General features: G+C 41.1%; 4 protein-coding genes and 2 long non-coding RNA genes across 17 annotated transcripts; 4 read left to right on the top strand and 2 right to left on the bottom strand.

Annotated features, from left to right (window-relative positions):
* The first annotated feature begins 17125 nt into the window (after positions 1-17125).
* LOC140741057 (protein TANC2-like) lies at positions 17126-729298 on the top strand. Of its 7 annotated transcripts, XM_073070734.1 has the most exons (30): positions 17126-17476; positions 98367-98418; positions 120075-120242; positions 172269-172374; positions 308735-308806; positions 338236-338418; positions 405256-405366; positions 444454-444602; positions 461553-461739; positions 483926-484189; positions 535116-535241; positions 541313-541348; positions 545736-546017; positions 576984-577117; positions 590400-590631; positions 596882-597048; positions 600752-601359; positions 646657-646765; positions 647349-647471; positions 658353-658589; positions 658985-659170; positions 662546-662639; positions 676843-676976; positions 679967-680090; positions 681359-681534; positions 692526-692658; positions 705667-705758; positions 714205-714351; positions 718820-718920; positions 722498-729298. In XM_073070734.1, exons 4-30 carry the CDS (start codon positions 172308-172310, stop codon positions 724473-724475), a joined length of 6252 nt encoding a protein of 2083 aa, XP_072926835.1. In that variant the 5' UTR covers positions 17126-17476; positions 98367-98418; positions 120075-120242; positions 172269-172307; the 3' UTR covers positions 724476-729298. The 7 variants fall into 7 exon arrangements, with proteins under 7 accessions (XP_072926835.1, XP_072926834.1, XP_072926836.1 ...); XM_073070733.1 differs by lacking the exon at positions 98367-98418; XM_073070735.1 differs by lacking the exons at positions 98367-98418; positions 541313-541348.
* Positions 729299-751481: 22183 nt separating this feature from the next.
* Positions 751482-783764, bottom strand: LOC140741059 (tripartite motif-containing protein 6-like). Its single transcript, XM_073070744.1, has 7 exons — positions 783742-783764; positions 766300-766899; positions 763120-763215; positions 761955-762188; positions 760439-760461; positions 760296-760352; positions 751482-751614 (listed from the first exon to the last, which is right to left on the bottom strand). Exons 2-7 carry the CDS (start codon positions 766804-766806, stop codon positions 751593-751595), a joined length of 939 nt encoding a protein of 312 aa, XP_072926845.1. The 5' UTR covers positions 766807-766899; positions 783742-783764; the 3' UTR covers positions 751482-751592.
* Positions 781160-795127, top strand: LOC140741061 (uncharacterized). The gene is made up of 4 exons (XR_012101999.1): positions 781160-781270; positions 781899-782009; positions 787826-787971; positions 792701-795127. It is a non-coding gene; the product is annotated as an uncharacterized lncRNA (long non-coding RNA).
* Positions 795128-795295: 168 nt separating this feature from the next.
* Positions 795296-804074, top strand: LOC140741060 (uncharacterized). Its single transcript, XR_012101998.1, has 3 exons — positions 795296-795730; positions 798823-798944; positions 803734-804074. It is a non-coding gene; the product is annotated as an uncharacterized lncRNA (long non-coding RNA).
* A 59-nt stretch (positions 804075-804133) lies between these two features.
* LOC140741058 (vasoactive intestinal polypeptide receptor-like) lies at positions 804134-919008 on the bottom strand. Of its 3 annotated transcripts, none has more exons than XM_073070741.1 (14): positions 918953-919008; positions 918626-918709; positions 873736-873838; positions 869897-870004; positions 864769-864872; positions 855633-855730; positions 835554-835683; positions 825515-825665; positions 823299-823359; positions 821874-821940; positions 817035-817126; positions 813936-814065; positions 812523-812564; positions 804134-806156 (listed from the first exon to the last, which is right to left on the bottom strand). In XM_073070741.1, exons 2-14 carry the CDS (start codon positions 918674-918676, stop codon positions 805956-805958), a joined length of 1338 nt encoding a protein of 445 aa, XP_072926842.1. In that variant the 5' UTR covers positions 918677-918709; positions 918953-919008; the 3' UTR covers positions 804134-805955. The 3 variants fall into 3 exon arrangements, with proteins under 3 accessions (XP_072926842.1, XP_072926841.1, XP_072926844.1); XM_073070740.1 differs by lacking the exon at positions 918953-919008 and adding an exon at positions 918896-918938; XM_073070743.1 differs by lacking the exons at positions 918626-918709; positions 918953-919008 and adding an exon at positions 891340-891390.
* A 118416-nt stretch (positions 919009-1037424) lies between these two features.
* LOC140741062 (uncharacterized) lies at positions 1037425-1074001 on the top strand. 4 transcript variants are annotated; one of them, XM_073070745.1, is made up of 6 exons: positions 1037425-1037615; positions 1043342-1044290; positions 1044877-1045065; positions 1046765-1046891; positions 1048503-1048688; positions 1070044-1074001. In XM_073070745.1, the coding sequence occupies exons 1-6, from the start codon at positions 1037534-1037536 to the stop codon at positions 1070092-1070094; spliced, it is 1584 nt and encodes a 527-aa protein (XP_072926846.1). In that variant the 5' UTR covers positions 1037425-1037533; the 3' UTR covers positions 1070095-1074001. The 4 variants fall into 4 exon arrangements, with proteins under 4 accessions (XP_072926846.1, XP_072926848.1, XP_072926847.1 ...); XM_073070747.1 differs by lacking the exon at positions 1048503-1048688; XM_073070746.1 differs by lacking the exons at positions 1048503-1048688; positions 1070044-1074001 and adding an exon at positions 1047044-1047703.
* The last annotated feature ends 79432 nt before the right edge of the window (positions 1074002-1153433 follow it).

A 1153433-nucleotide genomic window follows, 5' to 3' on the forward strand; every position in this document is an offset into this window, starting at 1 on the left:
AGTTGCTCCTAGTGTCATGGTCCCGTCTGGCTGTCCCCCATCTCGCTCCTATCTCCTTGATTAATGCTTAATTCCAGTTGTTAGATTCCCAATTGCTGCTAGTTCACTTAATTACAGCACACCTGGTTTCCATCAGAGACTGCAGGATAAGAACCCTGGCATCACAACCACGGGTCGCCAGTTCGTTGGTCTATTCCCGTGTGATAACTTCATTTCCCGACCACTTAGAACTGTTAGTTCTAGCTACTGCTCCAGTTTCAAGTTATTCCATAAAAACCCCATCTCCGTGTCAAGATTCTATATCAGAGCTCCGTGTCAAGATTCCTCCTTGTTATCTGTTCATGTTCATGACTGTGCAAGCACCTCTCAACTCTGTCTCCGTGTCTGTGTCCAGCACTTGGGTTCGACCCCAGTTGTGAACATGTAACACCTAGCTTTCAGTTACCTTGTTGCCTTGTTGTGTTAAGTATCTGTTCTCTCTTGTTTTGTGGCCCCTTGTGGCTTGTTATTTTGCAGTTTATTATTAAAGTTAGCCATTTCAGCCCTGGGGGAAAGCCTCTGACTATCCACATGATCAACGCCTCTCATCATCTTATACACCTCTACCAGGTCACCTCTCATCCTCCATCGCTCCAAGGAGAAAAGGCTGAGTTCCCTCAACCTATTCTCAAAAGGCATGCTCCCCAATCCAGGCAACATCCTTGTAAATCTCCTCTGCACCCTTTCTATAGTTTCCACATCCTTCCTGTAGTGAGGTGACCAGAAATAAGCACATTACTCCAAGTGGGGTCTGACCAGGGTCCTTTACAGTTGTAACATTATCTCTTGGCTCTTGAAAATCCCACGATTGATGAAGGCCAATGCACCGTATGCCTTCTTAACCACACAGTCAACCTGCGCAGCAGCTTTGAGTGTCCTATGGGCTTGGACCCCAAGATCCCTCTGATCGTCCACACTGCCAAGAGTCTTACCATTAATACTATATTCTGCCATCATATTAGACCTACCAAAATCAACCACATCCTCAAAAATTTCAATTAGGCTCGTAAGGCATGACCTGCCTTTGACAAAGCCATGCTGACTACTCCTAATCATATTATGCCTCTCCAAATGTTCATAAATCCTGCCTCTCAGGATCTTTTCTATCAACTTACCAAGCACTGAAGTAAGACTCACTGGTCTATAATTTCCTGGACTACAGTATCTCTACTCTCTTTCTTGAATAAAGGAACAACATCTGCAATCCTCCAATCCTCCAGAACTTCTCCCGTCCCCATTGATGATGCAAAGATCATTGCCAGAGGCTCAGCAATCTCCTCCCTCGCCTGCCACAGTAGCCTGGGGTACATCTCATCCAGTCCCAGAAACTTATCCAACTTGATGCTTTCCAAAAGCTCCAGCACATCCTCTTGCTTAATGTCAAAATGCTCAAGCTTTTCAGTCTGCTTTAAGACATCCCTACAATCGCCAAGGTGCTTTTCAATAGTGAATATTGAAGCAAAATATTAAGTGCCTTCGCTATCTCCTCCGGTTCCATTCACACTTTTCCACTGTCACACGTGATTGGTTCTATTCTCTCACGTCTTACCCTCTTGCTCTTCACATACTTGTAGAATGCCTTGGGGTTTTCCTTACTCCTGTCTGCCAAGGCCTTCTCATGGCCCCTTCTGGCTCTACTAATTTCATTCTTAAGCTCCTTCCTGCTATCCAATATGCTCTCCCACAGAGACCTGACACCTGACCAGGTTATAATCTGCTAGCCTTATAATTTTCTAGATATCTATCATTGCCTAGTTTTTTTTAACCTTTTGTAAGCTTTTCTTTTCTTCTTGGCTAGACTTTTGACAGGCTTTGTACACCAGTGGTTCCTGTACCCTACCATCCTTACCCTGTCTCATTGGAACGTACCTGTGCAGAACACCACACAAATATCCCCTGAACATTTGTCATAATTCTGCCGTACATTTCCGTAAGAACATCTGTTTCCAATTTTTGCTTCCAAGTTCCTGTCTGATAGCTTCATATTTCCCCTTACTCCAATTAAACACTTTCCTAACTTGTCTGTTCCTATCCCTCTCCAATGCTATGGTAAAGAAGATAGAATCGTGATCACTATCACCAAAATGCTCTCCCACTGAGAGATCTGACACCTGACCAGGTTCATTAGGGTAATCAATATTAGGGAAATTAAAATCTCCCATCACAACAACCCTGTTAATATTGCATCTTTTCAGAATGTCTCCCTATATGCTTCTCGATTTCCCTGTTACTATTGGGTGGTCTATAAAAAATACCCAGTAGAGTTATTGACCCCTTCCTGTTCCTAACTTCCACCCACCGAGACTCAGTAGACAATCCCTCCATGACTTCTCCTTTTCTGCAGCTGTGACACTATCTCTGATCAGCAGTGCCGTGCCCCCACCTCTTTTGCCTCCCTCCCTGTCCTTTCTGAAACATCTAAAGCCTGGCACTCTAAGTAGCCATTCCTGCCTCTGAGCCATCCAAGTCTCTGTAATGGCCATGACATCATAGCTCCAAGTACTGATCCATGCTCTAAGCTCATCCGCTTTGTTCATGATATTCCTTGCATTAAAATACACATGTCAAACCAACAGTCTGGGCGCATCCCTTCTCTATCACCTGCCTATCCTCCTCTCGCACTGTCTCCAAGCTTTCTCTATTTGTGAGCCAACCGCCCATTCCTCCGTCACTTCAGTTTGGTTCCCACCCCCAGCGATTCCAGTTTAAAATCTCCCCAATAGCGTTAGCAAACCTGCCTGCCAGGATATTGGTCCCCCTTGGATTTAATTGTCCCAAAAGAGGTCCCAATAATCCAGAAATCTGAATCTCTCCCCCCTGTTCCAATCCCTCAGCCAGGCATTTATCCTCCACCTCACTCTATTCCTATACTCACTGTTGCGTGGACAGGCAATAATTCTGAGATTACTAACTTTGTGGTCCTGCTTCTCAACTACCTTCCTATCTCCCTGTAGTCTGTTTTCAGGACCTCCTCCCTTTTCCTGCCTATTTCATTGGTACCAATATGTACCACAACCTCTGGCTGTTCACCTTCCCACTTCAGGTATCGTGGACGCGATCAGAAACATCCTGGACCCTGGCACCTGGGAAGTAAAATACCATCCGTGTTTCTTTCCTGCATCCACAGAATCGCCTGTCTGACCCCCTAACTATAGAGTGCCCTATCACTGCTGCCTTCCTCTTCCTTTCCCTACCCTTCTGAGTCACAGGGCTAGACTCTGTACCAGAGGCACAGCCACTTTTCCTTCACCCAGTTAGGTCACCCCACCCCCAACTGTACTCAAACAGAAGTACTGTACTTATTGTCAAGGGGGACAGCCACAGGGGTACTCTCTAGTATCTGACTAGACTCTTCCTGCCGGTCTAACTCGCTGTTGGTTATCGCTCTCTGCCAGATCATCTCCATTGCTCTGCGTTTGGGTCAAGCCTTTTCTACATTTCCTGGCAATAGCCACCTTTCTTAAATTCCATTGCACATGCAATGGTAATTTTGAATATGCTCTGAAGGTGCTCTCGCAATATTGAAGAAATATTTGGATGAGCAGTTGAAACACTATGGCACAAGTGGCTCCAGGCCAAATTCTAGAGGATGGAATCAATAAGGGCAGTTAATTGATGGCTGGCATAGACAGTAGGCAAAGTCTAGGATTCTATGAAATAATCTTCATGGTGCAGATGTCAGAGGGAAAGAGATATTAGCAAACTGCAAACCACCACTGTCATCCATCCAAGATCTGAATTTTTGAAAGTATTTCCCATAATACTTGATCTAATCAACTGTTAAATCTTTCAATATATACATTTATCCAATTCTCTTGAACTTGCTGAAATGAACTGCCTCACTACCTGTGGTGAACTACATATACCTGTCTAGACACGGCCCCTGCTGACTGCTCCTGTGGCTCCTCCCACAGACCCCGGTATAAAGGCGATTGAGGCCTGAGCCCAGCCTCTCTGTCTCCAGGATGTAGTATGGTGGTCAACCACTGCTTGTTCCTTCTTCCAGTCAATAAAAGCCGATATCTCGCCTTTACGTCTCAGAGAGAGTTATTGATGGTGCATCACTACCATTTGGTACTTCATTCCATAAATTTGCTATTTAATTCTGGTATTCTCATAGAGGGATCAGAAGTGGAGAGAGTGAGCAGTTTCAAGTTCCTGCGTGTGAAGATCTCTGAGGATCTAACCTGGTCCCAACATATCGATGTAGTTAAGAAGGCAAGACAGCGGCTATACTTCATTAGGAGTTTGAAGAGAACTGGCATGTCAACATAAACACTCAACAATTTCTATAGTTGTATGGTGGAGAGCATTCTGACAGGCTACATCACTGTCTGGTATGGTATGGAGAGGGGGTGCTACTGCACAGGACCGAAAGAAGCTGCAGAGGGTTGTAAATCTAGTCAGCTCCATCTTGGGCACTAGCCTACAAAGTACCCAGGACATCTTTAGGGAGTGGTGTCTCAAAAAGGCAGCGTCCATTATTAAGGACCTCCAGCCCCCCAGAGCATGCCCTTTTCTCACTGTTACCATCAGGTAGGAGGTACAGAAGCCTGAAGGCACACACTCAGCGATTCAGGAACAGCTTCTTCCCCCCTGCCATCCAATTCCCAAATGGACATTGAACCCGTGAACACTACCTCAGTTTTTTTAATATACAGTATTTCTGTTTTTGTACTTTTAAAAATCTATTCAATATACGTATACTGTAATTGATTTACTTGTTTATTTATTATTACTTTTATTTTATTTTTTATTGTTAGTTGTTTTCTCTGCTAGATTATTTATTGCATTGAACCGCTGCTGCTAAGTTAACAAATTTCATGTCACATGCCGGTGATAATAAACCTGATTCTGATTCTTAAATCAGAACTCCATTTTCATCTTCTATTTCCAAAACTGATAAATTCTCCAGTAGAGTATGTGATTGTATTGAATATATTTGTATTGATATTGTTGGCTGATTTTGTAAGCTGAGATAGATTTTGGAACCATAAGAAAAATATGAGGTAAAGGGTTCAGGCAAGAAAGTGGATATGAGACCATAGATTGGATCAGCCTATATTGCACCGACTGGCATAAAAGACACAAAGCACTGTGTTGCATTCTCTTGCTCTTAATTCTTCTTTTCTTATTTTTGGATAAGATTAGTTTTTCTATCTAAACAGTCAAAGTTTTAGCAGCTTATCTTAACAACCTATGCTTCACAGTAAGCATTGGTCAGGCTATTGCCAAGAACATCCATGATCTCATTTGCAAAAGCACACAGTTCTAAATCATTCGGGTTCATATTTTCATGTTATATTATTTTATACTGCAGAAACGAGACCATTCAGCCCATCAAGTTAATGCCAGATCACACCCAACGTCCCCTTCCCATGTATCTCCCGGCAGCTGCATCTTGGACTTTCTCATCAGCAGACCTCAATCAGTGGGGACTGGTAACAATGTTTCTCCCTCACTGACGATCAACACTGATACACCTCATAGCTGAGTGCTTAGGCCCCTGCTCTACTCTCTATGTACACATGGCTGTATTGCGAAGCCCAGCTCCAATGCCATGTACAAATTTGCCAACAACGCCACCGTTGTTTGATGAATCACAAGTGGTGACAAGTCAGTTTACCAGAGTGAAACTCTCACTCATCATCAGGGCAAAATTGCAGTCAGTGGGTTGAGTTGCAGTATAAAAGGGGGATATGGGGGCAAAATTGAAAAGGGTGACAGATACGGGACTGAAGGTGTTACATTTGAATGCATGCAGTATACAGAATAAAGTATGAACAAGAGAAAATCTGCAGATCCTGGATTTCCCAGCAACACACAGAAAAAGCTGGAGGAACTCAGCAAGTCGGGTAGCATCTATGCAAAAAAGTCATCAGTTGACATTTCGGGCCAAGACCCTTCATCAGGACTGGAGAAAAAGATGAGGTCAGAGTAAGAAGGTAGGGGGAGGAGAGGGTCATCCCGTATTTTGTACATGTTAACGAATAAATTCTTGTAGCGCAGTTAGAGATTTGCAGGTATGATGTTCATCACTGAGTCGTGGCTGAATGAAGATTATAGTTGGGAGCTTAACATCCAAGGATACACCATGTATCGAAAGGGCAGGCAAATGGACAAAGGGGATGGCGTGGCGTGATCGTAAAAAAATGAAATCAAATCCTTAGAAAGAGGTGATGTAGGATCAGAAGGTGTAGGATCCTTGTGGATAGAGTTGAGAAACTTCAGGGGTAGATAGACTCTGATGGGAGTTATGCACAGGCCTCCGAACAGTAGTCAGGACAATGGGAGATAGAAAAGGCATGTCAAAAGAGCAATGTTATGGTAGTCATAGGGGATTTCAATATGCAAGTAGATTTGGAAAATCAGGTTGGTGCTGGATCACAAGAGAGAGATTTGTAGAATGCCTATGAGATGGATTTTTAGAGTAGCTTGTGGTTGAGCCCACTCGGGGATCAGCTATTCTGGATTGCATGTTGTGTATTGAACCAGATTTGATTGGGGGGGCTTAAGGTAAAGGAACCCTGAGGAGCCAGTGATCATAATATGATAGAATTCACCCTGCAATTTGAAAGGAAGAAGCTAAAGTCAGATGTATCAATACTACAGTCAAGGGAATTACAGAGGCATGAGAAAGGAGCTGGCCAAAGTTGATTGGAAGGGGACACAAGCAGGGATGATGGCAGAGCAGCAATGGCTGGAGTTTCTAGAAGCAATTTGGAAGAGTCAGGATAGATACATCCCAAAGAAGAAGAAGTATTCTAAAGGTAGGATGACACAACTGTGGCTGACAAGGGAAGTCAAAGCCAACATAAAAACAAAAGAAAGGGCATATAATAGACCAAAATTAGTGGGAAGTTATAGGATTGGGAAACTTGTAAAAGTCAACAGAAGGGAACTTAAAATCCATAAGGATGGAAAAGATGAGATATGAAGGTCAACTAGCCAACAACATCAAAGAGGATACCAAAACTGTTTTCAGATATATAAAGAGTAAAAGAAAGGTGAGAGTAGATATTGAACAAGGAAATGGCAGACAGACTGAATAAGTATTTTGCATCAGTATTCACTGTGGAAGACACTACTAATATTGCAAAAGTTTGAGAGTGTCAGGAGGCAGAAGTGAGTGCAGTTGCGACTACTAGGGAGAAAGTGCTTGGGAAAGTGAAAGGTCCGAAGGTGGACTACACCCCAGAATTCTGAAAGAGGTAGCTGAAGAGATTGTAGAGGCATTAGTAATGATCTTTCAAGAATAACAGGATTCTGGAACGGTTCCAGAGGAATAGAAAATCGCAAATGTCACTTCAATCTTCAAGAAAGGAGTGAGGGAGAAGAAAGGAAATTAGAAGCCAGTCAGTGGTTGGGAAGATGTTGTTCGATTGTAAAGGATGTAGTTTTGGGATACTTGGAGGCACATGATAAAATAGGCCATCGTCAGCATGGTTTCCCCAAGGGAAAATCTTGCCTGACAAATCTGTTGAAATTCTTTGAAGAAATAACAAGCAGGATAGACAAAGGAGAATCAGTGGATGTTGTGTACTTGGATTTTCAGAAGAGCTTTGACAAAGGTGCCACAGATGAGGCTGCTTAACAATGTAAGAACCCATGGTATTATAGGAAAGATACTAGGATGGATAGAGCTTGCCTGATTAGCGGGAGGCAAAGAGTGAGAATAACGGAAGCTTTCTCTGATTGGCTGCCAGTGATTAGTGGTGTTCCGCAGGGGTCAGTGTTGGGACCACTTCTTTGTACGTTGTCTTTCAACAATTTGGATGATGGAATTGATAGCTTTTTGGCCATGTTTGAGAACAATACAAAGATAGGTAGAGGGATAGGTAGCAATGAGGAAGCAGAAAGACTGCAGAGGACTTGGACAGATTTGGAGAATAGGTAAAGAAGTGGCAGATGGAAGACAGTGTCAGGAAGTGTATGGTCATGCACTTTGATAGAAAAAAATACAAGCATAGACTATTTGCCAAATGGAGAGAAAATTCAAATATCTGGAATGCAAAGGGACTTGGGAGTCCTCATGCAGGATTCCCTCAAGGTTAACTTGCAGGTTGAATTGATGGTGAAGAAGGCAAATGCAATGTTAGCATTTATTTCAAGAGGACTAGAATATAAAAGCAAGGATGTAATGTTGAGGCTTTATAAGGCACTGATAAGGCCTCACGGAGTATTGTGAGCAGTTTTGGGTCCCTTAGCTAAGAAATGTGTTGACATTGGAGAGGTTCAGAGCAGGTTCATGGGAATGATTCTGGGAATGAAAGAGTTTCTATATGAGGACTGATTGATGGCTTAGGGCCTGTACTCACTAGAATTGAGAAGAATGAGGGGGGATCCCATTGAAACCTATCAAATGTTGAAAGGCCTCGACAGAGTGGATATGGAGAGGATGCTTCCTGTGGTGGTGGAATCTAAGATCGGAGGACACAGCCTCAAACACAGGGACATCCACTTAGAATGGAGATGAGGAGGAATGTCTTTAGCCAGATAGTGGTCAGTCTGTGGAATTCATTGCCACAGGTGGCTGTGGAGGCCAGGTTATTAGGTGTATTTAAGGCAAAGATTGATAGGTTCTTGATTAGACAGGAAAAAGGCATGAGAATGGGGTTGAGAAGGAAAATGGATCAGCCATGATGGAATTGTGGAGCAGACTCGATGGGCTGAATGGCCTAATTCCACTTCTATGTCTTCTGATCAGTAAAATTAAAGAGCTGATTGTTGATTTCAGTAAGGGGAGAGATGGTGACTATGAACCAGAATACATTGGGGATTGGTGGTGGAGAGAGTCAGCAGCTTCAAATTCCTGCACATTAACAGATTGGATGATTTGTCCTGGGTTCTGCACATAGGTGCAATCACAAGAAAACTGCGCCAGTGTCTTTGCTTTCTTAGGAAGTTGAGTAGGTTAAGCACCCAAAGTCAAGATTGAACTGGTCTGCTGGAGCCCTGCTACAGCAGGACAAATTGTGCTGCTACATTTGAAAGAAGCACCTCCAGTAGTGCCGTACTCCCTCACTACTCCACTAAGTGTCAACCTGGAAGTTTCTGCAAAGCCCCCAAAATTTATAGTTCGTCATCTACTCCCTGATCATTGCAAAATACTAAAATAAAACTGCAATATTATTGTCCTGCACTGCATAAGATAACAGTAATGGTTGTAGAAGCATTATCAAGGCAAAGGATAATAAAGGTTACAGTCAGCATTGTGAGCTCCTCTCTTCAGTTACTGGGAGGTATGCTTAACCTGTTGGGTAAGAAATGGCCAGATAAATATTGATCAGACAGTTAATTTTATACTGTCTGCTGTCATTTAGGAGGGAGTAACTTAAGTGAAAATTCCAGGGTAGATCTCAGCGATAGCACAGTTATGGGAGAATTTCCAATGAATTGCTACAACAGATTTCTATTTTCCAATCAGCAGTGATAGCAAATGGTCAACAGTCACAAGAGACTTAGAAAATTTTATTGTATCCCTTTCGTATTGTCAGATTTTGCTCAGCATTTTGGCACAGTGTTTCATGCCAACCACAGGAACAGATACCGAAATTCATGCTATTAGAAGATCTGTGTTCTCATACACCCTTCAAAAGAGTCCATAGTCTAAAAAAGGGAAGAGTACAGTGAGAAAGAGAATAAGTGGTGGCAAAAGAGTGGAAGGGCAGCAATATTGAACAACTATCTATTGTGCTCTTGTGAAATGGTTAACATAACTCTGTTAGAAGCTTTGTTATCTCATTTATATAGAAAGGGATAGTTAAATATAGGAGTTTTGTGCTCTTATACCTGCTTCTTTTTATGTGAGACTTCCATAATTCTGACTTACATTTCCTCACTGTGCACATCTGACAGGGTGGTGCAGCCTTAGCCAACTCTAAGCTGAATGCAGCTAATTGCAGGCTGTCAGGTGCATAATGTTGTTGGTGACTAAATGACCACTTCTTTAAAAGTACTGCTGATAATAAAAACAGAAAACATTAGGAGCAGTCTGCAGCCAGACACCTTGAGTGGAGACAGAAACAGAGCTGGCATTTCAGATCTATCATTGCTTTATCTTTATCCAATCCTGATAAACGGTTATCAACATGAAATTTTAAACTTAATTTCACATATGCGGTCTAACCACCTGAGCAGTTTCTGTTCTCTGTTGCTCCTACAATTTGTTGGCTAACTGCTGACCTGCTTCTTGTTGAAACTTTTGATTTTCACAATTTTTCTTTTTTAACAAAGTCAAAGAAATGTTATTAATTTATTAAGAGAAAATCTGCAGATGCTGGAAGTCCAAGCAGCACAGACAAAATGCTGGAGGAACTCAGCAGGCCAGGCAGCAGCTACGGAAAAGAGTAAACCGTTGATGTTTCATCAGGACTGGAGAAAAAAGATGGGAAGTCAGAGTAAGAAGGTGGGGGGGGGGGGAGGAAGAAACACAAGATAGTAGGTGATAGGTGAAACTGGGAGGGGGAGGGGGGAAAGTAAAGAGCTGGGAAGTTGATTGGTGAAAGAGATAAATGGCTAGAGAGGACAGAAGGCCATGGAAGAAAGGGAAGGGGGAGGAGCACCAGAGGGAGGTGATGGGCGAGTAAGGAGATAAGGTGAGAGAGTGAAATAGGAATGGGGGATAGTGAGGGAGAGGGGTTGGGGAGGCATTACCAGAAGTTCGAGAGATTATTGATCATGCCATCAGGTTGGAGGCTACCCAGGCAGAATATAAGGTGTTGGTCCTCCAACCTGAGTGTGGCCTCATCATGGCAGGAGAGGAGGCCATGGACTGATGTGTTGGAATGGGAATGGGAAGTAGAGTTAAAATGGGGAGATACCTGCAGATTTTGTCTTGTTTGTGAGACCCAATATAGATTGGGAGACTGCTTCGCCAAGCACCCATGCTCCCTCCAACAGAAAAAGCAGGATATCCCAGTGGCCACCCATTGTGACAGGGGCTCACATATAGCAGACCAATGCAGATTTAAAGGCAAAACTTGTAGAAGATGTTGGACAAAAGTAAATGGGCTGAACAGGGAATCAAAAAAGATGAAAAGTCAAGTTGCAGTTTCAAAATTAGCACTAATCTGAATGCTGTTGATGAAAATTCTGATAATGGTGAGAGTGACACAGTACTGGGTAGCCCTAAGATTCACATTGTGAAAATTAACAATAGACAAGCAATGTGGCTTACACCAGAAGTGAACAGCAGATTAATCAAAATGGAACTGGACACCGGAGGTGGAATTAATTCACAAGATGAGTTTGAACAGTATTTCAAAGATACTGAACTGAAGCCTGCAGATATCCAACTAAGAACTTATACTGGAGAAAAGATATCTCCTGTGGGAATGACATTTGTAATAGTGAAATATAACAACCAACAAGCCACATTGGGCTTGTATGTGGTAAACACAAGAGGGCCAACATTATGGGTTTGTGAGTGGCTAAGACAACTACAACTTGATTGGAGATTCATCCACCCTTTGCATGCCAAATTCCTTCCAATAGAATCAAATGAAAATGAATTATGAAAGATACTGGATGATGCTGCAGCAGTGTTCAAGGGTGACATTGGAAAGCTCAAACATAACAAGTTAAATGAAAATGCCACACCCAAGTTTTGGAAAGCCTGTCCGGTTCCTTATACCATCTGTGTTAAGTACCAGAGAGCTAGAGCACATGGAGGCTGAAGGACATTTTTTCCAAGGTTGATTGGAGCTCATTGGCAATACCAGTGGACCCAGAAGCCAAGAAGAATGGGTCTGTCAGGATCTGTGGTGACTTTAAGATCACCATCAACCCAGTACTGAAAGTAGACCAATACCCTCTGCCCAGGATAGAAGATATTTTTTGCAAACCTTTCTGGAGGAAAACACTTCAGCAAAGTGGGCTTAGCTGAAGCCGACTTGCAGAAGAAAATGGAAGAAAAATCCAAAGTGTTTCTCACCACAAACACTCACAAAGTGCTTTATTGCTACAATAGGCTTATTTGTGGAATAACATCTGCACTTGCACTTTGGCAGAAAGCTATGGACAAGGTGCTGCAAGGCTGCCCAGGCACTCAGTGTTATCTGGATGACATCATTGATACTAGTAAGGATGACAATGAACATCTCCAAAATCTCAAAGCAGTGTTAAAAAGATTAGAAGATTATGGGCTCGGAGCACAATGCAACAAGTGTGAATTATTTAAACCAAGCATCACTTATTATGGTCACACCATTGGCACACAAGGATTACACAAGTGTGCTGAGAAAATTCAAGCAGTGGTGGATGCCCCAAGACCAAAGGATGTGTCACAGTTGTGGTCCTTTTTAGGATTTATCAATCACTATAACAGGTTCCGGCCAAACCTGGCTACTGTGCTTCACCCCTTGAACTCATTACGACAGATCAGGAGGAAATGGGAATGGACTAAAGGCTGATTTATGCTTCTGTGTAGTAGCCTACGCTGCAGCCTTCGTAAGTGGCCTGTGCCGTTGTGAGCATTTATACCAGTGCGTTGGTGTGTCTGCGTCGCTCTGCAATTCACCGCCAAAACGCTAGTTGGCGGTGGGGTTTCTAATGGCGACTGAGCGCATCATGTTGGAGTTGGTGCTAATAAATGTTGAACAAGGGTTACTTTTATTGAAATCACTGCAACGTAGAAAAGAGAGAAGATGTCGGAGGAGATGGTGTGTACGACCATTGAATGGATTGAGGCAGAAGGAGGGTGAATTTTCTGTGCTTGTCCAGCCACTGAGAGACATGGACGAAGAAATGCATTTCAAATATTTTCGGATGTTGGCAAGTAGATTTGACAATTTGGTTCATCGTCTCCAACCATTTATTTTGCATCAGTGTACGCACAGTATGCCTATAGACAGGAGGAAATGCGATGCTACCAAGCAGCCTAATCACAGTTGTTATGGTCTGCATCGTCGCAACGCGCAGTTACATTTTTGGAGAGGTGCGCATCAGGCTATGGTGTAGGGTAGGGCGTTCATTTTACGCAGAAGTATAAATCAGCCTTAAGAGGTGCGAGGTGGCTTTCCAAAAGAAGGAAATGGTGACATCAGGCACTGTACTCACACATTATGGTCCATATCATCCAGTGAAGCTTCCTGCACACTGTTTGGGATGCCTACACATCCAGAAGAAAGGTGTCCAGGGCTGTCAGAAACACTTGCTGCAGTCCCAGAGTCAACTCCTACAGTCAGCATGGAGGAGGCCCCAGAACCTGAAATTGTTTCACAGCCACAAGCCCCTCATGCCATGCAAGATGACCTCCACTTGTCAGGAAATAAATTATCCCACAAGAGTAAGAAACCTTCCCCAGTGATTAAATCTTTAGGCCTGAATGGGACAATTCAAAATTTACTATGGAGAGACTGAGAGAGATCCATGTTTTTGCTTTAAATTAGTTTAATGTTTTGAAGTTACAAGATATCACAAGATTGTTATTTTATGTGAATATGTATTTTGCCCCTTTTTCCTAAATTTTTTGGACTTTGCTTTTTGACAGTTCTAGAACGTTAAAATATTAGATAAACACCGGTTGAGATGCAATGACCAACAAAGATTGAAATGTTGAGGTATCTTGCACATGTGAGCTAATGCTGCTGTCTTCATGGGCTAACAGCTCCAGCACTGAAGGCTTAATTACACTTATGTGGCTCTGATAGTCCGACATGTTGCTTGCAGATCTGACACCTGCCTCTAAAACACACTGAGCTTTTCTATTAAATGTTATTGCATTACAGAAGAACACATGTATCTACAATTAGATAACATATTTGCTTTTGGTTACTAGTGTAGTCTTTTCAGAATCAGAATCAGGTTTATTGTCACTGGCATGTGTTGTTGTGAAATTTTGTTAAACTTAGCAGCAGCAGCAGTTCAATGCAATACATAATCTAGAAGAAGAAATTCAAAATAAAATAATAAATAAATCAATCAATTACAGTATACATATATTGAATAGATTAAAAATCATGCAAAAACAGAAATAATATATACATGTATTTAAAAAGTGAGGTAGTGTCTAAGGGTTCAATGTCCATTTTTATTGTTGGTACAAAGAATTCTTTGCCAATAATATGGACAGATTCCTTGTAGTATAATGCATGCACCCAACCAAGAAGTAATTGAAATACTTTACTTAAACCAATCACCCAAAGGCAAAATATTTCAGATTCTGGAAATCTAAAATAAAGGTCATGAATCAGAAATGTTAATTTCTTTTGGTCTATCCTCAGATAGTGCCTAGACATTTGACTATTTCTGTTTTAACTCCAATAAATGCTAACTACATACATCTCACATAAAATGCTGGAGAAACTCAGCAAATTGGGCAGCACCTATGGAAGGGAATAAAGAGTTGATGCTTTGGGCTGAGACCCTTCATCAGGACAGGAAAGAAAGAGGAGGGGGGATGAAATAAGGAGCTGAGAGGGGATAGGTAGAAAAAGTAAAGGGCTGAAGAAGAAGGCATATTCTGTCTGGGTGGCCACCAATCTGATGGTATGAACATTAACTTCCAGCCATTCCTTCCCCTTCTCTCTTTTGCCATCCCCTATTCTGGCAACACTCTTACCCCTTCTCTTCTCACCTGCTTATCACCTCCCCCTGGTTCCCCTCCTCTTTCCATTTCTTCCATGGTCAACTGTCCTCTTCTGTAGGCTCCCTTCTTCTTCAGTCTTTTATCTCTTCCACCTATCCCCTCCCAGCCTCTTACCTCATCTCCACTTTCCTCTTCACCTGGTCTCAACTATCACCAGCCAGCTTGTAGTCCTTCCTCTGCACTCACCTTCTTACTCTGGCTTCTGTCCCCTTCCTTTCTAGTCCTGATGAAGGGTCTCGGCCTGAAATGTTGACCGTTTATTCTCCTCCATAAATGTTGCCTGACCTGCTGAGCTCCTCCAGCACTTTGTGTGTGCTCAAGAATCCCAGCATTGTATAATCTGTGTTAATTATCTTCATGCATCTTTTTTCTGTTACTTTTATTGTTCCATCATCTCTGGAGGTAGATCTGTTTTTATGCATAAATCTCATTCTAGGTAAGCATCTATTCTCCAGGTCAAATGCATTTGGAAAATGTATTGGCAATGAATAGTGTAGGTGTCCTGCAGCAGATGTTTCACAACCCAGCACTTCTTCGAGTGAAGCAGGCATTCACTTGATCTGTTCCATTTCTGTTATTGCGTGGTCTCCCCTGCTTTGGATAAAGTAAACAAAAATTGGTTAACTGCTCTGAGGACAATTTCCATTTAGTTCTTTAGGGTCATTATTAACTTCCAGTTGTTTGTCTCTCCAATTCTCTACGCCATTCTATTGCTGTCAATGACCTCTTATACTTTCCAAAGAAATCTAATGAAAATTAGAGGAACAAGCATCTCATCTTCCAACTTGACATTCAGAATTCAACAATGAATTCAATAATATCAGATACTCTTCCCAATTTGTATCAGAACTTGTCACTTCTGATCACAGATCATCAAACTGAAATGTTAATCCCTGGAAATAAAAATCCAAAGAATTGTGGATATTGGAAATCTGGTGAAAAGAATAGGAAATGTTAGAAATCGCTCAGCAGGTCAGGCAGCATCTATGGAAAGAAAAATTGAGTTAATGTTTCAGGTTGAAGACTCAAACATCAGAACTAGGAAAGCGAGAAAATGGTAGATACAAGGGATTTTACAAATGCTGATAATCTTGAGCAACACACAAGATACTGGAGGAACTTAGCAAGTCAGGTAGCATCTATGAATGGGAAATAAACAGATGATGTTTACCCGACCTGTTGAGTATTTCCTGCACTTTATGCTTTAATTTCAGGTTTCCAATGTCTGCAAATTTTTGCATTTTGATTATTATTTTAACACAGTTTGTTTGAAAGTGTGTTTTATTAACGATTCTTGAGATGTCTGCTGTAGGTAGTCCGAGTTTCAAAGGCAAACATTATGGTAGGAATCATTACTATCCAGTAGACCATGATTTTCTGTCTGATCCAAGGTCCTGATATTCAAACACCCTTTTCCCTGGAGAGATACTGCCAATATTATTTCTGCAACACCTTTTAAATCCACTGGCAAAATAATTAGATCAACATTAGAGTCATCTCCTTAACCAATACCCAAGCATTGATGCCTGAATTAAACACTGTCAGCTTAATTAAGAAAAATACATTGTTTACATACCTAGCACCAGACTCCTGAAACACAACTCTAAGTAAATGAAAACAGAAAAAAAGCAATTGTAGGTGCCAGGAATCTGAAATAAAATAGAAAATATTGGAAACACCAAATCAGTCAGGCAGCAAGTATGGAAAGAGAGAGGTCAATGAGATAGGTCTGTGTTTCCAGTCTCAGACCTTAAGCAATAAACTCTTTTCACAAATGGTGCTTGACCTGCAGAGTGTTTCCTGTAGTTTTTTGTTTATAACTCAACGCCGAGGGGAAGATGCATTCAGGATGGCAGTGAAAACCTTAATTCCATGCATGTAGAGCATACAAAAGTCTACTGTCAATGGCTGAAAGAGATCATTACCTAACGAACACCTACCAGCTTGCCCACTCAAGTACTCCATACTTCACCTGTGATACACTCGGACCTTCACTTATTTGCCTCAGGACTGGTGACCTCAGAATTGGATTGGAACTAAGTCATCCTCCATCCCTAAAGGCCACTCAAGAAGAAGATTAAAGATCACTTCACGTGCAGAATATCTGTACTATTTGAATATAGTTCAATGGATCGTTCCTATCTATGGCAGAAGAGATGCTCGAGCTGCGATCGTTAGTCACCCTCCCCCACCAAACACAACTTCAATACAACCATCAAATGCTCCGCCTTCAATGCTTCCATTGGCCAAATGTTATAAATATTCCATTTAATTAACACTTTTTTCTTTTGTTCGGTAAATTAATTTGCAATCTCTACTGTCAATTACCGAACTTTCGCAGTTGGATTGGTCAAAGTGCTTGTTGTTGCCTCATGCCAATTGGAGTGCCGGTTGGCGAGCGAGGGTAGTGTGATTGGTTGCGGTTGGCTAGGGGCGGGGATGTGGTGGCGGATCCGGTCCAGCCCCTCCTGTTGGCTCCGGGAGCCTGAGGTAGGAGCGCACGGTTACAGCGTTGCGAGTTTGCCTGGTGTTGGTTAGGTGTCTGTTGCCTCTGGGGTTGAACGGAGTTGAAGGCTGAGGTTTGACGGCAAAAAGCTGACAAGGACAATTATACCACACAATAGCTTTTGTCTTTTTTTTTGATGGTCTTATTTTGTCAAGGAGGGAAAGAATTATTTTTGTTGGGAAAGAAAAGTCGGCACAGCATTCTGAAGCGAGGTTTGGATAGTGAACGCTGCCGGGGATGGCAGGGTCGAGAGCCGGGATTGGCGGCCTGCTCCTTTGCCGCCAGTGAAGGAGGCTTCCTCCTCCGTCGCCGATACACGGCTCCGGCGCAGTCCGCCTGAGGTAAGAGAGAAGATAAAGAACATAACCCGTAGTAGCGGCTGAAGGCAACAGCAGGGTACACCCGTATTTATAATTCCATTCCTCTCTCTCAAGTGTGTTTTGGATATAAACGATGGATCTGAATGGTATATAAATAGAACAAAGTCATTGCTATGCATTGGGAAAGAGAATGCATCCTTGATATTGACATTTAACAACCTCTATGTAGCGTTGTGTCCATTTGTAATACTTCATATCTCATTTTGCAATATTGTACGCTGGCATTACAGGTATTTCATATCATTTGTAGCCAGAACTAAGAATTAGGGATAGCTTGTTTTGGTTTTGCCTTGTGCTATCTTGCGAAAAAAAACAAAAGAAGGATATACGTGTGTTACTATATCAGATGAATCATTAGGGGATGTTCAACTAAATCGGTGTGTGGAAATTTTAGCTCTACTAAGATTGTAATTCAGGGAAGGGCGTGAGATTGTTCTGTATTCTTCAGGGAAGCGGATTTCGTGAAAGAGCTAGTGGTGTGATGCGGTATTTATAGATTCAAAACGTGTTCCTTAGGTTTCGTATTAAAATCGTTTACAGTATTGCTTTTATTCGACAAGGATCGTTTACATTAAGACCTTACTAATGGAAAGATAAGCTTGGCAAAAATTTGGCTTTCTTGTGTGGCTGGGATAATTGAAATGATGTCAGTTGACGTGGTTTTCAAACAGTGTTTCCCGTCTTATGCTGATGGAAAATAGCCTGATTAAAATTATTCATAACTGTCATGGAAATCTTTTCTTTTGAATTCTAAAATTCAAATGATGTATAATAAGAATTGCTGCCAAATACTGAGAGACTGGAAAGACAGCAGATTAACCTTTGGCTAAAATAACTTCAAGCTAATGTGCATAATTTAATTGTTTTAACGTCCTGACTGGGTATGTATTAATGTAGAATTAGTTGACAAGGAAATGGAAATGTAAAGGTGCTTGTGTGCAGCATTATGTGATCAATGATTTGTTGAGAATCCAGAAAAGCAATATTGACTGACTTACAATAAACAGTTGATATCTGGTACTAGTTGACCAGTGTAATATTGACATTACAAGGTTGGAAATGCATTGGTTAATATCATCAATCAAAACTAACAAAGTATTTTGTGCTACTTTCATTCCAAACCTTGAAACATATTCAGTACATGAACCTGATCAAAAACCTGAAGTAGTTAAGGAATAATGATCTTTGTAGGTGAGGAAAATGATACTTAAGAACATAAATAATAGGAGCAGGAGTGGGCCACCTGGCCTGTTGAGCTTGCTCCGCCATTCAATAAGATCACGGCTGATCTGACCATGGACTCATCTCCATTTACCTGCCTTTTCTCCATAATTCCCCTACTATGTAAAAACCTATCCAACCATGTCGTAAATATATTTATGGAGGTGGTCTCCACTGCTTCATTGGGCAGAGAATTCCATAGATTCACCACTCTCTGGGGAAAAGCCGTAGCTCATCATCTCCGTCCTAAATTTCCTCCCCTGGATCTTGAGGCTACGTCCCCTAGTTCTAGTCTCGTCTACCAGTGGAAGTAATTTTCCCGCCTCTATCTTATCTATCCCTTTTGTAATTTGATACATTTCTATAAGATCTCCTCTCATCCTTCTGAATTCCAGCGAGTACAGTCACAGGCGACTCAGTCTCTCCTCATAGTCTAACCCCCTCATCTCTGGAATCAACCTGGTGAACCTCCTCTGCACCGCCTCCAAAGCTAGTATATCATTCCTCAAGTAAGGAGGCCAGAACTGCACGCAGTACTCCAGATGAGGCCTCACCTGTACCCTGCAGAGTTGCAGCATAACCTCCCTACTCTTAAATTCAATCCCTCTAGCAATGAAGGCCAACATTCCATTTGCCTTCTTGATAGCCTGCTGCACCTCCAAACCAATCTTCTGCGATTCATGCACAAGCACTCCCAAGTCTTTCTGCACAGCAGCGTGCTGCAATCTTTTACCTTTTAAATAATAATCTCATCTTCCATGTTTCCCTCCAAAGTGGATGACCTCACATTTACCAACATCACACTCCATCTGCCAGACCCTTGCCCACTCACTTAACCTATCTATATCTCTCTGCAGACTCTCTGTATTCTCAGCACAAATTGTGTTTTCACTCAATTTAGTATCATCAGCAAACTTAGATACACTACACTTGGTCCCCTCTTCCAGATGATTAATGTATATCATGAAGAGTTGTGGGCCCAGCACTGACCCCACAGCACACTGTTCACCACTGATTGCCAACCAGAGAAACACCTATGTATCCCAGCTCTCTGCTTTCTATTGGTTAACCAATCCTCTATCCATGCTAATACATCACCCCCAACTCTATGTATCCTTATCTGGTGCATAAGTCTTTTATGTGCAAGAGCGTGAAAGTCTGCCCGTGAGGCAGCGGGAGAGTTTAAAAAGTGAGCAGATTGAGAAGGGGCGGTCATTTCTTTAGCAGTTTGAACAGGGCACGACTGCGCAAGCGCGTGGAAGTCAGCCCATGAGGCAGCGGGAGAGTTTAAAAAGCGAACAGATTAATGGAGTGGGTGACAGAGTGGTGGGAGATAGAGTAGGAAGGCTTTGGCTTGAGAGGCTTTGGCGAGCAGAGGACGAGGACGAGCTTGCTCCCATTCGGGTAAGGCCGGGTAAGCTCCATTAATTAATCTAATTAGCTTAGAAGTAGGTAATGGAGGCAGCAGTTAGGGCAGTCGAGTGCTCCGTTTGCAGTATGTGGGAAGTCAGGGCGAGCACAATTGCCCCTGATGACTACACCTGTAAAAGGTACATCCAGCTGCAGCTCCTGACAAATCGAGTTAGGGAACTGGAGCTGGATGAACTTCGGATCATTCGGGAGGCAGAGGCAGAAATAAACAGAAGTTACAGGGAGATAGTCACCCCTAAGAGTCAGGAGACAGGTAGCTGGGTGACTGTCAGGAGAGGGAAAGGAAGTAGACAGAATGATCAGAGCACCCCTGTGGCCGTTCCCATCAATAATAAGTATACTGTTTTGGATACTGTTGGTGGGGACAACTTACCAAGGACAAGTTGCAGTGGTTGCGTCTCTGGCACCGAGACTGGACCCTCAGCTCAGAAGGGAAGGAGGGAAAAGAGGAGAGCAGTAGTGATGGGGGATTCGATAGCTATGGGGACAGATAAGAGGTTCTGTGGGAGAGATCGAGAATCCCGGATGGTCTGTTGCCTCCCTGGTGCCAGGGTCCACGATATCTCAGATCGAGTTCTCAGTATTCTCAAGAGGGAGGGTGAGCAGCCAGATGTCGTGGTCCATGTAGGGACCGATGACATGGATAAGAAGAAGGAGGAGGTCCTGCAAAGACAATTTGGTGAGTTGGGTGCAAAGTTGAAGGACAGGACCTCCAGGGTTGCAATCTCAGGATTGCTACCCATGCCATGTGCTGGTGAGGCTAGAAATAGGAAGATAATGCAGCTAAATACGTGGCTAAGGAGTTGGTGCAGGAAGGAGGGCTTCATGGTCCTGGACAATTGGGCCTTGTTCCAGGGAAGGTGGGACCTGTTCCAACGGGACAGGTTGCACCTGAACTGGAGGGGGGACTAACATCCTTGCGGGAAGGTTTGCTAGTGTTGCTCCGGGGGTTTAAACTAGATTTGCAGGGGGAGGGGAACCAGAATGTTAGAGCAGATAGTGAGGTGGAGGAAGATAAAGGTCATGTGAGAACTGCAAGTATAGTGCATGGAGTAAAGCCAGATCTAACATATAGAGAGGCTTTGAGGAAAGAGAAACAGAATAAAGAGTGTAAAGGTAGTAAGGTAGAAGAGCTAAAGTGCGTGTACATCAATGCAAGAAGCATCAGGAACAAAGGTGATGAACTGAGAGCTTGGATACATACATGGAATTATGATGTAGTGGCCATTACAGAGACTTGGCTGGCACCAGGGCAGGAATGGATTCTCAATATTCCTGGATTTCAGTGCTTTAAAAGGGATGGGGGGAGGGGAGGAGGGGTGGCATTACTGGTCAGGGATACTATTAGAGCTACAGAAAGGGTGGGTAATGTAGCAGGATCCTCTTTTGAGTCAGTATGGGTTGAAATCAGGAACAGGAAGGGAGCACTGGGAGCAGAGGCTCTATTGGGCGTATTCTATAGGCCCCCTGGTAGCAGCAGAGATACCGAGGAGCGGATTGGGAGGCAGAGTTTGGAAAGGTGCAAAAATAACAGGGTGGTTATCATGGGTGACTTTAACTTCCCTAATATTGATTGGCACCTGATTAGTTCCAAGGGTTTAGATGGGGCAGAGTTTGTTGAGTGTGTCCAGGATGGATTCCTGTCACAGTATGTTGACAGGCTGACTAGGGGGAATGCCATACTAGATCTAGTATTAGGTAATGAACCAGGTCAGGTCATAGATCTCTCAGTAGGTGAGCATCTGGGGGACAGTGACTACCGCTCCCTGGCCTTTAACATTATCATGAAAAAGGATAGAATCAGAGAGGACAGGAAAATTTTTAATTGGGGAAGGGGAAATTATGAGGCTATAAGGCTAGAACTTGCGGGTGTGAATTGGGATGATGTTTTTGCAGGGAAATGTACTGTGAGCATGTGGTCGATGTTTAGGGATCTCTTGCAGGATGTTGGGGATAAATTTGTCCCGGTGCGGAAGATAAAGAATGGTAGGGTGAAGGAACCATGGGTGACAAGTGAGGTGGAGAATCTAGTCAGATGCCTCTTCCCCAGGGCACCACTGCTCAGTACAAGAGGACATGGCTTTAAGGTAAGGAGTGGAAAGTTCAAGGGGGATATTAGAGGAAGGTTTTTTTACTCAGAGTGGTTGGTGTGTGGAATGCACTGCCTGAGTCAGCGGTGGAGGCAGATACACTAGTGAAGTTTAAGAGACTACTAGATAGGTATATGGAGGAATTTAAGGTGGGGGGTTATATGGGAGGCAGGGTTTAAGGGTCAGCACAATATTGTGGGCCGAAGGACCTGTACTGTGCTGTATTGTTCTATGTGGCACTTTATCGACCGTCTTCTGGAAATCCAAGTAAATGACGTTCATCTGTTCCCCTCTATCCACTGTGCTCATTATATCCTCAAAGAATTCCAGTAAGTTTGTAAACAGGACTGCCTTGGCTGAATCCATGCTGCGTCTCCATGATGGATTCATTTCTCTCCAGATGTCTCACTATTTCTTTAATGATAGCTTTAAGCATTTCCCCAACTACAGATATAAAACTAACTGGCCTACAGCTACATGCCTTTTGCCTACATCCTGCTTTGAACAGTGGCATGACATTCCCCTTCTTCCAATCTGCCAGGACCTACCCAGAGTCCAGATAATTTTGGCAAGTTTCACAACCTTTTGATTCACCGCCATACACGGTCGGTTGGCCGATAAAAACATAGAATAGTACAGCACATTACAGGCCCTTCGGCCCACAAGGTTGTGCCGACCCTCAAACCCTGCCTCCCATATAACCCCCCACCTTAAATTCCTCCATATACCTGTCTAGTAGTCTCTTAAACTTCGCTAGTGTATCTGCCTCCACCGCTGACTCAGTGCATTCCACGCACCAACCACTCTCTGAGTGGAAAAACCTTCCTCTAATATCCCCCTTGAACTTCCCTTCCCTTACCTTAAAGCCATGTCCTCTTGTACTGAGCAGTGGTGCCCTGGGGAAGAGGTGCTGGCTGTCCACTCTATCTATTCCTCTTATAACTTGTCTGCCTCTATCATGTCTCCTCTCATCCTCCTCCTCTCCAGTGAGTAAAGCCCTAGCTCCCTTAATCTCTGATCATAATGCACACTCTCTAAACCAGGCAGCATCCTGGTAAATTTCCTCTACCCTTTCCAATGCTTCCACATCCTTCCTATAGTGAGGTGACCAGAACTGGACACAGTACTCCAGGTGTGGCCTAACCAGAGTTTTACAAAGCTGCATCATTATCCCGTGACTATTAAACTCTGTCCCTCGACTTATGAAAGCTAACACTCCATAAGCTTTCTTAACTACCCTATCTACCTGTGAGGCAACTTTCAGGGATATGTGGACATGTACCCCCAGATCCCTCTACTCCTCCACACTCCCAAGTATCCTGCCAGATAGGAGAGTAGGTTGGAAGAATGTCTCCTAGGTCACTTGCTTTTCGATAGTCCTGGAGGTCAATGGTTTGGATCTCATTTTTGTAGAATGCCTGCTATGTTCAGGAAATGGAAAGGAAATTGCTTGTTCCTATTAGAAAACCAAGAAAGCTCTCAAATAAATAACATAGATGGAAGGGTTATACTCTTTGGGATTTAGATGAAAATGTTGGTAAGACATCTTGTTTATGTAGGTACAGAGTGATTGTAAACTGCATTATTAAGCATGACAGTACAAAAATGAATTTGAAAATATTGTCACTCAGCTTGCTCAATTGATCAGCTGTTTTAAAACAAAATTAATCAACTGAAAATGATGGGAAACTTGTGTTAGGCACTATTACCACCATATCTTGTGTAATTTTGTGAGAAATTCCTGGCTTTGGATGAGCAAGATGCTGGAAAGTTGAGACCTTAGATTAGGCAACTGAACAAGGGGACCTAAAAGCATGAATATTTCAGGATAGTCATTCTCAAAAATATTTTTGAGGTAAATTTTCACCTTTTTCTAAAAGAGAAATTACCATCTCCAAATCTTTAATGACCCATTGAGGGCTGGTGGGGGGGGGGGGGGGGGTGGAAGTGAAAATTTTAGTGATGGACTTCTGTTTCTGATTCATTTCTAGCAAGGCTGTCAATTATTGACCATGTCAGAAGAATGCAGCTATTCTGAACTACTTTATCGAACTGCCGTCTCCTTCTGGGGAAAGAAGCTTCATGATTGTAGACCCAGTGAAAATGGAGAGACTGACAGAATATAGTTCTAATGGTGTCTGTTTTGAAAAGAAACTTGGAGGTGTTGATGGTATTGCTATGTACCTGCTGTTCTTGTCCTTGTAATAGTCTGGAGAGTAACTGTGTATTTTGTAGATGGACCACACTGCTGCCACCTCTGAAGGAGGAGAGAATGAATGATCTCCATAACCGCCATCAACACAGTTACAGCACACGACTGTGCTTCGGACTCTGCTCTAACTCGTTTTATACCTATGATTGTGTAGTTAAGTACAGCTACAATGCCTTATTTAAGTTTGCTGATGGTACCACTGTTGTCAGCTAAATCAAAGGTGGTGACGAATCAACATATATGAGGAAGATTGAAAATCTGGTTGAATGGTGCCGCAACAACAGAAAGAAGCAGCTGGAGGTCTATAAGTCAGTCATTGTTAGGGGATCAGAAGTGGACAGGGTCAGTAACTAGATTCCTTGGTATTACCATATCAGTATCTGTCCTGGGGTCAGCATGCCATCACAAAGAAAATACGGCAGTGCCTCTCCTCTACTTTGTGCAGATTTGGCATGCCATATATGACATTGACAAACTTTTATAGATGTGTGGTGAAGAGTGTACTATTTGCATCATGGCCTGCTATGGAAACACCAATGCCTTTGAGCAGAAAATCCTTCAAAAAAGTAGTGGATGTGGCCCAGTCCATCACAGGCAAAGGCCTCTCCACCATTGAGCACATCTACAATGGACCCCTCCTTCAAGAAAGTAGCATGCAGCATCAAGGGCTCCCATTATTTAGGCCATACTCTCTTCTCACTGCTATCATCAGGCAGGAGGTCTCTCGCCATCAGGTTCAGGAACAGTTTTTACCCAACAAACTTCAGGCTCCTGAGGCAGCGTGTATAATTTCATTCACCTCAATAATGAGCTAACTCCATAACCTGTAGACTCAATTTCAAGGATTCTACAACTCGTGTTCTCACTATTATTTAGTTATTTGTGCAGTTTGTCTTTTGTGCATTGGTTGTTGGTCTTTGTTTATGTATATAAATTCTATTTCTTTATTCTTCTGTAAATACCTGCAATAAAATGAATCTCAAGGTAGGATATGGTGACGTACTGTAACTAATTTGAAAATACATTTACTTTGACTTTGATTAACTCTTGGGGTCCCAATCAAGTTGGCAACTTTATTGTAGATAGAGTTGAGCTTGAGAGTTGCTGGTGGTGCATTCATGGAGAATATTTTTGCACAGCTGACCTGTGCCTTGTAAATGGTGGAAAGGCTTTGGAGTGTCACAGATGAGGCAGTCTTTGCAAAGTACCCATCCCCTAACCTTTAATATAAAAGCAAAACAAAATCTGGAAATCCCTAACAAGCCGGGCAGTACCTATGGAACGAGGAACAGTTTACATTTCAGATTGAAGGCACTTTGCTGAAGCAACTCTGTTGTCTTCTCAGAGCTGGAAGTCGTGCTCTACTCAGGGATGTCAGTATGTTCATCCTCGGTAGTTTCTTTTGACCAATGTTGGCCAAATCTTGATTTCGCAACCACACTTCTTTCATGAACAAATATCTTACTCCAATTTGTCTGATGTGGTTTCCAACTGAATTTTCAGCTTTAGTTGAGATCTATCCAGAATTTATAGATATGTGCATACCACCCATCATTTCTTGAAGCTCTGTTCTCATCTTGTTATAGGATTCAAGCTAGATACTCCCATGTGTGTGCTCTTGATCTTTGCAAAAACAATGACTCATCGTGTTGCCATTTCTCTGACCTAGTCTGGGAGCTACGGTGTGCTGCTCTGGTAGCCACAATATTTATGTGACTGATGCAGTTTTGGTTAGTGGTGATCTCAAGGATATTGGTGGAAGGCTTGGTAATATTTAATGCTATTGTATGTTAAGAGTAGATGGTTTAACTCTGATTTGTTAAAAATGTTCATTGCTTGCCATTTTTGCTGCATGCTTATCATCAGTCCATGCCTGAATGTTGGCTTGGTGTTGTGTTTGTGGACTTGGACTACACTATTTTCTAAGGATTTGTGAAGGCACTGACCTTTGTACAATCATCAGCAAATAACCCAGCTCACCTTGTGATAGAAGGGAAGTCATTGATACAGCAGGGCACAGCTGGTACCAGGATACTGCTTGAAGGAACTTCTGTAATGATGACCTGGGCTGGGATGATTCATCATTGGTAGCCACAACCATCTTCCCAGTGCTATAGTTTGTACATTTGGTATGTTATGTTATTAAATAAGATAATGCGAATGCAATTATGGATAGTGATATGATAAATTGTAGGGAATAAGCAAAGCTTTTTTATGGGCATCACTTTTCCTCTGGGTTTTCCTACCATAGCTGGGAAGGCCTCCTTTCATTACTCTCCTTCAAAACATCATGGCAGGTCTCCTCTTTGAGCCATTGCAATCTTTGCAGTGAAAGTATTCCCAAAAAGTTTTTAGTTAGCAAATTCTGTAGTGATGTTTCAAAGCTTCCTTTAATTAATACTCATTGCGTCCAGGACACATTGGTGGAGAGTAAGAAAATTTTAAATGGTGGATAGGGTAACAACCAGGTTGCCTTGTTAAGGTTAGTGTTGAGCTACTTAAATTTTGTATCTGCATCACTCCAGATAAATTCATTTATTCCTCATTGATTCTGAATTGAATCATGCAGAAAGTGGAAGGGGTTTTAAGCTAAGGAAATGAGCTACTAGTCACAATACTGAACGATTCTCGTAAGTTGCAGCATTTTCATGGCAGCTTTATGGTGATTGTTGTCATTGAATATTGATGGGAGTTAAATTCTCACTTCTGTTTAGGAAGTAATATTTGGGTCAAATGTGGATGGAAATTTAATTGACCACTGCCGTTATCTATGAATGTGACATCTAAGGAGTCTGTTAACTACATAGTTGGATCTTGGATTGAAAATTGAGGATAGTTTCACAATTGGGTGGCACCACAAAATTATGATGAGGGTTGTCAAGGATTGGGAAATGTAGAAGAAAATTTAAGTGGTATCGTGGGCTAGAGACACCTTGATATGCCAGTGTGCAAGTTATTTACAGTGGAAGAGGAAGCTGGGGGGGGGGGGGGTGGTTGTGAAATTAGGAGTAAAAAAAATTAGGAAACTTTGAATTTGCATGCTGGTATTTAGGATATTGTATATGATTCTGGTTGTTAGAAGAAAAGGAAAGGTGAAACTAGGCTGAACTGAAAGAAGCTGTGACACTTGTTAATCTATGAAAGCTCATGGTGAAGAAACTATTACAATTGTCTCCATAGACTGGTGAGATGAACAATCTTGATGCATGCAAAGCAAAAGATTAGTTAAAATATGAAAGTATGACTGAAACATTTAATTCAAGCTAGATGTTATAAGGAATTATTTGCTCAGAAAGGAGAATTGTAAAGGAACACGTGAACAGAACAGGAAAGCAGGATTAAGCTAGGACACTTGCAGAAAAAGTGGATGCACGGGTTCTTTGGGTTCTTTGCCATAACATCAATATAAATAAAAATGACCAAGTTTCAATCAAGTGGGCAAGGACATTGAAGTGACAATAGTTGCCCTGATAGCCTCCAAAGTATCCACGATCACTGTGCAAATGTCAGATAACTCTTCCAGAGAGTGAATATGTGGAAAGTGTCTGGCCCGGATGCAGTCCCTGGCTGTGATTCCATTGATCAGCTGGCGGAAATAGTTCCAAACGTATTTAACCTCTTCCCTACTCCATTCTGAAGTTCCCACCTGATGACTATTGCTTAGTGGCTCTGACATCCACCATCATGAGGTGTTTTCAGAGGTTAGTCATGGCACATATCAACTTAAGCAACTTTGACCCACTGCAATTTATTTACCTGTTGTCAAAATGGGTCCATGGCAGGTGCCATTTTCCTTGCCCTGCACTCTTCTCTGAAGTATCTGAATAACAAAGACATCTATGACAGACTCCTATTTGTTGACGACAGTGCCACTTTATATACTGTAATTCCAAGAAAGCTAATCTCTAAACTCCAAGACCTAGGATTTAGCAGCTCCCATTGTAGCTGAATCCTGGATTTCCTGACCAACAGACCACAGTAAGGATAGGGAGCAGCACCTCCAGCTCCATTATCCTCGATACTGATGCTCCACAAAGCTGTGAACTCAGCCCCTATTCTACTCCCATGCACTCACAACTGTGCAGCCAGATTCCACTCTAACTTCATTTACAAGTTTGCAGATGACATCACTGTAGTAAGGTGGGTTTCGGATGATGATTAGATGGAGTACAGGAAGGAGATGAGAGCTTAGTAGCATGGTGTATTGATAACAATCTTTCCCTGCATTGACTTGAGGAACAATGAGGAGCACACAACCCTATGTGTACGAATGGTGCTTTTCCTTTTGTACTGCCTCAGAATACTTGTATTTTGAAATGATTTGTCTGGATAGCATGCACAATAGTTTTCCCACTGTGTCTTGGTACATGTGACAATAATAAGCCAATTACATATTTGCATATAGTAAGTCCATAAAACAAATAGATCCAGATTTAGAAGAGAGATTACACTCATTGTTTTGTTTTAATTATTTACAGTTGTGGAGGAATATATTAGTGTAGATGGATACCACTGTGGAAATCTGTATTGAGAGAAGAAAACTTTATAAGGTGAGAGACAGATAGTAGCTTGCTTTGTCTTGAGATATTTTTGAAATTCTAACTGGAAAGAAGAAAAATTAAAAATTGAACTTGGGAGTTAATTCATTGACTCAAGATTGATACATTAATAAAATTATCCACTTTCATTAAATATACTAGGGGGTTAGAAAGAAATAGACATTTTATTGTCGCAAACATGAGGAAATTTGCAGATGCTGGAAATTCAAGCAACACACACAAAATGCTGGTGGAACGCAGCATCTATAGGAAGAAGTACAGTCAACGTTTTAGGCTGAGACGTCGATTGTACTTCCTATAGATGCTGCCTGGCCTGCTGCGTTCCACCAGCATTTTGTGTGCGTTGCACTGTTTTTATTGTTGTACTATTTATTGGAGCATATGTTGTTCTCAAATCTTTGTACCTTTTATTCCTGTTTCTACAGTGAAAGTAGGTAGGTTGTAAATGTAGAAGCCGTAATTGACAGGGTAAATAATTGTATGTTGAAGTAAGATAGAAGAATTATAATATAAACTAACTATGGAGATGGCCACAAACTAGTTCTTGAGGTGAGACATAATAAATCTTATTGTTTGATCCATGGCAAAAACCAGCATTGACAAATAAGAAACTAAATGAAATCTTCCTATCCCACACTCTAAAAATGAATAAAATATACATCTCTGGGAGAATCTGATTGTTTCCTGAGTGCATAAATGCCCTATAGCTTTTTGGGTTTTTATCAATGCATGAAGTAAATCTACAGATTTTACAGCCTTTATCTGAGATGTGAAAAGGGAATAATGTCTTTTTATTCTCATGCATTTCATATAGACCAAGATGTTCTTTGTAATTCAAGTCTATTTATTTGGTTAATGCTGGCATTATTAGGGCAAAAATTGTGCTGATGTTGGAAGCCTTCTTGGACTGAAGAAATAGCTGATTTAAAAAAAAAATTTGCTCATAATAATAGTACCTAATTTAAAAGTTTCATTTTCATCTTTGGTGTTTAGACCTTTTTAAAAATTGCACATTTTAAAACTGTAGGATACTGTACTATTTTGATCCTGCTCTCCTTTTGTCTGTAGTTCCATTTATTAGACTAGAAATGTTTTTCTGTTTACAGTGTGGGGGGGGCGCGCAGGGGTAGAAGAGAAAATTCTTCGGTTGTCCCGATACTTAGATTGTGTCTAGTATCTGGACAGTAAAAACACTTGTGAAAGACTATTGTTCATTGACTACAGCTCCGCCTTTAGTCATCTAATTCCAAGCAAACTCATCACCGAACTGTGATGGAATGCTGCCCTCTGCAACTGGATCCTTGACGACTTGACCAAAAGTAAAGACAGACAACAACATCTCCAGCGCAATTATTTTAAACACTGGAGTTTGACAAGTTTGCATTCTCAGTCCCCTACTCTACTCCATGTTCACTTGATACTGCAAGGTCAGATTCTGCTCCAACTCTTTACAAGTTTACAGATGATACCATCGTAGTGGCCGAATCTCAAAAAATGAGAATCTCTGTACAGGAAGGAGATGGAGAGCTTAGTAACAAGGTGTCACAACAACCTTTCCCTCAATGTAAGCAAAACAACAGAACTGGTTTTTGACTTCAGAAAGGGGGACAGTGCACATGCTCTTGTTTATGGCAACAGTGCTGAGTTTGAGGGTTGAGAGTTGCAAGTTCCTAGGTGTGAACATCACCAATAGCATGCCTTAGTCCAACCACATTGATGCTGAGGTCAAAGAGATCACCGGTACCTCTACTTCCTCGGGAGACTAGAGAAATCTGACGTGTCCCCATCAAACCATGCCAATTTCTATTGATGCATCATGGAAAACAATCAATCTGGATGCATAATGGCTTGGTATGGCAACTGCTCTGCACTTGTCCTCAAGAAACTGCAGAGTTGTAGACACAGCTCAGCACATCGCAAGAAAAAGCCTCCCTCCATGGACTCTGTCAATTCCTGCTGTGTTGGTTAAGCAGCCAGCATAATCAAAGACAACACCCACCCCAGACATTCTCTCTTCTCCCCTCTCCCATTGGGCGGAAGATATAAAAGCTTGAAAACACATACTGCCAGGCTCAAGGCCAGCTTCTACCCCACTGTTATAAAACTATCGAATGGTTTCCTAGTTTGCTAAGATGGACTCTTGGCATCCAAATCTACATTTTTTTTCTGTGGCAGGTACTTTTTGGTCTGCATTCTTTCATAGTTTAACCTTGTTCTACATCAATGCACTGTGTAAGGTTTTGATCTTTGCAAACGATATGCAAGACAGACATTTTACTGTTTCTTGATTCAAGTGACAATATTACAATTTCAGTTTTTAACTAACATCAGTGTAATATATGGCATGTTCATATGCAATGGCAAATAGTTTATTGCAATGTATTTATTTAGTGCATTTTAAATGGAAAACAAGTGTAAGGAAGTACACATTGCCCTTACATTAGTGCTATCAGGATTTCATAAGCTGGAAATGTATGTTTAATAATATTAGTAGTAATGCCAATCATGTTTAAAATGAAATAAAGGGCAACACTTTTTTTCTTTTTGATATTCCAAACTTCATGAGCTGTGCTTATGTAGGCCCTCCATTGATCAGGGTTGACCATGGTGGTTGTGTCCTCGCTGTCTATGCAAGCCAAGGCTGTACGATAAGGAGAGCAAGCTGTCTCCCTTGCAGCAGGCTCCCCTTCTCCACGCAGCTGATGAATCTAAAGGAACAGCAGAGATCTACACAGTTTGGCACCAGCACCCTTACAGGAGTTACCAGTCAGGTTTGACCTCAGTATAGGACTGCTTTAAGGACTTCAGCTCTGGATTTCTCTTTGGGGTTTACTCCTGAAGCCATCTCTGTGAATGGGTATAGCTGCAAGGCAGCGCAGGTTTGAGATTAGTTTTCCTTCTAGATGAGCTGTCAAGCATGGTTGATCAGCCCTATCTGTCTGAAGTGACTGGTTTTAAGGTGCTAGTAACATGCCTTTGCCCCTTCTCCTGTCAGTAGAAATAGTTCTGCTAGACTTAGTAACTATGCCACCCATGAAGGCCAGGAGCTAGACTTGGTTGTCAGAGGCTATCCGAGATGCATGCCATTAGGAGCATTTAATAGATAGTGGGAGCTTGTTGCTGCTCCCGGCTATGACAACCTAAAGAAACTAGCTGTGCTTACAGTGGCATATTATTATAATAATAATGGTAAACATTTTTGTTCTGTGAAAACTGCAGATTTTGTCTAAAGTTTGAGCGAGGATAATTTGCTTTTTCCCAAAATTATTAGCTTTTGTGTGGGTGGTTGTACTTTGCTCAGGGAAGAGTAGTGTTTTTAAAGGGGGCAAAATGGTCAGTGATACGTTTATCAATTAGTTTTCATGTTCTGCTGTCCTCTGAAATGCGTAGCATTGCTTTCCATTTAGGCAACTTGTTAGCTCCCGCTGGAGTACCTATCTTTGAAGATAAAGCTGCATTGTTGTTAAGCTAAGTGACTCTAAACTCTTAAAATGGAGCTTGGTGGCTTTTTCCTCCTAGTGATTCTCACACTTTGATTATCTTGTAGTGCAGGTGGAAGATGATGCCTGGCCCTTGCATACTAATCTACCTGCATGGTCTGCTGATTTAGTATACTAAGGCAAAACTTGTTTAACTTTTTAGAATTAATGCTTGTGTAATTTATTTTTTAAGTCAAAAATAAATTAGCAGTTGCCAGCTATTAGAATGCTGCATGCAATTTGTATGATTGACTGATGAATTGGTAAAATGTTTGTGAACAGCATTCAGTTGTTTAATTTCCATAATGGTGCTCTGATTTACTATTCCCTGCCAATATTCATGTGTATTATGATTTTCTGAAATAGTTATACATTCTTGCAAGAAATGTACATGTGAGCTTATTATTCATTATTGCTCTAGACTGTGTACAGTGTCTATATTTAATCTGTACTCTTTGGAGTTTATACAATCCTGTTTGGTGAATTGTGCTTTCTGTGATTGTCTGCATAATAACATTCAAAGTATCATATGGATCGTTTGTCAGATAGTTCTGTACCTGGTGCAAATGGTCCTGCCAAGATCAAAATAAATTGCATAACTAAGGCATCAGATTTAATCATGTAAAACATCGTTATTTATTATGAATCTCATCCATTTTGTATGAAAGTTTAGCTTGTTTGCTGTGTTTAGAATCTCGTGCATGCTGATTGCCATTATGTAAGTGAATTATAATCCTAATATTAGCTGTTTGAAGGCTGGTATATTGCTCCAGCAGTAGTTGTGAAATGAAACAGTATGAAAGTCACTTCCAACTAATAACACGAAACTGTATTTTGCCCAGCAGTGTAAATAATTGATCAAAATGATAGTCATCTGCACAGAATCCAAATCCTTTAAGTGCCTTAAGTTTTGTTAGTGTTGTTATTACTTAAGATCATAATAGTAATTTAACTGCATGATATGTTAAGTTTTTGAAAATACCATTCTATCTGCTTAAATGTGCCATTCCATATCTGCAATTTGGCAAATCCGATCACCTGGCTATACTTCTCCCAGCATACAAGTAGAGACTGGGGACGGCAGCACTGCTGGGGAGGACCGCAAAGGTACGGTCAAGGGATGGGGAGGAGCGTTTACAGTGGACTGGATCATATTCAGGAATTCATCTTTGGTTCTGAATGAATATACCATATTTGTCACTGACTTCAAGACCTGTGTGTCTTTGAGAACATACCAGACTACCCAAACCAGAAGCTGTGCATGAGCCAGGAGATTCGCAATCTGCTGAAGGTTAGATTGTTCAAGACTGGTGATCTTAAACTCTACAAGAAGTCCAGGTATGACCTACAGAAGGCTATCGTAAGAGTAAAAATTGCAATTCCGAGTGAAGTTAGACTAAATTGGATGCACTTCAGCTATGAATCAGAATCAGGTTTATTATCAGCAGCATGTGTCGTGAAATTTCATTAACTTAGCGGCAGCAGTACAATCTAGTACATAATACAAAATAAAATAATGGTAAACATTTTGTGAGGCACTGATCTTTGAGATACCTTGGATACTACGGAGGCTGGTACCCAAGATGGAGCTGACTAATTTTACAACTCCCTGCAGCATTCAGTCCTGTGCAGTAACACAAAACAATAATGCAACCAGTCAGAATGCTCTCCACGGTACATCTATAGAAGCTTTTGAGTGTATTTGTTGACATGCCAAATCTCTTCAAACTCCGAATGAAGTATAGCCGCTGTCTTGCCTCCTTTATAACTACATCTAGATGTTGGGACCAGATTAGATCCTCAGAGATCCTGACACCCAGGAACTTGAAACTGCTCACTCTCTCCACTTCTGATCCCTCTGAGGATTGGTATGCGTTCCTTTGTCTTACCCTTCCTGAAGTCCACAATCAGCTCTTTTGTCTTAATGATGTTGAGTGCAAGGTTGTTGCTGCGACACCACTCCACTAGTTGGTATATCTCACTCCTGTAAGCCCTCTCGTCAACACCTGAGATTCTACCAACAATGGTTGTATCATCAGCAAATTTATAGATGGTATTTGAGCTATGTTGCACTCACCTCAATAATAAGCAAGTGCTTTGAGAGGCTGGTTAAAGACTACATCTGCAGCATGCTACCACCCATACTGAATCCCCTACAATTCGCCTACCAATGGAACTGGGTCAACCAATGACACGATAGCTACAGCACTACACACTGTCCTCACTCACCTGGAGAAGAGGGTGCATACGTTAGAATGCTGTTCCTGGACTATAATTCAGCATTCAACACCATAATTCCCTGCAGACTTGACGGGAAGCTCAGACGCCTCAGCCTGCACCCCACCTTGTGCAGCTGGATCCTAGACTTCCTATTGGATCATCTCTACCCTTCTGACCCTCAACACAGGGATGCCCCCTCGGGTTGTATTTTGAGTCCCCTTCTCTACTCTCTTTACACCCATGAATGTGCTGCCACACACAGCTTCAACCTACTGATCAAATTCGCAGATGACACGACTTTGAGCTGCCTTATTTCTAGCAGTGATGAGACGGCCTACAGAAGAGAGGTTGACACCCTAATACAGTGGTACCAGGATGACAACCTCTCCCTCAATGTCCAAAAATCAAAAGAGCTGATCATGAATTACGAGACAGGCTCACCCTGATCAGCATCAATGAGTCTGCAGTTGTAAGGGTGAGTAGTTTCAAGTTCCTCGGTATACAGTCGGCCCTCCTGATCTGCGGGGGATTGGTTCCGGGCCCCCCCCCCGTGGACACCAAAAAATGCGGATGCTCAAGTCGGTGGACTTTTGGACCCGGCAGAGCTCCGGAGCTTATTTAACCTGGCTCAGTGCGGTGGTCTTTAGGACCTGCCAGAGCTTGGGACCCGCTGCCCGCAGTGTTTCTGTTCCAGAAGACGATCACGATTGAAAATAGTGGAAATAATAAAGAAATTGGAAAAAGGTGAAACGCCATCGGGTCATTAGAAAAGCATTAGGCTACAGTCAGTCAACAATCGGAACAATTTCAAAGAATAAAGTGTGAATAATGGAGCATGTGAAGGCCCTGTCCAGATGAAAGCTACAATTATCACTAAGCAACGCAGTGGTTTAATTATTGAAATCTATACGTTTCTTTAGTGTTTTATATGCATAGAAAGGTAAAATATATACTATATACTAAGACAAGTGTTTGACAAACTGACGCTAAATAATACCGGATGTACTTGGATAACTAACACGAGGAAATCTGCAGATGCTGGAAATTCAAACAACACAGACAAAATGCTGGTGGAACACAGCAGGCCAGGCAGCATCTATAGGGAGAAGCACTGTCGACGTTTCGGGCCGAGACCCTTCGTCAGGACTAACCGAAAGGAAAGATAGTAAGAGATTTGAAAATAGTGGGGGGAGGGGGAAGTGCGAAATGATAGGAGAAGACCGGAGGGGGTGGGATGAAGCTAAGAGCTGGAAAGGTGATTGGCGAAAGTGATACAGAGCTGGAGAAGGGAAAGGATCATGGGATGGGAGGCCTCGGGAGAAAGGGGGGGGGGGGTGAAGCACCAGAGGGAGATGGAGAACAGGCAAACAACTAAATATGTCAGGTATGGGGTAAGAAGGGGAGGAGGGGCATTAACGGAAGTTAGAGAAGTCAATGTTCATGCCATCAGGTTGGAGGCTACCCAGCTGGTATATAAGGTGTTGTTCCTCCAACCTGAGTTTGGATTCATTTTGACAATAGAGGAGGCCATGGATAGACATATCAGAATGGGAATGGGGGCCATGGATAGACACTACTTTCAAATCTCTTACTATCTTTCCTTTCGGTTAGTCCTGACGAAGGGTCTCGGCCCAAAACGTCGACAGTGCTTCTCCCTATAGATGCTGCCTGGCCTGCTGTGTTCCACCAGCATTTTGTGTGTGTTGTACTTAGAGAACTTCCATTTTTTTTTAGATTCCTGACCGTGGTAACCTATGCACATCCTCCCGTATACTTTAAATCATCTCTAGATTACTTATAAAACCTAATACAATGTAAATGCTATGTAAATAGTTGTTATACTGTATTGTTTAGGGAATAATGACAAGAAAAAAGTCTGTACATGCTCAAACAACAAGTGCTGGAGAGAGAACTTCCAGGTTTTCCCGATCCGCGGTTGGTTGAATCCGCGCATGCAGAACCTGCGGATAAGGAGGACCGACTGTACACATCACTGATAATCTCACCTGCCCTGTACACACTGGCTTTGTGGCAAAAAAAGCACAACAGCATCTCTTCCACCTCAGGAGACTCAAGGAGTTCGGTATGGGTCCCCAAATCCCTCTAGACCTTTTCCAGGGGCAGAATTGAGAGAGTACTGAGTGGCTGTGTCACAGTCTGGTATAGGAGCTGTACCATCCTTGATCTCTGGGCACTGCAGAGAGTGGTACAGGCAACCCAGCGCATCTGTTGATGTGAACTTCCCTCCATTGAGGACATTTATAGCAGCAGGTGCATAAGGAAGGCCTAGAAGATCATCGGAGACACCAGTCACCTCAACCATAAACTTGTTTCAGCTGCTTCTGTCTGGCAAACAGTATTGCAGCATTAAAACCATGACCAAGAGGCTACGGAACAGCTTCTTTCTACAGGCCATTAGACTTTTAAATTCACGTGCCTGTACATTGTGACTGAGTCATAACACAAAGGTTTTTATTCCCTCACATTTTGGGATGGATGTAAAATTTAAATAAATTCTTTTCTATTTGGATGTTCCAGGGTTGAGTGAAGAGCTAATGAGGTGGCATCTGCTGTGGGCCTGTTGCTCTGTAGGCAAATTGTAGTGGATCTAAGTCACCTCTTGGGCAAGAACTGGGATGTTTCATCTCAAAACACTTCACTGTGGATGTAAGTGCACCTGGGTGATAGTCATTGAGGCGAGTTACCATGCTCTTCTTGGGCACCAGTATAATTGAAGCCTGCTTAAAGCAGGTGGGTACCACACACGCCCAAAGCTAGAAGTTAAAGATCTCAGTGAATACACCAGCCAGTTGATCAGCACATGTCCTTAGTACATGGCCAGGTACCCTGTCACGGCCAGATGCTTTGTGGGTTCACCCTCCTTGGGAGATATGGGAGTTTGTGATGGTTCCTCCATGTTCTCCATGTTTTGATGGTCAAAGTGAGCATAGAAGGCATTGAGCTTATCTGGAAGCGAAGTCCTGCTGTCTCCCATGTTGCTTGATTTAACTTTACAAGAGGTTTTCAAGCCCTGCCACAACTGTCGGACATCCTTTGTTGATTCAAGTTTGGTCCAGAATTTCCACTTTGCCCATGAGAACGCTTTCCGGAGATGATGCCTGAACCTCTTGCAACTTTCTTGGTTAAATGCCTCTGATCTGGCTCTCAGCAGATTTTGGATCTCATGGTTGATCAAAGCTTCTGATTGGGGAAGATTCTGAATGGTTTAGTAGGGATACAATTGTCTGCATCTGTTTTAATAAACTCTGTTACAACCATGGTGTATTCATTCAGATCTCTAGATGACTGCTTGAACTGACTTGAAGCAATCCTGTAGCCGCTCCTCTGCCTCCTGTAACCACCTGTTTGTTGTCCTAATCTCTGGAGCTTTGCTCTTTAGCCTCTGCCTGTATGCAGGTAGGAGGACAGCCAAGTGATCCGATTTACCAAAATCCGGTCTGGACATGGAACTGTAGGCATTCCTTATCTTAATATAACAGTGGTCTAGCATGTTGGGACCTCTGGTGATACAGGTTATATGCTGATGGTAATTTGGCAGGGATTTCTTCAAACAAGCCTGATTGAAGTCTTCGACTATGATTTGAAATTTGTCAGGATGGATTATTTCTTTGGAGACGACATCATGCGTTTTATTATAGTCAGCCACTGGAAATATGTAAACTACGGTCAGGATTATGGAGAACTCCCTAGCTAAATAGAATGGATTGCATGTGATTGTTAGGTGTTCAGGGTTGGGGGAAAATGAGTTCGACAAAATCGCCACGTTGGAACACCACCAAGAATTTATCATGAAACACATACCACCTCCTTTTGCCTTTCCCAACTTAGCAATTCAGTCCATTCTGTAAATCAGGAAGCTTTTGGGTTTGTTCACTGTATTTTGCTGACATTGAGTGAGAGGTTGTTGTTATGACACCACTCAGCTGAATTTTCAATCTCCCTCCTATGTGTTGATTCATCATTACCTTTGGTTCAGCCAACAATAGTAGTGTCATCATTGAACTTGAATATGGCAATGGAGTTGTCAGAGAAAGACATGTTTCAATCAAACATATGATGAAACGACCCCCAGTTCTTCTCAATACAGAAGTCTTGACCTCAGGTCCTCAATCTTATTCTCTGGCGGCTGCATATTTGCCAACAAGATGCTGGGTTAGAGGCCTCGACCCTCTGCCTGGCTTGGAGTCACCCTCTTCCTGCCTCACTTTTGGCCATGGCAATGAGCTTTCAACCTTTTAAAGGTGCAGTCTGGTTTGCCAAGTCCTTCAGTCAATCATGAGATCTGAAAATCATTTAGTTGATTTAAACAGCTGCCCTGATCAACCAATGGCCCAATTACCCAGAATCCACTGCATTGTTTATGGATGATAGGAAAATGGAATGCTATGCAGGAGGGAAGGGTTAGAGTGATAGTAGAACAGGTTAAAAAGTTGGAACAGCATCATGGGTCAAAGTGCTTGGAGTATGCTCTGCTCTACTGTTCTGTGCTTACGATATAGACGTACTCTCCCCAACAGCTTTAGCAAACCTGTCTGCAAGGATATTGCACCTCCCCCCGCCTTAAGTTTTGGTGCAACCTATCCTTTTTGTACAGGTTATACTTTCCACAGGATAGATTCCAATGATCCACAAATCTGAAACTCTGCCTTGGCAGTGGCACAAGCAGCAGTCCAGAGATTACTACCCTGGAGGTCTTGCTTTTCACCTTTCTACCCAACTCCCTATTTTCTCCTTACAATTTTCTACCTGCGTTGTGGATGCCAAATATGTACCATGACTTCTGTGTGCTCACTCTCCCCCTTTAGTATGCTGTGGAACTGAACTGAGACATCCCTGACTTTGGCACTTGGGAGGTGATGTACAATCTGGTCTCTTTCACTTCCACAGAAACTCCTGTCTGCTTCCCTAACTATTGAATCCCTTATCACCACTGCACTCTGCCTCTTCACCCCCACCACTCCTCTTCCCTTTTGAGCCACAGAGTTAGATGCAGTACTACAGATCTGGTCGCTGCGACTTTCCCTAGTAGGTCATTCCCCCACCCCCCCAAAAAAAAAACAGTATCCAAAGAAGTATACCTGTTATTGAGTGGAACAGCCACATGGATGATCTTCATTGTCTGTCTATTTCCTTTCTCCTGACAGTCATCCTGCAACTTCCCATGCCTCCTGCAACTTGGGTCTGACTACTTCCCTGTAGTTTCTATCTATCACCCTATCCAGTATGTGCCAAATGTCATCCAGCAGCAGCCCCGGTTCCCTAATGTGGTTTATAAGGAGCTGCAACTGGATACACTTCATGAAGATTGGAATTGTGCCAGAGCCCCCACAACAACCATAAAACACATCACTGACCCTGGACCCATTTTCACTACACTACTAGGCCAAATGGGTGCCACAGTAATGTAGCAGTGAGCGCAAAGCTGTTACAGCTTGGGACATTGGAGTTTGGAGTTAATTTCTGGCACCGTCTCTATGGAGTTTGTATGTCTTCCCTGTGACCACGTGGGTTTCCTCTAAGTGCTTTGGTTTCTTCCCACAATCCAAAGATGTGGTTAGTAGGTTAATTGGTTATTGTAAATTGTCCTGTGTTTAGGCTCGGGTCAAATTGGCTAGTTGCTGGGTGGTGTGGCTCATTGGGTTGGAAGAGCCTGTTCTGCATTGTATCTCTAAATGAATAAATAAATAAAGTGCTTAATTGCCCAACAATCTCAAGAGCACAGAATGTCCCTTACTGGCTGCGTTTGCTTTTTCAAAACTCATGCTCATAATTTTTAATTTATTTATTGAGATACAGCACAGAATAGGCTTTTCTGGCTATTGGTCACAATGCCCAGCAATCCCCTGATTTAACCTTAGCCTAATGACAGGACAATTTACAATGACCAATTAACCTACTAACTGGTACGTCTTTGGACTGTGGCGGGGAGGGGGCTGTTGGTTGAGGAACTGGAGCATCCGGAGGAAACCCCCACGGCCATGGAGAGGACATACAAACTCCTTACAGGCAACGGTGGGATCCACCAACTAATAGCTGTGCCAATCACATTTGCCACAAATATCTGCGATACTGAATGTTAGTTGTTGCACCTTAGTTAACAATTCAGACTATGTATCTGTAATCTTACTTTTTTGTGTTTCTTAATAAACCAGTAGATTAGGAAAAGAACAATTGATGTTTGTGTCAAGTTGACAGCATTTATCTCAATGTCATTGTATGCTTGAGTGTGAGGAAATGAGCTGAGCAGTTGTAGCATTTTTTAAAAAAATCTTTATTTTATCAGTGATATTTAGTTTTTCAAAAAGAAATGAAAAATGTGGAGGGGAGGGGGTAAGAGAAAACAACTAAAATACCTGGAAGGTCTGACAGCATCTGTGAAAAGAAAAAGTTATGGATTGCTGAAAACACTGACTGGAATGTGTTCAGGGAGGTGGCTACCTATGAACATCATATTAACATTGATGAATATGTGAGACCTGTGACTGGCTCTGTAGGGGAGTGCTTTGAGGGCATTACCATTATAAAACACACCTATGTGAGGGCATATCAGAAGCCATTGCTGACAGTAGAGGTTTGGGTACAGCTAGCTGAGAGATCAGGAAGCTGCCATCAGATCAGAATAAGACAGCTCTCAACTCAGCAAGAGCTGCGATTTCCTACGCCATCAAGAAGGTGAAATGGAATTATTCACAGAATTTGCAGCCATTTCTGCAACACCGGAGACTGAAGGCGTCTGTGGCATGGTATTCTGACCATAACGGACTATAAGTACACCCTGCAAGTCAATAACTGATGGGCTGAATGTCTTTTGTGCTCAGTTTGATGCACAGAATGATGTGCTGGGGAAGGCACTTTGTCTGACTGCAGCTGAGATGAGGAAGACCCTAGGTAGGGGTCAATCCATGAAAAGCTGCAGGGCCTGATAACATACCTGGCTGAGTACTGAGGGGACTGTGCAGCCCAGTTAACAGAGGTTCGAATAGACATCTTTAACATCTCTGGAACAAACCACTGTCGCCTTGGGTTTCAAGGCAGCCACCATCATCTCAGTGCCCAAGAGGGCAATAGTAATCTGCCTCAATGACTGCTGTCCAGTGACACTGACCTCAATAATAATGAAGTGCTTTGAGCGGCTGGTTCTGGATCATATTAAGTCCCATCTTCCTGCTACATTGGACGCTGTCCAGTTCACTTATCACTCAAATTGGTTCAGTGACGTTGCCTCAGCCTCTGTACTTCACTCCGTCCTGTCCCAGCTGGAAAATGGTGCCTCGTGCCAGGATGCTATTTATTGACTTCAATTCAGCATTTTATACAATTGTCCCTCAGAAGCTGGAGGGTAAACTGCCCTTGGGTCTCAACACTTCCCTCTAACTGGACCATGGACCTTTTGACAGAAAGGCCACAGTCAGCCCATGTTAGCAGAAGCATCTCCAGCTCCATCACGCTGAACGCTGACACTCTCTCGGGCTGTGTGCTCAGCCTGCCGCTGTTCACACTGCTGACACATGACTTCACTGCTCGATGCAGTTCAACAGCGTACAGAGAGGAGGTAGAGTGGCTTGTAGAATGGTGCGAGCACAACAACTTGAGTCTCAACGTGGACAATGCCAAAGAATTGATTGTGGACTTTAGGAAGGTGCAGGCTGACCACTCCCTACTGTAAGTACACGGGAGAGCACATAATGGACGTTCTCACCCGGTCCCTCAACGCCACCTCTTCGGTTAAGAAAGCACAGCAGCATCTCCACTTCTTGAGGAGATTGAGGCGAGTGAGTCTCCCCTCTCCACTCTTCTGTCCAGCTCTGTCACTGTCCGATGTGGGAATTGTAAGGCAGCTGACTGCAAGTCCCTACGACGGATTGCGAGGACTACTTAGAGGATTATCAGGGTAGCTCTTGCACCCATCAGAGAAATTTATCAGGAGTGCTGCATACTCAAGGCATTGGCTTAGCATTATCAATGATCCCTGCCATCTGTCCAACAATCTCTTTGACTGCCCCCACCAACAGACAGGAGGTAGGCCAAGTACTGTTGGGATGAGAAATGGTTTCTTTTCCCTGGCTGTAAGACTACTGAACTCGCTGCCATGACTGGAGTGTCAACACGTATGAAGTGTCAGTAGTGTTATACTGTTTACTTTTTAAATTTGTGTTGTAAATGCCCTGTATTTGTTAATCTGTAGTAATGTTTCTGTTGTGGGTGAATTGTATATACTTGGTTCAGAAGAACGTTGTTTCATTTGGTGGCATACGTGTGTACGGTTGAATGACAATAAACTGAACTTGAACTTGCAGAATAACCAGGTGACGGTCTGGTAAGTGGCCTTCGTCTTAATGTTTATTGCAAGGTCCATCCTATCTTGTGCTGAAATAAACATGTCAACAATGACTTGGATTTTAGTGTTGAATACGTATATTAATTTCCTAATTATGTAGTAGCGAGCATGCTTGCAGTGAGCTACATTTGATAATGAAAATATTTGAGGGAATTTGTTAAGATACAAACAATAAATTGGAACACAGGACAAGGAACTAGAGTTGAGATAAACAGTTGACATTTCAGGTAGATTTTTTTCATCAGAATCTTTGAGGAAAGACAATTTACTTAAAAAGTTAAATCCCTCCACTAATGTTTTATTGGTTGAATATTCATAATATTTTAAGATTTTCATCATTTCAATATTTTGTTTTGGTATAATTTGGAGGAAATTGGTGTTTACTACTTTTTACTGTCACACATGATATGGTACTTTAATCACTGTCCAGGTTGGTGAAGCAAATTTAAGTGCAAATGTCTTCCTTTCCTGAGGGAGATCAACACCCCATTTATGGAGAATTAGTTTCTTTTTGTTGTATAACAGACTTTAAGTTATCTCTCTATTTGAGAAAGCAAACACAGATTGCTCAACCTAGCAGTCAGTCTGTAGGAATGGCCATGAATTGCTTATTGCTTGCTACTTTAGTTCTCCATCCCACCCACTCCCACATTGGCCCCCTGCATGATTATAGTGAAGTTCTTTGCAAGGTTGAAGAACACCTCATCTCCCACCTGGGTACAATGCAAACAATACTATTGCTTGTTTTAGAAATAACAATTTTGATTGTAAGTTAAATAACAGTGATACTGGCTCAGTTTCTATGTACATTGGTACAAGCTGACCTGCAGGGCATGTCCCACAGCCCAGTAGGATTGTCTGAATTATCACTGTCTATCTATCCCCATTAACCCGTTTGACTGGATGACCCCTGAAACTCATTCCCTTTGTAATCCTGGCCTTGCACTGACAGTCTTTTTATCTTTGCATTCCTACAGCCACCCCTGTAAAATTGAAACTTACCATTTTAAAAAATAGTTTATTTCTCACTCAGTCTAACTCATAAAATACGATTCAGCAAAGTTCTCCAGAGTCTGGGGCTATTTATTTTAACACAGCTTTTAAAGTTATTTCAGATTTAATTTCTCTGAATGAAACTGTTTCTCTTAAACAGTCCCTCAGGGGAAGGATAACTTGTTTCCACCCTGGTTTTGTGAGTTTGAGGTGGCCTCTTTAAGTTCTTTTGAATACTCCTTCAGAGGTTCTCAAGAGTTGGTGGTGATGTTATGCTTCAAGGAAGCATTGAGCAAATCCTTCAGTTTTTTTCTCCTCTGTTTGCCTGGTAATTTGTCTATGACAGCTTAAAGATTTGACATTGTATCTACAACTTTGACAATCTTTAAACGTGTGGTGGAGAGTATATTGAATGGATGCATCATGGACTGGTATGGAAACACCAATGCTCTTGAATGGAAATTTCTACAAAAATTGCGGTTATGGACCAGTCTGTGGTTAAAGCCCTCCCCATAATTAGCACATGTACAAAAGGAGCACTGTTGCAAGAAAGCAGCATCCATCATCAGGGGCCCACCCACCCCCCACCACACAGGCTATGCTCTCTTCTTGCTGCTGCCATCAGGAAGAAGGTATAGGAGCCTCAGGACCCGTACCGCCAGGTTCAGGACCAGTTATTACCCCTCAATCATCAGGCTCTTGAACCAGAGGAGATAACTACACTGAACTTCACTTTCCCTGTCACTGAACTGTTCCCTCAACCTATGGACTCACTTTCAAGGACTCTTCATCTCATGTTCTGGATATTTATTGCTTATTTATGATTTTCTCACTTTTGTATTTGCACAGTTTGTCTTGTGCACGCTAGTTGTTGTCTGTTCTGGTGGGTGTGGTCTTTCATTGATTCTATTGTGTTTCTTGGATTTACTGTGTATGCCTACAAAAAAACAAATTTCAAGGTTGTATATGGTGACATGTATGTACTTTGATAATAAATTTTCTTTGAACTTTACAGAAGGTAGCTCCTCTACTATAATTACAAACCAAGAGAAAGTACAAATGCAAGGTATTCTTGGATTGAAACCACCTTCATTAAAGGGAAAGGATATATCTGTGCAGGTGACCCCTGCTTTACCAATGTTCGCTTTACGCACTTCGCTTTTACAAAAGACCTACATTAGTAACCTGTTTTCACATTACAAAGAGGATTTTCGCTTTTACAAAAATTTTTCCCATATAAATTAATGGTTCTTTGCTTTACCCCATTTCAGCTTAAGAAAAGTTTCATAGGAACGCTCTACCTTTGTAAAGGGGGGGGGCACCTGTATAAGTAATAATGGTAGGTCAAGTAAAAAATTAAGATGGATGAGAGTGTAGGGTGCTTAGCTGCTTATTGATAACCAATGCATGTGTAGGTTCTACAGTGCTAGAAATGTTATCTCTGTGATGGAGTTTGAGGGACAGAGGCAACCAACAGCAGCTGGAAGACTGGCTTCTGCAACAACCCAATTTGTGCTAGCCTTTCTGCCAACAAGCTGAAGAGCCTATGGACTCACTTTCAAGGAGCTGCCATTGGATAGGAAGTACAGAAGCCTCAGGTCTCACACCACCATGTTCAGGAACTGTTATTACCCCTCAACCATCAGGCTCCTGAACCAGTGTGGATAACTTTACTCACCTCAGCTCTGAACTGATTCCACACTCACTTTCAAGGACTCTACAACTCGTTCTCAGTATTGTTTAATTATTTTTTATTTGCACAGTTTATCATCTTTTGCACATTGGTTGTTTATAATAGGGGAAGAGGTAAAAGGCCAGAGTGGGGAATAATTCTCAACTTCTGCCATCTCCAAAGGAATCCTACCACCAAACACATCTCTACCTCCCAACACATCTCTACCTCCCTCCCACTTTCTACTTTCTGTAGGGATCGCTTCCTCCTTGATTTCCTTGTCCATTCATCCCTCCTGGCACTTAACCCTGCAAGCGGCCAAAGTGCTCTACCTGCCCATTTGCTTCTTCACGTGCCTCCATTCAGGGCCCCAAACAATCCTTCCAGCTGAGGCAGCACTTCACCTGCAAATCTGTTGGGGTCGTCTATTGTTTCAGGTGCTCCTGATGCAGCCTTCTTTACATTGGTGAGCCCCAACATAAATTGGGGAACTGCTTTGTCGAGCACCTCCACTATATCTGTCAAAGGCAGAATTTCCTGGTAGCTAACTATTTTAATTCTTATTCCCATTCCTGCTCTGACATGTCAGCCCATGGTCTCCCCTTGTGCCAAGCAACACCTTATGAGTATTGATTTCTCTTTCTGGTACATTTCCCCCTCCCTGTTCCCTGTTCTTCTATTTCCAACTCGGGTCCCCAACCTCTTATCACCTGTCTATCACACCCCCCAGTACCCTTCCTCCTTCCCTTTCTCCCATTGTCCACTGTCCTCTCCTATCAGATTCCTTCTTCTCCAGCCCTTAGCCCTTTACATTTCCCACCCACCTGGCTTCACCGAGCTAGTCCCCCTCTTCCCCTCCCCCAAACTTTTTTTATTCTGGTGTTCCTCCCTCTCAATGCTTTTTGAGATAGTGATTTAGATGCATATCATATTTTTTACTGAGTTAAGTATTGTATGTAATTAGTTTTGCTACAACAAGTGTATGGGACATTGGAAAAAAAAAGTTGTATTTCCCCATGGGGATGAATAAAGTATCTATCTATCTATCTTCTAGTCCTTATGAAGGATCTTGGCCCTAAATGTCGACTGTTTATTCATTTCCATAGAAGCTGCCTGATTTGCTGAGCATTTTGTGTGTGTTGCTCTGGATTTCCAGCATCTGTAGAATCTCTTGTGTTTATCTACAATATGTGACAACTCTTAAGAAAATGCAATAAGCAGCACCATGTATTCATTGACCTTGTTAAAACTTTTGGCTGTATCAGTGGTAGGGACTATAGAGCGGCCTTCTCAAATTTTGCTGCCCACAGAATAAGTCTCCATCTTGTATTTGTTTACAAGCTGTGATACTAACCATTTGAGTCTATAATGGAACCAATGACTGAATGCTGGTGTCAAGCAAGGCTGGGTCATTGCACAAAGTTTTCTTAAGTTCAAGTTTAATTGTCATGCATCCATACGTGAATACCCATGAATACAGCCAAACAAAACAGTGTTGCTCCTTGTCCAAGGTACAAAACGCAGTACCAACATTCCTACACAGTATAAGGCATATATATGATAGCTGTAAACGTACAGTCACACAAAAAATTATAGCCCAAGTCCCTAAGTGACATGTCCTGGAGATTGATGGTGTTATTGGCAAAAACAAGCCCGTAGCAGTCTGATAATTACACAGCTGCAGACAAATGCAATGCAACTTGTCTTCTACTGAGCGAACAGTGGAGGATAGCACCGACAGGAGGACCCAGCCTCCAATCCATCATGGAGCTGCGCCTCTGCTCTCTCCCACACTGCTTCTGGTGTCTCTTTGCTGGGCGGCTGCAACAGGCAACGCTCGTGAGAGCCTAGTCCATGCTACAAGCGAGGCCACATTACCAATGTCCAACAGAGTCTTGCGGTCCAAGACAAGACAAGAAATTGTCCGAGGCAATCACTCGCTGTTAGACTGCACACTGCTTTTGTCCACTGACTCTACCTCCCTGTAGCAGGCAGCAACACGGTCCGCATCAAGTCCAATAAAGGACCTCGCTAGTGGAGTAGTGAGTGTCTTGAGATCGTATAATTGTGTCCTTGTACGTTTTTTATATGTTTGGTTGGACCTAGAGTGGTCCTAGTGACCACATGTTCTGCCATCTTACTAGATCTACTGAAATTTAAGGCTGTAATTCCCAAACCATGTCCGTTGTTCTGGATTGAGTGCTGTCTTCTATGGCACATTTATTGCAAGTTTTTACTAAAGCTTGCTTACCATATGTTTTGTTTTTAAAATACTAGTTCTTTTGAAGTATCTTTGTGTTCACTTCTGTTTGTTTCTTGAAGCACCTTTGAATTCTTTTTCTAATTTGAGGCTACTTAAAAACTGGTATCATAGATGGGTGAAGCACAGAAGCAGGCCTTCAGATGCTTCTAATTTTCTTTTCAGGATCAAATTCCATACAGTGAAAGCCAGGACTATTGCTTCTCAAGCCTCGGAATTATCCATCTTGAAACCTAATAAGATATCCTTTTATTTTCCCTTCCTACTTTCTACTTTGCTTTCTACTGTCCTACTTTGTAAAATATTGAGCAGATCCTTTGTTGCTGTTTTGAGGTTCTTGATGCTCTTTGGGATAAAGCTTGATTGCTTGGATGCATTGGACTTTCTGCATACACGAAAACCCTGTGGTGCCTTCGACAGCCTGGCTACAGTGCTAGAAAACTGTCTTCCAATATTAGCCATGCCTCTTGCCATACAATTTGGTGCAGCTTTATTGCTGACTGATACAACAATGTAGAGAATTATCAATCTTTAAAAGATATCTTCCAAAAAATATAACAGATTCAGCTTGCTCGATTACATGTGCACCAGCTACAGTTTAACACAATGTCTCTTTAACCTCACCACATCAACCACCACCAAGTTTTAAGGTTACAACTCCAATTATGTACTTGTGTTTTTTGGGCATACCATCCTAAAGGCAACTGATCCACACAAACCACCACAACTTCCCAAGTAACAAACTACACTTGGGGGCTACATCAAGCTGTGCTGAGCAGACTCCCTTACTTATTCATTGAGTCAACAAGGCCAGCAGATGACCACTCCATCCATGCCTGCTCCACCACAACAGTTTCTGTTCACTTCTGACTTGTGAGTAGTTCAGGTTACAGACTATTCTCAGGAATGGAGGAACTCTGTCATAACCTGGGAACTACTTGTAATCATAGCATTTTTGTAAATGCAGTTTTGTTTTTGTCAGACCTGCCCAGATGGCTAATGCCTTTAATGTTCTTTCCTCCATGCAAAACTGCTGTAATTCTCTTCATCTGATCAACCAATGAATTTTTTGAGGTTCTTTTAGGTTTTCCTTTGTATTGGAAGGATGTCAAATTTAGAAAATTATCAACCTATTCTGGTTTTGACAGTGGAGTCCCAAGGTTGCTATTAACCTGAAATCCATTTATCCTGTTGCCTTTCAAAGATGACTGCTTTAATGTTAATAACTACTTTTACAATTGAAAGTAAGTATGAATAATCACATTTTCTAAATGGAACTTTTTGCTATGGTTTGCGGTGATCTTAACTTCAAGGTATTCGTGTAAATTACAAATATTTAGCTAGGGTTTGCAAGCTATTCTGTGAAGATTTTATTCCATTGGTATTAGTACAGTTGTTGACAAGATTGGTAAGAATTCTTGCAGCTAAATATTTTCTGGATAGAAAGTTGCAGCGATTGTAGATGAATAGTCATTTGTTACACATTCTATGTTGGAGTTTACAAACATATTTAATGTACATATTTGGAATAGCTGGGTGAAGGACCTCCATGTCCAACAGTTAATAGTGGCTTGGTGTATTGCCACTAGCCCAACTGTCTGAGTCCTGAAATATCTGCTGGACTGGATTTATGGCAGGTAATGAGTGAACCAGTACTGGGTGTAGGCCCTTTATCCTTGCCAGCCTGCATTTGGCATTCACATTTGTACATGATGGCATTGATTTAAGTGACCACTGAGCAGACTTTGTCGGGATCAAAGACTGTTCAGTGGTTCACTTGTACTAATACCATCATGGCATTTTTGGTGTGGCACACTTAACATGCTAAATAAGATGGCTTCAGATCACGTCCTGTAGCTGAAACCAGGATGTATACGTGATCCTTTGAGTCACTGGTGCAGAACATCCATTATGACAATCTTGTGGCTCAGTTTATTCCTGACTACCATTACTGTTGTGCCAGGGGCTCAACTCTGGTTCAGTTATAGGAGCTTGCTGGGAATACTAGCTGAATGAAAATGCAGTGCAGGACTACTTGCATGCTGGATAATTTTTTTTAAAAAAGCATACAGTTGTCAAAATTAAGCAATTTCACAACCAGCGGATCAGATTAAAGCTCTGATTGTGATAGGTGGTTGACGACTAAACAGCTAATGGGAAAAACATTATCATCTTCAATGATGGTGGTGTCAAATAAATAAATGATCCATCTTTGCTTTTGAAGTGCACATCATCACTGATACTAGGCTCCAGCCAATTGGATTCACTCTGTCACATCAAGGAGGAACTGAGAGGGCCACATATAGCAAAGGCTACAGGTTCAAACAGCATACGAGCTGTAGTACTGAAGCTTTATGGTTTGCAATTCTAGCTAAGCTCTTATGGAATAGTTACAGCACAGTCATTCATCTAGTATTGTGGAAAATAGCTTGAGTATGTCCACTTCAAAAAAAAACTGGACAGATCCAGTCAGCTGATTAACATCCAATCTGCCTACAGTCAGACATCAGCAAAATAACTTCATAACTTCCCAGTAAGTAAAGTAGCCCATACCAGCATGCAGCAGGGCCTAGATAACATACAGGTTTGAGCTGATAAGTGACAAATAACGTTCACATAATAGCAATGTCAGTCAAAGATCATTTCTAACAAGTGAGAATTAACCCACTTGCTCTTTGACATTCAATTGTATTATTATTGCTGAGTCCCCCCACCATCAATATCCTGGAGGTTACCATTGACCAGCAAGCTGCTCAGCTCCATCAACCACATAAACATCATTGGTTCTGAGTCCTGGAACTTCCTGCCGAACAGCATTGTGGAAATACAGTCGGCCCTCCTTATCTGCGGTTCCGCATGCGCGGATTCAACCAACTGCGGATCGGGAAAACCTGGAAGTTCTTTCTCCAGCACTTGTTGTTTGAGCGTGTACAGGTTTTTTTTCTTGTCATTATTCCCCAAACGATACAGTATAACAACTATTTACATAGCATTTACATTGTATTAGGTATTATAAGTAATCTAGAGATGATTTAAAGTATATGAGAGGATGTGCATAGGTTACCGTGGATCGGGAATAAAAAAAACCCCTAAGTTCTCTCAGTTGGAACAGGTACATCCAGTATTATTTAGCGTCAGTTAGTCAAATGTTTGTCTTAGTATATATTTTACCTTTCTATGCATATAAAACACTTAAGAAACATATGTATTTCAATAATTAAACCACTGCGTTGCTTAGTGATAATTTTAGCTTTCATCAGGGCAGGGCCTTCACATGCTCCATTATTCTCACCTTATCCTTTAAAATTGTTCCGATCGTTGACCGACTGTAGCCTAATGCTTTTCCAATGAAAGATGGCGTTTCACCTCTTTCCGATCGCTTATTATTTCCACTTTATTTTCAATCGTGATTGTTTTTCCGGAACAGAAACACTGCAGGTGGCGAGTCCCGAGCTCCGCCGGGTCCTAAAGTCCACCGCACTGAGACAGGTTAAATAAGGGACTTGCGTATCCGCGGGGTATCCCAGAACCAATTCCCCGCGGATAAGGAGGGCTGACTGTACCTTTAACTAAATGCTGCTGCTCCATTTTGTATGGTCATATTTCTCAAGTCAAATTAGATGTAACATTTTCATGGAGACTTTGGGAATCTACTTTAATTTCTATCCCCATCCACCTTTGTAATCTTATGCTTTGACTGAGCTCAGAATAGTATAATTTTTGGCAGCGCGCCCATGAGCAGTCTGTTGGAGCTGATTGAATGTAATTAGGACATCAATGCTATGAATGTTATTATGGGGAGAGAAGACTGATTTATGTCTAGTCCATGGATTTTGAGAATTTTGCAGAACATAAAACATAGGAACAGGCTGATAATCAAGTAGCCAACTCAACTAATTCCCTCAGCTTTGGCAATGTCCATATCCTTCCGTTTTCCTCGTATCCATGATCTAAACATCTCTCTAAAGTCTCTAATGTATCTGTCTCTACCACCACCCCAGACAGTGCATTCCATACACCCACCACTTCGTGCTTTTTTAAAAAAAAAAAAGTCCCTCACATCTCCTTTGAAATTACTCCCATCATGTTAAATGCTGCATGCCCTTTGGTATTAGACATTTCAACCCTGGGAAAAATATACTGTCTGTTTACTCTTATCTATGCCTCTCATATCAGTTTTCTCCTCAGCATCTGCTGCTCCAGATAAACAACCTAATTTTGTCCGTACTCTTGGTATAGCATATCCCCTCTAATTCAGACAACAGCACCAACACCCTTCCTATAATGGGGCGACTAGAAATGTATGTAGTACTCCAGATGCAGCCTAACTAGAGTTTTATAAAGCTGCAACATAACTTCCTGACTTTTGAACTCAAAGCCTCGATTAATAGAGGGAAGGATGCCATTGCCATCTTAACCACCCTATCAACCTGTGTAGCCACTTTCAGGGAGCTTTGAACTTGAACTTCACAATCCCTCTGCTCATAAAAACTTAAGAGTCTTGCTCTTAACATGTACTGTCTCTTTACATTTGACTTGCCAAGATACAACACTTCACATTTATATGGGTTGAACTCCATCTGCCATTTCTCTGCCCATATCTGCAACTGATCTATGTATTCTGCTGTATTCTTTGCCAGTCTTCTAAGCTCTCTACACCACCAGCAATCTTTGTATCATTGCTAACCCACCCGTTCACATGCATTTTCATCCAGGTCATTTATATACATCACAAACAGCAGAGGCCCCAGTGTCCTTGTGGAACACCACTAAACACATACCTCCAGCTAGAATAAATTCCTTGAACTACTATGCCCTGTCTTCTAAGGGCAAGCCACTTCTGAATCCAAACAGCCAATTCACCATGGATCCCATGCATCCTCATCTTCTGGATGAACCTCCCATGAGGGTACTTGTCAGGCGCCTTACTAAAATCCATGTAAACAATGTCCACAGCTCTACCTTCATCAGTCACCCTTGTCACCTTATCAAAAAACTTAATCAATTAGTAAGACATGACTTGCCCTGATTAGGCTATGGTTTTCCAAATGCTCAAATCCTATCCTGAAGAGTTCTCTCCAGTAATTTCCCTACCCCTGATGTGAGACTCACTGGTCTATAATTAACAGGATTATCTTGGTTCCCTTCTTGAACAATGAAACATTAGCTATTTGCCAGTCCTCCAGAACCTCACATGTGGCGAGAGAGGACACGAAGATATTGGTCAAAGCTCCAGAAATATCTTCTCTTGCTTCTCTCAATAACCTAGGCTATATCTCATCAGGCCCTGGGGACTTATCTGCCTTAATGCTCTTTAAGAGACCCAATGCTACCTCCTCTACTTCAAAATGCCCCAACATATTAATACTCTTAGCACTGCTCTCCCTATCCTTCCTGTCCTTGGTAAATACTGATGTAAAGTGTTCACTAAATACCTCACCTGTATCCTTTTCATCCAAGCAAATGTTTCCCCCCTTTATCCCCCTCTCCCTCGTTATCCTCTTGCTCTTTAATCCTACTTGCCAAGGAATTTTCATGGCCCCTCCTGGCTTTCTTAATTCCCTTTTTGAGTTATTTTCTGCCTTCTTTACAGTCCTTAAGTGTTTTTGTTTGATTCTAACTTCCTCAACTTTACAATTTTTTTCCTTGACGAAATGTATAGCCTCTCTCAACATCCAAGGTTCTCTTACCTTGCCATCCTAGTCCTTCCTTCTGACTGGAACATACCTGTCGTGTACTCTATTGAGATACATTAGTGTGCCTCACCAGTGCTTTGAGGCATCTGTTGTAGATAGTCCTCAGGACTGAGATCACAGTTGTCTGGTAGACACAGAACAATATCGTCTGGCCCACAGTGTTGTACTGATCTTTTAACCTACTCTGAGATCAATCTCATCCTTTCCTCCACATAGGCACATGGATGATAGAAAATAGAAGGCTGTTTATGAGTCTCTTAAATGTCCCCAATGTATCTGCCTCTACCACAACCCCAGCAGTGCCTTCCGTGCACCCATCCCTCAGGGTGTTTTTTTTTTAAAGATCATCTACCTCTGACATCACCCCTATACTTTCCTCCAATCACCATAAAATTATGCCCCTTTGTATTAGCCATTTCTGCTCTGGGGGAAAAAGGTCTCTGGCTGTCCACTTTATGCCTCTTATCATATACACCTATATTATGTCACTTCTCGTCCTCCACCTCCTCTCCAAAGAGAAAAGCTTTAACTTGCTCAATTTATCCTCAAGATATGCTTTCTATAAATCAGGCAGCATCCTGGTAAAGCATCTGCACCCTCTCTAAAGCTTCCATATACTTTATATAATAAGGCAACCAGAGCTGAACATAATACTCCCATATGTGGTCTAACCAGAGTTCTATAAAGCTGCAAGATTGCCACAGGACTCCTAAACTCAATACCCTGATTAATGAAGATCATATGTCTTAACTACTATATCAACGTATGTGGCAACTTTGGGGTCCATGTCCACAGAATCCTCAAAGTCCTCTATTGCTCCACACTGTTAAGAATACTGCCATTAACCCTATATCTTGCCTTCAAGTTTGACCTTCCAAAGTGTATCACATTATACTTTTCTGGATTGAATTTCATCTGCTGTTTCTTAGTGCAGCTCTGCACTCTATTAAAGGTTTATTTTATTGTCAAAGTATGCATGTACAATTCATCTTCTCCAGATAGCCGTGAAATACAGAAAATGGAAGTTGTTGAAAGAAAAGGCATCAACCCCCCCCCCCCACTGCACAAAAAGAAACAAAAATCGTCAAACCCCCAAGCTCCCAACCCAATTTCCTGTTGTAATCTACAATAACCTATTGTGCTCTCCACAACACCACCAACCTTCGTGTCATCTGCAAACCTACTAATGCATGCTTCCACTTCCTCATCTTAATCATTTATAAAAATTGTAAAGTGCAGGGGTCCCAGAACAGATTCCTGTGGAACACCAACCTCCAGGCAGAGAATATTCATCTGCCACCACCTTCTGCCTTCTGTAGGCAAACTAATTCTGTATCAAAACAGTCAAATTTCCCTGGATCCCATGTCTGACTTTCTGAATGAGCCCACCATTGTGAACTTTGTCAAATGCCTTCCATATACACCACATTCACTGCTCTACTTTCATCAATTTGTTTTGTCACTTTCTCAAATAATTCAATCAGGCTTGTAAGGCATGAGCTGTCCTTGGCAAAGCCATGCTGACTATCCCTAATCAGACTATGCTTTTCCAAATGCATGCAAACCCTGTCTCTAAGAATCCTCTACAAAAGTTTGCCTGCCTCTGATGTAAGGTTTACTACTCTGCAATTTCTAGGATTATCCCTGTTGGCTTTCTTGAACAAAGGAATAGCATTTGCCATCCTCTAATCTTCTGGTCCTACTCCCATGGCCAGTGGGGATCATTGCCAAATGTGCAGCAATCTCTTCCCTTGCTTCCAGTAGTAACCTGAGTTAGTATAATCCTGTCTATCCCTGAGGATTTATTTATCCTAATGTTTTTCAAAATTCTGGCACATCCTCTTTTCTGAACATTGACGTTCCAGTGTATCAGCCTGTTTTATGCTGTCCTCGCATTTGTCATGAGAGCATTGGTTAAGATCACAACTGGCTCGCCATCATGGAGCAAATACAAGATGGAGTCTTATTTATGTAGGTGGTTAAATTTGAGAACATTTCTCCAGACAGTTGAAGGCTCTTGTAAGATCAAAAGTGGCCATTTGTAGTGATAGTGATTGATACTCTTGAGTCTCTGGAGTGGGACTTGATTTTTCAAACTTAGACTCTGCCAGGAATGCAAGCAACTGAGAGCCAGCTGACAAAAACAGATTTCATTAGAGCTCAAATATTGCAGTTGTTACATTCCTCTGCAGCAATTGAATAATATTTATATTGGGTGCCTAAAGGGGGGGGGGGGGGTGAGCAGCCAGGAGTCTTGGTATATATTGGCACCAATGATATATGTGTAGGAAAGGTGAGGAAGCCCTGAAGAGAGATTTTAGGGAGAAAGTTGAAGAGCAGGACCTTCAGGGACCTTCTGGATTGCTGCCTGTGCCATGTGTCAGTGAGGGTAAGAATAGGATGATTTGGTTACTGAATGATTGGCCGAGGAACTGGAGTGGGATTTCAGATATGTTTCATTGGAATCTGTCTGCGGAAGGTAGGACCTGTACAAAAGGATGGGTTATATCTGAACCTGAGTGGGACCAATATCCTTGTGAGCAGCTTTGCTAGAGCTGTTTGGGAGGGTTGAAACTAATTTGTCAGGAGGCTGGGAGCCAGCATGATAGGGCTAAGGATGGGGAAGTTGGTTTACAAACGTAGGGAATGCATAGTGAGACTGCTTGCAAGGTGAGGCTGATGATAGGGCAAAATTACAGTGAATGGGATGAGTTGCAGTGTAAAAAGGGAGAAGATCAAAAAGGGTGATGAATGCATGCAGTATATGGAGTAAGGTAAATAAACTTTCAGCACAGTTACATATTGGCATGTATGATTTCTAGGCATCAATTAATCATGGCTGAAAGATTATAGCTGGGAGCTTAATGTTCAAGGATATACGTTGTATTGAAAGGACAGGCAAATAGGCAGAGGGGGTGGGATGGCTCTGTTGATATTAATAAAAATAAATAAAATCTTTAAAAAGAGGTGACATAGAATCGGAAAGTGTAGAATTGTTATGGGCAGAGCTTAAAAAAACTGCAAGGGTAAAAAGACCCTGATAGCAGTTCTATAAAGACCTTCAAACATTAGTAGAAATGTAGTCTACAAATTACAACGGTAGATAGAAAATCCATGTAAAAGGACCAAAAGATATAGGAGCAAAATTAGGCCATTTGGTCTATCGAATCTGCTCTGCCATTTCATCATTGCTGCTCCAATCTCCTACCTGCTCTCTGTGTCCATCCATGCCCTGACTAATCAAGAATCTATCAACCTCCGGCTTAAATATATCCAATGACTTGGCTGCCACAGCTGCCTGTGGTAAAAATTTCCAGGTTCCCCACTCTCTGGCTGAAGAAGTTCCTCCTCATCTCTGATTTAAAAGGATGCCCCTCTATTCTGAGGGTGTGTGTCCTTTGGTCTTGAACTCCACCACCACAGTAAACACCATTTCCACATCCACTCTATTGAAACCTTTCAACATTCAATAGGTTTCAATGAGGTCATCCCTCATTCTTCTGAATTCTAGTGAATACAGGCCCAGAACCATCAAACACTCCTCTTATGACAGGCCTTTCAATCCTGGAATTGTTTTTGTAAACCTCCTTTAAGCCCTCTCCAGTGTCAGCACATCCTTTCTTGGATAAGGGCCCAAAACTGCTCTCAATACTCAATACTGGTGAGGCCTTACCAGTGCTCTTATAAAGCCTCAACATTACATCCTTGCTTTTATATTCTAGTCCTCTCGAAATGGAATGTTAATATAGCATTTGCCTTGCTCACCACAGACTCAACCTGCAAGTTAACCTGTAGGGAATTCTACATAAGGACTCCCAGGTCTCTTTGCACCTCAGATATTTGAATTTTTTCTTCATTTAGATAATTTTTTGCCCTTTTTATTTTTTCTACCAAAGTGCTTGACCATACACTTTCTATATTCCATCTGCCACTTCTTTGCCTATCATCCCAATTTGTCTAAATCTTTCTGTAGCCTCTCTACTTCCTCAAAGCTACCTGCCCCTCCACTTATGGCCACACTTGGCCACAAAGCCATCAATTCTGTCGTCCAAATCATTGACATATGTAAAAAGAAGAGGTCCCAGTACACTCCTCACTGACAGCCACCCAGAAAAGGTTGCCTTTTTTCCCATCCTTTGCCTCCTGCCAATCAGCCAATGCTTTATTTATGCTAGTATCTTTCCTGTAATATCATGGGCTCTTAACTTATAGGCAGCCTCGTGTGTGGCGCCTTGTCAAAAGCCTTCTGAAAATCCAAGTACGCAACATCAACCGATTCTCCTTTGTCTATCCTGCTTGTTATTTCTTCAAAGAATTCCAACAGATTTGTCAGGCAAGAATTACCCTTAAGGAAATCATGCTGACTACAGCCTATTTTATCATAGGCCTCCAAAACCACATCCTTATTGATCGACTCCCAACAGCTTCCCAACCACTGAGGTCAGACTAACTGCCCTTTAGTTTCCTTTTTTCTGCCTCTCTCCCTTGAAGACTGGAGTGATATTTGCAGTTTTCCATTCCTCCAGAACCATTCCAGAATCAATTGATTCTTGAAAGATCAATACTAATGCTTTCACATTCTCTTCAGCCACCTCTTTCAGAACCCTGTTGTGTATACCATCTGGTCCAGGTGACTTGTCTACCTTCAGACCTTTCAGTTTCCAAGAAGCTTCTCCCTAGTAATTGTAACTTCACACACTTCTGCTCCCTGATGCTTTCAAACTTCTGACATACTGCTAGTGCCTTCCACAGTTAATACTGATGCAAAATACTTACTCAGTTCGTCTGCCATTTCCTTGTCCCCCATTACCTCTCCAGGATCATTTTCCAGTGGTCCGCTATCTACTCTTGCCTCTCTTATACACTTTATGTCTCTGAGGAAACTTTTAGTATCCTCTTGAATATTATTGGCTGGCTTACCTTTGTATTCCATCTCTTCCTCCTTTGGCTTTTTTAGTTGCATTCCATTTGTTTTTAAAAGCTTCCCAATCCTTTAACTCCCCACTAATTAGTGCTCTATTACATGCTCTCTCCTTGGCTTTAATGTTGGCTTTGTCTTGTTAGCTTTGGTTGTGTCATCCTTCCTTCAGAATACTTCCTCTTTGGAATGTATATAACCTGTACCTTCTGAATTGCTCCTAGAAATTCCAGCCATTGCTGCTCTGTCATCGTCCCTGCCAGTGTTCTTTTCCAGTCAATTTTGGCCAGCTCCCCTCTCATGCCTCTGTAAATTCCTTTACTCCACTGTAATACTGATATATCTGACTTTAGCTTCCCCTTCTTAAATTTCAGGGTGAATTCTATCACATGATGATCACTTTTTCCTCAGGGTTCCTTTACCTTAAGCTCACTAAGCAATTCTGGTTTGTTACACAACATCCAAACCAGAATAACTGATCCCCTACTGAACTTAACCATGAGCTTCTCAAAAAAAAAGCCTTCTAGAAATTCCCAAACCTGATTTTCCCAATCTACCTGCATATTGAAATCCCCCACGACTATTGTAACATTGCCCTTTTGGCATGCATTTTCTATCTCCCAATGTAATCTGTAGACCACATATTTGCTACTGTTTAGTGGTCTGTATATAACTCCCATCATTGTCTTTTTACCTTTGCATTTCCTTAGCTCTACCCACAACAATTCAACAGCTTCCAATCCTATGTTGTCCTGATGAAGGGTCTCAGCCCGAAACGTCGACAGTGCTTCTCCTTATAGATGCTGCCTGGCCTGCTGTGTTCCACCAGCATTTTGTGTGTGTTGTTTGAATTTCCAGCACCTGCAGATGTCCTCGTGTTTGTTGCCTCTTTCTAATGATTTGATTTCATTTTTCTTTACCAACAGAGCCACGCCACTCTCTCTGCCTATCTACCTGTCTTTTCAATACAATGTTTTTCTTTGGACATTTATAATCTTCTTTCAGCCACGATTCAGTGATGCCCACAATGTCATACATGCCAATCTGTAACTGTGGTAAAGATCATCCACCTTATTCCATGTACTGTGCACATTCAAGTATAACTAGTCTTCAGTCCTGTACTCACCCTTTTTGATTTTGTCTGCCTTTTACATTGCAACTCATCCTGTTGATTGCAGTTTTGCCCTATCATCACCATCTCCTTGCTAGCAAACTCACTACTCGCTGCCTCTATTTGTAAACCAACTACCTTGTCCTTACTGGTATCACTCTGGTTCCCACTCCCCTGCCAAATTAGTTTTGCCCAAAAAAGACAATGTTACGATAGTCATGGGGGATTTCAATATGCTTGCAGATTGGAAAGATTGGAAAAATCAGGTTGGTGTTGGATCCCAAGAGGGAGAATTTATAGCATGCCTACGGGATGACATTTTAAAGAGCAGTTGGAATTGCTGTTTCACTGGATAATTGAGTCGCAGTCAAGAATGAAAGTGAACTTGAACAAAATTGCAATGTTTAAACAGAAAGCAGCCTGGATGAACAAATTGTGTTACCATTGTGGCGGGAGCTCACAGACACCAAACAATTGCAAGTTTAAAGGCGAAACTTGCAGAAAATACAACAAAGTAGGTCACATACAAAGAATATGTTGGGTAGACAAAAATAAATGGACTGCTTGGGGAAGAGAAGCTTAAAAAGTCAAGTTGCAGTTTCAAAAAGAGCACTAATCTGCATGCTGTGGATGAGAAATATGATAATGATGAAAATGATATCAGACTTTGTTGCCTTGATATTTGCAGTGTGAAAATTAACAATAAACCACCAATATGGCTTATGCCAGAAGTGGCAAATTATTTAGAATGGAATTGGACACTGACTGGTTCAGCTGTTTCAGTCATTTCACAAAATGAATTTAAATGGCATTTCAAAGATACCAAATTGAAGCCTGCAGATATTCGACTAAGAATTTATACTGCAGAAAAGATGACTCCTATGGGAATGACATTGGTGACAGTGAAATACAACAACCATCAAGCCAAATTGAGCTTGTGGTAAAAACAAAAGGGCCAGCATTGTGGGGCCATGATTGGCTGAGACAACTACAATTTGGTTGAGATCATCCACGATTTGCATGTCACATCCCCTGTAATGAAGCCATTTAAAAGCAAATTAAGAAACGTACTGGATGATGCCACAGCTGTCTCCATGCTGAACACCTAGAACCAACACCCAACAGAGGGCAAACAGGTGTTAGTGCCAACATCAGTTTCTCTGGTTGGAAAGCATATTGGATCAAAGAAAGATCATGCTGCTCAGAGGAAGTGTAAAAGTGACAAAATAGTGGTCTGATTACAACAGTTTTCATAGACAACATATCTGAGAAAGCGTCTGAAATATTAATCCGATAGTTGTGAAAAGTGACTTAGTTTTAAGCTGGAAGAGAGTTCAAGGAGCTTCAAGAAAGTTGCAAGCATTCAGCTTTTCTGAGTATAAAGAACCGGAATCTACTCTGCGTGCATTAAGGTTTTTGCATGAACTTCAAGTGGGAGACAAAAGGATGCTTGCAAAAGTAGATGCAAAGACCAAAGCCCAGCTAGGTGAATGGAAGGCCAAAAAAAAAAGTGACAATGGAGATGCGAAAACAGAGGATTCGTCAGATGATTTCAGCTGAATTTGCTTGCTCCCTTCACTCCTCTCTCCTGGATGCTGGAGCCTTTTGTTGCTCCATTGTTGGTCAATTTAAAAGGTGTCCCAGATAGACTGAAAAAGAAATGGATGTTCGTTGGGACATGAGCCGATTTCACTTGCTCTCTGCGATGGTCATCTCCATGGCGCTGAGGCTATGAAGACTGCCCTGGCTGTTGTGCTCCATGCCTGTTAATATGATGAACTGATAAGTGACGCTTTGGGCCTACTCCAGGCTGTTCTGGGGTTCAGATCTGAGGACTCGATTTTGGTTTGGAATCATGGGAGCAAGCAAATCTCTTTACATTCTTGGATAATAAATGAATCTTCAATATTGTGGATGAGGAAACCAGAGAGATCAGACTGTAAAGGGAGCAATAGAAGGATTAATAAGACCATAAGACATAGGGGTTGAATTAGGCCATTTTGCCCATTGAGTCTGCTGTGCCATTCAATCATGGCTGATACTTTTTTCCCCCCTGTCCTCAGCCCCACTCCCTAACCTTTGATGCTGTGTCCAATCAAGAACCTATCAAGCTCTGCCTTAAATACATCCAACGACCTGGCCTCCGTAGCTCTGCTTTAAATGGATGCCCCTCTATCTGAAAGCTGGTCCTCTTGCTCCAGTCAGCACATCTTAGATGAGGAACCCAAAACTGTTCACAATACTCAAGGGTGAGGCCTCGCCAGTGCCTTATAAAGCCTCAGCATCATAGAAACATAGAAAACCTACAGCACAATACAGACCCTTCAGCTCACAATGCTGTGCCAAACATGTACTTAATTTAGATATTACCTAGGGTTGACCATAGCTCTCTATTTTTCTAAGCTTCATGTACCTATCCAAAAGTCTCAAAAGATCCTATCATATCTGCCTCCACCACCATTGCCGGCAGCCCATTCCATGCACTCACTACTCTCTGTGTATTTAAAAAGAACACTAACTTACCCTGACATCCCCTCTGTACCTACTTCCAAGCACCTTAAAGCCGTGCCCTTTTGTGTTAGCCATTTCAGCCCTGGGGAAAAGCCTCTGACTATCCACACGATCAATGCCTCTCATCATCTTATACACCTCTATTAGGTCACCTCTCATCCTCTGTCGCTCCAAGGAGAAAAGGCCGAGTTCACTCAACCTATTCTCATAAGGCATGCTCCCCAATCCAGGCAACATACTTGTAAATCTCCTCTGCACCCTTTCTATGGTTTCCACATCCTTCCTGTAGTGAGGTGACCAGAACTGAGTACAGTACTCCAAGTGGGGTCTGACCAGGGTCCTACACAGATGTAACATTACCTCTTAGCTCCTAAACTCAGTCCCACGATTGATGAAAGCCAATGCAAGGTATGCTTTCTTAACCACAGAGTCAACCTGTGCAGCAGCTTTGAGTGTCCTTTGGACTCAGACCCCAAGATCCCTCTGATCCTCCACACTGCCAAGAGTCTTACCATTAATACTATATTCTGCCATCATATTTGACCTACCAAAATGAACGACCTCACACTTATCTGGGTTGAACTCCATCTGCCACTTCTCAGCCCAGTTTTGCATCCTATCAATGTCCCGCTGTAACCTCTGACAGCCCTCCATACTATCCAGTATTGTGCCTCTCCAAACGTTCATAAATCCTGCCCCTCAGGATCTTTTCCATCAAGTTACCAACCACTGAAGTAAGACTCACTGGTCTATACTTTATCATATTCCTGCTGTTGTATTCTAGACCTCTTGAAATTAAATGCTAACATTGCATTTGCCTTTCTCACCACTGACTCTACCTGCAAGTTAACCTTTAGAGAATTAAGAGAATACTCCAGTGAACTAAATGCACCTTCCCAAGGTCAAGATGCACAAACTAGAAGATAGGTGGCTACCGCTATCAGAACCTCTTCCTGCAATCCCAGAGTCAACTCCTACAACTACCACTGAGGAGGCCCCAGAACCTATGATTGTTTCACAGCCACAAGTCTCACCTGTCAAACAGAGTGATCCCACTTGTCAGGAAAGATGTTATCCCACAAGAGTAAGAAATTCTCCACAGTGATGTAAGTCTTTAGGCCTCAATTGGACAATTTAAAATTTTTTATGCTGTGGATGTATGTATATATTTGTATTATATAATATTCTGTGTATATAGTTGAGATGCATTCCCTATTGAATTAGAGTTTATAGCCAAGCGGAGATGAGTGTTGTGTATTTAATATTTCAGTAATATTTGAGTAATTGTGTGTGTATGTGTATAGATATGAGATTAAGCATTCTTTTTCGTGTAAATAATTCATTACGAGTTACATGTATAAATGAGTGAGTTGCATATGTCATCACGTTACCACATGATATGCATGCTTCAAGCTTAAAGTAAACATGAAGTTAAACCCGAATTTCAGACTTCTGTGTCTTTCTTTGAATTGGTTTAATTTTTGAAGCTACAAAACATAACAAATGTATCATAGATTTTGTTTGACGTGCTGAATATTTTGATTTCTGATTTTTCAGATTCCCATCTTCATTTCATTGATTTTGAAATCTGAATTATGAAATAGTTAACATGGATATACACACTGTGACAATGTATTGCGATTTATTTTAATGCTGGTTTGTATCCCTTTGATAAACTAACTGTCATTATCTTCAAAACTATTTGGTCTGTATTAAATTCTCCAACTTTAGTTAGCTTGCTCTATTTTTTTGTATCAGATTTAGTCATTTCTGCCTGTCATAATTTTGGATCAGGATTTTCTTATAGTCTGTACAGTCTGGCTTGCTTGCCATGTCCCACAACCCAGTCATTTACAATATATTAAGAAACAAAGCATAATGTGTTTGTAACTGTTCCCAATAACAAAAAATGCTGGAAGAGCTCAGCAGGTCAGGCAGCATCTATGTATAGAAAGGAGTAGATATTTTTGGCTGATACCCTTTATCAGGACATCAGTGATTGTTTATTGTTCAAATATACTTCATTTAGTCCCACAGTATGAAAACTGCAGAAAATAATGGAAGAGCTTTCAAATGGTACCTGTGGAGAGAGAAACATTACTGTTTCAGGTTGATGTGGTTTCATCAGAAAGCATAATAGCATAACTCTCGAAACACATTCATTCTTTCTCCTGTCTCTGAAATTGCAATGCATTCAATTCACTTAAATCTGTTTGACGTTGGTGCATGGTCCATTGAATCCTGGTCATGCAGGACGTTGTCAAGTTATTGTGAGCTTGCATTTTATCATACTTTTTCTTAATATCTCAAGTGGCATTTGCTTATGTATGGAGCATATAGGTGATTCCTGCATTTTCCATTTGGGTAATGGAAATATACACTACGGAGTTCAGAAATTCAGAAATTACTGTTCAGAGATTTAAGATACAAATAAAATATGCTGTCACAGAGAGGGAATAGGCTCTTTTTCAACTTGTTTCTTGATGCACGCACAGTTGATGTGCCGTTCAAAGTAAATTTATTATTCTAGTGCATATGTCACCATATGCAACCCTGTGATTCATTTTCTTGCGGGCTTTCACAGTAAATACAAAGAAACACAATAGAATCAATGAAAGACTGTACCCAGCAGGACAGACAAACAACAAATTTGCAAAAGACGACAAACTGCATTTTTTAAAGGAAAAAATAATAAACAATGAGTTATGGAATGTCAGACCTCTACAAAGCTGACAGCAATGCAGATAGGTGAAGGGATAGATGGGTTAAGTGAATGGCATACAGAATATAATGTGGAAGGAAAATGTGAAGTTGTTCATTTCATTGGAAAAAGAGGAAAGAAACATTTTTAATAATTTGCATGTTTGAAAGGTGTTGGTGTTTAGGGAGACTTTGCTAAGTTGAACATGCATACCCTTCACTGCATGTTTCAATATATATGTGATAAAGCTAATATTCACAACAATTCAAAAAGCAATTGTAGTATTGGTATTTATTGCAAGGGGGCTTTACAACAGTATAAACATCTTGCTCTAATCATGGGACCATATTGTCACTGAATCTGAATTATTGTCTACATGTCAAGTCTCCCTACCTAAGGAAGAATACATTTGTGATTAAGGAAGTCCTTAAGTGGTGGTCAGATTGTTTCCTTGGATGGCAGATCTGTTGATTTTTCAGTGGTCTCTTTGGAATATACAGCATTTTTACAGGGCTTGAAATGGTGCACACAAGGGTGATGCTTCATTTCCCTGGAGTGCCTGGAGATGGGTCATAGTCTCAAAATAAGTGCTCTTCAGGACTAAGATAAGAAGGAAGTTATTTTTTTCTTAAGTAATTAATCTTTAAAAGCCTCTATCAAAAGTGCTCTGGAGCCCCAAGTGCTGATTATACAGTAGTTGAGACTAATTAATAGATTTGTAGATATTAAAGGAGCCAAAGGATATGGGTATTAGTGTTGGAAAATGGCGCTGAGATTGAAGAGTAAGCATAGTCTTATCAAGGCTTCTTTACAGTACTTGCATATCTTATATAGAGGTGTCATCTGGACTATATTTTGAGCTGGAACTTGGATATTAGATATTTTCAGTGATCTCTAAAATTGATCTAAGCTTTTAAAGTACTGTAACAAGTATAATTGGCTAATGAAATGTAACTGAACCTTTGTAGGATGCACCACAAAACAATTGCACAGCTCCTTGACAGGTCCAGTTAAGTCAACATTAAGTCAGCATTTTGATAGGACATTTCTACCAATGGAAAGAAGTTGGCTCCATCCAGAAATGCCCAAGACTTTGTGATATTCCATATTTAGTCACTTCCATTATCTGGGCTCCTTTGGAAGACATCCTGTATTGTCCCGGTACCGAAGAAACCACAACCAAAGGAGTTGAATGACTTCAGACCTGTTGCCTTGACGTCGCACGTGATGAAGACCATGGAGCGGCTGATAATACAGAATCTGAGGCCACAAACCAGGCACGCCCAGGATCCTCTTCAGTTTGCATATAAGGAGAAGGTCGGAGTGGAGGATGCTATCACGTATTTGCTGCACAAATCACTCTCTCACCTAGAGGGGGTCAGTTGTGCTGTGAGGATTACATTCCTTGACTTCTCTAGTGCCTTTAACACCATCCAGCCCAAGATCTTAAGGCACAAACTAACGGAGATGGGAGTAGACTCTCACATGGTGGATTGGATAGTGGACTACTTGACAGATAGACCTCAGTATGTGCGGTTGGGAGACTGTAGGTCTGACACGGTGGTCAGCAGCACAGGGGCGCCGCAGGGAACCGTACTCTCTCCGGTCCTGTTCACCCTGTACACATCAGACTTCCAATATAACTCAGAGTCCTGCCATGTGCAGAAGTTCGCTGATGACACGGCCATAGTGGGGTGTGTCAGGAATGGACAGGAGGAGGAGTATAGGAAACTGATACAGGACTTTGTGATATGGTGCAACTCAAACTACCTGCGTCTCAATATCACCAAGACCAAGGAGATGGTGGTGGACTTTAGGAGATCTAGGCCCCATATGGAGCCAGTGATCATTAATGGAGAACGTGTGGAGCAGGTTAAGACCTACAAGTATCTGGGAGTACAGTTAGACGAGAAGCTTGACTGGACTGCCAACACAGATGCCTTGTGCAGGAAGGCACAGAGTCGAATGTACTTCCTAAGAAGGTTGGCGTCATTCAATGTCTGCAGTGAGATGCTGAAGATGTTCTATAGGTCAGTTGTGGAGAGCGCCCTCTTCTTTGTGGTGGCGTGTTGGGGAGGAAGCATTAAGAAGAGGGACGCCTCACGTCTTAATAAGCTGGTAAGGAAGGCGGGCTCTGTCGTGGACAAAGGACTGGAGAGTTTAACATCGGTAGCTGAGCGAAGGGCGCTGAGTAGGCTACGGTCAATTATGGATAACTCTGAACATCCTCTACATAGCACCATCCAGAGACAGAGAAGCAGTTTCAGTGACAGGTTACTATCGATGCAATGCTCCTCAGACAGGATGAAGAGGTCAATACTCCCCAATGCCATTAGGCTTTACAATTCTACCTCCAGGACTTAAGAACTTTTTAAAAGCTATTATTAATGCTTTTTGAGACGGTGATTTAGATGCATATCATATTTTTTTACTGAGTTAAGTATTGTATGTAATTAGTTTTGCTACAGCAAGTGTATGGGACATTGGAAAAAAAAAAAGTTGAATTTCCCCATGGGGATGAATAAAGTATCTATCTATCTATCTATCTATCTTTTAACTGGTGTACTCATAAAATCTGTTGATAAATTCAGACCTGTCTCCAATGAGCTTGCAGAATCTGTTCCAAAGCTCTAAGCATTCCTCTAATTCAGGGCTTCCCAACCTTCTTATGCTCTGAGGGGTCTGTGGACCTCAGGTTGGGAACTACTGCTCTAATTGCACTGGTTACTTTAATCTGATTTGATATAAGATCTATAATTGTTCAAATCTTAATTTTTTTTAAAATCTACTCAGTGTGTAAGGTTGCAATAAAGAAAAACTGTTGACCTCCCCATGCAGCACAACAATGCAAAACTAGCATCTGTAGGATGGAAAACTTAACGTAGTTCCGATTACTTTGATAGTACTACTTAATATCATTAAATACATAAATGCAATCTTGTTCAAAGTAAATTTATTTTAAAGTGTGTGTATAATATAATACTGAGTAACAATGCTTTTAAATGAAATACAGAACAAACTAGAACTCTGCCAATACTATAAGAACTATGTATCAGTTCCTAGTAGTTATTGACAGAGGAATTCATTCAGTGTTTACTGTTGTGTTCTTTTGATTGACTGTAAGTGAACAAAATCAGTGCAGTTACCTAGTGCAGATAGTGGACTGCTGCTCCTGCCGGATTCTCTGAGCCACGCTCACTGCCATGCAGAGATACCTCCGGGCCCTGTCTCTCTCTGCCACCACTGCGGGCCTCGCTCTCCACCATGGACCTCTCCTACACTTCATTCTCCGCTGGATTCATGCCTCCAACCGCCGTTTCTTTTCCTTCCTCGCGTCCAAGAAGGATCACAAGCTCGCCTGCCTGCAGCCCACGACAGTGACAGCCTTCAGCCCGGACCCCGACCCCTTGGACTTTGACTTCTCAGGCCTTCAGCAGGCCGAAGACCCATCTGCCTCTGACTCTAACCCCGACTGCAACCATGGCCGCCCGGACATGGGCACCAGCCCCCGGCAGGCCATGGACTCACTCGCTTCTGACTCTGGCACCCTGCGGACCACAGGCTCCGACACCCCCAGCTCTAGATCCAGCTTGGACCAAGATCCTGACCCTCTCCAGACTGAGACCGTTCTTACTGCCGCTGGGTCCTACTGCTCGTCTTATTCCTCCACTACCCTCTATCCTCCCAACCTTCCCTCCACCCCTCATCCCCTCTCCATTCCTCTGATCCCTCATCCTCCCCTCAGCCCGCTCTCCCTGAACATCCCAACCCCCCTCTCCCTCCTGAGACCTCCCACTCTTTACCCTCCTCTGACCCCAGCCCCACCCCTTGCCATGTCTTCACCATCCCCTCTGACTTTCCCCTCTCTGAGACAGAGCGTTCTGTGCTTAGCAAGGGCCTCACTTTTGTCCCCCTCAGACCACACCTCAGTAGTTCTGTGCCCGCCATGACACTGAACTCTTCTTCCGTCGCCTACGTCTCCGAGCCTACTACTTTAACAAGGATACCCCTCCCCCTATTGATGACCCCTTCTCCTGTGTTCAACTCTCCTCCTCCTCCTGGACAGCCCCCCCCCCCCCCCCCCCCCCCCGGGGCCTTCTACCTACACTTGATCTTTTCATCTCCAACTGTCACCGAGACATCAACCATCTCAACTTCACCACTCCTCTCTCCTGTTCCAACCTTACTCCTTCTGAATGCACTGCCCTCCACTCTCTCCGAACTAATCCTAACCTCACCATCAAACCTGCAGATAAAGGTGGTGCAGTACTAGTCTGGCAGATGGACCTCTACCTGACTAGGCCAAACGGCAGCTCTCTGACACCTCCTCTTACCCCTGGAACAGGACCCCACCAAAAAACATCAAACCATTGTTTCCCGTACCATCACCACCTTTAACAACTCCAGAGACCTTCCATCCTCAGCCAAAAAACTCATAATTCCCACACTGCTCGGTTTTACCTCCTCCCCAAGATCCACAAGCCTGACTGTCCCGGTAGACCCATAGTTTTGGCCTGCTCCTGCCCCACTGAACTTGTATCTGCCTACCTGGACTCCATTTTGTCATCCATAGTTCAGTCCCTCTCCACCTACATCCAGGATACATCCCATGCCCTCCACCTCTTCAATAACTTCCGGTTCCCCAGTCCTGACTGCTTCATTTTCACCATGGATGTCCGATCCTTATACACTTCAATTCCCCATCAAGAAGGCCTCAAAGCCCTCCGCTACTTTCTGGACAATAGACCTCACCAGTTCCCTAACACCACCACACTCCTCAGGTTGGTGGAACTGGTACTCACACTTAATAACTTCTCTTTCGGCTCTTCCCACTTTCTTCAGACCAAGGGTGTAGCTATGGGCACTCGCATGGGCCCCAGCTATGCCTGCCTCTTCATTGGTTATGTGGAACAGTCTATGCTCCAAATCTATACGGGTATCCGTCCCCCTCTTTTCCTTCGCTACATCGACGACTACATTGGTGCTGCTTCCTGCACCCATGCTGAGTTCGTCAATTTCATCGACTTTGCCTCTAAATTTCACCCAGCCCTCAAATTCACTTGGTCCATCTCGGACACTTCTCTCCCCTTTCTCGATCTCTCAGTCTCCATCTCTGGAGACAGACTGCCCTCTGACATCTTTTATAAATCCACTGACTCTCATAACTACCTCGACTATACCTCTTCCCATCCTGCCAAATGCAAAAATGCTATTCCCTATTCCCAGTTCCTTCGTCTCTGCCGCATTTGCTCCCAGGATGAGGCTTTCTGTTCCAGGACATCTCAAATGTCCTTTTTCTTTAAGGATCGTGGTTTCCCTTCTGTCGTCATCAATGATGCCCTCACCTGCATCTCCTCCATTTCCTGCACTTTGGCCATCACCCCATCCTCCCGTCACCACAACAGGGACCAAGTTCCCCTTGTTCTCACTTACCACCCCACCAGCCTCTGGATCCAACACATTATCCTCCGCAACTTCCGCCACCTTCAACAGGACCCCACCACTAAGCACATCTTTCCCTCTCTACCTCTCTCCGCTTTCCGCAGGGATCGTTCCCTCCGCGACTCCCTGGTCCACATGTCCCTCCCCACAGATCTCCCACCTGGCACTTATCCCTGTAAGTGTAAGTGCTGCACCTGTCCCTACACCTCCTCTCTTACCAACATTCAGGGCCCCAAACAGTCCTTCCAGGCGAGGCAACACTTCACTTATGAGTCTGTTGGTGTCATCTATTGCATCCGGTGCTCCTGGTGCGGCCTCCTCTACATCAACGAGACCTGACGCAGATTGGGGGACCGCTTCATCGAGCACCTCCGCTCTGTCCGCCACAACAGACAGGATCTTCCGGTTGCCACCCATTTCAACTCTTGTTTCACATTCCCATTCGGACATGTTCATACATGGCCTCCTCTACTGCCATGATGAGGCCAAACTCAGGTTGGAGGAGCAACACCTCATATACTGTCTGGGTAGTCTCCAGCCCCTTGGCATGAACATTGAATTCTCCAACTTCCGGTAATTCCCTCCCCCTCCCTTTCCTCCATCCCAGTTTCACTCTGCCTCCTCCAGCTGCTCATCACCTCTCTCATGATTCTGCCTCCTACTACCCATAGTACTTTCCCCTTACATTCCTTCTTCACCTCTCCTGCCTATCCCCTCCCCCACCCCTTGATCTTTCCTCTGATTAGTTTTTCACTTGGCACTCCCACCTTCTTTAAAGGGCCCCTGCCCCCTCCTTCAGTCCTGACGAAGGGTCAGGACTGAAACTGTTCGTTTTCACGGATGCTGCCCGACCCGCTGAGTTCCTCCAGCTTGTTGTACGTGTTGATTTGACCCCAGCATCAATTACCTTCCTGAATAAAGTCAAAATAAAAAAAACAATATTATCAAAAGTCACTGCTTTTTGAATTGGCCCAAATGGATAACAACACAAGCAAACGCGACTGATTCAGTTTAAAAACTGTTTGCTCCGTAGTGTACTCAGCCACGGAAGTGCATGCAACTGACACTAGTTAGAAGCTGCTTGGCAACAGTCTCCTGCTCCAGTTAAGCAGTGTAGTGTCCCAAACAAACAAAGGAAAACCTGCAAACACGAGGGAATCTGCAGATGCTGGAAATTCAAACAACACACACAAAATGCTGGTGGACGAAGGGTCTCGGCCCAAAACGTCGACAGTGCTTCTTCCTATAGATGCTGCCTGGCCTGCTGTGTTCCATCAGCATTTTGTGTGTGTTAAAGGAAAACCTGGCTATTTTCTCGATTAGTTTGTGTCCTAAATAAGTTGGCTGCTGCAATTAACCAGAGCAATGCATTACCACTGTATTGCCATATACTACCTTGAAATACATTTTCTTGCAAGCATTTGAGGAAAAAAATGCATTAGCAGAATTTCATGAAAATCTAAACATAAAGACTGACAAATATCCAATGTGCAAAATAAGCTGTGCAAAATAAGCTATGCAAATAAAAATAATGCTGAGAACATGAGTTGTGAAGAGTCCTTGAACGTGAATCTGTAGGTTGGAGGATCATTTCAGAGCAATGGTGAATGAAGCTATCCACGCCAGTTCATCAGAGTGCAGCTAGCGGCTTTTCAGTGTAATGGTCGCATTTTGCCCTCAACACCAGAACACACAGGCAATCTCTCCAAATTTTGGGTAGTTCGTGTTGGTGCGTGGCCTAGTGGATAAGGCATCGGTCTAGTGATCTGAAGGTCACTGGTTCGAGCCTCAGCTGAGGCAGCGTGTTGTGTCCTTGAGCAAGGCACTTAACAACACATTGCTCTGCGACAACACCAGTGCCAAGCTTCTTGGGTCCTAGTGCCCTTCCCAAGGACAACATTGGTGGCGTGGAGAGGGGAAGGCTTGCAGCTTGGGCAACTGCCGGTCTCTCATACAACCCTGACCAGGCCTGCGCCCTGGAAACCTTCCAAGGCGCAAATCCATGGTCTCACGAGACTAACGGATGCCTATCTATCTTGGGTAGTTCATTGAGGGAGGCTAAGGATTCACATCACATTCCCAAAAATTCAGCTGCTTGGCATAAATATTTAGTAGTTGGGCATCATGGCAGATTCCTGGCACACCAATGCTGTCAGTCTTTATATAATGTTAGGTGCTGATCCCATTAGGTCTCTCGTTCTTGGGTAAACTATTCCATATCAGTTCTAAGCAAGTTAGCAATGTCAAACTGGAACTGGAGGAATCTACAGCATGGTTCAGATGCATTCATCAAGGAGCAGATAGGGAGACAGATTCTGGAATGGTGCAATAATAACAGGGTTGTTGTGATGGGAGATTTTAATTTCCCCAATATTGATTGGCATCTCCCTAGAGCAAGCATTTAGATGGTGTAGAGTTTGTTAGGTGTGTTCAGGAAAGTTTCCTGACACCATATGTAGATAAGCCTATGAGAGGAGAGGCTGTACTTGATCTGGTATTAGGAAATGAAACTGGTCAGGTGTCAGGCCTCTCAGTGGGAGAGCATTTTCGAGATAGCGATCAAAATTCTATCTCCTTTACCATACCATTGGAGGGGGATAGGAACAGGCAAGTTAGGAAAGCGTATAACTGGGGGATAAAGTAAGGGGATATATGAAGCTTACAGGCAGGAACTTGGAAGCATGATTGGGGAACAGATGTTCTCAGGGAAACACATGGCAGAAATGTGGCAAATGTTCAGGGGATATTTGCGTAGTGTTCTGCATCGGTACGTTCCAATGAGACAGGGAAAGGATGGTAGGGTACAGGAACCATGGTGTACAAAGGCTGTTGAAAATCTAGTCAAGAAGAAAAGAAAAGCTTACAAAAAGTTCAAAAAACTCGGTTATGATAGAGATCCAGAAGATTCTAAGGCCAGCAGGAAGGAGCTTAAGAACGAAATTAGGAGAGCCAGAAGGGGCCATGAGAAGGCCTTGGCGAGCAGGTTTAAGGAAAACCCCAAGGCATTCTACAAGTCTGTGAAGAGCAAGAGGATAAGGCGTGAGCGAATAGGACCAATCAAATGTGACAGATGATGGAGAAGATCCTGGGAGTCAGGATTTATGAACATTTGGAGAGGCATAATATGATTAGGAATAGTCAGCATGGCTTTGTCAAAGGCAGGTCGTGCCTTACGAGCCTGATTGAATTTTTTTGAGGATGTGACTAAATACATTGATGAAGGGAGAGGATTTCAGCAATAGTGTCTTTGGAGACTTTTGGATAGGTACATGGAGCTTAGAAAAATAGAGGGCTATGGGCAACCCTAGGTAATTTCTAAAGTAAGTACATCTTTGGCTGAAAGGCCTGTATTGTGCTGTATGTTTTATATGTTCTATGTTCAAATGGTTTCACTACCCAATCTAATTTCACTTTCAAATGCTGATGTGAATCCAGAACATAAGTAGCCCTTAGACTGTTAACATGTGACAAAATGAGAATTTTTTTCACTCTCACCATTTTTCCTGTTTTCATTATTTTTTCTATTTTTGACAACAGAAATTAAATCTGCACTTTGTTGCATTCTATTCTGTTGTACTTAAAATTAGAGTCCACAAATAAGATAAATCCAGTCAGAAATTTAGGAGGCACTTTTATCATTTTCCATTTTTCTCACCCTGGTAATGTGATGTGGGTGTATCAAATAAAATCTAGAAAAAGGAAATGTCAAAAAACACTACATTGATATGTTGACTGGGTAAGGTGAGAGGATCAATTTGGAGGTTGAGGTGGAGCATGAACGCTGTTGTATAGTAAGTGATCAGGGCAGTGATTAAGACTACAGGAATCTATGCTAGATGACCTGATCAAAAGTCACAGGGTTAATAGGCAGAAGTTTAGAATGGGTATGTGGAGTCATTGGCATAAGAAATGGACAGCTAATCCCCTGAATCTTGCCTGTCACACTTAGTAAGTGTCAAATAGAACTTTTCTTTGGTTATGGCATAAACATTAGATGTACATGTTGTATGATATTATTGGAAAACATATTAAAAGATGGAGGAAAATGGATTAGAGGGAAATTCTGACCCAACTTTAAATTTAAGGTTCAGGTGATGAAAGAGGATACCGTAGTGAGGAAGTCAACAAGAAGTGTTATTGTTTGGGTCAAAGCCAATAAAGAAGAAATGGTATACAGGTTTCCCCTGCTATCCGAAGGTAGAGCATTCCTATGAAACGGTTTGTAACCCAGAATGTCGTAAAGTGAAGAAGCAATTACCATTTATTTATATGTGAAAAAATTGTGAGCATTTGCAGACCCAAAAAATAACTTACCAAATCATGCCAAATAACACATAATACCTAAAATAACAGTAACATATAGTAAAAGCAGGAATGATCTGATAAATATACAGTCTATATAAAGTAGGAATACTTTACTGCAATCATTGCAGCACTGTCCACCATAGTGAAAATCTCATGCAAGCACTCTCGGCAGAAGCGCTGTCTTCGGTAACCTTTAAGCTATGAAGCTGCCAAATCATACCAAATAACACATAAAAATACACAGCCTATATAAAGTAGAAATTATGTATGTACAGTGTAGTTTCACTTACCGGAATCGGGAAGACAGCGAACACACTGATGATGGTGTGTTAGGCGGAGTTGTTGGAGGTTGAGATGTTGGGAGACTGGGGTGTCATTTCATCATCTGTTTCCATCAGGGCAGGCAGGTCACCTTCTTCTATGTCTGCCTGCCTTGATGTTGAAGGTTGAGGTTCGTCGTCTGCTGTGGCTGATGTGGAAAGCTTGAAAAACGACAGTATGCTTGACTGATTAGCCTCGTTCATTTTTCTATCATACAGTTCTTTGTAAGCACTCAAACCATCCTGCAAATATGCCCTAAACCTATGTACCCTTTCAAAATTAAGGTCATACTTTTCTGCGATCATTGCAGCGTTGTCAATTGCAGTGAAAATCTCATGCAATTGCTTCACGTTCAATTCCTGGATGACTTCACTTTCGGGCCGTTCGCTACTGCGTTCGGTTTCGATTGTTATCCTTTCCTCTTGCAACTGCATCAGCTCTTCATCTGTCAGTTCTTAGCCATGGGATGCCAAAACCTCTTCAACATCATCTTTGTCAACTTCCACAAACCAGACTCACTATGTCCTTACTTCGTTCACCACGATCGAAACGCTTAATTATGTCTAGTTCTACACTAAGTGTAACACCCTTGAGCTGTTTTAGGCTTTTCTGATACTGTACCTTAAAACTCATTTTGTTAATGGATGTACAAAATAAATTGACATAAAGCACAGATGCTCACAGGCACGTGTTTAAGCGATGCCGGCTAGAATACAGTGCTGGGGGAGGCTCTGCCTTTTTTCGTAACAGTGAAAACACTTTCTGTTAGTGAAAACAGGTAACTAATGTAGGTCTTTCGTAATAGCGAGGTGTTGTAAAGTGAACGTTCGAAAAACGGGGGACACCTGTACTGGTGGAAGTTCAATTGATAATCAGACTACCCACATATAACTAATATAACTCAAACATGTGTCAGTAGTTCAGTTGCAGGATAATTAAAACAAGAAGGTACAATGATTATATTGGGGGAAAATGGCTTGAATCACTTTGGTATAAGTTGCCCTCAATCTGGCATTTAGGAAGGTGCATTGTATTTTCTTAGATATTAAAAAATGTTAATACATTTTAAGGAGATCAAAATAATTAAAGGTAGGAGTTGGATATTTACATTATTGCTACTCCACCCCTGATACTTTCTGCCAGTCAACAGTAGTGTGCAATGAGCAGGAAGAATGGTTGACATGCCATCTGGATTTTTTTCTGCTAAGGCTGTCAAAGTTAGCCTCCCAGATAACAAACTTTGTCCTTTGAATATTGGAACAATTAAAACTAGGGTTGCTGCAGAGATCAGGACCAGCTTTCTTTAATTAACTAGTAATTTCCTTTGAACTGCTGCAGTCTCTCTGGGAAAGATATTTTTGTATTAAGGTGTTCTAGGATTTAGACTTGGTGAAGAAGAAATGGATTTATGTTTTCAAATTACAAATGTATTTGACTTTGAAGGGAACTTAGTTGTGGCATTTCCATGTGCTGCCTGTGCATATCCTTTCAGGTTTTAGAGATGCTGTTGAAGTCTCCATGATTGGGTACAGTATATTTTGTAAATGGCTCACATAGTGTGCAAATGGTGGAAGGGTTGAATTTTTAAGATGGATGGTGGCATACCACAAGAACTACAGTGATCCAGATGGTGTTAAACCAGTTCCTGTAGTTACATTTATCCAGGAGTGTGAAATCTCAAACCTGTGGGGAGTTGGGTTGAGAGTCACTCATGGCAGAATACCTAGCCATTAACTCACTCTTGTAGCAACAGTAGGTATAGTTAGTTCATTTTTAATTTCAGTTTAGAGGTGATCTCTAGGATATTGTTAGGGGAATGAGGCGGGAGCGGGAAGGAGACATAATAATGGCATTTAATATCAAAAGTAGTTTATGCTGCCCTCCACAGCCCATCCCCGAATGCTGTCTTGGTCTTAAATCATGGGCAGCTTCCATTGCTGAAGAGTTACAACCAGGGTTGAATATAATATAGTTATCATATTCATCCTCTTCTATCAATCAGAATCAGAATCAGACTTTAATCGCCAAGTACCTGTGCACATACAAGGAATTTACTTCCGGCAGATGTTGTCTCTCTGCTCATAACAATAATAATGATAAATATAAATGAAAATATAGATTATACATACAGGTAGTGCAATCCAAGTAATAGTTAGCCGACAGTTAACCGGCAGTTAACTGTTCAGCAAAGTGACCGCAGTAGGGAAAAAACTTCTCCAGTGCCTATTAGTCTTAGTCTGGAGGGATCTGAAGCGCCTACCAGACGGAAGCAGATCAGACAGTCCGTGCACAGGATGGGAGGAGTCCTTTATGATGTTCCCCGCCCTCTTCTTCAACCTGGAAGAGTACAGGTCCATAATAGAGAGCAGGGAGGCTCCAATGATGCGCTCGGCAGTCCTCACTGTGCGCTGTAGTCTGGTTCTATCCTGCTTGGTGGCGGCTCCAAACCACACAAACCACACAAATTCCAGCATCTGCAGCCCATTGCCATCTCTACCTATCGCCTCCCAGCCTCTGTTGCTATTTCATTCTCCTCTCTTCCATCACTTTATCATTTGCTACCACAGTTCCCTCTAAGCTGTACAGGTGCGTCGCCATGCAGTAACTGAAATGCTCCTGTGCACATAACTTTTGTTGTTGTGCAGCTGGAATTGGATGCACTTAGAAAAAGTTTACGAAACATGAAAGGCTTTCTTTGTTGTACTGTATTTCATTGTACCCTTCAATTAATAAAATCAAAAGTATGTGATTTTTCAATTTTCATTCTAAATATTTGTGGTATGCATATTACAAAAACATTTAAAGTGCTGTGCAGTTTTCATGCAGTTTTCAGTTGTTGCAGCTGTAATAAAAATTAGAGGGAATGTTGCTTGCTAGCTCTTTCTCCAGCTCTTCCTCAGACCAGATGAAGTGTCCTCACCTGAAATGTTGACTGCATTTTACTCCACAGATGATACATACCTGCTAAGTTCCTCCAGAATCTTATTTGTTGCTCCACATTCTAGTATCTGTATTCTCTTGTGTCTCTGTTAGTATACATTCTCACTTCTAACCTTATGATGGAGTGAAAAATATTGAAACAGTTGAAAAAATCTGAGTTTTGGAACTGGTCCACCATGTCTATGCCAGCCAGTTGCACCCATCTATAAAAGTCCCACCTTCCAGTATTTTGCCTGCAGTCTCCAATGTCTAGATGCTTAAAGTGCTCATCTAAATAGCTCTAACTGCTGTTAACGACTCTACTTTCACCACTCCCTGGCAGTGCATTCAGTTTTAAATTTCTCAAGTATCATTGTGGGATTGAAAAAGGAACTTTGATCAATGACTCAGAACTCTGACTGATATTGCATTGTTTTACCCAGTGCTCTATGCATGTCTTTTTTTCTTGTGCTTACATATCTGCCTAATACAGCTAAATTACAGATTAAAAATAATCTGCTTTCTGGTGGGTCTGAAGTTGTGAAGGATGTTGTAAGGATGGCATATTTTTATTTCCTGAAGAATATCTCACATTTTCCTTGAGACCTGGAAAGAGGTCATTTGGCCCATCCAGTCTTCCTTTCTTCGCATTTGCCCAATTTTCCTCTTTCATATGCCCAAAATTCCATTTTGATTTTCCTACTACCTATCTACATTTGGGATAATTTGCAGTGGACACTTGATGTACCAACCAAGTTTGGGATGTAGGAGAAATTGGAAGCTATGAAAAGGAATTCCACATGGTCAAAGGGTAAACATGCAAACTCCATACACAGGTCGGAGTGTGAATGAGGTACAAATTAAAGTGGAGATTGGGATCAAATCTGGGGCATAGAACAACAGCTGGAGTAACTTCTGTGGAAGCAAAGGAGTGGCTGACATTTTGGGTTGTGACCCTCCATTGGTCATCATCTGAAATATTGATTATACCTTTGCCTGCACAGATGCTGGTCCATCAGCCGACTTCCTCTAGCTGTTAGTCATGGTGAAAGTTCACGAGATGTTTTTATTTTATATGGCAATCTTTTTGTTTTAAGATGAGAGTTGAGTTACTGATACATATTTTAAATTATTCTGGACATAATTTAAAATTTCTGACTAATTTGGAGTGACAAGGTTTGGATTATTAACTCCAATTATATCACCTGTACCCACCACTTAGCTTCACATATGCTTTTTTCATATGTAGCAATGTGATCAGTGCATCCCACTTAAATTTAGTATATCACTCCTTATGTGGCTTTGTTTAAACTGGGTGCAGGGAGGGGAATGAGCCAGCCTTAAACTGGGTGACTGATTTGCAGAATGTATATGTTAAGACCCTAAGAGTGAGCTGCTCATCACTGCTTTTGTGCCTCACTCCCACTTCAGCCTTTGTACAGTGCCTTCTACACTCATTCAATAAAACCAAACTGAAGCCTGAGGCATGGCATCACATCTTCCAAAATGGCATATGGCAGCATTCTGGACACAAAATTGGTTTCAACAATTTTGGTTAATTTCAATATTCCAGCAGCTTTATTCATTTCCAACAACCATGACAAATTCTTTTGATAATTTTTGAATAGCTGTTTTCACTTGGCTTTTGATGCTTTGTACCTTTGGCCACTTCTGTCCTTTATTTTTTACAAGCCTTTCACCCCATCGCAAATTGATATTCGTTCCATTGTGTTAAGCTTGAGAGCCTTTAAATAACCAAAGATAGCATGGTGAATAGAATGTGGATGGTCATGTAGTGTGTATTACATTTATCTTATTGAATGAAAACGCTGGTTTAGTACTAAATTACCTGCTACTCGTGATTTCATGGATGACAGCTTTCCTCCCCATTGTTGTCCCTCAACTGCATCTGATGAATATCCAACCTTCCATGCTGAATACCACTGGAAGCAGCAGGGAGGGACAGTAAGAGAATAGAATGTCTCTAATTCAAGATTCAAGAGATTTAAGATTCAAGATTGTGTAATGTAATTTCAGTACACAGTGTAAAGGAGAATAAATTCTTGTTCCTCTGTATCTGATGTAGCACAAAAGCGCAATAAGATAAAGAACACAATATCTCAGAAAGACAGTGTCCATTTTTAAGGACCTCCAGCACCCAGGGCACGCCCTTTTCTCACTGTTACCATCAGGTAGGAGGTACAGAAGCCTGAAGGCACACACTCAGTGATTCAGAAACAGCTTCTTCCCCTCTGCCATCCGATTCTTAAATGGACATTGAACCCTTGGACTACCTCACTTTTTTTTTAACATACAGTATTTCTGTTTTTGCATGTTTTTTAAAAAATCTATGCAATATATGTAATTGATTTACTTGTTTATTTATCATTTTTTTCATTTTATTTATTATTATTTTTTTCTTTGCTAGATTATGTATTGCATTGAACTGCTGCTGCTAAGTTAACAAATTTCACGTCACATGCAGTGATAATAAACCTGATTCTGATTCTGAATAATAATAAAATAACACTTTAGATATAAATACATAAGATAGCTTATTTACATAGATTGCATGTACATAAAGTGATCTTGATGGTCACTTAATACATAATACACAAGGTACCTAATGGACCTTGAAGTCTAAAAGGTATAGGAGTATTGTAGCACCACCAATGCCTCTGAATCCTGAAAGATAAACATTCTCAGCTGACCTGCAACAAAACCTACTGAATTTCTTCCTTGGCATTCCATTTATTGCATATGTACTGGCAGTTTTTGTATCAGAAAGATTGATAAATAAATAGCTTTCTTAGAGACTACATCCTGCCTATCAATCTGTTCATAGTTGTTACCTTGCACCTTTTAGAAGCTCAAGTCCCTACTTATTACCGTAGATTCCGGATTTTAAGCCGCTACTTTTTTCCCATGCTTTGAACAGCATTGAACACTGCGGCTTTTACTACGGTGCGGCTAATGCATGGTTTTTTTTCATGCCGCCAAAAACATTTTGCCTGGTAACAGTAGACAAATAAAATTGATGAGTAGTTCACAGAGGTCCAATGAAATTGTACGATAAATCAAGCGCACTTTCACAATTAAATTATTGTAAATCAGTCATTTGTACTCACCCTCATCAACATGGAAAACACTCGAAGAAAAGCATATGATGCAGCTTTTAAGTTAAAGGCAATCAATCTGGCGGTTGAAGAAGGAAATCGAGCTGCTGCACGTAATCTTGGCATAATACGTATGTATTTTAAAAGTAGCCGTGTTACAGGCACGGTTCGAAAAAAAGCATTTGCAATATGTATTTGTTTATGTTACCATACGGATTTAATTAAAAGTTAAAAAATCCTCACGTGTGTTAGGGTTAATTTGGGACTGCCCCTTCAGGTCAGGAGTGGCTCGCGTGATATTAGGAGACAGCAGTACAAGGGAGGGAGGGAGCGAAACTGAGGATTCCGCTGCACCGAAACTGCTAGCGATTCAGTAAACAAAAAAACAGTAAAACTCGTGAGTGAATGGCATCGGGCCAATAAGGACACAAGTGTCCGATGTTACCAAATAGGTATAACAAAGTTTAGCCTTACCAAATATGTGTAGCGAGGGTTTGGTTTGGGGGAAAAAGGGGTATAAATAAGAGCAGAATGTAAGGGGAAGGCAGAACGTGTTCTGCAATAAAGCCACGCTTCACTATAATCCGGTGTTGGTTGTCTCTCTTCCAAAACGAACACAGGGCAGAATTTGAAGCCCAACACGTGTAATATCTTTCTGTGTAAATATCTCATATTACAACGTGGGACACCTGCGGCCAAAAATCCGGTGCGGCTTGTACAAGTACAAAATTGATTTTCTTTCTAAAATTAGAGCCAGCGGCTTTTAATCAGGTGCGCTCTGTAGTGCGAAATCTACGGTACATTACAAGTGTAAGGGTTTTTTTCTTTATGTTACTGCGTGTGTTAATCAAAATGGCTTCTTTGTTTTGTTAAAAGTAAGAATGCTTCTTTGTTATAACTGGAGAGAGAGTGCTTTCTCTTGCAGCTTGTTTGGGTTAAAAGTACTGATAACGAGAATTGTTTTCATTTGTTAACCAATTGGGATAGATGTTATTCTCTCTTCTGGGTCTGTAAGCTATTGTTGGCGGGCTTTTGGGGAGTCGGCGCGAGGGGGTGAGAGAGGGGACGCGATGCTGTAAGCTGGGCGACGGAACGGACCCCGAGCAGGGGTCTGAGGCCATAGTTTTCGGCGAGGAGAGGAGACGAAGACAGATGTGCCGGGGGTGCTTGGTTGATCACTTCGGGTGGTCCTGAGCTACGAGTCGAGGAGGTCTGAGGGGATCAAATGGTGGCCAGAAGACTTCGTTAATTGAGCTCCAACGGTTGTGCACGAAGTGGTTTGGACTTTGATAAGTTTGGCACCTTTTACTTTTGCTTTTATATTGTATCTCTATTCGTAGTTCCAGTAAGATCTATAAAGTGTAATCATTTAATGGCATGGAGTGTACTGTCTGTTATTTGGCGGTGTGGGGACATCACACAGCACCCACACAAGCTGATTACCCAGTTTGGCGGGGCCAAAGGCTGCTCCCCCTAGACGGAAGCGAGCTGAGCCAGCCTGAGGCTTACCAGGGGGTTACACAAGAATTTGAGGGAGGAAAAAGGAATAGGTAAAATGAATGCCAGCTTAACATTGCATTGCATGGATAAGTTTGCTTGAATCGTGGCTCGTAGATCGTCTGGGCCTACGTATTAATTACTCCAGATATTAGACTTTCACCATTCCTTCTTACAGCTAGCCAAAAATGCACATTTCTTCAGTTTCCCTTCTATTTCTCCTCTAGGAGCTCACTTTGTCCTAGAAGAAGAGGTACTTCTAGTTCTCTTGCTCCTATTTCAACTAGTCTTCTCTCTCAGGCCTTCATGTTCACTAATCCTGTTATTGCATCTTTTTCCTTGGGTACTGTTCTTCTCCACTTCAAATTTGTCACTTGACATCTCAGACCTTGCAAAGTACTTCCTCACCTTTTCCTCAAGGTATTGAGCATGTGTTATTGCACTCCAAATCGGTATCCATATTATCAGGAATGCTTGGCTTCAATAGAAATTTCTTACACTGACTGAGGTCTGATCAAAGTCACTAATAACATTCTTTGTGATTGTGATAAGCCATTCAGTACCTCCTTGTCGCCTTGACCTTTCTGCAGCCTTTGACATTGATGATCATTACTGATGTTTTGGTCCTCTTTTAACTTATTTTGTGCTCGCTAGAGATTCATTAGCAATAACCTTTGTTCTCTTTACAGACTTTTATCTCCAGTAATATCCAAGTTGCTATTTTTGGAGTCTTTCCTACTTCTTACATGCAGCTGCTCACCAATGTTTCAATAGACATTGTTTCAATTTCAACAGAGCCGCTAACTGCATCCGTTTTTGTCTAACTGCCTCCTCTAATACTGCTGGACTGACTTTCTGCATTGAGAAAGCATAAATCTCCTCAAAAATAATATAAAATCCTGTGTACAATTGATGTTACAAGAATTTGAGGGAAGAAAAATGAACAGGTAAAATTACTGCCAGCTTAACACTGCATTGCATGGATAAGTTTGCCTGAATTGTGGCTCGTAAATCGCCTACATATTACTCCAGATATTAGACTTTCACCATTCCTTCTTACACATCACAGAATCAGCTCCTCTTTGTCTGCACTCTAGCTCCTAGTGAAGATCAGTGGCACACAAGTTTTAAACTATGGTTTGAAAACTCTTCAAATCTTGCAATCTGAAGAGCACACTTTCGCAAAATGTACATTTTGCAAAGTGAGCAGCTCTGTTAGAGAGTATTTTATGAAAAGATGTTGGCATTTTCTTTTTTGATAAATTGTTTGCGAACAATTTATCAAAAAATGAAAGTGTTACTGTATGAGGAATGTCTGGCAGCCCTTGGGCTGTATTCCCTGGAGTTCAGGGGAATGAGGGGGGATCTCATAGAAACATTCTGAATGTTAAAAGGCCTGAACAGATTAGATATGGCACAGTTATTTCCCACGGTAGGGGAGTCTAGGACAAGGGGGCACGTCTTCAGGATTGAATAATGCCATTTAGAACAGAGATACGGAGAAATTACTTTAGTCAGAGGGTGGTAAATCTGTGGAATTTGTTGCCATGAGCGGCTGTAGAGGCCAAGTCATTGGGTGCATTTGAGGCAGAGGTAGATAGGTTCTTGATTAGCCAGGGCATCAAAGTGTATGGGGTGAAAGCAGGGGAATGGGTATGACTGGAAGAATTGGATCAGCCCATGATTGAGTGGCGGAGCAGACTCAATGGCCGAATGGCCTACTTCTCCTATATCTTATGGTCTAAACTTGATGGCAAAGATGTCTACGGGTTGATTTTGGTCCACATATTCATGCCATCCTGAAGCATGACCATTTCCACTTCCATAAAATTGCCTAACACTTTTCTTTCCGCATCAGATGCTAAAGCTTCCCTTAATGACTTTATCATCTCAATAATGCTGAGAAACATCCTAGGATGTGCTGGGACACATCATCAGTGATGTAACCTGCGTCATGACAAATCTCTGCTTTTTAAATTTCCATTAGATTTGTTTATCTTGATTCTTTTTAAAGGCAAATTTATTAATGCACAATTTTCTCACATGGCAAGCTTGGGAGAGCTATTTCTGTACTGAAACCCTGTAGTGTTGTGTATATTAACAACTCTTTGATTTGTGCTTCTGATTAAATCAAGCTCACCTATATTTAACATGATGGGATTGATTTTCTTCAAGGATCATTATAATAAAAGAGAATCCTAAGATGTTTACGCTAATTCGGTTAAATCAAAAAATATGATCAATGTAGTCATTCCAGCGATGGGAATCTTTGATGGAGCTCAATGTTCAGTCATTGATTATAAGAAACACCATACAATTACACAGAATTGGAAAGTTAATTAATATAAAACTAATTAACATTAGAAAATTAAAGTCTGATTATTAAAGAAACCCAGAAAATCACTTGGAAATAGTGGGGAGCCACATATGATAGAGAAGGTGAAATGAATTAGTATTAATATAAAGATAGTTGTGGAGAAATTGATGTGATTGAAGATAAATCCATAAGACCAGATTATGACTTGCACCCAAAAGGTTTAAAATGAGTGATAGAAATATTGCACTAGTTGTTACTGTCTAAATTTCTGTATACAGTATTCTAGATAGATCCCACAGGTTATAAGGTAGAAAATGTATTCAATAAAGCCTTGGAGAGTAGAGTTATTTTATTACTAAGATAGCAACTTGTGTTACTTTGGCAGTGACTAATTCTATCTTTAAATTATTGAACAAAGTTAACATTGTGCATTACAGCTCCTGAAAATTAATAGAATGTTAGAAGATATTTTACTCCAGAATGATTACAGGGAAAACTTACTAGAAGGGTCAATTCACCTGACATTCTTGAATTTGGATTTCCCTACTGTGGTGGTTAAAAAAGAGATTTTTGATGTGCCGTAGTATTAATCACCTGGCTGACTTCTGTGTAAGTGGAATGCTAATACTGCAGCAACTACTGTTGGAAATGCATCCAACAGAATTTCAGGTGTAAGTATGTATAAAGGGTAATTGAAAAATGTTAAACGTTTGTAAACTTGATGGCCTTGATTGGTAAAGTAGATATGATTCTTTTTTCCCCACAACATTACACCATTTAGTTCTTTGTTAGACTTAGCAACACCAAACATTTATACCCCTAAGTACTTCAGGGCTCACATCAATTTGGTTGAAAATCTAGTGGTTTTAGAATTACAAATTACTGTTGTTTAGAAATAGATAGTCAGTGGAGATGTTTCAAAAGTGGAAAATGGGCAAAGTGTTGAAAAAGTCAACAAAATAAACTTGATAAATTGCTTTGTCAATGCATCATTTGTAGGGTACTTGGAGTACCGTAGATTCCGTACTACAGAGCGCACCTGATTAAAAGCCGCAGGCTCTAATTTTAGAAAGAAAATCAATTTTGTACTTGTACAAGCCGCACAGGATTTTAGGCCGCACCGGATTTTAGGCCGCAGGTGTCCCACGTTGTAATATGAGATATTTACACAGAAAGATATTACACGTGAGGATTTTTTAACTTTTAATTAAATCCGTATGGTAACATAAACAAATACATATTGCAAATGCTTTTTTCCGAACCGTGCCTGTAACACGGCTACTTTTAAATATACATACGTATCGGTAACACACAAATTACGTTGCGTATACTTTTTTACTGAACAGTGCATGAACAACATTCCAATATCTCCTAACGACTGGTAAAAAAAAATATATACTGCAGCCTACCAGGAAAAGTTATTGATCGCCTTTAACTTAAAAGCAGCGTTCTCGCGCGGGTCTAATGCGCTTCCCCCCACCTTTCCGTTTATCGCAAACCGGTATGTCATATCAAAAACCATGCATTAGCCGCACCGTAGTAAAAGCCGCAGTGTTCAAAGCTGTTCAAAGCGTGGGAAAAAAGTAGCGGCTTATAATCCGGCATCTACGGTAATTTCAGCTCCTATCTGCATTTGCACCATGCAAGGGTCTGCTTTTTCTCACTGTTCTTTGAATATTATAAATAAAGCAGTTCTGTTTGCAATTCTCACTTACCCAACTCTAAATATATTGCTGATCACAATGAATTAGAATAAGCTGTCTCTAAAAATCCTTTTATTTACAATTTGGCGTCATGTAGCTGAGGTTAATGCCAGTTTTCCAGAAATTAATGTATGAGTGTTAACTTTGTAGTTGCTTTTAACTTAATTGTGAAATCTGTCAAATGGTTATGTATGAAGTGTTTATAGAAACTTGTGTTTTTCGATAAATGTTTTAAATTATTGCATGCCTTTTGCAATAATTTTCAGGACAACCAATCAATATCTTGATCATAAAGACAATGTTTTGTTCTGGTCTCCTGATGTTTAGTAAGTATTAGCACAAGTTTTGAGAGATGATTATAAACACTTTTCTGCAAATCTTTGCTGTTTATACCCAAAAGAAAACAGGTTTTTTCTCCACCGTAAGCTTGCATTTAGTATATTTGAGATCAAGTGGAAGTGCACCATGACCTTGGATGAAATCTGACTACCGTAGATTCCAGACTACAGAGCGCACCTGATTAAAAGCCGCTGGCTCTAATTTTAGAAAGAAAATCAATTTTGTACTTGTACAGGCCGCACCGGATTTTCGGCCGCAGGTGTCCCACGTTGTAATATGAGATATTTACACAGAAAGATATTACACGTGAGGATTTTTTAACTTTTAATTAAATCCATATGGTAACATAAACAAATACATATTGCAAATGCTTTTTTTCGAACCGTGCCTGTAACGCGGCTACTTTTAAATATACGTTGCGTATACTTTTTTACTGAACAACATTCCAATATCTCCTAACGACTGGTAAAAAATATATATACTGCAGCCTACCAGGAAAAGTTATTGATCGCCTTTAACTTAAAAGCAGCGTTTTGGCTCCGCCGCTCCGCCGCTCGCCCCCACCTTCCCGTTTATCGCAAACCGGTATCCCACAAGACGCGGCGAAACTGGGTGTGACGTCATAGCATCCCGCGATGTAGTACAGAAAACAAATATAGTTAAAACACTTCTAACTTTAACTAGAAAATGAATTACTAAGTGAAAATATTATAAACTAAATAACTGCCATAAAGGCAGCACAATGCTTTTCTTCGAGTGTTTTCCATGTTGATGAGGGTGAGTACAAATGACTGATTTACAATAATTTAATTGTGAAAGTGCGCTTGATTTATCGTACAATTTCATTGGACCTCTGTGAACTACTCATCAATTTTATTGGTCTACTGTTACGAGGCAAAATGTTTTTGGCGGCATGAAAAAAAAACCATGCATTAGCCGCACCGTAGTAAAGGCCGCAGTGTTCAAAGCTGTTCAAAATGTGGGAAAAAAGTAGCGGCTTATAATCCGACATCTACGGTAAGTGCTTGTCTCAAAAATTTGCGCAATATGCTTTTACTTATCATTATAACCCACCTATTGGCTAACAACTGTAAGTTATCTTGGCACAGTAATAGTACATTTATATTGTCTGATGTGTTTGTGTGAATATTGGATAAGGAAGAAAGTTTGTAATCTCCCTGTGGTTAATTACCGTAGATTCCGGATTTTAAGCCGCTACTTTTTTCCCACATTTTGAACAGCTTTGAACTTTGCGGCCAATAATCCAGAGCGGCTAATACATTATTTTTTTCATGCCGCCTCGTAAACATTTTGCCTCGTAACAGTAGACCAATAAAATTGATGAGTAGTTCACAGAGGTCCAATGAAATTGTACGATAAATCAAGCGCACTTTCACAATTAAATTATTGTAAATCAGTCATTTGTACTCACCCTCATCAACATGGAAAACACTCGAAGCATTGTGCTACCTACCCTACTTAGTTTAAACTATATTTGTTTTCTGTACTACATCGCGGGATGCTATGACGTCACACCCGGTTTCGCGGCGTCTTGTGGGAAAATGCCGTTTGCGATGAAACGGAAAGGAGGGGGGAGCGGATTACGCGAGCGGCTTTGGATCCGAGCGAAATCTGCTTTTAAATGCCGTTTGCGATGAAACGGAAAGGAGGGGGGGAGCGGATTACGCGAGCGGCTTTGGATCCGAGCGAAATCTGCTTTTAAATGCCGTTTGCGATGAAACGGAAAGGAGGGGGGGAGCGGATTACGCGAGCGGCTTTGGATCTGAGCGAACTCTGCTTTTAAGTTAAAGGTATCAATAACTTTTCCTGGTAGGCTGCAGTATATATATTTTTTACCAGTCGTTAGGAGATATTGGAATGTTGTTCAGTAAAAAAGTATACGCAACGTATATTTAAAAGTAGCCGCGTACGGGCACGGTTCGAAAAAAAGCATTTGCAATATGTATTTGTTTTTGTTACCATATGGATTTAATTAAAAGTTAAAAAAATCCTCACGTGTAATATCTTTCTGTGTAAATATCTCATATTACAACGTGGGACACCTGCGGCCGAAAATCCGGTGCGGCCTAAAATCCGGTGCGGCCTTTACATTTAAAAAAATGATTTTATTTCTAAAATTAGTGCCAGCGGCTTAAAATCAGGTGCGCTCTGTAGTCCGGAATCTACGGTATTTGCTAACGATTCACACAAGAATACCTAGCTGGGTGAAATAATACAAGAGGGCCAGTCATGTAAATTCGTGCCTAAAAAGGGATGACTAGGTTACATTTCTTGTAAATGTGAAGCAGCTAAATGAAAAATTAAATGAAAAATTAATGCAATTAAAATGCTGTGAAGCTTGGAGTCTGATTGTAGTTATCAAATTGACTTTATTTCTTACATCCTTCACATACATGAGGAGTAAAAACCTTTACGTTACATCTCCGTCTAAATGTGCAATGCACAATCATAGTAATCTGTAATAATTTATAATAAATAGAACAGTCAATGTAACATAGAAATGCACTCAGATCAGCGTGAGTACATCAGTCTGATGGCCTGGTGGAAGAAGCTGTCCCGGAGCCTGTTGGTCCTGGCTTTTATGCTGCGGTACCGCTTCCCGGATGGTAGCAGTTGGAATAGATTGTGGTTGGGGTGACTTGGGTCCCCAGTGATCCTATGGGCCCTTTTTGCTTGTTTTGTAAATGTCCTGAATCATGGAAGTTCACACCTACAGGTGCGCTGGACTGCCCGCACCACTCTCTGCAGAGTCCTGTGATTAAGTGAGGTACAGTTCCCATACCAGGCAGTGATGCAGTCAGTCAGGATGCTCTCAATTGTGCCCCTGTAGAAAGTTCTTAGGATTTGGGGGCCATACCGAACTTCCTCAACTGTCTGAGGTGAAAGAGGTGCTGTTGTGCCTTTTTCACCACACAGCCGGTGTGTACAGACCACGTGAGGTCCTTGGTGATGTGGATGCCGAGGAACCTGAAGCTGTTTACCCTCTCAACCCCAGATCCATTGATGTCAATAGGGGTTAGCCTGTCTCCATTCCTCCTGTAATCCACAACCAGCTCCTTTGTTTTTTTGCAACATTGAAGGAGAGGTTGTTTTCTTGACACCACTGTGTCAGAGAGATGACTTCTTCTCTGTAGGCCAAATTGTTATTGTTTGAGATAAGGCCAATCAATGTGGTGTAATCGGCAAATTTAATTAGCAGATTGGAGCTGTGGGTGGTGACACAGTCATGGGTATACAGGGAATAAAGGAGGGGACTCAGTACACAGCCCTGAGGGGCTCCTGTGTTGAGAGTCAGAGGGTTGGAGGTGAGGGAGCCCACTCTTACAACCTGCTGGTGATCTGACAGGAAGTCCAGGATCCAGCTGCACAGGATGAAGGCCGAGGCCTCTGAGCTTCTTGTCAAGCTTGGACAGATTTATGGTGTTGAATGCTGAACCGTAGTCCAAGAACAGCATTCTCACATAAGCATCCTTCTCCTCCAGATGTGTACGGACGGTATATAGAGCAGTGTCGGTAGGCGAATTGTAGGGGTCCAGTTTGGGTGGTAGCAAGCTGTAGATGCAGTCCTTGACCAGCCTCTCAAAGCATTTGCTTATTATTGAGGTGAGTGTGACAGGACGCCAGTCATTCAGGCATGTTACCTTGGTCTATTTTGGTACAGGGACAGTGGTGGATAATTTGAAGCAGGAGGGCACTCTACCCTGGAGAGATTAAAAATGTCAATAAACACACCTGCCAGTTGTGCTGCACACATCCTGCGTTAGTAATGGAAAAAAGCCATACATAAAGACAAGGTTCTGGAGATGCTGGAAATCTTGAGCAACACACAAAATGCTGTAGGAACTCAGCAAGTCTGGCAGCATCTATAGAGGGGAATACACGGTTGATGTTTTGGGCACATACTCTTCATCAGGACTGGAAAGGAAGGGGGGAAGAAGCCAGAATGTGGAGGAGGGGGGAGGTAAAGGAGTATAAGCTGTCAGGTGATAGGTGAGATCAAATGAGGGGGAACGTGGGTTGGTAGGAGAGGAGGATGAAGTAAGAAGCTGGGAGGTGATAGGTAGAAGAAATAAAGGGCTGAAGAAGGAAGAATCTGATAGGAGGGGACAGTGGACCATGGAATAAAAGGAAGGGGGGGGGATCCAGAGGGAGCTGATGAGAAGAGAAGGGGTGCAAGGAAAACCTGAGTGGTGGGGGAGAGGGGAGAGAGAAACACCAGGTGATTGGTGAAACTTGGAGGGGGAGGGATGAAGCAAAGAGCTAGGAAGTTGATTGGTGAAAGAGACAGAAGGCCATGGAAGAAAGAAAAAAAGGGTGGGGTGGGGAGGAGCACCATAGTGGCCTCCCATTTTAATTCCACTTCCCATTCCCATTCTGATATGTCCATCCACGGCCTCCTCCACTGTTGTGATAAGGCCCCACTTAGGTTGGAGGAAACAACACCTTATATTCTGTTTGGGTAGCCTCCAACCTGATGGCATGAACATCAATTTCTCAAACTTCCAGTAATGCTTACCCCTCCCCCTTCATCATTTTCCATCCCCTTTTCCCTCTCTCATGTTATCTCCTTGCCTGCCCATCACCTTCCCTTGGTGCTCCTCTCCCTTTTTTCTTTCTTCCCATGGCCTTTTATCTCTTTCACCAATCAACTTCCTAGCTCTCTGCTTCATCCTTCCCCCTCTCAAGTTTCACCTATCACCCGGTGTTTCTGTCTCCCCTCGCCCCACCTTTCAATCTACTCCTCAGCTTTTTTCTCCAGTCCTGCCGAAGGGTTTCGGCCTGAAATGTCAACTGTACTTTTTTCCATAGACACTGCCTGGCCTGCTGAGTTCCTCCAGCATTTTGTGTGTGTTGCTTGATATTCCGATCCTTCCTGGATGTGAGGAAGGATAAAAGTCAGCAGTTGAAGGTATGGATCTGGCAAAGGATGAAGTTTTGGAGAAGTCCATGGCAGATGGTGAAGAGTGAAGCCTGGAGCTGTGGTAGTGAAAGAGGCTTGCAGGTACCTCTGCATGATGGTGAGGGAAGCACATAGAATCCAGTGGGAGATGCAGTCAATCGAGCGCAGATACCTGGGATCTTCAAGCGGGAGGCATTGAAATATAGCTGGAAGTCATGAGGTACCGGATGGTGGCAAAAACAAGTTCCCAGGAAGGACACATGGCTGTGTTAAGCGAGTTTGGGTGAGCACATGGTTGAAGACTCGGAGAGCAGCCATACGAGGATGTTTTCAATCTAAAAGCAGTATGCAGAATAAGTAACCTCATGTTTTTGCTTGTAACATTCCTTGCAGCTGATTATTGAAACTTTGTGGGCTTTTTTGCTCTGCAGTTTCTGTGAAGTTCTAAATTTTGTTATGCCAGAGATTAAATGTAAATTTGAAAATTTATAAATGTAAGGTTTAAATCAAAAGCAAATTGGTGGAAATACAGGGTTACAAATGACCTGACTTAAGAGAGTATGACTTTATGTAAATTCTCCCATATATTTTAAAATCGATTTAGAGCGATTTAGGATATGAGTAGCTTAGAAAGTGGATGGCAGGAAAGGATAGTTCTCAGAAATAGAACCTTTGCATAACCTGGGGACTGCCTGTACCCAGTAGGCCACTGTTTGTAGAGAGTGAAATTGTTAACTGGTTGTTAAAAATCTGTCTGGCCTGAGTTTTTCCAAAATGTATTTATTTGGGATTTAACATTTAATGTATTTTTTTAAAAAATTTTGCTATTTTAGTATAGCCAAGTCAAAATGAACAGGAACTGTAAATCAGGATTTCAGTTGGGTGAAGAGACCAAGACTACTTGAATCTTATTAGTATAGATTTCACATTTATTATTGTTCATGTTCTTGCCCAGTTAAGGTGAAAGTCTAGAATTGTCAAATGAGAATGTTTATTTCTCTGGGTCTTCTGGCTCTTGTAAAGATTAAATATTTATATAATGCTATTGTGTTGAAGTGGGCTGTTAAGTATGTGTTGCTGTTCTGGAGGCCTGCTGAAACTTCTCACATTAAATATAACCACAATAAGTCACCATATTTTTTAGCAACTTTATTATCCAAGTGCATTTGAAACTGAGGTATTGAAATTAAAACATACAAAGGTTCAAAGGTTCACTTATCAAACTATATAACTCTGAAATTCTTCTTTTCGAGGTAGCCATGAAACCAAGAAAGAAAAGAAAGGCAACATGATCAACAACCTACAAATCCCACCTCTCCGCAAAAAAACCAAATAAAAATGGAACAGGTACATCAATGCCCAAATCCCCTCCCCGCACACAAAAAAAGTGAGAAAGATCAGGCGAAAAACACAGAATATAAAAAACTATTAAGACTGAAAAACATTTTATAGTCTAAGTCCATATCCAAAATGCAGAAAACCTGGGTAACATTCTCTGGGCACAGCGGCAGGCTCTCCCCTATTTTGGTAGCAGTGTGACAGGCAGCTGGCGCTCACTCTCCACACTCGCCTCGATGTTTCAATCTCCCTTGTCGCTTTAATCGATTGGAAACTTTAATTGGTGAAATGGAGTCGAACATCAGCTCGTGCCTTGTCCCATAGTCTTCTCCCCATGAGGTTCACTCACGCTGCCTCTGCCTTCTGGAATCCTCTCAGAGACTGCAGAGTGCAGGAACACATAAGCACTCAAATCACAGGCTCCAAAAGCTCCAGAATCACATCCAAGATGAAAAACAAACATAAAAGACATAAAAGAAGTGAAATATATGGTTTCATGATCTATCCAGAAGAAGTTGACTGAAGGAGCATTGTACGCAGGCACCATTTTGACCGGAAGTTGATATAGCCCTATATCAATTATAATTCTGCTTATCGTTTTCCTTTCTTCTGTTACTGATCTTGATTTAGAATGATGGGATGTCTAGGAGGGTTTGGGGAATAAATGGGGTGGTGGACTTTCAGATATGAGACTGACTAGATTGGGGAGGGGCATGGTTGTTAGAGAAGCAATTGTGGAGAGCTTGTTTTTGTGGGGGGGAAGGAGGGAGAATAACGCAGTAGAGAGAGAAAAGATTGGAATAGTAGGGAAAAGGGGAAGACTAGCCTTAGACTAGCCCTGGCTTGTATGGGATGAAAAGAGATAGTAATAAACACTAGCATTTATGGAGAGGATCCTGATGGAAGGAGAGGAGAAGTGACCATCATTTATGGGTGATTGTAAAGTGAAAAGATTGGACTGGATATGGCACTATGGAATGACTATTGGGAAGATGCCAATACCAATTTGGTGTTGCTGAAAGGGAACCTGGGCTTCATTGTCTTTGGTCTACTATTGATTGGTGCCTTCCGGACAGTTTACTGTGCATTACAGGTTTCCCCCCGCTATCCAAATGTAGAGCGTTCCTATGAAACCGTTTGTAAGCCGAGATGTCATAAAGCAAAGAAGCAATTACCGTTAATTTATATGGGAAAAATTTGTGAGCATTCCCAGACCCAAAAATAACCTACCAAATCATACCAAATAACACATAGAACCTAAAATAACACTAACATATAGTAAAAGCAGGAATGATATAAATATACAGCCTATACAAAGTAGAAATATTGTATGTACGGTGTAGTTTCACTTATCAAAATTGGGAACACAGCGAGCCAAAATCCATTTGGAGAAGAAAAAAGTTGGCACGTACACACGTGCACATACACACCTGCGCATGTTCACACATACATACGTACATGCGTATGCACGTACACACGTGCATACAACGCTTCACGGTCATGGTAGTCTTTCTCAGGGTAAACACATGTATAAAGCAGGCGTCTTTTTTTCGTAAAAGCGAAAATCCTCTTTGGTTAACGCAAGCAAGTACTAATGTAGGTCTTTTGTAATGGTGATCTGTCGTAAAGTGAACGTTCGAAAAATGGGGGCTACATGTACTCCAAAAAGAGGAATTCACTGGAAATGACACCAACCCATTGGTAGCAAGTTTACAAGGATGTCTCATGCTCGGTCAAATTTTTTTGACCCATGACTGTGGGGAAACTGCATTATTCAAATAAGTTCCCATTGTATACAGTGTATCTTTTTCATAATGGATATTTCTATATCCTATCTATATGTAAATGAAGACTGTAGCCATTGTTAATTGTAGAGTTACTGAGTGAACACTTGATTTTTTTTCCTTGCTTGTGTAACAGGATTTTGGCATGGCTGCCAAGTGAGGTTTAATTGGGAAAGTATTGGCAGTTTCATTTTAAGTTTGCTGAAGCTTTCATTTTGGCAATCTTAGCTTTGGGTAAATGTAAACCTTCGGAGTTTAGACTTTGTTTAAGAATAGTTGTTGAGAGAATGGCTTGCGGGTAAATGACGGGTGACATTTTTAAATGGTTTCCTCACAGATGCAGTATGTTTTGTACTAAATCAATATTGTTTATGGTGTTTTGACATTGTAAATTTTAATAGAAGCAGTGGTTGTTCTGAACTTGCCAGGTCTAGGGTATTTTGGTGCATTTATCCTATTCCCTTTGAGGGCACTGAATCTTTGGAATTCTCTGCCCTGAGAGTGATGGAGGCCAGATCATTAGATATATTTAAGATACAAAGAGATAAATATATGAAAGATCAAGGAATTAAGATTGTAGAGAATTTGCATAGTAGAGGAGTTGAGGCCATCACAGATCAGCCATGATCATATTGAATGTGTGGGTAGGTTTAAGTGGCCTACTCCTATTTTCTTGTGTTCTTTGGTTTGCAATCAAATGCCATATTACGCTTCACAAGTTTTGAGATGGTGAACATGGGAGCTTCCAAAGTCATCTCTCTAAATTACTCTGCATTTGGTAATTTAAAAAAACAGTTTGATTTTTATGCATTCACTTGTACGTTCAAGATATTGTATGCTGGGCATCGCCAAAACATACCTTTGAATATTAAAAAGATCAATACAAGTTCTGCCTTTTATTGATTATTTTTACTTCATATTTATATTTTAAGTAGGGAACTTAGGTTTTTAACATTTCAACATCTCACAATTACATTGAGATTTGTAGGCAGCTTTCCCTTTTTGGGATTTTTCAGGCGTAGCCTCCAAAGCAACCAGATGTAGCCTCATCACATTTATTTATAATATTTCCTTTGAATAAACTGTTGTATCGAGACATTGCTAGCAGCAGAGTTTTCATGCAATTATTTTGAAGCATAATTTTTTTAAAAGTTTAACTCGACTTTCAGAAATGCAGAAATATGTTTTTGATGGATGCATCTTAAAATAAGCTGTTAGACAGTAATTATACATTGGGTATCAAAGCTTTAAAGAGATTAAAGATTTAAAGATTAACTTTATTTGTCACATGTACATCAGAACATATCGTGAAATGCATCATTTGCGTCAATGGCCAACATAGTTCGAGGTTGTGCTGGGAGCAGCCCACAAGTGTCACCAAGCTTCTGGTGCCAACATAGCATGCTCACAACATGGTAACCCTGACCCTAACCCGAATGTCTTTGGAATGTGGGAGGAAACTGGAGCACCCAGAGGAAAATCACATGGCCACAGGGAGAATGCACAAACTCTTTGCAGACAGTGGGACAGTTGAACCTGGTTCACTGGCACTGCAATAGTGTTATGCTGTTGTGTCACCCAGCTGGCAAAGTTGATAGAAATATGATTGGTTGAATCAGGTTTTTTTGTTATAAATAACATTTATGTTCATCTATGTTCATCAGCAAATTTGGGACATCTCAGTTGCCAATTTTGAAATAGAGCATAGTCTTGTGGGTGTCAATTATTGTCTGTAGCCTTTCAAATGGCTATTACAAGCGTTTGCCAGACAGCAGAAGAAAATGTATGTGAAATTAGGAGGCATTTTGCTGGGTGTGTAATACCCAAAATTTGGTCTGAGGTATCTAAGAATTGTCTGGGATGACCAGTAAAATGAGCTTGTTTTCCTACTGCCATTCTCAGTGGTTTTATGCCTTCAGCGAATTATAATCCTGAGATTCTTATCTCAGTTTGAACACTTTTGCATATATCTTTTGCATGCTAAAAAGCTGCTTTGGTTTTCATTATACCAAATGCATGAAGTACCTATATCTATTTATTTCTAAAGGTATGTAAGAGGAGGAATATGCAAATAACTGAGAAACTTTACATTTGATATTGGACACCAGAGCTGAAGTTGTTCAGGCTGCCTCCACCCACACATAGATCATAAGACATAGGAGCAGAATTGGCCTACTTGGCCCAAGGGGTCTGCTCCACCGTTCGATCATGGCTGATTTATTTTTCCTCTCAACCTCAATCTCCTATCTTCTCCCTGTAACCCTTGACATCCTTACTTATCAAGAACCAATCAGTCTCCGGTTTAGATATACCCAGTGGCTTGGCCTCCACAGCCGCCTGTGGCACTGTGTTCCACAGATTCACCACCTCCTGGCTAAAGAAATTCCTCTTCACCTCTGTTCTAAAGGAACAGCCTTCTATCCTGAGGTTGTGCCCCCGGTCCAAGATTCTCCCTCTATTAGAAACATCCTCTCCACATACACTCTTCTATCTACACCTTTTTTTTAAAGAGTCCAACCTTTGCCAAGGTTCACCCAGCCACACATGCAAACACCAAGAATGCAAAAGGTTAGTATTTTTCAAGACAGTATGTTTTCTTTCTATATTTCAGGTCGCGATGTGAAGAGTAGGAAGTTCACCAGTAAGATGGGAGGGGAGGCTCCTCGCACACTGGCAAATTCCAGGCTAAAGGAGAGGTTTGTCATTCTCCTAGGCATAGGGAAGACTTCAATTCAAACAAGAGCCAAGCTGAGGAGGCTAAAAATCACTGTGGGGAGCACATTTTGTGCCCACTCTTCATCAGTGCAGTCCATTTTCAAATATGTGATGAATAATACATGTTAATCTATCACCCACATCATACACATAGTTTTTATTCACTGATATTATGATTCACATTGCAGGATATACTGAAAGAACAATTTTTTCACTCCTACCCTCCCACAACTCTCATTCAACCACAGCACAGAGGAAGATGAGCAGGAGTAAGTAAAGGAACATGAGAATAGAGGCAGAGAAAGAGGCAGCTGCATTGTGTGGCTAGCATTGTTGTGTATCAGATAGTGTCACCAAGATGGCAGAAGAAAATGGGTGGAGGCTGCAGGTGGTACGTAGACAGTTGGCTCCAGGTAGATAAAGATGTAGAGGATATTGGAGGGGGCATCAGCTTACCTCAAATATCTTAAATATAGCTGGGATAGAGAAACATGTATGAGAAGTCTGGATTTTGTTGCACAAGGATTTGAGTACATGTTTAAAGATGTCTTGCTACAATTAAAAAGGTCCCTCATGAAACAGCACCAAGGAATGATATATTTGCAATAAGAATTGAATCCTGAAGGTTTGCTGTGAGGGGAGGAGACACTTCTGTTTTGTGCTGCAAGTAAATTAGGCTTGTGTCCCCTTTCATTTGATAGGTTCAACACAAGATCATAGTCTCAAGAAAAAGGGATTGGCCATTCAGGACAGGTGAGAAGAAATTATTTCACCCAGAAGTAGGTGCCTTTTGTTCCCCAATATTATTTCTGTTGTCTCTGTCTATAAGGGACCCACATTGATTTTGGCTAGCCACTGTCTATTTGCATGTTAAAGGAAGATAGCAGCCTGTTTTCTTTCATTATTGATTATTTGCATATTTTGCTTTTCCTCATCATTTCCTGGCAACATTTCAAGCCTTTTTTTTCAACTGGTACTACATTTAATGTTTCCTTATAGCAAAGACTGGGTGACTTTTCCTTTTAAAGCCACAAGTATATTTATCACTTATAAGCGGTGTACTAATTATTTATATATTAGCAATTACTTATTCACTGTTTTAATTTGCAATGCGGTTTCTCAGTCTATCATAGCCAATGCACATCTCTTGTTGTCTTAGTTTCCTGTGTTTAGAATTCTAGCACCTGATTTAAAATTCCAACATATTATTCTAATCCCCAAGTACTTAACAACTATATATTAATTATTCCTTTCTCATTGCACAATACTAGAAGTAAAATAGCCTGCATCCCCTTGATCTGAGCATGCTGATGTAGAAAGGTCAGTCAACATTTTGCTTAAAGATTCATGTAGTACTCACAATATTACACTTATAACATGCACCTAATTTGTAGCATGTCCTACATTACTGTCATTTGGTGGGAAATGTCTGTAGACTCTGTGTCTTCTTCCATTGCTGTTTCTTACTCTACCTGAACTGATTCTACAACTTGATTTTCCGAATTAAAATTTTTCTCTCTCCAATGTCTTTAACACTTTTTTAATCAGGGCCACCACTCTCTTCTTTCCATTTTGCCTATCTCTTATATAATTTAAGCTTCCTGGAATACTTAATTCCCAGCCTCAGTCACTTTACAGTTTCACTTTGGCTTTTAGATCATAAGTACTTGTGTTATCCATCCATTCATCACTCCCTCCCTCACTTACTTGCAGATGATGCTCGAATTGAACTCCGAACTCTGATGCCCAATTAGCTGTAATAGCATTGCCGCTATGCCGCCGTGATGGCCAATTCTTGTGAAAGCTATGTGCTCCTGGATAGGGGCTATTCAAGAATTTGTCTGTCTTCTCCAGATTAAAGAGGTTTTGCTGGGTTTGGATAGTTTTCTGTCAAGAACATAGCAATGAATGTATGAATTAGGAACAGGAGTAGGCACTGGGCCAGCTTGGTCATTTAATAAGTTCATGATTTATTTGATTGTAACTTAACTGTTCTGACTTGCCGGAGGATACTTCTAAACTCATGTTTATCAAATATTATTTCGGGGATCTGAAGGATAAGTTTTTCTACAGAGGATAATGGATATATGAGAAGCTAATGATAGTGCCAAGATTAAGCTTTATTTGTCATATATATAAGTATTAAAAAAACACATTGAGGCAGGTATGTAGATAGGAGAAGTTTTGAAGGATGTGGACCAAATGCTGTCAAATAAGATTAGTTTAGATAGGTCAGCGTGGATGACTTGGGCTGGAGGACCTGTTTTTGTGCTGAATAATCTACCCTACTTCTGCTCAACTTCGAGGAAGAGTATTCTATAGACTGAGTCAAAATGATGGTAGACAGAAACAACTCTTTCTGATACAAACAGAAAGAGAGTGCACATCTATCAAATTTGCCTATTATTATATTGTCCTGCAGATTGTAGTGTGCCCAGATGAAAGATGAAGTTTTCTGCAGGTGATGTGCCATGCCTCATTGTAACAGTACAAGGAGCTACAGACAAAGGTCAGAGTGGTATGGTAAATTAAAGTGACAGGCTACCGGAACTTCATGATCACTCTTTAAATTTATATTCAATTTGCCAAACTGTAAACAGTAGCATCGTTAGTTTTCCTAATTGTTTGCTGCCTGCATCCTAGCCTGTAAGAAACTGTACACGAGGCCATCCAGATCCCTTTGCATTTTGGAGTTCTGCAATCTGTCACCATTCAGATAAAAAGCTGTTTCACTTTTCTCGCACCAATGAAAAATTTCACAATTTCCACTGATAAATGACAATGGTCAATTGTGCAGCAGAGCAGAACCAATCTGCAAAAGAAATATGAAGAATGCAGGACATGTTAGCCATATCTGGACTTGGCCTCCACAGCCACTCTTAGCAACAAATTCCACAGATTTACCACCATCTGACTAAAGTAATTTCTCCGCATCTCAGCTCTTAATGGATGTCCTTCAGTCCTGAAGTTGTGCGCTCTTGTCCTAGACTCCCCTACCATGGGAAATAACCTTGTCGTATCTAATCTGTTCAGGCCTTTTAACATTCGGAATGTTTCTATGAGATCCCCCCTCATTCTCCTGAACTCCAGAGAATACAGCCCAATAGCTGCCAGACATTCTTCATATGGTAACCCTTTCATTCTTGGAGTCATTCTCATGAATCTTCTCTGAAGCCTATCCAAAGTCAGTATATCCTTTCTAAAATAAGGAGACCAAAACTGCACACAATACTCCAGTGTGAATTTGAACCACGAGGCAGGCTATGTGCTGTGTATTTGCATTTCATAGTCTAGAGCAGTGGTTCCCAACGTGGGGCGTACGCCATTAGGGGGGTAATTTGATTTTTAAGGGGGGCAATTCGAGAATGAGTTATTAACAGTGAATTTTTTCTGGTAAGTCTGTGTGAGTATGAGTGTGTGTGCGAGTTAATACATATGTGTATATACAGTATGCATACATAAAAATACTTGTGTGTATGTACATGCGTAATTATATATACTGTATATATAGTGTATCACCATCATTACAACCATCAAATGGCTTTCATAATTAAATTAATGAATTGACTGATGTAGGAAGGAACGAATGAACAAGTCCAAATGCGTAAGAAACTCGTACGAGGTCGCGCCAATGCTGCTTTTTGCAGTAGCTTTCGGTTCTTGGTGGTGTGAAGGTGTGTACATTGCGTCATCTCTTTTAAATGGTGTATCTGTCGTTGTATGCTGTAGAAACGAATCGGCATTGTTTTATTTATTTATTATTATTATTTTAATATCACTTATTGTTCTTTTTTTTTACAATTTCTTAGTAATTTCTTCCTCAGAACTTTAACAGTCCTTTGGTTCTTTTATTTTTCTCTTTCATGAATGCCATGTTCTTTGGAAGCTTGTTTAAACCAAGTTAATGGTCTTTTAGGCTTCCTCCAGGTGAATAGGAGTTCACTTTTTGAATAATAAGAATTATATATCACCACAGGGGGCATCAGGATTTTAGAGTTGATTAGGTGGGGCATGGCCAAAAAAAGGTTAGGAACCACTGGTCTAGAGCCATCTTCTACTTGATCACTCAAATGAAACCTATTTATTGAAGCAATGTTAACGGGATGCTTGAGGACCACGAGCAATGAGTGCTGATGGACGAGACAGATACAAACCTCTCCTGAGATCTTGTGGGTCAAACCTTGTGGTCTGAATAGGTCTTGACATGCATGACATGTATTCTGTACTGCAGAACTGCCTGATGCCCAGAGGCATTCATTCCCAATGTGGAAAATGACATTGTTTCCTCTCTTTCTACATCCCACCCTCTGTCAGATCAGCAATGCTTCTCTCAATGTTGCTGCCTCAATCAATACAGTGGCTTCAGAATACAGCGTCTGAAGCCTTTCATCAAGAGCAAGACCTGGTTTTCCAGCTCCGACAGCTCTTCAAGTGAAAGGGAACAGCCTACTAACAGACCAGCTGCAGACACTAGAGGAACATTGGATGTATTGATTTCAAAAGCTGCTATTGAAATTGCCCTTTACATTTAATCAAATAATTATCAATGATCTAATTGAATAATTCACAAGATCATTGTGTGTTGGTCAGCCAGAAAGAACCAATTAAGATGATGAAGGGACCAGAAAGAGTATTCTGCATCAAGACAAGAATGTTCTGTTTTCTAAAAAGGAAAACCTTGGTTTATTGCAAGCATGATACAAAATAGTAACATTGCCACTGATTGGGAAATGATATGTTTATGGGGACCAACAGGATGTTTTCTTTAACATTGCCATTTAACCTTGCATTGCAAATTTCAGTGGGAACTTTAAGAACATAAGAAATAGGAGCAGGAGTAGGCCATCTGGCCCATCGAGCTTGCTCTGCCATTCAATTAAATCATGGCTGATCTGGCGATGGACCTATCTACCTTTCCCCTATAACCTTTAATTCCCCTACTATGCAAAAATCTATCCAACCTTGTCTTAAATAAATGCACTGAGGTGGCCTCCACTGCTTCATTGGGCAGAGAATTCCACAGTTTCACCACTCTCTGGGAATAGCAGTTCCTCCTCACCTCCATCCTAAATCTACTCCCCTGAATCTAGAGGCTATGTCCCCTAGTTTTAGTCTCACCTACCAGTGGAAACAACTTTACTGCCTCTTATCTTTTCTATCCCTTTCATAATGTTATATGTTTCTATAAGAAAGAGGGAAGGTTCCCCAAATGTTATTTTTCTAGCCCTTTCTACCTTGTTACCTATAATAAATTCCAGAGGAGGTTGATAATAACTATTTATAGCAAATAATAAGTGACGAGTAGACCTTTCAAAAGCTGGTTAATAATTTAAATTGACTACCAGAGGGATTAGGAGCATTGGTTGGTTTTGCCTTATATGTCCAGGTATCCCAAGAAGTGTTCAATTGAAAAAAAATCTTGGCTTCAGACTTTATTTTGACTACAGTAATTCCATGTTCCTCTTCAGAATTGGGTCACATGATTTTAATTTGATACCTGCATCTGAAAGGGTGGATAGAATCTACCTAATTTCATATCTACTTTTAAAAAAAAGCAGCTGGAGTCTAGATTTTTGTGCTCTAGCCTCTAGGACCTACATCTTAACGTGAGCATTCTTGCTATCTCTGGATAATTATGTAAGTTTGTTGCAATGAAATGTATTTGGTTTTCAATTACATTTTAGATCAATACAAATTATGTTGGAAAAGCTGTATTTTTAACTAATCCTTTAGTCACTGCAAACCTGATTAGTCATTACACTTGTTTGCTTCCGAGAAGTGCCATTCCCATCCTTGTTAGATTTGCATTTGTACATGAATTTATCTAATATTACAGGAAATGTCCCCAGTTTAGAGTATTGAATTTATTTTCATTTTGTATTACTTTTGTGAACTTTTTATTTGTTTAAATTTTTTAAGCCTTACAAACCCATGTAGCCTTTCCACATACTTGAAGTTGGGAAAAACTGCATTACATTACCCTGGTACTGTTCATGCTTGTAATGCTCAGGGTTTGGGATGAGGATGCTGGAAGTTGCCTATTGGCTAGAGTCATGCCAACCTACAATGGAGGCCAAGTGTACTGTCTGGAGCTGAGGAGTTCTTCAGGGCAGCATCCAATGCCAAATGAGGCAGGAGTTTTCACTGATTTCATGATGTTAATTTTTATTAGCAATTCACCGATGGTCTTGGGCATGAAGACCTAGAAATCAATTGTGGATGGGTTGACAAGCGGTGAAGAATATTTGTACTGCGCAAGTGCCGTGTAATGACTACCTCCATGATGTACTTAAACCATGATTTTTGGTTATATTACCATCAATGAATCCCCATCAATCAGTCCTGGAGGTTAACATTTCACAGATACTTGGCATGACTGACCAAAAAAATGATCAATTCTATATTGATATCATATTTGTTTTCTCCTCATGCTTACATTGTAAAATTTGTAAATAATTATAACTCATGAACAAACAGGGTTATCTTGCTTATGAATGCTTTCTAATTTTTTTAAAATTGAAGATAAAGTGATACACAGCCATTTAGGTCCAAATAACTGCCCAGGGCTGTATGTAGAAGTTCATTTATTGATGTTGAGCTTTTAATGCCGTTAAGGTAAAAACATTCAACAACTGTATAACAACATAATAATATGCCTTTGCGAGGTTATAATTATATTGTTCAGAGTTCCTATCTTGTCAGAGTAAATGTCACTACATCTATAAAGAGGTGAAACAATTAAGTTTAAATTATAGTGTTTACTCAAAAAGAGCTTTACTTGAGTAAGTTGAGTTGTATCTACATCGTGTGAGATACCTTATACCGATCAAAAGAAAATAAATGACTTTGGAGCTATGAGCTGTGTTAGTTTGTAGACCCTTTTGAACAGAAGAGTTCACAAAATTTTATTGTATAATTTATGGTTTTAGCACATTGCTTTCATATTGTTATATTGATAGAAGAGATCAATGTAGCCATAAAAACAGGGAAGTCTGATCTGAAGATTTATTATCTGGACATAACTAAACAATTTCATTTAAATCAAAAAAGCTATGAACTTTTACATAGTGGTGCAATTTTTTTTATTCCTACCATGAGCCTAAGAAAATGACTGGTTACATAGAATTTACAACAAGGAACCAACTTAAGGAATAAGAAAATAATAACATACATTACGAAAGGAATTCTCTTGTTAAGGTATGGTGGCCTAGAAATTCTAGTAGACTTATTTAAAACTACTGGATGATTGTAGTCTGGTTCTGATTATGGACTTGTTTTACTTATTCCTGAAACTAGCTACTGATAAGGTAGTTGGTGTCTTAGTGATTGAAAACGTTCTACTTGTGATTGGGCTGCAAGATGCGGGGAAATGGGGAGCTGGTGGCTACAGACAAAGGATTGTAGCCAGGGGTTGATAGGTGAGAAGGGTAGAATGGGATGAAGTTCAGTGCTTTGTGAGCAAAGATGCGGAGGTGTGGGTGAGACTGGGCTGTAGGCAATGTCTGAGTCATTGGAAGATGCTCTGCAAGCAAGATCAGGTCATATTTTAGTGCCTGCAAATAAGCTTGGAAGGTGGGATGTGGGATGGCATGTGCAGGTAAGTACTGTGGTGTGGTCGTGGAGATGAGGTCCTCTATCATGGCCCAGGCTTTGTGGTTGTAGAATTTGGATTGGGAATGGGAAGTTTTAGTGTCATGTTTGGGAGCAGTAGTGGAGACGTATCAAATGAAAGGCAATCGATGAACGTTTTGAATCTTCACACTCCCAAGTCCTCCTCTCATCTTCTGTCCCATACCATTTGTATTAGAACATAAAGCAGTAGAGCACAGGAACAGACCCCATCAGCCCACAATGTCTATACCAACCTTGATGCTAAATAGAGCTGCACATGGTCTCTGTCCCTCAATTCCATGTCTGTTCATGTGTCTCTGTACATGTCACTGAAGCAATGTTGTTATATCTATTTCAACACCTCCTCTGATGGAGGCTCCTATCATTCTGCATATATAAATTATAAAAAACATAAATTGGGAACAGATGTTCTCAGGAAAACGCACAGAAGAAATGTGGCAAATGTTCAGGGGATATTTGCGTGGGGTTCTGAGTAGGCACTTTCCAATGAGACATGGAAAGAATGGTAGGGTGCAGGAACTATTGGTGTACAAAGGCTGTTGGAAATCTAGTCAAGAAGAAAAGAAGAGCTTACAAAAGGTTCAAAAAACTAGATAATGATAGGAATCTAGAAGATTATAAGGCTAACAGGAAGGATCTTAAGAATGAAATTAGGAGAGCCAGAAGGAGCCATGAGAAGGACTTGGTGGACAAGATTAAGAAAACCCCCAAGGCATTCTACAAGTATCTAAAGAGCAAGAGGATGAGATGTGAGAGAATAGGACCAATCAAGTGTGACAGTGGAAAAGTGTATATGGAACCAGAGGAGGTAGCAGAGGTACTTTATGAATACTTTGATTCAGTATTCAGTACGGAAAAGGATCTTGGCAATTGTAGGGATGACCTGCAGCAGACTGAAAAGCTTGAGCATGTAGATATTGTTACGAACCCCGTAACTGGGTTACTCTCCGCACTGGAACTGGTGTTCCTCCCTTTTTCACAGACACGGTCCCTGCTGAAATAAATTTCTCACGCCCCTCTCGTATTCTATCTACCTGGGGCTTTCTCGGCGATTTACTGATCAACACAATACACCCTGTAGGGACTGCTGCTTTCCCTTTTCTGGTCTCCTTCCTTGGAGCAAAACACTTAGATGCAATATGACCCACCTTTCCACAATTAAAACAGGTCAAGCCAGGACCCCTCCTGCCATCTTGCCTTTCTTCCTCCTTATTTTTACCACTAGCTCCCGGCTGAATCTCTGCCTCAGCCGGCGGGCTTTCTCTACCATTCCTACGGTCTTTCTGGTAACTCTTATTCGAGGAAAACTTTGTCTTGTGGGTTAGGGCATATTCATCTGCGAACCTGGCAAATTCGGATATGGACTTATTCGGCTTCTCGTTCAAATACATCCGGATATCATCCGAAACACAACCTTTAAATTCCTCGATCAGAATTAACTCCCTTAAACACCGAAAATCTTCTTCCACCATTTCTGCTGCACACCAGCGATCCAAGAGCACACCCTTCTCATAGGCAAAGTCTGCATACGTCTGATTCCACACTTTCTTTAAATTTCTGAACTTTTGTCTATAGGCCTCAGGTACCAATTTGTAGGCCCGAAGAATGGCCTGTTTTACTTCCTCATAATTCTCATACTCCTCCTCATCCACCGGCAACGCCGCATATGCCCGTTGTGCCTTCCCTTTTAACACACTTTGTAACAACGCCACCCACTGATCTCTGGGCCACTTCTGATTCACTGCCACCTTTTCAAAATGCAAGAAATAACTATCAACATCCGTCTCCTCGAACGGAGATACTAACCTAAACTCCCTACTAACATTAAACCGCTCCTCTCGGTCTGACCCTTGAGCTCTTCACTCTTGCCTTAACTTCTCCATGTCCCGCTCATGTTGCCTCTGTTTCTCCTTCTCCTCATACTCCCTCTGTGTTTCAGCTCTTTCCTTCTCCTTTTCAGCTGCTTCCAGCTGTTTTAACTTAATTTCATGCTCCCTCTGTTTTTCAGCTCTTTCCTTCTCCCTTTTCACCTCTAACTCCTTTAGCTGGAGCTCATACTCCCTTTTCCTCTGTTCCGCGTCCAGCCTCAATTTCTCCAACTCTCACTGAGCCGTCCCACTAGCTGGTACCTTTTCAGGGATATTTTCCAATACCTCAGCCGAAAACACATTCTTCTCAATATAATACTGAGTTATGGCCCTCCTTTTTCATTGACAACCTCACCTCTGCGAGATTTAGTCCTTTCACAATATTTATCAGGTCCGACTTTGTGGCAGCCTCTAGCGCCTCCGGAGTCGGGTTTTTTTTATAAATTCGTCTACGTCCATCTTTGCTGGTTTCCCGTCTGGTTACCTGCGCAACCAGATCCAAGTTTGGACTTAAAAGCCTGATTTACTGGCCCTCCAATTTGGTATCAAAATCCCGGACGAGCCCCCAAGTTATTGCGAACCCCGTAACTGGGTTACTTACCAGCAAAGATAGAGACGTCCGTTGGAGTCTGATGATACTATTTTTAACAGTATTTATTAGTAAAAATATACAAAAATAATATCAATACAAATATACAGATAATATACGTCGTCAATACTAACCCTAAAAGTGCGAGTCTAATAATAATCAATAAGAAACAAGCTCTATCGTTGTCTAGGGGATAATGAATTGTCCGATGGAAATCTAAAGTTCATTTCAGTTCATACAGGCTGCAGCCGTTGTTTGTTTGTCGCTGTGTTGCAATTGTTGGAGAGAGAGAGAGAAATAGAAAAACTTGCTGGCTTTCCTTGTTACAATCTTGATCCGTATCTGTCCTTTAGCTAGACCGTTCCGTGGAGGACTCGTCACCCAGGCAAGGATGGACACACACACAAGCCCCCCACCGGTCTCGTACGTTTCTCCTGGTGTGTCTAAAGGGGTGTTCCCCAGACCCGTCTTTTATCCTCACTCACGGGGTCTCAGATGCCATTCAGGTTGGGATGATGCAATCCCTCAACCAGACCACACTGGTTGTCCCCTGAGGGGTTTCAATGAATAGTACAGTACTCAATACACAATTCCTTCTCCAAGAGACAATAGCAGTAATCAGTGGTTCCGCGTTTGTTAGGAGACATTCCAAACCTTGTGTATTCTGTGGTGTCTATAACAACTGCCTTTGCTGTTCCTGTGTCTCTCTCATTACTGACATGCTGTGTATCTCTCTCATTTCCTGGGTCTCAGACCCGAAATAATAGCGATTTTGCGATTCTCAAAAAGGAGGGGGCGACTTTGCACCCTTTGGCCCATCAGAGTTGCTCCACATTTGTAACAATATTAAGGAAGAGGATAAGCATCAAGTTGGATAAGTCACCAGGATTGGACGGGATGTACCCCAGGCTACTGTGGGAAGCGAGGGAGGAGATGGCTGAGCTTCTGGCAATGATCTTTGCATCATCAATGAGCACGGGAGAGATTTGGGAGGATTGGAGGGTTGCAGATGTTGTTCCCTTATTCAAGAAAAGGAGTAGGGATAGCCCAAAAAATTATAGGCCAGTGAGTCTTACTTCAGTGGTTGTAAGTTGATGGAGAAGATCCTGAGAGGCAGGATTTGTGAACATTTGGAGAGGTATAATATGATTAGGAATAGTCAGCATGGCTTTGTCAAAGGCAGGTTGTGCCTTATGAGCCTGATTGAATTTTTTGAGGATGTGACTAAACACATTAATGAAGGTAGAGCCGTAGATGTAGTGTATATGTATTTTAGCAAGGCATTTGATAAGGTACCCCATGCAAAGCTTATTGAGAAAGTAAGGAGGCATGGGATCCAAGGGGTCCTTGCTTTGTGGATCCAGAATTGGCTTGCTCACAGAAGGCAAAGAGTGGTTGTAGACGGGTTGTATTCTGCATGGAGGTCAGTGACCAGTGGTGTGCCTCAGGGATCTGTTCTGGGACCCCTACTCTTTGTGAATTTTATAAATGACCTGAATGAGGAAGTGGAGGGATGGGTGAGTAAATTTGCTGATGCCACAAAGGTTGGGGGTGTTGTGGATAGTGTGGAGGGCTGTCAGAGGTTACAACAGGACATTGATAGGATGCAAAATTGGGCTGAGAAGTGGCAGATGGAGTTCAACCCAGATAAGTGTGAGGTGATTCATTTTGCTAGGTCAAATATGATGGCAGAATATAGCATTAATGGTAAGACTCTTGGCAATGTGCAGGGTCAAAGCGATCTTGGGGTCTGAGTCCATCGGATACTCAAAGCTGCTACGCAGGCTGACTGTGGTTAAGAAGGCGTATGGTGCATTGGCCTTCATCAACCGTGGGATTGAGTTTAAGAGCAGAGAGGTAATGTTGCAGCTATATAGGACCCTGGTCAGACCCCACTTGGAGTACTGTGCTCAATTCTGGTCGCCTCTCTATAGGAAGGACATGGAAACCATAGGGTGCAGAGGAGATTTACAAGGATCTTGCCTGGATTGGGGAGCATGCCTTATGAGAATAGATTAAGTGAACTCAGCCTTTTCTCCTTGGAGTGACAGAGGATGAGAGACAGACAGATAGACATACTTTATTGATCCTGAGGGAAATTGGATTTCATTACAGTCGCACCAACCAAGAATAGTGTAGAAATAAAGCAATATAAACCCATAAATAATTAAATAATAATAAGTAAATAATGCCAAGTGGAAATTAGTCCAGGACCAGCCTGTTGGCTCAGGGTGTCTTACACTCCAAGGGAGAAGTTGTAAAGTTTGATGGCCACAGGCAGGAATGACTTCCTATGATGCTCAGTGTTGCATCTCGGTGGAATGAGTCTCTGGCTGAATGTACTCCTGTGCCTAACCAGTACATTATGGAGTGGATGGGAGACATTGTCCAAGACGGCATGCAACTTGGACAGCATCCTCTTTTCAGACACCACCGTCAGAGAGTCCAGTTCCACCCCCACAACATCACTGGCCTTACAAATGAGTTTGTTGATTCTGTTGGTGTCTGCTACCCTCAGCCTGCTGCCCCAGCACACAACAGCAAACATGTTGTGACCTATCAGAGGTGACCTGAGAGAGGTGTACAAGATAATGAGAGGCATTGATTGTGTGGATAGTCAGAGGCTTTTTCCCAGGGCTGAAATGACTAGCACGAGAGGGTATAGTTTTAAGGTGCTTGGAAGTAGGTACAGAGGAGATATCAGGGGAAAATTCTTTACACAGAGAGTGGTGAGTATGTGGAATGGGCTGCCGGCGGCAGTGGTAGAGGCGGAAACGATAGGGTCTTTTAAGAGACTCCTGGATGGTTCTAAGGTAGGGACATGTTTGGCATAGCTTTGTGGGCCAAAGGGCCTGTATTGTGCTGTAGATTTTCTATGTTTCTATATTAAAAAAGAGAAAAAACCCTCATAAATCATTTAAAACTTTTCTCCTCTCATCTTAAAAGCTATGTCCTCTAGTATTTAACATTTCCAGCCTCTTGGGTGGGGGGGGGGGGTGGGTTGCAGGGGGAAGACTCTGACAGTCTATGCTTATTGTAATTTTATATCGTTCTATCAGGTCACTCCCTCGGGTTCTGATGTTCCAGGGAAAAGCATGGTGGTTAGCACAGCTCTACTGGAGTTCAGTTGATCATATGTAAGAAATCTGTACATCCCCGTAGAAAGCGTGGGTTTTCTCTTGGTGCTTCAGTTTCCTCTCAGTCCAAAGACGTACCGGTTAGTAGATTAACTGGTCATTGTAAGTTGTCCCATGATTAGGCTATGATTAATTCGGGGGCTTTTGAGTGGTGCGGCTTGCAGGGCCAGAAGGGCCTATTCCGCGCTGTATCTCAATCAATAAATTAATTAATTTCATCTCCTTGTAGTTGGTACTCTGTAATCCAGGCAGCATCCTTGTGAAACTTATTTTATATTCTTTCCAAAGCCTTCATCCTTTCTCTAAAGTGACGATCAGAGCTGCACATAGTACTCTACAAGTGGCCCAACTAAAAGTTTTATGTAGCTGCAACATAACTTTCCAACTTCTGTACTCAACCCCCTGACCAGTGAAGACAAGCATGCATAAAGCCCTCTTTGCCATTCTATCTAATTGATTACCATCAACCTTCAGTCTTGTTATGGGGTCTTGACTCAAAGCATTGACTTGCACCTTCTGCCTCCATTGATACTGACTGACCACCTGAGTTCTTCTATTATTCTGGTTTTTTTTCTTGTTTTGCTAATCCACCATGCCGCAGGTGACACTGGAAATTGTTGCCACGAGCGGCTGTGGAGGCTAAGTCATTGGGTGTATTTAAGGCAGAGATAGATAGGTTTTTGATTAACCAGGGCATCAAAGGGTATGGGGTGAAAGCAGGGGAGTGGGGATGACTGGCTGAAGTGGATCAGCCCATGATTGAATGGCAGAGCAGACTTGATGGGCCAAATGGCCTACTTCTGCTCCTAAATCTCATGGTCTTTTGGTCTTATGGAAACAATTCAAAAATCACTACCTTTTGTTACCTTCTGTAATCTTCTCCACAATTTGTCATGGTCTCTTCTGGCAATCCCCCACCTTGCTATTTACCTCAGGAATTGGGCCTCAATGCCCTCATTTAGTTTCCAATCATTCCCAGGTTCCACTAACTACACATACCTGCTTTCCATCAGAAAATGCAGGATAAAGACCCGGTGATCACAACAAGGAGCTGCCAGTTTGTTGGTCGGCTCCGATGTGAGTAACCTCGTTTCATGGTTCTTAGGACTGTTAGTTCTAAGTCTGGCATCGCTCCTGGATTCTCTCCCAACCCAGGACTCCGGGTAAAGACTCTCCTGGATAACGATTCCACGCTCGCTATGTCAATAATGCCTCCTGACTCTGTCTCCGCGCCTGTGTTCTGCACTTGGGTTCATCCACTGCCACGCTCATGTAACACAATTTTTGAATTTGTCTATATAACTGCAGCCCCTTTTCTTCTAGAGTTCATAGTTTCTCATGGACTAACTTCTCCTTTCCCCATTCACATTTATCACTTGGTCCTCTGATTGCTGCCTTGATATCGAGAAGGAAAAACAAATGTTAGATTTTGGCAAAGGACTTTTGATTCTTCATTTCTATTCTTTGAGCAATAACTTAGTAGTATAATCAACGTACCCTAGTGTGCACTCTAAGTTGTTGTGACCCTAGTATTGAAAATTGGAAGCTGGCACATTTGGGCCAAGGAGATTTTTTGAAATACCAGCACCTTACTTTGCCAGATGCCTGTTCACCTAAAATGTTAAGTGCTATGGAGAGACATGTTATTGTGAAGAGATTGCCACCTTATTTTTCACCATAAAGATCCATGTTTCATAAATTTATTTATTAGCATTGTTGGAAAAATAATTTTTTCTTGAAAAGTTAGTATTTCTAATAGTTTACATAGACACACAGATGTTTAGGTCACCAATGGAATTTCTGAATGACCTGAATTCAATAGCACTCAGTGAGGAATATACAGTAGATGTCTTTGTCATGCATGTTATGACTCAAAGGATCCTATATCGCCATATGTGTGCAAAGAAGGAAAGGAAAGGGGCCAATGAAATGCATCATCATTTCTCTTTCATCTGGGAATAATCTGGGACACAATGGAGGAAAAAGCATTGCGTGTCATCCCTTAGATTGAGTCTTATCATTGAGTCATAAACACAAGAGGTTCTGCAGATGCTGGCAATCTTGAGCAACACACACAAAATTTTGTAGCAGCTCAGCAGGTTAGGCAGCATTTATGGAAATGAATAAACCGCTGGCGTTTCAGGCTGAGGCCCTTCTTTAGGACTGAAAAGGAAGGGGGAAGACGCCAGAATAAGAAGGTGTGGGGAGGGGAAGGAGTATAAACTAGAAAGTGATAGGTGAAGATAGGTGAGGGCAAAGTTAGGGCTGGGGGGGATAGACAGACGAAGTGAGAAGCTGGGAGTTGATAGGTAAAAAAGATAAAGGGCTGAAAAAGAAGGAAACTGATAGAGGAAAGTGGACCATGGGAAAAGGGGAGAGGCACCAGGGGAGCTGATAGGAAGGTGAGGAGAAGAGAAAGAGGTAAAAGGGGAGCTAGAATGGGGAATTGAAGTAGAGGGAAGAGGAGGGAAAAAATTTACCAGAAGTAGGGGAAAATCAATATTCATGCCTTCAGGTTGGAGGCTATCCAGAAGGAATGTGAGATGTTGCTCCTCCATATTCATATTTTCAGTCATAATTACTTACACTCTGTAGCCACTTTATTAGTTATCTCCTGTACCTAATAAAATGGCCACTGAGTGTACATGATCTCCCAGACTTCCCACATCCCACACAGAGTACCAAATCACTGCCCCTGGAGCCATTCTCACTGAACTACTGTGCCCTAACAGATGAAGAATGAACAAATAAGAATAGAAAGAATAACTTACAAGATACTTAACCTCACCCAAGCCTGATGAGCCAAAGCCACTCTAAAGACTGGCACACTCACAATAATGTCTGCTCTGCTTGTACTTGACCCTTCCTAATGAATCCTTCTTGCTGATTGGTCGCTCCTCAACTCGGAGAAACTGCTGTAAAGCTCTGCCTTTAACATCTTGGTCGCTGTCCTGATTAAAAGGTCCTGCTTTATGCGCCCCTGATTTGATTGTCCAATTCAATATGTATTTTTGTCTCTTTTTTTCAGTCAATGTTGATTTAAAGCTACCTAAGTATGTTTTTGCTAAGGTTCAGTGACAGCTATGGTTTGTCTGGTTGTATGTAAACAGCATGTGACAGTAGCCAGGTGACCCAGGGAAAACATAAGCAGTACTAATAGAGCAGAATTTATGGTTGAACTGCAGATATCTTTCTTTTTACCGTTTATTTGGAGTAGTTTTAGAAAATTTCCATTTTACAGTCAATCCATGGCAGATTTCAGCAATGGGTAAATTGCAATCAACATACATGAATGACCTAATCTCATGTTTTGGATTATGTCATCAAAGGACAGGAACTTGCTTACTTACTGCCCATTATACCACTGGTGTTTAGGGCAACAATGAAGGTCCTCCATATCTGTCTGTCCGTACTGTAGCACACAGATGTAGAAGGATTCTCCATTGCTGTTTCCATAATGATTTTGTTTGACCAATCAGTTGCTAGCCCTGAGCTGAACCACCAATCCTGGAGGAGTAGTGGACCACTCTTAATCTGGCCTCTACACTTTGAACTTTGAACATGGGTGACCCTACATAAAAAGCATAATGCCTTGACTCCAGCCAACATAGCTCTCTGGGTCACTGAGGTACGCAAGCCTCCAAACCCTATGACAAGGTTGTGGTTCTCTTGGAGGAAAGGTCAGAAAGTAAGTGAGAAATTGGACGAGCAAGGATGGAGCCATAGAGACTCCAGCAACAAGAAGTGAAGCTGTTCCATGATATTCTGTGGTTATGATTGGATAAGCGACAGTGGAACAAAGCATTAGCTTTGCCACTCACGGATAATGGAAAGGATAGGGCATTAATATAAGGCTTCCCAACTGCTAAATGACTTCACCTTTGTAATCACTCTACTAGTTAGGTTATTATTAGGTCTGTGCTTATTAGTGTTGTTGATACCCTTTTAAAGTTCTTGTCTTCCTTTGGCTGTTCACAATATCCTTTGATAAAAAGCTATTCTGTATATAACTTGACTGTACCTGGATGTTGTTCTGGCAAAAGAAAAGAAGTGAAAGGACTCTCAGGTGAAACTGTGAAAAAGAATGGTCTACCGTACTTTCTGTCATTTTCCTTTGGCATTTCATCATTTTTCTAGTATTTCATCTGTTGAAATCAAATCAGCAATTTTCTCTAAGTCAGACTTTAACTGTGGGAACATGCATGGGTCCAAGTTCCACGAGTTTCTTTGTGGAATATGTATATCAGCCCTTCAGTCCTGCTCAAATGTTGGACTATGGTCCAAATTGCTACTTAAATTGTTTTTAGTTTAACTTCCTTTATGCTTGTTTTTATGTTTGTATAATCAAGTTCAATGTAAACTTTTTATCAAAATGCTTACAGTGTACACTACCGTATGCTACCTTGAGATTAATTTTCTTGTAGACATTTACAAGAAGAAAGGAAATACAGTAGAATTTATGAAAAACTATACATAAGCAGACAAAGACTGGCAAATAGCTATTGTGCAAAAGAAGACAAACTGGAAATAAAGATAATACTGAGAACATGAGTTGTAAAGATTCCTTTAAAGTGAGTCTGTAGGTCATAGAATTCATTCAGTTATCATGTCATTTCAGGAACCTGATGTTTTTAGGGTGTAACTGTTCCTGAACCGGCTGATGTGGGACCTAAAGCTCCTGTACCTTCTGCCAAATGGTAGCAAAAGAAGAGGTCATGGTTTGGATGGTGGTCTTTGATGGTGGATGCTATTTTCTTGTAGCAGTGCTCCATGTAAATGCACTCAGTGGTGTAGAGCGCTTTGTTTGTGATGGACTGGGCTGCAACGCACACAAAATGCTGGAGGAACTTAGCAGGCCAGGCAGTATCTAAGAACCCAAAACATTGACTGTACTCTTTTCCTAGATGCTGCCTGACCTGCTGAGTTCCTCCAGCATTTTGTGTGTGTTGCTTGGATTTCCAGCATCTGCAGATTTTCTCTTGTTTGTGAATAGACTGGGCTGCATCCACTTTCTGTAGTCTTCTCTCTTCCTGGGCACTGGTTTTTCCATACCAATTAACCTGTTTGTAGATTTTCAGTAATCTATCATATAGGACGTTCTGTACTTCTGTAGTTTCTTTGTGAACCTGAGATGTCATGGCAACATAAATCAAGACTGTCCTTGTTGTTTTACAGACTGCTCAAATCAAGAGAAAACTCCCTTATCTGGTCAACTTCAAGTAGTTTGCAGTATAAAGGAAGGTCACAAGGTCTCTCACTCCTTTACTTCACTTCTGAAGTACATTCTGCACAATACTATCTCCAGATCTAATGCCTCAACTCTTAATATTGTCCAGAATTTAAAACTGCAGTTATTTTTGTTGTCATTTTCCACCTCATTCTCATTTCTGCATGTTCCATCACTGATTCTTGCCTTCCTTTTCTGGATTTCTGCTTCCATCTCTGATTAGATGTAAAATACCATTTCATGTCCATAAACCTCCGTGCTATCTTAATTATGCTTCATTCCACCCCCCCCCCCCTCCTGTAAGGATTCCTTTCCACTCTTCTAGGGTTTTGTCTCAGCTGCACCTGTTTTCATGATGAAACTTTCAAGATGTCTTCCTTTTACCCTAACACTGGCTTCTCCCCACAGCCCTCATCATAAATGTTAATTCATTTTCTCTTTTGACAGATGCTGCCTGGTGAGTGTTTCCAGCACTTTTTAAATTTTTTTTATGTTGGAATTGAATGGGTTGGGGACTGGGTAAAAAAACTCCTACATGACATTTGTACATGGAATGATGCAGTCTGGAATGCCTGTGAGTGGTGAGCAGCCTGTCATTGTTACTCTTCTGTCTGCACTTGGCTTCAGTGACAACTTGGTTTCTGAAGTAAATTTTGATTGGCATGGCCTTGTGAGCACATAGCCTTGCCATTAAAAATGCAAGAGATGTGCCCACAAATACCTTGGCAGCTGACTATATCATTTCCATAGGCTTACCAGCTGTCAAAACTGTCAAAATAATTTGCCTTTGATGTGCAGAAACATTGAATAATGTTCTAGCATTAGAAAATAAAACTAGTTAAACATTGACTATAAACTTAATCTTAATTTTAAATATTTAAATACAATTACTTCATACATTTAAATGAACTCAATGAGTTGAAGAAATGGGTAGAGTTACTGACCTTCTGCCACTTCTAGTACTAGGGTTCCCAACAGCTGGGATTTCTTGTATCTTAAAAAAAGCTCAAGTGTCTTGAATTATTTTATACAGGACTTCAATTTTGTTGTTTTGTCAACAGGGAGCAAGATTGAATATCTTCAGGCCAGTTGAAATATCATAAAGCATGTAACAAATTTTAAGCTGTATGCTATATGATGATCAGGAATGCTTACCCGGGCTTATGTTGCCAACTTGGGCCTAGAACATAAGAAATAGAAGCAAAGGAGGCCATTTTGGTCTTTGAGCACAGAAATGGGCCCTTTAGTCCAACACATCCATAAAGCAAGTGTTCCAGAATTTTGAACCAGTGTTGATAAATTGTTGACAAATCATTTCCAAATTGGGATGCAGTGTAATGGTGTTCTTATGTATGAGCCCGTTTTGTCGTTCACCATAGAAGAAGTCATGAGATTGGAAAGTGCTATGAAGAACCCTTGATCAGTAGCTGTAAACAGTGTACTCTGTAGCTGTGGTGTGGTAGTACTGGGAAAAAAAATGCATAAGCTGGTGGATGGCCAGTGGACTGCTTTTACTCAAACTGAGTTTAGTTTTGTTGGAGTAGAATTCATTTGGCAAGTTGAAGAGTATTCCACCACACTTAGTTGTGCTATGTAATGATTGGAAAGTCTGAGAAGTTGGCAAGCCACTTCTTGCAAGGCTCTGATCTGCTCTTGCAGCCATGGTATGTATGTGTTTGACCTGAGAAGGTTGACGGAATATTTGTGGTTGCGTGTCAAAGGAAGGTACTTAGACCTTCCATTGGAGCTGATCATTATCTGGCACTTGCCCTGTGCTTTTGAATGTGTTACAAATCTCAAGGCTGAAATGTTGACAAAATCATGTTGCGGTTTTGTGTGAATTGCCTCATTATCTGCAGTAGTTAATGGATGAGAACATTGTGTACTCAACAGCAAGCTTTCTCATTTCTGACTGAATAATAGTGAGAATGTAATTAATGAATAAATTGAAAATATTGCACAGTACTACAGTCATTTAACATTTAAAACTTGGGGATCTACATTTTGAACTTAGCTAAGAACTCCTGATTGTGTCATCTCTGAAGGGAGAGATTGTCCCTTAATTTCCCACCAGCTTCCCCTCATTTAAGTTACTCTGGGGTGTGCACAATAATAATACTGCTCTGTTAGTAATAGTTTCTTTGAATGAATGTGTCTGATATTTTGCACCAGTAACAACATGGCATGACAGAATCTGCCCTTCTGGAGGTGCCAAATTGCTCAGACACCCTTTCCTTTAACTGCAGCCCTCTTGAAGGATGCAGATGACAGAACTGATTTGAGCATGAGATTATGATCAGCTTCATTTGAAGTGCTTTGTGATATCTTGAAAGATTGCTACCATTTAAACTATTTGGTGTTTGCATAATTCTGTATTTGTCAGAGGCGGTGGATGGTAAATTTTGAAGGCCCAGGTATCAAGGTGTGGTGTGAACTCCATGAGGTGCTAGCTTATTCTCTCTGGAGTAGCAAAGGTGTTTTTTTCCCCATATTTTTGGATTCACCAAATGGTCAGTCTGAAGTATGCTAATTTAAACCAGTAGTTGTAAACCTAGCATTATACTTGGAGCATAATCATACTGACTACCTTCTTTCTCAGTTTTGTAAGTTTTCCATGCCAGAGGAAACCAGCAACTGGATTGCCTTAAAATATGATCCACTGAATAGACTCTGCAGAAAATTATGTATACATAGAACATAGAATAGTACAGCACTTCAACGTAGCATCTGCTGAATTAAACTAAAACTCTTCTGCCTGTAGATTTATTTCCCTTTATTCTCTGCATATTCTCGTGTCTATCTAACAGTCTCAAAATTACTATTATTGTATCTGCTTTCACCAATACCTGTTCTAGGCACCTGCCACTGTGTGTTTAAAAAATGCCCTGCACATCTACTTTAAACTTTCCCTTCTCACCTTAAATGCATGTCCTCTAGAACTTGACATTTCTACCCTGGGAGAAAGATTCTGACTGTTTACCCTTTCCATGCCTCTCATTTTTTATAAACTTCTATTGTCTTCCCTTGACCTCAGCCTCTGCCAGTCCTTCAGGTTGCTGCAGTCCTTTCATTTTTCTTTTGAGGATTAATTTTGCATATCCAGAGTGTTTATATAGTTTAGTGAGATGCTCTGTCTTCATTGCTGATAGATTAACTGTGACATTGTTGCATCTGATTATGAGAGTGGTAGTATTGGGATGATTGGTATCATTGTGTGGTCCAGTGGATGCATGGCAATGTCATTGTATACCCAATGAGAGTGAAGTGAGAGGAGTAACATGCCTGCATGACCTGAATCCATTCTTTCTCCTACCCATTAATGGATATGAAATGTCCCTTTTTTTTGTTTTTTCCTCAATACCCTGCACTCGCCTCACCTATTTATTTTTCAGAACTCCTCTGCTTGTAGTTCCATTGTTTCTTTCTACTCTTGTCAATATTGTTTTTATTATAGACTTTTCTTTCTCTTCCTTTCTCCTTGTCCCATTTCTGGTCTGGCTGAGCTTCCCCAATTCGCTTGCTTCTTCCTCTCCCTCACCAAACAATGGTTCCTTGAGCACCTGCATTTGAATCTCCAGGTGTGCTTCCCTTAGAGAGCGACAAGGAAGGTTCTATACCATGCATACATGTAGAAAGATGGTCTGATGTGAAACCTTCTGGTTAGAAGTCTTTGATCTGCATCAATATTTATTTTTAACTTTTTCATTGTGGTGGGAAAGATCTTGTAACAGCTAAAAGTTATTATGCGAGTGACTAGCTTTCCTGATGTAGTCAGCTGTCCAACCTGAGTACTGTAATTGAATCCTCAAAGCAGTTGGAGTTAATCAGTGGTCAGTGTTCTTGGCTTCAATGAGTAATTTAATATGAGTATTTTAAGAGAACAATTTAACACCTGTAGAATAAATTGTAGCTCCGGATTGTAATTGACACATAATTCCTTATCTTTCTCTCTGCAGGGTGAAACAAATGACAAAGACGTGGATTAATCCTTTGGGACCAAACTGTAATTTGATTGAAGACCACATAAGAGGCTTTCGTAGTAGCAGCAGATGCCACCTGCTGATCACTTGTAAAGATTGATGGCGTATTTCTGCTTGATTTTGATTCCTGATACACTTATCACAGTAAGAATAATTTTCAGTAACGTTTGCCATGGTTACATTAATATGTTTAGTTTTGGTAATTATCTTAACAAGCAAATAGTGTTCAGCAGTTTTTATTTTTATTTTTTATATCTTGAAGTTTATTTTCTAAGCATAAAGGAAAAAAATCTGCCAAAAATAAAGAACAAGTGGATATTTTTTTGCAGATTAATTATGTAAGCTCTATATACTTGCCTATTTTGGAGAAATATACTTGTACTGTATGTGTTGAGCCTCTCTTTGGCCCTCAAATGCTCCTCCTGGTCATTAGGTACCTCCTGTACTAAATAAAGTGGCCACTTTATTTTGATGGTCTTCTGCTGCTGTAGCCCATTCACTTCAAGGTTCGATGTGTTGTGCATTCAGAGATGCTCTTCTGCACACCACTGTTGTAACGTGTGGTCATCTTAGTTACTGTCACCTTCCTGTCAGCTTGAACGAGTCTGGCCATTCTCCTCTGACCTCTCACATTAACAAGGCGTTTTCACACAGAACTGGGTGATTTTTTTTTGTTTTTCACACCATTCTCTGTAAACTCTAGGGACTGTTGTGCAAGAAAATTCCAGGAGGTCAGCAGTTTTTGAGATACTCTAACCACCTGTCTGGCCCAGCAATCATTCTGGGGTCAAAATCACTTCAATCACATTTCTTCCCCATTCTGATGTTTGGTCTGAACAACAACTGAACCTCTTGACCGTGTCTGCAAACTGTTATTCACTGTGTTGCTGCCCATGATTGACTGTTAAGATATTTGTATTAACAAGCAAGTGTCTGGGTGTACCTAATAAAATGGCCATTGAAAGTAAATTTTTAAGTGGATATGCAATGAGTTTTGAAGACATTATTACACCAAACTGAGGACATCCTGTACTTTACTGACAATGTTTCACATCCAGACCTTCCAAGGACTTTGAACAGCAGCTGTGCTGTGCTTTTCAGTCCACTGCCTGCTTTCATTTCTACAGTTCCACAGGGTACTCTGCTGTTGATCTGAATTTACCAGGAAATTATTTTTTAAATTAAAATAAGACCATAAGACATAGGAGCAGAATTAGGCCATCTAGCCCATCGAGTCTGCTCCACAATTCAATCATGGCTGATCCTTTTTTCTATCTCCTCCTCAACCCCAGTTCCTGGTCTTCTCCCCATAACCTTTGATGCCGTGTCCAATCAAAAACCTATCAATCTCTGCCTTAAATACGCCCAATGACCTGGCCTCCACAGCTGAATGTGACAACAAATTCCACAAATTCACCACCCTTGGCTAAAAAACATGTCTCCGCATCCCTGTTTTGAAAGGGCACCCCTCTATCCTGAGGCTGTGCCCTCTTGTCCTAGATCCTCCCACCGTTGGACACATCCTTTCCACATCTACTCTGTCTAGGCTTTTCAACATTCGAAAGGTTTCAATGAGATCGCCCCTCATTCTTCTGAATTCCAGTGAGTACAACCCAGAGCCATTAAACGTTCCTCGTATGATAACCCTTTCATTCCTGGAATCATCCTTGTGAATCTCCTCTAGACGCTCTCCAATGCCAGCACATCTTTTCCAAGATGAGGGGCCCAAAACTGTTCACAGTACTCAAGGTGAGGTCTCACTAGTGCCTTATAAAGCCTCAGCATCACATCCCTGCTCTTGTATTCTAGACCTCTTGAAATGAATGCTAACATGGCATTTGCCTTCCTCACCACTGACTCAACCTGCAAGTTAACCTTCAGGGTGTTCTGCACAAGGACTCCCAAGTCCCTCTGCATCCCACATTCCTGGATTTTCTCCCCATTTCGAAAATAGTCCACACATTCATTTCTACTACCAAAGTGCATCACCAGGCATTTTCCAACATTGTATTTCATTTGTTACTTTCTTGCCCATTCTACTAAACTGTCTAAGTCCTTCTGCATCCTACCTGTTTCCTCAACGCTACCTGCCCCTCCACCTTCGTATCATCTGAAAACTTGGCAACAAAGCCATCTATCCCATCTTCTAAATCATTTATATACAACATAAAAAGAACTGGTCCCAACACCAACCCCAACCCCTACGGAACACCACAAGTCACTGGTGGCCTATCAGAAAAGGATCCTTTTATTCCCTCTCACTGCCTCCTACCAATCAGCCAATGCTCTAACCATGCTAGTAACTTCCCTGTAATAGCATGGGCTCTTAACTTGGTAAGCAGCTTGGTAACTTGTTAACTTGGTAACACTGTGTGGCCTGCTGTATTCCACCAGCATTTTGTCTGTGTGGTTTGAATTTCCAGCATCTGCAGATTTCCTCGTGTTTCCTCTCTCATACCACTGTAATTTCCTTTACTTCACTGAAATACTGCTACATCAGACTTTACTTTCTCCCTATCAAATTTCAAGTTCAACACAATCATATTGTGATCACTGGCTCCTAAGGGTTATTTTACCTTAAGCTCCCTAATTGCCTCCGGTTCATTACTTAACACCCAATCCCTAGTAGGCTCAACGACAAACTGCTCTAAAAAGCGATCTCTTAGGCATTCAACGAGCTCACTCTCTTGAGATCCATTACCAACCTGATTTTCCCAATCGACCTGCATGTTAAAATCTCCCATGACTACCATAACATTGCCCCTTTAACTTGCCTTTTCTATTTCCTGTTGTAACCTGTGGTCCACTTCCCAGCCACTGTTGGGAGGCCTGTATATAACTGCCATCAACGCCCTTTTACCCTTGCAGTTTCTTAACACAGCCCACAAGGATTCAACATCTTCTGATCCTATGTCACATCTTTCTACTGATTTGATGCCATTCTTTACCAGTAGAGCCACACCACCTCCTCTGCCTACCTTCCTATCCCTCTGATACAATGTGTAACCTTGGACATTCAGCTCCCAACTACAACCATCCTTCAGCCACGATTCAGTGATGGCCACACCATCATACCAGGCAATCTGTAATATTGCAACAAGATCATCCACCTTATTTCTTATACTCTGTGCATTTAGATACAACACCTTGAGTACTGTATTTGCTGTCTTTCTGACTCTGCATCCCTAATGATTTGATACTCAGCCTGTTGGCTACAACTAAGTCCCATCACCTGCCTGCCCTTCCTGACAATCTGACTGCACGCTATCTACTTTTTTACCATCCGTCCTTTCTTGAATCCCTTCTTGCCAGTTCCCACCACCCTGCCAAGTTAGTTTAAACCCTCCTCAACAGCTCTAACAAACCTACCTGCAAGAATATTTGTCCTCCTTGGGTTCAGGTGCAACCTGTCACTTTTGAACAGGTCATACCTCCCCCAGGAGAGATAGATCCCACTGATCCAAGAACCTGAAGCCCTGCCCCCTGCACCAGCTTCTCAGCCATGCATTTATCTGCCAAATCATCCTGTGTCTACCCACACTGGCGTATGGCACGGGTAGCAATTCAGAAATTACTACCCGGGAGGTCCTGCTTCTCAGCACAAAAATGCACAGTTATACCAAGCTAAAAATAAGTGTAAACAAGTAAAAGAAATATTAATTAATCTGTTATTTTTTCAATCAAATCCTAAAACTGCATGGTAGGTATGAGGGGAAAAAATAAATTGTATAGGTTGTAAACGGGGATCTATTTTCATCTACATATTTGAACATTATATTAAATTAGAACAGTGTTGGTGTGGAAGAATGATATCTAGACCATGCAGTTTTGTTCTGCACTGCCACTGAATAACAAAGTATTATTTTGAAAGGAGAATTCAAATGGATGCTAGAAATAGTCATCAGATCTGTGAAGAGATGACTTCAGTATTTCAGGCTTGTGACTTTTAAGAAGTGGGAAAATTTAAAAAGGCATATTTAAACTTTTAGAGAAGGGAGAGTGGTGACAGAGAGCAAAGGGCATATAGCATGGAGATCAAGAGAAGCGGATGATACAAATTCTTGTTTGAGATTCACCGTCGTATGTCACAGCAACAAACCCTTCAATCACCATGCTCATGCCAGCTGTCAAATACCCATCTATACCAATCCCATTTACTAGCTACTAGCATTTGGTGTGTAGCCTTCTATGCTTTGGTGATTCAAGTGCTCATCCACATAAATTTTGTGACAGCAGCTGCCTCTACTTCTCATTGAATTCTAGATTGTACCCAATCTTTGGGTAAAATCCTTTTTTCCAAGGTTCCCACCAGCCCTCTCATTCTTCAGCTTAAAGGTGTGGTTTTAGATTTTTCTATTATGGACAAATGTTTCCTACTATTTACCCTATGTCTATCATAATTTTATACACCCCTATCAGATCCCACAATATTCTAGCTGTGGTCTTACCGAAGTTGTATAAGGTATCATGACCTACATACATCTCTATTTTATGCTCCAGTTAATGAAGGCCTTTTCTACCTTAACTTTGTTGGTGTGGGGGGTGGGGAATGTCTAAGGATGTGCACACCAAGGTCCGTCTGCTCTCAATATTTCCTCGGGTGTTATTTTATATGATGTATGTTCTATCCTTGTTCTATCTCCAAAAATACACTGTTTTGCACTTACCAGGATTAAGTTACAACTGCTATTGCATTGTCCAGTTTACCAACTGATCATTGGAAAGCTGCTGAAGGCTTTTTAATGGCAGCTAATCTGACCAGGCAAGCTGTTGTTAACGCACCTGGGATATGAGTTTTGCTGTGCATCTGATGTGGAGATTTTTTGGCACTGGACAGAAAAGCATACAATTTTGAGCACTGACATTGAAATTGGGCTCTCAGATATTACGATTTTTTTCCTGCATGTTCAAGGCAGAATTAAAAATAACTGAATTCTGACAACAAAGATGTATATGGAGAGTAGTAATGAAGGTAAACTTTCATAATTAATGAAATTACAATTTATACTTCTGCTAGACAATGTATTAGAATGAGTTCTACTTTATTAGGATGGGCGAATGATTAGGTCGGTGAAGAGATGGTTTAATTGCCCATAGCAGGAACTGATGGAGTCCTAGTACTGCATTGTTTGGGTTGCAGTTTGTATTGTATTGGACTTCAATTTTTTTTCTATGGGCCCTTGTTCCACTCAGTTAACGAGGATATTCAAAACTCTGCCCATGTTTTAATTCAGAAACCTATTGTACATGTGTTTGCTAATCAATATTGGTTCTGGTTCAATTTTAAGCTTTCTTATAAATTTGCTTAACCTTGCTCTTTCCTATTTTCTATAAATCTCTTACAGTCTTAAAGTGCATAATCTCTTCAAAGCATCAAAGATTAAAAGAGGTCTTTGAGGATTTAATAACATCATTATGGCATAGAAGGAGGCCATTCGTCCATACTGGCTCCTAATAGAGAAATTAGAACAAGGTTTACTTGACGTGAAATTTGTTTTGCAGCAGCAGTATGGTGTAAAGACATAAAATTGCTATAAATTATAAGATAAGTAGTGTCTATCGACCGTTCAGAAATCTGATGACCGCAGGGAAGATGTTGCTGAATCATTGAGTGTGGGGCTTCAAGCTCCTGATGGTAGCAATGAGAAGAGGCATGTCTCCTGATGGTGAGGATCCTTAACGACGGATGCCAGTTTCTTGAGGCTCCACCTCTTTAAGATGTTTTCAATGGTAGGGAAGGTTGTGCTCATGATGGAGCCCCTTGCTGTCCAATGCATTGATGTCTCCATACTAGGCTCTCCACTATACATCTGTAGAAATTTAAGACTCTTTGGCAACATATCAAATCTCCTCAAATTCCTAACAAAGTGCAATTACTGGCATGCCTTCTTTGTGATTGTATTAAAGTGTTGGGCTCAGGATAGATCCTCTGAGATGTTGATGCTCAGAAACTTAAAGTCCTGGTGCAGTAAGATAATTTAGTTCAAAACTGCATAAAGATAAACTGGCATGCTGGTTGCCCTTGGCTTGCTGTTAAACTCACAACACCTCTGACTAACCTGTGACATCTGTGCAGCAAAGTGTACATTTTTGAGTTTGGATGAGTGAGGCTTTCATCAGAATCAAAATTATTGACATACGTTGTGAAATTTAACTTTGCAGCAGCAGTACAATGCAATACATGATAATATAGAGAAAAAAGCTGAATTATAGCAAGTATATATTTGTATATTAAACAGTTAAATTAAGATAAGTAGGGCAAAAACAGAAATTTAAAAAAAATGTAGTGAGGTAGTATTCATGGATTCAATTTCCATTTAGAAATTGGATGGCAGAGGGGAAGAAGCTGTCCCTGAATTGCTGAGTGTGTGGCTTCAGGTTTCTGTACCTCCTTCCTGATGGTAACAATGAGAAGAGGGCATGTCCTGGGTGGTGGGGGTCCTTAATGATGGAAGCTGCTTTTCTGAGACATTGCTCCTTGGAGATATCTTGGATACTGTGGAAGCTAGTATCTGTGTTGGGGTTGACTAATTTTACAATTCTCTGCAGCTTACTTCGATCCTGTGCAGAAGCCCCTCCCCCACCCCCATACCAGATGGTATGCTGGTATGCTAGAATGCTCTCCATGAGTTTTAGGTGACAAACAAAATCTCCTCTAACTCATGGTAAAATATAGCCGCTGTCTTGCGTTTTTTATAGCTGATCAATATGTTGGGAGCTGGTTAGATCCTCAGAGATATTGACATCCAGGAATTTGAAGTTGCTCATTCCCGCCACTTCTGATGGCTTGATAAGGACTGGTGTGTGTTCCCTCATCTTACTCTTTGAAGTCTGCATTGAGCTGTTTGGTCTTACTGACATTGAATGCAAGGTTGTTGTTGTGACACCACTCAACTAGCTGGTACATCTCACTCCTGTACGCCTTCTGGTCATCATCTGAGATACTGCCAACAATGGTTGTATCATCAGCAAAATTATAGATGGTATTTGAGCACACAGTCATGGGTATAGAGAGGGTAGAGCAGTGGGCTAAGCACACACCCCTGAGGTACCCCAGTGTTGATGGTCAGCGGGGTGGAGATATTATTCCCAGTCCGCACAGGTTGTGGTCTTTTGGTGAGAAAATTGAGGATTCATTTGCAGAGGAATGTAGCTTTTTGATTAGGACTGTAAAAAAAGTAAAACAAAGTCTCGGTGTTGAAAGAGGGATTTTTATTTAGTAGCCATTGGATAAAAAGGGTTACTGAGCATCTGCGAAGAGGAGAAAAGATCATTGAAATGACCGGGTCAAATGAAGAATTATCAGTCTGTAATGCCAAGTCTGTGTTTATCTCTGCATTTGCTGTTCTGTTTGCTAAATGTTCATACTGTTCTCCTTTCTTTTATTTCTAGCATCTGCAATACTTAATACTTTGTATTTTGCAGTTCTTGCATTTTTTAATATCCTCTCCTAGTGTTTTCATTCATTTCCTGCTGTTTACATCTTCAGAGATGTCAACTGAGGTTGACAAACCTTTGCTGTCTTCTCTTGGCCTGCATTTCCAATGTCTGTGTCATTCTATTGCTTTTGGCCTCCACCCTGTTAAAGATACTCCCTGTATTCTCTCCAGCTTATTACCCTACTCTGAAACTTAACAGTTATTTGATTTATAAAGTCACATACTATATATATTTTTAGAAATATAGGAATATAGAAAACACTGCGGTCACTTTGCTGAACAGTTAACTGCCGGTTAACTGTCGGCTAACTATTACTTGGATTGCACTACCTGTATGTATAATCTATATTTTCATTTATATTTATCATTATTATTGTTATGAGCAGAGGGACAACATCTGCCGGAAGTAAATTCCTTGTATGTGCATAGGTACTTGGCGATTAAAGTCTGATTCTGATTCTGATTCTGACAATACACATGAGCAGCACTTACAGTGTGACATAAAGCTTACATCACCGGCAATCAGCTGGAGCTCAAGAAAATTAGCTATGATCTGCGCAAAGCTATCAAGGTTGCGAAACAACAATACAGGGACAAGATTGAGTCAAGATTCACAACGAATAGCATATGTGACTTGTGGGAGAGTTGCATACCATCGCAGACTTTGATGCCAAACGTTGAGGTGCCGCCTACGTTGTGGCCTCTCTCCCAGATGAGCTCAATTGCTTTTATGCTTGGCTCGATGCTGCTAACTCTGAGCTTCCAAGGAAAACCACTGCTACAACCTGCAACCTGGTCATCTCTGAGGCTGAGGTACGCAGGTGTTTCCAACGAGTGGACAGTCACAAGGCTGTAGGACCAGACGGCATCCCAGGGCGAGTACTCAGGATGTGCGCAGCACAACTGGCAGATGTGTTTACTGATATTTTTAATCTCTCCCTCTCCCAGTGTAGAGTGCCTTCCTGCTTCAAATTATCCACCATTGTCCCTGTACCGAAAAAGACCAAGGTAACATGCCTGAATGACTGGCGTCCTGTCACACTCACCTCAATAATAAGCAAATGCTTTGAGAGGCTAGTCAAGGATTACATCTGCAGCTTGCTACCACCCAAACTGAACCCCCTACAATTCACCTACCGACACAACTGATCGACAGATGACGCAATAGCCACTGCTCTACATACCGTCCTTACACATTTGAAGAAGGAGGATACTTATGTGAGAATGCTGTTCTTGGACTACAGTTCAGCATTCAACACCATAGTTCCATCCAGGCTCGACAAGAAGCTCAAGACCTCAGCCTTCACCCTGCCTTGTGCAGCTGGATATGGGACTTCCTGTCAGATCACCAGCAGGTAGTAAGAGTGGGCTCTCTCACCTCCACTCCTCTGACTCTCATTACAAGAGCCCCTCAGGGCTGTGTACTGAGTCCCCTCCTTTACTCCCTGTATATAACCATATAACCATATAACAATCACAGCACGGAAACAGGCCATTCCGGCCCTCCTAGTCCGTGCCGAACTCTTAATCTCACCTAGTCCCACCTACCCGCACTCAGCCCATAACCCTCCACTCCTTTCCTATCCATATACCTATCCAATTTTACCTTAAATGACACAACTGAACTGGCCTCTACTACTTCTACAGGAAGCTCATTCCACACAGCTATCACTCTCTGAGTAAAGAAATACCCCCTCGTGTTTCCCTTAAACTTTTGCCCCCTAACTCTCAAATCATGTCCTCTCGTTTGAATCTCCCCTACTCTCAATGGAAACAGCCTATTCACGTCAACTCTATCTATCCCTCTCAACATTTTAAATACCTCGATCAAATCCCCCCTCAACCTTCTACCCTCCAATGAATAGAGACCTAACTTGTTCAACCTTTCTCTGTAACTTAAGTGCTGAAACCCAGGTAACATCCTAGTAAATCGTCTCTGCACTCTCTCTAATTTATTGATATCTTTCCTATAATTCGGTGACCAGAACTGTACACAATATTCCAAATTTGGCCTTACCAATGCCTTGTACAATTTTAACATTACATCCCAACTTCTGTACTCAATGCTCTGATTTATAAAGGCCAGCGTTACAAAAGCCTTCTTCACCACCCTATCTACATGAGACTCCACCTTCAGGGAACTATGCACTGTTATTCCTAGATCTCTCTGTTCCACTGCATTCCTCAATGCCCTACCATTTACCCATGACTGTGTTGCCACCCACAGCTCTAATATGCTAATTAAGTTTGCCAGAGACACTAATCTCAAAGAATAACAAGGTGGCCTGCAGGGAAGAAGTAATCTCTCTGACACAGTGGTGTCAAGAAAACAACCTCTCCCTCAATGTCGCAAAAACAAAGGACCTGGTTGTGGATTACAGGAGCAATGGAGACTGGCTAACCCCTATTGACATCAATGGACCTGGGGTTGAGAGGCTAAACAGCTTTAAGTTCCTCGGTATCCACATCAATAGTGCCTCTTTCACCTGAGACGGTTGAGGAAGTTTGGTATGGGCCCCCAAATCTCAAGAACTTTCTACAGGGGCACAATTGAGAGCATCCTGACTGGCTGTATCACTACCTGCTATGGGAACTGTACCTCCCTTAATTGCAGGACTCTGCAGAGAGTGGTGCGGACAGCCCAGTGTATCTGTAGTTGTGAACTTCCCATGATTCAGGACATTTACAAGGACAGGTGTGTAAAAAGGGCCTGTAGGATCATTGGGGACCCAAGTCACCCCAACCACAATCTGTTCCAGCTGCTGCCATCCGGGAAACAGTACCGCAGCATAAATGCCTGGGTTAACAGGCTCCGGGGACAGCTTCTTCCACCAGGCCATCAGACTGATGAACTCACACTGATTTGAGTGCACTTCTATGTTACATTGACGGTTCTATTTATTATAAATTACTATGATTGCACATTGCACATTACATGGAGATGTAACGTAAAGATTTTTACTCATGTATGTGAAGGATGTAAGAAATAAAGTCAATTCAATTCAATATCTTTTCACAATCAAATATGGGATCATGTACCTATAAAATACTTACCATTTTGTGTTTGATTGAAGATTGTATGTAAGTGGAAGTTCAGAGTAAATTTATTATCAAAGTACATATATGTCACCATATGCTACCCTGAGATTTATTTTCTTGTAGACATTCACAGTAAATACAAAGAAACATAATAAACATCAGTAAAAATTTGCACACAACAAAGATGGAGAAACAACCAGTGTGCAAAAGACAACAAACTGCAAATACAAAAAAAAGGATAAATAAATAAGCAAGCAATAAATATCAAGAACTTGAGTTGTGGAGTCCTTAAAATTGAGTCCATAGGTTGCAGAATCTGTTCAGTGTTGAGATGAGTGAACACTGAGGGAACTCCCTTTAGTTCGAGAGCAAGATTGAGAGGTAATAATTGTTCCTGGACTTGGCCTATGGGACTTGAGGCTCATGTACCACCTTCCTGATTGCAGTAGTGATAAGAGAGTATGGCTTGAATGGTGGGTGTCTTTGATGATGGATCTTGCTTTCCTGTGACAGCCCCTCTCATAAATGTGTTCAGTGGACGTCTGTATCCACTACTTTTGTAGGCTTTTCAGTTCAAGCGTATTGGTGTTTCCATACCAGGCCATGAAGCAATCAGTCAATATACTCTCCACTGCTCATCTATAGAAGTTTGTCAAAGCAGAACTAGCCAATTGTGATTGAAACGCAGAAACTGAGTTTCCAGAAATTACATCTTTTTGGAGTTGATATTAAATTTGACAACGTACGTAGACAGAAGGTGAGGTTACCATCACTGTTTCCATCAGGTAGGAGATATAGAAGCCTGAAGGCACACACTCAGTGATTCAGGAACAGCTTCTTCCCCTCTGCCATCCGATTCCTAAATGGACATTAAATCCATGAACACCACCTCAATACTTAAAATTTGTTTTTTTGCACTACTTAACTTAGCTGTTCAATATGCATATATATTTACTGTAATTCATTTTTTGTTTATTGTACTGCTGCTGCAAAGTTAACAAATTTCACGACATATGTCGGTGATATTAAACCTGATTCTGATATTCCTCAAGTTGGGCCTTGTTATAACAGTATTAGGGTGCTTTGCATTGCAGTCCAAAGTAAAATCTCAGAGTACATATATGTCATCACATACAACCCTGAGATTCTTTTTCTGTGGACGTACTTAGGAAATCTATAGAAAAATAGCTGTAAATGGGATCAGTGAATAACAGACTGTGTAAAGAGTCCTTAAAGAGAGATCATTGGTTGTGGGAACACCAGGAACAGAATGAGTGTCAAGAGCCTGATGGTTAAAGGGTAGTAACTGTTCTTGAACCTAGTGGTGCAAGTCTTGAGGCATTTATACCTTTTATCTGATGGCAGCAGCGAAAAAAAAGCATGGCACAGTCTGCATTTACTTTTTCTCCTGTAGAGGAGTCCATTGGAGTGTAAGCTATTCAAGTAGACAGCTATGGAACAGGGAGCAAATAAGTTACTTGAGGAGTATAAAAAGTGCAAAAAAAACTTAAGAAAAAAATCAGGAGGGCTAAAAGAAGACATGAGATAGCTTTGGCAGTCAAAGTGAAGGATAATCCAAAGAGCTTCTACAGATATATTAAGAGCAAAAGGATAGCAAGGGATAAAATTGGTCCTCTTGAGATCAGAGTGGTCGGTTATGTATGGAACCAAAAGAAAACCAAAAGATCTTAAATGGGTTTTTTGTGTCTGTATTTACTAAGGAAACTGGCATGGAGTCAATGGAAATAAGGCAAACAAGTAGTGAGATCATGGAACCTATACAGATTGAAGAGGAGGAGGTGCTTGCTATCTTGAGGCAAATCAGAGTAGATAAATCCCCAGGACCTGACAAGGTATTCCCTCGGACCTTGAAGGAGACTAGTTTTGAAATTGCAGGGGTCCTGGCAGATGTATTTAAAATGTTGGTATCTATGGGTGAGGTGCCGGAGGATTGGAGGATAGCTCATGTTGTTCCGTTATTTAAAAAAGGCTCTAAAATTAATCCGGGAAATTATATGCCAGTAAATTTGACGTCGGTAGTAGGTAAATTATTGGAAGGAATACTAAGAGATAGGATCTACAAGTATTTAGATAGACAGGGACTTATTAGGGAGAGTCAACACGGCTTTGTGCGTGATAGGTCATGTTTAACAGACAGACATACTTTATTGATCCCAAGGGAAATTAGGTTTCGTTGCAGCTGCACCAACCAAGAATAGTGAAGAAATATAGCAATATAAAACCATAAATAATTAAATAAAAATAAGTTAATCATGCCAAGTGGAAATAAGTCCAGGACCAGCCTATTGGCTCAGGGTGTCTGACACTCCGAGGGAAGAGTTGTAAAGTTTGATGGCCACAGGTAGGAATGACTTCCTATGACGCTCAGTGTTGCATCTCGGTGGAATGCGTCTCTGGCTGAATGTACTCCTGTGCCTAACCAGTACATTACGGAGTGGATGGGAGTCATTGTCCAAGATGGCATGCAACTTGGACAGCATCCTCTTTTCAGACACCACCGTCAGAGAGTCCAGTTCCACCCCCACAACATCACTGGCCTTACGAATGAGTTTGTTGATTCTGTTGGTGTCTGCTACCCTCAGCCTGCTGCCCCAGCACACAACAGCAAACATGATAGCACTGGCCACCACAGCCTCGTAGAACATCGTCAGCATCGTCCGGCAGATGTTAAAGGACCTCAGTCTCCTCAGAAAATAGAGACGGCTCTGACCCTTCTTGTAGACAGCCTCAGTGTTCTTTGACCAGTCCAGTTTATTGTCCATTCGTATCCCCAGGTATTTGTAATCCTCCACTAACAAAACTATTAGAGTTTTTCGAGGAGGTTACCAGGAAAGTGGATGAAGGGAAGGCAGTGGATGTTGTCTACGTGGACTTCAGTAAAGCCTTTGACAAAGTCCCGCATGGGAGGTTAGTTAGGAAGATTCAGTCGCTAGGTACATGGTGAGGTAGAAGATTGGATTAGACATTGGCTCAATGGGAAAAGTCAGAGAGTGTTAGTGGAGGATTGCTTCTCTGAGTGGAGGCCTGTGACTAGTGGTGTGCCACAGGGATCAGTCCTGGGTCCATTGTTATTTGTCATCTATATCAATGATCTGGATGATAATGTGGTAAATTGGATCAGCAAATTTGCTGATGATACAAAGATTGGAAGTGTAGTGGACAGTGAGGAAGGTTTTCAAAGCTTGTAGAGGGATTTGGACCAGCTGGAAAAATGGGCTGAAAAATAGCAGATGGAGTTTAATACAGATGAGTGTGAGGTATTGCACTTTGGAAGGAAAAACCAAGGTAGAGCATACAAGGTAAATGGTAGGGCACTGAGGAGTGCAGTAGAACAGAGGGATCTGGGAATTCAGATATAAAATTCCCTAAAAGTGGTGTCACAGGTAGATAGGGTAGTAAAGAGAGCTTTTGGTACATTGGCCTTTATAAATCAAAGTATTGAGTATAAGAGTTGGAATGCTACAGTGAGGTTGTATAAGGCATTGGTGAGGCCGAATTTGGAGTATTGTGTGCAGTTTTGGTCGCCAAATTACAAGAAGGATATTAATAAGGTTGAAAGAGTGCAGAAAAGGTGTACAAGGATGTTGCCGGGACTTGAGAAACTGAGTTACAGAGAAAGGTTGAATAGGTTAGGACTTTATTCCCTGGAGCATAGAAGAATGAGGGGAGATTTGATAGAGGTATATAAAATTATGATGGGTATAGATAGAGTGAATGCAAGCAGGCTTTTTCCACTGAGGTTAAGGGAGAAAAAAAACAGAGGACATGGGTGGAGGGGGAAAAGTTTAAAGGGAACATTAGGGGAGGCTTCTTCAGACAGAGAGTGGTGGGAGTGTGGAATGAGCTGCCAGATGAAGTGGTAAATGCGGGCTCACTTTTAACGTTTAAGAAAAACTTGGACAGGTTCATGGATGAGAGGTGTATGGAGGGATATGGTCCAGGTGCAGGTCAGTGGGACTAGGCATAAACATGGTTCGGCACAGCCAAGAAGGGCCAAAAGGACTTTTTCTGTGCTGTAATGTTCTAAGGTTCCATGGTTCTAAGTGAATCATTGTTTCACCTGAAGGATTGATTGGGGTCCTTGAATGGTAAGAAGGGAATAGATAAAGGGATAGGTGTTAGATCTCATTGGTTACATGCAAAAGTGCTATGAGAAAGGGAATAGTAGGTGGAGATGGAGGAACAAACCGGAGTTGTGAAGAGAACCAGACCCCTTAGAATGCTAGGAGGAAAGGGAAGCAAAGATGTGTCTGGTAATGTAACTCCATCGAACGCGACAGAAATTATAAATGATGTTCCATTGAATGTGGAGATTGGTTGGATGGATGGAAAGAGATGAAGAACTTTACTCATACTTTGTTGTGGGAAGCAGGGACTTGTCAGCTACAGTTGAATGGGTAGCCATGGTTCAGGAGAAAGAAATACAAATCAGAATCAAAGTATTGTTGTCAGCATATTTACAATGGAGATGGAGGAACAAATAAAATGTATGGAGTTTTTATTACAGTAAATCTTGTTAATCTCTAAATATTTCAGAAAATAACATCAGATGTTTTCATTCATCCTTCCCGTGACCTTTTTCTGGATTTTCTTTTCAAAACCTTTTATTATTGTAATGTTTTATTATCAATACTTAAGGTGCATTATCGTCCTCCAGATATTTTGCTACTTTTAACTTGCACATTTTAGGAGAAATCTTTTTAAATTGACGCCATATAATAAGTAGGGTAAGAACTGAATGAAATCTAAAGTGCTTTATAATGCAACATCTGTAGTCTCAAGTTTTGTAAACTAAATCTAGATTATATTCTTCTCTCAATCAAAGCCATTATCTATATTGTTTTCCGCCCAAAAATCAAGACATGCATCACTTCTTAACTGAAGCAGACATTGATGACGTTGAGGATGTAGCTGGTAGAATAGATAAGACAACTGTGCTGCTCCAAATTGCACTAATTATTACCCTCAGCTATTATGCTCTATAATGAGTCAACCTATAGCCAGGGAAATGATGATCCCCTCCTGTTAGACTGTTTGAGGTAACTTATATTTATTCTTTCATATTTCTAAAATTTGTATATTGTGTATCTGTGCACTTGTAATGCTACTGTGACACTGTAATTTTCTTTGGGATCAATAAAAGTATCTCTGGAAGGAGAAACGAGTGCATGCATATTTGAATCTTCAGGCTTTTGATAAGATCATTGGAGCATGGTCAATAAGTTAGAGCACATGGAATTGGAGGGCAAGATACTGACTTGAATTGAGAATTGGTTGTTGGACAAAAAGTGGAGAGTAAGAATAAATGGTTGTCAAGTTGGTTGGCTGTAACTAGTGAGATACTGCAGGTTTTGCTTTGGCTCCATCTTTTTATAATCTATATCAGCCATTTGGCTGAGGGAACCATGTATCATATTTTCAAGTTAGGTCATGATCCAATACAAAGTAGGATAGTGGGTAGAGAAGATGATATACAGGGAGAATCGAGACCAAATGGGTGGTTAGGCAAAACCCTGGAAAATGCAATGTGATTTGGGGAATAAAAGGGAAATTAACCACTTTGGTACACAACACTGAAAGGCAGAGTACTTGTTAATGGAGAGAGATTAGGTAGCATTGATGTTCAAAGGGGCCTCAGTGCCTCTTTTCACTGAAACTGACAATTCTTACATAGGTTTAGCAAGCTGGATGAAAGAAGGTTGCTTTTCCTGGCTGAGGTTTGCAGAACCAAGGGTTGTAGCCTCAGAATAAGGGACATTCTATTCAGGAACGATGAGAAGAAATCTTTTGAATTCTCTACCACAAAGTGTCAGTGGCGGCTCAGTAATTGATTTTATTCACATTTATTTGAAATTGGAGAAATTAAGGGATATAGTTGATAGTTCTGGAAAATGGCATTGAGGTACAAAACCTGTTATGGTTTTGGTGAATGACAGTACATGTTTAAAGGGCTGGATGGTTTACTCCTGTGTCTTATGTTATTAAATTAGAAATGAATGGACAATTTTTTATGGAATCTATTTTTCCAGAGGAAATATAGTTTTGAGCTATATGACATGTTTATTTAAATAGTTGTTTATCCACTGTAATATAAACTAATTTTCCAATCTATATTAGCTGATTGTCCTTTGAGTTTTAAAAACTCCCATTTTGGGCTTGAAATTTGACACTCAAACTGAATGTGAGACTCTATCATCATGTAATTATATTTCCAGGGGAATCCTTCACAATGAGATTAATGTTGTTGCTATGAAACTGTTGAATGCATTCCATGAATTTGTCCCCAAGGTGAGCTTTGCCAGTTTGATTTTCCCTTTGATACAAACTCCCATTATTTTAGGTTGGTAGCCTGCTTAGCACAGCAGTTACTGTAGTGGGACTCTTATGTTGTGAATTTCAGTGTTGCTGTGCCTTATTTTCATCTTCATCCAATTGAGAAAAACCTTTCTCCCTGTTGTCCTGTAATCTTTTATAGTTGGAGCTGCCCAGCACCCAACTTACATTCTGCCTATCTTTATGATACAGCAGAGCTCTAGAATAATTGCTTTTAGTAGAGACTTGTTACCATTTGTTCTTGTAACACAGTAAACTTGGATTTTGTTTTTCTCTATTACCTGATGAAGTTGCAGATTGAATTGATGGACAGCATTTCAGATGTAAAAGTGGATTTGTGACTTTCTGTGACAATCAGATGATTAAGATTAAAGGTCTTCTCAGTATAAAATTTAAAATCTAAACTCCAATGAAGGGTCATTGCCAAAAATGGAACAACTTTGAGGAGGAATTGATCTTGCTATTTGCTGAATTTTGTTTTTAATTGTTATCAGTAGATGGCACTGAAATCCAAGGATTAGAATTAATAACACTGATGGGAAAAATGACACTTACCCACGGGACAGTGGAAGCAGAAGAAAGGGGAAGTGGCTGAGGGAAGCAAATGTTTGCCATTGAAGTAACGTAGCCATAGATACTGCACTGCATGGTAAGCAAAGAACAAAGTGTAGTATATGTAATGTGCCAGTTAGATCATATATATCTAAAAACAAAATAGTTGTTAACTTGGCTGAAGTACATTCCAGGTGTAGAACCTCAGTCCCACCACTGTGTGGCACCCAGTATTATTAAATTTGACCTTGTTTACTTTTGAGATATCAATACCATTAATAATTTGATACCCCACTTGAAGTAGATTAAGAAATAGTATTTTCTATGAATAGAAGGTATAATTTTCAGAAATCCTGAAGTTTCTTAAGCCAAGTTAATTATCTGATTGAAATATCTTTGAGTAGAACATGATATTTTGATTTTGGGAGCAAATAATTGAATAGCTTCATCAATTATAACATTTTCTTGGAACTTACTCTATACATCAAGTTCCAGGTTCTATTCATTAAAGATTAAATGTAAAATATGCAGCAATAATGAAATAAATTTTCCATTACTTTCCTTTTATCAAAGATGTATACGGCAGCATGTTAGTGTAGTGGTTAGCACGATTCTTTACAGTACAGGCGACCTGGATTCAATTCCCATTGTTGCCAGTAAGGAGTTTGCATGTTATCTTTGTGACCGAGTGAGTTTCCTCCGGGTGCTTCAGTTTCCTCCGGGTGCTTCAGTTTCCTCCCACAGTCCAAAGATGTTGTAGGTTAATTGGTCATTGTAAATTGTCCTGTGATTAGGCTAGGAATAAATTGGGGGATTGCTGAGTGGTGTGGCTCGTAGGGCTGGAAGGGCCTATTCTGAGCTGTATCTCAATCAATAAATAAATAAAATATTATAGACATTGAAGTATTGAAGGAAGATGCTCTTGGGCTCCCCCAATGGGTTAGTGAGTATATGGATGGTTTATATGCTTATGCTATGTTGCTATTAACCAAATAAGTGAAGAATTAAACTACAGATTCCTGAATTGGGTGATGGTGGTGGTCAATTATTCAGATAACACCTTTTGCTTAGTCCACTGCATTATTCTCTCTACACCCATGACTGTGTGGCTAGGCCCAATTCAAACACCAGCGATAAATTTGCTAACAATTATTGTTGGCAGAATTTCAGATGATGACAAGGAGGCGTACAGGAGCAAGCTAGGTTAGGTAGTTGAGTGGTGTCGCAGCAACAACCTTGCACTCAATGTCGGCAAGACCAAGGAATTGATTGTCAAGTCACTTTTTATTGTCATTTCGACCATAACTGCTTGTACAGTACACAGTAAAAATGAGACAACGTGTACTGCGTATGTTAATCAAAATGGCTTCTTTGTTTGTTAAAACTAAAACTGTTTCTTTGTTATGCTAACTGGAGAGAGAGTGTTGTCTGGCAGAGCATTCTCGAAGCTTCTCGCAGTCTGTTTAGGTTTAGGATTGCTGATAATGGGGATTGTATTCATTTGTTAACCAATGGGGTTGGATGTCATTTTTTTATTGTGGGTCTGGGAGCTGGGGTTTCGTGTTTTTTTCGGGAGCGGGGAAGAAGACGCCGAAGAAGGTGGGTGTGTGCCACACTGCTCGGTCGACCACTTTCGGTGGTCCCAGGTGTAAGGTCGTGGAGGACGGCTGAAGCGAAGGGTGGTCCAACGGTTCGACGGTTGAGCTCCAACGATGTGCACTAGATTGACTGAACTCTGATAAGTTTTGGCGCCTTTTGCTTTGTTTTCTTTTCCTTCATATATACTGTATTGTTAGTAATCATTTAGTTCTAGTAAAATCTTTAAAGTATATTCTATAACTGTATCTGGTGTGAGCTTGATATGGTGTGTGCGACGCTGCATTAATTTGTTTTCCACAGCACCTGTGTATACGGGAGGTGGCTGGAATTTTCCCCCTAGACATATACCAGCCTGTCGCGTAAGCGTTACAAACGTTTTTCAGGACCATGGTGCTACATGAACGATACAAAAACTACACTGAATTATGTAAACCAACACAAAAACTACACTAGACTACAGAGCTACCCAGGACTGCGTGAAGTAACACAGAGCAGTGCAGGCATTACAATAAATAATAAACAAGACAATAGGCACAGCAGAGGTCAGTCGGTTGGTAGTCCGATGGCTTGGGGGAAAGTCTGTTACATAAATAATCAGCTGAATGGCGGCATCCAGGATTCCGTCTGTTTCTGTACTCCCGCCGAGTATTTCGTTGCCACAGATGTCAACCAATTTAATGTCCATTGGAGAGCAGAATGGACGGGAGAGCTGGCCGGCAAGGGCTTACTTTTTTCCTGGCACGGACTCCTGCCCACTCGCCTCACTTCGCTTCCTCGCACACCGCTTACGACATCCCCACCTCCGGCCACCGGCATCAGGCGACTCCGAGGACTGCAGGCCTGATTCCCACAGCAAGCCGGGGTCGCGCAATCTAACCAGCAGATTTTCATGAAGGTTTGTTTTTGGACGATCTCTGTATTGTAGCAGTGACTGGTGATGGTAGATAGTCGCTCTGTTATCCATTGCCCTAAACCCTAATTGTGCCTTAAAATTAAATTAAAAAACTAAATTAAAGTAGCATCAGATCCGAAAGGCCACTGCTGCCGTGTGCTGCGCCACCTACAGGAACTTGTGGACTTCAGGAAGGGGAAGTTGAGGGAACACGCACCAGTCCTCACTGTGGGATCAGAAGTGGAAAGGGTTTCAAGTTCCTGGGTGTCAAAATTACTGAAGATCTTTTCTGGGTTCAGCATATAAATGTAGTTACAAAGAAGGCATGACAGCAGCTATATTTCATTAGAAGTTTGAGGAGACTTGGTATATTATCATAGACTCTCGCAAATTTCTATGGATATACCATGGAGAGCATCCTAACTGGTTGCATCACTATTTTGGGTATAGAGGGTCCACTGCACAGGATCGGAAAAAGCTGTAGAAAGTTGTAAACTCAGCCAGCTCCATCTTGGGTACTAGCCTTTCCAGCATTGAGGATATCTTCAAAAGGTGATACCTCAAAAAGGTGGCATCCATCATTAAGATCCTCCATCATGCAGTTATTGCCCTTTTCTCATTGCTACCCTCAAGAAGGAGGTACAGGTGTCTGAAGACACATACTCAGTGTTTCAGGAACAGCTTCTTTCCTCTGCCATCAGATTTCTGAATGGACAATAACCCATGAATACTAACTCACTTTTTTTCTTCTTTTTTTCCTCTTGTCTTTTTGCACTAATTTAAATTATTGATACTTTTTTAAAATTATGATTTGAAGTATTTTTATTATGTATTACATTGTACTCTTGCCACAATACAACAAATTTAACAACGTATGCCAGTGATATTAAACGTGAATCTGATTCTGAAATTTCCACCTTTGGTCCTCCCTTTTTTGTCCATTTTCCCGGAACATCCCAAAACCCCTTCATCCATCTTCATCTCCTCCCCACTCCTGGTTGCATTTCAACCACTCCTTGCTCCCAATCTGGCTCCATCTATTGTTCACCTTTCTCCTAATGGTTCCCATTCTCACCTCCTATGTTCATCAGAATGTAGCATCAGTAGTCCTTTTATGTTTCTGTTTACCTTCCCTTATCAGCTGTCTCCCATCTTCACATCCCCCCCCCACTTTGCACAATCTGTTTCTCCCCTTTTTCCTTTCTTTCTTTGACTGTTTCCATCTGTCACTCACCTGCCATTGTCTTCCAACCTCTGTTCACCTCCCTTCCTGCCTGTCATCTTACAGTCTTTCTCAGTCCCCCAATCACCTTTTTTGCAATTCCTTTTCCACTCCCTATGCTGGCCTTCTGGCATCTCCACTCTCAGTGCTGATGCAAGGTTTTGACCCAAAACATTGACAGTTCTTTTCCTCCAACAGATGCTGCTTGAACCCTGAGTTCCTCTTGCAATTGTTTGTTGCATGTTTTCATCCCCGTGAGATGTAAATTGAAGCTTTCTGGTCCACTTGTTTAACAATTGCCTAAATTGCCCAGGAGAACAATCTACTGCTTTCTTCTGTTTTAGATATCATTTTGAAGAATTCCTTTGGTGATATTCACAAAGGAGTTTCCAGCTCACTGGAGACTGGTCATATTCTGAAATGCTCAGTCTGTGCTCAAACAAATGTACTTTTTGGACAGTGTAACAATGGAAAAAAAGGGAAAAAAATGTAATATTTTGCTCATTGATTATCCTGCTGTTAGTAAAAGCATATAGTTGGGGGGAATTGACTCTCCAGCAGTAGCTGACATACCAGGTGAGTTTAAAGAGAGTGCGGAAAACCGAACTGGGTGAACTTGAAGTGAGTGCAGGAACTGGGGTCCCAGTGGGATTTCTTAATAGCTGGATAGCAGATTAGTAGAATTTTACTAAATTAACAGTTTATCTGCAATAGTTAAGTGTCTTGACACAGTTAATAATCAAGTTAAGTGTAAGTGAAGAAAATGGTTACACTGTAATTGAAATTAGTTAACCCAAGGTTATTTTCAGAAATTATTGAAATGGTAATTTAGATCATCATTTTACCAAAGTATCAAAAATGTCACATATAAAACCACATACTAATCCCACATATACAACGTGGGTACTAGGAATTTGTAATTCCATTGTTACCTAAAGCCTTGACACCTACTAAAGTACAATTTATGTATTTCACTTTTCTGTTAACTATGATATATCATGATGAATCATTACCTTTCCAAGTAGTGTGATGATGTGATTGTGGTCCACTGCTTGATAGCTGCTCTATTGAAAGGAAGGCATAATGCCTCATGTTTTATTATAATGGTAACATGTGAGTTTGGTTAAAAAGTTTATGCAGAAAAGTATATGTTCAAAAATGCATATATTATCATAAGGACGTACAGGCCAGAAATGGGTCTATTGGACCACCAAGTGTGCACTGGTCATCAATTATTGACCTACATTAATCTGATTTAAAAAAAAAATATTTTTCTCATTTTCCTTGCCACCCGCAAACCCTGGATTCTACCACTGATTGAAAATAGGATCAATTTACAATGGCCACTTAACCTGTACACCTTTAGAATGTGGAAGGAACCAGGCCACCCTTAGAAAACCCCAGTGATCACAGGGATAATGTGCAAAATCCACTGGACAGCATCTCATAAAACCAATACACTGGAAGAGACCACAAGGCTCATTAAGTCTATCACATAATGTATGTAACCAATTTCTGTAGCTGAATTACAAGATCGTCCATTTTATTTCTTATGCTGCGTGCATTCAAACACAACACTTTCAGAGTCCGGTATCTGTTGCTTTCTGTTTTAAACTGCACCATGCCTCTATTGCCACTGGCTGTGATTATGCCTGTCCTTTCTATCAACTCTGTTGTACGCTATCTTTGATTTATTTCTGTTTACCCCTTCCTCAGCCCTATCACTCCAGTTCCCATTCCCCTGCTAAATTAGTTTAAACCCTCTCTAACAGCTCTATTCAACCTGCCTGCTAGGATATTGGACCCCTTTGGGTTCAGGTGTAACTCGTCCTTTTTGTACAGGTCATGCCTCCCCCAGTAGATGCCACACTGATCCAGGAACCTGAAGCCCTGCCCCCTCCACCAGTCTCTCAGCCACGCATTAATATGCCTGACCATGCTATTCATGCGCTCGTTAGCACGTGGCATAGGCAGCAATCCCAAGATTATTACCCTGGAGGTCCTGCTTTTAAGTGTTACGTTCCCCGTAACTGGGTGACTTACCAGCAAAGATAGAGAGGTCTGCTGAAGTCTGATGCTACTATTTTCAAACGTTTTTATTTATAAAGGGGCACAAACGTATGGTTAATACAAAACATTCAGATCATATACGTCGTCAATACTCAATTTAAAGCACAGGTATAGTAATAATCAATCAGAAATAAGCTCTATCATTGTCTAGGGGATAATACTGAGTCCAATGGAAATATAAAAGTCACTCATAAATCTGCAGGCTTTTCCGTTTGGGAACCGCTGGCATTTCATGTGTTGGAGAGAGGGATTGGTGAGAGAAAGGAACACTTGCCCGTTGTCTTTGCGAAGCAAATCCCTGTTGTTAGTTAAAAACAGTTTTTCCTTTGGTTTCAGCCACAGACTCCCGATCTGGAATCTAACACACGTGGCTTCCTTCAAAATGGCTTCCCGCTCCGACGGGAAGCGCTATCGTGTCTTCTTAGTGTGTCTCCTTGGTGCGTCTGAGGGGCCGCCTCGGCAGCCCACCTTTTATCGGGACTTGCAGGGTTGTAGCTGTCAATCAGGGTGGGGTGAGGCAATCTCTCCTCATCTCCCAGCCCACTTTGCCCTGAGGGTTTGCACGTAACCCAGTCCCCATTCCACAAAGGTGTCTCCAAGAGACAATAGCCATTTCCGTGGCTTTTGTCTGGCTGAGAGGCCAGACCACATTCCAAAATCTTGAGGCCTCTCCCTCACTCTCCTGAGTCCAATTCAGCACGTCGCTCTCTGTCTTGGGTCATTGACCCCCCCCCCCCCCCCCCCTTCACTAGGCTCTTGTGATTCTCACAAAGGAGGGGGCTGGGGTCATAACATAAAGCTTCCTACCCAACTTCCTGAATTCTCTCTTCAGGACCTCCTCCCTTTTTCTACCTACGTCATTGGTACCAACGTGTACCTATTCACCCTCTGTTCACCCTCTCCCTTCAGAATACTCTGCACCCAATCCGAGACATCCTGTATCCTGGCACCTGGGAGGCAACATACCATGTGGTGTGAAAAAAAGACAGATCATGCAAACAGTAAAAAACGAGTGAATAACACAGAATATTAAACGTCAAACTGCAGAGTCCTTGAAGCAGTTGAGGAATGTTCAGTTTAGTTCAGTTCAGTTCAATTTATTACTGTGTCATTTGTTGACTGCAGGCTGCAGAGTCAGTCTGCCCTGATCAAATAAAAATTAGCAATAAGAAAGAAACAACCAGAAATCAGAAACACATATAAAATGAACTGCGGCGTTTTCTAAAAATGAGTCCAGCCCACAAACCACGGTGATCAAACCTTGCCCAAGACCCAAGACTCCTGTATCTTCCTTCAGCAGCAGCAAACGAGAAGGAGAGGGAAACTAGTCAGACACAGGCAGACAGTGTTGAACACCCGCTCGCTCTGCCCTCCTGTCCTCATTGCTTCAGTCTTGATCGATGCTTCAGTCGATAAGTTGGTGAAGAATTGGAGCCGATCGTGGGTTTGCACTCCGCCATTAGGCTGCACACTCCGTTCTGAACCTCATTCTCAACCGCACCAAGTTCCCTCGGAGACAGAAAAAGTGCCAGATTGCTCAGTCAGCCCCAAAACACATTATCAAAATGTAAATTGCAGGCTCCTGTCACACACACATTAGTAGTAGAAGAATTTTTAAAAAGTAGGTGAAGTAGGTGTATTTGCACAAACTGTCTGCTGGACGTCACTGTTAGTCGCTAGTGCCATCTTGCCATCAATGGAAGCTAAATCAAAGGAATAAAATATTTGGAAAGTAACCAAAAGGCTACAGAAAAGAGATGGAACTGATGCAAAAACTGTGGAAAATGAGATTAAAAAGAAATTTCACTTATGCAAATTCTGACTGCAGTCAGCAACTTGTTTTGTAGATTGGCAATATTCAGTCATCCTCTGATAGGTAATGTGGTTCAATGGCTTGAAATCTTAGATGGCTCCTTTCACTTTATCTAGCTCAAATCTTTTCTTCAGAGACAGATTCTAATCTGTTTATTTTTTTTAAAAGTCAGCAATGAAATGCCCATATCCATGAATACTTGTGGTAAAGTAATCCAATTCTGAGGCATATTGGACATCAGGGATCATTGATACTTAGTAGATGTTGAGTTTTGTGCTGTTAATTTAAAGCTTTGAAATTCAACCACTCAATTCTTCAACTACCCAAAGCTGTGTGGGCATACTAAGGTATTGGTCAATTTTACCAAGTATGCTTGCATTGTAGAAACATAGAAAACCTACAGCACAATACAGGCCCTTTGGCCCACAAAACTGTGACGAACATGTCCTTACCTTAGAAATTACCTAGGGTTACCCATAGCCCTCTATTTTTTTGAGCTCCGTATACCTATCCAGGAGTCTCTTAAAAGACCCTATCGTATTTGCCTCCACCACTGTCACCAGCAGCCCATTCCACGCACTCACCACTCTGCGTAAAAAAAAAACTTACCCCTGCATCTCCTCTGTACCTGCTTCCAAGCACCTTAAAACTGTGTCCTCTCATGCTAGCCATTTCAGCCCTGGGAAAAAGCCTCTGATTATCCACACAATCGATGCCTCTCATCATCTTATACACCTCTATCAGGTCACCTCTCATCCTCTGTCATTCCAAGGAGAAAAGGCCGAGTTCACTCAACCTATTCTTGTAAGGCATACTCCCCAATCTAGGCAGCCTCCTTGTAAATCTCCTCTGCACCCTTTCTATAGTTTCCACATCCTTCCTGTAGTGAGGCGACCACAACTGAGCACAGTACTCTAAGTGGGGTCTGACCAGGGTCCTATACAGCTGCAACATTACCTCTCTGCTCCTAAACTCAATCCCATGATTGATGAAAGCCAATGCATCGTATGCCTTCTTAACCACAGAGTCAATATGCGCAGCAGCTTTGAGTGTCCTATGGACTCAGGTCCCAAGATCCCTCTGATCCTTCACACTGCCAAGAGTCTTACCATTAATACTATATTCTGTCATCGTATTTGACCTACCAAAATGAACCACCTCACACTTATCTGGGTTGAACTCCATCTGCCACTTCTCAGCCCAGTTTTGCAACCTATCGATGTCCTGCTGTAACCTCTGACAGCCCTCACAACACCCCCAATGTTTGTGTCATCAGCAAATTTACTAACCCATCCCTCCACTTCCTCTTCCAGGTCATTTATAAAAATCACAAGAGTAGGGGACCCAGAACAGATCCCTGAGGCACACCACTGGTTACCGACCTCCATGCAGAAAGTGAGAGGTTCTCTGAGAGATTTTCCTGTGATATGAGAAATAGTTCACATTTGCAGGGTTTGGAAGGTTGTGTTATATAGCAGAGGCAGGCTGATAGTAAGCCTTTGTCCTGTATGTGCTAAGTTTAGTTCCATCCTTTCATATGCTTCATTGAGCCAAATGCCTTTGGAGTTTTGCCAATGCACATGCGTATCTACAGACATTTCTCTATACTGTAATTGCTGTGATTGGGCTGACTTTGTTCTGGAGTGGAGATGAAAGCATTTGAACAGTTTCCCCAACATGAGCATGGAATTACTTTCAGCAGGCACTGCAGAGATATTGCCAATGCTGTCTCTACAAATTCCTCAAAGTATACTGGCAGGATAACAAAATCCACATCAGTGATTTCTTCGAAACCAACACCCCTAACATTGAAATCTAATTGCACTTCATTGGCTCCAGCCTAGTGACATGATGTCATGACAACTACCTTTCCCTCAATGTCAGAAAGCAAAAGAAGTGCTTTCAGGAAGGGGTGGGGGTGGTGCATATCAGAGGTGCTGAGATCGAGTGAGAGTTTGAAGATCCTAGGAGTGAACATCAATAGCCTGTCCTGATCTAACCATGTTGATGCCAAGGCCAAGGAAGCTCACCAGCACCTCTACTATCTCAGGAGCTAAAGAAATTTGGCATGACCCCTTTGATTCTCACCAACTTTTAATTGATGCATCACAGAAAGCATCCTGTCTGTACGCTTCATGGCTTGGTATGGTAACTGCTTTACCCATGACTGTAAGAAACTACAGAGTTGTGGACACAGCATCATGGAAACTCGCCTCCTCTTTATGGACTTTGTCTATACTTGCTGCCTCAGTAAACCATCCTGAATAACCAAAGATTCAAAGATCCCACCCACCTTGGATATTCTCCCATCCCCCTCCCATTGGACAGAAAATGCAAAAACTTGAAACCACATACCACCAGGTTCAAGGACAGCTTCTATCCTGCTGTTGTAAGACTGTTGAATGTTTCTCTAGTATGATAAGATGGACACTGCTTCGTTGTGACCTTGTACTTTACGTCTAACTGAACTGTACTCTCTCTGTACACTTTATTCTGCAGTATCTTGGTGTTTTACACTGTTACAATTAATTGATCTGTACGAACAGTATGCAAGACCTCAGTACATGTGAAATAATAAACCACTTTACTAAAATTTACCAATCTAATTTTCCATTGGCAAGCTGGGTAGCTTATACCCAGTTTGCCCAAAGCTAAGCTGTTGAAATGCAAACTGAACTGCACTCGTTTACCAGAGGAGATTGTCAAGTCTACAGAGGGGATAATTTGCCTGTAGGGGAAAATTGCTGTATTCCTAATAATTCCTTAGTATCCCTGGCCCATGACCACTTAAGTTAACAGATGGGGCATTCTGGATATCACTGAGAGCCTCAAGTGTGAGCATTGAGAGCATGCAGAAAGAATGCACCACCTAGCAATTGCCTGTTGCCTCACCCATAGCAAAATCTGCTGGTTGGTCATTGGTCTTATTAGTCGTCTCAGAAATGGAGTCTGAGCAAATTACCCTCAATCCTTGGGAACCACCAAAGGAAGATGGCTGAATTGACCATAATTGACTGTTAAGCAGCTGGATGTCACAATCCAGTTTACGCAGGCATACACAGTTTTAATTTGGGCAAGTATTTTGTACTTAAAGGCACTTGTTTGAAAAATGTTATTTTGTATTGCCATAAATTTTGGACTATTTCATTTTATCCTTTAGAACCAAATTATTTAAGATTTCCAGCACTATTTTTTTAGTCCTGTATCACATGCTTTTTTTAGTTGTTCTGAATGTATTATGATTAGTCCTTTGATCAAGAGGCACATTATAGATGCTAACAATCAGTTTTTGGTCAGTTAATTTAAATTATTTGAACCTAAGTACATTTGTTAGACCTTATGAAACAAAATTGCCTCTTTCAAAAATAATTATGTTCACCTCGATTTTTAGAAAACAGTCTTGCCTTTTTCTGTCAGACCCCATTGTATCTGAACTCTTTAGATCTGAATAAAGATTTAAAGATTAGCTTCAATTGTCAGATGTACAGTACATCAAACACAGTGAAATTTATGTTTGTGTTACTGACCAGCACAATCTGAATATGTGCTGAGGGCAGCCTGCAAGTGTTGCTATGCTTCTGGCGCCAACATTGTATGCCCACAACTTACTGACCCTTATTAAGCTGTATGTCTTTGGAATGTGGGAGGAAACCAGGGTGGCCAGAGGACCCATGTAGTTATAAGACCATAAGATAAAGGAGCAGAAGTAGGTCATTCAGCCTATTGAGTTTGCTCTGCCATTCAATCATGGGCTGATTCAATTCTTCCAGTCATCCCCACTCCCCTGCTTTCACCCCATACCCTTTAATGCCCTGGCTAATCAAGAACCTATCTATCTCTGCCTTAAATGGGGAGGATGTACATGCTCCTTACAGACAGCAGCAGGAATTGAACCTGATCACTGGCGTTGTAAAGCACTGTGTTGGCGTCATTCAATGTTTGTAGTGAGATGCTGAAGATGTTCTATAGGTCAGTTATGGAGAGCGCCCTCTTCTTTGTGGTGGCGTGTTGGGGAGGCAGCATTAAGAAGAGGGACACCTCACGTCTTAATAAGCTGGTAAGGAAGGCGGGCTCTGTCGTGGGCAAAGTACTGGAGAGTATAACATCGGTAGCAGAGCGAAGGGCGCTGAGTAGGCTACGGTCAGTTATGGAAAACCCTGAACATCCTCTACATAGCACCATCCAGAGACAGAGAAGCAGTTTCAGCGACAGATTGCTATCGATGCAATGCTCCTCAGACAGGATGAAGAGGTCAATACTCCCCAATGCCATTCGGCTTTACAATTCAACCGCCAGGAGTAAGATATGTTAAAGTGCCGGGGTTAGGACTCAATGTATTTAAGTAAACTACTTAAGAACTTTTTAAAAGCTATTATTAATGCTTTTTGAGAGGGTGATTTTAGATGCATATCATATTTTTACTGAGTTAAGTATTGTATGTAATTAGTTTTGCTACAATAAGTGTATGGGACATTGGAAAAAATGTTGAATTTCCCCATAGGGATGAATAAAGTATCTATCTATCATCTATCTAGCCACTATGCTGCCATGCTGTCCCATGTATTGGTTTTCTTACCTATCATAAAGAGTGGGTACGCCAAATGTCTTCCTTGGTCTGAGGCATTTGCAACATACACCAAAGAAAGTATATTTTTTCCCCCTCATTTTTCCATGTTGCATTCCATCTGCCGTGTCTTCCATTCACTAATCCTGTTGAGATCCGCTGAAGCTTCGCTGTGTTATCACTACAAATTTCACTACTTTGCATATCAGCAAATGTAGATATAATAAATTTGCTCCTGTCATCAAAAATATTAGTATTAATTATGAGCCTGGTTGGGTTTCCCACACTCCTTTGAAACTTTTGGGCCCTTGCCTCCCAATTTGTCTTTTGACTTGCTGGTTTCACTTGCTTTGATCTGTGATTCACTCTAATATAGTAAATCTCCACTAATCTGACTCACATGACTTTTGAAATGCTAGACTAAGATTTTTTAGACTATTGGATGTTGTTAAAAAATCAGTGCATTTTCAAATCACCTTTTAAAAAGTTACATATAGTAAATTCTCCAAAAAATGCAATAAATTTAAAGGATCTTGGGAAGTAAGGCTTCAGTGAGTTGCAAGGGAGCATGGGAAAGAAAAACAGTTAAGTTTTTAAAAAGAGCACAGGAACCAGGACCCCAGTATGACTTTGGAAATAAAAGGGGATAAAGCCTGTATAAAGAGATGATAACAAGGAGTGGAACAAGAGCTGGCAGGTGTTAAGTGGATCCAGGTGAGGGGGGCTTGATAGGCAGCTAAGGGAGGGGCGAGAGGAGAATGATGGATGACATGATAGTTCCAGGTTACAAAGGGCTGAAGAAGTTGGAATCTGATAGAAGAGGACAGTAGACTATGGAATGAAGGGAAGGAGGTTGAGAGGGGAAAGAGATGGGGTGATGAGGGCCAGTGGACTAAGGGGTTAAAAAAATGAAGGAACAGAGGAAGTGTTTACTGGAATTTAAAGAAACTGATGTACATGCCATCAGGTTGGAAACTACCAAGGTGAAACATGAGGTGCTGTCCTCTAATCTGTGTCTAGCTGTCTGTGCCCTCTTGATCCACTTTACACATGCCAGCTCTTGTTGTACCCCTTCCTGCCATTTGCCTTCCCCACCACCCAACAATTTTAACCTGTCAATCTCTTCTTTCTTTCCAGTCTTGACCTGAAACATCAACCGTTCAGTTTCCTCTATAGGTGTTCCCTAACCTTCTGAGTTATAGAGGCATTGAGTGCTACAGTGTGGTACAGGACCTTCAGTCCATTTAGTCCATGACAAACTGTTATTCCCCCCAGTCCCATCAATCTGCATCTGAACCACAGCCCTCCATACCCTTCCCACCTATGCATTTATCCAAACTTTTTTTAAATGTTGAAATTGACCCCACATTCACCACTTCCACTAGCAGCTTGTTCCACACTCTCACCGCTCTCTGAGTGAAAATGTTCCCCCTCAGGTTCCCCTTAAGTAGTTCACTTTTCATCCTTAACCCCATGACCTCACCCAACCTCAGTAGAAAAAGCCTGATTGCATTTATCCTGTCTATACCCCTCATAACTTTGTAGACCTTTATCAAATCTCCCTTCATCCTCCTATGTTCCAGAGAATAAAGTCCGAGCCTATTTAACCTTTCCCTGTAACTCAGGTCCTCAAGTCCGGGCAACATCCTTGTAAATTTTTCTGTACTCTTTCAATCTTATTTACATATTTCCTGTGGGTAGGTTCTTCCAGCTTTTTTTGTGTGCTGCTCCAGATTTCCAGCATCTGGAATCTCTTGACTCGCTATTATAAAATTAGTATTTGGGTTTGCATATTTGAGTCTTTTTCATAACAATGTCCTTTAGCAGCAGCTCAGTCTACAGCTTGCTGGCTTCTTCAGTAGTTGTGGATTCAAGCCTCAGACAGGTTATTCTTCAGTTTGCCTTTCATAATGCTGGAGATGATCTCTTCCTGAAAAGATTTCAAACTGAGGCCTTGATTTCTCTTTTTTGGGTGGTGAAAGATTGTATGGCAATCTTGAGGAAGAGCATGAGCTTCCTTCAGTAAATTGTTTCTTGTTCCAGATTCTGGCATTTCCAGTGTCCTCATTGATGCTAGCCCATTGCCTGAAACCACTATCCTTACCAACCTGCTGCAAGTATGGAGAGCTGGCCAATTAGGTCTTCTATAGTGAGGCACGTCCTTCATGGTGAAGTGGGTATTTACTTTGAGTAAGCTGCAAACAGCAGATAACTAGGTGCTGCACTCGCTGTGCCTTAAGGTACAGTTTGCTTCTGTCAAAGACTTTTGGAGCCCTTAAGTATCTCTGAAGTCAAATGCATTTAAATAGGTGTAAGTGAAAGGAGGGAAATTAATAAATATAGTTTTAACACACTTTATAATAAATGCCAGTAAACGATTTACCTACTTGAATGCATAGGTTTATGGTTTTTGTTCCATTTGACCCTTGACTAAAGCTGATGCATCTGTCCCCTCTGCTCAGTGTATATTGCTCTACAGCTGGCCTTAGTAGTGAGCTTGGTGATGGAACAGGATACTGGATACTCAGCCAACTGTTCTCCAGCTCATTTGAGTTCTTTCTTTTGACCACAAATGCACTGAAGTCCAAGATGGTCTGAGCTGCGGATACCTGGCAGTTCTCCATGGATTGCCTCATTCAGGCCAATACATTTTCCTTGGTCAATGTCACTAAGCTTCTGACCACTTCTGAACTGGAGTTTAATGGAGCCTCTTGTGTGCAAGTTAACCCCTCACCCCCCCAGTTTCCTGCATTAAAATGTGACTCTACTTTAACAGTACTATATTGGCTCTACAGCACTTTGGAATGTCCTGGTGAATGCTGTTTAATTCGAGCCATTCTCTTCTGTGGATGGGCATGCAGATGTGTAGTTATAAATGTTATTACCTAAAATTGCATTTGAGCTTGCTTTCTCCTGGGAGAAAGGATGCTGACATTTTATCTTTCCTGAAATTCTGATCTAAAGGCAAATGATGTTTGATATTAATGGAACCTCTCATTTGGCTTTCTTTGTGACATAAGTAAGCCCAATATGAAGTTGTATTTGTGTTAATATAATGCGGGTGGTATACTGTTAATTTGTTTATTAGGCTGGGATCTGGCGAGAAAATCTGTAATTCATGCTACTTGTACTAAGCCTGCATCATAAAGGACCGCTTGAAAGGCTTCTAGGTAAACCCAGCTGAGTGAGTCATATCTGAGTCATTCATTACTAAAGAATTTGTGAAGATCACTAAAAGCTAGATAAGTGAGTTATTATGGATTTTGTCATCATGGCATTATAGAGGACATTAAATAAAGTTCTTGATAAGGGTATAATATTAAAGGTGAGTGGACATGAAATTAGCGATAATGTCTTGATGGGTTAAATTATTTTTTGGAAATAAGAGAGGTTTGCAATAGATACTGAGTGGGATGTGGCAAATGATATTTATGAAGGGAGTTATTCAAGAGCTTTTTTTTCTTGAGTACTTGTTAATGACTTTCACATAATTATGATGTACATAGGGCAGCTATTCCCCCCACTATCTCCAAATCAAATGCATCTTCTCCTTGGTAGCTACTGTATAAAGATGAACTTTTGTTACATACTGCCTTGTCATATTCTTCAGCTGTTTCAAGTGCAAGTGGTAGAATAGTTTGAAATATAGTCATTTATTATTTAGTCAACATCAAGCTCAGATTAAGTGCATCAATAATTCCACAAACAGCAAATTATTGAAAGATCTAATGTTTCTATTCCCAAAAGTGAGGTTGAGCAAATGGATGATCTTAGATATAAATTTATCCAACAATGGCTAAAGTCCAAGTGCTTGAAAATGTTTCCATTCCTGATCAGGAGACGTTTGTAGAAAAATGGAAGTCGTAATTTCCTTCCTTTTTCCTATTTTAGAAATTTGAAGTTAGGCAAAATTAGACTGTACTTTGGAAGCACGAGGAAATGATAAAATATGGAATCATTACTTAGCTTTGGTAGTTTACCTGAGAGGACAGGTGAAACATAATGTTGAATGATGAAATGAATAAGATAAAGTAACAAGAAAAAGTTTGTGAACCCTTTGCAATTACCTGGTTTTCTGCATTAATTACTCATAAGATGTGGTCTGATCTACATCTAAGTCAAAATAATAGACAAACACAATTTGTCTAAACTAATAACATACAAACAATTGTACTACTTCTTGTCAATACTAAGTACACCGTTTAAGCAATCACAATCGAGGTTCAAAAGGATATTTGAGCCTCTGGGGTATTGACTTCTACAAAAGCTATTTGGAGTCAGGTGTTCCAATCAATGAAATGAGGTGTGGGTTGGAAAGGTGCCCTAGCCTATATATATAAAAAGACACACACAGTCTGGTTACCAACATAGAGCCTGCTCTTCTCAAGGTTGATGTGCACCATGCCTCGATCAAAGCAATTTTCAGAGGACCTTAGAAGAAGAATTGTAGAGATGCATGAAGCTTAAAAGGCTACAAAAACATTTCTAAAGACCTAAGTGTTCATCAGTCCACAGTAAGAGACTTTGTGTACAAATGGAGGAAACTCAGTACTGTTGCTACTCTCCCTAGCAGTGAGTGTCCTGCAAAGATCACACGAAGAGCACAATGTGCAATGCTGAAGGAGGTGAAAAAGAATCCAAGAGTAACAGCAAAAGAGCTGCAGAAATCTCTAGAACCTGCTAAAGTTTCTGTTCATGCGTCCACTATAAGAAAAACAGAACAAAAATGGTGTTCATTGAAGGACACCAGGGAGGAAACCACTGCTCTCCAAAAAAAAAGTATTGCTGCACGTCTCAGCACCTAAGTTACAGAGAAAGGTTGAACAAGTTAGGTCTTTATTCTTTGGAGCGTAGAAAGTTGATGGGGGACTTGATAGAGGTACTTAAAATTATGAGGGGGATAGATAGAGTTGACGTGGATAGCTTTTTCCATTGAGAGTAGGGGAGATTCAAACAAGAGGACATGAATTGAGAGTTAGGAGGCAAAAGTTTAGGGGTAACACGAGGGGGGAACTTCTTTACTCAAAGAGTGGTAGCTGTGTGGAACGAGCTTCCAGTAGAAGTGGTAGAGGCAGGTTCGATATTGTCATTTAAAAAAAAAATTGGATAGGTATATGGACAGGAAAGGAATGGAAGATTATGGGCTGAGTACAGGTCAGTGGGACTAGGTGAGAGTAAGCGTTCGGCACGGATTAGAAGGGCCAAGTTGGTCTGTTTCCGTGCTGTAATTGTTATATGGTTATAAGTTTGCAGAAGACCACCTGGATGTTCCACAACACTGCTGGGACAATGTTCTGTGGACAGAAGTTGATTTTTTTGGCAAAAATGCACACAGCTATGTTTGGAGGAAAAAGGGCACTGCACACCAACACCAAAACCTCATCCCAACTGTGAAGTATGGTGGAAGGAGCATCACGGTTTGGGACTGGTTTACTGCCTCAAGGCCTGGACAGCTTGCAATCGTTGAGGGAACAACGAATTCAACTTCTATCAAGACATTTTACAGGAGAATGTCAGGGTAGTGGTTCGTCCTTGAAGCTTAATAGAAGTAGAAGGAATAGTGTGTGGAGGAATGGTCTCAAGTTCTTTCTTGCCGTTGTGCAAGTCTGATCAGCAGCTACAGGAAACGTTTGGTGGAGGTTCTACCAGTTATTAAATACAAGGGTTTGAAAGATGCTTTCAAATATCTGGGGAGCATTCTCTCTGAGGATAGCAGCATTGAACAACGATGTCCAGAGCTGCATTAAACAGGCATCAGCTGCCTTTGGGAGACTTCGGCGTAGAGTCTTTCAGAACAGGAGCCTTCGTCCCTCCACAAAAGTCGCTGTATACCAAGCGGTCTGTGTCACTATCCTCCTTTATGCCTGTGAAGCTTGGGTAACCTGCAGCTGTCACATCAAGTCCTTGGAACGCTTCCACATAAGCTGTCTTAAGTGCATCCTGGGAATTGCTTGGTGTGAGTGGGTGTCTCACACTGAAATACTTGTAAAGACCAACTGCAGAAGTATTGAGGCCATGATCACCCAGTGTCAGTTGCAGTAGCTGGGGCACGTGATAAGGGTACCCCCATGTTGACTACCCTGCAGAGTGTTACACGGCCAGCTACATCATGGTCGACGCTCAGCTGGAGGGCCGAAGAAGCGCTGTAAGGATCAGATGAAGAATGCTTTAAGGAAGTGCAAGATCAGACCCGAGGACCTGGAGGATGTTGCTGCTGACCGTAACACTTGGCGACAGCTGTGTAGGGATGGGGTTCATATTCTGGAGGTGGAAAGAACAACCAGAAGACAGCAGAAGAGAGCCAGGAGAAATGCAGCCATGGTTGCCATCACTACCACCACTACCACCACTACCACATATACATGTCCCACCTGCAATAGAGCTTGTGGGTCCAGGATAGGACTGTACAGTCATCAAAGATCTCACCGTTAAAGGAGTGGATGTCGTCATCAGATTCCGATGGACAACCAAAGAAGAAATACAAGGGTTCACATACTTTTTCCAACCTGGACTGTGAATGATTAAACAATGTGTTCAATAAAGACATGAAAAGTACAATTGTTTGTGTATTATTAGTTTAGGCAGGTTGTGTTTGTCTATGTTGTGAGTTAGATGAAGGTCAGACCACATTTTGTGAGTAGTTAATGCAGAAAACCAGGTAATTGCAAAGGGTTCACAAACCTTTTCTTGCACCTGTATGTGCAATCAAAATTAGAAAAGGGAATATTTTAATCTAATGAAATTTAAAAGATAAAGACCACAGTTTGGATGGACTGAATCTATGCACTTTAAAAATACCTTGTGGGGAGCTGAAAGAGTCATTACTATATTCATTTAATAATTTGTTAGGAAGAAAATGCATAGTGATTGAAACTGGGATATCCCTAAAGTAATTGCTTATATTTAAAAAGGGAACTAGAATATGTTAAATAACAGACCAGACACCTTAAACAATGGTGGAAGGAAAACTAGCCAGGTCTCTACTAAAAGAAAAATTGGAAGAATATCTTGAAACTTGATATAAAAATGAAAGTTAGTCATAGATTTCAAAGAGGAAATCGTGCTGCACCTTTTTTTTGAGGAAGTAATGGAGTAAACAGGAGGTAGATGTAATGAATTCTGATTTTCAAAAGACCTTTGGTCGACTGGTGGTGCAGTGACATCAGCATCAGACTCCGGAACGGAGGTTCCCGGGTTCGAATCCAGTCGGACCATTCCCAAGTACGCTTTTCATCCATGCCGGGTTGAGTGTTGAGCTCGCAACTCAACCTCGTAAAATAAAGAAAAATACTGCAAAATGTCTGTGTGAGGAGTGGCACGCCACACAATCTTTCATTCCGTGCCACATTGTCTTTAGTTCCACACCTTGTAAGGTATAAAAGTGCCCGATGTTGGTCTCTCAGGCCTGAGTAGACGTCGTCATCATCATCATCATCATCATTTGATAGGTAACCCATATTGGATCAGGCTTAATGTTACTGGCATGGTCATGAAATTTATTGTTTTGCAGCAGCAGTACATTGCAATACATAAAAATACTATAAATTACAATAAGAAATGTATATATAAATAAAGTAAGTCAAGTAAGCAAGATTAAGAAAATGCAGGGTTGTGGAATAAGTTGTAGAATGGATTGTTCGTTAGCTTCAAGTTGAGAATGGGAATAAATGATAGTTATTCACAGTGGAGGAAGGTGAGTACTTATGTTCCAGAACAATCAGTATTGAAATCGTGATCATAGTTAAATCAACGTTTCTAAATTTGTTGATGAAACCAAAATGTGGGGGATGGGGTTATAGAGCAAGACTATAACCACTTACAGGGGAACACTTAATAATCCATAATAAAAGGCAAATAATTCCACACAGATAAATGCAAGATTGTGCATGGGTGATGGGGAATGAGAAGAGATGTGCTGTGTTCCTGGAAAATGGGCTGTATTGTGATTTTTTAGTAGCACAAATCTGCATCATCTGCGCATGCATTAATCAGAATCAGAATTGGGTTTAATATAACAGGCATATGTCGTGAAATTTGTTGACTTACTGGCAGCAGTACAATGCAATATATAATACTGTATAGAAAAAATAAATAAATCAATTATAGTAAAAATGTATATATGTATATTACATAGATTAATTAAAAATAGTGTAAAAACAAATAATATAAAAAAGTGAGGTAGTGTTCATGGGTCCAAAGTCCATTTAGGAACCGGATGGCAGAGGGAAAAAAACTGTTCCTGAATCACTGAGTGTGTGCCTTCAGGCTTCTGTACCTCCTTCCTGTCGGTAGCAATGAGAAAAGGGCATGTCCTGGGTGATGGGGGTCCTTAATAATGGATGTCACCTTTCTTAGACTACAGAGGCTGGTACCCAAGATGGAGCTGACTAATTTCACAAATTTCTGTAGCTTTCGATCCTGTGCAGTAGCCCCCCCCATACCAGACAGTGATACATCCTGTCAGAATGCTCTCCACGGTATATTTGCAGAAGTTTTTGAGTGTTTTAGGTGACGAACCAAATCTCTTCAAACTCCTGATTAAATATATTTGCTGTATTGCCGTCTTTATAGCTGCATTGATATGTTGGGACTAGGTTAGATGCTCAGAGATCTTGACACCCAGGAACTTGAAATTCCTCACGCTCTCCACTTCTGATCTCTCTATGAGGATTGGTTGTGTTCCCTCATCTTACCCTTCCTGAAGACCACAATCAATTCCTTGGCCTTACTAACGTTGACTGCAAGGTTGTTGCTGCAAAACGATTCAACTAGTTGGCATATCTCGCTCCTGTATGCCCTCTCATCTCCATCTGAGATTCTACCAACAATGGTTGTATCATCAGCAAATTTATAGATGGCATTTGAGCTATACCTAGCCACACAGTAAGAAATGGAAGTTGGGAATAAAAGATTTTGTGTTGATGTAATTACTTTAGTGTCTGCACACAGATCCTGTGAGAGCAAATTTTATTTCATATCTCAAATTTTTGGGTCATGATTTCTGAAACTTGTAAGGGGAAATTTCTGTAAATCAAGTGAGGATCACCTGTGCAAATGTACCAGTCAAAGTTGCACCATAGCTTAGCAAGACCTTTAAAAGACAAACTAACCGTTAAGATCTATTTCATGGGAGATAGAAATGAAAAATAGGGAAGTTGTGCAAAATCTACATTGAACCATACTCAGGCTGTTGTTTTATCCTCTATATTGTTTAAAGCCAATGGAGAAGATGCAGAGATTTAAAATGTGATACATAAATCTGGATTGAGTAATCTTGAAAATCACTAAGGGTTGATAGTATCTTCCATATTGTTTGGAAAGGAGGCTGAGTTTGGAAAGGTGACCTAATAGAGATTTTCAGATAAGGCATTTAGATAAGTGGATATGGAGCAAATATTTCCGTGTGAGGAAGAGTGCAGCTGGAAGCCACAATCTAGAAAATGGTCAATGGGGAAATCTGATAGTGAATTCAGAAGGAATGGTTTGGATAAAGAATGTGATGAGACTGTGCAAATTGATACCACAAGGAATGGTTGAGGCAAATATGATGGATGTTTTTAAAACAGAGCTTGACAGTCATATGACAGAAGTGGTAGAGGCTGGCCTGAATGAATCATTCCTGTGTGAGATTTATTTTTGTAGAGATGGTGGTTGAGATAGGATTGGATAAAAAAGGTATTGTTTCAGAGATTAAAAATTGTGAAACTAGCACATCTCTTTTAAACTAATTTGGTGAATTTGTTTATATTTTGAATTAATTTTAATCTTAGACTGAGGATTGATTAAGACTTACAGGTTATTGAGGTATCAAGATAACGTACTATTTGATTCAGGTAGAACTTGTATGCAGCAAGTCTATCCTTGTCTGAATTGACTATTTGTGTAAAGTTTATGTTGACTGTCTGAAGTCTCTATCTTGCATTACTCATACCACACAGTAGATTAATCCATTGCATTATTCACAGCTATCATATAAATGTAAATATTACATTACTTTCACTCAGTTAACAATAACGCTGGATGTTATTTAGATCCAGTACATTATTTGAAATTGAACACATATCTTAAATGCTCTGGTTCAAGGATTTCTAAATGTTGATTTTCAGATACAACTACTAAATTGATTGCAAAGAAAAGTTCCATGGTAGCTGTGAATCTTGGTGATATGATAATTAATTGTGTTATCAGCCAGTAACACAGTTAATTCATTTCTCTTCACTAATAGGAGATAACAGAATTGATGAGTTCAAGTTTATAATTTGGATAATAGCTATGTAATGCAGATTTATTGTCTTCTTGGAGCATTTAATTAAGATTTCTATTTTGTGTTACAACATTTGAATATGTGCAGAGTATGTGGTGCTGATTCATTGAAGGCAATGATCATTCAAGACTCTATTTCCAGCAGAAGACCCCGTAACTCAGACCTTTTAATATTAAACTTTTTAGAAGGGTAATTACAATACTGTGCAAAGATCTTAGGCACATATATATAGCTAGGGTGCCTAAGACTTTTGCACAGTACTGTATTTGTCAACGTGGAGCAGAGAGTGACTTTGTAAATCTGGCAGGAGCAAAGGAAGTTGGGAATGGTGAAGGTGGAGCACCACAAGAGGTTTGTGGGACAGGGGGCAGAGAAGGAGTACCAGGGGTGAGAGGTGGCAGGGGTGTAGACACACACAGCCCTGAGACACCAGGCAAAATCACTTGATTCCAAATACAAAATGCTGGTGGAACACAGCAGGCCAGGCAGCATCTATAGGGAGAAGCACTGTCGATGTTTCGGGCCGAGACCCTTTGTCAGGACTAACTGAAAAGAAAGATAGTAAGAGATTTGAAAGTAGGAGGGGGAGTGGGAAAATCTGAAATGATAGGAGAAGAGTGGAGGGGGTGGGGTGAAACTGAGAGCTGGAAAGGTGATTGGCAAAAGGGATACAGAGCTGGAGAAAGGAAAGGATCATGGGACGGGAGGCCTAAGGAGAAAGAAAGGGGGAGGGGAGCACCAGAGGGAGATGGAGAACGGGCAGAAAGAAGGGGGGAGAGATAGATGTGCTTGGAAGTGGGATCCCGTTGGAGGTAGCGGAAGTTACGGAGAATTCCAAGCACATCTTTCCCTCCCCCCCCACTTTCTGCTTTCCGCAGGGATCGCTCCCTACGTGACTCCCTTGTCCATTCGTCCCCCCCATCCCTTCCCACCGATCTCCCTCCTGGCACTTATCCTTGTAAGCGGAACAAGTGCTACACCTGCCCTTACACTTCCTCCCTCAACACCATTCAGGGCCCCAGACAGTCCTCCCAGGTGAGGCGACTGGTGTGGTATACTGCGTCCGGTGTTCCCGGTGTGGCCTTTTATATATTGGTGAGACCCGACACAGACTGGGAGACCGTTTCGCTGAACACCTACGCTCTGTCCGCCAGAGAAAGCAGGATCTCCCAGTGGCCGCACATTTTAATTCCACGTCCCATTCCCATTCTGATATGTCTATCCATGGCCTCCTCTACTGTCGAGATGAAACCACACTCAGGTTGGAGGAACAACACCTTATGTACCGGCTGGGTAGCCTCCAACCTGATGGCATGAACATTGACTTCTCTAACTTCTGTTAATGCCCCTCCTCCCCTTCTTACCCCATCCCTTATTTATTTAGTTGTTTTTTCCCCCCTCTTTTTTTTCTCTCTCTCTGCCCATCACTCTGATCACTCTGTCTGTTCTCCATCTCCCTCTGGTGCTCCCCTCCCTCTTTCTTTCTCCCTAGGCCTCCCGTCCCATGATCCTTTCCCATCTCCAGCTCTGAATCCCTTTTGCCAATCACCTTTCCAGCTCCCAGCTTCACCCCACCCCCTCCAGTCTTCTCCTATCATTTCGGATTTCCCCCTCCCCCTCCTACTTTCAAATCTCTTACTATCTTTCTTTTCAGTTAGTCCTGACGAAGGGTCTCGGCCCGAAACGTCGACAGTGCTTCTCCCTATAGATGCTGCCTGGCCTGCTGTGTTCCACCAGCATTTTGTGTGTGTTGCTTGAATTTCCAGCATCTGCAGATTTCCTTGTGATTCCAAATACCGTAATTGGTTTATTGATTATTACAGAATGTCTCTTTGGTGCTTCCTGCTCTTTCCCCTCTTCCTTCCCCTTTTCCCAACCATGATTCCCCTCTCCCTGCCCCCTTCCTACTCTCAGTCCACAAAACATACCCATATTAGAATCAGATTTTTTCATCACTCACATATGTCGTGAAATATGTTTTTGTGGCAGCAGTACAGTACAATACTTAAAATTACTGCAGTATTGTGCAAAAGTCTCAGGCACCCTAGCTATGTACAGTGGTGCGAGAAAGTTTGTGAGCCCTGTAGAATTTTCTCTATTCTGCGTAAATATGACCTAAAAAGTGATCATATGTTCACATAAGTCCCAAAACTAGATAGAGAACCCAATTAAATAAATAGCACAAAAACACTATATTTATCTGTTCATTTATTGTGAAAAATTATAAAATATTACAAGTGTTTGTTGAAAAAAATATGTGAACCTTTGCTTTTAGTAACTGGTGTGACTCCCTTGTACAGTAGTAACTTCAATCAAATGTTTCCAGTAACTGTCGATCACTCCTGCACGTTGGCTTGGAGGAATTTTAGGCCATTCCTCCTTACAAAACTGCTTCAACTCTGGGATGTTGGTGGGCTTCCTTGCATGAACTGCTTGCTTCAAGTCCTTCCACAACATTTCTATAGGATTAAGGTCAGGACTTTGACTGGGCCATTCCAAGACATGAATTTTCTTCGTTTTAAACCATTCTGTTGTTGATATACTCTTTCTGATCGTTGTCTTGTTGCATCATCCAACTTCTGTAAAGCTTCAGGTGACGGACTGCTACCCTAACATTCTCCTGTAAAATGTCTTGATACGATTTTGAATTCATAGTTCCCTCAGTGATTGCAAGTTGTCCAGGCCTTGAGGCAACAAAGCAGCCCCAAACCATGATGCTTCATCCACCATGCTTCACAGTTGAGATGAGGTTTTGGTATTAGTGTGCAGTGCCCTTTTCCCTCCAAACATAGTGTAACACCCTGGTTAAGATTATTCCTGCTATGCTGTAGGTATTTCATTTTAGTAGTTCTGTTTTTAGCGTGTTTGTGTTTGAGTTAAAGATAAAGAGCAATGTTGATCACCTTAGGAATGTTGTGTCAGCCAATCAGGATGGTGGAATTGGGAGAAGGTTCTAGAGAATGCTGTTTGGAGAGGGTTTTGTGAAGGACACTGGTGTGGGTTGAGGTCGTTTTGGTGGGAGTGGGAGAGGACAGGAGGGAAGATGGTTGAGGGTGCCGTCTCTGTTGCACAAGGTGCTTGGTGCAGATGAATGGCTTCAAGGAGGAAGGACCAATACTCCTGTGGGCAAGCCTGTTTGTTTGAGGTAGATTTCAGAACATGGTATGTGCTTTCACACAGACTGTGGGTCCACTCGAAAATGAGTTCCAACTTATGTGCACATTTGGACGGTTAACTGCAATGGGCCCTTTTTATATTTTTCCTTTTCTTTTTCTACTAACTGTTGGATAAAGCAGACATTTGTAAATATACTTTCTTTATAATTGTATGCAGTGTATGATCTGTTATTTCTTACTGATGGCTAATTGTATGGGGGCAGTAGTTACACAGTATTCACACGGATCGGAGTTTGGGCGGGTGAGACATCCCAACTTTCTGGGTTTGGTGAGACCCAAGCCACATCGACCTTAGACGTATGGAGTCTGGGAAAGGTGGTTTACTCACCGCTGAGTTCGGTGGCTGTTAGTGAAGGGCTAATGAGCTGCATCTCGAGCGATGCCCAGTAAAAAAAGGGTTTCAATAGCAGTGTACATTTCTGTCAGAAAGTTGAACTTTTGTCTCATTTGTCCCAGAAACATTGAAGAACATCGAGGTGGTCTTTTGCAAACTTGAGATGTGTAAGAATATTTTTTGTTTGGAGAGCAGCGGTTCCCCTCCATGGTGTCCTTCCATGGATACCATTCTTGTTCAGTGTTTTTCTTATAGTGGACACATGAACAGAAATCTTAGCAGGTTCTAGAGATTTCTGCAGGTCTTTTGCTGTTACTCTTGGATTCTTTTTCACCTCCTTCAGCATTGCACATTCGCGATCTTTGCAGGACGCCCAGTGCTAGGGAGAGTAGCAACAGTACTGAGTTTCCTCCATTTGTAGAGAATTTCTCTTACTGTGGACTGATGAACACTCAGGTCTTTAGAAATGCTTTTGTAGCCTTTTCCAGCTTTGTGTATCTCTGTAATTCTTCTAAGGTCCCCTGAAAGTTGTTTTGATCGAGGCATGGTGCACATCAACAGATCTTTATTGAGATAGCAGGTATTTGTAGTAAGCACAAGGTTGTGATTGTGGGAGATTTTAATTTTCCACAGATAGACTGGGAGGCCCATTCTGTAAATGGGCTGATGGTTTGGAGTTTGTAAAATGTGTGCAGGATAGTTTTTTTGTAGCAGTACATAGAGGTACCAACTAGAGAAGGGGCAGTGTTGGATCTCCTGTTAGGGAATCAGATAGGTCAGGTGACGGAGGTATGTGTTGGGGAGCACGTCGGGTCTAGTGATCACAATACTATTAGTTTCAATATAATTATGGAGAAGAATAGGACTGGACCCAGGGTTGAGATTTTTGATTGGAGAAAGGCTAACTTTGAGGAGATGTGAAAGGATTTAGAAGGAGTGGATTGGGACAATTTGTTTTATGGGAAGGATGTAATAGAGAAATGGAGGTCATTTAAAGGTGAAATTTTGAGGGTACAGAATCTTTATGTTCCTGTTAGGTTGAAAGAAAAGGTTAAAAGTTTGAGAGAGCCATGGTTTTCAAGGGATATTGGAAACTTGGTTCGGAAAAAGAGAGAGATCTACAATAAATATAGGCAGCATGGAGTAAATGAGGTGCTCAAGGAATATAAAGAATGTAAAAGAATCTTAAGAAAGAAATTAGGAAAGGTAAAAGAAGATATGAGGTTGCTTTAGCAAGTAAGGTGAAAATAAATCCAAAGGGTTTCTACAGTTATATTAATAGCAAAAGGATAGTGAGGGATAAAATTGATCCCTTAGAGAATCAGAGTGGACAGCTATGTGTGGAGCCAAAAGAGATGGGGGAGATTTTGAACAATTTATTTTCTTCAGTATTCACTAAGGAGAAGGATATTGAATTGTATAAGGAAAGGGAAACAAGTAGGGTAGTTATGGAAACTATGATGATTAAAGAAGAGGAAATACTAGAGCTTTTAAAGAATATAAAAGTGGATAAGTCTCCGGGTCCTGACAGGATATTCCCTAGGACCTTGAGAGAAGTTAGTGTAGAAATAGCAGCGGCTCCGACAGAAATATTTCAAATGTCATTAGAAACGGGGATGGTGCCGGAGGATTGGCGTATTGCTGATGTGGTTCCATTGTTTAAAAAGGGTTCTAAGAGTGAACCTAGCAATTACTGGCCTGTAAGCTTGACGTCAGTGGCGGGTAAATTAATGGAAAGTATTCATAGAGATGGTATATATAATTATCTGGATAGACAGGGTCTGATTAGGAGCAGTCAACATGGATTTGTGCGTGGAAGGTCATGTTTAACAAATCTTATTGAATTTTTTGAAGAGGTTACTAGGAAAGTTGATGAGAGTAAAGCAGTGGATGTTGTCTATATGGACTTCAGTAAGGCCTTTGACAAGGTTTCACCAGGAAAGTTAGTTAGGAAGGTTCAATCGTTAGGTATTAATATTGAAGTAGTAAAATGGATTCAAGAGTGGCTGGATGGGAGATGCCAGAGAGTAGTGGTGGATATCTGTTTGTCAGGTTGGAGGCCGGTGACTAGTGGTGTGCCTCAGGGATCTGTACTGGGTCCAATGTTGTTTGTCATATACATTAATGATCTGGATGATGGGGTGGTAAATTGGATTAGTAAGTATGCAGATGATACTAAGATAGGTGGCATTGTGGATAATGAAGTAGGTTTTCAAAGCTTGCAGAGTGATTTAGGCCAGTTAGAAGAGTGGGCTGAAAGATGGCAGATGGAGTTTAATGCTGATAAATGTGAGGTGCTACATTTTGGTAGGAATAATCAAAATAGGACATACATGGTAAATGATAGGGCATTGAGGAATGTAGTAGAACAGAGTGATCTAGGAATAATGGTGCATAGTTCCCTGAAGGTGGAATCTCATGTGGATAGGGTGGTGAAGAAAGCTTTTGGTATGCTGGCCTTTATAAATCAGAGCATTGAGTATAGGAGTTGGGATGTAATGTTAAAATTGTACAAGGCATTGGTGAGGCCAAATTTGGAGTATTGTGTACAGTTCTGGTCACCGAATTATAGGAAAGATGTCAACAAATTAGAGAGAGTACAGAGGAGATTTACTAGAATGTTACCTGGGTTTCGGCACCTGAGTTACAGAGAAAGGTTGAACAAGTTAGGTCTTTATTCTTTGGAGCGTAGAAGGTTGAGGCGGGGCTTGATAAAGGTATTTAAAATAATGAGGGAGATAGATAGAGTTGACGTGTATAGGCTTTTTCCATTGAGATTAGGGGAGATTCAAACAAGAGAACATGAGTTGAGAGTTAAGGGGCTAAAGTTTAGGGGTAACACGAGGGGGAACTTCTTTACTCAGAGAGTGGTAGCTGTGTGGAACGAGCTCCCAGTAGAAGTGGTAGAGGCAGGTTCGATTTTGTCATTTAAAAAAAAGTTAGATAGGTATATGGACAGGAAAGGAATGGCAGGTTATGGGCTGAGTGCAGGTAGGTGGGACTAGGTGAGAGCAAGCGTTCAGCACCCGCTAGAAGGGCTGAGATGGCCTGTTTCCGTGCTGTAATTGTTATATGGTTATATGGAGAAGAGCAGGCTTTGTTGGTAACCTGACTTTGTCTTTTTTATAGGGCAGGGCACCTCTCCAACCCACCTCTCCAATCTCATCTCATTGCTGGAACACCTGACTCCAGATAGCTTTTGTAGAAGGCATTACCTCAGAGGTTCACATACTTTTTCCAAAAAATACATGTAATATTGCATAATTTTTCTTAGTAAATAAATGAAGAAATATAATGATATTTTGTGTTATTTATTTAATTAACAGGGTTTTAAACTCTCTATACCGACTATCTTGCTGATGAAAGTGCAGTCTCTGGTGAATAAAATCGATGATCTCAGAGCTAGGGTGCTGAATCAGAGGGACATTAGGACCATGTATATGGTCCTTTTGGTGTGTAAATGGTGTGTAGGACCATTTACTACACACCGTCAGGATAGATCTATAGAGTCTCTCAAAAGCAGAGGTGGAGGAGCATGCCTCATGATCAACTCTTTTTGGTGCTGTCCCAATTCTGCTCACCAGACCTGGATTATTTTACAGTTAAGTGCCATCCTTTTTACCTACCATGGGAGTTCTCTGGGGTCATTTTGGTAGCAGTTTACATTCCACTTCAGGCCAATGTCAATCAGGCTTTAGATGATCTGAGTAATGGGATCAACATGCATGAAACAGCGCATTCTAACGCCTTCACCATTGTTTTGGGAGACTTTAACCTGGTCAGTCTGAAAAAAATCTCTAAGCAATTACCATCAAAAGATCACTTGCAATACCAGAGGAAACAACACACTGGACCATTGTTACACCATCATCAAGAATGCCTACTGTGCTATTTCACACCCTCACTCCGGGAAGTCTGATCACCTGGCTGTACTTCTACTCCCTGAGTATAGGCAGAGTCTGAAGACTGCAGCACCAGCAGTGAGGACCAAGAAGGTTTGGACAAGGGAATTTCAGGAGCCCCTACAGGACTGATTTGAATTGGAATTTGTAGCCCGTTTTCAAAAGTGATATGAAAGCTGAGACCATTCTGGTAGGCTAAAAATGTTCAAAATTCATCAATGTGGTTTCCAGTAATGATAAATTTCTGATCCCGATGTTTTTTGGATTGAGATCAAAATTATGAGTGGACATTGTTTGCAGTTAAGTGCTCATCCACTAATTCTTGTCTATTTTAAAAAGCAAGTTTGTTTATTGTTGTCATGGACATACGTGCATACAGTACATACATAGGATATAAATACCATGAAAAATAGCCTTTTACATCAATAGTGCAGTACATTACAAGACAAAAGTAAAACAAACTTAATTAAGAGCAACACAAACTGTGCATACTTCACACTTGCACAAAAACATCCAGCAAAATAAACAAACATACTAGTGCAAGATTGAAGGGGTGGGGGGAATATATATAGTCCAATGTAGTTTTATGATTTTTCAGGTTAGTTCAAGAACTTGATGCCAATAGAGAAGAAACTGCTGTTAACCCTTGAGATGTAGGTAATCAAGTTTCTATATCTTCTGCCTAATGGCAGTACTGAGAAGACAAGCGAAGTAGTTGCACATCTGTACCTCTATATAAAATGATGACAGATCTTGTTCTATGTTGCTTTCTTTGGTGTTTTCAAAGATTTTGTTAAAAATATTTAACTGATACTACACAGAGATCTTATCTTGCCTGTTGTTGCCATTGACTAGATAAGACGAGGTCATTAATTTATTCTTTACAATACTCTAAACATCATTTCAAGTAAGTCTGAGCTCCTCAACTATTTTTCCAGTTTACATTGGTCTATCACGTTCTCAACTAAACTGTGTCAGCACATGATTCAACATAACAGTCTATATTTTTTCACAAGATGTGAGCGTTGTTGCCAAGATCAATATTTGTTTCTCACTTTGCAATTTAACTTAGAATTATGTTTTTCAAGCTAATTCAAGAAGCAGTGAATCATGCTTTGAACCATTGTAGTTCATGTAGGGAAAGCTCTGGGCTGCTATTAAGTGTGTTCTGAATGAACAAATATTAACGAAGAAGTGGTGATTTATTTCTAGGTCAATTACCGGTAATGTATGAATTGGAGCAGAAGTTTTGAGGCAGTCAAGTGTCTGACCACCTCTGCTCTTATCCATAGTTGTAGAGATCTGGAATTTGAAAGGTTTGGTTAAAGAACGCTCAAGTTGTTGGTGTTGTATTTACATATATGAGAAATTATTGGTAGACTGTGGTGCTGCTTTGTGACAACATATAATAAAAAACAATTAGTACTCTGACTTAACGTTTTTTATGTTAAAAAAAGCCTTCTGCTTTCTCGATTGGAGATCAGTTGTTATCTCATATGTATAGGTTTAAAATGTTCACACAAAGATACAAGCCCAACTAGTTGAGATGGTCTGTGTTAGCTATCATCCCGTTAAATTTGCATACTGAATGTTGCTGCTAACTATGAAAATGGACAAGGGAGAGAGAGCCAGTGGATGTAGTGTACCTGGACTTCCAGAAAGCTTTTGATAAAGTCCCACATAGGAGATTAGTGGGCAAAATTAGGGCACATGGTGTTGGGGGCAGAGTACTGACATGGATTGAAAATTGGCTGGCTGACAGGAAACAAAGAGTAGCGATTAATGGGTCCCTTTCGGAATGGCAGGCTGTGACCAGTGGGGTACCACAAGGTTCGGTGCTGGGACCGCAGCTGTTTACAATATACATTAATGATTTAGATGAAGGGATTAAAAGTAACATTAGCAAATTTGCTGATGACACAAAGCTGGGTGGCAGTGTGAAATGTCAGGAAGATGTTATGAGAATGCAGGGTGACTTGGACAGGTTGGGTGAGTGGGCAAATGTATGGCAGATGCAGTTTAATGTGGATAAATGTGAGGTTATCCACTTTGGTGGCAAGAACAGGAAGGCAGATTACTATCTAAATGGAGTCATGTTAGGGAAAGGGGAAGTACAACGAGATCTAGGTGTTCTTGTACATCAGTCAATGAAAGCAAGCATGCAGGTACAGCAGGCAGTGCAGAAAGCTAATGGCATGCTGGCCTTTATAACAAGAGGAATTGCGTATAGGAGTAAAGAGGTCCTTCTGCAGCTGTACAGGGCCCTGGTGAGACCCCACCTGGAGTATTGTGTGCAGTTTTGGTCTCCAAATTTGAGGAAGGGCATTCTTGCTATTGAGGGAGTGCAGCGTAGGTTCACAAGGTTGATTCCCGGGATGGCGGGACAGTCATATGTTGAAAGATTGGAGCGACTGGGCTTGTATACACTGGAATTTAGAAGGATGAGAGGGGGTCTGATTGAGACATATAAGATTATTAAGGGATTGGACACGCTGGAGGCAGGAAGCATGTTCCCGCTGATGGGTGAGTCCAGAACTAGAGGCCACAGTTTAAGAATAAGCGGTAGGCCATTTAGAACTGAGATGCGGAAAAACTTTTTCACCCAGAGAGGTGGATATGTGGAATGCTCTGCCCTAGAAGGCAGTGGAGGCCAAGTCTCTGGATGCATTCAAGAGAGAGTTAGATAGAGCTCATAGATAGCGGGGTCAAGGGATATGGGGAGAAGGCAGGAACGGGGTACTGATTGTGTATGATCAGCCATGATCACAGTGAATGGTGGTGCTGGCTAGAAGGGCTGAATGGCCTACTCCTGCACCTATTGTCTATTGTCTATTAACTCCTTCTGTAGTCTGAAATAAAGGAGTCATTATGAAGCAGAATTTGGACCTTCCAACACTAATCCTGGTGCTGGGGCTTTTTGTGAAGCCCCAACTTCAAGTGCTGGCCTAGGATTAGCTCCCTTTGGCATTTTAAGGTGAGAGGGGAAAGATTTAAAGGGGCAAGTTTTTCCTATACAGAGTGTGAAGGGTATATAGAACGAGCTGCTGGAAAACGCGGTTGATGTGGATAAAATAACAATGGTTAAGAGACACTTAGGTAATGGATAGAAAAGATAGAGGGATGTAAGCCAAATGCAGACAAATGGAATTAACCCAGGTAGGCCACTTGGTTGTCATAGATGAGTTGGGCTTAAAATCCTATTTCCTTGATCTATGACTCTTGACTCTAGACACAGCCTAAATATTGGAGGTTGCATCTGCAGTGCATTGTCTTGTTATGGGTGTGTTTAGTTAAATGACTTGCCTAATGAATCATTAATCCTAGCTTTTTGTCCCAAACAGCTAAGTAACTAGATATGCTTCTTGACTAGGCTATGTCTTTTACATTCCTTCCCAAGCACTTGATTGGGCACAAAGTGTTTTAAGAATTTTGATTGGGGGGGGGGGGGGGGTTAATTAAAAATTTTTTGTGGGACTGTATGTTTTTCTGCTATCATGCCTATATGCGCTGTGTGCTGTTGGTAATGTGTTTTGCACCCTGGCCCCAGAGAAACACTGCTTCATTGGGGTGTATTTATGTATCGTTGAATGACAATTAAACATGAACTTGACAACATCCATATCCTTCCATATTACTTTGCTCTTGCCTGTTTTTACTGGCCCTGACATTTACCTTCCTCTCCAACCCTCCATGTTCTGACCCCACCCCCCTAGTTTAATCCCTCTTGAGTAGCACTAGTGAACCTCCCAGCCAGGATATTGGTTCCCCTCCAACTTAGGTGCAACCTGTCCTCTTGTACAAGTCATCCCTGCTCCAGAAGAGGTTCCAATGATCCAAGAATCTGAAACCCTGCTTCCTGCACCAGTTCCTTAGCCACTCATTCACCTGTACTATCATCCTATTCCTGTACTGACTAGCTCATGGCACTGGCAGTAATCCAGAGATTGCTACCTTGGAGATCCTTTTTTTAGTGTAATCTTTTTCTTGATTATGGCAAAGGATAGATGAATAGTGGTTGCGGTTTGTTGTGCGGTGTATGCTTATGACTAACTGAGGGGAAGGGTTGTGTTTCCCTGTAATAATACAATCATGGAGATATTTGGAAAATTGATGTCTGTCAGGAATGCAGTTCCAGAATTTAGTAACCATACTGGTGATGAAGCAAAACAAAAATTCTTCTACCTCGTTATACAAGGTTATTGACTGAAGTATTTCATTGTGTATATTTTCACGTATGAACTACAAAAAGATGGCATTTTTCTGAAAGGTTGCACTATTTCATCATTGAATTCATTGCATCAATGAGCATTAGTGCAATATTTTTCAGTGACTTACTGTAAGTAACTGGAGGTTCTGGCACATTGATGTAATGCTGTCATTTGTCCTGCTTTCCTCAAAAACAGAGAAACATAAAATAGTTTTTAATCTCAAAATTTGATATACGTATTTGATATGAATGGTTTAGTTTGTGCTTATCTCCGGGTGAGAACTTTGTAGATTTGAGTCTTGTTGATGAGAATTGAGGACAGAAATTTAGGAGTAATTCAATGAAATTCTGAAGGAGTGCTGGGCTGTCTGATGTACTATTTTTGAGATGGTATATTAAAACAGGCTCCTTTTGTGCTGTGAGTGAATATAAAACATGGCAGTGTTTGAAGAACAAGTTGGCAACAATTTTTTGTCCTGGTCAATATTTATTCTTGCGTTGACATAAACCCCTGGCTTCATCAAGATAACATGAAAATCTTGAGGTAATGAAAAGTGATGAATGCACATAGTTTAAAAAAAAATTCTGATTTAATTCTTTTAAAATGTTAGTTTTGGTCCTTTGTAATTTGTGGAAGAACCTCTTTGGCTTGTTTGATGGACTTTGCCATTGGGTATTGATTTCTGGTTGTGTTAGCATTGCCGTAGATGTTCCCATTGACAAACCTTTTTTTTATTTGATAGAATTTGGACTGAATATTGACAAGCCCTGTGGATGAAGATATGTTCCGTAACAGCCTAAAGATGCTCCTCAGTGGTGGGAAGTCCAACCGCAAAAGCAGATCAAGTGGTGGGTAATTTGGTTACCTGTAAAAGCATGTGGATCCATGCACAAATTTTCCTACACAAAATACATTACATGCTTTTAAATATTTGCGTTAATGAGTTGCTAATAGTTGTTATGAAGAACTATAATGCTATTAAAGCAGGGAGTACCAATATTTTTTATGCCATGGACCAATACCATGAAGCAAGAGGTCCATGGATCCCAAGTTGGGAACCCCTGCATTTAAGCTTTATGGTATATAGTTTTTTTTATTTTCAATCTTTTTAATGAAATGAAGAGAACATTATTTTCCACTCATAGGACTACACATGCATCCATATCACATTTCATCCAGCCTTTATGTGTTACGAAATTTCACTTAGCAGAAGGTTTTCCTGCATCTTTTGTAAACCGAGGAATGCCTGTAATGAGTTCTTTCTGCCTGAGGAATGCCTGTAATTGATAGTTGTTTAGGATATTAGCCAAATAAGCTTTGGTGTACTGTAGCCAAAATGTAGTAAATAAAAATGACTGCCTTGAGATGTCTGCTATGGGTAGACTTGGTCTCAAGTATTTTTGGCGCTTGTGATTGCTGCTGCCTGATAGGTCATGAGTTTTATGCCATATCTAAGTTGCTGATCTTCAAATAACCTTTTCCTCAATAGATGAAAGTATTTGCTGGCACATGAAACATGTTGGTGAATTTCATCATCATTACCTACCTTTACTGAGTGGTAGCTCCCAAGACATGGGAAATGATCCATATTTTCCAGGGTCTCGCTATGAATCTTTGTCAGAGGGCAGTGTAGTATTGTGGGACAGGTTGATAGATGATCTTGCTTTTGTAAATAAATGTTTTGGAGCTTAGCCCCAAGAGTGCACATACATAAGCATTATCAGCAATTGTAGTTCCCTTTTGAGTGAATGCTTGGTTGATATTGATGCTTTTCGTAGAGCTTTTTAGTCCTATTTAGTGAGTATTCGCAAACATTTTGGAAATTGAGGTTTTTTTGTGAGGGATGGATGGTGGAAAGCAGGAGATTTCTGTAATACAAATTTTAATCATTTAGACTATTAAATGGATATTCTTGTCTGTAAAATGGATGAGGGAACACTGTTTCAGTATATGGTTGTGCAGGAAGGTACCATGGATGTAGGCTTAGAAACTGAATTTCCACCTTTAAAGTCCAGCAGGAAGGTAAAGCAGTGATCTAGCAAAACTGTACATTTGTTTGTATAAGTATGTAGTTCTAGTCCTGAACAATGGAAGATTGAAACTCATTTATGATGTGTCCGTATCACACTAAACTTCCAATTGGTTCTGTATCTGGATCACAGAGTCTGGTTTCATTTATTCAGCTGAGCTCATGGGTCCCTGCTTTTGATGTTCCTTCTAAGTTCACAATGACCCTGTTTGCTCAATCCCTTCAAAGCAGCTGGAACCCAATTTCCTCAATTACTGTAAAGTTGTGAACACCTTGTCTCATGCTCTCTGTAAACTCACCTGTCTTACTGGAAAAAATCATTAAACTTACTGTGTAATATCTGAAAAAGTGAATTAAAAGTGTTTGCAGCTCATTCCACACTCTCACCACCTTCTGAGTGAAGAAATTCCCTTTGGTTTTCCCTTTAAACATTTCACCTTTCACTCTTAACCCATGACCTCTAGTTCTAGTCTCACCCAACCTCAGTGGAAAAAGCCTTCTTACATTTACCCTATCTATACATACCATTCAATCATGGGGTGATCCAATTCTTCCATTCATCCCCACTCCCCTGCCTTCTCTCCGTACCCTTTGATGACCTGGCTAATCAAGAACCTATCTATCTCTGCCTTAAATGCACCCAATGACTTGGCCACCACAGCCACTCATAGCAAGAAATTCCACAGATTTACCACCTCTGATGAAAGTAATTTCTCTGCATCACTGTTCTAAATGGACATCCTTCAATTCTGAAGTCGTGCCCTCATCTTGAATGCCAAGCAACTGAACCTTCTTGATCATATGTGGGACCTTGTCAAATGCCTTGCTGAAGTCCATGTAAACAATATCCACTGCTTTGCCATCATCAACTTTCCTGGTAACTTCCCCAAAAAATTCTATAAGATTGATCAGGCGTGATCTACTACGCACAAAGCCACGTTGACTACCCCTAATCAGTCCCTGCCTATCTAAGAACTTGTACTGTGTATTCGGGCCCTTAGAATACCTTCCAATAACTTACTCACTACTGATGTTAGGCTCACCGGCCTATATTTTCCTGGTTTATTCTAAGAGTCTTTCTTAAACAACACACAGCATTAGCTGTCCTCCAAACCTCCGGCACCTCACCTGTAGCTAAGGACTTTTAAATCTCTCTGCCAGAGCCCCTGCAATTTCTGTACTAGCCTCCCACAAGGTCTGAGGGAACACCTTGTTAGGCACTGGGGATTTATCTACCCTAATTTGCCTTAAAACAGCAAATGCTTCCTCCTCTGTAATCTGTATATGGTCCATGACTCACTGTTATGTTTTGCCTCACTTCTATAGACTCTGTGTCTGTCTTAGGAGTAAATACAGATGCAAACAAAAACGTAAGATCTCCCCCCCCCATCTCTTTCGGCTCCATGCATAGATAGCCACTTTGATCTTCAAGAGGACTATTGTCTTTTAGCCCTCTTATTCCCTTTAGTGTTCTCTTGCATTTCTTATACTCCTCAAGTACCTCATTTGGTCCTTCCTACCTGTACCCGCTATGTACTTCCTTCTTCTTAACCAAGAGCCTCAATATCTCAAACACTAAGGTTCCCTAAACTTGTTATCCTTGCCTTTTATTCTGATAGGAACATATAAACTCTGTATGCTAAAAATTTCACCTTTGAAGGCTTCCAATTGAATTGAATTGCATCCTTCATATACATCAGGAGTAAAAATCTTTACATTACATCTCCGTCTAAGTGTGCAATGTGCAATTTATTTGTATTAATGCATTTACCCATGTACAACTTTGCCAGAAAACAGCCTGTCCCAATTCACACTTGCTAGATCCTTTCTGATGCTATCAAAATTGGCCTTTCTCCGATTTGGAATCACAACCCAAGGACAAGACCTATCCTTCTCCATAATTACCTTGAAACTAATGGCATTATGATGCGGAGTGTTCGCGTACACACCCTCTGTTACTTGTCTTACTGTATCTTATTCCCTAATAGGACATCTATCTAATAGAGATCTAATATCACGCTCTTTCTAGTTGAGACTTCTATGTATTGATCAATAAAACTTTACTGAACACATTTGACAAATATCCCATCTAGTTAATATGTGGAAAGTTAAAATCACATACTATCACAACCTTATGTTTTATTGCAACAGTCTGCAATCTCTCAACAAATTTGCTCCTCTAAATCCCACGGACGATTGGGTGGTCTATCATATCTCATTATCATGGTCATCCGTTTCTTATCCCTCAATTCCAACCATATAGGCTCAGTAGACGAGTTCTACAGTCTATCCTTTCTGAGCACTGCTGTGATATTTTTTCTGACTAATATTACCACCTCTCTCCCGCTCTGTCACGCTCAAAACAGTGGAATCCTGGAACACTGAACTGCAATTCTGCCTCTCCTGCAACCAAGTTTCACTGATCTACAGTGTCATAAATCCATGTGTTTATCCATGCCCTATTCTCATTTGCCTTTATATTCTCCTTGCATTGAAATATACATAACTCAGCACATTAACCCCATCATGCTCAACCTTAGCAATATCTTTCCCCAAAACCAATCCACTTCAAGGGGACTGGAATTTAAAAACAAGGATGTAATGTTGAAACTTTTTAAAGCACTGCTGAGGCCTCATTTGGACTATTGTGAGCAGTTTTGGTCCCCTTAACTTTGAAAGGATGTGCTAAAACTGGAGAGGGTTCAAAGGAGGTTCACGAAAATGATTCCAGGATTGAACGGCTTGTCATATGAAGAGCGTTTGATGGTTCTGGGCTTGTATTCACTGGAATTCAGAAGAATGAGGGGTGAACTCATTGAAACCTATCAAATGGTGAAAGGTAGAGTGGATGTGGAGAAGATGTTTCCTATGGTGGGAGAGTCTTAAGACCAGCCTCAGAATAGAAGGGGGTCCTTTTAGAGCAGAGATGAGGAATCTCTTTAGCCAGAGGGTAGTGAATCTGTGGACTTTGTTGCCACAGGCAGGTGTGGAGGCCAGGTCTGTATGTATATAAAGACAGAGGTTGATAGATTCTTAATTGGTCAAGGGATACGTGGAAAAGGCATGAGATTGAAGCTGAGACAAAAATTGAATCAGCCATGATGAAATGGCAGAGCAGACTCGATGGAACCAATTACCTAATTCTGCTCCTCTATCTTATGGTCTTATGGCCCACAATGTGCTCCGGCACTCTGGTTCCCATTCCTTTGCAACCTGATTGAACTTTTTGAGGATGTGACTAAAACATATTGATGAAAGTAGAGCAGTAGATGTAGTGTATATGGATTTCAGCAAGGCATTTGCTAAGGTACCCCATGCAAGGCTTATTGAGAAAGTAAGGAGGCATGGGATTCAAGAGGACTTTGCTTTGTGGATCCAGAACTGGCTTGCTCACAGAAGACAAAGAGTGGTTGTAGACGGGTCATATTCTGCATGGATGTCGGTGAGCAGTGGTGTGCCTCAGGGTTCTGTTCTGGGACCCCTTCTCTTCTTGATTTTTATGAATGACCTGGGATGAGGAAGTAGAGGGATGGGTTAGTAAATTTGCTGATGACACAAAGGTTGGGGTGTTGTGAATAGTGTGGAGTCTGTCGGAGGTTACAGCGGGACATCGATAGGATGCAAAACTGGGCTGAGAAGTAGTAGATGGAGTTCAACCCAGATAAGTGTGAGGTAGTTGATTTTGGTTCGTCAAGTATGATAGCAGAAGATAGTATTAATGGTAAGACTCTTGGCACTGTGGAGGATCAGAGGGATCTTGGGGTCCGAGTCCATAGGACACTCAAAGCTGCTATGCAGGTTGACTCTGTGGTTAAGAAGGCATACGGTGCATTGGCCTTCATCAACCATGGGATTGAGTTTAGGAGCCGAGAGGTAATGTTGCAGCTATATAGGACCCTGGTCAGACCCCACTTGAAGTACTGTGCTCAATTCTGGTTACCTCACTATAGGAAGGACGTGGAAACCATAGAAAGGGTGCAGAGGAGATTTACAAGGATGGTGCCTGGATTAGGGAGCATGCCTTCTGAGAATGGGCTGAGTGAACTTGGCCTTTTCTCCTTGGAGCAACGGAGGATGACTGGTGACCTAATAGAGGTGTATAAGATGATGAAAGGCATTGATCGTGTGGATAATCAGAGGCTTTTTCCCAAGGCTGAAATGGCTAACACGAGAGGGCGCAGTTTTAAGGTGCTTGGAAGTAGGCAGAGTGGTGAGTGCGTGGAATGAGCTGCCAGCAACGGTGGTGGAGGTAGATACAATAGGGTCTTTTAAAAGACTTCTGGACTGGTACATGGAGCTTAGAAAAATAGAGGTATGGGTAACCCTAGGTAATTTCTAAAGTAAGTATATGTTCGGCACAGCATCATGGGCCTAAGGGCCTGTATTGTGCTGTATATTTTCTATGTTTCTATGTAGTTTAAACCCCCAACCCTCGCCCTGTGCAGCACAAGCAAATCTTCTGATAAGGATATTAGTCCCCCTCCATTTTGAGGTAATAACAGAGAGGAAGACATGTTTGGCACAGCTTTGTGGGCTGAAGGACCTGTATTGTGCTGTAGGTTTTCTCTGTTACTTCTATGTTTCTAATATCCTGTATCCTGGAAAATCTATCAGATTAGTGAAGCAAGTGTTGCAACCAGTGTTTTGACCCAGATATTAACGTTATATTCAGCAGTCAATTTCTGTAGGACATAATTCAGAACAACTTCAGTTTAAACTGAAATGGACGATGTAGACATCTGTATCCAGAGGTTTTGCCAAATGCTAATCTTATTGATTTTTCCAGTATTTTTTCACTTAACTTTGCCATTTAAAAATAGGTGGAAAGTTAAATATTTCAAAATGGTGTGGGAAATGGGGTTTAGATTCATGTGGTTGGTACCATTACTGATGGGAGAGGAGAAAAATGCTGTTCCATTGGGACAGTGTTGTCACAATCCGGACAACTGTGGCTTTAGACTTGGGCTGTAAATTAATTGGCATAGTGGTTGGGGGAGATGGTGAGGATTCGGAGCAGGAGCTGTCTGTGTGAAAAAAAGGCCACCTACCTCTCCAAAAATAATGTCTATAACATAAGCCTTTTAGCGTAGGTATAAAACTGTGGCCTCTGCACGATTTATCTGTTGTCTGCCCCCAACCAACACATACTCCACTCTCCCCTCCTACCCCTCCTCACAGCCCCCCACCCTGCTCTCAGGACTACACCCCTCCCTCACTTGAAATCACCACAGTGGGCTTCACAGCTGAACAGGTGAGAAGACAGCTGAAATGTCTCCATCCAAGCAAGGCTGCAGGCCAGGATGGTGTCAGCCCCAGGGTGCTCAAAGCCTGTGCCCCCCAGTTATGTGGAGTACTTCACCATGTCTTCAACCTGAGCCTGAGTCTCCAGAGGGTTCCTGTGTTGTGGAAGACGTCCTGCCTCGTTCCTGTGCTGAAGACGCCGCGCCCCAGTGGCTCCAATGACTACAGACTGGTGGCATTGACCTCTCACATCATGAAGACCCTGGAGAGACTTGTTCTAGAGCAGCTCCAGCCTATGGTTAGGCCACACTTAGACCCCTCCAGTTCGCCTATCCGCCCCGAATATGAGTTGAGGATGCCATCGTCTGCCTGCTGAACCGTGTCTACGCCCACCTGGACAAGCCGGCGAGCACTGTGAGGGTCATGTTTTTTGACTTCTCCAGTGCGTTCAACACCATCCGCCCTGCTCTGCTGGGTGAGAAGCTGACAGTGATGCAGGTGGATGCTTCCCTGGTGTCATGGATTATTGATTACCTGACTGGCAGACCACAATATGTGTGCTTGCAACACTGTGTGTCAGACAAGAGTGGTCAGCAGCACTGGGGCTCCACAGGGCACTGTCCTGTCTCCCTTTCTCTTCACCATCTACACTTCAGACTTCAACTACTGCACAGAGTCTTGCCATCTTCAGAAGTTTTCTGATGACTCTGCCATAGTTGGATGCATCAGCAAGGGAGATGAGGCTGAGTACAGGGCTACGGTGGGAAACTTTGTCACATGGTGCGAGCAGAATCATCTGCAGCTTAATGTGAAAAAGACTAAGGAGCTGGTGGTGGACCTGAGGAGGGCTAAGGCACCAGTGACCCCTGTTTCCATCCAAAGGGTCAGTGTGGACATAGTGGAGGATTACAAATACCTGCGGATACGAACTGACAATAAACTGGACTGGTCAAAGAACACTGAGGCTGTCTACAAGATGGGTCAGAGCTGTCTCTATTTCCTGAGGAGACTGAGGTCCTTTAACATCTGCCGGACAATGCTGAGGATGTTCTACGAGGCTGTGGTGGTCAGTGCTATCATGTTAGCTGTTGTGTGCTGGGGCAGCAGGCTGAGGGTAGCAGACACCAACAGAATCAACAAACTCATTCGGAAGGCCAGTGATGTTGTGGGAGTGGAACTGGACTCTCTGACGGTGGTGTCTGAAAAGAGGATGCTGTCCAAGTTGCATGCCATCTTGGACAATGACTCCCATCCACTCCATAATGTACTGGTTAGGCACAGGAGTACTTTCAGCCAGAGACTCATTCCACCGAGATGCAACACTGAGCGTCATAGGAAGTCATTCCTACCTGTGGCCATCAAACTCTACAACCCCTCCCTCGGATAGGCTGGTCCTGGACTTATTTCCACTTGGCATGATTAACTTAACTTATTATTTAATTATTTATGGTTTTATATTGCTATATTTCTTCACTATTCTTGGTTGGTGCAGCTGTAAAGAAACCCAATTTCCCTCGGGATCAATAAAGTATGTCTGTCTGTCAAAACAAAGTAAATAAGGGTGGCTACAGGTAATAGAAGTAAAGGGAATGGAGCAAAGCCAAATTGAACCTCACACCATGAGCGCCACCAGGTGTCCTAACCTTTTGTGACTTCCGTAACTGCATCATATTGCTCTTGCCAGAGTTAAATTTCATCTGTTAAGAACATAGAATAGTACAGCACATTACAGGCCCTTTGGCCCACAATGTTGTGCCGACCCTCAAACCCTGCCTCCCATATAACCCCCTACCTTAAATTCCTCCACCATACTGTCTAGTAGTCTCCTAAACTTCGCTAGTGTATCTGCCTCCACCATTGACTCAGACAGTGCATTCCATGCACCAACCACTGAGTGAAAAACCTTCCTCTAATATCCCCCTTGAACTTCCCTCCCCTTACCTTAACACCATGTCCTCTTGTACTGAGCAGTGGTGCCCTGGGGAAGAGGCGCTGACTGTCCACTCTGCCTATTCCTCTTGATATCTTGTACTCCTCTATCATATCTCCTCTCATCCTCCTTCTCTCTAAAGAGTAAAGCCCTAGCTCCATTAATCTCTGATCATAATCCATACTCTCTAAACCAAGCAGCATCCTGGTAAATCTCCTCTGTACCCTTTCCAATGCTTCCACATCCTTCCTATACTGAGGCGACCGGAACTGGACACAGTACTCCAAGTGTGGCCTAACTAGAGTTTTATAGAGCTGCATCATTACATCGAGTCTCTTAAACTCTATCCCTCGACTTATGAAAGCTAACACTCCATAAGTTTTCTTAACTACCCTATCTACCTGTAAGGCAACTTTCATGTTAATGCTCCATCCAACTTTTCATCTGATCTATATCCTGCTTAGACAACATTCCATGCTATCCACAGCGCCACCAACTTTTGTGTTTTCCATAAACTTATTAATCATATCTCTTACATTCACACCCAGATCCTTAATGTATATTACTAGCAACATCACTGTGTTCCATACCTATACCTGTGATACGCCATGGATCTCCAATGAGAAAAGCATTTTTGCATCACGACCCCATGGCTCCCATCTTCAAGTTAATGGAACAAATTAGTGAGTTAAGTTCTGAAAAACACAGTAGGTGAAGTTTAACTGGTAATACTACTTCAGTAACAATTGAAGAATCCTTGCCAAGTGTTGAAACTGAGCTGTTGTATTAGAATGCATGAAGCATTTATTGTAAAGTAGACAAGCAACTGGCACAAATAGAAGCAAATGAACTTGCTGAAACAGCTTATTACTGGGATGTGGTTGCATCATAATTAAAGTGGAGAATAAGTATTCTCGGATACTTGATTTTCAGAAAGAATACACAAAAGGGAATAATTGTTTGGTAGTGGGGGAAGTTGGTGATGATTAGCCCTGGCAAAGAATGGTGCAAGTAGTAGATCCTCTTTTGGAATACATGAGAACATCGTCGAGTCTGGAGTTCAGGGTCCTCTTATCGGCTAGTCCTGGGGTTGATACCAAAGATCGAAGCCTGAAGGTTGATCGGAAGGCCGGAAGTCAAAATCCAATGGCTGAAGTCCTGGGTCTCTGACTCTGAGAGTCCACTGGGGAAATCAGAGGCCCGTTGTCAGCAAGGAGGCTGGAGGCCTGTCCTGTGGTTAGAGGACTTTCTGTGAGAGTGGGTGAGTGGGAGTGAGGTAAGGGGCTTATTTTGGTGGTGTTATTTTGTTGCTCAATATGTTCTGTTCTTTTGTATTCTGTATTGTTCTGCTGAGCATTGCAGACATGCTATGTTGGTGCCAGAATGTGAGGCGACACTTGTAGGCTGCCCCCAGCACATCCTCAGGTTGTGCTGGTTGATAACGCAAACAGTGCATTTCACTGTATGTTTTGAGGTACATATGATAAATAAATGAATCTGAATACTATCTCCCTGCCCCACCTCCCTGTTCCCACAATTGTGACATAGTTGGAGAAAGAATGAATCAAAAAATAAAGGACTACAACAAAGGTTGACATGTAGTATTTCACTTTACATTTGACTTGACTACTGAACTGGTAAGAGTAGTATGAAGGATGAGTTTATAGAATGCACTTATGGTACTTTTAAGAAATTAAATGTAATTGAACTAAATAGAAAGCAGAGTAGTTTAGACCTTGTATAACAATACAGGTTAATTAGTAACCTTAAGGTGTCCTTAAGGGAGAAGTGATCACAATGTGATTGAATTTTGTAGTTTGAGATGGACAAGTAATTTGGGATCTGGATTTTTAAACTTAAATAAAATCAATTATGGCATAATGAGATCTTCAAAGGCTGAGGAAGGTTGTGAAATTGGATTATATGTTTTGCCAGGGGATAAATTCTGGCTGAGCTCTATTTACAATTCCTAAGATACATTGAAGAATAAAAAATCTGTGTGGATAAAGTAGTTAATTAATGGGGTTCAAAATGGTATCAGGTGAAAAGAAAATGTTTGCTTTGTGCCAAATATTTACGTGTAGACTTGTGGCAGCTGTAGGACTTAAGTGAAAGAAGCTGCCCTATTGATCAACTGTAATACTCTATATTGATTGAATTGCATTGGCTGAATTCAGTGCTTTTTGCCAAGTTTCCTCTGTCGTGGTGTGTATGGAATTACTGGGGTTAGGATTGTGTTTTCACTGCCTGCCAAGTTGTCACTGAGGTCTTGCTGTGTTTCACTTGATGTACCCAGGAGCTAGGGGCAATGAATTTCCACCTGTATACTTATACTCAAATAGCTGTGATGCATGGGTTGTCTGTACTACGTAAATAAAAATATGAAGATAAAAAAGTGGAGCAGGCCCCTTTCAGGGAGATTCATCCAACTGTTGTCAAGAAGAGAATTAAACCTGAGGACCAGGATATTTTCAGGAAGCAACGACTAACAACTAGAAAAAAAATGTGAACTTTGAGAATAAACCAGCATGGAATAAAAAAAAAGATATTGTAAGAATTTCTATAGTTGTGTTAAGAGAAAGAAAATAGCAAAAAAATAAATTTGGTTCCCAAAGAGACAATGATGGGGAAAATAATGAAAAATAATAAGCCATTAACCAAATATTTCAGAAACACAAGAGATTCTGCAGATGCTGGAAATCCAGAGTAAAACACACAAAGTACTAGAGGAACTGAGCAGGTCAGACAGCATCTATAGAGAGGAATAAATTATTGACAATTTGGGCCAAGACCCTTTAGGATTTCAAATACTCTATATCTACATTACAGAAATCACCATGAGTCTGTCAGAATTCAGAAAAGAATAAGGGTCTTCTGCCACTGAGGAATTTAAAGTAATTAATATTACTGGAGGGAAAGTTCTGGATAAATTAAGGATCAAACCCCCTGTATCTAATATTTAGAAGTCTTAAACGATGATGTCAAAGCACGAGAACAGTCTAGTGATACAAGGAAGGTAAAAATTAAATCACCCAGTGCATGTGTGGAAACCTCTGAAAGTAATGCTGAGCAAGAACTGTTGTTGGAAGAAAGGAAAAACATTTCTCCAATGTTGCTATATCTTTTAGTGGGAAGTATTTTTGAAGTCCATGAAGAGTGCAACTGTTTCACTGCTAATAATGTTGTAATTACTCCTGCTTTTTAATATTAGTTTATAATAGAAGAGCTCACCTCTATGCTGTAGTCTTATTCAGCCCACTATATGTAAGGAATAATCTTTAAAAAAATTGTTTGAATTGTTGAAAGCATACAATTTCACTCTTAAAATGGTGGTTTTATTATTCAAGAATTGTCCTGGGAATAAAATAATTTTCTGAGCATTGAATTTAAGTCCGTTTCTTGAATTGGCTGTTTTGGTGCCAATTTGTCCTTGACTTTTCCCTGAATTTTCCTTTCTACTGAAGTTCTGATGAGTATCATTTTCTGGGACAGTTTGTATAGTGAGAATTTCATAGCCATAAACACCAGCAGGTCTACCTAGGGGTCTGAATAAGAGCTTAAGAAAAGGCACATGAAGCCCTTTTGACCCTGGAAATAATATATTTGCCAGAATGTTGCCAAAGCAATGCTCTTGATTCATGAAGAGCAATTTTGCACATAGACCTTTTTATCTCATGCAGTCTAATAAACTGTTTTGATAAGCCACATGTTTATACGTCTCCCTTTTTGATCTGGTGAGAGTGGAAGACAAATTCACGTAGGTAGAATTTGCTTGTCCGAAATATCTTATTGGAACTAAGTCTCTGCAATACTTTATACACGTGGGAATCTAGCCTAATTTTAGTCACCTTGATCTGAATCGGCCGCCCCACTTTTCTTTGGCTTTGCTTCATTATCTCTTTCATGAATAGATTTTTTCCCAATATGAAGAGATGCATGTATGCCAAGTATCACACTTGAAAATGTATCACTTTTGAGTACAATGATATAAATAGAAATCCTTCTGAGCAATGACATAATTAGACTTTTTATATAATTTGTGTTATTTTAAGAACTTAAAGTTTTGAGTATTTGTAATGGTTTGCTCTTGTAACTTAAATAACAGGTTGTTTTATTTTGGTTACCCTATCTGCTGTTCAAGGGTGTCTGCTGTTTTCATTACGGGTTGCACGGCTGGATGGTCTTGTAGCTTAAGTCAGGTCACCAATGTGTTTCTAACTGTTTAGTATCTGAGCAATATCAGGAAACTTTTATGGAAGAATTTGTGAGTTAAGTATTAACTCATACTTAATATGAGTTAAGTGGTCATTATATTTACCTTTACTTGGAAAAGAACCAGGCTCATGTAGAGCTGCTTATATGAAAATAAGAAATTGACAATTGGTTTCTTCATGGCAAGGTTCCACAAAGAGCAATAGGAGGATGAGCAAATAATCATTTCAAATTATCTTGACCGAGTGGTAAATTTTGGCAAGAAATGCTTTCCTGTTCTTCTTTGGAATGGTGCTTTGGGATGTTCATTGCCCACTTGGGAAAACATCGTGCTTCTGCCAAATTGTTTTAACCTGCCAGATTGTGCTGATCGCTTATTCACCTAAAAAGAACTGTGTAAGGGGTCAGAATCGCGTATATTATCACTGACTTATTTAAGATGAAATTTGTTGTTTTGCATCAGCAGTATGGTGCAAAGACACAACAATTGCTATATTTGCCAAAATAAATAATACAAAAATAAAAGCAATAACAAGGTAGTGTTCATGAATTTATGGACTGCTCAGAAATCTAATGGCAGAGCATGATGGGTTAGCATGTTCCAGAGCTGGGGATCTAACCTCCTACTCTGTCCTTGGGCTTGCCATGAATGGTCAGCCAAATTGTTGTCGATCTGGAGACTCATCATATAAGCCAGATAAGGTAAGGACGGCAAATTTTCTTTCTTGAAGTGTCACACTGAACATGCCAATCTGGCTGGATCTTTGTCACAGTTAGCCACAGACTGACACCACTGTCTGGTATGGGGTGGGGTGCGATGGCAATTGCGCAGAATCAAAATACTGTAAGCTACAGAAAGTTGTAAACTCAGTCTGCTCCATCATGGGCATTAGCCTCTGGAGTATACAGAACATCATTTAGGAACAATGCTTCAAAAGGGCAGTATCCATCATTAAGGACCTCCGTCACGCAGGATATGCCCTGTTCTCATTGCTCCCATCGAGGAGGTGATACAGGAGTCTGAAGGCACACACTCAACATTTCAAGAATAGTTTCTTCCCCTCAGTCATTTGATTTCTCAGTGGACATTGAACCCGCTACTTCTTGTTTCTCAACTTGTTTAATTTAACATTTTTAATATATATAATTCTTACTGTAATTGATAGTTTTTATTATTATGTATTGCATTGTACTGCTGCCGTATAACAATTTCATGACATCTGCCAGTGATTTTAAACCTGATACTGATTATGTAACTGAAACTAGTGTGTTCTATTCCAGATTTGTTTAACTGTTTGAAATTAAGCTCTCCTGTAAAGAATATCTCATTATTCCTTTTTTTTCCACTCACTTCACCATAGCCTCTATTTTTCTAAGCTCCATGTACCTATCCAGGTATCTCTTAAAAGACCCTATTGTATCTGCCTCCACCACTGTTACCGGCAGCCCATTCCGTGCACTCATCACTCTCTGCATAAAAAGACTTTTTTTTATTTTTAAAATTTTTTAATTAGTTTTTCAAAACATTTTACAAAATTAAAAACCCCAAATCCCAATGAGGAGCATTAATACAGTGCAAGATTAAGCATACAACAACAATATGCTACAAAGGAAGAGAATTTAACAAAAAAGCACCTAAATTAAAGACAAGTGAGCTTAGTGTCCTCCCCAAGCCCCACAACACAAGAAAAAAACAACAACAACTCTAGACCAACCACCACACAGTATAAAGAATATAAGTCCGGACAGTCAAACTCCCAGACTGTGAATACACTTAGCAACAGAGGGTAATAATGCCTACTACCAGAAAAAAAAGGGAGCTGAAAGCAAGGGACCGAAAAGAAGAGAAAAAAACAAGAAAAAAAACCCTAGTCAAGAGGAAGGTTATGAAAGTACTCGATAAAAGGTCCCCAGACCTTATGGAACTTTAGATCCGAATTAAGAACTGAATAATGAATTTTTTCGAGGTCCAAGCAGGCCATAATGTCGTTAAGCCATTGCGCATGAGTGGGCGGGGCAACATCTCTCCATCTAAGGAGGATCAAGCGTCTCGCCAGGAGAGAGGCAAAGGATAGTATTCGGCATTTGGTCGGACCCAGACATAAATCTGTCTCGCCCCAAAAACCGAACAGAGCAATTAAGGGGTTAGGTTCTAGGTGCTGATTCAGAATACCCGATAATGTAGTGAAGACATCTTTCCAGAATTTCTCCAAGCTAGGACAGAACCAGTACATATGGATGAGAGAGGCCACGCCCCTCTTGCATTTATCACAGAGCGGACTAATGCCAGGGTAGAATCGAGATAGTTTAGATTTAGACATATGGGCTCTATGAACAATCTTAAACTGTAAAAGGCAATGGCGAGCACAAAGGGAGGTTGAGTTAACCGATTTGAGAACTGAGTCCCAGCTCTCCTCGGATAAGGAGATATTTAAGTCCTGCTCCCAGGCCATTTTAATTTTATCCACAGGGGCCCGTCGTAAGGTTGCTAGTTTATCTTGGATAATTGATATTAAACCTTTACCTAGTGGATTAATGGAAAGAAATAGGTCCATAGCATTTTTCGCAGGCATTTCAGGAAAGTTAGGAATTAAAGGAGCAGTAAAGTGTCGGATTTGGAGATATCTGAAAAAGTGAGTGTTAGGCAGGTTGAATGCATAAAAAGACTTAACCCTGACAACTCCTCTGTACCTCCTTCCAAGCACCTTAAAACTGTGCCCGCTCATGGTAACCATTCCAGCCCTGGGAAAAAGCCTCTGACTATCCACACGATCAATGCCTCTCATTATCTTTTACACCTCTATTAGGTCACCTCTCATCCTCTGCTGCTTCAAGGAGAAAAGGCTGAGTTCACTCAACCTATTCTCATAAGGCATGCTCCCCAATCCAGGCACCATCCTTGTAAATCTCCTCTGCACCCTTTCTTAACCACAGAAACAACCTTTGAGTGTCCTATGGACTCGGACCTCAAGATCTCTCTGATCTTCCACACTGCCAAGAGTCTTACCATTAATGCTATATTCTGCCACCATATTTGACCTACCAAAATGAACCACCTCACACTTATCTGGGTTGAACTCTATCTGCCACTTCTCAGCCCGTTCTGCATCCTATCGATGTCCTGCTGTAACCTCTGACAGCCCTTCACACTATCCACAACACCCCCAACCTTTGTGTCATCATCAGATTTACTAACCCATCCCTCCACTTCCTCATCCAGGTCATTCATAAAAATCACAAAGAGAAGATGTCCCAGAACAGATCCCTGAGGCACACCACTGGTCATTGACCTCCATGCAGAGTATGACCCGTCTACAATCATAGAACCACTCTTTGCCTTCTGTGGGGAAGCCAATTCTGGATCCGCAAAGCAAGGTCCCTTTGGATCCCATGCCTCCTTACTTTCTCAATAAGCCTTGCATGGGGTACCTTATCAAATGCCCTGCTGAAATCCATATACACTACATCTACTACTCTACCTTCATCAATGTGTTTAGTCACATCCTCAAAAAATTCAATTAGGCTCGTAAGGCACGACCTGCCGTTGACAAAGCCATGCTGACTATTCCTAATCATATTTTGTTCATAAATCCTGCCTCTCTGGATTTTTTCCATCAACTTACCAACCACTGAATTAAGACTCACTGGTCTATAATTTCCTGGGCTATCTCTGCTCCCTTTCTTGAATAAGGGAACAATATCCGCAACCCTCCAGAACTTCTCCCGTCCCCATTGATGATGCAAACATAATTGCCAGAGGCTCAGCAATCTCCTCCCTTGACTCCCACAGTAGCCTGGGGTACATCTCATCCGGTCCCGGAGACCTATCCAACGTGATGCTTTCCAAAAGCTTCAGAACATCCTCTTACTTAATTTCTACATGCTCAAGCTTTTTAATCTGCTGTAAGTCAGCCCTACAATCACCAGGATCCTTTACGGTAGTGAATACTGAAGCAAAGTATTCATTAAGTATCTCTGCTATCTCCTCTGGTTCCATGCACACTTTTCCACTGTCTCATTTGATTGGTCCTATTCTGTCACATCTTACCCTCTTGTTCTTCACATACTTGTAGAATGCCATGGGATTTTCCTTTATCCTGCTTGCCATGGCCTTCTCATGGCTCCTCTGACTCTCCTAATTTCGTTCTTAAGCTCCTTCCTGCTGGCCTTAGAATCTTCTGGATCTCTACCATAACCGAGTTTTTTGAACCTTTTGTAAGCTTTTCTTTTCTTCTTGACTAGATTTCCAACAGCCTTTGTACACCACAGTTCCTGTACCCTACCATACTTTCCGTCTCATTGGAATGTACCAATGCAGAACACTACGCAAATATCCCCTGAACATTTGCCACATTTCTGCCGTACGCTTCCCTGAGAACATCTGCTCCCAATTTATGCTTCCAAGTTCCTGCCTGTAAGCTTCATATATCCCCTTACTCCAATTATATGCTTTCCTAACTTGTCTGTTCCTATCCCTCTCCAATGCTGTGGTAAAGGAGATAGAATTGTAATCACCATCTCCAAAATGCTCTTCCACTGAGAGACCTGACACCTAACCAGATTCATTTCCCAATACCAGATCAAGTGCAGCCTCTCCTCTTGTAGACTTACCTACATATTGTGTCAAGAAACCTTCCTAAACACATCCAACAAACTCCACCCCATCTAAACCCCTTGCTGTAGGGAGATGTCAATCAATCTTGGGGAAATTAAAATCTCCCACCACGACAGTCATGTTCTTTTTGCATCATTCCAGAATCTGTCTCCCCATCAGCTCCTCAATGCCCCTGTTTCTATTGGGTGGTCTATAAAAAAACACCCAGTAGAGTAATTGACCCCTTCCTACTCCTAACCTCCACCCAAAGAGACTCCGTCGACAATCCCTCCATGACTTCCTCCTTTTCTGCAGCCGTGACACTATCTCTGATCAGCAGTGCCACACCCACACCTCTTTTGCCACCCTCCCTGTCCTTTCTGAAACATCTAAAGCCTGGCACTCTTAAGTAACCATTCCTGCCCTTGAGCCATCCAAGTCTCTGTAATGGCCACAACGTCATAGCTCCAAGTATTGATCCACGTTCTAAGCTCATCCGCTTTGTTCATGATGCTTCTTGCATTAAAATAGACACATCTCAAACTATTGGTGTGAGCGCATCCCTTCTCTACCACCTGCCTATCCTTCCTCTCAAACTGTCTCCAAGCTTTCTCTAGTGGCGAGCCAACAGCCCCTTTCTCTGTCTCTTCAGTTCGGTTCCCACCCCCAGCAATACTAGTTTAGACTCTCCCCAATAGCCTTAGCAAACCTCCCCGCCAGGATATTGGTCCCCTTGGGATTCAAGTGCAACCCATCCTTTTTGTACAGGTCACATCTGCCCCAAAAGAGGTCCCAATGATCCAGAAATGTGAATCCCTGCCCCCCTGCTCCAATCCCTCAGCCACACATTTATCCTCCACCTCATTCTATTCCTATACTCACTGTCATGTGGCACAGGCTGTAATCCTGAGATTACTACCCTTGTGGTCCTGCTTCTCAACTTCCTTCCTAACTCCCTGTAGTCTGTTTTCAAGACCACCTCCCTTTTCCTACCTATGTCATTGGTACCAATATGTACCACGACCTCTGGCTGTTCACCTTCCCACTTCAGGATATCGTGGATGTGATCAGAAACATCCCACACCCTGGCACCTGGGAGGCAAACTACCATCCGTGTTTCTTTCCTGCGTCCGCAGAATCACCTGTCTGACCCCCTAACTATAGAGTGCCCTATCACTACCTCCACCCTCTTCCTTTCCCTGCTCTTCTGAGCCACAGGGCTAGACCTTGAGTCAGAGGCGCAGCCACTGTTGCTTCCCCCAGGTAGGCCGTCCCCCACAATAGTACTCAAACAGGAATACTTCTTGTTAAGGGGACAGCCACAGGGGTACTCTCTAGCATCTGCCTCTTGCCCTTCCGTCTCCTGTTACCCACTTATCTGTCTCCTGTGGTCCCAGTGTGACTACCTGCCTATAGCTCCTCTCTATCACCTCCTCACTCTCCCTGACCAGACGAAGGTCATTGAGATGCATCTCCAGTTCCCTAACACAGTCCCTAAGGAGCTGCAGCTCGACACACCTGGCGCAGATGTGGCCGTCCGGGAGGCTGGGAGTCTCCAGGACTTCCCACATCTGACACTGAGCACAGACCACCGGCCTCACACACATTCTTCCTGTCTGTATTCTACACAGTTAACCTACCTCGCCTCGACCCGTTATTGCCTAAGCCCCATTGAGCCAAAACCCTCCTACTCTGTCTACCTCTACCCCATTGTCCGCTCCTCAGATGCCCACTCTATAAAGCTGTCTCTTTTTAAGCTCTTCATACTGGTATAACTTGCTGACATCCATGAGCTTGTGCAGTCATCTCTCGATCAAAGCACTGAAGAAAAACCTGTCTCCTTTTAAACTCTTTGCGCTGGTCTAACTCGCTGACGTCCATGCGGTTGCACAGTCGTCCCTAGATCAAATATATGTGGCATATATGTATTTTGACAATACATTTACTTTGAACTTAGAAACGTGTATCTTTACTGAATTGTTCAGCCAAACCTTCCTTGTTTTTGCATTCTGTGCCTCTATAATAATGTAAAGATGCATTTTCTTCTGTTCTCTGTTCCTGCTTTCTGTTTAAAGATATGTAATTTATTCTTATTTTTCTGACCAAAATATATTGCTTCACAATTCTCTGCCTTACATCTGCACAATTCACTCGTCACTCTGTCATTCTGTGTCTGCTACTATTTTACCACATGTCTAGATAACATATTACCTACCAAATTAAACTCTGTTATACCCCAACGTAATTTGTTAAACTGACACACCTGATGAACATTAACCTGCTTTTCACCTCTCCATTCAGTTTTGTGTCGATGCCTCATTGTATTTGTATTTATATTGTAATTTGCTACTCCTAATCTCTAGTTTTAATTTCACTGCAGTTAAAATACTATTTTGAAGAAAGATAATTTTAGCCCACATGCAGTAATTAATTTTATTAAGTATTATAGATATAGGCTCTGTGTCTTTTGATTAACATTCATTATGTGCTACCTGTTCACTTAGATCTGAATTCTCAAATATCATTTTACTTTTTTTTCCCAAATTAATTGCTCATTTTAAATGTGGGCTGTGATTCAATATCTCCTGGGGTCTACAGTTTACTGTGTAAACCATGACTTCTTTCATCTAATAAATTACAATCTTTGCCTTCACTAATTATTATTCAAAAATTGAATAAACCTTTTCACAATATATTTTCTCAAATTGATATATAATTTTGAAACTTTAAAATTGTCTTCCATTATTTTTGTCAATTTGAAGAAAAAAACAGTTATTAAACCAATCTTCAAAACTGTATCTCTTCATCCTCATGTTATTGAATTAAATCTTCATTGAACCTTTCATATAATGGGCTATTCAGCACTTGGGGAAAATGAATTTTCTGGCAGTCTTGTAATGATGTTCTTGTTGACTGTAGAAAGTGAAGAGTTCTTGATTACTTTGCAGCTGTAGCAGAAGACATTGCATTGTGCAGTAATAATATTATTCAAATGAAGTCTTGAGCTTGAAGCAGATGATGATGAGGCCAAGTATAATTGGCTTGTTAAAATCAACAAACTTGGGAACTGCTGTTCTGAATAGATTTGCACAAACATGTAATTGAGAATGCTTTGATTTGTTATTTACTATAATAATGGAGTGTAAGTTGGTAAATTAAAGAATCTCTTTTCCTAACCAGAGAATAATGCTAGCTAACAGTACACTTTTGCAATGAGGTTCAAACTTGATGCAATAGGAACTCATCTCAAACTCTTAATACTCTGGTGATAAACTTATGATTCACTGAATGTTGTTTAGCATTTTGTTTCACAATGACATAAGGAGTCGGGCTATATTTTACTAATCATAGTGTTTGGTATAACTGTAATGAGTAGAAAATTGTGTGAGCCAAATTCTCAATTTGCAGGCTGCATTATCAAGCTTTTAGTTTGGTTTGCTGTTTTTTAAAAGAAACATGAGTTCCTACTAACTAATATAATGGAGGTTCCATCCCTCTGCAAATTCTTTGCTTTTGTGCACTGATCCAGCTTCTTTTTTGAATGTGTCAGTTGAGTTTTTCAGCCCCTAACCATTTGTGGAAAAATATTCTTCTTCATGTCATTTATGTGTCACTTTCAAAGACTCTTTTACAATTCATATTCTCAGTATTATTATATTTATTTAGATGGTCTTCTTTTGCACATCGATTGCTTGTCAGCCGTTGCCTGTTATGTATAGTTTTTGTAAATTCTATTGTATTTCTTTTTTCTTGTATATGTTTGTGTAACCTACTGTACATTTGTATGTAAGTGAGAATAGATACATTCACTGTCCTTGGGTAGTTTATTCAATGGTGTAGCAGATTCAGTGGGCTGAATAGCCTACTTCTGCTCCTATGTCTAATGGTCATATATAGAACAGGTTTGCCTTGACCTCCCAAGTTCTATGCAGTGATTTTGCTTGAATATTTCAATTGTCAGTTTTGAAGCCTTCCTGATGTGTTTGAGTTCTGCTATAGACTTGAGTGGTTTCACTTTTTAAGAATTCTTGCTGCTTTTCCCCTCCCCTTTCAATGTGTAATATCTTTGAATTAATTGTTAAGACCTAGCTAATTGTAAATGTTTGTGAAAATATTACTGCATTGCAAGTAAGGATATTTTTCTATGGGTCTTTTGGCTAATATGTCAGTTCTGTATAAGGTGATATTTTACTGTAAATTTTGTGCATAAAGACTGCTAAAATTTTGTATACATCTCATGGAGGGATCAGAAGTGGAGAGAGTGAGCAGCTTCAAGTTCGTGGGTGTCAAGATCTCTGAGGATCTGACCTGGTCCCAACATATTGATTTAGTTATAAAGACGGTGGTTATACTTAGGAGTTTGAAGAGATTTGGCATGTCAACAAATACACTCAAAAACTTCTATAGTTGTATAGCATTCTGACAGGCTACCTCACTGTCTGGTATGGAGGGGCTACTACACAGGAATGAAAGAAGCTGCAGAAAGTTGTAAATTTAGTCAGCTCCATCTTGGGTACTAGTCTACAAAGTACCCAGGACACCTTTAGGGAGTGGTGTCTCAGAAAGGCAGCGTCCATTATTAAGGACCTCCAGCAACCAGGGCATGCTCTTTTCTCACTGTTATCATCAGGTAGGATGTACAGGAGCCTGAAGGCACACACTCAGCGATTCAGGAACAGCTTCTTCCCCTCTGCCATCCGATTCTTAAATGCACATTGAACCCTTGGACACCGCCTCATTTAAAAAAATATACAGTATTTCTGTTTTTGCATGTTTTTTAAACTTATTCAATATACGTATTTGATTTACTTATTTATTATTATTATTTTTTATTTTATTTATTTTTATTATTATTTTTTCTCTGCTAGATTATGTATTGTATTGAACTGCTGCTGCTAGGTTAACAAATTTCACGTCACATGCCGGTAATAATAAACCTGATTCTGATTCTTTTACATTTTTAAACATTCATTTTCCAATTTATTTAAATTCCTTGTAAGGCCAGTATTTGTTGCTCAAACATGATTACTGCTGAGAAGACAGCAGTGAGCTACTATTCCTGCAGAGGGCTGGGACAACCTTGCACTCAACGTCAGTAAGACCAAAGAACTGATTGTGGACTTCAGAAAGCGTAAGATGAGGGAACACACAACAGTCCTCATAGAGGGATCACAAGTGGAAGGAGTGAGCAGTTTCAAGTTCCTGGGTGTCAACATCTCTGAGGACCTATCCTGGGCCCAACATATCGATGCAGCTACAAAGAAGGCACAACAGCAGATATATTTTATTAGGAGTTTGAGGAGATTCAGTATGTCACCAAAGACACTTGCAAATTTCTACAGCTGTACTGTGGAGAGCATTCTAACTGGCTGCATCACCATCTGGTATAGGGAGGGTGGGTGGCACTGCACAGGATCAAAACAAGTTGCAGAAAGTTGTGAGCTCAGTCAGCTCCATCATGAGCACTAGCCTCCTCAGCGTCGAGGACATCATCAAGGAGCAGTGCCTCAAAAGAGTGGCATCCATCACCAAGGACCCCTTTCACCCAGGGTATGGCCTCTTCTCATTGTTACCCTCAGGACTGAGGTACAGGAGTCAGAAGGCACACAGTTTGCGATTCAGGGACAGCTTCTTCACCTCTGCCATCAGATTTCTGAATGGGCATTGAACCCATGAACATTACCTCACTACTTTTTTGCACCACTTATTGAACTTAACTATTTTATATATTTTTTCTCTGTAATTCACAGTTTTTATTATTATGTATTGCAATGTACTGCTGCTGCAGAAACAACAAATTTCACGACATACAGTATGCCAGTGATATGAAATCTGATTCTGAGTTCAGGGATTATCATGGTCAAGGACACTATTAGCTTACAAACCTGCATAAAGCATATCAGTGGTGTACTGTGTCCAAGTAAAGAAATACCCACTCATTCCTCTGGTAGCATCAGTGCAAGTTCTTTCAATAGGTGCATTGAGGATATTTGATTATTTATTACAATATTTGAAAATTATTTATAAATATAAACTTTATTCCTGCTTGCACTGTTATGTTCAGCACTGATATGAACAAGACTAAGTTGTTCTGTATTTTAGCAGATTGGTGGTGCTGATTATTTAAAAGCAAATTATGTTGCAATGCTTGAGTGTCATTGCTTTGGAGTTTTTGGCAAGAAAATCCCCATGGCTGGAACTAAAAATACTTCCTGATAACTCCAAAACATGTTATTAGTTTAAAGCTGTTTTGAGTGATATATATGACAACTATTTCAAAGGTTCAAAGGTACATTTAATGTCAGAAATGTATACAAAATATATCCTGAAATACTTTTTCTTTGCAAACATCCAGGAGAACAGAGGAGTGCTCCAAAGAATGAATGACAGATAAACGCTAGAACCCCAAAGCCCCTCCAGCTCCTCCCTCCCACGTGTAAGCAGCAGCAAAGGAACGATCATCCCTCCCCCCACTGGCAAAAAGCATCGACGCCCCCCACCGAGCACGCAAGCGTGCAGCAAAGCATCAATAAAGACTCAGACTTCTATTACCCCAAAGATTACTTGTTCACCTGGTAATTTGACATTCCACAGGTTCTCTCTCTCTCCCTAATAAGGAGAGCGGCATTCTGTGGCTTCTTTCTTTGTGCCCCGCTCCGGAGCTCCTGCTAAAAGACCCCAAACCAGGCTGTTCTCCTCAGAAATCTGATCCTGCCCAGCTCTCTTGAATCTTCTTTTGCATCCCACTGGACTAAAAGTTACAAGACTTACCAAAGTAAACCTGATTGGCTGATACATCATTTCTAAAGTTAACCAATCAGGAAAGTCAAGTTGTAATGATTAGCGAAACTTTGATTTGAGCGAATGCTGTGAAAATATTGTCCATACACACTTATTGGCCAGCAAGAAATAAAAGGTGGTACTCCACATAAAATTATAAAGAATGTATATTTGCCAATTTCAGCTTTATCAAACAGTTAATAGGAAAAAGAAAAAAGTAAAAAAAAAGTAAAAGGGCCCATTACAGTTAAACCAGTCTAAATATGCACATAAAGTCTCTTCCAAAAGCTGGGTATAACTGTTACTCATGGTGCTGAACCCACAGTCTTCATAACCCGCCACTGTCTAAACTTCCCTCGAAGTCCATTTTGAACAAACTGGCTCTCCTCAGCATTGGCCCTCCTCCAAGGAGCCAGTCATTTACACAAAGCACCTCTTGCAACGGGGACGCTCCTTCCCGCAGCATTCTGCAGCATCTTTCCTTCTGTCCTGCTCCGCAGCTCCTGCCCAAAGACCCTAAACCAGACCAGTGTTTTTCAGAAAACTCCTCCCCACAGCTCTCTAGAACCTTTTGTCATGTCCCACAATCCTGATTGACTGAATCACATTCCTAAGCTGGACAACGTGGTCCTTATCTTAGCTGAAGCCAAAACATACTTTCCAGCATGGCATACTGCTTTTACAGAAAACTGCTAATATAAGCTACCCCACAGCATAGCAGTAGCAAACATAACCTGGGAATTGAACTGCTAAGATAAAAATACCTCACAGCACAGCAGCAGAAATCTTAACTAGGGGATTACAAGTGTATATATATGTAAAGCAGAGGTTGATACATTCTTGATTAGTCAGGGTGTCAAAGGTTATGGAGAGAAGGCAGGAGAATGGGTTTCAGAAGGATAATAAATCAGCCATGATGGAATGGTGTAGCAGATTCAAGTGGCTGAATGGCCTAATTCTGCTCTTATATCTTATGGCCTTATATAGAATAGGTGTTATTTAAACATATTATAATACAAAATCTTTCTTACCAAATGCAGTAAGCATATACAACAGTTCATCTCTGTGTGACAGGAGAGCACACATCATAGTACAATAGTCTCTTTTATTATTTTGTACATTATTATTGCACATTGGTAAATTATTATTGTATATATTATTATTCCGTACTTTATTATTAGCTAAGTCTGCATACTAAGTGTGTTTTTGAATGTTGTTGCCATAACAAAAGAATTTCCCACTCAGGATAAATAATGTACTTATTATTATTATTATTATTATTATATGCATTGATTGACTTTTGAATTTGACGTGACTATTGAGATGAGTATTGCAGTATAGTTACAATTGAGCATACCCTGTCTTTACTGTTCTTCCATGAAGCTGTGGAGTATTTGGAATTTGCAAACAGAAGCAGCATTTGTAATTTTGAGTTGACCAATGATGACGGAAGTGTAGCCTCATGCAATGGACAGTTTTGCTGTTGCGTTTTTCAGTTCCTCTATAGAATAATGTCAATGAATGCCTTTAGACAAAGTTGGATGGAGAATACCTGAGTATTTGCACTTGAAGCAGCATTCTGTCTTCAAATAACTCAGTTTCTATATCTACCTGTGTGCCTTTTCTATTATCATGGAAAATATTCTTTTGCTACACATTTAAACTTTACAGAACTTAAAAATAAATGAATGACTTTTTTAAAAAAAAATTGGACATCTGTCTCTTTTGCATAAGAGTTTGATTTGGTTTCAAAGAACTTGGTAATTTTTGTATAAGTTCCAGTAGAGAAAAAAATACCCAGCTGTTTAGACATTTGGATACTTCATACTTCTGTCTATATTTTGCCTTTGTTGAGCAAATATCAAGAAATTCGCAAGAAAGCTAAAAGGATGCCAATTAAGTAGCTGTTTGATCACATAGCAATTCTCCCAGTATAAAAAGAGTGCAGATAATTTCTGATGAAGGGTTTTGGCCTGAAACATCGTCACTACCTCCTCCCATAGATGCTGTCTGGCCTGCTGAGTTCTGCCAGCATTTTGTGTTTTAAGATAATTTCTGGGTTGTTTTGCATCACTCTGGACATTTGTTTATTTATTTTTAATTTATTTACTGAGATACAGCATGGGACAGGCCCTTCCTGCTCTTTAAGCCACAGCACCCAGCAATCCCCCAATTTAACCCCAGCCTAATCACGGGACAATTTACAATGACCTATTAACCTACCAACCGGTACGGCTTTGGACTTTGGGAGGTAACTGGAGCACCCAGAGGAAACCCATGTCACGGGGAGAATGTACAAACTCCTTACAGACAACAGTGGAAACTGGATCTGAGTCGCTGGTACTGTAAAGCATTGTACTAACCACTATGCTACTGTGCCACCCGAGTTTTACTTAGTATTGTGAATCAGTCTTGTATGGCTAATGTGGTTCCTGAAAGGACGGCAATGAATTGTTGTGTTGGATATTCAGGGGCCTCACACTACATATTAATACACAGGTAGTCCCTTGGCTCGTTATATTTTTGAGGCACTGCTACCCTAATAGAGCAATCTTGTGGAATAATTACTATTTCGTTTCTCTTTGTGTGATACCGGACTAGGTCAGTACTCAAAATAGTGATTGAAAAATGGAGGGCTATGTAGGTGTGAAAGTTTAGAGCAAGTTAAAAAATCGGCACAACATTGTTGGCCAAAGGGCCTGGACTATGCTGTAGTGTTCTATGTTTAAGTAATCCAGTTGTGCAGTATTACAGTGAAAGCCATGGGACCACAAACCAAGAGGAGTCTGTCTTCAGCCTCCTCAAAGTCAGTTCTGTTCTCTGTACTGCTCCTGGACTGTGCTTCATTACTGACCAACAGGGTTGTCTACTTTCTCAGCTGCGTCTGGTAAAAGCTAACCAGGCAGAAAACTGAAATTTTCCCAAGGGCCTTCTTTAAGGGGAGGAACAAAAGGACAAGACAATGACCTATAAGAAGATACCAGGAGCTTAAAGTAGCCTGCAGATTCTCATGAACATCACATTTGTTTCCCACTCATCTGCAAGTCCATGCCTCAATAGCAGACCCTGGATCATCAGGCTCCTAACACAATGCTCTTTAGGATATCAATTTTCTGACCACTATCTTGGCTCCCGGGATCTGTGACTCGATTGTGGCCACTCCCGGGGCCTACTGTCTGCTCACTCAATCCTTAACTCATCCATTTCCGCAACAGATCCTGCAAACTCCCAATCAGCCTTGCCTCTGGATTGGAACACATAATTACAGTGCACCAAGGGAAGTGTATTGGGTCAGAAACAATGGTTGTTATACAGAATCAATACATTATGTATTGTTTTATATTAGTATAGAATGCCTTCTTGACAGCATTTCCTCTTGCTCTACTTCCAGTTGGAGTTCCATTCCATTCTACTAGCTTCTCTGTCCCTGCTGTGATAATGAGACTATCTACACCATTATCTTTAAGTTGTCTGATTTTCCCCCCTAAATTATAGGGGACTGGTCTCTGATACCCTTATCTTTTTCTTGTATTTCTGCTCGCAGTCCCCCTGCCCATCACACTAAAATGAATATCAGTTGTGTTTCACACCACTATCATTTAAGTTCAATGTTCTCCTAACACTGTTTCTACCAGCTACAAAAGGACTTTGCCATTAGGTGTTTATTCCCCTTTCCTAAACCCACAGCTTCCAAAAGCAACTGTTCTCTTCACTATTCTCTGATTTAGTCTATCATCTTCAATAACCATTCACCTTCTTAAGAAATCTTCCCATGCACAATATCGCATTCCTTCCCACCACCATACAGAGACCCAAACTGTCCTTCCATTTGAAGCACAAATCCACCTCCATTATTATCAGTTCATCCTAACACATTCGGCACTCACAGTGTGTTGTTTGGTATTTTGGAGAAACAAAATGCAGATTGGGTGAGCTTTGCAGAATGCCATCGTTCATTCTACAAGGGTGATTGTAAACTTACTTCCTTGTTACATCAATTTTTCCTCCCACTGCCTTTAACCTCACTATTTTCATTGCAGCAATGAAACATCTTCCATTCAACAGCACATTGCAGTCTTCAGAGCTTTATCCTGAAGTTAACAATTTCAAGTGCTCATTTTTGTTTCCCTTTTCACTGATGTGGTTTTTTACCTTTGTTTCAATTTGTTACTTTTTTCATGGGTAACTAGTACCTTGACCACTTTGATTTTTTTTTACCCTCTTTCTATCATGCCCTTTTCCCTCAGCACCCCAGCCCCTTCTCTGTTACCTTTTTTTTCATTTGCAGTTCTGATACGAGGACTTCATTCCAAATATTTCTCTCCCCACAGATGCTGCATGACCAAATAGATTGCTTCTGTTTCTGATTTTGGGATCCGTCAACTACCGTTGTTTTGTTCCAGTTTGTTTCTTGTGTTTGTAATTTAAGATGTCCTTCAAAATTCTTCCTGACTTCTGTAAATCAGCTATTATCTCTCCCATCTGCAACTCAGTCACAGATCTTTTAAGTTCATTCTGTAATTTAGCATTTACCTTGCCCATCTCCAAGTGAGAAAATTGTGTGGTGCCGCCATTTCAAGTGTGACTTGCTATTATTACCAGAGTTCCCACGCAGAGAAGGCATGGGGTAACCAAATTCTCTTCTTTGAAACTGGCAATTTCATTGGCAAGTTTGACAAGAGCAATTGAAGTACTAATCATACTGATTCAACAGAACTCTTGCCTTTTCAAGACTATTTCAAAAGTATGTCTCTCTAAACCACAATCATGTATATTGCACATTTTTTCATAATCCGCTTTGAAAGACTGGTGCAGCAACTTATTGTGGGTCAGAACTTTTGAGAGGTAACTGTAAAATAGAATTTGAGGTATCATTACCTTTCCATTAGTTCTTCCTGTGAATGAAATGGTAATTGCTGATATGGAAATGAAGACCATGATGGTGTCTTACTATAAGAACAAACTAATAACAAATGTCAAGGCAACAAGGAGTTTGCCTTTTGATTAGGAATGAATTTACTCTAATTCTACAACGTTCATCTGTAAATGATGCTGGAGTTGATTTACTTCCACTGCTGTTCTGTAGTGGCGATTGAGGCCAATGTGGTGTTCAGAACTGGGTGTGTTTCAGGAACTGCAAGATGAGGAGATGGACAAGTGGGTGGATAGTATGGGAGATGATGTGCTCCCTCTACTGCTCTAGCTGGGTTTCTGACTGTTCTTGATGAGATGATATACAGTCGGCCCTCCTTATCCGTGAGGGATTGGTTCCGGGACCCCTCGCGGATACCAAAAATCGCGGATGCTCAGGTCCCTTATTCAACCTGTCTTAATGTGGTGGTCCTTAGGACCCAGCGGAACCCCAGACCTTATTTAACCTGTCTCAGTGCGGTGGACATTAGGACCCAGCGGTGGGCTCTGAATCCGCAGTGTTTCTGTTCATGAAAATAATCACGATCACGATTGAAAATAAAGTGGAAATAATAAAGCGATCGGAAAGGGGTGAAACGCCATTGGTCATTGGAAAAGCATTAGGCTATGTCGGTCAACAATCGGAACAATTTTAAAGGTTGAAGTGAGAAAGGCCCTGCCCCGATGAAAGCTACAATTATTACTAAGCAACGCAGTGGTTTAATTATTGGGTTTTGAGGTTTTGGGTTTTTGATCCTCCACATCAACCTGGCATGGTGGAGAGTGCACTCGGGAGCGGTCTGTCACTGGATCAAACTCGGGAACTTCTGTTCCCGAGCCCGGCACTGAAACATACGTTCTTAAGCGTTTTATATGCATAGAAAGGTAAAATATATACTATATACTAAGACAAACGTTTGACGCTAAATAATACCGGATGTACCTGTTCGGACTTAATTAGTAAGAGAACTTCTAATTTTTTCCGATCCCGTTGCACGATAACCCACGCACATCCTCCAGTATACTTTAAATCATCTCTAGATTACTTATAATACCTAATACAATGTAAATGCAATGTAAAATAGTTGATACTACATTGTTTAGGGAATAATGACAAGAAAAAAAGTCTGTACATGCTCGAACAACAAGTGCTGGAGAGAGAACTTCCGGGTTTTCTCAATTCGCAGTTGGTTGAATTCGCAGATAAGGAGGGCAGACTGTAAGGTGCTTACTACCATTTCAGAGGTTCTTTCTCCATTTTAAGCAATCATGCACCAGGGATTTCCATAGATCATTGAGAACGTTGCATTGTTTTTCAGGGAGGCTTTGAGAACATCCATGAATTGTTTCCTCTGCTGTGATTTGGAGTGGCTCTTCTGGAAGTCTGGTGCTTGGAATGTAAATGCTGTTCCATGTTGACTTTGTTCTATTAACACTGTGTCACAGTGCCTTCTCTTATTAACTGCCAGCAGCCAGGCTGGATGGACTGGCTTTGGGCTCCTGTATTTATTTCAACATCAAATGTTAAACTTATGGTACAGTGGCTGTGGGCATAGGCAACACCATTACTTAGGAGGAAATGGGTGTTGACAGCAATTTCAATCTTCCCCATGTAACTGAGACTGTTGTGAGAATGGGCAGACTCAAGTCTGTGGTATCATGATGCAAATTGTGCCACTTGCCACAAACTCACTTGTGTCAAACTCAACAGCAAGTTCTCACAATACTGATTCAGTCAGAAAAAACACTTCTGAAGATAATGGTAGAGCTCTGAAGGTCAGACAACATCTCTAGGAAAAGAAATGAATTAGAGTTGGGGTAAGCCTTTTGAGCTAAAAGAAATGGGCTGTTTCATTCTCCTGAACATCCCTGTATTTGGTCTGACAGGCTATATACAGTATGACAAGCATCTTGGTGTTCATCCCCACCAACCTTCTGATACTTTCATTTTGTGTTCATCTTCTGAGTCTGTATTAACATGTAGACTTCCTCTGGCAAGTCAAAATGTTAAGTTTCCTTCAGGTCCTGTGTACCTGCAGTCCACTACTGCTTCCTGTCTTTCCTCATGCAATATATTCTTCAAACCTACCTTGTTGCGAGATTGCCGCCTCCTCTGTTTCCCTCCGATTCTTTTAGTTACTTTGACTGAGAGTGGGATGGGAACAATAGAATGTTTTGTTTTCTTGAGAGTCCTCAGTGATGAAAATGAAAATAGTAATATAGTTGTACAAACTGTACATGTAATGTCCTTAGAACTCTGGACTGTACAGATGAAGATTTTTATCAATAAGCGATGAGTAGGATGATGAGGGATTCAAAGATACATATGTAGCATGGAGGTTTGAGATTTTCTCTCTGATTCCTTGCATACGGGATTTGGATGCCTTCCTGACTGAAAGCACATGAGAAATACTCACCATTTCATTAGTGGTCCAGCCAGTGTTATGTAATGGTGCATAGCAATCTCACAACTTGTGTACTCAGCAACTATGTTTTTAATGCACACAGTCCTTCTGATATATGACAATAAACAATATGATCTGCAGTTTTTAGGACTATCTCACACTACTTTTGTGTCACCTGTTCTTGCAAAGTCCTGAGAACTATGTGCCTTGTCTACATTGCCTTTTTTGTTTCTGCCAAATATATCCCTTCATGCTTTATAAGTGTCATTTGATATTAATCCATTTTTAAATCTACCTATATCCTATTATCGCCCATCACCATTCTCTCCAGCATTTATCACACCTCCAAATTTTGTCTGTTATAAAAGACAATGAGACATAGGAGCATAATTAGGCTATTCAGCCCATGAGGTCTGGTCCACCATTCCACTTTGGCTGATTTCTTATCCCTCTTAATACCATTCTCCTGCCTTTTCCCCATAATCTTTGACGCCTTGATTAATCAAGAACGTATTAACCTCTGTTTTAAATATACTCAATGACTTGGCCTCCACAGCTATCTGTGGCAATCAATAACACAGACTAACTACGCTCTGCCTCAAGAAACGTTTCATCATCTCTGTTCTAAATCTACATCCCTCTCTACTGAGGCTGTGTTCTCTTGCCCTAGACTCCCCCGGTATAGCAAGCAGCTTCTCTAAGTCCACTCTATCTAGGCCTTTCAATATTAAATAGGTTTCATTGAGATCCTCCCCGCCCCCATTTTCCTAAACTCCTGCGAGTACAGGCCCAGGGACATGAACTGCACCTCATATATTAACCCATCCATATTTGGGATCATTCTTGTGAACCTATTCTGGAGCCTCTCCAATGCCAGCATATCCTTTCTTTGATAAGGTGCCCAAAACTGCTCACAATACAACAAATGCAGTCTGAGCAATGCCTTAGCAAACCTCAGCATCACATCCTGCTCTTATATTCTAATCCCTTTGAAATAAGACCTTAAGATATAGGAGCAGAATTGGGCAATTAGACCATTTGTCCCATCCTGTTCCACCATTCAATCATGGCTGATCCTTTTCTCCCCCTCCTCTACCCCAGTTTCCGGTCTCCTCCGTGTAATCTTTGATACCATGTCCAATCAAGAACCTTTCAGTCTCTGCCTTGAATACACCAAATGAAATGGCCTCCACAGCTGCACATGGTAACAACTTCCACAAATTCACCACCCTTTGGCTAAAAAAAATGTCTCCGCATCCCTGTTTTTAAAGGGCACCCTTCTATCCTGAGGCTGTGCCCTCTTGTCCTCGACTCTCACCATGGGAAGCATCCTTTCCACATCTACTCTGTCTTGGCCTTTCAACATTCGAAAGATTTCAATGAGATTCCCCCTCATCCTTCTAAATTCCAGTGAGTACAGACCCAGAGCCATCAAACGTTCCTCATATGATAACCCTTTCATTCCCTTGTGAACCTCCTCTGGATCCTCTCCAATGCCAGCATATCTTTTCAAAGATGAGGAGCCCAAAACTGTTCACAATACTCATGGTGAGGCCTCACCAGTACCGCAGCATCACATCCTTGCTCTTGTATCCTAGACCTCTGGAAATGAATGCTAACATGGCATTTGCCTTCCTCACCACCAACTTAACCTGCAATTTAACCTTATGGGTGTTCTTCATAAAGATGCCCAAGTCCGTTTGCAACTCAGATTTTTGGATTTTCTCCCCATTTAGAAAATAGTCTGCACAATTATTTCTACTACCGAAGTGCATGTATTTCATTTGCCATTTTCTTGCCCATTCCCCAAATCTGTCCAAGTCCTTTTGCAGCCAACCTGTTTCCCCAACACTACCTGCTCCTCCACCAATTTTCGTATCATTGCAAACTTGGCAGCAAAGCCATCTATTCTAACATCTAAATCATTTATATACAGCATAAGAAGAAGTGGTCCCAACACTGACCCCTGTGGAACACCAATGTCACTGGCAGTCAACCAGACAAGGATCCATTTATTTCCACTTGCTGCCTTCTTCCAATCAGCCAATCCTCTAACCTTGTTCGTAACTTTCCTGTAATACCGTGAGCACTTAACTTGGTAAGCAACCTTGTGTGGCACCTTGTCAGAGGTCTTCTGAAAGTCCAAATATACAACATCCACTGCATCCCCTTTATCTATCCTACTTGTAATCTCCTCAAGGAATTCTAGCAGGTTTGTCAGGCAAGATTTTCCATTAAGGAAGCCATGCTAACTTTGTTCTACCTTGTCCTGTGTCACCAAGTGCTCCATCACCTCACCTTAACAATTGACTCTAACATTTTTCCAACCACTGAGGTCAGGCTAACTGGTCTATAATTTCTTTTCTGCTGCCTTCCTCCTTTCTTAAAGAGTGGAGTGACATTTGTAATTTTCCAGTCCTCTGGCACCATGCCAGAATCCAATGATTTTTCTTGAAGGATCATTGCTAATGCCTCCACAATCTCTAACACTACCTCTTTCAGAACTCTAGGGTGACTTATGTACCCTTGGGTCTTTCAGCTTTTTGAGCACCTTCTCCCTTGTAATAGTAACTGCACTCACTTTTCTTCCTTCACACACTACAACATCAGGCATACTGCTACTGTCTTCCACAGTGAAGACTGATGCAAAATGCTCTCTTAGTTCTTCTGGCATATCCTTGTCCCTCATTATTATATCTCTGGCCTCATTTTCTAGCGGTCCTAATCCTCACCTCTCTTTTATTTTGTTTTACATACTTGAAAAAGCTTTTACTATCCAGTTTATGTTGTTTGCTTGCTTGCTTTCATATTTCATCTTTTCCCTTCTAATGATTCAGTTGCTCTCTATAGATTTTTAAAGCTTCCCAAACCTCCATCTTCCTGCTAATTTTGCTTGGTGTATGCCTTCTCTTTTGTTTTTACATTAGCTTTGACTTCCCTTATCAGCCATTGTTGTACTACTTTGCCATTTGAGCATGTCTTCGCTTTTGGAATACATCTGACCTGCACCTTCCTCATTTCCCCCCAGAAACTCATGCCATTGTTGCTCTGCTGTCATCCCTCTCCAATATACTTCGGTCAACTCCTCTCTCATACCGCTGTAATTTGCTTTACTTCACTGAAAATGCTAACATTACATTTGCCTTCTTTATCACTCACTCAACCTGCAAGTTAATCTTCAGGAAATCCTATATGAGGACTCCCAAGTCCCTTTACTTATTACTATTTACTTATTACAATTTGCTATTACTATACTATTACAATTTACTTATTATTATTTAATTATTTATAGTTTTTATATTGCTATATTTCTACACTATTCTTGGTTGGTGTGACTGTATCGAAACCCAGTTTCCCTTGGGATCAATAAAGTATGTCTGTCTGTCTTTGGACCTCTGATTTCTAAATTTTCTCCCCGTTTAGAAAATAGTCTAAGACTTTATTCCTGCTACCAAAGTACAAGACCATGCACTACATCATATCCCATCTGCCACTTCTTTGCCCATTCTCTTAATCTACTTAAGTCCTTCTGCAAGCACCCTGCCTCCTCTACACTACTTGCTCCAAAACCAATCTTCATATCATCTGCAAATTTTGTCACAAAGCTATCAATTCCATCATCCAAATCGTTGACATATAACATGAAAAGAGGCGGTCCCAACATAGATCCCTGCAGAACCAGCAGCCAACCAGAAAAGGCTCCCTTTTTGCCTCCTGCCAGTCAGCCAGTCTTCTATCTATGCTAGTATCTCATGTGCCACACCTTATCAAAGGCTTCTGAAAATGAAAGTAAACAATATCCACCCACTCTCTTTTGTCTATCCTGCTTTTGTCACATCCCTTTGAGAGAATACAGAGCTTTGTCAGATTAATACCAGAGAAAGGCAAATTTAGCTAAATGGAAAGATTGGGAAACCTGAGTTAATAGTCCTTAGAGCAAGAAGTTAAAGGTAAGACCTAACAAAGTAATTGAAACCATGAGGGGTTTTGATAAAATCAGGAAAAACTTGCTTATGGAAAGTGGATGAATACCCAGAGGCAACAAATTCAAATAATTGTCAAGAACTGCAAGAGAGATGTAGAGCTTTGTTTTTAGCATCTTCTTGAATTGTTGAAGCAATTATTTTAATGCACTATGTTCCTCTAATCGTTTTTTTTTTCTGGGCAATTTTTGAGCATATTTTACAATCCTAGATTGGTTTATTCATTAATAGGTACACTTGTTTAGTTCAAATTTGTTAATCTGAGATCTGTTTTTATCCTGATTTATTCTGCATATTCACCCATTCTCTGGTATCAAACAGGACTTTTTTTCCTGGCACCCCAGCCATGAAAATCAATTTGATCAAGTCAGTTTTCTCATTTCTTCCAAGTTGCTAATGCAAAACTGTATTTTGAACTCTAGTGTCAAGTTTTTAGAACCTCAGATTCTAGTTTAGCTCCAAAACTTCCATTTCCTCTCTGTTGTCAGGATCACTTGGTGTTAGAGCCTGGAGTACTTTCCCAGCTTTCTTGATGCACTGAGTCATGAAATATATATGATTTGACCTAATCATCTCAGATTTCTAAACAGTCAAGTATGTCCAAATTATAATTGGCAGGTCTAAATCCCCCAATAAATCATTTTATGTTTGATATTGTAGATAATTAACAAGATTTAGCATTATAGTGGCTTCTCTGAAGAGTGGAACAACTGCATCAGTGATTTATGACTGATACCTTAGAATATGATGTAAATTTTTGCTGAAGTTTGCACATCTGTTTTCTCTTTGCAGATATGAGTTGTAAATGTGTTTCAGATCAGGCATGAGTAAGTTCCAGCTCTCTTAGTATTTATTCATAATAGTTTCTTTTGCCTTATGCTGCATTGGCTAAAGTGAAAGAAATGTCCTGGAAATTTTAACCAAGTGTTTACCATTTGACATTTTTTGCAGAACAATTTAATGCTAAACTAATTTAATATTTTTCAAAATAAAGCATTGAAGGTAATTTATTTTGTTACTATTTTCAAAGTCAAGAAAATACACCAAGTAATTTCTGCAAAGTACATGATGTTTTCCTAACATGGATAGGCGGAGAGGATAAGGACATTTTGTATGGTATTCGGAAACAAACAACAAGAAGTACACAGGAGCTGCATCAACATCTAACATCATAAGGTAGTAGTTTGGATTTAGAACCTATATTTAAAACTTGAAGAAGATCCTGATTGAAGCCAAGCAAATAGCAATAGGTATAAGGATTTGATAAACTAGCTATTGAAATAAAGGAGGTACTGAATTGACTTGAGTATATTTTTTTTTACTGAATTTAAAGTCTGCGTATTCAGCTATTTCACATTTCTGAGTCATAACAGAATTTATTATTTTGGGTGCTCCAGCGGAAAATGGTTTGCCTTTAAATTTGGTTACAAGAAAAATGCCTGGCCTCCATAGCTTATAATGTAACTTACAATTCTCATTCTGCCACTGACTTTTAATGTCTATAATGTCCTTCAATTTTTTGCTCCTCAGATCTCTGTAATCTTCAGTTCTGGTTTATTTACATGTTTCTAATATACTGTCCTATTGTTGTTGACAGGGTGGCCATTACAATTAGCTTAGCTCAGTGTTAAGAAAGCTTCTGTGTCGCAAAAGATACTACATGGGAGGGTAGTGAGGACCTCATGAACAGAATTTTCCTTTTTCATGTTTGTACATGTTCTTACATGAAATGGCTGCTCACATCAGATGAATATTGTGACAAATCTGAGATGGAGTTATCCAGTATGGTGTTTAAAGTTGTGTATGAATTGTTGCTTCATTACTTCACAAGATCTCCAAAGTATAATGCTTTCTTGGGTTCTCTCTAAGTTGTAATAATACTCATTGCTTTCAATGATTGAATCTTAGTCTGCCTAGTTCTCTCAGCTAGATTTTAAGATGTGGAAACTTTGTGGCCAGTTTAATTCTGACATTATTCCCTAAACATTGGTCCACTACCAAGGCCCTTTTCAATTCCAAATATTTGCTTATCTGTGTCTCACTTCTATCTTTCTTGTTAAAAACCTGATGAATTCTTGTATTATGAGGACTGATTTTCCAATACATTCCTTGACAGTCATTCTAAATCCACATCAGTTGAAGTTTCTTTAACTTCATTTTCAAAATCTTTCTTTGCTTATTCACATTTAGCTGAAATCGCCACATTCATCATTTGACTCTCTGGTGGTTCTTTTCATGCTCCCTTAATCCCCGATGCTGGAGGGGAAACACATACACCATTGTCCCGCTTTCCCCAGTTACTCTGGTTTACAGCTAGCTTTCAGCAATCAATGAGCTTTCTGTTCAAAAAATATATAAATTTTAGTTATTTTTTGCTTGTTTCTGCCATCTTCAACAAATTGGATTGCAATAATTTTCCTGTGACTTAATTATAGAATAAGATTTGTGAGAGGATGTTCTAAAACCCTTATTCTCTTATCCTTGCTCTGTAAACTGGGTTTGCATTGGTTTCTGCAGTGCCAACAGTTGGCATAGTTTTCTTTGAATTAAAACATGCATGTTGAGGCCTTGTACTAGGAACTTGAACAGGTAATAATTAGGCTGTAAACTGTCTTGGGATGTCTAACTTCTCTGAAGGGTGCTCAGAAGCTTATGGTTCATTATAATAAGCATTGATGAGACTGCATGTCAAGTACGGTGTACAGTATTGGTATCTTTATTTAAGGAAAGTTATTAATGTTGGAGGCAGTTGAGAAAAGATTTACAGATTAGTACCTGAACTACACAGGTTGCGTTTTGAAGAAACTTGAGGCTTGCATCTGTTGGAGTTTGGAAAGTCAAGAATTGAAATATACTACATAAAGTCTTAAGGGGTCTTGAGGCAATGGATGTGGAAAGGTTGTTGCATTTTGTGAGAAATTCTAGAACTACACATCTTAAAAAGTTCAAAGTAAATTTATTGTCAAGGTACATATACAACCCTGAGAAGATATTTTCTTGTGGGCATACTCAATAAATGTATTGAATAATAACCATAACAGAATCAATGAAAGAACATTCAACTTGGGCATTCAACCAGTGTACAGAAGACAGCAAACTGTGCAAATACAAAAAGAAAGAAATAAGAATAATAAATAAAATAAGAATAAATATTTAGAACATGAGGTGAAGTGTCCTTGAAAGTGAGACTACTGGTTCTGGGAACATTTCAATGATGGGGCAAGTGAAGTTGAGTGAAGTTATCCCCTTTCGTTTAAGTGCTTGATGGTTGTGGAGTAATAACTGTTCCTGAACTTGGTGGTGGGAGTCCTGAGGCTCCTGTACCTTTTCCCTAAATGCAGAAGGTGAGAAGAGAGTATGGCCTGTGTGGTGAGTCTCTGATGGTTGATGCTGCTTTCCTGCGCTTCATGTAGTTGCGCTCAATCGTGGGGAAGGCTTTAAGAGATTGCCCTTTTCAGTCATATATAAGGTCACTCCAGAGTTGATCTTTGGCATGATCTTCCTCAAAGAATGATGGAAGTCGAGTTTTTAAATACCTTTGAGGCTGATGGATAAATATTTGATGAGGAAAGGGTGAAAAGGTTACCTTAGTTGCATATTTTGAGGGTAGCTTCTTGATATGCAAGAGAATGAGTGAATGGTTACAGTGGGAATATGGGAATGTGGAGCTGATGTTGCTGTCAGATAAGTTGCAATCTTACTAAATAACGGAGCAGGATTAGACCATAGCACCATAAGACAATGGAGCAGAATTAAGCCATTCAGCCCATCGACTCTGCTTCTACCATTCCATCATGACTGATTCTGGATCCCACTCAACCCCATGCACTTGCCTTCTCGCCATATCCTTTGATGTCCTGACCAATTAGGAAACTATCAACTTCTGCTTTAAATATGTCCATTGACTTGGCCTCCACTGCAGTCTGTGGCAGAACATTCCACAGATTCACTACTCTCTGGCTAAAAAAAATTCCTCCTTACCTATGTTCTAAAGGGTCACCCCTCAATTTTGAGGCTGTGCCCTCTAGTTCTGGAGGAACCCCCACCATAGGAAACATCCTCTCCACAGCCACCCTATCTAGACCTATCAACACTCGGTAGGCATCAATAACAACCCCCACATTCTTGTAAGTTCCAGTGAATACAGGGTCAAAGCTGCCAGACGCTCCTCATATGTTAACCCTTTCATTCCCGGTATCATCCTCATGAACCTCCTCTGGACTCTCTCCAATGACAACACATCCTTTCTGAGATATAGGGCCCAAAACTTGACAATACTCCAAGTGCAGGTGTACTTAATACAGTGGCTGCTGAGTGTAAGTTTCTTGTAATAAGTAATTTCTTTTTTAGAGACCTCGTTGATTATCTTTATTGGGTTGACAGCGGAAGGAAAATTTCACTGTAAACTAACTGCTGTTGAAACCAGGACATCTGAGGCAGTGAACCAATTTAGATCTCTGCTAATCATTCAATTTATAATACAATTAGTAACAAAATTCTCCTGTGACCAGTGGCAGCTCTTATCTTATTTCTGCATATATTTCTCTTGTAACAGTGATACATTTTAAAGTGAAATCACATTTTAATGGTCTGCTTGGAAATGATATACACTTTTGAGCTAAATTTCTTCATATGAAATCTTGAATGATGATTGACTGAAGGTTCCTTGCAAAATTTCAAGTCATTGTTCATCCATTGAAGTTCAGAAAAGTTGGAGTTGCATGTTTCTTTGTGTTCACACATTGGCTGTGTTTCTCTTCCAAGGCTAAATAAGATTTGTGAAGCACTGTTTAAAGCGACCCATCACTTATCTCGTTGGTTTCTGTTTTAAAGGCAAAAATTATTCTGAAGAGTAAAGAAAATGTAATAGAATAATAAAATTAATGTTATTGCTAGATTTTTATCAACAGTAACTAGTGGAATCTTGTTCTCATGTTACCAGTAATACCTTCCACCCTCACATAGAATATACAGAAAAGCAGAGAATCACTTCCATTCATGTGTTAATATTCTTCAGTTAAATTTAATTGCTTCTGTTATAGTTGTAAATATTCCTGAAAAATGAGATTAACCCAGAATTGCTTTAAAGTTCAAAGTCAATCCATCCAAAGTCTTGAATCATGATTAAGCCTTGAGAAAAGTGAGCATTAGAATAATCTATATCTTTGTTGCCTCTTGTAGAAGTGAGTAATAATTGGTACAGTAGGACTTTTTTGTGATGGGCAATAATTCATGAGGAAGAAAGTTAATAGCAATCTAACCAGTACACTTCAAATAGTATAATTGCTTTTAGGAACAAATCCTTTCTGATCAAATAAATACATGAAATATTTCCAGCATGTCCACTACCCTTCAGAAGCCTTTACAATTGATATTATTTTCTTAGATTAGTAGGACCCTCTGACCTATAGTATGGGAATGGAATTTGTGCTATTTGGAGATTACTATTGCACAGACATTTATAGGGTTGAGTCTTTATAAATTCGAGTTCAACAGTAAAGTCGACTTGAGAATTTTGGATCAGCCATGATTCTATTGAAGCAGGCTTGAGAGACTGAATTATCCACTCCACTTCTTATAGTGTTAAATGTCATTCAATAATGCCTCTCTCCTGCACTGAAAAGAAATCTTAAAGTGCAGTGTGAATAATTTCATCTCTACATCTGTACAGTACTATTCTTAAATATATTTTCAGGGCTTCCTTATACTATAATATTTACAGAGCTTTGTGATAGACTGGAGTGGCACAGTAGCATCACAGTTAGCATGACGCTATTATAGCTCAAAGCATCGGAGTTCAGTTCCAACACTGCCTGTAAGGAGTTTGTGTGTCCTCCCGTGAATGCGTAGGTTTCCTCCGGGTGCTCCAATTTCCTCCCACATTCCAAAGACATACCAGTTAGTAGGTTAGTTGGTCATGTAAATTGTCTTGTGATTAGTCTAGGGTTAGGGTCAACGTTCAACACCAACATACCCTCAGTACTAATCAACAAGGTCCAAAACTTGGGTCTCTGTGCCTCCCTCTGCAATTGGATCCTTGACTTCCTCACTGGAAGACCACAGTCTATGCAGATTGGAAGTAAGATCTCTTCCTTGCTGACAATCAGCGCTAATGCACCTCAGGGATGTGTGCTTTCTCTATACCCACGACTGTGTTGCTAGGCATAGCTCAAATGCCATTCAGAAATTTGTCAAAGACACAACTATTTTTGGCAGAATTTCAGATGGTGACAAGGAAGGGTACAGGAGTGAGATGGATCAGCTGGTCAAGTGGTGTTGCAGCAACGCCTTGCACTCAATGTCAGTAAGTCTGAGGAATTGATTATGGACCTCCAAAAGGGGAACTCAAGGAAACAAACAGCAGTCCTCATCGAAGAATCAGCAGTGGAAAGGTAAGCAGTTTCAAGTACCTGGGTGTCAGCATCCCTGAAGATCTATCCTGGGCACAACATACTGATGCAATTACAAAGAAGGCATGACAGTGGCTATATTTCATTCGGAGTTTGAGGGGACCCGTATATTACCAAAGACTCTTGCAAATTTCTGCAGGTATACAGTGGAGAGCATTTTAACTGGTTGCAGCACCATCTGGTCATAGAGTAATCGAAAACTATGGCACAGTAACAGGTCCTTCGTTCGGTTCATCTAGTCCATATTGCGCCATTTAATCTGCATGGTTCTATCGACCTTCATCTGGACCATAGCCCTTCATAACCCTCCCATCCACATACCTATCTAAATATCTCTTAAATGTCAAAATTGAAATTGCATCAACCACTTGCACTGGCAGCTTGTTCCACACTTTCACCATGAGTGAAGAAGTCTCCCCTACTGTTCCTCTTAAACATTTCGCCTTTCAACCTTATATACATCTTTTTGTAGGTGGGTGACCAAAACTGCACACAATACTCCAAATTAGGCCTCAACAACATCTAATACAACTTCAACATAGCATCCCATCTCCTGTACTCAATACTTTGTTTATGAAGGCCAATGTGCCAAAAGCTTTCTTTATGTTGATTCTACCTGTAAAGTCACTTTCAATTGTAACACTCGTTTTGCCTAGTGGCATGATCTCAGGGGTGATAACCCCCTGCCCGACCAAACTTTAGAACTCTCGTTTGGGTGGATGCTGCGTGATGTGTCCCCTGGGTCAAATCAGTACCCCGAAATAACAAACAGTACACAATATGCAGTTAAACAAGTAAGATTTTATAACTCTTACTTTGACTATGAGACTAGTAGAGAACAAAATATAAAATAAAAGGCGCCAAGAATCTTATTAAACAATTCGTGCACAATTCATTGGAGCTCACAGTTTCCCCTTCGCTGATCCTCCTCCGATCGTTGTCAACCTCTGAGCTCTCGCCCGGAGCCCGGAGGATTGGGCAGCACACCAACTCCTCAAGTCGCGTCTCCTCTCTTCATTCCCCTCGTGCCTTCTGGCCAAAGCTCGTGAGAACCAACAGCTTTCACATAGACAAGAAAGAATAACATCTCTCCCATTGGTTAAAGTCCCATTACACTAGTCATAACCCAAACATTGCAGCTACAGAGAAACCATTACATCAGCAGTTAACATTACAAAGAAGCCATTACAGTAGCCTTAGCAGTTAACAGTACAGAGAAGCCATTACACAATGAATTATGGACCTGTGTTCCTAGATCCCTTTGTTCTACAGCACTCTGAATGCCCTACCATTCGCTAAGACTACTCTATTTGGTCCTATCAAAGTGCAACACCTCGCACATGTCTGCAATAAATTCCATTTGCTATTTTTCAGCCCATTTTCCAGTCGGTCCAGATCCTCACTGTCCACTACACCCCCAATCTTGGTTTCATCCACAAATTTGCTTATCCAGTTAACCAGATTATCATCCAGGTCGTTGATATGGATGACAAACAACAATGCACCCAGCACTGATCCCTGTGGCTCTCCATTAGTCACAGGCCTCCAGTCAGAGTGGGAACCATCAACTTCCACTCTCTGGCTTCTCCCACAAAGTTAGTGTCTTAATACAATTAACTACCTCATCTTGCATGCTAAGCAACTGAAACTTCTTCACCTTCTTGGTATGGAGGAGCCACTGCATAGGTCCAGAAAAAGCTGCTTAAAGTTGTAAACTCAGCCAACTCCATCATGGGCACTAGCCTCCCCAGCATCAGGGACATTTTTAAAATGCGATGTTTCAAAAAGGCGGCATCCGTCATTAAGGACCCCCATCACCCAAGACATGCCCCCTTCTCATTGCTACCATCAAAGGAGGAGGTACAGGAGCCTAAAGACACACACTCAACATGTCAAGAACAGCTTCTTCCCCAATGCCATTAGATTTCTAAATGGGCAATGAACCTATGTGATCTACTTCACATTTTTTTTGCTTTTATTTGCTTTCATTTTGCACTACTTTTTAAACTTTATATATTTTTTAAATTGTAATTGATAGGATGCAGAAGTGGGCTGAGAAGTGGCAGATGGAGTTCAACCCAGAGAAGTGTGAGGTGGTACACTTTGGAAGGTTAAACTCCAAGGCAGAGTACAAAGTAAATGGCAGGATACTTGGTAGTGTGGAGGAGCAGAGGGATCTGGGGGTACACGTCCACAGATCCCTGAAAGTTGCCTCACAGGTAGACAGGGTAGTTAAGAAAGCTTATGGAGTGTTAGCTTTCATAAGTCAAGGGATAGAGTTTAAGAGACGTGATGTAGTGATGCAGCTCTATAAAACTCTGGTTAGGCCACACTTGGAGTACTGTGTCCAGTTCTGGTCGCCTCAGTATAGGAAGGATGTGGAAGCATTGGAAAGGGTACAGAGGAGATTTACCAGGATGCTGCCTGGTTTAGAGAGTGTGGATTATGATCAGAGATTAAGGGAGCTAGGGCTTTACTCTTTGGAGAGAAGGAGGATGAGAGGAGACATGATAGAGGTGTACAAGATATTAAGAGGAATAGACAGAGTGGACAGCCAGCGCCTCTTCCCCAGGGCACCACTGCTCAGTACAAGAGGATATGTCTTTAAGGTAAGGGGAGGGAGATATTAGAGGAAGGTTTTTCACTCAGAGTGGTTGGTGTGTGGAATGCACTGCCTGAGTCAGTGGTGGAGGCAGATACACTAGTGAAGTTTAAGAGACTACTAGACAGGTATATGGAGAAATTTAAGGTGGAGGGTTATATGGGAGGCAGGGTTTGAGGGTCGGCACAACCTTGTGGGCCGAAGGGCCTGTAATGTGCTGTACTGTTCTATGTTCTATAGTGTTTTTTATGCATTGCACTTTATTGCTGCTGCAAATAGCAAATTTCAGCACATACGTCAGTGTTATTAAACCTGAAGTCGGTGGGCTGCATGCCAGAAGGGCCTGCTTTGCACTGATCTCTAAATAAAAGAAACAAAAGTATGCTGTTGTAATTGAAAGATTGCAATGCCAGTGATATACTTGCCAACTGTGTTTAACATTTCTTTTCCCTTCCCAAGAAATTGTTGCTAAAAGATAACTAATGGACACAATGAACCAATCCTGCAAGGAGTCGAATTAAATTCTGACATTCTCGATATTGCTGTGCAGCTGCATTGCAAGGGAATCTAAATGCTTGTGGAAAGCCATTCACTGGAGAGCTCTAAGTTCAATCGCATTAACAAAAACAAAACCTGGCATGACCAGGACTGAGTAATATATTATCCATTACTCTCACCCATGCACTGAATCCCTTTTAACCTTTTAAGTTGTGTGGATGAAAGCTGGCATTTCTGGTTATATAAAGCAAATTTTTGGCAGATATTCCTGCTTGCACATGGGACAGGAAATGTGAAGCAGACAAACGAGATAATGGAGTACCTCTACTTTAAATATGTTGCAAAGTGCCTTAAGGTAAACACTGCAGCTCTACCTCAATTAACTTTTTAAGTAACAAATTGTGGATTTGAATTGTAGGAAGAGGCTGTTAAAGGCATGAGACATGATCACTCATTTGCTGCAACTTATAAAGTGTGAAAGATCAGTTTTTCACTTTGAAATTAGAATTGGAATCGGGTTTATTATTACTAACGTATCTAGTGAAATTTGTTTTGTGGCAGCAGTTCAGAGTAATACATAAATATTCTATAAATTATAATATATTCAGTGTGTGTGCGTGTGCACACACACGCACACAGTCTTAGGCACGTATATTTAGCTAGAGTGCCTAAGACTTTTGCACAGTACTGTATTTGTCAACATGGAGTGGAGAGCAAGTTTGTAAATCTGGTAGCAGCAAAGGATGTTGGGAAGGGTGAGAGTGGAGCACTGCAGAAGGGGTATGGGATCGGTGGCAGAGAAGGAGTGCCAGGGCAGGGAGTGGCATTGGTGCAGGCACACCCATCCCTGAGACACCAGGCAAAGTCAATTGATTCCAAAAGAATTGGTTTATTGATCATTACAGAATGTCTCTCTGGTGCTTCCTGCTCCCTCCCCTTTCCCTTCCCTTTATATTTATATACCGGTATATAGTGCAAAAAGAAAGCAAAATTAGTGAGGTAGTGATCATGAGACCATTCTCTTTGTCGGAACTTTTGGAGATCGTTCTGAAAGTATAAAGAAGCACTACGATGTAACAAATATATCTTCAGTTTTGTTGCCGTTATTGACCGACGATGTGTGGTATTCAGCAGTGGAACTGAAAAATATGTGAAGATGCAGCCATGTAGTAGAAATGTTAAGTCATTTAATTCCTGAGTAGGTAGATAATGTAGGTGTGGTAATGAAAATCACCATGTTAAAGAAAGGTACTGTGGCGACCCACTTCCTAGCACACTCGAACCGGCTCACAAATAGCCAGCGCGCCGGCATAAAGGCCAGTCCCAAAAGGGCGCCAAGTCTGCTTCACCAGCAAGGGGAAAAGCCCACGCGCGGGACAGGACTGTGAATACATGCCCCCTACAGCATCCCCGCCCGGGGAGGGCAGGATCAGGAAGGCTTTAAAGCGAGGCCGCGAAGTTCGAATGAAATCTCTTTTGTAACTGCAGTGCATCGACTACGTGTCATTATTTCAGCGCTGTGTCTAGCACACCGCTACAGTACAGTTTTAAATAAACAATGTAGAAAGTTCTGTGCAAGCTTTAGAGAATAATTTAATTGCAGTAAAATTCAAGTATAAAACACTAATCAAAATCTGTAGCACTATTCTAATAATTTCTATGACCAATAGTAGTTTGGAGTTAGCTAATTTGCTGTTGTCCCTTCTACAGTTCTTGGATCTGGAGCTTAAGATGAAAGGAACTGGTGGAAAGATACAGGAATCATCAATTGAAACTGGTGTTATTCTATTTGGCTCTTCTTCAGAAGTTTGGTAGCCCATTGCATAGAGAACTTATTAAAATCTATGAGATACTAAAGCAGAGCTGACCCACTGAAGATGAGGATTCCATTGTGATTGTATATGTGTATTAGTGTAATTTGGACGTATTGTGTTCAGTGCAGCATTTGTGCATTTTTACACTCACAATCTTGTGAAAACATTCCAACAAACAAAAAGTTGGAATTTATGGGCTATGTTCACACATATTGACTCCTTAATCATATTCTATCCCCTGACTGAAGATGTCACGTTTTCATAACAGTAGCTTCTATCTCAAATAAGGAATGTAATCTATCTCTGGTTCCTCTGATTTATTGTGGGGAAGGACATGGGAGCTAGTAAGATCAGAGGCAAAAACAGTGATAATCCTGAAGCACATTGACCATACCAACAGGGATGGTGTTGAAGGCACTTTAGCGCATGATTCTGTTTGATAGATTTGACGAGTATGCCCACAAGAAAATGAATCTTGTGTACTTTGATAGTAAAATTTACTTTGAACTTTGAACATGAATTCCCAGGGACTAAACCAGGATGTTGTTGGAAAGGAATAAGATTGCAAGAGCCGTAGTGAAGAATTTTGTATTTTCAAAGGCATGGTGTGCAAGGTACTGGAAGACTTGAGGGTGGCTAATGTAAGACCTTTATTTAAGAAAAGCTGCAAGGACAAGCCAGGGAATTACAGGCCAGTAAGACTTGCATCAGTGGTAGGAGCATCTCTGGAAGGGATTCTGAGGGGTAGGATTTATTTGCATTTGCATTTGCAAGGCAAAGACTGGTCAGGGACAATCAGTGTGGTTTTTCTTCTCATGAGATTCATGTTTCTCAAATATGATTGAATTGTTTTCTGAGGCAACCAAGAGGATTGACAAGAGTAAGGCAGTGGATCACATTTATATGAACTTTAGCAGAGCCTTTGACAGAGTCCTGCATCATTGACTGGTCTAGAAGATTTGAAAACATAGTGTAGGAGCCAAGCATATGTTTACTATCTGCATTGTATTCTGTGTTGCTCGTTTATTATGTGTATTATACTACCTAGTCAATTGAATTGGGGGGAGTGTGATAAAAGCGAAGGGAATAAGTTCCATCTTCATGCTATGTTCTGGGCACCTTGGAGCTAGGGACTGACAAATTTCATACCTTCTGCTGGCTGCCGCATTTTCACTTAATTATGCTTAAGTTTTATCATTTCAAGATTGTATGCTTTGCTAGTTGCTAATAAAGGATTAAATGAACTTCTTTGACTTCTGGAACATTATTACTGGAGTGATTGGAGGGCTCATCATACAAGTGTAACAATATGTGGGGGTAGCCAGCAGTGGCAATTGATTTGTTAGAATTGGCCGCTACACATGGGATCCAGATTAGGTTCAAATTTGGCTTGGAACTAGGTGGTAGAGGGTGGTTATAGAGGGTTGCTTTTCAGATTGAAGGCCTGTAGCCAGTGGTGTGCAGCAAGGATCTTTATTGATTTGGAAGAGAATGTCAGTGGTATGATTAGTGAGCTTTCAGAGCACGCCAATATTGGTGATAGAGTGGATAGTGAAGAATCGGCTGGGGAAGTGGGCAGAAAAATGACTGTTGGAACTTAACTTGAACAAATGTGAAGTGATGCATTTTTTGGGAAGCATCTTGGGAAGTTAAATTGGGGCAGGTCATTCACACTGAATGATAGGACTCTCAGGAGTATTATTGAACAGCGAAAACTTGTGATACAAATGCATAATTCCGTGAAAGTGGACACATGGTAGACAGACTGATGAAAAAAGACATATTCTGCATTCATTGGCTGAGGCATTGAATATAGGAGTTGGAATGCTATAAGTACAATTGTTGGAAAAACTGGACAGTGCATTTCGGGTTGTCATTTGTAGAAAGGATGTTAGAAGGCTAGAGAGGGTGCAGAAAAAGATTTATAAGAATGTTGCCTGCACTGGAGATCATGGTTTTTAATTTGAGACTCATTTGAGGGTGATCAATTAGATTGCATGGTACTGAAATAAATGAGCCAGATACTTGCATATGTCTATGCCGGATATATTATGATTTCCTAACGTGAAAAATTCCAGACTCCGTGGTCAGTTGGCGACCTACTGAACTGCCATCTGTCCAATATCTTCATCTCAGACAGCTTAATTCTTTTGTTCCCAAAGAAATGAAACCAAGTTATAAATGATTTATAGGTGCTGTCATCTGTCTAAATTGGAGTACTCTGTACGTTAACTTACTTCCACACAATGAAAAAACAACAGAGCATAGTTTTAAGGTGAGAGGTAGGAGATTTAAAGGGCCGAGTTCTTGTTTAGAAAGAGCGGTTGATATCTGGAACTCACCTGCAGAAGAGGTGGTAGAATCATATTGGAGGCACTTAAGTAGACAAGCCTTAGAAGGATGAAGTCCTAACTGGTGTGGGATTCGTGTAGATGGGTGAAATGATTGGTATGGACATAGTGTTCTGAAAATTCCATTTTTGTGCTGTACAGCTTGGTGGGACTACGAGTTGGTGCAAGGTTTCGAATCCAATATTAAATTGAAAATCCTATCGCAATTTCTTATGTAACTTCACTCTTGCAACTATTTCATGTGCACGGCTATTTATTCCTTAAATTGACGAGTAGCTTCTTTTACTATAGGCCTCTTGTGATATATTATCAAAGTATTAAATTGCTAATTTTCTTTTCAAAGAATCCTGTATGGTTGGAAGCTTGTGCAAACATGACTAACTTGTGCCATTTGCTTAGGAATTTCATTAAAAATTCATACCAGTGGTTTGCTGGAAATACTCATGAGGTTGATCAAGATCCTTGGTGAGAGAAGCAATGTTAGCATTTCAGATCAATGGCTATCATTGAAAATTGACATTGTACAACTGAATCCCTTTCCTTTCTGGAAGGCACTTTGTTTTATTGTTTTCACAAGATCTTGCAAAATTGGATGTCACTGTCTGTTTTAAATTAGAGTCAGTTTAAAGTACATTGGTACCTCACTTGGCAATACCCCACAGAGCACTGATTTGTTATAATGTCCTTGCCACTTTATATAAGGTATCTGCTTGGGCAGGATCATGCTGGGAACCTGGTAAGACTCCTTTCCTCTACTACTGCTTCTATAGCAATTAATTAACCATAGATCATTGTAGGGAGGCTCCCTGTGAGGGCTGATACAGGACAGAGTGAAGTGCAATCATTCAGCAGTAAAATGGGGGTGTACATATCTGCACATTGGCCAGCACAATGAGTGTGGGACCATGTGCAATGTGGTGACAGCAGGGATTCATGTGTGGTTGTCAGCACAGTGGCTCTACCCCATCTGCATATACAGTGCCTATAAAAAGTATTCAACCCCCCCCCCCCCCCCCCCCCCGGGAGTTTTCATGTTTTATTGCTTTACAACATTGAATCACAATGGATCTAATTTGGCATTTCTGACACTGAACAACAGAAAAATACTCTTGTATCAAAGTGAAAACAGATCTCTACAAAGTGATCTAAATTAATTATAAATATGAAACACAAAGTAATTGACTGCATAAGTATTCACCCCCCCCCCCTTTAATATGACACACCAAATCTTCACTGCACCCAATTGGTTTTAGAAGTCACATAATTAGTTAAATGGAGATCTGTTTTTGGAGGCCTGTGTGCAGTCAAGGTGTTTCAGCTGATTGTAGTAAAAATACACCTGTATCTGGAAGGTCCAACTGCTGGTGAGTCAGTATCCTGGCAAAAACTACACCATGAAGACAAAAGAAAACTTCAGACACCTCCACAAAATAGTTATTGAAAAGCACAAATCAGGAGATCAATACAAGAAAATTTCCAAGTCACTGAACATCCCTTGGAGCACAGTTAAGCCAATGATCAAGAAATGGAACTAATATGGCACAGCTGTAATTCTGTCTAGAGCAGGCCATCTTCAAAACAGCAACTGTGCAAGAAGGGGACCAGTGAGGGAGGCCACCAAGAGACTGATGACAAGCTTCAGTGACTGAGATGGGAGAGATCGCGCATACAACAACTGTTGCCTGGGTGCTTCACCAGTCACAGCTTTGTAGAAGAGTGGCAAAGAGAAGGCCACTGTTGAAAAAAAAAACTCACATGAAATCTCTGCTAGAGTTTGCCAGAAGTCATGTGGGAGACTCTGAAGTCAGCTGGAAGAAGGTTCTATGGTCTGATGAAACCAAAATTGAGCTTTTTGACCATCAGACTAAACGCTATGTTTGGCATAAGCCAAATATTGCACATCATCAAAAGCACACCATCCCTATCATGCTGTGGGGTTGCTTCACTGCAGCAGGTCCTGAAAGGCTTGTGGAAGTAGAGGGTAAAATGAATGCAGCCAAATACAGGGAAATCCTGGAGTTAAACCTGATGCAGTCTACAAGAGAACTGTGACTTGAGAGAAGATTTGTTTTCCAGCAAGACAATAACCCCAAACATAAAGTCAGAGCTACACAAGAATGGCTTAAAACAACAAAGTTAATGTTCTGGAGTGGCAAGTCAGAGTCCAGACCTCAATCAAATTGAGAACTTGTGGCTGGACTTGAAAAGGGCAGCTTACTCACGATTCTCATGCAATCTTACAGAGCTTGAGCAGTTTTGTAAAGAAGAATGAGGAAAAATCGCAGTGTCCAGATATGCAAAGCTGATAAAGACCTATCCACACAGTCTCAAGGCTGTAATTGCTGCCAAAGGTACATCTACTAAATACTGACTTGAAGGGGGTGAATACTTATGTAATCAATTATTTTGTATTTTATATTTGTAATTAATTTAGATCACTCTGTAAAGATCTGCTTTCACTTTGCCACGAAGGAATCTGTTGATCAGTGTCAAAAAAAGCAAAATTAAATCCACTGTAATTCACTGTTGTGAAAGAATAAAACATGAAAACTTCCAAGAGGGATGAATATTGGCACTGTGTGTGCCTGAATGACCATTTCTCGTACTAATTCCATTAGTGTTCTTTTTCTGGGAATTGTATTTGGTGAGGTACAGGTATAATGTTCATCATGGAAAAATAATTAACCTCTTTCTTCATTTTGCCACATGTATCTCTATAATTCAGTATCTACTCCCTTAAAAAACTTACTTAGTATATTTGCTCTCGGCTTAGTCTCTGCCAGTCTTGACTTTTGCACCATTTAACAATCCTTTGCAACAAAAAGGGAGGGTGCTGGAAATATTCAGCAGGCCAGGCTGCATTTCTCAGAAGGGCCAATGTGACTTGCTGATTATTTCTGTTTTTGTTTTAGATTTCCAAAATCTATCTGGGTTTTGATTATTACTATTTTTTTCTGTGCAAAAGTTGTTTTATTGTGCTTAGTCTTGTGGTAATTTTCCCTGCTCTTAATTATTTTTTTCTAATCTCTATTCTTACAACTTTGCTATAATATGTTAATGCTGTCACTGCCTCTTGCCTTCCTACCTTGCACTCTGGCATGACTTTCTCCTTGATTTTTCTACCATTTAGATAGAATTTAAATAGAATTTTTCTTGAATGAAAACCTCATAAATTGTAGAAGTAGTTATCATTTTGTATAACCATTCAATGAAAAATTGATTACTATGATACTTTTCATCATGACTGGTAATCTTGTTGGTTGTAATGCATTGTCTAAGTATCTACTGTTAAATGTTTTCAGCAGATCTTTGAATTTTATGTTAGACAATTTCAAAGCATCCAACAATATTTGATAGTGACGTGTAAACATGTTTATGTTTTTTTCCTGCTCAAATTGTCTTTATAGATGTTCAGTATTCTTTTGGGCAATATTTCAGATTGATCATTGTCTGACTTTTCATTTTTACCTTGAGTATTTTCCAGGACCTTATGTTCTCTTACCCTCATTTCCTTGTTTTCTTGTCAGCAGTCTCTTAATCTAGCTCCAATTTATAATCATACTATATTTCAGCAGCTTCCAAGAGCACAAGAGTTGTACTCTTTCAGTATAATTAACCAAATTACTGCCTCTTGATTTCCTACATTAATAAAACCTTGTTGTCTGTTGCTCGATCTGTTTCTTTGTATTTTTCAAGGGAGACCAATTAGTGTAATCTTTCTTCTTCTTCTTAACCCATCACCACTACTGGGGCATAGGCTGCCGACAGTAGCTCGCCAGAGTCCTCTTCCTTGGGTTGATAGAAGGTTGAACACAATCACTTTCCTTTGGTTGTCTTCACATTTTCTCCTTAAAAAATGGGCAAACTATAAGTATTGATTTTTGTTTGCTTTTCAGTGAAATAGAGCTTAAATTGAATGCAACAGTGTTTAGGTAACTATTGTCAACAAGAAAAATAAATCTGTATTTCAAACTACCAAATCATATTGATATCTCCTCTTGAGTAAAACCATACTTTTTGACTTCATCTATATTTTAGTCATGTCCAGCAGGAGAGCTGCCAGCTGCATTAACACTTTGCAACCATGCAGCTTCTTGTGTCTTGGAGGCCTGGCTGAGCTTAACGGATCATGAGGCTTCTTTCCCTGATGGCCTGCTGTGGATCAGTACTGGATCAGTACTTGGAGCTATGATGTTGTGGCCATTATAGAGAATTGGGTGACTCAGGGGTAGGAATGGCTACTTGGAATGACAGGAGTGCCAGGCTTTAGGTGTTTCAGAAAGGACAGGGAGGGAGGCAAAAGAGGTGGAGGCATGGCACTGTTGATCAGAGATAGTGTCGTGGCTGCAGAAAAGGAGGAAGTAATGGAGGGATTGTCGACTGAGTCTCTGGGTGGAAGTTAGGAACAGAAAGGGGTCAATAACACTACTGGGTGTACTTTATAGACCACCCAATAGTGACAGGGACATCGAGGAGCAGATAGGGAGACAGATTATGGAAAGGTGCAATAATAACAGGGCTGTCATGATGGGAGATTTTAATTTCCCCAATACTGATTGGCATCTCTCTGGAGCAAGGGCTTTAGATGGGGTGGAGTTTGTTAGGTGTGTTCAGGAAGGTTTCCTGACACAATATGTCGATAAGCCTACAAGAGGAGAGGCTGTACTTGATCTGGTATTGGGAAATGAACCTGGTCAGTTGTCAGATCTCAGTGGAAGAGCATTTTGGAGATAGTGATCACAATTCTATCTCCTTTACCATAGCATTGGAGAGGAATAGGAACAGACAAGTTAGGAAACGGTTTAATTGGAGAAAGGGGAAATATGAAGCTGTCCGGCAGGAACTTGGAAGCATAAATTGGGAGCAGATGTTCTCAGGGAAATGTACAGCAGAAATGTGGCAAATGTTCAGTTGATATTTGCGTGGGGTTCTGCATAGGTATGTTCCAATGAGACAGGGAAAGGATGGTAGGGTACAGGAACCATGGTGTACAAAGGCTGATGAAAATCTAGTCAAGAAGCAAAGAAAAGCCTACGAAAGGTTCAAAAAACTGGGTAATGATAGAGATCTATAAGATTATAAGGCCGGCAGGAAGGAGCTTAACAATGAAATTAGGAGAGCCAGAAGGAGCCATGAGAAGGCCTTGAGCAGGATTAAGGAAAACCCCGAGGTATTCTACAACTATGTGAAGAGCAAGAGAATAAGATGTGAGAGAATAGGACCAATCAAGTGTGACAGTGGAAAAATGTGTATGGAACCGGAGGAGATAGCAGAGGTTCTTAATGAATACTTTGCTTCAGTATTCGCTACGGAAAAGGATCTTGGCGATTGTAGGGATGACTTACAGTGGACTGAAAAGCTTGAGCATGTAGAGATTAAGAAAGAGAATGTGCTGGAGATTTTGGAAAGCATCAAGTTGGATAAGTCACCGCGACCGGACGAGATATACCCCAGGCTACTATGGGAGGGGAGAAAGGAGATTGCTGAGCCTCTGGCGACGAGCTTTACATCATCAATGGGGACGGGAGAGATTCCGGAGGATTGGAGGGTTGTGGATGTTGTTCCCTTATTCAAGAAAGTGAGTAGAGATAGCCCAGGAAATTATAGACCACTGAGTCTTACTTCAGTGGTTGGTAAGTTGATGGAGAAAGTCCTGAGTGGCAAGATTTATGAACATTTGGAGAGGCATAATATGATTAGGAATAGTCAGCATGGCTTTGTCAAAGGCAGGTTGATTGAATTTTTTGAGGATGTGACTAAACACATTGATGAAGGAAGAGCAGTAGATGTAGTGTACAGTCGGCACTCCTTATCCGCGGGGGATTGGTTCCAGGACCCCTCGCGGATACCAAAAAATGTGGATGCTCATGTCCCTTACATAAAATGGCGTAGTATTTGCATATAACCTACGCACAACCTCCCATATTCTTTAAATCATCTCTAGATTACTTATAATACCTAATACAATGTAACTAGTTGTTATACTGTATTGTTTAGGGAATAAAGACAAGAAAAAAGTCTGTACATGTTCAGTACAGATGCAACCATCATAGCTCTTCTGAGAACGCTGATGCTGCCTTGGCATCAGCCGATCCTGATTCTCCCGTGATCTTAAAGTTCTTGAGGCTGTAGCGCTTTACATAGTTAGCCAGCCATCCCTTACTAGCCTTAAACTCCTTCCTCTCGCTCACAATACAAGTAACGACCGAACGAGATGCGAGGCAAACAATGCTCAACTTCTGTGTTTTCCCGATCCGCAGCTGGTTGAATCCGCACATGCGGAACCCATGGATAAGGAGGGCCAACTGTATATGGATTCCAGCAAGGCATTTGATAAGGTACCCCATGCAAGGTTTATTGAGAAAGTAAGGAGGCATGGGATCCAAGGGGACCTTGCTTTGTGGATCCAGAATTGGCTTGCCCACAGAAGGCAAAGTGTGTTTGTAGACGGATCATATTCTGCATGGAGGTCGATGACCAGTAGTGTGACTCAGGGATCTGTTCTGGGACCCCTTCTCTTTGTGATTTTTATAACTGACCTGGATAAGGAAGTGGAGGGGTGGGTTAGTAAATTTGTTGATGACACAAAGGTTGGGAATGTTGTGGATAGTGTGGAGTCTGTCAGAGGTTACAGTGGGACATCGATAGGATGCAAAACTGGGCTGAGAAGTGGCAGATGGAATTCGACCCAGAGAGTGTTCATTTTAGTAGGTCAAATATGATGGCAGAATATAGTATTAATGGTAAGACTCTTGGCAGTGTGGAGGATCAGAGGGATCTTGGGGTCCGAGCCCAAAAGACACTTAAAGCTGCTGCGCAGGTTGACTCTGTGGTTAAGAAGGCTTATGGTGCATTGGCCTTCATCATTTGTGGGATTGATTTTAAGAGCCGAGAAGTAATGTTGCAGCTGTAAAGGACCCCACTTGGAGTACTGTGCTCAGTTCTGGCCACCTCACTACAGGAAAGATGTGGAAAGTATAGAAAGGGTGCAGAGGAGATTTATGAGTATGTTGCCTGGATTGGGGAGCTGTAAATCCAAGAAATTTAACAGGATTAATGAAAGACTTTACCCAACAGGACAGGCAAGCTGCAAATGTGCAAATTCAGATGAAAAAAAAAAGAAATAATAAGAATAAGTAAGCAATAAATATCGAGAACATGAGTTAAAAAGTCTTTGAAAGGAGTCCATAGGTTGTGGGAACAGTTCGGTGAAGGGATGAGTGAAGTTGAGTGAAGTTACCTCCAATGGTTCGGAAGCCTGATGGTTGAACATAATGACTGTTCCTGAACCTGGCGGTCGGGTCCTGAGGCTCCTGTACCACCTTCCTGATGGCAGCAGCAAGAAGAGAGCATGTCCTGGGTTGTGGGAGTCCTTGATGTTGGATGCTATTTTCCTGTGACAGTGTTCCACGTAGATGTGTTCAATAATGGGGAGGGCTTTACCCATGAAAGACTTCGGCTGTATCCTATTTTTTTGTAGGCTTTTCCATAAAAGGGCCATCACATAACCAGACAGTATACTGTCTACCACACATCTATGGAAGTTTGTTAAAGTTTTAGATGTCGTGCTGTATCTTCACAAACTCCTAAGGAAGTAGAGGTGCTGCCGTGCTTTCTTTGTTGTGGCACTTACGTGTTGGACCCAGGACAGATCCTGTGAGATGTTAACATCGAGAGTGAATGCTGTTAAATGTGCCACTGACTAACAATCAGCATTATCTGGTCTTTTGTTTCTGGTCAATGATCATTCATCAGATGATGTATTAATATTTTTCTCCCTCTTCAGATGCTATGTGACCTGTTGATTATTATATTTCTGTTACATGGTAAAAGTTTGATTTTAATTTAGTTTTAAAACAGTATATGTTTGAAGATGCAGCTAAGTTTATGCAGTAATAAACTAAATGAGAATTCTTCTGTGTCATGCAACATAATAAAATTTGCATTTAGATATTTGTTTTTCATTTTTCCTTGACTGATTAATTGATCATTTTCTATGTTGGAAATTACTTGAAGGAAACATGAGACCAGCATGTATTTTGGGTGGAAGTTACAGCATCCATCATCAAAGTCACCACTGTGAAGAGAATTACTAGAGTTTTGAGCAACAGAGTTACAAGGCTGTTTTGTCATTGATGGTGTGATGACCAGTGCAAGAGATTAAACCACTTGACCTTGAATTTACAGGTTTTAGTTTTATCTGTCCATGATAATATTTTGATAATAAATGTACTTTGCAATTTTGATATGGAGGGCTATGGTCCAGGTGCATGTCGATGTGACTAGGCAGATTAATTGTTCAGCATGGACTGAATAGGCCAAAGAGCCTGTTTCTGTGCAATAGTGTTCTATGACTCTGTGTTTAAATTTGCATAGGCACTGTGCTTGTTATGTAAGGGAGGTTATGTTAATTAGGGTAGGCTCAGGTAAGACCAACCAGGTGGCATTATATAAGGTGTTATGTAAGAGTTTAACAAAGCAAGATAAGAACTTATGGTATTAAGTACAACATGCTGGTATGGTTAGAAGTTTTGCTTAATAGAATTGAGATAGGAAAGTTATTTTCATGAATGGTAAACTGAAATATTATTGGAGCTTCAACTAACTGAGTTTAAGCAACTGAGTGATAACCCCCAGCTGCACCATTGACCACTTGTGCTCCAAAACACCATAATTTTGTCCAAATGAACAGAACAATTGTCAACAGCTAGCTTTTAATCATTATTAAAGTAATGTAAGGTACTATGGTACATTCAAGTGGATGTGGTATCATGTCTGCAGAAGACTAGCCTTGTTGCATAGGCTATTTGATAATTGACTACAGTTGGCTGTGTTAGGATGAAGAAAATAGGAAATGTTCAGGAAATGTGAACTGGAAGAGATTTGAAAGATGAAAGACCAAGATATGTTCGAATAAGAGAAATTAAACCCATAGAAGGACTTGAAAATATGAAAATTTTGGACTATGTCATAGGCTATTATGGCAAAGCATTTTCTATAGGAAATTTAGAATTAAAATCAAAGCATTTTCTTTTGGCCAATTGAAAATACTGCTACATTGTTGTTTAGCAGTGCATTTTCATAAACGGGACTGATTGATTTTATTTTTAATTAGGTAAGAATCCTCAATTTATTGTCAGAAGCAGTAAAGTAGAAATGGTTGCAATTTTTTTTATCTCACCTGACACTTGGGTGGTTGGAGTGAACTGAGATGTTATTGCATTCCCATTGGTATTGTGGAATTATCGTATGACAATTTCTGTGTCCTTTTAAGGAATGAGTGAATATAAAAAATTATACTTAGATTATAGGAAAACAAGTGAAGATATTATATTACTGGGATTGCTCTGAGGGTTAGCAAACTCCTTCTGTGTGATAATTAAACACAGGGGAATGGCTACTGTGTATAGAAGTTTCTTCTAAATTGCCTCTAGTTATACTGTTCCCTATAAATGGAAATGTTCTTTATCCCCACTCCAAGATTTTTTTTATTAGCACAACACTCAACTTTCTTTTCTCAAGAGAAGGAGATTTTACCCTTTTCTGAGGTGCATCCTAACCAACAGACCTCAGACAGTCAGGATGTCCAACCACTTCTTTCTCCCCATCGTCCTCAACAAGGGAGTCTTCCAAAGCTCTGTGCTGAGCCCTTTGCTGTTCACTCTGCTCATACATGACTACATGGCCAAATACCTGAGCAATCAGAATGTCAAAGTTTGCTGATGACACGACAGTGGTGGGGCTTGTTATGTTTTGAGACTCCAAAACGTAAAACTAATTGAAAGAAAAACGCAGAGCCAGGAGATGCATGCCTACTATGATTTTACTTAAGCGAGCCGTGCGCTTATGATGTGGTGTGAAGATGTATGCCATTCGCGTACTTTTAACTATAACCCGTAATTAAGTATTTAAGCAAATGAAGAATGCTTAATCAAACAATATACTTACAATATTACTCAAATATTACTGAAATATTAAATACACAGCACTCCTCCCTACTTATCTATAAACTCCAACTCAATATAGAATGCATCTCAATGCATACACAGTCTGAGCCTGAGGCCTCTGTCAGTCAGAGTTGACAATGGATATTGCATCCTAGCTGTCTAGAATACACAAACCACAACAGTACAATATGGAGAGCAAGGTGTTTCCCACCTAGCAAACTCCCCCTCTCCATCCATCTGATGAACCCAAAGGAACAGCAGAGACCGGTACAGTTTGGTACCAGCAGTGTCGCAGGAGTTGCCAGTCAGCATTGAACTCAATATAAGACTGCCTTTGGGTCTTTAGCTCCAGATTTTTCCCTCGGAGTTTACTGCTGAAGCCTTCCCCATGAGTGGGTATAGCCACAAGACAGCGGAGGTTTGAGATCAGAATTTTCCTTCTCCTGGGTGAACTACCAACCGTGGCTGATGAGTCCCATCTGCCTGAAGTGACTGGTTTTAAGGTGCCAGTAACCAACCTGCCCCTTTGTCCCTTCTCCTGTCAGTAGAAACGGTTCTGCTGGGCTTAATAGCTAAGCCAAACATGAAGGCCAGAAGCTGGACTTGGTTGTCAGAGGCTATTTGAGGTGCACACCATTGGGAGCATTTAATAGGTAGTGGGAGCTTATCCCCATTACCACCCCTGGCTTTGACAACCTTAAGTGTACACAGTATACTGTATAATATAACTGCTACACAGACATCCACATCATAGTAAATTTTAAATTGTCCCATTCAGGCTTAAAGATTTAATCACTGTGGAGGATTTCTTACTCTTGTGGGATAACATCTTTCCTGACAAGGAGTCACTCTGCTAGGCAATTGAGACTTGTGCCTGTGAAACAGTCTCAGGTTTTGGTTCCTCCTCTGTGGTAGTTGTAGGTGTTGACTCTGGAACTGCAGGAAGTAGTTCTGACAGCTTTGGACACCTTTCTTTTCTTCTATCTTCTCCAAGATGTGTTTGGCATCTTCTGGAAGTGTTGTCATCCCAAACAGTGCATGGCAAGCTGCTTGATCTCCTGATCTGTCCCAAGTGAACAAACAAAAAATCGAGCCAATGCTTTGATTTTGACCATGCCTAGATGACCATAGCTCCTCCAACACTAACTCTCAGCTTAGATGGTACAACTCTCAATCCCAACATAAGGCAACCTCCATCAAGAGCAAATTCATTGCGGTGCTGGTAAAAATGGGGGAACTGGGATTTCTGCTGCGCATACCAGCCGCTTTGTGTGGCCATGTAGATCTGAGACAGTGTGGGGTCTTTTCTGGTTTCCTTTTGGATCATCTCTGCCGTAATAGGGAGACTTTAGATTTGCATTAGGGAGAAAACGTCAAGAGGTGCCATCTGTAAATTTTTCAGGTACTTCCTTTTCCAAGGGTAAATGGGACTTGGCCTCCACAGCTGTCTGTGGCAATGAATTCCACAGATTCAGCATCCTCTGGTTAAAGAAATCTCTCCTCGTCTCTTCTAAATGGACCCCCCTCTATTCTGAAGCAGGACCCTCTGGTCCTAGACTCCCCCACTATAGGAACCAACCTCTCCATGTGCACTCTATTCAGGCCTTTAGTATATGGTAGATTGTAGATAACTTGCACTTGGCCATTAAAAATTCCACCTGCCAAACTCTAGTGTCTTGCATTCATTTTATTGAAATGCATTTGTCAAATATTTGTCCATCTAATGCATATACTTGTGCTCTCTGTTAACCTGTTGCAGCTTTTCTCCCCATCATCTGTCCCCTTAATTCATCAATATTTGCTATCATCTGCAAATTTGAAGATTGTTTTCTTAGTACTAAAGCATTAGTATACAACAACATTGGACCCAACATGGATCCTTGTGGAATCCCGAAGCCAGCAATTCATCCTGCTACTCGTCCCCTGGCTAATCTTATTCAGTGGTCTTTTATGAGCTGCCTTATCAAAGATCTTTGGAAATTGTTGATAAATTACATTTAGAGGGATTTTTGCTTAATGTGGTTATATTTATAAGAAACCTTATATCATAGTAGGTTGATTATAGGCTGTATTTGCCTTCAAAACACCGATACAAACAGAATAATTTGTGCTATAACCAATCCGGCCTCCGTAATGAAAATAGTGTACCGTAATCCATCAATTGCATTGTAACCAATTTGTGTTACGAAAACACTTTATAACAGATCTACCTGTACTTAATTATCATTGTTTGTACTCCATAGAGTTATGCAAATGATTCACTAGTATTTTGGCATGAAACGTTGTTCTACGATACATTAAATATATGTATTGTAGTTTTTATCTCTGCTATTTTTTTGCTAGATTTAAAAAATGCATCAAGAACATTCATTTGGACCAGGACCTTTGTCTTTTGATGAACTTATTTAACATAGAGGCAGTCCCTGGGTTGCATAAGGGTTCCTTTCCTGAGAACTATCTGTAAGCTGATTCCTTTGTACGTCAGAAATGTTGGATTGTATCCTGTTGTAACATTCTACATTTTATGTAATTCTCTTATTTCATTGAATAATCATAATAACACTACCTATAATTAAACTAATAGCATATATACTGTATCCAGTCATTAATGATTACCATAAAACATTTATTATTATTATTACTAATAATGCTTTAAAATGGGTGAATTTGTGTGAGGTTGGATTTGTTTTAGTCAAGTCATTCGTAACCCAGGAGCCCCTAGTATTGTCTTTTTTTCACTGTTCGCTTGTTACAGTTACCTGGAAAATACTAAAGCAAGTAAATGATTTAGTATTTCTGGCACAGAAGTAAAACGTTAACCACTATCTTAATGAATGGCAGAGCAGCTCAGGGCTAAATGGCTCTATTTCTTTTTACCCTGCCATTCTTTTGCTGAGTTACCAGCAGTGTTTTGTTTCTATTCCTTAATGGTCCCATTCTCATCCCAGTCCTATTTTTTTTATTAGATGTTCTTGTGGAATTGTCACCTATTTTGTTTTTACAAGCCATAAGCATGCTGACATATCTGCACCATTGATAAAGGGAAAACACTACTAATTTGTTAATGCTTTTAACAATTTCGGGACGCTTCAATGAGTGTTACACCCAGTGTATTTTGTTTGGAAGTCACTGATACAGTCGGCATTATGTACACAGCAAGATCCTGCAAGCAGTTAAATGCTGGTTTTGATTGAGGGATGAATTTTAATTGGGGAATTGGGAGAACTTGGTGCACTTTGGTGATGAGGTAGAGCAGGCAATGTTAAACTAAATTAACTGGTCATCCCTTTCTTGGTGATTGTAGAAGCTTACTGTGTGAAAGGTTACTGCCATTTTTGTCAACATTGCTGCAGTTACTGTACTTTAATTTATCTTATGTCAATCGTTTGCTATCATTGCTGCATTTAGTAGGCATATACTCGTGTAATATTAAAGTTTAAAGTTCTGGGTGTATTGTGTAAGCAGATACTGTCAATAAAGGTTTGGACACAAGGTATTTTAATGTAGAATAAACCATGGGTACTGTTTTCTCATGTACCTATTATATGTTAATGAGTTTATGTATGTTAAGAGCTTGAATTCAACTTAGTGCCTCAATTGCTCAAACCCCAAGCCATGCTTGAAGACAGAAGAGACTGCAGATGACACAAACTACACCAAAGACAGTATACTAGAAAAGCTCTTCAGGTCAAGCGGTATCTATGGAGGCAAAAGATATTTTTGATTTATTTGTCATTTAGAGATACAGCATGTTAACAGGCCCTTCCAGACCAATGAGCTCTCACTATGTAATTACAGCGATGTGACCAATTAGCCTACTAATCTGTACGTCTTTAGAGTACGGAAGGAAACTGGAGCACCCAGAGGAAACCCGTGTGGTCATGGTGAAATCGCACAAACCCCTTACAGATAGTGGCGGAATTCAACCTGGGCTGCTGGTGCTGTAATAGCATTACGCTAACTGCTACACACAAACTGATGGTTTTGGGTCAAGACCCTGCTTTTCTGCTGAGTTCTTCCTGAATTCTGATTTGGTCCATACCATATTTAGCTATTTCTACTTGAGTGCTCTCTTTAATGACTTGTCATCTACCATCCTTCTTGGTCACCAACTTGTCAAACAATATATTTTTCACCCATAGAAATTCTTTTACCCGTGACTTCTAATTTTTGCGACAGGCTTACATTTTCTTGCAGCACTGTATCTCTACATTGTCCCTGTTGGTATTGGTTTTTTAAAATTCCAAGTGCTTTGGAATTTTATAAAAATAAAATACTGCAAGCATTTAATCTGTTCAATATGTGCATTTCTTAAGGCAAGCTGAAGTGCTGTGCTGCAGAATGGAAGGTGTAGGTTTATGTCAGAACTTTACATAATGCTGAGTTAACAGTCCTAGCTGTGCAGTCCTGGAAAGCACCAAGCATAGGTCAGGTGTCTGCAGAGAAAGGAACACACACCTTCTGGTGACCATTTACAGGGTGGTTTATGTACAGATTCTGTATGCAGAAGAAATCACAAAGATTGATTAATTAAGGCAGAACATCCATGATTTTGATGGTTTAAAATCAGTAGTATTGTCCACTGATGTGGATCGATATAACTGTCCTATCTTTTAAGTAGAAATAATGTGAACTGAATTGAATTGGCAGATGAAGAATGGTCAGAAGTAGTTATGAAGTATTCATTTCTTTCTTTACCATATGCGGTTAATCAAAATATTAAAACATTTATGACGATGAGCAATTCCTCAGAGGTATTATGGTAACATCTTTTTCAAGATTGTTAGCTGTTTTGTTCGTGAAAGGGTTAAGATGTGTGAAGGAAATGAGATGTTTTGGCGTAAAGATATTAACTATCCCACTGCAGCTGCAAGGTTTTACGTAGACACCTGGTGGTGTTGAAAGTACTGTAGTCAATGCATAACGACTGCAGTAAATGGCTGGAGCTCCTGCTGCTTTGTTCCGTTTGTTCTGCTTTTACACCAGCTCGTTGCCGCCTTTGTCTTCTGCTGAAAATGCTGCAGTGGCTCCTTGAGTGGAATATGTATAACCTTCACTGTGAGCGAGGCATAAAGGTGAGTGGCAATCACATTCCTTCCAGGAAATAGTTGCAGATAAGAGATTGCAGAGGGTTGGATCTCTGAATAGCTTTGTTTTCAGTCATATTTTTCTAGGTATCTGATGTCAGTACATCATCAAGGCAAGCAAAACCGGGAGACTGGGAGGTAGGCAGGCTTTACTGAGCAGGGGATGAAATTGGGAAGACAAGAGAAAATGGATTAATATCTGCTTTAAAATTGATATGTCAGAAATGTGTGCAGTGTAAATGGTATTCACAGAAGGATAGCAAGTAAGAGAGAAAAACATGATAATGTGCTGTACAAAAATCACTAAGGAGAATTGCTGCAAATATTGATGTGTAGATTTAAAAACTTGGAGGCACAATGAAATGAGCTTTAAGGCTGAGAGAAACAGGAATAAAAGGGTACCAGGCTGATGTTACAGACCTGTGGATTAAATACCACCAGTGCAGTATATGCAAAACTTCCCCCATGATAAAATCTCCATTTGGCGCACGTGCCTTTATCAATGGCTTTCTGCCTAAATTAGACAATATGCTAATAAGACAGAATTGCAAATCTGTCTTGTATATGCTGGAAACAAAATGGTGGTTATTATTGCGGTATGCAGGCAGAGAGCTCAGTGTAATTAAGACTGTTTTGCCAAAAGGAAAATAATGAGGTTCAAGCCTATAAGATGTAGGACCACACTGGTATATAACTGTAGGTTCATTGCAGCTGCAGTGCAGACTGATTTTTGTTCTGAGGAAGGATTAAAGAGAATAGTTGTGTTATCTTAACCAAACCAGTCTTGATGATCCATTTTTAAAAAAATATGTTTGCAACTGGAGGGGAGGGTCTGAAATGAGGGAAATGTCCAAATTAGGTGCTGGAAAAGTATCTTGGTGGCAAGTTCTGTGTATAACTGTTGCTTCGTGATAGACAAACATTTATATGTATGTATTTTAAAGAGAAGCTAGCATTTCATGTTCGATATATAATTTTTCCCCCCGCAGACTCATTTAATTTTTTGCATGTTTGCATGACTTTCTTTGTCTTGTCATTCTGGTTAAATACAGTGTTTGAATAAAGGAGAGGCTACAGAGAAGTCAGTTGGCAAGAGACCATTTATCATTGAACTAAATGAAAGAGAAAACAGGAACACATTCCTGGAGAAGCCTAATTGTTGATTATGTACCATAGCTGTCAAGGTTCCAGATGTGCTGTACTCATGAATTGTTCCCTTGTAAGGGCTGCAATTAGGAATCACCGATAGGATTTCAAAACTGGAGCAAGACACACTATTTAAAATTCTGCAATCCAGTACATTTTCGATCTTATTTGAGCAATAACTAGATTTTGATCAACAAAATTAGTTCTTTATTGAACTTGATGTGTGAGGAATATTATTGTCAAGAATATTATCATGTAATTAAGTAGAAGGAATTGAACATTGCGTTTACCTGCGCTGTCCAGAATGTTCATGTATATTGTAAACCAGTTGCTGGAGTTGATGTAGTTTGAAATTTGAGTAATGAATGTTAAAGTAGAATTTATGGAATTTATGTAATTACTACACTGGAACAAAGAAGACTGAATTCCAGCACCATGTTTTGTCTATAATTTAAGTTTAGTCCATGATTAAATTATCAGACAAGTGTATTATGTATATAGTTTGTATGCATATATTCTCTGCATTGGATGCTATTTCATTCTCATTGGAGATAACGTGATTTAGCTAGGGAATTTTATTTTATTTCTCTGGTTAACCTGTAACTCATCTATCATCATTATTGTCCATACAATGTTTATTCTCCAATGTTAACAGCAATTAAATTTTAAAATTTGTTCCTACCTTTCAAAAAATCATCTTTTCATCATATTAACTCTTCCTGCTAACTGGCCTTCTATGCCAAGATATTCTGTACCTTTTATGTGCTTTCTCCTCAGATGTATTTCCATCCTGCAGTCATGATTTGAATACTTTTGACTGCTGCTGTGATAGCTAACTCATCCCTGCCCCACTCCACCCCTGCAACATGCCTCCATTTCTGTTTTTTCCATCATTATCTTCCTTCGTCATCCTCCTGAGCTATTGTTCCTTCAAATGATAAGTGACATTCTGCAGAGATTTAAATGTTTGAAAAAAATTACTCACTTCATGTTGGTTTATTACACAATAACTTTTTGAGAATTGAGAAAGGGTTGTGTAGTTTTCTGCAAGTAGGACGGACTGATTTGAAATTTTTTTGGCCCTTCAAGAAGCTGACAACTGTTTAAATGCCATTAAAATTATGCATATAAGACATTTTTTAAATGGTAATAACTGTAAGTAAAATGCATTATAAATTTCTAACCAGTGCTAATTTTGATAACCTCTCTAAGGTTGAAAATGGCTATGTCCAGTGGTTTGTACTGCTGCCTACATGCCATTTTGGAATTTTGCGTAATGAAGATCAGATGTACAGTACTGTGCAAAAGTCTTAGGTATATATAGAGCTAGGGTGCCAAAGACTTTTGACCAGTACTGTATTTGTCAGCATGGAATGGGAGAGCAAGTTTGTAAATCTGGTGGGAACGGAAACAAAGGATGTTGGAAATGGCGAGGATGTAGCACCACAGGAGAGGTGCAGGACAGGTGGCAGAGGAGTGCCAGGGTGGGGCGTGGTGCGGGTGCAGACATACCCAGCCCCAAGACTCCAGGCAAGGAAATTTGATTCCAAGCATTACAGAATGTCTCTCTGGTGCTTCCCGCTTCTTCCCCTCTCCCTTCCCCTTTTCCCAAGCATGATTCCCCTCTCTCTACCCCCTTCCAATCCTTAGTCCACAATAGACACCCACATCAGAATGAGGTTTATCATCACTCACATATGTCATGAAATTTGCTTTTTTTTATGGCAGCAGTACAGTGCAATACATAAAATTACTACAGTACTGTGCAAAAGTCTTAGACACCCTAGCCATATATATGTGCTGAAATGCTCATCAGGTCAAGTCGCATTTGTGGTAAGAGAAACAGTTAACATTTACGTGGAAACTGCTCTTCTCTTCGACGGGATTTCCATCTGTTCTCTGTACTTTGTTCACCCTCAGTGGCTTCTTGTTTTCATTCTTGTCTTTGAGGTGTTGATCAAAACCCACATGCACAGACAAATCAATTTTAGAAGCAATTGTCTCCATCTCCAACTTGTCCCCAGTGGATTCCAACTGAAATTCTGCCCTTCACAATTCAGATCCACCCAGGTATGTTCAAACTATCCAATGTCTCTCGAAGCATGTTCTCTTCACGCCCTCAGATCCACACACCATGTCATGCCTGGCCAGATGCTGCTCTTGATCTCGCACTGTTACAGCACTAATTCATTTTATCTCAAAGCTGTCATAGTCTACAATTCCACTTTACTGTTCAACACATTCAGTGCTGTTATAAATATTTTTTATCCTTAGTTTTAGGCATCAAAGATCATAACTCCCAATGGCACTTGTATTCCTTTTCTTTCCCCGTCCCATCTCCTGTCATATTTTCACTATCCTTTCTGATCTTGCCTTCTGATCCTAAATTACTAGGCTTCAGCTTTTTTCTGCTAAGTCCCATCTCACTGAATTCCTAGTCAACATGATATTGAACTCTTCCACCAACCCAGGTATTGGACCCTTTCATCTGTCTTCAATATTCCCAATCCACCTGCTTGCACTGCTTACCCTCTCTGGATCCATTCATTGAAAACTGCTGTTGTCTTGATTTTTCCACTCCACTCTTGTGCTCTAACTTACTCCTTCTGAACTTGTAGCAGTCCATTCAGTAGGAACAATCCCTTATATTGTCAATCAAACTGCTGACAGGTGTGGTACTGTTGTGGTCTGCTGAACTGACCTCTATCTTGCAGGCACCAGATATCTCCTTGTACCTCTCTTTTGGGTCACCATCGAGCATCACTTCATTGGCTCCTAAACAATCATGGATCTCATTTCCTCTATAACTTTCAGCCTGGTAGTGCCCCAGCTCTGCACAGCCTACTTTTATCTTCTGGCCAAAATCTACAAGAAGAAATGACTTTGCAAACCCTTTCAAATACCACACATATTTCTTCCTGTCTTGATTCTGTTCTGTCTCCTCTGGTCCATTTCTTTGCCATTTTGACTCTTTCCAATTCCCTGGACCCAAAGGGCTCATCTTTACCGTGGGCATACAATCAATCACTTTCACTTCTATCCCACATCAGGATAGTGTGAGGGTCTACACCTTTTCTTTGAATAAAAGGCCCAATCCAGTTCCCCTCCACCAACACATTCATTCATCGAGCTGAACTTGTTCTAATATTGAAGAATTTCTCCTTTAACTCCTTTGACCTGAAAGGTTAACTGTTTCTCTTCCCACAGATCAGGTCTGACCTGGAGTGTATTTCCACCATTTTGTGTTTTTATTTTGGATATTCCCTTTCTTGAAGTTGTCATAATTATGGCATCTTGGCAAACCCCTGACACTTTTTCTACTCAATGAGGTAATGGATTCATCTTAGAAATAATCTTTACCATGTCTTACCACTTCCAAAAAGGATTTTGTCTGCTTTAGACATATTTTATGAGCTATCAGATACCCTCTTCATACTATTTTTCAGGTTGTTGCCAAGATTGCAGGGGACAGCGTGCTATGAGATTGAGTTGAGTGTAGAGACAGACTGAAAATCTTAGATGTTCCTTCTAGTGGATGCTGACTGCTTCTCTGTTCTGAATAAGCTCTTCTTGTCTGTGAATTTAAGAGAAGTGATGGGAGGCATCTGGAAGATGTGTGTTTTGTGAATCCAGTCATTCAATGGCATTAGAAGAAATAGCTATCAACCTGTGTGTTTCACCTGGGCGTCAAGAGAAATGTCAGTTTTCCAAAATGAGATTTTGTTTGGCATTTGAAACTATAACAAATTGCATACTGTACTGAAATAACTTTCAGCTAACAAAAACTTTTGATTTATCTCTTCAATTCTTCACTGGAATGCAAATCCTCTAGGGCCAAGTTGAGTTTTAGTGGTTAGTGTGCATAAATGAATGTATGTTTTCTGTAAGCTTTGGCAAAGTTTTTGAATATGGACCTATATGGCTAAGGCTAATACTGTACTTCCACCTGATGTTAAGGAATTAGTGATACTAGACAGGATCATTAGCTGTTTTTCTTCTTGTACAAGGTTGCTGAGTTTCTCTTGCACCCTGTCTGACAACTAGTACAGATTGAAGATCAAACCAGGCTCATCTGTATCAATTTCGAGAGCTATCTTGGAGCTTGGTAATTTTCTATGTACTTCCATTGTGGTGCAATTTTGTGAACCTTTGAAATGCATATACTGTGTGTATTTAATTTTAAGTTCTATTGGCTCCATAATTAATATCTCAAATGTCACTTCAACACTCTAAGTAAGGTAAGTCATTAACCCATTTTACAGTATTTCATTGATGTATGTGGGTGTGTATGTGTATACAAACAGTGGCATGCAAAAGTTTGGGCACCCTTGGTCAAAATTTCTGTTACTGTGAATAGCTAAGCGAATAAAAGATGACCTGATTTCTAAAAGGCATAAAGTTAAAGATGACACATTTCTTTAATATTTTAAGCAAGATTACTTTTTTATTTCCATCATTTACAGTTTCAAAATAACAAAAAAGGAAAAGGGCCTGAAGCAAAAGTTTGGGCACCCTGCATGGTCAGTACTTAGTAACACCCCCTTTGGCAAGTATCTCTGCTTGTAAACGCTTTCTGTAGCCAGCTAAGAGTCTTTCAATTCTTGTTTGGGGGATTTTCGCCCATTCTTCCTTGCAAAAGGCTTCTAGTTCTGTGAGATTCTTGGGCCGTCTTGCACGTACTGCTCTTTTGAGGTCTATTCACAGATTTTTGATGATATTTAGGCCGGGGGACTGTGAAGGCCATGGCAAAACCTTCAGCTTGCGCCTCTTGAGGTAGTCCATTGTGGATTTTGAGGTGTGTTTAGGATCATTATCCTGTTGTAGAAGCCATCCTCTTTTCATCTTCAGTTTTTTTTTTACAGATGGTGTGATGTTTGCTTCCAGAATATGCTGGTATTTAATTGAATTCATTCTTCCCTCTACCAGTGAAATGGTCCCCGTGCCACTGGCTGCAACTCAAGCCCAAAGCATGATCGATCCACCCCCGTGCTAACAGTTGGAGAGGTGTTCTTTTCATGAAATTCTGCACTCTTTTTTTCTCCATACAGATCTTTGCTCATTGCGGCCAAAAAGTTCTATTTTAACCATCAGTCCACAGGACTTGTTTCCAAAACGCATCAGGCTCATTTAGATGTTCCTTTGCAGACTTCTTTGCGGAGTTTTGTGGTGAGGACGCAGGAAAGGTTTTCTTCTGATGACTCTTCCATGAAGGACATATTTGTGCAGGTGTCACTACACAGTAGAACAGTGCACCACCACTCCAGAGTCTGCTAAATCTTCCTGAAGGTCTTTTGCAGTCAGATGGGGGTTTTGATTTGCCTTTCTAGCAATCCTATGAGCAGTTCTCTCGGAAAGATTTCTTGGTCTTCCAGACCTCAACTTGACCTCCACCGTTCCTGTTAACTGCCATTTCTTAATTACATTACAAACTGAGGAAACGGCTACCTCAAAACGCTTTGCTATCTTCTTATAGCCTTCTCCTGCTTTGTGGACATCATTTATTTTAATTTTCAGAGCACTTGGCAGCTGCTTAGAAGAGCCACTGGCTGCTGATTGTTGGGACAAGGTTTGAGGAGTCAGGGTATTTATAAAGCTTTGAAATTTGCATCACCTGGCCTTTCGTAACGATGACTGTGAACAAGCCATAGCCCTAACAAGCTAATTAAGGTCTGAGACTTTGGTAAAAGTTATCTGAGAGCTCAAATCTCTTGGGGTGCCCAAACTTTTGCATGGTGCTCCTTTCCTTTTTTTCACTCTAAAATTATACAGAACAAAAATAACACACTAATCTTGCTTAAAATGTTGAAAAGAATGTTTCATCTTCAACTTTATGACTTTTGGAGATCAGTTCATCTTCTACTCACTTAACTATTCACAGTAACAGAAATTTTGACCGGGGTACCCAAGCTATTGCATGCCACTGTATGTCTGAGTACTTCAGTTTCACCATGTATCACAAGGTTATGTACTTTCACATCTGTATCCAAGAAATTGGTGGGAACTGTTTGTGATTTATTTATTTAGAGACACAGCGCGGAACAGGCCCTTCTGGCCCAACAAGCTGCACTACCCAACAACTTATCTATTTAACCCTAGCCTAATCACAGGACAATGACCAATTATTCTACTAACTGGTGCTTTTTGGGGTTGGTGCGTGGCCAAGTGGTTAAGGCGTTCGTCTAGTTATCTGAAGGTCGCTAGTTCGAGCCTTGGCTGAGTGTGTCCTTGAGCAAGGCGCTTAACCACACATTGCTCTGCGACGACACTGGTGCCAAGCTGTATGGGTCCTAATGCCCTTTCCTTGGACAACATCGATGGCGTGGAGAGTTGCAGCTTGGGCAACTGCCGGTCTTCCATAAAAATAAAAAAAAACCTTGCCCATGCTTGCGCCCTGGAAACTTTCCAAGGTGCAAATCCATGGTCTATTGAGACTAACGAAGTCTACTACTACTTTGGGATGTGGGCGGAAACCGGAGCACCCAGAGGAAACCCATGCACTCCAACTGATGTTCCTTCCACATCGATCCTGATTCTGACTTTCCTGCACATTTGATTAAATAATCATTGGCAACAACGCATAGAGCTCCATGCTCTAATGATTTTTTGTGATATAATGAATTGATTTCAAGAGTATATAAATTCCTGTCTTTCAACAATCCTTAGATTTTGATAACTTTTGTGTTGGAATTATGGATGTACCTCTGGGCTGGGTAAGGCAATGATTTTAAAGGAGAAATCCTGAGCTAATTTTTTTCTGCTCTATATTATGTTATTATTAAGTTTATTAAGTCAAAAGTACTCATTAAAGCCTGGAGTTCATGTAAAAATATTTAAAATGCCTCTTACCTGGTGTGTGCTCTTTAAAAGAGGAGCAAAGCATGTTTTAAATGGTATTTGGAGGGAATTTGTATCTGTTAGACTTTTTTTCCATTTAAATTATAATTAATCAATCCAAAACAATCCCAAATTACTTGCAAACCTGTGTTTGCCTGGTGTGGATCAAAATGATGACATTCACATTTATAACAATAGCAAAGACAACAAACTCAAACATAATGTCAACTTTGTGAGTGATGGATAAGTTTTACATTGCCTTCAGGCTCGAACTGTAACATCAGTTACATTGCTGTATCTGAAGAAATGGGTGACTGATGCGGTGGTCAGTTGGGGCAGCATATTTTGAATCTTATTTGGCATAGACAAATGAGATTCATGTACAATGTCATGTAATATATTTCCCAAAGCGCAGTAGGTAATCACTGATGTCTTTCCATGTCTTTAGCATGAAGCCTGCAGATAATGTGAATAAATTATAGGTCTTCCCTTGATAGTGGCCCTCCTACGGTACACAACATATTGAAGCAACCAAGTTTGCCTGTGGACTTGGCATGAGAAAGCATGAAACTTGGAACGTTTATGCTGGGAGCCATTTGCTTTTGTTGCTTTCTCTTGTCTAGCAGATTTGATCAGTGCACTTAATTGGGTATTGAAGATGCCATTCAGTTTGGCTTTTTGACAAACATTGATCACAGCCATTGTGGGAAGGCTGCCCAGTGCAGTAAACAGAGAACTGCTTCTTATATCTGCTATATTCAGTAATACGTTCATTTTGCTGTTCAGTAGATTAAGGTCTGGGGCATTTCTGTTATTTGTCGATGAGCTTGCTTTAATTCCTCCATATTGCAGTTCTCATTCATTCAACCTTGGTTGCCCTATCTCTCCAAACAATTCTACACACCCATTGCTCTGAACATTGAGCCCTGGAAAACAACATATTGCTACACAGTATTAAATATTCATGTGTTGTGGATTCTCTGATTGCATGTTTCTTTTTGGCCTCTGCTTCAGACTGTAGATACACAATGGATGATGGAAATAAATGTTGACTGAGTTTGCTGTTTCAAATATTAGGAAGAGTCCTTGAAAATGTTTGTGCATGTTATGATAATGAATTTATTTTATTACCAAATCTACCCCTTTGTCTTTATTTAAAATGGAACAGCTGGTTAAGAAGCTATTAAAAACATACTTGCACCTACACTGCATGTTTTATTTTCATATATTAAGCTCATCATTTGTTTGAAGGACTCCTGAAGAAGCATCTTGGCCCGAAACATCGACTGTTTCCTCTTTTCCATGGATGCTGCTTGGCCTGCTGACTTCCTCCAGCATTTTGTGTGTGTTGCCTTGTTTAAAGTAAACTACGAGCTAGAAATGGTGTTGGTTGAGTTAGTTATTAGCTTGTCTTTGTGACCGTGGTGCCCACTGCATTAATTGGGAATATTGTGTAGGTTTTCTGATAGATTCTGGATATGAGTGTTTAATACAGTACATTACGTATCATGAATTTGGTCTCATTTGATTACTGATGAAAATTATTTAAAAAAAGGAACCAAAGAAAATACATTGAGCAACCAAAGATGCTAGCAATACAGTTTTGACATTTAGTTCAGAGAAAAGTTAATTGAAACCTGCCACTTGAAATGAGATGAAGTGCATTGGGATATGAATTTGTTTTGATTTCAGTTATTCAACATGGGTCACTTCTTTTGGACAACCACAGATACCTTAGATTGTTGTAAGAATGGGAAGGTTTACAGAGTTGAGTGGAGCAAATGACCAGGAGGCACTTGAAATGGGGAATGTTAAAACTGGATAATTGTTTATTGTGGAGTTTGGTATATGGTTAAAAGTTTGTGCTTGTACAGTACTGCAAAAGTCTTGGGCACATATATATAGCTAGGGTGCATAAGACTTTTGCACAGTACTGTATCCGTCAATGTGGAGTGGAGAGCAAATTTGTAAATCTGGCAGGAGCAAAGGATGTTGGGAAGGGTGAGGGTGGAGCACTGTGGGAGGGGTGTGGGACAGGTGGCAGAGAAGGAGTGCCAGGGGCAAGGGGTGGTGCAGGTGCAGACACACCCAACCCTGAGACACCAGGCAAGGTCATTTGATTTCAAATAATTGGTTTATTGATCATTACAGAATGACTCTCTGGTGCTTCCCACTCCCTCCTCTCTCCCTTCCCCTTTTCCCAACCATGATTCCCCTCACCTTGTCCCCTTCCCACTCTCAGTCTACAATCGAGACTCGTATCAGAATCAGGTTTATCATCACTCACGTATGTCGTGAAATTTGTTTTGTTTTTGTAGCAGCAATACAGTGCAATACATAAAATTACTACAGTACTGTACAAAGGTCTTTGGCACCCTAGCTATATATATGTGCCTAAGACTTTTGTACAGAAATGTATATCTCTAAAATGGGACTTGAATATGGAATCTCCGCTTTAAAGTTGAGAGTGCTACTGCTAATCGGAGCTGACACAAGCATGATTTGTAGTTGTGCAAGTAATTGGCAATCTAGTTTAAAGTTGAATGCAGCATTCTCTTTGGGGGAGAATGATAATAATAGCATGGTTTTAATCTTTAAATCTCTGTAACATGGTTAAGTATAAATAGTTAGTACTATTGACCCTCAAATGTCTATTTTCTGCTCTAAAGTCAGTCAATTCAGATTGGCAACAGCATCTCCACAATCTCCCGCACAGGTGCACCATAAGGCTGTGTGGTTAAGCCCCTGCTCTACTCGCTTTTACTTCAGACTGTGTGGCTATGCACAGCTCCAATGCCATATTTAAGTTTGCTGATGACACCACTGTTGTTGGCCAAATCAAAGGTGGTGACGAATCAGCATGTAGGAGGGAGATTGAAAATCTGGCTAAGTGGTACCACAACAACATTCTGTCACTCAATGTCAGCAAGACTAAGAAGCTGATTATTGACTTGAGGAGGAAGAAACTGGAAGTCTATGACCCAGTCCTCATTGGGGGATCAGAGGCGAAGAGGATCAGCAACTTTAAATTCCTCAGTGTTAACACTTCAGAGGATCTGTCCTGGGCCTAGCATGTAAGTACAATGACGAAGAAAGCACGGCAGCACCTCTACTTTCTTAGGAGCTTGTGAAGATTTGGCATGTCATCTAAAACTTTGACAAACTTCTATAGATGTGTGGTGGACTGGAAAAGCCTACAAAATGTAGTGGATATGGCTCAGTCCATCACTGGTAAACCCCTTCCCACCATAGAGCACATCTACATGGAGTGCTGTCACAGGAAACCAGCATCTATCATCAAGGACCCCCACCATCCAGGCCATGGTCTGTGCTCACTGCAGTCATCAGAAAGAAGGTACAAAAGCCTCGGGACCCACACCACTAGGTTCAGGAACAGTTATTATTCTTCAACCACTAAACCAGAGGGGAGAACTTCACTCAACTTCACTTACCCCATCACTGAACTGTTCCCACAACCTATGGACTCACTTTTAAGGACTCTTTATCTCTTATTCTTGATATTTGTTGCCTATTTTAAAAAAAATTATTATTATTATTTCTCTTTTTGGATTTGCACAGTTTGTTCTTTTTTGCACATTGTTTGCTGACCATTCTGTTGGGTGCAGTCTTTCATTGATTCTATTGTGTTGTATTTACTGTGATTGCCCGCAGGAAAATTAATGTTAGGGTAGTATATGGTGACATGTATGTACTTTCATAATAAATTTACTTTTGAACTTTGAAGTTTAAAACATAAATCCTGTCATTTACAGTACATTCCTTTTGAAGGTTAAGTATTGAATGTTAGCACCATCTTTTCAGGCAATACATATCAGATCATAAATATTTTATTTAAAGAAATGTCTTCACTTTGTGTTCTTGACTGACATGAAATACTAGGTAGCCAATATGTGAGATTTTTCAGTAAAGACAGCCTCTGGGTAGATATTACAGTAAATGTTTTGTTGTTGACTTATAAACCACTGTTCTCTGTAAGCTGTATTAGTGCACAGCCACGTAGTAACTGAAATGCCTCCATGCACATAGCCTTTATTGCCTTGCAGCTGGAATTGGATGAGGCTAGATTAAGTTTAAAAACGTGAAGTTTTTTTTTGGTTATACTGTATTTCATGATACCCTTCAGTTAATAAATTGAATCAAAAGTATGTAATATTTTCAATTTTCCTAAATATTCATGGTATACATATAATTTTTAAAAAGCATTTAAAGTGCTGAGCAATTTTCAGGCCGTGTGAAAATTTCCTGCTCAGGGTAGTGGTTGGTCCACGCAGCTGTAAAATAAAATAGAGGGAATGTTGCTTATAACAGTAGTTTTTTGCTCAAATGATGAATTTGATTCAGCCTGGTTTCTTAATAATTACCATCAAATTGTAAAATCAACACTCTGTAGTAATAGATTTATTTCTCATCCTTCTGTGAGATGATATTCTCTTTAATGACATTACCTAAAATGTCAGCACACATGAAAAATTGACTAATGGAAACTTCCTTGGTGGTTGTTATGTAGAAAACTTGGAAGCTAAACTGAATCTATTCTGGACGATTGGCCTCATTTTCCACTCACACTAAGCCTCATTACTTAAATCAACTGATATTATTCTCAGTGTCTTGGAGATCCGTAAGTATTGAAGGCAGTCTGTGTTCCAGCCACTTTGGTTTAGTTAATCAAAGATAATTTTATGGCATTTGAAAACCAAAGCTGCAGATGCTGGAGAGGCTCAATAACCTATTTAGTTGCAGAGCTGGTGTGGGTTAGATGGGTAGAACAAATGAAGTACCTCTGATGTATAAGAGCAAATGGGTTAATGTCACAGTGAAAGTAGATTCTGTTGCTTTGTTTGAGTTATATATTCCTACTAATTGGACTGTGGAACATATCTATATCAATGAAGAGGTTTAAAAACATCTGAGTTGAAGTCACAAATGGATAAGGACAGGAATGGCTCATACTGATACAGGTAGAAAGAAAAAGTGAGTTACCTGAAGCTGAGAATTTGATATCCAGTACAGAAGGCTGCAATGTTCCCAGAAGGAATGTGGGGTGTTGTTTTGCATGCTGTTATTGGGCCTTGGAAAGCAGAGTAGTAGACCACAGACAGATGGATCAGAGTGAGAGTGGGAAAGAGAATTAAAATGGCAGGTAATTGGAAGCTCAGAGCCACTATTATGTGCTGAGCTTGAGTGGCAGGTTCTGATCAATAAACTTCAACCAATTCTGATTTTGCCCCATGAGGTTGTGCCTTTGTTGTTTAGCAAACATAATACAGTAATAAAATAATGTTGCATAATAATTTTGACCCTTTATTAATTATTCCCTCAAGTTCAAGTTCAAATGTCATTCAACCATACATGAATACAGCCAAACGAAACAGTGTTTCTTCGGGACCAAGGTGCAAAACACATTACCAACAGTTATACAGAGCACAAGGCAGCAGTAAAGTACAGTTATTAAAAAAAATCTGAAACTTGAAATGAAAAGGGAATAACCAGGAAGTGTTAAATCCTTGTACATCTTTGAAAGTGAAGGATAGGCAATTGGAGCTAATAATTCCTCTAAGAATAACAGCTTTATTGGACTAAATGTGGTTTCATTTGAAATACAAATGATAAAATCAGAAACATAAAATGGAGGAGGGAGCTATTTCACAGAACAGTACAGGAACAGCCCCTTTGGATCATGATGTTGTTCTGAACTAATTAAGCTAATGATGTCTAATTACACTAATTGCTTCTGCCTGCACATGGTCCATATCCCTTCATTTTCTGCATATTCATGTACAGATTTAAGAGCCTCTTAAATGCCTCTATCATATTTGCACCCACTAACACCCCTGACAGCACATTCCAGACACCTAATATACTGTGTCTAAAAAAAGAACTGATCTGAAATGCATGTCCTCTGACTTTGGTTATTTCAAACCTTGAAAAAAGGTATTGGCTGATGACTCTTCCTCTAAATAGTTTTGTAAACTTCGATCAGGTCTCTCCTTAGCCTCTGCTGCTCCAAAGGAAATAACACTTGTTTGTCACACCTCTCCTTATCATACCTGCAGCATCTGCACTTTCTAAACCTTGACACCCAAAATTTCCACATCCATCCTTTCATGGGGACACTGGAATTGAGTGCAATGCTGCAAATGCTGCCTAATCAGAGTTTTGTAAAACTGTAACACAAGTTCCTGACTCTTGGAACTCAGTGCCTTGTCTAGTAAAAGCATGCATGCCATCCATATGTCTTCTTTAACTTGGACAGACACCATCTGCCATTTTTCCACTCATATCTGCAACTGATCTGTATCCTGCTTGTAGTCTTTGTCTGTCTTCTATAATATTCTCAACATTACCTGTTCTTGTCTCTCAATGCTCTCAGTTGAAATCCATTTGGCTCAATTTCACCAATCCATTAAAATCTTTGTAATTTAATGCTTATATCTATGCATGTTTCAATATCATGTTTTGGTATCAATTTTGGCTATATGGCTGGTGATGCACACATTCCATAAATGAAATTCTAAATGTGAGCACCACATTAACCCTAGCCTAATATTCTTGAACCAGTTTTCCTATTTCATCAGACTTGTTTTACAAATTATTATTGAATTTTGGTCTTAAAGAACAAAAATCAAGCATTAAGAGGTCATAAAAATCTTTGAACTCATATTGTGCTCATTGGTTATGTTTTTACCAATCTTTGGAGAGAACCATTGGCATCAGTTATATAGAAGTTTACCAGGATAATGGCCAATTTGGTGTGAAGTTAAAATTCCTATCAAAACCTGATTCAAGCCCGAGGATGGGTTAGGTCATTTACCAAGCAAAAAAGTTACAAACTAAAGTTCAAAGTAAATTTATAAATTTATTATTAAAATATGTAGAGTGCCTATAAAAAGTATTTATTCCACACCCCCAGAAGTTTGCACGTTTTATTGTTTTACAACGCTGAATCACAATGGATTTAATTTGACTTTTTTGACACTGAACAACAGAAAAGACACTTCTGTGCCAAGTGAAAACACATTTCTTCAAATTGGTCTAAATTTATTACAATTATTAAACACAAAATAATTGCATAATTACTCACACCTTCAAGACAGTATTTAGTAGATGCACCTTTGGCAGCAATTACAGCCTTGAGTCTGTGTGGATGGGTCTTTATCAGCTTTGCACATCTGGTCTCTGCAATTTTTCACAATTCTTCGTTATAAAACTGCTCAAGCTCTGTAAGATTGCATGGGAATCGTGGGTGATGAGCCCTTTTCAAGTCCAACCAAAAAATCTCAATTTGATTGAGGTCTGGACTCTGACTTGGCCACTCCAGGACATTAACTTTGTTGTTTTTAAGCCAGTCTTGTGTAGCTTTGACTTTATGCTTGGGGTTGTCTTATAGAAAACATATCTTCTCCCAAGTTGCAGTTCCCTTGTAGACTGCATTAGGTTTTCCTCCAGGATTTCCCTGTATTTGGATGCATTCATTTTCCCCTCTACCTTCAGAAGCCTTTCAGGACTTGCTGCAATGAAGCATGATGCAGCCACCAGCATGGTAGGGATGGTGTGTTTTTGATGATGTGCGATGTTTGGCTTATGCCAAACATAGCGTTTAGTCTGATGGCCAAAAAGCTCAATTTTGGTTTCATCAGACCGTAGAACCTTCTTCCAGCTGACTTCAGAGTCTCCCATATGCCTTCTGGCAAATTCTAGAGGAGATTTCAAGCGAGTTTTTTTCAACAGTGGCTTTCTCTTTGCCACTCTCCTGTAAAGCTGTGACTGGTGAAGCACCCGGGTAACAGTTGTATGTGCAATCTCTCCCATCTCAACCACTGAAGCTTGTAACTCCTCTGGAGTTGTCATAGGTGTCTTAGTGGCCTCCCTCACTAGTCTCCTTCTTGCACAGTTGCTGTTTTTGAGGACAGCCTGCTCTAGACAGATTTGCAGCTATGCCATATTCTTTCCATTTCTTGATGATTGACTTAACTGTACTCCATGGGATATTCAGGTACTTGGCAATTTTCTTGTATTGATCTCCTGATTTGTGCTTTTCAATAACTTTTTTGCAGAGTTGCTTGGAGTGTTCTTTTACCTTCATGGTGTAGTTTTTGCCAGGATAGTGACTCACCAGCAGTTGGACCTTCCAGATACAGGTGTATTTTTACTACAGTCAATTGAAACACCGTGACTGCACATAGGCCTCCAAAAACAGATCTCCATTTAACTAATTATGTGACTTCCAAAGCCAATTGGATGCACCAGTGATGATATGGTGTGTCATTAAAGGGGGTAAATACTTGTGCAATCAATTATTTTGTTTTATACTTGTGATTAATTTAAATTTAATTAATTTATAGAGATCGGTTTTCACTTTGACATGACAGAGTTGTTTTGATCAGTGTCAAAATAAGCCAAATTAAATCCACTGTGATTCAATATTGTAAAACAATAAAGCATGAAAACTTCAGTGGGGGTGGGTGAATCCTTTTTATAGGCACTGTATATGTCACAATGTACTACCCTGAGATTCATTTTTCATGCAACCATTCACAGTAGAACTACCAGTTTTATCTTGTGTATGGTGAAAAGGATTGGGAGCATCAGGAGTGAGTCATACTACCAAATGATACTCAGCCTCTGACCTGTTTTTGAAGCTGCAGCATTTTTTGGTAAATTCAGTGATTTTCTTGTTAATAGTGATTGCCAAGTTGCAAATGTTAGGGAATTTTGCAGTGGTAATACCATTGAATATCATGCTTGAGCAGTTAGACTTTCTTTTAGAGGTGGCCATTGTTTGGCACGTGAAAATTTTGAATCATACAGTTCAAATTTTATGATGGTAAGGGAATTTGATGATTCTTTGCTAAAAATCAGTCAGTGTGCCACTTTGAGCACTCTCCTCCTGTTTTGAACTGTTCAGGATGCTATACTTTATATGGCACTTGGAAAAATGCCAGCATTGTTGTTTGTTAATTGTTACTTGGTTTGGATATATTTCAAGGAAAACCTGTCAAGGCTATGCATGTTCTCCTCCATGCCTAAGGCGATTTCCCAAGATCCTGAATGTTCAGCATGCCAAGTTTGTTTAACGTGTGTTGAGGGTGACTGCTACATATTGCAGAATCTTTAGTCTGGTCTACCTTTGCCCTACTTTTCAACTCAAATCTTTTTACAGTTTTCTTCAGCATTTCCCTAGGGTAGGAATGAAATTTAGCTGTTTCAATATATAAAAAAATAGGGCACCAATTACACAGCAAAATAAAGTGTTAGTCAAATCTAAAATATTACTTATCTGTTCAACTTTCTCCATTTGTTCTTGATTAGAACAAAAGCTAAGATCAATGTAAACCCATTGTTTGTGATATTTACATTTTAATTTTCATTTTGCAATACAAGCTCCTTTTGGAAAATAATTAAGATATTTGGAGTGGTCATAGTGGCAGATAGGAGTGGGGAGCTGAACCTTTGACTGAAGAAATTGAGTTAAGTGGCCTAAGTGTCGGGAGTGATTGAATCTTTAAAAAGACTTTGGTGAGGAGGCACAGTAAGAGCAGGTAAGATTTTGTTTTGTTTCTTAATCCTTATTTCTTGATTCAGTCCAGGTAGAATGGCAGTTTGGGCAGTGGAATGTTCCTCTGGTGGGAGGTAGGAAATCAGGGAACCTCACAGTCTTCATGATGACTCCATCGTAGGAAGTGCTCTCAGGTACAGCTCCTGATAGACTGGGTCAAGGAACTGGAGATGGAGTTGGATGTACTCAGGATCATCTAGGAAGCTGAAGGTTTCGTAGATGAGATTTTTACAGTTGAGGTCACATCCAATGTACAAGATTGGTGGCCACCAGGAAAAGTAAGAGCAGTAGGCAGGTGGTGCAAGGTTCCGGGTGGAAGTTCCACTCACTAACAGATACTCCACTTTAGATATTCTTTAATAACATGAATCTGTTTACTAAAATGAGCATTAGTGCGAACTGTTAAGACTGTTTTCCTTTGTTTCAATTGCTGGAATGAAAATAAATTTATACAATTAATGCAAGTAGTACAGTATGTAAAGTCACCTGAGTTATGCCCATATAGTTAGTTCCATACACATTTGGTGGTTTTCAATTGGAGCTGGACGGATATATGTCATTTGACATTTTGGTTTTGTTGTAAGTTGCAGTCCTTCACCCAGTATTTCTGTTTCATTGCTTAATTTTATGCGTAAATGAGCCTCGAAAGCAGCAAAGGTACCAATCTTGTAAAAGTTTTTTTACTTCCAAATTAACAAAAACTTATTATATTTAGTAAATTTCCCCCACTGAGTGAAAGGGGATAACATCATTTGCTCTACCTGTGAAATGTTCCCACAACCTATGGACTCATTTTCAAGGACTATTCATCTCATGTTCTTAATATTTATTGCTTATTTATTATTATTATTTCTTTCTTTTTGTATTTGCAGTTTGTTGTCTTCTGCACTCTGGTTGGATGCCCAAGTTTGGTAGTCTTTCATTGATTCTGTTATAGTTACTATTTGATAGATTTATTGAGTATGTCTGCAAGAAGATGAATCTCAGGGTTGTATATGGTGACATGTATGTACTTTGATAGTACATTTACTTTGAACTTTATTCTTAACGATTATACAGTGTTACACTAACTGCAGGAAATAAAAGGCATAGATTGATTATTAACTTCATGTATCAATATCTTGATCTGATTATTTCTTTTAGCTTACTTTATTCCATGTTTGTGTGTTTAAATTACCTTTGATCTTTTCTATTTGCTTTAGATGGTGGGGGAGGGATGTGGATAGGCTTATCCTCCATTTTTTGTAATGCAGAGGAGAAAGTAAGAAATTGTTTCAAGTAAATACATTTTGTGAACATTGACCTAACTGGTTTATTTCTAATAGTTCTAATTAATATTTGGTGATTTCAGTATCTGGGAGATCAAGGAAAAGTAAGGTAGAACATCTATCATTGCTGAAATATATCTCTAGAGTCTTAAGGCAGACATTTGGAGTTTTACAGTTCTATTACATGAGTGTGATACTTCCCTTGACACAAGGTGATTAGAAAGGAGAAATTTACTGGGGTACAGAGCTGAATTAGGATATGTCTAATACAGGTGTTCCCCCCCTTCTACAAAGGTAGAGCGTTCCTTTGAAACCTTTCTTAAGCCGAAATGGTGTAAAGCGAAGAACCATTAATTTATATGGGAAAAATTATCGTAAAAGTGAAAATCCTCTTTGTAATGCGAAAACAGGTTACTAATGTTGGTCTTTTGTAAAAACGAAGTGGCATAAAGAGAACATTCGTAAAGCGGGGGACACCTGTACAACATTGCAGAGCAGGGAAGAATATCTGGAGGTGTTCAAAACTTCATTAATGACTGTATTTTAATACTATTGTGGCAACATATTTAAGAGATTATAAAGTGTTGCAAATAATCCCATTGAAATACAGGAGTCATTTTAAATGAAGTTGTGATTATAGGCATGTTGGTAGAACAAATGACTCCAGAAGCAGCATGAAAATTATAGGGAGAATTCTGGTGTGTGTTAAATGATTTGTCATTTCTACTGGTTTTTCTTCACGTGCTTTTCTCTAGGACTGCCACTTGTACACCTTGTCATAGTTCTTCACTATTGCATTTAGTTTGTCATGGTTGCCTTCATCTGTATTACTACATGGGAGAAATTTCTGCATATTGAGAATCAACTTTGTTGTACATCTCCATTTTGTTCTTCAATATAATCCTGGCTTCTCTACTAGATTAATATTTCAGCAATTCTCTTATCGGTTGTGACTTTTCCCCTTTGGCCAAAAGCAGCAATGTTTCATACTCTACACCAACTACACTTCGTTGAAATATGGGAATAGGAGGAGGCCATTACAAATCTGCAAATAGTCTTCATTTATCTGCTTTTGTTCTATGCTAATCAAAACACTTTCTTTGAAGAATCTTTCAATCTCACTTTTCAAAATTTAACTTGACCCTGAATCCATAGCTTTCTAAAGTGTAAGTTTCATTATTCTCTGTGTCAGTGTTTTCTAATTGTAATTTTAGAATTGTGTCTATGACGTGGATTCTTTGAATTTTTTTCAGTATTATTCTGCTTGAGTACCTTTTTGGTTTTAAAAGCTTTGATTCAGATCAATACCTAATCTTTCCAAACTTGAAGGAGTGCAGATCAGATGATGAAACATTGTCACAGTTTAACCCATAAGACCATAAGATATAGGAGCAGAATTAGGCCATTCAGCCCATTGAGTTTACTCCACCATTCTATCATGGCTGATCCTGCATCCCACCCAACCCCATACACCTGCCTTCTTGCCATTTCCTTTGATGCCCTGACCAATCAGGATACACGGACTTGGCCTCCACTGCATTCCACAGATTCATTACTCTCTGGCTAAATGCCCTTTAAATAGTAGTAAATACTGTCTTCCAGTCAAGATGGCACTGAGCTGCAGTCTCCGTCGAGATTGTGGCTCAGATTTAGTTGTATTTTAATTCATAGGGATGGTTTTGAGGCCATGGCGATCAGGTTAGGGTTTAGGGACAGGAATGAGGGGGAATTAGAGGTTAGACAGGAGTTTAGGCCTCTGCTCTGCATTTGAAGGCCAGCGATGTGGATGTGGGAAGAGGGGCATCCATGGTCAGATGTTAGGCTAGCAGATGAGGGTGGGTGGCCATACTCCCCCCCCCCCCCCCCCCTTCCCTGCCCCCACCCAGGTCTGCGAGTCGTTGGCTGGTTCCAGGACTGAAGGAGTGTGTGGGCAGGATGTGAGGGCCTGTGACCCCTTAGGTATGTGAGTTGGTGAGACCAGCGTTCGAGCCCTAGTGTTTGGGGTCCAGTCACCAGTGTGTCCAGAGTGCAAGGCCTAGTGTTCAGGGCTCATCATTCATTGTTATTAGCGAGTCCTGGAGTTGATACTGATGGCCTGTCCTGTGTTTGAAGGACTGTCTATGTGCATGGGTGGGTGGGAGGGAGGGAGGAACAGGACTTATTTTACTGTCATTGTTTGGTTGCTTGTTTTATTCTGTTTTGTTGTGTTCTGTATTGTTCTGCTGAGTATAGTGGGCATGCTCTGTTGGCATGCTTGTGGGTGCCCCCAACATATCCTTAAGTTGTGTTGGTTGTTAATGCAAAGATGTATTTCAGTGTATATTTTGATGTACATGTGATAAATAAATGAATCTGAATAAAATAAAAATAAAATGAGTCTGAAATCTGGGAATTCTGTTAAATCTATTCCTCTAATTCAGGGGTTCCCAACCTGGGATGTATGGACTCCTTAGTTAATGGTAAGGCTCCATGGCTTGGGAACCCCTTGTCTAAATGAATGCAGTGGACTGAATATAGGATTTCAGAATAGGATCTGACAAGGCACCACTGTTAAATTCCAGTTCCATTAAGGCAAGACCTTACATTGAATTATCCTCTTTAACAAGTTAATGTACCTCTGATATTAAAATTGAGTTTATCTTGATATTTAAATCTCTTTGCCCTTATGGAGTTCTGATCATTTAATTATGGAAAACAATTTTAGTTTTCCTTTTCTACCAAGTGGATCAGCTTACGCTTCCTCACATTGTAGATTGTGGCATTTGGCATGGTTTCAATTTCTGTGTCAGATAATAGCTTTCTTTATTTTCTTGAAATGTTTTAATTGTAATTTAAAATTTTGATTTTATTGATTTTCCTACTCTTCTATTCAGTCAGGTCACATCTGATTTTTATACCTCTGCCACTTTCTTGTATTAACCCAAATCCCATAATTTCCTTTATCCAAAGAATCCACTGATTTTAGTCCTGAATATAGTCATTGGGCTATGTGGGTTAAGAATTGTAAACATTTACTCTACTCTAACAGAAGATATTTCTTCTTATTTCTTCTGAATGGCTGATCCTTTATTTTAAAACCATCGACCTACACCAGACAATTCAGCCAAGAGGAATATCGTTTCTGCATTTATCCTCTTGAGCCATGTAAGAATTTTATATGTTTCGATAAGCCCATTCCTTGAAGGAGGATGACATCTCTGATGTCCTGGAAAGAAAACCCTCAACCTGGGAACAGATGTGGTGGAGGCTAAGGAACAGAAGAAAGGAAATGGCATTTTTACTGGAGACAATGGGAAGAAATATAGTCAAGATAGCTGTGGGAATGGATAGGTTTATAAAAGATGTTGGTAGACAGTTTGTCTCCAGAGATGGAGACAGAGAAAGAGAGAGAGAGAGAGAGATCTAGAGGTGTCAGAGATGGACCAAGTGAAACTAAAGACAAGGTGGGAGTTGAAGGCAACATTGATGAAAAAAATAAAGCAATAATTTCCAATATCCATCACAAACTTCAATTCCCTTATGACCAAGGTATCATATCCAACCTATGTTGAGCTCAGACCTTATAGGGATGCTAACTCCAAGATTGTCTCTTCTCCTCACCTACCTGTCACCTCCCCCTGGTGCCCCTCCTTCCTTTCTCCCATGGTGCACTCTCCTCTCCTATTAGACGCCTCCTTCTCCAGCCCTTTCCTTTTCCACCTATTACCTCCCAGCTTCTTAGTTCATTGCCTTCCCCACCCACCTGGCTTTATCTATCACCTTCTAGCTAGTCCTCCTTCCCCTCCTCCCACCTCCTATTCTGGCATCCTCTAACTTCCTTTCCAGTTCTGAAGAAGGGTCTTGGCCCAAAATGTTGACTGTTTATTCATTTCCATCAATGCTATCGGACCTGCTGAGTTCCTTCAGCATTTTGAGTGTGTTGGCTCTGGTTGTAGAATCGCTTGTGTTTTTATTAGTTGAAGGCTTTCCTGTGAAGTTGAGAATATTTTACAAAGTTAAAGGTGTTCCAGAAATATAAATTGTAGTTTGTTCCAGTAGGTTGGTTGATTGGAGAAATCAGGAAAGTAATTAGAAAATCATTGCCTATATTGTCCATGCAGTGAAGCCACTTTTAAGTGATGACCACAGTTAGAGCAGTTGCAGTAGTTGGATCTGTTATCTTGCAATGGAATAATCATTGGATTACTTTCCTGAATATTTTGACATTTATCTTACTAATTTCACTGAAAATAAAGTCAGACAAAATTTAATATTAATTTAGTTAAACCATTGATATAGTGTATTTGGTAGTCTACATCGAATTGGTGCACAACAGTAACGTTCAAAGTAAACTTATTATCTTAAGTATGTATATGTCATCATATACTATCTTGAGATTAATTTACTTGCAGGCATTCATAGGAAAACAAAGAAATGCAATAGAATTTATGAAAAACTATGCATAAAGACTGACAAAAAAATCAATGTGCAAATGAAGACTAAGCTATTTTATCACCACTGCTGTTAATTAATAGGTGAGACTTTTGTTATTTAATGGATTGGACAAGGCTTGAAAGAAAGAAAGGACAATTTTTGTTTATTTTATTATTTTAGTCTCTCAATACTGTGGGGCAGTAAGACTTGGATTTAACATCACCACATCAATTGGGTTGAGTCTCTCCTCTGCCACGCCCTCTCCAGACTGAGAACATGTGATTTGGCATCGCAAAGTGCAGCGCTGCTGTGCTCTGCTCTTCATCTGTTTGCCTATTGTCTCTGCCAGAGAAGGCTCGTGGATTAAGATATGGATTTGGAAGTGATAGTATCAGGGAAAGGGATGGGATTCAAGGATCAAGGTATATGGGAGAAAGGAGGAGCTTGGGGCTATAATGGGATAAAGCAAGGAAGTGGAGTAAAGGCCAAGAGGTTACTTTAAGGAGTTGATCATGGTTACCGTGGCTCTCCACAATGCAGTGCAGCTAAGAAAACACCTTGCAGATAAAGAGCATGACAACACTGAACTTTGAGATATCCGTCCATGAGTCCTCAGTACAGAGACACAACAAAGCTTTCATAACCGGAAATTTTATTGCATACCTCAAATTTTTGGGTGGTGATTTGTGAAATACAGTGAGGGTGAATTTCTTTTACTCAAATGGTTGTAATGTGGGGGTTTTCTGTTATCAGAAATGAACACCATTTTTGAGCCAAATATTTGCACCCCAAAATGTCAGATGGGGGAATTTGTCATTGAATGAATGAGGAATATGAAGGTAAAGGATGCAAAATGCTAGTGGAACTCAGCAGGTCAGGCAGTATCTATGGAGATGAGTAAACAGTTGATGTTTTGGGCCAAGACTCTTCATCAGGACTGGAAAAGAAGGGTGAAGAGGCCAGGATAAGAAGGTGGAGGCAGGAGAAGGAGTAAAAGCTGGCAGGTGATAGGTGAGACCAGGTGAGGAGAAAATGGGTAGGGGAAGAGAATGAAGTAAGAATCTGGGAGGGTATTGGTGAATGAGGTGAAGGGGTGAAGAGGAAGAAATCTAATAGGAGAGGACAGTGGACCATGGAAGAAAGGGGAGGAGGTGGGGCATCAGAGGGAGAAGAGGAGTGAGAAGGTAACCAAAATAAGGAATGGAAAAGGAGAGAAGGAGTGAGCAGAGATTGATTATCGGAAGATAGAGAAATCGATGTTCATACCATCAAATTGGAGGTCTAGGGTATATGGATTATTACATTTGGAATATAAAGATGCAGTCCTTTAGGTATCCATTCTCTGCTACTGCCGATGTGACTACACGTGTGCCAATGTATTTAGGAGCCTTTAAGTTTCACATCATCCGGTTCAGGAACGGTTATTACCCTACAACCATCAGTGTCCTGAACCAGAGTGGATAACATCACTCACCTCAACTCTGAAATGAATCTACAACCTATGGACTTATTTTCAATGATTGCAACTTAAGTTCTCAGTATTATTTATTTTCTTTTTTATTATTTGCATGATTTGTCTTTTGCTCATTAGTTGTTTATCAGTCTTTCTTTCTGTATAGTTTTTCATAAATTCTATTGTATTTCTTTATTTTCTTGTAAATGCCGGTCAGACATTGAATCTTATGTATGGTGACATATAGTGTATGTCCTTTGATACTAAGTTTTCTTTGGTTTTGAATAAATGCCAGCCTTACTAGTAACATCTACATTCTGTGAAGGAATAAATATTCATCCTCCAGATAAATAAATTGGACAAATTACTGGCCTATGGGAAAGATGTGTTAATGCTGCAACAGAATGGTGTTAAGTTTCTATATTAAAGAATCAAACTGGTTGTACATTATAATTGAACTTCAGCTCATTTGATAGCAGAGAGGCACAAGAATACATTCTGACATCTTTATGCTAATTGTAGTTGGCTACTCAATGCTAAAATGTGAATTGTATCAGATTTATATCAATGCAATGCCTTAATTCATTGAGCATTAAACACTTATTGCCCCTTTGCAGTTCTTGCATGTGCCAAGGAACAGTGTGTCTTGTGTCCTTCCTCAATGTGGAGAGTGTAGTGAAGTGTAATATGTGACAATGTTAGTTAAGGTCCTGATTTCTTTTGAGAAGAAGTTGACACATTTTGTCACGAGCTGTTAGCATGAGTCATTTAATTATGTTCAGATGAATTGCATTTGAGTTTCTTTGTTCTCTGCAGAGGCATCAGATTGCAACAATAACTTAGAGATGTGTTTGAGATTTGTTTGTTTCATAATCAGCCAGGCCTACTGGAACACTGTGGCATTTAAAATATTTTATGGCAGCTTACAAGTGGCTGCAGATAACTGAAGATGAAGGAGTCAATGGCAAATGGGCAGTTTGGGTGCATTTGTCACAAACATGAGAAAATCTGCAGATGCTGGAGATCCAAAGCAACACACAAAAAATGTTGGATGTCAACTGTTAACTCTTTTCCAAAGATGCTGCCTGGCCTGCTGAGTTTCTCCAGCATTTTGTGCATGTTGCCTTGGGTGCATTTGTGCTAGGTCTGTGTGACTTAAGGAGAAACATTGATCAATGGAATTTGTTGTCTTTTGATACTCCGAAACTAGGCCATCAGACTTTTCTATTACTGAAAAAGGTAGAGCTAAATATCCACTAAATCTCAAGTTCGAATCAAAGTTCACTTGACATTTGATATATTTTTAAAATGTAAAAATAACTATGATGACAAACAAAAAATAGTTAATAAACCATGATTAGATACAGATTTATTTATCACCTGTACATTGAAGCTTGTTAATACACCTGAAGATATGCTGGGGCAGTTGACAAGTGTCACCACACATTCTAGACCCAACATAACATGCCCACAATGCTTGACAGAACAAAACAGAACACACCAATCAACAGAACACACCAATCAACAGAACAACAGCAGCAAAATAAACTCCTTTCCTCCTTCCCATCCACCCACACACATGGACATTCCTCCATCCCCATGATAGGCCTCCAGTCTCCAGTTTGCAGGCTTCAGCTATTGGGTTTTGACTTCCAATCAACTTTTGGGCTTCAATCTTCATAATCGACTCTCAGACTAGCCGATGTCAGGACCCCAAACTTCTAAACTCGAACTCTGGGTGTGCTGAACGACTGGCCCTTGTGAGTCCTTGTGCCTCCTGCTCACACAGACTTCTGATCCTAGAACGCACCAACCTGAGATACCCTGACATCCATGGGTCTCCTTTTTCACCCATCTACGTTGTTGACCTTCGAGATCAGAGTGGAGGCCTGACTCTTCCAGTTCCCTATCTCAAAACCCCAATCCAACTTCTAATTCCCCTGACATCACTGTCCCTAAACTTTAACCTGACTCGTAACTAATGACTCTTTTGGCACTTCTTCATGCACCCATGCTGAGCTTGTCAATTTCATCAACTTCAATTTAACGAAACCCAATTTCCCTCGGGATCAATAAAGTATGTCTGTCTGTCTGTCTTAATCTGTATCCAGGATGTGGCTTTCCTTTCCAGGACATCAAGAGATATCATCCTTCTTCAAAGAACAGGGTTTCCCTTCCTCCCCCATTGATGCTACCCTCACCTGCATCTCCTCTATTTCCCAGACATTTGAGCTCACCCCATCTTCCCACCACCTTAACAGGGATTAGAGTTTCTCTTGTCCTTGCCTACTACCCCATAAGTCTCCGCCCAACAGATCATTCTCTACAGCTTCCGCCATCTTCAACAGGATCCTACCACCAAACACAATTTTACTTCCCTCCACCCCCAGCTCTCCGCTTTCTGCAGGGATCGCTCCCTCTGTGATTCCTTTGTCTATTCATTCCACTAATCTCCCTCCTGGCACATATCCCTGCAAGCAACAGAAGTGCTGCACCTGCCCATTCACCTCCTCCCACACCTCTATTCAGGGCCCCAAATAGCCCTTCCAGGTGAGGCAACACTGCATCTGCAAATCTGCTGGGGTCGTCTTGTCCTGAGGTGGCCTGCTGTACATTGGTGAGATCCAGTGTAAATTGGGAGACTGCTTTGTGGAGCAGTTCTGTTTCGTCTGCAAAAGTGGAATTTCCCTGTGGTCAGCCATTTTACTTCCTATCTTCACTCCCGTTCCGACATGTCGGTCCATGGCCTCATCTTGACCACTATGTGACCACTCTATGATGGAGGAGCAACACCTTATATTCTATCTGAGTAGTCTCTGGCCTAATAGCAAGGACATCAATTTTTCCTTCCAGTCACAGTTCACATCCCCTTCCCTTTCTCAGGCTCAGTACAATGTCTCGACCGGAAACATTGTCTGTTTATTAATTTCCATAGATGTTGCCTGACCTGCTGAGTTCTTCTAGTATTTTGTGTGTATTGCCCTAACTACGCTTTCTGGCCTCAAAACCTTCCCACAAACTTAAACAAAAACTAAGTCTGAGCCATGATCTCAACAAAGACTGCAGCTCAGCTCCATCTTGATCTACAAGAAAAATCTTGGTTGCCATGGATGTGTTTGGGCCTCTAATAAATTTAAGTCCTGGAAGGCCTCCAGCAAGCCAGTGGGCACAGTTGGCTTTCTTTCCAAGGACATTTGAGCATGAGTAAAAGATTACAGAGACTGAGCACTATCAGGATTACTAGGTGTATCATAATTAATTAAACAGTCTTACGTTTACATTAAAAACAGATACATTTGAAGTGAGAGTTACTCCCCTTATTTCCAGTCAGTAATTGAGTGAGTATGGCATCAAGGGGACTTGGTGAAAGTGAAAAAAACCCCACAAAATGCTGGCAGAACTCAGCAGGCCAGACAGCATCTATGTGAGGAGGTAGTGACGACGTTTCGGGCCGAAACCCTTCATCAGGAGTGCACTTTACGTAAAGAAGGATAAATTTAACTCTTAGAGGTTGATCTGCCTCATCCTAGCATATTCCGACATAAGATAAACTGACAGCTGTCTAAGGCATTTCCTAAGGCACACTAAAGATACCCAAGGCATTTGGAAACCTTCCAAAATAGAAACATAAAAGGCTGGAAGAACTCAGCAGGTCAAGCAGCATCTGTGGAAAGAGAAAGGAAATTAACATTTCAAGTACCAAGACTCTGTCAGAAATGTGGCAACAATTTAAAAAAATCTTTAAAAAAAAAACTGTAAGGAACACAGAACTTGAACATGTTTTTAAAACTTATTCTTTGAAAAAAATGAAACCCTTCAAAATTAAAATATACAACCGTTAGATTTTAGGAAAATTTAAATGAATATTTTTAGAAGTAATTCCATCGTAGTGACTGACCTGTCAATGTTGAAGCCCATATTGTAATCTTTGGATCACTTTGAAGATGTGTTCTATAAATGTGGTTTGTGATATTGAATTCATTTTTATGTTAATAATTAACTTTTATTTCAGAAAGGTTGCCTGCCTTTGAATGTTGTCAATTCATGAAATTCTCAGAATAGTATTTTTTTCAGTATTGGATATTGGATCTGGATCCTCAACAATTGCTGTTTTAAAAAAAAAGTTTAAACTTTTAAACCTGGACACTGTTTTTCTTTCTGTTAAGACATATTTGCATGTGAAATTCTTGAAATAACATTAGCCTTATACTGTGATAGGTATATTCACTCATACACCCTTTCAACAAAGGATAGGTGATGACAGGCACACCTAAACAGTTAGCTATTTCTTAACAAACCCAGCAAGTTTTCCCCATAGTGAACATCAAATCCATGCAATATATGCATTATGCTTCTATGACATAATAAGTGGAAATGTTATACTTCTATGGAAGATGTTAGAAAGGCTAAGTTTTTAAACCAAGGTTTGAGCAATACTATGTAAGGCGTCATATGTTGGATAAGTACTTCAAGGGGAGGTTGTTAATAAGATTATCCCTGTGGAGATAGTGAATGATACTGCCTGCAAGTGCTGAGCAAGGACTTATGACCTGTATAATGCTTGGTTAATTTTATACGGCTTTTAAACGAATGATTCAGAACCACCCATATATAATGATGATATAATTTATTCAAATCGTTTTCCAAACCATAAAACACAATACTTCGATTGTTGAACTGGGAAGGAGGAAGGTCTCAGTCAGGAAACAAACTTTGAAAATCTGTTTGGTAAGTTTTCATCTTTTAGATATGATTCTGCTAAAATCTGACATTTTCATGCAAAATGTTGGTAGTTAAAATATAGCTACTTCTGCTGTATCACAGCCATAAATGGCACTGAATCTTGGACTGAAGTTGCAGGTGTATTTGAAGGATAAAGTAGACACTGTGCCTGGAAAATTTGAAGGTTAAAGTAGCCTGGATTATTTTCTTTATAAATTATTAATTTACTTTGTAAACAGAGAATGAAGGAAGGTTTGTGTGGGAGTTTTAACTTATTACACATCAATGTAATATGAAATTCAACAGATTTGTTTTATAATGCTATTTAATTATAGCAGACACATCGGACTATTGCAGTGAGTAATAAATTATTTGTATCACCTTTTGTGGATAATGACCATATATAGTTCTGGTTTGTATTTTAATTTTGTAACATTACAAATTCACTTGAAGATTAGTTATACCATTACTCATGACAGGAAAGTGACACTTTGTAAGTTAGTGATTTCTAAATAGCACAATTGTATGAAGTGTGATTGCTTGAGATACATTTTATACTGCATTTGAGAAGGAAGACAAACTAGTTTTGTTGCATGAAGAGAGTTCAGTTTTTCTTGCGCTTCATTAATGTGTATTGCTACACCCTTTTGTCGCTGAGGAATATTAAATTAGAAGCTGATCTTGGTGCTACACTCCTTCCAAGAGTTGTCATTGGGTAGTAATGAGACACAGACGCAGTCTTTTGTTTTCCCTAATACTTTGTCTATGAGAATCAAAACTTGTATTTCTTTTGCTCTCCTGGCTGCATATACCTGGAATCTTCCCAGTCTATTTAGCTCACTTTCATACTGTAGCACATAAATTTTGCAACCTTTGACAGATTTCTTGGTATAAATATGCTAATCTTTCCATGCAAATTTTATCCTGATTTTATGATTTTTATTTCCTGCCAACATCCAGTTTTGGAAGCTTGAACTCTGCACAATTCTGTGTGGTTGGTTTGCATTTGGATAGAGAATAAGGAACAAGGGTTCTTGGAAGATCTTGCATTGATAACACATCATAGTTTAACTAACTTTGAAGTAAACCACATGTATTAGATGTTACACACAAGACCTATGAACAATAAAATGAAGAACTGGTTTACCTTTTGGTTTACATTTTAAAAAGTGCTTGTTATCTTGTGCATCTCCATCAGACACCACCTAGTTGGGGAAGAACACAGACATGCATTTGTGTGTCTACAATGTTGAATAGAGAACACTTACTGTATAAGATTTTCAAATTCAGTGATGCAATCTGATACATTATATAGTTTAGAGTAGTTAGTGTTGCTTAGGGTGGCGTGGTGGAGATAAATCTCTACCAAAGGAGGTGTAAGATGACGTGTAGCACCTACTTAACCCCCTGCTGATCAGGGTCACGTAAAGCCATGGGAGCAAGTGGTGGATGGTTGTATGAGCAGCTGATGCATATCATAAGTCCTGGTTATGTGACCACTGACACCAAGCAGACAAACTTTGTAGAGTATTGATAATAGCTGGGGTCACCCATCTTGTAAAGACACTGCCCAGAAGAAGGCAATGGCAAAACACTCCTGTAGAAAAATATTTGTTAAGAACAAATTTAGGATGTGGAAGCTATGGAGAGAGTGCAGAGGAGATTTACCAGGATGTTGCCTGGTTTGGAGAACAAGTCATATGAAGCAAGGTTAGCAGAGCTGGGACTTTTCTCTTTGGAGCGTAGAAAAATGAGTGGGGACTTGATAGAGGTCTACAAGATTATGAGAGGCATAGATAGGGTGGATAGTCAGTACCTGTTTCCCAGGCACCAGTAGCAAACACCAGAGGGCATATGTACAAAATTAAGGGAGGGAAGTTTAGGGGAGACATCGGGGTAAGTTTTTTTACACAGAGGGTTGTGAGTGCCTGTAATGACTTGCCAGGGATGGTGGTGGAGGCTAAAACATTAGGGGTATTTAAGAGCCTCTTGGACAGGCACATGGATGAAAGAAAAATGGAGGGTTATGGGTTAGTGTGGGTTTAGTACTTTTTTTTAAAGGATTATATGGGTCAGCACAACATGGAGGGCTGAAGGGCCTGTACTGTGCAGTAGTGTTCTATGGTTCTAACAATCATGGTCATGGAGACTATGATCGCCCATGTCATACGGCACGATGCATAATGATGATGTTGTTACTTGTCGCCAGAATGTTCTACACACTCATCAAAGCTGCAATTTTAGAGTCATATTACTGCTGGGTATTGGTGTAAAGTGCATATATCAATAATGCTTTTTTTGAGATTGATTTTGTGAAAGTCTCCTGGCTATCCCCAATCAACACTGGTTCTTTTCTCTAGGGTTAAGAGGTTAGTTCCAGCAAGCATAGATATGTTCAGAAGGACTTGGTGTGCCTTTGTTTTGATAAAGCTGCTTTTTAGCTACTAATCTGACTTAAAGGCTTTTAGTAAAGTATGTTGAATGATTAGTGGAATGTTTTGCCTTTTTACTGCTCAAAATACGAATCACATCACTTTGTCTTTTCATCAGTAGTTTAATTTCCATTAGTCGTAGTACTATGTGATGTGAGTTCATTTGGCTTTCATCACTTGTCTGTTGCAGATTTGATTGCACTTCCTGAATTCAAATGAAATACTTTGACATTTTCAGTCATGGATGTCTTTCTCATCATACCAATTGTTCCAATTCTGTGAAATTCTTTCAACCTTGCATACATGTTCTTGTAATTTGTAATAGGCAATTTTTATTTTTTGTTAACTACAATTTTCTAATTCCAAAGCAAATTTTTTTGCTCTGCTTATCCATGACATTTTAAATTCTAGTAAGTATTCAAGGCTCCTGGACTTCACTTAAGAGTTTGCAGCAATATACGCATTATGTCCATTTTAGTCTTCTGATTAATCCTTCCTTGTGCTGGAGCTACAGTATTGTGCAAAGGAAGAAAGTTCAGATGAATAAAAAATTTATATTGTCATTGAGTAACTTATCTTGCAATTATTTCAGAACAGAACAGGCTGATCTATGGTTTGTTCTTATTATTTTCTATGATCAATTATTATTTGGTTTGTATCAATGGTAAGTAAAAGTTTTTGAAACAATAATGCATTAATGAACTACTGGTCTCAGTGGGGAAACAATCCCTGTAAGAGGGCTAACACCTTCCTTGGACAAGGAACACATGCAACAATCACTCCTACCACTCTCTGACACAAATGAGGGTCCATGTGCACACCTGCCCAGTGAAGGGAGAGGTCCTGACCCAGAGTGAAATGGATTTACCGTAGATTCCGGACTACAGAGCGCACCTGATTAAAAGCCGCTGGCTCTAATTTTAGAAATAAAATCAATTTTTTACTTGTACAGGCCGCACCGGATTTTAGGCCGCACCGGATTTTCGGCCGCAGGTGTCCCACGTTGTAATATGAGATATTTACACAGAAAGATATTACACGTGAGGATTTTTTAACTTTTAATTAAATCCATATGGTAACAAACAAATATATATTGCAAATGCTTTTTTTCGAACCGTGCCTGTAATACGGCTACTTTTAAATATACATACGTATCGGTAACACAAATTACGTTGCATATACTTTTTTACTGAACAGCACGAACAACATTCCAATATCTCCTAGCGACTGGTAAAAATATATATACTGCAGCCTACCAGGAAAAGTTATTGATCGCCTTTAACTTAAAAGCAGTGTTTTCGCTTGGGTCTGATGTGCTCGGGTCTAATGAGCTCGCGTAACGCGATCGGGTCTAATCGGGTCTAATGTGCTCGGGTCTGATGAGCTCGCGTAACGCGATCGGGTCTAATCGGGTCTAATGTGCTCGGGTCTGATGAGCTCGCGTAACGCGATCGGGTCTAATCGGGTCTAATGTGCTCGGGTCTGATGTGCTCGGGTCTGATGAGCTCGCGTAACGCGATCGGGTCTAATCGGGTCTAATGTGCTCGGGTCTGATGAGCTCGCGTAACGCGATCGGGTCTAATGTGCTCGGGTCTGATGTGCTCGGGTCTGATGAGCTCGCGTAACGCGATCGGGTCTAATGTGCTCGGGTCTGATGTGCTCGGGTCTGATGAGCTCGCGTAATGCCCCCACCTTCCCGTTTATCGCAAACCGGTATCCCACAAGACGCGGCGAAACCGGGTGTGACGTCATAGCATCCCGGGATGTAGTACAGAAAACAAATATAGTTAAAACACTTCTAACTTTAACTAACAAATGAATTACTAAGCGAAAATATTATAAACTAAGTAACTGCCATAAAGGCAGCACAATGCTTTTCTTCGAGTGTTTTCCATGTTGATGAGGGTGAGTACAAATGACTGATTTACAATAATTTAATTGTGAAAGTGCGCTTGATTTATCGTACAATTTCATTGGACCTCTGTGAACTACTCATCAATTTTATTGGTCTACTGTTACGAGGCAAAATGTTTACGAGGCGGCATGAAAAAAAACCATGTATTAGCCGCTCTGGATTAAAGGCCGCAGAGTTCAAAGCTGTTCAAAATGTGGGAAAAAAGTAGCGGCTTATAATCCGGAATCTACGGTATATACAGGGCAATTTAAATACCACATAACGGGACACCTTCCACAGACAGCCAGAACTCTGAACAACCTGCAATGTTCAATAGAAAGCAGTACATTTCACTTTCATTCACAATAACATTGCCCAGGAACATGGCATACAAAGTGCAGATCTAGGCATATAAGCACACTTGTTCACTGATAACATTGCCCAGGTACCTAGTGTGAACAGTACAGATCAATGAGTATAGGAGACCTGATTTCTGTTAAGATTGCCTAGGAACACAGACACACAGTGCAGATCAAGGCCTATAACACACCTAACCCTTGATATCAAGGAGCGGGAGGAACAGCAGCCAGATGTTCGGCACCAATGACATAGGAAGGAAAAGCAAAGAGGCCCTGAAAAAAGATTTTGGAGAGCTAGGTAGAAAGCTGAGAAGCAAGACCTCCAGGGTAGTAATTCCTGGATTGCTGTCTGTGCCATGCGCCAGTGAGGGTAGAAACAGGATGGTTTGGCAGATAAATGTGTAGCCGAGAAGCTGGTGCAGGGGGCAGGGCTTCAGGTTCTTGGATCATTGAGATCTCTTCTGGGGGTGGTATGACCTGTACAACAGTGATGGGTTGCACCTGAACTTGAGGGAGACCAATATTCTCGTGGTCAGCTTTGTTAGTGCTGTTGGGGAGGGTTTAAACTAATTTGGCAGAGGGGTGGGAACCAGAGGGGTGGGACTCAGGATAGGACGGATGATAAAAAAAAGTAAAGATAGCATGCAGTCAGACTGTCAGGAAGAGCAGGCAAGTGATGGAACATAGTTGCAGCCAACAGGGTGAGTATCAGTACATTAGGGATGCAAAGTCAAAAAGGGTAGCAAATACAACACTCAAGGTGTCGTATCTCAATGCACGGAGTATAAGAAATAAGGTGGATGATCTTGTTGCACTATTACAGATTGTCGGGTATGATGTTGTGGCCATCACTGAATCATAGCTGAAGGATGGTTGTAGTTGGGAGCTGAATGTCCAAGGTTACACGTTGTATCGGGGGGGGGGGGGGGGGGAGTCTGACAGTCTGACTGCAGGCTATCTTTACTTTTTTACCATCCATCCTGCTGGCGATGGCGGCGGTGTTGGAGGTGGATACAATAGGGTCTTTTAAGAGACTCCTGGACAGGTACATGGAGCTCAGAAAAATAGAGGGCTATGGGTAACTCTAGGTAATTTCTAAGGTAAGGACATGTTCGGCACAGCTTTCTGGGCCAAAGAACCTGTGTTGTGCTGTAGGTTTTCTATGTTTCTGTGATAGGAAGGTAGGCAGAGCGGGAGGCGTGGCTCTACTGGTAAAGAATGGTATCAAGTCAGTAGAAAGATGTGACATAGGATCAGAAGATGTTCAATCCTGGCTGGTTGAGTAAAAGGACCCTGATGGAGTTATATACAGGCCTCCCAACAGTGGCTGGGAGGTGGACCACAGATTACAACAGGAAATAGAAAAAAGCATGTCAAAAGGGCAATGTTATGATAGTCATGGGAAATTTTAAAATGCAGGTCGATTGGGGAAAATCAGGTTGGTAATAGATCTCAAGAGAGTGAGTTTGTTGAATGCCTAAGAGATGGCTTTATAGAGCAGTTTGTCGTTGAGCCTACTAGGGGATCAGCTATATTGGATTGGATTATATGTAATGAACTGGAGGCAATTAGGGAGCTTAAGGTAAAAGAACCCTTAGGAGCCAGTGATCACAATATGACTGAGTTCAACTTGAAATTTGATGGGGAGAAAGTAAAGTCTGCTGTAGCAGTATTTCAGTGGAGTAAGGGAAATTACATTGGTATGAGAGAGGAATTGGCCAAAGTAAATTGGAAGGAGCTGCTGGCAAGGATGATAGTAGAGCAGGAATGGCACGTGTTTCTGGGAAAAATGAGGAAGGTTCAGGACATGTGTACTCAAAAAACGAAGAAATACTCAAATGGCAAAATAGTACAACCGTGGCTGACAAGGCAAGTCAAAGCTAATGGAATAACAAAAGAGAGGGCATACAACAAAGCAAAAATTAGCGGATAAATAGAGGATTGAGAAGTTTTTAAAATCTCCAGAGAACAACTAAAAGAATCATTAGAAGGGAAAAGATGAAATGTGAAAGCAAGCTAGCAAATAATATCAAAGTGGATAGTAAAAGCTTGTTCAAATATATAAAAAATAAAAGAGAGATGAAAGTGGATATAGGACTGCTAGAAAATGAGGCATGAGAAATAATAACGGAGAACAAGGAGATGGCTGATGAACTAAATGAGTATTTTGCATTAGTCTTCACTGTGGGAGACACTAACAGTATGCCAGCTGTTGTAGTGTGTGACGCAAGAGAAGTGAGTGCAGTTACTATTACAAGGGAGAAGGTGCTCAAAAAGCTGAAAGACCTAAAAGTACGTAAGTCACCTGGACCAGATGAACTGCACCCTAGGCTTCTGAAAGAGGTAGTGTTGGAGATTGTGACAGCATTAGAAATGGTCTTTCAAAAATCATTGGACTCTGGCATGGTGCCAGAGGACTGGAAAATTGCAAATGTCACTCCACTCTTTAAGAAAGGAGGAAGGCAGCAGCAAGGAAACTATAGACCAGTTAGCCTGACTTCAGTGGTTGGGAAGATGTTGGATTCAATTGCTAAGGATGAGATGATGGAGTCTTTGGTGACACAGGATAAGATAGTACAAAGTCAGCATGGTTTCCTTCAGGGAAAATCATGCCTGACAAACCTGTTGGAATTCTTTGAGGAGATTACAAGTGGGATAGATAAAGGGGATGCAGTGGATGTTTATAGTTGGACTTTCGGAAGGCCTTTGACAAGGTGCCACACATGAGGCTGCTTAGCAAGTTAAGAGCCCATGGTATTACAGGGAAGTGACTAACATGGTTAGAGCATTGGCTGATTGGTTGGAGGCAGCGAATGGGAATAAAAGAATCCTTGTCTGGTTGCCTGCCAGTCACTAGTTGTGTTCCGCAGGGGTCAGTTTTGGGACCACTTCTTTTTATGCTTTATATAAATGATTTAGATGATGAAATAGATGGCTTTTTTGCCAAGTTTGCAGATGATACGAAGATTGGTGGAGGGGCAGGTAGTGTTCAGGAAACTGGTAGGATGCAGAAGGAATTAGACAGATTAGGAGAATGGGCAAGTGGCAAATGAAATATAATGTTGGAAAATACTTGTCATGCATTTTGGTGGTAGAAATAAATGTGCAGATTATTTTCTAAACGGGGAGAAAATCCAAATAACTGAAATGCAAAGGCACTTGGGAGTCCTTGTGCAGAACACCCTGAAGGTTAACTTGCTCGTTGAGTGGGAAAGCAAGTGCAGTGTTAGCATTCATTTCAAGAGGTCCAGAATCGAATAGCTGGGATGTGATGCTGAGGCTTTATAAGGCACTGGTGAGGCCTCACATTGAGTATTGTGTATAGTTTTGGGCTCCTCGTCTAAGAAAACGTGCTGGCATTGGAGAGGGTCCAAAGGAGATTCACAAGGATGATTCCAGAAATTAAAAAGGGTTATCATTCAAGGAACGTTTGATGGCTCTGGGTCTTTACTCGCTGGAATTCAGAAGGATGGGGGGGGGGGGGGGTGGAATCTCATTGAAACCTTGCAAATGTTGAAAGGCCTAGACAGAGTAGATGAGGAAAGGATGTTTTCCATGGTGGGAGAGTCTAGGACAAGAGAACACAGCCTCAGGATAGAGGGGTATCCATTCAAAACAGAGATGTGGAGAAATTTCTTTAGCCAGAGGGTGGTGAATTTGTGGAAGTTGTTGCCACGTGCAGGTGTGGAGGCTAGGTCATTGGGTGTATTTAAAGCAGAGCTTGATAGGTTCTTGATTGGACATGGCATCAAAGGTTACGGGGAGAAAGCTGGGAAATGAGGTTGAGGAGGAGGAGAAAAAGGATCAGCCATGATTGGCAGAGCGGACTTGATGGGCCAAATGGCCTAATTCTACTCCTACGTCTTATGGTCTAACATTGCCCTGGTATGCAGTTGAGAAGAAGGAATAATAGCCCTTTACCCCTTGCAAGCAGATCAAAACTGAGTAAATTTATCCCAGAATATCTGACATTTAGACAACATTCCATTTGTTTGCCACTTTTCACTTCAGAGCTCCACCCACTTCTTACCTGTTAATCTCCCAAGGCTTTAGTTGCTCTGTGATCAGATAGAGAGTTCAGAATTAGAGAGAGTGAGCAGCTTCAAGTTCCTGGGTGTCAAGATCTCTGAGGATCTAACCTGGTCCCAATACATTGATGTAGTCATAAAGAAGGCAATACACTGGCTATACTTTATTAGGAATTTGAAGCGATTTGGCATGTCAACAAATACACTTAAGAATTTTTATAGTTGTATCGTGGAGAGCGTTCTGACAGGCTGTATCACTTTCTGGTATGGAGGGGCTACTGCACAGGACCGAAAGAAGCTTCAGAAGGTTGTAAATCTAGTTAGCTCCATCTTGGGCACTAGCCTACAAAGTACCCAGGACATCTTCAGGGAGCGGTGTCTCAGAAAGGCAGCTTCCATTATTAAAGACCTCTAGCACCCAGGGCATGCCCTTTTCTCACTGTTACCATCAGGTAGGAGGTACGGAAGCCTAAAGGCACACACTCAGCGATTCAGGAACAGCTTCTTCCCCTCTACCATTCGATTCCTGAATGGACTTTGAGCTTTGGACACTACCTCACTTTTTAAAATATACAGCATTTCTGTTTTTGCACATTTGTTAATAATCTATTCAATATATGTAATTGATTTACTTGTTTGTTTATTGTTATATTTTGTTATTTTCTCTCTCTCTCTCTCCCTCCCTCTCTCCCTCCTCTCCCTCTCTCCCTCCTCTCCCTCTCTCCCTCCTCTCCCTCTCTCTCTCTCTCTCTCTCTCCCTCTCTCCCTCTCTCCCTCCCCTCTAAATCATGTATTGAACTGCTGTTACCAAGTTAACAAATTTCACCTCACATGCTCGTGATAATCAGCCTGATTCTGATTCTGCGAGAGGTTCCACATCTCAATCACTGGAATCTCTGCAAGTCACAAGGTTGATATGCGAAACCTCTTTCCAATAGTCCAGGTTCTCATTCTCATTACCACCCTCAAGTAGGAGGTACAGGAGCCTGACAATAGATGCTCAACATTTTAGGAACAGCTTTTTCCCCTCTGCCAGCAGACTTCTGAACAGTCATGAATCCATGAACACTACCTCATTATTTTACTCCATGCACTGCTTATTTTTTCATATTTCTTATTGTAATTTGCAACATATTTATGTATTGTACTATACAGCTGCCGCAAAACAACAGATTTCACAACAAATATCTTTTGATAATAAATCTAATTCTGATGGGATAGTAGTTTGTTGTTCCAAGGACTGCAACCATGCTCTCTTGGCCAAAGATAGGATTATTAACAAAGTATATTTTTTATATAAAGTTTAATACCTAATAATGCACCCAGTAAACACAGTTAAGTGTATTTAATGTAAATGAAATCAATATTCACATCTACTTCTTTCCAGCAGCAATTTCTTTGAGTTAAGTGGAATAGCTGAATGCCTACCAGACTTGACCATTAAGCTGGTAGTGATACTGTCACCAGTTTAAGCCTTGGTTTCTACAGAGAAACATAACCAAGTCTACTTGCAGTGATTTCTCCCCTTCCCCCTCCCCCACCTCCTGCTGTGTAATCTACTTAGAACCTTTGCCTCAAGATTGAAGTTATTATGTCTAGTCTGGTTTTTTGGGTAATACACACAAAATGCTGGAGGAACTCAGCAGGCCAGGCAACATCTATGGAAAAGAGTAAATGTGACATTTTGGTCTGAGACCCTTCGGCAGGACTGGTTTTCTGGGTTCTAAGCTGATAATAAATCCAACAAGGACACTGCAGACTCCCCTTAGATGGGCAGGATAAAGCATGTGGCTGGATATTTGTGTTTTTACATTTTATTTTAACACAGAGAGTGGTAGGTGCCTGCAATGTGTTGTCCGGGTAAGTAGTGAAAGAAGCAACATTAGAAGCATTTAAACATAAATGAATAGCCAGGGAATTGCCCTGGGGTATAGATCATGTACTGGAAGATGTGTGGTTTAAGTTGGTGTTGTGGTTGATACAGACATTGTGAATTGAACCTGTTCCTCTTCTATGTTCTACCAATTTGGCGATCTCTTGTGACAGAAGTTGGAACTGAGCATCTGTTTTGAGAGTCTGGAGTGAGGCATGCCCACAACATGGGCAGTCCAATTGCAAATCCAGTGGCACATTGTAACAAAACAAAATGGTGATACACTTTAAAACACCAAAGGCTGATTTTGTTGAAATGCTATGAGTATAAATTCTAAAGGCTTTTTCAAAGGATAAAAAACTGCAATTGCATCTTAACACTTGTATGTTTTAAGAATTCTAAGATCTCATGTTGATTTAAAAGCTCCTCAATTTCCCAAGGTATGCAAACCAAATCCTTGAGCTTGTTCTGTCCACCTTACAATGTCACATAAGGAGGTATTTGGTCTAAATCACCTTTTGTGCCTTCCTTCCCTGTACCCCTGCAGCATATTCTACCAACAGCATATTTTTATGAAATTGCAGAGAATGAAGCTATTCTGTTCAACGGGGGCTAAAGTAATATTTATGCATCACAATACCTTTGTGTCACCTCACCATTTCAACACATTCATCAATGCATCTCCATCTTATGTGCTTGACTGCTGTTTTGAATATACTTTTATCTCACATAAGTAGTTTTCATTTGATTAAAAGATAAATGTCAATGTCACTTTGCAGTTATAAAAAATTATATTGTTAATTATCAAAATTAGTAAACTGACAATTTGTGAAATGGAGCAGCTGGTCATAGGAAGTTGAAGTCATGTTTTTATTTTTTTATTAGGAATGTAAAGTAACTACCAGAGTGACATGTTGCATCTGGGAGATTAAATGCGAAGTGACAGTTAATGGCAGGACCCTTAACAATGTTGATCTAGGGGTGGAAGTCCATAGCTCACTGAAAATGACACCACAGGTTAATAGGGTGGTAAAGAAGGCATATGGTATACTTACATTTTTTAGTTGCAGTACAGAGTTTAAGCTTTACCAAGTTACTTTGTAGCTTTATAAAACTGTACTTAGGCTACAACTGGAGTATTACATGAAATTCTGGTTGCTCAATTTATAAAAAGGATGTGGAGAATGCAGAAGAGGTTTATAAAGCTGCTGCCTGGATTAGAGAGCTTGTGCTATAAGGACAGGTTGGCAAAACTTGGGTTATGAGGGGCATATATGGGCATCTGGTATTTTTTTCTTGGGTCAAGATGTATTACTTGAGAGTGTGCATTTAAAGTGAGAGGAGGTAAATTGAAAGGAGATATATGCAGCAATTTTTTTTTAACACAATTTACTGGATGCCTGAAATGCGGTGCCAAGCATGGTGATGGAGCCAAATATGATAAAACTATTTAAGCAGATGGGTCCATGAATACACAGGGAAAAGAGGGATATGGACATTGTATGATAGTGAGTTTATTTTGGAATTGTATAGATAGAGAGGTTAGTTTAGTTGGGCATTTAATAACTGGTTTAATTAGTTCAGCACAACATCGTGGGCTGAAGGGCCTGTTCCTGTGCTGTATTGTACTGTAAACATTTAATTATATTTAATTAATTTCCATTTATACATTAATTCTGCACAGTTAATATTGTGTATTTTGTCACTATTAGCTATACATAGCAATTAGGTGGCATCCACAGATTTTGATCAAACCTTGTATATAGTTGAAGCACCACATCTGACCTTCCACTGAACTAATTATTTTAAACATCTATTTTTCTTTCCTTTTCGTGTACTGAGTGATCACAACAAACTGTATTAACAGTAGGAGGAGGGTATGGGATGCTCCTTCTTTCTGAGGTGGTCTCTTAAGAGATTGAGCATAACTAGTTTCCACTCTAAAACTGCAATCATTGGAGTGACTTGAGATCAATTTAGACCTGAAATGGGTTGGGGAGTGGTGGGGGGAGGTGCTGCAGGAGTGCTTGACAGGGTGACCAGTTGCAGAAGTGGATGGTGGTACACTTCTTATATTTTTTATGCTGGAATTCAGTGTGCTCTGAACTAAGGAACTCCAAGTTCATTGTCAGCCTCATTGCACCTTTCTTTCCATATACTGTATTTCCATTTTTCTTTATGACATAGAAGGTCATTTTATGTCTGGCTCACTGAGCAATTCCATTCCACCACTAACTTTCTATTCTGCCCATTTTCACATAAACTCCCCCCAGATTATGCCTCAGACAAATTGCAGACACACTCAGGCAAATTGCAATTAATTTACCTAACAGCATGTCTTTGAGCTGTGAGAGGAAATGGGATTATCCGGACAAAACCACTTGGTCACAGGGGAAATGTGCAACCCCTGCATGGTGAATCAGAATCAGGTTTATTATTACTGACATATGTCATCAAATTTGTTGTTTTGCAGCAGTAGTAGAGTACAACACATCAACATTAGAATAAGTTACAATAAGAATATATGAAAATGCAAAAAGAGAGCAAAATAGTGAGGTAGTGTTCATGGATCGTTCAGAAATCTGATGGCAGAGGGGAAGAAGCTATTCCTAAAACGTTGACTGTGTGTCTTCAGGCTCCTGTTCCTCCTCCTTGATGGTAGTAATAAGAAGATGTTGTAGATGGTGATGGTCCTTCGTGATGGATGCTGCCTTCTTGAAACATCAGTTTTTGAAGATATCCTTGATGGTGGAGAGGCTTTTGCACATGATGGAGTTGGCTGAATTTACAACCCTCTGTAACTTCCTTCACTCCGTGTTTTCCTGAAGTACCAAGCACAAGCTATACATTTTTTAGGACTTAGAACATGAGACCTTGTGTTTTGGAAAGAATACTGCTGAGCCAAGGTTAATACTTCAAAAACAATTAGTGTCTTATGTAAGTGTATTAGTCTCTATTATATTGTGTGTGGGGTCATTTAGAGAAATACATCGCCATGTTGATTAAAACTGTAAACACTGCATCAAATTTTCAGCTAATACTGTTTCATCAATCATTTATCCAAAAGTAAGTTTATTAATGGAAGGAATATGATAATGGTCTTAGTAAATTTTGGATAGTTAGCACTGTGCATGTGATTGATATTTACTTCCACAGCCAGTGGTCCTCTTGTTCATGTTTTGCTAAGCTTGCTTTCTAAACACAGCAACTGTCACTGTAAGATCAAAACAGCTAGAAGTAAGCTTCCAACTAATATTGCTTTGTTTAGTTTCTGATCGTAAGCGGAATCCATCTTTGGTTTTTAAAATGTAATTAGAAAACAATAATCAGCTTGAGGTTTAAAGCACAGTTTTGCAAACAAGCTCTGCATATAGCAGATGTTCTCTCTGGAAAGTAAGATGTAGTTTACTGCACCTGGTTTATTGCTGCTCATGAGTGCAGCATAAACCAATAGGTAATTTAATTTTGTCTGTTTAATAACACAAAGCTGACTAACTTGCTTAGTTCAAGGAAGCTTGTAGTCCAGATGGGAACAAGTTATTTAGTGTATCAAAAACTGATCTTTTAATGTTGAGAATTTTTATGTACTCAAGGAAGTTAGCTTTACAGCATTACTGGTGGAAAGCTGAGATCTGTGTCTCCAAAAAAGATTTTAGACCTCTTGTGTAAACAGGGCATCTGAGAAAATATTATATACGTGTGAAGTCACTCAAATGGAAGAAAAAGGGTATAAATGTAGATAGCAGTTCAGGCTTATGGTGAAGGAAAGTCAAGAAACGTGATAGAAACATGGGTGAACTAGAATCCCTTCCTCTGGTTTCGATTTTTGCGTCAGACGATTTGTTCGAATGCATCATTGGTATGTCTTTTTAGTTTATAGGAATTGCACCTGTGTTTTCGAAATACTTAATCCTTCACAACAGTACTTTGAAAGAGTATTCAGCCTCCAACTATTTTCACATTTTACTGTCTTGTTTTCTAAATTCAGAATATATTGAAGATAAAGCAATATATTGAAGATTTTTTGAGCTAATCTACAAAACTTTGTGTATCATGTCAAACCAAAACCTGTCAACAATTCACTAAAAATTAAAAGCCAGAATTGTGAGGCTGAAAAGGTATTCATCCCCTTTATAATTACTATGCTAACTTTCCTTAGGTGCAATACTGTATATTGCCTTACCAAGTCACCCAATTTGTTGATGTAGAATATTGGAGGATCAAAGAACACACACAAAATGCTGGAAGAACCCAGCAGGCCAGGTAGCATCTATGGAAAAAGTACAGTTGATGTTTCGGGCTGAGACCCTTTGGCGGGACTGGAGGAAAAAAAGATGAGGAGCAGACTTAAAAGGTGGGGGAGGGGAGAGGGAAACACAAGGTGATGGGTGTAACTGGGAGGGGGAGGGATGAAGTATATAGCTGGGAAGTTGATATGGTGAAAGAGATGCAGGGCTGGAGAAGGGGAAGTCTGATGAGTGGGGATAGAAGGCCGTGGAAGATAGAAAAGCGGGGAGGAGCATCAGAAGGAGGTGATGGGCAGGCAAGGAGATAAGGTAAGAGAAGGAATAAGGGATGGGGACTGGTAAGGGGGGGGGGGGGCCATTACTGGAAGTTTGAGAAATCAATGTTCATGCCATCAGGTTGGAGGCTACCCGGACGAAATATAAGCGGTTGTTCCCCCACCCAGGCAAAATACAAGGTGTTGTTCCTCCACCCAGACAAAATATTGTTCGACCCATTTTAATTCCACTTCTCATTCCCATTGCGATATGTTAATCCATTGCCTCCTCTACTGATGTGATGAGGCCACATTCAGGTTGGAGGAAGAACACCTTATATTTCGTAATGTTTTTATCACCTACAAGGATTTTCCACAATATGAAGCCATCTTAAAATAGTGTTTTTCATGTTTCTCTTTGCCAAGTTATCTGGTTTAAACAGTTTTTTTAAGGATGCACTCATCTAATGTTGTTTAAAGTGCAGAGAAGGTGCAGATTTACCAGAAAGGTTCCAGAAATGAAAGATAACTGTTTTGAAAATAGTGTGGAGAAGATTGGATTATTTGAGTAGAGAGCCTTAAAACAGGTTTGGGGAAGTGCTTAAGACAGGGTAAATAGATTCATTATTTACAATTGTTGAAAGTCAGTGAGCACAGATTAGCAAATTGGCAGAATAATGGGATTTATTATTTTACGTGACAGCTTGTAATGAACTGTCTATAGAATCATTAAATGAGAGTGTAACAGCCTTATGTGGCTTTTCATATGAGCAGTTCAATTTCTGAATTTTTCCATAAGGCCATGCAATTATCTTCCATTTTATGTATTCAACTGTTTTTGGACTGGCACAATTGAATATGCTACCTCTGGCCTTTCTGGCATATTAGTCCAGATTCTAACTGCTTGGTGTGTAAAGTAAAGCCTTTTTTTCTGGAGTTCTTTTCAAATCATTTGCCAAATAGTTTTAATCTGAGCTTTCTTGTTCCAGACTCTATTGCTAATAGGAAAGGTTTCTCTTTCTTTATGTTGCGTGGACCTGAATGATTTAGACTATTTCTAATCTCTCAACTTCCTGTGCTTTAGGTGGAACAACTACAAACTCTCTGGTCTGTCTATATACACTTTAAGTTTGTAAAATCATACTTAAAATATACTGGGTGGTTTAGGGCACAGTAATCTTGTTGTGCTCAACCAGTCATTAGAGAAATACAGGATGGAAATAGACACTTCAGCCCACTGAATCTACTGACTATCAGCATCCATTTACATTAATCCTACATTCATCTCATTTCTTATTTTCCCTGCATTTTCATATCCTGTCTAGATTTTACCAACTAACCTACATGTTAAGTGTGATTTTAAGTGGCCAAATAACATACCAAACTGCATAATGTTTGTGATATGGGAACCCATGCAGTCCACGTGCGAACTCTAGAAATGCAATATTTTCAAATGATTTTGCCTGTCCTTGGTCTTCCTGTCAATGTGAAACTTTCCTAACTTGTAAAGTGTCAAAGACTATAGATAATGGGTATTCATCTGACTCCTACTGCCAAGGAATATTCTGGTAGAAGGAACTTTTGTGTCTGTGAGAGGAAGTGAGAGAAAGAGATGGAGAACAAATACTTAACCCAAGGCCCCTTGTGACTTTAAAAAAATTCCTGTCAGAAAGTTGTAGACAAAAATAGCACATAAAATCAAACAGTTCAGTATAGCAGTTTGAAATGAAAACAGAAAATTCTAGAAGAACTCAGCAGATCAGGTCGGATCAGCGTGAAGAGAAACAGAAGTAATTGGAAGATTTGGCAGTTGCTAATTTTGGTGTTACACCAAATGTTTTGTGACATACGGACTATCTATTCCCAAGCAGTATTGAGCTTTTTGCAATTAAGCATTTTAAAAACAGCAATACTCTACCACTCTTTGAATATCAAACGACTGCTTGGCTTTCACAAAGTTACACGATGTTACAGCAAAAGGCAAGCTGTTTAGTTTGTCATTAATTTTGGCTCCCTTTTAAATAAAACTTCAGCTAATCTCACTCCCATGACAAATTATTTCCTTACAGGTACTCCTCCAGCTTCCCTTTTTGAATGCTACAGTTGAATCTACCTCCACTACAATTTCTGGTAGTTTGGCCCTGATTCTAATCTTTTGTGATATAAAGATTTGTATTGATGCCACTTTTGTTCTTTTTGCAGTCGCCTGAATTCCATACTCTTGACTCAATCACCTGTGCGAGTAATCTATCAGGACCTTTGCAGCCACTTCTGTTGCAAAGAAAACAATGTCACCTCAAGATTATGAAGAGCAGGAGAGAAAAATCAGATGTGGTCCATTTGATGCCCATATCTGCTCCGTATTCAATAAGATCATAGTTCATATTTTAACATAGTGCCATTTCAATAACCCAACATCCCTCATTTCCATCAATATTCAGAAACCTAAAGATGCAGCCAGGTGCCTTGATACATATTGGTACCAATGACATAGGAAGGAAAAGCAAAGAGGTCCTGAAAAAAGAATTCAGAGAGCTAGGTAGAACGCTGAGAAGCAGGACCTCCCAGGTAGTAATTTCTGAATTGCTACCCGTGCCACATACAAGTGAGGGTAGAAACAGGATGATTTGGAAGATAAATACGTGGCTGAGAAGCTGGTGCGGGGGCAGGGCTTCAAGTTCTTGGATAATTGGATCTCTTCTGGGGAAGGTATGACCTGTTCAAAAGTGACAGTTTGCACCTGAAACTGAGGAGCACCAATATTCTCACGGGCAGGTTTGTTAGAGCTGCTGGAGAGGGTTTAAACTAATTTGGCAGGGGGGTGGGAACCAGAGTGATGTGACTCAGGATCGGACAAATGGTAAAAAAGTAAAGATAGCATGCAGTCAGACTGTCAGGAAGAGCAGGCAAGTGATGAGACATAGTTGCAGCCAACAGGGTGAGTACCAGTACATTAGGGATGCAAAGTCAAAAAGGGTAGCAAATACAGCACTCAAGGTGTTGTATCTCAATGCACGGAGTATAAGAAATAAGGTGGATGATCTTGTTGCACTATTACAGATTGCCAGGTATGATGTTGTGGGCATTGCTGAATCATAGCTGAAGGATGGTTGTAGTTGGGAACTGAATGTCCAAGGTTACATGTTATATCGGAGGGATATGAAGGTAGGCAGAGGGGGTGGTGTGATTCTACTGGTAAAGAATGGCATCAAATCAGAAGAAAGATGTGACATAGGATCAGAAGATGTTGAATCTTTGTGGGCTGAGTTAAGAAACTGCAAGGGTAAAAGGGCATTAATAGCAGTTATATACAGGCCTGCCGACCGTGGCTGGGAGGTGGACCACAAGCTACAACAGGAAATAGAAAAGGCAAGTCAAAAGGGCAATGTTATGGTGGTAATGGGAGATTTTTAAATGCAGGTCGATTGGGAAAATCAGGTTGGTAAAGGATCTCAAGCGAGTGAGCTTGTTGAATGCCCAAGAGATGGCTTTTTAGAGCAGTTTGTCGTTGAGCCTATTAGGGGATCAGCTATATTGGATTGGATTATATGTAAAGAACTGGAGGCGATTAGGGAGCTTAAGGTAAAAGAACCCTTAAGAACAAGTGATCACAATATGACTGTGTTGAACTTGAAATTTGATGGGGAGAAAGTAAAGTCTGGCGTAGCAGTATTTCAGTGGAGTAAGGGAAATTACAGTGGTATGAGAGAGGAGTTGGCTGAAATAAATTGGAAGGAGCTGCTGGCAGGGATGTTAGTAGAGCAGGAATGGCACGTGTTTCTGGGAAAAATGAGGAAAGTGCAGGACATGTGTATTCCAAAAATGAAGAAATACTCAAATGGCAAAATAGTACAATCGTGGCCACCAATAGAAGTCAAAGCTATTATAAAAGCAAAAGAAAGTGCATACAACAAAGCAAAAATTAGTGGGACGATAGAGGATTGGAAAGATTGTAAAAACCTACAGAGAGCAACTAAAAAAAATCATTGGAAGGGAAAAATGAATCCTTGTGGGCTGAGTTAAGAAACTGCAAGGGTAAAAGGACGTTAATAGTAGTTATATACAAGCCTCCCGACCGTGGCAGGGAGGTGGACCACAAGCCATGCTAGCAAATGTTATCAAAGTGGATAGTAAAAGTTTTTTCAAGTATGTAAAAAATAAAAGAGCAATGAGAGTGGATATAGGACCACTAGAAAATGAGGCATGAGAAATAATAACGGGGAACAAAGAGATGGCTGATGAACTAAATGAGTATTTTGTGTCAGTCTTCTCTGTGGAAGACACGAGCAGTATGCCTGATGTTGTAGTATGTGAAGGAAGAGAAGTGTGTGTGGTTACTACTGCAAGAGAGAAGGTGCTCAAAAAGCTGAAAGACCTAAAGGTATATAAGTTACTCAGACCCGAGGAGCGGCACCCTAGGGTTCTGAAAGAGGTAGCGTTAGAGATTGTGGAGGCATTAGAAATGATCTTTCAAAAATCATTGGACTCCAGCGTGGTGCCAGAGGACTAGAAAATTGCAAATGTTACTCCACTCTTTAAGAAAGGAGGAAAGCAGCAGAAAGGAAATTACAGACCAGTTAGCCTGACCTCAGTGGTTGGAAAGAAGTTGGAGTCAATTGTTAAGGATGAGGTGATGGAGTACTTGGTGACACAGGACAAGACAGTACTAAGTCAGCATGGTTTCCTTCAGGGAAAATCCTGCCTGAAGAACCTGTTGGAATTCTTTGAGGAGATTACAAGTAGGATAGATAAAGGGGATGCAGTGGATGTTTATATTTGGACTTTCGAAAGGCCTTTGACAAGGTGCCACACATGAGGCTGCTTAACAAGTTAAGACCCCATGGTATTACAGGAAAGTTACTAACGTGGTTAGAGCATTGGCTGATTGGTTGGAGGCAGCGAGTGGGAATAAAAGGATCCTTTTTTGGTTGGCTGCCAGTGACTACTGGTGTTCCACAGGGGTCGGTGTTGGGACCAGTTTTTTTTATGCTCTATATAAATGATTTAGATGATGGGATAGATGGCTTTGTTGCCAAGTTTGCAGATGATATGAAGATTGGTGGAGGGGCAGGTAGTGTTGAGAAAACAGGAAGGATGCCGAAGGGCTTAGACAGATTAGTAGAATGGGCAGGAAAGTGGCAAATTAAATACAATGTTGGAAAATGCATGGTGATGCACTTTGGAAGTAGAAATAAAGGTGCAGACTATTTTCTAAATGGAGAAAATCCGAAGATCTGAGATGCAAAGGGACTTGGAAGTCCTCGTGCAGAACACCCTGAAGGTTAACTTGCAGGCTGAGTTGGTGGTAAGGAAGACAAATGCCATGTTACGATTCATTTCAAGAGGTCTAGAATACAAGAGCAACAATGTGATGGTGAGGCTTTATAAGGCACTGGTGAGGCCTCACTTGAGTATTGTGAACAGTTCTGGGCCCTTCATCTTAGAAAAGATGTGCTGGCATTGGAGAGGTTCCAGAGGAGGTTCACAAGGAGGATTCCAGGAATGAAAGGGTTATCAGGAATGTTTGATAGCTCTGGGTCTGTACTCACTGGAATTCAGAAGGATGAGGGGGGAATCTCATTGAAATCTTTCGAATGTTCAAAGGCTTCGACAGAGTAGATGTGGAAGTGATGTTTCCCATAGTGGGGGAGTCTAGGGCACAGCTTCGTATAGAGGGATGTCCATTTAAAACAGAGATGCGGAGAAATTTCTTTAGCCAGAGGGTGATGAATTTGTTACCATGTGCAGCAGTGGAAGTCAGGTCATTGAGTGTATTTAAGGCAGAGATTGATAGGTTCTTGATTGAACATGGCATCAAAGGTTACAGGGAGAAGGCCAGAGAAATGAGGTTGAGGAGGAAAAAGGATCAGCCATGATTGAATGGCGGAGCCGACTTGATGGGCCAGATGGCCTAATTCTGCTGCTATGTCTTATGGTCTTATGGTATTTCCTGAATATACTCAGCTATGAAGCTTTGCAGCTCTCATTGGCTGAGAATTCCAACAAACTGGTTGATGAAATTTCTTCTCAACCCTATCCAGAATGGCTAACATGGGGAAAAAAATAAGAAAAGATATAAGGAATAGTTTGCACTTGACCTTGTAGCTAAAGGGTAAAAGGTTTAATAAACAAAGTGTGATATAGAAATATAATTTTCATGAAACATGCTGGCAGCATTCCCACTAATTTTTCTTTACAGCTACGTGGATGAACCAACATGGTTGAAACAGATGGAAGACACTGCAAAAGTTCTGTCCACTCTTAATGCTTCATCTGCATCCAAAAGTGAATTTGTTTAATAATGTAAACAATTAAAATTATAGAGGTGTTGATACTGGGTAATTATTTCTAACCTCAATTATATAGTGTGTTTGGACATAGAATATAGAACACTGCCACACAGGGACAGGCCCTTTGGTCTATCATGTTTGCTCACACCATGAAGTCAGTCTAAATAATCCTGTTTGCCTACATGTAGTTCATATTCTGTTATATCGTGTTTGTTCATGTGTCTGTCAAAATAATACTTAAATGTTCCTATTGTATCTGCTTCTATTAGCTCCCCGGCAGCACTTTGCTAATACATAACACACTGTAAAATCCTGCCTTGCGCATCTCTTTTAAACATTCCCCCCCCCACCTTAAATGTACACCCTCTAATATTTAACATTTCAACACTGCAAAAAAGACTGACCACCTACCTCATCTATGTTTCTCATAACGCTTTACAATTCTATCAGGTTGCTCCTCAGCTTTCACTCCGGAGAAAACAATCCAAGTTTTTCAACTTTTCATTGTAACTAATAAACTCCAACCCAGGGCAATGTTCTGGTGAACCTCTTCTACCTCCTTTCCAAAGCCTCCACATTTTTCCTTTAATGTTGTGACCAGAACTACAGACAATACTGTACACCAATCCTGATGCCATGTCTCAACCCAAAGAGGTCGACAGTTCCTTTTCTGTTCCCCCTTCCCCCACCAGATCCTGCTTGACTCACTGAGTTCCTCCAGTTATTTTTTCTCTCTCCACAGCACTCTAAATGTATTTACAGCAGCATTGTGACTTCCTAACCTTTCTACTGACCAATGAAGGCAAGCATGTTGTACACCTTCTTTACCATCCTGTCCACTTGGTTTGCCACTTTCAGGAGCTGTGGATTTCTACCCTATAATCACTTGATACTTCAGTGCTTTGAAGGTTCTTCTCAATAACTCTATACTGTCTTCCTGCATTTAACCTCCCAAAATGTATCACTTCACTCTTGTCTGGCCATTTCTCTGCCCATCTTTTCAACTGATTGATACCCTTTTGTATCCTTTCACAATCTTCTACCACACAATCTACAATTACACCCATTTTCATGCTGTCTGCAAACTTAGTAATCATATCAACTACACTTACATCCAAATCCTTAAATATATCTTACAAATAACACACGGCTGTGTGTTTGTGTGTGCATGTGTCTCCATATCCAGATGAAGGGTCTTGACTGTTCAATTCCTCCTCAGATCTGCCTGACCTGCTGAGTTCCTCCACCATTACCTTATGTCCTTTATGGCCAAGTCAGCTTTACATCCAGTTTGCTAACTCACTGATGATCGCGTGTAACTTAATCCTCTGGACAAGTCTTGTCAAATGCTTTACTCAAGTCCACAGAAACAGCACTTTCTGAAACAACACAATCATATTTGTAAGACAGGATTTTCTCTGCAGAAAACCACACTGAATGTCCCTGCTAAATCTATTCTTTTTCAGATATGAGTTGATCATATCTAGAAGAACCTTCTACAATAATTTCCCTACCATTGATGTGAGGATCAACAGCTATCATTTCCTAGATTATCCTGACTTGCCCTTCTTAAACAAGAGGAGAACTTTGGTTATTCTCTATCTCCTGGTACCTAGCCTGTGGCAAAAAAAGTTTACAAAGATTTTTGCCAAGGCCCCAGCAATTTCCTTGTCTGTTTCTCTTGATATCCAGAGCTAGATTCCTTCAGACCCTTGAGTCTTGTCCATTTCAAGATGCCCAATATCATTTTCTCCTTAATATTGACATGCCCTAGGATATCAACATACCCCTCCCTAATCTTGACATAATCCATATCCTTCTCTTTGGTGAATACCAATGCATAGTACTTATTGAGGATCTGTCCCATTTCTTCAGACTTCACACATAAATTCCAATGGATGGATGAGGATCATCCATTCCTATCCTCACCCTAGCTACCCTCTTGCTTCTAATATTTGTATAAAATGTCTTGGGATTTCCCTTATTCTTACTTTTTTTAAAGCCCTTAATTCTGAATGGAGTCATCGGGGACGCTGTCATTTTACGGCGTTTTCTTTAGCAGGCTTTCTTGTTTTTACGAGGCCAGGTTACTAGCTCAACACTCAACCCAGCACGGATGGAAAATGTGCAAGGGAGGGAGCCGGCTGGATTTGAACTCAGGAACCTTCGCTCCAAAGTCTGGTGCTGATGCCACTACGCCACCAGCCAAGATGTTATTCTTACTTGCCAAGGGTATTTCATGCCCCCTTTTAGTCCTCATTGTCTCATTTAATTTCACTCTTGCTTCTTTTATATTCCTGAAAGGTGTTGTCTGATTTCAGCTTCCTAACCTCACATAAGCTTCCTTTCCCATTTTGACTAAACTTACATTATCTCTTCTAATCCAAGGTTTAGAATATGTGTTAGGCATGTGTAAGATACCTAACAAAAATACATATTTGACAAGTTTCCAAATAAAGGTGTCCAGATCTTATGATTACATTAACGCAGCATTTCATTCCCAAATATTAACATGGGTTTCTGGATTGACTCCAGTTTTCAGAATTTGTCTAATTTTAGCACATGGCAAATGTGGCCCGATTTAAAGGATTCAAAAATAACAGAAGTAATTCATGTGTTATGATTTGTTTTTAAATAGTTTAATTTGATTTAATTTATGCGTCCATAGTTAATTATATGCAGAGTCCGTGATTCTGTCCTGACTCAATGACATCAATTTAGTATAATCTGTGCAGTAGCCACGGCTTAATTCTTAGTCAGGGTACATGAAAGAATCAGTGGTTTATATTTTAATCATGTGCATTGTTTTACAAAGTACTGAAGTATTATGAACATACAGTTTAATTTTCCCTACAGCAACTACAGAACCAATCTAAGGCTTAAAATAATGGAAAATTAGCTTTTATTGCAAATTGCAGGAATCTTTCTGATTTTTCTATTTCGATGCATACAAATGTAAGTTTAGATTGTCAAACTCCAAGGCAGAGTGCAAAGTAAATGGCAGGATACTTTGTAGTGTGGAGGAGCAGAGGGATCTGGGGGTACATGTCCACAGATCCCTGAAAGTTGCCTCACAGGTAGATAGGGTAGTTAAGAAAGCTTATGGTGTGTTAGCTTTCATAAGTCGAGGGATAGAGTTTAAGAGACACGATGTAATGATGCAGCTCTATAAAACTCTAGTTAGGCCACACTTGGAGTACTGTGTCCAGTTCTGGTCGCCTCAGTATAGGAAGGATGTGGAAGCATTAGAAAGGGTACAGAGGAGATTTACCAGGATGCTGCCTGGTTTAGAGAGTATGGATTATGATCAGAGGTTAAGGGAGCTAGGGCTTTACTCTTTGGAGAGAAGGAGGATGAGAGGAGACATGATAGAGGTGTACAAGATATTAAGAGGAATAGATAGAGTGGACAGCCAGCGCCTCTTCCCCAGGGCACCACTGCTCAGTACAAGAGGATATGTCTTTAAGGTAAGGGGAGGGAGATATTAGAGGAAGGTTTTTCACTCAGAGAGTGGTTGGAGCGTGGAATGCACTGCCTGAGTCAGTGGTGGAGGCAGATACACTAGTGAAGTTTAAGAGACTACTAGACAGGTATATGGAGGAATTTAAGGTGGGGGGGTGTATATGGGAGGCAGGGTTTGAGGGTTGGCACAACATTGTGGGCCGAAGGGCCTGTATTGTGCTGTACTATTCTATGTTCTATGTGGGTGATGGCAGCATCAATGGTGGAGGAAGGGAAACCCCGTTTAAAGAAGGAGGACATCTCTGATGTCCTGGAAAGGAAATCCTCATGCTGGGAACAAATGCAGTCAAGACAAAGGAATTGAGAAAAGGGGATAGCATTTTTACAGGAGACAGTGTAGGAAGAGGTATAGTCAAGATAGACATAGGAATTGGTAGGTTTATAAAAGATGTGATTTTTGCTTGCCCTTTTCAAATTTCAAGGTGGCAAAATTGATTTACAGTCTTTGTAAGAATTTATTAATTTTTAGTACTGGTAATTTGTGAAAATAGACCATTCACAGTCAGCTTCTTAATTATCATGGTAGGCATATTTGTAGCACTGTATCATAAATGGCATTAAATGGCAGGCAGTGACTAGTGGGGTACCGCAAGGCTCAGTGCTGGGACCCCAGTTGTTTACAATATATATTAATGATTTAGACGAGGGGATTAAATGCAGCATCTCCAAGTTTGCGGATGACACAAAGCTGGGCGGCGGTGTTAGCTGTGAGGAGGATGCTAAGAGGATGCAGGGTGACTTGGATAGGTTAGGTGAGTGGGCAAATTCATGGCAGATGCAATTTAATGTGGATAAATGTGAGGTTATCCACTTTGGTTGCAAGAACAGGAAAACAGATTATTATCTGAACGGTGGCCGATTAGGAAAAGGGGAGATGCAACGAGACCTGGGTGTCATTGTACATCAGTCATTGAAGGTGGGCATGCAGATACAGCAGGCGGTGAAAAAAGGCAAATGGTATGTTGGCATTCATAGCAAAAGGATTTGAGTACAGGAGCAGGGAGGTTCTACTGCAGTTGTACAAGGCCTTGGTGAGACCGCACTTAGAATATTGTGTGCAGTTTTGGTCCCCTAATCTGAGGAAAGACATTCTTGCCATAGAGGGAGTACAGAGAAGGTTCACCAGATTGATTCCTGGGATGGCAGGACTTTCATATGAAGAAAGACTGGATCGACTAGGCTTATACTCACTGAAATTTAGAAGATTGAGGGGGGATCTTATTGAAACGTATAAAATTCTAAAAGGATTGGACAGGCTAGATGCAGGAAGATTGTTTCCGATGTTGGGGAAGTCCAGAATGAGGGGTCACAGTTTAAGGTTAAAGGGGAAGCCTGTTAGGACCGAGATGAGGAAAAACTTCTTCACACAGAGAGTGGTGAATCTGTGGAATTCTCTGCCACAGGAAACAGTTGAGGCCGGTTCATTGGCTATATTTAAGAGGAAGTTAGATATGGCTCTTGTGGCTAAAGGGATCAGGGGGTATGGAGAGAAAGCAGGTACAGGGTTCTGAGTTGGATGATCAGCCATGATCATACTGAATGGCGGTGCAGGCTCGAAGGGCCGAATGGCCTACTCCTGCACCTATTTTCTATGTTTCTAAATAGATTTTAGATTCCATGTTACAAGATATGTTGACATTGCTTTCAAAGAACATCAGGAAAAACTTGCCTTTATTTTCTGTCCTGCATTTCTTTCTCTTAATTTCTCTTGTTTCAGCTCATTCTTTATGCTGAAATTCTGTTGTGTGTATGTGTGGAGAGTGGATGAATTAGGTGCATGATAGAACGGATTGGGGAATACTGATTAATGAAAGAAATCAATTTTTTTTGAACAGAGGATTTACTTAGTTGGGGTAATATTCAATTTCTGTTTTGATTCAAATACCCCTTAAAATAGGTGTGTGTATGATGACCACATGTATGTTCTGTTTCATCTTTGATATTGAACATCATTGGGCTTTATACATATCTACACTGCAAACAGATGATGAAAATAGCTTTCATGGCAAGATTACCTCTAGGTTTGCAGAAAACCTCTTTTGAATATTGTTTTAAATATTGCACTTTAAAGAAGCACATTATCTTCCCTGAAAGCAAGAAGTTGTCTGTAGTCAGCATGACAAATAGATGAATGATGTGGCTGTCAAGGTAAACAGATCTTTTTCTTCTTGATTTACTGCCATGAATGGTGTAAAAGATGTACATCGGGAAAGATGAACACATCTATACTGTATATTCTGGAGTATAAGCCGACCCCCCATTTTCAAGGTTAAAAAACTGACTTTTTCATGTTACCTTTGTATAAGCCGACCCCTTTAGTAGATGTTTTTGATTTAACCAGAAAAGATCACAAGATCTCACAGGCCGTTCTCAGCTTTGCCGGATCTGGAACCGGGAAATTTTGTGAACCAGTACCTGCTAAAAAAAAATCAGGCCTACACATTGTAGAGCATTATGAGCGAATTCTTAATAAATAAATCAGGGAGGGAAATTTTGGGATTAGGTCTCCAATGGTAAAGAATCCTCAGAATTGTAACCCCCGTGAAACCATTTAGCGCCCATCGTAATCTCGTTAAAACATAACACGGGGTGGCGGGATCAGTACGTCTACTCAGTATTGAGTTTGCGACTGCCATGTACAAAAGATTAAAATGAATACTATATGATGCTGGCTTCAAGCTGAAGATTGTTAATTTTGCTAAAGAAGCGAATAATTCTGCAGCTGCTAAGAAGTTTAGTGTAAACGAGAGAGAGTGGAGAAAGGCAGAGGACACGCTGAGGGAAATGCCAAAGACAAAACGTACACACTGTGGTAAAACATGCCAGTGGCCAGAACTGGGAGAAAAAGTTTTAGAGCGGGTGAATCACCAGCGATCGTCCGGATACATTGTTACCAGAGAAATGATTCGAGTTCAAGCATTGAAATGGGCCGAAAAACACCGTGAGGTCAGCGAAAATTTCAAAGCTACACGAAGTTGGTGCACCCGATTGATGAATAGATGTGATCTTGGGTTGAGACAAAAAACAAAGGTTCCTCAGATTGGCAGGAGGCAAAGAGTGGGAATGAAGGGAGCCTTTTCTGGTTGACTGCCAGTGACTACTGGTGTTCCACAGGGTTCTGTGTTGGAACCAATTCTTTTTATGTTATATAGCAATGATTTGGATGATGGAATTGATGGCTTTGTTGCAAAGTTTGCAGACGGTATGAAAATAGATGGGGGGGGGCAGGTAATTTTGAGGAAGTAGAGAGGATACAGAAGGACTTAGACAGATTAGGAGAATGGGCAAAGAAATGGCAGATGGAATACAGTGTCGGGAAGTGTATGGCCATAAATCTTGGTAGAAGAAATTAAAGTGTTGACTATTTTCTAAATGGAGGTACAATACAACAAAGTGAGGTGCAAAGAGACTTGGGATTCCCTAAAGGTTAATTTGCAGATTGAGCCTGTAGTGAAAAGGGCAAGTGCAATGTTAGCATTCATTTCAAGAGAACTAGAATATATGAAAGAGCAAGGATGTAATGTTGAGACTTTATAAAGCACTAGTGAGGCCTTACTTGGAGTACTATGAGCAGTTTTCAGCCCTTTATCTTAGAAAGGATGTGCTGAAATTGTAGAGGGTTCAAAGGAGGTTCATGAGAATGATTCCAGGATTGAATGGCTTGTCATATGAAGATTGATGGCTTTGGGCCTGTATTCAGTAGAATTCAGAAGAATGAGGGGTGACCTCATTGAAACATATCAAATGGTGAAGGGCCTCAATAGAGTAGATGTGGAGAGGATTTTTCCTATTGTGCAGAGTCTAAGACCAGAGGACACAGCCTCAGAATAGAGGAGTGTCCTTTTAGAATGGAGATGAGGAGGAGTTTCTTTAGTAGTGAATCTGTGGAATTCTTTACCATAGGCAGCTGTGTCTTTATGCATATTTTAGGTCAAGTTTTTATGTATATTTAAGGCAGAGGTTGATAGAATCTTGATTGGTCAGGGCATGAATGGGTATGGGGAGAAGGCAGGAGATTGGTGCTGAGAAGAAAATTGGATCAGGATCAGCCATGATGAAATGTGGAGCAAACTCGATAGGCCAAAAGGCCTAATTCTGCTCCTTAATCTTATGGTTTTATGGATCTGGAGGCTCTCCATTTTATTTAAATTGGTGGGGGGGGGGGGGGGGGGTCTCTGGCTCAAACTCGGAAACATCAACCAAGAATACAGGCAGTCCCCGAGTTATGAATGTCCAACTTACGGACAACTCGTACTTCTGAACGGAGGGAGGGGAATGCTGTCCACCATTTTAAATTGGATCACGACACTGTCCACCATTTTAAGTTGTTGCCGTTAACACTATGTTGAGTGTGTAACTTTGTATTTGACTTAAATATTTCTTAGCAAGATTCACCGTGACCCCTCCCCCCCCCTTTTCCAGTCAGCACTGCCCCCACTTGTCCCATTTAACCTTTCTCAGTGTGGGTGGAGTTTAGGACCCGGAGCAGCACAAGACCCACTGCCCACGGCTGCTGCTGTATTTTTTTTATTAAGTGCGATCGTGAACAATAGCCAGATCAGAAATGCTGATCAAGTCAACTAGTTCCTAAAGAGAACTCTGATAGGCCAGTCAGACGGTTCACTGATCAGCGATAGAGCATAAAACCCGCAGTTTTCTGTTCCATTGATGGAAAATGATCGCGATTGAAAATAAAGTGGAAATAATAAAGCGATTGGAAAGAGGTGAAACGCCATCAGTCATTGGAAAAGCTTTCGGGCAATGATCAGAACAACTTTAAAGGATACGGGTAAAGGTTAAAGTGAGAATAATGGAGCATGTGGAAGACCCTGCCCCAATGAAAGCTGCAATTATTACTAAGCAACGCAGTGGTTTAATTATTGAAAAACGTATGTTTCTTATGTGTTTTATATGCATAGAAAGGTAAAATATATACTATATACTAAGACAAACGTTTGACTAACTGATTCTAAATAATGCCGGATGTACCTGTTCCGATTTACGTACAAATCCGACTTAAAGACGGACTCAGGAACGGAACTCGTTCGTAACCCAGGGACTGCCTGTATTTCAATTTTCAGGGCACAAATCTGAGTAGCCTATCTCCACTTCTGCTGAATGGAACCATAAGTTAAATCATATCGGGCTAAAATTTCTTGGTAACTCCAAAATATGTATGTGAGCATTTTGTTTGTGCATTTAAAATTGTTTTCCTCACAATTTTCTGGACTATAACATTTATGCTTGTGAAAGACAAGTGGACTTTTATCTTGTGTGCAATGGAAATACCATGGCTTGAAGAGCAAAAAGCATTTAACAAGATGTGTTTATGAAAAGAACAAGACACAGAATTGTTGTGTAGGTTTCATCTGGTGGTATTGGCAGAGGCTGAGTGAAACTTGCATATCTAACTGTGTCTCAAGCAACATTGTATTGCACCTTTGAGGCTGCATATATTATCCTCTACTGCCATCTTATCTGTGGAATCTGTGTCTTCTGCTACCTTTTTATTGAACTATGCTGTGCAATGTCGTGAACCCAGAAAGCCACTGCTATTTTGATATTGTTATGCATTTTTAAAGTTATTTGTGGAAGGATCAAAGTATCCAAAGCACATTTTTGACATTCCAATGGACTGCTTGCAGAATGATATTTCTGATGAACAGATGACTTTTTTTAATATATCTTTTCTGAACTGCATTCTTTGAACTCCTTACAAGAATAATTACCTTGGAGTGCTTGTCCTCAACAACCTGCCTCTTGGAGCTTGCTTGGAGGACTGAATTTATCCGGAAGTATTGCCAATGTAACTTGCATACTCCTAGAGAAAGATCTGCTTGTTACCTACTGTATGTAAGCAGATTTGAATGTCCTTATAAACACAAATGCAATCAGTGATCCTCAGACTTGTAGAATGCTTGTCAGAAATGCACAATTAAATAATCACTGATTCTGGCTGGTAGTGTCAGTAAAATTTTCACTTCAGTGCTAGCAAACAAGAGCGTTGTTTCTGGTCCATTTATGTCCACTAATCCAAGTAAGTATTTCCAAAGCTGTCTACCTTTGCTCATCAGCAAAGTGATACGATGATATTACTGACAGTGCCATCAACTTGTCAGTGCCATCAAGATTACTTGTCGGTAATCTGCTTTCTGACGCATAATTTGTGTTTAGCCAGCGCCACTTCATGCCAGATAAGATGATCAACTACAGAATTCCCATCTGATGCTTCATTGTTCCTGTAATAGTTTCTCTTGTGAGTTTTAAAGAGTTTTTGAATGCTGTGTACCTAGAATTAAATTTAATATACCTAAACCACATCTTGCTTCTTGCTAGCGGTTTCTTCATTGTTAACTAAAACTTTTGAGTTAAATTCAAAAATTGGTGGGATTGCATAAAGTTTCTGATCTTCTAACCTTTAATGGGGCTTTTACCCTCTTATCTCCCCCTCCCCCACGCACACCTTAAAATTCATTCTCCGTCCCTTTGTCTGTTTCTCTGTCTGCATACTTCCACTGCTTTTCTGCACTCTGGTGTCTCCTATAAAGTTTTCACACTTTTTTTTGGATCTCAGTACTTTCTCTGATAGCACTTTGCTTATGCACTGCATTTCATCTCACTTCTGGTTCTGCTTGTACTCTCTAAGTCTCCTCACAACATTTTTCTATTCTGAATTGGCAATGACCAAACACTATTTGGTCATTTAATGGGGCTTTAATGGGGCTTTTACCCTCTTATCTCCCCCTCCCCCACGCACACCTTAAAATTCATTCTCCATCCCTTTGTCTGTTTCTCTGTCTGCATACTTCCACTGCTTTTCTGCACTCTGGTGTCTCCTATAAAGTTTTCACACTTTTTTTTGGATCTCAGTACTTTCTCTGATAGCACTTTGCTTATGCACTGCATTTCATCTTATTTCTGGTTCTACTTGTACTCTCTAAGTCTCTCTCCTCACAACATTTTTCTATTCTGAATTGGCAATGACCAAACACTATTTTGACTAAGTGCGTACTTTTAATAAATGAGAAGAAAAGCAGCTGGATACTTCCATTCAATTTTTTTTCCAATTTATAAGTGCATTAATAATTGTATCTATTGTGTGCTGCACAGCTTGTTGCACATGGCAATCTGGAAATATTTCTCTTGCACCCAGTCTTAATTTTCTGGTTCACTGGTCAAACTGACTAGTTCTGGAAGGACTCAAATTATATAATCAAGGTATAGAAAGGAAATTATTTAAAAAGTTTAAGAAGTTTTGGGGGTGTCTTTGAATGTGTGTGTGTGTGTGTGTGTGTGTGTGTGTGTGTGTGTGTGCGTGCGTGTGTTCCTCTTCCTCTTCCTGTTCCTGTTCGCAAGATTTAACCTTGTTTAAGAGGTCATGACATTCAAACCCTGCCACAGCTGTCAAGCATCCCTTGTTGATTCCAATCTCGTCCTGAACCTCCTCTTCACCCGAGAGATGGCTTTCTGGACATCATACCTGCACTTCCTGTAGCATTCTTGATCTCCAGACTTGAATGCCTCTGATCTGGCTCTCAGCATGTTCTGGATTTCATTGTTCATCTAGGGCTTCTGTTTTGGGTAAACCCTGAACGAATTTATGGGGACATACTCATCTACAGCTGTTTTAATAAAGTTTGTTACGACCCTGGTGTGGTCATTTAGATCCTCAGATGAGTGCTTGAACACGGCCCATTCTGCGGACTCAAGCCAATCCTGTAACAATTCCTTTGCCTCCTGCAACCACCTCTTAAGTTGTCTTGATCTCTTTAGCCTTGCTTCGTAGGTTCTGTATGCAGGTAGTCCGAATATAGCCAAGTGATCCAACTTGCCAAAATGCAGTCTCAGGAAGGAACGATAAGCATTCCTTATCATAGTGTAGCAGTGGTCTAGTGTGTTGGAACCTCTGGTGCAGCAGGTTATGTGCTGGTAATAATAGGGCAGGTTTTTCTTCCTTGTTAAAGTCACCGACTATAACTTGAAATGCATCAAGATGGGCTCTTTCTTGCCTGCAGACGACATTGTGTAGTTTTGCAAGTGCTTGCTTATAATCGGCTGCTGGTGGTATATAAATTGCGGTCAGGATCACGGATGAGAATTCCCGAGGCAAATAGAATGGTCTAAATTTCATCGATAGGTGTTCTAAGTCAGAGAAACAAGAGGTCAATATAACCCCCATGTCCAAACACCAAAGAGAATTAACTAAAAAACACATGCCACCACCTTTTTCCTTACTGGAGTTCATGGTTCAATCCATTTTGAAAATCGTAAAACTTTCTGGGCAGATAGCTGCACCTGGCATGTTTGCTGTTAGCCAAGTCTCAATACAACAAACAATTGAGATCTGCCTTGTCTGCCTCTTTTACAGCAGCCTTGTGCTGAGATCGTCAGTCTTATTTTCCAGGGACTGCACATTCGCCAACAAAATGCTAGGTAGAGGAGGCCTCATCTCTCTGGGTTTCAGCCTGGTTTGAATTCTGCCTCCCCTGCATTTCCGGCTGTGGCATTGACCCTAAAGGTGCCGGAACATCTGCTTCGCATTCAATCGTCGATTGTGAGATCTGAAGATCATTGATGTAATTTTATAATCCATTGTTAAGAGTAAGTTTACATGCTGCAGATTGCACTGAAAGTAATTCAAACAAAGTAATTTAAGAGGAAAACTGGAACAATTTCCTGCAGCCCACAGAGAGTCTCAGATGTGCACCGCCGCCATCATTAGATTGTTTACAATATTAATACTGCATTATCTGAATCAAGTTTTCGATTGCATAGTGTACCATTGTCAAGACCCCATTAATATATCATCATCGAGTTCTCCCCCAGCCAGAAGTTGTATGTTTTAATTAGCTCTGTTTGTAATTATGCTAATAAGATGAAAGGTGCTTCTGTTTTCTTGGCGCTAAATTTTCTGCAAACTTCTACAGATACACTATTGAAAGCATCCTGACTGGATGCATTATGGCCTCATACAGTAATTTCAACACACAGGGTCTCAAAGGGCTGAGGAGAGTAGCGGATGCAGCTCTTTCCATCATTCCATCACAGGCAGCATCTTACATCAAGGATACCTGCTGTCTGGGTCCTGCCCTGTTTCTCCCAGGCAGAAGGTTTGGAAGCCTGAAGTCCTGCATGAAGTTTGGGAACAGTTACTACAACAGTTTCTTGAACCGATCTTCACAACCCTATCTCAGCAATGGATCACTATAGACCACCTCTTGCACTACCATTGACTTTTCACTTTGTTGTATAATTTTATGTATGTTGATATTCTGTTGCCTATGTTGGTCTATGTGCCTGTGATGCTGTTGCAAGCGAGGTTTTCATTGTACACGTGCCTCACTGTACTTGTGCAAATGACAATAAACTTGATCTAATGAAGCAAGCTGGCCAATGAAAGTACAGGTGTCCCCTGTTTTTTGAACGTTCGCTTTATGACACCTTGCTGTTATGAAAGACCTACATTAGTTACCTGTTATTTGTTAACAGAAGGTGTTTTCACTGTTACGATAAAAGGCAGCGTGCGCCCTGAGCAGCCAAGTTCCTCCCCCGGAACTGCATTCTAGCAGCCATTGCTTAAACACATGCCTGTGAGCATCTGTGCTTTATGTCGATATATTTTGTGCATCCGTTAACAAGATTTCGGAAAAGCCTAAAAGAGCTCGTAAGGGTGTTACACTTAGTGTAAAACTAGACATAATAAAGCGTTTCGATCGTGGTGAAAGAAGTAAGGACATAGTGAGTTTGGCTAAGGAGGCTGGGTTTGTGGAAGTTGACGAAGATGATGTTGAAGAGGTTTTGGCATCCCATGGCTAAGAACTGACAGATGAAGAGCTGATGCAATTGCAAGAGGAAAGGATAACAATCGAAACCGAACGCAGTAGCAAACGGCCCGAAAGTGAAGTCATCCAGGAACTGAACGGGAAAGCAATTGCGTGAGATTTTCGCTGCAATTGACAACGCTGCAATGATTGCAGAAAGCTATGACTTTAATTTTGAAAGGGTACGTAGGTTTAGGGCATATTTGCAGGATGGTTTAAGTGTTTACAAAGAACTGTATGATAGAAAACTGCGCGAGGCTAAGCAGTCAAGCATACTGTCATTTTTCAAGCCTTCCACATCAGCCACAGCAGACAATGAACCTCAACCTTTGACATCAAGGCAGGCAGACATAGAAAGTGACCTGCCTGCCCTGATGGAAACAGACGACGATGAGATGACATCCCAGTCTCCTCTACCTCTCACCACCCCAACCTCCGACAACTCAGCCTAATACACCATCATCAGTGTGCTCATTGTCTTCCCGATTCCGGTAAGTGAAACTACACTGTACATAAATTATTTCTACTTTATATAGGCTGTGTATTTTTTATCTGTTATTTGGTATGATTTGGCAGCTTCATAGCTTAAAGGTTACTGGAGAGTGTGCTTCTGCCAAGAGTGCTTGCGCCGAGTGTTTCTGCTGAGAGCATTTGCGTGAGATTTTCGCTACGGTGGACAGTGCTGCAATGATTGCAGAAAAGTATTTCTACTTTATATAAGCTGTGTATTTATCATATCATTCCTGCTTTTACTATATGTTACTGTTATTTTAGGTTTTATGTGTTATTTGGCATGATTTGGTAGGTTATTTTTTGGGTCTGGGAACACTCACAAATTTTTCCCATATAAATAAATGGTAATTGCTTCTTCACTTTATGACATTCTGGCTTACGAACTGTTTCATAGGAACGCTCTACCTTCAGATAGCGGGGGAAACCTGTATGTAAAAAAAAAATGTTTCAAAGCACTGCAAACTGAAGGGAACTTAAATAGAAGAAGTATCTGAAGAATTGAAGATAAATTGTCAGTTTTCTTAGTAATTGTTAATTGCTACCTAATATACTAATAAAGAAGCACTTTTTTGTCTATTGGTATCTTGTAAATGCATTATCAATACACAATTTATCAATGATTATGACAATTGAACAATGATCTGATTGATTTTCTGTATTTGCCATTAGAGTGTTGTGGCAATAAAAATCAGGGTGATGATGTAATGCAGATTCAGATGAGGCTAACGTGCCAAAGCTGAGAAAAAGTTCTCCATCTATTCAGGATGAAAATTACAATAGAGGAGTGGAGAAAACAAACAGTTTCTATTTCAGAAATAATCCTATTACTGTTAGAGTACTGAAAGTTGCTTTTCCTTAAATCTGGTTTATGTTTTAAGCGTAATTGAAAATAAATCAAATTGAAATAGGAGAGAAGCTGTAGTTGTACCATTTTTAAAATGTAGTTAATGTTGCAAGTTTCATTTTTCTTCATTGAGAAGGATGCCTTCTCAGCCAAAATTTCATTTTGTGTTTTTTTTCTCATTTAACACATTCTATGACCCTGCATAAGCAATTTGAAAGCATAATTATTTCAAAATGGAATTTTCTAAATACAATTTCAAAACTGCCTTAATGGAATATTTAAAGATCATTTTCATTTTAATATGTTGATTATGATAGAATGAAAATGTGTGATAGCCATGAACAAAACAAAAAATACATTTTGCAAATTGAAAGGGTTCTGGAGGGAATGGTGTAGCCTTGGTAACCAACTACATTTTAATAAGATTCTTCATTCTGGGTACCATTTGAAGTTTTGGAAATGTGCTGTCAATCTAAAATAATGAATGATTTATAATTTGTCACTTGTGTGCTCTAGAAGGTATAGAATCTGAAGAGTATTCCAAAAATGCTAAACTCTAAATAAGGTCAGTTTTGAGAGATAGATTTTTTTCCCATTCCTGAGAAAACTTTGTTTCTGTTCAAAGTAATTTTTCAGTGACTTTTTCAACAATCACAGAAAAAAGCGTGCTATGTTATGAGGTTTCCCACAAAATTCTATAATCACTGATGAATATGCTTTTGAGAAAAATCATTTGCAAAATTGGATAATGAGTTCTTTTAATCATTTATATTCATCTTGGCCTCTAGTATCTCTCACAGTACATATATCTGATAAGCTTAGTAGATGTACTTATAGTTACATTTCTAAATTAAATTGATTTTCTATCTTAACCAAACTCCAAAAGAAGCAGTCCGGTGTGAGGTTTGATTCGAGCAATACAATCTGATGGTTTCTCCACTTCTGATTGATGGATCTGTGTGAGAACAAGAAATAAGCTTGGGTAGATGGTGAATCACATTACGTTAGTTGTGGCTCAGAGGTAGCAAAATTGTCTCGAAGTCAAAAGGCTTTGGGTTCAAACTTGAGCACTTATACCACACACACACATCTTCAGAGAGGTTTTAAACTGGGGCATCATCTGTACCTCAGGGGATCTAAAAAGAAAACTCCATGGCACCATTAAAAGAAAACCAGTACTGTTCCTCAGGTGTCCAGCTCCATTTAACCCACAACCAACACTTGAACAGTGTAACCTAGTTGAATTGATGGCTTTGTGGCTAATTTTGCGGATGATACCAAGATAGGTGGAGGGGCAGGTAGTGTTGAGGGGGCAGGAATTCTGTTAACCATTGGGATATTGGGTGAGGAGAAGGGAAGGGGTATGATGGGGGCTCGAATGGGGAATCAAAAAATAGAGGAGTGGGGAGAAATTACTGAAAGTTACAGAAATGGATGTTAATGTCATCAGGTTGGAAGCTACCCAGATGGAACATGAGGCGTTGCGCCTCCAACCTGAGAGTGGCTTCATCGTGGCAGCAGAAGAGACCACAGACTGACATGTTGGAATGGGAATTGGAAGTAGAATTAAAATGGGTGCTAACTCACGCCTGTTGTGGGGGACGGAGCAAAGGTGCTTGATGTACACTATACACTGTTCATACTCTGTACAACATACAAGCAATACAGAGGAGAGAAGGTGGTTACTGATGGCTTCACATTGGATGGCGGAGCACACTATCTGTTAAGATCAACTGTCACAACATTAAAAAAAAATTAAAGCTGTGATCATTTTGATTTTTGAAGACTTCACCTTGGAAACAGGTATAAGAAGTATATTTGAAATTTCTTTGGTTTCCATTTTGGTCTTGAAAGTTATCCCAACAATGTGAAAAATAAATTTTAATCACACTGTGCAAGAGAAATTAATAACTTATCTGAATATTTAAATTAATTCTGCTTTGCTCCTTCATTTGCATCAGGAGACTTGCAGCCTGCCCTCATGAATCACTAATTTTTCAGCTGGGAATTAAACACTTTTTAGTGGTGGTATTGAAATAAATTAACACTAACCCACTAGAAGCAAACACTTACAGGAGATGCAGGCTGTTTCTGCATACCAAATGGGTTCCATTTCCACAGATGGCCATCATTTGATTTTGTTCACAAGTAGAATAATACTTTCTATGGTAGCTATACGTCCATGGTAAACAGTCAATGTTTTGGGCCGAGACCTTTTATCAGGACTGGAGAAAAAAGATGGGAAGTCAGAGTAAGAAAGTGGGGGGAGAGGAGGAAAAAACACAAGGTGGTAGGTGATAGATGAAACTGGGAGGCGGAGGGATGAAATAAAGAGCTGGGAAGTCGATTGGTGGAAGAGATACAGGGCTGGAGAAGGGGGAATCTGATAGGAGAGGCCATGGAAGAAAGGGAAGTGGGTGGAGCACCAGAAGGAGGTGATGGGCAGGTAAGGAGATAAGTTGAGAGAGGGAAGTGGGAATGGTGTAAGAGCAATTACCAGAAATTGATGTTCATGCCATCAGGTTGGAGGCTACCCAGATGGAATATGAGGTGTTTCTCCTCCAACCTGAGTGTGGCCTCTTCGCGGCAGTAGTGGAGGCCATGGACTGACATGTCGGAATGGTAATAGGAAGTAGAATTAAAATGAGTGGCCACTTGGAGTTCCCCATCTTGTGGTCTTAAATCATGTTTCATGAATCTAGTTTAGTTTTTTTCAAAGGGGGTCCTAAAGGATTGATGAGGACAGGACAATGGGCATCGTTTATGTGAATTTTATCATGAACTTTTACAGGGGTCCTGCATGGTAGGCCAATCCACTAGGTTGAAACACATGGGATCCAGTGTTAGCACTAGCCAATTGGATATAAAATAGGCTTGGTTGTAGCAGGCAGAGAGAGAGTCGTGCTGGAGAATTGTTTTTCAGTTTGGAGTCCTGTGACCAGTAGTGTGCCGCAGGAATCCGTACAGGGTCATGTTGTTCGTCATTCATACTAATGACTTAGTTGAGAATGTAGGTGGAATGATTAGTGAATTTGCAGTTGACACAAAAAATCTGTTTTAAATTGCCAACACCTTGATTTGATGTCAATACACACAAACTGCTGGGAGAACTCAGCAGGTCATGAATCATTAATTGAGAGGAATAAAGAGTCGACATTTGGGCTGAGACTCTTCATCAGGACTGGTATCAATGTTGTTCTGTCATGAACATTTGTAACTCTCAGATTCTTGTACATAAATACTACAACTCCAAAAGAAAGTAGCACATTTATAATTCCACCTGTTGCCTTTGAAGTGTGTTATATTTTTCCTTTTCTGCCCATATTGCAGTCCTTGTCTAAGACCTTTGCCCTATCAGCAAAAAAACTTTGAGGTATAATTATTGTTCACATTTTTTAGTGTGGCAACTTTTTAGGTGAACTTTTTGCTTGTGTTATTTTGGAGGGAAAGTTTGAAAATTACCAGACTAGTTCTTATTCAGTTAGAGGATGAAACCTGAAGGGTGTACTATTCACAACTAAGCTTCAAGTAATCAAAACCACATTTTAAAGCCAAATGTTCACAGAATGTGGATGTTGTTGTCAATACCAGGATTTATTGTCCATCTCTAATTGCTTCTGAACTGAGGAGGCAATTAAAATGAATCACACAGACTTAGACATCCATAAGTTTGACTTTGGTAAGGATTACACATTTCCTTCACAAAAGCAGTGAAGACTGATTTTGAAGCACACATTTCTTACAGGGCTTGACATGATAGCAAGAGGTATTCCCTGGCTGGGGAACTACAGTAGGTGTTATGAAGTCAAAATATGGGGCTGGTCATTTGAGACTGGGATGAGAAGAAGTCTGTTTACACAGTGGGTAGTGAATCTTTGGGATTCTGTTTCTATGAGGCTGTGATGGATTGGTCACTGATATTATAGATGGAGATCAATGTATTTTTTGGATATTAAGTGAATTGAATCCCATTTGGAATAGTTCAGAAAAATGGCACCAATGTAAATGATCTGTTATTGAAGAGAAGATCAGGCATTGAGTATCCTTTTTGTTTTACTCTCTTATGTACTGATGAATTTTCACCATAATTATACGTTCTGTTATATAAAAAAAGGTCCAGAATTGTGAAATTTGTTGAATTCAAGTTCCCCATTTGCCATGATTGGGTTCATGTTCATTTCTCTGAAGCACAAATCAGAATTTAGGCTTCTGTTACTATGTTATCTTGTACTTATGTAATTTGATAAATAAATTGCAAAAATTGTTTCTAAAAGTGATAGTGATTTTTTTGAAGAGAGCATATAATCCCCACAAATATGATACTAATCTGAGTCATTCTGGGTTAATTGGGCCAAATGTATAGACACTGTAGGGAACTTTGATTCAATTAAGAAAGTGCTTGGTTAATAGGCGTCTACGGCAATATCTTGAAAGATGCATTGAAACTTTAGCCTGGAAGCACCAAAGATGACAAGGACTATTAACGGATGTAAGTCATCTATAAGACTGTAAGATATAGGAGCAGAAATAGGCTATTTGGCCCATCGAGTCTGCTCTGTCATTCAATCATGGCTGATCCAATTCTTCCACTCCCCTGACTTCTCCCCACACCCTTTGATGCCATCGCTAATCAAGAATCTGTCTATCTCTCTCTTAAACACACCCAATGACTTGGCCTCCACAGTTGCTCGTGGCAACAAATTCCACAGATTTACCACCCTCTGACTAAAGTAATTTCTCTGCATCTCTTTTTCTAAATGGACGTCCTTCAATCCTGAAGTCGTGCCCTCTTGTCCTTGACTCCCCTACCATGGGAAATAACTTTGCCATATCAAGCAGCACACACAAAATGCTGGTGGAATGCAGCAGGCCAGGCAGCATCTATAGGGAGAAGTGCTGTTGATGTTTCGGGCCGAGACCCTTCGTCCTGACAGCACTTCTCCCTATAGATGCTGCCTGGCCTGCTGCATTCCACCAGCATTTTGTGTGTGTTGCTTGAATTTCCTGCATCTGCAGATTTCCTCGTGTTTGCCATATTAAAATCTGTTCAGGCCTTTTAACATTCGGAATGTTTCTATGAGATCCTGCTCATTCTCCTAAACTCCAGGGAATACAGCCCAAGAGCTGCCAGATGTTCCTCATGTGGTTACCCTTTCATTCCTGAAATTATTTTTGTGAATCTTCTCTGAACTCTCTCCAATGTCAGTATATCCTTTCTAAAATAAGGAGCCCAAAACTGCACACAATACTCTACAAGTGTGGTTTCACGAGTGCCTTATAGAGCCTCAACATCACATCCCTGCTCTTATATTCTATACCTCTAGAAATGAACGCCAACATTGCATTCACCTTCTTCACCACCAACTCAACCTGGAGGTTAACCATTAGGGTATCCTGCACAAGGGCTCCCAAGTCCCTTTGCAGCTCTGCATTTTGAATTCTCTCCCCATCTGAATAATAGTCTGCCTGTTTATTTCTTCCACCAAAGTGCATGACCATACACTTTCCAATATTGTATTTTATTTGCCACTTCTTTGCCCATTCCCCTAAATTACTGAAGCCTCTTTGAAGGCTCTCTGTTTCCTCAACACTACCTGCTCCTCCATCTATCTTTGTATCATTGGCAAATTTAGCCAGAAATCCATTAATCCCATAGTCCAAATCATTGACATACGTTGTAAAAAGCAGCGGTCCCAACACCGACCCCTGTGGAACTCCACTGGTAACCGACAGCCAGCCAGGTAGAATCCCTTTATTCCCACTCTCTGTTTTCTGCCGATCAGCCAATGATCCACCCGTGCTAGTAACTTCTCTGTAATTCCGAGGGCTCTTATCTTGCTAAGCAGCCTCATGTGCGGCACCTTGTCAAAGGCCTTCTGAAAATCCAAGTACATCACATCTCCTTTGTCTACCCTGCTTGTAATTTCCTCAAAAAATTGCAGTAGGTTAGTCAGGCAGGATTTTCCTTTCAGGAAAACATGCTGGCTTTGGCCTATCTTATCTTGTGCCCCCAGGTACTCCGTAATCTAATCCCTAACAATCGATTCCAACAACTTCCCAACCACTGATGTTAGGATAACAGGTCTATAGTTTCCTTTCTGCTGCCTCCCACCCTTCTTAAATAGCGGAGTAACATTTGCAATTTTCCAATCATCCGAAAATCATAAGAAAATACAGTAATGGCTGAGAACAGCGATAGGAAGCAGATAAGAACAGACTGGGCATTAGAAGCACAATACATTAGAAAACTAAATCAGAATTAGGTTTAATATCATTGGCATTTGTCTAAATTGTCTCGTGCCTGTTGTTATGTGAATATGCCAAGAGCTTATGTATGGGGCCAACTGAGGCCTCAGATAACTTCCTGGCTACTAGCCTCACCAAAAATGGTCATAGTGACATCCATTGAGGTGTCAGTCACATATTGCTGACATTGTATCCAAAGTGTATAAACCACAATATTTTTTGACTCTTTGGCAGACACCTGCTTGATAACGCCTGTGTGTATGCTTGTACTATATTGGCATTGAATTAAGTATTTTACATATACTGCTCCAGTCTGATCACCTGTTAAAATGAATATTGAACATGTTAAGATGATTAATTGTACCCCAAGGTAGAACTGTGCTTTAAAGCAAGCAATGCAAAATGTGTGTATAATGACAATTTTAAAGAAAATTTGGTGTTTAATGGATTGAAGACTTCTTGAATACTGGTGACATGTTTTTTAGTGCACACCTTAATCTCAATAATGCATACCGATTCAGATAACTAATTCTAATTATGAAAACTGTTTAATTAACTGTATAAATAGTTGGCATTTGAATTAAGTATTTGGATCTTGGTTCTTATTGATACTTTTTAACTTGTTTGCAGTACACACCAAAGCTTTTTTCTGCACTGACATCCTGCTATCTTTTTTAGACAGTGGGAATGAAGAACAATCAGATCGGAGGCAGACAAACATAGATTCTCGTCAAAACCGGTTTGGACAAGGTAGGAAACTTGCATTAAAATAAAGTTACTTTGCAAAGAGCGGAGCCAGAAATGAAGTGCCAAATAGAGAAGATGATTTGAAATGACCATTGAGGAAGACTGTGAGAAGAGCTCAAACAACCTACTCGTGAATGCTTTCTTGAAATCTTTGACAGATGCGAGAGTCTTGTCTTGCAGAAGTGTTTGCCAATGTTCTTAAATATTACCTCTGTCCTATCTTATAGTAACATTTGAAAACTATTAACAATAATAGTTGTCACTATTATAGCATGGTAGCATAGTGGTTAGCATAAAGCTTTACAGTGCCAGTGACCTGTGCTCAATTCCTGCTACTGTCTGTAAGGAGTTTGTACATTCTCCCTGTTACCATATTTGTTTCCTCCAGGTGCTCCGGTTTCTTCCCACAGTTCAGAGATCTACCATTCGTAATTTAATTGGTAATTGTAAATCACCTTGTGATTAGGCTAGGCTTAAATCGGAGGTTGCTGACGGCTTGGCTCAAAGGGCCAGAAGGGCCTAATCTGTGCTTCATCTCAATAAATAAATATTTAGAATGAGTAAACAAAAAAAATCTTTTAAAAAAAGGCTAAAAGTCAATCTCAATATATCCACATTTTTAAATGTAAACTCAAACTCGTGTGTTAATTCTTTCCATATGTTTCTACATATAACTGAAATTTTACAAAAGAAAATCCAAACTGGCTTTTATGGCTGTCCTTTGGGCCAGGGCTAGTGCCTTATCTTAGTGCTTGGCTCTCTCAAATTGTTGAGTGTGGCCTAGTACTCAACTTAGGTTAGCGCTGCCCATTGAGGACAGTATCAGGTCAGGTCCTTGAGGGATGGGGGGAATGCACACCCCTTCCCCCCCCTTCATCAGACTGTTCCTCCTTTTCTCTTACAAACAAGCTGGATGAACTCAGCAGGTCGGGCAGCATCCGTTGAAATGAGCAGTCAACGTTTCGGGCCGAGACCCTTCGTCAGGACTGAAGAAGGAGGGGGCAGGGGCCCCATAAAGAAGGTGGGGGGAGGGTGGAAAACCAATCAGAGGAAAGATCAAGGGGTGGGGGAGGGGATAGGCAGGAGAGGTGAAGAAGGAGTGTTAGGGGAAAGCACTATGGGTAGTAGAAGAGGGCAGAATCATGAGAGAGGTGATAGGCAGCTGGAGGATGAGGCAGAGTGAAACTGGGATGGAGGAAAGGGAGGGGGAGGGAATTACCGGTTGCCACCCACTTCAACTCTGCTTCACATTCCCATTCGAATATATCCATACATGGCCTCCTCTACTGCAATGATGGTTGGAGGAGAAACACCTCATATCCCGTCTGGATAGTCTCTAGCCCCTTGGTATGAACATCAAATTCTCCAATTTCCAGTAATTCCCTCCCTCTCCCTTCCCCCATCCCACTTTCACTCTGTCTCCTCTTCTAGCTGCCTGTCACCTCTCTCATGATTCTGCCTCCTACTATCCATAGTGCTTTCCCCTTAGATTCCTCCTTCACCTCTCCGGCCTATCCCCTTCCTGCTTCCCCTCCCCCACCCCTTGATCTTTCCTCTGATTGGTTTTCCACCCTTCCCCCACCTTCCTTATGGGGCCCCTGCCCCCTCCTTCAGTCCTGACGAAGGTTCTCGGCCCGAAACGTTGACTGCTCCTTTCAATGGATGCTACGGACCTGCTGAGTTCATCCAGCTTGTTTGTACGTGTTGATTTGACCACAGTTTGTACGTGTTTCCTCCTTTTCTCTGCTTTTCTGCAGAATTGAATGCAAATAGTGTGAGTTTTGCTGCCACTGGGCCTGAGGGAAGTCAGGAATGCCTATTAGAGAGAGAGAGAGAGAGAGGAGATTTTTGAGGAGGTAGTGAGAGTGGAGTTAGTTAAGGAGGGAGTAAAAGAATGTGAGAAGTGTTGTGGGAAATAATATGAATGAAATGACAGATTTGGAGACAGGCTGACTTGAGAGGGAAGTGGAGGTGAATGAGCTCTGCCATCTTGTAACAATGTGAGCTGTTCACCTTGTTCTTCATTCCATTTTCTTTGTAATATTTAATCCAAAATCCAAAACAAAGAACTAATTCCATTGCATTAGTTTAACAGCAAATGTTACCAAGCTATTTGGAAAGGTGCTGTATAGTCAATCACTAACATCAAGGCCAGGAGTTGGAGAAATTCGGACATTTGAAGGTTTTTAAATATCAGTTCAGAACTCCAGGACCATACAGGGATTTGAACTTAGAGATTTTAAATAATATTGTTTGTGGTCATTAAGGCAAAGTTTTTTTTGGGTCATTTCAAATGTGGCTATTCTGTTATTGTTTAACTTGTGTAAATAAAATCATGACTCCTTTTACTTGTTAGTTAATCATATTCAACAGTCCTAGTAAAAATATTACATTTAAGAAATGAAATATTTTAAAATAACGAAAACATTAAAGTAATGCAAATATTATATTAAAAAAGTCATTTTATTCTAAGCAACCAAGTAGCTGAATTGCCTAGTTGATGCAGTTCTTGGTCTGAACAAATGTGGGATCTATGTACAGATTCATTGGTGTAAATGCTGAGTGATTTAAGCAAGCTGTTCGACTCAATGAAGAACTCAGTGGCAGCACTCAGTCTTCACATTGATAGAGCCTTTAAAAAGAGCATTGACTTGTTATACAACAAGGTCAGAGACTAAAACTGAATGTCACATTGTCCCTAAAGATATCTGCACATATCCTACTTTATCTCCTGAATGAAGTAATAAATGTTAGAGGGATTGAAATAGGACATTCGTCAGTGATTCTAAAAGATGTTATTGGGAGGTTAATTCAAGTGTTTGATCTTTCTAACTCATATTCTCCACTGTGCCACTCATTCCAAATTAATTTTCTGTCCCATGACATCCTTTCCCCATCCTTTTAGTAAAAGATTATTCATACATAATTGGCTTACTCTTCTCTGACCTTTGTTTCTTCCATCAAGCCTCATTGTTTGGGTGAGTTGGTTGCTGTGGTTCTGTGGTTTTGCAAATGTTGAATGCAATATCTATCCTATTTATTTTTCAATGAAATTATCATTGAGGCCTTCAGTTCAACTTCCCAGTTGCGCTCAAATACAAAGGTCATCTTACTGTTACAAATGTCACTCCACTCATTAAGAAGGGAGGGAGGCAAAAGAAAGGAAGTTTTGGGCCAGTTAGTCTGACTTCAATGGTTGGGAAGATGACAGAGTTCGTTATTAAGGATGAGATTTCGGGATACTTGGAGGCACATGATAAAATAGACCAAAGTCAGCGTGGTTTCCTTAAGGGGAAATCCTGCCCGATGAACCTGTTGGAATTCTTTGAGAAAATAACCAACAGGATAAACAAAAGAGAGACAGTGGTTGTTGTTTACTTGGATTTTCAGAAGGCCTTTGGCAAGGTGCTGCACATGCAGGTAATGGGAGTAATGTCATTCAGTGCCAAGGGAAAATAGCTGGATATTCTCTTTTTGAATATCATCATTACCTGGCACAAATATTGGGATATTGTGCAGGTCTTACTGCATTTGGATAGATGGATAAATACTTTATTGATCCCAAAGGAACTTATAGAGTGTCATAGTAGCATTGCAAGTACACAGATATACAAATATTAGAAGAGAAGTAAGAAAGTATTAAAAAAAAGTTACCTTAAAAATAAGATGTACAAGATTTCCTTAAGGTTGTTATAGCTGGAGATGGTAATGGGGAGAAGCTCCCACTGCCTGTTAATTGCTTCCAATGGCACGTGCCTCTGAGAACCACGTCCAGCTCCTCGCCTTCATGTGTGGTTTAGCTACTAAGCCCGCCAGAACCATTTCTGCTGACAGGAGAAAGGGCAAAGAGGGGCTACTGGCACCTTAAAATCAGTCGCTTTGGGTAGATAGGGCTCATCAGCTGTGGTTGGCAGCTCATCTAGGGGAAGGAAAACTCTGATCTCAAACTTTCGCAGCCTTGTGGCTATACTGACTTCTGGGGAAGGCTTCAGGAGTAAACCCCGAGGGAAAAAGCTAGAGCTGAAGTCCCTAAGGCAATCCTACATTGAGTTCAATGCTGACTGGCAACTCCTGCGATGCTGCTGGTACCAAACTGTATCGGTCTCTGCCATTCCTTTGGGTTCATCAGATGTGTGGAGAGGGAGTGCTTGCTACATGGGCAACAGCTTGCTCTCCATATCATACTGCCCAGGTTTGCACATCAGGACAGCTAGGATGTAATATCCATGGTCAACTCTAACCAGCAGAGGCCTTGCATCACGAGATTTACAAGACAAAGATTACAAGATTTCCAAGTTCACACTGTTAAGTTCGTACATTTGGATGTGGACTTGCAAATGGTGCTGAACATTATGTGATCGTCAGCAAACATCTTATGATTGAAGGAATTCATTGATGAAGCAGCTGAAAATGTTTGGGCCTCAGATATTTACCCTGAGGAACTCCTGCAGAGATGTGACTGGGGTGATTGACCTCCAACCAGCACAATAATCTTTATTTGTGCTAGGTATATAGTAATTGCTCTCAGTGGAACGTTTTCCCCCCCGGTTCCCATTGACTCCAGTTTATCTGGGACTCTTTGATGCCATAATCAAACATGCTGCCTTGACAACAGACACAAAAATGCTGGAGGAACTCAGCAGGTCAGGCAGCATCTATGGAAAAGAGTAAACAGTCGATGTTTCGGGCTGAGACACTTTGTCACGACTCTTTATCTGAGCCCACATAGCCAAGATAATAAAGAAGAACAAGGAGTTCTGAAATAGATAGTATGGCCTCCACAGAGCCCTGATTTAAATATATTCGAGGCTGTCTGGGTATACCTGGAGAGACAGGTTTGCTGTTGTGTGCTGGGGCAGCAGGCTGGGGGTAGCAGACACCAAGAGAATCAACAAACTCATTCGTAAGGCCAGTGATGTTGTGGGGGTGGAACTGGACTCTCTAACGGTGGTGTCTGAAAAGAGGATGCTGTCCAAGTTGCATGCCATCTTGGACAATGTCTCCCATCCACTCTGTAATGTACTGGTTAGGCACAGGAGTACATTCAGCCAGAGACTCATTCCACCGAGATGTAACACTGAGCGTCATAGGAAGTCATTCCTACCTGTGGCCATCAAACTTTACAACTCCTCTCTCGGATAGGCTGGTCCTGGACTTATTTCCGCTTAGGAACATAGAAAACATAGAAAATAGGTGCAGGAGTAGGCCATTCAGCCCTTCGAGCCTGCACCGCCATTCAGTATGATCATGGCTGATCATCCAACTCAGAACCCTGTACCTGCTTTCTCTCCATACCCCTGATCCCTTTAGCCACAAGGGCCATATCTAACTTCTTCTTAAATATCGCTAATGAACCGGCCTCAGCAGTTTCCTGTGGCAGAGAATTCCACAGATTCACCACTCTCTTGTGTGAAGAAGTTTTTCCTCATCTCGGTCCTAAAAGGCTTCCCCTTTATCCTTAAACTGTGACCCCTCGTTCTGGACTTCCCCAACATCAGAAACAATCTTCCTGCATCTAGCCTGTCCAATCCCTTTAGAATTTTATATGTTTCAATAAGATCCCCCCTCAATCTTCTAAATTCCAGTGAGCATAAGCCTAGTCGATCCAGTCTTTCTTCATATGAAAGTCCTGCCATCCCAGGAATCAACCTGGTGAACCTTCTCTGTACTCCCTCTATGGCAAGAATGTCTTTCCTCAGATTAGGGGACCAAAACTGCACACAATATTCTAAGTGCGGTCTCACCAAGGCCTTGTACAACTGCAGTAGAACCTCCCTGCTCCTGTACTCAAATCCTTTTGCTATGAATGCCAACATACCATTTGCCTTTTTCACCGCCTGCTGTACCTGCATGCCCACCTTCAATGACTGATGTACAATGACACCCAGGTCTCGTTGCATCTCCCCTTTTCCTAATCGGCCACCGTTCACCACCTGTTTTCCTGTTCTTGCAACCAAAGTGGATAACTTCACATTTATCCACATTAAATTGCATCTGCCATGAATTTGCCCACTCACCTAACCTATCCAAGTCACCCTGCATCCTCTTAGCATCCTCCTCACAGCTAACACCGCCGCCCAGCTTCGTGTCATCCGCAAACTTGGAGATGCTGCATTTAATTCCCTCGTCTAAATCATTAATATATATTGTAAACAACTGGGGTCCCAGCACTGAGCCTTGCGGTACCCCACTAGTCACTGCCTGCCACTCTGAAAAGGTCCCGTTTACTCCCACTCTTTGCTTCCTGTCTGCCAACCAATTCTCTATCCACATCAATACCATACCCCCAATACCGTGTGCTTTAAGTTTGCACACTAATCTCCTGTGTGGGACCTTGTCAAAAGCCTTTTGAAAATCTTAAATATACCACATCCACTGGCTCTCCCCATCCACTCTACTAGTTAGATCTTCAAAAAATTCTATAAGATTCGTCAGACATGATTTTCCTTTCACAGATCCATGCTGACTTTGTCCGATGATTTCACCACTTTCCAAATGTGCTGTTATCACATCTTTGATAACCGACTCTAGCATTTTCCCCACCACTGATGTCAGACTAACCGGTCTATAATTTCCCGGTTTCTCTCTCCCTTCTTTTTTAAAAAGTGGGGTTACATTAGCCACCCTCCAATCCTCAGGAACTAATCCAGAATCTAAGGAGTTTTGAAAAATTATCACTAATGCATCCACTATTTCTTGGGCTACTTCCTTAAGCACTCTGGGATGCAGACCATCTGGCCCTGGGGATTTATCTGCCTTTAATCCCTTCAATTTACCTAACACCACTTCCCTACTAACATGTATTTCCCTCAGTTCCTCCAACTCACTAGACCCTCGGTCCCTTACTATTTCCGGAAGATTATTTATGTCCTCCTTAGTGAAGACAGAACCAAAGTAGTTATTCAATTGGTCTGCCATGTCTTTGTTCCCTATGATCAATTCACCTGTTTCTGACTGTAAAGGACCTACATTTGTCTTGACCAATCTTTTTTCTTTTCACGTATCTATGAAAGCTTTTACAGTCAGTTTTTATGTTCTCTGCCAGCTTTCTCTCATAATCTTTTTTCCCTTTCCTAATTAAGCCCTTTGTCCTCCTCTGCTGGTCTCTGAATTTCTCCCAGTCCTCAGGTGTGCTGCTTTTTTTTGCTAATTTATATGTTTCTTCTTTGGAATTGATACTATCCCTAATTTCCCTTGTCAGCCACGGGTGATTTATTCCCTGATTTATTCTTTTGCCAAACTGGGATGAACAATTGTTGTAGTTCATCCATGTGATCTTTAAATGCTTGCCATTGCATATCCACCGTCAACCCTTTAAGTATCATTTGCCAGTCTATCTTAGCTAATTCATGTCTCATACCTTCAAAGTTACCCTTCTTTAAGTTCAGAACCTTTGTTTCTGAATTAACTATGTCACTCTCCATCTTAATGAAGAATTCCACCATATTATGGTCACTCTTTCCCAAGGGGCCTCGCACGACAAGATTGCTAACTAACCCTTCCTCAGTGCTCAATACCCAATCTAGAATGGCCTGCTCTCTAGTTGGTTCCTCGACATGTTGGTTCAGAAAACCATCCCGCATACATTCCAAGAAATCCTCTTCCTCAGCACCCTTACCAATTTGGTTCACCCAATCTATATGTAGATTGAAGTCACCCATTATAACTACTGTTCCTTTATTGCACGCATTTCTAATTTCCTGTTTAATGCCATCCCCAACCTCACTACTACTGTTAGGTGGCCTGTACACAACTCCCACCAGCGTTTTCTGCCCCTTAGTGTTATGCAGCTCTACCCATATCAATTCCACATCCTCCAGGCTGATGTCCTTCCTTTCTATTGCGTTACTCCTCTCTAACCAGTAATGCTACCCCACCTCCTTTTCTTTCCTGTCTGTCCCTCCTGAATATTGAATATCCCTGGATGTTGAGCTCCCATCCTTGGTCACCCTGGAGCCATGTCTCTGTGATCCCAACTATATCATATTCATTAATAACTTATCTGCACATTCAATTCATCCACCTTGTTACGAATGCTCCTCGCATTGACACACAAAGCCTTCAGGCTTGTTTTTACAACACTCTTAGCCCTTATACAATTATGTTGAAAAGTGGCTCTTTTTGCTTTTTGCCCTGAATTTGCCTACCTGCCACTTTTACTTTTCACCTTACTACTTTTTGCTTCTACCCTCATTTTACACCCCTCTGTCTCTCTGCACTTGTTCCCATCCCCCTGCCACATTAGTTTAAATCCTCCTGAACAGCAGTAGCAAACTCTTCCCCTAGGACATTGGTCCCAGTCCAGCCCAGGTGCAGACCGTCCTGTTTATACCAGTCCCACCTCCCCCAGAACTGGTTCCAATGCCCCAGAAATTTGAATCCCTCCCCCTTGCACCATTTTTCAAGCCACGTAGTCATCTGAAATATCCTCCTATTTCTACTCTGACTAGCACGTGGCACTGGTAGTAATCCAGAGATTATTACCTTTGTGGTCCTACCTTTTAGTTTATCTCCTAACTCCCTAAATTCACCTTGTAGGACCTCATCCGGTTTTTTACCTATATCGTTGGTACTTATGTGCACCACAACCACTGGCTGTTCACCCTCCCATTCCAGAATGTCCTGCAGCCGCTCAGAGACATCCTTGACCCTTGCACCAGGGAGGCAACATACCATCCTGGAGTCTTGTTTGCGGCCGCAGAAACGCCTATCTATTCCCCTTACAATCGAATCCCCTATCACTATAGCTCTCCCACTCCTTTTCCTTCCCTCCTGTGCCGCAGAGCCACCCATGGTGCAATGAACTCGGCTGCTGCTGCCTTCCCCTGATGAGACACCTCCCCCAACAGTATCCAAAACAGTATATCTGTTTAGGAGGGAGATGACCTCAGGGGACTCCTGCACTACCTGCCTACTGCTACGCTGTCTATTGGCCACCCCTTCCCTTTCGGCCTGTGTAGCCTTTACCTGCGGTGTGGCCAACTCACTGAACGTGCTATTCACGACTTTCTCAGCATTGCGGATGCTCCAGTATGAATCCAGTCGCAACTCCAGACGTTCAATGTGGTCTGCCAGAAGCTGCAGTTGGACACACTTCCTGCACACATAGTCGTCAGGGACACTGGAAGTATCCCTGATTTCCCACATGCTGCAGGATGAACAAACCACGGGGCCGATCTCAGCTGCCATGACCTACCCAATACTTGCCTCAACTTCTGAAACTTTCTCCTTTGAAAGGAACTTACCCGGCCTTACCTCACTTGGAGTGAAGCTTGTCCTCAGCCTCTTCTTGTCGAAGCCTCTCGAGTCAAAGCCTCAAATCTCCACTCCTTCACTGGCCCACTCACTTGGGATGATTAACTTAATTTATTATTATTTACTTATTTATGGTTTTATATTGTTATATTTCCTCACTATTCTTGGTTAGTGCCGCTGTAAAGAAACCCAGTTTCCCTCGGGATCAATAAAGTATGTCTGTCTGTCTGTAGTTGTTAAAATCTGCACAGAAAATGAAATTTTGCATTACCTTTCCAAGTAGCATATTTCACATTAGGTTTAAATAAATAACAAAAGGATTTTAATGCAAGATTAGAATGATCAATTTTTCCTTTCAACTCACTTACTGTGACACATATCAGAAACCAAGTGCAGTCAAACCCCTCATTACATGCAGAGTTTTGTTCCAAGAAATTGGTCCCTATTGCAATTTCCACAGCATGAAGCCATGTTATCTGCACCTACTGTACGTCAAAAAATGGGTGCTTAATATGCACTTATTCTATCATATTGCTTGAGAGTGAATTGTATTCTGTATCTTAATTTTTTTGGATAGTGATCTGTGGATTTGGAAAGGGGAATTTCCATTGCCTAAAAGCTGTAACTCAGGGGTTACTATATGCTGTTAGTTCTTGTGATATTTAAAACTAAATATTGTGAAACATCATTAGCAGTCATAGAAAATTAAAAAAAACTGATGGTGAAAAGTCATCAAAAAAGGTAGAAGTACTGGAGGCAGCCTTGTGGAGAAAGAAATAGACTTCATAGATTTCCAATGTTTTCTGTTTTGATAACAGTTATAATAAGGTTTTATATTCATGTATATTAAAGATACTGTAAAGCTTTGTGTCTGATTTCAGCTTGAGAGTTATTCACGCAGCTTGGTGAAAATCGAAATGTGAGCCTTTTATATGGTATTTTCACAATTGAATTCTCTGGCATTATGTATATTACTGCTTCCAAAGGGAGTCTGTGCCTCATTACTTTTCGGTTTTGCTGGTTATGTATAACACTTGAATCTGTATATTAATGTGAGTTAAACATTGCAACATTTATTTGCACTTAATAATAATCCCATTCCATCCTATGAATAGGGGGAAGGGGTAGCTATCATACTCATTCGTCAGTAGAAAGAGTAATGGTCCTATTTGCACTTTATCATTTGCAACATTGCCACGGGTATGGAATTTTATTGATCTCACTCTATCTATTTGGTGCCCCATGAATATTTTACTACCTTCATTTCTTGAATATTTGTTTTCTCATGCCTCTCACCGCTTCAATGTATAAACTACTACAGGCCCCCCCCCCCCCCCGCTATCCAAAGGTAGAGCGTTCCTATGAAACCTATCGTAAGCCAAAATGGCATAAAGCGAAGAAGCAATTACCATTAATTTACATGGAAAAATTTTTGAGTGTTCCCAGACCTGAAAAATAACATACTAAATCATACCAAATAGCACATAAAACCTAAAATAACACTAACATATAGTAAAAGCAGGAATGATATGATAAATACACAGCTTATATAAAGTAGAAATAATGTATGTACAGTGTAGTTTCCTACTTTCCAGCGTTTCCTACTTTGGCTGCCTTGATGTATTGCAAGTAAATGGGGATCTTTTCTAAATGCATGTAGAAGCATCCTAAAGAAACATTTTCCAGTTTCACTAGAATGCTGACTCAGAAAATGCTCCCCAATTGTAAATGGGTTGTTGAAGATGAGCACAGACTCAGTGGGCTGAAGGGCCTGTATTTGTGTAACTCTAATGCTTTTTATTTTAGTTTTACTTACCAGAATCGGGAAGATTGAGCCAAAACCGATTTGTACAAAAAAATTGGCATGTACATGCATGCGCACGCACCTGCCCGCGCAAGGCTTCATGGTCATGGTAGTCTTTCTTGGGGTAAACACAAGTTTAAAGCGGGCGTCTTTTTTCGTAAAAGCGAAAATCCTCTTTCGGTTAGTGAAAACAGGTACTAATGTAGGTCTTTCATTAAAGCGAACGTTCGGAAAGTGGGGGGGATACCTGTATTCTGCCATTTATTTGACTGCATGCCTGGTTTTGCTTGGGTTACTGAAACCTTTGACTTCACTCTCTCCAAGTTCAAAGTAAAGTTATTTTCCCTTTGGTTCAAGAGCCTGATTTGTTGAGGGGCATTAACTGGTCCTGAACCAGGTAGTAAGAGTCCTGAGGCTCCTGTATCTTCTTCCTGATGACAGCAGCAAGTAGAGAGCATGTCCTGGGTGGTGGAGGTTCCTAATGATGGATGCTGCTTTCCTGTGGTAGTGCTTTATTGTAGATGTGCTCATTGGAGTTTGTTGGTTTGCATGCCATAAGACAAAATCTAACAGCTTAAATGGCAGTGACGCTTTACTCCTTGACAAGCTCAATGCTTTTTAATGCACATTTTGAAAGTAAGAATACTGTACAGCTGTGTGTATCTGCACAGTATCCGGTGACCTGTGATCTTTGTCCTGGAGGCCAATGTCAGAGCATCATTCAAGAGGGTGAACCTTTGCAGTATGTCAGGCCTTGATGGTATACCTGGCTATGTACTGAAACCCTGTACCAACAAACTGGAAAGTGTGTCAACATCTTTACTTTCTTAGGAGATTAAGGAAGTTCAGATTGTCAACAAAACCTCTAACAAACCTTTTCACTTCAGTTAGGCTCTTAGCTCCCAGTGGAGCATAGGCCATTGATGACCTCCTGTCTCCATTGTCCTCTGAAGTTGATGGTATGGTTGGAGTTCATCAGTGCTTCTGCAGTCTATTGCATCCGATGTACAGGGAATTGGCCTATACAGCTTTATCAGAGCGCTGTTGACCTGTTTCCACCTCTGACGGTTGTACCTTGAGAGGCTAACAGACCTCTATAGAAGTTAAAAATGTCTGGTATCCATGGTCTGGTTTGGCAATTTAAATTTGCAGGAACGTAAGATGCTGCAAAGAGTAGTGGATTCTGCCCAATACATCATGAGCACATGCCTACCCACCATTGTTAGTATGTACAGGTAGTGTTACTCAAGAAGGCAAGCAACACCCATCATCAAAGATCCCCACCATCTGGGCAATGCCATCTTTTTGCATCTACTATGGGCCTGAAGTATCACACTACCAGGTTCAAGAACAGTTACTTCCCTTTCAACCATTTAGTTCTTGAACAGATTGGCAAAACCCTAATCAATGTAGTTTAGTAACTCAATGAATACTTTGATCACTTTGGACAATTTTTGTTCTAATTCTGTTATTTCTTATAAAAATTGTGTTTAATTTGTGTTTTTTAAAATATATATATTTTTATCAATCCTGTTTATATGATGCAATGTGCATATGACAATGAATTCGACCATTGACTTTAGCTGGACTGTTCAAGGGCACCTTCAACTTCTCAATGCTATGGTCTGAGGTTCCTACATTTTTCAAAAGGGCAGCAATCATACCAGTGCCCAAGAAGAGGAGGGTGAGCTGCCTCAACGATTATCGCTCAGTAGCACTCACATCTCCTGCGATGAAGGACACAGCCACACTGCAATTTGCTTACCACTGCTACAGGTCCACAATAGATACAAACTCACTGGCTCTCCACTCTACTTTGGAGCACCTAGATATTCGAAAAACATACGTCAGGCTGCTGTTTATCGATTACAGTCTGTCGTTCAACACTATCATCCTCCCAGTTCTGATCATCAGCCTTCAAAACCTGGACCCATGTACCACTTCCTGCAACTGAATTAATTGTGGACTTCAGGAAGGAGAAGTTGGGAGAACACATGCTAGGGCTAATTCTATCAGTGGAAAAAGTGAGCAGCTTCAAGTTCCTGCGTATTAACGTCTTAGAGGATTTATTATGGGCCAGACACATTGGTACAATCACAAAGAAGGCATACCTGTGGCTCTACTTCATTAGGAATTTGAGGACATTTGGTATGTTACCAAAGGCTCTTCCAAGTTTCTGTAGATGTATGGTGAAGAACATTATAACTAGATTTATCACAAGGCTCTAATGCCAAGGTCATGAAAAGGTGCACATGGCTTTAGGCTAAACCAGCATCATCACGGGTGCAACCCTCTCCACCATTGAGGGCATATTCAAGAGATAGTTGAAGAAGGTTGTGTTCATCACTAGGGACCTTCACTGTCTGAGACATACCCTCTTCTCATTATTACCATTGTGAAGGAGATGCAGAAGCCCAAAGGCCCCCATCCACAATGAAGAAAAAGTTACTTCCCCTCTGCCATCAGATTTCTGAAAGGTTCATGAATACTATCTTGTTATTCCAATTTTGCACTATTTAATGTTGTAATTTGTATTGGTTTTATGTCTTTGTACTGTACTGCTGTACAACAAACCTCATGTTATGTAAGTGTAACAGACTGTAGGGTTTCACTGCTAATGTAATGGCTTCTCTGTAATGTTCCACTGCTAAGGTAATGGATTCTCTGTAGCAGCAAGGTTTGTTTTATGACTGGAGATAATGGGGCATGTTAGCCAATGAGCGGGATGTTGTTTTTCTTGCGTGGCTGGGAGCCAGGAATTTGCGGTCTTTTGCCGGGGTGAGATGAGGAGAGAAGACGCAAATGGAGAGAGTTGGTAGACTGCTGGACAGAGTGGACTTGGAGTGAGGGTCCAAAGGTCAGCGACGATCAAAAGAGGTCGATGGTGGATGAACGGCCTTATCAGTGAGCTGCAACGTTGCTCATTAGACTTTCATGAGAATGAGCCCTTTTCTATTTTTTTTACTAACCATATATAGCTCAGTTGTTTAATCGCGTATTGTGGACTTGTTTGTTATTTCGTGGTACTGATTTGTAACAGGACACAATGCGCAGCATCTACCCAAGCAAGATTTCTTAAGGTGGCCGGGCTGGGGGCTATCATCTCCTATATTAAGCTGCTAGCCGAAGTGAAAGTTACATAAGTTAGGGGTGATAAATCCGATTCTGATTTTAAAATGGAGTTCTTGTGTCCTGGTTGTTATTAAAGATCTTAGTTTCCTATTGCTGTCAGATATTTTTCAGCCCCAGTCCCAGTTTAAATCCAAGTTCATATCAAGAATATGTCGGCATTAAGAAGCAGGTAGGGAAGAATGATGGTAGTTTCTTCTCTCATTTCCTTTACTCTAGGGAAGCTTATAGAAGAAATTATCATTTGGTAGGTGATCCTTGCTGTTCGTGCTTGGTCTACTTTCATGTTTTGCATGATTTCAATCAGTCCAGTTTTTTGATAGTGCACACGCTATGTTGCTTCACAATTTTATTTAATCCCTGGTGAAGTATGCACTAATCACTCAAATCTTTAATCTTTTAAAGTTTTAAAACATCTTGTTTGATCACAAGTTTCTAGTATATCCTGGTGTCTAAGTTATACTAAACTTGGTGCAAATCCTTCCAGCTTAATTTTTTTAATAAAGATTTAAATTTAGTTATGTACAGACTTCTAATCCAAGGTAAATTTCTCTTGACATACAACTGTGCCGAACTTTGTGTCAAATGGAGTAAGTAGGAAGTCATGGGGGCTGAGTCATTCCCATACTGCCTATTCCCATGTTGTTCCTGCAAATTGGCAAGGCTCTATTCAGCTGTTTCTTCATTCCTGAACTATTCATATTAACAGCTGAACAGAATAAATGCTTATTCTCAGCATTTTGTACTGCATGTGTTTGAGTTATAGTACACCATGCGTGGTAAATTAAGTCACTTGTCCTAGCATCATTTCAAGTTAATATTTATTTAATTGTATTTTTCACAGTGTGATGGAGTGACATAAAGGAATGGGTCAATCTAATCTGCTTTGATACATGTTGGAAAAGTAGCACATGATCGGTTATGTGTGAGATAGTTATTCTCTGTGCTTGAAGGATATCTGGTCGAAATGCTGTTCCACCTTCACTGGGCGTAGGCATTTCCAGAAAGTGACATTGTGTGGTGACAGAATAGAGAACAGGAACAGATCTGTGATGTCTATGAACTAAATCTCTTCTGCCTGCTGTGATCTATATCCCTCCATTATTTGCACATTCATGTGAATATCTAAAAACCTCTTAAATGCAAATATCATATTTGCTACCACCATTACCCCTGATAGCCAGTCCAGGAACCTCTAAAAACTCTCTTAAAAACAAAACTTTTCTCTGCACATCTCTTTTAAGTGGGAAAATGCTGACGTGATTCCTCAACATGTTTTGTTTTCCCAACTTGTTTTCTGATTTCTTGTAACCATGTTCCTGTCCCACATCTTCATTTCTGCACTACAGCTGTAAATGGTGAATCAAAATTCTGTATTGTTTATTGTATCACCATTGAACTAAACCACACCCACTGTTTGAAAACCTGGCCCTTGGTGATCCAAGAAATCTGAATTTAGTTTCATCTGTGACTAAAGGTATAAAGGCAAGGAATGAATTTTTAAGGACTATAAAGACTGTCTTTTGAATTTTCATTGAATTATTGATGATTGACTTGATATGACTGAGCTTAGGCAATGAGCATGACATCAGAGTGTATAATGTAAGCAAATCAAATCATTGGCACTGCCAGGAACCCAGTCTTCTACTAGGTTATTTCAACAGAAGTTGGTATATGGTGACATCTTTAACTGAACATGTTGATCTTTATGATACAGTGTGATCTAATTTGACCTTGTCTGTTTTCCTTTTGATTCCCCATAATAATCATCTGGGTTTCTCAAGTGGTTCTTGAGCTTGGAATTAGTAAATATAATTCTTACCTACAAGCATAGATGTTAAAAAAGGTAGTCATACTAACAGCTTGTACTTATTACTTGGTAAGATGTTTAACATCGGAAAATGATGTCATAGCTGAATTATAACTTTTTTCATATTTTACTGCAAAATACTGAGTGTTTGCTTCCTTAAACAAGAAGGTCAGGGATTGTACTATATTTACAGAAGTTAACCTTCATTTCTCAGAATCGAAACTTCACTATTCTTTACTTAACCCAACACAGAGAGAATCAGACCCATGCTGACTCTGAGTTGCTCAGTTACAGCGTGGTCTCTGAGGTTTCAAAGTACATACAATGTCAGAGAAATGTATACAATATTCATCCTGAAATGCTTTTTCTTCACAACCATCCACAAAAACAGAGGAGTGCCTCAAAGAATGAATGACAGTTAAATGTTAGAACCCCAAGTTCCTCCCCAGCAACCCTCCCTCCCGCGCGTAAGCAGCAGCAAGGCAACAATCCCCCTCTCCCCACCGGCAAAATACAGCATCGGCACCCAGCACTCAAGCATGAGCAAAGCAACAGTAAAGACACAGACTTGCAGTTACCCCAAAGACTACTTGTTCACCCAGTATTTGACATACCAGTGTCTCTGTCTCTCTCTCCCTCTCACCCTCTCTCACCCCCCCCCCCCCCCAATAAGGGAGAAAGAGGTGTCTCTGTGTCACAGTCAGAGGGGAGACATGACAAACAACTCGCTGGTTTACAATGTTAAAAGTCCATACATCGCTTTTTCCGAGCTCTGTGCCCAAAGATCTCAAAGACGGATAGCCTAGCAGAAAAGACAGTGGAACAGCAATGGCAGGTATTCTTGGGAATAATGCACAAGGTGCAAAATCAGTTCATCCCCCGGAGAAGGAAGGATTCAAAGGGGGGAAAGGGGCCTCAGTGGTTGACAAAGGAAGTCAGAGACTGCATAGCATTAAAAAAAAAGGAAAACTGACAGAGCTAAGGTGAGTGGGAGGACAGATGATTGGGAAGTTTTTAAGGAACAACAGAACTTAACTAAAAAGACAATACGGGGAGAAAAAATGAGGTACGAACGCAAGCTAGCCAGGAATATAAAGGAAGATAGCAAAAGCTTTTTTAGGTATGTGAAGAGAAAGAAGATAGTTAAGAACAATGTTGGGCCCTTGAAGAATGAATTGGGTGAAATTGTTATGGGAAACGGAGAAATGGCAGAAGAATTTAATGAGTACTTTAGATTTGTTTTCACTAAGGAAGACACAAGCAATTTCCCAGATGTATGGATGGGCCAAGGACATAGGGTAACAGAGGAAATGAAACAGATTGACATTCGAAAGGAAACGGTGATGAGAAGACTGATGGGACTGAAGGCTGACAAATCCCCAGGTCCAGATGGTCTGCACCCTAGGGTACTAAAGGAGGTGGCCCTGGAAATTGCGGATGCATTGGTAATCATTTTCCAATGTTCCTTAGATTCAGGATCAGTTCCTGAGGATTGGAGAACGGCTAATGTTATCCCACTTTTTAAGAAAGGAGGGAGGGAGAAAACAGAGAACTATCAACCTGTCAGCCTGACATCGGTGGTGGGAAAGATGCTAGAGTCCATTATTAAGGATGAAATAGTGGCATATCTAGATAGCAGTGATAGGATTGGGCCGAGCCAGCATGGATTCACCAAGGGTAAATCATGCTTGACTAATCTGTTGGAGTTTTTCGAGGATGTAACCAGGAAGTTAGACGGGGGAGATCCAGTGGATGTAGTGTACCTCGATTTTCAGAAGGCATTTGATAAGGTCCCACATAGAAGATTGGTGGGTAAAATCAAAGCTCAGGGCATCGGGGGGGAAGGCATTGACATGGATAGAAAACTGGTTGGCAGATAGAAAGCAAAGGGTAGCGGTGAATGGGTGCTTCTCGGAATGGCAGGTGGCGACTAGTGGGGTGCCACAGGGCTCGGTATTGGGACCACAGCTGTTTACCATTTACGTTAACGATTTGGGTGAAGGCATAGAAAATAACATCAGCAAATTTGCTGATGATACTGAGCTGGGTGGCAGTGTGACATGTGATGAGGATGTTAGGAGAATTCAGGGTGACTTGGATAGGCTGGGTGTGTGGGCAGATACTTGGCAGATGGCGTTTAATGTGAATAAGTGTGAGGTTATCCACTTTGGGAGTAAGAACAGGAAGGCAGATTATTATCTGAACGGTATAGAGTTGGGTAAGGGAGTAATACAAAGAGATCTCGGAGTCCTTGTTCATCAGTCACTGAAGGTGAATGAGCAAGTGCAGCAGGCAGTGAAGAAGGCTAATGGAATGTTGGCCTTTATTACAAAGGGAATTGAGTACAAGAGCAAGGAAATCCTCTTGCATTTGTACAGAGCCCTGGTGAGACCACACCTGGAGTATTGTGTACAGTTTTGGTCTCCAGGGTTAAGGAAGGACATCCTGGCTGTAGAGGAAGTGCAGCGTAGATTCACGAGGTTAATTCCTGGGATGTCTGGACTGTCTTAAGCAGAGAGGTTAGAGAGACTGGGCTTGTACACGCTGGAATTAAGGAGATTGAGAGGGGATCTGATTGCAACATATAAGATTATTAAGGGATTGGACAAGATAGAGGCAGGAAATGTGTTCCAGATGCTGGGAGAGTCCAGTACCAGAGGGCATGGTTTGAGAATAAGGGGTAGGTCATTTAGGACAGAGTTAAGGAAAAACTTCTTCTCCCAGAGAGTTGTGGGGGTCTGGAATGCACTGCCTCGGAAGGTAGTGGAGGCCAATTCTCTGGATGCTTTCAAGAAGGAGCTAGATAGGTATCTTATGGATAGGGGAATCAAGGTTTATGGGGACAAGGCAGGAACCGGGTATTGATAGGAATTGATCAGCCATGATCTCAAAATGGCGGTGCAGGCTCGAAGGGCCGAATGGTCTACTTCTGCACCTATTGTCTATTGTCTATTGACTCTGGGCACACAGCCAAAGATCTTCCATCTCCTACAACACACTGGTCTTCTGCTCGGACACTGACCTCCGATCCCTCCTGTCTCCAAAGTCACAAAAACTCGGTCCTTGGTGTGCCGAAAAACAGCCAGTTGTGAAACGCTGAGAACGGGTTCCATTCCTGCAAAGAACCATAGTCAGCGTGTAACTCCAGGTCAGGGTCTTCAAAAGAACCCTGAAAGGGAAAACTAGAAGTATTAAAGATAGAAATAGAGCTGTTTCCGAAGATGCAAGCAAAGGAGTTGCTGTTAGGTGCCATTAGTCCTCCTAAGCTCTGCCTTCACAATTGGCCTTTCTCCATATTAGCATCTCAACCCATGAACCAGACCTATCTTATTGCATATTTTCTTTGAAACTAATGGCATTATGATCACTAGATGCAAAGTCTCCACCTGCACAAACTTCTGTCACCTGCCATGTCTCATTCCCTAATGGAAGATCATCTGGTACCACTTTTCTTCCAGCTGGGATTTCTACAGTATGTACTGATTAGGGAAACTTTCCAGAACACATTTGACAAACTCTATCCCATCCAGCCATTTTTCAGTATGGGAGTCCTAATCTATGTATTGAAAGTTAAAATCACCTACTATCACAATATAATGTTTCTTGCAACAGTCTGCAGTCTCTACAACTTTGCTCCTCTCAATCCCGTTGACTATTGGGTGCTCTATAACATGACCCCATTAACGTGGTCATCCCTTTCTTATTCCTAAGTTCCACCCATATAGCATCAGTAGACGAGCTCTCCAGTATAAAAGGTTTTAGAGTTCTCTTTATTTCTTCTAGAAATAATTCTTGAACCATTTTTGCCCTCCTAAATTTTTTCTTCTCTCCTATATCCCTAATAATCCTCAAAGGACAAATTTTCTGTACTTGATATACTTCCCTGATCAAATCTAAAGTGTCCTTAGTTAACCAATCTTACCATCTTTGCCTCATCTCCTTACAGGGACAGGTTGACTCTGACCTCTTATTATCTCGCCTTTAATTGCCTCCCATTTATCCTCTATTGATTTTCCCCTCTGACAGCTGCTCCCAGTCTACATTGATCAGGTCCTGTTTTATACTACTGACATCTGCCTTACCCTAGTTCAGGGTCCATACTTGAGAACAAAGCTTGACTTTTTCCATTGCAACATTGAAACTTACCCATCTATTCCCAAGGTTCCTCCACAGACACTTCTATCACTTACCCATTCTCATTCCCTCAGATGAGATCAAAGGTTAATTTTATTATCAAATATGTATGCAGAATACAAAACAGAAATTTATGTCTTCTCCAGATAGCCATAGAATACAGAAAACTATAGAAGTAGTTTAAAGAAAGACATTAATCCCCCCCGCACAAAAAGAAAAAGAAACAAAAACTTGCAAACCCAAAGCACCCCCAACCCCTTCCTAGCACAAAACCTAACAGTTCACTCAAACCCCCAGCCTGCCAATCTGCAACAAAAAAGAATGGGCACGAACACACAAAAAACACAGAGCTGAAAGAGGCCAATATAAGCGACAGTTAGTTTGTACTATAGTCCAATCCTTAAATCTCAGAATTTCAATAACATCTCCAAGAGTATTGGGACCTAGCGGCCCCTTTGAGGGCAATGACTAGAACCAGCGGCCCTTAGAGGACAGTGACTCAAACTAACGGCTCCTCTGAGGAAAGCAGAACCGTCTCCCTAGTACAGAGGTTCCCGACCCTAGCATTATCTGTGGACCCCCAAGATGGGGACACTTGCCCTTGTAGGATTCTCTATATGCTACATCAAAATTCTCTCTTGGATGCACTTTCAAACTCTATCTCATCTAAGCTCCTTACATCAAGGCAATCCTTATCAATATTGGGAATATTAAAATGCCCCTCTACTAAAACGCTCCTGCCTTTACACCCTTACATCTGAATATCTATTCGTATAACTGCTGCTGACTAATGGAACGGTTATAGAATAGTCCTGATAACAAGGTGATACCCTGTTTCTCAGCTGTAGATTCTAGCCATATAGCCTCATTGGCTGTTTATTTCCGAATATCCTCCCCAAGTGCGATCATAATGTTCTCCCTGATTAGTCGTAGAACACAGCCTCCTTTTTTGCACTACCTGCAGCCTCCCCACCGGCATGCTTGAATCTTTAAGAAGGGAGGAAGGCAGCAGCGGTTTTTGTATATTTGGACTTTCAGAAAGCCTTTGACAAGGTGCCACAGATGAGGCTGCTTACCAAGTTAAGAGCCCATGGTATTACAGGGAAGTTACTAACATGGTTAGAGCACTGGTTGATTTGTAGGAGGCAGTGAGTGGGAATAAAAGGATCCTTTTCTGGTTGGCTGCCAGTGACTAGTGGTGTTCCTTCTGCAGAGGTCGGTGTTGGGACCAGTTCTTTTTATGCTGCATATAAATGATTTAGATGATGGGATAGATGGCTTTGTTGCCAAGTTTGCAGATGATACGAAGATTGGTGCAGGGGCAGGTAGTGTTGAAGAAATAGGTAGGATGCAGAAGGACTTAGACAGATTAGTAGAATGGGCAAGAGAGTGATAAATGAAATACATTGTTGAAAAATGCATGGCCATGCACTTTGGTAGTAGAAATGAATGTGCGGACTATTTTCTAAATGGGGAGAAAATCCAGGAATGTGAGATGCAAAAGGGACTTGGGAGTCCTTGTGCAGAACGCTCTGAAGGTGAAATTGCAGGTTGAGTCAGTGGTGAGGAAGGCAAACGCCATGTTAACATTCATTTCAAGAAGTCCAGAATCCAATAGCTGGGATGTGAGGCTGAGGCTTTATAAGGCACTGGCGATGCCTCACCTTGAGTATTGTGAACAGTTTTGGGCCCCTCATTTTAGAAAAGATGTGCTGGCCTTGGAGAGGGTCCGGAGGGGGTTCACAAGGAGGATTCCAGGAATGAAAGAGTTTTCATATGAGGAACATTTGATGGCTCTAGATCTGTACTCGCTGGAATTCAGAAGGATGGGGGGGGGATCTCATTGAAACCTTTTGAATGTTGAAAAGTCTAGACAGAGTAGATGTGGAAAGGATGTTTTCCATGGTGGGAGAGTCTGGGACAAGAGGGCACAGCCTCAGGATAGAGGGGCACCCTTTCAAAACAGAGATGCGGAGAAATTTCTTTCGCTGAAGGGTGGTGAATTTGTGGAATTTGTTGCCACGTGCAGCTCTGGAGGCCAAGTCATTGGGTGCATTTAAGGCAGAAATTGATAAGTTCTTGATTGGACATGGCATTAAAGGTTACAGGGGAAAGTCTGGGAACTGGGGTTGAGGAGGAAAAAGGATCAGCCATGATTGAATGGCTGATGCACTATCAATAACTCAAGGAGACTGGAAGTGAATGATAGGCTTTTATTAGCAGCAAAAACGGAGCACGACATCTCGGAAACTGAGGGAGGAGCAGTGCCCCAATCGCCTTTATACAGGGGTCTGTGGGAGGAGCCACAGGAGCAGTCAGCAGAGAGGCGTGTCCAGGCAGGGGTACATAGTTTACCATAATGGCAGAGCAGACTCAGTGTGCCAGATGGCCTAATTCTGCTGCTTGTCTTATGGCCGCCTATATCCCAGAACATATCACCTCTCCCACCACCCAGCTTTTCAATCATTGTTGTCGTGGTTACAAGAAGATCATAATCCCATGTGCTCCTTATATTAAAGTCAATGCAGTCAAGCTTGAGGCAATCCTTCTCATGCTCTCCCTGCTGTTTTTGCACTTTCCCCTGGATTTATCTGTTCTAGTTTTTACATACGAATTAGCACCCCCATTATAGCTGCATTATTCTGCGTCTCAACCTGTGGCCTTACTAGTTAAACCTTCCTGAGTTGCTCTAGCAAATCTCCCTCAAAGATTTTGACTCCCCTCAAGTCTGGATGCAATCCATCTTCCTTGTACTTTAAGGATCTCTTTTAAGGAAAACACAAAACTGCTGCTTGTGGACATGTTTTTAGGCACACTTTGAAACTTCATACTGTCATATCATATGTCCTAATTTATGTGTAAGAACTTTGGAAACATATTGCAGAATGTCTGCATTTGTTTTCAGGATAACACTGATGGTTACATGGGACGTACACAAATCAAGCATTATGTACACTTCCATTCCCTCTAAATGCAACTGATTTTTTTGTTTTTAAACTAGGTAATTATGGAATAGAGCATACCAATATTTATGTTGTAAATTTTCCCAAGATCAGGTAGGCAGAGAGAGATGGAAAACTAGTACTTCAAACCCATACCTGATTAAAATTCAAATGGTACTGAGCAGAGAAACTGACATTGAACTCTTAAGAGTACTGGGGATCGTGACTTCTCAAAAACCACCTACACTAATGGTGCTATTTAGTTTTACAGTGCATCAATTGGTTCCCAGTTTGAATGGTTTTAGCAGAAGTGTTGCCATACTAATAAAGCTGCCCTGAAGATTTCTTGATTCAAGATGATTTGATAAATAAGACTATAAGGTATAGGAGCGGAATTATGCCATTTGGCCCGTCAAGTCTTCTCTGCCATTTCATCATGGCTGATCCAATTTTCCTCTCAGCTCCAATCCCCTGCCTTCTCCCCGTATCCCTTTATGCCCGAATCAATCAAGAATCCATCAATTTCTGCATTAAATATACCCAATGACTTGACCTCCTCAGCTGTCTGTGGCAAAGAATTCCACAGATGCACCACTCTCTGGCTAAATAAATTCCTCCTCATCTCTGTTCTAAATGGACATCCCTCTATTCTGAGGCTGTGTCTCTGGTCTTGGACTCCCTCACCATAGGAAACATCCTCTCCACATCCACTCTATCAAGACCTTTCACCATTCCATAGGTTTCAATGAGGTCACCCCTCATTCTTCTGAATTCTACTGAATACAGGCCCAGAGCCATCAGATGGTCTTCATATGACAAGCCATTCAATCCCGGAATCATTTTCATGAACCTCCATTGAACCCTCTACAGTTTCAGCACATCCTTTCTAAGATATGGGGTCTAAACCTGCTCACAATACTCCAAGTGAGGCCTCACCAGTGCTTTATAAAGTCTCAACATTACATCCTTGCTTTTATATTCTAGTCCTCTTGATATAAATGCTAAAATTGTATTTGCCTTTCTCACCATAGACTCAACCTGTAAATTAATTTTGCATCTCAGAGGTTTGTATTTTCTCTCCAGTTAGAAAATAGTCGACCCTTTAATTTCTTCTACCAAAGTGCATGACTATACTTCCCGACACTGTATTCCATCTGCCATTTCCTTGCCCATTCTTCTAATCTGCCGAAGTCCTTTTGTAGCTGCTCTGCTTCCTCAAAACTACCTGTCCCTCCACCTGTCTTCATATTATCTGCAAACTTTGCAAGAAAGCCATCAATTCCGTCATCCAAAGCATTGGCATACAACTTAAAAAGAATCGGCCATCAAAGACCCCTGTGGAACACCACTAGTGACCGGCAGCCAGTCAGAAAAGGCTACCTTAATTCCTCCTCTTTGCCTCCTGTCAATCAGTCATTGCTTTATCCATTGCTAGAATCTTTCCTGTGATACCATGCGCTCTTAGCTTGTTAAGAAGCCTCATGTGTGGCACCTTGTCAAAGGCCTTCTGAAAATCTAAGAACACAACATCAACCAATTCTCCTTTGTGTATCCTGCTTGTTAATTCCTCAAAGAATTCCAACAGATTTGTCAGGCAAGGTTTACCCTTGAGGAAACCATGCTAACCACAGCCTATTTTATCACGTGCCTCCAAGTACTGTGAGACCTCATCCTTAATACTCAACTCCAACAGCTTCCCAACCACTGAGGTCAGACTAACCGGCCTATAGTTTCCTTTCTTCTGCCTCTCTCCCTTCTTGACAAGTGGAGTGACATTTGCAATTTTCCAATCTTCTGGAACCATTCCAGAATCTAGTGATTCTTGATAGATCATTTCTAATGTCTCCACGATCTCTTCAGCCACCTCTTTCAGCAACTCTGGAGTGTACACCATCTTGTCCAGGTGACTTATCTACCTTCAGACCCTTCAGTTTCCCAAGAACCTTCTCTCTTGTTAGGGTAACTTTACACACTTCGTGCCCCTTGACACTTGGAACTTTTATCATACTGCTAGTGTCTTCCACAGTGAAGACTGACACAAAATACTTACTCAGTTGATCCACCATTTCATTGTCCCCCATTGATACCTTTCCAGCATTGTTTTCCAGTGGTCCAGTATTCACTCTCGCCTCGCTTTTGCACTTAAGTATCTGAAGAAACTTTTGGTATCCTCTTTAATATTATTGGCTAGCTTACTTTCATATTTGATCTTTACTTTTTTAATTGTCTTCTTTTGGTTTTTAAAGTTTGCCAATCCTCTAATTTCCCAATGGTCTTTGCTGTATTATATGACCTCTCTTTGGCTTTTATGTTGGCTTTGACTTATCTTGTTAGCCACAGTCGTGTCATCTTTCCTTTAGAATACTTCTTCCTCTTTGGGATGCATGTATCTTGAGCCTTGTAAATTGCTTCCAGAAATTCCAGCCATTGCTGCTCTGCTATCATCCCTGCTAGTGTTCTTTTCCAATCATTTCTGGCCACCTTCTCTCTCATGCCTCAGTAATTCCCTGTACTTCACTGTAATACTGATACATCTAACTTTAGCTTCTTTTCAAATTTCAGAGTGAATTTGATCATTTTATGATCACTTCCTACTAAGGGTTCTTTTACCTTAAGCTCTCTAATCAATTCTGGTTCATTGCACAACATCCAATCCAGAATAGCTGATTCCCTAGTGGGCTCAACCATGAGCTGCTCTAAAAAGCCATCCCTTAGGCACTTTAGAAATTCCTCCTCTTGGAATCCAACACCAACTTGATTTTCCCAATCTACCTGCAGATTGAAGTCCCCCATGACTATTGTAACATTTCCCTTTTGGCATGCATTTTCTATCTCCCATAGTAACTCAAAGACCACATCCTTACTACTGTTTTGGGTTCTGTATACAACTCCCATCAGGGTCTTTTTACCTGTGCAGTTCCTCAGCTCAAGCCAAAACAAATCAACACCTTCTGACCCTATGTCACCTCTTTCTAATAATTTGATTTCATTTTTTTTATCAACAGAGCCGCTCCACCCCCTCTGCCTACTTGCCTGTCTTTTCGATACAATGTGTATCCTTGGACATTAAGCTCCTAATTGTAATCTTTCAGCCATGATTACGTGATGTCTGGAACATCATACCTGCCAGTCCGAGGTTTATACCTATACTTTGGTTGTCTGATCATCAACCATAACGGGGCAACACAAGCTCACATTCATGTTTAGCTATACCCTTTATTGTGAGCTGTACAGTTGATTGAGCCTTCTTTCCTTGTGACTTAGACATGAGATTGGAATGTGTCTGGTCAATAAATTTCCTTATGTCAGGCATATCTGCTTCCCTTAAGGTCATTGATTCTGATTGAACCCGCATAGAATGTGAGTTACACTAGCCCAGATTTTGCTGTCATTGGTGATGACCCTGCCAACAGCTGCAGAAGGAGGTTTTGCAAATTTTAGAGAAGAAACTTGTAATCCAGCAGGTAGCCTCAAAGGCCTGATGATGGCCTAAGTGCTGTATGTATTTTTTGTACCAATCTTCCAGTAATCGGCTTTTGTTTCCTTTTCTATGCCTGGAATTACAAACAGACCTATTTCACTTTTATGACTCTTTTGTCTCCTTTTGATAATGGGATCTATGTAAGGGTCATGACCTGCTTTAAACTTGGTTTAAAAAAAGGTTTACTCCTGGACTCGAAAGAGACAATGACTTTATTTAATTGCTTCAAAGCCTATATATTCAATGTTTACTTGGCAGTTATTTCGGCAGTCAAGCTATATTGAAAGGGCATCCTCAGATATTTTGAGGTATTTTCATTTCCATTTAAGCAGTTACCACATTTTCTCTCTCAAATGTTCTTGAATTTTCTGTTCCTCTACATACTTTTATGGCAACATCAAAAAATAAAGGTTCTGATTAGTGAATTCTGTTTATGTGCATATTGAGAGACTGTGCTTCAATTCATCACACACTGTACATTTGTAAATTAAGTGTCCTCTACTAAAATGTTCCCACTATACAACAACATTTCCTGTCAACAAAAATCTGTGAGACGACCCACTTCATATCTCTGAAGCCACTTGTCAGTAAAGGCAGACACTTTTGACAAAATGCACCACAGCTTCCTGTGCACCACATAGCCTTAAAGCCTTATAGGGACCAGAGCATGTGTTTGGAGATGATACCTTAAAAGGGCAATCATGATCCCTGTATACTTAAGGTTCAAGGACTTCCTACTGTTTCACTTAAAATCACGGGAGGGTTTTTTGCCAGTGACGTGATGTCATGCAAAATTCTTCAAATCCACTGGCAGGATAACCTAACATTAGAGTCGATTTGAAGGCCAACAGCCTCAGCACTGTGACCCTGATTACATTTAGCTGTCTTTGATGGCGTGCCCGACACCAATTCCTATTCCGAGCTCCATCATAACAAATTATTATGATTAGGAGAATGGAGGGAGTGATTTGAGGACATTTTCAAAGCCTCTCACTGATTCTTTGGGACTCTTGGCATGTGGGTCAAGTTCAAGCTTATTGTCATCTGACTTCATATATACAGTCAAGCGAAACAACTTTTCCTGTGAACCACAGTGCACCCACACAATATATATCACACAGAGCACATAAATCAAAATATTATACTATAAGTAAGTTAAAAATATATATAATTCAAATGCATGTAGTAAAGCACAGCACAGGTGAGCAGTAAACAGCTCACTGTCCCAGTGACAAGTCCTTCATGGTGACGGGATGTCTCAAGATGCAGAAGAAATATTTGGGAGGTCTTTTGGAACATGCAGATACCTAGTGAATGGGGCAGAAGGAGCTCACTCCTTCCTCAAATACACATTTAACCACTCAGAACAGGTGCACCACAGGGCTTTGTGCTTAGCCCCCTGCTCTAATTGCTTTACACCTATGACTGTGTGGCTAAGTGCAACTCCAATGACACATTCAAGTTTGCTGATGACGCCACTGCTGATGGCTAAATCAAACGTGACAAATCAGCATATAAGAGGGAGACTGAAAATCAGGCTGAGTGCTGCCACAACAACAACCTCTCACTCAACGTCAGGCAGACCAAGGAGCTGATTATTGACTTCAGAAGGAGGAAACTAGAGATCCATGAGCCAGTCCTCATCGGGGGATCAAAGGTGGAGAGGGACAGCAGCTTTAAATTCCTCAGTGTTACCATTTCAGAGGACCTGCCCTGAGCCCAGCACCTAAGTGCAATTACGAAGAAAGTACTGTAGTGCCTCTACTTCCCTAGAAGTATGCAAAGATTCAGGATGACATCTAAAACTTTGACAAACTTCTATAGATGTGTGGTGGAGAAAATATTGACTGGTTGCATCACAGCCTGGAATGGAAACACCTATACTCTTGAATGAAAAATCCTACAAAACATTGTGGATATAGCCCAGTCCATCATGGGTAAAGTCTTCCCACCAATGAGCACATCTACACAGAGTGTTGTCGCAGGAAAGCAGCATCCATCATCTATGACCCCTATCACCCAGGTCATGCTCTCTTCTCACTGCTACCATCAGGTAGGTGGTACAGGAAACCTCAGGGTTCACACCACCAGGTTCAGGAACAGTTATTACCCCTCAAACATCAGGCTCTTGAACCAAAAGGGATAACTTGACTCAACTTCACTTGCCCCATCACTGAACTGTTCCCACAACCTATGGACTCACTTTCAAGGGCTCATCATCTCATGTTCTCGATATTTATTGCTTATTTATTTATTATTATTATTTATTTTTCTTTCTTTTTGTACTTACACAGTTTGTTGTCTTATGCACACTGGCTGTCTGCCCTGTTGGTGTGGTCTTTCATTGATTCTATTATGGCAATTGGATTTATTGAGTATGCCCACAAGAAAATTAATCTCCTGGTTGTATATGGTGACATATATGTACTTTGATAATAGATTTACTTTGGACTTTGAGCTCCATCATGCAGCAGCTGCCGCAGAGTCCGCAAGTCATTGGTTTCAGTGGTCACCTCACAACCCTCAGAACTGAAGTTGGTACAAGCCATCCTTTGCCCCAAAAGACTGCTTAAGAGAATGATTAGTGTTAATGGAAGGTTTTTTCAAATAACATCTTTGAACACTTATGTAAAATTTCTATTAATTGACATTTAAAAATTTTAAGGCATTTATCTTTTTCTATCAGCCTTTTTCACTTTTATTAAAAATCAGATATCGAGATAATCAAATACTGCGAAATGCACTTAATCGAAAGTGGTGACATTTAAACTTTTTGTAGTCAGTCACCTTTCTGTTGCTCCACTGTATCAGTTTCAGAGATTAAGAAAGAATACTACAAATATTTTCTGGCTAAATTCTTCTTTTTTTTTAAATAAGGTGTGTCCAGTACAGAGAACGACTCTGCTTTTGAACCAGATTACGCTGTCCCATCCCTGCCAGTTTCGGAAGGAATGCAGCATATCCGGATAATGGAAGGAATGTCCCGCTCCCTCCCCTCTTCTCCACTGCTCACACACCAATCTATCAGTGTCCGTCTTCAACCTGTAAAGAAAATAACAGGTAACATGCTAATTTCCTCAGGAATGCAACATAATATGTAAATGCCATTTTGTGTTTCTGAAATTATACACACTGCGGAATTTAATGGTGGGCTAAATGCCTTCATGAGGAGTTTTATCATGTTTAGCATGGCAATTAAGTTTTAGAATTTGTGCATTTACTAATAGCCATATTTAATTTATTTGCCAGTATTTATTATTAATCCATCATTGCTCTTGGTACAGTGGTGATGGCTTCAGTTATTTTGGTGAAAGTACTTCCTGATTGCTGTTGTGTGGGGAGTTGAAAGAGTGCAATGTTGAAGGACTAGCAAATTATTGGTAAATTAGGTGTGCAGTTTAGAAGTGATCTTGCAGGTGGTGGTATCTCTAAGCACCCTCTGCACTTGTCCTTCTTTATGATAGAGGTTGTACTTTAGGAGGTTCTGTTGGAATAGCATGTGCAAAACTCTTCATTGCATTAGGTATGTACTGCAGCCACGGTGCACCATTGGCGGAAGTAATGATTGCATAGTCAGGGTTGGCAAACATATGGCACACTCTAAAATGTTGTTGCATGCAGTGCTGCTCCTCCACTCTTTAAACTCCACCCATAATTAAAAAAATACATAATGATTATCTTTACTGTCAATTGAAGCAGTTAGTGATTTTTTTTATAGCGAGAGAGCAGTGAGCTGTTTTCACAGGAAATGTCTCATGCCAGCTTGGCACCAGCTAAACAGTTGCAAAAGCATGTGACAAGTTAACCTCTCAAAAATAGTTTTGTTTTATTTTATTTATTTATTTAACTTAGCTGTAGAGTGCAGAATAGGGTCTTCCAGCCCTTAGAGCCATGCTGCCCTAGCAAACCCACAACCTCAATTAATCCTAGCCTAATCATGGGGCAATTTACAATGACCAATTAACCTACCAACTGGTATGTCTTTGGACTGTGGGAGGAAGCCAGAGCACTTGGAGGAATCCACTCAGTCACAGGGAGAATGTACAAACTCCTTACAGATGACACCAGAATTGAAGTTCGATGTTCCAAGCCGTAATAGTGTTGCACTAACTGCTACACTACCATGGCATTTCTGTGGCAACTGGTGGTACACCCAGCATGATTGGCAAAATAGCAGCTTTTGTCAATCTATTTGCAAAATTCTTTGAATATCCACTGATGGGCTTTCATTGTACAGTACGTGTGTGCGCAAAAGCTGCCCTTAAGGAACTTGAAGCAATGAAAATTGTAACCATGGTAATTAATTTCATTTCTGGGGATGTGCTTTAGAAAAAATAATTTCATAAATTACTCAGTGAGGTGAATTCCGTGAGCACAGGACTAATGTACAACAATTGGCTTGGTAGAGGTTCTGTCCTTAAATGATTCCTTGCGTGATGAAACGCATCTATTCTTTGCAAATGAAAATTTTGTTGTCAAGAATCATATGATATCGTGTGAAAACTGGTGCATGGAGTAGGGTTTCAGATATCTGGATCATTGGGATCTCAAAGGTATGACTTGCACAAAAGAGATGGGTTACATCTGAACCCGAGGGGGTCCAATATCTTTGTGGGCAGGTGTGCAAGAGATGTTTGGGAGGGTTTAAACTAATTTCTCAGGGTGATGTGATCCGGAACGTTAGAGCTGAGGATGGGGTAGTTGGTTTACAGAGGCAGCATGTTGTGAGACTGCTAGCAAGGAGAGGCTCTGTTTTGGGCACATCTGCACTCACCCCATCCCCCCGCCACCCAACCAGCGACAGGGTTCTTCTTGTCCTCACCTACCACCCCACGAGCCTCCATGTCCAGCACATAATTCTCTGTAACTTCCTCCATCTCCAACAGGATCCCATTGCCAAGCATATCTTTCCCTCACCTCCAGTTTCTGCTTTCTGCAGGAATTGCTACGTCACTCAGTTGTCCATTCATTCCTCTCCACTGACCTCTCCTGGTACTTACCCTTACAAGCAGAATAAGTGCCACACCTGCCCCTACACCTCCTCTGTCACTACCATTCAGGACCCTAAACTATCATGCCAGGTGAGGCGCCACTTCACCTGTGAGTTTGTTGGAGTCATATACTGTGTCTGGTGCTCCCAGTGTGGCCTCCTGTATATCAGTAAGACCTGACGTAGATTGGGAGACTGCTTTGCCAAGTATCTTCACTCCATCCACCAGAAAAAGCGGGATCTCCCAGTGGCCACCAATCTCAATTCTACTTCCTATTACCATTCCGACACATCAATTGATGGCTTCCTCTACTGCCGCGGTGAGGCCACACTCAGGTTGGAGAAGCAATGTCTTATATTCTATATGGGCAGCCTCCAGCCTGATGGCATGAACATCAATTTCTCAAACTTCTGGTAATTATCCCCCCTCTCCTTCAGCATTTCCCATTCCCGTCTCCCTCTCGCACTTTATCTCCTTACCTGCCCATCATCTCCCTCTGGTGCTCATCACCTTTTTGTTTTGTCCATGGTCTTCTACCCTCTCCTATCAGATTCCCCCTTCTCCAGCCTTTATCTCTTTTACCAATCAATGTCCCAGTTCTTTACTTCATGCCTCCCTCTTTCCCACTTTCATCTATATAGCCTACTACCTTGTTCTTCTTTCTCCCTTCCCCCCCCCCCCCCCGCACCTTCTAATTTTGACTTCTCATCTTTCATCCAGTCCTGATGAAGGGCCTTGGCCTGAAACATCAACTGTTTACACTTTTCCATTGATGCTGCCTGGCCTGCTGAGTTCCTCCAGCATTTACTGTGTGATCCTTGTGGGCAGGTTTGCTTGAGCTTTTCAGGAGGGTTTATACAAATTTGGTAGGGTAATAGGAACCAGAGCAATAGGGCTGAAGACGAGCAATTGGTTTACAACCAGAGGCAGCGTGCAATAAGTTGAGGCTGATGATAAGACAAAATTGCAGTTGATGGGGTGAGTTGCACTGTAAAAGGGGGACAAAGTCAAAAGGGTGATGAATACGGGACTGAAGGTGTTACATTTGAATGCACACAGTAGGCAGAATAAGATAGGTGAACTTGTAGCACAGTTACAGCTTGGCAGGTATGTATGATGTTGTAGGCATCACTGAACCATGGCTTAAAGAAGATTATAGTTGGGAGCTTAAGGTCCAAGCTATTGTATCAAAAGGACAGACAGGTAGGCAGAGGGGGTGATGTGGCTCTGTTAGTAAGAAATGAAATCAAATCATCGTGTTGAATCATTGTGAGTAAAGCTAAGGAATTGCAAGTATAAAAAGACCCTGATGGGAGTTTTATACAGGCCTCTAAACAGTAGCAAAGATGTGGGCTACAAATTACAGCTGGAGATAGAAAATGCATGTCAAAAGGACAATGTTACGGCAGTCATGGGGTATTTCAATATGTAGGTAAATTGGGAATATCAGATTGGTGCGGGATTCCAATAAGGGAATTTAGAGAATGCCCACAAGATGGCTTTTTAGAGCAGCTTTGGTTGAGCCCACCAGGGGATCAACTGTTCTGGACTGGGTGTTGTGCAAAGAACCACAATTGATCAGAGAGCTGAAGATAAAGGAACCCTTAAGGACAGTGATCATGATATGATAGAATTCACCTTGCAATTTAAGAGGGAGAAGCTAAAGTCAGATATATCACTATTACAGTAGAGTAAAAGGGAATTACAGAGGCATGAGAGAAGAACTGGCCAAAGTTGATTGGAAGGGGACTCTAGGAGGAATGATAGCAGAGTAGCAGTGGTTGGAATTTCTGTGAACCATTTGGAAGGTGCAGAATAGATACATCCCAAAGAAGAAGTGTTCTAAAGGCAGGATGATGCAACCATGGCTGACAAGAGAAGTCAAAACCAGCATATAAACCAAAGAGAGGACATAATAGAACAACATTTAGTGGGAAGTTAGAGGATTGGGAGGCTTTTAAAAAACAACAGATTCAGAATCAGGTTTATTATCACCGGCATGTGACGTGAAATTTGTTAACTTAGCAGCAGCAGTTCAATACAATACATAATATAGAAGAGAAAAAATAATAATAAATAAAATAAAAATAATAATAAATAAGTAAATCAATTACAGTATATGTATATTGAATAGATTAAAAAAGTGCAAAAACAGAAATACTGTAGATTTTAAAAAAGTGAGGTAGTGTCCAAGGGGTCAAAGTCCATTTAGGAATCGGATGGCAGAGGGGAAGAAGCTGTTCCTGAATCACTGAGTGTGTGTCTTAAGACTTCTGTATCTCCTACCTGATGGTAACAGTGAGAAAAGGGCATGCCCTGGGTGCTGGAGGTCCTTAATAATGGACGCTGCCTTTCTGAGACACTGCTCCCTGAAGATGTCCTGGGTACTTTGTAGGCTAGTGCCCAAGGTGGAGCTGACTAGATTTACAACTTTCTGCAGCTTCTTCTGGTTCTGTGCAGTAGCCTCTCCTCCCCCCCCGCCCCCATACCAGACAGTGATACAGCCTGTCAGAATGCTCTCCACAGTACATCTACAGAAGTTTTTGATACATAGAAAACCTACAGCACAATACAGGCCCTTCGGCCCACAAAGCTGTGCCGAACATGTCCCTACCTTAGAACTACCTAGGCTTTACCCATAGCTCGCTATTTTTCTCAGTTCCATGTAGCCATCCAGGAGTCTCTTAAAAGACCCTATCGTATCCGCCTCCACCACCGCCGCCGGCAGCCCATTCCATGCACTCACCACTCTCTGCGTAAAAAACTTACTCCTGACATCTCCTCTGTACCTACTTCCAAGCACCTTAAAACTGTGCCCTCTCGTGTTAGCCATTCCAGCCCTGGGAAAAAACCTCTGATTATCTACACGATCAATGCCTCTCATCATCTTGAACACCTCTATCAGGTCACCTCATCCTCCCGTCGCTGCAAGGAGAAAAGGCCAAATTCACTCAACCTAATCTCATAAGGCATGCTCCCCAGTCCAGGCAACATCCTTGTAAATCTCTTCTGCACCCTTTCTATGGTTTCCACATCCTTCCTGTAGTGAGGCAACCAGAATTGAGCACAGTACTCCAAGTGGGGTCTGACCAGGGTCCTATATAGCTGCAACATTACCTCTTGGCTCTTAAACTCAATCCCACGGTTGATGAAGGACAATGCACCGTATGCCTTCTTAGCCACAGAGTAAACCTACGTAGCAGCTTTGTGTCCTATGGACTCGGACCCCAAGATCCCTCTGATCCTCCACACTGCCAAGAGTCTAACCTTTAATGCTATATTCTGCCATCATATTTGACCTACCAAAATGAACCATCTCACACTTATCTGGGTTGAACTCCATCTGTCACTTCTCAGCCCAGTTTTGCATCCTATCAATGTCCCGTTGTAACCTCTAACAGCCCTCCACACTATCCACAACACCCCCAACCTTTGTGTCATCAGCAAACTTACTAACCCATCCCTCCACTTCTTCATCCAGGTCTTTTATAAAAATCACAGAGTAGGGGTCCCAAAACAGATCCCTGAGGCACACCACTGGTGACCGGCCTCCATGCAGAATACGACCCGCTTACAACCAGTCTTTGCCTTCTGTGGGCAAGCCAGTTCTGGATCCACAGAGCAATGTCCCCTTGGACTCCATGCCTCTTTGCTTTCTCAATAAGCCTTGCATGGGGTACCTTATCAAATGCCTTGCTAAAATCCATATACACTACATCTACGGCTCTACCTTCTTCAATGTTTTAGTCACATCCTCAAAAAATTCAATCAGGCTTGTAAGACATGACCTGCCTTTGACAAAGCCATGCTGATTATTCCTAATCATATTATGTCTCTCCAAATGTTCATAAATCCTGCCCCTCAGGATCTTCTCCATCAACTTACCAACCACTGAAGTAAGGCTCACTGGTCTATAATTTCCTGGGCTATCCCTACTCCCTTTCTTGAATAAGGGAACAACATCTGCAACCCTCCAATCCTCTGGAACCTCTCCCATCCCCATTGATTTCTTCAGCGGTTTGAACGGAGCACGACTGCGCAAGCGCATGGAGTTTGGCCAGTGAGAACAGTGGGAAGAGTTTAAAAAGAAGATAGGTTTACAGAGCGGGCGTCAGGAGTGGGAGACAGAGTAGGAAGGCTTTGGCTCTATGGGGCTTTGGCGATAAAGGATCGAGGCAAGGTGGGTTATCTGTTTAGAATACAGACAAAGTGTGAGGCCCGTTTTCTGTGTTCGGTGTCAGTTGTGGGAGGTCCTAGAGACTCTCGGCCATCTACAACAGGTGTGTCGATCTGTAGTTCTTTAGGGATCGTGTTAAGGAACTGGAGATGCAGCTAGATGACTTCTGTCTGGTCAGGGAGAGTGAGGAGGTGATAGAGAGGAGCCACAGGCAGGTAGTCACCCCGGGACCACAGGAGACAGAGAAGTGGGTAACAGTCAGGAGAGGGAAGGGCAAAAGTCAGATACTAGAGAGTACCCCTGTGGCCGTCTCCCTTAACAATAAGTATTCCTGCTTGAGTACTGTTGGGGAGGCGGCCTACCTGGGGGAGGCAACAGTGGTCGTGCCTCTGGCACACTGTCTGGCCCTGTGGCCCAGAAGGGTAGGGAAAGGAAGAGGATGGCAGCAGTGATAGGGGACTCCATAGTTAGGGGGTCAGATCGGCAATTCTGTGGATGCAGGAAAGAAACGTGGATGGTAGTTTGTCTCCCAGGTGCCAGGGTCCGGGATGTTTCTGATCGCGTCCACGAAATCTTGAAGTGGGAAGGAGAACAGCCAGAGGTCATGGTACATATTGGTGCCAACAACATAAGTAGGAAAAGGGAGGAAGTCCTGAAAGCAGATTACAGGGAGTTAGGAAGGAAGTTGAGAAGCAGGACCTCAAAGATAATAATCTCGGGATTACTTTCTGTGTCACGTGACAGTGAGTATAGGAATAGAATGAGGTGGAGGATAATTGTGTGGCTGAGGGATTGGAGCAGGGGGCAGGGATTCAGATTTCTGGATCATTGGGACCTCTTTTGGGGCAGGTGTGACCTGTACAAAAAGGACAGGTTGCACTTGAATCCCAGGGGACCAATATCCTGGCAGGGAGGTTTGCTAAGGCTACTGGGGAGAGTTTAAACTAGAATTGCTGTGGGGTGGGAACCAAACTGAAGTGACGGAGGAAAGGGAGGTTGGTTCACAAATAGAGAAAGCTTGGAGACAGTGCGAAAGGAAGGATAGGCAGGTGATAGAGAAGGGACGCGCTCAGACTGATGGTTTGAGATGTGTCTATTTTAATGCAAGGGGTATTATGAATAAAGCAGATGAGCTTAGAGCGTGGATCAGCGCTTGGAGCTATGATGTTGTGGCCATTACAGAGACTTGGATTGTGCAGGGGCAGGAATGGTTACTTCAAGTGCCAGGCTTTAGGTGTTTCAGAAAAGACAGGGAGGGAGGCAAAAGAGGTGGGGGTGTGGCACTGTTGATCAGAGATAGTGTCACGGCTGCAGAAAAGGAAGAAGTCATGGAGGGATTGTCTACTGAGTCTCTGTGGGAGGAAGTTAGGAATAGGAAGGGGTCAATAATCCTGCCGGGTGTTTTTTTTATAGACCACCCAATAGTAACAGGGACATTGAGGAACAGATAGGGAGACAGATTCTGGAAAGGAGTAATAATAACAGAATTGTTGTGGTGGGAGATTTTAATTTCCCAAATATTGATTGGCATCTCCTTAGAGTGAAGGGTTTAGATGGGGTGGAGTTTGTTAGGTGTGTTCAGGAAGGTTTCTTGACACAATATGTAGATCAGCCTACAAGAGGAGAGGCTGTACTTGATCTGGTGTTGGGAAATGAACCTGGTCAGGTATCAGATCTCTCAGTGGGAGAGCATTTTGGAGATCATGATCACAATTCTATCTCCTTTACCATAGGATTGGAGAGGGATAGGAACAGACAAGTTAGGGAAATGTTTAATTGGAGTAAGGGGAAATATGAGGCTATTAGGCAGGAACTTGGAAGCATTAATTGGGAACAGATGTTCTCAGGGAAACGTATGGAAGAAATGTGGCAAATGTTCAGAGGATATTTGCATGGAGTTCTACATTGGTACGTTCCGATGAGACAGGGAAAGGATGGTAGGGTACAGGAACTGTGGTGTACAAAGGCTGTTGAAAATCTAGTCAAGAAGAAAAGAAGAGCTTACGAAAGGTTCAAAAAAGCAAGATAATGATAGGAATCTAGAAGATTATAAGGCTAGCAGGAACGAGCTTAAGAATGAAATTAGGAGAGCCAGAAGGGGCCATGAGAAGCCCTTGGCAAGCAGGATTAAGGAAAACCCCAAGGCATTCTACAAATATGTGAAGAGCAAGAGGATAAGACGTGAGAGAATAGAACCAATCAAGTGTGACAGTGGGAAAGTGTGTATGGAACCGGAGGAGATAGCAGAGGTATTTAATGAATACTTCAGTATTCACTATGGAAAAGGATCTTGGCGATTGTAGGGATGACTTGCAGTGGACTGAATTTTGAGTGTACTTGTTAACCTGCCAAATCTCTTCAAACTCCTAATGAAGTATAGCCGCTATCTTTCCTTCTTTATAACTACATCAATATGTTGGGACCATGTTAGATCCTCAGAGATCTTGACACCCAGGAATTTGAATCTGCTCATTCTCTCCACTTCTGATCCCTCTATGAAGATTAGTATGTGTTCCTTCATCTTACCCTTGCTGAAGTCCACAATCAGTTCTTTCATCTTACTGATGTTGAGTGCCAGGTTGTTGCTGTGACACCACTCCACTAGTTGGCATATCTCGCTCCTGTGCACCACCTGAGATTCTACCAACAATGATTGTATCATCAGCAAATCTATAGATGGTATTTGAGCTATGCCGAGCCGCACAGTCATGTGTAGATAGAGAGTAGAGCAGTGGGCTAAGCACACACCCCTGAGGTGTGCCAGTGTTGATCATCAGCGAGGAGGAGATGTTATCACCAATCCACACAGATTGTCCTCTTTCGGTTAGGAAGTTGAGGATCCAATTGCATAGGGAGGTACAGAGGGCCAGGTTCTGCAACTTCTCAATCAGGAAGGCAACTAAAAGTGCCGTTAAGAGGGAAAAGATGGAATACAAAGGTAAGTTAGCCAATAATATTAAAGAGGATACCAAAAATCTCTTAAGATATTTAAAGAGTAAAAAAGAGGTGAGAGTAGATATTGGACCACTTGAGAATGATGCTGGAGAGGTAGAATTGAGGAACAAGGAAATAGCAGGCGAACTGAATAAGTATTTTGCATGTCTTCACTGTGGAAGACACTAGCAGTATGCTGGAAATTTGAGAGTTTCGGGGCAGAACTAAGTGAAGTTGCCATTGCTAGGAAGAAGGTACTTGGGAACTGAAAGGTCTGAAAGTAGATAGATCATCTGGACCAGATGGACTACATCTCAGGGTTGTGAAAGATATGGCTGAAGTGATTGTGGAGGCATTAATAATGATCTATCAAGAATCAATAGATTTTGGCATGCACTGTGAATTCTAGTTTGGCATGGCAACTAGAATTGCAGGGGGATGGGAACCAGAGTGCCAGATCAGTGCGTGGGGAGGTTGTGGACTGATGTGGGTAAGACCTCAGACAAACTTAGGAATCGAAAGCTCAAGCATGGTACGACTAGTGTCCTGAGCAGTGTATACTTCAATGCAGAAAGTATATTAGGAAAGGTGGATGAGCTCAGGGCCTGGATCAACACCTGGAATTATGATGTTGTAGCCATGAGTGAGAACTGATTACTGGAGGGGCAGGACTGGCAGCTCAGTATTCGAGGGTTCCATTGTTTTAGGTGTGACAGCGGAGGGATTGTTTTAGGTGTGACAGTGGGAGGGATTAAAGGAGGAGGGGGTTACTACATTGGCATTACTAGTCTAGGACAATGTCGCGGCAATGCTCCGTCATGACAGACTGGAGAACTCGACCAGTGAGGCGTTATGGGTGGAACTGAGAAATAAGAAATGTATGACCACAATTAATGGGGCTATATTACTGACCACCCAACAATCCTAGGGATTTAAAGGAATGAATTTGTAAAGAGATTGCAGACTATTGCAAGAAACTTATGGCCGTTATAGTAGGTGATTTTAACTTTTCAAATATTGGCTGGGAATCCCATACTGTAAAAGGACTAGATGGGATTTGTCAAAGTACGTAGAAGTCTCAACAAGAGAGCATACAATACTGGGTTTGCTATTCAGGAATGAGACAGGGCAGGTGACAGAAGTTTATGTAGGGGAACACTGCATTCAATGACCACACTGCCATTAGTTTCAAAGTAAATATGCAAATAGGTCTGGTCCACGGGTTGAGTTTCTAAATTGGAGAAAGAACAAGTTTCTGGCAAGTTTGGATTGGGACAAACTGTATTCTGGCAAAGGTGTACTTGGAAAGTGAGAGGCCATCAAAAATAAAATTTTGAGAGTACAAAGCCTATACGTGCCTGTCAAAATATAAAGTAAAGATAACAAGTGCATGAAACCTTGGTTTTCAGGAGATATTGAGTCACTGGTTAAGAGAAAAAAAGGTGCATAGCAGGTATAGGCAAATAGGAACAAATGAGGTGTTTATGGAGTACAAGAAATGCAAGAGACACTTTTTAAAAATCAGGAAGGCTAAAAGAAAGCATGAAGTTGTTCAAGCAGTCAAGGTGAAGGAGAATCTCAAGGGATTCTGCAGATATATTAAGAGCAAGAGTAAGGGACAAAATTTGTCCTCTGGAAGACCAAAATAGTAATCCATGTGTGGAATCAAACGAGATGGGAGAGATCTTAAATGAATTCTTTGCATCTGTATTTACTCAAGAGATGGACACAGAGTCTATAGAAATGAGGCAAAGCGATATCAACAAAGTGGTAAGTACCTGTTCGGCACAGCATTGTGGGCCAAAGGGCCTGTATTGTGCTGTAGGTTTTCTGTGTTCCATGTAACTTCATGGAGTGTGTACAGATCACAGAGCAGATGTTTGCTACCCTGAGGTAAATGAGGGTGGAAAATTCCTTGGGGCCTGACAAGATGTTCCCTCGGACCCTACAGAAATTCCCAGGGCCTAGCAGAAATATTTAAAACTTGCTTAGCAACAGGAGAAATACTGGGGATTGGAGGATAGCCAATGTTGTTCTGCTGTTTAAAAAAGTTTCTAAACATAAACAAGCAAATTGTAGGCTGGTGAATCTGACATCAGTTGTGGGAAAGTTATGGAAGGTATTCTAAGGGACCGGATATCTAAGTATTTGGATAGACATGGACTGATTAAGGGTAGTCAGCATGGTAGGTCATGTCTAACTAATCTTATTGAGTTTTTCAAGGAGGTTACCAGGAAAGTGGATGAAGGCAAGGCATTGGATGCTGTCTATATGGACTGTAGTAAGGCATTTGACAAGGTCCCGCATGGGAGGTTGGTCAAGCAGGTTCAGTTGCTTGGTGTTCAAGAGAGGTAGTAAATTGGATTAGACATTGGCTTTTTGGGAGAAGTCAGAGAGAGGTAGTAGAAGATTGCCTCTATGACTGGAGGCCTGTGACTAGTGGTGTGCTGCAGGGATCAGTGCTGGGTCCTTTGTTATTTGTCATCTATATCAACGATCTGGATGATAATGTGGTTAACTGGATCAGCAAATTTGTGGATGACCCCAAGATTGCAGGTGTAGTGGACTGTGAGGAAAGCTATCATGGCTTGCACAGGAATCTGCATTAGCTGGAAAAATGGGCTGAAAATGGCAAATTGAATTTAATACAGACAAGTGTGAGGTTTTGCACTTCGGTAGGACTAACCAGGGTAGGTCTTACGTAGTGAATGGTAGGGCACTAAGGAGTGTGGTAGGACAAAGAGGTCTAGGAGTACAGATACATAATTCATTGAAAGTGGTGTTACAGGTAGATAGGGTCGAAAGAAAGTGTTTGGCACATTGACCTTCATAAATCAATTTATTGAGTACAGAAAATAGGATGTTATGTTGAAGTTGTACAAGATGTTGGTGAAGCCTAATTTGGAATATTGTGTGCAGTTTTGGTCACCTATATTTAGGAAAGATGTAAACAAGGTTGAAGAGTACAAAGAAAATTTACAAGGATTTTGCCGGGTCTGGGGAACCTGAGTTATAAGAAAAGATTAAATAGGTTAGGAATATATTCTTCAGAACATAAAGGTTTAAGAGGATAATTGATAATGGCATACAAAGTTATGAGGGGTACAGATAGGGTAAATGCATGCAGGCTTTTTCCAGTGAGGTTGGGTGGGACTACTACTGGAAGTTATGGCTTATGGGGGAAAGGGAAGAAGTTTATGGGGAACATGAAGGAAATCTTCACTCAGAGGGTCATGAGAGTGTGGAATGAGCTGCTAACACAAGTGGTCCATGTGAGTTCATTTTCAACGTTTAAGAGAAGTTTGGAGAGGTGGATGGTTAGTAGGGATATGTAAGTCTATGATCCTGATCGATAGGAGTAGGCAGTTTAAATGGTTTCGGCATGGACTAGATGGGTTGAAGGGCCTGTTTCTGTGTTGTACTTCTCTATGACTGAAAAATTGTAAATGTCACTGCACTCTTCAAGAAAGAAGAGAGGCAGAAGAAAGAAAATTATAGGCCAGTTAGTCTAGTTTGGAAGGTGGAGTTGATCAGTAAGGATGTGTTTTTGGGGTACTAGGAGGCACATGATAAAGTAGGCCGTGGTCAGCATGATTTCCTCAAGGGAAAATCTTGCCTGAAAAATCTGTTGGAGTTCTTTGAAGATAATAACAAGCAGGATAGACAAAGGAGAATCGGTTGATGTTGTGCACTTGGATTTTCAGAAGGCTTTTGACAAGGTGCCACACATGAGGCTGCTTAACAAGCTACGAGCCCATGGTATCAGTGCCTCGGTGCAAGAGGTAAAGAATGAGAATAAAGGGAGACTTTTCTGGTAGGCTGCTGATAATTTTGTTGGGACCGATTCTTTATACTTTATATGTCAATGATTTGGATGATAGAATTAATGGCTTTATTGCAAAGTTTGCATACGATATAAAGATAGGTGGAGGGACAGGTAGTTTTGAGGAAATACGGAGTTTGCAGAAGGATTATGCAGATTAGGAGAAGGGGCAAAGAAGTGGAAGATGGAATATAGTGTTGGGAAGCGTATGTTCATGCACTTTGGTAGAAGGAATAAAAATGTTGTCTATTTTCTAAATGGAGTGATATTTAAAAACCTGAGGTACAAAGGGACTTGGGAGTCCTTGTGCAGGATTCCAAAAAGGTTAATTTACAGGTTGAGTCTGTGGTGAGGAAGACAAATGCAATTTTTAAATTGATTTTTAAATGTATTTCTACAACAATACAACAACAAAAAAACCAAGACCAAAATAAGAGATTAATACAGTGCAAGATAAACATACAATGATAATATGATTCAAAATAATGATAAAAAAGCACCCAAACTAAAGTCGTGTAAAGTTAGTACCTACCCCCCCCCCGCAAAGAAAGAAAACTCCAGACCAACCACAGCAAAATGTAGGAAATATAAATCAGAACATTCAGACCCCCAAAACTGTACATGAAAATAAGAACGAAAGATAATAATGCCTACTACCAAGGAAAAAAATGCAATGCAAAAAAAATAAATGCAATGTTAACATTCATTTTGAGAGGACTAGAATGTTAAAGCAAGAATGTAATGCTGAGGCTTTATAAGGCACGGGTGAGGCCTCACTTGGAGCATTGTGAGCAGTTTTGGGCCCCTTATCTTAGAAAGGATGTGCTGATATTTGAGAGGATTCAGAGGAGGTTCATGAGAATGATTCCAGGATTGAAAGGGTTGGGATATTAGGACAGATTGATGGCTCTGGGTCTGTACGCACTGGAATTCAGAAGAATTAGGGCGGGGGTAGGATGGATTTCATTGAAACTTATTGAATGATCGAATGTTGAAAGGCCTTGATAGAGTTGATGTGGAGAGGATGTTTCCTATATCGGGGGAGTTTTAAGACTGGACACAGCTTCAGAATTGAGGGGTGTCCATTTAGAACAGAGATGAGGAGGTATTTGCTGCCACAGGTGGCTATGGAGGCCAAGTCATTGGGTATATTTAAGGCAGAGATTGATAGATTTTTGAGGGCATGAAGAGATAGGGGGTGAAGGCAGGACACTGGGACTGCGAGGGGAAAATGGATCTGCCATGTTGAAATGGCGGAGCAGACTCGCTGGGCCAAATGGCTTAATTCTATGGGGATATGGGGAGAGGGCAGGAACAGGGTACTGATTGGTATGATCAGCCATGATCACAGTGAATGGCCTACTCCTGCACCTACTGTCTATTGCCTATTGTCTATTCTGCTCCCATGTCTTGTGGTTTAATGGTCTTATTCTTAGACTGATATCTTCCGCAGATTTCTTGTCACAGTTAAATGTCTTGAATACCAAGTTGCAGGAATTTGGCATACATTTAATCTTATGTTTGATAATATAAAAGCTTTTGAACTCAAACTGGAAGTATTTAACAGAGATACCAAAAATGGCACTTTGCAAATCCTAAAGAAACATATGACAGATATTTAAATCCCTGAATGGATAGTCATTCAGCACCTTCAGTGCAATTTTTGAGTAGCATTTGTCAAACTACTGAACAATTTTTTTAAGATTCACTAAGTCCATGTCATTTTCAGAAATAAAATCTATCAAGTATGCAGACTGAAATATTGCACAAACTGAATTTGGAAATGTTGCATTGAATTAACTTGGATAATTTTGAAACGCTATTGATTGATTTACAAAGCAGTTCAATTTGCCGACATGAACTGAACTAGAAAATATTAAAAGAGATCAGTTAGTGACTGGATCAAAGCATGAAGCTACTAACAATGAGTTTCTGAAACTCTAGATTACTATTCCTGAAACTTTTAACAGACTGAAAAACCTTTCACTGTTAACAGTATTTTCATCGACATATTTATATAAATCATTGTTTTCAGTGATAAACTTGATCAAGTCTAATTATAAGAGTAGACTTACTGATGGAACTACTGCTATGTGCATAGCTCTCAAAACAACCATTTACAAAGTGGATATAAAATATTTGTCATCGTTAATGTAGCAATAAAAGTCTCACTGAGATTAAAGTATGTTTATTTTTATTCCTTGATCTTTTGTGAATAAGCATTAAATCTTATATTTTCATGTTCACATTTCTTACATGTATGATGTACAATAACAATACTATTTAGAAATAATGTTATTTTTTATTTGTCTTTTTAAAATATCAAATTGAATAATTTATGAACAGGTTTTCTACAATATTCATTTATTTCAGTCTGTCTCAGTTACACTTTTATTAATAGTAAAACAATGAGTACACATACGCAAGTAATAGGACTCATCTTTTTCCCTTAAAAGTCCATAAATATTGTCAGTAATTCATTAATCAGTGATAAAATCTCTGCTCAAAATTACCATGGCACGGAGAGAATTTTTTAGATTATTGCTAGTTTAGGCACTAGTATGAAGAAGGTTTGTCACCCCTGGTATAGGTTGTTGATGATACACCAATCAGATAGGTTTCTTTGTCCTTGATGGTGTTGACTTTTGTGAATTGCTGGAGCTACATTCATCCATGCAAGTGGATAGAATACTCTTCACTTTTGTCTTGCAGATATTGTAAAGATCTTGGGCAGTTAGGAGTCATTGCTACAGGAAACCCAATTGCTTTTGTAGCAACAGTTTTCATGTGGCTAATGCAGATGAGATTTTAAGTAATGATGATCCCTTAGGATTCAGTGCTGATGCACCTAGAGTGGGTGTTGCCTTTGAAAGTTAACAGTAGTTTGCTGGACATTCTTATTGTAACTGATCATTGCTCAGCATTATCAACCTATTGCTGAATATGGTCTATTTCTTGTTTATGCAGGCATAGAGTGTGTTATTTGATAAGAAGTTGAGAGTAGAATTGAACATTGTGCAGTCATCTTACTTTTGACATTATCATGGAAGGACATTCACTGAAGCAGCTGAAGATGTTTGAGCTCAGAAAACTCATGTCCATGATGTTTGCTATGTGTATTTCATTTTCTTACTTCAAAAGCAGTTAACAATCCAAACAAGTTATGTTTTTTAAAAAAATACAGGTACTAATCATTATTTTGCAAGGTTTCACAGTGGAAATGTGTACTTATTTATTCAGAATGTGAATAGTTGTGATACCACAAATTTTGAATTGGGTCCATTTTGATCCACAGTCTTAATGAAACCTCCAACATGCTTCATTGTTCCATCATACAAATAGACTTGGATAAATTAGCATGTGTCTGTAATTTGTGTGTTTTGTAGCAGCTCTGATCTCAAGTCCAGGTTCAAAATTCAGATATGTTGCTCTTTTTTCAGGTTGTATTTTGGTTATAAGCTAGGCAGTTAAATAAGTCAGTACCTTTTCACAAAGACTGACATTGATGATGTGATTTGCCAGTCCTTCAGTGCATCAGAGCATTTGGAAGTCTGAGGAACCAAATGCATCAAGATATTTTGGTGTCTTGGGTGACAAAGGGATTTGATGGTACTGTAGCCAAAATTGCTGATGATGCAAAAGTAGGTGAGAGATCACTTTTTATGGAGGACATAAAGAGTTTGCAAAAGAATATAGGTAAGTTAAGTAAATGGGCAGAAAATTAGCAGAGAGAATATAATTTGTGAAAAACAGAGGGATATCCTCTTTAGAAGGAAGAATGAAAAAAAAACAACTCGTTTAAGTGAAGTGATGTGGCTACCCACTTCCTAGCGCACTTGAACCGGCTCACAAATAGCCAGCGAGCCAGCACAAAGGCCAGTCCCAAAAGGGCGCCAGGTCTGCTTCACCAAAAAAGGGAAAAGCCCGCACGGGATTGTGAGTATGTGCCTCCTACAGCATCCGCGCCCGGGGAGGGCGGAATCAGGGAGGCTTTAAAGCGAGGCTGTGAAGTTCGAATAAAATCTTCTTTAACTGCAGTTTACCGACTCCGTGTCGTTATTTTAGCGCTGCATGTAGCACACCGCTACAGTGAGACTTTAAAGGACTGTGAAATACTGAATGTTATGCAGATACAGGAAATGATTAGGAAAGCTAATGGAGCATTGACCTTTATGAAGTATAATAGTAGGCAAATTTTGATACAGTGATTCCCCTTTCCCTGCCCCCTCCCACTGTCAATCCACAATAGGGACCCATATCAGAATCAGATTTATCATCACTCACATATGTCATGAATTATTTTTGCAGTGGCAGCAAAGTGCAGTACTGTAAATAAAATTGCTACAGTGCTGTACAAGTCTTAGGCAGTGTAACTATATATATGTGCCTCAGACTTTTGAACAGTACTGTATTTCTTTATTATCAGATTCTAACCTTTCATTTATTGAGCTATTGTAAGTGCTTATTAGGTTCACTTTGCTAAGATTGAATAATCAATGCTTTTGCATGCTTTGGTTGTTGTTTAACTGTTAGAACTAACGAGTCTGAATTTTTCATATAAGGAAATGGTATTTCATTTTAAGTAAGGTTTATGAAGTGTATCTTTGATGCAAGTTGGGAGCAGTGATCTCAGATGTTTTGCCAACATCTTAATTAGCCATGCAGTCTGCTTTCTGAGATCGAAAAGCAAAAATCTACAGTAAATCTACAGTTACTGAAATCTGAAATAAAGTAACATGGTTGGAAATATTCAGTAGGTCAGGCTGCATGTGTGGAGAGAGAAATAGAGGTAAAGTTTCTCAGGTCAGTGACATTTATCTGTAAATGTTATTGACGTGATACTTCAATTTTTCCTTCTGCACAGATGCTGACTGATCCTGCTGAATATTTCTAGAACTTAGTATTTTTATTTGCCATTTGACCAGATCAGGTTGTTGAAATGCAAAGGAATATTAGAACTATGGTAATGTTCTACCAACTGCTTATGACTTGAGCATGAATAATTATATTACTGAATGTGCCTGCAATTTAAACCTATTGCATTTGGCTTTTGTTGTAGGTTATCCCAATTATGAAAATTGTGGCATGGGAGAGGACATTGACATTGGTTTGCTTTTTCTTCTGGTGACTTTGGAGAATATTGCCAAGATGGCATTGGTGATATTTTCAAGTGTTTTCACATGTCATTAGTAAGTGGGCCAGTATTCAGAGTTAATAGGAGGGCACAGGTTATTGCTGACCAGGAAACCACAAATTTTATGCCATGTCCAAGGTCCTAACCTTTAAACGTCCATTTCCTCAATTGAAGATGGCGATGACTTTTCATCATCAATGCCGGCCTTCTCATAGAAGTTGTTTCTGAGATATGAGAAGTGGTTCATGTTTTTCAGAATTTCAGTATGGACCTTTACTGTTGGAGCCCATGTGTTAAACTTCAAATTTGTGTGTTTGGCTGAGTTACACCCGTTGCTCTACATTAGAAGTCTGTTGGTAACCCGCAGATCTAAAAAGTATAAACGACAGGAGGATTTGAGTAATATTGGCAAATTTGGAAGACCGTAAGACTTAGGAGCAGAATTGAGCTGTTTGGCCCATCAAGTCTGCTCCACCATTACATCATGGCTGATTTATTATCCCACTCAACCACGTTCTCTTGCCTTCTCCCCATAACCTTTGACATCTCTACTAATCAAAAACCTATCAACCTTTGCTTTAAATATATCAAACAACTCAACTGCCTTAGCTGTCTGTGGCAATGAATACTACAGATTCACCACCTGCTGGCTAAACAAATTCCTGCTTATCTCTGTTCTAAAGTGAAGTCCCTCTATTCTGAGGCTGTGCCATCTAGTCCTAGCCTCCCCCACTATTGGAAACATCCTCTTCACATTGACTCTGTCTAGGCCTTTCAATATTTGATTGGTTTCAATAAGATCCCCCTAATCCATCAAGCCGTGTGCCAGATGAAATTCCATGCAGAGAAGTGCAAAGTATTTGATATGGGGATTAAAATCTAGAAATAAACTTTATTTGGAAAAAGTAGAACCCTAAGTCGAAGCAACGAACAATCTGCTGGAGAAACTTGTGTGTCAAGCAGCATCTGTGGGTAGAAAGGATGTGCTGACATTTTGGGTTGAAACCTTGCATTAGACAATTAAATTGAAGCCTGGCAGTGATGTACTGAGTAAATTAGATTAAGATATTGCGATAATTTCTGAAGACAAATAGAGGCAAAGCAGGAAATCCTAGAATTTGGTAGGTCTGTAATCTGATTACATTTTGAGTACAATCCTTTTAATTGCTGCAGTAAGGAAGGTTATTGCAATCATTAAAAGTGAACAGAAAGCAACAATTGGAATGATTGAAGGAGTGCAGGATTGAGTTATAATGAGCAATTGCGTATATTATGTTTCTCACAAAGCTGGAAACATGACCTGTCCTAAAGGGACAAGGTAATGGTGAGTATGACAAACTGGTTTACCCTGCCCATAGCAGCAGAAGCAGAGGTTGTGGAGTGGAGGAAATAGTACAAAGAAATAGTCGAGTACAAAGTTGGTATGTTGAAACATTAGTATAGTGAGTAGGTAGTAAATTTTGGAACAAGGTTCCAAAAGCAGTGCATATGGCATCAATTCCATTCAAAGTATCCAGAAGTACATGGTATATTTTGGATGAGCAGGTGAGTTTAGACTCTGCTTTAAAGCTGCCTAGTAGTGGAGATGTTTTTGCCTTGTTTCTGGGTTTACTGCATACTTTTTTTAAGATCATAACCAGCAAGCATTATTGCTGCTGAACCTGTTTGGTTGAATATATTGGGGTTTGTAACCCAGATATCTGATGTGTCTCACATTATAGGAGAAAAAAGTATTGAAATAAGATTATTCTGTTTTATGGAGAAAAGGGGGCTTTAATAGGGTTTCAGTAAATGTCCTATTCTGTCTGGGGTTTACAGTCTAACACAATGCATGCTAAATTAACAAAATCATTAAAAATAAAAGTTATTTCTGATTCACAATAACCAGAGGAAAAGTTGCTGTTCCTTGTATCTTGCCTCATGTTCTTTAACTTAATGAAGTGTTTTGTCCAAGGATAATTAGTCGCAAGTGTTACAAATTTATTGCAAATGGTTATTTAAGTGGTATGTTGAAAAACTAGTTGCTAATTCCGGCGCCATTCTGTAAGGAGTCTTTGTACGTCCTCCCCGTGGAATATGTGCATGTTCACTGGTTTCCTCCCACAGTCCAAAGACCTACGGGGTAGCTTAATTGGTCATTGTAAATTGTCCCATGATTAGGTTAGAGTTAATCAGGGTTGTTGGGGGTTGCTGTGGTGGCATGGCTCAAAGGGCCAGTAGGGCCTACTCCACACAATATTGTGAAATAAAACAAGAATACAAAAATACTGATACAGCATGCTGTCCCCACAGAAATTATTTCTGAAAATAAATCCAATGTCATTTGAGGAAACAATCCACAATTCACATCATAGAATAAGTTATTTATTGTGGACAGTGTTCAACAAGAACACTTGTCAATGGCAATGAAGAATGGGCCATAATTGCCAAACTTATCTCTACCCCTTTGAATTACTAATGCTTAAGCAAACACATTTTATAAACTGGATTCATTCAAAGAGCATCAGAAAGCTAATATCTAATTTTGCTGCAAATGAACTAATACTTCTTTTTCATGTATCAGTTGATTTCTATTCCAACACAAGACAGCATTTAGAAATCTGAGTTATGCATCTCTTGTATCAAGGAATTGTTGAATTCTTGACTATTAATAGGTCTTATAATGAAAAGTTCTCAGGACAGACTCTATTGAGCACTAATTGGCAATGGAAGATTTTGCATTTTTACTATTTGACAGTTTCATCACAATAAAACTGATAGTATTTGCAAAACTGGAGTCAAATCTCTAAAGGCTCCAAATATAACCACCCTGAACTGTATTATTGTGATATACTCCTAAGATATGTGGAAAATGATTGAATAAAATGTGGCATATGTACATAACGCTGGAAGAACTCAGCAGGTCAGGCAGCATCCGTGAGAAAAGAGTAGCCAACGTTTTGGGTCGAGACCCTTCATCAGGAATGGGGGGGAAGAGAGGGCCGAAGCCCAGTAATAGAGATAGGGGAGGGGGTAGGGCTTAGAGGTGCCAGGTGGAAAACCAATCAGAGGAAAGATAAAGGGGGGAGGGGATAAGCATGAAAGAACTGTAGAGATAAAGAAGCAGAAAGTTGAAAGAGGAGAGAGGCAGAGAAGGACCTGGGATAGGGGAAGGGGTGGGGGGGGGGGGTAATTACCGGAAATTGGAGAATTCAATGTTCATACAAAGTGGCATATTTGCTGCTTTGTGAAGTTTTATCCATTATTTGAATAAATACATGTGATGAAGTGAGAAAGATAGAATTTCAGTCTCCATGCAAGTCACTGCTACAGTGGTACAGATCCTCTACCTGTTACTGTGAGGCTCTCTGTGCAACATTTATAGTGCGATCTCCAGAGCCAATTTAGTTTAATGTTATTACTATTTGCTCTTAGTGTAAATCATTGAAACACTTTTAATTTGCTCTTGGAATGAGCATGGTGTTCATAGGTAACAGATAAAATAACCCAATTTTAACTTTATAAATAGCTAACCTTTTTAGATACATTAAGCAGTATGGTCTTGTCATTTACAATGGTGTTAAATTGACTCAGCTGCTCCCATAAGTCTGAAGCATGATCTGGTCATTGTGCCTTTTGCAGCTAAAAATCTAACTGAAAAGCAAAAAAAAAGATAACTATAATTGAACTAAGATGCTAGTGGATTCGAAGGAAGGATATTATTTTTGTGGTTTACTTTTGAGCTCCTTTGATACATAAGATCATGAGAAATAGAATTACGCTTCTCATGTCTTCTCTGACGTTCACTAAGATTGTGGATGATCTTTTACCTCAATGCCACCTTCCTGACTAACCCATTATCCCCTGGTTCCTTTAATATCTAAAAAATTCATTGATCTCAACCTTAAATATACTTGACAATTGAGTCCTCTGAAGTCTCTGCTGCAGAGAATTGTGAAAATTCACCAGTGTCTGGATACAGAAACTTTTTTGCATCTTTGTGCTGACTGGAAAACCCTTTATTTTGAGTCTCTGACCCCTGATTCTAGATACTGCAGCCAGGGGAAATGCCATTTCCACATCCACCCTGACAAATGTTTAATTCCTGCCTTTTTTTTTATTAAACCATGCAGGAGTTGCTCTTCTTATTTCTGTTGTCAGTATACACATGGGACCATGGTCTCTTAATCCTTTGGTTGGTTCATTAATTAAGTGCCGTCTCTACGATGTGGGTGATCATGGTCTTTTCGTGACCATGATAATTCTTGGCAAATATTTCTACAGGTGTGGTTTGCCATTGCCTTCTTCTGAGCAGTGCCTTTACAAGACAGGTGACACCAACTATTATCAATACTCTTCTGAGACTGTGTGTCTGGCATTGGTGGTTGCATAACCAGGACCTGTGATATGCATGGCTGCTCATGTGACCATCCACCACCACCTGCTACCATGGCTTCATGTGACTCTGGGGGCTAAACAGGTGCTACACCTTGCCCAAGGGTGACCTGTAGGTTAGCAGAGGGAAGGAGCATCTTACACCTCCTTTGGTAGAGACATATCTCCATCTGCCACCCACCCTTTGGTTATTTGTTTTTTTAAATTGTACTTGACTTGCTACAAGTTGGGAGTTATGTAGGATAATTGAACAAATATCAATAGTGTCCATAATTCTGCAAAACTGTAGTTCAATTCATAGGTAGTATGGATAGAACTTCTAATCAAATATTCTTTAACAAAGATAATTAATACTGAATAGCTCGTTAATGCATCAAAAGTCGGTCCAAATGTGCATACACACCCAATATACACCACTTTTCTCTTTCTAAAGAATAGTTAACCTCTTACAAAAATAACTGCATATGTTAAATTATTCTACTAATTAATCATTTATATTCAGCATAATGTTACACAGTCATTTACAATAATAAGCAATGCAGTCAATATTAACTTTCTCTGCTTCCCTCTCTGAGTGGTTTGCAACGCACACAACCTGTGGTTCTCCTCATCTCTTGCCACACCCAGGCACAGCAGCAAATCTGTATGGGCCATTCGGCACCCTTCTATCCTAATCCTGTTTAATTTCTTCTCATTCCCATCAAATCATCCCAGATCCCAGTACTCACCTTCACATTGGGGGTAATTTATAGCAAACAACTAATTTACCCAACTTTGGGATATGGGAGGAAACTGGCGTGCCTGGGGGAAACCTGCAAACACAACACAGCTGCAGCACTGTACCATCTTTAATTGAAATTTAGAAGTGTTTTTAATTACTTAGCAAAACAATTTTGAAATACATTTGACTAATTATGGAAGCAAAATCTATCACCGTTTAAAGCATATTTTGCTTTGTTGAGTAATTCAAAAGAAAACTGAAGCAGATTTAAATAATAAGGAAGTTAAGGGGATTGGGAGGGAATGGCGGAGCAGGCTTAAGGAGCTAATTGTCCTGCTCTGTTTTCTATATTCCTTTAAATTGCCAGAGATTATATTGACATAAAGGACCATGTGTGATTTGGGGAGTCAGTGTTACAAGAAATATTGAAAGGGTACAAGGAGAATATCTTAATGTCAGCTTGACTGATGGGTCCGTGCAAACTTTCTAGCTATCCATTCACAGTATTCCCATTTTATTCTTCAATTCACAACCCCCAGATTCTACCACTCACCTACACACTAGAAGTAATTTACACGGCCAATTACCCAACCTACCTGTCCTTTGGATGAGAGAGGAAACTAGAGTACTCAGAGGTAACCCACACATTCATAAGGGGAATGCATGAACTCCACACAAGCATTGACAAAAGTCACGATTGAACCTGGGTCGCTGGAGCTGGAAGGCAGTGGCTCTACGAACTGTATCACTGTTGATTGTGTTTCTGAATTATGTAGTGATTTTTTTCAGTGAAATGATGTTTGCCAAGGATTACTTTTAGGCAAACTATTATCATGTACAATACTGTGCAAAGGTCTGAGGCACTTTTATATAGCTAGGGTGCCTAAGACTTTTGCACAGTACTGTATTTGTCAACGTGGAGCAGAGAGCAAGTTTGGAAATCTGGCAGGACACGGTGTTGGGAACGGCAAGGGTGGGCACTGTGGGAGGAGTGTGGGGCAGGTGGCAGAGAAGGAGTGCCAGGGGCAGTGGGTGGCGCAGGTTAAGACATAACCAGCCCTGAGACACCAGGCCAGCTCATTTGATTCCAAACATTTGATTTATTGATCATTACAGAATGTCTCTCTGGTGCTTCCCACTCCCTCCCCTCTCCCTTCCCCTTTTCCCAACCATGATTCCCCTCTCCTTGCCCCCTTCCCAATCTCAGTCCACAGTAGAGACCCATATCATAATCAGGTTTATCATCACTCACATATGTGGCAGCAGTACAGTGCAATACATAACATTACTGCAGTACTGTGCAAAAGTCACAGGCGCCCTAGTTATGTACATATGTGCCTAAGATTTTTGCACAGTATTATCATGATGGTCCATGAAATGCAAGAGATTTTTCTGGATTTCAGCCAAGGTTTCTGAGGTAAGCAGATTGTGTACCAGTGCAATGAATTAGCATTTTTCATGGAAACAGGCCATTTGGCCCACCAGGTCCATGCTGGCCAGTGGGCACCTATTTCAGCTTTTGGCCCATAGCCGTCTATGCCTTGGTGATTCAAGTGCTCATGAGGACACTTCTTAAGTGATGTCAGTGACTCTGCTTCCACCACACTCTCGGTATTCCAGGCACTCACCATTCTCTGGCTAAAAGAGGTTCCCCCTCAGATCCTCTCTAAATTTCTTCCCAGTACTTTAAATCTGTGTCCTCTAGTTTTATTTGACTTTGATATATGGAGAAGTTTCCTTATGGTAGGCTCATCCACAAAGTGATGAGGAATTGTAACCATGGTAACTTGGCTGTGTGGATTTGGAATTTGCTTACCCACTGATGGCAGAGTGTGGTAATAGATGGAAGGTATTCGGCCTGGAGGTCAGTCATGAGTAGTGATCTGTAGGGATCTGTTCTAGAATCCCTGCTCTTTGCTATTAAATGACTGATTAGGAGGTGAAAGGGTGTGTTAGTTAGTTTGCAGAAGACACGAAGGTTCATGGTGTTGTGAATAGTGCAGAAGATTGTTGTAGGTTACAATGGGATGTGTGAAGCTGGGCTGGAAAGTGGTAGATGGAATTCAATCTGGAACAGTGTGAAGTGATACACTTTGGAAGATCAAACTTGAAGGCGGAGTGAAAGATTAATGGCAGGATTCTTAGCAATGTGGAGGAACAGAGGGATCTTGAGGTCCACATCTGTAGATCCCTCAAAGGTGCTATGTAAGTTGATAGGGTGGCTTAGAAGGCATATGGTATGTTGGCCTTCATTAGTTGGGGGATGCAGATCAAGAGCTATGAGGTTATGTTGTAGCTCTAAAACTCTGGTCAGACCATGCTTGGAGTATTGCGTTCAGTTCTGGTTGTCTCATTGTAGGAAGGGGCTTATGTGGAAGCTCCAGAGAGGGTGGAGTGTATCTTGGTTGAGCAAGCTAGGGCTTTACTGATGTTGTGGTATTCGCTAAGCTTGGCAATTAGCTTGCAGACGTTTCATCACCAGTCGCGATGACATCCTTAGTGTATAGCTGTTGGTGTTTCTCTCTGGGAGTGCTCATGTTTATACAGTCCCCCCCTCATTCACTTGCCTCTGTCCTGATTGGCTGCCCCCTTCAGTTGACCCTTGAAATCTATTGGCTGTCGTTTCTTTGTCTCTTAGGGGTTCGTAGATGGCATCTATTTCTATATGTTTATTTCCGGAGTTATCAGAAGAGACCGAAGGAGGATGAGAAGTGAGAATAGAGGTGTATAAGATTATAAGAGGTATAGATAAAGTGGGCAGCAACACTTTACCCCGGGCAGCAATGGCCAAGCCAGAGGACATCCATTTATGTTCAGTGGAGGGAAGTTTAGGGGGATGTCAAAGGTAGTTTTCTTTTTAACACAGAGAGTGGTGGGTGCACTGTCAGGGGTGGTGATAGAGGCTGACACACTAGGAAGATTTAAGAAACTCTTAGGCACATAAGTGTAAGAAAATTGGAGGGTTAAGGGCTCTGTAGGTGGGAAGAGGTAGATTGATAATTGAGTGGATGTATGTTGGTCGGCTCATCACCGTAGGCTGAAGGGCCTATACCGTTCTATGTTTTATAAAATTGGTGCAGAACATCTGTGCTGTTCTATTCAAAGCCTTAACTAATGATTTACAGTATCCTATATGCCACTTCTGGTCAAGATGGTGCCAATGAAAGACGACGATTCGACGGGCAACAACTTCCAGATAGCACAACTATCCAATTATTTCACTTTTTTTTTTACGCCTTCTGCTTGTTCTTTTTGTTTTAATTGTGTTACGGAAATTGTTGGAGCCAGTGATATACAGTTTGAATCTTGGTCAAAGGATCCAGCGCTATGCTGTGTCCGGAGAGCTGCCTGTGGGGATCAGAGACCGGGGGACTCAAAAGGTCTGACAATACAAGCTGACTTGTGGAAAAGACCAGAGGTGAGGTGTGGGATCATGAATGACTCAGTCTCAAAGTGGCGAGAAGGATTGAGATCGAGGTGAATGTTTTTGGTGCAAGACGGTCGATAGCCGGATCGGCACATTTGGCCGTAGGTTGGGATTCGGACACAGTTTGGCCCCGGTTGAGTGGCGTTAGGACTCAGGTTGGCGGTCACTCTTATGGAAGGACTGAGTTCATGCAGCTGCTCTCCTCGTATGCAATGAAAAGATGTTTCCACATTTTGAGATTTATGTGATTATTGGACTGTACTTTATAGTGGTTTCCTTCAGTTTTTTGGTGGTTTCTTGTGGTCGATTGGCGGGTGGGTGATCTATTAACTTTTTGTGTGTAAGAGGGGGTTTGGGGATTTGGTGCTACTGTCGCTGTTCTTTTCTGCGACTGAGGGGATTGTTAAGTGTAGAGGATCGTTGATTATTTTGGTGGCTGGATTGTAAGTCTTGCTTCTTTGCTTTTTCAAGTTGAGAGGGGATGATGTCTCTTCTTTCAAAAACACCAATGGTCTTTCTGTATTTAATGGTTATCTGGAGTAGACAAATATCTGAGTTATGTATACATATTGATTTTTTATTACTGTCTTGTTTTTATCTACCGCTTTATTTAATTGCCTGAGAGGAAGCTAAATAGAGTTTCATTGTACCTATGTATGATGACAATAAAGATAATTTAATTCAATTCAATACTTTGATAATGACGTGAACCTTTGAACGTTAATCATATTTATCTACCACCATTGTCACCTTCAACAATCTTTGGACTTGTAAACCAAAGTCTCTCTGTTCCTCACTATTCCCTATGATCTTACCATTCATGGTGTATATCCTAGCACCATGACAAGTCCTAGAAAAGTATCACCTCACATTTATCTGGATTGAATTCCATCTACTAGTGCACTGCATCAATGCATAGATTTCACCACGTCGCCCAAGACTGCCCTCCACATTATCATCATCTCCACCGATCTTTGTGTCATCTACAAACTTACTGATCATGCTCCCTACATCCACATCTAAATCATTTGCATATATTAAAAACAGCAATTGTCTCAGCACTGATCCCTGTGAAAAATCACAGACATCCAAAGCTGTCTACCATCACACTGTCTCTTATTTGCCAATTCAATTTTGAATCCAGTTTACCAATTTACCTTGAATCCCATGAGCCCTAATCTTTTGGTTAAATCTCCCACATGAGACCTTGTCAAATAAAGTTCATGTAAATCATGTCTACTGCACTGCCCATGTTAATATAGTTCGTTACCATTTCAAAAAAAATCAAATTGGTCATACATCATCTGCCCTTGATAAAGCCATGCTGATTATCAATGATCAGTCCTTGCCTTTACAAGTGATTCACCCTCCCGTTCCGCCTTTCATCTCTCCCCAAGTGGTTACCATGTTTTACTGCCCTTATCAAACTCCAAAATGGGTAGCTTTTGTGTTCACTCTCCAGTCTTTGTCTCTACTTTCACTGTCCTTCCTTTTTTATTTTGTCAGCATTCATCTATTATCCGCCTGGTTCTAGAACACTAGAATACTACAGCACAGTACAGGCCCTTCAGTCCTCGATGTTGTCCCGACCCATATATTCCTTTAAAAAAGTACTAAACCCACACTACCCCGTAACCCTGTATTTTTCTTTCATCCATGTGCCTGTCCAAGAAGCTCTTAAATACTCCTAATGTTTTAGCCTCCACCACCATCCCTGGCGAGTCATTCCAGGCACACACAACCCTCTGTGTAAAAAAAACTTACGCCTGATGTCTCCCTTAAACTTCCCTCCCTTAACTTTGTACATATGCCCTCTTGGTGTTTGATATTTGTGCCCTGGGAAACAGGTACTGGCTATCCACCCTATCTATGCCTCTCATAATCTTGTAGACCTCTATCAAGTCCCCTCTCATCCTTCTACGCTCCAAAGAGAAAAGTCCCAGCTCTGCTAACCTTGCTTCATATGACTTGTTCTCCAAACCAGGCAACATCCTGGTAAATCTCCTCTGCACCCTCTCCATAACTTCCACATCCTTCCCATAATGAGGTGGCCAGAACTGAACACAATACTCTAAGTACGGTCTCACCAGAGATCTGTAGAGTTGCAACATGACCTCTCTACTCTTGAACTCAGTCCCCCTATTAATAAAGCCTAGCATCCCATAGGCCTTCTTAACTATCCTATCAACCTGTGCAGCGACCTTGAGGGATGTATGGATTTGAACCCCAAGGTCCCTCTATTCATCCACACTCTTAAGTAACCAACCATTAACCCTGTACTCAGTCTTCTGGTTTGTCCTTCCAAAATGCATCACCTCACACTTACCCGGATTGAACTCCATCTGCTACTTTTCTGCCCAACTCTGCATCCTGTCTATATCCTTTTGTAACCTTCGACAACCTACAGCTCCATCCACAACTCCTCCAATCTTCATGTCATCCGCAAACTTACTCACCCATCCTTCCGCCTCTTCATCCAGGTCATTTATAAAGATCACAAAGAGCAGGGGTCTCAGGACAGATCCTTGCGGCAGTCCACTAGCCACCGACCTCCAGGCAGAATACTTTCCTTCCACTACTACCCTCTGCTTTCTTCCTGTAAGCCAATTTTTTATCCAAACAGCCAAGGTTCCACTGATCCCATGCCTCATGACTTTCTGGATGAGTCTCTCGTGGGGGACTTTGTCAAATGCCTTGCTAAAATCCATGTAGACCACGTCTACCGCCCTACCCTCATCAATTTCTTTTGTTACCTCTTCAAAAAACTCAATTAGGCTCATGAGGCACGGCCTTGCCTTCACAAAGCCATGTTAATAGTCCTTGAGTAGACTGTACTTCTCTAAATGCTTATAGATCCTATCCTTAAGAATCCTTTCCAATAGTTTGCAGACCACCGGCGTAAGACTCACCAGTCTGTAGTTCCCAGGATTCTCCCTATTACCTTTTTAAAACAAGGGAACTACATTTGCCATTCTCCAATCCTCTGGCACCTCCCCTGCAGCCAAAGAGGATTCAAAGATCATTGCTACTGCTCCAACGATCCCTTCTGTCACTTCCCACAGCAACCAGGGGTAAATCACATCCAGCCCTGGGGACTTATGTGTTTTATTTTGCCCCTCTCCTCCACTTCCTCTTCCCCCTCCTCCCACCTGATTGATTTGCCTGTTATCCTACACCCGTCCCTTTGATCCACGAATCATCCCTGGCCTACCTCCCTTCTTCTCTTTATACCGGCTGTCTCTCCTCTCCACTCTTAGTGTTGATGCAGGATTTTAACCTCCAGCAATTTGTTTCTTTCTGAACCTGCATGACCGACTTGTGAACTGCCTCATTTTCTGAATCCAACCATAGCTCTAACTACTCTGTATGGGCTGCTAGCTGTATGCAAGCTTAGCTTGCTCACCCTAGTTTTAACTTATCAGAGACATTTTGTTCCCCATATTACCTGCAGCCTAATCAGATTCTTTTCTCTCCTGTGCAGTTCTGACAAAGGGTCTCATCTGTTTCTCTTCCCACATATGTGGCCTGACCTGACATTTTCTGTTTTTACTTTAGGCATCTATTTTTTAAAAAAAATTTCTACAATAAGTGAATGTTCCTGTCATCAGGTGTAGCATTTAGAGATTCTGCATCACCCTCGCTTACGTGTTCTAAGGAGGTTTGTTGCCAATCAGTTATTAGATAACAAATGACTAAATCTCACAACTCTACAATAGTGTATTAAGCAATCTAATAACTCAATATAAAAAAGCTCTTGTACATTTCCAGAGCCACTCTGGATTATTTTTAATGAGTTTCCCTTTCAATTTTCCCACACAGCTGAGAATAGTGAAGGTATTGTTACCTGTTAGGCACCTGTACTTCAGCTAAAATGAAGATGGTTGGCAGGAGATTGTGTAGATATCAATTGTCTTGCTAATTGAACATTTAAATTAGAAATAACTGAAGACCTAAAATTGAAAAATGCAAATACAGTGGATTCCAGTTAATTGAGCCATTGTTTAATCAGGACAGCTGCTTATTTGGGACAATTTTTAAAAAACAAAAACTAATCAAGAAAATAGTTGGGATTCTCTTTGTTTATTTAGGACACTATGCCACTTAATTGGGGCTGTTGCTGAACAGTTTCTAACTAGTGTCTGATGTGTGCAGTCATGTGGTCGTTAGACACTATACTTTGCTCAGAGTGAACAGTTTTTAAATAGCATCATTGAAAAAGCAGTGATTTTGTCATTGATAGTTGACAAGAAATAAGCAGTAAGACAATTTAGAACTCTTTTCCTCACTGTGGTTTTAAGCATTCAGGCTTGGAGATGCCAGAAACAGCTGGGAGTAAAAATGAAACACTACTTCAACAAGTTAGAAATTACAAAGAATTTGAAGGTACTGACAATCATTTTGAATGTTACAATGAAAATGAAGAGTTGGAGGATCTAATCGTTTAAAGCATTGTATGAAGGCAGACCATTATCTGCGGTATGTGTTTGTGCTGATTTTGTTTATTTACAGTCAATCAGTCAGTACCATACTCTAGCTGAATTCCTCCATTGATAACTATTAGGAACTAATACAGTTTTATCGTATTATTGTAGTATTGATAGTATTCTAATTTTTTCTGTATTTCACTTAAATGCATAATTTGTTACTTAGTTAAACAATAGTTTGTCTTAGTTATACCTTTTTAACTACTTCCATGAAACGTTGGCTAATTGGGGCAGCCACTTAATTGGGCCAAAATGTACTGGTCCAGATGTATCCCAATTAACTGGAATGCACTGTATTCCATTTCAATTCAATGGAATTTCAAGGCAAGCAAGTACAGAGAATGTAACCACAATCCAATTCCTGGATGATATTATTGCAGCTGGTGCTAATTTGTTAAATGCGATACCCTTTTGGTTTATGTCTGACTCTTGGGAAGCAGAGAATATGTGCATCTTTGAATTGATTTTCAGTCCATTGCCACGTCAGTTTATGGTTATTGGTATAAATGGTCTTTTTAAAATCTGACTCTTGGCTTTCTGACAGTACTTGGACTTTGGTTGTTCATTATGTGATGCAGTGTCTGCAGGCCTGCCAGTTGGCAGAATAAGATGTGAAGATAGTGCAGTCTCTTTGAAAGCAAAGCAGCTGAAACAGTTGGAGTCTGTTGGTACCATATAGGGATTTGCACATCGTCATAACTCTAAAATCAGTCATGAATGCAGTGTGAAGGTCCTAACATAGAAAGAACAGATTAAAAGAAGGTTGTCACTCTCACCCTTAGAACATTATCAGTAGTCAAGATCATTCAAACAATAGAGAGCAAACAACAACCTTCATTTGGGACTTATGCTACCGTGGGAATTAATTGTGCTGCTAGAACTGAACCATACAACAGTTGCCAGCCTGTCATCCTTCGCAGAGCACTAACGCTGAAAGAAGCAAGGGTTTTCTTGCAGAGGTGAGCTTGATCAATTCATTAGTAGAAAAATGATAATATTAATGATCAAGTATAGAACATTGTTAGTTTATTTTGATATGAAATGACTTGTAGAAAACTGGCTGGATTGTGCTTTAACCTAAAATATTCAGCTCTCCACATTAATCTGTTCAAATATTATTTGCAGATAACCTTTTTGTCCTTTTGCTCGTGTGATAAAATGTCAAGAAATGTTAAGTTCATTGACATGCAACATTGCTGTGCTGCAGCTGTCAGTAAGAATATCCTATTAATGTCAGAATAATATTATTGTCGGAATGCCAGTAATGCTGGAAGATTAGAAGGGAATTTTGAAATACACCCAACTGTCAATTCTTGCATAGTGAACTGAGCTGTTATTCGTAAAATACGCTGAAGCTTTTGCAGTTGTTGCATGATTATGTATTTCAAATGAAAATTCTTTCAGCCATTTTAAATGCTTATAGTATGTTCTTACTGGAATTAATGCTGACCCTGTTAAGATTTTACCTGAGTGCTTATGCACAGGTCTGGTTTATTCCCAGCCTAAGAAAGGATATATTTATGAGAGAGGCAGTGCCTTCCGTGGAGAGATTAAGCAGATTGATGTGTAGTCTAGAATTTAGGAGACTGAGAGTGATCTCATTTAATATGATAAATGCAGAAATGATCTTTCCCCTGGCTGGGCCATCTGGAATCAGGGGTTACAGTCTCAAACTTAGGGCCAGACATTAAGAACTGAGGTGAGGGGGAGTAAAATCTTTACCTAGGTGAGAATGAACTTTCAGAATTTTCTGCCCAAATGAGCTAAGAAGTCTTTGAGGGATCTAAAGATTTGTTGATAGGAAGGACATTAACCTATTTGAGCTGAGTTCACGAAAGTGCTGCTGTGGTAGAAAATCAGCCATGAACTAATTGAATAGAAGAACAGGGAGGGCTGAATGATCTAATATAATTTCTGTTCCTTAGACTTTCTGGTAACATAATATTTATATTTTTACTAATTCAGAGGTATAGAATTTGGTGACAAATTCAAATCCCACAAAAGGAGCCCGGAAATTTAAATGTTAATTAAATAAATCTGAAATTAAAGGCCTTGAAAATTGTCCCTGTAACAACTGGGCTGTTGTTGAAGATCCTTCTAGATCATTTAATCTCATTATTGTTGTGGCACCAAAATCATTTGGAAGTCCAAATATGTCTGGACCCATTTTAACTCCATTTCACATTATGTAAGGTTAGAAATAAAAATTAGTCAAATGATTTGAATAATATGATTATTCATTTTATTTATCTAGCTGTTGTAATGCCATTCCCATGTGCAAATGTTAATTGTATTTAATATATGTTGGACTCTAATCACAGTATGTTGGACTGTAATTACTAGTAGCTTCTCTTTACTTGTAAACCTGCATTTTATTGTTAATAGCTACATTTCCACCCCTCCTAAAACATAAAATAATTTGAGACAGGCATTAATATATTTTTGCTAGTGGATAACCCCACAGTTCTCCCAAGTCAAATGGTGGGTGATGACACATTTCACTCAATTTTAACCTGCTCCTTCTGTGCCTGATTTTTGCCTCAGGGAGGTGATGATGTAATTTAGCCGCTCAGCTCAGCGTCATCCAGTCTCTTTATTTTAAGCCTGGGCTTGATGTCTTGCACATGATATTCCATCCGGCGTAGTTAGAATGAGAACATTCTTGGGCATCAGCAATTCAAGTTAATGCATTGATATATTTTTTGAAGGGTGTTTTGTATTTTGCATACTGAGAGGAGCAGAAATGTAAGTGTTCACCGAGTCTTTGCAGGGAATCTTTTGACATAACCTCTAGTTCCTTTTGTCTAACTGTAATTGATGGTGCAATTGCCTTGGGGACCCTAATAGATTTTTGAATAATTTCTTCTGTCCAATTGCCTCACTCTAAATTCTCATTTTCAATTAATATCAAAATCCTAATTTGTATTTTGTTAAACACAGATTTTTCAGTGCCTGAACATTTGAGGTCAGTGGCAGTACTTTAGAATGCTGAAGCTTAAGCTGGTTGTTATTTAACTTTTTGTTCTACAAGGATTAAATTTTGGCATGGCAAAGGGCCAGGTTGTGCTAGCCAATAGCCCTGAAGGTCAGATGCTAGAATAGCTGATGGTTTCCTCCACCACAGGACTAATCATTGAATCCAGCTGTGAAGAACTAGATGCACTTAGGGATGACCTTGTGGAAATAAATGTACTTAATTAATTTTACTTTAATAAGTCATATAAAATAAGATGTGCTTTGATGTGTTTTGAATTGCATTTAATGTCTATTTAATTTTTAAGATCAATTTTAGTAGTTTTAAATGTTTGAGTCATTTGAAAAAATTTATAAATCCTTTTCACAGGTGGCAAGCCTTCAATAGTTATCATTCACTGTTACACAAAGACTTATGATTTTTCTCAAATAATTAAAAAAATTATTTGAGAAATAAACCTTCTTCAAATAATAAATGTTTACAGATATTTAAGAAAATGAAGTTGTTCAGATTTGGCAGTACTAATTAAGGCAAGTCCATCAAAACTTACTGGCCAAAGCTGGCAGAGTTTCTTCTGGTGTCTTTATATGCAGAATAAAATGGTGGAAATTCTGAGGGTGGCAGCAGTGAAACCCACTCTTTCACAAGGTTGTGTTCTAAACTTTATTATGGAAGTGGCATTTATTCAATATTGAGAAATTAACAAATGAAGATGAAGGAGATTTCCAATGGATATATTAAGGTATATCCCTTAGAAATACAGGTATATTAAGAGCAAAAGGATAGCAAGGGATAAAATTGGTTCTATTGAAGATCAGCGAGGTCATCTGTGCATGGAGCTGAAAGAGATAGGGAAGATCTTTAATGGATTTTTTTAATCTGCATTTACTTGGGAGACAGACAAGGGTCTATAGAACAAAGACAAAGCAGCAGTGTGTTCATAGGCCATATATGGATTACAGAGGTGGAGGTGCTAGCTGTCTTGCAGCAAATTAGGGTGGTGAAAACTGCCCAGCGGATTATCGGCACCCAATTGCTCACCATTGAGAACATCTACCATAAACGCTGCCTGGGCAGGGCGAAAAGCATTATCAAGGATGCATCTCACCCTAACCATGGACTTTTTACTCCCCTCCCGTCCAGTAGGTGCTACAGGAGCCTCCACTCCCACACCAGCAGGCTCAGGAAGAGTTTCTTCCCTGAGGCTGTGACCCTGCTGAAACTCACATCACAGCGCTAAGCAGTACTGCACCCATATTGTACTGTCTCAGTACTTTTATATTTGTATGCTGTAGCACTTACTTTTTATTCACAGTTATTTTGTAAATAACACTATTCTTTGCATTTCTGGTTAGATGCTAATTGCATTTCATTGGCTTTGTATCTGTACTCGGCACAATGATAGATAATAAAGTTGAATCGAATCGAATCTAATCTAAATCTCCAAGCCTGACAAGGTGTCCCCTCAGACCTTGTGGTGTAGAAATTCCAGGTGCCCCTTCAGAGGTGTTTAAAACATCCTTAGCCATGGATGAGGTGACAGAGGATTGAAGTGATGGAGACTAATGTTGCCCCATTGTTTAAGAAAGGCTCTAAAAGTAAACTGGGAAATTACAGGCCAATGAGCTTCCCATCAGTAGTGGGTAAATGATTAGAAGGTATTCCAAGGGACAGGATATATGAGTATTTAAATAAACATGGATTGATTAGGGATTGTCAGCATGGCTTTGTGCTTGGTAGGTTGTGTCTAACCAACCTTATAGAGTTTTTCGAGGAAACTACCAGGAAAGTTGATGAAGGGACAGCGGTGGATGTTGTGTACATGGACTTTAGCAAGGCCTTTGACAAGGTCTCACATGGGAGGCTGGTCAAGAAGGTCCAGTCATTTGGCATACAAGATGAGGTAGTAAATTGGATTAGACATTGGCTTTGTGGGAGAAACCAGAGAGTGGTAGTAGATGGTTGCCTCTCTGATGGGAGAGGCAAAATCAGTAAATTTATGGATGACACCAAATTGGAGGTGTAGTGGACAGCAAGGAAGGCTATGAAAGCTTGCACAGTGATCTGGACCAGCTGGGAAAATGGACTGAAAAATAGTAGGTGGAATTTAATGCAGACAAGTGACAGGTATTGCACCTTGGGAGGACAGACCAGTGTAGGACTTGCATTTTGAACGGTGGACACTGAGAAGTGTGGTAGACCAAAGGGATCTGTGAATGCAGATCAGTAATGATGTCACAGGTAGATAGGGTCGTAAAGAGATATTTGGCACATTGGACTTCGGAAAACAAAGTATTGAGTATAGGAGTTGAGGTGTTATGTCGAAGTTGTATGAGGTGTTGGTGAGGCCTGATTTGGAGTATTTTGTGTAGTTTTGTTGACCTATCTAAGTGAAAGATATCAATAAGATTGAAAGAGTACAGAGAAAATTTACAAGGATTTTGTCTGAGTAATAGGGTAAGTTTGAATTAGTGAGGACTTTATTCCCTGGAGCATAGGAGAATGAAGGGACATTTAATAGGGGCACACAAAATTATGAGGGATTTAAATAGGGTAAAGGTAAGCAGGCTTTTTGCACTGAAGTTGGGTGAGACTAGAACTAGAGGTCATAGTTTAAGGGTGAAATATTTAAGAGGAACACCTTCACTCAGAAGGTGGTGAGAGTGTGGAACAAGCTGCCAGTGCAAGTGGTAGATGCAGGTTTCATTTCAGCATTTAAGTGAAATTTCCATAAGTATATGGATGGGGAGGGGTATTGAAGGCTATGGTTCAGGTGCAGGTTGATGGAACTAGGTAGAATAATAATTTGGCACAAACTAGATGGGCCGAATGGCTTGTTTCTTCGCTGTAGTTCTCCATTCCTATGTCTGTAAGTTATTCTTCTTAAGCAGTCTCATGAGGTTAACAATAATTTTCTTCTAGTTAATTCTGTAGATTCAAAGGTGACTAACGCAGGATCCTCAGATTTTGGTTTAGGTGCGGCAGGAGATGCTTAATTGAGTGTGTAAGGAGTGGTATTCTTTATTTTAAACTAAGCTCTAAATGTATTCTTGATTTTTATTTTGTTCCTATCTTCATCAGGTAATCTCTTAATATGACCAGACTCAGAATAGGGTTTCTGAAGTCTGATATTGGACCCACCTTTCAGAACTGGCTAAGTGTGATCAGAATTTTGAGACTTGGTGATGATGATCTAGGAGAGGTTGATGACAGAGATGCACTTATCCTGCTAATGGATTCAGAACATTTTGTGGAAATGGCATTGACAGTGTTTGTCTGGTTAATTTAGCTGGTGACTAAGTCTTTGAGGCCTACATGAGGCCAAGAATCATGGCTGATTGGTAGACCATGAGCTTCGTGTTCAGGCTCAGGATGATTTTCAAACATGCAAGGACAATGATAGCATACTAAAGGTGATGGTCTTTTTTCACATCAATGTGTGCCTTCATTGAGCGGTGGCATCCAAGATTTCGAACATGACTCCTGTCCCACAGATTATCTACAATTACTGATGGAAAATATTTAAATAGGAAATACTTGTTTTTAGAGGTATAATTAAGGATTATTGTTAAACATTTCCCAAGAATTTAAAAATAATTTTGCACATGAAAGCTTATTCCTCTTTAGAGGTTGCAGATTTTAAAAACACGCAAGTAACTAAAAATGAGGCTTATGATGAGTGTTGTTCTGTCACTGCTGACTGCAATATCCTGACCATTCCAGAGCCCCAGCTGACTTGTTGATGTTCTGTAAAAGGTTTGAATGGAAAGTGCAATTTTCATTGCTGTATATACTTCAGAGTTAGTCAAGAGTTTGCACTGAAGCCAAAACCTTTGTTTGACAATGTTGACACTTCAGGATGTCATAGTTTTGCAAAGATAGATTTATAGAATTCTAGAAATGAAGGAATTCAGTTTTATGAATGCAGTAGGAAAGTGATTGGTGTCCTTGGGGCAGTGAAGGACAAGAGTTTTGGGGGAGGCTTCCGAAATACAGAAAGTGTTTAGATTTATTAAACACAAAAGTTTTTTGAGTGGCTGTTAGGCTGCAAGCCGGAGACCACTGCCTCAGGATAATTACTAACAGAAAAGTAAAAATAAAAGTTACATTTAATGCTGTGAGTGATTAAGAATTGGAATGCTCTAGATCTGATTCTGTAAGTACAGTCGGCCCTCCGTATCCGTGGGGGATTGGTTCTGGGACCCCCCGTGGATACCAAAATTCGCGGATGCTCAAGTCCCTTATATAAAAGCCTAAGAGAGCTCGTAAGGGTGTTGCGAAAAGCGAAACTAGTGTTCAGCGTTTGTCTTACAGCGAGCTTTATCTTGATTTATTTTGTGCATCCGTTAGCAAAGTGTGTCATAAGGTATCAGAAAAGCCTAAGAGAGCTCGTAAGGGTGTTAACGCTTAGAGTAAAACTGGACATAATTAAGCATTTCTATCGTGGTGAACAAAATAAAGACATTGTGCGTGCATTGAACTTGTCTGCATCCACCATTCGTATTGTTTACACGCAGAGAGAAAGAATCTTGAAAGCTGCCGATGTTACTAGTGGTTCTGCTAGTACCCACCAATACAGAGGGCCAACTGTAGTTTTCAAAAGGAAATTGGTTTAATGCTTGAAAGAGTAAAAATTATATTAATGTGAAAGAAGAACAAGGGAGTGGAACTATTGTGGCTGCTTTTTGAAAGACTTGGATGGACCCAGTTAGCCAAATTGCTAATACCTAGACTGAATTATGCAACAATGATAGTCAGCAAAATTTTAAAGCAGGGGTTCCCAACCTGGAGTCCACAGACCCCTTGCTTAATGACATTCGTCCATGACATTAAAAAAGCTGGGAACTCCTGCTTTAAAGTACACCAGACAGGGAGTTTGAGATTGGGTCATTTATGCAGAGGGTTGGGGATTGATGGGGGTTGCTGGTCGTCATTAAGCTGCCAGCATTTCTCAGGAAAATCTAGGTCCATGAAACTTGAGTCAGGCTTTAAGGAGAAATTCATATCAACTACACCGTTGAAGGTTTAACGCCTTCAATACTGAATGCCCTCAAGTTTATCTTGGAGCAGAATTCAGTGTTTTTTTTGTTGTCAATTCATGCAAAATTCTCTAGCTGATCACAGTGATTAATGAGGTTGGCAGAATTTATAATTCAGTACTATTTTGGTTAAAAGTACCTGATGGCAAATTGCTCCTGTGAATGAAGAAGGAGTTGGCAGATGTGGGCTTACGAGTTTCATTTGGCTTGTCACCCACCCACATAACATGGAGGAGGGAGAAATGGTATGATTAGATTTTAAAAAAACAGACTGAATAAACTGTGTGACATGGAGGATTGTCTTTTTGAAGCTATGTTGATTAGAGTAATTGCATTTTGGTGAGCTTTCATCTAGTTCTGTATAATGTTTTTTGTGTACCACAGTCACAAGATTACATATTATGTGACATAGATTGGAAATTCTTCAGTGTTTTTATTGTGACAGGTTTACTTGCATTCAATTTCTGAATTATGTTTCAGTTGATATTAATAGGTTATTTCTAAAATATCATCCTAATAACTTAATTTCTCTTTGCTAAAAAAATCAGTGAATTAAATTTACTATTTTGAACAGGTAAATTTTATTTCAGTTGTTCTTCTGAATTATGAATGAAGCGGAAAAACAAATCATACCTGTAGAAGAGTTCTACAGATACCTTTAGCTAAATTGGTTCAGGAACATCTAAGAACTCTGTTTTTCACCGGATACAGTATAAATTTATTGTGGGATTGTGAATTCAAATTGCTTAATAGTAATTTATATTATTTTGTAGGATTTTGTTCTATGACATAATTTGATCTTTGGAATAGCAAATTAATTATATTTATATATTGCAGTAAGTTAGTATTTTCCAGTGTTGTTCAATGCTTGGGGAGTTTGCTGTTTTCAATGCCATCCTTGAATTTACAGGTATTTCAAATACATCAGAAAATCATTTGTTTATTTCTTGATATATTTGTTATTATATATTGGGTATGTTAGGGACCATCATTTTAGCTGGAATAATTGGCTCCCTATTCTAAAGCATCGTTGTGTGATAATTTTAAACTCTACAGAATAGGCAGGTTGCAATGTTCTGTGCTGTGATGTTGTTGTCAGGCAGCAGTAGTTGCAATTACCCTTTTTATCCTCAGATTAAAGCAGGAGGAGGTTCACACTTCTGTTTGCAATCAAGTGTTGGAATAAATCAAGTTTAAGGATCATTGCAAACAATAACACTGATTTCAGTGAAAGAAAGTACGCAACTGAGGAGGAGACTATTTGACCCATTACGTCTGTGCCAGTCAAACAACTATACGTTTTTCATTTCTAGATTTGCAATCCTGCAGGTTGTATCTCTTTAGTTGCGCATCTTTTAAGTGTGTTTAATAACTGACACTACTATACTTTCAAGCAGACTCCCAGACCTATCCCATCATCTGTGTGGAAAAACCTTAATTTGTTTCTTTCCCTCACACTCCCACTACTCCAAAAGTCCTCCCTTATTCCAAATAATCACATTAAGCCTTAACCTCCTAGTTTTTGACTTTTCAGCTAAGAAACAAAGATACTTTTTGTTTGCTGTATTGAGGTCCCTTGTATTTTTTGTACTTCAGTTAAGACTCTTTGTTCTCTGTTTCAAGGTAAACAAGTCCAGTCAATCCCATTTTCCCCCATAGTTGTTTTATTCCCATTAGCAGGCTGGCAGATGCCTTCTTCATTCTCTGCAGTGTAATTACATCTTTCCTATAATGTAATGACCAAATTATTCAGTGGTCAAGCATTGTATTTACACAATTCTACTATCATCCCCCACCTTGGGAGCATAGTGATTAGTGTAATGCTATACAACACCAGTGACACGGGCTCAACTCCTCCACTATCTGTAAGGAGTTTGGACATTCTCCCCACAACTGTGTGGGTTTCCTCCAGATGTTCTGGATTCCTCCCACATTTGAAAGATGTACAGATTAGTAGGTAAATTGGTCACAAGGGTGCAATTGGGCAGTTCAGGCTCGTTGGATCAGAAGGTCTTTTACCATGGTGTATCTCTAAATAAATAAAACCTAATAAAAGCTAATAAATGAAAGCATTTTGTATGCTTTTAAATCACCTTAATCTAGCTATCCTGCTACCGTTAGGGAGTTATAATGGGTAACTTCCAGTCAAGATGTCGCCGACCTGCGGTCTCTAATGGCTTTGACTTGTTATTTAGGTTCGTAGGGATGGTTTTTGGGATAGAGTGGGGAGTTAGGGGTCAGGTTAGGGTTTAGGGACAGGGATGTGGGGGAGTTAGTGGTCAAGCCAGAGTCTAAGCCTCCACTCCACAATTAAAAGCCTGTGACATGAACATGGGGCGAAGGACATCCGTGGTCAGATGTAAGGCTGGCAGACCAATGAAGATGAAGGCTGGTGGCCCCCCCCAGTCAAAAGTATCCGTCGTCGAGTTCCAGGATTGAGTCTTGTGCGGACAGGGGGCTTGAGGTCTAATGACCTCCCTAGGTCTACTGTATGTTTCCTCAAGACTGAAGTTCGAGAGCTGGTGTTTGGGGTACCAGTCACTGAACAGTCTGGAGTTGGGGGTCCTCATTCATCGTCATCTGCAAATCCTGGAGACAATACTGAAGATCGAGCCCAATGGTCGATTGGAAGTCGAGGCCTGATGGCTGAAGCCCTAGACCTACAAGTCTGTGAGACAACTGGGAAAGTCAAAGGCCTAATGTCTGTGAGTCTACAAGAGACGCCTGTTTTTTTGGGGGGGGGGGGGTGTGTGTGTGTGTGTGTATGTGTATAAGAGATGAACAGAATTGTTTTGCTGTTGTCTTGTTGTTGCTGCTGCTACTTGTATAGTTCAGCAAAAGTTGTGGATGTGCTATGTTGGCGCAGGAATGTGTCATGACACTTGCAGGCTGCCCCCAGCACATCTTTAGGTTATGTTGGTTGTTAATGCAAGTGATGCATTTCACTGTCTTATGGCCGTATGGTCTTATGGTTTCAATGTACATGAGAGGAATAGGTGAATCTGAATCTGAATAATGGATATGTTGAATACACTTCCAAGGTCCCTAAGTACTGCCAAACTTCCCAGTATTATCGCTCATAATTTATCTTGCCTTATTGTACTTCAACATTTACATTACCTCTGGGTTAAATTCCATTTGCCGGCTTTCTGTCCAATTGACCAGATCACCTCTATCCCCCAATATAAAAGCTTTCCTGCTCCTTAGCATATGTGTATTTTGACATATGTATAATTCTTTATCACGTCCTGTACCTTTAATTCTAAATCATTAATATGCATAATGAATGAGAGGGGCTGGGCAATGAGTCTTGTGAAACTTCAATGGTCAAGGCCTTCCAGTCATAAGAACAACAATCAACGATCACTCAATGCTTCTTGCCATTTAACAAACGTTCTCTGTAATTTATTCTGCTCTCTTGGATCTCCTACATCTTTACATTTTCATCTGCCAAGTGCTTTCTCATCAAACGTCTTGCTAAATCCATAAATACGATATCAAAATACTGCCTTCAGCTATCAGTTCAAAAAATTCTGAAGTGAGTCAAACATGATCATGCCTTAACAAATGATTCTGAATGTTCTTATTTAATCTATCTCTTTCTAAATAATGTCTCTCAGGGTTGATTATAACAGCTTTTTCACTACTGAAATTAACACTGCTATAATTTATCAGTTTATCATTTCCTCCCTTATAAAATGATGATATAATATTTGCAATTCTCCAATTCATCCAATGTCTTTAGCCAGAAATGGTTGAAAAATTATTGTCTAAGAGAAATTTGTATGTTTTCCCTGTGACCACATAGATTTCCTCCAGGTGCTCCGGTTTCCCCCACATTCCAAAAAGATATACGGTTAGGGTTGGTGAGTTGTGGGCATTGTGTGTTGGTGCTGGAACTGAGGGCTGCTAAGGCAATCCTTCTTGATTTTATTTGATAGAAATGATGCATTTCACTGTACATGTGACTAATAAAGGTAATCTTTAATCTTTATCTTTAAATGTCCTGCTGTGCTTCCTTTAACAGCTTAACATATGCTTCATCCTGCTAATTTATCCACATTCAAAGAGCTAAACCCTTTCTGTCACACCATGTAATATGTAATATATGACACACATTGCTTCCTTTACTGCAGTATCAGCATGATTCTCCTTTCTTGGCTGTTCTACCTTCTCAAGTTCAAGTTTATTATCATTCAACTGTACAGATGTATACCTCCAAATGAAGCAATGTTCCTCTGGATCAAGGTTCACCACACATTACATATAGCTCACACACATAACACAAAAATTAATATTACCTCAAGTAAATTAACAAGTAATTGCATATATGATACAATTCATAAGTTTACAGTATAACACTACAAGTGCTTCATGCATGATGAGACCTAGGTGGTTCAGTAGTCTCATGGCCTGGGGGAAAAGCCTGTTTCTCATCCTAACCATTCTTGTCCTAATGCTACATTAAAAGAGATTGTTGAACAGATGGGAAGACCCATTTATAATGCTAAGGGCCCTGTGTACACAGCACTTCTGATCAATATCTTTGATGGGTGGAAGAGAGACCCTGATGATCCTCTTAGCAGTCCTTGCAATCCTTTATAGGGACTTATGGTCAGATGCCTTACAATTCCTGTACCAGATGGTGATACAGCTGGTCAGGACACTCTTGATGGCGCTCCTGTGAAAACTGGTCAGAATGGGGCAGGGGGAGCCTCAATCTTGTCACTAAGTGGAGACACTGCTGTGCTTTCTTGACCAAAGAGGTAATGTTGGGGGACCGATTAAGGTCTGCGGTCCATCTCATCTCAGGGCTTTAAATTTAAGTCTTGCCCTTTCTCTGTTTATCATTAAAGAGGTAAGCACCGTGTATTGCTCTGAGACCAATGTTTCATGAAGTAGCAGTTCCAATCCACTTCAAGTAGAATTGTCATTCTCTAGTTTAGAACCTTTGCTCCAATTTTAACTTCCCAAATTTCCATAATTGTATTAAACCTTTTCAGATTATGATCACTGCCACAACATGCTCCCCCACTGAAACTCCTTTCCCCAGCTCAGCTTTACTTCAGTAGAAAGTTTCATACCACAACTGATGTTGGCATTGCTCCACACTGTCTAAAGAAGTTTACAAAATGCCATCTCTCCTCTTTCCTGAATCAGGGTCTCGGCCCGAAATATCAACTGTTTATTCATTTTCCATGGATGCTGCCTGACCTGCTGAGTTCCTCCAGCATTTCACGTGTGTTGCTCTGGATTTCCAGCATCTGCAGAATCTTTTGTGTTTATCTCTACTCTTTATACCTTTTAGCATCTAGTGTTCTATTGATGTAATGGAATTCCATTTTGTAATGATTAAGCTGATATTTTTGTTTTATTGCTTTGTACTTTTCCCCACATTTCTTTATATTTTTTCGTGGATAATATCAGTTTAGTTACCGCTCTGTAATTGTTATGAGGGAATTTCCAAAGTCCACAGAAGTGGGAAAAAAATCAACTTTTTTTTCCAATTAATCTTGCTCATTGATGCCTTTTATGATGCAGATCTGAGATAATCACCTGTCCTATTAAACACCCCCTCTGAAAACTGGACTTTACATGAATGATGTAGTAAAGTTCTTCCCAAAACCAGAGTATAATAAAAATGTACCACAAGCAAGACTGCAAATGTAAACCAAGATTGTGAAGAGCAAATCATAGAAACATAGAAAACCTACAGCACAATGCCGGCCCTTCGGCCCACAATACTGCGCCAAACATGTCCTTACTTTAGAAATTACCTAGGGTTATCCATAGCCCTCTATTTTTCTAAGCTCCATGTACCTATCCAGGAGTCTCTTAAAAGACCCTATCGTATCCGCCTCCACCACCGTCACCAGCAGCCCATTCCACGCACTCACCACACTCTGCATTAAAAAAACTTACCACCGACATTTCCTCTGTACCTACTTCTAAGCACCTTAAAACTGTGCCCTATCATGTTACCCATTTCAGCCCTGGGAAAAAGCATCGGACTATTCACACGATCAATGCCTCTCATCACCTTATACACCTCTATCAGGCCACTTCTCATCCTCTGCCGCTCCAAGGAGAAAAGGCCGAGTTCACTCAACCTATTCTCATAAGGCATGCTCCCCAATCCAGGCAACATTCTTGTAAATCTCCTCTGCACCCTTTCTATGGCTTCCACATCCTTCCTGTAGTGAGGCGACCAGAACTGAGCACAGTTCTCCAAGTGGGGTCTGACCAGGGTCCTATATAGCTGCAACATTACCTCTCGGCTCCTACAGTAAACTCAATTCCACAATCGATGAAGGCCAATACACCATATGCCTTCTTAACCACAGAGTCAACCTGCTCAGCAGCTTTGAGTGTTCTATGGACTCGGACCCCAAGATCCCTCTGATACTCCACACTGCCAAGAGTCTTGCCATTAACACTATATTCTGCCATCATATTTGACCTACCAAAATGAACCACCTCTCACTTATCTGGCAACACACACAAAATGCTGGTGGAACACAGCAGGCCAGGCAGCATCTGTAGGAAGAAGCACTGTCGACGTATCAGGCTGAGACCCTTCATCAGGGCTCAGACCCTAGTCCTGATGAAGGGTCTCGGCCTGAAACATCGACAGTGCTTCTTCCTATAGGTGCTGCCTGACCTGCTGCATTCCACCAGCATTTTGTGTGTGTTGCTTGAATTTCCAGCATCTGCAGATTTCCTCGTGTTCACACTTATCTGGGGTGAACTCCATCTGTCACTTCTCAGCCCAGTTTTGCATCCTATCAATGTCCCACTGTAACCTCTGACAGCCCTCCACACTATCCACAACATCCCCAACCTTTGTGTCATTAGCAAACTTATTAACCCATCCCTCCACTTCCTCATCCAGGTCATTTGTAAAAATCATGAAGAGTAAGGGTGTCAGAACAGATCCCTGAGGCACACCACTGGTCACCAACCTCCATACAGAATATGACCCATCTACAACTACTCTTTGCCTTCTGTGTGCATGCCAATTCTGGATCCTCAAAGCAAGGTCCCCTTGCTTCCTTACTTTCGTAATAAGCCTTGCATGGGGTACCTTATCAAATGCCTTGCTGAAATCCATATATACTGCATCCACTGCTCCACCTTCATCAATGTGTTTAGTCACATCCTCAAAAAATTCAATCAGGCTCATAAGGCATGACCTGCCTTTGATAAAGCCATGCTGACTATTCCTAATCGTATTATGCCTCTCCAAATGTTCATAAATCTTGCCACTCAGGACCTTCTCCATCAACTTACCAACCACTGAAGTAAGACTCACTGGTCTATAATTTCCTGGGCTATCTGTACTCAATTTCTTGAATAAGGGAACAACATCTGCAACCCTCCAATTTTTCGGAACCTCTCCCATCCCCATTGATGATGCAAAGATCATTGCCAGAGGCTCAGCAATCTCCTCCCTCGCCTACACAGCAGCCTGGAGTACATCTCCTCTGGTCCCGGTGACTTATCCAACTTGATGCTTTCCAAAAGCTCCAGCACATCCTCTTTCTTAATGTCTATATGCTCAAGTTTTTCAGTCCGCTGTAAGTGATCCCTACAATCGCCAAGGTCCTTTTCCGTAGTGAATACTGAAGTAAAGTATTCATTAGGTATCTCCGCTATCTCTTCCAGTTCCATACATACTTTTCCACTGTCGCACTTAATTGGTCCTATTCTCTCACGTCTTATCCTCTTGCTCTTCACATACTTGTAGAATGCCTTGGGGTTTTCCTTAATCCTGCTCGCCAAGGCCTTCTCATGGCCCCTTCTGGCTCTCCTAATTTCATTCTTAAGCTCCTTCTTGTTAGCCTCATAATTTTCTAGATCTCTATCACTATCTAGTTTTCTGAACCTTTCATAAGCTTTTCTTTTTTTCTTGACTAGATTTTCAACTGCCTTTGTACACCAACAGTTCCTGTACCCTACCATCCTTTCCCTGTCTTATTGGAACGTACTCATGCAGAACACCACGAAATTATCCCCTGAACATTTTCCACATTTCTGCCGTACATTTCCCTGAGAGCATCTGTTCCCAATTTATGCTTCCAAGTTCCTGCCGGATAGCTTCATATTTCCCCTTTCTCCCATTAAACACTTTCCTAACTTGCCTGTTCCTTGCTCTAGGGAGATGCCAATCAGTATTTGGGAAATTAAAGTCCCCTGTCACATCAACCCTGTTATTACTGCACCGTTCCAGAATTTGTATCTCTATCTACTCCTCGATGTCCCTGTTATTATTGGGTGGTCTATAAAAAGCACCCATTAGAGTTATTGAGCCCTTCCTGTTTCTAATTTCCACCCACAGAGACTCAGTAGACAATCCCTCCATGACTTCTCCTTTTCTGCAGAAGTTATCAGGACAGATTTTAAAATCACTTGAAAATGGAATGACTCAATTTAACTGATATTGAAAGCATATGATCGTAGTCCCACAATGACAACTTCAGTTCATATTGTTCATTAGTTCAATAACGTTGCACGTCTTTCCATAAATTTGCAACCTACGGAGAGACCTCTCGGTTTAACAGGTCCTTTTTCAAATTATGCTGCAGAAAGTGTCTCCTTAATCTCCAAGCATGGCACAGAATAGCTGGTTATGGTGAGATATGGTTATCAGATCAAATGGATTAATCTTCTATCCAGAACACAACTTAGAAATCTACTGTAAGGCTAGATTTGATATTTTGATGCACAATGAACCAATGTTGAATACGCTTCTAAAAAATTCAGAGGAAATGACCAACCAAAGTTCAGCTGGATACTTTAATTTGGGTTGGTCTAAGTTTCATCATTTCAGTATAATTTGGCATCATGATTGGTACAGTTTTGTGGGCTGATTGGCCCTTAGAATGCTGTACTATTCTATGTTCTATTTTTTTTCCAACTGTTAGCAAATTATTTGAAATGTGCAAAATTGGAAACATTGCTTGAAATTACAAGGTACGGTTACTGTCCTGCCAGTCCTTAAATTGACTAGAAAACATATCTCAGGCTATTGTTTCACGAGGCAAATATACATTTCTTTCAAAACAATATCAGCCAAACTAAAAAGTGAAGGAAGCAGGAAATGGAAGGTCACATCTGTGATGGAAAAAATATGTTTCATAGCAATGACCTCAGAACTGGAAGTTAAGTTAAAGCACTTAGGGTGCAAGGGTTGGGTGGGGGTATGTGGAGGTATTGTTGCAGGAATAAACAAAAGGGAAAGTTGCTGATGGGGTGGAAGGCTTAAATGGGTAGAGAATGCTTGGATCACTTCAACTAAGATTCTGTAATTGTGAAGACATTTATTTGAGCTGACTCCAAAAAGAATATCAAATGCCTAAAGGATAGCTAATAATAAATAGCACTGGTTTTAAATGCTAATTACATTTCATTGGCTTTGTATTGTACTCGGCACAATGACAATAAAGTTGAATCTAATCTAATCTAATCATTCAAACCTCCACCGACGGATGCACAGATAGACAGTATTCAAGTAAAAATTTCATGTACAAAAGCAGGGAAATATTTCTTTGACAGTCAATCATCAGTAAGAATGGGTTGCTGGAGCTCTTGTTAGATCTAAGTGGACTGGAATTGTTGAAATTAAGATCAAATTGGTCCGAGTGCAAGATTATTTTGGGAAAGCATAATCTTAAACTTTTGAAAATGGATGGGTGGAATAGTCACTGTTACTAAGGATTCTGTATACTGCTAATAGCTTTATTTAAGAGTAAAACTTTTTTAACCATGATACTTTGAAGAGCAAATCAATCTCCTGTGCTCAGTTTCAAGGTAAGACTCGATAAACCTTTTTCATTATCAGATCTATTGTTCTGATGAAGGGTCTTTGACCTAAAACCTTGGTTCTGTTTCTCCTTCCACAGATGCTGCTTGACCACCTGAGCATTTCCAGCATGTGCAGTTTAAAAAAATGTTTTCATTATTGTTCTCATGCTCATAGTGAAACAGAGGCACAAATATATATTTATACTTTGTTTGTATCCCAGTGTATGTAACAAGATTAGCACAAAATTAAAGGCAGTGATTCTGTGTGAACAAGTCATATTTCAAGATTTTTAGTTTTTTTTCATTGAAAGAAGTTGAGGTTAAAACAATTTTTAGTGCGCTGCTAAACAGACTTGAGTTTGCCCAATTTTTCTGAAAAAAAACACAACCTTCTGCAACAACAGTTTGTGTATTAAAGCCAGATGGGCCAGTTATGGAATGTCTCAGTTCTACCTCCAGACTAACGAAGGAAGTCATCCTAGATTAATTAGCTAAAATTGATCTTAAAAGCTCCCACACATCAAGGCAGAGGGAGATTAGCTTGTTTTGTTAACAGACTTCATGGCAACTAACTGTCAGTTCCTCAGTCCTCTTCTAGCTTGGGAACACAGAATAAACACCGAAAGGATATAGTGCTAGCTGAGTATTTTTTTGAAGAGCAAGAAACTGTGATTTCTTGGCTGGAGACCAGAAGCTATTTTACATATTATATGTAAGTTCTCCAGTTGCCCTGGTGGGATTCAGTCTATGACCAAAATTTAAGGTCAGAGCAGTCTATCAACTTTTTGTAAACATGTTCAGCAAACATGCTGTGTGAGTGACCTATCATATTATAGCCTTTTGGTCTCAACATATAGTTTAATTCTTTAATTCTTCATCAAAATGTAGCCTCCTTGTATCACTGATTTTCAGTATCTAGTTTTTCTTTCCCTCTCATGATAATTTCAGGTATTATTTGTTTTGCTATGCTATTTTTACTTCCTACAGTTATGCTTCACCATCTCCGCACCCCCTCTTTTTAAGCCATCTTCAACATCACTTCTGCTTTTCATTCTCTCCTGATCTTCACTTTTTGTTCTGTTTGCACGCTTACCCCACCATTTCTCTACAATTTACATCCTCTTTCATTTCTAATGTCTTTCATTTTTAACAAAATATAAATTTTGTTTCTATTTCCACAGATGCTGTCTGATGTGTTGAGTATTTCTAGCATTATATGTTCCTGCTTCAGATTTCATACATCTGCAGTATTTTGCTTTGTAGTCTTGTTCAAAGGTTTTGAATATTTCAAAGGTACATTTAATGTCAGAGAAATGTATACAATATTCATCCTGAAATGCTTTTTCTTTGCAACCATCCACAAAAACAGAGGAGTGCCCCCAAAGAATGAATGACAGTTAAATGTTAGGACCCCAAAGCTCCCCCTCCTCTCCCTCCCGCACGCAAGCAGAAGCAAAGTAACAATCCCCCTCCCCCACCAGCAAAAAAAAAGCATCAGCACCCACCACCGAGCACCCAAGTGTGAGCAAAGCAACAGCAAAGACACAGACTTGCAGTCCCCCAAAGGCTACTCGTTCACCCGGCATTCGACACACCACAGGCTCTCTCACTCCCTCATAAGGGAGAAAAAGGTGTCTCCATTTCACAGCGAGAGGGGAAACATAACAAGCAACTCGCTGGTTTATGATGTTAAAAATCCATTGCGTCACTTTTTTCGAGCTCTGTGCCCAAAGATCTCAGGTCTCTGGGCACACAGTCAGAGATCTTCCAACTCCCATGACACGCTATATTTCCTGCAGGGACACCAACCTCTGATCTGCCCGACTCCAGAGCCACGAGACCCCAGGCTCCTAAGGCAAACAAAGCTCTTTGGCCACATCCTTGGCATATCGAATAATGGGCAGTCGTGAAATCCCGAGAGCAGGTCCCATTCCTGCAAAGAACCAAAGTCAGCATGTAATTCCAGGTCAGGATCTTCAAGAGAACCCTGAAAGGGAAAAATAAAAATATTAAAGATGGAAATAGAGCTGTTTCCGAAGATGCAAGCAAAGGAGTTGCCGTTTAGCACCATCTAGCTCTGCCCTCTTCTAAGGTCTTTACTTATTAGAAAGTGTTTCTCACTCTGCTCTATTAGTTCCACAAATATCTTAAAAGCTTCAATCAAATGGCCTGTTGTTTAATTAGTTTGTAATTTAACCCACATAAAGTTTGATAAATTTACACTAGATTCCCCCAAACCCAATATGTCATTTCAAAGATATGGTGCCCCAATCTGCTGACAGTGCCCTAAGTGTGATCTAACCAGGGTATACCAGTAGCATTACTTCTGTTCTCTTGTATTTTTGTTGCTTTCTATAGCTGCCCATTATTCCCAAGTTTTATTTCTAACAGCTTTTCACCATTTAGAATGCTTATTCTGTATAGACCTGAAAGGGATGACCTCATGTTTGCTTCTACTGTATTGAAATCTTTTTGCCAGATTTGTTCAATTACTTAATCTATTAAAATCTTTATTATATAATGCTGATGGCTATATTGCCTGCAATGCCAGTTAACTTCCTGTTGTCTCCAAACTTAAATATGTAGCTTTCTGGAGTATCTTTTAAATAAATAGTTGGAGCCTGAACACAAATTATTGTGTATATTCACTTATCACCACTGCACTCCAAAGCTCTCCCAACCAAAAATGAAGAACAATGTTTACTCTTAGGTGTGACAAATTTAAGATTGGTGTAGATCTTAATGTAATCATTTCATTGTAGACTTCTGGAGAGGGAAACCAGAGGTCCCTGAGCCAGTACTCATTGGAGGATCAGAGGTGGAGAGGGTCAGTAACTTGAAATTCCTGATTGTCACCATCTCAGAGGATCTGTCCTGGACCCATCATATAAATTAAATTGAAGAAAGCACAACAGTGCCTCTGTTTCCTCAGGAGTCTGTGAAGACTCGGCATGACATCAAAAACCTGACAGACTTCCATAGATGTGTAGTGGAAAGTGTATTGACTGGCTGCATTATGGCTTGGTATGGGAACACCAATGCCCTTGAGTGGAAAATCCTACAAAAGGTAGTGGATTAAACCCAGTATATCATGGGTAAAGCCCTCCCAACCATTGAGCACATCAACAAAGATCCTCACCACCCAGGTCATGCTCTTTTATCACTGCTGCCATCAGGTACAAGAGCCTCAGAACTCACACCACCAAGTTCAAGAACAGTTACTACCCCTCAACCATCAGGTTCTTGTACAAAAGTGGATAACTACACTCATCTATTAAAATGTTCCTACAACTAATGATCTCACTTTAAGAACTCTTTATCTGGTTATTTCATGGTCTTGCTATTTATTTATATTTGCATTCGCACAGATGGTTGTCTTCTTTGCTCTTGCACCGATCCTGTTTACAATTACTGTTCTATAGATTTGCTGGGTATGCCCACAGGAAAAAGAATCTCAGGGTTGTACGTGGTGACGTGTATGTAATCTGATAATAAATTTTACCTTGAACTTTGACCTTTTAAAATCATATTGGTTTTAAAATGTAATACATTTTAAAATCCACCATATTTAAAACTAATTACTGCCCCATGTGTTTATATTGTTTTTATCATCTTTATCTTTTATTTTTGTTAATGATAGATACCATTCTGATAGTTTGCATCTGGAAGCTCCCAAATGTTCCTTTGAAGGTCAAGAAGGTATTTTATAGAAGTTGTCCTTAACATAAAGCAGTGCAGTTTCAAATTGTATGTAATCAGTAAATCGTATTGTCAAAAAATAGTTTATAACATTGTTGAGTCAAGTCAAGTCACTTTTTATTGTCATTTCGACCATAACTACTGGTACAGTACACAGTAAGAATAGACAATGTTTTTCAGGACCATGGTGCTACATGAAACAGTACAAAAACTACACTGAACTGCGTGAAAACAACACAGAGAGAAAAAAAACTACACTAGACTACAGACCTACCCAGGACTGCATAAAGTGCACAAAACAGTGCAGGCATTACAATAAATAATAAACAAGACAGTAGACACAGTAGAGGGCAGTAAGTTGGTGTCAGTCCAGGGTCTGGGTATTGAGGAATCTGATGGCTTGGTCTGGTCATGAGAGCCTGAATGCTTCGGTGCCTTTTCTCAGATGGCAGGAGGGAGAAGTGTTTGTATGAAGGGTGTCCTTCATAACGCTGTTTGCTTTGCGGATGCAGCGTGTAGTGTAAATGACCGTAATAGCGGGAAGAGAGACCCCGATGATCTTCTCAGCTGACCTCACTATCCGCTGCAGGGTCTTGCGATACGAGATGGTGCAATTCCTGAACCAGGCAGTGATGCAGTGCTCAGGATGCTCTCAATACAACCCCTGTAGAATGTGATGAGGATGGGGGGGGGGTGGGAGATGGACTCTCCTCAGCCTTCGCAGAAAGTAGAGACGCTGCTGGGCTTTCTTTGCTATGGAGCTGGTGTTGAGGGACCAGGTGAGATTCTCCACCAGGTAAACACCAAGAAATTTGGTGCTGTTTACAATCTCTACCGAGGAGCCGTCAATGTTCAATATACAACGTCTGCACAGACACTTCCAAAGGCTAAATAAACATCATTCAGCAAGCCATAAGGTTGGAGATAGTTTGGGGACGTCATCTCCTTGAGACACGCTTCAGCCACATAACAAAGTGCACAGGAAGTAGTCAAGTCAAGTCAAGTCTTGTCACTTTTTATTGTCATTTCGACCATAGACTGCTGGTACAGTACACAGTAAAAACGAAACAACGTTCCTCCAGGACCCTGGTGCTTCATGAAACAACACAAAACTACACTAGACTACAGACCTGCACAAGACCACATAAAGTGCACAAAACAGTGCAGGGCAGTACAATAATTAATAAACAAGACAATAGGCACAGTAGAGGGCAAATTATAATATAATAATAAATGATGTAGATGTCAGTTTAGACTCTGGGTATTGAGGAGTCTGATGGCTTGGGGGAAGAAACTGTTGCACAGTCTGGTCGTGAGAACCTGAATGCTTCGGTATTTTTTACCAGATGGCAGGAGGGAGAAGAGTTTGTGTGAGGGTGCGTGGGGTCCTTCACAATGCTGTTTGCTTTGTGGGTGCAGCGTGTGGTGTAAATGTCTGTGATGGTGGGAAGAGAGACCCCGATGATCTTCTCAGCTGACCTCACTATCCGCTGCAGGGTCTTGCGATCTGAGACGGTGCAATTTCCGAACCAGGCAGTGATGCAGCTGCTCAGGATGCTCTCAATACAAAGCCTGTAGAATGTGATGAGGATGGGGGGTGGGAGATGGACTTTCCTCAGCTTTCGCAGAAAGTAGAGACGCTGCTGGGCTTTCTTTGCTATGGAGCTGGTGTTGAGGGACTAGGTGAGATTCTCCACCAGGTAAACATCAAGAAATTTTAGTTACAGTAGAATATACCATAAATATCACTTTATGACAGGGCTTCCCAACCTAGGGTCTATGGCATAAAAAGTTTGGGAACTCCTGCCATGTGATATTTCCATTGTTAGAAGCTAAATGTCAGGCCCTGACAGTACTGACATGTACATTTTACAGAAGATCCTTTCAAATTGTTAATGCTGAGTGTTTGACCATTTAGGCAGAATCATGAAATCTGAGAACTTCTTCATATGTTCTCAGTTCCAGTGAACATCATAAAGTAAGCAAGGAGACTCAAATTTCTTGTTCTGGCAGAAAATCAAATGGGCCAACTGCCTACTATTATTTTAATGACAGTGCTGCTAAGAGACTGTTTAATGAGCACTGAGCCTAATTGTTATTTTTTGACAAACAACTAAGCATTATGATTGCAACTTTGTTTTAGCACTGGCTTTGATTCCAGTACACCCATCAAATAAAATGTAAGTTGTGAGGTAAAATTGATTGCTACAACAGATGTAGGCTCTGTTCTAAAATACTTTTGCATTGTATTTTTTTATTTCAATTTCCAGCTAGATTGTGATCTGGGTACTCTTTTTTTGCTGCTGGAAGATTTATGTTTAATCTTTTTTTACATGCTACATAACTAAAGTAATCAGGTTAAACAATAAAAAGTAATCAAGTTAATGAAATAAGACTTTTAGATACTATCTGTAAACAAACTTAATCAGATTAATGTTAAACTAGTTTGAACACTGTTATGCTTTCATGGGATTTGTTGGGTTAGCATAACAAAAAAGAGTGCACTGCCAGCCACAATTATGCTTTCAGTAAAATTAATGGATGGAATCGTGCAATTGAAGAATGCACAGGTTTTTTTTCCACAATGTGTTCCCAATTAATGTCACTGTGTGAGTTGTGTGCACAAGTGAGTGCAATCTGAATTAGTGGGATACCTTGGCAAATGGAAGGGATCCTGCTCATCTCTTCACCGACTTGAGTGTTTGAAATTGACTATAATGGCTGAGAGAAGAAACTAGGAAAATTTGGACCAGATGAAAAAAGTATGAGATATAAGCTACAACTGTCCTTACTGGTTCCTCATTTCTGTCGTAAACTTACAATATACAGTAAGTTATAATAAGATTATAACAGAGTTTAAATTAGATGTCTGTTGTAAATCCCTTCTGCCCCCCCCGTTTTCCGCTTTCAGGACCATCACATCTTTCTTGCAATGTGGCGACTTCAAGCAAATGCAGTACTTTATTATGGTCCAAATATTTTTTTTTATAGCCTTGACCAATAAAATAAAGTATACAATCCTATCTTCCTATTAATTTCCTTCCTTTAAGCGGAACATATTTGATCTGAGCTTTCATGATTTCCTCCTTTGAATACCTCTCACTGCTCTTCCATTTCTGCTGTCTTATGGAATCTTTGAACATACATACTGTACTCATCTCACTCAATTCCATTTATTTTATGACCTAATATTTTGCTTGTAGTTTCTTTGCCTTTCTCATCTGGACATAATTCTCAGTACTTTCTATAGATGCTCTGAAACTTTGAACATTCTGTTTGCCAAGTCATACCACGGATAAACACAAGAGATTCTACACATGCTGGAAATCCAAGCAACACACACAAAATGCTGGAGGAACTCCCCAGTTCAGGCAGCATCTATGGAAATGAACAAACAGTCGACGTTTCAGGCCAGGACCCTTCTTCAGGACTGGGAAGGAAGGGGGAAGACACCACAATTAAAAAGGTGGGGGGGAGGGTGAAGGAGGCTAGCTGAAAGGTGATAGGTGATACGAGGTGAGTGGGAAAGGTAAAGAGCTAGAGAGGAGCGAATCTGATAGAAGAGGAAAGTAGACCATAGGAGAAAGGGAAGGAGGAGGTCGAAGAGTTGGAGGGCAGCTGAGTTCACAGAGGGGGAATAGTACCCTGAAAACTGCTCGACATCCAGTGGGGAGGAATGATGGGTCTAAGTTTGTAAGTTCCTTCTTTTAATGGGAGCATTTTTTGTCTGTACACTTTCACTGTTTTTACACTGCTTTAAAAGATGTTTGAAGTACATGTTTGTTAAATCAGATCTAAACTTGGTAAAAGATTGCCATACCTCAGTTTACAGAGTGTCTGTCTTTATCCTTATCGAAAAATTTGATGAATCCTACTGAATCAGGACCACCATCCCCAAAAAGTTCTCCTCTTATTTTCCAAGGTTATTCCTAAATTATTCTGGAATTCTGAATATTCCAGAATTATCCTTTCTATCCTCAGGCTAGCTACATAATATTTCAGCAAGTGGTCTTGAAAACATTTTAAGCATCTGCCCCCCTACAGATTTTGCGCTTTCTATCCCAGTCATACTGGAATCAGAATCAGAACAGAATTAGAATTAGGTTTAATATCATCGGCATATGCCATGAAATTTGGTGTGTTGAGGCCGCAGTACATTGCAATAGATAATAAAAACTGTAAATTACAGTAAGAAATATAGAGGTTCAGTTGTCGTTCAGACCAAACATCCGAACGGGGAAGAGATGTGATCTAAATGACTTTGATAGTGGGGATGATTATTGGTGCCTGAGAGGGTGGTTTGAATATCTTAGAAACTGCTGATCTCCTAAGATTTTGATGTAGAACAGTCTCTAGAATTTACAGAGAACGGTGTGAAAAACGAAGAAAGTCCAGTGAGCATTAGATCTGTGGGCAAAACACCTTGTTAATGAGAGAAGTCAGAGGAGAATGGCCAGACTGGTTCAAGCTGACAGGAAGGTGGCAGTAACTCAAATAACAATGTGTTACAACTGGTGTGCAGAAGAGCATCTCTGAATGCACATCACGCCAAACCTTAAATTGAATGGGCGTCAGCAGCAGAAGACAATGAACGTATACTCAGTGGCCACTTTATTAGGTACAGAAGGTACCTCATGAACTACAAACTCAGTGGCAGGAAACTCACCATTCTCTGGCCTCGGATGTGTAGTGTATACACACTCCGGTCCCACCAAATCCATGAGATTGGGATGTCTCTTCCACCCAAGCCCCGGTTTGTGTGAATGCTGTGTGTTATGCTGCCCTGTTACAGCTTGTTGGCAGGAAATAACAGACCACACACTGCATATAAATAAAGGAAGTATATTTATGAAAATTAACTTACGGTAACTAAGAAGTTAGTTAAGAAAACAACAAAAAGGACCCATTATAATTAAACAGCCAAATATGCTCAGGTTAGAGCTCAAATATTCCAAAAGTCATATTGACTGATCGTCAGTAGTCTCACACCTTACTTCATTGAATCATGGTCCCCACTGAATTGAATCCTGCGACTGCTTTTCTCTAGCATCTTCTCTCTTCATCTTCCACTGAACAAAGACAAAAAGCCCATGCTGGTGTCAAGCACTAAAAAAAACCCGCTCCCCCAGCCTTCTCTCCTGATTGGATGGCTCACATTGCTAAGCACCCATTATCTCTAACAATAACCCAAGCACATTCTACAGAAAGACCATTACATGAAATACCCTACAATGTTAGCAGTGAAATCTTTACCAGGGCGTTACCCTTATAAATTGGTGACTTGAGGGTATATATATTTAAACAAGTATGTAGTGCAAAAGATAGCAAAATTAGTGAGGAAGTGTTCATGGATTGTTTAGAAATATAATGGAAGAAGCTGTTCCTAAAATATTGAGTATGTGTCTTCGGGCTCCTGTACCTCCTCCCCGATGATAGTAATAAGAAGAGGGCAGATCCCGTTTGGTGTGGATACTTAATGATGGACGCTGCCTTTTTGAGGCACCACATCTTGAAAATGTCCTCCATGTTGGGGAGGCTAGACCAATGATGGAGCTGGCTGAGTTTACAACCCCCTGCAACTTTTTTTCCTATCCTGTACAGTGGCTCCTCTATACACACAGAAATTTGTTCTCCATGGTGAACATGTATACACTGTAGAAATTTGCAAGAATATTTGGTGACATACCAACTCTCCTCAAATTCCTAATGAAATATGGCTGCTGTTGTGCCTTCTTTTCACTTGTATCAATATGTTGGCCCTAGGATAGATCTTCAGAGATGTTGACACCCAGGACCTTGAAACTGCTCACCCTTTCTACTGCCAATCCCTTGATGAGGACTGGTGTGTATTCCCTCAACTTCCCTTTCCTCAATCAATTCCTTGGTCTTACTGACGTTGAGTGAAAGGTTGTGTTGCGACACCACTCAGCCAGTTGATCTGTACGCCTCCTGAGATTCTGCAGTTATATCATTGGCAAATTTGTAGATGGTGTGCCTCGCACACAGTCATGGGTGTAAGAGAGTAGAGCAGCAGACCAAGCATGCATCCTTGAGTGCTGTGTTGATTGTCACTGAGGAAGAGTCATGAGTTATTGTGGCTTGCAACAACAAATCTTTGAACAAGATGTTTTTCTGGTGATTATTTCTTAACTATACTATTTCAAGCAACCAATGCAATTAACATCTTGAACTTCAGTTCCTTGAATTGAGTGGTCATTTTTAGTAAAAGTTGTTGAAAAAGACTTGCATCCAAAATAAGTGCAAGTTAGAACATTTGCTAACATTTGTTGCTTTCAACATATCCAAGTCATTCTGGGTTGTCAGGGAAATGGAATTTAAACTTTTGTTTTTTGAAGAAAATAATTGTACTTGACAAGCTCTTGGAAATGTATCACAAAGTCTTTATTCTAGCTCTGTGACATAGCAATCCCAACAGTGTTTTATAGTAATGCAAAAACAGATCGGCATTTTATAATGATGAGGTCATGGAGCTGCCATGAGATGCAAGCTGTGGTTTGGGTTGTGCTGGCTACTGATGGATCAAGTGTACAGTAGGGTGAAATAATCATTAACAGAGTAGGCTATACTTCAATGAGGATCTACAGTATCTAATTCTTCATCATTATGCAATGTTAAGATTGCCTGAAATCCTGACAAGAATGTTTGTGGTATTAAGAAAACGAGATTATTTCATTTAACAAATATTTCTAAAAGTGGTGTATAACTCTTGATTTCTAAGTTGCAGGCATGAGAAACCTCAGTGTGAGCAATTACATAGTGTGAAATAGACAAAACTGCACTTCATATAGTGTGGAAAATGATTGAAGATATTCCTGTCCATATGACTTGATTGTGCCCAAAGCAGGCAAGTTGCCCACTGTACAGCTCTCATTTAAATCTCCCTGCTGGAAAGAATTTTAGTATTTCTGGCAATGAAAAGTCTTATGTAAAGACTTTTCATGCGATTATTAGTCACATTTTGTTTTATTGGGGAGTTTGGTGCAGCTGATGTCTAATGCTTCCAGAGGCCTCAATAGTTTAACAGTTACTGTTGCAAAATACTGTATGTTGATGAGTGTTGAGCTTGTTATTTTGGGTCATGGTTGCTTAAATGATGGCCTCTCTGGGCATGAAGCCATAACCACCAACAAATGTAGAGGGCCTTGAAGGCATGGAATTGCCAGGAGACCCTGAAGGAAGCTAAACCCCTTCTAGTGCTCCTAGGATTGGGGTAAGTAGAGGCTAATGTTTTCCTTTATGGTGACAAAGATACCACAGTCACTTCTCAGGCCAGAGCTCCACAATATCAGCAATGTCTGGACTGTTCTTCCTGCAGCAATGAAGTCCAGGGTCACCTTGAACTATTTATATGTTATTTTAGATGGCAGCAGCCATATTGGCCAAATACAAATTTCCCATTTGCAACTCACTGCTGCATCATGATCATAACTGGGGCTCTCTGCTTGAAGGCAAGCTGTTTCTTCATCTTCATGTTGAGTTGAGAGTAGAACCATTATGGACATAATACTTCTTGTGAACTGGAAGCTACATCTGAGAGTCATTGTGTAATGTGCAGCTTTTCTGTGATCATGAGGTGAAAGTACTCATGGTCAATACCATGTACCCAGAGTGCTCCTGTGGCTACTTAACTCTCAGCTAGATTCAGAATCATGTTTAATATCACTGGCATATGTCGTGAAATTTGTTGTTTTGTGGCAGCAGTACAGTGAATACATAATTAAAAAATGATACATTACAATAAGATATAGAAATATTATAAATTAAATACTTCAAAAAGAGAGAGAAAGCAAACAAAATAGTGAGGTTGTGTACAACGATTCGTTGTCTGTTCAGGAATCTGATGATGGAGGGGAAGAAGATGAGTGGGTGTTTTCAGGCTTCTGTACCACCATCTTGATGGTAATAATGAAAAGAGGGTATGTCCTGGTGTGATGGGGGTTCTTATGACAAATGCCGCCTTTATGAGGTATTGCCTTTTGAAGAAATCCTCGATGCTAGAGTTCTCAGCTAGCTGGCTGAGTTCTAACCCTCTGCAGCTTTTTCTAATCTTGTGCAGTTGCCCCTCCATACCAGACAATGGAACCAGTCAGAATGTAGCACAGTACATCTGTAGAAATTTTCAAGAGTCTTTGGTGACATACCAAATCTCCTCAAACTCCAAATGAAGTATAGGTTCTGCCATGTCTTCTTTGTAATTACATCACCATGTTGGGCCCAAAATAGATCTTCAGAGATGTTGACATACAGGAACTTGAATCTGCTCGCAGTTTCAACTGCTGATCCCTCAATGAGGACTGGTGTATGTTCCATTTGACTTCCCCTTCCTGAAGTCCACAATTAATTCGTTGGCTTACTGACATTGAATCGAAGGTTGTTGTTGCAACACCTCTCAACCAGCTGATCATTCTCACTCCTGTACACCACCTCATCACCATCTGAAGTTCTGCCAACAATAGTTTTGTCATCGGCAAATTTATAGATGGTGTTTGAGCGGTGCATGGGTGCACAGTCATTGATACAGAGAGAGCAGATTGGTGGGTTAAGCACGCGTCCTTGAGGTGAGTCAGTGTTGATTGCCGGTGAGGAGGAGATGTTATTTTCGATCTGCATTGATTGTGGTCTCCCGATGAAGAAGTCAATGATTCAGTTGCAGAGGGAGGTACAGAGGCCCAGGTTTTGGAGCTTGTTGATTAGTACTGACGTGTAATTGTTTTGAATGCTGAGCTGTAATCAACAAACAGCAGCACGGCATAAACATTATTATTGTTCAGGTGATTCAAAGCCAAGTGGAGAGACAGTGAGATCACATCTGCTTTAGAGCTATTGTGGCATAGGCAAATTGCAATGGGTCTAGATCCTTACTTAGGCAGGAATTGATTCTAGCTATGACCAACTTCTCAAAGCACTTCATCACAGCAGATGTGAGTGCTAATGGGTGATAGTCTGAGGCAGCTCACCCTGCTCTTCTTGGGCACTGGTATGATTGTCGCCCTTTTGAAGCAGGTGGGAACCCCCCACTGCAGCAGTGAGAGATTGAAGATGTCCTTGAACACTCCCACTCAGTTGATTGAAGCAGGTTTTCAGTGCCCTAACAGGTACACCACTGGGACCTGATACTTTGCAAGGGTTTGCCCTCTTGAAAAATGTTCTGACATTGGCTGCAGGGACTTGCACAGGTGTCGTTTTATTCTCCCTTTCAAAGCACGCATAAAACACTTTGAGCGCATCTGGGAGTGAAGCATCACAGCCATTCATGATGGTAAGTTTTGCCTTGTAGGAAATAATGGTGTACACCCTGCCAGAGCTGATGTGCATCCAATTCCATCTCTAGCTTTAATCAGAATTTAATACAGAAGCTTCTGTATGTCATGTCTGGACTTCTTGTATAGTTCTGGATCACCAGTCTTGAATATCACAGATCTAGCCTTCAGTAGACTACGAATCTCCTGGTTCATTTACAGCTTTTGGTTTAGGTATGTTCAGTATGTTGTTGAAGGCACACACTCATCCACATAGGTTTTGATCAAGTCGCTGACAGACTGTGGCATATTCATTCAGATTTGAAGATGAATACCTGAATATCATCCAGTACACTGATTTAGAGCTGTCCTGTAAGTGATCCTCTGCCTCTCTTTGTGGTCCACACCACAGGTGCTGCGGTCCTCAGTCTCTGCCTGTACGCTGGATGTATAAGTACAGCCAGTTGATCTGACTTGCCAAATCTGAGTAGCCGTGGGATGGCACGAAAAGCATTTTTGTTGCTGGTGTGACAGTGGTCAAGTATGTTGGCTCCTCTGGTTCCATAGGTGATATATTGCTGGTAGTTGCTCAGAGACTTCTTCAAGCTGACCTGGTTGAAATCCCCCACAATGATTGAGAAGGCAACAGGGTAAGCTGTTTTGTGACTGTGATTATGCTGCTCAGCTCCTCCAATGCCTGCCTGATATTGGCCAGGGTTGGAATATACACCGCTACCAGGATGATGACAGAAAACACCCTCACCAGATCACGTTGTCCATCATAAATGAACCTCCGTGTTGGTTGTTTGCAAAGGAGGACTACTGTCATGACTTTCCTGGACTTCTGGTTGTGTTACAGGCCAATGATACACCAAAGTCAAATGCCGACTATCATCAGGATCCTTGAGGTGACATTCTATTGTTCAAGTTAATCAGGAGTACCCTGCAGTACTTGCAGATATTCTGGTTATCATATAGTCCACAGTCTGGATTTGTGAGAGTAAAGCTTTTCCTTTCCGGATTGTAAGAAAGAAATATCAAAAGATGACAGCCAAGACGAGTTCCTGCTACATACACTGTAAGTGGGTTTCTCCTAGCCTAGGGATTCTCTTGAAATTCACACTGCACAGGTTCTGCATGTAGATAGAAACGCATTAAGGACTTGCACAATGCAAGTTCTTGCCGCCATGTGGTTTAGAAGCTTTCAGTGATGGAGGAAGAATAGTAGCAACTTTGCCTTTGGCTTTGTGCATCTATATGATTATGCTAACAAGTTCCTTATCAATCTTTGAAACTGCTCATTCATCTTCAATGCTTCATGCTTCTAGGAGCATTGCATTTGCAGACCAATGTGCACTATACCAGGCTTGTTTCAAAGGCAGCATATAGCAATTTGTAGATGCTGACCTTGTATCCAACAAAGAGACTTATACCTTCAATGTTCTAATGATGTTGTTGATGTGGATACCAAAATCTGGCTGAGGATTAAGGAACTGTGGATTTGTGACATACTGACCCAAGGATTTTCACCTTGTGCTCACAGTGAAGCTACATATCACGTGGTGTTGACAACGGATGATGGGCTGATGCTCCACACTTGCTTATATGTGCTGTCCTGACCAGACTTTTAAGTCATTTTTTGTGACCTTAGGGCCACATCTTCAATGATTTACTCTTTGCATGTTTTTGGCCACCTCCAGCTAACAGTACATCACTCAAGGACAGAGTCAGAGGTAGTTTCTACAACCCTTGGTTTAAAACACCTCTCTTTGGCTTTCAAAAGATTTGAAGGTCTCTGTCATTCCATCTAAGGCTTGCTTCTTGTATATTCAAATCTCTTGTGCAGCCATCTGAAAGCGTCTTAGTTGTCAGTGACTTACAGCAGTACTGTGAAATAATGGTCAACTTCCTTTAGACTATAGGTTTGCCATTTAAGGCAGGATCATTTTTGGGTATGTACAATGTATAGATTAATGAAGATCTCTGAACTTTAATTTAAATCTATGTTTCCTTGTACAAAAATGTAAATCGCAGCACAGTTTAATTGTACATTTTTAGATGCTGAGATGTTTCTAGCCCAACATCATGTTATAAAAATTTTAAACTAACGTTGATGGTTCAGCAGATACTTGGGGATTTAGTCTTCTATATATAGCTTTTATATTCCTGAACAAAGGACTTAGCACTGAGGTCAAAATTAAACCTTTTCATTAGTAGGAAACTGGTGTATGCTTTAACTATGTGACTTCGAGTGATTGCATTAAATGCAAAGTGCAGTCACACTCCAGCTACTGGCCACAGACAGTGGATGTTGTACATCTCTGACAGAACCAAGTTAAGATATTGGCTGCACACTACCATGGGTCACACTGAGGTCAGCTCCATTCAATCTGTGACTTATTTAAAGTGTTAGGAGATTGGAGGCTGGAGCATGTACTCTCTTCTAATAATGTAAGTGAAATGTCTGTATGATGTGTCCAGAGGTCAGCAAACCCACCTGGACACTTCTAAAAGCATTCTTTGTAACAAACTGGAGATAAAGCCATCCTTGTGGATTCAATCTCATGAGGCTCCCTCCTTGGGGAGCATTTCACATCCTAGATTGATGTGCTTGAGAATATCACGCCTACTGCACTTTAATGTTGGTGCACTTCCTATTGCTGGGAGGCACTTTGTATAATCTTTTTTTGTATTTTTTAAAGCTGCATTCTGATGTTTACATGGAGAATGTGCTTTTAGTGGAAGAATTATAAGGGCTATGTAACTAAAGTCTAATCCTTATTCTCTGACCATTAATATGGTTGTGAATTGTGAAGCTGGTATTTTGGTGGTTTTATTCCCTTTCCTCCCTTTTATTATATGCAACAAAGCTGTGAAATGTTGTGGTTTTAGAACAGGCACTAATATGTTCTCTAGTACTGTTTGGGATAGAGCATTGGAAGGAACAGATTAAATATTGACTGCCTATTGCCTCACTGGTATGCAGACAGCAATATATCCTTACGTATATGTGCAATCTATGCTTACAACCTGATACACTGTAAAGCAAGCTAACCAATATTATTAATATTCTCAGCATATAGTGTGATATATCGAGAACAATATTATGGCAATATTGGTTGGCCTATTATCGTATAATACTTAATTTTTGCTGCAATTCCCTATGATCAGCAATTTCTACTAAGAGAAATAATTATTATGTTATTTCAAGATGTGTTTTCTTTTGTATTTATGTTACACTGTAGAACCTTTTCTGATGCTGGTGAATTTTTTGATCAAGTACTTATCCCTGACAAATAAATCTCGACAATGCTAGTCTGGTATTTTGTCTGATTAGGAGTGTGTGGGGGCCATCATTGACCACAGCTGGTAAGTGCAGGAAGTGCAAGGTATGGAAATATAATAATAAAAGGCTCAATTCCAAAGATGGATGCACATAGATCTTTGAATGTTACTGTGCAGACTGAGAAAATAGTTAAGAAGGCTTTTATAATCATAGGCTTCATAAATGGAGGCATAAGTACAAAAGTGAAAAGTATAATAATAAACTTTACTAGATACTGCCTCAGATATTCTGGTCAGCCCTATGGGACGTGAGAGACTTGTGAGGAAGTACTGAAATTGTGTACAGAGATATGGTTCCTGGAAAGAGGGGCAATTGTGGAAGAAGCTAGACATATTTAGATTGTTTTTTGTAAATAATGAGGGGTTCAGATAGAAGAGATGAAAATAGTTCCCATTAGTACCAGTGAACACAGATTTAAATTGAAAGGCTCTACAATCGAAGGTCATTTGAGGAATAATGCCCTTGCTGGCCAGCAATTAACGTCTGGGATAGATAGTTGAGGCAGATTCAGTTGTATTTACTCTTGAGAGCAGAGAAGATTCGAAGAAAGAGGATCAATATTTGTGGAAAAAAAGGCACAGTTCTACTGGGATAAGGAGGAATAATGATATTATCTGCATTGCTTCCAGAGTGCCAGCATAGATTAAAGGAATAAATGATCTTTGTTATCTTACCATGCCAATATGAGCCATTGAGGACTGCAATGCACAACTGTTATTTTACTCTCTTATAGGGCATTCATATTGGAGCTGCACACATCAAAAATGCAATTTAAGAATAGTTTTGGAAAAAGATGTGAGATCAAATTTATGATTAATAAAAAGATATGGAAAAGAAATTGCAAAGAAGCACTGAAGTAATTAAAGATGGAAGAGCATGTATATTAAAGAGACAGCTTTTATATATTAGACTGTGCAAATATGCTAGGTAGTTTTAAGTCATTGTAAATAACCCATGGTGTATATAAGCTGTGTAGTGTTGTATGTAAATCCTAATAACAAGATACTCAAAGACTGTACTCAGTGGTACGTAGTTTGATGGAATTAGGTGGACTGCATTTAGTGTTGTCAATAAATAACAGAAATACCATTTTAAGGAGTGGTTTGTATTTAAGTCAGTATGCTTTTAAGGAAATATATCAATGAAAAATAGCAACATACTAATCTGACTTTGGACATGTTTCCTTCTCAAGGTATGTAGAAATGCATTCCTTTAGACATGTTTCTGAATATTACACATATTCATTCTGGGCAGATTGTTAAATGGATGTGAAATTTGTAGCGGCTTGAATTGCAGTTGACCCAGAGTGTGCCTTATGCCCACCATTTGTATTTTATTTATTTAATATCTTGTCATTTACCTGCTAAACTGTATGTAGTACTGATTGACAATATGTCTTTCACCTGGCAGTTTCAAGTTTAATTAAATGTGATTTACTTAATGTGTGTTGGAGTTTTCACTAAGGATAGCTGAGATGAATGGGTAGAAGTCTGTACTAGTTTAGTGTATTGTGGTTTTACATGTAGTGTATTTATTGAAAAACAAGACACCTTGTCTTTCAGTTGTAGATGGTTAGTACAGCTGCTTTCATGCAGCACAACAAATAAAGTAATTCAATCCGCCTCCGTCACAGTGGGCCGTTTAGTTAACTGCTTCCATCTGTTGCCTGCTGTTCCCCTCACTTACGACCCTCTTCCTCTCTTGTCCCAGCCCCCCTGAGGAAGGCGAAGTTTGTGGAAAGCCCTCGAGTCCCAGAGTCGGAGCTCAGCTCCCCAACCAGAACCACAGCCAAGAAGCCAGACTTGGATACTTTCTGCCCTGGTAAGAATGTACAGGGTTCAATTCTCCACCAGTTGGCAAATTTGATAGTTATATTATTGGATAGGCTGGTACATAACGTCTCTCAAAAACAATGCCAAAATCTGTGATATATGTGGAGCTGTAGTAATCTTTGCAGTGGATGATGTTTAGTGTATAACAGTAGAGAGGACAAGAAGGAATTGAAGTATGTTGCTGATAAGAGTACAGTTTTTTTTTAAACTAGAGGTTGAATCTGTTATTAATTGTGTTGTACATTTATATAATTAGTTTCAGAATGCCTTAGTTTAGAGTTGTCACTTCTAGGAATTGCAATATAAAAGTACCATAGTTTGATCTCTCTGCATGCTTGTTGTGATAATGGTGTGGTCTGGTGTAGTGCATGTGGAATAGCTTAATCATACTTCAGGCATGCATTTTGTTTTCTATGAGGGGAAAGTGCTTGCTGAGCTCAGAAAATTCATGCAGAATAGTCATATTTCTTTTCGTGACTTGGGTAAATTAGATATTTTGCAAGTACATTTTTAAATAGGAAATAAAAAGCTTTGATACAGAAATGTTTAACCAAGGAATGCAACGAAAAATGAAAATTGTACTCTTCAGCATTTACTGCAATGCACAGTTTATTTCCTGCAGTAGTTTGTTATTTCTAAAATATCTTGTAGAATATCCTGTGCAGAAATGCTGTTGGAAATGTGGGATCTACAAACAGAATCTTGTGATTCTGTACTAGATGTCTAATTGCAGATTATGCTTGCTACTTCCATGTTACCTTGTGGACTGCATTTGCTTGAGAGGAATTCTGTACTTAGTGATTGTATTTTTTTCCAGCACTGTCTTCCATCTCTGCCTCATGCATATATTTTTATTTAAAGAATTTCGCTTTGGCATTTACAGTTATGGATCATGCCCAGGCTGGAGAAATTCTGAGGCATTTGTCAGTTCTAATCTGCAATGTTTGCAGGATTTGGTCAGTACAGCTCTTGTAAATAGCCAATCCCCCCCCCAAAAGTGTTGCGATCCTACAGTTAGTATCGTTCTTGGGAGCATGTTAGATTTGACTTGAAGTCTCCGGTAATTTACAAATGTTATTGAGATTATAAAATCTTCTGGATGAACGTTAAGTCTGTGCTATATCTTGTATTTGCGTATTTCTTTGTCTCACTGGCAAGCCCCTGAGGCAGTGTGGTGGATGATGTAGTGTTTGCAGACACTACACTAGCCACCTATCACTGAAAATCTTAAACATGTGGAAAACAGGAGGTTGGGAAGTATCCCATGTTCTGTGCTTGGTAAATGTTACTGTTTAATAGATAATGTTTGTATTGAGCAGTTAAGCTTAATCTATAATTCTAGTTAAGATATTTTAAGAATATTTAAATTCTGTTTACAAGCTTTATAAAATGTATTGACCAGTGGAATCAAATGTGCTAAGTACAGCTGGCAGATGATAATCTCATGGGTTTTTAGTGCTTTCAATCAAAACTGAATTTCTGCTCCAATATCTCTTGACTACTTCCCATACATAAGTGAGTTTATAAGAGAATGGAGAGACCAGCACTTTTTGTGTGGGTAGGTGAAGTCACAATTTCATGCAATTTCATGTGGTTGACTTTAAATGCCCTCTGAAGTGGACAGGCCAGCCAGTTAGTTGTAACATCACTCCTCCATTTAAACAGAGAAGCAGTAAACTTGGCATTTGTCTAGGTAACAAACTGAATGCAGCAAAGTTGTTCCTGCCTAGTTGACCTTGTTAAGTTCTGCTCACAAATTTTTGGGGACAGGTCTGAGTTTGAGAAACTGACCCACAGATTAATTGAACAACAGCCTGCCACAGTTAGATGTGCAGAATCATACCTTATGATGTGGCACAATCTTCTATCATAATCCTTAGATATGTTCTCTGCAACTGGCACACTCATGTATTTGCAGGAAGGGGTGGTCCACAATGAGGTCCACAAGACCTCAATGAGATACACACCCCCATGACGTGAGTGGGCATTCCTTCTGATTAACTCAGCTGATGAATGAGTGTTCTTACATGTTGAACAACAGTTGCAGGAAACTCTGAAAGGAGAAAGGGCACAGGATGTGCTGTAGATGGGGAGCTTCACTGTCTATCATCAAGAGCAGTATGGTAGCATCATCACTGATCAGAGTGACCAAGTCCTGGAGGACATAGCTACCAGACTGACCTTCCCATCCATACATCTATGGCAGGTATATCCATAACAGCACTGGTTGAAGTGACCAACACTCAGTTTTTGTGGAGGCAAAGTATTCACATCCTTCATTGTGTAGTATGACAGCATACTCTTTCTGAATGTGGTGGACATGGAACGTAACTGGCAGCTCAAAACTAGATAACAATGATAATAATGTGCTGTGGATCCACTGTCATATTTTACCACAATCAATAGCCAAAACCCTTAGTCTTCGAAACTGCCAAGCAAAGGGATCAACCTTGGGTAAATACTGGGAGCACCAAACATTCTGAAAAAAGAAATGTCAGCCTATGAGCACGCTAAACAGCAAGCATAAAGCAAAGCAAGCGGAAAACTAATTAATTTGATCAAAGCTTTAAGTCTTCCTGTATCTTATGGTAAATGATGGTGGAAAGTAAATTAGGTAACAGGTGGAGAAGACTCTAAGAATATCCTCATCCTCAATGATGATGGGGCCCAGAATGTGAGTATCAGAGACCAGAATAAAGTATTCACGACCATGTTCCCTCCAAACTGCCAAACCATGACAGTAGCTAGCCTTCAGCTAATTCAATTAATTACATGTGATCAAGAAACATCTGAAAGCACAGGATTTGTCCATATGTCAGAAAATAGACAAAACCTGCTCAGTAGATCTTCATACCTCCACAGCAAATGTCATCAAAAGCAGACAAGACTGATCTGAATGAACAGTTACTAAAGGTAGAGAGAGGAAACTAGTTCTAGGATATGTACGTACAACAGATTTTTGAGTTTAAAAGTTACTCTTATATAGGGGTGCCCGTTATATTTTGTAACTTCAAAATGTTAAAGTAATTCAAAGGAAGACAAGAGAGCCTGAAATATGAGTTTAACTTGTGTTTATTTTAAGTGAGGCACTCATGTATCAAGTGGTAGTGTGATGATGTATGCAATTCACGTATTTTTATATATAACCCATAAAGAATTATTTAAACAAACAAGCATGCTTAATCAAAAAATATATTCACATTATTTCACAAATATTACTTAAATATTAAAAGCACAACAGTGCCTATAACAGGTGTACAGAGCCTAGTGATAGCCTGTATTTTATATACGGGCATCCCCCGCTTTACAAAGGTAGAGCGTTCCTATGAAACCTTTCTTAAGCCGAAATGGCATAAAGCGAAGAACCATTAATTTGTATCAGAAAAATTTTCGTAAAAGCGAAAATCCTCGTTGTAATGCAAAAACAGGTTACTAATGCAGGTCTTTTGTAAAAGCGAAGTGGCATAAAGCGAACATTCATAAAGCGGGGGACACCTGTACACGAAAAACAATCTAAAGTGACTAATTATTGCCCTTAGTGCCTGTACTTAATCATCAATAAAGTGATGGATGGTGTAATCAAGCAGCATTTACTCACTGACATTCCACCCACCCATTCCCAGTTCAGGTTTTGCAAGGGCCACTGTGCTCTAGAACTCATCACAGTTTTACCATAAGACCATAAGGTATAGGAGCAGAATTAGGCTATTTGGCCCATCGAGTCTGCTCTGCCATTTCATCATGGCTGATCCAATTTTCCTCTCAGCTCCAATCTCCTGCCTTCTCCCTTCATCTCTTCGTGCCCCGACCAATCAAGAATCTATCAACCTCTGCCTTAAATATACACAAGGACTTGGCCTCCACAGATGCCTGTGGCAAAGAATTCTACAGATTCACTGCTCTCTGACTGAAGAAATTCCTCCTCACGTCTGTTCTGAAAGGATGCCCCTCTATTCTGAGGCGGTATTTCATCTGCCATTTCTTTGCCCATTTTCCAAAACCTGTCTGAGACCTTCTGTAGTCTCAAAACTAACTGCCCCTCCATGTAAAAAAATTTGGTCCTAACACACACCCCTGTGGAACACCACTTGTCACCGGCAGCCAACCAGCAAAGGCTCCCTTTATTCCCACTCTTTGCCTCCTGCCAATCAGCCATACTAGAATCTTTCCTGTAATACCATGGACTCGGATCTTGTTAAGCAGCCTTGCGTGGCACCATATCAAAAGGCCTTCTGAAAATCCAATTACACAACATCAACCGATACTCATTTGTCTATCCTGCTTGTTACTTCTTCAAAGAATTCCAACAAATTTGTCAGGCAAGATTTCTCCTTGAGGAAGCCATGCTGACTACGGCCTATTTTTTCTTGTGCCTCCAGGTACCTTGAGACCTCATCCTTAATAACTATAGGTCAGACTAACTGGTCTATAGTTTCCTTTCTTCTGCCTCATTCCCTTCTTGAAGAGTGGTGTGACATTTACAATTTTCCAATCTTCTGGAACCGTTCCAGAATCTAGTGATTCTTAAAAGATTTTTACTAATGCCTCCACAATCCCATCAGGCACCTCTTTAAGAATCCTGGGGTGTACACCATTTGGTCCAGGTGACTTAACTACCTTCAGGCCTTTACGTTTCCCAAGAACCTTCTCTCTAGTAATGGTAACTTCACACTCTTCACTGTTAGATCAAAGGTAATTTGAGAGTAACTACCCTTGACATCAAGGCCTTTGACTGATAGCATCAAGGAGACATGCTCAAACTGCAATCACTGGTAAAACACTCCACTCTAATGGGTGGGGAAGCACTCCACTCTATTGAGTCATATCTTGCAGATAGGAAGATGGTAGTGGTCACTGGAGATGAATTGTTTCACCTCTGTCACTGGAGGCACTATCATGCCACTATCCTAGACCCAACTGTCTTGAGCTGCTCTTTCAGAAGTGTCAGAAGTGGGAAAGTTTGCTAATCACTGCAAAATATTCAATTCCACTTGAACTTCCCAAATGCATGGCCTTTATCTGCAAGAAGAAAAAAGGCAACAGGCACAAAGGAACTCCACCATCTACAGAACCTCCTTCCCCACACTTGTGGCCATTAGTTAATACACTGTGCTTAGAGCAAAGAGTTTTTGAATAGTATCAGTTGAGTGTGCTTGTGTTCAAAAAGCAATGATTTTTGACACTGATAGTTGGCGAGAAATAAGCAGTGGGACAATTCAGAACTGTTTTGTTCACTGCGGTTTCAAACATTCAGGCTTGGAGATGTCAGAAATGGCCAGTAGCGAAAAATTAAATGATTTCACTACTTCAACAAGTTAGGAACTATGAAGAATTTGAAGGTATTGACAATCATCTTGAATATTACAATGAAAATGAAAATTTGGAGGATGCAGTTGTCGAAAGTATCGTATGAAGGTAGTCAGTTATCTACACTAGGAGTCAGTACTGATTTTGTTTATTTACAGTCAATCAAAGGAACATAGCACTGTATACTGATTAATTCCTCCGTCGACAGCTATTAGGAACTAATACATAGTTTTATAGTACAGTAGTATTGATAGTGTTCTAATTTATTCTGTATTTCATTTAAATATATAATTTGTTACTCAGTTAAATTAGAGTTTGTATTTTTTATACCTTTTTAACTATTTCCATGAAACTTTGGCTAATTAGAGCAGCTGCTTAATTAGGGCAAGATGTACAGGTCCAATTAATGTTCCCTCTAATTTTTAGTAGTCAGTGTGCACAAAAATTGTATGTTGTGCAAATTTTTTTCCTGTGACAAAAGTATGTGCGCACTGAATGCACATGTGGCATATTTTATGTAGGTTTACAAAATATTTGACATAAAACTGCACAGAATAACAACAAAATAACATATATACTTAAGTCACTCAGTTATTTTTTTCTCTCTCCTGTCTTCGACATTTACCCATTCTTTGTAAACTCTATCTAGACTAATAGAACTTCCATCCAATTGATAGCTTTTGATTCTTATTAACATATCCAAATGACATTCACCTAAACGGTTTCTCAGCTTATTTTTGAGTTGATTCATTAGGCTAAAACCTCGTTCACAATCCGCACTAGACACAAGAAAGGTTCCTCCAATGTCCATCAACTGTGCAAGGTCGCAAAACTGTTCATCTTGAAGTACAAATGCTACCATTTGAGCAAAGTTTGAAATCAGTTTGGATTTAATTCTTGCACGGAAAATGTGAAATCATTAAACTGTCTAACTATTACAGTATTTTCAGCTAGAAAATCATGATATTTTAGAGATAAGGCATTAACTTGTTCATCGCCAAATGTGAAGTCACAATCTGCAATTGCGGAGAAATCAAAAGCTAACCATTCTTGTACCTCATCTTCAGGAAACCTTTGTTCTAAATGAACATAAAGACTATTTATAAAAGTCAACAGCAAACTTGTATCTACTGTGACGTTTTTGGTGTAGCAGTTTCTACTATTTTGTTAAGCCATTCAACTTTAAACAAATTTGCCGTTCTTTCATGCTTCGTGTCCTTCGCTTCTTTTGAATTCGACATAGTGAATCAATATTTTTTTCAATAAAAACTTAGTAAGCTACCTGCAGGATTTGAAACAGATCTTTGTAAACTTTACGATATGAACACTGTCCGCCAAAGGTGGCTGCCGCTGTGATGCAGCTGTACAAACTGGAACAGGAAAGGTGAGGTGATGTAAATTAGTGACGTGCATTGTGGTACAAGTGGCCCCCGTTTTTACGAATGTTCACTTTACGACACCTTGCTTTTACGAAAGACCTACATTAGTTACCTGTTTTCGCTAACCAAAGAGTTTTCACTTTTACAAAAAAAGGCAGAGCGTGCCCCGAGCAGCCAAGCTCCTGCCCCGGAACTGCATGTATCATCAAGCCACCATAGCTTAAGCACGTGTCTGTGAGCATCTGTGCTTTATCTCGATTTATTTTGTGCATCCGTTAGCAAGATGTGTCCTAAGGTATTGGAAAAGCCTAAGAGAGCTCGTAAGGCTGTTATGCTTAGCGTAAAACTGGACATAATTAAGCATTTCGATCATGGTCAACAGAGTAAGGACATTGTCCGTGCATTGAACTTGCCTGCGTCCACCATTCGCACTATTTATACACAGAGAGAAAGAATCTTGAAAGCTGCCGATGTTACTATTGGTTCTGCTCGTAGTAAAGTGGTCTCTTTTAGTCTGCTGGGAACTTTTTAGCAGCTTCATAGTTTAACGTTTACTGGAGAGAGTGCTTCGGCTGATACTGAAGCTGCCGAAAAGTTCCCAGCAGAACTGAAGAAAATAATTACGGAAGGTGGTTATTTGTATAAGCAAGTGTTTAAATGTGACGAAACTGCAATTTATTGGAAAAAATTGCCGAGCACCCCAACCTCCGACGACTCAGTCTAACAGACCATCATCAGTGTGCTCGCTGTCTTCCCGATTCTGGTAAGTGAAACTACACTGTACATACATAATTTCTACTTTATATAGGCTGTGTATTTTTATGTGTTATTTGGTATCGTTTGGCAGTTTCATAGCTTAAAGGTTACTGGAGAGGGCGCTTCTGCCGAGAGTGCTTGCGTAAGATTTTCGCTACGGTGGACAGTGCTGCAATGATTGCAGAAAAGTATTCCTACTTTATATAGGCTGTGTATTTATCATATTATTCCTGCTTTTACTATATGTTACTGTTATTTTAGGTTTTACGTGTTATTTGGCATGATTTGGTAGGTTATTTTTTGGGTCTGGGAATGCTCACAAATTTTTCCCATATAAATGTAATTGCTTCTTCACTTTATGACATTCCGGCTTACGAACTGTTTCATAGGAACGCTCTACCTTCAGATAGCGGGGGAAACCTGTATTTGAAAAACCGACTAACTAGTTAACAGAAACATTTAGCTAAAAGATTATTTTCAATAAGTATAATTAATTACTACATTATTTTAAGTAACTAACCTTTTGTGCGCACATTAATTTCCTTTGTGCGTTGGTTGAAAAAAGTGTGTGCGCAGGCACACGCGCACAGCTTGGAGGGAATATAGGTCCTGATGTGTCCCAATTAACCAGAATTCCCTTGTATATATTTTATTTTATGCATTACACTGTACTGCAAAACAACAAGTTCTGTGACATATGTCAGTGTGATAGTAAACCTGATTGTGGTGTCTGTGGTGTTTTTTTTAAGGTTGTGCAATTATGTTTTAAATTGCAATTTATTGATAGTATATTAATGCATTATCAAACTGCATTGATGTTAGTCACATTTGGCAGATGTTTTAAAGACCTTAGTTTGTTTCTTAACAAGAACAGGGTTTATTTGTTACTCTATCCAAGATTAATTTTGCTTGGCTTGATGGGCAAAAGGAAATGGCCCTTGAAGTGCTACTGAGTATTTGTGATGTTTATGTGCACGGAACATTATAATTTTATCGTAAAAGTAACTATGAAGATAGTGGCGTGACACAGCTTGCAGCGGCCACTCCGGAGCTGATTATCTGTTATCTGTTATTTGTGAAGCGGGGTGCCGTGCGCAATCGTAATCGATTGAAAACGGACGTGGGAGCACGGAGGAACATCGGGAAATCTCCAGGAAGACCTTCTTCGTTGCTGCTGCTGTGAGTTCCGAGTCTCTGCTGGGAAGAACAGGCCCCCAGTCCTCGGGGTCGCGTTGCCGATGGCTGTTGGTGGGGGCGTCTTAATAAGCTTGGCAGAGGATGGTGCTCGGAGAAGCTGTGCCGGAGGGGATGGTTGGAGGCTCGGAGGTTTGATGGACTCGGAGTCCGCTGTGGTCAGAGCGCTTTCACTGTGTGCTGTGTCTGCGAGGCTGGGTTCGACGGAGCTTTCATTGTGTGCTGCGTCTGTGAGGCTGAGTCGGGTGGCACCGTGGAAGTCCATAGCGGGGGTATTCCCTTCTGCCGCCTGCTTGGGATGATGAGTCTATCGGGACCCTGAGGACTTGTGGAAACTGTGTGGTGGTTTCTTTTGAACTTATAGTCTTTTAACATCTTTGGACTATTTTTACTGTGCCCATGGTCTGTTTTTTTTTAATCAATTATGCTATTGTTTGCACTGTTGTAACTATGTGGTTTTGTGCAGGTCTTGTAGCTTTAGTTTTTGGTCTTGTTTTGTCTGGTAGATTTGGAGCTCCTTTCCGGGGAACACGCTAAGATGGTAGCGCGATATTAATACGCAGCAGCCTCTCCGGACTCTGGATTGGGGATTGGATATGTGGATTTTCTGGTGTAGTCTGTTTTGTCATGTGCTTTTGTGATATCATTCTGGAGGAACGTTGTCTCATTTTTTAACTGCATTGCATTTATGGTTTCTAAATGACAATAAACTGAAACTGAATCTGAATTTGATTGAATATTTACTGCTCGGTTGCTGAATGACTTTCTTCTTAGTATTTTGTACATTTGTACACAGTACTTTGGCATGTTTGTGGCATCCAAAGCATGTATGTATATAAGTTCCACAAAATTAAGTTCCTCATCTATAGGCCACTTATATTACAGAAGCAAGTCTTCATAATCAATATGATAGGACATTTGCCTGATCAGGTCCAATATCACTTAACTCTTCCTGTGGATCTTCATGCCTTTCCCAGCACAAATTGATTTCTTTGCAGTGCCTTCTAACAAATCAGACTAAAATGAAAAAATGACAACAGTATAACTCTCCACTGTTTTAAACATGATGGTATGTTTTTCCCAGACAACTGATGTTTCCAGGCAATCTGTCTAAGAGCATTGTTTGGAAGACAACTATTGTCTTTATGAATGCTTAATCCCAAAACTCTGATAATCCACTGTCTGTCCATTAGGAAATCCATGTGGTTCAGCATCTGGCTCAGAAGGTTGTGTTTGCTGTGCTCCGGTTCCTGTGCTCTACTTCACCCACCAAATTTTATGGCCTTGAGTTTGTTGGAATAGTGCATTACTTTCTTTTTGTATTTGCATATTTAGTTGTCTCGTGCACACTGGTTGAATGCCCAGGATTGTGCAGTATTTCATTATGGCTATTATCTTCCTATGGATTTATTGAGTATGCCCACAAGAAAATGAATCTGAGGGTTGTATATGGTGACATATGTGTACTTTGATAATAATTTACTTTGAGCTTTGAGGAGTATTTTCTTAATATTGTGTGTTTACGTATTAAGATTTTTGAGCAGAAAACTGTTGAAATTGCAAACTAGTGAGTGTAGGGGGGGTTACAGGAAATCTGAAACCTCAGGGAACAACATAACACCATGTGGGAAAGTCTGAAAGAGTGGATGCATTAGGCTTGGTTTAGAAAAAATATTGAAAGGAAGAAAATAGAGATTGGTCTAAGAAGGTAGAGTGAAAATGCAAATGAAAAATGCTGTAATTAAAATGTCATTCTTTCAAAATTTCCAGCAACAATCCACAGCCCGAAGAGAAGAGATTTTATGTTTAAAGTGCTTATTTTCTGGACTAGAGAGAATGACTGGCAGTTATCAATATTAATTGCATTGTTAAAAGATGATCCATATTTAACTTCTGAGCTTACTGTGGGAAATTTATTGGGTAATTAGTGCAGCAACCATGAAAATTAAAGGTTTACAAGCTTAATGTTATTCTTGCTATTCTTAACAGAGAAACGATTGAAATTGCCCAGAAGTCTGTGGATGCTTTGTAATTTGCTAACTATAATATCTTGCATCTGAAGTTGCTGGTCAATTTATATGTTACAAATAGCACAGGATATTCTCACCATTAATTTTTCACAAATATTGGATCAAAATAATTTATGGATTCTCTTCATTATCAACAGTATATACTTGGAAATATCTTTTAAATGGAAGTGACAATTCTCAAAATAAATTATTCAATTAGAATTGCAAAGCAGATGGTGGCTGCTGCCCATTGAAATATGAAGGAGATAGATTGCTCTAAATCAGTTTAACAAATTATTATTTTAATGTAATATTACTGGGTTTGCACCTTTTATATTATCAATTATGCTGCGTAAAATGCATGTTTCATTTATTTTACTTTGTTCTTGGGTGACGATATTGGAGAATAAGATTAATTCCCTTTGTGGGAACTGAGTGATGTTTTTACATGATCACTTATGGTTTTTTGATTAAAAATTGCAAGGTAAAAAAAGTACTATTAGCTTTTAATTTTACTTTTCTGACTTGCTTCTCTTCCAGTTGATGAGATGATGTACAGCTAAGAGAAGTACCTTTTTCTCCATTTTCATTTTCATTTTAGTGTGTCGTTCCAAGTCTATAAGTACTTGATGGATCATTCTGGCCCAAAATTTCCTATAAATGAAAATGATGAGAATCATCTTTGGTAATAAGTAATTGGCTATCTGTTGCTGAAGCATTTGATAATTTGATAGTAATTCATCCTGCCAGGGATGACCTTGAAGGCAAATGAGCCCCACAGCAATCTTGTTGGCTGCCATTTTAAAAACTTACTGTGAGGCAATAGCTTATTCCAATGAACCTCAAACAGATTTTAGTTTTAACTCCTTTGGGAAACCAATCATGGCATGTTTACCTAGAGAAACAAATCAGGTACTGTCACAAGCTTGTAGAGCGCCACATTCCTCTAGGAGCAGTTGTGCCATATTAGGAAAGGCACAGATTAACCTTCTCTGGATTTTCTCTTGGGAGACCATATTGAATTGTTGTCTTTTGCACATTGGTTATTTGTCCATCCTGTTGGGTGCAGTCTTTCACTCATTCTATTGTGTTTCTTTGTACTTACTGTAAATACCTGCAAGAAAATGAATCTGAGGGTTGTATATGGTGATATATATGTGGTTGGCCTCTGTCTGTCTCGAAGGTCACTGGGTGATGATGATCATCATCACAAGCCTGGACGGAAGGCATAGAGATCCTGAGGTGCCCAGCTGTCAAGATCCCCCTCTCGGCCTCACCAGTGTAGTCCAAAGGAAAGCTTATCACCAGCTTGACTGCAGGAGCTGCTGGAAGGATGTTCAGTGATACCAGCTGCCTTAGGGGCCCCACTCCGGATTTGCTGACTGAGTTTACTCTCATAGCTTTTGTCTCTCCCGAGGCTGCCCACAGGCAGTGGGGCTATTCACCCATAGCTGGGGATCTGGTTCATGAGCAGCAGGACATATCCACACACCAGTGGGCCTGTGTGCTACATGTGCAGGGGCCAGACCTCCTTCCTGTACTCTGTAATTTAGCCTGAGTCCGAAAGGTGTTCAGTTTCCGTGTGTCGCCAGCGAGGAGGCACTACATGAGGCTTTCTGTTGGAGAGGGTATGTATTGGTAGGGAGAGACTTACACATCCAGCTCTCCTTTTGGCAAGACTGCTAGCCAGCGGAGGAAGCTGAAAGTGAGAGCAATAAGCACTACTCACTACACTACCACAGTAGACACATTGCAACAACTGTATATGTACTTTGATAATAAATTTACTTTGAACTTTGAGCTTTTTCAGTAAATCTCAAATTTGTCTAAATTCTATTAAGTATGGGTAAAAATCTGTTCAACCTTTCCTCATAGGAAATCTCTTTTTTGCAAGAATCAGCCTAGTGAGTGTATATTTTTTTTAAATCCTCCGGCTGTTTTTTTTATATCATTCGCTAACTTAACCCAATAATCTGTTTTCTCTCTACAATTTGCTGGTCTCTTGAATGTTTTGATGATTTGCAGCTGGCCCCAAAATGATATGTCACTGATTGCTTGATTATGGTGAATCCCTATGATTATATTGACCATCCTCAGATTTTCAACACTGATTTAAGTCCTGGAAAAAATTTTAATAAAGATTTTCCAGCTAATGAAATACTTTCAATAGGTTTCAATAGGTATTTAATGTCAAAGAAATGTATACAATATACATCCTAAAATTCTTTTTCTTCACAAATATCCACAAAAACAGAGGAATGCCCCAAAGAATGAATGACAGTTAAATGTTAGAACCGCAAATTCCTCCCCCCCAGCTCCCCCCTTCCACATACAAGCAGCGGCAAGGTAACAACCCCCTTTTGAAATGTAATTACAACTGTAATACAAGGGTATGTGCCACAGCAAATTCCAATGAACATTAACTAGCTATATGACAACCTAATCTGTTTTGCAAATGTTAATACTAAATATTAATCATGTCATATGGATAATTTCCCTGTTCCTCTTCAGGTAGTGGTGTGGAGTCATCAGAGCCTTCCTCTACCCCCTCTCCCAAACTGCTCCTCTGACGGTTCAGCACACTTTCAATGCTGCATTGAAATGACGATTTAAATTAAGTGTATTAGAGACACAAGGGACTGAAGGTGCTGGAAAACTGGAGCAACACACAAAAATATAGGAAGAACTCAGCAGGATGAGTCTTCCTCATTGTTTCTTATCCAATGACTTCCTCCAGCATTTTAAGACCATAAGACATAGGAGCAGAATTAGGCCATTTGGCCCATTGAGTCTGCTCTGCCATTCAATCATGGTGGATCCATTTCCCTCTTAACCCCATTCCTCTGCCTTCCTCCCATAACCTTTCACACCCTGACTTACCAAGAGTCTATCAACCTCTGCCTTAAATGCACTCAGTGACCTGGCCTCCACAGCCGCTCATGGTAACAAATTCCACAGAATCACTACCCTTTGGCTAAAGAAATTACTCCTCATTTCCATTCTAAATGGACGTCCCCCGGTCGTAGACTCCTCCACCAAAGGAAACATCTTCACATCCACTCTATGTAGGCCTTTCAACATGTGATAGATTTCATTGAGATTCCCCCTCATTCTTCTAAATTCCAGCAAGTACAGGCCCAGAGGCTTCAATCACTGCTCATATCATAACCCTTTTATTTCCAGAACCTCCTCTGAATCCTCTCCAATTTCAGCACATCGTTACTTAAATAATGGGTCCAAAACTGTTCACAGTACTCGAAGTGAGGCCTCACCAGTGCTTACAAAGCCTCAACATTGCATCCTTGCTTTTATATCCTTGTCCTCTTGAAATGACCATATCTCTGAGTTTCAAATTTTCTCCCCGCTCAGAAAATATTCCATGCTTTTATTCCTTCTACCAAAGTGCATGTCCATACACTTCCCAACACTGTATTCCATTTGTCACCTCTTTCTTTGCTCATTCTCCATTTTGTGTGTTGTTTAAATCTATCAGAATTAGAATGGATTTTGCCATTGAAGCTATAATGAGAATGTTACCACAGGTCTCAGATTGCATTAAATGAAATCTTTATTTTAGTATAATTAAGGTAGCTTTGAATTTCACCTGATTTCACTCTTCTTAATATGCCACATATCTATTTCCACTAATAAATCTCTACTACTTTGGAGCTTAGGTTACTGTACTAGCTTCTCAACATTGACAATATTATTACTTTTATTCCTGCTATTATTGTTTCGTTAGACTAACATAATGATGATGTTACCTGAATATGTTAATATTTTGTTCCCAATATTTATTGGGTGCGACTCCTACTAGTCGGAATAAAAGAGGTGTAAATAATTTTATTCTCAGGCATATGTTTTTGTTTTATTTTTTTGGATGCATTGTTGCCAATGTTTGATAGGACATGCACATAGTATGAAGTGTTGCATTTAAAAAAAAATATGTATAGGTTTCCTCACCTGAGGAAGTCTGATTTTATAGAGTTGCCTGAATAGATTTAATGGGGAGATCCAGCTGAAACTGTAGTTCACCTTAATGGTTGGGGTAGAAGTGAGAATAATGGTTTGAAAATAGCCACATTCATAGCATCTTTTTGAGTTTGTTGGTAACTGCAGATGTGAAAGTGGTAAAGGGTTCTTGTTTCCACTTTATCTTTTTCTCTCTCTCACCGCTCGCTCTTTCTCACCTATCAAACCCACCTGCCCTTCACAGTCCCAGTATCTACTCCAACTGCCAGGTTCCCTTGCATTTACTCCCTGACTCCGTTGTCTCTTCCCTACCCCTACAACTATCTCACTCTCTCCAGCAGCTTGCAAGACTTGAATTAGAGAGCATCCCCTTTACTTGATCTGATCAAGTCAGGCATGTTTTGGGTCCTGCACCTTGAAGCTAATGTGCTTTCTTGAGGCAAGATGTTTAAAGAAATTGAGCATGGATGTGTTGGTTGAGCATCCTACAGTAGAGGGAATGGCTTTCCTGCAGCTTGTGAGATAGGAAGTGATCCACATTTTCCAAGAATTTTCTATGAACCATTGTTGGAGGACAGTGGAGGCAGCTTAGTAAAATTCCTTGATGTTGTGAATTAGGCCCATCCTCTTGTTTGCATTGGTGAACAAATCGATAATGTCTTGCATCTCTACCTCCAAGCAAGCTCAAATGCAAGTATCGTCTGCATGCTGAAGCTTGACTACTGATGTTCGAATGACCTTAATTCAAGAGTGTAGTTGCCTTAGGCTGAACATATTTCTCAGTGGTTCTGAAGATTGACTCCACTCCCCTGGGAACTGTGTAGACGATGAAATATACTATTGTATTTAGAAAGATAATAGAAAGTGATTTAAGGATGTCATAGAGTAATAGAACACAGAAACAGGCCTTTCAACCCAGCTTGTCAACCAAGATGCCCACATAAGCTAGCCGTATGTGCTTACTTTTGGAGCTTATCGTTCTAAACCTTTCTTATCAATATACCTATTCAAATGTATTTTAAATTTTGTTACTGCACCAGCCTCAGTTCCTCTGGCAGCTCATTCTATATATGCACTGGCCTCTGTGTGAAGACGTTGCCACTCAGATTTCTCTTAAATTCTTCCTCTCTCACATTAAACTGATTTCTCCTTATAATTGAGGCCCTTGAGTCCTGACAATATTATCATCAATCACCTTTGCACTCTTTCCGGCTAATTGACATCTTACCTAAATAGGATAACCAAAACTGTACACAGTACTCCAGATGCAGGCTCATGATTGTCTTCTACGATTGCAACATAACATCCTATACTCAATGCCTTGACTGCTGAAAGCTAGCATTTCAAATGCCACTTTCAGGAACATACTGTATAAGTTTTTACTTCTCAGTCTCTTTGTTCTACCATACTCCCCAGGAACATACTATTCATTTTGAAAGTCCAACCCTGGTTTGACTTCACAAAATGTAACACCTCGTAACTGCTACTAGTCTCAGGCCTGCAGTCCAAAAATCAACCTTCCATTGTCACTCTGTGCTTCCTGCCTTTGAGCCAATTATGAATCTACTTAGCTAGCTCTCTCTGGATCCCATGACTATTAATCTATATGGTACCTTGTCAGATATTTTGCTGAAGTCCATGTAGACAACATCTATTGCCCTGCCCTCATCAATCTTCTTGGTTACCTTTTTGAGACATTTCCCACTCAAAAACCCACACCAACTACCCTTAATCATTATACTCTATCCAAATTCTGATAGGTCCTGTCCTTCAAAATCCCCTTCCAATAGTTCACCCAATGCTGATGCCAGGCTTGTAACTCCCTGCCTTTTCTTTCTTAAATAACAGTACAAGATTAGTTATTCACCAGTTTTGGAAAACTCCACCCATGGCTAAAATGATGCTAAGGTACAATATTTTCCTCCTAGCTTCCCACAAGATTCAGGGATGCACTTGGTCATGCTCTGGGGATTTATCCACATTAATGTTCTTTAAGACTGCCAATACTTCCTCTTTGGTAATTTGTATATTTTCAAAACATCACAACTCATTTGTCTCAATTCTTTAGCTTCCATGATCTTCACAGTAAAATCTGATGTGGAATATTCATGAAGAATCTCATCTAAATACTGTGGCTCCCTATGTAGACAACCAAACCTTCCTTGAAGTGCAACATCCTCACCAACCCCTGGCCCATTACTGCTCCAAGTGGACATGAAGCATTTGGTGTGGTATGAAGAACCAAGAGGGTATGCATCAGGAGTACACAATCTCTGCCCGATCCAAGCACGTCTGCAGTTTGCATGCAATCATTTCAGAATCCACAGAGTAAATGTGAGAGCAATTCATCAATCCCATAAGTCTACCTAAGAAGGAAGTTTTCTCTTCTTATTTTTCTGTTTCTTGATCAAAGCTCTTATGGACACTAAGTCCTTGTTATACACAAGGAATGGATACATAGAATTTCAGTGCAAACAAAAATGCAGATGCACCTAAGACAGCTGGCAATGACAAGAAGGCTGCTGTGACATAGAACAGTCGATCCTTCCAGAGGTTTAACAACTAGAATGTTGTTTCAGCATGTGAAAATCAAGTGTGATTTACTGTTGATTTACTGCAACCTGATAGGAAAGAGATTGAGTGGCTTTACACTTGTCTCACCATTCACAGCAGCTAGAAATTAGTGGCTGCCTCTGAAGCAACAAACTGCAAACCTACCCAAGTTTCTGACCCTTGGTGTTCCCTGACACTAACCCTGGCTCTACTCACAATGCTAGCTGTTTTCAATGTAACAGTTACTTTAACTAACATATTCAGAAACTGAAGAGTTGGAAAGAGGTAAAATGATGAGCAAGATAGATATAATTATATATATTTGTAAGGAACAATGATGGTACTTGACCCCATCTCCAGCTGCACATCAATTATTGGTAGTTCACTACTTGTCAGCACAAGATGTCAAATGCAGTCCATCTCACAGAATTGGGATTCAGCAGACACTACAGGAAAGACTCTGGGAGAATGCATGGTATTTAGCAACCCTGCTTATAATAAATAGCCAATCTCGAAAGTATGCAGATCTACTGATAACAAACTTAATGGATGAATGAAAATACAGTAAATTTGGTTCTCATGGAATTATTCACAATAACTGAATTATTCCAACTTTACACTTTTTAGCTTTTAAACACCTTTGTTTGCCAATAAAAAAGCTTTGCATTTTAATACTCATTTATTTTTATTCTTCCAGCATGTCCTCAAGAGCATTGGAAAAAAAAGCAGTTATTTCTACTATCAAATAAATTATGTCTATTTGTTCATGGGAAGTGGACATTGATAGAAATATTGGCATTTATTGTCCCTGGATTGATAAGATATCTAATGTTCAGCTGCTTAGATGCATCTGGCATCCACAAAAGCTAGACTAAGTAAGGATGTTCAAGACAAACACACAAGTATTTTGCCCCAAATAATGATCACAATCTTCAAGTTAAAGCAGCTTAATTGTCTTAATGTTAAAAAAAAAGGGAACCAATTCAGCACCTTTTGGCAACACAAGTAGCTAGGGAAGTGAAAAGGGCATACACCAAGTTTGCTGTCATAGGCTGGGCATAGAAAATACAAGTTGGGATGTTATGTCACAAATTTAAAGACAATAGTTAGAACACACTTGGAATATTGTGCACAGTTCTGATCACCATGTTATAGGAAAGATGTGGTTTCGCTGGATTGATTGCATTGGAGATGCACCAGGATGTTGCCTGGATTAGAGAACTTTAGTTCTGGGGTGACATTGGATAGGCTGTGTTTATTTTCCCTGGAGTGAAGGAGGCTGAGGCGTGGCTTGATAGAAGTACACAAAATTATAAGAGGCATAAATAGATTATATAGTCTGCTTTTTTTCCCTCACAAAACAATGTAGCTTTATAGTGAAAGGAGGAGGATTTCTGGGGAAAGTTTTTTTTATACACAGGAAGTAGTTGATATCTGAAACACACAGTCAAAGGTGGCGGTGGAATCACATAGTCACTATATTTAAGAGACATTTAAACAGGTATTCAGAGTGGCAAGGTATGGAATGATATGAACCTAATGTTGAAAACTGGGATTGCTATTGTTGGGCAAAAGAATCAGCCTGGATTGGTGCTGTATAGCTTCCTTTTGGAAACACTTCAACTTGTAACTCCTTCATTCTTAAGGGACATTAACTTTGAGTTAAAGGCAAATGTATTCAACCCTCATAATATGCTGATTTGCTACCCACATCCACATGAGATAAGCCTCAGAGCCCATCTTAAATTTTTACTCAGAGCCTTTAAGTGACATTGAGAAGATTTAAAAGCCTTGAGAAGGATGGGAATGTATTGTGGCAGTTCCACTCGTGATTTATCTTCAAACATTGAGGTAGTTCACAATGTAAATTTACATTTTAAAGTGTCAACTCCCTGTTAACAATGCCAAAACATGAATAGATGCCAGTCTTTCACAATTAATAAGGACTGAATGCATTTTAAAATAGTTATTAAAGGGTTAAATATTGCAGCAAAATCTGAAAAAATCAATTTCATTTTTATTTAAAATGTGATAGTTTCCATTTAATGAGAAATTTGAGCATGCTTCTCTAAGTTTCTTGCTTTAGTATAATTGCCATCAGCAGAATCCAAAGGTTGGGCTTAGCATCCAATCTGTTCCTGCTTTAAATCTTCATTTGATTTAAGGCAGAGAATCTAGTTTCACACAAGAATGTGGAACTTAAAGAAAAAATTATTGTAGAAGCATGGTAGGCAAGAATAGGAGATACTCAAGCAGCACGGCATCAAGACTTGCATAGACATATTGTTGAAAGATAACATGGCCTGATGGGATTACTCCCTTACCTTTGTCATCTGGGGTTTTCTGGTAGAACTGCAGATTGATTTCATATCCATTCTTTCCCCTTGAATTGCTCATCTGGTGCTGTTTAGTTAAATGCTTGCTGCTTTTTTTGTTGTTGCTTCTTGGTTAGTGGAACCTTTCCAAAATTGTTGAAAATAGAAATATGTTTAATGCACAGATTTTTCTCTTGAATGCAACAGTTAAGTCAGCTTGTTCAAAGCATTTGTGCCCTCTGCCTGAGGCGACAGATTCAAATCATTCAGCTGATCAGATATATCTGAATATATGCAATGTGGGCAAGCCACATGTCATTATCAAAGTGTTCTGCTGGTTGAGACTTTTTTCAAGGAATTCTGCCAGTTTGCATTGACATTCAGCTTGCTATGGGGCTAGCAAGGATTCATATAACCACTGTCCATTGTTTGTCTAATACTTCAAAAGGTCCTCATTTCCTTTAATTAATATGATTCACAATTTTAACGATACCTTCTGGAATTTTTTGAAGGTACAAAGGTAGATAATGCCTCCCTGTGGAGGGGGCAGTGGTTCTACATTACAAATGCTGTTTTCAATGGTACTCTTCAAATGTTTCCCATCATTAAAATGACCCCTAACAGTGGTAACACTGATACAATTAGACATGCTACAACTTAACAACTTAAATTATATTAAATAAACAACATATACTTCATTACTCAGTTGAAGTGGGGAAATTCATACTAAAATGTTACTTTTCTTGAAATTTGCCTTCCTGCAGAGCTCTCAAACAAGCCAGCACAATGGAATAGTTTGGCACATCTGCAGATTCAGTGAAGTCAGTTATTTACTGAAAGCTAATTAGCAGTGTGCTGTCTTCCAAAATATTGCATTCTCTTTTCTGTGTTATATAGAGGGAGAGGGGATATTTTTAGATTCTGCAGCTGACTCTCCCAATAATTCTTGCATATGTCAATCTCAGAAGTGAAAATTAAATCCCCAAAAGTATGTAAAATATTTTTGTGTATAATTTTTAACATGGCACCATGCACTCTTCTTTAGATGGCCCTTGGGGTTAAAGCTGCCTTGCCTTCTCAACAGTTCTGTTAGTTCTGAGATGTCTAATGTGTTTTGTGTGTGAGTCTGAGTTTCTGCCATAAGATGGGTTAGGTGGATCTTAACGTGTGTGTGCTGATTGGATTATTCCATCTTCTTTCACTAGTCTTTGCTTACAAAGTGAGAATGAAATAATTAAACTCTTCACTTAAACATGTTTCCCTCCCCGTTTGAGACAACTTGGGCCAAAGATTTCTGTGAATTTGAGGTTTTTTTAAGGAGGTTTGAGAGTGTCCTTGAAGTATTATTGCTGACCAAGCTCATAGAGTAGGAGTGATCCCTGTAAGGAGCTTGCATCAGGTACCTCAAAGCACTTGACAAGTACTGCTAAGTGTGCTTCAGCAAACACCTCCAAATTCTCTGGCAGCATAGATGTACCATCAACAACTGCACACACCCCAACCCCAGCCAGTGCCTGTCATGGTGTTTCTGACCAAGCAGAAGCAGTTTCAGTGGGATGGTCACACCATCTGCAAGGTTCATACCAATATCCTGAAGCAAACACTCTTCTGTGTGTTTTATTGTGACAACAGCTTCCAAGGGTGATGTGCATTGCTTGATTCTAGGCAGTGCATATATGTTTTTTGTGGCATTTCCCAAGTTTTTCTGTTGCAGTAAATTGTTGAAGTTTATCTTGGTTAGAGTATTTTGTCTTTAATCAAATGTTGTATTATTTGTCAGTTTCATTTTCCAAGGTACAACATGTTACCTTAACAGGTAACAAATGAAAATTTGTCTTTAATCTGGAATGTACACACCTTTTTTCCCCCCTCAGATTAGGATCACTTGTTTTTAAGATTGAAGGATAGTTCAGTGCCTATAAAAAGTATCCACCCCCTTGGAAGTTTTCATGTTTTATTGTTTTACAACATTGAATCACAGTGAATTTAAGTTGGCTATTTAATATGACACACCAAATCATCACTGGTGCAGCCAATTGGTTTTAGAAGTCACATAATTAGTTAAATGGATATCTGTTTTTGGAGACCTAAATGCAGTTAAGGTGTTTCAATTGATTGCAGTAAAAATACTCCTGTATCTGGAAGGTCCAACTGCTGGTGAATCAGTATCCTGGCAAAATCTACACCATGAAGCCAAAAGAAAACTCCAAGCAACTCCACAAAAAGGTTATTGAGATGGATACAAGAAAATTTCCAAGTCACTTAATACCCCTTGGAGTACAGTTAAGTCAATCATCAAGAAACAGAAAGAATATGGCACAGCTATAAATCTGCCTAGAGCAAGCTGTCCTCAAAAACTGAGTGACTGTGCAAGAAGGAGACGAGTTAGGGAGGCTACCAAACACCGCACATCAAAAACACACCATCCCTACTGTGAAGCATGGTGGTGAATGTATCATGCTGTGGGGATGCTTCACTGCAGCAGGCTCTGAAAGGCTTGTGAAAGTAGAGGGTAAAATGATTGCAGCAAAACACAGGAAAATCCTGGAGGGAAACCTGATGCAGTCTGCAAGAGAACTGTGACTTGGGAGAAGATTTGTTTTCCAGCAAGACAATGATCCCAAGCATAAAGCCAAAGCTACGCAGGAATGGCTTTAAAACAATGAAGTTAATGTCCTGGCATGGCCAAGTCAGAGTCCAGACCTCAATCCAATTGAGAATTTATGGGTGGACTTGAAAAGGGCTGTTCACTCACAATCCCCATGCAATCTTCAGAACTTGAGCAGTTTGGTTCAGAAGAATGAGGAAAAATTGCTTTGTTCAGATCTGCAAAGCTGATAGAGACCTATCCACGCAGACTCAAGGTTGCAATTGCTGCCAAAGATACATCTACTAAATGCTGACCTGAAGGGGGTGAATACTTATGCAATCAATTTTTTTATGCTTTATATTTGTAATTAATTTAGATCACTTGTAGAGATCTGCTTTCATGTTGACATGAGTCTTTTTCTGTTAATCAGTGTCAAAAAGCCAAATTAAATCCACTGTATTCAATGTTATAAAACGTGAAAACTTCTAAGGGGGATCAATACTCTTTATAGACACATTAGCTAAACGTATTTTTTATTTCACTTCTAAAGATTGGCTTCATTATTAATATATTCAGTTTTCCTTGGAAGTCTTTTAGAATGCTTTTTTTCAATAACTCTTCACACTTTCACATCACTGCTGTATTACATTTGTTCACTAACTTGACAGCACAGTATTGTTCAGACAGTGCACTTTTGTAACATAAAGGCAACTTATGATACAGCTTTACCCTTTAAAACGCAATAGACTGGCGTCCTATCCTGGGGGGGGGGGGAGGGGGTGTCCTCGTACTCTCAGTTGCTTCACGTCATGGAAACCGGCATAAGCACCGGCCTGATGAGCCAATAAGGCTCGGGACAGACTTTAACTTTAACTAACCCTTTAAAAGGCAAGTCTCTTTAGTATTTGGAATTCATGGGTTACTACTTTTCTTGGCCTTACTATTTTCAGAAGTTACTTATTTGGGCAATTTGAAGCCTATTTCACAAGGTTAGTGATTTCCCAGTTCTCAGTATGACTGGTGTTTTTTTCACTGAGCCCTGTCTCTGCTCAACCAACTTCCCACACACAGTACGATATGTATAGGAGTGGAACTTCTGTCTTTCCAGCCACAGTTTGTTGTGGTATCAGAATTGCTTGTGTTCAAACTTGTTTAGCATCTCATTACTTGGTTAGCATCTCATTTGTATGTTCTTGAAATCCACTTTTGGATTGCAGCTCACAGTTTGAGGAATGCTGGTATTCATGGCTTATCATAATAATATTTCAGTATTCTGGGTACTTCACTGAGGTCATGCACCAAAACTGTAGAGACTAAATTGTCTCAAAACTGGCTTCCCAGTTAATTAGCTTAGTTCATGACATATTTTAGCTGCTCTGTTCTGCTCTATGGTTTCCCAATCCCATCTGTGGCATGGCAACTGGAACTGTGCTTTTATCCATGCACTGCTTGTGCTGGAGAGGACCTCTGCACATTTGAATTCTATTGTTCTGGAACCACCTCTAACCATATTCTTAGTTTATTTTAAAATGCCTCACCACATTTGGCTCCACAATAATACAGCTGTCTCTTTTCAAATCATCCTGTATTAAATCTTGTAATGACATAGAAAGAGTTTGTTTGGCCCATCAGATCCCTGTCAGCTCCTCTTATTGCAATCTCCTTTTTTTATTTTCTTGTTGCCCCTCCAACTTATTGTCTCACATGTGCACATCATTTCCCCTTTGATTCTTGTGTCATTAAGCACAGTATGGGGAGATTTGCCAGCATGTCTTTGTGATATGGAAGGAAATGACCACATCGAGGAATGGAGAGAACTTGTAAACTCCACACATTTAGTAACCAGGTCAAGACCAGGGTAACAAGGACCCTGGATTTCTCATTATCACTGTATTTAAATCATTTATTTTAATTACTCCTGGTATGGTTCTGCCTCCTTTCTTCCGCTGATACCTTGCTACTTTGTCTGATTCCCCTGTTTCTTTTGCCCCCTCAGAAGGGCAAAATGTTCTATCTGTAATAGTTACAAAGACTACCTTTGATCTGAACTATTGTTCAAGCAGACAGGAATGTAACTCCATTAAGTGGACTTGAGTGTACTGCTGTTCATGCTAGAACGATATATTACATTGTTTAAGAGAGCCAAGACCCACCTGGAATTCATAGTGCTTTCCAACTGGGTGCCATAAAAAAATTGTACTCTTGTGAAAAATGAAATAATGAGTATTGGGGTTTCTGGTAGAAAATACTCCTTTGAAAAACTTAGCGCAGTTAAAGGCATGTTGTCCTGACTCATTGTTCAGTTGCATGAAATATTATTTTGTGATGCATCAAATCTGGCTTCTTTGCTAGTATCAGTATATTCACTGATTACATTAGCCTGTAACTTTGATGACATCCTATTGTCTGCTTCCCCCAACACAAATAGAAGAGAATCCAATTTAAATAGATTATGTCAAGCCATTTACCCTATCATGTTTTATTCACTTTTCCATCACTTGATCAGAATCTGAAATTATGATTTCCATTGGATGCATATCGTGTATATGTTACTACACTTCAGAAAATTCTAGAAGGCAGAAGAAGGCAGACATTCACTTACCAGGTCCATGCCAATGTCAATTTTACTTTTCAGCTCTTTTTACTAGTCTTGTAAGGAGTGGAAATTGTCATCCAAGTATTCTTAAGTGTATAAAAAAGGTTCTACCACTTTCTCAGGTAGAGTGTTCCTGAACACCACCACTCTTCCATTGAGCAAATTGTTCTATCAATTAACCTATATCTACAATATGTTCCCCAGCTGCTGACCTTTCTGCTTAGACAAATAAGTCCTTTGTCTTTGCCCTTTGTCTCTCATAATTTTGTTCATCTCAATTAAATCCACCCCCAATCTCCTTTGTTCCAATTTTTTATTATTCCTGACTGAATGGCTTAATTCTGTCCCTATGTCTTAGGCCTTATGATGCAAGTGGCCTGAGTACTGAACTCTGCAGCCATCCATTAACTGAGATCATTTTTAATCAAACATGGTGTGGTATCGTGGATCCCGTCCTATTTTACATTCTTAATCAATCTTTGCCATTATACCTTGTTGAAATGAAGTTTCCAATACATATTCTACAAGAACTAAATTTGTTAAATTGTCCTCATAGATTCAAAATTCAAATTTATTCATCGGGTGTACATCAAAACATACAGTGAAATGCATCCCTTTATGTTAGCAACCAACATACCCAAGTGTGTGCTGGGGGCAACCTGCAAGCGACGCTACACATTCTGGTGCCAACATAGCATGTCCACAATGTTCAGCAGAGCAACACAGAACACAACAACACAGAGCAAGTGACAAAACAACAACAGCAAATTAAACCCTGTTCACCCTTCTACCCACCCACCCACCCACACACACAAACGGTCCTCCAACCCCAGGACAGGCCACCTTCAGCCCCCAGTGGGCTTGGAGATATTGGGCTTTGACTTTCCTAGTGATTCATAGTCTTGGGCCTCTGTACATCGGTCCTAGATTTCTGGTCTTCAGATCAACCCTCGGCCTCGATCCTTGGCATTTACCCCAGGAATTGCTGATCACTGAAGACTAGGTGTTGAAATCTGGACTCACCAATGATAGGGCCCTTCACACTAGGGCTCAAGCTCTGGTCTCACTAATTCATGCACCAGTGGCTCATCAGACCTCATCTCTCCTGCCTGCATAGTCCCCTGATTCCAGGACCTACCAGCAATTCTCTGACCCTAGGCAGGCCAACAGCTTTCGTCCATGCAGGTCTGCAGCCTAACGTCTGACCATGATCTCCCACATCCATGTCACTTACTTTTGAATGTGGAGCAGAGGTATAGACTCCGGCCTGAACACTAATTCTCCCACATCCCTGTCCCTAAACTCTAACCTGACCCCTGACTTCCCTCTCTCTCCCCAAAACCATTGCTACGAACCTATAAAAACAACTTAATCTGAGGCACAACCATTCTAGGTGGATGTATCTGTACTGGGGAAAGTTGTAGAAGGAACTGGCTATAATCTTTCAAACATCTGTACATGTTTGAAAGTAAATTGCCACTAAATTGGAGAACTGCAAATGTTACACACCTGTTTTAAAAAAAAATGAAGCATAAATCTGCCAATGTAACCTTAGTGTTAGGAAACTCTTGTAACAATAATTAGGAACAGAATTAGCTGTCATTTAAGCAGGGGTGGATTTTAATCAGGGAAAGTCAGCATGGATCGGTTAGAGGAAAGTTGTCGAATTGTAGAAATGCATTTGCTACCGAAGGGCGCCACAATAGTGTAGCACTTAGCACGATGCTATTACAGCTTGGTGCGTCAGTGTTCGGAGTTCAGTTCTGGTGTCCTCTATAAGAAAGTTTGTATATTCTTTCCCTGGGAGCATGGGATTCCTCTGGGTGCTCTAGTTTCCTCCCACAGTCTAAAGACGTACTGGTTAATAGGTTAATTGTTCTTTGTAAATTTTCCTGTGATTAGGCCAGAGTTAAATAGATGGGTTGCTGGACATTGTGGTTCTGTGTGCAGAAGGGCATGTTCCATGCTGTATCTCTAAATTAAATAACAATAATGTAATTAACTTGATAGAGTTTTTGAGCGAATAAGAGGTTTACAGGGGAAATGTATTTTACGTGACATGATGAAGTGCTGAATAAGTCAATTGCCAAGTTTGAAGCCTGAGGAATATGACAAAGCGGATGCACAGGTAGAAAATTCACCAAGTGGTAGGAAACAGAATGGTGAACAGCAGGTAACACAAAACCGGGCTGCAGAGTGAATTGTGAGGAGGATAATGGTAGACTTTAAGAGGAAATAGAGCCTGGTGGAATTGACAAAAACATGATGCAAACAAAAAATGACAAGTGTGATACTTTGGTAAGAAGGACAAAGAATGAAAATGTAAATTGATAAGTAAATTAGTTTATTACTGTCACATGTACTGAAGATGCGGAGGAAACACTTGTCTTGCATTCTGTTCATACAGATCAATTCATTACAACAATGCACTGAGGTAGTACAAAGGAAAATAATAACCTGGCCAAATAAAATGTTACAGTACATAGAAAATGAAGTGCAGGTAGACAGTTAGGTGCAAGGTCACAAAGAGCTGTTGATAGATGGGTCCAGCTGATGGGGGTGACAGGCAGGTGAGGGAGGGCAGAGACAGGGAGCTGGGGTGGTGATTTATGTAGGCAGCAAAGAGCTGAAGAAGATGCAACCTGATGGGAGAGGGCAGTGGACCATGAAATAAAGGGAAGGAGGTGAGGAAGGAGAAATTGTGGGTAATGGGCAGATTGGGAGAAGGGGAATCAGAATCAAGTTTATTATAGAACATAGAATAGTACAGCACATTACAGGCCCTTTGGCCCACAATGTTGTGCTGACCCTCAAACCCTGCCTCCCATATAACCCCCCACCTTAAATTCCTCCTTAAATTATCACCGGCATGCGTCATGAAATTTGTTAACTTAGCAACAGCAGTTCAATGCAATACATAATATAGAGGAAAAATAAACATAAATAAATAGAGGCCTATGGGTAACCCTAGTTAATTTCTAAAGTACATGTTAGGCACAACATTGTGGGCCGAAGGACCTGTATTGTGCTATAGGTTTTCTATGTTCTATGCTTCTATGTTCTAAATCAATAAATTAGAGTACTGTGTATGTATATTGGAGATTAAAAATCATGCAGAAACAGAAATTATATTGAAAAAGTGAGGTAGTGTTCATGGGTTCAATGTCCGTTTAGGAATCAGATGGCAGAGAGGAAGAAGAGATTGGGTGATCATGGCCGATGGGATAAGGAAAAACATGGGGGCAGAAGGGAGTGATTACTGGAGGTTAGAGAAATCGATGTTCATGTTGTCAGATTGGAGACTGCCAAGGCAGAATATGAGGTCCTGTTCCTCTGCATCGAGCCTTGACCTGGCAGAGGTGGTGGTGGCTGTGGACAGAGACGTATTGGTCTGGAAATGAGAAATGGAATTAAAATGGGAGATTCTGTCTGTTACAGTGAATAAAACAAGTGTGCTCAATGAAGTGATTCCCCCATACTGATGTAGAGGAAGCTATAACGTGAATACTGGATTCACATGTGACATAAGTCAAATTTAATTTTTGCAATAATAGGTTAATGTATCAAATACATTAATATAGGCAGTAGTAAAGGCAATCAAAGCATTCATAAGAGAAGTAGGTAAATGCTAGAAAGGAAAAGAAATAGAGAGAAGGCAGGGTGTGGGACTAACTGGCTGGCTCTTACACAGAGACAACACACCCCACTGACCTTCTTCCAAATTGTATGAAGCTCTTACAGTTTAACAAAAGTTTAAATAAAAATTGAAAATGCAGGAGTTCTGGCAGGGCTTGTGGAGGAAGAAACATTGTTAACTTTTCAGGTCAATACCTTTCATTACAATGGCAAAGTGGAAAATAAGTGTGTCTTAAGTTGTAGAATACATGAGTCTTTCCAGCTAGGGGATGTTGAGTGTCAGATTGTTGTTGTGACGCCACTCAGTTAGCTGATTTATTTCACTCCTGTGTGCATCCACATCGCCATCTGAGATTTTGGCCAGCAACAGTGGTGTCATCAGTGAATTTATAGATGGTGTTTGAACTGTGCCTAGTCATACAGTCATGAGTGTAGAGAGATAAGAGCAGTGAGCTAAGCATGAATCCTTGAGGTGTCTATACGTTGTCAGTGAGGAGAGTAGGACAATGAGAGTATATTGAAGAATCACAAAAGAACAGGATCATTACTGGGCTTTTAGAGTACAGTTATCATTGCCTGGTAGAATTACACAAAAAAGTTAAAATTTATTTCATTTAATTGTAACCAAGGCCTGAATAAAGCAAAGATGAAAACATGAGGCATTGGGTCTGGTCTCCCTTTCAGAGGAAGGATATACTTGTGGAGGTGTCAGGTTTATTATCACAGACATATTTATGTGTGAAGTGTGTTGCTTTGTGGCAGCAGTACAGTGCGATACATAAAAATTACCACAAGTTACAATAAGAAGATATAAAAAAATAAATAAGCGCAAAAAAGGGCAAAATAGCAAGGTAGTGTTCATAGTTTAAAGGACCATTCAGAAATTTGATGGCAAACATTGACTGTGAGTCTTCAGACTCCTGTACTTCTTAATTGATGGTAGTAATGAGAAGAGGGTATGTCTCAGATGGTGAGCGTCCTTCATGATAAATGCTGCCTTCTTAAGGTGTTGCCTTTTGACAGTGTCCTCGATGGTGGGGAAGCTAATGCCCATGATATTGCTGAGTTTACAACTCTCTGCAGCTTTTTATGGTCCTGTGCCTTGGCTCCTCCGTACCAGGTGGTGATGCAACCAGTCTCAATGCTCCCCACGGTACATCTGTAGAAATTTGCAAGAGTCTTTGGTGATAAACCAATTCTCCTCAAACTCCTAATGAAATATGAAGGGAGTTCAGAAAAGGTTTTCTACACTGGGAAGGCAGATTTGTCGTATGAAGAGAGACTAAGCAGACTGGGGCCACACTCTTAAATTCAAAAGAATTTGGGATACCAATGAAATATTCTTGAATTGTGCAGTGCTTGCCAGGGTTGACATTACGATGATGCTTCCCCTGGCTGGGAAGACGAGAACGAGTATTCACTGTTCAAAATAAGGAAATGAGCATGTGATGGTATTGGGTTTGCTGACCGTGAAGTCCTAAACTCAAGTGAAGACCTTATGCCCTATTGGATATAAATAGCCATGGGCACTCTCACTAAAGGGAGCTTTTATTGTAACTGCTCAACCTTCAAAGAATAGTTCACTTCCTTGTTTATTCTCCAAGGCAGGTTCAGCTGCCAGTACCCACTATTTGAGCAGCAGGTTTCCCCTCCATACCGAACAGGAGATACTTCCAGCTAACAAAGTAATTTAAACGCATTTAATTTATTTTCAGTGATACATGTTTAAATCCCAAGAAAATTCTTAAAACACATTTAAAACTCACAGAGGCTTTCTAAAAGACTTCCAAATTACAAACCCATTACTAAAATACAAAAGGATTTCCAAAACATAAATGCAATTCCTATAAGCTAAAAAGACATACCCACGAGCCGCAGATGAACCAATCATCTGTCTCAGAAATTGAAGGCAGATGGATTCTAGTTCACTCTGTGTTAAGAACATAAGACCATTAGATATAGGAACAGAAGTAGGCCACTCAGCCCATCGAATCTGCTCCACCATTCAATCATGGGCTGATCAAATTCTTCCAGTCATCCCCACTCCCCTGCCTTCTCCCCATACCCTTTGATGCCCTGGCAAATCAAGAACCTATCTATCTCTGCCTTAAATGCACCCAATGACTTGGCCGCCACAGCCACTCGTGGCAACAAATTCCATAGATTTACCACCCTCAGAACAAAGTAATTTCTCCACATCTCCATTCTAAATGGACGTCCTTTAATCCTGAAGTCATGCCCTTTTGTCCTGGACTCCCCAACCATGGGAAATAATTTTGCCATATCAAATCTGTTCAGACCTTTTAACATTCAGAATGTTTCTATGAGATCCCCCCTCATTCCCCTGAATTCCAGGGAATACAGCCCAAGAGCTGCCAGACGTTCCTCATACAGTAACCCTTCCATTCCTGGAATCATTCTCGTGAAGCTTCTCTGAACACTCAGTCAGCATATCCTTTCTAAAATAAGGAGCCCAAAACTGCACACAATACTCCAAGTGTGCTCTCACAAGTGCCTTATAGAGCCTCAACCTCACATCCCTGCTCTTATATTCTATACCTCTAGAAATGAATGCCAACATTGCATTTGCCTTTTACACCACCGACTCAACCTGGAGGTTAACCTTTAGGATCTCCTGCACAAGGACTCCCAAGTCCCTTTGCATCTCTGCATTTTGAATTTTCTCCTTATCTAAATAATAGTCTGCCCATTTATTTCTTCCACCAAAGTGCATGACCATACACTTTCCAACATTGTATTTCATTTGCCACTTCTTTGCCCATTCCCCTAAACTCTAAGTCTCTCTGCAGGCTCTCTGTTTCCTCAACACTACCTGCTCCTCCACCTATCTTCGTATAATCGGCAAATTTTTAGCCACAAATCCATTAATCCCATCATCCATTTCATTGACATACATCGTAAAAAGCAGCTGTCTCAACACCAACCCCTGTGGAACTCCACTGGTAATCGGCAGCCAGCCAGAATAGGATCTCTTTATTCCCATTCTCTGTTTTCTGCTGATCAACCAGTGCTCTACTCATGCTAGTAACTCACCTGTAATTCCATGGGATCTTATCTTGCTAAGCAGCCTCATGTGTGGCATCTTGTCAACGGCCTTCTGAAAATCCAAGTACACCACATCTACTGCATCTCCTTTGTCTACCCTGCTTGTAATTTCCTCAAAATATTGCATAAGGTTAGTCCGGCAGGATTTTCCTTTCAGGAGGCCATGCTGGCTTTGGCCTATCTTGTCATGTGCCTCTAGGTACTCCGTAATATCATCCCTAACAATCGATACCAACGACTTCCCAACCATTAATGTCAGGCTAACAGGTCTATAGTTACCTTTCTGCTGCCTCCCACCCTTCTTAAATAGCTGAGTAACATTTGCAATTTTCTAGTCATCCAGTACAATGCCAGAATCTATTGATTCTTGAAAGATCATTGTTAATGCCTCTGTAATCTCTCCAGCTACTTCCTTCAGAATCCGAGGGTGCATTCCATCATGTCCAGGTGATTTATCCACCCTCAGACCATTTAGCTTCCTGAGCACCTTCTGAGTCATAATTTTCACTGCACATACTTAACTTCCCTAACATTTTTGAATGTCCGGTGTACTACTGATACCTTCCACTGAGAAGACTGATGCAAAATACACATTCAGTTCCTCTGCCATCTCTGTATCTCTCAATACAATATCTCCAGCATCATTTTCTATTGGTTGTATATTTACCCTCAACTCTCTTTTACCCTTTATATACGTTAAAATGCTTTTAGTATCTTAGTGTTTCTGTCATTCTTCTTGATATTCCAGGACCATTCCTAAAGTGCCTGAACTGCTCTCTATATTTATACTGTTTCTTTGCCACTTGGGTGACTTCACACACGTGATTTTTTTTCAGATACCTTTTAACAAAAGTGGTCCAGAAGCTTCTGGAGACAGAGTTCCTATGTACCCACAATTAATGATGTGAATGCTGACTCTTTGAGTACACAATCTTCCAACTTTTAACAGAGCAGCTATTTGATGTGCTAAGTGATAGTATCAGTCTCGTCTGAAAGCTTCCTTTGAATAAAGTAATTTAGCCAGTGTTGTCTAGTTTGAAATAAGCCTAATTAACATAACCCTGTTGTTCTACACTGTACCTCTTCCAGCACTTAGACCAGGCACTGAGGGGCCAGCAAGTCTGTTATATAAACAATGTTTGTTAGTAAAGATGTTTTTTTTAACTTCAAACTGATTACTGCTTGCCATTTACATTAAGAACTGAATACTGGCACAGATCTGCACATTGACAGCAGGAAGTGAAAGAAAGAATAGTAGTTGGAAGTTTAACGTACTCAAAAACATCACTTTGATCTTTAGAAGTGTAGCTGCTGTTTTTAGAAAGCTGAGCTTGGCAAAAAGTGAAAAACCCTGGCCCAAAGACAGTGAATATCCATCACAGCCATTTGGGTTAGAGATGAGAACAAATTCTTCACCAAGAGTTTGGTAAATATTTCAGCTCTCTTTCCAAAAGGTCTGTGGAATCCTAACCATATAGTGCATTCAGAAAAGTGTTTGATAGTTCTTCAATTTTTAAAGCAACTTAAGAGACATAAGACTAGTAAGTATCGATACTGTATAAAATCAGCTTTAATTTTATTGAATGGTGGACAGAAATGTGGGACTGAATAGCCTAATATTGCTTCTGTATGTTATGTTCTCATGGTTCCTGTAACATACTTGTAAGCATTCCTTGAATCCTTTTTGTTCTGTCTCAATATACATTGTATAATATGGATTAGAAACTCACACAATGCTCCAAGTAAGGTGTAGGTAACAAGCAATTGGAGATATGCGGATGAGTCCAAGGCAAGCAAGCAAGCTTCTCTAACATTCAGTCAGTCACGCAACAGCAGCAATGCTGTTGAGCCTCTGATGGCAATGGAATGAAATGCTTGTATTCCTGCAGGGTGAATCCACCTCTGCCTACCATCAGGCAACATTTGGTAGGTTGTTGAAGATTCTTTGAAGTTTTCTATGAAGCTTTGAGATTTTCTAGGACTTGAGTGTCATGGCCACCAGAGTATTTAGGCTGTTGTGAGGTTGAACAGCAATTAAGCATGAGTGTCAGAGAGGAAGTACTGTGACACCTGTGAGGGACCTTTTCGCCCCAGGAGAAAGCAAATGTCTATCAGTCAGTGAGTTGGGGGGAATGGCAAAAGAGAAGAGCGCTGATGGAGCAGGGGATTTGAGGGTGGAAAGTAAAGGCAGGGAAGGGGTGGATACTTTGAAAGACAGCTGGAGAGAAGGGGACTGAAGGAGAGAAGGGATTGCAATGGTCGAAGGGGAGACTAAGGAAAGAGATCATGTGCATGTGTCTCCATCCACATCTATATGCTACGTTTGTGCAGTGTAGCTTAGGCAACATTTGCTGGGAGATCTCTTGCCTTTGGACTAAGATAATTGTTCAGCTAAAACCATGTGCAACAAAATCACAGGAATACACTTTTCAATTCCCAGAACTGAAGTGGAAGCAAGTATCCCTAAGGGATTGCTTAAGAAAGTAAGTCCCACTTTTCCCCGAAAAATTTCTATTGCCCGAGAGTTTAAAACCCTGCTTCCTCCACTTTCTTTTCAGCTGTCTTCAGCTCTTTGCTCTATTTCTGTTCTTGCTGGAATGTGGCACCAGTTGTTATCCAGAAATTACTGCCTCTGATGCCTTTCTCTGTAATCTCTTGCCTCACTCCCTGTAATCTTCCCGCATTTTATTCCCAATTTATTCCTACATCATTGATTCCAATATGGATCACAACCTATGGCTGCTTTAGGCTCTCAGAGCAACCCCACCCCCCCCACCTCTCCCTTGAAGGGGGGAGAAAATTATCACATACTGGGAATCAATTCATCTTTCACTGAACTTGTTGCTAAAACTTGCTAGATTGTTTCTAATTCTGTACAATATGTGTTTGAATGTTCATGCTAAAACCTTTGAAATAAACAAGTAGCATGGATCTATTTGCCTGCTGGAAATTCTAGCTAATGAGATTGCTCACAGTGGGAGTAACATCCCTGTAGGAGACTTCCCCTCCCTGATGTTCAAGGTACTCCCTTTGATTTAAGCATTCGCTGCTGCTACTGAATGGTTAAAGGGACTTTGTTTTCCAATTTGGCTTTCAACTACTTCAAGCCTTATTGTTAAACGTGCATTAAAAATTATATCATTGTTGCTGTATATAAGAAAACAGGTAAGTACGTTAAGAAAGATTATGCTGTCCTGGGAGGTTTAATGTCAAACGTTGTCTTGTGTTTTGAAGAACAGAATGCAATTAATTCAATCAGGACAAAAGATGTTCATTGAATTATAGAACAATGCCCAGATGTGAGAATTTTCTCTTTCTGTGTATTGTCTATATTTGCTACCTTTGGTACAGAGCAAAATATTGTTGTGCTATGGGCATTGTATTTTCAATACAAGGACCTGTTAAAATGACAAGATGGCGAGACTTTTTTTTAGGAAAGATCAGATTGTCTTTTGATTCTGTCTCCTGAGATGAAGCACTCTGCCTTTGCAGATTTCTGATGAATTATTTTTAAGTAGTTAGCGGTGACATTTAATTTTCTAGAATTTTATTAAAGGGGCAGTCAGTCTTGTTGAATTAACAATATATTAATGCATTGGCAGTGAATTGTAATTGTACATTGTCTTCTAATACGAGGATATTACATGCTCATTCCCATTATGCTACTGCAGTTCAGACTTTTAATGTCTTAAAGCATATCAATAGTTCATAGCCTCTGTTAAAATTTATGTATAATTTAGATGCTGTTGGCTAGCTTTGCACTGCTATATAGCACATACAATTGGCCATTGAGAATGTTACTAACTCTGTATTATAAAATTAAAATACATGAATCTGCAATAGGATTAGCACCTAGAGATTCTCACGCACAGCAGAACACACAGGTGAATTTTCTTTTAATACAGTCTTATGTTGCACATGTGTAGGACACATGAAATAGATTCAATCCAGAATCAGAATCAGGTTTTTTTCATCTCCGGCATGTGATGTGAAATTTGTTAACTTGGCAACAGCAGTTCAATGCAATTCAATGCAATCCTGAACCTCCTTGTCACTACTTGAAGGCCACGGGATGTGTGTAGGATTTCAATGGGTGTACAATATTTGATTTGCATTCTCAGCCGGCAGTGTTTCTAACTTTCAGAAAGTTTGGGTTATGGGCAATTTTCAGAATCATATTCAGAATCTTGAGAGTGTCTGTACATAGAAAAAGCAGTTCTTCTACTCCAAGGGTTCTCAACCTGGGGTTCACAGACCCCTCAGTTAATAGTAGAGGTCAGAGGAAGATGATCAGAGGTAATTTCTGTGGTCTGATTTTTTTGTGTGGTTGGGTACAGCCAGGCCCTGGACTGGAGAGTTTAAATATGCCAGATATTTGTGTCGAATAAGTAGAATAATTAAAAAAAACAATGGTGGGAATACTCACTGGTTGGGCAAAGTCTGTGGAGAGAGATATTGAGTTAGCATTTAATGATCTTCCATTAAAATCCATTTGAAACTACATTTCTTGCTTTTATCACCTGCACATTAACTTTTCAGCACCTTTTCTTGTTGATTCTCATATTAATCCTGGTAAGTTTGAATTTCTATAAAATAGGATTGCTGCATCTTCACACTAATTCTTTATAGTTAAATCTCACTGGCTTCCTTGACCCTAAGTAGTCAATTTCAAAATGTTCATTGCTGTGCCCCCTCATATTGTAGCAATCTTTTCCTGCCTGGCATCCTCAGGAACATCAAACTTCTCTTTACTCAGTCCATCATGCAAACCAACCTCCCTGCCATTGACTCCATTGAAATTTCCCATTATCTCAGGAAATCAGCCAATATAATCAAGAGCCCCATTCACTTCTCTTCTCCCTTCTATATCCTGTTAGGCAGAAGATATAAAGGCTTCAAAACTTGTACCACCAGACTCAATGACAGATTCTGTCCCACCGCTATCAGATTTGAAAGCTAAAAGGTGAATGCTTGATTTCCCAATCTACCTTGTTGTGACCCTTGTGCTTTCACTGTATCTCAGTAGATGTAGCAATAATAAATTAGTACTCTTCACCAATTCAATGTTTTCATCAGTATCTGTTCATTCAAACATAATGCCTCTATTTTCCAGAATTCTCTACCTTCCTAGTTGCCACTTGTTTAAATTTACCTCTAGCAATGTCTTTCATCTTTATTTTCTGCTCTCCATTGGTCACCCTTTTATCCATGCTAATTACATCCTTTTACTGTCTTATTTATATATTTCCAGACATGCTTAACATCTGGACATTTTATGAAATATTTCTGATGTGCCATGGATATCCATTTGTAACCCTTGCATTAGTTTTCTCTCCTTTCCTCCTTCACTCTGTAAACCTGACCTGGCCTCTGGTTAATGTGGTTTAAGTGATATTGGATTAATTGGAGATGGATTTTTTTTTTATTACTGGGACTTGAATTCAGCTAATAAAATTGGGAAATAGCTACTCTGCAGAGGCAGCCTGAAAAATCTCTTTACTTATTCACTAAAGCAACATGATGACATTATATTATCAACCATGTACAATTTGCATTTTCATTCATTCTGCTTTCAGAATGCCAAATGTCACTTCCAAAATGTTCACTACCACCGATGGTTTATTTGTAGAATGTTTTAAACCATGATGAGATAATAGTGAAAAAGGCTATTAAAGTAGAGGTGCCCACATAAATGCACCACACTCTAAATGGTTTTTGAATTTGCACAAAACAGAACTAAAATTTTGACAAAGAAGTAATTAATGTAAAGTTTGGAGAAACAGAAAACACTGAAGGAACTCAGCTGCCAGGTAGCAGATATTGAAGGAAACGTACAGTCGATGTTTCAGTGAGCTGGTCGATACTAATTATTACGGTCAGCTTCACTTCTGTTGCACTTCATGGAGACTGCAGGTTGAAGTATCACTTCAGTGATTTTATTTTAATAACTCAAGAAAGGAAAGCCACTAGGGGGTGGGGGAGTGAAAGTTGAACCAAAACACATAACACACTATAAATTCTAGCCCTGTTTAGTCTTTGCTTTAATGCTGCATTCCAAATTAGTGCTGCGATTCTCAATAGTAAGTAGGGTGCCCCCTCTGTTATTTTTTTTACACATTGACACTGGTTTGTTTGTTCAACAATTTGGTCACAGGTTTTAAATTTTAAAATGGCAGCATATGTATAAAAACATTGTCTTTTTAGCAGTGGAAAATACAGATGCTGTCAAATAATTAATATGCAAGGCATATATTTGTTTTGTGAGCCATAGAAGAATCTGAGCCTGAGCAGGTGTCCTTTCCGCAACCATGAAAGTGCTGCAGTCCTAATTGCATCTACAATGGGGCATGTGACAGCAGATGGATGGTGCCTAATGTGCTTTGGGGAGCCAGAGGATGACACAGAGCCTAAGTGATTTTTAAATACCACAGACTATAGTGAAATAAAATGGTCTCATAAACAAACTGCATTTTCTCCATGGAGCTCTACAAAGAGCAAGTCTGAGTAACTGGTCAAGTTTAGGGGGGTATTTGAGCCTTCTATTTCTATGCTTCTAAGTATATTCTACACTGCTCATAACAGCAATTCTGTGTTTCCTTTTGTTTCTCTTTGGGTTACCAGGATAATAATAGTGAAAGGTGAAAAATACATCAGCATCTCCGATGACAACTGAAAATACTATCCATTGACAGGATGTTATTTATAGGCAGTTGCACCCAAATAATTACGTTAATACACTCATTCTGTAGGCACATTAGCTGCTTTTATCTTCAATATGCTCATAGATCAGACTATTTGTTAGGTTCATAGCCTTTCAGGATAAACTGCAAAAACAGTTTGTGCTGATGGACATCATATATGCATAGATTATTTCATGTCCTATGTCCGTTTTGAATAAGTTATATTACCATTAATGAAAAATTATAGAAGCTCTGTTTGTTCATATATACCATAGATATCACGCATTCTCTGTGTTAAGAAACCTCCAAGCTATAATTAACCTGTTTACAATTTCCTAGGTTCCCTTTTCTTCCAGTACAAGTGGGGTAAACTGGTTATGGCTTTTGTCTGCTTTCTCGACAGGCAATGTATATTATAGTTTTTGAAATGATGTTTGGGTAGTGTTTAAGAACAAAAGGGTCTTTTGGGCTGTTTTGAAGAATTCTTTCAAGTGCTTCAATAAACTTCCATAATGTTGAGTATTGCAATGAATTAAAGATTTTGTATTCATTTAAGCTTTAAATATTTTCTAGTTGTATAAAGATGATAGTAAATCAGAACACAAACATGAGGAAATCTGCAGATGCTGGAAATTCAAGCAACACACACAAAATGCTGGTCAACTGTACTTCTTCCTATAGATGCTGCCTGGCCTGCTGCATTCCACCAGCATTTTATGTGTGTTGTAAATCAGAATATTTAATTGTGTAAGCTCATATTCACATTTAGTATCCACTCGTTACTGTATGCAGGACAAATTTATGAGTGTTCAATCATTTTGCAGGGAAATCAAACCAAGTGCAAGCACACTTCCCATTTCTGCTTCTATACAGATATTAAAGCACACTGTGTTAATTAGTGATGCAAGTGTTGGTCAGAAGGACTGCTCCATGATAGCATGCACCATCCAATTGTTCTTTCATCTGTGTAAGGTAGAGTGATTTTACTTCATTTAATTGGTCTATTTTTGTCTTTCTGCACAGGTGACTCAGAACAGGAACTTGGACCCCCACCCTCTGTTGATGAGGCTGCAAATACACTAATGACCCGATTAGGCTTTCTGTTGGGAGATAAAGCCTCAGAAGTACAAACAAACACAGAATACAGTATGGAGGAACAGGATGAAAATCAGGTATGGATTTATTGGGCAATGTGTAACTACTTCTGTTACTGTAAACTATATACTGGACTGAGTTAGCATTATTGGAATTGGGCTATTAATATCACAGAGAACATTTTTGTCATGTTAATGCATCATAATAAAACTGCTCGAAATGTATTCCACACAAAGGAAACTGCAGAATAGCTGTAATTTTGTTCATATTGAAGTAACATCAATATTAACTTTTAAATTGAAATAGGGTAAATATTGGGAAAATTATGGGTTGATATAGGAAGAGAACAATATTTTCTGATGGAGCTGGTAAGGCAAATGGTGATCAATGTATTAAAGAGTGATTCTGTGCAGCACATTATTAATGGAAACCATTGTGGATGTATCCCAAAACACTCTTCTCATTGTGAGTTCAAACCTTTGTTTTCACCCCTAGTCAAGCATTTTCATTGATTCATAACATAGAAACATAGAAAACCTACAGCACCATACTGGCTCTTCGGCCCACAATGCTGTGCCAAACATGTACTTACTTTAGAAATTACCTAAGGTTAGCCATAGTCTTCTATTTTTCTAAGCTCCATGTACCTATCCAGGAGTCTCTTAAAAGACCCTATCGTATTTGCCTCCACCACCATTGCTGGCAGACCATTCCACGCACTCACCACTCTGTGTAAAAATCTTACCCCTGACATCGCCTTTTAAAATTCTTCTAGTTTTACTTTTTGTATACATTTTTGAATTGTCTGCTAGTCTTAAGGTAAGATATTCTCCATTTCCCTGCTGGGTGAAATTTTCACATCACTCAAGATCCTTGGCACAATCCAAAGCATAATGGCCAGCTTGATTGGCACCACATCCAATGGCATAAAATATACTGCTTCCACAACTTGTGTACCATGCCTGCAGTACAGTGTGTCACACTTTGTTGGACTTCTAGCCCATGGCATCTTGCTTAAATGGAGATAGCACGTGCATGGGGAGACCATAACCTCTGTAGTGTTCACTTGCTTATAACTATTGATAGAAGATAGGACAAAGCTGGAAATAAATCTTTATTCAATAAAACCACACATCTCAAAACTCAACAGAACATTCCAATGCACAACTATTTAACTAGTTTACCCAAGGACATTCAAGGCTTTTTGGTAGGAACAATGACTAATTAGTGAAGCTCAGCCTGGGATTGGTTGTCAGCTGACCAATAGACGTTGGTTGTTTTGGCTTGCCATAATACCACCCTCTTGAAATCCTCTAGGATTTGAGCTGACGGTTGATTTGGATTGGAACAACTGGCTTATGCAGGTAATCAGTCCTTCTTGGTGGTTGCAGGCTGTCACTTTCTTGTTGTGATTTTGTGTGGGACTGGTGGTTGGGCTGGTCGGGTAAATCGAGCTCTTCCAGGAGGAGATGAAGGTTCAACTCTGTGTCCAATAATCTGCTCGATCAACTTGTTGTGACTTCAAGAGCACATGGCCACAACTGGCGATTGTGGCAACGCCAGCGAAGTCTGTCTATGATTACTTTGTAGAGCACTTTCCCCATTTGTTCAGCAACCTGAGCTGGTACCCAGAGTTCTTGTCCATTGCGATACCGTCTGGCCCCCACTACAGCTCCAGACTTGAATGACTTCATCCGTTGACCAAGGTCTGTGTGGCTATCTTTGTGCACTTGACTATCTGCTGTCTTGGATGGTTGATGCTGTGACAGCATTGCATCCAACACTGTGTGCAGTTTTCTTTCCCAAATGTGCTTCAGCTGGAGACTTCACCTTTGAGGCCTGGATGCAATGTAATTCAATACGTGTTGAGAGCCTCAGTGAATGCTCTTCTCCTCTTGATTTTAGAAGTGACCGTTTGAAGGGATTCACAAACCCTTCTGCTTGTCCATTGGACTGTGAAGGATATGAGCAGATGTGGGTAATTCCACTGTTCTAGTAGATTTCAGCAAAGTGCTGTGAATTAAATTGAGTTCTGTTGTCAGAAACAAGTGTTTCTGTTATCCCAAAGCGGATGAAGATCTGTAGCAGCTATTAGATGGCAGTTTCTGTGGTTATTGACTTCTTAAGTAATACAACTGGCCATTTGGAATAGGTGTCAACCAGAACGAGGTAAGTATACCCATAGATTGGGCCAGTGAAGTCAATATGTACTGGACTCCAAGGTCTGGTAGCCTGAGGCTATGGTTGTGGATCAGTTCTACTTAGATTCTTTACTGCCATAGAGTACTGAGTGCACTGCTTGCATATGGATGTGATATCTTCATCTATGCCCAGCAAGTACACAATGCTTCTTGTCAGTGCCTTCATTCGATTGATACCCGGGTGATCATGGTGGAATTGTTAAAGTACCTTTGGTCAAAATGTTTGTCGAATCTCTATTCTGTCTTCAAGCATTAGACAGAAGTCCACAGTTGAGAGCGATGTATGATGTTGTTAAAAGGGTATGACATTTTCCTCAACCTTGACTGGCCATTTGTCAATGAACTATCTGGAGATATGCAGAAGAAGAGAATCTGCAGCCATTTCTGCTCTGATCTTGTCAACTGTGACCAGAAGACCTTCAGCAGCGTCTGATACAACACAGTGGACTTTGCAATCAATTGAAATCACAGCCATGACTGCATCTTCACTTTCAGTAACCTGCTAATTTATAAGTCTGGAGAGAGCATCTGCCTGACCAAGTTCCTGGTTTGATGTGTACTTGATTTCAAAATCATAGGCTAAAAACACTTGCCCACCTTTGCAGACAGTTAGCTGTATACACCGGGATGCCTCTCTTAGACCCGAAGATGGACAACAGTGGCTTGTGATCAGTAAGGAGAGTGAAGCGTCTGCCATAAAGCATCTTGTGGAATTTTTTCACGACAAAGATGATTACCAAGGCTTCTTTCGTGATTTGTTCATAGCTCCTTTCTGCTGTAGTCAGTGATCTGGCTGCATGCATGACAGCTTTTTAGGAAGCAGTAGGGAAGATACAGGATATGACAGCTCCCACCCTGTAGTTGGACACATCTATCATGACAATGATTGTCACTCTGGGTTGAAATGCGTTAAGAGAGAGTTGGATGGCAGCATATTCTTCACCTGATCAAAAGCCTCTAGGTATTGCTTGGACCATTTCCACGTAGCACCCCTGTTGAGCAGGTCATTGAGTGGCTCTCTCAGCCTGTGCATTGCTGGGAGAAATGCTGAATAATGACTAATCATGCCCAAAAATGATTGTAAAGTGCTGACATCTGATGTTGGAGGCATCTCTAAGATAGCAGTGATGGTTTTGAGATCTGTTTTTGGGCAATGGCTGCGCTCATCAATGATGGATCCCAGATACTTGATTGGAGACTTCAGTGGGCTACATTTTTCTGCCCAAAGTTTCAGTCCAAAGTCTTGTAGTTTGTTCAAAATGTGGTCAAGGCATTGGCATAGTTCTGTCTGATCTGTGCCCATCACTATGATGTCATCAAGGTAAGCAGCAATACCACTGAGTATAGTGTCAATAAGCTGTTGGAAAATTGAAGGAGCCACCTTTATCCTGAAAGGCAGATGGAGGAAGAAAAACAGCCCCTTATGTGCTATAATGGTGAGAAACTCCTGTGAAATTTCCGCCACTTCTACTTGGCGGTAGGCTTCAGATAAGTTCAACTTCGCAAAGTAGCGACTACCGTTCAATTTTACAAAGAAATCCGCTGGCACTATTGTGTCTCCTGAGCTGCATTGAGAAGTCTGCACACAACCTCACTGTACAGTTGGCTTTCTTGTTAATGAGTATAGAAGCTGCCCAACATGAGTAGTTAACAGCTTTGATTACACCACCTTGGTGCAGGCGCTCTAGCTCTTGGTCCACGATTGGTAAGACCGCGTATGATGCCAGTATTTGAGGATGGAAGGCTGGTTGGAGATGGAGTTCTGCTTGCAGTTTTGTGCAGCAACCTAAACCTTCTTGAAACACTGCTGCATAGAGCTGTGGTATAGTCTCACATACTGATGGTCGTATGGTTAATATCTTTGTACAGGCCTCATCCAGAGGGATGCTCCAGAGATCAAGCTTATCAATTACCAAGAACATTCAATCTGGCTGGTCTGTTAAGTAGCACACACCGTTGACTTGGTTGCCATTCAGCTTCACTATGCTCTGGAGTTCAGCAATCAGCTTGGAGGGTTCCACCCGAAGAACTGCAGGCACAGTGATGAGTTTGTGGGTATCCGAATGCCTGCCACATACATTTGGAGATAATGGTGATGTATAACACCATATCGAGTTGTAGCCTGCCAAACTGGTTGTTGATAAATACATTGACATTCCTGGGAGCGAAGTCAATTTACAAAGTGACCATTAAACTTATTGTTGATTTTGATGGCTTTTGAAACTTCTTGCGCTTGTGTTTCACTTGTCTAGAAGACACTGAAGTACGGCAAAGGCCTTCTTTGTGACCACATTATTGGCATTTGCTGCAAATGTGTTTTTTTTTATTGGCAGTTTCTTGCATAACACCACACCACAGTTCGAACAAGCTGTGTGTGGCTGCTTGGAGACCCACTGAGTGATGATGTCCTGGGTCACTCGAAACTACATTGATATGGTTCTATTTGACCAGGTTGGAATCGTGTTTGAGTGACAGCTTGTAGAGTCATATCAGGGTGTTGCTCCAGTCTGGCCAGGATCCATTTGTGAATGTCTGTATCACCAAGTGCCTGAAGTCCGCAAATAAAAGTCAGGCATTTGAACTGTGATTCAGTCATGTTAACCAGCTTGAACATTTCACGTTCGCAGTTGATGACACTGGCATATGTGATGAAGCCATCGGCATCATGTTTAACGAGTTTTACGCATTGGTACTGAACACTGAAGAGATGACTGCTCTCCAAAAATGCTTGTTAACTGTCAGGCTGTTTCATCAAACAATAGAACACGTGGGGTCTTGGGCAGAATGAAGTTGAAATAATGCTCATGTACCTAATTTTCAGAGCAAAGTATGTGTCTTCCGTGAATTGTCTTTACTGGCAAATTCAACCTGGAATACTGTGTTTGTTCATGACATTTGAGCCATGCTCACATGAACTCTGTTCTCTATTTGACACCGTCATCGTTGTACTCACTGATAATCTGTTGGTCAAGGTTTCAATTAACTTCAGCTGGACCGTGTCGATTGAGCTTGCTGCTGTTTTATAATAGTGTGTATGTCTTCTGCTGAAATTGCTATACCGATATAATACAGCCCCTCATCACTAATTTGTTCTGTTTGCTTGCCTATAACTACTGATGAAACCCGAAGCCAAGAGGCAGAACAAAGCCAGAACATGAAATAAACCTTTATTTAGTAAAACCACACAGCTACAAAGATCTCAAAACTCAACAGTATTTCCCAAAGTACAAGTATTTAAAGAACATTCAAGACACTGATAGAAACAGTGACCTCAGTGAAAGTCAGCCTGGAATTGGTTGTCAGCTGACCAATAGATGTTGGTTGATTTGGCTCGCCATAGCAACCTCCAAGTTCCTATGGAAATCATACACTTCCTACATTTGGACAAACCTCACCATTCCTTAATTGTTGTGAAGTCAAATTTGTGAATTTCCTTCACTAACTCCACTGTAATATTTCAGCATTAGTACGGTGAAATACTTATGAATGACCTTGACAAATAATTTTTTGACTTTTCAGCACCTTTTTCATTTTTTTCATATTTCCTGACAACATAGAAGGAAGGCATTTATCCCATCAAGTCTATGCCAGCTCTGAGAGCATTCCCATTCCCTGTAAACTTCTCTCCCACCCACACCCCTCCCTTGCAGATTCTCTCGCTCTTACCCAGGTGATAGATTTAAGGAAGCAGTTTATGAAATTGCCAGAAATGTTATTTCTATGGGCCTGAGAGTGTGAACAATTTAGGAATCAGCAGAATAGAGCTGACCAAGAAATTGCTAAAGGGAAATTATAATCTGAAATCAACCTGGCAAGGACCTTAAAAACAGTTTGTAAAAGCCTTTATAGTTGTATAAAAAGAAAAATACTAACAAGGACAAATGCAGGTTCCTTTGTAAAAGAGACAGGGAAAATTATAATGGGGAATATGGAAGTGGCAGAGGAATTAACCAGTTGCTTTGCAGTTGTCTCCAGAGAAAAAAAGCACACAACACCTGTCAGATATACAACATATTGATGAACCCAGGGTCCAGCCAAGATGAGGAACTGAATAAACTAAATATTGGTCAAAAAGTAATCCCAGAAAAGTTGGTAAGCCCAAAAGCTGATAAGTCCCAGAGTTTTGCTGGTGGCAACTTTGGAGTTGATGGATGCTCTGATACAAATTTGAAAGATTTCTGGATTTACTTGTCTTAAATGGAGGATAGCAAATGTGACCCAACTATTTAAGAAAGGAGGAAGAAAGAAACTGGTTAAGTACCCACTTGTTAGTCTGATCTTGGTGAACAAGTAGATCCTGGAATCTATAAAAGAGGTTGTAATCCTTGAAGTGATGAATTAAGCAAGGCCAAAATTGATTTATTACGAGAATATAATTTTGATCAATCTCCTGGAACTACTTTAAGGATGTAACACGTGGAATAGATAAGGAGGAACAAACAGATGTGTATTTAAATTTTCAGAATGTATTTACTGAAAGTTCACACAGGAGGTTGATCAACAGGGTTGCAATGTGTGTAATTAGTGGTTAAATACATTATATCAACATGCATTCATTAGGCAAAATTAAGTAGAACAGGATTGTATTTTCTAGACTTTCAGACAACACAGACTGATAAATCTGTAGACATGAAAGAGAATAGATTGATGTTGAGATCTTGCTAGAAAATTGAGGCAGATCAGCCATGATCAGGATGAATTGCAGAGCAGGTTGTAAGTGCTGATGGCCCTTTTCTGCCCCTTTCACTTCTGTTGTTAATATCTTCATATTATTTGATAAGTAAACCATTTGTAAAAGCTTTCTAAACACTAATCTTGTCTTTAATTCAGAAGGTTACATGATTTCATTTGTCTAATCCTGATCCTGGAGTGTGCTAAAGAGAAAATAGCTGACTATAAACCATATGATTCCTGTTCCTTATACCTTATTAGCAATTTACTTGGATAAAATTTATAAGCCCTCACTTTTTAAGTTGAAATAAAACAGAAGATGGTGGAAATACTCAGCAAGCCAAGCATCAACTGTGGAAAGAGAGAAAGTCTCAAATCTGAAAAGTTAACTCTGTTTCTTCCACAGATGTTGTCCAATCAGCTAAGTATTTCAAGTATTTTCTATTTTTATTTGAGAATATGCTCAATGATCATTTGTTCATTTCTGAGAAGGGTTGAGGATTTGTGTACTTCTCCAAAGATCTGAGTGCAAAGGGTAGTGAACAGAACTCTATAAATACAATTCTTGTCTTTGGTGGGGTCATGTGCTTTGGGATAATTTCCATATTGTTTTTTCTCACAAAGCCAGCAAAGTATGGCGCTGTGAAGTACAACCCAACATGCAATGTCTTGGATATTTTTACTGGTACCTCTAGGGCAGTATCCTGGAATTTTCTATTCACTGCTTTTAAATGAACAACTAATCACATGGACACAGCAGTTCTACCACCATTCCTTTCATTGTCACAGAAGTGTACTTACTAGCATCATGCACATCTTGACCATAAATTGAGAGTGTTGTAATTAACATTTGTTAAGTATTCTGCTTGCTGTAAGGTTCTTTCATCAGCACGTTCAGTCTTTCATGTGATAGCTCAGGGCCAATATGTTACTTTAAGGAAGAAAGGAAATGATAGCAATTCTGGGAACCATGGTTACCAAGAGATATAGATAGATAGACACTTTATTGATCCCAAGGGAAATTACAGTGTCACAGTACCTGTCCAAGTGCACAAATATAAAAATATTAGAAGAGAAGTAAGGATGAATAAAAATAAGTTACCTTAAAAATAAGATGTACAAGATTTACAAGTCAAATATTACAAGATCACTTCCCTGTCTATAGGTTGACCCATTATAGAGCTGGGTAGGGATGACCTCATGTAGTGCACTTTGGAGCAGCGCAGTTGTCTTAGTCATTACTGAAAATGCTCCTTTGTTCTGCCAAGGTGGCATGCAGAAACATTGTCCAGAATTGTCAGGATTTTCCAGAGGGTCTTTGTTCTACCACAGCCTCCAGTGTGTCCAGTCAACCACTGCATAGAAGATTGTCGTGGCGACAACAAACTGGTAGGACATGTGAAGGAGAGGCCTGCATTCTCCAAGGGACCTCAGTCTCCTCAGGAAGTAAATTCAACTCTGGTCCTTCTTGTACACAGTCTCTCTGTCTGTCACCCAGGTGCACCCCTAGGTACTTGTAGGTCCTCACCACATCCACTTCCTCACCATCAATAGTAACAGAGAGCATTGCAGGCTGTCTTCCTCAAGTCCATCACCATCTTCTTTGTCTTACTGATGTTGAGCTGCAGATGATTCAGCTTGCACCATTTGACAGAAGTCCTCCACCAGGGCCCTGTATTCATCCTCCTGTCCTCCTTTTATACACCTAACTATTGACGAATTGTTGATGACATGACTCAATGTTATATCTAAAGGTATACAGGGTAAATAGGAAGGAAGCCAGTATAGTCACCTATGGGGCCCCAGTGCTATTTATAGCTATGTCTGATACTAGTGCTAGATATCAAGCGCTAGATTTAAAACGCACACACACTCATAGACTTAACACAGAATGAATGAGTCATTTAGTATAATTCTGAAAATTCGATTGTGTTTCCCAGCGTTTTGCATTTGTGCATCTGCCACAATATACACAGCAGGTGTGTGCCATATTGAATTATTTGTGATTCGATTTGGAATCAGGAAATTTTGAGATTATTTTGGATTAAATTGGATAAATTGTCCCTGGAGCAACTAGTAGCTCAAGGCAGCTAGGTCACATTGCAATCCCAAATGAGATTCTGGGATTCTCTGCCCATTGTATGGGTCTCTATCTCTGATATTACCCCTACCCCCTGTATTTGATCAGCCCATGCTCTGAATTGTCCCTCCTCTAATCCTCTATCTAACTCAGCAGAAACATGATCAAATTTACTCTTAGCCACAGCACCCTTGCATCCAGCCCTTCCCTCAGTTTGTGTTCAGGACTGTGTCCCACACCCCCATCAAGGCATACATCCGCCACCCCTTTTTCCATCCTCTGCCTTTCTCCACAGATGGATCTTGACCTGCTGTATATTTCTGGCAACTTTCCTGTTTTTATTTTAACAAGTGTGCCTTCAGTGAGTTATGTTTAACTTTTTGACATTCTAGCTTGCTGCCAAGGAGCAGTAGAAAAACTGCTTCCAACTACTGCTGTTAATGTGCTGTGCAGATGGATTATCTTAAGTTTTCCCAATCAATTATAATTGGCTTCATACCAAGGTTAGCATAAATGCACATGTGACTTTTCAGTGTGGGGCACAGTGGGTAGATGCAATGTGCTGTTTCCAGTCTTTTATTACATACATAGCAGGCTGTCTTCAGGAAGGAGGTTTCTGATGACTTGGATCGAATGGTATCTTTTTTTTTAAAAAGACACGGGTTGACAAATGCTGTAATTTTATTGCTTTTGTAAATATTCCTGAAATGCAGAGATATTTAAAAAAGAATGAAAATTAAATAATCAAATAAACAGTTAAAGATGCAAAAGAGTAAGTAATGAAAAACTTGAAGTGCAAATGACTGAAATTTAAAACTACAGAATAAATAAAAATAACCCTCGTTTCTGCTATGCATCATAGTTCACTGCTGTGCAGTCCTTTTTGAAATCAGTGGGATCTCAGATGCTTGCCAGGTCTAACCTGGCACAAGATCAGAGACCATGGATGTTGCCTGACCTGCTGAGTTCTTCCAACATTTTGAGTGTGTTGCTTTGGATTTCCAGTATCTGCAGAATCTCTTGTGTTTACAAGATCAGAGGGGTGCTTTCTGCAGCATCATTATAGGAGAATCTCAGCAAGACTGGTATCTTCCTGGGGATACCAGAATCAAGGCGACTATGACTTAATCTTTTCAAATCTGTCAATAGGATAGGATGTTCCAAACCTACTGCTATTTAAATGTCTAAACATTTTTAGTAGCCAGTGAGATACTGTCCATAACAGCAACATAAGTTTTAGATGCAATAAAGTAAATACATTTAAAAACTTTGAATGAGTTAAGAAGGATGCAAGTAGTATTGCTGTTTCTGATGTCAGAAGCCTGTGTTGAAAATGAACTTGCTGACCATTAATGAATCTCAGGAGCAAAAACCTGCAAGAGCTGGAGGTCTGAGATGAAACAAAATGCTGAGTCAGGCATCATCTAGTCAGCTACTCAAGCATCATCTATGGAGAGAGGAGGCCTCTTGCCAGTTTTGTTTCCTGAAATGTTAACTCTGTTTACCTGTCTATGGATGCTGCCTAACCAGCATTTTTCTATAACAGCAAACGTTCATGCTATAATGCATTTTTGACAGTTCCCAAATAGTGCATTACAGTAAGATTGTTAGTATGAACACTATGATAAGACTATTAGTGCAATAGTGAATGTTTGTGCTGATTTTTTTCATGTTTCTTTGCAGAGTGATTACCTTTTTCTTTTATTTTAATTTAAGACATATTTGTATGGTGCTGTATCATAAATTCCCCACTCTGACCTTTTACCTCTTCTCGCCTGCTTATTACTTCCTCATGGGTTTCCTCCCTCCTTCAGTTTCTCCCATGGTCAACTCTCCTCTCTTATCAGATTCCTTCCTGCCCAGCCCATGAACTTTCTCACCCACCTGCTTTCACCTATCACATTCTAGCTATCCTCGTTCCCCTCCTTCCACCTTTTTATTCTGGCATCTTCCCCCTTCCTTTCCAATACTGAAGAAGGGTCTCATCCTGAAATGAAAGCAGTCTGATCGTTTCCATAAATGCTGCCTCACCTGCTTTGTTCCTCCAGTATTTTGTGTTTCGTTTTGATATTATATCAGCCTTGAATAACAGTGGGTTTCTTTATCTCATTTAGAAAAATAACTTTAACATACACCAAATTATTTTCAGAGCACCCAATTCCATTAAAGTGTTTTTTAAATTCATTTTTCCAGAAGCCAGCATTTATTGTCTGTCTGTAATTACCCTTTAAGCTGCCATTTTGAATTGCTGCAGTTTAACTGTTGATACTGCCACAGTGCTGTTAGGTAGCGAATACCAGGGTTTAGACTGTGTTTATGGTTTGAGAGTGGAGGGGAATCTGCAGCTGATGGGGCGGAACAGTTGCGTAGTGGGTGGAGTAATGCTTTGCAGCAGCAGCAATTCATTTCTTGCAGCTACCTGTAAGGAGTTTGCACGTTCTTCCCATGACCATAAGGATTTGCTCTGGGTACAGATTAAGACCATAAGATATAGGAGCAGAAGGCCATTTAGCCCATCGAGTCTGCTGTGCATTCAATCATGGGCGGATGCAATTCTTCCAGTCATCCCCACTCCCCTGCTTTCACCCCATACCCTTTGATGCCTTGGCTAATCAAGAACCTATCTATCTCTGCCTTAAATGCACCCAATGACTTGGCCTCCACAGCCGCTCGTGGCAACAAATTCCACAGATTTACCACCCTCTGACTAAAGTAATTTCTCCGCATCTCTGTTCTAAATGGGCGTCCTTCAATCCTGAAGTCCTTGACTCCCCTACCATGAGAAAAAACTTTGCCATATCTAATCTGACCAGGCATTTTAACATTCTGAATGTTTATATGAGATTCTCCCTCATTCTCCTGAACTCCAGGGAATACAGCCCAAGAGCTGCCAGACGTTCCTCTTACGGTAACTCTTTCATTCCTGGAATCATTCTCATGAATCTTCTCTGAACCCTCTCCAATGTCAGTATAGCCTGTCTAAAATAAGGAGCCCAAAACTGCACACAATACTCCAAGTGTGGCCTCACGAGTGCGTTATAGAGCCTCAACATCACATTCCTGCTCTTGTATTCTATACCTCTAGAAATAAATGCCAACATTGCATTTGCCTTCTGCACCACCAACTCAACCTGGAGTTTAATCTTTAGGATCTCCCACACAAGGACTCCAAAGTCTCTTTGCATCTCTGCATTTTGAATTCTCTCCCCATCAAGTAATAGTCTGCCCATTTATTTCTTCCACCAAAGTGCATGACCATACACTTTCCAACATTGTATTTCATTTGCCACTTCTTTGCCCATTCCCCTGAACTATCTAAGTCTCTCTGCAGGCTCCCTGTTTCCTCAACACCACCTGCTCCTCCACTTATCTTTGTACCATCGGCAAACTTAGCCTCAAAGCCATTAATCCCATAGTCCAAATCATTGACATACATCGTAAAATAAACAGCGGTCCCAAACCGACCCCTGTGGAACTCCACTGGTAACCAGCAACTTTCTGTTTTCTGCCGATCAGCCAGTGCTCTACTCATGCTAGTAACTCCCCTGTAATTCCATGGGCTCTTATCTTGCTAAGCAGCCTCATGTGTGGCACCTTGTTAAAGGCCTTCTGAAAATCCAAGTACACCACATCTACTGCATCTCCTTTGTCTACCCTGCTTGTAATTTCCTCAAAAAATTGCAGAAGGTTTGTCAGACAGGATTTTCCTTTCAGGAAACGATGCTGGCTTTGGCCTATCTTGTCATGTGCCTCCAGGTATTCCGTAATCTCATCCCTAACGATCGATACCAACAACTTCCCAACCACTGATGTCAGGCTAACAGGTCTATAGTTTCCTTTCTGCTGCCTCCCACCCTTCTTAAATAGCAGAGTAACATTTACAATTTTCCAGTCATCCGGTACAATGCCAGAATCTATCGATTCTTGAAGGATCATTGTTAGTGCCTCCGCAAACTTTCCAGCTACTTCCTTCAGAACCCGAGGGTGCATTCCATCAGCTCCAGGGGATTTATCCACCTTCAGACCATTAAGCTTCCTGAGCACCTTCTCAGCCATAATTATCACTGTACATACTTCACTTCTCTGACACTCTTGAATGTCCGGTATACTGCAGATGTCTTCCACTGTGAAGACTGATGCAAAATACGCATTCAGTTCCTCTGCCATCTCTGCATCTCTCATTATGATATCTCCAGCGTCATTTTCTATTGGCCCTATATCTACCTTCAACTCTCTTTTACCCTTTATATACTTAAAAAAGGTTTTAGTATCTTCTTTGATATGAGTTGCCAGCTTCCTTTCATAATTCATCTTTTCCTTCCAAGCAGCCTTCTTAGTTCCCTTCTGCAAGTTTTTAAAAGCTTCCCAATCCTTTATCTTCCCTCTGGCTTTGGCTTCCTTGTATATCCTCTCTTTTGGTTTTGCTTTGACTCTGACTTCACTTGTCAGCCACGGTAGTATCCTTCTTCCATTCAAAAATTTCTTCTTACTTGGAATATATCTGTCTTGTACTTCCCTCATTTTTCGCAGAATCTCCAGCCATTGCTGCTCTGCTGTCCTTCCTGCTAATGTCCCTTTCCAGTCAACTTTAGCCAGTTCTCCTCTCATGCCATTGTAATTTCCTTTATTCCACTGAAATACCGACACATTGGAATTTAGTTTCTCCTTCTCAGATTTCAAAGTGAATTCAATCATATTGTGATCACTGTTCCCTAAGGGTTCCTTAACCTTAAGCTTTCTTATCACCTCCGGATCATTGCACAACACCCAATCCAGCACAGCCAATCCCCTAGTGGGCTCAACAACAAGCTGTTCTAAAAAGCCATCCCTTAGACATTCTTCAAATAGTTAGTAGGTTAATTGGTCATGTGGGTGTAATTGGGAGGCACAAACTCATTGTGCTGGAAGAGTTTGTTACCATGCTGTATCTCCAAATAGATAAAAACATATCTATGAGAAGGTGTGTTGCTACTAACCAATATTCATTAGGTGGAGACTTATTTCACAATTATAACAAATATTTCTGAGTTCTGATGAAGGGCTTGGCCCGAAACATCAACTGTTTATTCCCATCCAGACCTGCTGAGTTCCTCCAGCATTTTGTGTGTGTTATTCTGGATTTCCAGCATCTGCAGGATCTTTTGTGTTTCTAAGAAATATTTATATTTAATCCACAGTGGAATAAGGAACTGATTCTTTAGCTCAGGGTTCTGTAAAGGTACTTTGATGGTTTAATTATTTGAGCACGTGTAATAGTAAATCAGTGTCTTGGTGTATTTTTGGTCATATTTTACTATTGATTTGCTTTCCCAAACAAAGGAAGTGCCCTATTCCAGGATTACACCAATATATCCCAAAGCAACTGATTCTTAAGCAGTGTTTGTAGAGATCTGTGGACATATTGTCTGGTGAGTTTCTAATCAGGATAATAGTTCCTGCAAAGAGAGGTACTTGGAAGGACAGGGTAATAAATAACAAGTAACACTCGTGAAAACACACATTAATCTGCTCGCTTTGTGTACTATTCCATAAACTGAGAAAAGACACATTGAGTTTCTGCAGAAGTTGCTGACATTCTGTACTTGTAAATGTCCAGAAAGGGATTTATTGATAGGGATGTAACTAAAACCATTGTTAAAATAACAGATGTTTAAGAAATAACAGGAGGTAGGTAATGGTCAAAAGAATTTCAGGACAAACTGAGACTGAATGGATGTTACAGCTGTTACTGCGCAGTAAGGAAATGTTTTGTGTTATTTTTAGGCTCCATTTTCATTGTCTATGTGTTTTAGTTTTTAACGTTGTACGCACCATGAGCTAAGGAATTAATGCCATACTTTGCTGATGACAATTTACATACTGTATATCATTATTTAATCTTTATTTTAGTTCCAATTTGGGCAGCATGGTAGCGTGGCGGTTTGCGCGACACTATTACAGCTTGGGGTGTTCCGGAGTTCAGAACTCATTTTTGGCACTGTTCTGTAAAGAGTCTTTGTACACCCTCTCTGTGGAATGGGGTGGGTTATTCCCAGGTCCTCCAGTTTCCTACCACAGTCCAATGATGTACTGGGTAGGTTAATTAGTCATTGTAAATTGTCCCCCGATTAGGTAAGGGTTGATTGAGTTTGTCAGGGATTGCTGAGGCAACGTGGCACGAAGGGCCAGAAGGACCTATTCCACACGGGACCACTAAATAAATAAATAAATACATTTCAAATACAAATTTTAACTGATTATTTTTGGCATTAAAGCCGCTTCCACATATTTAAAAGCATTTATGTATTTAAAGAAAAATACACTTGCTGTGGTGCACTGAAATTCTATGGATTCTGTTAAGGCCATAAGATATAGGAGCAGAATTAGGCATTTGGCCCGTTGAATTTGCTCTGCCATTTCACCATGGCTGATCCATTTTTCCTCTCAGCCCCAATCTCCTTCCTCCTCCCCGTATTCCTTCATGCCCTGATCAAAATCAATTAACCCATTAGTTTGTTCATATAGTTTCTATATGAATTTAGATATGTTGACAAGCTTGATGACCAAAACAGGAATCATTGAGCAACTCAATATAGGAGCAAGCTATTCAGCCATCAGATCCTGTTTCACTGAAGCTGAGGTGGCTGGCCTCCTATGGCCACATCTATCTCCCTTTCCTGGACATGACCCAAAGGAAGCTCTTCCCTTTGTTCCTCCCTGATTTCAACATTACTTGAAGTCCCAAAATGCGACACTTGGTCACATGCTGCCTGAAACCTAAGTGCAGACTTTCTCCCTGATCTCTGCAGTTTATCTGTCTTGTTCACACTTTGACCAATGCTGTAATGAAATCTAGCATGGGATGGTCTTATTGGAAGATAATTGATTAGTCAGTGTCACTTCACTTCTTAACCAATTAATATTTTAAGTTAAATTCCATTTCCTGAACTTTAATAAGAGAAAGCAAAAGTAACCTCAAAACCTGGGCTGTATTTGCAACTTTCTGATCAGAAATATAAGACATTTGACTGTTCAAATAGTGTAGTGCAGGTAGATAATAAGGTGCAAGGGACATGCCAAGTTAGACAGTGAAGTCAAGTTCACCTTCAGTGTATGGGATGGAAAGGGAGAAGAGAGAAAATATCTGGGGTGGGAGGGGCCATTGATAATGATTGTTGCTTTACCAAGGCAGTGAGGAGTGTAGACGGAGTCCATGGAGGGAAGGCTGATTTTTGTGATGTACTGAGCTGTGTTCCAAATTCAGTCACTTATTTTCAAATCAACACGATGTGTGACTTATAGAAGTACCTGTAGTTTCCATGTACTTGCTGTCCACGTGTTTCCGAGTAGCAATGGTAATCAGTTTTGGAGTCATCTCAGACTAACCTAGATAGGTAAGTTGATGCGTTGAATATTTAGAATGTTTTGCACTGGATGGTGCTGATTTCTTAAATATTATTGAAGCTGTACTCATCAAAGCAAATGGAGAAAATTGCTTTAAATTCTTGAGTTGAGTTGCGATGGTTTGTCCTGTTGACAGGGTAATGAATTGCATTGTAGCAGCTGTTTGTTTCGTAGACATTGTTTATTCCGTCACTACTTCTCAGCCAGTCGCAAATCCGGTGTAAATTTGCTTAAATCACAGAGGTAGATGCAGCCTGTGACCTGCTGCTTTGTGGGTCCTAGGTTCATTAGACAATATGATAAATGGATTTGAGTTGATGCTGAGAATTTCAAAGCTGTTCAACCATATTACAGAGTTTCCTTCCTTTGAAAGTTGAATGATGGCAACAATCTGCTAAAAGCCTTAAATACTCCATATTGTTTTCATAACAGTGTCTTCCTAGGATCAGCTAGTCAAGAAGAGCAAATTATATCCGAAACTTTCATTAAAGTTTACTTTAAGAATAAGGGTTTTAGAAAGTGATTTAAAGATTTTTCACACCCACTTTGGAAAAAAGCTGCCAATTTATGTCATGTGTATTTTTTTCCAGAGATTGTGAACTAGAAGTTTTGGCAACTTTAAAAAGTTACTTTTCTCAAAATATTTTCTTTAATTGATCAAACATTTTCTGGTTCCTCTTTCATGTTTACAGACTTCTGCTGAGACTCAGAGAATCAGCCCTTGCTCCACCTTGACCAGCAGCACGGCATCGCCACCTGCTAACAGTCCCTGTTCTACACTACCACCTGTTAGTACTTCTGCAAATGTTAAGGATTGCTCTTATGGAACTGTCACCAGCCCAACTTCCACACTGGAGAGCAGGGACAGTGGTATTATTGGTGAGTTCTTCTAAAGTAAATCTCTGTGTTAATTCTTCAGCATGGACCTCCTTTATAAATATGAGGAGAGTAATGTATGCTCAAGCTATATTTAAAATAATAATGTCTAGACTAAGATAGCAAGACAACCTAGTATTTACTATGTTAGCTAGTAAAATCATACTTTGGATAATTGGTCTATTACTAATTTACTTTAGTTATATAAATTGACTAAGTTGTGATAAACAGTGTTTACTCTTTAATTGTCAATAATACATTAATGGCATTCTGGCTTTAATTCTGTCAATAAGTGTACATGTGCAGAATGTTTACTGTGGTTGGTAAAGTGAACCATTTAACCAGAGTATCATGCACACATTCAAGTGGGCTGCATAGAAATTTGTCATTTCCACAGGTAGCTGCTCTTTTTACACTAATCCCAAAATGTTTTATTTTTAATGTTTTGATTGTACTTGGGAGATTGGTTATTTTGCTTCAATCACTTCAACTTGGAAGGTTTGATTCTTTTCAAAATGTCACAATCATGGCATAAAAGTTACTCAACATCAGCAAAACTAATAAGAGCTTGATTATTGACCAAAAAGTCTTTGACAAAACCTTTGACAAGGTTCCGCACGGAAGGTTAGTTAGGAAGGTTCAATCGTTAGGTATTAATATTGAAGTAGTAAAATGGATTCAACAGTGGCTGGATGGGTGATGCCAGAGAGTAGTGGTGGATAATTGTTTGTCAGGTTGGAGGCCGGTGACTAGTGGTGTGCCTCAGGGATCTGTACTGGGTCCGATGTTGTTTGTCATATACATTAATGATCTGGATGATGGGGTGGTAAATTCGATTAGTAAGTATGCAAATGATACTAAGATAGGTGGTGTTGTGGATAATGAAGTAGGTTTTCAAAGCTTGCAGAGGGATTTAGGCCAGTTAAAAGTGTGGGCTGAACGATGGCAGATGGAGTTTAATGCTGATAAGTGTGAGGTGCTACATTTTGGTAGGAATAATCCAAATAGGACATACATGGTAAATGGTAGGGCATTGAAGAATGCAGTAGAACAGAGTGATCTAGGAATAATGGTGCATAGTTCCCTGAAGGTGGAATCTCATGTGGATAGGGTGGTGAAGAAAGTTTTTGGTATGCTGGCCTTTATAAATCAGAGCATTGAGTATAGGAGTTGGGATGTAATGTTAAAATTGTACAAGGCATTGGTGAGGCCAAATTTGGAGTATTGTGTACAGTTCTGGTCACCGAATTATAGGAAAGATATCAACAAAATAGAGAGAGTACAGAGGAGATTTACTAGAGTGTTACCTGGGTTTCAGCACCTAAGTTACAGCGAAAGGCTGAACAAGTTAGGTCTTTATTCTTTGGAGCGTAGAAGGTTGAGGGGGGACTTGATAGAGGAATTTAAAATTATGAGGAGGATAGATAGAGTTGATGTGGATAGGCTTTTTCCATTGAGAGTAGGGGAGATTCAAACAAGAGGACATGAGTTGAGAGTTAGGGGGCAAAAGTTTAAGGGTAACACGAGGGGGAATTTCTTTACTCAGAGAATGGTAGCTGTGTGGAACGAGCTTCCAGTAGAAGGGGTAGAGTACTTCTACCAGTAGAAGTAGAGGTAGGTTCAGTATTGTCATTTAAAGTAAAATTGGATAGGTATATGGACAGGAAAGGAATGGAGGGTTATGGGCTGAGTGCGGGCCAGTGGGACTAGGTGAGAGTAAGCATTCGGCACGGACTAGAAGGGCCGAGGTGGCCTGTTTCCGTGCTGTAGTTATTATATGGTTATATTGACCACAGGAGGAAGAAACTGGAGGCCTCATTAAGGGATTTGAGGTGGAGAGGGTCGGTAACTTTAAATTCTTTGGCGTTATCATATCAGAGGATCTGGCTTGGGACCAACATGTAAATGCCATCACTACGACGGCACAGCAACACCTTTACTGTCTTAGAAGTTTGAGTAGATTCGGCATGTCAGCTATAATTTTGAATAACTTCTATAGATGAACAGTGGAGAGTATCCTGACTGGTTGCATCATGGTCTGGTATTGAAACGCTAATGCCCATGAAACTAAAAGACTACAAAAGTGGTGGACACAGCCCAGTTCATCACAGGCAAAATCCAGGCATTGAGCACATGTACAAGGAATGCCACCACAAGAAAGCAGCATCCATCCACCATCCGCACTATGTTCTCTTCTCGCTGCTGCCATTGGGAAGGAAGTAGAGGTGCCTTAAGTGCCACACCACCAGGTTCAGGAACTGTGTTTACCCTTGAACCATCAGGCTCTTGAACTTGCATGGATAACTTCACTCACCTCAACTCTTAGCTGATTCATGCAGATTGATTTTTGCCAGTGTTTGATTGTGTGTAGCTTTTCATGGATTCCATTCTATTTCTCTGTTCTACTGTGAATGCCTACAAGAAAATGCATCTCAAGGTAGTACATGGTGACATACACATATAATACTTTGATAATAAATTTATTTTGAACGTTTAACTTTTGGCCCATGGAGTCTACTTAGCCATTTCATCATGGCTGATTTATTTTTCACTCTCAATCCCATTTTCCTGTAACCTTTGACACTCTTATTAATGAAGAACTTATCAACCTCCACTTTAAATATACCCAATGACTAAGCCTTCTCAGCCACCTGTGGCAATGACTTCCACAGATTCACCACCCTATGGCTAAAGAAATGCATATTGAATCCCCCGTGTTGCAGGGGATTGCTTTGAATCGGTGGACTGGGCCGGAGGACCTTTACACAACTGTAATACTGACACATCAGATTTCAGCTTCTTCCTCTCAAATAATTTATCATATGATTACTGCCACTCCTGGTTTCCTAACCTAAAAATCCCTAAACTAATCTTGTTCATTGCAGAAACCTAAATCCAGAATTGCCTTTTCCCTAGTGCCCTGTCAACCATAAGATGCTCTAAAAAGACATCTTGTAAGCGTTCTACTAATTCCTTCTCTTGGAATCCAGTGCCAAATGCATATTGAAGTTTCCCCATGATCACTATAACATTCATCATCATTATTGTGTGCCTTCTTGTATTATGTAGGCGATCATGGTCTTTCTATGACCATGATTGTTTTTGACAAATTTTTCTACAGAAATAGTTTGCCAATGCTTTCTTCTGGGCAGTGTCTTTACAAGACAGATGTAAAGGTGACCCCAGCCATTATCAATATTCTTCAGAGATTGTCTGCCTGCATCAGTGGTTGTATAACCAGGACTTGTGATGTGCACCAGCTGCTCATATGACCATCCACCACCTGCTCCCATGGCTTCATGTGACCCTAATCAGGGGGTTATGTAGGTGCTACACCTTGCCCAAGGGTGACCTGCAGGCTAGTGGAGGGAAGGAGCACCTTACACCTCCTTTGGTAGAGATGTACTGTATGTCCAACCCCACCACTATAACATTGGCTTTCTTATGTGCCTTTCCTGTCTCCAAGTGTAATTTATATTCCATATCCTGGCTGCTATTTGGAGGCTCTATGTACAGTGGCATGCAAAAGTTTGGGTACCCCTGGTCAAAATTTCTGATACTGTTAAGTGAGTAGAAGATGAACTGATCTCCAAAAGTCATAAAGTTAAAGATGGAACATTCTTTTCAACATTTTAAGCAAGATTAGTGTGTTATTTTTGTTTTGTACAATTTTAGAGTGGAAAAAAAAGGAAAGGAGCATCATGCAAAAGTTTGGGCACCCCAAGAGATTTGAGTTCTCAGATAACTTTTACCAAGGTCTCAGACCTTAATTAGCTTGTTAGGGCTATGGCTTGTTCACAGTCATCGTTAGGAAAGGCCAGGTGATGCAAATTTCAAAGCTTTATAAATGCCATGACTCCTCAAACCTTGTCCCAACAATCAGCAGCTATGGGCTCCTCTAAGCAGCTGTCTAGCACTCTGAAAATTAAAATAAATGATGCCCACAAAGCAGGAGAAGGCTATAAGAAGATAGCAGAGCATTTTCAGGTAGCCGTTTCCTCAGTTTGTAATGTAATTAAGAAATAGCAGTTAACAGGAACGGTGGAGGTCAAGTCGAGGTCTGGAAGACCAAGAAAAATTTCCGAGAGAACTGCTCATAGGATTGCTAGAAAGGCAAATCAAAACCCCTGTTTGACTGCAAAAGACCTTCAGGAAGATTTAGCAGACTCTGGAGTAGTGGTGCACTGTTCTACTGTGTAGCGACACCTGCACAAATATGACCTTCATGGAAGAGTCATCAAAAGAAAACCTTTACTGTGTTCTCATCACAAAATTCATTGTCAGAAGTTTGCAAAGGAACATCTAAACAAGCCTGATGCATTTTGGAAACAAGTCCTGTGGACTGATGAAATTAAAATAGAACTTTTTGGCCGCAATGAGCAAAGATCTGTATGGAGAAAAAAGGGCGCAGAATTTCATGAAAAGAACACCTCTCCAACTGTTAAGCACGGGGGTGGATTGATCATGCTTTGGGCTTGTGTTGCAGCTAGTAGCATAGGGAACATTTCACTGGTAGAAGGAAGAATGAATTCAATTAACTATGGAAGCAAACATCATACCGTCTGTGAAAAAGCTGAAGATGAAAAGAGGATGGCTTCTACAACAGGATAATGATCCAGTTAGACGAGAAACTAGACTGGACTGCCAACACAGATGCCTTGTGCAGGAAGGCACAGAGTCGAATGTACTTCCTTAGAAGGTTGGCTTCATTCAATGTTTGTAGTGAGATGCTGAAGATGTTCTATAGGTCAGTTGTGGAGAGCGCCCTCTTCTTTGTGGTGGCATGTTGGGGAGGCAGCATTAAGAAGAGGGACGCCTCACGTCTTAAGCTGGTAAGGAAGGCGGGCTCTGTCGTGGGCACAGAACTGGAGAGTATGACATCGGTAGCAGAGCGAAGGGCGCTGAGTAGGCTACGGTCAATCATGGAAAACCCTGAACATCCACTGCATAGCACCATCCAGAGACAGAGAAGCAGCTTCAGCGGCAGGTTGCTGTCGATGCAATGCTCCTCAGACAGGATGAAGAGATCATTACTCCCCAATGCCATTCGGCTTTACAATTCAACCGCCAGGGGAAAGATATGTTAAAGTGCCGAGGTTATGACTGAGCTTAAGTTACCATTCAATGTATTTTAGTAAACTATTTAAGAACTTTTTAAAAGCCATTTATTAATGCTTTTTTTGAGAGGGTGATTTTAGATGCATATCATATTTATACTGAGTTAAGTATTGTATGTAATTAGTTTTTGATACAATAAGTGTATGGGACATTGGAAAAATGTTGAATTTCCCCATGGGGATGAATAAAGTATCTATCTATCTATCTATCTATCTATCTATCTAAACACACCTGAAAATCCACAATGGACTACCTCAAGAGGCACAAGCTGAAGGTTTTGCCATGGCCCTCACAGTCCCCCGACCTAGACATCGTCGAAAATCTGTGGATAGACCTTAAAGGAGCAGTACATGCAAGACAGCCCAAGAATCTCACAGAACTTGAAGCCTCTTGCAAGGAAGGTTGGGCGAAAATCCCCCAAACAAGAATTGAAAGACTCTTAGCTGGCTACAGAAAGCGTTTACAAGCGGTGATACTTGTTAAAGGAGGTGTTACTAAGTACCCACCATGCAGGGTGCCCAAACTTTTGCTTCGGGCCCTTTTCCTCTTTTGTTATTTTGAAACTGTAAAAGATGGAAATAAAAAAGTAATCTTGCTTAAAATATTAAAGAAATGTGTCATCTTTAACTTTATGCCTTTTGGAAATCAGGTCATCTTTTACTCGCTTAGCTATTCACAGTAACATTAATTTTGACCGGGGTGCCCAAACTTTTGCATGCCACTGTAATCCCATCAGGCTCTTTTATGCTTACAGTTTCTTAACTTTACCCACAAGGATTTTACATCTTCTTATCCTATGCCACTTCCTGCTGATGATTTGATTTCATTCTTTAGCAACAGAGTCACATTACTAACCTGACTGCCTTCACGATAGGATGTGTGTCCATGGATATTTGGCACCCAGCTATGATCTTCATCTAACTGCGACTCTGTGATGCCCACAAAACCGTACCTACCAATTTTTAACTGCGCGATAAGCTCATCTACCTTGTTTTGAATATTGTTTGTGTTCGTATAGCATTTCAGTCCTGTAGCACCATCCCCTCTTCTCAAATTTGTCTACATATTACCTGAAGTTAAATTCTTATCCCGTTCTAATTTTTCTGTCTTTTTTTAAATTCAAGATTCTTCAGTCACGTCTCCTGCACTCTCCTTCCCTTTTACTTAATTCATACTTTTCTGATCTGTTGAACCTACTCCCCTAATATCTAGAATCCTAGTTGTGCAATTTACCTAGACTCTGTTCCAGAATGGTTCAGGTGTAGCACATACCATTGATTCAGTTCCTGCCTTCCCAAATACTAGAGCCAGTGTCCCACAAGTTCATACAACACACACAAAATACTGGTGGAACAGGATGAAGGGTCTGGGCCCGAAACGTCGACAGTGCTTCTCCCTATAGATGCTGCCTGGCCTGCGGTGTTCCACCAGCATTTTGTGTGTGTTGTTTGAATTTCCAGCATCTGCAGATTTCCTCATGTCCCACAAGTTCATACCCACTTCTCCCACACTAATCTTTGAGCTACGTGTTTAATTCCCTAATCTTAGTAACCTTAGGCCAATTTGCATGTGGCTGACGTAACAATCCAGAGATTATTGCCTTTTGGTTCTGCTTTTTAATTTAGTGCCTAGCTATTTAAATTGCCTCAGCAGAACCTCCTTCCTTGTTCTACCTACCTCATTGGTACCCACATGGACCACAACAACTGGCTCTTTCCCCTCCCACTCCAAGTTCAGGTCAGCTGTGATGTCCCAAACCCATGCACCAGGCAATCAACACAGTCTTCAAGGTTCTTGATCCTTGTAACAGAAACCTAATGACAGTGGGGAAGAAAATGTTCCTAAAACATTGAGACTTCTGTACCTCATATCTGATGGTTGAAATGAGAAGAGGTCATGTCCTGGGTGGGTGAAGATCCTTAATGATGGGTGTCACCTTCAGGAGGCACTGCCTTTTGAAGAAGTCCTTGATGGCTTGTGGGAAGAATCTCATACCTGTTGGACAATCACAAGGGCTGAACTCCTCTAGGACTATCTCTTGGATCCCCTTACCTGCCTCACTGATAGTCACCCCATTTTGTCCATGGCCATAGACCGAATTTGAAGTAGTTTATCTGATGGGTGTGACTGCCCCCTAAAATGTATCCAGTTAACTCCCCATCCCCACACCCTCCCTGATGCATCGCGGTGTTTGAAACTCAAGATTCCAGGTCGCCAACTTTGAACCTAATTTCCTTGATCACTGATGCGGTCACCAGCAACTACAATGGGAACCACCAGCTTCCATGGTTGCTGCAAATGTGGTCACCAGGAATCACAATAGGGTCCACCACCTCCCATGTAATGCAGTTATAACACATCGCCTGATCCCGCATCCGTACTTGATTTAATTAGTTGGAATTTGGTGTCTTTTCATTTAATTACTATGTTGTCAGTAACCTTGCTGCAGTCTCAGCTACAAGCCAAAGGCATTAGTCTGTTCAGTATTTAAAAGAGGAAAGGATATTCATTTGGTATTTTTACCAGATTTGTGAAAATATAAGAGGTTGGGGCATAGATATGTAGTGTATTTGACATACCATGAATGTTTCAGACTCTTCTGATGCAGCATTTATGTATTCTATATGGGCATAAACATATTTTTCATGTGAATAGAAAGAATGATTGAGACAGACTGAGACTGCAATAGAATCAGGCCATTTGGCCCATCGAGTCTGTTCCACTATTTGATCATGGCTAATTTATTTTTGTAAAATGTAAGAAATAGGAGTAGGAGTTGAAATTTGGAATTTGGTCCTTGGTACTCCTCTGCCATTCAACCAAATCAATGCCTCATTTGGCCTAGGTCTGGTATTCATTCCTTCCTTTAGTGTCTAGAAATCTATCAATCTTGGCTGAACATAGTCACTAAACATCTACAGCCCTCCAGCACATAGCCAGACCTGTCATCCCTGGAACTGACCGGGTGAATTTTTGCTGCCCTCTTCAAACATATCCTACAGCATATTGTGTGTGTTCGTTTTTTTTAGCAGGTGACCTAATTTGTACACAGTGTTGCAGATGTGGTCTTACAAAGGCAAAGTTGTAGCAAGCCTCATCAACAACAGTGATGAGTTGGAGTACAGAGAGGAAGTGGAGCAGCTGGTGGATTGGTGTGAAAATGACATCCTAAGTCTTAACGTGGAGAAGATCAAGGAAATGATTAGGAAGGTGCAGATGAGCTATCCCCCATCTGCACATACATGGCTCCTCTGTAGAGAGAATTAAGTGCACCAACTTCCTGGGAGCTCACATTATGAACATCCTCACCTGGGCCCTAAATATCACCTCCTTGAATAAGAAGGCACAACAGCGCCTCCACTTCCTGAGGAGATTGAGACAAGTGAGGCTCTGCCCCCCCCCCCCCCCCAAACCCCCATCTTAACTGCATTTTAGAGGAGCACCATCGAGAGCATCCTGACAAGCTGCATCTCCATCTGGTCTTGGAGCAGCAGAGCATCGGACCATAGGACTGTGAGAACAGCTGAGAGGATCATGGGGTCTCCCTACCATCCCTTGGGGATGTTTATCAGGCGTGCTCTGTACACAGGGCCCTTAGTATTATCAAGGATCCAAACTGTCCATCCGGCATCCTCTTTGACTTTCTAGAATCGGGCAGGAGACTGTGATGCATAAAAGAACAGTCAGGATGAGAAACAGCTTCTTCCCTCAGTCTTCATTAGGGCATTATGTGTCACCGGATAATTTGTACTCTACCCTACAATATTTAATTTATGTACTTTTCTTTGTTCATCATGCGTAATTCATTTGTAGATTTAATTCTTACTTTCCTAAGTTATTGTGAGTTATGTGTACTACTGTGCTTTACACCCTGGTCCAGAGAAAAATTGTCCCCTTTCGATGGTATATAGTTAAATGACAATAAACTTGACTTGACTTGACTTTACTCTTGAATTCAAATCCTCTTGCGAAAAAGGTGACATTGCATTTGACTTCCTAAATGCCTGACACATGTGCATGTTTGTGTTCATGTCCCAATTTTTTGCTATTTAAAAAAAATTGCAGCATTTATGTTTCTTCTATTGAAGTGGATATTAATATGTTTTCCACATTGTTATGCTATTGCCCACTCACTTGAGGATGTATCTTATCCATATCCTCTTGAAGTCTCTGTTTCCTTATTACTACTTGTATTCCAACTTAAATTTCGTGTAACTAGAAAACTTGGAAGTATTACATTTAATTCCTAAGCCAAATTGTTGATGTAATTTTTATATAGTTGGGTTGGGGCACAAAAACTGATTCCTGTGGTACCTCAGGAGGCGCAGCCTGTCATGTAAAATATATTGTGTTTATTCCTACTGTGTACAAATTTGTTTAGGAATTCTGAATCCTTACTCAGAAATCCATGTGCTTTAACCTTGTTTACTGATCTGTGTGGGTCCTAATGAAACCGTTCTGAAAATCCAGATACACCATGTCCACCGATACATTCTCAAAGAACAAAAGTAGATGCAAACATGATTTCCTGTTTATGAATTCATTTTAGTACTGCTCCTTCATATTATTGAAGGATAATATAATATATCACATGTAATATACTGTACTGTAGCTTCTAGCATTTAGAAATGAGATGATAAAAGGAAAATATAGAAAGAGGTAAAAAGTGATACAAAACATCAGCTGACAGAGGATAAATTAGAATGAAACATAATCTCGTTGTCAGAAAAAGCTTCAATTTATATGATACTTTTAAAATGGTGAAACACCCAATGGTGCTTCACTGGAGCATCCCCAAGTGCAATTTGATAGACAAGCACAAGATGATATTATAAAGCAGGTAACTAAAATTTGCCCAAAGAGATTGCCTTAAAGGGAGTATGTTCGATGGAGAGGCAAATGTATTTGGGGAGAAAGTACCAGAGCTTAGGGCCTTGGCATCTGTAAATGTGGCCACCAAGGAATGGAGAAGCAAGGCATTAATAAGGATGTGAAAGGGAATGCAAATGTCGGCTAGTGAGAAACATGGAAATAGTCTGCAGGAATAAAAAAAATAGCCAAAATTAATGTGCGTCCATTATCTTCTGAGGGGGGGATTAGTTGTATTGGGGAATAAGGAGATTCAGAGGAAATAAGCAATTCATGTGTCTGTTGGGCAAAAGAAGGAAAATTCCAGATATATTAGAGGAAGACAGTACAAGATCAAATAATTATTGGTTTAAAAATTTATATTAGTGAAATGGAACTGAACAGTAAAATCTCCAGAACTCAATAGTCTGTATCCAAGAATGTTGACAGGGATAGCTCTAGATGTTCAAACATGGTTCTTATAGACTCGAAAGTGGTAAATGTAACCCCACTAATACAGAAAGAAAGTAGAAATTATAGACATGTTTGCCATCAGTAATGGGAAAATGCTACACTATTATTTATGGGTAGTGAGGCAATGAAAAATAATAATAGGATTGAGCAAACTTCGCCAATCACCTTTCCAGCTCTTAGCTTCACCCCACCCCCTCCAGTCTTCTCCTATCATTTCGCATTTCCCCCTCCCCCCACTACTTTCAAACCTCTTACTATCTTTCCTTTCGGTTAGTCCTGACAAAGGGTCTCGGCCCGAAACGTCAACAGTGCTTCTCCCTATCGATGCTGCCTGGCCTGCTGTGTTCTACCAGCATTTTGTGTGTGCTGTTGTATGGATTTAAGAAAAGCAGTTTATGTTTGACATAAATTTCTGCTTCTGGTAATTTTTTTGCTCCTTCTTCCCACCTCTTCTGTTTACCATTCTGGCCTCTTATCTGTTCTCCTCACCTGCTTATCACCTCTCCCTGGTGCCCCTCCTCTTTCCCTTTCTCTCATGCTCCACTCTCCTCTCCTTTCAAATCCTTTCTTCTCCAGCCCTTTAACTTTTCCACTTATCATTTCCCAGCTTCTTACTTCATCCCTCCTCCCTATCCACCTGGCTTCACCTCTCACCTTCTAGCCTGTCCTCTTTCCCCTCCCACTTCCTTTCTAGCCCTGATGAAGGGTCTCAGCCCGAATTGTCAACCTGTACAAAATATTCCATATACAATCTCATCAGGAACCCATGCAGTTGGAGCAAAATGCTTATAGATAGATAGATAGATAGATAGATAGATAGATACTTTATTCATCCCCATGGGGAAATTCAACTTTTTTTCCAATGTCCCATACACTTGTCAAACCCTTTTACAATAAAGGCCAACACACCACTTGCCTTCCTATTTGATTCCTGTATATGCATGTTAACTTTTGATAATTTGTAATTGAGGATATCCAGGTCTCTTTTAACACCAACACCTTTCTATTTCTCACCATTTAAAAAGAAACACTGTTCCACATTATATTCCATCTCATATGTCAATGCCCATTCAATTAACTTGTCTGTATTTCCTTAGCGCCTCACTGAATCTTCCTCACTCTGCTACTTATCTCTGTATCATCACTCAAATCATTGATAGCGTAGCGGTTAGCTTGATGCTATTACAGCTCAGGGCGTTGGAGTTAGGAGTTCAATCCTGACGTCATCTGTAAGGAGTCTGTACATCCTCGCTATGGAATGCATGGATTTTCTCTGGGTGCTCCATTTTTCTCCTATGGTCAAAGGATGTACTGGTTAGTAGGTCAGCTGGTCATTGTAAATTGTCCTGTGATTAGTTTAGGATTAAATTGGGGGTTTGCTGGACAGTGCAGCTCAAAGGGCCCGAACAGCCTGAGATAGGACCTGGCATAGGACCAGAGATATGCGTACCCCAGTACATGGCTGTCTGGTCTCCACTTGGAGTCTAATGGCAGAATGTGGTGACAAATGCAATGTTAACATATATCCAGAATTTGCTCTGGTTGGAATGTATGAACACTGGCAGTTCCAACAGGAACATCCAGAACAATTCACCTCAATTCTAAATCTTCATTGTTAAGGGTCCAGGGAATGTAGTTTTGAGCTATTTGATGAGGGAAAAGCTCAGTGACTAGTATAGTTGTTAATGTGTCTGAATGGCTTACACAGGTAATTTTTTAAAATAAAAGTTCACCAAAAACGTAGAAAATAATAGGTTGAGATGGATGCAACACACACAAAATGATGAAGGGTCTCGGCGCAAAGCGTTGACTGTACTCTTTTCCACAAATAGAGTTCCTCCAGTGTTTTGGATTTCCAGCATCTGCAGATTTTCCCTAGTTGTGGTTGAGATGGATGACTGTTTTCAGACTGATGTTCTGAAAGGGTTATTGCTTTTTCTGCTGATGACCAAGGCAAGATTATGTTATGATGTAAGCAGTAAGGAAGATAGACTACAGGAGTGCACAGAAAAATGAATTAAATTCAATTTCACTGAATGTGATAATCATTTAGTAGAAGAATGAGAAGAGCACCTTTGTAAATTAATATAATTTAAAGGGGGTATAACAAATAGAAGACCTAGCCACATTTGTGCACAAACCTTTGTTTGTCCAGATAACAGTACAATCACGTTTAAGTTTAATTGCCATTCAACTATACGTGAATACCCATGAATACAGACAAATGAAACAGTGTTATTCCGGGACCAAGGTGCAAAGCACAGGACCAACAGTCATACACAACACATTGCACATGGAGCACATCTAAGATAGCAAGTAAACCTACAGTCACACAAAAAATATATATAGCCCAAGCAGTTCTTAGCAGTCTGCAGACAAATGTATGCACACACACACATACACGATCCAGCTTGTCATTCCACTGATCGAAGACTGGAGAGCAGCACCAATGAAAGGGGCCAGCCATCAACCCAGCATAGACGCCGGCTGCTCTGCCTCAGGCGTCTACTCTCCTGGATTGCCACAACAGGCAAGCCTGTGGCTTGAGGCTTAGTCCTCACTACAACTAATGCCACACAGCTCCCCCACCATCTGTTTCACTAATAAACGAGGAAAAAGGACTTGCAGCATTTTACATTATCAAATTCCAACGGTGTCTTGCGATCGCAAGTGAAATGATCAAGAAAATCACTTGCTGTTAGAGTGTATACCACCTTCACGCATCAGTTCTATTGCCTGCCTGTAGCAGGCAGTAACATGGTCTGCACCAAGTCCAGCTCCTCCACCAACAGCAGCTCACTGATGAGGTAGACCTGCAGTACCTGAAGTTCTAATGTCCAGTATTGTACTGTGATTGTAAAAATGACGTTTAAAAAAAGAAAAAATAAACACCTTTGGTTGCCTCCCCCACCCCCTCCCAGAGAGGCTGCTGCATCCAAATGCAACGTTACAGAAAGTTGTGTATGATTACCAAGGATTTATAAATAAAGTGTTGGTGCACCATCAATAACTCTCGGAGACGGGACGCAAAAGATAGGTTTTTATTAGCTGCAAACGTGACCACAACATCTTGGAGACTGAGGGAGGAGCAGTGCCTCCAATCGCCTTTATACAGGGGTCTGTGGGAGGAGCCACAGGAGCAGTCAGCAGTGTCCAGACAGGTATACACATAGTTTACCACAAGTGTGTAGTGCCAAAATCCACAAAGACCACAAAGTAATGCTGAACCTATGTAAAAATGCTCCCAAGCCTGAGTATCCCATCCAGTTCTGGACATAATATAGTAGAATAGGTGTGCTGTCTGGAGAGTGGAGAGGTAAAGTAAACACCAGGCTCCTCCTACTTTCATATATTTATTCTGGTCCTTTGTCATTTTAGTGCAGTTGGTTTTAATCTATCAAGCCTGTAATATCAGTGATCAAATTTGGGAAGAGTGCAGGAGAGGTTTACCAGAATGACTCCCTCATTATGGTTTAATGGATAGATTGCAAAATTTTGGACAGTTCTTCAACCTTAATTGGAGTAATTTAAAATCATGTTTAAATGGAGTACGCAGAGTGACAAATGCTCTTTTGTGACTGAAGTCTTCATAACTAGAGTGCACAGATTTCATTGTTTCAGTAAAGGAACTGGAGAAACATCTTTGGACAATAAATAGTTAGGACTTGAACTGCAGTGTTGATTAGTTTGGTGAATATGAATTTATTTGCTTTAAAAAGTAATTGGATATGTGTGGGGAAAGGTTTGGTGTTGGGAGGAACTGGTTTAATCATTAGGCAGAGTAGTCCTATACAAATTCTATAATTTCTTCCATCTTTGCATAACTTGGACTGTGATCAATAATAATTTTCTGTAAAAGACTTCCTATTAATTAGCTTCCTAGCTTCTCTACAAATTTAATATTACAGTCATTATTTCTAGCCACATAAAAATGAGATTTTCCTTTTAATCAGTATACTGAATGCTTGGAGTTGTTTTTCTTGGTTAACTAATTTCAAACCATGACTAAAATTTTTCACAATTTAAAAGAGAAAAGCATCACAATTTTAAAAATCCATTTATCATATTGTAGAGATTACAAACACATTATTTATTCAGTATGTATAGTTAACAAGATAAAAGCATTTTTTGTTTTGATATAAGGTTGTCCTTGCCAATTGATACTAAACATAAACCAAGAAGGCTTGAGTTATTTCCACAATTCAGTTAGATTAAGGTTAGGTTTGTACTGTAATTTATTTCTCCCGTTTAATCTATAGTTCATGATAACCTCAATTGTTCAAAAAAAAAAATTCAGTGTTAGTTAAAAATCAGCCTGTTGGGAGTGGGAGTTGCAACGTGAACACATTGTAAAGGTAATTCATTTTGATTGAAAGAACAGAAACACAGATTATTGTTTTAAATAAATAAAAAATAGAAATATTGCTCAGGATTCTGAGTACACTTGCACAAAAACGGCTAACATGCACATACAGTAAGCTGTTTGCGGGTGGTGGTGTAGGAGTGAGTAAATGGTATGTTGGTATTTATTTACAAGAGGTTGGGAAACGAGTGAAATAGTCTTGTTGGATTTTTAATATGAGGCATTAAATTCACTGGATTGTTTCAAGGATTAGCATGTCAGTTTGTGAGAAGGGATTCAACAGTACATGTATTTACTATTGTTTAGTAAAATGAAAGTTCATTTAATTGGTCCATATAAAATTTATTGAAGGGCCAACAGAGTTGATGGTATTTGCCAGATAAGTCTAGAACAAATGGTGTAATGTCAATCATGTAGGATTATAGTTGCAAAAAGTGTCTTCACTCACAGGATTGCAAATCTTTGGAATTCTGTTGTGAAGGGATGTGGATTCTCAAATTTATCACTGACATATAACGTTTGTTGTTTTTTGACAGCAGTGCAATAACTTCCTAAAAATTTCAGAAACCAATATTACATAAAAAGGGATAATAAAGTACTGTTCATGGATTCATGAACCATTCAGAAATCTGATGGTGGAGGGGGTAGTGTTACGTACCCCGTAACTGGGTGTCTTACCAGCAAAGATAGAAGTGTCCGTTGGAGTCTGGTGATACTATTTTCAACAGTATTTATTAGTAAAACTATACAAAAATAATATCAATGCAAATATACAGATAATATACGTCAGCAATACTAAACCTAAAAGTGCGGGTATAATAATAATCAATAAGAAACAAAGCACTATCGTTGTCTAGGGGATAATGAATTGTCAGATGGAAATATAAAGTTCAGTTCAGTTCATGCAGGCTGCGGTAGTTGTTGGTCGCTGTGTTTCAATTGTTGGAGAGAGAAAGAGAGAGAAAACGTGAACAGTAACAGCTATTATCTTGCCAACCTTCCTTTACGATTTTGATTCGTCGATGCGTTGTTGTTGTGGCCATTCACGTATGACCCCTCCGTCCTTTAGCTAGACCGTTCTTCCGTGGTGGACTCATCACCCAGGCAAGGGTGGACACACACACAAGCCCCCACCGGTCTCGCTACAAAACACTGTGAGTTAAAATTTACCGACCCTTCGTTCGGTCTCCGATCTCCCACCCTGTCTCGTGGGGGTTCTGATGCTCACTAGCGTTTCTCCTGGTGTGTCTGAGGGGTGTTACCCCAAACCTCACTTTTATCCCCACTCACGGGGTCTCAGGTGTCAATCAGGTTGGGATGATGTAACCCATCAAACCAGCCCACTCTGGTTGCCCCCTGAGGGGTTTCAATGAATAGAACAGTACCAAGTACATAATCCTTCTCCAAAAGACAATAGCAGTAATCAATGGTTCCGCTCTCCGCTTTTGTTAGTAGGAGCCCTTCACCCTGGGTAACCCTTAGCTTTGTCTCTCTCTCATTAATTTTCATGAGCTGTTATCAATAACAACTGCCCTGGCAGATTTCCTTTGTCTCTCTCACTTCCTTGATAACAGCATTGAAATAGTAGCGATTGGCGATTCTCCAAAAGGAGGGGGGGGCATGGGCGACTCTGCACCCTTCTGCCCATCAGAGTTGTTCATCCTTCGTAACAGTAGAAACTGTTCCTAAATTGTTAAGTATTGGTCTTCAGTCTTCTGTACCTCCTCCCAGAAGTCAGTAAGAAGAGGAGGACATCTCCTGGATGGTGAAAGTCTTCAATGATGGATGCTATCTTCTTGAGGCATTGCCTCTTGAAGATGTCCTTGGTGCCTTGAAAGGTTATTCATGTGATGGAGCTGGCTGAGTCTATAACCCTCTGCAGTTTCTTGCAATCCTGTACATTGAGCCTGCATACCAGGTTGTGATGCAACAGTCAGATGCTTCCCGTCATACACCTAAATAAATTATTAGCAGTCTTCGGTGACGTACAAAATCTTCTTCATGATTGCTTCAGTATGTTGGTCCCGCGATAGATCCTCTGAGATGCTATGTCTAGGAACTTGAAGCTGTTTATCCTTTCTATCATTGACCCTTCAACACAAACTGGTGTGTGTTCTCTTGACTTCCTCTTCCTGAAGTCCACAATCAGTTCCTCTGTTCTGCTGACATTAAGTAAGAGGTTGTTTTTGTGACATCACTCTACCAGCTGATCCATCTCACTGTCTCATAAGATTTCTCATGCCATTTGAGATTCTACCAACAACGGTGTCATTTTTGAATTTATAAATGGTGTTTGAACTCTGGTTAGCCACACAATGATGGGTTTAGAGAGGGTAGAGCAGTAGACTAAGCACACATTCTTGAGATTCACCTGTGTTGACAGTCAGTGAAGAGGAGATGTTACTCTCTATCTGCACTGACTATGGTCCGCCAATAAGTAAGTTGAGGATCCAGTTGCAGAATGAGGTAGACAGGGTCAGGTTTTGAAGCTTGGTGATTAGTATTGAAGAAATGGTGTTAAATATCGAGATGTAATTGGTAAACAGTAGCCTAATGTATATCTTGCTTCAAAACCCATATCAAGGAGAGCAGGTCAATTAATTTGGAATTGTTTCTGATTTTAAACTAACTGACTTGCATTTCAGCATCTAGTTTTGTAACTTCCTACTCAGTTTTGCCAAATTTGCAAAATGTCTGGTCTCATATTCTATATTTTATTGATTGATAGTTATGTAAAAAGATTATATCCCAGTGTAGTTTTATTTCATCAGAATTTATGATGACTGGTTAGCCATCCTTGCTCAATGATTGCAAGCCACCCAAGCTCAGCAGTGACAGCAAAAAGTGCCTTCAGAAGATTGTGAATATTTGGGTGCATGATATTTCTTACAGCTTGGCCCATGTGTATTTTTCTGAGGGTTCCTCTCCAAGGACAGTCAGATAAACAAAGTCTCCATGGCCTTCTTCACTCAGAGTTGTCCCAAAATACCATTTATGAAGCCCTTTATTAATTTGTCTGTTTCTAAATTGGGTCATTTAGCAATCAACTATAGAGAAGAAACTTATGGTAAACTCCAGCATCTGAAGATTTTTAAAATTTAATTTTCATTTGATAAGCTTGTCGAGCACACTGTCCCATGGAGATCAGCTGCTCCTGGGCTTGGTGAGCAGTAGGCATGGGACATTGAGAAGATTACCACTTTCAAGACTCATCCAAGCACATTTTGAATGTGATGAGAGTTTCAGCCTCCACCATCCATTCAGGCAGAGAGTTACAGACCCTAGCATATTTTGGGTGTACTATTTTGTAAAACATCTCTAATCCTTTTACCAGTTACCTTTTCTATCCCTTTCATTTTATACAATTAAATGAAACTCCACTGTCTCCTTTGTTTAAAATAATCCCAGCACTGTTAGTGGAACGCAGCAGGCCAGGCAGCATCTATAGAAAGAAGTACAGTCGACGTTTCACGCCGAGACCCTTCGTCAGGACTAACGGAAAAAAGAGATAGTAAGAGATTTGAAAGTGGGAGGGGGAGGGGGAGATCCAAAATGATAGGAGAAGACATGAGGGGTAAGGATGAAGCTAAGAGCTCGAGCCCCATCTATAATTACTTCGGCCCTTCAACTTTTCAATCACATTTTGATCGAGCTCTTAGCTTCATCCTGTCTTCTCCTATAATTTTGGATCTCCCCCTCCCACTTTCAAATCTCTTACTATCTCTTCTTTCAGTTAGTCCTGACGAAAGGTCTCGGCCCAAAACGTTGACTGTGCTTCTTCCTATAGATGCTGCCTGGCCTGCTGTGTTCCACCAGCATTTTGTGTGTGTTGCTTGATTTCCAGCATCTGCAGATTTCCTCGTGTTCCAGATCAGTTAGTTCCTCCTTATAACTAAAATTTTCTAACACAAGGAAAAGTCCGAATAAATTTCCTCTTTCCATTTGAGTTCTTTTTGTAATATACCGACCTGAACTACTTGGGGATGCTTTTACAGAGATTTAGCAAGTGCTACTGGCTTGTAATCACATCAGCTACTACTATTCCACCCACACTAGCCCATTGATATCTTTCCTCACCTACAATCTTCTTTGTCATTGTCAACCACCTGCCAGGTTTGCATACTTAATTTTATTGGCATAGTTTTGGTAATTTTCTTTTAGCATTTTATTTGGCACTCTGGATTAGCACAGCATTCATTGTGGTACATGAGCTTCAAAAGCATAGTGATCAATACAATTTCTTAGTTGAATGGCGTGGAAAAATGTGAGCAAGCACTAGGTGGAGGCTGTAGCACAGTCCAGGGTAGGTTGATGAAGTGTGTGTACTTTCTTATCACCCAACTCTGTGTTCACCTGGCCCACAATTCCCTCCTTAAACATTTTCTGTTGAATTTTCATCTAAAACCATTTTGTTGTAAATCACTGGTTTACAAAAGTACTTGCTCACAGCGACCTAGATTACACCTCTTCCCACCCTTTCACTTGTAAAAATGATATTCCCTTTTCTCAGTTCCTCCGTTTCTGCTGCATCTGCTCTCAGGATGAGGCTTTTCATTCCAGAACGAATGAGAGGTCCTCCTCCTTCAAAGGAGTTTTCTTTCCTCCACCATCAACGCTACCCTCACCTGCATCTCTTCTAATTTGCGCCCTCACCCCATCCTCTTGCCATTCCACCAGGGATAGGGTTCCTCTTGTCCTCACCTACCACAACACCAGCCTTCGTGTCCAGCACATAATTCCCCGTAATTTCCACGGCTCCCAACGGGATTCCACCACTACCACGTCTCCCCCCCCGGTGCTGCCGGTGTGGCCTCCTGTAGATTGGGAAATTGCTTCACTGAGCACCTACGCTCTGCCAGAAAAAAGCAGGATCTCCCAATGGCCACCCATTTTAGTTCTACTTCCCATTCCTCCATGTCAGTTTATGGCCTCCTCTACTGTCCTGAGGAGACCACACTCAGGTTGGAGGAGCAGCACCTTATATTCTGTCTGGATAACCTCCACCTGATGGCATGAGCATCGATTTCTCGGTGATGCCCTCCCCCCTTCACTACTTTCCTCTCTCACATTATCTCCTTACCTGCCCATCACCTCCCTCTGGTGCTCCTCCCTCTCCCCTTTCTTCCATGGCCTTCTGTCCTCTCCTATCAGATTCTGCCGCCTTCATCCCTGTATGTGTTTCACCAGTCTGCTTCCCAACTCTTTACATCACCCCTCTCCCTCCCAGTTTCTCCTGTCACCTACTAGCTTGTACTACTTCTTCCCCTTCCCCCACCACCTTACTCTGACCTCTCATCTTTTTTCCTCCAGTCCTGATGAAAGCTCTTGGCCAGAAACATCGACTTTTTACTCTTTTCAATAGTGCTGCCTGACCTGTTGAGCTCCTCCAGCATTTTGTGTGTGTTCCTTGTTTTGTCTCCTGCTATACTACTTGAGAGTAATTCTTAAGTAATGATGTGAACTGAGTTAAAAGCAGTTCTGAGCTTTATATATAAATCTGGCCTATCACTTAAAGGGAAGTCCTATGACAAAGCAGCAGATAGTTAGATGATAGACTGAATTGTTCATTGCTGTGAACTAGGGGAAAAGAAATTCAAGGTCTGGAGAATCCGCTTTAGAAAATTCTTATATTTCTCTAAAATGGGTTCCAGTTAATGTTTTTACAAGTCACTTTATTGAAGAGTTAGTATAATTAACACACATGGGAAAACTGCAGGTAACAGACCCTTGGTAACAATGGTATGTTTCTGCTCTATAGGTGGCAGTCTGCAGTGGAATTCTGCACGTTAAATAGAGTCAATTAAGAAGGGGAGGTGTACATGGTTTTACTAATCAGATGAACTATATTCACAAGAATTGTTGTTCGAACTCTATCTTGGAAGGTACAATGAGCTAGATCATTGTCTTTTGTACTGTATTATATTTGTGCTGTATTACTGCAGTGGATATCTTTTACAGATAAGCAGATTATTCTAAAGGATAATTGACAGTGAACTAGATCATTATTTCCTTCAACTCTAGACACAGATTCATGAGGAAGAAATTTGTAGGGTGCACCACTACCACTAAGTTATTGGAACTAGATCACTTATTGTAATGAAATTAGGTTATCCTTCCAAGTGACCTGACACCCATACCTTTCCACCATTTACACAGCACAGTTGAAGAGTGTGATGGAATATTCTTCACTTGCCTGGGATGAGTACAGCTCTAATAATAGTTAAAAGCCTCTATGCTATCCAGTCAAAAACAGCCTGCTTAGCTGATACCCATTAGGCACACTAACTCTCATTACCTCCAACACTAGATCACAGGAGTTGCAGTGCTACCATCTACAAAACACCCTGAAGCTACTTCCTGAGATCTCCAACAGCACCTCCCTAAGCTTTGACCTGTAATCCTAAGAAAGGCAAAGAAACACCCATAGAAATACAAGCAACTACAATTTCTCCAAGTCTTACCACTATGATATGGAAATATATTCTAAATTGGCTTTAAATCCTGGAACTTCCTATACAACAACATTGGAAGGTACATCTCCTTGAAGGACTGCAGCATTTCTCCAACACCAGTGGTCGTTCTCTTCTTCTTGGGCTCTTAGCTCCCAGTGGAGCATAGGCTATTGATGACCTCATATCTCCATCATCCAAAGTCAATGGTATGGTTGGAGTTCATCGATGCCTTTGTAATCCAAGCACCAGTGGTACCAGATATATATATATATATATATATATATAGTCCATCTGAAGCTGATGCAGAAGGTTACAAGCTGTTTCCCATAAAATAAAAGTAGAGTGGAACTTTAAACTTAATGCCAGCACAAACTGGGATTGTCGGTATATTTTTGTGCAACACTGCTGTAGAATGAAGCCAGCAACCATGTGTTGCTACCATTGGCTAAGTCTGTCTCATCACTGCCCTGGTGGACTCATAGAGCTCAACCTGTCACTGCTGCTTTCTGCAGGCATCCCAGCTCTTTAGCTCAGAAGTCTTCTCCTTGAGCCTGTGCATCAGTGTTTTATCTTGATAAAAAGCATAGTTATTCCTATTTTTTAAAATATTTTTTCCACAGGGTCCAAATTTGATCTTTACAAGCAGCTACCACCACTGATCTTAGACAGCTGGTGGGCCTGAGACAGTGGACTCACTCATTGTCAAAGCAATGCTGTTGGTGAAAACACTGGGCTTGGCTGAGACAGACCCTATGTTGGGTTGGAAAGGAGGTTCAAGGAGCTATTTCAGTGGTCTGCACTGGAGCCACAGGGAAACAAATGGCTTAGTTCAGGGCAATGGAAGACTGTCCAGTAAAATTATAATTAATTCTGAGTACTATTAACTTTCATCCTTAACATATTCTTTTTTTCCCCCAAATCTTCTAATTTGTAGCAACTTTGACAAGTTATTCAGAAAACGTGGACCGATCCAAATATGGCGGGGAAAGCAGTAAGGAATCAAGTTCCAGAGCGAATGTTAAACCTTGGCATGGTCAGAAATCTGCCATGGATTCCTGTTTGTATCGAGTGGATGAAAATATATCGGGTTCCACATTCAGCTTGAATAAATTCCCGGAAAGAAATTTGGAGACTGTCTCATCTCAATCCGTTCACTCGATTCCTCTCTATTTAATGCCTCGACCAAATTCTGTAGCAGGTAAGAATGTAGATTTGGTTTCTTTAATAACTTAAAATGAATTATCTGATTATCAATGTTTCTATCTTGATGACTTTGTGGTGTTTCATAAAGTCATAGATAAGTACAGTACAGAAACAGGCCTTTCAGCCCATCTAATTCATGCTGAGGCATTTAAACTGCCTACTCCCATTGACCTGCACCCAGACCATAACCTTCCATACCCCTACCATCCATGTACCTATCTAAAATTCACTTAAATGTTGACATTGAGCTTGCATGCACCGTTCGTGTTGGCAGCTCATTACACACTATCACGACCCTCTGAGTGAAGAAGTTCCCCTTCATCTTTTCACCTTTCACTCTTAACCAATGGTCTCTCATTGTAGTCCCACCCAACCTCAGTGGCAAAAGCCTGTTTGCATTTATCCTATCTACACCCCTCATAATTTTGTACACCTCTTTGTGTTTTCACTCTCAATAGCTAAGTACAGTATAGTGAGATGGTGACTTCAATTGATTGGACCTCTACCTGGAAATGCGATCTAATAAATATTCAGCTGAAGCTGAAAGTCCACATGCTTCGAGCAGCCCTGAGAAAGGGTTTGTGTTTTATCATTAACTATTGGCCTTTTAAAATATATGATGTTGGCACTGCGGTACCATATTCTTAAGCTTGCCCTGCAAGATTTTTATACATATTGACTTTTTATAGTAACAGCTGATAGTCTAATAATTTAATACTACAGCTCAGTAAATTTCGAATGCTCTTTAATTTGATAAATTGGCTCATGTTATGACTTTGCAACTTTAATGTGCCAGTACAAAAATAAATGGTTACCTCTTGCTGGCAAGTATTTTGTTTTTGTATATATAATCAAAGATGAAAATGAATTGATCATTTGATTTACTTCAAGGTTTAAGGCATATCTGTTTGAAGTGTCTTACAGAATAAATTACAGACTGAAATGTAATTTTAGAACTAACTGTGATTTATAGGAGTAAACTGTGTCCTTTCTGCAGTTTTTTGATGTTAAATAAGTCATAATACAGCCTATTGGATGTTTCCTGCTGGTATTTGCTTAGGAAGTGTAAATAACCTTTTTATGTATTTGTACAAGGAATTTGATTCATGTTTTAGTTGGTTAAGTTCTGCCCTTTCTTTCAAAAGCTTCAAATGTAAATTATGTTTTACTTGATTTTTGTCACTGTAGGGCTTGTAGTTCATGACTTTCTGTAAGTCTTTCAAATACACTTGTTACCTATTTGAATATAAAAAAATTAATATAGAATTCATTACTTTTGCTAATCTTTAACTGAAGCAGATGAGATGTTTATGAAGTTTTTGAATTAGTTCCTTTTTGATTCTCTCAGTAATAACTTGCTATAAATAGTTCTACATTGTTGGTAAAAATTATTCTCAAAATCAGAAGTGAATATTAAATTGCTAAGTGCCATATTGTTCAATTTTTCTCACTTTGGCTCCTCAGACTGCTTATTGCTTCCTTATGATTTTAGTAGTTAGAATGATAGGGTTATAAAAAACTCATAGAGACATAGAAAACTACAGCACAGAAACAGGCCCTTTGGCCCATCTAGTCCATAACCCACCATTTAAGCTGACTCTTCCCATCAACCTGCACCTGGACTATAGCCCTCCATACCCCTCCCATCCATGTACTTATCCAATTTTCTCTTAAATGTTGAAATCAAATGCTCATCCACCACTTGTGCTGGCAGCTCATTCCACACACTCACAATCCTCTTGAGTTAAGATGTTTCTACTCATGTTCCCTTTAAACATTTCACCTTTCACCCTTAGCCCATGACCTCTAGTTATAGTCCCACACAACCTCAGCGGAGAAACCCTATCTATACCCCTCATAATTTTGTATACCTTCATCAAATCTCCCCTCAATCTTCTACATTTTAGGGAATAAAGTTCAAACCTATTCAATCTTTCCTTATAACTCAGGTCTTCCAGTCCCAGCAACATCCTTGTAAATTTTCTCTGTACTCTTTTGATCTTATTTACAGCTTTCCTGCAGGTAAGGTGACCGAACCTGCACCTAATACTCCAAATTAGGCCTCACCAGCATCTTATACAACTTCAACATACATAACATCCCAACTCAAACACATAATACTTTGAGATTTATGAAGGTGAATGTATCAATAGCTTTCTTTACAACCCTATCTACCTGTGATGCCACTTTCAATTAATTATAGATCTGTTTTCCCAGATCACTCTGTGCTACCACACTCCTCGGTGCCTTACCACTCACCATGTAAGTCTTACCCTGGTTGATCCTCCCAAAGTGCAACACTTGTCTGCATTAAATTCTGTCTGCCATTTTTCAGCCCATTTTTCCAGCTGTTTGAGATCCCACTGCAAGCTTTGATAGTCCTTCTCACTGCTCACTACACCCCCAATCTTGGTGTCATCTGCAAATCAGCTGATCCAGTTCACCACATTCATTCAGATTGTTAATATATTGACGAACAACAATGGACCCAGAACTGATCCCTGTGGCACACAACGAGTCACCGGCCTCCAGTCAGAGAGGCAACCCTCAACTACCACTCTCTGGCTTCTCCTACAAAGCCAATGTCTAATCCAATTTTTACCTAATCTTGAATGCCAAGCAACTGACCATTCCTGACCAACCTCCCATGTGGAACCTTGTCAAATGCCTTGCTGAAGTCCGTGAAGGTTCTTGACACTCTTTCTTGATAATTTCTTTTGGTGTATTCACTTTGTTGTGGAAGATTGCTTTTCTTTTGTTACTTGCCTCAGGTGAAAAACATCAACTAATTACTCGAATGCCTACTAATCAGACAAACTAATAATTTAATCAGATATTAGCTGATATTTTAGCTTGGGTATTGTATGCTGTCTGAGCTCCAGGCAAGAATCATCTAAAAGAAAAGGATATTTTAGTAGTCTGTTAAAGAATGATTTTGTTGATTGTAAGCCGTTAGAAGGATTTTCAGAAGGCATAGATTTTTTTGTGTGGAAAAAATCTGTTTTTGAAAAGAAGATCTTTCAGGCAAACTTATTGGCAGTAACACAGAAAAACTGGAGATTATATGGAGTTACTGAAATGTGGAGTTACTCTGCCCACAGCATCCTGAAGAAGGAGAGAGGACCAAAAAAGTTATTCACGCACATTGTTTAAAGTGGAATTTGTTCCAACTACTAATAAGATCTGAACATTTATTGGAGAATTGTTTTGGAAAATGAGTGATTGGAGTTTATCTTCAATTGGGCTTTGACAGCCATATCAATAAGTCTGGATAAGAGAGATATTTTCAAAACTTGTGAAGGTTTCACCTTATGAAGCCTTAAGTTATTAGAAATTGTGTTAAAAAAGTTTAATAAGCTTCAAGAATTAATGAGTAAAAAAGCTTAACGTTTATGTTACGTTCCCCGTAACTGGGTGACTTACCAGCAAAGATAGAGAGGTCTGCTGAAGTCTGATGCTACTATTTTCAAACGTTTTTATTTATAAAGGGGCACAAACGTATGGTTAATACAAAACATTCAGATCATATACGTCGTCAATACTCAATTTAAAGCACAGGTATAGTAATAATCAATCAGAAATAAGCTCTATCATTGTCTAGGGGATAATACTGAGTCCAATGGAAATATAAAAGTCACTCATAAATCTGCAGGCTTTTCCGTTTGGGAACCGCTGGCATTTCACGTGTTGGAGAGAGATATTGGTGAGAGAAAGGAACATTTACCCGTTGTCTTTGCAAAGCAAATCCCTGTTGTTAGTTAAAAACGGTTTTTCCTTTGGTTTCAGCCACAGACTCCCGATCTGGAATCTAACGCACGTGGCTTCCTTCAAAATGGCTTCCCGCTCCGACGGGAAGCACTATCGTGTCTTCTTAGTGTGTCTCCTTGGTGCGTCTGAGGGGCCGCCTCGGCAGCCCACCTTTTATCGGGACTTGCAGGGTTGTAGCTGTCAATCAGGGTGGGGTGTGGCAATCTTTGCCCATCACCCAGCCCACGTTGCCCTGAGGGTTTGCACTTGGTCCAATCCCCATTCCACAAAGGTGTCTCCAAGAGACAATGGCCATGTCCGTGGCTTTTGTCTGGCTGAGAGGCCAGACCACATTCCAAACCTTAAGGCTTCTCTCTTATTTTCCTGAGTCCAATTTCAGCACGTCGCTCTCTCTCGGGTCATTGACCCCCCCTTCACTAGGGCTCTTGCGATTCTCACAAAGGAGGGGGCTGGGGTCATAACATTTAAAAGAAATATGATAGTTATCCCTGAAATACTGAAATCACGCCAGCAAAGAAAGTAATGCCTATTGTAGACATAAACCTGGTCGTAAATAGAACTTCCTAATAACTTTTAAGCACAATAAAGAGTCATAAATTAATTCTATGCAGATAACCAAAACCTTGGGCATGCTAGTGAATTAGTATGGTTGAATGTGACTTTCTATTCATGATATCTCAGAATCAGAATCAGAATCAGGTTTATTATCACCGGCGTGTGACGTGAAGTTTGTTAACTTAGCAGCAATCCATAATATAGAAGAGAAAAAAAAATAATAAGTCTATAAGTAAATCAATTACAGTATATGTATATTGAATACATTTAAAAATGTACACAAAACAGAAGTAGTGTATATTAAAAAAAAGTGAGGTAGTCCAAGGGTTCAATGTCCATTTAAGAATCGGATGGCAGAGGGGAAGAAGCTATTCCTGAATCGCCGAGTGTGTGCCTTCAGGCTTCTGTACCTCCTTCCTGACGGTAACAGTGAGAAAAGGGCATGTCTTGGGTGCTGGAGGTCCTTAATAATGGACACTTCCTGTCTGAGACACCACTCCTTGAAGATATCCTGGGTACTTTGTAAGCTAGTACCCAAGATAGATCGGACTAAATTTACAACCCTCTGCAGCTTCTTTCGGTCCTGTGCAGTATTCCCCCCATACCAGACAGTGAAGTAGCCTGTCAGAATACTCTCCATGGTACATCTAGAGAAGTTTTTGAGTGTATTTGTTGACATGCCAAATCTCTTCAAGCTCCTAATGAAGTATAAGCCACTGTTTTGCATTGACATGTTGAGACCAGATTGGATCCTCTAAGTTCTTGACACCCAGGAACTTGAAACTGCTCACACTCTCCACTTCTGATCCCCCTATGAGGATAGGTATGTGTTTCTTCGTCTTACCCTTCCTGAAGTCCACAATCAGCTCTTTCATCTTACTGACATTGAGTGCCAGGTTGTTGCTGTGATACCTCTCCACTAGTTGGTATATCTCACTTCTGTATGCCCTCTCGTCACCACCTGAGATTCTACCAACAATGGTTGTATAGTCAGCAAATTTATAGATGGTATTTGAGCTATGCCTAGCCACACAGTCATGTGTATATAGAGAGTAGAGCATTGGGCTAAGCACACACCCCTGGGGTGCACTAGTGTTGATCGTCAGTGAGGAGGATATGTTATCACCAATTCGCACAGATTGTGGTCTTCCGGTTGGGAAGTTGAGGATCCAATTGCAGAGAGAGGTACAGAGGCTCAGGTTCCATAACTTCTCAATCAGGATTGTGGGAATGATGGTATTAAATGCTGAGCTATAGACGAGGAACAGCATCCTGACACAGGTGTTGGTGTTGTCTAGGTGGTCTAAAGCTGTGTGAAGAGCCATTGAGATTGCATCTGCTGTTGACCTATTGTGGCAGTAGGTAAATTGCAGTGGGTCAAGGTCCTTGCTGAGGCAGGAGTTCAGTCTGGTCATGACCAGCCTCTCAAAGCATTTTATCACTGTCAATGTGAGTGCTACCGGGTGATAGTCATTAAGGCAGCCCACGTTATTCTTCTTAGGCACTGGTATAATTGTTGCCTTTTTGAAGCAAGTGGAAACTTCTGCCCGTAGCAGTGAGAGGTTGAAAATGTCCTTGAATACTCCCTCCAGTTAGTTGGCACAGGTTTTCAGAGTCTTACCAGGTACTCCACTGGGACCTTTTGCCTTGTGAGGGTTCACTCTCTTTAAAGACAGCCTAACATCGGCCTCTGAGACAGAGATCACAGGGTCATCAGGTGCAGCAGGGATCTTCGCATACTCTCAGGGATCATACACACTCTACATAGCAGTTTCCACTTTTACTCAGTCTGTGTAGAGAAATGAGTAGCAAATGCTCTTTTCAGTTCAAGAAGATTTGGAAATTATTTTTACAAAGGTTATATAATGAGCTTCCAGGTATTTGTGTTAGGGGGTCACAAAATTGAACTTGGTCACCAGAAAGATTGTATTAATTGCATTGAAAATAGCTTAGGTATTTGATGTGTGAAGTTTGATGTTTTTCTGAGAAGCGTGTAAATCCGGAGATTTGACCAGTTACATGAATCTGCAGAACATTAGGTGTTTCATACCTACAACATAGAAACATCAGTCATCCATGTAACTTTCAAAAAGTGCCAGCTAAAATTAGCCACACAGGTGGAAGCACATCTTAATGTGTTCCACTCACTGCAGTTGTGCAAAGTTTAAAAACATGGACTCTCGTTTGGCATTTCTGCAATCTGCTAAGAAATCATTGGAGACTGACTGACGATTCGAGAAATTGTTGCTAAGTCTCACTGCCTCTGTAGGTGAGATGCACTGCCGTGCCTCCAATAGCATTAGCTAATCATGGGCATTTCTGTAGTGGTCCAGTCAGTTGGTTGCTCCAGTTGCATGCTTTGAGCAACCAGAGCCACATGCAAGTTTTGAGCTGTTAAGTTGCTGAGAAGGGATTAAAAAGAGGTGATTAAGAAGTGTAAAAGAGCAACTGAACTGCAAAGTTGGAATGGTTGTTTGGGGGGGGGGTGCTGAGATTGAGTGTGTGAGAGCAGTAAGAGCGATTGGGGATCAAAGGGGAAGTAATATCCCTCTAAATATTCCTCTAATATCCCCCTTGAACTTTCCACCCCTTACCTTAAAGCCATGTCCTCTTGTGTGGAGCAGTGGTGCCCTGGGGAAGAGGCGCTGGCTGTCCACTCTATCTATTCCTCTTAATATCTTGCACACCTCTATCATGTCTCCTCTCATCCTCCTTCTCTCCAAAGAGTAAGGCCCTAGCTCCCTTAATCTCTGATCATAATCCATACTCTCTAAACCAGGCAGCATCCTGGTAAATCTCCTCTGTACCCTTTCCAATGCTTCCACATCCTTCCTGTACTGAGGTGACCAGAACTGGACACAGTACTCCAAGTGTGGCCGAACCAGAGTTTTATAGATCTGCATCATTACATTGCGTCTCTTAAACTCTATCCCTCGACTTATGAAAGCTAACACTCCATAAGCTTTCTTAACTACCCTATCTACCTGTGAGGCAACTTTCAGGGATCTGTGGACATGTACCCCCAGATCCCTCTGCTCCTCCACACTTCCAAGTATCCTGCCATTTACTTTGTACTCTGCCTTGGAGTTTGTCCTTCCAAAGTGTACCACCTCACACTTCTCTGGGTTGAACTCCATTTGCCACTTCTCAGCCCACTTCTGCATCCTATCAATGTCTTTCTGCAATCTTCGACAATTCTCTACACTATCGACAACACCACCAACCTTTGTGTCGTCTGCAAACTTGCCAACCCACCCTTCCACTCCCACATCCAGGTCATTAATAAAAATCACGAAAAGTAGAGGTCCCAGAAGCAATCCTTGTGGGACATCACTAGTCACAACCCTCCAATCCAAATGTACTCCCTCCACCACGACCCTCTGATTCCTGCAGACAAGCCAATTCTGAATCTACGTGGTCAAACTTCCCTGGATCCCATGCTTTCTGATTTCAGAATAAGCCTACTGTGTGAAACCTTGTTAAATGTCTTACTAAAATCCATGTAGATCACATCCACTGCACTACCCTCATCTATATGCCTGGTCACCTTCTCAAGGAACTCTATCAGGCTTGACCTGCCCTTCACAAAGCCATGCTGACTGTCCCTGATCAGACCATGATTCTCTAAATGCCCATAGATTCTGTCTCTAAGAATCTTTTCCAACAGCTTTCCCACCACAGACATAAAGCTCATCGGTCTATAATTACCCAGACTATCCTTACTACCGTTTTTGAACAAAGGGACAACATTCGCCTCCCTCCAATCCTCCAGTACCATTCCTGTGGACAACGAGGACATAAAGATCCTAGCCAGAGGCTCAGCAATCTCTTCCCTTGCCTCGTGGAGCAGCCTGGGGAATATTCCATCAGGCCCCGGGGACTTATCCGTCCTAATGTATTTTAACAATTCCAACACCTCTTCTCCCTTAATATCAACATGCTCCAGAACATCAACCTCACTCATATTGTCCACACCGTCATCAAGTTCCCTCTCATTGGTGAATACCAAAGAGAAGTATTTAATGAGGACCTTGCTCACTTCTACAGCCTCCAGGCACATCTTCCCACCTTTTTCTCTAATCGGTCCTATCTTCACTCCTGTCAACCTTTTGTTCTTCACATAATTGAAGAATGCCTTGGGGTTTTCCTTTACCCTACCCGCCAAGGCCGTCTCATGTCCCCTTCTTGCCCTCCTCAGCCCCTTCTTAAGCTCCTTTCTTGCTACCCTATATTTCTCAATAGACTCATCTGATCCTTGCTTCCTAAACCTCACGCATGCTGCCTTCTTCCATCTGACTAGATTCTCTACCTTACTTGTCACCCATGGTTCCTTCACCCTACCATTCTTTATCTTCCTCACCGGGACAAATTTATCCCTAACGCCCTGCAAGAGTTCCCTAAACAGCGACCACATGTCCATAGTACATTTCCCTGCAAAAACATTATCCCAATTCGCACCTGCAAATTCTAGCCTTATAGCCTCATAATTTGCCCTTCCCCAGTTAAAAATTTTCCTGTCCTCTCTGATTCTATCTTTTTCCATGATAATGTTAAAGGCCAGGGAGCGGTGGTCACTGCCCCCCGGATGCTCACCCACTGAGAGATCTGTGACCTGACCCGGTTCATTACCTAATACTGGATCTAGTATGGCATTCCCCCTAGTCGGCCTGTCAACATACTGTGACAGGAATCCATCCTGGACACACTCAACAAACTCTGCCCTGTCTAAGCCATTGGAACTAATCAGGTGCCAATCAATATTAGGGAAGTTAAAGTCACCCATGATAACAACCCTGTTATTTTTGCACCTTTCCAAAATCTGCCTCCCAATCCGCTCCTCGGTATCTCTGCTGCTACCAGGGGGCCTATAGAATACTCCCAATAGAGTAACTGTTCCCTTCCTGTTCCTGACTTCCACCCATACTGACTCTGCTACATTACCCACCCTTTCTGTAGCTGTAATAGTATCCCTGACCAGTAATGCCACCCCTCCTCCCCTCCCCCCCATCCCTTTTAAAGCAGGGAATTGAGATATTCCAGGAGTATCAATATTCCAGGAAATATTCAATATTCCAGGAATATTGAGAATCCATTCCTGCCCTGGTGCCAGCCAAGTCTCTGTAATGGCCACTATATCATAATTCCATGTATGTATCCAAGCTCTCAGTTCATCACCTTTGTTCCTGATGCTTCTTGCATTGATGTACACGCACTTTAGCTCTTCTACCTTACTACCTTTACACTCTTTATTCTGTTTCTCTTTCCTCAAAGCCTCTCTATATGTTAGATCTGGCTTTACTCCATTGCATTATACTTGCAGCTCTCGCATGACCTTTATCCTCCTCCATCTTACCATCTGCTCGAACACTCTGGTTCCCCTCACCCTGCAAATCTAGTTTAAACCCCCTGGAGCAGCACTAGCAATCCTTCCCGCAAGGATGTTAGTCTCCCCCCCCCCCCAGTTCAGGTGCAACCAGTCCCTTCGGAAAAGGTCCCACCTTCCCTGGAACAAAGCCCAATTGTCCAGAAGCATGAAGCCCTCCCTCCTGCACCAACTCCTTAGCCATGTATTTAGCTGCATTATCTTCCTATTTCTAGCCTCACTAGCACATGGCATCGGTAGCAATCCTGAGATTGCAACCCTGGAGGTCCTGTCCTTCAACTTTGCACCCTACTCCCTAAATTGTCTTTTCAGGACCTCCTCCTTCTTCCTATCCGCATCATCGGGCCGTACATGGACCACGACATCTGGCTGCTCACCCTCCCTCTTGAGAATACTGAGAACTCGATCTGAGATATCACGGACTCTGGCATCAGGGAGGCAACAGACCATCCGGGATTCTCGATCTCTTCCACAGAACCTCTTATTTGTCCCCCTAACTATCGAATCCCCTACCACTACTGCTCTCCTCTTTTCCCTCCTTCCCTTCTGAGCTGAGGGTCCAGTCTCGGTGCCAGAGACGCAACCACTGCAACTTGTCCCTGGTAGGTTCTCCTCACCAACAGTATCCAAAATGGTATACTTATTATTGATGGGAAAGGCCACAGGGGTTCTCTGCTCATTCTGTCTATTCCCCTTCCTTCTCCTGACAGTCACCCAGCTACCTGACTCTTAAGGGTGACTATCTCCCTGTAACTCCTGTTTATTTCTGCCTCTGCCTCTCGAATGATCTGAAGTTCATCCAGCTCCAGTTCCCTAACTCAGTTTGTCAGGAGCTGCAGCTGGATGCACCTTTTACAGGTGTAGTCATCAGCCCCGACTTCCCACATACTGCAAACGGAGCACTGGACTGCCCTAACTGCTGCCTCCATTACCTACTTCTAAGCTAATTAGATTAATTAAAGGAGTTTAACTGGCCTTAACTGACTGGGATCAAGCTCGTCCTCAGCCTCTGCTCGCTGAAGCCTCTCAAGCCAAAGCCTTCCTACTCTGAAGAAATGACAGCTTCTTCTCAATCTGCTCGCTTTTTAAACTCTCCCGCTGCCTCATGGGCAGACTTCTTTTTTTTAAATTTTTAAATTTTTTTTATTGGTTTTTTTAATGCATTTTCTACATCACTACAGATAGAAAAAAATCCCCAAACCAAAATGAAGAAAATTAATACAGTGCAAAAATAAACATACAATAATAATATAATACAAAAAAGATCATTGAGAAAGCACCCAAATTGAAGTCATGTAAAGTTAGTATCCTCCCCAAGCCCCGCAACAAAGAAAACTCCAGACCAACCACAACACAATATAGAGAATATAAATCAGGACATTCAAACCCCCAAAACTGTAAATACACTTGAAAACAGAAGATAATAATGCCTACTACCAAAAAAAAAGAACTGAAAGCAAGGGACCGAAAAAAGAAACCTTAATTAAGAGGAAGGTTATGAAAGTACTCAATAAAAGGTCCCCAGACCTTATGGAACTTTATATCCAAATTAAGAACTGAATAATGAATTTTTTCAAGGTCTAAGCATGACATAATATCATTAAGCCATTGAGCATGCGTGGGCGGGGCAACATCTCTCCATCTAAGGAGGATTAGACGTCTAGCCAGTTGAGAAGCAAAAGATAGTATTCGACACTTAGTCGAACTCAAACGTATATCTGTCTCACCCAAAAAACCAAACAAAGGAATTAAAGGGTTAGGTTCTAAGTGGTGATTCAGAATATAGGATAAAGTTATGAAGACATCGTTCCAAAATTTCTCTAAGCTAGGACAGGACCAGTACATATGAATAAGAGAGGCCTCGCCCCTTTTGCATTTATCACAAAGAGGACTAATATTAGGGTAAAATTGAGATAATTTAGATTTAGACATATGGGCTCTATGAACAATCTTAAATTGTAAAAGGCAATGGCGAGCACAAAGAGAGGTTGAATTAACCGATTTGAGAATCGAGTCCCAAGTCTCATCGGATAAAGAGATATTTAAATCATGCTCCCAAGCCATTCTAATTTTATCCACAGGGGCACGCCGTAAGAATGCTAATTTATCACGAATAAATGATATTAAACCTTTACCCAGTGGATTAATAGAAATAAATAAATCCATAACATTTTTCTCAGGCATTTCAGGGAAGTTAGGAATTAAAGGATTAATAAAGTGTCTAATTTGGAGATATCTAAAAAAAAATGGGCATTAGGCAGATTGAACTTAGCAGAGAGCTGTTGAAAAGATGCAAAGCGATTATCAATAAAAAGATCTTCAAAATGTCTAATGCCCTTCCTATACCAATCATGGAATGTTAAATCATACATAGTAGGTAAAAAAAATTATGTAAGATTATGTAAGATAGGACTAGAAGAGGAAAAACCATAGAAACCATAACATTTCCTAAACTGAGCCCATATTCGCAAAGTGTGTCTAACAAGAGGATTAACAATTAATCTAGACAAACTACTAGGGAGTACAGAGCCAAGAAGTGCAGAAGTAGATAAATCTTTAGTGGAACTCAACTCCATTGCCACCCAATTAGGGCACTCGGGTTGGCTATGGAAAAAAGACCAAAAGGTAGCACAACGTATGTTAGCTGCCCAATAATATAAACAAAAGTTAGGTAAAGCCATGCCACCCTCTTTTTTAGATTTTTGAAGATAAACTTTATTAATTCTGGAACGCTTATTCTTCCACAGATATGACAAAATAATAGAGTCTAAGGAATCAAAAAAAGTTTTAGGAATAAAAATTGGGATTGATTGAAATAAATATAAAAATTTAGGGAGAACATACATTTTAACAACATTAATACGACCTACCAAAGACATAGATAGAGGTGACCATTGTGACAGACTCTGTTGTAGTATATAAAAGATTGGCAAAATTTTCACGAAAATGAACTTTAAACTTCCTTGTAACTGTAATCCCAAGATAAGTAAATTGATTATGAACTATTTTAAAAGGGAGGTCTCGAAATGCTAATTCTTGTGCTTCTTTATTAATTGGGAAAAGTTCACTCTTATGTAAATCAAGTTTATAGCCAGAAAACTGGCTAAACTGATCAAGAAGTGAGAACATTGGAGGTAAGGATGTGGACGGATTTGAAAGAAAAAGTAATAAGTCATCAGCATAAAGAGAAACTTTATGCTCAACACCCCCCCTCCAAACCCCGGTCAATTCAGGACAGCTTCGAAATGCTATCGCCAAAGGTTCTATAGCCAAATCAAAGAGAAAGGGACTTAAGGGGCATCCTTGACGGGTGCCACGTTTGAGGTTAAATAACTGGGATTTCAGAAAATTAGTCAAAACAGAGGCAGTAGGACACAGATACAGCAATTTGATCCAAGAGATAAAACTTTGACCGAAGTCAAATTTTTCTAAAACTGCAAAAAGGTAGTTCCACTCTATACGATCAAATGCTTTCTCCGCATCGAGGGAAATAACACATTCAGGAATCCCAGTTGAAGGTGAATATAAAATGTTAAATAAACGCCGAATATTAAAAAAAGGAAGACGGTTTTTAATAAAACCAGTTTGATCATCAGAAATAATAGAGGGAATAATATAAGCCAAAACTTTGGCCAAGATTTTAACATCAACATTAAGCAAAGAAATCGGCCTGTACGAGGAACACTCTGTTGGGTCTTTACCCTTTTTTAATAAAAGAATAATAGATGCCTCATTAAAAGAGGGTGGCAATTTACCATAATTAAACGAGTCAGATAGTACTGAGAGTAACTGAGGAGAAAGAAGTGAAGAGAATGATTTATAAAATTCTACGGGGAACCCATCAGGTCCAGGAGATTTCCCTGAAGACAATGCAGAAATTGCAGAAGATATTTCTTCTGATGATATAGGCGCATTAAGTTTGACTTTAAAATCAGATGAAAGCGAAGGAATATTCAGATTATTTAAAAAAAGATCAACAGACATATTCTCATTCAGAGATTCAGAGGAATAAAGTCGAGAGTAAAAATTTTTAAATGCGTCATTGATTTCTAAGTGATCCGATGTTCCGGATCTTTGTAATATGTTGTTTAGCTTTAGAACGCCTCAGCTGATTAACTAGAAATTTACCAGATTTGTCACCATGAATATAAAAGCAACTCTTAAGTTTCAAGAAGTTGGCGTTCAACAGGTTGAGTAGACAAAAGATTAAATTTAGTTTGAAGTTCTACACGCTTCTTGTATAATTCAGGATTCTTAGTTTGAGCATACAGTTGATCTAATTCTTTAATCTGATTAATGAGGTCTAATCGATCTGTACAGGACTTTCTATTAAGATTTGCTGTATAGGAGATTATTTGACCCCTCAAATATGCTTTCATGGCACCCCAGACAATCTGGGATGACATTTCAGATGACGTATTGGTGTTAAAATAAAAGGTTATCTGATCCTTAATAAATTTTAGAAAATCATCATCCGATAATAAAGTCGAGTCAAGACGCCAGTGTTTATTCCTCTGAGGGAGACCAGGAAAATTTAAAGACAAAGTAATTGGGGCATGGTCAGAAATCAGTATACTCTGATAATCACAAGAATAGACAAATGGAATAAGTTGATTATCAAGTAAAAAATAGTCAATTCTAGTAAAGGTATGGTGAACATGTGAAACAAAAGAATAATCTCTCTCAGTAGGATGAAGGAAACGCCATATATCTCAGATACCTTAATTAGAAAGAAAAGAGTGAATAGCTAAGGCAGATTTAGTAGGTGATCTAGTAACAGAGGACGATCGATCCAAATTAGGATCTAACCAACAATTAAAATCGCCACCCAGTATAAGAGAGTATGAGTTTAAATCTGGTAGTGAGGAGAAAAAACGTTCAAAAAAATTAACATCATCAAAATTAGGAGCATACAGGTTTGCTAGTACAACTTTAGTATTATATAATTTACCAGGAACAATAATAAAACGGCCATTTGTATCAGATATCTTATTACGGAGTTCAAAAGGAATATTTGAATTAATAAGGATGGAAGCCCCCCTAGCTTTGGCGGCAAAGGATGAATGAAAATGCTGACCCGCCCACTTTGACAAAAGCCGAGAATTATCAAAACTACGAATATGAGTTTCTTGAAGGAAAGCAATGTCAGCTTTGAGTTGTTTAATATGAGAGAAGACCTTCCTTCTTTTAACAGGATGATTCAATCTCTTTACATTCCAGCTCACAAATTTAAGTGTATTAACCATTATCAATTGTTAGTGCATAGAAGGTAGCAGGCATATAAAAAATCAAGCAGCACAGTAACAGTCTGGGAGCAAAAATGTAAACATAGATCAGTAGAATCAAAACAGAGACATGTCCTGAATAAGAAGGGAAAACAAAAGAAACAGTGAGTAGTGTTGGAACTGGAGAACCCACCTCACCCTCGCAACCCAAAACTATACGGCTACTCAAAAAAGCAGCTAGCTCTACAAAAAAAATTAACCCAAAAATGACTTCCAGTTCCGTATCGTTAACAAAAGTTCCATATAAATAATATAGCAAATAATAGCTAATTTATGCACTAGAGAGCAGAATTACAAATAGGAACAACTTCAACAGAAAAAGTATAAAACTTAATACAAAAAAAAATCAGAAAAGAAAAATAAAACTAACCTACCCGCGAAAAATTATAAAAGATTGAAAGAAAAAAAAGGGGGGGGAAATGGGGAAATTATAAATTTAAAGAGAGTACTTATTAACCGTTTACAGAAAAAAAAAGCAAAACTTAAACTATAAATCAACCAACAGGGAGGCCTTCAATAAAAACTCCAAACCTCCAAAACAAGTTAAAATCAATTGTAGTTCTCTATAGATAAAGTTATACAGAAGTAAAATAGATTATATGAGTAAAATCTAAAAGTCCGCAGGGAAGCATTAAACTTAAATCATCTATTTAGAAAAAACGCACCAAGTCCAGGGAGAGATTAACTACAGCCCTTAGAGTTTCAATAGTTAATGTCTGAATTATTCAAGTAAAGTCTGAGTTCAGAAAAAATAACTTTACGTAGAGAAGTACTTATCAACCATTTTAGAAGGTCAGACCAGTTCCGAAGAAGACGAGATGGCTGGAAGACTTCCAACAAAAGCCTCAGCCTCCTTCTCTGATTTAAACCACTTATATTCTCCAGTAGTAAGCGTAATTCGAAGATCGGCTGGATTTCGGAGAGAGGGTCTGAATCCGCGATCAAAAAGCACTTTCATTACACCTTTAAACTCAGCACACATCTTCAGAACCTGGGGGGCATAATCCTCCACAAAACGAATGACCGTATTTTGAAAAACAAAAGTACCTCTGCGGCGTGCCTCCATAATCAAACGGTTTTTCACCTGGTATCGATGAAAGCATAAAATAACTGGCTGTGGACGGGAACCCAAAATTGCACGAGGAACATAAATCCTGTGAGCCCTTTCAAGCTCAGGTGGAGTCGGAAGAAATTCTTTCCCGAAAATCTCACAGAGAAAAGATGAAAAAAATTCAACGGAAGAGCCCTTTTCGGTGGCCTCTGGCAAACCAAGAATTCGTAGATTGCAACGTCTGCTCTGATTTTCAAGGTCCACCATTTTGGAAGAAAGTTTACTGTTCTTCTCCGCTAGGTTGGAGCAGGACGTTTCGAGATGTTGAACACGGCATTCTAAATCTTCAGAAGTTAAGTCAATGCGAGATAAATGTTCAGCATGGTCATCCACTCTGGCATTAATCTGATCCAATTTGGAATCCAGCTGGTTGAAAGAAGTTCTAAATTCAGTTTTAAAATCCGTTAAAGTATCTTGTCGATGTTGTTCCAAAATAGCGAGAATCTCAACCAACAGAGGCGTGGAAGTTTCCTTTTTCCCGATTTTAGTACTTTTGGTGGCCATTATAAGATAGATGTGTTCGCAGGCAGGTAAAAGAGAACTAATAAAATAACTAACTAAGGTTTAAGAAGGGAGACATATAGTGCAAAGATAGGAAGTATAACGGAGCAAAAGTTCGGAGTGACTAAACAATCGCCATCTTACCGGAAGATAGGCTGACTTCTGCGCGCTTGCGCAGTCGTGCCCCGTTCAAACTGCCGAAGAAATGACCCTACTCACAAGGTACAGTGTTTGAGTCTGAAATTTGATGCATCTTTTATATTTTCTTAATGTATATTCCAGATTCGAGAAAAATTCTGTTTTGATTTCAATGGCCACCTGCTAATACTTGTGCTTCATATCATCTTTGGTCCAGATGACTGCAGCTTTCCACTTCCTTGATCAGTATGTTGAGATTTGAATGTCAACATATTGATCAAGAACCTCTCGTGCAGCCATTTGGAATGCCACAACCATGCACAGATACATATTTTTAGTAGCGCTCTGGGTTAGTGGAGCTCTGATCCCAGTTTGTGGAGGAATGAAATAGCAATTGAGCCAGTAATTATCAGAAACCCTGCATAATTATTGAAGGGTTTCATTGCCTTTCACAATACTATTGAATATTTTGGTGTTTAAAATAAAATATTATGTCTTGAGTTTTGTTGGTATGAAAAGACCTAAATTAACCATGCACCCGAATTGAAGTGATCAGATTCCAAGCAAATGTTCCCTACGAGGTAAGGCATAGGAGACTAAAGAAGAGAAAGTTTAGTTTTAAAATCATATTGTGTTTATGTTTTGTTGTTTCACACTCATCGGCATTAACACAAAGAGAGCTGTGCTATCATGAAAAATCTGAAAGTAGAGCATTTAGCATGCTGAATCAGCACCTTGACATGAGCCCGTTAGAGTATTAGAGTTATACAGCATTGAGATAGACTCTTTAGTCCAACTCATCCAGACCAACCAAGGTGCCTAATTAGTCCAAGCCTATACATTCTCTCCTTATAATTCATGGACTCCATCCTTGTAATCGTTTCTGTACCCTCTGCAGCCTAACCACATGCTTACAATGATGTGACGACCAAAACTGTACACAATATTCCAAGTGCATTCTCACCAATGTCTTGTACAGATGTAACATGATGTCCTAATGTTTGTAATGTCTGATGACAACAAGCGTGCCAAATGCTGCCTTTACTGTTTTATTTTATTTGTTATGGAACACATTGCCTGAGAAGGTGATAGAGGCAATTTACTCTCATACAATTTAAGAATTATCTGGACAAACATTTAAATTACAAGGGATAGTAGTCTACGGCTTAATTGCTAGTAAATAGGATTAGTTTAGAAGAGCGCTTGATTGGTATAGAATCTATTGATGAGCCTATTTCTATGCTGTGTGCCACATGATGTAAAGATAGGAACAGCCATTGCTACTTCTCATTTTGCAAAAAAATGAAGTCATTGACAACTGTCATCACCAACAGTAAAATAAAGTAACTAAAACAACTGGGCCCAGAATGCACACACTGTTACGACTCATAGTCATTGAACACTACAGCACAGGAACAAGCCCTTCGGCTCATCAAATCTCTGCTGAACCATTAGTCTTCCTTGTCCCATCGACCTGCACCTAGACCATAGACCTTACCATACCCCTCCCATCCATGTACCTATCCAAATTTCTCTTAAATCTTGAAATCAAACCAGGATCCACCACTTGCACTGGCAGCTCATTCCATGCACTCACCACCCTTTGAACGAAGAAGCTTCCCCTCATGTTCCCCTTAAATGTTTCACCTTTCATCTTTACTCCTCATATTTTGTGCACCTCTATCCAATTTCCTCTCAATCTTCCATGTTCTAGGGTATAAAGTCATAACCTATTCAATCTTTCCCTAAAACACAGGTTCTCAAGTCCTGGCAACGTCCTTGTAAATGTTCACTGTACTCTATCAATTTTATTTACATCTTTCCTGTAGTTAAGTAACAAAACCTACACACAATGCTCCAAATTAGGCCTCACCAATGTCTTATACAATTTCATTATTACTTCCCAACTTCTGAACTCAGTACATTGATTTATGAAGACTAATATGCCAATAACTTTCTTCACAATCTTATATACCTGTGACCCCACCTTCAAGGAATTATGGACCTGTATTCCCAGATCCCTCTGTTCTATCGCACTCCTCAGTGCCCTACCGTTCACTGTGTAAGACCTATCCTGGTCGGTCCTCCCAAAGTGCAACACCAATCACTTGTCTGCAATTTTTCAGCCCATTTTTCCAGGTGGTCTAGATCCTGTTATGAGCTTTGATAGTCTTACTCACTGTCTACTACACTCCCAGTCATGGTGTCTTCTGCAAATTTTCTGATCCAGTTTATCACATTACCATCCAGATCATTGATATAGTTGACATATCCAGCACTGATCCCTGTGGCATACCACTAGCCACAGGCCTCCAATTAGAGAGGCAACCATCTACTACCACTCTCTGGCTTTTCCCACAAAGCCAATGTCTAATCCAATTAACTACCCCATCCTGAATGCCAAGTGACTGAACCTTCTTGACCAACCTATGTTGGACCTTGTCAAATGCCTGCTAACGTCCATGTAGACAACATCTATTACCTTGCCCTCTATCAGCTTTCCTGGTAACTTCTTCAACTAACTTTATAAGATTGGTTAGACATGACCTACCCCACACAAAACCATACAGACTATCCCTAATCAGTCCCCATCAGGCCAAATGCTGCTATATCTGGTCCCTTAGAATACCTTCCAATAACATTCCCACTACTGATGTCAGACTCACCGGCCTCTAATTTCCTGACTTGTTCTTAGAGCCTTGGGGATTTATCCACCCTGATTTGCCTCAGGATAGCAAACACCTCTTCCTCTGTAATCTGTATAGGGTCAGTGACCTTGCTGCCGCTTTGCCTCACTTCTATAGACTCTGTGCGTCTATCTCCTGAGTAAATACTGATGCAAAAAATCCATTTAAAATCTCCCCTATCTCTTCTGACTCCACAAATAGATAACTATTCTGATCTTCCAGAGGACCAATTTTCTCCCGTGCTGTCCTTTTGATCTTAACATATCTGTAGAATCCCTTAGGATCCTCCTTCACCTTGTCTGCTAGGGCACCCTCATGCCTTCTTTTAGCGCTCCTGATTTCCTCCTTAAGTGTTCTCTTGCATTTCTTATACTCCTCAAGTACCTATACCTGCTATGCACCTCCTTTTTCTTGACCAGAGCCTCAATATCTCTCAAAAACCAAGGTTCTCTTAATCTTTTATCCTTGCCTTTTGTTCTGACAGGCACATACAAACTCTGTACCCTCAAAATTTTACTTTGAATGTCTTCCACTTACCAAGTACACCTTTGCCAGAAAACAACCTGTCCCAATCCACACTTGCCAGATCCTTTAGAATCAGTTAGAATCTCAACCCGAGGACCAGACCTATCCTTTTCCATAATTACCTTGAAACTAATGGCATTGTCATCACTTTACAATTCAACCGCCAGGACTTAAGAACTTTTTAAAAGCTATTATTAATGCTTTTTGAGATAGTGATTTAGATGCATATCATATTTTTTTACTGAGTTAAGTATTGTATGTAATTAGTTTTGCTACAACAAGTGTATGGGACATTGGAAAAAAAGTCGAATTTCCCCATGGGGATGAATAAAGTATCTATCTATCACTAATGCAAAGTATTCCTCTACACAACTTATGTCACCTGTCCAGTCTCATTCCCTAATCTACTATCACACTCTCTTTAGGTGGGACTTCTATGTACTGATTAAGGAAATTTTCCTGAATGCATTTGGCAATCTCTATCCCATTTAGCCCTTTTGCAGTACGGAAGTCGCAGTCAATATGTGGAAAGTTAAAATTACCCAATATCACAACAATATGTTGTTTACAGCAGTCTGTGACCTCTACAAATCTGCTGCTGTAAATCTTGCTGACTATTGGGTTGTCTATAATATAGTCCCACTAAATTGGTCGTCCCTTTCTTATTCCTCCCTTCTAACCACAAATCCTCACTAGGCAAATTCTCCAGTCCGTCCTGACTGAGCGTCACTGTGACGTTTTCCCTGACTAGTAATGCCACTCATCCCCCAAAAGTCCCTCCCATTCTGTCACTATAATATCATAAGATATGGGAGCAGAATTAGGCCATTCGGCCTATCGAGGCTGCTCCATCATTCCAGCATGGCTGATCCCAAATCCTACTCAATCCCATACACCTGCCTTCTCGCCATATCCTTTGATGCCCTGACCAATCAAGAAAGAATCAACTTCCATCTTAAATAAACGCACAGACTTTGCCTGCACAGACTGTGGCAGAACATTCCACAGATTTACTACACTCTGGCTAAAAAAAATTCCTCCTTACCTCTGTTCTAAAGAGTCACCCCTCAATTATGAGGCTGTGCCCTCTAGTTCTGGATACACCAACCATAGGAAGCATCCTCTCCACGTCCACCCTTTCTAGTGCTTTCACATCTAAAACAATAGAACCCCAGAACACTGAGGTGCCAGTCCTACCCCTCCTGCAAGCAAATCTCACTAATGGCTGCAATATCATAATTCCAGATGCTGATTCATGCTCTAAGCTCATCTGCCTTGCCTACAGTACTCCTTACATTGAAATATTTGCAGCTTAGAACATTAGTCCCATTATGCTCCTCCTTTTGATTCCTGATTTTGTAGGCTTAACAAAGCCTGCACTATCTGTTCTGGTGCTACCTGAAGGTTTTCCACCTTCTTGCAACTATAGTTTAACACCCCCCCCCCCCCCCCCACAACAGCAAAAAACCTTCCCACTAGGCTATTAGTCTCCCTCTAGTTCAGCTGCAGACCGTCCTTCTGTACAGGTCCCACCTTCCCTGGTAGCAAAGTGATTGGGTTGCAGTTTATGATATGGAACTTGGTAGACTTACTTTCTATTCTTCACCACTTGCATAACCAAGGTCATTAACTTTGTTCTAGCTCTATATCTAGTTCCTAGCCTAGAGATTTTCTTACACAACTCCTCAGTGTCCTTGACTGCAGTCCAAAAACATCTCCTGTATGAAGGGTCAGTCGGTCTGTCTCTCTCCCTCCCCCCCCCCCCCACTCCCACTCTCCGCTCTCCCTCCCTCTCTTCCTCTCCCTCTTTCCCTCCCTCCCTCTCTCCCTCACTCCCTCTGTCTTTCTCTTTCTCTCTCTGTCTTTAACAATCATCTCATTTACTTCAAATGCACAACATACTTTCAGAGGCACTGGCTTTGATAATGTTAACAAGTAATGATGCGGGGCCCCTGACTTTATGTGCAATGACTGAAGACTATGATTAGCATTTGCTGCATGCAAGAGTCATTATCTTGAGTGTGTAGTACAAAATTGGCCTGGCATCAAACTGGGGCTTCATTCAAGGTCTGTGGCCTGGATTGTAATCCAGGGAGCAGGACTAGGAATACATGGTTGTTTTGAGAGTGCTTAGTAAGTGGTAGCTCTTAAAATAATGTAACCTGTTAACCCTGGCAACATTGTAGAGGAGTGTTTCATACTGTTCCACTTGATTTTGATCTAGAAATTCCATCATTCTCGTAAGAATGAATTGCGAGTATAAGTACACAATCTAATTTCTGGAATGGGCTGATTCAACCCTGTAATCATTGTAATCACACTCTTCTTCCAAAATAGACCATTTTTCACAGTCTGGCACTGTAAAATAGTTGTGGTGTGCTGGTTCCTTGTTTAGCACTCCAGATGCATTCCTGGGAAGAAGTGTGCTAATTGAATGGGCTCCAAGAGGGCTGACAGCACACTGCACACTCATTGGCTGAATGAATGTGAATAGCATGGCTGCATTGAACAAGTTGGTATGTTTTGACATAATTACTCTTTTGTTTTCTAATATTTTCAATAAAAGGATTTTTCCTAGGGCCGAGAGCACTGTATCAGAGCACACTCTGTGGTGTGGCACCAAGAAGAACATCAGTGGATTTCAGAAATTCAAGGACAATTTATGTTAAATTGCTCTTCCAGGTATAAGATCTAATCACATAAGAGAAATTCTTCACCTGTGGGTCTGTTGGGGTCATATACTGTGTCCGGTGCTCTCAGTGTGGCCTCCTGTATATCGGTGACACCCGACGTAGATTGGGAGACTGTTCAGCCAAGCACCTATTCTTCGTCCGCCAGAAGAAGCGGTATCTCCCAGTGGCCACCCATTTTAATTCCACTTCCCATTCCCATTCTGACATATCAGTCCATGGCTTCCTCCGCTGTCACAATGAGGCCACACTCAGGTTGGAGGTACAACACCTTATATTTCATCAGGGTAGCCTCCAACCTGATGGCATGAACGTCCATTTCTCCTACTTCCAGTAATGCCCCCCCCCCCTCCCTCTTTCACCTTATCTCCTTGCCTGACCATTGCCTCTCTCTGGTGCTCCTCGACCCTTTTCTTCCTTCCATTGTCTTCTGTCCTTTCCTATTGGACTCCCCCTTCTCCAGTATCTCTTTCCTCAATCAACTTCCCAGTTGTTTACTCCATCCCACCCCCTCCCAGTTTCACCTATCCCCTTGTGTTTCTCTCTCCCATTCCCCCACCTTTTAAATCTATTCTTCATCTTTTTTTCTCCAGTTCTGCTGAAGGGTCTCGGCCCAAAACGTTGACTGTACTCAGTCAGGTATTTGACAAGGTACCCCATGCAAGGCTTATTGAGAAAGTAAGGAGGCATGGGATCCAAGCGGACATTGCTTTGTGGATCCAGAACTGGCTTGCCCATAGAAGGCAAAGAGTGGTTGTAGACGTGACATATTCTGCATGGAGGTCGGTGACCAGTGGTGTGCCTCAGGGATCTCTATTCTGGGACTCCTACTCTTTGTGATTTTTGTAAATGATCTGGATGAAGAAGTGGAGGGATGGGTTAGTAAGTTTGCTGATGACACAAAGGTTGGAGGTGTTGTGGATAGTGTGGAGGGCTGTCAGAGGTTACAGCCTCTGATAGGATAGGATGCAAAACTGGGCTGAGAAGTGGCAGATGGAGTTCAACCCAGATAAGTGTGAGGTGGTTCATTTTGGTAGGTCAAGTATGATGACAGAATATAGTATTAATGGTAAGACTCTTGACAGTGTGGAGGATCAGAGGGATCTTTGGGTCCGAGTCCATAGGGCGCTCAAAGCTGCTGTGCAGGTTGACTATGTGGTTAAGAAAGCGTATGGTGCATTGGCCTTCATCAACAGTGGGATTGAGTTTAGGAGCCAAGAGGTAATGTTGCAGCTATATAGGACCCTGGTCAGACCCCATTTGGAGTACTGTGCTCAGTTCTGGTCACCTCACTACAGGAAGGATGTGGAAGCCATAGAATGGGTGCAGAGGAGATTTACAAGGATGTTGCCTGGATTAGGGAGCATGCCTTATGAGAATAGGTTGAGTGAATTTGGCCTTTTTGCGTTGGAGCGACGGAGGATGAGAGGTGACCTGATAGAGGTGTATAAAATGATGAGAGGCATTGATTGTGTGGATAGTCAGAGGCTTTTTCCCAGGGCTGAAATGGCTAGCACGAGAGGGCACAGTTTTAAGGTACAGAGGAGATGTCAGGGGTAAGTTTTTTATGCAGAGAGTGGTGAGTGTGTGGAATGGGCTACTGGTGACAGTGGTGGAGGCGGATATGGTAGGGTCTTTTAAGAGACTCCTGGACAGGTATATGCAGTTCAGAAAAATAGAGGGCTATGGGTAACCCTAGGTAATTTCTCAGGTAAGGACATATTTGGCATAGCTTTGTGGGCCAAAAGGCCTGTATTGTGCTGTAGGATTTCTATGTTACTCTTTTCTATATATGCAGCCTGGCCTGCTGAGTTCCTCCAGCATTTTGTGTGTGTTGCTTATAGGTATAAGGTGCCTTTTGTCTGAAACATTTTACCAGTTTGTACTTTGATCTCCTGTGTGGATATAAATCTATATCGTCCACACATTTGTTTTTAGAATTTTAATTTCTGGCTTCCATAATTTTGTTCTTGCTCTCTATTGGCTCTCAGATTTTCTAACAGGAACCCACTGGATGGCAATAGAAGTAAAAGCTGATTTATACTTGTGTGTCGCATCCACGCCGTAGGTATCGCGTACCCTATGCTGTACTTACACTGTACCCTACACAGCAGGGTGACGTGCACCTCTCCAGAAAAGTTACTCACGCGTCGCTGCGACGCAGATCACAACAACTGTGATTGGTCTGCTTGGTAGCATCACATTTCCTCCTATGCATTTCTGGTTGCTTCTTCTCTGCCATGTTTGTAGGCTGTGCGTACACCGATACGAAATAGATGAAGCAAATCGTCAAATCTACCTGCCGACATGCGAAAATGTTTGAAATACATTTCCTCGTCCATGTCTCTCACGAAGAAACACAGCACAGTGGCATAGAAACCCCACCGCCAACTAGTGTTTTGGTGCACACCAATGCATCCTCGCTACGGCGTAGAGCGGTGCAGAAGTGAAAATCAAGGTTACGGCATAGGCTGCAGCGTAGCCCATACGCACAAGTATAAATCAGCCTAAAGATTTCCTTTTACCTACACTGAGGTTAAAGAGTTATATATCGTCCTTTTTCAAAGTGTACTCCTTCTACATGCTCACTTTTGTTTTTCATCAATGATGCCCTCACCCGCATCTCCTCCATTTCCTGCACTTTGGCCCTCACCCCATCCTCCTGTCACCGCAACAGGGACCGTGTTCCCCTTGTCCTCACCTATCACCCCACCAGCCTCTGGATCCAGCATATTATCCTCCGCCACCTTCAACAGGACCCAACCACTAAGCACATCTTTCCCTCTCTACCCCTCTCTGCTTTGCTTTTCGCAGGGATCGTTCCCTCCGCAACTGCCTGGTCCACACGTCCCTCCCCACAAATCTCCCACCTGGTACTTATCCCTGTAAGTGTAAGTGCTGCACCTGTCCCTACACCTCCTCTCTTACCACCATTCAGGGCCCCAAACAGTCCTTCCAGGTGAGGCAACACTTCACTTGTGAGTCTGTTGGGGTAACCTATTGCATCCGGTGCTCCCGGTGCGGCCTCCTCTACATCGGCGAGACCCGACGCAGATTGGGGGACCACTTCGTCGAGCACCTCCGCTCCGTCCGCCACAACAGACAGGATCTCCCGGTTGCCACCCATTTCAACTCTTGTTTCACATTCCAACTCTTGTTTCACATTCCCATTCGGATATGTTCATACATGCCTCCTCTACTGCCATGATGAGGCCAAACTCCAGTTGGAGGAGCAACACCTCATATACCATCTGGGTAGTCGCCAGCCCCTTGGTATGAACATCGAATTCTCCAACTTCCGGTAATTCCCTCCCTCTCCCTTCCCCCATCCATTCTAGCTGCCTATCACCTCTCTCATGATTCTGCCTTTTTCTACTACCCATAGTGCTTTCCCCTTACATTCCTTCTTCACCTCTCCTTCCTATCCCCTCCCTGCTTCCCCTCCCCCACCCCTTGATCTTTCCTCTGATTGGTTTTCCACCCTCCCCCCACCTTCTTTATGGGGCCCCTGCCACCTCCTTCTTCAGTCCTGACGAAGGGTCTCGGCTCGAGACGTTGACTGCTCCTTTCAACGGATGCTACCCAACCTGCTGAGTTCATCCAGCTTGTTTGTACGTGTTGATTTGACCACAGCATCTGCAGTGTACTTTGTGTTCATTTTTGTTTGACTTGTACATCTGACAAACCAAAGTAGTTTGATTGGTATCCACAATGTACTTGCCATGTTTAATATTTCATAAAATCTTTACTGTTATGCCATAACTTTAAATATTCCCATATTGTTTTCTCTAAGAATATTTTTGGAACTAAAACCAACAGATCCCAATACTTATTAAATGTGACCTCATTTTGAAAGCAGAAGGAAAATCCCAAGTTCATAATGCAGCAATAATTTTGTAAGTGTTACTTGTTTTAATGACACTGAAATCAAGTTTCATTTTATGTCGCAAAAGTTATCTTGTTATTGGGAATCACACGTTACTTCCTTAATATTCACCCAGCCACAGTCCAGTGGCCTTGGTTCTAATCCACTTCAGTTCAGTCTTCACACTGCACAGAAGGTTCATTTCAGATCACTTTCCAACTTTAATGTTCTGTTTGATTTGCATTGATTAATAGCATTCTCTCGCTCACACACTTTAAACAGGGCATTGGTAGAAAATGGAAACAGCTGTTGACTGACTAGATGCATTCCTATTGTACCAGAGTCATGTAATCATCAGCCACAAACCCTTAATTAGTAATTTTTTTTCTTGTTTTGATGTTTGCTTGAGGGAAGCTGGTGAAGGGTAACTTACTTTTACATCCATTGGCTTAATTAATTTAAGATAACGTGCCCCTTTGTTTACAATTTTATTGCAGTTGTTTTAGATTGGACTTGCTTGTAACATATGATTAGTTTTCTCTTCAAGGCCATTGCTGTACTAGAGTTGTAAGCTGCAGCTGTTTCTGGGGATATATTGGAAATCACATACATGACAACTTTAGGTCTTTCCTTGTTCCTAAGATATACTCCTTTGCCAAAATTCCTTTTCATCCTCAACAATCTGGAAGATTCACCTGCATGATTTTTATGCTTTAGGTCTCTCTCCTGCTCACCATGACATGACTCAAGTTAAGAGCGTTGTCTCTATGAGTTGACAGAACTATGGAGGATTGATGTCTTCCACATTGCTTACAACGAGACAGTAACTAAATTACAGTTATGCAAAACTTCCAGCTAGGGGTTTTTGGTTCATACCAAAAAAGAGCCAAGTTCTCTGCTCCGCGGTGAAACATCTCTACTACTTGTGGTTGATATGTTGCAATAATTTTAATGTGCACAATGTAATCTTAACCTTAACAGCTGGCTCTAGGTTTTCCTTTACCGCTGTCTGCCCCTCTATGCCTTGAACTAAGCCCTAAGTATATTCTTGATTGTCCCTGAGGTCACTAGGCTGATGATTCACTGATGTTCAGGTTCTGTTGATGTCTCTTCGCTGAATGTAGGCCCTGTAGTCTATTGATGTGCTAGTGACTGACTCTGCAGTACTTCTCTGGGTGAGATATCTTTCTTTTAAGGCAACACTGTTAGGGCTATTATTGTAATTCCCATCTCCTATTTGATCTAACGCTCACCTGCTGGCCTGGAGCAAACAGTGTACAACTCTGTTCCCCTCACAGCCTGGTATCTGTTATATCCGTTAGAAACTTATATCTGTTATGAACTTTAAAAATTTACAGGTGCCTGTTCTTCATATATGCAGTCTTATTCCAGCAGCTTTGTTTGTTTGCTGCAAAATGAGGGCATTTCTTTTCAATTTACTTATTTGTTAAGACACAGCACAGAATGGGCCCTTCCTGCACTTCAAACCACACTGCCCAGGAATCCCTGATTTAACCCTAATCTAATTATGGGATAATTTACAATGACCAATTAACCTATCAACCAGTACGTCTTTGGATCGTGTGAGGAAACTGGAGCAAGCCCATGCAGTCATGAGGAGAACGTACAAACTCCTTACAGACAGCAGCGGGAATTAAACTCAGGTCGTGGGTTCTGTAAAGTATTGGGCTAACCACTACAGTACTGTGCCAACCACTTGTCTTGACTCATTAGGTCTTCACTATTTAGAATTTTTTTTACAGCAGAATATAGTTTTATAGACAATCAGACATCTCTCTCTCTCTCTCTCTCTCTCTCTCTCTCTCTCTCTCACTCACACACACACACACACACACACACACACACACACACACACACACACACACACACACACACACACACACACACACACACCCTTTCTTACTGCTTCATAGTCTTAGTTTTTGTAAGGCATTTTGTAACACTACACATGTGCGTTCAAGTTTTGGGATTGTTGACCATTTCTGGACAACTCTGCTGTAAAAGGTACAGTTAGACAATCGTTCTGTATTCAGAAATAAGTTTTTTTTAAGTAGCAGATTCTAGACTTCCGTTTGTATTCACCATCATCCTTAAATTGTCCAATGTAAAAGGTACCATTCAAGTTCTTTCTTTGCACTTTCAAATGCTGAAACTGATTTGTGCATAACAAGCTATTCACCTTGTTTTGAAGAAACTGAGATCAGTTTGGTTGCTACGGAACATCTCTTGTGCTTTGTATGGGAATAGCATGTATGTCAGTGAGGTCAGCTGGAAGTATCCCGTGATGTTGAAGCTTAACTTCTTAGCTGTGTACAAAAAGGTAATGGTATATGGCACTAGGATTTTTAGTGATTCTGGCAACTTACTAAATATACAGAAAACTTACAAGTTGTAAAATTGCCAACACTTTTAAGGCAGACTCATTTTTAAATTACTGTAGATGTCGGATTATAAGCCGCTACTTTTTTCCCACATTTTGAACAGCTTTGAACACTGCGGCCTTTATTACGGTGCGGCTAATGCATGATTTTTTTTCATGCCGCCAAAAACATTTTGCCTCGTAACAGTAGACCAATAAAATTGATGAGTAGTTCACAGAGGTCCAATGAAATTGTACGATAAATCAAGCGCACTTTCACAATTAAATTATTGTACATCAGTCATTTGTACTCACCCTCATCAACATGGAAAACACTCGAAGAAAAGCATTGTGCTGCCTTTATGGCAGTTATTTAGTTTATAATATTTTCGCTTAGTAATTCATTTGTTAGTTAAAGTTAGAAGTGTTTTAACTATATTTGTTTTCTGTACTACATCCCGGGATGCTATGACGTCACACCCGGTTTCGCCGCGTCTTGTGGGAAATATCGGTTTGCGATAAACGGGAAGGCGGGGGGCGAGCGGCGGAGCCAAAACGCTGCTTTTAAGTTAAAGGCGATCAATAACTTTTCCTGGTAGGCTGCAGTATATATATTTTTTACCAGTCGTTAGGAGATATTGGAATGTTGTTCAGTAAAAAAGTATACGCAACGTATATTTAAAAGTAGCCGCGTTACAGGCACGGTTTGAAAACAAGCATTTGCAATATGTATTTGTTTATGTTACCATATGGATTTAATTAAAAGTTAAAAAAATCCTCACGTGTAATATCTTTCTGTGTAAATATCTCATATTACAACGTGGGACACCTGCGGCCGAAAATCCGGTGCGGCCGAAAATCCGGTGCGGCCTAAAATCCGGTGCGGCTTGTACAAGTACAAAATTGATTTTATTTCTAAAATTAGAGCCAGCGGCTTTTAATCAGGTGCGCTCTGTAGTGCGAAATCTACGGTAAATAACCAAGTTGAAGGGAGAGGATGCATCATGTGAGACACTGTCAAGGTTGCTAAGAATGGAGGAGATTTTTAGAGAAAATGGGAAATAGTGACTTGTTACACTGAACTCATCTGGAACGATCTAAATATTGTAAGAGGAAAGAAATACTTAAATGCTAAAATGTCCACAGTTTTGAATTACTAAGGAAGAATTTAAGAGAATCAGGCTTGGCTGGTGGATTGGCTGCTATGGGGACTTCAGCATGGGAATTTGAAAAGAAAACCAACTTTTTTTCCCTCTGCTTCAATATCCAGAGATATTGGTTGGAAAGTAAGGAATGTTTAGATTTGGGGTGAGAACAGAATTTGCAGCATAGAAACACCCATTTGTAAGATTTAGTCGAATGTAAATATGTACAGAATACAAATAAAAATGCCAGAAACATTCAGAAGATTAGGCATCTGTGGAAATAATCACTTAAAGTTACAGGTTTATGACCTTCATGAGAATCTCGAAAGAGAGAACACAAGTTAGTTTAGTTGCAGAGAAGTTGGGGGAAGGTAGGGAATGGAACAAACCCATTAACAGTTAGATATCTCAGCCTACTGCAGATAGATTGGAAGACCTAGTCAGTCACCAGTAGCTCTTCTTTCGTTCTTCCTAAATCTCTCCTCTACCTTCTCTAATCCTAAACTAACTTGTTTTCTCTCTTTTCCAGTTGTCATGTAGTCATTGGACCTGAAATTTAACTTTTTTTTCCCTCATACCTCATTTTTCTTTGTGGCTGAATCCTTTTTTAAGAAGTAACTGTCTCACTCTTCACCCATCACCAATTATCCTCAAAGGTGATGGTGAGCCCATAACCTTAAGTTGCTGCAGTCTTTCTGGTGAGGTGCTCCAATGATGTTGTATAGCTATGCTGCTTAAAGAATGGCCTTTAATTACTTGGACTTGTTTATATAGCAAGGAAAAATAAAATAATACCTTTAAACATCCTAAGGTAGTTCAAAGGAGCATTAACAAACAAAAATATGACACAAAATTTTGAGTAGGTTTATTTAGAGATACAGGCTCTTGGAGCCTGATGAGCTGCACACTGCCCAGCAACCCCCAACTTAACCCTAGCCTAATCACGACAATTTACAATGACCAATTAACCCACTAACTGTTATATATTTGCACTGTGGGAGGAAACCCACACAGTCATGGGGAGAATATACAAACTGCTCAGATGGCACCAATATGAACTCTGAACTCCAACTCCCCAAGCTGTAACAGCGCCATGCTATCCGCTTTGTTACATTGGTGCCAGATGATAGGATAAATGATCAAAGGCTTGAAGGAGTACAGGCAAAGAAATACAGTATAATGGTTGAAATTCCAGTGTTTAGAGCCTTAGCAGTTGAAGGGATATCACGCATTAATGGCACAATTAAATTTGGAGAACAGCATAATGCCAGAATTAAAGGTTAGAGTACCAGAGAAGATTCCAGGGATAGGAAGTGATAAAAGCATTGAAGAATATGAAAATTGGGTAAATTTTAAATTGAGGTAATACTTAACTGGATTCCAGTGTATCTCAAAGTGGATGATTGGAGCTTTGCTTGCAGAAATTTGGGATAACATCTATTTGATTTAGTTTGAGAGAGATCATGCAGAATGCTTTAGGATATTTGCTATGAGCTGGTGAAGACACAGCAGGGATGTCAGGCGCTCTTACCCTTGGCTCAGAGTTAATTACCATGCAATCTATCTAGTTTAGGCTCAGACTTCCAGTAGCGTTTGGAATGGGTATGGACAATAAAGGTTTTGGTTGTGCTATGATTTAATTTGAGGGAGTTCATAAAAAGATTCATTAGAATTAACACATATGGAAAACACTGAACTTTACATGCATTCAAATCTTTTATCAATATTTTCTCTGTTGTGGGTAAGAATGTAAAAAAAATCTGCCTTTTAATAATTTGCATATATCATTGTTTCATTATATTTGTTGGTTATATTGATCATATTCAGTGCAATTTTTAAGTTTTCATTTAACAATGCAGCAAGCTTGCAAGTTGCTCAAAGTGCTGTTCAATCAATGTAGTTTGTGGTAACAGATAACCACAGGATTGTTTGTATCAATACATTTCTGAAATTAAATCTTTTACTTTTTCAATAATCTTGATAATCACTTAAAATTAAACAACTGTTATTTTCATGCAGTTTAGCAACCTATGTAATGTTTGCTCAGCTGTTGATAGAATCTCAGGTGGTGACGAGAGGGCGTGCAGGAGTGAGATATATCAACTAGTGGAATGGTGCTGCAGCAACAACCTGGCACTCAATGTCAGTAAGATGAAAGAGCTGATTGTGGACTTCAGGAAGGGTAAGATGAAGAAACACATACCAATCCTCATGGAAAGATCAGAAGTGGAGAGAATGAGCAGTTTCAAGTTCCTGGGTGTCAAGATCTCTGAGGATCTAACCTGATCCCAGCATATCAATGTAGTTATAAAGAAGGCAAGACAGTGGCTATACTTTATTAGGAGGTTGAAGAGTTTTAGCATGTCAACAAATACACTCAAAAACTTCTATAGTTGTACTGTGGAGAGCATTCTGACAGGCTACATCACCGTCTAGTATTGGGGGGGGGGGGGGCTACTGCACAGGGCTAAAAGAAGCTGCAGAAGGTTGTAAACCTAGTCAGCTCCATCTTGGGTACTAGCCTACAAAGTACCCAGGACATCATCAGGGAGCAGTGTCTCAGAAAGGCAGCGTCCATTATTAAGGACCTGCAGCACCCAGGGCATGCCCTTTTCTCACTGTTACCATCAGGTGGGAGGTACAGAAGCCTGAGGGCACACACTCAGCAATTCAGAAACAGCTTCTTCCCCTCTGCCATCTGAGTCCTGAATGGACATTGAATCTTTGGACACTACCTCACTTTTTTTTTAATATACAGTATTTCTGTTTTTGCACATTTTAAAAAATCTATTCAATATACATAATAGATTTACTTGTTTATTTATTTATTATAATTATTATTCTTTCTTACTTCCTATTTATTTATTTATTTATTTATTTCTCTCTGCTAGATTATATATTGCATTGAACTGCTGCTGCTAAGTTAACAAATTTCACATCACATGCCGGTGATAATAAACCTGATTCTGATTCTGATTTGTAATAGGCACTCTATTTGCCATGATTGTAATGCAGATGGGTTTCATTTTTCAAATTTCTACCTGAGGCTTCCAATCTTGAAGGTCAATTTGTATCTCAAATAACTTGATGAATTAATGTTTTGGTTTCAAATTGATGTATCAACTACATTCAGACTCTAATAACATAGCACCCTCATACTTTTAATTCACTTTTTTCATAGATATCAGACAGCATTAGAATAAATTTTCCAATGAGTTTAAAGCCCCTGTATTTAAAGGGAATGTGGGAAAGAGGACACTGTTGAGCCAAAAGCAAGTGTGGACAAAACCACCTTGTCAGTCAGTTGCTGAACCATCATATTTTTAAATTGGATAGCAAATTATCTGAGATTTTCTGTATCACAAGGCCATTGTGGGAGAAAAAATCAGATCTTAATGCAAATAATACAAAAAACAAAGTGAAAAGTACAGCACAGAAACAGGCCATGCTGCCTATCTAGTCCATGCCAAGCCATTTAAATTGCCTACTCCCATTCCTACTCCCTGCTCCAGGACCACAGCCCTCCACACTCCTACCATTCATGTCCGTATCCACACTTTGCTTTAACGTTGAATTCGAGCTTGCATGCTCCATTTGCGCTGGCAGCTCATTCCACACTCTTACAATCCTTTGAATGAAGAGGTTTCTCCTCATGTTCCCCTTAAATATTTCACCTTTCACCCTTAACCCATGATTTCTTGTAGTCTTACCCAACCTCAGTGGAAAATGCCTGCTTACATTTACCCTATTTATACTCTCATAATTTTGTATACATCCATCAAATCTCCTCTCAATTTTCTACATTCCAAGGAATAGAATCCCAACCTATTCAATCTTTCCTTGTAACTCAGGTCCTCCAGTCCCAGCAACATCCTTGTAAATTTTCTCTGTACTCTTTCAATCTTATTTACATATTTTGTGTAGGTAGCTGACCAAAACTGCACACAGTACTCCAAATTAGGCCTCACCAACATCTTATACAACTTCAACATAACATCCAATTCCTGTACTCAATACTTTGTCATTGAAGCTATTTGCTCAAAGGCTCTTTTCATCCATATCTTTTATATTAATTAACAAGGCTCAACACAGGATTACTTGTTAAACTGCATTCCACAATAAACTAGGAAGATTCTTGTACATGAATAGATTTGTTTTATCATTGAATCATAAAATATTGATAAGTGAGCTGTTATTTTTCTCTGCACCTTTCAGTTTCTACCTTCATTGATCCAATGGTACATGATATTGCTATTTTGTGACTTCTACTCTGCATCTTGCAGTGAATCCCTCTTGCCCTGATCTTGTTTGATTCCAGCAATTCAAGTAAAATACTGGCGAATATTTGGGAGTAATATGTGAACTAGTGGTTCTAAATCCCAGGTTATTGTATTTCCTTCAGAACACTTTTCTATTTCTTAAATTAACAAGAGTAGAGAATTGTTTTATATGACGTTTATCTATGAATACGTAACTATACATTAGAATATATATGGTATACAGTACCAGATGACCTACTTGGGAGATGTGGGAGCAATTAGTTAAGAAAACCTCTTAAGTTTAATAAGCAATATGACACCCATGTCCTGTCAATACCAGATACAAATTTATTAAGGATAAGCAGGGACCAGCGGATATGGAGTCCTTAGATTTTCAAAATGTATTTGATAAGCACCTGCACAAGGACTGACAGTATGGCACAACTGTGGTTAGAGCTGCTGTCTCATAGTTCTGGCAACCTGGATTCAATCGAGTGGTGTCGAGGTTTCCTCTGCTGAGCTTGGTTGCTGATCAATTTATCTGATAGGAATATTTCACTGAGAGAATGATGGCATGCCGTAAAAGTTAAAAATGTTAGCGATTTCAAGATATCAGACAGCATTTGTAGAGAGATGAGCAGTGTTCACATTTCAGTTCTAACCTTTCATCAGGGCTGGAAAAGTCACAGTGCAAGGGACAGAGAGAACAAAGAGAACATTTATGATGGTGTGTAGACCAGAATTGCCAGATGATATAATGTTGTTGTTGTCCACGTGCTTACCTCTCTGTGACATTTCCCTTTATACTTTTCTCCAATCACCTTAAAATTATGCCCTCTCATATTAGATATTGCCACAATTGAGAGTGTCCTGTCTGGCTGCATCATTGTTTGGTATGAAAGCTGCCAGGCAGTAGACCATAAGATAGTAAAATCTGCTGAGAGGATCATGGGTGTCTTCCTCCCCCACCCCATTTGTGCTCTTTACTGGATGCGTTTTATATGAAAGGCTCGAAGCATTGTTGAGGATTCTACTACCCATCCCACAATCTCTTTGACCCACTACCATCAGAAAGAAGGTACATGAGCATCAGTACAAGGGCTGCCAAACTGGATAACAGCTTCTTCCCTTAGGCTGTGAGACTAATGAATACTCTGCCACCACCGAGGTCTCGTCACCAGGACAGTGAGCTGTTTACTTTACTGTTCATTCATGCTGTGCACTGCATGCACTTTGAATTATATTTTATTAACTTATTTGTGGTAATATTTTGTTTTATGTGGTGTGTGTGCTATATGTCTTATGGACACACTGGTCTGGAGGAGGGTTGAATATATGTATAGTTAGAGGACAATAAACCTTGAACTTGACCAGAACTGAACACAATAAAGTGTGATCTAACCAGAGTTTTAATAGAACTGCACCATTACCTCATGGCTTCTGAACTCAATCCCCCAATTAAGTAAAAAACACTCAATGCCTTCTTAACCACCCTATCAACTTGCATGGTAACACTGAGGGATCCATGAACATGGATCCCAAGATCCCTCTGTTCCTCCATACTGCTGAGAATCCTGCCCTTAACCTTGTACTCTACCTTCAAGTTTGACCTTCCAAAGTTTATGTCTTCGCAGTTTTCTGGTTTGAACTCCACCTGCCACTTCTCAACACAGCTCTACATCCGAACAATGTCCTGTTATAATTTATGACAACTGTCTACACTATCCACAACACCACCAACCATCATGTTTCTGTCATGCTTGATCAAGTATTACCTTGATATTAAGGGCAGTCACTTCATATCACTATTTACCCTTGTACACATTTGGATAACAGGAATGAACCTAGATATCTTGCCATTATTGATTTGCTAGAAGAAATTTATGCTGAAACTTTTATTTTTTCTATAAGAGCTTGGGAAAAATTATATTTCTCTTGATTTTAATGTCACACTCTGTTGCGATTATAGTTTTTAATAATTGGAAATACTAGCTGAAGCCAGAAAATAGTCCGCATACTTTTCTTTTATAACTCCTAGTATATTTTCAGTTTGCAGCATTTTTCTAAGATTTACAACACTCTAATGATTGGATTTGAAGCCGAAACTCTGTGGTGTATCATACCCTGTGATATTATGGCCATTCTTTTATAGTTGTACCTACAAATAGGAAACCCTGTAAAACTGGCCTGCAAAAAAAATTATCATTTTAACTGGATAATTAAAGCCTCATTTGTTAGTTACTTAAATGTTAAGATGTATTTATTTATCTTTATGAAGGCATTCTTTTTCCCAATTATTTCTGCTAGCTAGTGGATGCTTTATATTACTGATGGCAGTTTGGGCTATGTCATTTCAGAAGATGACCTAAACAGAAGTAACCTTCATACAGATTTAAATTTTGCTCCCCTAATTTTCAAAAATAATTGGTTATTCATTTGAAAAGGTTTAATGTATTTAAAATTACACTTTATCCATGCTTTCAGATTTTAGATTCCCTAATGTAGGAAAGATGTGTATACAGAAAAACTATGCAATTGCTTTAGGTCAGAGTACAAGCTTTATTTCAAGAGGGGATGGAGGTTGTTTCAATTTTAAATAGAAAACCCTCCTGTTAAAAGACTAATTGTATGAAGTTCAAGTTTATTGTCATTCAACCATACACATGTATACAGCTAAAAGAAACAATCTTACTCAGGGATCAAGGTGCAACTCACAGTATATATATCACATAAAGCACATAAATAATAACACAATAATATTAAGATTAAAAGAAATATTCTTTAGATGTACAAGTTGATATAAGGTGCATATGTAACACACAGTTAAATATACAACAGTGTAATACATACTGGGTGGTAGCAGGAAGTGCAGAAGTTTCACAGCTTGGGGATAGAAGCTGTTATGCAGCCTAACAGTCCTTGCTCTTATACTGTGGTACCTTCTGCTTGACGGTAGAAGGTCAAAGAGATGGTGGAACGCATGGAAGAGAGGGAGAACAAAATAATTGTTACTCCAGGATGCAATGCAGCACAAAAAACAGAATAAGATAACGAACACAATAATGAAAGAAACACAATAAATATAAATACTTAAAGATAGCTTATGTACATTGATTGTATGTCCATAAAATGATGCTAGGCACCGGAGTGTCTGTACATACTGTAACTGACAGGAAATGATAAAGTAGTCCTTAATGTGGACCTTGTACATCTGTAAAATCTGCAAGGCCACCTACCAGCTGGTACTCTTGATACTTGATTTGTGAAGTATCTGGTAACATTCTGTAAGGAGAAAGAGGAAAAGCAGGGTATTTTTAAAACCAGCTGCATTGAAGAGGAAGGAGTTTAATGCAATGAGATTAGAAATAGAAGGAACTAGTAGGTTAATATGTAGCTAGAGGCATGGTGCCAGAGAGAGAGGTTCAGATTTGGGTGATGTTGGAACCAGTTTGGTTGTGGTCTTATACTTATGTGTTCGGGTTTTTAACCCTTATGGACAGGTTAACTGCTATTGTGTGGGGAGGATTAAATGTATTGCATGAAATTAAATGTATTGCATTGTAAACTATTACATGATTGAATGAAGTGTTAATGGCAATCAACTGTACACTTAAAGAAAAATTAATTACAAGAGTTACTGGTTTAGAACCTCTGTTAAAAGCTGAAAATATGCCAATAATTTTGAATGGTCCAGTGGAAAATACTCACTCCCAATCCCCTGCCACTTATTTTTCTCTCCCTTCTCTTACCCCTTTTCACTGGCTTCCTTCTATCTCCTATCCCTTCCTTTTCTCAGTATTTCTCCTCCTTACCCTGTCCTTTCATCCTCTTCCACTTTTCCTTAATATTTTGCTGCGCAGTCCCTCTGGCAGCAGAGGTGAGGACAGGTGTGGCTTTGACACCTCAAGTCCTGTGTCTCCTGGTTGTGGTAAGAAAGGTCACAAGTCAAGTGAAGGAGAAAGGAAAGTCTGATATGAGTGATGGAATAGTGCATCAAGTGCTGTGAGGATGGGAGGGGGGAGTGTGGTGGGGAGAGATCCTCTATAATGAAAGCAGGAAAAGTATGGATTGATGTATTTGATCATACCGTCACAGTAAAGAAGCAGAAATTGTACCAGATAATCTTTTGAGCTGCCTTGTACACTAGGAGGTGAATTTAAGTGGAACACAACTGAGTTTCTGTGAAGGAAGGTAAGGAGTGCGAATCGGATCTGGGGAAATTAGATGGGCTTACAAACATAGAAATTTGGAGCAGGGGTGGGCTGCTCACTGCTGTTCAATAAAATAATGGCTGCCTTAGCTCTACATTCCCTTTTGTGCCCAGTAACTTTGCATCCCTTGCCTATCAGGAATCTAACTACCTTTGCCTTAAAAGTATCAAAGACTCTGCATCTCTGTCCTTTGAAGGAGCAAAAGGTTCTGCTCAAAATATGCTTTTCCACTTTAGAATCATTTATACTTGCAATTTTAGAATTTGATAATGAAATTCATTTCACTTAAAAGCCTTTGACAGAAAGCAGTGAAAATACTGCACATTTTAATCTTTCAGAGCTGAATATAAGCCCATATTTCATAAGCCTATATAAAGTATATGACAAAATAGATGGAAGTTTGATTAGTGATATTCCATGCAATAAAATGAGGAACTGCAACATCTGGAAATTGATTGTAATTTATTATTGATTATTGGTTGTCATGTTGACCCTTGTGCATTAGACATCTTTAATATTCTATCTGTTGATTGTTAAAGTTGATACTGAAGTGTAAGTTAGAAGTGGCATAGTCTTTGCTTCAAAGAGCACAAAAATATTAAAGGTTCCCTACATATTTAGATGTTGATAAATAGGAAAGCTTTTATTTCTCCTTACCTATTCTGAGGAATTTCTGGTGATACCTTTCGTTATACTTCAGAAATACTAACATTACTGCACATTAGTTTAGGAGTACTGGAAGCATGTCAGCATCAGAATCGCATCTCACTTTTACATGTTGTTCTGACAACCTTGGTGGTAGACTTTGGTGCGAGGTATCTGTGGTAAAATGTTCTGAAGATTGTGCAAACTGGAATTACAATGGAGATTGGATGTCAGCTCCAATGGAATTAAATATTGTTTAACTTAAACATATTCCCTAAGATATAAAAAGAAAAAGACCAACCTACATTTATAGAGCAAAAAGTCTAGGCTAAATGTTCTACAAATGAATTTTGATAGAATACCATAGAAAAGTCATAGGAACTCCTCAAGGAATTTATATGTCTGTGAAACACTTAAGTATGCAATGATTTGTAATGTGAGCAAACAGCACAGAGCGCTGGAGGAACTCAGCAGCATCCATGGAAATGAACACATAGTCGATGTTTCAGTCTGAGACCCTTCTTTATCCACTTTGGGAGTAAGAACAGGAAGGCAGGTTATTATCTGAACGGTATAGAGTTGGGTAAGGGAGTAATACAAAGAGATCTCGGAGTCCTTGTTCATCAGTCACTGAAGGTGAATAAGCAAGTGCAGCAGGCAGTGAAGAAGGCTAATGGAATGTTGGCCTTTATTACAAAGGGAATTGAGTACAAGAGCAAGGAAATCCTCTTGCATTTGTACAGAGCCCTGGTGAGACCACACCTGGAGTATTGTGTACAGTTTTGGTCTCCAGGGTTAAGGAAGGACATCCTGGCTGTAGAGGAAGTGCAGCGTAGATTCACGAGATTAATTCCTGGGATGTCCGGACTATCTTACGCAGAGAAGTTAGAGAGACTGGGCTTGTACATGCTGGAATTAAGGAGATTGAGAGGGGATCTGATTGAAACATATAAGATTATTAAGGGATTGGACAAGATAGAGGCAGGAAATATGTTCCAGATGCTGGGAGAGTCCAGTACCAGAGGGCATGTTTTGAGAATAAGGGGTAGGTCATTTAGGACAGAGTTAAGGAAAAACTTCTTCTCCCAGAGAGTTGTGGGGGTCTGGAATGCACTGCCTCGGAAGGTAGTGGAGGCCAATTCTCTGGATGCTTTCAAGAAGGAGCTAGATAGGTATCTTATGGATAGGGGAATCAAGGGATATGGGGACAAGGCAGGAACTGGGTATTGATAGTAGTTGATCAGCCATGATCTCAAAATGGCGGTGCAGGCTCGAAGGGCCGAATGGTCTACTTCTGCACCTATTGTCTATAATAAAAATCGACGTTGCCTTTTACATGTTAGATTCCACAAGCAGTAAATCTGTGTTTGCTTTGCTAGTGCTCATTGAGGCAAGAATGTAAAATAGTATCGTTTTACATCTGCCTGAACAGTTGCATTATATCTTTAAAAAGAAAAAAACATTCATATAATTCCTTTAGTGTTGCTTATTTCCTCTGCACATCTTTGTTCATTAATTGTTTGTCAGTTGTATAGTTTTTTTTTATAAATTCCATCGTATTTCTTTATTTTCCTGTAAATACCTGCGGGAAAATGAATCTCAAGTTGGTATATGGTGACATATACAAACTTTGAAAATAAATTCATGATGTCCTAAAGTACAATGCAGAAGAGTAACTGCTTTCCAATGATAGTCATTGAAGTAATGTAAGAAATATTAAACAACCAGCTAGCACTTAGTAAAGTCAGAAACAGAAACTTAACCAGGTTTATTACCACTAACACATGTTGTGAAATTTGTTGTTTTTTGGCAGCAGTACAATCAAATACATAATTTAAATTATTTTACAATTTTAAAAAAGTAACAATGAAGTTAGTTATTTTCAACCTTTATCAAACACTAGTTAAACCACAAATAGAATATTACAACCAGTTCTGATCGCCGCACCTTAGTAAAGATATGAATTATGTTGCAGTATTTTTATTTGCTAGGTATATTTCCAACCTACATTCTACCTGCTCAAAATCCAGCTACAATAGATTTATTTGACTCACAAGAACAAGATTAGTGAAAACACATATATTTATATTACAAGTCCATAAATGTTGGACAGTAATTGATTAATAAAGACATGTTGCTATTTGATTTACAGCTCACTTTTTGCTTTTGATCACTGCTTCCCCTTTCCTTTTCTTCTTTCTCTATTCCTTTTCTTATTTTGGCTCTACTTTTTCATAATTTCTTTAAGAAATTCGGGCTAGCTCACAAAGTATGGCCAGTCCCTCACTGCAACTGAACTATCTGGATTGTGAGTCCATTATAGGGGCATTCATTTATGTATCAGTGCTGATCAATTCCTGAGGGTCTTGGGGGTCACATGTAGACCAGACTAGGCAAGGATGGTAAGTTTCCTTTCTTCAAAGACTAGGTGAATAAGATTTGTTGTTATGCCAGTGTTTCATAACTACCACCACTAATACTTTTTTTTTTAGATTGAGATTATTTCATTGCTTTAATTTATATTTCTCAGCTGCCATGATTCTATGCAAATTCATGTTTTTAGGTCAACAATCTTGATTTCTAGATCCGGTATCTTAACCCATCATCACTGTCCTAATTCACATACGTTTAAATATATGTGTTTGTATCTTCCTAATTGTTCAATCACGAAAACATATTTTATTACTATTTCATCCCTTATGTTGTGCACTAATGTTGCTTGATGAAACAGCCCCATTTTTCATCCTAGAGTAACATACTCGTTAACCACAGGAACTTAAAATAAAATTAAACTTGTCCCACTCATCATCTCACTCTGCTGTGTCTCCGTAATCCAATAAACATTGGCTTAACCACAAAGCTCAATCCTTTGCTAATTCCCAGGTTAAAACACTGCCACTGGAAACCATGCCTTCGGCTTCCACTGTCAAGCTTCCTACATACATTATGTTCCTTTGTTCTAAGATGCTTCTTATTGCTTACATCTTCACTCAAACTTCTGTCTAATATCTTATATGGCTCCATGCCAATCTTTTAAGTTTGATGAATATCCTTTCTGTAAGGCACTTTAGGACATTTATTGAACATTCAAGATGTTATTGAATTGGAAGCAACAAAGCAACATGCACAAAATGCTGGAGGAACTCAGCAGGCCAGGCAGCATCTGTGGAAAATAGCGCAGTTGACGTTTTGGGCTGAAACCCTTTGGCAGAATTGGAGAAAAAAAGATGAGTAGCTTTAAAAGGTGAGGGGAGGAGAGAGAGCGACACACACACAAGGTGATAGGTGAAACTGGGAGGGGGAGGGGTGAAGTAAAGAGCTGGGAAGTTGATTGGTGAAAGATATACAGGGCTGGAGAAGGGGGAGTCTGATAGGAGAGGACAGAACGCCATGGAAGAAAGAAACGGGGGGGGGGGGAACGATCACCAGATGGAGGTGGTGGGCAGGCACGGAATTAGGGTGAGAGAGGGAAAAGGGGAAGGGGAATGGTGAAGGTGGGGGGGGGGTGTGGTTGGGGTCATTACCGCAAGTTTGAGAAATCAATGTTCATGCCATCAGGTTGGAGGCTACCCAGATGGAATATCAGGTGTTGTTCCTCCAACCTGAGTGTGGCCTCATCATGACAGTAGAGGAGGCCATGGATTGACATGTTGGAATGGGAATGGGACGTGGAATTAAAACAGGTGGCCACTAGGAGATCCCGCTTCTTCTGGCAGATGGAGAGTAGGTGCTCAGCGAAGCAGTCTCCCAATCTACATCAGGTCTCATCAATATACAGGAGGCCACACTGGGAGCACTGGATACAGTTAATGATCGCAACAGACTCACAGTTGAAGTGTTGCCCCACCTGGAAGGACTGTTTAAACCCCTGAATGGTAGTAAGGGAGGAGGTGTGAGGGCAGATGTAGCACTTTTTCCACTAGCAAGGATAAGTGCCCCGAAGGAGATCAGTGGAGAGGGATGAATGGACAAGGGAGTTGCTTGGGGAGCGATCCCTGCAGAAAGCAGAAAGTGGGGTGGGTGGAGATGTGCTTAGTGGTGGGATCCAGTTGGAGATGGCAGAAGTTCTGGATGTAGAGGCTGGTGGGGTGGTAGGTGAGGACAAGAGGAAGCCTATCCCTGGTGTGGCAGAAGGATGGGGTAAGAGCAGACATGCATGAAATGGAAGAGATGCGGTTGAGGGCAGCATTGATGGTGGAGGAAGGGGAGCCCCCCTTTTTTTAAGAAGGAGGACACCTCCTTTGTTCTGGAATGAAAAGCCTCATCCTGAGAGCAGATGCAGTGGAGACGGAGGAATTAAGAGAAGGAGATGGCATTTTTACAAGTAACAGGGTGGAAAGAGTAGCTGTGAGAGTCCGTGGGTTTATAATGGACATCAGTAGAAATGCTGCCTCCAGAGATAGAGACAGAGAGATCGAGAAAGGAGACAGATGTGTCGGCTCATCTTCTCCCTCTGGTGCTCTTCCCCCTTTTTCTTTCTTCCATAGCCTCCCCCTTCCATAGATTCCCCCTCCTCCAGCCCTGTATCTCTTTCACCAATCAACCTCCCAGCTCATAACTTCACTCCTCCCCCTCCCAGATTCACTTATTACCTTGTGTCTCGCCCTCCCCTCCCCCCACCTTTTAAATCTATTCCTTATCTTTTTTTCTCCAGTCCTGCCAAAAAGGGTCTTGGCCCAAAACGTTGAGTATTTTTTTTCCCATAGATGCTGCCTGGCCTGCTGAGTTCCTCCAGCATTTTGTGTGTTGCTTGAATTTCCAGCATCTGCAGATTTTCTCGTGATGGTGATTGAATTCAAAGCTGTTGTCTTTGTGTTTCACTTGTTGCACTGAACACCAGAAACATGTCACTGTAACTATTTGTGACAGTATAAGTGTGAGTCAGTAAAGACAAGTAATTAAGTTGAAATAAAAATTGAACATGCTGGAAAAATTTAGCGGTCGAGGCAGTACGTGAGAATGAGAAGCAGTCAGTGTTTGATTCTGCATCCTCAGAACAGAATATGTTACATGCAGAGCTGATCCGTTGACTGTTTCTCCTTCCACTGATGCTCCTGTAACTCCTGAATTTTTAGTACATTTTGCTATTGTCACAGATATCCAGCATTTTGATTTTCAAACAATGAAGTGTACACTCCCAACAAGGATTGTCATTTTAACACTCAATGATAGATTGATAGATAGATAGATACTTTATTCATCCCCATGGGGAAATTCAACTTTTTTTCCAATGTCCCATACACTTGTTGTAGCAAAACTAATTACATACAATACTTAACTCAGTAAAAAATATGATATGCATCTAAATCACTATCTCAAAAAGCATTAATAATAGCTTTTAAAAAGTTCTTAAGTCCTGGCGGTAGAATTGTAAAGCCTAATGGCATTGGGGAGTATTGACCTCTTCATCCTGTCTGAGGAGCATTGCATCGATAGTAACCTGTCGCTGAAACTGCTTCTCTGTCTCTGGATGGTGCTATGTAGAGGATTTTCAGAGTTATCCATAATTGACCGTAGCCTACTCAGCGCCCTTCGCTCAGCTACCGATGTTAAACTCTCCAGTACTTTGCCCACGACAGAGCCCGCCTTCCTTACCAGTTTATTAAGACGTGAGGCGTCCCTTTTCTTAATGCTTCCTCCCCAACACGCCACCACAAAGAAGAGAGCGCTCTCCACAACTGACCTATAGAACATCTTCAGCATCTCACTACAGACATTGAATGACGCCAACCTTCTTAGGAAGTACAGTCGACTCTGTGCCTTCCTGCACAAGGCATCTGTGTTGGCAGTCCAGTCTAGCTTCTCGTCTAACTGTACTCCCAGATACTTGTAGGTCTTAACCTGCTCCACGCATTCTCCATTAATGATCACTGGCTCCATATGAGGCCTAGATCTCCTAAAGTCCACCACCATCTCCTTGGTCTTGGTGATATTGAGACGCAGGTAGTTTGAGTTGCACCATATCACAAAGTCCTGTATCAGTTTCCTATACTCCTCCTCCTGTCCATTCCTGACACACCCCACTATGGCACACATTTCAGAAGTAAAATTAAGCAGATGGTTTATCCAGTGCTGTCAGTTAGTGCTATTAGGAAGAAGAGGTTAAAAATACTGTACATCTGATTTTTTTCAAGTAGCTGCCATAAAAAATATCAACCATTGATTTTGGAGAGTCTTGTAAAGAAATAAAAAAAATCAAAACCTCATATTTTAATGTTCTTTGTGCAGTAATGTGATACAGTTGTATACATGTCAATTGTACATATCGATTTATTTATGGTGAGGCTGATTACTTGAAATTGCAAGATGAAGTCACTTATGACATTGTGAACCTAATTTATGCTGAGCAAACCCAGATCTGTGCTGAGTCCCAGAATGCTTTATGAGCAGCTTGATGTAATGGTTTGCGTATGGTTGACTAAACAGTTTCCTCTGGGAGATATCAATTTTATATTTTCTCTCAAGCATTAATATGGAAAAAATACAGGACAATCTTTGATATAAATTGATAAAAAATTAACTGAAAGACAAAAACCTGGTGGATGTGTGATTATGCATTTCTTTTTTAATGCATATAGTTATCCAGAACCATGTTGTGTCAGCTTTTATTTTCTGTGTAGATTGTTAGTCTCCAAGAAACAAATGTATCTAGATTTATTTGACTTGCAAGTGCACGATGAATGAGAATTCTGAACGTGTGTAAATGTCAGTCAGTGATTGATTAATAAAACACCAAAGCATTTTCACTTGCAATAATTACATTTCTCCACGCTTCCAGAACTTAAATTTTTTTTCTTCTTCTGTCTTCAAAGTTGAATGTCAGTTATTCTAGTTAATTCTATGGCTGAGAACTTGGATGTCGTTGTGCACATAATTGTGTCAAATGATGATTGTGTTGAAAGGACTTGCTGTTGATTTGCAGTTTCCTTTTTTGCTCTGTAAACTGTGCAGGGAGTATCATGTGGCCATGTAATTTGTATGTTAGATAAATCTTTTGTTTTGTCAGCTGGAGTCAACTATCAGAATAAAACTCCTGACATTCTATGATAAAAACTTCATTATGACCTTCGACGGAGTTGACTCCACTATCCTTCTCTTTTTGTGATCAGCTCGTTATCATGGCCCCATATAATGGTCAAAATTTAGGCATTATTTTGTAATATTATAGTGTAGGAACTGAACCTTTTCATTCTTTTTTAGAATATGACTTAGTGATTTACAATAACAGCCCTTAATGAAATAATTTTATTCAATCATGTGTTATATTCTCTATAAACGTTATCAATACTGCCACCACCATTACAAATCACTTAAGCAGTTTGAACATTGAGTAGTTTTGAACTATTCCATTCATGGATCCTCATCCTGACCTGAACTTGCCTTAGATAGTCAGTCTAGTTGAATATACATTTTTGAGTTCAGTTGATTAAATTGATTTTTCTCCCACCGCAGTTTGAGTAGGCCAACATCTCCACTGTGGGATTGTCATTCATATGTCCTGCATTAATCCTTATTGGGTACATGTGTAGATGCTTCCTGATTAGCTGCCATGGCCGTGTTCTCTTTAATGAGTGACCATCTGTACCATGTTTCATAATTATCTTGACATGTAGGTCGAAGGTGTTGGGCTTAGTGTGAACAGTTATCTTGGATAAGTTGACATAGCCAAGTCTAATATTCCCATGCTAATTGTAAATTGTATTTCAGTTGTTAAAAATTACTGCCTCTTGATTTAACACAGAACAAGTCAATTCAACATTCTTGCCTGATAATTTTCCATTGATGTATTCTTTACTTAGAGTAATTTTTCCCCCATTTAACCATTTGGTTGTGAGAAGGATATTCTCACAACAAAAACTCTGTAAATGAATCAGCAACAAATATTGAAACTGGGAAACAAGGTGAGCCTGAGATTTAGCATCTTATTAAGATTTAGCATTGCTAAGAAGCATCTCAGATTCATCTTCTGTGAAACAACTATTTGGAATGATGTCATTTTCCACTCCCCCCCACCCCTTTGAGTGCCTTTCTATAGTGAAAGCTGCTTTTGTAGCTGATCCAAAGCTGTTTAATTGCCTAGTAAAGTTGGTTTTCGCTCTGGAGTACCAGAGATGTGGTCTTCCAGTGTATGGAGATGTTGGCAAGTGAATGTTGCTAGCTGACACTCTGATAGATATTCACTTGCCAGAGCCCAAGTGGCTTATTGCTAACTTCAGTTTTCTAGGACAGCAGCATGACTTTTTCAAAGGGCCAGGGTTGTTTTTCCACAAAGTTAAGCTTCTAACCAATATTCCTTTTTCAGCTTTTTGTAAACAAAAACCAGTCAATGCAACACTCAACCCAACCAATTAATACTTGAGTTTGGAAATCCTTTGTAATTTGTAAATTTTTTATAATTTTGAAATTTTTTATAAATCAGAAATCCCCTGTGAGTGTTAAATGTATGTAAATGTTAAGCACTATTTGCCTAAATTTAAATGTGTATCATTAAAAGTAAAATAGTGTTTAAACTACCTTGTTATCTGGAAATATCTCCTCCTTGGTAGGAAGGGGGAAGCCACTTCTCAGGCAGCGGGTATTGGCTGCTAAGTCTCACCACAGAGACTAGACAGAGAAATAAGTTAGTCCTGGAAGAGTAGGTGGACATAGCATAACCTCCTTATACTGAGGGTACCTGTAGATACCTTTATCGGATAGGGCTTAACATCTCCTTTTGGATTTAGGGCTTTGTGGAAAGTCAACCCAATTACATCACAGCATATTACAAGGTGTAGAAATGTGTTCTGAGGAACATAATGAAACTTGGTGTAGGCATTGCAAAGTTTTTGCAGGGAATGCCCACAGTCTAGGCATTCATGGCAGAAGAGCCCTATCCAACAGCATCTCAAGCCTTTCGTGGGCTCTTTATTTAAACAGGAAAAGGGGAGTGCTGTTGGTGCATTGTAAAAGAATGTATTGAATTGATGGTACGATTAATGTAGAGGAATATACTGCGATTATATTTATGAATAAAGTATATATTTGAAATTAAAAGAGTTGTTTGATCAACAGGGATGAATCCCATTCCTGTTGGTTCAGAGATGTGTCTCCTTTTTTACTGTCACATACTGAGCCAAGAGACGTAGTATTCATAATTCAGGACAACTCATCTATTAATGCACTGATGAGCTCACACTAGTTATGCGTAACTTTTTTTCACAAATAATAATGAACAGGTGGTCTTAATAAAGAAACTTACATTTATATAATCATCTTTCACAGTCACAAGGTGCATTTGCTGCCAATGAAATACCTTTGAAATCACTCTTATGATGATGGAAAGGCGGCAGCCAATGTGCACTAACCATGGGCCAACATGAAGCAATATGATAGCCAGATAATCATTGTAGTAATGCTGATTGAGGAGCAAATTTTGGCTGAGACCCATGGAGAACACTGTAGATGCCTTGGGGGATTTTTACAATGAGCTGTGAGAAGTTATAGAGTGTAATGCTTCATCCGAAAGAAAACATTTCTCTGGTAATGGAGATGTTTGAATAGAGTGCCATATCAACGTAGTGCTTTAAATATTTTGCCTTATATGATAAACTGCAGTTAATAAATATAGAGTAGGGAAATATTACAATACAAACATAAGCACATAAGAAATAGGAAAGGAATTGGCCACCTGGTCCATCAAGCCTGCTCTGCCATTCAATAAGATCATGGTTGATCTGGCTCAGCTGACTCAGCTCTACCTACCTGTCTTTCCCCCCCCGAACCCTTAATCCCCTGCTGTGCAAAATCTATCTAATTGTGCCTTAAATATATTTAATGAGGTAGTTTCTACTGCTTCCCTGGGCAGAGATAAGGGAAACATTTTCAGCATTCACATTTCATGTGTGGCGCTTTACATTTTATGTAGTGCAGATGCATGTATTGACCACATTGTATGTTAGAGTGTTACTTTTCTTCTGAATACTACTTCATAGGCAAAATAGACTGAGGCAGACAGTAGATAGTAAGTAAATATTGTAATTTCCTGTAATCAGCAGAAAGTCTATGTTGCCTGTTTTGAAACAGCATTTGGCTCCTGGATGAGTTAAGAGGAAAACAGGAGCAGATTTCTAAGTTGACTGATATGATCAAGGTAGGGCTATGAATTGTCCCCTTGAGTAATTTGGGCAAAAGCAGTTTGAGGTAAGAGTTACCTCCTGGAGAAGAAAATAGCATATTTTGCCTTTTGTATTTTAAGCTGTGTTTCTTGACATGTCAGGCATTTCTGATATATCTGCATTGAATTATGCCTCGGGTAGGATTTGATGATGCAGATAGTGTTGTGAGCAAATAGGACTGGCTTAGATGGGAATCTTGGTTGTTATAGACCAGTTAGGCTGAAAGGCCTGTTCCATGATGTATAATTCTATTTTGACTCAAAGCTCAATCAGAGCAATTGATTATATTGAATCGCATTTTAACAGAACGATCATTTTGTATCAAAGGAGAAGAGATTGTACAGTTCTGGCTAGTAGGTTGTTCAATTAGTTCCAATCTCCTGTTCTTTCCACATTACCGTTGAAAATGTTCCTCTGTTAGCATTAATATACATTATTTCCCTACAACTGCCTCTGTCATTTCTTTAAGATCCCTCAGATCTTTCAAATCCACTTGATTTAAAATCAGTCTTCATCCTTTTTCGCAGCTTGATGCTACCCTTAAAGTTATCTGATCTGGTGACTAAAATATTTTCTATTAAGACTAACATAATTGTTAGATTTGAAAATAGTTAAAAATCATTCTTATTGATAATGGTAGCAGTTTGTTTTAAAATAAAGATGACATTCTCAAAGATATTTTGAGGGTCGCTGCAGGATTTTGTAGGTGAATCCAACAGTCTGTTACAGTCCTAAAACCAGAAATTGCTTGAAACAGTATCAGGCAGTATCAGAGGAAAGAAAAATCAGTTGGCTTCATCAAGAGCTTATCACTACGGCAGTCTGAGATAACTATCAGGTTCACGGTTGTCCTATCTATCCCACATGACCCTTTTCTGGAACATAAAAAACTGTATTTGTTTTCTCTTTTCTACTTCTGATGAAGAATCCCTGAAGTGAAATGTTAACTCTGCCCTTTTCCACAGTTTCTATTTCTCTTTCCACAGATGTTGGCTGATGTATATAATGATTCCTGCAATTTCTACTTTAATTTCAGGTTGTTTAGCAGTTATAGTTTTAATGTTTTTCATTTCTTGGCCATATAAATATTTTTAATAAAACAACTACCTGTTCTTAGTACTGACAGGAAGCACTAAAGAACTTGAAGTATGGGAGGTTTAACATTTGTTGTATTCATTCTATTGTCACCAAAGGCTGTTTATTTCTCTCGATAAAGCTGCTTCACCTGCTGAGTTGCTCCAGCACTTTTTGTGTGTTGTAAGAAGTTGATTTTATTATTCCTGTGAAGGGTGAGTAAAAATAAGGAGTTTAGTCTTGCTATTTCTACCTTAATTTGTAAACTCCTCAGATCAGAGCACACGACCTATGAAGCTTGGGGTGTGCAGAATCACTCTCACTTGCTACTCTGTTTTTGTGGGTGTGAATGAGGGTCCTTTATTTACTGTATTCCTCTTAATCAAACATCTTAGATGTGGTTTCAAACATCCCAGTGTATTTTAAACGAATTTTGTCCTATCTTTAGGCAAAAACTCTATTTTTTAAAGTTGTCTATTTGTCAATTCTTTTCACGTTTGACACTAACTTATACTTGGGGCAATGTTTGGTTTTTTTATTATCAGCTACAAGCTCTGCCCATCTGGAAGATCTAGCTTATCTGGATGAACAGCGCCATACGCCATTGAGGACATCTCTAAGAATGCCAAGGCAGCATGTAACAGGAGGCCGAACCCCACAGGACCTGCGAGGTAGGCATCAGCAAATTGTATGTTGCATTTGTTGGTATTTTGTTATCCAAATCTTTTCATTGAACTGTCTTTCCTACTGTCTACAAGTAATGTTTATATAGCCTCAGACTTCTTTTTGCTGTTTTTTATTTTGACATAATAGTTTAAGGTGTCAACACTTCAAAGTTAGTGCAACTCTGAGCTGGAACATGCAGAACTGGATTACTTAAAAAATCTTTGAACACTTGTTTTACACTTGAAAGGTACAATGATGAGTAGTGCACATTGGTTTGGTGTTTTAGGATTAGCTGACTCAAATGATGAGAAAGAATAAATAAAAGATGTGACTCATACGTGGAGAAGGAGGTGCTTTCAGATACATATTTATTTTGCTGTTTGATAATTGGTCTTATTTATACCTCTCTATATACTTTCTTAAAAAGAGCACCACTTGAATTGGCAACACCCTGACCCATGTGACTGTCACTTGACCTACCCAAAAGTGATTCTTCTGTCGCTAATCAATTGTGACATGTAACTAATTAGTTGCCCTGCCCCTGGTAAACAAAAACAAATTTCCTAACATATGCTGGTGATATTAAACCTAATTCTGATTCTGACTTGCCTATCAATGAATATAAAGCATAGAACAGGTCCTTTCGTCCACAGTGTCTGTTTTGCTTTCACTATTTTGGAACGAATCATCTCATTGCACAGTGCACATTTTTAGTTGTACTTAAAGTTAAATATTGTGCACTGAGCAGAATCTTGGATATGCGTTGAATTTCCACCACACAGAAGAATGTACATACTGTACCTCTTCACTAGATTACCAGTGAAACATCTGTTAAATGCAATAACCTGGATTGCAGTCAGAAAAGATTATTTTTCTAAATTGTGAAATATGTAAAAAAATAGATTTAACAGGCCAAATCACAGAAATTAGAGTTGGCCCCTCTATCCCTCATATGAGATCACAACTAAAGTGTCTTGGCTCATTGCCTCCAAATTCATATTCCTTAATAACTTTGGCTAGGAAAAGAAAATCTCTTACTTAAAATTATTAATTTAGCTGACATCTACTTTTTCATCTTCAGCAACCCTTTTCTTGAATTTCTGATCTATCTTGTAAATGATTTGGCTTTAAGTTGCATCCTCTATGACCAATTTAATTGGATTTTTCAGCAGTAAAATAGGCATTGCTGAAGCAGTGCGAATGATGTAGTCTACATTTGCTTCAGTAAGGTCTTTACAAAGATGTAGCATGAGGGAATTGCTCCACGTGATTGAAGCCCACAGGATTGGTTTAGTACTAGAAAGCCGAAGGTGACGATGGAAGGTTGTCTTTGTGATTCAAAGCGTGTAACCAGTGGTATACCACAATGGTCGGTGCTGAAGCCTTTATTGTTTGGATATGAGGCATGATTAATAAATTCACAGATCACTTGAAAAAAATGAAGAAGTATGCCATAGGCAACGCAATAATATTGTTTAGTTGGCAAGATGGGCAGAGCAATGGCAGATGGGATTTAATCTTGGTAAGTGAGAGGACTAAAGAGGTTAGGATATAATAAATGATATTGCCTTGGGGAGTGACCTTGGTGTTGAAATCCAAGGATTCCTGGCAGCTGATGGCAATACATGGTGGTAGAGTTGGGTGAATTGGTGAAAAGAGCATAAAGGCTGGTTGCCTTCATAAAAGAGAACAATGAATAAAAATGCAGGAAGTTTATGATACTAGTGTATCAGTAAGGCCTTTAAGAAGGTGTCACATGGGAAATTGCTCCATGTGGTTAGCTGCCAGGATCTGAGGGCTGATGGCAAATTAGATACAAAATTAGTTTATGATCCATTGTTATGTTGTAACTGGAGTAGTGTGTATAATTCTGATCACCCCCCCCCCACCATAGGAAGGAAGTTATTGCACTGGAGAGGTTATCCAACGGGATGTTGCTTGGGATAGTGTGTTTCCATTCTGGCAAAAAACTAGATGGACTGGATTTGTTTTCCTTGGAGTAATGGAGACTGAAGGTGGATCTGAAAATAATGAAGGACAGAGATCAAGTATATCATGGGAGATTTCTCCCCATTACAGAGGTATCTAAAGCTCTAGTGCGTAGGTGTCAGCTAAGGGATAGGAGGTGTAGGGACGATCTATGGAAGGATTTTTCACTCTCAGTTGTGTTGTATCTAGAACACACTGTCTGAATAAGTGGCAGAGGTAGGAACACATGCTACATTTATAGATATTATAGATGGGTACTGATGGTTGATATGTATATACTGTACATGGTGGGCTGAAGAGCTTGATTCTGTGCGGTATGAATCTGAATTTATTATAACAGTTATTTTTGACATGTAGCTTAATAAATTCCTTTCAAAAACCAAATCACCTTTTTACATCCTGAAGTCCAGTTTATATAATTTCCTCTAGATGCACACCCAACCTATAACTATATACACACATCTAATTCACCAAGGCCTTCTGATGATAACTTGCAGAATGTATGTTGCATTGCTTACAAGGCTATTAAATCATTTCCGAGGTGTGCTGCTCACAACCAAGCACAATACTTCAGATCACACATCAACTGTATATAACTGTAGCAAAACCCTCTCTCTTTTATACAGTAATCCTCTAAATTATAATGGCAATCATTCCATTATTTTTTTCTTTTAGTGGCTGACTACTACATTTTAGTCTTTATTCATATGGATCTCTAAATATATGTTTCTAGCATTTTGTGTTTGTACAGAATGCTCACATCTATCCTCCTTTATTCCTTTAACCCTGCATTTAAAGCAGTCTTCTGCAGTCTTGCCCATTCATTTAATCTGTTGGTGTCTCTACAATTTCATGCATTGCCTTACTACACCACCAGTTTTTATCATTAGCAAAATACATTCAGAGCAGTTGCACCTTTCAAATAATCCTGGAATTTTGCATTAGAGTCTCTACTCTTACAATTTTGAATTCCCTGAACGGAAGGAGTTCAGACCTTGAAAATGGCACTTCTGTTAGAGTGACTGGGAAAAAGTTCAAGGAACTTAGAGGAGTTATATATTCTACATTAGGGATCTATAGTGGTTTTCCATCCTCTAGGCGATGGATAACCTGTGTACACACAAATGTGAACCAGCACTAAACAATTACACTTCCAAATTTAAATCTCATTAGTTTTTGTACTGAAATATTAGCCATATCCTTTAAGAGCTGACCTTTGCATCTCTCCCAAATAAGAATGCTAAAATCAGACTATGCATGACTTTACATTGCATAGCTCCATGTGGTGAAGTTTGTCCTGGTGCCTCTTTACCTCTTTGTTTTGCTTCAAAAAATAAGTCTTATTTATACTAATATGTAATTGTTTCCCATTATGAAATTTCAGATAGCTAACCACTTTCCAGAAGTACAATTCTTTCATAATATAAGCTATTGGTGTATTCATTTTAATTTTAATTTCACGCTAGGCTGAAGAATATTAAAAAAATTCTATCTTTTTAAATGAAAATAAAGTCATAATCATTGGCAGCATCGTATTGTGGTCATTAACGTTCAAAGTACATTTATTATCAAAGTATGTATACTTTATACAACTTTCAGATTCGGCTCCTTACGGACAGCCACAAAACAAAGAAACCAATTAGAACCCATTAAAAGAAGACTGTCAAACACCCAATGGGTTCTTTTGACCTCGTAAGTTACTTGGTCAGCACGTAGTGATTCACGAGTATAAGTTTGAATGCCACCATGGCAACTAGGAATGTATATATAATAAAATAGATATGGAATTAAAATGTTAGCTTCAGTAATAGCAATGATGAAACTACTATATTGTTGCAAAAGTCTAAAAGGAATTAAATCTTCATTGAGTGTGACCATTTTAACTGTAGTTACATTCTGTTAGCCTAAATTTTCAAGAGTGAAGTGTGGGATTTTTTTTTGTTTCTTCCTTTTTTTTCCCTCTTTCTTTGGTGATCCCATCCAGCATAATCAGCTGGAATAATTGGAACTGTCCAAAGCACTGGTAGAAAATAATTTCTTCCTTCTTTCTAACCTTCATGTAATGTTGAACTAGACATGTTAGTCAAATCAAGCAAGTAATTGGTTGAGATGGGACCAAATCTCATGAACTTGTAAAAGTTGTGATTATCTTTAAATGCTTGAAAAGCTTTAGCGATGTTTTATTTGTTGTTGTGTGCCCTCAAGATAGGAAGTGATGTTTATAGTATATTAAAAAATGGAATGTTTTTACAATTATCATATCATAATAATGTTTAAACAATGGAAGCTAGTGGAAAATGAAAACATGTTCAAAATTGTTGAGTCATGTCTGTCTCTTATTTCCGCACAGCAATTTAAGGAATTGTAATGGATACAATGTTACAAATTTACAGTGGAATAATTTTTTCAATTAATCTGTGCAATTGACTGAAGTGAAGTTAAAGAAAGCCAGGAAGTATAAAACAGACTGCACATTTTCTTCCATTTGTTTTGAATTTTTGTTTCAGTCCTTATGGACTTTTAAAGTAGATAGATTCCCACCAACCCATTCTAACTGTCCATAAGGACAAATGAAGTTGGTAGTTAATTTCAACTTGACTTGCTAACATATTTTATTTTGTAAATTGAATTAACCTGTGAAAACCATTGACTTCCTTCCTCTTCTACTTTTTAAACATGTAATTCCAGTATCTCTCTCTTCCCTCAGATTTTTTTCACTGTCTGGAGTTTATGCCATCTTGACATTTGATGTCAGTCTACAATAATGTTTTGATATCCTTGTGTGGCACCATTAAATATAAAAGGAGTTGATATAAAAATCTATATCTAGGATAAAATAGTTTTATGTGTTCTTGGTAGAGCTGTGACCTGCAGCCCAATGGCCTAAATATGGAAAGCAGGGAGTAGCCTGAAGAGTTCTCTTTTAACTTGCACAGACTTTAAGGGTCAAATCATATGATATACTATATGTAATAGGAATTTTCAAAGGAGACTTACAATGTTGCAGATTTGAAAAGCCTGGCCTGCAAATCATAGTGCACTATTCCAGATCAACCATAATTTTGGTTGTGAGCCTCCCACTGCAAGCTTCTGTACAGTGAGAGACCCAATCTGTGTTAGATATTCTGTAATTTGGGACCGAGCCTTGGTCAGGGAAAGAAGAGAGAGGAATAGCAGTCAGAAGCCTGATTGTGATTGTGGTATTCAATTGTAGTCATCATAGGAACAGGAATTGGGGGTAGGGGTGTGTTGGCCATCATGTTTAGGAGGGTAGGTTTTTTTTCCCTCACCCAGATTTGGGCCTGAGGGTACTATGGATCAGAAGATTGGGATATGAGTGGATACAGGAATTCTTGTGACCATCGAAGCTTAGGATAAGGATTGGGAGGTATAGATTAGAGCTTCCATTAGTGGTCTTGAGAGGATCAGTCTCAGGTGATTGGACTAAAGGACCTCAAAAGATTGGAGAATGAGATAAGCTGTTGTAAAATCAGGGTCTGAAGCAGCCTTTCCAATTTGTGTATGTTATTACTTCTTCACTTGCATTAATAATTCCTTAAATTATTTAGATTTAAGTATATCATAGTTCTCTTTTAATTTTTATCATAATTTAATGTAACAAATGTTAACCATATTAATCAGTTTGGTTTGTGTGCACGTAAAGCAAGTAGAGAACACATCATTTTGTTAATGCCGCATAAAGCTCCTGCTGCAGTGATGAAGTTGTTTATCTGTGCTTATACAGACTTATGAGAAAGTCCATCTTGCTCATTTAATAATGCTTTACATGCCACATGTTTGCAAAAGTCTTTTAATTAAAGTTGCACAACAAAGTGTTGAAGTAAAATGAGGTTTGTCATGTTTCAAAGTACAGCAAACAACATCACATTCTTGTTTGGTTTAAAAAACCTAGGATAAGGCTGCACCATTTGCTACATTTAGGCTGAAGAAAACATACCAGCTAAACATAAGAGTTCTTTCAAATCCAATGCTTGAAGTTTGGTGCTTGTTTGTTATTGCTCTTATGCTTGTCATTCTTGCTAACATTTTGCATTACTTTCTGGCTTTTCTCTGATTTTTGCTTTAGCTTCCACTAATGCCCATGCTTGGCACACTCACTCACGTAAGTTACAATTCTTGGTGTAATCTTTAATCGTTTCATAACTGACTTTTAATTTGTCGCCGGAGGTAGCATATACAGCAGCTACAAGCTTATAAAATGCATGTTTTTGTGAATCTTATTTCACAGTTATGATAATAATCACCTTTCTGCAAGCAACAATGCTGGGAGGTGATTGAAAAGGGAATGGTTATCATAACTCTCTTTACCTATGCACCATTGTATTAAGCCTTTTTGCTTTCAAAGGCAATAAACACAGATTTTTTGGGGGGGCGAAATGGCCAAAGAGCAGTTTTACTGCAAAGTGTACAGTTTCATAGTGATTTCTGCTGGAAGCTAAACCCACAATTTGAATTCAATTGACTTGAATTCATAAATTTTTACTTATTGAAATCAGAGTAAAATATTTGGAAAACTGATCAGGTTTGAAGTGAAAGAGGAAATTGATCATCCAGTTAAATGTGAGATTTCCCTTTTCTGAATAATTCAATTATTGATTCAAGTACTACATTTACAATGTACAATCTATCTTTTCTTACCAGAGGTACAACCAATTTTAACTTTTAACTTAACAACTTCAACTAGGTTGTATCTATTTTCAAGCGAGATAAAATCTGTTTCTACAAGGTGATTCTTTAGTTTTGTTGTTAATATCCCTGTAGCTCAGCAATTTTCAGGTCAGTGCATTTGACACAGTCAAATGTTCCTTGGGGACCAAACAACCTTTAGAAAGAGGTTTTTGGTTGAGGTTTTCCAAAAATTTATGTTTATGAAATTTATGTTAATTAATAGAATGAGTGGATGCAGTTAGGCTAATTATAGAAATTACAGAGGAGAAGTAAAGAAAACAGAAAAAGAGGTAAACAGTGCATGAAAAAATACTTTAAGCAAATGTAAACACAAAATTATTTTGTAGCCATATAAACAGAAAAGAGGTTGTGAGTGCCAATCGGAGATCAAAAGAGAAGTCTATTGATGGAAAGCATGGCTGAGGTATTAAATTCATCATCTTTACGAAGGAAATAGAGTCAAAGAAGGATGTAGTGGAATACTATAGGGACTGAAAATTGATAAAGCAAATCCAGTTGTACTTAAAGCTGATGAGTCACTGCTCCACATTGGATATCTCCTAGATTGCTGAGGGAAGTAGAAGAGAAAATTGCTAAGCCACAGGGATGATGTCTCAGTACTGAGGAATTGCATAAGCAGTTGAGAGCTAAACTCTGCAGCTACAGGCCAGCTAGACATCAATGGTGAAGAAAGTTTTTAATTTAACAAGTTTGGATTAATTATGTGAGCAATAGTTTATTTAAGACCAACTGTATTAAATTAACTTGATACAGATTTTTTGATTAAACAATAGAGTAAGCCTGGCAGGGAAAAGAAGTTCATGTATTGTGTGTTTAATGACATCCTCATAAAGGGCTCGTCTTCAAAATTGAATAAAAGGGACCAGAGTGTATGTGACAGAAAGCTGAGCAGTGTTTGAAAGGTTGGTTTATTTGGGCTTGGAGAGAAGTATACAGAGGATAATCTAAGTCAATATCAGGACCACTGCTTTTCCTAATATATATTTTGTGACACTGTTTCAAAATTTTCAGATGACATAAATCTTGGAACCATAATGGACTGTGAGGTGATGGAATAGATTTCATGAGAATACAGGTTTCTTGTGGAATAGTGAGCAAAATTTTGCTGAGAATATCAAATTTTACATATTGGTTGGAAGTGGGAGTATTAATTGCAAGCCGTGGTTTAAGAAGGCGTAGGAGAACTTGGGGATCTGTGGGCATATGTCTATAGTTGTTGAAAGTGAGAGTGGAAGTTAAGAAAGCAGTTAAAAGTATAAAGAATCATGGGCTTCATAAATTGGCACAAGAACAAGAAAATTATTGTGAACATTCCAGAAGACTTCACTGGAATATTGTGCCAAGTTCTGAGCACCGCTCTTTGGGAAAGATGCGAAGGCCTCAGAGTGTGCAGAAGAGATTTACTAGAATGATTCTAGGTTGACAAGAGAAGCTGGGCTTGTGGTTGAGATGGAATGTAATAGAGGTGTTTGAAACCAGGAAGTATTTAGAATAGAGTTGAGACTGAGAAACTGCAACCATTATTGAAAGAATCAAGAACCAGAGGAGCATGTAAATGGACCAAGCATAATATGAAAAAAAACTAAATACATTTAGTGTTCAGGGTCTGGAATGCTTGGCCTGGTAGTAGTGAAGGAACATTTAACTGAGGTATTCAACGCAAATCTAGCTGAATACTTGAAAGCATTTTCATGGCTATAAAAAGATTTAGGGAGGTTGATTCTTGCAAAGAGCGGCAAGGATAAAATGACCTTGTTCTGTGCTGTAAGTGTTTTGCATTTTCTGAAATCACTTAGCAAAGTATGGGTTATTAATGCAAAATCTACACTAAAAATGCAGTGAAGAATTATTACCTGAAACAATCTAATAATTGAGTATATCCTGCATGAAGGAAGATGGTTGTAGTTGTTGAAGGTCAATCATCCAAGCTCCAGGACCGTCAAAGGCGGTCCCTAATCCAATCATCCTCTGCTGCTTCATCATTGACCTGCCTTTTATCATTAGTTCAGAAGTGGTAATGTTTGCTAATGACCACACTATATAAATTCCATTTGCAACTCTTTAGGAAATAAAGAAATGCCCACCAGTTTGCAGAAAGCTTGCCAGCACACAGCCATGGGCTGAGAGGTAGAAAGTCACTCCATAAAGGTGACAGGCACTGACCATCTTTAAAAAGAACCCAGCCACCTACACTTGACATTCATTGGCCTGCCTTGCCGACTCCCTCACCACAAACACCATCAACGTGGAGTATTTTGAGCAAATTTTGGCTGTTTATCTAAAAGATGTGCTGTCATTGGAGAGGGTCCCAAGGAGGTTCATGAGTATGATTCCAGGAATGAAAGGGCCAGTATATGAGGAGAGTTTGATGGCTATGGACCTGTATTCACTAGAGTTTAGAATGAGGGGTGGGGGGATCTCATTGAAGCCTACTGAATATTGAAAGGCCTAGATAGTGTGGATGTGGAGAGGATGTTTCCTATAGTAGGGAAGTCTATAGCCTCAGAACAGTGGGACGTCCATTTAGAACAGAGAAGAGGAGGAATTTCTTTAGCTAGAGGGTGGTGAATCTGTGGAATCCATTGCCACGGGTGGCTGTGGAGGCCAAGTCATTGAGTATATTTAAAGCAGAGTTTAATAGGTTCTTGATTAGTTGCCCTGACAAAGGTTATGGGAGAAGACGGGAGATTGGGGTTGAGAGGGATAATAAAACAGCCATGATTGAATGGCGGAGCAGACTCAATGGGCTGAATAGCCTAATTCTGCTCCTATGTCTTATGGTCTAACATCCTTGCAGAGTACTATTGCCATACTCACTGGAGTTTAGAAGAATGAGGGAATCTTATTGAAACCTATCGAATATTGAAAAACTTAAATCGAGCAGGCATGGAGAGTATGTTCCCAGTAATGTGAGAGTCTAGGACCAGAGGGCACAGCCACAGAACAGAGAGACGTCCCTTTAGAACAGAGATGAAAAGCAATTCCTTTTGCTAGAGAGTGGTGAATCTGTGGAATTCATTGCCACAGATACACAGCTGTAGAGGCCAAGTCATTGTGTGTATTTAAAACAAATGCTGATAGGTTCTTGATTAATAAAGTTATCAAAGATTATGGAGAGAAGACAGGAGAATGGATTTGACAGGAAATAATAAATAAGCCATCATCAAATGGTGTAACAGACACAATGGGCTGAATGGCCTAATTCTGCTCCTAGAATATGCCTTGTGGACAAGCCATTTAATTGCCAAGGTTACAGAAGTAGGACAGATATTGCAGTGAGTGACTCGCCTCTTGACACTCCAAAGCCTTTCTACTATCTCTAAGGCAAAAGTCAGGAACCTGATGATTTATTGTCCACCTGCATGGCTGAATGTAACTTCAACTGTTAAGAAGCTCCGCACCACCCAGTGTAAAACAGCCTGCAGGACTGGCAGCATACAAATGACCCTAACTGTTCATTCCCTTCACTGCCCTTGCTCCATAACTGCAATAGATACAAAATTCAACAAAGTTAATCATCTGTTGAGTCAAGAAGATTGGAAAGTACTGAATTGAAACCAGAAATGCTTTTCTTCAAGCTCCCAGGATGAACCAAGTGGGGGACAGATAAGTAAAATAATAAATAATCAAAATTTCAGGAAGGCTTATCAGTCGTTTCATGTACAGCAGTGACCAGTTTTTTTTTCCTTTTTGTGTTTTCTTTTTTGGCACTATCAGGTGTACAGTTGTTCTTGTAGTTAATTATTTTTAATTGAATTATTGAAATTCAATATATAATTGCTCTTTTATTGTTCCCACAGTGCGCTTTGCACCATACAGACCTCCAGACATCTCTTTGAAGCCACTTTTGTTTGAAGTGCCCAGCATCACCACAGATTCGGTGTTCATTGGGCGTGATTGGCTCTTCCATGAGATTGATACGCAGTTAAAGTGTGGTAATCCCAGTGTGAACAGAGGAGTGGTGATCATTGGGAATATTGGATTCGGGAAAACAGCTATCATCTCAAGACTGGTCGCCCTCAGCTGTCATGGATCTCGCATGAGACAGATTGCATCTGATAGTCCACATGCTTCACCAAAGCGTACGTACTTAAGTGTAACTACCTTTCTTTATGTACATCTCTAGGGATGGAAAGAGAGTTTCATTCTGAAAACCTACAGTATGTATATTTATTTTATGGAGACACAAGAGACTCCAGGTACTGGAATCTGGAGCAACAAACAACCCGCTGTCAGATCTCAGGAGCACCATCTGTGGGAGGAGAGAAATTGTCAAAGTTTTCAGTGAAACCCTACATTAGGACTGAGATGACCAGTATAGAGAGGAGAAAGGGGGAGGGGAGAAAGGGGGAGGGAAGAAAGGACTTGGAGGTATTTGGTGAACTGAGGAGTGGTGCAAGATGACAGGAAAGTAGTGCCAGGTAGTGGGGTAGGGGAGATGAGAGGGGCTGGAGTTGGGAGACTGTGGCACTTGAGTAATAGATGCCAACAGACGGAGGGGGGTGGAGCAGTTTAAAAACAAAATGATAAGTGGAAACAGAGAGGGAGAAAGAAAGAGAAAAATGACAGATGAGGAAGGTGGGAGGATAGGATTATGACAATGGGAGACAGCAAATGGAGGGAGAAGGGAGATGAGCAGGAACACAAAGTGCTACCAAAGCTGGATTCATATCAGTAAAGCAGACGAGAATGGGAAACATTAGAGGTGAATGACAGTTGGAACCAGATTGGGGGTGAGGTGTTGGGAGTCTGTGTGAAGTGAGTTAAGAAAACCAGGCTGGGTGGAGGGTGGGAAGGGACTACAAAAAATGTGTGGACCAGAGGATCAGAAGGATCCCCATGTATGGCATGGGGAGAGAGAGGAAAGGGCGGGGTGGTTAAACCTAAAATTGGAAAACTTTGTTCCATTGTCATCCCTCCATTCTCATTCCTCCCTTACACCTACCTTTGTAGTAGGAGAGGTTAGCACTTGCCCTTGCACCTCCTCTTTCACTATCATTTGGGGACTTAATGAGATGCAGGTACATATGCATCTCCAACTTTATCAAACTGCATTTGGTGATCCCTATGTGGCCTCTTCTTCATCGGCGACTATTTCGCAGAAACTTGTGGTTTAATCTGTAGTGCCTATCCTGAGCTCTGAGTTGCTGACCATTCCAACTCCCCTTCCCATTCTCACATTAACTTGTTCACCCTGCTGCTAGGATGAAGCCCAGCACAAACCAGACAAGTAATACTTTGTATTGTGCCTGGGTAGTCTACAACCCAGTTTTGTCCCCTTTCTCCTCATGGATCCATCTACCTACTTCATACACAGGGTCCCTCCATCCCTTCTCTAATGGTTCCCATTTTCACTTCCTTTATTTACTTACTAATCTGTTTTACTTACTTTATTGATGTGAATCCAGCTGTGGTAGTGCTTTGTGTTCCTGATTATCTCCCTCCAGCAGCCGTCTCCAATCTTCACAATACTCCTCCCCCACCTTGCTCCAACTGTTTGTTTCCCTTTTTCTTCTCACTGTCTGCCTCCATCTATCATTCACCTGCCACAGTCTTCCAACTCCAGCCTCTCTCATCTCCCCTAACTGGCACAACTTGCCTGTCATCTTGCACCCTTCCTCAGTTCATCAATTACCTCAGAGTCCTTTCTTGCCACCCACTTTCTCCTCTCTATCCTGACCATCTCCCTCTCCACTCTCAGTCTTGATGGAAGGTTTTGACTGGAAATGTTGACAATTTCTTTCCTCCCACATGCTGCTTGACCTGCTGAGTTCCTTCAGTAGATTCACAAATATGAGAAAATCTGCAGACGCCGGAAATCAAAGTAACACACACAAAATGCTGGAGGAACTCAGCATGCCAGGCAGCATCTATGGAAAAGAGTAAACAGTTGACATTTCAGGCTAAAACCTTTCACCAGGACTTTACCAGGTGTTACCCACACAGGTCACCAAAACCATGGTTGAACATTGGATTTTGGAGCTATAAGGCAGCAGTGGTGCCACTCGGCTATCCATGCATCATTAAAGAAAATAATTATGCTTGAAGGTTTGTCTGCTTTTTCTCCTATTGATAGAAAATTCTTGACCATTTGGAGACCTGATGTGTACTGATCTATTTAGAAGTGGGTTAGAGTTAATCAGAAATGTGTTTTAAAAAAATAGTCTATCCTGTCAATTGGTCAAATGTAGGGTTATAATGTAAATGTTTGAAGTTGTTTCTCGATGATTCAGCAAAAATCTGCCACATCTGGAGGGAACCTTGCAGTGGAAGTTCTGAGGGGAAGGAACCTGATGCAGCAGATCAAATGATACAGTAGTTAATTTCAGGACATATCCATGATTACAGATCTCAGAGTTGCTCTAATGTAGCACATGAAGGAGAAGTGGCTTAGATACTGAGTGCCTTACCAGCTGGCAGCAAATTACCATAAGGCTGAGGTAGTAGCTAATTGCTGTCTCTATATCTGCAATCTTTCAAGATAGCAGGAATATCTAATTGTCCAATCTAGCTTCTGTTATTGCTGGATGGTGAACTTACTATGTGTGTGAGTGTCCACTTGTTTATCTGTGCACATGCAAGAGGCCCACCAACTCCTGAAAATTTTTGGTTGAGTTGAAGTGATTACAGCCAGTCAACTCCTTGCCCATTTTGAGGCTCTAACTACAAATAATTTCTTGAAATATAAGTGGGAGGTACTCTATCCCCTTTATGTTTCTGTCTGTTTTAATTTGCTGACTGGTAAAGTACTGTAGTTGCTGGAATTGGGAGATAAAAACAGAAAATAGTAAAAGTACTCAGCTGATTGTAATATTGTAACTTTACAAGGCACTGGTAAGGCTGCACTTGGGAGTATTGTGTGCAATGTAATGGTGCTTAGAAAACCCACGCATTCCATAGGGAGGATGTACAGAAACTGCTTACAGAATGGCACTAAAATTGAACTCCAAATTCCAGAACACCCTCAAGCTGTTATAGCGCTAACTGCTATGTTATTGTGTCTGGAGCTTGGTGCCAGAGGTGGTGGTAGAATCAGATACAATCATTACATTTAAGAGGTATTTAGACAGACACTTAAAAAGGCAAGGTATAGAAGAATATGGACCTACTACAGGTAAATGGGATTAGTTTAGATGGGCAAAAAGCTTAGTTATACAAGGCTGTTCGAAGGGCCTGTTTTAGTGCTACATAACACTATGATTCCCATAATTTTATATGCCTCTATCATGTCACACCTTAGATTTCTTCACTCCAGGGAAAATAAACTGAGCTTTTGCAATCTTTACCCAGTCCATGCAACATACAGGTGAATCTCCTCTGCATTCTCTCCAGTGCAAACACAGTCTCCAAATACAGTCTAACGAGTGTTTTGTAAACTTGTAACATCACATCTCAACTTCTATATGCTATGCCCCAACCTGTGAACGTATGTATACTTCACCACCCTATCTGTGTTAATATTTTTAGGGAATTATGGTACTGAACCCCAAGGTCCCTCTGTTTATCAACAGTGCTTAGTACTTTACCATTTACTATATACATCCTGCTCTTACTTGGTTTTCCACAATACATCATCTCACATTTTCCAGAATCAAATTTCATTTGCCAAAGTTCTGCTCAACTTTCCATCTGATCTCTAACACGCTGTAGCCTCAGGCAACCTTCCTCACTATCCACATCATCACTGATTTTTTTTTGTCATTGGCAGACTTGCTAACATACCTCCTATGTTGTTAATATGTATCACAATAAACAAGGGTCCCAGCACCTATTCCTATGGTGTACCACTCACTGGTCACAGACTTCTGATCGGTAAAGCATCTGCCCACCACTATCCACTGCCTCATATTACCAAGCCAGTTTTGGATCCAATTAGCTTGCTTGCCTTTGTTCCCATGTGTCTTAACCTTCTAGACCAGCCTACCATTACAGGCCCTTGCCACATGCCATATTAAAGTCCACATAGATAATGTCTACTGGCCTGCCCCTCATCAACCTTCTTTATCTCCTTATTAAACTCAGTTAATTCGTGAGATAGGATGTCCCCCGTATAGAGCAATGCTGACTATCCCTGATTAAGCTCCCAGCGTTTCCAAATGCATATAAATCCTATCTCATAGGATTTTCAATAATAATTCCAATACCACGATGTAACAGTCACCAAATTTTAATTACATGGCTTATCTCTGCTGTTTGTCTTAAAGAAACAACATTAATTATTCTCTAGACTTCTGGAACTTCACCTGTGGTTAACAAAGATGTTGAAATATTTGTCCAGGCCCCAGCTGTAGTCCCCCTTGTTTCCTGTAGCAACTTGGGATATATCTGATCTGACCCTGGGCATTTATTAACCCTAATGCACCTCATGCCAACTAACACCTCTTCTTTCTTAATACTGACCTGTTCAAGATAATTATTGTTCCCCTTCTTGAACTCCCTATCTTTCATCTCTTTCTCTTTGGCTCACATCGCCTGGCTCCACACACAGGTTACCTGTTTGGTCCCTAAGAGAACCCAGACTTTGCCTCGCTCCCTTTGGATTCTCTTTAATCTTACATGCCACAGGTATTATATTACCCTTTTTACCTATCTAGTTTCTTAAGTCCACTCCTACATGTCTGTATTCCTCGAGACTCCCTCAACTGCAATTGCCTACACTTGTCATTTTGCCCCAATCATCCTTTCATTATCCTTTGTTGTCCAAGGTTTCCTCACCTTGCCATATTTGCCGTTCACCATTATCATCTAGTACTCTGTTAAGAAACTCCCGCTTGTTTTACCTGCAAGCATTTGCTCTACATTTGCCAGCGCCTCATAGTCTATTGAAATCAGCTTTCCCTCATTTCAAGATCTTCACTTGAGGGATCAATCTTATCCCTTTACATAACTGCCTTGAATCTTACAGAATTATGGTCACTGTTCTCAAAGTGTTCCCCCACCAACATTTCCACTACCTGCCTAGTTTCATTTCCTCAGGCCAAATACAGCTCCAACCTAGTGAGGCTATCTACATATTATCTCAAAAATAATCTCTAAGGCACATTGACAAATTCCACCTTACCTAAGTTCTTTTGCACTAAGCAATCCAAGTCAATATTGGGATAATTCAAATTCCTCACTACTTTAACCCTATTACTCTAATGGCAGCAAAGTGATTGCCCATCACTTCTCACTAAATTCTACCCATAAGATTTCATTGATCATTCCCTCGAGGACATCCTCTGTAAATAGTGCCATTATGTTTTTCCTAATCACTGAATCACTGACACAATTCCTCCCCCCACCCAACACGCCGCCCAGCAACTCACCCGTTTTAACACTGGCCTAATCACAGGACAATTTACAAAGACCAATTAACCTACTAGCCAGTACATCTTTGAACTGTGGGAGAAAGCTATGGTTCTCTGTAATGTCTGAGGTACCTTAGAACATTCAGCAGCCTGTGTCCTGCCTTCCCTTCCTTCAGCCATACTTCTGCAATTACAGTGACATCACGATTCCAAGTGCTGATCCATACACTTACTCATCTAATTTATCTTTACATTAAAGTCAAGTCAAGTCAACTTTTATTGTCATTTCGACCATAACTGCTGGTACAGTGCACAGTAAAAATGAGACAATGTTTTTCAGGACCATGGTGTTACATGACACAGTACAAAAAACTAGACTGAACTATGTAATTACAAAAAAACACAGAAAGCTACACTAGACTACAGACCTACACTGGACTGCATAAAATGCATAAAAACTGTGCAGGCATTGCAATAAATAATAAACAGGACAGTAGGGCAAGGTGTCAGTCCAGGCTTCGGGTATTGAGGAGTCTGATAGCTTGGGTGAAGAAACTGTTACATAGTTTGGTCGTGAGAGCCTGAATGCTTCGGAGCCTTTTCCCAGACGGCAGGAGGGAGAAGAGATTGTATGAGGGGTGCATAGGGTCCTTCATAAAAGTGAATGTAGTTGAGTCTGCATGCCCTCCCATGCCGTCTAACCCGCCTTAGTCTGATCAGGCAGTTTGATTTATCCCCTACATTTTTCTTCTTGGCTGCCACACTGTTTACTGTGTGTGCTTCCCACCTCTTTGCCAGATTAGTTTAAACCCTCCCTGCAAGGATGCTGGCCCCCTTCCTGTTTAGGTGCAACCCACCCTTTTAAAATTAAAGATTGTGAAGCATATCAACTGAACAGGGAGCACCAGGGAAGGCAGATTACCACTGGAAGAATGGGGAGTTGAATCACATCTGGGGCTTGTGAATTTAGTGGGGAGTTAGATGTGGTAGAACAACTTTTGAGGATGATCTCATTGGTCTACTTAAATGCTCTTTAAAAATGAAAAGAAAGCATTACAATGATGATATCTTGAAATGAACCAGAAAGTTTAATTACTGTTGGAAACATGAAGTAATTTCTTCACAATGTGCACCTTGGCTTCCTTAAAAATGGTGCCAGACTATTCCATATTCAGTGTTTGAGTTTCTAGCCTTTTTTTGTGCCAAAAGAAATGAGATGTTAAATGGTCCATCTTTTCCTGATAAGTTTTTTTTTCTTCGCAGTAAAGTAATAATTTCATCTTGGCAACTTAGAGCAGAAAATTATGCAGTAACCTTGGGATTTTTGTTCCAAAAGTTGAACTGGTAAATCATTTGAGTCAAGGAACTTTAAGAGGAATGCATTGTACCATCTGTACATGGGAAATTACTAAATAAGTCTGGTATCTATTTCTTCATTGCTTGGCCATACACTTAAGCCTGTTTTTTTCTTTCTGAACTCATTTTGGCCAGGTCAACTCTTCTTGGAATTATTAGTCTGCTTCTTGTTTTCTATGCCTTATAGCTTAGTCTTTCTTGTTTATTTCCATGGAGTGGAAAGCGTTATGTCTTAATATAACTCATGTTTAACAAAACAAAATGCCAAGACAGCACAAACGTTAGGAGATGAAAACCAGTTGGAAATAAAATAAAAGCAGCTGTTAGTAAAATACTGCACATCTCCCAAACTGTTCTGTTGTTTCTTTTTTAAAATAAGATCTTGCAGTTGGTTTCATTACCAGGTCAGTATAAGTTGTGCAACAAACTCAAAGCGAATGAAGATGATCGTACATTCTTTTGAGATAAAATAAGCCACAAATTCTAACCAGAGACTGACCATTAGTAAAATTGTCTGCATTGTGACACAGGTTTCTTTTTACTGTTTGTTCAATGAGTAGAGTAATTTTGTAGACACTTTCCCCAACCTGCATAAAGCATTCTTGGATTTATGAATGAATAGCTTATGGGGTTACACCAGGGGCACAACAGGCTACCTTGTTAATTAAGATAGTCAGTTGTTGACTTTTGGAAGAAACATGTTTGTTTCAAGAAAAAGATCCAGTTTTTCCCACTTCCCTTCTATTTTGAAGGCATTAAATTCACACAACATTCTTAGTTAACCTAACAATTGTCAATTTAGACTTTAAAAAATTGTGAACTTTTTCACTAGTGCACAAGAACATTCTCCCTCCTGCTCCTTCATCTAAGCCTCAGGAATTTCAGTCTGAAGAGATGAACAGAAATAATGAACTAAAGTATTTTTCTATTAATCACTTCATAATTGCAAGCTTTGGAATGTAATTAGAGTTATTCATCTGCATAAGGTTTTAATCAAAAGGATAGGAAGATACAGAATTTTGAAGTGTGTGTATATAACTTCAGAAGTTTTGTTTTAAATTACTACCGTAGTTAGTTCAATATATTTAATAAAAGAATTTTGGTCTATTTTTAAATTAGCAAATAAAAATATTGATAATTCTGTATCAAAGAGAAAAACAATAAATAATGCTACTGCATTTATATTATGTTAACTTATCAAATGTTATTGTTAACTTGGTGATTTGATATAGGTTGCGGTCTCAGACTACTAGAGAAAATGTGTTTCACCAATATAGAATTGAAATAGGTGGAGACTATCTCCTACAGGTGGCCTTACACTTCAGTTGTAGTGTGTTGGGGAATCAGAAGCTTGAGCTAATGAGTTACACTAATGCGTTAGTCTGATTTTGGCCAGAAAAATCTATTTTGATTCTTTTTTAGGTTGTTTTAAAAGTAGTGGGGTATTGTAGGGAAACAGACCCTTCAGCCTACCAAGTCTGTGCTGACCATCTGCCACCCATTTTTCACTAATCTTACATTAATGATATCTTTTATTCTCTCCACATTCTCCTGAACACACTTCAGATTCTATTGCTCACCCACACAGTATGAGCAACTTACAGTGGCCAATTAACTTACAATTTTGCATATCTTTGGGATGTGGGCGAAAATTGGAGAACCCAGATGAAACCAATGTGGTCACAGAGAAAGCGTGCAAACTCCACACAGACAACACTGGAGGTCAGGATTGAGCCTCAGATGCTGTAACTGTGAGGCTGCAGCTCCACCAGCTGCCCCCCTGTGATACCCTTTGACCCCAAGGTTCATAAACTGAAGCTATTTTGTTATAATTGGTTATTTCCTATTTTGACTTAATTTTGTTCCATAAAACATGTTTATTATTTGTTTAGTGTGTTGGCATGTGGCCAAGTGGTTAAGGCATTGGTCTAGTGATCTGAAGGTTGCTAGTTCGAGCCTCAGCTAAGGCAGCGTGTTGTATCCTTGAGCAAAGCACTTAACCACACATTGCTCTGCGACGACACTGGTGCCAAGCTGTATCGGCCTTTGCCCTTCTCTTAGACAACATCGGTGGCATGGAGAGGGGAGACTTGCAGCATGGGCAACTGCCGGTCTCCTATACAACCCTGCCCAGGCATGCACCCTGGAAACTTTCCAAGGTGCAAATCCATGGTCTCTGGAGACTAACGGGTGCCTATTATTTGTTTAGTCTAGGGACCTAAAGGTGAGATTGAGTTAATCGCTTGAAGTGAAAGCTGCCTTGCCAGAGAGCTACATGCGTGGTAACAAACCTTGGTGCATTCAAGCTTACTAATGCATGGGCCAACTTGTAAAAATAACTAACTGTCAATCAAAAATATTGGCAAATGGGTAAAAACCAAGACAAAAATGTTAAAATGTTCCAAATTAAATAAGCAGAATTTTTTTAAATGGTTAAGAAAACACGAGTTGTAAGCCTCTAACATGAAGCTTGCTATGGAGTTGTGTAGTATGCCAAATCAACATGAAAGTTCAACGTGAGTGTACGTTATGCTAAAATGATTTATGCCCTTCAGACCAATTTTCCAACTTAAGCTACCTTCCTGACTCACTTTTTGTATACCTCTCTCGGTCAGTTGGGGATTTTTAATTATTATTTTCTTTCATCGCTGTTAAGTTTTGTTAGCAGAGAAATTAATCTGTACTTTATCAAAATGAGTCATAAGGTTCTGTTTAGATTGAAGGAATGGCAAACCAGTAAATCCTTCTGCGATTTTAAGAGAAAAGATAGTTATTTAAAGTTTCACATGACAAACTTGATAAACACTGGAGAACTTCTGACTGAAATGGGAATATAATTTCATTATTTACAAATGACAATGCCAAGACCCAAAAGGTGACGCAGTCTCTCAGGATAATGTGGAATGGGTTAAAATTGCTGGCATTGAAGAATGTCCACATCTCAAATATTCGAGTCATAGAATTGTACAGCATGGAATAAGGCCCTTTGGACCATGCATGCCCATGGTGACCAACGTTATATTGAAGCTAATCCCATTTTCCAGCACTTGGCGCGTATCCCTCTTGTCATTGATATGCCTGCTCACTTACTTAATGTTTCTACAGTACCCATGTGAACTACTTCCTCTGACAATTGGTTCCATATATCTGCCACCCATTGTGTTTAAAAAACAAGCTGCCCATCAGGTTCTCACCTCTCACTTTAGATTTACGTTCTCTAGTTTTTGATTCCCCGTCGCTGGAATAAAGACTGTCCACCCAAACTGTGGCTCTCATGATTTTATATACCTCTATGAGTTCACCACTCCTATGCTTCAAGGAGTAAAGGCTGAGACTATCTACCTCTCCCTATGACTCAGTCCCTTGAGTCTGAGCAACATCCTTGCAAATCTTCATTGCACTCCTTCGATCCTATCCTTCCTATAAAAGGGTGACCAAAACTGAACATAATACTCAATGTGTGCATTCACTAACATCTTGTGCAATCACAACATAACTTCTCCTAACTTCTATATTCAATCCCTGACAGATGAAAGCCAGCATACCAAAAGCTTTCAGCACTGCCCTATCTACCTATATTTCCACTTTAAGGGAACTATGCACTTGTTCATCAAAGTTCAAAGTAAATTGATTATCATAGTACATATATGTTACTGTATACAACCCTGAGATTTGTTTTCTAGAGGGCATACACAGAAAATTCAAGAAACATAATAGAACCAATGAAAGACAGCATCAAACAAGATGGACAAGCAAACAGTATGCAAAAGACTGTGCAAATACAAAAGAAAAAAAAAGAAATAATGATAAATAAATAAATATGCAATTAATATCAAGAACATGAGATAGTGAGTCCATATGTTGTGGGAACAGTTCAGTGATGGAGCAAGTGAAGTTATCTGCACTAGTTCAAGAGCCTGGGTGTTGAGGTGTAATAACTGTTCCTGAACTTGGTTTTGTGGGTACCTCCGACTGTCAAAGCCAGAGGTTAAAGATATTGGTGAACACACCAGCCAGTTGATCAGCACAAGTTTGTAGTAGTCGGCCTACTTAAGTACTCCATCTGTGCCAGGAGCTTTCTGTGGGTTTACTTTGCTGAAGGATGCTCCCATGTCAATCTCAGAGCTCAGAGACTAAAATGACAGGGTCATTGGGGGCTGTGGGAGTTCATGAAGGTTGTTCCATGTTTTGATAGTCAAAGTTAACATAAAAGGCATTGAGCTCATCTGGGAGAGAAGCTTTGTTGTCACCTATGTCATGTAGTTTCACTTAGCAAGAGTTAATAACACTCAAGCCCTGCCACAGCTCTTGAGCATCCTTCTGTGATTCATATTTGGCCTGGAATTGCCACTTCACCCTATGAGATGGCTTTCCAGAGATCATACTTGGATGTCTTGTATCTTACTTGGTTGCCAGACCTGAATGCCACTGATCTAGCCCTTAGCAGATTGCAGATCTCATGGTTCATCTAGGGGTTCTGGTTGGGGAAAGTAAAGTCTGTGACAACTACGGTGTATTCATTCAGATCTTCCAATGAGGCTTTGAACACTGATGAGGCCTAGCCCACCATCTCGAAGCAATTCCGTAGCCGCTTCTCTACCTCCCGCAACCACCTTTTTGTTATCCTTGTATCTGGAGTCTTGCTCTTTAGACACTGTATGTAGGTAGGAGAAGGACAGCCAAGTGATCAGATTTCCCAAAACGTGGTCTAGGCATGGAATGGTAGGCATTCCTTAACTTAGCATAGCGGTGCTCTAGTGTGTTGGGGCTCTTGGTACTACAGGCTATATGCTGATGACAATTGGGTAAAGATTTCTTCAAACAAGCCTGATTAAAGTCTCCAACTATGATTTGAAATGTTTTGGGGTGGACTCTTTCTTGTTTGGTAATGGCAGCACTCAATCTCTCGAGTGCCTGATTAATGTTGGGTTTTGGCAGATCTTGTTCCCTCTGTTCTACAAAACTACCCAGGGTTCTTCCATTCAGTGTAAAAATCCTACTCTGATTTGTCCTTCCAAATTAACATACTGTATTTATCTGAATTACAATCCATTTGCCTTTCTTCAGCCCATCTGCTCAGTCTGTCAAGATCCTGCTGCAATTTATGATACTTTTAATTGCAAAAGAACTTGCAGATGCTTTGAGAATTATTGGAAGCGGTAATCTGAAACTCACCTGTAGAGCCTGAAAAAATAAGTTCATGTAATAAGTGGTTTTATATCACATATCCACAACGTCATGGTTTTGATGTAGCAATTCAAATTGATAGGAAAAATTTGACAATGTGGTAGCTTCCATTGATAACATCTAACATCCAATTTTGTTGAGTATCAATGTCAATTCATAATGACTAAAGAGAGATCGAGTAGAAGGGCTAAGGTATCTAAACTTTAATTGGATTAGGATTTAACTTCCTGATAGGATTCATAACTCAAATGCTCTTAAATGAAAAATCCTACAAAGACATGGATATGGATATGGCCCAATCAATCAGGAGTTAAGCCCTCCCCGCTACTGAGCTCATCTACACAGAACGCTGTCACAGGAAAACAACGTCCATCTTCAGGGATCCCTACCACCCAAGACATGCTCTCTTCTCACTGCTGTCATCAGGAAGAAGGTACGGACAGACATACCGTAGATTCCGGATTTTAAGCCGCTACTTTTTTCCCACATTTTGAACAGCTTTGAACTTTGCGGCCTATAATCCAGAGCGGCTAATACATGGTTTTTTTTCATGCCGCCTCGTAAACATTTTGCCTCATAACAGTAGACCAATAAAATTGATGAGTAGTTCACAGAGGTCCAATGAAATTGTACGATAAATCAAGCGCACTTTCACAATTAAATTATTGTAAATCAGTCATTTGTACTCACCCTCATCAACATGGAAAACACTCGAAGCATTGTGCTGCCTTATGGCAGTTACTTAGTTTATAATATTTTCGCTTAGTAATTCATTTTCTAGTTAAAGTTAGAAGAGTTTTAACTATATTTGTTTTCTGTACTACATCGCGGGATGCTATGACGTCACACCCGGTTTCGCGGTGTCTTGTGGGAAAATGCCGGTTTGCGATGAAACGGGACGGAGGGAGGGAGCGCATTACGCGAGCGGCTTTGGATCTGAGCGAACGCTGCTTTTAAGTTAAAGGTGATCAATAACTTTTCCTGGTAAGCTGCAGTATATATATTTTTTACCAGTCGTTAGGAGATATTGGAATGTTGTTCAGTAAAGAAGTATACACAACGTATATTTAAAAGTAGCCGCGTTACGGGCCCGGTTTGAAAAAAAGTATTTGCAATATGTATTTGTTTTTGTTACCATATGGATTTAATTAAAAGTTAAAAAAATCCTCACGTGTAATATCTTTCTGTGTAAATATCTCATATTACAACGTGGGACACCTGCGGCCGAAAATCCGGTGCGGCCTAAAATCCGGTGCGGCCTTTACAATTAAAAAATTGATTTTATTTCTAAAATTAGAGCCAGCGGCTTTTAATCAGGTGCGCTCTGTAGTCCGGAATCTACGGTACTTTATTGATCCCGAGGGAAATTTGGTTTCGTTACAGTCGCATCAACCAAGAATAGTGTAGAAATATAGCAATATAAAACCATAAATAATTAAATAAAAATAAGTAATTATTCCAAGTGGAAATAAGTCCAGGACCAGTCTATTGGCTCAGGGTGTCTGACACTCCGAGGGAGGAGTTGTTAAGTTTGATGGCCACAGGCAGGAATGACTTCCTATAATGCTCAGTGTTGCATCTCGGTGGAATGAGTCTCTGGCTGAACGTACTCCTGTGCCTAACCAGTACATTATGGAGTGGATGGGAGACATTGTCCAAGATGACATGCAACTTGGACAGCATCCTCTTTTCAGACACCACCGTCAGAGAGTCCAGTTCCACCCCAACAACATCACTGGCCTTCCGAATGAGTTTGTTGATTCTGTTGGTGTCTGCTACCCTCAGCCTGCTGCCCCAGCACACAACAGCAAACATGATAGCACTGGCCACCACAGACTCGTAGAACATCCTCAGCATCATCCGGCAGATGTTAAAGAACCTCAGTCTCCTCAGGAAGTAGAGACGGCTCTGACCATTCCTGTAGACAGCCTCAGTGTTCTTTGACCAGTCCAGTTTATTGTCAGTTTGTATCCACAGGTATTTGTAATCCTCCACCATGTCCACACTGACCCCTTGGATGGAAGCAGGGGTCACCGGTGCCTTAGCCCTCCTCAGGTCCACCACCAGCTCCTTAGTCTTTTTCACATTAAGCTGCAGATGATTCTGCTCGCACCATGTGACAAAGCTTCCCACCGTAGCCCTGTACTCCATCTCATCTCCCTTGCTGATGCATCCAACAATGGCAGAGTCATCAGAAAACTTCTGAAGATGGCAAGACTCTGTGCAGTAGTTGAAGTCCGAGGTGTAGATGGTGAAGAGAAAGGGAGACAAGACAGTCCCCTGTGGAGCCCCAGTGCTGCTGACCACTCTGTCTGACACAGGAGCCTCAGGACTTACACCACCAGGTTCAGGAACAGTCATTACCTTTCAACCATCAGGCTCTTGAACCAGAAGGAATAACTTAACTTAACTCAACTTCACTCACCCCATCACTGAATTGTTTCCACAACCTATGGACTCACATTCAAGGACTCTTCATTTCATGTTCTCAATATTTATTGCTTATTTATTATTATTATTAATTTTTCTTTTTTTGTATTTGCAGTTTATTGTCTTTTGCACACTGGTTGTCGCCCTGTTGGTGTGGTCTGTCATTGATTCTATTACGGTTATTGAATTTATTAAGTATGCCCACAAGAAAATGTATCTCAGGGTTGTATATGGTGACATATATGTACTTTGATAATAAATTTACTCTGAACTTTCTGCTTATTGTGCAGAATTTCAGGTACCAGTTCAGAATGGAAAAATTCATGGGTTGGGTCAATTGTACCCAAGTCTCATCATGCAGGGAACTCGATGATAACAACAATGCTTGACAAAATGTCCTCAAGCAATTATAGAGTTTGCTTTGATATAATCGACACTGATATCTCATATATTTAGGCAGTCGTTGGACATACTTTGTGGTGCAAATACAGAACACGGATATATTCAAAGAAACAAGATAATGTAAATGTCAAACACGAGGAAATCTGCAGATGCTGGAAATTCAAACAACACACACAAAATGCTGGTGGAACACAGCAGGCCAGGCAGCATCTATAGGGAGAAGCACTGTCGATGTTTCGGACCGAGACCCTTTGTCAGGACTAACTGAAAGGAAAGATAGTAAGAGATTTGAAAGTAGTGGGGGGACGGGGAAATGCAAAATGATAGGAGTAGACCGGAGGGGGTGGGGTGAAGCTGGGAGCTGGAAAGGTGATTGGCGAAAGTGATACCGAGATGGAGAAGGGAGAGGATCATGGGACGGGAGGCCTCGGGAGAAAGAAAGGAGGAGGGGTGAAGCACCAGAGGGAGATGGAGAACAGGCAAACAACTGAATATGTCAGGGATGGGGTAAGAAGGGGAGGAGGGGCATTAACAGAAGTTAGAGAAGTCAATGTTCATGCCATTAGGTTGGAGGCTACCCAGCTGGTATATAAGGTGTTGTTCCTCCAACCTGAGTTTGGATTCATTTTGACAGTAGACGAGGCCATGGATAGACATATCAGAATGAGAATGGGACGTGGAATTAAAATGTGTGGCCAATGGGAGATCCTGCTTTCTCTGGCGGACCGAGCGTAGGTGTTCAGCGAAACAGTCTCCCAGTCTGTGTCGGGTCTCACCAATATATAAAAGGCCACACCGGGAGCACCGGTCGCAGTATACCACACCAGCCGACTCACAGGTGAAGTGTCGCCTCACCTGGAAGGATTGTCTGGGGCCCTGAATGGTGGTGAGGGAGGAAGTATAAGGGCAGGTGTAACACTTGTTCCGGTTACAAGGATAAGTGCCAGGAGGGAGATCGGTGGGAAGAGATGGGGGGGGGGGGGGAACGAGTGGACAAGGGAGTCCCGTAGGGAGCGATCCCTGCAGAAAGCAGAAGGGGGGAGGGAAAGATGTGCTTGGTAGTGGGAATTCTTTGGAGGTGGCGGAAGTTACGGAGAATTATACGTTGGACCTGGAGGCTGGTGGGGTGGTAGGTGAGGACCAGGGGAACCCTATCCCGAGTGTGGTGCCAGGCGGATGGGGTGAAAGCAGATGTGTGAGAAATGGGAGAGATGCATTTGAGAGCAGAGTTGATGGTGGAAGAAGGGAAGCCCCTTTGTTTAAAAAAGGAAGACATCTCGACTGCATTGGCACTGCCTCTTGCACGCATGCTGAGCTCGTTGACTTCATTAACTTTGCCTCCAACTTTCACCCTGCCCTCAAATTTACCTGGTCCATTTCCGACACCTCCCTCCCCTTTCTTGATCTTTCTGTCTCCATCTCTGGAGACGGCTTATCTACTGATATCTACTATAAGCCTACAGACTCTCACAACTACCTGGACTATTCCTCTTCCCACCCTGTCTCTTGCAAAAATGCTATCCCCTTGTCACAATTCCTCCGTCTCCACTGCATCTGCTCTCAGGATGAGGCTTTTCATTCCAGGACGAAGGAGATGTCTTCCTTTTTTAAACAAAGGGGCTTCCCTTCTTCCACCATCAACTCTGCTCTCAAACGCATCTCTCCCATTTCCCGCACATCTGCCCTCACCCTATCCGTCCGCCACCCCACTCGGGATAGGGTTCCCCTTGTCCTTACCTACCACCCCCACCAGCCTCCAGGTCCAACGTATAATTCTCCGTAACTTCCGCCACCTCTAAAGTATTCCCACTACCAAGCACATCTTTCCCTCCCCCCCCTTTCTGCTTTTCGCAGGGATCGCTCCCTATGCGACTCCCTTGTCCACTCGTTCCCCCCCCCCCCATCCCTTCCCACCGATCTCCCTCCTGGCACTTATCCTGGTAAGCGGAACAAGTGCTACACCTGCCCTTACACTTCCTCCCTCACCACCATTCAGGGCCCCAGACAGTCCTTCCAGGTGAGGCGACACTTCACCTGTGAGTCGGCTGGTGTGGTATACTGCGTCTGGTGCTCCCGGTGTGGCCTTTTATATATTGGTGAGACCCGACGCAGACTGGGAGACCGTTTCGCTGAACACCTACGCTCGGTCCGCCAGAGAAAGCAGGATCTCCGAGTGGCCACACATTTAATTCCACGTCCCATTCTCATTCTGATAGGTCTATCCATGGCCTCCTCCACTGTCAAAATGAATCCAAACTCAGGTTGGAGGAACAATACCTTATACACCGGCTGGGTAGCCTCCAACCTGATGGCATGAACATTGACTTCTCTAACTTCCGTTAATGCCCCTCCTCCCCTTCTTACCCCATCCCTGACATAATTAGTTGTTTGCCTGTTCTCCATCTCCCTCTGGTGCTTCACCCCCCCCTCTCTTTCTCCCGAGGCCTCCCGTCCCATGATCCTTTCTCTTCTCCAGCTCGGTATCACTTTCGCCAATCACCTTTCCAGCTCTTAGCTTCATCCCACCCCCTCCGGTCTTCTCCTATCATTTTGCATTTCCCCCTCCCCCCACTACTTTCAAATCTCTTACTATCTTTCCTTTTGGTTAGTCCTGATGAAGGGTCTCGACCCGAAACGTTGACAGTGCTTCTCCTTATAGATGCTGCCTGGCCTGCTGTGTTCCACCGGCATTTTGTGTATAATGTAAATGTTCTGATTATGGCATTAAATACAGTTTGCAGCACAGAGCACTGCTCTATATTTCACCTTGCAAACTCATAAAGAGCGAAGTGCAAGGTCACATTGAAATTTCACAAGCCTTTGTAGAAAGGTTACGTTTTGGATGTTTGGATTTCAACTATATATAAAACAAGGCAAATTGGTTATATCTGTCATTTGATATTGAATTGCAATGTAGCTGAAATGTATATGTGCAAAAGTCCTCAGACATTCATAGTGTTATTAAAATAATGTGCAATTCATTCTTTTATGGCACAGACTTTTATGTCAGATTGTCATCATTAATTTGAAAGGGATAGAATATGAGCTTGCTCTTTACATGGCCGGTAGTGGATATTCATTATTCTTGGAACACTGTAATGAAGTGACCACTCTGATGTTTGAAGTATATTTTCTAACCTCCATTGCTTCCCTTCTACATTTTTCTTTCTGTCCTGTAGGTTTCGTATTCACAGGTCCAAATAGTTCTGACTGAAAGTGAGAGTTTCCAAACGTAACCATTAGCTCTCAGCTATTTGCAACTCAGCATGTCTTGAATTTCTGCAAATGTGTTGTGAAAGTCAGTGTGAGCTGAAACTCAGATGGCAGCACATCTGAATTTCTGCTCTGTTATCAGATTTGCCATTGAGCTCAATGGCATAGCTCATTGTCTGGGTAGCCTCCAACCTGATGCCATGAATATAGATTTTTCGAACCTCCGGTAACTTCTCCCCTCCTTCTTCTTTCTTATTACTTAGAAAGTTTTTTTTTCTATTTGCACTTAGTTGTTGTCTTTGCACATTGGTTGTTTAGCCATTTTTGTTTGTGTCCAGTTCTTCATTGACTCATTGTGTTTCTTTGTACTTACTGTGAATGCCTGTAAGACAATGAATCTCAGGGTTGTATATGGTGAATTGTATGTACTTTATTAATAAGTTTACTTTGAACTTTTTTTCTTTTTCCATTCCCCTCTGGTTACCCTCTCTCCCCTTCTCTTCACCTCACCTGCCCATTACCGCCCTCTGGTGCTTCTCAATAGTTCAATAGTTCCATGTCATGTCAGAGAATGCATACAATATACAACCTGAAATTCATTTTCTTCACAGACATCCACAAAAACAGAAGAGTGGCCCAAACAAAGCGTGACAGTAAAAACGTTAGAACCCCAAAGGCCCCCTCCCACGCACAGGCAGCAGCAGCAAGACAACGACCCTTCCTCTCCCCCACTTACTTCAGCAAAAAGCATTAGCACTCTCCACCCACCAAGCAAGCAATAGCAATGCCCCCAAGAAATACCATGACCTGCAGTCCAACAAAAACTAATCACTCACCCGACAATTCGACATACCACAGGCTCTCTCTCTCCCTAATAAAGGGGCAGAGAGGTATCACTCAGCAAGAGTGGTGACATCAACAAAACAACTCACTTCCTTCCCTTTCTTCCATGGTCCACTGCCCTATCAGATTCCTCCTTCAACCCTTCGCCTCTTCCACCTATTACCTCCCAGCTCCTGACTTAATTTCACCCCCTTCATCCCACCCACATTCACTCTCACTTGCTAGCTTGTACTCCTACCATTCACCCCTCCTCCTTATTCTGGCTTCTTCCCCTTTGCCTTCCAGTACTAATAAAGGGCCTTAGTCCGAAACGTTGACAGTTTATTCTCCATAGATGCTGCCAGATTTGCTGATTTACTCAAGCACATTGTGCATTGCTCTGGATTTCCAGCATCTGCTGATTCTTTGGTGCTTGCAGATAACATTCTATTTTACTTACTTCACTTTATGTAATGTTTTAATTACTACTCTAGTTTTAATGAATTGTTAATTTTTGTCACTTGTGTTTTTAATATTTGTTTTAAATTACAAATCCATTATAATTAGTTTTAAAATGAATCTATCAGTGGCGTTTTAAAAGCTCTTAAAAAAGACTCTTGAAAGCCAGTAAGCTATCACAGACTGTTAGGATGTTCTGCATTTGGAGCTTGGAGTTGTCCACTTGCTGTCCTTTCTTTGCTGGATGTCTATCAGGTGTGGAGGTCATTTAGCTCTAATGTCAGCTGTTGGGGCAAGTCAAGGTCTAGTATAATTTGTCTGATAGATTAATATAGTAGCCCTCCAATTATGTAGATGAAGTAGCAATGTTTGCTAATGAGCATGTACACTATGTTTAACCACTAATTTATTTGTGTAGTGTGTGACAGCAACGGTCAAAAGCCACAGATGCTTCTCTGGTACCAATGTAGTGAACTTGTATTTTTTTTTACAGCCATTCAAAACAAATTGGCACCCCTAGTTGCATTTTTAAATCAATAATAATCCTGACTCTTGCACATGCTAGTAATGGAGCTTTGATGTTTGCAGTCTGTGCAGAACTTTCCCATGCACCAGGAAGATCTGTGACCAAAATGCTGCAACCATGAGTGTGAGTCTGCAGTAACTACTTGCACAAATTCAAATGGGTTTCTTGAAAATAACACTTGTGGGAAAATGATAACCAACGTCTCAAGTCCAAGGTGTGAGCTATGGCTTGGCATTCTGCAAAAGTATATAGGTGATATGTTTTGTTATTAAGGTCTTGAAATTTTTTCCCCTCTACTCCAATTAATTTTGCATACTATTTTCCAACAGATTTGATAGCAGCTGAAAGCTTAACTGTGGTGTGAGATAGTAGGGTTCTGCAATTTCAGCTGGTTGAATTCCAACAGCATTTACTGGTTTTGATAAGTAAGTTGTGGATCTCCGGCAAGAGAGTGAAGACCTCATAGCAGCATAAGAACACTTCCCATGGATATCATCTACAAGCAGTGAAATTACTGATCTATCTGCGTGAGTAAGGCATTTGGCAGATGAAAAATAAATTGAATTTCTGGCAGCCGAAAAATAAGAGTTGATAAGAGGAGAAAGCAGGTATATGCAAAAGATACTTGCAGACTCCCTGCCCTAAGTGTAATAGGTTGATTACATATCAAGGGAAATTTTAGAACACAGTTTTTGGAGGCCTTCTTGACTGCTATTACTGCATCATCTCGATTGATAATGTACAAGCAGTATTCCACTAATTACAGTTGGCATTGGACATCACTGGTTGAGGGCTTTATGGGAATAAGGATGAGGTAGCTGGAGGGATGGAAGATTATTCCCGCCTGCTCCAAAAAAGAAACAACAGAGGAAAAAAAACCTGATGTTTTGCATTTGAAGGTGATTTTTTTAATCTTCTAAAATGTGGTTGTAATTAATTCTAAATTAAATAAAATATTGTAAATAGTATTGATTAGCCAAGGACAAACTTATCATATTTTCAGTTGCTGTGGTTAAGTCATTGTGAATTATGAATTTACATTTGCAGATAAGGCTGATGCTGAGATTCTCTGGAGGTTTGGTCTGCAGCTAGGTAATTTTCATCAGTCAGGTAATACTCTTCAGTCAGGGTCAAAAACCCAGCAACATCACAGTATGAAGTAGCTATAATGTATCAGAGCATCATGAGTAATTTCAGCTATGATCAGCACTAACAGTTATTCATTTCTGAGAGTTCGGTTTCTTGCTGTGATAATTTATTTCTTAATCCTCCAATGATCTTTTCAGCTTTTTGAAGAATTGCAGGGCATATTTTTGTATTCATCATCATCATTATGTGCTGTGTCATATGACATAGACGATCATAGTTTTTTCCATGACCATGATGCTACAGAAGATCGTTTTTCTACAGAAGTGGTTTACCATAGTCTTCTTCTGGGCAGTGTCTTTACATGACAGGTGATCCCAGCCATTATAAATATCCTTCAGAGATTCTCTATCTGGTGTCAGTGGTCGCATAACCAGGACTTGCGCTTATACGACTGTCCTCCATTTATTCGCATGGCTTCATGTGTCCCTGATTGGGGGGTTATGTAGGTGCTACACCTTGCCCAAGGGTGACCTGCAGGCTAGTGGAGAGAAAGAGCACCTTACACCTCCTTTGGTAGAGATGTATCACCACCCCACCACCCATATTTTTGTATTATCCACCAACCAAAAAATGTTTACCCTGCATTTTCAGTGCTTGGTCTTCACTGGAGTAGAATTAATGAATAGTTGATTTATGATGAGCACTTGGGTTCCTTATGAATACTACCAACAAAGTCAATTTTACCCTTACTACCTTTTGCAAGGTCAGAATTCATGATACTCCTGAAGAAGACCGACCAAAACTATTCACATCAGTACCACCATAAGTTCTGTTACTTATACATGAGTCCATTTCTTTCCTGGTCTTTTCCTTGGGTTAAACCAATTCAGCCCGCTCAGCCAAATTGCTGCTAAAGTATTCTTCCATGATTTTGTTTCCGTCAAAGATTTGGCAGTCAAAATGGGTTGAAATAATAAAAATAAAATTAGTAAAAGTAACTTTAAAAAGCTTGACAGTGACATCATAAATACACAATGCAATGATGAAAGATAAAAAAAAGTGAACATTTTAATTAAGATTAAGATTTAAATTAACAAAATTTCATGATGGGCAGGTGTAAGTACAAAGGGCCATATACTGTATAAAGTGCCACCAGCCTCTCAAGTGTGCACAGTCCAGTGTCACCTCAAGATTCAATTGTGACTCCAGTGATAGATATTTGATGTACCAGAAAATGGTCTCCAACTTCTGCATACTATTACACCATCCAGCCTATTACATTGAAGTGATAGATTCATACTGATTACACAAGAATTAGAATTAAAATGTTTTATATTGTCCAACAAGTTTGTGTTATGCAACTGACATGCTTTGAAGTATTCTCTCACTACTTTTAGAAGATTGTCGCCAATTTGGGCACTTGCTCTCAAAAAGGTTTGCCACCCTTGTATTAAAGCATAACATGAATGTATTGCAACCTAGAAATTCAATTCTGTAGCCCTGGGGGAGTTAAAAAGCACCATATGGTTGAAAATAGAAGTAACCCTGAGTGGGAAAAAAAGTTGTGTCTATTTCTAAATGCATAGTGCCATACTTCACAGCAGGAATTTTGTTAGCACTGGTGACACATTCTGATGTGAAACACTCACCCAATGATGTCATTAGTAACACAAGGACAGTTTCCTGTGTTGCAGCATGATTTTCCACCATATTGTTCTTTAAAAAGATTCATTGGTTCCTTACAGACTAACCAGATTTTCTTGATGCTGTTTCCCCTGAACACAACTCATTAAAAGGGCACTTGCGAAAACTTTATTTGCTAGCTGCTCTGTACCATTTTGGAGGTTGCTTATTCTGAACACTGAATACCATCCTTAATGATAACTCTGCACTGAAGAATCATTTCCCACATGTCTTTGCTTAGATTAACCACTGCTGTTGCTGGAAAGCATGCAATTGGACAAAGGCTTTGAAGGTCCCATAGGCAGATTCCAGGACTATAAGGGAAGCACCAGAAACATACAGCAGGAAGGTGTAAGAGGGCTCATAGCTGAACACTGAATAGACAACCTTATTTCTAGTCTTCTCTGAGGAGCAGCCTATATGTGTGCTATGGGTCAACAATACACTTTACACTAACATCTGTATTCTTCTGCAAATGTACCTATAGACTTATTAGACATGCTTGGACTGCTTTCATATGAATGGCAGCTTACAGTCAAACTTGACTTTTAGCATCGTTGCCATTCTGGGGGGCTATTGCTGACCTACATTTGTTGCTCACTGCTCTGTGAGAGAAGTCATTGATGCTCTATAAAAGGAAAGAAGTCTCATCTGGTTTCCTTTTGCTCGAAAAATGGCATCAGGGATTTAGTAGCATTGCTACCTTCTACAGAGCACCTTGGACTCCAATCATGTCGTCTTTCAAGCTCTCCTTCAGAATCTTGAGCTATTCAGCAATTGCAGTGAGTTATGTTCACTGAAGTGTGGCCTGTGTTAGATCATTGTTGAAACAACATTGCCAATTCAGAGTACATTAACAGGTATTTACATTTATTTCACAATATGGCAGCTCCAATGTTGATGTGTTGCAGTGTGATAGAATGTGATGGCTACATTTCCAAAACTATCAACTAAGCTGGAAATTGTTCTGCCTGTGGGATCTGATTCAACAGATTGATACCATGGCAATATAAGAATCTTGCAAACTGGCTTTATTGTTTCTTACAGTGTATTATTCTTGAAAATAATTATACAGCAATACTGCTGTCAGAATCCATATCAATAATAGTTGTCATTGGAACATAAATAGTTCTGTAGTGCAATATTCCATAAACTTGGGTGTCCCATCTTATGACATCTCATGACTTGACAGGCAAGACTGGCTTCATACACTGAAGGAAAATAATGTTAACAAAGAAAACAATTGTGAATAACTGCAAAAATTATAGAACAGATTGTTTCGACACTTTTATCAGAACAAGCACCAGAATACAATTGTTTCTAATGTGTTACGAACCCCGTAACTGGGTGTCTTACCAGCAAAGATAGGAGTATCCGTTGAAGTCTGATGATACTATTTTTAACAGTATTTATTAGTAAAAATACACAAAAATAATATCAATGCAAATATACAGATAATATACATCATCAATACTAAACCTAAAAGTGCGGGTATAATAATACTCAATAAGAAATAAGCTCTATCGTTGTCTAGGGGATAATGAATTGTCCGATGGAAATATAAAGTTCAGTTCATTTCATACAGGCTGCAGTAGTTGTTGTTCACTGTGTTGCAATTGTTGGAGAGAGAGAGAGAGTAACTTGCTGACTTCCTTTTTACCGCGCCACCGGTCTTGTAGCGTCTCTCCTGGTGCGTCTGAGGGGTGTTCCCCAGACCCTACTTTTATCCCCACTCACGGGGTCTCAGATGTCAATCAGGTTGGGATGATGCAATCCCTCAACCAGACCACTCTGGTTGCCCCCTGAGGGGTTTCAATGAATAGAACAGTACTCAATACATGATTCCTTCTCCAAGAGACAATAGCAGTAATCTCTCTCTTTGTCAATAGGAGACATTCCAACCTGTGCTGTGCCCCTCTCTCATAAATTTGTATGAGCTGTTTATCTCTCTCATTTCCTTTGATAACAGCATCGGAATAGTAGCGATTTGCGATTCTCCAAAGGGGCGGGCATTGGCGATTCTGTACCCTTCTGCCCGTCAGAGTTGCTCCTCATTCGTAACAAATGTAAACTAGAAAGTGGAGGAATTAAACTCATTAGCACAGTGTGGACTGTGTGAAATGAAAGCTTTAATCAGCGTGATGTAAACAAGTATCTTAAAAATCAAAAATATAGCAACACTTTACAAAAATAAACTATTTTCTAATGAAATCAATCTTTTTGATCTAATGCCACACAATCTAAATGTCGCAAATAGTAAAAACTGAAAATGCTGGAAACACACAGCAGGACAGGTAGCATCTGTGAAAGGAGAAACAGTTAACATTTGAGGCCAAGTTCATCAAAGCATTAATAATTGATTTTGCCTCTCATGTTTGTAATGCCAGCCGCAGTTTCTAAGCTACTTGTGACCCTAACTGAGTTCCACACAAGTTCTAAGCCATACCACGAGGTGCAGTTGCCTTGTGGGTTGCTATCTTGCTGCTAGAAGCCTGTAAGAGTCAAATGTCCATCAAGAATACTTTCTTGCCCTTAATGGAGTGACTGCAGGTTGTAACCTTCCAACTATAGAGTTAGCAGCCTTAGAAAAGTGGTTGAATGTATTGAACATAGAACATTAGAGCACATTGCAGGTCCTTTGGGCCACGATGTTGTGCTAACCTTTTAACCTACTTGAAGATCAGAATAATCCTTTTCTCCTACATAGCCCTCCATTTTTCCTGTATCCATGTGCCTACCTAAGAGTTTCTTAAATGCCCCTAATGTATCTGCCTCTACCACCTAGCAAGGTGTTCCACTCACCTACCCTTCTCTGTGTAAAGAACATACCTTTGATATCCCCCTGTTGAGGGTATTATGGATAAAACAATGGCCGTAGTCAAGAAGCTCATATTATGTGTTTCATTTTCCACAGTGTCAACTAGATTCTCATTGAACTGGGCAGACAATGAAGTTCAGACTACTTTAAAGTACAATGCACAATAAGTGTTCAAAGTGATGTAATGTGAGCATCCATTGAACTCCAGCTGTTTCCACCATGTTCCGTGAATAATTTGCTTCATAACAAGAGTTGCATCTCAATTTTACAAATCAATGTGTTGTTACTTTCTTAAATATGTGCCAACTTTTTTCAGTGCATGTTAAGATCTGAATGCATAGATACGCAATTGTGCTATTGTTGCTGGATGATTTGAAGCAGTACTCATATGAAATGTTATGTGTTAGCTTTTTACTCTGAGTGTTCCCTTGGGTAAGTGCAGCTCATTTACATGTGATAATTCATTTTCATACCCTCACTAGTGAATTTTAGAATGCTTTATTCCGGTAAATTAGACCTCAAATACCTCCTGAAACTGAATACACTGTGCAGGATGAGTGAGATTATATAATTCTGATATAAATGTCATATCAGGCGATTAATCACATGCTCAACTTCACCTGATGCCTGGGTCTCACCAGAGCCTGCACCACTTAAGGTGGCACCAACCTGTGCCTCAGTGAGGACCCCCATTACCTGTGTAGGCAAGACATAAAACTTGTCTATATCCATGAGGCCATTCTACATCCTTGCCTTTTAAAAGCCTCTACAGAATAGTTTTTTAAATATATTCATTTTTCCAGATGTAGTCATTGTCAGTAAGGCCATCTGTAATTATCCTTGAGAAGATGGAAATAAGACACCTTCTGGACAGTGCTGTTGTTGGTCCAGGATTTGGGACCAATGCCAATGAATTCCCAAGTTAGGATAGTATTCAGCTTATAGGGAAACCTGCACACAGACAGAAGCGTTCCCATACTTGTGTCATTCTTAAATATTGTGGAAGGTGCTATTGAAATAGTCAAAGCAAGTAACTGCATTGGATTTTGTAGATGGTGTGCACTCCTGTTACAGTGGAGCAAATGAATAATTTGTATGTGCGGTGGAAATGGAGTTAAGATTCCCTGCCTGAGTGAAGAAATCGTCATGGTATGTGGGTGCAAGACTGAATGAAGGGACACACATGGGAAGAGGCTGACCGTGTACGCATAGGTTTATGTATGTGAGATGGAGAGTGAATGTGAAGTGACCATGGGGAAAGTGTGTGTGTGTATGCGAGAAAGAGAAAGCAAAAGTCATAGAGGAAGATGTTGTGTGTGCTTGGGGAGGCATAAATTCACAAGGGATGAGGGCGTAAGTGTCAACATCTATGTGCCAAGAAGGGAGAGGAGGGTGGCAGAGTGTGAAAGAAGCTGAATTGAAATGATTTACATAGATGTTATAAGGATGCATTATTAAATGCTAACGTCTCATTATCACGTGTGAGATTCTGATAGTTTTTGAAACACTAAACAGCTATCATGAGTCTTATTACTCTTGCTGTCATCTGCCAAGAGTATCTGGAGGCTGTTTGTGACTAACACGCACACCCACACACGCATGCATACACAAACACACAACCCACACACACACATGTACATATGCACACATACAAGCGTAGTCTATCTTTATCTGTACCAGCCTCTGTCAGTTCCACTTTGCTTCCCCACTCTCCATCAGCTAGCTCCTTGCTCCGCCAAGAGTGGGATCACCTACTGTCTGCTGCTGTTCTCCTTTATTGATGATTACCGTACTACCCAGAGCCTTCCCTAGGGTACCATGTCGTCTCCCGGAAACTGTCAGGAGAATCTTGAAACAAACCGCTGCCTGTTGTCACAGACTGCACTCTCTCTGAGCTTTGTGGGCAGGTTGTTGAGTGCCAGTGTGCAATTTCCAAGTCAATGGTAATGGAGCAGGAGCATCTTACTCAGCCACCAACCTCATTAAATGTACATTAATTGGTGTCTCTTGGTCATTCTCTTTCAGGGACGAATCTATAATTTAGAGGCTTGAGTAAAAGATAGCACCTCTGACAGCACAGCACACCTTTAGTACTGTCATGATGTTCCAGTAAATTATGTTTGTGTTCAAGTTGCATGGTATGGTATGTAGAACCCTGCTTCTAACTGAGGACAGTTAGAAGCAGATGAATGCTACCAAATGTGCCATTATAGGCAATGCAGTGAAAACCAGGGCTAAAATTTACCTGGTCCATTTCCGACACCTCCCTCCCCTTTCTTGATCTTTCTGTCTTCATCTCTGGAGACGGCCTATCTACTGATATCTACTATAAACCTACAGACTCTCACAGCTACCTGGACTATTCCTCTTTCCACCCTGTCTCTTGCAAAATGGCTATCCCCTTCTCACAATTCCTCCGTCTCCGCCGCATCTGCTCTCAGGATGAGGCTTTTCTTTCCAGGACGAAGGAGATGTCTTCCTTTTTTAAGCAAAGGGGCTTCCCTTCTTCCACCATCAACTCTGCTCTCAAACGCATCTCTCCCATTTCCCGCACATCTGCCCTCACCCCATCCACCCGCCACCCCACTCGGGATAGGGTTCCCCTTGTCCTTACCTACCACCCCACCAGCCTCCAGGTCCAACATATAATTCTCCGTAACTTCCGCCACCTCCAACGGGATCCCACTACCAAACACATTTTTTCCTCCCCGCCTCTTTCTGCTTTTCGCAGGGATCGCTCCCTGTGCGACTCCCTTGTCCACTCGTTCCCCCCCCCCCCCCCCCCCCCATCCCTTCCCACCGATCTCCCTCCTGGCACTTATCCTTGTAAACGGAACAAGTGCTACACCTGCCCTTACACTTCCTCCCTCACCACCATTCAGGGCCCCAGACAATCCTTCCAGGTGAGGCGACACTTCACCTGTGAGTCGGCTGGTGTGGTATACTGCGTCCGGTGCTCCCGGTGTGGCCTTTTATATATTGGCGAGACCAGACACAGACTGGGAGACCGTTTCGTGGAACACCTACGCTCGGTCCGCCAGAAAAAGCAGGATCTCCCAGTGGCCACACATTTTAATTCCACGTCCCATTCCCATTGTGATATGTCTATCCATGGCCTCCTCTATTGTCAAAATGAATCCAAACTCAGGTTGGAGGAACAACACCTTATATACCGGCTGGGTAGCCTCCAACCTGATGGCATGAACATTGACTTCTCTAACTTCTGTTAATGCCCTTCCTCCCCTTCTTACCCCATCCCTGACATATTCAGTTGTTTGCCTGTTCTCCATCTCCCTCTGGTGCTCTCCCCCCTTTCTTTCTCCCGAGGCCTCCCGTCCCATGATCCTTTCCCTTCTCCAGCTCTGTATCACTTTTGCCAATCACCTTTCCAGCTCTTAGCTTCATCCCACCCCCTCCGGTCTACTCCTATCATTTCGCATTTCCCCCTCCCCCCACTACTTTCAAATCTCTTACTATCTTTCCTTTCGGTTAGTCCTGACGAAGGGTCTCGGCCTGAAACGTCGACAGTGCTTCTCCCTATAGATGCTGCCTGGCCTGCTGTGTTCCACCAGCATTTTGTGTGTGTTGTTTGAATTTCCAGCATCTGCAGATTTCCTCGTGAGGGCTAAAATCCACCTCTTTTGGAAGCTGGTTTGGATATACATGCAAAATTAGGTTCAATTCTGATTATTGTACTTCAGAAAAGGTTGTGAAGATTTTGGAACAAACAGAAATACTTTCTAGGATGGCATGTGTTCTTCAGTTACACATATGTTCTGGAGAAAATGACATTGGAATAAGAAAGGCATGGAAGTGTAGATGGGCAAAAAAGTTTGGATGGATGAGCACTGAAGGGCACATGACTGTATACAGCCCTCTGATTCAGCAATGTGAGCGTCAAGCACCCATTTACACTAGAGCTAGTTTATCTTTCCACATTCCCCTTATGTTCCACCTTGGTTCAGCCACTTGCCTACACACCAAGGTCAATGCCTCTATGAATTGTCCCATCAAATCATATGTCCTTGACATATAGGGAAAGTAGTATATGACAAGCATTTAGGACCCCATATACTTATTATCTCTTTGCTGTGTCACTTTCAAAGATATGTCTCTCTTGGTTCCTAGTCTCTTTAAGGTTTTATGGCCTCTCTGACCAAAGTTACCTTAACATACTTACACATTGTATTGTTTATGATCAATTAAACTGTTACCCGTTTGTGTTCAGTTTTAGTCGGCCTACTATATATAAAAAAATGAAAAGGGCGCAGAAAAGATTTACAAGATGTTGCCAGTACTTGAGAGACCGAGTTGTAGGGAGAGGTTGGACAGATGAAGACATTTTTCCTTGGAGCATAGGAGACTGAGAGATGAGCAGTCATAATTCCAAGATTTCTGTTTATTTTAAAGTACAAATAAACAATCTAATACTAAGCAAACTAATTAAGGAGCTGAGAAACTATGCTAAGAATTAAATGAATGGCAAAGACAAAAAGTAAAGATGGCACCTCTGAAAACTCCATCACTTTTATAATGAAAGAAGGAAATTTCCTTAGATAGGAATAAACTAGTTAAGAGGCTATATAATGAAACAAATTACATCACATGGGTAATGTGCTAATACTTAGCCAATGAAAAATTAGAAAGGTAATAAACCATTAGTGTATTTTGCCAGTGAGTGAGGATGAACCACCACATACTCAGTTTGCTAAAAAATACAAATCTTATAAGAAGTATTATTTTTTTAAAAAAGTGGTTTCCAAAATGATCTTATTGAAGTGTATGAAATTGTAATTTGGGGCATAGATAAGACAAATGTGCTCAGTGTTTTTTTTCCAGTGTTGCAGAGTCAAGAACTAGAGGGCATAGGTTTAAAGTTGGGGGGGGGGTGTATTTAATAGGAACTTGAGGGGCAACGTTTGACACAGAGGGTATATGGATTGAGCTGTCACTGGCTGGGTACACGAATAGTAAAGGTTTAAAAGATCATGAGCCGAATGCAGGCAAGTGGGGCTACCTTGGATGGGCACCCTAGTTGGCACGGATTAGCTGGGCTGAAAGACCATTTTCCGTGCTGTATGACTCTTGGACTGCTTTCCTTCCTCCAGTCAGTAAAGCATGAAAATGGTGCCCTGTTCAAAGGTCTAATGAAAGTAAAGAAAGCATAAATGCTGCCAGTATGTACGTTGGTGGAGCAGAGTTGGTCTTCGAGTGGAGTTCTATTTCATATTGGTGAATTTTGGGTTAATATCTAAATAAGAGCTGGAAATACTCAGCAGCTCAGGAAACAGCTGTGGAGAGAGAAAAAGTGGATCTTTCAAGTTGATGACTTTTCCATAACAATCAGAAGTTAGAAATTGAGTATTTTTGAAGTTGCAGAGAATGGAAAATTGTGGAGAGAAAAAAAAGGGAGTGTGAAGTGATCTCAAGTAAAGTGATAGTTTGCAGACAAACTCAGATTAATTTATTAAACTGCCTTCAGATATTTTGAGTTGATTTAACTGATTTACTTCTGCTGGTCATGCATGCAGTTCTGAAGTCAAGTGCATGTTGTATGGATTCATCTTTTTGAAACAAATATAATTCCATAATTATGGGAAGTTCAGTCATTATATCTAGTGCATATTGTACTAAGATTTGGGATAGAAATGTATTGAGAAATCCTTGTACAAAATGCTTGAAAGGAAAAAGAAAATGACATTTCTTGAACTGTATCTTAACAGGACCAACGATTTGTTTTCCTGCTAAACTGGTATTCTTTCTTTTATTGCAGATGTAGAAAGCAACAGAGATTTACCACTTACCCAGCCATCTCAAGGACACCCACCCATTTCTAGTGGAAGCTGCCCAAGCACACCTGAACTCCGTCGACGTCAGGAAGAAGCTATGAAAAGACTGGCCACTCAGGTACAAAGAGGCACGAAATGTGATAGAAATCTAATGCTACCCTTAATGTCGAGCAATTTATGTTTCATATTATTATCAGTTATTTGTCATCTATAATTTAGCTGTATTATACTTAAATTGCACAAATAGATTTATAAACTGTCACATTCTGAAACAAACTTTAATGTGGAAATATTTTGCTTTCTTTATCCTTTCCTTTAGTTTTTCCTCCAAACCTAAAACAATTGGTACATTGAAAAGATGCACATGCACAAGTATTACACATGAAAACTGCACACACTCCCCAGACGCACATCTGTTGTAATTGAGTTTGCTTTCCATAAGCAGTCACAAGATTCAATGTGCAGCATCATTTCTATGCTATCAAATGTAGTCCTTTGTTTATAGAAGGAGAATTCAGGGAAGCATGATTTGCCTGCTATTCACAAAGCCTGCTAGAATATAGTCCTTTTACATTACTTAGCTAGAGTGGCAATTTGTCCAGTTTGTAAAGTTCTACTCTGCACTTTTTCAATCAGTGATTATTGCATACTGTATACACGTTTGGATAGGCGGAAGTTTCCACTTGCTTCAGAAAGGCAACAATTATACCAGTGCCCAAGAAGAATAATGTGATCTGCCTTAATGACTATTGCCTGGTTGCACTCACACTCAGTGATGAAATGCTTTGAGAGTTTGGTCATGACTAGACTGAACTCCTGCCTCAGCAAGGACCTGGACCCATTGCAATTTGCCTATCGTCACAATAGATCAACGGCAGATGCAATCTCAATGGCTCTCCACACGGCTTTAGACCACCTGGACAACACCAACACCTATGTCAGGATGCTGTTCATCGACTATAGCTCAGCATTTAATACCATCATTCCTACAATCCTGATTGAGAAGTTACAGAACCTGGGCCTAAGTACCTCCTTCTGTAATTGGATCCTTAATTTCCTAACCGGAAAACCACAATCGGTGAGGATTGGTGATAACATATCCTCCTTGCTGACGATCAACTCTGGCGCACCTCAGGGGTGTGTGCTTAGCCCACTGCTCTACTCTCTGTATACACATGACTGTGTGGCTAGGCATAGCTCAAATACCATCTGTAAATTTGCTGATGATACAACCGTTGTTGGTAGAATCTCAGATGGAGACGAGGACGTACAGGAGTGAGATTTGCCAACTAGTGGAGTGATGTCGCAGCAACAACCTTGCACTCAGTGTCAGTAAAGCAAAAGAGCTGATTGTGGACTTCAGGAAGGGTAAGACGAAGGAACACATACCAATCCTCATAGAGGGATCAGAAGTGGAGAGAGAGTGAGCAGTTTCAAGTTCCTAGGTGTCAAGATCTCTGGTCTCAACATATCAATGTAGTTATAAAGAAGGCAAGACAGTGACTATACTTAATTAGGAGTTTGAAGAGATTTGTTATGTCAACAGAAACACTCAAAAACTTCTATAGATGTACCATTCTGACAGGCTGCTTCACTGTCTTGTATGGGGGAGGAGGGGCTACTGCACAGAACCGAAAGAGCTGCAGAGGGTTATAAATTTAGTCGGATCTATCTTGGATACTAGCTTACAAAGTACCCAAGACATCTTCAAGGAGCGATGTCTCAGAAAGGAAGCGTCCATTATTAAGGGCCTCCAGCACCCAGGGCATGCCCTTTTCTCACTGTTACCATCAGGTAGGAGGTACAGAAGCCTGAAGGCACACACTCAGCAATTCAGGAACAGCTTCTTCCCCTCTGCCATCCAATTCCTAAATGGACTTGAACCCGTGAACATTACCTCACTCTTTTAATATATATTATTTCTGTTTTTTGCACATTTTTAAACTATTCAATATATGTATACTGTAATTTATTTATTTGTTTGTTTGTTTGTTTGCTTTTTATCTTCTATATTATGTATTGCATTGAACTGCTGCTGCTAAGTTAACAAATTTCATGTCACATGCCAGAGATAATAAATCTGATTCTGATATATTTGAACATTTAAAAAATGATTAAACTCTTTATTCGTTCATTCAGTGCCCCTTATTGAACTATGACTTAATAAGTATTGTTTCTTCAATGCAAAAATAAACTAAGACCTTTCATTGCTTCTGCTGGCAACCTTAATAACCACAACAATATCAGATACTACTATTAATTATGTATGACCTTTACTGGGCAGAACATCCCAAGAATTTGTCCAAATGATTAATCATAGAGTTGAAACCTTAATCTTAAAGGAGGAAAGAGAAGTAGAGGTAGAGTAATTTTGGAATTTTTGAGTTTATGACCTTGGAAATGCTCAAAGAGGCTAGAGGAGGGCCCAAACCATGGAGAACTTGGGGTAATGTATGAACACAACTTGGTGCCAAGTGGAACTAAGATGACAGTGTTTTGGATTACCTCAAGTTTTAAGAAGGTAAGACAAGGAGGACAACCATTAGTGAGGTAGAATAGTCAAGCATAGTAATAGCAAAGACCTATGTGATGTTTTCAGCAGTAGGTGAGCTGTGGCAGGGGTTCAGCCTAGAGATGTCAGGTAGGTGGGAAGAGGCACGCCTGAAGTCTGAGTGTGAAACTTAACTTGCGGCCAGATATAGCTCAGTTTCAAATGTTTTTGGGAGAGGGATGTTGCCTATAGCCAAGGAATGGAGTTAATGACATGATGTTTCTTTGTGAGTGTTCAGATGACCAAATGTCTGCTGTTGTATAAATAGTTTGACAGTGGTCAAGAGAGGCAGCAATGAAGTAGAGTTTTATATTATTAGCATGCGTGTAGGATCTGTGTTTTCAGCTGTTGTTGCCAAAATCAACATGAAAATAGGAGTCAGATTTGTAAGCGGCACCATAGGAAAATATTTGGCATGGAAAGAAAATTCATTACTGATGTTTTTTTTCCTGCTTTATACTCATGGATATTGTAGATAGCTAAAATAAAGAATTGTAATTCTGAACATGTGTCCTAAAGAGAATAGGTGAAAAAAATCAAATTAGTGAGAATCGCAATGCCTACCTGCCAGCATAAGACAAAAGTAGTGATACTAAGTTGGCTATAGTATCTGTAGACAAACTGACCAAAGAGAGAATTCAGAAAAAGAAGCCTGTAATTAGGCAACTTACCCTAATCAGCTGAAGCAAACAATTTTAAGAGCCATTTGCTGACTGAACTTCTGAAGAAAGCAGAAGTGCCAAGATAGGGCGATTACTAACGAAGACATAGGTTTTCTGCACAGTCATTTAGGTTTTATTGTATCTTGTGAGGCAAGTCACAATCATGTTATTTCTCAACTCAGTGGGTAATTGGTAGCCCTTTGAAAAGACTCTCAATATCTAGGCCTCCTTCATGAGTTAAATCGACAGCTGGATAGCAACTGTCCAAAATTTGGTCATCAGCGGGAGAAAATAGCTGAATATGGAAACCATGGACAAATATGATAAATAATCCATAATCATTTTGAATTCTCACCTTTTGGTAAATAGCCTCTAATTATTGTGGATGCAGCTATCAAATTTCAGATTTGGCATTTGTCTGCAAAGACCTCTTCCATTTTATTGTAATGTGGCCATTTTAGTCAGATTCAAGGAGTTCAGAAGCCTAATGGCCTAGGGGAAGAAACTGTTTCTTGTGTTTATGCATCGTAGTTTCTTGCCTGATGGCAGAAGGTCAAAGAGGATGCTGGATGGATGGGTGGGATCCTTAATAATGCTAAGGGCCCTGCATACGCAGCACTCCTGATAAATGCCCTCCATGGACAGTCCCCTATGATCCTCTCAGTTGTTCTCACAGTCCTTTGCAGGGACTTCCGGTCTGATGCTCGGCTGCTCCCATACTAGATGGAGATGCAGCTTGTCAATGGTGCTTCTGTAAACATAGTTAAGATGGAAGGTGGGGAGACTTGCTTGCCTCAGTCTTCTTAGGAAGTGGAGGCACTGCTGTGCCTTCTTGTCCAAGGAGGTGATATTAAGGGACTAGATGAGGTCATCCATGCTGTGAACTCCCAAGAACTTGGTGCACTTAACTCTCTCTACGGTGGAGCCATGTATTCGCAGAGGGGGGTGGTTTATCTGCACCTTCCTGAAGTCCACAATAATTTCCTTTGCCTTCTCCACATTCAGGGTGAACTTGTTCTTCTCACACCAATCCACCAACCGCTTCACTTCCTGTCTATACTCTGTCTCATCATTAAACAGTTTTGGGGAAAAATACGATTTTCAGCAATTTCTGCTGTAGATGCAAATTATTCAGAACTCTTAATACAATTGCATCCAGCTAATGTAAATATATCCAATGTTCCTATTTGTCAATTATTTGTTGTTAATTGTCCTTGATTTGGTTATAGTTTAATGCAGGTTGACGAATTTGATTGGGTCTGCAGATTTGCACATTTAAGGATGGACAATAGAAACATCTACATTGAAATGTGAAATAAGTCATGTAAATAACTAACCAGGTTACCAATCTTAATATAAAAAAAATGTTAATGTGTCAAGTTTTACAATGTATAGTGTGAAATAGGCTTCTTTAGACACTCGCAGCAATTATATATATATATATATAGCCATGCAATAGAATCATCATTATGTGCCATGTCAAAAACATGGGCGATCATGGTCTTTCCATGTCTATGATTGTTCTTGGCAAATTCTACAGAAGTGGTTTGTCATTGCCTTCTTTTGGGTAGTGCCTTTACAAAAAGGGTGACCCCAACCATTATCAACACTCTACAGAGATTATTTGCTTGGCATCAGTGGTCACATAACCAGGACTTGTGATATGCACCAGCTGCTCATACGACCATCCACCACCTATTCCCGTGGCTTCACATGACCCTGATGGCTAAGCAGGTGCTACACCTTGCCTAATGGTGACTTGCAGGCTGGCAGAAGAAAGGAGTGTCTTACTTTTCCTTTAGTAGAGACCTATCTCCATTACACTGCCCATGCAATAGAATAGGTTAGAAGAAGTACTTAGTTCATAAAAATGGATGGATAAAGCAAAACTGAATATTTTTACACATACAGACAATATTATTTTGTTTACAATCTTGTTTATGCCAAGTCATATTTATAGATAGATACTTTATTCATCCCCATGGGGAAATTCAACATTTTTTCCAATGTCCCATACACTTATTGTAGCAAAACTAATTACATACAATACTTAACTCAGTAAAAATATGATATGCATCTAAAATCACCCTCTCAAAAAGCATTAATAATAGCTTTTAAAAAGTTCTTAAGTAGTTTACTTAAATACATTGAGTCCTAACCCCTTTTTCGATGCCTTTTTCGATACCATATTTATATGTAATTGAGTCTAAAATTCAGTTTAGTAGGATGTTGTTGTTGTTACTCTTTGGAGATGCAAGTTGCAATAAACCTATGGAAGTACTAGTAACTTAGACCAACTTTGATGGGCTGACAATGGATATTGGCAAAGGACAAGTAATGGCTTACCAGTATTCAATGCTGCATAAGATGAACCCATGTGCATGTAAAGTAGGGCATGGCAAGGAAGTGCATAGTACTTCTGGTCAAGATGACACTGAGCTGTGATCTCCGTCGAGTTTGTGGCTCGGGGTTGGTGGTTTTTCAGTTTGTAGGGCTAATTTTAGATACAGAGAAAGGAGTTAGGTGTCAGGTTTAGGGTTTAGCAACGGGGATGTGGGGGAGTTAAAAGTCAAGCCATAGTCTGGCCTCCGCTTGACACTTGAAGGCCAATGATGTGGATGCATGTGGAAGGACATCAGTGGACAGATGACGGGCAGGCAAGTGTTAAGGATGGAGACCAGCAAGGACATGGGCCATTGGCCTCCCAGGTCAGCAAGTCCCTCTGGGTTGGCGGGTTTCAGCATCGGGGACTCATGTTGGCAGGAGGCATGATTAGTATGTGAGTTGGCAAGTCTGGAGTTCGAGTTCTGGACTTTGGGGTGAGTCCTGGGTGCGGTCCCAATGGTCAAAGCCCAAAGGTCAAGTCCCTGGGTCAGCGAGTCCACTAGAGAAATACAAGCCTAAAAGCCTGATGTCTGCAAGTCTGCTGGGGTTAGAGGACTGTGTATGTGTGTAGGAGGGAGGAAAGTGATTTGTCTTGCTGTTGGTTTGTTGCTGTTGTTCTGCTGACAATTGTGGGCATATGCTATTGTGGAGCCAGAATGTGTGGCGACACTGGTGGGCTGCTTCCAACACATCCTTAGGTTGTGTTGGTTGTTAACAGAAATGACACATTTCACAGTAAGTTTCAATGTGCATGTGGTAAATAAATTATCTGAATCTGAAGACAAAGGGGTTCTCAGGTTATTGCAGGTGACCTTCATCAGCTGTGAAGGACATAGATGGGTGATTTTGCAGATATAGCAGAGTCTTTGGTAATAGGATTCAGAATTTGTCACTCAGCTGAGCAGTCTAAAAAGGCTGATTCAGCCAATATAAGTCACTGCAGTGAGGATAAATGAATAATTATTTGTTCTATGGAATTTGTCTACATCTGACTGAAGGAATAGAAGCAGAAGTAGGCCACTCAGCCCCTTATGCCTGTTCTGTTATCCTAAAACAAAATATGGCTCCTTCTACCTCAGTGCCACTTTACTCTACTATCCCCATGTTGTTTGATTTCTTTCATATCTAATAGCTTAGCAACCATTTTCTGGACAATAATCAGCAACTGTATTTCCTGACATCCTTTTAATTTGATTATATTGCAACTTCTGGCGATATGGAGATACTGTAAATCATTCTCCATTGAAATTTCAGTATGTTGGAGAGAGTGACATTTAAGTAGATATTTCACAGTTGTCAACAATATGTATTCTGTTGAAGAATAGACTCTGCAAGTGTGACAATCTGTCAGTGGCTAATCAAGAAAGTTATGGATGAGTTTCAGAAAATATGGACAATGTTGCAAGGAATTTTTTGCAAGACCAAGCAGGGGATAAAATTGAAACCAAAGGAGGGTGGAGGGTGGCTAGCAAGAAATATAAAAACAGACAGTAAAAAAGAATACAGCTAAGGCAAACACGAGGAAATCTGCAGATGCTGGAAATTCAAACAACACACAAAATGCTGGTGGAACACAGCAGGCCAGGCAGCATCTATAAGGAGAAGCACTGTCGACGTAGGGTCTCGGACCGAAACGTCGACAGTGCTTCTCCTTATAGATGCTGCCTGGCCTGCTGTGTTCCACCAGCATTTTATGTGTGTCAGCTAAGGCAAATGTGGGTTCCTTAACGAATAAGACTGGGGTATTAACAATACGTAAGTAATAGTGAAATGGCAGAGATTGTAAACAAATATTTTGTATTAGTCTTCATAATGAAGACTATAAAAGTCTTTATAATGAAGACTCTATAAGTTTCCCAATCGAGAATCTGGTGGCAAAAAGAAGGAAAGAATGTAATCACTGTCATTGTAGAACTAATTGGACTAATAACTGACAAGTCCCTTAGGCCTGATGGCCTATGTTTTATGATTTTAAGGAAAGTAGCTGGCAAGAAAATTGGTGTATTGATCATGATCTCCCCAAATTCCATAGCTTATGAAAAGGTCCCAATGGATTAGAATGCTGTAAACACAGCATCCTATTCCGGAAGCAAAGGAGGCAGGAAGCAAGATACTGTAGACCAGTGTATGATCTGTCACTGGGCTAAATGCTGAAATCTATTATTCAGAAAAGTACCAGCAGAACATGAAGAAAATAATAATATAAGCAAGCAAGTCAGCACGGTTTGGTGAAAAGCAGATGTTACATAGCAAATTTCTTAAGCCTCTTTGAAAATGCAACACGCAGGATGGAATGCAACAAAAGAGAGAGGAACAGGTAGATTTGGTGTATTTGGACTTCCAGAATCCTTTCAGTAGTGTGATGTGTTAAGGTTTGGATCTCATGGCATTGGTGGTTAAAAGGTGAGGTTGGATAGAAAATTTGCCAACTAGCAGTAGAGAATAGGGAATCAATGTATCATTTTCAAATTAGTACACTGTAACAAAAGGAATTAGTGCTAGGCTTCAACTATTTCTAACAACAAAAGTGAAGATATATGCAAGTAACTACAAAATAATCCATTTAGGTTCAACAATTGGGCAAAAAAGTAGCAAAATCATCCATTTACATAGAGATAATTTGGTGTTCCTTTGCATAAAGTGCAAAGCTTGCAAATAGGTGCAGGAAGTCATTAGATGATTTCTTTTTATATTCACTGTATTTTCTTGCAACATAGAAGGAAGCCGGTTTGGCCTGTCGAGTGAATGCCGGCTTATAGAGCAATTCCATTCCATCAAGAATTTAGAGTAGGTTCCTTTATTGGATAGAGTATAAAATGCAGGAAATCATTACAGCATATAGAGAGAATAATGAGACTGCACCTGGAGTACTGTGTATAGCATTGGATTCTTAATTTAAGGATGTATGCTTAGTTCAGAGAAGCTTCAGTAGTTTGATTCCTGAGCTGAAGAGGTTGTCTTAAGAGAATGAGTCTGTGCCTTGGAGTTTAAAAGAATAAAGGATGAACTCAGTGAAACAAAATATTCTGAGTAGGCTCAATGGTTAAAAAATGTTTACCATTATGGGGAGTCAGAAACATGGACATAGTTTAAGAATAGGGATGAGCAGCAATTCTTTTGTCTTTGGAACTCTAAACCCTAAAGAATTGAAATATTGAATATTTTCACTGCTGAAGTAGATTTTTGTTCAATGAGGAGAAGAGGGTTATGTAGAAAAAGTGAAGCTGAAGCCAAACTCAGATCAGTCATCAGCTTATTAAATGATGGAGCTGGCTTCCTCCCCCTCCTCTTCCTCCTCCTCCTCCTCCTTATGTTTTATTCAAAATACAATATTTGTTATTTCTTGACATTTCCATTTTTATTTTCCTGCCTTTCAAATGCTACTTTATGCAGCACTTTCATGCTAATATTCATAGTGACTGCATCATACAGCTGAGAAATAGGCTTCAGCCCACTGAGTCTGTGCCGGCCATCAAACAAACATTTATACTAATCCTACACGAATCCTATTTTCGTCTCCTTTCATACCTATAGAATCCTCCAGAATATTTTTTGGGAATATTTTAGAATTTTCTCCATTTTTTAAAATTAAATCTCAAGGACATTAATGTATAGAGCATTACAAGTTTGCAGTTAATGTAAAAAGCAGCCCTATTGTTTGACAATGAGGACGGAAGCTTTAGACTGCAAGAGGATTTAGATGCCCTGGTTTGTTGGGTAAAATAAATTTAATTCAAAAAAGGTATTGCACTTCTTCAAATGCTTCATAGTACAGGACTATAGAATAGTTGATAGCATATTGAGAATTGTTGAGAAATCAAGTGACGTTGGAGAGAATGCCCATGGATCCTCTGGGACACACTGGTAAGCTGGTTATAAGGGCATCTGTGATGATACTCTGTAATTAATCTGCAATGGAACAATCTTGGTAAAAAATAATAGTTGTCTGACCACCATCATCTGCTAGCCTTTTGTCACTGCACTTCAGGAATGTGTGAAAATCTAAGAAGGGGTGCAGAAAATCTTTATTAGACAGGTTCCAGGAGCTAGGCATTTCAGTTGCTTTGATAGATTGAAGAAACCTTTAGCAAAGAGACTGAGAGGAGATTTGATGGAGTGTGCAAGTACATGACAGGTTTAGATCAGTAAATAAAACTGTTCCATTTAACAAATAGTCTAGGAAGCACATATTTAATGTGATGGATAGAAATTGCAAGGGATCTGTGAGGAAAAAGGTACTTATATGGAGTGGTGTGCACAAACTGCTGGAGAAACTCAGTAGACCAGGCAGCATCTATGGAAAAGAGTAAACAGTTGGATGTTTTGGGTCCAAAATCCTTCAGCAGGACTGGAGAAAAGAAGATGAGGAGTAGATTTCAAAGGTAGGGGGAGGAGAAGGAGAAACACAAGGTGATAGGTGAAACTAGGTGAGGGAGGAGTGAAGTAAAGGGAAGTTGATTGGTGAAAGAGGTACCGGGCTGGAGAAGGGGGAATCTGATGGGAGAGGACAGAAGGACATGGGGAAAAAAAGGGGGAGGAGCATCAGAGGGAGATGATGGGCAGGCAAAGAGGTAAGGTGAGTGAGCCAGCACGTCCCTTCCTTTTCTCGATCTCTCTGTCTCCATCTCTGGAGACAGTTTACCTACTGATGTCCATTATAAACCCACGGGACTCCAGTTAACCTAAACCATACCTCTTCCTACCCTGTTACTTATAAAAACGCCATCCCTTTCTCCGTCTCTGCCACATCTGCTCTCAGAATGAGGCTTTTCATTCCAGAACAAAGGAGATGTCCTTTTTTAAAGAAAGGGGCTCCCCTTCCTCCACCATCAACACTGCCCTCAACCGCAATCTCTTCCATTTCACGCACGTCTGCCCTCACCCAATCCCCCCACCATCCTACTAGGAATACAGTTCCTCTTGTCCTCACTTACCACCCTACCAGGCTCCGTGTCCAACACATAATTCTCCGTTACTTCTGCCATCTCCAATGGGATCCCACCACCAGGCACATCTTTCAGTTTTCTGCAGGGATCACTCCCTCTCCACTGATCTCCTGGCACTTATCCTTGCAAGTGGAACAAATGCTACAGCTGCCTCTCACTACCATTCAGGGCCCAAACAGTCCCTCCAGGTGAGGTAACACTTCACCTGTGGGTTTGTTGGGGTCATATACTGTGTCCTGTGCTCCCGGTGTGGCCTCCTGTATGTCGGTGAGACCCGACGTAGATTGGGAGACCACTTCTTCGAGCACCTAAGCTCCATCTGCCAGAAGAAGTGGGATCTCCCAGTGGCCACCCGTTTAAATTCCACTTCCCTTTCCCATTCCGATATGTCAATCCATGGCCTCCTCTTCTGTTGTGATGAGGCCATACTCAGGTGGGAGGAACAACACCTTATATTCCATCTGGGTAGCCTCCAACCTGATGGCATAAACATCGATTTCTCAAACTTACAGTAATTGCCCACCCCAATCACTATTCTCCATCTCCTTTTTGCCTGCCTATGGTGCTCCACCTCCCTTTTCTTTCTTCCATGGCCTTCTGTCTTCTCTTATAAGACTCCTCCTTCTCCACCTCTCCAGCCCTGTATCTCTTTCATCAATCAACTTCCCAGCTCTTGACTTCACCCTCCTGGTTTCACCTATCACCTTGTTTTTCTCTCTCCCTTCCCCTTCTCTCTCCCTTCCCCCCACCTTTTAAATCTACTCCTTTACCTTTTCTCCTTGGAGCTACGGAGGATGAGAGGTGACCTGATAGAGGTGTATAAGATGATGAGAGGCATTGATCATGTGGATAGTCAGAGGTTTTTTCCCAGGGCTGAAATGGCTAACACGAGAGGGCACAGGTTTAAGGTGCTGGAGAGTACGTACAGAGGAGATGTCAGGGGTAAGTTTTTTTTACTCAGAGAGTGGTGAGTGTGTGAAATGGGCTGCCAGCGATGTTGCTGGAGGCGGATACGATAGGGTCTTTTAAGAGGCACCTGGATAGGTACATGGAGCTTAGAAAAATAGAGGGCTGTGGGTAACCCTAGGTAATCTCTAAAGTAAGTACATGTTCGGCACAGCATTGTGGGCCGAAGGGCCTGTATTGTGCTGTAGGTTTTCTATGTTTCTATGTTTCCTCATCATTTTTTGCCCAGTCCTGCTGAAGGGTTTCGGCCTGAAATGTCAACTGTACTCTTTTCCATGATGCTGCCTGGGCCTCCTGAGTTCCTCCAGCATTTTGTGTGTGTTGCTTCAATTTCAAGCATCTGCAGATTTTCTCTTGTTTGTTATATGAAGTGGTCATCATATATGAAACATGCTTCCTGTAAGAATGGCAGATGGAGTTGATCAGGTTTCGTCCTTCCCTTTCACCTCTACACTGGCTATCTCCCCTTTGTACTGTCAGTCCTGAAGGAGAGTCTGAGCTCAAAATGTCAACTATCCCTTGATATCCAGCATTTTTATTTCTTGATTTTGAGAAGGGAACTGGTTAGCCATTTGATAGAATATAATTTCTTGGGCTACAGGGAAAGAGTGGGTGAAATGGAAATGTGGAAAATATGCAAAGAAGAGGTTGCACAGACTTGAGTATAATCTCAATTGGCTGAATGGATATTTCCTACATATGATGATTGTGATTCTGAAGTTTATGATTAGCACACTGCCTGAATGACACATTAGTCAGAAAATGATTTACCATAAAATGTGCATTTCTTGTTTCCTAATGTCACTCCTGATTTTCATATTGTTTAAATGCTAACAATCATTCATGCTCTCTTGTGCACAAACATACACAGATAGTTTACCTTTGTATCAGAAATATATGGAGCCACTGATACAGTAAATTAATCTCAATATTCTCTCACGTATTGGATCAGTGCTTGAATCTAGTAGAGGCATGAGTGGTGATTTACTGGGTGACTATAGGTGGCGTTTCTGCCTGCTGTGCTTTGGTCTTTAGTACAATGCTTGTAGAGCCCATTCATAGTAAATGTCATCCACAGAACAATACTTCCCATATTTCTCAACAATTCACTTAGATCAGAACTGACAAGTTGCAATGTCAGGATGTTACGGTGCTCCTTTGCCACAGCATGATTAGCAAGAAATAATATTTTTCGTTTGGTGCTTGAAATCAAACCAAAAAGCTCAGTAAGATTGAGCTTTTGCAATGTGAGAAGAAAACTTTAAATCTTATATTTAGTTAACCAGCATTCAGTTTTATATTCCTTTTGCCAATCACCTTTCCAGCTCTTAGCTTCATCCCACCTCCTCCGGTCTTCTATCATTTCGTATTTCTCCCTCCCACTCCTACTTTCAAATCTCTTACTATCTTTCCTTTCAGTTAGTCCTGACGAAGGGTCTCGGCCCGAAACGTCGACAGTGCTTCTCCCTATAGATGCTGCCTGGCCTGCTGTGTTCCACCAGCATTTTGTGTGTGTTGCTTCAGTTTTTAAATTGTGATGCTTTATTTCATGAATGTATGCAAGCATTTTGGAAGCACAGCAAAGCAAATAGATGAATTGCATTTTCAGAAGAAATGTTGAAATCTAATGACAAAAGTGTATTGGTTATATACTATATTTGTATGGTTTCAGGATAGATGCACTGCTAGATCCCATGAAGATCAAGAGTAAATTATTTCCTGCCATGCAGCTTTTTGTTCCAGAATGATTTTTTTCAAGTATAAAGTTTAAGGTCAAATTGGAAATAAAAATTGGCATTTATTTCAGACTTTGGCCATTTCAGTGATTTCTTGGTCAACTGAGGAATTGACTGAAAGTTTGAAACCTGCTTATTGAGCTTCTCTTTCTAGGTGGTGGCCTACCATTACTGCCAAGCAGACAATGCCTACACCTGCCTAGTTCCAGAGTTTGTACACAACGTGGCAGCTCTCCTTTGCCGATCACCCCAACTTGTTGCCTATAGGGAGCAGCTACTGCGAGAACCACATTTACAGAGTATGCTCAGCTTGCGTTCCTGTGTTCAAGATCCTATTGCATCATTTAGAAGAGGAGTCCTGGAACCCCTTGACAATTTGCGTAAAGGTAGGTCAAGTTTTGAAAGTGCCAAGCAATTCTCTTTCACGGTTTTGTGGAGTACTGCAGAATAGTCGGGGGGGGGCAGGGTAGAAACTCAGTTTGCAATAATTTATTTTAACTATGTTTCACAAGCAACAGTTGTCAAATGCTTTACTGTAAATGGAAAATTAAATTGGATGTAAACAGAACTGTTTCTTGTACTTTCTGGGAAGCTATGATGAAGCTGTGTAGCTTGTTATGCCACCTAAGTAGGTATTCAATTTGGAAGCATATACAGATATACAAACCCCATTTCCAGAAAAGTTGGGATATTTTCCAAAATGCAATAAAAACTAAAATCTGTGATATGTTAATTCACGTGAACCTTTATTTAACTGACAGAAGTACAAAGAAAAGATTTTCAATAGTTTTACTGACCAACTTAATTGTATTTGGTAAATATACACAAATTTAGAATTTGATGGCTGCAACACACTCAACAAAAGTTGGGATAGAGGCATGTTTACCATTGTGTTACATCACCTTTCCTTTTAATAACACTCTTTAATCGTTTTGGAACTGAGGATACTAATTGTAGTAGATTTGCAATTGGAAATTTTGTCCATTCTTGCTTGATATAAGACTTCAGCTGCTCAACAGTCCGTGGTCTCCATTGTCTGATTCTCCTCTTCATGATGCGCCATACATTTTCAAAAGGAGATAGATCTGGACTGGCAGCAGACCAGTCAAGCACACGCACTCTGTGTCTACAAAGCCACGCTGTTGTAGCCCGTGCAGAATGTGGTCTGGCATTGTCCTGCTGAAATAAGCATGGACATCCTGGGAAGAGACGTCACCTTGATGGCAACATATGTCTCTCTAAAATCCTAATATACGCCTCAGAGTCAATGGTACCTTCACATACATGCAACTCACCCATGCTGTGGGCACTGATGCATCCCCATGCCATCACAGATGCTGGCTATTGCACCTTTTGCTGATAACAATCAGGATGGACGTTTTCATCTTTGGCATGGAGAACTTGACGCCCATTTTTTCCGAAAACTAGCTGAAATGTGGACTCATCTGACCACAGCATATGGTTCCAGAGTCTTTCGGTCCATCTGAGATAAGCTCGGGCCCAGAGAACTCGCCGGCGTTTCTGCATAGAGTTGATGTATGGCTTCCTCCTTGCGTAATACAGTTACATTTCTGGATGCAGCGACGGACTGTGTTAAGTGACAATGGTTTTCCGAAGTACTCCCGCGGGAGCCCAGGTGGCTATAATTGTCACAGTAGCATGACGGTTTCTTAGGCAGTGCCACCTGAGGGCTCGAAGATCATGCGCATTCAACAGTGGTTTCCGACCTTGCCCTTTATGCACTGAGATGTCTCTGAATTCTCTGAATCTTTTCACAATATTATATACTGTAGATGTTGAAAGACCTAAATTGTCTGCAATCTTGCGTTGGCAAATGTTCCTTTTGAACTGACTAACAATTCTCTCACAAATTTTGGCACAAAGGGATGAGCCACGACCCATCCTTGCTTGCAAAGACTGAGCCTTTGATGGATGCTACTTTTATACCCAGTCATGATACCTCACATGCTACCAATTAGTCTGCTTAATGTGGAGTCTTTCCAAACTGGTGTTACTTGAATATTCTGTGCACTTTTCAATCTTATTTTAACTCCGTCCCAACTTTTGTTGAGTGTGTTGTAGCCATCAAATTCTAAATTTGTGTATATTTACAAAATACAATTAAGTTGGTCAGTAAAACTATTGAAAATCTTTTCTTTGTACTTTTGTCAGTTAAATAAAGGTTCACATGAATTAACATATCACAGATTTTTGTTCTTATTGCATTTTGGAAAATATCCCAACTTTTCTGGAAATGGGGTTTGTAGAAATAACAAGGTACTTAGGAATTTGTGCAGTTCAGTTTTCCTGGGACAAGAGTCTGAATCTAGCTCTTTGGGCTCAAATTTTGTTCCTACTGCTGGTGCTTGACTGAATTAAAATGTGTAATGTCTTTTCATTCTGGTTGATTTCATCCCGATTTACAATTTTTCACAATTTACTCACACATAATCTCATTCAGCTAGCAGGATGACTCATGAAATGTCACTTTAGCAGACTGGAATAACATGTTAATGTTGCGCAGTCGGGCTCAGTGTTGGTATAACAGCAGTTTGCCTCAAACTTCTGCTCAAGTGAAAATGTAACATTAACATCTGTAGAAATGAAAAAAAATGCTCTACCCCTTTATATTGGTATTGCCATGGTTGACAGTTCAAATCTTTAATTTATAAAATCTTACTTTTAGTAAGGTGTTCAATTAAATTCTGTCTTCTTTAATACATTTTCCCCAGTCATGATAAATAACAGTGATCGCATTCTGCCGTTAAATGTCATTTCACACTCCATATATGGCCAGTAGTTCCAGTAGCAAAGTACTTGGAAGCTGTGTCTAAGTTTGTTGAAAGAATTACAATAGTTAGTTTGCTTTTATAATAGCTGGCTTGCTTTTTATAAAATGGAAGATGATTGGTTTGAGACTTGCTCAGTCTTGAGCAACATTTGAGTTTCTTTACATTGTGCTTTAGGTATTTATATATGTTCAGGAATCTAAGATCCCAAACAGTATTATGCATGCATAATAGTTGTTAGTGTTCATTGTGGCACAAGAAAGTTCATTTATTGTGATAATTCTCAAGCAACATGTTAATAACTATGAAGTGTCCAATAACTGTGTGATGGTCTATTGAACTGAAGTACTGGAGTAATCTTCTGCCAAGGTTTACATATATCTGTTAGCAGAAAGAACTGTAACCTGTTTGTTCCTGAGAAAAGGCTGAAGCAAAGTACTGAACATGGGACATAGGTACTGCAATATTGGATTCTCACAGAGCGATATGAACTTACACAGATACCTGTCTTTCGGGTGGGAAATTCTGCCATTGTACTCAAAGCAGGTTAATCTGGTACACATACAGTGGGGACCCTTGGAATGTATAGCAGAAATTGATTGCTGGACCAAAGATACATAAAGCTTTTAATTTGATTTAATTCAATTAGATTAAATGTTTTTAATATGTGTGCATATGTACTTGAAGTTATACATTTCTTTAAAAGAAATCAGATTTTAAGTCCTGAGTGATATTTGAGTGTCTGTGACATTCACGGAAGTTCATAACATTGACAGCTTTGACAGCCAGTGAGTTTCCTAGGGTTGAACTGTGCTGTTAGTTGTTAAAACTATTGTGTAAATGCAGGCAGACTCATACAAGGAGTTGCTGATATGATCTTGGATTATGTCAACACAACAGAAACTATGCTTTCAGCTGTAGACCATGGCATGACCTTTGAGGAAATATGCAGAATAACCCAGAGTGGAGATGACCAGTGATCTCAGGGCAATGGAAGATCATTCACAATCGTAGAGTAGTATAGACATACAACAAGAAATGTGCCCTTCGGCCATCAAATCAGCGCCTATTCACACTATTCCATTTGTTCTTCCTACATCACATCAGCTTCCCCAGTTCTACACAAGAGGGGAAATTTACAGTTGCTGTATAACCTACTAGCTACATATCTTTGATATGTGGAAAGAAATTGGAGCACTTAGAGGAAAGCCACACAGAGAGAACATGTACTCAGACACGCCAAAGGTCAGGATGAAACCCGAGTTGATGGTACTCTGAGACACCCCACTGTGCTGTCCCAATATTTTTTGGCCTCAACATCAGTAGATTGCTCAAATCAATAACAATAGACATTCTTCTGAATAGAAATGAAATGAAATGCATTGCAAAATAATCCCTTCTTTCTTGGTGGATTTAAATAATTACCTGCTTTCTGTAGAGTGTGATTACCCAAGTACCAGAGGATTGGAGGGTTGCAAATGTTGTTCCCTTGTTTAAGGAAAGAGAGATAACCCAGGAAATTATAGACCAGTGAGTCTAACTTCAGTGGTGGGCAAGTTGTTGTAGAAGATCCTGAGAGGCAGGATTTATGAGCATTTGGAGAGACCTAATCTGAATAGGGATCGTCAGCATCGCTTTGTCAAGGGCAGGTCGTGCCTTACGAGCCTGATTGAATTCTTTGAGGATGGAACAAAACACATTGATGAAGGTAGAGCAGTGGATATAGTGTATATGGATTTCAGTAAGGCATTTGATAAGGTTCCCCATGCAAGACTCCTTCAGAAAGTAAAGAGGCATGAGATCCAAGGGGACATTGCTTTGTGGATCCAGAATTGGCTTGCCCACAGAAGGCAAAGAGTGGTTGTAGACGAGTCATATTCTACATGGAGGTTGGTGACCAGTGGTGTTCTGCAGGGATCTGTTCTGGGACCACTACTCTTCGTGATTTTTATAAATGACCTGGATGAAGAATTAGAAGGGTGGGTTAGTAAGTTTGCTGATGACACAAAGGTTGGAGGTGTTGTGGATAGTCTGGAGGGTTATCAGACGTTACAGCGGGATTTCGATAGGATGCAGAACTGGGCTGAGATGTGGCAGATGGACTTCAACCCAGATAAGTGTGAAGTGGTTCATTTTGGTTTCTGAGGTTTCAAAGGTACATTTAATATCAGAGAAATGTATACAATATACATCCTGAAATGCTTTTTCATCCCAACCATCCACAAAAACAGAGGAGTACCCCCAAGGAATGAATGACAGTTAAGTGTTAGAAACCCGAAGTCCCCCCCAGCTCCCCTCCCTCCTGGGTGTAAGCAGCAACAAAGCCACGATCCCCCCCTCCCCCACCGGCAAAAAGCATCAACCCCCCCCCCCCGCTGAGCACTCAAGCGTGAGCAAAGCAACAGCAAAGACACAGACTTGTAGTTACCCCAAGGTCTACTCGTTCACCCGGTATTTGACATACCACAGTGTCTCTGTCTCTCTCTCCCTCTCGCCCTCTCTCACCTCCCCCCCCAAATAAGGGAGAAAATGGTGTCTCCGTTTCACAGCGAGAGAGGAGATATAACAAACAACTCGCTGGTTTATGATGTTAAAAGTCCATTGTGTCACTTTTTTAGAGCTCTGTGCCCATAGATCTCAGGTCTCTGGGCACACAGCCAGAGATCTTCCGTCTCCAACGACACACTGATCTCCTGCAGAGGCACCAACCTCCGATCCCCCCAGTCTCCAGAGCCATGAAATCTCGGTCTCTGAAGGAGTGAAGCTCTTAGGTCAAGCTCTTGGCATGCCGAACAATGGCCATTCGTGAAACCCTGAGAGTGGGCCCCATTCCTGCAAAGAACCATAGTCAGTGTGTAACTCCAGGTCAAGGTCTTCAAAAGAGCCCTGAAAAGGAAAAATAGAGATACTAAAGATGGAAATAAAGCTGTTTTTGAAGATGCAAGCTAAAGAGTTGCCATTAGGCCCCATTAATCCTCCTAAGCTCCTCCCATTTGGTAGGTCCAGTTCGAAGACAGAATATAATATAAATGGTAAGACTCTTGGCAGTGTGGAGGATCTGAGAGATCTTGGGGTCCATGTTGATAGGACACTCAAAGCAGCTGTGCAGGTTGACAGTGTTGTTAAGAAGGCGTATGGTGTATTGGCATTCATCAACTGTGGGATTGAATTCAAGAGCTGTGAAGTAATGTTACAGCTATATACGACCTTGGTCAGACCCCACTTGGAGTATTGTGTTCAGTTCTGGTCACCTCACTACAGGAAGGATGTGAATACTATGGAGAGAGTGCAGAGGAGATTTACAAGGATGTTGCCTGGATATCAAAATAGGTTGAGTGTACTTGGCCTTTTCTCCTTGGAGCGAAGGAGGATGAGAGGTGACCTGATAGAGGTGTATAAGATGATGAGGAGCATTGATCATGTGGATAGCCAGAGGATTTTTCCCAGGGCTGAAATGGCTAACAGGAGGGGGCTTAATTTTAAAGTGCTTGGAAATGGGTACCGAAGGGATATCAGGGGTAAGTTTTTCACACAGCCAGCAGAGGTGGTGGAAACAGATACAATCGGGTCTTTTAAGAGCCTCTTAGATAGGTACATGGAGCTCAGAAAAATAGGGGGCTATGCAATAGGGAAACTCTCGGCAGATTTTAGAGTAGGTTACATGGTCGGTACAACATTGTGGTCTGAAGGGCCTGTAATGTTCTGTAAATTTCTATATTCTATGTTGAACAAAATGTAATTTTTAAATTATTTTTGCAAGACAAAAGCATATATCTGGAATTTCAAAACTATTTTTTACTTAAAGATCAATATGACAAGTTACAGGTTTTGTTTTTTTTCTTTTCAGAACGAAAAATTGCCGATGAAGATTACATTGTCTTAATTGATGGGCTGAATGAAGCAGAGTTTCACAAACCAGATTATGGGGACACGATTGTATCATTTCTCACTAAAATGATTGGAAAGTTCCCATCATGGCTGAAGTTGATAGTGACAGTTCGCACAACTCTGAAGGTATGTTTAATTAGCAGTACATAAAAACATACAAGTTAAGAGTAGGAGCAGATGACTCAGCCTTTTATTTTAAAGTGGCTACACAGGTCAATAAGGTGGTCAAGAAGGTATATGGAATGCTTGCCTTTATTAGTTGAGGCATTGAGTTCAGAAGTCAAGAGGTTATGTTGCAACTTTATAAAACTCTAGTTAGGCCACATCTGGAGTATTGCGTACAATTCTGGTCACCCCACTATAGGGAGGATGTTGAGGCTTTGGAGAGGGTGCAGAAGAGGTTTACCAGGATGCTGCCTGTATGTGCTATGACGAGAAGTTGGACAAACTTGGGTTGTTTTCTCTGGAGCAGGGGATGCTGAGGGGAGATTTGATAGAGCTTTATAAGATTATAAGTAGAGAGCATTTTTTTTCAAGGGTTGAAATGTCTAATACCAGAGGGCATGCATTTAAGGTTGAAAGGGGGCAATTTCAAAGGAGATGTGAGAGGCAAGTTTATTTACACGAAAGTGGTGGGTGCTTGGAATGATGGTACAGGCAGAAACATGAGAGACTTTTGAGAGACATTTAGATAGGCTCATGAATGTGAAGAAAATGGAAACATATGAGCATTATGCAGGCAGAAGAAAATAGTTTAGTTAGCCGTTTGATTACTAATTTAATTGGGTAGGCACAACATTGTAGACCAAAGGGCCTATCCCTGTTCTATGTTCCAAAAGAGAGTAAAACCAGCTATACTCTCATTCAAAGTGCTTATGTGCAGACTTCTTATGACTCTTATGTTTGTGCATGCCCTCTGCTCTTGCAGCAAAAGAATGATTACTTGGTTAAAATATGAAAGAGTTTTCTTGTGCTTGTGGAATTTTGAACACACATTGTGAAAAGGGGTAAAATTAGCAGAAAATGCAGCTAAAAAAGCATTGGATCTTGGTGTTTTGAACCACAGTTAAAATCATAGAATTTTAAAAAGCAGAACAAGGCCATTTTGACCCATTTTGTCTATGCCAACCAAAGAAGGGCCAATTACACAAGTCATACTTCCCAGTATTAATCTGTATTCCTTCAAAATGTGAGTCCAAGGTCTTATTAGATGTAGTTCAGGTTTCTACCTTCACCATGAGCTCCAAATCACCAACACTCTTGGGTTGAAAGCATTTTCCATGATTCCCTTCTAATTCTTCTACACAAACTTAAACCTGCAACCCCTAGTGTTTTTACTCGTACTAAGGAAAAAAGTGGATTCTGCCTAGACTTTTCAAAATGTTATACCCTCATAAATCTAGTGATCGCCTTTGTACAAACAATATCAGCCCAGCTAGTCGGTTCTCATAACATTCGGGAACACTGGCAGCGTCATTATAGAAAACATACAGATGCTGAAATAAAAACAGAAAATTACGGAAATCTGAACGGGAAAAGTGAAAAAACAAATTAGTTTTAATTTGGAGGAGGGATAGAAAGGACAAAGAATATCTTTAATTGGGTGACACTATCAATTGCAAAGTCTGATTGATAGATTAATGAGAGATTGGAGAGAAAGAAAGCAAATGAAAGAATGCATCAAGCTATGAAATGCTGAAAAGGGAGAGCAGGTGAAAATGTGTTTAAATGTTTTAGATCTTCACTGGATATGTTCCAGTACTATCACATTTCTCTAATTTCTTGGTGATCTGCGACCGAACCATTGTTTTACATGTCCGTTCATAAAGTCATGCAGACCAGAAACTGGCCCTTCAGCCCATCAACAGCCAAGCACCCATTTCTTCTAATCCCCTCTTATTCTCACCACATTTCCATTAACTCTTCCCTTCATAGATTCCACCACTTGCCTACATTTGGAGAAATTTCCTGTTTTCAGTGAACCTACAAACCTGGATGCCTTTGGGATGTAGGAAATGCAGTACTGTGCAAAAGTCTTCGGAATATATATATATATACATATATTGCTCAGATGCCTACAGCTTTTGCACAGTACTGTATTTGTCAATGTGGAGCAGAGAGCGAGTTGTAAATCTGGCAGGAGCAAAGGATGTTGGGAATGGTGAGAGTGGAGTGCCGTGGGAGGGGTGTGGGACAGGTGGCAGAGGCAGGGAGGTGGTGCATGTGCAGACACACCCAGCCCTGAGATACTAGGCAAGGTCATTTGATTTCAAACAATTGGTTTATTGATCATTACAGAATGTCTCTCTGGGGCTTCCTGCTCCCTCCCCTCTCCCTGTTCCCTTCTCACTCTCAGTCAACAACAGAGACCCGTATCAGAATCAGGTTTATCATCACTCACAGATGTCATGAAATTTGAATTTTTTGTGGCAGTAGTACAGTGCAATACATAAAATTACTACAGCACTATGAAAAAGTTTTAAGCTGAGCTGTGTGTGTGCGTGTGTGCCTAAGGCTTTTGCACAGTACTGAAAGTGGAAAAGAAATTCACACAGAGTGAGGATGTGTAAATTCTACACAGACAGAAATGGAGGTTAGGGTTGAATCTGGATCACTGGAGGTATGAAGCAGCAGTCCTATCAGTTGTGTTATTTTGTTGTTTCAATCAATAAAAACAGAAATCTTGTTTATCTTAACAGTTTCCTGCCACCTCCATGGATCTGTGGGTGGTACTCTTTGCAGTACAGTTCTTATTGAGTGTATATTTATTGTCTTGTATGTCATCCTTAAATGTTTCCTTGACATCTCTCAGAATTAAATTCCATTTACCATTTGTTTACCTGCCTAGTCTTTGACGGGATGTTTAGCTATAATAATAATAGTAATATTCTGAATCTGCAAACATATTTTTAATGTTGTGGATCATCTCAAGGTACTAAATAGAAATAATATCACTGAGCCATAACACTAGGTATTGGGACTAAAGATCAAACAATAGGTCAGCAGAATATGCCTTGTGAGGCATCTTGAAGATAGTAGGATGGAGCATTTTAGTGAAGGAATTCTGAATCTTAAGCTTTAGCAGGTGAAGGTTACCAGTGGAGGATTAAAATTAAAAATGCAATGTGTTGGAAATGCTCAGGCAACATCTGTATGGAAATAAACATAATTAATCTTTCAGTGAGCTTTGATCAAAGTATTTTGTTAAGAGGTCATTAAACTGATTTTTTTCTGCCTTACTTGCTCAGTGCTTCTAGTATTTTCTGCTTTCATTTACAGTTTCTAGCATCTGCTGTATTTTGCTTTGGATGCTGTGTGGTGATTAAAACTAGGATTAGATGAGGTCGGATGTAGAAGAATGCAGATATCTGTGGGTTGTGGGGCTGGAGGATATTTTACAGATAGTACGGCAAGGCTGTGGAAGGATCGAAAAACAAGATTGGGGTGGCAGGGTAGTATAATGATTAGCATAACACGTGACCTGGGTTCAATTCCACCACTATCTATAAGGAGTTTGTACGTTCTCCCCAGGACTGCATGTGTTTCCTACGGGTGCTCCAGTTTCCTTCCATATTCTAAAGACGTACGGGTTATTAGGTTAATTGGTCACATGGGTGTAATTGGATGGTGCAGGCTCGTTTGGCTGGAAGGGCCTGTTACCATGCGGTGTCTCTAAATAAATAAACTAAAAAAAAAAGAATGAGAATTTTAAGAAATGTTTAAAGTACTGAGTGTCAACATAGGCCAATGAGTAAATTTCTTAGTGTTGTATCACTTTCATGGGAACGTTCCCATCTAACTTCAGTCCTCAAAATGATTGTTTTCACAGGAAGTGGCCAAACTTCTTCCATTCCATAAGATATATCTGGACAAACTGGATGTGAATGAAGCAATAGATCAGGACCTACAGGCTTATATCCTTCACCGAATCCACAGCAGCCCTGAAATCCAGAATAACATCTCCCTCAATGGCAAAATGGACAATGCAACGTTTGGTAAACTCAGTACTCATCTCAAAGCTTTGAGCCAAGGATCGTATCTTTACTTAAAACTGACTTTTGACTTGATTGAGAAAGGATATTTGGTGCTTAAGAGCTCAAGCTATAAAGTAGTACCTGTTTCTCTTGCTGAAGTCTATCTCTTGCAGTGTAACATGAAGTTCCCTACACAGTCCTCATTTGAACGCGTGCTACCACTTCTGAACGTGGCTGTGGCATCCTTGCATCCAATGACAGATGACCAGCTCTACCAGGCAATCAATGCAGGGAATATTAATGGTAGCCTTGAATGGGAAGATTTTCAACAGAGAATGGACAATCTTTCTATGTTTCTGATAAAACGGAGGGATATGACACGGATGTTTGTTCATCCATCCTTTCGCGAGTGGCTAATATGGAGAGAAGATGGAGAGAAGACAAAGTTCCTCTGTGATCCCAGGTGAGAGAAACTAATAGAGATTTTAAATATGACAAAGTTGAGAGAAGAGTGTTGGTAATAAAAAAAAATCTGTTCTTATATCAATAGCATTATTCTCATAAATGAAATATATCCACAGAGGTGAATTTCTTGTCTAGAAGAAAATAACTTGACTGTTCATCATTCCTGTGGAAGTGTTATAAATTCTAGGTGTCTGTCAACATTCACATTCTTTGCAAAATTATAAACATCAAGAATGATATAAGGTCTTTAAACTTATCATAGGTACATTGGCTTTTAATACGTATTTTTAGATAGTCTTATTTCAGGGAAAGGAAATTTAATCTGTTTGTGCCATAATATTTGAACTATATGACATTGTAATAATAAATAGTCTTCACCAGGTTTCTCTTCAGCTGTGACATTGAAAATTTCATTTAATGTGTACCTTATCAGTTTTCCTAAATCCTGGTTTGGGATATGAACTTCTATAAAATACTTCCTAATGCTGGCATTTCCATTTATTGAAATAGATTTTGTGTACTCATCTTCTTCCATCATCTGCTTGTTTTCTATATAGTACAATAGTGATATATTTCTTGCGATAATGGAAATGGATTGTTTATTTCCATTGTGTATACTTTTATTTGTATGTTTCTGCCCAAGGCTACAGACTGAATTCAGAATTAATTTGCATATTATGCCTCAGGGATGATTTTTTTCCATTGTGTTATACAAAATTTATTGCATACCTAATATTATTCTTAATTAGAAAAGTTATTGTTTGATTATCAGTTAATGCCCAAGCAGTTTCTTTATAAACAGTTAACTGTCTTGTTAAGTCAAGGGGCCATTTTCTTTTTATTTTTCTCACAGGATACAAAATCAGTTTCATAACTTCCAAATTGGCTTTCCTTTACTTGATCTTTTTTATCTTTGTGGATTTAATTTCCATGTACTAAGATGAGCAGGGTATATGCTGCAGTGTCAATGCTGATAAAATTCCTAGGATTGTTAGTAGAAAGATGATCACTGATTCCAAATAGCTTATCTTTCTACTCAATCATCTACAGCCTTTTCTTTGAAGACTAAGATCATATGAAAAGGGGAGCAGGAATAGGCCACTCAGCCCCTCAAGCCTGTTCTGCTATTTGATGTGATCATTGCTGGTCTACACCAGTCATCATCTCCCAGTTCTCCATAGCCACTCGTATACTGTAGTCTTTGATTTAAAATATTCCTTCACCTTCGGTTAACATGGATACTTTATCTTACTCCTGGGGTCGTTCTTTCTAATTGGGTTATATCTCTGCTGAAATATCCACCACTTCTTGTTCACTTCAGTCAACTACCTCCCTAATTTTGGAATCTCCAATATTATCTGGAATTTCGGATAATCACTGGAATTTTGTAATTTAGCTGAATAGCTCAAATCTGTTTTAATTCTACACCTGGTCCTCATTTTCTAGCTTTTTCACAGGCTTCCCTCATCCTTCCTCTGTTTAAAACATTCCTTATGTTTCTGCCATTAATCAGACTTCTGTGATACATTTACTCTAATGCCTTTTTCCAAGTCTTGTAATAGCAGCAAGTCAAGCATCTACTCTTATAAATGAGGGCCTTTTGTTCTCTTCTGACTATTTACAGGCAGCAAGCTCTAGATACCCATCAGCCAGGTGAAAAAAATATCTTATTTTCTTTCCATCAGTTTTTGATCATAAGACATTGGAGCAGAATTAGGCTATTTAGCCCATCGAATCTGCTCCACCATTTAATCATGGCTGATTTATTATCCTATTCTCCCTGTACCCTTTGACACCCTTTCTAATCAAGAACCTATCATCCTCCACTTTAAATATACCCAATGATTTGGCCTCCATAGCTGTCTGTGGCAATAAATTGCACATATTCATTGCCCTGTAGCTTTTCTTACTAATTGGCTTAAATCTATTAATGAAAATTAATTAACTTATTAATAAATCAATTATTAACCTCTGATAAGTGAAGGTTTCTCACTTAATGCATCTCAATTGAAATCTGTTGAATTTGCTACTTCCTTTTTAGTCCAAATGGACTTTTACCTTTCTGATGTGTCTGCCATGGGTTGTCCTCCATACCTATAGTCAGAGCCTTTACAGTTTCCTGTCTTGCTTTTGTTAGTAGGCCAGGATGCATTTAATCTAAGCCTGATAACTTATCTACGGTCAAAGATGCAAAGATCTAGTCATCATAATTCCACTAGCTTCAGATAATTATGGAGAAAGATAGGACTGGTCCTTGGGCTGAGATTCTAAATTGGAGAAAGCCAAATGCTGATTGCATTAGAAAGGATGTGGCAGTTGTGGATTGGAGTAGGTTGTTTTCTGGCAAAAAGATGCTTGGTAAATGGGAAGTCTTCAAAAATGAATTGTTGAGAATACAGAATCTCAGTGTTCCTGTTAAAATAAAAGACAAGGCTAACAGGTTTATGGAATCTTGGTTGTTGAGGCCCTGGTAAAGAAAAAGAAGGAGATGCTAATCAACTATAGGCAGTTGGGATCAAATGAGATGCTTGAGGGAGTATAAGTGTAAGAGAACAATTAAGAGGGAAATCAAGGGGCTAAAAGATGACATGAGATTGTTCTAGTAGACAAGGTGAAAAAGAATCCCAAGAGCTTCTAGAGGTATATTAGAGCAAAATGAGGGCAAGGGCCTTCTTGAAGATCAGCATGGTTATCTATACGCAGAGCCAAAGGAGATGGGTGAGACTTTAAGTGATATTTTTTGCATCTGTATTTACTCAGGCGACACAAAGTCTATAGAACAAAGGCAAGCTTAGTGAGGCTATGAACACTATCTGGACTACAAAAGAGGAGGTGCTGGCGGTCTTGAGATGAATTAAGGTGCGTAAGTCCCCAGGGCCTGAGGAGGTTTCCCCTTGGACCTTGTGGGAAACTAATGCAGAAGTTGTAGGGGCCCTGACAGAGATATTTAAAATGTCCTTAGCCATGGGTGAGGTGCCAGAGGACTGGAGGATAGCTAATTTTGTTCTGTTTGTTCAAGAAAGGCTCTAAGAATAACCTGGGAAATTATAGGCCAAAGATGAGCCTGAAGTCAGTAGTGGGTAAATTTTTGGAAGGATTCTAAGGGACAGGATATGTAAGTATATGGATAGACAGGGCCTGATTAGGGATAGTCAACATGGCTTTGCACGTGGTAGGCCAATAAATCTGTGATTATTTTATATTGGATTACAATCTAAGAATATCTGGTCATCTTTTATTTCTGAGGACATAATCTTTTTTGAACACTAATTTTCATAAACATTCTTTGAAAAATAAATCAAGATGTTCTGTTAATATTTATAATCTTCAATCTGGCATTGTTCCGCAAAACAAACGAGTTACCGCATGCATTGCATTCTAAGGACATTCATGAAATCAGTCTGGTATGTTCCATTGAGCATGTTCCAACTGTCTACAATCAGACTAAGTATTATGTAGCTAAGTGTATACTTTCCACTAGCATCCATATTATTCTACAGGCTGTATCATATCCACTTAAGACACAACTGATTATGGCTGATCCATATTCAAATGTATTATCCTATCCACATCCCTTACACTTACTAAATGAAAGCTGGTAGTCTTGAAAACTCCAATTGACCTCTTGCCGTTTAAACATGGTAGATCCAGATTTTCGTGAATCTCTCCTACCGCTCATTGTATGCTGCCACTCAGCAACATCATCTACAAAATTGTCAAGTTTCCTGTGTGTATTGATACATTCCAATTCTACTATGCCACACTCTCAACATCCCTGCTGTTTTTAATTTGTGGATATCCAAGAGCAGTATTTTCTTCCAAATAACTACAGAGAAGACCAATCCTAATTAGCTCACATCTAATTTTAAGATTGCGATTGTCCCGCCCCCAACTTTTGTCCCTTATTTCTCCATCAATGTATGTGACCTGGAAATTTAGCATTATCTGTTTGAAAATAGTTTTTTTTCTAGTGGTATATAATTGTGACAATTTTGGTATCAAATCACATCCAGGCACTTGGAGTCTCAAGTCAATCTTGTGCATACAACCCAGTTTCTATTTGGACAAATATAAAGGAATTAATTATTTCCTTTTGAACACCTTTTGCCTCAATGACTGTCATACAGTGTCATTTACATATGTAATGCCCTGGGAAAGGTTTCACTGCTAATGTAATGGTTGTTCTGTAGCAGCAGTGTTTAGGTTATGACTAGAGATAATGGAGGCTTTGGAATGTTCTGCCATCCAATGAAGAGTGTTTTTTTTTTCTTAATACCAAAATGGTCACAATTATATAGTATTGAATGCCTAGCTGTAGTTGCTTTTCAGATGGGAGTTGATATGTTTAAATACCAATCTCTCAAAGTGCTTTGAGAGATTAGTGATAAAACATATCAAATCCTATCTGAGAAGCAACTTGGATCTTCTCCAATTTGCCTACCATCACAACAGATCCACAAGAGGTGCCATTTCACTGGCTCTTCACTCAACCCTGAAACATCTGAACAGAGTTAATGCTCTTCATTAACTATATCTAGGCATTCGATACTATCATCCCCTCAAACCTAATTAATAAGCTCCAAGACCTGGGCCTCAATACCTCCTTCTGTAACTGAATCTCGATTACCTCACTTGTAGACCCCAGTCAGTTTGGATTGGCAACAACATCTCCTCCACAGTCGTCATCAGCACAGGTACCCAACAAGGCTGTGTGCTTAGCCCCCTGCTCTACTCGTTTTATGCTTATAGCTGTGAGGCTAAGCACAGCTCCAATGCCATATCTAAGTTTGCTGACAACACCAATGTCACTGGCTGAATCAAAGTTGGTGACAAATCAGCATATAGGAGGCAGATTTTAAGTCTGACTGAGTGATGTCACAACAACCTCTCACTCAATGTCAGCAGACCAAGGAACTGATTATTGACTACAGGAGGAGAAAACTGGAGGTCCTTCGGCCAGTCGTCATCTATGGATCAGAGGTGGAGAGGGTCAGCAACTTTAAATTCCCTAGTGTTATCAATTCAGTGGATCTGTCCTGAGTTCAACACAGAAGTGCCATCACCAAGAAAGCAAAGTACTTTGCGTAGATTTGCCTATCGCCCTAATAGGTCAACAGCAGGCGCAATCTCAATGGCTCTCCACACTGTTTTAGACCACCTGGACAACGCAAACACCTATGTCAGGTTGCTGTTCATCGACTAGCTCATTCCCACAATCCTGATTGAGAAGTTGCAGAACCTGGGCCTCTGTACCTCCCTCTGCAATTGGATCCTCGACTTCCTAACCAGAAGACCACAATCTGTGTGGATTGACGATAACACATTCTCCTTACGATCAACACTGGCACACCTCAGGGGCGTGTGCTTGGCCCACTGCTCTACTCTCTATATACACATGACTGTGTGGCTAGGCATAGCTCAAATACCATCTATAAATTTGCTGACCATACAACCATTTTTGGTAGAATCTCAGATGGTGACGAGAGGGCGTACAGGAGTGAGATATACCAACTAGTGGAGTGGTGTTGCAGCAACAACCTAGCACTCAACATCAGTAAGACAAAAGAACTGATTGTGGACTTCAGGAAGGGTAAGACGAAGGAACACATATCAATCCTCATAGAGGGATCAGAAGTGGAGAGAGAGAGTGAGTAGTTTCAAGTTCCTGGGCGTCAAGATCTCTGAGGATCTAACCTGGTCCCAACATATCGATGCAGTTATGGAGAAGGCATGACAGTGGCTATACTTCATTAGGAGTTTGAAGAGATTTGGCGTGTCAACAAATACACTCAAAAACTTCTGTAGTTGTACCGTGGTGAGCATTCTGACAGGCTGCATCACTGTCTGGTATGGGTGGGCTACTGCACAGGACTGAAAGAAGCTGCAGAGGGTTGTAAATTTAGTCAGCTCCATCTTGTGTACTAGCCTACAAAGTACCCAAGACATCTTCAAGGAGCAGTGTCTCAGAAAGGCGTCCATTATTAAGGACCTCCAGTATGCAGGGCATGCCCTTTTCTCTCTGTTACCATCAGGTAGGAGGTACAGAAGCCTGAAGGCACACACTCAGCGATTCATGAACAGCTTCTTCCCCTCTGCTATCTGATTCCTAAACAGACATTGAACCCTTGGACACTACATCACTTTTTAAAATATACAGGATTTCTGTTTTTTGTACACTTTTTAATCTATTCAATATATGTATACTGTAATTGATTTACCTATTTATTTTTTCCTCTTCTATGTTATGTATTGCATTGAACTGCTGGTGCTAAGTTAACAAATTTCACATCACATGCCGGTGATAATAAACCTGTTTCTGATTCTGAGAATTGGCATGTCATCTAAAACTTCGACACAGTTTTATAGAGGTCAGGTGGAGAGTATATTGACTAGTTGATCTGGTATGGAGCACTATTGCAGGAAAGCAGCATCTATCATGGGGGACTCTACCCACCACCACCACCCAGACCACGGTGTCTTCTCGCTGCTGCCATCAAGGAGGAGGTACAGGAGCCTCAGGACCCTCACCACCAGGTTCAGAAACAGTTAATATCCTTCAACCATCAGGCTTGTGAACCAGAGTATTCCCACAACCCATGGACTCACTTTCAAGGACTCTTTATTTCATGTACTTGATATTTATTGCTTATTTATTTTTTATTATTATTATTTCTATTTTGATTCTTTTGTATTGGCACAGTTTGTCGTCTTGCATATTGGTTTTTTTTGTCCGTCTTGGTTGTGTGTGGTTTTTCATTGATTCTGTTGTGCTTCATTGTATTTACTGTGAATGCCCACAAGCAAAAGAATCTCAGGGTTGTATATGGTGACATATATGTAGTTTGATAATAAATTTGCTTTGAACTCTAAACCTTAATCCGTTGAGTATTTCCAGAATGGTATAAGAAAATAAACACGTTGATAAATAGATCTACTACGTCAACTAGAAACATCACCCAGGCCATGAAATAGCATTTGATTGATGTTGAATTGAAGGTGTGAGAGTCCACGAGGACAAAAGGCAATCCAAGGCGCTTTCTTTTCCCCCATAAATGCAGATGGCCGATTGCTCTTTTCCTTCTTCATAGTTTTATCTATATTTTTCAGCCTAAGTTTCAGAGTGATGAGATAATTTTCAGTTATGGTAGTGAAGGAAATGCAATAAATGATAAACAAAGAAGGTATATGGTCCATGACAAGTGGAAAATGAAATCTGATTTCTGATGTGTCTGTAGACATATTTTATTCATAAATATATTTTCTTCACTTTTAATAATTTTATCATTTGAGTAGAAGAAAAGTTTTGATAGTCAACACTGTCACACAAATTCCTCTATGTACTGGGACGCAAATCTCCACTTGTTCTGCTCGCAAAGACATATTAAATTGTTCACATTCTTAATTTGCTGTGTGATTGCATTTGTAGTTTATGCAGAAGCACAATGTCCTCTGAAAATAAATGGATGATTTAATGTCATTATTTTAGACTATTTCATACTTAAGTCTCTTCATGTTGGATGGTATTTATTGTCACTTGGGATATGGCACTGTGAATCAACTTTTTGGGGAATTAAATTGTTGAGGGGCATAAAACTGCACATCTTTTCCTGAAATCTGACTTGAGACTGCCAAAATAATGGCAACTTATATGAAGAACATCAAAGAAAAGTAGGGTAATTAAAGCTTCAAAAAAGTGAATTGTCAAAGACGCTAATGGCTCCTCAATCTCTTCAGAAATGTCCTGATTTCTGAATACATTAAATAACAGTATTAATGTAGGGTTCAAGTGAGGCCATGTGATTTTTTAAAATTTCACCTTTTTTTATCTTCAACTGTTTTTTTAAGTAATTACTTTTATCAGCATATTTGGTGTGAGATTGAATCCAAAAACTTTGCAGCTGAGAAGCAGCAGCTCTACTAGCTGCTGCATTGTTCCTGTATTCAAGAACAGGGCAGTTTTAAATGCTGTTGCTATTTTTGCCATTTTTCTTGTGAATGGAAAAGTTTATCATAAAGAATAGATTAGAATGCTATTGTCATTGCTCAAGAGAACGAGATTATGGTGCTATTCCAGTGTGTGCAAAGTAGATAATTACAATGCATATGGTACGGCTTAATTTAAATAAACCAAAAAATTCCCATATTTGCATGTAATAAGTGACTTTGATGGTCCACAACACTCAAAAGGCCATTGGCAAGCCAGGGTGTAGCATTTTTCACCTGCATGATAGTCCTTGAGAAGAAGCTATTTTTCAGTCTAACTGTCTAGGATGTTCCTGTATCTCCTACCAGATGGCAAGAGATTGAACAGACAATTTCCGGGATGGGATGGGTCTTTAATGATGTTGCAAGTGCACCATAAGCATTGAGAATTGTAGGTTGTCTCTATGTCTGATAGAATTTTCCATTCTGTGGAAGATATTCATAGAGTTTTGATGAAGAGCAACTGGGTCAGTGTGAGCCAGTGCCGACAGATGCTTAGTTGTCCATTGTACGCATGATGATGCAGCAGTACATCAATGCTCCTTGCATGGTAACTACAAGATCATGAGTCAGAGTAGCACTGGGCCACAGAGTGTAAAAGGCAAACTGTTGCAGTGTGCAGTATCTGGCTGTGGTCCCCACGAGGTTCCCAAGTGCTTCTGCACCAGATTCATAGTTGTTTGTATCTGTTAGCTAATTTTAGTTTGGTGAAGTCAATATGTCAGAATCCCATCAAGGATGACATCTAGATATTTTGGAGCATAGGGAACAGAACCAGTGCGTCAACTGCCAAACCATCACAGTTTCTGGAAAAAAATGAAAGTTTATCAGAATTTTATGGAAGAATGTGTGATCAGGTACTTTGATGTGCATAATTAAACAGTGGAGTATCACATGAGGAGCAATTGAGTAAAGCAGAACTATATTTGACAGACTTTAGACCAGGGGTTTCCAACCTGGAGTCCATGGACCACTCAGTTAATGGTAGCTGTCCATGGCATAAAAAATGGTTACTGATCGCGTCCAAGATATCCTGAAGTGGGAGGGTGAGGAGCCAAGGGTCGTGGTACATATAGGTACCAATGACATAGGTAGGAAAAGGGAAGAGGTCCTGAAAGGAGAATACAAGGAGTTAGGAAGGCAGTGGAGAAGAAGGACCACAAAGGTAGTAATCTCAAGATTACTGCCTGTGCCACGCGACAGTGAGAGTAGGAATGGAATGAGGTGGAGGATAAATGTGTGGCTGAGGGATTGGAGCAGGGGGCAGGGATTAAAGTTTCTGGATCTTTGGGACCTCTTTTGGGGCAGGTGTGACCTGTACAAAAAGGATGGGTTACACTTGAATCCTAGGGGGACCAATATCCTGGCGGGGAGATTTGTTAAGGCTTCTGGGGAGACTTTAAACTAGAATGGTTGGGGGCTGGGAATCAATTTGAAGAGACTAGGGGAGAGGAGGTTAGTTCACAAATAGAGAAAGCTAGTAGACAGTGTGTGAGGGAGGATAGGCAGGTGATAGAGAAGAGGAGCGCTCAGACCGAAGATGTAGGGGAGAAGATAATAAAGTTGATCGCATTGTTATGGATAAACAAAGAGGAAGAGGTGGAGAGTTTCTTAAGTGCATCTATTTTAATGCTAGGAGCATTGTAAGAAAGGTGAATGAGCTTAGAGCATGGATTGATACCTGGAAATATGATGTTGTAGCTATTAGTGAAACATGGTTGCAGGAGGGGTGTGATTGGCAACTAAATATTCCTGGATTTCGTTGCCTCAGGTGTGATAGAATTGGAGGGGCAAGAGGAGGAGGTGTTGCATTGCTTGTCCAAGAAAATATTACAGCGGTGCTTTGGCAGGATAGATTAGAGGACTCATCTAGGGAGGCTATTTGGGTGGAATTGAGGAATGGGAAAGGTGTAGTAACACTTATAGGGGTGTTTTATACACCACCTAATGGGGAGCGAGAATTGGAGGAGCAAATTTGTAAGGAGATAGCAGATATTTGTAGTAAGCACAAGGTTGTGATTGTGGGAGATTTTAATTTTCCACATGTAGACTGGGAAGCCCATTCTGTAAAAGGGCTGGATGGTTTGGAGTTTGTAAAATGTGTGCAGGATAGTTTTTTGCAGCAATACATAGAGGTACTGACTAGAGAAGGGGCAGTGTTGGATCTCCTGTTAGGGAATGAGATAGGTCAGGTGACGGACGTATGTGTTGGGGAGCACTTCGGGTCCAGTGATCACAATACCATTAGTTTCAATATAATTATGGAGAAGGATAGGACTACACCCAGGGTTGAGATTTTTGATTAGAGAAAGGCTAACTTTGAGGAGATGTGAAAGGACTTAGGAGTGGATTGGGACTATTTGTTTTATGGGAAGGATGTAATAGAGAAATGGAGGTCATTTAAAGGTGAAATTTTATGGGTGCAGAATCTTTATGTTCCCTTTAGGTTGAAAGGAAAGGTTAAAAGTTTGAGAGCGCCATGATTTTCAAGGGATATTGAAAACTTGGTTTGGAAAAAGAGGGAGATCTATAATAAATATAGGCAGCATGGAGTAAATGAGGTGCTCGAGGAATATAAGGAATGTAAAAAGAATCTTAAGAAAGAAATTAGAAAGGCTAAAAGAAGATACGAGGTTGCTTTGGCAAGTAAGGTGAAAATAAATCCAAAGGGTTTCTACAGTTATATTAATAGCAAAAGGATAGTGAGGGATAAAATTGGTCCCTTAGAGAATCAGAGAGGACAGCTATGCGTGGAGCCGAAAGAGATGGGGAAGATTTTGAACAATTTATTTTCTTCGGTATTCACTAAAGAGAAGGATATTGAATTATGTAAGGTAAGGGAAACAAGTAGGGAAGTTATGGAAACTATGACAATTAAAGAGGAGGAAGTACTGGCACTTTTAAGGAATATAAAAGTGGATAAATCTCCGGGTCCTGACAGGATATTCCCTAGGACCTTGGGGGAAGTTGGGGTAGAAATAGCAGGGGCTCTGATGCACTTTTAAGGAATATAAAAGTGGATAAATCTCCAGGTCCTGACAGGATATTCCCTAGGTCCTTGAGGGAAGTTGGGGTAGAAATAGCAGGGACTCTGACAGAAATATTTCAAATGTCATTAGAAACGGGGATGGTGCCGGAGGATTGGTGTATTGCTCATGTGGTTCCATTATTTAAAAAGGGTTCTAAGAGTAAGCCTAGCAATTATAGGCCTGTAAGTTTGATGTCAGTGGTGGGTAAATTAATGGAAAGTATTCTTAGAGATGGTATATATAATTATCTGGATAGACAGTCTGATTAGGAATTGTCAGCATGGATTTGTGTGTGGAAGGTCATGTTTAACAAATCTTATTGAATTTTTTGAAGAGGTTATGAGGAAAGTTGACGAGGGTAAGGCAGTAGATGTTTTCTATATGGACTTCAGTAAGGCCTTTGACAAGGTTCCGCACTGAAGGTTAGTTAGGAAGGTTCAATCGTTAGGTATTAATATTGAAGTAGTAAAATGGATTCAACAGTGGCTAGATGGGAGATACCAGAGAGTAGTGGTGGATAACTGTTTGTCAGGTTGGAGGCCGGTGACTAGTGGTGTGCCTCAGGGATCTGTATTGGGTCCAGTGTTGTTTGTCATATACATTAATGATCTGGATGATGGGTTGGTAAATTGGATTAGTAAATATGCAGATGATACTAAGATAGGTGGCGTTGTGGATAATGAAGTAGGTTTTCAAAGCTTGCGGAGAGATTTAGGCCAGTTAGAAGTGTGGGCTGAACGATGGCAGATGGAGTTTAATGCTGATAAATGTGAAGTGCTACATTTTGGTAGGAATAATCTAAATAGGACATACATGGTAAATGGTAGGGCGTTGAAGAATGCAGTAGAACAGAGTGATCTAGGAATAATGGTGCATAGTTCCCTGAAGGTGGAATCTCATGTGGTTAGGGTGGTGAAGAAAGCTTTTGGTATGCTGGCCTTTATAAATCAGAGCATTGAGTATAGGAGTTGGGATGTAATGTTAAAATTGTACAAGGTATTGGTAAGGCCGAATTTGGAGTATTGTGTACAGTTCTGGTCACCGAATTATAGGAAAGATGTCAACAAAATAGAGAGAGTACAGAGACGATTTACCAGAATGTTACCTGGGTTTCAGCACCTAAGTTACAGGGAAAGGCTGAACAAGTTAGGTCTTTATTCTTTGGAGCGTAGAGGGTTAAGGGGGGACTTGATAGAGGTATTTAAAATAATGAGGGGGATAGATAGAGTTGACGTGGATAGGCTTTTTCCATTGAGAGTAGGGGAGATTCAAACAAGAGGACATGATTTGAGAGTTAGGGGGCAAAAGTTTTAAGGGTAACACGAGGGGGAATTTCTTTACTCAGAGAGTGGTAGCTGTGTGGAATGAGCTTCCAGTAGAAGTGGTAGAGGCAGGTTCGGTGTTGTCATTTAAAGTAAAGTTGGATAGGTATATGGACAGGAAAGGAATGGAGGGTTATGGGCTGAGTGCAGGCCACTGGGACGAGGTGAGTGTAAGTGTAGGCATGGACTAGAAGGGCTGAGATTGCCTGTTTCCATGCTGTAATTGTTATATGGAATCCTTGCTGAAGAATGAGAGGAGATCTCATCAAAGCAAAAAGAATTCTTAAAGGGCTAAACCGACTGCCGAGTCTAGGACCCAAAGGGACAGTTTTCACAATTAAAAATGTTTTGAATTGAGCTAAACAAAAATTTCTTCACTCAGGGAGATAAACCTTTAGAATTCTCTTGCTAGATGTGGTGGTTTAGTGAGGCACTGTGTTTATTCAAAATTGTAATAGATTTCTGGATATTTAGAGTCAAAAGCTATAGGGATAGTGCAGGAAAATGGCACAGAGGTACATCAGATGTAGTCTTAATGAATCAAAGTGCTTGCTGACCTATGCTTCATTTTCTGGTGCAATGTAAACATCTTCAAGGGTTTTGCTGCCAGTCACCTGGAAGAACTGATAGATAGATAGATAGATACTTTATTCATCCCCATGGGGAAATTCAGCTTTTTTTTCCAATGTCCCATACACTTGTTGTAGCAAAACTAATTACATACAATACTTAACTCAGTAAAAAAAAATATGATATGCATCTAAATCACCGTCTCAAAAAGCATTAATAATAGCTTTTAAAAAGTTCTTAAGTCCTGGCGGTAGAATTGTAAAGCCTAATGGCATTGGGGAGTATTGACCTCTTCATCCTGTCTGAGGAGCATTGCATCGATAGTAACCTGTCACTGAAACTGCTTCTCTGTCTCTGGATGGTGCTATGTAGAGGATGTTCAGAGTTATCCATAATTGACCGTAGCCTACTCAGCGCCCTTCGCTCAGCTACCGATGTTAAACTCTCCAGTACTTTGCCCACGACAGAGCCCGCCTTCCTTACCAGCTTATTAAGAAGTGAGGCGTCCCTCTTCTTAATGCTTCCTCCCCAACACGCCACCACAAAGAAGAGGGAGCTCTCCACAACTGACCTATAGAACATCTTCAGCATCTCACTACAGACATTGAATTTATTAATGTATGCCAGTTCTGGTTATGTGCCCCACCCCTCAAATGTTTGACAAGTGGAATAGCTTTCGCCAAAGGGCTGAGCCTGTAAGACAGTCAGAATTTCATCAGCCCATCAGTAAAGAGCAAACTATACATGCTGTGGCCCCAAACTTTCTAAGTCCCAGGTGAATGTCCAATTGGATGATCCAGTCTAACACGTACAGAGCTTAATTTATTGCTTTTGGTTTTAATTTGTGACAGGCTTTGTGTTAATTTTGTTTGTTTTTAAAAGCATCTGGCAACTTGTATATTAAAAAAAACTTATGTACTTCTCTAAACAGTAATCAGAATCTGGTTTATTATCACTGGCATATGTCGTGAAATTTGTTAACTTAGCAGCAGCAGTTCAATGCAATACATAATATAGGAGAGAAGAAGAAAAACAGTAAGATAATAATAAATAAACAAATTACAGTATACATAAATTGAATGGATTATTAAAAATGTGCAAAAACAGAAATACTGTATATTTAAAAAAGGGAGGTAGTGTCCAAAACTTCAAAGTCCATTCAGGAATTGGATGGCAGAGGGGAAGAAGCTGTTCCTGAATCGCTGAGTGTGTGCCTTCAGGCTTCTGTACCTCCTACCTGATGGTAACAGAAAAGGGCATGCCCTGGGTGCTAGAGGTCCTTAATAATGGACGCAATCTTTCTGACACACCACTCTTTGAAGATGTCCAGGGTACTTGGTAGGCTAGTACCCAAGATGGAGCTGACTAAATTTACAGCCCTCTGCAGTTTCTTTCAGTCACCCAGGACCTTGAAACTGCTTTCGTCTTCACCTTCCTGAAGTCTATAATCAGCTGTTTCGTCTTACTGACGTTGAGTGCCAGGTTGTTGCTGCAACACCACTCCACTAGTTGGCATATCTCACTCCTGTATGCCCTCTCGTCACCACCTGAGATTCTACCAACAATGGTTGTGTCATCAGCAAATTTATAGATGGTAATTGAGCTATGCCTAGCCACTCAGTCATGGGTATATAGAGAGTAGAGCAGTGGGCTAAGCACACACCCTTGAGGTGCACTAGTCAGTGAGGAGGAGATGTTATCACCAATCCGCACAGATTGTGGTCTTCCGGTTAAGAAGTCGAAGATCCAATTGCAGAGGGAAATACAGAGGCCTAAATTCTGCAACTTCTCAATCAGGATTGTGGGAATGATGGTATTAAATCCTGAGCTATAGTTGATGAACAGCATCCTGACATAGGTGTTCGTGTTGTCCAGGTGGTCTAAGGCCATGTGAAGAGCCATTCAGATTGCATCTGCCATTGACCTACTGTGGCAATAGAAAAATTGCAATGGGTCCATGTGCTTGCTGAGGCAGGAGTTCAGTCTAGTCATGACCAACCTCTCAAAGCATTTCATCACTGTAGATGTGAGTGCTACTAGGTGATAGTCATTAAGGCAGCCCATATTATTCTTCTTGGGCACTGGTATAATTGTTGCCTTTTTGAAGCAAATGGAACTTCCGCCCGCAGCAGTGAGAGGTTGAAAATGTCCTCGAATACTCCCGCCAGTTGGTTGGCACAGGTTTTCAGGGCCCTACCACATACTCCATTGGGACCTTGACGTATATAATTTTTCATAGCAGGAATATAGCTGCAGCTGTTCTGTCAAAGGTTCTTCCACAGTGCTGTTGTGTAGGGAGTTCCAATATTTGTAAACTGTACCAGTGAAGGAGTGGCAATATATTTTCAGATAAGAATGGTATGAAACTTAAAGGGGAATCTGCTAGTCTGATCTTTCTTGGTGGTGGGTTTTGGGAGTGCTATCACACTTGCTTTGGCGAGTAACTGAATGCAAACATTGTGTGCTGGTGAGAATGAACATTTACAGTGGCACTGAGCTGCTTCAGAGTTGTTAGAGCTGCTGACCCATGTAAATGGAATGTACTTCCACAAACCTTTGACTTGTGCCTCGTAAAAAGTGGAAAAGCAGTGGGGTGTCACTCGGCACAGAGTTCTCTTCCTTTGTCCTGGTCTAAGAGACATGATATTTATGTCATCCTTGTATAGTGATGGAGTCACAGCAGCAGTAATGCTATATAGTCTAAGCCAGGGGTTCCCAACCTTTTTTATGCCATGGACCCCTACCATTAATTGAGGGGTCCGTGGACCCCAAGTTGGGAACCCTCAATTAGGTTAGAATGGGGATTGTTTTATAGCTATTTGCTAACTCTTTGTGTTACCAAAAATTGCACCACAGATACAAATACATAACTTAATATGCCACATGACTTATTTAATGTAATATCACACTGTTGCCTACTTAAACAAGAAGTGATGTGCTTCTTGTTGTCAACATGAAAAGTGTGGTGAGGTCAGAAAATTGTTGACATTTCTGAGTTTAAATTTAAACTTAATTCTTCAAATACCTACCAGTGGGAGATTATTGTAAACTGTAAGAGACATTTGTGATCTCATGCTCATAGCAAGAATGTTTCCTTCTGTTGTAGTGAATATTAAGAAAATTCATATTAGTAAATGCATTGTAATGAGACAGTGCATTGGAGTATACTGATAGCAGTCTGGAGAATTTTTTTCACACTATTAAAAGGATTGGAAAAACTTCCAACAGAAAATGCAATCTGAAGTTCTTGCATTAAAATATTCATGATGCCATAAAAAGCAAATTCTTGAGAGAATATGTTTTAAGAGCCATCAGTTGCCATCTGCTTAAGTCATGTTTCTGTTCACTATTTGGAAAAATTTGGCCTTTATTCTATGCAAATATCATTTGTTTGTTTTTGACTATGAATGGAAACTTAAATGGCTGTACAGTTTAAATGTAGTTGCAAAGACTTTAGTAAGTTGACATTTGTGTTTAATCACTGCAGTTTCTTTCCTACACTCAGTGGTCACTTTATTAGGTACAGGAGTGAAATGGCCACTGTGTGTATGTTCATAGCCCATCCACTTTAAGGTTCGATGTATTGTGCATTCAGAACTACTCTTCAGTACCTCCTTGAGGTAAACATGCCTTTGCTACTTTATAGGTCATGCCTCTTCAGGCAAAGGCTGCAGCAGGGCGTCTGATGGTGTCTGTGGCAGATGAATCCAAAAGGGTCAATGGTACAGTCACCTTGGTGGCATGCTGAGGAACCAGAGTGCTGGTCAACGGATGACATCACCAGACTAGTTAGTTGTCACTGCAGGACAGCTTCTTTATCCGCTAAGTCTGTTACACTCCTGTGTACCACTTAGCATCAGATTTGGAAGCCCAGAGAGACTGTATGGTGGGGGCACGACACCGTCTGCCTTATTACTGTGCAAGGTGTGTTGGAGTAGAGTTTCTGGATGGTGTGGCAGAGACTAAACTCTCAACACAGTCAACATCAAAATCGATGGACAGCCTAAGAAGAAGACTCTTCTGTAACACATGGTTATATGAGTTACTATCACTTTCTTATCAGCTTAAGCAAGTCTGGCCATTTTCCTCTGACCTCTCTCATTAACAAGGCACTTTTGCCCTCGGAACTGCTGCTCACTGGATGTTTTTTTCATACTGTTCTCTTTATCTAGACTGTTCTGCTTGAAAATCAGTTGACTCTGAGATACTGAAACCATTCCATCTGGCACTAACAATCATTCTGTGGTCAAAGTCATTTAAATCACATTTTTACTCCATTCTGATGTTTGGTCTGAACAACAGTGGAACCTCTTGATCATGTCTGCATGCTTCGTTGCTGCCACACGAATGTCTGATTAAATGTTTACATTGCTGGTTGACCATTGTGTCTGATGATGACAGGAAACCTGTGCGGGAAAGTTTTTAAAGTGGAAAAGCTGTTGCACTGGAGCAACTGTTCCACTCTCGTGACCTCAGAAGTCTGGGTCTAGTAGTACAAGTAGTCGTCATGCCCTTCGCTCTCCACAAAGTGTTGTAGAGCCACCTTCTTGGCTGTTGGATTTTGCTGTTGATTTCATCCACCCAGTCAGAGCAAATTTAGCATGCTAGGAAAGGCATGTCCCAATCTCACAGGGATATGAGGCCCACCAGCTACCCTCACTTGGTTTAGCCTGCCTGTTGAAGAGGTGTACCGAGGTGCAGTTGCTGTTGCATACAGATGTCTACTTGGTAAGAGCTTAGTATCCAGTGGGAACCAAAGGTGAGTGAGCTACCCCAGTTTGGACAGGACAAGCCCCCTCATCAGATGTGCTATCCCTCACTGGACACCCCATGCACCCTGTGATTTACACTAATGAGCAGGTATACAGGTGCACCCAAATAAATTGGAGACCCTTTATCAGAACTGTTTAAGAGAGAAAACTTTGGATTTAGGTTGTAGAGAAGATAATAAGAATACATAAGACAAAGCAAGTATCTCTGATAGGATGTAACTAGGGTTGCCCAGATTTCATTGCTATCTAGTTAATAGATTAATGAAAACAATCAAAGAGAAAGCAGAAAAACTCTACAATGCTGGTTCAAGCTGCTGCTGAAACTTGAGATACAAAAAGGAAAATGTTGGAAATACTCAGTAAATCACGCAATGTCTGTGGAGAGAGAAAGATAAAGTTAATATTACAGATGATTGCTCTTGCAATGGAACTGCCTATTCTGATACAGTTAGGAAAAGTGAAATATCTGAAATTGTTGAATTTGATTTTGAGTCTAGATGGAAGATGAGAATTTGTTCCTCAGGCTTCTTTTGTACAGTATGGGAGACCACAGGCAGACAGCTTGCAGTGGGATGTGGAGCTAAAACGCTAACCAGTCTAATTCTTACCCTACTTTCTCACAGGCCTTTCTCTGTTTGGTATTGAATGCAACATTAGCACACAGAGAGGATATTTTGTTGGCGAAGTTAGAGATCAGAATTCGGGTCAAATTGTCTCTACATTGAGGACATTGAATTGAGCTTGAGATCATGACCAAGGAAAGAGATGAAATTAATGACAATAACATAAGATTCATAGCTGACTTCAATGATGAGACCTGTAACAAGCCCATAAGACATAGGAGGACAATTAGGTCATTTGGCCAACTGAGGCTGCTCTGCCATTTCATCATGGTTGATTTATTATCCCTCTCAACCCCATTCTCCTGCCTTCTCTCCGTAACCTTTGATGCCCTCTCTTATTAGAACCTGTCAGCTTCCACCTTAAATATACCCAATTACTTGGCCTGTACAACCTCTGTGGCAATGAATTCCACAGATTCACCAGCCTCCAGCTGAAGAAATTCCTCCTCATCTCTGTTATAAATCACATTCCACTGTTCTGAAGCTGTGTCCTCTGGTCCCAGGCTCACCCTAGGAAACATACTCTCCACATCCTCTCTTTCTAGGCTTTTCTTTTTTTTATATATAAATTTTTTTATTAGTTTTTCAAAACATTTTACAAAATTAAAAACCCCAAATCCCAGTGAGGAGCATTAATACAGAGCAAGGTTAAGCATACAATAACAATATGCTACAAAGGAAGAGAATTTAACAAAAAAGCACCTAAATTAAAGACAAGTGAGCTTAGTGTCCTCCCCAAACCCCACAACACAAGAAAAAAAAAACAACAATTCCAGACCAACCACCACACAATATAGAGAGTATAAGTCCGGACAGTCAAACTCCCAGACTGTGAATACACTTAGCAGCAGAGGATAATAATGCCTACTACCAGAAAAAAAAAGGGAGCTGAAAGCAAGGGACCGAAAAGAAAAAAAACCCTAGTCAAGAGGAAGGTTATGAAAGTACTCGATAAAAGGCCCCCAGACCTTATGGAACTTTAAATCCGAATTGAGAACTGAATAATGAATTTTTTCGAGGTCCAAGCAGGCCATAATGTCGTTAAGCCATTGCGCATGAGTGGGCGGGGCAACATCTCTCCATCTAAGGAGGATCAAGCGTCTCGCCAGGAGAGAGGCAAAGGATAGTATTCGGCATTTGGTCGGACCCAGACATAAATCTGTCTCGCCCCAAAAACCGAACAGAGCAATTAAGGGGTTAGGTTCTAGGTGCTGATTCTGAATACCCGATAGTGTAGTGAAGACATCTTTCCAGAATTTCTCCAAGCTAGGACAGAGCCAGTACATATGGATGAGAGAGGCCACGCCCCTCTTGCATTTATCACAGAGCGGACTAATGCCAGGGTAGAATCGAGATAGTTTAGATTTAGACATATGGGCTCTATGAACAATCTTAAACTGTAAGAGACAATGGCGAGCACAAAGAGAGGTTGAGTTAACCGACTTGAGAACTGAGTCCCAGCTCTCCTCGGATAAGGTGATATTTAAATCCTGCTCCCAGGCCATTTTAATTTTATCCACAGGGGCCCGTTGTAAGGCTGCTAGTTTATCTTGGATAATTGAAATTAAACCTTTACCTAGTGGATTAATGGAGAGAAATAGGTCCATAGCATTTTTCGCAGGCATTTCAGGAAAGTTAGGAATTAAAGGAGCAGTAAAGTGTCGGATTTGGAGATATCTGAAAAAGTGAGAGTTAGGCAGGTTGAACTTAACAGAGAGCTGTTGAAAAGAAGCAAAGCGGTTATCAATGAAGAGATCTTCAAAATGTCTAATGCCCTTCCTGTACCAAACATGGAATGCTGAATCGAACGTGGTAGGTAAAAAAAAGGTGATTGAAATGGAAAACCCTTGGAAACCATAGCATTTCCTGAACTGAGCCCATATACGCAAAGTGTGTCTAACCAGAGGATTAGCTATTGATCTGGGCAGACTGCTAGGGAGTGCAGAGCCAAGAAGTGCAGATATAGATAATTCTTTAGTGGAGCTCAACTCCATTGCCACCCAGTTAGGGCACTCAGGTTGACCGTGGAAGAAAGACCAGAAGGCAGCACAACGTATATTAGCTGCCCAGTAATATAAGCGAAAGTTAGGTAAAGCCATGCCACCCTCTTTTTTAGATTTTTGGAGGTGGATTTTATTAATTCTAGAGCGCTTATTCTGCCACAGATATGACAAAATAATAGAGTCTAAGGAATCAAAAAAGGATTTAGGAATAAAAATTGGGATAGATTGAAATAAGTATAAAAATTTGGGGAGAACATACATTTTGACAACATTGATACGACCTACCAAGGACATAGATAGAGGTGACCATTGTACCAGATTCTGTTTTGTAGCATATGAAAGATTGACAAAGTTTTCACGAAAGAGATCTTTAAACTTCCTTGTGACTGTAATTCCAAGATAAGTAAATTGATTATGGACTACTTTAAAAGGGAGATTCTTTAAACTTCCTTGTGACTGTAATTAGGCTTTTCAATATAATAGCCCCCACCTTTCTTCTAAACTCAAGTGAGTACAGGTGCATAGCCATCAAACACCCCTCACACGTTAACCCTTTCATTCCTGGAATCATTCTCATGAACCTTCTTTGGACCCTCTCTGATGCCACCACACCTTTTCTCAGATAAGGGACCCAAAACTGCTGACAATACTTCAAGTACGATCTGACCAATGCCTTATAAAGCCTCAGCATCACATCATTGCTCTTATATTCCAGTCCTCGCGAAATGAATGCTAACATTGCATTTACCTTCCTTACCACCAACTTAATCTGCAAGTTAACCTTTAGGGAATCCTGCAAGTGGGGCCCCAAGAACCTTTGCATCTAAGATTTTGTTAATTTTCCTCCTGTTTAGAAAATAATCTATGTCTTTATTCCTTCTACCAAAGTGCATGACTACGTACTTCCCTACATTGTATTCCATCTGACACTTCTTTGCCCATTCTCCAAACTTGTCAAAGTCCTCATACAGACTTTGACAACACTACCTGCCCCTCCACCTGTCTTCGTATTATTCACAAACAGCTTCAAAGCCATTAATTCCTTCAAACAAATCATTGACATGAAACCATTTTTACCGGGTGTCTGTAGAGATGCAGCTCATTAGCAACTCACCAACAGCCACTGGACTCAACGGTGAGAAAACCACCTTTCTTAGACTCCATTCTTCTAGGGTCAGTATGACTTGGGTCCCACCAAAACCAGGAAGGTGGGATGTCTTGACCACTGGAATCCCAACCTGTGTGAATACTGTGTAAATACTGCCCCCATGCAATTAGCCAAAGGCAAGAAATAACAGATCATGCACCATATACAATTATAAAGAAAGTATTTTTAAAAATGTCAGCTTTATCAAACAGTAGGAAAACAAAAGGAAAAAAATAAAAAGGGGCCATTACAGGTAACCCAGTCAAATGTGTACATAAGTTGGAGCTCATCTTGAAGTTGTCTTTAACTCACCCTCTGGACCCTCAGTCTGCGTGGAAGCACATATCATCTTCCAAATGTCGCTCAAGATCTACCTCGAACAAACAGGCTCCCCCACGGGAGTATTGGTCCTTCCTCCTTGAAGCCATGCATTTGCTCCAAGCACCTGGTGCAACAGGGTTGGCATCCTCAGCCATCTTCCTTCCTGTCCTCTCCCAGCTCTGACCTAAAAGACCTCGACCCACACTAGTGTCCGTCACTAAAACCTCTCCACCCAGCGATCTCCAGAACCTTCTCCCAATTCCACCATCCTGATTGTTTGACACAACATTCCTAAGTTGAAGAACATAGCTCCTTATCTTTAAGGGGGTCAGTCAGAAAGGTCCCATTTATACCTACTCTTTGCTTGCTGCCAATCAGCAATCTTATATCCATGCTAGTATCTTTTCTGTAATGCCATGGACTCTGATCTTGTTAAGCAGCCTCATATGTAGCATCTTGTCAAAGTCCTTCTGAAATTCCAAATAAGCAATATCCACCGATTCCCCGTTGTCTATCCTTCCTGATATTTACTCAAAGTTTTCCAACAGATTTGTCAGGCAAGATTTTCCCTACAGCTTATTTTACCATCTGCCTCCAAGTACCCTGAAACCACATCCTTAACAATCAACTCCAACATCTTCCCAATCACTATTAACTGCCTATAATTTCCTTTCTTCTGCCTCCCTCCCTCCTTAAAGAGTAGTGTGACATTTCCAATTTTCCAGTCCTCCGGAACCATTCCAGAATATAGTGATTCTTGAAAAGTCATTACTAATGCCTCCACAATCTCTTTAGCCTCCTCTTTCAGAACCCTGGGGTGTACCTCATATCGTTCAGGTGCCTGATCAACCCTCAGACTTTTCAGCTTCCTGAGCACTTTCTCCTTGTTAATAACAATGACACTCACTTCTGCCCCCTGCAACTCTTACATTTCTGGCGTACTGCTAGTGTGAAGTGAAGACTGATGCAAGTGGAGAGAATGGGCAGCTTCAAGTTCCTGGGTGTCAAGATCTCTGAGGATCTAACCTGGTCCCAACTCATTGATGTAGTCATAAAGAAGGCAAGACATCGGCTATACTTTATTAGGAGTTTGCAGCAATTTGGCATGTCAACAAATACGCTCAAAAACTTATATAGTTGTACCATGGAGAGCATTCTGACAGGCTACTTCACTGTCTGGTATGGAGGGGCTGCTGCATAGGACCAAAAGAAGCTGCAGAGGTTGCAAATCTAGTCATCTCCATCTTGGGCACTAGCCTACAAAATACCCAGGACATCTTTAGGGAGCAGTGTCTCAGAAAGGCAGTGTCCATTATTAAAGACCTCCAGCACCCAGGGCATGCCCTTTTCTCACTGTTACCATCAGGTAGGAGATACAGAAGCCTGAAGGCACACACTCAGCGATTCAGGAACAGCTTCTTCCCTTCTGCCATCCAACTCCTGAATGGACTTCGAAGCTTTGGACACTGCCTCACTTTTTTTAATGTACAGTTTTTCTGTTTTTGTACATTTTTAAATAATCTATTCAGTATACATAATTGATTTACTTGTTTATTTATTATTAGGTTTTTTTTTCTCTCAGCTAGATTATGTATTGCATGGAACTGCTGCTGCCAAGTTAACAAATTTCACGTCACATGCTGGTGATAATGCCTTCCTACTCATTTTTGCTGTATTATATGCTCTCTTATTTTTTCATGCTTTCTTTGACTTCCCTTGTCAGCAGACCGAGACCCTTCTTCAGGACCCAGTCGATGTTTCGGGCCGAGACCCTTCATCCTGAAGAAGTGTCTTGGCCTAAAATGTTGACTGCACTCTTCTCCATAGATGCTGCCTGGCCTGCTGAGTTCCTCCAGCATTTTGTGTATGTTCCTCCCTAATCAAATCTGTTTTGTTACATAACATCCAATCCAGAATTACCATTCTCCAATTGGGCTTAACCACAAGCTGTTCCAAAAAGCCATTCGACAAATTCCCTCTCTTGGGATCCAGCACCAACCTGATTTCCAACTGTATCTGCATAGTGAAATCCCCATGACTATTATGACGTTACCTTTATTACATATGTTTTCTATCTTCCGTTGTAATTTGTAGCACAAATCCTCGTTACTGTTCAGAGGCCTGTATATAACTCCCATCGGGGTCTTTTTACCCTTGCAGTTTATTTACTCTATGCACAAGGACTCTACATTTTCTGATCCTATGCCACCTCTTTCTAAGGATTTGATTTAATCTTTTACCGATAAAGCCACCTCACCCACTCTGCCTACCTGCCTGTCTTTTTGACACGACGTGCATCCTTGGGTGTTAAGCTCTCAACTATGATCTTCTTTCAGCTGCAACTCAAGTGATGCCCAAAGCAGCATACCTGCCAATCTGTGCTACAAGATCATCCACCTTATTCCATATACTTCGTGCATTCAAATATCACACCTTCAGTTCAACTAGAGAAAATTATGAATGGTCTAAAAAATTCATACAGGGCAAGCAACTTGATAAAACAGAAGCAATGCTAGTGTCCCCTTCTAATCAACTTTGGCCAGCTTTGGCTCCTCTTTCATCACTCTGTAATACACTGTACTCCACTGTAATACTGATACAGGTGTCCCCCGCTTTACGAATGTTCTCTTTACGCCACTTCGCTTTTGCAAAAGACCTACATTAGTAACCTGTTTTCGCATTACAAAGAGGATTTTCGCTTTTACGAAAATTTTTCCCATATAAATTAATGGTTCTTCGCTTTACACCATTTCGGCTTAAGAAAGGTTTCATAGGAATGCTCTACCTTTGTAAATGGGGGACCGGATACCTGTACATCCAATTTTAGCTTCTCCTTCTGAAACTACAGGATGAATTCTATCATATTATGATCACTATCTCCTAACGGTTCCTTTACTTTAAGCTCCCTAATCAAATCTGTGTTGTTACATAACATCCAATCCAGAGCTGTCTGTAGTTGAGTTTGAAGAGATAATATTAGGCATTGTCATTATACGTACAGAGCTCTGCAAGTTATATTGGCAGAGTACAAATGCAAGTGAAAATAGGGTGGGGTTAAGCTTAGGATGATTCAAGACTGAATGAATTTTTTGTGCATATTCTCTGGCTATGATGAGATAGATATCAGGGGACTTATCTAAGAAGGGATGCTGGAGAAGGCTGCTATGAAAAAAACTATTGAAGCTATAGAGCAGTCAAAGAAAATTAATCTGCTCTTATAGAGAAGGTAGTTTATGATAGAACTATTCAGTTGTCATGGTATCTAGAGAGAACTTAAGTAGGATATTAAAGGAATGATGGGGATGAATTAAGGGATTGACATGGCTGATAACCTTGGTATAGGGTGGAGTTGGAGTGAGAGTTTCTTAATATGTAACCCTAAGGAACGTCTTTCACTCATACATCATCTGGGACATGCGCTGTGCTTGTTACTGCCATCAGAGAGCAGGTACAGGAGCCCGAACCCTTACATAACATTTTAGGAACAGCTTCTTCCCATCTACCATCAGATTTTTGGACAGTCCATCAAAACTCCATCACTATTCCCCTTTTGCACAATTTACTAATTCTTTTGTAACTATTAGCAATTTTTTTGTCTTGAACTTGACTGCTGCAACAATACAACAAATTTCACGACATATTTCAGTGATAATAATTCTGATTCTGTTTAACAGGACCATAAGCCCAAATTTCATCACATTCACATTTTAATTGACAGGACATAGTTGGAGAAAGATCAATTTCTCCTCTTCTAATAATTAGTGTACTGACATTGTCAGTAAAGTTTCCCTCTCAGCCAGATTGACAGATTGCTTATGTATTGTTTGATATTAAAATCAAGCTCTAACAGATAGAAAACACTAGGGAAGTGATGATGTGGAAGGGATGACTGGGGGGGAGACATATCAAGAAGAGACATATCAAAGTTTGGATGATGTAACTAGCAAAGACAAGATGTAGCTGCACATCCAATATTTCCAGCCTTTTTTCCCCCTCCACTAAAACTCTTCTGTGATGCTGTCTGCCAACATAAAACAAGCCAGCTGTGTTTGACAGGCTGAAATATTGCATTGTTCTTAGTAGATGCAATTGAATGGAAGATTATAGGACAGACCTCAGGTGTTCAAACTGAGTCATTAATAAGCTCCTACTGTGTGATCATTGGTTTCTTTATTTTCTCCTGATGTGTGTTAAAATTCATGACTGACTACCGATGTGATTGCTGAGCTATGGTGCCACTGACTCCTGAAACAGCAGAGACAAAAAGATATACCCGTACTGTTGAGACATGAACTCTGTAGTCACTACTTTTTTGAGGGATTTTAACTTGGTTCTTTGTGACCACGATTATAAGGCTTCTGTTTGAATAGTTGAAACATAAAAGGTGCTGCAATTATTTTGAATTCTCATAGGAAAATACTGACACCAAGTATTTCATCAAATAACAACCTGAATGATGCATTTTTGCCCCAAATAGTTCGAAACTATTAGTATATGTGAATACAGTTAAATGTTTTGGACACTTATTTTCAGGGTATTTGTGGTGGGCTGCCTAGTTCCGAGCAAAGAGAGAAGATACAGCAAACTGTCCTTATTTATCATTCATGCACAATAGAAGTTAGAATGGCAAAGGTAGAATTGTTCAGCTATCTACAAGTATATCTTACCACATGATTAAAAATCAAGTTTTCCTTTGCTGAAGCATGATAACCATTTCTGGATCCTTTTGCATCCAAAAAAAAAACTGACCAATACTCTTCCTACCCTGCAACTCGTTTATTCATAATGGCATTTTTGATCTCTCAGACCAAACAGATACAATTATTTACTGTTAAAGCTCTGATAAAAGACTCAGGTTGCACACTACAGTGCTGGGGACCTGGCGTGAATCCCTTTTCTCAGCTTGATATGGAGAGGCTACCTGTCTGGGTTCGTGTTGGACGGGATCGTGCGGAGATGAGAATCTTGGGTTACACCCTGCATAGCAAGTGAGCCAGGGCAGTAGGACTGGAAGTAATCAATCCATCTGTTAACAGACAACCTTGATTTGATGATTTTTCTCATAACCTCCTGCTGGAAGTGATGGAAACTGCTTTGCTTCCCACCCCCTTTGTTTGACTGCACAGCTCTCTCCAGCCCAGAGATTTCAGTAAGGTGACAGCTCAAGCATGTGCACAGCTTACTCATCCTAGCCCATAGGTCTTTAGAATGTGGGAGGAAACCCACATGGTCATGGAGAGAACATACAAATTCCTACAGACGATGGCAGGAATTGAACCACAAGCAGTGATCACTGGCACTGTAAAGCATTCTGCTAACTCTATGCTACTGTGCCATTTATTACTAATATAGCTATGCAGAGGTAAGGGAGATGTCCAATTATCATTTTGAATATCCAACCACATATAGTCAACTGCTTCAGTGCTGGATTGTTTAATATGGCTGCTGAGCATATTTTGAGGTCTTTTGCAAAATTAATGCTTGTTAATGTGGAAAAGTCCATTCCACAATCTGTAACGGATTTCTTATTTGTAACTTCCCATTTTTCAGTCCCAAGGTTTGGTATGAATTTATTGAATTTTACCTCTCAATAGTGGCATGCTTCTGTTGTCTGGCGATCTTCACATTTGTGAAGCAACAATGTTTCTAGAAATTTCCTTTGATAATTTATGTCTAACACACTAAATGAGGTTGTTTAAGCAAACACACTTTGCCTTTCTCTCCTCTCCATCATTTTCATAGTGATCAATGTCTTCCTTGTAGCATTAGGTAGTTGAGTAGAGGTTGAACATTTTTATGTATTTATAGCCATAAATATTCTTTTGCATTAACAGAATCTATTGCAAAGAATCCCTGGGACAGAAACAAGCCATTGGACAAGTAGGTCTATGTCTTTGTTTGTGTCCTTCACGAGCTTCTTCCAACACACTTCATGTCACTTGGACCAATATGTTGTTATGTCCCTTTACCCCATGTTGATATCCAGCTTCCCTTTGATTGCATTGTTCCTGTTTGATTCATTTACTTTCTTTGGTTATTTCCACATTGTAGCTAATCCATGGGACAGAGATTTCTTCTAAATTCCCTACAAGATTCATTGATGACAGTTTTGCATTTATGACATAAGTTTGACCATGGGTAGAAACATTTTCTTCCAGTCTGGTCTATCATTTTTTAAGATTAATTCAACTTCTTGTTTTCTAGAGAAAATTGTCTTAATCCATTATTTCCTGATAGAAATAGCCATTCAGTTATGATGCCATTCTAATAAACTGTTTGCACCATGTCCAGAGACTTTCTATCTTTTTTTGTAATATGGTAACTAGAAGTATTTACATTACACAATTTCAAAGTCCAAAGTAAGTTTATTATCAAAGTACATATATGTCACTATATACTATCTTGAGATTCAGTTTCTTGCAGGGATTCACAGAAATACAAAGAAATACAATAGAATCAATGAAAAACCACACACAAGGACTTAGAAACTACCAATGTGCAAAAGAAGACAAACCGTGGAAATACAATAAATAAATAATACTGAGAATATCAGTTGTAGAGTCCTTGAAAGTAAGTCCATGGGTTATGGAATCAGTTCTGTTTTGAGGTTATTCACACTGGTTCAGGAGCCTGATGGTTAAAGGGTAATAACTGTTCCTAAACATGGTGGTATGGGACCTTAGGCTCCTGTACCTCCTATCCAATGGCAGCAGTAAGAAGACAGCATAACCTGGATGATGGGGTTCCTTGACGATGGATGCTGCTTTCTTGTGTCAGCGCTTCTTATAGATGTGCTCAGTGTTGGGGAAGGCTCTTCCTGTGATGGACTGGGCTGTATCCACACTTTTTATAGGTGTCTCTATTAGTGTTAAGGCAGTAGATGATGGGGTGAGCACAGATGTTCAGAAAGCGGTGGAGGTGTGGGTGAGGGCACCATCAATGGTGGAGGAAGGGAAACCCCAGTCTTTGAAGAAAGAGGACATCTCTGATATCCTGGAAAGGAAAGCCCTTATCCTGAAAACAGATATGACAGAGATGAAGCAACTGAGAAGAAGGAATAGTATTTTACAGGAGACAGGGTGGGAAGAGATACAGTCAAGATAACCGTAGGAATCGGTAGGTTTATCAAAAAATGTTGGTCAACTGTTTGTCTCCAGAGATGGAGGCAAAGAGATCAAGAAAGGGAAGGGAGCAAGAGATAGACGAAGTGAAATTAAGGGCAGGGTGGAATTTGGAGGCAAAGTGGATGAAATTGATGAGATCAGCATGGGTGCATGAAGCAGCATTAATGTAGTCAATGTAGTAGAGGAAGAGTTGGAGAGCATTACTAGGGAAAGCTTGGAATATAGATTCTTCTATGTAGCCAATTTTATGTAACCCACAGGAATTTGGTCCTTGATATGTGCTCCAAAATCATTGCTTTGAAAATTTCCGTTTCCCAGGATTAGCTTTTTCGTGTTGGACTGAGTCATGCTTGTATGTCTGATGCAATTTCTGCATCGGCTATGTACATTGGTCCATGTACACTACCTTTTGTTTTTGCACTTTTTATTCATTTTGTAGTTTATAGTAATTTTATATCTTTGCATTGTACTGCTGCCACAAAACAACAAATACAGCTCAGGTTCACTAACAGTGTTGGCATGGACTTCACTACTCAATTTCTACCTCTGCTCAACTGCTGACTGGTCAATTCAACCTGGTTGAACAGCTCCAATTCCCATAAAAACACAAAATGCGGGCAGAACTCAGCAGGCCAGACAGTATCTATGGGAGGAGGTAGTTCTCTTCATCTATGATGAAGGGTTTCGGCCCGAAACGTCGTCACTACCTCCTCCCATAGATGCTGTCTGGCCTGCTGAGTTCTGCCAGCATTTTGTGTTTTTATTTATTTCCAGCATCTGCAGATTCACTCGAGCTCCCAATTCCCAGATGTCTTGGCAGAGAGCCTAATCTGCAAACCTACAAAGCAGTGCCAATGACCCCCAATCTCTCCACTCCTTGACCAGATTTCTAATGAGCTGTCCTATCCACTTCTATATGGCACCTATAGTGATCCAAAGATTGATATTTTTAAGTTTCCAGCTCATCAAAATCTTCTTGCAAAACTATATTGTACTTTCTTCCTCTGCCTTTGTACAAATTTGGATTACTGTCTGTGGCTGTACACCTTCTCTTACTGAATGTTCTGACTCAGGGAAGCCACATACCATCCTGAAATTATATTTACATCTGCAGAAATCTTTGTCTATTCCCCTAACTACTGAATTATTTATGTAGGCTAAGCTCCCTTAGCTACTTTTCAAATGACAACTCGTTCATTCCAGAAATAAGCTTGTGAATCGACACTCTAATGATTCTAAAGTCTGTATACCACATCCCAACAATGTAACTTAAATAACCCTTTTTGCACTGCAGCCCCCTTGCAATGAAATAAAATACAGTCGGCCCTCCTCATCCACGAGGGATTGGTTCCGGGACCCCTTGCGGATACCAAAATTTGTGGATGCTCAAGGCCCTTATTCAACGTGTCTGAATGCTGTGGATCTTAGGACCCAGCGGAACCCCAGAACTTATTTAACCTGTCTCAGTGTGGTGGACTTTAGGACCCAGCGGCAGAGATCTGAATCCGCAGTGTTTCTGTTCATGAAAATAATCACGATAACGATTGAAAATAAAGTGATCGGAAAGAGGTGAAACGCCATCGGTCATTGGAAAGGCGTTAGGCTACTTTGGTCAACGATCGGAGCAATTTTAAAGGATGAAGTGAGAAAAGCTCTGCCCCGATGAAAGCTACAATTATTACTAAGCAACGCGATGGTTTAATTATTGAGTTTTGGGTTTTTGATCCTCCACATCAACCCGGCACGGTGGAGAGCGCGCTCAGAAGTGGTCTGTCACTAGATCAAACTCGGGAACTTCTGTTCCTGAGCCCGGTGCTGAAACATACGTTCTTAAGTGTTTTATATGTATAGAAAGGTAAAATATATACTATATACGAAGACAAACGTTTGACTAAATGACGCTAAATAATACCGGATGTACCTGTTCTGACTTACTTAGTAAGAACTTACAATTTTTTTCAATCCCAATCCACAATAACCCACGCACATCCTCCCATATACTTTAAATCATCTCTAGATTACTTATAATACCTAATCCAATGTAAATGCTATGTAAAATAGTTGTTATACTGCATTGTTTAGGGAATAATGACAAGAAAAAAAGTCTTTACATGCTCGAACAACAAGTGCTGGAAGAGCACTTCCAGATTTTCGTGATTCGAGGTTGGTTGAATTCGCGCATGCGGAATTCGCGGATAAGGAGGGCCGACTGTAATAAGCCATTTGCCTTTCATCATTGTGTTTCCTGAACTAACGCATGGAAATCTTCTGTTAAGAAATGTCAATTAGTTTTTCACCAATTAAAAAAGTGCTTTCTTTTTCTTCCTATAAAAGAACATAGCCTCAAGATTTCCACAATGAACTCCATCTGTCATTACCTTACACCGTGGTTGAAGTACCTGTGCCCTGTCACATCTCATTTTCTTACCTAGCGTCATATCAACAAACTTGGATATATTGCACTTAATGTTTTCATTTGTTTGCATAAATGAGGGTCCAACACTTATTCTGTATCATTCACAAGCGACTGTTTGCTAAGATGGAAAATACCTATAAATTCCTACTCTGCTCTTTCTCTCAATGGATTTTTGATCTATTTCAATGGATCCTTCCTGTACCCAGAGATGACCTGGTCTGTCTCTATTTATCAGATTACTAAATTAACATTCAGGATCTCTTATTTCCCTGTTGTTTTACAGATTACTTTACTGTTCTAGAGTTAATGGCTAGTCCAAATTTTATTACTGGCTGTTATCTAAAATCTCAGAGGATGGCAAGTTTTGGGAGGCTATGCTTTCTGTACCCTTTCCATTATGCTGGCTGTGCTGGCTGGCATAGAAGATCTGCAGTTCTTTTATACATCCAGGTGTATGGATTTCACTGGCTACATTCAACATTAAAGACTGTTATTCAGAGCACTCCCTCTGTGAAGCTTTTGGAATAAGGACTGTGAGTACAACTTATCCTGCTCTAGGTAATGTACACTGGAAGGTGACCCCAGCCTCTGAGACAAAGAGCAAAGCTCACAATCTCTTTATTTTTTTAAGCTCTATATTTCCACATCCAGTTAGTCTGCAGGAGGCAATGATTGAGAGGCCAGATATTTGTGAGTCTGGCTTTGAGTGCTTGTTAGACAAAGTGTATGCCTCTTTGGGACTAGACTAAGCCACCTTGTATATAGCTGGAGTGCACCATCTGCAGTGTTGTTCAACACTTTGCATAGTTTGGTATCTTTAATTCCTTCCATTAGAACTTTGAGGTGAATGTTTAGGGTAGTGAATTGGATGCTTTCTTCTAAATGGTATCAAGTCTTTCAGTGGTGTTGGAGTAGATAAATGGATAATCTTCCATCACTTGTGTCTTTGTAGATGGTGGAAAAGCTCTAGAGTATTAGGACAATGCAAGGTACCCAAAGTCAAACTACCCTATTTGGGTGTGGCTTGTCAGTTGAATCTGTCACCCGTGACTAGACTTCCAAAAAGATTTTGTAATGTTGGACTTGGTAAAGTTAATGACTTTGTATATTAGGGGTTGGTTCAACTTCCTCTAATTGGACATGGTCACTGACTGGCATTTGGATGGTGCAAATGTTACTTGCCATTTGTCATTCCATAGCAACACACATAAAATGCTGGAGGAACTCAGCAGGCCAGACAGCATCTATGGAAAAGAGTAAACAGTCGATTTTTTGGGCCGAGACCCTTCATCAGGACAGAAAAGAAACTTGTCATTCCATGCCTGAATGTTATCTGTATCTTGCTTCATTTGTTGAGGAGTTTTAAATAGAATTGGCCACTTAGTGATCATCAAACTTCCAGTCTTCTGACTTTATAATGAAAGAAGATGATGAAGCAGCTGAACTTGGTGGTTGCATTTTGGATTAAAATTGGGCATGCGCAGATGGTAATTTTGAAAAAGCACAGGCTAGGACTGGAAAAAATACTAGAGATGGTGAGTGACATAGTCAGAGTGGGAATTGCAAACAAGATGTGAGGTGTAATGCTGGTTCCCTATCCTGCAACGACTCCACCCATGCCCATGTACACAATGGTGAGTGGCAATGGTGAAAGTTTTGAATTGAATTGACTTTATTACTTACATCCTTCATATACATGAGTAAAAATCTTTATGTTACATCTCTGTCTAAATGTGCAATGTGTAATTTATAGTAATTTATAATAAATAATATGTACACCAATATAACATAGAAATACAGTTGTGTCAGCATGAATTAAGCAGTCTGAACCCGGTGGAAAAAGTCTATTGGTCCTGGGTTTTATGCTGCGGTACCGTTTCCTGGATGGTAGCAGCTGGAACAGTTTGTGGTTGGGGTGACTCGGGTCCCCAATGATCCTTCGGGCCCTTTTTACACACCTATCTCTGTAAGTGTCCTGAATAGTGGTAAGTTCACATCTACAGATGCACTGGGCTGCCCATACCACTCTTTGCAGGGTGCTGCAATTGAGGGAGGTACAGTTCCCATGCCAGGCAGTGATGCAGCCAGTCAGGATGCTCTTAAATGTGCCCCTGTACCAAGTTCTTAGGATTTGGGGGTCCATACCAAACTTCTTCCAACATCTGAGGTGAAAGAGGTGCTGTTGTGCCTTTTCCACCACACAACCAGACCACGTGAGATCCTCGGTGATGTTTATGCCGAGGAACTTAACACAGTTCACCCTCTCAACCCCAGTTCCATTGATGTCAATAGGGTGAGCCTGTCTCTATTCCTCCTGTAATCCACAACCAGCTCCTTTGTTTTTGCAACACTGAGGGAGAGGTTGTTTTCTTGACACCACTGTGTCAGGGTGATGACTTCTTCTCTGTAGGCTGCCTCATTATCATTTGAGATTAGGCCAATCAATGTAGTGTCATCAGCAAATTTAATTAGCAGATTGGAGCTGTAGGTGGTGACACAGTTACAGGTATACAGAGAGTAAAGGTGGGGGCTTAGGACACAGCCCTGAGGGGCACCTGTGTTGAGGGTCAGAGGGGCAGAGGTGAGGGAGCCCACTCTCGCCACCTGCCGGCGATCTGACAGGAAGTCCAGGATCCAGTTACACAATGCAGGGTGAAGACCAAGGTCTCTGAGCTTCTTGTCGAGCCTGGAGGATATTGTGGTGTTGAATGCCAAACTGTAGTCCAAGAACAGCATTTTCACATAAGCATCCTTCTTCAGATGTGATGGAGTCAGCAAAGTTGGAATGTCATAGTGAAGGAGACCAGTATCTTTTTGGTACTACACTGATAGTTTTGAAAGGCAGTCCAGTCCTTCTCTTTCCCAAGCAATTTTTACTCAAGACTATTTCCTTTCTGAAGGTAGCTATTGATTCTGTAACACTGCTCTTTCCTTACAATATCTCTTACTCATTTACCATTTTGTTAACAATCTTTCACTCAGTAGAAAGGATTTCTTGTAAGTCCGTCTAAATCCTTCACAGTTTAAAAAACATTTATCAAACCTTTTCTTTAAGCATAGAATGTGATAATAAAAGTATCCAAGACTTACTATAGAAGTATATTTCTTAATTTATGGTCCAAATCGAGTGAGCTTTCCAGATTTCCTAAAGTACCCAGACTATGCACACTGCTTCAGCTCGGGCCAGATAGTGTTCTCTGACCTTAGCAATTGATTTGCAAACGTTTTGTCACCATACGAGGAGACATACAGGGAAAAGTATAGTGACAAAATGTTTGCAAATGGATTGCCAAGATCGGAGAACAATTTAACCCCACCATCAACCACCCGAGCTTCACATCTTCTGAGTTATGTGGGTTGATTGGACATTATCTTATGCTGGGTGGAATAATGGAGGTCAGGCAAAACATCAAATCTGAGACATTAAGACATGGAGCATGACCTTCTGAGTATTTCTAGTATTTTAAATTTTACTTTAGGTTTCCCATATCTGCATATTTGGCTCTTGCACTCGTTGCATGTGATCTCGCTCAGATTTCAGGGAGAAGTACGTGAATAATGTCCAGTGAAAATAAGTTTGTGATAGGGACCAGCAACATATAGTTTAAGTGTTGCTGAGGAAAATTCTGTTAAACAAACAGTGCAGCAAATCAGAGCGCATATTACTATAATGATTTATTTTTGATCACTTTACAACATGACCATTAAATGTTGAGATTTCATGTAAAACTCAAATAATAAAATCTTTGCAGACCCATTGTCACCTACAGGATGAATCATTGCAGTTAGTTATAACTGTTTATGTTCAGAGTGGCATCCATCAACATAGTGCGTACTCAGAATTATGGTATTCCTTCACACTGTGGCACCAACTAGTGTAAACTGTGAGTCTTGGCCCAAAACCTTCAACTGTTTATTCATTTCCATAGATGCTGCCTGGCCTGCTGAGTTCCTCCATCATTTTGTGTGTGTTGCTCTAGATTTCCAACATCTGCAGAATATCTTGTGTTTATAAAGAATGATTCCCACTCTAAACAGAGTGGCGTCACCCTGAAAATGAGAATTGATTAAAATACAGTCTTAGTTGTTACAAAATCCAGGCAGAACATTATTAAGTGTGTTTGGCTAACTATAAGTTCAATGTAGTTTATTACTCTCTGTATTTTGTTTAGTTTCTAATCCACATCATTAAATTATTATGATTTATCATGGAAAAGTTAGCCTTCCCTATTATTTCAATACCACTGCTACTAGGCTGCCAAGATGCAGCAAACCACATCTGTTTAGATATTTATTAATATTGCTCAGTAATCAGTTAATAAAGGATGAGCAAGCTTAGCCTAGCCTGGAGTAACTCCTACTTAGTGTTAAAGGACACATTATTGATGCATGACTGAAAACTTGACCTACAGAAAGTCACTACACCATAATTGTTTTTGGTGATGTATGGATTTTGTGAAATTTAATATGTGAAGGTCATAACAAGCACAAAGACTTAGTTTGATGGCCATAATCATTACAAAGTGATTCTACTGCACCCGTACAGCATTTCACAGTCAAGTAATTCTACTGCCAGTTCCAATTCGTAAGGCAATAATTTTCCAGAGGACTAGCAGCTTCAAATATTGTGGTTACATTTAAAATATAAACACTTGAGATTTGAATTATGTTTTAGTTTTTGAGATAACTGTGTATATGTAGAAAATCTTACTGGAAGTGTATGAATGTAACAAAGTCCAAGAACAAATTAAAGAACTTTATACAATGTGCTGGATAATCCAGCACGCTGACCACATATTACTGGAATGACTGAGTATTTCCTTCCTTTCCATGCTGGAAGTGGCTGGATTGCCCAAACGCTTCTCAACTGGCCACTCACTGACAAAGCCGGGTACATTCCATGCTACTGGGAGATGGAATCCCCTTATCTTAATGCTGACTGGTGTCCCTTGCCATGAAGTAATCCAGCTCCACCAGTGTGTTTCTGGTTGAGAGAGTTCTTGTTCTTTCCCAGGTTCTCACTCAGTCTGCTGCCCCTGGGGTAAGAGAGATGTGGGTGACAAGTGAAGAGTGAATTTAATTAACTTTGCACTTAGATCTGTTTGCTCAAGACAGATGTATTTTGAGGAAACAAATGAAGAGAGAGCTTTATCCCAGATGAAGGAAACCTCAGTATTGTTTATAGGTTGTCTTTTGTTGAGTGATAGGGAGGCAGATACTAGTCTCTCTATCATTCTCATAGAAGACAACAGAGATATCACCAGGAGCCTCAATGTGAATTAGTTCTGAAGTGAAGGGAGCAGTATCATTGTCATACATGAAAATTTGTCATGTGATCCCTGATGCACCAATGATCAAAAGACATCCAGCAGCACCAGTTACAGCTGCAACCTACCAGTGAATAGTGATGACTATCAGGTCATGCCATCCAGCCCAATGAAGGAAAGTAAACTTTATCTCATAGCTGTAGTCATACACCTCTGCTGCACGAATTACTCTGAAAGAATTAGCTAGGCATTATATTCAGCAGATTCACAATGGATAACATTTCAGAAAGAAGAGATTCCGCAGATGCTGAAACTCTAGAACAACACACACGATGCTGGAGGAACTTAGCAGATCAGGCAGTATCAATGGAGGAAAATGGACAGTCCATTTTATTAAGTACCACATTGTATAACTCACCATATTAAGCTCACTTGTTTATCCTACCAAATGGGAGATTTCTTATGTATTCATAGAGTTTTCTTTGAGTTGGAAGGAGCAGTTATTGGTGGCCGTAGTTCATTGAGTTTTCTACACTATTTAAACTTGTCTTTGGGCATCTTAAGCATTTTGTTTTTTATGAGCACTTAGCTTTATGCCTAAAATCTACATTTACCATGCAACAATCATAGTTAGCATGGCTGTGTTTTTCCTCTATCTCCCATTTCATTTTGGTGGTTATGAGTACAGAACTGTTGTAACTTCCAAATGCTGATATAACTGAATTCAGCTAGCCTAGTACAGACTTAGAATTGGACAGTGATGAATGCCATCTTGTCTGTTCTGGAAGAACTGAAGCTAGTTATTTGCCTCTTTAGTTCTCAGGAACTGAAACAATGCTGCATGTCATTGAAGAAGATGAAGGCTGTCACACTGCAGGCTTCAGCAATCGCTGCAGTCTACTACCAATACAAAAGCTCCACTGAATGCTAGTTTATAATTGAATAGCAGGAACTTTTGAAATCTTCCTTCCTTTCCCTGAAAGAAAGCCTCGACCTGCTCCATCTTTAAGACTATGTCAGCTGCTTACTCAGAAAGTGAATGTTTGCTAATTGCCACACGACATTCACTCTTGAACACATTTCCTCTACTCCAGTGTGCTTACTCGTTCATCTGTGAGCACCCTGGTGAAGTGGATCACAAACACTGTCATCCTGACAGAGAAAAGCAGATGTATGCTCTTCAGATTTTCTGACATCACCCCCCCCCCCCCCCCCATCTTCCCTGCAGGCCAGTGAAGCAGATGGCCTAGCATTCCATCGGAAGACAGTGAACAGCTGCTATCAGCGCGTTGGGGCCTCTGCTGAAAATGAATTCCAGCATTATAATGGCAACGATCTGAACCTGGGTAGAGATGTGTGCCTGTGGTGCAATGGCAGCTGAAAGGTCTTCCATCGTCCATCAGCTTGTGGTTGAGTTGTCTACGTAGAAATAATTTACTTGTTAAAGGGCACAAAGACCTATGAAAGGTCAAAGCAGAATGTCAAGGCCATCATCAGTGAATATCTGCAGTAGTTGTGATGCTGACCTGAGACCTCCACTGGTGGTTTGTGCAGTCAGTTGCTTGCCATGTCCACCCTTTTCTTAAAAAAAACAATTCATGGTATATTTGCTTGCATGTTATCCTTTCTCACCTTGGACTACACACTAGAGATTTAAGCAGGCCTACAGTACCAAAGGCAAATTAATCAGTCTTGGAAAGTCCAAGTGCTATCTATAATCCCCAGTAACCTTGTAAATTATGCTAAAACATTGACATTTGAATCTCCATGGAGTTCATTGTGTTTTCAAATGATCAAATTGATTTTTAAGAAATAGATTACAGTATATTTAAAAGAACAACAAGGCTCAGATGAAACTAAATCCCTAACCTTCAGCGTATCTCCTCTGTTTAACCATTATACTTTCTCTAGAGACTTGTATTAGCCCAAAGCAAATATTAAGCTGTTCTTCAATGCAACAGGTAGGGAAACACAGAGTGGCACTCATATGAAATGCTATTGGAGTATGTTATCATCCTCAAAGTTCAAAGAAAATTTATTATCAAAGTATGTGAACCATATACAACCTTGAGATTCCTTTTCTTGTAGTCATGCACAGGAAAATAAAGGAAGAAATATAACAGAATACAAAAAAAACAGACAACAAAAGCAGAGTCACGGAAAGTGAGTCTACAGGCTGTGTAGTCAGTACAGCCCTGAGGTGTACTGTTATGGGTGGATTTCTTCTATTTAGCATAACTGAGTTCAAACAGCATTTATGTATGCAATAGAGGAATGCAGAATTAGGGACACCTCCTACCAAGTTATTAGATAAAATTAAGAGATGGATTCACCTAAATTGATTGAAATATGTGGTAAACCAGTCTTATTGTAATACTTAGCAATAAAGATTATACTAATTATTGGTTTCTGGGTTTATTGCTCTATTTTTGGCTTTTATTTTGCTTAAAGTGTTAAAAATCTATATTTAAGGTATGAAGTTTCATGATGCTTAAGTTTAGAATTTGCATGTACTGCTGCAGAAAAATTGAAGAGCTAAATGGCTCATGCACATTAGGAACATAAAGCATATGGGACAATTTTAGTGGTGTACCTGCAACAGTTTTGTTTAAGAGCATATAGTTCCTCACCTGAAACTGCTATTGATATCCATGATAGAAATTCTTAACATTCAACCCAGCCAATTACTCTGCTGTTTATTAATCCTTTACAAGAATGAGCCAGAACCTTGCATACTTCATCAAGGTATGAATAGAGGAGATTAAGTATATTTAGTATCAAGGCAGCATTCAGTAAAGAATAACAATCAAATGTAGCACCAAAAAACTCAAACTAATGTCAGTGAGGACATAATGACTGGATATACCTGGTAAGGAAGAACCATGTCCTGGTATGGTTACAGTCACTGGTGTTCCAGGGCATCAATGCAAACATTTCTCAAATGTTTTATCTGGAGAATCACCTTAAGCTCAGGCCTGCCTGGAGTAGCGGGTGTATAATGTTCACACTGGGTTGATTGGAGGCAGATGATGCTATTGCTGCATTTCCGAAAACCTTTGCATCATTTTGGCAACTTGGGCCAGATATAAAATTAGATAATTTGGACAAAAAGTTACATGCTATTAGGGGACAGCTGAGTATGTGAATGCTACCCCAGTTCTCATCATTAAGTATTTTTAGCCATAAAGGATGTGCATGGAATGACATCAAATCTTTTCCAAAGCTCACTTCTCCCAGCAATGCTTGTTTAAAGCATTTCTGAGAGAAATTGGGTCAATGTGGAACTAGGTTTGTGTGCACAACAATCAATCCTAATCATTTGTTAAGGGCCCATGGCAAGAAGTCCATAAGACCATAAGAAAAAGAAGTAAAATTAAGCCATTCAGCCCATCGAGTTTGCTTTGCTATTCCACCATGCTGATTTATTATCCCTCTCAACCCCACTCTCCTGCCTTCTCTCCGTAACCTTTGCCACCCTGACTAATCAAGAATCTATCAACTTCTGCTGTAAATGTACCTGATGACTTGGCCTGCACAGCCATCTGTGGCAGTGAGTTCCAAAGATTCACTACCCTCTGGCCAAATAAATTCCTCCTCATCTCTTTTCTTGATGGATGTCCCTCTATTCTGAGGCTATGCCCTCTGGTCCTAGACTCCCCCATTATAGGAAACATTCTCTCCACATCCACTCCATCTAGGCCTTTCAATATTCGATAGGTTTCAATGAGAATCCACCCCCTCCCCTCATTCTTCTAAACTCCAGCAAGTACAGGCCCAGAGCCATCATATGCTCCTCATACATTAACTGGAATCATTCTTGTGAACTTCCTTTGGACCCTCTCCAATGCACGCATATTTTTTCTTAGATGAGGGGCCCAAAACTCCTCACAATACTTCAAGTCCAGTTTGACCAAAGTTTTATAAAGCATTACATCCTTGCTTTTATATTCAAGTCCTCTTGAAATGAATGCTAACATTGCATTTGCCTTCCTTTGCACCTCTAATTTTTGAATTTTTCCCCATTTAGAAAATAGTCTATACCTTTATTCCTTCTACCAAAATGCATGACCATGCACTTCCCTACACCATATTCCATCTGCAACTTCTTTGCCCATTTTCTCAACCTCTCTAAGCCTTTCTGCAGACTTCCTGCTTCCTCATCTCTACCTGCCCCTCCACCTATCTTTGTATCTTATGCAAGCTTGGCCACAAAGCCATCAATTCTATCATCAAAGTCATTGACATATAACATAAAGAGAAGTGTTTCCAACACAGGCCCCTGCAGAACACCACTAGTCACTGGCAGCCACCCAGAGAGAAGGCCCCCTTTATTCACACACTTTGACTTCTGCCAGTCAGCTAAGCTTCTATCCCTGCTATTATCCTTTCTTTAATATCATAGGCTTGTTAAGCAACCTCATGTATGGCATCTTTTCAAAGACCTCCTGAAAGTCCAAGTATACAACATCCACTGACTCTCTCCTACCAATGTAACGTTGCCACTCTTTGTTTCAACTCCAGAAGACCTCATATGAAAGTACTGCTGATGGCTATCAATTTTATCTGCAGAGAACTGTTCAGCCACATGATGTATAGAAAACATTTAGAAAGATACTGAAAATGGTATGCTGGCCTTTATTCCAAGCAGATTGGAGCACAGCAGACTTTTAATTGAACAGTGCTTTAGATTGACCATATTTGGAATAGTGTATGCAATTTTTTTTTCTTCCATGGCTTTTAGACCATAAGATATAGAAGCAGAATTAGGCGATTTGATCCATCGAGTCTTCTCTGCAATTTCATTATGGCTGACCCATTTCCCTCTCAGCTCCAATCACCTGCCTTCTCCCCATATCCCTTCATGCCCTGACATCAGGAATTTATCAACCTCTACCTTAACTATACCCAATGACCTGGCCTCCACAGCCACCTGTGGCAACAAATTCTACAGATTCACCACTCTCTGGCTAAAGACATTCTTCCTCATCTCCATTCTAAGTGGACACCCCTCTATTCTGAGGCTGTATCCTCTGGTCTGAGACTCTCCCACCAAAGGAAACATCCTCTTCACATCCACTCTATTGAGGCCTTTCAACATTTGACAGATTTCAGTGAGATCACTGCTCATTCTTCTGTATTCCAGTGAGTAGAGGCCCAGAGCCATCAAACGCTCCTCATATGATAAGCCTTTCAATCCCAGAATCCCTCCTTTGAACCCTGTCCAATGTCAGCATGTCCTTTTTTAGATAAGTGGCCAAGAAGGAAAACAATGATCTTGCAGTCAGTGCAGAACCGTTTGCAAGACTGATTTTAGATCTGTCCTAAGACGAGCAATTGAGGGAGATTTTTGGTCCTACTGTTGAGAGATATTGCAGTCAGTATCCCATATGCTGTAAAAAGAAAAAAAAACACAGGAGGATATATTATTTCTGATTTTTGCATGATCTTTAATCTATTCAATATATGTATACTGTAATTGATTTATTTAATTATTATTTTTTTATTTTGTTTATTTCTTCTATATTATGTATTGCATTGAGCTGCTGCTGCTGCTAAGTTAACAAATTTCGCAACACATGCCGGTGTTAATAAACCTGATTCTGATTCTGGATTCAAAACCATTTATCTTTTGAAGTTTTCTGCCTCTGAAGCCCAGTCTGTGATTGTTGGGCATTCTCAATGAGCCTTCAGCAAGTAGACTTCATTCATTATGTGTATATGGCTCTATTTATAAGGCAAACAATTTCACTTCAATGCATTTGTTAAGAATATAGCATAGTGATTCTCATGATTTCATTCCTAGATTAGGTGACCCTTTATCTTGTGATTATGACCCTTGTTCTGGACAATCCTCCAAGAAGGAACAGCTTAGTTAACCCCTCTCAAATAGATCACTTACTATTCCTGTAAACTCTAATAAATGTAGGCTAAGCTTACTCAATTGCTTTTTTTAGTCCCTTCATTATTTGGAATCAGAATTGTAGTTGTAATTGTACAGTCAACCCTCCTTATCCGTGGGGGATTGGTTCCGGGACCCCCCGCGGATACCAAAAAATGTGGATGCTCAAGTCTCTTATATAAAGTGGCATAGTACTTGCATATAACCTACGCACATCCTCCCGTATACTTTTAAATTATCTCTAGATTACTTATAATACCTAATATAATGTAAATACTTTGTAAATAGTTGTAATGCTGTATTGTTTAGGGAATAATGACAAGAAAAAAAAGTCTGTATGTGTTCAGTACATTCGCAACCATCATAGCTCTTCTGGGAATGTTGATGCTGCCTCGGCATCAGTCGATCCCGATTCTCCCGTAATCTTTAAGTTCTTGTGGCTGTAGCACTTTACATAGTTAGCCAGCCATCCCTTGCCACCCTTAAACTCCTTCCTCTTGTTCACAACACAAGTAGTGAATGAACGAGACGCGAGGCAAACAATACTCAACTTCCAGGTTTTCCCGATCCGCGACTGATTGAATCTGCGCATGCAGAACCCGCGGATAAGGAGGGCCGACTGTAATTGTGCTGCATTGACTGCAAGATTTGTATTTTCTTCCTTGGCCTTGGAAATTAAACTTGCATCCAGTATTACAAATATGGTTAAACTAAGGCTCTGTGTTCCATTCTGCTCGAATAAAGATCAACATATCATTTACCTCCCTTATTGTTTGACTGTATATACTTCAGATTTACTCAGTAAAGTCTTCATAAGTTAAAAGGCCAACATGGCATTACAGTACTTTAGTATCACCTCAAAATGTCATAATTTGGGTTCAGTTCCTCCAGAAATTATCAATAACATACTGTTGGCTTTCCTAATCGCTTGTATACTGTAATTTGTGAAGCATGCACAAGAACTCCCAGGTACCTTTGCAAATCAAAGCTATGAATTCTCTTTCCAGTTAAATGATTTGCCTTTTTTTATTTTTTCTGTGAAAGTGGGCAATTGCTCATTTTTTCACATTATACTCCATTTGCCAAATCTTTGCCCACTCACTTAATCTCTCTGTATCCCTTTGTAGCCTCCTTATATCCTCTTCATAATTTAATTTCTGACTTACCTTTGTGTTGTTACCAATTTCAGCAGGAAGTTACCAGGAAGCTCTTCATAAGGGACTCAGTGGCAATCTGCAATTGGCTGCAATTAGGGGGTGCCTTTTATCATAACCAATGCCTCCTCTTGAGGGCTGAAGGATATGTGGATGAACTCTTCTGTCACTGAGTATGGATTTGGGTCATTATTTTAATGTTGCTGTGAGCAACAAACTGTGAAAGGGGGAAGTAGCCTCAAATAATCCTGAAGCTAAGAAACTGAAAGTGACTGTGACCTTGACTCCCATCAGTAGAGTTGGGGCATATATATGAGGTGGTATTTGAAGTCACAGATCTCAGATAGGACTATCTTGATCAAGTATAACCAATGTAGACTTTGTTCCTCCGGGAAGTCAAGCGGTAGGCAATGATCACTGTAAACTCTAGATGGATAGGATCTTGCATAACAGTGATTTCTCTCACCTGGTCCTTGTGTCTACATCAAATACTCCTGTTTATGAAGTGTCTCCATTCTGTTGAGCAATGGGGGATTTAGTGTAGCAAATCTATTTTTGAATTAGAAAAGCAAACACAAGGAAATCTGCAGATGCTGGAAATTCAAGCAACACACACAAAATGCTGGTGGAACGCAGCAGGCCAGGCAGCATCTATAGGGAGAAGCACTGTCGACATTTCGGGCCAAGATCCTTCGTCAGGACTTGAATTAGAAATGTTCTTGAAGATGAATGGGGGTTAGGTGATAAGTGTAAGCAGTGTACAGGGAAAGTAGTGAGGTTTCAGAGTGTTGGGATGTAGCTGACCAAGAATGACTTGTGTCATTCATTAGTACACAAGTGTAAGGGAGAACAAAATAATTGTTACTCTGGATCCAATGCAGCATAAAAACGCAATAAGCATAAAGAACACAATAAAAAAAAACCCAAAAGAAACAATAAATACAAAAATAAAAGATTATATGTACATAAAGTGACACCAGGAGATGTGTATGTGAACTAAGAAATGCAATTGAAGTTTTGATCTGTTAAGTAACACAATTTCAGGTGAAATGTGGTCAGTGAAATTCGACTGTTCTATGAGTAAAAAGGAACTGTCATTTTTTTGGGTCAACAAAGCAGAAAATCACGTTGGGATTGAAAGTTAGCCTTCTACTATTGTTGACATTATTTGGGGAGAGTGAGTTTTAAATCAGAACCATCTTTCTAGTATTTATGAAAATTCTGCTAGACTTTTTCCTATCAAATGACAAAAGGCTTGAAAATAAGCATGGTCTTGCTATAATATTTCAGTTAAGCCAAATTTTATCTGCACAGCATGTTTTTACAGTGTTCTTTCTTAGTCTGTATTTACTTATCAACTTATTGCTGTGTAGCAGGGATTGCTATGTGTAAAGTTTTGTAGGTAAAGTTGCTGTTTGCAAATTGACAACATTTTGTCCTAAATTAAGTCAATGTATAAACTTCACTAAGTGCTTTGTTAGCTGTAAATACTTAAGGAGATATTGAGGATATGAAAGTCATTCAATGTTTCTTTATGTTACATAGCTGATGCACTTAATTGTGTCTGGAGCAGAAATTCATGAAATAAATTACTACTTTTATGGTCAATAATTTACAATTATCTCCAAAATATAATTCTAAAATTAATTCTGTTGTTCTGCTCAGGAGTGGCCACACATTGCTGGCATTTTGGTTCTCTCGTCAAGAAGGCAAACTGAACCGTCAACAGACCATTGAGCTGGGACATCACATTCTTAAAGCTCATATTTTCAAGGTATTTGATTATGTATGAAAAAAACACTGTATTACATAAAACAGTGATATTTATTTTTATTTGCCCTTCCATCCTGCTGTAGTATGTCTATCCTTTTTCTTTTCCTAACTGCATTTAGGACAGGAATTATGGCAAATCCAGGTCCTGTAGTTCCAGAGAACAACACACCATTTAACAACAAGCCACAATCAAATCAAAAACTCAGTATTGGAATCTTTAACATCTAGTGCATCCAAATTTAAAAACTGAAGTCTAATTCCACCTGTTCAATTCATTTTTCCTAGTTTTTGATCTATAACTGTCCCATTTAACATAGAATTTGTATTTCCTTACTGCTGGATTCTGGTCCTTGTATAATATTCAAAGGTTGAATAAGAGAAGAGATGTGTGTTCTTGGTCATTAGTTTCATGCAGTTTTGAATGAAATGTTAACTTTATATAACATATTGAAGTTAATTATGATCTAGCAGAAATCATACATAAACAGATTTGCCTCCATTTTACTGCATTTGAGCATTTAACAAAGTTATTTCTAATTTTATTCTGTAGAAAATTTGCTTACTATTTCTCTTTCCTTTTTAAGGGTCTAAGCAAAAAGGTTGGAGTTTCATCCTCAATTTTGCAAGGGTTGTGGATATCATACAGTACAGAAGGACTGTCCACAGCATTAGCATCTTTACGCAATTTATACACTCCGAACATTAAGGTAAAGCCATAATTAATAGTGAAGTTTGGGTGTGTTCTTTTTAATTTGAATAAACTTAGAGGAATGGAAAACCAAATGGTCTGTTCTTGTGCCGCAAATTTCTGTTTCCTCATTTTTATTGTTAACAGTTTTTTAAGAATTGTAAATCTTTTCCACATGGTCATTATTGTATACTTTAAAACTGCACTCATATTTAGAAATAATTTGATAACTTAAGTGAAGCAAAACAATGCAAAAACTAAAATTATACATAATGTTGAGTTTATTACTCTTGACGTTTGTTATTCTCAGCACTTACCTGCAATTAAGTGAACCTGTAGTGATTTAAGAAGCCTAGAACACAGAGTTTTCTGTTCATATGCTTTATTTATGTCAAATCACAAATAATTCATACTAAGAACTACAGAAAGATAAAGGATCCAAAACACTTCCTCTTTTGATAAATCAGCTTTACCTGCTACCTTCATTATCATAGCATCCGATTTCTTTGGCTTCCAACTGAATATAATTTATGGCATCTGGTACGTGTAAATTTCAAACAAATCTATCCTAAACTATTCAGCATTCTATTTTGCAATGTTTATATAGCTGTCTACCATTTTCTTGGACTTCACTTTCTCATATTTGAAAAATCTGTGTTGGTGGTTACAAACAAATTTTAATGCCAGCTCCATATCGTACTTTCCATTTTTACCCTGGCACCAATGGCAGATTTCAAACCAAACCATAAGCTTCCATAAAACCCATGCCAAAGGCTCACTAATACTCTGAAATTTCCTTCAAGATAATGAAACAAAGATCATGATGACGTTGACTGAATAAGTTAGACTCTTTTTAAGATAAAACATTTTGATTCAATTTATCTTGTCACTGATTTATTTAATTCTGAACTTCATACAAGTACTATGTCATAGAAGTATGAAGATATTAAATGGGCATTAATGCTACTCCATTTAATAAAAAAACATTTTATTTCTGGAGCTCATGCGAGAAATCTGCACCTTATATCTTTTATGTTTGGTCCTTCTGTTGAAATTTTCTTGAAGATGGAGTAGCAATGTTTTCTTTAAGTAGCATTTTCCCAAACCAAGGCACTGGTGGAATTGTGAACAGTGTAAAGGGCTATCAGATACAGTGAGATGTAGATCAGTTGCAGGTATGGGCAGAGAAGTGGTAGTTTAATCCGGGCAAATGTGAGTTGTTACACTTTAGGAGGTCAACTGGAAGGAGAAAGTATACAGTTAATGGTAGAGCCCTTTAATAGCATTGAGGTGCCGATGGATCTTGAAGCCCAGGTCCACAATTCACTGAAATTGTCCGATCAAGTGGTGAAGAAGGCTTGTCTTTGTTGAATCAGAATCAAGTTTATTATCACTGTCATATGTTGTGAAATGTATTGTTTTGCAGTAGCAGTACAGAACAATGTGTGAGAAGACCACTGTAAGTTACAATAGGACATATAAAAAAAATAGTATGAAAAGAGATTAAAATAGTGAGGTAGAGCTTATGGACTGTTCAGAAATCTGCTAGCAGAGAGGAAGAAGCTGTTCCTAAAATGCTGAGTGTGTGCTTCCAGGCTCTTGTACCCTCCTCTGTGATAGTAGTAATGAGAAGAGAGCATGTTCTAGATGTTGAATGTCCTTCATGATGGATGCCACCTTTTTGAGGCAGTGCTTTATGAAGATGTCCTCAATGGTGGGGAGGCTAGTGCCCATGATGGAGCTGGAATTGTTTACAACTTTCTGCAGCTTTTTTCCAAACCTGTACATTGGCGCCTCCATAAAAGACAGTGACATGACAAGTCAGAATGGTATCTCTGTCTTTGGTGACATAGCAAATCTCCTCAAACTCTTAATGAAGTATAGCCACTGGCGTGCCTTCTTTGTAATTACATCAATATGTTGAGTCCAGGATAGATCTTCAAATCTTCAGGAACTTGTATCTGCTCACCCTTTCCACTACTGACCCTGAGATGAGGACAGGTGTGTGTTCTCCCAACTTCCCTTTCTGATCTAGTGATCATAATTCTGGAGCTGTGTGAATATCTAATACGAAGCTTGAAAGTTTTCAGGACCGTCTGTATTGAAAGCTGGGAGGGGTATTACTGCAGTACTGTGTGAAATAATGGAATTGATTATGAGAAATAAACAAGATAAATCTGTGTATAATAGATGTAGATTAACTAGTACAGAATCCTTCCTACCCAACTTTGATAGAGAGGTATCCCAACTGCAGTGGAGAAAGCACCAGAGTACCATGAAAGTTATGAATAAATAGAAAGGAGTGTGAGCAATGATTGATAGGTTCAGACTCCTAGAAGGTTTGTTTGGTCATTAAGTGCCATGTTGTATGACATGGGCGATCGCGGTCTTTCCATGATCATGATTGTTCTTGGCAATGCCTTCTTCTGGGCAGTGTCAGTGGTCACATAACCAGGACTTGTGGTGTGCACCAGCTGCTCATATACAGCCATCTACGATCTGCTCCCATGGCTTACTGCAACCCTGATCGGGGTGGGTGCTAAGCAAGTGCTGCACCTTGCCCAAAGGTGACCTACAGGCTAGTGGAGGGATGGAGTGCCTTACACCTCACTTGGTAGAGATGTAGCCACACCCTGCCACCAATTTCAGTTTAGTGTACAGTATTTAATGTTCATGATAGTTTCTCCCCTTTAATGCAGAGCGGAGATTGAGCAACAGGTTTGCTAAGTGCCTTTACAAAAGTGATCCTAACTTCCAGTCTCCTGCACTTTAATTTTCCATTCCATTCTGATTTTTTGTTTTTTGTTTTGGCCTCTTGGCATTATTCCACTGAAGCTCATCATAATCTCAAGAACAACACCTCATGTGTAATCTTTTAGCACTCAACATTGAATTCAGCTATTTCAAATAATCCACTTTTTTATTTAGTATCAGATCTGACCAAATCTGTTATGAGAGTAGGAAATGCTGGGTTGGTGGCAGCATCTGAGCATAGCAGCTGCAGGGTCTGTGTCCTCTCAGGGCACTTTCTCTTTTCAGAGGCACTGCCTGACCTAAATGTTTCCAACAGTTTTTATTTTTGTTTCAGACTTCCAGCATCTGAAGTTTTCTTGAATTTCAATTCCTTGTTTACTCTGATGTTTGCTTCTCCACAGATGCTTCCCCAGCACTCAACTTTTGTTTCAGTGCTGTAATTTTCTATGACTATTATAGTTCAAGCAAGTTTTATGTTTTTCTTTCTCCTCTGTCCGTCCTCTTTAAACCTCCTCTAAACAGATTAGCTGCTGTACTCAGCACTTCAGTACTCAGCCTTCAGCACTCACTACTAGTCAGTATTAGTCTATGCCATTCATCTTCTTTTCGTCTCCACCCTATCAACAGACATTTTATTTTAACGGTGTGGATGTTAAGTTTCAAAATGGCACCTTGAAGTAACACCAACTAGACACTGGCAGAACAAAAGCCCTTTGAATTAAAGAAGCCATGGCCGTATGCATAAATTATTGGCTAAAGGCACAAAACAGCAGTGGGGAATGATTTTTTTTTCAGTCTGAAGAATTTTGCACAGGCCTCATTGTTTGAGTCACTTTTTTTAATATATTAGTGGTTGTCTGTTATGATTGCTCATGTTTCAAATACTGATAAATAATAAAAGTTGTCAGATTGCTGTTGACTTTGAATTTAAATATTTAATTCTATAAAATTGTAAGTGAGATGAATGTAAGCTAATGAAACAATTAAATTATGGCAATTGGACCTAACTTCCAGTTCAAGTGTATTGCGACCAATTCTTGCTCTCCCAAAACAAACTAGGCTGAGATTAAATCTCTACAGGAAAGACTTCAAATCTGGAATCTGTTTATTCTATTTAGTTAAGGTAGTTTCACATGATCATTATGCAAAAATGAAAGAAATAAAGAGAGACACAAGAGAAGGAATTAGAATAGAGATTCTAAAAGAAAAATCTAGTTGTGATTGGTTCTTTGACCCCTGCAGAAAGGGCTAACGAGCTTATAAAATATATAGAACACACAAGAAGACTTTTACGTGTGCTGTTCTTTGGTGATTTGGGAAATATTTAAGGAGCAATTTCAGGTTGTTATCTCCAGAGAGTCATGGTAGCTTAATAAAAACATCAAACAAAATGATGTAATCCAAGTTATCATATTTTATTAATTAAGCCAATTAAATGTGCAGTCATGGCATCAACCAGCTGGGTTGTACTGCACTTAATATAATCCCCGTTAGGTAGCCTCTGACATGTTCAAAACATTATTTAACTGCAAAATGCTAAAAAGCCATATTTTAATTAATATTTTGAATTTTGAATCCCTCACTATTAGCAACGGAAGGGCGTACCTTAAAGCCTTCTAACATCTTATTCATTTATATGGAAGCTTTAACAGTGTAGACTGTCTAGTACATAGAATCATTATTTATCCCTTCACAGGTCTGCATTTGATAGTGATATGTAGTATTTACAGAAGGTGCTCTAATGATTCACCCAGACTTCTCAAACCTGCAACTCTTACCATCAAGACAAACATAAAGGAATGCCACTCTATGAAGATTCCCCTAGATACACCATCCAGGCTTGGAAATATATCACAGGTCCTGCATGATTTCTGGGTTTGAGTCCTGGAAATTCCTACCCAAGGGCATGTGGGAGTACCTTCACCAAAAAGATTCAAGTGATTCAAGAGGTGACTCAGCATCACCTTCTTGTGGGAAACTAGAAGCAGGCAATAAAATCTATCCTTGGCAACAGCCCTTAAGTGCCCCAGCAAAAACAAAGAAAAAAAATTCCAAAAAAAACAGAATTCCAAAAAAAACTAAGCACAACATGGGTAATGATATCACAAACAAGAGAAAATCTGCAGATGCTGGAAATCCAAGCAACACACACCAACTGCTTGAGGAACTCAGCAGCCCAGGCAGCATCTATGGAAAAGAGTAAACAGTCAATGTCTCAGCCCGAAACGTCGACTGTACTCTTTTTCCATAGATGCTGCCTGGCCTGCTGAGTTCCTCAAGCATTTGATGGGTAACAATAATAGCCTTGAACTACAACAGCATGGGTAATGATAATGGCCTTGAAATTGCAATGGAATGAAATGCAGTAACAACCATTTTCATGTTGTTTTTCATCCTTCGAATTTTAACAGGGCTTTACCTGGAATGAGTTGCAGTTGCATTTTTGATGTGAATTACACATAAGCCCCAAATCAAATTACATTATTCCCTGTACAGTGTTCTTTTTGCAACGTTGCCAGAGAATTCAGACCGTTGTTGGTCACTCCAGGGAGATGAAGTCTGGCAGAGTTTTTAGGAAGATCAAAATTGTACTTAAACTTTGTTTTCAATAAGTTTGCTCTGGAAGGTGAAGCACAATTTTTAGTCTAAAGAACATTTGTAGATCTTTGAGTGAGGTACTTCATAGTATCTTGCCCCCGCTAATAAAATAAAGCAAAATAACTAAAATATCTGGGCTCAGGACACCCAGACTCTTACGACTCAACTATTCCTTTGATTTTACTTGTGCACTAGGAGAACAGCACAGGCCCATCATCCACACGGTTCCGAAATCTGAACAGGAAACTGCTATTTTTATACAGAAATCGGCACATTTGTTACAGATATTGATCATTGTGAAATGTATATGTTTGAATTCCTTACTTGCAAGATCAATCATCATTCACAATAGAAGCTAAAGAAAATTAAAACTTCAAACAGACAGCTGATGATATTTTGAAGTTAGTAAACCCAATAGGGCCTTGGTTGTTGGGCATGTTTTAAACTCTTCTGTTATCTTGTCTGTCTCGGTGCTCCCCCCACCCCCTGTTGAGTAAAGGAACACGATGCTTTCTTTCTGGAAAAGTCTCACTACAGAGGCCTCACTCCTCTGGCTTGAGTACACTGTCACAATCTGCCCAGCCTGTCTCGTTTGTAGTAAGCAGAGGTGTGTCCGGTGGTCTCACTTCAAAGGTCTTGGTTAACTGCACTTGCCCCAGGCTACTATACGTAGAAACATAGAAAACCTACAGCACATTACAGGCCCTTCGGCCCACAAAGCTGTGCCGAACATGTCCCTATCTTAGAACTACTGAGGCTTACCCATAGCCCTCTATTTTTCTAAGCTCCATGTAGCCATCCAGGAGTCTCTTAAAAGACCCTATCGTATCCGCCTCCACCACCGCCGCCAACAGCCCATTCCACACATTCACCACTCTCTGCGTAAAAAAACTTACCCCTGACATCTCCTCTGTACCTACTTCCAAGCACCTTAAACCTGTGCTCTCTCGTGCTAGTCATTTCAGCCCTGGGAAAAAGCCTCTAACTATCCACACAATCAATGCCTCTCATCATCTTGTACACCTCTATCGGGTCACCTGTCATCCTCCGTCTCTCCAAGGAGAAAAGGCCGAGTTCGCTCAACCTATTCTCTTAAGGCATGCTCCCCAATCCAGGCAAAATCCTTGTAAATCTTCTCTGCACCCTTTCTATGGTTTCCACATCCTTCCTGTAGTGAGGCGACCAGAACTGAGCACAGTACTCCAAGTGGGGTCTGACCAGGGTCCTACACAGATGTAACATTACCTCTCGGCTCCTGAACTCAATCCCATGATTGATGAAGGCCAATGCACCATATGCTTTCTTAACCACAGAGTCAACCTGCGTAACAGCTTTGAGTGTCCTATAGACTCGAACCCCAAGATCCCTCTGATCCTCCACACTGTCAAGAGTCTTACCATTAATACTATATTCTGTCATCATATTTGACCTGCCAAAATGGACTACCTTACATTTATCTGTGTTGAACTCCATCTGTCACTTCTCAGCCCAGTTTTGCATCCCATCAATGTCCCGCTGTAACCTCTGACAGCCCTCTACACTATCCACAACACCTCCAACCTTTGTGTCATCAGCAAATTTATTAACCCAATACGTTATCTTACCACAACTTTCACAGTACCTTTAGTTTTAGAGAAAGCGTAAATTAGATAAAATTGAAGAGGAACGTAATATACATTGAATAGGTTGTCTTGTATTTTGTAGAAGTTTCCAAGGAATTATGGCTAGTTCAATACTGAATATATTTAAATTAAAAGAAATACCGTAGATTCCGGATTTTAAGCCGCTACTTTTTTCCCACATTTTGAACAGCTTTGAACTTTGCGGCCAATAATCCGAAGCGGCTAATGCATGATTTTTTTCATGCCGCCTCGTAAACATTTTGCCTCATAACAGTAGACCAATAAAATTGATGAGTAGTTCACAGAGGTCCAATGAAATTGTACGATAAATCAAGCGCACTTTCACAATTAAATTATTGTAAATCAGTCATTTGTACTCACCCTCATCAACATGGAAAACACTCGAAGCATTGTGCTGCCTACTTAGTTTAAACTATATTTGTTTTCTGTACTACATCGCGGGATGCTATGACGTCACACCCGGTTTCGCGGTGTCTTGTGGGAAAATGCCGGTTTGCGATAAACGGAAAGGAGGGGGGGAGTGCATTACGCGAGCGGCTTTGGATCTGAGCGAACTTTGCTTTTAAGTTAAAGGTGATCAATAACTTTTCCTGGTAGGCTGCAATATATATATTTTTTTACCAGTCGTTAGGAGATATTGGAATGTTGTTCAGTAAAGAAGTATACGCAACGTATATTTAAAAGTAGCCGCGTACGGGCACGGTTCGAAAAAAAGCATTTGCAATAGGTATTTGTTTTTGTTACCATATGGATTTAATTAAAAGTTAAAAAAATCCTCACGTGTAATATCTTTCTGTGTAAATATCTCATATTACAACGTGGGACACCTGCGGCCGAAAATCCGGTGCGGCCTAAAATCCGATGCGGCCTAAAATCCGATGCGGCCTTTACAATTAAAAAATTGATTTTATTTCTAAAATTAGAGCCAGCGGCTTTTAATCAGGTGCGCTCTGTAGTCCGGAATCTACGGTACTTACTTTTGAATAGCATCTTTCACAGCCTTGAATGTCCCAGTACTTTACAGCCAGCAAAGTGTTTTATTTCCACCTGAGAATGCAGATTAGTTTAACCAACTTTGTAATACTCTCTCAGCAATGCACCAGTATTTAGACTAGATTTTGATGAATTTTATGTTAAAGATTAAGGGTCTTCAACCATTGACTTTATACACTAGTAATCTCAAATTAAATCTTCCTTTCACTGGTAGACAGCTCACTTTTCATTGGAATTAAATAAAATATAGCTGATAGTTTGAAACATCAAGCAAAGTAGGCATTTGTTTTTCATATGCTGTAGACCAGTCACCAGAAAGCTGTGATCTTTTTATCATGTGTTCTTTTGGATTAGGACACACAACTATTTGACTTTAATGCAAACTGTAGGGTGGGGGTGGAATTGAGCACACTGGAAATAGCAGAGACTATGGACCCTGATGATATCTCGCTGAAGTTCTCTAGAGTAATTTGTACCTTTATCCAAACTGTTGCAGTATAGCTGCAATGCTGCCATCTACCTGACCATGGTAGGCATCTCCTGTCCATAAAAAGCAGGATAAATCCAATATAACTAATTGCCTTTCCATCAGCCTAGTTTCAATCATCGATAATGTAATCACCAGCACTCTAACCCAGGAGTTCTCGAACCTTGCTTAATGGTATTGGACCATGTTATACAAAAGGTTGGGAGCCCCTGGTCTCACTAAAAACTTGCTCACTGGGCTTAATTTGCTTTCATTTATGACCACTTAGTTCTACACACAGTTCTTGATCTAAATATAGAGAAAAGAACTGATTTCTAAAGGTCAGTGAGAGTGACTGCCTTTGAAATTAAGGTAATATTTAACCCAATGTGAAATCAAGAAGTCTAAATAAAATGAAGCCAGAGGACATCAGGGAAAACTCCCCACTAACCTGAGTCTTCCTCACACAAAGGAAAATGGTTATAGTTATTGGAGGTCAGTTACCTCACACTCAGGACATCACAGCAGGAAATCCTCAGAACAGTGCCTCGCTGTGACTTGTTTATTTGGATCAAATCAGAATGGATCATTCCAAGATCAGAACTGAAAATGTGATGATTACATGGTCACGAGAGATTCTGCAGATGCTGGAAATCCAGAGCAACACACACAAAATGCTGGAGGAACTCAGCAGGTCAGGTAGCATCCATGGGGTAAACAGTGTCTATCAATGTCCCTCTGTACACTATCCACAACACGCCAAACTTTGTGTCATCAGCAAATTTACTAACCCAATATATTATCTTACCATAATTTTCACAGTTGTGAAAGTCAATGCGTTGGGCCAAGATCCTTCACCAGTACTGGAAACAGAGGAAGAAGCCAGAATAAGAAGATGGGGTGAGGGGATGGAGTACAATTGGGTGGGGCAGAAGGAGTGAAGCAAGAAGTTGGGAAGTGATAGGTAGAAAAGGTAAAGGGTTGAAGAAAAAGGAAACTAATAGGAGAGGAGAGTGGACCATGGGAGAAAGGGAAGAAGAAGGGGTACCAAAGGGAGGTGATATGCAGGTGTGGAGAAGGGATAAAAGGGTGGCCAGAGTGGGAAAATAAAGAAAGGGTGAGGGGGAAAATTTGACCAAAATTAGAAAATTGATATTCATGTCATCAGGTTGGAGGCTACCTAGACAGAATATAAGGTGTTGCTCCTCCAACCAAAGAGTGGCCACATAGTGGCATAAGAGGAAGCCATGGACTGACATGTCAGAATGGGAATGGAGATTGGAACTGAAAAGGTTGGCCATAGGGAAATCCTGCTCTTTGTGGATGAAGCGAAGGTGCTCAACAAAGCGGTCACCCAATCTACATCAGTTCTCACCAATGCAAAAGAGGCTTCATTGGGAGTATTGGATACAGTGGATGACCCCAACAGATTTGCAGGTGAAGTGTTGCCTCACCTGGAAGGACTGTTTGGAGCTCTGAGTAGAGGTGAGGGAGGAGGTAAATGGCCAGGTGTAGAACTTCTGCCACTTGCAGGGGTAGGTGCCAGGAGGAAGGTTGGTGGGGAGGGGAGTATGGACAAGGGAATCATGGACAGTGCAATCCCTGCAGAAAGCGGAAAGTGGGGAGGAGGTAAAGATGTGTTTGTTGATAAAGTCCTACTGAAGATTGCGAAAGTTGCAAAGAGTGATGTGTTAGATACAGAGGCGCATGGGTCGGTAGGTAAGGACAAGAGGAACTCTATCAGCGGGACAATATGTGAGCACGGATGTGCATGAGGGCAGCATCAATAATGGAGGGAGGAAGGGAAACCCTGTTCTTTGAAGAAGGAGGACATCTCTAATGTCCTGGAAAGGAAATCCTCATCCTGAGAACAGATGCTGTTGTGATGAATGAACTGAGAAAAGGGAATTACTTCTGATTACATGGTGTTCAGTTTGATTCACAGTTCCTGAAATAATGAATCATTTGATCTAATTAGTGGAGCATATCACAGGTGATGGGGAATATTTGGGACAGAGTTAGTGCATTATTTATTAAAGGGGATGGTTATATAGAACATTTGGCAATATGAATTTCCTATTATGAAGGATAGTTTAACATTAGAATTATGCATATTTGTTCCTATGTCATTTTGATTGACTTCAGAATGTAAGGTATTCAGAAATTATACTGAAGTTCTAATGCTTTAGTGGAAAATGTATTATTTTGCTATTGCAAATATTGTGAATTGATTGAACATGAATTTCTGCAGCATAAGGGAAACAAAGACAAGCCATGTTAACTGCGTATTTAACACATTTATGGTGGGATGGTAGAGAAAGATCAGCTGAGCATTTCACCCAAACGGACCAGCCCACAACATCTGTTGTACAATGCTAGCCTGTATCATTGATTCTGATTTTTTTTTAACCACTATGTTAATACTGTGAATTTTGTCAATACATAGGTCAGTCGTTTGCTTATCTTGGGTGGTGCCAATGTGAATTACCGGACTGAAGTGTTGAACAACGCCCCAATACTCTGTGTTCAGGCCCACCTTGGTAACTCAGACATGGTTGCACTCCTGCTAGAGTTTGGAGCAAATGTGGATGCCTGCTCAGAGAGTGGACTGACTCCTTTGGGATATGCAGCAGCTTCTGGACACCTTACTGTTATACATCTTCTGTCCAAAAAACGTGCAAAGGTAAGTCCTCAAAAGTAAATGACAAGCATTGATATGTTGTAGTCATCTTTATTTAATGAATCTTTAGGTGCTCTACTTAGTTATGTCAGTTTAAAAAAATACTTTTATTGATTCTTAGTGATTTAGTAAACATTTCCTGCATTCCTTTTTCCGATTTCTATCAAACTGTTATGATTCAGGCAGTTATGATTAAACTGATTCTGGACATATTGCTGTACCAGAGTATTTAGGACTACAGTACTCATTGACTTATAGCCAAAATGTGTGGCTGAAACTAATGAATCTTTTATTCCAAAGGAAATTTCAGATCTTTAATTAACTCTTCCTGGTGCATTACTTCAGTGGAAATGATTTTGAGTTTCTTGATTGAACTGACTCTCTCCTCTTTTCCAAAGGTGGACCACTTGGATAAGAATGGTCAGTGTGCTTTGGTCCATGCAGCACTGCGTGGCCACTTGGAAATTGTTAAGTTTCTGATCCAGGCTGATTGGACACTGGCAGGGCAACAGCAGGGCGTGTTTAAAAAGAGCCATGCAGTTCAACAGGCACTTATCGCTGCAGCAAGCATGGGATATACTGAGGTGTGTAATGTGTATGGTTAATTTTGAAGCTGTTTTATGAAGTGGAATCTAACCATACTTTGTCCATATCTTGGATATAAAATATTACCCATTGAGAGGTGCCTACTGCTCTTCCAAAGAGGGGGAAATAAACCATATATCAGCTTTCTGAATGATCTGAGCTGAGTTTTTAAATTTGTTGAGTTAAGAACATTCAAAAATATAGTACTTGGAATTTGATACTTCTGTGTGTGATTTTGAAAAAAAAAGGGCTGAAAAATACCATAAAAATTGTTGTGGAAATGGATAGGGAACGAACAGTATAAAAGTATTTAACTGTAGCAAGGCTGACTTTAATATGTTCACGCAGACCAGAATCAAATAAGGAGACAAAGCACTTATGGAACAATACTAGATGAAGAGAGAAGATAGTTCATATACAGATTGAAAATATTCCCATATGGTGGATGGGGATAGATAAATTCTTTCAGATGACTAAATGATTAAAGTAAAAGATACTAGAATGAAACAACAAGGAGTCTGATATAGAAACATAGAAAATAGGTGCAGGAGTAGGCCATTCGGCCCTTTGAGCCTACACCGCCATTCAGTATGATCATGGCTGATCATCCAACTCAGAACCCTGTACCTGCTTTCTCTCCATACCCCCTGATCCCTTTAGCCACAAGGGCCATATCTAACTTCCTCTTAAATATAGCCAATGAACTGGCCTCAACTGTTTCCTGTGGCAGAGAATTCCACAGATTCACCACTCTGTGTGAAGAAGTTTTTCCTCATCTCGGTCCTAAAAGGCTTCCCTTTTACCCTTAAACTGTGACCCCTCGTTCTGGACTTCCTCAACATCAGAAACAATCTTCCTGCATCTAGCCTGTCCAATCCCTTTAGAATTTTATACGTTTCAATAAGATCCCCCCCTCAATCTTCCAAATTCCAGTGAGTATAAGCCTAGTCGATCCAGTCTTTCTTCATATGAAAGTCCTGCCATCCCAGGAATCAATCTGGTGAACCTTCTCTGTACTCCCTCTATGGCAAGAATGACTTTCCTCAGATTAGGGGACCAAAACTGCACACAATATTCTAAGTGCGGTCTCACCAAGGCCTTGTACAACTGCAGTAGAACCTCCCTGCTCCTGTACTCAAATCCTTTTGCTATGAATGCCAACATACCATTCGTCTTTTTCGCCGCCTGCTGTACCTGCATGTCCACCTTCAATGACTGGTGTACAATGACACCCAATTTTAATATCACAATTAAAATTCAACTTCACTACAAGATATCCATAAGGATCAAAAAAAGAAAGTAAATCTTCATGGCTCATGTAAAAGTAACCACAAAAATGATTCATAGAGATAATAAAACTGTATTTAAATGAAGATGAGCAATTAGTATGGACAATAATTGGAGATATAACCATATAGCAACTACAGCACGGAAACAGGCCACCTCGGCCCTTCTAGTCCGTGCCGAACGCTTACTCTCACCTAGTCCCACTGGCCTGCACTCAGCCCATAACCCTCCATTCCTTTCCTGTCCATATACCAATCAAATTTTACTTTAAATGACAATACCGAACCTGCCTCTACCACTTCTACTGGAAGCCCATAGCACACAGCTACCACTCTCTGAGTAAAGAAATTCCCCCTCGTGTTACCCTTAAACTTTTGCCCCCTAACTCTCAACTCATGTCCTCTTGTTTGAATCTCCCCTACTCTCAATGGAAAAAGCCTATCCACGTCAACTTGATCTATCCCCCTCATAATTTTAAATTCCTCTATCAAGTCCCCCCTCAGCCTTCTACGCTCCAAAGAATAAAGACCTAACTTGTTCAACCTTTCCCTGTAACTTAGGTGCTGAAACCCAGGTAACATTCTAGTAAATCTTCTCTGTACTCTCTCTATTTTGTTGATATCTTTCCTATAATTTGGTGACCAGAACTGTACACTGTACCAAAAACTGTACCAAATTCGGCCTTACCAATGCCTTGTACAATTTTAACATTACATCCCAACTCCTATACTCAATGCTCTGATTTATAAAGGCCAGCATACCAAAAATTTTCTTCACCACCCTATCCACATGAGATTCCACCTTCAGGGAACTATGCACCATTATTCCTAGATCACTCTGTTCTACTGCATTCTTCAATGCCCTACCATTTACCATGTATGTCCTATTTGGATTATTCCTACCAAAATGTAGCACCTCACACTTATCTGCATTAAACTCCATCAGCCATCGCTCAGCCCACTCTTCTAACTGGCCTAAATCTCTCTGCAAGCTTTGAAAACCTACTTCATTATCCACAATGCCACCTACCTTAGTATCATCTGCATACTTACTAATCCAATTTACCACCCCATCATCCAGATCATTAATGTATATGACAAGCAACATTGGACCCAGTACAGATCCCTGAGGCACACCACTAGTCACTGGCCTCCAACCTGACAAACAGTTATCCACCACTACTCTCTGGCATCTCCCATCCAGCCACTGTTGAATCCATTTTACTACTTCAATATTAATACCTAACGATTGAACCTTCCTAACTAACCTTCCATGCAGAACCTTGTCAAAGGCCTTACTGAAGTCCATATAGACAACATCCACTGCTTTACCCCCGTCAACTTTCCTCATAACCTCTTCAAAAAATTCAATAAGAATAAGTGAGAATTTCATATATTGAGTTTTTTTCACATTGAATACCCCATTAGGTCATACGGGACAGAATCAGACTCTTGCTTATCATCAGTGATCCATATAAAGCTTGGTTCAAAGCCTACCATGCCTTGGTGATTCTCCAGTTGCTGAATGTTGTGAGCTCTCTGCCTCCACCACCTTCTCAGGCAGTGCTTTTCAGATTGCAACCTCCCTCTAAACTGCTTACTCCTCACTTTAATCTATGTCCTCTGGTCTTGGACATCTCTGCTATGGAAAAAGTTTCTTAGCATCTATCATTTCTATGCCTCTAGTAATTTTGTACACCTCTATCAGGTGCCCCCTCACTCTCCTCTGTTCAGGAATGATTGGATACCACTAGTAGTCATTAGAGCGAGCTAACAATCACAAGCACAATGGGATAATTGGCCTCCTCCTTTAATAATTTTGTGAGAGAGGTTAAAAATTTGAAAATCGGGTCTTAATTATTCTCCACAAAGTTATTTTCTGTCCATCCACTGCCCGAGCTGCGAAAACAGTAATGTTCACTTATGAAAGATATATTTGATGTATCTTCACATGATGCATTGTAGTCAAGGATCTTATGAGATTTCCTGAAACTCATTACAAACAGGTAAATTTGAATGATATAAAAGTCAGGAACAAATGACTTTGCTGATCTTATTCTTGTAATGTTCTTTTAAAATTTATTTCAGATTGTCTCATATCTACTGGATCTGCCAGAAAAGGATGAGGAAGAAGTGGAACGAGCTCAAATTAACAGTTTTGATACTCTTTGGGGAGAAACAGGTATTTTTAGGCAAACATCATAGCTCTGTTCACTACATGGATCACGTAATAAACCTATCTCTGGCAGTGAATTCACAACCACCTATTTTAACAGTAGCATTGGATGAAAGCACTTGAGACTGGGTTTCATTTTGTCTTTGATCTGTACTCTGTAAATGGGGATGCATGTACACTTCGAATTTTTCTGAACATTCTTAAAATTAATACTAATATTAGGATGCAGTTTGAAAAAGGTAACTAATTGTCATTAGTCTATCATCTGATCCAACAAGTCTAAAGTTGACAACACCAAAATATTATTTATATCTCACAATAATTTAGTTATTAGAGTATCTACCTGCAGTTTACTCCATGATGTTCAGCAGCTCCTCCAAGTCTAACCGGATTCATTTGATTAAATCAAAGACATTATACTTTTATCTAACTTCTGCTAACTGGCTCCATCAGATTACAGTGCATAAAGTAAAATTACATTGCTTCTCTTAAAATCAAATGATGAATTGATGCTGGAAATATGAGTTGCTAATGATATTGCACCTGAATTCAGTAATCAGCAATATTATTAAATCAATTAACACTTGACTTAGTCATTGTTCAAAATAATTTAGAATTGTGTTATAAATTAAATATATGTACACTGTCAGTTTAAAAATTTAAAACTATTGCAATGAGGAATTGAATTCAGACCTCTATGTTGATTTGTGTTCCAAAAAATATTCCATGGCATTTTGGACAGGCTACAAGTTTTATGATGCATATTCACAGCAAACAAGAAGTAGAAATTATTAGAGGCTCAGACAATTGATTTTTCCCTAACATAGAAAATTAAGAAAGACTGAATCTAATGAAAACATTTTTATTGTTGAATTTTGCAGCCGTATTCTACTCTGTTACTTTTTGTGCAATTATAATACAATGGAAGGGCAATTATCTGGGCAAAGACTATTCAAACTGTAATCAGTAGGAAGTAGTTTATATAGTTCAAAACAGAAATAAACTATTTGGCATGAATGAGTTAATCCAAAAGCTACAAGAAACCAAAAATAACCTGCTGTACTGAGAAAACATTGGTAAAGTCAGTAGGATAACCAGATTGTTGTTTTTATAAAACTGTTAAGTTGCAACGTAACCAAAGCAAAGCAATAATTTAACCCAAGTGCTTTAACTAATCTTCAATTATACTGGTTGAAGCAATCCAGAATTGGAAGCATTTCTCAGAAGGATTGGGGAAAATGAGAGCCTGGGGGATGTTTACTGAAACTGTGTTCACTCATTTCCAACTGCCAGAATGATTTATAGAATTGGAAAATTTCACATATGATTAGAAATCTGTTTCAAAGCATGAGTAACTTCAGAGTGGTTTAACTATTTTAGAATCTTTTAAACTGGATGCTTTAAGTTTAAAAATTGGCTCCAGGCCACTACACTGTATTTAGAGTGTGCGATCACTTCTTTGCAGTCGTTACAAAGCAAATAATGTGTACATTTCTGCATGATTGGCAGCTTTACTACAGGCTAAATGTTATCTCAGGGCAGAAGATTTGTGTCTGTTTCTGAGCATGGATACATCGACTGGAAACTTAGTCAGTTAGAATTACTTCCTAAATTTTTTCCATCATCAGGGACCCACATTACCCAGGTTATGCTCTCTTCTTGCTATTGCCATTGGGAAGAAGGTACAGGGGCCTCAGGACTCGCACCACCAAGTTCAGGAACAATTATTACTCCTCAACCACCAGGCTCTTGAACCAAAGGGGATAACTTCACACAACTTCACTTACCCCATAATTGAAATGTTCCCATAACCTATCAACTCACTTTCAAGGACTCTTCATCTCATGCTCTCGATATTTATTGCTTATTTATTTATTTTTATTATTATTTCTTTCTTTTTATATTTACCCAGTCTGTTGTCTTTTGCACATTGCTTGTTTGTCTGTTCTGTTGGTGGGTCTTTCATTAATTCTATTATGGTTATTGTGTTTATTAAGAATATTCACAAGAAAATGAATCTCAGTGTTGTATGTGGTGACATATATGTACTTTGACAGTAAACTTTCTTTAAACTTCTGAACTTTAAATTTAATAATCTGCACCTGCATAATGGAACCCTTCTATTGAGAGTCTTTCTGGTCCTACCATTGCTCTTGACTTTACTGCTATCTTTGACAGATTACAATGCAAATGGTTTGTTGCATACATGGCTTTTCTTAAACCTGAAAAAACCTGTAATTTCCAAGGTATCTCCACAGTACTCCCAAATGAAGGTCATTGATCTAACAGTCAAACTGATTTCTATATAAAAATTGTTCCGCCACCAACAATTTTTCTCTCAACACTGTGGAATTTACATTCCCAAAACAATTTGGTATTTTCAGTTTCATTTCATTTTGAAAAATAAGGTTCAGTACATAAAAAGTAGATTAACCATTAGTAAAGACGAAAGACAAGCAAATTTGAAAATAATTAAATAATTTAAGAAAATTAATAACCAAGTGTAGCACCTTGCACAATGGCAAAATGTGAGGCATTTCTCCCCATTCCAACATGAGGCCATTAGTGATCAACAGTAAATATGTCTGTTTTATTTTCTTCTTCAATTTGTTTGTTCCAACTGCAGGGGCTTTTCGGAAATACTGGGGAATGAGATCACATCTTCACTGTTAACACAGAACAGTTTGGGAATTTTTTTGAATCGATCAATTAATTGTAAAACAGACATGTGTACCATATACAACAATAGTTTACGTGGACAGATTGATTGTGATAAGATTTAGATGCTATGTGAACTTCCTTGCATCCTCATTCATTCATCTTTTCAGCATAGCTTTATATTCCTTCCTAATGCATTTATCTAATGTCCCTTTAAATGCTTATATACTGTTTACCCCAACATGATCTTGAGTTCCACCTTCTTATCACTCTTTGTGCAAAGTGTTTTTGCCTGGATTATTTATCTATTGGATTATTGATTAAACTTGAATTAAGTTAAATTTCCAATTCTATTGTTTGTTCCAATGATTTTATATTTCCTTTTCCCTTTGAATTTTTCTCTTGTACAATTATTACATGTTTACTTACTGAAATGGAGTTATACAGCATGGAAGTGGGCTCTTCTGTCTGACTTGTCCATGCTCACCAAGTTGCTTATCAGCACTATTTCCACTTTCTTACATTTGGCCATATCCCTCTATTCCTTTCCTACCTGTGTATTTGCCCAAATGCTTTTTTAAAGCTCTGATTCTATCCTCCTAAACTAACTCCACTGGCAGCTTGTTTCATATTCCCACCACACATTGTATGGAAAAACTTCCCCCTCAGATCTCCTTTTAATATTCTCCTTATCACCATAAACCTACAGTATATCCTCTAGTTTTGGTAAAGAGCCATGACCTCCTATCCCTCTCTAAGCCCCTTATAATTTTATAAACTACTTATAAAGTCAACCTCAGTCTCTCAAGCTCCAGTGAGAACAATCCAAGCTTATTCAACCTCATGTTGTAACTTAAACCCTTCATTTGAAACAACATCCTCATGAATCTCCTTTGCACATCCTTACCAGAACTGCAGAGAATATTCCAAGTGTGCCTAAACCAAAGCTTACATCATTACAGCTACAGCTACATTATATCCCAACTTGCATATTCAGTACCTTTGTTTATGAAGGCAAGTATGCTAAATTCCTTCTTCATTACGCTATTCAGCTGTGTTGCTGACTTCAGGGAGCTATGAATTCATACCTGATGTCCCTCATTACATCTTAAGTTTCTGAGATGCCCACCCTTCACTCTATGTCATAAATGACCCAAAATGGATTACCTCACACTGGATTAAAAGTCATCTGTCACTATTTTGATCAAGTTTCCAGCTATTATACATTCTTGTGCATCCTTAGCACCATCCTTGTTGTCTGCAGTTACACCAATTTTTGGGGCATCAGCAACTCACTTACAGACCACAGGCATACTCATCAATGTCATTTATAAATATGGCAAATAACAAAGTTCCTAACACTGAACCTTACACTGCACCACTGATTTCAAACTTTCAGTCGGAAAAGGCAACCTTCTGCCTCCTATCACCAAGCTAATTATGGATCCATTTTGCTAAAAAATCTTCGATCCCATGTGCCCTAACTTTCTGAACCAGCCTATTGTGCATGATGTTATCAAGAGCCTTGCTGAACTACATCTCAACAACGGTTGTTTAAAAGTATAGAAGGGACAAGCAGGGGGGCCATTGTTGGGAGTAGGCCAATGGTGAGAGTAAGGGTGTTAGGCTTTGGCTGAAAGGAGGCTTCGGCTTGAAAGAGACGTAGGCTCTGGTTAAGCTTCTATTAAGGTTCCCTTTTTTCCCTCTCTTACTAGTGTAGTAAATGGTTTCCAGAGTCTCCCAGGGAACTACATCTACGTGAAGGTCATCCAGCTGCAGCTCCTTGAAGATCGTGTTAGGGATCTGGAGCAGCACCTTCAGCTTGTACAGGAGAGTGAGGAGATAATCGATCAGACTTACAGGGAAGTAGTCACCCCAAAGTTACAGGAGGCAGATAGCTGGGTGACTGTCAGGAGAAATGGAAATGTGAATAGGCAGTTAGTGCAGAGCACACCTGTGGCCATTCACCTCAATGATAAGTATACTGTTGTGAGGGATGACCACCCAACGGAATGCCACAGAGACCAGGTTACTGGCGTTGAACATGGGTCTGTGGTGCGGAAGGAAGAGCGGAAGAATAGGGGAGTGGAAGTGATAGGCAGTTCAGTAGTTAGGGGAACAGACGGGAGATTCTGTGGATGTGAACAGGATACTCAAGTGGTATGTTGCCTCCCAGGTTCCAGGATCAGGGACGTCTCAGATCGCGTCCATAGCATTTTGGAGGGGGAGGGAGAGCAGCCAGATGTCTTGGTGCATATTGGTACCAATGACATTGGAAGGAAAAGCAATGAGGTCCTGATGAGAGAATTTAGAGAGCTAGGCGGAAAGCTGAGAAGCAGGAGATCCAGGGTAGTAATTTCTGGATTACTGCCTATGCCATGCACCAGTAGGGGTAGAAACAGATGATTTGGCAAAATAATGTGTGGCTCAGAGCAACCTGAGCAGGGCTTCAGGTTCTTGGATCACTGGGATTTCTTTTGGGGGAGATGTGACCTGTACAAAAGTGATGAGTTGCACCTGATCCTGAGTGGGACCAATGTTCTCGCGGACAGGTTTGTTAGAGCTGTTGGGGAGGATTTAAACTAATTTGACAGAGGGGTAGGAACTGGAGTAAAGGGACTCCGGATAGGACAGATGGTGAAAAAGCAAAGACAGCGTACACTCAGGTTGTCAGGAAGAGCAAGCAGATGATAAGACATAGTTGCAGCCAGCAGAATGAATATCAGTGCATTAGGGATGCAGAATCAAAAAGGGTAGCAAATACAGCACTCAAAGTGTTATATCTCAATGCACAGGGTATAAGAAATAAGGTGGATGATCTTGTTGTACTTTTACAGATTGTTGGGAGATGATGTTGTGACCATCACTGACCGAATCTTGGCTGAAGGATGGTTGTGGTTGGGAGCTGAATGTCCAAGGTTACACGTTATATCGGAGGGATAGGAAGGTAGACGGGGAGGCATGGCTCTACTGGTAAAGAATGGCATCAAATCAGTAGAAAGATGTAACATAGGAATGGAAGATGTTGAATCCTTGTGGGTTGAGTTAAGAAACTGCAAGGATAAAAGGATGTTGATGGCAGTTATATACAGGCTTCCCAACAGTGGCTGGGAGGTCGTTCACAGATTACAATGGGAAATAGAAAAGGTGCGTCAAAAAGGCAATGTTATGATAGTCATGGAAGATTTTAACATGCAGGTCGATTGGGAAAATCAGGTTGGTAATGGATCTCAAGAGAGTAAGCTTGTTGAATGCCTATGAGATGGCTTTTTAGAGCTGTTTGTTGCTGAGCCTACTAGGGGATTAGCTATACTGCACAGGGTGTTATGTCATGAACTGGAGGTGATTAGAGAGCTTAAGGCAAAAGAACCCTTAGGAAAAAGTGATCACAATATGATTGAGTTCAACTTGAAATGTGATATTGAGAAATAAAGTCTGATGTAGCAGTATTTCAGCAGAGTAAAGGAAATTACAGTGGTATGAGAGAGGAGTTGGCTAAAGTAAATTGGAAGTAGATTGTGGCAGGGATGACAGCAGAGCAGCAATGGCTTGAGTTTCTGGGAAAAATGAGGAAGGTGCAGGATAGATGTACAGGTTTCCTCCGCTATCCGAAGGTGGAGCATTCCTACGAAACCATTTGTAAGCCGAAATGTCGTAAAGCGAAGAAGCAATTGCCATTAATTTATATGGGGAAAATTTTTGAGCATTCCCAGACCCAAAAAAATAACTTAACAAATCATACCAAATAATGCATAAAACCTAAAATAACACAAACATATAGTAAAAGCAGGAATGATATGATAAATATATAGCCTATATAAAGTAGAAATATTGTATGTACGGTGTAGTTTCATTTATCAGAATCGGGAAGACAGCAAGCCAAAATCGATTTGGAAAAAAAACGGCACGTACATGCATTCGCACACAATTGCCCGCACAAGGTTTCACAGTCATGGTAGTCTTTCTCGGGGTAAACACACATATAAAGCAGGTGTCTTTTTTTCAGATGTTACGAATCCCGTAACTTGGTGTCTTACCAGCAAAGATAGAAGTGTCCGTTGGAGTCTGGTGATACTATTTTCAACAGTATTTATTAGTAAAAATATACAAAAATAATATCAATGCAAAATACAGATAATATACGTCAGCAACACTAAACCTAAAAGTGCAGGTATAATAATAATCAATAAGAAACAAGCTCTATTGTTGTCTTGGGGATAATGAATTGTCAGATGGAAATATAAAGTTCAGTTCAGTTCATGCAGGCTGCGGTAGTTGTTGATCGCTGTGTTGTAATTGTTGGAGAGAGAGAGAGAGGGAGAGAGAGAAAACATGTTAGCAGTAACAGCTATTATCTTGCCAACCTTCCTTTACGATTTTGATCCGTCGATGAGTTGTTGTTGTGGCCATTCACGTATGACCCCCTCCGTCCTTTAGCTAGACCGTTCTTCCGTGGTGGACTCGTCACCCAGGCAAGGGTGGACACACACACAAGCCCCCACCGGCCTCGCTGTAAAACACTGTGAGTTAAAATTTACCGACCCTTCGTTCGGTCTTCGATGTCACACCCTGTCTCGTGGGTTTCTGATGCTCACTAGCGTTTCTCCTGGTGCGTCTCAGGGGTGTTACCCCAGACCTCACTTTTATCCCCACTCACGGGGTCTCAGGTGTCAATCAGGTTGGGATGATGTAACCCATCAAACCAGCCCACTCTGGTTGCCCCCTGAGGGGTTTCAATGAATAGAACAGTACCAAGTACACAATCCTTCTCCAAAAGGCAATAGCAGTAATCAATGGTTCCGCTCCTCTTTTGTCAGTAGGAGACGTTCCACCTTGTGTATCTCTGAGCTGTGTCTCTCTCTCATTAACTTTCATGAGCTGTTATCAATAACAACTGCCCTGGCAGCTTTCCTTTGTCTCTCTTACTTCCTTGGTAGCAGCAGCGAAATAGTAGTGATTTGTGATTCTCCAAAAGGGGGGGGGGCAGGGACCACTCTGCATCCTTCTGCCCATCAGAGTTGTTCATCCTTCGTAACACATAAAAATGAAAATCCTCTTTGGTTAGCGAAAACAATGTAGGTCTTTCGTAACAGTGAGCTGTCGTAAAGCAAACATTCAAAAAAATGGGGGCCACCTGTATTCCAAAAATAAACAAACACTCAAGTGGCAAAATAGTACAACTGTGGCTGGCAAGGGAAGTCAAAGCTAATGTAAAAGCAAAAGAGTGGGCATACAACAAAGCACAAATTAGCCGGAAGACAGAGGATTGGGAAGTTTTTTTAAAAACCTACAACTAAAAAAGTCATTACGAGGGAAAAGATGAAATATGAAAGCATACTAGCAAACAATATCAAAGTGGATATTAAAAGTTTTTTCAAGTATGTAAAACATAAGGGAGAGATGAGAATGGATATAGGACCACTAGAAAATGAGGCTGGAGAAATAATAATGGGGTACAAGGAAATTCCAGATGAACTAAATGAGTATTTTGCATTAGTCTTCACTTTGGAAGACATTAGCACTGTGCCAGATGTTGAAGGGTGTGAGGGAAGAGAAGTGAGTGCAGTTACTATTACAAGGGAGAATGTGCTCAAAAAGCTGAAAGACCCAAGGGTACATAAGTCACCCGGACCTGGTGAACTGCACCCTAGGGTTCTGAAAGAAGTAGGGGTAGAAACTGTGGAGGTATTAGAAATGATCTTTCAAAAATCATTGGACTCTGGTGTGGTGCCAGAGGACTGGAAAATTGCAAATGTCACTCCACTCTTTAAGAAAGGAGGAAGGCAGCAGAAAGGAAATTATAGACCAGTTAGCCTGACCTCAGTGGTTGGGAAAAGTTGGAATCAGTTATTAAGAATGAGGTTATGGAATACTCGGTGACACAGGACAAGATAGTACAAAGTCAGCATGGTTTCCTTCAGGGAAAATCTTGCCTGATGAACCTGTTGGAATTCTTTGAGGAGATTACAAGTAGGATAGATAAAGGGGATGCAGTGGAAGTTGTATATTTGGACTTTCAGAAGGCCTCTGACAAGGTGCCACACAAGAGGCTGCTTACCAAGTTAAAAGCCCCTGGTATTACAGGAAAGATACTGACATGGTTAGAGCATTGGCTGATTTGTAGGAGGCAGTGAGCGGGAATAAAAGGATCCTTTTCTGGTTGGCTCCCAGCAACTAGTGGTGTTCCGCAGGGGTCGGTGTTGGGACCACTTCTTTTTATGCTGTATATAAATGATTTAGATGATGGGATAGATGGCTTTGTTGCTAAGTTTGCAGATGATATGAAGATTGGTGGAAGTGCAGGTAGCGTTGAGGAGAAAAGTAGGCTGCAGAAGGCCTTAAACAGATTTGGAGAATGAGCAAGAAAGTCGCAAATGAAATACAATGTTGGAACTTGTATCGTCATGCATTTTGGAAGTAGAAATAAATGTGTAGACTATTTTCTAGACAAGGAGAAAATCCAAAAATCTGAGATGCAAAGAGGTTTGAGAGTCCTTGTGCAGAACACCCTGAAGGTTAACTCGCAGGTTGAGTCGGTGGTGAGGAAGGGAAATGCCATGTTAGCATTCATTTCAAGAGGTCTAGAATACAGGAGCAGGGATGTGATGCTGAAGCTTTATAAGGCAGTAGTGACACCTCACTTTGAGTATTGTGAACAGTTTTGGGCTCCTCGTTTAAGAAAAGATGTGCTGGCATTGGAGAGGGTTCAGAGGAGATTCACAAGAATGATTCCAGGGATGAAAGGGTTATCATACGAGGAATGTTTGATGGCTCTGGGTCTGTACTCACTGGAATTTAGAAGAATGAGGGAAGGGGGAATCTCATTGAAACCTTTCAAATGTTGAAAGGCCTAGACAGAGTAGATGTGGAAATAATGCTTCCCATGGTGGGGGAGTCTAGGACAAGAGGGCACAGCCTCGTATAGAGGAGTGTCACAGAAACACAGAAAATATACAGCACAATACAGGCTCTTCGGCCCAGAAAGCTGTGCCGAACATGTCCCTACCTTAGAACTACCAAGGCTTTACCCATAGCCCTCTATTTTTCTGAGCTCCATGTAGCCATCCAGGAGTCTCTTAAAAGACCCTATCGTTTCCGCCTCCACCACCAACACCGGCAGCCCATTCCACGCACTCACCACTCTCTGCGTAAAACAACTTACCCCTGACATCTCCTCTGTACCTACTTCCAAGCGTCTTAAAACTATGCCCTCTTGTGCTAGCCATTTCAGCCCTGGGAAAGAGCCTCTGATTATCCACAAGATCAATGCCTCTCATCATCTTATACACCTCTATCAGGTCACCTCTCATCTTCTGCCGCTCCAAGGAGAAAAGGCCAAGTTCACTCAACCTATTCTCATAAGGCACGCTCCCCAATCCAGGCAACATCCTTACAAATCTCCTCTGCACCCTTTCTATAGTCTCCACATCCTTCCTGTAGTGAGGGGACCAGAACTGAGCACAGTACTCCAAGTGGGGTCTGACCAGGGTCCTATATAGCTGCAACATTACCTCTCGGCTCCTAAATTCAATCCCACGATTGATGAAGGCCAATGCACCGTATGCCTTCTTAACCACAGAGTCAACCTGCACAGCTGCTTTGAGCGTCCTATGGACTCTGATCCTCCACACTGCCAAGAGTCTTACCATTAATACTATATTCTGCCATTATATTTGACCTACCAAAATGAACCACTTCACTTTTATCTGGGTTGAACTCCATCTGCCACTTCTCAGCCCAGTTTTACATCCTATCAATGTCCAATTTAACCTGTGACAGCCCTCCATTCAATTATGGTTTGGCTTCGCGAACAAAGATTTAGGAAGGGGTCTGCCCACGTCTGCTGCAGGCTCGCTGGTGGCTGACGAGAGCAATATGGGACAGAAAGACCCGGCCGCAGCAGCTGTAAGGGAAAGAATGGTCGTAGACGTGGGTGTGTCCTTTGGCTTGCGCAATGGTTTTTTTAGGTGGAGTGCAATATGCGCGGTACTGGCCTCACCCTTTACACCCGGGATTCTTCTGCCATAGCCTAGCATGCTGGGACGGTGACAGTGAGGTCCTCGGGTCGTAGGAGTTATGTCGGAGTGTCCTTCTCCTGAGTGGATGGCCTGACGAGGCTGACGAGCCCCACCTGCCCATGTTTGGTGTCAGAGTTGTCCTTCTCTTAGGCTGGCTGCCAACCAAGGCTAACGAACCCAGACTACCCATCCAGTTATACTGCCGGACACTCGGTCGCACCATGATGTAGCAAGCTCAGTGGAAACTGGGGGGCACCAACAAGAAGGTGTTGCTATGGATGCAGTAGCATAGTAGAGGCCATTTGCAGTGGCCTCCTGCCTAGCAAGCCAGACAATGACCACGCGGCAATCACTACACCTGGAAAGGAGAGGCGATGTTTTGCGTGTGCACTTTCCCTGGGTGAGCGGGACATCAGGCCCAGACCTCACCCGCCCCCCCCCCCCCCCCCCACCCTCCACACTATCCACAACACACCTAACCTTTGTGTCATTAACAAATTTACTAACCCATCCCTCCACTTCCTCATCCAGGTCATTTATAAAAATCACAAAGAGTAGGAGAACAGATCCCTGAGGTATACCACTGGTCACTGACCTCCATGCAGAATATGACCCGTCTACAACCACTCTTTGCCTTCTGTGGGCAAGCCAATTCTGGATCCACAAAGCAATGTCCCCTTGGATCCCATGCCGCCTTAAATGTCCATTTAATACAGATGTGGAGAAATTTCCTTAGCCAGAGGGTGGTGAATTTGTGGAATTTGTTACCACAGGCAGCTGTGGAGTCCAGGTCATTGGGTGTATTTAAGGCAGAGCTTGATAGGTTCTTGATTGGACACGGCATCAAAGGTTATGGGAAGAAAACCGGGGAGTGGGGCTGAGGAAGGGAAAAAAGGATCAGCCGTGATTGAATGGAGGAGCAGACTGAATGGGCCAAATGGCCTTTTCTGCTCCTATGTCTTATTGTCTATGGTCCAATCTACCACCTTGTTTTCATTAATTTTCTTGGTAACCTCCTCAACAAATTCACATCAGTGAAGCAGGATTTCCTATGCACAAAAGCATGCTGATGCTCCTTAATTAGCCCTTGCCTTTAAAGTAATCATAAATCCTGTTTTTTTAAAGTCTAAGACTTTTTTCCCCCCTGTAGTTTCCCTAACTAACTGATGTCAGGCTCATTAGCTTGTAGTTGTCTGGCTTTTCCATACTGCCCTTCTGGAATATGAAAACAATATTAAACATTAGAATTTCCAGTATTTCACTTGTAGATGATTCAATAAACTTCCTCAGAGCTCCTGCAATCTCCTCCCTTACTGTCCTTAACACCCTGTGATAGATTTCCTCAGGCTAAGGGGATTTGTCCATCTTAATGTGTACCAAAATCTCTAACACTTCTTTTTTCATGATATGCACATTATAAACTGTTAGCATATACCTGCCATAACTCTCCATCCTCCCCATTCTTCTCTCTCGTGAATACTGATGTGATCTATTCATTTAGGGCATGTCCCTTGGCTCCATGTAAATACTTGTCTTTTGGTTCCTGAAGGTACCTACTCTCTCCCAGGCTACTCTCTTTTTTTTCTCACCATATGTTTATAGAATGTTTAGGATCTCTCTTGAATTCTAATAGCCAGGACCAGATCATGTCCCTTTCGCTCTTCTAATTACTTTAAAATATCTACTGTATAAAACTTCAAAAGCCTCACTTGATAACTATTTCCTATACCTGATATGCATTTCCTTCTTTTTCGTGAACAATGCTTTAATTTCCTTTGATAATCAAGGCTCCCTAATCTTACCATATCTGCTTATTGTCCTTACAGAGACATGCTAATATTGAGCTCTTACTGTTTTACTTTTAAACACTTCCCACTTATCAGATGTTATTTTTCCTTCTTGCAGATACTCCCAGTCTAATTTTGCCAGGTGCTTTCCTGCATCATTGAAGTCTGTCATCCCCAATTTTAGACCTTAATCTTATCCTTTTCCAAATCTGCCTTAAAGTTTACTGAATTGTAGTTACTGTTCACAAAGGAGCCCTCCATTAACACTTCCACCACTTGCCCATCCTCATTACGTCATGGGAAGATTTCTTTCTATGCTGCATTCCCCTATCCCCACCCATCTATAGCATTGTAGAATATGTTAGACCTGTGAAACAGATAAGAGGTGCTGACTTCCTCATGATAAATCTGGCTTTTCCAGCATTTATGACTGAACTTGTTATGACAGGGGCGTGGTAGCATAGTGGTTAGCACAACGCTTTACAGTAGCAGCGATCTGGATTCAATTCCCACCCCTGCCTGTAAAGAGTTTGTACATCCTCCCTGTGACCATGTGGGTTTTCTCTGAGTTCTTCGGTTTTCTCCCACAGTCTGAAGACGCACCAGTTGGTAAGTTAATTGGGCATTGTAAATTGTCCCATGATGAGACTAGGGTTAAATCGGGGGATTGCTGAGCGGCACAGCTCGAAGGTCCAGATAAGCCTACTCCGTGTTGTATCTCAATAAAAAATTTTAAAACTTTGGAATACTATAGAAGAATGTAGAAGTACAACATGGCCACTGTCTGAATACATGAAAGATTTATTATTATTTCTTTCTTCAGCAGTGCTTATTTCCCAATTTTCAGTTTAGGACAAGAGGTATGACATTAGTAGCCCTATGACACTGTTCCCGTAATCTCAGAAGGATTGGAAAATCATGCACAGACACTTCGCAATTTCCTTCCTTAGCAAACTCACAGGTTGATTGCTTTCCATTTTGAGTACAGCCAATTTTTAAAGTTTGTCCTATTTATCTATTTTCTTACCTTAACCCATTCATTATCACTGAAATGTTTTCCTTTAACACGATATAAATAGTAAACTCTTGTGAAAACAGGTCCAATGTACTGTCATTTCTAATTCATTGAACAAGTTATACCACTTACATTTCTTGATAATTTTGCAAAATATTTTAGAATTTTAGGCAATATGTTGAGGACAACTGAAATACAAGAACAGATTTGGTGCTAACATGTTTATCACCTCAATGATTTATTCTATTCAATAATTTCTGTTACTTTTATAAGCTGCTAGACTGTAGAATATTGTGTATCTTTCTGGTAACATAAGGGCAAGAGTTTCTGCTGGAAAGGTACTGATAGGAGCAAAGAAGTTTGTATGTCAAGAATAAAGGAAGGTTAAATTAAGGATGGTTAAGTAAATTGGGCTGAATTTCTCTAGAGAGAGAAAAGATTACTTCAAAGTGACTATAATGGCGAATGTGAAGGTAATTGAAAAAGTTAATCCCAGCAAACCTTGTTTTACTTTGATAATGGGTTCATGTTTCACAAGGCAAGGTGCCAGATGAAACATCTTCTAAAAATAGGAATCAATTATTGAGCTATCCATTGAAACAGGCAATAGTGGTGTGCTTTGGAAGCAGTCTGAAGCACACTGATTTGAATGATGTGACTTGTTGAATTCAGTGAACTTTCTATTCAAAATTCCCACACCCTTCTGAATCCATGCATTTATATGCTCTCAGCACTGACTGCTGCAGCCGGACGAGGAAAGCTTGAAGTATGCAGACTGCTTTTAGAACAAGGAGCTGCAGTGTCGCAGTCTAACCGGCGAGGGATTGTCCCACTCTTCAGTGCAGTGAGACAAGGACACTGGCAGGTAAGTTGACTTAGTTATGCTGTAACATATGTATTCCATCCATCCCTTGTATTTCTCAAGATGTCATCCAGCTAGTGGAACTGCATCTGCCTGCACTACTCTTTGTGCGCTTATAACCAAAGAATCGCCAGTACTGGTTATCATCCCATATTTGCATTATTTTCCTCTGTGCTCCCATGTGTACAGTCCAGGACTCTTCTGATTTTTCATCTACATTAATGGTCTGCTCAAATATAAAGTTAAATTTTGACCCAAGCCTAGCCTGGCCACAACTAAGCAGAAGCCAAGATTTTATTTTGATATCCAATCCAATCCAACGTAATGCATTTATTCAGTTCTTATTTAGCTCTAATCTGCATGTATTGCCCATTCCTAATTGCTCTTGAATAGGTGGTGACAAGTCACTGCCCTAAACTGCTGGAGACCTCTGGTATGGTACTCCCACCATGCTTTTTGGGGAGGAGTACCTGTTCCAATACCCAGCAGTGATGGATGAAATGGCAATATATTTCCAGGTTCAGGTGGTGTGTAACTTGGAGGAGAATCTACAGATAGTTATATTCCTATGCTTCTTGTCTCCTTGTCTTCTTTTTTGATAGATTTTGCAGGTTTGGGAAGTGCAATCGATAGCTGAGGCAAGTAGTTCAAGTACATTTTATGGATGGAGCATACTGCAACATAGTGGAGTGTTGGAGGAAAGATCAAATATTTAGTTAGGTGAATGGAGTGGCAATCAAATGGTTAGCTTTGTCCTGGTGTTTAGCTTCTTAAACGGTGTTTATTCAGGTTAGTTGGAAGTATTCTTGAAGGCTCCTGGTATATCTTGTCAATGGGGCAAAGGCTTTGGGGCAGAAGGGTTGTCATTTTAGCAGGATATCCGGTTTCTGACCTGCTAGGATAATGCAGTTGACAGTGTCTTGCTGGAGAAGGTTGTTGCCTGGTACTTCAATGAATGCAAAACTATTTGTCAATTAAACTGATAAAACCCAGTCAAGGACTCCAAGAATATTCCTTTTCTTGATGTTGGCTTGGCCCAGCAAGAGTGTGCTAAACGAAAGATTGAAACATTCACATCCATGTTCAGATGAAAGTGCTAGATTAAGGACCTATTCCAATAACTCCCTGAGACTACTATCATTGAAGTTGGTCTCCAGCCAATTTGATTTAATCATCTGAACCAGAGAATATCCTGGCTTTAATATTAAAATCTTATACTCCAGAACTAACTGTGCTTCTAGCCAAGCTGTTTCATTACAATTACAAACATTGCATCTGTCTGTCAATATGGAAATTTGTCAAGCTATGTTATGTTCACAGAAAAACCAGGACAAATCCAACCTGGTTAACCGCTGTCAATCACCAATGGAAGTTGTTATCCACAGTGAGGTGGAACTGAGACTTATTCACCAATAAGGTATTCATTACTGCCAGGTTTAGGTTTCAGCAGGACAACTTGTCCTCCAGGTCTAATTATAGCTCAAAGAGCAACATTCTAGAGGGGAAGTAAGAGTTACTGCCTGTGACATCAAAGTGGCAATTGACTAAGTGTGGCATCAGGAAGCAACAAAGCGGAAAAATTCCAGTGTCATACTTTGACTAAAGCTGATGATTATGTCTCTTGGACATATTCATCCCAGCCCAGAGCATTGCAGAAGATGTTCCTCACCCTGACTCCAATCATCTTTATCTTCATTAATGATCTGCCTTACTTTAGGAGGTCAAGAAGTCAGAAGAGGGGTTGTTAGCTGATGATTTCATAATGTTCAAATCTATTCAAAACTGTCAGCAAGGTTCGGGTAATATTAAGCCATGAGCTGATAAGTACCACATAACATTTGTTTCTCCAAAATGTCAGACAGTGACCATCTCCAACAAAAGAAAATCTAACCAGTTTTCTTTGACCTTCAGAAGAATTACTACTTCCAAATCCTTCATCATTAACATCCGGGTGGTTGCCAGCGAAGTTCAACCAGACTCGCCACATAGTTGCCATGGCTACAAGAGCAGATCAGAGGTTGAGTATCCTGTAATAAGTCACTCACCTCCTGATATCCTTGAAACTTTCCATCATCTGCAAAGTGTGATTAAGTACTCCCTGCTTACCTGGATAAGAAGAAACTGAGCACCATCCAAGACAAAGCAGCCTGCGTGATTACCACTCCATCAACTACCTAACATTCCTTCCAACATCATTCGTACAGAGTAGCTGTGGTGTGTACCATAAAAATGCCCTTCAGCCTACATTTTCAGCACTTCTCAAACCTGCAATCCCAACCAAGAAAAACAGGGTCAGAAGGTGTGCAATAATATCTGCTTATTGTCATTCAAGTTGCAGAAGTTGGAAGTGTATTGCCATTCTTTCACTTGCTCCAAATCCTGCAATTCCCTACCAGTAGTACCATGCCATTACTTTTCACCAAAGAGCGGATCAAGAGGGTGACTCAGGCTATCTTCTCAAGAGCAATTTGAGATGGCCAATAAATACAGTGATGCCCAGGAAAATAAATTATTTTGTAAATGCTGGATCCTAATTAAACAATGCATCAATTCCCTTCATAGTTTTAGCTACCCTACCTCTGTGATCTCCTCCAACCTTATAACTCTCTCAGATATTTCCAATCCTCTTTTTCTGGCCTTTGGTCATCCTTGATTTTAATTGTGTCTTCAGCTGCCAAAAATGCTAAGAGCTATACTTCCTTTTCTAAACTTCTCCACCCTTCTTTTCCTCTTTTCTTCTTTAGTATGCTTTTTTAAACCTCCTTCTTTTGACCAAATTTTGGTCTTTTGCCTAGTGTTTCCTTAAATGGCCCAGCATTAGATTTTGTGTGAAAAGCTGTGAAACCTCTTAAGATGATTTTTGCTAAATAAGGTGCTCAATGAGCAGAAGTTGGTGCTTTGTGTGTTTTGCTGCTTCATGAGAATATCTATTATTAAATTTTCATAAAATTACAAGCTGCTTTGAATTAGTTCAATATTGTTTATGTTTTCAGATAGTGGATTTGCTGCTAACTCATGGTGCGGATTCAAATATGGCAGATAAGCAGGGTAGAACCCCTCTAATGATGGCGGCATCAGAGGGGCACCTAGACACGGTGGAATTCTTGCTTTCTCAAGGTTAGTTTTGAAGAGAGATTGTTGAGAACACCATTCATATATTTATTCTCTCATTTCAAAAATGGTAGTGTTCTGTGAAAATATATTAATCATAAATGCTAATTTGTATAAAAATAGTTTTTGCTCCAAATTAGATGGAATCAAATTAGCAGAAGAAATGGGAAGTGCATCGCACTACTTCCTGTCCCACTGATGTATTTTGTCCCAGACCATGTTAATTTCTGTTCACGTAAGATCGTTCTGCATTTGTAAACTCAGGCATTGAAGTAGATAGTGGTGTTTCTGAGATCATGGCTGATCTCCATTCTCTTCATTCCTCTACGCCATTCCATCCATCCACCTTTTCTTCATATCTCCATATCTGTGGCGTTCTTGTCCAAGAGAATACCTTTGATCTCAAAATTATATTGACTCAGCATGTCACACTTAGCAACAACTCAATATTTTATGATCTCCATTCCATAAAGACTCATGGGAAATAGTGCTTTTACATTAACATAGTGAGCTTAAAAGTGCCATAGTAATAAATGTAAGTGTACATTATATTAAAACGTTAGCATTGAAGGTACTAGGTAATAATGGGATGGAGTATCACTTACCTTCTGATGAAAGATTAGCTTTATTTGTTACATATACATTGAAACATCAAAACATACAGCAAAATGTGCTGTTTTGTGTCAACAATCAACACAGGCTGAGGACATGCTGGGGGGCAGCCCACAAATGTTGCAATACATCCCGCATCAATGTAGCATGCCCATAGCTTACTAACCTGAACCCTAACCAGTGCATCTTTGGAATGTGGAAGGAAACCGGAGCACCCAGACAGAATCCACATGGTCATGGGGAGAATGTACAAACTCCTTGCAGACAACAGCAGGAATTGAACCCTGATCACTGATTACTGATACTGTAAAACTTGGTGCTAACCGCTACACTACCATGCTGATGATAGGTTACTAGATGCACATTGTTCAACTTTTGTAACTGATTACAAGACATCTGTGTTCTATGTGTATTTCATAGAATGATATTGAAGAAAATCATTGCCTCTAAGTCTTTAGTTTATGTATGCTACCAACACCAGGAGGCAATTCACATTTTTATTTACTGCAAAGGCGTTTGTTCTGTTACTGCCACATATGATTCTATCAAACCAAGTAAGACCAAGATGATCAATGTTTTTTTTATTTCCTGTTGTCTTAAACATTACTGAATTTATTGCCAGATGATATCTATGTAGCCATTGCACATTCTCTGTTCTACAGGAGCAGCACTTTCACTAATGGATAAGGAGGGATTGACTGCCCTCAGCTGGGCATGTCTGAAGGGTCACCTGCCTGTAGTTCAGTCTTTAGTAGAAAGGGGTGCTGCAACTGATCATGCAGATAAAAATGGACGGACACCTCTGGATCTTGCAGCATTTTATGGTGATGCAGATGTTGTAAGTATCTCATATTTTAACACTCCATTGAGACGAATGCTCAGTGTAGTTTATCTTTCGGTGTCCTAGAATATCACTTTGCATTCTCACTTCATACAGCTGTACCAGAATCAAAGATTGGGATATGGAAACTCTCAGCCTGGGTGGGTTGCTTCATAAGGTGCATTGTTAGTTTGTTTTTCTCAGATTTCAAACTCAAATAATCTTTTTAAATGACAGATAGGTCAGAATATAAAAGCTTAATACATTGTTTGACCAGATAAAAAGACCTTAATTAGATTTGGATATGGCAGTATTTTTGTGCATCCTTACAAGGATTAGCTGTATCCTGAGTCATGAAAGTAAATACCTTTAACCAATTCCTTGATTGGTATGAAAATGGGAGGGCAGGTCTTTAGTTATCCCAAAAACACATCCACCCTTGTGCCACACAGTTTAATCCAGGAACATAGCACATTGACGGTCACAGCTATATTCTCAGAAACATTTTGCCAATCTGTGAGTCTCTCCCTTCATCTTCCCCATATTCAAAAAATTGTGGGAGCTGCTCATAGAGCTCATTGAATCACTGTTGGCATCTTTTGACACGAGGCAATTTTTAAAGAAAAATATTTGCAACATACTAAAGAGTCTTTTAAAACATTGAGCTAATTAACGTGAATAAAAGAAAGCTACTTATCTTGCCCCTAGCAGACAATTTCTTCTATTCAATTGAAAGGAGACTGCTATGCTTGCCCTGTGCAGGCTCAGCAGCCTGGTAGCTGGGAAACCTACAGAAGGTCACACTGACAGCACTGCAATACTGGATTTTTGTCAGAATACCCAGGTAGGTCCCAAGATTACTGCTGGTAGCAAGAGAGGAGATCTGCTTTATGATTACTGTATATTTTAAGCTTAAACTGTTCTTTCTGATTTGTCTGGCATCAAAATCAATGTCAAGTTTATGGTCACATGCATAAGTACACGTATGCACAGGGGCAATGAAAACTTACTTGCAGCAGCATCACAGGCACACTGGCAATTTAAGAGACATTTAATATGGTTATAAACAGATTAATGGCAAGATAATGATGAAATAAATCTATTCTTAATGTCGTTTTATTCAATATACAGTGCTAACTTGAATGATACTCAGATTCTCTTTCTGAATTGCTGATACAGAACCAAAATACTCAGAAAACTAATATTCAATGAATTAGTCACTGGGTCGGATACTGTCATCCTGACAACTTGCTGATCTTATAGACATTTGGAATGTGGTTGAGTTATGTCGCTCACTCTTCCTCCTGTTTTGTTGTTGAGATTTTATTCTACTTTTAATTCCTTTTAATCCCTTTTGATTTTAGAGGCATAGTTATACAGCACATAAACAGGCTCCATGGCCCATCTCATCCATGCTGACCAATGTGTTTACCTGAGCTAGTCCAATTTGCCTGCATTTAGCCCAAATACCTCTAAGGCTTTCATATCCATGTCCATGTCTAAATGTCTTTTAAATGTTGTAGTTGTACCCATCTTTACCACTTCCTCTGGCAGCTCATTCCATATATCCACCACCGGCTGTGTAAAAAAAGTTGCCCCTCAGGTCCCTGGTAAACTTCTCCCCTCACCTTAAGTTTTAGATTTGCCAACCCAACCCAAGGAAAAAAGACTGTGACCATTCACCTTATCTGTGCCTTCTATGATCTTATAAACCTCTAGAAGGTCACACCTCAGCCTCTTACTCGAGAGAAAACAGCTCAAGTCAGTCCAGTCTCTCTTTATGATTCAAGCCATCCATGGCTGGCAGCATCCTTGTGAATCTTTTCTGCACCATTTCCACCATTAATGGCATTAATGGCATCCTTCCTATGATTAGATGACCAGAACTGCACACAATACCCCAAATTTGGTCTCATTAACATCTTGTACAGCTATCACATGAAGTCCCAACTCTTATACTGAATGCCCTGACTGATAAAGGCAAGTATGCCATATGTCTTCTTCATCACCCTGTCTAACCTGTGTTGCCACTTTCAGGGACGTATATACAGTGGATTCCTGTTAATTGGGACACATTGGCACCAGTATGTTTTGGCCCAATTAAGCAGCTGTCCCAATTAGCCAAAGTTTCATGAAAATAATTTTTAAGAAAGACAAACTACTGTTTAACGGAGTAACAAATTATGTATTTAAATGAAATACATAATAAATTAGAACTCTACCAATATTACTCATCACCACTATGTGCCGTGTCGTATGACATGGGCGATCATGGTCTTGACCATGATAGTTCTTGGCAAATTTTTCTACAGAAGTGGTTTGCCATTGCCTTCTTCTTGACAATGTCTTTACAAAGCGGGTGACCCTAGCCATTGTCAATCCTCTTCAGATATTGTCTGCCTGGCATTAGTGGTCTCATAACCAGGACTTGTGAAATGCACCAACTGCTCATACAACCATCCACCACCTGCTCCCATGGCTTCATGTGACCCTGATCGGGGGCTAAGCAGGTGCTACACCTTCCCCAAGGGTGGGCTGCAGGCTAGCGGAGGCAAGGAGTGCTTTACACCTCCTTTAATAGAGACGTATCTCCCGCAACCCCAACCAATATAACTACAGTGCTATAATACTGTGTATTAGTTCCTAATAGTTATCGACTGAGGAATTCATCCAGTGTATGCTGCCAAGTTTTTTTTATTGACTGTAAATGAACAAAATCAGCACAGGCACCTAGTGCAGATAGTGGACTGCCTTCATTGCCTTCCTGCAGGAAATAGTATCAAAAATCACTGCTTTTCAATTTGGTGTCTGTTGGCCCAAACGAATAATGTAACACAAGCACACGCAACTGATGCTATTTAAAAACTGTTTGCTCTAAGCACGCTGTATTGTCTAACGGCGACTTAGGTGCACGCGACTGATGCTAGATAGAAACTGTTGCATAAATCTTCGTTTTCATTGTAACATTCAAGGTGATTGCCGATATCTTCAAAATCTTCGTAGTTCCTGACTTGCTGAAGTAGTGACATCATTTTCACTCCCACCCGTTTCTTGCATCTCCAAGCCTGAATGCTTGAAACCACAGTGAGCAAAACAGTTCTGAATTGTCTTACTGCTTATTTCTTGCCAAATATCAGTGACAAAATCGCTGCTTTTTGAACATAAACATGCAACTGACGCTGTTTAAAGACTGCTCACTCTAAGCACGGTGTAGTGTCTAAGAGCCATGCAAGTACACGCAACTGACACTAGTTAGAAACTGATCGGCAACAGTCTCCTGCCCCAATTAAGCAGCATAGCATCCCAAATCAATGAAGGGAATCCTAGCTATTTTCTTAATGAGTTTTTTGTTCTTTAAGAGTTGTCCCAAATAAGTGGCTATCCCAATTAAGCAATGGCCCACTTAACTGGAATCCACTGTACTTGTACTCCGCGGTCTCTCTGTTCTACAATGCTCTCCAAGGCCCAGCCATTTACCATGCAAGTCTTGCCCTGGTTAACTTTTAAAAATGCAACACTTTTCACTTGTTCGAGTTGAATTCCATTTGCCATTCCTTGGCCCACTTTCCAAGTTCTAAATCCTGCTGTAATCTTAAATAACCTTCCTCATTGTCCACCATACCACCAATTTTGGTGTCATCCACAAACTTAATAACCACAGCACCTACATTCTCATCTAACTTGCTAATATAGATGACAAACTAAGAGGCGACCTGGCATGGATCTCTGTGGCACACCACTGCTCACAGGCCCCCAATCTGGAAAAGCAACCCTCCACTACCATCCTCTGTGTCCTAGCACTGAACCAATTTTGTATTCAATTGGCTAGCTCTCCCTGGATCCCATATCATTTAGTCTTTCGGACCATCCTACAAAGAGGGACCTTTTCAAAGGCTTTGCTAAAGTGGTTTTGTATTCATACCTATGCATTACAAGAAAAAAATTACGCATGCTAGGACCCTTAACAGCATTTATATCCAGATAGATCTTGGGGTGCAAGGCTGTAGCTCCCTGAAAGTGGCTTCAGAAATTGATAGGGTGCTGAAGGATGCATATGGTATGCTTGCCTTTATCAGTTGAGGAACTGAATTCAAGAGTCAGGAAGTTATGTTGCAGCTTTATAAAACTGGTTAGGCTGCATCAGGCATTTTGCATTCAGCTCTGGTTGCTCATAGAAAGGCTTTGGAGAGGGTGCTGAAGAGGTTTACCAGGGTGCTGCCTGGATTAGAGGGCAGGTGCTAAACTGAGAGGTTGGACAAACTTGAGTTGTTTTCTCTGAAACGGCAGAGGCTGAGGAGAGATATGACAGAAGTTTATAAGATTATGAAAGGCATAGATAGAAATAGGTGAAATGTCTAATACTAGAGGGCATGCATTTAAAGTGAGAGGGAGAAAGTTTCAAAGGATATGTGCTGCAGATGTTTTTTACACAGGAATTGATGGATGTCTGGATTGCTCTGCCAGGGCTGGTGCTAGAGGCAGATACAATAGTGGCATTTCAGAGGCTCTTTGAACAGGCACAAATATATGTAGAAAATGAAGGGATATGGACCATGTGCAGACAGAATGGTTAGTGTAATTAGACATCATTAGCTTAATTAGTTCAGAACAACATCATGATCCAAAGGACCTGTTCCTGTCCTGTACTGTTCTGTGTTCTATAGCAAAATTATGAAAAATACCAATTTATGGAGCAATATAGCACAGAAGCAGGCCCTTTGTCCCACTGTATTCATGTCAGCTCTCAAGTCACCATCTCGTTTAGTAGCACTTAATCTGTAGCCCACTCTATTTTGTGATTTAAGTGCTTGTCTAAGTACTACTTAAATGTTATGAGAGAACCTACCTCCACCACCAACTCAAACTGTGCATCCAGATTCCAACTGTCCTCTAAGTAAATAAAGTTCCTTCTCAAATTCCTTGAATTGCTTACCCCTTACCCCAAACTGATTCTCACTGTTTTAGACCATAAGACATGGGAGAGAGAATTAGGCCATTTGGCCCAACAAGTCTGCTCTGCCATTCCATCATGGCTGATTTATTACCCCTCTCAAACCTATTTTCCTGTCTTCTCCCCATAATCTTTGACACCCTTAGTAATCAAGAATCTATCAACCTCCACTTTAAATATATCCGGTGACTTGGCCTCCACAGCCATCTGTAGCAACAAATTCCACAGATTCACCACCCTCTGGCTAAAGAAATCCCTCCTCATCTTTATTCAAAATGGACGTCCTTCCATTCTGAGGTTGTGCCCGCTGGTCCTAGACAATAAGACCACGATAGGAAATGTCTTCTCCACAACTAATCCGTCTAGGCCTTTCAATAATTGATAGGTTTCAATGAAATCCTCCCACATTCTTCTAAACTCCAGTGAGTACAGACCCAGAGCCATCAAACACTCCTTCTCGTGAACCTCCTCTGGACCCTCTCGAATGCCAGCTCATCTTTTCTTAAATGAAGGGCCCAAGACTGCTCACAATACTTGGAGCAGTCTGAACAATGCCTTATAAAGCTCAACAGTACCTCCTTGCTTTCATATTCTAGTCCTCTCAAAATGAATGCTAACTTTGCATTTGATTTCCTTACAACGGACTCAAACTGCAAGTTATCCTTTAGGGAATCATGCATGAGAACTCCCAAGTCCCTTTGTACCTCTGATTTTTGAATTTTCTCCCTGCTTAGAAAATAGCCTATGCTTATGCCTTCTACTGAAGTGCATGTCCAGAAACTTCCCTACACTATATTCCATCTGCCACTTCTTTGCTCATTCTCCCAGTCTGTGAAAGTGCTTCTGCAGACTCCCTGCTTCCTCAGCACTACCTGCCCCACCACCTATCTTCGTATTGTCTACAAACTTGGCCACAATTATCAATTCTGTCATCCAAATTATTGACATATAACATGAAAAGAAGCAGTCCCAACACCAATCCCAGCGAAACACTAGTTACTGGGCAGCCAACTAGAAAAGGTCCCCATTATTCCCACTCTTTACATTCTGCTAGTCAGCCAATCTTCTATCCATGCTAATATCTTTCTTGTAATACCATGGGCTCTTATCTTGTTAACCTCATATGTGGCACGTTGTCAAAGGCCCTCTGAAAATCTAAATACACAACATCCACGGACACTCCATTGTTTATCCTGCCTGTTATTTCCTCAAAGAATTCCAACATATTTGTCAGGCAAGATTTTCCTTTAAGGAAACCATTCTGACTTTGGCTTATTCTATGATGTGCCTCTGAAACATCATGCTCAGTAATGGACTCCAACATTTTCCCAACTGAGGTCAGGCTAACTGGTCAATAATTTCTTTTCTTCTGCCTCCCTTCCTTCCTTCTTAAAGAGTGGAGTAGTTTGCCAGTCCTCCAGAAAGAACTATTCTAGAATCTAGTCCATCTGGTCCAGGTGACTTATCTACTTTCAGACCTTTCAGCTTCCCAAGCACCATCTCTTTAGTAAAGCAACTATACTTACTTCTGACCCCTGACACTCTCGAATTTCTGGCATCTACAGTGTCTTCTATAGTGAAGACTGATGCAAAATACATATTAAGTTCATCTGTCATTTCTTTGTTCCCCACTACTATCTCTCCAGCATAATTTTCTAGTGGTCTGATATCCACTCTCGCCTCTTTTTTACTCTTTATACAGTACTGTACAAAAGTCTTCAGCACCCTAGATTTTTTATGCGGTTTCAGAAGGTATGGGCTCCACAGATCCCTGATCTCAATATCACCGAGGCTGTGTGGGATTACCTGGAGAGACAGAAGCAAGTGAGACAGCCAAAGTCTGTAGAAGAACTGTGGCAAGTTCTCCAAGATGCTTGAAACACCCTACCGGTTGATTTTCTTGTAAAACTGCACAACAGTGTACCTAAGAGAATTGATGCAGTTTTAAAGACAAAGGGTGGTCAACCAAATATTGATTTGATTTAGTTTTTTTTTACTATTTATTGTTCTTTATAATAATTTTTTTGATCTTTAGAAATTTTTCATTTCATTTTTTTACATGTGCCTTAGACTTTTGCACAGTGCTGTATATTTGAAAAACAAAGCTTTTGGTATCCTCTTTTATATTCTTGGCTAGATTATCTTCATATTTCATTTTTTTCTCTCCTTATTGCTTTTTTAGTTGCTTTCTGTTTGTTTGTGAAAGGTTCTCAATCCTCTAACTTCCTACTAATTTTTGCTACATTATATGCCCTCTCTTTTGCTTTTATGCTGTCTTTCATTTCCCTTGTCAGCCGTGGTAGCATCATCCTCCCTTTAGAATACTTATTCATCTTTGGGATGTATCTATCCTCTGCATTCTGAATTGCTCCCAGAAACTCCAGCCATTACTGTTCTGCCATCATCATTGCTAATGTCCCCTTCCAATCAACTTTGGCCAGCTCCTTTCTCATATCTCTGTAATTCCCTTTACTCCACAGTAATACAGATATATCTGACTTCAGCCTCTCCCTCTCAAACTGCAAGGTGAATTCTCTCATGATCACTGCCTCCTAAGAGTTTCTTTACCTTAAGCCCCCTAATACAATCTGGTTCATTACACAATATCCAATTCAGAGTTGCCTTTTCGCGAGTGGGCTCAACCACAAGCTGCTCTAAAAAGCAATGTCTTAGGCATTCTACAAATTCCCTCTCTTGGGATCCAGCAACAACCTGATTTTTCCAATCTACCTACATATTTAAATTCTCATGCCTATTATAACATTGTCCTTTTTGCATGCCTTTTCTACCTCCTGTGTAATTTGTAGCCCACATCCTGGCTACTTTTCGGAGGCCTGTATATAACTCTCATTAGGGTTTTCTTATCCGTGCATTTTCTTAACTCTACCCACAAGAATTCTTCATCTTCTATCCTATGTCAGCTTTTTTCTAAGGATTTGATTTTATCTTTTTACCAACGGAGCCACCCCACCCACTCTCCCGACCTTTCTGTCCTTTCAATACAATGGGTATCCTTGGATGTTAAGCTCCCAACGCAGTGATGCTCACAACATCATAACTGCCAATCTCTAACTGCACTACAAGATCAATTACCTTATTCTATATACTGCTTACATTCAACTATAACACTTTCAGTCCTATATTCATCACCCTTTTTGATTTTGCCTCCATATTTACATTTCAACTCATCCCGCTGACTGCAATTTTGCTCAGTCATCTACCTGGCCTTCCTCACTATCGCACCATACACTGCATCAACTTGTATACCAACTACCCCATCCTCAGCTCTATCACTCTTGTTCCCACCCCCCCCCCCCCCAAATTAGTTTAAACCCTCCCCAACAGTACTACCAAGCCTGCCTGCAAAGATATTGGTCCTTTTTGTATAGGTCATACTCTCCCTGTAAGAGATCCTAATGATCCAGAAATACGAAGCCCTGCCCCCTGCACCATTCCTCAGCCATGCATTCATCTGCAAGTCATCCTATTCTTACCCTCAATGGTGTGTGACACAGGCAGAATTCCAGAGATTACTATCCTAGAGGTCCTGCTTATCAGCTTTCTGTCTAACTCCCTAATATTCTTTCTTGAGGACCTCCTCCCTTTTCCTCCCCTATGCAGTTGGTACCAATATGTATCACAACTTCCAGCTGCTCACCTTTCCACTTTAGAATGCCATGGACCCGATCCGAAATGTCCCTGACCCTGGCACCTGGGAGGCAACAAACAATCCGAGTGCTTTTTCACATCCACAGAATCTCTTTTCTACTCCTCTAACTACAAAATCCCCTATCACTACTACATTCCTCTTCTCCCCCTTTCCCTTCTGAGCCATAGAGCCAGACTCAGTGCCAGAGACCCAGTCGCTGTGGCTTCCCCCGGTAGGATGTCACCCCAACGGTATCCAAAGTGGTATACTTGTTGTTGAGGGGAATGGCCACAGGAGTACTCAGCACTGGCTGCCTATTCCTTTTCCCTCTCCTGACAGTGATTCAGGTACCAGCCTCCTGCAACTTAGAGGTGATTACCTCCCTGTAGCTCCTATCTACTACTTCCTCAGTTTCCCATATGAACTGAAGGTCAGTGAGCTGCAGCTCCAGTTCTTTAACGCGGTCTCTAAGGAGCTGCAGCTCCATATACTTTGTGCAGATGTTGTTATCACGGAGACTGGAGGTCTTCCAGAGTTCCCACAGCTCACCCAAAGAAGATACATTAACCCTAGACCCATTGTCACAGTACTAGCTATGTACTAATAGACAAAAAAAGAGAAAAAAACTTCACTTAGAGCCTCTGCCTGTTCTCACCCAAGCCTTTTGAGCCAAGCTTGATGACTTAAACACCATCCACTCCTACAATGGCTGCTCTGCTTATACCTTGCTTCTTTTTATTGGACTTTGCTGTTTGCCTAAGAAATCGTTATGATTGCAGCCCGCCGTAAAGTTCTGAAAGACCCCGAGCTCTTTTTAAACGTAGCTCTGCCTCAGCCAAACAAGCGACTGCTCGCAATGATTGCTGTCCGCCGAAAAGTCCCGGAAGGCCCTGAGCTCTTTTTAAACATTGCGCGGTCTTAGCCAAACAAGCGATTGCTTGCGATGATTGCAGCCTGCCAAAAAGTCCCAAAAAGCCCCGAGCACCTTTTAAATCTCGCGCCGCCTCAGCTAAACATCAACTGCTCGCGATTATTGCAGCCCGCCAAAAACTCCCAAAAGGCCCTGAGGTCTTTTGAAACCTCGCGCCGCCTCAGCTAAACAAGTGACTGCTCGCAATGATTGCTGCCCGCCGAAAAGTCCCGAAAGGCCCCAAGCTCTTTTCAACCCTCGGGTCACCTCAGCCAGACAAGTGATTGCTCGCAATGATTGCAGCCTGCCAATAAGTCCCAAAGGCCCCGAGCTCTTTTTAAACCTCGCGCCGCCTCAGCCAAACAAGTGACTGCTCGCAATGATTGCAGCCTGCCAAAAAGTCCCGAAAGGACCATGAGCTCTTTTTGAATCTCGCGCCATCTCAGCCAAACAAGTGATTGCTCGCGATGATTTCAGACTCATCTGCTATATACTTCGACAGTCATTATAGTACAGTGTCAATAACCATTTTCAATATACCATCCCCACTGTGAATTCCAAGAGAGAAAGTGGGGAGATGTCTATAGTCTGAGGATCAAGGCGCCGGTTAGGAATGAGAGAGGAAGTATCTGTCAGGAGTATCAGAAGTAAAGAGGAAGTCTTCAGAATGCTTTGGAGCCTTGTTGGAAAGTCCACAAGAAGTTATGACCTGGAAGGAGGGATCTGCAGGGAAGGTCGGTGCATTGATCCGGTCCAGTGGGAATGGCGTTCTCATCTTGAATCAGATGAATGGGTGGAGATGTGGTTTTCAATTGTTGATGACTTTGAGGCTTGACTTTTGATAGTCAGAAATGATGGTGAAATAAAATCATCGAATGATGAAGGCATTGGGTCCTGAGGTGATTCAGTTATTGAGGAAGTTGTGATCTTCAGAGGATAAGTGTCTCATTCCTGGCAAAGAGGATGGGAGCAGTAGAGAGAATAATATATAGGATTCTGTGTGGAGAGAGGTCCATAAAGGATAAAAAGCATAGGACTTGTCATAGGGTCCTAATCCAGTGTTTCTGAATTAAAGCCTACCTCTCAGGGAGAGCCCAACGCTGGTCACTGCTTGGACAATTGGTTTACTTCCCCAACGATGCTCCAAGGAACTGTAACATTATGTCAGTACTCTCTGACAAGAAAACTGCATTCAATGCTCATAAGTGAAATTAGTCTAGGAAGTGATGGCCAAATTTCCAGACTAATTGAAAATCACCTGGAAATGGTCATAATCACATTTCACTCCAGATAAAGTCTGTTTTCAAACAAGAAGCACAGTTACATAGTAACTGATGCAATTTCTTGGCAATTCTCCATTTTGCCCAGACCGAACTGTTGTCTATCAAACTACGTTTCTGCCATTCTTGATTAAGATGATCAATCATAGATCTAATATAAATTATGGTCACTAAGATATTTAATCCCTTGATGTATGTATGTCTTAAACTTGGTGACAGGTGCAGTACCTTGTGGACCATGGAGCAATGATTGAGCATGTGGACTACAGCGGTATGAGACCTTTGGACAGAGCAGTGGGGTGCCGCAATGCAGCAGTGGTGGTCACCCTTCTGAAGAAAGGAGCCAAGATAGGTAGGCCTTTTAGAGACAGTCCGTCCTCCCTGCAGTGAGTGCCAGTAGACTGTTTGGAGTAGATATGCTTTTCAATAAAGCAAAAGGCTAGGTTTGGCATTCTCCTTTGAAGTACAAAGTGAATTTGTGTTCACTTTTGTATGAGAGTGACTGATTATATTTAAGTATCATCCATCCAAACACCACCAATGTACTATTCATGGATTGCTTTGCTATGTTGAGAACATAAATATGGAAATGATGTATTTAGCTTTTGCTGTCAGATTTGCAGTAACCCGTGAGAGTAATATCTTCCACACTAAATTAAGATTTGATTTCATGCAGTTTACCACAGCATACAGTGCATTGACCTTAAAGTCACTGTATTCAGCACTGCTCACCATGAAAGTAGTTGGATGTAATATTCCAGATGGTTCTGAAGAGGATTATATTTGTGAATTTAAAGCTGGGAAGTTGGATTAAACTTGAAATGTATAGCAAATAATCTGACACATAGATGAATATAATTGGGATTATTGGATCAATAAATCTGTGTAGAAAGCATGAGCCTATAAAAGCTATTCATGAATTATGACAGTTGGGTCCAATGAACCTCTGCTATTCAGAAATACTGCATATCTCTGCTGGAGGATGAAAAGTGATGGACACATGTCCACTAGTCACAGAGCTTTCATTTTCCAGTTTTTAAGTAACTCCTTTGAAATATCTTCAGATATTTGCTCCCATCTATTCACCACCCTTGGTCATCAAATAAAAATCCTTCCCAGAGCTGCATGAAAGTATCGCAGTAAGAATCTTAGTGCAATGAAGTTCCATACATGTTAGGAAAAGGTGACTGAAGTTACCAGTGAGGCTAAGCGAACAGACACTCAAAATATAGGGTGGCAGTGAATGTTTAATCTGGATGAGAATTTAGAATATGTAATGCAAATTCACCATATCCAAGGGAGACTTTGTTTTACTGTTGCATTTTGATGGAAACAATGCAAACATCACCTGGCTGTAAGAAGGGGAAAAACTGGTAGACTCAGAAAGTGGCAGTTCATGAATTGCTGAAACCATTAGAAATCACATTCTTAAAACTTTAGAACTTTTAAAATCTATATTTAGTATTATTTAATCAGATGAAAACTAAAAAGGATGTTGATTTTTTTATGTTGTTGGAGTTTCAATCTGAAGAGAATATATTTAACTTTAAAACATTTTGCTGTATTTATCACCTATAATAAGTGAAACTTAACAAGAAATCTGACACAGAAACATTGATTTGGAATGACTCTAGTTTTTTAATATCGAAAATAAATATATTACTTCACTGTGAATTTGAATTTATCATTAGTTTGAAGAAAATTAAGGAAGCACCATTCTTCAAATGATAATATAGTGGATTCTGGTTAATTGGGATGCATCAAGACCAGTACATTTTGGCCCAATTAAACAGCAGCACCAATTAGCTGAAGTTTCATGGAAATATTTAAAAGGTATAAAAAAAGACAGACTACCTTTTAACTGAGTAACAATTTATGTATTTAAATGAAATGCAGAACAAATTAGAACACTACCAAAGCTTATATAGTACTATAAAACTGTGTTCATTCCTAATAGTTATCGACGGAGAAATTCATCTGCTGTGTTCTTTTGATTGTAAGTGAACAAAATCAGCGCAAACACCTAGTGTAGATAATGGACTGCCTTCAAACAATGCTTTTGACATTTGCATCCTCCAAATCTTCATTTTCATTGTAACATTCAAGATATCTTCAAGTTATTCCTAACTTGTTGAAATAGTAAAATCATTTCATTTTCGCTCTTGGCTGTTTCTGGCATCTCCAAGCCTGAATCCTTGAAACTGTGATATGTAAAACATTTCAGGATTGTCTTACTGATTATTTCTCACAAAATTTCAGTGACAAAAATCGCTGCTTTTAGAACACACACACACACACACACACACACACACACACACACACACACACACACACACACACACACACACACACACACACACACACACACACACACACACACACACACACAACTAATGCTATGTAAAACTTTTCTCTCTGACTGTGGTGTAGTGCCTAATGGCAAAATGACATGCACGTGACTGACGCTAGTTAGAAACTGTTTGACAACAGCCTCCTGCCCGAATTAAGCAGCATAATGTCCCAAATAAACAAAGGGAATCCCAGTTTTCTTGATTAGTTTCTGTTCTTTAAGAGTTGTCTCAAATCAAAGGCTGTCCTAATTAACCAGAATTCACTGTACTTCCTAGATTGCTTCACCTTTGTTTGCTAGCTTAAACTCATATCACAATGACGTTGGTCTGTGCTTTGGCCTTTTTCAAACACTGTGCTACTATTCCAGAGCAAGAGTGTCCACGCTTCATGTGTTCACTGGCATGCTTGCATTACAGTGTCAAGGGGCAAGCATGAACTTTAAATTCAATAGTAACATTGCCAGCAATTTGCATTTACCCATGTTCCCATTAGTTTATTGTTGCCAGCAGATTTTGATTTGGATGGAAGGTATATTTGTAACGTGGTAACAGTATGTGGCATTACCCTTTCCCAGCCCTGGGTTTCACAAAATTTAGAAAAAACAAATGACATGGCAACAAAGAAATATAATCTGAAATAGAAATGAATTCTTGTGTTTTTGAGGGCTGGTGACCCAAATGCGGGGTTTTCTGCATGTGGCCTGGACATCTCTACTTGATCTTATGAACTCCTTCAGTATAATCTCAGCTGATACTTTGCACTGTGCTGTAAATGTGGGTGGAAATCAGCTACTTCCTCTGAATGCTTGATCCTCAAGATCGTCAAATATCTGTCCTTCTGCCATCAGCTTTCTGTATGTTTATGTATTTGTGACTCATTAACTCAATATCTCTGATGCTGTATACTAATAAAAACATTTTCTGCAATGATGGCACTGTTTTTCTTGCAGTATCTAACATGGTGTTTTGCAAAATAGGATAGCAATTGCCAGGAATGTGCCAGTATTTGCAGGAAACTACTATGGCAAAATATCCTGCATAACAACTGCTACAGATGGCTCCATCTAAAAACGCTACATTGCAACATTGACTGTGCTTCAGACCGTAACACATTGTATAAGCAGCGCTTTGGATCATGAGTTCAAGATTAGGATGCAAATAATGAAAGCTTGATAGAATCTTGTCAACGCAGGGAATGCTTTTGGAATTAAATTATGCTTGTGGCACGCTCCTCAAACATAAACTTCAACAAATTTTGCAAGAGAACACAGATTTAACCCTTTTAGATGCTACGAATACTTCATAGTTTTGATGTTTAAAGTTGCAAAAACTCATTATTCCACATAATCTGATGTGGGCTACTCTATTTTAATGCTACCATAAACTTTCTGTTATATCGAGTTATCCCAATGCTGAACTTTTCCTGTTTCCAAATCCTTATGGTCAATATGAAGTGATGATTTAAACTGTACAGACGATTAAAAAGAAAATTACATGTTTCCGTTGTCTTATTTAAACTTCAATAAAATTGAAATGACATGAGCTACACGAAATGCATTAGAACAAGCTCAGAAAAATGAGACTAGCTAATCCATCTTTTATAGTATCCTTACACTATAAAATCTAACTCTCCCCTTAAATGACTACAGAAAGTTTGCCTTCAGCACTTCATCTGAAGGTCTATTCCAGATATAAATCATTTTCTGTATGAAGAAGCGCTCTCAAATGTCTATCCTGCCTATATTTCCTCATCTTGCAATTGTGGTTTAACTTGAAACAATGTCCAGAGTAAATCTTTTCTATTTCTCATCATGTCTTGCTCAGCTCTACAAAAATCCCCAACATGTCACTTTTCTTCCCCACTGGTGAGACCATCATGTTTTCCAAATCACTCATAATATTTTGACCCTGTTTGGGAAAAACCTATTGAAAGTCATGCAGAATCATCATTCTTAATGGTGTATGGAAGTGCAAACTGTCTCAGGGAAAATGGAAGTCTGGGGTATAACTTCCATTTCAGCCATTTCAGCTTTTCAAGAAAATATAGTTAAATTATGGTTCTGACAAGTATTTATGTTTAGTCTTTTGACACTGTTGCTGCATCTTTATATTTTCCGACTGCTGATAACGATACACAGTTGTTCCACATGAAAGTCATTCGATCTAACTTACACAACTGAATGTATGTCCTAGGCAGCCTTTCCACAATGGGTTGCTTGAATCTGAATCCAAGAAATTTTGTACACTTAAACAAAATTATGCATTTTCTTCAACATAGAGGTATTTCTTAAAGCTTATTCTTCACAAATTTTGCTCCAGGTTGCTGTGTAAGAAGACAGAAACCTCACTAAATTTAGCCTGGATTTAACACTGAGGTGATTTCAGAGAAAAGCAGCAGATCTTATCTCTTCTGTTGCTGTCCATACTGATGTTCAGGGTTATTTTTTAATAGTACATTCATGATGCTTTATCGAAGCTAATTTACAATTAATGAGTCAACATTTTGTTTTTCTTTTAGTAATGACTTGATGTGTGTTCAATTGAAATGTCCAAGACTGACTTTGCCAACTGTTAACCTTAGAGTTCCCACTGCTTTCCATCTTCTTTTCCTGGGTGTAATAAGACCATAAGACATAGGATTGGAATTAGGCCATTCAGCCCATTGAGTCTGCTCCACCATTCCATCATGGTTGATCCTCTTCACGTCCACTCTATCTAGGCCTTTCAATATTTGATACGTTTCAATAAGATATTCCCTCATTCTTCTAAACTCCAACAAGTACAGGCTCAGAGCCATCAAAACTCCTCATGCATTAACCCTTTCATTCCTGGAATTATTCTTGTGAACCTCCTTTGGACCCTCTCCAATGCCAGCAAATGTTTTCTTAGATAAGGGACCTAAAGGCGCTCACAATGCTCCAAGTGTGGTTGGACCAATATCTTATAAAGCCTCCACATTACACCCTTGTTTTTATATTCTAGTCTTCTTGAAATGAATGCTAACATTGCATTTGCCTTCCCTTCTACTGACTCAATCTGCAAGTTAACCTTTAAGGATTCCTGCACAAGGACTCCCAAGTCCCTTTGCCCTCTGATTTCTGAACTTGCTCCCCATTTAGAAAATAGTCTGTTTTCATTCCTTCTACCAAGGTGCACTTCCCTGCACTATATTCCATCTACCATTCCTTTGTCCATTCTTCCGATCTGTTTAAGTTCTCCTTCAGACTCCCTGCTTTCTCAATACTACCTGCCCCTTCACATATCTTTGTATCATCTGCAAACTTGGCCCCAAAACCATCAATTCCATTAATAATTGTGCAGTTGCACTTGTGGAATAATACACCTGTCCCTTATTTATCAAACAATGAATACTAGTTGTGCATTTGATGGTGGGTAAATTGCAATCATATCTACAACATATTTCTAACCATATTTACTTCTCTGTTGTATGTCCCTACATAGGAATTGAGCATATGTATAATACATCTCGTCAGTATGGCTTAATCCACAGATCTACAATGAACATAGCACTGGCTGACCTTATTGGGGACTTCACTTTTGAACTTTTATCTTAAAGTAATTATGCCTTTCATAAAATATAGTTTCTCTATTATTCTGACTTTTTATCTTAATTGGTCTTTTCAATAGAAATATATAATTTTGAGATAAACGCCATTCAATCCAACGGGTATTCAGCTGGAGCTAACTTCTCTCATTCTCTTAGACCTTTTCTTCTCTCATCAAATGCTTATCCATTTCCTTTTTGAATTATTAGTCTCTCCTTCAATAATCATTTGTAATGAAGTATTTCTGTTTTAATAATCTCAATGAAAAAACCTTTGAAATGTATTCTTGAATCTTTTCACAAAAATGCAATTTTCCAACGGGATGCAATCTCTAAAATTATTGGTATTTTAAAAAGGTTTAAAAAAACAATCTTTTTAACTAGAATATCCTTTTTGTTTATATATTTTAGGAAATCCTTGTCAATTGACTTTGTATGGCTAATGATTTTCTTTCTGCTTTTTAGCCACTAAAATAGCAACTTAATGTGGAATATGTGTTCTAGGCACCATGATGTCCTTGCTTTATATTTCATGACTCTATTTTAAAAATCCTGTTTGTTATTTCATGGGGATTTTTCCTTAACTGTATTCCCAAATATACATTGGAGTTTCCAAAAGAAACCAGAATAAATGTTCATTTTTCATTTGTCAGATGCTGCCATGCCTTTAAACCAGATATAAAATAATATACTTCCGAGCAACATCAATAAACAGTTTAAGATGAAACTAAGTAAAAGTACTTTTTCCAATATATATACTTGCCCTTTGTAATAAGTACTATGCTGAAGAAACATTATTGCTTTTCTAAAGATATTTTAAATTTAAGATTGTTTGCCTTCTATGATAAAGCCTTGCCAGTTTGAATTCCATGCTATGCAGGAAGGTGCTCATCTGACAACTAATAAGCCTTCAGTGACCACTTTGATGCGGTGTATTTGCTATTTTACTTGCTGTCTTGGTTGTTTCTCACACTCAGATGCCTTAGATAGTATTCCAGGATAGGAGATCTGCATTATATTCTAAAAAGAAGCTAATTGTAGGCAAGTGATTGGATCACTTCTAGAGAGTAGAGCGAATAACATTGTATTAATTGCATAATTTATAAAATAGGAAATTCTAATATTATTCTTTATGAATACCAATTGCAGAGCAGAACTTTCCAATGCAGTTATTTTTGTTTGGAAATAATGAAGTGCACTGGTTTTTTTGTTCGGATAAGAATTATGCCAGCTATGTTCGTCTTGAATTGGCCTCTTCTAACAGAGCAAAAAGAGTAAAATACAGTTTTTAATTTTTGCTTTAAAACAAACACACTTATGTCATGTAGTGCCAAACATTGCTTTGAAAAGCTTTTGTCCTTCTTTTGTGATAATCTTAATTCACCTCTTTTAATGTTGCACTGATCTTATTTGATAAAATACCCATTGCTGATGCATGAAGTTTTCCACTCAGTTTATTAATTAAAGTAACGATACAGCCACAGCATTTGAAGAATAAATGTTTTCAAAAGCTTCACGGTGCACCATTGAAAATAAGCATGACATTTACAAACTATATTTTGGTTCTTCAGCAGCTATAAAATTTGCACACATGCAAATAATAAGGTATCCCTCCTCATTAGCTCTTTGATACTTTCAAGTCAATTAGCAAAATTAGTCAAAAGGTGGTGTTTACAGACTTTAGACAGGATATGACTGAATGTGTCATAATCAAGTAGTTTCTACATACATGAAAATACAATATTACAGTTTACTGATGGAGGTTTGATTCTATTTTATGGTGATTTTCAGATCTCGTCTGTTCTGTTCTGAATGACGTTATAATGATAGAAGACATACAATTTCAGTGTGTGTAATAGAATGCTTATTTTGTGTGAAATATCCATGAATATTTATCTGAAATTCCTCTACCTGGTTGATTACAGTCATGGATCAAAATGATATGTAGTTCTTGGGCTAAGTACCTTACGTATGTGTGAGATTAAACTTTGTATTTGATTAATGGCAGAAAAATAATTCACCGCAAGTCTCTGTCACTGAATTCCTATGTGTCTTATCGATTCAGCAACTCAGCCTTTCAAACTATTTTCCGGATTTATGTGAAACAAGTATACTTCTTTATAAGCTTCATCAAATTTAGTGCACATTTAGCCAGTGTTGTAAAAGCAGATTTTTGACGTGCTTTTATGGTTCACAAATAATATGTAATAAGCAGCAACCTGTTTAATTTTTGTTCTTATAAACAAATGGTTGGTATCAAACATTAATTAACTTCATTTTATTTCTAACTGGATGAAGATGCGTCAACATGCTTTTTGTTCAGGCTATTAGAAAATAAATACAGTTGTGTTTGTGAAAGTCTCCCTGAAAATGAATGCAGGATTTTTGCTCTTTTTACAGCGGAATGTTTTGTAGTGTCACTGCAGAACAAGCTATGGATGTCACTCTCATTAATAATGATGATGTAATCTCAGAAAGATTTTAATAACCACGATCATGAACTTTACCATACAAAGCAGCAAAACCTTGGTGTTTCATCCAAATATGTTGAAGCAGGTTAACTTAATATGGTTAAATTTAATTATACATTATGAAAGGTTTCACGTCACATTATTATTTTACTGTTAGTGTATGCAGCTGAATCCATTTTTCCATAATCAAATGTTATATTGACAATGTTTTATTGATGTTGGAATTTGATAAAAACAAATGCAATTGTTCTTTTTTCTGTTAATTGCATAAGGATATTTAGAAACTCTGTAAGTTGGCAGATATCAAACATTTCCATCCTAGGAGATAATTTTAATTAAACTGGATTAGACCACCAGGAGATTGAAACAAGAACATGGATATATTTCTTGAAGTTAACAAAAATAACTTGTGTTGTTCCAATTATCTTTTATCTTCAACAATGACATTATAATGTACTTTCTACATTGAAAACCACTGAGAATCCTTTCCCTCGGTGTTTAGGCTTGAAAAAATTATTTAGAAATGAATATTTTTGATTTATGAATTCTGTCACTTGTCTGCTTGTTTGTTCTTTGGTAGGAATGGGCATACAGATGGGAAAAATATATTTTTGCTTATGTTATTGATGTTAAACAATGGAATCCTACCATTGATCACAATAGGTTTGAACTGGTTATCCATCTAACTATCAAGCTGTTAAACTATAGCCTGGGTTTCTTTTATCTACTCATCTCTTTTATTTCTGTGTGTTCTTGTGTACTTACTAATATGATATCCCAAGGAGATAAATCTGATCTCACTGCCATTCTGTAACATTTTCAAATCCAAAATGATTTTGATAGATACTTATTGTAAAATGGTTCAGATGTACAACCCAAAAATAGAAGTGGATGTGGGATCAGAGAAAGGCAATAGCATTGCTGCTTGTTTGAAATTTGTGTGGGGACCTCCAATCTCAATCACTCAGGTTATAACACCAAATTTTTGGATGTAAATAATTAGTACACTGATTTCTGTTATCATGTACTTCTTTACCTATATTTGTACAGATACGTTAAAAAGCTAAGATCTGCATTTAAAATAAACAGTACATATACAGTGGATTTCTGTTAATTGGGACACACCGGGACCTGTACATTTTGGCCCAATTAAATAGCTGCACAAATTATCCAAAGTTTCATGAGAATAGCTGAAAAAGTATAAAAAGGACAAACTGGGTAACAAATTATGTATTTAAAAGAAATACAGAACAAAGTAGAACACTGCCAATACTACTGCAGTACTATAAAACTGTATTAATTCTTAATAGGTATCAACAGAGGAATTCATTTTTGTCGTGCTCTTTTGACTGTCAATGAATAAAATCAGCACAGGACCCAGTGCAGATAATGGACTGCCTCCAAGCCTGAATGCTTGAAACCGCAGTGAGCGAAACAGTGCTGAATTGTCTTACTGCTTATTTTTTCCCAACTGTCAGTGACAAAAATCGCTGCTTTTTGAACACATGCAACTAATGCTGTTTAAAAACTGTTCACTCGAAGCACGGTGTAGTGTCTAAGAGCCACGCAAGCGCACGCGACTGACGCCAGTTAGAAACTGATCGGCAACAGTCTCCCATCCCAATTAAGTGGCATGGTGTCCCAAATCCTGGCTATTTTCTCGACTAGTTCCAAATAAACAGTTGCTCCGATTGACCGATGGAACAATTAACTGGAAACCACTGTATTTATTGAGAATCAGGTCCTCAAATCAAATAAATCTTCCAGCTTTGGGACTAAAGTCTGCTTTAGTCAGCTCTATGTGTTTGTGCTTCAGACAGTTATGTGTGTGCTTGGCTTCACACAGTACCTCTTACGTGCTGTGTTTTTGTATAATGATTTGCTGATGCACTGGCTTCGCTGCTTGCTCACTGCAATTTTCTTTCTTTTCTGTTTTTCATCTTCATGTCGTTTGAAATACCCTTCCCTTCCTTCTTTCTCTTTCCTTCATCACTGGAAAGGTTGCCAAACACTCCCAAGTCGTCCTCGAGGTACATTCTGATGATTTGATTTTTTTTTGCCCTCTTCCAGTTATGTCTGGACAGCATGAAAGTTTCATGTGTTTTTCTTTCTTTATCCCTAATGAAAGCAACCAATAGGATTGTTGTAGAGGACAACTTATTAGTAAACAATAACACGAAAATATGGCTCAGTAATTTATATTATCTTTGGATCTCTAGAAAATGGGACATTATGGATATACCTAGTCCCTTTTAACCACCGTATTGATGCCATGGTTATCATGTTTTTTCTGCCTCAACAAATCTGATCAAAAATTAATTACCTGCAAATTGGTCACCAAATTGAACAATATTACAGTATCTGTGCTTCAGGAATAATCCATTGGATGTGAAGCTCATTAGTTGATGATCAGGAAATGCTCTTTGATTTGCCTGGTTTTTAATAAACTACAGTAGCTGCCTCATTTGCATATAAAATCCCCCAAACTTAAGTAACCCTTCCTTCTCCTGTTCCTCACTTCCTCGCCTCGCTGTTTATTGCTGGTTTCATATTGGTTTCTTCACCTTACCAATCTATTTCTGCACAGTCTTGAAGAAGGCTTTGGCATATGGAGACCTGCCATGCCATGTGTCTAAATTAATTCCTGTCTCACAACCTCTACATGGAACTTTGAGAACAGTAACTGCAAAACATTTCCGTATTATAATGCCTCCAGCAATTAGAGGCATAAAACCAGATGCCAGCAGTACTCAATTCAGTTTAATTTATGCAGCATTACTGATAACTGTGTCAGTAGCTGTCATGTGGCTCTGAAGAACCACTGATTCAAATCCTTGAGATCTGTTGCTGTTCCAAGAATCTACTCAAACGACATAACACAATCCCTTTCAGAATTGTCACAAAAACAAAAAAAGGTTCTCAATCACTCACAATTACAGAGGTATTTATGTGTAACTGAGTCATTGAGAACCCTTGGAAGAAGAATGATGTGAATTTTATTTGCAACATTTAAAAAGTTAGTGAAACAAATTACAATGATGATGTGCTAGTCAAAATTCAAATGAAATACCATGGTTTTAAAAGAAAACATTTTTACCATAATTTTCTCAATCACCTGAGTTCATTTACTGAGTTTTTTTTATTAGGAAGATGGGAAGCCTAGATCAAGCTACATAAGTTACTGCACCCATACTTAGCAATAGAAGTCATTAATGCAATTTTTCTTGGATCAAGAATTCAAAAGCCAGTTAAAGTATTTTAGCACAGAATTATTAACACTAAAACTAACATTAAAGCTCCTTATTAATGCTTCATTGCTTATATGGGAGAATTTGACTTTGCAGTGTTGTCATTCCTCCCCTTGTTCAGTGCAAAACTTTTCAAGAGCTGCTCTCAAGGTCCCAATTATTTCTCTTTTGCTAAAGAGATTGCAAGTGTTTTAGAATCTGTAGCAAATTTCAGCCTTATGCCAACTTGCAAAGTTTAAAAGTAACATCTTTGGAGTGTGTTCACACAGTTGTCTTGACAATTACAGGAAATTCTGTGGTCATTACCTACCTCTATCAGTTCCTCAAGCAAGAGTGTGCATATTTTAAATCTGCTTGCTTTTGGAAGGCACCCACCTGTCTGTAATGTTATGGCACAAATATTCACTAGGTCCATAGAATCACTTTTTACATCTTATTGGGATGGAGGATTTTGCTACTGCTTGCCTCCCTTATGCCCTGCCATACAATTGATTAATTGTTGTACTTGTATCTGGCTGCTTCCTGTTCCAATTTTAATTGTTGGAATGGAATGGTGATTAAATATCATTCTGCTCCTAAACTGGGCTTCACAGATCAATCCAATGTATTTTCAATTAACAAGTGTCACAGTCCTCTTTGTCCTTTCTGCCACACGTTTATACTCAATTTTCCTCTTGAGCACTGAACAATTACTCATTTAATTATTATAAATTGCACCAATGCTTCGGTATTTTTGGTCTTGTAAAAATTTTTTAATCATATCAAATATTCCATGCAGTCTTTAGAATAAACGTTATAAGACTAATTCAGATGTTTCCATTTACAATTGAGTAATAGTTCTAGCTGAGTGGCATTTGTGGACAGTTTTAATGTCATTATCATTTTAATAAACCTTTAATCTGTTGATGTACAGTAAATAACATAGCGTACATAATGAATGTTCAGAAGAGTAATAACAAGCCTCACCAATTCAGGTGAATGCTAAGTTGAGTTTTGCCTTACTATGTCTGAACCTTCTGCAAATACTGCCCTGGTTGTCAGTGATCTCTTTGTACTGAATATCAAATTGCTTTCAATTAAACCTTAAAATCTTAATTTCCATTTTTATTGAGCATTATTTCACCACACAAACTTCAAATGGTGTTTATATTAAACTAACTTTAAGCATTCAGATATGAAGACACTTGCACCAGTTTTTAAGTTACTCACAAGGATGATGTGTTAGTCACTGGCACTATAGTACTCTCTAAAAAAAAAACTCATGTATATTGTCTGAATCTTCACACCTTTGCTCTTTGTGATAGGATGAGGTTTAGTTGTGGTTCAGTGACTGTTGCAGTTTTTTAGTTTAATATACCATCCCAATATTTGCATCTAATACCTAATAATCAAGTTCTTTTATGAAATACTAATTTTCTTTATCAAATAAGTGATTTATTTACATTGAACAATATAGAAGCATCAAAATTAAGTTAATCTCCAATAATTGTTCTCATATGACTAAAAAGCAAATGTAATTAAACTTGTTTTTAATGGGCTTGTATATAGTATTGGTTGCATACCCCAATATTGAGATTGACTCTTATTTTAAATGATAGTCATGTGGCACAATACCTAAACTCAGAAAGTTGTTCTCTACCTCCATTAACCTATAGGTGTTTTTCATATAGTTTCCTACCCTTGCATTACATGTATTTTACCCCTCATGCATCCTGTGCACTGCAGGTCCAGCGACGTGGGCAATGGCCACCTCAAAACCGGACATCATGATCATCCTCTTGAGCAAGCTGATGGAAGAAGGAGACATGTTTTACAAGGTGGGATGAACCAGAGATTAGCTGGTACCAGGACCAAACTGCAACTGGCTGAGGCACTTCCCCTTTCAGGCAGCAAATAGCTGGATAAAATTATTTTTTACTTTATTAATGCTTTTGTTTATTTTAATTTTACCTAAATTTGAAAGTCTTTGCTTCATCAAGGTATCATTGCTTTGGGAGAAATTAGACTCATTCTAGTATGCACCTATTTCCATCTGAGGTGACATAGCTGCTGGATTCAGATATCAAACAATGTTGGGACGAACCTCAGCCTTATTTATAAATTCCATATTGTTTTATCCTTCACTTCCCAAATTTACGCACATGAAAATAGCTGTGATGTACAAAGTCACCAGCAACCATGTTTTCAGTTTTAAGTTGCTGTTTTGAAAAAAGTAAATAATGTGGCAGGTATGTCTTTTTCAAAAGTAAATAGATTAATTAGTATTCAAGATACAAAAACAAATCCAGAACATATCATTGCATAACAATTCTTCATGGATGTTGTTCTAGTTGCAATTCCTCCAAGTAATTATGTGCTTCAACTAATCATTTTGCTAATCATTCCACTAATCCATATAACCTGCCTTAATTTATTACACTTCCCAGGATCTAGCAGGTGGTAGGGGGAAGGGATTACATTTTCACAAAAGTTTTTGATTCATTATATGAATTGCCCTGAGTTGCCAGAATACACAAAAGAACTATATTTCACACTCTATATCCAATTTCCATCGTGTAATCCACTGAGACATTATCTTTGTTTTCCTACTCCTGTACTCAGCGATTTCTACTGAAACACTATAAAGGAACAGAATTAGCTTCACCCAACAATGTAGAGAAAGCTGAAACTCAGCCTAACGTTCCATCAGTGATGGTTCTGCAAGAGATAAGCAAGTGGATAGAATGGTATATACTATACACTCTGGACTTTAATTTCTTACTTTTAGCCAAGTTCTTGAGAGTACAACTCCCATAGGATGGGAGATAAAAATTAAGTTAGCCTGCAGTTTTGAAAACAAATGATAGTTGGTCTTTATTGCAAGTAGTTATAGAGGGGGCTGTGTAGAATAGAAGAATAAGGAAGCATTGCAACAACTCTATAGAAGTTTTGGTAAAACCATGCCCAGATATGTGTGTGGTTTTACTTTACATGTAAAAGGAAAAATTTCTTGGGAGCTATTGAATATCGGTTCACTAGATCGATAGCTGGAGTGTAGGTCACTCTAAGGATAAGAGTCTGCCCCATGAGAGACAATACAGGCCTATGTTCACATTATGGGCTCACTGGAGTTCAGATGAGGTACAAATATTGAAATACATAAAAATCAGAGAGGGTTTTGATAGTTGGATGCTGAAAAACTCTACCCCAGTCGCAGGGCTAGAACCATTGATAATTTCTCTGGATAAGTGTCAGTCATTTAGAGATGAGAAATTTCTTCACGTTGGGGATTGTAAATCTTTGCTGTTCCTATGAGTGGTCAATCAGTAGATTTTGTTTACTATGGAAAGCAAAGGGTGTGGAGGGCAGGCAGAAATGTGGACATAGCATCAGATATGGCATTACATAGTGGAGCTGGCTTGATGGTCCTATATCTGTCTTTCATACTCTTGCATGGGGGTGGGGGGTAAATCATATTTACAGTCCATTCCACGTAACTGGCCAACACTTCACACCACCCTTTGTTCAACCCCAGCAATATATTCTTTCACTCCTTTCTCCCTCATCAGAACTCCCCCTTAATGTATCTATGCATTCTGCCTCAGTTATTTCAAGTTGTTTTTGACTCTGAGCTATTCATGTTATTCCTGAATCCTACTTTGGATTTATTAGTGACACTCTGTGTTTGAAGACAAAAACAGATATGGCACAATAGTACAGTTGAAATAAGCGATCAACCAGGAATTTACTGTAGAAAAGGAGTCATATGGTTGTTTCTGCCCCTATTTAATGTGTATTCATTTATGACCATTGTCCCTGGTCTGTCATGCATGTAGAAACATCTATGACTGCCCTGTCAAACATCATCAAACCGTTTCATGATTATCTCTTAATTTTATCCTTATTCGAAAAAAGAGCTTCAGTCTATTCAATCTTTCCAGGTAGATGTAATTTTTCAGTTCTGATCTCATCCCAGCAAACATTTCTGCAAATGTTTCCACTGTTTTTCTTTTATAAAAGCAAGTTATTACAAGTGCAGAAGTTGGCGGTGTGTGATGAGGAAGGAATACTAACTTACATCACAATTCCACGGAGGTTTCGTTAGGACAGTTTACACATTCACTCCATGATTGTGTGGTTTTCATGACTGCTCCAATTACCCTCCACATTACAAAATGCACTGGTAGTTTCATTAAATGTAAATTACTCCTTTGTGTATGTTAATGGCAAAAAAAATCAAAGAGGAGCTAATGGGCAGATGTCAGAGAGAATGTGATGCAGGGTTGTAGGGAAATAAAGAGATGGGGAATGGAACTAATGGGATTGCTTCCCTGGAGCAGCATGGGTCCATTGTGCCAAATGACCAACTTCCATTTTAATATGGATAAGATAAGGTTCAATCAATATCTGATGCATAACTTCATTGACCTTCAATTCTATTCCTCTAGAAATGAACACTAATTCATTGCTTGCTCTTTTTAATGATCACAGTGTAGATGAAGATTTAAAATGGTAAAGAATGGTAGAGATTGGATTGCAGTCTTCCTATCTGCCCTTAAAAAAATTAAGCAAGGTAATATCAAAAAGAGAAAAGAAAAGAGCAGTGGAAATCAAGTTTTGGGGAATGTCAGAAAGCTAATTGTCATAATTTCAGATTTGAAATAATAGGGCTGACCTGTGTAATTAAATAAGGAACTGGCCAACTTCTGTAGCATGCTAACAACTCACAATGGTGTCCCATAACATAGCATGGATACCTGTATATCTTTGATTCTCAGAAATGGCATTACGGCCGCCAGAAAGTATAGAACATAATTTGGAACTCGGAGAGTAGTAGGTAAAATCTCAGGATTCTCTCGGGTTGATTTCCTTCACCTAAATCCCAATGGATAAACTGTTAGAAGAGATTCAGATAGATTCAGATCCAGAATATGGGAATAATTCAATTTAAATATTTAAGAAATCGGGAGCACAGAAGGTATCACGGAAGTACTGCATGATGGGATGTTCCAACCTTTGCTTTGCACGATGGGAGTTTCAATATCAAGGCCTCTGGAGAATTTCAAGAGAGTTGCACAATTCCTGACACTTGGCTTAACATTTGTAGAATCACTCATTCATCTTGCCTGGGTAACCCTGACACCTAGTGGCTCAGCTTTAATTTCTGTCTCCTTGCACAATAGAAATGAGATGAACCACCTTGCATTTAATAACTTTGCAATTGTGGCTTATTGCCAGGACTTGGCTCTCTTGCTTACCCTGTACAGCACTGATTTCCTGCTCAACATGAGTAATCTGAGCTCTTTTACAAGTACAATTATAATGTCGTCATTTTTTGGCAACTGAGCATCTGGTTAGACCTGTGGGCCACACCTTATGTGTAGAGAAAGAAAAGTGGAGGGGGAGGGAATAGGTATTTCATTCACAGTATCTAGTACTTAATTAGAAATTATTCCTGTAGAATAGGAATTTGATTAACAATTTTGTTTTGTCATGATGAACACAGAAGAAAAGTGATTTGCTTCTTCCATGCAGTAAATAGAGGGACAGTGTTAACTTTCTAAGTAGTTACATTGCTTCAGTAATTGTAGAATATTTATATTCAAGTACGAAAGAGAGTGCCTCTTTATGCCTGTTGCTCTCAGTTCTGAACATCTTCCCATTCTAGCTGCTTGTCATCTATGACTGGCAGTTACCTCAGTTGTCAACTCCAAACTATTTCATCTCCTCTTTTTCAATCTACCCGTCCTTTAAAATGCTCCTTAACTTCCAAACCTTTGTCCAATCTTTCGTCAATAAAGCTCACCCTTAGGCATTGGGTGACTTTAAAGGTGCTACATGAATTCATTACTGTTGACAATATGATCATTAAAATAACTCACGTTAGTGCATTAATTTGTTCCTTCAGCCCTAAAATAGATCTTTAGGAATTGATCTGGCTGAATTGACTTCTGAATGATGCTCTGTGAGCAGTGTATTTAAGAGTTTATCATATATCTGTTCACAGTTCCATGAGGAAATTGTTTCAAGATACGTAACTCCCTGTAATGTGTCATGTCTAGTTCTCAATCTCTAGCTACATTACAAATACATACAGTACTGTGCAAAAAGTTTTAGGCACATTATATATACATATACATATATAGCTAAGCTTTTGCACAGCACTGTATTTGTCAACATGGAGCGGAGAGTAAATTTGTAAATCCTGTGGGGGTGGAGGCAAAGGATGTCGGGAATGGCGAGGGTAGAGTGTCAAGGTGTCTGGGACAGGTGGCAGAGAAGGAGTGCCAGGGATGGAGGGGGGGTGATGCAGGTACAGACACACCCAGCCCTGAGACACCAGACAAGGTCATTTGATTCCAAACAATAGGTTTTTTGATCATTTCAGAATGTCTCTCTGGTGTTTTCTGTTTCTTCCCCTCTCCCTTCCCCTTTTTCCAACCATGATTCCCCTCTCTCTGCCTTCTTCCCCCTCTCAGTCCACAATAGAGACCCATATCAGAATCAGGTTTATCATCACTCACATATGTCATAAAATTTGTTTTTTTCTTTTGTGATAGCAGTACAGTGCAATACATAAAATTACCGCAGTACTATGCAAAAGTTTTGGGCACCTTAGCTATATACACGTGCCTATGACTTTTGTACAATACTGTACTAAACAGGAAATGCTTCAGTACTGAGCTGTATCACATCTCAACAGGAAGAAAAATAGGTTAAGGTCAATAATTATTTTCAGAACTAAAAAAATAAGGTATTAGAGCCCATAAAATAGAACAACAGCTACAGTAGAAAAGGATCATGGGAAATATTAATACTAAATATTTCTCTTCAGCGGCATCTAAACATTTTTTTTCTATCTGAAAGAAGGTGAAAAATATTGGTTGATGTATACAAGACATCTTAAATATTAGAAGATGAGAAGTAGCCAAAATACATCCCAAGTGGAGGCAGAAAATGGAGCATGAATGAGATGAAAAGGGAAAGAATATGAATATAAAATTTTTAAAGCCAGAGAATTGGGTGCAAAGTATCCAGACTCCAAGTGAGATTTTGTGATTATACACTTCAAGCTAGGAATGTACATTGGAGGAGATATTTTTAAACACTAAGGTTGAAAACAATTTCTGAAGAGTGAGTTGAACCAAATTGAAATGACATTAAAAATCAAAGAATAATTTTTTTTCCCCACATTCAGTTAATGGATGTAGATGTCACTGACTATGTCAACATTTATTCTCTATCCCTAATTGCCCATAAACCAAGGAAGTAAATTGATAGAGTCACAAATAGACCAGGCTGCATAAATATGTCAGGTTTCATGATTTCACTTATTATTTCTTTTAAATTCCAGATTTGTTTAATTACAGGATTCAAATTCCTGGTTCAAAACTCTGTTTGTTAGGCCAGTAGAATAATTCTTTCTGTCAGAATGGGGATATTCCATTCATTATTTAGAATCATTGTCAGGTCAAACTAAATATAGAAAAGAAATAGCAGAAACCAGTGTTGCAGTTTGATTGTGTGAATGATATCCCAAGATGTAACTTAAAGTGTTGCTAGAAACTTTTGAATTGAATTGACTTTATTTCTTACATCCTTCACATACATGAGGAGTAAAAATCTTTACGTTACATCTCCATCTAAATGTGCAATTGTAGTAATTTATAATAATTTATAATAAATAGAACAGTCAATGTAATATAGAGTGCACTCAATCAATGTGAGTTCATCAGTCTGATGGCCTGGTGGAAGAAGCTGTCACGGAGCCTGTTGGTCCTGGCTTTTAAGCTGTGGTACTGCTTCCAGGATGGTAGCAGCTGGAATAGATTATGCTTGGGATGACTCGGGTCCCCAATGATCCTACAGGCCCCCTTTTACACATCTGTCCTTGTAAATGTCCTGAATCATGGGAAGTTCACAACTACAGATGCACTGGGCTGTCCGCACCACTCTCTGCAGAGTCCTGTAATTAAGGGAGGTACAGTTCCCATACCAGGCAGTGATGCAGCCAGTCAGGATGCTCTCAATTGTGCCCCTGTAGAAAGTTCTTAGGATTTGGGGGCCCATACCAAACTTCCTCAACTGTCTGAGGTGAAAGAGGTGCTGTTGTGCCTTTTTCACCACACAGCCAGTATGTACAGACCACGTGAGGTCCTCGGTGATGTGGATGCCGAGGAACTTGAAGCTGTTTACCCTCTCAACCGCAGATCCATTGATGTCAATAGGGGTTAGCCTGTCTCCATTCCTCCTGTAATCCACAACCAGCTCCTTTGTTTTTGCAACATTGCGGGAGAGGTTGTTTTCTTGACACCACTGTGTCAGAGAGATGACTCCTTCCCTGTAGAACACCTCGTTATTGTTTGAGATAAGGCCAATCAATGTCGTGTCGTCAGCAAATTTAATTAGCAGATTGGAGCTGTGGGTGGTGACACAGTCATGGATATACAGGGAGTAAAGGAGGGGACTGAGTATGCAGCCCTGAGGGGCGTCTGTGTTGAGGGTCAGAGGGTTGGAGGTGAGGGGACCCACTCTTGCAACCTGCCGGTGATCTGACAGGAAGTCCAGGATCCAGCTGCACAAGGCAGGGTCAAGGCCAAGGTCTCTGAGCTTGTTGTCGAGCCTGGACAGAATAGCATTCTCACATAATCCTGTAGAATTTTCCTCTATTTCTGCATAAATATGACTTAAAATGTGACCAGATCTTCATGTAAGTCTTAAAACTAGATAAAGAGAACCTAATTAAATAAATAACCCCAAAAACATTATACTTGTTCATTTATTTACTGAGAAAAATGCTCCAATACTACATGTATTTGTTGGAAAAAGTATGTGAACCTTTGCTTTCAATAGCAGGTGTGACCCCCTTGTACAGCAGTAACTGTAACCAAATGTTTCCGGTAACTGTTGATCAGCCCTCACATTGGCTTGGAGGAACTTTAGGCCGTTCCTCCTTACAAAACTCTTTCAACTCTGGGATGTTGGTGGGCTTCGTTGCATGAACTGCTTGCTTCAGGTCTTTCCACAACATTTCTATAGGATTAAGGTCAGGACTTTGACACGGCCATTCCAAAACATGAATTTTCTTCTTTTTAAACTTTTCTGTTGTTGATTTATTCTTGTCTTTCAGATCATTGACTTTTTGCATGATCAAACTGTTAAATTTCAGGTGATGGACTGCTACCCTGACATTCTCCTGTATAATGTCTTGATGCAATTTTGAATTCCTTGTTCCCTCAATGATTGCAAGCTGTCCAGGCCCTGAGGCAGGAAAGCAGCCCCAAACCGTGATGCTCCTTCCACCACGCTTCACAGTTGGGATGAGGTGTTGGTGTTGGTATGCAGTGCCCTTTTCCCTCCAAACATAGCAGTGTACATTTCTGCCAAAAAGTTCAACTTCTGTCTCATCTGTCCACAGAACATTATCCCAGAAGTGTTGTAGAACATCCAGGTGGTCTTTTGCAAACTTGAGACGTGCAACAATGTTTTTTTTTGGAGAGCAGTGGTTTCCTCCATGGTGTCCTTCCATGAACAGCAGTCTTGTTCAGTGTTTTTCTTATAATGGACATGTGAACAAAGACTTTAGCAAATTTTGGGGATTTCTGCAGGTCTTTTGCTGTTACCATTGGGTTCTTTTTCATCTCCTTCAGATTGCACGTTGTGCTCTTGGTGTGATCTTTGCAGGATGCCCACTCCTAGGGAGAGTAGCAACAATACTGAGTTTCTTCCATTTGTAGACAGTTTTTCTTACTGTGGACTGGTGAACACTCAGGTCTTTAGAAATTATTTTGTAGACTTTTCCAGCTTCATGCATCTCTACAATTCTTATTCTAAGGTCTTCTGAAAGTTCTTTTGATTGAGGAATGGGGCACATAAACAGATCTTCCTTGACTTTGTCTTTTTTATAGGGCAGGGCACCTTTACAATCCACATCTCTAATCTCAACTCATTGATTGGAGCATCTGATTCCAAATAGCTTTTGTAGAGGCATTACCCCAGAGGTTCACATACTTTTTCCAACAAATACATGTAATATTAGATCAATTTTTTCAATAAATAAATGAACAAATATAATGTTTTTGTGTTATTTATTTAATTGGTTCGCTTTATGTCATTTTAGGACTTACATGAAGATCTGATCACATTTTCAGTCATAACTATGCAGAAATAGAGAAAATTCTACAGGGGTCATAAACTTTCTCACACCACTGTACTAAATTCTAGATATTAGCTAACCATCTGTTGTGTTTGTAATATGTTTTTCCTTCTCTCCTGTTTGATCAGAAAGGAAAAGTGAAGGAAGCCGCACAACGATACCAGTACGCGTTGAAGAAGTTCCCACGAGAAGGATTTGGAGAAGACTTAAAAACGTTTCGGGAGTTGAAAGTGTCCCTGTTCCTGAACCTCTCACGATGTCGGAGAAAAATGAATGTATGTTCAATGGCCCTACTGGCAAATGGAAGATGCAAGAAGCTTTGTTTAAGGCTGATGTGTTCCCCGAATCCTTTTCATAGTTCTCATCGTTTTGTCCAATGTTTAGTATAAATATAAGCATGCATAGCAATCAAGCCCACATTATTTGCAGCAGCAAATTGAATGTCATATATCTTTTGGTGCAATATGCGTTATTGTTAAATAAGCCAAAAAACTTAACATAATGATAATAGGTCAGATTTCAAAAGCAAATTACCCGGTTTAATTTATCTGAGGAGCAATGTTTAATACGCCATCTTAGGAACATCTTAATTGCGACCTTTCACCTACTCATATTTCCTCATAATGTTGAAGAAGGCTGTTCAAATTTATTGAGTCTCTCAGCAGTTCCATTTCCCCACCTATTTTCTGTAATCTTTCTTATCTGGCGTGTTCCCATCAACACCTTAATTCTCCTATCTCTTGACCATACCAAGTGGTGGGCAGATTAAGGTAGCCAATCAATTGACTACTCAATATATCTTTGGGACATAGGAGGAACTCAGAATACCCACAGGAAACCTATACAGTCATGGAGAATGGGTAAACTGCACATAACACCAAAGGTCAGGATGGAATCAAGGTTGCTGGAGTTATGGAACAGCAACACCATCTGCTGTGCCACTCTGCCATCAACTGGAGCTCTGTGCCAAGAATCTTTATACAATTTCTATAAACTCTGTCTCTAGGCAATGATCTTACAATATCAGTGAACTCACTCCTGTAAGAAATATCCGTAGAGTTGATGCAGAAGCACTCTACATTTCCCATCAGAATAATGAACTCTAAAGCATATGACAATGCCAATTTAGTGTCCGCTCCCTGTCATTACTGCATGCTTCCAGGCCTCCTGTTCTGTCACATCCCTGTTTATACCTAATTCATGCCCATATCCCATTCCCTTTATGCAGTCCTTCACAGTGTGCTGAGGTGAAGAGGGAGGACAAATTTGATCAAGGACCAACTTTATTTGCCACCTATATTTACATGTATTAGGAAATTTCTGTGGTGTGTTGGTGCTACATGCAACAAAAACACAATATTCAAAAATTATACAGAATAAAGAATTATATAAAAATAAAGTTAGAGGTGGGCATATGGATATGGAATAAAGTGTATAAATATATAAATACCAGCATGTATTTATATTTGTACTTTCAGAAGGCCTTTGTCAAAGTGCCACACATGAGGCTGCTTACCAAGTTAAGAGCCCATGGAATTACAGGAAAGTTATTAACATGGTTAGATACAGAGGAGTCAGGTCTAAGTTTTTTACGCAGAGAGTGGTGAGCGCGTGGAATGGGCTGCCGGTGACGGTGGTGGAGGTGGATACGATAGGGTCTTTTAAGAGACTCCTGGACAGGTACATGGAGCTCAGAAAAGTAGAGGGCTATGGGTAACCCTAGGGAATTTCTAAGGTAGTAGAGGAGGTTCACAAAGATGATTCCAGGAATGAAAGAGTTATCATACGAGGAATGCTTGATAGGTCTGTGTCTGTCCTCACTGGAATTCAGAAGGATGAGGGGTGGATCTCATTGAAAACTTTTGAATATTGAAAGGACTAGACAGAGTAGATGTGGAAAGGATGTTTCCCATGGTGGGAGAGTCTAAGACAAGAAGGCACAGCCCAGGGTAGAGGGGTATCCATTCAAAACAGATGTGGAGAAGTTTCTTTAGCCAAAGTGTGGTGAATTTGTGGAATTTGTTGCCACATGCAGCTGTGGAGGCCAGGTCGTTGGGTGTATTTAAGGCAGATACTGATAGGTTCTTGATTGGACATGGCATCAGAGGTTACGTGGAGAAGGCCGGAAACTGGGGTCGAGGAAGAGAAAAAAAAGATCAGTCATGATTGAATAGTGGAGCATACACAAAGAGCCAAACAGCCTAACTTTACTCCTATGGCTTATTGTCTTATGTTTTATGGTATTTTCAATGTAAACAGTATTATTAAAAAGTGACTTAAAGTATTTGCAGTGCAGTGACTGAGGTAATAGATAGAGAGGGGTGAACAGGGCTAATTAGAATGGTTGATCAGATTAAGGGTGCCTGGGTGAAGAAACTTATAAATTGGCGTGAAGTTTTTGTTGATTTAGATTGGTTGTTCTGAAAGTGTTTCATACGCCTGCAATACAGGATTAGTGACAATATTGACATTGTCTTCTTCTACCTGCAATCCTCCTGTGTCTTTAAATGTTGAATGTGGTTGTCACAGAGACAATGTTGCAGAATGGTTAATCTTGTCAGGGGTCCTTACAGTGAAGGTTACAATGTTCTTCACTTGCCATTTTATGAATATCATCTTATTAAATCTGCTTGCCTTTATTTTATAGTGGGGAAAGGTACAGTACTATCTTATAGATTGCACTCCTCTTAAAATCCATCTTTCCTTTTCTCTCACCGTGTATAGCAAGAAAGACAAAGGTTGCATTGGGGTAACTTAATGCTTGCCCTTGAGTAGATTCTTAGAGAAAGAGGCCAAAATCTTCCAATGCTTCCTTATTTTGATATACTGTCTGGATTAAGCTCTGGGCTAAATGAGAAACTTCTCAGATTCACTAACTGCTAGGAATCTGTCATTCTTAACAGTTATTACCCCTTCTAACTCTCTTCTAAATAAACTGCTGCCTTGCTTTTGATCCATATTCTAATGTATGCTAAGTAGACAAAACTGCTCTGATGAGCAAACCATAGAAAAGGCCCCAAGTAATTGAAAATTTCTAAGGTTTAATTTTGAAATGGAAAATCAGAAAATTAATTCCACAGGTTTTTCAGAAATACATGCCGTATTTTATACTAAAGAAATTATATAATGATAAAAAAATTTACACATGTACCTGTTTTATAAATATTTTCAATGGATAAATACTAGCTAGGATACTGGGGAAAAAAATTGCTTAATGTTACACAAACAGAGAAATATGACTTAGTTTTAACATTTAACTTGAAGAGAAGGATGTTAAATTTAGTGGTTGCGGATATTGGCAGTCTTTTCTGTTGACACAAATTTTAACAGTGGATAAGAAGTTTTCTCTGTGTATAAATGAGCTCCAATTTGCTTATCACCAATCTGGGCATAAGTATAATCAACCCTGCCCAATCTCCCACCACCACCTGCTCTGGCCCATCTTCAGGTGGACCATTCGTAGTTTTGCCTCAATCCCTATCCATGCTACTGATCACAACATAACATTTATTTATTGTTATTTTAAATAAATCAATCCAAATATCCATTAACAACCTAACTAAAGCATAAAAGATGTGCATAATGTTGCAGCTCAAGCAACCTAGGTTTAATCCAACATTTGGTGCTGTCTGTGAAGAATGTATGTGCTTCCTCTGACCACATGGGTTTCCTCCTGCTGCTCTGATTTTCTCCAATATCCCAAGACTGTGTAAGTCAGTGGGTTAATGGACCACTGGTGGGTAGAGGTGTGGAAGAACCTAAGGAGAGTTGATGGGAAGTTTTAAAAAATGGGGTAGCGTCAATGGATGTTTGGTGGTCAGCTTGGACTTGGTAGGTTGAAGGGCCAGTTTGTCTGTCTATCTGACTCTACCTTAACACAATCCGGGTTCAGAATTGTGATGTGGGTAGACAAAAAAAATGAGAATGCTAAATTGGGCTGTTGAGTTAGTGACCACAGGAGGAGGTTGAAAGCTGTGAGAATAATACTCTTGCAGATGTAAGATAAGTGAAATTAAATTCCCATTCAGTATTGGGAGAGGTTTGTTACTGCTGTTAAAGTCACATTGTTTATTGCCTGGGCTTTTAAACACTGTATGAAATTGGTGTTGTTTTTATTCTTTGCTGATCCTGTTACAACTTTTTTTTAAAATTAAAATTAAAAAAAAATGCTGGATGGATTACTGAAATGTTTGTAATCCTACTCAAAGCAGAAGTTGTATGTGTTGACAGCATTATCTCTTTACTCTTAAGCTGGTCAGCTCTAAAGAGCAAGTAATTTGGAATGCTGTTGCTCTGTATGTGTCATTATGTATGGAATATACAGTATGTTTAAACCATGCAGTCAGTCCTGTTTTGAGCTGGGCTGATGAAGTACATCAGCAGGTAGTAAAATGATGCCAAGCTTGCATTCCCTTTTATATTTAAGATTGTACTAATTATATACAAAAATATAAAAGAGACAGAAATGCTGATATACTGGAGGTTACTGTAATTGAATGTTAATAAGTTTGACCTCTGTTGTTCAAGGAGTTTAGTTTTATAGATTGGTTGTAAGAGTTGATTCACAATCTTACCTTTCAATTTAAACAGAATACAATCAATTTCTGATACAATTCTTGTTTGCTGCTGGCAGTGAGGGTGAAACACATTTTAGTTGAAAGCTATTACAGTTACAATTTCAGAAATTTCCCTCCTCTGTCAAACTACCCCAAATTGCTAATATGTATGTTTTGTGCTTGGCAGGATTTTGGAATGGCAGAGGAGTTTGCAACCAAAGCACTGGAGTTGAAACCGAAGGCATATGAAGCATATTATGCCAGAGCTAGAGCAAAGCGAAGCAGCAGGTAATAAAGGGAACAAAAATGATTTGCATTCATGGTGGGCCATTTGTCACTGGGAGAAAAATTGTGCATTCCAGTTATTTCTGCTGTATCTTAATGTGCCCACTTGTTTAGCAGGATGATGGAAACTGGACTGGATCTTGCTGAGGCTGGCACTTCACAGTTCTTGCCGATTAACTTTTTTCTTCCTCCAGTTATATTAACTTTTGCTTTCTGTCTAACCTGCTGGGATTACAATCTGATAATGGAGTGCCAGGCTTTCTGGAACCTCACTGATCAGCAGTGTCAATCCCCTTACCAATGAAATGTAAGGACTGAGAAAGAAAGCAGAGAAGTAATATGGATGAGTGGAAGTCACAACAGATAAAGAAAGAGAAATAGAAGATTGGTTTAAGAGAAAGCAAAAAAAATACAAAAGAAAAATAATTAAAAGCTAGCTATTTTTTATGATCTCCAGAAGCTCACTTCCACAAGTTTGGTTCTTTTCCTTGTTAGCAATTACATTGACACTGACAGGAAACATCAAACAAGATACTGCTGGAAGTCAGCGAGTCAGGCAGCATCAATGATGGGAAATGGACGGTCGATGTTTCGAGCTGAGACCTGCACTGAAAAATAGAGTGAAGTTAGCCAATATAAAAAGATGAATGGAAGGAGTGGAGTAAGAGCTAGATCCAGATGAGGAGTCATGATAGGAGGATGGGGGAGAGAAGAGTGGAAATAGTGACAGAGGCTGGGAGGTTATAGGTAGAGGCGACAAAGAGCTGCAGGTGGTGATAACTGATAGGAAGGGAAGGAGAAGATTTAGGATTTACCATTTTCTTTCTGTACCTACCCAAACCCCCCACCTTCCCCCATACACTCCTCCTGCTGGTTCTCGTCCCCCACTGTTCCCACGTCCCAGGCCACCTCCGTGATCCATCTTCCTTTCCTAGCAGACTCCATCATTTTCGTTCAGCCCTTTGTCACCTCCACCTATCTCCTCCCAGCTTCTGTTGCTATTTCCACTCTTCCCTCCTCCTCCTTCCTGTCACCCCTCCTTAACTAGACCCACCTATCACTTGCAGGCTCTTGCATCATCCCTCCCTCACACTTCTTTATACTAGATGTCTTTCCCCTTTCAGTCCAGATGAAGGAAATGCCCCAGAATGTCAACTGTCCATTCCCCTCCACAGCTGCTGCTTGACCTGTTGAGTCCCTCCAGATTCCAGATGTGCAATGTCAACTCACCATTACTTTCCAGCAAGATGCATCCCATCCGGTTTACAGTTATAGAGGATATTCGATGCTAAAATTCAATCCAAAGCTTCAGATTGAGATAAAATATGTTTCAAAATAATGAATCATAGTAAAGGTAGAATTATTTTAAAACTATCAGCTTCTCATCAAATTTTGATTTAGTAGACAAGGTGCAGGTAATGCCACTTTGAAACAATGTTCTATGCTGTTAAAAGCTTTTTGAGATGAATAAGATAAAGAATTCCAACAAAGGTCCTGGACCTGACCATGACATCATCCATGGTTGCTAACAGTAAACAAATCATTAGCTCAGTATGAGCAAGAGATTGCTGCAAGTACCTTCCACGTGAGCCTTTGTATAATTAAGAAAGAAAATAAAGGAAGTGATTTTAATTTGCTCCAATAGTCAATTTACTAATATGCAATGTGGGCTTCTTTATTGCTACTCATTTCTAGATCTCCTTAAAGCCTTGCTCCAAAATTAGACAAATGAATTCCAGAAACAGAGATAACTGCCCTTAATGTTTATAAGAGGTGGAATTTTACTGATGTGTGGTAGAAAAAGCCCTGATAAATCTGTAGTTTGTGAGAAAGGAGATGGTTATGATTGTTGATGTTCAATCACTGCTCATCCAGAACATTGCTGCAGGAGGTCCAATTGTCTTGCCTCATGAGTGACCTTTCTTTCATGGATGTTAAGAATTAGAATGCAGTGGAATCTGAGCAAGATTCAAGTATAGGCTGAAAGCTGGCAAGAAACACCTATACTACAGAAGTCTCAGTCTAACATCAGCAATAGAGACGTTCAACATTATTCCAACTACACGTTTATCACCGTGCGGGTCACTATTAAACATAAATTTAACTAAACCTGCCACATTCTGTAAATACTGTGAATGGTCAAAAGCTGGGTATCTAACTTGTCAAGTTCAAAGCGTTGAAATTTGTTTCCCTTTTATACATTTCACTGCCTTTAATCTCAACTACAACCACACCTATGGAGTTCGCGTCCTGTAGGAAGGACACCACTGATAGGAAGCCAAATACTTTCTATCCTCACTGAATGTTAACATAGAACATAGATAGAATATAGAACAGAATAACACAGGAAGAGGCCATTTGGCCCACAATGTTGTGCCAAACCAGCTAAAAAGCAAATCAAAAACAGCCAAACACTAATCCTTCCTACCTAAACAATATCCATATCCCTCCATCTTCCTTGCATCCATGCGCTTATCCATATGTCTTCTAAAAGCCTCTAATGTGTTTACCTCTACCACCATACCAGGCAGCAGATTCCAAACATTCACGACTCTGTGAGTAAAAAATAAACTTACCCCTCATATCCCCTTTGAACCTACTCCCTCCCACCCTCAATCCATGACCTCTGGCATTAGACATTTCAACCCTGCGAAATAGATACTCTCTGTCCACTCTATTTATGCTTCTCATAACCTTGTAAATCTCCATCAGATTATCCGTCAGCCTCTGCCGCTCTAGAAAAAACAACCCTAGTTTATCCAGCCTCTCATGATAGCACACGTGCTCTCTAAACCAGGCAGCATCCTGGTAAACCTTTTCTGCACCCTCTCCAAAGCTTCAACATCCTTCTATTGTAGGGTGACCAGAACTGTATGCAATGCTCCAGATGTGGCCAGTCCAGAGTTATTGTGAAAAAATGTTGATTTGGTATTATATTTTATTATCCATTCCATGCTTTGATTTGAAATTAGTATGTTTACATCTTGAAAGGGAGAACATTATTGCAGGAAAGAGTACCAATTTGTTAATGTCATTAATGGCAATACTTTGAACTATTCCGACTTAATGCATTGCACAGACTTAGTGCATGTGTGCAATAGTGAATTATATTCATTCCTACCATAGATTAGTTGGTACTCCCTTCTCTCAGGATCAGAGTTCAAATGTCTTTTCAAATACTTGCACGCTTGATCTTGACTGGTTGCATTAATGGGAGGGGGCACATTTAAGTGAGCCTCTAAACTGGTCCAATTTGGAGAAAGAACACAGTCTCCTAGTTCAGCTAATCATTCAACCTGCTCATTGAGATTTATCTCACTACTGTGAAACATTTATTAATGTAGGTATGAAAAGATTGAGGATAGACTCATCTACCTGGGGTTAGGGGAAAGCTTTTAAACCTACGTTAATAGGATCTTCTATAGAATGTGGATAAATAAATAACTTGGGAAGTCAGGGATATTAGTCCATTTTTCATTGTAGACCATCTCTGAACAATGGTTGAAGGTAATTTGCAAGTGTTGGATAATATATCTCGAGTAAGACCATACTTATTATTACATGATTTTCTTCCATACAGGCAGTTTCCAGCTGCCCTGGAAGATTTGCATGAGGCTGTGAAGCTTTGCCCGAATAACCGTGAGATACAACGCTTGCTGATACGGGTAGAAGAGGAATTCAGGCAGTTACAATATGGCCAGCCATTGCAATATGGCCAACAACAGCAACAGCAGCAACCACAACAGCAGCAACAGACTCAACAGGAAGACATAGACTCAATGCATGAATTATATGATGAGGAATATTTGGAGCAGGAGTTGGACAATGTATCTGTTGGCTTACAGGCAGAAACAAGATCTAGCCAAGGGATGCCTGTTATCCAGAGTCCACCACCTTCCCCTGCCCACCGTGAGCCCACCTACAGATCTAGCTCACCTCTCAACTCCCACCAAGTTTTTGACTACAGACCAAACCCTTCAGTCTCCTCCCCAACTCGGCAGGGATACCAATCCACGTCACCGTCAATTTCTCCCACTCACCAGAACTCTCATTATCGGCCAAGCCCTCCACCCACTTCCCCTGCTCATCAAGGCTCCTCATACCGCTTTAGCCCACCCCCTGTTAGTGGCCCAAGCAAAGAGTATCAGTCAAGTCCTCCTCCTTCTCCCCTGCGTAGGGCCCCACAGTATAGAGCCAGTCCTCCTGCAGATAGCATGAGTGTATATAGGTCTCAGTCTGGCTCCCCTGTTCGGTATCAGCAAGAATGCACCATAGGTCAGCTTCCTGGTAGGCCAAAGTCTCCTTTGTCCAAAATGGCCCAAAGACCCTATCAGTTATCTCAACCTCCATCAGGGCTACCCCAGCAAGGCCTTAGATTGCAACCAGCCAAGGCTCAAATTGTACGCACCAACCAGCCTAGTTCTGCAGTACATTCTAGTGCTGTTATACTTGGTGGATCCTATAACCAAGGACCTCACTCCATGAGCACCAAGCACCAGTCTTCAGTGGATATGGCTCCTACTCAAAGTCGCTTGGTTTATCAGCCTGTAATGAGTGGAGTGGTAGCAGACAGCAGACCAGTCCAGCATGTGCAGGCGAGTCTGAGTGCAGGTGCAATAAGTAATGTTTGTCAACATCCTGGAACAGTAATGACTAAAGAGGATCATAGCCAAAGGCCTTCTTCAGCCTTTCGAGGAGGAATGAGGTATGGCCAGACCCCTCAGATTGGGCGCAGTCAGTCTGCATCATATTATCCTGTTTCTCATTCCAAGCACGAATTGGAAAGGTCTTCAGTTCCATCTAGCCAGATTTCATCTCCAGATGTATCTCACATGATCAGGAGGGCACTCACTGTGAATCCTCCAGAAATTAAACCTCATCCACCCACTCCTCGACCACTGCTTCATTCTCAAAGCACTGGCCTTCGATTCTCCCCCTCTAACAATAGCCTTTCTTCTAGCTCTAATGTTGTGTCTTCATTTCGACCTTCTGCTTCCATCCAGCAGATGGAGATTCCACTCAAACCCTCCTATGAAAGCCGATCCAATGAAGAACAGTCTCCCATCTCTCCTACACAGGGTTACCCTGGAGACTCTGGCCGTTCAAGGACCACACCTTTCATGGGGATCATAGATAAAACTGCTCGGACACAGCAATATACCCACATGCACCAGCAGAGCCGGACATGGGCTGTGTCCTCTGTCGACACTGTCATCACCAGCCCCACCTCCTCTGGAGGGATGTCCCCTCAATCTGCCTCCTATAGTCCACCCCCAGTTAGTAATATTGCTTTTTTCAATAAAACTAACAATGCTCAGAACGGCCACCTGCTAGAGGACATGTGTATCCCCCATGGGAAGCTGAGCAATGGATCTCAGGCAGAGATCTTGGAGAGAGTTAGTCAGGCTCCCTCATATCCAGATGTAAAGGTGGCTAGAACACTGCCTGTTGCTCAGGCATATCAGGACAGCATATATCGGCAGCTTTCCAGAGACTCACGACAAGGGCCAACATCACCTTTAAAACCAAAGAGACCATTCGTAGAGTCAAATGTATAAAGGCAATCCTTTAGATTCTAAATCCCATGTTGTGAGCAGGTCTGCTATTAAACTTCTTGCACATGTCGCCACACAGTGCACTGTACAATGAAGCTGCTTCCACTTGCATTTGAAATAAGCCAGAGAAAAGAATTGTAGTGTGTTTAGTTTTATTTCATTACTAAAGTATGTGTAGTTTCTAACTTTTCTAACAATTGTACAGAAGTTTAAATGTTGGGGGAAAGAAACATGAAACGAAAATCAAAGTATGAATGCTTAAGTGATGAATGTTAGACTAATCCATTATCAGGTCAGTTCACCTTTTTACATAGGTATGGTTAAACTGTACAATGAGCAATTTTATTTAGGCTTTTTAAGGAAGTCAGACACATAAATTACAATAAGGTGCAGATAATGACATTTATTTTCAAAAACAATGCTGTGATTTGTACAACTTGTAATCAGTTTACTATGATTTATACATTATAGGTGCATTACACAGAACTGACTGTGTGTTTCCAAAACCTCAAGCACCAATCTGCATTTAATTTCAAAGTCAATTCTCTGCACTAGCATGGGATTAGAACTATTTTAACTTCAGAGATAAACAGTAAGTGTTTGTTTTAGCTGCAAGGTTATTCTGTTTAATACTGTAAATGTTGTATGAAGTTTTGCTCTCTACAGACCTGTAGTTAATAATATTTAAGAATATTTTAAGTTAAGTCAACTTGTATAGGGTAACATTTTCTACACTTTATTTTAAACCAGGTGCAACAATTGCTGATTGGTGTGAATATAGGGGACATTCCCAAACTGTAGAACTGACTTTCCCTGACATTCTCCTGCTCCTTCACTGTTTTATTGGGCAGAAAGACTATGGGAACCTAGAAGAAGGGAATAGATGCCATGTCTCTGGTGTTCCCAGGGCTATTTGCCTAGATAAGAGAAAGAGGCCCCCGCTCCTAAGCAACTACATCTGCTTTGATTCTTTCTGTATTTAACTGGCCAACTTTTCAACCTCCTTGCATTGTGAAGCCTATCTCACTTATAAAGTTAAGCACTCATTCTTGTTGAAGTTTGTAACATTGCCAGCAGTGGAATACTTCCAGAATGGACTCTTGTTCTCTCTCCAATGACAACTGCAAAACGTTTCCTTCACATTCTATACTGAATCTGAGAAATGTTCAATATTTCTTGGCAGTAGGTATTCCCAATAATCTAGAATTTTTAAAAAATTGTCGTAGTTTCTGATGGTGCTGAAAAGGTATAACTCAAGGTGCACAAAGCCTTTGGGTAGAATTGATCAGTTTGCTAATTGTATGATTTTGCACCATTGAATATATTAAGCAGTAATCCTTAGCCAGATTCAATGGCATTTACCAAAACCCTACCCACTTGTAGTCTATCTTTTCCCTGCTCTATGTTTGCTTTTTAGACTTAGCTTTCTTTTATAGAAATCCGACTGCACTATCGAATTGGGGCAGTATGAATACTGTATACAGAATGAGTCCCAATTTGCTCTTTAGCTCTTTTTAAGATGATAAATTAAGGGCATATAAAACTTATTGTACATACTTTTAAGCTGCATTATTTGTTCCAATTAACTTTCCTAAATTTTGTCCCAACTTTATTCCTGTTGCTTTTGTTTTCAAATAAATCCATCACAATAAACAGAGAATGAGTTATATACATCCTGATTTAAAACTTGAACCATATTTGTTGTGGAATGAACTGGTATTAAGTTCATCACATGATCTCCTTACTTCTCCATATATTCCCTATAGGAAATGCTTGTCTTCTGTCAAGCATCATTTCCCCTCCACCTGCTCAAACCTGGAAGTCACTGCTGTTGTCCTGTTCCATTTTATTCAATTTGCTACCAACAATTATTCCCATCTTTATTATGACTTTTTTTCTCCATCCTCAGTTATATTTTCCAAGTGTATGAAATTTGCATGTTGCTAAATTTTATTTGCAAGATAGTTTGCTTTTGCTTTTGGAGTTATCTCTACTTCACTGCCATTTAATTCTATAAATATTTGGAAATGTCCCCCAGATGCACTTCAGATAAATGAAGTTATATGAAGATATATGAAGTCATTTAGTATTAAAGTACAAAAGGATAGGCAAAAAACATTCAATCATAATGTGCAGCTCCTTAATTACACCACCCACATATTTCAAGAAATTGTACTGAAAGATTGCCATCCATATTTCCTGTATATGAGTGCACTTTATTGTTAACCTTTATATACTGGATAGATAATTGTGATTAGTGTTCTCATTAGGAGATGAACAGTTGTGATCCTTGGTGTTAATTTCACAGAGAAAAAGAGCATAATAGTAAATTTGTAGCACAAAAGGAATTGCTGTAAATAAATGCCACACTTGGCACTAATCCAGCATTCTTCAAACACACTTCCTTGGAAACTCCAACAGCGCACAACTTAACTCTCACTTTCACCATGTATATAGTGAAAATAGAGATGGTACACGTTACCTAGAAAAGCATATAAAACCATTCTTTCTCATGTACTTATAAAATTTTTGTAGTACAGAATTCAATTGTAGAATCTCACCACTACTGATGAGAGAGAGCCTGTGATGTATAATGCTTTCACCACTTGGTTACATAAAAATCTAAATTAGAACAGCACAACTAAAATTGAGAATGAGTAAATTAATTTTCTGCCTGCAAATTCTATTAGATTGTACTTTAGCCAAAAACAATTGACTTTCAAGGGTTAGTAAGGAGAAGGGTGGGGGCACACGTTAGGAATATGGATGCATTGGATGGGTAATTTCCGTAAAAGTACGTACAGAAAAAAAACATTAATTGACTAACCTGTGCACCTAAAGTGTTGAACTAGTATCTAAAACCAGAATTACTGGAATTATTAGATAAACAGCATTAGATAAACTGGATAAACAGCATTTTCTTTTTCTGATCCAAGCAAAATGCACAATCAGAGTCACGTATTAGATGATTCTCTGAATAATTTCTGAGCATGTCTATTCAAATCAATCTGGTTCTCAAAATCTCTTTGTATCCCTTTATTAATGAAAAAGTAAATATCAGTATCAATTGGAGTTAAGTTGTGTTGGCTGAAGGTTTCCTTTAGCCTGCAGGTTTTAAATCACAGCAACTTGCTAACCTTTCATTGTCACAGCAGCTCTATTTTCAAGTTGCCCATATCTCTAACTGGCTTACAGTTCAGATGTAGGCATGATTCCTGAAGTGCAGATCACTTTGGCTGGGTTTATGTAATTGTCCAATTGCATAACTTGCTATCAGAATGGTCAATGCAATGCCACTGCCAGCCGAGCCATGGGAATAACCCCTCAACAGGTAACTGACATGACATTTTAGGACTAAAATTATACTCTCTGGCCTATTTGCAAAATATTCAATACTGTGTGTTTTTATTATTTACTTTTCAATTTATGATGTTTGATATTAAAGTTATTGATAGCTTCTGATGTAAACAGTAGCCTCACCCTCAGCGCCCTTATAATATTATGAATATCTTACTCTCGTGATGTTTTGAAGCACTCTCTTTAAATGTGGCAAATTATGAGACATCAATGCTTTATCATCTCAGTTTCAAAGATGCAAGTATACCCAAATTAAAATTAAGAACACATACTGTATATTTATTGGCCATGTAGTACCTTGGTGCATGGATAAGTGAAGGTTGCAAAATCAATGCCGTGTAAACCAACAAAAGTTGTCTTAAATATGTTAGTGAATCACCATGGAGATGCTGGTTAAATCATATAACATGTAGCTTCAAAAAGCTGCATAAAACATTCAGGAATCTACTATTTAAAGTGCCATGATTTGACAATGTAATTTAGTGATCACATATCTACATATATCTTTCTGATCTGTTGCTTCTGTCTCTAGTGATCCCAAAGTCCAGTGTCTAAACTGGCTTATTTCCCCACATGTATCATATAGTTAAGGGAGGAAATTAAAATATTGGGGCAAGGTGCAATATATAGTTCATAAACATCAATTGTCAGACCTTCACCAGAAATATCATATTGAAAATAGCCCTGTGCATTTTCAGAACATTGTTTATCATAATGTACATTTAAGCTTTCATTCTGACTTTAAATGACCTTCTGTATATTTGCAGTTAAAATTATCAACCTTAATGGTATTGACACTCCAGTAGACAGCATATTTATGACTCAGAACTGTCTGATCTTTATGTGATATGTTCAAAACAGTACAACATATAACAGAAACTAATGTTCCTTCCCAATGAGGAGTGCAATGTTATTTTTTATTATTGTGAGTAAATGAGATGCAGAATCAGCTGCGGCAGGGATGCATGTCGGTACTTCTTTCATCCTTGGAAAAAGTTATAACAAAATACTAACCATTTGAATGTAATTGCAGAAAATTATATTGCACCATGTGTCACTCCTGTGTTGATTCATGGGTTCCTTTATTTTTGCTGTATCTAATAATGCACCAAGAAGGCATTTTTACACAGCAAGACACCAGCTGGGGAGCTGTGTAAAAGAAAGGTTTTCTCTCATGTCTCTCCCTCTTTGTCCACACCACCCTCATTCTCTCTCCCTCTCTCTTTCGATGTAAAGGATTTTTCTCTGTATATTATAAAATGCATGTTATGTTCCAGTTACTGATTAAGATTACAAAAGGTTGTGATATTGTATCCAGGTCGTCATGGGCTGCGGCCCTTTCCATATTTTGGATGGAGATTTCTCTTTGCTGTATTGCTTGCTGAGCAGAGTAATATTGTCTGTACATGTGGGCTGTGAGTTAGTGCAAAAACAAAACAAAAAAAATAAACGAATGCTTCTGTTTTTATTTTTCATTTATAGATTGTGATCTGTACAATTTACTGTATGGGAATATTGCACCTATTTATAACACTTATAAGTGAAACTCCACAGCCCAGCATTCATTTCTGTTATCTTTGAGATTCATACAGATATATGAAATGACTGCTGTCCCATTTAAAGAAGTGTTAAATCATAGGGCCACTTTCATATAAAGCGCACAATGGAAAAAAATATATATACTAGCCTCCTATTTAGCCTTCCTTAAAGATTTGAAGATCCCTTGTCCGCTGATACACCTTATTAGAAGTTTTCTACTTTGAAAAGATCTTCATGGAATCTTACCTAATACCCACTTCTTTACTCCAATATCAGAAGCAAGGTCTTACATGATGTATCTGTCAATCATGGTATTGAAAGAACTACATTTGAGTAATTGAAGTTCAAGTTTATTGTCATCCCACTATACATATATACAACCAAATGAAGCAACGTAAACCAAAATATTGTACAATAAGTTAATAAAATATAATACAAAATGCATGTAGTAAACAAGGCACAGGTAAACAGCTCACTGTCCTAGTGATGAGACCTCAGTGGTGGCAGGGTATTCATTAGTCTGATAGCCCGGAGGAAGAAGCTGTTACCTTGTCTGGCAGTCCTGGTCCTGATCCTCCTATACCTCTTTCAGGATGGTAGTGGGTCAAAGGGATTGTGGGATGGATGGTAGGGATCCTCAATTATCTTTGGGCTGTTCATCAGCAACGCTCCCAGTAAATGTCACAAATAGTGGGGAGGGAGATTCTGATAATGCTCTTGGCCTCAGTTGGGAGTTGTAGTCTGATGCCTTGCAGCTTGCATACCACACAAAAATTCAGCCAGACTCTCAATGGTGCTCCTGTAGAAAGTTGTTAGAATGGGGTCGAGGAGCCTTGCACACCTCAATCTCCTCAGAAGGTGCAGATGTTGGTGTCCTTGACTAATGAGGTGGTGGTGTGGGCCCAGATTAGTTCACCTTGATGTGAGAGCCACTGATGTGCAATAGCAAGTGGTCAACCTGTGCCTTCCTGAAGTCCACAATCATCTCTTTTGTCTTCCGCACTTTGAGATTCGGGTTGTCGTCTCACACTATTTGATAAGCCTCACCACCTCCTCTCTGTCTGCCAACTCATCATTGTTGATGAGGACAACCACTGTTGAATCATCAGTGAGCTTGATGATGTGGTTTGAGATGGATCTGGCAGAGCAGTCGTAAGTCAGCAGCGTGAACAGCAGTGGACTGAGCACACAGTCTTGGTGGGCTGGCATCAGTGTTCAGCGTGATGGAGCTTAAGATGTTGCTGCCAACTTGGACTGACAGGTCTCTCCTTCAAGAAGACCAAGATCCAGTTACAGAGAGGGGTGATGAGTCCCAACAAAGACAGTTTATCCACAAGACTCTGGGGGACAATTATGGTAAACGCTGAGCTGAAGTCGATTAACAGCATCCTGGTGTACAAGGCATCATTTTCTAGGTGGGACAGGACGGAGTGGAGGATCGAGGCTATGGCATCATCAGTGCGCCGGTTTAAATGGTAGGCAAACTGGAAAGGGTCGAATATATTTGGAAGGTGAGATTTTATATGATCCATTACCAGCTGCTCAAAGCACTTCATGATTGGAGAAGTCAGTGCCACTGGGTGGTAATCATTTAGGCCTGCAACCATTGCTCTCTTGGGCACCAGAATTTTGAAGTAATATTTACTGGTATGTTACCACAACGTTTCACCTTTACAGTTTCTATATTTATTGAAGGAAGCTTTTGGAGCCTTGTAGGAGGGGTGAAATGTTGTACGTTGAGTTGTAGGATTATTCCATCAGACTGGATTTGGACTACACATCTTTTCATTAAATACCACCGTTTGGAAAGAGGTCTGTGGCCTCTTGTATGTGTCAGGATAGAAGGTGGTTGAATTATCAGAAGGGAATCTTTGACAATATTGTACCTGATCCATCTCAAAAACATTAATTGAATGAGGCAGGTTCGCTCCTGTCACACAATTTGCTGAAGGAACTCAGTAGGTCAGGCAGCATCTATGGAAAAGAGTAACCAGTCAATGTTTCTAGATGAGACCCTTCTTCAGGACTGAGAAGGAAAGGGGAAGATGCCTGAATAAAAAGTTGGTGGGGAGGGAAGAGACTAGCTAGAAGGTGATAGGTGAAAGGTCAAGAGCCTGAGATGAAAGAATCTGATAGGAGAGAAGAGTGGATAGGAGAAAGGAGGAGGAGGAGAGGACCCAGAGGGAAGTAATAGGTGAGAAGAAGTGAAAGGTCAAAGTGGAGAATAGAGGAAAGATGGGAAGGGAGGAAAAGTGTTCACCAGAAGGAGAAATCAATATTCATGCTATCAGGTTGGGGCTACCCAGATGGAATATAAGGTGTTGCTCCTCCACCCTGAGGGTGTCCTCATCTTGGCACAAGCGGAGGCCATGGACCGTTATAACGGAATGGGAATGGGAATTAAAATGCTTGGCAACCAGGAAGTCACACTTGTTGCAGATGTGCTCGACAAAGCGGTCACCAATTTACAATGGGTGTCAGCAACATAAAGGAGGCTGCATTGGGAGCACCAGACACAATAGACAACCGCAGGTGAAGTGTTGCCTCACCTGGAAGGTCTTTGAGGCACTGAATGGAGGTGAATAGGGGGGAGTTTAGTGGGTGGGGTGAATGGACAAGGGAATTGGGGGAGAGAGCCATCCCTGCAGAGAGGGGTAACCATGGGCACTTGCACGGGCCCAAGTATGCTTGCCTCTTCGTCAGCTATGTTAACAGTCCATGTTTGAAGCCTTCCCCGGTTATGCTCCCTAACTATATGAAGGCAATTTTATTAAAGCTGCTACATCTAAAGCAACCTACTTTCTTTAAGCACCAACACACACAAAATGCTGGTGGAACACAGCAGGCCAGGCAGCATCTATAGGGAGAAGCACTGTTGACGTTTCGGGCCGAGACCCTTCATCAGGACTAACCGAAAGGAAAGATAGTAAGAGATTTGAAAGTAGTGGGGGGGAGGGGGAAATGCGAAATGATAGGAGAAGACCGGAGGGGGTGGGATGAAGCTTCATTCGGTTAGTCCTGATGAAGGGTTTCGGCCCGAAACGTCGACAGTGCTTCTCCTTATAGATGCTGCCTGGCCTGCTGTGTTCCACCAGCATTTTGTGTGTGTTGTTGTTTGAATTTCCAGCATCTGCAGATTTCCTCATGTTTGTTCTTTAAAGCACCAATGTTTTAATATTTTGTATTGTGTTTGTTGTGCCCCAAAACCAGTTTGCTGCCAATCCTTCTGGCTGGCCTAACTGAACCAATCAAGTACCCACTCACTTTTACTTAACAGATTGAACCTGCAATTCCAAAGAAATTCCATTGCACATTGTGACAGGAATATTATCAGCCTCACAAATTTATTATAAAATATTATAATAAATTATAAAATAAAGACCAATAATGTTTTGCCCAGCTGTACATTATTGTGTTCAAAGGCTTAGTCAAAGTAGATTTTAAAAAGACTGACAAAATGAATAAATGCTGGAGTTTGAGGGCTCACTGGCTGACAGCGCCACCACATGGTTAGAGCAAGAGAATCTCGACCTCTGGTGTAATACAGGGAGAGAATGCCGTTGATTTGCGTTTAAAAAGCATGGAAATTGTGGAATGGATGAAACCATTTCTCTATTATAGCTCTTTAAAACAAGTTGAAAGAAACTTGATTGGTTATATTTTCAAATACTGAAGAAATACAATGCTTTTAAACATTGGGTAAGAAGTGCTCATTTGGAAATTGGGAATGGGGTCTGAAAGGTACTTTGCCCACCAGGATGCTCCTAATGGTGATCCTCAGTGGCCATTTTACATTTAAGTTTGATCTGAGGAGTTAAATTTACTAGTGAAAGCTAATAGAATACAGGGATACGAAAGTCAAAAAATACTGCAGATACTGGAAACTTAAAATAAATGCACAAAGATGCTGCCTCATAAACACAAGAAAATGTGCAGATGCAGATGCTGGAAATCCAGAGCAACACTCACAAAATGCTGGAGGAACTCAGCAGATCAGGCAGCATCTATTGGAAAAGAGTAAGCCATAGCTGATTTGGGCTGAAACCCTTCTTCAGGACTGGAAAGGAAGGGGGAAGGTCCCAGAATAAAAAGGTGGGGAGAAGGGAAGGAGGATAGCTAGAAGGTGATAGGAGAAGGGAAAGGTAAAGGGCTCGAGAAGAAGGAATCTGATAGGAGAGGAGAGTGGAATCATAGGAGAAAGGGAAGAAAGAGGGGACCCTGGGGAAGGGGGATAGGCAGGTGAGAAGAGGTAAGTGGCCAGAGTGCAAAATAGTAGTAGAGGGGAGGGGGAAGAAAATATTTTTACCAGAAGGAGAAATCAATATTCGTGCCATCAGTTTGGAGGCTACCCAGTTGAAATATAAAGTGTTGTTTCTGCACCCTAGGGGTGACTTCATCCTAGCACAAGAAGAGGTCATGGACTAACATATTGGAACAGGAATGGGAATTGAACAGGAAGTTCAGACGGAGCAGAGGTGCTCAATGAAACGGTCCCCCAATTTACGTTGGGTTTCACCAAAGTAGAGGAGGCCGCATCAGTCCTCCACACGCTGCCTGACCTGCTGAGTTCCTCCAGCATTTTGTATGTGTTGTTTGCATTTCCAGCATCTGCAGATGTTCTCTTGTTTGACATTAACTCTGTATATCTCTCCAAAGATGCTGTCTGACCTGCTGAATATTTCCAACATTTTCTGTTCTTTTTTAATTTAAAATTTTCAGCATCTGGTTTTATATTTCCATGCCTCAAGTGTGACAGGCAAAGCCCAACTCCATTGAGAGGCCAACACCACCTTATGTCCCTTTATGGGGCACCATCAACAAAGCAATCATTATTAATGTCTGGATGAATGAATTTCACCATTTCATTATCCAGAGCTGCCAGACAAAGACTTTGACTGCACAAGCAGGTTAGAGACTAAACTTTCTGAGTGAAAAGCTTACAGTATACCCTGACATTCCCAAAGCTTTCCACTGCCTATAAGGAGTAATTCAGGGGTTGTATGGAATGTTTCCATTTTCCTGAATGGGTGCAGTTCCAAAGACACTTAAGTTGAATATCCAGAGCAATTCAATTTCCTTGATTGACATGCAGTCTACTTCCAGGGGTCTACAATGTTTCTTTTGTATCTTCCAAACCCTGACCGAAAAGCAGACTCATTTCATACTTGTGTTTTTAAATTGGCCTGAATGATATGATATTGTCTACCCAGTTCACCAAGTTATGAGGTGTGAAAAATCGGGGTAAGGCAGTGAGGCTTGGCAGGATCTAATGTCTGTTAGTAAACAGACATCAGAACACATTTTACAGCTTTCTTGGCTTTTATATCGGTGTCTTCAGGAGTGATACTGTATGTATCAGTATTTAAAAGCAGCCTGGCTTGGTATTCCTTGATTTGCACTAACACAGTTCAGAAATAGGTTTAATATTCCGGCATATGTCATGAAATTTGTTGTTTTGCAGCAGCAGTACATTGCAATACATAATAATAAGAAAACTATAAGTTACAATAAGTATATAAAAAATTAAATTAACTAATTAGTGCAAAAAGAGCAAGCAAAAAGTGAGGTAGAGTTCATGAGTTGGTTTAGTGTCCATTCAGAAATCTGACAGCAGAGGGGAAGAATGAAACATTGAGTGTGTGGCTTCAGGCTCATGTACCTCCTCCATGATGGTAGCAATGAGAAGAGGGCATGTCCTAGGCTGTAATCAATAAACAGCAGCCTGACGTAGGTATTGCTATTCCACAGGGCATCTTTTGTGTCGGTCTTCATGGTGGAGGACACATCTAATATGCCAAAAAAGGATGTTATGGATGAAATGGAAGGTGAGGACCTCAATAAAATCACTGTCACTAAAGAGATAGTGATGAGCAAACTAGAGGGCCTGAAGGTAGATAAGTCCCCCTGGTCTTGATGGGATGCAACCCAGGGTGCTGAGGAAATTGGCGGAGGTTATAGTTGACGTGTTGGTAATCCTGGGCAGGTCCAGGCATATTGGAAGGCAACAAATGTCACGCCACTTTTTAAAAGAGGATGTAGGTGAAAGATGGGCAACTATAGGCCAGTTAGCTTAACATCTGTAGTCGGGAAAATGCTTGAAGCTGTCATTAAGGAAGAAATAGTGAAACATTTAGAAAGGAGTGGTTCCATCAGACAGACGCAACATGGATTCAGAAAGGGAAGGTCCTGTTTGACAAACTTACTGGAGTTCTTTGAGGACATAATGAGTGCAGTGGATAGAGGGAAACAGGTGGATGCCGTACACTTGGATTTCCAGAAGGCGTTTGATAAGGTGCTGCACAAGAGACTTAAAAATAAGATACAGATGCATGGAGTCAGAGGAAGTGTATTGGCATGGATAGATGATTGGTTAATCAATAGAAGACAGAGAGTTGGTATAAGTGGGTGTTTCTCCGGTTGGCAGTCAGTGGTGAGTGGGGTGCCGCAGGGGTCAGTGCTGGACCCGCAGCTGTTCACCATTTACATTGATGATTTGGAAGAGGCAGCTGAGTGTAGCGTAGTGAAATTTGCTGATGACACTAAACTGAGTGGAAAAGCAAATTGTACAGAGGATGTGGAGAGTCTGCAGAGGGATATAGATAGGTTAAGTGAGTGGGCCAAGGTCTGGCAGGTGGAATACAACGTTGGTAAATGCGAGATCATCCACTTTGGAAGGAATAATAGAAGAGCAGATTATTATTTAAATGGTGAAAGATTGCAGCATGCTGTTGGCAGAGGGACTTGGGAGTGCTTGTTCATGAATCGCAAAAAGTTGGCTTGCAGGTACAACAGGTTATTAAGAAGGCAAGTGAAATGTTGGCCTTCATTGCTAGAGGGATTGATTTCCAGAGCAGGGAGGTCATGCTGCAACTATACAGGGTGCTGGTGAGGCCACTCTTGGAGTACTGTGTGCAGATCTGGTCTCCATACTTCAGGAAGGATATACTGGCTTTGGAGGCAGTGCAGAGGAGTTTCACCAGGTTGATTCCAGGGATGAAGGGGTTAGCCTATGAGGAGAGATTGAGGCTACGTCCACACTAGACTGGATAAATCCGTAACCAAAGCTTTTTCTCTTCGTTTTGACCCTCCATCCACACTGAAACAGCATTTTCTTCCCCCTTAAACAGAGCTTTTCTAAAACACTCTCCAGAGTGTTTAAAGCTGAAAATGCCAATTGGCCAGTGTAGTGTTTACGGGGTATGAGTTGCCTGGGACTATACTCTCTGGAGTTCAGAAGAATGAGAGGGGATCTTATAGAAACATACAAAATTTTGAAAGGGATAGATAAGATAGAAGTAGGAAAGTTGTTGCTATTGGTAGGTGAGACTAGGACTAGGGGATATTGACTCAAGATTCAGGGGAGATTTAGGATGGAGATGAGGAGAAACTGTTTTTCCTAGAGAGTGGTGAATCTGTGGAATTATCTGCCCAGGGAAGCAGTTGAGGCTTCTTCACTAAATATATTTAAGATACAGTTAGATAGATTTTTACATAGTAAGGGAATTAAGGGTTATGGGGGAAAGGCAGGTAGATGGAGCTGAGTTTACGGACAGATCAGCCATGATCTTATTGAATGGCAGGGCAGGCTCGATGGGCCGGATGGCCTACTCCTACTCCTATTTCTTATGTTCTTATCTTTCCCTCCCCCGACTATCCACTTTCCGTAGGTGTTTCTCCCTATGCGACTCCTGTGTCCATTCATCCCTCCCCACTGATCTCCATCCTGGTACTTACTCTTGCAAGTGGAATGAGTGCTACACCTCCTCTCTCACTACCATTCAAGGCCCCAAACAGTCATTCCTGGTGAGGCAACACTTCACCTGTGAGTCGATTGTGGTCATCTACTGTATCTGGTGCTCCTGGTGTGGCCTCCTGTATTTCGGTGAGACCTGACATAGATCGGGAGATCGCTTCACTGGACTCCTATGTTCCATCCGCCAGAAAAAGCGGGATCTCCTAGTGGCCATCCATTTCAATTCTTCTTCTCATTCCTATTCCTCTTCTGCCACTTTGAGGCCACCCTCAGGTTGAAGGAACAACACCTCATATTCCGTCTGGGTAGCCTCCAATCTGATGGCATGAACATCGATGTCTCAAACTTCAGGCAATTACTCCCCCCTTCACCATTCCCATTCCCATTTCCCTCTCTCACCTCATCTCCTTACCTGCCCATCACCTTCCTCTGGTGCTCCTCCCACTTTCTCCATGGTCTTCTGTCCTCTCCTATCAGATTCCCTCTTCTCTAGCCCTTTATTTCTCTCACCAATCAACTTTACTTCACCCCTCCCCCTTGCCTGGTTACACCTGTCACTTTGTACTTCTTGCTACCCTCTCCCCACCTTCTGGCTCTAACTTCTCATTTTTTTTCCCAGGACAGGTGAAGGGTCTGGGCCCGAAACGTCGTTTTCCATAGACTTGTGTTTTATTGTCCTACAAGAATGAATCACAGAGGATTTAATTTGCCTTTTTTGACACTGATCAACAGAAAAAGACTCTTTCGTGTCAAAGTGAAAACAGATCTCTACAAAGTGATCTAAATTAATTACAAGTATAGAACTCAAAATGATTGACTGCAATCATATCATTGCGCAAGAGCAAGGTCAACTGCCTCAATGACTATCACCCAGTAGCACACACATCTGTGTAATGTTCATCAATCACAGCTCACCATCCAATGCCATTATCCCCTTTGTATTAATCAACAAGCTTCTAAACCTGAGCTTCTGCAACTGGATCCTTGATTTCCTCATCAGAAATCCATATTTAGTATGGATCAGTAATAACATCTCCTCCTCACTGACAATCAACACTGGTGCACATCAAAGATGCATACTTAGCCTATTTGTTCTACCCTCTCTACAGTCAAGACTGTTGGTTAAGCACAGCTCAAATGCTATTTATGAATTCATGGATGACTCCATTGTTATTGGTAAAATCTCAGATGGTGACAAGAAGGCATACAAGAGTGAGATACATCTGCTGGTTAAGTGGTGTTACAGCAACAATCTGGCACTTGGTGTCAGTAAGACCAAGGAATTGATTGTGGATTTCAGGAAGAGAAAGTAGAAGGGTTAGTGGTGGAAAAGGTGAGCAGGTTCAGGTTCCTGGATGTTAACATTTCCAAAAGTCTCTCCTGAGCCAACGTGCAATCACGAAGAAGGCACACCAGCAGTCTGACTTGGTTTGGAGTTTGAGGAGATTTTGCAACCTTCTACAGATATCTGGTGGAGAGAATTCTGACTAGTTGCATCACTACCTGATATGGTGACACCAAAGCACAGGATCACAGGAGGCTGCAGGGGATTGTAGGCTAAGCCAGCTCCATTATGGGCACAATTCTCCCTTCTATCAAGGATATCTTCAAGTGACAATCCCTCAAGAAGGCAGCATCCATCATTAAGACCCTCACAATCGAGGATGTGCCCTCTTCTCATTATTACCATCAGGGAGGAGGGTACAGGAGCCTGAAATCATACACTGAATGATTGAGGAATAACCTCTTCCCCTCTGCCATGAATGGTCCATAAACTCTACTTCATTATTTTTTGCACTATTTATTTATTTTGTAATTTATACTAATTTTATGGTCTTTGCACTGTAAGGCTGCTGCAAAACAATAACTTTAATGTCATGTAAGAATTTCCATGTATATACTCCCGCATGGGAGGTTAGTTAGGAAGATTCAGTCGCTAGGTATACATGGAGAGGTAGTAAATTGGATTAGACATTGGCTCAATGGGAGAAGTCAGAGAGTGGTAGTGGAGGATTGCTACTCTGAGTGGAGGCCTGTGATGAGTGGTGTACCACAAGGATCAGTGCTGGGTCCATTGTTATTTGTCATCTCTATCAATGATCTGGATGATAATGTGGTAAATTGGATCAGCAAATTTGCTGATGATACAAAGATTGGAGGGGTAGTGGACAATGAGGAAGGTTTTCAAAGATTGCAGAGAGATTTGGACCAGCTGGAAAAATGGGCTGACAAATGGCAGATGGAGTTTAATACAGACAAGTGTAAGGTATTGCACTTTGGAAGGACAAACCAAGGTAGAACATACAAGGTAAATGATAGGGCACTGAGGAGTGCAGTAGAACAGAGGGATCTGGGAATACAGATACAAAATTCCCTAAAAGTGGCATCACAGGTAGATAGGGTAGTAAAGAGAGCTTTTGGTACATTGGCCTTTATAAATCAAAGTATTGAGTATAAGAGTTGGAATGTTATGGTGAGTTTGTATAAGACATTGGTGTAAGAATGTATAAGAATTTGGAGTATTGTATGCAGTTTTGGTCACCGAATTAGAGGAAGGATATTAATAAGGTTGAAAGACTGCAGAGAAGTATGTTGCCAGGACTTGAGAAACTGAGTTACAGAGAAAGGTTGAATAGGTTAGGACTTTATTCCCTGGAGTGTAGGAGAATGAGGGGAGATTTGATAGAGGTATATAAAATTATGATGGGTATAGATAGAGTGAATGCAAGCAGGCTTTTTCCACTGAGGTTAAGGGAGAAAAAAACAGAGGGGACATGGGTGGAGGGGGAGATGTTTAAAGGGAACATTGGGGGGGGACTTCTTCACACAAAGAGTGGTAGGAGTGTGGAATGAGCTGCCGGATGAAGTGGTAAATGTGGCCTCACTTTTAACATTTAAGAAGAACTTGGACAAGTACATGGATGAGAGGGGTATGGAGGGATATGGTCCAGGTGCAGGTCAGTGGGACTAGGCAGAAAAATAGTTTGGCACAGCCAAAGGGCTTGTTTCTGTGCTGTAATGTTCTATGGTTCTATGGTTCTGAACATTGTGGTCAGTGATACAAGTTTGCACAGGTTTCCTGCATTCACATTTTAGTCTGAAAATACGAAACCTCCATTTGACACATCATATTATTCATTATATTAAGATGGTTACTGCTTTTGAAAGCCATGTCACATTGGCAACTGCTCTCTGAATAGAAACATTCAGAAGCAGTTAGTACTAGGCTGCCAGTAGAAACAGATACGTTCTGTGAGCTCCAAGGTGTATACGTCAATACTCAACAGTACAGCTCAACAGGAACTGAAAAGCACTTGGTAATTGAGGAAATCTGATCATTTTGCTTGTTTTTGTGATCATTGCAAACTGGATTCTTCATGTATTATTGTATAATCCAATGTGCATAGAGATCAAATATATGAGTGTTTGAAATTCACCCTTATTAGCTGGTGTTCAAGGTACTCTGGTTTTCTCCCACACCCCAAGACTTGCGAGTTGGTTAATTGGCCCCTAGTCTGCAAGTGAGCTGTGGAAGAACCCAGTGTCAGTAGCAAACAGAGTTTATTTTAAAGGGGACTGCACAGAGGGGCAAAGCACAGCCATCTCTTTCCATTAATAGCTGCCCTTCTAACAAAATGGACCCAACACAATACTCACACCAGTAAAACACTTTTAAACCAGCAACTGTATTCAAGGTCTGGAAACTTAGGTGCCCAAGCAGTGTTAGAGAGGGAAGGGAAAACAAGGTAGCTTTTTGTCCTTTTAGGAGGGAAAACAAGAAGCAAAGCTCCAGTTACATCTGTTGGTGCGACCAAAGAGAAGAGATTGGTTCTGTGAGCATACCCAAGTAAAAGCAAGAGTAGCATCTTGTTCTGTTCCACACTTTCCCTGGGCTTTGGTCCAGAAATGGGCCAAGGAGTCTGGGTTTAATTCCAGAGGGTGATGTGAAGGTGATCTTAATAGCAAGGTAACAGGGTGTAGCTTCAGGTGCCATAGTCAAACTAAAATCAATGGGCAATGTCCTTTCTTCCATCATAGGTCCAAAGTGGGAATTGTTACGTTTTGTAACTTAAAAGCATTAAACTAATTCAAAGGAAAACACGGGAGTCTGAAATACAAGTCTAAGTTCGTGTTTACTTTAAGCAAGGAGCACACATATCATGTGGTAGCATGATGACATATTCAATTCACATATTTAAATATATAACTTGTATTAAATTATTTAAATGACCAATAATGCTTAAACAATATGCATACAAGATTACGGAAATATTACTTAAATATTAAACACACAACACTCCTTTCTGCTTAGTTATAAACTCCAACTCAATATAGAATGCATCTCAACTTATATACATGCATGTGTGTATATATACACATACACATATATGAACTACTGCACAGACATCCACATCATAGTAAATTTTAAATTGTCCCATTCAGGCCTAAAGATTTAATCGTTGTGGAGAATTTCTTACTCTTCAGGGATAACATCTTTCTTGAGAAGGGGGTCATTCTGCCTGGCAGTTGAGAATTGTGGCTATGAAACAGTCTCAGGCTCTGGGACCACCTTGCTGAGACTGCAGGTAGCGGTTATGACAGTGGTAGCCATCTTTCTTCTTCGTCCTTTTTCTCCTTCAATTTTGTACATCTTGATCTTGGGAATATGCATTTAGTACACTGGAGTATTCTCTTACTAATACTTCTATTGCTCTCCTTATGATCTGATCTCTCCTCTTGGTTTTCTCATCAACATCATCTGATAAATCCTCTGTGCTCGTATCTCCATTGACTCCTTTCTTGTTGGCCTTCCATTCATCCAGCTGGGTTTTGGTCTTTGCATCTACTTTTACAAGCAGCTTTTTGTCTCCCACTTGAAGTTCATGCAACAACCTTAATGCACGCGGAGTAGATTCCGGTTCTTTATACTCACAAAAGCCGAATACTGGACTTGCAACTTTCCTGAATCTCCCTGAACTCTCTTTCAGCTTAAAACCAAGCCACATTTTGCAAGTAACTGCCTGATTAACATATCAGAAACTTTCTCAGAAATGTTGCCTACAAAAACTGTTGTAGTCTGACCACTGCTTTCATCATTTTCATGCTTCCTCTGAGCAGCTTGGTCCTTCCTTGGTCCAATATACTTTCTAACCAAAGGAACAAAGGTTGGCACCAATGCCTGTTTGTCCTCTGTTGGGCAATAGTTGATAGTGTTCAGCATGAAGATGTGACATCATCCAATACCTTTCTTTATATATTTTCATATGGCTTAATTGCAAGGGATTTGGCATGCAAATTGTGGATGGATCTCAATCAAGTTGTCTCAGCCAATCATGCCCCAACAATGCTGGTCCTCCTGTTTTTTTTTTTACCACATACAAGTACAGTGTGGCTTGTTGGTTGTTGTATTTCACTGTTATAAATGTCATTCCCACAGGAGTTACCTTTTCTCCAGTATAAGTTCTTAGTTGGATATCTGGGGGCTTTAGTTCAGTATCTTTGAAATATCATTCAAACTCATTTTGTGCAATGACTGAAACAGCCAAGCCAGTGTCTAATTCATAGAAACATAGAAAATAGGTGCAGGAGTAGGCCATTCGGCCCTTTGGACCTGCACCACCATTCAGTATGATCATGGCTGTTCATACCAACTCAGAACCCTGTACCTGCTTTCTCTCCATACCCCCGATCCCTTTAGTCACAAGGGCCACATCTAACTCCCTCTTAAGTATAGCCAATGAACCGGCCTCAATTGTTTCCTGTGGCAGAGAATTCCACAGATTCACCACTCTCTGTGTGAAGAAGTTTTTCCTCATCTTGGTCCTAAAAGGCTTCCCCTTTATCCTTAAACTGTGACCCCTGGTTCTGGACTTCCCCAACATCGGGAACAATCTTCCTGCATCTAGCCTGTCCAATCCCTTTAGAATTTTATGCATTTCAATAAGATCCCCCCTCAATTTAATTTAATTAATAACATTCCATTTTAATTAATTTGCCGTTCACTTCTGGTGTAAGCCACATTGCTTGTCTATTGTTAATTTCACATAGTGAATCTCAGGGCTACCCAGTACTGTGTCACTCTCACCATTATCAGAATTTTCATCAACAGCATTCAGATTAGTGCTCTTCTTGAAACTGCAACTTGACTTTTCATCTTTTTCTCTTCTGTTCAGCCCATTTATTTTTGTCTGTCTGACATACTCTTTGTATACATCCTACTTTGTTGCATTTTCTGCAAGTTTCACCTTAAAACCTGCATTTGTTTGTTGTACTGTATGTGAACCCCTGCCACAATGTAGCCAGCTATTTCTGCTTTTTTTATGATTAATATCACCCAGTACTCATTCTTCATGTATCCGTGAATTCCTCCGTTTTCTGACTTTTTCTTTTAAACTCAATCAAGTCTCCCTTCTGAAGAACATGTACTGTGCTGTTTTTTTTGTAACTCAACCATCTGCATGTGTTGGGCTTTACTCGCCATTCCTCGCTGCATTTTGTTTTTAGTTTGAGTGTCTCGCTGGGCTTCAGCAGGTCGGTAACCATCTCCAGGTTCATTTTAAAAATAGCTTGTCACCAATGTTATGTTTTGTAACTTCAAAACATTAAACTAATTCAAAAGAATACATGGGAATCCAAAATGTGGGTCTAAATTCAGGTTTACTTTAAGTGAGGAGCACGTGGATCGCGTGGTAGTGTGATGACGTATGCCATTCACGTATTTATACACATGACCCGCACTAAATTATTTAAATGAACAAGAATGCTTAATCAAACAATACATATACATGATTACTCAAACCTTAGAAGGTTGGCGTCATTCAATGTCTGCAGTGAGATGCTGAAGATGTTCTATAGGTCAGTTGTTGAGAGCGCCCTCTTCTTTGTGGTGGCGTGTTGGGGAGGAAGCATTAAGAAGAAGGACGCCTCATGTCTTAATAAGCTGATAAGGAAGGCGGGCTCTGTCGTGGGCAAAGTACTGGAGAGTTTAACATCGGTAGCTGAGCGAAGGGCGCTGAGTAGGCTACGGTCAATTATGGAAAACCCTGAACATCCTCTACATAGCACCATCCAGAGACAGAGAAGCAGTTTCAGCGACAGGTTACTGTCGATGCAATGCGCCTCAGACAGGATGAAGAGGTCAATACTCCCCAATGCCATTAGGCTTTACAATTCAACTGCCAGGACTTAAGAACTTTTTTTAAAGCTATTATTAATGCTTTTTGAGTTAGTGATTTAGATGCATATCATATTATTACTGAGTTAAGTATTGTATGTAATGAGTTTTTGCTACAACAAGTGTATGGGACATTGGAAAAAATGTTGAATTTCCCCATGGGGATGAATAAAGTATCTATCTATCTATCTATCTATCTATCTATCTATCTATTAATTTAATATTAAATACACAACAGTGATGTTTGCTGACAATCGCACTGTTCCATTTGCCACTCCTTGGTGAGCGAAGGAAGATGTGTACATGTAGTAAGACCCAGATAACATTTGTAGCATAAAAGTGCCAGGCAGCGACCAATTTTGCCAGGGGAGAGTTGAACCATCTACCTTGAACACTCATCAGGTGACCAGTGCCAAGTTCCCCACCATCAACACTGATCAGGAGCTCAGTTGGACCAGACACATGAATACCATGGTTACAATACTGGCAGAAATTTGGGAGCTGGTTAACCATAGAACATTACAGCACAGAAGCAGGCCTTTTGGCCCTTTTTGGCTGTGCCAAACCATTTTTCTGCCTAGTCCCACTGACCTGCACCTGGGCCATATCCCTCCAAACCCCTCTCATCCATATACCTGTCTTTTTCTGAAGTTTTTCTTAAATGTCAAAAGTGAGCCCGCATTCACCACTTCATCTGGCAGCTCATTCCACACTCCCACCACTCTCTGCATGAAGAAGCCCCCCCCCCCCATGTTCCCTTTAAACTTTTCCCCCTTCACCCTTAACCCATGTCCTCTGGTTTTTTCTCCCCTAGCCTCAGTGGAAAAAGCCTGCTTGCATTCACTCTATCTATACTCATCATAATTTTATACACCTCTATCAAATCACCCCTCATTCTCCTACACTCCAGGGAATAAAGTCCTAACCTATTCTCTGTATTCTCCTATTCTGCTTTCTCTGTAACTCAGTTTCTCAAGTCCCGGCAACATACGTCTCTGCACTCTTTCAACCTTATTAATATCCTTCCTGTAATTATGTGACCAAAACTGCTCACAATACTCCAAATTCAGCCTCACCAATGTCTTATACAACCTCACCGTAACATTCCAACTCTTATACTCAATACTTTGATTTATAAAGGCCAATGTACCAAAAGCTCGCTTTATGACCCTATCTACCTGTGACGCCACTTTTAAGGAATTATGTATCTGTACTCCCAGATCCCTCTGTTCTACTGCACTCCTCAGTGTCCTACCATTTACCTGGTATGTTCTACCTTGGTTTGACCTTCCGAAGTGCAATACCTCACACTTGTCTGCATTAAACTCCATCTGCCATTTTTCAGCCCATTCCTCCAACTGGTCCAAATCCCTCTGCAAGCTTTGAAAACCTTCCTCACTGACCACTACCCCTCCAATCTTTGTATCATCAGCAAATTTGCTGATCCAATTTACCACATTATCATCCAGATCATTGATATAGATGACAAATAACAATGGACCCAGCACTGATCCCTGTGGCACACCACTCATCACAGGCCTCCACTCAGAGTAGCAATCCTCCACTACCACTCTCTGGCTTCTTCCATTGAGCCAATGTCTAACCCAATTTACTACCTCTCCATGTATACCTAGCAACTGAATCTTCCTAACTAACCTCCCATGTGGGACCTTGTCAAAGGCCTTGCTGAAGTCCATGTAGACAACATCCACTGCCTTCCCTCCATTCACTTTCCTGGTAACTTCCTCGAAAAACTCTAATAGATTGATTAAACATGACCTACCATGCACAAAGCCATGCTGACTTTTTCTAATAAGTCCCTGTCTATCTAAATACTTGTAGATCCTATCTCTTATTATTCCTTCCAATAATTTACCTACCACCGATGTCAAACTTACCGGCCTATAATTTCCCGGCTTACTTTTTGAGCCTTTTTTAAACAACGGAACTACATGAGCTATCCTCCAATCCTCCGGCACCTGACCCATGGATACCAACATTTAAAATATTTCTGCCAGGCCCCTTGCAATTTCAGAACTAGTCTCCTTCAAGGTCCAAGGGAATACCCTGTCAGGTCCTGGGGATTTATCCACTCTGATTTGCCTCAAGACAGCAAGCCCCTTTAATCTGTATATGTTCCATGACCTCCCTACTTGTTTGCCTTGTTTCCATAGACTCCATTCCAGTTTCCTTAGTAAATACAGATGCAAAAACCCATTTAATATCTCTCCCATTTCTTTTGGTTCCATACATAGCCGACCACTCTGATCTTCAAGAGGACCAATTTTATCCCTTACTATCCTTTTGCTCCAACATACCTGTAGAAGCTCTTAGGATTATCCTTCACCCTGACTGCCAAAGCAACTTCATGTCTTCTTTTAGCCCTCTTGATTTCTTTCTTAAGTATTTTCTTACTCTTTTTATACTCCTCAAGCATCTTATTTCCTCCCTGTTGCTTATACATGTTATACATCTCTCTCTTCTTCTTTATCAGAGTTCCAACATCCCTCGAGAACCAAGTTTCCTTATTCTTATTCATTTTGCCTTTAACCCTGACAGGAACACACAAATGCTGCACTCTCAAAATTTCTCCTTTGAAGGCCTCCCACTTACCAATCACATCCTTGCCAGAGAACAACCTCTCCCAATCTACGCTTTTTAGATCCTTTCTCATTTCTTCAAATTTGGCCTTTTTCCAGTTTAGAACTTCAACCCGAGGACCAGATCTATCTTTATCCATGATCAAGTTGAAACTAATGGCGTTATGATCACTGGAACCAAAGTGTTCCCCTACACACACTTCCGTCACCTGCCCTAACTCATTTCCTAATAGGAGATCTAATATTGCATCCTCCCTAGTTGGTACATCTATATATTGATTTAGAAAACTTTCTTGAACACATTTTACAAACTCTAACCCATCTAGACCTTTAGCAGTATGGGAGTCCCAATCAATGTGTGGAAAATTAAAGTCCCCTACAATCACAACTTTCTGTCACCTGCAGTTGTCTGTTATCTCTCTGCAGATTTGCTCCTCCAATTCTCGCTGACTATTGGGTGGTCTATAATACAACCCCATTAATGTGGTCATACCTTTCCTTTTTCTCAGCTCCACCCATATGGCCTCAGTAGACAAGCCCTCTAATCTGTCCTGCCAAAGCACTGATGTTATATTTTCCCTGACTAGCAAAGCCACCCCCCCCCCCCCCACCCCACCCTTCATCCCTCTGCCTCTATCACATCTGAAACATCGGAACCCTGGAACATTGAGCCCCTCCTGTAGCCAAGTTTCAGAAATGGCTATGATGTCATAATTCCACGTGTCAATCCAGGCCCTCAGCTCGTCTGCCTTTCCCACAATACTCCTTACACAATACACACCTCAGAAGGTTATTACCACCACACTGTTTCATTGATGGTAAATGAAAGCACAAGTAACATTTTGCCATCCAGTCACACCAATTAAAACTGATAAACAGATCTAACATTTAACAGGTTTAACTACACAAAGTAGTGGATGCAGCCCAGTCCATCATGGGTAAAACTCTCCCCACTGCTGAACACATTGCAAGAAAGCAGTGTCCATCATCAAGAACCCCATTATCCAGGCCATGCTTTCTTCTCACTGCTGCCATCAGGAAGAAGGTACAGGAGCCTCAGGACTCACACCACCAGATTCAGAAACAGTTATTACCCCTCAACCATCAAGCTTTTGAACCAGAGGGGATATCTCCACTCAACCTCACTTGCCCCATCACTGAACTGTTCCCACAACCTATGGACTCACTTTTGAGGACTCTTCATTTCATGTTCTCAATATTTATTGCTTATTTATTGTTATTGACTCTGTTTCATTTGGGTGTATTCATGGGTATTCATGAATGGTCGAATGACAATTAAACTTGAACTTCACCTCTTGTTTTTTTTTGGGACTTACTCACTGCCATCTCTCTGCCGTTGGTTTGAGAATCAATTTGTTGGACAGTCAGTCTTTGAATGGCAGATTCCCAGAGGCATTGAACCTGAGCTCCAGTACCCAGCCTTCCCTTGGAGAGAGAACCGTGCACTAGTATTTCATGCAATCACCAGAGAATAAAGTCCAGAATTCCAGTGCCTATAACAATTTATAACAATGTATAGGGCCCTGGTGAGACCACACTTGGAGTATTGTGTACAGTTTTGGTCTCCAGGGTTAAGGAAGGACATCCTGGCTGTAGAGGAAGTGCAGCGTAGATTCACGAGGTTAATTCCTGGGATGTCCGGACTGTCTTACGCAGAGAGGTTAGAGAGACTGGGCTTGTACATGCTGGAATTAAGGAGATTGAGAGGGGATCTGATTGCAACATATAAGATTATTAAGGGATTGGACAAGATAGAGGCAGGAAATATGTTCCAGATGCTGGGAGAGTCCAGTACCAGAGGGCATGGTTTGAGAATAAGGGGTAGGTCATTTAGGACAGAGTTAAGGAAAAACTTCTTCTCCCAGAGAGTTGTGGGGGTCTGGAATGCACTGCCTCGGAAGGCAGTGGAGGCCAATTCTCTGGATGCTTTCAAGAAGGAGCTAGATAGGTATCTTATGGATAGGGGAATCAAGGGATATGGGGACAAGGCAGGAACCTGGTATTGATAGTAGATGATCAGCCATGATCTCAGAATGGCGGTGCAGGCTTGAAGGGCCGAATGGTCTACTTCTGCACCTATTGTCTATAATTTGCATTGTATAGCACCTGACATATGGCACAAGAGGTTAGAACTGAAGTTCCATCCCTTTGTCTCCACAGATGCTGCTCGACATACTGTGATCTCCTAGCAGATGCTTTTGCTCCAGATTCCAGAACCTACAGTCTCATCTACACTAGGGGCAACTTACAGTGGCTAGTCAATCCCCATTTTCACTCTTTGGGGATTTGGGAAGAGAATAGAGGACCCAGTGAAAACTTGCATTGTCAAAGAGAGGGAAATTGCAAATAATTCCACATGGATAGAACCGGAGGCGGGTGTCGGTGTCAGGATCCAACCTCATCCAACTGTTGAGGCAGCAGCTCCACTGGATGTACCAGTATGTCTCGGCACAGTAGGGAGGGCAGAGAAAGGGAGAGACTGAAAGGATAACAACCTTAAAATTGTTGTAGATGAGTGGGTCAGTGAGTGAGGTGGTGTGAGTTCAAGCATCAGACTCCTAATTGGGCTGATGTTTTTGGGTCCGATCTTTCATTGGTTCTATTGTGTTTCTTGTATTTTCTTGTATTTACTTGTATTTGCCTACAAGAAAATGAATCTCAAGGTCGTATATGGTGACATATGTGTATTTTGATAATGAATTTACTTTGAACTTTGAACAACAGAAATGTTAACAATAAAATTCTGAAGTAATTCCCATGTATTCCCAAGTATTTCTTTACTTCCATCCTGGTTTGATGGTGAAGGTTCACAGCCCAACCTTCTCCCCTGCCTGCAGTGTTCAGTCATGGCCACTGGGTGCCAGCATTGGCTGTGGGTGATGGGCAAAGAAGTTCCTGATGGAACACCGTGCTGGGAAGTGTATGGTTGTGCACTATGGTAGAAGAAATAAAGGCATAGACTATTTTCTAAACAGGAAGAAAATTCAAAAATCGGAGGTACAAAGGGACTTGGAAGGCCTCGTGCAGATTCCCTAAAGGCTAACTTGCAGGTTGAGTAAGGAAGACAAAAGCAAGGATGTAATGCTGTGGCTTTAAAAGGTATTGGTCAGACCTCACAGAGTATTGTGAGCAATTTTTGGCCCCTTATCTAAGGAAAGATGTGCTGTATTGGAGAGGGTCCAGGGGAGATTCACGAGAATGATTCCAGAAATGAAAGGGTTAACGTATGAACAGCATTTGATAGCTCTGGGCCTGTACTCATTGGAAATTAGAAGAATGTTGGGGGGGGGGGGGGGATGGAATCTCACTGAAACCTATCAAATATTGAAAGGCGTAGAGAGTGCGGATGTGGAGAGGATGTTTCCAATAGTGGGTGAGTCTGGGATTAGAGGACACAGCCTCAGAATAGAGGGTGTAGTTTTAGCATGGAGATGAGGAGGAATTTATTTAGCCAGAGTGTGGTGAATCTGTGGAATTCCTTGCCACAGGTAGCTGTGGAGCCAAGTCATTGAGTATATTTAAGGAAGAGGTTGATAGGTTCTTTAAGGGTGTCAGGGAGAAGGCCGAAAAATGGGGTTGAGAGGGATAGTAAATCAGCAGAGCAGAATCAATGGGCTGAATAGCTTAATTCTTCTCCTCTGTCTTATGGCCTGTCCATTTCCCACCACAGATGTCTGAACCACTGAATTCCTCCTGTAGTTTGTTTTTGACTTTGACCTTGGATGCTGTGGGGCTTCACTCACTTCAGGATGGAGAGCTCTGAGAGTTGAATGAAGTGTTCATTTCCTACAGTGTTTGTTTCACATGTCAGCATTCCATCTTTTCCATTTTGTTTTGGAAAGCTCTGCATCTACAGGAGACCGTGTTCTGAGCACAAACATTTTCAATGTTTGGATCTGGAATTTTTACCTTCAGTAGAAGAAATAGTTCTGGTTTAATTTTAGATTGCTGACAATCATTAAACTTTTATTTAAATAATGTTGCCAGTACAAAATGTCAGAGTAACAAATCCAAGTGCAGAACAGCTAAACAGTGACGCTCAAAACAGAGAAACCCTTGCCATAAAAACACAAACACGCACACACACACACACACACACACACACACACACACACACACACACACACACACACACACACACACACACTTACCTCACGTACATTGACAGGCACGCACACGCATACATACTTTCACAGGAACACACATATTAATGGTTAGTCTATTGAGTAAAACAACATTAATGAGTTAGTTTTATATTAATGTCTCACTGCAATTAAATCAAATGCAATACTAAGGGTAACAAGCCAATAAAGGTTTTGTGATTAACACACTAGTAATGGACATTTTGTTTGTCCTTTCATTGGAACTTCAGAAAAAATTTTTAAAGCACATAGCGGGGCCTTCCTAACAGGAGCTACTGGAGTTGATTGTACATTGAGAGAAATAGTGTTTTGGATAAAATATTTATACCGAACAGTATGGTAGGTACTTAGAATGTGCATTTGATTTTTTATGATATCCAGCTCATGTGTTGGTGTTGGGGGGGGGGGGGGTTGCTGGTTGTGGTATAATGATAGACACTGAATTGCAAGTTGATGCTTGGTGGTTTCTTCATACCACGGCTCTATATGACGTTGCTTGAGTTGTTGAAGGTGAGGAGGCCCCGGCGTGCAGTTTCAACATTCAAAATCAGAAAAACTACAGGAAAGGAGAGCACAGAACAAACACAGTGAAAAGAAAACAAATGGCTCTTTTACTGAATTAAAATTTAGGAGCTTAAACCATAAGATATTGGAGCAGAATTAGGCCATTTGGCCCATCGAGTCCACCATTTCATCACGGTTGATCCATTTCCCTCTCAACTCCAATGGAGTCTTCTCTCCATAACCTTTCACACCCTGATTTATCAAAAATGTAACAACCTCCTGTTGGAAACCACTGTCTTTAAAATAATACTTTTTATAAGATTCAGACCTTTTAACAAACTCATATAATTTTCACAGTACACTCAGTGGCAGAAAGCAGAACAGCAGCTAAACTAACGGTTTATCACCTTTCTCATTTTTTATTTGCTAAGTATTAGCACATTACCCACATGGTGTAATTACAAAGTATTTTAATTATGTATCCTATTAACTAGTTTGTTCCTATCTAAGGAATTTCTTATTTTATCTATAGAAGCAATGGATCTTTATTCTCTTGTTTGTTCAGTTCATTCCCCGCTTAGCTTTGTTTCTCAGCTCTTTATTTAGTTTGTTTAGTATTTGTATGTTTCATTCCTCCAGTCCTTAATTGTTCAAGAATAAATATCTTCAGTACATTGTTTAAAGGGAATGTAAGAGTGAGCGGAGTTTGCATTCTAGTTGTGGCAGATTTTTCATGGTTGTACAACCTGTGTGGGGCTGGTGTTAATTATCAGAAACCCAGAATCTGATATTGTAATCACAAAGTGGTTGTATAAGTTGTTGGACAAAAGGCTGACAACATTTTAAGATAGAAACGTAGAAACATAGAAAACTGACAGCACAACACAGACTCTTCGGCCCACAATGCTGTGCTGAACATGTCCCTACCTTGGAAATTACCTAGGGTTACCCATAGACCTCTATTTTTCTAAGCTCCATGTACCTAACCAGGAGTCCCTTAAAAGACCCTATCATATCTGCCTCCACCACAATCGACGGCAGCTCATTCCACACACTCACTACACTCTGCGTAAAAAACTTACCCCTGACAATCCCCTCTGTACCTTCTTCAAAGCACCTTAAAACTGTGCCCTCTTGTGTTAGCCATTTCAGCCCTGGGAAAAAGCTTCTGACTATCCACACGATCAATGCCTCTCATCATCTTATATATCTCTTTCAGGTCACCTCTCATCCTCCAACGCTCCAAGGAGAAAAGGCCAAGTTCACTCAACCTATTCTCATAAGGCATGCTCCCCAAACCAGGCAACATCCTTGTAAATCTCCTCTGCACCCTTTCTATAGTTTCCACATCATTCGTGTAGTGAGGCGACGAGAACTGAGCACAGTACTCCAAGTGGGGTCTGACCAGGGTCCTATATAGCTGCAACATTACCTCTCGGCACTTAAACTCAATCCCACAGTTGACGGCGCCAATACACCATACACCTTCTTAACCAGAGTCAACCTGCGTAGCAGCTTTGAGTGTCCTATGGACTTGGACCCCAAGATCCCTCTGATCCTCCACACTGCCAAGAGTCTTACCATTAATACCATATTCTGCCATCATATTTGACCTACCAAAATGAACCACCTCAGACTTATCTGGGTTGAACTCCATCTGCCACTTCTCAGCCCCGTTCTGCATCCTATCAATGCCCCACTGTAACCTTTGACAGCCCTCCACACTATCCACAACACCCCCAACCTTTGTGTCATCAGCAAATTTACTAACCCCTTCCTCTACTTCCTCATACTGGTCATTTATAAAAATCACGAAGAGAAGGAGTCCCAGAACAGATCCCTGAGGCACACCACTGGTCACTGGCCTCCATGCAGAATATGACCCATCTACAACCACTCTTTGCCTTCTGTGGCTAAGCCAGTTCTGGATCCACAAAGCAACGTCCCCTTGGATCCCATGCCTCCTTACTTTCTCAATAAGCTCCTGGTGAGTAGGTTCTGGTCAAAAGAGATGCATAAGGGCCCCCCTGGAAGCTCAGTGGGAAGGACTTACCAAATACTGTTAATGACTAACTCAGCTGTTAAGGTAGAAGTGGATACATGGCAGCCACTGCAAGCAAGCTAAAGTGACTCCAGATTAAGGCAAATACTGTGGGAACAGTTCAAGGTCGAGTATACTTATTGGACATTTTTAGTGTTTGTTTAAAATTGATTACTCTCTAACATAGATACTTTAATTTTCTTTCTCCTCTGAATTTTTAGATGTGATTCTGTTAGGGTCCCTTATAGAATCAAAAGGGGGAACTGTCGGAAACCACTATTTTTAAAAAATAATGTTTTTTTAAAATAATACAGATCTTATAAAAAGTATCTACTTTTCACAGTACACTCACTGGCACAAAGCACTGTAGCAGCTAAAGTAACAATTTATTTCCTTTTTAATTTTCACTGGCTAAGTATTAGCACATTACCCACGTGATGTAATTGGTTTCAATTATGTGGCCTATTAACTAGGTTATTCCTATCTAAGGAATTTTCCTTTTTCATTATAAAAGCTATGGATTTTTCAGAGGGGCCATCTTTATTCTTTTGTCTTCACCATTCATTTATCTCTCAGCATCATTTCTCAGCTCCTTATTTAGTTTAATTAGTATTCATATGTTTGTACTTTAAAATAAAATGAAATATTGGAATTAAGACTACTCGCCATTCCTGACTTCTGGAAGAACCCAAGAACCAGAAAATAAACAGAGATCCAACACTCCACTTTAAATAAACCAATGACCTGGCCTCCAGATCTGCCTATGGTAACGAATTCCACAGTTTCATCACTCACTGGCTAAAGAAATTCTTCCTCTGCTCCATTCTAAATGGATGCCCCTCTGGTCCTAGACTCCCTCACTACAGGAAATATCTTCTCTATATCCACTCTATTGAGGCCTTTCAATATTCAATAGGTTTCAGTGAGATCCCCCCCACAACTCACACTTCTGAATTCGTGAGTACAGGCCCAGAGACTTCAACTGCTCCTCATAAACCCTTCAATCCTAGAATCATTTTCGTGAACCTCCTCTGAACCCTCTCAAATATCAGCACATCCTGAGATAAGGGGCCCAAAACTGCTCACAATATTCCAAGTGAGGCCTTACCAGTGGCTTATAAAGCCTCAACATTATATCCTTGTTTTTATGCTCTAGACCTCTTGAAATGATTGCTAACATTGCACTTGCCTTCCACACCACTGACTCAACCTTGAAGTTAACATTTAGGGAATCCTGCACAAGGACTCCCAAGTCCTTTTGCATTTCAGATTTTTGAATACTCTCCCCGTTTATAAAATAGTCTACACTTTTATTCCTTCCACCAAAGTGCATGACCATAAACTTCCCAACATTATATTCCATCTGCCACTTCTTTGCCCATTCTTCCAATCTGTCTGTTTTCTGCAGCTTCCCTGGTTCCTCAACACTACCTGCCCCTCCATCTATCTTCATATCGTCTCTAAACATGGCCACAAAGCCATCAATTCCATCATCCAAATCACTGATATACAGTGTAAAAAGAATTGTTCCTAGTCACTGGCAACCCATCAGAAAAGGCTAATAACGCTTGGAAGATGATTACAATGCCTCCACAGTCTCTTCAGTTACCTCCTTCCCTCTGGTACAGGTGATTTATCTACCTTCAGATCTTTTGGCTTCCCAAGCACCACATCCTCAGTAATAGCAACTGCACTCACTTCTGCCCTCTGACACTCTCAAACACTTGGCACACTGCTGGTGTCGTCCACAGTGAATACTAATGCAAAATACTTATTCAGATCCTCCCCATTAGTACCCCACCAGCATCATTTTCCAAAATCTACTCTCGCCTCTCTTTTACTTTTCACATATTTGGAAAAAAACGCTTGGCATGCTCTTTGATATTATTGGCTAGATTAACTTCATATTTAATCTTTTCAGTTCTTATGGCTTTTTTAAGTTGTCTTCTGTTGGCTTTTAAAAGTTTTCAAATTCTCTAACTTCCCACTGATATTTGCTCTATTATATGCCCTCTTCTGCTTTTATGTTGGCTTTGACATCCCTTGTCAGCCACGATTGTGTCATTCTGCCTTTAGAATACTTCTTCCTTGGGATGTATCTATTCTGTGCCTTCCAAATTGCTCCCAGAAACTTCAGCCATTGCTACTCTGCCATCATCCCTGCTAGGGACCCCATTTAAACAACTTTGACCAGCTTCTCTCTCATGCCTCTGTAATTCCCTTCACTCCACTGTAATACTCGTACTTCTGACTTTAGCTTCTCCTTCTCAAATTGCAGAGTGAATCTATCATATTATGCTCACTGCCTCCTGAGGGTTCCTTTACTTTAAGCTTCCTAATCAAATCTGGTTCACTGCACAACACCCAATCCAGAATAGCTGATCTCCTAGTGGGCTCAACCTCAAGCTGCTCTAAAAAGCCATCTCATAAGCATTCTACAAATTCTCTCTTTTGGGATCCAAATTCAGCGCCAAACTAATTTTCCCAATCTACCTGCATATTGAAATCCCCTATGACTATTGTAACATTGTCCTTTTAGCATGTATTTTCTGTCTTCCATTGTAATTGTAGGCCACATCCTTACTACTGTATACAACTCCCATCAGGGTCTTTTCACCCTTGCAGTTCTTTAGCTCTATCCACAATGATTCAACACCTTCTGACCCTATGTCACCTCTTTCTAAGGATTTGATTTCATTTTTTACCAACAGAGCAATGCTGCCCCCTCTGCTTACCCATCTGTCCTTTTGATACAATGTGTATCCTTGAACATTAAGCTCCCAGCTGTAATCTTCTTACAGCCATGTTTCAGTGATGCCCACAATATTATACCTGCCAATCTTTAACTGTGCTACAAGATCATCTACCTTATTTTGTATACTGTGTGCATTCAGATGTAACACCTTCAGTCCTGTACTTGTCACCCATTTTGATTTTGTAATCCTTTTACACTGCAACCCATCCCACTGACTGCTTGATGAAGTGGAGAAATGTAATCATGTAGGACTCAACTGATGATTATTGCAAATCACCAAAAAAAGCTAGATATATTGCATCTTTACAATAAAAACAAACTTCTCAAATTCAATCTTATTTCAGATTCCATATTCAGCAAGTTCTACCCTACTTTACTAAGTTGCTTTCCTGATATGATTAATAAAATCTATATTCTTGTCATTTTATTCCCATACCTTTCATTATGTCTTGTAAAATTCATTCTTCCTTTGTTATGTGCCTTGTCCTATGATGTGGGTAATCATGGTCTTTGACCATGATTGTTTTTGGCAAATTTTTCTAGAGAAATGGTTTGCCATTGCTGCCTTCTGGGCAGTGTCTTTACGGAATGGGTGACCCCAGCTATTATCATTACTCCTCGGAGATTGTCTGCCTGGTGTCAGTGGTCACATAACCAGGACTTGTGGTATGCACCAGCTGCTCGTACGACCATCTACCACCTGCTCCCATGGCTTCACGTGACCCTGATTGGGGCCTAAGCAGGTACTATACCTTGCCCAAGGGTGACCTGCAGGCTAGCGGAGGGAAGGAGCACCTTATTTGGCAGAGATGTATCTCCACCCCGCCACCCAAAAGCTATTTTTGTAAAATAGTTTTGCCAAAAGTGATAGAATCAGCAGGTGGGAAGTGTGAGAGAGCCAGAGGGAGAGGGAATTGTCACTGACTGTTTTGGAGTCAGATCAATTGGATACTCTTACTGCTGTGTTATCAGCTGATTTTGAAATTATTCTCCCACACCCAAATCCAAATCAGTGATCCCTACTCCTGATATCCATTAAATTTCCAAGATTTCTTTCTTCATGCTAATTAGCTTTCAATTAAAAATGCTGCATCACTTTGTTTGCCCTGTAGCTGGGTACGTCCAGCAATGTATTTAGTCCAACCAGGACTCACCACCACCTCTATCTGAAACTTCCACCAGCGCTACAATCTTGAAAAAACTTGGCATCTCTTTGATTCTGGCCTGGATTTCTTTGGCCCTATCACTGCTGGTCGTGCTTTTTTCTGCCTTGGTGCTAAACTCTTGAACTCCTCTGCCAACTCTCTCTCAGAACATATGAACCAGGAAGGGATATTTATCCCCACACATCTGATTTTAAATTCTAGAATGATTTGTTGCCTAACTCTATATAGTGATCCTTGTTCCATTACTCCTGTATTCCTTGGGTTAACAGTTCCAAACATGTACCACTCTTGATCTGTGAAAGTAAAGGGCATCTAAAAAAAACTGGCCCCAGTTTTCATACTTCTTAGTCTTGATTTTCCAAGCACTCAGAAATAGTTTCTCTGTCCCTGAACACTATCAGTTCCTCTTAAAACCTAGAACATTTCAAAGCACCTTTAATCTTCTAACTTATGGTGAAACAATTATGCTTTTATAATTTGTTCCTTGTAATTTATTTCAACAAAGGTCCAAGCATTAATCTCCAGTGCTTTTAAAGCCAATTTATCTTTCTTGTGGTATGTTGTCCTGAACTGTATCCAATGCCCCTTGTATGATCCATAAAGCTGAAAATCTTGAGCAACGCACATAAAATGCTGGTGGAACTCAGCAAGTTCCTTACAGTTGTCATAGCTGGGAGTAATAGGGACAAGCTCCCACTATCTATTAAATGCTCCCAATGGCATGCATCTCAAATAGCCTCTGACAACCAAGTCCAGCTCCTAGCCTTCCGAGCAGAAAGGGGTAAGATGGGTTACTGGCACCTTAAAACAAGTCACTTCAGGCAATGGGGCTCATCAGCTGTGGTTGCCTGCTCACTTAGGAGAAGGATAACTCTGATCTCAAGCTTCCGCTGTGTTGTGGCTATACCCACTCATGAGGAAGGCTTCAGGGGTAAATCCTGAGGAAAAATCCAGAGCTGGAGTCCCTAAAGCAGTCCTACGGTGACAGGAACTCCTGTGAGCTGCTGATGCCAAATTGTATTGGTCTCTACTATTCCTTTGGATTCATCAGCTGTGTGGGGAGGGGCAGCCTGTTATATGGACAACAACTTGCTCTCCATATCGTACTGCCCAGGCTTGCATATTGAGACAGCTGGGATGCAACATCCAGGGTCGAGCCCGACTGATGGAGGGCCTCATTAGGCAGGTCCTATGGAGGGTAATGAACAGTTGATGCTTTGGAATGAGACCCTTCATCAGGACTCGAAAGGTAGGGGGCTGAAGGCAGAATAAGAGAATGGGCGGGGGTTCTCTGGCTCAGCCTAAAACGTCGACTGTCTACTTCCCTCCTGATATGCTGAGTCTCTCCAGCACTTTGTGTGTGATAATTTAGCCAAGACTTTGCACATAATTTCAATCCCTTTGTAAACCATTCCTTTGGGTATTAATCTATTAATCCATTGTTTTTATTGATTATTATTTACCTCAGTTGATTAAACTTTAAGAATCTCTGTGTCTAAATTATAAAATCTGTTTTGATCGCCATTGCTTTTAGTTTATTTATTTAGCGATATAACACAGAGTTGGCCCTTCCAGCCCTTAGAGCCATGTCGCCCCAGCAACTCCTGACAACCCCAATTAACCCTAACCTAATCAAAGGGCAATTTACAATGACCAATTAACCTACTAAATGGCACATCTTTGGACAGTTGAATGAATCTGGAGAAAACTAACACATTCCACAGGGAAGAAGTACAGAGACTACTTACAGAACAGCATTGGAATTGAACTCTGAACACTGGAATGCATCAAGCTGCAATAGCTATGCTACCATGACTTTAACAAAAGGTTAAGTGTTCTATTGTTTCCAGATCCAGAGTGGATTACCTACATTGGTTACATATAAATCCATCAGCTTGCTATCTGTAATTTAAAGATCTTTACTCTGTTTCCAGTGTCTCTCATCAGCAAATTGGATGTGTGACCATCTCTCTCCTGTCCCATGTAAATGTTTGTTTAATTCACTACATTCAAATTGCCCTTTTCACAAAGCTACTCTTTAAAAATTAACCCTTGGGTTTCTTTGGTGGGGAAAAATCACAGCTTTGTGTGACAAAGAGTAAATACGGTTCACCTTCAGTTCTCCCCCTTTTAAGTTATAGAGTCTGAGTCATAGAGCCATACAGCATAGGAAAAGGCCCTTCATCCCATTGTGTCAATACTGACCATCAAGTAGCTAACTATTCTCATTCCATTTACTGACACTTTGTAGACTTCTGTGTATTGGCAATTCAAGTGCTCATCTTGATACATTATAAACATTACAAGGCTGTCTGTCTCCACCACTCTCTCAGGCTATGTGATCCAGATTTCAACCATCCTCTAGGCAAAAATAGCCCTTCCTCAGATCTCCACTACCCACATTGCTTTTCACCTTAAATGTATGCCCTGCATGTTTCTGGTCAATGGTAATCTCCGTCATGGTCTTGGTGGGAAAAATCAAGAAAAGGCAACTCAGTTGTGTCTTGTTGCAGACATTTCCTGGCACTTGCGTGATGAATCATGGGCCACTTGCAATGTCAGTCCATCTGGGTTAGGCTTGGGCACTTACTGATTCACAATGCATGGAACAGAAAAGTCCTGTCAGACTGTAGACTCACTGTCTGAAAACTGTTGGTGTGGAGGTGCAAGGATAGGGTAGCCGAGTCACAATAACAGCAACACAACTGTTTTCGTTCCTCACTGGCATTAAAGAAAATTTCATTGAGTTGTATATCATTAAGAAGTTGTACCTGGTATCATCTATGTTTACACACTCTTCTGGGGGATCAGAAGTTGGCATTCTAACTCTGGAAAATGGATTGAAAGTTAAAGATTAGCTTGCCAGCTGAGGTAAGTTCAAATTATTGGATATCCAGTTTTAAAATGGAGTTACCTTTCTTGCATTGCTTTTAGCTTCTGAAAAGAGAAAAGCACACAATGTTATTAGGTTCATCATTGCAAAAGATGTGGGTTAGGTATCTGGAGCTCACACATTTCCCTTGGCCAAACATAGTTCCAGTTTCCTTTTGTTTTAGTAATGTTATTAAATCACATCCTCTGCCTGTGAATTTGTTCAGTGACAGAGCAGAAAGTTCGATTGACTATCTCTGAGAAAGCTTTAAAAAATAAATTTGTTTCTGGTGGGCAGAGATTTAATGTATTGTCTTGGAACATGTCCTACATTCCATCTAATGTTAGCATCCAGCACTCTCAGGTGTGGTGACATCTATGGAGAAGATGCAAAGTAAATCTTCCTCCATGTCATCCCATCAGTCATTTTTAAGTGAGAAGTGGCACAGATTGAATTCATAGTAAAGCTCCTTTGGGACTGTTACATTAAACACCCACCTGTGTAAACCTACTGCACATTGTCCCATCCAGACCTCTCAAGTTAGAAGCAGATTGAGGTGCCTCTTCACTTTGCTCTCAAAATAAATACGTGAGACCAGTGCACTATCAGCTTTCTTTGTGACTCCTCTGCATGAGATTGTCTTATGTTGTAGATGGAAAGCCACAAACGAGGTGCATAATACTGGCAGTGGACTTTATCTCATAAGCCTCCACTGAAGCGATGCCCTTTGTGTGTTGTTGGTGAAAATAAAGTAGGATGCTTCCCTTCAACATCTCCAGGATCATCTGATGGTGTGTGTATGGGCAAAGTTACTTAATGGTATGAGGTGAAAGGTGAAATTCAGAACTGATTAACTATCTGACTAACATTGAATTCCTAGCAGAAAGGTGATGGAATTCATGGTGCAGATGCTGTGCCCTGGCAGACTGGAACTGGGGGCATTCCGGATGTGCTAGGGTCATGAAACATTGACGTCAGGATCGTAACAGACCACCGCTGGGAGCACAACAGGTTGGTGCAGGGATAAGAGTAGATACCCATTGGGATGATAGACTGGTGATGGAATTGGACAGATTACGATAGACAGGTACAAAGGCTGCTGGAGCTGGGAGCATGGCAGGCTGAGGCCATACGTTGTGATTGCCATAAAGTTCAACTGGTCTCGGCATGTTATGTATTTTAGGTACTTGCAGTCCACCACTCCTATATCCTCCTACAGCTGGCTGCCATTAGGCAGATAGCCTTCTCCTTCTCTCCAATTTTGCTAGGGCTAATTGCTTCAGTGCTCTGACATGTGAGTTGTAAATACATTCAGTGGCCACTTTATTAGGTACAGGAGGTATCTAATAAAGAGGCCACAGAGTGTATGTTTCGTCCTCACCCCACTCTTCCAATTACCTCTGTGGAAATACTGTAAATCAACTTTCATGTCATGAAATTTGTTCTTTTTGTCAGCAGAATAGTGCAAGACATAAAAATTACTGTAAGTTACAATAAATAAATAATGCAAAAAAGGAGTAGTGAGGTAGTGTTCATGGGTTCATGTAGAATACTCAACCATTAGGGATAGTAGGGCGTCTTCCAGAATAAGGTTCTTGGTGGCTGCTTGAATGGTTTCTGATAATGAAGTAAATTCAAGGGCCAACTGCACGACGATATCTTCCAGCACGGTGAAGTGTTGCCAAGCATCACTGAGAAGTTCCTCCATCATGTTCTCATTTTCCATTTTCAGGAACACACGAAGGCGCATAAAGATCTCCCCAACACGTTGTTCTGCCATTGATACTTCATCCTGGAGTAAGTGACCACATGGAGTTGAAGTAACAGTGGGGAGGAAGAGGAGGCAGGTCTGTGAGTAGATGAGGAAGGATTGTAGCAGAAGGCAAGGATAAGAGAAAACATCACAGCTTCTGATGGGGTAAGGTTGGTGGCTAACTGTTTAGGGTCAGGTCTCCAAGTCAACTACCTTAAAAAGATGAAAAGATTTTAATGTGGCACATTGATGGAGAGACCTTTGAACTCTTACCCTAGCCTGTGTGTAGTCTGCAGCCAGTCCAACCTTGACCAATCAGAAAGTGGATGAGATCTTCATTACTCATTGGACAATTCTCAAACAGCCTTTGTCCCCATGTCTGATATTTTTTATAACACCTCTCCCACTGATTCTCCTCCTCCACAATTCCCATCTGTCTTGCCCACCTCCCTTCCTTTATTCCATACTTTACATTCCTCTCCTATCAGATTCCATCATCTTTAGCCCTTTGTCACTTCCACCTACCATCTCCCAGCTTTTGACATTATTCCAACTCTTCCCTTTCCCATTTGCCAATCTCCCCCTAACCTAGATCCACCTATTATCACTAATCAGTTCTTGCTCCATCGCCTCCTTCCACCCTTTTATAATACCCATGTCCCTCCCCTTCTTTGTTTTAGTCCAGATGAACTGTCTCAACCCACAATGTCAATTGTCCATTTCCCTCTACAGATGCTGGCTGACAAGCTGAGTTCCTCCAGCATTTTGTGCCTTGCTCCTGGATCTAGCATTTACAGCCTCTTGCATCTACAGACTATTGGTCTTAGATTCTCATTATGATTCATATTATCTTTGAAGCTCAAACTTTGACCCCCCCCTTGGCAGAGCATCCTAGCAGTCCATTGACATAACTGACATACACCCTACTAGCTTCTTGGGCAGGATAATGTCACATTCAATACTCACATACCAGATACAAAGTCATATTCTTCTTGATATTGGATCTTATTACTTGAGGATGAACATTCTCATTTTTCATTGATTCCAGAGCTGTGGCCAGTTCATTCTAAAAGGAAATGCTGCACATCTTAGTAAGATGTTAACAATGAGTAATCACCAGAACACAAATGAATTGTAAGGAGAAAAGACTTGGAAATCCCCATATTTTGTTGCATAGAATTACAAAGACCACAGCATATGAGCCAGGCAACTGGTCCATGCCAGTTCACCCTTCATATAGACTGGAGATACCAACATAGGAGTCCACAGACCCCTTACTTAATGGTATTAAGTTCATGGCATAAAAGAGGTAAGGAACCCTGGATCTAGCCCTTTGAGCCACACCACTCAGCAACCCCTGACAAACCTGATTTAACCCTAATCTAATCATAGGAGTATTTACAATGACCAATTAACCTACTCGCAACACCTTTGGACTGCAGGAGGAAACCAGAACACCCAGAGAAAGCCCATGCATTCCACGGGGAAGACTCCTTGCAGATGACATTAGAATTGAACTCCAAACTCCAACACCCCGAGCTGCAATAGTGTCATGCTACCATAGCACCCATGTTGGGATCCACATTCTAACCATTCCATTGGTAAAGAAGTTTCTCCCTGATTTCTTACAGGATATACACTGTATATGTTGGTAGTCTATAAGATAAAAATATCTCTTCCAGGGCCCAAACAATTTCTTCCCTTGCTTTCAACAATGTCCTAGAATACACTAGATCAGGCCCCAGGGATTTGTCCACTCTTATGCACCTCAAGACTACCATCACCTTCTCTTTTCTAATGTTGATAAGCTTTAGGATATTACTGTCCCTTCCCTGAATTCTGTATCTTCCATGTTCTTCTCCACAGTAAATACAGATGAAAAGAATTTATTTAAGACCTTGCCCATCTTCTGTGGTTCCACACATAGACAACACATTGATACTTACCTGCCAGAGAGATCTATCATCCCATTTTGCCCTCCTTAATTATACTCATACACCCCTTATTCTCTTCAAGGCACTTGCTTGCCTCAGCTGCTTATTTCTGACATATGCCTCCTTCTTTTTCCTGACCAGCCTCTCAATATCCTTCATCAGCCAGGTTTTTCTAATCTTGGCAACCTTGCCTTTCAAAGTAACAGAAACATGTCGGCCCTGAACTCTATCTCATTATTAAAAGCCTCTCACTTGTCAGATGTTCCTTTACCAGCAAATAGCTTCTCCCAATCATTCTTTACAAGTTCCTGTCTATTATCTTCAGATTTAGCCTTCCCTAATTTAAGGTATTAACTCTGGACCAATCTTATCTTTTCCATAACTATTTTAAAACCAATAGACTTGTGGTTACTGATCCTAAAGTACTCCCTCATTAACACTTCAGCCATTTGCCTGGCCTCATTATCCAATAGAAGGCTATGGGTCAACTGTTGGTAAATGGGACTAGCTTGGATGGAGCATCTTGGTTGTCCTGGACCATTTAGACTGAAGGACCTGTTTCCATTCTTTGTGACTCTACCCATGACTCTAAAGTCAAGTGTTACTTATTACTTGAGAAAACTATTCTGGAGACACTTAACAAATTCTATCCCATCTTTCAGCACTGTGTTAGCCCCAGACAATTTTAGGGAAGTGTATATCACCGACAATTACAGCCCTAGTACTCCTGCATATTTGCTGCTCTAGTTCCTGCTGACTACTTATGGGCCTACAGGACAATCCCATCAAAGTGATCACCCCTTCTATGTTCAACCCATATGTCTTCAGTGGATGTGGCTCCACTGCTGTAATGATCTCTCTGACTAAAAATGCAACCTTCTCTGTATTCTTGCCTTTTCCTTTGTTACTCCTATATCCTGGACCATTGAGCTGCCAGACCTGCCCATCCCTCAGTCACGTTTCTGTTATAGCTATAATAACTCAGCCTTGTGATGAGCTGTGCTCCAAGTTTATCTGCCTTGCCTGTCAGGCTTCCTGCATTAAAGTAAATCTAATTTAGCCTGTTAGACCTTCCTTACTCACTGACCAATGGACTTTTTCACTTTAACTTCTACATTTGCCTCAACTTTGTTTCCTGCCACATTACCAATTTGGATCCCATCCCTTGCTAGACAAATCAAACTCTCCCGAGCAGCATTAGCAAATCTCCCCAGCAGGACTTTGGTCCCCTTCCAATTCAAGTGTAACCATACCACAGGCATGCTCACCAGGGATACAGGAAGTTTCCCATTTCTCCCACATTCTGCGGGAGGAGCTTACGACTGTTCTAACTACCATCAAATAACCACCAAATATACCAGAGGAAAGCAAAGCCAACTTGAGCCTTACAGCTCAACCATTGCACTTTGACCTCACAACAGCCACAACCAAAATGGCCAATCTGCTAAAACCTGTCTCTCTTTTATATGCTACTCAGAAAGAAAAACTACTCCTTTAAAACTTACACTATTTTTAAACATTTCTCTGCTCCTCCAACTCACTGCCATCCTATAGTATTGCTGAGGTGCATGCTGCATATTTCTTTACTCACCTGTACGGGGTAAGTAAATGACATCAACTGTGCTCTTTGCTCTGCCCACATCTTGGTGCTGTTATCTGATTACAGGAAAGGGCTACAAAGAGACGGTAAAGAGGGTGGCATGGTAACATCGTGTTTAGCACAACACTTTACAGTACAGGTGACTGGGGTTCAATTCCCACTGTTGCCTGTAAGGAGTCTATACATACTCCCTGTGCCCACCTAGGTTTTCTCTGGGTGCTCTAGTTTCCTCTCATGCACCGGTTGGTTGGTTAATTGGTCATTGTAAATTGTCCTGTGATTAGGCTAGGACTGAATCAGGGGATTGCTGGGCTGAAGGGCCTGTTCTGCGCTGTATCTCAATAAATAAATAAATAGCACAGATGACCCTACCCTAATAACCTTGAACTCAGCACACATGAAAAGTCTGGTGAACTGATTGGTTATTTTGTCATCTCATTATGTGCAGGGAGATAAAAGATCAATTAACATTGGTCTGTATCATTGTAAAATTAGCCATGCTAAATTCAAGGCTGACTGGTTCAAACTTGCCCAGCTTTTGTTCTTGATGTCAGAAAGTTTATTTAGCACAGGAAATGCAAGACTTTATTTCATGGATTCTACCCTCCCAAGTTACCTTATAATATTGAGCAACTCCATTGAGTTGAGAAATCCAGTGGTTGTTATGCTTATCCTTGCAGGCAAAACAAATTAACTCCTGTTCATCTTCACAGAAGAGCTTCTGCTTCTCCTTGCGCAGAGGACACGTGTTGTAATCTTTAGGGTAAAATGCAAATGAATCACTATTTGGACTCAATGTCCAGAGGAGCATGGAGATAAAAATGAGGTTGAGGAGAAGCAGGCAGACAAAAGTTTTGCCTGCATGGAAGCCGGTTTCTCTAGAATTGTTGACATTCTTGTTTCGAAGTATCTCAGCAACGCAGGCCAGTGTACGATTCATTCTCAAGATGCCCGAGGAATAATGTCGGCACAGAGGACAGATGGATGTGTTTTGTTTATTCCAATACTCAACTATACATGCTCTGCAGAAGTCGTGCTCACACTCTGTGGTGACCGGGTCATTTAATGTATCCAGACATATTGAGCATGTGAATTGGTTTCTGATGTCTTCTTCTATAGGCATGGTAAGATTGGCTCTTGTCAGTTTAATATCTTGCTGTCTCTCTCGCTCTTCTACCAATCCTTTGGTTCCAAAAGGCAGAGAAATATGCTCTTCCTGTTCACAAAAAAAATGAGATAATTGTGTATGGTTAAATTGTCTGCCTCATGCTGGGTCCAAACTAAACTGACTAACCCCATGCTCTGTGTCACTGCACAAACCTTCCTCCAGGGCAGTTGCAGCTGGGCCATAAAAGCTGAGTTTGCAATGAAGGGAACTTTAAAAATGAGCCCTAAATACCAATCACGCTGCTTACAGAAAACATTCAGAATAAAGCATCTCTAAACAGCACCAATTTCAAACTCTCCCATTGCTCCCCCCCCCCCCCCCCGACTTAAAGCCCTGTGTTCTGTCATCGTTTTTAATGCTTTTTACTGGCCGCGAAACTTCCTGCACATAACTGATGACTTGTTGCCTTTCTGTCTGCTCCCACCCTCCATCCCACCATTTATTTCTGTCTCCCACCAGTCCTCAATGAAAGGGAGATGTTAAAATGATACATTTCATACACACATGTTCTGTCGCTCATACTTGCATCTATTAAATGAGTAATTTATGTTCTCTGAATAAATACTTTATAAAGGAATGGTAGAACTATAGATGTGAAGGCCATTGATTCAACTTCAAAAAATCTTTATCCATTTCTGTGTGTTTTGGCAGGATTTTCACTCCCTCAGCACCTTTCTCTGTATAAGTTTCCCCCAAATAATTTCCACGGTAACAGCAGCAGCATTGCCTGTTATGCCACTGGTGTTTAGGGCAGCAATGAAGGTCCTCCATCTCTGTCGGTGTTCAGGGCTTCCTTCATTGTGTCCGTAGCTTTCTCTTGGTTTTCACTACTGTCAGCAATGCAAGTTCCAGGTGGGGACTCAAGAACACCATTGCACTCAGATGTAGAAGGAATCTTCATTGCTGCTTCCATAACAATTTTGTTTTACCAGTCAGGGTTGTTAGCCCTGGGCTCAACCCTCGAATCTGGAGGAACAGTGAACCACTCTACCCTTTGACCTGTTTGGCATGGGTGACCCTGCCAAAGCATCAAGCCCTGGCTCCAGCCAACATAGCTAAACATAGTTTGTACGTCCTTCCTGTGGAATTCATGGGTTTTCTCTGGGTGCTCTGGTTCCCTCCCACAGTCCAAAGACATACCAGTTTATAGGTTAATTGGTCATTATAAATTGTCCTGTGATTAGGCTAGGGTTAAATCAAGGGACTGCTGGGCAGCATGGCTTGAAGGGCCAAAAGGGCCAATTCTGCGCTGTACCTCAATAAGTAAGTAAATAAATAAATGTTTAGGGTGGTGGTTGGGTGGTCAGTCATGTGGCTGCTTTGTCCTTGTTGATGGAGAGCTGTTGGAACTGCATTCCTACAAGTGGAGATCATTCCACTTCCTCCTTACTGATGGAGGAATGGGTTTGGAGCATCTCTCACTGCAGAACAGCCAGCCTCAGACATGCTCTTGTAACCACATTGTCTATGGGGATGGCTCAGTTGCATTTTTAGTCTATGGAAACCCCCAGGATAGCCAGCCGGTGGTGTAGTGGAATCTGCACCAGGCTTTGAGGCGAGTGAAGTGGAGAGAGTGAGCAGTTTCAAGTTCCTGTGTGTCAGGATCTCTGAGGATCTAACCTGGTCCCAATATATTGATGTAGTTATAAAGCAGGCAAGATGGCAGCTCATTAGGAGTTTGAAGAGATTTGGTCTGTCAACAAAAACACTCAAAAACTTCTATATATGTACTGTGGAGAGCATTCTGACAGGCTGCATCACTGTCTGGTCTGGGGGGAAAGCTACTGAACAGGACCAAAAGAAGTTGCAAAGGATTGTAAATTTAGTCAGCTCCATCTTGGATACTAGCTTACAAAGTACCCAGGACATCTTTAGGGAGCGTTGTCTCAGAAAGGCAGCGTCCATTATTAAGGACCTCCAACACGCAGGGCAAGCCCTTTTCTCACTGTTACCATCAGGTAGGAGGTACAGAAGCCTGAAGGCGCACACTCAGCGATTCAGGAACAGCTTCTTCCCCTCTGCCATACGATTCCTAAATGGACATTGAACCCTTGAACACTACCTCACTTTCTAAATACATATTATTTCTGTTTTATGCACAATTTTTAATCTATTTAATATACTTATACTGTGATTGATTTACTTTTTTAATTATTATTTTTCTCTCTGCTAGATTATGTATTGCATTGAACTGCTGCTGCTAAGTTAACAAATTTCACACCACATGCCGGCGATAATAAACCTGATTGATTCTGATTCTGGTCCCAGGTTTGAATCCGGCCGACCCCTTGCACACTTTCCATCCGTACTGGGTTGAGTGTTGAGCTAGCAAATCGGCCTCATAAAAAATAGACAAATGCCTAAGAAATAGCAAGGTTGCTGCCCAATGTGCCACAAGGCATGGAGAGAAACTCACCTTAGCAACCCCACGATGTTGATAGTGGACGACTCAGCAGTGATAAATGCCACTGAATTTCAAGGGTAAGTGATTGGTGTTCTGTGGTTGAAGATGAACATTTTTGTGGTCCAAATACTACTTGTCATTTATCAGCCCACATCTGACCATTGTCCAGGTGTTGTTGCATGAATAATGCCTCCTCTCCTTGAGTAAAGAGTAGGAGTGAGCGCTCAATGCAGCAGTAAGCTGGGGAGTTGCAAATTAACAATTTGCAATGATCAGTGAAGTGTACTCTGCAGAGGTTCAACACTCAGATTCTGTTCTTTGTTGACACTGAGATCTATGCCATGCTGCAGCCTCAGATACAAGCTGTTTCAGTGATGAAGGACAACATCGGGATCACTCACCAATTTCCACCTCAGGACTATTCCATTATCCTGCTGCTAATCTTGGCCCCTTTTACACATTGCTGTTCACCGCTGCATCCGTCACCCCACAATCCATACTCAAGGGTGGAGACTTCAGATCACAGTGTGAAAGGGTGAGCATCAGCTTTGTAAGCGTACAGGCACACACAGAATCTTCTCATACCCATAAAGAGAGTTCCCTGATAACTATTCCCAAGAACTGCTGGCCTCTGTGCCCCTGCTCTACCATACAAAATGAATAAGTCTCCTGATGCAATATTTCTCATTATCCAGATCCTCTCACTCGCCCCCTGGAGAATGCTTCCACTACCTCGGATTTCTGCAACCTTAAAGCAAACATACTCTACTGCTCCCTAAATATCCTGCATGTTTGATGAATGGATTATGTGCACACACATACGTTACCTGTCAACACATACAAAAGCACATTATATTACAAAATTATGTTATATTGTGTTATATGTAAGTAGCCACAACCCTTGGAACAAGGTTTCTTCTAGTGACAACACAGACATGGTGAACCTTGATTTCAGTTCTTTCTTTTAGAATACATTGTATATTTGACAAATATTGTCAATTAGTTTTTCTAATGACTTTACACAATATTAGAGCATTTGTGAAATCATTTGAACAAGGTCTTGTGGTGATAGGGTGTCAGATTTGAAAGAATTGCAATGAATCAGACAACTCCATCCATGATTACTCTCACCAGGGACTTCCTTCTCTCTCCCAACATCAGCCAATGTCCATTTCATTCTCTTCCCTTTTCACTTACATACCATGTGAAGTGCACCTTAAATGCATCCCTACTATTTATCTCAACCAAATCCATGCAGTACAAAGTTCCTCATTCCAGCTACTTTCTGAGTAAACTGTTCAAGTGCCATTTGGAATTCTTAATGATGATCTAATATATTTATGTTGCCATTTTGAACAGTACCCTACCCCAGTGTGGCAGTATCAAATCTCACCGTGCCCATTGCAATGAAATTTAAATCTATTCAACTGCAATAAGGCTTTTCTTTCAGCATGTTAGTGAGCCATGATAATGATCATCATAATTTCTGTCATTTCCTGTCATGAGTCACCTTGTGACCCTAGCACATTCAATACCCTCACAATGTACCTGTTCAACAACCTGATCTTAAAACTGGGAGACTTGTAAGGTAAATTACTTACCTTACAGCCTTCCCCCAATGTCCCTTCATTCCACATTAAAACAGCCTGCCAACAGACACCAATCTCCAGTCATTCCCAATCCCTCAACCCTACTCTGTTCCTCCCAACACGAAGGTTGCTTTGACCTTGTGACTTGTGTGCACCCCATCAATTTTGCTACCAGCTCTGATGACTGCCCTCCCACCATACAATGTCACTGCTAGTGCAAGGTACCCAAAAACCTACCCAGTCCTTGCCTACCTATGTTTGTCCAGACTCTGAGCCTCAAACCACAACAATGATATAGCACTCTCTGTGCCAGTCTGTCATCCATTTAATACTGGGATCTTTCTGATACTCCATTCTGTCTGATAACCCACTATCCTCAAAAACCCCCTCTCTCCATCACGCCCTTTAGCTCACATTCCCCCCCTCTATTAACCCCATTTTCTAGAATACCTGTCTCTCTCTCTCTCTCTCTCTCATACCAACACATTCCCTCTCTCTGGTATCCCTTCATTCTGATATCACACCAACATTCTCTTTTTCTCTCTCTCACACACACTTCCTCTTTCTCTCTCACTGAAGCAGGATCATGCTGGTGGATATGGTTATCAAGGTCCCCGACAATTCGGGTGAGGATCTAAGAGGATGGAATGATGGGTTGAGGGTCCATCTTGATTTCTTCTCGGTTGGTAAGAGGTGGTGAAGTTGTATTACATGAAACTCTCATTCTCTCTGTCCCTCTCTCCCCCTACTCTCTCTATCTCACACCAACTCTCACTGTCTCTCTTTCTCTGTCCCTATCTGTCTCTCTTGTTTTCCCTCTCTCACCCTGTCTGTCTGTCTCTCTCTCCCCCTCTGTGTGTGTTTGCTGTCTCTCTCACCCTTCATTGCCTCTCTTTGTCTCTCTATGTCTGTCTCTCTCTCTCTGTCTTCCTTACTCTTTCTGTCTCTGTCTCATCTCCCTCTCTCTCTCTCTGTCACTTTTTCTCTTTCCCTCTCTCTGTCTCTCTCTCTCTCACACACACTCTTTTCTCGGTCTCTGTCTGTCTCTCTCTCTGTCTGTCTCTATGTCTCCCCTATCCCTGTCTCTCTGTCTCAGTCTCACAAACTAATCTGGTGAGTGTGTCCAGTATTGGAACTTTCTTTCCACGAAGACAGTCATTTGTTGTATTATCACTCTGCTGCGTGTCTGAGTTTTGTAGTGAATCACTTTGCAATTTCCTTTAGTGATAACATCAGTGTTGGGGGCTATCAGAAGGCCATTTAAGATTGAATGAGAAGAAAATTTCTTACTCAGCCTTTGGAATTTTGGACATCAGTTGTTATATTCTGGACATTTATGGGAATACAGGAAAACACCACTGAGGCTGCAGTACTGCCATCATCTTGGTGTATGGCAGGCCTGAAGAACCAGGTGACCAGGCCCAGCCCTTGGTTTGTATGTTTTGTATGTATATATTACTGCATGGCTTTTGGGTGCTATGAATATTGCAGAGTGCGAAAGGTACTTTAGAGCTGATCCAACTGCACTGAGCTTGGAGGTGGTGAGAGGGTGTTGCAGCTTGTCAAGAGGAGCATTCAGGAAGTTTATGCATGGGTTATTTCTGGCTCTTTCCAGGGTAGATGATGAAGGTACAGTAATTTGGCAAATCTTGTGAGCCAGTAGAACTTTAAAAGAATCTGGAGTGAGATGATGAGAATATGAAGGACAAATATTAGAGAGGATAGCTTTAAGGCGAGAGGTGAAAGGTGTAAAGGAGATTTGCGAGGCAATTTTTTTTTACACAAAGTGTGGTAGGTGCTTGGAATGCACTGCCAGGAGAGGCATTGGAAGCAGATACGGAAGCAGATACGAAAGCAGCATTTAGTAGTCATCTGCTGAGGCACTTGAAGAGGCAAGGAATGGAGGGATACAAAATACAAAGTGCACTGCAGATACTGTGAGTTCATCCAGCTTTTTTGTACGTCAAGGAATGGAGGGATATAGACCATGAGGAGGCAGATGGGATTGATTTAATTTGGCATCTTGGTTGACACAGTCATTGTGGGCTGAAGGGTCTGTTCCTGTAATGTACTATTTGTTGCGCTATGTGTCATAGAGAGTACAACACAGAAACAGGCCCTTCGGCCCACCAACTCCATACTGACTATCAAATACACATTTATGCTAATGTGTTGTTCAGTTATTCAGTTCATGTGCCAACTAGTACAACCCTAATCACTACAGCTGTTCAACACTATGATCACTTTACACTAAAATGGACTTCTTTTGTTGTGAAAATGTGTTTAATTTGTTTTTCTTCTGAATGGTGCTTGTATGATGCTGCGATCCTGTAAGGAAGTTTATCATTGCATCTCAGCATACGCGTACTTGTGCGTATGATAATAAACTCAACTTTGACTTTGAAATCTATTTGAGAGATTCATGACTGTGGTCTCCTGCCCCTCTGTGAGTACCTCTTATCAAAGCAATTTAATTTATGTGGAGAATGGTTTTGAATTATGCCTAACAGAAAATATAATTCAAAAATTGAAGTGGCCAGGGAAGCATAAGGAACTTCAATTTGGCAGATGCTCGAGTTGAGAGGGGATTGTCTTGGGAGTGCTTGTTTTTCAAGGGATTGTTTTGGGAGGAGATGGGTTTCGGAAGGGCATGTTTTGGAAGGATTTGTTCTGGGAGGGGTTTGTTTTACCCAGTTGGGAAGGATTCTACCCAACAATGACAGATGTTCCCAGTACATGGATTGCACTGTGATCAGGGTTTCTGAGCTTAGCCACTGCAGAGTCCTGGGTCACTGTGTTTGTTGGTTGACTCCCTGAGTCTTTCAGTCTTAAACTGGCCAGAGACTTAATCTTTGGTGCTGGCTGTCAGGGTGGAAAAGTACAGAAAGAAAGACATCTCATGCTGATATCATCCATGGAAATTTTCTCATTAAAATATAGGGGATCCTGTTAGCAACCCGCTCTTCCATTCCTCCCACCTACCTCCACCTCCTGTCTCTTCATCGTCTCCCCCTTCCTGTCTTCCCCCATTCCTTTCCCTCATTCCCCTCACACTCGCTCTTTTTCATCTCCCTCCCCATCCTCCTGCAGCCCTGGAGTGTAAGTCCTTAATGCTTGGGGCAATCAGCTGGTGTGAGACAAACCCTAAGACCATAAGACATAGGAACAGAATTAGGCCATTCAACCCATCGAATTTGCTCCGCCATTCCATCATGGCTGATCCCGGATCCCATTCAACTCCATAGATCTGCCTTCTCACCATATCCTTTGATACCCTGACCAATCAGGAAACAATCAACTTCTACCTTAAATATACCCATGGACTTGGCCTCCACTGCAATCTGTGGCAGAGAATTCCACAGATTCACTACTCTGGCTAAAAAAAAAACCCCTTTAATTCTGTTCTAAAAGGTCGCCCCTCAATTTTGAGACTGTACCCTGTAGTTCTGGATACCCCCACCAAGGGAAACATCCTCTCCACATCCACCCTATCTAGTCCTTTCAATATTAAATAGGTTTCAATGAGATCCCCCCGCAATCTTCTAATTTCCAGCGAGTACAGGCCCAAAACTGCCAAACGCTTCTCATATGTTAACCCCTTCATTCCAGGAATCATCCTCATGAACCTCCTCTGGACTCTCTCCAACGACAATACATCCTTTCTGAGGTACAGAGCTCAAAACTGTTGACAATACTCCAAGTGCAGTCTGACTAGAGTCTCATAAAGGCTCAGCATCACCTCCTTGCTTTTATATTCTATTCCCCTTGAAATAAATGCCAACATTGCATTTGCCTTCTTTACCACAGATACAATCTGTAAATTAACCTAATGGGAGTCTTGCACGAGGACTCCTAAGTCCCTCTGCACCTCTGATGTTTGAACCTTCTCCCCATTTAGATAATAGTCGGCACTATTGCTCCTTTTACCAAAATGCATTGTCATTCATTTCCCAACACTGTATTCCATCTGCCACTTTTTTTGCCCATTCTTCCAATTTGACCAGGTCCTGCTGCAATCGCATTCCTTCCTCAGCACTACCTACTTTTCTACATATCTTAGTATCATCTGCAAACGTTGCCACAAAGCCATTGATTCCATTATACAAGTCACTGATATACAAAGTGAAAAAAGCAGTCCCAATACTGACCCCTGAGGAACACCACTAGTCACTGGCAACCAACCAGAAAAGGCCCCTTTTATTCCCACTCACTATCTCCTGCCTGTCAGCCATTCTGCTATCCATGCCAGTAACTTTCCTGTAATGCCATAGGATTTTAACTTGTTAAGCAAGCTCATTTGTGGCACCTTATCGAATGCCTTCTGAAAGTCCAAGTAAATGACGTCCACTGCCTCTCCTTTGTCCACCCTGCTTGTTATTTCCTTGAAGAACTCTAACAGATTTGTCAGGCAAGATTTCCCTATACAGAAAACATGCTGACTTTGACTTATTCTATCATTAGTCTCCAAGTACCCCGAAACCTCATCCTTAGTAATAGACTCCAACACTTTCCCAACCACTGAGGTTAGGATAACTGGCCTATAATTCCCTTTCTTTCACTTTCCTCCCTTCCTGAAGAGTGGAATGACATTTGCAATCTTCCAGTCCTCTAGGACCATGCCAGAATCAAGTGATTCTTGAAAGATCACGACCAATGCATCTGTTATCTCTTCAGCAACCTCTCTCAGGACTCTGGGATATAGTTCAGGTGACTTATCCACCTTAAGACCTTTGAGTTTGTCTAGCACCTTTTCCTTTGTAATAGGAATGGCACTCACTCCTGCTACCTAACACTCATGGGCCTCTGGCACACTGCTAATGTCTACCAGTGAAGACAGATGCATAGTACCCATTAAATTCATCTGCCATTTCTTTGTCCCCCACTACTACCTTGCCAACATCATTTTTCAATGGTCCCATATCAATAGAGCATGTGATGTAAAAGATTTATGGGACCCCAGACTTGCACAGTAGAATCAATCTGCACACGGAGCCCCTTTGAATGCCTCTCCAATGATATTCAATGCCCTGCCAAGATTTATCTAGCGGGAATGGGAAGCATGCCTGCTTTAGCAATGCAGAGAAGGCTGATTGGCCACACTAGGTCAGAGCCTGTGCCTGGAATAACTTATAGGTGCTTTGCACTGGTCAGCACTCACACCTGTCCTAGAATTCTGCAGTGTGTTGATTTGCTTTGCAAAAAAGATGCAAATCCCAATGCACCAGAGAAGAAATTGGCCTGCTTTAATAAATGTGAGTAGTTTACACAAAGATTCCTGTGTAGAAATGACTAACAATTTAGTGACTAATATCCTGAGTATTGCACTTTAAGAAACTGTCTGTGCTTTGATAAGGCAGAGGGGGCAGTGGAGTTTGACTGGAGTGGTACCCTGGGTGAGGGACTTCAATTACTTGGAGTGACTGCAAATGTTCTCCTTAGGGAAGGGACTTTTGAGGGATATTTAGAATATTTAAATGTCAAAATGTTAAAAGAGTAAGGGATAAGTAAGTGAAAACTTTTCAGTCAGGAGGGTTTAAAACAACAAGCTGTAATTTGAATTGGTTGGCAAGCTGCCAGGGTGAAGATGAGGAGAAATTATTTTTACATAGTGAGTTCTAAATGTCTAGACGGCACTATCTAAAATAGTGATGGAGCAGAGTTTGTCGTACTCCAAAAGAGAATTAAATAAATACTTAAAAAAGTGATTTTTTCATGGTGATGTGACACTTATTGGATGGACCTTTCAATCATTTAGCACATTGCAATGGCATAATGACTTTCTCTCAGGTATGATTCTACCCACTTTGGCCTGGTGACTTTCAGGATAGGCTGGAACTTTGTGCACTTGATTTGATATCAGTGGCAGGACAGCTCAAAAAAGCACAATCCATGTGCATCAGTATTGAGTAAGCTCTGGATTCAGATCCATCATGTCTTGGTGGCAAAATGCTTCTCAGTGATGCAACTGATAAGAGTTGCTGCCTCGCAGCTCAAGCAGTCCAGGTTCAACCCTGACCTCTGGTACTCTCTGTGCTGTCTGTGTGGAGTTTGCATGTTCTCCCCTTAATGTGGGATTCCCATGAGTGCAGTGGTTTCCTCCTACATCCCAAAGACGTGGGTTGGTAGACTAAATGACCACTGTAAATTGCACCTCATATGGAGGTGATTGGTGGAATTGGATCAGAATGTGGGGAGAATAATTTAAATGGGTGTTTGATGGTTTGTAATGAGATAGATGAATTCGTAACGCAAATAGAAATAGAAATTGAAATAGAAAGTGGCCTTATAGCTATTACAGAGAGACCAACGTTGGGAGTAAAATTTTCCAGGGTATTTAAGTTACAGAAAAGACAAGCAAGACAAAAAATGAGAAGATGACTCCGGTAATGAAAGACTGTAGAGAGAAAGGTTCTTATCACAGAAAATCCAGCAGAATTCATTTGGGTGGAGCTAAGAAAGAGCTAGACACAGGAAACTTTGTTGGGCCTTATATACAGTTAGTCCCCGAGTTACGAACGTCCAACTTACGGACAACTCGTACTTATGAACCGAGGAAGGAGAACGCCGTCCACCATTTTAAGTCGGATTGCGACGCTGTCTGCCAGTTTAAGTTGGATCGCGATGCCGTCCGCCATTTTAAGTCGGATCGCGACGCTGTCCGCCATTTTAAGTCGTTGCTGTTGACACTGTGTTGAGTGTTTAAGTTTGTATTTGGCTTAAATTTTTCTTAGTAAGGTTCACCCTGACCCCGCCTGCCCCCCCCCGGGTTCCGGTCAGCTGGTGGCACAGTGAGATCAGCGCTGGGCTGGAGAATGGAGTTTCCTGAGTTCGCTCCAGTGATAGACCGTTCCCGTGCCGGGTTGATGTCGATCCAGTGACTCCGTACCATCCGTGCTTGGTTGATGTTGAGCTCGCAACTCGACCTCGTAAAAAAAAAAACACTGCCACCTCCAGTTTAAATCCCCACACGGAATATTGTGGATGATCAAATACCCAAACCCAGCACAGCCCCCACTTGTCCCATTTAGCCTGTCTCAATGCGGTGGTCCTTAGGACCCAGTGGACCTCGGGAGCCGGCAAAGCTTGGGAGTCGCTGCCCGCAGTGCTTCTGTTCCATTGACGGGAAGCGATCGCGATTGAAAATAAAGTGGAAATAACAGTGTTTGGAAAGAGGAGAAATGCCATTGGTCATTGGAAAAGCGTTAGGCTACAGTCGGTCAACAATCGGAACAATTTTAAAGGATAACGGATAAAGTGAGAATAACGGAGCATGTGAAAGGCGCTGCCCCGATTAAAGCTACAATTATTATTAAGCAACACAGTGGTTTAATTATTGGAATACATACATTTCTTAAGTGTTTTATATGCATAGAAAGGTAAAATATATACTATATACTAAGACAAATGTTTGACTAACTGATGCTAAATAATACCGGATGTACTTGTTCTGACTTCCGTACAAATCCGACTTAAAGATGGATTCAGGAACAGAACTCGTACGTAACCCGGGGACTGCCTGTATAGTCCATCATACTACAGCAGTACTGTAGGAAATTGTGTAAATCAGGAAATTAGAGGTGCATGTAATGATGGTTATGCAATGACCATAAAGGATTTATGTACATAAAAATACTTTACACGTGGAGGATGAATTCATGTACATAAAAATCAGTTTGTTGAGGAACCAAGGAAGGAACACCATTTCTTGGATGTAATATTGTGGAATGAAAAAGGATTCGTTAATAACCCCTATAATTAAAGGATGAAAGCAAAGAGATCTTAATATGAAATAAGCTTATATGAAGTATCAAAATGATTGTTATTCAAAAAAAAGCAGTCTTGATCAAAACATAACAAATAATTGGGGCTAAGTTGGTGATGGTAGATTGTGAAAAATATTTTAAAAAAATTGTTCAATAAATCCATGACTACAGATTTTTGATTGAGTTTCTCCATGCTCACATCAGACTCACACACTGATCTTGAGTGATCATCGCTCATCTTGATGTTACTGGACAAAAAAAGGCAGTTTTGAAGAGCTTTGGAACATCTGCTGAAAAGTCCCCGACTTTCTGTGAGAGCAACATTACAACAGTTGCCACATTTTGGAAATGTTAATTGGCTACAAAACACTTAAGGATATCCTGAGATAATGATGGGAATTACAAAAATGTTAATCTATCTCTCAGACACAGGTTCTGAATCTTTGGAGAAACCATATGTTCTTGATTGGATTTCTCCTTCAATCAGGATTTCAACTTATTTCACTGAATGATGTTTGATATGACATTTGGCAAGAGTATTTTCCAAACCAAGTACACGCCAAGCCTTTCGCGGCGCGATTTGACACCAAACCAGTCGCTTGTTTTCTGTAGATGTGTATGCCCAAATAACCGTTTTAATGTGGACGGAGATATTTTCAAAAAAAACACTTGGTGTGGACGGCTACCATTTTTACGCGAAACCGGCACTTTCAAAATGATCCGGTCTAGTGTGCATGTAGCCTGAGGCATTAGGTTTAAATAATCTTTGAACATGGTTTCATAAATTACTTAACAGGTACAGGTATGTTGTGTTGATAAGCTAACAACTTGACTGAGTAAATTAAAGAAAACAGAAACTTAATATGGATAAACTATACCCACAACAGCTCAACTTACCTGTTAGCTTAACCAACTGACGTCTTGTCAGTTATAAAATAGATTCTTGCAGACAATCGTTTAAAAAACCAAATGGAATCCAATTTGATTGGTTCTAATCTGGATTCTTTGAATTGTCTTTTGATCAATAATAGGCAGGTGGAAGTGTTCTAATTATTTGCATATTCAGACAATGCTTAAGTTCAGCACATTGGACTTGAAGTGATGCTAACTGAACCAGGTCCAAAGCATGCATATAAAGTGGGTTCAAGGCAGATAGTTTGACCAGATCATTGGCAGAGAATCAGACCAGATCAAGACCCCGGAGTGAGACCTAGTGACCCCAGAGTGAGAGCAGATCAAAAGCACCAGTGACCCAAGAGTGAGAGCAGATTAAGAAATTAGATCAAGAGTACTCCCACAATGAGTTAATGGGGCTGTGACTTTAAGTTGGGTTTAACCACAGGGTTTCTGTGGGTACTTTGGAATCCGTGTTTCTCTGTATTTCCAAGGATGTAATGGAAGGGATTGTTGGAAAACACACTCAGTAGCCACTTTATTAGGTACACCTGTATGCAAGCTCATTAATGCAAATGCCTAATCAGCCAATCATGTGGCAGAAACTCAATGTATAAAAGAATGTGGACATGGTCAAGATGTTCAGTTCAAACATCAGAATGGAGATCTAAGTGACTTTGAGCATGGAATGATTGTTTGTGACAGGCTTTGAGTATCTCAGAAACTACTGATCTCCTGGGATTTTCATGCACAACAGTTTCTAAAGTTTACAGAGAATGGTGTGGTGTGAAAACCAAAAAAACATCCAGTGAGCAGCAGTTCTGTGGGTGAAAACACCTTGTTAATGAGAGAGGTCAGAGAACAGCCTGACTGGTTCAAGCTGACAGGAAGGTTACAGTATCTCAAATAACAACGTGTTACAATACATCAAACCTTGAAGTGGATGGGCTACAGCAGCAGAAGATCATGAACATACACTCAGTGGCCACTTTAGGTACAGGAGGTACCTCATAAAGTGGCCATGGAGTGTATGTGCATGTTTTGGAAAAGGCGTTCGTGTTTTAGAAATGGTGTGTATGTAATAGAAAGGGTGTGTACACGCGAAGTTGGTTTTTATTCACTTTTTTTGTGTTCTGGGTGTTGTTGGAAAGGCCAGCATTTATTGCTCATCACTGCTGGCAAACTGCCTCTTGAACTATAGCAGTCCTTCTGGGACTGCCCTGTGGAGGAGGAGGGTGTTCAAGGATTCAGACAGAGTGACATTTAGAGAGCAGCAGTTTCAAGTCAGCATGGTGCATGAGTAGGAGAATGGCAGGTTCTGGGGCTCTTGTGTGCCTGCTGCTCTACCATCTCTTGATGGTTGAAATCAGTTTTGGGAGGTATTGTCAGAGCAGATCGGTGCATTGTTAGTAGAAGGTAGGCAAGGTGGAGTTATAATGGTGCCAAATTGCAACTCTGTCATTTCAATCTACGAAAACAGCTTAATTTCTACCTTTGATGTTTCTCCTTTCCCTTTCAGGGTGGATGGGGTTCTGTTGAAGATCCTGACCTGGAGTTACAATCAGACTTTGGTTCTTTGCAGTGGTGGGACCCGATTCTGGGGGCTCACAGCCAGCTGCTTTTTGATATCCAAAGGACGTGGCCTAGAGGACGTGTCCACATTCGGGGTTCCAAGGTTTTGTGGCCCTAGGGACAGCCTGATTCTAGGCTGGTGCCACCAACTGAAGTGTCACGGTAGAGAACAGAACACTGGGAACAGGGAATCCAAGGTACTTTGTTTCCAATTATAAACTTTTATATGAAAATCAAAAAAGTTTAATTGCTGAAAATTTGAAATAAAAGTAGGGAATATTAGAACCAGTCAGCAGTCAGGCTACATCTGTGGAAAGGAAAACTGAGTTAATTTTTCTGGAAAAGTGGGGAGAAAAGCTAGTTCAAAGCTGCAGAGCAGTGGAGTTGGGTGAATGGTTAAGGCAAAGATCATACAGTATCTCAAATACAGAAAGAAACTGTCAATGAACTGATTTGGTTGATTGATTAATGAGGGAAGTTGGAGAGAGTGCACAAACAAAGGAGCATGTAGAGCTGCGGGAAATGTTCAATAGGTCAGCCAGCTTGTGGAGAGAGAGAACCTGAGTCAATATCATAAATAGATGGCCTACAGCAAAACTTGCCAGTTCTAGTATAGTTCTGACATGAGTGCGACCTTGAGCTTCCAGTAACCTTTTAAATAATTCTCCATCCCATTCCTACTCTGAATTTCCTGCATGGTTGTGATGAGGCCTGATGTAAACCTGCAGAGTAGCATCTCAACTTCTGTTTAGATATACTATAGCCCTCTGAACTCAATATCAAACTCAACAATTCCAGGTAACTCACTTTCTCTGTTTTCATCAGAATTGTCCATTTCCACCACAAGTCATTCATCCTATTAGCTCAGTAGAAAAATGATCAACCATGAGTTACGACAAGAAGTAACCCAGCCTACTTTTGCAACTTCACCTGCAGGTAATGCTTACATTGATTTACTCTGGATAAAATCATTTTTGGATTTTAAAGTCACTTTTACACCTAAAAACAGTTCTGCCCACTCCAATTTCTATTCTAAGTGACCTGCTCTGAGATGTAAACAGGAAAAGCTGCATGATTGACTGAGTTTAGATTCACCAACCTCGGTGAGTGGGGATGATAATGGTAAACTTTGGAGGGGGCATGAATGAAATCTCTGAGTGTGTCAGCACCTGGTGACCATCTACTAGAGGGGATTAATCAGGAATCAGTGTACTATTAAAAGTCATATGAGTTAAGAATTGCAATTATCTCCAGCATGGCTGATTCCAGATCCCACTCAACTTCATACACCTGTCCTCTCACCATATCCCTTGATACCCTGACAGATCAGGAATCTATCAACTTCTGCTTTAAATATACCCACTGATTTGGCCTCCACCACAGTTTGTGGCAGAACATTCCACAGATTCACCACTCTTTGGCTCAAAAAATTCCTTACTGCTGATCTCAAATGTCATCGCTCAATTTTGAGGCTGTGCCCTCTATTCTGGATACCTCCACCATAGGAAACATCCTTCCCCACATCCACCTTATTTAGTCCTTTCAACATTCGGTAGATTTCAATGAGATCCCCATGCATTCTTCTAAATTCCAGTGAGTACAGGCCCAAAGCTGCCAAATACTCCTTGTATGTTAACCCCTTCTTTCCTGGAATCATCCTCATGAATCTCCTCTGGACTCTCTCCATGGATCTTGTATAAAGGGATCTAGGAGTCATGGGAATGCCTTGTACCTGATCCCGGATGTACCAGGATTTCAGGATCATGTGCATCCAAATATAATGAATTTAATGCAATTTAACAGGCATTTGATGTGTATAATCACAGGTTTCATACATTCTCAGAAGCAGAATCAGAATTAATAGCATTGGCAGAAGTTTGGAGATTATTTGGGTGTTCCAGCATTCTGCAGTCTCAGAGAGGATTCTGGGAGACAGAGATGGCATGTGTGATGGGCAGGCTGCAGGGCAGACGCAAGCCAATATTTGGCTCCATTTCACTGATTAAAGCAATAAGGGAGATTGAAGCATCGAAGCGAGTGCAAAAGGGTGAGTGTTGTCTGTCTTTTGATCGCTCTGCTATTCTACCAGAGAGGGAAAGGTCTGCCACTAGGCCCAAAGAGTGTTCCCTGGGTTTTCTGCAGTTTGGATGTGGACTTTGGACTATAGACTCTTGCTTTTCAGTCTTATGGTTTTTATATTCGGTGGTTTTTTTTGCCCGATTGTCTTTGGGGGGGGGGGCATGCAAGGGGATTTGGGGGTTGATGTGCCTGATCCATTATGCACGTCTTTTTTGTGCAGGAAGCAGAATTTGGGGGTTGATGTACCTGTTCCACTTTTTGTTTGTTCTTTTGTGGGAGGAGGAATTTGGGGGTTGATGATTGTGCTGCCTGTTTACTCTCTTGGTTTCATGGTTACCTGGAGAACTGAGGAATTTCAGAGCTGTATACTTTGATAATAAATGAACCTTTGAATATGTCATGAAATTTGTTTTGTGGTAGCAGTACGTTGCAATACATAATATAAATTACAATATGTACAATATATATCTATCTATCTTCTATATAATACTAAAACTCATGCTCTGTCTGTCTGTGACCACCAGTACGCAAACGGTGCATTACAGCGGCACTATTTTCGGCTAAATCGACTTAAAATGCGCCAACTTACAGAATGCAGGCAAAATTCAGGGTTATATATTTGTATAAAATTGTTCATTCGCTAAAATCAACTGCCTCATCTTGACCCGAAAGCCGACCCGCCATCATCGAAATCGGGACGCGACGCCACGACGCATGCGCACGGCCAGCCCCAGCAGCGCCTCACGATGCTCGCAGGGCCGATTCCGCCTTTGAGTGATCGGGCAATTTTTGCAGTGAATAGAGAAGACGAGATCACACAGTATTTGATGTATCGGGCCCTCTGAAGCTGTCGGATCGATACTTGGTTTCCAATTCACGAGAGGGAATCAGCCGTTGTTCGCCTTCAATTGCATCTTCCCCAACAGCATCAAGTATTCTTTCAAGATAATGCTGCTGTGCAACTGGATAATGATATGGCAAGAACCACTTTAACGGAATTCATGGATCTTTGCACTCGCGATCCATTTGCAAGAACCCTATACTATGCGGATATTCCCAGATTCTACACTTGGACTACTAAGAGATGGAAAAGAAGGAGAATGGGGGAAAAACAGAGGAGGAGTACGCCAGGAGTTTTGAAGCAAATGTTCTGGGTCGAGAGTATACCATTTCTTCATAAAGTGGTGACCTCTACTATTTCAGACTTCTTCATCAGATAAAGGGACCAGTATCTTTCGAATCATTGAAAACACATGGAGTTATCCTTCCATCATTCAAAGACATCTGCAGAGGGAGAGGATTGTTGCAAGCTGATGATCATTGGCAGCAAACTATGGAAGAAGCAGAGAGAACAAGAATGCCCAGAGCAATGAGAGATTTGTTTGTTGTCTTGCTAACAAACACTGAAATCAACAATCCAGAGCAATTATGGTTCAAGAATGCAATGTCTGAAGATTTCTTACAAATGGAGAGGAGAACTATCAATAATCCTAGTATCATGATCAATGAGAGGCATCATGGACAAGCTCTTCTGTATTTCCAAGAGAAACTTGAGACCTTGAGCAAAACACTTGAAGAATATAACTTGCCAACACCAAAAAAACAGAACAATTACTCAAAGTGCTGGCAATCTGGAATTATTGCGTGAACTGCAATACAACAGAGACAAACAGCAGGAATTTGTTTCACAGAAGGAGCCCCTATTGAATTATGAACAAGGAGAAGTACATGAATATGTGTGCTACTGCTTGGAAAGGAATCTCTTTTCAATGATTTTCATTGATTACCAAGAGGAATGGGCAAGACATTTATCATCAACTTGATCCTCGCTAAAGTTAGGGGAGATGGAGGTGTTGCTATTGCTGTAGCATCATCAGGTATTGCAGCAACATTGATGCCTGGTGGTAGGACAGCACATTCAAGATTCAAAATGCCCCTCATAGTCAATGAAGATGCCCTTTGTAACATCGAGTTAAAAACACCAATACTGCAAATTTACTCCAAAATGCGAAGCTCATTGTCTGGGATGAGTGCCCCATGATTAGGAGGGAGAGCTTTGAAGCCGTGGACAGGACTTTTCGTGATGTATGCGGCAAAAATGAGGCCTTCGGGGGTACTTTAACCATTTGCTGTGGCGATTTCCGTCAGCTTCTACCAGTTGTAAAACATGTAAATGATGCTGATGTGGAGAATTCATTCATTGAAAACATCCTACTTATGGAGAAGCTTTATCAAGTTTCAATTGAAGAGAAACATGCGATTGAATGAGGGAGAAAGACGATGTTCTGAGTTCTTATTGGATGTTGGAGAAGACAAAATTGAGAAAAATGAAAACAATGAAATCGAATTACCTGAAGATATGATTCTGCCAGCAAAAACTATGGAAGAATGCATTGATTTCATGTACCTGACATTTGACAATCCTGCAGAACTGTTCTCGAGGAATTCTATCTTTGTTCCTCTCAATGAAATGATGCGAAAAATAAATAATGATGCTTCCCTGGAATCATGAAAGAATACTGTTCCTTCAATGCCGTAAGTGAGGGAGATAACGCCACTCATTTTCCAACAGAATACCTTGATTGGGTTGAACTCTCTGGATTGCTGCCACATAAAATGGAATTGAAGAGGGGATCTCCCATCATTTCAATGAGGAACTTGGATCCACCAAGGCTTTGCAATGGAACACGCATGATGGTGAAAGAACTGCATGACAATCTCATCGCAGCAAAGATGAACATTGGTGCGTTCAATAATGACATTGTCACGATCCCAAGAATTACTCTCAACTTATCAGAAGGGGAAGATGTTCCTCTTCAGCGGAGCCAGTTCCTGATACAGACATGCTTTGCTATGACTATACATAATGCGCAAGGCCAGACTATGGAGAATGTGTTGATTTATCTGGAGAAACCGCCCATAGCCCTGATTTTCACTTCTGCGTCGCTCTATGCCGTAGCGAGCATGTGTTGGTGTGCGCCAAAACGCTAGTTGGCGGTGGGGTTTCTATGCCACTGTGTTGAGTTTCTTTGTGGGAGACATGGACGAGGAAATGCATTTCAAACATTTTCACATGTCGGCAGGTAGATTTGATGATTTGGTTCATCTATTTCGCATCGGTGTACAGACATGGCAGAGAAGAAACAACCAGAAATGCGTAGGAGGAAATGTGATGCTGCCAAGCGGACCAATGACAGTTGTTGTGGTCTGCATCGCCATGACAGCTGAATTAATTTTTTGGGGAGGTGCACGTCACCCTACGGCATAGGTACGGTGTAGAGTACGTGGTACCTACGGCGTAGATACGACGCAGAAGTATATATCAGCCTTAAGCCTGAGAATGAGAAACAAGCTGGGTTTTGACTGACTAGAGCACTGGGCTGAATTGGAGAGGTTGGGTATGGGCTGAATCGAGGTGGTGGGTCCCAGCCCAGGAGTGCATTGAAGTGGCAGCATCCAGGTCCGTGAGCAAAGAACGACCTGCATCTTTGTTATGCTAATTATTGGAGATAAATTATTTCTACTGTTCAAACAGTACAAATGATACAAAGTAAGGGGAAGGTTGTGTTTAATCAAATTATCATGGATGTGATTTCTGGATTACAAGTAAAAAGGGTTTTAAGAGAAAGGAATAGCAGCAGTGAAGAACTAAAGACTAAAACCATCATCTGGCTGGGTATCTTCTCCTATCAGATTCCCATCATCTACAGCCCTTTGTCACTTCCAGCTATCACCTCCTAGTCTCTGCACTCTACCCTTCTCCACCTGCCTACCTCTCCTCCTCACCTGGATCCTCCTATCACCTGCCTACTCTTGCTCCATCCCTTTCCCCAACCTTTGTATACCGGCTGCCTGACCCACTGAGTTCCTCCATCTCCTTGTGTGTTGCTCCTTGCTAGGAGTCATAGGTTGTTATACTGAGTCTGCCCAATGACATCACAGTTAGAGAATAAGTAATGCAGAGAGTTAAAAGGGTAGCTTGTAAGACCTATACATTAAATAGAGGTCCAGATTGAGTTTTGTCTGTGTTTTCCTTGCAGTATCAGTTTTCTTTATGTGTGCTTGTATAATTGTGTAATCATCTGTTTATCTGTGCATTTTAATAACTAATAGTACTTTGGGTTCTATATTTCTTTGTCCACAAAACTGAAGTGCAACTCAGTCAGAACCTGCCAGCAGGTTTCTTATCTAAACTAGTTCAGATCACTTTACAGTATAAAAGGAGAGCATGTGGTCAAGTTCCTTTGTTACTTCAATTAGTGACTGGAAGTAAAAGCATCCAGGATGATCAAAAAGAAAAATGTTTTTCATGCTGTTTATCACAAATGTCCTTTTGTTTAATTCTGTGTCTCTTGATATGATTGCAATTTAAATAATATAAAAGGAAGCCTTACCAATCCCCTGAAGAATTTCAAATTTTTTTGAGAAGTCTAGGTCCAGGGCTTTTATAGTTTAACAGATAAAAAGTTCTGTGACTAATGTGCACACTTGGCTTTGCCTCCATATAATTAACAATCTGTTCATTATGTAACACCCTGAGATAGGTTTCACTGCTAACATTATGGTTTTCTGTAGCAGCAGAGTTTGGGTTTTGGCTAGAGATAACGGGGACCTTGGAATGTGAACCATCCAATGAAGGGAGTGGTTTTTTCTTTCTTGTGTGCCTGAGACAGATGTGATGTATTTTGTTCGGTGGAAGATGGAGAGAGAAGATGCCAGAAAGGAGAGGTCATGGACACCAGAAAGGAGTGGACTTGGAGTGGGGCCGGGAGTTGATGAAGCCCGAGGAAATCGATGGAGGATCAGTGGAAGGAAAACGGTGAGCTCCAACGTATGCACATTAGACTATTTCATTAAAATGGGCCCTTTTTTGTTTTACTTTACTAATTAAGAATTATAGAGCTAAATTGTTTAATTGCATATGGTGTACTGTCTGTTATTTTGTGGTACTGATTTGTAACAGGGTGTCACATCACACAGCATCCACACAAACAGGAGGATTTGCACCTCAATCTTGTATATCTGCTGGGGCCAGAGATTGTCTTCCCTAAACTTACGCAGCCGACAGCTGAGGTATACAGTTTTAATTAGTGAAATGTGCCCAATTACATTAATTGGTATTTTGGTTCTGGATGATTGAATTTTAGTTTTAGCTTTAAAATGTTCCTGTCCTGACCTGCAATCACAGTTACAGGGCGCATATTGTGCATAATGATAAATATTTCTGGGCTATACACAGGGCACCTTCACACACAAAATCTGTGGGTGACATCACACTCCTTGCTTTCAGAAGTCTTTTTATAAACTTGTATCACCTGCCTGCAATTAGAATCAGAATCGGGTTTATTATCACTGGCATGTGGTGTGAAATTTGTTAATTTAGCAGCAGCAGTTCAATGCAATACATAATCTAGCAGAGAGAAATAAGTAAATCAATTACAGTATACACATATTGAATAGATTATGAAATGTGCAAAAACCCCCCAGAAATGCTGTATATTTTAAAAAGTGAGGTAGTGTCCAAGGGTTTAACGTCCCTCTAGGAATCAGATGGCATAGGGGAAGAAGCTGTTCCTGTATCGCTGAGTGTGTGCCTTCAGGCTTCTGTACCTCCTACCTGATGGTAACAGTGAGAAAAGGGCATGCCCTGGGTGCTGGAGGTCCTTAATAATGGACACTGCCTTTCTGAGACACTGCTTCCTGAAGATGTCCTGGGTACTTTGTAGGCTAGTGCCCAAGATGGAGCTGACTAGATTTACAATCCTCTGCAGCTTCTTTCAGTCCTGTGCAGTAGCCCCCCCCATACCAGACAGTGATGCAGCCTGTCAGAATGCTCTCCACAGTACAACTATAGAAATTTTGAGTGTATTTGTTGACATGCCAAATCTCTTTAGACTTCTAATGAAGTATAGCCACTGTCTTGCCTTCTTTATAACTACATCAATTTGTTGGGACCAGTTTAGATCCTCAGAGATCTTGACACCCAGGAACTTGAAACTGCTCATTCTCTCCACTTCTGATCCTTGGTATGTGTTCCTTCTTCTTGCCCTTCCTGTAGACCACTGACAGGTTAACACGGGGACATATCCTGGTCGTGCTTCTTGGGGAGCCGATCAGTCACCTGCAGCATTGTTTGAGGTGTGTTTTGCACTATATGGCATGAAATCAGACATGTAGGAAAATTGGGGTGAAAATACCTGTAACTTCCCAGGGGCAAATTCAGCAACATTCTGCAAACAGAAGGATCTGCGAGCAGGGGTCCCATTAGGCTCAAAAGTAAAAGAAACAAAAGCAGAACAGGCCAGGGAAGAGGCAAAGGAAGCTCTGGCCAGCAAGCCTGTCTGCCATATTCCTACCTTTACAGGAGATGTATCTGGGTTCACAGAGTTCTTGAATGTTGACAAATATCTTCTCCTTCTGTGGGAAAGGAACAACACACATACCTAGGCCTAGAGGTAAAAATCACAGTTACTTTAAGCAGTCAAGCCTTCAGATTGTCCCTGGCTGTGGTGGGTGGTCTACACCACAATATGTCATTACTAATGGGAATACACTAATACACACCACTCATCTCTATCTCCAAGGACTGGCCACCATCAGAGTGCGTATGTGGGAGGTGCACCGATTACTGGCCTGTTGAAGGTTCCTGGATTGTGGAGGGTACATAAGTGCTCGAGGCTTCCTATTTAAAGCCAGAGCTCTTCACAGGGGTTGCCAGTGCCTGAGGAGTTTTTCGAAATAGCTGCAGGAAATTGGTGGACAGCACTTGCTTTAAGCAAAGGAAACAGCGGCAGACTGGATAGCAGCTGTCATAGCTCCAAGGTGTTGACCCTATCCACTTCTGATCTCCTGATGAGGTCTGGCTGATGGACCTCTGTTTTCCTCCTGTAGTCAATAACCAGTTCTTTGTCTTTGCTGACATTAAGTGAGAGGTTGGTGTTGTGGCACCGCTGAACCTGATTTTCAGTCTCCTTCCAATATGCTGATTTGTCACCACCTTTGATTCAGTCAGCAACTTGAACACGGCCCAGTCCACTGACTGGAAGCAATCCCGTAGCCGCTCCGCTGCCTCCTGTGAAACACCTCTTTGTTGTCCTAATCTCTGGAGCCTTGATCTTTAGCCTCTGCTTGTACACAGGAGGAGGAGGACAGCCAGATGATCAGATTTACTGAAATGCAGTCTAGCTATAAAATGGTAGGCATTCTAAATCGTAGTTTAACAGTGGTCGAGTGTGTGAAATCTTTGGTGCTGCAGGCAATATGTTGATGATATTGAGCAAGAGATTTTTTCTCTTTCAATATTTTTATTAATGTATACAAGAATATATAACAAATACAGTGTGTATATATATTTAAAAAATTGCTAACAGAGTACAGACAATAGAAAAATTGAACTGTATAGGACTGAGTAACATGCTTGTATATAGTACTCCGGTAATGATTACTAATACTGCAAATTTATAAAGACTATACATTAGGAATTTTATATAGAAAAAAATCTAACCCCTACCAAGAAAGCCAATGGGTAAGAACAAGGAAAAAAAATATTTTAAAAGAAGTGTCGCTAAGTTGTTAACAAAGAATAACATAGTTAATAACATCTACGTAGAAAAAAGAACTTTCACAAGTTGGAGTAATAGTTCATAAAAGGACCCCATGTCGTATAAAAGTACTGTACTGAATTAGAAATAGAACACCGAATCTTCTCCAAACTAAGATGAGTCATAATGTCCTCTAACCACTGCATATGAGTAGGAGAGACTGCTTCTTTCCATTTAAGCAAAATCCATCTTCTCACCATAAGTGAGATAAAAGCTAGAACATACAAGTCTGAGGGAGTTAAAGTTATGTCTTGAGTTCCAAGAGTACCAAAGAGAGCAGTAAGAGGATTAGGTTCAAAGTTAGTGTTAAAAAGTTGAGGAAAAAGTAGAAAATACATCTTTCCAAAATTTTTCTAAGCTGGGACATAACCAAAACATATGAATTAACAAAGCATTGGCTGAATTACATTTGTCACAAGTTGGAGAAATATCAGAATAAAAATGGGATAATTTCTCTTTAGACAAATAGGCTCTATGTACCACTTTAAATTGTACCAAAGAATGGTGAGCGCAAAAAGATGACTTATTCACTAATTTCAAAATAGCATTCCAATCTTCATCAGAGATTTGCATATTCAGATCATGCTCCCAAACTTACCTAATATTATGTAAAGAAAGCTGCTTAAACATAAGCAGTTTATCATATAAATTAGAGACTGATCCATCAAAAAAAGGTTTCAAATTTAAAATATCATCTAAGAGATTCTTATCTGAACTTGAAGGAAAGGTAGCCAATTGAAAACGCAGAAAATCTCTAATTTGAGGGTAGCCATAAAAATGAGTTTGGGGTAAACCAAATTTGATGGACAACTGCTCAAATGATGCTAAGTTCCTGTCAACAAATAAATCCAAAAATTGTCGAATACACATTCTATTCCATTCTATAAAAACTTTATCAGTAGTAGAGGGTAGAAAAAAAGTTTACAAAGAATGGGACTAGAAAGGGAAAAATGAGACAAACCAAAAAGAGATTTTTTTCAAGCAAGCCTGAGTGAAGTTCCTGGCAATGATTTGAAAGGCAATAGTTAAATGTACAGTAAAGAACATTCTGACTAGTTGCAACACAGCCTGGTGTGGAGGCTCCAATGGACAGGATTGAAAAAAGATTTAGAGGATTGTAGACTCAGCCAATTCCATTACAGGAACAACCCTTCCCATCATCAAGGACATCTTCATGAGGTGGTGCCTCAACAAGATGACATTCATCAGTAAGGACCCACGTCAACTTGGACATGCACTCTACCATCAGAGATAAGAGATCTGAAAACCCATATTCAAAATTCTAAGAACGCCTTTCTCCCTTCCATCATCAGATTTATGAATAGTTCATGAACTCATGAGCACTTCTTCATTATTCCTTTTTTATTGCACTATTTGTTTATTTTATACTTTATGGTAATTTTATGACTTTATGGCCCCAAAACAACAATTTTCATGTTATAATAAATCTCATGATAATAAAATCTCATTCCGATTCTGATTCCTTAGAAGAGATTAATTAATACTTGCCCCTGGCCTGGCTGTGGTGTCTCTAGACTATGCCCTATATTTCATAAGGTGCCAGGATCTGAGCCAGTGGATGAAAAACTTCACAAGCAATCTCACTGTGATATCTGAGCAATAAAAGATCTGCTGGTAGAACACAGTGGGCCAAGCAGCATCTGCGGAGGGAAATGGACAGTCAATATTTCAGGATGAGACCCTTTATTTTGAATTTGCTCCAGATTCCAGTATCTACAGTCTCCTGTGTCTCTGTTTTTAGTGTGGAGAGATAAGAGACTGCACTTGTACGATGCAGACTCGTATTTGTCTTCCTCCTCTATGTTCAACAGCTCATCTTTGGTCAAAGCAAAGTGGGTGTGAGATACAGCATGTCAAAGATTCAAAGTACATTTATTATCAAAGTATGTATGCAGTATACAACCCTGAAATGTTTCTTCTCCACAGACAGCCACGAAACAAACCATGGAACCCATTCAAAGAAAACATCACTCAACATGCAAAAGAAGAACAAATTGTGCAAAAGGCAAAGAAGAAATGAGCAAAAAACACAAAATATAAAACATCAAACCACTGAGTCATTGAAACAGTTTGGGAATCTTCGGTTTAGTTCAGTTCAACTTGGGCAGAAGATCAGACATGATCTTGGTGAATGGTGCCATAGGGGATGATGGACAGCTTCCACTCCTATTTCTTTTGTTTTTATTTTCATTTCTTGCCTTTATGTGTAATGCTACAATATGATTAACCATGTTATTATTGAATGGTACTGTAGCTTCAAGGGTCTAAGTGGGTTGTTCCAACTGTTAATACACATTCCAGCTTCTATCCCAGTCTTATGACCATTGAAAAGTCCTCTCGTACAATAAGATGGGTTCTTGACCTCACAATCTGCCTCATTATCATCTTGCATTGTATTGTCTGCCTGTACTACACTTCCTCTGTTACTATTACACTTTATTCTGCATTTTGTTATTATTTTCCCTTGTACTACTGCAATACATTGATGTGCTGAAATAATCTCTATCTCAAAAATAAATGAGATACAAGAGATGACAAATACTGGGATCTGCAACAACAAACAAGATGCAGGAGGAAATCACCGGGTAACCCACTGAGTTCCTCCAGCATCTAGTCTATGCTCTCAAAAATAACACTGAGTTAATGACCGCAATGTCTGATGTTGTATGTTAAGGGGTCCAATGCTTCAGGAGTGTAAGGGCATGAGTTGGGTATTGGGTGGATCAGGGAATGGAGGTATCAAATACAGCAGAGGGCATGGTAGGTGAGTGGGTGGAGGTATGGATCTAGTGTAAAGAATATTAATAGCTCATGAATTTTTCCTCATCTGAAACGCAGGACAAGACTAATGATCTAACAACCCAGTTAACAGAGGGATAGAGTCATAGAGTATGGAAACAGGTCCTTTGGCTCATGGAGTCCACTCTAGTCACCAAGCACCCAAGTACACCAGTCCAAACACTAATACTTTCTTTTCTCACCACATTCCCATCAACTCTCCATACCGTCACGGCCTGGTACGGAAACACCAATGCCCTTGAATGGTAAATCCTACAAAAAGTAGTGGATGCAGTCCATCACAGATAAAGCCCTCCCCATCATTAAGCAGATCTACACACAACACTTCTGCAGGCCATGCTCTCTTCTCACTGCTATCATCAGGAAGAAGGTACAGGAGCCTCAGGACTCACGCTGTTAAGGTTCAAAAGAGTTATTGCTCCTCAGCTTCACTCGCTGCATCACTGTAACATTAACACACCCTATGGAATCAGTTTCCAAGACTCATCATCTCATGTTCTCAATATTTATTCTTTATGTATTATTTTTTTCTTTTGTATTTGCACAGTTTGTTGTCTTTTGCACACAGGTTGAATGTTCAAGTTAGTGCGGTCTTTCATTGATTCTGTTATGCTTATCACAGAAACATAGAAAACCTACAGCACAATATAGGCCCTTTCGCCCACAATGCTGTGCCAAACGTGTACTAACTTTAGAAATTACCTAGGGTTACCCATAGCCCTCTATTTTTCTAAGCTCCATGTACCTATCCAGGAGTCTCTTAAAAGACCCTATCGTATCCGCCTCCACCACCGTTGCTGGCAGCCCATTCCACGCACTCACCACTCTTTGCATAAAAAAAAAACTTACCCCTGACATCTCCTCTGTACCTACTTCTAAGCACCTTAAAACTATGCCCTCTTGTGTTAGCCATTTCAGCCCTGGGAAAAAGCCTCTGACTATCCACACGATCAATGCCTCTCATCAACTTATACACCTCTATCAGGTCACCTCTCATCTTCAGTCACTTCAAGGAAAAAAGGCCGAGTTCACTTAACCTGTTCTCATAAGGCATGCTCCCCAATCCAGGCAACATCCTTGTAAATCTCCTCTGCACCCTTTCTATAGTTTCCACATCCTTCCTGTAGTGAGGTGACCAGAACTGAGCACAGTACTCCAAGTGGGGTCTGACCAGGGTCCTTTATAGCTGTAACATTACCTCTCAGCTCTTAAACTCAGTCCCATGGTTGATGAAGGCCAATGCACCGTACGCCTTCTTAACCACAGAGTCAACCTGCACAGCACTTTTGAGTGTCCTACAGACTCAGACCCCAAGATCCCTCTGATCCTCCACACTGCCAAGAGTCTTACCATTAATGCTATATTTTGCCATCATATTTGACCTACCAAAATGAACCACCTCACACTTATCTGGGTTGAACCCCATCTGCCACTTCTCAGCCCAGTTTTGCATCCTATCAATGTCCCGCTGTAACCTCTGACAGCCCTCCACACTATCCACAACACCCTCAACCTTTGTGTCATCAGCAAATTTACTAACCCATCCCTCCACTTCCTCATCTAGGTCATTTATAAAAGTCACGAAGAGAAGGGGTCCCAGAACAGATCCCTGAGGCACACCACTGGTGACCGACCTCCATGTAGAATATGACCCGTCTACATCCTCCCTTTGCCTTCTGTGGGCAAGCCAGTTCTGGATCCACAAAGCAAGGTCCCCTTGGATCCCATGCCTCCTTACTTTCTCAGTAAGCTTTGCATGGGGTACCTTTAAGGGTTCAGGACAGTCCCACTAATTGTAATCATGTTTTGGGGCACCAAGAATTGAGTATTTAAAGATCACCTGAACTGAGGTTTGGCACTCAATTGTAAGCCCTGGTAATAATTTTGTCTAGTGTTTGTTTTGTCCTTAGTTCTCGATCCAGTTTGATACCAGGTCTCGATCCTTGCTTTGGATACTGCAGCATTTCGGTTCAAACTATCCTCATCAAGGACTCTCATCACTGTATGATTGAGGCAACATGGACGCAATGGGATATCGGAGCCTTTCATCAGTTGTGGCCAGCCTCAGTGAGAAAATTTCCGGACAGACCCTGGAGATACATAACCTCTAGTTTGCTGTGTGCCAGCTTCTGCAGGGAGAAAGCCAAAGTCGCTCAGGTGAGGCTGTTGATTGCTCTGCAGAACCAGTCCACCTTCCAACCTCGAAGAGATTCAATGGTGACCTGGATTCTTGCTGTGCTTTCCTCGTCCAATGTTCATTAGTATTTGAACTCCAGCCATCTTGGTGCAGAAAGGTGGCTTTTATTATCTCTCTTCTGACTGGAAGAGTCCTGACCTGGGCCACCGTGGATTGGGAATGCAAATTGGAAATCCGATCGGGTTCGGAGGTATTCATGGCCACCATGAGGAAGATGTTTCATCACCCCACTGGATCTGAGACTGGAACAAAGTTCAAAGCAAATTGAACCCTGGTGACTGCAACTATCTTCCTTTGTTCAAGTATGGTTTCAATACTGGCGTATTTTCCTTTTGATTCCCATTGACTTTAATATTCCAAAGTGCTTTGATGCCACAGTCTGTCAAATACCTTTTGATGAGGGCAATCACTCTCACCTCACCTCTAGAATTCAGATCCTTTGTTCATAGACCAAGGCTATGATGAGGTCTGAGCTGAGTGGTTCTGATGAAATGCAAACTAGCCACCAGTGAGCAGATTACTGGTGAAACAAGTGTTACTTGAGAGCACTGTTGATGATAGCTTCCCATCACTTTGCTGAATGTTGTGCAGTAATTAACTGGAATGGATTCGTTCTGGTTTTTGTGAACAAAATATACTTGGCTAATTTTTCACATTGAGTAAATGCTGGAATAACTTGACCAAAGGTACAGCTCATTCTGAGGAAAGGGCTTTAGTACACAGCCAGAATACTGCCTGGTCTCATAGCCTTTATGAGATCCAGTGATGTTAGCCGTTTCTTGATATGAAGGAAATCAAACTGTGTGGAGCCTGTTTTCCATGTTGGGGGATTTCTGGAGGAAGCTGTGATGGATCAATAATTTAACATTTCCATCTGAATATGGTTGCATGATTTGTTCCTCATTTTATTGTGAGGGAATAAAATGGGGGTTAGATTGAACCAGCCAGCCTCCGTTTTCATTGTGGATATGTCTGTTGCTCATCAGATGACATGATTGGATACTCATCTAATAGTGGGCATGTGTCAGGCACCCTATGGTGTCCCAGAGTTGATCACCAGCACAAACTAACATGCACAAACTGGCTCTTATGTGCCAATTCTCAAATAGACTCAATTTTCACATTTGCAGAACTATTAATTTAGAAACATGTTTGACACCTACTCTTGTTTTCTTTTACGTATTTTCAGAATATGTTAGCCAAGTATAGCTTGAACTTTTGGCTTTAGATATTTAATGGTTTAAATATTCCATTTTTTTGAAAAAACAAGGACAAGTTTAACTTTAAAGATTAAAGAAAAAAATCAGCGTTATTTGTCATATGTACATCAAAACATTGAAAAATACAGTGAAGTGCATTGTTTGTTTCAATGAACAACACTGTCTGAGGATGAGCTGAGACAGCCCGCAACTATCCCATCTTTCCAGTGTCAACGTAGCATGCCCTCAGTTTACCAACCCTTACTAATCGGTGTGGGAGGAAACCGAAGAACCTGGAGGAAACCCATGGGGAGAACGTAGAAACTCCTTACAGACAGCAGTGAAAACTGAACCGCTATGCTACCAAGCTACCCTGCCTTCACTGGAATATCTTCAATTCAGTTATTATCTGTGTTTCCACAGAAGAGAGAAATTTTCTTTGATTGTTGCTTTTAAACATCAAAGGCAAGATCCATTTTTCATTCAGCAAGACAGTTATTAATGCACACTCAGGATGGTCATTAATCTCTGGGCTCTACTATTGCAGGAATAATTGTACAGTGTCTTTTCTCCTGTTTAGTATACAATATTTATTTAGCTTAGTTTCTCCATATTCCTCAAAAGGACAACACAGGGTCAAGTGATCAATTACGATAATTCTTAAAATACAAAGAGGATTCTGATGAGCTACATTTCGCATGGTTAGTATGGGATTGCTCCAGCTGTCTCCAATCACAGAAAATAATCCAGCAGAAAACTTCAGAGATAAAAGTTATTACATTCTTTACTTATCCCCCATGGTTATTTTATTGGAAACCACTAATGGGTTTTTAACCATTCAGTGGGCTTTTAACCTCTGTCTAAGGGCATTTTAGAGTGAGCTTATTCATGCACATGAAACATCAGGAGCTCAAAGTATGTGTACAAGTGTTCTAGTATTTAAAGGCTCTCCACAGGCTACCTTTTGAACTTTCAACATCCCAGAGATTGATTAATGGAACAGTTATTTTTCACAGCCCATCTTGCATATACCAACTTGTCAGCACCAGCTTCAGCTTCACTACTATCACAGTGATATCCTTGCAGGTTAGTTAGTGGCTAGAGCTGGCAGACATCTCAGTGATGTGAAGTAATGAGCTGGATTGCACTGACCAGACCTGCCCTTCTCAGGTAACTGCCCATGTAGGCCTTACTAAATCTTGATGTCCACATGGATCTCAAAGTCTTGCTTCCTGTGATACTACACCAATGGACTAATATTTACCTGAAAATTCAATTCATAAACCTTTTTTTATTCATCCTTTTTAAAAAAAAGAACACACGGTAGATTTTCCCAGTGTGAAACATGAGAGCGATCGTTTTGGGGTCATTTTAACTCACTCCGGGAAACTGACTGGACACTTCTATTTCTACCAGTCTTGGCCCTAAAATGATGGCTGGGATGATGCCATGAGATGATGTCATTTCCTACACCATGCTCCCTTTGTAACATTTAGTGGGAACTTGGATTCAGTTGCTCCAGGAGTAGCCATCATTGGGTAGTTCTGGGCCAACAAGATCCTGCCACTTCCCACTCCATCCTGTGCTGCACCAGCGACCTCTCAAACTTCAGACCTGATTGTCACTCACAACACTCTGACCTGAGAGCCTGATTTGCCTGCTGCTGACCTGATTCTCTCCTCACCCCTGACATCGATTCTGCTGGAAGTGCAGGGGAAGGTGAGACGGGGTAAATAGACAAAAAGGGAAAAATAGAAACAGAAACCCTTCTCCCCTTTCTCTGCAACCTAACGCATACTTGATTTTTAACTTTACCTGACTGAAATATTAACTCTCTCTCTCTTTCCCCATAGATGCTGCCTGACCTGCTGAGCATTTCCAGTACTCCCTATTATAAATTAGATATCCAGCTTCCAGGGTTTCTAACTTTCTGGTTACAGACTGTGAGCTCTTCAAACATGAAGTTTCAGGAAAGGTGAGCATAAATTAAAAAAAAAATTTAATTGAATTTTCAAATAGGTTACAGAAAGAAAAAAAATTATCAACCCTTCCCCTCCTCCCTTAACCCCTCCCCCCTAACATATCCCTATAGGAAAAAAAAGAGAAGAAAAAAGAAAGAAAGAAAGAATGCCTGGATATCAGAAGATCCCCACATGCTCCATGGAGTTCATAATAGCTTTAATATGTATATTTATTTCTTTCCCCAGATAACCAATAATTTTATCTTCAGAGCACCTATATATTTAATCCTATCTTTTGTAAATAAGGGCGCCAAATTTTCAGAAATATTTCATATTTATCTCTTAAATTATAAGTAATTTTTTCAAGTGGAATGCAGCTAAAAATTTCATTCTTCCAACGATCTATACTTAAGTATGAATCCGATTTCCAAGTAACTGCAATAGCCTTTTTGGCTACTGCCAATGCAATTTTTATGAATTCTTTCTGATATTTATTCAAGGTGAACATAAATGTGGAAGGAAACAATAACTTAATGTGTGCAGGAGAGATTGCAGGTGAGATTCTGAATAATATAAACTGATTAGAAGTTTAAAAAAAAAATCACTTGCACCTGTGCTTACTTGCTTGGACCCTGATTCTAACTACTGTATCTGAATCATAACCACGCTGGACCAATCTTTTGACAGAGCTTTTGATCCTTTATTCCCTCTTTTTTGGAAGTTATACCTGAATTGCAGGGAAGCTCTGCTGGAGAACACAGACTTGCGAGAAACTGCTGTGTGGTGGAGAGTAGCACTTATAGGTTTTTGGTACAAACTCATTGTAGAATGGCCATGCGCAGATGCCATGGGTCAGTGCATGGCCATTTTACACAATTATCATCTATTTTATTCAGTTACATGTTGAGTTAGTGACCTGATCTAGCACACAGGCCACCTTCACAAAGAAATTAGTGGGCAATGAAGTTGTTCAAACTCTGCAGGGTTTTGTTTTGCAATATTATGTTCAAATTATTGGTTTATTTTGAATATTAAAGAGGTCATAGTCCATTATAGGTTATGCTATTGAATTTGAATAGGCAATTCCTATGATTAACTCATTGTGTGAACTTTGCTGCTTTTGCCACATCAAATTCCAGTTAGTAGGGCTCTGTGTCAGCACGTTAGCATATGTTTGCATAGACTGTGATACTGCAGCAGTTGTGCACAAATTTGGAGTAATGTTCTGGAGATGTGATTATATATCGCACTGAGGAATCTAAGTGACTGAATGAAACGAGAATCAAAAGCTAATTTCAGGAACACTGACCAGAGTGTCATAAAAATGCATTTCAGGAAGGTGATTTATGCTTCCTTACCTAGTCTGGCCCATGTATGTGTGACCCCCAGAAGGTTGACAGTGCAGTTGTCTCTTTCTGAACTAAAATGGCTCATTGGCAGTTACGGGCAAACAATGAATTCTGACCCTATCAACAACAACTGCATCTAGTAAATGTAAACGGTGTATTGGCTTCATCAGTCGTAGAATTGAATTTAGGAGCTGAGAGGTAATGTTGCAGCTATATAGGACCCTGGTCAGACCCCACAGTTGTGGTCGCCTCACTACAGGAAGGATGCAGAAACCATAGAAAGGGTGCAGAGGAGATTTACAGGGATGTTGCTTGGATTGGGGAGCATGCCTAATGAAAACAGGTTGAGTGAACTCGGCCTTTTCTCCTTGGAGTGACAGAGGATGAAAGGTGTATAATATGATGAGAGGCATTGATCGTGTGGATAGTCAGAGGCTTTTCCCCAGGGCTGAAATGGTTGCCACAAGAGGACGCAGGTTTAAGGTGCTGGGGATTAGGTACAGAGGAGATGTCAGGGGTAAATTTTTTTGCTCAGAAAGTGGTAAGTGCATAGAATGGGCTGCTGGCAACGGTGGTGGAGGCAGATACGATAGGGTCTTTTAAGAGACTTTTGGATAGGTACATGGAGCTTAGAAAAATAGAGGGCTATAGATAAGCCTAGTAATTTCTAAGGTAGGGACACGTTCGGCACAACTTTGTGGGCCAAAGGACCTGTATTGTACTGTAGGTTTTCTATGTTTCTATTAAAAGAAAGCTATCCATAAAGAGCAAAGCTCAAGTTGACATCTGTGCATTAACATAGCACCAAAAATATTGGGACTTACCTCACTCAGACAAGACCTCATTAGGAAAGGGGAGAGGTGAATGGGAGTTTCAGGCAGTGTGGTCAAGGCCTTTATCATCATGGAGGAGGTAGAAGTGGGAGGGGAATGTACAGATGCTAATGGCAGAAGGAGTGAACAGCTAAGGTGGTTAAGTAGCTGGAAAGGATAGCAAAGATAACACCTGGAACAAAGCCATTTTGAGATTTTATTTGTGGTCTGAGTTGGAGAGTAGGGTTCTGGGTGATGTGTGAGGATGGGGAGATGACGATTTGGATATGGTTGAATTCTGGGAGGGCAAATTGTAGCAGTCAACCAATGAAGTGAGGTAGTAGGTGAGGATATTAGCAGGAGTGATGGAGGGGTGGGCAGTGCCAAATATAGCATTTAGCTTTGGCAATATTTGGGATGCAGCCAATGAAATGCTGCAGAAATACATGCTGCCTGACAACTGGGTACAGAATTTTCCTTTAATATTTATAATAATCTGATATTTGGCCCGATAAATGTCCACTAAATAAATGGTTGATGAATTTGCATACCGTTCCTTTGTTTGGTATGTTACTGGTGGAGAAGTCTCCATTCTAATAGAGAAGGACCCTCAATCAAATTATTGTCTGGCTGTTTATATCAGCAGTAGTTCTATGCTTTTTATTGTCTTTGTATTAGCAGGCCAAGTTTTCTGGTGTATAACTCATTGAGGGAGCAGCAGGGCACTAACTGTGGTGAACTACATATACCTGTCTGGACTGCTCCTGTGGCTCCTCCCACAGACCCCTGTATAAAGGCGATTGAGGCCTGAGCCCGGCCTCATTCTCCAGGATGTAGTGTTGTTCATTCTTCCAGTCAATAAAAGCCGATATCTCGCTTCTTACATCTCAGAGTGAGTTATTGATGGTGCATCACTAACCCAGAATGATGGCAAGCTCTGAGGGATGAAAGCAGACCCAAGCTTTTGGCATGTATGTAAAGTAAGTTAACATATTCCTGATCTCAGACGGTTTTGGCTGGGTTGCTGCTGAGGACAGGGAATAGGAATAGAAGATAACAGTCAGGTTACTGAGTTATTATTGAATATACAGTAGTTATTGTTGTTGGTAGTGGAGCTGGAGTCTACTTGTTCCAGAAACTCTCGACTAGCTCTTGTATGGGGGCATAGTTAAAAGCTCTAATGGCATATTTCAATCTCGTAATGTCAGAGATTTTCAAGAGATATGTGTTTGCATATGCACCCAAGGGAACGGCTAGTGAAATCGTGGTCAGGCGGTCGATGAAGATGGAGCTTCCAAACTTTTTCAGATTGGGCATTCTGGGGCATTTAGCATGCAGACTCATAGATAAGGGAATTCAGGTGAATCAGTAGACCTAATGTTCAAGGGAGTATGTTGAATAGCTGCCAGAGCAGAGACAGCACTAAAACTCATAAGCTTGTATTGCTTTGGAAATCCGCTCACGAGGTTGGTCTGGGTGCTTGGTCTTCCCCTTTGTGATGTGCTACATATAAATCCAACAGGAAACCAATAGGCCTTGTGTCTTGCCTTGGATGTTACGGGAATTACTCAGCCTCAGTTCAAACTGGTCAAATACTACAATTGTCACAATATGGGGATGGGTGCGCTGTATCTTTCTGAAGATGATAACTGCCTGCAAAAATGCTGGTCTCCAAATGACTGAATAGCAAGTGGCAAGTTCATAAAACTGTCCCACTGGGGTACCATATACACAGTGGCATCAACTGAGGAGGTAGAAATGGGAATGCTGCAAGAGAGGAGTGTATCTAGACCAGCACACTTCATTGAGGAAGCAACAGTAATCTTCGGCATCAAAACAAGTCAATTAGTTATCGGCCAGGCCATGTATCCTAAGTACCTTAAACAGTCTCCATTCAGGTAGTGCAAATCAGCATTGGGCACGTGGGAAGGGCTTCTGAATTATGGGCAAGGCGCAGTATTGTGAGTTATCAATCTCCGGATTAAGTTCATGCGAATAGATGTGATCGTGAATGTGTAATACATTAAACTCACAGTAAAGAGGACAATTATTTTGAATAACATTTATAGAAGGATGTGAGACAAGGTGTGTTTGAAGCCTCTCTAGAAAACTGATTCACTAGAATTACCAAGTTCTGGAGTGGATGTTTCAAATACGTATTTTAAACACAGCTTGCTGTTAAGAGCTCAGAAAACGAAGAGACAAGAGGAGTGAATTTATTGTTGGCTGTTTTGTATGTAAATAGTTGATGGTTTCTATGAGTTTAGTAGAGAGGCTGATATCTGAAACACTCTGTCACAGGAGGCTGTGTAATCAGGTGCATTTACTATGTTTAAGAGACATTTAAGCAGACACCTAAAACAGGCAAGGTATATTAGTGACGGATGCTGCCCAACCCGCTGAGTTCTTCCAGCGTGTTGTACACGAGATTAGTGCAACTAGGCAAAACTGTCGATGTGGACATGATGAGCCAAATGAGCTTCAATGAAGAAGCAGTACTGTGTCTATGTGTGTAAGAGAGTGTTAACGGATTGAGTATACATGGCTGTTGATATATTGTTGAAAAGACACTGCTGTTAGTGCATTGCACTCTTCAGTTCAGGATGTTCTGGTGATGACTCATCCCTTCTGCTCCTCTGCAGAGTCTGGACAGTTCCCGTCAGGTAACATAGCTGTGTAGGAAAGACCCTGGCCTTGGACAGATCAAAGCACATTCTTGGGAGTTGGTGCTGCCCCTGAGTGTTCGCTCGGCAGGTTGGATTGTGTTTGACTGCAGACTGTTGCAACATTCATGGACTCAGCAACTTGGACTATATTTTTTGTGTGTCTTATTCTACTGATATGTTATATATGTGTTATATGTGACTGTTGGTACTGTGGCTTGCACCTTGGCCCCAGAGTAATGCTGTTTCATTTGTCTGTATTCATGGGTATTCATGTATGGTTGCATGACAATTAAACTTGAACTTGAAACTAATAGAAATTTCCAGTATTGGTAGCATTCATTATCATCATTTCAAAGCTTTCACACACCTGAGGATGTTTGCATTTTATGTCTTTTATTTGCCATTTGTTGTTGTATTGCACCAAAATAAACAACTACAGTGTATAAATTACTGGTTGATGGTCTTTGACTTCACAGTCTCAGCAACTGTACAGAGTAATCTTTTTCTCCTCTATGTGATAAGGATCACCAGACAGGGAAAGACCTCCCCAGAAAGTGACTGATGGAGCAGAGGTGTGATGGGGAAGGTAGTTTATACTGCGGGGTTAAGTTGCTCTCCATGATGGCTACTTTGAAACACAGTAAAATATTGGGGATTCGGATAAGGACTCTGGGTGGCATCGGTCAGTTCCTTGTGGCTACATGTTCAACTTCTTTCTACCTTTCTCGCTCTCAGCCTTACTGCTTCACTCCTGACTTACGTATCTTCCACACACGAGCTCCAAAATTCTATCCTCAGTGCTCACTCCCACTCCCAGACTTTCTGCTTACACCCTCCCCCCCCCCAAACTCCCCTAGCTCTACTGATCTGCTGCTTTGCCCCGCCACTGCTCCTCTTTTTCCCAGTTGACCCAGCTCCCTTATTGTGAATTATATGGTCAGCATCACCTAAGCTCCAGCAACCCATTTATCTGAGCAATCTGTACGTGTTTGGAATGCAAGAGAAACCTGGAGCATCCAGAGGAGCCCACAGAGTCACAGAGTGAGCAGGCAAACTTCTCACAGGCAGCACTGGACAAGAGGATTGGATGCAGGTTGCTGGAGCTGTGAGAAGTTTGCCTGCTCACTCTGTGGGCTCCTCTGGATGCTCCAGTTTTCTCTTGCATTCCAAACACGTACAGATTGCTGAGATAAATAGACATTGTAAATTGACCTTAATGCATAACTGAGGGTTTAGAAGTTGATGGGAATGTGGGGAGAATAGTGTAGGATTAGTGTGGACAGGAACCTGATGAACAGCAAAGACTTGATGGGCTGAAGGGCCTGTTTGTGTGCTCTGTGATTCTATGAATAGACTATACTGGCAGCTCCAGGAATCACAGCTGATGGATGGGATTAGAAGCCCTGTAATGAGACACTTGCCAGGAATGAAGGAGCACTTTTCACTGACATAGCATCTTGTCACCACCAAGAAACATTACAGATGTCTCACACACAGTGAATGAGGAAAAGTTATGGCTTGTATTTGAATCCTGTCTGCTTGGTTAGAGATGAAAGGGCTGCAAGCAACTGAACAACCGTCCTCAGCACGAAGCTCACTGGATTGATGAGAAATGCAATCACATTAAAATTCATTTTTAAAATCCAAGAGTCTATTTTACATCCTATAAAGCAGATAACAAGCAGAAATGTGATCTCTGCTGCTCATACTATGATGGAGTAGCATTTCCAGTTGAATTTCACTTCTGAAATTCAAATCTGTTGAAATCCAAGGAGTGGAATTTTAGAAGTGGCCTAGAATGATCAGAGGTTAGTGCATCACACATACAGTACACCACACAATATGAACTTCTGTCTGTGCAGCATTCCTATGTCTAATATTTTAATGGAGGTCCAGAAATGCTCAGAGAAACCTCACATGATTATTCAAGGACTTCATTTACTGACAGCTATCTGAAGAGTGAAACAATTATTTTCTTTATTTCATATGGCAATGAGTATCATTGAATAAAAATGCTAAATTACCTTTATCATCACCTTCTAAGGCTGATTTTCTAATGGCTTGTGGTGTCAAACAAGTATGCCTATGACACTATGGTCAAATTTCATGTGCGTGGCTGATATTGAGTGCTCAGAAAATCTCTGCTTAAATTGGAAGGTGTGGTTACCCTCCGTCCCTAACCCAACCCAACTTTCACTTCACTGCACAGTCGTGAGGTTCGGGTCAGGGTGATCATTGTTAGCAGCTTGGATTTGGGAGCTGTAGCAGGACACCATTGATATTTGGGTGCCTTCCTTTGTGGTATGGTTCTCCAAGGACGGGAAGCAGTATCTTGAGTTGGCTGTGAGGTACCATTGTGTGCACCATCTCCGCCACTTCCGGCCAAGTTCCAGCTGCACCTGCAGAACCAAATGCAAAATATTCATCAGTGGAGGCTCTAAAAATCAGTCACTTATTCAATTCTCCTTTGTACTGTAGGTTTCCATAAAATCAATGCTAACAATAATGGGAAGAAAAAAGAAAAGGTTAATTGATGGTCTTGTTTGTCGAATTTGTCTAAGTTTTAATGTCTGAGTTTGGAGATCATAGTCCAGAGATTACTCAACATAGGGAGAGGTGCATTTAGTGTTTGCATGTGGTGGAACAAAACGTGCTTTATGTGAGAGCTTGTCACTGGACAATTATATCGATCAGACACAAGGTCCAGAGTTAAGGGTACGGTTGTGAATGAGCTAAAAGAACCTTAACATTGAATTGTAGTATGTTTCAATACATTAGGTGTTAGAGTAAGGTTATGGTAAGCACATTTAATAAAATATTCATATTTATGCTCTACTAACAGAAACACTTTGTGGAGCTGAATGTGGCAAATCTAAATGTTTTTTAAAACTGAAACAAGGACAACTCTGCCATAGATGGTCCCAAGCCCTGTTGCAAAAGGAAGATTGGGCATCGGGCTAGCAACCCCATCCTGTTAATAAACCCAGAGCTACAGATACACCAATAGAGGGACCAAAGACCTCATTCCTGGGAGAGGAAGTATTTCCGATGGGCTGCACTTTGAAAGACTGAAAGAATGGCCCAGACAGGTCGGAGGACTCTGGTGCTGTTAGTGGCATAGGCCTCATTAGGGGTGATGGGCTTAAGAAGAAGAAGAAGAAGGCAGTGAGAGGACAGATGTGGTGAGTGCCTGGAATATGCTGCCAGGAGTGGTGGTGGAGGTAAATAAGATAGGGGAGCTCAAAAGCTCTTACGCAGGCCGATGAATGTGCAGGAAATGGAAGGATATGGATATTGTGTTGACAAAAGGGATTGGTTTGGCTAGACATTTGATTATTAATTTCATTGGTAACCACAATGTTGTGCTGTACTGTTCTGTGTTGTATTTTCTAACCAATTCCCTGTGGTTAAAACTTCTCTGATCAAATTGTGTTTATAATTTCTCAAGAAATATTAATTAGATATGAGCATCATATGTTTATTATCTTACTTTACATTGCACTGGTATGTTAGAAGCATGTGGAGGGAAAGGCAAAAGAAATGAGGTTATCAGGGATAAGGCTTGGCTAAGACATTCTTCGGTTTGGAATTCACAAACAAGATGGAGGCAGCGGATGTCAAAGTCTAACTATATGTATGACACAAGAGATTGTGTACATGTTGTAAATCTTGAACAACATACACAAAATGCTGGACAGGTCTAGCAGCATCTGTGGAGGGAAATGAATATTTGAGTCCCAGACCCTTCACCAGTCTGGATGAAGAGTTTTGGTTCAAAACATCAACTATTCATTTCTCTCCATAGATGCCGCCTGACCTGCTGAGCTCCTTCAGCATTCTGTTTGTATCTCTCTATCTAACCATGTGTTTTCAATCTGCTACTGTGTCTGATTATATAATAGAGTTCCATAAACATTTATGCTTAATTCTTTTTAATGTTTAGCTTTATTTGTCATGTGCACATTGAAATCTCGAAACATACAATGAAATACATTGTTTGCTTCAATGACTAACACATCCTCGGGGCTGTTCACAAGTGTCGCCACACTCCCAGCATCAACCTAGCATGCCCACACCTTACTAACCTTAACCATAACCCATATGTCTTTGAAATATGGGAGGAAACCAAAGCACCTAGAAGAAACCCGCGTGGTCATTTGGAGAACATACAAACTCTCCCCCTCCCTCCTCCTCCCCTTTCTTCCATGGTCCACTGTCCTCTCCTATTAGATTTCTTCTCCTTCAGCCCTTCACCTCATTCACTCATCCCCTCCAGATCTCACTTCAGCCCCCACCCCCCCAACCACGCACCTTCCCCCTCACCTGGTCTTACCTCTCACCAGCCAGCTTGTACTCTTTCCCCTTCCCCCACCTTCTTATTTTGGCTACTGCCCTCTTCCTTTCCAGTCCTGATGATGAAGGGTCACAGCCCAAAACATTGACTGTTTATTCATTTCCATGGATGCTACCTGACCTGCTGAGATTCTCCAGTATACTGTGTGTGTTGCTCAAGATTTCTGCCATCTGTAGAATCCTGTGTTAACATACTACAGGAATATCAGCTGAATCCCGAAAACCATCACTCATCCTTTGAAAACAGATATCTAAAGTACAGCCTAAAGTCTGTAAAGCTTTTAGACTAAAGACTTGTAAAGCTTATCAAGGTAAATTCATTGAGCACTAATTTCCAGTGGGAAATTGGTTTGAAGGGAAAGCAGATGAGGGAGTTGGTGCAGGAGGGTGGTTGCTTAAAGTACAACTCAAAGAGTCAAAGTACATCCCAGAGACAGGCCTTTTCGCCCATCTAGTCCATGCCAAACCATTTAAACTGCGTATTCCCATCGACTGTCTGTTCGGTGGTGTAGTGGCATCCACACTGGACTTCGAGGTGAGTGGTCACAGGTTTGAATCTAGCCGGAACCTTGCACGCTTTCCATCCATGCTGGTTGGCCTCATAAAAAACAGACAAAAATGCTAAAGAAACGGCAAGGTTGCCACCCGATGTCCCACAAAGTGCGGAAAGGAACAACTCCCATTGACCTGCATCGGAACCACAGCCCTCCATACCCCTACCATCCATGTACCTATCCAAATTTCTCTTAAATGTTAAAATTGAGATCGCATTCACCATCTGTGTTGGCAGCTCATTCCACACTCTCACGACCCTCTGAGTGAAGAAGTCTCTCTTTCATGTTCCCCTTCAACTTTTCACCTTTCACACTTAACCCATAACCTCTGGTTGTAGTCCCACCCAACCGCAGTGGAAAAAGCCTGCTTGCATTTACCCTAGCTATACCCCTCATAATTTTATACCTCTATCAACTCTCCTCTTAATCTTCTACATTCTAAAGAACACACTCCTAAGTTATTCAATCTTTCTTTATAACTCAGGTCCTCCAGCCCCAGTAACATCCTTGTAAATTTTCTCTGTATTCTTTCAACCAAATTTACATCTTTCCTGTAGGTAGGTGACCAAAACTGCACGGAATACTCCAAATTAGGCCTCACCTACATCTTATACAACTTCATACTTTGTCAGAATTAATGTTTTAGAGGATTTCCCTCTTTCTCCGAGTTGTGTTGTTTGAATATTAGTGGTGCTGGCAAAAGGTGACAAATGTGTGTGAATGTCCGCAATGGAAGACTTTGGCAAGGATGGGTTAGATTCAATGCAGTCAATTATCTTCTGGGGAATGTCTCTTCATTGGTGCAAAAATCCAAAAGAAACCAAAAAGGGCATTTCACAGCCAAGTCCACTCAGTCTGTTGGCCAATCCCACAGATGTGCTCAAGGATACATACAACTACTTAACTGGCTCTGTCTGCATTGCTGGCTTAGCATTCTGAGGTAGCCAGATTGGGTTAACAGGAATGTAATTCTTTAGACTTTGTGGTGCATTCTTAAGTCTTGTATGAAGCTCAGAATTATTGATAGTGAAGTCAACTCTGGAATCAATGCAAGCCAGCTTTGCAATAAAAAAAAGTTTATTTATTATTTTGGGATCTGAACATTGCTAACAAAGTCAGCATTCATTGTCTGTCCATGATTTTGTCCTTGAGAAGTTGGTGACCTTCTGTAGTCCTACTGTTGAGAGTCTTCCATGATGCAGCTGGGGAAATATCTCCAGGAGTTAGACCCAGTGACAATAAAGAATTAATGATATATCTCCAAGCAACCTTTGGGTGGTTACTGCCCTTGTCCTTGTAGTGGTTGTGGGAAGTGGTAGGAGTAGGAGATTATTCCTTATCTAGTACAAACTGCACCCAACGAAAAGGGAAGAAATGTTTAGAATGGTGAATGGGGTGCTTGATATAGAGAAATATGGTGTAACCAAATGAGAGATAATAAGATGGGAATAGGAAATGGGCACTTTAACTGCAGTCTGCTATGCACCAGTTCTTGTACCTGCAAGTTAACCTGCCCTGCAGTGCTCCTGTAGAAAGATTTGACTTGAAGGTATCTGTACTCTGCATAGTTCTGGCCAATTAGCCAGAGTAACCTGGTGAACAAGTCAATTCCAAATGGGTCATCACAGTAGTGTCACTGGATAGAGCTGCTGCTTCAGAGTTTCAGCATATTTGGTTCAATCCTGGACTTGAGCACTCTCTGTAGGAAGTTCACATATTTCCCTGAAATTGCTTGGGTTTCCATGCATCTTCCAGTTTGCTCCCATGTGCCAAAAGACATGAGGATTGGTAGGCTAAATTCCCAGTAAAATCAAGATGAGTTGTTGAGAAAGTGGAGAGAGGAGGTTACAGGGCAAAATTAGTGGGGGAATAGGATTGCATTGTGATCTAGCATTGATTTGATGGGCTGTGTGGCCATTTTCTATGTCTATGGAAAATGTTTCCTCTTTGAAAAATGAGACTTTGAGATGGCTTGAATGAACTTTCCAAAATAGCAAAGGGAGTTAAAAATTCATAGAGTCATAGAGCGTGACTTGTCTATGCTGACTGAGGTGCTGTGAGGAAAGAGTTAATTGTGATCCTTTCTTGGTACATGCCAAAATAAATGGAAATTTGAAGACAAAATGGTGTCAGGTTGGAATGTGGTAATGGCCTGTTTCCCTCTTATTGACCAATAATTTGTCTCTATTTTGAATACACATCATTAAGATGAGATACTGGTAAGTAATACTTTCCTACTTACAGACCTGTTGTCTCCTTTTTCCCAAATATTGTTTTTGGGCTGAAGGTCATAAGAGATGAGGGGGGTGCCACAAAGTACCAGGGTGAAGGAATCTTACAGGATATAAAAAGGGGCACTTCCTTTGTGCAGTGGGAGAGTTTTGGTCATGATCGGTGCTCATGTGAAGAAGCTATGGACAAGTACGTTGAGTTAGAGTATGTCAAGTCAGAGCGAGAGACAGAGAGAGAAAATGCTGTGTGTGAGATTGTCAGAACTGTCAGAAAGTGCCCCCTTCAACACTGCAGAGATCAGCTTGTTTAGTGAATGAGAAGTATTATTTTAATTTCTGTACTGCTACTACTGTAGACATTTGTTTTCCTTTCTCTATTGCATTTGCGCTAGTTCTAATAAAGTGTTTTTTCTGGCCTTGAATACTAGTGCAGTGTCTCCTTCATTTGCGAATGCATATGTGAATACCCCAAGTTGTATTAAAAAAAAGAACATATAACAAATTTTAAAATAATTTTCTTTAAAGGCACCTATCTACATTAATCCCATTTTCTTATCTTTGGCCTATATCCCTCTGAACCTTTCCTATCCATGTACTTGTCCAAATGTCCTTTTAATGTTGTAAATCGTACTGGGCTCTACCACTCCTTCTGGCAGTTCGTTCCATATATCCACCACCCTTGATGACAAAAAAAAACCTATCACATTGTGGTGAACTAGATATACCTGTCTGACTGCTCCTGTGGCTCCTCCCACAGACCCTGCTGACTGCTCCTGTGGCTCCTCCCACAGACCCCTGTATAAAGGCGACTGTGGGCTGCTGCTCTCCCTCATTTTCCCCAGGATGTAGTGCTGTTTATTCTTCCAGTCAATAAAAGCCGATATCTCACTTCCTAAGTCTCAGCGTGAGTTATTGATGGTGCATCACACATCTCTTTAAAGGATTTCTTCTCTCATCCTAAACCAACATCTTCTAGTTTTAAACTCTCCTTCCCTTGGAAAAAGACTATGAATATCTACTCTATTTATGGCCATCATAATTTTATAAATCTCCACAAGGTCACCCCTCAGCCTCCTGTGCTTTATTGAGAACAATCCCAGACTTATTTATCTTTCCTGGTAACTAAAGACCTCCATTCCAGGCAACATCCTGGTGAATCTCTTCTGCATTCTGAATCTACTCTGCTGCGGTGTCACTACCTGAACATTTCAGGTGGAGAATATGTCAAGGCAGAACTTCAAATCAAATCAAGTTTAGCTGTCAATCAAACCATACGTGGATACAGCCGAATGAGACAGTGTTCCTCTGGGGCTAAGGTGCCAAAACATACCTGTGCATTCAAAATAACGAGAAAGGAAAAGAAAAGAACATAGCTACCTAAGGAAACACATTTTTAATCCAAGTCCCTGAGTGACAAGTCCCATAAATTGATGGTTCCTGGCAGACCAGCCTGTAATTCCACCCATCTAACACTGGAGGGCAGTACTGAGGATTGAGGCCTAGTCCTTGCCACAACCAAGGTGACACTGCTGCCTCGTCACCGGTCTCGCAACCCCACAGGGAAGCAGACCTGCAGCAATCAATGCCAATTTGACTTCAAAGCCAGTGTAGATATGATAGATCTTACCTCTCCATTCAAAAAACAGTACAGGATCGCAACGATGAAACCCTGGGAAGAGTGGGGAAAGGACAATAAGTTTACACAAATCACACTTGTCACTACTGGTTATACATTCAGACATCAACCTTTGCTTGAATTAAATACATTTGGAATGGAGTAGCTGGTGGACTCAGAGAGAATAAGTGGCTTGAGTGGTTTGAAAGCCAACAGATTGGAAATATTCAACTTTTTGCCCTTTAATTTTGAGCCTCTGTCCCAGTTTACCAAGATATAGTACAGAGGTCTGCACTGGCTGTGCCAAAATGGTTGTTTAACTTACGGTGATACAGTCCAAGCTTTTCCTGTATTAGTCAGCAAGTACATCCCTGGCAAAAAGAATGAGTTCTCTTCTGTCTCTGCTCTCTTTGCATGCCGTATCATGACATTCTCCCCGCTGATCTTGCCAAATAGAGCTTCCTGATATCCATTGACTTTGCATACTATTTCCATAATATTCAACTCTGACCACTCAAACAGTCCCACTTCAGCTAGAGTCTGATCTGAATATTAAAAACAGGACCTGCTGGCTCCTGGCATGTGTTCTTGTTCACTGATCAGATTACATACCTGGCAGTGCAAATGAGCTGATTCTCTTGCTTAAATTTAACAAGCCTCCCTGCTTTTTTCTGCTGGAAATGTTTGTTAAAACCACCCTTTATACACCAGTTACAACTTTAGAGGATCTTTGTGTTATGTTTTGTGACTTCAAAACATTAAACCAATTAGAAGAAAACAAGAGAGCTGGGAATGTGAGTCTACCTTTGGGTTTGCTTAAAGCGAGGCACACACATATCTCGTGGTAGTGTGACAATGTATGTAATTGACGTATTTATACATATAACCCAATATGAATTATTTAAATGAACAAAAATGCTTAATCAACCAATCTATATATATATATATATATATACACACACAAGATTACTCAAATATTGAAATATTAAAGACATAACACTTTGCTCAATATTTAATGTGACTCCTGTCCATTTCCCACAGGAACAATATGTGTAAAATTAGGGACAGCCTGTATTCGGCAGGCTCAAGCCTAGGTCGAAGTGGGATTGGATCATTAAACTCATTTTAATGTGGTAATATCAACCCCAGTTTCTGTACACAACGTACTTTGTCAAACAGTAAAATTCTTCAAGCCATTTGAATTCAAATGCCTGAGACTTTAGTTCCAAAGAGCATAAAGGTAGAGAGCAGTGATGGATAAAGATTAGTCACAATTTCATTGAGTGGGGTCAAGGGACAACTTGTGTTCCTGTGCTCCATACCATGGTACCTTTGGTTAAAAATACATTTATTAATAATTTCTCTTTGTAGATGTCTGAAAGAACAAAGACTATCTGAGGAGTTTATAAAGGTCATAGTACCTACCTGGAAGGACCCCAGAGCCAGGTCAAAGACCAGCCTGAAGTAGTCGTTCAAACGATCAGGGACAAAGACAAAGACGATGTAGTTGACCCCAAACAGTGGGATGAGAAGCAGTGTGGATTTAGCCAGTCTCCTTCAAATAAGGTAAAGGAAAATTAGTTTAAGAAGGTCATATGCTTACTGAAGAAACTAATTAACATGAATAAGTCTCTTCAAACTTCTGCACTTGGTTAATTGGAATAAGGATCTTCAGGAATGAATCTGCAGAGAAGAATCTTTCAAATACCAATGTGAAAATTAATGTTGAATTTAAAATAAAATATCCCAGTGCACAGCCACCAATCTGGATCTTCTCTATAATTATGTCAGTAATGACAGAGGATGCCAAGGTCCTGGGCAGCTTCAGCTATTTTAATAAGGATTGTTGGAATGTAATTGAAAGTTATTTGAAGGTTGTCTTCCCCACACTGTGCCTGGTTCTCCGACTTCTCCTGCTCATTTCCAGGCTCCGGACACATACTGGGCATCTCTGCACTCTTCTGCTGATCTCACCTATCCCCCCCACCCCCACATTCCTATGATCTCATCTCCCAAAACTCCCCCAAGCCCCCTCTCTCCTTTCATCGCCATTCCCCCAACCCTCCCTCTCATTACTTTCTACTCACCCCACTCCTTTCCCCAATTCCAATCTCTGCTGGGTCTTTACCACTCCACCTCCACTAACCTCCCCATTTCTTACTATGAGTGTTCTATCTCAGCAAAGGACTCGTCTTTGTACTCCTCTTCCTGCTCCTCAGTGCATACTGGAATTATCATGATGTTTAACTATTCTTCTTCTGTTGTCCCCACCCCCATGACTATTTCTCTGGTTCAGATTCCTCCTCCCACTCCCCACTGATGAAGCCTTCTCTTGTCTCCAAGACTCCTCTTTCTCTTGGGCTCCACCTTCTGGCTTTTTTTTATCCTCTCTTGATCTTCTCATTTCCAATCACTGATGTGACACCAGATGCCTCCCCTCACCTCTTCAGTCTCACTCCCTCCAACAACACTGCTCTGCACCAACCCCAGCCTCATCATCAAACCTGCAATTGAGAGTGGTGCCATTGTGGTCTGGGAGATTGAACTCTGTCTTGCACAGGTACGATGGCAACACTTGGGTACTTCCTTATACATATCATTGATCATGACCCTATAGACTATGAAATAAACTACAAGCCACCATCTCCTATACTGTCACGTCAGGAGACCTCTCCTTCACTGCCTTCAACCTGATATTACCCACAATCTTGCACTGCCCACTTCTAACTCATACAAAACCTTCTTGGGTATCTTTTGGAGACACAAGAGTCTGTAGATAATTGAATCTGGAACAATACAAGAGGAGTGGAGGAACTCAGCAAGTCAGGCAACATTTATGGAGGGAAATGGACAGTTGATGTTTTGGGTTGAGACCCTTCATTTGGAAATGCCCATTCTAGATGATGGGTCTCCATAAGACATAGGAGCAGAATTAGGCTATTTGGCACATCAAGTCTGCCCTGCCATTTCATCATGGCTGATCCATTTCCCTCTTAACTCCATTTTCCTGCCTTCTCCTCATAACCTTTCATGTCCTGACTAATCAAGAACCTATTAACTTCTGCCTTAAATGCATCCAGTGACTTGGCCTCGATAGCCAACTGTGGCATCAAATTCCACAGATTCTCCACCTTCTGGCTGAAGAAACTCCTCCTCATTTCTGTTCTAAATGGACATCCCTCTATTTTGAGGCTGTGTCCTCTGGTCCTACTCTCTCACCAAACGAAACATCCTTGTCACATCCATTCTATCAAGGTCTTTCAACATTCAATAGGTTTCAATGAGATTCCCCCTCATTCTTCTAAATTCCAGCAAGTACAGGTGCAGAGCTATCAAATGTTCCTCATATTATAACCCTTTTATTCTTGGGATCATTCTTGTAAACTTCCTCTGAACCTACTCCAATGTCAGCACACCCTTTCTTAGATAAGGGGCCCAAAGCTGCTCACAATACTCCAAGTGAGGCCTCACCATTACATCCTTGTTTTATATTCCAGTCTTCTTGAAATGAATGCTACCATTGCATTTGCCTTTCTCACCACTGATTCAACCTGCAAACTAACCTTTAAGGAATCCTGCATAGGGACTCCCAAATCGATCTGAAAATTCTGCTGAGATATTTCCCTGCAAAGATGTTGCCTGACGTGCTCAGTTCCTCCTGCAGCTCTTGTGGTGCTGAGTACCTTCCAATCAGATTTCTGCACACCATGCCATCAGTGTGTCATCCTGGACTGTGGAAGCTCCTGATTGTTCCCAGAGTGATTTCTAAAGATATACGATGTGATGTTAGTGGGAAAATGTGACCCACTGCCAGGTAAGAGCTGCTTTACACTGGGAATCTTGAGGATATTTACTCTCCCTCTCATTCTGTCCTCTCTTCCATTGGGCAAAAGATACGAAATAATGAAAGCACATACCACCAGGCTCAAGGAGAGCTTCTACTCCACTGTAATAAGACTATTAAATTGTTCCCTAGTCTGATAAGATGGACTCTTCATCTCACAATCTACATCGTTATGATCTTGCACCTTATTGTCTACCTGCACTGCACTTTCTCTGTAGCTGTTACACTTAATTCTGCATTCTGTTGTTGTTTTACCTTGTACTACCTCAATGCATTGTGTAATAATCTGATCTGTATGAACAGTGTGCAAGGCACATGCATCTTTATGCATGTGACAATAATAAATCAAAACCACAAATCAGAATAGAGGGGCGTCCTTCCAGAACGGTGATGAAGAGGAATTTCTTTAGCCAGAGCCCAGTGAATCAGGGGAATTCATTGCTGCAGGCAGCTAATTGGCCTAATTCTGCTCCTATATCTTATGTCCTACAACCAAAACTAAAACCAAACTCAAAATCCCATGTGCAGAGAGTCAGAGACAGTTTCAGACTGGAAGAAAGGGTTTACATAAAATTCTACAGGAACCACCAACTGATGGAGGTAATGAAAGCAGAACAATTTGGGAGGCTAGGGGACATCATGCTGCATGATATGTTCTGTGGTGGGTCCTCGGTACTTACACGTACTGCCTGTACTCGCTTCCTATGCTGTCTGATGAGTATACTTTCTGGATCAGGATTTGGATGATGGATATGAACAGAATAAAGTTCACCTAAGTAAAAGGAAAACATCACATTTCAGTGGCTTCACTCATCCATTCAAAGAGAAACAGCTTTTAATGGGAGAAAAAATGTGATTGAAATTAGTGTAAGGGTTGGTTAGTTTGAGAAGGTAATTGAAAGAATTAGAATTGAGAAAGTAATTGAAGAACTTTATTCCTTGGAATGCACAAGATTGAGAAGAGATTTGAAAGAAGTATACAAAATTATGAGGGATATAGATAGGGTAAATGCACACAGACGTTTTTCCACTGAGGTTGGGTGGGATAACCAGAGGTCATGGGTTAAGGGTGAAAGGTTTAAGGGGAACATGAGGGAAAACTTCCTCCATCAGAGAGTTGTGAGACTGGTATATGTGAGCTGGATTTCAACATTTAAGAGAAGTTTGGATAGGTACCATTGCATTTACCTTTCTCACCACTGATTCAACCTGCAAATTAACCCTTAAGGAATCCTACACAAGGTCACCCAAGTCATGGGAGGGGTATGGAGGGCTATGGCCGTGGTGTAGGTCGATGGGAGTAGGCAGTTTAAATGGTTTGGCACAGACTAGATGGGTAGAAGGGCCTGAATCTGTGCTGTAGTGTTCTATGACTCTAAACCTGTAGTTAAAAATTCCGCTGCACATAAAAGGGTGTGAAGGTTTAATAGCCAAGGGGCCTCAATCACCCAGTGACAATGTGTCCCCCATTCCACGGCGGATTCTTGCAGGGGAGGGGGGCTGGAATGGCCAATTGTACCTGACCTAGTTTAGCTTGTGGAGACACAGGAGACTGCAGATGCTAGAATCTCGAGCCAGTCACAAAAAGCTGGAGGAACTCAGTGATTGTGGAGTGAAATAGATAGCCAACATTTTGAGCCAAAACCATTCCTCTGGCTTCAATCAAAGGTGAAGGTTCTTAACCTGAAATGTTGACTCTCAATTTCACTCTACCTGACCAGCTGAGTTCCTCTGGCATTTTGTGTGTTGCTCCAGACTGGTTTGTGCTGTAGCTGACAAGAAAGCCAGGAGGAAGCAATCAGAGTCTTGTGATGGATGATCTGTGGGTAGGGCGGATGTGAGAGATGGTCTGGGGGAATAAGGAACCTCTGATGGATGGTTAGGTGGCAGAGGAATGAATTACTTGAGAGGGAATCGGAGACTGTAATAATGACGGATGTGCTAGGAGCTGGCTTGAAGGACAGGCATTGACTTCCTCTGCTGATGGATATTGGGATGGTGTGTAGGGGGGAAGGTAAAAGGTAGAGAGATTGGTGGAATGGAGTTGGGGAATGGGTTTGGGTCTCAACTGCTTGGCAGGGTGGTTTGTGTAGCAGAGTAGTGCTGGGGTCAGAAGTGGTACAAAGACAAGCAAGATCAGCATTGGAACTTGCCCACTTAATGTCCCAGAGTGTCACGGTGTTGTTCCAGGTGTCAAATATTCCAGGTCAGCTTGGTACGTACGCTCCTGCAATATCCCAAAAGGAATTTTGCAAGGGGAATGACCTCATCCTATGCTCTCTGATTCAAACATCATACCTTTGTATAAGGAGGACTCGTACACAGAGCTGCCCGGTTGGCTTTCTGGAGTGATGTGAAACAGGCCACAAGTGGTTGCAGGGTTGTTTCACTACAGAGCATGAAAAGACATTATTATGCAGCCTCCTAGGGGTGGGGAATCAAACATGTTACATGCGGTACCTCTAGAGAACAAGAAAGTGTCCTGTCCTCCCTGTCAGCCTGGACTTTGGCAAAGAAATGGACCCTGAAATGGATACCTCACCTCAGACCCCAGTGATGCCAGTGTTAAGGCTTTGTGTGTCAATGCAAGGAGCATTCGTAACAAGGTGGATGAATTGTATGTGCAGATAGTTATTAATGAATATGATATAGTCGGGATCACAGAGACATGGCTCCAGGGTGACCAAGGATGGGAGCTCAACATCCAGGGATATTCAATATTCAGGAGGGATAGACAGGAAAGAAAAGGAGGTGGGGCAGCATTGCTGGTTAGAGAGGAGATTAACGCAATAGAAAGGAAGGACATTAGCCTGGAGGATGTGGAATCAATACGGGTAGAGCTGCATAACACTAAGGGGCAGAAAACACTGGTGGGAGTTGTGTACAGGCCACCTAACAGTAGTAGTGAGGTTGGGGATGGCATTAAACAGGAAATTAGAAATACGTGCAATAAAGGAACAGTAGTTATAATGGGTGACTTCAATCTACATATAGATTGGGTGAACCAAATTGGTAAGGGTGCTGAGGAAGAGGATTTCTTGGAATGTATGCGGGATGGTTTTCTGAACCAACATGTCGAGGAACCAACTAGAGAGCAGGCCATTCTAGATTGGGTATTGAGCAATGAGGAAGGGTTAGTTAGCAATCTTGTCATGAGAGGCCCCTTGGGTAAGAGTGACCATAATATGGTGGAATTCTTCATTAAGATGGAGAGTGACATAGTTAATTCAGAAACAAAGGTTCTGAACTTAAAGAAGGGTAACTTTGAAGGTATGAGACGTGAATTAGCTAAGAAAGACTGGCAAATGATACTTAAAGGGTTGACAGTGGATATGCAATAGCAAGCATTTAAAGATCGCATGAATGAACTACAACAATTGTTCATCCCAGTTTGGCAAAAGAATAAACCAGGGAAGGTAGTGCACCCATGGCTGACAAGGGAAATTAGGGATAGTATCAAGTCCAAAGAAGAAACATATAAATTAGCCAGAAAAAGTGGCACACCTGAGGACTGGGAGAAATTCAGAGTCCAGCAGAGGAGAACAAAGGGCTTAATTAGGAAAGGGAAAAAAGATTATGAAAGAAAGCTGGCAGGGAACATAAAAACTGACTGTAAAAGCTTTTATAGATATGTGAAAAGAAAAAGATTGGTCAAGACAAATGTAGGTCCCTTACAGTCAGAAACAGGTGAATTGATCATAGGGAACAAGGACATGGCAGACCAATTGAATAACTACTTTGGTTCTGTCTTCACTAAGGAGGACATAAATAATCTTCCGGAAATAGTAGGGGACCGAGGGTCTAGTGAGATGGAGGAACTGAGGGAAATACATGTTAGTAGGGAAGTGGTGTTAGGTAAATTGAAGGGATTAAAGGCAGATAAATCCCCAGGGCCAGATGGTCTGCATCCCAGAGTGCTTAAGGAAGTAGCCCAAGAAATAGTGGATGCATTAGTGATAATTTTTCAAAACTCCTTAGATTCTGGATTAGTTCCTGAGGATTGGAGGGTGGCTAATGTAACCCCACTTTTTAAAAAAGGAGGGAGAGAAAAACCAAGGAATTATAGACCGGTTAGTCTGACATCGTTGGTAGGGAAAATGCTAGAGTCGGTTATCAAAGATGTGATAACAACACATTTGGAAAGAGGTGAAATCATCGGACAAAGTCAGCATGGATTTGTGAAAGGAAAATCATGTCTGACGAATCATATAGAATTTTTTGAAGATGTAACTAGTAGAGTGGATAGGGGAGAGCCAGTGGATGTGGTATATTTAAGATTTTCAAAAGACTTTTGACAAGGTCCCACACAGGAGATTAGTGTACAAACTTAAAGCACACGGTATTGGGGGTATGGTATTGATGTGGATTGAAAATTGGTTGGCAGACAGGAAGCAAAGAGTGGGAGTTAAGCGGGACCTTTTCAGAATGGCAGGCAGTGACTAGTGGGGTACCGCAAGGCTCAGTGCTGTGACCCCAGTTGTTTACAATATATATTAATGATTTAGACGAGGGAATTAAATGCAGCATCTCCAAGTTTGCAGATGACACGAAGCTGGGCAGCGGTGTTAGCTGTGAGGAGGATGCTAAGAGGATGCAGGGTGACTTGGATAGGTTAGGTGAGTGGGCAAATTCATGGCAGATGCAATTTAGTGTGGATAAATGTGAGGTTATCCACTTCGGTTGCAAGAACAGGAAAACAGATTATTATCTGAACGGTGGCCGATTAGGAAAAGGGGATATGCAACGAGACCTGGGTGTCATTGTACACCAGTCATTGAAGGTGGGCATGCAGGTACAGCAGGTGGTGAAAAAGGCAAATGGTACGTTGGCATTCATAGCAAAAGGATTTGAGTACAGGAGCAGGGAGGTTCTACTGCAGTTGTACAAGGCCTTGGTGAGACCGCACCTAGAATACTGTGTGCAGTTTTGGTCCCATAATCTGAGGAAAGACATTCTTGCCATAGAGGGAGTACAGAGAAGGTTCACCAGATTGATTCCTGGGATGGCAGGACTTTCATATGAAGAAAGACTGGATCGAATAGGCTTATATTCACTGGAATTTAGAAGATTGAGGGGGATCTTATTGAAATGTATAAAATTCTAAAAGGATTGGACAGGCTAGATGCAGGAAGATTGTTTCCGATGTTGGGGAAGTCCAGAACGAGGGGTCACAGTTTAAGGATAAAGGGGAAGCCTTTTACGACTGAGATGAGGAAAAACTTCTTCACACAGAGAGTGGTGAATCTGTGGAATTCTCTGCCACAGGAAACAGTTGAGGCCAGTTCATTGGCTATATTTAAGAAGAAGTTAGATATGGCCCTTGTGGCTAAAGGGATCAGGGGGTATGGAGAGAAAGCAGGTACAGGGTTCTGAAGTTGGATGATCAGCCATGATCATACTGAATGGCGGTGCAGGCTCGAAGGGCCGAATGGCCTACTCCTGCACCTATTTTCTATGTTTCTATGTTTAATATTAATGGTAGTTTCACCTCAGGTACTGTATAAAGGAAGAACACTCACCAATATTGTCAGTGAAATTGGAGCATTGATGATCCACAGGAATGGAGAATCAATCGAATCCCAACACCTAACAGAAACACAGTTGACACGAGAGATTCTGCAGATGCTGAAAATTTTGAGCAAAACACACAGAATGCTGGAGGAGCTCAGCAGGTCAAGAGGCATGACGAAGGGCTTTGGGCTGAGACCCTTCATCAGGACTGCAGAGGAAGGGGGCAGAAGCCAGAATAAGAAGGTGAGGGGAGAGGGAGCTGGCGGGTGATAGGTGAAACCAGTTGAGGGGGAAGGTGGGTGGGTGGTGTAGGGAAATAAAGTAAGAAGCTGGGAGGGTATAGGTGAACCCAAGTGAGGGGGAAGGTGGGTGGGTGGGAGAGGGTGGATGAAATGAGAAGCTGGGAGGGGATAGGTGGCAGAGGTTGAAGAAGAAGGAATCTGATAGGAGGGGACAGTGACCATGGGAGAAAGGGGAGGAGGGGAACCAGAAGGAGGTGATGGGCAGGTGAGGAGGAAAGGGCTGAGAGGGAAAACAGGTGGGGAAGGGAAAAAGAGAGAAAAAGGGAGGGGGAAGTAATTACTGAAGTTAGAGAAATTGACATTCATGCCATCAGGTTAATGATGATGTTGCTCCTCCAACCTGTAAGTGCCCTTATTATGGCACAAGAGGAGGCCATGGACTGGCATGTCAGAATAGCAATGAGGATTGGAATTAAACTGGTTGGCCGTCAGGAAATCCTGATTTTTTTTTATTATGGATGGAGACCCTGATCCTGATGAATGCTGTTGAATCATGATGAATAAGTATGGATGAAGGGTCTCAGCCTCAAACGTTGACTGTTTATTTCCCTCCATAGATGCTGCCTGACTTGCTGAGTTCCTCCAGCATTTTGAGTGTGTTAGAAATGAACAGTAATTCTCTCAAAGTGGCTAAGTTTACCAATCTCAGAAAACAGTTTTCCAGTTGCTTTCATGTGGTCTATGAATGAAAACAGGTAACCAGGAATTCTGCCACTGTTCTCCACCCAGAAAACCTGTTGAATTTGTGTGTGTGTGTGTGTGTGTGTGTGTGTGTGTGTGTGTGTGTGTGTGTGTGTGTGTGTGTGTGTGTGTGTGTGTGTGTGTGTGTGTGCGTGCGCGTGCGCGTGCGCGTGCGCGTGCGTGTAGATGAGCATGCAAAGAGTTGCAATTATATTTCTGTCTTGTATGCATATGCATGAGTGCAGGTGCAGCCCTCAGCTAGAATCAAATCCATTTTTAACATCACTGTTTGCCAAACATTTGACCAATGTTCAACTTACTAAATATAATAAAGAATAGCGCTTGGATGAGATACAGAAGACAGGCTTTTGGAACCAAAATGAGCAAGAATCAGTCAAGAATAAACCATTCATGTTGCTCTATTTAACAAACAAGCATTTTTCTTCTTACCCAATATCATTGTAATACAGCATAGCAAGAACCCAGCTGATGGTGATCAATAGTGGCGTACCTACAGAGGCAGAAATGGAAATACAAAGAATATTGAGGAAAAAGCTTGTGATTTCCCCATTCATTCATTTATTATGTGCATTGTAGTAAGACATGGCCGATCATGGCCTTTCCATAGTCATGATTGTTCTTGGCAAATTTTTATACAGAAGTGATTTGCCACTGCCTTCCTCTGGACAGTATCTTTACAAGAAAGACAGGTGGCCCCAGCCAATATCAATACCCTTCAGAGATTGTCTGCCTGGTGTTAATGGTCGCATAACCAGGACTTGTTATGCATCAGCTAATCATACGACCATCCACTACCTGCTCCCATGGCTTCATGTGACCCTGATCTGGGGGCTAAGTTGGTGCTACACCTTGCCCAAGGGTACCTGCAGGCTAGCAGAGGGAAGGAGTGCCTTACACCTCCTTTGTTAAAGATGTATCTCCACCTCACCACCCAATTTCCACATTATGGTGCCAAATTGTTTTCCATAGCCCTGAGTGGTAGTGACAATCTTTATGACAGAATTAAGGGAAATAGATGACCCTTTAGTATCTAGGCTACAGTGATTCAAAAAGGTTCTTCACTTTTCAAGGGCAACAAGTGAGTTCCTTACAAAATGTTAAATTTGAAAGCTTGATAGTAATTTCAGTCCAATTTCCTACATGGGATTTCCACAATATTGGGTGGATTTACTCCCAGGCCTAATGTTGCTTCCCATTGTTGTTCTAGAAGAACTCAACTCTTCTCCAGTGCCTTTCCCAGAGTGTACGGTTATTCTTTTAAATAAGGAGAATGATCTGTGAAATAGACAGCACATCACTGCACTCAGATATAATTCAATCATACGGTGGATGATCAAAGTACAATGTAGTGAAGGACGAGCGGACTAGGGTTTTTGGGAGAAGAAGTTTTAAGCTGCTCTGTCACATCTAATATTTTCCTTGTTTACTCAGCAAACTAATGCAAATTGTCCATCTCCTTAACCTCTTGGCTACAGTGGGTATTACTCAGAGGAAAGAAGCTCTCCTGAAGCAAATGAAAAGAACAAAGCACTTTCCAGCATCTCAGGACAATCCACAACCAATGAAATATACAGAGCCATATAGAACTTATAGTGAGGAAGCAGACCATGTGGTCCAACTGGTACTGGCTGATATTTCCACGCTAACTAAAACTCCTGACACCTCTCATCATTACTTGGTCATTATGGCAATTTAGGAAATGCAGCAGGCAATTCAAGCATGCACCACATCATCCAGGAATGGGGTTTAAAAGTGAGTATCCTGGGATCTTGTACATCCACCCAAGAGAGCAAGTGGAACCTCTGTTCAACACTTCCACTGAAAAACTGCATCTTCAACAGTGTGGAACCGCACTGAAGTGGCAGAGTAAATCATATAATCAAGATTCTGAAGAAGGACTTACAGTAATTTCATAATTATCTAATGCTGAGGAGATTTGCTGTCAACTGAGCCAAGACACAGTGTGGGGCTGAGGCAGGGAATGATTGTCAGTGTTGTGTTGAGGATCATAGGTTTGATAGGTCCGATCAATGGCCCGATAGAAGTCCCATCTAGGGTGGAAAACCATAGTTGTCCCAGAAGTGACAATGATTAGCTCCCCCAGCATAAGCCTGCATTCTGTCTAAAGGGAGTACTACATGGAGAACGGTGCCACCCCATGTGACAGGAATGCAAGGGTAATATAACCCTGAGTGCTGAATCTGTGGGGTATGACATGGGACCTCCCTGCGATACTGCGTTATGTGATTAAATTTCAGGGTAAATATTTCTTAGACTGTGAGCTGTTGCTTAGCAATGCACTGCTGAGAGGTGTTAGAAGCTGAGTGAATAGTAACTTTCAGAAAGAACACGGGAGACTGCAGATGTGCTGCGGAATCTGGAGCAAAGTCAAACTGCTGGATGAAACTCGGCATGTCTGGCAGCATCTTTGGGGGGGAAATGGATAGTTAATGTTTCAGGGCCTATAGATGGCCTCATCTGAGGTCCTCCAGCAGTTAACTCCTAGTAGGAAACTGGATAAGTAAGAGGTAGACAGAAAAAGCCTATAACTAGCTGAATCCCTTTTTCAAAGAGTCAGAACAGGCAGGTCAGGCTGAGTGGTTCCTCTGATGTGTGAAAGTATGGTTGAACAGAAAATGCCTCACCCCAGGCTGTCACGATGTACCACCAGAAGTACTTCCTCTCAGTGAAGAAGACCACAATGAGCGTGTGGAGGTAGATGCCTTCTGCCAACAGCCAGAAGAAGTTTGCCGTGATGCTGAACTGATAGAAGGCGATTGCAACCTTGCACAATGGCTGGAAAAGAAGACAGGAACTTTAGTTTTGGCCTCTTATGCTTGCCACACTTCCACCCCACATCTACCACCTCCATCTGTTGAGATGTACTTGACCCCACAGTAAGTGCACACAGTCTGTTCTCTCTGGCTCTTTGTCCATTTGTCTCTCCCCACTAATCTCCCTCCTGGCACTTATTCCTCCAAGCAGCCACACCTGCCCATACACCTAAGTGGTAGAAATGCTAAACCTGCCCATTCGTCTCCTTCCTCACCTCCATTCAGAGCCCCAAACTGTCCTTCCAGGTGAGGCAACACTTCACCAGTGAATCTGTTGGGGTCATCTACTGTGCTCAGTGCTCCAGATGTGGCCTCCTCTACATTGGTGAGACCTGACGTAGATTGGGGGACTGCTCCCTCAAGCACCCTCACTCAGTCTGTGAAAAACAGGATTTCCCAGTGGCCATTTCAATTCCAATCATCATTCCCATTCCATAAAGTTGGTCCATGGCCTTGTCTACTGCCATGATGAAGCCACTATCAGACTGAAGGAGCAACACCTCATTTTCCATCTGGGTAGCCTCCAGCCTGATGGCATGAATACTGATTTCTCCAACTTACGGTAATTCTTTTCCCTCTTCCCCTTCAGGCTTCTTCATTTCCCAACTCTGCCTCCCTTACCTCTTCTCTTCTACTCACCTGCCTATCGCCTCCCCCTTGTGCCCCTCACTCCCTTTCTCCCATGATCCACTCTCCTCTCCTATTAGATTCCCCCTTCTCCAGTTCTTTACCTTTTCCACCTATCACCTCCTAGTTTCTTACTTCAACCCCCCTCCCCCACCCACCTGGCTTCACCTATCACCTTCTGGCTTGTCATCCTTCCCCTCCCCCACCTTCTTATTCTGACATCTTCCCCCTTCATTTCCAGTCCTGATGAACCGTTTTGGCCCAAAATGTCAACTGTTTGTTCATTTCCATAGATGCTGCCTGACCTGCTGAGTTCCTCCAGCATTTTGTGTGGGTAGCTCTAGACCAGGGGTTCCCAACCTGGGGTCCATGGACTCCTCAGTTAATAGTAGGGATACATAGCATAAATAGGTTGGGAACCCCTGCTCTAGGAAAGGTTAGTTTGCTATGGTAATCACAAAGAAAACTGCAGAAAATCTGGGCATAATCTGCTAAATCTCCAAGAAATAAGGGAGGGGGAGGGGTTCTTTAAAGTGACTCCAAATGTTACATCCTTATTCACAAATGAGAGTGATAAATGGAGCAAATCATTTAACATTTATGGAGAAAACCTTGGAGTTAATAATCCACAACAAAGCAAGTTGACAATTTGTTAATTCTTGGTTGAAAACTGAATAATTATTTCCGGCTAATGTGTTTGAGTTATTGCTGAAAGAATCAAATCGCTCAGAAAGGAGGTGAGGCAGAGACCTACAGTATGTACAAATCCACATCCATGTAATGCTATGTAATCAGACAAATAATGAGATGGATTCAATCATGAAATCACAGAAGTTGGCCCAGGGATTGACAGTCTGAGAATACATGAACTATATGGAGCAAAGAGAAATGACAATGGACAAATGAAGCTTGTGCTCAGTACAAACTCAATAAGACTTTTTCTGAAAATTGAGATGCACGGTGTACATCTGGTATAAGTTGCACAAGCTAGGAGTACAAAACCGGATCAACTAAACCCTGACAAGACTGGAAAGTTTCCAGAACATCGCTCATCCTTAACAGTTTCCAATGAGGTGAGTGACACTGACAGGAGATGGTGTTTCTCATTAGAATAGCCATGGATGTAAGAAGTAGAATCAAAATTCATTATGAGGGTCTATCAGTACCATTGATAGACATTGGTGAGGACAAATTAGTTGGGTTACCAGAATCACAGCAATACTAGACATATATAACTGCATGGAAGAGGAATATATAAACAATTTAGGATCATAGTTCTTGACATTGCATTGAAAGCTTGTGCTACAATGTAAAGATAGTTCAGGAAAATGCATGGGTATACTCTGCTAGAAAGAAAACAATAGAGGCAGTGGTAACAAAAAGATACACAAAATGCTGGAGGAGCTCAACAGGTCCTATTGAAGGGTCTCGGCCCAAAACGTCAACTCTTTATTCCTCTCCATAGATGCTGTCTGGCCTGTTGAGTTCCTCCAGCATTTTGAGTATGTTACTCTGGATTTCCAGCATCGGCAGATTGTCTCTCGTGATGGTAACAAAAATATTAAGTTCACCAGAAAGTAGGCAAAGACCAAAACTCAACCAGACTAGAAACTATAAAGACAGGCAACAAGCAAGAAACCAAGGAATAATCTTGAAGTGAGTAAGGAATTATTCCTGCCGATAAAGGGCTAACACCAACCAGGGCCTTCCATTGGAAGATGAACTGAATTCATGGACAAAATGAACCACAACTCAACCAAATAATAAACAGATTGAATGGGTGAGCCATAATGAAGCTGGTGAAGATGTGGAAGGTGTAATTGAGTAATCTATTACACCCTTTACATGGATGAGAAACATGATATAATCTAGACTCCTGAAAATGAAACAAGCACATTTGCAGGATCATCAAACTGGCACTGGGTGAGAGTTTTATTTATTTATTTAGCCAAACAGCACAGAGTGCCTTCTGGCTGCTTGAGCCATGCCACCCAGCAACCCCTGACAACCCCGATTTACAACCATGGGACTATTTACAGTGACCAATTAACCTACCAACTGCTACATCTTTGGACTGTGGGAGCAAACTAGAGCACCGAGGGAAAACTCACGCATTCTACAGGGAGGACATACAGGCGCCTTACAGAGGATGCTGGGATTGAACTCCGAACTCTGACGCCCCAAGCCATAATAATGTCATGCTAACCACCAATAGCTTTATAGGCTTAATGGGCCTAATGGCCTCCTTCTATGTTGTAAGGAAAAAGAGTGAATCCTTGTTGGAGAACAAGTGTTGATTGCAGATATTGAAGCTATGTACAAGAACACATCTCAAGGCTGAAAGAAACACGGGAAGAGCACAAGTAGGCAAATAAATATGGAAAGAAGAGAAGTAATGATCATTTGCTCAGTATATTCAACATGTAGATCAACAAATTTTTATATATTAAAGAATATATAAGAATAAAGTTAAGTGCAGAGAAGTGGTTCTGAGACAAAAGTTCAGACATGATTGTATTGAGCACACATTGCGTTATGCAATCTACAATACACTAAGCAAAATTTCAATTCACTGAGTAATTCCATCACCTCGAGTGGATGAAGCAATGGTGCTGAGAAAGTAAACCAAATGATAGGCCGAATATCATCAGTACTGCAACATCAATGAGCCCCTTGAGGAACCTCCCAGAAATTTCCAACCAATACATGGCTACCAGTGTCAGTCACACTACTGTCAGTGGAGGTGGTGAGCATGTAGAGGAAAAAAAAGATAGCCATAAACATAAAAAAGCATCTCAGTACCCCCAAATGAGGAATGTGGAAAGTGGTCTTCAACAGAAGTGTAAAACAGGAAGAAAGGGATGTAACGCAAAATGCTGTTTGTTCAGAAGGCAGTAAGAATGCAGAAGGTGATGATGAGGCCTTAAAGTCTGACTCACTCGGCATCAAGAGACTGAAAAAGCCAAGGCAAGAATTTAGAATTTGATCTTGATATTATAAAATGAGACAGGAAAAGGGCAGGCACGGTGGCACAGCTGGTAGAGATAATGCTTCAAAGCTCAAGTTACCCAGGTTCAATCCTGACCTTTGGTGTCATCTGTGAGCTTGTTGAATGCTCTCCCCAGTGCGTTTTTGTTTCCACACCAAAGACAGGCTGGTGCATAGATACAGTAAATAGCCTCTGGTGATGGTGAGTGGTAGAATCTGGATGGTATTATGGCAATGTGGAGAGAACCAAACAGCATTAGTTCTGGATTGATGTAAATGGGTGATTCGTGGTTGGTGGGCTGAAGGGCTTGTTTCTGTGCTGTACTGCACCCCTGCTCAGGGAAAAGGTGAAGACAATTTGAAAACAGAGAGCCCAGATGAGGGAGTGCTGATGAAGTTGGATTTTTGGATTTGCAAATGTATTTGATAAAGTCACACATGTTAGAATATCTATTAAAACTGAAGCCCATAGCACCATAAGATCATAAGACATAGGAGCAGAATTAGCCCATTTAGCGCATTCCATCATGGCTGATCCCGGATCTCACTCAACCCCATACACCTGCCTTCTTGCCATATCCATAAGACCATAAGACATAGGAGCAGAAGTAGACCATTCAACCCATCGAGTCTGCTCTGCCATTCAATCATGGGCTAATCGCGTTCTTCCAGTCTTCTCCATTCCCCTGCCTTCTCCCAATAACCTTTGATGCCCTGGCTAATTAAGAACCTATCAATCTCTGCCTTAAATGCACCCATTGACTTGGCCTCCAGAGCCACTCATGGCAAAAAATTCCACAGATTGACCACTCTCTGACTAAAGTAATTTCTCCGCATCCCTGTTCTAAATGGATGTCCTTCGATCCTGAAGTTGTGCCCTCTTGTCCTAGAATCCCCTACCGTAGGAACTAACTTTGCCATATCTAATCTGTTCAGGCCTTTTAACATTCAGAATATTTCTATGAAATCCCCCTTCATTCTCCTGAACTCCAGGGAATACAACCCAAGAGCTGCCAGACGTTCCACATACGGTTTGCCTTTCATTCCTGAAATCATTCTCGTGAAACTTTTCTGAACCCTCTCCAATGTCAATGTATCCTTTCTCAAATAAAGAGCCTAAAACTGCACACAATACTCCAAGTGTGGTCTCATGAGTGCCTTATAGAGCCTCAACATCACATCCCTGCTCTTATATTCTATACCTCTAGAAATGAATGCCAACATTGCATTCGCCTTCTTCACCACCGACTCAATCTGTAGGTTAACCTGCACAAGGTCTCTCATGTCCCTTTGCATCTCTGCAGTTTGAATTCTCTCCCCATATAAATAATAGTCTGCCAGTGTATTTCTTCCACCAAAGTGCATGACCATACATTTTCCAACACTGTATTTCATTTTCCACTTCCTTGCCCATTCCCCAAAACTAACTAAGTCTCTCTGCAGGCTCTCTGTTTCCTCAACACTACCCACTCCTCTACCTATCTTTGTATCATCAGCAAATTTAGCCACAAATCCATTAATCCCATAGTCCAAATCATTGACATACATCATAAAAAGCAGCAGTCCCAACACCAACCCCTGTGGAACTCCACTGGTAACCATCAGCCAGGCAGAATACGATCCCTTTATTCCCACTCTCTGTTTTCTGCTGATCAGCCAATGCTCCACCCGTGCTAGTAACTTCCCTGTAATTCCATGGGATCTTATCTTGCCAAGCAGCCTCATGTGCAGCACCTTGTCAAGGGCCTTCTGAAAATCTAAGTACACCACATCTACTGTATCTCCTTTGTCTACCCTGCTTGTAATTTCCTGAAAAAAATTGCAGCAGGTTAGTCAGGCAGGATTTTCCTTTCAGGAAACCATGCTGGCTTTGGCCTATCTTGTCATGTGCCTCCAGGTACTCTGTAATCACATCCCTAACAATCGATTCCAACAACTTCCCAGCCACTAATGTCAGGCTAACAGGTCTATAGTTTCCTTTCTGTTGTCTCCCATCCTTCTTAAATAGCGGAGTAACATTTGCAATTTTCCAGTCATCCGGTACAATGCCAGAATCTATTGATTCTTGAAAGATCATTGTTAACGCCTTCGTAATCTCTCCAGCTACTTCCTTCAAAAACCGAGGGTGCATTCCATCAGGTCCAGGAGATTTATCCACCCTCAGACCATTAAGCTTCCTGAGCACCCTTTGATGTCCTGACCAATTAGGAAACAATCAACTTCCACCTTAAATATACCCATGGACTTGGCCTCCACCACAGTCTGTGGCACAGCATTCCACAGAGTCACTACTCTCTGGCTAAAAAATTCCTCTTTACGTTCGTTCTAAAAGGTCATGCCTCAATTTTGAGGCTGTGCCCTCTAGTTACAGTACCCCAGCCATAGGAAACATCCTCTCCATATCCACCTTATCTAGACCTTTCGATATTTGAGATAGACACAAGACTATTTATATCAGGGGTTCCCAATCTGGAGTTCACAGACCCCTTGCTGAATGGTATTGGTCCGTGGCAGTAAAAAGGCTGTGAACCCATGATCAGAGAGAAATTACACTGGACAGCAAAGATTTTTGCTTCCTGAATACTTTTGGGTGTATCTTATGGATTTTGGGTTGCTGATCATGGAGATCACCATGAAATTTCCCTATCATGCAACATATTTTTGAAATTACCTATATTTTTATTTCAATTCATAATTGATTGCCGGATTAAGGAAGATAATTTTTGTTGGTCCACAAATCAAACAGGTTATCAATGACAGACAATTCCAAGAACTTCTAGTGGGACTGGAGAAAAATGCATGGAAGCCATTCAAGGATGTTGAATTTCTTTGGGTAACTACAGAACACCAAACTACATGCAGCTGGTTGACAACATGCTTCAAGCATACAAAAACATGACATGCAACATGTCACTAAAGATTCATTTTCTGCATTCCCATTTAGAATTCTTTCCTGCAAATCTTGGTGCTGTCAGTGACGAGTATGGGGAAAGGTTTCACCAGAACATTGTGGTCATGGAGAAATGGTATCAGGGCAACTGGAATCCATCAATGCTGGCTGATTATTGTTGGACATTTAAGTGAGAAGCCTCAGACACTGAGTTCAAATGAAAATCATCCACAAAACAGTTTTAGCTGAGTTGAACTATTGCAAAGCATCAACACCGCTATGCAATTAGACGCATTATATTCAATAAAAGTTAATTTCTTGTTTCTCCAAATTCCTACATGATACAAAAAGTCTGAAATTATATTTGTGTTGAGCTTCAAGCGGTCTATCATAACCACAAAAATGTCTGAGGAAACAACATTTTCCAAAAAATTTGTTGTCCAGTGTTATCAATGGCTGTGTGTCTTACCAGTGGAGAGCACATAGAGTGCTTCCAGGGCTCCTACTGAATCACTGTTGTTATTGATATACACAGAGTTAGTTAGCCAGGACTTTATTTCAAAGTTGGTAGATGACACAAAACCCAGCAATCAGGGAGGGGAATAATGCCAGACCTCGAGAAGACATGACAAACTGTAGAAATGGGCAAATTCACAGCAAATGAAATATAATGTGGAGAATGTGAAATTATACATTTTGTGGGTAGCGATAAAATGAATTAACTGGTATGGTTAAAGGGCAGAAGGAAAAAGAGAAACTGTATTAACCAATAGCATATCTAGGAAGGTAGTAGGACAAGTTGAACGTGTGGAATGAGCTTCCAGTAGAAGTGGTAGAGGCAGGTTCGATTTTGTCATTTAAAAAATAATCGGATAGGTATATGGACGGGAAAGGAATGGAGGGTTATGGGCTGAGTGCAGGTAGGTGGGACTAGGTGAGCGTAAGCGTTCAGCATGGACTAGAAGGGCCGAGATGGCCTGTTTCCGTGCTGTAATTGTTATATGGTTATAAGTTGAGGTGATTATTGAAAAGCCTTGTGGGATCATTGCTTGTATTTATATGGTAGAGAGTACAAAAACAAGGAAGTGATAAAGCACTGGCTGGTCCCCAGCTATTTGAAGTCTATTGAGCACTAAGTTTAATGTGGAGGCAAATGCTTAGTTATCAAATCAAATCCAGGTATTCCCAAACCAGAAATCATGGATGAACTGAGATATCCACTCCTTACTGAATTTAGGAATGTGGCCTGCAAATCAAGTGACGTTGACCTACACAAGAAATCAGAGATCCCAAGTTACAATACCAGCCCAAGAAACAAGACCCAGACCAGCCATCAGTTGTGGCAAGACTTACATGTGATAATGGGCTACAATTCAAAGTTATTTTGGCATTTCCAACACCGTGCATCGCTTCCTGATGAGGGATCCCTTCCCAGCAAGGGAGAGAGAGAGAGAGAGATTGCTCCTGCAACAACGAGAGTGGAGACCTGCATCTCATTGTTCTGATGTTATGATCTCAGGCTAGTTGCTGGACTTTTTTGAGCGGGTGCAGAGAGGGAGAGTGCAACCTGTGGGTGCAGGTGCAGGTAGAGGAGTTGATGGCTTATTATCTTAGTTAATCCCTTTATGGTGACTTCTAAAGTATTTTTGAGTTCTGGAATATTTTAAGTGAGTTGGCATTATCTGGGAGAAATTCCAGCTTATTATTAAGTATTTTAAAAAATGTTAAATGCAGACACTGCATTTGGTGATGAAGCTGGCTCAGTTATATTAAGAGCTGTGCTTCGCCAAAACATCGTTCCTGTGTCAAAGTTCAGCTTGGCAGATAACTGGATATCTTTTTTTATGTCTAATTGAGCACAAACCGAAAATTTTGTCTGTTCTGTGTTCTCCCAACACATGCAGCGTTGACTCAGGTCACTTTCTGTGTCCTCCGTGTAACCCTGATCTGTAGCCATTGCAGCAAAGAAGCTGAGCGTTGGCGAGACTTTCATCCCACAAAGATACCGAGTTTCATTTTAGAACTAAATTCATTGGTGGTTGTGCGTTTCATGGGAGAATGAGAATCACAATCGCAAAATAATAATGTGGCACACTGCCATTTGTATTGTATACTTTAATGTAGTAAAAACTCCCAAAAGCAAAAGAGGACTGAATGGCTTAATTCTGCTCCCATATTTTACATCTTATCTAAAATCCCCTTGTGAGCTATGGGCCAAGTGCTGGGAAACAGGAATATAAATCGTGGTTGGCATGGACAAGTATGGGCTGATGGGCTTTCTTCTGTGCTGTACAACTTTATGACAATGAGTGAACTCCCTCTCTGAACTAGCAGGGAGACAGTACAACTTCCTTTTTGGAAGTTTGATTTCCTGAACTTCCCTAGTTACTTGTGTCCACAGATGCCAATTTAAACCGCTCCCTCCCTCCTCAATTTTGGATCCTAAAAACGATCTGCCTGCTGGGTTCACAATTAAAGTCATTTCAGTACAGTTATGAAAATTTTACATTGTTCCGTAATACATCTCCAGTACCTCAAGATGACAATAGCTGAAATGGGTGTTGCAGTCTGGGTTCTGCCAAAGGAAGAAATTACCAGGAATTTACAGGAAAAGATTCAAAGCTTCCTTGAAAGCATGCAATGTCCCCATTGACTTCTGAGTATCTCTACCCAAAGCAGAGAAAGAACATTTGGTATGGTATATAGAATCTATAGGCCATGCATCAGGGGCACATGAAGGTCCTACATAAGTGGTTGAACGAAAGAACCACCTTACAAACTACCCTGTTTCCTTTGGCTACCCCTTCCCATCTGTGGGAGAGTCCACATTGCCTTCATCAGGCACCTCAGAAGCAGCAAAACCAGAGTGGAAGCAAGTAATCCTTGACCTGGAGGGATCACCCAAGAAGAAGAAGAACCCTAGTCCATATCTTTGAGATGGAGACTCTGTGAAATTAACCCTGTGTGGCCTAAATATTTGATGAAAAATGTAAATAGAAACAATGAAAAGGATGTTGTATCAATCTCTAATGTCTGTTTCCTGTTTCATAGAAAACACAAAAAAAATCATAGAAACATAGAAAATCTACAGCACAATACAGGCCCATCAGCCCACAATGCTGTGCTGAACATGTACTTACTTTAGAAATTATCTAGGGTTACTCATAGCCCTCTATTTTTCTAAGCTCCATGTACCAGAACAACAAATATTACAAAACTGACCTTGATTCTCTGTTGTTTTAATTTAAGCTAAGTACTAAGAACAGGATCCCTTGTGCAATTGCCTATTAAGTTTCCGTACATAGTGACGGTGGCTTCACCTGAGGACGGTGAGCTCTTGCTTACCGTGGAAAGGGTGCACTGGTCAGAGTCATTGTCAAACAGCACCCTATCCTTCATCAACACAGCGATGGCTCTCAGAATGAAGGACATAAATAAGTTCATGTGGATGTAGTTCCTGGTGCAGTGTAGTTTCCTGTGTTAAAGCAAAAGTTAACAACAGAAGATACCATGCAATTAGAAGTAAATACATCAAGCCCAAGAAGTTAAACATCTTACCTGTAATTCATTTAACTTATTCTCTCAAGCTTCCTATTGCACTTCCCAGTGGTATCTGCAGCATTCTCACCATCTCCCTCAACTCCCATTCCTTAACAATCCTGGGTTAAGAAACAACTGAAGACCATGGACCTGATACTTGGGGGAGGTGGGAATGAGCAGAGTTCTTGATTGTTCTTGTGACCACGGAGGAGGGAGATCTTGTTACACATGGCATGTGATTAACAAATGTAACCATGGACAATTCTTGGCCAAATGGGATGTCTGGCTCTATATAAATATGCCACAGCTAGACTAGAAGCAGGCACATCTTCGTCTGTTTCAGAAGTTTGCATTTTCACAAATCTGTCCCTCACATATATCTCAGCCCTATCGAGGATTGGCTTCCTCAATATCTAAAAATGTCAGCACCCTCTAGAAAACTAGAATTAAAAATGTATTATGTGGACAAGGAACTCTCAAAATGTCCCATAGCCCCAGGATCTAGATAATGCAGTGATCAGTGTGGTCAAACACTTGGTCAAGGTTTGGACTAAACATCTGCCTTCGCAAAAAAAATCTAGAAATAGGTTGGTCTCAGTTGCTGAAAGGAAGGATATTGCATGAGATTAAATTTTATTCAAGACATGTTTATAGAAGCTAATGCTACTAATTTAGAATCAAACCTTTTTCTCAGTTTATGAAATCAATAAAGCCAATCTGATAATCAGGATTTAGATCCTCAAGTAAAGATTGCCTTCTTGCTATTCCAGTGATACTCATAACTGATCATGTTCTTGTCTATGGAGAATGGTTCCACTGTAGTTAGCAGGCTGATGCTTTAGTTACAGATCTATCTAAGAGCTGCTTAACCTGTTTATTAAGAGCACATCCACCACTACATCCAGATTAAGCTTTTGCTTAAATATATTAAAGTCTAAAGAAGAGTGAATTAATCAAATCAACCAACCTTAATGTGACAATGAATAACAGACACCAATTATCTACTTCGCTTCATATATTAAAAATATCAGTGAATAAAAACAATACTCACACAAACAGATGAATGAATTTCCAGATACCAATTCAGTCATTCTTGAGATGGAGATGAAGGACATATTTGAGATATAAAGTTAAAATATGCACAAAACACGACAAAACATGCACTAATGTTGAAAAGGTTTAGCAAAGAAAGCATGAATATTTAAAAGTGCAAAATGAAAATTATACTACATTGTGTTGACAGCGTGGAGATGTGTATGCTTATGCACTTTGGTAGAAGGAATAAAGGTGCAGGATATTTTCTAAATGAGAGAATTCGGAAATCAGAGGTACAAAGGGGACTTCAGAATCCTCGTGCAGATTCCCTAAAGGTTAACTTCACAGCCACAAGCATCCCCACCATTAAGGGTATCTTCATAAGGAACTTTTTGAAGGAACCTCACCATCACATGCTTCTTTCATTACTACTATCAGAGAGGAGGTATAGGAGCCTAGAAATAAATCTCACAGTAGTATATGGTGACATATACGTACTTTGATAATAAATTTACATTGAAGTTTTGAACTTCGAAGGCGCACACTCTATGTTTTAGGAGCAGCTGTTTCCCCAGCCATTGGATTTCTGAATGGTCCAAAAACTGATGAAAGCTACCTCACTATTTCTTTTTTGCACTATTTATTTATTTATTATTTATTTTTGTGATTTATAGGTATTTATATGTCTGTGGCATTGGCTGTCAATCAACCCAGAGGTGAGGCTTGTACTTCTGGCAGGAAGGCCTTAGCAGTGTGCTGGACCTCTCTGATCAAGAGCAAGCTTCTGTGCTCAAGGAGCCATATCTGGTAGGTAAATATTTTTGAAATCATTCTTTAACAACACAAGTATTTGTTAATTGTTATTAAAGATCTGTCAAGGTCTGTGACTGCCGCAGACATTCAAGATCTCTGATGGTTTTGACAGCCCCATGTTGAGTATGACATGCTGCTGTTGCCTCAGAGGTAGTTATTTGTTCTTCTGCCCAGCAGCCTCCTTTGCTCTTGTAGGTGAAAATTTCCTGCCAATTATTCCATGGATGTTAGTCACATTAATGGTGTAACAGCAGCACAGAGGGAATATGAAATTTGGTATAAACCTATCCAACCTCTCTTGAATTTACTCAAGCCTGTTAGAGTTTGGAATTCTGAATGAGACACAAGAGGCTGCACATGCCAGAATAGGGAACAACAAACAATTTGTTGGAGCAACTCAGTGGGTTGAGCAGCATCTGTGAGAGGAAAGAAATGTTGACGGTTTGAGACCAATGCAAAGTTAGCTTCAACCCTAAACATTGACAGTTCCTTTCCCTCCACAGATGCTCCTCAATCTGCTGAGTTCCTCCAGCAAATTGTCTGTTGTCTTGAAATCTAAAGTTTCACTGTTCTCCAAGTGAGGAAATTTCTTCTAACCTCTGCCCGATTTTGATTCCATGACCTCTGGCTCAAGACACCCCAACCAGGAAAAACATTGACTCATTTATCCTGGCAATTTGGTATGTTTCAATGAGATCAGGTATTCATGCTCATAGTATCACTTCTGTGAGGGAACATTGTGTTCTGAAGCAGTACAAATTTGTAGTTAAAGCTATCCTTAGTTGTTTAGTGTCCTGCAGATATATTTTTGCAAGCACAGGCATGTTAACTAGGACAGTGACTCAACATTGGTCTGGAATTTAAATCAGAAAATTATGTGCATTCTCATAAGGACACCACTGTATGTATTGTACCAAGGCCTGACATTCTGCTACTGTGCCAAGAACATGCAGAAGGTTATCTGGGTTATTTGGTCATTATCACGTTGCTCTATTAATCATGTCTTAGCATGCATCTTAGTGGCTGTGCTTCCAATGTTGCTTGGCGTTGCAGTGATTACACTTCAAATAGTATTTAATTGGATGCCGAATGCTTTATGGCATCCTGATTTCATAATACATACAAATCTTCTCTATAAATGGATTTGTAAGTAACTTGGCACCAGAAATGACCAGATTATCAATTGTTCATATGCCTAAGGACTGACAATCATCAGTTTTTGTTAGTTGCTTCCCTTTTTTTTTGTCCTGATTAAGTTTTCACACCTATTTTCATTAGATCCTTTGTGTTGTACTGGCAGCATATTTCCATAAGGTTAGGTTAACTGTATTGGTTTTGGAGCCTCACAGGTGTGACACTATTATTCCTGCATTTGGGTGGACTCTGGTGTTTCCTTTGCTATTTTTACGCAGGTATAATAGCTGTGTAAATACTGTCAGGTTCACTGAGTCTTACTGGTCTAAAAGTCAGGAGATAAGGAGTTCAAACTCTGCCAGGACTGTTTGGGAATTTAAATTCAACTTAAACAAAATGTGAAAATAAAAATCAGTGTCTGGAATTGTCAGATTATGGTGATAAACCTGAAATCCTTTAGGAAAAGAAGCAAGTCTAGTTTGTATGTGTACTCATGTAAGGAATTCTTAACTTTGTAAATTGAGGACTATGGCAAATGACATAGAAGATGAGATGAGATTATCCATGACCATATTGAATGGTGCCGCAGGCTTTAGGGACTAGATAGAAAACGGCTGCTCCTATTTTTGATCTTTATGTAGCTAACTGCTGTGGGACATCTGCTCCCTTCAGATTGTTCCACCATTCTGACAGATTCTGGACAGTTTGTACTCTAAACCCTATTTTGGTTCACTATCCTTTAAAAATCTTACCCCCCAGAATAATCACCATTCAATTTATCCATCAATGCATGTTTTGAAATGTTCAGTTCACCTCTAAGCACAAGACAGCGAAGGAAACAGGACAAGATTTCTATTCAGACCCTTGAGTATGGGCACTAAATGCTGTCTTTTCACTGTTGCATAAATCCTTAGCTAAATTAAAACAAACATGCAAGATTCTTAGCAGAAGCAATGATCAATGAGAGAAGCTAGTGATGTTCTCTGAGGAACCCTAGGGCTTTCATCAATAATCAGGTTCAAACCTGTGACGTATTTGCCCTCATTAAAAGTCCATCTGCTTTTATTACATCAATAAAGCACAGGGCAGCAGAACTAAATTTAAATCAATATCGCTTATGTGCATGAGACACGTGTGTTAGCGATTGCAAATGCAGGTGCTATGTGTGTGGTGAACCATAACATATCCCCTGCATTAGTAAATTAAAGGTTTCATTAAAATGGATTTTATAAATTTAGTTCCATCTCTGGGCATTTACGCTTGAGGAAAATGATTTCCAATAGATACATAATACTATTTACAGACCGTTATAAAATTGACTCCGATATGTTTTATATGACTGTTTCTGTTCATTATATGGCAAAAGCACTTTGCTGCATTAACAATATAAAGCTCACTATTGCTGCTTCTTAATTTTCCTCTTCTCGAGAATTCTGATGCTCACTGTATAATATATTTTCCTCTTCAGTGTTCTGAGTTGAAGGTCTGGGGTCTGAACAAACCTGCTGTCACCTTCAATTTAGTAACCATCTGCAGGCATCACCAAGTTATTTAGTCATCACTGTGTGCTTGCTCATAAAGCCACAGAGAGATACAGGACTGAAACAGCCTTTCAGCACCACCCTCCAAGTCAACACTGATTCTACTCATTTATTTTGAGGCCCCCGTCAGTCAGGGTTGATCATGGATGTTGTGTCCTAGCTGTCTAGATATGCGAGCGAGGACAGTACAATATGGAGAGCAAGGTGTTGCTCATGTAGCAAGTTCCCCCTCTCCACGCATCTGATGAACCCAAAGGAACGGCAGAGACTGACACAACCAGCAGCGTTGCAGGAGTTGCCAGTCAGCATTGAACTTAATGTCGGACTGTCTTAGGGACTCCAGCTCCGGATTTTTCCTTTAGGATTTACTCCTGAAGCCTTTCCCATGAGTGGGTATAGCTGCAAGGCAGTGGAGGTTTGAGATCAGAGTTTCCCTTCTCCCAGATGAGCTGATAGGTGCTATCGGCCCGAAACTCATTTATGATAATTCTACATCAATCTGTGGAGATACATCTCTACCAAAGGAGGTGTAAGGTGCTCCTTCCCTCCGCTGGCCTGCAGGTCACCCTTAGGCAAGGTGTAGTACCGGCTTAGCAACATCCCTCCCAACCCTCCGGAATCAGGGTCACGTGAAGCCATGGGAGCAGGTGGTGGATAGTTGTGTGAGCGGCTGGTGCATATCACAAGCCCTGGTTATGCAACCACTGACACCAGGCAGACAATCTCTGAAGAGTATTGAACATAGCTGCCTTGTAAAGACACTGCCCAGAAGAAGGCAATGATAAACCACTCCTCTAGAAAAGTTTGCCAAGAACAATCATGAACATGGAAAGACCACGATTGCCCACGTCATACGACATAGCACATAACAAACGACATTAATCTGAATTTTAATTCTGTCCACATTTCCGTCAACTCTATACCTATTCTACCACTGATTTACAGTGGCCAGTTAACCTACCAATCTTCACATCTTTAGGATGTAGGAGTAAAGCGGAGCACCAGGGAGAAACCCTTGCAATCAGGGGGACAATATGCAAACACAGGCAGAAACTCCAATGCCCTTGAATAGAAAATCCTTCAAAAAGTAATGGATACGGCCCAGTCCATCATGGGTAAAGCCCTCCCCACCACTGAGTACATCCACATGAAATGTCGCAGGAAAGCAGCATCCATCATCAGGGACCCCACCACCCAGGTCATGCTCTCTTCTCGCTGCTACCATCAAGAAGAAGGTACAGGAGCCTCGGGACCCACACAGCAAGCTCAGGGACAATTATTACCCCTCAACCATCAAGCTCTTGAACTAAAGGGGATAACTTCACTCAACATCACTTGCCCCATCACTGAACTGTTCCCACAACCTAGGGATTCACTTTCAAGGGCTCTTCATCTCATGTTCTTGATATTCTTATGGCTGAATTATTTATTGTTATTATTACTTTTCTATTTGTATTTGCAGTTTGTTGTATTTTGCTTTGCACACTGATTGTCCACACTGTTGGTGTGGTCTTTCATTGATTCTATTATGGTTATTGGATTTATTGAGTTTACTGGCAGGGTTGTATATAGTGACATGTATGTACTTTGATAATAAATTTACTTTGAACTTTTTAACTTTGAATATGCAAGTCACTTGCTCATACGGCTGCAAACAAGCTACAGGCCTCATTTGAATCTGGCAGGGCAGCTGCAGCGACAGAGCGACCATAGGGCAGTTGAGGCACTGGCAGCAGCTGTAACACTAACAGGCCAACATTGCGACAATGTGCTGGTGAGGTGTGGTGGGGAACAAGTGGGGCAAAACGCGGTGAGGGTGGGGGAGGGGGGTCAGGACAAACACAAGCAAGCTGGTGGATTCAATGTTCAGTGTCTGCAAAAATGTGTCTAAGGTGGGTGGTTGGTGAAATAGGTTGGAGAAGTTGGACGTAAAACAGGGAACTCTAGAAACTCTCAGCAGACCAATCAGTATCTATGCAGAGCAAAGTAGGGTTAATACATCTGATTAATGAATTTTCATCAGAACTAGGCAATATTAGAAAACAAGCTGGTTTTAAGGTGCAGAAAAAGGGAGGGGTGGAGCTGACAGGGGGCATGTTTTGGATAGGGAGTAGGATGAATGAGACTGAGTGGCACAAGTAGTGGTGGTGTGGTGGGGGCATAATGCTTATTAATCATCATTAGCATTTCAGAAATGTGTGAATGAGGTCATAAAAGAGGAGAAAAAAGAGAATACTGGAATTGTGCAATACCAAACCCTGCATTGAAACAAAAAAGAATGCTGGGAACACTCACAAACAAGAGAAAATCTGCAGATGCTGGAAATCCAAGCAACACACACAAAATGCTGGAGAAACTCAGCAGGTCAGGCAGCATCTTGTGTGTGCTGCTGGAAACATTCAGCTGGTCAGCCAGCATCTGTGGAGACAGACACACACAGAGTTAACCTCAAGGCTGTCAACCTTACGTTAAAACTGGTAGGTTCTACCACCAACTAGAAAGACTGGTTATCTGAAGTTATTGAATTCAGTGGTGGGCCTGAGGGATCTAAGAGGAGATACCGTTCCTTCAGTTTATGTTGTGCATCATTGAAACAGTGTGGGAAGCCAAAGATGACGGTGTCAGAGTGGAATTAGAGAGAAAAGTGATAAATAATTGGAAGCACAGGCCACCGCTGCCGGCTCAGTGGAAGTACTCTGCAAAGAGGTCATCAAATGTGGGCTTGGCTTCTCCATTGCAGAGGGGACCACATTGCAAGCACTAAAAGTAATACATTAAGTTAAAAGAGATAAAGTTCAGCTCTTGCATTTCCTGCATTTGCATGGGAAGATGCCACAGGAAGGAATGTGAGCATTGATGGAGAAGGAAGAATAAACTCAGGAATCATGAAGAATGTCGAAAGATGATTGCAGGAGAAGATGCGCCCAGTAGTAGAATCACATTGAAGGCAGTACAAATTATGGAGCATGACACAGTGAATTCCAGTGATTCACCACCTTCCATGAAAAGAAGTTCTTACACATCTCTATTTTAAAAATCTGGTCCCTAATCTTGAAACTATACCTCCTCATTCCAGGCTTTTCCGCTGGTGAAAACATCTCAACATCTACCCAATCAAACCTGCTTGGGATCTTAAATATCTCAATAAAGTCAGCCCTCATTCTTCAAAATTCTGAAGAATCCCTGTTTACTCTCTATAAAACTCTGACAGTTTCTGTCCTGAAATAATAATTGAGAGCTCTTATATGTAATAGTAATGCATGCAGACTTGGCCAAGGTCCTCTGCAAGTGTTACGTTTCTATTTTCGGGCTTACTGATTATTATTTTTGGAAATCTGCTTCACCACTTCCCTGTTAACACTGATTTCTGTAGCTAAACTGATCCCTATTATTTTACAACTGATGTTTCACTGTGTATGTCAAGGTTGGCTTCTTGCTCTACTGTGAAATTAATTGACTTTTGAATTATTTACTTTAAATCTTAATTAACAGCTTCATTCTGACTTCTGATTAATGTCATTTTTCTTGCTTCACTGGCTCTATTTACCAATATTGGTCTTGAAATTACACCAACGCTTATTGGTATGTGTTCACACATCAATAAATGGATGACATAATTACAAAGAGCTTCATACTACAGTAAAATCAACATAAAATTATTTCTTAAGACTTATGAATTGTTTCACTAAGTGGATACATGAACTACTTTTTTATTTTCAACGTTATGCTGTTGAAAATAATTTCTTCCCAGAGTCAACAAGAAAAAGGCCATCTGCAGGCCATATCATGCTCTACAAATTTAAAGGCTCACTTCAGGGCTTGTAGTCATACTTGCAATATGGATACAGTTTCTACATTTGAATAGAGTGGATGTTGTCATTCCCATGTAATGCTGCCATTGGACAGTATTGGTTATTCTGGCGCATGGCCAAGTGGCTAAGGTGTTGGTCTAGTGATCTGGAGGTCACTAGTTCGAGCCTCAGCTGAGGCAGCATGTTGTGTCAAGGCACTTAACTACACATTGGTCTGCGATGACACCAGTGCCAAGCTGTATCGGCCTAGTGCCCTTCCCTTGGACAACATCGGTAGCGTGGAGATGGGAGACTTGCAGCATGGGCAACTGCCTGCCTTCCATCCAACCCTGCTCAAGCCTCAGTCAACATCAAAATCGATGGACAGCTGAAGAACAAGGTTATTTTGACACTTTCAAGACAACTATGTTCCCCCATTATATGACTGGTACCCATGTGTTGAGGAGAAGCCTTACCTTTAATCATTCTGCTTTCTCCACGTTTCACAATGTGTTCCAAACACAAACCCCCAATGATGCTCTTGAATTTTTGGACATCACACCAGATTAGCCTCAGCCCAATGTCCTGACCTCTCAACCTCTACCCCCAAGGCCCCACTATTCAGTTCTCAAGTCCCCAGTCCCAGCAACCTCCAAGAACCAGGTTTCAACACCATTAATCTTCCTCCCATAAGACAGTAAGACCCATAAGACATAGGAGCAGAATTAGGCCATTCAGCCCATCGAGTCTGCTTCGCCATTCCATCATGGCTGATCTTGGATCCCACTCAACACCTTATGCCTGCTTTCTCACCATATCCTTTCATGCCCTGACTGATCAAGAAACTATCACCTTCCACCTTAAATATACCCACGGACTTTGCCTCCATTGTAGTCTGTGGCAGAGATTTCCCCAGATTCACTGCTCTCTGGCTAAAATAGTTCCTCCTTACCTCTGTACTAAAAAGTTGCCCCACAATTTTGAGGCTGTGCCCTGTGGTTCTGGATACCCCCACCATAGGAAACATCCTCTCCACATCCACCCTATCTAGTCCTTTCAATATTAAATAGGTTTCAATGAGATCCCCCCACAATCTTCTAATTTCCAGCGAGTACAGGCCCAAAACTGCCAAACGCTTCTCATATGTTAACCCCTTCATTCCAGGAATCATCCTCATGAACCTCCTCTGGACTCTCTCCAACGACAATACATCCTTTCTGAGGTACAGAGCTCAAAACTGTTGACAATACTCCAAGTGCAGCCTGACTAGAGTCTCATAAAGGCTCAGCATCACCTCCTTGCTTTTATATTCTATTCCCCTTGAAATAAATGCCAACATTGCATTTGCCTTCTTTACCACAGATACAATCTGTAAATTAACCTAATGGGAGTCTTGCACGAGGACTCCTAAGTCCCTCTGCACCTCTGATGTTTGAACCTTCTCCCCATTTAGATAATCTGCCACTTTTTGCCCACTCTTCCAATTTGACCAGGTCCTGCTGCAATCGCATTCCTTCCTCAGCACTACCTACCCCTCCACCTATCTTTGTATCATCTGCAAACGTTGCCACAAAACCATTGATTCCATTATACATGTCTTTGATATACAATGTGAAAAGCAACGGTCCCAATACTGACTCCTGAGGAACAGCACTATTCACTGGCAGCCAACCGGAAAAGGCCCCTTTTATTCCCACTCACTATCTCCTGCCTGTCAGCCATTCTGTTATCCATGCCAATAACTTCCCTGTAATGCCATAGGATTTTATCTTGTTAAGCAGCCTCATGTGTGGCACCTTATGAAATGCTTCTGAAAATCCAAGTAGATGACATCCACTGCCTCTCCTTTGTCCATCCTGCTTGTTACTTCCTCGAAGAACTCTAACAGATTTGTCAGGCAAGATTTCCCTTTACAAAAACCATGTTAACTTTGACTTATTCTATCATTAGTCTCCAAGTACCTCGAAACCTCATCCTTAATAATAGACTCCAACACTTTCCCAACCACTGAGGTTAGGCTAACTGGCCTATAATTCCCTTTCTTTCACTTTCCTCCTTTCTTGAAGAGTGGAATGACATTTGCAATCTTCCAGTCCTCTGGGATCATGCCAGAATCAAGTGATTCTTGAAAGATCATGACCAATGCATCCATTATCTATTCAGCAACCTCTCTCAGAACTCTGGGATGTAGTCCACCTGGCCCAGGTGACTTATCCACATTAAGACCCTTGAGGTTGCCTAGCACTTTTTCCTTTGTAATAGCAATGGCACTCACTCCTGCTCCCTGACACTCACGGACCTCCGGCACACTGCTAGTGTTTTCCACAGTGAAGACTGATGCAAAGTACCCATTAAGTTCATCTACCATTTCTTTGTCCCCCATTACTACCTCACCAGTGTCATTTTCCAGTGGTCAAATATCAACTCTCTCCTCCCTTAGGAGCCTAGGAGGAGACAATGTCACCTAACGGTGACTCCTTTGCTTGCATCTTCAGAAACAGCTCTATTTCCATCTTGAATATCTCTATTTCTCCCTTTCAGGGTTCTTTTGAAGACCCTGACCTGGAGTTACACACTGACTTTGGTTCTTTGTGGGAATGGGACCCACTCTTGGAGTCTCACGACTGGCCATTATTCGACATGCCAAGGATGCAGTCTAGATTAGCTCGCCTTTGGAGTTCTGGGATCTCGTGGCTCTGGAGACAGATGGACCGAAGGTCAGTGTCTCTGCAAGAATCCGGTGTGTCGTGGGAAACGGAAAATCAAAAGCACAGTGTTGGCTGTGTGCCCAGAGACCCGAGTTCTTTGGGCACAGAGCTCGGAAAAAATGATGCAATGGACTTTTAACATCGTAAACCAGTGAGTTGTTTGTTATGTCTCACTTCTTGCTGTGAAATGGAGTCACCCCTTTTTCCCTTATTAGGGAGGGAGAGAGAGAGAGAGAGAGAGCCTGTGGGATGTTGAATACCAGATGAACGAGTAGTCTTTGGGTTATTGCAAGTCTATGTCTTTACTGTTGCTTTGCTGCACGCTTGAGTGCTCGGTGGTGGGTGCCAATGCTTTTTTGCCGGTGGGGAAGGGGGGAATCGTTGCTTTGCTGCTGCTTACGTGTGGGAGGGGAGAGATGGGGGGGCTTTGGGGTTCTAACATTTAACTGTCATTCATTCTTTGGGGTCACTCCCGTTTTTGTGGATGGTTGTGAAGAAAAAGTATTTCAGGGTGTATATTGTATACATTTCTCTGATATTAAATGTACCTTCAAAAACTTTTACTCTTTATATAAGTGAAAAATCTTTGGTATCAAGCTTTATATTATTGGCTAGTTTGTCCTCATATTTAATCTTTTCCCTTTTTATAGTTTTTTAGTTGCCTTTTGTTAGATTTTAAAAGCTTCCCAATCATCCAACTACCCACTCATTTTTGCCACTTTATATGCCATTTCCTTGGCTTTTATGCAGTCTTAACTTCCTTTGTCAGCCACGGTTGCCTACTCTTGTCATTTGAGAACTTCTTCCTCTGCGATACGTATCTATCCTGCACCTTGTGAAGTATTCCCAGAAACTTCAGCCACCTCTGCTCTGCTGTCATCCCTGCTAGTATCCCCCTCCAATCCACCTGGGCAAGCTCCTCTCTCGTGCCTCTGTAATTCCCTTTATTCCATTGCAGGACTGATATGTCTGACTTATGCTTCTCCCTCTCAGATTGCAGTAATGAATTCAATCATATTATGCTCACAGTCTGCTAAGGGTTCCTTTACGTTAAGCTCCCTAATAAGATCTGGGTTATTACACACCACCCAATCTAAGATAGCCTTTCCCTGAGTAGGCTCAAGCAGAAGCTGCTCTAAAAAGCCATCTCGTAGGCATTCAACAAAATTCTTTCTCTTGCAAGCTGATACCAACCTGATTTTCCCAATCCCCTTGCATATTGAAGTCCCCCATTGCAGTTGTGACATTACCCTTATTACATGCCTTTTCCAGCTCCCTTTGCAATCTCAACCCCACATCTTGGCGACTATTTGGAGGCCTATATATGATTCCCATGATGGTATTTTTACCATTGCAATTTCTTAACTCCACCCACAAAGATTTGACATTCACTGACTCCATGTCACCTCTTTCTAAAGATGTAATTCCATCTCTTACCAACAGAGTCACACCACCACCTATGCCTTCCTGCCTGTCCTTTCGATACAAAGTATATCCTTTGATGTTAAGCTCCCAACTATGGCCTTCTTTCAGCCACAACTCAGTGATGCCCACAATGTCATACTGACCAATCTCTAATTGTGCCACGAGTTCATGCACCTTATTCCAAATGTTACACACATTTAAATATAGCCCCTTTAGTCCTGCATTCCTTGCCCTTTTGAATTTTGCCTCTGTGGTACAACTTAACTCTTTGGTCTGTCTGCATTTGTACCCAAATAATGGTTTGTCCTTCCTTACATTCATGTTACACCCATCATCTACTTTTAAACCTGCTAGTTCATCCTTACATCTGTCATACTGGCTCTTATACCCCCCGCCCCCCCCCCCCGACATACTCATTTAAACCTCTCGTAACAGATCTACTAAATCTGCCTGCAAGAGTATTGGTCACCCTCAGATTCAAGTGCAACCCGTCCCTTTCGTACAGGTCCCACCTGCCCCAGAAGAGGTCCTAATTAACCAAAAATCTGAATCCCTGCCCCCTGCTCCAATTCTTCAGCCACACATATATCTGCCACCTCATTCTATTCCTATCCTCACTGTCTCATGGCAGAAGCAGTAATCCCAAGGCTACTACCCTTGAGGTCCTGTTTCTTAGTTTTCTTCCTAATTCCCTAATTTTTTTTTAAAAGGACCTCCTCCCTTTTTCTTCCTATGTCATTGGTACCAATATGTACCATGGCTTCTGGATGAGTTGCTCACCCTCCCTTTTCAGGATATTGTGGATGCATCCAGAAACATCTCGGACCCTGGTATCTGGGAGGCAAACTACCATCTGTGTTTCCTTTTTGCGTCCACAGAATCGCCTGTCTGTCTCCCTAACTATGGAGTCCCCTATTACTGCTGCCTTCCTCTTCATTTCCCAACCCTTCTGAGCCACCGGGACAGACTCAGTGTCAAAGGCACGGCTGCTGTTGCCTCCCCCAGGTAGGTTGTTCCCCCCAAAATGGAGTACTTATTGTTGAGGGGGACAGCCACAGGGGTGCTCTCCACTATCTGATGATTCCCTCTTCCCTCTCTAGACAGTCACCCATTTATCTCTCTCCTGTTGCCTTGGGGTGACTACCTCCCTGCAGCTCCTGTCTATCACTGCTTCACTTTCCCCAACAAGCCAAAGGTCATTGAACTGTAGGTCCAGTTCCCTAACACGGTCTCTAAGGAGCTGCATCTCAATGTGGCCATCGGGGAGGATGGGAGTCTCCTGAAAATCCCACATTTGACAACCAGAGCAGAACACTGGCTCTGTAGACATACCCCCATTCTCTCTAGAGTTAATTCAGAAATAAGGAATGAACTTATCTAGACGCTGCCTATTCTAGCCGAAGCCCTGTTGAGCCAAAGTCTTCCTACTCTGCCTCAGACTACTCCAACGATGACCACTCCGCTAGGCGGTACCTCTCTTTTATAGCAAATGGGCTTCCCAATGAAAACCTTTGTCGGATCTGCGCAGGAACACTCCTATTGCATTGCGCAGTGCTCCAATCAATAACTCCCGTCGAAAAACTTGCTGCTTCTTCAAGCTCTTTGTTGGACCTGTGCAGGAACACTCCTGTTGTGTCTGTGTAGTACTCCAGTCGATCTCCCTTCCATCATTCCCCCCAACCCTTATTGAAAAAATTGTCTCAATCCTACTCTCCCACCCCAAACCCCAGGCTCAGGCTGACTAGGTGATCCAGGCTTAGAGCAGACAACAGTGTGGCAAGTTTCCAATCCCCAAACTGTGCATCTGAAGTTTGCAGTGTGGGGAATCATTATTGGCACCCTATTCCAGCATTCATCTCAGGTTCCCAAAGGGGGCTGAGAATTTCTGATCATAGTGATGTCTCATTGTAAGATAATGGTGCTCACAGAGAGTATACCCTAAACCTATCAAATCCTCAGCACAACATCCAACAACCTCTGGAATGATTTGAATGTCTTCACATTTGCTACACCCTGCAGAGACAACCCAAGCATCCATTGCACTCAAAAGTAACATGCCACGGAAACAAAGCCTTCAACATCCTCCTTGCAAGTCCCAGTTGTCTACATTCAGTCCATAACCTTTCTAGCTCCTCCCTTCATGTTCTTATGCAAACATTTCAAATGTTGCAATTGTAACACTTCCTCTGGCAGCTCATTCCAGGTACTCACTACCCTCTGTGGAATGAAGTTACAATGCACAGAAGCAATTAGGAAGACTAATAAATGTTGAACTATATAATGCGCTTACTGGAGTTCAAGTCAAGACATTCTCCTTCAGCTGTATAACGTGTTTGAGGCCACACTCTGAGTACTATGTACAATCTTGGTCTCCATATTGTGTGAGGGATGTGAAGGCACTGGAGAGAGTCCAGAGGAGGGTGACTCGACTCATTCCAGGTCTTCAGATTATGAGCTATGAAGAAAGTTTGAAGGAGTTAAATCTCTTTAGCCTAAGCAGATGTAGAATGAGAGGAGGTATGATAGAAGTGTTTGAAATCACTAAGGGTGTAAGTAAGGTGGATGCCAGCTGCTGCTTCAAATCAACAGGGACACGGGGCCACAGGTGGAGACTGGTTAAAAGGAGATTTCAGACCATCATCAGGAAGTGTTTCTTTACACAGAGAGTTGTGGACACATGAAACAAACTACCTAGTTGTGTAGTTGAGAGTAATACCTTAGAGACTTTCAAATCTATACTCAATAATTATTTCAACACACTATGTGAACAGGAATTTGGCAAGCTTTGCTGGGCCAAATGGCCTGTTCTTAACAAAAACTTTAATGTTCTAAGGTTCGCTGTGGTCTCTTTTAAATCTCTCCTCTTTAATCTTGTATCTGTGATCTCTAGATTTGGACACCCTAACCCTGATTAAAAGGCAATAACCATTCACCTTATTGATGCTTCTTATGATTTTATAAACTTCTCTGAGGTCACCCCTTATTCTTCTGTACTCCAGGGAATAAAGATTCAGTGTCTCTATAGCTTAGACCCTCTAGTCCAGGCAGCATCCTCATAATTTTTTGTGCACCCTCTCCTGCTTGATATTGCCTTTCCTATAACGGTGATCAAAACTGTACAAAACACTCCAAGTCCGGCCTAACATAAATTCCCTACTCCTTAACTCAATGTCCCAACTAATGGAGGCTAGCACACTAAAGACTTTTTCCACCACACTGTCTACTTGCACGGCCACTTTCAATGCACTGTGCACTCCTATTCCCAGGTCTCTCTGTTCTACAATACTCAACAGTGCCCTGCTATTCACTGCATAAGTCACCCAAGTTGAAATCCATTTGTCATTCCTCAGTCCATCTCCCTGACTGATCAAGGTCTCTTTGCAACTCATTGCAACCTTCTTCACTGTCAACAAGACTCCATAATTTAGCATCATCAGCAAACTTGCCATAGATATTCACATTCAAATAACTTACATAAATAATAAATAACAGGGGCTCCAACCCTGACTGCTGGAGTACCTCACTAGTCACAGGCCTCCAGTCAGAGAATCGTCCCTCAACCATCACCCTCTGTTTCCTATCATTGAGTCAATTCTGACCCACCTCACTAGCTCTTTCTGAATCCCAAGCAACCTAAACTTTGAGATCAGCCTCCCTTTTGGGATCTTGGCAAAGACATTACTAAAATCCACTGCCTAACCTTTGTCTATCTCCTTAGTCACCTCTTCAAAAAAAACAAAAAATCATCAGACATGATCTCTCATGCACAAGACCATGTTAACGATTCCTGATCGGGCCTTGACTATCCAAGTGATGATAGCTCTTGTCCTTTTGAACTCTCCCCAGTAACTTTCTGACAACATTTGGTAAGCTCACCAGTTTCCTGGCCAGTCCTTGCTACCCTTCTTGAACAATGGAACAACATTAGCTACCCTCCAGTCTTCTGAAACTTCACCAGTGGCTAATGATGAAGCAAATATCTCTGGAAGGACCTATGTGATTTCTTCCCTAGCCTCTCATTAGGTCCAAGGGTGCTCTTGGTCAGGTTCTGGGTACCTGCAATATGCCTATGTTCCAAGAATTCACTACATATTATCCTTATTTCTTTGGCATCCATGTATTCTCATTAGTAAACACAGAAGATAAAGAGATTAAAAATCTTAGCCATTTCCTGTGGCTCCAAGCATTGGTGGCCCTGATGGTCTTTTACAGGTCTTCCCCTGTCTGCCCTTTTGTTGTTAATATAATTGAAGAACTCTACAATTTCCTGACACATCTGCTCCTCAAGTTATTGGTGACTATTGGGGGTCTATGATATAGTCCTATCAAGATGGCCATCTCCTTCTTATTTCTAAAATGGTCTTGTTACATGATCCCTCAAGAATGCCCTCTCTAAGCATTGCACTGCTTGAATAAGGTTTCTTAAATAATTAACCTTATTCTAATAATTTCCTCAGAGTAAGAAGATATAGACTTTTATTACAGCCCTTCATATTTTGAAATGGATAAAGAATAAGTGAATGCAATGTCAGTATAAGTGACATTGATGTGTATCTTTATATAAAACAAGTAAAAGTAAGAATGATATTTTGAATTTGAGCCAATTGAATTTGAACCCAAACAAGGAGGATCAGCAGCAGGGCTTGGGTTCAAGCTCGCAAGACATGAAGACTAGTGTTTCTAATCATTTTGTGTTCTAGTTCTCCCAACCACAATGCCAAGGCGCCAACTCTAGATTCTTCAACTCTCTGACCCTATGATCACCAAGCCACAGGCATGGAGCCAACCAAAGTACTTCCCTGTTCCAATTCTTGTATCTTTGTATCAGCCTTTCAGCTAGAAAGAATTGCAAAATTTCTGGTACAAAAGTTCTCCGTGTCATTCCTTGTCTTTCGTCCAGTATCCTCTCTCCCACTTTCCTGTCTTTTCTACTTGGCTATAGTTTCAATATTCCTTCTCACCTTCCTAGCTGTCCCATTTGGACCTCAAAATATCATTGAGTTGGAGAGGAGAGTGCAGGAAAGTAAAGAGTGGATTAACTGGGATTCTGGTTGTTAAATAGGAAATTGAAATAGCAAAGTAATAAAAAATTACTGCTGTTTTCTTGGAACTGGGAATTATGATGATTTTGTTGCATGTGATTAAATTTCTGAAAGGTTTACAGAGAACAGATAGAAAGAGACATGCCTTCAGTGGTTCAGGATTACAGGATGATAGACCATGTAAATTAACTCAGTTGTAAGAAATATAAGACAGAAAAAAAGACCTTTCTCAATGCTGATTGAGAGCTAATGAATGAAGTGGAGAGCATGGCAGTAGCTAACAACAGATTAAATTGGTGATAAAAGGAAAATGGATCACTTAGAATGGAATGTAAGTTATATGGAAGCATTGCAGAGGCACAGGATACTACAAATGCTGAAATCTGGAGCAGCAAGCAATGTGCTGGAGCAACTCTGGGTGCCATGGTACCATAGCAGTTAGTGCAATACCATTACAGCTCGAAGCATTCCAGAGTGTACTTCTGGTGCAGTTTTGTAAGGAGCCTCTGTATGCCTTCCCCATGAAATGTGTGTGTGTTTTTTCCCACAGTTCGAAGACATACCAGGTAGGTTAATTGGTCATTGTAAATTGTCTCATGATTAGGAAAGGGTTCATTGGGCCTACTCCACATTGTATCATGGAATAAATAAATAAATAACTCAATGGGTTGCACAGCACTGGGGAGGAAGGGAATTGTCAAAGTTTTGGGTTGAAACCCTGCGTTCCTCCAGCATATAGGTTGTTGCTTTTATATTGGGTTGGTAGGTTAATCATCCACTGTGAATTATCCCTGGTGTACAGGTGAGTGGTAGAGTCTTGCAGGACTTAAATGGTAGCACATGGGATTCAGAGATTGCTCAGGGAATAAATAGACATGAGCGTATTTTGATTGATCTAAACCAATTGTTTTCAGGTGTTAATTTCTAGTCATGACTGCAGGTACCCTCTCATTTTATGGTTACTGTTTCCTTGCCTTCCTGCCTTATGTTTTATTTGGTGCCTGTAAATTTGTGATAAACAATCACAACATCTATTTGATGCCTACAAATGAACATCTTTACACAAGGAAGTTTTTCCACACTCTAATACAGAGCTCAGACTATTTTTCTGACAATCTGGACTGCATTGTACATGAAAATTGATGCTATCTAGTCTGATTTCTAGGGCCCAGTTCCTCTAGGATCTCATCAAAAGACAAGGCTTCAATATAAGGCAGTTAGATTGTATGTTTTTTTTCATCAATTGGCATGCTGTTTTATGGCCATGACTTGAACATGATGGCTTGATTTGACCAAAACACTGTCCACCTTACCATCACACCCCCTAACTCCAAGTAAACCTCTGTATTGCTTCCCTGAAACACTTCCTGTTCATGTTGTTCATGTCATCCAGAGTAATTCTACTTTCTTTTGCCAAGGTGGATTGGAGCAGATGGCAGTCAACTCTGAGTTACTGAATCTAAGCTGATGCTCTGATGCCTGGGAGCAGCTGGACTATTAGTAGGTGGCAGAATTTTAAACAAAAAGTCTTCCCACTTGTCTCTTTGTACTCGTGCTTTTCTTTCAATGACAACTATTCCAGTACTTCTTCCAAACAGTCTCATACGGAATGGGTGTTGGATGATTGCTAAGCAGGGCAGCACAGTGACATAACAGAGCGATCAGCAGCTTCAAGCTCAGTGACCCAAGTTTGCATACTCTACTGTGTCCAAGTGGGCTGCTCTGATTTTCTCCCACATCCTATAGACATGGATTGGTAAGTAAATTGGCTGTTGTAAATCAACCATAGTCTGTAGGTCAGTGGTAGAATCTGAGAGGAGTTGACGTGTATGTTGGGTGAATAAAATGTTAACATAAATGGTCAAAGGGGACTTGTAAGGCTAAGGGGTTTGTTCCTCTGCTGTGTGAGTCAATGATTCAGTTTTTGGTCTCTACTCTTTAGGACTCTTCTCTCTCATACAGTAAGTTTCTGGGTATGAATTTTATTGTCTGTGTATGACAGTCAGTTTTGGAGTCTTGGACAGTCAAATTTGGAGCTGCTTTGTGTCTCTCCATACCATTTTTGCTATGGGTCAATAGCAGCTTTCTTGTTTCTGAGAACTGGAGTTTTGGCTTCAGTCCCTGTCTAAAAACATCCAATGTAAAATCATGTTGGATAATGGGAGATAATGGACCAGTCTGATTAGACTAAGATTAGAGTGGGATATTAAAGGGTAAAGGAAACATGGGGGAGTACAGAATGTAAATGAGAACGTGAATTGAATGTGGTGAGGTTTCAAGAAAATGGAGAGCAAGGGCAGTTCATTTTATGGTTTGCGTGGAGAAATAAACTGAGACAATTCTTTTCTGCTGCTCTATGATTCAGAGAATACACCTGTAATAGAGGAGTACTTACCTGAAGAGACAGAGAATGACCACGGCAGCACTCAGTGACAGTAGAGACAGGCTGTGTCCGACTGTGTAACTAAACTTCACTGCCTGCAGAAATATTCCCTAAATGGTAAAAATAATCATTATCAAGATCATCACACAAAAAGCATAAATTACTACAGCAGGGGAGGAAGAGAACCTGGTTTGCTTTGGCCACGCAAAGGTGCAATGAACATGCTCAAGTAGTGGACAGTGAGGAAGACCATCGTGGCTTGCAGCAGGATCTGGTCCAGCTAGAAAAACGGGCTGAAAAATAGCATCTGGAATTTAATGCAGACAGGTGGCGAGGTGTTAAACGGTGGAGGATCAACCAGGGTAGGTCTTACAAGGTGAGTGGCAGGGCACTGAGGAGTGAGGTAGAATAGAGGGATCTAGGATTACAGTTCTATAATTCATTGAAAGTGGCATCACAGGTAAATAAGAGTCATAAAGAAAGCTCTTGGCACATTTGCCTTCATAAATCAAAGTAATGAGTGCAGGAATTATGTCAAAGTTGTACAAGACATTGGTGAGGCCTAATTTGGAGTACTGTGTGCATTTCTGCTCTCCAACCTGCAGGAAAGATGTAAATAAATTGAAAGAGTACAGAGAAAATTTACAAGGATGTTGCCGGGACTGGGGGACCTGAGTTACAGGGGACCTATCATTGCATAGGTTAGGATTTTTTTCCCTAGAATGTAGAAGATTGAGAGGAGATTTCATGGAGGTGTACAAAATTATGAGGGGTATAGATGGAGCAATATAAGCAGGCTTTTTCCACTGAGATTTAGTGGGACTACAACTGGAGGTCATAGGTTAAATGTGTAAGGTGGAATGTTTAAGGGGAACATGAGGAGAAACTTCATCACTCAGAGGATGGTGAGAGTGTGGATCAAGCTGCCAGCACAAGTGGTAGATGCGGGTTCAATTTCAACATTAAAAAAAAGTTTGGATAGGTACATGCCTGGGAGGGGCATGGAGGGTTATGGTCTTAGTGCAGGTCGATGAGATTAGGCACATTAATAGTTCAGCATGGACTAGATGGGCTGAAGGGCCCATTTCTTTGCTGCGGTGTTCTATGGCTCTAAGAAATGTCTCATGCCTTATATTTCTAAGACTATTTTTTTCCAAAATGGTTCTTAGACCATTCTTAATTCACTTTATGTTTGATTGATGACAGGAGCCCCCACTCTGGCTATGATAGCTGCAGGCTATCAGGGAGTCCTATTCACATGTGGAGACATCAGTTGTGGATCCTGCTACTACCCACAGACACACTGCTGGTATCACTGACCTTCAGGGAACACTAGGATTACCTTCATATTATTCTTTCCAATGATTTTTTCCCAAGATAAAGTGAGTAGGAGGGAAATGTCCTGACTCTTTGAGCAGGAGCTTCTAAGCTTAACCCAGCCTTGAGCAGGATTCAGATACAACCCACCTTAAAGATTCATCTGTGCTAAAGCTGGTAATGACATCTGTGGGGTGAGGGGAAGGGCATTGGTGAGGGTGGGAAGGAGCCAGGGATCATTTGGAAAAGGATATTGGCAATTGTAGGGATGACTTACAGCAGATTGAAAAGCTTGAGCATATAGACATTAAGAAAAAGGATGTGCTGGAGCTTTTGAAATCATCAAGTTGGATAAGTCTTCGGGACCAGACGAGATGTACCCCAGGTTACTGTGGGAGGCGAGGGAGGAGATTGCTGAATCTTTGGCAATGATCTTTGCATCATCAATGGAAACGGGAGAGGTTCCGGAGGATTGGATATTTTTCCCTTATTCAAGAAAGGGAGTAGAGATAGCCCAGGAAATTATAGACCGGTGAGTCTTACTTCAGTGGTTGGTAAGATGATGGAAAAGATCCTGAGAGGCAGGATTTATGAACATTCGGAGAAGCATAATATGATTAGGAATAGTCAGCATGGCTTTGTCAAAGGCAGGTCGTGACTTACGAGCCTGATTGGATTTTTTGAGGATGTGACTGAACACATTGATGAAGGAAGAGCAGTAGATGTAGTGTATATGGATTTCAGCAAGGCATTTGATAAAGTTCCCCATGCAAGGCTTATTGAAAAAGTAAGGATGCATGGGATTCAAGGGGATATTGCTTTGTGGATCCAGAATTGGCTTGCCCACAGAAGGCAAAGAATGGTTGTAGACAGGTCATATTCTGCATGGAGGTTGGTGACCAATGGTGTGCCTCAGGGATCTGTTCTGGGACTATTACTCTTCATGATTTTTATAAATGACCTGGATGAGGAAGTGGAGAGATGGGTTAGTAAATTTGCTGATGACACAAAGGTTGGAGGTGTTGTGGATAGTGTGGAGGGCTGTCAGAGGTTACAGCGGGATATTGATAGGATGCAAAACTGAGCTGAGAAGTGGCAGATGGAGTTCAACCCAGTTAAGTGTGAGGTGGTTCATTTTGGTAGGTCAAATGTGATGGCAGAATATAGTATTAATGGTAAGACTCTTGGTAGTGTGAAGGATCAGAGGGATCTTGGGGTCCGAGTCCATAGGACGCACAAGTTGACTCTGTGGTTAAGAAGGCATACGGTGCATTGTCCTTCATCAAACATGGGATTGAGCTTAAGAGCCGAGAGGTAATGTTACAGCTATACAGAACCCTGGTCAGACCCCACTTGGAGTACTGTGCTCAGTTCTGGTCACCTCACTACAGGAAGGATGTGGAAACTATAGAAAGGGTACAGAGGAGATTTACAAGGATGTTGCCCGGATTGGGGAGCATGCCTTATGAGAATAGGTTGAGTGAACTCGGCCTTTTCTCTTTGGAGTGGCAGACAATGAGAGGTGACCTGATAGAGGTGTATAAGATGATGAGAGGCATTGATCATGTGGATAGTCAGAGGCTTTTCCCCAGGGCTGAAATGGCTGACACAAGAGGGCACAGTTTTAAGGTGCTTGGTAGCAGGTACAGAGGAGATGTCGGGGTAAGTTTTTTTATGCAGGAAGTGGTGTGTGCGTGGAATAGGCTGCCGGCAACAGTGGTGGAGGCAGATACGATAGGGTCTTTTAAGAGATACCTGGAAAGGTACATGGAGCTTAGAAAAATGGAGGGCTATAGGTAACCCTAGGTAATTTCTAAAGTACATGTTCAGCACAGCATTATGGGCCAATGGGCCTGTATTGTGCTGTACGTTTTCTATGTTTCTATGTTTGATGTGAGTTGGGGCAGTAAGATGGCAATGAGATGAAGGAGGAAGGTTCAGAGAGGTGGGGAAGGGACACGGGACATATGCCCCACAGATCTACATCCTGCAGGCTTCACCCAGGAACAGGACTCGTAAGACTCAAGTCAGAAAATGTGATTGTGTTTCACTGATTTGATGAAAGGAATAATCACAGAAAGAAAAGTACAAGATTAATTTAAGTGCTTTAGTAGATACAAACTTTATGCAATCAGCAGTCCATTTTGACCTCAGTGGATTAGTACGTGGAACTATGATGTTGTGGCTGTTACTGAAACTTGGTTGGAGGAAGGGCAGGATTGGATGATGCAGGTCCCGGGGTTCAGGTGTTATAAAAGGAATAGGATGGGAGGTAGAAAAGGGGGGGGAGTGGCATTGCTGGTCAGGGATAGTATCACGGCTATAGAAAGGGAGGACACTGCAGAAGGAGTGTCCACGGAGTCAGTCTGGGTGGAAGTCAGAAATAGGAAGGGATCAATCACTGTGCTGGGAGTAGTCTATAGGCCCCCAAATAGCCCTCGGGACAGCGAGGAGCAGATAAGCAGGCAGATTTTAGAATGGTGCAGGGAATACAGGGTAGTGCTTATGGGTGATTTCAACTTCCCTCATATTGACTGGCACCTCCTGAGTGCAAGGGGGATAGATGGGGCTGAATTTGTCAGGTGTGTTCAAGACGGATTCCTGACACAGTATGTGGGCTGGCCAACAAGAGGAGAGGCCATACTGGATCTAGTTCTGGGTAATGAACCTGGTCAGGTGACAGACCTCTTGGTGGGGGAGCATTTTGGTGAGAGTGACCACAACTCCCTTAGCTTCAGCATAGCTATGGAAAGGGATAAAATCAGATGAAATGGGAAAGTGCTTAACTGGGGAAGGGCTAACTTTGAAGGGATGAGGCAGGAACTAGTGAGAGTAAATTGGAAACAGATGTTCAAAGGGGAAAGCACAGAAGTAATGTGGGAGAAGTTTAGGGACAACTTGAGCTGGGTTCAGGATAGGTTTGTCCCACTGAAACAAGGAAAAAATGGTAGGAAAAGGGAACCGTGGCTGACGAAACATGCCAGGCAACGTCAAGAGGAAAAAGGAAGCATATGTTAGATATAAGAAGCAGGAAGTAGGAGGGGTTTATGAGAAATATAGGGTAGCCAGGAAGGAGCTAAAGAAAGGACTTAGGAGAGCTCGAAGGGGGCATGAGAACGCCTTGGCATGTAGGATTAAGGAGAACCCCAAGGCGTTCTATGCATATGTGAAGAATAGGAGGATGACGGGAACGAAGGTGGGACCGCTAAAGGATAAAGATGGCAATTTTTCCCTGGAGGTGGAGGAGGTTGGAGAGGTCCTAAATGAATACTTTGCTTCAGTATTCACAAGTGAGAAGGATCTTAATCAGGATGAGGTCGAAGTAGAGCGGGCCTGTGTGCTGGACAATGTGGAGGTTAAGGAAGAAGAAGTGCTGGATCTTCTTAAAGCCATTAAGATTGATAAATCCCCAGGGCGGATATGATACACCCCAGGTTGTTGTGGGAATTGAGAGAAGAGATCGCAGGAGCATTAGCTATGATTTTTGAATCCTCTTTGGCTGCAGGGGAAGTGCCGGAGGACTGGAGAATTGCAAATGTAGTTCCCTTGTTTAAAAAAGGTAATAGGGAGAAACCTGGGAACTATAGACCGGTGAGTCTTACGTCGGTGGTCTGCAAACTATTCTTAAGGATAGGATCTACGAGCATTTGGAGAAGTACAGTCTACTCATGGATAGTCAACATGGCTTTGTGAAGGGAAGATTGTGCCTCACGAGCCTGATTTGAGTTTTTTGAAGAGGTAACAAAAGAAATTGATGAGGGTAGGGCAGTGTATGTGGTCTACATTGACTTCAGCAAAGCATTTGACTAGGTCCCTCATGAGAGACTCATCCAGAAAGTCATGAGGCATGGGATAAGTGGGACCTTGGCTGTTTGGATAAAAAAATTGGCTTAAAGGAAGAAAGCAAAGGGTAGTTGTGGAAGGAAAGTATTCTGCCTGGAGGTCGGTGACTAGTGGAGTGCCGTAGGGATCTGTCCTGGGACCCCTGCTATTTGTGATTTTTATAAATGACTTGGATGAAGAGGTGGAAGGATGTGTGAGTAAGTTTGCAGATGACACGAAGGTTGGAGGAGCTGTGGATGGAGCTGTAGGTTGTCGAAGGTTACAAGAGGATATAGACAGGCTGCAGAGTTAGGCAGAAAAATGGCAGATGGAGTTCAATCCGGACGAGTGTGAGGTGATGCATTTTGGAAGGACAAACCAGAGACTGAGTACAGGATTAATGGTCAGTTACTTAAGAGTGTGGATGAACAAAGGGACCTTGAGGTTCAAATCCATACATCCTTCAAGGTCACTGCACAGGTTGATAGGGTAGTTAAGAAGGCCTATGGGATGCTAGGCTTCATTAACAGGGGGATTGAGTTCAAGAGTAGAGAGGTCATGTTGCAACTCTACAAATCTCTGGTGAGACTGTACTTAGAGTATTGTGTTCAATTCTGGTCACCTCATTATAGGAAGGATGTGGAAGCTATGGAGAGGATGCAGAGGAGATTTACCAGGATGTTGCCTGGTTTGGAGAACAAGTCATATGAAGCAAGGTTAGCAGAGCTGGGACTTTTCTCTTTGGAGCGTAGAAGAATGAGAGGGGACTTGATAGAGGTCTACAAGATTATGAGAGGCATAGATAGGGCGGATAGTCAGTACCTGTTTCCCAGGGCACGAATAGCAAACACTAGAGGGCATATGTACAAAATTAAGGGAGGGAAGTTTAGGGGAGACATCAAGGGTAAGTTTTTTTTACACAGATTGTTATGAGTGCCTGGAATGACTTGCCAGGGATGGTGGTAGAGGCTAAAACATTAGGGGTAATTAAGAGCCTTTTGGACAGGCACATGGATGAAAGAAAAATGGAGGGTTATGGGGTAGTGTGGGTTTAGTACCTTTTTTTAAAGGATTATATGGGTCAGCACAACATAGAGGGCTGAAGGGCCTGTACTGTGCTGTAGTGTTCTATGGTTCTATGGTGTTAAAATCCAATTCAGCAATAAAGCAGATCACCACTTTGTTTTGAATTGTTTTAAATGTCCATGCAGGGCCAGGTTTAGAGAATGTGCAATAAAGAATCCCTCCAAGTGACCCATCAATTATGCTTCTCTATGAGGTCTGGAATGATTTACTTCCACTCCAGTTCTGCTGCAGATGGGGCAGGTAACTTTGAAGGTGGGTGGGGTTTTGGGATCTTAAGCAGTCCTTTTGTAGTTTATTCTTGGCCTTAGAGTGGTCTGGTCACAAACTCTTCAGAGCCTATCTGGATGCTCTTTTCCTGTTTTGATTGATCACGGGCCAGGAAATCTCACCAATCTAGAGAGAGGACTTTACATTCTTCAAGAAGGTACTGAAAACATCCTTGAATTGTTTCCTCTGTTCTCTTAGGAATCTTGCCGTGATGGAGCTGTGAGAATGTTTTAGTGTCAGTCGTGTAGATGATATGGTGCCTGGTCTGTTCAGATGAAGGGTCTTTGGTTCAAACCATAATCTATACTTTTCTCCACAGATGCTGCCTGATTTACTGAGTGTCTCCAGTATTTTCTGTTTCTGTTTCCATCCACCATAGGAGGAAGAAACTGAAGGTCCATGAGCCAGTCCTCATTAGGAGATTGGAGGTGCAGAAGGTCAGTAACTTTAAATTCCTCTGTGTTATCATATCAGAGGATCTGTTCAGGGACCAGCGTCTATGTGCCATTACAAAGGTGGCATGGTAGCACCTCTACTTTCTTAGAAGTTTGTGCAGATTCAAAATGTAATTTAAAACTTTGACAAACTTCTACAGATGATCAGAGTGGAGAGTAGCCTTACTGGTTGTATCATGGTCTGGAGTACAAACACCAGTGTCAAAGACAGTGGTGGTTACAGCCCAGTCCATCACAGGAAAAACTATCCCCACCATTGTGCACATCTGCTAGGAGTGTTGCCACAAGAAAGCAGCGTCTACCCTTGAGGACCCTCACCATCCAGGCCATGCTCTCTCCTTGCTGCTGCCATTGGGACAAAGTTCAGAAGCCTCTGGACCCACACCACCAGATTCAGGAAGAGTTATTACAATCAGGCTCCTGAATTAGTGTGAATAACTTCACATACCTCAGCTTTGAACTGATTCCACAGCCTATAGATTCACTTTCAAGGACTATACGCTTCAAGTTCTCAGTGATATTTATTTACTTATTATTATAATTATTTGCACAGTTTGTCTTCTTTTGCACATTGACTGCTTGTCAGTTTTCTGTGTTGTTATTGGTTGACTGTATTGTATTTCTTGGTTCTTCTGTGAATGCCTGCAAAAGAATCAATCTCAAAGTGGTACATGAAGACATATATGTACTTTGATAATAAATTTACTTCGAACTTTTAACTTTTGTTTGGGCGAAGAAGGGCACACCAGGAACCCTAGAGATGCTGAAATCATTACTACCTTCAAGAAGGCCATAAGACCAAAAGATATAGGAGCAGAATTAGGCCATTTGGCCCATGGGGTCTGCTGCACCACTCAATGGTGGTTGGATATTTTTCAACCCCTTTCTCCTGCCTTCTCCCCATGAACTTTAACCCCCTTACCAATCATGAACCTATCAGTCCCTACCCAATGACTGTAATGAGAAAGCCACTTGTGAACTGAAGTGCAAAGTAAGGTCTAGAATTAACTCAGACTCAGAATCGAAATAAATAAATGAAATCCAAAGGCAAAATCACACGCAGTAGTACTAGAAATGGAGCTCCTACTGAGTGCTCAGCATGAGGCCTTTAAGTACAGACTTTCCATGAAGAAATGTGGCAGTCTGAGTCTTAAAGGGACAGTGGCAGCTAACTATACTCCGGAGACAATAACATGGCCTTCACAACCCTCTGTGGCAACAAATTCTGCAGATTTACCACCTTCTATTTGAAGAAATTCCTTCTTATCTCAGTTCCAAAGGGACATCTCTTATTCAGACGCTGTGCACTTGGATCCTAAACTCCGCAATTAACAGAAACTTCCTTTCCACGTCCACTCTATCCAACAAAGAAGCAAGTTCTGATTGTGGTAATTACAAAGCAAAATCACTGCTGTCTGCCACAGGGAAAGGGGTTTTCCACAACTGTCTCTCCCCAGTGGCTGTAGTTCCTCCCAGAGGTGTAATGCAGATTCTGTTCTGTTCAGTATATGGTACAATGCCCTCGAATAAAATGAAAGCACTCAAATGATAGACCAAGAAAGATTCTAACCAGTGAATCTACAGACATCTAATCCCAGTCTTGACTAGGTCAAGAAAGATTGTGTCACCACTCCAATTCTTTTCCTGGTGTTCTCAGTGTAATATTGCACCTAGTCTCCAAGAAGCTCCTTGAAGGAATGGAATTAATCTGCAGGATTTGGGTTCACCACCATCTCTCTCGTTACAGTCATTGGGTATATTGAAGGCAGGGACAGATAGGTTCTTGATTGGTAAGAGATGACAGATCAAAGATCAAAGTACATTCATTATCAAAGTATATATATATATTATACACCCTTAAGATTTGTCTCCTAACAGGCAGCCATGAAACAAAGAAACCCAAAAGAAAACATTAAAACAGACCATTGAACACCCAGTGTGCAGAGAGAAAAAATACAAAACAATAACCTCAAACAAATAGCATTCTGAGCTGAAGTTCACAAAGAGTTTGTCCACAGACCCTTAGTTCAGCACAAAGCCAAATAAGTATCGCAGGGCAGCGAGCTGAACCAGCCTCACCCTTGCATCGGCCCTGACACCCTGACCTTTTCAATCTGGCCCGGCAGCTAAATCGTTGTCCAACCATCGGGTTCAGTCACTTCAATACGCTCTGGGGCCAATTCTGGAAGCAAAGCACTGACCTCGATGCTGTCTTTCATGTTGCTCATGTTGATGCCACATGCATCAGAGTAGGAGTGCAGCAGCTCTGTCCAACCTTCATCGGTGCACCGTCGGCTCACATTCCCTGCGGCAAGAGCAACATTATTAGGTCTGCATTGCAGAACACCTGACCACCCAAATCCCAGGATTATAATTCAGATCACCGGGATGAATCAGTCTGTTACTGAAGGGTATCCCCTAATATGGTTATGCTTTGGTATCATAAGTTAGTCCCATAGTAGGGGAAGAAGGGGAAAATATTATTTGAGAGTAATCCTAAAAAGATAGACTTATCCAGAATAAGACCAATTTGGACCCCTGATAGGATGGTCTATCACCTTGGTCAACCTGTAGAAACAAAGGAGTGAACCCATAGCAACTCGGAGGTAAACACTGAAGCATTCATAATGGGCAAATGACACACAGTAAGGGAATGGTTATGGACAATGCCCAGAGTAATGAAGAGACAGTCCTCTCTCACACCTACTGCATGATCAATCATAAAGATGTAGAGCAAAATTTCCCAACTTTGAAACCCAAAGCAAAGCAGAAAATATGTGAGATATTGTCACACTGTTCATTAGCATTTGAATAGCTCCGCTACTTCATATTCACCAGGTCAAAATCATCTCAGAATTTACAATTTACTTACCTTGAACAAAATTTTGAATTTAGGGATATCACAATTCTTGATAATGATATTTTTGGATGCTTCACAATTGAAATGATGCACAGGAATTAGGGCTTGGTTTTTGCTGTCAGTGAGGTGGAGTAGTGTAGCTGCTTAAGAAGTTCTTTACATTAACATTTGCGAGTTGAAAAGAAAATATTCTTTAGCTGAGGTACATCTACAGAACAGGAAACATGGCTACCAGATTTCGTACAACAAATAGCAGTCATCGATACTACTTCCATTGTGGGTTGGACAACGTAAAGTACAGGACTGGATACTCAGGGAATAGAAAATGGTCTACATACCACATTATGACAATGATTGGACCAATTGTTCCAGAGATATTTCTTTGAGAAATAAATATTAGTGAAACCAGCTGGAAGAAAACATTCATCTTCAAAATATTGCATTGATCTGATTTACATTTGCTTGGTAGGGTTAGATGAGACCTTGGTTTACTGTTTTACTTAAAAGATGCTCTTCTATCAGAGCAGCACGCTCTCTGTACTACACTGAAGTAGCACCCTACATTTTGTACAGGGTTTCAACCAATGAGCTGGTTCACAGTGTTTGGTATTGTTATACAGGAGGAAGACACTGCTAATGGACACAGAACCCTCGAGTCCCCAGAAGATGAAGCTCATTGTTGGGAATTTGTAATATATCTTGTTCAGTATAAATTACCCAAGAGTCAGAGCTTTCTGGGCTGTGGAGAGCTTTGTTCGTTTATGCTTAAACTTGGTGTGAGTCCCAGCAGTCGCACTTTTCAAAGGAAGGTATTATACAAACATTATCAAGGGATATAGCAAAATGTCACCCAGAAATAAAAGCCATAGTAAGCTGTCAGAATCAGCTCATTCGTAAATACTCATGGCAAGGTTGTGCCTTTGCATAATGATGTTAGACTAAAAGCACTAAAATCACTCAGGCGCTCAAGTGTACTGAGGAAGCCGCAACTATCCTTTTGTGGCTCCTTCTGCAGAATACTTCCACTTGTCACTAATAAGTAGAGTGCCCCATCGACAAGGCTAAAGTGTCAAGAGAAAATATTCCATTTTGTTTGATTTTTCTCCTCATTTTTGTACCAGATTTCCATAAAACTAGAGGGCTTTTCGAGCATGGGAACATGTCAGCCACCGAATATGGCAATAAACGTCCCGAGGTAGGAGGTTCGCAGGGTTGCTTGCAGAGCCTTGGCATGAAGCACAAATGAAATGAGTAATTTCCCCTCAGAGGGGTTCACATCTCTACTTCAAGAGATCTGAGCTTAAAAGATGAGGCTGACATTCCCAGCACAGTAATAAGGAAGTGCAGATGAGATCTTAACCTGATAAGTAGCCATCCTTCTCAGGTGGACTTTTGGCACAGCTCAGGTCAAGAAGTGGGCAACCAAAAGCACAAGAGATTTGACAGATGCTGGAGACCTTGATCGATACACACAAAATGATGGAGGAACTCAGCAAGTTAGGCAGCATCTATGGAGAATAGAGAGTTGACATTTCTGACTGAGACCCTTCATCAGGTCTCATGTCAGACTGAAAGCACTAAAAGCACTCAGGCTTTTAGTCCTCATGAAGAGTCTTGACCTGAAACATTGACTGCTTATTCCCCTCCATAGATGCTGCCTGGCAAGAAGAGAGGAATTCTGTCAGGTCTAATGATAATTGTTTTAACCAATGGGAACCAAAATTACCTGATCATTTCTGATTGTGGAAGCACTGTTTTCTAAAGGACTGGAATGATAGCTCAAAAAACATAACTGGTTGTAAAGTGCTTTTTGCAGTCCAGAAAACATAAAGGTGTCACTGGAATGCAAAATGGAGACACAAGAGACTGTGGATGCTGGAAGATGGTGTTGTAACACCCTGGTAAAGATTTCACTGTTAATGTTGTAGGGCATTTCATGTAATGGTCTTTCTGTAGAAGCAGTGTTTGGGTTACTGTTAGAGATAATGGGTGCTTAAGAATGTGGACAAAGCAATAGGAGAGAAGGCTGGGTGAGCGGGTTTTTACCATACCCGACACCGGTCTGGGCTTTTTGTCTTTGTTCAGTGGGAGATGGGGAGAGAAGATGCTAAAGAGAAATAGTTGTAGGATTCGATCCGATGGGGACTGTGATTTGATGCAGCAAGATGTGGGAGTCTACTGAGGATCGGTGAATATGACCTTTGGAAGGTTTGAACTCCAACCTGTGCACATTTGACTGTTTAATTATCATGGGCCATTTTTGTTATTTTCTTTCTTTTCGTTACTAACACTTTAGCTAAGTTAATATTCATAAATATACTTAAACATTCACATATACTGGGGAGAGACATCCCAATCTCATGGATTTGGCAGGACCAGAGTGTGTATACCCTAGATGTACGAGGCTGGAGAACAGGGAGTCTTTTGGCTCTGAGTTGGGAGACTGCCAGCGAGGGCTAACGAGGTGTTTCTTAAGACGCCTGGGAAGAAAGGGGGTTCTGTATTAATGGGCACAGAACCTGGAGCTCAAAAAAGATGAAGATGAACTTATAACACACCATGTTCAGTGTAAGTTACCTAAGAGTCTGCACCAGAGCTTTATAGATTGTGATAGGCTTTGCTCATTTATATTTAAGTCTGTTTGAATCCCAGCAGTAGCACTTTTCAAAAGAAGAGATTGAGGGATCAACCTTGTTACATCCCTCAAAATTGTTGAGGGATATAACAAAACGTCACCCAGAAATTAAGGCCATAGTGAGCTGCTCATTTACAAATGTGTCTTGACCGGATGAAGGGTCTCGACCTAGAAGGTTGAAGCTTCACTTTCTTCCACAGATACTGTTTGACCAACTGAGTTCATCCACCACATTTTGTATTGCGATTGAAATGCAAGTACTTTCCAAATTCCAAATTTCCAAATACAAGCCTCTGCTTGTATGTCCTCCTGGGAAATATGTGTCTGAATCATGATTGAAATGGACCATATAATAAAGTTGAAATAACACCTTTCCCTCGCTGTTTATTATTATTCAAAACTTACTGCACAATAATACCTGTTCAGAATTTCAGTAAGACAGGATTCATCTGTGATAGGGAAAAAGAGGAGAGAGAAAGATGGAAACAGAAAGAGAGAGAGACATAAGAAATGAATGAGAGGCAGTGTGAGATTGAGAGAGAGCCTGAGAGAGATAGAGCAATGACAGTCTTACAGAGGGAGAGAGATGGAGAGAGAAGAAAACTGAGAGAAAGAGAAACAGTGACAAATTCAGAGAGGCAGCAGAGTGAAAGAGACTGAGTTAAAGTGTGTGTGTATGTGAGAGAGAGGGAGAGCATTCAGAGACAAGAGAGGGAAAGAAGGGAATCACAGGGCAGGAAGAGTTCATTGCAACACCTGAGACCACAGTTTAGTTACTAAGGGGGTCATGTTGTGGAATTGGACAGATTATGAAAAAATCATAAAAAAACAACTTTATCACACATAGAAATGTTCCTAAATTTCACTGATATATCGAAGACAAAAACTGGAAAAAGCATTAAGCCACATTAGGAGATGCCATTTAAATCTTGATCAAAGTGATAAGTCTTGGGAACAATAATAAAGGAAGAAGGAATAGGATTTGGGAGAGGCATGTTGATCTTAGGGTTAAATGATAGGGATAGACTTGGAACCAGAAATGTAAGACTTCAGTGAGAAAAGGTTGGAGAGAAAGGGAAAAGTGAGAGGGTGGAGGGGTTAAAACATAGTGATCAAAGTTTTAAACCTGCATTGTTTCTAGACTGGGAGACAGTGCAGGGCAGCAAACAGTGGAACCTGGTGTGTTCAGGTAATGCACCTAAAGCATTACTTGGTGTGCTCTCTTCACAGATGCTGACTGACTGGTGGTAGGAAATGAATTTTGGTGCAATTCACAGGAGAAGCACACCTTTGAATAAAATAACTTTAAACACATACCCTGGGATGTTTTTCCAGGGGCAATGCTCCTGTAAGGTGGTATCTCAGCACGTTGCTCCACTTCTGCTGGACCCCTCCAGCTGTTTCCCTGGCTGGACATTCTCCAGATATGGTAGACTCCTGCCAACACCAGCTAACTACTAGCTAACCAGCAGTTCCACTAGGAGAAATGGCCAGTCAGTCTTTCAGAGAAAAAGTCTTCTTTCATTGAAGAAAGAAGAATCCATGCCAGCTTCTTTCACTAGGTAAACTCAGGCAGTTTCTCTGAGCCTAGCTCCAGGTTCAACCAAGGTAAAGGGGCTCAATGAACTAGAGATTCTCCTAACACTCAGACTTTAGAGTTCTGCCTCCATATTTGAGGGGTGGACAGAGAAGAGAAAAGGTAGGAAAGGAGTAAGATACTCATTTCAATCTCCACTAGCAATCTATGTGCTCTGAGCAGCAGCGCCTGCAATTAACATAATGGAGAACTATAAACAGCCGTCATGTTCATGTTCTCTCAAACCTGGTGACTCACCTGGTTGGTCTGCATACTGCAGCAGAAGTTTTGGACAAGGAAGAACCACTGTTGCTCCAGTAGCTGAGGCTGGCCAGCAGGAGAGGTTGTCCCACATGGAGTGACACCCTGAGGCAGAGAAGAAAAGGAATGAGCATCAACAACCCAGCAGGAAGGAAGGAAGAAAGCAAGTTAAGAAGGGGTGGAAGATAAAGGTGGCCTGTGATTAAACATGGAAATAAGAGAGAGGATTTTATAACAGACTTGAAATAAGGGAGTGAGAACAGAAGGAAGAGGAGCATACTGGTTGACCCCTCAGGGCTGCTCCACCATTCAATTAGATCATGCCTGATCCATTCAACCTTTCACTATTTTACTGTCCCTTCCCATTCTTCTTGACTACCGTGCAGTTTAAATGCTGTCAGTCTATTTTGTAGATATGCTTGATGACTTTGCTTCCATAGATCTGCACAGAGGATTTCCCCCATATTTGCAACTCCCAAGAAAAATTCACACTTATCTCTGCCTTAAAAAGGGAATTCCTTAATCTAAAGCCACGCCCTTGGTTCTAGATACCTCCATGGGGGAAAATATCCCCTCATCACCTATTGCCAATCCCTCTCTGAATCTATGTTTCAATAAGGTCACTTCTCATCCTTTGAAACTCTGATGTGTTCAGGCTCAAGCTGCTCAACATTTCTTCATACACCAACCCCCTCCAACCCAGAATCAAGCTCATGAACATTATCTCCGCTGGCTCTACATAAGAATGTACATCATTCCTTCAGTATGGAGACCGAAACTGTACAAAGTGCAGTTTTATGTCAACTCGCTGTTACGAAAGACCTACATTAGTACCTGTTTTCGCTAACAGAAGGTGTTTTCACTGTTACGAAAAAAGGCAGCGCGCACGCCGAGCAGCCAACCTCCTCCCCCGGAACTGCATTCTAGCCGGCATTGCTTAAACACGTGCCTGTGAGCATCTGTGCTTTATGTCAATTTATTTTGTGCATCCGTTAGCAAGATGAGTTCTAAGGTATCGGAAAAGCTTAACAGAGTGTGTAAGGGTGTTACACTTAGCGTAAAACTAGACATAATTAAGCGTTTCGATTGTGGTGAACAAAGTAAGGACATAGTGAGTTTGGCTAAGGGTTTGTGGAAGCTGACGAAGATGATGTTGAAGAGGTTTTGGCATCCCATGACCAAGAACTGAGAGATGAAGAGCTGATGAAGAGGAAAGGATAACGCAGTAGCGAACGGCCCGAAAGTGAAGTCGTCCAAGAACTGAACGGGAAGCAATTGTGTGAGATTTTCGCTGCGATTGACAACGCTGCGATGATTGCAGAAAAGTATGACTTTAATTTTGAAAGGGTACGTAGGTTTAGGGCACATTTGCAGGATGGTTTGAATGCTTACAAAGAACTGTATGATAGAAAAATGCACGAGGCTAATCAGTCAAGCATACTGTCGTTTTTCAAGCCTTCCACATCAGCCACAGCAGACGACGAAACTCGACCTTCGACATCGAGGCAGGCAGACATAGAAGAAGGTAACCTGCTTGCCCTGATGGAAACAGACGACGATGAGATGACACCCCAGTCTCCTCTACCTCCCACCACCCCAACCTCCGACGACTCAGCCTAACACACCATCATCAGTGTGCTCGCTGTCTTCCTGATTCCGTTAAGTGAAACTACACTGTACATACATTATTTCTGCTTTATATAGGCTGTGTATTTTTATGTTATTTGGTAGCTTCATAGTTTAAAGGTCACTGGAAAGAGTGCTTCTGCTGGGAGCGCTTGCGCCGTGTGTTTCTGCCACGAGTGCGGCCGAGAGCGCTTGCTTTTAATTTTCGCTGCGGCGGACAGTGCTGCAATAATTGTAGAAAAGTATTCCTACATTATGTAGGCTGTGTATTTATCAGATCATTCCTGATTTTACTATATGTTACTGTTATTTTAGGTTTTATGTGTTATTTGGCATGATTTGGTAGGTTATTTTTTGGGTCTGCGAATGCTCACAAATTTTTCCTATATAAATAAATGGCAATTGCTTCTTCACTTTACGACATTCTGGCTTACGAACCATTTCATAGGAACGCTCTAGCTTCGACTAGCGGGGGAAATCTGTATACTGTACAGTACTGTGCAACAGTCTTGGGCATTTACATATAGCTAGGGTGCCCAAGACTTTTGCACAGTACTGTATTTGTCAATGTGGAGTGGAGAGTGAGTTTGTAAATCTGGCAGGAGCAAACGATGTTGGGAATGGTGAGGGTGGGGCACCTCAGGATGGGTGTGGGACAGGTGGCGGAGTAGGAGTGCCAGGGGTTGGGAGGAGAGGTGGCGTGGGTCCAGACTCACCTAACCCTGAGACACCATGCAAAGACATTTGATTCCAAAGAATTGGATTATTGATCATTACAGAACATCCCTCTGGTGCATCCCGCTCCCTCCCCCTCCCTTCCTCTTTCCCCAACCATGAATCCCCTCTCCCTGTACTTTCCACAATAGAGACCCAGACCAGAATCAAGTTTATCATCACTCAGATATGTCATGATTTTTTTTTGTGTGGTAGCAGTACAGTGCAATATATAAAATTGCTATGGTTCTGTGCAAAAGTCTTAGGCACCCTAGCTGTATTTATATGTGCCTAAGACTTTTGCACAGTAGTATATAATCTCAAATTTTCCCATAATATCCTCCTTCTGATAACTTGTTGACAACTTACTTAATCTTCTCTATCCCTTTGAAGATCTTGTGTCTTCCTCATAACTTGCACATTCTTCGTTCTTTGTATTCTGAACAAATTCGGCTGAAGTGTATTTGGTCCCTTCAGCCAAGTCATTAATATAGATTGTAAGTAGTTCCAGCCTCAGGTCTGATCTGAGTGTCGGGACATCAAGAATAAAAATTGGGAAGTTGCTGCTATATAAAACTTGACTAGGTTGCTCTTGGACTATTTTGGTTCCTGCATAAGAGGATGTGGAAACTTGAAAAGGTACAGAAGAGGTTACTTGGATGCTTCCTGGGTTAGAGAGTATGAACTATAAGGAGAGGTTTTCTCTGGAGCATTGGAGGCCGAGGAGAGAACTGATAGAAGGATATAAAATTAGGAGAGACATAGGTAGGGTAGAAATAATCTTTTTCCCAGGGTAGAAATGTCCAATACTAGAGGAAATGTATTTAAGGTGAGAGAGGAAAAGTTTAAAGGCGATTTTTTTTACACAGTGGTAGGTGCTTGGAACGGGCTGCCAGAGGTAATAGTAGAAACAAATATAATAGTGGTGCTTAAGGGGCTTTTAGTTATGTATATAAATACATGGGGAATAGAGAGATATGGACCATGTGCCTGCAGAAAAGATTTAGTTTAATTTGGCATTGTGTCTGGCACAGGCATCATGGCCCAAAGGACCTGTTTCTGTGCTGTACGGTTCTGTATTCCATGTATTGTATTCAGATTGTTTTTGGAGAGATTCAGATTGTTTTTGGGTTAATATTTTTGATTTTATATTATAATGGTTAGCAGCTCACTTACCTCTGTCCTGAACTTCATGGTCAATGAAAATATAAAAGATAGCAGATGGAAAATTCACCTCACTATTGTCCAAATCCATTCATAAGTGAACCTTATGACCAGTACTTCACTTTGAGAGACTGTTGTTATTTCCATATCCATGTAACTGAGCAGGAACTGGTCAGCCCAAGGTATTTGTCACTCCACTGGAGCTGCTTACAATTGAGGAAGGTGACTCACTCAGAACAAATCCCATCCTGCCATACAGAAAAGCCCAAAGGAACCCCACAACTACATCCATTCTCAGCTTTGACTTTGTCTTTTTTTAATATTCCACTCACCAGACTCCTCCTCCAGATGGAAGGTTGAAATATCAGAAAGGCACATCTCCTCTGCCAGCTGGATCTCCAATAGAGGCTCACAGTCAGGATGGATCATTGCTGCCTGAAGAATAAATTCAGGAAATTTGTTAAAATGCTCTCATGGTGTGTGATTAATGCAAGGCAGGACTTGTACTGAACAACTAACTTGCCTCTGCCATTTTTAAATGAAGTTGAAAGCTTGTTTATCTCAATGCTGAACACAACTGAATATATTTCAAAGGAAGCACCTTTGTAACATTCTAGGAAAGAATTTTCATTAACTTGCCCGCCTGACTCATTCAGCACAAAGAAGAACAAACTAACAGGTTGCAAAGTATGGATATCACAGAAGACTGCAGCATAAGCAGTTTGGTTATAATTTTAAGCTTCTATTAAAATACAGGCTTGGGAAGCAGAACAGCTGGAGCCCAAACGACAAGAAATTTCCAGAGTATATTTGGGGTAGTCTCTTGGCTATGCCCATAACTATGGTAACAGGTCATAATATGTTTAGTGTTTTAATAATTTAATGAGTTTCAGGATGAGTTTTCTTGGAATTATAATAATGAAGGTGAAGCTGTAATTAATAAACAATAGTCTAATGTACATGTGGTGGCTTGACTGTGCAGGTGCTCGAGGTGCATATAGGGCCAGGGAGATGGAATCTGCTGTGGACATGTTTCAGTGGCAGGTGAACTGCAATGGGTTAAGGTTGCCTGGGAGGCTGGAGTTGATGTGTGACACTAACAGGCTCTGGAAGAACTTCATGATCGTGGATGTCAGAGCCACTGGGTGATAGCCATTTGACATAGAACAGTACAGCATAGTACAGGCCCTTTGGCCCACAATGTTGTGCCAACCCTTTAACCTATTCCACAATCAAGCTAACCCTTCCTTCCCACACAGGCCTCCATTTTTTCTTTCATTCATGTGCCTATCTAAGTGTCAGGTGTTTGTCTGTTAACTAATAGTCAAGTTTATTGTTATTTAACTATATATATAAAAAACCATATATACCCCTATGATCCTCTCAGCTGTTCTCACAGTCCTTTGTTGGGACTTCCAGTCCAATGCTTGAATGCTCCCATTCCAGATGGAGATGCAACTTGTCAGGACGCTCTCAAAGGTGCTCGTGTAAATGTAGTTAAGATGGGTGGTGGATGCCTTGCTTGACTCAATCTTTTTAGTAAGTGGAGGCACTGCTGTGCCTTCTTGTTCAGGGAGGTGATATTAAGGGACCAGGTGAAGGTATCCATGATGTGAACTCCCAGGAACTTGGTGCACTTAACTCTTTCTACGGAGGAGCCATGTAGTCACAGAGGTGGGTGGTTTATCTGCACCTTCCTGAAGTCCACAGTGATTTCCTTTGTCTTCTCCACATTCAGGCTTAGGTTGTCCCTGCTGACTTCTATTTTGAAATTCAGTTGGACAACAAAAGGAAGGCAACTATTTTTGTTTTTAGTAGAGTTTTTCAGTCAGACTGAAGCACATGCACCCAATCCTGTGTCATCTTTCTTTCATTTGTGCCATTGAAACCATTGTTTCTAAGTGTTGTTTGAGTTCATAAAGGAGAACACTGAGCAATATTTTGTGTTAATATTATGTAAAAGTTTATTCCTGATTATCAGTACAGAGTTTGATTGACCTTGGTAGTTTAAGGAACTGATATTAATCTTCTTGCGTACTTTAAAAACTTTACTTATTCATGTTGTGTTTATTTTTTGTACATTTTCCATACAAGTCTAGCTTCATATATTCCTATGTTCTTATGAATGTATGATGTAATTATCATGACTTTGCTACAGTAAGTATTTATGGTACTTCTTGGTTTTCCTCTCAGTTTGACTCTTATTAAATGTGAGTACTGCCCAGTAAAGCACCTGGAGCTTAGATGCTATATCTTGACTCCCGTGTTGAGTGGAGTGTGGCTTACCACAGAACTGTGGACTTCCTACTTCACACACAAGTAGAGCAGTACACTTCGTCTCTTAAATGTCCCTAATGCATCTGCTTCTACCACCCCCAGCAAAGCATTCTATGCACATCATTCTTCATGTAAAAAAACCTACCTCTGACATCCCCTCTATATTTCCCTCCAATCACCTTAAAATCATCCTGGGGAAAAAGGCACTGCCTATCCACTCTATCAACATCTCTTATAATCTTATACACTTCTATCAAGTTGCCTCTCATCCACCTTTGCTCAAAAGATAGAAGCCTTACTTTGCTCAGCCTTTCTTCATAAGACATGCTCCCCAATCCAGGCAACATCCTGATAAATCTCTTCTGCACCCTTTCTAAAGTTTCCACATCCTTCCTATAATGAGGTGACCAGAACTAAACACAATACTCCAAGTGTGGTCTAACCAGAGTTTTGTAGAGCTGCAACGTTACTTCGTGGGTCTTGAACTCAATCCCTGACTAATGAAGGCTCACCCACCCTATCAACAAGTGCAAAATCCAGAGTAACACACACACAAAGCTGGAGGAACTCAGCAGGTTGAGCAGCATCTATGGAAAAGAATAAACAATCAAGGTTTTGGGCTACGACTGTTCATCAGGACTGGAAAGGAAGGGGACAGAAGGCATTATAAGAAGGTGGGGGGAGGGTGAAGAAGTACAAGCTGGCAGGCAATATGTGAAACCAGGTGGGGGGGAGGTGGAAAGGTGGGAGGGGGAGATGGCGTGAGAAGCTGGGAGGTGATGGGTGGGAGGGGTTGAAGAATAAAGAATCTGATAGGACAGTGGACTATGGGAGAAAGGGAAAGAGGAGGGACACTAGAGAGAGCAAGTGAGGAGAAGAGAAGGGGTAAGAAGGGCAGAAACTTTACAGAAAAGAACCTTTATATATAGCAACAGGAAAACAGGGAAGGGGGAAAGGGAGAGAGATTACCAAAAGTTTGAGAAATTGATGTTCATGCTGTCAGGTTGGAGGCTACTCAGATGGAATATGAGATGTTGCTCCTCCAGTCTGAGAGAGGCTTTATCGTGAAAGTAGAGAAAGCCATGGGCTGACATATTTAAATGCGAATGGGAAGTTGAATTGAAATAGGTGGCAACCGGGAAAACTTCGCCTTTTGTGGCAGACGGAGTGAAGGTACTCAGCAAATCAGTCCCCCAATCTACGTCGAGTCTACCGATGTAGAGGAGTCTGTACAGGAGGCATCAAATACAGTTGATGACCCTGACAGACTTGCAGGTGAAGTGTTGCCTCACCTGGAAGGACTGTTCGGGATCTTGAATAATGGGGAGGAGGTGTAGGGCCAGGTGCAGTACTTGTCCTGCTTGCAGGGTTAAGTATCAGGAGGGAGATCAGTAGAGAGGGACAAGTGGACAAGGGAGTCTCTGAAGAGAGCAGAGAGTATGGGGTGGGGGCATGGAAAGACGTGCTTAGTGGTAAGATTCTATTGTAGATGGCGGAAGTTACAGAAAATGATGTGCTGGATACAAAGGCTTCTGAGGTGGTAGGTAAAGACAAGGGGAATTCTATTCTTGCTATGGCGGCGGGAGGATGTGTGGGAAATGGAGGAGATGCAGATGAAGGCAGCATTAATGGTAGACAAAGAGGAGGACTTCTCAACTGTTTTGGGAAGGAAAACCTTACCATGAAAACAGATGCAGTGGAGACAGAGGAACTGAGAAATCGAGAAAGAGGAGAGAGAGGTCAAAGATGGACGAAATAAACTTGAGGGCAGGGTGGAAGTTGAAGGCAAAGTTGATGAAATTGACAAGCTCAGCATGTGTGTAGGAAGCAGCTCCAATGCAGTCATCAATAGAGAGTTGAGGAGTGTTACCAATGTAGGTTTGGAACATGGTTTGCTTCTCGTAGGTGATGAAAAGTTAGATATAGCTGTGGCCCATGTGGATGCCCATGGCTACATCTTGGGTTTAGAGAAAGTTGATAGAGAAACTGTTGAGGGTGAGAATCAGTTCTGCCAGACAGAAGAGGGGGGTGGTGGTGGATTGGAACCCATTTGCTTATTGTCTATAGACTACGTTAATATTTTCAAATAGCAGAACCAAATGGAGATCACACCAGTAAAGGAGATGCAAATTAACCACGTAACTTATGACGATGCAGTAGCAAAACTATTATCCTGGTACATTTCAGCATGACAAACAGTGGGCACATGAGGTTCAAAAAAATTAAAATATATGAAAAATTTAAGGCAGGAGGGTGGAGATGGTTGGCAAACGAACTGAATTTAGAGAAAATAGGCTTGTGTTAAAGTGAGTTTATGAATGGTTAAAAATTAAAGAAATATTATCAGAGGCACTATTGCATATTTAAAAAAAACAAAATAAAAAGTGGCAAAGGTTTACCACTAACCAAAACTAGTTTCCAATTCTATAGAACTGAACAATAGACTCATTAATTCAAGTGGAAGGAAAGGTAATTGGAAATATAAAGATATAATAGAGAAGCTATCTAGAAACTGCAAGTATAACGAATGGTTAGCAAGGGAACTTCCTCAACATTATTGAATTCTATGAAGAAATACAATAAAGTATTAAAAAAAAGCAATGTGCCAAATGTTATAATCAAGATTTTCAAAAAGTCTTTGTTAAAGTATTGCACAGTAGACAAATGACTGAAGAAGGAACTTTATGGAACTGGGGACAAGTAAAAGGATGGGTTTTTCATATCGTCAAACAGAAAGGGGAGTTAAATTATTCATGTGGACTGGCATGAGGTGGGATGTGGTGCTCAATGGGGATTTGGAATCAAAAGCAGAAAACTCAAAATATGCAGAAACACCAAACAATGATTGGAACAAAATACATGAGAATGTTAATATACGTGCAGAATGAACCTGGAAATGGCAAAATTCAGTACAGCTGAGTATAAGGTAGTGTGGTTAGGTCAGAGAAACAAGGAAGCTACATGCACTTTAGAAAGAGTCCAAAAAAAGCAAAGTGATCAATGGATACAAATTCATAAATAACAAGGCCATAAAAATGCTAACAAAGCAATGGGGTCCATATCCATGAAATTAGAATCCAGCAAAGTTGTGTTAACTTTGGTTAGATACCATTTAGAATACTCTGCATGGTTCTGGTCTTTATATTATATAGAAAAGGTAGAAACATTGGAGACAGCACAGAGGTGATTTACAAGAATGAAACCTGTCAAGGATGATGTAGAGTTATAATCAACAGAGATGAAGGAGGAAGTTGAATGATGATCTAACAGAGTTAATTAAATCATGGATTGGATTGAATTTGTAGGACGAACAAATGGAAAATGTTTCCAAAACTAGGACCAATGATATAAGATAGCAATATATTCAACAAAGAATTCTTAATCCCAAAAGAAGTAAAAATGATAAAAAACGGGATCACAGATGCATTTAGAGGGAAATGTGTGGGGGAATGATGGAGAAGACAACAAAATGCATGGAGGCCTGAACATCACTGAACCAGATGAATGAATCTATGTTCATTCTGAGCCACAGGTACAACTCATTACCAAGTATCACCACTGAAGCCAGTGAACCCTCTACTCACCTTTACATGGTCTGATCCCATCACCTCATTGAACTGTATTTTACAAAACCAGAATCGGAATCAGAATCAGGTTTATTATCACCGGCATGTGACATGGAATTTGTTAACTTAGCAGCAGCAGTTCAATGCAATAAATAATATAGAAGAAAATAATAATAATAAATAAATAAACCAATTACAGCACATGTCTATTGAATAGATTAAAAATCATGCAAAAACATAAATAATATATATATTTAAAATGAGGCAATGTCCAAGGGAGCAATGTCCATTTAGGAATCGGATGGCAGACGGGAAGAAGCTACTCCTGAATCACTGAGTGTGTGCCTTCAGGCTTCTGTACCTCCTACCTGATGGTAACAGTGAGAAAAGGGCATGCCCTGGGTGCTGGAGGCCCTTAATAATGGACGCTGCCTTTCTGAGACACCACTCCTTGAAGATGTCCTGAGTACTTTGTATGCTAGCACCCAAGATGGAGCTGACTAGATTTACAACCCTCTGCAGCTTCTTTTGGTCCTGTGTAGTAGCGCCTCCTCCATACCAGATAATGATGCAGCCTGTCAGAATGCTCTCCATGGTAAAAATATAGAAGTTTTTGAGTGTATTTGTTGACATGCCAAATCTCTTCAAACTCCTAATGAAGTATAGCCACTGTCTTGCCTTCTTTATAACTGCATTGACATGTTGGGACCAGGTTAGATCCTCTAAGTTCTTGACACCCAGGTACTTGAAACTGCTCACTCTCTCCTCTTCTGATCCCTCTATGAGGATAGGTATGTGTTCCTTCGTCTTACCCTTCCTGAAGTCCACAATCAGTTGTTTTGTCTTATTGATGTTGAGTGCCAGGTTGTTGCTGCGGCACCATTCCACTAGTTGGCATATCTCACTCCTGTATGCCCTCTCATCACCACCTGAGATTCTACCAACAATGGTTGTATCATCAGTAAATTTATAGATGGTATTTGAGCTATGCCTAGCCACACAGTCATGGGTATAGAGAAAGAAGAGCAGCGGGCTAAGCGCACACCCCTGAGGTGCACCAGTGTTGATTGTCAGCGAGGAGGATATATAATCACCAATCCGCACAGATCATGGTCTTCCAGTTAGGAAGTTGAGGATCCAATTGCAGAGGGAGGTACAGAGGCCCAGGTTCTGCAACTTCTCAATCATGAATGTGGGAATGATGGTATTAAATGCTGGGTTATAGTTGATGAACAGCGTCCTGACGTAGGTGTTTGTATTGTCCAGGTGGTCTAAGGCCATGTGAAGAGCCATTCAGATTGTGTTTGCCGTTGACCTATTGCTGTTAACCAGATATTTTTGTGTCCACTTAACTTGTCTTGCAGTTCACATTTCACACCTGGCTCATTGGGCAGACTCTGTTGCCAGTGTGAAATTTACTTAACATTTTAAATGTGCCAAAATTTAATTCACACCATTTTACTGGATGAATGTTCAAAGTGTGGAGTTATAATTTCGGCAACAGGCACTTGCTTGCAGAAAGTGTAGAGATTGGGATGGGTATCTATTTACAAGTATCTGGTTTCCATGGTGTCTGTAACAATGCAGATTGTGTTATCTGAGTAGGACATTGATTAAGCAGAATACATAATCAGCAGGGGATGTGAAATGTATCATTGTGAACAACTGAAGTTGCAGTTAGTATTGAAGCTGTATGTCCATCTTGCTTTGGATGCCCTGACTTGGTAGGTTGGTAGACCTTATAGAAACAGGGCCAAAAAACTTGATGTAGGGTCTCAACCCAAAACATCGACAACTGGGCGCCTCAGTGGCACAATGGTTAGTGTGACGCTATTACATTTCGGAGTTCAATCCCAGTGTCCTTTTTCCGACCTCCTCGTGGAATTCGTGGGTCTTCTTCAGGTGCTCCGGTTTCCTCCCACAGTCCAAAGGTGTACCGGTCGGTAGGTTAATTTGTCATTGTAAATTATCCCATGATTAGGTTAGGGTTAAATTGGGGTTGTTGGGTGTTGCTAGGCAGTGCGGTTTGATGGGCTAGAAGGGCCTATTCCATGCTATTTATCTTTAAATAAATAAAGAAATAAATATTCCTTTGCTCCTCTACCCCTCCAACAAGTGCTGCTTGACCCACAGTGTTCCTTCAGCAATCTGTTTCTCTCTCCATAGCCACAACATGCAGAGGGATCAAAGGATAAACCAAGTAAACACCAAGCAAATCCCACATACGCCACTGCACTAGGAGGATTAATGCCATACATCACTCATCTCTTTCCCGAAAGCCTGGCTGCACCAGCTTTAACTCTATCACATCCTTCAATATCAGGAAGAATGAAGAACAAGGCAGAAAAAAGGTTTGGGGATGGGGGGAATGGAACCTTGTTACCACCAAGACGATCTTCCACCATCCAGCATGAACAGTGCTTGTCTCATTTGTAAGTAAGCTGCTCGCAGAATATTCACCATCCACCGGGAAAGGAACACTGGCAGAGGGAGGTAACACTAAGTATATAAATATTAGAGAGTCGTTGACTCTCTCTGGTTTGGAAGCTTGCCGCCACTTCGAAGGGATTAAATGAAACTGCCAATAGACAAGCAACACCGACCCCAAATGAATCACAATAGCAGTGTCATTTAGAATAAGGCTTCTTCTCATTACCACCTCCAAGTAAACACAAAACTGGCAAGATAAAGAATTAGAACCAGAATCAGGTTTATTATCATTGTTACACCTGCCCATTCACTTCCTCCCTCACCTCCATTCAGAGGCAACAGCTCACCTGTGAATCTGCTGGGGCCGTCTATTGCGTCCGGTGCTCCCGGTGCGGCCTCTTCTTTTCCCCACTCTAGCCTCTTATTTCTTCTCACCTGCCTATCGCTTCCCCTGGGTCTCCTCCTCCCTCCCTTTCTCCTATGTCTCTTCCCCTCTCTTATCAGATTCCTACCTTTCCAGCCCTTTACCTTTCCCACCCATCTGGATTCACCTATCACCTAGTTGTCCCCCTTCCCCTCCCTCACCTTTTTCTTCTGGCATTTACCTCCTTCCTTTCCAGTCCTGAGGAAGGGTCTTGGCTCAAAACGTCAACTGTTTCTTCATTTCAACAGATGCAGCTGTCCTGCTGAGTTCCTGCAGTGTTTTGTGTGGTTTACTTGGAGCATTTTGTTCAGTTCTGGTTGCCTCCTTATAGGAAGGATGTGGAAGCTTTCGGGGGCGTGGAGAGGAGACTTACAAGAATGTTGTCTGGATTAAAGTCGAGGCTTTTCTCTTTGAAGCGAAGAAGGATGGGAGGTGACTTGATAGAGGTGTACAAGGTGATAAGAGGCAAAGATAGCTGAGAAGCAGGACAGAAATGGTTAACACAAGGGGGCATTTGGAGGAAAGTGTAAGGGGGGGGGGGATGTCAGAGGAGGGATTTTTTATACATAGAGTGGTGGATGCATGGTGCGCTGCTAGGGCTGGTGATACCGGAAGATACATTAGGGACATTTAAGAGACTCCCAGATGGGCATATGGTTGATAGAAAAATGGAGGTCCATGTAGAAGGAAGCATTAGATTGATCTTCGAGTAGGTTAAAATGTCAACACAACATTGTGGGCCAAATGGCCTGTACTACATTGATCTGTTCTACATTCTATCTCTCCCTTATCTATGGCATTCTTAGCTATCAAGAACACAAGAATGTCTTTGCCATTAAGTCTGAAACCATAAGAACGGTGCCCTCTCCCGCTACACAAGGCCAAAATTTCCCTGAAGTTCTCCCTAACTGCATTAATCTTTCTCTAGCTTCTCTTCCCTTTCCCTCCAAGTCCATAATCTCCTTTACCTGCTCCCTAGTGCCACTAAATCATCGAATACCTAACTTCTCCTTGGTTCCCATGTTCTCTCTCATGAATTTTTTTCCATCTCCTTCAGATTTGCCCCATTCCATGCTACTCAATAAAATACTCCTTGAATTCCCTGTAGACCATGTGGACTACACTGAGGTCCGTTCCAAGACTTTAACTATGTTGTGGTTCTCTAGATTTAAAACCTTCTTTTCTGAAATGCCATATAAAATCCCTCCAATTTTCTACTTCTACCATAGAAAATGCAATAAAACAAAAAAAACAAAAAAAATTTTGCAGTCATTATTTGATGTACCAGTTAATACTTCTGGTAAGTTATTTGAGGCTGTGACAAAGATACGCAATAGTTGTTCTCAATCCGTTTGCATCTGAAGCAATTTATCTGGCTTTCTTCCTCCAACAGCTCTTCATTGTTGCCTAGCTGAAGACTGGTCCATTCTTATCTTAGAATTCATTGGCTGAGAACCACCTGTAAAGGCTTCCCTTCCATTCACACCCATTCGTCTTTGATGTTTCTCAAAGATCATTCTTGACCCTTCATCCAAGTGCTTGTTCAACTTGCTCTTTGTGAAAGTATAGTCAGTTTTCACCTGTATACTAATATCAGCTTGACTCCACCAACATACAGTACCTCTAGACTCGCTCCTTCTCCCTAAACTCACAAGAGGAGTGTTCGGCACTTGATATTGAATGAGCAGCAATACCTTTAAACTAAATAATGGGAAGTCATTGTCTGAGGGTCCAGTCACAATCTCTATTCCATTCTTTTCCTAATCATCTGTCAGAAATTAAACTGATCCTTTGTTTCATATCTGACCACTAAATGAGCATTGGATCACATACCCATACCCACTGTAAGGCAAAATTCAAAGTTCAAAGTAAATTTATTATCAAAGTACATATATGTCACCATATACAATCTTGAGATTCATTTTCTTGTGGGCATACTCAATAAATCTATAGAATATACTTGGGGTAAAGATAGGCAAGACTGCACAGGTGCGTGACGTCAGCCAGTAGAGCGGGAAAAGTTTAAAAAGAAGACCGCCATATCCAGCGGGCAGCAGAGTAAGAGGGTAGCAGAGTGATACGGCTTTGGCTCAACGGGCTTAGGTGGTAACAAGGTGAGGTAGGTTTATCTGTGTTAATTGTGGAAAGGAAGTAGGTGTGTGAGGCTGGTGTTCTGTGTTCGGTGTCGAATGTGGGATGACCAGGAGACTCCCAGCCTCCCGGACGGCCACATCTGTGCCAGGTGTGTCGAGCTGCAGCTCCTAAGGGACTGCGTTAGGGAACTGGAGATGCAGCTCGATGGCCTTCATCTGGTCAGGGAAAGTGAGGAGGTGATAGAAAGGAGTTATAGGCAGGTGGTCACACCTGGGCCACGGGAGACAGATGAGTGGGTAACAATCAGGAGAAGGAAGGGAAAGAGTCAGGTACGAAAGAGTACCCCAGTGGCTGTCCCCCTTAGCAATAAATACTTCTGTTTGAGTACTGTTGGGGGGGACAGCCTACCTGGGGGAAGCAACAGTGGCCGTGCCTCTGGCACAGGGTCTGGCCCTGTGGCTCAGAAGGACAGGGCAAGGAGGAGAAAGGCAGTAGTGATAGGGGATACTATAGTTACGGGGTCAAACGGGCGATTCTGTGGATGCAGGAAAGAAACTCGGATGGTAGTTTACCCCCTAGGTGCCAGGGTCCAGGATGTTTCAGATCGCGTCCAAGATATCCTGCAGTGGGAGGGAGAACAGCCAGAGGTTGTGGTACATATTGGTACCAATGACAGGTAGGAAAAGGGAAGAGGTTCTGAAAACAGACTACAGGGAGTTAGGAAGGAAGTTGAGAAGCAGGACCGCGAAGGTAGTAATCTCAGGATTACTGTCTGTGCCATGTGACAGTGAGTATAAGAATAGTATGAGGTGGAGGATAAATGTGTGGCTGAGGGATTGGAGCAGGGGGCAGGGATACACATTTCTTTTGGGGCAGGTGTAACCTGTACAAAAAGGACAGGTTGCACTTGAATCCCAGGGGGACCAATATCCTGGCAGGGAGGTTTGCTAAGGCTACTGGGGAGAGTTTAAACTAGAATTGCTGGAGGGTGGGAACCAAACAGAAGAGATGGAGGAATGGGCGGTTGGCTCACAAATAGAGAAAGCTTGGAGACAGTGCGAGAGGGAGGATAGGCAGGTGATAGAGAAGGGATGCGCTCAGACCAACGGTTTGAGATGTGTCTATTTTAACCCAAGGAGTGTTGTGAACAAACCGGATGACCTTAGAGCGCGGATCAGTACTTGGAGCTATGATGTGATGGCCATTACAGAGACTTGGATTGTGTAGGGGCAGGAATGGTTACTTCAAGTGCCGGGTTTTAGATGTTTCAGAAAGGATAGGGAGGGAGGCAAAACAGGTGGGGGCGTGATCAGAGATAGTGTCATGGCTGCAGAAAAGGAGGAAGACATAGAGGGATTGTCTACAGAGTCTCTATGGGTGGAGGTTAGGAACAGGAAGGGGTCAATAACTTTACTGGGTGTTTTTTATTGGCCGCCCAATAGTAATAGGGATATCGAGGAGCAGATAGGGAAACAGATACTGGAAAGGTGTAATAATAACAGAGTTGTCATGGTGGGAGATTTTAATTTCCCAAATATTGATTGGCATCTCCCTAGAGCAAGGGGTTTAGATGGGGTGGAGTTTGTTAGGTATGTTCAGGAAGGTTTCTTGACACAGTATGTAGATAAGCCTACAAGAGGAGAGACTGTACTTGATTTGGTATTGGGAAATTAACCTGGTCAGGTGTCAGAACTCTCAGTGGGAGAGTATTTTGGAAATAGTGATCATAATTCTATCTCCATTACAATAGCATTGGAGAGAGATGTGAACAGACAAGTTAGAAAAACATTTAATTGGAGTAAGGGGAATTATGACACTGTCAGGCAGGAACTTGGAAGCTTAAATTGGGAACAGATGTTCTCAGGGAAAGGTACGGAAGTAATGTGGCAAATGTTTAGGGGATATTTGTATGGCGTTCTGCATAGGCACATTCCAATGAGACAGGCAAGTTATGGCAGGATACAGGAACTGTTGGTGTACAAAGGCTGTAATAAATCGTCAAGAAGAAAAGAAAAGCTTACAAAAGGTTCCGAGAGCTAGGTAATGTTAGAGATCTAGAAGATTATAAGGCTAATTAAGAAGGAAATTAGGAGAGTCAGAAGGGGTCATGAGAAGGCCTTGGCAGGTAGGATTAAGGAAAACCCCAAGGCATTCTACAAGTATGTGAAGAGCAAGAGGATAAGACGTGAAAGAATAGGATCTATCAAGTGTGACAGTGGGAAAGTGTGTTTGGAACCGGAGGAAAGAGCAGAGGTACTTAATGAATACTTTACTTCAGTATTCACTATGAAAAAGGATCTTGGGTGATTGTAATGATGGCTTGTAGCAGACTGAAAAGCTTGAGCATGTAGATATTAAGAAAGAGGATGTGCTGGAGCTTTTGGAAAGCATCAAGTTGGATAAGTCACCGGGACCAGATGAGATGTACCCCAGGCTACTGTAGGAGGTGAGGGAGGAGATTGCTGAGCCTCTGGCGATGGTCTTTGCATCATCAATGGGGACAGGAGAGATTCCGGAGGATTGGATGGTTGCGGATGTTGTTCCCTTATTCAAGAAAGGGAGCAGAGATAGCCCAGGAAATTATAGACCAGTAAGTCTTATTTCAGTGGTTGGTAGGTTGATAGAGAAGATCCTGAGAGGCAGGATTTATGAACATTTGGAGAGGTATAATATGATTAGGAATAGTCAGCATGGCTTTGTCAAGGGCAGGTCGTGTCTTACGAGCCTGATTGAATTTTTTGAGGATGTGACTAAACACTTTGATGAAGGAAGAGCAGTAGATGTAGTGTATTTGGATTTCAGCAAAGCATTAGATAAGGTCCCCCATGCAAGGCTTATTGAGAAAGTAAGGAGGCATGGGATCCAAGGGGACATTGCTTTGTGGATCCAGAATTGGCTTGGCCACAGAAGGCAAAGAGTGGCTGTAGACGGGTTATATTCTGCATGGAGGTCAGTCACCAGTGGAGTGCCTCAGGGATCTTTTCTGGGATCCTTACTCTTTGTGATTTTTATAAATGACCTGGATGAGTGGAGTGGGTTAGTAATTTTGCTGATGACACAAAGGTTGGGGGTGTTCTGGATAGTGTGGAGGGCTGTCAGAGGTTACAGCGGGACATTGATAGGATGCAAAACTGGGCTGAGAAGTGGCAGATGGAGTTCAATCCAGATAAGTGTGAAGAGATTCATTTTGGTGGGTCAAATATGATGGCAGAATATAGTATTAATGGTAAGACTCTTGGCAGTGTGGAGGATCAGAGGGATCTTGGGGTCCGGGTCCATAGGACGCTCAAAGCAGCTGTGCAGGTTGACTCTGTAGTTAAGAAGGCATACGGTGTATTGGCCTTCATCAATTGTGGAATTGAATTTAGGAGCCGAGAGGTAATGTTGCAGCTACTTAGGACCCTGGTCAGACCCCACTTGCAGTACTGTGCTCAGTTCTGGTCACCTCACTACAGGAAGGATGGGGAAACCATAGAAAGGGTGCAGAGGAGATTTACAGGGATGTTGCCTGGATTGGTGAGCATGCCTTATGAAAACAGTTTGAGTGAACTCAGCCTTTTCTCCTTGGAGTGACGGAGGATGAGAGGTGACCTGATAGAGGTGTATAAGATGATGGGAGCCACTGAGTGTGTGGATAGTCAGAGGCTTTTTCCCAGGGCTGAAATTGTTGCCACAGGAGGGCACAGGTTTAAGGTGCTGGGGAGTAGGTACAGAGATGTCAGGGGTAAGTTTTTTATGCAGAGAGTGGTTAAGTGCGTGGAGTGGGCTGCCGGCAACGGTGGTGGAGGTGGATACGATAGGGTCTTTTAAGAGACTTTTGGATAGGTACATGGAGCTTAGAAAAATAGAGGGCTATGGGTAAGCCTAGTACTTTCTAAGGTAGAGACATGTTCAGCACAACTTTGTGGGCCGAAGAGCCTGTATTGTGCTGTGGGTTTTCTATGTTTTTATGTTTCTAATAATAACCATAACAGGATCAAGGGAAGACCACCCAACTAGGCCGTTCAACCAGAATGCAGAAGGCAACAAACAGCGCAAATACAAAAAGAAATCTTAATAATAATAAATAAGCAATATTGTGAACATGAAATGAAGCGACCTTGAATGTGAGTCCATAGGTTGTGGGAAAAATTCAATGATGGGGCAAGTGAAGTTGAGTGAAATTACCCCCTCTGGTTCAGGAGCCTGATGGCTGAGGGGTAATAACTGTTCCTGAACCTGGTGGTGTGAGTCTTGAGGCTCCTGTACCTTCTTCCTGATGGCAGCAGTGAGAAGAGAGCATGTCCTGGGTGGTGAGGGTCCCTGCTAGGGCAGAGGTGTTATTACCAAATTCCACATGTTCCTCAGCTCAACCTCATTCATACCATTACATCTGTTCCAGATCACTCATCTCCTTCATTCTGTCCTGTTAAGTTGGTCATCTAAAATTCTGATGACCATGTTTTAACTTCCACCTTTCACCCATCATCACTGTGCTTGATGACAGATCCTTCCACCGTCTTGCCCCTCCATTTCTCTTTTAAACCACTCTTCTGCTCATGATCACCATTGTCATTGGTGCCCTTTGCCTGCATGTTCTGGAAATTGCTCTCTGAACCTTTCTCTCAGTGTCTCCACCCTTCCCTCCTCCATGATGATGGCCCTGAGAACTAATGCTTTGTTCCATGTCCAATATGTCTTTCAGTGGGCTGGTGTCAAACTTAGTTTTATAAAATTCCTGAGATGCCTTGGGATGCTTTATAAGTGCAAAGATTATTCTTATTTGATCTATTGGGTAAGTTCAGCATTTTCTGCTGATATTTGTCTCTCTCCATTTCATATGTATGAGGGCGCTCCAATAATCTCACTGCTGCTGCCAATGCTTTGGCATTTTCATTCCATTTAATTCTAGCAGTCCTAAAAGCAAAATGTTTTCAAGGACAGTTCTGAGATGATAAAGTCTAATTAATGTCACTTATTGACATTAAACAGAAAAGCCAAAGTTTGCTGGCAAGCCTTTACCAGGGCAATGGTACCAGAGCTCATTGCCATCAGATAACTTCAACAAACACTTCCCTCATTACTGTACAAACAGAAGTCTGGTACCCTTTGCATCCATAGAGACAACTAATGGAATGACTGTGATAGTGTAAAAGCCAAGACAGACTGAATGAATCACCTCTTCCACATCTCCTTCACAGTGGTGCTGCCACCTTCTTGGACTCTTAACCTCTCTCTGTTGTTCAGTTATTATCACTTCAGCATTTCTTTTTACTCTACTTCAGATTCCACTGCTGTCTTTCCCCCATTCTGCTGTTTTGCGCAAGTCATTGTGTTTGTTCTTGCATTTATTACCATCATGTACACTGTTCCATCTCAACATTTGACAATACATGACTCTGAATCTGAATGATGCAAATGGTGGTGGTATTGGCTGAGAGAGGGTAATGGCTTGTTAACCACCGATAACACTGGACAACAAATTGTTTTCAAAGAGTTGCTTTCTCTGATTTTTTTTGTTTATGATAGATTGCTTGAAATGGAACATAATTTCAGACCACTTTAGAGTCTGAATTTAGAGTTATGAAAAAATAACTTTTATTGAATATAATGTGTTTAATTGCATAACTGTGCTGACACTTTGCAATTGTTCAACTAATCTAACACTTTTGTTGGTGATTTTCATTTGTACTCAGTGTCTGAGGCTTCTCGTTTAAGGGTCCAACAATAATCAGCCAGCATTGATGGATTCCAGTTGCCCTGATACCGTTTCTCCATGACCGCAATGTCCTGGTGAATCCTTTCACCATGCTCGTCACTAACAGTGACAAGATATACAGGGAAGAAGTCTAAGTAGGAATGCTGAAGATGAATCTTTAGTGACATGTTGCACTTCATGGTTTTGTATGCTTGAAGCATGTTGTCAACCAGCTGCATGTAGTTTGGTGTTCTGTAGTTACCCAAAGAAATTCAACATCCTTGAATGCCTTCCATGTGATTTTCTCCAGTCCCACTAGAAGTTCTTCAAATTGACTGCCATTGGTGACCTGTTTGATTTGTGGACCAACAAAAATGCCTTCCTTAACCTGGCATCAGTTATTCTGACTTGAATTATGAATTGAAATAACAAATATAGGCCATTTTTTTAAAAAAATGGTGCATGATAGGGAAATTTCATGGTGATCTCCATGATCAGCAGCCCAAAATCCGTAAGATACACCCAAAAGTATTCAGGAAGCAAAATCTTTGTTTTCCAGTGTAATCTGTCTAGAGGAAGCTAACTGGATGGAGAATGAGGACAGAAAGTATAAAACAGTGCTGAAATGACTCAATTGGCACACTCAAGTTTGGGTTCCCTTAGCTTCTCTGAGATCCCCATCCTCAGAAATCACTCTTTGACTAGTTTAATTCACTTCAGATAATATCACACATTAGCTGACAGACTAGATAAAATAATGATTTATGGGACTAGACAACAGACCAGCTACAGCCCTATACTCCAGAACCAGCTGTGACGTGAGCCAAGCCATTCCAGTAAACGTACAGCACTAGCATTTGATCAACAGTGTGGAATATTGCTGTTCACCAAAAAGCTGGACAAATCCAATCTGCTAACTATCATGCAATCTGCCTCCTCTCATTTATCAGCAGAATGATGGAATGTGTCAGTGATACCAAGCCTTGCTTACTCACAAGTAGCCTACTCGGTAACAACAATCAATCTGTGGGAGGAACTGAGCGGGTTGAGCAGCATCTGTGGAGGAAAGGAATTGTTGACAGCTTGGGTCAAAACCTTGCATCAAGACTCCTTTCTTTCATAGTGCCTGAATTCTGAAGAAATCCATGGATCAGAATTCCTCCAACAGATGCTGCTCAATCTACAAGTTCCTCCAGCAGATTATTTGTTGCTTCAGTTCCAGTATCCGCAGTCTCTTGTGTCTCTATTACCTTCTTGGCAATGTCCAGTCTGGGTATAATTGGGCCACTTATCCCCAGACCTCATCACAGCCTTGTTCCAAAAGCAAACCTAAGGGCTGGGTTCCAGAGGAGGTGAGAGTGAATGAGTCTGACATCAAGGCAACATCAGCTGAGAGTGGTGTAAGGGTGTCCTGGTAAAATTGATGTCAATAGGCATCAAGTGGAAAGTATTTTGAGTCAGATCTCACCTAAAGGAAGATAGCTGTTGGCGATCAGTTATCATGGCCCCAGGATATCCTCCGGACTGCGTCCATGGCCCAACCTTCTTCATCAATTTCTTTGTTTCTATCACAATGTCAGAAGCAGGGATTTTTGCTGATGATTGTACATTGTTCAGTTTCATTCACAACTGCTCATCAAATGAAGCAACAACATTCAGGCATGGGCTAATAAGTGACAACAATAAAAGTCCAACAGAAGGGACTGAGCATATACAACTGGCTTTTCTGACTCTTCCTGCTTGATTGGCGTTGACTTATCACTTTAAACGTTCCTCCCAACACCATGGCATGTATCGTCTGCACTGTGTTACACACCCAAAATGCACTACAGTTAATCATCCAGGCCATCTTGGCGGCCCTTTCAAATCTATACTCCAATTTTCTGGAAGGACAGGAGTGGCTTGTGGATGAGGATGCTACCACCTGTGTGACCCTCCCCTTCAAGTCACATATGCCCTGACTTTTAAATCTATTTGCTCTCCTCTGTTGTCACTGGGTCAAAATCTTGGAACTCCCTACCTACCAGCATAATGGAAGCAACTCCAAGTCCAAGAAGGTGGTTCACCACTGCCTTCTCAAAGGAGAATATACCAGCAATACCCAGAGCTCAAGAAATGAATGGGGTTGGTCATCTCCCTCTCATCAAACCCCTTTTTGCTATTTCTCTTATTGTGCAACTGTAAATATTTTTCTTTTGCTTTGGCAATAGTTTTAATTTTCTTGTTCTGTCAAAGTGCTATTAATAAATTTGTTATAATTGTTCTAACTCTTTAAGATGAATCCCTGTGTTACATGCAGTTCTTACTTTGTGAGTGGTAGTCCTTTACTGAATAACCCTCCACTTTTGACTAAGAATGGTTTCTATTGGCTAAGGCAAGAGTAACTTCCAGTCACAGCCAACCTCTCAAAGCACTTCATCACAGTAGATGTGAGTGCTACTGGATGATTGTCGTTGAGGCAACTCACCCTGCTCTTGGACTCACAAAATTCTCCAATGATATTTTAATATTAGTGTAATTTAACAGCTCCATAGCCCTCGATTATATGCTAATCCCACAAATTCACAATTACACATTATTATAGAGCCATTTCAAAAGGCAAATTGAAAATGGCAAGCAGAAAGATAAATTATTTTTATTGGATGCTTCATGAGTTAATCCCATTCATTTTAGCAATTTAAATTAGATATTTTAAAGCTGTGTATTTCATAGTATTAAATTTAGAGGCTACTGGATTTTATGCCAAAATAGAAACAGTGCAGTCAATTGTAATGATGTTTTTCTTTTGAGAGGCCAGACTACTATGATTTAATATTTTTCTGGCTGCTCTGTAGAATGTTCACTAAACATCTTTCTTTCAAATGTGTCTGTGATGTGGGAGGTTCAAAGGCACAAGTGCAATTTCCTTTACAAAAACTTTTTACTTTTCGAGGAAATTAAAGTGCAGAGTATGTAGTAGATTAGTTTCTACTCAATTTCTACCCTTCTCTTGTTGAAATATAATCAATGTAATACTTTATATATTTATTTGGCTTTTATTTCTAGTTCGGAGAGCTTGGCTTAGAAATTGGTCTCATTTTCACTTGCTTTTGCTTTCTACATTTCATTTTGGACATGTTTTGAAATGCTTGCAGCCATTTTCGTGAGCAGGCTTGTCATTTCCCCACCTCATTTCTAACATCAATTCCTTACTTTAGATATTGTGTCATAAGGTTGCAACCTACAACTTTTAATATTACCTTCCAATAAAACAAGTGCGTCACACTGGAAGTCATTAATCTTAAATGCTTTAGAGTGCACAACTAGCGACCTTCCTTATATACTTTATCAATTCCACCTAAGATTCTGATGTATTAAAAATCTCCCTGCCAGCACAGACATGGTGTTACAAGTTCACAGTTCATCCTTGTACTGCTACTACACGTAGACGTTTGGGTCACCTCGGACACACAGTGCTATCAGTTAGACCATAAGCAGAATTAGGCCACTTGGCCCATTGCGTCTGCTCCACCACTCCACAATGGCTGATTTATTATCCCTCTCAACACCGTACTCCTGCCTTCTCCCCGTAACCTTTGATGCCCTGACCAATCAAGAACCTTACAACCTCTGCTTTAAATATACTCAATGACTTGGCCTTCACAGCCACCCATGGCAAAGAATTCCACAGATTCACCACGATCTAGCTATAGAAGTTCCTCCTCATCACTGTTCTAAAGAGGTGTCCCTCTATTCTGAGTCTAACCCTCTGGTTCTAGACTCAGCCAGTATAGGAAACATCATCTCCGCATCCACTCTATCTAGGCCTTTCAATATTTGATAGGTTTCAATGAGCCCCCCGCCCCCTTCTAAACTCCAGCAAGTACAGGGCCAGAACTATCAAACGGTCCTCAGATGTTAACCCTTTAATTCCTGGAATTGTTCTCATGAACTTCCTCTGAACCCTCCCCCAATGCCTGCACATCTTTTCACAGACAAGGAGCCAGAAACAGCTCACAATACTCTAAGTGCTGTCTGACCAATGTCTTATAAAGCCTCAGCATTATACCTTGTTCTTATATTCTAGTCGTCTTGAAATGAGTGCTAACTTTGCATTTGCCTTCCTTAGCACCTACTCAATATGCAAGTTAACTTTTAGGAAATCTTGCACAAGGACTCCCAAGTCCCTTTGAAACTCTGGTTTTGGATTTTATCCCTGTTTAGAAAATAGTCTATGTCTTTATTCATACTGCCAAAGTGCATGACCATACACTTCCCTACACTATATCCCATCTGCCACTTCCTTGCTCATTCTCACAATCTGCCCAAGTCCTTCTGCAGGATCTCTGCTTCCTCAACACTTCCTGCCCCTCCATCTACCTTTAAATTATTTGCAAACTTGGCCACAAAGCCATCAATTATGTCATCCAAACCATTGACATACAACATAAAAAGGGGTCTTAAACAGACCCTTGTGGAAAACCACTAGTCACTGGCAGTCAGTCCCTTTATTCCCACTCCTGCCAGTCAGCCAATCTTCTATCCATGCTGATATCTTTCCTGTAATACCATAGGCTCTTATCTTATTAAGCCATCTCACGTGTGGCACCTTGTCAAGGCCTTCTGAAAATCCAAGTACACAACATCAACCGATTCTCCTTTGTCTATGCTGCCTGTTATTTCCTTAAAGAATTCCAACAGATTTGTCAAGCAAGATCTTCCTTTAACCTACTCTATCATGTGCCTCCAAGTACCCCAAAACCTCATCCTTAATAATCAAACCCAACAACTTTCCAGCCACTGAAGTCAGGCAAACTGGCCTCTAATTTCCTTTCTTCTGCCTCCCTCCCTTTTTAAAGAGTGGAGTGATATATGTAATTGTCCAGTCCTCCTGAACCAACCCAGAATCTAGTGATTTTTGAAAGATCATTACCAATGCCCTAACAATCTCTACTTTGTACCCAATTATCCACCTGCAAACCTTTAAGTTTTCCAAACTCCTCCTTAGTAATATCAACTACACTCAATTCTGTCCTCTGAGACTCCACATTTTCTGACATACTTCTAGTGAAGACTGACGCAAAACACTTACCAAGTTCATCCACCATTTCTTTGTCCCCCATTACTACCTCTCCTGCATCATTTTCTAGCAATTTGATACCCACTCTTGCCTCTCTTTTACTCTTTTTTATATCTGAAAAAAACTTTTGGTATCCTCTTTGATATTATTGGCTAGCTTGCCTTCATACTTCATCTTTTCTCTCCTTATGGCTTTTTTAGGTGCTTTCTGTTGGCAACTAAAAGCTTCCCAATCCTCTAGCTTTCCACTAATTTTTGCTCTCTTATATGCTGCCTTGTTTGCTTTTATGCTGCCTTTGACTTCCCTTAACAGCTAGGGTTGTCACATCCTCCCTTTAGAATACTTAGACCATAAGAGCATAAGATTATAGGAGCAGAATTAGGCCATTTGGCCCATTGTGACAGATCCAACTTTTCTGTCAGCACCAATCTCCTGCCTTCTGCCCATATCCCTTCATGCGCTGACCAATCAAGAATCTATCAATATACATAAAGACTTGGCCTCCACAGCTACCTGTGGCAAATAATTCCACAGATCACCACTCTCTGGCTAAAGAAATTCCTCCTCATCTCTGCTCTAAAAGGACACCCCTCTATTATGATGCCCTATCCCCTGGTCTTAGACTCTCCTATCACAGGAAACATCCTCTCCACATCCACTATATCAAGGCCTTTCACCATTCAATAGGTTTCAATGAGGTCACCTTCTTCTGAACTCTTGTGAATACAGGCCCAGAGCCATCAAACGCTCTTCATATGACAAGCCATTCAATCCTGCAGTCATTTTTGTAAACTTCCTTTGAACCATCACCAGGCTCTTGTATTGTGGGTTACACAAAATTAGGAGGAGTCGTGGATAATGAAGACTATTGTAGATGACAGGATATCTTGATCTGTGTGGGAAATGGGCCGAGGAGTAGCCAATGGATTTCAGTACAGATATGAGTTAGGTGATACAATTTGGAAAGTAAAACCAGCTTAGTTCTAGAACAGTGTGATGGAACAGAGGGACCTAGGAGTTTGAGTGCATAGTCCATTGAAAGCGGCATCACAGGAAGACAGTGCTGAAAAAGGTGTTTAGCACACTGGCCTTCATCAGTCAGGGCTTTGAGTATAGGAGTTAGGAAAGCATGTTGCAGCTGTTTAAGTCAATGGCGAGGCTGCCCATTAATTGTCATGGTAACAGCCAACATGGAACCATCAGAGTGGTCACAACACCCCCAGGATTCTGGTCAAGATGGCACAAAACTGTGCTGTTCATTGAGGTTGCAGCTCAGGCATGGATGTTTTTAAGGTTTGTAGTCTTTCAGACAGTTCTGCACTTACTGCAAGATCATTGTTTTCCTTCATGGTCCCTTATCCAAGAAAGAATGTGCTGACACTGGAGAGGGTTCAAAGGAGGTTCATGAAAATTATTCTGGGATTGGAAGGCTTATCAGATGCTGCCTGGCCTGCTGAGTTCCTCCAGCATTTTGTGTGTATTGCATATGACGAGTGTTTAATGGCTCTGGGCCTGTACTCACTGGAATTCAGAAGAATGAGGGTTGACCTCCTTGAAATGTATCAAATGGTGAAAGGCCTAGATAGAGTGGATGTGAAGAGGATGCTTCCTATAGCAGGGGAATCTAAGACCAGAGGGGACAGCCTCAGAATAGAGGGGTGTCCTTTTAGAACCGAGATGAGGAGAAACTTCTTTAGCCAGAGAGTGGTGATCTGTGGAATATTCTGGAAAGGTGTAATAATAACAGGGTTGTTGTGGTGGGAGATTTTAATTTTCCAAATATTGATTGGCATCTCCTTAGAGTGAGGAGTTTAGATGGGGTAGAGTTTGTTAGGTGTGTTCAGGAAGGCTTCCTGACACAATATGTAGATAAGCCTACAAGAGGAGAGGCTGCACTTGATCTGGTATTGGGAAATGAACCTGGTCAGGTGTCAGGTCTCTCAGTGGGAGAGCATTTTGGAGATAGTGATCACAATTCTATCTCCTTTACCATAGCACTGGGGAGGGATAGGAACAGACAAGATGGGAAAGTGTTTAATTGGAGTAAGTGGAAATATGAGGCTATCAGGCAGGAACTTGGAAGCATAAATTGGGAACAGATGTTCTCAGGGAAATATACGGCAGAAATGTGCAAATGTTCAGGGGATAATTTTGTGGTGTTCTGCATAGGTATGTTCCAATGAGACAGGGAAATGATGGTAGGGTACAGGAACAACAAAGGTTGTTGAAAATCTAGTCAAGAAGGAAAAAAAGCTTACAAAAGGTTCAAAAAAACAGGTAATGATAGAGATCTAGAAGATTATAAGGCTAGCAGGAAGGAGCTTAAGAATGAAATTAGGAGAGCCAGAAGGGGCCATGAGAAGGCCTTGGCGAGCAGGATTAAGGAAAACCCCAAGGAATTCTATAAGTATGTGAAGAACAAGAGGATAAGACGTGAGAGAATAGGACCAATCAAGTGTGACAGTGGAAAAGTGTGTGTGGAACCGGAGGAGATAGCAGAGGTACTCAGTGATAACTTTGCTTCAGTATTCACTACGGAAAAGGATCTTGGTGATTGTAGGGATGATTTACAGCAGATTGAAAAGCACATAGACATTAAGAAAGAGGATGTGGTGGAGCTTTTGGAAGCATCAAGTTGGATAAGTCTCTGGGACCGGATGAGATGTACTCCAGGCTACTGTGAGAGGTGAGGGAGGAGATTGTTGAGCCACTGGCAATGATCTTTGCATCGTCAATGGGGATGGGAGAGGTTCTGGAGGATTGGAGGGTTGCAGATGTTGTTCCCTTATTCAAGAAAGGGAGCCGAGATAGCCCAGGAAATTATAGACCAGTGAATCTTACTTCAGTGGTTGGTAAGTTGATGGAAAAGATCCAGAGAGGCAGGATTTATGAACATTTGGAGAGGCATAATATGATTAGGAATAGGCTGCATGGCTTTGTCAAAGGCAGGTTGTGCCTTATGAGCCTGATTGAATTTTTTGAGGATGTGACTAAATACATTGAAGATAGAGCAGTAGATGTAGTGTATATAGATTTCAGCAAGGCTATCGATAAGATACCCCATGCAAGGCTTGTTTAGAAAGTAAGGAGGCATGGGATCCAAGGAGACATTGCTTTGTGGATTCAGAATTGGCTCACCCACAGAAGGCAAAGAGTGGTTGTAGACGGGTCATATTCTGCATGGAGGTCAGTGACCAGTGGTGTGCCTCAGGGATCTGTTCTGGGACCCCTTCTCTTTGTGATTTTTATAAATGACCTGGATGAGGAAATGGAGGGATGCGTTAGTATGTTTGCTGATGACACAAAGGTTGGAGGTATTGTGGATAGTGTGGAGGGCTGTCAGAGGTTACAGCAAGACATTGATAGGATGCAAAACCGGGCTGAGAAGTGGCAGATGGAGTTCAACCCAGATAAGTGTGAGGTGGTTCATTTTGGTAGGTCAAATATGATGGCAGAATATTGTATTAGTGGTAAGACTCTTGGCAGTGTGGAGGATCAGAGGGATCTTGGGGTCCGAGTCCATAGGACGCTCAAAGCTGCTGCGCAGGTTGACTCTGTGGTTAAGAAGGCATACGGTGTATTGGCCTTCATCAATCATGGGATTGAGTTTAGGAACCGAGAGGAAATGTTAAAGCTATATAGGACCCTGGTCAGACCCCACTTGGAGTATTGTGCTCAGTTCTGGTCACCTCACTACAGGAAGGATGTGGAAACCCTAGAAAGGGTGCAGATGAGATTCACAAAGATGTTGCCTGGATTGGGGAGCATGCCTTATGAGAATAGGTTGAGTGAACTCGGCCTTTTCTCCTTGGAGAGACGAACGATGAGAGGTGACCTGATAGAGGTGTACAAGATGATGAGAGGCATTGATCATGTAGATAGTCAGAGGCTCTTTCCCAGGGCTGGAATGGCTAACACGAGAGGGCACAGTTTTAAGGTGTTTGGAAGAAGGTACAGAGGAGATGTCAGGAGTAAGTTTTTTACGCAGAGAGTGGTGAGTGCATGGAATGGGCTGCCAGCAACGGTGGTGGAGGTGGATACGATAGGGTCTTTTAAGAGACTCCTGGATAGGTACATGGAGCTTAGTAAAATAGAGGGCTATGGGTAACCCTAGGTAATTTCTCAGGTAAGGATATGTTTGGCACAGCATTGTGGGCTGAAGGGCTTGTATTGTGCTGTAAGTTTTCTATTTTTATGTTTCTATCTCTGGAAGAGTAAGCTGCTGTGTTGAAAGGAAAAGGTCCCTCCCTCCCAGGCCTGGACAGTGAATATCTATCACAGGTCTTTTTTTAATCTTTCCTGTTTTACCCTTAATCTATGTCCCGCAGTCTTGGTCTCCTCTACCATGGGGTTCAGAGTTACTGTCCACCTATCTGTGCCTCTCCTATATTCCAAGGATCCTAGCCATATCCCTATAATTCAGACCCTCGAGTCCTAGCAACATCCTTGTAAATCTTTTCTGCACTCTTTCCAATTTACCACATTTTTCCTATAAACAGCATGATCAACACTGTGACATTCCAATTGTGCAGAAAAGTCGCTGTAATAATATGAAAGGACAATGAAATTTATGTGCAAGATTAGACAGCTTTGGCTCTGCAGATGTATTATGTAAACGAGATCCTGGTCAGGAAGATTTTGTACATGTTATAAGTCCTGTAAGAGTCCTTGAGATGCCAGAGAGGATGAGAAGTACAGTACTTTTGCAACTTTAACCCAACAAAGCAATAAAGAACTATACATTTATTATCAAAGTATGCATGCAGTTACAAACCTGAGATTTGTCTTCCCACAGACAGCCACAAAACAAAGACACACCATGGAATGCATTCAAAGAAAATATCAAACACCCAACATGTGAAAAAAGAATAAATTGCATAAACAGCAAAATGTGAGTGAATAACACACAGAATGTTAAGTATCACATCAAAGACTTCTTGAAACAGCCTACGAATCTTCAGTTTAGTTCAGTTCTGTCAATTTAGTGCTGTGCTGCAGAATTCTCAAAAGAAATTCACTCAATGAACAATGAAGTCATGCTGATCAATAAACATCAACAGTGACTCAGACAGCCCTATCAGCAGCTGGTGTGTTAATTATACCTAAAAAAAATTCAACACTTTTGGGGTCCCTTTCAAGAGCAAAGCCAGAGCTAAATTTCATTACCAATTAATGGCTTTAGCAGCCAGAGGTGGCAGACTTCAGGAATGAGATGCTTCCAGGGAGCACATCTGACAATAGAGGATTGTGTGACCAAGCCACAAATAAAAAGTGGAATGGAAGCATTCACCTGTAATTACATGAAGATGGTCTGGTGGGAGAAAGAAACACATTGACTGAGAATGGAATATGTTTTATGATTTTAATTACTGTTCCCAATGGGTTGTTTTTATACTATGAAGAGCAACTTACACTGATTGAAAGTCTGAAGTATTCTGTGACCAAAAGCAAATGGGGACCTCAAGGATGGTCGAGCTGTTGTTCAGCCTTGCAAACAAAATTAGCTTCTAACGCAGAAGTCAGAAGCTCCTCTGACATATTCCTGGTCAATATCAAATTGTAAACTTATTAACTGTTGGAAGCTCAGTGCTGGTCACATTATTGTGATCTGTCGCCTGTTGCCTAGAAGCTGCAGTGTGTGTAGAGGAGTTAATGGGTTTTATTTATCACATGTGCATTGAAACAGAGAAATCCATTGTTTGCGCTAACCGTCTAACGTAGTCCGAGGCGTCCTGGAGACAGCTCACAAGTGTCGCCATGCATCCAGCATCATCACAGCACGCCCATAACTTGATAACCCTTACCCATAGGTCTTTCAGAATCTGGGAGGAAACTAAAGCACTCAAACGAAACCCTCATGGTCACAGGGAGAATGTTCAAAGTCCTTACAGCCAGTGGCAGGAATTGAACTCTGATCCAACAGCTGGTGCTGTGAAGTGTTGCGCTAACCACTATGCTACCGTTTGGAAGCCAGTTTGGGCTTCCTGCTGCATGTTTTAGCAGAAGCCAAGGCAGTGGGCACCATTGAACCCACAGGGCACATGCTGTGGAGTGTGCAATGGACAATACAGCACTCAAGGATGAGGAAAGTTCAGTAAGATGAGAGTGAGACTGGGATGAAGCTGGGAGGCCTCTGGGATTGGGATTCCATTCAGCCACAAGAAGATTATAAACTTGTGTTAGGGTCTACTTGGAGTCCAATCATATAAATAGATCATGAGGTCCAATCTGACCAACATTGGCCTGCTTAATCTGCTCCTGCCCTTAAATCTCAACTTCCGCCCCCCCCCCCCCCCCCATTTCACCTCACAACTTTATTTCCACCTTCCTCTCCTCTTTAACACTGGGCAAATGTGGCAGCAGATGTTCTGAAAATAAACAACTGGGTGTGAAAGAGTTAATATTTCAAGGCAATCATATTCACTAGTGCTGAAAAAGAGAGGTAACAAGTGTTGTTCAAGTTGCAGATTGGGCAAAGCACATCGTGGAGACCAAGTTTGTCCGGGTGGCACACATGCTGTTGGTACTGTGTAGTATAGGTGACAATGCACCATTATTCCTAGATCACTCTGTTATACTGCATTCCTCAATGCCCTACCATTTACCATGTATGTCCTATTTGGATTATTCCTACCAAAATGTAGCACCTCACACTTAGCAGCATTAAACTCCATCTGCCATTGTTCAGCCCACTCTTCTAACTGGCCTAAATCCCTCTGCAAGCTTTGAAAGCCTACTTCATTATCCACAACGCCACCTATCTTAGTATCATCTGCATACTTACTAATCCAATTTACCACCCCATCATCCAGATCATTAATGTATATGATAAACAACATTGGACCCAGTACAGATCCCTGAGGCACACCACTAGTCACCAGCCTCCAACCTGACAAACAGTTATCCACCACTACTCTCTGACATCTCCCATCCAGCCACTGTTGAATCCATTTTACTACTTCAATATTAATACCTAACGATTGAACCTTCCTAACTAACCTTCTGTGTGGAACCTTGTTAAAGGCCTTACTGAAGTCCATATAGACAACATCCGCTGCTTTACCCTCGTCAACTTTCCTAGTAATCTCTTCAAAAAATTCAATAAGATTTGTCAAACATGATCTTCCACGCACAAATCCATGTTGACTGCTCCTAATCAGACCCTGTCTATCCAGATAATTATATATACCATCTCTAAGAATACCTTCCATTAATTTACCCACCACTGACATCAAACTTACAGGCCGATAATTGCTAGGTTTACTCTTAGAACCCTTTAGCAAGGGATTAGTCTCTCAAAATTCTGAAAGGAGAAGGGAGGGAAAATTATGCCTGCTGGTGCAATCTTGTTGAAGATGGCAGAGGGTGCTGAGAATGTATCCACTGAATGTGAAGGCTGGTGGCCGGAAAGTGAGGACAAAGGAACCCTTACCATATTCCAGCTGGGAGGAGTGCTGAAATAGAACATGGATTGCCTAACATTCAGGTCAGTTGCTAAAGGCTTTTAATGTCAGGTAGTGATTTCTTTGGAAACTCCTGACTTGGTGTTAGAAAAAAACATAGTGTCTACTTAATGCACCAAAATTGGGTCAATTTCAACTGTAGTGCAACAGGCGAAAGTAAAAATATACAGCTTAGAGATATTGACTAGAACTCTCATAGTTCTTAAGCTAGTCTACATGGAACCTAAAGACAATCTCCCCTCAGATACTGCTTGGCCGACTAACTATTCTCAGCACCTCCTGTTTTCATTAAAGCTAACTGTGCATTCACTGATGGCAATAAATTATGCAGGTATGCAGACACATGCAAATGTAACCAATTTGTAGAAATATTTAAATGAGATATTTAACTGAACAGGCAACAGAAAAAAATATTACTTCAGGCGAATGTAAATAATTATAAATTAATTTACAATAAATATAATGAAATGCAGTAGAAATAGATGATTATGGGAAAAATGTTCTAACCAAATACATAAGCACAAAACATATTCAAGTAAATTTCTCTAATACATGTTAAACTATTTAAATTAAATGGGTTAACAAAGATATTAAAACAGTGCATAGATGAATATTATCTGATTATGTTAACAGTTCTATTACAAATACCTGCTAGGAATAATTTTGACTCATAAAAATGTATCAGTGAAATCAAATGAATTTATCACTTTCATTGTCTGGGCCATGTGAAATATGAAGAATCTGTTAGTAAGGCAGCATTTTGTATCTGCATCTATTATATACAAGTCCCGACTGTATTAGTGGCTATTATAGTTCAGTTTAAACACCGAAGATTTTGATAGCTTGACGCTAGTAGCCTTTTTCCAAGTTCAAACTTTGATGCTCAGCTTAGAATATCCAGCTCTGAGTTCAACACTTGCAAATAATTGACTGGTCCAGCCCTTGTATCCCATACTTCCTGCTTGTTTTTCTTTCTTCTCTTTTCCATTGGTACGTTTGACACGTTTATTCATCCTCTCTTCATTACAATTCCTACAGACTTGACTTGGTATTCAAAAATGCCTCCATCACCTTCTTTCATCTCTCCATTATCTTTTGTAACTCAATATCTCCTGCCCCTCCAACCTACCACAACCCTTCTCTGTTGTTCTTTCTTTCCTCCCTTTCATTGGCCTGAAAACTTGTTGATTTTTAATCTTTCCCAGTTCTGATGAAAGGTTACAGACTAGCCACATTATCACTGTTTCTCTCTCTGCAGATGCTGCCTGGCCTGTTTTACTTCAGATATTCAGCATCTGCAGAATTTTGGTTTTGAGTTCTGTTCCATTTAGTTGTCCCAGGATCTCATGAGGATACTGAAAAATAGCCAGCAATTCAATAGCTAATAAGGGCACTTATTAAACAGGAAAAACAGCTTACAAGAGGAACAATGTCTTTACTGAGGCTTACACCTGCATGGATAACCTGGTTCTAAAGCATTGCAGCAACAAAGAATAGTTTGTCACATATTACATTTCTCCAAGGGACTCATACCCAGCATTACCTGAGCTATATGTTTTACGTCCTTCCTTTAATAATGAGAAAGAAAAGATCAAAATCCATTCTCTATGCACTTTGCTTTGGTATTAAGTCTCTGCCAGATGTTTGGGTTAATTGACTGTCCTTACAGATCTGGTCTTCCCCCTGTTCCACTGATATGGGGCATCAGAATATCACTGCCTTCTGCTACTTTGGTGTTGGCCTGCTATGATTTGTCCCTATTGTGTCCCTAATCCTTGCCAGCAGCAGTATTTTGGTGCCTTTATGAAAGCATTGTGCTGGTCTTCTTTCGGCCACCTCCATCCGTCTTCCTACAACACTGGTCTTCTCGTTTCCCTGTTCTGTGAACAATATCTGCTCACTCAGCTGCTAACTGTGCAGCTGAAGTAACTGTGCTGGGTTGAAGTCTTCCTTGTATCTCTCATGATGCTGCTTTACCAGTCCTACCCATTGGACAGTATGACTACCAAGTGTAGATGCAACATTTTTCTGGTCTACCACATTATAACCCTCAATTCTTTCTGCTCACCATTATAAGAGTGCAACACCCTGCCTGTTTCGGTGTAGTCTTGCCACACATCAACAGCATAGGATTCATTAGTTTAAACTGTAACACCTCAAGCTGGATAGCTTGCTTCAAATGGACATTTCATGCTGCTTCCAGTGCCAGCTGAAATGTTATGGGTTAGATAGATAGATAGATACTTTATTCATCCCCATGGGGAAATTCAACTTTTTTCCAATGTCCCATACACTTGTTGTAGCAAAACTAATTACATACAATACTTAACTCAGTAAAAAAATATGATATACATCTAAATCACTATCTCAAAAAGCATTAATAATAGCTTTTAAAAAGTTCTTAAGTCCTGGCGGTAGAATTGTAAAGCCTAATGGCATTGGGGAGTATTGACCTCTTCATCCTGTCTGAGGAGCATTGCATCGATAGTAACCTGTCGCTGAAACTGCTTCTCTGTCTCTGGATGGTGCTATGTAGAGGATGTTCAGAGTTATCCATAATTGACCGTAGCCTACTCAGCGCCCTTCGCTCAGCTACCGATGTTAAACTCTCCAGTACTTTGCCCACGACAGAGCCCGCCTTCCTTACCAGCTTATTAAGACGTGAGGCGTCCCTCTTCTTAATGCTTCCTCCCCAACACGCCACCACAAAGAAGAGGGCGCTCTCCACAACTGACCTATAGAACATCTTCAGCATCTCACTACAGACATTGAATGACGCCAACCTTCTTAGGAAGTACAGTTGACTCTGTGCCTTCCTGCACAAGGCATCTGTGTTGGCAGTCCAGTCTAGCTTCTCGTCTAACTGTACTCCCAGATACTTGTAGGTCTTAACCTGCTCCACACATTCTCCATTAATGATCACTGGCTCCATATGAGGCCTAGATCTCCTAAAGTCCACCACCATCTCCTTGGTCTTGGTGATATTGAGACGCAGGTAGTTTGAGTTGCACCATATCACAAAGTCCTGTATCAGTTTCCTATACTCCTCCTCCTGTCCATTCCTGACACACCCCACTATGGCCGTGTCATCAGCGAACTTCTGCACATGGCAGGACTCCGAGTTATATTGGAAGTCTGATGTGTACAGGGTGAACAGGACCGGAGAGAGTACGGTTCCCTGCGGCGCCCCTGTGCTGCTGACCACCGTGTCAGACCTACAGTCTCCCAACCGCACATACTGAGGTCTATCTGTCAAGTAGTCCACTATCCAATCCACCATGTGAGAGTCTACTCCCATCTCCGTTAGTTTTGTGCCTTAAGATCTTGGGCTGGATGGTGTTAAAGGCACTAGAGAAGTCAAGGAATGTAATCCTCACAGCACAACTGACCCCCTCTAGGTGAGAGAGTGATTTGTGCAGCAAATATGTGATAGCATCCTCCACTCCCACCTTCTCCTTATACGCAAACTGAAGAGGATCCTGGGCGTGCCTGGTTTGTGGCCTCAGATTCTGTATTATCAGCCGCTCCATGGTCTTCATCACGTGCGACGTCAAGGCAACAGGTCTGAAGTCATTCAACTCCTTTGGTTGTGGTTTCTTCGGTACCGGGACAATACAGGATGTTTTCCACTGTCTGGGTACTCTTCTCTGCTCCAGGCTCATGTTGAAGATGCGCTGTAGTGGTTCTCCCAGCTCAGTCGCACAGGCCCTCAGTAATCGTGGGGAAACTCCATCCGGTCCAGCCGCCTTGCTAGTACAGATCTTCCTCAGTTGACCTTCCACCTGTGCAGCCGTAATCCTGGGCGTGGGCAAGGTCTCCTGTGAGTGGCTATTTTCCTGTGGTTATGACTGTATCAATATCTTAGACCAAATACATTCCTTTCACAGAACTAACCTTGGGTAGCATCTGGTACATTGTATTTAATTGATGTGCAGAACCATACTTACTTAGCTTACCACAGCATAGAAAATTATAGCACCAGTTCACATATCATTCAGCCTTCAAGCCTGCTCCACCGCAGTATACAATAATCATGACTGATCTCATGTCTTATATCCATCTTCCTGCTTTACCTGTATTCATCCCTTGATGCATTTTGTGTTTCAGAATCCACCTCCTTCTTAAATATATTCAGCAACTTGGTCTCCAAGATGGTAGTGAGTTCCATTCGTTCACCACTGTCTGAGCAAAGAAATTTCTCCCGATCCCTGTGCTAAATGTCACACCCAATATCCTGAGATCATGATCCACTGTTACAGCACCCATTGCCTCCAATCTATCTAAGCATGTCAGAAAATCATATGAGACCCATTCTCTTTCCTCTAGATTCTGTTGAATACAGACCAAAACAACCTGTTCTCTCCTTTTATGACAAACCTGCGATGTCAGCTATCAGCTTGTGATCCTTCACTGCAGCAACTTTTTGGTAAGTTTTATTCTCCTTCAGATAAGGAGACCAAAACAATGTGTGGTCTCACCAGACCTCTGTATAATTGTAGCGAGATGAAAAATAGTTGGTTGCTACTACTTTAGGAAGCTGTGTTACATGGTTATATCTTATAACACTTATTGAATCTTGTTCGTGGATGATCGATTGCCACAATAAACATACCTTCTAATTCAGTTTTATCTAATGTTAGCTCCAAACTAACATTAGCAGTGTAATTATTAGATTATCTCAGGTGTCAGGGTATAAAATCACTTCCCAAAATGGACCCCACTCCCTGATATCCCAGTGAAAGTTTGCAGTCCCACATAAACATCTATGTAAATCTAGTGCATATCCTGAGATTAGAGGGAGTTCTCAGTTTATTTCAATTATTAGTCTAACAGCACCCTTGCAGGATATCTCTCCTTTTCAGACAGAATAGCACGACTTAGATTGTATTCTCTGGGGTGAAAGAAGTGGAGGAGCAATCCAATTGAACTATATAAAATAAAGAGGTATAGATAAGGCAAATAGTCCGATCTTTTTCTCCAGGGTGGAAATGTCAAATACTTGCTTTAAGGTGAGAAGACGGCATGATAACGTAGCGGTAAACACAACACTTCACAGTACAGGTGACGGGCTCAATGCTTGCTACTAACTGTAAGGAGTTTGCACAGTCTCCCCGTGGCTGTATGGGTTTCTTCCGGGGGCTCCGGTTTCCTCCCACAGTCCAAAGATGTTCCAGTTGATAGATTCATTGTCATTGTAAATTGTCCTGTGATTAGGCTAGGGTTAAATTGAGGGCTGCTGGGAGGTGTGGCTCGAAGGGCCGGAAAGCCCTATCCACACTATATCTCAATAAGTTTAAGGGAGATTTACTTGGCTAATTTGTTTTTCCCCACAGGGACTGGTAGGTTCCCAGAATGTATTCCCAGAGAGGTGGTGGAAGCAGATACGATAGTAGTGTTTAAGAGGGGTTAAGACAAACATGTAAGCAAGTAAGGAATAGAGAAAGATAGACCATGAGCAAGCAGGTGTACAGTTTAAATTGACATCATAGCAGCCACAGGTATTGTGGGCTGAAGAGCCTGTTCATGCGCTGTCCTGTTCTATTTCCAAGATCATGATAATCAAACAAACGTATTAAACAGGAACAGAGCACGTCAAGTACAACATTGACACAGCCTTATTTTAAACAGTAATTCTTCACCTCAGTGGCATTGGATCTTGACGGTGCATTTGTGTCAAACCAATGATTGTGAAACAATAGTTTATTTAGCCTGTTAATTGCCTATGTGAAAATAAATAATTGTACAAAATCATTGACCACTTGGGTCATAAAAATTCCACGGACAAGTTCCAGAGTCAACAATTACTTGAATGTTTGCTTCCATCCAGTCACATGTCACCAAGATCATTTTTGTTACATACTTCTTAAAATAAAGTTCTAATGCATAGTCTGCATAACAGAGATAGGGTGGCACGGTAGCATAGTGGTTAGCACAATGCTTTACAGTAGAGGGGACACGGGTTCAATTCCCACTGTTGCCTGTAAAGAGTTTGTACTTCCTCCCTGTGGAATACATGAGTTTTCTCCGAGTGCTCCAGTTTTCTCCCACAGTTCAAAGGCATACGAGTTAGTAGGTTAATTGGTCATTGTAAATTGCCCTGTGATTTGGTTAGGGTTAAATCAGGGGTTTGCTCATTGGTCTGGAAAGGCCTTTGCTGCACTGGAACTCAATAAATAAAAAAACAAACAAATAAATATTGCTCTAGTTTCAGCTAATAATGAACAACTACAAAAACCCAGGAACCTTGTGAAAAGTTGTGCAAAGATCACCCCTTTGGAACAGCCCCAAAGAAAAAGCAACGTGGTATTTGTCCTCTTCCACTCACTCTCACAAAGACAACGGACACCTCGACTCTGACACGTCATAAAACGGCAACCACCAGCTGAGTCTTGATTAAAGCCACATGGGTTTTGCACTCCAATCTCAGTTTCTTTTTTGGTTGCAGAACAAAACATGGCATCAGTACACAAATCCTAAACCCACCTCAGAAGCTAACAAATTGGACTCTGTTCTGATATCTACCTCATTAAATAAAGGGTCCTATAAAATTCCACCTCTGCTTTCTCCGAGGCTCATTATCAGATCCCTCTACCATCCCTAAATTAATAATCAATACAGACATAGAAAGCAGACCATAAGACTCTAAGATACAAGAGCAGAATTAGGACTCCTGACCCATCGAGTCTGCTCTACCATTTCATCATGGCTGGTCCATTTTCCCTCTCGGCCTCAATCTCCTGTCTTCAGCCCATATCCCTTCATACCCTGACCAATCAAGAATCTATCAATCTCTGCTTTAAATAAACATAAAACTCGGCCTCCACAGCTGCCTATGGCAAAGAATTCCACAGATTCATCACTCTCTGGCTAAAGAAATTCCCCAACATCTCTGTTCTAAAAGGACGCCCCTTTATTTTGAGACTGTGTCCTCGGTCTTAGACACTCCCACGATAGAAACATCTTTTCCACATCCACTTTATCAAGGCCTTTCCACCATTCCATAGGTTTCAATAAGGTCACCCCTCATTCTTCTAAATTCTAGTGAATACAGGCCCAGAGCCATCAGACGCTCTACATATAACAAGCCATTTAAACCTGGAATCATTTTCATGAACCTCCTTTAAGCCCTCTCCAGTTTCAGCACATCCTTTCCAAGATAAGGGGTCCAAAACTGCACACAATATTCCAAGTGAGGCCTCACCAGTGCTTTATAAAGTTTCAACATTACATCCTTGCTTTTATATTCTAGTCCTCTTGAAATGAAAGCTAACATCACATTTGCCTTCCACATCACAGACTCAACTTGCAAATTAACCTTCAGGGAATCCTGAAGAAGAACTCACAATTCATTGCCATAGGCAGCTGTGGAGGCCAAGTTTTGAGAGTTTTGCACCTCAGATTTTTGTATTTTCTCTCAATTTAGAAAATAGTCAACCCTTTCATTTCTTCTACCAAACTGCATAACCCTATACTTCCTGACACTGTATTCCATCTGACACTTCCTTGCCAAAGTCTTTCTGCAGCCTGCCCATTTCCTCAAAACTACCTGTCCCTCCACTTATCTTCGCATTGTCTGCAAACTTTACAACAAAACCATCAATTCAATCATCCAAATCTTTGACATATAATGTAAAAAGAATTGGTCCCAACAAAGACCCCTGTGGAACATCACTAGTTACTGGCAGCCAACCAGAAAAGACTCCCTTTTCTCTCCACTCTGTGCCTCCTGCCAATCAGTCACTGCTTTATCCATGCTAGGATCTTTCCTGTAATACCATGGGCTTGTAGCTTGTTAAGCAGCCTCATGTGTGGCACCTTGTCAAAGGCCTTCTGAAAATCCAAACACACAATATCAACTGATTCATCTTTGTATATCCTGCTTGATATTTCTTCAAAGAATTCTAACAGATTTGTCAGGCAAGATTTCCCCTTGAGGAAACCATAAGGCCTACTTTATCATGCGCCTCCAAATACCCCCAAACCACATCCTTAACGCTTGACTCCAACTTATTATAAAGTTAAGGTTAAAGTCTGTCCCGAGCCTTATAAGCTCATCAGGCCGGTGCTTATGCCGGTTTCTGTGGAATAGGAAATAGGAATAGGATGCCAGTCTATCACGAGGTTAACCCCAAGCATTTTGCCAGTACCCATTTTCAGCTGGGTGGACTGGAGCAATGTGTGGTTAAGTGCCTTGCTCAAGGACACAATGCGCTGCCTCAGCTGGGGCTCAAACCACTGACCTTCAGATTGCTAGTTTAACGCCTTAACGTGCCACACAAACTGGCCTACAGTTTCTTTTCTTCTGGCTCTCTCCTTTCTTGAAGAGTGAAGTGACATTTTAAATTTTCCAGTCTTCCAGAACCATTCCAGAATCTAGTAATTCTTGAAAGATCATTACTAATGCCTCCACAATCTCTTCAGTCACCTCTTTCAGAACCCTGTGGTGTACGCCATCTTATCTGCCTTCAGACCTTTGAGTTTCCCAAGAACCTTCTCTCTAGTAATGGTAACTTCACATACTTCATGACCATACTGCTAGTGTCTTCCACAGTGAAGACTGATGCAAAGTACTTATGCAGTTCATCGGCCATTTCCTCGTCCCCCATTACTACCTCTCCAGCATCATTTTCCAGTGGTCCAATATTCACTCTTGCCTCTCTTTTACACTTTATGTATCTGAAGAAACTTTTGGTATCCTCCTTAATATTACTGGCTAGCTTACTTTCATATTCCATCTTTACCTTCTTAATGACTTTTTTTTGTTGCCTTCTGTTGGATTTTAAAAGCTTCCCAATCCCCTAACTTACCACTAAATTTTGCTCTATTATATGCCCTCTCTTTTGGCTTTGACTTCCCGTTAGCCACGGTTGTGTCATCTTTCCTTTAGAATACTTCTTCCTCTTTGAGATGTATATATCCTGTGCCTTCCAAATTGCTTCCAGAAATTCCCGCCATTGCTGCGCTGTTGTCCTCCCTGCCAGTGTTCTTGTCCAATCAGTTCTGGCCAACTCAGTAAAAAAAACTAGTTGCATATAATCGCCAACTTTTACAAGCATGATGTAGATTTTACTATAGACAAGTGCTAAAGCCACTCCTCTCTGGTTCTGGCCAACTCCTCTCTCATGCCTCTGTAATTCCCTTTACTCCACTGTAATACTGATACATCTGACTTTAGCTTCTCCTTCTCAAGTTTCAAGGTGAATCTGATCATATTACGATCACTTTTCCCCTAAGGGTTCTTTTACCTTATGGTCTCTAATTAATTCTGGTTCATTGCACAACACCCAATCCAGAATAACAGATCCCCTAGTGGGCTAAAAAGCCATCTTGCAGGCATTCTAGAAATTCCCCCTTTTGGAATCCCGCACCAACCTGATTTTCCCAATTTACCTGCATGACTATTGTAGCATTGCCCTTTTGGCACGCATTTTCTATCTCCCGTTATAATTTGTAGACCACATCCTCACTACTGCTTGGGGGTCTGTATACACAGCAACTCCCTTCAGGATTCTTTAACACTTGCAGTTCCTTAGCTTTATCCAAGGTGATTCAACACCTTCCGACCCTGATGATTTCTAATGATTTAATTTCATTTTTTACCAATAGACCCATGACACCCTCTCTGCCTTTCAATACAATGTGTATCCTTGGACATTAAGCATTAAGTTTATTGAACAGATTATTTTAAAATGTGCAAAAACAAATACTGTATATTAAAAAAGTGAGGCAGTGTCCAAAGCTTCAAAGTCCATTTAGGAATCGGATGGCAGAGGGGAAGAAGCTGTTCCTGAATCGCAGAGTGTGTGCCTTCAGGTTTCTGTATCTCCTACCTGATGGTAACAGTGAGAAAAGGACATGCCCTGGGTGCTAGAGGTCTTTAATAATGGACGCTGCCTTTCTGAGACACCGCTCCCTAAAGATGTCCTGGGTACTTTGTAGTTGACTAGATTTACAACCTTCTACAGCTTCTTTCTGTCCTGTGCAGTAGCCCCTCCATACCAGACAGTGATGCAGCCTGTCAGAATGCTCTCCATGGTACAACTATATAAGTTTTTGAGTGTATTTGTTGACATGCCAAATCGCTTCAAACTCCTAATAAAGTATAGCCGATGTCTTGCCTTCTTTATGACTACATCAATATGTTGGGACCAGGTTAGATCCTCAGAGATCTTGACACTCAGGAACTTGAAACTGCTCACTCTCTCCATTTCTGATCCCTCTATGACGATTGGTATGTGTTCCTTTGTCTTACCCTTCCTGAAGTCCACAATCAGCTCTTTTGTCTTACTGACGTTGAGTGCCAGGTTGTTGCTGCGGCACCATTCCACTAGTTGGCATATCTCCCTCCTGTACACCCTCTCGTCACCACCTGAGATTCTACCAACAATGGTTGTATTGTCAGCAAATTTGTAGATGGTATTTGAGTTATGCCTAGCCACACTGTCATGTGTATACAGAGAGTAAAGCAGTGGGTTAAGCACACACCCCTGAGGTGCGCCAGTGTTGATCGTCAGTGAAGAGGAGATGTTATCACCAATCCGCACAGACTATCTCCTTGTAGCTCATGTCTATCACCTCCTCATTCTCCTGTATGAGTCAAAGGTCATTGAGCAGTAGCTCCAGTTCCATAATAAGTTCTCACAGGAGCTGCAGTTCGGTGCACCTGGTGCAGATGTGTTTATCTGGGAGACTGGAGGTCTCCCAGACTTCCCACGTCCCACACAGAGTACAAAACACTGCCGCTGGGGCCATTCTCTCTAAACTACCGTGACCTAACAGACTAAGAATGAACAAATAAAAATGGAGTGAGAATAATTTAGAGAGAGAATATATGCTATTCTGCCTGGAAAAGCAACAATGATTCAAATCTGCAATTGTCACTGCTGTTGACTTTCTCCAAAACCATTGAGAAAAAGGCATTGAATGCTTGTGGTAGCTGGGCTACTTCAGTAGCTCTTCTCCTATCCCCAGGCTGAGCCATACCTGTACACATATAATCCTGGGCACCAATCACAAAAACAAAATACAGTTTTAGCTCATGAGCTTGAATGAGTTTAAATCTCATCTTATCAAAAGGATGCCATCCAAGTGAATTGCCAGATGACATGGAATTATATGATGCATATACTTCAATAAAAAAGACAGATCTGAAGACACAGTAAATTAATTTTATGATCCCATAGAGCAGTCCAGTTAATCCCATAAAAAACCTAATCTGATCCTACACATGATATTCAGTCTGGCTTGTATGTGACTCCATGAGCAATGTGGTTGCCTTTTGCTCGCTAACTTTTAAGAACTGGTTAAGAAAGCAGAGAAGGGGCAATTAGGGAAATTCAGTAAATACTGGTCTTTCCAATTCACTCTGTGAATGAATGAATGAGTGAATTAATTTTTTTTAAAAAGATCCCTTACTTGGAGAATTACAGATAAACATCTTTATACCTCGAAGGAAGCATTTAAAGGTGTAGGAAAGGACTTTGATGTTCTATAAAGGGAAGCTCATCATGTTCGACCAAAAGTGTTTAGGTAAAAAAATAAGCAACAATTACGACTTCAGTCATAGTGATCAAAGTGCAACTTTAACTGCTAGTGAAATAAATTTTGCAGAAGTATCCATTAGACATTGTTCAGGATGATAATGGCTGATAAAGTCTGTTCTTCAAAGAGAATGGGAACAGAAGTGTTATTTGAGGGATATAGCTTTTAGTAAAAACACAACTACTGACATGAATGGAACATCTTTAAAGAATTTGAGGATATTTGGTAAGTGATTTCCATGACATGTACTGTATTTTTGATGGTTGGTGAAATACGATAGGAAGAGGAGTGAGATTTTATAGAAAACTGGAAAACACTTTCTTCTCTGCATTGAGATGATTTCTTTAATTTTGATTGATACAGTCCATTCCATATTCTACACCATACTGATGATGAGGCTATGTACAGAGAGGAGGTTGAATGGTCTGAGCACAACAACTTGACAAAATCAAAGAGATAATTGTGGACTGTAAGAAGATGCAGGCTGACCTCTCCTTACTACACATACATGACTCATCAATGGAGAAAGTTAGGAGCTCCGAGTTTCTGGGGGTGCACATAATGGATGGTTTCACCTGGTCTTTCAACAACATCTCTTTGGTCAAGAAAGCACAGCATTGTCTCCACTTCCTGAGGAGATTGGGGCAAGTAAGGCTCCCCCGCACCCCCCCCCCCATTCCAATCAATTTTTACAGGAGCACCATCAAAAGTGTCCTGACCAGCTACATCACCATCTGATATGAGATTGCAAGGCATCTGACCACTAGTCTCTACAAAGCATTCTGAGAATTACTGAGAGGATCATCGGGGTCTCTCTTCTACCCAGCAAAGATATTTATCAGAAGCGCTGCATACGCAGGGTCCTTAGCATTGTAAATGATTCCTCCCATCCGCCCAACAATCATCAGGCAGGAGGTACCATAGCAGTCGAACAAGAACTGTTAGGATGGGACACAGCTTCTTCCCCCAGGCTGTAAGACTACTGAACTCTCTGCCATCACCCAGGTCCACTCATGCATAAAACACCAGTGGTGTTATACTGTTTAAACTTGTGCTGTAAATGTCCCTCATTATTTGTGGTAATATTACTTTGTGGTGTGTGTGCAAGTTACATGTCCTGAGTTGTGCACCTTTGTCTGGAGGAATGTTGCTTCATTTGGCTGTATATATCCGTATGGATGAATGACAATAAACTTGAACAGTATGTGCCTTCTTATTCAGTGCTACTGTGACCACAGTGGGACAGAGGATTTAAATATTCTCTAGCTATCCCATTCAGTACTTTGGGTAATCCCATATAGTCTTCAATCCCAAAAAAAAACTTCCAGTAATGCCATACAGTGCAGTGGCTAATCACATGCAGAATATTAGGTAATCTCATATAGTACCTGTAATGACACCAACATAACGTACTCATCCCATACACTATATTGATTAATCCCATTGTATATAGGGTTCTCTCATAATGCAGATTAACGAAATACAATGCTCATACAGTATTAATCCCAATGTTACCCCAGCTAATTGTATACCAAACAATGACAAAATCTACAATGGTTAACTCGATACACTATGCCAGCTAATCCCATTGTCTCTCCACTAATTCAAAAAGGGACATTGGCTAATACTCTCTGCTACTTCAAGTAATCCCAAATAGTTTACAGCCCATTCCAAACAGCATTCCTGCTAATCCCATGCAGGACACCTACTGATGTTGAACACCTCAAAGAGTGCCACGATGCAACAATGGATTGTTAATCCTGCCAGAACAAGAGTGAGCATGGAACATCTGGAGTCTCATTGCCTCAGGTAATTGATTGGAAACAGTTACAATGACTACTGTTGGCTTGATGAATCTATCATGGATTATCCCCATTTCAAAGACAGGCACATATGCAGCAGCATAACTGCTACAAAGGGGCTGTTCTGGAGCATATTATTGAAAAACAAAAGAGATGGTTGTTGACTTCAGGAGAGCAACAACCTGAAGTTGCTCCGCCGAACATTGATGGCTCCCCCGTTGAGAACTTTAAGAGCACCAAATTTCTTGGTGCTCACCTCACAGAGAATCTCACCTGGTCCCTCAACACCAGCTCCATAGCCACGAAAGCCCAGCAGCATCTCTACTTTCTGCGCAGGCTGAGAAAAGCCCGTCTCCCAGCCTACCCCCCACCCTCATCACATTCTACAGGGGTTGTATCGAGAGCATCCTGAGCAGCTGCATCACTGCCTGGTTCGGAAATTGCACCATCTCGGATCGCAAGACCCTGCAGCGGATAGTGAGGTCAGCTGAGAAGATCATCGGGGTCTCTCTTCCTGCTATTACAGACATTTACACCACACGCCGCGCCCGCAAAGCAAACAGCATTGTGAAGGACCCCACACACCCCTCATACAAACTCTTCTCCCTCCTGCCGTCCGGGAAAAGGCACCAAAGCATTCGGGCTCTCACGACCAGACTGTGCAACAGTTTCTTCCCCCAAGCTATCAGACTCCTCAATACCCAGAGTCTAAACTGACATCTACATCATTTATTATTATATTATAATTTGCCCTCTACTGTGCCTATTGTCTTGTTTATTAATTATTGTACTGCCCTGCACTGTTTTGTGCACTTTATGTGGTCTTGTGCAGGTCTGTAGTCTAGTGTAGTTTTGTGTTGTTTCATGAAGCACCAGGGTCCTGAAGGGACGTTGTTTCATCTTTACTGTGTACTGTACCAGCAGTCTATGGTCGAAATGACAATAAACTTGACTTGACTTGAATTTGATCAAAGTTAACAGACCTTTTCAATAGGCACACAGCACATTCCAATCTGACATATTAATGTTTTGTTTATTTATCACCTATCTGCCTGCTTCCAATCTATTATTGCATGTATACCCCGATTAATCCATCTGCCCGAGCACTGGCCCATCTAACTTTTTCAGCCTGCAGACATTACTGTGCATTCCACACTCCTCGCTCAGTCTGTCACCGCACACCCTGTTCTTTCTCTGTCTGCACTCCCGCAATCTGTCTGTCACTGCACACCCTACTGTCTATCAGTCTCTACACCCTGCAGATTGACTATCTGTCTGCATACTTTGCTGTGTCTGTCACTGCACACCAAGTTATCTGTCTATGACTAGACATACTGCTTTCTGTCTGTAAATACTGCTGTCTTTCCACACACTGCTTTAACCTTGTCTGCACACCCTGCCATTTGTATGTCACTGCACACCCTGCCGCCTGTCTGTCACTGCACACCGTGCCGCCTGTCTGTCACTGCACACCGTGCCGCCTGTCTGTCATTGGACACACTACTGCTTCTCTGTGTCTGCACACCCTTCTGCTGTCTACACACCCTGGTGTCTGTCTGCGTACTCCACCGCCTGTCTGTCACTGGACACATTGCCACCTGTCCGTCTGCCTGCATACCCTGCTGCCTGCCTGTCACTCTACACCCTGCCACCTGTCTCTCTGTCTGCACACCCTGGTGTCTGTCTGTCTGCTGAGCCTGCCACCTGTCTATCTGCACACCCTGCCGCCTGTCTGTCATTGTAGACCCTGCCACCTGTCTCTCTGTCTGCACACCCTGGTGTCTGTCTGTCTGCTGAGCCTGCCACCTGTCTGTCTGTCTGCACACCCTGCCGCCTGTCTGTCATTGTAGACCCTGCCACCTGTCTCTCTGTCTGCACACCCTGGTGTCTGTCTGTCTGCACACCCTGCCGCCTGTCTGTCATTGTAGACCCTGCCACCTGTCTCTCTGTCTGCACACCCTGGTGTCTGTCTGTCTGCTGAGCCTGCCACCTGTCTGTCTGTCTGCACACCCTACCACCTGTCTGTCAATGTACAGCCTGCCGCCTATCTGTCTGTCTGCACACCCTGCCGCGTGTCTGTCACTGGACACCAGGCTATCAGAGCACTCTCTGCCTGTCTGTCTCTTTGTGTACACCCCGTTGCCTGTCTTCATGGAGTCTTTACCTGTCGTGGGGAATACCCAGGCTGGCATCACGGAGGGTTCACTCTAAGATGTGCTGTCACATGGGTTAGATGCCAAGCCGATGCGTTGTTTGTTCTCCCGGCTGACCATTAAACGGCCCGCGGGAATACCGAGGTGTAAAGTATGGAGATTTCCCTGGGTGTGATAACAGTATTTGTCAGGAACCGACTCATGAGATCTTACTGCGTGTAACTTAGTTCCTGCGTTCCCAGTGTCAGGGGGTGTCGGTTCAATGTGCGGCGCTGGGACTGAAGCAGCCCTGAGCCGAGCTCTTGCAAGGTCCTGCAAAAATACATCCTTCTCTGTCGCTCCCCCGCTAAGTCTCTCCAACCTGATTCTTTTCAGACCTTCCTTAAAACTAACCAATTACCCCTTGCAACCAAACAGTGGTCGCGAAATGTTTTCTTCGGTTTACGCATCGTCTACGGGAGGTAAATCTCGCAAATTCCCGCTGAGGTTGTGGAAGGAACCGTGAGCCAGCGGAGGCTGTGCCCTTTCTGACTGAACCGCTAATTTCTGCAGGTTGGTAAAAGGAGACCGGGTGGGTTTTAAATAATACTAATTTTAAGAAAATATCCAATTTCTGAACGAAACTGCAAGCATTCTCTGCGAATACAAACTGACTGAAGGTCTGAAAAGTCTATTAAAGCAAAGTGCACAGTAGTACATTACAGAGAGCGCCCCGCCCTTCCCTGAGCGTACTCACCGAGACCGTGCAGACACAGATCAGCAGCACTGCCCGGGTCGGAGAGACCATCCCCTGGAGCAAAAGTGTGCCCGGAGCCGGGAGCTGTAAAGAGAGGAGAGTCAGCAAGCACAAGCCTCGGGATGTGGACTGCAGCCTCGGCGAGAGGCAATACTAACAGTTTCCACCAAGCTGCAACGTGTGGGACTCGTTAAGGTGTTTCAGACAAACAGCACTCTAAACCACCTAGAACTGGACGTTCAACAATCCCGGCCCCAATCTGTGTTTTACCTGGGGCTCGGCTGGTGACTGCCCCGCGGGGAGGGGAAGTGATCTGGTTACTGGTACCTGCTTGTTGCAGTTTTAACACTTCGTCTTACGTTCCGGCTTCCTCTGGAGGCCCGTCACAATCCTGTCTGCGTTAACTAGGGGGGTGGCTTAAATTAAAGGCAGGGAGATAAACACTGTTTGTGGGTTTGGATTGGGGTGTTGCTGGACGTGGCCGAGTACTGCTGCCCCCTGATTCACTTACTTCTGGAGCAGACGGTTACAAGCACACCCCCGCCACAGTCATTCTCCAATGCCCACGATCCCTCTATCACCGGTTAATTGGCCCTTTTAATCGCACTGTTGGTGGATCATACAATTCTCCCTCCTACCTCAACACGCTCCTCTCTCTCTCCTCCTACCACTTGCTTATCCAACGATCATTTTTCCACCTTTTATCTCCTCCCATTCTCTCCTTTCGCCCCCTTACATCCCTTTCCTCTACAACCCCTCTCTCTTCACCTTACCCTCTCTAGATCTCATTCGCTCTTCTCTCACTTTCTTGCCCTCTCTTTATCCTCCCTCCTCTTTATTCCTTCTGTTTATCCCTCTCTTTTTCTCAAAGTCTTGATATACCAAATGTGGACTGCTCCTTCACCACCCTCCCAGACCTCATTTGGCCAGCCAAGTTCCTCTGGTAGATTGTTACTCCAGATTCAGGGGTTTGTAGTCTCCCTTTCCTTCTTCTCACCCTTTCCTTTCTCCCACCATCACTTCCCTCCACTTCTCCACTGCACTTTTTTGGTATCGCCATCTCTGTCCACCCCTCCCCTCCTCTAGTCATCTTTCGTCCTCCCTTCCCCTTCCTGTTCTCACACCCAATTCACCTTTCTCTCTCGCCCCCCTCCTCCCCCCCTCACTTGCTTTTCCATTCTCATTCCTCCTCTCCCTACTCTCTCAATCTGTTTCCTGCTCTTCTCTCCCAGAAGTTCTCTTCTAGGTTGCCAGGTAGCAAGTTTCACAGCTGAACAGTGATACAAGTTGAGACACATCAGAGGTGCCGGAGAAAGCCACTTGGCCCCTCAAGCCTGACCAGTATGATTATGGCTCATCTGCTCCAGGCACCCACTCTCGAGTTAGTTCCATAAAGTCCTCGAGTCCCTAAATTTACTTTCTCTTTAAATACCTCTGATGTCGTGGCCTCTACAACCAAGGGACAGGGAATTGTCTTGAAACTTTGTCCACCTATCATCCTCTTTCTTCCAAAATCCACAGAATACAGATCTAAACTTCAGGAAATAACCCTTTCAACCCAGGAATTAACCTTTTGAGTCTCTTTTAAATATTTTTTCTTTTGTTTTCATGTCTGATGAAAGATCCTGGACCTGAAGCATTAACTGCTTCTTTTTTCATGGATACTGCCTTAACCTGCTAACATTTTATAGCAGTTTCTGTTCTAATTCCAGATTTCCACATTTGTAGTTTTTTTTAAGAAATCTCTGGACTGTCTCCAGTTTCTTAAATCATGGGACCAAAGCTGTACGTGGTATTCCAGATGAAGCCTCACCAACATGCTATACAGTTGTGGATGTTGGCAGGCCAGGTCAGGTCAGGTCAGTGTGGTTTTCAGGGTGACTTAGGAACCATTGCACAATAAACAGAGGACAACGAAGGCAAGTGGAAAAGAAAGCATTGTTAGAATTAAAAGGCTGGAACTGGATGAAGTGGTGAGAACTATTGTTATCTTGAAAACTTTGCTGAGGTCATTAAAGCTTTTCTGCCATTGTAGCCATGCACATTGTGATCTCCAAATGAATTGCTCAGTGACTTCTTCCATTCAGCGAGATGAAAGAAACCCTTCCTCTTCCTGACCACTGTTTTCCTATGGGATTTTGGACTCACTGTCAGCAAAGCAGACAAGCTGGTCATTGACTTAAGGAAGTGAGGTGGTGGACATGCTCCTATCAACATTAACGGTGCAGAGGTTGAGAGAGTTTAGAGTGAACATCACCAACAGCCTGTCCAGGTCCAACCAAGTAGATGCCACAGCCAAGAAAGCTCACCAAGACCTCAATAACTTAGCCCCAACCAACCTGAACATTCTCTCTCCTCCCCCATTAGACAGAAGATAAAAATCTGAAAATGCAAACTACTAGGCTCAAAAACAGCTGTTATAGTTCAAAATTGAAAATGTTCAAAATAAATTTATTACCATATACAACATGAAATGAAGGGTCCTTGAACAGTTCAGTGCTGTGTTTTATTTGCAATGGTACTTATGTGATGGACCCAGAACAGATTCTCTGATATGATAATGCCAAGGAATTTAAAGTTGCTGACTCTCTTCACCTCTGATCCTCTGATGAGGACTGGCTCATGGTCCTCCGGTTTCCTCCTCCTGTAGCTCTTTGGTTTTGTTGACATTATGTGAGAGGTTGTTGTTGTGACACCACTCAGCCAGATTTTCAGTCTCCCTCCTGTATGCCGATTCATCACCACCTTTGATTCAGCTAGTGACAGTTGTCAGCAAACTTAAACATGGCATTGGAGCTGTGCTTAGCCTCACAGTCACAAGTGTGAAGCGAGTAGAACAGGGGACTAAGCACACAGCCCTGTGGTGTATCTGTGCTGATGGAGATTAGACAATAGACAATAGGTGCAGAAGTAGACCATTCGGCCCTTCGAGCCTGCACCGCCATTCTGAGATCATGGCTGATCATCTACTATCAATACCCGGTTCCTGCCTTGTCCCCATATCCCTTGATTCCCCTGTCCATAAGATACCTATCTAGCTCCTTCTTGAAAGCATCCAGAGAATTGGCCTCCACTACCTACTGAGGCAGTGCATTCCACACCCCCACAACTCTCTGGGAGAAGAAGTTTTTCCTTAACTCTGTCCTAAATGACCTACCTCTTATTCTTAAACCATGCCCTCTGGTACTGGACTCTCCCAGCATCTGGAACACATTTCCTGCCTCTATCTTGTCCAATCCCTTAATAATCTTATATGTTGCAATCAGATCCCCTCTCAATCTCTTTAATTCCAGCGTGTACAAGCCCAGTCTCTCTAACCTCTCTGCGTAAGACAGTCCGGACATCCCAGGAATTAACCTTGTGAATCTATGCTGCATTTCCTCTATAGCCAGGATGTCCTTCCTTAACCCTGGAGACCAAAACTGTACACAATACTCCAGGTGTGGTCTCACCAGGGCCCTGTACAAATGCAAAAGGATTTCCTTGCTCTTGTACTCAATTCCCTTTGTAATAAAGGCCAACATTCCATTAGCCTTCTTCACTGCCTGCTGCACTTGCTCATTCACCTTCAGTGACTGATGAACAAGTACTCCTAGATCTCTTTGTATTTCTCCCTTACCTAACTCTACACTGTTCAGATAATAATCTGCCTTCCTGTTCTTACTCCCAAAGTGGATAACCTCACACTTATTCACATTAAACATCATCTGCCAAGTATCTGCCCACTCACCCAGCCTATCCAAGTCATCCTGAATTCTCCTAACATCCTCATCACATGTCACACTGCCACCCAGCTTAATATCATCAGCAAACTTGCTGATGTTCTTCTCAATGCTTTCATCTAAATCGTTGATGTAAATCGTAAACAGCTGTGGTCCCAATACCGAGCCCTGTGGCACCCCACTAGTCACCACCTGCCATTCCGAGAAACATCCATTCACCGCTACCCTTTGCTTTCTATCTGCCAACCAGTTTTCTATCCATGTCAATGTCTTCTCCACAATGCCATGAGCTCTGATTTTTACCCACCAATCAAACCAGGGACCTTATCAAATGCCTTCTGAAAATCGAGGTACACTACATCCACTGGATCTCCCTTGTCTAACTTCCTGGTTACATCCTCGAAAAACTCCAATAGATTAGTCAAGCATGATTTGCCCTTGGTAAATCCATGCTGGCTCGGCCCAATCCAATCACTGCTATCTAGATATGCCACTATTTCATCTTTAATAATGGACTCTAGCATCTTCCCCACTACTGATGTTAGGCTGACAGGATGATAGTTCTCTGTTTTCTCCCTCCCTCCTTTCTTAAAAAGTGGGATAACATTAGCCATTCTCCAATCCTCAGGAACTGATCCTGAATCTAAGGAACATTGGAAAATGATTACCAATGCATCCGCAATTTCCAGGGCCACCTCCTTTAGTACCCTAGGATGCAGACCATCTGGACCTGGGGATTTGTCAGCCTTCAGTCCCATCAGTCTACTCATCACCGTTCCCTTCCTAATGTCAATCTCCTTCATTTCCTCTGTTACCCTACGTCCTTGGCCCATCCATACATCTGGGAGATTGCTTGTGTCTTCCCAGTGAAGACAGATCTAAAGTACTTATTAAATTCTTCTGCCATTTCTCTGTTTCCCATAACAATTTCACCCAATTCATTCTTCAAGGGCCCAACATTGTTCTTAACTATCTTCTTTCTCTTCACATACCTAAAAAAGCTTTTGCTATCCTCCTTTATATTCCTGGCTAGCTTGCGTTCGTACCTCATTTTTTCTCCCCGTATTGCCTTTTTTGTTAAGTTCTGTTGTTCCTTAAAAACTTCCCAATCATCTGTCCTCCCACTCACCTTAGCTCTGTCATACTTCCTTTTTTTTTATTGCTATGCAATCTCTGACTTCCTTTGTCAACCACTGTGGCCCCTTCCCCCCCTTTGAATCCTTCCTTCTCCGGGGGATGAACTGATTTTGCACCTTGTGCATTATTCCCAAGAATACCTGCCATTGCTGTTCCACTGTCTTTTCTGCTAGGATATCCGTCCAGTTAACTTTGGCCAGCTCCTCCCTCATGGCTCCATAGTCTCCCCTGTTCAACTGCAACACTGATTGTGGGGAAGTTGTTGCCAATCTGAACTGACTGGGGTCTGCAAGTGAGAAAACTGAGGATCCAGTTGCACAAGGAGGGCATTGAGACCTTGGAGCTTGTTGATTAGTTTTGAATGCAGAGCTGTAGTCAATAAAGGGCATCCTGATGTATGTACCTTCACTGTCCAGATCTTCCAGAGTTTAGTGAAGAGCCAATGAGATAGCATCGGCTGTTGACCTGTTTCTCTGGTAGGAAAATTGGAGTGGACCCAAGTCACTTCTCAGGCAGGAAGTGTTATGTTTCATCACCAACTTCGCACAGTGGATTTAAGTGCTACTGGACGATAGTCATTGAGGCAGATTACCACACTCTTCTTGGGCACCAGTATAATTGAAGTCTGCTTGAAGCACCTCAGACTGCCGAAGTGAGAGGTTAAAGATCTCAGTGACATTCCAGCCAATTGATCAGCACAGGTCTTTAGTACTCGGCCAGGTACCCCGTCTGGATTGGATGCTTTTCGTGGGTTCACCCTCCTGAAGGGTACTCTCACGTTGGCATCAGGGACTGAAATCACAGGGTCATTGGGGGCTGTGGGAGTTTCTGTAAGTATCTCCATGTTTTGTCAGTCAAAGAAGCATGAAAGGCATTGAGCTCATCTGGAAGCAAAATCTTGTGGTCACATATGTTGCTTGGTTTTACTCTGTAGGGGGTGATAGCATTCAAGCCCTGCCACGGCTGCCGACCATCCTTCTGTGATTCCAGTTTGGTCCCGAATTGCCACTTTGCATGTGAATGGTTCTCTAGTACAATACAATGAACTTTTGACATCCCAATCTACCTCTTTATGATCTTGCATCTTATTGTTTGCCTGCACTGTTGTTTCTTAGCTGTTACACTTTATTCTGCATTATTATTATTATTTTATCTTGTACTACCTCAACGCACTGGGTAATGAATTGATCTGTACGAACAGTAGACAAGACAAGCTTTTCACTGAATCTCGTTACATGTGACAATAATAAACCAATTCTAATTCAATTTCAGTGTCTTGTCAGTAGGTAATGCAAAGTCCAGTTCTACTGCTTCTATTAAATAAGAAACTCTGGAGAAAGAATATTTCTCCCTAATACGAGGGGTTGATTTCTTTTTAAAGCTAATTAAGTTAGCACTTAACATTTGGTATTTAGCATAACTTCAAGATTAACTTTCAGATACACATTGTTAATCATTGGTACCAAGCAGTTGTCATTTGCACAGTTAATTAAGTGGCCAGTAAGAAGTAGTTACCAGGTAATTACTGTCATCTGAGGCTGACTCGGTCTTTGGGATTTCAGCTGGCATAAATACAGGATAGATATAGAGAGGTTTTTGCTAGAAGCATTGGAACCTTGCTTCTGCACAGCACAACATGAGATTTTAGTGATGGGGGTGGGGAAAGAATTCACAGAGACTGTGTTCATAGAGATTCCGTTCCATTTCTGGTTGGTCAGTTGATCTAATAAGTAAAGGTATAGCAGGCTGGTGGACTGCATGTCCTGTGTCACGTGGCAACCTCAGCATACTTAGCGTGTCCTGCTCACCACAGGTGCAAGGAGTGTAGTCTGCGCTGGAGGAGCCTGAGCTTTGTATTTCGGTGTACAAGCAACACTCCATGACGGTGGGGGATTGAGATGACCCTGGCGTTAACAAGAAAGCTGCCCTGGTGAAGCTGTTAGTAAATTATTTTCAAGAGTTTTCGAACTGTGGAAGTAAACCAAAAAAAGAGGAAGGAGGAAGCAATTCTGTATTTAGATTTAGGGAGCTTAGGTACTGTAGTTATGTAAAGAAGGGAAAGATGAAACGGTGGAGAAGGGTCAGGGCAAAATTTACAATGCAATAAAGTCATTTAACAAATATGAAAATGGCTGCTTGATGATAAATCAGTCTTGGAGCAATGGGAGGCTCTGCAGAAGGAGTTAGGAAGGCCTCAAGGTAAATATATTTCTATGAAAAAAAATTACAAGCTGCTGGGTTTCAAAATGAGGAGAGGTAAGGATAAAACATAAGGGGCAGCTAATGTGAGCCAGACAGCTTAGAAACACAAGAAAATGATTTTAAGTACACAGAGAAAGGAGATGATTGAAGAAAGTGTGTATCCTCTGGGAGGTAGCGAAGTAAGAGGAACGTGATATGAAAGCTGTATTCAAGGAGGATGAATGTGAAATATTAGATAAGGTAAGCTCATAAAAGTATGATCAATTGTTTTATCATCATTAAAAGGGAATAAGTCTCCAGACCTGGATGAAAAGTTTCCCAGGGAGATAAAGCGAGCAAGAGAGGAAATCGTGGAAGCTTTCACTCAATGTTTCAGTAATCTCTGGCTTTAGAAGTGGGATCAGAAAATTGCAGGACTATTAAAGGTTCAAAAGGATCATTTTATTATCAAAGTATGCAACTCTGAAATTCTTTAATTCTCCCAGTAGCCATGAAACCATGAAAGAAAAGAAAGACAGCACAATTATCAACCCCCAAATCCCCACCTCATCATTTAAAAAAAAAATGGAAAACAGAACTGGCACATCAAGCCCCCAAAAACCAAGCAAAATGGATCAGGCACATTGACTCCTAGATCCCTCCTCCCACACAAAAAACAAACGAAATGGATCAGGCACAATGATCCCCAAATCCCTCCTCCCACACAAAGAAAGCTGAGATGATAAGTGAAAAAAACACAATATAACATCTATAAGACTGAAAAAAAAGATTTTATAGTCCAAGACCACATCCAGAACGCAGAAAAAACCTGGGCAGCACTCTCTACAATGGCAGACTCTCCCTACTCTGGTAGCATAGCCGAGTGATTAAAAGACAGGCAGTCAGTGCTCACCCTCCGCACTTGCTTTGATGCTTCAATCTCTCTTGTCACTTTAATTGGTGACCAATTGAAGGTATAATCGACGTAATGGAGCCAAACTTTGGCTTGCAGCCTGCCTGCTACGAGATTTGTACAAGTTGCCTTTGGCTCTTGGAATCCTCTCGAACACTCAAGCAATCTCCAAACTTCTGCACTCACCTTGATGTTTCAATCACCCTCATCGCTTTAATTGGCGAATAATGGAAGCTATAATCGGTGTAATGGTATCAAACATTGGCTCACACGCCATCCTGCTCATTTTAATATTGTACTTTACAGTTAGCGCCAACAAGGTATCACCAGCAAACATACCATCCCCTCCCCTTTCAGTATTTTGAAGGGACAATTTGTTTCACATCTCTCTGGTCCATCTCAGCTTGAGCTGCCTCTTCTTGTCCTCCTTCACCTATCATCCACCTACCTCTATCTCCCAGCTGTTCTCCTTTCCTACCCTACCTGGTTCAATCCGCCTGTCATTTTTCACCTCTCCTTGGTCCACCAATCACCTCTGGTTCCGTCTCACTTACATCTCTCTCTACTGGCTGTCTATCCTCTCCACTCCCAGTCCTGATTCAGTGTTCCAACTCGAAACAATGACAGTTCCCTTCCTCATGGTGCTGTTGACCCACTGAGTTCCTCCAGTAGGGTGCTTGCTGCTCCAGATTGTTGTAATCTTGCAATACAGTTTCTCTGTAACTGTGACTCCTCATTTCTGCATTCTGTGCCACAGGGCTCGGTATTGGGACCACAGCTGTTTACGATTTACGTCAATGATTTGGATGAAGGCATTGAAAATAACATCAGCAAATTTGCTGATGATACTAAGCTGGGTGGCAGTGTGACATGTGATGAGGATGTTAGGAGAATTCAGGGTGACTTGGATAGGCTGGGTGAGTGGGCAGATACTTGGCAGATGATGTTTAATGTGAATAAGTGTGAGGTTATCCACTTTGGGAGTAAGAACAGGAAGGCAGATTATTATCTGAATGGTGTAGAGTTAGGTAAGGGAGTAATACAAAGAGATCTCGGAGTCCTTGTTCATCAGTCACTGAAGGTGAATGAGCAAGTGCAGCAGGCAGTGAAGAAGGCTAATGGAATGTTGGCCTTTATTACAAAGGGAATTGAGTACAAGAGCAAGGAAATCCTCTTGCATTTGTACAGAGCCCTGGTGAGACCACACCTGGAGTATTGTGTACAGTTTTGGTCTCCAGGGTTAAGGAAGGACATCCTGGCTGTAGAGGAAGTGCAGCGTAGATCCACGAGGTTAATTCCTGGGATGTCTGGACTGTCTTACACAGAGAGGTTAGAGAGACTGGGCTTGTACACGCTGGAATTAAGGAGATTGAGAGGGGATCTGATTGAAACATATAAGATTATTAAGGGATTGGACAAGATAGAGGCAGGAAATGTGTTCCAGATGCTGGGAGAGTCCAGTACCAGACGGCATGGTTTGAGAATAAGGGGTAGGTCATTTAGGACAGAGTTAAGGAAAAACTTCTTCTCCCAGAGAGCTGTGGGGGTCTGGAATGCACTGCCTCGGAAGGTAGTGGAGGCCAATTCTCTGGATGCTTTCAAGAAGGAGCTAGATAGGTATCTTATGGATAGGGGAATCAAGGGATATGGGGACAAGGCAGGAACCGGGTATTGATAGTAGTTGATCAGCCATGATCTCAAAATGGCGGTGCAGGCTTGAAGGGCCGAATGGTCTACTTCTGCACCTATTGTCTATTGTTATTGTTTTACCTTGTTCTACCTCGATGAACTGTGTACTGTATGGACAGCATGCAAGACAAACTTTATGCTGTTTCATATAACATATAACATACATATAACATATAACATTCATACATATAACAATAATAAACCAATTCCAATTTTATTGTGCAGATCTAAGCCAGCACTTGAGTGAGGCATGTGGTGTGTGGGTGTGAGATTGCCCTGAAATCACAGTGCTAAAGAAAGGTAACCCATTGCATTTGAAATACTGGCCTAGAAATTCAACGTTTAGTGCTCTTGAATGTCACCTGAGTGACAACTAATTCTTGAATTAAATTGAGAGTTCGAGTTTTCACTTTACTTCAGTCTGAAGATTCAACAGAGCACTTCCTGGCTGGAATCGTGTCAGACACAGTTCAGAGGAAAAGATCCAAGGATGTCCTCAAACCTCCATGAAAAGCGCTCAACTTCCCACGACTCCTGGACACCAGTTGTGATGCAGGACTTTGACCCGTAACATTGACAATTCCTTTCCCCCCACAGATGCTGCTCCTGATTGTTTGTTTCTCAAGATTCCAGCTCTGCTGTCTCTTGTGTCTCATTAACTACTACAGGCTGACTACAATAACATTAAAACTCCCTCCTCTGAGTACTCTCTTGCCCCATCAGCCCCAGGTTTGTGGGGAATGAGTGTTTGCTTCTCTTTCTCTCCTTCAGCAAACATTTCAGAGCCATGCTGGGCCACATCAATCAGCTGGAAACTGTGGTTACAGACACAAAGGTGTTTGTAGTGGAAATGTTCCTAATTAAGAGTATGATCTTTTTTGTGGAAAACAACAGATGGGAGAGTAAAAGCTTGAGTGAGTAGATTGTGCCTGTTGAAAGGTTTTAAAACACCTCTTCTTCTCAGATGTGTCATGTTCACATTAACTAAAGCTTTCCAGCTTTAAAGGCTCTCCCCCTCCCTAAACACACAGGTACTGGAACCACTCATGCTGCCCACTTATACACCAAGTGATAGCAATAAAAGCATTAGGGTCACCTTCAATAAGCAGAACAAGCAATACGAAAACTGCCAGCACAGATTATGCATATTTCTGGAAAGTCGTACCAGTTTTGACCACTTATTTTTATTGATTCATTTATGGGAGTGGGCCCAGTCATTATTTAGTGACCATCCCTAATTAAGCTTGAGAAGTTGCTGCTTTCTTGAACTGCTGCAGTCCTGATATGAAATAAGGCCCATGGAACTATTGTAGAGGAAGGCTGTGGAACGTGACCACTGATGACAAAGGAAATGGAGATGCTTTTCCAGATCAGGGTGTTGTGTGGCTTGGAGAGGAATCCTTGTGACTGTTACTTAGGCCTAACATTAATGCAATCACAAAAAAGGCATGCCAGTGGCTCTATTTCATTTGGAGTTTGAGATTTTGTTCGTTACCAAGGACTCTTGATGTTCTTGATATTTATTGCTTATTTATTATTACTATTATTATTTATTTCTTTATGTATGTACACAGTTTGTTGTCTTCTGCACACCAGTTAAATGTCCACGTTGGATGGTCTTTCAGTGATTCTGTTATGGTTATTATTCTATGGATTTATTATGTCCACAGGAAAATGAATCTCAGGGTTGTATATGATGAATATGTGTAAACACGAGGAAATCTGCAGATGCTGGAAATTCAAACAACACACACAAAATGCTGGTGGAACACAGCAGGCCAGGCAGCATCTATAAGGAGAAGCACTGTCGACGTTTTGGGCCGAGACCCTTCGTCAGGACTAACCGAAAGGAAAGATAGTAAGAGATTTGAAAGTAGGAGGGGGGAGGGGGAAATGCAAAATGATAGGAGAAGACCGGAGAGGGTAGGGTGAAGCTAAGAGCCGGAAAGGTGATTGGCGAAAGTGATACAGAGCTGGAGAAGGGAGGCCACGGGAGAAAGAAAGGGGAAGGGGGGGAGCAACAGAGGGAGATGGAGAACAGGCAGGCTGATGGGCAGAGAGAGAGAAAAAAAATAATCAACTAAATATGTCAGGGATGGGGTAAGAAGGAGAGGAGGACATTAATGGAAATTAGAGAAGTCAATGCTCATACCATCAGGTTGGAGGCTAACCAGCTCTTAGCTTCATCCCACCCCCTCCGGTCTTCTCCTATCATTTCACATATCCCCCTCCCCCCACTACTTTCAAATCTCTTAGTATCTCTCCTTTCAATTAGTCCTGATGAAGGGTCTCGGCCCGAAATGTCGACAGTGCTTCTCCTATAGATGCTGCCTGTGTTCCGCCAGCATTTTGTGTGTGTTGATGAATATGTGTACTTTGATTGAACTTTACGTTGTACTTTGAACTTTGTGTAAGTTTCTATGGTGGAGAGCATTCAGGCTGGTTGCCTCACAGCCTGGCACGTAGCGGCCAATGCACAGGATCGTAAGAGACTGCTGATGGTTGTAGGCTCCCCCAACTTCATTACAGATATAACCCTCCCTGCCACTCAGGATATCGTCGAAAGGCGGTAAATCATTAAATACTCTCACCATCTGGGAAATTCCCTTTTCACATTACTACCATCAGGGAGGATAGTTCATAGTTCAAATTTAATTGTCATTCAACCATACATGAATCCCTATGAATAGAGCTAAATGAAACAGCATTACTCCAGGGCTAAGGTGCAACACACAGTACAAAGCATATATAAGATCGCAAGCATATAAGACAGTAAAAACAGTCACACAGAAAATCCTCGCTCAGTGCTTTAAGAACCACTGCACCATTAGATTTTTGAACAGTCCATGAACCCAAGAACACTACCTCATTATTCATCTTTTTCACTATTGATTTGTTTTTGTGACTGAGAGTAAACATTTTGGTCTTGCACTGTACTGCTGCCACAAAGCAACAAGCTTTGCGACATACAGTAGGTCAGTGATAATAAACCTGATCCTGATTCTGATTCTTTTTCAGCCAAGGAAGGTGGAGGTCTTCAATTTAGAGTGCTGTGACGAAGCCTTGGAAGTTGCTGTAATGCATTTAACAGATGACCACACTGCCGACATAGCGCACTAGTGGTTGCACTGGGGGTTGAGGGATATTAGGTACAGGGTGATGAAAGGGCTGTCAGTTTATCAGCATGGTTAGTGACTCATCCAGGCAAGTGACAAGAATTACATTACCTGAAATGTCACAGACAGAATTAAACTGTGCAAACATATTTCAAGGTCTCCTCATCTCATGTTCTTGAGGTTTATTGCTTATTTATTTATTATTATTATTCCTTTCTTTTTGTATTTGCAGTTCATTGTCTTCTGCACACTGGTTAAACACCCAAGTTGATGTAGTCTTTCATTGATTCTGTTATGGTTATCATTCTGTGGCTATATTGAGTATGTGCACAAGGCAATGAATGTCAGGGTTGTATCTGGTGATATTCTATATATGTACTTCGATAATAAATTTACTTTTAACTTTGAACGTTGAAATATCCCCAACATGTTGATAGTTGGCAAGAACATGATGGGCTGCTTCCATGCTGTATGACTCAATGACTATGGAAGAGACTTGTTGATGAAGCAATGAAAGATAATTGGTTGAGAAATTAAGAGTCTGTGGACTTGGATCATTGACCTCCAAACCCACAGGCTCTCAGCTGTCCCATGGTTTCAGTGATTGGGTACTGGGAATTAGTACTTTTTTCTCTTCATTACTGACCTGGCCAGGAATTCCTTCATCCGCCCTTGCACCTCCACATTTAAGTTGGTAACTACTATCCACAGTCCTATGTTCATGGGCAAAGAATGCAGATAATGGTGTCATGTTTCCACATATTCTGTGTCCATGAAATCAGAACATATATTGTGAGAAATTCACAAGAGGAATATACTATATCAGAACATAAGAAAATAAAATCAGAATCGGAATCAGAATCAGGTTTATTATCATTGATAATAATTGATTATTATCATTGATGTGAAATTTGTTGTTTTGCAGGAGCAGTACATTTCAATACATGATAATAAAAACTGTAAATTACAATAAGTATATTTTAAAAAATAAATTAAATAAATGGTGCTTGGAAGTAGGTACTGAGGAGATGACAGGGGTAAGTTTTTTTACGCAGAGAGTGGTGAGTGCGTGGAATGGGCTGCTGGCGACGGTGGTGGAGGCAGATACAATAGGGTCTTCTAAGAGACTCCTGGATAGGTACATGGAGCTTTGAAAAATAGAGGGCTAAGGGTAACCCTAGCTAATTGCTAAAATAAGTATATGTTCGGCACAGCATTGTGGGCTGAAAGACCTGTATTGTGCTGTAGGTTTTCTATGTTTCTATGTTTCAGAAAGAGAGGGGAAAATACTGAGGTCGTATTCATGGGTTCATTGCTCATTCAGAAATCTGATAGTGGAGGGGAAGAAGCTGTTCCTGAAACATTGAGTGTGTGTCCTCAGGCTCCTGTACCTCCTCCTTGACGGTAGCAATGAGAAGAGGGTGTGTCCTGGATGATGGGGTCCTTAATGATGGATGTCGCCTTTTTCAGACATTGCCTTTTAAAGATGTTCTGAATGCTGAGGATGCTAGTGCCCATGATGGATCTGGTTGAGTTTACAACTTTCTGCAGCTTTTTCTGATCCTGTGCACTGGCCCCTCTGTACCAGATGGTGATGCAACCAGTTAGAATGCTCTCCATGGTATGTCTGTGAAATTTTTGAGTCTTTCATGCCATACCAAGTCTCCTCAAACTCCAAGTGAAATATAGCCGTTGTCGTGCCTTCTTTGTAATTGCATCATTATGTTGGGCCCAGGATAGATCCTCAGAGATGGAAATAATTTGGAAGATGTGTATCTCGGGTGGTTGATGGCTGAATTGAGCTGTTCAACTGTGCACTGATGATGTCTCCTCACATGGTGATGAGATGTTTGCAAGTAAATTGCCAAGATTGGAGAACAACTCAACCCAACCAGCCTCAGAGATGTTGACACCCAGGAACTTGAAACTGTTCTCATCCTTTCTATATCTGATCCCTCAATGAGGACTATTGTGTGTTTCCTTGATTTCTCCTTCCTGAAGTCCACAATCAATTCCTTGGTCTTACTGATGTTGAGTGCAAGGTTGCTGTTGTGACACCACTCAACCAGCTGATCTATCTCACTCCTGTATGCCTCCTCATCACCATCTGAAATTCTGCCAACAATAGTTGTGTCATTGTCCAATTTGCCCTTCCATTCAATTTGACTTTGGTTGATCTACTCCAGGCCTTATCTCCTCTCTATGCCAGTTCCCTACTATTCACTGATCAATCAAAATTCTATCTACTTCCTATTTAAAACCAAACAAATTGATAAAAGGATATCAAATTATAAGAGGAAGGGAGATAATGCTAAGGCTTTATAAGATACAGGTCAGGCCACTCTTGGGGTATTGTCAACAGTTTTGGGCCCCGTATCTCAGAAAAGATGTGTTGTCATTGGAGAGAGTCCCAAGGAGGTTCAGAAGGATGATTTCGTGAATGAAGGGGTTTAACATACGAGGGGTGATTGATAAGTTCATGGCCTAAGGTAGAAGGAGTCAATTTTAGAAAACCTAGCACATTTATTTTTCAACATAGTCCCCTCCTACATTTACACACTTAGTCCAGTGGTTGTGGAGCATACGGATCCCTTCTTTGTAGAAGTGGTCCACAGCAGGGCTGATTGATAAGTACGTGGCTTAAGGTAGAAGGAGATGATTTACTAACTTCAAACTTTCTGCATTATCGCGCAAGGAGTTGAACTGCACGTGCATATAACAAAAGCGTTTTGGACCTCCAGGTGGTCCACAGCGGGGTGATTGATAAGTTCATGGCCTAAAGTGGAAGAAGATGAGTTATACAGCTCTCGTTACATGCACGTGCAGTTCAACTCTTTGAGTGATTATGCAGAAAGCTTGAAGTTAATAATTCATCTCCTCTACCTTAGGACATGAACTTATCAATCACCCCTGTTGTGGACCACTTTCTGGAGGTCCAAGATGCCGACTTCTACAAAGAAGGGATCCATGTGCTCCATGACTGCTGGACTAAGTGTGAAAATGTAGGAAAAATAAATGTTCTAGGTTTTCTAAAATTGGCTCCGTCTACCTTAGGCCACGAACTTATCAATCACCCCTCGTATGAGGTGGGTTTGGTAGCTTTGGGCCTGTACTCACTGGAATTTAGAAGAATGCGGGGGGATCTCATTGAAACCTACTGAATGTTGAAAGGATTAGATAAGATGGATGTGGAGAGGATGTTGCCTACATTGAGGGTATCCAGAATTGAGGGACGACCCTTTAGAACTGAGGTAAGGAGGAAAGTTTTTAGCCAGAGTAGTGAATCTGTGGAATACTCTGTCACAGACTGCAGTGGAGGTCAAGTCCATGGGTATATTTGAAGCAGAAGTTGATCATTTCCTGATTGGTCAGGTCATCAAAGGATATGGTGAGGAGGCAGCTGTATGGGGTTTGAGTGGGATCCGGGATAAGCCATGATGGAATGGTGGAGCAGACTCGATGGGCTGAATGGCTTAAATCTGCTTCTATGTCTTATGGTCTTATAATTTATTGAAAGTGGTGGGACAGGTTGATGGGGTCATAAAGAAAGGTTTTGGCACATTGGCCTTCATAGATGAAAGTATTGAGTACAGGAGATTGGATGTTATATCAAAGTTGTATAAGATGCTGGTGAGGCCTAATTTAGGGCATTGTGTGCAATTTTGGTCAACTACCTACAAGGAAGGCGTAAATAAGGTTGAAAGAGTACAGAGAAAATTTACAAGGATGTTGCTGGGACACGAGGACCTGAGTTATAAGGAAAGATTGAATAGGTTAGGAGTTTATTCCTCAGAACATAGAAGATTGAGAGAAGATTTGATAGACATACACAAAATTATGAGGGGTATGTATATATAGGGTAAATGTGAGCAGGCTTTTCCCACTGAAGTTGGGTGGGATTGCAACTAGAACTTATAGGTTATGGGTCAAAGATGAAATATTTAAGTGGAACATGAGGGGTAACTTCTTTATTCAGACGATCATGAGAGTGTGGAACGAGCTGCCAGTGCAAGTGGTGCATATGAGATCTATTTCAATGTTTAAGCAAAGTTTGATTAGGTACATGGATGGTAGGGGTATAGAGGGCTATGGTCCCAGTGCAGGTTGATGGGAGTAGGCAGTTTAAGTGGATTGGCATGGACTAGATGGGCTGATTGGCCTGTTTCTGTGCCGTACTTTTCTATGACTCTAAATCATAGTAGCTTAGCAATAACTATTTTCCAGAATATTGGGGACAACTCATTTATTCTTTTCCTGTGCAGTAGCGTAATATCTTTGATAGCTCAGGAGAATGACTCCGTTTAACATCTCAATCAAAATATAACACCTCCAATTAATGCTTAGTACTTCACAGGAATATCAGCCTGGACATTTACTCATTATTCACACCCTTTTGACTAGGAGGGCACAATAAACAGATGGAAAATTTGAGTTAAAATCCTGCGATCACAGATGAAAATATGACTTCAGATTAAAGAAGTAGATCTAGAAATATAATGTTGGTACCTGTAAAGGTGGAGGAATATGTTCACTCATCTTAGGATACAAACTCCCTGCCTTTAGCTGGTCTGACTTTGGTATTGTTCTATGCCTACAAAAATATTACAAACCCTCTGAAACAGACTCAGACTCGTCAGCCACTTTAGCAAGAAGAGCAATCTTGCTTAAATGGAAGGAGTCTACTCCTCCTACACATCTTCAATAGCTACGTGATATTATGTCGTATTTAAATTTAGAAAAGATCCGCTGCTCAGTCTTAAATTCGAAACAATCTTTTTATGATATTTGGGGACCTTTCTTAAATTACTTTTCCAATTTATAAAGTTTAACAGTGCACAGACTTTTATGTATATTTTTATCTTCTCTTCTTAAGTGAATATGTTTTTTTTCTAATTATCCATTGTCATCCATCAGCTTTTTTCTTTGGTAGTTGGTAGGGGGTTGACTTTTTTTATATATATATATAAAATTTCTTTTATGATGTATGACCTATCTTTAAATTTTTGATTACAGAGTGGTATACCTTTATGTGTTATGCTATGCTATAACATCTTAATCAATTTTATTACAATATATGAATGTACACAAGTTATGTTGAGATGTATCTATGTGTTGCACTCTGTAAATCTTTTTTTTCTGAATAAAAATATTGTAAAAAGAAAGACTTGTCAGCCACTCAACACTACCACTGAGTTACCAGAGCAAATGGGAGCTGCCGTCATGTCTATGTCTTGAGAGTGAATACAAAATAGAATTCTGGTTCCAGGTTTCTGCCTCTTGAAAGGTAGTGTTATGACTAACAAACTGGAGAATATGAAGAAATCATAAAACATTAACAGTAATTTTGATGAAAAAGGATCTAGTGCTTTCCCAGCGTATATGACAAATAAACTCTTCTCGAGCTCCCAGCTGGGTAGAGGTATCAATTTTAATTGATGTTTCAATGACAAACTCTGCCATCTTCATCAGCGATGATGCCTGGGCATGCCTAGTCTGGTGGTATTTATACCTCCATTGCTCATCCCTCCTGACTGGCTGCTAGGTTTCCTGGCTTTTCCTTCGGCCCCTTCTAACGACGAGGAGGAACCGGTCACTACTGCCTGTCTTCCCTATATTTCCACAGTTTCTGGAAGGATTGCCAGGATCCTGAAGAAATACTGGATTAATACCATCCACAAAGCCATAAGGAAACTCAAATCCCAGCATATGCAGGTCAAAAATGACCTGGGATCAGGACACTGCCATTTACGGGATTCCCTGTGAATGCGGAGCAGCATATAACTGGATGCACGGTGGAAACCCGCATCAAGGAGCATCTGTTTGTATTACCCAGAGAAATCGGCAGTAGCAGAACATTGCATTTACAATGGCCGTAGGACTGACTTCGATGGCACGAAACGACAGTGCTGGGCCAATAGCTTTTGGGACCGCCTGGTAAAGGAAACCATTGAAATAAAACTAGAGGAAAAGAACTTCAACAAAGATGAAGGTCTTGCTCAAGGTCTTTAACAAAGATGAAATGAAGCAAAAACTGAAATTTGATTGTAAGCAAGGTGGGACAGCAGAAACCTGATTGGATGAGGACTAGCCAATCAGGAGGGGAATGGACAATGGGGGTACTAGACATGCCCAGGCATTATTGCTGATGAAGATGTCAGAGTTTGTCATTGAAACATCAGTTAAAATAGATACCTGTACCTGCTTGAAGCCTGAGAAGAGTTTATTAGTAATTTTGATATTATTTGTGGGAAGACCTTCATCATAAAGTTACTTGTCCTGAGCTTGACATCTATCTCTCCCAGAATTCCAGAATTGTTCCAACTCTACCATTGAATTATCTCATATTTCTCATATTCATTTCCTACAATAGAGAACAGGGCCATTCAATCCATCAAATCTGTACAAGTTCTCAGAAAAAAAATCAATCAACCTAATTTCTCCAGAACCTGTTATTTCTCAGATGCCAATAAACTATCCCCCTCCCCTTCCCCTTTTACACACTTGAACTTGGAGTAACATAAAGCGATTGATTAATTTATCACTCAACATGTTGATAGAGTGTGGAAGAAACTTCTTGGAGATTGCAACAAAGGTCACTGAGGCTGTGAGTACCAGGACTGACTGCTGCACTGCCACACTGCCTGCACCACATGGACCTCAGCTGCATGAGGTCTTGACCCACCTTACATTTTTTAAGACAATCCTGAATAGGCCAGGAATATTGGTTTTGCCTCCAAATAATAAAAAAATAGTATGAGAGAAAAGGAAATATGGAAGATAAGAGGAAGATTTAAAAATGAATACAGTGAAAGAAAGGAAAGTGAAACGTTTATACGGCTCTTTTAGAGTGTAATCGCTGCATCAATGTCAGTATAACTGGAACCAATTTGTACATGAGAAGGTCCCGTATATAATGAACTAGTGACTAGCACTTAAATTTGGAATGGGTTTGGGAACTCCAGCCAGCTGGCTCAGAGAAGGTCCCAAATGAGCCAAAGCTGAGACTGTAAGAAGTGCTCAGCTGTTTATTATTGATTTTTGTCCTGTTAATCCAACTGTATGACAACATTGTTATTGTGGATATTTCTGATGCTGAATTGCTGTGGAATTGTTGATTTGTGTGCAGACTGAAAACGTAACAGAATGAAAACTTGTCGGTCTATGGAGCCAGTCGACCTGTGACCCTGCCAAATGGTTTACAGCCCACCTTAGCTTGGAAGTATTGAACTCCTTCAAGACTCACAACTTATTTTGCTTAATTATTTTTCCTTTAGCAGAAACAGAGTGTTATAAACTGATGCTTTATAATACTTCAGTAGATACACAGAATGAAAATATCTCTCGCATCTGGATTTTATCATTTGTTTCAGAAGGTGAAGTTGCCACTTGCTGAGATAAAAATTTGAACAGTTTGTACCTGAAATGGAAAAAACAGCATTAGGTCCTCTACCTGCCTTGATATCTCATTACACAGTAAAACTGAATTGTAAAAACAATACTTTGATGAAAAGAAATGCATCAAACATGAAGAGAGGTCATGTAGGTGCTCTCAGCATTTTGTGGGATATCTGGTTCCCTTTCAGCTTCAGCACTTCCTTGTGTCCACTTGTGTTTGAAGATGTTACTCAACACACAGGGGGTGTGTTTGCTGAATACTAATATCATTGTTTTCAAGTTTGCTAAATTTTTAATGAAATGCATCAGTTTCATTTGCAGAAGGTTAACACTCAGGAATTTCCAACTTGGGGAATGGGCAGCCAATTAGGGGGAAGAATGAGAAACCTACTGAAATTCAGACTCAGTAGGGAGAGGAGAGATATAGATTAGTGCAGGAATGAGATTATGTTAGTAATTGAAGGTGTTGCAGTGGGGATCAGAATGACAAAGTTGAGTGAAAGCAATTTCCCACTAGTGAATTCTATGCTCTGAATTTACAAGGCAGCTCCAACCGAAAATGTCATTACTTAAATAAAAAAAAGATGTTTTGTAGAAGCAAGAAGCTCAGTGGAACCAGGCAATTAAAACCTCCCTTATTACCAACTCCTTGCAACAAATTCATCACATTCTATGAGTTTAAACCACATGAGGAATAAGATCATATGACAAGCAAACAGAAAGGAGTGTGTTCTGGCCAACAGCACAGCCAAGTTGATCAGCTAATAGCCATTTTAGGGGAAACAAATAAAAGAAAATGAATCCTGCAAACAAGTAAAGCCAATAAATAAGTATATTATTGTGCAAATTGTGAAACAGACAGGAAAGACGAAAGAGCCAACGAAGAAAAATGGGTGATTAATCTTGTTGAACTATAAATGTTTGGGCTTGGAAACTAGAACATAATCTGAAGCAGACTGTGAGCAAGCACTGATCCAACCAGCTGCAGGTCACTGAGTATTACCCTTCCCTCTGAGTCACAATCTGCCGGGTCTCAGTCTCACTCCAGGGACTCCAGCACAATGTCTGGACTTGGTCCAAGTCACCACAGCAATGACCACCCTTCAAAAGAACCTTGTGTCTATAAAACATTTCTGGATAGACCGAGGTTGTTCTTCTAAGTAACCAAGTAAGATGCAAGTGGGAAAGGAAAGGAAGAAAGAAGCAAAGGAAAGATTTATTTTTCCACAGCAGGAGTATTTGATTAATGAGGTTGTTGGGTGAGTGAAATCAAGGAACTCTTATCTTACTAGCTAAAGGCTGGGCTGGCATCAAGATGCACTTCTTGTTCTTCTGAGGTCATGTGGTGGTTGGCAAATAGCTTTAGGTGCATTACTGCCAGCTTCTGAACTGGAGTGTGGGTCAGGATATCCAAGTCCTATGTACTGTATTTATATTTGTATCAAATCCTTTTTTAAAAAAAGACCTGTATTCTTAAAGAACTGCACTAAATGCATTTCCTTTAGATGGCAGTAATGCTGGTTGAATGACCAATGGAGTCTTTGGGCACCAAACACAAAAGCCGCTTATAAAATGTCACCTTAGATAGGGGCCATGAACTATTTTGAAAAAGGACATTCTTGTAACCATATTCAAGCTGTGATTTACGCATGTATCTTTTCTACAGGTGCTTAACTCCTTATAATTTTCATTTTTAATTGATGCAAGTTCTTTATATTCCCCCCCCCCCCGCAAGGATTACTACTGCATCAAAGGGGTTTCCTATAGAATCCACCTTCTCTTATGCATTGGGAGGAAGAGGAAAATGATTGTACTGGAGCTTCATCTACATTAAAGATTTTGAGTATGTCTGATCCTGCTAAATCTGGACAAAATATGGGGGTGATGTGAATAATTGTAGAACAATAGTGTTAGAATCCTCTCACTGGAGAAGGTAATGCAGCTGTTCTAACAACTCCTGTGAAAATAGGAATACCTAATGGACATATTGAGGGAGGCTTCCTCAGAAGAGCTGGAAATGACCTTGTATATTAAGATGATTAGACACCAGCATTACCTAAGTAACTGCACATATCTCAATGACACAATCAAACCATCTTCTAGTCAATTAAATGTCAATAAACCAACCAACCATTAATTATTCAATATGACAATTAACTGATCAACTTGTAGCCTTATCTAACAGCCAACCAAATGTTCAATTCATGGTGCATTAATCGGAGAACCACTCTACTTTCTGACTTTGATCAATCGGACAAAAATAACTAAATTAACAGCAAAAAAATAAACTATCAAATCTGAGAAACAAATCTTGCCAAATGTGTAGTATTGTTTGCCTCCATTCCCAGCACTGATGTCAGTGGATCTTATGGGCCTGCACTTACTGAATGTCATCCCAGACCATTAGCCCAACACAGCACCTTTATACAGAGCTTACTGAGGACAATGTCACCAGGAATTAAGGAAAAAGTCAGCCTTTAATTGTGGAAATAGTAGCCTAGTGATCAACTGTACCAAAATCATCATACTTTAATATTCAGTATCTCCCCTCAGTGTCTTAACAATACTGGAAGGGACAAATTTCACGACACATGCCGATGATAATAAACCTGATTCTGATTCTGAAGTGCAGTGGCATGTCTGATGTGCAGCACTGTGTTAACAACAGTGGAATCCGCCAAACCAACTGTGAACAAATATCAATGCTGGCTTCAGGAAGAGATTTCAGTATATGCAATGTAGCTCTGAAGAGTCTGTGATTTGGCCTGAAAGGGACTGAATAGTTATTGAAGCAGTGCATTCTGCTTATGGAATCACATTTTCAAACCAATGAAACCTAAAATGAGAGTGATCGTGAAGTTATGTGTGTATAAAATAGTGTATGTGCAAATCAACCATAAGTATAAAGGTAATTGAGCAAACTGTGTGTGTCTTTATAGAATAGTGTGAATATAAACATGTTAAAGTGTGTAATATCACATGTATTCAGTTCTCTGTGTATGTATAAGATCACATGTGAGTTAATTACAAAGATATATGATTTATATTTGTTCTAGTTTGGGTAGTTTAAATATATGGTTAACATTTTGCACAAATTTTAAATCTAATGGTTATGAGACATAAATCTTAGAGATTAAAAGCTCAAATTTATAATAGGATTTTCTTAAATGCACAAAGATTGTATTTGTTTGTCGAAGGGGAAATGTAGGAGGATAATCTCATTTCACAGGCTGGAGATAGAATCATGAATTTGATCAATTTCAATAATAAGGTTTACCCTGTGAACATTGCGACCAGCTCTTCTGAATTAATTATTGTTTCGTGAAATCGGTAATAAACTTTCAAATGCACTGTGGCCACAATCTTCTAGCACATCTTCACTGCAATAACTATGGCTTTTGCTCTTCATACTTAGAAATTTGGATTTGTAATGGAATTATGTCACAGAAAGTGACTCAAAATAACATTTTGGAATTAAAACTCAGTCAACTGTTAAATTATTACAAAATTATCCAGACTTTATCATGTTATGTTTCAGAAGAAAATTAAAAGGCAATTAATCTTATTTTAAGAATATATTCCTTCCTCATCTATCTTATCCTCACCTCCATTCCATCCCCACTAACCTCCCTTTGCAGATGGTTTTCCCTTAACCATCCATTGTATTGTCTACTGGGACAGAAAGCTCTAGGTGCAGCTCAAATTCATTTCCATTTTCGTCCTCCCACTTGTTTGCATTTTGACAAACATTAGCCGTTTCTTCTCGAAGATTCTGCTTCTACATCTGTAGTAACTTGTGTTTTCTCCAATCCCATTTAAAAGCCCTTTTCTTTTTCTTAAATTGCTAATATGTTGTTTCAGTCATTGATTCTGTTGTTATAAATTTAACAAAGTAGAGAACTTTATGATTTGAGGTCACAGAGTCAACAGCTGGAAACAGGCCATTTTTTCTATGGAATCGTCAAACTCCTTGAATAAGAAGGCACAGCAGCACCTCCACTTCCTGAGGAGATTGAGACAAGTGAGGCTCCGTGCCCCCCACCCCTACCTTAACTGTGTTTTACAGGAGCACCACTGAGAACATCCTGGCAAACTATATCTCCATCTGGTATGGGAGCAGTCGAGCATCGGACCAGAATTCCCTACAGAGAACTGTGACAACAGCTGAGAGGATCATAGGGGTCTCTCTACCATCCACTAGGGATATTTATCAGGACCCCTGGGTACACAGGGCCCTTAGTATTATTAAAGATCCCACCCATCCATCCTGCATCCTCTTTGACTTTCTACCATCTGGCAGGAGACTCCGATGCATGAAGGCAATAACAATCAGGATGCGGAACAGCTTCTTCCCTCAGGCTGTTAGGCTTCTGAGCTCCTGCTGCATTGCATTCAAAGTGTCAGCAGTTAATTTGCACCTACAACATTTAATTTATCCACTCTATTTTGTTTTTCTATGCAAAATTCATTTGTAGATTTAATTCTTAATTTCCTACATTATTGCGTGTTCTGTGTATTACTGTGGTTTACACGCTGGTCCGGACAAACTTCCCAAAAGGCAGTATGCATGTCTATAGTTAAATGACAATAAACGTGACTTGATTTGACTTAATCTGATCATCCATCGATGCCATTTTATCCCCTTGGCACTCACAACCAGATTCTACATTCACATAATTTAGACAATTAACCTACCACCTTGCATATATTTGGGATATGGGGGCACAGACAACATCCAAGGTTAGGATTGAACCCATGTCACTGAAGCTATGGGGCAGTAGCTCTACCAGGGGCACCATGTATGTTGTCCAACAATACATTAGAGCTATACCTTTCACAGTATTTTATACTCAGTAGCCTTTTTATTATGTACCTCCTGTACCTAATAAAGTGGCCACTGAGTGTATGTAGTTGCTCTTCTGCTGCTGAAGCCCATCCACTTCAAGGTTCAAGGTATTGTGTGTTCAGAGATGCTCCTCTGCACACCACTGTGGTAACACCTGGTTATCTGAGTTACTGTTGTCTTCCTGTCAGCTTGAACCAGTCTGGCCATTCTCCGCTGACCTCTCTCATTAACAAAGTGTTTTCACCCATAGAACTGCCGCTCACTGGATTTTGTTTTGTTTTTCACCCCGTTCTCTGTAAACTCTAGAGACTTGAGCATGATAATCCAAGCAGATTTTCAGTATTTCAGATTTTGGAGTATTGTGAGCAGTTTTGGGCACCTTATTTAACAAAGGGTGGGCAGACATTGGAGAGGGTTCAGAGGAGGTTCATAAGAGTGATTCCAGGAATGAAAGGGTTACCATATGAGGAGTGATTAATGGCTCTGGACCTTTACTCGCTGGAATTTAGAAGAATGAGAGGGGATCTCCTTGAAACCAATTAACTATTGAAAGGCCTTGATAGAGTAGATGTGGAGAGGATATTTTCTATGGTAGGGGAGTCTAGGGCCAGAGAGTACAGTCTCAGAATAGAGGGGCATCCATTTAGAATGGAGATGAAGGAGAGTTTATTTAGCCAGAGGGTGGTGAATTTGTAGAATTCATTGCTACAGGTGGCTGTAGAGGCCAGGTCATTGGGTGTACTTAAGGTGGAGGTTAATAGATTCTTGATTTGTCAGGGCATGAATGGTTACAGGGAGAAGGCAAGAGAATGGCATTGAGAGGGAAGTGGATTGGCCATGATTGAATGGTGGAGCAGACTCAATGGGCTCCTATATCTTATAGTTTTATGATCTTATGCAGATCAGCAGTTTCTGAGATACTCAAACCACCCCATCTGGCACCAACAATCATTCCATGGTCAAAGTCATTTGGATCACACCTCTTCCCCATTCTGATGTTTAATTGTTGTTCAGACCAAACATCAGAATGGGGAAGAAGTGTAATCTAAATGACTTTGCTGTGCTGGTAGATCGAAGATGGTGGTGAATATTATCCTCAATGCCTGCCTTCAATGAGAAATAGGACAGAATGCATTATTTTCCAGATTTTTGTCAATATCTCGCTTTAACTCCTAGATCTCCCAAAGTAACCTTCCTATTGATTTCAAGGAATGAAATAGAACAACACTAAAAGCATTGATTGTGAGTGTAGGAATGAAAAGGCATTGCAGGATTTATTCTTGTAAATAATTTTTACTTTACTAGGAATGAAATTTATTTTAATAATAAATATATCTACCAGTCTCTGGGATTCTGAGCAATTTCCCACCGCCCCATCATAAAGGTGATCTGGTTTTTGTTGATGTGGAGCCACATGATTATGAAGGACAGAACATATATATGTGATGTTAGATGGAATACTCACCTGAAAGGTAATATTGAAGGACAGGGAACCTGGCCTTGGATCTCCTAGACAATACAAATAACCCATTGCAGGATGCTGTTTATCAACTACAGCTCAGCATTTAACACCATCATTCCTACAGTCCTGGAGTGAGATATACCATTAGTGGAGTGGTTCCGCAGCAATAACCTTGCACTCAATGTCAGCAAGACCAAAGAGCTGGTTGTGGACTTCAGAAAAGGGAAGATGATGGAACACAAACCAATCCTCATCAAGGGATCAGAAATGGAGAGAGTGAGCTGTTTCAAGTTCCTGGGTGTCAAGATCTCGGAGGACCTAACCTGGACACAACATATTGATGCAGTTATAAAGAAGGCAAGCCAGCAACTATATTTCATTAGGAGTTTGAGGGGATTTGGTTCGTCAATTAAAACACTCGAAAACTTCTACAAATGTACCATAGAGAGCATTCAGATTGGCTGCATCACTCTCTGGTATGGAGGAGGGGGTGAGCTACTGCACAGGATCGAAGTGTTACGAATGTGAAGCAACTCTGAGGGGCCAAAGGGTACAAAGTCGCCCCCTCCTTTTTGAGAATCGCAAGATCGCTATTATTTCGGGTCTGAGACCCAGGAAATGAGAGAGAGACATCCAGAATACACAAGGTTTGGAATGTGTCCTGACATCAGCGGAACGGAACCACTGATAACGGCCATTGTCTCTTGGAGACGGAATTGTGTATTGAGTACTGTAGTATTCATTGAAACCCCTCAGGGGACAACCAGAGTGGTTTGGTTGAGGGATTGCATCATCCCAACCTGATTGACATCTGAGACCCCGTGAGTAAGGATAAAAGAGGGGTCTGGGGAACAACCCCTTTAGATGCACCAGGAGAAACGCTAGAAATCCCATGACAGCGTTTTATAGCGAAAGCCGGTGGGGGCTTGTGTGCGTCCTCCCTTGCCAGGGTGGCGGGCTCATCATGGAAGAACGGTTTAGCTAAAGGAGAGGTCACAATTGAACGGCCACGACAACGAGACACCTGACGGATCGAAATCATAAAGGAAGGTTGGAAAAACCCGTAGCGGTAACTGTTCCCATTCTATTCCTATCTTTCTCTCTCTCTCCAACGAAGTGCAACACAGCGACAAACAAACACTGGAGCTTGTGGAACTGCAGTGAACTTTATACTTCCATCGGACAATACATTATCCCCTAGACAACGATAGAGCTTATTTCTTATTGATTATTATTATACCCGCACTTTTAGATTTAGTATTGACGACGTATATTATCTGTATGTTTGCATTGATATTATTTTTGTGTATTTTTACTAATAAATACTGTTAAAAATAGTATCATCAGACTTCAACGGACCTCTCTATCTTTGCTGGTAAGTGACCCAGTTACGGGGTTCGTAACAACACGGGGCCTCGTCTCAAGATTTGATACCAAATTGGAGGGCCAGTAAATCGAGCTTTTAAGTCCAAACTTGGATCTGGTTGCGCGGGTAACCAGACGGGAAACCAGCAAAGATGGACGTAGACGAATTCATAGAAAACCTGACTCTGGAGGCGCTAGAGGCTGCCACAAAGTCAGACTTGATAAATATTGTGAAAGGACTAAATCTCGCAGAGGTGAGGTTGTTAATGAAAAAGCAGGAGGTGCGGAGAGCCATAACTCAGTATTATATTGTGAAGAATGTGTTTTTGGCTGAGGTATTGGAAAATATCCCTGAAAAGGCACCAGCTAGTGGGACGGCTCAGTTAGAGTTGGAAAAATTAAGGTTGGAACATGAAATTAAGTTAAAACAGCTGGAAGCAGCTGAAAAGGAGAAGGAAAGAGCTGAAAAGGAGAAGGAAAGGGTTGAAAAGGAAAGGGAGAAGGAGAAACAGAGGCAACATGAGATGGACATGGAGAAGTTAAGGCAAGAGCGAAGAGCTCAAGGGTCAGACCGAGAGGAGCGGTTTAATGTTAGTAGGGAGTTTAGGTTAGTACCTCCGTTCGAGGAGACGGATGTTGATAGTTATTTCTTGCATTTTGAAAAGGTGGCAGTGAGTCAGAAGTGGCCCAAAGAGCAATGGGTGGCGTTGTTACAAAGTGTGTTAAAAGGGAAGGCACAACGGGCATATGCGGCGTTGTCCATGGAGGAGGAAGAGTCTGAGAATTATGAGAAAGTAAAGGAGGCCATTCTTCGGACCTACGAATTGGTACCTGAGGCCTATAGACAAAAGTTCAGAAATTTAAAGAAAGTGTGGAATCAGACGTATGCAGAGTTTGCCTATGAGAAGGGTGTGCTCTTGGATCGCTGGTGTGCAGCAGAAATGGTGGAAGAAGATTTTCGGCGTTTAAGGGAGTTAATTCTGATTGAGGAATTTAAAGGTTGTGTTTCGGATGATATCTGGATGTATTTGAACGAGAAGCCGAATAAGTCCATATCCGAATTTGCTAGGTTCGCAGATGAATATGCCCTAACCCACAAGACAAAGTTTTCCTCGAATAAGAGTTACCAGAAAGACCGTGGGAATGGTAGAGAAAGCCCGCCGGCTGAGGCAGAGATCCAGCTGGGAGCTAGTGGTAAAAATAAGGAAGAGGAAAGGCAAGATGGCAGGAGGGGTCCTGGCTTGACCTGTTTTAATTGTGGAAAGGTGGGTCATATTGCATCTAAGTGCCTTGCTCTGAGGAAGGAGACAGGAAAATGGAAAGCAGCAGTCCCTACAGGGTGTATTGTGGTGATCAGTAAATCGACGAGAAAGCCCCAGGTAGACAGAGTACGAGAAGGGTCTGAGAAACGTATTTCAGAAGGAACCGTGTCTGTGAAAGAGGGAGACACACCAGTTCCAGTGCGGATCTGGAGAGACACTGGAGCTGAGCTGTCATTGATTCGCAGTACGGTACTAGATTTTGGTTCCGAGACGGGAGAGGTAGCTTTGAGAGGCATAGGAAAAGGGACAGAAGTGGTGCCTTTGCATAGGATCATTATAAATTGTGAGCTGGTATCTGGACCAGTAAAATAGGGGTGCGATCAGAATTCCCGAGAACTGACGTAGACATCCTTCTGGGTAACGATTTAGCTGGTGGTGAAGTTTGGTCGGCCATGGAGCTGACGAGCCAGCCTGCAAGTGTTGAGGACCCACCCCTAGGTTCCAAGATCTATCCCGCATGCGCGACCACTCGCAGCATGTCGAGAAAGGCAGCTGAAAAAGAGGCCAGTATCGATTTGGCTGAGACGTTTTTACCGACCCTGTACCAAGAGGGGTTAGAGGGTGGTAAAACGGAGAATAGGGAGGTGAAAGAGAGTAAGGGAGAGGAGGTAGACCTGCGCTTAGCCAGGAGGAAATTTATAGAGGCACGGAGTAAAAATGAGAAACAGATAAGGCTGTTAGAAGGTCCAGGGTTGGACATGGATGATCTGTCTGGCTTGACAGAACTGTTTGAAGAAGTTGAAAATTCTAAAGGTGTTCCCGATATTGAAATGAGGGCAGTCCTAGATGAAAAGGATGCCATTACCTTGAAGGAGTCTGCTGGGTTGGCAGATGAGGTTGTTTCAGCCTGCAGTGTTGAGTTTACTCTGGAAAGGAGTTGCCCAGGGAGTAACTGGGAGGATCAGGGGAACTTAGAATTTGAAAAGGGGATGGGTATTGAAAGCCTGGAAGAGGCAGATGTCCCATTTGAGTGTGTTCAAGATGTGGATGCACGTGGTACTGAACCTAGTAATGAAACTCAGGAAAAGTCTGAGGTATTTGATTCAGTTAAAAAGGAATGCAGTCCTTGTGGGTCAGATGGACTTGGTTCAGTGAAGAAAGGGTTAACCGTGGTACTAGTGGGAAGTGAGAATTCCCAGTTGTTTGTGTTCAAAGGTGTGTTAAAAGTTAGTGAGGAGATAAAAGGTGATGAGGGGAATACTATTATTGAAGGAAAAGGGAAAAGTCTAGTTCCTAAATTGAATGAAGAAAATTTAAAGTCTGGATTGGTGTCAGAAGTAGTAACCAGGCTGAAGGAACAATGGCTTGGTAACACGGTGCCTGCGAATCAATTACAGGTTGATTTGGAATGTAAAGGTGCCCCACACGCTATTGTTATTCAAGAGTGTGCTGTGAAGAGGCAGAATTTGAAATGCTGTTTGGACAAAGAGGGATCGCTTGCAGATTTTAAACTGAAAACCAATAGAATGAAGGGTCCTGCAGATAAAACTAACAACTTGCTTAAAAATAAAGAATTGTGTGGAAATTTGGCAAATGGGCTAAGTTTGGAAAACATTGTTGATAAGATAACTCCTATGAAAGGAGCATGCAAAAGCCTATTCCACACTGGTGCGCAAGCTAACCACGTGGGAGTTAACTGGAAAAGGGGCGAGGGTTGACGGGATGCCACTTTAAATAACAGGATCCAGTTTTAAGGGATTTCGACAAAGCATGTAACTAATAAAGACAACCCCCATGAAAGATTGACTGTTAAGTTTGAAAGTAAAATAAAGATTAGTATTTGCATGAACTTTTGTAATATACACGTAAGCTAAGATCACAACTCTTTAGTTTTTGTTTGCTGAAGAAAATGAATAAAAATAGGTGGTTATTAAATTGGAGTCTGATGCTACAAGAATTTATTAAGGTACAAGATATTAAGATATTAAAGGAAGTGACAATGTAGTTGCTAACTGTTTAGATGCTGAATTGAATGTATAACTGTATTACTCTGTAGTGGAAAAAAACCCTCTTTGGTATTGTGTTAGATTCTGAAATCCTGTAAGACTCGGTATTAATTAATTTTTACCTGTGGCAAAAATCTTAGAAGGAAGGGGGTGTTAAGAATGTGAAGCAACTCTGAGGGGCCGAAGGGTACAAAGTCGCCCCCTCCTTATTGAGAATCGCAAGATCGCTATTAATTCGGGTCTGGGACCCAGGAAATGAGAGAGAGACGTCCAGAATACACAGGGTTTGGAATGTGTCCTGGCCTCAGCGAAAGAGAACCACTGATAACAGCCATTGTCTCTTGGAGACAGAATTGTGTATTGAGTACTGTACTATTCATTGAAACCCCTCAGGGGACAACCAGAGTGGTCTGGTTGAGGGATTGCATCATCCCAACCTGATTGACATCTGAGACCCCATGAGTAAGGATAAAAGAGGGGTCTGGGGAACAACCCCTTTAGATGCACCAGGAGAAACGCTAGAAATCCCGTGACAGCATTTTATAGCAAAAGCCGGTGGGGGCTCGTGTGCGTCCTCCCTTGCCAGGGTGGCGGGCTCACCACGGAAGAATGGTTTAGCTAAAGGAGAGGTCACAATTGAACGGCCACGACAACGAGACACCTGACGGATCGAAATCATAAAGGAAGGTTGGAAAAACCCGTAGCGGTAACTGTTCCCATTCTATTCCTATCTCTCTCTCTCTCTCCAACGAAGTGCAACACAGCGACAAACAAACACTGGAGCTTGTGGAACTGCAGTGAACTTTATATTTCCATCGGACAATACATTATCCCCTAGACAACGATAGAGCTTATTTCTTATTGATTATTATTATACCCGCACTTTTAGATTTAGTATTGACGATGTATATTATCTGTATATTTGCATTGATATTATTTTTGTGTATTTTTACTAATAAATACTGTTAAAAATAGTATCATCAGACTTCAACGGACGTCTCTATCTTTGCTGGTAAGCAACCCAGTTACGGGGTTCGTAACAGAAGTAAGTTGCAGAAACTTGTAAGGATAGTCAGCTCTATCATGGGTACCAGCCTCCATAGCATCCAAGACATTATCAAGCCTTGGTGCCTCAAAAAGGCAGCGTCTATCATTAAGGATCCCACCACCCAGGACATGCCGTCTTCTCACTGTTACTGTCAGGAAGGAGATACAGAATTCTGAAGGCACACACTCAGCGATTCAGGAACAGCTTCTTCCCCTCTGCCATCCGATTCCTAAATGGACATTGAACCCTTGGACACTACCTCACTACATTTTTTTATTTTTGTTTTTGCACAACTTAATAGACATATATACCTGCTGTAATTCATTTTTTTTATATTTATCATATATTGCATTGTACTGCTGCAATTAAACCTGATTCTGATTCTGCACAGTCTGAGACCCTGCATCCAAGGAGACAGCACTTGTTACTTAGTTACTGCGCTAAGCCTAAAATCAAGTCAAAAAAGAGAGAAGATGGGGTGGAGTGAGAATGGAAGAGGGAAAGAAGGTCTAAGGTACCACTTGCGGAGTCATATGCCATCAATACTTACAAAAGTTTTGTTTACTGAAGAATTTTTGTTACTTTTCAACCAATATTTGGGTTGAAAAGTTAAACTGACCTAAAAAAAACACAGGTTGGTGGGTGGGGATAGTTGTAGAAAGGATCAAGTTTCAGATTAGCAAAACCCTTTTGATAACAATGTGTTTTCTGGTTTCTTAAATAACCCAGGTCCAGATTAAAATCTGTGTCTCCCTGTTCTAGACACGCTCACCAAAAGAAACAGCTTCCTCATACATCATCCTCAAACTCCAGGCTGTCCAATCCAAGTTTATATCATCTCCAATACACACCAACCCACTGAAGGTGTGTACAGTGAAGGACTGGTTGTAAATGTTACAGTGTCTTTGGAAGCATCTGCCTATGTGTTTAATATGGTAAGATAAATCATTCCTTTTCCTTGAAAGAACTTTACTCCTTCAAAGTTCAAAGTAAACTTACTATCAAAGTACATATATGTCACTGTATACAACCCTGAACTTTGTTTTCTTGCAGGAAACCACAATAAATACAAGAAACATAAGAGAATCAATAAAAGACCACATCCAACAGGACAGGCAAATAATCAATGTGCACAGTATAACACACTGTGCAAATACAGAAAGAAAAAAAAGTAATAATGATAAATAAATAAGCAATAAATATCAAGAACATGAGATGAAGAGTCCTTGAAAGTGAGTCCATAGGTTGTGGGAACAGTTCTGTGATGGGGTAAGTGAAGTTGAGTGAAGTTATCCCCTCTAGTTCAAGAGCCTGATAGCTGAGGGGCAATAACTGTTCCTGAACCTGCTGGTTTGGATCCTAAGGCTCCCAGACCTTCTTCAAAAGGTTTCAATAGGTGCATTTAATGTCAGAGAAATGTATACAATATACATCCTGAAATTATTTTTCTTCGCAAACATCCACGAACCACAGAAGTGCCCCAAAGAATGAATGACAGTTAACGGTTAGAACCTAAAAGCTCCCCCAACTCCCCTCCCATGCATAAACAGTAGGAAGAAGAGAGCTGGCTGGGATGGTAAGGGTCCCTGATGATGTATGCTGTTTTCCTGCAACAGCGCTCTATTTAGATGAGTTCAATGGTGGGGAGGGTTTTACCTGTGATAGACTGAGCTGTATTCACTACTCTATGTAGGATTTTCCATTCAAGGGCATTGGTGTTTCCATTCCAGGCTGTGATGCAGCCAGTCAATATACTCTCCACCACACATCTATAGAAGTTTGTCAAAGTTTTAGATGTCATGCTAAGTCTTAGCTAACTTCTAAGAAAGTAGAGGCACTGCTGTGCTTTCTTTGTAATGGCAATTGATGTGCTAGACCAGGACAGATCCTCTGGAATGATAACAGCGAGGAAATTGAAGTTGCTGACCCACTCTACCTCTGATCCCCCGATGAGGACTGTCTCCTGGACCTCCAGTTTCCTCTTCCCGAAGTCAATAATCAGCTCCTTGGTCTTGTTGATATTGAGTGAGAGGTTGTTGTTGTAGCATCACTCAGCCAGATTTTTAATCTCCCTCCTATACACTGATTCGTCACCACCTTTGATTCGGCCAATGACAGTGGTGTCATCAGCAAATTTAAATATGGCATTGGAGCCGTGCTTAGCTACACAGTCACAAGTAGAAAGTGAGTAGAGCAGGGGGATAAAGACAGAGCCTTATGGTGCATCTGTACTGATGGAAATTGCGGAGGAGATGTTGCCAATCTGAACTGACTGGGGTCAACAAGTGAGGAAATCAAAATTCAGTTGCACAAGGAGGTACCGAGGTCTAGGTCTTGACGCTTATTGGTAAGTTTTGAGGGGATGATAGTATTGAATGCCAAGTTGTAGTTAATGAAGGGCATTGTGATGTATGTATCTTCACTGTCCAGATGCTCCAGGGTTGATTGAAGAGCCAATGAAACAGCATCTGTTGTTGACCTTTTGAGACGGTAGGCAAATTGGAGCAGATCCAAGTTACTCCTTAGGCAGGAGTTAGTATGTTTCATCACCAAAGCACTTCATCAGAGTCAACGTAAGTGCTACTGGATGATCGTCGTTGAGGCAGGTTATCACATTCTTCTTAGGCATCAGGTCTAGGACTATTATTTAATGTCATTTGCAATCTTAGATATTTCTCCTAACACACTTTATAGGCCCTGATTTTTTACTGATCTTCCCCTGAGAGGCTTAATCCTAGGTGGGAATTTGATATTAAGACTGGTCCCAGTAGGCTACAGGCCCAATACTGATAACTAGGATTAGCAATAGATAGGTAGTTGATGGTCAGCTCAGACATGGGTCGAGGGCTCTGTTTCCTTGCTGTATGGCACCACACGCAAATGGGACTAGCTTAGATGGGAATCTTGCCCGGTATGGACTATACGGTGCATGGTAGCGTAGTGGTTGGCACAATGCTTTACAGTACAGGTGACCAAGGTTCAATTCCTGTCGCTGCCTGTAAGGAGACTGTACATTCTCCCCGTGACCACGTATGTTTCCTCCGGGTGTTCCGGTTTCCTCCCACAGTCCAAGGATGTTCCAGTTGGTAGGTGAATTGGTCCATAAGACCACAAGATATAGGAACAGAAGTAGGCTGTTCGGCCCATCGAGCCTGCTCCGCCATTCAATCATGGGCTTATCCAACTCTTCCAGTCATCCCCACTCCCCTGCTTTCACCCCATACCCTTTGATGCCCTGACTAATCAAGAACCTATCTATCTCTGCCTTAAATACACCCAATGACCTGACCTCCACAGCCGCTCATGGCAACAAATTCCACAGATTTAACACACTCTGACTAAAACAATTTCTGAAGTAATTTTTTTTGGTGATAGTAAATTGTCCCGTGATCAGGCTAGGGTTAAATCGAGGGATTGCTGGGCGGTGTGGCTCGAAAGGCCGGAAGGGCCTGTTCCGCACTGTATCTCAATAAATAAATAAATTTGGGCTAAAGGTCTTTTTCTCGGCTGAATATCTCTGATTCTCTGGACTCTGTGCAAATCAATGGTGAGGAAAAGGCGAGTGGTTTTCCCACTCGTATCGCAGGAATTGGGATTTCCAATCTGAAGACTGTGTTCAACTCAAGCTCCTATTGTTTCTGGAGAGAAAACTAAGTACCAGTATGAGCTCTTACCCTGACCTAACTACCAGCAAGTTGTAGCACACCTCATAAAGGGTCAGCTTCAGTGAGTAAGCACAGCCACTGGAGACTCTGTCAGTGGGATCAAACACCACGGGCACAATTCATGCTCCAGTTAAGTTACTGCTTCTGGCAAAAGTATACTGATCCCACCAGCTCACTGTTGAAATAATTAAGTTAAAAACAACCGCTTGCACAGAAAGGCATCATGGTGAAAGCCACCCACTGCCTCAATAAATACTCTACAATTAATTAGTGACTTTCTGTTTAGCTCATTAGGTAAACAATGTAGGGGTCATCCTTTAGTTTCTCATTTCACAATCTTTAGGAGCCTTTTCTAACCCTTCCTGATGGCATCTGTCAATTTCTGCTGAAGTGAACTTCAGTTAATTAAGGTTGGTTATTCTTTTGAAGTTTTAAAAGCCAGTGAGATTTGTGAGATATTGAGTACTAAATGCTCTGCACAGTTTTGTAATGTCTCTCTACCCGGTGCAACACTCTATTAAGGACTTTAAATTGCTTTCATCTAATAGCTATTAAAATCTTTTAACTTCAGACTGCAGAGGATATTGCGGAAGAAACAGATGCAGAGAAATGAATGCAATCTGTCACAAAAGAAGCTTGTTTTATTTCCAGTTCACTATCATTGTCTGTAATGCGCTCATACTATGATAGTGCACAGTCATTGCCGAGCCTACCATCTAGGGGTAAGCACTCTGGAGATCTGACAAGTTTTGACCTGTTATTCTTTCTACAGATGCTGCCTGACCTACTGAGCATTTCCAGAATTTTCTGTTTCTCTTTCCGGTTTCAGTCTGCAGTTTATTTTGATTTCCATGTAAGTACTCCTGTGGCAACTCTGTATGCATCTGACAGCTTTGCTAAGTGCCCAAATTAAACATGTTTTATTTCTCTGATCAACCTTAAGGCACTCTAGAAAGCTAGGTTTCCCTCAAATAATCCACAAATAACCTTCATACTCACAGGAGAGCTGATGAGAAAGTTATGGGTTGGTAGATAATTAGTGGCCTTTACAAATAACGACATGCTTGACAGAAATGTTCCACTTTGTACAGTTGGGATGGCTTTGAGAAGATAACTCATTAAATGAACACCTTCAAGAGGCTTTGCCATGAAGAGACTGAATAAATGGCCCAGTTGTTGAGAGTGAGTGGATCTTTAAAAAAGCTTTGGTGAAGAAGTGCGGGTAAGAACAGGTAAGGTTTTATTTTGTTTCTTGAGCCTTATTAATTGATTCATTCTAGGTAGGATGGCCTAGCTCTTATGCTGCGGTACCATTTCCCGGATGGTAGCAGCTGGAATAGTTCGTGGATGGGGTGACTCAGGTCCCCAGTGCTCCTTGGGGCCCTTTTTACACACCTGTCTCTGTACCAGGAGTAATCCAGAGATCACTATCTTTGAGATCTTGCTTTTCAGCCTCTTCTCTAACTCCCTATACCCATTGCACAGGACCTCTTCTCCCCATTCTACCTTATTATTGGTGCCAGTGATCACCATCACCTTCCCCCTTGAGAACGTTTTACAGCTGCCCTGGAACCCAGGAGACAACACACTACTCTGATGTCTCTTCCATGGCCACAGAATCTCCTGTCTATTCCCAAACTATCGTGCTTCCATCACTATGCCTGAGGTTACCCTCCCCCTTTCTATTTGAAACCTGTACCTTGGATGTGATGACCTCAGTAGAAGTTCCTTCTATGAAGCCCTCAGCTTCTTAGATGATCCTGAGTACATCTAACTCCAGCTCCAGTTCCTTGACCCAGTCTGTCAGGAGCTGTAGCTGGGAGCACTTCCAACAGGCTCCGGGACAGCTTCTTCCAGCAGGCCATCAGACTGATGAACTCACGCTGATACAATTGTATTTCTATGTTATATTAACTGTCCTGTTATACATACTATTTATTACAAATTGCACATTGCTCATTTAGACAGAGACCTAACGTAAAGATTTTTACTCCTCATTATTGTGAAGGATGTAAATAATAAAGTTAATTCAATTCAATGTGCTAGTCAGGGCAGGAATAGAAGATAGAACAGATGAATGAATGGTTGAGGAACTGGTGTAGGGGAAGGGTTTCAGGTCCTTGGATCGGAACCTCTTCTGGGATAGGGGTGGCACGCACAGGAAGGACAGGGTGCGCCTTAACTGGAAGGGAACCAATGTGCTGGCCAAGAGATTCTCAAGTGGTACTGGAGAAAGTTTAAACTGTTTGGCAGGGGGATGGGAACCAGAGCACCAGGACAGAAAGTGTAGGAATTGAGAGGAAGGTAGATGACATGACCAGAAAGAACAGGCAGGAAGAAGGTAATAGACACAATGGGACAGATGAGTTGAAGTGTGTGTATTTTAATGCTAGGAATATTATGGGTAAAGGTGATGAACTTAGAGCATGGATCAGTACATGGAACTGTAATGCTGTACAGAGAGAGTGTGTCAAAAGTGCATAGTATGCTTAATGTTGCAGGTTTTTAATTTTTTAGAAAAATTAGAGAATAAGGTAAGGGGAGGGGCACTATAAATCGAGGGCTACTTCACAGCTGCGCTCAGAGGGGCCATATTGGAAGGTTCGTCCACTGAGTCTATATGGGTAGAAATAAAAAATAAGAAAGGTAGAATTACTCTGATGGAACATATAACAGACCCCTCATAGCCACAGATATTCAGACAGATAGTGAAAGCTGTAAAAGCAACAGGTTTGTTATCGTGCATGACTGCAATTTCCCCAACTTCAGCTGGGTCCTTCTTAGTGCAATAGGTTTAGATGAAGCAGAGTTTGTAGGTGCATCCAGTTCAACAAGAGGCTGAACTAGACGTGGTGTCCATGGTGGGAATGGGACCTTGAACTGATCCAAGAACAATGGCTTGCTGTCCTCTCACGATGGAACTTCCTGTTTCTGGGGATTGCCATGAGGAGTGAGTTTCCAGATAAGCGAAGGTCATTTACAGGTCACAGTAGGAGGTGAATCTCTGGAATTCCCTGTCCCAGAGAGTTATGGGGGCTAAATCATTTGAAGTATTTAAAGGGAATATTAGATAAATATTGAAAACATCCAATTTAGGGCCATGGGAAATTGTGGTATTCCGGTCCCAATCATGTTGAATGGTTGGGGAGTCTGACTCCTTGTGTTCTTGTGTTCTGACACCTTACCATGCCCACTAATTGTATGTCAAAGTTTCAATTACTTGATTATCATCAATTGCCTCAATTACATCAACAATTATTTGATACATTAGCTGCTTTCATATTAAAGATAACTCTGTTTAGTGATTATGGGTCAGTTGGAACACGATTGTGAAATAACCATGGAAATAAAAATGGTGAAAAAGTAAATTTCAGACAAAGGGAAACTTGGCTTTTATAGTGGCATTGTGGGTGTTACAGCTCTCGAATCACACAGTCACATTGGAGCTTAGGAGAATAAGGGGTGACCTTATAGAGTATAAAAATATGAGAGACATAGGTAGGGTGAATGCATACAGTCTTTCTCCCAGGGTTAGGGAATCGAGAACTAGAGGGCAAAGGTTTAGGGTGAGGGAGGAGAGACTTAATAGGAATCTGAGGGGCAGGGGGAATGAGCTGCCATCAGAAGCGGTTGAGGGAGGTATATTAACAACTTTTAAAAGGCACTTGGACAGGCACATAGATAGGAAAGGTTTAGAGGGACACGATCCAAATGTGGTCAGCTTAGCTGGGCATCTTGGTCCACATGAACTGGTTGGGCTGAATGGTCTTTTTCCCTGCTGTATGCCTCTAAACACAGACAGACACACACACGCACATACATGTCAGGAGTATATAACAGTTCAGTTAGTAGTTATAGGAGTACACCATTTGCTGAACCTGTCAAGGAGATTGGTCCATGTTACCTTGGCCACTTCAAGAGCTTTCATGTTTTGACTCTGGATGGTAACTCCACATAGGCAAGTCCCATCATATATCATCTATCCTTCAGATGCTAATGCCCCGTCCATGCTCAAGTCTCACCCCCAGTGACCATTCAATTGCCAAGCACTTGCCCCTTGGCTCTTGAACCCTCAACTAGCCCATTTCCCAGTAAATTGTTAGCTCGGCATATGGATGTAAGAAAAATGGAGGGTTATTGGCTTTCTAGTAGTTTGGTTGTGAATTAGGTTTATATCGGTTGGGATAGTGTTGTGTGCTGGAGGGCTTGTACTGTGCTATAACTCCTACCCTGACCTCACAAATGTTATTACCCCCTCCACACTCCTGTTGATTCCACCCCCTTTGCAATCCTGTGATTTCTGTCCCCTCATTCCTCAGTTCAAAATGCTGTCTCATCAAATGCCTAACCCCACAGCTTCCCTGAGCATGGTTCCATCCTCACTCCATCCTTCCACAAGGTACCTGGCAAATCCTGCACCCAGCCAAGGCCTCCAATATCTTCATTTGCAACCCCTAATTCAGGTTCAAATGGACCTCTAACCATCATCTTTTCTTCCACTGACAGACAAGACTGGCCTTGGTGTGTTCGGCAGCATGTGAAGGGATATATAGCGGGGAATTAGTTGTGGTGATGGTCTAGGCCTTGGACATTGCAGTGACACTGAAGCAAGAACTGGACGTCTTTCACAGCACATACCAACTCCTATCCAAAATGCACTGTAGTTCTATTTAACAGTTGAACTCTCAAAGCCAATTGAACTTCTTTGATTGGCACTGAATGCTTTATACAGTAAGTAATGCCAATATATTGTACAGTTAGAGTGGTCCACACAATCTCTTAGGGTATGGCGTGTTAAATTTCTCCCCGCTCCCATGACTGTCTTCACATCCTCATGCATAATTCTGTTACCACCCAAACAATCATATTTCCAAATATTAAACAATACACAAATACCAACAAAACATAATGGTGCCGCCAACCTCGCGGCCTCTCTCCCAGATGAGCTCAATCGCTTTTACGCTCAGTTCGATGTCACTAACCCTGAGCCTCTGAGGAAAGCCACCACTACAACCTGCAACCTGGTCGTCTCTGAGGCTGAGGTACGCAGATGTTTCCAACGAGTGGACAGTCGCAAGGCTGCGGGACCGGATGGCACAGTGTGTGATGACTTCTTCCCTGTAGGCCACCTCATTATTGTTTGAGATAAGGCCAATCAATGTGGTGTCATTGGCAAATTTAATTAGCAGATTGGAGCTGTGGATGGTGATACAGTCATGGGTAAACAGCGAGTAGGTAGGCCTCTGTTAGTCTCCAGAGACCATGGATTGGTGCCTTGGAAAGTTTCCAGGGCACAAGCCTGGGCAAGGTTGTGTGGAAGACCGGCAGTTGCCCATGCTGCAAGTCTCCCCTCTCCATGCCACCGATGTCAGTCGTGTCAAGAAAACAACCTCTCCCTCAGTGCTGCAAAAACAAAGGAGCTGGTTGTGGATTACAGGAGGAATGGAGACAGGCTAACCCCTATTGACATCAATGGACCTGGGGTTGAGCGGGTAAACATCTTTAAATTCCCTGACATCCACATCACCGAGGACCTCACGTGGTCTGTACACATCAGCTGTGTGGTGAAAAAGGCACAACAGCACCTCTTTCACCTCAGACAGTTGAGGAAGTTTGGTAGGGGCCCCCAAATCTCAAGAACTTTCTACAGGGGCACAATTGAGAGCATCCTGACTGACTGCATCACTGCCTGGTATGGGAACTGTACCTCCCTCAATCACAGGACTCTGCAGAGAGTGGTGCGGACAGCCCAGTGCATCTGCAGTTGTGAACTTCCCATGATTCAGGACATTTACAAGGACAGGTGTGTAAAAAGGGCCTGTAGGATCATTGGGGACCCGAGTCACCCCAACCATAATCTATTCCAGCTGCTACCATCTGGGAAATGGTACCACAGCATAAAAGCCAGGACCAACAGGCTCTGGGACAGCTTCTTCCACCAGGCCATCATACTGATTAACTCACATGGATTTGAGTGTATTTCTATGTTACATTGACTGTTCTATTTATTATAAATTACTATGATTGCACATTTAGACGGAGACATATCGTAAAGATTTGTACTCCTCATGTATGTGAAGGATGTAAGAAATAAAGTCAATTCAATTCAAACAATTTATGCAAATGAGTGCAGTGTTTCCAGGCTGTTCTCCTAAGGCAGCTGTGAGTAATCAGCTATTATCCAGTTGTCAGAACAATGAAGAATTAACTCCTGAAAGAAAAGAGTTACTTGCTTCCAGCACAGATTAGAATGGAAGCCTTCAGAAAGCCAAGGGGCAGGGAAGTAGAAACATCTTAACTACCTGAAATAACACTGGTGATATTGGAGCCATCATTGGAGCCTCCCTGCCCTCTATTGTGGACCTGTACTCTTCCAGGTTGAAGAAGAGGGCGGGGAACATCATAAAGGACTCCTCCCACCCTGCGCACGGACTGTTTGATCTGCTTCCGTCTGGTAGGTGCTTCAGATCCCTCCAGACTAAGACTAATAGGCACTGGAGAAGTTTTTTCCCTACTGCGGTCACTTTGCTGAACAGTTAACTGCCGGTTAACTGTCGGCTAACTATTACTTGGATTGCACTACCTGTATGTATAATCTATATTTTCATTTATATTTATCATTATTATTGTTATGAGCAGAGAGACATCTGCCGGAAGTAAATTCCTTGTATGTGCTTAGGTACTTGGTGATTAAAGTCTGATTCTGATTCTGATATTCAGGCAGTTGTAGAAACACTTCACATGAGGAAGTGCAGTACATCAGTGGCACGGTTCCAGTGCACTGAGAGGACATTGCATGTTTGTGGATGAAAGCTACAGCAAACTGGGCCTTTTAATTTTACTCAAGTAGTTGTACTCATGCTCTCCAAATATGTTTTTTCTTTTTTCTTTTAGCCTGGAGAAGTTGGGAGTGAGTCTCCTAGATTGTCAGGGGATATCAAGTCCCGAAGAAAACAAACATCAACAATTTGAATGACTATCATCCGGTTGCCCTCACACCAACAATAATGAAGTGCTCTGAGAGATTGGTCCTCTCCCACATTAAAGTCACTATCCCTGCTACACTGGACTTACACCAGTTTGCCTATAAAGCAAACAGGTCCGTGGAGGATGCCATCTCAGTAGCTCTTCACACTGTCCTGACACATCTGGATGGAAAGGGCACATACGTGAGGATGTTGTTTGTTGATTATAGCTCTGCTTTTAGTACTGTCATCCCCAGAAACCTCAGCTCCAAACTCCACCAGCTAAGCCTCAGCTCATCACTCTGCAACAGGGTCCTGAATTTCTTGTCAGAGCATTCACAGGCAGTGAGACTGGGCCCTCACCTGTCCTCCACCACTATCCTGAACATTGGTACACCACAAAGTTGTGTATTGAGTCCCATACTCTACTCCCTCTTCACTTACGACTGTGTACCTGCATTTAACACCAATACCATCGTTAAATTCACAGACAACACAACAGTGATTGGGTTGATCTCCCAACAGAGATGAATCAGTGCACAGAGCGGAGATACAGAAATTAGTGAGCTGGTGCTCAGAGAACAACCTGTCTCTTAATACAGCAAAGAATAAGGAGCTAATTATCAACTTTGGAAAGTCACGGGATGACGAGTACGCTCCAGTCTACATTAACGGAGACATAGTGGAGAGAGTGTCCAATTTCAGGTTTCTGGGAATACACATCTCAGAAGACCTTATATGGTCCACTAACACCACAACAACAGTTAAGAAAGCACAGCAACGCTTGTTTTTCCTCAGGACGCTGAAGAAAGCTGGTCTACCTGAACAGATGCTGGTGACCTTTTACCGCTGCACCATAAAGAGCATCTTAACATACTGCATCTCTGTGTGGTATCTCAGTTGTACAGCAGCTGATAGGAAAGCACTTCAGCGGGTCGTCTCTAGCGCACAGAAGATCATCGGGACACAGCTCCCAGCCCTGGAGGACACCTACAGCTCACGCTGCCTAAGGAAAGCTACAAGCATCTGTAAGGACAATACACACCCATGCAATCATCTGTTTGAACTTCTTCCATCTGGCAGACGTTATAAGATTTTCTATGCCCACTCTTCCAGACTGAAAAATAGCTTTTTCCCCAGAGCTATAATTGCTCTGAACCAATCAGATAGATAGATAGATAGATAGATACTTTATTCATCCCCATGGGGAAATTCAAGCATCATCCATAAATTTGGTATATTGCTACTTTTAACACTGGTTTTATAGCTGTCATGCATCTGAGTTGCACTTTTGTACTGCTGGACATTGCTTGTACTGGCTGGATACTTGATTTTATTTATTGTTTATTGATTTTATTTGTTGTTTTACAGCATTGAGTATGAAAGTTGCAAACTCATTAGTACATGACAAATTGTACTAATGCAATGACAATAAAGATATTTCAATTTCTATAGGCTCACCACTTGTGCTTTCCATAACATCACAGACAAGTTTATATAAGTTTGGAAATTCCCATCCTTTATCCTTACTGTCCAAAGTAAAAATCAGAGGTGTATTATGATGGGCAATTCACTAGTGCTGGTTTGAAATCACTACTGAAATTGAAATTAATCACAATGACTTTTTTTTTTTTTAAATTTTATTTAATTGCATTTTTAAATGATTACAAGTGTAGAAAAAAAAAGTATGTGACCCTTCCCCCCTCCCCTTAATCCCTGCCCCCTAACTTCCCTATATAAAAAAATTAAGAAAGAAAGAAAAGAAAGAAAGAAAGAGTGCCTGGTTGTTGGAAGGTCTCCACATGCTCCATGGAGTTCTTAATAACTTTAGTATATATATTTATTTCTTTCCCCAAGTAACCATTAATTTTCTCTTCAGAGCACCTATATAGTTAATCCTGTCTTTTGTAAATAAGGGCCCCAGATTTTCAAAAATGTTTCATATTTATCTCTTAAGTTATAAGTAATTTTTTCTAATGGAATACAGCCATAGATTTCTTTTTTCCAACAATCTATACTTAAATATGTATCTGATTTCCAAGTAATTGCAATAGCCTTTTTGGCTACAGCCAGCGCAATTTTTATAAATTCTTTCTGATATTTATTAAGTTTGAGTTTCGGTTTTGTCCCTTCAATATCACCTAGTAAAAGTAATATTGGATTATGAGGAAGTTTTATTCCCGTAATTTGTTCCAATAAAAGTCTTAAATTTGTCCAAAAAGGTTGAATTTTAGAACAAGACCATGTAGAATGTAAAAATGTACCAGTTTCTTGTTTACATCGAAAACACTGATCAGATAAACTTGGATTTAATTTATTTATTTTTTGTGGTGTAATATATAATTGATGTAAAAAGTTATATTGCACTAATCTTAACCGAACATTTATTGTATTTGTCATACTATCAAGACACAGTCTTGACCAATTTGTTTCTTCAATTTTAATATTCAAATCACTTTCCCATTTTTGTCTTGACTTATGGACTCCTTGTTTAGTTGCCTGATTTTGAATCAAATTATACATACAAGATATAAATTTTTTAATATTTCCTTTTTGAATTAAAATTTCTATTTCTTTAGATTTCGGCAATAACATTGTTTGACCTAGTTTTTCTCTTATATAAGCCCTTAATTGAAAGTAACAAAATAAAGTGTTATTTGATATTTTATATTTATTCTTTAGTTGATCAAATGACATTAATATACCTCCTTCAAAACAATCTCCTATGTATTTAATCCCTTGTTGAAACCAATTATATAAAAGTTGATTGTCCATTGTAAAAGGAATAAGTCTATTTTGAATTAAAGATCTCTTTGCTAATAAAGATTTTTTTGTCTCATCATCAACATTTATCTTATTCCATAAATCAATCAAATGTTTTAATATAGGAGATTCTTTCTTTTCCCGTATCCATTTAGATTCCCATTTATATATAAAATCTTCTGGTACGTTTTCTCCTATTTTGTCCAGTTCTATTCTAATCCATGCCGGTTTATCTTTCTCAAAAAAAGATGCAATAAATCTAAGTTGATTTGCTTTATAATAATTCTTGAAATTTGGAAGTTGTAACCCTCCTAGATCAAATTTCCATGTCAATTTTTCCAACGATATTCTTGACATCTTACCTTTCCAAAGAAACTTCCTCACATATTTGTTTATCTCTTGAAAAAACTTCTGGGGTAATTGTATTGGTAATGATTGAAATAAATATTGTAGTCTAGGGAATATATTCATTTTTATAGTATTTACTCTACCTACTAATGTTATTGGTAATGCCATCCATTTATCAAGATCCTCCTGAATTTTTTTTAAAAGTGGTAAATAGTTTAATTTATATAAGTTTTTTGTGTCATTGTCAATTCTTATACCTAAATATTTTATACCATTTGCCGGCCATCTAAATTGAGTTATTAATCGACATTGACTATAGTCTCCATTAGTAAGAGGTAAAATTTCGCTTTTATCCCAATTTACAATCACAATGACTTTGAATAAATCCTAGATAAATAATACATGTATATGCTTTGCTTTAAAAGTTTTGAAACTGCTGCCGATTTACATGTTTGGTTAATTAAATTCTGACAATAAAATCTCCATATTTATATAAACAATAAAAGAAGTGAAGAGGAAAGCTTACAAAGAGATGCATGTGGGATTCACCAGGATTGTTCATCTACCTCTGCACCATGAGCAAAAAGTACATATGAACAATTCAGGGCACATTGGTCCAGCCTTGAGGTGGTGCCTTGTATTGAGATAAATTAGTATGAGTGGTGTTTACTTCTCCCTATGACATTATGGTAATTGTTTGAGACGTCAATATGAAGTTTAAAATTTAGCTGGGTAATTATTTTTGATGTCTTTTTTTTGGTTATGCACAGAGCCACAACCGAGCAACACTGCATTCCAATTACCAGGACTGCAATCAGTTTGTGTGGCAGCAAAATACTCAGAGGCTGAACAAAATTTATTCACACATTAATATTCACAACTCCACTTCAGGAAGACTTCTCTGTGGCTTTGGGAGCATTTACCTGTGATATTAATCAATCAAGTGGAAATCAACACACATTGTGATAAGCAGCCAAGATCGAGTCTTGCCCTGAGCTCTTTGGGAACCTGATTCTACAGTAATTATTTTGGTATTATACAGCAGCTTCCATGATCATTGATGGCTTCAGCCACAGAGACATAGAGTCACACTGCATGGCAACATACCTCTTGGCCCATCAAGTCCATGCCGACCATCAAGTACTCAACTATTAAACTTAATTACCAGCACTTAATTACCAAAATGGTTTGGTGATTCAGTTGTTTGTCCAGATATATTTTAATGTTGTGTGAGTATCTACCTCTTACAGCACCTTCCAGATCCAAAGACCCTCTCGATAAAAAAGTTCTTCTTCAGATCTGCTCAAAACCTTTACCTCATTTTTTTTTACTCCTTTGCCTCTGGTTTCTCCCCCTCACAATTTAGTACAGCTTTGCCATGATGGTCCTCAGTTTCCTCCACTTCAAGGAAAACAAACCAAGCCTACCCATTCTCTCCTCTTATCTGTAGCACTCTGTATTGGGTAACATTCTGGTGAAATTCCTTTGCACCTCTCCTCACTGAAATCATGTCCTTCCAATTATGTGGCAACCAGAACTCTATAATATTGGCCTGAGCAATATTTTATAAAGTTGTACTATAACTTCCCTGCTTTTATATTTTCTATGTCTTGGCCAATGGAGACAAGAATCCCATAAGCCACTTTACAGGTGGCTGTGGAGTCCAAGGCATTAGGTATATTTCAGACAGAGGCTGATAGATTCTTGATTGGTCGGGGCATGAAGGGATATGGGGAGAAGGCAGGAGATTGGGGGTGAGAGAAAAAATGAATCAGCCATGATGAAATGGTGGAGTAGACTTGATGGGCCAAATGAGCTAATTCTGCTCCTATGTCTTATAGTCTTCATCTGCCAGTGCTGCCACTTTTAGGTGTCTATGGACTTTTACACAAAGGCCCCACTATACTCTCTTGGTCTCTAACATTCATTGCGTATGTCCTGCTTCTTTGATCCCCAAGGTGCATCAAAGTAAAGGATTAAATTTCATCTACCATTGCTCTGCCCATTTACCAACCAATCAATATCAACTTGCTATGGTCCTCATTATTACCAGCTCTAAAGATTCTTATGTCATCTGCAGATTTACTAATCACACCTCCTACATTAATAACCATTCATTCATATAATGATCATTAAGAATCCCAGCATCAATCTCCGTGGTACATCACTGGTCATAAGCTTCCAATCACAAAATAATCATCCACCAACAAGCTGTACCTCCTGTTAACAAGCCAATTTCAGATTTAATTTGTCAACTTGCCTCAGATCCAAGGACTCTGATATTTTGGACAAGTCTCCATTGTGGGAACTTGTCAAAGGGTTACAGAAGTTCATATGCACCACATCAATCATACTGTCCTCATTAATACAATTTGATATCTCTTCAAAAAATTGAATCAAATTGGTCAGGAAAGATTTCCCCTAACAAAACCATGTTGATTAGCTTTCATTAATTTCTGTCTTTCCAAATGTACCGCTTTTCCACCTTTCCAGTAAGTTTTTTTTTCTCCCTGTAATCACCAGCCTTATCCTTGTTGTTTTCCTGGAATAATTTGTTGTCCTCCAGCAATATAATACCTCACCTGTGTCCAGCAAAGAGTTAACAATCTCTTGTCAGTTCTTCAGCAATCTCTTCCACACCGTTTCCCAGACTAGGAGAAATCTCATTAGACTCTGAGGATCCGTCCAACTTTAAGTTCATTAAGACACCCAATATACACTCCTTTTTACATTCTAGAATTCTGTCATATTCCCTCGTTCTAAATTCACCAACAACACTACCATTTCCTTCATAAGTAGTATTCATTTAAGATCTCAATGGTCAGTAACTGACAAAAGTATCTGAAAGCATCTTGGAAAGAGGAAATTGGATTGCATCTATTTTCAGAGGCGGAATGCAGGCTACATCTGCTGGAAGGGAAACATCCAGAATTGGTCTTCAAGTCTCCTCAATAATGAATACACAAAAGGGACTCCAGATGCTGGAAATCTGGATTGACACACACCCTTGGTCGGTGTTGACCATGGATATTGAGTCCTAACTGTCTACATAGCACTGTCAGTCGATACACAAATCAGTATGCAAGCAGGGCAGTATGATATGGAGAACAAACTAATACTGTGACTGTATGGTGGACTTATTGACTGGCTGCATCACAGCCTGGTATGGAAACACCAATGCCTTTGATGGAAAATCCTACAAAAAGTAGTGGATATGGCCCAGTCCATCATGGATAAAACCCTCCCCATCACTGAGCACATCTACATGAAGCATTATCACAGGAAAACAGCATCCATCATCAGGGACCCCCACTGCCCAGGTTATGCTCTCTTCTTGCTGCTGCCATCAGGAAGAAGGTACAGGAGCCTCAGGACTCACACCACCAGGTTCAGGAACAGTTATTACTGCTCAACCATCAGGCTCCTGAACCAGAGGGGATAACTTCACTCCACTTCACTCACCCCATCACTGAACTGTTCCCACAATCTATGGACTCACTTTCAAGGACTCTTCATCTCATGTCTGTTGATATTTATTGCTTATTATTTATTATTATGTCTTTTGTACTTGTGCAGTTTGTTATCTTTTGCACTCTGATTGTTTGTCAGCCCAGATGGGTGTGGACTTTCATTGTTTCTGTTATGGTTCTTGGATTTACTGAGTATGTCCACAAGAAAATGATATAGATGTACTTTGATAATAAACTTACTTTGAACTTTGTCCGTGCAGCAGGCTTCCTCTCTCCACACGGCTGCCAAACCCAAAGGAACATCAGACTGACACAGTCTGGCACCAGCAGCGTTGCAGGAGTTGCCAGTCAGCATTGAACTCAATGTAGGACTGCCTTAGGGACTCCAGTTCCAGATTTTTGCCTCGGGGTTTACTCCCGAAGCTTTCCGCACGAGTGAATATAGCCTCAAGGCAGTGGAGGTTTGAGATCAGAGTTTTCCTTCTTCTAGATGAGCTGCCAGCCATGGCTGAGAACTGAAGCCATTGGTTTTAAGGCACCAGTAACCTGCCTTTGTCCCTTCTCCTGTCAGTAGAAATGGTTCTGCTGGGCTTAGTAGCTAAGCCAGGAGACTAGGTTGTCAGAGGCTATTTGAGGTGCACGCCATTGGGAGCATTTAATAGGTAGTTGGAGATTATTCCCACTACAACCCCTAACCCCTCCCCCCTCCCCACCACCTGGCCATGACAACCTTAAGGAACCACACACAAAATGCCAGAGGAATCAATGGGTCTGGCAGCATCTATGGAGGTGAATAAACAATCAACATTTTGGGCTGAGAGCCTTCATCAGTCTCGATGAAGTGACTCAGCCTGTGTGGTGGACTGTTCACTTCCCTCCGAGGTGCTCCCTGACCTGCAGAGTTCCTTCAGCATCTTGTGTGTGTTGATCCTCAATAATGAATGCTTCGTTTGCCATTTGCTTCTTGATGGTCATTTCATACCGATGAATGCGAGAATTTTATGTGTTCTTAAGGATCCCAAGGGTGATTGCCATCCGCCATTAGCATGCCGGTTAGCTCAGTATCTCAGGTACCTGGAATAAAGGCTCAGTTCAACAGCAGGGTGGATGTCTTTAGGCTTTCTTTTGCCTATCGGCGGATCAGTGGTTGGTACTGAGAGGGTGTTGGTGAGTTGCCTCATGAACCACTGGAGGAAATTGAGGGAAAGCCCCCCCACAAAGTTGTGGATAGAGAATTCCAGAATTTAAACTCAATGACAATGGAAGAAAAGCTGCAAGTTCCCATGTAATCTCAGCAGAGGCCAGATGTCACTGATTTGGGAGACACTTTTTAAGAGCGACTGTGGTAGATTGTGGTACATGCTGTGGCCATGGTTCAGTGGTGGCGGAGGGAATGAGTGTTTCAGATAGACAACTGGATACCATTATCCTTTATCTGGCAGAAGTTGTTCAGAAAATTGCCAAACCAATGTGGATGCTATCCTGGTCTCACATCTGTGAGGGGTTCTCCCCTTTGATTGATTTACAGCATCAGGCAAGAGGACAAATTGAGTAATATTGCACAGTTAAAAATGTCGCTGGAGAAGCTCAGCAGCTGCTTGCTGATAGTCAATTATAAAAAACTAAGCACTTTATCAATCCCACTATTTTTTGGTTAAGAATCACTGCAACCAATGGCCTAAAACTTCCCTGTTGGAGTTGAACTTTTGAACCGCCAGTACAACCTGGCATTTTTGCGGTGTGAACTGAAGTCTTGGAGAAGCAGGATGGCTTCAGCATGCCCGTGCCAGAATTGAGCCATTGCTGGAGCAGACTTGGAGGAAATTCAATGCTGCAGAACTGAGGTGAGGCAGAGTTGAGGCAGAGCCTGGGCTCAAGAGCAAGGAAAGACCCGAGGTTTCATTGATTTAAGTGCTGAGCCGAATTGGAAAGGTTGGGTACAGGCCAAATTGAGGTGGTGGGGCCCAGGCCCGAGAGTGTATTGAAGTGGCAGGGCTCGGGTCTAAGAGCGAGGAATGACCAGAGGTTTGCACGATTTAAGTGCCAGGTCAGATTGAAGTGGTTAAGATGTCAGGGCTGGAGGCAAGGGATGGGCCTGTTCAGCTCATTGCTCTGAACTGAGGCTGTGACCTGCAATTAATGGATTCTGAATTGGCTGTAGTGATGCCTGGCTTCATCAGCTTCAGTTCTGAGTGCTGTTTGCTTACTTTTATTGTTTGCACAACTTGGTTTTTTTTCTCTCTGCATGTTTGGTGTTTAATAGTCTTCTTTTGTTTTAATAGGTTCTATTGGATTTCTTTTGTTTTGTGGCTGCCTGTAGAGAGACGAATCTCAAGGTTGTTATCAAGTATATATACTTTGATAATAAATGTACTTTGAACTTTATAATGAATTGAGTTTGGAGATATAAAATATAATATCATTGTCACAAACATGATTTTGAGCGAGGATGATAGGATTAATACTAAGATGCTGGCAAGGCTTGAGCTGCAGGTCTGCCATTTAGGATGTTATTGCATGTCATGTTATTTGCAACTAGGAGCCTCTAGTTGGGTTCCCTCTTGTCGTTGATGGTCATTGACCGGGTTGTCAGTGAAATGAATTTCATGTACAACTGATTAGACTATGCCTGAATGTCGTCCAGTGCTTGCTGCATGTGGACAAGGAGTTATGAATAGAAGTAATTGTAGTGCAAGTAACAGCAAATGTTCCCTCTTAAGACATGACAGTCGGAAAATCACTGATGAGTGACTGCAGATGGTTAGGCCTTGGATTGAGGAATTCCCACCAATGATGATCTGTGACTCAGATGATTCAATGCCCGTAACATTATAAATAATGCTATCATAATATTATAAATATAAATAAATAAAATCTACATGTGCTTTCTTTGACATCAGATTTATAAATTTATTCCTTTGGCATCTGATGGCTATTCCCAATGCTAACACCCATTTCACTCATTTTTATGTCTAAGAGGGTAATTTTCTTCTTTAGTGTTTCTAAGTGTTGTTGCTCTGGGTGATTGCGAATATCAGTTCAGAACATTAAAAATCATTTTTCTCTTCCTTTCTATGGTAATGGCCCATTATTGTTAAAATTCAATGTTACAAAATGAGATTTCCCTTTATGTCTTCTTCAGGCTTGTTTTGAAAGTGTGAAAATCAGAGATCATCTTATTCCAGGTTGCCTTCTCAGTTGGTACCTAGTCCCTTCTCATTGAGGGAAATATATCTTACATAACTTGATGACAGAGTGACTCAAAAGCACAAGAGGTTTCGTGCCAGTTTCCATTGAATTTAAAGACATTACTTAAGACTGACAAAGATTACCAATCACCAAGGCCAGAAGGATTGTTCAGAGTAGACTCACACAAGTAAATACTGTGGAACAGTGGGTGGATCTGCTGCTTTCAGTGACAGAAACCTAGGTTCAACCCAGACCTCAGGTGTTGTATACATGGAGTTTGCACGTTCTCCCTACAGTGTGAATTTCCTCTTGGTGTGGGTTAGTAGATAATTGGCTGTTATAAATTACCCTTAATGTGTAAGTGAGTGGTGGGATCTTGGCTGCATGTGGGTCACAGGGTGAGAATAAGAAATTGGATCGATATATAGAATTGGTATAAAAAGGCTTGCTGATGATCAGCAACAATTCAGTGGTCAAAGGGCCTGTTTACTGCAATATCTCTTCACGACTCTGTGATTCTGCACCCGAGGGGAGGGTTACAAGAGTCTAACATCTTAATTGGGGATGATATTGACAATGGAAAGCCAAAGTGGATCAGGCATGAGTTGACCCTATGTTTTGTTACAAGAATCACTCCTAGAAATAATGAACTGTGAGGCCCAGAGAATCTGTAATTACCAACAAGTAACTTTTATTGTCTCAACTAAAAAGCAAGTGGGTTCACAAACTAACTACCTCTGTGCCCCCACTAGAATCCCTGACCCTCATGAAGAGTCAATGAAGAGAAAGGAGTCTATGCTGGCTAGGCGTCCTGATCTCCACATGTCCATGGGATCCTCCTTATCCACGATGGTTGGTCTTTGGTTGCTGGAGAGTTAATATCACCCCCACATATTTGGAGCTCCTGACTCTTATAGCGTTCCTCATCAATTGAACTGGTGGATCTCCATCCCATTGGCTCAAGGTCACCTGACCTACCTGAGTCATCTTCTTACTGGTCATTGCACAGAGCTACAGCCAACATCGTTTCATGGTTCTGCCCACCCCAACCTTGTGTATTTGTGTCTTTCAACTCTGATTTGTCCAAATGAGACAACCCAGACATAGTCTAATGAGATTATAGGATGCTTCTTTGGGAGGGCTGGCATTTTACATAACAAGTAGCTACTCCTCTGAGAATGGTCTCAGGCTTAGCAGAAGCTCCTTGTGTCCACATTCAATTGCTCTGATTAGATTATCCCAGGGCAAGAATCAGTTCAGAGTCCACAGAATGGGGGAAACAAAGACAACTGGTTTGTCTGCTTCCCTGTCCTTAAGATTCATATGCGACTTGAAGGGTAGGTATTTCCCTTGTCTCTGGCGTCTACACAATGGGAACAGAGATAAAAATAAATTATTTTGCCCAGAGTGTGGTAAATCTGTGGGATTCTTTACCCAGGCGGACTGGGGAGGCTCATTCACTGAGTATCTTCAAGCTGGAGATTGTTGATTTTTCAGTAGGATATGGGGTTTATGCATGGTGACATAAAAAAATCAACCATATCTTATCGAATGGTGGAACAGACATGAGGGGATGAATGGCCTTCTCCTGCATCTTGTTTCAATATTCAGATGTTCTTTGAACTGAACCAAAGTTCATTCACATTCCCTTCACACATTAATTGTAAATAGTAATCAAATACATCATTTGTCAATGCAATCAATCCACTGGGAATTCAACTACCAGAGTTATGTTTTCTGTGGAAAGCAGCAGCACTCAAATAATCTTGCCTTTTATTTTCCTCCCCTGGGAAAAAAACACCTAAGATGTACTCAAATTACCTGATTTAGATTAATGTATGATCTGTTAAAAAAGTCACCTTTCAATTAAAAGTTATAAGCCAAATCCAGTTAAGTGACAAATGAAAAACATTTAAACAGCCAAGAGGTAAGCAACATAAAAGGGATGTGAGGTATTGATCAAGAGTCCAGACAAGGTGAGGTAATAGACACAAGAGATTCTGCAGATGGTGGAAATACAGAGCAACATACACAAAATTTGCCTATTGCCACAATATTTCAACGGCAGATGCAATCTCAATGGCTCTCCACACGGCTTTAGACCAGCTGGACAACACAAACACCTACGTCAGGATGCTGTTCATCGACTATAGCTCAGCATTCAATACCATCATTCCTACAATCCTGATTGAGAAGTTGCAGAACCTGGGCCTCGACCTCCCTCTGCAATTGGATCCTCAACTTCTTAACCGGAAGACCACAATCTGTGAGGATTGGTGATAACATCTCCTCCTCGCTGATGATCAACACTGGCGCACCTCAGGGGTGTGTGCTTAGTCCACTGCTCTACTCTCTCTATACCCATGACTGTGTGGCTAGGCATTATTCAAATACCATCTATAAATTTGCTGAAGATACAACCATTGTTGGCAGAATCTCAGGTGGTGACGAGAGGGCGTACAGGAGTGAGATATTCCAACTAGTGGAGTGGTGTCACAGCAACAACCTGGCACTCAACGCCAGTAAGACGAAAGAGCTGATTGTGGACTTCAGGAAGGGTAAGATGAAGGAACGCATACCAATCCTCATAGAGAGATCAGAAGTGGAGAGAGTGAGCAGCTTCAAGTTCCTTGGTGTCAAGATCTCTGAGGATCTAACCTGGTCCCAACATATCGATGTAGTTTTAAAGAAGGCAAGACAGAGGCTATACTTTATTAGAAGAGATTTGGTATGTCAACAAATACACTCAAAAACATCTATAGATGTACCATGGAGAGCATTCTGACAGGCTGCATCACTGTCTGGTATGGGGGCAGTGGGGGGCTACTGCCTAGGACCAAAAGAAGCTGCAGAGTGTTGTAAATCTAGTCAACTCCATCTTGGGCAGTAGGCTACAAAGTACTCAGGATATCTTTAGGGAGCGATGTCTCAGAAGGCAGCATCCATTATTAAGGGCCTCCAGCACCCAGGGCATGCCCTTTTCTCGCTGTTACCATCAGGTAGGAGGTACAGAAGCCTGAAGGCACACACTCAGCGATTCAGGAACAGCTTCTTCCCCTCTGCCATCTGATTCCTAAATGGACATTGAACCCTTGGACACTACCTCACTTTTTTAATATATATTATTTCTGATTTTTGCACGATTTTTAATTTATTCAATATACTTATATTGTAATTGATTTATTTATTTATTAATTATTATTATTATTTTATGTTTTCCTTCTATATTATGTACTGCATTGAACTGCTGCTGCTGCTGCTAAGTTAACAAATTTCATGACACGGAAGAAAGGCAGAAAATAGACAAAATTCACAGTGAATTTATAACAATGATTATAAAATAATAATAATAATTGATAATAATAATTTTTTAAAAACAGAAATAGCTGGCTACATTGGAAAGATAGATGTGTTCGATTGCAAAACAGATAACAGGGTGACACAAATAACTAGATAGAAAACATAGAAAGCCTACAGAACAATACAGGCCCTTCAGCCCACAAAGTTGTGCCGAACATGTCCCTACCTTAGAAATTACTAGGCTAACCTATAGCTCTCCATTTTACTAAGCTCCATGTACCTATCTAAAAGCCTCTTAAAAGACCCTATTGTATCCGCCTCCACCACCGTTGCCGGCAGCCCATTCCACGCACTTACCACTCTCTGAGTAAAAAACTTATCCCTGACATCTCCTCTGTACCTACTCCCCAGCACCTTAAACCAGTGTCCTCACATGGCAACCATTTCAGCCCTGGGAAAAAGCCTCTGACTATCCACACGATCAATGCCTCTCATCATCTTGTACACCTCTCATCCTCCGTCGCTCCAAGGAGAAAAGGCTGAGTTCACTCAACCTATTCTCATAAGGCATGTTCCCCAATCCAGGCAACATCCTTGTAAATCTCCTCTGCACCCTTTCTATGGCTTCCACATCCTTCCTGTACTGAGGCGACCAGAATTGAGCACAGTACTTCAAGTGGGGTCTGACCAGGGTCCTATATAGCTGCAACATTACCTCTCGGCTCCTAAATTCAATTCCACGATTGATGAAGGCCAATACACCGTATGCCTTCTTAACCACAGAGTCAACCTGTGCAGCTGCTTTGAGCGTCCTATGGACTCAGACCCCAAGATCCCTCTGATCCTCCACACTGCCAAGAGTCTTACCACTAATACTATATTCTGCCATCATATTTGACCTACCAAAATGAATCACTTCACGTTTATCTGGGTTGAACGCCATCTGCCACTTCTCAGCCCAGTTTTGCATCCTATCAATATCCCGCTGTAACCTCTGACAGCCCTCCACACTGTCCACAACACCTCCAACCTTTGTATCATCAACAAACTTACTAACCCATCCCTCCACTTCCTCATCCAAGTCATTTATAAAAATCACGGAGTAAGGGTCCCAGAACAGATCCCTGAGGCACTCCACTGGTGACTGACCTCCATGCAGAATGTGACCTGTCTACAACCACTCTTTGCTTTCTGTGGGCAAGCCAGTTCTGGATCTACAAAGCAATATCCCCTTGAATCCCATGCCTCCTTACTTTCTCAGCAAGCCTTGCATGGGGTACCTTATCAAGTTCCTTGTTGAAATCCATATACACTCAATGTGTTTAGTCACATCCTCAAAAAAATTCAATCAGGCTCATAAGGCAAGACCTGCCCTTTGACAAAGCCATGCTGACTATTCCTAATCACATTATACTTCTTCAAATGTTTATAAATCCTGCCTCTCAGGATCTTCTCCATCAACTTACCAACCACTGAAGTCAGACTCACTGGTCTATAATTTCCTGGGCTATCTCTACTCCCTTTCTTGAATAATGGAACAATATCCACAACCCTCCAATCCTCCGGAATCTCTCCCATCCTCATTGATGATGCAAAGATCACTGGCAGAGGCTCAGCGATCTTCTCCCTCGCCTCCCACAGTAGCCTGGGGTACATTTCGTTCGGTCCCGGCGACTTATCCAACTTGATGCTTTCCAAAAGCTCCTGCACATCCTCTTTCTTAATATCTACATGCTCAAATTTCAGTCTACTGCAAGTCATCACTACAATCACTAAGATCCTTTTCCATAGTGAATACTGAAATAAAGTATTCATTAAGTACCTCTGCTATTTCCTCCAGTTCCATACACACTTTCCCACTGTCACATTTGATAGGTCCTATTCTTTCACATCTTATCCTCTTTCTCTTCACATACTTGTAGAATGCCTTGGGGTTTTCCTTAATTCTGCCTGCCCTTCTCATGGCCCCTTCTGGCTCTCCTAATTTCCTTCTTAAGCTCCTTCCTAGTAGCCTTATAATCTTCTAGATCTCTAACATTACCTAGCTCTCTGAACCTTTTGTAAGCTTTTCTTTTCTTCTTTACTAGATTTATTATGGCCTTTGTACACCACGGTTCCTGTACCCTACCATAACTTCCCTGTCTCATTGGAACATACCTATGCAGAAGGATGGAGTTTGAAGACAGTGGCAGGAGGGTGATAGATGAAGGCAGAATGGAGGGGAGGGTTACCTAAAACTCATTGTTCATATCATTGGGTTGTGGACATCCAGGGGGTATAAGAGGCATTTCCCCTTGTCAAAATATTATTTGACCTTTGGTTAAACAGGTTAGATTGATTTTTAATAACGTAACACTAAATAGGGCACTGAGTACTCCAATTTCTAGATACTGCTCTTCTGTTCTCCTGTTAACTTAGAGATTTGTTATTCATTTAATAAGGCAAATTTGTTTGTTCAGACAAGTTCAATCATCCCTTTACATACCAACAGCCTTGTACAAACAGTTAATATGCAATTGTTAAATTATCTGTCCCCACAACACATTAAGGCCACAATGTACAGAAAATTCTCAGATTCCATTTGATTTTTCCCTTTGACAATAAAAGGTCACATTATGAGCTTCTATATGAAATCATTAATATTGATAAGCCATAACATATTAATGAGTGGGAATAAAGGAGCCTTTTATGACTGGCTGCCAGTGACTAGTGTGACCACTTTTTTATGTTATATGTCAATGGCTTGGATAATGTAATTGATGACTTTGTGGCCAAGTTTGTAGATGATACAAAGATAGATGGAGGGGCAGGTAGTGTTGAGGAGCAGAGAATCTGCAGAAGGTCTTAGACAGGTTCACTCTCTGAAAGACGTTCTGACATCAGCCTCTGAGATAGAAATTACAAGGTCACCATTTGCTCTAGAAATCTGTGCAGGCGTACTTTTATTCTCTCTTTCAAAGCCTGCATAAAAAGCGTTCAGCTCTTTTGGGAGTGAAGCATCACAGCCATTCATGATGGGTTGCACCTTGTAGGAAGTAATAGCCTGCAAACCCTGCCAGAGCTGAGGTGTATCCGATTCCATCTCTAACTTTAAATGGAATTATGTTTTGCTCTTAAAACAGCAATCTAGGTATAATTTAGGTTATACCTAGATTTCTTATATAGTTTTGGATCACCAATCTTGAATATCATGGATTTAGCCCTCAGCAGACTATGAATCTCATTCATGGCTCAGAGAATTGACCACTACCCTAGGCAGTGACTTCAGGCACCCACCACTCTCTGTGTAAAAAAGTTATCCTACATCTCTCCTGCCGAAGGGTTTTGGCCTGAAACGTCAACCATACATTTTTCCATAGATGCTGCTGAGTTTCTCCAGCATTTGCTGTGTGTTGCTTGGATTTCCAGCATCTGAAAATTTTCTCTTGTTTGTGATTTGATTCCTGCACATCTCCTTTCAGCTTACCTCCTCTCACTTAAATGCATGCCCTCTAGCATTCATCATCTTTGTTATATGCCGTGTCATATGACATGAGCGATCATGGTTTATGACTTCTACAGAAGTGGTTTACCATTGCCACCTTCTGGGCAGTGTCTTTACAAGACAGATGACCCCAGTCATTATCAATACTCTTCAGAGATTGTTTGCTTGGCGTCAGTGGTCGCATAACCAGGACTTGTGATATTCCCCAACCGCTCATATGACCATCCACCAACTGCTCCCATGGCTTCACATGACCTTGATTGGGGGGCCAAGCAGGTTCCACACCTTGTCCAAGGGTGACCTGCAGGCTAGTGGAGGGAAGGAGTGTTTTACACCTCTTCTAGTAGAGATGCATCTCCACCCTGCTACCCTGCCTCTAGTATTAGCCATTTCAGATCTGGTAGAAAGATGCTGGCTATCTACTCTATCTACGTCTCTCATAATCTTATAAACTTCTGTCAGGTCTCCTCTCAGACTTCAGCATTGCAGAGAAAACAACCCAAGGTTGTCCCACTTCTTTTTTGCACATGCTCTCTAATCTAGGTAGTAGCCTGGTAAACCTCTTCTAAACTCTCTTCAAAGCCTCCATATGCTTTGCTGTAATGGGATAACCAGAACCAAATGCAATACTCCAGATACAGTCTACTCACTTGGTTATTTACTGACCGTTATGCCTGCTGGCGGTTAAGATAGCAGTGGAAGTCCTCCATCTCTGTCTGTCCTTGGCCATATTCTCTATTGTGTCCCCACTGTGGTTCAAGATCCTCATTTCTACCGCTACAGTACAGTGCCAAGTTGTCTTTGGTCTCCCGCGCTTCCTCCATCCTTCTGGGATCCAGTGAAGCGTATATTCCAGAAACCAAGCTTGGTCTTGGACTTGGTAGTGTTCAGGGCTTCCTTCATTGTGCCAGTAGCTTTCTCTCTGTTTTCACTACTGTCAGCCATGTGAGTCCCAGGTGGAGACTCAGGAATACCATCACACTCAGATGTAGAAGGATTCTTCATTGCTGTTTCCATAACTGCTTTGTTTGAGCACTTAGGGTTGTTAGCTCTGAGCTGAATCCCTGAACCAGTGGACTATTCTTAGTCTGGCCTCTACCCTTTGACCTTTTTGGCATGGGTGACCCTACCAAGAGCCAAAGCATGAAGTCCTGACTTCAGCCAGCATAGCTTTCCAGGTCATTGAGGCACGCAAGCCTCCAAACCCTATGACAAGATTGTGTTCCTCTTGGATGAGATGCAGTCTAACTAGAGTTCTAAAAAACAGCAGTATAATTTCCCAGAACTTGATTCTCAATTCCTCAACACTTAAAGACAGCACACAAATTCCCTTCTTTACCTATTGGTGGTAAAGAAGACATTGAATGCAATGGGGGAGAGTTTGATGTTGGGTGCAGTAGAGTAAATCGTATGGGAAGGTGTAAAAAAGTGGGGCTGGATGAGGGGTGGGTTGAATGCAATGAGGTGAGATTGGGATTGGTTCCATTTGGAAGAAGTGGGGATAGGCAAGGTGGAGAAGGGGTTAATGGGACAGGTTTGGGTGTGAAGCAGTGGGTCAAGAAACCATTGGCTGACTTTTATAGAATTTAAAAATGGAATGCTCTCTAATGAATAAACCTCACCTTTAGAAAGGTGCTGCAATTCTGAAATATTCTAATACCTTGAAAATGAGGGATTTAGGCAACTTGGAGAGTTTTAAATAAACTGTGATTGCCTTTATTCCAGAGAAAGTTAAAAGTAAATTATGTATTTTTTCAAAATAATTAGGTGCTTTGAAAGAAAACGGGAAGAAACTATTTGCCTTGGCAGACATGCCAGTGACAGTTGTACGATTTAAGATAATTGCAAAGGAACCAGGAGGGAGGTGTGAATGTTAATAATGGTGAGAACATGTTCAATTTTAATTTTCGAAAGGAAGTTGGAGAGGAAAAATTTGCAGGTAGTGAGGAAACAATGGCAGACTGGGACTGATTGGATCACTCTAACAAAGAACTGGCTCTGGTGCAATGAGCTAAACCTGTCTCTCAGAGTCTAGGATCCTATGATTTGCTAGTTTTAGTTTTAGCAATTTCATGCATTTTAAGTCATTATTATCCATCAGTCACAGACAGCAAAATTGTTGCCTAATAGTATTAAGAAGTTAAGTACATATTTTCTGAGAGGCAAGTCATCAACCTCCAGTAATCTTTATTGGTCAATTAGTTCCATTGGCTGAATTAAAAGAAGATGTGATGGGCCACTGAATAGTCCACAATGAAAAATTTCAGGTGGTTAAGATATATCATTAGACTGGAAATGAACTGGCAGTTTGAACCCAAAGTGGGGTCATCAAGTAATTCTTAGCACATCAATCAGTCAATTATACAGATTGTGTTTTATTCCTGTCCATTTGAATTAAATAAAGTCACAAAATAATTTGCAGAAATTAATACTGCACATATGCAACTGTTGTGTGAGTTTTTCAAAATAGGTATTGTTTGTGGATAGCTGGAAATACCATTCTCACCATACTAACACATGCATTAGAAATAGATGAATCCTTCATAATCTTACCTAACTTCTCATTAGAACCACCTGAAGATTCACTCTCATGGTAGGCTTAAATTTAACTGGTTCATTGACTTAAAATTTCCTTTTTTGAATGTATGGCCACAATATGAATAATTAATAATTCTTCCCAAACCATCAAAGAAGATAAATTATTCACTTGCAACTATACATGCAAGCTGTCAGTGGGCACAAGCAGACATATTCAAAGTTATCTAATGGCTCGAATAATCATTACTGTAATCGCTTCTATAAGACCTATAGAAGAGAAGCAATTTAATATATAGGTAACACACACAAAATGCTGGTGGAATGCAGCAGGCCAGGCAGCATCTATAGGGAGAAGCACTGTTGATGTTTCGGGCCAAGACCCTTCGTCGACAGTGCTTCTTCTTATAGATGCTGCCTGGCCTGCTGCGTTCCACCAGCATTTTGTGTGTGTTGCTTGAATTTCCAGCATCTGCAGATTTCCTCGTATTTGCTTAATATATAGGTATCTGTATTTATTCATAGAAAAATACAACACAGAAACAGGCCCTTGTAGTTTAACTGCTCCATGCCGACCAAAATTCCCATCTAAGCTAGTCCCTAATGGCTGATATCTCCCTAAACTTTTTTATCCATGTACTTGTTCAAGTACCTTTTAAATGCTGTTAATGTACCTGCCTCAATCACTTCCTCTGGCAGCTCATTCCATATAGTGACCACCCTCTGGATGGAAAAATTGACCCTCAGACTCTTATGAAATCTCTTGCTCTCACGTTGGACCTATGACCTGTGGTTCTTGAATCTCCAACCCTGGGGAAAAGACTTTGTGCATTGACCTTATCTACGATATTATACACCTCTTCAGATCTTCCCTCATTCTCCTATGCTCCAGGGAAAACAGTCCTAACTTGCTCAACCTCTCTCCAGAACTCCATCCTGCAAGTCCCTTCAACATCCATGTAAATCTCCCCTGCACACTTTCCAGGCTAATACCATCTTTCCTCGAGCAGGGAGACCAAAACTGAGCACAATGTAACCACTGCAATGTTATATAAAACTGCAACATAACATTCCAACTTCTCTACTCTGACGAAGGCCAGCATGACAAAAGCCTTCTTCCCCACCGTGTCTACCTGCAACGCCACTTTCAGTGACTGTGTACTTGTACTCCAGTCCCTCTGTTCTGCAACACTCCCCAGGGCCCTGACTTCAACTGTGAATATCCTATCCTGATCTGTCTCCCCAAAGTGCAATATCTGGCACTCATCCACATTAAACTCCATTCACCATTACTCGGCTCACTTACCCAGCTGATCAAATCCCTCTGTAGATCCTGATAATCATCTTAACTGTCTACGATACAACCTATTTTAGTGTCATCTGCAAACTTACTAACCATGCCTTGTATATTCTTATTCAAATCATTGCTAAGGTGACAATTAGCGGTGGGCCTATTATCAAACCTTGGGGAACAGTGACGTGACCTTATGTAAGTAGTAACAGTAAGAATGTAATAACGGAAATATAGGTTGGTTACCCCTTATCCAAAATGCTTGGGGCTGGAAGTGTTTTGGATTTTGGAATATTTGTATCTATATAAAGAGATACCTTGGGGATGGGACACAAGTCTGAACACAAAATCCATTTACATTACATATTCAGCTTATACATATTTCCTGAAGGTAGTTTTATGTAATATTTTTTGAATAATTTTGTGCATGAAACAATAATGTGTACATTGAACCATCAGAAAGGTAGGCTGTCACTACCTCACCACCCAGGTGGACAGTCAGTAGCAATTTGGCATCGCCATTATTCCTAAGTCTGCATTTTTGTGCTACTGGTAAGCAGTCTTTGACTTACATTTCTTCATCATACAGCCTTTCAGCATGTTAAATTTTCTTCAGCGACTATCTTGGCAAACTTACCAATTAATTTCTCTGCTAATTCGTGATCAGCAGATGCTTTATCACCACAGATTTTAAAAAAAATAATGCCATGACTTACCTTAAATCTCTGCTGAATTACCTTCAATTTTCATTTCGTTGTGATAGATCTTTGCCTGTTTCATGATCAGCTTATGTCTGATGCTGATGAATCCACTCTTTCATCACATATTTGAGATTTTCATTTTTCACTTTATGCAGTGGTTTTATTTTTTGTCATTAACTTCTGTTCATCACATATGTGATGTTACTCTCAGAACTGTCAGTGATGTGCATTCCTGTGCATTGCCTGATAACCTTCCCAGTGCCTTGTGGAAATTTCCATTTGTGACATCATGTCAGTGCTCAACAAAACTGCAGATCCCTGCTGCACCTGCTGACCCTGTGATCTCCGTCTCAGAGGCTGATGTTAGGCTGTCTTTAAAGGGAGTGAACCTTTGCAAGGCGGAAGGTCCCGATGGAGTACCTGGTAAGGCTCTGAAAACCTGTGCCAACCAACTGGTGGGAGTATTCAAGGACATTTTCAACCTCTCACTGCTGTGGGTGGAAGTTCCCACTTGCTTCAAAAAGACAATAATTATACCAGTCCTAAGAAGAATAATGTGGGCTGCCTTATTGATTATCGTCTGGTAGCACTCACATTGAGAGTGATGAAATGCTTTGAGAGGTTGGTCATGACTAGACTGAACTCCTGTCTCAGCAAGGACCTGGAGCCATTGCAATTTGCCTATCGCCACAATAGGTCAATGGCAGACGCAATCTCAATGGCTCTTCACACGGCTTTAGACCACCTGGACAACACAAACACCTACGTCAGGACGCTGTTCATCGACTATAGCTCAGTATTTAATACCATCATTCCCACAATCCTGATTGAGAAGTTGCAGAACCTGGGCCTCTGTACTTCCCTCTGCAATTGGATCCTTGACTTCCTAACCTGTAGACCACAATCTGTGTGTATTGGTGATAACATATCCTCCTCATTGGCGCACCTCAGGGGTGTGTGCTTAGCCCTCTGCTCTACTCTCTATATACACATTACTACGTGGCTAGGCATAGCTCAAATACCATCTATAATTTGCTGACGATACAACCATTGATAGTAGAATCTCAGGTGGTGACGAGAGGGTGTACAGGAGTGAGATATGCCAACTAGTGGAGTGGTGCCGCAGCAACAACCTGGCACTCAACGTCAGTAAGATGAAAGAGTTGATAGTGGACTTCACGAAGGGTAAGACAAAGGAACACATACCAATCGTCATAGAGGGATTAGAAGTGGAGAGAGTGAGCAATTTCAAGTTCCTGGGTGTCAAGATCTCTGAGGATCTAACCTGGTCCCAACATATCGATGTAGTTATAAAGAAGGCAAGGCAGCAGCTATACTTTATTAGGAGTTTGAAGATATGTGGCATGTCAACAAATACATTCAAAAACTTCTTTAACTGTTATGAACTGTACATTCAATACCTTTGTTTTGCACTGTACAAACTTCTTTTTTATTGGGTTTTTTCATGTAAAAACTAATAAATTTTTTTTTTAAAACTTCTATAGTTGTACCATGGAGAGCATTCTGACAGGTTGCATCACTGCCTGGTATGGAGGGGCTACTGCACAGGACCGAAAGAAGCTGCAGAAGGTTGTAAATCTAGTCAGTTCCATCCTGGACACTAGCCTACAAAGTACCCAGGATATCTTTAAGGAGCAGTGTCTCAGAAAGGCAGCGTCCATTATTAAGGACCTCCAGCACCCAGGGCATGCCCTTTTCTCACTGTTACCATCAGGTTGGAGGTACAGAAGCCTGAAGGCGCACACTCAGTGATTCAGGAACAGCTTCTTCCCCTCTGCCATCTGATTACTAAATGGACATTGAATCTTTGGACACTACCTCACTTTTCTTTAATATACAGTATTTCTATTTTTGCACTTTTTTTCCAAAATCTATTCAATACACATAATTGATTTACTTGTTTATTTATTATTATTATTTTCTATTTTATTTTTTCTCTGCTAGGTTATGTAATACATTGAACTGCTGCTGCTAAGTTAACAAATGTCACGTGACACACTGGTAATAATAAACCTGATTCTAATTCTGATTTTAGAGGTTTTTGGATTTTGGAATTGCTGATAAGGGTTGCTCAACCTGTTGTACTTTTTGCAATTTACTGCTGCTGCCAAACAACAAACTTCATGTCAGTGATAATCAATCTAATTGTGATCCTGATTCTCCACTCTGAAAAACAACCTGCCACAATCACCCTCTGCTTCCTACCATTATGTATCTAATTAGTTCGCTACCCTGGATGCCATGTTATTAGATTTTCCATCGCAGCCTACCATGTTTTTTTTGCCTGTCTGTTGGAGCCCATCACCCTCAGTCACAGGGCCACACTGGAGTAGTTTTCATGGCTCAATCATTTAATTAATGCTTAATGGCTTAAACTGTTTCATTAATGATCCTTTATTGTCATGTTAAAAGTGAGGGTGTTCACGTTGATTATGCATTAAGAACATAGAACATACAGCAGTACAGTAAAGTTTGCAACCTTTGGCCCACAATATTGTGCCAACCTTTTTAACCTATTCCATGATTAATCCGTAGGCTTCCATTTTATTCTCACCTTTGCACCTATCTAAGAGTCGCAAATCTACTGTCTCTGGCATCACCATCACATTCCAAGCATCTATCACCGTCTGTGTAAAAAGTTTACCTCTCACATCCTCCACTCACCTTCAAATGATTAGCCATTGCCACCCTAGGAAAAAAGGCACTGACTCTCCACTTTGTCTGTGCCTATTATAATCTTATATACCTCCATCAAGTCACCTCTCATCCTCCTTTGTTCCAAAGAGAAAAGCTCCAGCTCACACACCCTTTCCTCGTATAACATGTTCTCTAATCTGTTGGTTAGTTTCCTCTGTAACTTACAGGATAACAAAGCAGAAAAAGATTGTGTGCAAAACATTCAAGCTTCGACACACGAACAAAAACTAATCACACCAAGCTAATTCCAGGGCCTCTCGCAAATGAGAGATAGAATAAAGCAAGGAACGGAATGGGAATGAAAAAAGGAGAGATATGAAGAGAAAGAGAATGTAGTGTAAATTTCAAGGCAGGCTGGTATAGCAGGTGTGGGCACATGGGATCAAAAGTATACAGGTAAACTGGATCCAAAATTGCTTGTTGAAAGAAGACAGTTTGTCAGAAGACAGTGGTGGTGGGGAGAGGTGGTCATTTTCCTAACTGGAAGTATGTAACAAAAGGATCAGTTCTGGAACCATTGATGGGTTTGTCAGATGAATGAGAATATACACGGACTGATTAGTAGCTTTGCTGATAACACAAACACTTGTGAAATCACAGATAGAGATAAGACCATAAGATATAGGAGAAGAAGTAGGCCATTCGGCCCATCGAGTCTGCTCTGCCATTCAATCATGGGCTGATCCAATTCTTCCAGTCATCCCCACTCCCCTGCTTTCACCCCATACCCTCTAATGCCCTGGCTAATCAAGAACCTATCTATCTCTGCCTTAATTGCACCCAATGACTTGGCCTCCACAGCCGCTTGTGGCAACAAATTCCACAGATTTACCACCCTCTGACTAAAGTGATGAGGGTTGTCTGAGGATAGAGAGGTTCATGGGTCAGCAGTGGCAGATGGAATTTAATCCAGAAAAGTGTGACATTTGATGTTTTGTAGCAGCAGTATAGTGGAAGACCTAAAAAGTTATTAAAGTTACAATAAAAATAAAATAAATAGTGCAAAAAAGAGCAAAATATCCCATTCAGAAATCTAACGGCAGAGAAGAAGAATCCTTTCCTAAAACATTGAATGTGGGTCTTCATGCTCCTCCTCCATGATGGTAGTAATGTGAAGGATGGTGAGGGTCATTAATGATAGATGCTACGTGTGTTATCCTAACTTCCTTTCTAGTCCACAATCAATTACTTACTCTTCCCTCCCTGATGTTAGTAATGAGAAGAGGGCACGCCCCAGGTGGTGAAGGCCCGAATAAATTTTGCCACCTTCCTGAGGCATCAAAGTTTGAAGATGTCCTTTACGGTGGGGAGGCTTGTGTCCATGATAGAGGTGGCTGAGTCTAAAGACTTCTGCAAACTCTTTTGATTCTGTGCCAGACAGTGATGCAACCATTTAGAATGCTCTCCACCTTACATCTGTAAAAATTGCTGGAGTCTTTGGTGCCACAAAGCCCTGAACCTTAACACCCCCTCAAGATGCTTGACCTCTGTCCAATTTATTCTGCCTGTTGAAAGTTGCTTTGTCATGATTGGTTAGTTTAGAAACTTCAGCTGCTTTCCCAATTGGTTAATTGTCTGGTGTCCAGTTTCAAATATCCGGGTATCAAATAGCATGTGGAAGAGGTCTGCTCTCTCTTCCTTTGTTTGAGGCAAGCGGTAAACATAACCATTGGGAAGGTACGCTCTGTATGCACTTTTAACTATGTACGCTTGTTGAATGTATGTTTGCTGAATATTCAACTTTCTAGTTCTTGTAACTTGGAAACATGAATGTTTGATCGAATTTTTACTGTTTGCAAATAAATGATTAATATACTTATTTGTAGTCAGTGTTTTCTGCCTCACTTGCCAGACTTACAATCCTGATTACAACCTCTGACCCTACCAGCTGTATGAAAAGTAAACATCAGCACTGAACAATCTCCCTGTGATCCATCAGGATGGTGGATCTGAATGTGTTATGTGTCATGGAGATGTAATCAATGCTTCTCACAATTGTGTCAGCAGGTGTAATTACATTTTGGAATCATTTCCTTGGCGACACTTACTGGATTGAAAGAGGCTGCCAATTTCACATTTTTTTTCTAAGCAGAATGACGGGCATCTCCAAACAGTAGCCTTCTGACTGTTGCTTTTACAACAAGTCCTAATTACGTTAAAGGATATAGACAACCTGGAGATATGTAAGATCATACTGACTCCCAGTTAGCAGATTAGTACATTGGGAATAGCAGTTTATTCTGCAAATTTCAATGTGAAGGAAAACGCACACTGCAGTAGATGGAATCACGGTTTATGACAGATTGTGACTGAAGTTAACACTGAAAGTTTGGAGCACAGAGGAAGGCCATTTGACTCATCAAGACCATGCCAGCATCATGTAGGTGTAATTCAGCTCACCCCTCTCCCCCATCTTTCCCCCCAAAAAGAAGCAAATCCTTTCAAGTATTTATCCAGTCCTTTCAAGAATCACAATTGAATTTGCCTCCTCTATTCCCCTGACAGTCATTTCAAGCCCCAATTTCTCACTGTCATTCCTTTGATAACTTTTTACCACTGTCCTCTGGTTAATCCTTAAGTGGGGATGGTTTTGGTCCATCTATTGTGTCTGTAAAGCTTCATGACATTACACACCTCCTTCAGATTGCTACAACCCAGCCCTCCTAGTCCATCCAGGTTACTAAAGTCCCTCTTCCCTGGAACCATTCCTGCAAATCTCTGGAGCCTTTGGCATATTTGTCATAGTGTGGTGCACATACAATCACAGGTCACCCAACCTATTTGCACACATGCAAATGAGCATTTGGGAGACCAGTCGGTTGGATTTGCCTTAGTTCACAACCACATTGGTGAGGGTCAGTGGGGACACGTCAAATTTCATTAGTTTCCTGAGGCAGTAGAGGAACTGTGTTTATCCACACCGCCTATTTTGTGAAATTTGTAACATTTATAATTCTCTGAGGCTCAGGCACAACCACTGCATCCATACATTAAGGCCAATTATCTACAATGTTCTCCCTTTCCTTACTAACCTATGATATATCTCATCTAGATCAGCTGATTTATCCACTTTAAGATCCACTCACTTTCCTGTACCTTCTTTTCAGCAATTCACAGCACTCACACACATTGCTTTATGAAGGAGCCTGCAGCATCTTCTTCCATGGTAAGGCCAGTAGTCAGGGATGTGGCAACATGATATCACTGCTCGGATGTTGCCTGGTCCCAAATCTTTGCTGTATCTCATGATCTCAGCTGTTTCTTGATCATTTCCCTAACTTGCAGTGCAGCTGGTTTTCAAGGAGATGCCAAAGGTCTGAATAGATGTGACAGACATGGTCTTGGGGGTCCTTGGAGAAGGTGAGAATGTCGTTGATGTGGATGAACACATACAGTGTAGCATGCCTCGGAGGATCTCATGAATAAAGGCTTGGAAAACAACTGAACTGTTGGAAAGTCTGAATGGCAACACCAAGTATTCATAGTGGCCAGTGGGTGTTATGAACGCCATCTTCCACTCATCACCTTGGCGGATGCAGGTTAGGCTGTATGCACTCCGTAGATCCAGTTTGGTGATGATCTGGGCTCTGTGGAGTGTTTCAAATGGGGGATGTTCCACCAAGGGGAGAGGGTAGTGGTTCTTAATGGTGGTTTTGTTGAGTTAATGCAGTGAGGAAGACCACAATCTTTCTTCTGAACAAAGAAGAATCCTGCACCAGCTGGGGCTATGATGGTTGAATGAAGCTGTGCTGTAGCGCTTCAGTGATGTTGTCATCCATGGCTTGGGTCTCAGGAGGGGAGAGGGAGAACAGATGACCTTGGGAAGGGGTGGTACCAAGGGAGGAGTGTAATTCAGCTTGCCTAATGAAGTGGAGCTAATATGTGGGGCAAATATGTGGGGCAATAATTAAACTGTTCAATCTACACCACCTCCATTCCAGAACCAAGGTTCCTCTAACTTCAGGACATGGAGGACACTGAGGTCAAGCATAAAGTGATCGTTAATTTTCAAGGAGAGAAAGGGCCTTACGCTTAAAAACATGAACCCTTCCTGTCTCTCTGGAGATAACTCCCCATTGAGTCTCTCCATCAGATTGTTTGTTTCTCCATCTTTCAGCTTCTGCAGTCTTTTGTATGTCCTAGATCATCTTTGCTTTTCCTTTATCAACTCCTATCTCAAATTAGTTTCCTGCTTAAATGCTCTTTCTTCCCCCCAATCTAGTATGTGCCATTTTCCTCCTTTTCATTGCTACACCCTGATGCATATATTTATACTGAATTCATTTAAAATCTTCTCATATGTCCACAGCACAAGTGAAATTCTTCAAGATGGCATTGATCTTATCTCTGTGGAGGTGTGCCTTATCCACCTTTCAAAGGTTTCAATAACCAGGAATCTCAAGTTCTTCCTCGTGCATCTCTGTCCAATCACACATTCACATGTGCTAACCTGCTTTTTCCATACCCACCAGTCCATGGTAATTTGAGTACTGCTTGAACTATTGCCTTTGAGATCTACTTCTTCTGCACTCTCCTAATTCTTCAAATTTGTCGATAGGGCCTCAGTCCTTTCCCTACCAGTGACATTGGTACTGAAGCGTACATTACTTCGGAACACTGTAGTTAATCCCTGCTCCTGAACACTCTGCACCATTTCTATGATCTTAATCCCAGCTGTGTAGATTTAGATTAAGTGTTCTGGTCCCTAACTACTCCATTGTCATTGGCTTCAATATCAAAGCTTTGAGTTTAAGCTAGCGATCAAAAAGTTGTTATTTTTCTTATTATTTCAGCACCCTGTATTACTTTAAATATCAGGCAGTCCCTTTCCCCTGCTTCAGAGTGTTTCCTTCCTTACCAAATTGCAATTATTCATGCCTGAAATTTATGCCCAAACTTCATCAGAATGATTGTCTTTTACTTCCTCTCAGAGAATGTGTGCTTCCACTCTGGTTCTAGGGATTTTAAGGTCATCAGTAAGGCTAATATTGGACCAACATACTCTACCATCGACGGGATATATGGAGCTTCACAGAATAGTCTAGGTGGGCAGATGGCTAGCTTGGACATTGGTGAACTCCTTCCACCATCTAAATTGGATATCCATGCACCTCTGATGAATGGATCAAGATTCTTCATGACTACCTAAATGTTCCTTCTCTGCCTTGAATGGCCAAAGGCTAATGATTGCCACTATTGGGTCGGAATTTTACGTCTTTTCAAGGGGTCTTTGAAAGCATCCTTGAATTGTTTACTTTTTGTTAAACAAATTGTTTATCCTTTTATAATCTCTTATTATGACAAAGTTTGGAATTGAGTGCCTACTTTAGGAATGCGGTACCAGGCAAATAGTTGCAAGAATCTGCCCAATTGAACCAACTGTGGGCAATTAGGATCTCCGTATGGAGATGTTGGCTTTGAGGAGATGTTGAAAACATTTCCAGTGGTGATCGAATTAATATCAGTGAAACCTCTGCAGTGCACGAGGCATATAGGGGCGAGATAGTTCAGCTGCTTGAGTGGTGTCACAGCGACCTGCGCTCAACATTTGTAAGACCAAGGAATTGATTGTGAACTTCAGGAAGGCGAAGCTGAGGAACACACATCATTCCTCATCAAAGGGTCCACAGTGGAAAGGGTGAGCAGTTTCAAGTTCTTTAGTGTCAATATCTCTAAAGGTCTATCCTGGGCCCAACATATTGATATAATTACAAAGAAAGCACAGCAGTGGTTATATTTCATTAAGAGATTGAGGAGATTGTATGTCACCAAAGACACTAGCAAATTTAAACAGATGTACTGTGGAGAGCATTCTAACTAGTTTCATCACTGTCTGCACAGGATTGGATATAGCTGCAGAAAGTTGTAAATTAGACCAGCTCCATTATGAGCACTAGCCTCCCTACCATCGAGGACACCTTTAAAAGGTAGTGCCTCAAAAAGGTAGTATCCATCATTAAGGACCCCCATCACCCAAGACATGCCCTCTTCTCATTACTACCATCAGAGAAGAGGTACAGGAGCCTGAAGACACACATTTAATGTTTTAGGAACTGCTTCTTCTCCTCTGCCATCAGATTTCTGAACAGACAGATGGCCAAAAGGCTATGTTGCTGCATTAAAGGTGATGGAATCTTTCCATCAATAACTTTTATGGATTTGGCTCCAGAGATGGGAAGGGGTTCAAGTTTTGTGGGTTTTCATCTTGGGCTTTCATTTTTGGAGATGATGATGGTGCTATACAATGGAGAACGGGTTGTGATGATACTTTTTTGTGTTGCATGAGTGTTAAGGGCAAGGCCCCTTTCCTTGTATGTTTCATATAAAGTTGATGGTTTTGTTAAGTTTGTCCTGGAATGTACACTTAAACAAGTGTCAGCCATACCCTGCAAATTGTTGGCTGAAGTTGAAATCACCTTATGGAATGGAGTTGATGCAAGCTGAAGAGCTTCTTTATTGTCCATCAGTGGGAAGTGACCAAGACGACAGAAACAACTGTTGAGGTAAAGATATAGCCTTACTACACACTAGTCTGTAGTATGAGGTGGAACTGAGTTGGAGCAGTGCATTAGAGATTTGACTTGCATATCATCAAATAGCAATGAATTTCTGAGAGTAGACAGAACTGTGGACATGAACGGGACACCCGAAAGGTATGTTGCCTCCCAGGTGCCAGGGCAGGGACATCTCAGATTATGTCCACAATATTTTGAAGAGGGAGGGAGAGCAGCCAGATATCTTGGTACATATTGGTACCAATGACATGGGAAGGAAAAGCAAAGAGACCCTGAAAAGAAATTTTGGAGAGCTAGGTAGAAAGCTGAGAAGCAAGACCTCCAGAGTAGTAATTTCTGGATTGCTGCCTGTGCCACGTGCCAGTGAGGGCAGAAACAAGATGGTTTGGCAGATAAATATGTGCCTGAGAAGTTGCTGCAGGGGGCAGTGCCTCAGATTCTTGGATCATTGGGATCTCTTCGGGAGGAGGTATGACCTGTCCGAAAGAGACAGGTTGCACCTGAACCCACGGAGAACCAATATTCTCATAGATAGGTTTGTTAGAGCTGTTGGAGAGGATTTAAACTAATTTGGCAAGGGGATGGGAATCTGAGCAAAGGGACTCAGGATAGGACGGATGGTAAAAAAGCAAAGATAGTGTGCAGTCAGACTGTCAGGAAGGGCAGGCAGGTGACAGGACATAATTGCAGTCTGCAGGGTGAGTATTAGTGTATTAGGGATGCAGAATCAAAAAGGTAGCAAATGCAGCACTCAAAGTGTCGTATCTCAATGCACGGAGTATAAGAAATAAGCTGTATGATCTTGTTGCACTATTACAGATTGTCAGGTATGATATTGTGGCCATCACTGAATCATGCCTGAAAGATGGTTGTAGTTGGGAACTGAACGTCCAAGGTTACACATGTGATTGGAGGGATAGGAAGGTAGGCAGAGAGGGTGGTGTGGCTCTACTGGTAAAGAATGGCATCAAATCAGTAGAAATATGTGACATAGGATTCGAAGATGCTGAATCCTTGTGGGCTGTGTTAAGAAACTGCAAGGGTAAAAGGACCCTGATGGCAGTTATACACAGGCCTCCAAACAGTAGTTGGGATGTGAACCACAGATTACAACAGGAAATAGAAAAGGTGTATCAAAAGGGTAATGTTATGATAGTCATGGGAGATTTCAACATGCAGGTTGATTGGGAAGATCAGGAAGATCAGGCTGGAAATGGATCTCAAGAGAGTGAATTTGTTGATCGCCTATGAAATGGCTTTTTAGAGCAGTTTGTTGTTGAGCCTGTTAGGTGATCAATTATACTCGACTGGGTGTTATGTAATGAACCGGAGGTGATTAGGGAGCTTAATGTAAAAGAATCCTTATGAGGCAGAGATCACAATATGATTGAGTTCAACTTGAAATTTGATGGGGAGAAAAGTAAAGTCTGATGTAGCAGTATTTCAGTGGAGTAAGGGAAATTACAGTGGTATGAGAGAGGAGTTGGCCAAAGTAAGTTGGAAGGAGACGCTGGCAGGGATGTCAGCAGAGCAGTAATGGTGTGAATTTCTGAGAAAAATGAGGAAGGTGCAGGATAGATGTATTCCAAAAACAAGGAAATACTCAAATGACAAAATGCTACAACCATGGTTGACAATGGAAGTCAGAGCTAATGTAAAAGCAAAAGCAAAAATTAGTGGGAAGACAGATGATAGGAAAGCTTATAAAACCCTACAGAGAGCAACTAAAAGAATCATTAGGAGGGAAAAGATGAAATGTGAAATCAAGCTAGTAAACAATATCAAAGTGGATATTAAAAGTTTTTTCAAGTATGTAAAACATAAGGGAGAGATGAGAATGGATATAGGACCACTAGAAAATGAGGCTGGAGAAATAATAATGGGGTACAAGGAAATTCCAGATGAACTAAATGAGTATTTTGCATCAGTGTTCACTGTGGAAGACACTAGCAGTGTGTCAGATGGTGAAGGGTGCGAGGGAAGAGAAGTGGGTGCTGTTACTATTACAAGAGAGAATGTGCTCAAAAAGCTGAAAGACCTGAAGGTACATAAGTCACCTGGACCAGATGAACTGCGCCCTAGGGTTCTGAAAGAGGTAGTGTTGGAATGTGGAGGCATTAGAAATGATCTTTCAAAAATCATTGGACTCTGGCATGGTGCCAAAGGACTGGAAAACTGCAAATGTCACTTCACTCTTTAAGAAAGGAGGGAGGCAGCAGAAAGGAAATTATAGACCAGTTAGCCTGACATCAGTGGTTGGGAAGATGTTGGAGTCAATTGTTAAGGGGGATGAGGTGATGGAATACTTGGTGACACAGGGCAAGATACGACAAAGTTAGCACGGTTCCCTTAAGGGAAAATCTTGCTTGACAAACCTGTTGGAATTCTTTGAGGAAATTACTAGTAGGATAGATAAAGGGGATGTAATAGATGTTGTATATTTGGACTTTCAGAAGGTCTTTGACAAGGTGCCACACATGAGGCTGTTTACTAAGTTAAGAGCCCATGGTATTACAGGAAAGGCACTGGCATGGTTAGAGCATTGGCTGATTGGTAGAAGGCAGCGAGTGGGAATAAAAGGATCCTTTTCTGGTTTGCTGCCAGTGACTAGTGGTGTTCTGCAGAGATCAGTACTGGGACAGCTTCTTTTTATGCTGTATATCAATGATTTCGATGATGGAATAGATGGCTTTGTTGCCAAGTTTGCAGATGATGTGAAGATTGGTGGAGGGGCAGGTAGTGTTGAGGAAACAGGTAGACTGCAAAAGGACTTAGATAGGTTAGAAGAATGGGCAAGAAAGTGGCAAATTAAATACAATGTTGGAAAATGCATAGTCATGCTCTTTGGTAAAAGAAATAAACGTGCAGACTATTTTCTAAATGTGGAAAAGATCCAAAAATCTGAGATGCAAAGGGACTTGGGTGTCCTTGTGTAGAACAACCTAAAAGTGAACTTACAGGTAGAGTCGGTGGTGAGGAAGGCAAATGCCATGTTAACATTCATTTCACGACGTCTAGAATTCAAGAGCAGGGATGTGATGTTGAGGCTTTATAAGGCAATGGTGAGGCCTCACCTTGAGTGTTGTGAACAGTTTTGGGCTTATCAGCTAAGAAAATTTGTGTTGGCATTGGAGAGGGTTCAGAGGAGGCTCTCAAGGATGATTCCAGGAATGAAAGGGTTATCATATGAAGAACATTTGATAGCTCTGTGTCTGTACTCATTGAAACCTTTTGAATGTTGAAAGGCCTAGACAAAGTAGATGTGGAAAGGATGTTTCCCATGGTGGGGGAGTCTAGGACAAGAGGGCACAGCATCAGGATAGAGGGCATCCATTTAAAACTGAGATGTGGAGAAATTTCTGTAGCCAAAGGGTGGCAAATTTGTGGAATTTGTTGCCACGTGCAGCTGTGGAGGCCAGATCACTGGGTGTATTTAAGGCAGAGCTTGATAGGTTCTTGATTGGACATGGCATCAAAGGTTACAGGGAGAAGGCTGGGGATTGGGGCTTAGGAGGGGAAAAAAGATCAACCATGATTGAATGGTGGAGCAGACTCGATGGGCCAAATGGCCTAATTCTCCTCCTATGTCTTAGGCTCCTATGGTAAAAGTTGAGAAGGATTCATCACAGTCCCTCTCAGCTGACAGAGCAAAAGACTTTTGGAAGGTTGAAGAAAACTGGGTTGCTCACTGCACATTTCTAGAACCGACATACAATAAAGATCACCTCCACCGTGCTTATAGATGGACAGAATCCATGTTGCAATTCAGGAAGCGGCTCTTTGCCTACAGGGTGGAGGCTGTTGAGTAGGTCCCTGGTGAGCATATTTCGGTGGCGGACATCAGAGAGATTGCACCGATGTTCCTGTAGATCAAGGGTTCCCAAATTTCTTTATGCCATGGACCCCATCCATTAACCGAGGGATCTGTGGACCCCAGTTTGGGAACTCCTACACTAAATGAATCTTTCCATTGAAGATAGCCACTATGGTTGTAGTTCTGTGGTCTACAGGATTTCCTCCTCTCCCAAGATGAGGGAGGTGAATCTGCGAATTTGTGAGAGAGGTTCCTCTGCATCCAGCTTCAGAACTTCAATATGGATACTACCTGCTCCAGAGACATTGATGTGGTACACAGCTGACACCAGTCAGAATGTTAAACCACTGGTACTTGGACAAGTGTCATTGTCACTGACTGAGGTCACATCTGCACCTCTTAAAGGCAGCTCTCATTGACTCCTTCCACTGCTGTAAATCAATGCATGACTTTGGAAGGTTCATTGTATATATGGCAGACCGGACATTGGGAGAGGAGCCCGATTCTCAAATGGTGCCCTTGAGAATAAGAATGAGGTTTAATATCACTGGCATATGTCAGTATGTTGCAATACAAAATTAAAAAAATTATAAATTACTGTAAGAAATATATATATTTAAAAAGTTAAATTAAATAAGTAGTGCAAAAGAAGAAAAAAACAAGTAGTGATGTAGTGTTCATGGGTTTAATGTCCATTCAGAAATCTGATGACAGAGGGGAAGAAGCTTTTCCTGATTTGGTGAGTGTGTATTCCTGAATCATTGAGAAAATAGAAAAAGGAGAGTAGTACTGTATCCAAGGGGCCCAGGAAGCCCTCTACTTCTGTAAGGAAGTGACAGTCAGAAGGTGTTGCCAAAGAGTCAATAATAATAAGGACATCGATCTGGGAAAGGTTAAATAAACTCATGTGCATGATCAAGGACAATGACTCATCAATAAATCCAACTGACTGCCAATCACATTGCAGCATGCTGATCCCTTCTCTGCATCCCAATTAATAGCACAACCCTTGTGCCTTTCTCCTTTCCAGCATCCAAGTACTCCCACCAGTCCCAGTTGCCGTGTAGTTTGACCGAGTCACTCTGGATAAGAGAGTGGTCGAAGCACAGTGAGTTAGTATGCCAGACAGGGATCCTGTGCCAGTTCATAAAGGATGAGGTCGAGGAAGAATTCTGCTCTACGAGCAGAATGGTAGTCCATTTGGTGGAGCTCCAGATACCTAGATTCAAACCTGATTTCCAGTGTTGTCTGTACAGAGTTTGCACGTTCTCCTGGTAATCGTGAGTGTTTCTCCTGGGTGCTCCCACATACCAAAGATGTGTGGGTTAGTAAGTTAACTGACTGCTGTAAATTTCCTCCAGTGTGTAGGTGGGGGGAGGTTGTTGAAGGAAATGTGAGGAGAATAAAAAAATGGGAATAATGTAGGTTTAGTGTAAATAGGTGGCTGATAATGCGAACGGTGTCACAAAGAGCCATCTTTCTTAGACTCTTTGACTCAGATGAGGATTTTGACAAGCATATGGCACCTGAAAGCCAATGTGAAATGTAGCAGGCACTAGCCTTGCACAGGCCTTTTGTATGTAGCTGGTAACACACTCTCTTCAGCAAGGAAGTGGCAGCCAACCCTGGATCCAGTCGTAGTGCAGAAATGATGGAAACTACCCAGTGTCTGACACTGTAGCGGAAACTCAGTAGCATGGCTCTGAATGGTAGAGTTTAAAGGCAGTTGGGTTGATGAATGTTGCAATTGTCTATCTTCCACCAGTTACCATCACTGTTATGATAGGAGAGTGCACGGAGTATGTATCTGCAGTCCTTCTAAAGGATGTGAGCAGTTATTGCCCTGCAGTCAGTTAGCTGATGCTGAGACGGTGCATCAAAGCTTTTTGAAAATCTAAATATACCACATCCACTGGCTCTCCCCTATCCACTCTACTAGTTCCATCTTCAAAAAATTCTATAAGATTCGTCAGACATGATTTTCCTTTCACAAATCCATGCTGACTTTGTCCGATGATTTCACCGCTTTCCAAATGTGCTGTTATCACATCTTTGATAACCGACTCTAGCATTTTCCCCACCACCGATGTCAGACTAACTGGTCTGTAATTCCCCAGTTTCTCTCTCCCTCCTTTTTTAAAAAGTGGGGTTACATTAGCCACCCTCCAATCCTCAGGAACTAATCCAGAATCTAAGGAGTTTTGAAAAATTATCGCTAATGCATGCACTATTTCTTGGGCTACTTCCTTAAGCACTCTGGGATGCAGACCATCTGGACCTGGGGATTTATCTGCCTTTAATCCCTTCAATTTACCTAACACCACTTCCCTACTAACATGTATTTCCCTCAGTTCCTCCATCTCACTAGACCCTTGGTCCCCTACTATTTCCGGAAGAAATATGTTGACCTGATTGGTGTTGTTAAGCCTTGTGGTCATCATGTGTGTATACCTAGCACTAGAATGACAGCAGAGAGAAAGTAACATGGGATCTCTGTCACGAGGAAATCTGCAGATGCTGGAAATTCAAGCAACACACACAAAATGCTGGTAGAACACAGCAGGCCAGGCAGCATCTATAGGAAGAAGTACAATCGATGTTTCGGGCCAAGACCCTCTATAGGAAGAAGTACAGTTGACGTTTCGGGCTGAGACCCGTCACTAGGCCCCTGGATCCTCAGTTTATTCACCACTGGGCCTGCCTGTAAAGATCTTCCCTCACTTCCCGTAGAAGAAGCTAAGGAGCTGGCTCAGTAAACGGCATTGGAAGTTCAGAAACTTCCTCAATGCTTCCAGAGGAACAGAATTACATTTCCAAATCAGAGTGTACAGGCAGAGGTGTCTGTATCATATTGGGCTAAAGTGATGTTACATTCACAGTAGACGAGCACCAGGCAATGAATATGTCCAAACAGAGCTCTGACTGTGAGATAAACAGGGTGGCACAGTAGTGTAGTGGTTAGCACATAGCTTTGCAGTGCCAGAGACAGAGTTCAATTCCCACCCCTGCCTGTAAGGATATGTTTTGATGTACACATGACAAATATACTGTAGCCAATCTGAATTTATCTATTGAAAAAGTGCAGTACAAATTATTGATAAAGTGCAAGATCATAATGAGGTAGATTGTGAGACTAAGTGTCCATCCTATTGTACAAGAAATCCATTCTGGAGTCTGATAAAGAGGGATAGAAGCTGTCTTTGAGTCGGGTAGTACATGCTTTCAGGCTTTTAATATCTTTTGCCCAATGGAAGAGGAGAGAAGAGAGAATGCTTGGAATGGGCGAGCTCTTTGACTATGGTAACTGCTTTACTGTGGCAGCAAGAAGTATAGACAGAGTCCATAGAGGAATGGCTAGTTCCTGTGATGTCCCAAGCTTGTCCTAATAATGGGAGGACATCCGGGTCTGCGTCTGGTGGATGGTGGGAAGGCTTTGTGAAATCAGGGGTTGAGCCTCTGGCTTCAGATGTCACTGCCACAGTAATTAAGTGCCTGGGTGAAGTTGGTTTCTGGTCAATGGCAAACCTAAGAATTTGATGACGAGGGACTAAATAAGGTGCTGAATGTGAAAGAGAATCTGTGTCAGAGTTTTGTTCAGACATAGTCATTGCCCGATGCTTGCCTGCTGTGAATGTAACATCACTTTAGCCTTTTGTGGTCCAGATTCCTCTCTCTGAAGGAAAGATTGATGAACAGTGGAGCTAGGTCCTCCACTATCTATGGGGTAAGTTGAGAGCATCCTGACAGCATGCTCCTGCTGTGGCTGGCTTTGTTCTTTCTGCTGCTCTGCTGTTTCCTTTGTCCACTGCAAATGTTTTGATGGTACAGGAGTTGTTTTGATAATACACATGGACTACTGAGAACATAAGCTGCAAAGAGTTCTTGAAAGTGCGTCTGCAGGTCATAGGATCAGTCCAGAGTTGAAGTGAGTGGAGTTATCCATGCTGATTTAGAATCTCGATGATTGTAAGGTAATAACTGTTCCTGAACCTAGTGGTGTCAGATCTAAGGCTCTTGTGCCTCCTGCCTGATGGTAGTAGTGAGAAGAGAGCATGGCCTGGATGGTGGGGGTCCTTGATGTATGCTGCTTTCTTGTGACAGGATCATGTGATCTTCCCAGGTTCATAGCGTTGTGACCACAGACTCACTGCAGGCTCAAAGAGTGGTCTTCCTTCTTTTGTAAATGGGGAGAATTTCTACTGGAACCGATCAGGGTATCATCTTCTGCTTAATGACCATTAGGAAGTGCACTTCTTTGATAAATCTCTGTGCCTGAGTTGATGCTTGTCCACTGACTGAGCGGGGTGTGAGTTTCCATTTACATGATTGAGGGCCAAATGAAGCTGTGCTGATCTCAGCTGTCATTGACTGGATGTGGAGGTTTAGAAACTCAGGACTTCCACGAACTTCAAAACAGTCTGAATTTGGACCCCAACATATCCAGTAGGCCATTTGGTCCTTCAATCCTAACCTGCCATTTAATCAGATCATCTTCCTCAGGCCTCAACTGCATATCTGTGCCAGTTCCCCATCGCCTTCCACTTCGTGATCTTTCAAGAATTTATTTATATCCTCTTCAAATACCTCAAATGTTCGAGCCTTCACAACATTTTGGAGTAGAGAATTGCAAGGATTAGCCATGCCTTCTGAGAAGAAACTCCTATGCACTCCAGTTTTAGCAAGATGCCGCTGGTTAACCACAGTGATGTTTGGCGGGCCACGGACAATACTTCTACCTCTTCTGAATTACTCTCACTACAATCTGCAGTATGTAAATTTCCTTTAGGCAATGTACTTTTAAATCATCTTAATGTTCTACAGATTTCACGATCTTCTGAAAGGCTCAGCCGACCAAGCAGATGAAGGTTCATTGCCATGGCCGGAAGCGAGGCAGGAGGGAGGGGGTAACCAAAAGCCAGGCTGAAATGCAAAGGGATGGGGCCCCCTCCACCCAGCATCTTGCTAGCAAACGTGCAGTTGCTGGAGAACAAGATTGAGGACCTGAGGGCAAGATTGCTGTATCAGAGGGAAATGAGAGATGGTTGTGTTCCATGTTTGAGCGAGATGTGCCTTTCTTCCAGCACACCAGAAACAGTGATCAGACCCATGGGGTTTTCAATTTACAAAATGAACTGAACTGCTGAAATGGAAAAGGCAAAGGTGGAGGTGTGTGTTTCATGACAAAGTCTTGGTGGTGCTCATATGTGGCAGCTTTGTTGAATTTGTGTTCCCTGACCTTGAACGCCTAATGGTCAAACGCCACCTGTTCTAGTTACCCAGGGAGTTCTCCTCCATAATTCTGACTGCAGCTTACATACCACAAGCACTCGAGATACTGCATGATGCCATCTCCAAACAAGAAGTAGTCCATCCTGACACATTACAAGTTATAGTTGAGGATTTCAACCAGGCTTGTTTGAAAAAAATGCTGCCCAATTACCACCAGCATATAACCTGTAGCACTGTGGATCCAAACACACTAGATTACTGTTATACTAAGATAAGCAATGCCAACCGTTCCATGCCCAGACTGTATTTCAGTAAATCTGGTCACTTGGCTGTCCTTCTCCTACCTACATACAGGCAGAGGCTAAAGAGAAAAACTCCAGAGATTAAGACAACAAAGAAGTGGTCGCAGGAGGTGGGGAAGTGGCTATGGAATTGCTTTGAGTTGGTTGACTGAGTCAAGAACTCATCTGTGAGTCTGAATGAATACACCAAGGTTATTATGGACTTTATAAAAACAGTTGTAAATGAGTGGGTCCCCACAAAATTAGTCAGAGTCTTTTGCAATCAGAAGCCCTGGACGAATCAGTATCACCATGTTTAAGGATAGCCTCTACTCTGATGTTATAGGAATATTAAATGATTCCCCAGTAATCTTGACCTCTTGACCTCATAACCTATCTTGTTATGATCCTGCACTTTATTGTTTACCACCACTGCACTTTCTCTGTAGCTTTTGCAATTTATATATTTGTATTGTTGTTGAGGGAGTGCAGCGTAGGTTGACAAGGTTAATTCCTGGAATGACGGGACTGTCATATGTTGAAAGATTGGAGCGACTGGGCTTGTATACACTGGAATTTAGAAGGATGAGAGGGGATCTGATTGAAACATATAAGATTATTAAGGGATTGGACACACTGGAGGCAGGAAGCATGTTCCCACTGATGGGTGAGTCCAGAACTAGAGGCCACAGTTTAAGAATAAGGGGTAGGCCATTTAGAACAGAGATGCGGAAAAACTCTTTCACCCAGAGAGTGGTGGATATGTGGAATGCTCTGCCCCAGAAGGCAGTGGAGGCCAAGTCTCTGGATGCATTCAAGAGAGAGTTAGATAGAGCTCTTATAGATAGCGGGGTCAAGGGATATGGGGAGAGGGCAGGAACGGGGTACTGATTGTGTATGATCAGCCATGATCACAGTGAATGGCGGTGCTGGCTAGAAGGGCCAAATGGCCTACTCCTGCACCTACTGTCTATTGTTTTACCTTGTTCCATCTCAGAGCACAGTGTAATGATCTGATCTGTATGAACAATATGCAAGACAAACTTTTCACTATATCTTGGTACATGTGACAAAATAAAATAATTCCAATTCCCTGACTATACAACATATGCTTGGGGCACGTGGCAGATTTTAGTGACTATTTGTTTTGAAAATCTTGGCTTCCAGGATGCTTTTCCCTGAACACATTGTTCTTGGATACTCAAGGATAAATTCTCTTTCTACTTCCTCTTTGCACTCCTTTGCCTTGATGCTCCCTCCGTGGCATTAAATAGCCAATGGAATTGTGACAGGGGCTCCAAGATCTAACCTTTATCTGAGCCTTTGTGTAAGTGCAAGCAGTGATTCAATACAACACAGGAATAAGCCCTTCGGTCCAGGTGTTGGCCATGAAGGAATTAAAATATGGAAGGAAGCATCAAACTCAAATGAATCTAGGACAGTGTAAATAGACAAACTAGATGTCTGTTCTTGCCTAGTCTTTGAAGGGATGGAGGCTGTCATTTTGTGAAGCTGCTCTGTAACCTCCATTTTGTAAACTGTTTGATGAACTGATTCTTGCTCTGGGATAACTTAATTAGAGCAATTGAATGTGGACACAGGGAGTTTCTCCTAATGATCTGTGCAACCTGAGACCATTCTCAGATGAACTGTTTATTCTTTTTGCAGGTTTGAAGATGTAATCTAGTTATCTGGGCTCAGTGTCTGGATGACCCAGTTTAGTTTAACTGGTTTGAACCAGAGTCGAATAGAACAAAAGAAGTCACCTAAGGTACAAAGTTTTGTAACCCTTGGCTACATCCAATGGGAATCTGATATGGGTCAGTCAGATGGCCTTGAGCCAACAGGATCGAAATGCAACATTTGAACTGATGAGGAAGGACTATAAGAATGAAGGGCTTCAAATGCAAATGGGTGAGAACTCCTGAGACTAACTATTGCATTGAAGAACCTCATGTCAGGGGCTGGGAGAAGAAGGATCAATCATCTGGCAATGGAACATTTCCAATATCAGTGTTATAAATTGAAAAAGTGATCTGAGTGGGTATTGGTACAGAGGGAACAGTGGAATTCATGTTTAAGTTACACACACAAAATGCTGGTGTTTAAGTTGTTGGCCTGAGGTCAACATAGTTGTTGTTGTTTGTGCAAAGACAATAAAGTGCAAGCTTCGATTAATTAAGAGTTGTGTAATGAGTTGTCTTACCTAGATCAGTTGATGATTGGTCAGCACAGGATTCCTGCATCACTGTCAAATGCAAAGAGCTCACCCTCAACTCTACCCCCAGCAAACCTGAAATCAATTATGATCCCTATAAATGGAGCAGGTTACGGGATGTCCTTCCCCATGGGGATGAATAAAGTATCTATCTATCTCCTAATGCTTGAAGCATTGTCTGTTTGGTGCACAGAAGTGGAAGATTCACTTGGATTAATGTCTCCGATATCTAATCTGTGTACTTCCAGCATGCAATGCACACCAAGCTATGTAATTTAATTTAATATTTATCCTGAGGTGGCTGCTTTGTTGTGATTCAAAATCAAATCCATCGCCTTAATAAATCTCTATCCAACTTCAGGAAGCTGAATTTCACGTACTAAGTCTCCACATACTGAAGTGAGCATAGCATGAGCTACTGCAGCAATAATCTTATTTTTCTACTTTTATCTGAATAAAACATGAGAAAATCATTTTTTTTTGTTGGAACGTTTGGTCCTCAAGCAGAGGCTTGCTATGAACAGAATGTTCTCATGCTTTTAATTTGGTTGGTGTTGGCACTGAGTGGGATTTGGCTCAATTAAAGCCCATCCTGAGGGGAGTTCCTTGTCAGTTCTGATTCATTGCAATGTTTGGGATGGTGAGCTGAAGCCTGCATTGGCTAAACTTGTTGGTTACACTGCCAAGAAATAGAAACAGAAAATGCTGGAACCATTCACCAGGTCAGGCAGCATCTGTGGAGAGAAAAACAGTTACTGAGTCTTAGAACAGACATAAAACAGGCCCTTCAGCCCAACCCATCTATGCTGACCAAGATGTCTAACACAGCTTGTCCTATTTGCCTGTGATTGGCCCAGATCCCTCTAAACCTTTTCTATCTGTATACCTGTCCAAATGATTTTTAAAATATCACAATTGTACTTGCCTCTACTTGTCCGGGCAGTTCATTCCATATATCCACACCATTTGTGTGAAAAATTGCTCCTCAGGTCCCTTTCAAATCTTTCCCCTCTCAGCTTAAATCTATGCCTTCTACTTTTAGGTTCTCCTACTGTAGGGAAAAGACTGTGGCTATTTGACAGACCCAAGGTTTTATAAGTGTTTTAGATTGAAGACCCTTCATCACAATTGAGAAAGTGAAGAAAGTATGTCAGCATTTAAGTTGCAGAGAGTAGGGAATGGATAGGTCTAAGAGGAAATCTCTGATAGGCTGCAGCCGGGTTTCCCAGGTGATCCTAATGGTTTATGGTTCTGTGTGGTTAATAAACTGATGAGGAAAAATGAAAGCAAAAGTAAACAAATGAAAGAATATGTTAAATTTGTGAAATGCAGGCTAGAGCTATGGTTGAACCTGAAACCAAGGAAGTACGTTGGAAATGTCCAGCAGATCAGACAGCAGCTATGGAGAGAGAAAACCATAGCAGATTATCAATAGTGGTTATCTTAAGTTGTTGAATTCTAGATTGAGCCTGGAATACTGAAGTGCTGTTCCCAACCATTGAGCTTCATTGGAACGAAGCAGAAGGCTAAAGACAGAGAGGTTAGAATGAAAGCAGGGTGGGAAATTAAAGTGGCAGGCAACCAGAAACGTGGGATCACCCATGCAAACTGGATGCAGGTGCTTTGCAAAATGATCACACAATCTGTGTTTGGTTTCTCAGATGTAGAGAGGGGGACACTGACAGCAGGAAATGTCCCCCTAGGTTAGCTGAAGTGCGTTTGAATTGTTGCTTCACCTGGATCTTTGGTTAGAGGGAAGAGACTAGGTGAAAAATCAGGGATTCAGGAGAGCGATCACATACTTATCCCAGTGAAAGCTTAAATAGGGCAACATGATTACCTGTTACATTTTACATAAGCCCAGTGACCTTAACCCTCTGGGGCATTCCTAGGAGCACGTCTTTGTGAATCCATGAGGCTCTCATTTTCCTGATCCTCAGCCTGTTTACATTTAGATAGCCTATTTCAAAGTTATCTGAGTGTTGAAAGACGTGTCTATTTTTGAATTATAGAATCGCTGAAAATATACAACACAGAAGGAGGCCATTCAGTCCATCAGTGCCTGTGCTGGTCAAAAGAAACTTCTATCCAATCTAACCCCACCTTCCAGCAAGGGGTTCCTAACCCTACAGGTCACAGGTGTTCATTATACACCCAAGTACTGTTTAAATGTGATGAGGACTTCTGCCTCCATCACCCTGACAGTCAGTAAGCTCCAGACCCCACAGTCTTCTGAATGAAATTTTTCCTCTAATACTTCACCTCAAATTCTTCCACAGATAATGGGGATAGGCTCCCATTACCTATTAACTGCCGCTCAATGGCATGCAGCTTAAATAGCCTCTGAGAATGAAGTCCAGCTCCTGGCCTTCACATGTGGCTTAGCTACTAAGCCCAACAGAACCATTTCTACTGATGGGAGAAGAGCAAAAGCTGTTTAATGGCACCTTAAAACTAGTCACCTCAGGTGGATAGGGCTCATCAGCCATAGTTGGTAGCTCATCTAGAAGAAGGAAAACCCTGATCTCAAACCTCTGCTGCTTTGTAGCTGTATCTACTCATGGGGAAAGCTTCAGGAGTAAACTCTGAGGAAAAATCCAGAGTTGGAGTCCCTAAGGTAGTCCTACATTGAGTTCAACACTGACTGGAAATTGCCGTTCCTTTGGGTTCATCAGATACATGGAGAGGGGGAGCTTGCTGCATGGGCAACAGCTTGCTCTCCATATTATATTGCCCTGAGTACTCATGCTGTGGCCTGACTAGTCCCGGAGACAGTTTCAGCATATCTGCCTTGCTCTAATGTCCTGTGCCCCAGCTAATAATGGAATATACCTTATGTCTTCTTTACTACCTTGTTGACGTGTCTGGCTACCATTAAGAATTTGTGAATGGATAGTCCAAGGTCCCCTCTGTTCCTCCACACCACTTAAAATCCTCTAATTTATTGAACCTTCCCATGTTTCATTTCCCTAACTACATCAATATGAGTTACAAATAGCAAGGAGCAAGTACTGAGCTGTGTGGAACCCTGTCAATTGTGGCCCTTAATTTTGGTTGTAATTTACCACTCTCCCTTGGATCCCTTAGTCTTGTGAAAGACCTTGCTAATCTACATGAACCCTACATCAAATGCACTGCCCTCATCAGCCCTCCTTGTTACCTCTGCCAAAAGCTGGTCCGACATGACCTTTCCTTCACAAATCTATGCTGACTATTCTTTCTAAATGAATGTTTATTTTACCCACTAGAATTCATTCCAGTACTTTTCCCATCACATTTTGTAAATTAACTGCCCTCTTATTAGGTAGTTTATGTATTCTTTTCCTTAAACAGTACAGCATTGGCTGTGCTTTAATCCTTCAGTATGACTCCTGTGCCAAGAAAGAATGAAACATTCTGTTTCAAGCCTTCACAATTTCCTTTCTTCTTTTAACAGCCTGGGATACATTTAATCATCATTTGAGATTTGTCTGTTATTCAAGATACTACACTACTGTACCTAATACTTCCTCTCTGACCATGTCCACCTGATAAAAAATTTTACAGCCCTCTTTTGAAAAGACAATCACTAGGTATCCATAAAGAATTTTACCCATGTACGTTTCATCTTCGGCTCCATTCCTGTAAATAAGTATGCACAGACAGGGAGACAGACTTGTGGAATAAGACATCAGCAAAGTCTAATAAAGCAAGTAATATCAATGTCCTTCAAAAGCACCTGCTATTTTTCTGAAGAATAGGTTAACAAAATTTTTTCTGAAGAATTGGTTAACAAAAGGGTAAATTAGGGAGGAGCTGATCCTTAGCTACATGTTTTGAACATGTGCCGCATCATTAATTATTCATTGTGTACATCTTATAACATCAGATCTCAGTCACTTCAAGAGCATGAGAACCCAGATAAACATTGAGGCCAAGGAAGCCTTCCAGCCCAAAAAATTCATCAAAGTTCAAAGTAAATATAAAGTACATATATACCACCATATACAGCCCTGAGATGCATTTCCTGTAGGTAGGTGACCAAAACTGCACACAGTACTCCAAATTAGGCCTTAGCAACGTCTTTTACAGCTTCAATATAAAATCCAATCTTCTGTATTCAATACTTTGATCTATAAAGGTCAACGTGCCAAAAGCTTTCTTTATGACCCAATCTACCTGTGACACCACTTTCAATGAACTATGAACCTATATTTCCAGATCCCTTTGTTCTACCACACTCCTCAGTGGCCTACCGTTCACTGTGTAAAACCTACCCTATTTGGTCCTACCAAAGTGCAACACCTCACACTTGTCTGCATTAAATTCCATCTGCCATTTTCCAGCCCATTTTCCCAGCTGCTCCAGATCCCACTGCAAGCCATGATAATCTTCCTTGCTGTCTACTACAGCCCCAATTTGAATATATTATTGGCAAGATGCTGGAGTCAATAATCAAAGGGGAAATAGCTAATCATTAAGGAATGTTGAATACAATTAAACCTAACTTTTATGAAAGTTAAATCACTTGACAAATATGATTGAAATCTTTGAGAATGCATTGGTATTGGTTTATTAATGTCACAGGTACCAAGATACAGTGAAAGGCTTGTTTTGCATACTGTTCAGACAGATTAAATTAATACACAGTGCGTTGAAACAGAACAAGGTAAAACATTAACAATGCAGAATAAAGTGCAGCAGCTTCTCAGAGTTCAAGCCTTCTGATCAAGGCCTAGCCTGCGGACAGTGTGAGGCCAGTAGTGACACCTGTCTCATCGGGATGGAGTCTTCCCCGAGTAGGGTTGTGATGCACCATCAATAACTCACGCTGAGACTTAGGAAGTGAGATATCGGCTTTTATTGACTGGAAGAATAAACAGCACTACATCCTGGGGAAAATGAGGGAGAGCAGCAGCCCACAGTTGCCTTTATACAGGGGTCTGTGGGAGGAGCCACAGGAGCAGTCAGACAGGTATATGTAGTTCACCACAGGTTGCTTGTGAATGCAGCTCAAAGTGGGTGGTAAACTCAATCTAAGGCTAAATACTGGCACAACATTGATAGTCAATAAGTATTGTAAGGGAGAGTTGAAGAGAACTTTGAAGAGGTCAAGAGTCCATCTTATTGTACAAGAGGTCTGTCAAGAGTCTGATAATAGCGGGATAGAAGCTGTTCGTCGGGGAGTGTTGATGGAGGGGAACCTGAGGATGCAATGCATTTAGATTTTCAAATGGCATTTGATAATGGAAAGCAAAGATCCTCTGTGGACCAGGTCATGCCACACAACACTGATCCTGACAAGACCCTGGAAAACATAGAAAATAGAACAGCACAGAACAGGCCATTTGGCCACCATGTTGTGCTGACCCTTTAAACTAGGCCATGATCAATCCAATTCTAATCCTTCCCTTGCCTATCTGAGAGTGTCTTAACTGTCCCTAATGTACCTGCCTCTACCATCTCCCCTGACAGCGTGTTCCATGAATCCATCACTCTCTGTGTAAAATATATACCTCTGAAATCCCTCCTATACTCTTCTCCAATCACATTAAAATTATTCCCTCTTGTATGAGCTACAGTATTTCTGCCCTGGGGAAAAAAGTCATTGACTGTCCCCTTTATCTATGCTTCTTATCATGTTATACACCTCTATCAAGTCACCTTTCATCCTCCTTCCCTCCAAAGAGGACAGCCCTAACTTGCTCAATGGATCCACATAAAATGTGCTCTCTAATCTAGACAGCGTCCTGGTAAATCTCCTCTAAACCTCCTCTAAAGCGTTCACATTTTTTCTGTAATGAGGTGACCGGAACTGAACACAATATTCCATGTATGGTCTAGCCAGAGTTTTATAGAGCTAACATTGCGTTGCAGCTCTTGAACTCAATTCCCAGACTAATAAAGGTCAACACAGCATATGTCTTCTTAACCATTTAAATAAAACTTGTGCTGTAACTTTGAAGGATCTATGGATGTGAACCTCAAAGTCCTTCTGTTCCTCCACATTGTTGAGAATCCTACCATTAACCTTGTACTCTGCCTTCAAGTTTGACCTTCCAAAGTGAATCTCTTCACACTTTTCCAGATTGAACTCCATCTGCCACTTCTCAGCCCAGCTCTGTATCCTATCAACGTGCCCTTGTAACCTATAACAATCATCTACATTACCCATAACACTACCAACCTTTATGTCATCTACATACTCACTAACCCACCCTTCCACTTCTTCATCCAAGTCATTTATAAAAATCACAAAGCATAGGTGTCTGAAAGCAGGTCCCTGTGGAACCCCACTGGTCATCAACCTGCAGGCAGATATGCTCCATCTAATACTATCTTCTGGCTTCTATGGGCAAAACAATTCCAAATCCACACAGCCAAGCTTCCCTGGATCCCATTCCTCCTGACTTTCTGAATGAGCCTACAATGTAGAATCTTCTTAAACATCTTAATAAAACCTGTATAGTCACAGAATCATAGAAAAGTACAGCGCAGAAACAGGCCCTTCAGCCCATCTAGTCCGTGCCAAAACTACTTAAACTGCCTATTCCCATCAACCTGCACTGGGACCATAGCCCTTCATATCCCGACTATCCATTTAGCCATCCAAACTTCTCTTAAACATTGAAATCAAGCTCACGTGCACCACTTGTGCTGGCAACTCATTCCACACACTCATGACACTCTGAGTGAAGAAATTTCCCCTCATGTTCCCCTTAAACTTCTCACCTTTCACCCTTAAGCCATAACCTCTGGTTGTAGTCCCATCCAACTTCAGTGGAAAAAGCCTGCTTGCATTTACCCTATCTGTACCCCTCATAATTTTGTATACCTCTATCAAATCTTTTCTCAATCTTCTACATTGTAAAGAATACACTCCTAACCTATTCAATCTTTCCTTATAACTCAAGTCCTCCAGACCTGGCAACATCCTTGTAAATCGTTTCTGTACTCTTTCATCCTTGTTTACAGCTTTCCTGTAGGTGGGTGACCAAAACTGCACACAATACTCCAAATTAGACCTCACCAATGTCTTATACAACTTCAGCATAACATCCCATCTTCTGTACTCAATATATTGATTTATGAAGGCCAATGTGCCAAAAACTTTTTTTTATGACCCTATCTACCTGGGACACCATTTTCAACTAATTATGGACCTGTATTTCCAGATTCCTTTGTTTCAGCACACTCCTCAGTGCCCTACCGTTCACTATGTAAAACCAACCCTGGTTGGTCTAACCAAAGTGAAAAACCTCGCGTTTGCATTAAATTGGTTAGACATGACCTACCACGCATGAAGCCATGCTGACTATCCTTAATCAGTCTAAGTCTATCCAAAGACTAACGTAACAGGTCCCTTTGAATACATTCCAATAACTTTCCCACAACTGATGTCAGACTATAATTTCAGGCCTATAATTTCTTGGTTTATGTTTAGAACTTTTTTTTAAACAGCAGAACAAGAGTGGCTATCGTCTAGTACCTCACCTGTCACTAGGGATGATTTAAATATCTCTGCAAGGGCCCTGGCAATTTCTGCAGTTGTGTCCTGTGAGATCTGAGGGAACAGCTTGTCAGGACCTGGGGATTTATCCACCCTGATTTGCTTCAGGGTAGCAAACATCTCCTCTGTAATCTGTACAGGGTCCATGAAATTGATGCTGCTTTGCCTCACTTCTATAGACTCTGTGTCCATCTCCCAAGTAAATTCAGATGCAAAGAGTGCATTTAAGATCTTTCCCATCTCTTTTAGCTCCACACATGAATTACCATTCTAGTCTTCCAGAGGACAAATTTTATCCCTTGCAATCCTTTTGCTTTTAATATATCTGAAGAATCCCTTAGTATTTTCCTTCACCTTGTCCATTAGAACAACTTCATGCCTTCTTTTAGTCATCCTGATTTCTTCCTTAAGTGTTTTCTTGCATTTCTTATACTCCATAAGCACCTCAATTGTTCCTATCTGCCTAAACCTGTTATGCACCTTCTTTTTTTCCACATCTAGATAAGCCAAAAATATCCCACTTTGGATATTCTCTCTTTCCCTCCAACACTCATCAGGAAGAAATACAAAAGATTGAGAGCAGTGACCACCAGGCTTAAGGATGGCAATGTAATGATCTGATCTGTATGAACAGTATGCAAGACAAGCTTTTCATTGTATTTTAACATGTGTGACAATAATAATAAACCAATAATAATAAACCCATGCCCTCTAACAATCCCAAAAGATGATGCTGGCTCTTGCTCAAACTAGTGCTCCCGGTTATTACACTCAATCTGGCATGATGTCAGGTTTCACTGCTAATGTAATGGCCTCTCTGTAATGTTTCACTGCTGAGGTTTCTCTGTAGCAGCAATGTTTGGGTTATGACTAGAGATAATGGGGCAGGTTAGCCAATGAGTGGGATCTTATGGGTCTGGGAGCAAGGATTTTGCGGTCTTTTGTTGGGAAACAATGGAGAGAGAAGATACGAATGGAGTGGACTGAGGAGTGAGGGTCTGATGGTTGGCTACGCTTGGAGGAGGATGACGGGAACAAATGAACGAACAGTGAGCTCCAACATTTGCACATTAGACAGTTTCATGAGAACTTTTTTGTTTCTTTACTAACCATACAGTCAAATTAAGAATTATAAAGCTCAATCGTTTAAGCGCATATTGTGTACAGTTTGTTATTTCGTGGTACTGATTTATAACATTACGCAGCATCCATCCAAACCAGATTTCTTAAGTTTGGCCGGGCTGGGTGCTATCATCTGCTAGATTTAGCCACTAGCCAAACTGAGGGTTACATAAGGTATTCCTCATCTGGCCCTGGGATATCTACCTGAATATCTTTCAGAAGTTGCAGCATATCCTCTTTCTTAATATTGAGAAGTTCCAACATTTCATCTTGTATTAAGAAGGGGATTAGGTGAGCTAGAAGGGACATGAGCTTGTTTTACGCTGTCCTCACGTTCATCAAGGTTCCTCTCATGAGTGAATACTGAAGCAAAGCATTCAATAAGAACCTCCCTTACCTTCTCAGACTCCTCAGTCATGTTTCCTCTTTTACCTCAGATCAGTCTTACCTTCACTCTACTCATCCTCCTGATCTTCATGTACATGTAGTATGCTTTAGTCCTACTCACTGAGGGCTTCTCATGTCCCCTTCTAGCATTCCAAAGCCCCTTCTTAAGATCCTTCCTGGCTACCTTATAACCCTCTAGAGCCCTGTCAGATCTTTGCTTCCTAAACCTTAAGCACACTTCTTTCTTTCTCTACACTAGATGTTCCACATCTCTAGTCGGCCATGCTTTCTTCATCCTTTCCCTAGCTCAACAGGCCAAACCTATCCAAAACCTAATGCAAGTGCTCCCTAAACAACCTTATGGCTCTGTTGTACATTTCCCTGAGTAAATCTCTTTCTAATTTATGCTCTCAGGTTCCTGCCTAGTAGCATCATAATTCACCCTCCGCCAATTAAATACATTTCCATAACATCTGTTTCTATCTTCGCCCAAGGATACGATAAAGGTCAAGGAATTGTGGTTACTGTCTCCAAAACGCTCACCAACCGAGAGTTCTGTCACCTGACCAGGTTTGCTGCCTAGTACTAGATTCAGGAAACTCTCCTCTAGTTGGCCTGTCCATATAACGTATCAGGAATCTTTCCTGGGCACATCTAACAAATTCTGCCTCATCTATGCTGCCTGATTTGGTGAGTTCATTCAGCGCTACTTTGCATTGCTCAAGATTTCCAGCATCTGCAAAATCTCTTCTGCTAATGATTTGCCACTACATCTAACCCTTTTGCACTAAGGAGGTGAAGTCCCGAACTTGCTGGCTGATTTCCCACCGAGATCTTTCAATTGTTCACCGATGTCAGATTCCTGTGTGGAGTCTGGTGCCAGCACACAAACTTGATTCAATTGCCCAGCACTTGCCCCTAGCTCAGAACAATAGTTCCTTTTATTGTGCTAGAGAGATCAAATGTCTCAGGTTTTTCTTTTTTTAATCAATACAGTATTTTTTAATTTCAGTTATTTATCTGTGTGTGTCAGTTGTAATGGCATGTGGGGATGAAATGTTTGTCAGAGTCTCTTCAATGCAAACCTTTGGTGCACAGGAATAAAAACTCTTGGGATTCTAGACCATGTATCAGTGTATTTTTGGAAAACTTGGGAGAAAGTTTAGATTCTCCATTGGTGATTGGATGATGTGTTATAAAAGATTCCCCCCAATCCTGCACTAGGATGTCATGCTGCTGGTGACCTAGATCCCAATCTATTGGAGATCTAGGACACCAATGTATTGTTCTAATTGTATTTTGTTTTAATCATTTTATCTATTATGTATCTTATGTTTAATTGATGTTCTTTTGAGAGTGTTGCGCCTCTGACACTATGTGCCTGTGATGCTGTTGTAAGTACATTTTTCATTTCACCTGTGCATATGGTACTAAACTGACTTTGATTTTGGGAGGAAACAGCTATATCAAATTCACCATTTTCACTCTGAAAAGAGGACACTTTGGCAGAGAGTTATCATTCAGGAAAAGCACGATTCCTTCCTCAAGGACAATGTACATTTTGATTAATGTCCACAGGTATTTCCTTCAGAGCCTGAAGCCTTCTTCATATTGGATTTGAAGAAAAGTAACTTTTGCCAGAGAAAGAGATTGCAGTATCTAAATATTTGTCTATTTGAATTGAACCCATGTGTCAACGAAAAAAAAAGGAACCTTGCTACTACACAATCTCCTGTGGATTAGGATTTTCCACCCACCCAGTCTTGGCCTATTCAACCCTTATGTCAAATTGTGTAAATTACATTGTGGAAACAATTTTGTGTTATTCCACTAAGATCATAGCTCCAAACAGGCTCATCTTAAGCTTATTTCCAAGAGCTCTGAGATTTGCTGCACTCACTTCCTGCTTTTGTCAGCTCTTTCGTGCCTTTCCCTTTCCAAACCACAGGTTTTTATTATATGATCACTTCATCATGTCAGATTGAGTGTAATAACCGGGAGCACTAGTTTGAGCAAGAGCCAGCATCATCCTTTGGGATTGTTAGAGGGCATGGGTATTGGTATTGGTTTATTATTATTGTCACACATGTTAAAATACAATGAAAAGCTTGTCTTGCATACTGTTCATACAGATCAGATCATTACATTGTCATCCTTAAGCCTGGTGGTCACTGCTCTCAATCTTTTGTATTTCTTCCTGATGAGTGTTGGAGGGAAAGAGAGAATATCCAAAGTGGGATATTTTTGGCTTACCTAGATGTGGAAATACTGTGTTTGGGAAAGGGAAAGGGTGTGAGAGTACGAAGAAATGCATCTTTGACCATTATCATTAAAAGAGGGTAACTATCTGCCGGTCTGGCTGTGGCCCTTCTCAGTGCATTGAATTCCATTGAAGTTAGAAAGGGCTGAGTTGATTGCAAATGGTGATCATCCCCCCAGAGTAAGTTCCTACTCCTATCTTGTTATCCCTCTCCTCATGTTGAATTGTTTTCAGAGTAGAATCTGTTTATTTTGATTTCCAGGTCAAACTGCCTCGGAGCCTGGTGAATGAACCTTTGAACATTTAATTCAATTTCCAGATCAGACAGCTGCCACGGTGTGTCATTTGATTCTGCTGAAGAAATTAATCATATTGTCCCAGAGCTCCCATCATTGCTCAACTGCTGCGAGGAAAGATTTCAATAATGCTAATTCAGGCTGGAAAGTCACATTGTTAAGTCCTATTATGTATCTCCTGACCATTGGCTCCCAGCTCATGTGGTACCAGTCCCTGAACTAATGATCTCATCCCCATGATTGACCATTCAGCCTAAGCCCTGATCCTCCATTTAGCCCTAACTCTTTAAACCCCTCAGTCAGCCAGTCACCAAATACCTCATGCTCCAAAATTACATGGACCCTGCATTAGCCAACTGCTTGATTGACCCAGATTCCACTCAAGACCCCTGAAGGACAAATTCCCCAACACCAAGGCTCATCTATTCCCCAAGTCCCTAACTGAAGTTCTGTTCTCTGCTCCCCCCCCCATACCCAACATGCAGCCATTTGTAGACAGTTCTTGTTGCTTCAGTGAAGCAGCCAGCATAATCAAAGACCAGACCCAACCCAGGTATTCTCTCTTCTCTCCTCTTCCACTGGGCAAAATTACAAAAGCTGAAAGCATGTACCACCAGGCTCAGGGACAGCTTCTGTTATAAGACTATAAAACTGATTTCCTAGTATGATAAGATAGACTCTTGACCTCACAATCTACCTCATTCTGAATTTGCACTTGCACTGTTTACCTGCACTGCACTTTCTCTGTAGCTCTTACATCTTACTCTTCAGCTCAATGCTCTGTGTCATGATTTGATCTGTATGAACAGTATGCAAGGCAGGCTTTTCACTGTCTCAATATGTGTGACAATAGTAAATAAATTCCAATTCCAATTCCAGTTGGCACCTCGCTCCCCAGTCCCAGATGTTCCACATACACAGTGCAGAGCTCCAAAAAAAGTGAGCAATAGCCATGCAAGTGCTGGGCCCCGTGAAGTTTGCTGTGACAAGCCCATGACTGAAATGGTTGATGGTAAACAGCATCCATCAATGTCCCATCACATCTCTTTGTCCTTACACTATTTCAGCAAACCTTTTCTTCAGCACCTCTTGTAACATTATATTCTATTCCTGTAATATGGAAATCAGCTTACTCACAGTACTCCAAGCGACTAAGTCAAGGTCAGTTTAACCTGCTTGTTTTTCAGTCCTATCCCTCTGGAAATGAACCTCAGTGTCTTGTTTGGTTCATTAATCTGAGCCACTACTTTAAATGATAAGCAGGTTGTGAGCACCTGTTCTGGATCACTTGAAAAATAATAAATATTTGCAGCTTCTTAACGTCCTTCCTCACCTCATAATACCCTGAAGTATTTAACATTCAATTGATTACATTTGAAGTGTTCTCACTGAGCCTGTGAGACAAATGTGACAGACACATTAAATCGAACATATGCAAAGAGACTAATTTTCTGTAGTTTATAGAATGAAAGATAGATCCTTTGACACCTAGCATATTCAAACTCAACACCACTCATTCAAAATGCTTGGGGAAGGATTGATAGAAGCATTGATTTCATATAGTGTGTCAATTTTTGGCGCTATGGTAATTCAGGCTGTCAGAGCCAAGAGTTCAATTCCGACACTGTTCTATAAGGACCCTCTGTACATTTTCCCCATGGGATACGTGGCTTTTCCTGAGGTCTCCAATTTTCTCTCACAGTTCAAAGAAAACTAGTTAGATTGATTCTGATTGCAGCTGTTCGCAGAAGACGTCTTTTTTCAATGTTACTATTGTTAGTTGGAGCACATCACTGAACCACAGTCAAGTTTACTTGCTTCCCTTTCAGCCTGACTCTCATCAGCCTACTGTTGATTGGTTTCCACTCCAGCAAATACTTCTCAAAGCCTTTCTTCAAAATGACAACTGACCATCTTCCCTTCCTATGAAACTGTTTCACCAGTCAGACCCTGTCCATCTGTTTTCACAATTGCCTAGTATATGTAGGTTGTAACAATGTATTTCTGCAGTTATTTGTGCTAGCTTGCCAGTGTTGTACATGGTTTGTACATTCCAAACACCAATTTTGGTCTTGGTCTTGGTGCTGTTCAGGGCTTGCTTCATCGTGTCAGTAGCTTCCTCTCGGTTTTCACTACTGTCAGTCATGCAAGTCCCGGGTGGAGACTCAGGAATACCGGTGCACACAGATATGGAAGGATTCTTCAATGCTGTTCCTGTAACAATTATGTTTTACCAGTCAGGGTTGTCAGCCCTGAGATGAATCCCCGAACCTGGAGGACCAGTCAACCACTCTTAGTCTGGCCTCTACCCTTTGACCCGTCTGGCAAGGATGACCCTACCAAGAGCCAAAGCACAAGGCCCTGACTCCAGCCAATATACTCTCTGATCACTGAGGCATGCAAGCCTCCAAACCCAATGACAAGGTTGTGGTCCTCTTGGAGGAGTTAGATTAATTGGTCATTGTAAATTGTCCCATGTTTAGATTAGGGTTAAATTGGCATTTTCAGAGGTTACGGGGCAGTGCGGCTTGAAGACACCGTGCTGTATCTCTAACTAAATAAATAAATGCTCACAGGAGATCAAATAAGTTGCTTGTTAGAAAGGTCCACAAAATCCCATTCTTCGTTGGGAAAGTCGGCTAACGTACAGGATGCAGAGTTGGAACTCATGGATCTCGGATCGATAGAAAAGATTTGGAAGTAGTGTGCACTAGTCAGCTACCTCAACTGGTCCATCTCTGATCTTGGAATAGGAACTGATGTTGATATAGCTTCAGAATGTTTTGCTGACATAGCAGCAAGGACAATAGACCAAAAAAAATCAGCTTAACAAATGGAACAAACGGCAAGTTCAGTGCAACTGAAGGTGACATATAAGAGATATTAGGAGTAATAATAGGATTGGGAATGTACACCCACTGGAAGGATGGTGATGGGTGTGAATAACCTTAAAGGAATAGGGGCTCCAGGCTATGTGTGATTCTGGGCATAGATCTCAGTAAAGGCCAAATGCCTAGTAATTGGACTGTATAGTGCCACACCAAAAACTAATATATTAATGAAACTTCAAGGACTTGAGGGAGTGAGTTATAGTGAGAGGTTCGACAAGCTAGGACTTTATTCCTTGGAGTATAGGAGAATGAGAGAGGATCTTACGGAAGTTTATAAATATCATGAGAGGTATAGATAAGATGGACAGTCATAGCTTTGTCCCCATGGTGGGGGAATCAAGAACTAGAGGGATTAGATTGAGTACGAGAGGGGAAAGATTTAGTAGGAACTTGAGGGGAGACTTCTAATACAGAACAGGTGTTATGTATGTGGAGTAGTTTAAAATGTCTAAATGTTCTGTTGCTGGGTATTTCGTGTTTCTTAAACAGAACTCAGAAAGGCTCCATACATATGTTGCAATGTTCAACAATTTGCAACGTATTTCTGCTCACTGGCCTCATGATGTTTACTGATATATGAGTGGCCGACACTCAGGCTATTCATGCAGAAGTAGGCATCCAACACTTGACATAAAGGGGTCCTTCCTGATCACGACCGAAGATGGTACACGGAGATTGATTCAGATAAGTCTTCCCTGGGTAGTTAATCATATCCAATAACAATACCTCATCCCGCAGTATCATGTGTTGGTCCAAGAACTGAACCCTTACTAGCCATGTGATGACCTCACTACCTAATGACCCTCATCTACAAGTACGTTTGCAGGAGGACTGGTAATCATACTTACAATAACAAGCATCTGTACAATGAAGGTAATTTGGGCCATTGTTCAGAAACTGCCTAAACTTTTAATATCCCAGCATCAAAAGGCTTTGTAATGTATAAACTGGGAGCACAGAGAAGGAAAGAGACAAGTATTGCTGAAGTTTAACTGTGTCTTTACTTCTGATACAGTGGTCTGATGGTCTAAGGCTTTGAGAGTCACAATTCAGTCATAAATATAAGTTCCACAGCCAGAAGCAATACAGAAAATCCCCATGACAAAGAGTACTATGGCTAAATAAACCAAGAAACAGCAGCTGAAACCACTGTCAGGTCTGAAACGTGTTTGCTTGTGCATTTAATGTCAACATATAATTAACTGGTTTCAACAACAGGCTTGCAGATGGAGAGGTTTTGAAGTCTGTTTTATCCCACTCAGAATGTAAGCCTGTTATGAATACATAATTCAAGTGAAACTGCTGTTGTCCATTAAAATCAAACTGAAGCAAAGCTCCAAAATAAGGACTGCCCTGTTCTAAGTACTTAAATAGTGTTTGACTACCGGAATGTAATTCAGAGAGGTGACTGTGTTACATATTAAAATTGTTTGAAACAAATACAGATAACAGATTAGGGAAGGGGGAAGATGTGAGGGCTTAATTGTTAAGGGCTAGGAGCAGAGAGGGGAATGTGAAATTTAGTGTTAAATCAAAGGGAAATCTGTGATGACTGCTGTTAATGGCACAAGGAATGCAAGAGCACTCAGCCATGAAGGCACTGCAGTTGGGAAGGATGGCGGTTAGTCACCAAAAATTGTGCCTCATCGAATTGTCAGTGGATTCTGCCCCAGGGTGTCTGTGAAGATGCACAAACAGTGCTCAGCTTGTGATATGGAGGGAAAGGGAGAAAGGAAGGGGATATTGTGCTATCAGCTGTAACATTAAAGCACCAAAGGATATAGGAGCAGAATTAGACCATATGACCCACTGAGTCCACTCCACCATTTAATCATGGCTGATTCAATTTTCCTGTCAGCCCCAATCTCCAGTCTTCCCCCTGTATCCCTTCATGCCCTGACCAATCAAGACTCTGTCAACTTCTTCCTTAAATATACATAAAGAGTTAACCTCCACAGCCACCTGTGGCAACAAATTCCACAAATTTACCACTCTCTGGCTAAAGAAATTCCTCCTCATTTCCATTCTAAAATGACACCCCTCTATTCTGAGGCTGTGTCCTGTGGTCCCAGACTCTCTCACCACAGGAAGCAACTTCTCCACACCCACTCTACTGAGGCCTTTCAACATTTGATAGGTTTCAATTAAGTCACCCCTCATTCTTCTGAATTCCAGTGAATACAGGTAATACTGTATTACTCTATTAAATGCTCTTCATGTGACAAGCTGTTCAATCCTGGAATAATTTTTGTGAACTTCCTTTGAACCCTTCCCAATGTCAGCACATCCTTTCTTAGGTAAGAAGCCCAAAACTGCTCACAATATTCCAAGTGAGGCCTCGTCATTGCTTTATAAAGCCTCAATATTACTTCCTTGCTTTTATGTTCTAGTCCTCTTGAAATGAATGATAACATTGTATTAGCCTTCTTTACCACAGACTCAACCTGCAAATTATCCTTTAGGGAATCCTGAACAAAGACTCCCAAGTCCCTTTGTCCCTCAGTCTTTTTTTTTGCATTTTCTCTCCATATAACCATATAACAATTACAGCACGGAAACAGGCCATCTCGGTCCTTCTAGTCTGTGCTGAACGCTTACTCTCACCTAGTCCCACTGGCCTGCACTCAGCCCATAACCCTCCATTCCTTTCCTGTCCATATACCTATCCAATTTTACTTTAAATGATAATACCGAACCTGCCTCTACCACTTCTACTGGAAGCTCGTTCCATAAAATGTATTATTTTCTCCATGTAGAAAATAATCAACTCTTTTATTTCTTCTGCCAAAGTCCATGACCATACACTTCCTGACTCCGTATTCCGTCTGCCACTTCTTTATCCATTTCCTAATTTGTCTAAGTCCTTCTGTAGTCTCTTTACTTCCTTAAAATTACCTGCCCTCCGCCTATCTTTATGTCATCTGCAAACTTTGCAGCAAAGCTCATTACAATCATTATGATCATTACAATCTTTTGGTCTTGGCTTTGGAGGTAGAAGGGTTGGGTATTTCCCCACAGAAAGGGAATTCTGGAAAGTAAAGTCTCGAGTGAGGTCTTATGAAGAACCAGCAGCAAAATGATAACTAGCACATTTTATATACAGGGCACTAGGTGTAGATACTAGTACCACAGCAATGGTACTACCCCTGTCCTTACTAACCCTTGGGTCAATCCCTCTACAAAGCCTTGTCCTGACCCTTCATCTCTCCATTCCACACTTTCCTATCCCATACTCCAAACCATCTGCCTGGTATTCCTCACCTCTATCTCATTGCCTTTATTTGGACCTTTCAGAGGATCATTTTGGAGGATCTGTCCTGGGCCCAGCACACAAATGTCATTACAAAGAAAACATGGCAGTTCTTCTACGTTCGTAGAAGTTTGTGAAGATTTGGCATGTCACTTCACTTGCCCTATCAATGAACTATTCCCACAACCTATGGACTTACTTTCAAGAATTCTTCATACAATGTTATTGATATTTATTGTTCATTTATTTATTGTTGTTGTATTTTATTTTTTCTCAGCTCAAGCTGGTAAAACCTGAGGTACAGGTATAGCCAAGCACAGTCATTTCTCAATTGCTAGGAACTTTCGGGCAATTCTAGTGGTGTTTAGTATTGTAGCTTTCTGGAGATTTATGTCAGTATTGCTGTGTAGGCCTAATTGTTTAATTGTGTAGTGAATTTGTGATGATACCATTTGTAGATATTACTGCTGAGACAATGTATACCCTCTTCATGTTCCATAATCTTTCAATTTCCTCTTCTAATTCAGCATAGTTCTGGTGTTTTTCACTTATTGATTTTTATATGTTAAGTGTGCTTGGTATGACGATATCAATGAAATAAGTTGTTCTTGTTTATCTTGTATTGTTATATCTGGACAGTTATTATGGATTGTCCTATCTGTAATAATGGGTGAACTGTAACATAATTTGTGGGACTCTGACTCTAAAACAGGATCAGGATTGTATTTATAGCAAGGTTTGGTGTCTATTATGAGTCTGTATTTTAAAGCAAGGTTTTGGTGAATGATGTTTGCCTCTTGATTGTGTCTGTTTAAGTAATCAGATTGAGTTAAACTGCTACAAAATTCTGTAATGTGTTGGATTGTTTCTGGTTTCTCGGCATTTTCTGCATGTATTGTCTTGAATTTGTTGGTCATTTATTATGTATTTTTGATATTTTTTGTGTTTTAACCACCTGGTCCTGTATTGCCACAAGGAACCCCTTTGTTTATGGGAAGAGGTCTCCAACTTTGAGGTGTTCGATGCTTCCTTGCTGACATCTAGTCTGCTCAAATCGTGGGGATGTCTTCCATGGAGGGTCATGCTCTTCCATCGGTTAACTTTTTCTTCTATGGCGATAAATTCTTCACTTTTCTGGGCTGTGTTTTCATTTAAGTTTAGCAGAGTGTACTTCTCATCAGAATTGCATATGCTCACATGGAGTGCTGAATACTGGTTTCAATAATGAAAATATATCCTCAGAAGTTTTATCTGACTGTTGTGTAAATTTTCAATGTCTGTTATTCCTCTTCCTCCTTCTGTCCGAGGTAGTGTTAATCTAAGTGTGTTTGACTGTGCATAGTGTTTTGTAATATATAAAATATCAGTTCTTATTATACTTTGTAAATTTTCCAGCTCAGTTTCAGACCAAGATATTATACCAAAAGAATACATTAATATGGGTATAGCGAAAGTGTTTATTGGCTCTGATATATTTTTACTATTGAGCTCCATTTGGTAAATTTTCTTAAGTCTTGAAGTAAATTAGGTCAAAAGATTTTCCTTTATCACACTATGATCTATTTTCTTTGCTTGCTGATATCCCAAGATACTTACGTGTTTCATATTCATCCGTCGGTTGTGTTGTATCCTGCTGCTCTGCTTTGTATTCTACTAGCTCTATTGCACCTTTCTTTACGTTTAATGTTCTGTATTTATCCAGTTCATGCTCATGTCTTTAGAAAATAGTTCTACTATTTGAATTAATTGTTTTAGCTTTACTGATGAAGGTATAGAAGGTGTGCTAAAGTATAATTCGTTTGGTTGTTTCTGATTTGATACCCTATTTTCATCCAGTTCAGTAAATTAGAGGGTGTATTTAAAACTAGACAAAACCATAATGGCCTTAGAGAATCACCTTGGAAAATGCCTCGGTTGATTTTGATAATAGTGGTTGTTCTATTTTGGTTGCTAATAGACACAGTGATTACAGTACAACAATGCTTCATCGGGTGTTGTAGGTATTTCACAAATATTGGGTGTAGTTTATATATATTAAGAGCTTCTATTAACCATGAGTGTGGGACAGAATCAAATGCTTTTTGGCAGGCAATATAACAACATGAAAGATTTCTGCTTTTCCAGATATTAGACCAAAAGTTCATTATCTCAGTGTTTGTTGGTAATTCTGTGTTAGGGTTGGTGATGTTTGGTTCATTGAACTTAGTTTCAATATCCCGTATAATCTTTCTTCATTATTCCTGAAATGACAATTCTGTTTTCTTCGGCTGGTGACTTTCATGTATCTATTTAGTCTGGCTTTGTATGCACCAAGCCTTTGTTTTAGTGTATTCATAAATTCTCAATGCTTTTATTAGGTTGACCATATCTTGTATGGATCTTATATTTCTTAGTATTTCCTTGGCTTTTCTCTTAACTTTCTTCTTCAGGTTATCCATTTTATACTCCATTGAATAGGTTATTTCGGCTCTTAATTATGTTTCTTTATCTTTTCTGCCATTTTGGTGTTCTCATTTCATTACTCAGTTTTGGGTTTCTATTAATGAGTGCCTCTATTCTGGAGCCTTTGCACTGCACTACTGTTAATGCAGCACAGCATTTCATTGTGTGTAGTTCTTCAAATGTTTCAAGTTTTCCTAAATATTGTGGTAATATAATATTCTTAAGAATATTAACAATTTTTCCAAATTTTGAGGCCGTGTTTTATTTTGATATGTAGGGTCTTTCTGTTGAGTCATTATCATGTATTCTGTAAATTGTAAACTGTTTTGGGCCCCTTATCTAAGAAAGGATATGCTGACATTGGAGAGGGTTCAAAGGAGGTTCACGAAAATGATTCTGGGATTGAAAGGCTTATCATATGAGGTGCATTTGATAGCTCTGGGTCTGTACTAACTGGAATTCAGAAGAATGGCAGGGGTGGGAGGGTGCAGATCTCATTGAAACCTATCGAACGTTGAAAGGCCTAGATAGAGTAGATGTAAAGAGGATGTTTCCTATGGTGGAGGAGTCTAGGTCCAGAGGAGTCTAGGATCCATCAGAATAGAGGGTTGTCTATTTAGAACAGAGATAAGGAGGAATTTCTTCATCCAGAGAGTGGTGAATCTGTGGAATTCTTTGTCACAGGCAGCTGTGGAGGCTAAGTCTGTATTTATGCTTAAGGCAGAGGTTGATAGATACTTGATTGGTCAAGGCCTGAAGGGATAAGGGGAGAAGGCAGGAGATTCAACATTTTTCCAACATGTTGGGTGTATTGCTCAAGATTTCCAGCATCTGCAGAATCTCTTGTGTCTGTAATGAGCGTGGTGGACCAGGCTGGGACAGACAGGCCAGCACCATGGTTATTCAAGTTGAGATGGACTTGGGCTCGACTTGAGATACTAAGAACCTGATATCAGAATCAGGTTTATTATCACCAGCATGTGACGTGAAATTTGTTAACTTAGTAGCAGCAGTTCAATGCAATATATATGTGGATATGATAGGGTCTTTTAAGAGACTTTTGGATAGGTACATGGAGCTTAGAAAAATAGAGGGCTATGGGTAAGCCTAGTAATTTTTAAGGTAAGGACATGTTCGGCACAGCATTGTGGGCCGAAGGGCCTGTATTGTGCTGTAGGTTTTCTATGTTTCTGTAATATAGAATAATAATAATAATAAATAAATAAGCAAATCTTATTCAGTATATTTTATACAGTATACATATATTGAATAGATTAAAAAACGTGCAAAAAACAGAAATACTATATATTTAAAAAAAGTGAAGTAGTGTCCAAAGCTTCAATGTCCATTTAGGAATTGGATGGCGGAGGGGAAGAAGCTGTTCCTGAATCGCAGAGTGTGTGCCTTCAGGCTTCTGTACCTCCTACCTGATGGTAACAGTGAGAAAAGGGCATGCCCTGGGTACTGGAGGCCCTTAATAATGGACATTGCCTTTCTGAGTCACCGCTCCCTAAAGATGTCCTGGGTATTTTGTAGGCTAGTACCCAAGATGGAGCTGACTAGATTTACAACCTTCTGCAGCTTCTTTTGGTCCTGTGCAGTAGCCCCTCCATACCAGCCTGTCAGAATGCTCTCCACAGTACATCTGTAGAAGTTTTTGAGTGTATTTGTTGACATGCCAAATCTCTTCAAGCTCCTAATAAAATATAGCCGCTGTCTTGCCTTCTTTATAACTGCATCGATATGTTGGGACCAGGTTAGATCCTTGGAGATCTTGACACCCAGGAACTTGAAACTGCTCACTCTCTCCACTTCTGATCCCTCTATGAGGATTGGTATGTGTTCCTTTGTCTTACCCTTCATGAAGTCCACAATCAGCTCTTTCGTCTTACTGACATTGAGTGCCAGGTTGTTGCTGTGGCACCACTCCACTAGTTGGCATATCTCACTCCTGTGCACCCTCTTGTCACCATCTGAGATTTTGCCAACAATGGCTGTATCATCAGCAAATTTATAGATGGTATTTGAGCTATGCCTAGCCACACAGTCATGACTTTTCCCAATGGCCCATTTCCTGGGTTATCAGCAAATTGCAGTGAAACTCCCTGAACACTACACTTCCTTTGTAATGAAAAGCTTTCTGAAATGCATAATCTGTTTCAGATTTCAACATTACCACAGTCCTTTAAACCCAAGAGCAATAGGGATTCCAAGAAACATCTGCATTTTATATTCATCTTGTATCCTGGAAATGAAATATGGGAGAAAATAAAACTCACTTTATTAGGCATGTTTTAAATATTATTGCTTTCTGAAAATGAGACCCTATACAGATCAAAATAGGTCTTGGTGCCTTAAAGCAGAATAGCTCAAAAACGTACTGCACATCTGGGAAGGGTGGGCAGTAAGTCAGGGACCTATTTGGCTGACAGATGCTTGTGGCATGAGGAACAAGGAGAATCTGGGTTCATTGTGTCAACAGGGCTGTGATTTACTTCAGGCTCTGAGCTTTGGGAAGGGAGGCTTTTTTAACTGGAGTTTTATTTTTAGATTTTACTAGTCTGTAAGTGAGAAATATTTCTCAGCACCTTCCCAGAGTGCTTTAAACTTTACATATTGAGGACCACCATGCACAGCAAGATGCCATTGCAAAAAGAAGCAAAAGGAATGGAAAGATTTATATCTAGATGGCACCTTTCATAACCTCAACAATATCCGATTTACAAACAATGAAACACTTTCGAAGAGCAGACATTCCTTTAACTTAAGAAAAGGGATAAGACAGGTAAAGCCCTCCCCACCATTGAACATAACTGCATGGTGCATTGTCACAGGAAAGCAGCATCCATCATCAGGGACCCCCACCACCCAGATCATGCTCTCTTCTCCCTGCTGCCATCAGGAAGAAGGTACAGGAGGCTCAGGATCCACACCACTAAATTCAGAAATAACCCCTCAATCATCAGGCTCTTGAACCAGAGGGGTAACTTCATTTGCCCCATCACTGAGCTGTTCCCACAACCTAGGGATTCACTTTCAAGGACTCTTATCATGTTCTCAATATTTATCGCTTATTTTATTATTATTATTATTTATTTTTCTTTCTTTTTGTATTTGTATGGCTTGTTGTCTTTTGCACATTGGTTGTCCTCCCTGTTGGTGCAGTCTTTCATTGATTCTATTAAGATTATTGGATTTATTGAGTCTGTCCACAAGAAAATGAATCTCGGGGTTGTATATGGTGACATAGATGTACTTTGATAATAAATTTACTTTGAACTTTGAAGGGAAAGCCAAGTTATAGATTTCCACAAACATTAACACATTTTGACTGGTTTTTTTTGGAATTGGCTAAATGTTGATGAGAAAACACATAGACAAGAATTTCGTTAAAGTTTCTCACTTTTATTCCGTAATTTATTGAGGTTTAGAGATCCTTCACCTGTTGCTCAGGTTCAGAATTCCGGATGGGTAGGTTTAATACCCTAGCCATGTGGTGCTCCCATAACCTTGCGCAACAGACTATGAACTGCAACAGGTCACGTTATCCACAATCACTGATCGTTTTCCCCAGGGTACGAGCACCTGACTTATGCACTGCCCATATATGAAGAGGCATTTGGAAGATTGGCAGCAATGATTTTCTGACTGCTGTCAACTTCTGCCACCTGGGAACTTGGTTCATGGCCACATTTATGACTTTGTGGTGAACATTCACCCTGCCGTAACCTGGGAAAACCTGTATACCTTTTCTGGTTCATTGCTAACAAATGTACTGGAGTTTATTACCAAGTGGAACAGACCTCTGTTAAAATTAGAATAGAACAACTACATTAAAGTGAGGGAGACAAGTACTTTCTGGACTGCTTTGTTTGCTGCTTTCACAGAGACATTACCCAGAACTTTATGGAACATAGATAAACATAACGTCACATCACATTACGTCACTGACCTTTGCAGCAGTATTTATTTAATGCAATCATAGAACTTTATATCTTTCCCTTCAATAAAAGGTTGCATGAGTTAATCAAAGCATACACACAACCACAACAGGCACTATGAAGGCTTCTTGTCCTTCCATTATGATGATGACTAACACTGCTTTCCAGGTCTATGATCAGAGACCACTGTTTTGTGCACAGGATCCACAGCTGTTGCTTTAGTAATAGACCATGCTTTGGAGATTACAGACGGTTCACAGAGCCACTGTGGACCAGTGTTCAGAATAGTTCTCTATCTCAGGGCATTCCAATCACTTACAAGTCCCTTGTCATGGAGGGATTGTTTTCTAAGTCAGTGTGGGTGGAAGTCAGAAACAGGAAGGGAGCAATCATTCTGTTAAGAGTATCCAATAGACTTCCCAATAGCAATAAGGACATTGAGGAGTGGATAATAGGCAGATTTTGGAAAATGCAAATATAACAGGGTTGTTGTTATGGGGGACTTCAACTTCCCTAGTATAGATTGGCACCTCCTTAGTGCAAAATATTTATATGGGGCAGAATTTGTTAGCTGTGTCCAGGAAGGATTCCTGACCTAATATGTACACAGGCCAACTAGAGGAGAGGCTATACTGGATCTAGTACTAGGTAATAAACCTGATCAGGTGAAAGATCTGTAACCCTCAGTTCGGCTATCAGTTTAATCCAGGGGAAGACAGCCCTCAGCCCAGCCAAACTTAAGAAATCTTGTTTGGATGGATACTGCGCAATGTGTCCCCTGTTACAAATCAGTACCACAAAATAACAAATAGTACACAATATGTGATTAAACCATTGAGCTTTATAATTCTTAATTTGTCTTGGGTCTTAGCCAAGTGGTAACAGCCTCGATCTTAGCTTGGTCTGTAGTTACTCAATTCCATGAGACTATGTGCCCAACATAGCTAATAGATGTTTGGCAGAACTGGCACTTGTCCAGGGAAAGCTTTAACCTTCTGCTTTCAGGTGGCCCAGCACCTTCAGCAGCCTCGCTTCATGTTCATCCTAGGTGGATCCAAACACTATAAGATCATCCAGATACACCAATACCTCAAGTAAATTCATATCCCCCATCGTCTTCTCCATGACCCACTGGAAGTTGGTAGGGGCTACCGATATGCCCTGGGACATCCTTTTGAATGGGAAAAATCCAAGCCGGCATATAAATGCCGTCTTCTCTTTGTCGGCCTCACTCATGGGGATCTGGTAATATCCACTTCTCAAGTTCAGCACACTGAACAACTTCGCACTCTCAGACAGGCCAGTGCATCTTCAACTCTCGGGACAGAATACTGGTCAGGGATGGTGTGCCTGTTCAAAGTCCTATAGTCCACACACATCCATACCTTCCCGTTCTTCCTCATGGCCGCTACTATTAGGGATGCATAGGGGCTTTGGGATTCAGTGATGATCCCAGCTTCCTTCAACTTACACAAATGTTGCCAAAAGTCCTCCACCTCTGTAGGGGCCAGTCCCCGCGACCTTCCTCTGAACAGGGTATTCTCAGTCACCCAGATAGTGTGACTCGTGCTCTTGGAACAGCCCACATCAAACTTGTCAGTGGAAAAGACACCTTCCAAATTCAACATCTTCTCTACCAACCTCCTCTTCCAACCCGCAGGAACCAGGGAGTCCCTGAAGTTAAATGCCTCAGCGGTCAACTTTCCCCCCTTTTCCAATAATTTCTCCCCGGCTTCTCTCACAGGGGCACTAGACATTACTGTCACCAGGAACAGATGCACCAGGGGCATCCCCTCTCGAAGGTGACCTCCCTCTTCATAGTGTTCCTGACAACCACTGCCATCCTGCTCGCCTGTACAACTGAGGGCTTCTGCAATTCGGGCCTCACCAGTACCCCAGCAGGAAATCCCGACTCCCCCTCGTGGTCTTTCAGAGCACCCACTGAGGGCCTTGGCCTGAGGCACTCTGGGAAATTTGGGGGTCTCCATCACTCTCGCTACTTCCCCAGGCCGTACCACCATTGGCTTCGACTGGGTGAACCACACAGTCCTTTGTCTAAATTCGGTATCCAGCCCAATGCAGCCACGCACTTCCTCAAAAGCAGCTCAAAACACCGGGTGCATGGACAATGTTCCCAGAAAGCTCTCGCCAGCCTTCTCCTTGCAGGTGCCCATGAGCCTCCTCACAAGAGGGGTGTTGGTCGCCACCAGAACTGAAATGCCGCCCTTCTCAACAGGGTCCAGACAAACCAGCATTAATGTATCAAGGACCTTAGACATCTGGGACAAGCTCCCACAATTGTAACTCTTGGTTCAGGTAGCGGCTTAATCTAGGGGAAGACAGCCTTCGGCCCAGCCAAACTTAGGAAATCTTGTTTGGGTGGATATTGCACGATGTGTCCCCTCTTACAAATCAGTACCATGAAATTACAAACAGTACACAATATGCAATTAAAGAATCGAGCTTTATAATTCTTAATTTGACTATATAGTTAGTAAAGAAACAAAAAAGAAAAGGGCCCGTTCTCATGAAACAGTCTAATGCGCCACACTGGAGCTCACGGTTCAGTCCACTGGTTTCCTGTCAACCTCACCCTCACTTCAAGTCCACTCCATCTGGCGGTCTACTAACTCTCTCCATTCAAGTCTTCTCTCCTTTTCTCTCCCTGGCAAAAGACCACGAAATCTCTGCTCCCAGACCCACGAGAAAGAACATCCCTCTCATTGGATAGCCAACATTCTAAAGCCCCATTACCTCTAGTCATAACCCAAACATTGCTGTTACAGAGAAACATTACAGTGCGTTACAGATCTCTCAGTGGAATAGCATTTTGGAGATAGTGACCACAAATCCATAACCTTTAGCATAGTCATAGATAAGGATAGGAGATACAATATGGGAAGCTAATTGGGGGAGAGCTAATTATGTCAGGAACTTGGGAGCATAAATTGAGAATAGATGTCCTTAGGGAAATGCACAACAGAAACGTAGAGGTTGCTTAGGGACCACTTGATTGAAATTCTTGATAGGTTTATCCCAGTGATATAGGGAAAGGAGAATAAGGTGAATGAGAGAGAACCCTCTCAAGGCATCAGGCCCCAATGGTGTACTTTATAGAACTCTGGAAACTTGTGCAACCAACTGGCAGGAGTGTTCAAGAACATCATCACTCTCACGGCTGTGGTCAGTAATTCCCAGCTGCTTCAAAAGGACAACAATCATACCAATGCCCAAGAAGAGCTCACATCTACATTGATGAAGTGCTTTGAGACGTTGGTCATGGCCAGTATCAACTCTTGCCAAAGCAAGGATCTGTACCTGCTGCAATTTGCCTATCGCGGCAATAGGTCTACGGCAGATGCAATCTCACTGGCTCTCCACTTGGCCTTGGATCACCTAGACAACAGTAATAACTACATCAGGCTGCAGTTTTTTGACTACAGCTCAGTATTCAATACAATCATAGTTCTAATCAAGAAGCTCCAAAGCTTTGTATTCTGTACCTCCCTCTGCAATTGGATCCTTGATTTCCTCACCAGGAAACCACAGTCAGGTCAGATTGGAAATAACGTCTCCTCCCCGCTGACATTCAACACTGCCTCAAGGATGCTTGCTTAGCCCATTGCTTTACTCTCTCTACATCAGTGGTTCCCAGCTATTTTTATGCCATGAACCAAAGCCATTAAGCAAGGGGTCTGTGGACCCCAGTTTGAGAACCCTTGCTCTACACCCACAACTTGTGGCTAGGTACAGCTCAAATGCCTTCTATAAATTTGCCAATGACACATTATTGTTGGCAGAATTTCAGATGATGATGAGGCATACAGGAGTGAGACAGATCGGCTGGTAGAGCGACAACCTTGCACTCAACGTCAGTAAGACCAAGGAATTGATTGTGGACTTCAGGAAGGAGAGGTCAAGGAAACACACACCAGTTCTCATCGAGGGATCAGTAGTGAAAAGGGTAAGCAGTTTCGAATTCCTGGGTGTCAACATCTCTGAAGATCTATACTGGGCCCAACATATTGATGAAATTACAAAGAAGACATGCCAGCAGCTATATTTCATTAGGAGATTGAGGAAATTTGCGATGTCAACCAAGACTTTGCAAATGCACACCCAATTTCTACAGATGTACTGTGGAGAGAACTCTAACTGCTGTCTGGTATGGAGGGGTCACTGCACAGGATTGGAAAAATCTGCAGAAAGTTGTAAGCTCAGCCAGCTCCATCCCAGGCACTAGTCTCCTAGCAACGAGGCTACCTTCAAAAGTCGATACCTCAAAAAGGCGGCATTCATCACTAAGGAACCCCATCACCCAGGACATGCCCTTTTCTCATTGCTACATCGAGGAGAAGGTACAGAAGCCTGAATGGCACACTTTCATTGATGCAAATGTGCAATGACAATCTGGTGCATCCACACCATTGAGAACATTTTCAAAAGGCAATACCTCAAGAAGGCAGCATCCATCATGAAGATCCCTCAACATCTGGGTCATACCCACTTCTCATTACTGCAATCAGAGAGGACCCTAAAGACTCAATGTTTTAGGAACAGCTTTTTCCCTTCTGCCATCAGATTTCTGAATGATCCATAGACACTACCTCACTATTCCTCTCTTGGATTATTTATTTACTTGTTTTTTAATTGTAACTTATACTAATTTGTTATGCCTGCACTGTAGTGCTGGCACAAAGCAAGAAATTTCATGACTTATGTCGGTGATAATAAACCTGAATCTGATTATGATTTTGATCCATTGTGCTACATTAGAATTTTGAGGCCCCTTTCAGAATATCACCAACATATGTCATGCAATTTGTTAACTTTGTAGCAACAGTACAATGCAATACATAATAATAGAAAAGAAAAGAAACTTGTGTATATATTAAACAGTTAAATTAAGCAAGTACTGAAGTATGAAAATGAAAATAAGAGAAGTAGTGAGTGAGTAAGTGTTCATGGGTTCAATATCCATTCTGAAATCGGATGGCAGAGTGGAAGAAGCTATTCCTGAATCATTGAGTGTGTGCCTTCAGGCTCCTGTACCTCCTCCCTGATGGTAGCAATAAGAGGGCATGTCCTGGGTGATGGGAGTCCTTAATGATGGATGCCGCCTTTTTGAGGCATGGCTCCTTGAAGATGATGGACATGGGAAGTTTGGAGAGGAGGGACCTCAATCAGATCCACTGCTCAAGGATAAGCAGATCGTGGCAGAGTAATAGAGCTTTGACCAGCGGCCAGCTGGAATTTGGGATTGATTAGTAAGAGCAAACTAAAGGAAAGCGGGGCAAGCGCAGTGCAGCAGCTGTCGTCTGAACGGACAGTGTCAGAGTGGTGATCTTGTGGCTTTTGCTCTTTGAGGCTTCACTCAGAGAAAGCAAAGGAAAGAAATACTCAATTTTTTCCTTCTCTTCTTTATATCTGCTCGGCTGGGATGGTACAGATGTCAGGCAGGATAGTGGAATGCTCCTCTTGTGGGATGTGAGAAGGCAGGGAGACCTCCAGTGTCCCTGACCACTACAGCTGCGAGAAGTGCATCCAGCTGCAGCTTCTAACAAACCGCATTAAGGAGTTGGAGCTGGAACTGAGGAACTCCGAATCATTAGGGAAGCTGAAGGGATGACAGAGAGGTAGTTACACCCAGGGTGCAGGACACAGGAGATTGGGTGACGGTCAAGAAGGGGAAAGGGGTTAAGACAGAGTACCCCTGGGGTCATCTCCCTCAACAACAGGTATCTCACTGTTGGGGGTGAGTGGGGTGATCTAACAGAGGAAAGTCACAGTGGTCGGGTCTCTGGCACTGAGTCTGCCTCTGTGACTCAGGAGGAAAGGGGGAAGGAAAGGCACCCTGTGGTGATAAGAGATCCATTAGTTAGGGGGACGGACAAGAGATTCTGTGGATGAGAATGAGATTCCCGGATGGTATGTTGCCTCCCAGGTGCCAGAGTTTGGGATATCTCAGATCGAGTCATCAGTATTCTTAAGTGGGAAAGTGAATAGACAAAAATTGTGGTCCATGTAGGTACCAATGATATGGGTAGGACAAATGACGAGGTTCTGCATAGAGAGTTCAGGGAGCTAGGTGCTATGTTAAAGTGCAGGACTGCCAGGGTTGTGATCTCAGGATTGCTATCCATGCCACATGCGAGTGAGGCCAGAATTAGGAAGATTATACAGTTTAACACGTGGCTAAGGAGTTGGTGTAAGAGGGAGGGCATAAGATTTTTGGATCATTGGGGTATCTTCCAGGGAAGGTGGGACTGTACAAAAGGGACAGTTTGCTCCTGGGGGACCAATATCCCAGTGGGAAGGTTTGTTAACGCTGCACAGTGGGGTTTAAACTAGAGTTGCAGGGGGAATGGGAATCAGAGTGCCAGAGCAGCAATTTAGAAGAGCTGTGGAGGCCAAGACTTTATGAATATTTAAGACAGAGGTTGATAGATTCTTGATTGGTCAGTGCATGAAGGGATACGGGGAGAAGGCAGGAGATTGGGGCTGAGAGGAAAATTGGATCAGCCATGATGAAATGCTGGAGCAGACTCGATGGGCCAAATGGCCTAATTCTGCTTCTATATCTTAGCGTCTTATGGTCTTATGTCTTGGATACTACTGGATCCAATACTGAGATGCAGTCATATGATACAAATAAGTCCTGATTATCAGTTGAGGCCATTGTTAACAAAGAGTCAATAAGGGTAGCACAGTAATGCTGCTGTCTCACATTTCCAGTGACGTGGTTTCAATCCCACCTCTGGTGCTGTCTATCTGCAGCAAGTACAGGTTTCCTTCCACACTTCAAACATGTGCGGACTGGCAGATTAATAGGGCATTGTAAATTTCTCCTAGTATGGAGATAAGTAGCAGAATCTCGGGGGTGGTTTTTTGATATATTATTTCTCTAACTGGGTGGTTTTAGAACAGTACAGACTTGTGGGCTGATAGGCCTCTCACTTTTGTGTGATTCTATGATTTTGTGAATTTTTTTCTGCACCATCAAAATCAAAATGCTCAAAATGTGAGATTGGTTGGGATGGAAATGGGGATAAACCAGCTTCAATCCAAGGAAGATCCTATATCTTTTCCATGTTCTGGAAGAATGGAAAATTTCCCATTAATTCTCACCAATTAAATTTGAACATTACCATGGAAACTCAAATTGCTTTCCAAATTCCAGAAACGCCCTGTTGTTTGACTACATCAATATTGTTCTATGCCTATATAAAAAATGATTAACTTAAGTACTTGTGTATCAGTAATTCCCATAAAGTTGCCAACAAAAATAAATAAATTTTAAAAAAAAACTGCATATGTTGGAAATCTGAAATAAAAGCAGAAAATGTTGGAAATATTCAGCTGGTCGGGCAGCATCTGTGGAGAGAGGGGAGGGGTAGGGTTAACCTTTCAGGGCTTAAGATCCTTTGTCAGAACAAAAATAAGTCAATTGTAGGGATCTCCTTGGGGCCGGTCCCTCATGGAGAGCCCCACATTTGAGGAAGTAGAAGCCTAGCTTAGTTGCTCTGGCAGAAATTCTGCAGAATGTCCCAGAGATTGTGAATGAGTGTTTCCCCTCTGTGAGAACCCAGCCGAGTTGCAGTCAGAAGCAGCACCTTCCACTGACGGAGGCAACATGGCTACAGAATCAATAGGTGTCCACCAAGTTCAGGGAAGTGATGAGAAAACTGTGCTCTCTGTATAATATACTTTCACTCAAAATAGCTTGGAAAGGAATGAGGAAATAAAAGTTTATCAAATGACTGTGTTTAATGTGCTAGTAACTCTTACATATTTTCATTTAGGCTTTGGTGTATAAAATTTGGATGTCTGGAGGCTATTGAACACATGGTTTGGTGTAAATCCATGTTATATACTGTATTCAACAAAGGGCATACACAGTCTTGGTTTCAAATCACAAAGCACATCTCAACTCAGGGTTTGAGGATAGTTTTGGCACCATTTAAAATGCTTGGTTTTTGCTGGGTAGCTGACACGTGCTTTGAGATGTTAATCTTACACCAGGTAAATTTCTTCCTCAACTTTAGTAATGTTTCTATACTCTTCTCCTGATCAAAGCCTTTGGACCCCCACAATCACTTCCCCAAATCTACCTCCGTGCACATACCCCTTCCACAACCCCCAAGTATTTCCTCCCTTTCTTCTGATCATCTACCTGACCCTCTCCTGTCACCTCTCTGAACCCAGTCATTGCTTTGGTTCGTTGGTCATTTTCATGAACTTTGGCCAACCCTGTTCACCTCTGATTGACTGACCTTGCCAGATCACATCTCCAGTTGTCTCCTTCCCACTATTCATTTCTTTGCCCTTGCTTTCCTCCTCCCAGCACCAGTTTAGTCCTCTCTCCTCCACCCAAATATCTGAGGTCCATAAAGGAATGGGTCTCACACACTGTTGTAGCTCTTCCTCGGAGGTTAACCTTACCAACACCAAACCCAATTCATTTCCTTCACCATTTCAGGACAAAAGACCTCACTTGATAGCTGTTGCAGTTTATTTTACCACATGCAATAACCTTGGATCTAGATGCAGTGGAACATCATAGCCTAGGGCCATTCTTGAAGCTGTCCACTGCTTCTGTTCATGGACTACATGCTTTCTCAATTAAGACTGCTTACTGAGCTGGCCACGTACTGATTCCCTCCATGTACAACCCATACTAATCAACATTCCAGACTACAGGACCACATTTATCACAGTTTCGATTGGAATTGGCCTTGTTGGCCAGAACCAATTTCTGCAACAATTACTTCAATGGTCATTAAAACAGGCCCATGAATCATTCTGAGTAGAGGAAGAAAGCATGCACAATGTTCATGATCTTGATTTAAAAGTGATTGATCAGACAGTCTACACTTACAACAGTAGGACCCACCCCAAACATCTGACCTATGTTAACTCCCCTCTTTTCCCATCAAAATGGCAAAACAATCAAAATTATGTGGATCAAGATCAGAATATAGTCTTTGCTAGACCTTGTTCTAGGTGAGATAATATCATGAATGGTTGCATTGTATCATGGTTCGGTAATTCCAATGCATGGGATCACAAGAGGCTGCAGAGATTGTGGATATAGCTCGGTCCATCATGGGCACAGTCCTCTCCTTCACTGACAGCATCTGCAAGAGGTGCAGTCTCAATAAAGTAGCATCAGTCATCGGTGATCCCCACTACCTGGGTTATGCTCTCATCTTATCAGTGCTACTGTCAAGCAGGATATACGGAAACCTGAAATTCCATGCCACCAGGTTCAGGGACATCTATTTTACTAAAACCATCTGGTTCTTGAATCTACCTGCACATCCCTAACCTTACCTCAGCAATGGAACTCTACAGACCATCTCTTTCATTATCACGGATTTGTCTCGGATTTATCTATTTTTCTATGCTCAGGTCTTGCCTTTCATCAGACTTTTTTTCACTGCATATTATAATTTTACATATAATATATACTCTGTATGTTGTCCTGGCAATCAGTTTTTTTCACGGTACTGTACTTGTTTCCGTGAAAATAACATTTATGCCATGTCCTTGTCCAAGAGTGTATAGTTCAGGGTTGATCCATATTTCTGCCTCCAATTATTTTTATAAAGTACATGCTAATACTCCTTGTGTGTCTGAACATACCTATATTTCTATCCTACAGCAAGTTTCATGCATGTTGCAGTCTTTCAGATCCCTTGGATTTAATGTATAAAATCATCAAGGTACTGGGTCAAGCAAAGCCAGGTCTGGAAAATGGGGCTGAATCCCAGCCACATCTGGGCGAGGATGGGGTTAAATCTCATCTCCTACTTTACATGCCAGTGCTTTGAACCAAGAAAATTTGCAGCAACTTGGCTGAAGAGAGTTGGCAACTTAATCTCTCTTTATTTGCTGTTCTTGGTGTGATTTTAAGCACGGTGCAGAGAAATGGTGCTTACTGTAGAGCCAAGTAGCTGATTGGAATGGAAAGAGTTAAGTTGTGGTCACATTGAAGTGAATATAGTAATCAAAGCAAAGATGCAGTATGTATCCAATTATCCCAGCAGCGTGCCAACAACCACATCATATTTTTGCTGTCGTCTCAGTGCCACGAGACAGAGAAAAGGCAGCAGCGTTTGCATGTGAGTGCAAAACTGCCTGGGCTCAACATAACTCATGGGTTAGGAGGATTCAAATAAAAATTGTGTATCTGAGAACTCATGGTGCAACCAGTGATTCAGTCCAACTTTGACAGAACTTTTCAGATGTTTCACCTGATAATGCTCTTCCTCCTTCTCAAAGGTAAGGGTCAGCCTTTCCTCTTCTAAGTGCTCTAGTTGGCTGTGTAACATCCCTGAACCATTGGCTGCTTTGTCTCATTGCCTGCCTTTGTAACTTGTAATCCAGTCCCAATGTAATTCTGATACTGCGATGGGTAAATGTTTGAGGTCCCAGAGAGTAAAAACTATTTTTGCTCGAAATGTGAGAATTAAAAGTACTTACATTGCTATGCTGTAGTTCTTGTTACAAACAGATAATTTAGAGCTAACCGAGTAGCTTCACGACTAACTGAATAGATTGAAATGTTGCCCTAATTGGACCATAGGAAATGTAGAAGCCAATTTTTACACAGCAAGTTTCCATCAGCAGTAATTGACTGAATCACTTAGTTCAGATATTGACTGAGGAAAGAATGCAACTTTATTTTTTGTTGACTAATACCGTTGGATCTTTTAATCTCACACAATAAGGAAGTAGACCTCAGTTGCTCAGAGATGGTGGATATTACCAACAGCAATGCCCACCAACTCACTGTGTGGAATCAATGGCCAACTCCAGCCACCCACGTGGACCCACCATGACTCAGGAGCACATGACAGACGCTGGTCACTCAAGCAACATCTCAGCACCGCAGAATGCATCAGACAGTCCAGCAGCTTCACACAAGCTCAGACTGGTATTTTGTAAACTCAGATTACTGTCACCTGCTCAGAGGGTGTTCCAGCACTTCAACAGTTAGACTTTCAGCTGATCACCAGGTGACTGTGGCATCACCCTTAATGACCCCTTGAGGTCCTGACTCTCACGTTATGTTACTATGGCTGTGTCTGCCTGTCAGTCAGCCGTTTTAGTTCCCTTTTAAGTTCAGTAAGCTTAGCTCTTGGGGCTCTTCAGCAGACACAAAATAAGTAAAAATTAGAAGGTACAGTATGACAACTGGTTGGAATGATGCAGATAAGCTAGAATTGTGCAAGTCCTGGAATGATTTACTCATAGATCCAATCATGGGCACAACTCTTGTGCTTCACTGTTCCCTCTGACTTGAACCAAATACTAATTTTTTTCTGTGCACTTGGTACAGAGTCACTCCCATAAATGATATCCTTGCCAACCTGCATGCAGAGTCTCCACCACTGGTGCTGCATTGACAGGTCCCACCCAGCGTCCACCTGATCCACTCACTACAGTGCTGACACAGTGAAGTCTACTGCTGGTGATCAGATTCAGAGCTGCCTGTGTTGCCTCCACACTTAGTCTTCTCCACTGACAGAAAGCTTCTGTCCCTGGCCACTGCAGCCATTGCTCAATGAGCAGTTGGACAACCTCATGCATGTAGAAATAGGGAAAGCTTGGAGACAGTGCGAGAGGGAGGATAGGCAGGTGATAGAGAAGGGATGCGCTCAGACCGACGATTTGAGATGTGTCTATTTTAACCCAAGGAGTGTTGTGAACAAAACGGATGAGCTTAGAGCGTGGATCAGTACTTGGAGCTATGATGTGGTGGCCATTACAGAGACTTGGATGGCTCAGGGGCAGGAATGGTTGCTTCGAGTGCCCGGTTTTAGATGTTTCAGAAAGGACAGGGAGGGAGGCAAAAGAGGAGGGGGTGTGGCACTGTTGATCAGAGATAGTGTCACAGCTGCAGAAAAGGAGGAAGTCATGGAGGGGTTGTCTGTGGAGTCTCTGGGTGGAAGTTAGGAACAGAAAGGGGTCAATAACTCTACTGGATGTATTTTATAGACCACCAAATAGTACCAGGGACATCGAGGAGCAGATGGGGAGACAGATTCTGGAAAGGTGTAATAATAACAGGGTTGTTGTGGTGGGAGATTTTAATTTCCCAAATATTGATTGGCATCTCCCTTGAGCGAGGGGTGTAGATGGGGTGGAGTTTGTTAGGTGTGTTCAGGAAGGCTTCTTGACACAATATGTAGATAAGCCTACAAGAGGAGAGGTTGTACTTGATCTGGTATTGGGAAATGAACCTGGTCAGGTGTCAGGTCTCTCAGTGGGAGAGCATTTTGGAGATAGTGATCACAATTCTATCTCCTTTACCATTTTCCTAACAGACAAGTTAGGAAAGTGTTTAATTGGAGTAAGGGGGATTATGAGGCTATCAGGTGGGAACTTGGAAGCATAAATTGGGAACAGATGTTCTCAGGGAAACGTACAGAAGAAATGTGGCAAATGCTTAGGGGATATTTGCGTGGAGTTCTACATAAGTACTTTTCAATGAGACAGGGAAAGGAAAGGATGTCCAAGAACTGGTGTACAAAGGCTGTTGCAAATCTAGTCAAGAAGAAAAGAAAAGCTTACGAAAGGTTCAAAAAACTAGGCAACGATAGAGATCTAGAGGATTATAAGACTAGTAGGAAGGAGCTTAAGAAAGAAATTACGACAGCCAGAAGGGGCCATGAGAAGGCCTTGGCGAGCAGGATTAAGGAAAACCCCGAGGCATTCTACAAGTATGTGAGGAGCAAGAGGATAAGATGTGAGAGAATAGGACCAATCAAGTGTGACAGTGGGAAAGTGTGTATGGAACCAGAGGAGATAGCAGAGGTACTTAATGAATACTTTGCTTCAGTATTCACTATGGAAAAGGATCTTGGCGATTATAGAGATGACTTACAGTGGATTGAATAGCTTGAGCACATAGACATTAAGAAAGAGGATGTACTGGAGCTTTTGGAAAGCATCAATGTTGGATAAGTCACTGGGACTGGACGAGATGTACTCCAGGCTACTGTGGGAGGCGAGGGAGGAGATTGCTGAGCCTCGGGCGATGATCTTTGCATCATCAATGGAGACGGGAGAGGTTCTGGAGGATTGGAGAGTTACAGATGTTGTTCCCTTGTTCAAGTAAGGGAGCAGAGATAGCCCAGGAAATCATAGACTAGTGAGTCTTACTTCAGTGGCTGGTAAGTTGATGGAGAAGATCCTGAGAGGCAGGATTTATGAATATTTGGAGAGGCATAATTTCATTTAGAATAGTCAGCATGGCTTTGTCAAAGGCAGGCCGTGCCTTACGAGCCTGATTGAATTTTTTGAGGATGTGACTAAACACATTGATGAAGGTAGAGCTGTAGATGTAGTGAACAGTATATGGATTTCAGCAAGGCATTTGATAAGGTACCCCATGCAAGGCTTATTGAGAAAGTAAGGAGGCATGGGATCCAAGGGGACATTGCTTTGTGGATCCAGAACTGGCTTGCCCACAGAAGGCAAAGAGTGGTTGTAGACGGGTCATATTCTGCATGGAGGTCAGTGACCAGTGGTGTGCTTCAGGGATCTGTTCTAGGACCCCTTCTCTTCGTGATTTTTATAAATGACCTGGAAGAAGTGGAGGGATGGGTTAATAAATTTGCTGATGACACAAAGGTTGGGGGTGTTGTGGATAGTGTGGAGGGTTATCAGAGGTTACAGCAGGACATTGATTGGATGTAAAACTGGGCTGAGAAGTGGCAGATGGAGTTCAACCCAGATAATGTTCATTTTGGTAGGTCAAATATGATGGCAGAATATAGTATTAATGGTAAGACTCTTGACAGTGTGGAGGATCAGAGGGATCTTGGGGTCCGAGTCCAGAGGACATTCAAAGCTGCTGTGCAGGTTGACTCTGTGGTTAAGAAGGCATATGGTCCATTGGCCTTCATCAATCGTGGGATTGAGTTGAGGTAATGTTGCAGCTATATAGGACCCTGGTCAGACCTCACTTGGAGTACTGTGCTCAGTTCTGGTCGCCTCACTACAGGAAGGATGCGGAAGCTATAGAAAGGGTGCAGAGGAGATTTACAAGGATGTTGCCTGTATTGGGGAGCATGCCTTATGAGAATAGGTTGAGTGAACTCTGCCTTTTCTCCTTGGAGAGACAGAGGTTGAGAGGTGACCTGATAGAGGTGTATAAGATGATGAGAGGCATTGATCATGTGGATAGTCAGAGGCTTTTCCCCAGGGCTGAAATGACTAGCACGACAGGGCACAGTTTTAAGATGCTTGGAAGCAGGTATAGAGGAGATGTCAGAGGTAAGTTTTTTTGCGCAGAGAGTGGTTAGTGTATGGAATGGACTACCGGCGATGGAGGTGGGGGTGGATACGATAGGGTCTTTTAAGAGTCTCCTGGATAGGTACATGGAGCTTAGAAAAATAGAGGGCTGTGGGTAATCCTAGGTAATTTCTAAGGTAAGGTCATGTTCGGCACAGCATTGTGGGCCAAAGGGCCTGTATTGTGCTGTAGGTTTTCTACCTTTCTATGCTTCTATGACAGAAAGCATGGGTGATTAGCTGATGCTTTCATACAACCATTTATCTATAAGCTAATGTGGGATGTTCATTTTGTGTTTATGGCTGGCTGGATTTTGAAAGTGGGAAAGTATTGTGAGGGGCTGCAGGGGAATAGAAATATGTTTGTGGTTACTGATATCATATGCATTAGTTCCTCAGCAATAGCCAGAGCAGAAAGTGCTTGAGTAGGTTATGTCCCATTTCCTGCTCAGCTTCCTCCAAATCCCCCTTCTCTTGTTCTCCAGCTTATCCCTATGGAGTAGTGAGGGCTGTGTAGTGTCCAAAGGACCACACACATCTTGGACACCTGATCTGCAAGACTCATCCGGAACAGTACAAGCAGCAGTAGTGTTATTTCAGCATGTAACTGTTCCACTTCATCCAGGGCTGAAAGAAATTTAAATTTCTTACCAGTATGGCAGAATGGTCAACATCTTGCTGGCAGTTTCCTTACCGGGATTCTGTACCAGATTGTACTACTTTATTTTTGTCTCTGCCTTTTCACTGCAGGTGGATCACTCATTGAACCACATCGATAGTAGATAACTTTTATCCAACAGCTGCTATTATTGGGTTTGCTGTGGTAAAGACAAGGGGAACAACTAATTAGCCTAGTGTTTGGACTGACCGATGCTCATAACTGATGTTTAAGCAACCGTGCACAGGACAAAAAGCAAAATAGAGCAAGAAGTTTTGGTCTCGTATTCTGGCTGCTATCAAGGTTCTGGATGAACCATTGGCCACATTGCCTGTATTCAGAACCAATTCCAGCATGAACTCAACCCTGACTTCAGCTCTCTGGGACTCAGCAATGGCAGCTGTGCTAACAACATTTGTTTCAAATACTGTTGGTTGTTGTGCAGCCTTATATCAACAGATATAATCTGGAGGAACCTGCAGAGTTGTTGCTATTGGGAAGCTACAGACCAATTCTTTGTGTTACAGAGAATAAGCTTTTTATAGGAACCAAATCTTCTATCTCTTCTTCTCATGAACTGTGAGAAGTTGTTGCAGTGGTAATCATAGTACAGTAGCTGTTTTATACGTAGGGTAAAAGGTAATTGGATCTCAATTGATCCTATTACTCTTTATTGGTAGTCACTGACTCCTGCTACAGACCCCTAACTAGAATATAAGCCTGGTTCCAACTCACACTCTGGACTAGTCCTCCTCCTCACATTCACCTTGCAGCAAAGGAATCCACCCTTGCCAATCCCAGAAATCAAAAGGCCACTCTTTCTAAAGATGAAATAGTATCCAAACATTTCCAGGTTTTGTGAGGCAATTTTGTGAGTTGGAAACTAGTTTTATCCTGCAACATAGTCATATCACACAACTGTAAGTCTATAATATAAGATCTATTTGGACAAATTGGAAATTTGATTAAGGCCCCACTTTTAGCATCAGTAGCAATGATAAACCATGGTAGATGGGTTCTAATCATTTGGTGTTGGAATATTGAACAGGTGATGGAATCTCTGCTCTTCCACATGAGAGAGCCTCTTATATTGGACTGAGGAAAGCAGGAGACCATTCATCAGGCTCATCCTATCCCCTTCACTCTCAGTCAATGGTGAAGCGTTCTACTGTTGACCATGTGTATTTTGAAGATCCTCTCATCTTTGATGCAAGTCCTCAGTTTGAAACTTTTGTTATTCACAAATCACAGAGTGAAAGCAGGGATGCCATCCTTGACATGTCTAATCCTGTCCCACATGATCTTATGGAAGTTGGAGCGAGACACTACAAGGAGATTGGACAATCTGCCACATGCTGTGCTCTTGATTCTCGATTTCTAAGGAATTCTAATCCACCTCAAAATAACAGACATTCAAATCCAAATTCTAGAGTTCCTACTCCTACAGGCATTTCTCCTGTCAATGAGGTGATAGAGGGGAGTGGCTTACATCACCTGGAGCCTGACACAGAAGACACCAACCCTGGATCTCAAAGAATAATCAGCATGGAATTCGATGGCACCACCAAAACATCCAGCAGTATTGTTACACCTTCCAATGAAATCAGACAGAAGTATCTGATTACATCGTACACGTCAAACTCTCATCTGGACCATAGCTATGTTCCAACAAAGTCTAATAATGTTTTGCAAAGAGGCCTGCCTTCATTAGATGGGGTCGCAACCAGAGGCAGAAAGGTGAATGAGAACAACAACAATTCAGAAGGGATATCAAACACACCAACAGCGACATCAGAGCAACAGGAGCATCAGCCTTTCCAGTTGACATTAATCACTGAACCAAATACAATCCAGAGCTCCAATGACTCCTGGCATGTTTGTAAGCCAGGATATATCCATAAGAATGACTCGTGCTGGTCTGTTTGTGAAGTGATTCCCAATTATTGTTACAACGGAGGTGAATGTGGAGTCATTGAAAATGTTGGTGCGATTTGCAGGTAGGAAGGACTCTTTTAAACTCCATTCATTAATAAAATATATAATTATCTTTCTCCGTAAACCTTATCACAATGATTGTTGTTTCAGGTCATCTGTGGTTACTCCCTGATAACCCCCTTCTCGTCTTTCCATATCTGCAGTTGTTCCTACTATACAAAGCCTGAAATATGTTAACAGAGAAGAACAAATAGTAAAATGGCAGATACTATTATTCCCAGAAATTTCTAAACTAATATTATCTAATCTAAACCAATCTAATGCAAACTAATCTAATCCTTATTAGTCTGTTCCAGACAAGGGTAGTCAAAGGGAACTGTTCCTCATCCAGTTGAAACCCGCAAAAGTGTATTGTTGAACCTCAAAATTGCTACTTACTTTTAAATGTTAACTAATCAGATTTAGATGCAGATTCAGATTTATTTATCACATGTACATCGAAACTTACAGTGAAATGCGCCATTTGTGTTAACAACCAACACAACCCAAGGATGTGCTGGGGCGGCCCGCAAGCATTGCTACATATTCCTGCGCCAACATCGTATGCCCGCAATGTTCATAGTCCCTGCTATCTCTCTGTGTGATTAGGTGCAGTGCAAAGGATCACGCCTGGTACAGAGGACGACGGTGCCAGACAGTGATCACGGAGGTTCAGCTAACGTGCATACTGATTGGCACATCTCTGCTTGTTGCTCTCCTGTTCCTCATTCTGATAGTGACCTTTACCCTGAAGCTGCGGTCTCTTAAAAAAGCTCAGCAAAGATTTGACTCCAGAAGGTTGGTAACAAATTGCACTTTTCATTATCTGTATAGAAAATGGCAAAGAATGCCAGTTATTAGAAGGTGATTTGGTGTACTTGAACAAGCTGATGTGTCTGATGGGACCTTTGGGCTCTGGCAGTGCTGACAAGGAATTCAGATGCCTAGAAACACACACAAAATGCTGGAGGAACTCAGCAGATCAGGCAGCATCCATGGAAAAGAGTCAACGTTTTGGGTCGAGACTTTTCTTCAGGATTGAGAAGGATGGGGAAGACGCCAAAATAAAAAGGAGAAGGGGAAAGAGGTTAGCTGAAAGGCGATAGGTGAAGCCAGGTGTGTGGGAAAGGTAAAGGGCTGGAGAGGAAGGAATCTGATAGGAGAGGAGAGTGGATCATCGGAGAAAGAGAAGGATGAAAGGACCCAGGGGGAAGTAGTAGGCAGTGAGAAGAAGTAAAAGGTAAAAGTAAAAGTGGGGTATGGGGGGGGGGGGGGAATTTGCTTATCAGAAGGAGAAATCGATGTTCATGCCATCAGGTTGGAGGGTACCCAGCTGTAAGGTGTTGCTCCTCCACCCTGAGGGTGTCCTCATGTTGGCACAAGGGGAGGTCATGGACCGACACATTGGAACAGGATGCATGCTGCCTCTGAAACTCCTGCGTGCACCTGAGAGAGAGAATGATTCCTAATGGTCAATGAACTGGTGGTCAGATAGTTGACTGGAAATCCAGAAAAGTTTCCTGCTGCTACCATTAGTATTTTACTACCGTAGACTGACAGTGCCTCAGGTCAACATTGTATCCAAAGGGAAACACCTCCAATAAATCCACCCAGCTCCCAAAGATGATATCGCCATATCCACAGATCCACAACCTTTGACCTGGGGACAGGTGCATTGTTAAACTGATATTTAAGTGACTTATCGCTGTGCTGTTTATTGGCCGCTGGAATGTAAGAGCCCAAAGGATGCAGGTAAATTGGTTGAGTATAAATAGGGACGCTGCTGTCAGCATGAATGCAGTGGGCTGAAGGGCCTATTTCTGTGCTGTTTTGGACTCTGCGACTCTATTATGTAGATTGAACATGAATCCACATTGCATCCATTAAATACAATGTTAGCCAGAACTAGCTCTCCTGATTTGAGTCAGCAGACCCGACCTAGGAAGGCGAGGAATTAGTTCCTGCTTCTGCTCTCCTTTACTGCCCTCAAAGGGGCTCTGACAGCAAGTGAACAGGGCATTTCCCATCCTGGTTCAAGTAAAGACATGTGGAACTATTCCTTTGGTGGGATTCAGTGGATCTGTGGATGTGTGGAAGTGTACCCTAGCAAGAATGGGCACTCTTAGGAGGGGACAGTAAAATATGATGCCCTAGAAAGTGGTTTGATATATTCTTTCCCATTGTGCTCAGCATGTGATGTGAGACATTTGGAGATGTTCATTATGTGACAATATCAGTGCATGGAGCAAATCGAGTTCATTCAGTCGACTGTAGCTATTAGACCAATATCTTCTGCAACTGTACTTCCTTGTAATAAGTAGAGAAATGTCTAGTCCACTTGCTTTTCCAATTTAACTTAAGCTTTTCTTTCATGTATTTGGTTTGAAAACCCTCCTGTTGCCTGGTTGACTTCACTACTTGTGCTGTGTGTGAAAAACAGGCATGATGAGTCCATTAGGCATGGCTGGCCTTCTAACTTGTGCTTCTATTTATTCAGAAAGCTGTGGATTTCCTCGGGGCCCCAAGGAAACTCCTCTTTCACTTCTGAAATAAGTCAGCAGGGATATCATTCCCCATTGGCTGACACCCAATGCACGACAGTCAGTGAGAAACACCTGACTCAGGTAATCACTCGCAGATTATATACTTCCATTTATTTCATTAACCTTGGTCTTCTTCTAGTTGCTATCTTTAACCTGTTTGTTTCATATACTTTTAAATTGAGCGCAGGCCTAACAATGCCTTAATTTTAAAATACTCTATCTTTTTTTCTCAGATCCTGATACAGTTTGTGCTCCCCATCTTTGCAGCCTGCTCCAACCCTATAACAAGGTTACTCCAATTCACTTCTGATATTCATAACTCTATCACTGACACCAAGCTTTCAGTAAACTAGAGCAAAGATCTAGAATTCCCACCAGAAGCTCCCACCTACCTCTTGCTCTCTTCTTTTAATATGCTTCTTAGAACCTACCTTATGACCAAGTATTTAATCAATAGGTTTGTGCAAGAAAATGAGGGAACAAGAGCAAGGGTAGGCCATTCAGCCCCTCAAGCCTGTCCTACCATTCAATGTGGCTGATCTATGCTGTCCTCAACTTCCCTTCTGTGCCAGCTCCCCATAACCTCTACCACTGTTATCCAGTAATCTCTTGTTAAAGGCAAACAGTCTTAATTATCTGTAATTGGATCTACCCAAGAACAAAGGGATGTGGTTTGCCAGTTTCTCTGACCTATTTTCATTAATGCTTAGAAACTACTACTGGTCTTGATTTTCTAAATCTCTTCTTCATTCTTTCCAGTCCCCTACTCTTTCTTCCCTGTCCACACCATTGTGCTCATCATTACCCATCACCCAGCTTCTACCCATTTTCACTCTCCAGACACTTCCACTCGCTCCCACAAAGCCCCTTACTCTCATGCTCTTTAGTCACTATTAATGGAGCAGTCACTAAAAAACAGTTCCTTTTGCCTGCTCTGTGAACGGCAGTTCCACTGTGTGTGCATCTGACCGCTGGGGCTGATTGTCGCTCATGCTCTGTAAAACTATGCTCACCAGCAAACATCCCCCATGGTCATCTCCACTGTGATGGCTCAGTTTAAAAGGAAGAAACTGCCTCCCTCTCCTTGGGGCTAAAAACTTGAAGGGATTCAATAAAAGCATTCACAGCCATGGACCAAATGATAAACTAAGTGGGGAAGAATGTCTAGAAGTTGAATTGTCCCTTAATAAGAATGTGAAACCTGAGTTACTTCATGAGTATTCATGCTGGTGGGATGTGGGTGCAGTGCAGACCCTCCCCTGGTTATGAAAGGGTTCCGTACCTTTGAAATGTTCATAACTCAAATAGTCTGCAAGTTGGAAATGCAGCCTGGAACTGAGTTCCCAGGCAGCAGCCAGCAAACCCACTCCATGCCCTCCCAAATGCTTACTCATAAGCTCTGGAGGACCTGCATTTGACTGCATTTCAAATGAAAATTTAATTTTGAGCAAAGTAGTGTTCAGTGCTGCTTTAAACTGATCTCATGAGGATCAGTGGCTCAATAACAATGATTACCCACCCATTCTGGTGCTAATTGATATTAAGGCTCCAGTCTTCCCACCGATCTCTCAAATGCTTTTGTGTGATCCCAGATCTTCCCCTACTAAGCCACGGTACTATTAGATTGTGTGTGTGTGTGTGTGTGTGTGTGCAGCCTGCACCAATATTAATGGCTAACAATTGGTTCTGTAGTGGGGTGAGTGTGTCTTTCAGTTTATGGATTTCGAGCTAAGCACCTTGGGGAATGTGAGAGAATGCAAGATATGTGTCGGCAATTCCTGGAGGAGTCCAGAACTGAGTCAAGATACAAGCGACAGGAGGCAGCTGCTGAGGTCCCCTCGCGCAGTCACCCCACCTGCAGGTGGAGCAGTGTTGCAAGTTAGTGTCAGAACATTTTGAACTGTATCGCACATACATTGTCTCCCAAATGTTCAGACGTTCACCACTCACAGCTTTGGACTTGAGCTGACACACATCCCATTATGACAGATGCCCTCTCCACTGCTGTTCGGCAATTCAAACAGTTCAAAGTTACGCAGTATCCACAATCATAGCAACAGAGGAATGATAACCATGTAGTTTACAGGACTTCCATCATTTGTCAGGGCAAAGTAAAGGGTACCCTCTCAGTCTCAAAGGCTCTGGATAGGGGAGGGCTCCTGCTTTACATAGGCACTGAGGTCATATGTAGGTCCATTGACTTGCCAAAGTAGGTATCATACCTCACTGGTCCCTGAGATAATGGGTTCTTCATGCATAGAAATGCTCATAATATTCAAGAGAACTATGGACTTAAAATGTCGCAGGTTTGTCCAGTGCTGAGAATGGCAATTGTAGAGGTGACATTTATATCTCAGGTAATGAGCATTCATTCACAGCACTTCTCTGCATCTCTTTGAACCGTTCAGAATGGTTCTTCGAGGCAGGTGGAAAAGCCTTCATAAGCAGGATTGCTGCTGATAATGCTTTTTAACACTCAGACCTTTTGTGACTGGTTGGTGGAAGCAGTTAATCTTTTCAAGGAGAGTTGGTCATTTGTTTCCCTGCTGAAGACTCAGACTCTCAGTAAGAACTAGTTGAATATAATCGCCAGCTTTTACAAGCATGATGTAGATCATATATGTCAAACTCAAGGCCCGCGGGCCAAATCCGGCCCGCGGTGGAATTATCTTTGGCCAGCGAGATAATATCTAATTACTATTAAAGCTGGCCCCAGTAATCAAAGCGCCTAAGGCGTATGATATGGCTAATGCTGAGTTTATTCAGGTACCAGGTTTTCAGGGTTTTTAGTGTTTATTCGGCAGTCTTGCTCGGCAGTCTTCTTCATAAGAAACGGAATTTGTAAAGTGAAACACCTTGTAGTTATAGCAGAGACTGAGACACATGAGAGCAGGCTGAAAAAACAGAGGCAACGAAAGCTGCGTTCGCACGCGTCCGACTGATCCGGCCCACATGAAGCTGCATTTTGCTCAATCCGGCCCGTGACCTAAAATGAGTTTGACACCCCTGAGGTAGATTTTACTATAGACAAGTGCTAAAGCTTTCAAAAGTAATTGTAGATGGGGTTTACACTTGTTGAGTTGAACAGCTAAGGTCAGTGAAGTGACAGTGTATGTTAGTTCCTTAGTCATTACCTCCTGCTTTTATGCCTGAGTATGGAGACCAGAGCAATGGTGCAGGGAATCAGAATCAGGTTTAATATCACCAGCATATGTCATGAAATTTGTTATGTGGCAGCAGTACATTGAAAAACTATAAATTACAGTAAATATATATAATCTGATGGCAGAGAGGAAGAAGCAGTACCTGAGTCGTTGAGTGCTTGCTTCAAGTTCTATACCTCCTCCCTGATGGTAGCAATGAGAAGAGGGTATGTCCTGGGTGACGGGCAACCTAGTTGATTTCAATGCCATTCCTTCAGTGTGATCACCTGCAGATGGAAAGAGGGCCTACTGTGCCTATTCATCCAGCTCTCCTCATCCTCTGACAAACAAGAGATCTGCAGACGCTGGAAATCCAAGCAACACGCACACAAAGTGCTGGAGGAACTCAGCAGACCAGACAGCATCTATGAAAAAGAGTACAGTCGACGTTTTGGGCCAAAACCCTTCAGCAGGCCTGGAATAAAAAAGCTGAGGAGTAGATTTAAAAGGTAGGGGGAGGGGACAGAGAAACTCAAGGTGATAGGTAAAACCTGAAGGGGGAGGGATGAAGTAAAGTGCTGGGAACTTGATTGGTGAAAGAGACAGAAGGCCATGGAAGAAAGAAAAGGAGGGGAGGAGTACCAGAGAGAGGTGATGGGCGGGCAAGGAGATAAGGTGAGAGAGGGAAAAGGGATGGGAAATGGTAAAGGAGAGTGGGCTGTGGGGGGCATTACTGGAAGTTCAAGAAATCAATGTTCATGCCATCAAGTTGGAGGCTACCCAAACGGAATATAAGGTGTTGTTCTTCCAACTTGAGTGTGCCCTCATCATGACAGTGGAGGCGGCCATGGGTAAACATATTGGAATGGGAATGGGAAGTGGAATTAAAATGGGTGGCCACTGGGAGATCCAACATTTTCTTGTGTTTCTCTCTCCTCCCCCTACTTTTTAAATCTACTCCTCAGCTTTTTTGCTCCAGTCTTGCCAAAGGGTTTCGGCCCAAAACGTCGACTGTACTTTTTTGCTAGATGCTGCGTGGCCTGCTGAGTTCCTCCAGCATTTTATATGTGAGCTTCCTCAGCCTCTTACTGGAGGTCCTCAGGTAACAGCTGAGCCTCCTGATGGCAAACCGGGAGCAGATAATGATAAAGAATAGTTCAGGCCACACCTCATCATGAGGGCACCAATGCCTGCTTCTTTGGAAAAGGTTATAATGGAATTCTGGTGATGTACTTGGAGCATAGACAGGGGAGGCAGAATCCCTTACCCACTGAGTTCCAACCTCTGAGGCAGGGGCTACCCTTACCTTTGAAACCTGAACGTAACATGGACTGATCAAGAAACAAAGGCCCATGTGACCTTCCTGGTAAATGTTAGAGCATCAAACTTAGAACACTGCAGCACAGTAACATGCATTTCTGCCCACAATGTTGTACTGAACTAATTAAGGTAATGACACCTAATTACTTCTGCCTACACAATATCCAAATCCCACCATGCTCTGAATATTCATGAGCTAAGAACCTCTTAAATGCCACTATCGAATCTCCCTCTCTTACCTTCCCTGGTAGTGCATTCCAGGCACCACCACTCTGTGTAAAAGATTGTCCTTCACATCTCCTTTGAACTTAACCCCTCACCTTAAATGCATGCCCTCTAGTATTAGACATTTCAATCCTGAGAAGAAAAACTGCCTATTCCTTATATGATTCTCGAGATTTTATAAACCTCAGTTTTCTCCTCAGTCTTCGCCACCTTAGAGAAAGCAATCCAAGTTTGTCCAGCCTCTCCTGATAGCACACGTGTCATAAGGTGGGCGCTGGGAGCGGACCCAAATGCAAGACACAGACACTGACATACTAGGAACTGGACCGGACTAGAGTTAGGGACGGGACAGGAACACAGACTTGAGCTAGGACTTTGGCTAGGAAAGCGGGACCAGGACAAGGAACTGGGAACTAGGAGCCTGGGCTTGGACTCCGAGCCAGAGATGGACAAGAACCCAGAACCTGAGTCTTGACTCGGCTTGGACCCCAGAACTAGGTGAGGACATGATGTGGCTACAGGACTGGACATGGCTAAGGTTCTTCAAGGCTTGGCTGCAGGACCAGGCGGGGCTTGGGTTTGTCAAGGCTTGGCTGCAGGACTAGGTGATGCTTGAGTTCTTCGAGGCTTGGGTTCTTCGAGGCTTGGCTGCAGGACTAGGCGAGGCTTGGGCTCTTCAAGGCTTGGCTGAAGGACTAGGCGAGGCTTGGCTGCCGGACTAGACATGGAACTCCTGCACAGGACAAGACACATGGACAATACAAGAACCCAAAGCCTTGACACGATCTTGGGACACCTAAACATGGAGCCTTGGTCTTGAGAGAGACAGGAACACAGAGCCTTGGTCTTGATAGAGACAGGAACACGGAGCCTTGGTCTGGAGAGAGACAGGAACCTCAGAGCCTTGGTCTAGAGAGAGACAGGAACACGGAGCCTTGGTCTTGAGAGAGACAGGAACACGGAGCCTTGGTCTAGAGAGAGACAGGAACACGGAGCCTTGGTCTTGAGAGAGACAGGAACACGGAGCCTTGGTCTTGAGAGAGACAGGAACACGGAGCCTTGGTCTGGAGAGAGACAGGAACACGGAACCTTGGTCTGGAGAGAGACAGGAACACGGAGCCTTGGTCTGGAGAGAGACAGGAACACGGAGCCTTGGTCTTGAGAGAGACAGGAACACGGAGCCTTGGTCTAGAGAGAGACAGGAACACAGAGCCTTGGTCTAGAGAGAGACAGGAACACGGAGCCTTGGTCTAGAGAGAGACAGGAACACAGAGCCTTGCTCTGGAGAGAGACAGGAACACGGAGCCTTGGTCTTGAGAGAGACAGAAACACGGAGCCTTGATGTGGAGAGAGACAGGAACACAGAGCCTTGGTCTAGAGAGAGACAGGAACACGGAGCCTTGCTCTGGAGAGAGACAGGAACACAGAGCCTTGGTCTAGAGAGAGACAGGAACACGGAGCCTTGGTCTGGAGAGAGACAGGAACACGGAGCCTTGGTCTGGAGAGAGACAGGAACACGGAGCCTTGGTCTAGAGAGAGACAGGAACACGGAGCCTTGGTCTTGAGAGAGACAGGAACACGGAGCCTTGGTCTGGAGAGAGACAGGAACACGGAGCCTTGGTCTAGAGAGAGACAGGAACACGGAGCCTCGGTCTGGAGAGAGACAGGAACACGGAGCCTCGGTCTTGAGAGAGACAGGAACACGGAGCCTCGGTCTGGAGAGAGACAGGAACATGGAGCCTCGGTCTTGAGAGAGACAGGAACACAGAGCCTTGGTCTAGAGACAGACAGGAACACGGAGCCTTGGTCTGGAGAGAGACAGGAACACAGAGCCTTGGTCTGGAGAGAGACAGGAACACGGAGCCTTGGTGTTGAGAGAGACAGGAACACGGAGCCTTGGTCTGGAGAGAGACAGGAACACAGAGCCTTGGTCTAGAGAGAGACAGGAACACGGAGCGTTGGTCTTGAGAGAGACAGGAACACAGAGCCTTGGTCTAGAGAGAGACAGGAACACGGAGCCTTGGTCTAGAGAGAGACAGGAACACGGAGCCTTGGTCTAGAGAGAGACAGGAACACGGAGCCTTGGTCTAGAGAGAGACAGGAACACAGAGCCTTGGTCTAGAGAGAGACAGGAACACAGAGCCTTGGTCTAGAGAGAGACAGGAACACGGAGCCTTGGTCTAGAGAGAGACAGGAACACGGAGCCTTGGTCTAGAGAGAGACAGGAACACAGAGCCTTGGTCTAGAGAGAGACAGGAACACAGAGCCTTGGTCTAGAGAGAGACAGGAACACAGAGCCTTGGTCTTGAGAGAGACAGGAACACGGAGCCTTGGTCTTGAGAGAGACAGGAACACGGAGCCTTGGTCTAGAGAGAGACAGGAACACGGAGCCTTGGTCTAGAGAGAGACAGGAACACGGAGCCTTGGTCTAGAGAGAGACAGGAACACGGAGCCTTGGTCTAGAGAGAGACAGGAACACAGAGCCTTGGTCTAGAGAGAGACAGGAACACGGAGCCTTGGTCTAGAGAGAGACAGGAACACAGAGCCTTGGTCTGGAGAGAGACAGGAACACGGAGCCTTGGTCTAGAGAGAGACAGGAACACAGAGCCTTGGTCTTGAGAGAGACAGGAACACAGAGCCTTGGTCTTGAGAGAGACAGGAACACAGAGCCTTGGTCTTGAGGGAGACAGGAACACAGAGCCTTGGTCTAGAGAGAGACTGGAACACAGAGCCTTGGTCTTGTGAGAGACAGGAACACAGAGCCTTGGTCTGGAGAGAGACAGGAACACAGAGCCTTGGTCTAGAGAGAGACAGGAACACGGAGCCTCGGTCTTGACAGAGACAGGAACACAGAGCCTTGGTCTAGAGAGAGACAGGAACACGGAGCCTTGGTCTAGAGAGAGACAGGAACACAGAGCCTTGGTCTGGAGAGAGACAGGAACACGGAGCCTTGGTCTGGAGAGAGACAGGAACACAGAGCCTTGGTCTAGAGAGAGACAGGAACACAGAGCCTTGGTCTAGATAGAGACTGGAACACAGAGCCTTGGTCTAGAGAGAGACAGGAACACAGAGCCTTGGTCTAGAGAGAGACAGGAACACAGAGCCTTGGTCTGGAGAGAGACAGGAACACAGAGCCTTGGTCTTGATAGAGACTGGAACACAGGGACATGGAACACAGTGCCGGGACCCCTCCTTAGGAACAGGGCTTGGGGCCAGGTCTCTACACAGAGTCAGGACCCATCCTAGGGAGCAGGATGTACGGCCGGGACTCATACACAGAACACAGAGAGACAGTTCCCAACACAAGGTAGTGGCAAACAGCCAGACCTACCTAGTGAAGGCATGGACACAGAGACAGTTCCAAACAACAATAGATAGTTCCTTATCTAGACGCAGCAAGGCTCCAGTCTTGCTTGGCAGTAGAACTTGTCAGCGACACAGGCGAGGTTGCAACCAAGGCTTCAGGAGGAAGGTGAAGGGAAGGGAACAGTCCAGCCCAAAATGAGAATCAGGTGCCTCAATTAGAGCACCCAACAGAACAAGGGAAAACTGGAGAACCTGGAATAAGGTACAATGGACCGGACCGTGAACCAGAATGTGGACTTCTCGGACCAGACCATGACAACTTGCCCTCTAACCCAGGCAGCATCATGGTGAACCTCTTCAGCACCCTCTCCAAAAATCCAAAAACCTAAAAATTTAAGATGCAAAGGGACTTGAGCAGAACACCCTAAAGGTTATCTTGCACGTTGAGTTGGTGGTGAAGAAGGCAAATGCAATGTTAGCATTCATTTCAAGAGGTCTAGAAAACAAGAGCAGGAATGTTATACCTAGGCTTTGTAAGGCACTGGTGAGGCCTCATTTTGAATATTGTGAAGAGTTTTGAGCCCCTCATCTTGGAAAGTATGTGCTGGTGTTGGAGAGGGTCCAGAGGAGGTTCACAAGGATGATTCTAGCAATGAAAGGGTTATCATACGAGGAATGTTTAAAAGCTGTGGGTCTGAACTCACTGGAATTTAGAAGGATGAGGGGCGATCTCATTGAAACCTTTTGAATCCTGGAAGGCCTAGACAGAGTAGATGTGGAAAAGATGTTTCTCATGGTGCAATCGTCTAGGACAAGAGGGCACAGCCTCAGGATAGAGGGGCTTCCATTTAAAACAGAGATGCAGAGAATATTCTTTAGCCAGAGGGTGGTGAATTTGTGAAATTTATTACCGTAGGCAGTTATGAAGGCCAGGTTACTGAGTGTATTTAAGGCAGAGCTTGATAAGTTCTTGACTGGACATGGCATCAAAGGTTTCAGGGAGAAGGCCAGAGAGTGGGACTGAGGGGGGAAAACAGGATTAGCCATGACTGAAACATAGAAATGTAGAAACCCTACAGCACAATACAGGCCCTTTGGCCCACAATGCTGTGCCGAACATGTACTTACCTTAGAAATTACCTAGGGTTACCCATAGCCCTCTATTTTTCTGAGCTCCATGTACCTATCCAGGAGTCTCTTAAAACACCCTATCGTATCCGCCTCCACCACTGTCGCCAGCAGCCTATTCCACGCACTCACCACTCTGCGTAAATACCTTACCCCTGACATCTCTTCTGTACCTACTTCCAAGCACCTTAAAACTGTGCCCTCTCGTGCTAGCCATTTCAGCCCTGGAAAAAGCCTCTGACTATCCACACGATCAATGCCTCTCATCATCTTATACACCTCTATTAGGTCACCTCTCATCCTCTGTCGCTCCAAGGAGAAAAGGCCGAGTTCACTCAAACTATTCTCATAAGGCATGCTCCCCAATCCATGCAACATCTTTGTGAATCTCCTCTGCACCCTTTCTATAGTTTCCACATCCTTCCTGTAGTGAGGTGACCAGAACTGAGCACAGTACTCCAAGTGGGGTCTGACCAGGGTCCAATATAGCTGCAACATTACCTCTCAGCTCCTAAACTCAATCCTACGATTGATGAAAGCCAATGCACTGTATGCCTTCTTAACCACAGAGTCAACCTGCACAGCAGATTGAATGGAGGAGCAGACTCGATGGGCCAAATGGCCTAATTCTACTCCTATGTTTTATGGTCTTATAAAGTCTCCACATCCTTCCTGTAATGGGGAGACCAGAAAACAATGTAATACTTCAGATATGGCTTAACCAGAGTTTAATAAAGCTGTAACATAATTGCTGAATACTAGTACCCTCTGTCTCAACTATAAAGGCAAGCATGTCATATGCCTCTTTTCCCACCCTATTGGCTTGTGTGGCCACTTTCAGGGACCCAAACAGTTTACTCCCAGAACTCTCTGAGATAGTTGCACAAGGTAAGTGGGGTTGGCCTTAAACAGATGTTTATTAGAAATTTCTCTTCCATGTCAACCATGAGAGGCAGGCTCAGTGAGTGAGGTGAGATCTCTGGCATCTCTATGCCATCCTCTCAGTGTCTTTACCTGCAGATAACTGAGGAGACTCTGCTGGAAGAATAGAGGCATGTTCCCTTTCCCCTGAGTAGAAAGCATCAGTACCTTCCTAACGGTGTGGTGCAGCCAAACTACCAGTGCCAGGACACTTCACTGGGTCAGCAAGTTCACACCCATAGTGCCCTCGTTGTGCCAGGGCAGAGCAGCACAGGCATGGGGCTGTGGTTAGCAGCGTCCACCAATCCCTCTCACAGACTCTGGAAAACGTGGGTCCATTGGTCTGTCTTCCTCAACATGGTGTAGAGGTGGCATCTGTAGACAAGAGACTGCACAGTGTACAGTCTGTACACTCCTGTACAGTGACTGTTGTGCCTCTGGCATCTGTGATCTACATCTCCCTCCAGCTCCCAGTGGCAATGGCACAGAGATAAAAGGTGGAGAAATGGCAAAGCCCCCACCAACCAAGTCCCAGAGTGGACACTTCTCTAAATCACACAAATGGGCAATTGGAGCAGCATGTAAAGATACTTCCTTGTGAAGCAGAGAAACAGATCCTAACCACACCCTTCTCACCTGACACCTACTATGCAGCAGCCAAATTCCACAAGCACAGTGGTTCCTGCAGAATAACCTTGACATCACAAGTGACAAACAGATTTTCTATCATTTTCAGGTGAAAGTGTTCCCAGTAACAGGGAGGGGGCACCACAATGCTAATTAGAGAACACAGCTTCTAAATAACTGGCGAATCTATTGGAGTGGCGACAAGAGAATTTTATTTTCTACATGATGAGTCACTTGACCTCGAATGCGGTGCCTGAAGATGCAATTATAACTTTCAAAAGGAAATGGGATTCATTATTGAAAAGTGAAATGTATAATGTTCTGGGGACTAATTGGGTTGCTTTCATCAATCTGTCTAACCTAAACTGCTCCTCATCTGCTGCTATCATGTTCTGACCATTCTTCCAGCAAAGATGGTTTCTTCCTGTTTATTCCAACAAAACCATTTATGCTTGTAGTCATCAAATCATAGAATACTGCAGCACAGAAGCAGGCCTTTCAGCCCATCTAGTCCATGCCAGCCTGGTCTTCTGACAAGACCCACCTACCTGGTTCTGGACCATAACCCACCCCCCCATATCTTTTTCATCCTATCCAAACTTCTCTTAAATATTACAATTAAACCCTCACCTACCACGTCCGATGGCAACTCAATCCATACACACACCATCCTCTGACTGAAGAAGTTCCCCCTCAAACTTACTTTAAATATTTCACCTTTCACACTAAACATGTTACCTCTAGTTCTACTCTAACCCAACCTGAACGGGAGAAAGACTGCAAGCATTCACATTAGCTGAAAACTTCATAATTTTGTGTTACTCTATCAAACTTCCCCTCATTCTCCTGCGCTCTGGAGAATAAAGGCCTAACCTGCTCAACCATTCCCTGTAACTCAGGTCCTCAAGTCCTGGCAACGTCCGTGTAAATTTTCTCTGTACTCTTTCAAGCTTGATTGGCTTAAATATATATCAACATATTTTATCTGTTTCAACAGCCTTGATGTCTCCAACCTCTGCATAATTGAAGCCAGTCATCCCTGGTGCCATTCCCATGAATGTGCCATGTCCTCTCATTGTTTCTTCATTAAATGTAATGCACAGAAATAGATTCAGCTCTGGGCACCATAAATCCAAAGCTCATGTCTCTATCCAGAGTTATAGAACAGCTTTAACTTCCTTGCTTTGTATTTTATGATTTTTTAATATAATTCTGCTCCTTCTTCCTGTTACATTGCAAGATTTCAAGGCATACAGCTCTGGACTATCTGTTTCTGTACATTTATACTGTCCCAACATAGATTGTAGCCTCAGAGGAGAAGGAAGTAAACTAAATCAGAAGGAAAAAGAAATGTCTGTGCTCCAGTTTCTCAAGTCAAATCTAAGATGAGTTTATTAACATGTGCATGAGGATGGTGAGGCACAGGGGCAATGAAGTACTTGCTGGTAGCACATAGTTTCAGACACCACGTAGTCATAGAGCTATAGAACACTATAGCACAGAAATAGGCCCTTTGATTCATCTAGTCTGCACTGAACTATTAATCTGCCTAGTCCCATCAACATGCACCTGGACCACAGCCCTCCATACCTATCCAACTTTCTCTTAAATGTTGAAATTGAGATCGCATCCACTACTTGCGCTGGCAGCTCATTCCACACTCTCATCACCCTCTGAGTGAAGGTGTTCTCCCTCAGGCTCCCTTTAAACATTTCACCTTTCACCTTTAACCCATGACCTCTAGTTTTAGTTTCACCCAACTTCATTGAAAATCCCTGCATGCATTTACCCTATCTATACCCCTTCATAATTTTATACACCTCTATCAAATCTCCCCTTAATTTTCTATGCTTTAGGAAATAAAATCCCAACTGATTCAACTTTTCCCTATAACTCAGGTCCTTAAGCAAATCCTGGCAACATTCTTGTAAATTTTCCCTGTACTCTTTTAATCTTATTCTCATCTTTCCTATAGATAGGTGACTAAAACTGCACACAATACTCCAGATTAGGCCTTACCAACATGTTATACAACTTCAACACCACATCCAAACTCCTGTACCCAGTACTTTGATTTATGAAGACAATGTGCCAAAAGCTTTCTTTACAACCCTACCTACCTACGACTTCACTTTCGATGTATAACCAGATCCCTTTGTTCTACCACACTTCTCAGTGCCCTACCGTTCACTGTGTGAGACCTACCCTGGTTTGTCCTACCAAAGTGCGACCCTCACACTTGTCTGCATTAAATTCCATCTGCCGTTTTTCAGCCCATTTTTCCAGCTGCTCCAGATCCCACTGCAAGCCATGGTAGTCTTCCTTGTAGTCTGCTACACTCCCAGTCTTGGTGATATCCTCAGATTTGCTGATCAGTTTACCACATTACCATCCAGATCATTGATATAGATGACAAACAACAATGGACCCAGCACCGATCCCTGTGGCACACCACAAGCCACAGGCCTCCAGTCAGAGAGGTAACCCTCTATTTCTGCTCTCTGGCTTCTCCCACAAAGCCAATGTTTAATCCAATTTACTACCTCATCTTGAATGCCAAGTAACTGAACCTTTCTGACCAGCCTCCCTTGTTAAGTGCCTTGCTGAAGTCCATGTAGACAACATCCACTGCCTTTTTTTCATCAATTTTCCTGGTAACTTCCTCAATAAACTATATAAAATTGGTTAGACACAACCTATCATGCTGCCTATCCCTAATCAGTCTCTGTCTATCCAAATGCTTACATATCTGCTCCCTTAGAATACCTTCCGATTACTTTAAGGCGGGGTGGCCAACCTATGGCGCATGCGGCAAAAGTGGGGCATTGGATGATTAGAAGTGGTGCATTGCACCCCAGTGATAATAATAAAAAAGTAAGCCCACTCATGCAAAAAGTATTAACCAAAAGCTGATTTGTAGAAAAAAAATCTATAACAGGAATTCAAGTAGCTTAGTGCTAGAAATGTGTTTTACTGAGAATAAATCTAAAACTTAGCAATTATTTTTAGCGATTTTATTATTTTGTGCACATCTTTTGGCAAATGTTATCTTCTTTCACATTAATCTGTTTTCAATTAAAAACATGTTCAATGAGTCAAACTAGGAAAGAAGGACTTTTGTTCTGCAGTCGTTCCATAACTGTTCAATACACGTTTGATACTTGTTTGCTCCTGAGGCGCCAGGTGTCTGCACCAGCGGTGCGTCGCAGGTTTTTGCCAGTCAGTTTACAATTGACACTCGTGCGCTACGGAGTTGTGCTTTGTTGGTCCTTTGTGAACATTTGCAGTTTTATACTTTTTCGAAAATTAAGCCTTGTTTTTACATTCAGTTACCCATCGCAGTGCAAAAGAAAATGAGCAAAAGAAAAGCAGAAAGTGATAGTAAGCGTGAATTCAGTGAACAGTGGGAAAATGAGTTCTTATTTATTGCGGGTCCATCAGGAAAACCATTGTGCATTGTTTGTGAAAACATTTTCTCACATAATAGAAGACATGATCTTAATAGACACTATAAAACACAACATCAGACTGAAATAGAAGGAAAACTGAAGCTAGTGCTTGGGTCTGAGTTACGGAAAGAATATGTGATTAAGAAAAAGGAAGAAATCAAAAGAAGACAAAATATATTTGTTAAAAGTCTCATTAAGGTAAGTAATGTTTATCTTATTTTTATATTAAATCAATATATCATGTAAAATGTTAAATATGTTTATTTTAACATTTTTTACAAGAATTGAATGGGGGTACAAGAGTTGTATGGCGCAACTGAACACGTGCGTGAAAAAACTGACGCATGGAATGTAAAAGGTTGGCCATCCCTGCTTTAAGGTGTATAAGATCTTGAGAGGCATTGATCATGTGGATAGTCAGAGGCTTTTTCCCAGGGCTGAAATGGCTAGCACGAGAGGGCACGGTTTTAAGGTTCTTGGAAGTAGGTACAGAGGAGATGTCAGGGGTAAGTTTTTTATGCAGAGAGTGGTGAGTGAATGGAATGGGTTGCCGGTGACGGTGGTGGAGGCGGATACAATAGGGTCTTTTAAGAGACTCCTGGACAGGTACATGGAGCTCAGAAAAATAGAGGGCTATGGGTAATCCTAGGTAACTTTTAAGGTAAGGACATGTTTGGCTCAGCTTTGTGCTTAAGTCAGCAAACACCTCTTCCTCTGTAATCTGTACAGGGTCCACAGCCTTGTTACTGTTTTGCCTCACTTCTAGACTCTGTCTGTCTCCTGAGTAACTACAGATGCAAAAAATCCATTTAATATCCCCCTCATCTCTTTCAGCTCCACACATAGATTACCATTCTGATCTTCCAGAGGACCAATTTTGTCCTTTGCAGTCCATTTCCTCTTAATATATCTATTGAAACCTCTAGGATTCTCCTTCATCTTGTCTGCTGGAGCAACCTCATGTCTCCTTTTAGCCCTCCTGATTTCTGACTTAAGTGTTCTCTTGCATTTCTTATACTTCTCAAGTGCCTCATTTGTTCCTCCCTGCCTATACCTGCAATGCACCTCCTTTTCTCTCTTAACCAGGAACTCATTATCTTTTGAAAACTAAGGTTCCCTAAACCTTCTATCCTTGTCTTTTACTCTGACAGGAAAACACAAACTTTGTACTCACAAAATTTCACTTTTGAAGGCCTCCCGTTTACAGAGTACATCTTTGTCAGAAAACAACCTGTCCCAATCCACACTTGCCAGATCCTTTCTGATACCATCAAAATTGGCCTTTCTCCAAATTAGATCTCAACCTGAGGACCAGACCTGTTTTTTTCCAGAATATCTTCGAAACTAGGAGCATTATGATCACTAGATGCAAAGTGTTCCCCTACACAAGCTTCTATCACCTGCCCTGTCTCATTCCCTGACAGCAGATCAAGTATCACACACTCTAATTGAGACCTCCACGTACTGGTGAAGGAAACTTCCCTGAACACATTTGACAAACTCATTCCCATCAAACCCTTTTACAGTGTGGGAGTCCCAGTCAATATGTGGAAAGTTAAAATCACGACTTTATGTTTCTTGGAATAATCTATAATCTCCCTACAAATTTACTCCACTAAAGCCCACGGACTGTTGGGTGCTCTGTAATATAATCCCATTAATGTGATCAACCCTTTCTGATTCCTCAGAATGCAACCTCTCCAGTTTGTCCTGGTTGAGCACTACCGTGACATTTCCCTGACTAGTAATGCCACCCCTCCCACTTTAATCTCTCCCGCTCTGTTATGTCTAAAGTAACAGAACCCCGGAACATTGAGCTGCCAGTCCTGCCCCTCCTGCAACCCAGTCTCATTAATGGCTACAATATCATAATTCTAGCCGCTAATCCAAGTCCTAAGCTCATTGGCATTTCCTACAATACTTCTTGCATTGAAATATAATTAACTCAGAACATTAGTTCCACCAGACTCAATCTTTTGATTCCTGACTTTGTCTGAGGTCTTACCAACATCTGTCTTCATAACCTCTCCATTAACTGTTCTGGCACTCTAGTCCCCATCCCCTGCAACTCTAGTTTAAACCCCACCCCATGCAGCACCAGAAAACTTTCCCACTAGGGTATCAGTCCTCCTCCAGTTCAGGTGTAAACCATCCCTTCTGTACAGGTCTCACCTTCCCTGGAAGAGACACCCAAAAATCTGAACCCTTCCCTACTACACCATCTCTTGAGCCACATGTTAAACTGTCAGATCTTCCTATTTCTGGCCTCACTAGCACATGACATGGGTAGAAAGTCCTGTCCTTTTACTTAGCACCTAACTCCCTAAACTCACTTTGCAGAACCCTGTCACCCCCCACCTCACCCAGGTCATTGATACTGACATTGACCATAACCTCAGGCTGATCACCCTTCCACTTAAGAATGCTGTGTACTCGATCTGAGATACCCCGGACTATCTGGGACTATCTGGGAATCTCATTCTCGTCCACAGAACCCCCTGACTGCTCCTCTAACAAATAAATCCCCTATCACTACAGCTTGCATCTTCTTCCCCCTTCTCTTCTGAAAAACCAGACTTAGTGCCAGAGACCTGACTGCTGTGACTTTCCTCTCCTAGGTCATGTCCCCCAACAGTATCCAAAGTGGGGTGTCTGTGGTCGAGGGAAATGGCCACAGTGATACTCTGCACTAGCTGCATATCCACTTTACCCATTCTATTGGTCTCTGGTTACCTGTGTCCTGCACCTTGGATGCAACTACTTCCCTGTATGTCCTATCTATCACCCCTTCAGCCTTCCAAATGATCCAGAGTTCATCCAGTTCCAGCTCCAACTCCTTAACAACATCAGAAAGAAGCTACAGTTGGATGCACTTCTTGCAAGTGTAGTCGTCAGGGACACTGGAAGTCCCCTTACCTTCCCACATCCCACCCAAGCAGTATTCCACTATCCTGCCTGACATCTCCACTGCTTTTGTTTCTTTTAAACAAAAGGATCTATCTACAGCTCCACCTCTCCTCTATGAGCTAAAGCCTGAACTCCTCACTCTAACACTGGCTCAATCACACAATGGCCACTCGGCTTAAATCTAACTTATTTGTATTGGCCCTTGCCAAGTGTCTAATTATGCACAATCCAACATCTCCTCAGGAACTGTGGTGGACATAAAATATAAATTATACATAACTTATACAGACAAGGCAGTGAAGAGAACAATAAAAACTATGCAAATCAAGACGCCAGTGCAAGAAAGAAAAAGAACACACTGGGCATGCACATTACGGTTATTTGGCAAGCTGAGTGTGGAATCTATTCAAATAATTGTGCTTCTAATCCAGACTGACTCCAATGACTGTCCCTTCAGATGAGGTCCTATCCAATTCAGATGGTCAAGTGAAACAGACTGTCCTCATCAAGAAATTTGCCAAATCCTGGGCAATGAGGCTGAGTGCGGAGATGGCAACTGATGGTACTGCAGTGTGGGCCACAGAACGGGCTGGATCTCTGGTGGAGAGCACCAGTTCTCCTGTTCCACTCCTCGACTCAGGGCTGAGTGATTCTGTAAGATACTGAATAGGGGACTGTGTGCACTTTGTATCGAATCCCCCCAGCATTCTGTCAGCCCCAGCTGGTGCCTCTGGTGATATTAATAGAAGAGACAATCTGGGCCAGAGCAGATACGTCACTCTCTGCTTGTTAGAAACTCCTCACTTCCTGGCCCCAAAATGAAATCTTAGGCTTCACCCAAAGCAGACTCAACCCTCAGCTATGCCCCACCATCTCTGCTGCCAAGTCCCTCCCTCAGTCGCTACACTACCATCTCATTCACATCTTCCCGCGCTTTCCACAAGAATGCCTTGGCAGCTAACATTTACTTTGACATAGTGTTGGTCCATCTGCTCTGTGACATATCACTTCCTGCCTGATTTGCAAATTGCATGGACAACTTACACAAAGCTCAGAAAGAAATTAGCCAAACCTTATTTCTGGAGTGGTGAGTAACTTACTAACTCACACTGGTCTTTATCACTCCGAAAAAAACCGTACCGTCCCGAAACAATGACTGATCCTTTTTGTTTCTCTCCCTAAAGATCATTCCTGACCTGTTGAGCATTTCCTGCATTTTCTTTCATGCTTCCACTATCTGCATTATTGCAAGGCTTATTGAGAAAGTAAGGAGGCATGGGATCCAAGGGGACATTGCTTTGTGGATCCAGAACTGGCTTGCCCACAGAAGGCAAAGAGTGGTTGTAGACAGGTCACATTCTGCATGGAGGTCAGTCACCAATGGAGTGCCTCAGGGATCTTTTCTGGGATCCTTACTCTTCGTGATTTTTATAAATGACCTGGATGAGGAAGTGGAGGGATGGGTTAGTAAGTTTGCTGATGACACAAAGGTTGGGGGTGTTGTGGTTAGTGTGGAGGGCTGTCAGAGTTTACAGCAGGACATCGATAGGATGCAAAACTGGGCTGAGAAGTGGCAGATGGAGTTCAACCCAGGTAAGTGTGAGACGGCACATTTTGGTAGGTCAAATATGATGGCAGAATATAGTATTGATAGTAAGACTCCTGGCAGTGTGGAGGATCAGAGGGATCTTGGGGTCCGAGTCCAGAGGACATTCAAAGCTGCTGTGCAGGTTGACTCTGTGGTTAAGAAGGCATACGGTGCATTGGCCTTCATCAATTGTGGGATTGAGTTTAAGAGCTGAGAGGTAATGTTGCAGCTATATTGGACCCTGGTCAGACTCCACTTGGAGTACTGTGCTCATTTCTGGTCGCCTCACTACAGGAAGGATGTGGAAACTATAGAAAGGGTGCAGAGGAGATTTACAAGGACGTTGCCTGTATTGGGGAGCATGCCTTATGAGAATAGGTTGAGTGAACTCTGCCTTTTCTCCTTGGAGCGATGGGGATGAGAGGTGACCTGATAGAGGTGTATAAGATGATGAGAGGCACTGATCATGTGGATAGTCAGAGGCTTTTCCCCAGGGCTGAAATGGCTAACACGAGAGGGCACAGTTTTAAGGTGCTTGTAAGCAGGTACAGAGGAGATGTCAGGGGTAAGGTTTTTTACACAGAGAGTGGTGAGTGCGTGGAATGGGCTGCCAGCGATGGTGGTGGAGGTGGATACGATAGGGTCTTTTAAGAGACTCCTGGATCGATACATGAAGCTTAGAAAAATAGAGGGCTATGGTAACCCTCGGTAATTTCTAAGGTAAGGACATGTTTGGCACAGCATTGTGGGCCGAAGGGCCTGTATTGTGCTGTAGGTTTTCTATGTTTCTATTATTTTGCTTTCGCACAATAATCTGAACCAGGTCAAAATTACATTTCACTTTTCAGCATTAATATTATTCATAATAATGACAGTCATATTTAATTTTAAGTATCAGGATCACAATGAAACCATTTAAAAGCAAAACCAGCCAAAAACAAGGATTTGCAACACTTTTCATATCCAGAAGGATTCCCAGAGCATTACAGAGACAATTCAGGGTTTTTGGAGAATTAAACCACACAGATTCCTTTGGTTTTCGAGTTTTTGCTGACCATCAAGTTACCATGTGCAGGTCAATGGAATGATTTTGGATTGGCACCATGGTGGACCCAAGGGCCTGTTCCTGAGCTGTAGTACGGTCTATGCTCATTGTTCAATGACGAAGGAAAGACTTTTTAAAACAATACCTTTCATATCACTTTCAGGACACCTCTACTGATTTACAGCAGTTAATAAAGTAAGACCACTGTAATGAAATAGGAAATGCCGCAGGCAGTTTCTGCACACCAATCTCCCAGATGTTGTAGGGACTGTTGGCAGTGAATGTCCTCATCTCCAGCGTTCTTGCATCTGTATTCCCAAATGTTAAGTCTTTTCTAGATTTGCTCCAGTATCGGAGCGCTCCTGCAGCCCAGATGTGGAGCTCAAAGTTGCAAGAGCTCTCCAGCAGTTGTTCCAGGGAATAGAGAGGCAAGTTGGGAGGGATCAAAGTGTTCTGTGTATGCATGAATGTTTTTAATTCAGTGATTTCAAATGTACATTTTTGTGTTTGTCATACTAAATTGTTCATCATTAATTGTTTGATTTTAAGTTGAACATGAAACATTTTAAATGTTTCTGAATGTCAAAGGTTCAGAAACATTCAGTTTTTTGATGAGATTAATGGCTGACTAATCCTAGTTAGCCAGGCAGTACTTTTTTCCCCAGCAGCTTTACAGTTGTGGCCTGTCCCACATCCTCACCCTGGCCATAACCACAGGCGCACTTACACTCTCTGGGCCTCTTATACAGATCTGTTGCTGACAACCTCAAGGCAAGTTGGCAGCCTTCACTGGTGCTCGTAAGGATAAGGGGTTCATTTTTAGTTTGGCAACCAGTGATCAGAGGGGCAGGGACTCGTGCTGTCTGTGACAATATGTTTGATGATTTAAGAGTAAAGGGCTACACGCTGTGTGCCAAGATTTTCAGATGATGTTAAAGTTTGTGTGAAGACTAATTGTGAGGAGGATGCAAAGAGATGTTGACAGGTTAATAGGCTAAAGGAGTGCAAACCGGAACATGTGAAATTATTCATTACAGAGGAAAGAATAATAAAAACAGATTATTATATAAATGGAAGAGATTGTAGAAAGCTGCAGGACAGAAATATTTGGGCTCACCAGGTATTCAGGAAGGTTAATGGGATGCTGGCTTTTATTTCAAAGGTGATAGAAAGTTAAAATAAGGAAATCTTGTAAAAAAACTTTTCATGACTCTAGTGAGATCACATCTAAAGTACTGTTTGCAGGTATGGTCCTCTTATTTAAACAACCACAGGAGGCAGTTCAGAGGAAGTTCACTAGGATGATCCTGGTATGGAGGGATTGTCTTGTGAGGCAAGTTTGAACAGATTGGTACTTATTGGTGCTGGAAAGATGAGAGATGATCTTATTGACAGGGGTAAGCGCTGGGAGGATGTTACCCTTCTGATGAGTCTTGGACCAGAAGGCATTGTTTGAGCACAAGGAATCCGCATTTAAGACTAAGACTTCTTCACTCAGAGAGTTGTATCTATGGAATTACTTGTCCCAGAAAGTTATGGAGGCTAAATCCTTCAATATATTCAAAGGAGATTTCAATTTTTAATCAGTAAGAGAACCAAAAATCTGGGGGAAGGAGACCTCAGGGAAGTTTGGATCAGCCATGATCTTATTGGGTGGTGCAGCAGGCTTGTGCACTGAATAACCCAGCCCCATTCTTATCATTTCATGATTCTCTCCAGTGAAATGAAATCCTCTTGCCATCAGAAATCTACTTTGAATGAATAACCTCAAGGCTAAAGAGGTAGGGTTGTAATTTGTTGCTGGTGACTATCGAAATAGCTGAAACTGAACTGTGGAGACCAAATACATCTCATAGTGCGGTGACCAGCGACAAATATCCACCCCTCCTGGAGACTTATGGCTGAATGGAGAGATGTGATCTATGGAGAGGAACTGAGGAAACCCAGTTTTCAGTGCTGCCATTCAGCAGTGGGGCACACAATGCTGGAACTCCTGATATAACTCTCAACAATTGGGCAGGGATGCTAGAGCTCACCTTTCACACTCAGTGTCAGGACTCGATGGCATTTTAGGAAGGTCCATTATGCAACAGGACTCAAATCCAATTAACCACAACTATTGAATCTTTGCACTCAACTGCTGATAGACTTCAGGAAGGGGAAGTCGAGGGAACACACACCAGTCCTCATTGACGGCTCAGCAGTGGAAAGAGTGAGCAGCTTCAAGTTCCTGAGCATCAATATCATCTCAGTGGATCAATCCTGGGCTCAACATATCAATGCAATCACAAAGAAGGCACGCCAGTGGCTATGCTTCATTAGGAGTTTGAGGAGATTTGGTATGTCACCAAAGACTCCAGCAAATTTCCACAGATGTACCATGGAGAACATTCTGACTGGTTGCATCTCCTCCTGGTGTGGAGGCTCCAATGCACAGGGTCACAAGAAGTGGCAGAGGATTGTAGACTCTGCCAGCTTCATCACTGGGACAAGCCTCCTCACCATCTTCAAAAGGTGGAGACTCAAGAAGGGGACGTCCATCATCCCCACCACCTGGGACATGCCCTCTTCTCTTTACCACCATTGGGGAGGGGAAGAGGTCCATGAGCCTAATGACCTGCACTCACTGTTTTAGGAGCAGTTTCTTATGCCATCAGATTTTTTGAACAATCCATGAACATTAGCTCTTTTACACTATTTATTTATTATTATATCTTACAGTAATTGTTATGCCTGCACTGTACTATTGCCCCAAAGCATCACATTTCATGACATATGTCAGTGACAATAAACCTGATTCTGACCCACTTCTTCTTCATCAAATGGTGAGGGGGAGCAAGGGGGTGGGCATATGTCAACTACCACTCAGAGAGTGACACCTGTCCTGCATGACCTGACTGAGAGGATGAGATAGGGTGAGTGTAGCTACCCCCTGATGTGGAGTGGCAGGGTGAGAGTGAGTTGTGGGCACAAAGGGAAAGTGTGGACAACCCGAAGGCGTGAGTAACCACACTTAGGGAGGTGGCACAGAGTAAATGTGGTCTGCCTTAAATAGCTGGTTGTTAGGTTTACAATGTATGCTATCAGTGTTTAACCCAGGCAACCTGTTCATTTTCTATACCTTCACAGTATATCCCTCATAACGATCCCCTCATAACAAGTGTCTGTGCCAGATTTTGAACCACAGATCTATTTAGAATGTATAAATAGCCCTATCTGACATAAATAAATGGGTGATTAATTCTTAATTAATGTTTCAGAGATCTAAAATCCATTTCAATAGATATGGGTCAAATTTGACCTGGGACAGCCTCAATGTACAAAAATTTGTAGCACCTGTACAAAAGTATAAAATTTTTAAATATTTTCATTTTTGCGCATTTTGGGTCACTTTAGGAAAAGTCATCAAATTTCGGCTAAAAAAAAATGGCATTTAAGGTGTTTTTACTGCTGTCAAATGTCAAAACGGGTCAAATTTGACCTGAACAGTATGTAAGGGTTAAGTTTGGATTTCACTACTCAAAGAAAATGCCAATGTCTCTCTCCTCTGACTCTCCTTGTCTCTCTCATGCAGGCTGATTACAATTCTTGCATCCTTTGGAGAACAGAACGGACGGCAGTTTGAAGCTCATTTGCAAATGAAGGTGTGAGCGTCTGATTCAACTAAAGTCACTGAACAGCAACCAATGAGGAAGATAAATATGAAGAGCAATGGTTCAGTAGCCCCTCAGGGAAGCAGGGACAGAACAATATTTGTAAATGTAATTTTGAGAGATTTTTGGCTTTGGATTCTTTGGTGAAGAACCTGAACGTTCAACCCCTCCTGCACCATCACACGATGGCTGCAGTGTGCACCATCAACAAAACCCATGGCAGTTACTTACCCTGGTTACTCCAACACATTTGTAAAACAAGAAACCTCCACCATCAAGAAGGGCAAGGATAGCAGTTGCATAGGAACACCACCACCTGTAGGTACCCCCTCAAGTTGCTCACCATCCTGACTTGGGAACATATTGCCATTCCTTCATCATCGCTGAGTCTAAATTCTGCAATTCCCTCCTTAAAACCCCTGTGGGAGCACCTCCACCAAAACAATGGCAGCCATTCAAGAAGATTGATCACCATTACCTTCTCAAGAGCAATTTTTGGCCTTGTTTATGATTCCCTCATTCTTCGTGTGAATTTCAAGTCACAATGAGAGAAAAATGTGACAAATCTTTTTGTGTAAAGTAATTATTAGGCTTGTTCACTTTGATTATATCTGTTAGACCCTGCTGTCACCTCTTTAATAGTTTTACTTAACTGCACTTGAGATATTTGAATGGTTAGTAACATTTTCTATGAACATCAGGTAAAATTGCAGATGCTGGAAATCTAACGTAAAAACTGAAACTGTTGGAAATACTCTGCAGGCCAGATCACATCTGTGGGAAGAGAAACAGATTGTCTCTTTCTAGTTCTGACAGAAGGTTTTGCTCCACATGGATGTGGCCTGATTTTCTGAGTATTCCTGCATTTTTGTAGAGCTCTGTCCATCGTAATCTCAGTCTCTTTTCATTGACCCTATTCTCCAATGTATGTTTGCTCCCAAACTGAATGACCTCACTTAAAATTCCAACATATGATTGACCTGAATCATGGAATAATTAGAGCATAGGAGGAGACCATTCAGCCTACTGTATCATTACCAGCTATGAAGGAGCAATTTAACATTTAACCTGCTCTACTCCTCTACCCTCTCCTCATAGTCCTATAAATACTTCCCTGGCACTCTCTCAAAGACCTTCAAGTCCTTCCATTATTTAGTTTATTTTAGTCTAGCACCTACAATAAAGAATAAGTACCAAGAACAAGACTAGACCCAGCACTGCTCCAGGGTCCACGCTCCTCCAGACTGACCAACACCCTAATTAATAGTAAAGGTCTATCCTGACTACTGCACTCCATGAATCATACACCTTGTTCTTAAAAGTGAGGCACCTTATTCAATGCCACCTCAAAAACCACACCACAAACTTTGTTAAATTGTTCTTTATACATTCATCCTGTCGCTTTCACAGTTTTAAGCTTATCTTACCAGCTGTGATTGCCCCATTTACCCAAGTTGTCGGTAATGGTTTCCTGAATTCTGGATTTTAAGTGGATTGCTTTGTGTTGAGCTTCGAGTGTGTTGCTGGAGCTAGAGAGCTCCGTGTACAGGGAGTGGAGAGCATTTCATCGTACTTCTGACATGTGCCTGATAGCAAAAAGGTGTGCCAGGAGTTGAGTCACCAGCCATAGGATACCCAACCAACCCTTCACCTGCACCTATTGCCACAGTTTTTATGTCACTGATTGATTTACATTTCCAATTTATACTGACAGTTGTGATGCTGAGAATAGGGTATCTGTGATGTTCTGTTTTGTGGTTTTCAGGGTCAGAAAGAGGGGAAGGGCATCATATTGAGAGATCCAGGGTGGAAGGGGTTGGGGTCAAAGCATCGGTAATATATAAAAAATGTTGAAGAAGTGAGGGTTGGCAGAGGTGATTGTGATTGACTGTTGCAGGTTTGAAATGGAGAGGACGGAGGGGAGATGGGGTGTAAGATTATGGATAGGGTTAGTATAAGGTGCAACTGTTAGTTATCCTGTCTCAAATCAGTACAATACCCATCACTCCAGAGGGAGAGGGGGAAAGAGGCAGGGGAATGGGATCCTTATGCACAGAACAACAGCATGTCCACTCTGGACCAACAACGTGTTCATTCCCTGATCTACAACGTGTCATCTCCCAGACCAACAGCACGTCCACTCCAGACCAACAAAGTGTTCATTCCTTGACCAACGTATTCACTCTCTGACCAACAACGTGTTTACTCTCTAACTTTGTCCATTCCCTGACCAACATGTGTGTTCACTCCCTGACTATGATATCCAGCCTTTGGCCATTTCCCAGCTTTGTACTAGACTGCTACACACATTGTTCTGTTATTATTTCTCATGCTGCTGTTGTGACCTAGTATAATTTACACCCATTAATCGACAAGTGCTCTGTGTCCTATGTTCCTGGCACTATTTTAAACTTTGAATCTTTACTGATAATAAACATAATATGCAAATTCACTCACTGCCTGGCATTGCAAAGGTCTTGAAATGATGGAGCATGGTTTGTTAGAATAATGCACATGTAACAGAATTGTTTGAATCTGAAACCTACAGATTGTGGTGAGAAGTTAAAGCTGACTGCCTCACAGTTTACAAGTCCAGCACTAAGGTCCTGCTAAACGTGAAAGTGGAAGGAGTGAAGGCAGGAAGCAAGGTGTTGCACAGAGTTGCAGGGCTATGCAGTTCCCCTCCACTGCTGTAAATATCTGAAGGCTAATTCGATAGGCAGAGCAGAGGTGGAATGGGTTAGTTTGGCTCATTGCTCACCACAGGGATCGGAGTTTAGTAGTGTGTGTTTAATGGTGTTGACTATTTTCTAAATGGGGAGAAAATTCAAAAATCAGAGGTGCAATGTGACTTGGGAGTCCTCGTGAAGGATTCCCTAAAGGCTAACTTGCAGGAGGAGTCGGTGGTGAGGAAGTCAAATCTGATGTTAGCATTCATTTCAAGAGGACTGGAATATGAAAACAAAGACGTACTGCTGAGGATTTAAAAGGCACTACTCGGTCCACATTTGGAGTATTGTGAGGTCTCATATTTGAGAAAGAATGTGTTGGCATTGGAGAGGGTCCAGAGGAGGTTTATGAGAATGATCCCATGGATGAAAGGGTTAAAATATGAGGAGTGTTTGATGCCTCTGAGCCTGTAATCACCGGAGTTTAAAAGAAGAGTGGGGGGGATCTCACTGAAACCTGTCACATATTGAAAGGCCTAAATATTCTGGATGTGGAGAGGATGTTTGCAAAAGTGGGGGAGTCTAGAACCAGAGGGCTCAGTCTCAGAATTGGAGAATGTCCCTTTAGAACAGAGGTGAAGAGCAATTTATTTAGCCAGAAAGTGGTGAATCAGTGGAATTCATTGCCACAGATAGCTGTGGAGGATAATTCATTGGGTATGCTGTATTTAAAGCAGAGGTTGATATGTTCTTGATTAGTAAGGACGTCAAAGGTTACAGGGAGAAGGCAGAAGAATGCCATTGAGAGTGAAAATAAATAATTATGATTGAATGGCAGAGTAGACTTCATGGGTTGAATGGCCTAATTCTGCTCCTATGTCTAATAGTCTTATGATCATCAGTGACAGAATCACCGGGCAAGCTGTTTAAGTTGACATTGCAAGGTTTCTGTTCGTCTTTGCAAAATGTCCTATTCCATTTCCAGAACTTATGATTCAGTACTGTATAGAACATTGTGCTGTGCAGTACTATCACACTTTTCTAGAAGTCTTGGCATTTTTATGACATTATTATTTCATTGTTCTTTTGCAATATACTTGTTAATATTGAATTGTGTGCTGATACTGTTTTACATTGCTCAAAATTGTCAGTGAAAAAGCAGTGGATTTATAGAAAGCAGACACTTAAAGCATGTTGCATTTTAATACAAGATTACTGCTTTGGTTTATCAAGTGCCTCAGCAATGTTCTGCAGTTAAAGGAAGATCACATATCACATTATCAAACTTACATAAACTTGGCAACATACTGTTTCTTTTATATTAAGTCAAATAATCCTGAATAATTGATCTCAAAGTGAGGGGCAGTGAGCCCTTGAGGGAAAGCAGACACTGTCAAACGTCAGGGATCCCTGAATCAAAATGAGCAGAAAGGCTTATGTTGGACTTTGAATTAACATAATGACAATTTAATTTACTGCTTTGTTAAAGAGCTGTTGAAAGAACATGGCACATTTAAAGTGTCATGTTCAAGAAATACTGTGCACATAGGCTCTGCATGGTTAAAGCAACTTGTTAAATGGGTAAACACAAAGCACACTGCAGATGCTGGGGTCAAATCAACACGCTGGAGGAACTCAGCAGGTCGGGCAACATCCGTGGAAACAAACAGTCAATGTTTCGGGCCGAGATCTGGGTGGTGTGTAAGATATACCATTCCGGGATAATACCAAGAAATAAAACTGCATGGTATCACCGTGTAGCCCAATAGTTAAAGAGATCAGCCAGTGAGTATTGAACCCTGATGGAGAAACGAGATTTGATTCCAATTCACGGTAAAGTAACTGATCATAATCCTCAAACCAACCCTTTGAGATGGGTTAGGAAAAGTCATAGAGCCATAGAACACCACAGCATAGAAACAGGCCCTTTGGCCCATCTAGTCTGTGCCAAACCATGAATCTGCTTAGTCCCATCAATCTGTACCTGGACACAGCCCTCCAAACCCGTACCATCTATGTACTTATCCAAACTTCTCCTAAATGTTCAAACTTATCTGCATCCACCACATATACTGGCAGATCATTCCACATTCTCACCACCCTCTAAGCGAAGAAACTCCTCCTTCTGTTCACCTTAAATATCTCACACTTCACCCTTAACCAATGACCTCTAATCATAGTCTCACTTAACCTCAGTGGAAAAATTCTTCTTGCATTTACTCCATCTATTCATTGGTTCATTTTTTTATGGGCTGCGTCATATGACAAGGGCGATCATGGTCTTTTCTTGACCATGATTGATCTTAGCAAATTTTTTCCACGGAAGTGGTTTGTCATTGCCTTCTTCTGGGCAGTGTCTTTACAAGACAGGTGACTCCAGCCATTATCAATACTCTTCAGAGATTGTCTGCCTGGTGTCAGTGGTCGCATAACCAGGACTTGTGAAATGCACCAGCTGTTCAATGGACCACTCACCACCTGCTCCCATGGTTTCACATGCCCCTGACTGAGGGGCTAAGCAGGTACTACACCTTATCCAAGGGTGATCTGCAGGCTAGCGGAGGGGAGGAGCACCTCACACCTCCTTTGGTAGAGATGTATCTCCGCCCTGCCACCCAGCCCTATCTATACCCCTCATAATTGTGTATACCTCTATCAAATCTCTCATCAATCTTCTACATTCTAAGGAATAAAATCCTAACCTATTCAATCTTTCCTTACAATTCAGATCTTCAAGTCTCAGCAACATCCTTATAAATTTTGTCTCCACTCTTACAATCTTCCTTATATCTTTCCTGGGGGTAGCTGGCCAAAACTGCACACAATACTCTAAATGAGGCCTCACTAAAGCCTTATATAATTTCAACATAACATCCCAACTCCTGTACTCAGCACATCAGTTTATGAAGCCCAATGTTCCAAAAGCTTTCTTTATGACCCTCCCTCTGTGACACCACTTTCAAGGAATTATGGATTTGTCTTCCCAGATCCCTCTGTTCCACCACGCTCAGTGCCCTACTGCTCACCATATAAGACCTACCCTGGTTGATCCTCCCAAAGTGCAAAACCTCGCACCTGTCTGCATTAAATTCCATCTGCCATTTTCCAGCTGCTGCAAGCCATGATAGTCTTCCTCCTTTTAGGTCCTGCCGAAGGGTCTCAGCCCGAAACATCGGCTGTACTTTTTTCCATAAATGCTGCCTGGCTTGCTGAGTTCCTCCAGCATTTTGTGTGTGTTGTTTTAAATATCTCTGGCTTGGGTATCTGCAATTTCTGCATTTGCCTCCCACAGAGTCCAAGAGAACAAATTGTCAGCCCCTGGGGATTTATCCACTCTAATTTGCCTTGATAGCAAACACCTCCTCCTCTGTAATCTGTATAGGGTCCCTGACATTACTGCTATTTTGCTTCATATCTATAGACTCTGTATTCATCTCCCAATAAATACAGGTGCAAATTATCCATTTAAGATCTGCCCCCATCTCTTTTGGCTCCACACATAGATTTTGTCCATTGCCATCCTTTTGCTCTTAACATATCTGTGAGATCCCTTTGAATTCTCCTTCACTTTGCTTGCAAGAGCAACCTCATGCATTCTTAAGTGTTCTCTTGAATTTCTTATACTCCATAATTACCTCATTTCTTCCTAACTGCCTATACATGCTTTTTTTTTCTTAACCAGGGCCTCAATATCTTTCGAAAACCAAGGTTCCCTAATCCTGTTATCCTTGCCTTTTATTCTGAAAGAAACATACAAACTCTGTACTCTCAAGTTTTCACTCTGGAAGGCATCCCACTTACCAAGTACACCTTTGCCAGAAAGAGCCTGTTTCAATCCATGTTAGCCAGATTCTTTCTGACACCATTAAAATTGACCTTCCAGTTTAGAATTTCAATCCGAGTACCAGACCTATCCTTCTCCAGAATTACCTTGAAACTAGTGTCATTATGATCACTAGATGTAAAGAGTTTCCCTACACAAGCCTCTGCCACCTGCCCTGTCTAATGTTCTAATAGGAGATCTGGTATCACATTCTCTCTAGTTTCGACCTCTATGTACTGATTAGGGAAACTTTCCTGAACACATTTGACAAACTCTATCCCATCCAGCACTTTGACAGTATGGGAGTCTCAAACAATACGTGGAAAGTTAAAGTCACCTACTATCACAACCTTGTTTCTTGCAGCAGTATGTGAACTCCCTACAAATTTGTTCCTCTAAATCCCATGGACTGTTGGATGGTTTATAACATAATCCCATTAATGTGGTCACACCTTGCTTATTCCTCACTTCTACCCATAAAGCCTCACTAGATGAGCTCTACAGTCTGTCCTGACTGAGCACTGCCATAGCATTTTCCCTGACCAGTAATTTCTCTATCATGTCTAAAACAACAGAACCCCGGAATATTGAGCTGCCAGTCCTACCTTTCCTGCAACCAAGTCTCACTAATGGCTGCAATGCCATAATTCCATGCACTGACCCTGAGCTCATCCACCTTTCCTACATTTCCACCTTTCCTTGCATTGACATATACACAACACAGAACATTAATCCCACCGTGCTCGACCTTTTGATTCCTGACTTTGTACGCAGGCTTAACAATACCTTTCCCCACAAACACTCCACTGTCTATTCTGGCTCTCTGGTTCCCATCCCCCCGCAACTCTCGTTTGAACACCACCCCCTGTGCAACTCCACCAGTGTACTTTCCCGCTAGGATATCAGACCCCTCCAGTTCAGATGCAAACTGTCTCTTACGTACAGGTCCCACCTTCCCTGGAAGAGAGCCCAATGATCCAAAAATCTTGTGCCCTCTCTCCTACACCAAATCCTTAGCCACGTGTTAAATTGTATGATCTTCCTATTTCTGGCCTCACTAGCAGATAGCAATCCTGAGATCACAAAATCCTGGCGGTCCTGTCCTTTAACTTAGCACCTACCTCCTTGTCACTGGTACCAACAAGGACCACGACCTCTGGCTGCTCACCCTCCCACTTAAGTCAATTAAGTCAATTTCCCTCAACCAATGTTACCCAGCTGTTGTATCCATGTTTGGATGATAACAGAGAATAGAATCAAGTTCAGACATGGCTTCACATACCATATGACCATAAGATATAGGAGCAGAATTAGACCATTTGGCCCACTGGGTCTGCTCTCCCATGGCTGATTGAATTTTCCTCTCAGCCCCAATCTCCTGCCTTCTCCCCGTATCCCTTCATGTTCTGACCAATCAAGAAACTATCAACCTCTGCCTTAAATATACATAAAGACTTGGCCTCCACAGATGCCTGTGGCAATCAATTCCAGATTCAGCACTTTCTGGCCAAAGAAATTCCTCCTCATCTCTGTTCTAAAGGGACATCTCTCTATTCTGAGGCTGTGTCCTCTGGTCTTAGACTCTCTCAGCATAGGAGACATTCTCTCCAAATCAGCTCTATCAAGACTTTTCACTAGTTCATAGGTTTCAATGAGGTCACCCCTCATTCTTCTGAATTCTAGTGAATACAGGCCCAGAGCCAGCAAACACTCTTCATATAACAAGCCATTCAATCCTGGAATCATTTTCATGAACCTCCTTTGAACCCTTTCCAGTTTCAGCACATCCTTTCTAAGATAAAGGGCCCAAAACTGCTCAAAATGCCCCAAGTGAGGCCTCACCAGTGCCTTATAAAGTCTTAACATTTTCTAGCAGCTGCAGTTTTTGGATTCCTAATTTCTACTCCATTGTTTCCAAAGATCAGTAAGATGATCGTGAAAGAGAAGACTTCAAGTGATGTAAATGGAGCTAGAGGTCAGGCATAGGCTTTTCTCCAGACCATGACTGGTCTGGAGAACTTCTGCCAACAACCATTGCTTAAGCCACACGTGTATATAAAAATTTGGGTTGAAGTTGGTTATTTGCCATTTGAAGGGGCCTGTTAAAGCTCCAGAGAGTACACAGAAAGGGTTGGATCAGGCTGGATTTGATTTCAAATAGAATGTTTTTTATCGGATGGGTATTAAAACAGTATAGGCAGAGAGAAGAGGACTGTTGGAATTATTGAAACTCAAAGTATATTTGGTGTGGGTGGGAGACGTGAACTTTGGATGGACTTTGAAAAGTTAGGAGGAGATTGGACAGCAAGGCTTCTGCAAGAAACAAACAGTCCCTCGGCTACTTTGTTTTTGTTCCCTCAACATGCAAATTTTTAATTGTAACTATGATTGGTTTTAAATTATGTCTGATAATCAGCTCATTTAGATGTTCCTTTGCATGCTCTTGGTTAATTCTTCTTATTACATTTCTTCTCCCAATGCAAACACCCTCCAGATGTTTATGCACACTTCATTAGTTTGTAGAGAGTTCCTGGATCCCAGGGAGCTGGGCTTCTTTTAACTGCTTCTGGAATCCTGAGATTAGTAGAACAATGAACATTTACATTTGTCCTAACATCACCTGTGGGGAACATTCCCTCCACATTTTGTTTCACAGCTGCGTGACTAACCATTGCTCTGAACAGGAAACTTTTATATGGCCTGCAAACTGCATGGCACTTTAAATGTTCAAATGTTAAGAACATTCCAGCTGTGCAGCAACAAAGCCAATGTGTACAGGAGCATTTCAGTTACCGTGCGGCTGCACACCCACACAGGTTAGAGGAAACAGTGCCTGTGGGCATCAGAAATGCTGACGGGTGGTGATTTTCTGCGATTGTCTGCCACAGGGAGTTGTGGAGGTGATATTAGAAGTCTTACAGTGGAGGGGTTGTCTGTTTTGAAAGATTGAGGGGCTGAGGGGCTGGCACGTTGATCGATGGGGTAAGCTTGAAGGATCAGGCATTGACTCTCGCACTTACACTATTTACTTGTGTTATGTTTTATTGATGGAGTTGCTGTTGTAATGTAAGGAACCAATCTGTGCACAGCAACCTCCAATTTCCAGACTGACAGTGACAGTCCTTGAGTCACATAATATGGAATTACACCCATCAGTCTATCAGATCCATGCCGATCATCAAATACTCTCCATATTAATTCCACTTCCCAGAACTTGGACCATAGACTTCTCTGCCTTTGTGATTTAATTCTGATACATCTAATGTTGTAAGAGCCTATGTCTCCACCACCCCCTCAGGAAATGAGTTCCAGATTCCGACCACCATCTATGTGAGAAAGGTATTTTTCAGAGCTACACGCGCAAAACTCAGGAACTCAGCAAGTCAGGCAGTATCTACAGAGTGAAATATGCAGTTGACATTTCGGGCCAAGAACCTTCACCAGGATGGGGCAGCAGCCAGAATAAGAGGGTGGGGGAGGGGAAGGAGTACAAGCTGGCAGGTGATAGGTGAAACCAGGTGAAGGGAAAGTTGGGTAGGCAGGGATGGAGGGGGATGAAGTAAGAAGCTGTGTGGTGATAGGTGGAAGAGGTAAAAGGCTAAAGAAGGAATCTGATAGGAGAGGACAGGGGCTATGGAAGAAAGAGAAGGAGGGAGGGCATCAGAGGGAGGTGATGGGCAGGTGAGGAGAAGAGTAGGGGTGAGAGGGTAAACAGCATGAGGAATGGAAAAAGAGACAAGGAGGAGGGAAGATAAATCATCATAAGTTAGAGAAATCGATGTTTATGCTATCAGGTTGGAAGCTTTCCAGATGGAATATAAGGTGTTGCTCCTCAAACCAGTCCTTATTGTGGCAGTAGGGGAGGCCATGGACTGACATGTCGGAATAGGTACAGAAAGTTGAATTGAAGTGGGTGGCCGCTGGGCAATCCTGCCTTTTGTGGTGGATAGATCAAATGTCAGGTCACATCGATGTAGAGGAGGCAGAACCGGGACCACCAGATACAGCAGACGACCCCAACAGACTTGCAGGTGAAGTGTCGCCTCACCTGGAAGGACTGTTTGGGATCCTGAATTGTGGTGAGGGAGGAGGTGTAGGGGCAGGTGCTTGCAGGGTAAGTGTTAGGAGAGAAATCATTGGGGAGGGATGAGTGAATAAAGGAATCACGTAGAGAGCAATCCCTATGGAAAGCAAAGAGTATGCTTAGTAGTCTGATCTCATTGTAGATGACAGACGTTACGGAGAATAATGTGCTGGATATGGAGTTTCATGGGGTTATGGATAAGGACAAGGGGATCCATACCCCTGTTATGGTGGTGGGAGGATGTGATGAGGGCAGATGTGTGGAAAATGAAGGAGATGCAGTTTGAACAGCATCAATGGTGGTGGGCGGGAAGCCCTTTTCTTTGAAAAAGGAGGACCTCTCAAATGTTCTGAAATAGAATGCCTAATCCAAACCCTAAGCTTCTTCAGAGCTATGTCTACGCCATCTAGTTTTAGATGTTTCTTTCATGGGGAAGATTCCTACCACCCAAACTAAATAGTCCTTACATCATTTTGTACAGCTCTATCACCCATACCCTCTGCTCCAAAGAAGACAGGCCCTGTTGTACAATCTCTTCTCACAAATGAAACACTCCATCCAAGGCAACATTCCAGTGAATTTCGACTGTACTTACTCTGTTAATCTCAGTAGCAGGAACAAAGGATAAATATTAACCATGAATAGGTCTTCAAAGTAATTGCATGACATCTACAACATTGACCTGACAAAGCAGGCCAGACCTCTGAAGGATACCGCCTCTGAAAATGCACCACTTGCTCAATCTCAATACTGCACTGGACATTATTCTCTCCCTCGCCTTCTGGGGGCAGCCATTTTGCAGCAGACCAGGCTCTTCTAGAATTACAGTACCTCCCTGCCCACCTTCTTTGTTGCCCTTCCTTCAGTCCCAGCTCTTGGGTCAAACTTATTTTACCCCCGTCTTGTGCTGTTCTTCACCAATTTGATGTATTTCCCCCCACACCCTTGGGAAGCCCATTGAATTCTTTGTAGATGAAAGGTACCACATAAATACATGTTGTTGTTGCAGTCAGTTTCAGGGTTTAGGTAGCTGCATGAAGTGATGTAACAAAGTCCATACAAGGGTTTTGATGACTACTTGCTCTCTAATTTCTTTAGAATTGTTTGTTATTCATTCCTCCTTCCCTCAACTTCTGCTGGCAGCCATCCCCTCCCCCCTCACCCATTGCTTCCTCCTTCCATCGTCCCTTTTCCCTCCTTCCATCGTCCCTTTTCCCTCCTTTCTCCTCTCCATCAAACTCCCCTTTCTTCCTCCTGACCTCTGTTCAAACCCAGCCCTTCCCTCCTGATTCTTCCACTCCCCATCTCCCTTTGCTCTTCCCTCTCCGACTACCCTGCTTCCTACTTTCCCTTCCCCTCTGATCCCACCTTCGCCAACTCCATCATCTCACTGCTCCTCCACCCCATTCCCCCTTCCACTCCTACGCTACAGCTCCCACTTCTCCCTGAATGCCTTTCTCTTCTGACTACCATATTTCCCCTTCCCCTGATCTCCCTTGGATTCCCCTTTTCCCCCTCCACTTCTGATCTCACTTACTGCTCCCCTTCATCTGCATTAACAGACCATCTGAAATAATTGATGAGCTGCTTGGTGGCTATATGGTGGTATGGTGGGAAGGCTACTTCTTTTTGTTGGAGCATATAATGCTGGGTCTAGGAATAACTTTCAAAGAGAAATGTTTCCCAATTATGAATGTAAAGCTAGCCTGACTTTGGGAAGTTGCTCAATTCTGATTTGGTTTCAAAAGAAAATGGGTTTTTTTTAGCTGCTTTGATCTATTAAATAAGTTCCAATCTTAGGTCCTTGACAATTGAATGAGTGGAGTGCACATCTTGGGAGACAGGGAAAGCCGTTATGTTTACGTAACGCCCTGGGAAAGTTTTCACTGCTAACGTAATGGTCTTTCTGTAGTAGCAGGGTTTGGTTTATGGCTAGAGATAACGGGGGCTTTGGAATGTACGCCGTCCAATGAAGGGAGAGTGTTTTTTCTTGTTGTGTGCCTGAGACCGAGGCAATCTGGGTCTTTTGTTCAGCGGAAGATGCAGAGAGAAGATGCCAGAACGGAGAGGTCATGGACACCAGGAAGGAGTGGACTTGGAGTGGGGCCGGGAGTCGACCAATCCCGGGGAAATTGATGGAGGACTTGACATCCCCTCTGTACCTACTTCCAAGCACCTTAAAACTGTGCCCTCTCATGCTAGCCATTTCAGCCCTGGGAAAAAGCCTCTGACTATCCACACAATCAATGCCTCTCATTATCTTGTACACCTCTATCAGGTCACCTTTCATCCTTCGTCGCTCCAAGGAGAAAAGGCCAAGTTTACTCAACCTGTTCTCATAAGACACACTCTCCAATCCAGGCAACATCCTTTAAATCTCCTCTGCACCCTTTCTATAGTATCCACATCTTTCCTGTAGTGAGGTGAGCAGAACTGAACACTGTACTTCAAGTGGGGTCTAACTAAGGTCTTGTAAAGCTGTAACATTACCTCATGGCTCTTGAACTCAATCCCACGGTTGATGAATGCCAACACAGCATACACCTTCTTAACAACACTGTCAACCTGCGCAGCTGCTTTGAGCGTCATCTGGACTCTGATCCTCCACACTGCCAAGAGTCTTACCATTAATACTATATTCTGCTATCCTATTTGACCTACCAAAATGAACCACTTCACACTTATCTGGGTTGAACTCCATCTGCCACTTCTCAGCCCGGTTTTGCATCCTATCAATGTCTTGCTGTAACCTCTGACAGCCCTCCACACTGTCCACAATACCTCCAACCTTTGTGTCATCCACAAACTTACTAACACACCCTTCTAATTCTTCATACAGGTCGTTTATAAAAATCATGAAGAGAAGGGGTCCCAGAACACCACTGGCCACCGACCTCCATGCAGAATACAAACCATCTACAACCTCCCTGTCTTCTGTGGGCAAGCCAACTCTGATTCCACAAAGCAAGGTCTCTTTGGATCCCATGCCACATTACTTTCTGAATGAGCCTTGCATGGAAACCTTATCAACTACCTTACTGAGATCCATACACACTACATCCACTGCTCTACCTTCATCAATGTGTTTAGTCAAATCTTCAAAGAATTCAATCAGGTGCATAAGGCATGATCTTCCCTTGACAACGCTATAGTGACTATCCCTAATCATTTTATGTCTCTCCAAATGCTCATAAATCCTGCCCCTCAGGATCTTCTCCAACAACTTGCCCACCACTGAAGTCAGACTCACTGGTCTATAATTTCCTGGGCTATCTCTACTCCCTTTCTTAAACAAGGAAACAATGTTTGCAACCCGCCAATCCTCTGGTGCTTTTCCTGTCCCTATTGATGATGCAAAGATTAATGTCAGAGGCTCAGCAATCTCCTTCATTGATTCCCTCAGTAGCCTGGCGTATATCCCGTCAAATCCCGGCAACTTATCTAACTTAATACCTTTCAAAAGCTTCAGTACATCTTCTTTCTTAATGTCTATACACACGTGTGTTTCAGTCTACTGCAAGTCAACCCCACAACTGCCAAGGTCCTTTAAACTGGTGAATACTGAAGCAAAGTATTCATTAAATATCTCCACTACCTCCTCTGGCTCCATGCACACCTTTCCACTTTTGCTCCTGATTGGTCCTATTCTTAAACAGCTCATTCTCTTGCTCTTCACATACTTGAGAATGCCTTGGGGTTTTCCTTAATCCTGCTCACCAAGGCCTTCTCATGGCCCCTTCTAGCTCTCCTAATTTCATTCTTAAGCTCCTTCCTGCCATCCTTGTAATTTTCTAGAGCTCTAATAGTACCTAGTTTCTTGAACCTTTCATAAGCTTTTCTTTTCTTAACTAGATTTTCTACATCCTTTGTACACCATAGTTCTTTTACCCTACCATTGTTTCTATGCCTCAATGGAATGTACCTATGCAGAACACCATGCAAATGTTCCCAGAACATTTGCCACATTTCTGCCATGCATTTCCCTGAGAACATCTGCTCCCAATTTATGTTCCCAAGTTCCTGCCTAATAGCATCATATTTCCCCCTACCCCAATTAAATATTTTCCCAAATTGTCTGCTCCTATCCCTCTCCAGCACAGTCATTAAGGAGATCTAGAGTTGTGATCATTACCTCCAAAATGCTCCTCCAACAGAGATCTGACACCTAACCAGGTTCACTTCCCAATACCAGATCAAGTACAGCCTCTCCTCTTGTAGGCTTATCTACATATTGTGTCAGGAAGCCTTCCTGAACACACCTAACAAACTTCACTCCATCTAAACCCCTCGCTCTAAGGAGATGCCAAACAATATTAGGAAAGTTATAATCACCCATCACAACAACCCAATTATTATTGTACCATTCCAGAATCTGCTCCTCAATGTCTCTGTTACTATTGGGGGGCAGGTCTATAAAAACACCCAGTAGAGTTATTGTTGCCTTCCTGTTTCTTACTTCCACTCACAATGACTCAGTAGACAATCCCTCCATGACTTCCTCCCTTTCTGCAGCCGTGACACTATCCCTGATTAGCAATGCCATGCCCCCACCTTTTTTGCCTCCCTCCCTGTCCTTTCTGAAACAGCTAAAGCCCGGCACTCTCAGCAGCCATTCCTGCAGCTGAGATATCCAAGTCTCTGTAATGGCCACAACATTATAGTTCCACGTATTGATCCACGCTCTAAGTTCATCCACCTTGTTTATAATAGTCCTTGCATTAAATAGACACATCTCAAATCATCTGGCTGAGTGCATCTTTGCTCTATCATCTGCCTATCCTTCCTCACAAACTCCCTACAAGCTGTCTCTACTTGTGTGCCAATTGCCCCATCCTCTGCTTCTTCACTTCGGTTCTCAACCCCTTCAAAATCTAGTTTAAACCCTCCCCAATAGCATTAGGGAACCTCCCTCCCAGGATGTTGGTCCCCCTCCAGTTCAAATGCAACTCATCCCACTTGTACAGGTCACCCCTTCCCCAGGAAAGGTTCCAATGATCCAAGAACTTGAAACCCTGCCCTCTGCACCATTTCCTCAGCCACTCATTCATCTGCACTATCTTGTTGTTCTGCCCTTCACTAGCCTGTGGCACCAGAAGTAATCCTGAGATTAGCACCTTGGAGCCTCCTTCCTAACTCCCTAATCTTACTGCGCAGGACCTCTACCCCTCTCTTGCCTATGTTATTGTAACAACATGTATCATGACCTCTGGCTACTCAACATCCCTTTCAAAAGTATTCTGTAACCGCTCAGAGACATCCTGGACCCTAGCACCCGAGAGGTAGCACATTATCCTGGTGTCTTTTTTGCTGCTGCGGAATCTCCCATCTGTCTCTCTAACTATCGAGTCCACTATGACAACTGCCCCGCCTGACTTCACCCTACCCTTCTGAGGCTCAGAGCCAGCCACAGTGCTATTGGTCTGGCTGCTGCCTTGCCCAGACAGGTCATCCCCCTCATCAGTATCCAAAGGGGTAGACCTGTTGCTGAGGGCAATGGCCACCGGGGGACCCTGCACTGACTTCCTTCTCCCTTTACCTCTCTCGGTGTTCATCCAACTACTCACTGAATTCTGCACTCTGGGTGTAACTACCTGCTCTAAAGTGCTCTGCCTCCCGAATTGTCCTAAGTTCATCCAGCCCCAGCTCTTTAATGTAGTCTTTCAGGAGCTGGAGTTGGCTGCACTTCCTGCAGGCATAGCCCTCATGGAGACCATCAGGTTCCATGAATCCCTATGTCCTGCAGGAGGAGTATTCCACTGCCATATCGGCCATCCTGCCTACACTGAACAATGGGCAACCAAGACCAAATCTTCTAAACTTTTTCCTTGGCCTCAGCCTCTTCTCTTCAAAGCCTCTTGACTCAAAGCCTGACGCTCTCACTCTCACCGCTGGCCTACTCCCAACAATGGGGCATTATATGAGATGCTAATTCAAAAATCTGCCATGTATTTCAAACTGCAACCTGGTATAATCCGAAACACAGACAAATTCCTGAAGTGTTTCCTAATTGAATCCATTCCATGGGTAATAATTTGTTCTTAGGCTTTTATCTGTCACTGGGATTGTTTCAAAATTGTCTCTAAATTGCTGTTTCATTAATACTGACAGCTGCAATCAAGTTAAATAGCTGTTGCTTTTCTTGTGAGCCACATTAACCCTTTCACTGCTGTTTTCATCAGCCCTGTTCTAGATTAGCTTTATTTGTTGTACGTGCATTGAAACTTAGTGAATTGTGTTGTTTGTGTCAACACGTGTTGCTGTGCCTCTGGCACCCACTTCTAACCCTAACCTATAGGTCTTTGGAATATGTGAAGAAACCAGAGCACCTGGAGGAAACCCACACAGTCATGGGGAGAATATTTAAACTGCTTACAGTCAGCAGTGGGACTTGAACCCCGTTCACTGACACTAAATATACTAGCCACTAGGTTACTGTGTGCTGCCCACTCATTTCTTTCTTCACCAAATTGAATAACGCAGCCAGTTGTGTACATCTGCACCCTGGTGTCAGGCCAGAAGTGTCATCTTAAGCATTCAGCTTTTTAGGTAGCATTGACATGGGAGAACTTTACTATCCAATGCAAAGACATGGTCTATTAAAACAATGAGTGGAGGTCTGCTTTAATCAGCTTCAAATTTAAACTGTGATTTCTTTGTAAATCACTTTATGAAATGCATTCCAAATTCTATAACAAATTTCAGCAGGTGACCCTTCCCCCAATTAAATATTTTTCCATGGGGTCTACTCCTGTCCAAGTCTATGGTAAATGTAAGGGAGTTGCGGTCACTGTCTCTAAAGTGTTCACCCCCTGAGAGCTGTCACCTGACCAGATTCATTGCCTAGTACTACATCCAGTATAGCCTCTTTTCTAGTCAGCCTGCCCACATTATGTCAGGAATCCTTTCCTGGACATGCATAACAAATTCTGCCCCACCTAAATCTTTTGCATTAAGGAGGTGCCAATCAATATTTAAGGAAGTTGAAGTCACCCACTGCACCAACCCTATTATTTTTGCACCTAAGCAAAATCTGCCTCCCGATCTGTTCCTTGGCATCTGTTGCTATTGGGGACTTACAGAATTCTCCCGATACAGTGATTGCTGTCTTGATGTTTCTGACTTCCACATCACTGAATCAGTAGATAATCCCTCCATGACGGTCTTCCCTTCTGCAACTATGATACTATCCATCATTAGTGATGCTACTCCCCCACCTCTTTTACCTCCCTCCCTGTCCCTTTTGAAACATCTAAACTCCTGTACATCCAACAGCCGTTCCTGCCTTTGTGACATTTAAGTCTCTGTGACACCCACATTGTTGTAGTTCCATGTACTGACCTATGCTCCCAAGCGCATCGCCCTTTTTCCTAATACTTGCATTAAAATAGACACACTTCAACCAATCCAACTGACTGTAATTATGCCCCATCATCTGCCTATCCATTCTCACACTTTCTCTACACATTGCATCCACTCGTATACCAACTGCCCTATCACTTTGGTTCCATATTCCTTCCAAGTTAGTCTAAATAGCTCTAGCAAACCTTTTTGCATGGATATTGGTCCTCCTTGGGGTTCAGGTGTAATCCATCCCTGTTGTGCAGGTCACAACTTTCCCAGAAGAGATCCCAATGATCCAGAAAGCTGAGACCTTGCACCATTTCTTAGCCACACATTCATCTGCCAATCATCCTATTCATACCTCCATTGGCATGTGGCAGAGGCAGCAATCCAGAGATTATGACCCTTGAGGTCCTGGATTTCATCTTTCTACTTAACCCCCTATATTACCTCTTCATGACTTCATCCCTTTTCCACCTATGTTGTTGGTTCCAATTTGTACTGTACCATGACTTCTGGCTGCTCAACCATCCCCTTAAGAATGTTGTGGACTTAATCAGAGACTGTTTATTCATTTCCATAGATGCTGCCTGACCTACTGAGTTCCTCCAGCAATTTGTGTGCATTGCTCTAGATTTCCAGCATCTGAAGTATCTCTTGTGTTTATGAGACAACACTGACCTGGCACCTGGGAGGCATCATACCATCAGGAAACGCTCTCCTCTACAGAATTCCCTTCATGTTCCCATAACTATTAAATCATCTATCACCTCCGTTCTTCTCTTCTTCCCTCTTCCCTTCTGAGACAGAGCCAGACTCAGTGCCAGAGACCTGTTTGCTGAGGCTTTCCACTGACAGCCATCCAGCTACCTGGCTCCTGCAGCTTAGATAGAAGCTACAGGGAGGTAGTCATGCCTATCAGCTCCTCATTCACCTGAATGAGTTGTTGGTCATCCAGCTCCAGTTCCCTGATGCTGTCTGTAAGGAGCTGCACCCAGATGCTCTTCTTGCAGATATAGCAGTTTGGGAGATGCGAGGCCTGCCAGATCTCCCATATATTGCAAGAGGAGCACTGGGGTCTATTCCTTTTATTCTAACTAGGTACTGATAAAGAGAAACTTACTGAAACCTCAACCTAACCTCTGCCTCTGCTCACCAAACCCTCTGTCCCCTACTCAAACTCTGTCCTGCTACAATAACAGCCACTCTGCTTAAACCTTTTTATTTGCCCTTGTCAAGTGCTGAATGACCCAATCTCCCCCTTAAGAATAGTCTAATATTATGGTCAATTGATATCGAGGTTTGAAAGAAGTCTGCCAGGATCTGCTTAAAAGTACATCCTCTCATATTAGCCATTGCTGTCCCAGGAAAAAGCTGCTGGTTGTCTACCCTTCACCTCTTTTACACCTCCATCAAATCACCTCTTCTTCTCCTTCACTGCAAAGAGAAAAACCCTAGCTTGTTCAACCTATCCTCATAAGACATGCTCTCTAATCCAGGCAACATCCTGGTAAATCTCCTCGGCACCCTCTCTAAAGCTTCCACATCTTTCCTATGATGAGGTGACCAGAACTGAACACAGTACTCCAAGTGTGGTCATATAGCACCATCCAGAGACAGAGAAGCAGTTTCAGCGACAGGTTACTATCGATGCAATGCTCCTCAGACAGGATGAAGAGGTCAATACTCCCCAATGCCATTAGGCTTTACAATTCAACTGCCAGGACTTAAGAACTTTTTTTTTTAAAGCTATTATTAATGCCTTTGAGTTAGTGATTTAGATGCATATCATATTATTACTGAGTTAAGTATTGTATGTAATGAGTTTTTGCTACAACAAGTGTATGGGACATTGGAAAAATGTTGAATTTCCCCATGGGGATGAATAAAGTATCTATCTATCTATCTATCTATCTATCTATATTACCACACAGTACGTTATATAATACAACTGCTAAATACAGACATCCATAGCAGAGTAATTTTTTTAATTGTCCCATTGAGGCCTAAAGATTTAATCGCTGCAGGGAATTTCTTACTCCTGTGGGACAAAATCTTTCCTGACTGGGGGTGGGGGTTGGTCACTCTGCTTGACAGGTGAGACTTGTGGCTGTGAAACAATCTCAGGTTCTGGGGCCTCCTCCATGGTGATTGTAGGAGTTTATTCTGGGACTGCAGGAAGTGGTTCTGACAGCTCTGGGCACCTTTTCCCTTTCTTGAAGAAGATTTTCTTTGCATGTCGAACAGATCGTGGCAAGCCACTCGATCTGCTGATCCATCTCAGGCCACCCAAGCATCTAGTCAATGTTTTCATTTTGACCACACCTAGATGGCCAGTGTGTAGCTCTTCTAACACTTTATCTCTCAGCTTGGATGGTACAAAAATTCACAATTCCAACCTAAGGCAACCACTGTCAAGGGCAAGTTCATCGCAGTGCTGATAAAATTGGGGAACTGGGACCTCTGCAGCACATTCCAGCCATTTTGGGCAGCCATGTAGACTTGAGACAGTGCACAATCTTTTCTGGTTTTCTTCTGTATCATCACTGCTGTAATAGAGAAACTTGCGTTAGGGAGAAAATGTCAAGAGGAATCAGAATCAGACTTATTATCACTGGCATGTGACGTGAAATTTGTTAACTAAGCATTAAGTGTCCTATTAAGTATGCTATCACGTATTTGCTGCACAAATCCCTCTCTCACCTGGATGGGGTCAGTGGTGCTGTGAGGATTACATTCCTGGACTTCTCTAGTGCCTTTAACACCATCCAACCCAAGATCTTAAGGCACAAACTAACGGAGATGGGAGTAGACTCTCACATGGTGGATTGGATAGTGGACTACTTGACAGATAGACCTCAGTATGTGCGGTTGGGAGGCTGTAGGTCTGACACGGTGGTCAGCAGCACAGGGGCGCCGCAGGGGACCGTGCTCTCTCCGGTCCTGTTCACCCTGTACACATCAGACTTCCAATATAACTCGGAGTCCTGCCATGTGCAGAAGTTCGCTGATGACACGGCCATAGTGGGGTGTGTCAGGAATGGACAGGAGGAAGAGCATAGGAAACTGATACAGGACTTTGTGATATGGTGCAACTCAAACTACCTGCGTCTCAATATCACCAAGACCAAGGAGATGGTGGTGGACTTTAGGAGATCTAGGCCTCATATGGAGCCAGTGATCATTAATGGAGAATGTGTGGAGCAGGTTAAGACCTACAAGTATCTGGGAGTACAGTTAGACGAGAAGCTAGACTGGACTGCCAACACAGATGCCTTGTGCAGGAAGGCACAGAGTCGACTGTACTTCCTTAGAAGGTTGGCGTCATTCAATGTTTGTAGTGAGATGCTGAAGATGTTCTATAGGTCAGTTGTGGAGAGCGCCCTCTTCTTTGTGGTGGCGTGTTGGGGAGGCAGCATTAAGAAGAGGGACGCCTCACGTCTTAATAAGCTGGTAAGGAAGGCGGGCTCTGTCATGGGCAAAGTACTGGAGAGTATAACATCGGTAGCAGAGCGAAGGGCGCTGAGTAGGCTACGGTCAATTATGGAAAACCCTGAACATCCTCTACATAGCACCATCCAGAGACAGAGAAGCAGTTTCAGTGACAGGTTGCTATCGATGCAATGCTCCTCAGACAGGATGAAGAGATCAATACTCCCCAATGCCATTTGGCTTTACGATTCAACTGCCAGGAGTAAGATATGTTAAAGTGCCGGGGTTAGGACTCAATGTATTTAAGTAAACTACTTAAGAACTTTTTAAAAGCTATTATTAATGCTTTTTGAGAGGGTGATTTTAGATGCATATCATATTTTTACTGAGTTAAGTATTGTATGTAATTAGTTTTGCTACAATAAGTGTATGGGACATTGGAAAAAATGTTGAATTTCCCCATGGGGATGAATAAAGTATCTATCTATCTATCTATTTTGTAAATTTTTCAGTCATTTCCTTTTCTAAGGATAAACGGGACAGTCCATCAGTATTCCCATGATTAATTGACCTCTTGAATTCAATCTTGTAATTGTGTCCTCCAAGAAACAGCTCATCTCTGCATTCATGCTGCTGTTAGTGGAACACCCTTCTGTGGATTGAAAAATGGACACCAGTGGTTGATGATCAGTAATGGGGGTAAACTCTCTCCCTTACAAGTACTGGTTGAAACGTTTGACACCCCAAACCAAACTCAAGGCCTCTCTGTCCATCTGTCCGAAACTTCACTGGAGTCCACTTTGTTGAAATGTTTCCCTCCAGACAGGTTTGCAGAGGTATCCTCTATCCTGGACAGAGGGTATTGATCTACTTTCAGTACTGAGTTGATGTTGACATTAAAATCACCACAGATCCTGGCAGATCGATTCTTCTTGGCTACTGGGACTAGTAGCATTGCCCACGGGCTCCAGGCACCCTTGGAAATAATTCCTTCAGCCTCCATGAGATCTCGCTCACTGGCTACTTCATCACAGATGGTATAAGGAACCGGATGGGCTTTGTAAAACTTGGGTGTGGCATTTTTATTTAGCACTTTTTTACCCTTGATATATTTGAGTTTTCCAATACCATCATTGAAGATTGCTGTGGCATCATCCAGTACCCTTTTAAATTCACTTTCAATTGACTATTGCAGTGCTACACCTGCCCATATACTTCCTCCCTCATTTCCATTCAGGGCCCCAAACAATCCTTCCAGGTGAGGCAACACCTCATCTGTGAATTTGCTAGGGTTGTCTATTGAATCTGATTCTCCCACTGCAGCCTCCTCTACATTAGTGAGATCCGTCATAAATTGGGAGACCGCCTTGCCAAGCACCTCCGCACCATCTGCCACAAGTGGGACGTTCCGGTGGCCAAACATTTTAATTCCAATTCCCATTCCTGTTCTGACATGTCGGTCCATGGCCTCCTCTTGTGCCATGATGAGGCCACCCTCAGGGTGTAGGAGCAAAAACTCATATTCTGTCTGGGTAGCCTCCAAACTGACAGTATGAATATTGATTTCTCCTTCCGGTAAAAAAATTCCATCCCCCCCCCCCCGCCATTCCCCACTCTAACCTTTTACTTCTCACTTGCTTATTACTTCCCCCTGAGACCTCTCCTCCGTCCCTTTCTCCTATGGCCCACTCTCCTCTCCTATAAGATTCCTTCTTTTCCAGCCTTTCACCTTTTCTAATCACCTAGCTTCACCTATCATCTTCCAGATAGCCTCTTTCCCCTCCCCTCACCCCCCCCCACCTTTTATTCTGACATCTTCCCCCTTCCTTCTCAGTCCTGAAGAAGGGTCTCAGCCAAAAACATTGACCATCTATTCACTTCCATAGATGTTACCTGACCTGTTGAGTTCCTCCAGCATTTTGTGTGATGCTTTGGATTTCCAGCATCTGCAGACTTTCTCATGCTTATGACTACTGCAAGAGATGTGGCATGCAAATTATAGAAGGATCGCCAATCAAGTTGTAGCTGTCTCAACCAATCACAGCCCACAACATTAGCCCTCTTGTGTTTACCACATACAAGCCCAATGTGCCTTGTTGATTGTTGTATTTCACTGTTACAAATGTCATTCTCACAGGAGTATCGTTTCTGCAGTATAAGTTCTTAGTTGAATATCTGCAGCTTTAGTTCAGTATCTTTGAAATATCATTTAAATTCATATTGTGGAATAACTAAAAACAGCCAAACCAGTGTCCAATTCCATTTTAAATAATTTGCCATTCACTTCTGGTGAAAGCCATATTGCTTGTCTTCACGTTGTAAATCTCAAGGCTAATCAGTCCTGTGTCACCCTGATCACTGTCAGATTTTTCAGCAGCAGCATGTTGATTAGTGCTCTTTTTGAAACTTCACCTTGACTTTTTAAACTTGCATACAGTCCATTTATTTTTGTCTGCCTGTCTTGGTTTTTTGTATGTGTCCGACTTTGTTACTTTTTCTGGAAGTTAGTCTTTAAACCTGCATTGATCTGGTGTATGTGAGCCCCAGCCACAAAGGTAACACAATTTGTTTAGCCAGGTTGTTTTTTTTGAGCATGAACAAAATTGCAACATCTAGTTTCATTCCTGACTGCAACTCAATTTGTCTCTCTGCTGTTTCCATTGATACAGTGATCTCAATTGCTCTTTTAAAGGAGTTGTGCTTCATTTAGGAGCCGTTTTGAATATTTTCTTGTAAGATTCCACAAACTAAATAATCCCTCAGTGCATCATTAAGCTGAACTGACAATGCTCAGACAATCTCTTCAATTCAGCCACAGACGCCAAAATGGACTTCTCTGCTTTTTGATTCCACTTACAAAGCCTAAATTGTTCTGCAATCAACAACGATTTCAGTTCCAAATATTTCTGCATTACTTTTACAATATCAGCAAAACTCATTTTGGTTGGGACAGTAAAAAGTCTAAGCAAACTGTATGCTTTCCCACCTATTATACACAGCATCACTGATTTCAAAATACAGCTCATTTTGCTCACTATGCAATATCCAGTCATCTCTTGTGCAAGTCAATGTGCATCTTTTCATTGTAGCCAGCCATTTAATTTATGATTATCACTTGGTACTCACTGTTTATGAACCCATGAATTTGTCCATTTTCTCCCTTCAAAAAAAACTTAATTACGTCTGTCCCTTCTGAAGAACACATGCTGCAATTATTTTTTAAAAAATATAAACTTTAACATCTCGCTGCACTTCCATGGGTAGGTAGTCATCTCAGGCTCATTTTAAATCTTATTTGTTACCACTGTTGTCTTATAGCTCCAAAGCATAAAACTAATTGAAAAAGACAAGTGTATACTCTTCGTTTTTACTGTTAGTAAGGTGCACACACATAAAATGCTATGCTGTAATGACTTATGGTATTTTTGTACTTTGTACATATAACCCATAATGAATTATATAAACAAAGTATGTTTTATCAAATAACATACTTACAATATTACTGAAATATTCAATACACAACTATACACATTAACCACCCTATCAACTTGCATATCTACTTTGAAGGATCTTTGGATGTGGACCCCAAGATCCCCATTCCTCCATTCTGCTAAGAATCCTGCCATTAACCCTATTTCCTGCCTTCAAGTTCGATCTTCCAAAGAGCATCACTTCACACTTTTCCAGATTGAACTCCACCTACCACTTCTCAGCCCAGCTTCCTATTGATATCCTGTTATAACCCATGACAACATTCTTCAGTATCCCAAACACCACAAATCTGTCATCTGCAAACTTACTAGCCCACCTTCCGCTTGCTCATCCAAGTCATTTATAAAAATCACAAAGAGCAGGGGTCCCAGAATAGATCCTACAGAACTGCACTAGTCACTGATCTTTAGGCAGAAAATGGTCCATTTATTACCACCCTCTGCCTTCTGTAGGCAAGCCAATTCTAAATCCACACAGCCAAGTTTCCTAAATCCCATGTGTCCTGACTTTCTGAATGAGCCTCCCATGGGAACAATGTCAAATGCCTTACCAAAATCCCATATACACCACATCCACTGCTCTACCTTCATCAATTTGCTTTGTCACTTCCTTAAAAGTCAATCAAACTTGAGGTATGATATATACCATTCACTTGAGCTGAATGGTGGGATAGCAATTCCTACTATCCTGACACTCAATTGGCCCATTTAGCTTGATTCTGCTCCGTCATAAGATTTCACCTCATTTCCTTTCTGAGAGTCTACTCAAACCAATGTGTTTGAAAACCACGCAGAATTCACCTGGGTTAAATTGACAACATTGTGCTAGATCAGAATTGTTAACTGTGTACTTTAAATGGTTGTAATAAAAATAGTTTCAATACAGCAGTTGCTGCTACACATGTTGAGTTTGAAACTTGTTTACATGGGCTAACTGCCAGAGACGAGTAAAGGCAACAAAAGAAAGCAGAGCAGTAGAAAAGCCAGGGCTCTCATTATTCCGTTAAGTGTTTCAAACATTGAGGTTCATTGTTAATGTTAATCCTTTTAAGAGAACAGTTTTTTAAAACCACAAATCTATAACAAAACAATCACCAAAAAGCCTATGACAAACTTAATGTCAAGTCAATGTGACTGATTTGTGACAAAGGTTCAAAATCTAATTCCCAAGCAGGTACATCATTTTGGGGAACCGTTTATCCTGGTACCGACCCTGGTAAGGACACTATCCTGCAGCTTTCCCCCCTCCTTCCCTGGATCACAAGGATTGATTCTGGTACTCTGGTGCAATGACCTACCTTCCTTAAAATGAATATTCCATATTTACTATCTACATTCTAAGCTCCATTACTTGAATCTTCAGTGGTCCTTTTTTATTATTCAGTTTTGGGATGCAAGCAACATTGGCAAGGCTGGCATTGCCCATCCCCAAGTTATCAAGGTAAGGGTTGCTGAGTACCTCAGCCAGCTACACAGAACAAAAGAAAATGTGAATTATTATATATCAGTACATTCCTGCTTGGTTACAGTCCAATACTAATGTGTATATCCATCTGCATATCTTACAAGATAAGGATTATATTAATTAACCATCTTAGCTTGAGATCATCCCAAGATACCCTGTCCATGGTGCCGAATGCCAGTATTCAGTAAAGTCGCAATCCCAGTTTATGCTGTCTCAGCTTTAAGGACGGGCCCCACTTTGACAATCTGTAAAGCTGGAGTAATGAAACAAGGTCTCATAATATCCCCACTTACACATTGCTGCCTCTCCCCAGCCACCTCTAACTAAAGTCGTACCTGTTTTGTATTTCAGTTGTGTGTAACCAGTGCTTTTGTTTATATTTGGTGGAGGATTTTGCCCATAAATTAGCCCAATCTCCACTGCCTCTGCAATCTTGGTGGACAGGCTTGTGCTCCTGGCAGCCTTGTTCAAGTTCAAATTTAGTTATCATTATACATGAATACAACCAAACAAAACAGACTGTTTCATCTGTAAACACTTTATATCTCCTCAACAGTAACTTAACCTTCCATTCCCTTTACACTGACTATTCCTCGCAGAGCTCGAGGAAGTCATTGTGGACTTGAGGAAGGTGCAGATGAACATCCCCCTTTGTGAATACAGGGCTCCTCCGCAGAGAGAGTTAAATGCACCAAGTTCCTGGGAGTTCACAGCATGGGTGACTTTACTTGGTCCCTTAACTTCACCTTCCAGAACAAGGCAGCACAGCAGCACCTCCACTTCCTAAGAAGATTGAGGCAAGCAAAGCTTCTTCCCATCTTAACTAAGTTTTTACAGGAGCACCATTGAGAGTGTCCTGACAAGCTGCATCTCCATCTGATATGGGAGCAGCCGAGCATCAGACTGGAATTCCTTACAAAGGACTGTGAGAACAGCTGAGGGGATCATAGGGGTCTCCCTACCATCCATTGGTGACATTTATCAGGAATTCTGCATACACGGGGCCCTTAGTATTATTAAGGATCCCACCCATCCATCCAGCATCCTTTGACTTTCTACCATCAGGCTGGAGACTACAATCCACAAAAATAAGAATAGTCAGGATGAGAAACAGTTTCTTCCCCCAGGCCTTTCAGCTTCTGAACTCCCTGTCGCATCGTATTTGAAGTGTCACTGGTTAATCAGTTCCATATCTTACAATATTTAATATTAATGCACTTTAGTTTTTTATCTGTAGATTTCATCCTTACCTTCATAAGTTAACATGTGCTATGTGTACTACTGTGCTTTACACCCTGGTTCAGAGGAACATTGTCTCATTTTATATACATCGTACGGTTATATTGATGTATGTAGCTAAATGACAATAAACTTGACTTGAGGTGGGATTTACTTGTGTTTTTCTGGACTCCGGAAACTTGGGCCATTGAGCATCATTACTGGGTCCAGTATTTGAGATCGGTGGCACTAAAGATACTGCACAAGCTCACACTCTCCTCGCTCAATTACCATGATCTTCCTGACATGGGATGGAGGTGCATTAAAACTATGGCAAAGACGAGTCATTGGTTCTAGAGAGCAGGAAGTTATTGAAATGGCAGTGGGTACTGACTTTGAATGAGCTGTAGAAATGAAAGATCATTCAATTCAAGTAGGAAGTCTGGACTATCTCTCTCTCTGAGATGCTTTGAAGTGCAGTGAGGCTTTATAACTTGTTTGAACAAAAAAAGCAAGTAATTTAATAGTTAAAAAGTGGTTACAATTACCCACTCCAAAGGATAAATGAAGACAAGTAACTTTGTAGATTATAGTTACATCTCATCTGAAAATAGTTCTGAATATTCAAATATTAGCAGATGGTTTATAGTGCTCCAAGGTAAAACCCACAATATAATTCCATTAGTGGGAGACAGCTATGGATATACAAATATGAATATATATTAAACAAATATCATAACTGTGTGAAGTGGCTAAAATCTCTCTAGCTACATGATATGATACAGGAAATGGCCACTTAATGTATCTTCCCTGATCTCATCCTGCAAGTTTCAATGAGACCATTGTATTTTGTTATTGTCTTCCCTTATGTAGTTACAACAGTGCAGAAACTGAGTATTGAATTTACAAATATTTAATCAAGAATAATTGTGCAAGTGTTTATTAGATTTTTCAGTTTCCGAAGTATCTCTTCAGTAGCTTTCTGCTGTGAACTACAAGCCCATGATCTTTAATAGTTTCTGTTTGATTACATCTGGGTAGTTACATGTAAATAAGTTTTTTTTGAAAACCTGGTTCTTGTATTAACTGCCATTAACCCTCTTACTCTCAGGTGCTCCAAGGCTAACAATCCCTAACACATTCCCTTGTTGGCCATCTAGACAGAAATCTGTTCTAGGGAAGCTGAAGCCTAAAGAGGTTCTAATTACAGATTTCTTCCCCCTCAGTCACTTAACCACACGGGTCAAAACAGTAATCACTTTCTCAAAAGTCAACACAACCCGCAAATTACTAACATGTTTTGCAAAACTCCTCATTCTCACCGCAAAATGCAGAGAGCCAATCAAAATCAATAAATATTTACAATAAAAGTGAATATTTCAATTAAAACAGTAGCACACAGCATTACATCAGTAACACCTCCGCAATCACTGGCAAATCACTGATCATCCTTCTCACCGAGGGACAACATGAACAGTCAAGTTTATTGCCATTTAACTATATACACGTGCATGTAACATATATATCCATATAATGTACATAGAAACAAGACAATGATTCTTTGAACCACGGTGTAAAGCACAATAGTACACATAACACACAAGAACTTATGAAGGTAAGGATAAAATCTACAGCGGAATCACACATGAACAAGTCAAGTCACGTCACTTTTATTGTCATTTCAACCATAACTGCTGGTACAGTACACAGTAAAAATGAAACAACGTTCCTCCAGGACCCTGGTGCTACATGAAACAACACAAAACTACACTAGACTATGTGAGACAGCACAAGGCTACACTAGACTTCAGACCTACATGGGACTACATAAAGTGCACAGAACAGTGCAAGACAGTGCAACAATTAATAAACAAGACAATAGGCACAGTAAAGGGCAAATTACAATATAATAATAAATGATGTAAATCTAAACAATGTTTTAGCAGGAATTGAGAAAAAATGAGCAAAAATTGCAAAGGGAGTGGGGTGGTGAGAGAGAGAGGGAGAGGGAGATATATATATAAGTGTGTGTGTGTGTGTGTGTGTGTGTGTGTGTGTGTGTGTGTGTGTGTGTGTGTGTGTGTGTGTGTGTGTGTGTGTGTGTGTGTGTGTGTGTGTGTGTGTGTGTGTGTTCAGACTAGACTCTGGGAATTGAGGAGTCCAATAGCTTGGGGGAAAAAAAACTGTTACACAGTCTGGTCATGAGAGCCCAAATGCTTCGGTGCCTTTTCCCGGATGGCAGGAGGGAGAAGAGATTGTATGAGGGGTGCATGGGGTCCTTCATAATGCTGTTTGCTTTGCGGATGCAGCGTGTGGTGTAAATGTCTGTAATAGCGGGAAGAGAGACCCCGATGATCCATTCAGCTGACCTCACTATCCGCCGCAGGGTCTTACGATCCGAGATGGTGCAATTTCCGAACCAGGCTGTGCCTTCTTGTTCAGTGGGGTGATATTAAAGGACCTAGTGAGGTCACCCGTGATGTGAACTCCCAGGAACTTGGTGCACTTAACTCTCTCTACGGTGGAGCCATGTAGTCACAGAGGGGGGTGGTTTATCTGCACCTTCCTGAAGTCCACAATGATTTCCTCCATCTTCTCCACATTCAGGGTGAACTTGTTCTTCTCACACCAATCTACCAGCCGCTCCACTTCCTCTCTGGATTCCGCTTATCAGCATTGTTGATGAACATAGAATAGTACAGCACAGTACAGGCCCTTCAGCCCACAATGTTGTGCCGACTCTTAAACCCTGTCTCCCATATAACCCCCCCACCTTAAATTCCTCCATATACCTGTCTAGTAGTCTCTTAAATTTCACTAGTGTATCTGCCTCCACCACTGACTCAGGCAGTGCATTCCACGCACCAACCACTCTCTGAGTGAAAAACCTTCCTCTAATATCCCCCTTGAACTTCCCTCCCCTTACCTTAAAGCCATGTCCTCTTGTACTGAGCAGTGGTGCCCTGGAGAAGAGGTGCTGGCTGTCCACTCTGTCTATTCCTCTTAATATCTTGTACACCTCTATCATGTCTCCTCTCATCCTCCTTCTCTCCAAAGAGTAAAGCCCTAGCTCCCTTAATCTCTGATCATAATCCATACTCTCTAAACCAGGCAGCATCCTGGTAAATCTCCTCTGTACCCTTTCCAATGCTTCCACATCCTTCCTATAGTGAGGTGACCTGAACTGGACACAGTACTCCAAGTGTGGCCTAACCAGAGTTTTATAGAGCTGCATCATTACCTTGTGACTCCCAGATCCCTCTGCTCCTCCACACTACCAAGTATCCTGTCATTTACTTTGTACTCTGCCTTGGAGCTTGTCCTTCCAAAGTGTACCACCTCACATTTCTCCGGGTTGAACCCCATCTGCCACTTCTCAGCCCACTTCTGCATCCTATCAATGTCTCTCTGCAATTTACGACAATCCTCTACACTACCCACAACACCACCAACCTTTATGTCATCTGCAAACTTGCCAACCCACCCTTCTACCCCCACATCCAGGTTGTTAATATTAATCACGAAAAGTAGAGGTCCCAGAACCGATCCTTGTGGGACGCCACTAGTCACAACCCTCCAATCCGAATGTACTCCCTCCACCACAACCCTCTGCTTTCTGCAGGCAAGCCAATTCTGAATCCACTGGCCAAACTTCCCTGGATCCCATGCCTTCTGACTTTCTGAATAAGCCTACCGTGTGGAACCTTGTCAAATGCAAATGATGAGACCAACCACTGTTGTGTCATCCGCAAACTTGATGACAGGGTTTGACCTGGATCCTGCGACACAGTCGTGTGTCAGCAGCGCGAACAGCGGTGGGCTGAGCACACAGTCCTGGGGAGCAACAGTGCTCAGTGTAGTGGGACCAGAGACATCGCTGCCCACATCAGCCTTCCTAGTCAGTCAGTCCATGTGGGCAGCTGTGACTAGTGTAGTCAGTCATGTAACGTGATGCTTGTTACTCAATGTGTATAATAACATTTAGTCTTTTATTGTAAATATAATGATTACAACTCTCATCATGAGTAAGAACATTGAAAGACCAACAGAATACAAGACAAGAATGAAAACACACTCAGTCTTCACTGGACTCTCAGCAGCTTACTATCTGTTGTTTCATGAAAGTCAAAGGCAAAATTGCTCACACTTTTAGGGAAAAAAACATACATCTGATAACAGATACTGTATAATATTGGCCACCTATGATCTATTCTGTCCTCACGTTGGGCCAGATGCTTTCATCAACATCACATCGCGATACATAGGGGGAAATACCTAATCCAGCCCTGGCAGTCTGACACAGTGATTTTCCGACAAGCCTCAGTCACGGTGTTCATCAGCAGCATTTGGTCAGAAGGATGCTTGTCATGGACTTCCCTCTCCAGGAGGATAAAGTCTCAATAGGTTTGAGGATCATGGAGTATGGTGGAAGGAGTTCTGTGGATGTGTGGATGAGTCCAACACCAGTCTGTCACTGCAGACAAGTGGTGAAGGACACATTGTCCCATGTGATTATATAGTGCAGGCCATTGATCCTGGCATCCTGTTCCTCCTTGGACACCAAGTTGTCTATAAAGCCAAATTAAGGAATGTGACAAGGCGTGGGTTGTTATACAGCCCAGCCATTGGGATGTCTGCCAGATCACCAGTGGCTGCACATGGGAATGTTTGAACCTCCTGACATGGTACCAGGATTGTCGCCCTTGACCTACAACATTCCTCCCTTTCCTCTTTGTCTTAGACAGATTGAAGCCACCTTCATCGACATACAGTAGATGAATTTATGTGGGGTTGCATTGGACAGCCATTCTATTACCCTCAGTAATAAATTTTCACAAAGTGAAACACGCTGGACTGTATGAAAAAGAATACAGTATTTCTTTATAAAACCTACATGTACAATGTTGACAACTTACCTGTACGTACAGGTACCTCAGTTCTTAATGCTGTCACTGTTTCTATTAAAAGGCACTCTGTAGATCTGTTCCATTTCAATGTGGTGACATTTTAACACCATGTCAATTTTTCAGTACACTGATTGAATATTTGAGAAGATGGTACAGTTTACAATTACAACTGTCTGGATTTCACGCAAGCGTAGGGCATTGTTCGCTAGCACCATCTGAACAATTGCTGCCTCTTGTCCAGCACTGAACACCTTGGCTTGTCCATCAGCTGAAGGTCTTCTTGCCATTCTATGAAAAGACAAGTACTGTACCTCTAATTCCACTGAGTACATTTACTGTAGCACACTATTTGCAAAGTGGAAACTGTACTGTTTTTATACATGGTGTCAAACTCAGTTAAATAACATACAGGTGTAAACTTGCTATGTGATGTCTTACCGATTCTCATTCCTGAATGTCCGAGTAATTGATGCTGCACATGAACATGGCACACAAAGCTGGCACACTGCATGGCCAGGCCATGATTTAGGATATGGTCAACAATAGTTGCTTGTATGTGTAGAGACCTCTGATCTTCACAGTCCTCTCCCATCAGCTCTTTCAGTGTGCATCTAAACTCTTTCCTCACCCGCCCTTGTCGGGTTTGTGGCTATCCTCTCCTTTCATTTTTCATGTTCAAATAAAGCTGCTACTTCTAGTGATGTTTAATGCAGTTGGCAGACCAAAACAAGGTGTATTACCGCCACCTACTGAGCACCTTCGGAGCACAAATACTTCTCTTCCAGAAATCCTCCACCACCATCCCTTTCACATTTCTGAAACTGCAACCTCGCATAACACTACAAGCATTAAAATTCCCTGATCATTAACTAACAAGCTTCTAGCATTCCATTGTAGGATTTACAAGGAAATAAAAGTAGGAAAAGAAGGAAGTATTTACAATCAACACACACAAAATGCTGGCAGAACGCAGCAGGCCAGGCAGCAGCTATAGGAAGGAGTATAGTCAATGTTTCGGGCCGAGACCCTTCATCCCAAAATGTCAACTGTTCTTCTTCCTACAGATGCTGCCTGGCCTGCTGCGTTCCACCAGCATTTTGTGTGTGTTGCTTGAATTTCCAGCATCTGCAGATTTCCTCCTGTTTGCATTTTTAAATATTTACAACCCTTCTTTAACTATTAGCTAACAAACATCTAGTCTTTCCACTATAAGAAAATGAAAAACATAGAAAACCTACAGCACAATACAGGCCCTTCGGCCCACAAAGTTGTGCCAAACATGTACTTACTTTAGAAATTACCTAGGGTTACCCATAGTTCTCTATTTTTCTAAGTTCCATGTACCTATCCAGGAGTCTCTTAAAAGACCCCATTATTTCCGCCTTCACCACCGTCACCAGCAGCCCATTCCACGCACTCACCACCCTCTGCATCAAAAACTTAGCCTTGACATCTCCTCTGTACCTACTTCCAAACACATTAAAACTGTGCCCTCTCGTGTTAGCCATTGTCAAAAAGGAAAAAGAAATAACATTAACAACCTTTCTTTGATGTCTGAATATTAATTACCCCTCCTTGTAAAGAAAGCATCATTTATAACTTCTGGAGTTAAGTCTTTTATTTCTAGATGTTTTTCTGCAGCTTTGAATTTTTTCTGTCCTATTTTAGTTTGTGCTGTACAATTTACCTCATCTGTCATGAAAGTGACAAATTTTATCAACAATCAACAAATCCTTTGATTATAAAATCATGCACTTTAAATACTGACTAATCTGTATTCTGAATATCAATAAGCCCCATTGACACAGTCTTCTGTACTTTCTGAGGAGTGGCTGCATATAATATGCCTATTTCTACCTGAACACACTGTAATTCCAGAGCTTTCATATATACAGGACACCCCATGTTCCTCTCCATAATTACTACATTCTGGCCTAATAGCTTCTCCATAATTACCATAATCATATTCTCCAGCACATCTACACCATCTTTTACACCTGAAAAAAATTTGCTAGATAGGTTTAATTTAGGTTATACAAATTATATGGTTCAAGATGTTTTCAGTGCCAGAAGTTTGGTCATCTAGGGACACTCCTGTGATTAGAAACATAGAATAGAAATTCTATTCCCAAAAGCCACTGTTCAATATAATTCCTTGGTATTAATTTCCTACCTCCCAGAGCTTGTAACTCCAAATCTTTCTCACATTTCTTAATTATCTTTATAAAGCACTAAGAGCGCCCCATCTCTTAAAGGTTATGTACCCAGAATCTCTCCAGTATTTTTTAAAATCTCTACTTAATCTTATCAGATTGCTATCAGGAACAAGTCCACATTCAAAACTCAGCAAGACCTTAAACTCTTCATTCCTTCTTTTATTTAAATCCTGTCTACTGCCTTCAACCAACACCACCTTCCTGCCTGAGAGCAAGCTCAATCCTTTGCTCTACTGGCTCCTACAATAAATAAAGCTACAACTACTTTTATGTGTGTGGGTATGTGCTGATTGTTGTATCAAAAGATTTTCACTGACTGCTTAATTTCTTGCAGAATGGAGCCACTGTGAGTCAATGATTTGGGATTGATTGCTGTCAGCTGGCTCCATTTGATTGTGCTTTGTTTGACCTGACACTTCCAATTGATTTTGTGTCTTCTGATGACTGTTGTGTCTAGTGTTTTGCAAAGGGTTCATTAGCAACTGAGACTGGTGTACATGCGATGAGAAATGGTTGACTGTTATGCTGAGGTGATTGCTGTTTTGCTCATATGTAGTTTGGAATTGACCACATGCATTGCTGGCTTGGCAGTTGATCGAAGTGTCTAGGAAACTGAGAAAACATAACCACGGTAGCAAAAGGTCCCAGACTAAGGATCCTCTCCCTAGATCTTAAGGCTACTAAAGTAATGAATGGTGTGGTGCTTTTTTTTCCTTTCAAGTTTACACTACTGCATGTATCAACAATGACTGTTAAAATTTTTTTGCATTTCTTCCTTTCTATTATGAACAGTTTGTTTTTGAAATAAAAAATGTCCCTATGTGAAACTATGTCTACATTGTCCATTGTTCCTAACATTCTACCTACAAGAGTATAACAGTGATATCAATGCAATATTGTTCTAGATGGTAGACAACATCCTGTTCATGAACATCTTACCCAAAACATTTCACCCTCAGATTCCAGCCACCCTTATACTTCAAGACATGGTCCAGCCCTGCTGGGTCCATGTTGTTTATGATGTCAGTATTAAAGATGGTGGTTATGTCATTTATGGTATTTTGTCACCTCCCCTGCTGGCTCACTGCAGCATACCCTTCCGTCCAGTTGCAGTCTTACTTCACTTTTTAAAGTTTCGATAAGTCTTTTCATCACTGAAACTCCCACCAGTTATCCAGGTAGCATTCTGCTGGATGTGGGGTATCACTGTCCCGCATTTCTTGAGCATTTGGCTTTAACTAAGATGTGCACACCTTTAGGGTGCATCTAGTGAATTCCACTCATTTCTCCTAACATGCCTGTGGCCATCAAACTTAACAATTCCTCCCTCGGAGTGTCAGACACCCTGAGCCAATAGGCTGGTCCTGACTAATTTCCACTTGGCATTATTTACTTATTATTATTTAATCATTTATGGTTTTATATTGCTATATTTCTATACTATTCTTGGTTGGTGCGACTGTAACGAAACCCAATTTCCCTTGGGATCAATAAAGTATGTCTGTCTGTCTGTCTGTATCATGCCAAAGTTCTGCAGTCACAGACACAACTCTGAGGGCAGCTCAGTTAGAAACTAGCCTTCCCATCAGGGTATGCTTCATGTTCCTTGTTGGATAGCTGCACATATCCATAATGAGTTTGGAGAGTTTTTCATTCCCTCTGTGGCCCCCAACTTGGTCTAGGCATCCAGTCCCAGTAAGTTGGTCCCTTCCATTTATCACACCTATCATCAATTGCTGGAGGTGATACCCTGTGGGAGCTAGAAACCATGGTTCTTATTGTTAATGTGTAAGCAGTACTTGTGGAATTGTTTTGTACTATTCTGCTGATGCTGCCCTTCACAGAACAGTTTGTCCTTTCAGTGATCCCAGGTGATTACAGACAACATGCAGTATGAAATCTCTGCCAAATATCTAGTAGCTTAATACATTTTCTTTCCCAGTGTGAGCCCTGGTCTGATTCTATACTCCTTGGGAGCCCCCATCTGGTAGAACTGGGTTTTTTCTGTAAGATGTTTGGAGACTGGAGATGTTGCAAAATGCTGGATTATTACGACTCCAATCCAATTAATGATTGATAAAATTGTTTTGGCAAAAAATGGCTTGCATTACTAAAATAAAATTTCTAGTTCTACTTCTGGGAGACCATTGGTGACACTAAATTGTCGTTAATATTACAAAAAGGGAGGTCCACTCAGGATCAAGTTTATTGCTGTCATAGGCATATTCATAGGGTATAAATACCATGATTTATTTTTTGATGCAGCATCATAGTACTTTTAAAAATTGACATGTTAATAAACCTATGTGTGCAAAACAACAAAATAAACACAACACAGGTATAAGAATAAGGGGAGGGAAAACAGTGACTGAAATAGTGTTAAGGTTTTAAGGCAGGTTCAAAAAATGATTGCAGTGGGGAGAAGCTGTTAAACCTGCAGGTACAGACACAAAATGCTGGAGGAACTCAGCAGAATAAAGAGTCAATGTTTTGGGCTGAGAGCCTTCATCAGGGCTGGAAAGGAAGGGGGAAGAAGCCAGAATGAAGTAGGGGGAGGGGAGGAGTACAAGCTGGGAGGTAAGGCTGTGAGGGGGAAGGTGAGTGGGAGGGTGGGGAGTGGAAAAAGAAATTGGGAGGTGATAGGTGGAAGAGGTAAAGGGCTGAAGAGGGAATTTAATAGGATGGTGGACCATGGTAGAAAGGAAAGGAGCAGAAGCACCAGCAGGGAGTGTTGGGCAGGTGAAGAGAAGAGAAGGAGCGAGAGGAAACTGGACTGGGTTATGAGAAAAAGGGGAAAAGGGGAGAAATTACCACATTAGAGAAATGAGAGGCTGCTCAGATGGAATTAGGTGTTGCTCCAACCTGAGTGTGGCCTCTTTGTGGCAATAGAGATCATGGACAGACACGTCAGAATGGGAATGGGAAGACAAATTGAAATGAGTGGCCGTAGGGAAATCCTGCCTTTTGTGGCGGATGGAGCAAAGTTGCTCGATGAAGCAGTCCCCCATCCACGTTGAGTCAACAATGGGAGCACTGGATACAGTAGGTGACCCCAACAGACTCGTAGGTTAAGTGTCACCTCAACTGGAAGAGCTGTTTGGGACCCTGAATAGTGGAGATGGAGGAGGTGTAGGGGCAGATGTAGCACTTGTCCCGCTTGCAGGGGTAAGTATCAGGAGTGAGATCAGAGCTGAGGGACGAGTGAACCAGGGAGTCATTCGGAGAGCTATCCCTACAGAAAGCAGAGTGGGAGGGGGATGAAAAGCTGTGCTTAGTGGCAGGATCCCTTTATTGATGCCGGAAGTCACGGAGAATGATGTGCTGGATACAAAGGCTTGTTGGGTGGTGGGTAAGGACAAGAAAACCCTATCACTGTTATGGCAGTGGGAGGATGTGGTGAAGGCAGAGGTACAGGAAATGAAAGAGATGTGGGTGAGGACAGCATCAGCGGTAGTGGAAGGGAAACCCTGCTCTTTGAAAAAGGAGGACATCTCAAGTGTCCTAGAATGGAAAGTCTTCCTGAGAACAGATGGAGGTGTGAAAGCTTTGTGAGATGTGGATCTTCAAGCTCCTGTATCTCCTGCCTGATGACAGCAACAGGAGGAAAGCATGACCCAGATGGTGGGGATCCCGGTCAACTTCCTGGTTGTGTGAAGAGAGGGGAGTATTGTTGGACCGGAGGATATCTCCTTCTTCCATAGTAGGTCTTTGTGTGTTTTCCTCACATGTCCAGACAGTAATCTTTACCTGAAGGAAGGTCCTTGTTGTTGATAAAATTCCAGGACTCTCCCTGCAGTGGGTGGTCATGATCAGTTTTCATACAGGGAATTGCAATTAAAATGCCTGAATAGGTGTCAACCACGGTGAGCAAGTATTTAAATCATCGCTGCTGTGTCGGGGTCCAGTGTAATCAATCTGCCATACCTGAGAGGGACCATTCCGCTTTTAATATGGGCAGTCGGCTTGTCGAGGAGTGCTCTCCCTTTAACCTGCTGACAGATATCACACACAGTAACAAACCCTTTAGTCATGTGTACAGGTGGTTGTATAACTTCCTGTTTAGCCCATTCAGTAGTAGTGTGCACGCCTGATGGCCAGCCACGTTATTTGATAATCCTGGTCATTGGTGATCCTTGGGGTGACAGTCTGTTCAGATTGTACAAGGCTTAGGATAGGGATTCAGTGGTGCTGATCTGGTTGTGGCTATCCCTCGAGGTTGAGGATGATGGTCTTTGTTCCGTTGATCTATCACAGAGCGAAGACGCCCGTGCGTGTATTTGTTTAATGTGTACTTGATGCAGCACTCCAAGAAGCACACGATACTTCACAAATCAACCAACTGATTCCAATGGCATGGAAACCACGACGATGGGAGCTGATGGATTTGTTGCAGCCTTCATCCGCCTTCACAGCCGTTGAGTTCAAAGTAACTTCATCCACCTGTTCCACCGTTGAGGTCTTGGTTGGATTGTTCTTTGTCAGGGACCTCACCCTCGACCTTACCGCCATGGGTGACCCTACCAGGAGCATAGCTCCAGACGGCATCGCTCTCGGGATCCCAGGACCACACAAGCTTTTCCACCACGACAAGGTGACAATCCACAGAGAAGCTGATCTGGTATACCCTGACTAACTGGTTAACTTTATTATTAAAGGTGGCAGATAAATATCTCTCTGGTGGGCGTCTACATGGAAGATGGTGATCTTCATCCATTGAGCTGCCTCCCAGGTCTGTTTCCAGAGTGCCCACCCTGACAGCTCTTTCCCTGCACCTGCTACTTACTCTTCTGCCACCCACATGGTCATCCCATTTCCCAGAAGTCTGTGTATATTGCCTGTGCAGCTGATCTGTTTTGTAGTGCACTGGTACAGTGACTGCTAACAGTTCAGCTCGCTAGCTGGAACTACCCTCTCCCTGCTGCTGCAGAACTGTATCTGGGACTGGGTTCAGTGCGACAGCTTTCCACCCCTGGACGCTGGTTTTCCAGTGACTGGAGCCATCTGCAATCCTAGTGTGGCATTTGTCTGCTTCAGGCAGCTGTTCATATGGCATGTCCCATGTAAGAGGAGAGGGAGGCTCACTTGTTCAGTTGGACTTAAAAGGTTGCTTCTCTGGACGAGACACCTTCAGATGAAGGGAAAAATTAAGGGATTGCTTAGTGAGCTGCATTAGGCTGAATGGCCTCGCAAAGTTGTGAAGAAATATGAAAACTCAACTGCAGGATTCAGTGATGCTGGCAGTTTGAAAGAAGAAAGGAATCCAATCTGGGCATCATTCACAGAACATGTTAGCCCGGGATAAAGGAATAATCAGGAAAGGAGTAAGACCCATTTGGGACACAAGGGCAATCTTGCATGGAGCCTGAAGATCACTGGTATTCATAAAGGTAACTGATTTTGTAGTTGGAAAAGTCAGGGAAAGATCACTCCCTGTGGTTAATGCCCTGACTAACAAAGAACCTATCAACCTCCGCTTTAAATTTACTCATTTGCCCTCTACAGCCATCCACAGCAATGCATTCCACAGATTCACCAACCTCTGGCTAAAGAAATTCCTCCTCATCTCTGTTCTAAATGGCCATCCATCTATACGAATAGAGAGTGCAATAGTTCAATCTAAAACTGGTGTATTATGCCCCTAAACAAGGGAGACTGCAGAGGGATGAGGGAGGAGCTGGATAGGGTAGACTGGAAACACAGGCTATATGGTGAGATGGTTTAGGAACAGTGGAAGACTTTCAAAGAGATTTTTCACGGTGCTCAACAAAAGTACATTCCAGTTAAAAGCAAAGACAGTGAGGGTGGGGAGAGCCAGCCATGGATAACTAAGGAAATAAAGGAAGGCATCAAACTAAAAGCTCATGTGTACAAAGTAGTGGGAAACTGGAAGAATGTGAAAACTTTAAAAAGCAACAAAGAACCACTAAGTGAGCAATAAAAAAAGGAAAGACATTGTGAAAATAAACTAGTATAAAATATATAAACAGATAGTTAAAGTTTTTATAATAAATTGGAAAAGGGTGGCAAAAGGGAACGTAGGTCCCTTGGAGAATGAGGAGGGGAATTGATATTGAGTAATAAGGAAATGGGTGAGGCTTTGAATGACTATTTTGTGTTGGTCTTCATGGTGGAGAACACGCCTAACATGCCGAAGAGAGATATTATTGATGTGATGGGAGGTGAGGACCTCAATACAATAGCTATCACTAAAGTGCTGTGTTGGCATGTGGCCTAGTAGGCAAGACATCAGACTAGTAACCTGAAGGTCACTGGTTCGAGCCTCAGCTGAGGCAGCGTGTTTGTGTCCTTGAGCAAGGCACTTAACAACACATTGCTCTGCGACGTCACCGGTGCCAAGCTGCATGGGTCCTAGTGCCCTTCCCTTGGACAACATCGGTGGCGTGGAGAGGGGAAGGCCTGCAGCTTGGGCAACTGCCGGTCTCCCATACAACCCTGCCCAGGCCTGCGCCCTGGAAACTCCAGACGCAGATCCATGGTCTCTCGAGACCGACGGATGCCACCACTAAAGAGAAAACTTGTGGGCCTGAAGATAGACAAGTCCCATGGTCCTGATGGAATGCATCCCAGGGCACTGAAAGAAACGGCAGAGGTTATAGTAGAGGCTTTGGTGATGATTTACCAAAATTCTCTGGGCTCTGGGCAGGTCCCGGCAGATTGGAAGATGGCAAATGTCATGCCACCATTCAAAAAAGGATGCAGGCAAAAGGCAGGTAACTATAGGCCAATTAGATTAACATCTGTAGTTGGGAAAATGCTTGAAGCTATCATTAAAGAAGAAATAGTGAGGCATCTGGAAAGAAATGGATCCATCAGGCAGACGCAGCATGGATTCAGCAAAGGCAGGTCCTGTTTGACAAATTTCTTTGAGGATATAATGAGTGCAGTGGATAGAGGGGAACAGATGGATGTCATTTGCTTGGATTTCCAGAAGGTGTTCGATAAGGTGCCACATAAAAGACTTATCCATAAGCTAAGGATGCATAGAGTTGGGGGTGATGTATTAACATGGATAGAGGATTGGTTAACCAATAGAAAGCAGAAAGCTGGGATTAAATGGGTGTTTCTCTGGTTGGCAATCAGCGGTGAATGGTGTGCTACAGGGGTCGGTGCTGGGTCCGCAACTCTTCATGATATACATTAATCATCTGGAAGAGGGGACCAAGTGTAGTGTATCTAAGTTTGCTGATGGCACTAAGGGTCTGGCAGATGGAGTGTGATGTTGGTAAATGTGAGGTCATCCACTTTGGAAGGAAACATGGAAGATGAGATTATTATTTAAATGGTAAAAGATTGCAGCACACTGTTGTGCAGAAGGACTTGGGAGTGCTTGTGCATGAATCACAGAAGATTGGTTTGGAGGTGCAGCAGGCTATCAAGAAGGCAAATGGAATGTTGGCCTTCATTGCTAGAGGGATTGAATTTAAGAGTAGGGAGGTTATGCTGCAACTGTACAGGGTACTGGTGTACTCTGGAGTACTGCGTGCAGTTCTGGCCTCCTTACTTGAGGAATGATATACTAGCTTTGGAGGCGGTGCAGAGGAGGTTCACCAGGTTAATTCCAGAGATGAGAGGGTTAGACTATAAGGAGAGATTGAGTCGCCTGTGACTGTACTCGCTGGAATTCAGAAGGATGAGATGAGATCTTATAGAAACATATCAAATTATGAAAGTGATAGATAAGATAGAGGCAGGAAAGTTGTTTCCACTGGTAGATGAGACTAGAATAAGGTAGATGTTCTATCTAGAACATAGCCTCAAGATTCGGGGGAGTAAATTTAGGATAGAGATGAGGAGGAAATGCTTGTCCTAGAGAATCTGTGGAATTCTCTGCCCAATAAAGCAGTGGAGGCTATCACCATAAATATATTTAAAACAAGTTTGGATAGATTTTTACATACTGGGGGAATTAAGGATTATGTGGAAAAGGCAGGTAGGTGGAGAAGAGTCCATGTTCAGATCAGCCATGATCTTATTGAATGACGGAGCAGGCTCGACAGGTCAGGTGGCCGACTCCTGCTCCTATTTCTTATGCTCTTTTTTTGAGCCTGTGGCCTCTGGTCCTAGACTTTCTCGCTATATCTAAATGTTTCAATGAGATTCACCTTTATTCTTCTAAGCTGCAGTGAGTACAGACCCAGAGCCATCAAACACTCATTTATACTTTATTATATATTCCACTGTACTGCTGCCACAATACAATAAGTTTCATGACTTATGCCAGTGATACTAAACCTGATTCAGATTCAGGTCATCAGAGGGTGAATCCGATATCTTTTCCATCATACAGAAACACCAGTGCAGCTCTTTGACATTTTCCCCCTGGATCCCAACCTCAGGAATCCTGGGGATAATTGTTTCCCTCTGTTCCTTTCGAGCTGGTATGTCAAAATTGGAGTAAGACTAGTAATAACTTGAGCTGACAGTGACAGTGGTGATGTAATACAAATTCAATGATGTTTCTTGATGTTAATTCCAAACCTCCATCATAAAGAATTAGCACCAATATTCTCAACATCAGTTGTTTCAAGTTATTACTTCAAATTATAATCAGAGTCATTCAATTCCTTCATTAAAGACTCAAGTTTCTCTTGCAAATTCAGCCACTTAATCATGTAAATGCATTCTCAAATTATCCTTTTCAATGATGTTTACTTGTTGGTGAATATGTATAATCAAATTCCTATACCAATCTGCACTTTACTGATAGAAGTGAGACAACAGTCTATGAAGCAAGTCAATTGTCATGTAGGGATTCTAGTAATATTATTTCCCCCCACTTAGAGCACTGTTCTTCTGGGAAACTTGACTTGTTTTCACATAGTGATTCAATTACATTATAAATAGCAGAGGAACACTGAGTATGCACTTCCATTCAGTAAGATCATGGCTGAACTTTTATCTTGGTGTAACTTCTCTTTTCTAACTTCATATCCCTTAATATTTAAAAAAAAAAGCCTGAATTTAAAATTACACAGCATGGAAACGGGGTCTTTGACCTAATTTATCCATGCCAACTGTGTTGTCCAACAAGCTAGTCCCATTGCTCTCTAAACCTCCCCTATCTATGTACTTACCTGGATGTCTTCTAACTTGTGCTAACATACCCACCTAAACTGTCACAGTGTGCGCTAGCAGAACTGGACCCAAGTGCAGAGGAATGGCAGACTCTCTCTGTCACAGTGATCTTGGCACCAGCTCAACACAGGAGCAGCATTTGGCAAGCTCACAACTGTGGTGAACTACATATACCTGTCTTGACAGGCCCCCCCGCTGACTGCTCCTGCGGCTCCTCCCACAGACCCCTGTATAAAGGTGATTGGAGGCACTGCTCCTCCCTCAGTCTCCAGGATGTTGTGTGATGGTCTCTTGCTGCTGATAGTGCTCTCTCTTCCAGCTAATAAAAGCCTATCTCTCACCTCACGTCTCCGAGAGTTATTGATGGTGCATCAACAACTCAACCCAGAAGCAGAGGAAACCCAGAATCCCAACAGAGCCTCAAAGGGACAACTGAATAACACCACAAGACACACATTCTCCCCAACACAGTAACTTGAGAGCCCTTTAAGTAATCTTAGAATGTGTCAACCACATTAAATTGACAAGATTAATCAAAAGCACAAGGGTTTAACGGCTCTAGTTAAGATAACAGTTAGTAAATACAGGTGCTCGAGAAACTTAGATAAATGTTCCGTGGCAAGTCACAGGGCCTGTGACAAAACTACTACTTTCTCACAGCTCATTCCAAGTATATATTCATATATGTCAAACTCAAGGCCCACGGTGGAATTATCTTTGGCCCGCGAGATAATATCTAATTATTATTAAAGCTGGCCCCAGTAATCGAAGCGCCTATGGCGTATGATATGGCTAATGCTGAGTTTATTCAGGTACCAGGTTTTCAGGGTTTTTAGTGTTTATTCGGCAGTCTTCTTCATAAGAAATGGAATTTGTAAAGTGAAACACTTTGTAGTTATAGCAGAGACTGAGACACATGAGAGCAGGCTGAAAAAACGGAGGTAACGAAAGCTGTGTTCGTACGCGTCCGACTGATCCGGCCCGCATGAAGCTGCATTTTGCTCAATCCGGCCCGTGACCTAAAATGAGTTTGACACCCCTGCGTACATGAAGCAGCTGCCCTGATGTCCATTTTAAATCTCTGACCTCTGACTTTAACCCTATGCCCTTTCATTTTAGCACCCCCTCAATGGGGAGAAAGATTGCGTTTTCACCCTACCTACGCCCAATTTCTGATGAATAAACTGAGCTTCTATGCATGAGCTGAATTTGAAATGCTGACTGCCCTCTGGGTGAAAATATCTCTTCATCCCAGTTCCTTATGAGCACACACACACATCTACTGCCTCAGTTCACACCATCTCTAGCTCATTCCTACCTTCTTATATCTTGCTTTCAGTGTGGTCACAGTATTTAAACACATTGAGCTTGACATGTCTTTCCATCCATTCCCTGTGGGTTTTGGCTTTGCGCTTGCTGCCCCCATGTTTTATTTGTCTTTGACGTGGCCAAGTTCAAGGCCAGTGTATACGAGGAGCTCTGGTGTGGTGGAGTGAGGGATGTGTAGTATTTGATAAAGAAGTTGATTGATTTCTTGTGGAGAAGCTACCCTTTTTATTGGTTTTTCCTAGAATCTGGACTGCTCCCTCTGCAACAGCGCTTGAAGTACATTGAGATTGGGGGGAGTGTCATGGGAAAAGAGGGTATTTGACACTGCCTTAGAAAATGAGTGAATACACATAAAGTGAAGCAAGAACCAATACAGGGGACGAGGTCACCAGGAATGCAGTGTTGCAGACATCATCCCGGTTGGGCACAGGGTCATTTGAAAGAATCTATTTATTTCCATTCAGTTCACTTAGAATGGGCATCTTTCAGCATAAGCTCATTAACTCATGAATACATTTTAGCAAAACTCTCATGTTCACTAATGGACAAGAAACCCACTTCCAAGAACTATAAGGAGCTCTGGATATTGAGGCCCTGCAGTGTTTAAATAGTTGGTACGAAACTTTCTAAATCTGCTATTCAGCCATTTAAAATTTCTAGATTGACTGTCTCATTGTTAATTGCTTGAGCACTTTGTGCATAACTCCAGTATTATGCAGTGCCTTCGGACAATGGGGGTTGATGACTCAGTTGTGGAAATGTGGCAGGGAAGACCATTCTTCCTGCACAGTCAAGGATGAAGGGTTTATGACTGCATCAATAAGAAGGCTGTCGCTTTGGGTGGTAATCACAGGGATATCAACTTCCATAACTAGGATAGGATTCTTCATTCCAACATCAGATTCTTCATGGGGCAAGCAAAGTAAAACATAAATCATATAATCATCGTACTCATCTTATCACCACACCTGTGAGGCTGCTGTGTTCAGGGAAAGATAACTTGAGGTCTTGGAAGTGAGGAGGGTGTTGTGATCACTTGAGGGTCAAGTGTCCCAAAAGGGTATTGGAATTGTTTGGCTCTAAATGACTGAAAAGCCCTCTTTCAATTTGAGGATTGGTGCTCGCTTGTTTAAGATGCATGAAAGGGTTTTATTTGTGGGATGTGGATGTCACTGGCAAAGCCAGTATTTACTTGTTGGTCCTTAATTGTACTTTTAACTGAAGATGAGACCAACTATATTGGTGAGTCTAGGGTTATGTAGGTCAGACTGGGTAAGAATAACAGATTTCCTTCCCTGCAAAGCAATAATGAACCATTGAAGGCAATAAAAACACATTGCTAGAAACACTCAGCAGACCAGGCATCATCTATGGAGGAGAGAAATAAAAATAATGTTTCAGGTAGGGGGAGACTAAGAGTTGTGTTTCTAATACTTGCAGACCAGGCTCATTTAATCTCAGGTGTACATACACTGAGAAGCGAGAACATGAAATAGCATTTTGTCTCACCTGAAGGCAGAAACGGAAATGAGGACCAGGAGCTTGAAGATGTTCCCCCTTTCCACCACTAACCTCTACATGAAAATTGTGATGGGTAGAATTTGAGTAGACCGTGGAATGAGTTGGAGCTGGGGACATTCTCTAGGAAAAGACATGACTGTGGATGCGTCGTAGTCAACACCTCGTCAAAGATTAGAAGAGAAATGGAATCCTCTGAGGGGGATCAAAGAATTTGGTGAAAAAAATACTTTATCCAGACTGCTGACAAAGTCCAAGCACTTACAATTTGCACAGTATACTTTAGCTCTGTGTGTCCCCTGGAGTGTTACTTGGTGGTTCTCCAGGTTTTCCAGGCTTTGGTAAGGATATAAATTCTGTTTATAAACGTGTACTCCTAGATTCCTCTGTTCACCTCCTAAAGAGAAAATGGCATCATCTGTGGAAAGAGTACAACTAATGTTTCAGGTCCAAAACCTTGCATGAGACCAGAAAACAAATTATACTAAGAGTAGAAAGTTGGGGAAATCACAAACAAGAGAAAACCTGCAGACGCTGGAAGTCCAAGCAACACACAGCAAATGCTGGCGGAACTCAGCAGGCGAAACGTTGACTGTTTACTCTTTTTCATAGATGCTGCCTGGCCTGCTGAGTTCCTCCAACAGTTTGTGTGTGAAGGATGGAGATGTCTGTGAAAGAGTGAAATAATGGTGAGTCATTGACTAGACACTGAAGCTCCTCGGTCTAGGTAATGTGTTGCTAAAGGTGTGATATCAGGGATAATTGGATAGTGTTGCTGGGATGTGCTCAGAATACCAGAATATACAAATGATAGAAAAGCAGGAGAGGACTGGCAACACAATTGGCCAGTCCTAGAGTCAGCAAATGATACAGCACAGATGCAGACTCTACGAACCAATGACCCCTACAAACCTCGGCCCCTACTCTGCGTGGAAACATTTCCCATAAGGTCCATTTTACATCTTTCCCCTCTCACCCTAAATCTATATTCCCTATTTTTGGACATCCTTACTCTGGTTAAATGATGGTTACTATCCACCTTTTCAATGACTCTCATAATTTTAAATAATTCTATAATGTTGCGCCTCATTCTCTTCCATTCTAAGGAATAAAGATCTAGCCTGCCAACCTCTCCCTATAACTCAGTCTCTCTAGTCACAGCAACATCTTGAATCTATTTTGCACTCTTTCCAGTTAACTGTACCTTTCTTATAACAGGGTGACCGAAACTGTACTCCAAGTGTAGCCTCACCAATGAATCATACAACTGCAACATGGTAGAATTTAAGTCCTGTGCTGGTTTGACTTTCAAAACTGTATAATCTCACATTTATCTGTATTGAAATCCATTGGCCACTCCTTGGCCCGCTTCCATAAATGCTCAAGATCCCCTTATAAGCTATGATAACCTTTTCCACTATCAACAATATATCTTAATTTTGTATGGTCTGTAAACTTACTGATCATGTTTTTTTTTAAATACAAAATATATCTAAATTATTACAACATCTCAGCAATATACTATTATACAATGTACATTACAATATAAAACACATTACAAAATATACAATACATTCCTAAAACACACAACAGTTTCAAATTAAAAATACATGTCCAAAGCCCCTGAGGTGCTCACTGGTCCTGGAAAACCACCATTATGCCTGTGGCCATCGTGTATTCATTTTCCAGCGTCAGCCAGGCATGGATGTAACCCCAAAAGAGGGGCAGATGGTGCAGGCAGTGAGCAGAACCCTTGACTCGTGAAAGTCAAGCTTGGAGCAAACTGACCAGGAGATCTCAGTAATGGCCCATTTCCCTCCTTACCAGGTGATTGAAGATCAGGAGCACTGGGGCTAAAGTGGGACCAGAACTTGAGAAGCCCTTCAGATATCCAAATAGAGGCTGCAACCTCTCGCGCTCCATGTACACGTGGTACGCTGTCTCCTTGCGGCAACAGAAATGACAGGTGACTGGGAGTCAGTGAATCTGTTGCGCAGTACTGTTCTATACAACCCTCTCCAACCCAGGATCCCAATGTAGAAAGAGAGAATATCTGCGCAAAGAGACTTCTCGCAGTGCCCTCTCTCACTGCCAGATGGTAAACAGACTACCACGATGTGTCGGACTGCAAAAGGTAAGGAAGTGAAGCATGTAGAAGTGCAGCCCGTTCAAGAACAATTTCGGCGCATCCACAAGATGGCGTGGTAGGTATCTCTATGAGGCAGCTTACGTTGTGTGGCTGTAGAGGCCGATTCAGAATCCATATATCCGGGATGTTAGGGTGAATCCCCTTAATGGAGACCGCACGTGCGTGACTTTGTTTAATGTGAGGAGCCTGATGCACACCTTGATAAATCGGGGTCAGGGTTCAATGGCATGAAGGGCAAGACAACTAGGGACCTTCACTGCAGCAGCCTTCCTCTTCCTTCACAGCCATCGTGATGTGTCACTATCTTCCGCCAGCTCCACCATTGAGGTGTTGGTTGGATCACTTTTTGTTTGCAACCATCCCCCACCCGCCAACCTTACCACTTACGGTCATACGTGACCCTACCAGTAGCTAAGCTCCAGACAATATTTATCTTGGGATCTCAGGAACTCATAGGCCTCTCCACCACGGCATGGTGACAATCTTCGGAGAGAGCAAAGGTTTTTGCAGCTGAGATAATTCCACACTCCAAGGCCCCCTCAAGCCCACTGCCCACTGCAATGGGATGGGTACCAGCCTCACAATCAGAGCACTGCTCTCTGCCATCGCAGGAGCACCCTGACTGGAGGAATCCATGCCTCAGGCTCGGTATAGCCCCCGCTGAGTGGCACGGCTGCCGTTCACTGTTGGGAGCCGCGTACTCCCCTCAAGGCAAGACCTCCGTTGGAAAAAGTTGGGTTGCCAGCACATGTTACCTCAGAGGGTGCACAGTGTACAGGTAAGAGAAAATGTGCAGATGCTGGAAATCCGAGCAACATACACAAAGTACTGGAGGAACTCAGCAGGCCAGGCAGCATCTATGGAAAAAGTACAGTCGACGTTTTGGGCCGAAAGCCTTCATTTTCACCCAAGGATTTCAGCCCGAAGCATTGACTGTACTTCTTTCCACAGATGCTGCTTGGCCTGCTGAGTTCCTCCAGCATTTTGTGTGTGTTGCACAGTGTACAGGTATGTTCCTGGGGTGGAGAGCCAAGTACATAATCGCACCAACGACAGACCACCCTCTGCAATAGTGGTACTCAAATCGCAGCAGAGACCCAGTGTCTTCTGTTGCCCCAGAATAAGTCCACAAAGTTCTTATGGGTCATAGCGACAAAGGCAGTGAGACCACAGTGATCAGCCGGTACTATAGCATAGAGGCCACCAGCTCTTTGACGAGCACTTTGTCCCGCTTTGAAATTGCTCAAAGCAATCCTAGCCAGGCAAAGAATTTGTCCAGTCCCTTGTTTAATCCTGACCAGCGCTCTAGCTGGGCAGAGATTGATTCCCATCAGTTTGCCAGCCAGGTTTCCTCAGTGGAATTTGGGTAGACTTCCGGCAAGAAGAGGTGCATGGTACTCCACAGAATGGTCTTAGCTCTTTTGGCAGAGAGTCTGGTTGAGCCTTATGCATTCACATCTCAATCATTACTATAAATAAAGAACAGCAACGCTCCTTTCTCAGGCCACTGTGGTACACAGGCCTCCATCCTGAGAAACAACCTTCAACCTCCACCCTCTAAGCTAATATTAAATGCACCTAATTAGTTATCTCCAGATTCCATTGTCCAAGAGGCTTCCAGACAAGTCTATCATGCAGGACCTTGTTAAAGATTTTGCTAAAATCTGAATAGCCAACATCCGTTGTCGCTTCCTTAAATACTTATTTGGTTACTAATTCAAACCAAAATTCTGGAAGGTTCATCAAGCACTACCTTCCATGCACAAAGCCATATTGACTCCTAATCAGACAGTCTATGTAAATACCTGTAGATCTATCCTTCAGAATAGGCCACAAGTAAGCTCTTTATTAGAATGATAACAAATATAACACAGAAGTGAAAACAAGTGATTAATGAGGTAGTTGTACAGAAAACAACATAATCCATTTAATAATCTGATCTCTGCACGTCAGAGGGAACCACAAATCCGACAACTTTTCATGCCAAGTCCCCTCTCTTTCTCTTGTTCTCTTGACGTACTCACCCTTTACCTCCAACACCAAACACTAGTCGTGACCCAGCCTGAGAGGATCTCACCCCCAACTTGTACAAAGAACATGGCTTTTAAACCCATCAAGTTTCCTTCAAAACTACTGTGTAACACAATTCTTACCCCAGTACTTTCCATCAGCTTTTCAACAGCTCTTATTTCTTTCGACCTTTGGCCATATTTAGTTAAACAGAGAAACTAGGTCTGTAAGGAGAAAAACATTCTTCACCAATATCTCATCTCAATGATTTGTGTTCATGCACATCTCCAAACCATCACGATATTCCAAACTGACACCAGGTAGTTTTAAGGAAGTACAATAGCTACAGAAGGACTTTGATAAATCAAGAGATTGGGCAAGGAAGTGGCAGATGGAAGTGTTGGGAAGTGTAGGGTCATCTACTTTGGTAGAAGAAATGAAAGGGTTGACTATTTTCTAAATGGAGAGAAAATACAAAAAAATCTGAGGTGCAAAGGGACTTGGGAGTCCTTCTGAAGGATTCCCTTAACGTTAATTTACAGGTTGAGTCTGTGATACGGAAGGCAAATGCAATGTTAGCATTCATTTCAAGAGGACTAGAATATAAAAGCAATAGATCAGCCATGATGAAATGGCGAAGCAGACTCAATGGGCCAAATAGCCAAATTCTACTCCTATATCTTATGGTCTTATGGTCAGTAATCTCAGGATTGCTGCCTGTGCCACGGCTAACGAGCGCAAGAATAGCATGATCAGGCATATCAATGTGTGACTGAGAGACTGATGCAGGGGGCAGGGCTTCGGGTTCCTGGATCATTGAGGCCTCTTCTGGGGGAGGTATGACCTGTACAAAAAGGACGGGTTATACCTTAACCCTGAGGGGTCCAATATCCTAGCAGGCAAGTTCAATAGAGCTGTTTGGGAGGGTTTAAACTAATTTGGCAGGAGGATGGGAACCAGAGTGATAGGGCTGAGGAGGGGGAAAAACAGAAATAAGTCAAAGATAGCGTGCAACAGAGATGATAGAAAGGACAGGTAGAAGATCAGGCATGATCACAGCCAGTGGGATGAGTTACAGGGCAATAGAGGTGTGGTGCAGTTAAAACAGAAAGCAACCAATACTGGACTGAAAGTGTTGAATTTGAATGCACGCAGCATAAGAAATAAAACAGACGATCTTGAAATTCAGCTACAGATTGGCAAGTATGACGTTGCGGCCATCTCTGAAACGGCTAAAGAATGGCTGCCATTGGGAGGTGAATGTCCAAGGATATACGGTGTATTGGAAAGATGGGTTAGTAGGCAGAGGGGGTGATGTGGTCCTGTGTTTAAGAAATAATATTAAATCATTAGAAAGGGGTGACATAGGATCAGAAGGTGTAGAGTCTGTATGGGCTGATTTAAGGAACGGCAAGGGTAAAAGGACCCTAATGGCAGTTGTATACAGGCCTCCAAACAGCAGCCGGGATGTGGATTAAAATTACAGCAGGAGATAGAAAAGGCGTGTCAGAAGGGCAATGTCATGATAATCATTGGGGATTTTAACATGAAAGTGGATTGGGAAAACCAACCCAGTACTAGACCTCAAGAGAGAGAATTTGTAGAATGTCTAAGGGATGGGTTTTAGAACAGCTTGTTGTTGAGCCCACTAGGGGATTGGCTGTGCTGGACTGGGTGTTGTGCAATGATCCGGAGGTGATAAGAAAGCTTAAGGTTAAGGAACCCTTAGGGAACAGTGATCACAATATGATCGAGTTCACTTTGAAATTTGAGAAGGAGAAACTAAATTCCAATGTGTCTGTATTTCAGTGCAATAAAGGAAATTACAATGGCATGAAAGGAGAACTGGCTAAGGTTGACTGGAAAGAGACACCAGCAGGAAGGACAGCAGAGCAGCAATGGCTGGAGTTTCTGCGAAAAATGAGGGAAGTGCAAGACAGATATATTCCAAATAAGAAGAAATTTTTGAATGGAAGAAGGACACTACTGTGGCTGACAAGTGAAGTCAGAGCCAAAGTAAAAGCAAAAGAGAGGGCATACAAGGAAGCTAAAGTAGTGGGAAGATAGAGGATTGGGAAGCTTTTAAAAACTTGCAGAAGGAAACCACGAAGGTCATTAGGAAAGAAAAGATGAATTATGAAAGGAAGCTGGTGACTAATATCAAAGAAGATACTGAAAGCTTTTTTAAGTATATAAAGGGTAAAAGAGAGTCGAGGGTAGATATAGGACCAATACAAAATGACGCTGGAGATATTGTAATGAGAGATGCAGAGATGGCAGAGGAACTGAATGCGTATTTTACATCAGTCTTCACAGTGGAAGACATCTGTAGTATACCGGACATTCAAGAGTGTCAGGGAAGTGAAGTATGTGCAGTGAAAATTACGATTGAGAAGGTGCTCAGGAAGCTTAATAGTCTGAGGGTGGATAAATCTCCTGGACCTGATGGAATGCACCCTCGGGTTCTGAAGGAAGTAGCTGGAGGGATTGTGGAGGCATTAACGATGATTTTTCAAGAATCGATAGATTCTGGCATTGTACCAGATGACTGGAAAATTGTAAATGTTACTCCGCTATTTAAGAAGGATGGGAGGCAGCAGAAAGGAAACTATAGATCTGTTAGCCTGACATCGGTGGTTGGGAAGTTGTTGGAATCGATTGTTAGGGATGAGATTACAGAGTACCTGGAGGCACATGACAAGATAGGCCAAAGCCAGCATGGTTTCCTGAAAGGAAAATCCTGCCTGACAAACCTACTGCAATTCTTTGAGGAAATTACAAGCAGGGTGGACAAAGGAGATGTAGTGAGCGTGGTGTACTTGGATTTTCAGAAGGCCTTTGACAAGGTGCCGCATATGAGGCTGCTTAGCAAGATAAGAGCCCATGGAATTACAGGGAAGTTACTAGCATGGGTGGAGCATTGGCTGATCGGCAGAAAACAGAGAGTGGGAATAAAGGGATCTTATTCTGGCTGGCTGCCGGTTACCAGTGGAGTTCCACAGGGGTCAGTGTTGGGACCGCTGCTTTTTACGATGTATGTCAATGATTTGGACTATGGGATTAATGGTTTTGTGGCTAAATTTGCTGATGATACAAAGATAGATGGAGGAGCGGGTAGTGTTGAGGAAACAGAGAGCCTGCAGAGAGACTTAGATAGTTTAGAGAAACGGGCAAAGAAGTGGCAAATGACATAAAATGTTGGAAAGTGTATGGTCATACACTTTGTTGGAAGAAATAAACGAGCAGAGTATTATTTAGATGGGGAGAGAATTCAAAATGCAGAGATGCAAAGGGACTTGGGAGCCCTTGTGCAGGATACTCTAAAGGTTAACCTCCAAGTTGAGTTGGTGGTGAAGAAGCTGAAAGCAATGTTGGCATTCATTTCTAGAGGTATAGAATATAAGAGCAGGGATGTGATGCTGAGGCTTTATAAGGCACTTGTGAGACCACACTTAAGAGTATTGTGTGCAATTTTGGGCTCCTTATTTTAGAAACAATATACTGACATTGGAGAGTGTTCAGAGAAGATTCATGAGAATGATTCCAGGAATGAAAGGGTTACCGCATGAGGAACGTCTGGCAGCTCTTGGGTTGTATTCCCTGGAGTTCAGGAGAATGAGGGGGGGATCTCATAGAAATATTCTGAATGTTAAAAGGCCTGAACAGATTAGATATGGCAAAGTTATTTCCCATGGTAGGGGAGTCTAGGACAAGAGGGCATGACTTCAGGATTGAAGGATGTCCATTTAGAACAGAGATGTGGAGAACTTACTTTAGTCAGAGGGTGGTAAATCTGTGGAATTTGTTGCCACGAGTGGCTCTGGAGACCAAGTCATTGGGTGCATTTAAGGCAGAGATAGATAGGTTCTTGATTAACCAGGGTATCAAAGGGTATGGGGTGAAAGCAGGGGAGTGGGGATGACTGGAAGAATTGGATCAGCCCATGATTGAATGGCAGAGCAGACTTGATGGGCCAAATGGCCTATTTCTGCTCATATATCATATGGTCTTAAGGTCTTTAAACTTCCATTTTATTTTGGTATATACCAAGAAGGAATCACATTTAACTCTTTCCTTACACTGGCTTGTCTTTGCCACCTTTAAACAATGGAAAAACATTAGCCAACTACCAGACTTTGTGAATATCACTGTATGGGACTCTGCAAATTTGTCTCGGCCCGAAACGTTGGCTACTCTTTTCTCACGGATGCTGCCTGGCCTGCTGAGTTCTTCCAGCGTTGTGTACGTATTCTGCAATTTGTTCTCTTGCCTCTCCCAAAGTCTGCGGATGCAATCAGTCGGGCCCTGGAGATTTATCCACCTTAATGCTTTCTGTAGCTGCAAATCCCTCCTCCCTAGTTACATTTATTTTCCTTCAAAATATCCCCACTAGTTCCCGTTATCTCTTGAGCAGCCATGATTTTCTCTTCAGGAATCACAGGAGAAATCACACCCATCTGTGGTTCAAGACATAGGCAGTTCTCGAAGGAGACCAACTCTCTTGCTAACCACCCTTTTACAACACAAAGAAAAACAAATCATTAATGAGGTAGCAGTACAGAAAACAACTTAATACTTATCATCCACTTAAGCTGATCTCTGCAATATCAGACGGAACCATAGATCTGACAACCTTTCATGTTCAAGTTCATTGTCATTCAACCATACGCATGTATACAACTAAATGAAACATCGTTCCTCTGGAGCCAAGGTGCAAAACACAGCACATACAGTCACACACTGCACATACAGTTACAATCCAGCACGTACAGTCACACACTGCACATACAGTTACAATCCAGCACGTACAGTCACACACTGCACATACAGTTACAATCCAGCATGTACAGTCACACACTGCACGTACAGTTACAATCCAGCACATACATTCACACACTGCATATACAGTTACAATCCAGCACGTACAGTCACACACTGCACATACAGTTACAATCCAGCATGTACAGTCACACACTGCACATACAGTTACAATCCAGCACATACATTTACACACTGCACATACAGTTACAATCCAGCATGTACAGTCACACACTGCACATACAGTTACAATCCAGCACGTACAGTCACAAGTTTTGTTTTACTTCTGGGGCGCCTAGGTGCGTCTCGAGTAGCAGTGGTACTCTCAATGGATGCGATTAAATATTCTTGTTTCAGCCTGATACAGATAAAAAGCACAACTGCTTCCAAGATCAGCACCAGTAGTGAAGACCAAGAAGGTCTGGACAAGGGAAGCACAGGAGAGCCTACAGGACTGATTTGAATCAGTGGACTGGACTGTAGTCAGGGAATCATCTTCGAACCTGGATGAGTATGCTGCAGTTGTAACCGACTTCATTAAAACCTGTGTGGATGAGTGTGTGCCTCCGAAAACTTGCTGCACATTCCCAAACCAAACGCCGTGGATGAACCAGGAGGTACGTCATCTGCTGAAGGCTAGATCTGTGGCATTCAAGTTTGGAGACCCAGGCCTATACCAGAAAACCAGGTATGATTTGTGGAGGGCTATTTCAAGGGCGAAGAGACAATTATGAATGAGTTTGGAGGCGACATCGGATGCTTGGCAACTCTGGCAGGGTCTGCAAGATATTACTTCCTACAAAGCGAAACCCAACAGCATGAATGGCAGCGATGCTTCACTACCAGATGAACTCAACGCCTTCTATGCACGCTTTGAAAGGGAGAACACAACTACAGCTGTGAAGATCCCTGCTGTACCTGATGACCCTGTGATCTCTGTCTCAGAGGCCGATGTTAGGCTGTCTTTAAAGAGAGTGAACCCTCACAAGGCAGAAGATCCCGATGGAGTATCTGGTAAGGCTCTGAAAACTTGTGCCAACCAACTAGCGGGAGTATTCAAGGACATTTTCAACCTCTCACTGCTATGGGCAGAAGTTCTCACTTGCTTCAAAAAGACAACAATTATACCAGTGCCCAAGAAGAATAATGTGATCTGCCTTAATGACTATTGCCTGGTTGCACTCACATCTACAGTGATGAAATGCTTTGAGAGGTTGGTCATGACTAGACTGAACTCCTGCCTCAGCAAGGACCTGGACCCATTGCAATTTGCCTATCGCCACAATAGGTCAACAGCAGATGCAATCTCAATGGCTCTCCACATGGCTTTAGACCACCTGGACAACACAAACCCCTACGTCAGGATGCTGTTCATCGACTATAGCTCAGCATTTAATACCATCATTCCCACAATCCTGATTGAGAAGTTGCAGGACCTGGGCCTCTGTACCTCCCTTGCAATTGGATCCTTGACTTCCTAACCGGAAGATCACAGTCTGTGCGGATTGGTGATAACATCTCCTCCTTGCTGACAATCAACACTGGCGCACCTCAGGGGTGTGTGCTTAGTCGACTGCTCTACTCTCTATATACACGACTGTGTGACTAGGCATAGCTCAAATACCATCTATAAATTTGCTGACGATACAACCATTGTTGGTAGAATCTCAGGTGGTGACGAGAGGGCGTACAGAAGTGAGATATGCCAACTAGTGGAGTGGTGCCGCGGCAACAACCTGGCACTCAGTGTCAGTAAGACGAAAGAGCTGATTGTGGACTTCAGGAAGGGTAAGACAAAGGAACACATACCAATCCTCATAGAGGGATCAGAAGTGGAGAGAGTGAGCAGCTTCAAGTTCCTGGGTGTCAACATCTCTGAGGATCTAACCTGGTCCCAACATGTCGATGTAGTTATAAAGAAGGCAGGACAGTGGCTATACTTTATTAGGAGTTTGAAGAGATTTGGGAAGTCAAGAAATACACTCAAAAACTTCTATAGTTGTACCGTGGTGAGCATTCTGACAGGCTGCATCACTGTCTGGTATGGAGGGGCTACTGCACAGGACTGAAAGAAGCTGCAGAAGGTTTTAAATCTAGTCAGTTCCATCTTGGGTACTAGCTTACAAAGTACCCAGGACATCTTCAGGGAGCAGTGTCTCAGAAAGGCAGTGTCCATTATTAAGGACCTCCAGCACCCAGGACATGCCCTTTTCTTACTGTTACCATCAGGTAGGAGATACAGAAGCCTGATTCAGGAACAGCTTCTTTCCCTCGGCCATCCGATTCCAAAATGGACATTGAATCTTTGGATGCTACCTCACTTTTTAAAAAAATATACAGTATTTCTGTTTTTGCACTTTTTAAAATCTATTCAATACATATAATTGATTTACTTGTTTATTTATCATTATTATTTTTATTTTATTTATTATTATTTTTTTAATTTTCTCTTCTAGACTAGGTATTGCATTGAACTGCTGCTGCTAAGTTAACAAACTTCACGTCACATGCTGGTGATAATAAACCTGATTCTGAAATAATATTAACACAAGTCCCTGAGTGGCATGGACTGAAGATTGACAGGTTGACTTAAGTGCGAGGTTGTTATTTATGTAAGACAATACAACTACAAGCACACCTACTGTTATAATTAGTTTACATCCACTATTTATTCCCCAGACCCATACTTTACTCTGAATAAAGCGGAACCACTCACAACTAACCACAGTTAAGACTTCATGGAGTTATTGCACTGGAGGACATCATCTGCTATAAAAGGTTTTCTTTCCGCACGTCCAGATGGTGACCTGTACTCTAGGGAAGGTCCGTGTCATTGACAAGATTAATTCCAGGGCTCTCATTTCACCAGGGGGAAACAAATCATCTGTTACTATCAGTTTTACAAAGATTTTAAATCATTCTCGTTTGGTCGACTTCTCCCTGTTTAAACACACCAGCCGGTTCTTTCCCTACAAATATTACCCAGTAAGTGTTACCGTTTCCGTTTGCTGTGATCTCCCCGTTGCTGACTGGAGAATTTTGCATGTGCACCCATACTCTCCCTCCCGCTATGGGACACCCAACCCAATGAATGCCTTTGCTGGCAGCCCAGTCTTTCACAGCTTGTCCTGAGAAATGAGCCCCATTATCCAATTGCTTTTCTTGAGGGTCCGTAAATAATTAGCAGCTGATTAAATTCTGCAACCCTTTTAGTGAATGATTTTGACCAGCTTTTGTACAAGGAATTACCGTTAAAATCATGAATGGACATTAGCCATAGTGAGAAAGTTGCTGGTGTGGTAGAGTCCAATGTAATCAATCTGCTATACCTGGGTGGAACCAATTCCCCTTTCAATGAGGGCAGTCAACTTCTCTTTTGACCTGCTGATAAATTTGCATGCAGCAACTACTTCTTGAATGAAAGAAGGCACTAGTAAACCATGGCGACATGTTGTGTGCAGCTATCAAAACTTGTAAATATTCTTCTTTTTGAACTACTCTCACTGCAATCTGCAATCTGTAATTTCCCTTTAAGTAACATACTTTTGAATGTCTTAACAAACTCGTGACTTCACTATCTTTGAAGTACTTGGCGGATTTAACTCTCAGAAATGCAGGAATGGCACCATTAACTGCACAAAGGTCCATCACCGTGGTTGGAAAAGATGGAAAATTCCAAGCCAAGCTAAAACACAGGGAAATGAAATTCCCTCTACCAAGCATCTTGTTACTGGAGGACAAAACTGAGGACATAAGGGCAAGATTGCTGTATTGGTGGGAAATGAAGAATTGCTGCATTCTGTGTTTCATAGAGACATGGCTCATTCTGGACATGCTGGATATGTCAGTAGGACCTGAGGGAGTCTCAGTACACAGGATGGACCAGCTTGCTGATTTGGAGAAGGCAAAAGTTGGGGGTCTGTGTTTCATGATAAACTCTTTGCAGTGCTCTTGTCACACTCTTGTTCGCCGACCATTTTACATACCAATAGAGTTCTTTTCCATGACCCTGACTGCAGTTTACATACCACCATCAATCAGGCACTCAAGTTATTGAGTGCTGTCATTACCAAACAAGAAACAGCCTACTCCAATGCCTTTCAAATCATTGTTTGGGACTTTAATCAGACTCATTTGAAAAAATCTCTGCCCAATTATCATCAACCTGCAGCACCAGAGGTCCCAAAATATTTGATCACTGCTATACTGTGATTAAGAATACCTACCATTCCATGCCTAGACTGCATTTCGGGAACCTGATCATTTGGCTACCCTCCTCCTACCTGCATACAGGTAGAGGCTAAAGAGCAAACCTCCAGAGATAAGGACAACAGCGAGATGGTTGTGGGAGGCAGAGGAGCGGCTCTGGGATTGCTTCGAGTCAGTGATTGGGCCATTGAGGTTCCTCCATGTTTTGTCAGTCAAAGGTGAGCATAAAAGTCATTGAGCTCATCTGGGATTAAACCTTGTTGTCACCTATGTCACCTGGTTTCACTATGTAGGAGGTGATAGCATTCAAGTCCTGCCACAGCTGTCGAACATCCTTCAGTAATTCAAGTCTGGTCCAAAACTGCAACTGTGCACTTGAGATGGGTTTCCAGAGATTGTACCTGGGCCTCTTGTATTTCACTTGTTCACCACACCTGAACAACACTGATCTGGCCCTCAGCTGATTGCGGATTTCATGGGTTATGCAGGGCCTCTGGTACAGGAAAACGCCGAATGATTTTGTGGGGACACACTCATCTATGATTGTTTTTACAATGACCATGACAACCATGGTGTAGAATGGTCGTATACCGTATGAGGAATGTCTGGCAGCTCTTGGGCTGTATTCCCTGGAGTTCAGGAGAACGAGGGGGGATCTCATAGAAACATTCTGAATGTTAAAAGGCCTGAACAGATTAGATATGGCAAAGTTATTTCCCATGGTAGGGGAGTCTAGGACAAGAGGGCATGACTTCAGGATTGAAGGACGTCCATTTAGAACAGAGATGTGGAGAACTTACTTTAGTCAGAGGGTGGTAAATCTGTGGAATTTGTTGCCACAAGCGGCTCTGGAGACCAAGTCATTGTGTGCATTTAAGGCAGAGATAGATAGGTTCTTGATTAGCCAGGGTATCAAAGGGTATGGGGTGAAAGCAGGGGAGTGGGGATGACTGGAAGAATTGGATCAGCCCATGATTGAATGGCAGAGCAGACTTGATGGGCCAAATGGCCTATTTCTGCTCGTATATCTTATGGTCTTAAGGTCTTTAAACTTCCATTTTATTTTGGTATATACCAAGAAGGAATCACATTTAACTCTTTCCTTACACTGGCTTGTCTTTGCCACCTTTAAACAATGGAAAAACATTAGCCAACTACCAGACTTTGTGAGTATCACTGTATGGGACTCTGCAATTTGTCTCGGCCCGAAACGTTGGCTACTCTTTTCTCACGGATGCTGCCTGGCCTGCTGAGTTCTTTCAGCGTTGTGTACGTATTCTGCAATTTGTTCTCTTGCCTCTCCCAAAGTCTGCAGATGCAATCAGTCAGGCCCTGGAGATTTATCCACCTTAATGCTTTCTGTAGCTGCAAATCCCTCCTCCCTAGTTACATTTATTTTCCTTCAAAATATCCCCACTAGTTCCCGTTATCTCTTGAGCAGCCATGATTTTCTCTTCAGAAATCACAGGAGAAATCACACCCATCTGTGGTTCAAGACATAGGCAGTTCTCGAAGGAGACCAACTCTCTTGCTAACCACCCTTTTACAACACAAAGAAAAACAAATCATTAATGAGGTAGCAGTACAGAAAACAAATTAATACTTATCATCCACTTAAGGTGATCTCTGCAATATCAGACAGAACCATAGATCCGACAACCTTTCATGTTCAAGTTCATTGTCATTCAACCATACGCATGTATACAACTAAATGAAACATCGTTCCTCTGGAGCCAAGGTGCAAAACACAGCACATACAGTCACACACTGCACATACAGTTACAATCCAGCATGTACAGTCACACACTGCACGTACAGTTACAATCCAGCATGTACAGTCACACACTGCACGTACAGTTACAATCCAGCACGTACAGTCACACACTGCACATACAGTTACAATCCAGCATGTACAGTCACAAAATAATATTAACACACGTCCCTGAGAGCAATGGCATGGCAAGTTCCGTGAAAATTGCAAATCTCTCCTCCCTGTATTTTGTACTTTATGTATTTTCCTTCAAAATATCTCCATCTGTGCCCTTTATCTCTTATGCTGCCATGATTTTTATTTACTTATTGAGATACAGCATGGTGTATGCCCTTCCAGCCCTTCGAGCTGTGCTGCCCAGCTATCCCCTGATTTAACCCTAGCCTAATGACAGGACAATTTACAATGACCAATTAACCTACCAACCGGTACGTCTTTGGACTATGAGAAGAAACCCACGGGGAGAGCATACAAACTCCTTACAGGCAGTGCTGGGAATTGAACCCGGGTTGCCTTCACTGTAAAGCATTGTGCCAACCACTACGCCACTTATCTGACATAGCTTCCCTTTTCTCACCTCACTCACATGTGGCACTGGGTGCAATCCAGAGATTACCACCCTTAAGGTCCTGCTTTTTACTACTTACCTAACTCCTTACACTATTTCTGGGGGACCTCATTCTTTGTTCTGCCTATGTCATTTTTACCAACATGTACAATGGCCTCTGGCTGTTCACCCTCCCTTCTCTGAAGCTGCTCAGCCATCCTTGACCCTGGCACTTGGGAGACAACACACTGTCCTGGCATCACTTCTGCATCTTCAGAATCTCCTTCCTGCCCCCTCATTATCGAGTCTCCTATATATATCACTCAATCTTACTCTAGCTTTTCCCTCAAAGTCGGTCACCACGCCAGAGACCTGACTATTGCTACTAGCCCCTGAAAGACCATCTTCCTCAACAGCATTCAAGGAGTATACCTCTTAATGAGTGGAATGGCCACAAGAAAACTTTGCAATGATTATTCTCCTCATTTATGGTAGTCAACTATCTACCTGACGCCTGAACCTTGGGTGTGACCAGCTTTTTAAAAAAATTTAATCTGTGATATTCTCAGATTCCTTAAACTAGCTGTTATTCACAGATGCTGCCCAACTTTTGCAGCATTTTCTCTTTAGAAATAGAAGGGACATGGGTCTTGGAAACAGAATTTATTTCCTTACCAAACCCTGAACAGCTAGAGAACCTCCGAGCAACACTCCAGAGAAACCTGGGTCTGGGACACAGAGTAAAGGTACGCTGTGCAAATTTTAAGTATTTGGACTGCGTTAGGAGTTTGGGTAAGGTATTTTTCGCCAAATACTTTGTTCCCCCTCAGTGTAGACAGAGAGATCCTGTGGAGTACTGCGCAAAGCAGTCAGACTGATCGTGACTATGTACAAGCGAGTGCCCTGCAGGGTCAACCATAGTGAGCAGCTGACCAGCAGCTTTCAGGTGAAGACTGGAGTCAGCCAAGGGTGTGGGAGAAGATGCTGCCTCTGATGACCATGTTATTCAATGCTCTCCATTCCCACTCTTTATACCCAGTCTGTGTGTTCCCAACACATCTTCACAACCAGTGTTCATCCGCATTGAGGATGTTAATATCTCTGAAAGGGCACACTTCTATGATGATCTGGAGACTCTAATAGAAAGCACCCTTGGTTTCTTTGCTTCTGTCATTAGTTGGTGCATAATACTGTATGATGTTCATTTTGATCTTTTTCTTCTTTGTTCTAAAGGATGCCAAGGAGATGCAGTGACTATGGGCTTCCTATCCTATCAATGTCTTCTGTGCTACTTCTGATAGCATGAGTGCTGCTCCTTATGTTTAAGGGGTGTCATCTTCCTCAAGCCAAGCGTAAAGCAGTGGTTCCACCATTATCAGCCACTTGTGTCCAGGTCATCTCCATCTTGTCTTGCTGATACCAAGTAGGCTCAGATTGTGTTCTTCATTTTGACCATCACCTATGCTGCCTTTCCACTTTCATACATGGTCTTTACATTCCACGTTTCAATCCTGGTGGTCCTGGATGATAGAAAGTTGATCAACCCTATGGCTTCCACACCCCTGAGGCTTTCAACACACAGCTTCATATGTTTTTTAGGCACAGGTCCTTCCTCTCCAGGGATGTGGTCTTTGGAGCTTCTGTTGGCTTTTCTGTAGCACTGGGTTTTTATGGAATGGGGTTGCTAGCCCCAAGCCCAACCCACCTCCTTTCACAGCCAAACTTGGGACCATCCATGCAGAGTTACATCATTGAAGACTCGAGCAAATTTCTACAGATGCACCATGGAGAACATTCTGACTGGTTACATCACTGTCTGGTATGGAGGATCCAAAGCACAGGATTGACAAATGGTTGGAGACATAACCGGTTCCATCTAGGGTACAAGCCTCCCCATCATCAAGGACATCTTCAAAAGGTGATGGATCAAGCAGGCAGCATTTATCTTCGCCATGCAAGATACGCCCTCTTCTTATCACTGCCCTGAGGGAGGAGGTACAGGAGTCTGAGACCCATACTCAATCTTTTCAAAGGTTTCAAAAGTATATTTAATGTCAGAGAAATGTATACAATATACATCCTGAAATGCTTTTCCTTCTCAACCATCCACGAAAACAGAGCAGTGCCCCAAAGAATGAACGACAGTTAAATGTTAGAAGCCCAAAGTCCCCCCAGCTCCTCTCCCCTGCATGTAAGCAGCAGCAAGCAACAATCCTCCTTCTCCCCACTGTTCCCCACTGTCAAAAAATAGCATCAGCACCCACCACTGAGCACTCAAGTGTGAGCAAAACAATAGCAAAAACACAGACTTGCAGTTACCCCAAAGACTTGGCATTTCATCCGGTATACGACATCCCACAGGCTCTCTCTCCCCCAAATAAGGAAGAAGGAGGTGTCTCCGTTTTCCCAGTGAGTGGGGAGACATAACAAACAAATCACTGGTTTGCAATGTTAAAAGTCCGCACGTCACTTTTTCTGAGCTCTGTGCCCGAAGATCTCAAAGATCTTGGGTCTCCGGGCACACGGCCGTAGATATTTTGACTCCCCTGATGACACATGGGTCTCCTGTTGTGAGACCGGCCCTCGATCCTCTTGGCTTCAGAACCCTGAGATCCTAGGCTTCCAAATCCAAGCCGGACTCTTAGGCCGAGCCCTTGGCATGCCGAACAACGGCCAGTTATGAAACCCCGAGAGCGGATCCCATTCCTGCAAAGAACTGAAGTCAGTGTGTAACTCCAGATCACGGTCTTCAAAAGAGCCCTGAAAGGGAAAATAAAGATATTAATGATGGAAGTAGAGCTGTTTCCTAAAATGCAAGCAAAGGAGTTGCCGTTTAGCGCCATCATTACTCCACTCTGCCTCCAGAGCTTCTTCCTCACTACCATCAGATTTCTGAATGGTCTATGAATACTGTCTTGCTATTCCTCTTTTGTGCTTTTAGTTTTGTAATGCCCTGGTTAAGATTTCTACTGCTATGCTGTGAGGCATGTTTATTTTAGCAGTTATTTTTGCAAAAGCAGTGTCCAGTTAGTAAGAGTGCTTTGGCTTTGTGTAAAGATAAAGAACCACGTGTCCAGCTTAGAAAATTGTATCAGCCAATCAGGTTTGTCTTGGTACGTGTTGTAACTTCCTGCTCAGTGGCATGTGAAGGAAGATTCAAGAGGGCTGGGTGCGATGAGATTTCTGAGGAGAACAGCCTGGCTTGGGGTCTTTTGGCAGGAGCTCCAGAGCGGGGCACAAAGGAAGAAGCCACAGAATGCAGCTCGAAGGAGAGACCCCATTGTAAGAAGTGCTTTGTGCAGCCGAATAGCTCCAAGGAGGAAGTGCCAATACTCCTGAGTTAACCAGTTTGTTTGAGATGGTCTTTGAGAGAAGCTCGAACCGTGACTGGTATCTTTCACGCAGAACATGGGTTCAGCATGAGTACAGCAATACACCTAACTACTCCAGAAATGAGCACCAATGTTCATGTGCACAGTTAGACTGGTTTATAGTAATGGGCCCTTTTATCTTTCTTTTCTTTTCCAGTTAACTGTTTGATAAAGTTGAAAATTCAGTAAAAATACTTCCTTTATAATTTTATGCAGGTGTATAATCTGTCATTTCTTGGTGACCGATAATTGTGTATGGGCAGAATTTACACAGCATTTGCTGCAATCAATGTTCCTCAATTGGAACATCCTAACTTTCTTTTTTGGTGGAGCCTCAAATCATATTGACCCTAGATGTATATTGCTTATGAAAGGTGGCCTTCTCACCTCTGAGTCAGGTGGCTGTTGGCAGAGTCAGCTGACGAGCCAAGTATGTATATGAGCCCCAGTAAGAGGGTTACATATATTTATTGTAACTTATTGTAGTTTTGCTTTCAATTGTACTGCTGCTACAAAATAAATGTCACAACATATCAGTGATAGACCTGGTCCTGATCCATCCAGGGTCACTGCTGCACTCAGTCTATCCAGTGTTTCTCAAAACAGTGTTGTCATCGTATCCCAAGATCCAGCCTTTAGTCCATTCATTGGTTCCTACATGCTCTTGTCCTTTTTGCAATGCCACCAGCTCATTCCATTTCAGGTTTTCATTGAGGAGTTAGCAATGGAAAGGGTGAACACCTTCAAGCTCCTGGTCCTCATTTCCATTTGATTCTATGCAACTTACCTAAATGAGGGAGACAACATGCTAGTTCATGTTCCCCCTCCTCAGCATATACTCCTGACAAGCATCTCCAAGCTACTGAATACAAGCTGGATGAACTTAAAGCTAGTCTCACCAACCAAGAGAGTTGAGGGACTTCTGGTAGCTTGGCTTCAAGACATGACTTACACTTGCTTCACCTGACCATGTCATACAACCCGATGGCCTGACAAATCACACTACAATGACATCCTCCGGCAAAGTAACAGGTGCAGGGGTTTGCTTCCTGATCAGCTCCCCATGGTGCCCAAGTGTGACAGTCGTGATGAGTTCCTGCTCACCAGAACTGGAATATTTAATGATGAAGTGCTGACCATTCTACTTGAGATAGAAGTTCATTTCGGCTATCCTGACAGCAGTTTACATCCCACCCCAGGTGGTGGAATGTAGTCCACTCTATCTTGCAGGGGCAAGTCTCAAATATCCTCTTACCTGGTGCAGCGGTGACCCCACCACTGAAAATAAGGGTATCGTCTCGTGCACAGTCACAGACTTCATTTCCTTGGATCATCTTGCAGGAGGAGCATCCACATTTACATGTGCAAGCTCTTTCAAAATAATCATGTGGGGATTATTAAGGGGAGGTGGGCTATGGGGATAAAAAGGTTTTCAGTATGTCAAGAAGGAAGGGAGGCTTTAGTATTGGGGAACTCGTGGACCCATTCTACCTCTTTCAACTTTTCTGAGAGTGTGGGACACACACACCCCTTATAACTGAGAGTAAAGGTGGTTGCACCCTGCAGAAACTCAAAAGTCTCAGTATGTTGTTGTTCACTTCAAAAGATGGAGGTGGACAGCCCCACCCCAGATGTAGCAGATCTGGGAGGAATAGAGGAACACGTCACAGACCTCCCCCAGCCCTGGACGTTTTCCTGACAACCCAGGACAGGCAGAACGGACTGACCATAGTAGAGGCAGCACATTCCCTTCATTTTCCAGTCCTGCTCAACTGGAGAAAGTCGAGTTCCGCCCCGTGGCATTGGCTCCTCTGGGGCAGGTTGAGGGGAACTGGGGCGGGCACGACCTCACTGAGGACAATAAGGCTGACAACCCTAGAGGAGTCACAGCAGCGCTCTCTTCTCCTCTCCTGGAGACGATTGCCAACCTGGATAGAACTATCGATGAGAGCCTTGACTCTTCTCAGATGGGTTTCTGGCTGCCAATTCATCTTTAATTTCACCTGATAGTCCACGGCAGATCACAGCTATAAGGACTTCAGCATTCCAACAACTCTCTACTGCTAGGATACGGAACTCGATTACGTGGGCAGCTATGCTACGGATACCCTGATGAAGTCGGAGGAGTCGGTTGGCTGCCTCTCATCCGCTGACTGGGTGGTCAAACAACCTCTTCATCGTCCTGGTGAGTAAGGATATGTCAGCACAACTTGGGGAGTTCTTTTTCCAGAGTGCCATAGCCCAGACAAGAGCTTTGCTGACATGTGCTGTCTTCCACATAGCCGTTCTGTTTCACACATTGGTCTGCTTCCATCAGGAACAGTCATTTGGGAGGTAGGAGGCAGCTATTCATTATTTAAAATTTCGCTGTAATGGCATTGTCAGTGGGTGGACTTGTCTCTTAGTTTGCCTGAGTGGGTGCGAAGATGAATCATTGTGTTTGGCCTGTTTACTAGTTGCCTCAGCAGTTCTGCACAGACGCTGGTGTCACAAGCTGTGACCCTATCCACCTGGGAGTGAACCCTGACTTTTTGGGCATTTCTCTCACTGTGACTTGGTCAGCCAGCTGTGGGAGGATTACCTTCACTCCCGCTGGCTCCTTCTGATCAGTAATGTGTTGCTGCTGTTTCATTCATTTCCTCAACATTTTAAGCTGGTTACAAAGATCCTTCATACACTGAATCATTTTAACTCTACATGTTCCTGATTCACCGCAATCTGTAATCACTCCACAAGGGAGTAATGCTGATCTCCCTGTCAGCAGGTTAATACACACTGGAGTTACAGATAATACTGCCTTTCCACGTGTCCATCTACCATCTTGTCCCTCATTTGTTCTCTCTTTTCTCCACTCCTCAGCCTCCACATCTCCAGGTAATATCAATAAGCTTGACTTGGCAATTTCTTTCTCCACATCATTTTCTGCAACTTATTTTGCCCTTGGATCTGCCTACTCATTCATTCCCATTCTGTCCATACTCTCACCTTTCTGGTGTGCCTTTACTTTGACCAGGCAGCCACATTGCTTGTTTCTGGGCCTCAAGTTCTGGGAACTCCTGACATAATCTGTGCACACTGTTCTGTCTCCATTACCTGACCAGGCTGGTATGGCCCTGTGGGTCTTGCTATAGAGTCATAGAAAAGTACCACATAGAAACAGGCCCTTTGGCCCATCTAGTCTGTGCCAAATGATTTAAACTGCCTACTCCCATCGACCTGCAACGAGACCATAGCCCTCCATACACCTTCCATCCATGTACCTACCCAAACGTCCCTTAAACATTGAACTTGAGCTCATATGCACCACTTATGCTGGCAGCTCATTCCACACTCTCATGACCCTCTAAGTACAGAAGTTTCCCTTCATGCTCCTCTTAAACTTTTCACCTTTCACCATTAACCTGTGACCTTTAGTTGTAGTCCCATCCAAATTCAAGTGAAAAATCTTACTTGCACTTACCCTATCTATAGACCTCATAATTTCGATACCTCTGTCAAATCTCCCTTCAATCATCTACTTTCTAAGGAATGAAGTCTTAATCTATTCAATCTTTCCTTATAACTCAGGTCCTCCAGACCCGGCAACATCCTTGTAAATTTTCTCTGTACTCCTTCAACCTTATTTACAGCTTTCCTGTAGGTAGGTGACCAAAACTGCACACAATACTCCAAATTAGGCCTCACCAATGTCTTACACAACTTCAACATAATATCCCATCTCTTGTACCCAGTATATTGATTTATAAAGGTCAATGTGCCAAAAGCTTTCTTTACGACTTTATCTACCTTTGATGTCATTTTCAATGAATTATGGGCCTGTATTCCCAGATCCCTTTGTTCTACCACAAGTCTTCAATGTCCTACCGTTCACTGTGTAATATCTACCCTGGTTAGTCCTACCAAAGTGCAACACCTTACACTTGTCTGCATTAAATTCCATCTGCCATTTTTCCAGCTGGTCCAGATCCCACTGCAAGGCTTGATAGTCTTCCTCACTGTCCACTACACTCCCAATCTTGATATCATCTGCAAATTTGCTGATTCCAGTTAACCACATTGTCATCCAGATTGTTGATATAGATGACAAATAATAACAGACCCAGCACTGATTCCTGTGGCACTCCACTAGTCTCAGGCCTCCAGTCAGAGAAACACCATCTACTACCACTCTCTGGTTTCTCCCGCAAAGCTAATGACTAATCCAATATACTACCTCTTCTTCAATGCCGAGCAACTGAACCTTGTTGGCCAGCCTCCAATGAGGGACCTTGTCAAATGCCCTGCTAAAGTCCATGTAGACAATATCCATTGCTTTGTCTTCATCAACTTTCCTGGTAACTTCCTTGAAAAACTCTATAAGATTGGTTAGACATGACCTACCATACACAAAGCCTATCCTTAATCAGTCCATGCCTATCTAAATAGTTATGTATCCGGTCCCTTGGAATACCTTCTAATAACCTGATCCCAACATATCAATGCAGCTATAAAGGAGGCACGACAGTGGCTATCTTTCATTAGGAGTTTGAGGAGATTCAATATTTCACCTAAAACACTTGATGTCTTCTACAGATATACCATGGAGAGCATTCTAACTGGCTGCATCACTGTCTGGTATGGGGGCAGGGGGTGGCTACCGCACAGGATCAAAGTAAACTGCAGAGAGTTATAAAATTAGTCAGCTCCATCTTGGGCACTATCCTTCATAGTATCCAAGACATCTTTAAGAAGCAGTGCCTCAAAATGGTAGCGTCCATTATTAAGGGCCTCCAGCACCCTGGACATGCCTTCTTCTCACTGTTACCATCAGGTTGGAGGTACAGAAGCCTGAAGGCACACACTCAGCGATTCAGGAACAGCTTCTTCCCCTCTGCCATTCGATTCCTAAATGGACATTGAACCCATGAACACTACCTCACTACTTTTTTATTTCTGTTTTTACACTACGTATTTAATTTAACTATTTAATATATGTACTTATTGTAATTCACAGTTTTCTCCCTATATTATCAGGTATTGCATTGTAATGCTGCTGCTAAGTTAACAAATTTCGAGACATATGCCGGTGATATGAAACCTGATTCTGATACATCCAGTCTGTTAAAGTACCTTCCAATAACTTTCCCACTGCTGATGTCAGGCTCACTGACATATAATTTCCTGGTTTGTTTTTAGAGTCTTTCTTAAACAGCAGAACAGCATCCTCCAATTTCTCTGGTACCTCACCTGCCTCTGAGGATGATTTAAATACCTCTGCTAGGGCCCCTGCAATTTCTGCACTAGCCTCCCATAGAGTCCGAGGGAACAGCTTGTCAGGCCTTGGAGATTTGTCCACCTTGATTTGCCTCAAGACAGCAAACACCTCTTCCTCTGTAATCTGTATAGGGTCAGTGACCTTGCTGCTGCTTTGCCTCACGTCTATAGACTCTGTGTGTCCATCTCCTGAGTAAATACGGATGCAAAAATCCATTTAAGATCTTCCCCATCTCTTTTAACTCCATGCATAGATTATCATTCTGATCTTCTAGAGGACCAATTTTGTCCCTTGTAATCCTTTTGCTCTTAACATATCTGTAGAATTCTTTAGGATGTGACTGTGAGTGAGGCGGGTAGCGGTTACAAGAGACGGTGCTGGAGGAGCCTCAGCTCTTGAGCTTGTCCAACAGGTCTGAGATTCTTGCTCCCTGTGTGGATGAGAGTGGGGATGTGGGAAGGATGAGCAACCTAACTGTGGCACTGTAGTTCAGGGAGCCATTCAAGTGTGGGGAGTGAAGAGAAATGTAGTGGTAATTGGGGATAGTATAGTCAGGGGAATAGACAGAGCTCAGTATGGGAAACTGACACCAGTATTGGGGAAGGAGGGAACTGTTCTATTGCAATGGGCTCCGCCTGAACCGTCATGGGACCTGGATCCTGGCGAATCACATAACTAGGGCTGTGAATAGGGCTTTAAACTAAATAGCGGTGGGGGGGGGTTCAACAGATTGGAGAAGTATGGATAAAGTAAAAGAGAAAAGCATGGATAAAGATAAAGTAAAGGCAAACGTTAAAAAAGAGAAAAGTAAGGGTGGAGTACAAAAAAGTCAAGTGCAAAAGAGACAAAGATTACTAGATTTTAAAGGCACAATGAGTGTTAGGGCACTTTATCTGAATGCCCATGGTATTCATAACAAGGTCAGTGAACTTGTTGCACAAATCAGTACAAAGAGGTATGATTTAGTAGCCATTACAGAGATGTGTTTGCAGGGTGGAGAGGATTGGAAATTAAATATCCAAGAATATCAGGTAATACAGAAGGATAGGCAGGAAGGTAAGGAAGGTGGGGTAGCACTCTTAATTAAGGATGAAATCAGGGCGATAGTGAGAGATGATATAAGATCTAAGGAGCAGAATGTTGAATCCATCTGGGTGGAGATTAGGAATAGTAAAGGGAAAAATTCACTGGTGGGAGCTGTCTATCAGCCACTGAATAATAACTTTACAGTGGCACAGACAATAAACAGAAATATCTGAGGCATATAAGAATGAAAAAACAGTTATCATGGAGGACTTTAACTTGCACATACATTGAGTGAATCAAGTTGGTCGAGGCAGTCTTGAGGAGGACTTCATAGAATACATCCGTGATAGCTTTCTTGAGCAGCGTGTTACTGAACCTACAAGGGAAAATACTATCTTCTGCAATGAGACAGGTAAAATTAGCAATCTTCTAGTTAAGGATACTCTTGAAAAGCGTGATCACAGTATGCTTGAATTTCTCATACGAATAGAGAGTGCAATAGTTCAATCTAAAACTGGTGTATTATGCCCCTAAACAAGGGAGACTGCAGAGGGATGATGGAGGAGCTGGATAGGGTAGACTGGAAACACAGGCTATATGGTGAGATGGTTTAGGAACAGTGGAAGACTTTCAAAGAGATTTTTCACGGTGCTCAACAAAAGTACATTCCAGTTAAAAGCAAAGACAGTGAGGGTGGGGAGAGCCAGCCATGGATAACTAAGGAAATAAAAGAAGGCATCAAACTAAAAGCTCCTGTGTACAAAGTAGTGGGAAACTGCCAAGAGTAGTGGGAAACTGGAAGAATGTGAAAACTTTAAAAAGCAACAAAGAACCACTAAGTAAGCAATAAAGAAAGGAAAGACAGATTGTGAAAATAAACTAGTATAAAATATATAAACAGATAGTTAAAGTTTTTATAATAAATTGGAAAAGGGTAGTTAAAGTGAATGTAGGCCTCTTGGAGGATGAGGAGGGGAATTGATATTGGGAAATGAGGAAATGGCTGAGGCTTTGAATGACTATTTTGTGTTGGTCTTCATGGTGGAGAATACGTCTAACATGCCGAAGAGAGATGTTATGGATGCGATGGGAGGTGAGGACCTCAATACAATAGCTATCACTAAAGAGGTAGTGCTGAGCAAACTTGTGGGCCTAAACATAGGTAAGTCCCCTGGTCCTGATGGAATGCATCCCAGGGTACTGAAAGAAATGGCAGAAGTTATAGTAGAGGCTTTGGTGATAATTTGCCAAAATTCACTGGACTCTGGGCTGGTCACGGTGGATTGAAAGATGGCAAATGTCATGCTAGTGTTCAAAAAAGGATGCAGGCAAAAGGCAGGTAACTGTAGGCCAGTTAGATTAACATCTGTAGTTGGGAAAATGCTTGAAGCTATCATTAAAGAAGAAATAGCGAGGCATCTGAAAAGAAATGGATCCATCAGGCAGATACAGGATGGATTCAGCAAAGGCAGGTCCTGTTTGACAAACTTACTGGAGTTCTTTGAGGATATAATGAGCGCAGTGGATAGAGGGGAACAGATGGGTGTCATTTGCTTGGATTTCCAGAAGGTGTTCGATAAGGTGCCACATAAGATACGGATCCATAGAGTTGGGGGTGATGTATTAGCATGGATAGAGGATTGGTTAACCAAGAGAAAGCAGAGAGCTGGGATTAAATGGGTGTTACTCTGGTTGGCAATCAGTGGTGAACGGTGTGCCACAGGGGTCGGTGCTAGGCCCACAACTCTTCATGATATACATTAATCATCTGGAAGAGGGGACCAAGTGTAGTGTATCTAATTTTGCTGATGACACTAAATTGAGTGGAAAAACAAATTGTGCAGAGGATACAGAGAGTCTGTGAGATATAGATAGGTTAATTGAGTGGGCAAGGGTCTGGCAAATGGAGTATGATGTGTTACGAACCCCGTAACTGGGTCACTTACCAGCAAAGATGGAGACGTCCGTTGAAGTCTGATGATACTATTTTTAACAGTATTTATTAGTAAAAATACACAAAAATAATATCAATGCAAACATACAGATAATATACGTCGTCAATACTAACTCTAAAAGTGCAGGTATAATAATAATCAATAAGAAATAAGCTCTATCGTTGTCTAGGGGATAATGTATTGTCTGATGGAAATATAAAGTTCACTCAGTTCATGCAGGCTGCAGCCTTTGGAGAGAGAGAGAGATTTGGAGAAAAACTTGCCGGCTTTCCTTTTATGATTTCGATCCGTCAGGAGTCCCGTTGGTGTGGCTGTTCACTTGTGACCTCTCCTTTAGCTAAGCCGTTCTTCCGTGATGAGCCCGCCACCCTGGCAAGGGAGGACGCACACGAGCTCTCACCAGCATTCGCTATTACATGCTGTCACGGGATTTCTAGCGTTTCTCCTGGTGCGTCTAAAGGGGTTGTTCCCCAGACCCCTCTTTTATCCTTACTCACGGGGTCTCAGATGTCAATCAGGTTGGGATGATGCAATCCCTCAACCAGACCACTCTGGTTGTCCCCTGAGGGGTTTCAATGAATACTACAGTACTCAATACACAATTCCGTCTCCAAGAGACAATAGCCATTATCAGTGGATCCATTCCGCTGAGGTCAGGACACATTCCAAACCTTGTGGATTCTGCGTGTCTCTCTCTCATTTCCTGGGTCCCAGACCCGAATTAATAGCGATCTTGCGATTCTCAAAAAGGAGGGGGGCGACTTTGTACCCTTCGGCCCCTCAGAGTTGCTTCACATTCGTAACAGATGTTAGTCATCCACTTTGGAGGGAAACATGGAAGATGAGATTATTATTTAAATGGTAAAAGATTGCAGCACGCTGTTGTGCAGAAGGACTTGGGAGTGCTTGTGCATGAATCGCAGAAGATTGGTTTGGAGGTGCAGCAGGCTATCAAGAAGGCAAATGGAATGTTGGCCTTCATTGCTAGAGGGATTGAATTTAAGAGTAGGGAGGTTATGCCGCAACTGTACAGGGTACTGGTAAGACCTCATCTGGAGTACCGTGTGCAGTTCTGGCCTCCTTACTTGAGGGAGGATACACTGTCTTTGGAGGCGGTGCAGAGGAGGTTCACCAGGTTAATTCCAGGGATGAGGGGGTTAGACTATAAGGAGAGATTGAGTCGCCTGTGACTGTACTCGCTGGAATTCAGAAGGATGAGACGAGATCTTACAGAAACATATCAAATTATGAAAGTGATAGATATGATAGAGGCAGGAAAGTTGTTTCCACTGGTAGATGAGACTAGAACATGGGGACATAGCCTCAAGAATCAGGGGAGAAAATTCAGGATGGAGATGAGGAGAAACGGCTTTTGTTTCTCCTCATCTCCTCATAGAGTGATGAATCTATGGAATTCTCTGCCCAATGAAACAGTGGAGAGTACCTCAGTGAATATATTTAAGACAAGGTTGGATAGATGTTTGCATAGTAGGCACCTTTCTCCAGTTTAGAATCTCAAACTGAGGACCAGACCTTTCCTTTTCCATAATTGCTTCAAAAGTAATGGCATTATGATCACCAGATACAAAGAGTTGGCCTTCACAAACTTCTGTCACCTGCCCTATCTCATTCCCTTATAGCAGATCAACAAGAACACACACTCTCATTGGGACTTCTATGTACTGATGAAGGAAACTTTCCTGAGCACATTTGACAAACTCTATCCCATTTAGTCCTTTTACAGTATGGGAGTCCCAGTCAATATGTGTAAAGTTAAAAATTATCTACTATAACATCATTGTTTCTTGCAGCTGTCTGTGACCTCTCTACAAATTTGTTCCTCTAAATTCTGTGAACTGTTGGGTTATCTGTAACATAGCCTCATTAACGTGATCATACTTTTCTTATTCCTCAGTTCCACCCATAAAATCCCACTACACAAGTTCTCCAGTCTGTCCTGACAGAGCACTGCTGTGACATTTTCTCTGACGAGTAAAGCCACCCCTGCTCCTTTAATCCCTCCTGCTCTGTCACGTCTAAAACAATGGAATCTGGGAATATTGAATTGTCATTCCTGCCTCTCCTGCAACCAAATCTCACTAATGGCTACAATGTCATAATTTCAGGTGTTGATCCATGCCCTAAGCTCATCCACCTTTCCTACGATATTTCTTGCATTGAAATACTGGCAGCTCAGGACATTAGTCACAACATGTTCAACATTTTGGTTCCTGACTTTGTCTGAGGTTTTACCAACATCCCATCCCCCTGTAACTCTGGTTTAACCTCCCCCCCCACCCATGCAGCACAGGTGCAAACCGTCTCTTCTGTACAGGTCCCACATTCACTGGAAGAGAGCCCAATGATCCAAAAATATGACGCCTTCCCTCCAACTCTTTGATCACGTTAAACTGTATGATCTTCCTATTTCTGACCTCACTGGCACGAGTAGCAGTCCTGAGACCATAGCCCTGGAGGTCTTGTCCTTTAACTGAGCACCTAACTCCCTGAACCCTGAATTCACTTTGCAGAACCCATTCACTCGTCCTACCCATGTCATTGGTACCTAAATGGACCATGACATTTGGCTGTTCACCCTCCTACTTAAGAATGTAAGAATTCTGAGGACTTGATCCAAGATGTCCCAGACCCTGGCACTTGGGAGGCAGCATACCATCCGGGAATCTTGTTCTCACCCACAGAACCTCCTGTTCATTCCCCTATCACCACAGCTCACCTCTTCTACCCCCTTCCCTTCTGAGTCACTGAGACCGGACCACTGTGACTTTCCACTGTTAGATCATCACCCTCCCCCCCAAAGTATCCAAAGTGATATACCTGTTGTTGAGGGGGATGGCCACAGGGGTATTCTGCACTGGAACCTTAACCCCTTTCCCCTTCCTGACCGTCACCCAGTTTCCTGTGTCCTGCATCTTGGGTGTAACTACCTCTCTATATTGTTGTCAGGTCTGTGTATTATAGGTATTTGGCCATGGCCTGTCCATGTAATCTCTCCCTTCTCTGAGACTGTTCCAGTGTCGCCCTTTGCTAAGTGTACCTGTCCCCAGTACAGTGTCTTCAATGATGGATGCAGCTTTCCTGTGACAAGGTTTTATGTAGATGTGCTCAATAGTGGAGAGGGTTTTACCCATATCTACTACTTCTTGTAGGATTTCCGTTCAATAGCATTGATGTTTTTATATCAGGTTGTGATGCAGCCAGTCAATATACTCTCCACCACATTAACTATAGAGTTTGTCAAAGTTTTAGATGTCATGCCAAATTTTTGCAAACGCCAAAGGAAATAGAGGACCTGCTGAGCTTTCTTCCTAATTGCATTTACATTCTGAGCCCAGGACAGGTCCTCTGAAATGATAACACTGAGGAATTTAAAATTGTTGACCCTCTCCATCTCTGATCCCCTGATGTGTTCAGGTTCATGGACCTCTGGTTTCCTTCCCCTGAAGTCAATAATCAGCTTATTGATCTTGCTGCCAGATTTTCAATCTCCTTCCTGTACGCTGATTCATCACCACCTTTGATTCAGCCAATGACAGTGGTGTCATCAGCAAACTTAGATACGGCATTGGACCTCACAGATGCAAGTGTAACCCTCAGGTTTGGCCGGCAGCGTAAGTCCAGGGAAAACAATCTCTGGCCCTGCCAAACATGTAAAATCTGAGGTGCAAAATCTGTTTGTGTGGATGCTGCGTGATGTTTTCCCGTTACAAATCAGTACCACGAAATAACAGACAGTACACCATACGCAATTAAATGATTTAGCTTTATAATTCTTAATTTGACTAGAGGGTTAGTAAAGTAAAACAAAAAGAAAAGGGCCCATTTTAATGAAACAGTCTAATGTGCATGAGTTGGAGCTCACGGTTTCCCCTCCGTCGATCCTCCTTCGATCTCCCCGGGATTGGTTGACTCCCGGCCCCGCTCCAAGTCCACTCCTTCCTGGTGTCCATGACCTCTCTGTTCTGGCATCTTCTCTCTCCATCTTCCACCGAATGAAAGACCCAGATTGCCTCAGTCTCAGGCACACAACGAGGAAAAAAACACTCTCCCTTCATTGGACAGCGCACATTCCAAAGTCCCTGTTATCTCTAGCCAAAACCCAAACACTGCTGCTACAGAAAACCATTACATTAGCAATGAAACCTTTCCCAGGGTGTTACACAATATAAAGTGAGTAGAGAAGGGGGCTAAGCACACAGCCTTGTGGTGCACCTGTGCTGTTAGTGATTGTAGAGGAGATGTTGTTGCTAATCTGCACTGATTGTTGTCTCCCAATGAGGAAATCAAGGATCCAGTTGCAGAGGGAGGTACAGAGGCCCAGGCTTTAGAGCTTGTTGATTAGAACTGAGGGTATGGTTGTGTTGAACACTGAACTGTAATCAATAAAAATCAATAATAGCCTGACATAGGTATTGCTGTTGGCCAGGTGATCCAAGGCAGAGTGGAGAACCATGGAGATTGCATCCACTGTGGACCTATTGTGCTGATTGCAGTGGCTCGAGGTCCTTGCTGAGACAGGAGTTGATTCTGGCCGTGACCAACCTCTCAAAGCACTTCATCACAGTAGATATGAGTGCAACTGGGTGACAGTAATTGAGGCAGCTCATCCTGCTCTTCTTGAACAATGGTATGATAGTCACCCTCTGGACCAAGGTGTAAAACATAGTACGAACAGTCTTACACAGCACAAAACACATATAGCATGTATAAGATAGCAGTAAACATACAATCATAAAAAATATACCATTGTCCAAGTACCAGAGTCCATAGCTATTATTGGCAAGAACAAGCCTGCAAAAGTCTGCAGACGAATGTAATCCAGCTTGCCTGTCCCCGACAAACCGCGACAAGAGGCTTAGTCCGCACTACAACTGAAGCCACACTGCTCCCCTGTCGTTGGTCCCATCAACAAACCAGTGAACCAGACTTGCAGCATTCCACATTACCAATGTTCAACAGGATCTTGCAATCACTAAAATGTCCAAGACAATCATGTCCTTCACATTTCAATTCCAACACCTCTCTGTAGCAGGCAGCAACATGGTCCATGCCAAGTCCAGCTCGTCTACTAACAAGCTGCCCACTGCCCGCAGTACTTGAAGTTCTTAATACCCAGTAGTATCTTGTGATCATAAAAAATATATTTTAAAAAGACAATAACACTTTTAGTTGGCCCCATAGAGGTTGCCTCTTTCACCTCAGATGGTTGAGGAAGTTCGGTATGGGCTCCCAAATCCTAAGAACTTTCTACAGGGGCACAATTGAGAGCATCCTGACTGGCTGCATCACTGCCTGGTATGGGAACTGTACCTCCCTTAATCACAGGACTCTGCAGAGAGTGGTGCAGGCAGCCCAGTGCACGTGTAGTTGTGAACTTCCCATGATTCAGGACATTTATACGGACAAGTGTGTAAAAAGGGCCCGTAGGATCATTGGAGACCCGAACCACCCAACCATAATCTATTCCAGCTGCTACCATCCGGGAAGCGGTACCGCAGCATAAAAGCCAGGACCAACAGGCTCCGGGACAGCTTCTTCCACCAGGCCATCAGACTGATGAACTCACGCTGACTTGAGTGTACTCTATATTACACTGACTGTTCTATTTATTATAATTATTAATTACTATGATTGTACATTTAGATGGAGACGTAACGTAAAGATTTTTACTCCTCATGTATGTGAAGAAAGTAAGAAATAAAGTCAATTCAATTCTTACCAGAAGACCTTTCCAGACTAAAAAAAGTCATTTGCAGAAAACTGGTTTTACACTTTAACTGAATATTAGTATTTGGCAGTTCAGATTTCCTTCTCCAGCTTGTACTTGGCCTTTTTGAACTCCCCTTTATCTCCACTCCAGAAGGTCTCTTCCTTCTCCAGACGGAACTCTGCGTTGAACAGGAGTCCAGCATTTTGTTTTACCTATAAATTGGGTACCTGGTCAGAACCAATCACTGGGGTATATACAAATGAGTAAAAATTTGGGTGACCGACATCTATGCTATATATATCTAAACTATACCTGTGTTAGTTTTACAGGAGAAGCCTCCAGCCATTTAGTAAAAATATCCACAACAAAAATGTTGAACATCTTGGAAAATGTACTTCAGTAAAAGTCTTGGGATGGTGTTTACCATTAGCAGAGATAAAACCCCTAGTCTCACATATCTGTAGAGAATCAGTAGACTATTACACTTGTATATGTCAGCAGGTGAAGGGGAAGGACCAGGCTGAGTAACATTGACAGTGAGCTCTGCACCTTGTGTACTCATGCTGCTAGGTAATTTAAAGACTAACTCAGCGACTGGTTCTTCCTTGTGACACTCAATGTAAACGCCACAGCCAGTCTTTCGAATTCCGTCCTCGAAATTGTTGAAGGTGACGCCAGCGAACAAGGCTATCAAAGGCGACATCCTCAAGGGGGATCATAGAGCAGCTCCTTTCACTTCTTTTAACTCCTCTTTTTATTTCGGATGTGGTTCTGCTACCATTGGAGCCTGTTATCTACATTCTGGCAGCATGTTTTTGGGTCGTTCGTGTGATCTGGCACTTAGCTGTCTCTGAGAGTGTACCACGAGGCTGCAAGTAAAGTGTGCAGCATGGAGGCCGAGAAGCCTGGACACGAGGCACGAGCCCATGATCAAACTCCATCTCTTGCCAATCTGGCTGATTAAAGTGCCGAAGAAGACTGAAATCATCGAGGTGAGTGTGGAAAGCGTGCAAGTGTTCAGTGCAGTCTACCAGCCTCTCACTCGCTGCTGCCGGAGGAAGGTGTCTGCATGTGACGGCCTTCCTCTCCTTCTTGCTGTAAAGATAGGATACACTCCCCACACACACATTCATACATTGCCCAGTAAAGCATTAAGGTCCTGCAAACTTATTTCACGTCAAGAAGTAGAATTTTTCAGTCAACTACATCCTAGTCCCTCTGCAGCAACAAATTAATTTAAGCATCTTCCAGCACAGGCTGACAAACACCCCACAGCTCTTCAATCTCTCAGTCATCTCATGCAATCAGTCCCAAATCAAGGAGCTCAAGTTGCCACATGCCATACAGCATTTTAAATCTCTCAAACCATTCACACTTCAAACAGTTCAGTAGATGACTTGTTCTTCATGGGTTAAATTGTTTACAAAACAGAATACAATCACACAAGGTTTATGACTTTAAAACAAAGAGCTGCTGGAAGTTATTAATCATTCACAAGGAAATATTGAACATGTTCCAACATATTCACAACAACACTCTCCCAGCAATTTCCAGGATTTCTCACATTTCAGACTAATGTATGATAGGATGCGGATTAGAAGACCTGTTTGTCGTAAAGTTCTGCACACAGTGACCCATGTTACTACAACTGAAGCAAATTTGGGAACTGTTCTGAGATGTTTTCCTCTCCCTCAACTACAGATACTCCTGTGTTCTGATAACGCCCATCTCGCAATCTCTCTCAACCCGGACCTACATTTCTCTATGCCACGCCCTGTAGATTTCTTGGATGAGAAACATACTAGCTGCTCCTGAACCCTTCCCTAATTTAAAATCTGACTCTTCCCGTTCCTTCTCTCACAATCTAACCATTGATCTTAACACCTACACTCGCTGGCGTGTAATATTAGATGGATCAAAAGGACATGCTTTCCTGATATGTGTTCAGTGCTGTCAGACTATGCCATTGCAACCCAGATCCATTAACCTCCTTAAACGCTACCCACAATTGTCAGCATAAGTGCTGGCTGCTTTCCTTTCATTTGTTGCCAGCTATTCAATCCCTCTATCACGCTTGTGTATTTTTTACTTTTATTGAGATACAGCATGGAACAGGCCTTTCTGGCCCTTCGAGCCGTGTTGCCCAGCAACCCCCGAGTTAACCCTAGCCTAATCACGGGACAGTTTACAATGACCAATTAACCTACCAACCGGTACATCTTCGGACCATGGGAGGAAACTGGAGCACCTGGCGGAAACCCACTTGGTCACAGAGAGAACGTACAAACTCATTACAGGCAGTGATGGGAATTGAACCCGGGTCGTCTGCACTGTAAAGAGTCGTGCTCTTGTGTATGTACATAAATGAGGTAAGATTTTGATGGTGAAATGGGAGACAAGAGACTGCAGATGCTGGAATCTGCTGGAGAAACTCAGCTGGTTGAACAGCATTTGTGGCAGGAAATGAACTGATGTTTTGAGTTAAAACCCTACATCAGGATCAACTGATAGTTCCTTCCCTCCAACAGATGCTGTTTCACTGCTGATTTCCTCCAGCAAGATGGTGTGTTGCTGGAGGAATGCAATGGGTCAAACAGCATCTTAGGAGGGGAATGGAACTGTTGACATCTCAGGTTCTGACGCAGATCATTGACAATTCCTGCCCCGTGTGTTGCTTGACCTAGAGTTCCTCCAGCACATTTTCTGTTGCTCCATGCTGCTCTTGTATTTCCAAAACACTGCTGGATATTTTCATTTTGTCCATTGTGAGACCAGCACAAATGTATGTCTTGTGTAGATTCACAACAATATCCTGTCAGTTCTAAAAATGACCTTAAAGCCCAACAATCCTCTGGTATTATTAACTCTTGTACCGCCTGTTTTTCTCTCTCTCTCATCTATTCCCCTCTCTCCTGATCAGTGCAAATCCCAGAGATGGTACCTTGCTCTTTCTGATACTTGGTGGCTTTCTCTTTTAGCTTATACTGTATGTTAAATACTGTCAAATTTTGCACCATGTGTTCCTCAGCTGTCTTTGAATAGTAGCCAGCCATCTACATTGACTCTTGGTCTCTGATGGGTAGTGAAGGATTATTGTGCAATCCCTGGAATGGACGTGTCCCAGTGTACTGCTGTTCTTTGAAGAAGATTGCAAATGATGAGATCTATGACACTGATTACAACAGTGAACATTAGGACACACACAGAACTACTTTTAATGTTCATGATTATTCTTCATTTGTGATAATCCATCCACTTTCCTAACAAGACAGATTGGTGAATTTACATGTTGCTAAGGGTTGTAATGTGACACTGCATAGAGACTGGAGCTGTAGGTATACAGGATTATACAGCACAGAAATGAGCAATTCAGCCCAACTATTTCATGCTGTCCGACGTGCCCACCTGCACTTGTCCATTCTGCATTTGGCCCATATCCCCCTAAATCTTTCTTATCCATCCACCTGTTCAAATATATTCAATGTTGTCATTAAATCCACCTCTACCACTTCCATTCACAACTCAATCTGTATACCCACTACCCTCTGAAAAAGTTGCCCGTCAGATCCCCTTTAAATCTTTCCCCTTATGTCTCTTAATTCTATTTTACCATCTGTGCCAACGTAATGTCTCAATTTTCCATGTTTTGTTCTCCCTGATTGATGTGGATTGTACTCTTGGTGTTTCTTGCCATAACTCAAAGTTCAAAGTTCACAGTAAACTTTATTATCAGATTACATACATGTCACCACGTACAACCCTGAGATTCTTTTCCCTGCGGGCAAACTCAACAAATCTATAGAATAGCAACTGTAAACAGGATCAATGAAAGAGCAAGAGCACAGAAGACAAACATCTGTGCAAATGCAAATATAAATAAA

The sequence above is a fragment of the Hemitrygon akajei genome, chromosome 18, assembly GCF_048418815.1.
Source record: "Hemitrygon akajei chromosome 18, sHemAka1.3, whole genome shotgun sequence".
Taxonomy (NCBI): domain Eukaryota; kingdom Metazoa; phylum Chordata; class Chondrichthyes; order Myliobatiformes; family Dasyatidae; genus Hemitrygon; species Hemitrygon akajei.

What these genes read in the sequence shown, in the direction of transcription:
- LOC140741058 (XM_073070741.1), bottom strand. Translation starts at nt 918,676, where the DNA reads ATGGTCTCTCCGACCCGGGCAGTGCTGCTGATCTGTGTCTGCACGGTC. An exon ending in TCTGTGTCTGCACGGTCTCG is followed by an intron (nt 873,839 to 918,625) that starts GTGAGTACGCTC and finishes TTTATTCTTCAG; the next exon opens with GCAGCAATGATCCATCCTGA. An exon ending in ACATGAAAGACAGCATCGAG is followed by an intron (nt 855,731 to 864,768) that starts GTCAGTGCTTTG and finishes TTTACCATTTAG; the next exon opens with GGAATATTTCTGCAGGCAGT.
- LOC140741059 (XM_073070744.1), bottom strand. Translation starts at nt 766,806, where the DNA reads ATGCCTATAGAAGAAGACATCAGAAACCAATTCACATGCTCAATATGT. An exon ending in GAGTTGCTCAATATTATAAG is followed by an intron (nt 763,216 to 766,299) that starts GTAACTTGGGAG and finishes ATTTCCTTTTAG; the next exon opens with AATGAACTGGCCACAGCTCT. An exon ending in AGAATATGACTTTGTATCTG is followed by an intron (nt 762,189 to 763,119) that starts GTATGTGAGTAT and finishes CACTTACTCCAG; the next exon opens with GATGAAGTATCAATGGCAGA.
- LOC140741062 (XM_073070745.1), top strand. Translation starts at nt 1,037,534, where the DNA reads ATGGTGCAACCAGTGATTCAGTCCAACTTTGACAGAACTTTTCAGATG. An exon ending in GCTCTTCCTCCTTCTCAAAG is followed by an intron (nt 1,037,616 to 1,043,341) that starts GTAAGGGTCAGC and finishes AATATTGAACAG; the next exon opens with GTGATGGAATCTCTGCTCTT. An exon ending in GTGAGAAACACCTGACTCAG is followed by an intron (nt 1,046,892 to 1,048,502) that starts GTAATCACTCGC and finishes TTGGTTCTGTAG; the next exon opens with TGGGGTGAGTGTGTCTTTCA.
- LOC140741057 (XM_073070734.1), top strand. Translation starts at nt 172,308, where the DNA reads ATGTTCCGTAACAGCCTAAAGATGCTCCTCAGTGGTGGGAAGTCCAAC. An exon ending in TGCTTGGCACACTCACTCAC is followed by an intron (nt 541,349 to 545,735) that starts GTAAGTTACAAT and finishes TTGTTCCCACAG; the next exon opens with TGCGCTTTGCACCATACAGA. An exon ending in GATGTCGGAGAAAAATGAAT is followed by an intron (nt 714,352 to 718,819) that starts GTATGTTCAATG and finishes TGTGCTTGGCAG; the next exon opens with GATTTTGGAATGGCAGAGGA.